Below are 1,124,105 nucleotides of genomic sequence, written 5' to 3'. Positions count from 1 at the left end.
GCATGCGCGGGGGCTGGGGGGGGAGAGGGAGACAGAGAATCTCAAGGAGAGTCCCTGCTGAGCACGGAGCCCAGCGCGGGGCTTGTGGGGCTCGATCAAACGACTCTGAGCTCATGACCTAAGCCGAAATCAAGAGTCGGACGCTCAACCGACTGAGCCACCCAGGCACCCCTAAATGTCTTTATCCTTACCTGAGGCTGGAAGGACACCATTCACCCCAATTCCAAGCACCACATCATCCTTCATCTTGAATCCCATCAGCTGTTCTGATGTCACCAAAGCAGAAGCAGCAAACTGAGCACTAGCAGAATCCAAAGTCTTGGAAACAAAACCCTAAAAAGAAAATACAAAGCAAATCTAATCTGTATCGCTTGGTCTCAAATTAACATTAAAGCCACACAGGTACACCACAATAGTCTGAATATAAACCAGAGTGGCAAACCACTGAAATACCTTTATCTCTTTGACAGTCATAAATTTGAAGAATACTCAAGATCTAAGAACTCAGGGATTATGAATTTTGATCTTCGTATGTGACACTATATAATATGGACAAGTCAATTATGAAAAGAAACCTATAATGTGGAAACAGTAAACCTCCGACACAAAGTGTCAGACAAGAAATATACTAGTAAAACATTTCAGTGATTTGCAAATACATATGACGAAAAATGAATAGATAAGCTTCTTTCACCTAACTTACACATACATACACATATAAACAAAGGCGCCTCTGGAACAGTAAGATAACTATCCCTTTAGAACAGAAGTAACAAAATATCGTATCATAACTTGGGCTAGAAATTAAGAGGCTCCTTGAGTTTTTTAAATGAATTTTTCCTCCAAGATGCTAAGATTCAAATTTTAGCCTTTGAGCCTTACATGTGTTTAAATGGCAAACGTTTATCATGCCTGAGGTTTAAAAGTGATTTCTTTTAATAGTCGAAGAGGTTTAGTATGGTAACTTTAAATAAATTTTAATAATAATTAAAATACCCAAGAGAATGAGCTGGGTAAGATTATATATTAAAGAGGTACATTCACAGACTACAGGACAAACTTGGAAGACAGTGTCTTGATCTCATTTAACTATGCTTTGTAGTTTTACTTTTTAAAATAGGGAGCAGAGGTAACAGCTTCCATACTCACCTGTAACGTTCTTTCTAAACCCTGTATAGAATGGCTATGATGTAGATTCAGGCGAAAGCCACTTTTCTGCTGGTTAGATGCAAGGTTCTATGACAACAGTTGGTAATTAGAGATGCACTCTGGTGGGAAACAATGAGGGATGATCATAAGACAGACAAATCCCTCACCTGTGCAGTGGTGGCGGCGGAATTACTATTTGCTTGCTGTTGTTGTTGCTGAATTTGTGCAAGCTGCTGTTTCTGCATTAGTGCCAGTTGCTGCTGATGTTGCTGGTACTGTTCGGCTGTAAATGCTGGACATAAAACAAGGGGACACTTTATAAAAACTCACAGAGCGCACACACATCTTACAGTACCAAAACAAATTTCAGCATTAAAAAAGATTTTGTGCAAAATTAAAGCATCTGACAAAGGCTCATGATCCTGCTAAAGACCACTTCCATAGGAAAGATTCCGCATTTTTACAACCACATTTAACAGGAGTGGCTTGAGTTCAGAGCAACACAAAATTATAAACTTCCCGAGTTTTAACAACATAGGAAAGAGAACTCACTTCTCAAGTTTGAGAACCATGATTTTTGTAAGCTGTGACACTTGTGCTAGACAGTGTAAAAAGGTAATCCAGCTTTTTAAATCCACATATTTGGAATTCAACTTTGCACTGAGCTTGAGAAGAAATCTGATAATTACCATTTGGTTTCTCATTTACTCATATTACTGTCCCAATGCATTTAGACGATCCCTAACATTCTGTGTATCAATACTAATTGTTCGACATTTTTTGATTTTAGCCATTATAAACATTCCCTCTACATGGAATATAAGGTTGTTGGTTTATTACCTTTATTTTATTTTTTTAAAGAACTCATCCTTTAACAGGAAGAAAAAGAGGCTCCAAATGTTAAGGTTAATTAATTTTCCCCACCCAATTAACCCACCTGGAAAAAATCCAGTCAATAAGAACGGAGTTGTTTATGTTGATTTACTGTACAGAATGATGTCTGAGGAAAGACACTGTGTTATGCTACTTATGTTTGTCTATGGAGAGCTCAGTTCTAAAAAAAACAAACAAAAAAATGTTCATTTATTACCCCCCAAAAAAGTGTGTGCAGTTTTTAAAAAGGAAACCTTTTTCTTTTCTTTTTCTTATTTTTGCCGATTAAAAAAAGGAAAAAAAAAGGGCACATACAATCACAACATCTGACTTTAAAGGCTTCTTTAAGAAACCTGTGATGTTTGGGTAAGAATTATTTCAAAACACAAAAAAGGTTATCATGCATCCCTGAATACCAGGGAATCTATAAATCATGCAATGCAAATTTCCTCAGTCTAAATTTTAATGTTTTCAAAACACTGTCACTTAATATGTTGTAGTCTTTAATTGCATTTTAATAATTTAGTTGAAGAGAATATCACTTCATCAAGTTTTATAATTTTCACTCATAACTCATAAAGAATCTTTATCTTCCAGGATACAGCTTTCCTGAGTAGTACCACTACAAAATGTTTAGGTAGAAATTCCACCATATTGTGAATGGATCAGAAAATGCTGAAATAAAGTTTAAGAAAACCCCAGAAATTTAGTGTCTACACAGGCTTTACACTTGAACTAAGTTCTTGGGCTACAGGAGCAAAAACATAATTTCTTGTTGTAAAAACTTTAGTTGTTATCTGTCCTTTGATGCATTTCTTTTCCTACTATGTTGTAATTCTCAGATCTGAATACTATAGGGAAGACTTTTATTGACAACAGGATTAACTTCTAAATATTGACATAAAGTAACTTGGTGTCAGAATGACCATTTCCATGTAATAGAAATGTGCTGAATCAAAACTTGAAGAAAATTTACAAAAATTAATGCTGCCCCGATTGTTTATAATTAATGTAACATTTATCTATATGTTTTAAAAAATCCGTAAAAAGCAACTATTTAAACCTAAAGATCCTTAATTTATTAAATAGTTTTGCTAGTATGTTTTTGAGATTTACACTTTAACTTCCTAAGTTTGAGTGAGTTGCCTAAGTCTTGAATTTCCTAGCAGGGGATGCTCAGTAAATTTTTTAAAAAAAGGATCATTTCTACAAGGTCAGGTCATTACATATTTATGAAAACAATAATTTAGCATTCCCTGGAGACCTATATACAAAAAACTCCATTTATATGAATGAAAATATTATTATAGAACTTTGTGTTTATGTACGTTTTAATAAAAAAAATGGCAATAATACATTAGACACCGACTTGGAAAAAAGTTCCAAACATTTTCGCCCTAATTTAAGTCAACATTATAATCCCTGGTCTCTGAGGGTCTTGTGAATTTCACTTTTAAACAACTGTTAACTTCTTCCTAATACAAGATTTAGAAATAAAAATGCAACTAATTCTCATCACGATTTTAGATCCCTACTGTCAGTCTACTGCTTAGAAATATCTCTACACTTTTGGAGTCTAGTTACGAAATTTTCCCCAAACATGTTTCATAAATGATCTAGAAGAAATGCATATGCCAAGCAACATATACACAGACAATGATGGTAATAAAGACCATGGGTCTAGGGGCCAGGAGACCTTGATTTTTTTTTAGCTCTCAGCTCCATCGTAACTAGCCAAGTATACCTGGGCAAGTGACTGAACCTTTTGGGGCTCAGTTATGTTCATCCAACATACTTAGATTAATTTAGGTGATCACTAAAGCCCTTTTCAGCCAAGTGATGAAAGGATTTTATATTTTTTCTGAGAAATAAATTTCCAATCCAAAAGGCTATATGAATAAGTAGGAAAGCTTGGACAAAGGTAAGGTATACATTTGGGCAAATACAATCTGAACTGGGTTTTACACTGTTATTTATATAGAAAACCGAGAAGACTTCAGATGGCATTATAATTCAAAGTCTAATCAAATGCTAAATGGAAATAAATAAAGATAACCGTTATTTCCCTAATCTCTATCAAGGCAGAAAGTGTTATGGTTCCAGGTCTACCTCCAGATAGGGTGTGGTAGTCAAGTTTATAATTAACATAAAGATGGACAGGATGGTTTCAGCGACAGATGACCAAACCTAGAATCAGAAGCATTTCACAGAACACTAAATTTTTAGATCAGGAGGCATCCTTGGTGATTTCCTCCTACAACTTCACACTAAAGATGAAGAAACTTTCATCTGAGGTCACAGATAAAGTTAGTAGTGGAAAGGGGGGGGAACCCCACCCCTAAACCATTGAAATTTTAAATATGAAAAGACATAGACAAAGTTTGTTTTAGATTTAATATTTTCAAGAAATAATTAAACTTTTAATATACCCAACAGTATGAATCAAGTGCTTAAAAAAAAAAACCCCAAACACCCTCATATATACAGCACCTGACAGGAATCTAGGTATGGGAGAGGAGTCATGCGAGGGACATGACTAAAAGCTGAGACTAGGGAAGGAGCATAACAGGACTTCACATATTTGAAGGACACTATGATGTTGGAAAGCAAGAAAACTTATTCAGTATGTTTCTAAGGGCGAAAGAGGAACCTATAAATTTAAGGAGGCAGCTTTTGTTCGTAGATGGACAAACTTTTAAGCAAGATTCCCAACTCTAGAATAACCTGATCTAGAAAACTGTTGAATCTGCCCTCCCTAAGCAGTTTAGACAAAGGTCAGAAACTACCATTTTTTGGTAGTTGCTAACAATTCTCTGGAGTAGAAATTTAGATGCTACAGTCTAAGATGTTACCAGTCCACTTGGACAGGAAACTACTGTGCGGCACCCCAACACCTGGAATAGTTGAGGCTGTTGCCCTCTAAGTCACATTCCCGCAGCTGGAGCAGACCAACGGAAATGATCAAAGATGTGGGAGTAGGTGAGGGTGACAGGTACTTAGGAAAAAATTATTTTGAAAATCCAGTCTGAGAAGATAGAGGGAAGATTACCAAAATGTACATCGTTTTGTTAGTTAAAAAAAAAAAGGCAAAAACCCAAAACCAAAACAAAAAACAAAAAACCCCAATAAACCCAAACACCTATTTTAAAAGATAACCCTTGATTAGAAATATCTTTGAGCAGTACACAGGCAGAATATTATTTTAATACGGGAAAAGGTTACTTTAAAGAAACATAAAATAAAATGACTTCAGAGAGTATTAAAGTATGATCCCCTAACCAGGAAGCTTGAATGATAGTTTTGAGGTTCATAAGTACTTGTCAGCCACCCAGAAATCCAATCTGAAAAGAAAAATATGGTGTATTTCCTTGGATGGCCAAACATGAATGAACCTGAATTCATTTGGCTGCAAATTACTTGAACATGAGATTATCTGTGATCCAATCTTCCACTTATTGTAAATCATCTTGCACTTCAGCACACAACTACAGAACTATTAATTCTACTACTATGGGTGCTACTTCACACCCTGCTAAGGATATAATTTTGAATTGTGAAACACACTTGGATAAGGATTAAGGCCCAACAGATTTAAAAAATCTAACCATGAAAATATCCAATGCTTGAATCTAGAGTTCCTTTGAAAAGTGTATGCTACAAATTTTATGAAGTAAAATGTACTAATTTAAGTAAGCTACAGATCCTGAGACTTAAGAACATATTATTCTAGCTACATATATCCTATTAATTTACGAAAATAAACCAAATCTTTGGTAGAGACATGTGAGCTTAGGAAAATTATTTAGAAAGCTGATGAAATTTCAGTGGGAACTGGGAATTCAAATCCTGAACATATAATGGTGGTTTAAAAATCACTTTTCTATTTACAGTCTTTCTAAATGATAGAGTTCTTTCTAATTATGAAAAAGGTATTAATTCTGACATGTCATATCCCCCAAACTCAAACACATGCAAATGAATAGTCACTGAACAAACACTAAATTTTCAAAGGTGCTTCTATAGATTAAAAAAAAAAAAATAGTAGACTGTATTTGGAAACTGTCCAAATCACATATTAACTCAATTATTAAAAATGCAGAATTGATTCATATGTACTAAAATCTAGTCCTAGAAATTCTAAACACACATATATTTAAGTCTTCCCAAGTTCCTCAACATTGTGTCATTTTGCTGTGTGTTATCCAGAGGATCAAGCACTCTAGCACCTAACCAGGTTATTAGCCATCTGGCCACACAACTATGCAAAATGGCCAAGACTGGGAAGCAAGCAAAAAAATTCCAAGCAGCAGAAGCTACAAAAGTTGGTATGTTAAAGCTCATGATGCCCTTTACTAAAAATAATGGGCTCCTGATATCCTCATTTAGAATTTCCTATTTGAAAATGAGAATAAATAGGCTCTTATAGGTGATAGTTAGAAAAAGGAAAATCAGTCCAGAGGGCATCACTATGCCACAGCATATGTGTAAATATTTAAAATAATGACAGACTAATAAAAAAAAGGCTAAATCAAAGTATTTGGCTTAAGAAGCAGACAAGTAAGTATATATCAATTGGCCCATATATCATAGTGGCTAAGTTCTGAAGTCAGTATAGTAAAAATTAAGCCTTGAAAATTCCTTTAGAGTCTCCCATGATGGATGTATCTCTTTTAATAAGCACAGCAAAGACAGTTTTTCCTCTGGCATCAGACTAGATCAGGTTCTGTGGCTGAGTACCAGATGACATAGTTAGGCTTGTATTTGGGGGCCATGCTATACGGAAAAATTTATCTTTAAAATTAAAATTACACTGATGGAGGTGAGATGCTTAACCTCAATGTGAGACAATGGAAGCACAGATACTCGGAGAGCAACAGTAACAGATTTCACTTCTGCCATTCCCAGAGTGGCCCACTCTGGACAATATATTCTTGCAGTAGAATTGTATTAGAATCCTGTGTAACTTCTGAACTGTTAAAATTTTATTTTTTTCTCCAGGGGCCTATAGTTGAATTCACTTAAGTTAAATGTACATATGATAGGACTCTATTATAATATACTTTGTAGAGCATAAAGAGAAAAGCTTTAGGTTTTTGGAATATTCACAAACAGGAAAGAATAAAGCATTACCCAACAGCAATCTGTAGGCATCTATTCTCTAAGTATACAAAAGATCTAGTAAAAATTAAGGGAAAATTGAAAACAATTATGTGCAACAAAAAATTTGATAAACCCATTCTTTAAAGGTTGTATCACATTATATGGAAGAGGACATGATTAAAAAGACAATCACAGTTACTAAAAATTGTTTTTCAGCTAAACTTTTGGTAATACTACTTGTTCAATGTTCACTCTTCAATATTCTTTGGCAAACACAAGTCAAGTTTCATAATATCAATGCTTACTTATGTAGTATGGCAAAACAATTTATATAAAGATCATTAAAAGATAGACAATTCAACTTCTCTATTTTTTTTTTTTTTAAGATTTTACTTTTTTAAGTAATCTCTACATGAAGCGTGGGGCTTGAACTCACAACCCAGAGATCAAGAGTCTCATGCTCCACTGACTGAGCCGCCAGGCATCCCGCAAGTTCTCTACTTTAAGGGGCGAGAAGATGGGGATTGATGAAACATGCCAGTTTTCTACAAGAAGTCTCAAGGAATTTATACAGCTTAAATATCTATCAGGGGAAATATATTACAAGTTTATACTTCTAAAATCCCTATACTCGCACACTATGTAAGTCCTCTTTCATATTGAAAAGTTCTTTATTTTGATTTTTAAGACTGTAATAGCTGAGAGAAACGGACTCTCCATAGTATATACTCTGAAATTAATGGGACTATACTAATCCGTTAGGACTCAGAATAATTTAGATTATCTTCTAGTTGACTTCTGAAATGTGATTATTTTTCTTATGAGCTAAAGACTTCCACTTCATAGAAGTACTTGTTTTCCAGACACAAAGTAAATTAGTTTATGGAACCTTTTCTGGAGATCTTTAAGAATAAGCAGCACATTTTCATATTTATTAGAAGATTTAACTGTAGTCTTACCAGATAACTAGGGCGACACAATAAATATCTCTACAGTCACTTCAAAATCTGTATTTAAATTACCTTTACAAAAATCTGTGGTAACATAATTTTAACAGTGAATTTCTATAACTTACATGCCTCAAATAACACAGATTTATGCTTTAAAATAGAAAGCTAAAATTTTAGGAATATTTAAAGACAGCATTTATTTTAGACACATTTCACAATATAGCCATAATGCTAAAGTAGGTGTTATCTGGAAATGTTTCCAAAATTATAATGATCCTATAAAATTAAAATAACCCTTTAAGTATTGTTCTCTGAAAAATTAGTTTCTCTTATAAATTATTCTGCATTACTGTCAGTAGATAAGACTTTTGCATATCTACTGACCTGCTGGTCTACTTTTAAACAGTTTAAATAAAAGACTAGAGAAGTATCCAAGCATAAAATAGTAACAATTAATGGCCCATTTTCTTTTCATATTCTTTGAAAATATAATTGCTGAATTGTGAACTGTGGGTTCACAGAGTATATCCAGGAAACAAATGTCATACATTAAGTAGTAATAAACACCTTTGCATGTGGGTGTGTTTAAGTGAAAACACATGTACAAAGAGAATTCAAATATTTAACCTCGGTCCTTTTTTTCTCATTAGTTTGAGAGAAAAGGACTTTTGGCCTTAAATATAATACACCACATTCAGAAAATGGATGAACCTGACATTTCTACAGAAATGTACATCATAACAAATAAACATACCAAAATGTGCTGAACCACTGCTACTTTTACTTTGCGTGGAGGTACTGCATGTCTGGGTCCCGGGTTGTGCTGTTCCTGTTCGATTTAAACTCCTATATAATTTCCTACAGGAGAGTTCATCATTGTCACTGTCATGTAGGGATGGTGTCCGAGGCCTAAAATGCCGCCATCTACATGATTTGATATTGACTAGTATCTGACTGAGGTCTTTAGAGAAAGATTTGTCCGAGGTATTTGTTTCTGAGGTATTGGCAAACTGATTGACTGGAGAATGTTGTGGAGAGGAAAGCATTTCCAAATCCAGATGTTGAAACATACTGTCATAGTCTGAGTGAGCTCTGTCCAGTAAGACCCTATTAAAAATAAGGCAGGGAACATATATGTAAAATAGCTATTCAAAAATTATAAAAAAAGACCCTCCCAATTCCCCCAAAGCCATCTCATACTAAATATTTAAAAGCTATAAATTTGATTATTTCAGTATTTGGCCCTGTAAGCTAAGTTCTCAAATTTTGTGGGTAAATTTTCAATTTCTGATAAAAGTTCTTTTACTTTATAACAATCTGATTAAAGAGAGTAATCCACCTTAAAGAATTAGGTACACTATTCATTTTACATCAGCAATGGCCTACTAACAGTTCTATGAGTTGGTCTACCAGCAGAAGTTACTGATAAAACATGAGACTATTTTTCTTTCCAAACTGCTTTTCAACCAAAGATTTTTATTTCCATTACAAAGCACCAAAACACTTCATAAAATATCTGTTCTCTATTAAGCAAAAACTTCATTCTTTTTTTTTTTTTTTTGCAGGGGTGGGGGAGGTAGGAGAAAAGCAGTAAAAAGTATGCGAGCTTTGGGTTATTTTATACGATTAAAATTTCTTATTGACAAAATATTTGAGATCCACTACTCTAGAGGATATGTGTTATTTATATAAACTTTATAAATGTTTCCATCTTAAAATACTAACATTGACTACGCTAGTATAGAATAAAATATAGCCAACATACAGAATTTTCACCACTATTGATGTCAACATAATGATGGGGGGAAAGGCACTAAATAAAATATATTTCATGCCCAGACAATTCTAAACTAATGTTTAAGTGATTAAAAACTGCAATTAAGATTTGAAAAATGAAAGAAACAGGTATAAGCCATAATTCACTATAAATTACATCCTTAGGTTTCTTCCTGAAAGCACCCTGATATTATGTTCTGCCTTTTATTTTTTTTTTCCACCTACATGGGAATATCTTTCTTTTTCTTCACTTTTATGTGTTCTTTCTTTTTCTTCACTTTTATGTGTTCTGTAATTCCTTCCTGCCTCCCCCACAAATTCTCACATAAAGGCATCTAGAGTGTACAGGGGTTCTATCATGTTTAAACAAAAGAAGAACAGTAATTAGATCCTGAAAAACTGGGATGTCAGGGCAGGTCATGCATGGATCCTGGAGCCTTTTTTTTTTTTTTTTAAGATTTTATTTATGTATTTGAGAGAAAGAGAGAAAGAGAGAGAGAGAGAGAGAGAGAGAGAGAGAGAGACAGCATGTGGGGGGAGGGGCAAAGGGAGAGGGAGAGGCAGAGTATCTAAAGCAGACTCCGTGCTGAGCCCCGAGTGCGGAGTGTGATGCAGGGTTCAATCTCACGACCCAGAGATTATGACCTGAGCTGAAATCAAGAGTTGGATGCTCAACCAACTGAACCACCCAGGTGCCCCTTCTGGAGCCTTTTCACTGAGGAATTAAACAACTTAGTGTACTAGTTACATGACATTTCTTAGCTTATTCAATCCTTTCTCCTAACATCTCCCAGAACTGTTTTTTTTTAAGACTTTATTTATTTATTTGACAGAGAGAGACAGCGAGAGAGGGAACACAAGCAGGGGGAGTGGGAGAGGGAGAAGCAGGCTTCCCGCTGTGGGGCTCGATCCCAGGACCCCGGGATCATGACCTGAGCCGAAGGCAGACGCTTAACAACTGAGCCACCTAGGCACCCCACTCCCAGAACTTCTGAAACAACTTTTTGCAGTTTAAGTATTTTCATCAAAAATCAGTTAGGAACAGAAAATAGGAACAAATAAGCTATTTAGAAGGATTCCCTCTCTTTAAGCTCTAGATTTCATTACCCTACTGTCCCTATGCTAGGAATACAGAAACACTTACCTTCCGCCGCGCCCAACCCGTCTTCGTGCAAATCCAATACACCTTTGGGGTACGGTGAGGGTAGTTAAGCAGTATCTATATCGTACATCCCCTAATCCTCCATCTTTAGGACTAGTCCAAGGCCAGTTGCCAGTTTGGTCTAAGTGAGGCTAAAAAAAAAAAAAAATCCAAATTATTTTATTTTGTCAGTTAAAGGTGAAGTTTGTTATTTAAAAAGAGAACCTGAAACTTACAGCATAGTACTGACAGCCTGCTTTCCTACGGAAAGCAAAAGGACCATCAGGATCATTTTCTTCTTCAGCTTCCGAAGAGCCAGACAAAACCTTTAAAATAAAATGAAGTGAGTCAAAACATGTGACTTCCTCCATTTCTCCTCTATACTCATAGAGAAATTTGTATCTTTACCTGGGAGAGAGGTTCTTCATCCGAGCTGGGAAAGTCATACTGATTTAAATCTTTAGCATTAAAGACTGGCAGTGCAGCAGGACTCGTCTGCTGAGGGGCTGTAGCAGCAGACGATGGTAAGACTTTGGGCTTCTTTTCATATTTACGTTTAGGTCGGGTAAGATCGGCTTTATCTTGCTGCAATAAAGTCATATTATTAGTCAAACACTAGAAACCACGTTCAACAAGCCTGTCGTTTGTGGTAAGTTTTAATAAGAAGTTTAGAGCTAGAACGAAATCATTCATACTCGGAAGAGCTATATAAGATGCTGATGTTTTGTCATCTTATATTGTAAAGTCTTACAGGTTGGTCTCTGTGAAACAGGGATAATGTTCCTACAACCTAAACATAATCTCATGAAAGATTTTGTTTCAGTTAAAGTAAAAGAAGAGAACAGAAGTTCTTCAGCTTCTGAAAGCCTGTAACTGCAGTTAGTATTTACCATTAGCTCCTGTACCTTTTTCTCAATTTTCTATCAAAATTCTAGAAGAGAGGGGCGCCTGGGTGGCTCAGTTGGTTAAGCGACTGCCTTCAGCTCAGGTCATGATCCTGGAGTCCCGGGATCGAGTCCCGCATCGGGTTCCCTGCTTGGCAGGGAGTCTGCTTCTCCCTCTGACCCTCCCCTCTCTCATGTGCTCTCTCTCTCTCAAATAAATAAATAAAATCTTTAAAAAAAAAATTCTAGAAGAGAATAAAAAAAAAGGGGGGATCTAGTATTTATTCTAAAGAGTTACCAAATCAATTTTGGGAAGATAATAATGCAAACAATTTTACATATACACAAAGCAAACCTCATAACTTTTCTGTGGAGGTGTTACAAAAGTAATAGTAAGGATTTGGTAGCTAAACAATAAAGGCTTTCTGGAGTGAATCTGGGCAGTTTTAGGTGATAAAGAGATGAAATCATGAAACAGGGACAACACAAGGATAAAATACAGAAGCAGGAGTGACTGAGCTGACGAACACAGTGCATGTTGGAAATACGTACGCAGGTGAGAGCAAAAGCTAGGAGCAGTATGAAGTATGCAAGATGCAAGAAAGGTTAGAGGCAAAAATGATACTTGTTGGGAAGAAAAAGATCACGGCAGTATTATGGTTGTGTACATATGCTAAATACTTGTATCAAGTTTTAGGTAGTTTATGGCATTATGGTTCTTTTTGGAAAAAGTAAGTTATTAAAAAGTTCATCTATATGGTATCTCCCTTTATAATTCCTACCGTTGCATCAACAACAGTATTCGAGGTCAGTCTTGAATCAAAAGCTGACTTTGCAGCATATTTCACGGTAGGGTTTATATGTATTTTTCTTTCACTCTACTGATAAAACGCCATTCTGTTATCAGCTACTGTTATCACAAAAATGTTTACCACCTTATTTGCTTTGAACTCCTTCACATCCATTGCTTCCTGATGTTTAAATTGACTGCTATTAGTAATAGGGATGATGGGGATGGCATAAGTAGGTTTCATTGGCTGTCTCTGTGCCATAACCTCGGACACGATCTCTCCATTGTAGTCACCCAAATTATACCTGAAATTATAAAAAAGAAAGCTGCAAAAGTTAAAGTTAGTGCTGTAAATACCTAGGACTATTAATATCTGAGATACGATTATAAACACTGAGTAGACTTACGGTAAGATTAAACTCTGATAATTTGCTGAATGTTTATTAAAAATAAAGAGTACATAATTCCTTCTGTTTCTTCCATTTAGTTTTTGGCTTATAGCTTTATCTTTGCACCATAAATACATGATTGTGGTAAAAAAAATAAAGGTTCGAATTTTAACTCGCCAATTTTGGTGAAAGATTTGGTGGAGATGTTGAAATTAATGCCTACAATGGTGCTGAGGAACTTTCTGCTAATTTGAATTGTCTGTGCTATAAAACTAATTTTCCTGAAATGAATTATGAGAAATTTAATAGTGGTTTTCTTTGGAGATACTGACTAGGAAACAGGAGAGTGAGGCTTAAAGTTGTCACTGTGTACCTTGCCAAATGGTTGAGTGTTAAGATTATGGGACTTTTCCCCTCCCTTCTTTATACTTCTCTGTTAAAAAACACAGTATGTATTTAAAAAAAAAAAAATCAGTGCCATCTAGTGAGTAAATTAAAAACTTTAGAATTGACAAATGTTCTCTCCTTCCCAGCCTTGCACTCAACTCAAATAAGGACAAAAGAATAAGATTATACCTGCCATATTTTAATTTTACTGAACCTAGTCACTTTTAAAGAAAATAGAGAAACACATGTAAAATTATGCAAAATATATCATATCACACATTTAATAGTTTCTACTTATTATTAAAGGAAGGTATTTCCAAGGTTAATTGCTTAGGTACCATACTTCAATACACAAAATGCTAATGGCACGATACTTCCTGATCCTATTAAAGTATACTTTACCTCTTTTCCATAATTTCCAGTGTTAAGTGCAATAGCTCCCTTTTACTCTTTTCTCTTCTTTTTATCATCTCTAGAATAGTAACAGCCCGACTCAGATCTCGACGCAGTTTAAGCATTTTTTCATAAGAGGCTTCATCATTTTTGCGATTCTGCAAATACGAAGTTGCTTTTTTAATGTCAATAACATTTCTAACTAGTGGCATTCTGAACACAGCTACTAATATATAAGAATACATACATTTGAAGGGCTGGTTAGAATTTAAAGACACTGAAAGGGAATATGGATCACCAGGAAATCAATTTTATATGTGATTTTTAAATAGTTTAACATTAAAATATATCATTAATAGTTGTGTAATGAATCCTAAGGTTGATTCGTTTTAAATTAGTATTTTTCATTATTTTGCACAGAAAGTCTATTTAAATACAAATTAAAATACAGCCTTCCGATGCAGAGATATGTCGTAAGTATAAATAATTCTTATATTAAAAAAAATTGCAAAAAAAGTTTTCCAAATTCACTTACTTTTCGAGTCTGCATTTTTTCAGTACGTCTTCTAAAAGCCACATAAGGATCATTTGTGCTGGAACCATCTCTCTTCTCTTGTTTTACTGATGGGATAAGAGATGGCCCTCGACAGTTTTTTCTCTTTTTAATCCAGTATTCATAAACTTCTCTAATTAATTCATCATCTTCTTTTAGCAGTAGCTTGGCTTCCTGCAGACTGACTGGCTAAATGTAAAATCATTATGTCATTTTCATATAATACATATATAAGGTTCAAAAGTCCTTCTAACTTTAATGACAATAATCAAAATAACAACAGTATTAATAACAGCAAACGTGGAGTGCCTTATACATGTCAGTCACTGACGCTTTATATACATGAGTTTAGTTAATTTTCACAACAATCTTATCATGTTCATCATCTCTATTTTACAGAAGGGGAAACCGAGGCACAGAGACCTTTTTTTTAAAAAACGTATCGCTCAAGATTATACAGGTTAGTACTGGGCAGAGATGGGATGTGAATTCATGCTTGTTAATTCCAGAGACTGCTCACTTACCCTCACCCCAATATTATCCTGTTTCCATATACATATATATGGAAACATATACTTATTATATATACAGTGAAGTTGTACCTGCTGACCACTGCCTTTTTCTAGACGGTCAATCATCTCCTCAAATTGCAATGGGCAGATGTCCATTTTCTTTTTTAGTTTATTCACAAATACTTCATCTTCAGAATCCAAATCATAATCAGGCTGTTCAGCGTCCAAACTAAAAGCTGACAGAAGAAACCATAAGCAATCATTTACTATGTGAATCCACTGACAAAAACTTCTCAACAGATGTCTGGATAGAAACAAAATCTAGATTTTCTAAAGAAATAAGAAATTTATGCTTCCCACACTTAAAGTTACTGTTAATATAGACACACACATAAGTCATAAAAGACAATGGATGTGACCCCTTCCCCCACCTCAAAAGTAAACTAGAAGCCCATTATTAAGAACATAAAGAGATTATTAAATGTATTGGATTCAACTCTACGTAAATCTTATAGCTAAAAATGATAAAATATCAGCAGTTTCATATGGTTTGATATAATATAAAAGGTCTTTAAATAAGATTGTTTCTAGAAGAAATCCTACTTAATAGATTATGTAACTACTTTACCAAATGCTTAGGGAGTGGTATTTAAAGCTGAAGTGTTAGAAGCCACTGCCAAGGGCGCCTGGGTGGCTCAGTTGGTTGGGCAGCTGCCTTCGGCTCAGGTCATGATCCTGGAGTCCCTGGATCGAGTCCCTGGATCGAGTCCCGCATCGGGCTCCCTGCTCGACGGGGAGTCTGCTTCTCCCTCTGACCCTCCCCCCATCTCATGTGCTCTCTCTCATTCTCTCTCTCTCAAAATGAATAAATAAAAATCTTTAAAGAAAAGGAAGAACTATCCTTCAAAAAAAAAAAAGAAGCCACTGCCAATAACAGTAATAGCTATCACTCAATGAGTGCGCTTCTCCTAAGGAGGCTTGTTTCCTCATGACAATCATTGTCATGGTGACAGAAATGTGATGTATTTCGTATATTTGTTAAGATTTGAAAAAAATGCCAAGAACCACATCATCAAATGTCATTCAATTACGTGTCAAAATTAAACTAGGCTAACAATAATATAAGTAAACTATTAAATAACTTGATATCAAAATGTCTCACACCTTTCCCTTGCTTAATAACTCTTAATTTCCTATCACCTCAGAATCCAAATCCTTAGGACTGTATGAGGTCTTTTTTTCACTTAGCCTCTCCAGTCTCATCAGTACTTTATGATGTAGCATTATCAAATTTCATATACATATATATATATATATATACATATATATATATATATATTTTAAGTAATCTCCCCACCAGCATGGGGCTCGAACTCACAACCCCGAGGATCAAGAGTTGTGTGCTCTACCAACTGAGCCAGTCAGGTGCCCCTCAAATTTCACCTATTTCATACAGCGTGCTATTTCATGTCTTGAGGCCTTTACATTAGCTGTTTTCTGCCTGCCCACCTAACAAATGACTGCAAACAACCTGATTTCAAGTCCTGTGGAATTCCTTCCTGATTGCCCAACTAGTAAGTGGTTCCCAGCCACTTTTATCTTTTATTGATGCTATGAACCCTTTCCCAGAAAAACAGACTGTGTGAACATATAACATTCTGCACAAATTAAAAGGAATTCAAATATCTCTAAAAGCTGTGGCACCAAGGTTAAAAATTCCAGTTCTAAATCAATGACCTTCTCTTGTACTATTTTCTACACATACTTTATAATCTACTTGATAAATATTAGGATATGACTGAGCTCCTTGAAGAGGAGGCACTGTGACTTATTTACCTCGGCAAAGACAGTAAACATGTTCATCTTGTATGCCAACTGTTTGCAGTACTCTACTGAAAAGCATTCTGATACTGCCTTGATTAAAGTGGGGGAAAAAAACCCTGAAAAAATATGTAGTTATCCATTAGTGATATCTGTGATAGGTACAAGAGGGTACCCTTTGGCTACCCCATCCTCCCTCCCTGCTTCAAGTTTAACATAGTATCTTGCCTACAGGAATCCAATAAATATTTGTAGAATTGAACATATTATATCATTGTTTGTTTTCTGTTTTGACCTATTTTACACTTCTGTAATATTCCTAATTAAAATATTTAGATTCCTTCATAAAAATCTCTATATGTTAACACCTCTGCACCCCTGTTTCTTACACCCAGAGGCCCTCCAATGACTTTCCATGATCTATTTCTGTTTGTTATTTTGATGTAAACAGAACTTTTGCAGATCCTGGAGTAGATTAAACACTGTCTGTTAGATTAAAACACTTGTTTTCTTGGGTCCCTAACCAAAACAATTCATATCTGCATTGTTCAACAGGATAATCATTAGCTAATTCAAATCAATTAAATTAAAAATTTAGTACCTCAGTCACATTAGCCACATTTCAAGTATTAAATAGCTATATGTGGCGGGGCGCCTGGGTGGCTCAGTCATTAAGCGTCTGCCTTCAGCTTGGGTCATGATCCCGGGGTCCTGGGATCAAGCCCCGCGTCGGGCTCCCTGCTTGGCAGGAAGCCTGCTTCTCCCTCTCCCACTCCCCCTGCTTGTGTTCCCTCTCTCTCTGTGTCTCTCTCTGTCAAATAAATAAAATCTTTAAAAAATAAATAAATAAAATAAATAAATAAATAGCTACATGTGGCTAGTGCTGTACCAGAAAGCACAAATAATAAAATATTTCTGTCATTATTTAAAGTTCTTTAACAGAACTCTTTAATAGAGTGGTGATCCTGATAATCCAGAAAGCCAAACTGACAGGGACCAACTAGCATTGTTCTGCTTCTTAAGGGCGTATTTTATATATGTTTAGGGTCTTATTTATATATCACTTGGCATCTTCCACTATAAAATTTTTCAGATCAAATCATACTTACAAAACTTATTTACAAAAACGAAACAAGCTCACCTAACATCACCTTACGTTTGCACTACCAAACTATATTTGACATATATTATATCATGAATGACAAGTCACATCCAACATACTGGGCCAGGCAGTCAAGACTGGAAAGGAAGATCCCTAGGTTAGGGACCTCAGTGTCTTTTCCACGGAAAGTTAACAAGTATCTGAGGGTCAGAATGCTCTCGCCTCTGCAAGAAGCTTTCCTTCTACAGATGGTGCAAACACATGTAAGATCTTAAAATACAAGAAGAACCAAATCTTGTTCAGACATAAAAACACTAAAGCCCTAGAAAAATGCTAACATGTAAAAATTCACTTTAGGATTTCATTTGACCAAAAAACCAGAGCCAATGATTAAAATGCAATTTAGCTTCAGCCCAACCTGCCGCTTCCAAATGACAGCTCAACTGCAGCTGATAAAGATTTAACATAGTTATCATGGTCCTAGAAAGAGGAGAATCTTCAAATTTTCTGGGCCATGTTATTGAGTGTGTTCAAAGTAGAAAACCGGGTTTACAGAGAAATAGGCAAGTGGATTGCACCTTGTAATTCAGCTCTGTCAATTAAAATGAGACCTAGCTAGCCAATAATTGTTTAAGAACAGGAGCCATATTACAGAGGCTAACTCATTTTAAAATATTTTGATAGGGATAAACCCAGATATGTGTATGGTTAAACAAAATATACAGATGGAAGAGAAAATGCAGTAGAAAATAAATCCAAGCAAAAAGAACACAATAGTACATACATGTAAGTTTATTTATTTATTTTTAAAGATTTTATTTACTTGACAGAGAGATGGAGAGAGCACAAGCAGGGGGAACAGCAGAGAGAGAGAGGGAGAAGCAGACTCTTTGCTGAGCAGGGAGCCTGATGCGGGGCTCGATCCCAGGACCCTGGGATCATGACCTGAGCCTAAGGCAGATGCTTAACCGTCTGAGCCACCCAGGCGTCCCTAAATTGATTATTTTTAAAGAAGATACAAAGTAGTACACAACAGTCCTTGCCCTTATGCTTAGAGTCAAGTAACACAGATGAAATGTATATAAATATTTATGTAACAAATGCCATATGTAGCTCAGACTAAGTATGTATGTCTATAACACCAATAGTGAAAGGATATTTGGGCCCTGAAATGGGACAAATTGTGGATTAGAAACAGAATGTAATCCCTGATTGAAAAGAAGGCACATTATACTAGGCAAGGAGAAATTTCTCAGCCCAGGAATGGTAAGTGGGTTTCAACTCAACAATAGCCCTCAATGATTGGTAATATCTACTTGTAAAGTTCTTGAAACAAATTCTGAGCAGCAGAAAATGTTGTTAATAGTGATATTTACTATAGTGTGGTAGGTATTTGACACATTTGCCTTAGACCTAAGAAGACAAAGCTATCACTGGCTAGCTAGATCATTGAAGTCTTCAACTTCTTTATATTCATAAGTAACTGAGAGCTTTGAGTCACTTTTAGAATGTACTTGAGGAGAATGGAGAATCTCAGATTTGAAATCACAGACACAAAATCCTTTTTGATAAAATTCTGTGGATGATGCTATGGATTTTACATGAGAGTAGTACCAGAAGAATAATGGCGGAAGACTGGATGTTGTAGGTGGATATGGAGGTAGGCAAAGGGAAGGAGGAAATGCAATCTTTCAGAATCAGGGCATAAAGACAGGATATCTCTATTCTAAGAGGTAATTTTAAAAGTAGGTTCTACAAAGATCTATTAAAAAAAAAAACCTTCCTACTTAGAAATTCACACTTATAAAAATTGCAAAATGAAAACAGTCTAGGGGCACCTGGGTGGCTCAGTCATTTACAGGTCTGCCTTCGGCTGAGGTCATGATCCTAGGGTTTTGGGATGGAGCCCTGCACTGGGCTCCCCACTCAACTGGGAGCCTGCTTCTCCCTCTCCTTCCGCCCCTCCACGTGCTTGCGCTTGCTCTCTCTCTCTCTCTCTCGCAAGCGCTCTTGGTCTCTGTCTCTCAAATAAATAAGTAAAATCTTAAAAAAAAAAAACCCACAAGAAAATAGTACAAGGAACACCTGCATATCCTTTACCCAGAATCACCTACTGTTAAATTTTGTTTTATCATCTGCATGTGTTCTGTTTTATATCTCTAGCTTCTATGTACACTTACACTTTATTTTTTGAGGCACTGGAGGATAAATTACATTCATAATGGTTCCTTACTGCTAAATACTTCAGAGTGTATTTCCTTAGATTCTTTCATATAATCACAGTACAGTCATCAACTTCATAAATTTACACTCATAAAACAATTTAATCTCCTGCCTACATTCCAATTTTATCAGCTGACCCAGTAATTCATAACCTACCCCCCCTCCAGCACAAGACCAGTCTAGGATCAAGTATTATTTTTGTTATTGTCTCTCTGGCCTCCTTTAACCTGGAACATTTCTATAGCCTTTCTTTGTCTTTTAAGATACTGATGTTTTTGAAGAATACAGCCCTCTCCCCAGAACATTTATTATTATTATTATTCCCATTATGATTAGACTATGCACTCTTAGATGGCATACTGCATACTCAACTTTCTTAGTCCTTCTCACGGTATCACGTCTAGAGACACACAATGTTCATCTGTTCCTAATAAGTGATGATAATTTTCATTACCAGTCAAGAAATTACCCAATTGTTTCACTGCATAACTACTGTTTGTCCCTCCGCCTTGTAACTAATAAACAGTTGGCAGGGAGAGCTTAAGATCATGTAAATATCCTGTTCCTCATCAAAATTTTCTCTTATATTGAGAACACATTGATGATTCTTACATGATTCAATCTTGGTCACAATAATGGCAAAAATGATCTTCCAACTCCAGTACTCTCTTCACATTGTACCACTCAGCTTTTGGCTTTGTACTACAGAAGCATGAGACTACTCGTCACCATTTTTTATTATCAGTACGGGCTCCTGAGTTCCTACATTTTTCAATGCTTCACAATTCATTATGTCTAATTATTCCATTGCTTAAATTGTCCCAGAACCAGCCAGTGAAAGAAATTCCTGTGTTCTTGTGATATGCCCGTCATTTTTTTTTTTTTAATGCTTAATTTCTGACATAATAAGAGGTTCCAGGTTCATCTTGCACCTACCCTTCCACAGCCCTGGAATCAGCCATTTCTCCACAGATTCGTGGACCCATTTAATGGAGAATGGATTAGAGAAGAGGTGCTAGGTGTGCTCACTGCTACCGAGTAATCTTGCTTCTTAGATCTTTCAGTGGACAGAGTTACAAACGTATATATATGTATCTCCACAAACGTGTATATATATGTATCTCCACACACAGGCATATATACATATATAAATGTACATCAAGATTACCCTTTAAAAAAAGGCTTCTGGGGCACCTGGGTGGCTCATTCGTTAAGCATCTGCCTTTGGCTCAGGTCATGATCCCAGGGTCCTGGGATCGAGCCCCACCATCAGGCTCCCTGCTCAGCAGGAAGCCTGCATCTCCTTCTCCCACTCCCCCTGCTTGTGTTCCCTCTCTCGCTATGTCTCTGTCAAATAAATAAGATCTTTAAAAAATAAAAATAAAAAAAGGCTTCCTTTCAGGATTAATAGGAGAGCCTTGAGACCCAAGGGCAAAAAGAAGGGGGTGAAAGAATAGTTCCTGTCTATTCTGGTCAGAACTGTTTTGTCCTTTCTTCCAGTTTATATAAATAGGAAAGTCCCATCTGTATACTCTAGAAGCCTTACAGATCAGCAGCAAAGAGAAACAACATTACATGATCCTTTGGATTAGGAGATGCTGAGTGTCAAGCACTCAGTGAAATAGCTTAAAAGGTACCTAAAGTCTGGCACTAAAGAAGGGGATAATGGTTATAATATGGGTTTCTTCCTTAAAAGCTCTGATTGGAGTAAAGGAAGAAAATTATGATCTCTTCCCTAAGCCAGCTGAAGATAAGGACAGAGTTGAACTTTTCCAAACTAATGTTCAATAAAATGTTAACAGAGAACATATAATAAATACAACTAGAAAATGCTGGGTTAAAATTAGCCTTTCCTGCAGCGCCTGGGTGGCTCAGTTGTTAAACGTCTGCCTTTGGCTCAGGTCATGATCCCAGGGTCCTAGGATCGAGCCCTGCATCGGGCTCCCTGCTCAGCAGGAAGCCTGCTTCTCCCTCTCCCACTCCCCCTGCTTGTGTTCCCTCTCTCACTGTGTCTCTCTCTGTCAAATAAATAAATAAAAATCTTAAAAAAAAATTGGCCTTTCCTTTCTTTTTCCCCCTAGCCACAAGACTCCTGGAGCCTATAAATATGAAAATACGCATTATGACTCTGGGGGCAGGTAGGGGAATATAATATGTAATCATTCTCAAACATGTTTGACCATTGCTTTTTTTAGAGAATACTAGTTATCACCTTTTAAAAACTCCCAAGAAGAGTTTGTGTAACATTAGCTTAAGAGATTTACACAATAGAAATTAGGGGAACTAAAATGAACCAGTCCATATATATAATTCAAGGTAACATATCCTTCATAAGTAATTTACTAGACCACCTAGCAGACAAAATTTTAACTTTATAGAAATTTATACTCTAATTATTTTATTTAGTGTAGTGTATTAAAAGGCAATACCAAGTTTTAAAGAATTAACATAAATCTTACATAATTTCTTCCAGAAAACAGAATAAGAGAACACTTTCCAACCTGTTTTATGAAGCCACTATCACTCTGATACCAAAACCAAATAAGACAGAGCATGCACACGTGCACATACACATATACACAGCCAAAAAATCTCTCATGAACCTAGGTGCAAAACCCCCAATAAAATCCTCCCCAACAAGGTATGAAAAAAAATACACTACAGTCAAGTGAGATTTATTACAGGTATGTGAGGTTGGTTCAGTATTTGAAAATCAACCAGTGTAACTTATCATATCAAGAGGCTAAAGAAGAAAAATCACATGATGCTATCCATTGATGTAGAAAAAGTATTTCACAACACTGAACACTGATTCATGATAAAAACTCTCAGTACATTAAGAATAAAAATCATGATCCATAAGAGGAAAACTGGTAAACTGGATCTCAGCAAAAAAGACTATGAAAGACTCTGTTAAGAGGATGAAAAGACACATTATACACTGGGAGAAAAGATTTCCAAATCACATATATGACAATCTCATAAAAAACAACTACAAAAAAACCTACAGGTAATATAAAACATAATGATGAAAGACTTAATTATTTCCTTCTAAGACCAGGAACTAGGCAAGGATGTCTGCTCTCACCACTTAATATTTTAACACAGTACTAAAGTTTTAGCCACTATAATAATGGAAGAAAGAGAAATTAAAGAGAGATTGAAAAGGAAAAATAAAACTATTTGCAGACTTCAGCATGATTTTCTATGTAGAAAATCTCAGAGAATCTGCAAACATCTCCTAGAACTAAAAAGCAATTTCAGTTAAGGACATAGGGCATAAGAAAAAAAACAATTTTACCTGCATTTCTGTATACTGACAATGAACAAGTGGAAATCAAAATAAAAAATGTAATACCATTTTCAATTGCTCCAAAGAAAATAAAACACGCAGGGATAAATCTAAAGAAACATGGTCAGGATCTGTATGATAAAAATTATAAAGTGTTAATAAAAAAAAATCAAAGAAGACCTAAATACTTGCAGAGTCATACTGTGTTCATGGACTGAAGACTCAACATAGTAAAGATGTCAATTCTCCTTAAAGTGATCTATAGGTTTAATCTAATTCCTATCAAAATCTTGGCAAGTTTCTTTGTAGATACAGACAAGCTTATTGTAATATTTATATGGAAAGGCCCTAGAATACCCAATACAATTTCGAAAAAGAAAAATAAAGAAGGAATGACTCTCTGTGATATTAAGGGTTTTATAAGTTGCAGTAATCAAAACAGTGCTACTATCTTGGACTAAACGGAAATCAAGGGAATAGAATATAGAACCAGAAACAGATCCATATCAATATGTCCAGTTAATTTCTGACCAAGAAGCAAAAGCAACTCATTGGAGGAGGGATGGCTGTTTCATTAAATGATGCTGGAGCAACTGCACACCCAGAGGTAAAAACCAAAACCAGAACAAAAACCACTTGACCTAAACCTCACACACTCAAAAAACTGATCAGACACTTAAATGTGAAACCGCACACTTCTAGAACAGAACATAGGAGAAACTCATTCAGACCCAGGAAACGGCAGAGTTCTTAGAGTTGATACCAAAATCATGATTCACAAGAGGAAAACTGATTTAAATTTGATCTCATCAAAATTAAAAGCTTTTGTTCTGTGACAGACTCTGTTTAGAGAATGAAAAGACAAATTATATACTGGGAGAAAATATTTCTAAATTACATATATGACAAAGACTTTGTGTCTAGAATATACAAATAAAACAGAATCCTAAAACTCAATGTTAAAACAATCTAATTAGAAAATAGGCAAACACATACACAATCATTTCACCAAAGAGGATATATAGATGGCAAATCACATGAAAAGATATTTAATATGTTAGCCATTTACAGAAATAAAATTTAAAGTATAATGAGAGATCACTGCATACCTATTAGAATGGCGAACGTAGAAAAGTGATAATCCCAAATACCGACAAGAATACAGGACAAACTGGATGACACATATACTGCTGGAGATAATGTAACACAGCAGATACTCTTGGAAATACTGTGGAAGTTCTTGTCAAACTAAAAACAGACCCAGCAACTGAACTCATAGGTATTTATTCCAGGAGAGATAAAAACATGTTCACACAAAAACCTGCAGATGAATATTCATAGCGGCTTTATTTGTAATAGTCAAAACCTGGAAACTACTGAAATGTGTTTCATTGGGCCAATGGTTAAACAAACATATGGAATACTACTCACCAATAAGAAGGAATGATCTATATTACATGAAACAAGCTGGATGGACTCCAAGGATGATATGCTGAGTGAAAATAGCCAATCTCAACATACACTGCATGATTCCGTTTATGTCATAATCATGAACTAATATAATTATAGAAATGGAGAACATATTAGTGGTTGCCAGGGGCTAGGTTTGGCTATAAAGGAGTAACATGGAATCTTGTGGTGATAGTACAGTTGACTTATCTCGATTGAGGTGTACAAAGCTACATATATTATCCTGTGAATTTATAATTATTTAAAACAAAATGTTAAAAGAAACTCAGTGGCAGCTAATACTAATTAGCAGGCTATCTTGATTAATATTCCAATGTATATATCTTTCCAGAGACAACATACTTCAAATCTGTACTGATTAAAAAATTTTCTCCCCAAATAAGCTGCAATTCTGCTGCCATTTTATTGCTATTATTTGATTACAAAATCAGCAAAGTCAATTCCTTTTAAAATATTGTAACTCTGGACTCTTCTGACCATAATTTAATCCACTAGTTACCAGTAAAATGTATTTTGTGGGTTCTGGTCATCAATGAGCAGTCTATTTGTAAAACAGGCATTCCAAATTTTTTTTCTGTTATGATAATGTAAATTGATCAATATAATTTTATCTTACTTAATCCTGCTTTAACCTAAAAGCATGCATTTGTAAGATAATGTAACCTGTGGCTGTGGAAAACAGTTACATATATGGATCTGATGATGATCTGTAACTTTCAAATTGCCATGATTTTTCAGAGAACTAATTTTTATGTTCTAGTATTGGTCAAATTTGTTTAAGATGTCTGTGTCTATGTCTTATATGTAATTAAACATGTGAGTGGGCAAGAAAGCACATGCCACTTATTTATTTCACTTCAAAGTAACCTTTAGGAAATTGGAAAGAAATATTCTTTTTTCTAAAGGAAATCAATAAATTAAGGTGCACGTTAGAATTAAAGAGAAAAAAACATTAAGTTAAAAATAGCAAATGCCAATACAGGCACTATCTTTAGTCCTGGATTTTCGTATTTAACAAACAGTAAAATAAATGTTTAGAATCCATGACAGAAACTTGATCATATGGAGGAAAGGTTAAATTGAGAAAAGTAGTTAATTAGTTTTAAATAATTTCTAAAAACAACACAGATTTATATGGTCCTGAAAAAAGTTTAGACAGGTCACCGGAAAACCCTCTTTAGAAAGGTCAACAACACAATAATGAAAGCTGTACCAATTTTACCTTAGTAAACTTTCAACTACGTTTGAAAGTTGTCAACTACTTGGGGATTGAGTGAATGAAATGTATTCTCTTAAGTTTATAAGCTCTCAGCTATTCACCGTCAAATGTGATAGCCATCAAAGGATCATTGCTAATGAAGAACTCATCACTACCAAGTGAAACAAGTTACCACCTAGAACACTAAAAGTTAGTAGGATCACAGACCAGAGGTTGGCAAACTATTGGTCCATGGGCCAATACTGGGTTGCCATCTGTTTTGTTCAATAAAGTTTTATTGAAACATAGCCATGCTCATTTGTTTACATATTGTCAACTGCTAATTTTGCTGTTAACAACAGTATAGCTGAAGAATTGTGACAGACTGAATGACCCAAAAAAGCTAAGATATACACTATCTGACCCTTTTTAGAAAAAGTTTGCTGATTCCCAACTTTTACTAAGATGTTCTTTAAGGCTATTCCTATCACTATTTCTGAATAGTAAGAAAACCACTTCTACATCTCAGATGTATTCTTTATCCTATTTGTCTAAAGTAGTATAAGATCACATGTTGAGATGAAACTAAAAACTGAGGATGAAAATGCCATCTTTTTTGTCAGGCAGAAATTTCAATTTTAAAAGTTGAAAATGGGCTCTAAGAACTCTCTAGCTGATGCTAGTCAATGAAATGGGTACCGAAAATGGCCTTGAACAGGTAAAACTGTGTCAAGAGTTAAGCAGAAAATAGCTACAGAAAATATAATAATTAAAAGAGTAATTACTTACGCTGTATGTGAATGAGCTGCTTTGGCATCTTAAATTCCCCAGGATATATAGACTCATAGTAAGCAATATTACTTTCTGCTTCTGGGACTGGTATGACCATATTATCCCTCTTCTCGCCATACACCTGCTGTGCTGAAATAGCCCGCTGAAGATGGTGTTCCTATAAACAGGAAGAAATAGGTAAGTTTATGTATTTAAAAAATAGCAAGCAGAACATGTAGCCTTATTAAGATGTTTTTGTTCATTTGTTTTAAAACTGGATTTTATTTTTTATTTTTTTTAAAGATTTTATTTACTTGACAGAGAGAGAGCGAGAGAGGGAACACAAGCAGGGGGAGTGGGAGAGGGAGAAGCACGCCAAGCAGGGAGCCCAATGTGGGGTTCGATCCCAGGACCCTGGGACCATGACCTGAGCCAAAGGCAGATGCTTGACTGAGCCACCCAGGTGTCCCAAAACTGGAAGGATTTTAGTAGCCTTGAAAGGATGCTAACAATACAATTACTGGTAAGCACATTTTAAGTAGAAACAAGGTTTTGTTAGATACACTGTATATTTCCTCAATTTAAGAAATGTACTACACCAAAATTGAGTTAAATTATACAAAAAATTCCAAAAAATTGACTAAGCTGTTACTTTAAGTTTGCATTTTACAGATGAGATTCAAAGAAAAAGGGCTAAAACATTTACATTTGTATGAAGAAAGCAGGCTATGGATAAAAAAAAATTATTCTAACCTTTTCATAGAATGCTTCATAAATCTGGAAAGCACTTTCATACAAATCAACTAATATGATCTTTTCAAAGAAGGGCAGAGTATCCTCTCCATTTTTATTTGATGAAAACTGACACATTCAAATCCAGTCTTTTGTCTCGATAACCCCTTAAGAATTTCCAGAGCCCAGTATAGGGGTTGAAAACCCATACTGGGTTGAAAGCCCAGCATAGGCTTCAGAGTCTGTGACTCCTTGGAAAGACACTTTAGTCTTCTAAATCTGTTTCCTAAAGTATGAGAAAAATAATCTACTTTATAGGGTTGGTTGGAGATTTAAGTAAGATAAATGTGCAAAAACTGTTTAGTATAATGCCTGGCATAAAACAGGTACTTGAAATAAGCTTTGGTTTAGTCACCACACAGGAAGATTTTACCAGTTTGTGATACCACCAGCTGCCATAAAAATATCTGTTCTCACTCAGCCCTACCATCCCTGAATTTTGGTAAAAATTTCATTAAATTTAAACTGGCTTTTAAAAATATATAAAATTCAAGTTCAAGGATGAAAAATATTCCAATGGTATGAAAACAGAAAATTCCAGTCCTCATAAGTACTCTGTTTTAATTAAAACAAATATATATATATTCATATAGGATTTAAAAGTCAGAATTCTACTGTGCAACATCTAGAGCTTTATTCCTAGGGCTTTGGTTCACTAGATATATCCTGGAGATCTTTCTATACTGACACTTCTACTACCATTTTTGCAGCAGCTGCATTGTATTCCACTGTATGGATGTACCATAATTTATTTAACCAGACACTAATTTATAGGAAAAGATCCCCTGGAGACAACCTAAATGCCTATTCTTCTCCTTGAATGCTACAAAAATCACACCTGTACTATTATATACAAAACATCTTTGTGGATTTGTGAAAGCATCTGTAAGACAACTACAAAAAAGTCCTCAAAGGGCATATGAGGTTCCAACAACATACACTATCATTCCTTGTAATATCTTTTTTTTTTAAAGATTTATTTATTTGAGAGAGAGAAAGCATTAGCACACAAGTGGGAAGGAGAGGGAGAGAGAATCTCAAGCATACTCTGTGCTGAGCGTGGACCCCACACTGGGCTCTATCTCACGACCCTGAGATCAAACCTGAGCCAAAACTGAGAGTTGGATGCTTAACAGACTGCACCACCCAGGCGCCCCTCCTTGTAATATCTTAATGACTCTTTTTAAATTTTAAAATCATCCATCTTGTCATTTTAGGTTAATTTTATTATAATGACGATTTTTTTTCTTAAATGCTGCTGTTTGCTCATTTTCAAAAGAGCTACTTTTCTTTTTTGATGTTTAAATAGATTATTTCCTTTTTAATATTAAGGAAATTGGCCCCATGTAATAAATTTTCCTAATATTTTCCTGAAGTCTGACTTCTCATTTTGTTTAGAGTATTTTTTTCATGCAAGAAAGTTCTATTAGTCACATTTATTAATCTTTTCCTTTATGATTTTGTCACGCTTAATAACAGGTATAAACTGTATACTCACAAACTAAGGTGTAAACACTTTCTTTTTTTTTTTTAAAGATTTTATCTATTTATTCGTGAGAGACAAGAGAGAGAGAGGCAGAGGCAGAGGGAGAAGCAGGCTCCCCGCGGAGCAGGGAGCCCCACGCGGGACTCGATCCCCAGAACCCTGGGATCATGACCTGAGCTGAAGGCAGATGCTTAACCGACTGAGCCACCCAGGCGTCCCACTTTCTTTTTTTATAACTCAATTTGAGCTTTGATTCGGGCTCCCTATTGGCTAAATGTACCCTCTTATACTTTGATATAGTTTGTTGTTCTATCTACTGGCCCTTATCTATTGACACAGGGTGCCTCCGTAAACTCTGGCTGGGAAGTCAGTCACACCTTTTCTATTCTCAGATTCCTTCAAATGTCAAGAAAAATTTTCTTTGACCTATGCCCCACATACATATCAAACTCAAGGAGGAAGTGGGGAAGCAAGGCACATGTATTCTTAATTTGCATTCTGTTCCTAATTTAGAACAATTAATCTATCATACTTTCTTGTGTAGGTGAACATGTGAGAAATATGGTTTATCTTTTTTTTTGGTAAGGAGAGATAATTTAATGATTAAAAATGTACCTGTATCATAGAATAAATTTCCCTTGCACTTGGGAGTATTCCTATGCTTTTTCCTACTCTATCCAAACTGTCTCTTATGCCAGTATTTAACTTATTTTAAAGTGTAGCCTCATACTACATTTTATTATCCAGTAAGGCAATTCCTCCTTCATAATTCTTTTTCAGAATATTCCTGGCTATCTCATTTATTTTTCTAGATGAAGCATAAAGAAAATTACTTTCTAGGTGTGGAGCGGGACCTCTAAAGCATTTTGATTTTTACAGGCAATACAGAATGCTGATTAAGAACATGGACTTTGGTGATCAAGAGGGCTCTGGATTTGAATGTTGGTGCGATGTTTTAGTAGCTCTAGGGCTTTAGGACTTGAGATATTTATCCCAAATGTTTTATTATCTGTAAACGTACATTGTTACCTACCATATGGAATTGTGGTTAAGATAAAATACCTGAGACCTACTAACTATCCAATAATGGTAGCAAATATATATCTTTCATTATTATAAAAGCTAGAGTCTTCCATATGCTTAATAGTTACCATTTATATTCTCTCTAGTATGAATGGTGTTCTGTAGAAAGATTTTTCCTTATGGTTTTATCCATTTTCCATAACTGTGAACTCAACTTTTTGTTTATCAATATCAGAGTGACTACTTACTGCTTTAAAAAAAAATCTTATTTGTAGTTTTTTGTTTTATAAAATATTTCACACAATTTTCTCCTATCTTTAACAGTCAAGAAAACGATTTCCCCTTAATACATGGTGTCATGATGTGTACAACATACTTTCAAATGGTTCAAAAATATATTTTATTATAGAATAAGAAAAAATACAGCAAAGCATTAACAATTTTGGAGTCTAGTTTGAGTATATAGTTGTTTAGCTTTTCTCTAAGTTTGAAAATTCTTATAATAAAAAGTTAAAGAATAGGGTACTAAGGATCCTAAATGTGTATAATACACGGCATTTATGGTTAAGTTCTTCTAAGTCTTAAAAAAGGATTCTTCAACAACTGGGGTATAACTGTAACTTTATATCTTCCTATTTACGCTCTCCCCATGTATGTCTGAGGACTCTAAGACAGGAAGGGGACCAAACAGAGGCCACGATGGCTAAAGCATGGTGCGTGAGAGGGGAGAGGAACAGACGCTATCTGCTCAGGGGATTAGCACCAAACAATGCAGAGTATTGGTCATGTTAAGGATCTGACCTTTTACTAAAAGCAAGAGTTAGCTGAGAGGTTTTAAAAGATCACCCTAGTTGCTATACAGACAAGAGACCATATTCTATAAAATGGAGTATGTGTAGCTTTTAAACGGTTCAGAATAATATTTAATGATATGGAAAAAAAACCCATCAATTTATGAAGTAAAAAAGACAACTCGGAAAACTGGATGTTCAGAATATTTGTATTAATTACTCTTTTTTAAAAGAAAGACACGATTGAACATAAGCACATTCAGAAAAAAGAGTTAGAGCAGATGAGCATATATACAAAACAATCCTTCTCTTTATACTCCTTTATTCCTTGTCCTATTTTTTCATAGCTCTTATCATCCTCTGACATGTCCTATGTTTGTTCACGGCTGTCACCCTTTCCTCCTCGCCCCTCACCTCAATCTAAGCATCATGAAGGCAGAGATTTTTGCCTGTTTCGTTCATTGCTAAATAGCCACCCTAAAACAGTGCTGGGCACAGAGCACAGTGCTTAAATATTTGCTGAATAAATGACATATGTATGTATCTATGCATTCATGCACAGACATATACATAAAGTATCAAAGTATATACACCAAAAAGTTAAGAGATATCTCCAGGTGGTACAATTTTGAAATGTTCTTTTGTAATTTTATTTCCCGTATTTCTTAAAATGTACTTGTGACACTTTTTGACAAAAAAAAAAAAGGAGTACATTTCATGAAATGATTTTCTAACACATCAATAATTTCTAAAAGACATAATTTATTTGGCTCAGCAAACTTTCCCATTTAAGTTAGTTCAAGAGTAAAATAACACTTGTAGCTTTCCAGATAAAGAAAGTATTTTTAAAACCCAAAACTATATACATCTATTTCTAGGAACTAGAATGTTAAATTACGTAAGAGTAACACTAAATTCTAAGTGAAAATGAGATTCTTGCTTTGAGTAGAAAGATGGAGAATGGTGAAGCCAAGTAACAAATGAAATAAACTAGAATGAGTTCTGAATTCAATTCAATAATTATTGAATGCCTGGACTAAATACCTAAGATAATCCAATTTTAAATTACAATTATATAAAAAGTTAGAGGTTCCTTGAAGATAGTATCTGTCATTGAAATTTTTGAATAAATCTACATGCAACATTGAATAGGCCAGCTGTGTTCAAATAACTTCAAATAGTCCAATAAAGAGTTTGACAGTTAAAAAAAGACAGAATGCTGGATTCTAAACTTAATTTTTTTTTTTTTAACTTTAGGACTTCTAAGAGCTTTTAACATGCTAATGTAAGTTGTGGCTGTTCCAGAACAGGGATGCAGTCATTCGAGCCTATGACCACAGAATCATTTTTTCAGAAAGTATCTATTAATAGCTCACAGAGAACTTTTGTAATACAGTTTGGGAAATGTTGGTATAGAACAAAAACTAGAGATATGGAGCAGAATATCTAGGATTAAGTTTATTCATTCATTAATTTAGTCCTTATTTATTGAGTGCCAACCATGTACCTGGCACTGGGAACACAACGTTGTAAATAAAATACACATAGTTCCTAACACTGCAGAGGGAGTTAGTATCGGTTCTCCCCACTCTAGTAGGGAGAACCGATACTAACAAAACAGTCCAAAAAATAAACTGTACAGTGTGATAAGCGCTCTGAAGAAAAAGATACAGTGTGCTATGGTAAAAGAAAAGAACATCAAGGACAATATCATTTTCACTAGTGCAAAGGGACATTTAAGCTAACATCGGCAGCAATGGGAGTTAAAAGATTGTTTTAAGAAAAGGGGATAACTGTGTTTGAAGACCACTTACGTATTTGACACAGTGGGTAGGTAAAATATCTTTATATTATAGAATATTTATATTAAGCACAATTGCAAGAATTAATCACCAAAACACCAAGAAAAATTCCAATTTTTCATAAAATAACAGAGGCATAAATTCTCGTTTGGTTTTACAGGGAACAAAGTAAATAAAATTAAATAATCTAAAGAATTCTTTAATATTTGATCTTACATAACATGGAATTAGATGAGCTACAACTTAAGATTAAGCAAGTAACTTAAAAAAGCTTCTTGCACTGTAATTATGTTTTCCATATGCACCAATATGGACAATAAAAAAGAGGATCAGAAAAGACTGAACAACGATCTTTAAAGTTCAGAGGCACACTGTCAAGTCTTTATGAACCTTGCTATCATGGCACTGGGCTCCAAAAGTATTCACTCTTGTTACTTCAGCCTGCCTAGTACACTGAAAGGGCATGGGTCTTACAGCCAGAGACCTGATCAAGAATCCTAGCATCCTTCATCAGGCAACAGCAAATCACTCTGCTAGCTATTTGTATTATTTTTTGTTTTTTTCCCCTTACCCATCTTTCCCTCTCTTCTCTCCACCAGTAAATGTTTTTTCTTTTACTCTCCTCTTTGTTATTTTTGTTTACCCCTAGAAAAATATTGCCCTTCCAGGTGGCTTTTTATGGTCTTTGTTAAGTGCATTGGTAGTTAATGTGAAAGGATTAACTGGCTCTGAACAGGGCATGTCACTTGCATTTGAGAAATCAGAAAACACCATTTTTAATGATTAAGTGAGAATGACATTAGCTATGTGTAGATAAAACCTATCTGAAGAGACATTACTGCAAATGTGTCTTAAACATCTGCTCTGCGCCTCTGCTCACATGGATGGATACATCTGCTGACATTACCATTCACCATACCCCCACTCCACCATGGAAAATTCCCACTTGTTCTTCAAAGTCTGGTTTAAAATTATCTTTCCTCTCTCTCTGAGACCTTAGCAGAAATGCTCCCCAATTTGTGCTTCTACAGTACTACAGTCTCTACTTAGAAATTGTAATTATTTGTTATATACTGATCTCCAAAATGTAGACACTGTGTTTAATTAACCTTTGTATTTTTTCCTTTTAAAGATGTATTCTCTTGTATTATTTGGGGACTCTGATTTTTTTTTAAGGATGAGGACTAAATGCAATTATCCTGGTAACCTGCTCAGCATCTAGTACAATATTTTTCAATACTTTATAAAATATCATTAAAGAAAAATGGTATCAGTCTAAATAAAATGCATAAAAAATAAAAATATTTCTATTTACTTTATAATATCCAATACATACTAGCAAACCAAAAAGAGCTATTCAAAGTTATATTGTACAAATTCCTAAACAAAGATTAAATTATATTCACTTATTCATTAAGGTTTTATTTAAGCAAATAATGACCTTAACACTTAGACATAATAATTAAGACCACATTTAGACCTTTTGGGTTATGGAATTAAAAACAGGTTATTATATGCAACAATGTATAAAATTCCTTGTGGGGAAGTAAGTGATTACTAATTTGTAAAAAGTCACTTAAGAAATTTAACCTCCGGATTATTTATGTAGAGCTAGACTCCATTGCTACCTGAAAAGCACTGAGCTGAATTACTTTCTCTCCTATTTTCTAATGACTAAAACATCAATGCCTATTCAGGAACATGGCTCCAGCAAGGACTCCGTAGTTTTTCTACATCCAAACACCCGAATTCTTGATTGGCTTATTATAATAATTTTGACTGGTTTCCCTGCGTCCATTTTTGGCCATTCTTCTACAGAATAGCCAATCTGTTAATATTCAAGTCAAATCATGCCATTATTCCATTTAAAATATTCCATTATTTCTTACCTCATTCAGAATAAAAGCCAAAGTTCTTAAAACTGTTTACGAGGTCCAGCATGATTTGCATTCCCCACTCCTTGTTACCTTTCTAGCATCGTGTACGATTCTCTTCACTCACTCTGCTCTTGCATACTAGATTCCTTGCTTTGTTTTCAAACTTAAATAGCATGCTCCCTCACCTTCTTCAAGTATTTGTTCAAAAGTCATCTTTGCTAACAGATCATTCCTTGCCAGCTCTCCTACTGTACACCCCCCAGAATGGCTAAACTCGAGGCTCATAACATCAAATGGTGGTGAGGATGTGGAATAACCAGAACTCTTATACACTGTTAGTGATAAAAAGGTACGGCAGATCTCATAAAACCAAACATACACAGTCCACAGGGCCCAGCAATCCCACTCGCAGGTATTTACCCAAGCCCACAACAAGACGTGAATAAGACCATTCATATGATTTTATTCCTAACAGTCCCAAAGTGGAAACAACCTAGATGTCCATCAACAGGACAGATGAACAAACTAGGGCAGAGTTAATACAGTGGAGTATTATTCTACAACAAAAAGTAACTACTAATACATGCAGCGATATGAGTAAGTCCCAAAAACTTTGAGGTGGGTAAAAACAGATTTACACAAGAGAGTCCACATTCTTTGCGTCCATTTATGTGAAGTTTTAAAACAGGCAAAAATAATCTATGGTGAAAAAAATCAAAACAGTACTTGTTTCTGGGGAGTGGCAGCAAGGATTGATTGGAAAGGGGAATGAAGAGATTTTCAGTGATGACGGTGATAATGCTCCATATCTAGATGAGGGTTGGGTTATGAAAGTATATGAACTGTCAAAATTCAGCTAATATAAGCTAATTATTTGTGAATTTCTGTGCATGTAAATTTTACCTCAAAAGAAAAAAAAAGTAAATACTGAACCATAATTAATGACATCTATGCTGAAGTATTTAGGAAAACATGTACTATCTGCAGTTTCCTTTGATATGCACCAAAAAAAAAAAAAAAAATGGAGAGATGATGGGTGTGTGATAAAGCAAGTGGAGTAAAATGTTAATAGGAGAATCTAGCTAGTGGGTATATAGGTGGTCACTGCAAATTCTTGAAACTTCACTGTATGTTTGAAAATTTTCGTAACAAAATGTTGCAAAAAATATGGAATCACTCCCCTCTCTTAACTCCAGAACACTTTATCTGCCCCCTGCTTTGTTTTCCTCTATAGCACTTACCTCCTTATAGACTACTGAATTTACTTACTGTTTTATTTGTTGTCTTGTCTCCTCTACTTAAAAGATAAGATCCATGAAGGTAGGAATTTGTTTTTTGCTTAGCTTTACCTCAGGTCTAGAACTGTGCCTAACACACACAAATATCCAATAAATATTTACTGAATAAACGAGTGAGTTATTTAAGGTCCACAAATACTGGCTTGGAACAGAATTCATAAAAAACTAAGATTAAATTTCATAAAAGCAAAGAAAAAATTAAGACTTGAACACATTCTGCTTTTGTATTTAAAATACTCAAGGTGAATAGTTAAAATAGTTGAAGATATGGACTATTTGGGAAGGAAAAGAACGATTCAATACTTATTATTTTCTACAAGGAATAAATGGTAAAAGATCCTAAGACTATTACCACCCTCTACCCGTTCTCCCACTTAAAGCTCAGTATCTTGAAATTACTTTTATTTCTAGAGTATGAAACAGTAAAAGATTGCTAAGGTACAGGTAAAAAAGTCCAGTCCTGGTACTTCTCTGTAGTGTGAAATAGTTGTCAATTTAGTACTTTTCTTACAAAATATTCAGGACATAAAGTTACTAAGTAGCATGGTGGTCAAAGGTAGCCCTAGGCAAAATTAAATTCAATTTTGATGCTTGTCTTCTCATGTCCTTTATTTGTAGCCCTTACATCCCTTTAGACTTGGGCTGTGTCCTGCATTTACCAAGAGCCTATGTGCCCAATGTTATAACTGGCATGTGAAGGGGAAGGGACTAAAATTAGTTTCTTTCTATTCTCACAGGTGACAATCTAAGTGGAATGTTTCCCTAACAAATTTAAAGAGGCCCGAGAAGCTCTTTTTTTTTGGTTATAATCTTTCTGCAGATGATTTCTAAACCTCCAACATATCCTGGAGAGCTAGTCATTTGCCATTATTTAATGCCTTTTAACTTATGCAGTCAAATAAAATACAAATGGTGTTTCTCATTTTGGGGGGTTAATACCCTAAATCAACAGCTTGAATAATCTAATTTAAGTGTGTCTAAAACTAAACATGTTTATATAATCTAATACAAACAAAAGCTATGCCAAGACTTAGTCCTTAGCCCTTGAACAGACTCACTCTTGCAATTTCATCCACTTTCATAGCTTTAACTGCCATTTGTATGCTGATGACATGATTCAAAATCCTATTTTCTAGCCCAGATTTCTGCTAAACTCCAGGCATATGTATAAAGACCTCTTACTACATGTTCTACAGATAGACTTCACATAACATGAACATCCCCATGTGCTGACTCTCCAAATCTATTCTTCCTCCAGTATTACCTGTTGCAGTGAATTAATCGCACCATCATATATCCAGTCAGTCACCCAAGCCAGAAGCCTTGACTTTTCCACCTCTCTCTTGCTTCTGACTTCCCCATTTCCAAACAAGGCCATCAAAACCTATAGATTTTTCATTCATTTTAGGTCTAGAAATTATTCAGTGCTTTTTTTTTTTTTTTAATCCCACTGTCTTCAGTTCAGGCAGGAACTAGCCTCCTTACTTCTGGTATCACACTGTTCTCCAATTACCTTCTATAGCGCAGCTGCCAGGGTCTCTCTAAAAGTTGGATCCCATCGCTCTCATATTTAATCCTTGGCTCTCTACTGCCTTCATGATGAAATTCAAACTTCTTGGCATAGCAAACAAGGTCCTTCATGATCTAGCTCTAGCTAATTCTTTTGGTCCAACACCTTACCACTTTCTACTCTGAATTTCACACTCTAGCCACAGGAGACATCTAATAGACCTTTCTAGTAATACCTACATGTGATGTTCCCTTTCTTTAAGTCCATCTAAATCTCTCTCTATTGTTTATAATTCTACTAGGATATCTACCCCTTTCAAAAACTCTCTTACAACTATTACATAACACTATCACAGTGGTAGAACAGAATACAGGTACAGGTGATTTTTTAAATGTCTATAAAAGTTCATATAATTAGCTGGATTCAAACCCGGCTGTGACTCTAGAATGAACTCTTTTTTAAGATTTTATTTGAAAGAGAGAGAGAGAAAAGAGACAGGGCATGAATGGGGGGAGGGGCAGAGGGAGAGGGACAAACAGACTGGATACCAGGACCAGAGATCATGACCTGAGCCGAAGGCAGACGCTTGCTTCAACCAGGTGCTCCTAGTATGAACTCTAAACGACTTCACTATATTAATTCTCAAAAGGATGTAGAATCCCCATATATTGCCTATTAGTTACAAGGGAAAACTAGTAACTATACAGTGGAGAAATCGGCCCACACCTTGACTGGGTTATCAAAACTAACATTACCAATCAGGGGCAGAAAAATTATGTGCCTCAGGATGTGATACTATGAGACTACAACATCCTTTATGTAAAATTCTACCTGGGAGTGCAAAACCTGAATCTAACTGAGAAAACATCAAACTCAAAATGGGGTCCTCTATTAAAAAAAAGTATCAGGGGCACCTGGGTGGCTCAGTTGGTTAAGCGACTGCCTTCGGCTCAGGTCATGATCCTGGAGTCCCTGGATCAAGTCCCGCATCGGGCTCCCTGCTCGGCGAGGAGTCTGCTTCTCCCTCTGACCCTCCCCCCATCTCATGTGCTTTCTTTCTCTCTCATTCTCTAATAAATAAAATCTTTAAAAAAAAATATCAAAGGGACCATAATCTTCCAAACTGTCTGCGTCATAAAAGATTAAACATCCGCTGAAATATTTAGGAATAAAGGGCCATAATGTAGGCAACTTACTCTTAAATGGTTTGGAAAAATACGTGTGTGTGTGTGTACATGTGTTTGTGTATAATAGGAGTGTGTAAAGAAAACAATAAAGCAAACTGGGCAAAATGTTAACAATAGATATGCATGGCTGTACTGTTCTTTTTCTTGCAAACTTTTTGCAAGCTTGAAATTATTTCCAAGTAGTTTCTTTTTTTGTTAAACAGTAAAAAGAAAAAAAAAAAAGACTCCCTGAAAGCAAGAGGGAGAGATGGAAGTACTTCTTCTAGAAGTACTGCCAAGTAACTGCACAATCTCTGATCTCTGTAAGTCAGTGAAAGTTTTCTGGCTCTGAATTTCCTTACCTAAACTAGATATTATCACAATACTGTCTTCTGAATAGTTGTAGAGATACCAAGTGTTACGTGAAGATTTCTGTGATTTTAGGAAATGCATAGACAGGGATAAGCAATGTCGAATAGTTTCTTTACAGAATAATCCTCATAGATTTTACACATACTAAAATGCACCAGACTGGGGCGCCTGGGTGGCTCAGATGGTTAAATGTCTGCCTTCGGCTCAGGTCATGATCCCAGGGTCCTGGGATCGAGTCCCGCATCGGGCTCCCTTCTCCTTGGGAGCCTGCTTCTCCCTCTGCTTCTCTCCCTCTGTCTCTCATGAATAAATAAATAAAATCTTTAAAAAAAAAATGCACCAGATTTTCCAAATCAGTAATACAGAAGTCAACATGCCCTAACTATTCATTGACCACCGTTAGTGTGATTCATCTAATGTTTGGTGGGACCCAGCCTTTAATTTTCAGGACTAAAAACTATGATAAGCATTAAAGTTATAATGTAAAACCATGGCTATAAAAATCATTCTCTTTTACAATAATAGAGTCTATCAATTTTGGGAAACATAACCTTATGACTCCACTGTTCAGTTCATACTGAGGTGTTTTTCATAAGTTTATTTTTAAAAACGGGGGGCTGTTTTTAGACTACAAAATCTGACAACAGAACTCCCTTTTATGGACAGTAATACAGATTAGTGGTTGGCAAACTACAGCCTGGCGGGGGGCAAATCCAGCTCCCCATCTGCTTTTGTAAACAGTTTTCGTAGAACATAGCCACACTCAATTCATTTACATATTGTCCATGCTGCTTATGCCCTACAATAGCAGAGCTGAGTAGTTGTGACAGACTGTAAGGCCTGCAAAGCCTAAAATATTTACTATCTGACTCTTATGCAAAGTTTGGAGAATCCTGATATGGATACAGTTATTTACGCTGTTTACTTTTGAAGATTCAGCAGTTGGGTTGTGGTAAGGTGGGTCACTGACAGACATGAAAGCATGCTCTACTATTTACATGGTGAAAATGACAGAGAGAAGAGGGAAGTAAGTTTATTATGTAAAATTGTATTATGTTCAGACCCTATATTAGATACATCATCTCCATTCATAAGATGTATTATTATACCTATTTTACAGGGAAAGTGAAGCTCAGTAAGATTAAGTCACTTTCCCGAAGTGGTAGAAGTAGGATTTGGATTGAGATCCGACTCCAGAACCCTATGGTCTTTCTACTATGGCTTAATTCCTCCTTCTTGTCTTCTTTTGCCTTCCCCATGTATGGCTGAGCTCTGGTTGGTACTCAGGGGAGAACTCAATACTAAGAGAGAAGCAGAAAGGACTTTAAACAGCTGAAGACATGAACAACAGCATCATGGCTACAAGGATCAGTGGAAAGTTACAACCAGGTAAGTTGAGGAAGTAACAGCGATTTCCTAACTTCTCTTACAGGATTCTCTTTGGAGTGCTTTACTAAGTCATTGCTCAAAAAGCTTAACTCTGGTAATACCCAGGCACTGTGTATATGAAAATTGGAGCTGCGGAAGATTAAGTCCTAGGAGAACCAAGACCATGTACCTATGTTTCCTGTGTAACTAACTACTTTTAATCGTCTATAATGCCTACATATATAGAGGTCTACAGTAAAGAGTAAAGTTATGTTTCACTTTATTAAGTATTGTTTTATCTTGCTGAATTAGACAGAAGAAATACATTAAAATTTGTACTTCTTCCTCTGGACTTCCAAGACTTCGCTTATACCTTTGGCACCACATTTACCAAATGTAGAAACAAAATAGTCTTCTTTTTACAGAACTAAATAGTAATAGGCATTTCCCTCTATGAAGAGAATCAGCTTTGAATTAAAAGCAAATTAAGAAGGAATTCATTTTGGCTTTAAAGTACTTTATTTAGGTACAATTATATAATCTACCACAAAATAAGTCAAAAGGATACTAAATGATTTACCACCCAAGAGAGATAAGGAGCTACATAATAACAGATTGAAACAGTCTCAAGTTAGACTAAATTTGATCATTCCCTGTTCTTTCATCAAAAATAACAGATTTATCTACTGTATTTTCCTGCCAGTCAATGTAGCAATCAAGACTTAGCTGTTACACTCTTCTTATTAATATTTTGTTTTACCCAACAAAAATATAAACTTTCAGGGTTTGTACGAATGCTAAGATTTGTGCATGTTTAAGGTAACTGTGGAAAACATTAGAACATGGCTAATATAGGAAGAAATCATAGTTCATAATACACTAAAACTAATCACATAAAATTTTCTTCCTTAACTAACACCAAGTCCCTTGATTTCACCAAAACCACAAAACTCCCAGTGTAATTTCTGAAGGTGTGGTCTTCTGTAGCGGCTAAAAAATAAAAGGAGCTCTGATAGTCTCAAAACTTTCTTGTTTAATTATATGTCTGTATCCTTCACTTACTCAAACTTACTCCCCCTTTATTTAAACTCACACATTGTTAGATGAAAATAAATATTTTATAATCTCAAATTACTCTAATTCATTTAATGCTATTTTGTGCCACAGATTATCTCCTTGTAAGTTATAAAACATATTGTATGGAAATAAGATTTCTGATTTTTATTTTTATTAGAATACTCTTTATCAAATAGGAAGAGATATACAAGGTATACTACCTAAAAGCACACACTCTGATGTCAGAAACCCGTACTGGAATTCCAATTCTGCCACTTCATTGTGACTTAACTTCTCTAAACCTAAATTTTCTTATTAGTAAAATGAGGTAACTGCTATTATAAAGGTAAATGAGATAAGAAATGCAGGTAACCTCTTAGCATACACCTAGCACATACTTTTATTAGTTTTTCATAATATAAATAATGATACCAACTTAACCTTTTTTCCTTATTAGTAAAGGGCAGAAAATGCTACCTAATTTATAAAGGTTGCATTGAGGAGTGAGATTACCTCTATAAAGTGGTGGTGTATTATTATTGTAACAGCAATTTCAATTTTGGTCTATATTACTAACAGAAATTGCTTTACTGTAGCTTTATTTGGATCAGTAAGTTATTAAGTCCAAACTTACCTTGTTTTCTTAAATGATATACTTTCTCCTACTAATCCTATAAATGAAAATACTTTATTTTACTTTATTTTAGTAGGCTCCAAGCCCAGCAAGGAGCCCAATGCCAGGCTTTGAACTCACAACCCTGAGATTGAAACCTGAGCTGAGATCAAGAGTCTGATCCTTAACCAACTGAGCCACCTCCGTGCCCCAAACGGGGACATTTTAAATCTCAATTTTTATTGGCAAACTGTCACTGTTAAAACAATCCTAACCTCTAAAGACAGTAAAATCTCACTCACTGTAGAACTTTAAATGACAAATTCAGGCACCATACTATAGTGACCACACTCACTTTTTTAGCTTTTGCAGAAGAATGAGGTCCTCTATACACTTTAAAGTACAAAAGGAAAAAAGAAACATGCACTGCAGTCATAAGGAAGCCCTGTCTTCCCAGCTTTCCTGATCAAGTTAAATTAATGGCAGTAATTCATTTCAAAGATTACTTTTACCATACACTTTACCCCACAATGGATATGAGATAACTCACTGGAACATTTTTAAACTAATTTAATGCTACCTCAAATAAATCTGGTTTCCTCTTTCCCATGGAAATGAGAGAAAAATGCAGAACTTTTATTTGGGGAGGAAGGGCAAAAGGTTGCAAAACTTGAATAAACATACCTATAGCAGTTTTAGATTTAATCCTAACACATTTAAATTATTATCTCTATTTAGTTGGTATTTATGGCCATAAGAGAAGGAAAATTCTATTCTTTCTTGCAAAGGTCTTTAGGTTCATAGAAACATTACACAAATTCTATTTCATAGCAGAAAGAGATGAAATAACTAAATAAAGCTTCCAGATAATATTTAAGACAAGTTTCCTACAAAAGTATTAAGTAAATCATGCTAAAAAGTTTGTATCATCTTAGGAGCTGCATTAAATTTGGTCAGAATGAAAGGCTGATTCTACTACACCTAAACAAGAGTAAGCAATATACTTCCATGATCTCATTTTAAAGAAGTAAACTGTGGCAGACACTGTCTGTCATCTTTTTTTAACCCCATAAAGGCAAATCAATTTTCCAGTAATAAATGGTAGCAGAGGGCTTGTATTAGACACCTGACTTAATTAGGAATTTATGTTTTTTTCAATCTGATGATGATGACCAAAATAAACATCTTAGGTAAGTGAGATATTTATATTATAATCTGACCAAACCATGGTCAGAATGCAAAAGTTACTATTTAAATGGAGTGAAGGATAGGTTAAAAATCTTAAGTTCAGAAGAGATAAAATATGGCTTACTGAAGGTATACTTTACAGAAAAAAAAAAAAGCTTTATTTATTTTACAGAGAGCGAACAAGCAGGGGGAGGGGCAGAGGGAGAGAGAGAGAATCTCTAAAAAGACTCCCTGCTGAGCCTAGAGCCTGACCCGGGGCTTGACCCCAGAACCCTGGGATCATAACCTGAGCTGAAATCAAGTCAGCCGCTTAACCGCTTTAACCGACTGAGCCACCCAGGGGCCCCTGACGTTGTACTTTTTATCTGTCTTCACAAATGTCCTCAAATATCCCCCTTTCTTCATCTTCTTCTCCCAATACAAAAAGATAAATACTGAAAGTGTAATAGATAGCCTTTAGTTCTGCTCATCAAATTATTCCTGGCTGCCTTCCAGACACACAATAATACTGCGTTTTCTGGCTCTCCTGTGGCTGGTGGGGCTAGGTGACTAATCCTGGTCAACGAGTTGTGATTCAAAGCAACTTATTATTTCTAGGCCAGAGTATTTAATTGCTGGTGAAAATTTGAAATTTCCTTCCACCTGCCACCATTCTTGAGTTGTTGACTGCTACAATCTGCCTGGTTCCCCAGCTGATCCATGAAAAAATGTTGTTAAACAAGAAACAAACTTTTAAACTTGTTTGTTATCACATCATAACCTAGTCGATCCTGAATGACATAAACTGGTTCCAGAAGTGGGATACTGTTATAACACAAAGGCTAAAATATATGCCAGTAGTTTGGGGGCCAAGCAGCAAAGAAACTTCTCAGAGTATGGAAGGCTGGTAATCCGTATTAGGCAGTACAAAATACTTGGTAAAAGTCAGTTATGATAGCTTGAAAAGCAAATAATGTACTTAATAAACCTGCAGCTCTAGAAGAGGTTTAAAAAAACCCTGAACATTAAAATGGTGTGTTGGTTGTTCTGTGTTTGGTATTATAAGAAACACATTTTTAGGGTGCCTGGGTGGCTCAGTTGGTTAAGCGACTGCCTTCAGCTCAGGTCATGATCCTGGAGTCCCGGGATCGAGTCCCACATCGGGCTCCCTGCTCAGCAGGGAGTCTGCTTCTCCCTCTGACCTTTCTCTCTCTCTCATTCTCTCTCTCAAATAAATAAATAAAATCTTTAAAAAAAAAAAGATTTTTAAGAGACACATTTTTAAAACTGATTAGTTGGTAAGCAGGAATGAAAAGGAAGAGTCCAAAAATTTAGGGACTTGTTGCCTTTGAAGAATTCTTCTCAACCCCAGCCATAAGTGTAAAAATCAAGAAGGCCTTTGGCTAACAAAGGAAGAGTAATCAACCTTGAGGGTAAGGTTGAAATCAGAGTAGGGCCATGATACTTAAAATAAAACATGTGAATGGATTAGAGTCTCAAAAGCAGAGACACAATTTAAAACTGTGTTAGTGCTTTCAGTTGAACAAAATGCTCACAGGAGAAGGAGAGAAGACACTAAGAGTGTAGCTTTCCAGCAAAAGTTAATAGGTTTATGCTACTAGCAATTAGGAGACTGACATCTGATAAAGAACTATGAATATAGGCTACCGGCATACGGAGCTAAATGGAAACACATTAGAAGCCTACAAAGTTGTGCTGCTGACAATCAAAAATCAAAAGCCCAGATTAAAATCTGATTTAAAAATAACTTGCATTAGCTCCCCAAAGGCCAATACCTAGCTCAGATGAAGCTAAGGAAAATGATGGAGAATGAAAGAATGTCAAGAACCACAAAACAATGGACTGGGGAGACCCTCCGGGAGAGAAAATTTAGTACCTAAACAAAAATATTCCCCATATCCAGGGGAAGGGGACGCTTATAAAGTCAGCCTGGTGGGATTTTTGGTTACTATGGATTAGGGAGTGCTGTATTTCCCTCAGTCTTCCATTATCCAAATGGGAGTGTCTACTGTGGTTATCATAGCCCTGTTATTCCAACGTATACAGCGGTATCGGGGTAGCAGGTGGTGGTACAGACAGTATTTTCATTTACAGATCTCCAGATCAAGAGGAAACACAGCCAAACGAATGAGAATTATGTGTAGAGAGAATTATGTGTATCACCTGGAAATTCTAATACTTCAAGCTTGATGCTGTTTACCTGGGACTTTGGGGATGGGTTCACTGGGGAGGAGATGAGTGTATTTTGCAGTAAAGACAGTGATTCCAATCTTTGGTTGACCAGAAGGGCAGATCTGTCGTTAGTGCTGTTTGCCAAATATTTTTTTTTCTTTGCCTTCTGGTCATATGATAGGATTGTACCTCCTGGTCCCTTCATAGTTAGGTGCAACCATGTGGCTCATTCTGGCCAACGAGCTGTAAACCTAGGTCACATGTAATTACTGGCCAGAGTATTTGAATAACTGATACAAGGTAAGAGATCTTTCAGAGTTCTTTCCTCTTTTACAGTGTCCAGCAAAGTTCAGGATAGAGGCTGCTCTGTCAGTTGAATCCTGGAGTGGGGTCATGTAGAACAGAACCTCCAAATCAACCCAAGGGACAATGAAATCAGAAATCAATCTTTGGGGGCACCTGGGTGGCTCAGTTGGTTAAGTGTCTGACCTGGGCTCAGGTCATGATCTCAGGGTCCTGGGATTAAGCCCCATTATGGGTTCTGCGCTCAGTGGTGAGTCTGCTTGCCCCTCTTCCTGTGCCCCTCCCCCCACTTGTGCACTCGTGCTCTCTCTCAAATAAATCAATAAAATCTTTGTTCTGATGATGAAGGGGAAACCATTAGCATCACTGAATATCTGAGTCAGAGCAAGCTTAGAGATCAACTAGTTCCAGTTCCTTCTACAAATGATAAAAGTAAGGTCTAAGTAGTTTTATGACTTGTCTAGTCACATAGTAACCATATGGTAGAAAAATTTGATGGAAACATCATTACCCTCATGTAATTCTAAATTACATTGGGATTTATGCTGCTAATCTCTAAACACCAACTCTGGGATAGACTGAATTAGAAACACATGAATAAATTAACAATAGGCCAATCCAGCCTTTCATTCAACAAATATTGAAGGCATTAAGCTCCAATGCTAAAAGTACTTGGAGCTAAGAGTCATATGGTAAAGATTAATCAAATAATCACATAAATGAAATGGAAGTTTATAACAGTAATTGCTAAAAAAGATATGTTATGGGAGCATGTAACAGACCTAAATCTAAATGGGTAGATAACTAAGGACGTGACCTGGAGCTGTGATCTGAGGGATCTGTGGGAGATTACTATACCAACCTGTAGAGAAATAATTCATCAGTACATGGCAAAAAAATGAGAAATTATCCTGTGGATGGTGGGACCTGGAAGGCTTTGGAGGAACTAAAAGGAGGTAGGGGCCAGATTACATAAGGCCTAACATATAAGCCACTCTAAGAGCGAGCAATGGGAGCTCTTTACAGGTTTTCAGCAGGAAGTGACACAACGAGATTTCAGTTTGCAAAGGACCATTGGTTTTGTTAATATTGGGGAAGGCAGTAATTGCAGTCTTGGGAAGACTTGTTAGGAAGGTACTCAAATCTAGCAAGAGATGACAGTACTTTGAATTAGGGAAGTAGCAATGGAGACGATAACATATGAACAACTTAAGAATTTTATTCAGGGTATTTTATGCTCTTGCTAGCCTATCTGAACTTTAAACCCGATTCTCTAACTTCTCCACTGTAATTCATAGTGAATCTGAATGCATTAAACTGAGTGAAAAGACAGCATAACACCAAGATGTTATGGGTAGCATAACATATTTATATCATAAGGATGCCTCTCTAACGGGCCCCAGCAATATGTTTAGAAGATGCACATACACTAGGAATGAGTGGTCATCTTGTTTCACGCCACTTCATATAGTCAACATTAGATTATATTCCATTATTTCCCAAATGATAAGGCAGGCTATTTAGTGAAAATTTTCTAGATCTAAATCTCAAAAATTACAGATGCTTTATATTCAAACTTAAGATTTATTCCAGGAAGGATTTAAGGTAGCTGGGCAGAAATAAAGGAACATTATGGTTATTTAATTGGTTTCTTCCTAGTGATACAAAGCATTAGGAATCCTTCCTAATACTTCTAGATATGAACAAGAACCGAGGTTCAACTGAGAAATTCTATATGAAACAACCCAACCCTAAAAATATAAAGACCAGGGTAGAATGTTAATCCTACCAAACATTTCTTTACTCTGTCCCATCTTCAAAAAAAAAAACCAAGAAAATGTTTCATCACTGCAAAAGTTAGGAGGAATTTCTTAAACTGTATTCTACAAAATCACAACACAAAAGTTCTAACAAAAAAACCCCACAATTCAATAGATGTTTTTAGTGCACAGAAAAACTCAAGACAAAAGAACATATTTTTGTGGAGTTGATTCTATGATATCTACCAATATACCAAAAAAAAAAGACTGCTCTTATTTTATTGGAACTGCATTGCAAAGGAAAAATTCACCAAGGGCAAAAATTCATACAGAATTCTCATATATAGTTCAAGATGTCACTACAGTAGAGAAAAAGGAAACTTCAAAGAAGGTAATAAAGTGGTATTTGCAACCAAAACCTTGGTTACAAAAGACTTTCAGATCAGAGAAAAGGCATTTCAATGTAAACACTAAATTAGAGTAAAATGATTGATTTTGATCTTACATGATTTTACTTATATTTACTTCAAATAGGGGAAAAATAACTTTTCAGGAAATTAATGTTAGAAGTTGGTTTCCACAGTTTTATTAGATTCTGAGTGATAAACTACCCAAAGTAAAAATAGATATTTCTGATCTTTACAACAAGGAGTTAAAAAGACTGCCTCATAGTTTATTTACCATATGAATTATAAGCCCCTTGAAGGAAAAGGCATGTCTATAGAGCCCATATTTATCATTATACTTTGTAAGTTTACAAATAGTTGATAAATCAACACAATATAAAGTAAATACTTTTAGCACAGTGTTTCACAAAACCTATTTTTGGAAAGGTCATGACATTTGCTCTGGCTTAAACTTTTGGTGTAATTATTAGAATGTCTCACGTCCTTCCTAATCTTATAAAAATACACAAAAATTATAGCTTAAACCCTACTTCATTGGCCTCACACCAAAAGCTCAAAGACAGTTAAAAGAGGTATCTGATTACCATTTTAGAACACAAAAAAATTGTGAAATACCTAGATTTTCTCAGAACACTTACACATTAAGAAACATTTGTGCCAGAACAATATTAAGTGTTTAAGATACAACTATGTTTCTGCTTTCAAAGGGCTTTCAGTATAAGAAATAATCAAAGGAGTGAATTTATTTTCTACAAGTTCAGGTTTTATATGACAGGGCTTGGGAAGGTATGTCAAGAAAGGCTTCATCAAAGCTGATAGCAAATAAGAGTTTGTTGAGTGAACCCATGGAAAGAAAAGAGGGACAGTGTAAGCAAAGGCAGAACTGAACAACTAAGAGAATATTAAGTACAGTAAGTATTTCAGTTGGTTGAGCACAGTGTTTCTGGTAGCTTACAGCAGAGATGACGGTGGATCACTTCCAAGATTAGGTTATACAAGACTGCAGCTTGTCTTAGGCACTCTCCTGACATGAGCACACTCATAGAAATATTGCATCATTTGCTCTGGGGAAGGCAGATGTCAAGACTGTGAGGACAAACAGGTAGTAAATGGAGAGGCCCATGTGATGAGGAACAGAAGACTGCAGCCAACATAAGTGAGCCTGGAAGCCGACTTTCCAGTTGAGATGACTGCAACTCTGAACAGCTTTCTGCAGATACCGAGCCACAATCACCTAAAAAAGCTACTCCTAGATTCCTGATCCTGAGAAAAGGTAGGTCAGATTATTTGTTTTAAGCTGCTAGGGTTTGGATAAGTATTTATGCAGCCTACATACACCTACGTTGGTACTGAGTCCTCACTGTATAACAAAAACCTAAAATGTTGCAATGGCTTTGGAACTAGACCATGGCCTCTGAAGATAGTATTAGTGAAGAAACTGTTAATAAAAGCTTCATGGTGCTTCTTAAGGCTACAGATGAGGGCAGAAAAGTGAGGCAGATGTTAGAGGAAGGGGCAGAAAATTTACTAACACTATTATCTTTAGTCATGTGAAAAGTAGAAAATTTACCTAATAAACTGGGTGATTTAGCTAAGGAGATTTTAAACTGAGAGCTGAAAGTGTTAACTTGTTTTTCTGCTTTATACAGTAAAAAAATGACAAAAAATACACTAAATGAAGAACTGTTAAAGAAGAGACAGGACTTGATGGTTTTGAAAATGTGCAGCTTCTCCAGGATGCAAACACTGAAATTTAGGACTCTGAGCCAAGATCAAATCCAGGGCACTAACAGGAAAACATGGTCTAAAACTAAATGGAGGGAGTGACTATAAAATCTTTTGTTAAAACCTCAGAAAGATCAAAGACTGTTCCAGATAAAAGGCCTGGTAAAGAGAACTCAGATTCTCTCAAACAATAATGCTTTTTTAGGGTGTGGTCTCTCAGCAGCAGCTCAGGGTAGTAAAAGGCTTCTCTTAGACATGTATGGCTGTGGTGTTCAACTAATTAAGTAGACCTCAATAAAATACATAGAAGACCCACAAAGTTTTTAAAAGAATTACATATTCTGAAACACAGCCAGCTTGAACAAGCGACGAGAGACAATACAAAATGTAACAAGGTCTTCAGAGTCCCAAACTGTTGACAGAAAGCCAGGTAAGAAAACTCCGTAATAAACACATTCTACCTTTCATGAAAAAACAAAGGATGAGAAGAGAGCAAAGCCAAATGCCCAAGGAGCAAAGCTGAGAGTCTTACGTGAATTATCCTCAGGAACTGACATCCAACCGAGAAACCACCACAATTTGTGTGACAGGATTTCAAAAACGCTTTGGACTGGGACCCTCTGGTGTCTACCATACCCTACCTTTTGCCTCCTGCTTTGAATGGGGAATGCTTTATAGGATTATCCTAAGCCTTACGCAGTATAGTATACTGGGTATGTGAGGGAGGGGGTAGATATTTCTCTTTAGCTTAACAGGTTGAGAGAAATTTGAGAAGCTGTACCTAAGGTACTACATCTGAGCAGCATCAATGTATCTGAAACCAATTTGTATGAGATTCTGCGATATGAGCTGGATACTATAATGGGATGAGACTTGTGGGGGCTTTGAAAGAGAGAGTATTCTGCATGTGGCTGTGGTAGCCAGCCTCCAATGATCCCCATCCTCCAGCACTCACAGCCTTGTGAGGTCCCTCCTACATTTACCAGACTTGGTTTGTATGACCAATAAGTAGCGTATGACAGAAGTGACCATACATAACTTCCAAATTTAAATCATAAGAGACCACTGTTTCTGTCTCTCATGCTCTCTCATTTGTGCTTTTTTTCTTTTGGGTCCTGCCTTTGGGGTAAGCCTGGTGCTATACTGTGATGACAATGAAACAGTAACGGAGAAGTTCATGAACAGAGGCCTCCGGTCAGTGATGAATTGAGGCTCGCTAACAACTATGTGATGGCGCTTGGAAGTGAAATTCTCAAGTCAGTCAAGCCTTTAGAAGACTGCAGTCCTCCCCAAGAGCTTTACTGGGACCTTATGACTCTAGGCCAGGATGGTTCAGAGAAGCTGCTCCTAGATGCCTAGCCCTCAGAAACTGTGTGAGATAGTGTTTGCTGTTGTTTAAAGATTTTATTTATTTATTTATTTGACACAGAGAGAGAGAGACAGCAAGAGAGGGAACACAAGCAGGGGAAGTGGGAGAGGGAGAAGCAGGCTTCCCGCTGAGCAGGGAGCCTGATGCGGGGCTCAATCCCAGTTCCCTGGGATCATGACTGGAGCCGAAGGCAGACGGTTAACGACTGAGCCACCCAGGTGCCCCAAGTGTTTGTTGTTTTAAGCTGCTAAGTTTAGGGGTGATTTATTATGCAGCAATAATTAATACAGAATTTAAGCAGGGGAAAAGGAAAGGACTGGAAATAGAGGTCAAGATCATCAGGGCCCAGGAAACCCCATTAAGGAGTTTTTGCATTTTATTCTATCAGAAAAAGGAACAATTTATGGATTTTAGATATCAAAGCAACAACCAAATTCAAATTTTAAAAAGATCACCCTGACAACTGTGAGAGGGGGTTATAATTTGAAAACCAGAGCAGGGAGACCAATTAAGAAGCAATTATAGGGACGCCTGGGTGGCTCAGTCGTTAAGCATCTGCCTTCGGTTCAGGTCATGATCCCAGGGTCCTGGGATTGAGCCCCGCATCGGGCTCCCTGTTCAGCGGGAAGTCTGCTTCTCCCTCTCCCACTCCCCCTGCTTGTGTTCCCTCTCTGTGTCTCTCTCTGTCAAACAAATAAAATCTTAAAAAAAAAAAAGAAGCAATTATGAATCTTTCAAAATAAGAGGGCATCCTAAACCTTTTAACAGGAATTCTAAGATTCAAATGTGTAGATTTGTGTGAAGGACAGCCTTAAAAACTAAAAATCACTGAAGCATACAGAACCTGTTAAAAAGTGCAGAAAACTTTTTTTTTCACCTGATGAATTCTTCAAAACACATTTTATACATTTTAGCATCCACTAGGAAACCAATCACGTGTTTAAGTTGAGAAGACAATCCATTTACTTGACATACTTGTCTGCTAAAGGTCATGTTCTTTGATACCCTGCTTAGTATTTCACATTCTATCATCAACACAACTCTAGGGGTATCAAAATCGGTACTCACTCACTGTCAAAAACACTCCGTAACAAAAATCATTTGTTATAATGGAAATTTGTTGAAATTTTAAAAAACAATCTAAAAACACATTTCTATCCTTCAAGGACTAAAAGTGAAACTAAAATAGTAAGTTAAAAAGATCTGAGCACTTATTATATGTAAGCCACCATGCTATACTTTACATAGGATCTCAATTAGACTAGACTTGGGGTTAATTGCACAACCAGAACTTTAACTAAAACCTAATTCCATAGCTCATGTTTTGAGCCCAGTTGAGTAGATATTTTCAACCTTATCAATCAGACCCAATGCTGCTTCTTTTCAAATTCTTTCACTATTCTACTTTACGCATTTTTAAAATATTCAATCCAAGAAGGTAACTGCAAAACAAAGGAGAAATAAAAGGAAAGTAATTTATAGTAAAATATGTACTAAAACATGTAAATGCTTGGGTTATGTAACCTAGGAAGACAAAATGAAGCCATCACAGATGCTACATGTCTACAAAGAATCACTGTGAATATAACGCTTAAAAAAGAATAGACTTTATGCTTTAGGTCTGTTGACTCAAATCCCACAAATGATGTTGATGAAATTATTTCCAAAATGGTAACAACCCCTACGAAGTTCTAAATGAAATACAGTATAACATTTCCCTACTTTATATATATATTACTTTACATACTAATAGCAACTAGCAATGTTAGTATATGTAAAAACTGTACAAAAAAAACCCTTTACATGTAAAATGGAATTAGGTCTTAGGCTCAGATAATTTAGAAATGGAAATTTAACCTGTTAGGATGTTCTGGGGATAGCCAAAGTTACAAGGGCAATTCTTTGTGTTGCAGGACTACCCTTTGCAAAGTGAACTCACCCTGTTCTTGACCCCAAAAGCATCTCTCCAAAATTGTGATAATCAAAAGCATCCCCACAATTTTCCAGAATGTCCTGGGGATGAGAGAATACTACAGTCCCTGTGGAGAACCACTGTAGAGAAAGTTCTCAGATGCTCAATAACAACCCCAAAGGTCCACTTACTGGATCCTAAAATAAGCATACTGTACCAAAAGCCTTCATTGTAAAGATATTTACAGGCATACCTCCTTTCATTGAGCTTCACAGTTTTTACAAATTGAAGGTTCGTGGCAACCCTGAATAGATCAAGTGTATACGCCTCATTTTTCCAACTGCATCTGCTTATTTCGTGTCTTTGTGTCACATTTTGGTAATTCTCACAACATTTCAAATTTTTTCATTGTTATATTTGTTATGGTGATCTCTCATCAGTGATTACAACTCATTGAAAGCTCGAATGATGGTTAACATTTTTCAGCAATAAAGTATTTTGGGGGGGTTTAAACTCATGGCCCTGAGATCAAGACCTGAGGCTGAGATTAAGAGTTGGATGTGTAACCAACTGAGACACACAAGTGTCCCAGCAATAAAGTATTTTTAATTACGGTATGTACTTTTTTGGGGACATAATGTTACTGCACACTTAATAGACTCCAGTATAAACCTAACTTTTAAATGCACTGGGAAACCAAAAAATTCATTGGACTCGCCTTATTGCCGTATATATGCAATGGTCTGGAACTGAACCTACAATACCTCTGAAGTATGCCTGTATATAACTCCAGGAGGAGTGATAGATGGACTCCTTGGAGTTCATCAAGCAGCCAGTTTCTACCTAGTGGGGATGCCCTTCCTTCAGGCTATCACACCATGTCTAGCTACAGGAATGGCTCCATAGCAGTTCAGATTCAGATTACTACCTAGGAAAGTATCTTGAACTGTTTGTGCATCTGAGGTTAGCTGGATAAACCTCTCTTTACCAACATAATCCAACTCCCTGGCTCTGACTTCGATATCACCTACTGTGACCCAATCTTCCGCCCTTCTCTGCCTTCCCAAACTCTTCTGCTCTGTTCTCTAGAGATTTATCAGTAAACTCTTCATACAAGTCTCAACTTCTTTCACTGTTCCCTCAACTTCCTTCTCTAACTGAAGCCTGGCAGTGTCTTCCAGAAATGGTACTCCCTGTAGCCCTTAAAAGCAGAAGCCGTTTATTTTCCCACGTCTCACATCCTTATAGGTGGGTTAACTATTCATCTTCCTTGCTTCCCACTGCCAATCCCATACCATTTCTTCTTTGCTGTCCTTTCAAAAATCATAACCCCTCAGAAATTCATACCACCACTCTTCCCAAAGCTGACATACACACTCTCTTGGTCAAGTCCCAGAGCTCACAGTCTTCTTCTCGACTACTAATACACTTCTGCCATCATTACCTCATGCACATTGATCTTTTCCTCTATTCCACCTCGGCCACCACTCCTGTGATTATACTCTAGCTCTTGCCTTCACTGGTAATTGTGCCACCTCTGACATCTACAAATCAAGCATCTCACTTTTTAACCCCCACCGTTCTCCTGACTTAGTTTCACCTATTCCAGCACCTCCCTCCCACAGAGCCTTTTATTTCAATGACTCCTACCACTCTCCCACTATTTATCAGCTCCCTGATGTCTTCTTTCCCTGCCCACCCAGTTTAGATTCCATGGTCTATCATGATAATCTATCTCTCATCCCTCTCTTCTTCCTTTGTACATGCTGGGCAAACCTCACCCTAAAAAAACCCCTACTGTATACCTACTTGGTGCTTGAACTCCAGTTTAAGGCTTGCATTCAACTGCTCAAGTGAGCTGACTGGTCTCACGTTAAACGATCACAAATATTGAGCCTTCAGCTAGTTCTTCAATCATACCACATTTCTCTAAGTTAGCTTTCCCACACATACCTTCGTCTCTCTTAAGGTGACCCCGCCCCCACTCTGAGGTGATGACCTCACCTCATACTTCACAGAGAAAACAGAACCATAGGATGAATTACCTCATCCTCCCACTGCCAAGTCTAACAACAGAACTGCATTTTCCCCTCACATACCTGCCTTCTTCTTACTTTTAAAGAGAAAGAAGTATTTCTGCTCTAATTAATGACCAATCCCCACTGTGAAATTAATCCAGGCAAAACAGTTTGAAGGAAACAGTTTTAAAAAAACAAAGTGCCAAGTAGAAGAGGGGATAGGATTATTTTATCTTTCTTGACAACATCATTCCAACTAATACACTAAGTCTAAACTATTTTAACATTTTTGTCTACTAATTCTATTACCTGGGTTATTTCTGTCTTTTTCTGTTGATTACTTTTTTTCCTTAGTTGTTGGTTGTATTTTCCAGCTTCTTTGCATACCTGGTAACTTTTTTTTTTTTAAGATTTTATTTATTTGACAGAGAGAGAGAGCGAGATAGCGAGAGCGGGAACACAAACAGGGGGAGTGGGAGAGGGAGTAGCAGGCTTCCCGCCGAGCAAGGAGCCTGATGTGGGGCTCGATCCCAGCACCCTGGGATCATGACCTGAGCTGAGGGCAGATGCTTAACAACTGAGCCACCCAGGCGCCCCGCCTGTTAACTTTTTATTGGACGCCAAAAACTAAGTTTTATGTTGTAGGACCTTTTCGTATTCCTTTGAACATTTTTGGGCTTTTTCTGGGACACAATGAAGTTGCTTGAAATTAGTCTGATCCTTTTGAGAACAGTGTTTAATCTTTGTTAGGCTGTATCCAGAACAGTCTTTAAAGCTAACTGGGGCCTACTACTAAGGAAGTAACTCTTTTGAGAACTTTTTTATCTGACACCCTGTGTATTAGGATGTCTTTCTGCTCTGGCTAGTGAAGACACAACATATTCCCAGCCCTATGTGAGCTCACAGAACTGTCCCTCCTAGTTCTTTCCAACTGCTTTTCCTTCAGCCTCTTTAGTTTCCTCACAGAGGCTCTGATCAGTTTTTAGCTACACTCAAGGAGACATGCTCTGTGCATGTCTGACAGCCTGCCCTGAAGTCACTTCAGCTTCTCCAAACTCTGAATTTTCTCTCTTCAACTCAAGGAGGCTGTCAGGGTCTATTTGGGATCTCCTCTACCTATGCTTTCAGCCTGGAAACTCTCTAGGTAGAGACGGGGAAACCGAAGGCTAGCTCTGCTTCCCTTGTTTCTGTCCCATCTTCCCTTTGTGTCTGCTGGAAATTTGTGACTCATTTTTAAACAATTAATTTATTTTAAAGAGAAAGGGAGAATGCATGAGCACACACAGGGAGGGGCTGAGGGAGTAGAGAGAGAATCTCAAGTAGACTCTGGAGCCTGGAGTACGACGTGGGGTTCGATTTCACAATCCCAAGATCATGACCTGAGCCAAAATCATGAGATGGACACTAAACAGACTGAGCCACCCAGGCACCCACCCTATTGTGACTCATTTTTAAAAGAAATCATTTGTTGATTCCCTAGCCCACTCCAGCCACGGTCTTATTTTCTCTGCTTCTTTTCATAGCAGAACTATTGCAAAGAGTCGTCTATACTTGCTATGACTCCTTTATTTATCTTTCATTATTTCTTCTATTCTCACTGGGCTTTCCTTCCCATTACTCCAACAAAATAGGCCACTGGCACACATCTAATCAAACAATCATCCTCCCCTTACTCATCTTCCCAGTGGACAGTTAACCAATGTCCTTCTTTTTTGAGACCCTTTGATCCTTGTCGTCTTCCTACTTCTCTATTAGCTACTCCTCTAGCTGGGCCCCAAGGTACAGCTTTAAAAATCATCTATCTCCCAAAGACTTTCAAGTTTACAGTACCAACCCATGACTTCTACATTTTACAGCTGTAGTGCAGACTGTTCTAATGCACTATGTTCTTACATATCCAGTTAAATATGGACAAGAGGCACTTTAAACCAAACACGTCCGTTCTTTCAATATCCTCCCTCCTCCAATTTTCCGTATCTCAGTAAGTGGCCCAATCATCTATCCATCCAGGTGCTCCAGGTAAAAATCAGGAGTTAATGCTTGATTCTTTTTCTCCATCCCTAGTACATTCAAATTCACCAAGTTCTGCTGGTTCTACCTTCAAAATATACCTCAAATCCATCCACTTCTCTTCATCTCCACTACCACCACCTTAGTCAAAGTTACCGTCAACTCTCATTCTTGCCATTATGGCTCATTCTCCCACATGGTGGCAAGAATAATCTTGAAAACACACAATTCATATCATGTCACTGCTTTGCCTGAAATTCTCTAATGGCTTACTTCATTTCAAAACAATATAAACTTCTTGTAGTAGCCTATAATACCTAACCAGATTTGGACCCCTGACTACCCCTGGTCCTCAGTCTCATACTACCCTACCCTTTTTTCACTTTGCCCTCGTCATACTGGTCTTCTAATTCCTACCTCAGGCTCTCTGCATCTATGGGTCTCTCTGCCTGGAATGTTCTTCATCCAGATCTTCTTCACAGGGTTGGCTCATTCCCACCATTCAAGTTTCAGATCCAATGTTCCTTGACCATCTATACAAAGAAAACTCGATCTTCCTTCTACCTGAAATTATCTTGTTCCACTGCCATGTAGAAGTTATATTTTTTACTTTCATTTGCCTTTTTTGTGCGTTTTCCCATTAGAATTCATCCAATTAAACAAATCAAACCCTTACTACATGCCAGGCACTATTTTGGGTGCTGAAAACACATCAGTTAAATAAAGTTAGACAAAAATTCCTGCCCCAATAGAGCCTACCATATTCTAGAACATAAGATCCATGAAAAAAGGAACTCTGTTTGTTTAGTGTTGTATCCATAGGGCCTCTAATAGTCCTTGTCTCAAAGCAAATGCACAAATATTTGCTACAAAAGTGAATCAAAATGGATTTATCTCCATTTTCTCAGTCTTTGTACAACAGACATACCTTACCTCAAATATCTCCACTTATTAGAATAATGATCAAATTCTTGCTTTAGACTTCCAAACAGCCATATTTATATTTTGTTTCCCTTCACCCTCCATTACATTACAAGTAAAACACATATTTGCAACCATCACTACAAGATTCTAGCTCCAATTTCAAATTCTCATAACAATAAAAGCATTGTGACTACAGCACCCATTTATATTCTTTAAATCCTTTAGAACCTGTGAGCCTTCCTAGACTAAAATGAAACCAATTATCCATGCACCCAGACTACCTTTATTTCTGTGTAAATTATGCTTATATAATATGCAAATGAAATCATTAACTAAATCAAGATTGAATGACTATTCTATAACCACATAAAGCTCATCTGGAAACAGACTTAAATTTATTGGTAACATACTCATTACAACAGGAAATTTTCGTAGCCTTGCTTCATTTTGCAGTTAAGAAAATCTGGGTGAGTGTGTCCATGTATGCACACACTCAACTCTTGGAACCTGGATGAAGCCTTGAGTCTAAGGTTGATTTTCCCAATTATTACCTAAACTTAAAGACACCCTTTTTGCAACTATATACAACTCTAAAAGAAAAAGAACACATCTAACACGTTCATATCAGATAATCCCCAAACACAAGGGATTGTGTAAATGTAGTTTTTCAGAATCAAGAAAAAGGCCATTCTAGACATTCAATTAGTATTTCGTTATAACAAAAGTCATCTATACAGCATTTTTATCTACCCTACCTTATTCACTCCTTGGAGCTACCTCGTCAGAGTAAGTCAGAAGACCGCAGACACAGAAGACACTGAATGAAGTTCACTCAGTAAGGTCAAGTGATTTGTCAAAGGCCATAAAAGCCAAACTACATTTTCTCAGAGAATATACAACTGCTACTTGTGATTCCACGATTATGAAAATAATTCATCCCAATATATAAAAAGATTTGAAACTGTATTAAATCATCCATGGGACGCTTTACTTATTTTCAAAGGAGCTAGAAGTTTACTGAATACACTACAAGGAAGCAGCAGGCAGGACAGCAGAGAGGCCGTCTGCCCATCCATGGGCTGTTTTAAACCTCACGTTATCTTTGCCCCTGGATTCACTCTAAGGCCATGTTCTATTTCTTCAGCCAGAACTTGCTATACTGAAATAAATTCAAACAAAATGATGTGCTTTAATATGTTGCAAAATGCAGCCAACTATGCCACCGTGCATAACTGAAGCAGAACCAAACTTTTCAAAGATAACTTCCTAACAACAAATAATTGAGGAAGAGTTTTATCTTTTGAAGAACTGATTATACCCCCATTCATCATAGCTACAACTCAAATAATGGGTCATAGTAGATTTAATTACAACATGTTTTTGTTTTCATCCACCTACTACTGAGAGGCTGGTGGATGAAATTCACTTCACATATATTTAAAGGAATAAAGTTGGGTCTCCGTTATGTTTAAAATACTATAATAGAGGGGCACCTGGGTGGCTCAATCATTAAGCGTCTGCCTTCGGCTCAGGTCATGATCCCAGGGTCCTGGGATCGAGCCCTGCATCCCTGCTCCGCCGGAAGCCTGATTCTCCCTCTCCCACTCCCCCTGCTTGTGTTGCCTCTCTCGCTGTGTCTCTTTCTGTCAAATAAATAAATAAAATCTTTAAAAAACAAACAAACTTAAAAAAATACTATAATAGCTCAAAATCACTACCTATAATCACAGGCTTTAAGTTACATAAACTTGATCAAGAAAGACTTGCCACAATTTATAAATGTGCTAAAGACAACACAGTTACCTTCAGGTAACTGACTGAAAGTAGTTTTAGCAATTTATGTAAAACATTTGAATCATTTTTCTTATTGATTTCCCAATAAATTGATATAATCTTACGGAAAAGGCATTATAAAATACTAATGTAAATCACCCCTTAAGGATTCAAAAGTTTACTTTAAAAAGTAAAAGACATACTCTAGTCCCTGTCTTTAGAAGTATTTCCTATTTTCATACCACTTTTGCACTTAAAAACTCACAACTCATTTTATTCCCAAATTACAATATAAAATTCTCATTTCCTTGTTATCTTAAGAAGCAGAATTACAAACTATACCATCATTCCATGGTATTATTGCTCCTTTTAAAAAGCTATCTTCTGTTTTAAACTTACTGTTTTGACCAAGTGCTGTTAACAAATACCCCTAACTTTTCAGGAAAACTGAATCATATAGTCAGACTCCACATTTTTATATATACAAACAGAACTCCTGTCATTAGCTATGTATGTACATAGACACATATATCTTTCATCTGTTTAACTTTACTACCACCACATACCATGATGTAGAATGCAAAATATAAAACTAAAACCTAGTTTTTAGGGGTGTTGGTTTAACATTCAATCTAACCACAAATTCATGAATGTGTAAACACAGGTTATTATTCCTTGTTTACAAAATTTAAGCTATCCTACATTTAGATGATATTTTTAATTAAGTACTGTTAAGAAAAAGAAATGGTAGTTTAGCACAAACTCCATTACAGATCACAAAGCATTCACAAAACATGATTAGATATGTAAGCCTGTCAGCTGTCATTACTATTGTTTTATAAGCAAATGAAGTCTAAGTACAAATGGTACTAATCCAAAATTTTAAATATCAAATAGTACACTGAAAGAAGAGCTCTTTAGGCACCTAGAAATTATAGTTTTCAAGAGGTTCCTTTTGCATTTAAGAGTACTCAGTCTCTTCCTGAGTTGCCTATTAGCTTTTCTCAATTATCTTTCTATTAATAAGTCTATATAATTGTCATACTGATAAACCAAAATAACTTCATTTGAAATTTCTAGAAGTAACACTTAACCTTGAGCTTTATGCTCCACCTCATTACCAATACTTTGAGAAACTGTTGACAAATACGAACTTTTCTCCTAGAAAAATATACCATCACAAAATTTTATATGTATACTATGGGAATTCATTACTTTCAGGATCATTTCCACATAATCCTTAGAACTGCAGCTTAGAAACTTCTACCTAAAAATATCTTGGTAGGGAGTGGCACTGGGCTGGCTCAGTCGGTAGAGTATGTGACTCTTGATCTTGGGGTCTAATTTCAAGCCCCATGTTGGGTGTATAGCTCACTTAAAAAAAAAGTAAAAATTAAAAAATCTTGGGAGGGTAGAAATTAAATTTTACTACTGCTTTTCAATTATCTTTGATTTTAAATAGACTATTTGCTACTTAATGCAAAATAACTGTTTCTAATTCAAATTATTTGAAAAAATTAAACTTTGCTCCTACAGTAATTGAGATTTCACATATTTTTCTTCACTTCCAAGGCAGAGGGAGAACTCTAGATTAATTTTACAGCTCCCAAGGACTAAAAAAGCTTAGTTTGTAAAATTTTAAAGAGAGAAAAAGATTCTTGTCTCTTTCAAAAAAAAAATGAGAAATCAAACTTTAAGTTGATCATTTAAAGTGATTTAACTTTTTATAAAATAGGAAAACTAGACTTTAACTTTTGTAAATGTAGTGCTTATTTTTCCTCACGTCAGAGATATGTACATATTTCCAATTTCCCCTTAACTAAAAACAAAAAAACCTGCCCACTTTATAAACGGTCCTTAACTTGGGTTTAATAACATTGTATACAGGACCAAAATGAAAGGTGGTAGTTTTAAGAGGAGCGAAAGGGAGGTGTAAGAGACCATTTTGTCTGGTTAGAACCCTACTAAAACAAGGTGTTGGATTGTAATGGCTAGACCATACTTCTAACAGTCTCAAAGGTGGCTGTATAAGGTAGTATCAGTGTGATATCGTTAATATGTCAATTATATCACATATCTTACCCAAACGAGACTAGGTAATAGGAGTAGAAAGGTTAACTCTCCACTTCTAATGGAGCCACAATGCCCTAGACATCCCAATGAAAATGTTATACTATTGGAACCAGGTAGCTCCAATTTGTCGAAGCTTTAATATCACTTTAAAACCAACGTTTTCAGAATGTCTTTCCTAAAGGGTAAGTATCCGTAAGGGAAAATTTTAATTTAAAGCTCCAATTTTGACCAAATCAATTTTAATAAAAACGTATCAATAGTACTGACATCTTGTAAAAGCTACATTTTCAATTAAAGGTGAAGCTGTGGCACTGAACTTAGTATTTGAACATTCCTAACTTCAAAGTTAAGATCTCAAATTTACGATAATCTTAATAAAAATGTTCAAGTATTACAATGGTGCAACATCTGCCCTTTCAACTTGCTTAAACTTTTGTCTTTTTTAACCCCCAAAGGGACTCATTTATCTCACTTTAGAGCTGACAGTCTATTGATTTCCTATTTGAAAATTACTTCTGGGGGTGCCTGGGTGACTCTTGACATCAGCTCAGGTCTTGATCTCAGGGTCGGGAGTTTGAGCCCCACGTCAGGCTCCATCCTGGGCACAAAGCCTACTTAATGTCTAAAACTCAGTCAAGTCCTTCAATTTATTACAATCTGGAGTTATTTTCCAATCCAACAGTAATAAAAAAAATAAATTTTAAAATTGAGTTAAGTCATTTTTGGGCGGGGAACTGAGGATTTCTGTTTAAAGTTGTTTCTTAAAAATTAAGAGGCATGCCTAATTAAGTCAATGTGTTCAGCTTACATTATTAAAATTGGTTAAATGGGAGTACATTAATAAGTTTTACTTTCTCAGTATTAAGACCTAAAATTTGTTATTCACCACAGAAACAAAATATGGTAACAATTACCAGATAGTTTACATGACAACTCTGCAGATACATCTTGATCATGAAATGCTTTCTTAATCAGGTGGTGTATACAAAACTGTCCTCATTTAAGTCTGCCCCATTTTTCATGATCAACATACCGTTATACTTTTCCTAAACTAGACGCTCAGTTAAGGTTCTAGGGCACTCTGACCTAAGAGACACCATAAATAATGTCAGTCAAAGGCAAAAGTTTGTTTTAACCATTTATCTTTTTAAGAAGTATATCATGCTTCAGCAAATTATCAAAAAGTTTTGTTTTTCTAAGGTTAGCTCAGAATTCAACTACCTTTATGCTTAGTCTACATTTTCAGTATCGTGTAACATGCTACTTTCAACACTGTGATTTATATGGCCAACTACTACTGAGAGCGGGAACCACAGGACTGTACAGCAGCAATTTACCTGGTACTGTTTACATTCTTCTATTAAATTCAGTATCTGTTCCTTAGGTCTATGCTTCAATGATCATAGTTTCAGTTGTATGTAAAGTGAAATAAATTCTAAACAGATGATGGAAAAGGAAGTTGAAAGAAAAAAATCCCTCATGTCCCTCAGAAATAAGAGATTCCACATGTTACTAATGATATCCACTGCACTATAAAATGTCAAAATTATTTCTGTGAACAAAAACTATCTGTAAAATTTAACAAGTATTGATACTTCAGTGGAGCTCAGCTCTGATTTCAGGTTGTAGCTCTTGGACTATTCAAAGTATTCACAGAAGCAAGACTCAACTAAATGTCTAAAGTGTACTGTAGTGCTACCTTGCTTTTATCAAAGCTCTCCCCACCTTCCTTGGCTGCAAAACAAGAACTATAAATTAAATTCCAAGGCAGTGTAACACCAGCACCCCAACTTGAAAGTATTATCTGTAAAACTTATAAACAGAAACAAAAATAAAACCAAAAGACAAGATTCTGCAGTCACAAGTACTTTAATTTTTAAAAACAAATCACTTATTAAAAAATAAACAAATGGCACCAGTCTACTCTAAAGTTGATACATGTAAAATAAGTTAAGAGGTTCTGTCTCATAGATTAAGTGCTGAAAAGTCAGTACTACACTAGACAATCTCTACTACATACACTTATCACTTAGCTTATCTGTAAAGTTAGATTTAAAACACTACTCTCAAAAGTAACATTCAACTGTCACAACTATTTTACTTGAAAAGGTTAAATAACCCAAACAGTTTAAACAGCTTTATTTTCAAAATCAACATTACAAAACATAATTTCTACATTTAAAATTCTTACAGTACCAAATAGAAGTATTACAGTACAATTTTCCACAACAAAATTGTAGCACACAAATCCAGCGACTCCTTGATTTCCTTGAACTGTCAATACACTGCACCCTGTTTAAATGGCTGTACCTGAAAACCAAGGTATGCAATTCCTTAGGATTAGAAGTCATCAAGTTATACTGTCAAGGATCTGGGGGAAATGAGAGGAAGATTCTATTATCCTTGTGTCTGAACCCAATTTCTACAACAAGGTAAAGCCACAGCTATGATAAAACGTCTATTAGATGTAAACAGTTAAATACTGAAACCCACCCGATTTAGACATCTCAATGTTAAGATTTCTGTAAATGAACTCACTTAACTTTAGTTCTGTTATCGATAAGGAAGGACCCTCTTTCGAAATCTAGATCTATAACATCTTCTTAAATTGGGTCTTTTCTTCCCCTATGTTGAGAAAACCAGAAAGAAGGCGAACTTACACTTTATTAAAAAAAAAAAAAAAAGACAATACTAGAGTTACAGGCTTTAGAAGAGCTACGTACTCCAAATAAGTCTGCAACATAGTCTCAAAGATCAAAGAAAAAGTCTGGGATAGTTTATTATCCTCCGATTAATCAGAACTGGGGAGGAATGAATGCAGAAGTCCCAGAAAGAGGATACAGAAATTAAGTCTTATCTTCTATGAAAGTCAGTCATCCGGGCAAATACGCCGTACCCTCGACATTCTATTGCAGGGGGTGAAGGGATCATAAACCTCACAGACGGCTGTCAACATTACAGGCCCCACTGAGCCCAGCCACCTCTCCAGGCCACCGGGAAGTGAAATTCCCCCACAGTGCACGGAACCTGCGCTCCCCCGCGCCGGCAGCGCGCGAAGACCGAGGTGGCCCTAGAACGCCACCCAGCGGCCTGCGGAGAGGGCTGCAGGCGGGTCCTCCGCGGCTCCCGGCTCGCCGCACCCCCACCGCCACCCAGCCCGTTCCCCTCTCCGGATGCACAAGGCCCAACCCAAGAACTAAGACCACAAAATGGCTGCCGGCAGCTTCGTCACGTGACCCCTTTGTGCCTTTCGGGCTCCCGAACTCCGCGGGACCCGGGTACAAGTGGCCGGGGTCGGCGGGTGGCCTTAGAGGAGGCCCCGCCGGGCCGCGGCGGCCGGGGGTCGAGGCCGGGGGAGGCGGGGTAAAGGCCCGGCCGGCGACTGAGAGTCGGCGGCGAAGAGAAGATGGCGGCCATTTTGTGTGGGTATGCTGCTCCGCCGCCGCCGCAGGCAGCAGAGGGAGCGGGGCCTGGCGCTGGGTCGGACAGGGGAGTTAACACGTACCGACTCCTCTTCCTTCTCCATTCCGGTGGGCATCTGCGGCACGGCCCGGTTTATCGAGGCGTATTCGTGCAGGTCGGGCAGATCCTCACAGCGGAAAACCGGCAGCGGCTTCGAGGCGTCTAGCGCCCGCGCCCGAAACGACAGTTTACTCATCTCAGGCGCAGCAGATACCTCTCCGCTCTGGGGAAACGGCCCCGGCCAGCGGGATCATGGAGAACCGGGGGTTCGGTCCCCACTCGCCTACCGCTGCCGGGGACTTGAGGGGCGGAGCGCAGAGCCCGCCGTCCGGGCACTAACACCAGCCGGGAGGGTGGGAGGCTGTGCCGCTCCGCTCCTCTCTCGCTCGCTCTCTTCAATACGCCATGGCCAACATGGCGGACATTAAAACTCAACTGTGCGCTCTTCAGCCAACCCCAGCCATTCCCCACACTGCATCGCGCAGCGGCGCGGGCACGCGGGGGGGGGGGGGGAGCGCGGGCTCGAGGCCGGGCGCCGGCACGGAGCGCGCGTCCCGCCAACCCCCGGCGCCCGCCGGCCTCGCTGCTCGCGGCCCCCACCCTCTGCGGGCCCGGAGGCGGACGGGCGGGACCGGGCAGACTAGGCGCTCGGACGCCGGGAGCCGGCTCCTCGGTCCTCCTCTCCCTCTCGGGCACGCGCTCACTTTCTCACGCTCGCTCCCTCCCAGCGCCGTTTTCTGACAGGCGAAGGTGCAGGCAAACTATCTCCACCCGCACGCCGGCTTTGCGAAAGGCAACGGCGGGAGAATTGCGGGGTGGTGCTATTGCCCCGGGGTAGGCGGGCTCGGCACCTGTCACCCCAGCCAGCTGCCGGCGCGAGGGGCGGGGGAGACGCCGGGGGGCCAAAGCCGCCCTGGGTGGGGGTTAGGAGGGGCGCTCCAGAGGCGCAGCGCACTGGTGGCAAATTCAGTGGGTGAACGTATGTCTTAGTTATCGCTGCTTTTTAGGTCTTTAAAAGAAAAATACAAACGAAATTAGGGGCAAAATGCTACTTTGGGTGAACTTTTACCAGCGATTATTTTTACGTCTAAAGAAACTCTGAATTATAATATTTGACAGGCTCGGCCGCAAATCATTGGTCAGTTCCATCCACTGGGTTTAATATAAACGGTAAACATCCTACTCTGTTCCTAAGTAGGTGTGTGTGTGTGTGTGTGTTTTAATTCTTGCATTTTACCTACCCATATTCACTTTTATTGTAATTGAAGCAAAAGGAGTTATCATCGGACACTGTAACCTTAAGGGAAAAAAATTAAAGCAAGACCTACTTCAAAATTTTAGAGCCAATTCGTTATATGTAGCTCATGATTTTGTTTTACTGAAAGAAAATGCTTCAACATAGCCATGGGTTCACACTTATTTGTTTTCTGAAAAACTTTCTAAAATTGAAAAATATAAAGGCCGTAGTGCTTCTGCCAAATCAAAAAAGAAAAAAAAGAGGGAAAGCTGTATTATTGTAGAGATTTAGACGGATGTGATTGATTATTTGGTTTATATTACACATGAAAATTGGTATCTAGAAAGCTCTTTCCAGTGGAATATTTTAAAAATCCAGAAAGGCTGTTGGGGTGGGTTTAGTAGGTTTGCCAGCAAAATTTCAAACATAAACATTCACTGAGATACAAAAATGTTTTATAAGTCTGCTTTTCTCGCTGGGGGCTACATAGTAAAAATAGTCACTATTCTTAAATACCGGGTTGGACAGGAACTGTTACTTGCTTAAGGCACATAGGCAAACTGCTATCTTCCAGGTTGGTTTTGCTACACTGCCAGGTGGGGAGAAGACAAGGAGTGCATAGATTGCAGTTCTCAAAAATTACCCTCAAACTCATACTGGCAACTTCCCTCTGTGAGGCGGAGGGACGTGCATCTACATTTCCTATACTAAAACTGCATTTATTCAATGAGCAAACATTTACCGAGTCCTCATGGCCTTCTAAGTATGCTGCTGATTGTCACCCACAGAGCTCATGGAGAAGGACCTGTAGATGACAACTGCCACACCTGGAGTAAGTGTTATGATGAAAGCGCATGCTATTGTGGGAACAGGCAGCAGCTCTAATGAGAGCATTCAGGGAAGGTTTTTTGGAGGAGATGATATCTGAGTCAAAATTGTGTAGGATAAGTATGAGTTAACCTTGCCAAAAAATGAAGAGAAGAAAAGTAGATTAGGCAAGGGAAGCAGCATGTGCGAAGGCAGCCACGAGAGCCCCTGTCGTATTCTGGGAGCCTCAAGAATTACCAACCATACTGTGGAACAGATACCTATTTAGGCAGGTTTAAGAGTTCTGGCTCAATATTAGTATAGTAGTCCTCTCCAGCCCGCAATATTAGATTTCTGAAAATCCTACAAGTAGAATCCTGTTGATTTTACAAAAGACTTCATAGAGCAAAGTCTTTACAGATTCTGTGGACTAATAAGACTTTCTAGAACAAAACAGGGTCTTCAGTTATGAGTGAACCACCAAGGAAACAAATAATATATATTTTTAAACTGCATTAAAATAACAGCTTATGGATAACATTTTCTGTATCCCTAATGGGCACTGTACAAATCAGTTCCTTGTTGTCTAGAGATTCTAGAATCATCCTCCATGGCAGGTCCGGAGATATGCTTACAAATTAAGCTTGCCTTTTTGCAGATAATATGCCTGCTGAGAGACATTTTCTTTTTGCATCAATTCTCCATCCAGCTCAATGCCCTGGATTTCTGACTCCCAGTCCTACTGGTTTCCTAAGGACCCAAGGCTGGAGTCCCAAGCCTCATAACTCAATTCACTTCCCTCCCTCCTAAGGGGCAGGAGTGCAGCAATAAAGGTTCAGGTTTCAATGTAGGGAATACAAGTGAGATTCTGATCAAGGGATACCCAGTTAACCAAATGACCAGTACAAGGCAGTATAGTGAAGTACAGTGCTATGGGAGTTCAGAAGGAAAAGTCAGTTCCAGCTGGGCTGATCAGACAGCATGGAGAAGCTAGCGTGTGATTTGGTTGTGAAGGATGACTAATATTCCAGTTGGCAACGGCAATGTACTGGTAGAAGAAAGGGTATTCATGGGAGAAAGCAACTGTTTGAACAAAACAGTGAGAGGAGGCAACTGGCTGGTGTGTGAAGATGAGAAAGTTTATTTGGCCAGAGTTCAGTAGGAGACTCTGACAATAAACCAGGTATATGGTAAAGTGGGTAAGAAGATGGGTTGAGGGAGTAGGGGTAGAAAGTAGAGATAAAATTTTTATGGTGATAATAATTACTTACAATATCATCATGATGAAATGTGCTTCATTTCAATTTATACCAAATACAGAACTTCTGCTGAAAACACCAAAAATGTGTGAAATGCAACTGCTCTGGCACTGCTTTTTGCTATATATAAGAAACCTGAAATATGGTTCTGAATTTTAGTTCATGTCCAATATGTGCCCAAGTCTTATTATTTATTCTTGGAAATTGTACCCAAGATTTGTTTCCTTATTTCCATTCCCACTGTCTCAACCATAGTCCCAGCTCTCGTCACTTCCCGCCTAGAAACGACCCCCAATCCAATTCATCCTTTATTCATGCATTTCTTCCATAAACTGCTATTAACCACCTCCTTTACAGGAAACTGCAGTACTCTCATAGTGGTTAGTGGTAATCAACAGTGGCTGGAAGAAGCTTTGGTTCCTGGGAATATGAAGAACACAGTACAAACTGCCCTTTAGGGCTTCATAGTGCATGCCACCAAATCAGTGTGCCTAAATCCTCATTCCATGTGTATCCTCCCCTGCCCAAGTCACTTATTTATATCTGCTCTTTATTTTGCCCATTAGATAAAGCCTTTTTTTTTTTTTTTTTTTTTTGGTATCGTTGTTAGGGTGCCTTGATAACTCTAACTCTGTTCAACATAATTTCCCATTATTGCCTAAGACAAGCTCTTCACTCTGGCTGCTAAGTCTCATCACCATCTTTAGAAATCATCATGTCTTTCCTGCCTCCAGATTTTCATTCATTCCTTTCTCTCTATTCTCCCTGTCCAGCTTCAGACTGACTGCATATTTCTAGGCTGACCGAAATGTTACCTCACAGGAATGTTTTGAAGATTCAATAAAATGATCCATGTAAATATTTAGAATGGTCTCTGACCCACAGTAAACCTTCAGTAGTTGTAAACTATTGTTATTACCCTTCAAAATCCAATTCAAATATGTCCTCCATGAAATCTTGACTACTTAATTTCTCTGGGTTCTAATTTCCTAGTCTGAAGAGTGAGAGGTTAGGTGAATTCAAAGTAATTCTTCTTAAGCCTACACCATTCTTTCTCCTCTCTGAACTCCTATTACACTCGCAATCAGTAAGAATAATAACCACCATTTACTATGTGCCAGGCAATGCAGAAGTACATTTTAAATGCATTATCTCATTTAATTTTCATGAGAGTCCTACGAGATCTGTTCTGTTAGAGAGGTTGCAAGACCTGCTTGTGGTCACAAAGTTGGTGAGAGGCAATGCTGAGATTGAAATCCCTAGTATCAGATTCCAGAGTCAAGCACCCATGACCAGATTATAAAGTGAAATGAGGAGTGAAGTAGAAGGGAGGAAAGAGAGATGTTGAATATGGGCTAACCTTTCAGGAGGCTTGGCAATGAAGGGAGGAGAGGTAGAGACAAAGGGACAACAGATTTTGTTGTTTTTGAAGGTGGGAGAGATGTGGGCATGTTTGTACACTGAAAGCAAAGAATCATATAAATGGATTAACTTTAGAACTGTCTTCCTCTGAGGCAGGAAGGAAGGGGGGCAAGAATGGATAGTGATCCAAAGAAGATAAACTCTCTTCGATGGAACAATAAGATTTAAAAAATCATGATGCCAGTTTTGTTAGCAGGAGTCTAGATTCGTCATTCCTTCAAACATTCAACAAATATTGACTGGATGTTTACTAAGAACGAGGTAAAGCAGTTTGTGCTGGAGAACAATGACAAATAAGACATGATCCCTATAGCCTCACAGAGCCAATAATAAAGTGATATATTGCCTTTACATTTAATTGGGAAAATATGAAGCTAATTTCTTTAAAATGTGTGAATGGATAATGATCTCAACATGAGACAGTGATACAGTGCTATTATTGAAAGCATTGTGCAAAAGCACTAAATACTGACAATACATTTTTACTTCAAGTTATTTTTCTCAACCTTCTGCTTTTTATTTTCATGATAAGCTATATAAAGAAATGACATCAAAGAATTCTTCCAACATAACATTTAGGGAAATAAAAACTGGAAATACTTTCATGATGTGTTCCCCCCGCCAGGAAATACTGGAAATTAAATATTGCAATTATATTGTAATATATTTAATAGGGTATCAAAGAAACAATATCTGAACTAATTTTCTTTACAGAGTTGATTTATACATGGAATTCTAGGTTTGATATAAAATATTCAGAATATATCCAGAAATAATCTATCTCTACCTTAAAAGAATAAAGGGCAAATTATTATTCTTAGCAAACTGTAGCAGGATGGACTCAGTTATTTCAGTTTACCTACGTCTCCAATACAAAATTTAATGGAGAAAAAAGAAAAAAGAAAAAGAAAAAAAATACACAAATTGGGCCTGTTTGAGAATGAATTAGAATATTTTTAAAAATTCACAAAATGGTGCCAGCAGTATTGAGATTTAAAAATTAAAAAGATAATGAAATATAATACATCTTATTGTGTAATATAAAATCCTAAATTTATAGAAAATCTACTTTGAACACAGCAAGGATTTTGCCAAAATTTAGACCATACCCCCGGAAAAAAAAAAGGTGATTAGGTAAGTCTATCCATTTTTAGCACTTGGATTCCTTAATTCCCAGGTCCCGTACATCATCTGATCTCCCCCTCCTCCCAATCCTGGTAGGCAGTTGATGAGATCTGTATGGCATTATTTTAAGAGGATCCTACTAGACTACCTGATGCAGCTGGATGCCTAGGTGGGAGTCATAAGCAGGAAATCACTTGAAACTTGAACAGTAACAATTTAGTACTTTAGAGGAATGTCATACATTCTAACAATTAATTTGCCAGAAGAATAAAAGTCCATCTTAGCAAACAAGGAAAATTGAAGAACTAAACCAGAAATACTAAAAAATATTTGGTAGTATTTATCTAAACTGAATTTTGTTAAATTACTATTAACTCATTTAATCTAATGACTGGCACTTACTGACAGACTACTGTGTATAGCCCAGGTGTTAGTCCAAGGTTGTAAGGGGCAAAGGCATAAGAATGAGAGAGTTGGGAGACACCAGAGGAGAGGGCCGAAGGGAGAAGGAAGAAAAGGAAGGGAGAGGGAGGGAAAGGGCAGGCAGTAACCTTTAGGTGTCTTACCGTCTCAGCACATAGAATGTACTATACTTTGAGCACTAGTTTTACCAAGCAACACATACAAATCAGTATGGTATAAGTGGTACATGGGGTGAAGAAATGAAACCTGGAGAAATAAGAGAAAAACTGTTAACAAAATAGAAATTTATGTTGGAAGGTTTAAATCAAATTTATTAGTGTGCGGTAGACAAAAAAAGCCTGACAGGGAAGAGGGCTTTCAAGACAGACTTTTGTAAGTTACTATTGCTTCTGTGATCCAAGGAAGGAAATCATTTTCCTTTTGAAACTTGAAGCACAGAACTATCTTCTCTATTACCTAATAAGTTAGTATTGTTGAAATTTAAAGTTTTACTTTCACTCTATTCTTTACGATACTGGGAGTAACCGTTGTGCCAATTACTTAGAAAAGCACTCTAAATCCAGTTTCTCCTCTCTTCCCGAATAGGGAAGGAAAAGTGAATAATTTCAACCCCAAGGAGTGAGATTATAGGTGTGAAGAATGATTCATGGAGTGAGAAGAGGAGGGCACGGAGAACATCTAGGAGTCAGCAGAGGGTGAAGAGGTGGGGAAGGAACAGAGGAGGAAGGACAAGGGGCTGGGGGAAGCATGAAGAGAAGCCAGGTGAGGTCGCTATTTCGAGGAGGACCAAAAAGACGGAGGTTGTCACTGGAGATCATAGCAAGCATGACTTCTAGAGGACGCTGTGGGAGGGAAATATACTGTGGTGAGTTGGGACAAACTGGAAGAGGCACTGGCTGAGTGGTGCCTGATGCATGTTCATTAATCATTTACCAAGCAAGCCAAAGCCAAGTAAAATTTTGAAGTGATTTCCCAGGACTTTTCTGTGATACTTTCATGGTTACTTGCCCACCCAAGTGAGAACACCTTGAGGCCAAAAATCAGCTTAGCTTCAGGACATAGCCGGCGACAGAGTAGCTAACATCATTAGTGTCTCCCACATTAGACGTAGTAAAAGAAAATGCATTCCATTATTTCACAACAAAATCCTGGTTACAGGAGGAAGTAAAACATATCTACCATCTTTAAAGTTGCAGGAACTAGTAAACAAAAAACCAACCCAATTTATTTCAGAGAGTTAGTGATTAGGATATACGTCATATCCAGATCTTCAGATTTCTTCTGAATTAAGTTTCCCAAACACTAGACTCATCAGCCAAAAAACAACCCAGGTGCACTGTGGTGGAACACGTACTTGGATATTATATTTTGGGTTTAACTGATTTCTTTATAATCAGGTTAACCTTTTGATGTTTTTGTTTCTTCCAGTCTTTCCTGGGTTTTCTTTTATTTTTCATTTGCTTGTTTTGTAATATTGGAATAATACTGAATATTGTTTTGTGGTCCTCACTTCTAAATATAATCTGAGAATAATCTCACCTCATGAAATATTTTTATAAGATTATTTTTTGACAGATACTTATCATATATATATATATATATATATATATATATATATATATACACACACACACACACACACCATAATTCACTTAAGCACACCCTCCTCAGGGAGGTTTATAGAGTGTACTGACTTTTCTTTATTATAAAGAACACATATTGCCTTAATAGAACATTTAAAATAAACAACAGGTTTGAATTTTCATGGCTTGAGGTGCAGAACAAATATCTGCTGTTCTTTGCTTATTTTTTGTTTTTACTATTTCTGTTTATTTATTTATTTATTTGTTTGGTGGGCAGCAAAGAAAGGTTTATTGAGAGATAGCAAAGAGTACAAAGCTCCCGAGGAGGGAGGGGACTCAAGAGGGTTGCCCTATTTTTTAGTTTTTAAATATTTATTTATTTATTTGAGGGGGCAGAGAGAGCGTGCATGCACAGGCACGGGCACACAAGCCGGTGGAAGGGGCAGAAGGCGAGGGAGAGAAAGAGAACCCTGAAGCAGACGCCCTGCTGAGCATGGAGCCCCACTCAGGGCTGGATCCCAGGACCCTGAGATCATGACCTGAGCTGAAACCACGAGCAGGATGCTCAACAGACTGAGCCACCCAGGCACCCCTACCTTTCTTTGAATAACAATAGTGCCAAGTCTGCACAAATGAAGGTTGACAATTTTACTGTCATTCTGAGTTGATGGCAAAATCTAGGTCTTCAGTATCTTAAATATCAACATTTAAGGTCTAAAATGTGTTTCTTACCAGATATCAGTTTAGCATTTTTCTTTTTTTTTATGATCTTATTTATTTATTTGACAGAGAGAGAGGGAACACAAGCAGGGGGAGTGGGAGAGGGAGAAGCAGACTCCCTGCTAGGCAGGGAGCCCTATGTGGGTTCGATCCCAGCACCCTGGGATCATGACCCGAGCCAAAGGCAGGCAGGTAATGACTGAACCACGCAGGTGCCCCTAGCATTTTTCAAAAGTATGATCCATAAAACATTAATCCCAGAGGTTACATTCTCAGATGAGGCACATAAAAAGTTACATATAAAACCAGTAAGTTAGAAAAATACTGTCTATTATATCTTTCTTTTAAAAATACGTATGCGCTCGCAAGGCATAGGATCAGGACAAGTCCTGCAGAAAAGAAATCTATTTACTAATGCTTATCACAGTATTTTTCAAATTTATCTAACCATGCAACCCCTTACTATGTACTATTAATTATTACCTTTAATTCTATAAAAGCACACTTTGGGAAATTCTAATCTAGGCAATACAAGGAAATGAAAGTTTTTCTAATCAAGTTTTTCATTTAATTGCTTAGGAAGTCTGACATGTGAACTTTGAAAGAAGCATAAAGACCTTATAAATGCAAAGTACTATCCTTATTACCAGTTAAGATTTTTATCCTGCTGAACACAGTGCAAAATAAGACATTTAAGTGTAAAACTGAACAGAATTCTAACCAACACAGAATTAAGCAGATTGCTACTCTTTAGCAATATATTTGGTATTTAACACCAAATTAACCAAATTTTTTAGCTACTTTTCTTTCCCAAAGTTTCTCTATTAAAAAAAGAACATGGTGGGGGCGCCTGGGTGGCTCAGTCGTTAAGCGTCTGCCTTTGGCTCAGGTCATGATCCCAGGATCCTGGGATGGAAGCCCCGCATCACATTGGGCTCCCTCCTCAGCGGGGAGCCTGCTTCTCCCTCTCCCACTCCCCCTGCTTGTGTTCCCTCTCTCGCTGTGTCTCTCTCTGTCAAATAAATAAATAAAATCTTAAAAAAAAAAAAGAACATGGTGAACCACTCTGATTCAGATTTTTATTCTAACCTAAGCTCTTGGAGCTGCAGTTTCTCCATCCATAAAATAGGAATCAACAGACTCTCTCATGTAGGTTGATACATTGATTCAATAAAATCATTAACACAAAGAGTTTATCATGGACCTGACACAAAAATAACGCTCAATAAACATGAGCTATTTTAAAGGACATTTTAATCCTATTTTATCTCATAGATCATTTTATTTTTCTGAGCTTTTTTCCCCCCTGGATATACAGTATAAAACAATATTAATTGCAAAGGCTTTCAAAACTCTTAGCTAAGACAACAACAACAAAAAAAAACCAAGCTAAAAATGTCCTCAAATGATATATATATAAATATAAATATAAATATATATATATATATATATATATTTAAATCTACAAGGAGCTCTGGTACCCCCCCCATTGCCAAATGATTCATCAGGTGGCTGCCCAGTGACTCCTCAATCTCCAAATCTGGTCAAGCAAGCTCCCTGGGGGGTCAGGGCCTCTGTACAGGCTGCTACTGTTTCCCTTAGGGTGAGTGCTTTGTGTAAAAACAGTCAAATGATAAGTAACATTTTACATTCAAAGTAGCAACATGGTTCAGTGAGACACAGCATTACGTCTTGAAAGGAACACTGGCTTCCATGTTTGAAGAGCTGGACTCTTCAATGAATTAAAAAATAATGCATTGAAGAGTTACCATTTTTTGACCCTATAGAAATGATTTAATTTCTGAGCCTTAAGTATCTCATATACTTAGTATAAAGAATACTTGTTTTCCTCTCTTTTAGGCCACTCTGATGAACAAATGAGATAATATAGTGAAAAATCTTTGACAGCTGCAAATACAAATATAAATATTGAGGAAGAATATATTATTTCAATTTCACCATAGTGGTTAGGAAGGGCATATGTATACATGCCCCCAAATAACACACTGGCATGGAAAATCTATGACCTATCTAAATCGTGCAGTTGATCACAGAAGATTTGATTGCAAGACTAGAGTGCTTTGGACATTGCCGTAAATGGGAAATCTTTAACATAACACTGAGATTCACCCATTTTATTTATTTTTCAATAATCTTTTTTTCACCCCTTTTAATTTATCTGGTCATATTATTTTCAATTATTCTAAAGAGTGTCTAGCACAAAATAAAAGTTTAAAAAATTTATCATAAGTTTGAATTATTCTAAGAGATGTAACTGTATTATAATTTTTATAATTTTAATGTATTTTTCTCAAAATTTTCTCTTCCTCATCATCACCTTATTAAGAACCGAAAATCAATAAAAATGTTTTTTTCCTGAATTTTCTCTGCTTACTAATTTCCCCCATTTTAAATAAAAGCAGCATTCCAGGTTTTTAGCAGATGACATGCTAAGAAAACAAATGGCTAAAATGCATTTGGTTAAAAACACTAGCTCCAGAGTCAGACATGATTTGGGTTTTGTAGCTCTGTAAACTTAAATACAATTATTAATTTTAGTATTTAGTTATTAATTTCTATGAATTGCAGTTTTCTCCTCTGTAGCATGGAGATAGTTCATACTTCCAAGTATTGGTTGGAATAGATAAAGAAGCCTCGTAGCCAAATTTACTGAGTTCTTAGTTTTGCTGGGCATTTTACATATGCTATTTAGTTTAATCCCTACAAAATGTTATAAAACAGCTTCAGTGCCTGTCATCATAGTAAGATTTCAGTAAGTATTCTTAGATAATACTATTTCACAAAAAAGCTGAGCATTTTTCTCAAAGAAAGATTAAGGAATAGTTGTCAGTATAAGGTGGGAAGTTGGTTGCCCCTGAGTAGGCTGAACCAGGTCCTATTTACCTTCGTTTTAACATAAATGCTAAACTGGGTTTACACTAACTGTTCAGTCCTTCTTTTCTTTGAACAGAAATACTCAAAACCCAAATCTTCAAAAGAAGGAAATGCTATGGGAATGAAAAAGTATTCCTTCTACAGTAATTTTTCAAACCCTATCTTTCATCCTTCCATTCACAAAAATGCTAGCATGTACCCATTTAGACACACACACACACCTCTTTATATCAGGCTTGTAGGGGACACTATTGTGTGTTTCTTTAGTCTCTAATTCCATTCTTCCATCTTAACAGAACTCCCTGCCTTTATTTTCTTGGGTTGTTGCAGAACCTGTGCTTCTTTGAATAAACTTTCATGGTCTACTTGAAAAATATGGTTCTTTGGGAGTAATTTTGAACTATATTCTGTCTAATGGTCTTAAAATTCGATCTTGTTAATCTCAGTGGGAATAAAAAAACAATTTTAAGTGTAGAGAAAAGAATAACTTTATAATAGTATTGCCTCCATCATGTGGGTTTTTAAGACTTTTTAGAAAGAAAAGGTTTTTAAATTTTGTTAACTATTTTTTTTTTAAGATTTTATTTATTTGACAGAGAGAGAGCAAAAGCAGGGGGAGCCATAGGCAGAGGGAGAGGGAGAAGCAGGCTCCCGCTGAGCAAGGAGCCCGAGGGTCGATCCCAGGACCCTGAGATCCTGGGATCATGACCTGAGCCGAAGGCAGATGCTTAACCAACTGAGCCACCCAGGCACCCCTCAACTAATTTTTTTAAAAAGATTTTATTTATATTTGAGAGAGAGAGAGAGAGAGAGAGAGAGAGCATGAGCGGGGGGAGGGGCGGAAGGAGAGGGAGAAGCAGACTCCCTGCTGAGCAGGGAGTCTGACTGGGTGGGCCTGGATCCCAGGACCCAGAATCATGACCTGAACCGAAGGCAGACTGCTCAACCGACTGAGCCACCCAGGTGCCCCAGGAAGGAAAACGTTTTTAAGCCATGTTACATTTTTATAATTAAGTCATCAGTGAATTAAAAAATAATGCATGCTTGGTTATCTCGTCTGTATTAAGTGGTTATTTATGAACATTTTATGTTAAAAAATGTAGGTTCCAATTCTGCTTCTACCACCAGCTAGCTGATCTTAATGTCCCTTGGCCTCAGTCTCCTCAACTTTGAAAAAAGGACTTTGAAAAAAAGGACTTGATGATCTTTCCCAACTTCTCCAACTGTCAAATTTTTCTAATAGTTGGTAGGAAAAAAATGAGGATATATGAAATTTTTTTAAAGTAAAAAGCTAAAAAAAGATAATTCAATTTGAGATGTACGATTTCTATAGTAATTATGCCTTTAGTGTTTCCTGGCTATATGTTTACATAGTATAGAAAGCCCCTATGAAAAGTGTAAGAGCAAACAGAGTCCTGGAAGGTATGCCGGAGGGAGAGTAATTTCACTGAGTGAGTCAAAGATGTGATGCTCTGTTAGTTGGTAATTAGTAACACTTGATGCTTAAAACAAAAGGTTCTTAGAGGATGCTTAGTAAAAGTAGCTTTGCCATAAATATGGTCAAATGTGATATGAGAAATCCATGTACCTTATATCATTAAAACTGGAATATAAAGATTCAGAATATCAAAAGAGACAAACTTCAAAATAAAAGCTGAAGGAGAAATGTTTGAAGTAATTAAGTCTAGTAATAAAAGATCTGCAATTAGCCTGAAATTCTCACTGGAAAAGCACAGGGAATTTCTATGTAATAAATTAAGAAAATAACACAATACTATTATCCAGGCACTGAGAAAAATACCAAATAGCAACAACCAGAACAGTAAGAGTAACAATTTAACCAGTTTAACAATTTTGAAAAGTATGATAAAGTATGAAGAGTACATTTAAATCTTATATCAAAAAACTAGATTGTGTTACATATACTTTAATAAGTTTTCCTAATGTTTCATTTATTGGGCCCTGCTTCTGTGCAAGCATTGTTACTACGAACCATGGGAGATACAAAACAAAAAGAGGTTATTTTGCTCACTGGACTTAGTTCCTGTAAAAACAAACAGGGCATGTCCTGTGTGTATATCCTGGTAATCCTGGTTTGATAGGTAACATTTAAAATTTTTTTTAATTTTCCTGTTTTCGGACTTACAAATGATGGAAATTAAATATACAGGAAATGCTTCATAAATTTAGAAAATCATCTGTTTTCATTTCCTTTCATGATATTTAAGAACTAATTTTCAGGTAAACTGTCTTTTTTTTTTTTTTAGATTTATTTATTTATTTTAGAGAGGGAGAGCACAAGCAGAAGGGGCAGAGGGAGAAGGAGAGAGAATCTTAAGCAGACTCTGTGCTGAGCATGGAGCCCGACAGGGGGCTCGATCCCATGACCCTTTGGTCACGACCTGAGCCAAAACCAAAAGTCACATACTTAACTGACTGCACCACCCGGGAGCCCCTCAGGTAAACTACCTTAAACCAAAAGTTTGTTCGTCATTTCAGATTTTCCTTAATGGAGGTGGAAATCAATATTCAACAATCATGGAGTAGTCAGCCATCAATTTATGTGGCCATTTAAGGTGACAAGTATAATATATGTCAATACAGGGAAAGAAGCAGATACAGAAAGGTAAAATGAGGGAACAAAAGCAGCACATAAAGGATCACAACCTCCTAAACACGTGTGGTGGGCATTGAGAGAATCATGAAGGAACAAAGAAAGTTTCTCTGTGTGTAGTATATGAGCAGTATTACACCATCTTCCTCATACAAGGAGAGAAAGACAGCTATTTTCTGATGGGTGTATGGTAAATTCCAGAGCTAAAAAAAATCTACATGGAAACTTCTAATTTTCTACTCTTACTATCAGGAACCATCCAAACTTTTTTTAGAAAATATTTTATTTATTTATTTGAGAGAGAGCAAGAGCACAAGCAGGGGGGAGGGGCAGAGGGAGAGGGAGAAGCAGACTCCCCGCCGAGCAGGGAACCCGATGTGGGGCTCGATCCCAGGACCCTGGGATCATGACCCGAGCCAAAGGCAGACGCCTAACTGACTGAGCCACTCAGGCATCCCATCGAATTTCAGATACAAAGAAAAAAAATTTCATTTGAAAGTCCAAAAATTTCCTAAGCAGAAAAGCCAAAATGTAAAATTCCATATATCTGGTATGTAAAACAGGATGTGTATTAAAATTTCTATTCATTATTTAACTAAAATTTTATTTTCAAGTGTTTTCTCATTTTTTTACTAGTTTCTTTAAAGAATGCAGTGTAGCAGTATAGCTGAACAAGGGTACTTCAAAAAATGTAAAATCTTTAATAAGAGTCATAAAGGTTTTCCAAATGAAAACCAATTGCTTTCCAATTTAAATTTAGACACTTTCAAATTTATATGAACTCTGAAAGGAAACAACACATAGACAACAGTTAATTTCTATGCTCTCGAATAAACAGCAATGTCATTCTGCCCCATCAGCCAGCCTGTCACTTTTCTTCTTTTCTCTTTTAATTTCTATTCATTATGGGGAAAAGAATACTAAGGTATTATTAATATAAGTAGCCTATATTATGTAAATTTTTAATTGTCAAGAAATATTACAGAAGCAAATGCCCTATGCATTCTTTCGACTTTTAGGTGCCCTCATGCTGCCCCCTGCTGCCCAGTGTCCACAGTTACTGAAAATTGTCTCAAACTTTTCAACCTTTGCTACTTCTCTTTATTCTCCCCATCAAAACTTACCTTGTCAGAGATCCAGACCACCTAAGTTTTCCTCTACTCAGGCTAATGGGTAAATGGTAACATAAGAAATAACTAGTTTCCTCCTATTTATCCCATCACCATTTTTTGGCTAATTACAAGCACTTGAATTGGTGTTCTGTTGGAAATGACTGACATCCAGATTCCCTAGCTTGGGATTCCAAATCCTCCTTGTGTTGGTTCCAAGCTACCATCACAGGTCCATCTCTCCCAGTCTCTAACCTCTACACATTATAGCTAACTTTCTACCCACACTGGACTTCCAGCTGGTCTTTCCAAATGCCATGTGTTTCCTCTCCTCCTTGCCTGTGCCCACACTGCTTTCTTTACCTGGAATTTCTTCTCTCAATTTCTACATATTGTAAGGCTATGTGTCTTTCAAGGCTCTGGACAAAAGTATCTTCTCCATGAAGTTTATCCCAATTCCCAACTGCTTCTCTTCTCTCTAATCTGCTAAGGCTCAAGATAGTGTTGTTGCTGTTGTTTTTAATATAGTACAAGCTCAATAAAGATTTATTGAGTGAGTGAAGAGCAGGTAACAAAGAAACCTTAATTGTTGGAAAGGCTATTGGACTTACTGAGAGTAGCTGCAAAGGATAATGAGGGCCTCTCTAATAATACTACGATATCCTCATGCCTAAATGGGCTGATCTTTTTAATTCCTATCACACTGTGTAAAGCTGATTTTGATCCCTGAAATCAGGGGTGTCTATGAAAAAATGAACTTATGGCATAACTGAATGCTTATGACATATTAGGCACAATTCTTGGTGCTTTAAGTGATTTAACTCATTGTAGTCTCACAACAGCCAGGTGAGGAGGGACTATTACCTTGTTTCATAGAAGAGGAAACGGAGGGTCTGCCCAGTTAAGTAACTGGCCCAAGGCTATACATGTAGTAAAGGGCAGAGCTAGGAACTCAAAACAGATCAGGCAAAGCTGTATTCTCATAATGTCTTCAATAGAAATGTGTATGGAGAGGCTTCTAGTCAGCTATTCTAGGGGTTAAAAAAAATTTTTTTTTTTTTGTCAATAGAATATGCTTGGAAATTGTGACCACAGAGTCAAACAAAGCCATGAAGAGATTCAGTGTCAATTAAGTATCTGTTAGTATGTCCAAGAGTTGATTGTCCTACAAGACAGAATGTGAAGGATTCTGCCAAGTTCAAAAGTGTCCAGATTTAGATATAAAGGACAGTTATATATTCTAAATGATTAAGAAATGCACAACCTAAATATTTGTTCATTGTTGTAGCCATTTGTGCGGGTGGCTCACTATCTTGAGCAAATGAACTTCCTTTTTTGGGGGGTGGGGTGGGGATACAATGAATGTAAGTAAGGCTCAGAATGTTACATCAGGATCTCAGACAAGGATCTAGTGTGTTTCAACCGAAACTTCTGCTCATCAAGAAAACCACAGTACACTGAAAAGGCAGATCAAAAAATTTACTTGGGAAGGCATCACCCAAATTGTTTGGTAGGACATAACTGTTTTCTTTGTAGGTAAGAAGCGTTTAACTCCAGAAAGATTTAGAATAAGTACAGAAGTGTTTTTTAATGTAGGTAATTGTTCTGTTTAAGAACACTTGACCTATTGGAGTAAGAGGTCAGCCCATTAGACTTTTAAGTACAATTCCTACAAAGTTATATATAGTGTTGAAATATTAAAGAGAACTTAAGAATCACTGTACTTAGAAGTTAAATTTATTAGATATGTAAGACTTTCTTGACTTCTTGAAAGGGCTTACTTACTAGATACCAAAGGAGGTAGCTGTATGCAGTAAATTTATAAATGTGGTATAAAGGGGAATAAAAAGTTGGAAGGTATTTAATCAAGTAATAGTATAAATAAGACCAAATTTTAAAGGACCATGATTTCTAAAATTTGCAAGATTTATAAATATGATTAAGATTTGTAAACTAAATTTAAAAACATAAGGAAGCACTTCCTTGGATATTAACATTAACAAATTTCATATTACCTTTTAAAAACTCAAATTAACTTCAGAATAGTCTTTCAGCATGCAAGATTAACCGTGGCAATTGGGCTGTTTTTCTCCCAGCTAAAGTTGGTGTTCATTAGGCAGTCAACTTAATGTTTCATCCCACAGAATTGGCTGGACTGTCCAGTTATTCTTCATTTTGGTTTGAACCTTCCTCACTTTCCAGGAGATGGGATTATAGCTTTTGAAATACTGAGATGAGAAGTAGCAGCACTAATCTACTGACCTCTTCAATTTTTGGTTTATTGGCTTCCTTCAAGAGAGGAACTTGGCGATTCTCAACTCCAGCTCTATACTGGAATCCTGTGAATAGCTTTTGGAAAATGCTTATGTCAAGATCTGATCCCAGACCAACTAGAATCTCTGGGGATGTGATGCAGGCATTTTGTTTTTAAGTTTCTGGATGATGGTAACTACAGGAAAAGTTGAGAAGCACTTGTGCAACAGTGTGAGCCTACCATGGTCTGGAGCGCCAGTGCTGTCCAATAGAACTTTCTGCAATCATGGAAATTGCTATAGACTGAATGCTTATGTCTCCCCAAAATTCATTTATTGAAATCCTAACCCCCAGTGTGATGGTAATCGGAGGCAGGGCCTTTGGGAGGTGATTAGGTCATGAGGGTAGAAACCTCACCCATGGGATTAGTGCCTCTGTAAAACAGACCCCAGAGAGCTCCCTCACCCCTTCTGCTATGTGAGGACACAGCAAGAAGATGGCCATCTATGAACCAGGACACTATGACCCTCACCGGACACTGAGTCTGCCGGCACCTTGATCTTGGACTTCCAGCCTCTGTAACCATGAGAAATTTTTGTTGTTTATAACCCACCCACGCTATGGTATAGGTATAGCAGCCTGAACAGACTAAGACAGAAATGTTCCATAAATCTGTTGTCCAATATGGTAGCCACTAGCTAGGTATAGCTCCTAAATTTTTAATTTTAATTCAAACTTAAATTTACATAGCTATAGGAGGCTGGTGATTACTGTGTTGGACAGCACAGTTTGGCAGGCTTAGGCCATTTAAAATGATCTGAGTTTATGATTATATAGAGGCTGAATGTTTTTTTGATACTGGACCACACCAGTCCAAACTTACTACTTTTGTCTCTTCGGGTACTTCATGCTAGCTTCTTGACAAAGCCTCTAGTGGTATGAAAGGATAGCTCAAAGTTTATATAGGCTCTGGGAATATCAGGACTTTGGATTTACTGATGGTCTTTTACTCATTTATGCTGGTAGTTTGTTTCTTGGACTTTAAACTTTAATGAATAATGAGCAAAGGCCTTCAGAATTAAAAATTTCTTAAGTGTCAAAGCAGTGGAGCAATTAAACTCTTGGAAAAGGTCTTCTTCACTCCTTGGCATCTGATAGTGTTTTTCAACTGGAGGTTGTGACCTTTGTCTTGGATGATGAGAGTTTCCAGTGGATTGGGGCAGTGGCCTGAGTTTCAAAGCTAAATATAGGTCATTGGCAATGGCAGCTTCTTTCTCAGTCTCATCAAAACCATGTCCTATTAACGAATATGGGGCATTAGTGGCTGGGGAGGTAACATCTTGAGAAAAACCAGAAAAACGCTACAGATACAGAAGTCTTTCTCAGATGTAACTTGCTATTGAGCACAACTAAGTTCTATTTTTACCCACTTTTAAAAATAATTTGTAAATTGTGGGTTGCTATTTTTTAAAAAAAAGGGGGTTAAAAATACACACATATATGATTCATTGGCAAATATGAAATGTGATATTCATGCTGAGGCATAAGAAGAATCCTCCTTCAGGTCATTGCTCAACTCTTCCCTTTTCAGTGAGGCTATCCTGACAACCCTATTCAATATCTGAATATATGTGTATTCATATATTTGCCAAATATTAAATGACATCCTTTTAAGTTCGGCATATTTCAAAGTCAAAATATTTATCATGGCAGGTGCCATCTGATTCTCTAGAGCAGGGTCTCAAAGGGGATCAGCAACATCAGCAGCATCTGGGAGCCTGCCAGAAATGCAGCTTCTCAGGCCCCACCCCAGACCAACTGAGCCAGGAACCCTAGCTGTGGGGCCGAGCAATCTGTGTTTTAGGCGATTCTGGGGCACAATGACATTTGAGATCCACTGATCTAGAGTACACTGAATCCCCCAAAAATGTTCCAGAGGGGTAGACTTCCATACATCCCAAACCTGGTTAAGATCAAAACATTTTGTACATAAAACTGAACTTGTACGTTGTGAAATAGACACCAACATTCTATTTGGACCTAGTGTTATGAATCACGAATTTACCCAGTTCAACTAAGCCTCACTGAATCTCTAGGCTTTGATCTTTTTTTTCCCTATAAAAATCAAACTTCTGAAAGAATTTCATGAGATGTTCCTGAAGAGATAAAATGCAATACAAGTGTGCCGTCAGCAAATTCAACATACGAAAATTCAGAAGTATACAACTGATAAGTTTGGTTGCCAATTACTGTTTTTATGAAAATATTAGATTTACAAGATGATTCACTAGAGGATTCATTTAAACAGTGACATCATATAGTGCATTTAAAATATGTCCATTTACAGAACATAAATTTTACAAATGTCTAATGTGATAGTATAGAAGTGTAGGTAAGTATAAAGTCTCTGATTTCAAACGTCTCAGGTTCAGACTCCATCTTTTTCATTTACTGGGTAACCTGGGTCAAACTTTTCTAAGCCTCAGTTTCCTCATCTGTAAGATGGGTATAATAATTGTCCTATCTCCAAAGTTTGTGTGAGAATTTGAGGATATAATAAAGGTAGCATTTAGCCAGAAGCTGGAACATAGTAAGGTCTGATTAAATGTTTGTTTTTAGTTTAGTTTTCTTTTTAGTTAGCTGCCTTTGTGTCCAGTCTGGTCTCTATGAAAACAGATATTTATGTTTTATCACTCAAGAATGTTCATACAAAGCAGTTAAAGCTCATACAAAGCAAACAGAAGCTAAACATATTGAACACTGGCTGCTGAGCAGGTATTCAGTATTCATCCTTCCAAGGGCTCTTCCCTAGCCAAACTAATCATGGGAATTTTAATCTCCTTATCCATGACTGGGTAAGGTATGAGCATGTCCTATAAACCTAGTCAATGAGCTGTTAAGAAGCAGTGTGCTGTGGGCCACTGGGAAAGAATTTCTTCCCTTGTAAAAGGATGCATTAAGAGAAACTCTTTTCCCTTTGGAAATTGTAATATCAAGCTATGATGCTTGGAGCTGCAGCAGCCACCTTGTGACTATGAGGAAAGACATTGCTGACATTGTGGCAGTGTAAAAGAATGGAACCTGCTAAGGAACTTGGTAACACTGTTGAGCTACTGAACCAAACCTAGAACTGGCTTGCTTCCTGTTACTGATTTAGTGGAAATAATACATGTCCATATTTTCTATGCCACTATCAGTAAAGTTCTATGTTGGTACAAAGGCAAACTAAATGACATAATACATCTACAGCCAGTATGGATTAATTGGCTCTATGACAAAAATAATTTGATAAGTTTATTCTTGAGGTCATCTTAAACCACATATAGAGAATCCTTAATGAAGAGATCCTTCTCCAAATCATCTGCATATAACAGCAGTCTTACTTTCCGGCTCCATATCTGATGTGCTTAACTAATTAACTGTTATCTAAGTGTGTAATTATGTTATCTTTATAAAATGAAAATGTTTGTTTTTATTTTAAAAATTTGTTATATCTATCATTAAAAATATTACAGAAGATTTTTAAATAAAATAAATATTTTAATTTTGACATAATCCTTTAACACTGCAATCATATTTCCCTGATTCATTTCACAATTTATATTTACATTGACAGTTTTTTCATGACAAAGTGAACAAAATGTACAAAATGAGGCTCTACCACATTCAAAAGTTTTCATTAAATGGACCTTACAATGACACACCCCAAATTCTTACTACCAGAGTGATCTTCTCCATTTCTCTTCACAAGCAAATAAGTTTATGTTTTATTTCTCACTTTGCAATAGAAATTTGTATTAGTTAATTGTCTATTTATACAGCATCTATTTGGGCTATATCTAAAATCTGAGGCTATTTTCCCCTCAATGTGTGACTATTTGGTGCCCAAATAATAGTCCTTCAATAGAAGGGCACTTGTTAAGTTCTCTGATTGTATTTAAATTAAAAAAAAAATTTCTTTTACTCCAGAAATCTCATTTGGTCTTTATTTCCAAATGGGAGCCTCCCACATCTAACACCTTAGATTAGAACTTTGAACCTTCTTGGACAATAAAGTCCATGAAAGCAGGGATGCTTGGATCTTAATATTATACCCCCGCTTCTTAGCATAGTAGCAAATAATAGGTAGAAGAAATCTAAAATAAATAAATCTCCAAATAAAAATAAATGTTGAACAAATCAAGTAGAAAGTAAAACCCTTTCATCTTTTTCATAAAGAAACAATTTCTTTGCTTTACTCTCTCTTTAGACTCTCCATTTAAGAATCTTTTTGGAAATATATAAAAAAAAGTTATACTGCAAATACCCATTTTGTCTATTACTTTCCCCTTCTCTTTCCTCACACAACCATGCTGAGGACAGTAGTGAATCTGTATGGTCTTGTGGAAAGTAATGAGATGTCCAAGAAATAGGAGAGGTAAATATGCACAAGAAGTGGGTGGAATTGGAAACATACAATTTCAGGTCTGTATTGAACTTGGTTTTCTGAGGACAAAATTTTTAGCTATTTTTCCTTCTTCTAAAGAAGTTCATTCTGAGGTATATTAGATTGGTCCTGGCTAATATTTTTAGCATTTATGTTAGGTCATCTTAATATCTCTTCCCTTTGTTATCTTATCTTTCCTAATAGGTTTGGCTAACCTGAAAATTTCCTCAATTTTTAGGAACGCTAATGAGTACAAATTAATAAATTAGGAAATTGTATTGGTTCATTACATTAAGTCTTAATAAAATTTTCAGCTTATTTCTATTATTGACCAAACTCCATAATTTCAAGTTTATTTCTCTGAGGTTTATTGTTTAGAATTTGATTTACAGATTCTCCATGTCTTTGGCATCATTTATTTATTTTTTCTGCAACCTGTTTTTGGCTATTTCACTACTCATTGACCCCTCCCTTCCACCAGAGGGATGGGCAGCGTAAAAAAAAATATGATATGACATTTTAATGTAGTCAATTTTGCTACTTGCTACTATCTCTGATAAAATGGTGTGCAAGAAAGAAATAAATGTGTAATTATTAACTAAAATGACATTTCAGGATTTTTTAAAAATAATTTTTTTTTTATTGTTCATGATCTAGCAACTGTTACTATGGAAAACTGAGTTCTCTCTAGACTACATCTAATAAATAAAGATTTTTTTCATGATAAAAACATAGTTTATAATAATTCTAATCTAAATCACACCAAACTCATGAACTAATGCCTACAAAAATACTGTCAGTTAAAAAAAGAATTAATGTCCCAAGAATCCAGAGCTAAAATGAAGCACAAGGTGGATTTAAAAATGGAGAATAATATAAAATAATAAATTGTTTTTGCCTTATAGATTTAAACCTCCTTACCTACCTAGTGATGCAAGAGGCACATATGAAAGAATATCTTGAATATAAATATATAGGGATGATTTTAAAAAGTGAAGATTTAACTATAATGGTTACTTCATAATCAATGATGTAATAGTCAATGATGTAGGAGAACAAAGAGCATTGCATACCCACATATGGACTTCATAGCATCAGTTTGTTTTTAAAAGGGGGGCGACAATATATACACATTTTTAGTTTTTGCAAATTAAAATAAAATATATCACCAGCTGAATAACAGAAGATTTTAGCAACACACATATTGGGAGGTATATTTTATTCAGTAGATCAACTTTAGAGAACTAAACTCTCCAGAATAACCAGAGGGCTAGATAGTATATTTACACCTGCTGTATTTCATTCTATAAATAATCCATAAGGTCAAAACTAGTCTTGATGGGGGGCATTTAAGTTTTATAAAGAGATAAAATGTTACAGTGGACATTTTCAAATTTTTATAGCATAGTATAAACAAAGTATGGACATGCTACATAATTATTTTTGAAGTTCAAGGAAAGAGCCCTATAGAAATAAATTATATGGACACAAAAATGAAAAATACTATTTTCAGCCATTTTCACACATTCTTTTACTTCAGAATTTTAAATATTAGTGAAATAAGGATTTTTCTATTTCAAAGTGAATAAAAACAATAACTCCAGAAATTTTCACTCTCTCAAGAAATTATTCAATCATACAGTGAGGTGGTCTAGGATAGTATTTCAGTTGTTTTTATTTTATTTGGCAAAATAATCTGTTTTTAGATACAATTACTGATTCCTTCCACTTCCTTTTTGAACGAAGGATATACTTACTATCTTCATAAACAACTAAAATGTTCACAGAGATGGGTATAACCTATGTCATATCGTAATATACATTTTGTTCTTAGGAGGCTTTGGGCCTAAACCCCATATTCTCTAATCAGATAACTCTCAATAAGGACAAAGATGAAAAACATTTACTTGCATTTAGATACATGAATACCAGCAATTTTAAAGTTAGAAGCAGTTGTGTACATATTCTCAAAAAATTACCTTATTCCAAAATATTTGCTCTTTTCAAAACATAATTCAAAATATACATAAATTCAACTGAAGTATCATTTCAAGATAAATAATAATGTAGGCATTATTACATGTCAAACTACTAGAAAATTCCCTGGAGAAACTTAGAATAGTTATTTAAGAAATCCTTAGGTTCAAAACAAAATTCAACTTTTACAATGTTGAGTGAACTAAAACTCAAACGTTTTGTTATATTGGAAAAACATTAACATGTGTGGTATTGTGATATAGACAAAATGCAAAATGTTACCGAGGCAAGAGAAAGTAAACCAACAGCTTATAATTGAAAAATTCTGATCTAGAGATCATCAGATCAGATAAAACACAACTGCAAACTGCACGCTTGTCCCTGATGCTCCCTGGACGGGTTGTGACGACATGTCTGCTCTCACCCACGGTTCACAGTTCACAACAAACATTTAAATAATACAATTGAATAATTCCTCTGACCAAATTGAACTTTCTTTAAGGAAATAAAGGGATAAGATAATAGATCAAATCTTGCCCCACCTCTTTTTTTTTTCCTCCTTTTCTCTTTTAGTGAAACTGACATAAATTGTTGAGGAGCACTACAGCGCCACCAACACAGATCAATGCAAAACAAAAAAGATCTCCCACCGTGTGCAAAAAGAAAAAAAAAAATTAGAAAAATGCCAAAAATTACAAAATGTCTCCCAAATGTACCTTTTTGGAGAAAAACAAGCTAGATCTGCAAAGATTATCTAATGAAGAGCTTCAAAGAATTAATATCATGGAATACAAGTTTAGATCTGATCAGCAAATAAAAGATCCACTATTTAGTAACAGCCATAACTTAATATAAACCCGGTTATGTCAATCTCCACCTTCATTATACCAAGGGCAGCTTTTCTGTAGTTTGTATCCAAGTAATCCATCAAGAAAACCACAATAGGCCTATTAAAAAAAAAAAAAAGAAAGAAACAAAACTACATCCATAGTTTGCCTGCTGATCATTTAGTCCTGGACAAATTAGGTAATACATAATTTTTATAAAGAGGATATGCACATATTTGGCATTACCAACATTGCTGGCACAAAACAAGTCCATCTTGAAATAGCTGAGTTCCCCTGTAGTTCACAGTAATTAAAGTATAATTTATATTACAAATATTTAGCTTTAATAATGAAAAAAAAAAAACTATGTGTTTTTTTTTCTTTTAGTAAAAATTTACCAGACAAGATTAGGTGGACTGTGCAGAGACCAAAGCTAAAGAAAAAATACAAAGATTGGTTTTGTTAGAAGAAACACAATGAAAATCCTCTTTATCTGGTAGCTCATCCAAAGATCTAATGACATAAATGTTTAAAATTACAAACTTACCGTTAGTGTAGGCAAAGAAGAAGCCAGTTCTTGAAAAATAATTGTAACAATATAGGCTGGATACTTGTGTCCCTAGAAACAACAGCCTCCAGGCAGCATATGGATCTTCAAACATCTTTAAAATATTTGGTAAATAAAAAGTAAGACTTTCTCCCATGATCAGTGGCTGAATGGGGTGGCTTCCCCCAGGATCTGTGGGCGTTTGGGAAAAATCGGAGAAATATCCACGAAGATTAAAAGCAGAGGAGGCCGCGGCAGCCAGAAGACTCTGGGGTTAACAACTTTGCGATGGCAAGCAGGCGCGCTCTGATTGGTTAGGAGGGCAGTGTCCCTCCAGTCTGCACTATCCCCCGCTCCCCCCGCCTCCTGCAGCTCGGAAAAAAATGCAGCGTGTGTGCCATTTTACACTGGGCTTTTAAAAGCACAGCCACCCAAATGACAAAAGTCTCAGCTCTCTCTTAAGTGACACGGCAAAACAATAGCGCCCACGAGTGCCTGCGAGCTCGGGAAAATGCCCTCTTAACGTCTCAAGGAACGCTCTTATCTCCTGTGTGTGGGTTTTTACGGAATACAACGCCTTTCTTGAGCTGTTTATCGCTTCGGGAACGTCCATATGTAATTAGGGTACAAACATGGCCATTTGAAAACTCTTGCCATCAAAACAATTTTGATTTGACATCATTAGGTCCCTGAAGAAGGCGGGCATCCAGGAACAAAATTCACGACTCCTGTAGCTCAGGGAGCTTCAATTCCTTGTAAAAACAGAATTCGTTAGCCGCAATAACTACCATTTGTGCAAAGAATGAAAATAAAAGGGTGTTAGTGGTTAAATATAAAACAATAGGCATACTTTTTTTTTCTTCCTCCTTAAAATTCGGTTTCAAAAACCTTTCCTGGCTGACAGAATCCTACCACTCTGCCTCACAAACAAAATGGCTGTGGTACTGAGTTTTTTTGGATCCTCCCACTGTGCCTCCTCTTGGCCTCCAGGAAGTGGTAAAAATCCAAAATAAATACGGTACTAAAAGTACATTGTCCAGTCTGAACTCGGATGAAACCTTTGGTAAGGGGGGGGGGTGTCTTAGAAATGTGCTGCTTTTGTCTTTTTTTTTTTTATAATTGTTTTGAAAAGAACATCAATCACTAGAGATTTACTTGACTGTAATTTGAACTTCCTGCTTTACATATTTATAAGGTCTTTCACCTATCTTGGCAGACTTTCAAATTAAGTGGGCTGGGAAATTTGAGGCTCTGTCTCTAGTTGTGAGCTGAGTCAGGTATTTGGTGGTTGCAACTGGGCTTTTAAATAAAAACAAAGTCTGAGACTTAAAAAAAAATGTAATACTAAATGAATGCCACACTACGGTTGCAAATGTAAAGTCAAAAAGCCAGCAAATATCGAAATGTGTCACATACTGCACATATGTGTTAATTAAAAACGTTCAGGATAAAATTCTTTGCCAGCTAAATTTCTAATGAGCCAAGGATAGAACAAGGTTTGAAGGAATTGGATGACGACGGAGGTGGGGAATTGCCTACGTTCTTCAGGATCCCTTTCCCCATACACGCACACTTGTTGGTCGGGCATCCCTTTCCCTGCCTGGCATTTAATAGATAACATCCTTAAGGAGCTAGAGCTAGGGTGACTATATAATGTGTCATCTTAACCAGGACACTTGAGAGTGAAAGGGGGGTATTATTAATTATATGACGACTGGAATGCATGAACAGGAACTGTCCACGGTAAACCAGGATGTAGAGCTCGCCATATCTTCAGAGAGACCTTTAACTTTTGCCAGACAGGGCACCTACAGGCATGGCTCCTAGGCCAGTTTAGATAGAACCTGAGCTAGACCCCTTCTCTGTCCCTGCTCTAATGTCAACTGAAGGAGATGACAAAAGACTTGGATTCAGATATATTTAATGAACAACCGTGGTAAAGAGAATATCTAAATACCCATTTTATTTTGTAATCTCATCGATAGTGACCCGATGAGAGTAAAATTCAGTGATATTTGATTATAATCAGGAAAACAGCCTTACGAAGTAATCTAATGAGGAGAGTGGAGTATAATTCTTGAGTAATTTTTGAGCAGTTTTCCTTCCAAGAGAAAAAAATTTTTAGAGGCCTGTTTCACTATGTCCTTTTGTCTTTTCACCTCCCTAGCTCTGTTCTTTTCTCTCCCATCCCTTCCACTATCCCTATATATGCATGCACATCCATATATGTGTACATGCATATACATATATGGATGTGCATGCAAATGTATACTTTATTATCTATAGATTAGAATCTTCTGTGCAGGGGCGCCTGGGTGGCTCAGTTGTTAAGCGTCTGCCTTCGGCTCAGGTCCTGATCCCAGGTCCTGGGATGGAGCCCCGCATCGAGCCCCGCATCGAGCCCCGCATCGAGCCCCGCATCGAGCTCCCTGCTCAGCGGGAAAACCTGCTTCTCCCTCTCCCACTCCCCCTGCTTGTGTTCCCTCTCTCCCTGTGTTTTTCTCTGTCAAATAAATAAATAAAATCTTAAAAAAAAAAGAATCTTCTGTGCATATTCCACAGTGTGCATATTTCTAATTATATCCTTTTTTAAAAAAAGATTTTATTTATTTGACAGAGAGAGAGATAGTGAGAGCAGGAACACAAGCAGGGAGCATGGGAGAGGGAGAAGCAGGCTTCCCGCTGAGCAGGGAGCCTGATGTGGGGCTCAATCCCAGGGCCCTGGGATCATGACCTGAACCCAAGGCAGACGCTTTACGATTGAGCCACCCAGGCGCCCTTAATTATATGCTTTCTTATGGGAGAATTTTCTTCAGAGTTTTTGAGCCAATATTCGTGATATACAAGATTTGAACATCTTTTTTGTTTTGGTTAAGGTAAAATGTAGAGTGAGATGTTTTGGAAAAATTATTACTGAAAAACATAGGATAAATTATTCTCATGTTGTTTATTGAAATAGTTATTAAGAGTTTAGAATGTGCCAGGCATGATGCTTGGTGCTACGTATATATTAATGAACAAGAGACAGTTTATCATCTCCTTCATGGAATTCACTGTCTAGGAGGAGATACTAAGTACTATTAAAGAAATAAATGGAGTGAAGTCTTAGTCAAAAACAGGGAGGGAAACACATAGATAAGGTGGTAAGGAAAGGTGCTTCTAAGTAGGTGACATTGAAGCTAGATTTGATGGATAAGGAGCCAAACTTGAAAAATATGTGAGAAATAGAGAAGGAGGGCATGACATGTGCTAATGTCCTGAGGCAGAAAGGAGCTTGAAGTATTCCAGGAAGTAAAATGAGGCCAATGTGGGGGCAGCATGTTGAGAGAAAGGGAAATGACATCAGAAATGAAGTGATATCATGCAGAAGTTTGTAAGCTACAGAGAAGAGTTCCGTATATAAGCAAGTGAATTATATTCAGAGAGTAGAATGTTGGAATTTGAGATTTTGGAGGGTTTAGTGATAAGATCCAGAGAAACTTTTGTGAAGTGGAGAAAAAAAACAAAACTAAACTCCATGCAAATTGTGAATTTACATAGCTGGATCACAGTGTTTTGGTATTATATTTTTAAAAACTACATTTTAGGGACACCTAGGTGGCTCAGTCAGTTAAGTGTCTGCTTTTGGCTCAGGTCATGATCCCAGGGTCCTGGGATCAAGTCCCGCATAGGGCTTCTTGCTCAGCGGGGAGCCTGCTTCTCCCTCTGCCTGCCGCTCCCCCTGTTTCTGCTCTCTCTTTCTTTGACAAATAGATAAATAAAAGCTTTAAAAAATAAAATAAAAAATCTACATTTTATCTGCATCATTATAGCCATTGATTATGACTCAGTTCATAAAAGACTATGAACAAGAAACAAATATCTAAGATCATACATATTACTAGTAAAATGAAAAGAAAGAATTCAGGCAACCATTTGTCTCATTTTCTGCTTCTTTTCAAGTGTTGACTTTGGTATTTATTATTCAAAAAACCTTGTATTTCCTATCAGTCGAACAGAGCTCAATTAACACATTTTTTTTAAAAGAATGAGCCAAAACATTATTTAACTAGAATTTAACTAATACGCTTGGGATCAAACAGTTACCCTTTTTGAATTTACTCTTTGTTAGCAAACCAAAATGCTGTGTAGACATGGGCAAAAATAATGTGTTCGATTTCTTAGATTTGAAGAGTTAGAAAAATTTTGGAAGCAATGGTGTATAATTCCTCGAATGAGTTTTGACAGTTATAGGAATCTCTAAACAAATCAAATTGTGAACCAGTTTGGTAATGCAGTTTTTTTTTTAAAATTTTTTTTTAAAGATTTTATTTATTTATTTGAGACAGAGAGAATGAGAAAGAGAGAGCACATGAGAGGGGGGAGGGTCAGAGGGAGAAGCAGACTCCCTGCTGAGCGGGGAGCCCAATGCGGGACTCGATCCAGGGACTCCAGGATCACGACCTGAGCCGAAGGCAGTCGCTTAACCAACTGAGCCACCCAGGCGCCCCCGTAATGCAGTTTTTAAGACCTCTGCCTCTCAGAACTGTGAGGTGAAGGAAGCTATGTTTTGGATTTCAGAGTTTTAAAATATAGTAGTCCCCTTTACCTACAGTTTTGCTTTCTGCAGTTTCAGTTACATGGGGCCTGCCCTCTGACAGGAACCAGATGATCCTTCTTCTAACAAATCATTGGAAGGTCAATAGTTGCCTGATGCTATGTCACAATGCCTCTATCATTCACCTCACTTCATCCATAATGTAGCATTTTATCATTTCACATCATCACAACAAGAAGCATGAGTATAGTACAATAAGATGTTTTGAGAGAGAGACCACATACACATAGCTTTTATTATAGTATATTGATATAATTGTCCTATTTTATTATTAGTTATTGTTAATCTCTTACTGTACCTAGTTTACAAATTAAATTTTATCGAAGGTATGTATGTGTAGGAAAATACATGTATATATAGGGTTTGGTACTGTCTGAGGTTTTAGGCATCCATTAGGGGTCTTAGAATATATCACCCATGGATGGGGGGGGACTTCTGTAATTTTAAAGTAGTAATATGATGCAGCACCCCATAACCAAATATAATAACAAAATATATGACCAATCATACTAAATAGGGTAAATAAAGACTGTAAGTAGCCCCATGTCAATTCAGGGCAGCTTTTTTCACCAAACAGGTCGTACAACTTGCGAAAAAGTTTTAAGTTTTCAAATTTTGGGAATTCATTAAATGTAGATAAGAGATTGTGCATCTGTAGACTCTAGTCCCACTCAGTTTGTTGAAAAAAAAATCATTCTTAGATTAAATCAAAGCTCATAATCCTCAGGATTATGAACAGAGTTACAATTTGGAAATGACCAACCTTCCATTTGTGGGCCCTAATGAATTAATGTACACCTGCCATCAAATTTCTTTAGTTATTTGTGTGGTCTTAAACAAATTCTTTTAATTTTACCCTTTAATATTTTCCCTGTATTTTCTTTCTTAAGAATAAAGTTATGCTTTCTTGGGAAACATATTTTTGAAGCAGTACCTCACTAAACTTCTTCTTTTCCAAATGATTTAATATTATCTGTAGCAGAGATTATAGGAATGTTTATTTTGGAACGCATTAGCCATTGTGGGATGATTTCAGAGTGCATTTATCCATTACAAGCAAAGTGGCATTTTCAGGAAAGGTCATTTATGGGAGTAATTTGCGACCATTGGTGTGGCTGGGATGGCTGGCTACCCAATATCCAACCTCCCTTCCTTTCTTACTCATAAAATCCAATTTTATTTTGGGTTTGCCACCCATAACTATTTGTCACACGGTTTTCACCAGTGAGATTTAGGCAGAAGTGATTTGGTGGAGCTTCTGAGGAAGGATTGACAGGGGCCTGACTCAGGAGGCAGGGCCTTTTGCTCCTCACCTTTGCCCTTCCTCCGGCTTGGAGTGTGGTCCTCACACCTGGGTGGAGTCAGGAGCTCTGTGACAACCAGGATCACTCATGGCTAAGGGTAGCGGCACAGAAGCAAGAAAACTAGGTCCTTTGGAACCTTCCTTCCATCTGGACTTCTTTTCACATAAGGGAAAAAGAAAACCACTAATTTGTCTGAGGCGCTGTTTTATGGGGTCTCTTCTTCACAGCTAATGCAATTTCTAGTACAATTAGTGTGAGTAATCTTCAAAGTGTTTTCTCTGTTAAAATCAGCTACTTTTTAATTGTCGTGTATACAAGACTGAGAAGGGGAGCAAGGGGACTTTGGAATGCAAGACATTTTCGGTCTTAATCTGGGTTGTAGTTACCAATGTATGAGACACACACAGACGTATGTACATATGTGTGTCATGTATATACACATATGTGTGTGAAAAGTACTGAGCTATACATCAATTAGTACATTAAATCTGTTTTACTGTATGCATGTTATCTCTCTCTCTCTCTCTTTTTTCTAAATAGGCTCCACACCCAGCCTGGAGCCCAAAGCAAGGCCCGAACCCACGACCCTGAGATCAGAGTCAGATGCTTAACCAGCTGTGCCATCTAGGTACCCCGTATGTTATCTCTTAATTAAAGAAGCTATTTTAATTATTACAGAGTGATGGGATCTGATAATTTGCTTGTAGACATATATAGTAAAGGAGTTGGACAGATACGTCTTTTAAAAATATTCAATAACCTCTGTTCTAAGTGCCTAAGACCACTACTCATTTCTCTCATTAAAAAATGGCTCTCCTATATTTATATGTTAGCCATTTTCGTTTTACAAACCCTAAATCTTGGGTGATCTAAGCTGGTACTCAAGCTTCTCGTTCCTATATGGCTTATCGGAACTCTAGACTCTCTGGTGACTGACGTATTGTGGACCTGTGGACATGAAATGTTTAAACAGTAAGCCTAAACCCTAGCTTGGAGTTTTCTTGTACTATCATGGTAAAAATACAACAAAGAGGAATTTTTCATCTAGTATTCAATATGAAAGTTACTCTTTTTGTTACTAAAAAAAACCCCCAGGACTATAGAGGACATGTGCCCCTCCAGGACCCCCGCCACTCCCAACTTCAGATTAGTGATGAAAAATATCATATACTGACAGAGACTATCCTGCTTAAAATTTAAGCCTTGTTTGGATTTGAGGTAAAAGAGGGACTGGACTAGGCAGGGCAATAGAAGCACGGTTGGTAAAGATGCTTGCTTAAAGTATGAACTTTGAATAATTATAGAAAGAGAAATGAAAATTTTCTGAAGAAATCATTAAAGCTTCCATACAAGAAAGATCATTTACTGTTATGGAACGTGAATTACTATTGGAAAAAAGTCAGCAAGTAATTCAGGCCTGGGATGACAAAGGAAGAATGGTTTAATAGGATCAAATCGTAAATAATTTCCCTAGCTATGTCTAGCTAAGGATTCTTATAACTCCTCAGTGTCGGGGGAGTGTGGGTTGATTTTCATGACAGACTCTATACAGGTGGTTTATTGTATTTTAATATTTAGGTCAGTTATTCATAATGAATTTTATTGTCTTTATATTGTACTGCATGAAAAGCACCCTTTAGGCATTGTTAGAAGTTAGATTTGGGGACTGAATAGCCCTCAATCGACAATTGCAATAAAAATTCTGGTGCTCAGAGTATGGGGTCCAGAGGAACAACGCCCCTTTAAAAAGGTGCCGTTACAAGCCTTATTCCTGTCTGTCTGGGTTCACACCTTACCATGCCACACAAGGAAGCGGGGGACCTTTCCCTTGCTAGTAAGGGTAACTAATAAAAGAGAGGCAGTTCTTGCAAAGCTGGATTGCTGGTGTGATGATTCACTTTAACTTTTTTTTTTTTTTAAGATTTTATTTATTTATTTGACACAGAGAGACACAAGAGAGAGGGAACACAAGCAGGGGGAGTGGGAGAGGGAGAAGCAGGCTTCCCGCTGAGCAGGGAGCCCGATGTGGGGCCGTCCCAGGACCCTGAGACCGTGACCTGAGCCGAAGGCAGACGCTTAACGACTGAGCCACCCAGGCGCCCCTCACTTTAACTTTTTGACCATTGAAAGAAGCATTATTTGATATATATGTGATGTAAATATATGTATTTATAACCAGCAGACTATTATCCCATGTCAAATCTAGCTTTTAGATTTTCTTATTGATAAAAATAAGTAATAGTCTAAGTGACATTTACTTTTATCTTGTATATCATTCTCTTCTATTGTATTCATTTTTTCCCCCGGATGGTAAAAGTAATATAAACTCAATTCCAGCCATTGGAAAATATGGAAAAGTGTAATAAAGAATATACTAGCCACTTGTATGTAATTCTGCTTCTCTGGATCTCTTTCCAATGTCTTTCCTTGTACTTCTTTTTGTGTTGGCAAACTTTCAGAATAAAGGGTGCCAAGTCAGCGATCCCTGTTATATAACTGAACAAGTGTATATATAATAGCAGTCACCAAAATAACTCAGACAGAAGTGATTACATAATTAACACAATTGTACCTTACTTTGACAAATGGCAGAGATTTTGCATGAGGCATTAGAAAACTGTACCCCCCCATAGTTCTAAATTATCTGTAAAATCATAGCACAAATAGAAACTACTTTACATGTAATAATCAGATTGCTTGCCTTCTAATCATTTACCAGGATCATTTGAGTTGAATGAATTGGATTACATGGGAGTCAAGAGTGAATACTGAAGAGAGGGGTAACTTTGGAGTATGAAGCACTTGGAAAACAGGGAAAGACAGCCAATGGGCAAAAATGGAGATAAGGGATTCCTAGGGAATGAGGGAGAAGAGAATCAGAAGAGGAAGTGGAACATCAAGTAATGTGAGATGGTGCCATAGACAAGGTGTCTAGATCATTTATAGTAAAATCCAGAACATTTTCAAGAATGCAAACGGCACTATTAATAATTGTACTGGTACAACAGGCTGGATTATACAGGGAAAATCAGGAAATATGGTCATTTTAGATCAACTTTTTATAAATTAGCCTACAGCCCTGGTGACAGCCACCTGCTTGCTGCCTTTATTATATATATGATAAGTTCTTGACATTACCTTCCTTAATTTTTGACTCACCATCATTTACCTCTTACCAGTTTTCACCAGCAAAAGAAAATGCCAGGTGGGTGTTATTTATCCTTACTGAGGGTTCTTTAAAGAGATTGCTTATCCAGGAGTTAGTGTAAAATGTTGATGAGGCCAAGATCAGGTTTCTGTCATCATGAGATTGAGTTAGTCACTCTATTTTAGGGCCCAGACTTCATTCTCAGAACTGCTAGTAAAGATCTATGCTATCGGCTCTTTATTTTATGGTAGTTTTAAGCCAGAAGCTGGCATGCTGGACTCTTGTCTTTGCTTCTCTGTAGAGATTGTTGCAATATATTCACTGTCCTCATAAAAGTCTTAATATGTAATTTTCAGTAACAGAGATCTTAACCTGTTTATATCTTCAAATCAGTATGCTGCGTCCATTGTATGTATCTGGAAACCAAAACATCAAACCTGAGTTTGCAAACCATAATTTGAGGAGTACTTACACTAGGCAACAAGGCTCCATTCCTACCTACAAGCAGTGCTTCTGGACCTGCTTTCCACCCAGGGCTGAACACTTCATTGAGAACCATAACCCTTTCAGCTCGGAACTCAAGCTGACCATGATGCTGGGACTTTGCTATTGGCCAAAGAACCCCAAAAGAGCCCTCTGTCAGTCTGAGGCTCCTTAGGGCCAGCATGGGGCACTTGGTACCATCAGAACAGATTTATCGTAGACAAATCTCTCTCTAATGTCTCTCTCTTTTCCCCTGGCCTACATCAACATAGGACTCAGACTAGATGCACGCCCCACCTGAAGCTGCCCCAAGGAGCCCTGGGTACATGATAGAAAGAGGTGGAAACTTGGAGGAGTATAGGCATTGCTTAGAGACTTTTTTCTCTCACTGGCGGGAAGCGGTGCTCCGGTGAGGGCTCTCTGGCAATGGACTGGGGTAGGGTTGCACGTCATAATACAAAGAAATCATCTGCTCACCTGGGTTTTAAAGAATACTCTCTGGTGGGATTTCTCAAATAAGAGACTCTGGTGTCTGTGAGCTCTCTGTGAGGGTTTAAAATTTTTTAATTTTCATTTAAACAATGATTTAAAAGTAATAAGCATATTGTGGTTCTTCTGAATGACCTCCCTCCAGCCAAGTGCTACTCTGCAATTTTAGTCTGTTTTTACAATTGAATTAGCCAAGCAATTCTAGTTTAATCAGGGAAATAATGAGGAAAGAACCAAAGCAGATCTTCTTTATCCATTTGTCTGTTGAAGGGCATCTTGGCTCATCTTGGTTTTCGATCTAATTTATATTTTCCCTGATGCTGAAATTTTATGTATACCATTTTATTATTTGGAATTTTTATAATTTGCCTCATACATATTTTGGAATATTTTGAGCCATACATAAATAAACTGACCCATGGTGAGATTCAGATCTTGACCTGAGTTCTTTTGGCTTCATGGGGAAGCCACATTTATTGGGCATTAGTGTGACTTGGTGTTTTATATTCATTATCTTGTGTAATCCACACAATAATTAGTGTGAGATGTGTTAGTTATTGCTGTCTTTATTTTCAGATGAAGACTTTGAAGCTTATACAAGTTTTAAGGCTTTCCCAAGGTTAATAAATATTATTCTAATTTTTGGTATAAATTGTTCTTAAACAAAAGCATGAGCTTCCTCTTCTAAATTCTGCCCTGTTGGTAAGGGTTTAGGGACAGATCTTTGTATCAATCTCCCTACCCACCCCTTCCTCTCCCTGTCCCCCACTTATGGCTTTGCCGAGAACAAAATTACCATTCCTACTACCTGACACTTAAATAAGATATTTATCATTATTTTTAGCTAAAAAGAATACTTGCTATAACAGAAATACCATAAATACCAAGCAAAGATCCCCAATTTACAATGCCCTTAGTAGAGGGTAACCCCAAACTGAGGGTTTCCCAGAGCATAGAGCTCTTTCTGTCACTGTTGCACACTTGCCCAGGATCCACATCTGCTTCCTTAAAAGAGCCAAAAAAAAAAAAAAAAAAAAAATCAGAGACTAGTGCCCCAAGGGTGAGATGGCATGCAAATCTACGCTCCCTGATCATGGCCAACTTACCTGTTCGTTTACGTGGGTTAGTTTTATATTTTTTCAAGGACTTGAAGATTGTCACTCAGATTGGCTCCTGTCAGCAATATTTTCTGGTTGTTCCAAACCTGTGATAGGATTGCTTCTCTAATTGCCAGCCAGCAAGGAGGGTAATGAAGTCAATTATTGGCTAGATTAAGGCATGGGATTGGCTCTTGCCATCATGACCGAGCTCCATGTCATAAGGAGCCACACGAAGTATCATTAAGTACCGTCCAGAGAACAGAGTAAATGACACTTGACTCTCAATTGCCCTGCCATCATTATACACCAGTCTTTATAGTGTTTCCCAAACAGTGATGTTTCCCAAACCTCAGTCATTTGATTATTACCATTTTGCCATATCCTCATATCACCTTTGCTATTATTTATTTAAATTTTCTTTAATGTAATGTAATGGCATTTTTACTTAAATATCTTATTTTAAACAGAGACTTTATATTGCCATCATTAATGGGAGAACAGTTTCACTTATTATTAATAGAAGATAATCTTAAAACTAAATAAAACGACAATAAGACAGTAGTATTAAATTCTTTTCAGAAGGGTTTGGGAATTAGGAGGCCTGTCATTTATTTCTAACAATCTCATAAACTATTACATAAACTATAGCACAGTATGCAATCTATATCACTTTTGGTGCCATCATTCCCTTATTTGAAAAGGTTTCAAAACCACTTACCATGTTATCTGTGAGGGAAGAGAAGAGATTTCCTGTGCCAGTTGCAGGCAGTAAGTAGAAACTATGGGGCATTGGGTTATAGAGTGAAGGAGCTAATGGAGGTTTGAAAGTACAGATAAAATATCAGCAGCATGACACAGACCTTAAACCAGAAGGTGCCAAATTTGACAAACTGTCCCCTTTGGGTACACCTAGAAAGTTTGCTGAACCCTACTTTCAACTTTTGAGTAGTAAGATGAGTAAAGAAAAGCAAAAACAGGGTAAGATCTTAGAATAAAGAGTTTAGGAGCTGTTAAAATGAAGGGAAGAATCACAGCAATGGAGAAATTAAAAGGGTAGAAGAAAAAAGGATAATATATGTTGTCAGTGTTAAAAATGACAAGTCTCAGTTCCTAAGCAAAAATCTGCTTCAGATGATACTTCTAGATTAATCTGTTGACTTTGAAAATACATGCGCATCCTGAAGGGTTCCTTAATTTCTTTGTGAGCTTATAAAATACATAAGTCGCTCAAGTTGTAGCTACATTTGTGGATGTTATTGGTCACTGGATGAACGAAGAAAGGCCTAGAAGGAGTCTCTTAGGAAAAGTACACAGATCACAGAACCATTCTAAATATGATTTGTTATTCAAGGGAAATTAAAATAAATTATTTATTGCCCAAATATAGGGATTATTTTATGCAAGCCCTGATAAAAATGTCATTGGGGATTATCTGACACATTCTTTCAATGATTCAGCTGCCAAGAATGCAAGAATATAACTTGGTTAAGCCTTGGATAACTTGTGATTTATTTTGGAAAAAAATATATGGAGAAGAAAGTGAAAATTGCTAGTTAGATATTGTGGCAGCTATATGAATTGGGCTGGGAAAAAAGAATGTTTACAAATAACAAAGGAAAAAAGCTGCAAAGATGACATAGTAGCAATGAAAAAAAGTTAGAAAGTGTCTTTAAATCAGTTGAGCAAGATTTAGGGTGTGAATAGGTGTGATGATAGTAACAGTAAGAATAAGCAGGGCAAGACATCAACCTGAAACTATTATAGGGACATGACGCTGTGAATAGGTTCAGGAAGGGCATATCTTCATTGAGTGTGGATATGGAACAGTCAATGTATATGTTACCTCCAGGTTAGATTGCTTCCTAGAAAGACAAATGGGGAGTTCAAAAACTTAAGTGATTAACATTTTTTTGATTCTGGAAAAGAAACAAATTTTATTAGTCTTTTTTTCTCTTCTCTAAAGCGACAAAAATCCAATTTTTCCTACCAATCTAGGCCCCACAGGTATAAATGTGGATGTAAGCTCACATCATTTTGAAGGGCAAAGAATCTCTTGCGGGTATGGGAAGCTTTCAAAACTTTCTGGTACTTAAAACTAGAAAATGGGATATGAACTCAAGATTTTCGGATGTTGGAAATCTTAAACTCAACCTTTTAAAGAAGATTGTTGAATTTTCCTGCTTTCTAGAGATGTTTACCTGTCAAGATTGGATTTCACCACCTCCTCAGGATGAATAGTATCCAGGCCTTGAATGTGCCTTGGTGTTCAGTAGGCTTTCAATCAAATATTAGCAAATTTGACTTGGAGAGAGTCAGCTTTCTCAAAAATATAGGTGTAAGCACGGAGGTTTCCTCACCTGCAAAAGTCCTCTAGTCACTAATGGTACCCACATGGTCTTAGACCTATCTGATTCAAATATGTAGAGCTAAGGCTAGTCAGGGTAAGCTGGTGTTGGGACAGAGGAGAAGACCACTGCCATAGCCAGGGGATTTATATATCATGACCTTTCCTGGATATGTTGGAAAGTGACCTAAGAATGGTCTCTTGTCCTTGAAAACTTCTGGATATTCTTAAGGATCATTGGTGTTTCACTCAAGGAGTCTTTTGAGGTATATTTATTTTATTGAATTTAACATACATACTAAAAATATATAAATTGATGAAATTTTACAAAATGAATAGGAGCCAGATCAAGAAACAGAATAGTATTAGAATTCTGGACCCCCCCGCCCTGCCGCCTTTATACCCTCTTCCAGTTATTTCCCCATGAATGACTGCTCTTCTGACTTGTAGCACCATGCACTGGCTTTGTCTAGGTTTAAAACTTGTATATAAACAGAATCATACAGGATGTATACTTTCATGTTTGGTTATGTTTGTGAGATGCAGTGCTGCCGCATAGTTGTAGTTTACTCATTGCTGTATAATATTTCACTTTTGAATATACTGTAATTTATTTCTCATTTCTACAGTTAGTGGACAGTTGGGTACTATTCTGATCCCTTACCGGACAGATTTGGTCCAGAAATTTGGCTTCTGGACTTTAAAGGAGCATTTCTAAAGTTGGCTTGAATGTCGAGGAGGGCTTAGTACTACCTGGACTAGAGATTTCTATGGAGGATAAGTTATTATCTCAGGAGGGATTCAGATTTATCATCAGAGTTTTCCATGAGTTCTCTAAGAGGAAGTGGAGACTATTATTAATATGTTGGAGTTTTGCTGAGGTCTTCTAAACTTAATCAAATAGGCATACTCCACACATGTCTGAAAGGTAGTTTCCTACATTTTCTTAAATGAAGTTATGTGTGCTCTGGAATTTCGTTAATTGCAGAGCTTGTTATGGTAGCCGTCACTACCCTGAAACAGAAATTATCACTATTTTTTTCTAAAAAGAATATCAAGACTTTTTCTAGGGAGGATAAAGGCCTGGCAACTTCTCATAAAAGTATTCGTGTCTTTATATTTAGTCTCCAAGAGCTTGCACTTTCATTATAAAAACTTCCATGGGGAAGGGCTGCATTGTGTGTAGGCTCCTCTGAACACAGATATTATGACAGAGTGGTTGATCATGAACAGGTGTGTGAGGATTAATTAGGAGACATATAGTGGGGAGCCCAAATGGGGACATTACTGTGGCAATGGTAGGAATACCCTCAACCATAATCGGAGTGTCTGTAGAAAAGCCTCTGTAGGACTCTTTGAAATTATTATTGACAGAAGTTTTGGGTTTCTGCAAGAAGCACAGACAGTTAAATACTAATCGGACTCTCCATTTCTTTTCCTGTTTGGCATTTGGAAACACTACTGAGCCCTTCCCTTTGAGTAAGCTCTTGGTTTTTTTGAACGATCTGTAGGTGAGAAGACTTAGGATGGAATTGGTCCCTCCCTCCTTCCCTTCTTTCCTTTTTTCTTTCCCTCTCATTAGGCCACTCTTTCTATCCATTCTCCTCCCCTGAAAGAGGCAGTTGCTGTGGAGATGGCAGTCCTGGGGTTGAGCAGGCAACCGACATGGTAGATTGATCAATTACATGCAGGTAGATTGAACAAATAAATAAACACATTGAGGATCATGGGAGTTGGGTTTCTCACTGTTGGAGAAAGAATTTACTAATAGGGAAAGAGGGAGGCTGGAGAGAACTCTGAGGTGCTGGATTGGAATGCAAGTGTAAGTATGTGAACTAATGAGTTAAAAATATATATATACGGATAGAAATAGAAATAGAAATAGATATAGATGTATTTGTATGTATGTTTGTATGTCTATGTGTACACATGCACATATTCCCTACTTCTCTTCTCTAAGAGGGCTTTGAAACAATGACAACTCAGTAGAAATAAGCATACAGGGTGCTTAGATCTTCATTTCCAAATATTGATATCCACTAAAAGGAACCAGTACTTGTTGGAAATGGTTGGTTCGAGAGCTGAGGCAGAGAAAATGCAAGATGATTTGGATCAAGAAAGTAAGGAAATGCTCAAAGAATTATAAACACTTGTCAAAGGACATAGAAGCTAGTTTGAAGGGGCCCCACTGGCCAAATCAAGATCATTCTGAACATCAAAGTAAGTAAGGATAGTAACAGAGTACAAAACATCAAATAAAACAGGAAAACACATGTCCGTACAGAGAAAAGCAAACCAACAAATAAGTAGAAGAGAAAGCTTTTCCTTACAGTAGAATGCCGAATTTTCTATAAATTTAAAATTATTTCAAAAAGGTATTCTGTGCAATACAAGCATGTAGTGTTTATAACACATAGTTCCAAGGTTATATAGTTTTAAAACAATAACAAACTATCAGCATGATTCAAAGAAAAATGATCACAGAAAAAAAAACAACTCGTGGATGAGATAAAACAGCCTATTTTGTGTTTCAGTAGGAATGAAGGTGTTTCTTCCCACTGGACTGAGAATTCCCAGCAGAGCTTCCTCCCCTGCTGCAACCTACTGACACTAGGACCCCATTTCAGCAAACCCCATTCCTAGCAAGAAAAATGAAGGGCTATATTATTATTTCCTTTGGACATATGAGGGAGAAGGTAAAATAAACATTGAGCTATTTATTCATTAGAAAAGAAATTGTTGGACTTTAAAAAAGCAGGAGAGAGAGAGAAAATGAGAGAGACAGAGAGAAAAAGGGAGGGAGGGAGGGAGAGGGAGAGGGAGAGGGACAGAGAAGAAAGAGAACCTTACTTCTTGTTGGTGCAACTGTATGGGCCATATTAGTTACAAGTCCTTCTGAAAATGTGGGTTTGGACCACTTGGAAGAACGTGGTAGCTAGAAAACTCTCTCTCCACTGGTATGGGCTCAGTTTGGTGCTGTTAGTAGGTGGAAAGGAACAAGAGAACTGGGCCGGACAGTACTCCCCAGCCAGTCGGCTGCAGGTCTTTTGTCCACCATGTGATATGAAAATGATCTAGTCCCTGTTTGCTGCTCCAGCCCCGCTTCCCAGCACTCTCCCCAGTCTAGGAATTACTTTTAGTTCCAGAATATGGTATATTCTTTTCACATCCCTTCAGGATGTGGCAATCTGTCTTAATCTTCTGAGTATCTGAATTCTCTCCCTGAAACCGTCTGGTGGCAGGGACTTCTGGAATAAAGAATCCTGGCGTGCCTCCTGTATGTTTGAGTGATACCTGCTTGGTATTCCTTGCCGCCAGGTGCTGCCACTTATCTTTTTTTTTAAGAATTTATTTATTTATTAGAGAGAGAGAGAGAATGAGAGCTAGAGAGCACGAGAGGGAAGAGGGTCAGAGGGAGAAGCAGACTCCCTGCTGAGCAGGGAGCCCGATGCGGGACTCGATCCTGGGACTCCAGGATCATGACCTGAGCCGAAGGCAGTCGCTTAACCAAATGAGCCACCCAGGCACCCGCTGCCACTTATCTTGACGGGCCAGTCTGAATAAACCTGTGTTCTCTTGACTGTGACCATGTGGCTGGAATATCTGCTTGCCAGACTATAAGCTGCCATGGAATCCTGACCCCGGTAGTGTTTATCATACTTGCGATTATTTAATGTTTGTCTTTGTCCTTACTCTCTATGAAAGCAATGACTCTGTCTCACTGACTACTCTGATTTTAGACTTAGCACAATACCTGGAAAATGACACATATTTGATAAATGTTTAGACTTAATTTCCTAGCACCTAGGGAGGCATCTATTCTTCCGCTGTCTGTCCCACATGGTTGGTGGTGTGGCTCCGGATCCCAACCCCTTCCAGTCTGTTCTGCCACCGGCAGAAACTGTGACTTGCCTGGCTGTGTGCTGTGGTTAGATGGTTAGTTACACAGATGGCTTTAGAGATCAGATTTTGATTACCCAAACCATTAATTATAGTTAGAAAACATCAGACTACTGGCAAACAACTCTATGATTCTTATTAAGGTTGTAAAGGATGTTTGACAAGAGTTTCCATCTGATTAAGAGTATTGAGAAAATGGAAAGATGGAGAAAATAATCATTTAAATAATTAAAATAATTAATAATAGCTACTATTATCCAGGGCTATATACTGTCCTAAGTGCTTTATATATGCACTAACTCATTTAATCCTTGCAATAACCACGCAAGTGGGGCTTATTATTATGCCCATTTTAAAGATGAAGAAACTGAGCCATTTGAGCAACTTGTCCGAGGTCAAGTAAAATGCTGGGCTGGGATTCAAACTGGGGCAGTCTGGCTCCAGAGACTTGCTTGTAACATCTGTACTATTCTGCCTCTCAAAACTGCAAAGCTTAGTGCTCTGGAAGAAAATATGGTGTGACAGAGATAGAAAATTAATATTTTTCAGTTTAAAATAGCAACAACAACAAAACACAAAACTAGCCAGGTGAGGATCGACCTCAGATGTCAATGTACCAAAACATAGGGTAGGGGAAAAAAATAAAAGAGACCTTAAATTTTAGTATGCTCATAAAACCAGCAGACCAAATTACATTCAACTTTTGGGTTCCCTTCCTGTCCACGTCCATATATATAACCATAAACATGACAGACACAATTTGAATTCTGCCTTTTTCATTTAACATTTTCATAACTATTCCACCATAGTGCTTTTTAATTGTCAAGACAATGATACCATATGATTGTTTTCATTTGCATTTTTCATTAACTCATTGAAGAATTTTTCCATGTTTGTTACAAATTGTGTATTCACTATGTAAATTACCTATTTACACCTTGCCCATTTATCTGCTAAAATCTTAACTTTTTTCTTCCAAATTTGTTTGGTCCCTTTTTGCAATATAGACATTGTTTATTACCTTTCTAGTGACAAGATAAAATTCTACTTTCTGTAGCTTTGCACCATTTAAAAATATGTATATAATCTACCTAGATTCATTTTTTAAAAAAGATTTTATTTATTTATTTGACAGAGAGAGACACAGCGAGAGAGGGAACACAAGCAGGGGGAGTGGGAGAGGGAGAAGCAGGCTTCCCGCCAAACAGGGAGCCCGATGCTGGGGCTCGATCCCAGGTCCCTGGGACCATGACCTGAGCCGAAGGCAGACGCCTAACCAACTGAGCCACCCAGGCGCCCCTACCTAGATTCATTTTTGTGTAAAATATGAGCACAGATAAAACTATATTTTCATATTATACGATACAATTTCTTCAACAATATATATTTTCTAAGATTTTATTTATTTATTTGAGAGAGAGGGAGCACGAGAAGGGGGAGGGTTGGAGGGAGAAGCAGGCTCCCCACTGAGCAAGGAGCCTGATGGGGGGCTCGATCCCAGAACCCCAGGATCATGACCTGAGCCGAAGGCAGACACTTAACAGACTGAGCCACCCAGGTGCCCCTTCTTCAACAATATTATTGACTCATTTTCCTCACCTGTAACCCCTCTCTCCTGTTTTTGTCTCTAGAAATCATAGACATCTAGAAATTGTAGACATTTCTAGGATGAGATGCATTCTGGTAATTAAAAGACATATCTTATGAACACCATACTATCAGATCTGAATACTGGAAAGGAGAGTAACAGTGCATTTTTTCATTTGTTCCACACACTGAGTACCAACTGTATTCCAGGTGCTATTTTAGATGCCTGGGACATACCAGTAAACAAAAGAGAAAATCCCTGCCCTGTGAAGCTTACATTCTTGTAGTAGGAATCAAACAAACTAAATAAATAAATATAAAGCTTATTAAATGATGAGGAGTGTGATAGAAAAAGTAAAACAGGAGACAGCATTAGGAAGAGTCAGACTGGCCACAAAGATTCTAATTTTAAGTAAGTTGATCTGGAAATGGTTCACTGTGAAGAGGAGAGCGAATCAAGTAGACATCTGAAGGAGGAATATTCCAAGTTGGCAAGTGCAAAGGCCCTACGGCAGAAGCATGCTTATTGTGTTTGATGAACAACAAGGAGGCCAGAGTGACTGGAGTGGAGTAAGAGAGGAGAGGAAGTCAGAGAGATGGAGGTGTGTGCAGGTAGGTTTGTAAAACCTAAAAAGAAGATTTAATGAAGGATCTATAAATTGGAGCATGGAAACACAGAGAACATTTGGGCTAATATAAAAGGAGAGAGGAACTAGATGGCACTACTCTGGAATATCATATAACCTGCCAGGGCAAATGCTGGATATGTATGTCACATTCCTAAACAGATTCTAAATCTATTATGCTTGTACCATTCTACACAGTGAGACAATTATTGTCAGAGTGAGTACATGGGTTTTGGAATTATGTGAATGGGCTCAAATCTTAGGAAAGCTGCCCAAACTTTCCAAGACTCAGTTTCATCATCTGTAAAATGGTCCTATGCTGGAATCTTAAGTCATAACAGAAAGAAGCCACTATAGGCTACCTACTTTATTCCATCATCTAGAATCAAATGTGCTTTAGTTGGCATTTCTTTTCTTTGCTCTTAAGGATGACATGCCATTAGCTGTACCCTTTCAAACTGCACATTTAAAATCTATTAACAGGAACACTTTTGAGATAATTTGCACTTGCTTTTGTCATAGAGGGGTTTATCATCGCCTTTCTTCTAGTTTACATATAGTTAAAAAAATTTAAAAAATACCTATAGTTTTTTTTTTTTTTTGTATTTTGATGTTCATCTTAAAACACAGGCCTGTTACTACAAAATAAGGTCATTCCTTTCATATTTGAAAAATGATGATTTTGAGCCCCTATACAGCTAGTTTAGCAAAGTCAAATCTTTCACTCATATTACATGGTAATGTTGCTTTTTAGTGTTCTTTATTAAAAATATCTTTTCCTTTTTTTAACCCGCCTTCCCTGTTTTGGCTTTTCTCTTTTACCGGTATATGTATCCTAATGTACTTTTTCTATTTCAGATAGCATTTAAAAACATATTTATATGTTCATATTTTTGTTTCATTTATTTTATATAAATAGAATCACATTATACACACCTCTGTGCATCTTACTTTTCTCATTCAATAATACCATCTAGAAATCTCTCGGACTAATTTCACCCATTCTGCCCAAATAAGCAAACAAAAACAAAACAAAACAAAACAAAACCCTTGTTCATTGCTACCGCAGAACAATCCACGAACAATTGAGAAATATAATTAAATGGTTCCTTCATGTAATTTTTTCAAAACAAAGGAAGTCTGTTCCAAGGAATAATGGATGTTGCTACTGGTTGTGGCAGAATACATCTAGCAACTTTTAGATGAAACTTCATCAGACTCAAAACCAAACAAAACAAAAATGCTAAAATAGGTCTTGCTTTAACCAGGCACCACCTGCCTGATATATTGACTGGTTTCAGGAAAGGACCCAAGTGATCATTGTAATGTAAGATATTGGAAATGTTAGGATCCACCTGGAAGTTTTTCAGTGCTCATAACTGGGCAATGTCTGCAGTTAGATGTCAAAAATTCACCTGAATAAAAATCATGCTCTGTCCTCAATAGACCAAGATCAGCAGGATAACAATTACAAGTAATAAATGTTGAGTGGTGCACTTAAGTCAGTAGTGAATTTCACAAGTTTCATTAGCATGGAAAGGGGACAACTGGCGGTAGGAGCGGATGTGAAAGATGGTTAGGCAGTTTTAGTAAATTTCAAGTTTAACATAAGCAAATAGTGTTAAGCAGTTGTTAAGTAAGTAATGCAATCTTAGGCTCTGTTATTAGAATGTTACTGTTCAGATCCCAGTGAGTAATAGGCTCTGTACTTTCATGATTAGTCCTTATTTGGGTTTCAGCTGTATGTACCATATTTTGAGAGGAATATTGAAAAACCTCCTCCAAGGAGGATAATTATAGGGGATGGTCATTTTTTATAAGGTACTATTGCTTTAAAAGAATGAAAAATATCTGAAGTAAATTCCAAAAATGCTGACGTTCAAATCATTTTGTGGGGCAGGTGCATGGGAGTTTAATAATATAATTTATATTATTTACACATATATATCATATATATATATTTATAATAACCCCAAATACTTCCCAAAATTAGTGATTTCTCACTACTCTTTTCATTTATCTTCTTATCTGAGGCATATTCATCTCCTCTCTTTGTGAGTAGATTCTTTTAGGCTATGGCACATATGTCATTGTCTGTACTGTGAATTCAAACAATATTGATTGAGCATTTTCTAGTATATGTGCTGCCGAAGCGAGCACTGATTGAGCATTTTCTAAATGACAGATGTCTTAGGGCAAAGGGTAAGCTGTTATAAGAAGAGCCCCAATGATAACGTAGCCTAAAGAACAAAGAAGTTTATTTCTCCACACAGTAATACAAGAGGTACAGTCCAAGAGAGTGGGACCGCTCTGCTCCAGGGAGTCAAAAAAGTGACCCAGGCTCCTTCCACCTTGTTGCTCCACCCCAAGTGGAGCATAAGTCACTTGTGTCCTTGCTGTTGTCTGCATCGCTGAGGTTGGCAAGAGACAAAAGGGCAAGGAGGAAATACAACCACTTCTAAGACACAAACACAAAAGCGATAGCCATCACTCATGTTCACGTTCCATTGGTGAGAACTTAGTCACCAGCAAGGGAGTTATCTAATGAGAAGGGAGGCTTAGAAATGTAGCCTATTCATGTGTCCTGGAAGAAAGGAAGATGGACTTGATTAAACAGCCACCATTCTCTACCACCTGAGGTAAAGCACTATGTGCTGGAGTGTTTTTCCCTGCTTTCGCCATCAATCCAGGACCCTTGTCTTCAAAATTCACCTTAAACCTAAATTCTTCTGAGAAATTTTTTCTATGTAGGAAGACAATGTCACTCTGCTTTCTTTAATTATGTTAACAATGTGAATTTCATTTTATTCAACAGCTGAAAATCAGTCAATAATACTTATCAATATCTACTATATAGCAGGGATTATGCTGAAAGCAAGAAATAAGATGGTGAGCAAATTATCTCCCTCTGACCCTCTCCCCTCTCATGCTGTTTTTTTCTCTCTCTCTCTCAAATAAATAAATAAATAAAATGTTTAAAAAAAAAAAAGATGGTGAGCAAAATAGAGTTCCTGCCCTCAGAGAAGTTATAGACCAGTGGGACAGACAGATAATATTTTAGGTATAATTCAGTTATTAAATGAACATTTAAATGTAATTTAAGTTAGATATATTTGATTGAATTTGTAAGTATCAATTATATATAATAAGTGCTAAAAGGAATAATAGAACAAGGTACCCTGCAAGAATACAGTGAAAGTTATTTTAGGTTGGATGTTTGGGGAAGGAACCATAATGTTTAAAATCTGGAAATAAATCTCCCTGAATCTTTTTTTCTCAATGGAATCTGAAAGAGTACAACCAGGATGAGAAGAGTTTTGGAGACACTGATATAGGACTTTTCGAAAGAGACTTGTCTTAAGGAAAGACTAGAGCACTGGTGGAGTGGGAGATGGGGTCAGGGAAGGAGGATAGCACATGTTCTATCTGTTTCCAAATATGGAGCAGCTATCCTAATGGAAGAGGGAATGTATTTGCTTTACTCCCAAGGACAAAACTAGGGACAATTAGAGAGGAAGCTGAAGAAAGGAAGATTTTGCATCAATTAAAAAAACAAAACAAGTAGGGTGCCTGCCTGGCTTAGTTGGTAGGGCCTATGACTCTTGATCTTGAGGTCATGAGTTCAAGCCCCACATTGGGTATAGAGTTTACTAAAAAAGAAAAAAAAAAGTAAATTATAACATTCCGTCAAAGAGAGTGTCCAAAAACTACCATGTTAGTTGGTGACTATCTATCACCAGAGCTATTTGGCACAACCCTTTGTCAGGCACACAGTGGAAAAAAATTCTAAACAGGATCGTAAGTTTACCTATAAAACTGCTTAAATCCTTTCTGAGGTTTTTTGTGATTTTCCTTCTTTCACGCATAGTGTATAAATTAGAAGATAAATATCATGGTTCCTTGAGGTGTAAAGTTAGGTTTTTTATTTGAGATCTTTCTTTTGTTCTTAATACAGGCATTTATTGCTATATGCTTCCCTCTTAGAATTGCTTTTACTGTGTCCTATTAAGTTTTGGTAGGCTGTGTCTCCATTTTAATTTATTTTGAGATAATTTTTGATTTCCCTTTTGATTTCTTCTTTACCCGTTGGTTGTTCAAAGGTGTGTTGTTTCATTTCCACATTTGTGAATTTTCCAGCTTTCCTATTGCTGTTGATTTCTACTTACATACTATTGTAGCTGGAAAGGATTCTTGGTATAATTTCCGTCTCTTTTAATTTGATAAGACTTATAATGCCATCTATATGATCTATCCTAGACTGTGTTCTGTGTGTGCTTGAGAAGAATGTGTATTCTGAGGCTATTGGATGGAATCTTCTTTATAGGTTCATTAGGTCCATTTGGTCTAAGGCAAGGTTCAAGTCCAATGTTTCCTTGTTGATTTTCTGTCTCAATGATCTGTCCATTGCTGAAAGTGGGGTATTGAAGTCTCCTACTATTATTGTATTATGATTTATTTTGCCTTTATACCTGTTAGTATTTGCTTAATATATTTAGGTGGTCCCATGTTGGGTGCAAATACATTTATGACAATGATATCTTCTTAATGAGTTGACCCATTTATCTTTTAAAAAAATTTTTATTATGTTTTTAAATTTTAAAAATTTAATTTTTTGAAGTAGAGTTGACATAGACCCATTTATCTTATATAATGACCTTCTTTGTCTCTTGCTACCGTTTTTGGCATAAAGTCTTCTTTGTCTTATTATAGGTATAGCTATCCTTGTTCTCTTTTGGGTTGCACTTGCATAGAATATCTTTTTCCATCTTTTCACTTTGAGCTCGTGTTTTCCTTAAAGCTGAAGTGAGTCTTCTATAGGCAAAATATAGTTGGGTCTTGCTTTTTTCAATCCAGCCAGCCACACTGTGTTTTTTGATTGAAGAATTCAATCTATTACATTTAGAGAAATTATTGATATGTGAGGACTTATTAATGTCATCTTATTAATCATTTTCTGGCTATTTTTTTTTTGTAGTTTCCTTGTTTCTTTTTTCTTTTCTTGCTGCCCTTGTTAATCAGTGATTTTCTGTGGTAGTATGCTCTGATTCTCTCTCTTTATCTTTGGAAATAACCTAATTTTACACCTCAAGGAACTAGAAAAAGAAGAACGAACTAAGCCTAAAGTTAGCAGATAGAAGGAAATAACAAAGATCAGAGCAGAAATAAATGAAATAGAGATCAGGAAAACAATAGAAAAGACTAAGAGCTGTTTTTTAAAAGATAAACAAAATTGAAAACCTTTTAGTAGATAAGTGAAAAAGAGAGAAGACTCAAAATCAGAGGTGAAAGAGGAGTTATTACAACTGAAATACATAGAAATCATAAGAGACTAGTTTAAACAATTACATATCAACAAATTGGATAACCTAAAAGAATGGATAAATTCTTAGAAAGATACAACTTATCAAGACTGAATCATGAAGAAACAGAAAATATGAACAGATCAATAATGAGTAGAAACATTAATCAGTAATCAAAAACCTCTCAACAAAGAAAAGCCCAGGACCAGATGGTTTCACTGGTAAATTCTAACAAATATTTAAAAAAGAACGAACACCAATCTTTCTCAAACTCTTCCAAAAATTTTCCAAAATTATTTTACAAGGCCAGAATTATCCTGATACCAAAACCAGATAAAGACACTGCAAGAAAACTACTGGCCAATATCCCTGATGAATATAGATGCAAAAATGAAAACAGGATATTGATGAGATATCTGCATGTCCATGTTTATTGCAGCATTATTCTCAATGACCAAGATATGGAAATAACCAAGTGTCTGTCAATAGGTGAATGGATAGAAAATATATGGTTATATATACATATATATGTATGTATATATATTATTCAGCCATGAGAAAAAAGAAAATCCTGCCATTTACAACAATACAAGTGGACCTTGACAGCGTTATGCTAAGTGAAGTAAGTCAGACAAGGAAAGACAAATACTATATGATATCGCTTATGTGGAATCTAAAAAAAGTGAACTAGTAGAAACATAGAGTAGAATGGTGGTTAGCAGGGGCATGAGGGAAATGGAGAGATGTTGGACAAAGAGTACAGACTTCTGGTTAGAAGATGAATAAGTTCTATGCACTGCATTGTGATTATAGTTAATAATATTGTATTGTATACTTGAAAATTTCTGAGAGTAATCTTAAATTTTTTTCATCAGAAAAATGAAATGGTAATTATGTGATGTGACTAAGGTGTTAGCTAAGGTTATAGTGGTAATCATATTGGAATATATAAGTGTATTAATTCAACAATTTGTACACCTTAAACTTACACAATGCTATATGTCAATCATTTCTCAATAAAGCTGAGAAAAGAAAACATTGTAACTGTAGATGGACAGCAAGGAAACATTGAACATAAAAATCTTTAAAAATAAGCTTTAATAAGACTGTTGAATCACAGATCTGTACTTCTGAAACAAATAACGCAACATATGTTAAGAAAAAAGAAAAAGAAGAAGATAGCAGGAGGGGAAGAATGAAGGGGAGTAAGTCAGAGGGGGAGACGAACCATGAGAGACGATGGACTCTGAAAAACAAACTGAGGGTTCTAGAGGGGAGGGGGGTGGGGGGATGGGTTAGCCTGGTGATGGGTCTTAAAGAGGGCACGTTCTGCATGGAGCACTGGGTGTTACACGCAAACAATGAATCATGGATCACTACATCAAAAACTAATGATGTAATATATGGTGATTAACATAACAATAAAAAATTTTTAAAAAAAGCTTTAATATGTTTGAAAAATTCTGCTGATGATTTAGAAAGGACCATGAGTAGCTTTGAAATTTGAATAAGTTACTAGAGTATATAATGTATAAACTTTTAGTGCTTTTTGTCTTCTTTAGGGGCTTTAGGCAGAGGCCTATACCTATGTCTATATATGAAGATACATATAAGGTGTTTTCAGGCTGATATTTCTGTTAATAATGTTTACCTAGACAGTTTCCTTTAATTAGTAATGTAGAAGGTAAATGTGATTGGCAGGGAATGCATTGCAGCCATAGGATAGTTTATTTTTATTTTTTATTTTTTTGAATTTTATTTATTATATTATTTATCTGTATAATAATATATTATTATATTATTTATTTATTTATTTATTTTAGATTTTTATTTATTTGAGAGAGAGAGTGCACGCACAAGCAGGGGGAGTGGCAGGCAGAGGGAGAAGCAGACTGCTGAGCAAGGAGCCTGATGAGGGACTCGATCCCAGGACCCTGGGATCACGACCTGAGCTGAAGGCAGACACCTAACTGACTGAGCCACCCAGGCGTCCCCATAGGATACTTTAAGTAAGAAAAAATATATATACATAAAAACAGTTAATGGGGTAAAAATCTACTTGTAGTCATAATGCCTGGGTGTTTTCATGTATTTTCAGAGGCAGTTTTACTAAGTGTAGTAGATTAATTATAGTTTGGAAAATATTCATTCTACCACTCTCTATCCATTGACTTTCCCGCTCCATTGACCTTGTGCTTGGTCAAAAGACTTCCACTGGCAGATTCAACATGGTGGAAGCGACAGCATGCTAGTTATAAGTACAAGTATAAGAGATGTTATGATTTCTGTTTTTCCCTTTGTGCTCCTACCATCTGCCATGTTCTATGTAATCATTGGCCATTTAGCCTGAGTTCTAGAAGGAGAAGATATGCAAAGCACAACTGATTCCAACCCTTAGCCTGGAGCCATGTCCAGCTAACTTAGCCAAATGTAATTTAACCAGAACTGACTTGTAGACCTGAGAGTAAAATATAAATGTTGATGATTGTAAGCCACTGAGATTTGGGGGTTGTTTGTGATGCTGCATTGTTATAGCAAAATCTGACTAACACAACATCTCTCAGGCTTAGTAGTAAGTTTTCTAATATATTTTATTAAAAAACAAAAACCCCAGAGGACTTGCTTATTGCCTAAACTTATTTTCACACGTGACCTATAAAATGTTAGTCAGTCTCTGCTGGATACCTTCTGTTTTCCCCTACAAATGCTCTCTCCTTTCTTTCCCACCTTACTCTGTGCCTTAAAAGGCTTAAGAGAAGGTGTGGCCAATAGGGGAGCATTGACAGGAGAGCAGAAAGAGGAATAGAGGAGACGGGGATTGGGAATATTTAATTTCTGGACTTTCTCCCTGCTGGGTCACAGCAAGCTGGTTGCATCTTGTGGCCAAAAGACAGCATCAGCCATGCAGCTCACTCGCTCTGCGTTTCAGAAAGAGCTCTCTCCTTTTGTCCATGCTGGCCGTGGAGTGGGTAAGCCCTGAAGTCACTAGCCCTGAGGTACAGCTCTATCCCTTGTGGTTTCCTTGTACACTGCCCACACCTTTGTGACTAGCCCCTTATTAAACTTTCTTCAAATTGCTGAGTTTGCGTGTGCCGTTTCCTGACATGACCCTGACTGATACAAATTCCTTGGTTAAATTTTACGGAAAGTTATTAAGTGGTGGAAGTTCAATTTTATCTGGTATTCTGACTCACACACTTTATATCAAAAGAAACTTAAACATATGATAAATGTGAATGCCTCCCAACCATATTTTGTTTTCCCTCCGGAGGTTCATTGTGTATATGACCAGGCTTATGAGATCTTTTCCTGGGCACTGTTTTCTTTCAGGTAACTTGATCTTACTTCCAGTTCCAAAATTTTATGCTAATTAAGAAACTCTCAAAGCTTTTCCCTGCACTTGCCTCCATCAATGTTAGTTTTCAAATTTTTTCTCAGGATTCAGTAAATGAGAAAGAAAAGAGAAAATAGAGTAGGGAAGGTAGAAAACTAATTCTTCCCTTAATTCTCTAAACTTTCATTATAATGACCCTGTTATTTTCCAGTAATAGAAAGTCAAATGGTGGTAGCCCTATTCCCATAGGCTGCTTATTAGCTGCAAAACTTAGGCAAGATATTTGTCCTTTCTAAACCTCATTTTTTTTCAGGACTGGCATAGCAACATCTGGACCAGAATATCTACTTTCAGGATTATTGTAAGAGTTTAATAGAACATATGTAAAGGATCTAATAGTGATGAGCCTGCTCTGCGACTCAGTAAATGCTCATTTACTTTATTCTTTCTTCCAACTGCATACTTAAAAATATTACATTGTATGTACTTTTAAAGTACATTCAGTCCTTCTGTGACTTCTCAGAAAGCCTGGGTACTTGGTGCACTGACTTTTTTCCCTTAGTTTAAAATATTTTAAACTGTGGTAAAACATGCATAACATAAAATGTACCATCTTAAACATTTTTAAGTGTATGGTTCAGTATTGTAAAATATATTTCCGTTGTTGTGCAACCAATTCTGGAACTTTTTCGTCTTGCAAAACTGAAACTCTATATCCATTAAACAACAATTTCTCACATACCTCTTCCCTAGCTCCTGACTACCGCCTGACTTTATGTTTCCATAAACTTGACTATTCTAGATAAGTTATATGAGTGGAGTCATAGAATGTCTGTCTTTTTGTGACCGGCTTATTTCACTTAGCATAATATCCTTAAGAATCATCCATGTTTTAGCATGTGACAGAATTTTCTTTGGTGCACTTACTTTTTTTTTTTTGTCTACATAATCTCCACACCCAGCGTGGGGCTTTGAACTCACCACCCCAAGATCAAGAGTCGCATGCTCCACTGACTGAGCCAGCCAGGTGCCCCAGGTGGACTTATTTTTAAAAATGAAATTTTTGGGTGCCTGGGTGGCTCAGTTGGTTAAGCAACTGCCTTTGGCTCAGGTCGTGATCCCGGAGTCCTGGGATCGAGTCCCACATCCGGCTCCTGGCTCAGGGGGGAGCCTACTTCTCCCTCTGACCCTCTCCCCTCTCATGCTGTTTCTCTCTCTCTCGCTCTCTAATAAATAAATAAAATCTTAAAAAAAATGAATTTTCTAAGATGTACTTGCCTGAATGATGCCCCTAGCACTGCATAGTATTATTGTGAAGATAAAAAGTGAAATATGTTCTGAGAAAGCATCCTCTAGTCACTAATATGTTCCTTATGAATATCCCACTTTGTCTGGTATAGGTACACATGGGAATATTTATTAATTATTATTAGTCAGCCAGTGTTCTCATCTATAGGCTATGCTCTGTTGGCATCCTTGTTCGAAGTCATATTAAGAAGTTTAGTGAACAAAAAGGAATGCTATAAAAAAGCATATTTCAAACATGAAGTATGTAGACTATTGATCCTGAGAATTCCTGAGCAACTTTAATGTAAAATGCTCATTTTTCTACACTCACGGTTCCTGTTACTAGATTCTTTTTTGGGCTCCACTTCAAGCCTTGCTTTCTGTGTTCCTTCTCTGTGTTTGGAACACACAGCCTCCCAGAGTTCCTGGAACTCTTCCGAATGTGGTGATTTGGGTCTCCTCCAAGACCTTCATTGAATACAGATGCATTGCTAACTTCCCCAGAGCTGGCCTCTTGAAAACAGGCAGAAGGAAGTCTTGGTGTTTAGTAGAACATACTCTCTCTGATTCAACCTAGTGTAACTATTATTTATCCTTTGTAGCTGCTGGAACTATTCCTTTTCTCCCTCTGCCTCAGGAGGAAGTATATGTGTCAGGTGTACTGGGGGAAGATGATCGCACTGTGAATTCTCTAAATGGGGTCAACATTTCCCCCCCTACCCTTTTTATTAAGATATAAATGACACATATTAGTATTAGTTTAAGGTGTTCAATATAATCCAATTACAAATGATTACCATATAAGTTTACTTAACATTCATCACCTCACGTACTTACAATTTCTTTTCCCCTTGGGATGAGAACTTGTAAGATTTTCTCTCTTAGCAACTTTCAAATATACAACCATAGTCATCATGCAGTATATTACAACTCCGGGAGTTATTTTTCTTATAACTGAACACTTGTACCTTTCGGCCACTTTCACCCATTTCCCAACCCCCACCCTGTACCTCCAACCACCAATCTGTTCTCTGTTTCTATGAACTTGGTTTTTTGAGATTCCATACATAAGTGAGATCATACAGTATCTATCTTTCTCTGACTTAGTTTGCTTAGCATAATGTTTGCAAGGCCCATTCCTGTTGTTGCAAATGGCAGGATTTCCTTTCTTTTAAATGGATGAATAATATTCCATTGTGTGCGTGTGCACATAAATATAAATACCACATTTTATTCGCCTATTCATCTCTTGATGGACATTTAGATTATTTCCATGTCTTAGCTACTGTGAATTATGGTGCAATGAACATGGTGTGTGTCTATTTTTTCCAGATAGTGATTTTGTTTCCTTCAGATTATACCCAGAAGTGGGATTTCTGGACCATATGATAGTTCTATTTTCAATTTTTTGAGGAAACTGCATACTGTTTTTCATACTCGCTGTACCAATCTACATTCCCACAACAGTGTACAAGGGTCCCTTTTTCTTGTCATTCTCACCAACACTTGGTATCAGTTGTCCTTTCGAAGATAGTTGTTCTAACAACTGTGAAGCAATATCTCATTGTGGTTTTGATTTGTGTTTCCATGAAGATGTTGGGCACCTTTTCATGTACCTGTTGTCCATTTGTATATCTTTGGAAAACTGTTTATTCAGTTTTTAATCAGGCTTTTGCTTCTTCGTTTGTTTTGTTTTTTTGCTATCGAGTTGTATGAGTTCCTTACATATATTTTGGGTATTAGCCCCTTATTCTCTCCCATTCTGTAGGTTGCCTTTTAATATTTTTGATATTTCCTCCGCTGTGTAGAAGCTTTTCAGTTTGATGTAATTCCATTTGTTTATTTTTGTTTTTGTTGCTTTTGCTTTGGTGTCATATCCAAAAAAAACAAAAACAAAAACCTGATGGCCGTCTGTATGTCTTTGGAAAAATGTCTCTTCTGGTCCTCTGCCCATTTTGAAATCAGATTATTTGTTTTTTTGGTGTTGAGTTGTATAAGTTCTTTGTATATTTTAGTTATTAACGCCTTATCAGATATATCATTTGCAAATATCTTCTTCCATTCTGTAGGTTGCCTTTTGTTTTGTTGATGATTTCCTTCGCTCAATAAAAGCCTTTTATTTTGGTGTAGTTCCAACAGTTTAATTTTGCTTTTGTTCCCCTTGGCCCAGGAGACATATCTACAGAAATGTTTCTACAACTAGTGTCAAAGAAATTACTGCCTATATTTTCTTTTAGGAGTTTTATGGTTTTGGGCATCACACTTAGGTCTTTAACCTGTCTTGAGTTTATTTTTATGGATGGTGTAAGAAGGTGGTCCAGTTTTATTCTGTTGCAGGTAGCTGTCCAGTTTTCTAATGACAGAGTAATTCAAAGTAATTATTGATAGGTATGTACTTATTGACATTTTCTACCCCCTTTCTCTCTCTTCTTCTTCTGCAATCCCTACAACATGAATGTTATTATGCTTCATAATGCCACTGAGTTCCCTTAATCTAGTGTCATTTTTTATTGTTCTTTTTTTCTTTTTGCAGTTTAGTTTGGTTTCTATCCATTACTCGGTCTTCCAAATCACTGATAGTTCTTCTGCCTTTTCTAATCTGCTAATCATTCCCTCTAGTGTATTTTTAATTTCAGTTATTGAGTTCTTCATCTCTGATTGGTTCTTCTTTATAATTTCTATCTCTTTGTTGAGGGTCTCATTGACCCTGCACTCTTCTCAAGTTCAGTGAGTATCTTTATGATTATTACTTTAAGTTATCTATCAAGCATATTATTTATCTCTGTTTTGCTTAGGTCTCTTACTGTGGTTTTATCCTATTCTTTCATTTGGAACATATTCCTCTGTCTCTTCATTTTGTCTAACTCTCTGATTGTTTCTCTATATTAGGAAAGTCAGCTACATCTCCTCCTCTTGCTGGTAGTGGCTTTATGAAGAAGAGGTTCTGTTGTGTCTTGCAGTGTGGTGTCCCCTGTTCTCCAGAACTTTGTGCTTCAGGGTGTCTCTGTCCCTATGTAAGTTGCATGCACCCTACTATTGTGGCTGAGCCACATTTGCCTTTAATTCAGTAGGCTAATGGCCCACCTTGTCTGTTGTGGGCTGGGTTTTTTCCCCATTCAGTTAAGGGGCCAGTCTTGGGCTACTGATGGCTTGTAATTGGGTGATATGAGCAATCAGAACATCAGGCTGCCCTCAGCTGTTTTGCTGGGGCTGCAGTGACCCTGAACTCTAGGGTTCTCTCCCTGTGCTGCCTCCTAGAAGTTTTTGTTGGTGAGCATGGTCAGCAGTTGGATCATGTGCTACCCAGGCTGCAGATGCACTGATTTACGGTGCACTGCCAGTTATAAAGTTCATTTGCTGGGTCTGCAGTTGAACTGGTGTTTGTGGTTATCTTTCCCTCTCCCCAGAGCAGGAGTCACTTTGGAGTGGCTCTGGTCCTTGCCAGGGCTGCTTGTAGGATAAGACACAGCAGGAGCCACTTTGGAGGGACTCCTGCGAAGTGGGGTGGATTGGATGGGGCAGATCCTCTGGAGAATGTGGGAGCAGGGCACACAGTGTTAGCAAAGTAGTTAAGAGTGTTTGTGTTGATTCCTGCAAATGTCCAGGCTATCTACGCTTGGGTGGGGGCGGGGTGGCAGTGCAGGGGGAGAAATGGAGTTTGCCAGCTTTTTTGTTCTTATAGAAGTCTTCTAAACATCCCTGACCTTCTAGCACTGGTTCTAAGATTAGTAAATGAATCTTCACATATACCCTAGGTGTTTTTCAAACTGTTCCTTCTATGCTGTATCTTGGGGGGGTTTTGTTGTGCTATCTCTTGAAGGGCAGGTACTCAGTTTCCTATTGCATCTAGCTCTCCTAGAGCTAAGCCTGCTGATTTTTAAAGTACCCAGAATTAAGCCCTGCTGGCTGTAAAAATTCTCCAAGTTAAGTCTCATTGGTTTTCAAAGCCAGATGTCATGGGACTCATCTCTGTACAGGTCCCCATGTTGGGGTGCCTGGTCTGCTCCTCTCCTTTCTCTGTGCTTGTGGTATCCTTCCTGTTTGTGGTTAGTCTTGCCAGGTGTTTGGTTCCCAATCATGTCTCTGCCCCTCCTACCCTTTCTCATATGGTTTCTTCTTTACCATTAACTGTGGAAAGTCTGTTCTGTCCATCTTCATGTCGTTTTCTGGATTGGCTGCACTGATGTAGCTGTTATCTAGGTGTGTTTGTGGGAGAGATGAATTTAGGATCTCCTACTCTGCCATCTTCCTTAAAGTCAAAAGCTGTTCAATACTCTCGATATATTCTGCCTTGTAAATATTTTCGTCATGATATGTGATTAAATGCAAGGACTCAACTATTTTTTAGTGTTCCTCCAAAGCAACTGGCACAGTGCTTGGCCTATAGTGGGTACATAATTCCATAAATTTTTTGTTAATAATTGTTTTTATTTGAATTTCTAATTATGATTTGGGACTAGAGGTTTATTTTTTTACTTCTTTTTTAAAACATCTTTAATGAGATATAATTGATATACAATAAACTGCCATAAAGTATATAATTTGTTTTTTTCATATATATATATCAATTATATATATCCATAAGACCATCACCACAATTAAGGTAAAGAATATAATCATCACTCAAAAAGTTTTCTGTGCACCTTTGAAATAGTCCATTCCTCTCCTCCCTTCCCTTTCCCTCATCCCAGGCAACAACTTATCTGCTTTTTGGAACTACAGATTTTGCATTTTCTAGAATTTCATATAAATGGAATTATACAGTATGTGCCATTTTTAGTGTTGCCTATTTCGCAGAGCATTTTAAAATAAAGTTACTGTGAATATTCATGCACAAGCTTTCATTTCTCATGAGTATACCTAGGAATGGAAAGGCTAGATTATATGTATGTTTCACTTTTTAATAAACTTCCAAAAACTGGATATACTTCCCTACTGGCATTATATGAACTTTCCAGTTATTTTGCATACATACCCTCACTTGGTATAGTCAATCTTTTTAGTTTTAAATATTCTAAATGTAGTGGTTTTAATTTGCATTTTCTCGGTGACTGATGATGTTAAGCAAGGGCTTACTTGTTATCCATATATCTTCTTTGGTGAAGCGTCTGTTCATATCTTTTGCTCATTTCTTTTTTTAAAGATTTATTTATTTATTTTAGAGAGAGAGAGAAAGAGACAGAGTGTGTGCCCATGCAAGCAGGGGGAGGGGCAGAGAGAGAGGGAGAGAAAGAATCCCAAGCAGACTCCATGCTGAGTGTGGAGCCCAATGTGGAGCTAGATCCCATGACCCCAGGATCATGACCTGATCTGTTTGCTATTTTTTTTTAATGGATTGTCTGTTTCTCATTATTGAGTCTGGAGAGTTTTAATATATTTTGTATGAGTCCTTCATCAGATATGTGATTTGCAAATACATTTTCTTGGTCTGTAGTTTAGTTTTTCATTTTTGGACAGTATTTTTCCAAGAGCAGGTCTAAATTTTGATGAAATCTAGTTTACTAATTTTTTGTTTTATGGATCATGCTTTTGGAGTAGTATCTAAATCTTTGCCTAACCCAAAGTTACACAGGTTTTTCTTTCATAATTTATTCTAGAAGCGTTACAGAACCTGGACTGGATCGCCCGACAGAAGAACCAAGCGGCACTCGGAGATCTTGGAAAATAGGAGGTTTATTTAATGCCGGCAGTCTCAGAGGAGAGTGGTCTCCAAAGGTCTGAGCCCCGAGCACAAAAAAAGGGGGCAATTTATACACTTCTACTTCCACATACCTGGGACTTTTGGCACGTGTGCAAAGCAGGACAGGAAGAAGGACCCGGATTGGTGCGCACGGGAAGCGGAGCAGGGAGAAGAACCTGGAAGAGCCCAGGGTAAGGACTGGGACTCTCTTGCTGGCTTGGTCAGCCATCTTAGGACACAGAGTTTCCTTAGCAGAAGTTTTGTAGTTTTAAGTTTTACATTTTAGTTCTATGATCCACTTTAAGTTATTTTCATTTGATAGGGGTCTGGTTCAAAGTTCTCTTTTTGCCTATGAATGTCCAATTTTACATTATAATTTGTTGAAAAGACTACCCTTTGTTCATTGAGATGTTTTGCAACTTTGTTGAAAATCAAATGACCCTGTATATATGGGTTCATGTTTTAGTCTGTTCAGAATACCATAGACTTGGTGACTTATAAACACCAAACAGTGACTTCTCACAGTTCTATCATGCCCTCATGATCTAATCATCTCCCAAAGACTCTATCTCCTGATACCATCACCTGGGGGTTAGGTTTCAACATATAAATTTAGGGGGAGACAAATATTCAGATCATAGCATTCTGCCCTTGCCTTCAACACTCATGTCTTCTCACGTGCAAAATATGTTAATTACATCAAATGGCCCCAGAGGTCTTAATTTGTTCTAGCATCAACTTAAGAATCTAAATCCAAAGTCTCATCTAAATATCATATAAATCAGATATGGGCAAAACTCAAAGTAATTCATCCTGAGGCAAATTCCCCTTCATCTGTGAACCTGTGAAATTAAATATGTTTTGTGCTTCCAAAATATAGTGATAGGACAGGCATTGAATAGACATTCCCATTCTAAAAGGAATAGGAAAGAAGAAAGGGGTAACAAGTCCCAAACAAGTCCAAAACCTTCAGGCTTAAGAATAATCTTTGGCTGGATGCACTACCCTGTAAGCTCACTGGGGCAGAGGTCCTACCTTTTGGCACACTAGGCAGAGGTTGGGTCCCCAAGGCTCTGGATAGCCTTGCCCTTAGGGCTCTAGGTGGCCAGGCCCTGAGGCAGAGGAAACTTTGTCCCTGCGCCTATCCCTGCAGTTATTCTGTGCAGTGACTCCATCTCTGTGACAACATATGAACTCCCCAGGGCTGGAGTGGTGTGGTGGCTGTACTATTGGGGTAGACCAGTATGGAGGTGACCCCATTCCCAAGGCTGTTGGTTATTGCCCTAATGGGGTTTCTCTATGGTCCTGTCCACTATGAGCTTCTGATGGGAGGGGCAGCCCCCAAATCTCTGAAACACCTCTGGGGTCTTTGACAATAGGTCTTGACTTCCATTTAGATGGATGACTAATCTCCCCACTGTCTTGACAATAGCTCCTAGCTTCTGTTGAGATAGCTTATCCATAATAGTCTCTTTATCTAATTTGGCCACACCCTTTTTGTTCTCTCCCTAATAGGATTTCTTTTATTTCCCAATATGGATAGATTGAGAATTTTTCAAACCTTAAATTTCTGCTTCCAGTTTGATTAATAATTCTGTCTGTCATTTCTCTTTTCTTGCATTTTACTATCAGCAGTCAATAGAAGCCAAGACACACCTTCAACATGTTGCTTATATATTTCCTTGACCAAATATCTAAATTAATCACTCACAAATTCTTATCTTCCACAAAAAAAAATAGGACACTAACACAATTCAGCCAAGTTCTTTACCACTTTATGACAAGGATCACCTCTCCTCCATTGTCGATTAATATATTCTTCATTTCTGTATGAAATCTGATAAAGTTAAATTGTATATCAGGACCCACAAAATGGAGGCCACAAATCTAAACCTAAGTCAGCCTGCACTTACAGGCAACACCTGTCAAGAAAACCTAACATACACAAATCACAATCCACCAACTCACCTTTTGCCAGCTTATTTTTCTCTAGACCTGTCAGCCTTATAAGGAAATCCTTGACGTCCTAGTCAGTCATACCCTGTTACTAAATTGCCTCCTCTAAAATTTGATAAAACTCAATTTTGACCAAAATCTCTTGGAGAAAGTGGTCCATTGCTAATGCACTGATGTTGGATTCCCCAGCCTCCCTAGGTATGAGAAATAAACATTCGTTGTTTATAAGCAACCCAGTCTGTGGTATTTTGTTGTAGCAGCCCAAGTAGACTAACGTAGTCTTTAATTTATTTCAGCAATAGTTTATAGTTTTCAATTTGCAGGTATTGCACACATTTTATCAGATTTATCCTTAAGTATTCATATTTTTGATGCTAGTGCAAGTGGTATTCTTTAAATTAAGATCATTTTCTCATTAATACCTTTGATTAGGTTAAGAAAGTCCCATTTTATCCCTACTTTGTCAAGAATTAAAACAATTAGGAATGGATGTTGGATTTTGGCATCTCTTTTTCTATATGAATTGATATTATGATATGGTTTGTTTGTCTTTTTTTAAATATTGTTAGTTGTATTGTATGATTTTGAATGTTAAACCAACTTGGCATTCCTGGGATAAACCCTACTTGTTCATGATGAATTATTCTCTTATTATACTGTTGAATCTAATTTTGCTAAAATCTTGTTTAGAAGTTTTGCACATATATTCATGAGGGATATTAGTCTGTATATTTCTTTTATTATAGTGTCTTTATCTGGTTTTGTTAAAGAGTAATGCTGGCTGAAAGAATGAGTTAAGATATATTCTCCCCCAAATTTTTTGGATGAGTTTGTAAAGAATTTTTTTTTTAATTCTTTTAATTGAGCTTTGGTAGTATGTACTTTTCAAGGAATTTATCTATTCATCCAAATAATTGAATTTATGGATACAAAGATAATTACACTGCTCCCTTATAATTCTTTTATTTTCCCTATAGTCTGTAGTGCTGTCATTTCTCTCATTCCTGATTTAGTAATTTGTCTTCTCTTTTTTTCTGATCATATGGCTAAATGTTTATCTATTTTTTTAAAGATTTTATTTATTTATTTGACAGAGAGATACACATCAAGAGAGGAACACAAGCAGGGGGAGTGGGAGAGGGAGAAGCAGGCTTCCCGCTGAGCAGGACCCTGGGATCACAACCTGAGCTGAAGGCAGACGCTTAATGACTGAGACACCCAGGCGCCCCAATGTTTATCTATTTTTGTTATCCTCCCAGAGAACCAGTTTTTGGTTTTATGAATAACTTCTATATGTTGGTTTCTTAGTTCATTGATTTCTGTCTGATCGTCATTTATTTTCTTTCTTTTGTTAATTTTTAATTTTGGTCTTCATTTTTTTTTAAAGGTGGAAACTGAAGACATTGACTTGATATATATTCTTTTCTAATATATGCAGTTAGTGCTATTTTCCTCTGCTTTACTTGCACCTCACTAATTTTTATATGTGTATTTTCTATCAACTTAAAGTATTTTTACTTTCCTCTTTGTTTTTTTTTTTTCCCTCTTCTTTTTTTTCTAGATTTGCATTACTTTGGTTTCTAAATATTTGGGGACTTTCCCTGATATCTATTAGTGACTGATTTCCAGTATTATTCAAATGAGATGTAAGAACAATTTTGCGTGACTTGAATTTTTATAAATTTATTGGGATGTGTTCTGTGGCACAGAAAATCATCTATTCTGCTCAGTGGTCCATGTGAACTTGAAAGAGATGTGCATTCTTATGTTATTGGATGGAATATTCTACAAATGTCACCTAGATCAAGTTGGTTCCTAGTGTTTAAATCTTCTATATCCTTACTGATCTTCTGTCTACTCCTTCTATCAATTGTTGAAAGACTGACTTTAATTTGCAGTTCTATTAGTTTTTGCTTCATATATTTTGACGGCCTGTATGAAGTACATAAACATTTAGGACTATTATGTTCTCTTGATAAATTGACATCTTCATCATTATGAAATAATACTATTTAATTCTGGTAATATTCTTTGGTTTAAACTCTGCTTTAGCTAATATTAATATAGCCATTGCATCTTTCATTTGATTTAATGTTAGTATGGTCTATCATTCCATTCTTTTACTATTTATCTATTTTTTAAAAAAATATTTGTTTATTTGAGAGAGAAAAGGAGCAGGGTGGAGAGGGGCAGAGGGAGAAGCAGACTCCCTACTGATCAGGGAGCCCGACACGGGCGGGGCTCCATCCCAGGACCCTAAGATCATGACCTCAGCCAAAGGCAGCTGCTTAACCGACGGAGCCGCCCAGGCATCCCAGCTTTTACTATTTATCTATTTGTGCCTTTATATTTAAAGTGAGTTTCCTTGCTCTTTTTTCTGGCTGGAACCATTGAGGGTGCAGAAAAGAAGAAAAATAAGGTTCCTGCTATGCCAGAAACCCTTAAGAAAAAGCGAAGGAATTTCACAGAGTTGAATATCAAGTGTCTGAGAAAAAAGTTTGCCCAAAAGATGCTTCGAAAGGCAAGGAGGAAGCTTACTTCTGAAAAAGCTAAGCATTACCACAAGGAGTATAGGCAGATGTACAGAACTGAGATTTGAATGGCTAGGATGTCAAGAAAATTTGGCAACTTCTAGGTACCTGCAGAACCCAAATTGGCATTTGTCATCAGGATCAGAGGTATCAATGGTGTGAGCCCAGAGGATCGAAAGGTATTGCAGTTTCTTTGCCTTAACCAAATCTTCAATGGCATCTTTGTTAAGTTCAACAATGCTTCAGTTAACATGCTAAGGATTGTGGAACCATATATAGAATGGGGGTACCCAAACCTGATGTTGATGAATGAATTGATCTACAAGCATGGTTACAGCAAAATCAACAAGAAGCAAATTGCCCTGACAGAGACCACATTGATTGCTCAATCTCTTGGTAAATATGGCATCATCTGCATGGAGCATCTGATTCACGAGGTCTATACTGTTGGAAAATGTTTCAAAGATGCAAACAACTTTTTATGGCCCTTCAAATTATCTTCTCCAAAAGGGAGAATGAAGAAGAAGACCACCCATTTTGTAGAAGGTAGAGATGGAGATGCTGGTAACAGGGAAGACCAGATCAACAGGCTTATTAGAAGGATGAACTAAGGTATCTACCATGATTATTTTTGTGATCTGCTCAGTTAATAAATAACTACTTTCAAATTGGAAACAAATAAAGTGAGTTTCCTTTAGGCAGCATATAATTGGATCTTGCTTTCATATCTAATCTATTTTCACTTTTTAATGGAAGTGTTTAGAACATTTATATTTAATGGGATCATCTATCATCATATTATCCATTTTCTAATTATCCTATCTTTTCTTTGTTCCTCTCATCTCCTTTTCCTGACATCTTTTTGACTGAGTATTTAAAAAATGGTTTCATTTCATCTCCCTTGTTGACACATTAGCTATAAGTCTTTGTTGTATTATTTTAGTGGATGTTTTAGCATTTATATTATATACCCTTAATGTAACATGGTCTACTGTCATGTGGTATTATACCATTATGTGTATAGTAAGATAAAAAATAAATTTTCTCTTACTATATACAGGCCCCCACTGGTATCCCCCATTCCGGGGGGGGGGGGCTAGACACTGTGCTTCATGGTCAGGTGGAGCTGCTGTCTATGCTCAGTCATTGGGTGAGGCCTCAGGGTATGCCCTATGATTAGGCAGGGTTACTGACTGAACTGCCTACCTGGACTAGGCCTTAGGCTGTATTCAGCAATCAGGCAGGGCCATAGGCTGGGCTCTGGTTTTAGGCAGGGCTGTAGGCTGGGCTTATTGCCTGGGTGATACTACAGGCTGGGCTCTGAGGATGCTCAGGGTCACTGTTTAGGTTCCCTGGTTATGTGGGTCCGGAGGCTATACTTATCAGTTGAGCAGGGCTGCTGTTTTGGCTCCTTCTGGAAGCAGGGCTGTAGGATGAGCTCTCTGCCTGGGGTAACTGGCCAGGCTTTCTGTCGGGCAGAGCTGTGAATTTGCTTCCCTGCATAGGTGGGGCTGTAGAACAGATTCCATGGTCAGTTCTGCTTGTTGGCTGGGGACCCAAATCGGATAGAACTGCACACTGAGCACCCAGGCCAGATGGAACCTCCAGCTCAGTTCTGCAGCTGAGCAGAACTGCTGGCTGGGAACTCTGCTCTGTTGTTACTGCAAGTAGGAAGGCAGGAATGCTATCCACCAAGATCTTAGCACTGGTCGCTAAAGGCCTTGCCCCCATTCTCTATCTTAATCTGATCCCCAGTGTTGAGCTCTGCAGATTCTCCATGAAGCAAGACCTGAGGTACCTCTCAGCAAGTGTTCTGTAACACTGAGGGGGCTGGATGTCCACCTTGGGCTGTCTTTTCCTACTGGAAAAACTGTAGGCCCAGGGAGAACCTGTCTGGTGCAGCATTGTGCTGGTCTGATGCAGTCAGAATGTAGTCAGGCCTCTTACCCTTCAAATGTGTTTCTTCTCAGTCTCTGTGGTCCAGAGTGGGGCTTCAGCCTCACTCTCTGGGCTCTGGGATTTTCAGAGTGTTGTCTTGTGTATGGATGGGAGGTCTTCTTGTGAGGAGGACTGAAGTCAGGAATGACATGTCACTATTTAATGGCATCTGAATTTCTGAAAAATTATTTTGTTTTGTTTTGAAAAATAATTTCACTGAGAAGATGTTGTTATATTATCTTATTGAGTAAAAATTCTAGATTGGCAATTTTTTCTTTTAGTACTTTTAAAGATGTTGGTTCCCTGTTTCTTGGTTTGCCTAGTTTTTGACAAAAAGCCTGCTGTCTTCCTCATCTTTGTTCCTTCGTAAGTAATGTCTTGTTTCTCTGGTTGCTTTCAAGATTTCTCTTATTCCCTCATTTTAACCAATTTGATTATGATATGTATTGGTATAGGTTCCCTTTTAATTTTTTTGTGCTTGTTGTTCCTTGAAATTCCTGCATCTATGGGTTTGTTTTCATCAAGTTTGGAAGTTTTTTTGGCCATTATTTCTTCAAATTCCTCCTCTCTTCCAACCACTATTGGGATTTCAATACCATAAACTTTAGGTCCTTTGAAATTGTCCCATAGCTCAATGATACTCTGTTAGGTTAGTTTTGTTTGTTTTTGTTTGTTTTTTCAGTCTTTCCTCTCTGTATTTTGAACAGTTTCCTTTGCTAGGTCTTCAAGTTCCCAAACCTATTCTTCTGCAATGTCTAATCTATCATTAATCAATCCAGTGTGTTTTTCATCTCAGATATTGTAGATTCTATCTTTGTATACTAAATATTATAAAGAAGTATACAAAGTGAAATAACAAAGCCCAATGTGGGGAGGTAATAAATTTACACAATGAGGGGAAAAGGAAGACTTCAGGGAGATGATATATGTTGAGTCTTAAGGACCATAGAAATGGAAGCTTGCCAGAGGGAAGGACATGTGTGTGAAAGAGATATGGAACAACATAGTTTAATACTTACAAAAAGTTCACAATGGTTCAAGTATAGATTTGAGGCAGAAACCTTAGAAGTTAAGGTCACACGTAATTAGGGACAGATAAAGAGGATATCGGTTTGCCATGCAACACATTTGAATTTAATCACTTCTGCAATAGGAAGATGAAAATGGCTTTACACAAGGGAAGTAATGTAATATGATTTGCATTTTAGGAAAAGCACCCTGGAGGAAGTTACTATTTAGGAGTGTGCAAGTGGTGTGTGTATGTGTGTGTGTGTGTGTGTGTAAAAGGGGTTAAATACAGATTAATAAGACAAATTATAAGTATTTTTATGATAAAAGTTGTCAGATATGGTGATAATCTGAGGTGAAGCAATCCCCAGGAGGTTGAAGAAGAGGGAATAAAACGTAGAACCACAAAGACTTGGTTAAGATTACACGTAGAATATGAGGAAATAGGTAGATTCCTGGGGTTTGACTTGATTGCTAGAAGGGTTAAGCAGAAGCAAGAGCTGATTTAGATTTAAATTTAGATTTAGAACAGCTAAATTGGAAGTAGTGTATGTAGATGGAGATGTCTAGCGGGCAATTGTATGTGTAGGTCTTTAATTCATGATGCATGGTTAAGATAGAGGTACAGATTTTTTACTATTAGAGTCTAGTTAAAGCTGTAGTACATGTGAAAATGAGATAACCGTAAGGAAATGAGTGAGAAGGTAGAAGGAAAAAATACTAGAAATTTCATTGATATTTAAATAGTGGAATGAGGAAGTGGGACAAATAAAAGAGAAGCACAATAAAAAAAGAAGGCACAGTCTTAGAAGAAGGCAGAGAAAGAGGGAAGTTGTTTTTTTTTTACAGAGTTATTTATTCTAGAGAAGGGGGGAGGGGTAGAGGGAGAGGGAGAGAGTCCCAGGCAGACTCAGTGCTGAGCCCAGAGCTCGACATGGGGCTCAATCTCACCACCCCGAGGTTACACCTGAGTAGAAAGCAAGAGTCAGAGGCTCAACTGACTACACCACCCAGGCGCCCAGAAAATATGCTTTAGTAATTAAGGAAAGAGAAAGCTTTAGGAGGGGAGGAATGGTTTGAGTATGGTTCAGTTAGTTCAAGTACACTGTAAAAAACATCCATTGGATTTTGTGAATTGGAGGTTACTGGAGATGGTAAGAGTTTTAATGGGGTGGGTAGAAAGTGGATTATAGTGAGTAAAAATTTAATGGGAGATAAGGAAGTAGAGCTGGTAGATGTAGATTATTCTTTGGATCATGAAATGAAAAAAAGATAAAATACTAACTAGAGGAAAACTGAAGCTGGAAAGGAAGGGGTGTGTTAAGGTAAGAAATTCCCTGAAGAGACAGAATTAAATTTAATGGGCAAATTATCAATTTCTAGACTTGAGAGTCAGAAATAATTAGGTTGAAATATTGCTATGCCACCTACTGCTTATATAATCTTAGGTGAATTATAAAACCTCACCATGGCACAGTTTTCTTATTTGTAAGATGGGGACAATAATAATATTTACCTCATAGGTAGGTATAGATCATGGTTTTGTGGAATTCTGAAGTTCATACAATTTGGAGGGGCCCCTTTAAGAAAAGGAATACAAAATTAAAAATATAAAATTAGGTATGCTTTGGATATGACTTGTGCCACTGAATGCTTTGAAGTTTAAGGTTTAAATTTAAGGCCTCACAGTAAATCTGCCACTACTCATAAAATTCAATCTCAGAGGATTCAGAGCTGTAATGAAGCAGACCATAGCCTAATGTCTGGCACATAGAAAAGGCTCAATAAATGTTATTATTTGAACCTGTTTATAGACTGATGAGTAGAGGCTGTTAAGAGGGGGGAGACTCAAGACACAAGGCAGAAATCACTGATAGAGTAAGACCCAGGTGAAAATAGGGACCGGTGAAGAGAGTTAAGTTTTCAGAAAGTGGAAAGCCTTTTCCTAGTTTAAGGAAAAGGACGTTATGAGTACACACAAAGTTTTTAGGTGTATGAGAACTCTGGATTCAAGAAATTCAAGAATAATTGCTTCTGTTTTATCAAAAGTTGAGAGGCAAAATCACCTGTTGTGTGTGGGAGAGCTCAGTTTGATACGTTGCTTTCAAGAACACCTGTATTCTTGCTGCCATAACGATTTACCACAGATTTAGTGGCTTAGAAAACACAAATTTACCATTTTTATAGTCAGAAAGTCCAAAATGCATCTGCATGGCTCTGTTCCCTTTGGAGGCTCTGGTGGAGAATCTGTTTATTTTCTTGTGCACTTGCTAAAGGCTGCCTGCATAGCTGGGCTCATGGCCGGATCACTTGACTTCTGTTTCCATCATCACATCACCTTTTCTGACTCTAACCCTCCAGGCTCCCTTTTACAAGGATCCTTGTGATTACATTGTGCCCTCCTGGATAATCAAAGGTAATCTCCCTATCTCAAGGTTTTTAATTTAAACACATCTGCAAAATCCCTTTGCTATTCACAGGTTCCAGGGATTAGGACATGGACATCTTGGGGGAGTGGTGGTTTATTCAACCTACCACAGCATCTAACTGAAACATAAATTGATATATTGATTATTGATCCACTAAAAACATAACCCAACATAATGGTTTGTTTATAAACTTTTCACTTGTGTTCTTGTGTTAGAGAACAGTTCTCCTACAGCTCATTCTTTGTTATAATTTTTAAAACCTTACATATGTCATAGACAATTTTATTTAATCCCTAGGATAGAACTCCATTTTCAGAAGAAACATAGACCACAAGTATCTAATTCTGGAAGATAATGAAGTAATGCATGCATAAGGCTCCTCAAAGAAGGAAATGGTTCCAGAGAACTCTAGAAAATAGTTAATAAAAATGATTAAAAGAATCATATCTATGACTTATAAAAATTAATAGGTAGAGGGCCACCTGGGTGGCTCAGTCGGTTAAGCGTCTGCCTTCGGTTCAGGTCATGATCCCGGGGTCCTGGGATCGAGCCCCGCCTCGGGCTCCCTGTTCAGCAGGGAGCCTGCTTCTCCCTCTGCCTCTCTGTCTCTCATGAAAAAATAGATAAATAAAATCTTAAAGAAAATTAATAGGTAAAAAGGAATATACGTGGGTAGAAAGACCAGTGGGTATATCGAAAGTTGGAATTTATTCTCCCCCCACCCCAAAATAAGTTTAAGTACAAAGAGTGAGTCAAAGAAAAATAGAAATAGCTGTACTTGGCCACAGCAAAGTCTCCTGGGGCCTTCCCAGACAGGTGCGTCTTTCTGTTCGCCCCCCTCTTGGGGCCACGTGGCCTGCGGGCTAGCAGGGGCCTCCCACAAGGCCCCCTCCAGCTCCCGGGCCCGCTGGAGGTGGGACTCAGCTGGAAGCTGGGTCCCCACGGAGCTGCCCTGGGCGCTGGCTGCGGGCACTGTGGCGCCGCCTCCTGTAGCGGGGCGGGGACGCGTAGAGTCGGAGCCCTGCCTGCGGCGCCAGGGAAGCCACCCTGCTCCTGTGTGCCTTCTGTTTATTCTTCCGTTTCCAGCTTTTTCCGTGGCTCTCGGGCCCGGCTCCGCCTTCTCCTCCGACTGAGGCTCCTTGCCTGCCGAGGCTGGGGAGGACCCTCGCGGAGTGCTCTCCGCGCGACGGTGCGTGAACACTCGGGGCCCCAGCCTGGCGGCCTCCTTGGCTTCTCAGAGCCCCTCGGCCTGCGGAGCCACTGGAACTCACCAGGCCCAGAAGCCGACGCACTCGGTTCTCGTCGGGGGCCCCTCCTTCCCTCCCCAGCGCCGCCGCGAGCGCCTCCGACTCCGCCTGCCTCGCGGCGGTTCCTGCCACCTCAACCCCGCGCCCTGGATCCGGCCCCTGGTGGAATGTAGTCTTTATTCTTTCCTTTCCCTGTCCTCACGCATCCACCCAGTCCCTAGGTCCCACTGAATTCCGTGCGTTAAATATCTTTCAACTCCACCCACATCTCTGTCTCTATTGGCAGGATTACTGGAACCGTATTCTGAAAGATTTTTCTGCCTCCGTTTTTGTACCACGGGAGTCCTTTCTCCACAATCATCTGAGATGGTCTTTCAAAAATGTGCTAGAAATCTGAGCCTGTACGCTCCTGCTTTAAAACTGTTAAATGACCACTCGTTGGCTTTTGGATAAAGTTCTTCCTTTCTTAACAGGGATAATCAGAGATTTCACAAATAGGTCCTGGGCTCTCTCTCCAAACTAACTTCTTGCCACGCAACCCCCACCCATCCATTCCAACCATTTCTACTTTGCACATAATTTCTTCCGCCCTGAACATTTTCATTTTGGTCTTTTCCCCTCTCCTTCCCCAGCACTCTCTCCTACTCTACTCACTGGCTACTCGGAGTCAACATTTCAGTTTTAATGTAACCATCTCTTTTGGGAAGGCGTATCTTTCTTAGAGCTGTTTTGCTCTTTGAGTCAATTTTAGATTAGATTAAATTAGGTTTTCTTGCAATTTCCTCTTCCTTGTACCCCATATTTCCCTCGTTTTAACATTTATTGTATTTCTTTTAACTACTTATTATTTTCCCTCTACTTCCAAGTAGATTGTGAACTCTAGGAGGGCAGTTGGCCGTGTTTTCTCTGGCTACTATGTCTAAGTACCCAACAGTGCTCGTTGCTTAGTGACCTTAAATAGTTGTTGAATAAAATGTAAAAAATTAACTTTGAAAATTACAAAAAAAGTTTGGCAATATTACCTACCATTCATATTATCAGAGTATGATCATCAAATTTCTCTGTATTTTTGGTTGTAACAGGTAATAGAAATAAATTACTGTATTTTATATGATCATCAAATTTCTCTGTATTTTTGGTTGTAACAGGTAATAGAAATAAATTACTGTATTTTTATAAAAGACTCAGTTGTGCATGAACACAGAGTTCTTCATTTTCTTCTTCATTTTCTACCTTATATACATATTTTCATTTGTACCTTTGTGTTCTTTTTCACTGCATTAATACACATATCTATATACATATATCTACATAAATACATATAGGTTTCTTAAACAAATAGAATAATTCTTTATGCATAATTATAAACTTTCAATGAACATATCCTAGTAATTGTTCCACAATGATACACAAAGTTCCTACTCTTAGTAGTTGCATATCATTACTAGTATTCTTACTATGTAATATATCCCAATTTATTAAACTAACCTTTGTATAGACAGACATTTGTGTTATTTAAAATTTTTCAGTATTATAAATAATGCTGCAATAAACATCCTTGTTAGAATATCTTTGTGCTCATGTTTGGACATTTCTACACGATAGATTTATGGATGTAAAATTACTTTGTCAAAGAATATATAAAATTTTAACTTTGAAAACTAATGTTGAATTGCTTTACAAAAGGATTTTGTTAATTGGTTTTCTCATAAAGTGTGGCACACTCAAAGTGTGCATAAGATTGTTCCTTTCCCAAATCCTTGTGAACAGTGGATATAATCCAACATTTTTAATTTTTGCCAGTTTGTTAGTTTATAAAATGACATCTCACTTTTATTTTAGGTTGCATTTTTACAATTACTAGAAAAGTCAAACATATTTTCTTATGCTTATTGCCTATTTGAATTTCCTCTGTGAACTATATATTCAATGTTCATTTTTCTATTGAGTTGTCTTTTTAGAAGTTCTTTATATTTTCTTTGGCAGTTACATATGTTGCAAATACACCTTTTAATTTTTACTTATGATATCATGCAGTAAGTAGAAATTTTAAAATCGTAATCAGAGCTTTCCATTTTTTTCTCAGTGAGTTTTGAGCTTTGAGTGTTATTTGGTAAAGCCATTCCTATCCCAAGTTATAAAAATTTACATTACTTTTCCTTTAATATTTGTAGTTACTTAGCATTTGATATTTTAATCCATCAGAAATTTTCATATGGCATGAAGTAGGAAAACAATGTAATTTGTTCCTCAAACAGTGGATATATGTCCATACCATTTTACTGAATTGCACATTCTTTCACCAGCGATTCAAAATATTGTATTTTACAACCAGAAATTTCCGTATGTGTGGATCTATTTCTAGGCTTTATATTCACTTTCCCTATTTATTTGTTAATGTCTTTTCCAAATTTTCCTATTTAAATCACTATTTATTTTGCATCCTTGGATTGCATGATTTGATAAAGTAAATCCTCCTGTCATCATTCTTTCTCTCTTCCATATATATTGTAGAATCAGTTCTCCAAATTTCATAAAAATGGTGTTGGAGTTGGCATTAGACTGAATTTAAAAGTTAATATCTGTAGAATAGATGCTGACAACATTGACTTAATCTCTCAACCTGTTTGTCTATGAAATAAAAATAACTTCATGTGTTATGTTTTTTTCAAAATTTTATTTATTTATTTGACAGAGAGGGAGAGAGAGAGAGAGCACGAGCAGGGGTTGCTGCAGGCAGAGGGAGAAGCAGGCTCCCCGCTGAGCAGGGAGCCTGATGCAGGGCTGGATCCCAGAACTCTGGGTTCATGACCTGAGCCAAAGGCAGAGCTTAACGGACTGAACTACCCGGGCGCCCCACTTCATGCGTTTTTTTTTTTTTAAAGATTTTATTTATTTATTTGACGGAGAGAGACACAGTGAGAGAGGGAACACAGGCAGGGGGAGCGCGAGAGGGAGAACCAGGCTTCCCGCAGAGCAGGGAGCCTGATGCGGGGCTTGATCCTAGGACTCTGGGATCATGACCTGAGCCGAAGGCAGACGCTTAACGACTGAGCCACCCAGGCGCCCCTTCATGTGTTATTTTAAGGTATAATATGATGTAATCCATGTGCAGTGCTAGAACCAGAGCCTGTTACATTAAAAACACTCAATAAATGCTCGTTATTCTAATTACCTTTATTATTAGGAACATGTAATGTCTCTCTTTTTATTTAGGTCTTTTTTCTTCCCCTTGGCATCATTCTCCAAGGAGTTACAGTCTTTAATTTTTTTGTATAGAATTTACACATTTTTAATGTTTGTTTCTAGATATTTTATGGTATAGTTACAACTGCAAATGAGCTTTTTCTTTCCTGAATCATGTTTTCTTTATTGTTTACTTTTTTTAGGTGTTTTTTTAAATGCAATAAAATGCATAGATAGTAAACATTCAGCTCAAAATTCTATATATGAATACATCCATATAAACATCATCAAAATTAAGATACATGGGGCACCTGGGTGGCTCAGTCATTAAGCGTCTGCCTTCGGCTCAGGTCATGATCCCAGGGTCCTGGGATCGAGCCCCCGTTGGGCTCCCTGCTCGGCGGGAAGCCTTCTTCTCCTCCCACTCCCCCTGCTCATGTTCCCTTACTCGCTGTCTCTCTCTCTCTCTGTCAAATAAATCAATAAAAGCTTAAAAAAAATTAAGATACACAATTTTCTATTACCCTTGGAAGTTACACTGTGCTTTTTGAAAATTTTTTTATTATGTTATGTTAATCACCATACATTACGTCACTAGTTTTTGATGTAGTGTTCCATGATTCATTGTTTGCGTACACTGTGCTTCTTTTCAGTGAATATTCCCCCTTCCCACAATATCATTATGATTTTTATCATGTCTTAGGAATCTATTGCTGCATAAATGATTACCGTAAACTTTGTGGCTTAAAAGAGCAAGAAATTTTTATTCTCTCTTCTAAGTTTTGTGGGTCAGGAATTTGGGACTCCATTGTTTAGATGGTTTTGCTCAGAGTCTTTCATGAGACTGGATCACATGTCAGCAAGGCCCAGGATTGCAGTGAGCTGAATGTTTGAATGCGGGCTGGAGGATCTTCTTCCAAGGTGGCTTATTCTCACCGCCAGCAAGTTCCTGATGATGTGGGGGCTGGCTTCCCAGAGTGAGGCTGAGACAGAAACTACAATGCATTTTATGACTTAACTCTGGAAGTCACACACTGTCACTTCTATAACATCATATCAGCCCCTTGGCCAGACATGGATCAGTGTAGGAGGGGACTACACAAGGATATGAAAACCAGGAGACAAGGATCATTGAGGGCATCTTGGAGGCTGACTAATATATATCACTATATATTAGTTTTACTGTTTTTGAAATTCATATAAAGGGAATCATGCAGTATATGCACTTTTGTGTTTGGCTTCTTTTGCTTAGCATAATGTCTGTGGATTTAGGTTATTGTGTGTGGCAGTGATTGCTATTTATGTTGCTGATTAGTATTCTGTCCTATGAATGTGACAGTTGGGTTACTCGTCGTCCTGTTGATGGACATTTGTATGGTTCAAGTTTGGTACTATTATGATTAAACATTCCACACCCTTGTCTTTTTGTATACATGTTTCATTACCTAGGAATGGATTTGCTCAGTGAGAGGGTAAGATTATGTTTAACTTATAAGGAATGACCGAAATGTTTTCTAAAATTGTGTTGTCATTTCACGCACTCATGAGCAATGTATGAGAATTCCAGTTGTTCCATATTCTCAGAACACTTGATATTCAGTAATATTTAGCTGTTCTAGTGTGGTTATATAGTGGTATCTCACTGTATTTTAATTTGCAGTATCTCACTGTATTTAAATTTGCATTGCCTTAATGAGAAATAATGTTATTGATGCTATGCATTCATTTATGAAATGCCTGTTCAAATCTTTTTGTTATTAATATGTAGGAATAATTTAAAATATTTTCTTTTAATCAGCTTTATTGAAGTATATTTTACATAAAATAAATTGCAGCCACCTTAAGTGCTCAGTTTGATGAGTTTGGACAAAGGTACATAGCCGTGTAACCACTACCCCAATGAAGATATAGAATACCCTAGAAAACAGCCTGGCAGCTTCTGACCAAAGTAAACACACCCTTACCATATGCCCCAGCAACTTTAGCCCCAAACATTCATTCACTGAATAATTTTAAGCAAAGCATCAATACATGGGGGATTATTTTTGTAGTTTGTATTTAAAAAATTACATATAGGAAAATTGACTTCTTTGGTGTACATTTCTGTGAATTTTAACACATGCATGGATATAATCATTGTGAATACAGATACAGAATAGTTTCATAATGCCAAAACGCTCCCTCATGCTATCCTTTTATGATCATACACTCCCCCACCTCTAACCTGTGGAAATGGATGATCTTTTCTCCCTTACTACAGTTTTTGTCTTTCTGAGAATGTCATATAAATGGAATGATACAGTATGTAACCTTTTGAGATTGGGTTCTTTCACTGAGCATAATGCCTTTGAGATTCATCCAAATTGTTTTGTGTATCAATAGTTCCCTTCTTTTTATGGCTGAACAGTATTAATGATTGTAATGATACACCATAGCTTGTTTATTCATTTGTTGAAAGATAATTTATTTTCAAATTTGGAAGAAGTGCAGTTTATAAATTTCTTTTTTTATAGTTAGTACTTGTCTAAGTACTAGTTAACTCATATTATAGTTGTGTCTTGTCTAGGACAACTTTGCCTATATCAAGCTCATGAATATGTTCTCTCATGTTTTCTTCTAGCTTTATGGTTTTTGTTTTTACATTTAGGTCTCTGTTGATTTGGGCCCTCCAGGAAGCAGATGCCAAGATGAGTTATAAGTGAAAGAGATTTGTTGGGGGTTACAATGGTGAAAGTTAAAGGAGAGAAGGAGCAGGAGGGGCAGAGGAAGCTTTCAGATGATGATGCCGATCTGATACCCGTGAAAGGTGAGGGAGGAGGAAGGAGGATTAAGTAGAAAGATTTCGAGCATCAGACTGTGGCATAGCTGTGAGAAAGTCTCTGGAAGCCCAGTGGAGATCTCAAGTCCAAAGAATGCCCATGGAGGAGTTCTACATTGGACAAAATAGCAAGTCTTTATATCACTGTGTGCTCAGTCATGGGCTGGGGGATGCTCAGGAGGCAAGTGGACTCAGCTCAAAGGCTGAGACAGAGCCTGACGTCATCCACAGCTGGAGGCTTTCAGCAGCCTGTACTCTTTGCTTCAGGTTCTCTCTTGAAGGGAGATGTGATTGGCACAGGTGAGGTCTTCATGGCTGTCACAGTTCATGCTTTGCTTCACATGTAGTTCTCCTACACGTTCAGGTGCAGCTCCTCCACAGCTCCTATGGACCTTTCTTCCTGAGAATAAATTTAAAAGAGGGAGGTTTATGGGCCAAATTACAGTCTTCACTGTTGCAGTTGGTTTTGGGGCTAAAACACTTCTCCACTATCCATTCCCTTCCCCACCTCCATTCTAAATTTCCTTGTCTTCAGCTATCCCCGCTGTTGGTCATGACAGCTTACCTGGTGGTGTGACCCAAACTCCTGGGTGGTCTGGCCCCTAGACCCACACAATTCTTAGGCTAGGTTTGTTGCATTTGCTTATTCACAGTTGTAATTGGGAAAGGGAGTACCAAGAGGCACTTAAGTGGATCACCCGAATTTCATTTATTCCTCCCTGCTACCATCGTGTAACATTAGTTCTAGTTTACCCTGCTGATCAGTATTATTTATGCCTGTCAACACAGTGATTCCTCTTCCAGCCTCCTGGTTCCTGGATGTCTAGGTGGCAGCCCTGGCAGCTCTAGCTTGCAGTTCAATAGGAGGCTTGCTTTTTCTTTTGGGGAGTTAGACTTTTAAGTTTTCGAAGTCCAGAGTCGCAGGAAGAAAAGCACAAAGTTCCTTAGTGGTTATTGGGAATGATGCTAACTGGGATATCTCCTGCTTCCATCCCTTGGTTTCCAGACCCACATATTTCACTGGTTCTTCCAGGGTGGAATGGGCACAATTTAATCAACCTGCCACCAAATGTCCAGGTAGGTGGTCTCCTCAAGGAATAATGTCACACTAGGTTATTAGCCTCTGTTGCTCTCATGGTGGATATTCAGAGGCAACAGTAGCTTGAATGGCTTTGGTAAGAGGAAATCCATGATTTTGGACTGATGTGTAGCCCCCATCTCTCCTACTGTGACCACTTCTTTCATGTGCCCAATGTGCCAGGTTCGTATGAATGAGGACAAAGTTTGGCTAACATCAATTAGCTATATTGTTTTATCTACTAAGTTGTTTAGTGCTTCTTCTGTGGTGATGTCTTCTAGTAGGTAATTACGTGTGATATGGAAAATTTCCTGTCTATCCATATGCCTCTACTTAAGACCTTGTCTGTGACTTTTTTTTTTAAAGATTTTATTTATTTATTTGACAGAGAGGGAGACAGCAAGAGAGGGAACACAAGCAGGGGAAGTGGGAGAGGGAGAAGCAGGCTTCCCACTGAGCAGGGAGCCTGATGCGGGGCTCAATCCCAGGACCCTGGGATCATGACCTGAGCCGAAGGCAGATGCTTAACTGACTGAGCCACTCAGGTGCCCCATTGTCTGTGACTTTTTAGTTTATTTCCTTTTATGCCCTTGATCAGCGGGTCAAGCAATTTGCCACCACTGGTGAGTCCACATATAGTCTTATCTTGAGCCACTTCTTCCTTGCAAAGTGGATAAACCAGACATACTGCTCACAACTTTTTCATTAGGGAAAATTTCCTTCAACACTGTCATTCAAGATCATCCCTAACACTGGCTATTGTAGCTACTATATATATATATATATATATATAATCTCCTCACCGTCTATTTCCATCTATTTTTGTCTTGTACCCACATACTTAGATAACCCATCTGAAAACCAATCTCTGGATTTTTCTCCTCATTCAGCTGGTAGTGGAGAGTGCCCACAGAGCCATAGGGTGAACTGGGGAAAAGCACTGGTACAACAGTGGTGGGTGACATGGGGGTACAGTCTGCCCCCTCATGTAAATTACTCCTGCCCTCTACTCATGTTCAGGCTTAATCCCAGATGCACCCTTTCCATTTTATGATGAACTGCTGCTGGGTTCACTCAGTTTTATGAATTGGTGGATCTGATAGAATCCAGTTCATAATGGGCAATTTTTGACACATACAATCTAGAGGGTGGGAGATTAAAAACCCTTCAGAGATTTTGGAAACCCACCACTTCAGTAAATAGTTTGGAGATCCAATGGTGAAAGCATGTTGGGACATCCACTGCAAAGGATGTCACTTTTTGTTGCATCTCATCCTACTACAGTGTTTCCCAACTGTTTTGTCTTGCTAAGGAAATTGTTAAGATTGTTTTTCTCTAACTACTTCCCCATCATGGAATATCAATAGCACAGATTTAGTGCATATTTGCTTAGGTACTATAGCCTTTGGAGTACCACAAACCATTGTAAGGTATAAGATTTTTTTGCCCTGTAAGAACCAGGTTTTTCCACCTTGAGGATATCATTACTGGTAAGAATGCATTCCCTGTTATGAAGAAGGAAGTACAATATCTGGTGGAACTCTTTGCATTCTGATGGACACATGCCACACTTCCAAGTACTGATCCAGCACATAATGCATGTGACATGGAAGGCTGTGACATTTGGGTTGGGCCTGGGGCAGAAAAGGGTTCTGTAGTAGGTCTAAGACTCTGATCTAAGCTGTACTGCTCCTTGGGCAATACAATCTGATTTTCTGATTTTGGAACTATCAGTAATGGAAAAAGATGCAGCATGGAGATTATGGCAAGCCCAAGTGGATAATCACAAATTTAAGGAGGTACTTCCTGGATTGTGCAGGTGCAGGCTCAGGACCTAAAAGTGAGTACCTCCTTAAATCTTCTAGGTGAGGTGCCTCTATGTGGGTCAAGCTCTTTGGACTATTGACCTTGTTGGCTATAAAGTCATCCCAGTTACTTCTATGTTTTGTTCTAGAAGGTTTATAGATTTAGATTTACACTTAGATAGGCCTATGATCCATTTTGAGTTAATATGTATTTATGGAGCTGTTGGGAGGTAGTTCTCCATGATTCTCTCTTGTTTCTTCATATCTTCTGATAGATTTTGTTCTGGATACTTTTCCAAGGATATTTGTACGGCAAATAGCTTTGGAAAATACAGCATCTCTCTCTGGGACAGAGGGCAGATTTGTTGGCTGTTCATGATAATAAAGACAATGTCTCTCACTGGAAAATAGATGAGAAGATTTGCTAGCAGTGTTTTTAGAGAAGACTGGGTTTGTCTCTCTCAGGGAGCCCAACTCACTGAGTGTGCCAGCATTACCTAGCCATTGTTGCTTTGCCCTGTAGGAACTGGGGCTTGGGGAGCCAGCAACTCTGGTTGCTGTTATTGCTGTGATGAATAAGTGGTCCTTTGTCTCTAGCCCAGGAGTCTCAAATGTTATGCCAGTGTCTATGATATTGTGGCAGGATAACTTGTTTTCCAGCAAATAAGGAAAATTGTAGACCTTTCATAGTTCTTGACAGTAAAAAGACTGAATACTGACAAGACCTGGCTTTCTGGAATAGGAAAGACCAGAGCTTCCCCATTTAATTTGGTTTGAGGGACATCCTTGGGATTTAGTAGCAGCCATATTATTCAATTATTCAATCAAGCAATAAATAAGTATCCACTTCGTTCCTTATTGCTGAGGAGGGAGATGGTTGGGAGGGAGATGGTTGCAGGCTGTATACTGGGAAGTAGGGTCAAAGGTAGCTGCTTGAATGATAGATAACTTAGTTGTTCTCACTTCTTGGGGTGGGGGCTGGAGGGACAATTTGATGGTTAGCCTTATACCTGCCCTGTTGGAACAATTGGTACTAAGATCCATCCCAGGTTAGAGGAAGGTTCTGATCCTTTTTAGACAACACTTACAGAGACACACATATACACCAAATGCAAAAGGAGGGAAATTTGTGACCCCTATGGGGAGAACTCATGCAAATCTTTAGAACTTTGGATTGTTAGCTTAAGAGATGAGGGGGAGGGACATGTAATGTTTGTTGAAGAGGAATGACATAGTTTGGCCCTCTGCTCCTGAATTCTATCAAGCTGATCTTAGATGATTTCAAAGATGACAGTACAAAGTCTTTGAGTTATTTGAGATGTTTTTTTCTGGCCATAAGGGCACTCTGGCCCTCATACTGAAAGTTCCTTGAAACAGAGAAAATCCCATGGGAAATCATTAAGCATATACTGTATAGTATTCCAGCTCTTACTGCCCCGCCTTGGGTCTGTCCTCTCCCACATACTGGCCCACATGGGCAGAAAGAAGGGGACATAGTGGGTCTTTATAAAAAACCCCTTTGGGTCTCTTGTTTCTGACTGATTCTTCTAGATGAAAAATTTGGGTGAGAGTGGAGGACAATTTGAAAGAAGTTATAGTTACAGGAATGGAACACATTAATTTTGTGGCAATAGAAGGATAGGAAAGATAACCTAAGCACCTGGGGATGCAACATCTTAAACAGCGGGAGGTACTGGGAAATGAAAGAATATTAATATTCTTTTGTCTTTTAGCATAGCTCCAGGACCCTTCCTCACAAGGACAGTATCTTGGTCCAGCGCTCCCAAACTCCTGCAAGTTCCTTGAATTTAACTGACTTTTTTTTTCTTTTAAGATTTTATTTATTTGTCAGAGAGAGAGAGCACAAGCAGGGGGAGCAGCAGGCAGAGGGAGAAACAGGCTCCCCACTGAGCATGGAGCCTGATGCAGGACTCCATCCCAGGACCCCGGGATCATGACCTGAGCTGAAGGCAGACGCCCAGTCGACTGAGCCACTCAGGCGTCCTGAATTTAACTGACTTCTGAATTGCTATCTGCCAGATGGCTTTGACTACAATTTGATTGCTATTCTCTTAATCTTACTTCTCAGTATTGGAAATAGCAGCAAATGGCCCCGGTTTCTTCACCTCCTATGCAAAACCTTATGAAAATTTTTGTTGTCATTCTCACACACATTTCCGTACCTATTATTCAGGCATTTCATGGGATGGACAAATCCCATCGAACTGTTATTATAAACAAACAAAGAATAGATTGGACTGACTGCCATTACGCAGTCTCTCCAAAAAACATAGGTTCTCAATGATTTGAACAGAAGAAAGAACCCAAAGGTGTGTCAGCGGCTAGGAGGCCATGTTGGAGCCACTGTCAACTGTGTACTATGAGAGCTATGGGTGCCACTTCGGGGAGGGAGGGCGTTGCTCAGCGGTTGTAAATAAGACTTTATTCCCAGGGGCAGCAGGAACTCCTCTGGGACTATGCTTTTTGTTTGAAGTTCTCCAACTTTATTCTTTTTCAAAGTTGTTTTGGTTATTGCAGGTTCTTTTCATTTCCATAGGTGTTTTAGCATCAGGTTACCAATTTCTTCAAAGAGGCCTGCTGGTATTTTGATTGGGATTGTTTTGAATTGATACATTAAGTAGGGGAGAGGTGACATCTTAACATTATTAAATCTTCTAATTCATGAGCATGGTATTGCTGCATTTACTTAGACCTTTATTTTCTCTCAGCAATTTTTTATAGTTATCAGTGTAGAAGTTTTGCACATTTTTCAGCATTATGCATAAATACTTCATATTTTTAATGCCATGGTAAGTGGTATTTATGGTATTTTACTTCCTCATTGTTCATCAAGAGCATACAGAAACACAGTTGATTTTTGTATTTTGATCTTGTATCCTGCAACCAAGTTAAACTTACTAATTTTTGAAGATTTCATCAGATTTTCTACATAGATCATTTTGTTTCTTTATTAAAAAATTCATTTTTCTTCTTTTCCAGTTTGAATTTTCTATTTCTTTTCCTTGACTTTTGCACTGGTTAGGACTTCCAGTAAGTACATTGTTGAAAAACAATGAGAGCAGACAGCCTTACCTTGTTCTTTATCATAGAGGGGAAGCAATCAATCTTTACCATTAGGTATGATGTTAGCTGTAGGTTTCTCACTGATGCATTTTATCAGGTTAAGAAAGTTTCTATTTCAAGTTTCAGATTTAAAAAAATCTGGAATGGATGTTGGATTTTGTCAATTACTTCTTCAGCCCCTCTTTAGATAATCATATGTGTGTGTGCATACATGTTTGTGTTTTAGCCTGTAAATATGATGATTTCATTGATTATGTTAATGCAATCTTGCATCCCTGGGATAAACCCCACTTGGTCATGACTACTATTTTTTTTTACATATATATTGTTTGGTTCAATTTGCTAAAATTTCATGAAAAATTATTGCATATATATTCAGGTGGGATATTGACCCATAGTTTTCTTTTCTTTAATGTCTTTGGTATTGGTGTTAGGGTGATGCTGCCTCTCAGAATGAGTTGGGAAGTATCCCTGGATCCTTTGCAATTTTCTGCATGCATTTGTATAAAATTTGTATTGTTTCTTCTTTAATGTTTTATTACTCACTAATGATGCTATCTGGACCTGGAGTTCTCTTGATGGAAAATTTTCTTGATTTTTTAAATACAAATTTAATTTCTTTAGATATAATGGTATTCAGGATATCTTTTTCTTGTTGAATAAGCTTTGATAATTTTTGTCTTTTAGGGAATTTATCCATTTTATCTAAGTTGTTGAATTTATGGGCATAAAATTGTTCAAAACCTCCTTTATTATCCCATTAACATCTGTAGAATTTGTAGTGCCTGATACTGGTAATTTGGGTCTTCTCTCTCTCTCTCTCTTCTTTTCCTGATTACTCTGGGTAGATATTAATCTTTTTTTTTTTTTTTTTTTTGGATTTTGTGACACAGCCAGATATTGGGTTTATTGGTTTCTGCTAATTTGTTTTTTAAATTGACTTCTCTTCTTAATCATTTCCTTTCTTCTGCTCCCTTTGTGTTTCATTTGCTCTTTTTTTTTTGTTTCTTCCTTTTCTAGTTGAAGTAATTGATTTGAGAACTTTCTTCTTATTATAGGTGTGTAGTATAGTGATATATACATTTTCCTCTACATGCTACTTTAGCAGCATCCCACACATTTTGATATGCTTTGTTTTTATTTTTATTCTGTTCAATATACTTTTAAATTTCCCTTTTGATTACTTCTTTGACACATGAATTACTAATTGGTTGATAATGTTGTTAGTATTGAAAGCATTATTCAAGTTTCTATATCCTGATTTTCTGTCTACTTATTTGATCAGTTATGGAGTGAGACATTGTTGCAGGATTGCAGGGTTCTTGTCTCATGCAGTCAAAGAAGTCAAAGAATGAATCTCGCAGACACAAAAGGGTGAAGTGAAGTGAAAGTTTATTAAGTGAAGGTGAAAACAGAAAGGAAAGAAAAAACTCTCTGGAGTGAGAGGGGTCCCGAATGGGTTACCACTGAGGGATTTTAGGGCGGGTCTTTTATTGAAAACTTGACCAGTAAACTAATCGCCTTGAGATTCTTGTGCCATCTTGGTTTGAGCAAGAACTATTGATAACATCCTTAATGACTTACTTCTTTGAGGTCTGGTCATTTTCTGTGATTACAATGTAGCTGCCAAAGAAAAATCCAGGACGTAACATCTCTCTAACATCCAGGACCAGGTGGTCTGGTCTGTTCCCTTATCTCTTGTTCACTCTGCCTTAGTGCTTCTGCCTGCCAGGAATAGTTTCAGAGCCTAGTCAGGGACAACCCCCCCCCCCCCCCCCACCCCCCCCCCCCCGCCATCTCTCCCTGCCTATACCTTAACCCTTTCCTTACTCAACATGATGAAATCTCTGACTTTAATGGTGGGTTTGTCTATTTCTCCTTGAAGTCCCACCAGTTTTTGTTTTAGGTATTTTGTTCCTCTCTTGTTAGATCTATAAATGTTTAGGATTGTTGTATCTTCTTAATGAATGGCTTATCATTATGAAATAACCCACTTTATCCCTGGTAATAGTCTTTACTCAAAAATCTAGTTTTTTGGTAATTAATATAAAAACTACAGCTTTCTTTTGACTAGTGTTAGCCTGGTAGCTCTTTTTTCACCTATTGGGAGACCATTTTCCATGGATCTCTTACATTTTTGCACTTTAAAAAAAAAGATTTTATTTATTTGAGACAGAGAGAATGAGAGAGAGAGAGAGAGAGCATGGGGGGGAGGGTCAGAGGGAGAAGCAGACCCCCCGCTGAGCAGGGAGTCCAATGCGGGACTTAATCCAGGGACTCCAGGATCATGACCTGAGCCAAAGGCTGTCGCTCAACCAACTGAGCCACCCAGCCACCCCACATTTTTGCACTTTTGAAAAAAAGTTACAACATTCACTTAACAAGCATTTATTATTATGTGCTGATACCTAGGAAATGATAAAACACAAATGTTTTCTGTCTTTTAAACATGTATATCTCAAGATATATAAAGTTTGTTACATATAAGCATATTGGATTCATGTATATGAATAAATGTGTCACATACTTTCTCTATAACTGAAAACTAGAAAATGCGGGAGTCAAGGGGAAATTTCACTTTTTGTCAGAATTTAAATTGTCCCAGATCCTTGCAATGACCACAGTATCAATTGAACATAAATTGAAATATTTTTAAGATTAACAAATAAGTCTCCTTTGCCTTTTGGATTGTTGCATTTACCTTGGGGTCTGAGGGTGGCAAGTGAGTCTGTGCACAAGCCCTTTAAGAGTGGATTTTCTGTTCTATATTTATAGTGGTTCTCCTGGAAGTAAACTTTGGTTTTCACAGCCACAGGTCCCAAGAGTTGGGGTGCCTGGTGTGGGGCACAAATCCCTCCCTCCTCAGGGACAATCTCTATATTATGAGATCTCTCCTAACTGTGGGTCTGCTGGGCCTGGGGTGGGGATTCTTGCAAGACCTGGTCTCTACCTCTTCTATCTGTCTCAATGTGGCCCTTTCCTCCTATGTTGTGGACACGCTGTTCAGCTAGCTTTCAAAGTCCCTTGCAGAGGGAAATTTTCCATATGTAGCTGTAGATTTCTTGTGTTTGGGGGAACAGGTGAGTTCAGGATCCTTCTATGCCTCGATCTTGAGCCCTCTTCCATTTTTGCACTTCTTGTTTCAGCTTTTATTCTGGACTATTTATTTGAATATTCATAGAGTAAACCAAACACAGCCATTATAAAAAAATTAAATTATATCAAGTTAGTATTTTTAAATATTAAAACACTTTACTTCGGGCAATAAAACTTTATTTGGAGAGTGTTTTAAATCAATAACCTTCATTTTTTTTAAGAGAAAAAAGTTACTTTAAGTCAAACTATCAAAAAGCTCTACGTTAGAAAATTGGCTATGAAAGCAGTGCAGAGAAACTGATGGCAAGACACTGCTTATGTGGCACGATTCAACTTTTTAGTCCGTTTTATTTTTAAAACCGCGAAGCCACAGCACAATTCCGTGGGTGCTTAGAGTCTGGTAAAGGACTCTACAAATCCTCGGACTGAAAATAACTTTAGATAGCGGCAGATGAGCGGCTGGAGGCTCGGGTTTTGCAGGTGAAGCCCAAGTTCTCAAAGCACCGAATAGGCCCCTGTTTTATTTCTTTACGCCAAATGTCTAAAAGAATCTCACTTGTGCAGCGTCCCGGAGGGAAGCCTGGGGAGCGAGAAGAGTGCGCGGTCTGAACCTGACTACTTTTTAGGGTTCCACCATTGCCGAAATTCTTCTCGCCTTCCACTCGGCGAAAAGACTCAGCTCAAGCTCTGGCTCCTCGCGCTGCGCGGGTCTCGCCGGCGGGGGCGCGCGCGGCTGGGGGTCGCGCGCGGCGGGGGCGCGCGGCGGGGGGGCACCGGTGACGCGGCGTCAACCGCCTGCCCTGCCGCTGTGCGCCTCGCCCCGGTGGTTACTGCCGCCTCAGGGCGCAGAGGCCCGGCCTTTCGGCCCAAATGTCAGTTTGTAAAATAGCAGGGCTGGAGTCTGCAGGGTTTGCAAGCTCCCGCCTTGTAGGAAGTCCGGGAGGCTGGGAATTTCCAACTGTTTCACCTTAGAGCCCTCTTCGCCCAGGCAAAACCACTCAGGAGCCTGGCTTCCCACAGCCTCGGCAGGTACACGGGCTGCTAGGAGCGGAGGCGTGCGCGGTACTTTCCTCATCCCATCAGATTGTGAGAGTTTGCTTTTCCTCTCTCAGTGGCAGCTGTGCCTCTGTGGATGAGAACTCTAAGGCAAATCAGAGCTTTCCTACCCTGCGCCCCCCACCCCCATTTCATTGTGTACTGTATCATGAGAGGGTTTGAAGTGACCCCTGGAAAGGAGGACCGGAAAACGTTTGTCTCCGTGGTAGCAGGTGGCTGATGAACTTGGGCAAATCTGTGGTGATATAACGTACACCTCCTAGCATGGTTAGGAGGGTTAAATGAAGAGACCATGTAAAATCCTTAAACATTTTCTTGTAAATACAAGCGTTTACTCCATGTAACCTTTATTTGTATGCGCATGTGAACTTCATTGATGAGGTGGTTTTGTGGCACCTGGTGAGTGTCCCGGCTTTTCCTTAATTGGTTTCTTGACGTGGCCGGCATCCCAGACTTCCTGTTACCACAGGTAAATGTAACCTGTGCCTACCTTAAGTGCACGGGAGCATTTGGGCGTTAAAACCCATTTCCCTCGTTTACTCCAGGATATCATCCCATCAATTTCCTTCTACACCGGGAAATACATTGCGCTTTCTATTGGGTCATTTACATCAGCATATGTATTAGTTTCCTAGGGCTGCCTAAAAAAAGTACCGCAAACAACAGAAATTTATTCTCTGACTTCTGGAGGCTGAAGGCTGAAGGCTGAAGGCTGAAAAGTGTTGGCAGTGTTGGTTCCTACTGGAGGCTCTGAGGGAGAATTTGTTCCATGTTTTTCTTTCCTAGCTTCTGGAGGCTGCTGCCAATCGCAGGTGTCCCTTAGTTTGTAGAGTCATTGGGCCAGTCTCTGCCTTCACGTGGTGTTCTCTCCTGTGTGTATCTATTTTTTTCTTCCAATACACCACTCAGGGGTTGGGGACCGCCCTAGTCCAGTTTGAATTCATCTTAACTTGATTACATCTACAACGACCTTATTCCCAAATAAGGTCACATTCACAGGTTCTGGGGTTAGGACTGGAGCATATTTTTGGGGAGAGGACATAATTAAACCTATGACAGTATACAAACATGTTACTTTCCTCGTCAAAAAAAATCTTCCTCTTGCCCATATTTTACTCCCTTTTGTAGCACAATTTCTCAGGTGCTTAACATGCATATTCACTGTCTCCACTTCCTCTTGGACAATTCTCTTTTGAACTTAGGTCAATCGGGCATTCACCTCCATCACTCTTGAAATTGTTGCTGTACTTTAGGTCACAAGTGACCTACCTCCATGTTGTAAAATCCGTTGGTTCTTAGTCTTCCTCTTACCTGACCAGCATTTGACGGAGATCATCACTCAGGCATAAGTTTTTCTCACTGTATTTTCAGTATATCCCCTCTTGGTTTTACCTTCTGACTCATTGGTCACTCATTCTTAAGTCTTGTTTGCTGGTCCTTCTCTCTCAGACCTGACACTTTTGATGGAATGCCTTTGGCAATATAATTTCTTTGAAATTCTTTTGATGCTTTTTAGTTTTGTAAACTGAATTTTGGTTTCTGTATCACTTACTACATTAACTTTACTTAAAACATCATGCCGCAGTTAATATGAGAAAAATATTAAAAAAGGGAATATTTCCCAAGAGGGGACTTTGGCTTATGTTCTATAATGTATATATTTATTATTATTATCAACAGTTTCCAAAAGAGCATTGCATTCTTCCTTCAAAATAAATTTTTAGTGACATGGCATCAAATAATGTTTCCCAATACTTATTTGATTATGATTTAAAAATTATGTTTGGCGGCCGTGTTTTTAATTAACTGCGGTGTTTCTAAAACTATTGTTTACTTGTATTGTTTACTTGTTTACTTGCTGTTGTATAGTTTGTGAATGAAATAAAAATTTTCAGTGTTGTCATAAGATATTTTTGCTCTATCATTCATGACCAAGTTAAAAAAATGTCTTGACAAGTTGTGCAAAATGTCAGAGAATTTTCGTTTTTGAGGATTTTCTGTTTGCTTTGTTTTTCTCATATGTATTTGAGGCATTGTATCCCAGTTATATATACATACAAACATACATACATATATGTTTGTATGTATATATAATATATTTTTTAATTTATTTTTTTGGTAAGCTCTTAAAAATGTGTATGATTCTTCTCCAGCTGTGTCATCTATTGGTTAAAATCCTAATACATGTTCACATATAGAAATATTTGGATTTTGGAAATCCACAATTATATCAGTAATTGTTATGTGCCTTCTGTGTTTTACATTAGGGATTGTGTCCAAAATCAGTGAGAAATAGTTTTTAAAAACCTTATTCAAACTGATTTTATTCATAATGTATCCTATAATATTTATTATTTGGTTTTGTATTTTACTTCCTAAATAGTCTATTATTTGGTGTTAATATTTGTATTTTGCAGCAATGTGCTAACAGGATGCCACTGACTTTTGCCATGGTTTCTGCTAAATAAAAAAAATACCTATTATCAGGCTCTTAAAATTTATTAGATGACCCTCTCTATACTAGGTACTACTCTAAAAATTTAATCATGTTTTTTTTTTTGTTATCAACAAATGCAGGCCTATATATTCCCATTTTTCATAGGATTGTTAATTTTTTAAATTCTTTAAAATCTGATATTAACTCTTAATACTGATGATATTATGCATTTCATTTTATTCATGTTCAAGAATGTGTGATAAATGCTGCTAATCTTTGCGTCATTTTTATTCTTCAGCTAAACTCTGCATCCAGACAGTTTTCAATTTAGACAAGATATAGAATCCTTTGAGGAGAGATGTTATTAAAACCTGGTGGAAATTCAATCCTTCCTCCTTTTTAGGTTATTTACTCTTTCTGAAATCTTTCAGATTTTTCTCTTTGAGGTTCTTACATTTCATTCTGTGTTTGTGTTTTGTTGTTTATCTGTTTACTTTTTCGCATTTTGTGAACACTTTTGATCTATGGTTCCACTATTCTTAAATCTGAAAAATTTATCTTTATTATTTCTTCAAATATTTCTCTCCTGTCCATATTTTCTTTCTCACTGGATCTTCTTTCTATTGTGTGGTTTTTGACATTTATATAATTCTACATATCTCTTATTTTTCGTTTCTATTTCTTTATCCTTTTCTGCTGCTTTCTGGCAGAACACCTCAATCTGATCCTCTGTTTTCCTAATTTATTCTTCAGCAGTATTATTCTGTGATCAGTTATGTTGTTTATTACATTTTTCATTTGTAATATTTCTACTCAAGTCTTTAAAAAAATACCCTGTGTACCTGTTTTCTATTGCTAATATTCTGTGTGTGTGTGTGGGGGGGGGGTGTTTGTGTATTTTTGGTTTCTTTTTAAGTTTGTTTGTATGTATGTATGTATGTATGTATGTATGTATGTATGTATGTATTTAAGTAATCTCTACACCCAGCGTGGGGCTGGAACTTACAACCCTGAGATCAAGAGCCACATGCTCTTCTGACTAAACCACCCAGGTGCCCTTGGACTTTTTTTCCCTCCAGTTTGTTGTTTTTCTTTTGCAAAACTTGTATTTTTCAGGTGTCAAGTTATTTTCACCTGTGAGCTCACATGCCCTTGGGAGTGTCGGCTACTCTTGTCTGGTAATCTATTATCATAAAATGGTCAAAAGCCAGGCCCCAGTCTATGTCCCTCCGATCAAGTTTAGGGAAATTATATGTGTGTATTTGTTTCCCAGGGCTGCCATTACAAAATACCATGAAGTAAGTGGTTTGAAACAATAATAATTTATTCTCTCATAGTTCAGGAGTCTAGGAATCGAAAATCAAGGTGTTTGCAGTGCTACGCTCCTTCTAAAGGCTCTAGGGAAGAACTCCCCTTGCTTCTTCCTAGCAAGGATGCTGGCAATCTTTAACATTCCTTAGCTTGTAGTTGCATTGCTCTAGTCTCTGCCTCTGTCGTTACATGACCTTTACCCCTGTTTTTCTATGGTGTCTTTACATGATTTCTTTTTTTAAAAACATTAATTTATTTATTTTAGAGAGAGAGAGTGTGGTGCTAGAGGGGGAGGGTCAGAGGGAGAGGGAGAGAGTCCCCAGCAGACTCCACACTGAGCGCAAAGCCTGACATGGGGCTTTGATCTCATGACCCTGAGATCAGGACCTGAGCCAAAACCAAGAGTCGGATGCTTAACCAACTGCACCACCCAGGTGCCCTTATATGGCTTTCTTATAATGACACCAGCCACTGGATTTAGGGCCCATTGTAATCTAGTATGACCTCATCTTAACTTGGTTACATCTGCAAAGACTGTATTTTCAAATATGGTCATATTCACAGGTGCCAGGGGTTAGAACTTGAACATATTTTTTTCGGGGACACAGTTCAACCTACAACAATGAGACATCTAAGTTCAGACAACAGAGAACCAATGCTATTCTATATTAATTTTGTCAGTCTATGAGACAACGCCCATGGTCAAGCATATAGTTTAAAACTCTTTGGGAGAAGGCATTGTCCTGAGTTTTAATCAGCTTTGGAGAGAGAGGAGTAGAAGAATGAAAGCCTAAGACCTGTCCAGTCTGTACTTTTTATCTCAGTCCAACTTTGGTGTTGCCTTGATATTACTCTGTTGATACCCTGGGCCTAGGCTATTATTCCTATAGAAATAATGGTAAAGGGCATATATTACCTTTAAAAAATGGGGGAAAGGTAAGAATAAAATTTTAAAGTTTCCTAAAGAAATTCTCTCATTCCTGCCACTGTCTCTGTCTCTTCAGCCCCCATCCTAAATGCCCATACCTAAATCAGCCTTCAGCCACCTGTAGGGATTTCTCACAGTTTTTTTGTTTGCTTATTTTAAAATTTTTTGTTGGTATTTATTGTTAGGAATGTTATTCTCTCCATTTTGTAATTTCTGTAGAGCTGATTTTGGGACTCACCATCTTCATGGGTGATTGACAATCCTGCCATAATGTTTAATCTGAAATCTTAATGTTTTATTCACAGGGAGGAATACAATTTTTTCATCTATAATTTGGAAGCAAAGTAAAATAACAAAATGAAGCCAGCAAAACATCTGTTAGCCTCTAGTAATAAATCGGCAAATGTTCCAGAATTCACTTACAAAAAAGGACTATTGAATTTACCATTGTCACCTAAATCAAAGGAAAAACATAGTACAAAATTAGTACGTGATAAACTTGAAACAATGGCCTTAGGATCTCCACCAAGAGGGGAATCCATCGTAAGGTATGCTTTGCCCATTCCATCAAGTAAGACAAAGGAGTTCATAGCAGAAGATGAATTGATCAGGAAAATTACCAATCATCTGAAGATGGTAAGACACTTGTTGGTCCCTGTGTTTGGGGTCCCCATGACCAGCGCCAGGCTTAGTGATTTGTTAGGAAGGTGCACTAGACTCAAAATATAGTCCTATTGATGGCTAAGATTTATTACAGTGAAAGATACAAAGCAAAATCAGCAAAAGGAAAAGGCTTATGGGGTGAAGTCTGGAGGAAACTAGGTCCAAGATTCCTCTTCCTTTAAAGTCACACAGGATGTGCTTAATTCCTCCAACAACACATTATGACAGCACATGTGAAATGTCTGTAGGAGAAGCTCATTAGAGACTCAGTGCCCAGAGTTTTATTGGATACTTTGCCTAGCATGTACCGAAATTCCAGACTCCCTGAAGGAAAGCAGATGTTTAGCATAAACCACATTGTGCAGATGGTTTAGGGACAATGAGCCCCTGTTATCAGTGAATGATGGGAACACACCTAAAATCCAAGTACTGAGACACCAGTCCAATGCCAGCCTTGAAAGCAGATCTTTCTAACGATGGGCCTTTCTAAGTCTCATTCCTGCTATGCTAACTCTTCTCAGCACTTTAGAAACTTTAGCTCTTAGTGTTGGGGGGAAAAAAAATTTCCTTTTTCTCTGAGTTTCTCTTTGCACAATGATCCAGAATTGAACTGTGGTTGTACCAAATACCAAATGAGAACAATGAGGAGTAGTACAAATATAAAAAGAACATAGTTTGTCAAATCTCCAAAATATAAATTTCCTCAAAGTTTAAGGCATTAGCTCAGAGAATTTCCTTTATTGCTCTTTGGTTTCCATGTCTGTTTTGCCCACTTCTCTTCAAAGAAGAAAGTTGAGTCAGTCATATTTTGAGGAATACTTTGGTAATAAGTGGAGTTGATGCTTCAACTATTCATAGTCTTTTACATGCCTGTCAACACAGAAATAAGAGTCATAGGGACTTTCTCCATTGCTAGGGAGTAGAGTCAAGGACTGTTTCTCATCATTTCTTTATGGTGATATGAGATGGGGTGTGAGATGGAAAATTTAAGTTTGTGGCACTGGCAGAAATAAGTCTTAACTGCTAAGAAGGTCCTGACATGTTTGATTAAATGTCTTTTTACATTTAATATAATAATTTTAAACTATAAAAATACTTAATTTTCTTTGATTCACTCACAGATTGTTTCTACTTTGGAAGAAACCTATGGATTTAGCATTCAAAATGGAGAAAAATCAGTTGTGAAGCCTGAACCTGAGGAATTAACTTTATCGGTAAGTATATGTAACCCTAACGTAGAGACATTAACACTGAAAAGGGGTAAGATTTTCTTTTGGATTCCATTTATATTCGCAGAATGAATTCACCATCCATGAAAATGATCCAGTTAGGGAACTTGAAGGTAGAGTATTTATTTTTCTATCCTCTGCTTAAAGTTTAATTAAGACATATCTATATTCTAAACCTACTTTTATTGTTAATTCCTATTCTATTTAATTTTTAAACATTTGGTTACTTGTTGGTTTGAGTTGTATGTTCCTTATCATGTTAAGAAAGTATTCTTCTATTTCTATTTTGCTAAAAAATAAAACAAAACCAAGAAGTTATTGAGTGTTAGCAAATGTCTGGTATATAGTGAAGTTATGTTAACTGTTAAGGTGATTGAGTATGTGGTTTTCCTTTAATATATTGAGGAGTTGAATTATTTTACACATTTCATAATATTCAACTGTAGTTTAATACTTGTAGAGTATTATTTTTCTAATTACTTTTGTTAGTTAGGGATTGAGTTTGGCTCCATGTAATAAAATACCTATGTTGAGTCTTTCAATTTGTGAACAAGGTATGTCTCTCCATTTATTTAGATATTGTTTGATTCTTTTATCACCAATTTATAATTTTCATCATACAGATCCTACACATGATTTGTTAGATTTATGCATTTATATTTCATGTTTTTTTTGGAATGATTTTTAATAGCATTGTTTTTAATTTTAGTTTCCACATGTTTGTTACTAGTATATAGAAATATGATTGATTTTTATATGTTTATCTGATATCTTGCAATCTTATTCAATGTACTTTTTCATTCTAGATTTTCTATAGATATCTTGGAATTTTCTACATAGACAATTATATCATTCTCAAATAGAGACAATTTTACTTCTTCCTGTCCAGTCTGAATGCTTTTTATTTCTTTCCTTTGTGCTGGCTCTGGCTTCCAGCATTATATTTAATAATAGTGATGAGAACAGATATCTTTGACTTATTGTGACTACTACTTCCAGACAGGAATGGAAGTTCAGTTCCCTGCTTGGTTTCACCAGCACCACTCTGGTGGGGGAATTGGAGGGCCAGTTTTCACTGCCATATTATTTTTCAGCCCTACTGACACATATGGGTAGTGGTGCACTTATTTTCTTGGTGTTTGGCTCAGGTAGGATAGGTATTGTCAGAAAGTTTTTGGATTATGCTAGAGACCCCTTTTCACAGTCCTTTGACTTTCCTTTCTTCTTTTTTTTTTTAAAGAATTTATTTATTTATTTGAGAGAGAGAGAGCATGAGTAGGGCAGAGGGAGAGGGAGAAGCAGACTCCCTGCTGAGTAGGGAGCCCGATGTGGAGCTCAATCCCAGGACTCTGGGATCATGACCTGAGCTGAAGGTAGAGCTTAACTGACTGAGCCACCCAGGTGCCCTCTTTGGCTTTTCTTAAGGGATTTTTTTTTTTTTTTAAGTCTGTGCTTATTGGAAGTTCCAGTTTCCAGTGCTCCCTCCATTTTATATGTAGGTAAAAAGAAAACCTAAGGAATTCATGTATTCCTCAAATTTTGAGAACTCTGCCTTTCTCTTTCTATGTTTCAATTTTCCTGTATTGGTTTGTTGTGTTGTCTATGGTATTTTAATTGCAGGAGGGAGGATTAGAGGAATGGGCCTAGTCCATCATTGCCAGAACTGAAAGTCCAAAATTATTTTTTTATTTTCGATACAGTTCTGTGTTCTAATGTCTCCTTTATCTGATACCAGCTTTCTTATGATTAGCCATTGTGTGTTATATCTTTTTTTATTATGTTATGTTAATCACCATACAGCATTAGTTTTTGATGTAGTGTTCCATGATTCATTGTTTGCATATAACACCCAGTGCTCTATGTAGTATGTGTCCTCCTTAATACCCATCACCAGGGTAACCCATTCCCTCACCCCCCTCATCTAGAGCCTCCTCTAGAACCCTCAGTTCGTTTCTCAGAGTCCATAGTCTCTCATGGTTCATCTCCCCCTGTGATTTCCCCCCCTTCATTTTTCCCTTCCTGCTATCTTCTTCTTCTTCTTTTTTTAAATATAATGTATTATTTGTTTCAGAGGTACAGGTCTGTGATTCATCAGTCTTACACAATTCACAGTGCTCACCATAGCACATATCCTCCCCAATGTCTATCACCCAGGCACCCCATCCTTCCCACCCCCCACCACTCCAGCAACCCTCAGTTTGTTTCCTGAGATTAAGAATTCCTCATATCGGTGAGGTCATATGATATATATCTTTCTCTGATTGACTTATTTCGCTCAGCATAATACCCTCCAGTTCCATTCATGTCGTTGCAAATGGCAAGATCTCATTCCTTTTGATGGCTGCATAATATTCCATTATATATATATATATATATATATATATATATATATATATATATATACACACCACCTCTTCTTTATCCATTCATCTGTCAATAGACATCTTGGCTCTTTCCATAGTTTCGCTATTTTGGACATTGCTGCTGTAAACATTGGGGTGTACGTACCCCTTCGGATCCCTACATTTGTATCTTTGTGGTAAATACCCGTAGTGCAATTGCTGGATCGTATGGTAGCTCAATTTTCAACTTTTTGAGGAATCTCCATACTGTTTTCCAGAGTGGTTGCACAAGCTTGCGTTCCCACCAACAATGTAGGAGGGTTCCCCTTTCTCCGCATCCCCGCCAACATCTGTCGTTTCCTGACTTGTTAATTTTAGCCATTCTGACTGGTGTGAGGTGGTATCTCATTGAGGTTTGATTTGGATTTCCCTGATGCCGAGCGATGTGGAACACTTTTTCATGTGTCTGTTGGCCATTTGGATGTCTTCTTTGGAAAAATCTCTGTTCATGTCTTCCGCCCATTTCTTGATTGGATTATTTGTTCTTTGGGTGTTGAGTTGGATAAGTTCTTTATAGATTTTGGATACTAGCCCTTTATCTGATATGTCATTTGCAAATATCTTCTCCCATTCTGTCGGCTGTCTTTTGGTTTTGTGGACTGTTTCCTTTGCTGTGCAAAAGCTTTTTATCTTGATGAAGTCCCAATAGTTCATTTTTGCCCTTGCTTCCCTTGCCTTTGGTGATGTTTCTAGGAAGAAGTTGCTGTGGCTAGGGGGAAGAGGTTGCTGCCTGTGTTCTCCTTTAGGATTTTGATGGACTCCTGTCTCACATTTAGGCCTTTCAACCATTTTGAATCTATTTTTGTGTGTGGTGTAAGGAAATGGTCCAGTTTCATTCTTCTGCATGTGGCTGTCCAATTTTCCCAACACCATCTGTTAAAGAGACTGTGTTTTTTCCATTGGACATTCTTTCCTGCTTTGTCGAAAATTAGTTGACCGTAGAGTTGAGGGTCCATTTCTGGGCTCTCTATTCTCTTCCATTGATCGATGTGTCTGTTTTTGTGCCAGTACCATACTGTCTTGATGATGACAGCTTTGTAGTAGAGCTTGAAGTCCAGAATTGTGATGCCACCAGCTTTTCTTTTCTTTTTCAACATTCCTCTGGCTATTCGGGCTCTTTTCTGGTTCCATACAAATTTTAGGATTATTTGTTCCATTTCTTTGAAAAAAGTTGATGGTATTATTTATTTATTTATTTTTTGATCTAATTTTTTATTATGTTATGTTAATCACCATACATCACATCATTCGTTTTTGATGTAGTATTCCATGATTCATTGTTTGCATATAACACCCAATGCTCCATGCAGAATGTGCCCTCTTTAATACCCATCACCAGGCTAACCCATCCTCCCACCTCCCTCCCCCCTAGAACCCTCAGTTTGTTTTTCAGAGTCCATAGTCTCTCATGGTAAGAGTTGATGGTATTTTGATAGGGATTGCTTTGAATGTGTAGATTGCTCTAGGTAGCATTGACATCTTCACAATATTTGTTCTTCCAATCCATGAGCATGGAACGTTTTTCCATTTCTTTGTGTCTTCCTCAAATTCTTTCATGAGTATTTTATAGTTTTCTGAGTACAGATTCTTTGCCTCTTTGGTTAGATTTATTCCTAGGTATCGTACGGTTTTGGGTGCATTTGTAAATGGGATCGACTCCTTAATTTCTCTTTCTTCTTTCTTGTTGTTGGTGTATAGGAATGCCATTGATTTCTGTGCATTGATTTTATGTCCTACCACTTTACTGAATTCCTCTATGAGCTCTAGCAGTTTTGGGGTGGAATCTTTTGGGTTTTCCACATAAAGTATCATATCATCTGCAAAGAGTGAGAGTTTGACTTCTTCTTTGCTGATTTGGATGCCTTTTATTTCTTTTTGTTGTCTGATTGCTGTGGCTAGGACTTCTTGGACTATGTTGAATAGCAGAGGTGATAGTGGACATCCCTGCCCTGTTCCTGACCTTAAGGGGAAAGCTCTCAGTTTTTCCCCATTGAGAATGATATTCGCTGTGGGTTTTTCACAGATGGCTTTTATGATATTGAGGTATGTACCCCCTATCCCTATACTCTGAAGAGTTTTGACCAAGAAAGGATGCTGTACTTTATCAAATCCTTTTTCTGCATCTATTGAGAGGATCCTATGGTTCTTGTTCTTTCTTTTGTTAATGTATTGTATCACGTTGATTGATTTGCAGATGTTGAACCAACCTTGCAGCCCAGGGATAAATCCCACTTGGTCATGGTGTATAATCCTTTTAATGTACTGTTGGATCCTATTGGCTAGTATTTTGGTGAGAATTTTTGCATCCATGTTCATCAAGGATATTGGTCTGTAATTCTCCTTTTTGATGGGGTCTTTGTCTGGTTTGGGGATCAAGGTAATGGTGGCCTCATAAAACGAGTTTGGAAGTTTTCCTTCCATTTCTATTTTTTGGAACAGTTTCAGAAGAAGAGGTATTAATTCTTCTTTAAATGTTTGGTACAATTCCCCTGGGAAGCCATCTGGCCCTGGGCTTTTGTTTGTTGGGAGATTTTTGATGACTGCTTCAATTTCCTTAGTGGTTATAGGTCTGTTCAGGTTTTCTATTTCTTCCTGGTTTAGTTTTGGTAGTTGAGACATCTCTAGGAATGCATCCATTTCTTCCAGGTTATCTAATTTGCTGGCATATAGTTGCTCATCATATGTTCTTATAATTGTTTATATTTCTTGGTGTTGGTTGTGATCTCGCCTCTTTCATTCATGATTTTATTTATTTGGGTCATTTCTCTTTTCTTTTTGATAAGTCTGGCCAGGGGTTTATCAATCTTGTTAATTCTTTCAAAGAACCAGCTCCTAGTTTCGTTGATCTGTTCTACTGTTCTTTTGGTGTCTGTTTCATTGATTTCTGCTCTGATCTTCTCCTGCTGGGTTTAGGCTTTCTTTGCTGTTCTATCTCCAGCTCCTTTAGGTGTAGGGTTAGGTTGTGTATTTGAGATTTTTCTTGTTTCTTGAGAAAGGCTTGTATTGCTATATACTTTCCTCTTAGGACTGCCTTTGCTGCATCCCAAAGATTTTGAACAGTTGTGTTTTCATTTTCATTTGTTTCCATGAATTTTTTAAATTCTTTAATTTTCTGGTTGACCCATTCATTCTTTAGTAGGACGCTCTTTAGCCTCCATGTATTTGAGTTCTTTCTGACTTTCCTCTTGTGATTGAGTTCCAGTTTCAAAGCATTGTGGTCTGGAAATATGCAGGGAATGATCCCAATCTTTTAGTACCTGTTGAGACCTGATTTGTGACCTAGGATGTGATCTATTCTGGAGAATGTTGCATGGGCACTAGAGAAGAATGTGTATTCTGTTGCTTTGGGATAGAATGTTCTGAATATGTCTGTGTAGTCCATTTGGTCCAGTGTGTCATCTAAAGTCTTTATTTCCTTGTTGATCTTGCTTAGATGATCTGTCCATTTCAGTGAGGGGGGGTGTTAAATCCCCCCACTATCATTGTATTGTTGTCAATGTGTATCTTTGCTTTTGTTATTAATTGCCTTATATAATTGGCTGCTCCCATTTAGATATTTACAATTGTTAGATCTTCTTGTTGGATAGACCCTTTAAGTAGGATATAGTGTCCTTCTTCATCTCTTATTACAGTCTTTGGTTTAAAATTTCATTTGTCTGATATAAGGATTGCCACCCCAGCTTTCTTTTGGTGTCCATTAGAATGGTAAATGGTTTTCCACCCCCTCACTTTCAACAGGGGGTGTCTTTGGGTCTAAAATGAGTCTCTTGCAGACTGCATATCGATGGGTGTTGTTTTTCTTTTTATCCAATCTGATAGCCTGTGTCTTTTGATTGGGGTATTTAGCCCATTTACATTCAGGGTAACTATTGAAAGATATGAATTTAGTGCCATATTATTGCCTGTAACATGACTGTTACTGTATATCATCTGTGTTCCTTTCTGGTCTATGTTGCTTTTAGGCTCTCTCTTTGCTTAGAGGACCCATTTCAATATTTCTTGTAGGGCTGGATTCGTGTTTGCAAATTCCTTTAGTTTTTGGTGGTCCTGGAAGCTTTTTATCTCTCCTTCTATTTTCAATGACAGCCTAGCTGGATATAGTATTCTTGGCTGCATATTTTTCTCATTTAGTGTTCTGAAGATATCATGCCAGTCCTTTCTGGCCTGCCAGGTCTCTGTGGATAGGTCTGTTGCCAATTTACTGTTTCTACCATTTTAGGTTACATATCTCTTCTCCTGAGCTGCTTTCAGGATTTTCTTTTTGTCTCTGAGACTCGTCAGTTTTACTACTAGATGTCTGGGTGTTGACCTATTTTTATTGATTTTGAGGGGGGTTCTCTGTGCCTCCTGGAGTTTGATGCCTTTTTCCTTCCCCAAATTATGGAAGTTCTCTGCTATAATTTGCTCTAATATACCTTCTACCCCTCTCTCTCTTCTTCTTCTGGGATCCCAATTCTAATACTGTTTCGTCTTATAATATCACTTATCTCAAATTCTGCTCTCATGATCCAGTGGTTGTTTATCTCTCTTTTTCTCAGTTTCTTTATATTCCATTATTTGGTCTTCTATATCACTAATTCTCTCTTCTGCCTCATTTATCCTAGCAGTTAGAGCCTCCATTTTTTATTGCACCTCATTAATAGCCGTTTCGATTTCGACTTGGTTAGATTTTAGTTCTTTTATTTTTCCAGAAAGGGTTTCTCTAATAACTTCCATGATTTTTCAAGCCCAGCCAGGATCTTTAAAATCATCGTTCTGAACTCTAGTTCCGACATTTTACTAATGTCCGTATTGATTAGGTTCCTGGCAGTCTGTACTGCCTCTTGTTCTTTTTGTTGAGGTGATTTTTTTCTGTCTTTTCATTTTGTCCAGAGGAGAATAGATAAATGAGAGAACAAAATGCTAACAGGGTAACAACATCTCCAGAAAAATATACTCAAAACAAATCAGAAGAGACCTGAAACTGGGGGAAAAGAAAGGGAAAAAAAGAAAAAAGAGAAAAAAATAAAAACAAACAAACACAAAAAAACCCCATAATATGGTCAAATATTATCAGGCTGGAGCATAGATCAGTGCCACACACTAGATTTTGGGCATATTTTGGTCTGTTAGAAGAAAGTGCCTCTCAAAGTTTTAAGGAAAGAAAAACTTATATATGTACAAAAATAAGGGTTAATACTATGAAGGGATGGAATATGACTGTAAAGATGAAAAGTATAAAAGATTTTATAAAAGGAATTGATAAGATAAGAAGTTGTTTGAAAAAAGAAAGAAGAGAATTTAAGAAAAAAAAAGGGAGAGAATGTGATCAGGCAGGATACTAGAACAAAGCCATACACTAGAGATTTAGGGTATATTTTGTTCTCTTAGAAGAAACCGTATCCCAAAATTTTAAAGAGAGAATAACTTATATATATATATATATACATATATATGCACCAAAAATAAGGTTAACTACTATGAAGGGATAGAATTGACTCTAAAAATGAAAAATAAAAAAGATTTTTTAAAAAAGTGATTGATAAGATGTTCGTTGAAAAAGGGAAAAAGAAAAATTAAAAAAAAAAAAAGAAGTTAAAAAAATTAACTTTGAAAGACTAAAGAATCATGGGAAAAAAACCATGAACTCTATATGCAGTATTCCCCTAGCTCTGGAGTTCTGCCTTGGTAAACTTGGTCTTGGCTTGCTTTTCTTGCTGATCTTCTGGGGGAGGGGCCTGTTGCCACGGTTCCCAAATGTCTTTGCCAAGGCAGAATTGCCCCGCCCTTGCCAGGTGGGGCTAAGTAATCTGCTTGGCTTTGCTCTTGGGAGCTTTTGTTCCCTGCAAGCTTTCCGTACAGCTTTGGAGGAGGAGAGTGAAATGGCAGCCTCCCAATCTCTGTCCCAGAGGAGCTGAGAACTCGGGGCCCCACTCCTCAGTGTGCCCCCAGAGAAAAGCAGTCAATCACTCCCGTGTCTCCGGTCTCCAGCTGCACTCCGCGCTCACCTGTACTGTCACTGAGCCGTTTCTATCTCTGGCATCCAACCCCATGTGGAGTCTCCAAACCCAGCAGATCCCTGTGGTGGGCTCCCGCGTGGCTCCTCCCCGGGGAGGAAGGGGAGTCTCCCCGGATCTGCCGCTTGTTGGGTCCCTGCTGGAGGAGCAGTGGCCCAACTGGGCCGCAGATCACAGTTTATGGAAACCCCAAGCTGAGAGCTCTCGCCTCGGCTCCATCTCTGTAGCCGGCTTCCCCGCTCCGATACCTGGGAGCTCTGCTGCACTCAGGCACCCTCGGTCTTCCTGTGACCCTGAGGGTCCTGAGACCACACTGACCCAGCGAAGGTTCTACCCCCCGCTTAGCCACTGGAGTGACATCCCTCAGCAGAGCCGACTTCTAAAAGTTCCGATTTTGTGCTCTGCGGCTCTATCACTTGCCAGTAGCGCCGACGGAGGCCCCCTCACCCGGCGTCTGTCTTCCCGAATATTGCCTCAGATTCACTTCTCCACTCGTCCTACCTTCAAGAAAGTGGTCACTTTTCTGTTCAGAGAGTTGTTGCTATTCCTTTCTTCGATCTCCTGTTGAATTCATAGGTATTCAGAATGGTTTGATGCCTATCCAGCTAAATTCCTGGGACCAGATGAAATTTAGGTCTCCTACTCCTCCACCATCTTGCTCCTCCCTCTATTGTGTTATATCTTCTTTCAAACTTTATTTTCAAAGTATGTTTATTTACCGTACCTCTTTGAAACAGCATATAGATGCATCTGTTTTTTTATCCAGTCTGACAGTGTCTGTCTTTTAATAGGTTTAGTTCATTTACATTTAATTGATACAATTAAATGTATTGCCATATAATTAATTTATTATAGTGAAACATTCATGAAATGATGTGAATTAAGTCTACTTTCTTGCTATTTGCTTTTTGTCCCATATCTTCTTTGCTCCTTTACTCTTTTCTGTTTTATTTTGAGTTAATTTTGTATTTTTTAGCATTTCATTTTATTTTCTTAGTTTTAGGCAATTTTTTTTTGTGCTTGCTCTAGGGATTCATCATGTATTTAAACTTATCACAGTCTATCTTGAATTAATATACACTTCATTTCTCATGTGAGAACTTTATAACAGTATAATAACATTTACCTCACTTATGTTTTTTGTGCTATTTTTGTTATATTATTGTTGCCCTATTTTTTTCTGACTGCTTTAAAGATTTTATCTTTGGCCTTTAGCAGTATGATACAAGACATACCTAGCTGAGGCTTTCTGTATATTTATTCTGTTCAGAGTCCATCAAGCTGAATCTGTGAGTTGATGTTTTTCAACAAATTTGGAAATTTTCATTTATTATTTCTTTAGATATGTCACTGCTTCTCTGCTCCTTTTTTATGAGATTCTAATTACACCTATATTAGACTGCTTGATACTGTGTAAGAAGTCACTCACACTCTCTTCATTTACTTCAATGTTTTCTCTTTCTGTGCTTCATTTTGGGCAATATATGTTATCCTATCTTCAAATTCACCAATCCTTTCTGTGGTGTCTGATCTGCTGTTAAGTTCTATCCAATGAAATTTGTATTTCAAATATCATAATTTTCATATTTAGTATTATCTTTTGCTTACTTTTTAGGGGGTTTTATATTTCTCCTGCTACTATCCACCATTCACCTAGTCTACCTATCTTTTCCTGCAAATTCTTTTTTCAGTCACAGAGTTTTAAAAGTTTTTGTCTGCTAATTTCCAATATCTGGGTCATCACTGTGTTTACTTCAACTATTTTTTTCTTTTGATTATGGATTGTATTTTCCTGGTCCTTCATATGATTTGTAATTTTTTTTAATTGGATCCCAAGTATTAGATTTAGAAAAACATTGGAAAATGTGGTACAATATTTATTTTCTAGAGAATGCTTACTGTTTCCCTTCTGGCATTTAGGATGAACAGCTAATAATTCTCTTTCCTACAAGAATTGATTTGAGCAGGAACTGGTCCATATTTTAATTAAGTTGAATTGTTGCCTGATTTGTCTAACCCATAATCTCTCCTATTGCTGCTTCCCCTGAGGGGCTGGTTTCTTTGATATTGCCAGTATTTTAGCTGGCAAGAGTTTGAACTCTGATTTTAAAGTTTTGGTTCACATCTTGGTTCAGTCCTGGCAGAGCTTCAAAATACAATTACCACAAGAACATGCAGGATGAGATTCCTCTGTTTCTTAGTTCCTGTTTTTTATAGTTGTGTAAATGCCAATTAAACCTTAAAACATTTTCATTATCCCCAAAAGCCTCCTTGTATTCCATTTACAGTCAATTCTCTCCTACCCTGGCTCCAGACAACCACTGATCCATCACTATACTTATGCCTTTTCTAGAATGTCCTATAAATAAAATCATATAATATGTAGCCTTATGTATCTAGTCTTCCCTATTTCATCATCATGTTTCTGAGATTCATCCATGTTGTTGTATGTACCAGTAGTTTGTTTCTTTTATTGTGAAGAATATTCAATTGTATGGCTATACCACAGTTTTTTTATCCATTCATCAGTTAATAAACATTTAGGTTTTTGGATCCAGTAGCTATTTTGGCTGTTATGAATGAAGTTTCATTTTTTTTTTCAATTTAAGTTCAATTAGCCAACACATAGTACATCATTAGTTTCAGATGTGGTGTTCAACAGTTCATCAGTTGTGTATAACACCCAGTGCTCATCACATCACGTGTCCTCCTTAATGCCCATCATCCAATTACCCCATTCACCCACCCATGTCCCCTCCAGCAACCCTCAGTTTGCTTCCTAGAGTTAAGAGTCTCTCATGGTTTGTCTCCCTCTCTGATTTCTTCCCATTCAGTTTTCCCTCCCATCCCCTATGATCCTTTGCACTGTTTCTTATATTCCACATATGAGTGAAACCATATGATAATTGTCTTTCTCTGATTGACTTATTTTGCTTAGCATAATAGCCTCCGGTTCCATCCAGGTCAATGTAAATGGTGAGTATTCATCCTTTCTGATGGCTGAGTGATATTCCATTGTGTGTATATATATATATATCCATATATCCATATATATCCATGTGTATGTGTATATATATATATATGGATATATGTGATATATATGGATATATGAGATATATATATGGATATATGAGATATATATGGATATATGTGATATATATATGGATATATGTGATATACATATATGGATATATGTGTGAGATATATATATATCTATGTGTATGTGTGTATATATATATACATATGTATATATGTGATAGATAGATAGATAGATAGATAGATAGATAGATATCACATCTTCTTTATCCATTCATCTGTCGAAGGACATCTTGGCTTCTTCCCCAATTTGGCTATTGTGGACATTGCTGCTATGAACACTGGGGTGCAGATGCCCCTCCATATGAATGAAGTTTTTATGAACATTTGTGTGCAAGTCTTTGTGGGGACATATGTGTTTATTCATCTTGGATAATTGCTTTGGAATAGGACTGGTGATTTATAAGTATATGTTTAATTTTATGAGCAATTGCCAAACTACTTCCCAATGTGGCAAAACAATTTATATTCCTACCAGCTCTCTAGGAGAGTTCCAGTGGCTGTACATCCTTACCAAAATTGGTATTGTCAGACGTTTTAATTGTGACCATTCCTAAGGAATGTAAGCCTCCTTTTCTGCTACCATATTGGCAAAATTCAAATGGAGAGGGGTTTGGTAGAAGAAAAATGGTTGAGTTGAGTGATTTGCCTTGGGAGCTTTTCTCATTCCAGTCTATCTCCTAGCCTCAATGGCTGTCAAGGGCTCAACTGGTTTTTCTTCATCCTCTGAATTCTGTTTGTCAATGGTGGGCCTGCTTTTTGACTTGGGTGACTTGACACACTTTGCACACACTAGACCAAGCACTCTTTCTCCACCATGCTCCCTTAGGTATGGATATGTCTTTGGTTCTTTGCTTATTTATAAAGTGTTCTTCTGTGGAGTTCAGTTCATCAGATTTTTATCCTATCCTCTCCTTTTCAGTATCCTCAAGGAAAGGGGTGATAATTATATAATTTTATATATTTTTCCCTTCTGGTTGTTTAATTTTCTTTTTTTTTAAATTTCTTTTTATTTGAGAGAGAGATCGAGAGAGAGCATGAGTAGGGGGAGGAGCAGAGGCAGAGGGAGAAGCAGACCCCCCACTGAGCAGGGAGCCCAATGTGTGGCTCGGTCCCGGTATTCCGGGACCATGACCTGAGCTGAAGGCAGACGTTTAACCGACTGAGCCACCCAGGTACCCCGTCCTTTCTGGATGTTAACACCAAAGTGAATACCTCTCATACCTTTTCACATCATAATCATAAGTGGCATTTCTACTTCCTTTTTAAAGATCTTTTTAGAAGTGCTGCCCAACAATTTCTTTTTGTCTCATTGGCCTGATTGGGACATGAGGCTACCCTTATTGGTAAAGGAGGCTGGAAATTTTATTATTATTGTCTTTTTTTAAAGATTTTATTTATTTATTTGAGAGAGACAGTGAGAGAGGGAACACAAGCAGGGGGAGTGGGGAAGGGAGAGGGAGAAGCCAGGCTCCCCGCTGAGCAGGGAGCCCAACACAGGGCTTGATGCCAGGACCCCAGGATCATGATCTGAGCTGAAGGCAGACACTTAACCGACTGAGCCACCCAGGTGCCCTTATTATTATTATTACTAGCTATGCATGTTGGCATCCCCAATAAAATTGAGGTCCTGTTAGTAGGCAACTAATAGTCTCTATTATAATTATCATTAAAATACTATTATAATAGTATAAGTGATACTATTATAAGACTATTATATACTTGTCTCACAACACTATTGTCATAATTTTTGATGATTTTGATATCCATGTCGATGATCTTTGCAAATAATCCAACATCTCAGTTCATTGAATTCCTTTCCTCCAATGATCTTGTCTTCTATCCTATCTCAGCAACTGACAAGATGATATCCTCTAGTCTTTGTCATAACCAATAACTTTAACTTTTCCATAATTTGTTTCAATCATCTTAATCTGTGGTCACTACCTCTTATCTTTCCCACTTTGTCTAATATTCGGGCTCCAAAAGTCCTTTGAGTCCATTCAAAACTATAATCCATTGGTCTTACTGCCTTTTACTGCCCCAAATCCTCCTTGTGGTCTTACTTATCTAGCTTAAATTCCATGGTCCATTATTATTATTGCTCCCAAGCATATGTACTTTCTTGCCCTGCCATGCTATATTGATTGTATTTTGTTAAACTGCAACCCTGATCAAATCAATCACCATCTTCTCTATATTTGTGGCATCTGAATGTGAGTAGAAGAAAAAATCCGCAGGTATGCTTATAGTCTCATTTTATATTTGTAATTAGTAAACCTAGTTCATTCATTTTCCCACTCTCCTGAATGATTAATTCAGTTTTTTCCCCTCTCATATATGGGTATAAGTCTTTTTCATGACAAAAAAAAAAAAAAGTGCAGGGCGCCTGGGTGGCTCAGTCATTAAGCGTCTGTCTTCTGCTTAGGTCATGATCTCAGGGTCTTGGAATCGAGCCCTGCATCAGGCTCCCTGCTTGGCGGGAGGCCTGCTTCTCCCTCTCCCACTCCCCCTGCTTGTGTTCCCTCTCTCGCTGTGTCTCTCTCTGTCAAATAAATAAAATATCTTAAAAAAAGTGTATCAGCTTGTGAGTATGTTTTAAAATGTGATGTTAAATGAACATATTCCTCATGGAAAACATTCTGTGAGAATCCTAACTCTATATAAGCATCCGAGGTTTGTGTATCATAGGTTGTCTCTGATTTACAAATCACTGCTCTACTCGAAAATATTCAGTCCTTGTGATATTTTCATCTGCCACTATTTTTTCCTCCAAGTGTTCATTTGCCCATTGAGTGAGGGTAAAAGACTACAGCTCTTGGCAAGTATAATTATATTCAGAAGTCATAATGAGCATTCATTTTCTAACACAAAGAGATATTTTTATATATTTCTGTGTACAGAGTGGCTACCTTTTTTTGGGTATTCATAACTTTCAGGAGTTTAAATCTGGGATGCTTGCTTTTCTGCAATGGTGCAGGGGAGAATAAAAGAGGCATAGCAGGATATATGTCATTAATGGGCCAGTCCCCAGAATGTACTCTCTTTCACTTTCTGGAAGAATTTGCTAGTAGAGCATTTAGAGCATGATTTCTTGTCTTATAAGTTTGAAGGGACAGAAATTATAGGCAAAAAATATTTTCCAAAATAATTAAATATACTAAAATGTAGATGGGGATGCATATAGATTCTGAAATGAAAGTAACTTTTTTTTGTTATTCTTTTCAAAAGGTTGGGGATGATCTGAATTCATTCTTGAGATGTTGTTCACAATTTGCTGCTCAGTTAGAAGAAGCAGCTAAGGAAGAACATAATGTATGTATTCTGTGTAAACTGTCAAGTATAAAATATTTACTATTTTAATGATTTAAATTATTAGTACTGTTAATAAATTTTGTATTAATAAATTGTATATTAATTTATTAAAATCATTAATTGTTATTAATAACAATTTTAGTAATACAATATTTAAAGCTATACTGGTTGTTTGAACTTGAATGTGATAATCCATTCAGCAGTATTAGTCTAAATACAGTGCCTTAAGGAGTTATAAAAGGCATTAGAAAGTTTTATTTTTTATTCTTAATGTAGGCATTTAGATCTGTGAATTTTCCTTTAAGTACAGCATTGATTAGGTCATTAGTATTTTCATATTTACAAATGAAAACATAGTATTAATAGTATTTATATTTTAGTGTTTTAAAAATTTTTTTATTTAAATCCAATTTAGTTAACATACAGTGTATTATTAGTTTCAGGGGTAGAAGTTAGTGATTCATCAGTTTCATATAACACCCAGTGTTCATTACTTCAAGTGCCCTCCTTAATACCCATCCCCCAGTTATCCCATCCCCCCCCATCACCCCTCCAGCAACCTTCAGTTTGTTTCCTATAGTTAAGGGTCTCTTAAGGTTTACCTCCCTCTCTGTTTTTATCTTACTTTATTTTTCCTTCCCTTCCCCTATGTTCATCTGTTTTGTTTCTTAAATTTTGCATATGAGTGAAATCATATGGTATTTCTCTTTCTCTAACTTATTTTGCTTAGCATAATACCCTCCAGTTCCATCCAAATAAGGTAATTTATATTACAAAAGTAATATGTCATAATTAATGAAAATTTCAAAAAAGACATGCATAAAGAAGAAAACAAAAATTACCATAATCCTATTTCCCCATGATAACCAACTACTGTTAACATATTTTTGTTTCCCTTCCTGATTTTCCAAAGTTATAAAGATTTAGAAAGAATGAAATAATACTGTACATACTATTTGGTATACACTATTGAGTGAGGGTAAAAGTACTACTGTCTAATATTCTGGCTCCAAAATCCTTTGATTCCATTTGGAACTATAATCTATTGGTCTTACTGCCTTTTACTGTCCCAAATGTTACCTTTTGAAAAGACTAACAAAACAAAGTTACTTTTATTTCAGAATCCATATGCATCCCCATCTACATTTTAGTATATTTAATTATTTTGGGAAATACTTTTTGCCTATAATATGTATATAATACTATTTACAAAAATTTTAAATTAACATGTAATGTATTATTTGTTTCAGGGGTACAGGTCTGTGATTCATCAGTCTTACACAATTCACAGTGCTCACCATAGGACATACCCTCCCCAATGTCCATCACCCAGCCACCCCATCCCTCCCTCCCCCCTCCACTCCAGCAACCCTTCGTTTATTTCCTGAGATTAAGAGTCTCTAATGGTTTGTCTCCCTCACTGGTTTTGTCTTGTTTCATTTTTCCCTCCCTTCCCCTATGATCCTCTGCCTTGTTTCTCTAATTCCTCATATCAGTGAGACCATATGATACTTGTCTTTCTCTGATTGACTTATTTCACTTAGCATAATACCCTCTAGTTCCATCCATGTCATTGCAAATGACAAGATTTCATTTTTTTGATGGCTGCATAATATTCCATTGTACATATATAGCACATCTTCTTTATCCATTCATCTGTTGATGGACACCTAGGCTCTTTCCCTAGTTTGGCTATTGTGGACATTGCTCCTATAAACATTGGGGTGCATGTGCCCCTTCAGATCACTACATTCGTATCTTTGGGGTAAATACCCATAGTGCAATTGCTGGGTTGTTAGGGTAGCTCTCTTTTCAACTTTTTGAAGAACCTCCATACTGTTTTCCAGAGTGGCTGCACCAGCTTGCATTCCCACCAACAGTGTAGGAGGGTTCCCCTTTCTCTGCATCCTCGCCAACATCTGTCGTTTCTTAACTTGTTAATTTTAGCCATTCTGACTGGTGTGAGGTGGTATCTCATTGAGGTTTTGATTTGGATTTCCCTGATGCTGAGTGATGTTGAGCACTTTTTTTGTGTCTGTTGGCCATTTGGATGTCTTCTTTGGAAAAATATCTGTTCATATCTTCTGCCCATTTCTTGATTGGATTATTTGTTCTTTGGGTGTTGAGTTGGATAAGTTCTTTATAGATTTTGGATACTAGCCCTTTATCTGATATGTCATTTGCAAATATCTTCTCCCATTCTGTCGGTTGTCTTTTGGTTTTGTGGACTGTTTCCTTTGCTGTGCAAAAGCTTTTTATCTTGATGAAGTCCCAATAGTTCATTTTTGCCCTTGCTTCCCTTGCCTTTGGCGATGTTTCTAGGAAGAAGTTGCTGCAGCTGAGGTCAAAGAGGTTGTTGCCTGTGTTCTCCTCAAGGATTTTATTTTTTTAATTTAATTTAATTTTACTATGTTATGTTAGTCACCATACAATACATCATTAGGTTTTGATTAGTGATCCACGATTCATTGTTTTCATATAATACTCAGTGCTCCATGCAGTAGGTGCCTTCCTTAATACCCATCACCAGGCTAAGGCTAACCCATTCCCCCAATCTCCTCCTCTCTAAAACCCTCAGTTTGTTTCTCATAGTCCATAGTCTCTCATGGTTCGTCCCTCCCTCCAATTTCCCTCCCTTCATTTTCCCCTTCCTTCTCCTAATATCCTCCATGTTATTCCTTACGTTCCTAATTAAGTGAAACCCTATGATAATTAACTTTTTCTGCTTGACTTATTTCACTTAGCGTAATCTCCTCCAGTCCCATCCATGCTGATGTAAAAATTGGGTATTCATCCTTTCTGCTGGCTGAGTAATATTCCGTTGTATATATGGACCACATCTTCTTTATCCATTCATCTTTTGAAGGGCATCTCAGCTCTTTCCACAGTTTGGCTATTGTGGACATTGCTACTATGAACATTGGGGTGCATATGGCCCTTCTTTTCACTACATCTGTGTCTTTGGGGTAAATACCCAGTAGTGCAATTACTGGGTCATAGGGTAGTTCTATTTTTAATTTTTTGAGGAACCTCCACACTGTTATCCAAAGTGACTGTACCAACTTGCATTCCTACCAACAGTGTGAGAGGGTTCCCCTTTCTCCATAACCTCTCCAACATTTGGTGTTTCTTGCCTTGTCAGTTTTTACCATTCTCACTGGTGTAAGGTGGTATCTCAGTGAGGTTTTGACTTGAATTTCCCTGATGGCTAATGATAATGAACATTTTTTCATGTGTCTGTTAGTCATTTGTATGTCTTCTTTGGAGAAGTGTCTGTTCATGTCTTCTGCCCATTTTTGGACTTGATTATTTGTTTTTTGGGTGTTGAGTTTGAGAAGTTCTTCATAGATCTTGGAAATCATCCCTTTGTCTGTAGTGTCATTTGCAAATATCTTCTCCCATTCTGTGGGTTTCCTCTTTGTTTTGTTGACTGTTTCCTTGGCTGTGCAGAAGCTTTTTAACTTGATGAAATCCCAAAAGTTCATTATTGCTTTTGTTTCACTAGCCTTTGGAGATGTATCTTGAAAGAAGTTGCTGTGGCCGATGTCAATGGATTCCTGTCTCACATTGAGGTCTTTCATCCATTTCGAGTATATCTTTGTGTATGGTGTTAGAGAATGGTCGAGTTTCATTCTTCTGTATATAGCTGTCCAATTTTCCCAGCACTATTTATTGAAGAGACTGTCTTTTTTCCATTCCATGATTTTTCCTGCTTTGTCAAAGATTATTTGTCCATAGAGTTGAGGGTCCATATCTGGGGTCTCTATTCTGTTCCATTGGTTTATATGTCTGTTTTCGTGCCAGTACCATGCTGTCTTGGTGATCACTGTTTTCTAATATAGCTTGAAATCAGGCAACGTGATGCCCCCAGCTTTGTTTTTCTTTTTCAACATTTCCTTGGCGATTTGGGATCTTTTCTGATTCCATACAAATTTTAGGATTGTTTGTTCCAGCACTTTGAAAAATGTCATTGGAATTTTGATCGGGATGGCATTGAAGGTATAGATTGCTCTGGGTAGCATAGACATTTTAAGAATGTTTATTCTTTTGATCCATGAGCATGGAATGTTTTTCCATCTTTTTGTGTCTTCTTCAGTTTTTTTCGTGAGTGTTCTGTAGTTCCTAGAGTATAGATCCTTTACCTCTTTGGTTAGGTTTATTCCAAGGTATCATATGGTTTTTGGTGCTATTGTAAATGGAATCATATCTTTAATTTCTTTTTCTACAGTTGCATTGTTAGTGTATAAGAAAGCAACTGATTTCTATGCATTGATTTTGTATCCTGCCACATTACTGAATTGCTGTATGAGTTCTAGTAATTTGGGGGTGGAGTCTTTTGGATTTTCCACATAAAGTATCATGTCATCTGTGAAGAGAGAGAGTTTGACTTCTTCTTTGCCAATTTGAATACGTTTAATTTCTTTTTGTTGTCTGATTGCTGTTGCTAGGACTTCTAGTACTATGTTGAATAGTAGTGGTGAGAGTGGGCATCTTGGTCGTGTTCCTGATCTTAAGGGAAAGGCTCTCAGCTGTTCCCCAGTGAGGATGATATTTGCTGTGGTTTTTTTCATAGATGGATTTTAAGAACTGGAGGAATGTTTCCTCTATCCCTTTACTCTGAAGAGTCTTAATCAGGAAAGGATGCTTTATTTTGTCAAATGCTTTTTCTGAATCAATTGAGAGGAACATATGGTTCTTTTCTCTCCTCTTATTAATGTGTTCTATCACACTGATTGACTTGCAAATGTTGAACCACCCCTAGCATCCCAGGGATAGATCCTACTTGGTCGTGGTGGATGATCCTTTTAATGTATTGTTGGATCCTGTTAGCTAGGATTTTGCTGAGAATTTTGGAGTTCATATTCATCAGGGATATCGGTCTTTTTGATGGGTCTTTGCCTGGTTTGGGGATTAAGGTAATGTTGGCCTAATAGAATGAGTCCGGAAGCTTTCCTTGTGTTTCTATTTTTTGAAACAGCTTTAGGAAAATAGGTATTATTTCTCCTTTGAATGTTTGGTAGAATTCCCCAGGGAATCCATCAGGCTCTGCACTCTTGTTTTTTTGGGGAGGTTTTTGATCACTGCTTTAATCTTGTTACCGGTTATTGGCTATTCAGGTAGTCAATTTCTTCCTGTTTCAGTCTTGGGAGTTTATAGGTTTCCAGGAAGGCATCCATTTCTTCCCAGGTTGCTCAATTTATTGGCATATAGTTGTTGATAATAATTTCTAATAATTGTTTCTATTTCCTTGGTATTAGTCGTGATCTCTCCCCTTTCAACATAATCTTATTAATTTGGGTCCTTTCTCTTTTCTTTTGCATAAGTCTGGCCAGTGGTTGATCGATCTTATGAATTCTTTCAAAGAACCAGCTTCTAGTTTCGTTGATCTGATCTACTGTGTTTCTGGTTTCTAATTCATTGATCTCTGCTCTAATCTTAATTATTTCTCTTCTAATACGTGGCTTAGTCATTTTTGCCTTTTCTCTAGTTCTTTAAGGTGTATAATTAGTTGGTGAATTCGAGATTTTTCTGTTTTTTTGAATAAGTTTGGATGGCTATGTATTTCCTCTTAGGACTGCCTTTGCAGTAGCCCATAGGTTTTGGACCGATGTGTTTTCAATCTCATTGGTTTCCATGCAGTGTTTAAGTTCTTCTTTGATTTCTTGGTTGACCCAAACATTATTGAGCAGAGTGGTCTTTAGCTTCCAAGTGTTTGAATTTCTGCCAAATTTTTTCTTGTGATTGAGTTCCAGTTTTAAAGCATTATGATCTGAGAAGATGCAAGGAATAATCTCAATCTTTTGGTATCAGTTGAGACCTGATTTGTAACGCAGTATGTGGTCTATTCTGGAGAAAGTTCCATGTGTGCTCGAGAAGAATGAGTATTTGTTTTAGGGTGGAATGTTCTGTATATATCTATGAGGTCCATCTGGTCCAGTGTGTCATTCAAAGCTCTTGTTTCTTTGTTGATTTTCTGCTTAGATGATCTGTCTACTGCTGAGAGTGGAGTATTGTGGTCTCCTACAATTAACATATTGTTATCAATCTGACTCTTTATTTTGGTTAACTGTTGGCTCATGTAGTTGGCTGTTCCCATCTTGGGGGCATAGATATTTACAATTGTTAGATCTTCTTGTTGGATAGACCCTTTAAGAATGATATAGTGTCCTTCCGTGTCTCTAACTACAGTCTTTAGCTTAAAATCTAATTTGTCTGATAGAAGAATTGCTACCCCAGCTTTCTTTTGTGGTCCGTTGGCATGGAAGATGGCTCTCCATCCCTTCACTTTCAGTCTGGATGTATCTTTAGGTTCAAAATGAGTCTCTTGTAGACAGCATATGGATGGGTCCTGTCTTTTTATCCAGTCTGCAACCCTGTGTGCCATTTCATGGGAACATTTAGGCTGTTCACATTGAAAGTGATTATTGAAAGATATGAATTTATTGTCATCATGTTGCCTGTGAAGTCCTTGTTTCTATAGATTGTCTCTGTAAATTTCTCTTCTATATCACTCTTGGGGTCTTTCTCCTTTTATAGAACCCCCCTTAATATTTCTTGTGGGGCCGGCTTAGTGGTCACATATTCTTTCAGTTTCTGCTGGTCTTGGAAGCTCTGCATCTCTCCATCCATTCTAAATGACAGCCTTGCCAGATAAAGTATTCTTGGCTGCATGTTCTTCTCATTTAGTACCCTGAATATGTCTTGCCAGCCCTTTCTGCCTTGCCAGGTCTCTGTGGATAAGTCTGACGTTATTCTGATGTTCCTCCCTCTGTAATAAAGAATCTCTTCCCCCTAACTGCCCTTATGATCGTTTCCTTGGTTGTAAGATTTGCGAATTTTACTATTACATTCTGGGGCATTGGTCTGTTTTCCTTGATCTTGGGAGGGGTCCTCTCTGTCTCTAGAATATGCATGTTTGTTTCATTCTCCAGATAAGGGAAGTTCTCAGCTAGGATTTGCTCAAATATATCTTCTAGTCCTCTCTCTCTCTCCACCCCCTCAGGGATCCCAATAATTCTGACATTGGAATGTTTCATGGTGTCACTTACTTCTCTGATTGTATTTTCATGGATTTTGAGAAACAAAGACCCATGGTCGTGGGTGTAATTGTAAATGGGATCGACTTCTATTATTTTTTGACTTTTGGAAAATAGTATTTATTGTGTCTTATCTGATTGTAAACATATTATTATTTTTTAAAGATTTATTTATTTTGAGAGAGAGAATGCATGAGTGAGAGAAGGGACAGAGGAAAGGGGAGAGAGAATCTTAAGCACACTCCCCACTAAGCACAGAGTCTGAATTGGGGGCTGCATCTCAAAACCCTGAGATCATGTCCCGAGCTGAAACCGAGAGTTGGATTCTTAACTGATTAAGCCACCCAGGAGCTGTTGATTGTAAACATATTATTGTGGAACATTTGAAATTGAGGAAAGCATATAGGAAAACAAGTTACCTGTAATCTCAATCTAGTATATACGCACCATTAACATTTTAGAAAATGTTTTCTAGCATGCTGTGTGTATATACACACAAACACATATATACACATATACACATTTATACACACACATATATGCACACACATGCTGTGTATGTCTGTATATGCACATTCATTTATATGTACATTGATATAATCTTTTCTAATCTTTTATTGTGGCAAAATATACATACTGTACAACTTACTATATTAACCATTTTTAAGTGTACAGTTCAGTGGTATTAAATACATTAATATTGTGCAATGATCACCTCTTTCCATCTCAGAACTCTTTTCGTCTTGCAAAACTGTAACTATATGCATTAAACAATAACTCTTTATGACCCCCAGCCCCTGGTAACTACCACTCTACTCTGTGTTACTATGAGTTTGGTGGCCCTTTCTTTCTTTCTTTCTTTCTTTCTTTCTTTCTTTCTTTCTTTCTTTCTTTCTTTCTTTCTTTCTTTCTTTCTTTCTTTCTTTCTTTCTTTCTTTCTTTCTTTCTTTCTTTCTTTCTTTCTTTCTTTCTTTCTTTCTTTCTTTCTTTCTTTCTTTCTTCTTTCTTCTTTTCTTTCTTTTTCTTTCTTTCTTTTCTTTCTTTTCTTTCTTTCTTTCTTTCTCCTTATCCACATGTTAGTGAGATCATGCAATATTTGTCTTTTCGTGTCTGGCTTATTTCACTTAGCATAAGGTCTTCCAGATTCACCCATGTTGTCACAAAGGGTGGGACTTCCATATTTTATTATGGCTGAATAATATCACAGTGTGTGTGTGTATTATGATTTCTTTATCCAGTCATCCACCCATGGGCAAGATATGGTTGTTTGCATATCTTGGTTTTTGTGAATAATGCTGCAGTGAACATAGGAGTGCAGGTATTTCTTTGAGATACTAATTTTGTTTCCTTTGGATATATATCTGGAAGTGGGATCACTAGATTATATGGTAGTTCTGTTTTTAAATTTTTGAAGAGTTTTTATACTGTTTTCCATAGCTGCTGTACCAATTTCCCTTCCCACCAATGGTGCATAGGATTCCCTTTTTTCCAAATCTTTGTCAACAATTGTTTTCTCTTATCTTTTTGATAATAGCCATTCTAACAGGTGTAAGGTAGTATTTCACTGTGATTTTGATTTACATTTCCCTGATGATTAGTGATGTCGAGTACCTTTTTGCATTGGACATTGTTAATATATAGAAATATAACTGATTTTTTTGAGTGTTGATTTTGTGTCCTGCAATTTTGCTGAATTATTTGTTCTAACATTGTGTGAGTGTGAGGTGTGTGTGTGTGTGTGAAATCTTTAGTGTTTCCTACATATAGATCATGTCAATTGCAGAGAGGGATAATTTTACTTTTTCTTTTCCAATTTGTTTGCCTTTTATTATTTTTGTTATTTTTTAATTTCTCTGGAACTCCCAGTACTATGCTGAATAGTGCTGGTGAGATGAGCAGATTTGCCTTATTCTTGATCCTAGAGAAGAACCTACTAGTCTTTTCCCAGTGAATATGCTCTTTGCTATGGCCTGTTTATATATGGATTTTTTTTTTAAAGATTTTATTTATTTATTCATGAGAGACAGGGAGAGAGAGAGGCAGAGCAAGAAGCAGGCTCCCAAGGAGCAGGGAGCCCGATGCGGGACTCCATCCCAGGACTCCAGGATCATGACCTGAGCCAAAGACAGACGCTTAACCATCTGAGCCACCCAGGAGCCCTATATATGGATTTTTATGTTGAGTTAGTTTTCCTCTATTCTTAGTTTATTGAGTTTTCTTTTTCACTCATGAAGGAGTGTTGAATTTTATCAAAAGCTTTTCCTGCATCTGTTGAGATGATCATGTGTTTCGTGTCCTTCATTTTGTTTATGTGTTGTATTACATCGTTTCATGTTATTGCAAACAGTGAGCCAGGCTTGTGTTCCAGACATAAATCCTTTTTGGTTTTACAGTGTGACGCTTTTAATGTGTGCTTCTTTTTTTTTTTTTTTAAGGTAGGCTCTACGCCCAGCATAGAGTCCAACCCTGGACTTGAACTCACGATCATAAGACTAAGACCTGAGCTGAATGCTTAACCGACTGAGCCACCCAGGTGTCCCTTAATGTGATTTTAAATTCTTTTTGCTAGTATTTTGTAGGATTTTTGCATCCTTTTTTTCTATCATTATTGATCAGGGATATTTGTAGTTTTCTTGTGTCTTTGTGTACTTTTTTTTCTTAAAATTTTTTTATTGTTATGTTAATCACCATACATTACATCATTAATTTTTGATGTAGTGTTCCATGATTCATTGTTTGTGTATAACACCCAATGCTCCACGCAGAACGTGCCCTCTTTAATACCCATCACCAGGCTAACCCATCCCCCCACACCCCTCCCCTCTAGAACCCTCAGTTTGTTTTTCAGAGTCCATCGTCTCTCATGGTTCATCTCCCCCTCCGATTTGCCCCCCTTCGTTCTTTCCCTCCTGCTATCTTCTTTTTCTTTTCTTAACATATATTGCATTATTTGTTTCAGATGTACAGATCTGTGATTCAACAGTCTTGTACAATTAACAGCACTCACCATAGTACATACCCTCCCCAATGTCTATCACTCAGCCACCCCATCCCTCCCACCCCACAGTTTGTTTCCTGAGATTAAGAATTGCTCATATCAGTGAGGTCATATGATACATGTCTTTCTCTGATTGACTTATTTCACTCAGCATAACATTCTCCAGTTCCATCCACGTCGTTGCAAATGGCAAGATCTCATTCCTTTTGATGGCTGCATAATATTCCATTGTATATATATACCACAACTTCTTTATCCATTCATCTGTTGATGGACATCTTGGCTCTTTCCACAGTTTAGGTATTGTGGACATTGCTGCTATAAACATCAGGGTGCACGTATCCCTTCGGATCCCTACATTTGTATCTTTGGGGTAAATACCCAGTAGTGCAATTTTTGGATTGTATGGTAGCTCTATTTTCAACTTTTTTTTTTAAAGATTTTATTTATTTATTTGAGAGAGAGAGAATGAGAGATAGAAAGCACGAGAGGGAAGAGGGTCAGAGGGAGAAGCAGACTCCCTGCTGAGCAGGAAGCCCGATGTGGGACTCGATCCCGGGACTCCAGGATCATGACCTGAGCTGAAAGCAGTCGCTTAACCAACTGAGCCACCCAGGCGCCCTATTTTCAACTTTTTGAGGAATCTCCATACTGTTTTCCAGAGTGGTTGCACCAGCTTGCATTCCCACCAACAGTGTAGGATGGTGCCCCTTTCTCCGCATCCCCGCCAACATCTGTCATTTCCTGACTTGTTAATTTTAGCCATTCTGACTGGTGTGAGGTGGTATCTCATTGAGGTTTTGATTTGGATCTCCCTGATGCCAAGCAATGTTGAGCACTTTTTCATGTTGGCCATTTGGATGTCTTCTTTGGAAAAATGTCTGTTCATATCTCTGCCCATTTCTTCATTGGATTATTTGTTCTTTGGGTGTTGAGTTGGATAAGTTCTTTATAGATTTTGGATACTAGCCCTTTATCTGATATGTCATTTGCAATTATCTTCTCCCATTCTGTCAGTTGTCTTTTGGTTTTGTGGACTGTTTCTTTTGCTGTGCAAAAGCTTTTTATCTTGATGAAATCCCAATAGTTCATTTTTGCCCTTGCTTCCCTTGCCTTTGGTGATGTTTCTAGGAAGAAGTTGCTGCGGCTGAGGTCGAAGAGGTTGCTGCCCGTGTTCTCCTTTAGGATTTTGATGGACTCCTGTCTCACATTTAGGTCTTTCAACCATTTGGAGTCTATTTTTGTGTGTGGTATAAGGAAATGGTCCAGTTTCATTCTTCTGCATGTGGCTGTCCAATTTTCCCAACACCATTTGTTAAAGAGACTGTCTTTTTTCCATTGGACATTCTTTCCTGCTTTGTCAAAGATTAGTTGACCATAGAGTTGAGGGTCCATTTCTGGGCTCTCAATTCTGTTCCATTGATCTATGTGTCTGTTTTTGTGCCAGTACCATACTGTCTTGATGATGACAGCTTTGTAATAGAGCTGGAAGTCCGGAATTGTGATGCCGCCAGCTTTGCTTTTCTTTTTCGACATTCCTCTGGCTATTTGAGCTCTTTTTTGGTTCCATACAAATTTTAGGATGATTTGTTCCATTTCTTTGAAAAAAAGTGGGATGGTATTTTGATGGGGATTGTATTGAATGTGTAGATTGCTCTAGGTAGCATTGACATCTTGACAATATTTGTTCTTCCAATCCATGAGCATGGAACGTTTTTCCATTTCTTTGTATCTTCCTCAATTTCTTTCATGAGTATTCTATAGTTATCTGAGTACAAATCCTTTGCCTCTTTGGTTAGATTTATTCGTAGGTATCTTATGGTTTTGGGTGCCATTGTAAATGGGATCGACTCCTTCATTTCTCTCTCTTCTGTCTTGTTGTTGGTGTATAGGAATGCCACTGAATTCTGTGCATTGATTTTATATCTTGCCACTTTACTGAATTCCTGTATGAGTTCTAGCAGTTTTAGGCTGGAGTCTTTTGGGTTTTCCACATAAAGTATCATATCATCTGCAAACAGTGAGAGTTTGACTTCTTCTTTGCCGATTCGGATGCCTTTTATTTCTTTTTGTTGTCTGATTGCTCTGGCTAGGACTTCTAATACTATGTTGAATAGCAGTGGTGATAGTGGACATCCCTGCCCTGTTCCTGACCTTAGGGGGAAAGCTCTCAGTTTTTCCCCATTGAGAATGATATTCGCTGCCGGTTTTTCATAGATGGCTTTTATGATATTGAAGTATGTACCCTCTATCCCTATACTCTGAAGAGTTTTGATCAAGAAAGGATGCTGTACTTTGTCAAATCCTTTTTCTGCATCTATTGAGAGGATCCTATGGTTCTTGTTCTTTCTTTTGTTAATGTATTGTATCACGTTGATTGATTTGCGGATGTTGAACCAACCTTGCAGCCCAGGGATAAATCCCACTTGGTCGTGGTGAATAATCCTTTTAATGTACTGTTGGATCCTATTGGCTAGTATTTTGGTGAGAATTTTTGCATCCATGTTCATCAAGGATATTGGCCTGTAATTCTCCTTTTTGATGAGGTCTCTGTCTGGTTTGGGGATGAAGGTAATGCTGGCCTCATAAAACGAGTTTGGAAGTTTTCCTTCCATTTCTATTTTTTGGAACAGTTTCAGAAGAAGAGGTATTAATTCTTCTTTAAATGTTTGGTACAATTCCCCTGGGAAGCCATCTGGCCCTGGGCTTTTGTTTGTTGGGAGATTTTTGATGACTGCTTCAATTTCCTTAGTGGTTATAGGTCTGTTCAGGTTTTCTATTTCTTCCTGGTTTAGTTTTGGTAGTTGAGACATCTCTAGGAATGCATCCATTTCTTCCAGGTTATCTAATTTGCTGGCATATAGTTGCTCATCATATGTTCTTATAATTGTATTTCTTGGTGTTGGTTGTGATCTCGCCTCTTTCATTCATGATTTTATTTATTTGGTTATTTTTCTTTTTGATCAGTCTGGCCAGGGGTTTATCAATCTTGTTAATTCTTTCAAAGAACCAGCTCCTAGTTTCGTTGATCTGTTCTACTGTTCTTTTGGTGTCTGTTTCATTGATTTCTGCTCTGATCTTCTCCTGCTGGGTTTAGGCTTTCTTTGCTGTTCTATCTCCAGCTCCTTTAGGTGTAGGGTTAGGTTGTGTATTTGAGATTTTTCTTGTTTCTTGAGAAAGGCTTGTATTGCTATATACTTTCCTCTTAGGACTGCCTTTGCTGCATCCCAAAGATTTTGAACAGTTGTGTTGTCATTTTCATTTGTTTCCATGAATTTTTTAAATTCTTTAATTTTCTGGTTGACCCATTCATTCTTCAGTAGGACGCTCTTTAGCCTCCATGTATTTGAGTTCTTTCTGACTTTCCTCTTGTGATTGAGTTCCAGTTTCAAAGCATTGTGGTCTGGAAATATGCAGGGAATGATCCCAGTCTTTTAGTACCTGTTGAGACCTGATTTGTGACCTAGGATGTGATCTATTCTGGAGAATGTTGCATGGGCACTAGAGAAGAATGTGTATTCTGTTGCTTTGGGATAGAATGTTCTGAATATGTCTGTGAAGTCCATTTGATCCAGTGTGTCATTTAAAGTCTTTATTTCCGGGCGCCTGGGTGGCTCAGTCGGTTAAGCGTCTGCCTTCAGCTCAGGTCATGATCCCAGGGTCCTGGGATCGAGTCCCGCATCGGGCTCCCTGCTCCTTGGGAGCCTGCTTCTCCCTCTGCTTCTCTCTCTCTCTCTCTCTCTCTCTCTGTCTCTCATGAATAAATAAATAAAATCTTTAAAAAAAATAAAAAATAAAAAAATAAAGTCTTTATTTCCTTGTTGATCTTTTGCTTAGTTGATTTGTCCATTTTAGTGAGGGGGTTGTTAAAGTCCCCCACTATTATTGTATTGTTGTTGTTGTGTTTCTTTGCTTTTGTTATTAATTGCCTTATATAATTGGCTGCTCCCATGTTAGGGGCATAGATATTTCCAGTTGTTAGATCTTCTTGTTGGATAGACCCTTTAAGTAGGATATAGTGTCCTTCCTCATCTCTTATTATAGTCTTTGGCTTAAAATCTAATTTGTCTGATATAAGGATTGCCACCCCAGCTTTCTTTTGGTGTCCACTAGCATGGTAAATGGTTTTCCACCCCCTCACTTTCAATCTGGGGGTGTCTTTGGGTCTAAAATAGTCTCTTGCAGACAGCATATTGATGGGTCTTGTTTTTGAATCCAATCTGATAGCCTGTGTCTTTTGATTGGGGCATTGAGCCCATTTACATTCAGGTTAACTATTGAAAAATATGAATTTAGTGCCATTGTATTGCCTGTGAGGTGACTGTTACTGTATATTGTCTGTGTTTCTTTCTGATCTATGCTGCTTTTAAGCTCTCTGTTTGCTTATAGGACCCCTTTCAATATTTCTTGTAGGGCTGGTTTAGTGTTTGCAAATTCCTTTAGTTTTTGGTGGTCCTGGATGCTTTTTATCTCTCCTTCAATTTTCAATGACAGCCTAGTTGGATATAGTATTCTTGGCTGCATATTTTTCTCGTTCAGTACTCTGACTATATCATGCCAGCCCTTTCTGGCCTGCCAGGTCTCTGTGTATAGGTCTGTTGCCAATCTAATGTTTCTACCATTATAGGTTACATATTTCTTCTCCCAAGGTGCTCTCAGGATTTTCTCTTTGTCTCTGAGACTCGTAAGTTTTACTCTTAGATGTCAGGGTGTTGACCTCTTTTTACTGATTTTGAGAGGGGTTCTCTGTGCCTCCTGGAATTTGATGCCTGTTTCCTTCCCCACATTAGGGAACTTCTCTGTTATAATTTGCCTCATTATACCTTCTACCCTTCTCTCTCTTTCTTCTTCTTCTGGGATCCCAATTATTATAATGTTGTTTTGTCTTATGGTATCGCTTATCTCTCGAATTCTGCCCTCATGATCCAGTAGTTGTTTATCTCTCTTTTTCTCAGCTTCTTTATTTTCCATCATTTGGTCTTCTATATTGCTTATTCTCTCTTCGGCCTCATTCATCCTAGCAGTTAGTGCCCCAATTTTTGATTGTACCTCATTAATAGCCTTTTTGATATTGACTTGGTTAGATTTTAGTTCTTTTATTTCTCCCGAAAGGGTTTCTCTAATAACTTCCATGCTTTTTGCAAGCCCAGTTTAGTATCTTTAAAAATCATGATTCTGAACTCTAGGTCTGACATCGTACTAATGTCCGTATTTAGTAGCTCCCTGGCAGACGGTACTACCTCTTGTTCTTTTTGTTGAGGTGATTTTTTCTGTCTTGTCATTTTGTCCAGAGGAGAATAGATGAATGAGAGAACAAAATGCTAACAGGGTAACAACGTCCCCAGCAAATATACTCTATACAAATCAGAAAAGACCTGAAACCAGGGGAAAAGAAAGGGAAAGAAAGAGAAAAGAAAGAGAAAAAAGAAAAAGAAAAAGAAGAATATAAAAACAAACAAAAACAAAACAAAACGAAAAAAACAGAATATGATCAAATATGATCAGGCTGGTGCATAGATCAGTGCCACACACTAGATTTGGGGTGTATTTTGGTCTGTTAGAAGAAAGTACCTCCCAAAATTGTAAAGAAAGAAAGACTTACATATGTACAAAATAAGGGTTGATATGATGAAGGGATGGAATATGATTGTAAGGATGAAAATTATAAAAAAATTTATAAAAGGAATTGATAAGATAATTTGTTTGAAAAAAGAAAGATTTAAAAAAAGAGAAAAAAAAAGAAAAAAAAAGGCAGAGAATATGATCAGGCAGGAGACTAGAACAAAGCCATACACTAGAATTTTAGGGTATATTTTGATCTGTTAGAAGAAACAGTATCTCAAAATTTTAAAGAGAGAACCACTTATATATATATGCCAAAAATAAGGGTAACTAGTATGAAGGGATAGAATATGACTCTAAAAATGAAAAATTAAAAAAATTTGTTTAAAAAAGGATTGATAAGATGTTGGTTGAAAAAGGGAAAAAGAAAAATTCAAAAAATAAAGAATTAAAAAAATTAACTTTGATACACTAAAGAATCATGGGAAAAGAACCATGAATTCTATGTGCAGTATTCCCCTAGCACTGGAGTTTTGCCGTTCTCATTGATCGGTAAATTTGGTCTTGGCTGGCTTTTCTTGCTGATCACCTGGGGGAGAGGCCTGTTGCCGTGGTTCCCAACTGTCTTTGCTGGAGGCAGAATTGCCCCGCCCTTGTCGGTCCGGGCTAAGTAATCTGCTTGGGTTTACTCTTGGGATGTTTTGTTCCCTGCAAGCTTTCCGTACAACTTTGGAGGACGAGAGTGAAAATGGCAGCCTCCCAGTCTCTGCCCTGGAGGAGCCGAGAACTCGGGGCCCCGCTCCTCAGTGAGCCCCCAGAGAAAACCCGTCAATCACTCCTGTCTCCCTGATCTCCAGTCACACTCTGTGCTCACCTGGCCTGTGACTGAGTGTTTCTATCTCTCGCACCCCACTCGGTGTGGAGTTTCCAAACCCAGCAGATCCCTGAGGTGCGCTCCCGCGCTGCTCCTCCCAGGGGAGGAAGGGGAGTCTCCCTGGATCTGCCACTTGTTGGGTCCCTGCTGGAGGAGCAGTGGCCCGACTGTGTCACCGATCACAGTTTATGGCAACCCTGAGCTGAGAGCCCGCACCTCGTCTCTGTAGCCGGCTCTGCAGCCAGCTTCCCTGCTCCAATACCTGGGAGCTCTGCAGCAGTCAGGCACCCCCGGTCTTTCTGTGACACCAAGGGTCCTGAGACCACACTGTCCCGCGAGGGTTCTACCCCCCGCTTAGCCACTGGAGTGACGTCCCTCAGCAGAGCTGAATTCTAAAAGTTCCGATTTTGTGCTCCGCGGCTCTATCACTTGCCAGAAGTGGCCAACGGAGGCCCCCTCCCCTACCGTCTGTCTTCCTGAATATCGCCTTGGATTCACTTTTCTGAACGTCCTACCTTCCAGAAAGTGGTTGCTTTTCTGTTCAGTGAGTTGTTTGTATTCTTTTCTTCGATCTCCTGTTGAGTTCATAGGTATTCAGAATGGTTTCATCCCAATCCAGCTGAATTCCTGAGACCAGACGAAATCCAGGTCTCCTACTCCTCCGCCATCTTGCTCCTCTTTGTAGTTTTGATATCGCAATAATGCTGGCCTTATGGAATTGATTTGGGAATTTCCTCCTTTTTGATTCTTTGGAAGAGTTTGAGAAAGGTTGGTGTTAATTCTTTTTTAAGTGATAGAATACTTCAGTGAAGCCATCTGGTTCTGGGCTTTTCTTTTTTGGGAGGTTTTTGATTACTGCTTTAATGTCCTCACTAGTTACCGGTCTGTTGAGATTTTTTTTTATTTTATTTTTTCGTGTATTGGCCTTGATCGGTTGTATGTTTCTAGGAATTTATCCATTTCTTCTAGGTTATCCAATAGTCTTTTATGATCTTTTGTCTTTGAGAGAATATCATTGTAATATCTCTTCTCTCATTTCTAATTTTAGCTATTTGAATATTCTTTTTTTCATACTTAATATAGCCAAGCACTTGTTCACTTTTGTTAATCTTTTCAAAAACTACTCTTGGTATCATTGATTTTTTTCTATTCTCTATTTCATTTATCTGTGCTCTCATATTTATTATCTCCTTTCTTCTGCAAACTCTGGGTTAAAAATTTTTTGTTGTTGTTCCTTTAGGTGAAAGATTAGATTGTTTGTTTGTGATTTTTAAATGTAAACATTTACTACCATAAACTTTTTGTACTGATTTTGCTGAATCCCATAGTATTTTGTTTTTTGTTTTCATTTACCTTCAGATATTTTCTAAATTCCATTATGATTTTTTCTTTGATCTATGGATTGTTGAAGAGGGTGTTGTTTAATTTTTACATATTTGTGGATTTTTGTTTTCTTTCTGTTATTCATTTCTAGTTTTACACCATTTTGTTTGAAAAAATGCTTTGTGTGATTGTGATCTTAAATTTGTTAAAACTTGTTTTGTGTCCTAACAGGTAATCTATCTTGGAGAATGTTCTATGTATGCTTGAGAAGAACATGTATTTTGCTGTTGTTGGGTGGGGTATTCTGTATGTTTGTTATGTCTATTTTACAGTATTGTTTAGTCCTTTGTTTCTAATTGATATCCTGTCTGATTGTTTTTGCCATAACTGAAAGTGGGGATATTGAAATGTCCTACTATTATTGTGTTGCTGTTTCTCCCTTTAGTTTTGTTAGTGTTTGCTTCATATATTTGGGTGCTTTAATGTTAGGTGTATGTATATTTATAATTGTTTTATCTTCGTAGTGAATTGACCCTAATATCACTATATACCATCCTTCTTTTTTTGATAGTTTTGTCTTAATCTCTATTTTGTCTGAGAATGGCCACTCCTGCTTTCTTTAAATTCCTTTTTCTATGGTATGTTTTCTTCTGTCCTTTTACTTTGAGCCTATGTGAGTCCTAAGATTTAATGAGAGCCTGTTATAGGTAGCATATAGTTGGATCTTTTTTTTTTATTTTTAAGAAAAATAATTCAATTTGTGTTTTTTTGTTGGTGTGTTTAATCCATTTACATTTAATGTAATTACTGGTAGGAAGGGCTTACTGTTGCCATTTTGTTAATGTTTTCTGTTTGTCTGGTAGCTTTTGGTTCCTCTTTTCCTCTCTTGGTATCTTTTGTGTTTTGTTGATTTTTTTTTTGTAATGACATATTTTGATTCCTTTCTCATTTTCCTTTGTGTATATTCTATATAAATTTCCTTAGTGGTTACCATTGCAATTATATAAAACTTATTAAAGTTATAACAATCTATTTTAAAGTGAAAACAACTTCAATTGCCTATAAAAACTCTATTAGTTATATCCCTGTCCCTCCTATTTTGTTACTCATGACATAAGTTACCTCTTTTTACATTGCATAGCCATTACTTTAAATTTATAATTAATTAGTTTCCATCTTAAAAAAATTCTGTGCCAGATTTGTAAGTGATCTATTCATGTATTTTACAATACTACAGGATACTTGTGGCTATATTTACCTTTACCAGGGAATTTTATATTTTCATGTAGTTTTGTGTTGATGTTTATTGTCGTTTCTCCTTAACTTTTAGGACTTTTAGGACTCCCTTCAGGATTTCTCATAAGGAAGGTCTAGTGGTGATGATTTCCTTTGAGTAGTTATTTTTATCTGGGAAAGTCTTGATTCCCTCATATTTGAAGGATGGTTTTGCCAGATAAAGTATTTTTGTTTGGTAGGTTTTCCTTCAGTGTATTGAATATATAATCCTGTTCCCTTGTAGCCCATAATCTTCATGGTTAGAAATCTGCTGATGATCTGATAAGACCTTTCTTGTATGTACTGAGTTGTATTTCTCTTGCTGTCGACAAGATTCTCTGTGACTTTTGACAGTTTGATCTCAGGGTAGATCTCTTCAGGTATTTTCCTATTTGGAGTTTTCAAAGTTATTTGAATTCGTATGTCTATTTTCTCCTCAGATTTGAGAAATTTTCAGTCATTATTTCTTCAAATAAGTTCCATGCCCCTTTTTTCTTCCTTCTTCAATTCCCATAATACATATTTTGTTCTGTTGCATGGTATCCTATATGTACTTTAGGATCTCTCTTTCTCTCTCTCTCTTTCTCCCCCCCCCCCCCCTTTTCTGCCTTGATTATTTTGGAAGTCTTGTCTTCTAGTTTGCTGGTTCTTTCTTCTACCTGGTTAAGTCTGTTGTTGAGTGTCTGTAATGGATTTTTTCCAATTCAATTATCGTATTCTTTAGTTCCAGAATTTCTGTGTGGTTTTTCTTCATATTTTCTTCATATTTTTTTCTCAGTATTCTCATGCTCATGTATTGATTTCCTTTGTCGTCTTTTCGTGCTCTCTTTTAGCTCATTAAGTATCCTTATTATGACAATTTTGAATTCTTTGGCAATTCGTATATTTCTGCTTCTTTAATTTCTGGAGATTTAATTTTAAATGTGCCATGGTTTCCCTTTTCCTTTGTATGTCTTGTTAATTTTTGTTGTTCAGATCTGACATCTGAAGCGTCAACCAACTCTTCTAGATTTTGTGGTCTGATTTCCTATAGGGAGGACTTTCTCCTTTCAGTCTGCCTGGATTCTGGAGACCTCTTCAGTCTTTTTTGAGTAAGTGTTTCTCTGGGCTTGTGCACGTAATCTATTAGAAGAGGCTTGTAGGTTTCTACTCAGGTACTCCCCCTAGTGCCTCGCTGGTGCTGCTATAAATTTCAGCACAGGAGCTCCACCCTGTGTCTGTTTTTGGTACTGCAAACCCTAGTGCATCGTGTGTTCTAGTCTTAGTTCTCAGAGATTCTCAATCTGGCATTCTGTTGTTGTCAGTACTTGGATAGAGGCAAGAGGGAAACTGCCTGCTTGGATAACCCCTTGCCCCAAATGTCAAAATATTGGTTGTGTATTCTACTCCATTCCATCCCCAAGGGGAAAACAAGAGTTGAGGATTTCTTCCCAATTGTGCTGCCATGTGAGAATAAGGAGAGGATCTGGCAAGTTAATGTTGAGAGTATCAAATCTTTTTTAGTGGACTTTGATGTGGTTGGTTTTGTCTTTGCCTAAGATACAAGAAACTTTTAACTGGTTTTTGGATTTCTCAGAGGCATTTGGTTTGTTTGATGTTAAATCCCTGTTTTTCCAGGGGAAGGAGGGTTTCAGGCTTCATATTCACTGTCTTGCTGATAAAATCCTGTTTCTTTAATGAGGAGTGGCATTAGAAACCAAGATCTGATAGTTAATTGTGTCCAGTGATCCTGGAATAAATGCTTTTATGCCATTTCAGCAGACAGAACTAGGAAATCTATGTAGGTATGCCCATATATACATATACACAGTTCATATACTTATATTCCTATTTACAAATAAAGTGCATATATACATGAATAGACATATTTAGAAATCTGGAGTTCTCGGGGTGCCTAGGTGGCTCAGTCTGTTAAGTGGCTGCCTTCGGCTCAGGTCATGATTCCAGGGTCCTGGGATCGAGCCCCACATCAGGGTCCCTGCTCAGTGGGAAGCCTGCTTCTCCCTCTCCCACTCCCCCTGCTTGTGTTCCCTCTCTCGCTGTCTCTCTCTCTCGCTCAAATAAATAAAATCTTTAAAAAAAAAAAAGAAATCTGGAGTTGTCACAGACACCTTTAATACCAGTCTCTCAACTCAGGGCTTATTCTTACCTTCCTTCTTTTCATATGTATACGTCTTTCTTTCCACAGTTAGAATTCTAACTCTTAACATCAATACATTTACTCTTTTGTTCAATCTTATAATACTTCCAAGATCATTTAGGAATTTCTTCTCCTATATCACTACAAAAACAAACCTACTAAAAAGATTTTGTGATTTCTTTTGAACTACCTGCCCCCCTCACCCTTAGCAGCATTCTTGTCCAAGACTGAGTATAAGGTATATGTTAAATTCTATATTGATGAGTTACTTGGATTAGTTCTTTTTTCTTTTTCCTTTCCTAGTTTCACCTGTTTAAGTTTGAAAACAAAAACTTTAACTTGAAAAGATATATATACCCCCATGTTCATTGCAGCCTTATTTATAATAGCTAAGATATGGAAGCAATCCAAGTGTACATCACTAGATGAATGGATAAAGAAGATGTGATAACACACACACACACAATGGACTTTTATTCAGCTATAAAAAGAAGATCTTGTCATTTGTGACAACATGGATAGACTTAGAGTGTTTTATGCTAAGTGAAATAAGTTAGAGAAAGACAAATATTATACGATTTCACTTATATGTGGAATCTAGAGAACAAAACAAATGAACAAACAAAAAATTAGAAACAGAGCCATAAATATGGAGAATAAACTAGAGTTTAGTTATTGGAGAGGATGGGTGTGGGCAAAAAGGAATTAAGAAGAGTGGGACGTTCAGGCTTTAAATGATGTAATGAATAAGTCAGAGGGATGAAAGCTACAGCATAGGGAATATAGTCAATGGTATTGTAATAGCCTTGTATGGTGACAGATGGGAGCTACACTTGCGGTTTGTAATGTATAAAGTTGTCAGATCACTATATTGTATGCCTGAAACTAATGTAACATTGTGTGTCAATTATACTTCAATAACAAACAAAGTAACACTAAGAGATGTTTTTTGGAGAGAGAAAATGACCCAGAGGGAAGATCTGAGAAACAAGTAGAAAGAGCAACCAACATGATAAATGTAGTAAACACTGAATGAGTGTATATATATGCATGTAATATAAATATATATTAGTAATTTAAATCTTATGGATAAGAAAATAAAATAGAATCAAAATGCATGATAATTATGTACATTAGGAAAGAAATTAGATTTGGAATTAACTGCAATTATAGTATAATCTAAGGTCCTTGTATTGTTTGGGAGAATAGTAAAGACTTTAATAAGTTAGGTATTCCTGTTAAAAATTTCTTTTTTTATAATATAAGTAGTATGTAGAATTTTTACTCTAGTAGAGGAAAATTGAATGACAAAAAAAAAAATCCAAAAGATTCTAAAAAAGTAGAGGAAAAAAATAAGACAGTTGATCCACAAGTAAGAGAGTAGAAATAAATCTAAATATATCAGTAAATATACCAATTAAATATATCAATTAAGAGAGAAAAATTGATGAAAAATAAATTTAAACTATATGTTTACTAGAGACATATTAAAGCATAAAAATACAGAAAGGTTGAAAGTAAAAAAATTAAAGAATAGAATACCTAGGGAAATATTTAAGGATGTGAAGGATGTGAAATTATCTGTACACTAAGAACTATAAGACACTGATGAAAGAAATTGAAGAAGATACAAATAAATGGAAATATACTTAGTGTTCATAGATCAGAAGAATAATATTAAAATATCAATACTATCTAAAGTGATCTGTAAATTCAGTGCAGCCTGCATTAAGGTTCCAATGATATTTTCTCACAGAAATAGAAGAAAAAGCCTAAAATTTGTATGGAATGACAAAAAAAAACCAAAAAACAAAACCCCAAAGAGCCAAAGCAATCTTGAAAAAAAGAACAAGCTGTATTCTATTTCAAACTCTATCACAAAGCCATAGTAATCAAAATAGTGTGGTATTCACATAAAAACACAGATTAATGGAAAAGAATAAAGAGCCCAGAAATAAACCCACACATATATGATCAATTAATATATGACACAAGAGCCAAGCATATATAGTGGAGAAAGGATGGTCTCTTCAATAAATGGTTTTGGAAAAACTGGACTCCTATCTTACATTATGCACAAAAATCAATTCAATATGGGTTAAAGACTTGAATATAGACCTGAAACCATAAAACTACTGGATACAAACTTGGGGATAAGCTTCTTGAGGTCAGTCTTGGCAATGATTCTTTTGCATGTGATATCAAAAGCAATGGCAACAGAACAAAAATAAATAAATGAGACTACATCAAACTAAAAAGCTTCTACACAGTAAAGGAAACCAACAACAAAATGAAAAGACAACCTACAGAATGGGTGAAAATGTCTGTAAAGCATATGTCTGATAAGGGGTTACTATCCAAAATATATACAGAACTTACATGATTCCCTGGGGGGAGACCCAAACAATCCAAGTAAAAATGGGCAGAGGACATTTTTTTCCAAAGAAGACATTCAAATGGCCAACATGTACATGGAAAGTGTTCAGTGTCACCAATCATTAGGAAAAGGCAAATCAAAACCACAATGAGATATCACCTCATACTTGTTAGAATGAGTATCATCAAAAAGACAAGAGATCACATGCTTGCAAGGTTGTGGAGAAATGGCAACCCTTGTGTACTACTGGTGGTAATGTAAACTTCCACTATGGGAAAAAAAATGTGGAATTTCTCAAAAATCTAAAAATGTGACTACAGTATGGTCCAGGAATTTCACTTCTGGGTATATATCAGAAGGAAATGAAATCATTGTCTTGAAGAGATATATGCACCCCCATGGTTATTGCAGCATTATTCACAAAAGCCCAAGACAAAGGGGCGCCTGGGTGGCTCAGTCAGTTAAGCGTTTGCCTTTGGCTTGGGTCATGATCCCAGAGTCCTGGGATTGAGTCCTGTGTTGGGCTCCCTGCTCAGCAGGGAGTCTGCTTCTCCCTGTCCCTCTACCCCTCCTCCCTGCTTGTGCTCCCTCTCTTTTACTCTCTCTCAAATAAATAAATAAAATCTTTTTTTTTTTTTAAATCCCAAGACATGGAAACAACTTAAGTGTCCCTCAATCAATGAATGGATAAAGAAAATGTGATATCTATATATATAATGGAATATTATTCTTCCATAAAGAAGAAGGAAATCCTGCCAAATGCAGCAATATGGATGGACCTTGAGCGCATTATGCTAAGTGAAATAAGTCAGACAAAGAAAGACAATGTATGATCTGACTTATATGTGGAATCTAAAAAAATGTAATTCAAAGAAACATGGAACAGATTGGTGGTAGCCAGAGGTGGCAGGGCGGGTGGTGGTGTTTGGTGGTGGTGGTGAGAGGTGGGAGAAATGGGTGATGATGATCAAAAGATACAAGAAGTTCTGGGGTATAAAGCACTGCATGGTGACTACAAAATATATAATAAAAACTAAAGAAAAAATAAAGGAAAGTAAAATGATAAACAAATATATGGTAACTTAAAGCTAGCATAGCTTTATTATTGTTAGACAAATTAGAAGTTAAAGCAAATAAAATTAGAGATGATTCTCCATACAATGATCAAAGGTTTGGTTCACCAGGAATATATAATAGTTCTTAGGCTGATCTCAATAATAATACAACATAAGGGGGGGTACAGTGTTGTCCAGCAAGATGTGGTATATGTGTTGAACCAACTGTGGTGCTATGTTCCCAGTTACTAGAGTTACACATATCCAGGAATCAAAGAAGTAGATTTGGCTCCTCTTCTCATCACTCCCAATGATCCACTTCGGGAATATTTATTTCCAGTCCCTGCAAGTCTAGGTACTGTGGGATTGGAGGCTGTGATCCTACAGGGGTGGAATTGTTTACTAGAGGTACAATAATAGTTCCACTGAACCTCAAACAACTGTCTGATCCAAGTTCAGAAATTCATGCTAGCTTCTAACTGAAGTACATTGTGTGTTTTTGCCTGACTGGCAGACTGGAATTGCTGCAGTTAATATTCCCAGAATTGATGAATAAGTATCCTTTGTGGACATGTATGAAGTATATTCACACATGCTCTAAAATGGTCCCTCAGGAGATTGAGACTCAATTGCTCCTAGTAAAAACTCATGTTTATGGTCTATACACACCATTCTTTGTTTGATTTCTCCACTCTCTCCCCATATTTTTTGGGATTGCCTTACAAACTACTTAACATAATTCTTGTCTCAGTATCTGCTTTTGGCAGAACCCAAACCCAGATAATTCCCCAACTTGTTTTAAGAGGCTAACATATTCTTGTACCTAAAGCTTGTACCTAATGTCTATCTAAGACATTTAGATAAAGATAAATTAGAGTGCAGTTTTACTTGTAAACAGGTGTAAAAATCCTAAGCAAAACGTCATTAGTTGAATGCAATAATTTATTATGCATTTTAGATGAATTGACCATTTGGTTATTATGAAATAGTGTCTCATATGTCTATGATAATATTTCTCATTCTGTAGTCTGCTTTGTCTGATACTGATACAGTTACTCTTACAATTAGTGCTGTCATGGTATTTCTTCTACTTAACCTATTTATATCTTTCTATTTAAAATGTGTTTCTTATAGAAAAACTGTTTTTTTTTAAATTTTCAGTCTGATGATATCTGCCTTTAAATGGACTGTTTCGACCATATGCATTTAGTGTAATAATAACATGTTTGGGTGTAAGACTGCCATTTTGCTTTTTTTTTTTTTTTGTATTGTTCCTCTGTCATGCCCTGCCTTTATTTTTTTATTTTCAATTTTTTAAAAGATTTATTTATTTATTTATTTGAGCGGGGGGGAAAGGGCAGAGGGAGAGGGAAAGAGAAAAAAAATCTCAGGCAAACTCCCCATTGAATGTGGAGCCTGATTCAGGGCTCTGTCTCACAACCCTGAGATCATGACCTGAGCCGAAATCAAGAGTCAGACACTTAACTGACTGAGCCATCCAGGTGCCCCATCCTGCCTTAATTTAGGTTGAATAATTTTTTTGTGTATCATTTTATCTCCACTACTGGTTTATTATCTATAATCTCATTTTATTTTTAAAAAATTTTTAATATTTTAGAAATAAGCAGAAAGTTTTTGCCAGATAGTTTTGTGGTAACATGAAAATAACAATTATGGTAGTGGAATAAAAAATGTTATTTCTTTTCATCTACTAAAATCTCATTATTCTAAAATGTTAAATTTCATTTTATGACATTCTAATTTTAAACAGTCTTTAAATACCAAGAATATACAAAAATCTCTCCCAACTTAAATGACTAAAGAAGTATGACTAAATTATTCTTAATTAGTTCAGATTCATTATACTTTAACAGCTACTGTGGAAAATAGTATGGAGGTTCCTCAAAAAATTAAAAATAGAACCACCATATGATCTAATAATTCCACTACCAAATATTTACCCAAAGAAAATGAAAATATTAAGTTGAGAAGTTATGAAACCCTATGTTTATTGCAACATTATTTACAATAGCCAAGATATGGAAGTAGCCCAAGAGTCCACTGATAGATGAATTGATAATGGTGATGTGGTGTGTGTGTGTGTGTGTGTGTGTGTGAGTGTGTGTGTGTGTGTGTGTGTGTGTGTGTGTGTGTGATGGAATATTACTCAGTTATGAAAAAGAATGAAATCTTGCCATTTGTGGCAACATGGATGGACCTAGAAGATATTATGTTAAATAAAATAAGTCAGAAAAAGACAAATACTGTCTGATTTCACTTATATATGGAAACTAAAAAACCAAATGAATAAACAAAAAGCAGAATCAGATCTATAAATACAGAGAAGAAACTGATGATTGCCAGAGAGCAGAAGGTAGCAGATAGGCAAAATGGGTGAAGGGGAGTAGGAGATACACGCTTCCAACTATGGAATGAATAAATTATGGGAATGAGAGGTATAGTGTAGGGAATATAACCAGTGGCATTGTCATAGCATTGGATGGTGCTGGATGGTAGCTATACTTGCATAGCATAAGTTACAGAGTTGTTGAATCCCTTCACTGTGTTGTATTCTTGATACTGATGTAATATTGTGTGTCAAATATATTCAAATAAAATAAGAAAAGAAGTAACTAGTTAAATAAAAAATACAAAAAATAATGTATTTTTGGTTTTTGAATACTTTTTTCCACACAATATAAAAGACAAAAACATAAAGCATAAAACTAAGTAATTATAAATCTATGTTAATGAGCACACAATGTATAAAAGTCTAATTTATGACAGTAGAAAGGGAGGATGAAGCTGTATAGGAACAGAGATGTGTAATTTTGAAGTTAAATTAGCATCAATTCACTATACTATTAAAAGTTTATGGGGGCACCTGGGTGGCTCAGTTGGTTAAGCATTGGCCTTCGGCTCAGGTCATGATCCCAGGGTCCTGGGATCGAGCCCCACATGGGGCTCCCTGCTCAGCAGGGAGCCTGCTTCTCCCTCTCCCTCTGCCTGTTGCTTGTGTTCCCTCTCTCGCTGTGTCTCTCTGTCAAATAAATAAATAAAATCTTTTAAAAAAAAGTTTATGATATTCATTGTAACCCTAAGGTAACTACTAATAAATAATTTAAAAATATATAAAAAAAGGGAAATGAGAAAGGAATCAAAAGAGTATGCTACAAAAAGTTAATTAAACCAAATGGAATTAATAGAGGAAATGAGTTTTTAAAATAGTATGATATACAGAAAAATAACAAATTGGCAGAAATAAATCATTCCAGGGAGGTAGTTACATTAAATACAGGTTAAGGGGCGCCTGGGTGGCTCAGTCGGTTAAGTGTCTGCCTTCAGCTCAGGTCATGATCCCAGGGTCCTAGAGCCCCACATCAGGCTCCCTGCTCAGCAGGGAGTTTGCTTCTCCCTCTCTCTCTGCCCTTCCCCCACATTCATGCTCTCTCTTGCTCTCTCTCAAATAAATAAATTAAATCTTTAAAAATAAATAAATATAGATTAAATTCTTCAATCAAAACCAGAGACTGGCATTTCTAAATTTAGTTTGTTTGAGGAATCTCCATACTCTTTTCCACAACAGTTGTATCAGCTTTCATTCCCACCAACAGTATACAAGAGTTCCCTTTTCTCTACATCCTTGCCTACATTGGTTATTGCTTATCTTTTTGATACTAGCCATTCTGATAGCTGTGAGGTGATATGTCATTGTGCCTTTGATTTGCATTTCCCTGATAATTAGTAATGTTGAACATCTTTACATGTATCTATTGGCTATTCATATGTCTTCTTTGGAAAAATGTCTGTTCAAGTCCTCTGCCCATTTTTTAATTGGATTGTGTTTTTATTTCTTTTATTTTTTCTTTTTTTGGTTTTGAGTTATGTAGTTCTTTGTATATTTTGGATGCTAACCCCTTATGAGAGACATCATTTGCAAATATCTTCTCCCATTCAGTATATTGCTTTTTTGTTTTGTTGGTGGTTCATTTGCTATGCAAAAGCTTTTTATTTTGATGTAATCCTAATAGTTTATTTTGCTTTTGTTTCTCTTTCCTTAGGAGACCTAGCCAGAAAAAAGTTGCTATGGTCAGTGTAAAAAAAAAAAAGAAGTAGTATCTGTGTTCTTTTCTAGGATTTTTATGGTTTCAGGTTTCACATTTAGGTATTTAATCCATTTTTAGTTTATTTTTATGTATGGTATAGAAAGTGGTCCAGTTCATCCTTTTGCATATAGCTGTCCAGTTTTCCTAGCACCATTTATTGAAGAGAGTGTTTTATCCCCATTGTATATTTTTGCCTTCTTTGTTTTTGCCTTCTTTGATTGACTATACAAGCATGGGTTTATTTCCGGATTTTCTATTTTGTTTCTATTTTGTTCTATTGATCTATGAGTCTATTTTTGTGCCAGTACCATACTTGTTTTCATTACTACAGCTTTGTAGTATATCTTGAAATCTGGAATTCTGCTACCTCCAGCTTTGATTTTCTTTTTCAAAATTGCTTTGACTATTTGGGGTCTTTGTGGTTCCATACAAATTTTAGGATTATTTGTTTTAGTTCTGTGAAAATGCCATTGCTATTTTGATAGGGACTGCATTAAAGCTGTAGATTGCCTTGGGTAGTATGGACATTTTAACAGTATTCTTTCAATCCATGAGCATGGAATATCTTTCCATTTGTTTGTGTCATCTTCTATTTATTTCATCAGTGTTTTATGGTTTTCAGAGTACAGGTCTTTCACCACTTTTGTTATATTTATCCCTAGGTATATAATTTCTTTTGGTGTAATTATAAATAGAATTGTTCTCTTAATTTCTCCTGCTATCTTGCTAGAAATGCAACACATTTCTGAATATTAATTTTATATTCTGCAATGTTACTGAATTCCTTTATTGTTTCTAATAGTTCTAATAGTTTAGGGTTTTCCATATATAGTATTAGGCCATTTGCAAATAACAACAGTTTAACTTCTTCCTTACCAATATGGATGCTTTTTATTTATTTTTGTTGCCTGATTGGTGCAGCTAGGACTTCTAGTACTATGTTGAATTAATTAATAGTGGTGAGAGTAGACATCTTGTCTTGTTCCTGACCTTAGGGGGAAAGCTCTATTTTTTTTCCCCATTGGATATGATGTTAGCTGTGTGTTTTTTTAATATGGCCTGTGTTATGTTGATGTATGTTTCTGCTAAACCCACTTTCTTGAGAATTTTTATCATAATGGCTGTTGAATTTTGTCAAATGCTGTTTCTGCATTTATTGAGATGATCATATGATTTTTAATTTTTTTTGTTGAAATGATGTATCACATTGATTTGTGAATATTAAACTATCCTTGCACCCCCAGGATAAATCCCACTTTTTTAAAAAAAGATTTTATTTATTTGAGAGAGAGAGCGCATATGAGTGGGGGAGGGGCAGAGGCGAGGGAGAGGGACAAGCAGACTCCCTGCTGAGCAAGGAGCCTAACACTGGGCTTGATCCCAGGACCCTGAGATCATGACCTGAGCCGAAGTCAGACACTTAACCATCTGAGCCACCCAGGTGCCCCAGAATAAATCCCTCTTGATCGTGGTGAATGATCCTTTTAATGTATTGTTGAATGTGGTTTGCCTGTATTTTGTTAAGGATTTTTACATCTATGTTCATCAGTGGTATTGGCCTATAGTTTTCTTTTTTTGTGGTGTCTTTGTCTGATTTTGGTATTAGGGTAATGCTGGCCTTGTACAATGAATTTGGAAACTTTCCTTTTTCTTCTGATTTCTTGGAATAGTTTGAGAATAGGTAGTAACTCTTCTTTAAATGGTTGTCAGAATTCACCTATGAATCCATCTGGTCCTGGACTTTTATTTTTGGGCAGTTTTTTTATTACTAATTCAATTTCATTACAGTAATTGGTCTTCAGATTTTCTGTCTCTTCCTGATTCAGTTTTGGAAGATTGCATATTTCTAGGATTTTATTCATTTCTTCTAGGTTGTCCAGTTTGCTGACATAGAATTTTTCATAGTATTCTCTTATTTTCTGTTGTATTTCTGTGGTGTAAGTTGATTCTTCTCTTTTGTTTCTGATTTTATTTATTTGAGTTTTTTTCTTTTTTTTTCTTGATGAGTTTGGCTAAGGGTTATCAATTTTGTTTATCTTTTTAAAGAACCAGCTCTTGGGCTCTTGGTTTCATTCATTGATCTTTTACTTTATTAAAAGTCTTTATTTGTGTTCTGATCTTAGTTTTTCTTCCTTCTATTAACCTTGGGCTTTGTTTGCTCTTTTTCTGGTTCATTTAGGTGTCAGGTTAGATTACTTATTTGAACTTTCTCTTGTTTCTTGAGGTAGGCCTGTGTTGCTGTATATTGCCCTATTAATACTGCTTTTGCTGTGTCCCAAAGATTTTAGACATTTGTGTTTTCATTTGTCTCCATATATTTTTCAATTTTTTCTTTGATTTCTTCATTGACTCCTTAGTTGTTTAGTAACATGTTGTTTAGCCTCTATGTGTTTGTGTTCTTTTCATTTTTTTTCTTCTGATTTTTAGTTTCATACCATTGTGGTTGAAAAAGATGCATAGTATGATTTCAGTTTTTAAATTTATTGAGACTTGTTTTGTGCCTAACATCTGATCTATTCTGGGGAATGTTCCATGTGTACTTGAGAAGAATGTATATTCTGTTATTTTGGATGGAATGTTCTATATATATGTGTTATGTCCACCTAGTCTAATGTGTCATTCAGAGACTCTTATTTCCTTATTGATTTTCTGCCTGAATGATCTATCTATTGATATAAGTGAGGTGTTAAAGTCTTCTACTATTATTGTATTACAATCAATTTCTCCTTTTATGTCTGTTTATGTTTGCTTTTTATAGTTAGTTGCTCTAATATTGGATGCATAGATGTTTACAATTGTTATATCTTCTTGTTGGATTGATCCCTTTATCTTATTATTATGTAATACCTTTCTCTGTCTTTTGTTAGTTGTTGTTTAAAAGTATTATGTCTGATATAGGTATTGTTACCTGGCTTATTTTTGCTTTCATTTGTAAGGGTCAGTATTTTCATTCCTTCACTTTCAGTCTGTATGTGTCTTTGGGTGTGAAGTGAGTCTCTTATAGGGAGCATGTAGATGGTTCTTATATTTTTTTATACATTATGTCACCCTATGTCTTTTGATTGAAGAATTTAGGCCATTTACATTTAATTATTGACAGTATGGGCTTATTGCCATTCTGTTAATTATTTTATGGTTATTTTTGTAGTTCTTCTCTGCTTCTTTCTTCTTCTCTTGCTGTCCTTCTTTGTGATTGGTGAGTTTCTGTAGTGTTATATTTAGCTTCTTTCTCTTTATTTTTTGTATCTTTTATAGATTTTTGGGTTTGTAGTTACCATGAAGTTCATATATAACATATTAAGCATATAGCAGTCTCTATTAGGTTGTTGGTCATTTAAGTTCAAACACATTCTAAAAAGACTTCTTTTTGTTCCTTTTGTTCCCTCCACAGTTTATGTATATGCTGTCATATTTACATATTTTTATTCATAATTTTCTTATATTTAATTATGGCTTTTTTTTTCTTAAGTTCTCCTTCATTTCTGAAGGATAATTTTGCCAGACATGTAACACTTGACCTATGGTATTTTTTTGTTTTTTTACATTTAAAATATGCCATCACACTACCTTCTGGTGTCCATAGTCTCTGAGGAGAAATCAGCTGTTAATCTTATTGAAGAGCTCTTGTACATAATACTCCTCTCTTGCTGCTTTCAAGATTCTATATTTCTGTTTGGCTTTCAACAGTTCTATTATAATGTATCTTCATATGGATCTTTGATTATTCTACTACGATTTTGACATACAAATCCTTATCTTTTCTCAAATTTGGTAAGTATTCAGTCATTACTTCTTTAAATATTCTTTTTGCCCTCTTTTCTCTGTTTTCCTGGGAGTCTTATAATGTCTATGTTGATATGCTTGATGATAGCCTATAATTCTGTTAGGCTCTGTTCCTTTTTTTCATTCATTTTTCTTTCTTCTCAGACTGGATAATTTCAATTGGTCTGTCTTTAAATTGATTCTTTTGCCTGCTCAAATCTGCTATCAAAACCCTCTAGTAAAATTTTCATTTCAGTTATTGTTACTTTTGTTCAGTTTTTTGTTTTCATTTCTAGAATTTGGTTTCTTTTTGTAATTTCTATATCTTTATTTATATTTGTTAGAATACTGTTTGTTTCCTTTAATTCTTTTTTTAGGATTTTATTTATTTATTTAATTGACAGAGAGAGAGAGAGAGAGACAGCAAGAGAGGGAACACAAGCAGGGGGAAGGGGAGAGGGAGAAGCAGGCTTCCCGCCGAGCAGGGAGCCAGATGCAGGGCTTGATCCCAGGACCCTGGGATCATGACCTGAGCCAAAGGCTGTCGCTTAACCAACTGAGCCACCCAGGTGCCCCATGTTTCCTTTAATTCTTTGTGCATGATTTCCTTTAGCTCATTGAGTGTATTTAAGACAGTAGATTTAAAGTTTTTGTCTACTAAGTCCAGTGTATAAGCTTCCTTAGGAACAATATCTGTTTGTTTATTTTTCCTTCAAATAAGTCACAATATTTTGTTTCATTGAATGCTTGCTTCATAATTTTTTTGTTGAAAACAAGATATTTTGAATATTTTATGTGGTAACTCTGGGTATTAAATTTTGTTATTTTTGTTTAGTGACTTTTCTAAACTACTATTTTTTAAATAGACTTCATTTTTAGAACAATTTTATGTTCTCAGCAGAAATGCATATAGTACAGAGAGTTTCCATATGCTCCCTATGCCTATGCTTGCATGGGTTGTCCCTATTATCAACATCATGCACCAGAGTGGTATCTTTGTATGATCTATGAAACTATACTGACACATCATCATCACCCAATATCCATAGTTTACATGAGGCTTTATCTTGGTGTTGTACATCCTATGGGTTTTAACTAATGTAAAATGATATGTATGTACAATTATGGTATCATATAGAATGGTTTCACTGCCCTAAAAATCCTATGTGCTCCACATATTCGTCTTCCTTTCCCTATCCAACCCCTGATAGCCACTGATCTTTTTATATCTTTAGTTTTCCTTTTCCAGACTGTCATATCGTTGGAATATCTTCTTTCACTTAGTAATATGCATTTAAGATTCCTACATGTCTTTTCATAGATTGACAGCTCATTTTTTTTTTTTTGGTGCAGAATAATAATTTATTGTATAGTTGTACCACAGTTTATCTATTCACTTACTGAGTGACACCTTGTTTGCTTCCAAGTTTTGGTAATTATGAATAAATCTGCTATAAACATCTGTGTGCAGGCTTTTGCATGGACATAAGTTTTTAACTCATTTGATTAAACACCAAGGAGAATGATTGCTAGGTAATATGGTTAAGAGTATGCTCAGCTTTTAAAAAAGCTCCTCAGAACTTGCCCCCACTGAAGTTTTTAACTCTTGAACTTGTCCATGCTGGGCTTCCAACAATTCACTTACAGTTTGGGTTTTCTTATCCCACTGCTAGTTCCTCAGGTTTGTTCTCATGGAGTTCTGCTCTGATAATTTCTGATTCTCAGTATCACCTGTTTGTCTCTTTAATTTTTGGTGCTGTGATTTGTTCAGCGACCTCAATTCTGTGATAGATATAAGAAGAGTTGTAGATTTCCAGTTCATTCAGCTTTTATTGTTAGGACAGTGTGACTAATCCAGGCTCCTTGCATGCTGGATTGGAAACCAGAAGTCTAACTATTTATTTTGAAAGTCTATATTCCTTGATTAAGTATTTTGTCTCTCAGGCTTCTGTTCCTGTTGCTTGTGGTCAGCTGGTGGATTTAAGAAAGATTTCCTTAAATGCCTTGAGCTACACACACACACACACACACACACACACACACACACACACACACAAATAAATAAAGAAGAAAAGGAGAAAAAAATTTCCTGTTCCTTTAAGATTGGCTCTGTGTTGGGGCACTCCTTCAAAGCTTAGCCAGGCTGTTTACAAATTTTGAGTTAGCCTTCATTTTCTGCTTGCTCTGAGATAAAGATAAGCCAAAGGTGGAAGTTTAATGTTCATTCAGATATTTTTCTGAGCATGAGTCTTGGCCTGGGTAAGTGTATGGCTTACTAGATTCTCCCTTATATATGGGATCTTTTCAAAATCCTTATTTTCCAAAGTAACTCTTTACCCAGCTTTTTCTTCTAGGCTGTTGACATGTATATTATTTGCCACAAAGGCAATATTTTTCTCAGGGAACTGTAGCTTGTTTATTTGCCTTTCAATGTTGAGGAATGCCCTCTACTTAGCTGGGTTTTTTGTTCTTTTGTTTTTATTTTGCTTTGTTTGTTTTTTGCCTTGAGAGAGTTTTGAGCTAGATAAAACAAAGGCAAAAGCTGCCAGTCTTTCAGGACTTCTCTTGGCTTCAGTGACACAATATGCCTATCTGGAATTTTGGTTACAGGTTATTATTTCACTTTTAAAAATATTATGCCATCTTCTCAGGAAGTCTTTTATGACAGTGGCATTGAGTGACAGCCCCATTAGCCACAATTTTTTTTAAGAGTGGGGTATTTACTCAGATGGCTAACAGACACATGAAAAAATGCTCAACATCACTCATCATCAGGGAAATACAAATTAAAACTACAATGAATATCACCTCACACCTGTCAGAATGGCTAAAATCAACAACACAGGAAACAACAGATGTTGGTGAGGATGCGGAGAAAGGAGAACTCTCCTACACTGTTGGTGGAATTACAGCCTCTGCAAAACAGTATGGAAGTTCCTCAGAAAGTTAAAAATAAAACTACCTTACGATCTAACAATTGCACTCCTTGGTATTTATTCAAAGAATAAAAAAAATATTAATCCAAAGGGGAGGAGACATGTACCCTGATGTTTATGTTACAGCAGCATTATCAACAATAGCCAAAGTATGGAAAGAGCCCAAAGGTCCATTTCCTGATGAATGGATAAAGAAGTTGTGGTATATATACACAATGGGATATTACTCAGTCATAAAAAATAATGAAATCTTTTCATTTGCAACAACATGGATGGAGCTAGAGTGTATTATGTTAAGTGAAATAAGTGAGTCAGAGAAAGACAAATACCATATGATTTTACTCATATGTGGAATTTAAGAAATGAAACAGATGAACATAGGGGGAAAAAAGAAGTAAACCTTAAAACAGATTCTTAACTGTAGAGAACAAACTGAGAGTTACTGGAGGGGAGGTGGGCAGGGGGATGGGTTAAATGGGTGTTGGGTATTAAGGAGGGCACTTGTGGTGAGCACTGGGTGTAATATGTTAATGATGAATCACGGAATTCTACTCATGAAACTAATATCACCCTATATGCTAACTAATTGGAATTTAAATTAAAAGTTGAAACAAAAAGAGGAGGGTATTTATTGGTTACCTTGCCTATAGTTTTTCTTGTGTTTACTTTTCTAAGAATAAATTTCGTTTTTGTTTGCTAGGTTAGAATGTGTGGTGAAAACATTTCTGAGCCTTTGAATTTCTGAAAATAGTTTTGTCTTGGCTTCACACTTACATGATAATATCTTTAAAATTAGAGTGGAAGTTTAATATTTTCCTGGGGAACTTTATATATATTCTTCCATATTTTCATAGAATTTTCTCTTTCTATTTAGTGTTTGCCTAAAATTGATTTTCTCACTTCTGGTCTGTTTCCACTTTTATCAATAATGTTCTAGATTTAACATTACTAGAACTGATATCTCAGTAGTTGAGAAAGCCTTTGTTCTCCAGGCTTTTAGTGGTTTAAATAGTTGTTGAACTCTGGCTCTAATGAGTGGATGAATTGATATATGATGGTTTCCCATCATCTTCTGAGATAGGAAAAGAGGTTTTGAGAACCTTGGAATCTCTTTTGATAGTGGGAAGAATGAGTTTATTACAAGGTAGTATGCCTCAGTGAACATTAGTTTCTAAATCCTTATGTAGCTGAAAATATTTTCCTTCAGTCTTGGATATTTATTTACTTTGGTATGTTTTCTTGATTATCTCAGCCCTTTTTGCTTAGATTTCTGATTTCTTATTACTTAGCACAGTGATTCTCAAACTTTAGCATGCAGTGGAATCAATTGGAGGGCTAGTTAAAACACAAATTACTGGCCCTACTCCCAGAGTTTTTGATTCAGTTGAGTGGGGTAGGGCCTAGGAGTTTACATTGCCAATGAATATCTTTGTTTAGGTGATGCTGATGCTTTTGATTGTGGGACCACAATTTTTGAACTATTGATTTAGAGTTAGTGTGACAGAAGAGAAATTTTAGACTAGCCTGATTTTTTAGTTAAGTAACTTTTTTTTTATTGCCTGAATGAATGTAGTAATATTTTTCTTTAACAAAGTGATTAAAAACTCTTATCTGGATATGATAGAATGGGCTTTTATTTTGTGTGGCAAACATAATCATTTTTAACATTACATTTTCTAAGTGTTAAATATTGGTATTTTGGATTGTATGATTCATTTTGGATATTCAATTTCTGTCACAATCTCCCAAACCAGTTCTTTGCATTTTCAATCAAAAATATCAAGTAGTAGTATAATATTTTATATCTTGATTTTTAGGCCTGTTATCAGAGCAAAGTCTCATTGAGGAGATAATGTTCTTATGATAATGCTTTTCATTACTATATTCTCTGCTATATGAAAAAAAATCTCTTCCAAGAGGAATCTTAATTTTTTCCTTATCTATATTAAGAAAATATATGAAATCATATATGTGAATTATTTTGGGGTACCCTAATATAGATCTATAAAGATGGAAATTTTTCTAGAATTATCTATGCAAGATATACTAAAAACTATATCTGTAATTATAAACATATTATGATTTTGGGTTATAAAGTTATAGTTTTAGTAATTTGTGAATTTTTCTGACTGAGAATTATAGAGACTTATTACATCACACACTATGAAGAATTTTTATTTTTTAAATGTTTTAATTAAAACTTTATCTTCCAGATTTTGGAATCTCTTTTTAAGGTATGTTCAATATACTACAGTTTAAACCTACTAACATTTAATACAGAAATACATATTAATGAAGAGGTTTCTAAGTTTTGAGGAAGTAAAAAGAATTCCCAAACTTGCTACTATACATATTTAAAAATGTTATGTTTGAGCTGTATGTTGCATTAGCCCCATTCTGAACCCTAGGATAATGATGTTTGGTTCAGGGCTAACGTGATAGATGAAGACACAACACACACACACACACACACACAAAAATGCATTCACGCGTACCTATATGTTTGAATAACTTGCCAATAAGTATTCCTTTTTTTTTTTAAGTGGTTTCAGCAACAGGTCAATCAGATGGAAGAGGTAAGTATAACATTTCTTAACTGTGAATTAAATTGATATTAAAATTTTGAATAATCATTGTTTATAACCTTTTAATTTAGATAGAGAAGGAACAAATGGGTAGAACAAAATGTTTCTCAGTGATTACACACTACATTCCTGCATGTATCTGGAATTCTCTGAGTTTGACACATTCTTTCTCCTAAAATTAAATTATCATTCTTTCCTAATTTACATAGAAGAGTAAGTGACAAGAGAAAACTTACCAACTTAAACACTTCTCCTGTATTTAAAAAAGCATGTATAATATGACAATCTACTTATAAAATTATATATCGGTTTTCTTTAAACTTAATGTTATTTTAATGATTTCTTTTTTGTACTTTAGAGTTTCAGATGTTTTATGACCATTTTGAAAGCTAGTGGTCTCTAACCTTAAGGGTTTTTAATTCTATTTTGGGAAAGACTATGCTGTTAATATAGCAGAATGATTTCTAGGGTAGCCTCAGTGATTTATCGAATGATTCTTGTTCTCCCTTGGTTATGCTCTGGTTTAGTCCAATTAGACACTTTTGAATCCCAGGTACTTTAAATTAAATAGGTTCATTTATTTGGGATATAAAATTTAAAAGTAAAGATAGAAATTGTAACTATCTCCTAGGACCCTCTTATTATTTTACCTTTGGCTCCAGAGTAGACTTTTATGGACTGTATACTATTTGCTTTAGGATAGATATGGTTGATGTTGAAAGAGTGTTAGTAGTTCTTCTTTGACTATGGTAGATTGATCATTATCTTTCCACAGATGGAGAACTGAGGTGAAGTCCACTGTTCTCCCCTCTTGTAAAATGCATACTTTGCAATTTGAACAGTCTAGCTTGCCTTCTGCCTTCTTACTTTCATCTACCAACTTCTTTTTATTCTGTTTTATTCATGGATTTGTCTCACTTTCCTCTTTTAATTCTTAGTCCTGTCAATGTGAAGACCCATCCCAAATCCTAGCCTCTCAGTTCCTTGACTTATCTCCCAAGAACTAGTGTCTTTCTTTACCTTTGAACCTCACTTCTTGTCATACTCCAAACCTTATCATTAACCAAATTGCTTTATTTTAAAAATCACTAATTCAGGCAACTTATTCTTGAACTACAAATTTCTCTCTTATCAGTTATTATTTAAATACTATTCTGGTCACTCTTTGACTTTATCAAGACCACTAGTGCATTCATTTCTTAACCTTCCTGTAGTTTTTTTTACTCATTGTTCTTTTCAGCTTGGAGAATATGTACTTAATAACAGTGAATTTCTTAACTTCCTACTCTCCTTTACCTCTTGCTTTTTTCATTGCACTTGTCTAACAAAATTTAACCTTGAGTAAATGCAATTATTTACTCTTTGGGCCTTTAGCTTAGCTGTGAAACACTGATGAAATGATGCAGTTATTAGACATAATTATTCCAAATACTGCCTGGCAATTCCTTTGTATTTCCAAAATGAATTTCAATCCTTTTCATCTATCATCTCAAACCCACATTCCCTCTGTCCCATTTTCATTTTCACTGTCAGCCAGTCACTTAAAATGCTTGAAAATACAAGCCACCAGTTAGAACTCCTTCATTATCTGCTATCAGATAAAAATTTATTTATATCCATGCTCATTCTACACTCCTTTCCTCTTGTTCAACAGATATTATTCCTCTTCCTACATAAAACTCATTCTTGTTTTGGATCTTAAGAAATTTGATTAATCATTCTTGTATATTAAGCTTTTCCTAATCAATTGTGTCATTCCTTTCAGGTTTTAAATATGCTCATATCTTTCTAATTTGATGCCACATTCCCTACAGTTACAGGCCTATTTCTCTTTTGCCATTCATAACCAACTTTTAAAAACTATTTTGTATGCAAATTTATTCACGAGGAAAATAGTTATTAGATTATTGTTGGAGAATAAAGGCAAAACCCAAGGTTTATAAAAGAGAGGAGAGAAGGGGCACCTGGGTGGCTCAGTTCATTAAGTGTCTGCCTTCGGCTCAGGTGATGATCTCCGGGTTCTGGGATCCAGCCCTTGTCCAGCTCCCCACTCAGCAGGGAACCTGCTTCTCCCTGTCCCTCTGCCCCTCCCCTTGCTCCTGCTCTCTCTCTCTCAAATAAATAAATAAATGAAATCTTTTAAAAAAATTTTTAAAAAGAGAGGAGAGAAAAGCCTTGCAGACAGTTTAGGAACAATGAAACTAGTTGAGTTTTTTTTTATAAAAAAAATTGTTAACTGGTAAATTGGCACTTAGTGAGGAGGTTAATCTGGGCCAACTAGGGTTATGAAAACAGTTGGAGTTGTCTATGGATTTTCCATAAAAATTTAACAGTTCAGCTAAGGGCCATACTTTACTGGTTCAGTACTAAATTTTTTTGATATCAATTTACTGTATATATTCTTCTTATTTCCAAAGCATTCTCAGCCTACCCAGACTGGATTCTCTCTCCATAACAAAGAAAACATTCTGTATGGTTCTCTGCAATTTTTATACTATTAAATTGAATAGGCAATTTTCTTTACCTCAGCCATAGTTGACATTGTTGATCATTTCCTCATTTTTAAAACACTATTTCTTTGGCTTTTGTGAATTACACTTTCCTGGCTATTGTTTTACCTCTTTAGCTGTTTCCTTTGTAGAGACATCTTCCTTTTCTAACCAGTAAATATTGGAATGCTTTGAGATTTCATTCTATGCCTTCCTTTTTTTTCTTTGCTCTGAGCTTCTCCCTGTAGGCAACCTCAACCAGTTTTTCTATTTAAGTATTACCTTTATACTGGTAATTTAGAAATATACCCCTCTTGCTCAAAACTGTCCTCTGAACTCCTCTAGACTATTTCACCTCAAACCCAGAGTCAAAACCAAGAATTCTTTACCCCTAAACTTATACCTCCTCCAGTATTCCCTATCTCAGTGAATGGTAGTAGTATTTATTCATTTGGGTAAACCAGAAGTGTGGTGATTTACCTTGACAACTCAATTTCCTAATATTCAGTACATTCCTGAGTACTTTTGATTTTATAACCTAAAGAGCTGTCCTATGTGTCTATTTTTCTCTGTATCTATTTACATCTTAGGGCCAGTTACCATCATTTCTGGTATTCCTGAAATCCTGATTTATGCATTTATGTTCATCAAGAGGAATCTTCAGTATACAACTAAACTTCTGATCTGGAATTCTAAATTTTTTAGTTTTTAGAGCCATAATTAATTCTTTTGAATAATTGCTTAATTTGGTGTATCAGATACATTGCCAAAGTGTATTATCTTCTGGCTTTTGATGAGTGTTTCTTAAAATATATTTGATGGATCATGTTTAAATATCACCCAAGATACCTGTTACAAATGCACATTTCAGAACTCCAAGTCAGACTTACTGAATTTAAGTTTTCTTGTGTGTATATAGGTTAGGAATCCACTTTTTAATAGGATTTTTAGAGGATTATTATGTACACTAACATTTGAGAATTGTGGAATAATCTCATATTTATTGCTGACACATTTTATTGTTAGTACATGCAGGTTTATATGCTTGTGGTCTTGTTGCATTAACAAGATATATGTGGAAGCCTTCATAATGTATGGTAAGCCATAGCAGAGAAATGTAGGGTAAGCATGTAGCCTATGAGCTTCAGAGTTGTTCTGCTGGAACCTGTGCCCAGTGTGTCTCTTTGATGAAATCTTATAGCCTATAATGTCATTGTCTATTCCATATTCCATATTCCTTTAGTTCTGTGACATCATCTCTTCTCCCAGAAAGGACTTAAGTTTAAATTGAATTCCTAATGGGAAATACAATGTATCAGTTAGGGACTGATCAAAAGATAAAAACTACACAGTAATCTGAATAGGGAAAGTTTAATATAAAGAATTATTATAACAGGAGAATAAGTGATAAAGACAACTGTAAAGAATACAGGGATAGAAAGTATGAAGAGCAGCCTCTAATGATAGGATGGAAGCATAGCACTTAAGGAAGGAACAAATCTTAATACCCCTATCCTTACCCTCTTCCTCACCCAGGGCTAAGGTCTGCACCTGTGAAGAAGGAGGAGCTGTCATCACTGAGTGGCAGAGAAGTTTGCTGGGGTGCCATGCTGGTGGGAACTGGGATTTACTGGGAAACTGCCCATGATGGCAGTACATTGGGAAGCCATCCTCTGTGGTGCTGGGAAAAGCCATCTTCCAGGGAGGTACTATACCTCTTGCTGCCTACAAGGGTGGTATGCTAGAAAGCTTCCCAGAGGGAGGTTCTGCACTGGTAGATTTTGCTAAGAAGTTCTGGGAGAAGCTGCCCAAGGGAATGAGTCATGCCAGGGACCTTGTGAGGAAGACACCTATGGGGGTGGTGCTGTTGAAACTTTCTGGAGTGTGCTCTACTAGGTTTATATTATGCAGTGTCCTAGGATTAAGCAGACAGAGGTAACAGAGTTAGGAAGAAAGCTGCTTCTTTCTGTAGTGTCTAGGACCTTCTATCAATAAAGGTTAACATGATACCTGTCAAGAGAGAATTGTTCCACTGTTATAAGCAGGACAATGAAGAATGGATTTTTAGATGAGAGCCAATAAATTGATAACTGGCTACATCACTTTTAGACTCCATTTATCATTTGGCGATATATCTGATATACCAAATTATGTCCTCTTTTTGGGATCATGCCTTTGTCCATAGAGTTTCCATACATCTCCTATTTCCCTTCCACTTGTTCTGCATCCCTCAATTTCAGACTTGTAGTTCATTGCCCAGTATATACTTCCTGCTATTATATCCTAATTCCATTTCAAGTAGGCATTACTAAAATGAAGTCTCTTTTAAATCCCATTGCTAGAATTTCTCTTTGCTAGGTTTTAGGTCTATGTCTTGACTACTATTTCTTCTTCTTTTTTTTTTTTTAACTTCCACTCCCCTCATTAGGGTTGGAAGTGTATATATACATAGGTAGATCTCTGCTGTTTTGTAAAAAAAAAAAAAAAAAATTTTTTTTTTTTTAACCTCAGTTGCTTCTCTGCTTATGTCTACACATATTGGCTGTTTCTGTGTTTCTTTCATTGTGCCTTTTTTTTTTTTTTTTTTTTTTTTTGTTAGCGGGGAGGCACTCATCTTGCTCAGCTTTCTTTAAATAGACTTAATACCTAGAATATCAGTTATGGTCTATCATATTATTCTGTGGATCTTACTGATTCTCCTGATTGCTCATTATTCTATAGCTTGGTCTATTCTAAAAGTCTTGAGACACCCAAATGGGTCTCAGTTTTTCCCAGACAGACCAAAGGGTGCCAGTTTCATAGACTTTTATATATTAACTTCTGGGAGTTAGTAGTAGAAGGTATTGCTTTTGAGAGCAAATTACTGTCTTTCCATATTTATCATAGGTAAGACTGATCCTGTTTCAATTATTATTGACCTTGTTTAAAATTCTTACATATTTAGATAATAAACAGAAGATTGGATTGAGTTTTGACATGTAAAAGTCAACACTTAGCTATCATTCTGTTGCTAGGTAATTACTCATAAAATTATATTTATAAAATATCAGTATTCGATTATAGCTATAGATAAGAGTATTATAAAAATTATTTAAATATGGTAAGTGATGACATTTCTTTGAGGTATAGGAGCAAATGGGTATTTCCTAAGTAACTGGCTAATTTTATCATTTTAGATAAGTAAAGATCAAACTTTTTTAGAGGTAGAGTTTCCAGCACCTGACAAAACCTTAAACATTGCACAAGTAGTAAAACAGGTGCAAAAAATAGAAGCACGGAAAAATCACCTTAAACAACAGTCTAAATACTCCTCGAGGACCACATTGTCTAAAGCCAAGTAAGTAAAATATAAGAGTTAATAGAATTCAAAACAAGGAGTTGGTATATACTTAGTAATGCATGTAAGATAATGGTTCAGATATTATACTGTACATAGAGTTTCTAAATCAAATCAAATAGTCTAGTCAGCTTTCTCCTATTTGAAATTTTTAATAGTTTGAAATGGCACTGTCCAATCAGTAGTCACTAGTCATGTGTGGCTACTAAATTTAAAATTGAGTTCAATTTAATTAAAAAATCAATTCTGCTGTCACATGAGCCACATTTCAAATGCCTAGTAACCAATGTGGTTGTTGTTAGAAAGTTCTATTGGACATGGCTGGCTTTGAATATCTGTGTTTAAAATCTTTCAGTTTGATTATGTAGCTTCTATAATAAATAGGAAACTAGGATATAATTAAATAATTGTTTATGAACAGCTTTTTTAAAAATTTCAAAGGGACAGGGATATGTTCCAAAGAATAATTTCCTATTTTTTAGTTGAGAAAAGCCTTTTTTTTTGACAGATGGAAGATTCAAATTATGATTACAATGATACTCCTATTAACTATTGACACTCACTTTTGATATTTGAGGTTTAGCTGTCTTAAATTTTTTTTTTTGTGGTGAGATCACTCCAGATCTACTCTCTTAGCAAATTTCAAGTACACAACAGTATTGTTAACTGTAAACACCATGTTGTACATTAGATCTCTGATTTACTCAACTTTTGTTATTTTATTTTTTATTTAGTGATTGTATAGTGATTCAACAGAATTGTTGATACATCACCCGGTGCTCATCACAACAGGTGCACGCCTTAATCCCATCACCTCTGTCACCCAACCTCCCATCCTCCTCCCCTCTGGTAACCATCAGTTTGTTCTCTATAATTAAGAATCTGTTTCTTAGTTTGTCTCTCTTCTTTTTTCCACGTTTGCCTGTTTGTTTTGTTTCTTTAATCCACATGTAAGTGAAATCATATGGTATTTGTCTTTCTGCTAAGTGACTTATTTCAATTAGCATTATGTTCTCTAGCTCCATCCATGTTATTGCAAATGGCAAGATCTCATTCTTTTTGATGGCTGAGTAATATTCCACCGTGCATATATACCACTTCTTCTTTATCCATTCATCAGTTGATGGATACTTGTGCTGCTTCCATAATTTGGTTGTTGTAAATAATGCTCTATAAACATTGGTGTGTATGTATCCTTTTGAATTTTTTTGGGTAAATATCCAGTAGTGGGATTACTGGATAATGGAATAGTTCTATTTTTAACTTTTTGATGAACCTCCATACTGTCTTCTACCATGGCTGCACCAGTTTGCATTTCCACCTACAGTGCAAGAGTGTTCCTTTTTTTCCACATCCTCACCAACACCTGTTGTTCCTTGTGTTGTTAAATTTAACCATTCTAACAGGTGTGATACGATATCTCACTGTAGTGTTGGGAGTCCACTTCAGCCATGGGGCCCCAGCAGTGTCCCTTGCTCCTACCCTCACTCAGGACTCTAGACAGTAGGGAGGGATGGACTGACAGTGTCATGGGTGGGAGAGCAGGGTTCAGGGTGAGACTCAGAGTTGGGGCTGGGCACAGGATCCTGATAGGGGTGGGACCAGATCCATGGTCAAGCCTGGCCACAAGTCAGAATTGGCCTTGTGACAAGGCTTAGGGTCAGAAGATATGACAGAATCAGGAGTGAGGGTAGATTCAGAACCAGAAACAACTTTGGAGTGGGATTAGGGAGGGAGCCCTGCACAGAGTTAGGGTCAGGACCAAGGCCAGAGCTGGGTTCAGGGCTGCGGCCCAGGACAGAGGCAGGAAGAGAGAGCATCAGGACCCAGGAGGGAGACCCGCTCTGGCCTCAACACTGGAGCAGGGTTGAGGCCCTGGCCTGTGGTGGCAGCTGTAGCTGCACCCTCACACACCCACTTGTGCGTGGTGAGGCTGGAGGCTTGTCAGAAAGCCTTGCCACAGAGCTGACAGCGGTAGGGCCCACACCCCGGAATGCATATGCGGGTGCTGCAGCAGGGAGGAGCTCTCGCACCAAAGGCCTTGGAGAGTGGGGACAGGCATAGGACCATTTGCCGGTGTGGATTCGCAGGTGATGCAGCAAGTTGGAGCTCGGGCCGAAGGCCTTGTGGCAGTGGGGACAGCGGTAGGGGCGCTCTGCCGTGCGTCCGTGTGTGTATGTGTTATGTGTGTGTGCGCCCGCGCGTGCGCGCGCGCCCAAGCACTGGTGTTACCAAGGCGTTGAGCTCCGGCCGGAGGCCTTGCCGCATTGCAGGCATGGGAATGGCTGCTCGCCGGTGTGCACTCGCAGGTGCTTCAACAGCACTGAGCCCTGCCTGAGCCGTTGGTGCACACTGGGCACTTGCACGCCCGAAGGCTGCTGTGCATGCGCAGGTGCCGCGCTAGCTCCAAGCCTCGCCGAATGCCTTGACACACACAGGGCCGTGCTGCGGCTTCTTGGGGCTAGGGCCGCCGCAGTGCTTCAGCAGTGTGGAGTGCCAACTGAAGGCTTTGCTGCAGATGGCGTTCGGGTCGGGCCACCGGCCGGTGTGGATGCCGCGGTGCTGTGCCAGCGCGGCGCGATGGCCGGACGACTTATTGCAAGTCAGGCAGCAGTCTGGCTTCTTGCCACTGTGGGTGTGGCTGTGCTGGCTCAGTCCAGAGCAGCGGCAGAAGGCTCGACCATAATCCGGTCAGGAGAAGGGTTGGAGAGGGCTGGCAGGTGCAGGGAGCACCACGGGGCTAGTGGCCAGGACCTTGGGTGTAGGAGTGAGCCTGAATGAGAGGGGGTCAGGTCTGGGGCTTTGGTGGGGCCGAGGTGCACACTGAGTCAAGAACCAGGGGAACAGGGTGCCTGATTGGCTCAGTTGGTTAAGTATCTGACCTTGGCTTAGATCATAATTTCAGAGTCCTGGGATCAGCCCCGCTGGGGCTCCATGCATAGCAGGGGAGTCAGCTCCCCTCTCCCTCTCCCTCAATTCCTCCCCCTGCTCCTGCTTTCTCTGTCTCAAATAATTAAAATCTTAAAACAAACAAACAAACAAAAAAAACAGAGGGACAGTGTTAATGATGTCTGGATCAAGGTGGAAACTTGAAGATGTGTGGTCCAAATCTTGGAGATCACAGTCACAGTCCTGAGATGGAGCGAGCTTCAGCATCAGGGTCTGGATTCTCAGAGACTCAAGTTTTGGTATCATTTATTTCTGCTCTAATTTTTATTATTTCCTTCCTTCTGCTGGTTTTGGGTTTTGTTCTTTTGCTAGCTCCTGTAGATGTAAGGTTAGGTTGTTTATTTGAGATTTTTTTTGTTGTTGAGGTTAGCCTTTATAAACTTGCCTCTTAGAACTGTTTCCCCAGTATCCCGAAGGTTTTGGACATGGTGCCTGTGAGTTCTTTTGTTCCCGGAGGGGTCTCTCTGTGAACACTGCCTGTCTGGGACATGGTGGGAGATGAGCAGATAACCTCCCCACTGTGTGCTCCAGGCATTCTTCACATCACTGTTTCCATGCTGTAGGTTCACAGGCTGTTTATCCTGCCTTTTCTCCAAGAGTAACCCCAGTGCCCTCCAGGGTCTCTCCCAGCCAAACCCATTGATCTTTAAAATTCCAGGCTTCAAGCCCCACTGGTTGCAAGAATTCACGAAATTCAGACCCTATTGCTTTTCAAGGCAATTGCTATTGGGATTCATCTTCCGTGTGAGCTCTAGTCTGTCTCTTGCCCTTCTCTATGACTGCAGCTCCCTACCCACCACAGGGCCATAATCCGTGTTTCTCCCAAACCGTATCTCCTTACTTCCTACCTTCTTTGATGTGACCTCTGCTCTACATTTAGCTATAGTTTGTTCTACCAGTCTTCTGGTTGATTTCTGGGGTATTTAGGATGATTTGATTGTTATCTATTTGTATTCATGGGACCAGCTGAACCTAGGGTTCTCCTACTCTGCCGTCATCTTCCAACCTCTCTAGCATAATTCTTAGGGGACCGAGGATTTCAAAATGGTAAATGAGCATTGGCTTAGCTTGAAGTCACCATCTGCATTAGCCCCTAACAAGAGAATCAGGCTGTTTGAAGCTTTGAAGCCAGGCATTGATTCTCTCTAGCTATGAAAGTACTAGGCGCCATCTTCTTCCAATAAAAGACTGTTTTGTCTACATTGAAAATCTGTCATTTAATGTAGCCACCTTCATTAATTATCTTAGCTAAATCTGGGTAAGTTGCCGCAGCTTCTGCATGAGCACATACTGCTTTACCTGGTGCTTTTATGTTATACAGATGGTTTCTTTTCCTTAAATCTCATGTACCAACCTCTTTTAGTTCCAGACTTTTCTTCTGAAGCTTCCTTACCTTTCTCAGCATTCATAGAATTGAAGAGTTAGGGCTTTGCTCTGAATTATGCTTTGGCTTAAGTGAATAATATGGCTGGTTTGATCTATCCAGACCGGTAAAAGTTTCTCTGGATCAGCAATAAAACTATTTTGCTTTCTTATCATTTGTGTATTCACTGGAGTACTACTTTTAATTTCCTTTGCATTAAGAACTTGGATAACTGGTGAAAGAGGTCTAGCTTTCAGCCTGTCTTGGTTTTTGATGTACTTTCCTCACTAAGCTTAATCGTTTCTAGTTTTTAATTTAAAGTGAGAGACAAGAGACTCTTCCTTTAGCTTGAACACTGAGAGGCCATTATAAAGTTATTAACTGGCCTAATGTCGGTACTGTTGTGTCTCAGGGAATAGGAAGGCCCAAGGAGAGGGAAAGAGGTGGGGGATAGGCTAGTTGGAGCAGTCGGAACACACACAACAGCTCTTGTTAAATTTGCTGCCATATATGAGCATGGTTTATGGTACCCCCAAACAATCCCAATAGGAACATCAAAGATCAGTGATCACAGATAGCCTTAACAATACATAATAATAATGAAAACCTTAAAATATAGTGAGAAGTACCAAAATATGACACAGAGACACAAGGTGAACAGATGCTGTTGGAAAAATGACATTGATAGACTTTCTGTAAGCAGGGTTGCCACAAACCGATTTGTAATAGATGCAGTCTTTGAAGTGTAGTAAAGTGAAACACAATAAAATAATGTATGCCTGTACCTAGTAATTTTGTATTATGAATTAATGATTTATGTGTAAGTCTTCCTGGTAAGACTATTTCCTCAAGTTCAGAACTAGTCACACACATCTACATATTTCCTATCACATATAGACAGTAAATAAATATGTGTAACTTTATGAGTATCTGAATTAAATAAACTCATTTGTTCCCCTATTATTCTGTTATTGCCAACTATATCTGGTATAGTAACTTATCTAAGTAAAAATTTACATATAGCCATTTTTTTGCATTAGACATATACTAAACCCATTTATTTTACAGTGTTAGAATAATTGGGAGGGACTACTGTTTATTATGCAATTACTTTATTTATATCTCTGTCAATGACTAGATTTAAAGGAATGAAACGAGTGGCGCTTGATTTGGCTCCAGTAAGCACTACATAACTGGAACCTTTGTTCAGAGGCTCAGATAGAGTCACTCGAGTTATCTATTGTGAGGCACAAAATTAGTTTCAGACCATATATTAATAGTAATACCTGAAATTTAAGTGTCTGATGTGTACAGGTATTTTCCTCGCAACTTTACATGTATTGGATCTTTACCACTACTTATGAGATATGTACTCTAATACCCGAATTTTAATAGATGAAGAAACTGTAAGTCAGAGGGGTTAAGTAACTTACCCCAAATCATAAATTAGTAAAGTGCGTAAAACAAGTTTTGAGCCAAGCAGTTTGACTCTAGAACTTGTGTTCTTAACAATTACACTATTAAATCTCATGCTTCTACCCAATTTACTTTTGCTGTTTTTGTTGTTAATATTGTTGGTATACCTAATTATATTCATGGAATAAATAGCATTCATAGAATTACATAGTGTGACTTTTATACTTATTTGCTTGCAATTATACTGATTTACCTTAGTGTCTGAATAAAGGTTAAGATTATGTTAAATTTTATTTTATAAACTACATATATCTAGAGCATATATTCTATTTCTTAACTCTTATTCTTTGATAATAAATAAATGTTGTACTTATTAAAATTTTAACAGGGATAGTGAAAATTCACCAGGAGCAGTACATAGTTACGAAGCTGTACAGCAGATAATTGAAGGTGATAATATTTTATACATGTTTAGCATTTATAGGGTTTTCTACATTACATTAACATTTTGAGACTTACAGTTTAAAAATTTATAGCCATAAAATTATACAATAGCAAATTTAAAAAGATATTCAGTAGTGAGTTTGATATTTTCAATAAAAGTTCTTATGTTTCAGATTCTGGGAGTTGAACAAAACAAATAAACCGTGGTTGTTAGCCACCATAAAATACATAACTTAGTAAGGACACAAGCACATTATGCATCACTTTAATATATAGTGTAACACATGGTAAAATTTATGTGTAATTTGCAGTGAGTCCACAGAGAGCCAGTTTGTTCAACCCAAGGAAGTTGGGAAGATTTTACGCAACCTTAAAGGATGAATAAAATTTAGTCAAGTGAAGAAGGGAAATATCTGCTATTTTACAAAGAGGATGTAGCATGGACAAACAGCATGAGTAGGAAATTACAAGTAGAACGGTATTAGAATGTGCAGCAATAAGTAGGGATATGGTAAGAAAGGGCCAATCAGAGGGATTGGATGGTGTGCTGAGGAATTTTGTTTTCATATATAGGGAAACACTGAAGACTTTTTGTAGGGAGGTGGCATTGGATTCAATTGTAGACAGATTATTCTGGCCATTTGTAGAAGCTACATTTGGGGATTAGGAATAGGAAAGGGAAGTTATTGCTCTGTTTTAGGTGTGTGATAAGTGCTTACATTAGAGCACAAATAAGAAAAGGGGCAGATTTGAGAAAATTTACTGGTAAAATGGGCAAAACTTGGTGACTGGATATGAAAGGAAGGGAGATTAAATCATGGTAATATTAAGAGAATAGAAGAGGAAAAACAAGTGTTGTTGAGAAAATGATGAGTTCTTACCACTTAGTTTATATACATTCATTCAGATATTACCATTTGTTGCCTGACTGGGGGGATCTCCGGTGTGGATGGCTCTGTTGTTTTTCTTAGAGTTTTCTTTCTCTTTAATGAGTTATTTAAAAAAAAAAAACTATGAAATTTAAACTCAATACATATAATTGATATTTGAAACATATGACAAACTTACTATTATTTCAGAATTCATAAAAACCCACTCAACTGAAGAATTTATAGATGTTTCTGCAACTGATCCACGTAAGTTTCTACTCGTTTAAGCATTATTGTGTGAATAACATGTCAAATGAATTAATTTTTATAATTTTCTATAATTTAAGGTTATTATTATGGTAATAACATAGATTCCTTGGGGTTTGGAGCCATACAGTTGAGCAGGCTATCAAGCAAGTATTGAAATTCCTAGTCAAGGCTACATGCTATAAAAAATAGACTAATTTTTGAGGAGTATCTTGCTATCACTTGGATTGAAGGATTTTTAGTTTTGACTGGAATATGCTACTGAAATGTTTCAGGAGTGCTAGGACTTTGAGATGAACAGTGATAAATTTAAGAGGTCATTTGCAGATTTTTTTTTCTATGACTTATAGGTCATCTCATATGCACTAATTCTGTGACAACAGCTGAGTACCTGTCAGTTCATGAATATGAAGAGCTGCTAGAACTAGTATGTTAAACTTCTGACTACTTATCAACAGAAAGGAGAAATTAACTTGCTTATGTCTTAGTACTGGAAAGAATTTTGAAGCAATCATGTAATGTATATTATAGAATACAGTTTAGAAGTGGAAAATAAGATTTGGTTGGAAAAGGTTGATGGGAATCCTGTCCTCTTTCAACTTCAGCTTTAAACCCTAATGTTGCCATATTTAAGCCAAGGGCAGGTTGATGCTACAGCACTCCCAAGTTCTGTAAACATCTTTGATCCAAGAGAGTCCTGAATGACTAGATGGAGACAAAGATATCTAGAGCTTTGGAGTGGATAGTGAAAACTTCTTTCTACCTCAAAGGAAACCCTCTGTACATCTACGGAGCTCTCTCTCTATCTGTGTACCTGCCTTCTCTCTAATGCTGAGCCCTTTGAATTCTAGCTTCTTTGGGCTTCCAAAACTCTAAACCTTGTCTCTGAACTCCAGGAGAACAGTAGACTCTGTTTGGGTCCCCCTTCCTTTTGCTGTGGCCTGGAAACTTCAGGAAGTAAGATGGGGTCATCAAAGGGCTCTGTTTCTTTCTTTTCCTTCTGTCAGAGATTACTGTCTTGCACCTTTTGTTTTCCAATGTCTGAATATTGCTTTTTCACATAATTTCATCCAGATTTTAATTGGCTTAAAGTGAAAGGATAATTCTAGTCCCTGATGCTCTATCATGGACAAAACCAGAAGTCTTTATGCCCACATATGGGCTGATGGAACATATCCTCCAACCAAGCCAAAAGAATAAAATATAGTAGAGATGTTAGTGATGATTTAAAAATATTTTCTTTCTTTTTGTCTATTACTTTCTGTCTCTTTCTTCATTCATTTAATTGAAGTATAATTGACATACATTACATTAATTTCAAGTGTATGATATTTGTATATATTGCAAAATGATCATCACAATAAGTCTAGTTAACATCTATCACCACACCATACAAGAATTTTTTTCTTGTGATGAGAACTTTTAAGGTCTACTCTCTTAGCAACTTTCAAAGATGCAATATAGCATTACTAACTATAGATGCCATCCTGTATGTACATTACATTCCATGACTTACTTATTTTATAACTGGGAGTTTGTATCTTTTGACCTCCGTCACCCATTTTGCCCACCCCACCTCCACCCCCTATGGGTGGGAGCCACCAGTCTATTCTCTGTATCCATGAACTATCTTTTCTATGGCAGCTGCCTCAGTCCCTGGGCTCCTTTGGTATAGATCTACTGTCTCAATATTGTTCAGTTTTACTTGTATACACTCTTTTTCTGTTAAAAGTACCCTTTTTTTTATCTAATCCAGACAAACTTTATTCTCTTCTCTTCCCATTCTCTAAATTCTATTTGATACCATAGCCTAATCAACAAGACAAAAGCTACCTTTGTATTCCACTCTGTTTTTATACCACTATTTAATTTTGATGTTGCTTCATTTCATAATTAGTGGAATTAACTTTTTTTTAAAAAAATTATTTATTTATTTATTTGTCAGAGAGAGAGAGAGAGAGAGAATGAGAGTGCACAAGCAGGGGTAGTGGCAGGCAGGGGGAGAAGCAGGCTCCCCACTGAGCAGGGGGCCCGATGTGGAGCTCGATCCCAGGACCCTGGGATCATGACCTGAGCCAAAGGCAGATGCTTAACTGACTGAGCCACCCATGGAATTAATTTTTTTTACAGCAGTTTTAGGTTTATAGAAAAATTGAACAGGAAGTACAGAGTTCCCATATATCCCATTCTCTGCCTCCTACTCCCTGCACAAAGTTTTAATATTTTTGCATTAACATGCTACCTATGTTAAAATTGATGAACCAATATTGATATATTATTACCTAAACTCCATAGTTTAAACAGGGTTCAATCTTTGTGCAATAGAGTTCTATAGGTTTTGAGAAATGTATAATGTCATGTATCTACCATTATAGTATCATACAGAAGAGTTTCACTGTTTTGAATTCCATGTTCTATCAATTCATTTGTCCCTCCATCCATCTGATTCCTTGGCAATCATTGATCTTTTTGATATCTCTGTAGTAGTGCCCTTCCAAGAATGTTATCTATTTGGATTCATACAGTCTTTCTTTTACTTAGCAATATGTATTTAAGTTTCCTGGTTAATGATTTTTGGGTTTTATAGCTAATTTCTTTTTATTACTAAATAATAATCCATTGTGTGGATGTATCATAGTTTGTTTAATCAATTTATTTATTGAAAGACATCTTGGTCGCTTCTAATTTTTTGCAATTACAGAAAAGCTGCTGCAAACTTAGGTTTTTCGTGTAGACATGTTTTTCAACTGATTTGGGTAAATACCAAGGAATGCAATTGCTGGGTCATATAGTAAATGTATGTTTAGTTTTGTAAGAAACTACCAAACTGTTTTGCAAAGGGGCTGCATCATTTTGTTTTCTTTTTTTTTTTAATTTTTTTATTGTTATGTTAATCACCATATATTACATCATTAGTTTTTGGTGCAGTGTTCCATGATTCATTGTTTGTTCATAACACCCAGTGCTCCATGCAGAACGTGCCCTCCTCAATACCCATCACCAGGCTAACCCATCCCCCTACCCCCCTCCCCTCTAGAACCCTCAGTTTGTTTTTCAGAGTCCATCATCTCTCATGGTTCCTCTCCCCCTCTGACATACTCCCCTTTTCTTCCTCTCCTGTTATCTTCTTCTTTTTCTTTTTTCTTAAAATATGTTGCGTTATTTGTTTCAGAAGTACAGAACTGTGATTCAACAGTCTTGCACAATTCACAGCGCTCACCGTAGCACATACCCTCCCCAATGTCTATCACCCAGCCACCCCATCCCTCCCACCCCCAACCACTCCAGTAACACTCAGTTTCTTTCCTGAGATTAAGAATTCCTCATATCAGTGAGGTCATGTGATACATGTCTTTCTCTGATTGACTTATTTCACTCAGCATAACACCCTCCAGTTCCATCCACGTCGTTGCAAATGGCAAGATCTCATTCCTTTTGATGGCTGCGTAATATTCCATTGTGTATATATACCACCTCTTCTTTATCCATTCATCTGTCGATGGGCATCTTGGCTCTTTCCACAGTTTGGCTATGGTGGACATTGCTGCTATAAACATTGGGGTACACGTACCCCTTCGGGTCCCTACATTTGTATCTTTGTGGTAAATACCCAGTAGTGCATTTGCTGGATCGAACGGTAGCTCTAATTTCAACTGTTTGAGGAACCTCCATACTGTTTTCCAGAGTGGTTGCACCAGCTTGCATTCCCACCAACAGTGTAGGAGGGTTCCCCTTTCTCCACATCCCCGCCAACATCTGTCGTTCCCTGACTTGTTCATTTTAGCCATTCTGACGGGTGTGAGGTGGTATCTCATTGAGGTTTTGATTTGGATTTCCCTGATGCCGAGCGATGTTGAGCACTTTTTCATGTGCCTGTTGGCCATTTGGATGTCTTCTTTGGAGAAATGTCTGTTCATGTCTTCTGCCCATTTCTTGATTGGATTATTTGTTCTTTGGGTGTTGAGTTTGATAAGATCTTTATAGATTTTGGATACTAGCCCTTTATCTGATATGTCATTTGCAAATATTTTCTCCCATTCTGTCGGTTGTCTTTTGGTTTTGTGGACTGTTTCTTTTGCTGTGCAAAAGCTTTTTATCTTGATGAAATCCCAATAGTTCATTTTTGTCCTGGTTTCCCGTGCCTTTGGCGATGTTTCTAGGAAGAAGTTGCTGCGGCTAAGGTCGAAAAGGTTGCTACCTGTGTTCTCCTTTAGGATTTGGATGGACTCCTGTCTCATGTTTAGGTCTTTCAACCATTTGGAGTCTATTTTTGTGTGTGGTGTAAGGAAATGGTCCAGTTTCATTCTTCTGCATGTGGCTGTCCAATTTTCCCAACACCATTTGTTGAAGAGACTGTCTTTTTTCCACTGGACATTCTTTCCTGCTTTGTCAAAGATAAGTTGACCATAGAGTTGAGGGTCCATTTCTGGGCTCTCGATTCTGTTCCATTGATCTATGTGTCTGTTTTTGTGCCAGTACCATACTGTCTTGATGATGACAGCTTTGTAATAGAGCTGGAAGTCCGGAATTGTGATGCCGCCAGCTTTGCTTTTCTTTTTCAGTATTCCTCTGGCTATTCTGGGTCTCTTCTGGTTCCATACAAATTTTAGGATTATTTGTTCCATTTCTTTGAAAAAAGTGGATGGTATTTTGATGGGGATTGCATTGAATGTGTAGATTGCTCTAGGTAGCATTGACATCTTCACAATGTTGATTCTCCCAATCCATGAGCATGGAACGTTTTTCCATTTCTTTGTGTCTTCTTCAATTTCTTTCATGAGTATTTTATAGTTTTCTGAGTACAGATCCTTTGCCTCTTTGGTTAGATTTATTCCTAGGCATCTTATGGTTTTGGGTGCAATTGTAAATGGGATCGACTCCTTGATTTGTCTCTCTTCTGTCTTGTTGTTGGTGTATAGGAATACCACTGATTTCTGTGCATTGATTTTATATCCTGCCACTTTACTGAATTCCTGTATGAGTTCTAGCAGTTTTGAGGTGGAGTCTTTTGGGTTTTCCACATAAAGTATCATATCATCTGCAAAGAGTGAGAGTTTGACTTCCTCTTTGCCGATTTGGATGCCTTTGATTTCTTTTTGTTGTCTAATTGCTGTGGCTAGGACTTCTAATACTATGTTGAATAGCAGTGGTGAGAGTGGACATCCCTGCCGCGTTCCTGACCTTAGGGGAAAAGCTCTCAGCCTTTCCCCATTGAGAATGATATTCGCTGTAGGTTTTTCATAGATGGCTTTTATGATATTGAGGTATGTACCTCTATCCCTATACTCTGAAGAGTTTTGATCAAGAAAGGATGCTGTACTTTGTCAAATGCTTTTTCTGCATCTATTGAGAGGATCATATGATTCTTGTTCTTTCTTTTGTTAATGTATTGTATCACGTTGATTGATTTGCGGATGTTGAACCAGCCTTGCAGCCCAGGGATAAATCCCACTTGGTCGTGGTGAATAATCCTTTTAATGTACTGTTGGATCCTATTGGCTAGTATTTTGGTGAGAATTTTTGCATCCATGTTCATCAAGGATATTGGTCTGTAATTCTCTTTTTTGATGGGGTCTTTGTCTGGTTTTGGGATCAAGGTAATGCTGGCCTCATAAAATGAGTTTGGAAGTTTCCCTTCCATTTCTATTTTTTGGAACAGTTTCAGGAGAATAGGTATTAATTCTTCTTGAAATGTCTGATAGAATTCCCCTGGGAAGCCATCTGGCCCTGGGCTTTTGTTTCTTGGGAGATTTTTGATGACTGTTTCAATTTCCTTGGTGGTTATAGGTCTGTTCAGGTTTTCTATTTCTTCCTGGTTCAATTTTGGTAGTTGATACATCTCTAGGAATGCACCCATTTCTTCCAGGTTATCTAATTTGCTGGCATAGAGTTGCTCATAATATGTTCTTATAATTGTTTGTATTTCTTTGGTGTTGGTTGTGATCTCTCCTCTTTCATTCATGATTTTGTTGATTTGGGTCATTTCTCTTTTCTTTTTGATCAGTCTGGCCAGGGGTTTATCAATCTTGTTAATTCTTTCAAAGAACCAGCTCCTAGTTTCGTTGATCTGTTCTACTGTTCTTTTGGTTTCTAGTTCATTGATTTCTGCTCTGATCTTTATGATTTCTCTTCTCCTGCTGGGTTTAGGCTTTATTTGCTGTTCTTTCTCCAGCTCCTTTAGGTGTAGGGTTAGGTTGTGTATTTGAGACCTTTCTTGTTTCTTGAGAAAGGCTTGTATTGCTATATACTTTCCTCTCAGGACTGCCTTTGCTGTATCCCAAAGATTTTGAACAGTTGTGTTTTCATTTTCATTGGTTTCCATGAATTTTTTTAATTCTTCTTTAATTTCTTGGTTGACCCATTCATTCTTTAGTAGGATGCTCTTTAGCCTCCATGTATTTGAGTTCTTTCCGACTTTTCTCTTGTGGTTGAGTTCTAGTTTCAAAGCATTGTGGTCTGAAAATATGCAGGGAATGATCCCAATCTTTTGGTACCGATTGAGACCTGATTTGTGACCTAGGATGTGATCAATTCTGGAGAATGTTCCATGGGCACTAGAGAAGAATGTGTATTCTGTTGCTTTGGGATGGAATGTTCTGAATATGTCTGTGAAGTCCATTTGGTCCAGTGTGTCATTTAAAGTCTTTATTTCCTTGTTGATCTTTTGCTTAGATGATCTGTCCATTTCAGTCAGAGGGGTGTTAAAGTCCCCCACTATTATTGTATTGTTGTCAATGTGTTTCTTTGCTTTTGTTATTAATTGCCTTATATAATTGGCTGCTCCCATGTTCGGGGCATAGATATTTACAATTGTTAGATCTTCTTGTTGGATAGACCCTTTAAGTAGGATATAGTGTCCTTCCTCATCTCTTATTACAGTCTTTGTTTTAAAATTTAGTTTGTCTGATATAAGGATTGCCACCCCAGCTTTCTTTTGGTGTCCATTAGCATGGTAAATGGTTTTCCACCCCCTCACTTTCAATCTGGGGGTGTCTTTGGGTCTAAAATGAGTCTCTTGCAGACAGCATATTGATGGGTCTTGTTTTTTAATCCAATCTGATAGCCTGTGTCTTTTGATTGGGGCATTGAGCCCATTTACATTCAGGGTAACTATTGAAAGGTATGAATTTAGTGCCATTGTATTACCTGTAAGGTGACTGTTAACTGTCTGTTGTCTGTGTTCGTTTCTGCTCTTTGCTGCTCTTAGGTTCTCTCTTTGCTTAAAGGACCCCTCTCAATATTTCTTGGAGGGCTGGTTTCGTGTTTGCAAATTCCTTTAGTTTTTGTTTGTTCTGGAAGCTTTTTATCTCTCCTTCTATTTTCAATGATAGCCTAGCTGGATATAGTATTCTTGGCTGCATATTTTTCTCGTTTAGTGCTCTGAAGATATCTTGCCAGTCCTTTCTGGCCTGCCAGGTCTCTGTGGATAGGTCTGTTGCCAATCTAATGTTTCTACCATTGTAGGTTACATATCTCTTCTCCCGAGCTGCTTTCAGTATTTTCTCTTTGTCTCTGAGACTCGTAAGTTTTACTATTAGATGTCGGGGTGTTGACCTATTATTATTGATTTTGAGAGGGGTTCTCTGTGCCTCCTGGATTTTAATGCCTGTTTCCTTCCTCACATTAGGGAAGTTCTCTGCTATAATTTGCTCCAATATACCTTCTGCCCCTCTCTCTTCTTCTTCTGGGATCCCAATTATTCTAATGTTGTTTCGTCTTATCATATCACTTATCTCTCGAATTCTGCCCTCGTGATCCTGTAGTTGTTTCTCTCTCTTTTTCTCGGCCTCTTTATTTTCCATCATTTGGTCTTCTATATCACTGATTCTCTCTTCTGCCTCATTTATCCTAGCATTTAGTGCCCCCATTTTTGATTGCACCTCATCAATAGCCTTTTTGATTTCGACTTGGTTAGATTTTAGTTCTTTTATTTCTCCAGAAAGGGTTTCTCTAATAACTTCCACGCTTTTTTCAAGCCCAGCTAGTATCTTTAAAGTCATGATTCTGAACTCTAGGTCCGACATCATACTAATGTCCGTATTGAGTAGGTCCCTGGCTGACGGTACTACCTCTTGTTCTTTTTGCTGAGGTGATTTCTTTCGTCTTGTCATTTTGTCCAGAGGAGAATAGATGAATGAGAGAACAAAATGCTAACAGGTTTACCACATCCCCAGCAAACATACTGTATACAAATCAGAAAAGACCTGAAACCAGGGGAAAAGAAAGGGAAAGAAAGAAAAAAGAAAGAGAAAAAGAGAAAAAAAAAGATAAAAACAAAAACAAAACAATACAAAAAAGGCAGAATATGATCAAATATGATCAGGCTAGTGCATAGATCAGTGCCACACACTAGATTTTGGGCGTATTTTGGTCTGTTAGAAAAAAGTGCCTCCTAAAATTTTAAAGGAAGAAAGACATATATGTACAAAATAAGGGTTGATACAATGAAGGGATGGAAGATGACTGTAAAGATGAAAATTATAAAAGATTTTATAAAAGGACTTGGTAAGATAAGTTGTTTGAAAAAAGAAAGAAGATTTAAGAAAAAGGAAAAAAAAAAAAGGAAAAAGGGAGAGAATGTGATCAGGCAGGAGACTAGAACAAAGCCACACACTAGTGATTTAGGGTATATTTTGATCTGTTAGAAGAAACTGTACCTCAAAATTTTAAAGAGAGAACAACTTATATATATATGCCAAAAATAAGGGTAACTACTATGAAGGGATAAAATATGACTCTAAAAATGAAAAATAAAAAAAATTTTTTTTTTAAAAAAAGGGATTTATAAGATGTTGGTTGAAAAAGGGAAAAAGAAAAATAAAAAAAAGTCAACAAAAATTAACTTTGATGAAATAATGAATCATGTTAAAAAAAAAAAAAAAAGCCATGAATCTATGTGCAGTATTCCCCTAGCGCTGGAGTTCTCCTATTCTCCTTGATCGATCAACTTGGTCTTGGCTTGCTGGCTGTTTGTGTTGATCTTCTGGGGGAGGGGCCTGTTGCTGTGGTTTCCAAATGTCTTTGCCGGAGGCGGAATTGCCCTGCCCTTGTCGGTCCGGGCTAAGAAAGCTGCTCCGGTTTGCTCTCAGGAGCTTTTGTTCCCTGCAACCTCTCGGCACAGCTTTGGAGGACCAGGGCAGAAATGGTGGCCTCCCAATCTCCACCCGGAGGAGCCGAGAACTCGGGGCCCCGCTCCTCAGTGTGCCCCCAGAGAAAAGCAGTCACTTCCGTGTACCCGGTCTCCGGCCGCACTCCGTGCTCACCCGGCCTGTGACCGAGCGTTTGTATCTCTGGCACCCGACCCCGCGCGGAGTCTCCAAACCCAGCAGATCCCTGCAGTGCGTTCCCGCACCGCTCCTCCCCGGGAAGGAAGGGGAGTCTCCCCGGATCTGCTGCTTGTTGGGTCCCTGCTGGGGGAGCCGTGCCCCGACTGGGCCGCAGATCACAGTTTATGGCAACCCCGAGCTGAGAGCCCGCGACTCTGCTCTGTATCTGCAGCCGGCTTCCCTGCTCTGATACCTGGGAGCTCTGGCGCACTCAGGCACCCCCGGTCTCTCTGTGACCCCAGGGGTCCTGAGACCACACTGTCCCGGGAGGATTACAACCCCCGCTTAGCCACTGCAGCGACGTCCCTCCGCCGAGCCAACTTCTAAAAGGTCCGATTTTGTGCTCCGCGGCTCTATCACTTGCCAGAAGCGGCCGACGGAGGCCCCTCCCCCGCCGTCTATCCTCCTGAATATCGCCTCGGATTCACTTCTCCGCACGCCCTACCTTCCAGTAAGTGGTCGCTTCTCTGTTCAGAGAGTTGTTGCTACTCTCCTGTTCGATCTCCTGTTGAGTTCGTAGGTGTTCAGAATGGTTTGATCCCTATTCAGCTGAATTCCTGAGACCAGACGAAATCTAGGTCTCCTACTCCTCCGCCATCTTGCTCCGCCGGTCACCTAATGTTTTGAGCAGCCATTGCTGGTCTCTCATTTTGTTTTCTTACCAACAATGAGAAGGAGAATTCCTGTTGCTCTATACCTTTGTTAACATTTGGTGTTGTCAGAATTTTGGATTTTAGCCATTCTAAAAGTTGTTTAGTGGTATCTCATTGTTTTAATTTGTAATATCTGATGTTGAGAATTTTTTTTCATATTTTTTTTGCCATCTTTGGTGAGGTATTTGTTCAGATATTTTACCCATTTTTAATTGGGTTATTTGCTTTATTGTTGAGTTTTAAGTGTTCTTTGTATATTGTGGACATAAGCCCTTTGTCAGATAATTACAAAGATTTTCTCTCAATCTGTGGATTCTCTTTCCATTCTCCTAATGGCACCTTTTGTAGAATGGAAGTTTTTAATTTTAATGAAATTGAAATTATTCATTTTTTCTTTCATAGATTGTGCTTTTGTTGTATCTAAAAGTCATCTTCAAACCTATTGTAGTCTAGATTTTCTCCTATTTTATCTTTTAGAAATTTTATATTTTTGCATTTTACATTTAAATCTATGATCTATTTTGAGTTAATTTAACCCATCCCCACATCCACTTCCCCTTTGGTAACAGTTTGTTCTGTATAGTTAAGAGTCTGTTTCTTGGTTTTCTCTCTCCCCCCACCCATGATTGTTTTGTTTGTTGATATCATATTTCTCTGACAGACTTATTTTGCTTAGCATAATAGTCTCTAGCTCCATCCATGTCATTGTACGTGGCAAGATTTCATTCTTTTTCATGGCTGAGAAATATTCCATTGTATATATTTCTATCTATCATCTATCAATTATCTATCTATCATCTATCTATCTATCTATCGATCATCATCTATCTATCATCTCCTCTATCTACTACATCTTCTTTATCCGTTCATCAGTCAATCAGCATTTGGGCTCTTCCCATAATTTGTCTATTTATTGATAATCAGGGTGCATGTATCCCTTTGAATTAGTATTTTTATATTCTTTGGGTAAATATCTCATAGTGCAATTGCTGGATCATAAGATAGTTCTATTTTTAACTTTTTGAGAAAACTCCATACCATTTTCCAGAGTGGCTGCACCAGTTTGCGTTCCCACCAACAGTGCAAGAGGGTTCCTTGCCAACACCTCTTGTTTCCTGTGTTGTTAATTTTAGCTATCCTGGCAGGTGTGAGGTGATATCTCATTGTAGTTTTGATTTGCATTTCCCTGATGATGAGTGGCGTTGAGCATGTTTTTATGTGTCTTTGGAAAAATATGTATTCATGTCTTTTGCCAGTTTGTTAACTGGATTATTTGTCTTTTCGGGTGTTGAGTCTTATAAGTTCTTTATATATTTTGGATGCTAACCCTTTATCTGACATGTCATTTGCAAATATTCTCTCCCATTCCAAAGGTTACCTTTTAGTTTTGTTGATTGTTTCCTTCCCTATGCAGAAGCTTTTTATTTTGATGAAGTCCCAATAGTTTATTTTTGCTTTTGTTTCCCTTCCCTCAGGAGACATATTTAGTAAGAAGTTGCTACAGCTGATGTCATAGAGGTTACTCCCTGTGTTCTCCTCTAGGATTTTAATGGTTTCCTGTCTCACATTTAGAATTGGTATATAGAAATGTCTATATTACTCAAAGCAATCTACAGATTTAATGCAATTCCTATCAAAATACCCATAGCATTTTTCACAGAGCTAGAACAAACAATCCTAAAATTTGTATGGAACCACGAAAGACCCCAAATAGCAAAAGCAACCTTGAAAAAGAGAAGCAAAGCTGGAGACATCACAATTCCTGACTTCAAGTTATATTACAAAGCTGTAATGATCAAGACAGTACGTTACTGGCACAAAAATAGACATATAGATTAATGGAACAGAATAGAAAACCCAGAAATGAACCCACAACTATGTGGTCAATTAATCTTCAACAAAGCAAGCAAGAATATCCAATGGATAGAAGACAGTCTTCTCAACAAATGTGTTGGGAAAACTGGGCAGCCACATGCAGAAGAATGAAACTGGACCACTTTCTTAAGCCATACACAAAAATAAACTCAAAATCAAACATTTAGTTTCTTAACTTGATGATGTTTTCTTTACATGAAAATAGTTTATATCGCCATTTTTAAGTCTTTATTAATTTGTTTTTGCAATGTTTTATAGTTTTTAGAAAAAAGTTCTTGTAAGGTTTCATTAAATTTATCTGTAGGAAGCTCATCTTTTTGGATACTAGTGAAAATAAGATTTGAAAAAAAATTTTTCCAAGATGGAAGTCTTATTATAAAGCTGTAATAGTTAAGACAGGGTAAAGATAGATAAGGAGGCCAACTGAATAGCATCGAAGCCCCAAATCAGACCTATGCACTTAGGTACATGATACCTGACAGAAGTGGCATTATAGGTAAGTTGAAAAAATATCACATTTTCAATAAGTGGTATTGTGATAATTGATACTTATATGGGAAAAATAAAATTGGAGCACTACCTCATAACATATTCAAAAATTAACTCCATGTCATTGAACACCTACATATGAAAGGCAAAAGTATAAGTATTTTCTTGGATAATTTAAGAGAATATCCTCATTACTATGTGGTAAGAAAATGATTTTTAAAACCAGACATAAAAGTACCAGTCATAAGGGATAAGTTTGATAAAGTTGACTATGTTAAAATAAAAAATTTCTGTTTGTCAATACACACTATCAGGAAAATTTGAAATAAATCAGAGTGGAAAAAGAGATTTTGAACACTGAAAACTGTCAAATAATTAGTATACAAAAGACATAAAGAACTATTTTAAATCCAGAAAAAAGGACAATTATTTCAGTAAAAGCAGGCAAAAAAAAAAAAAAAAGAAATTTAACCAAAGAAGGAGACCAAATAGCCAATAAAACTGAATAATCAAGGAATTGCAAATTAACCACAATGGGAAACTGTTTCATACCTCACAGACTGTCAAAAATTAAATAGTGTGGTGTGCCTGGGTGGCTCAGTCTGTTGGGTGAATGCCTTGGCTCAGGTCATGATCCTGGAGTCCCAGGATCGAGTCCCGAATGAGGCTCCCTGCTCAACAGGGAGTCTGCATCTCCCTCTGCCCTTCACCCTGTTTGTGCTCGCTCTCACTCTCTCTCTCAAATAAAAAAATAAAATAAAAAAAATAAAAAGTGAGGCTTGGATGGCTATGTATTTCCCCCTTAGGACGCCTTTGCAGTATCCCATAGGTTTTGGACCAATGTGTTTTCGATCTCATTGGGTTCCATGAATTGTTTAAGTTCTTCTTTGATTTCCTGGTTGACCCAAACATTCTTGAGCAGAGTGGTCTTTAGCTTCCAAGTGTTTGAATTTCTGCCAAATTTTTTCTTGTGATTGAGTTCCAGTGTTAAAGCATTATGGTCTGAGAAGATGCAGGGAATAATCTCAATCTTTCGGTATTGGTTAAAACCTGATTTGTGACCCAGTATGTGGTCTATTCTGGAGAAAGTTCCATGTGTGCTCGAGAAGAATGAGTATTCTGTTGTTTTAGGGTGGAATGTTCTGTATAAATCTATGAGGTCCATCTGGTCCAGTGTGTCATTCAAAGCTCTTGTTTCTTTGTTGATTTTCTGCTTAGATGATCTGTCTATTGCTGAGAGTGGAGTATTGTGGTCTCCTACAATTAACATATTGTTATCAATCTAACTCTTTATTTTGGTTAACTGTTGGCTCATGTAGTTGGCTGCTCCCATCTTGGGGGCATAGATATTTACAATTGTTAGATCTTCTTGTTGGATAGACCCTTTAAGAATGATATAGTGTCCTTCTGTGTCTCTAACTACAGTCTTTAGCTTAAAATCTAATTTGTCTGATAGAAGAATTGCTACCCCAGCTTTCTTTTGTGGTCCGTTGGCATGGAAGATGGCTCTCCATCCCTTCACTTTCAGTCTGAATGTATCTTTAGGTTCAAAGTGAGTCTCTTGTAGACTGCATATGGATAGGTCCTGTCTTTTTATCCAATCTGCAACCCTGTGCTGTTTTATGGGGGTATTTAGGCTGTTCATGTTGAGAGTGATTATTGAAAGATATGAATTTATTGTCATCATGTTGCCTGTGAAGTCCTTGTTTCTATAGATTGTCTCTGTAAATTTCTATATCACTCTTGGGGTCTTTCTCCTTTTATAGAACCTCCCCTTAATATTTCTTGTGGGGCCGGCTTAGTGGTCACATATTTTTTCAGTTTCTGCCGGTCTTGGAAGCTCTGCATCTCTCTGTCCATTCTAAATGACAGCCTTGCTGGATAAAGTATTCTTGGCTGCATGTTCTTCTCATTTAGTACCCTGAATATGTCTTGCCAGCCCTTTCTGCCTTGCCAGGTCTCTGTGGATAAGTCTGACGTTATTCTGATGTTCCTCCCTCTGTATGTAAGGAATCTCTTCCCCCTAACTGCCTTTAAGATGGTTTCCTTGGTTCTAAGATTTGCGAGTTTTACTATTATATGCAGTGGAAAAAAAGATAGTCTCTTCAATAAATGGTGCTGGGAAAATTGGACAACTTTATACAGAAGAATGAAACTCAACCATTCTCTAACACCATACACAAAGATAAACTCAAAATGGTTGAAAGACCTCAATGTGAGACAGGAATCCTTCAAAATCCTAGAGGAGAACATAGGCAGTAACTTCTTTGACATCGGCCACAGCAACTTCTTTCAAGATACATCTCCAAAGGCTATTGAAACAAAAGTAAAAATTAACTTTTGAGACTTCATCAAGATAAAAAGCTTCTGCACAGCCAAGGAAACAGTCAACAAAACAAAGAGGCAACCCACAGAATGGGAGAAGATATTTGTAAATGACACTACAGACAAAGGGCTGATTTCCAAGATCTATAAAGAACTTTTCAAACTCAACATCCAAAAAACAAGTAAGTCCAAAAATGAGCAGAAGACATGAACAGACACTTCTCTGAAGAAGACATACAAATGGCTAACAGACACATGAAAAAATGTTCATCATCATTAGCCATCAGGGAAACTCAAGTCAAAACCACATTGAGATACCACCTTACACCAGTTAGAATGGCAAAAATTGACAACGCAGGGAACAACAAATGTTGGCGAGGTTATGGGGAAAGGGGAACCCTCTCACACTGTTGGTAGAAATGCAAGTTGGTACAGCCACTCTGGAAAACAGTGTGGAAGTTCCTCAAAAAATTAAATATAGAGCTATGACTCAGCAATTGCACTACTGGGTATTTACCCCAAAGACACAGGTGTAGTGAAAAGAAGGGCCATATGCACCCCAGTGTTCATAGCAGCAATATCCGCAATAGTCAAACTGTGGAAAGAGCCTAGATGCCCTTCAACAGATGAATGGATTAAGAAGATGTGGTCCATGTATACAATGGAATATTATTCAGCCATCAGAAAGGATGAATACCCAACTTTTACCTCAACATGGATGGGACTGGAGGAGATTATGCTAAGTGAAATAAGTCAAGCAGAGAAAGTCAATTATCATATGGTTTCACTTATTTGTGGCACATAAGGAATAGCATGGAGGACATTAGGAGAAGGAAGGGAAAAACGAAGGGGGGGAAATTGGAGGGGGAGATGAGCCATGAGGGACTATGGATTCTGAAAAAACAAACTCTGGACTTTAGAGGGGAGGGGTTGGGGGGGTGAGTTAGCCCAGTGATGGGTGTTAAGGAGGGCACGTATTGCATGGAGCACTGGGTGTTATTCGAAAACAATGAATCATGGAACAGTACCTCAAAAACTAATGATGTACTGTTTGGGGCCTAACATAACATAATAAAATAAAATTAAATTAAAAAAATTGTGACAATATTAATGTTAACAAGGGTATATGCCAACAGGAAATCCTCATATATACACCGAGTGAGGAGTACATTGGCACAATCACTTTTTTTTTCATTAAATAATTATTTTATTTTTGTTGGGGGGAGAGATTGCACAAGCAGGGGGAGGAGCAGAGGGAGAAGCAGACTCTCCGCCTGAGCAGGGAGCCTGATGTGGGACTCGATCCCAGGATCCTGGGATCATGACCTGAGCCCAATGCAGATGTTTAACTGACTGAGCCACCCAGGTGCCTGGCACAATCACTTTGAAAAATTGCTTTTCTTTAAGTTGTGGATGTACATACCCTTAAACTCTTTTTTCACAGCTTTGTTGATATATAATTGACATATATAAGTTTAAGGTGGTCAAAATTATTTGATATGTATATATTGCAAAATACCTAATACAATAAGGGTAGTTTATTCATCTTGTATCTCACATAATTCCATTTTGTTGTTGGTGTTGTTATGGTGAAAACATTAAAGCTCTACTCTCATAGCAGCTTTCAAGTACACAATACAGTACTAACCATAGTCACCATGTTGTACATTTGATTCCCAGAACTTACAGTATAATTGAGAATGTGTACACTTTGACCAACATCTCCCCATTTCCTCCATGCCACAGCTCCTGGAAACCACCATCCTACTCCCTGTTTCTTTTTCAATATTTTTATTTTTTTAAATTTTATTATGTTATGTTAATCACCATACATTACATCATTAGTTTTTGATGTAGTGTTCCATGATTCATTGTTTGTGCATAACACCCAGTGCTCCACGCAGAACGTGCCCTCTTTAATACCCATCACCAGGCTAACCCATCCCCCCACCCCCCTCCCCTCTAGAACCCTCAGTTTGTTTCTCAGAGTCCATCATCTCTCATGGTTCATCTCCCCCTCTGATATCCCCTCCTTCATTTTTCCCTTCCTGCTATCTTCTTCTTCTTCTTTTTTTTTAACATATAATGTATTATTTGTTTCAGAGGTACAGGTCTGTGATTCATCAGTCTTACATAATTCACAGCACTCACCATAGCACATACCCTCTCCAATATCTATCACCCAGCCACCCCATCCCTCCCACGCCCTACCACTCCAGCATTAGATTCCACATGTGAGATCATATAGTATTTGTTCTTCTCTTTCTGACTTATTTCACTTAGCACTATGTACTTAGTGTCCATCTGTGTTGTCACAAATGGCAGGATTTCCTTTTTTATGGCTGAATAATACTCCATCATATATATATGTGTATACATACATGTATACGTATATATGTGTGTGTGTGTGTGTGTATCCATCACATTTTCTTTATTCAGTTTTTAGATTGTTTCCATGTCTTGGCTACTGTATTGTAAATAATGCTGCAGTGGATGTGGGAGAGCAGCTATCTCCTTGAGAAAGTGACTTCATTTTCTTTGGCTATATTCCCAGCTGTGGGATTGCTGGATCATACAATAGTCCTATGTTTAATTTTCTGAGGAATCTCCATACTGTTTTCCACAGTGGCAGTGCCACTTCACATTCCCAAGAACAGTGCACCAGGGTTTCTTTTTCTCCACACCTCATCAACAACTGTTATTTCTTGTCTTTTAGATAATAGCCATTCTAACAGGTGTGAGATGATATCTTATTGTTTCGATTTATATTTCCCTGATGGTTAGTATTGTTGAGCACGTTTTCATGTACCTGTTGGCTGTATGCCTCTTTGGAAAAATGTCTATTCAGGTCCTCTGTCCATTTTTATTATTTTAATTTTATTTTTTTTTACTTTAAATTTTTTATTTTTATGTTAATCACCATACATTACATCATTAGTTTTTGATGTAGTGTTCCATGATTCATTGTTTGTGCATAACACCCAGTGCTCCACGCAAAATGTGCCCTCTTTAATACCCATCACCAGGCTAATCCATCCCCCCACCCCCTCCCCTCTAGAACCCTCAGTTTGCTTTTCAGAGTCCATCATCTCTCATGGTTCGTCTCCCCCTCCGATTTACTCCCCTTCATTTTTCCCCTCCTGCTATCTTCTTCTTCTTTTTTTTTCTTAACATATATTGCATTATTTGTTTCAGAGGTACAGATCTGTGATTCAACAGTCTTGCACAATTCACAGCGCTCACCATAGTACATACCCTCCCCAATGTCTATCACTCAGCCACCCCGTCCCTCCCACCCCCCCACCACTCCAGCAACCCTCAGTTTTGGTTCCTGAGATCAAGAATTCCTCATATCAGTGAGGTCATATGATACATGTCTTTCTCTAATTGACTTATTTCACTCAGCATTACACCCTCCAGTTCCATCCATGTCATTGCAAATGGCAAGATCTCATTCCTTTTGATGGCTGCATAATATTCCATTGTGTATATATACTACCTCTTCTTTATCCATTCATCTGTTGATGGACATCTTGGCTCTTTCCACAGTTTGGCTATTGTGGACATTGCTGCTATGAACATTGGGGTGCACATACCCCCCTCAGATCCCTACATTTGTATCTTTGTGGTAAATACCCAGTAGTGCAATTGCTGGATCGTATGGTAGCTCTATTTTCAACTTTTTGAGGAACCTCCATACTGTTTTCCAGAGTGGTTGCACCAGCTTGCATTCCCACCCACAGTGTAGGAGGGTTCCCCTTTCTCCACATCCCCACCAACATCTGTCGTTTCCTGACTTGTTAATTTTAGCCATTCTGACTGGTGTGAGGTAGTATCACATTGGGGTTTTGATTTGGATTTCCCTGATGCCGAGAGATGTTGAGCACTTTTTCATGTGTCTGTTGGCCATTTGGATGTCTTCTTTGGAAAAATGTCTGTTCATGTCTTCCGCCCATTTCTTGATTGGATTATTTGTTCTTTGGGTGTTGAGTTTGATAAGTTCTTTATAGATTTTAGATCCTAGCCCTTTATCTGATATGTCATTTGCAAATATTTTCTCCCATTCTGTCGGATGTCTTTTGGTTTTGTGGACTGTTTCTTTTGCTGTGCAAAGACTTTTTATCTTGATGAAATCCCAATAGTTCATTTTTGCCCTGGCTTCCCTTGCCTTTGGCGATGTTTCTAGGAAGAAGTTGCTGTGGCTGAGGTCGAAGAGGTTGCTGCCTGTGTTCTCTTTTAGGATTTTGATGGACTCCTGTCTCACATTTAGGTCTTTCAACCATCAGGAGTCCATTTTTGTGTGTGGTGTAAGGAAATGGTCCAGTTTCATTCTTCTGCATGTGGCTGTCCAATTTTCCCAACACCATTTGTTGAAGAGACTGTCTTTTTTCCATTGGACATTCTTCCTGCTTTGTCAAAGGTTAGTTGACCATAGAGTTGAGGGTCCATTTCTGGGCTCTCGATTCTGTTCAATTGATCTATGTGTCTGTTTTTGTGCCAGTACCATACTCTCTTGATGATGACAGCTTTGTAATAGAGCTGGAAGTCCGGAATTGTGATGCCGCCAGCTTTGCTTTTCTTTTTCAACATTCCTCTAGCTATTCAGGGTCTCTTCTGGGTCCATACAAATTTTAGGATTATTTGTTCTATTTCTTTGAAAAAAGTGGATGGTATTGTGATGGGGATTGCATTGAATGTGTGGATTGCTCTAGGTAGCATTGACATCTTCACAATGTTGGTTCTTCCAATCCATGAGCATGGAACGTTTTTCCATTTCTTTGTGTCTTCCTCAATTTCTTTCATGAGTATTTTATAGTTTTCTGAGTACAGATCCTTTGCCTCTTTGGTTAGATTTATTCCTAGGTATCTTATGGTTTTGGGTGCAATTGTAAATGGGATCGACTCCTTAATTTGTCTCTCTTCTGTCTTGTTGGTGTATAGGAATGCCACTGATTTCTGTGCATCGATTTTATATCCTGCCACTTTACTGAATTCCTGTATGAGTTCTAGCAGTTTTGGAGTGGAATCTTTTGGGTTTTCCACATAAATTATCATATCATCTGCAAAGAGTGAGAGTTTGACTTCCTCGTTGCTGATTTGGATGCCTTTGATTTCTTTTGTTGTCTGATTGCTCTGGCTAGGACTTCTAATACTATGTTGAATAGCAGTGGTGATAGTGGACATCCCTGCCACATTCCTGACCTTAGGGGGAAAGCTCTCAGCTTTTCCCCATTGAGAATGATATTCGCTGTAGGTTTTTCATAGATGGCTTTTATGATATTGAGGTATGTTCCCTCTATCCCTATACTCTGAAGAGTTTTGGTCAAGAAAGGATGCTGTACTTTGTCAAATGCTTTTTCTGCATCTATTGAGAGGATCCTATGATTCTTGTTCTTTCTTTTCATAATGTATTGTATCACGTTGATTGATTTGCGGATGTTGAACCAACCTTGTAGCCCAGGGATAAATCCCACTTGGTCGTGGTGTATAATCCTTTTAATGTACTGTTGGATCCTATTGGCTAGTATTTTGGTGAGAATTTTTGCATCCATGTTCATCAAGGATATTGGTCTGTAATTCTCCTTTTTGATGGGATCTTTGTCTGGTTTGGGGATCAAGGTAATGGTGGCCTAATAAAATGAGTTTGGAAGTTCTCCTTCCATTTCTATTTTTTGGAAGAGTTTCAGGAGAATAGGTATTAATTCTTCTTTAAATGTTTGGTAGAATTCCCCTGGGAAGCCATCTGGCCCTGGGCTTTTGTTTGTTGGGAGATTTTTGATGACTGCTTCAATTTCCTTAGTGGTTATAGGTCTGTTCAGGTTTTCTATTTCTTCCTGGTTCAGTTTTGGTAGTTGATACATCTCTAGGAATGCATCCATTTCTTCCAGGTTATCTAATTTGCTGGCAAATAGTTACTCATCATATGTTCTTATAATTGTTTGTATTTCTTTGTTGTTGGTTGTGATTTCTCCTCTTTCATTCATGATTTTGTTGATTTGACTCATTTCTCTTTTCTTTTTGATAAGTCTGGCCAGGGGTTTATCAATCTTGTTAATTCTTTCAAAGAATCAGCTCCTAGTTTCGTTGATCTGTTCTACTGTTCTTTTGGTTTCTATTTCATTGATTTCTGCTCTGATCTTTATTATTTCTCTTCTCCTGCTGGGTTTAGGCTTTCTTTGCTGTTTTTTCTCCAGCTCCTTTAGGTGTAGAGTTAGGTTGTGTATTTGAGACCTTTCTTGTTTCTTGAGAAAGGCTTGTATTGCTATATACATTCCTCTCAGGACTGCCTTTTCTGTATCCCAAAGATTTTGAACAGTTGTGTTGTCATTTTCTTTGGTTTCCATGAATTTTTTTAATTCTTCTTTAATTTCCAGGTTGACCCATTTATTCTTTAGTAGGATGCTCTTTAGCCTCCATGTATTTGAGTTCTTTCTGACTTTCCTCTTGTGATTGAGTTCTAGTTTCAAAGCACTGTGGTCTGAAAATATGCAGGGAATGATCCCAATCTTTTGGTACCGGTTGAGACCTGATTTGTGACCTAGGATGTGATCTATTCTGGAGAATGTTGCATGGGCACTAGAGAAGAATGTGTATTCCATTGCTCTGGGATGGAACGTTCTGAATATGTCTGTTAGGTCCATTTGGTCCAGTGTGTCATTTAAAGTCTTTATTTCCTTGTTGATCTTTTGCTTAGATGATCTGTCCATTTCAGTGAGGGGGCTGTTAAAGTCCCCCACTATTACTGTATTGTTGTCAATGTGTATCTTTGCTTTTGTTATTAATTGCCTTGTATAATTGGCTGCTCCCACATTACGGGCATAGATATTTACAACTGTTAGATCTTCTTGTTGGATAGACCCTTTAAGTAGGATATAGTGTCCTTCCTCATCTCTTATTACAGTCTTTGTTTTAAAATCTAATTTGTCTGATATAAGGATTGCCACCCCAGCTTTCTTTTGGTGTCCATTAGCATGGTAAATGGTTTTCCACCCCCTCACTTTCAATCTGGGGGTGTTTTTGGGTCTAAAATGAGTCTCTTGCAGACAGCATGTGGATAGGTCTTATTTTTTTATCCAATCTGATCGCCTGTGTCTTTTGATTGGGGCATTTAGCCCATTTACATTCAGGGTAACTATTGAAAGATATGAATTTAGTGCCATTGTATTGCCTGTAAGGTGACTGTTACTGTATATTGTCTGTGTTTCTTTCTGGTCTATGCTGCTTTTAGGTTCTCTGTTTGCTTAGAGGACCCCTTTCAATATTTCTTGTAGGGCTGGTTTCATGTTTGCAAATTCCTTTAGTTTTTGTTTGTCTTGGAAGCTTTTTATCTCTCCTTCAATTTTCAATGAGAGCTTTGCTGGATATAGTATTCTTGGCTGCATATTTTTCTCGTTTCGTGCTCTGAAGATATCATGCCAGTCCTTTCTGGTCTGCCAGGTTTCTGTGGATAGGTCTGTTGCCAATCTAATGTTTCTACCATTATAGGTTACATATCTCTTCTCCCGAGCTGCTTTCAAGATTTTCTCTTTGTCTCTGAGACTCGTAGGTTTTACTATTAGATGTCAGGGTGTTGACCTCTTTTTATTTATTTTGAGAGGGGTTCTCTGTGCCTCCTGGATTTTGATGCCTGTTCCTTCCCCACATTAGGGAAGTTCTCTGCTATTATTTGCTCCAATATACCTTCTGCTCCTCTCTTTCTTCCTCTTCTGGGATCCCAATTATTCTAATGTTTCGTCTTATCCTATCGCTTATCTCTCGAATTCTGCCCTCGTGATCTAGTAGTTATTTATCTCTCTTTTTCTCAGCTTCTTTATTTTCCATCATTTGGTCTTCTATATTGCTAATTCTCTCTTCTCCCTCATTCATCCTAGCAGTTAGTGCCCCCATTTTTGATTGTACCTCTTTAATAGCCTTTTTGATTTCGACTTGATTAGATTTTAGTTCTTTTATTTCCCCAGGAAGGGCTTCTCTAATAACTTCCATGCTTTTTTTCAAGCTCAGCTAGTGTCTTTAAAATCATGATTCTGAACTCTAGGTCCAACATCTTACTAATGTCCTTATTGAGTAGGTCCTGGCAGTCGGTACTACCTCTTGTTCTTTTTGTTGAGGTGATTTTCTTCGTCTTGTCATCTTGTCAAGAGGAGAATAGTTGAATGAGAGAACAAAATGCTAACAGGTTAACAACGTCCCCAGAAAATATACTCTAAACAAATCAGAAAAGACCTGAAACCAGGGGAAAAGAAAGGGAAAGAAAGATAAAAAAATAAAAATAAAAAGATAAAAACAAACAAAAACAGAACAAAACAAAACAGAAAAACAGAATATGATCAAATATGATCAGGCCAGTGCATAGATCAGTGCCACACACTAGATTTTGGGTGTATTTTGGTCTGTTAGAATAAAGTGCCTCCCAAAATTTTAAAGAAAGAAAGACTTATATACGTACAAAATAAGGGTTGATACAATGAAGGGATGGAAGATGATTGTAAAGATGAAAATTATAAAAGATTTTATAAAAGGAATTGATAAGGTAAGAAATTGTTTGAAAAAAGAAAGAAAATTTAAAAAAAAAGAAAAAAAGGAAAGAATGTGATCAGGCAGGAGACTAGAACAAAGCCATACACTACTGATTTAGGGTATATTTTGATCTGTTAGAAGAAAGCATATCTCAAAATTTTAAAGAGAGAGCAACTTATATATATATGCCAAAAATAAGGGTAAGTAGTATGAAGGGATAGAATATGACTCAAAATGAAAAATAATTTTTTTTTTAAAAAGGGATTGATAAGATGTTGGTTGAAAAAGGGAAAAAGAAAAATTAAAAAAAAAGTTAAAAAATTAACTTTGAAAGACTAATGAATCATGGTAAAAAAGCCATGAATTCTATGTGCAGTATTCCCCTAGTGCTGGAGTTCTCCCGTTCTCATTGCTCGGTAAACTTGGTCTTGGCTGGCTGTTCGCATTGATCTTCTGGGGGAGGGGCCTGTTGCCATGGTTCCCAAATGTCTTTGCGGAGGCGGAATTGCCCCGCCCTTGCTGGTCCGGGCTAAGCAATCTGCTCGGGTTTGCTCTCGGGAGGTTTTGTTCCTTGCAAGCTTTCTGCACGGCTTTGGAGGACGAGAGTGAAAATGGCGGCCTCCAATCTCCACCCTGGAGGAGCTGAGAACTCAGGGCCCCACTCCTCAGTGCACCCCCAGAGAAAAGCAGTCAACCACTCCCGTCTCCCCAGTCTCCGGCTGCACTCCGTGCTCACCCGGCCTGTGACCGAGTGTTTCTATCTCTGGCACCCGACCATGTGTGGAGTCTCCAAACCCAGTAGATCCCTGCGGTGCGCTCCCGCGCTGCTCCTCCCGGGGGAGGAAGGGGAGTCTCCCCGGCTCTGCCGCTTGTTGGGTCCCTGCTGGAGGAGCAGTGGCCCGACTGGGCCGCGGATCACAGTTTATGGCAACCCCGAGCTGAGACCCCGCGCCTCGGCTCCGTCTCTGCAGCCGGCTTCCCCGCTCCAATACCTGGGAGCTTTGCTGCACTCAGGCACCCTCGGTCTTCCTGTGACCCTGAGGGTCCTGAGACCACACTGTCCTGTGAGGTTTCCATCCCCAGCTTAGCCACTGGAGTGACGTCCCTCAGCGGAGTCGACTTCTAAAAGTTCCGATTTTGTGCTCCGCCGCTCTATCACTTGCCAGAAGCAGCGAACGGAGGCCCCCTCCCCTGCCGTCTATCCTCCTGAATATCGCCTCAGATTCACTTCTCCGTATGTCCTACCTTCCAGTAAGTGGTCGCTTTTCTGTTCAGAGAGTTGTTGGTATTCTTTTTTTCGATCTCCTGTTGAGTTCGTAGGTGTTCAGAATGGTTTGATCCCTATTCAGCTGAATTCCTGAGACCAGGCGAAATCTAGGTCTCCTACTCCTCTGCCATCTTACTCCACCCCCCTGTCCATTTTTAATTGGTTTTAAAATATATATATATTTGGATATTAACTTATCAGATATATGGTTTGCAAATACTTTTCCAATTCCGTAGCTTGACTTTTTATTTTGTTGATGTTCTCATTTGCTGTGTAGAAACTTTTTAGTTTGATGTAGTCCCACTTTTTCTTGTTTATTTTGTTGTATTTTTATTGTGTTCTTCAACTCCAAAATTCCTATTTTTTAAATGATTTCTATCTCTTTGTTTACCTTTTTGTTTTCTCTTGTATTATTTTCCTTATGTCATGAAATTGTTTATCTGTGTTCTCTTGTATGTCTCTGAGCATCTTCAGAAAAATTATATTGAATTCTTTGTTGGGCAAGTCCTGTATCTTTATTTCTTTGGGGCCAGTTACTGGAGATTTATTGTATTCCTTTGGTGGAGTCATGTTTCCCTGATTCTCTGTGAACCCTGTATCATTGCATAGTTGTCTGTACATTTGCAAAGGCAGTTGTCTCTTTTAGATTTTATAGACTGACTTCAGTAAGGAAAGATCTTCAACTTCAGGTGGGGGGATGCTGGAGTGTGACATGACCCTATGGTCTGGTGCCTAGTGTAGGGGGTTTGTGGCAGAACTAGTCTGGAGGTATTGTGAGTTGTTGGCTTAGGCTATTGCAGTCCACTGCATCAACAACTGCATGGTCCTTGGCAAATATTATAGGAGTCCCTAGAGACTTCAGAGGCTGTTGAGGTCTTCAGCCTTGTTTCTAGGTTCTAGCCTGAGGTCTTCAGCATTGTTTCTAGGTTCTAGCCACAAGGGACCAGGGCAAACAGTGGTGTGGCCAGAGCTGGTGTACACACTCTTGGCTGAAGCCAGCAACAGGTGTGTGTGTAGTGGCAGTGGCCAGTTGTAAACACATATGTAGCAGTGGGGTCCAGGGAAGACATCAACTGCTGAAGCCAATTGTGGACACACAGAGAGCTTGGGGAACCTGGCTGTCTGGCTGCACTGCTGTGGCTTCTGGGTTTTGCTACAGGCATACAGCAGTGGAGGCTGGTAATGGGCTAGGGGTATGCAGGTGCACAGTTGGAAGGGCTAGCTACAGGTAAGTGCAGTGGTGCAGGACAGTGACAGAAGACGGGGGCCTCTCTGGGTCTGCAAACAGCTGCGGGGATCTGGCTGTTGGCAGTACTCTTCTATAACTACCTAGTCTCCCTCTGGGCATGCACATGGCAGTAGAAGCTGGTGATGGGTTGAGCTGGAAGCATGCAGGTATACCACTGGAGGGGTTAGCCCAGAGTGACCACATGGCGGTGAGTGTTAGCGATGGGGATCTAGACTGGTGTTTTGTACTTGCACACCATAGAGTCTTGGGCTGGCTGCTGGTTTGGTTCTTGGGTTCCAGTGGTGGTGGTGGTAGTGTGTGTGTGTGGGGGGGGTGGGGATTGGGAAGGGATTCAGGCAGCTGGCGTCAGCCAATGCAAATACCTGTGTGACAAACCCAGTGAAATCTGGAGGGTGTTCTCAGTGGCTGTGCTGGCCATTGGTTTCTTCAGTGATGGAAGCTGCTGAGGTCATCTGTGGAGTAGGTCACAGGGAATCATAGTGACTCAGGCTCTGTGGCTGATTTTGGTAGCACCTGTGCTTCTTCCTTTTTCCTAGCTGTATTTATGGGTGTCAGCTTTACCTGTCTCTGGGTGGGGTGAAACCTAAGTAGATTCATTATAGAGTGGAGGAAAGGCTGGGGGAGCTGGTTCCTGACCCTACTTTTTTTTTTTTTTTTAACCAGCCAGGGGAACTCTTTCTAGCTGGGGAGTTCCAGTTTGGTGCTAAATAATGATAGCTTGGGGGATAGGATGGTGCAGGCACAAAGAAGGTTTTCTTCCTTTCATTTTTATGCAGTTGTCCTTAAGTTTTTTATTTCAGTGTGTGGCTGCAGTTTTTAAGTAGAATCTGGAGCCCTACCTGAGTTGTTTTCATTCATGGACAGCTGTTTAGTGGTTGATCTTTGTGGAGAGATGGAAGCTGGGGTCTCCTACTCTGCCATTTTGGTGATGTCCTTAAACTCTTGTCCATATGCTCTGGGATACATGTACAAGCATTTTCATACCAAGTTTTTTTTTTTTTTTTTTTTTTGGTAATAGCCCCCAAATTGAAGATCCCAAATATTTGTAGAGTGGAGTGGATAAACAAATTGTGGCCTGTTCATGCAATGGAAAATCATACCATAATGAAAATGAAATGGCTACTCATAACACCATTAATTTCTCAAATGTAATATTGATTGAAAGAAGCAAGTCATAAATACAGGGAGTATTTTCATTTGTAAAAAATTAAAAGCTGGGAAAATTTAAACTATGTTGATTAAGGACATTAACAAAGATGGAAAAGATATAAAGATGAGGAAAAAACAGGATAATGGGTTGAAGGAAAGTGTTGTGAATGGGGAGGGACACATAAAGAGCTTCTGGGATATTGGCAATCCCAGGTACCCAGTTGTTGACCTTGAGTGGTGGTTGTGTGGATACTTGCTTTGTAATTATTCATTAAACAGTAAATATATTTTTATGTATGACTCAGTAAATATGCCAGAGTTCATGATTATAAAATAAAACTAAGGGGATTAATTTATATTGATGCTTTTAAAGAATAAAGCCCGGAAACTATAAAATAAAAAAATCAATAGATTTGACTAAGTATAAAAATTCTGTACATTTGAAATAATCCATAAATATTAGTAAGTAAATAATAGCAGATGAGAAGGTATTTGTTACACATTATATACTAGTATTAATTGGCCCCTACAAATGAATAATAAAATTCAAACAATTCAGGAGAAAAGTGAGCAGACATATGAATAGGCATTTCACAGAAGAAGAAATAAAAATGTCCAAAAACAAATGAAATGAAGCTTGACTTGATTAGGGATCATGGAGATGAAAATTAAAATTATGGGAAAAAATATTTATAAGACATATTTAAGTTAAACATTAATAACTAATATTGGTGACCAAATGGAGAAAAACTGTCGTACTTCATTGGCTTAAATGAAAATTGTTCTCAAATTTATGGAACTCACTACAGTATTATCTATAAAAATAGAAATGTGCAGACTTTAACAACAAACACCTTTATTTTTAGGAATTTGTCTCAACAGAGATTCTGGCATGTTGTATTAGCAGTTTTAATGGACATATAGTATTCTATTTTATGGTTATGTCAAAATTTATAATTCTCCCAGAGATGCTCATATAGATAATTTTTATATTTCTGTTTCTACAAGCAGTAATACTCTTAGTATATTTGTATAAGCAAAACCATGGAAACAACATGCATTTTAGGACTGACTAAATGAATTTTGGTCAATTCATAGCAATGGAATGTTGTGTAGCCTTTAAAAAGAATAACTTTACATAAACTGCTTAGAAACATTTTCCTTGACGTTTAAGGGGATAAAGCAAGATAAAAGCATTTTATATACATTTTTGTCCCATTTTTATAATCCATCTATGTGCATGAATCCTACATGTTAGCTGTTTCTCAGACCTCTTCCAAAGAGGGAAAAGAAAACCTGTCAATTGATAAGTAATATGCATTAGTAATTAATAATTTTTATCAATTAATAAAATACTGCAGCTTCTATAAAAGAGATAAAAGAGGTCCACATTCCCCCACAATATGCAGCTAAATCTCCCTTTCCCATTTTAGCTACTTCAAAATTACTTCATAGGCCACTTTGGTAACCAGGGGTACTCTTCTCAGGAAGAGGATCTTCACCAGAACATTTCAGTAAGAATAAGAAATGGGGGCACCCGGTTGGCTTAGTCAGTAGCATGCAACTCTTGATTTTGGGGTTGTGAGTTTGAGCCCTACATTGAGTGTAGAGATTACTTAAAAATAAAAATATCTTAAAAAATGAAAGGGGGGAAATTGGAGCGGGAGACGAACCATGAGAGACTATGGACTCTGAGAAACAAACTGAGGGTTCTAGAGGGGAGGGGTGTGGGGGGATGGGTTAGCCTGGTGATGGGTATTAAAGAGGGCACATTCTGCTTGGAGCACTGGGTGTTATGCACAAACAATGAATCATGGAACACTACGTCAGAAACTAATGATGTAATGTATGGTGACTAACATAACATAATAAACGAAAAAAATAAAGAAATGGGTTTCCTGATCTCTTTTATTTTTTGGTTTTCAAATTATTCATAATGAGAATTTGAGGAAGAACAATTGGTTGATTCCTCAAACTATTCCACCTGGTATGGGAGTATAATGTTTCCATCTATACATTCTATGATACTGAGTTGAGATTCCTAGATTAATGGCATCACAGATGGAGGCCTGTGTTAGTCAGTTTGGGCTGCTATAACAAAATACCATAGATTGGGTGACATACACAACAGAAATTTATTTCTAATGATTCTGAAGGCTGAGAAGTCTGAGATCAGGCTTGCAGCATGGTCAGCTCTTGTAAGAGCCTTCTTCCTGGTTTGCAGATTATCCTCAAATGATGGAAAATAGAGAAAGGAAGTAGCCTCTCTCCTGTCTCTTGTATCTCATGTGCCTAATGATTTAATTACCTCTCAAAGACCCCGCCTCCAAGTACTATCATATTGGAGATTAGGGTTTCAACAGACGAATATTGGTCCATAGCAGGGCCTTTTCTCCCTTCTGTGAACTGTACTTTCAAGTTGTGACAGAAATAACAGTTGATGTTCTTTGTAATCCTTTACCAAATCCAGGGCATAATTTTAAATCATGTCCTATGCTATTATAAAATTAATCTTAATTTGATATGGTATAATATTTTATTTATTTATTTATTATTATTTATAAGACTAATTATTTGAGAAAGAGTGTGAACGAGGGACGTGAGGGGCAGAGGGAGAGGGAGAAACAGACTTCCCCTTGATCAGGGACCCTGATGCTTGGGCTTGACCCTGGGCTTGATCCCAGGATCCCAAGATCATGACCTGAGCTGAAGGCAGTCGCTTAACCAACTGAGCCACCCAGGCACCCCTATGTTGCTTTCCTTTTAAGTAGCATTTTAGTTAACATTTTGGTTATTTGATTCAGGTGGAAAACTTAATCGATTGTTGGATCTTCACATAGACTTTATTGACTTAGCAGCAGCAACCAAAGCAGTTTTCTCTTAGCATCTTAGAGTCCTCTTATATGCAGTGTTATAAGAAGGTCACACATACTGACCTCAATCCAGTTTTGTCACTTACTAGATGCATAGTTTTGATCAAGTTATATAACCTTTCTAAGGCTCAGTTTATTTATTTGAAAATGGTGACAATATCTTTTTTTGGGGTTATTTTGAGGATCAAAAGAATGGTAAAGTAGCATAGTGACATAACGGGACTTTAATAAAATGGTAACTATATTTATCATAAGCATTTGTTCCTTGAGTACTGTCTCCTCGTTATGTTCACTAGTTCTCACACATATAGCAGTGAGTTATATCAGCATAGAGGTATAATTTTAGCCATTTGTAATACTTTTACATTTTTTCCTTTTTCTTCATGATAGAAACTGCTTATTCACTGATGAAGCAAGTGGATGTCATGTTGAAAATATTTGAAAAACATTCAAATATGTTGGAGAGGTAAGCTTTTAAAATAACTCCTTTTCTTAATTATGAAAATGAGTAGACATGTATTTTAGAAAAATTGGAAACATAAATAAGACCACTGTTTAAAAGCGTTAGTGTTCTTATGTCAATTTTTGTGATATTGTGATTTTAAAATTATAATCATACAGAATATAAAATTGTATAGCCACAATGGAAAACAGTATGTCAGTTTCTCAAAAAATTAAAAATGTAATTACCATATGATCCAGTAATTTCATTTCTGGTTAGATACCCTGCAAAATTGAAATCAGGGTCTCAAAGACACTTATGTTTACTGTAGCCTTATTTACAATAGCAAAGGGTAGAAGCAACCCAAGTGTCCAAAAACAGATAAATAGATAAAATGTGATACATACATACAGTGGAATATTATTTAGTATTAAAAAGGAAGGAAATTCTGACATAGGGTAGAACATGAATGAACCTTGAGGATATTATGCTGAGTAGAATGAAGCAGTCACAAGAAGACAAAGTTATATGATTTCATTTATATGAGATACCTAGAATAGTTACTGTAGGATTACCCACAGTTCTTTCAGGTGACTAAGATTAAATTAGTAAAATACTTGTATGTTGAAAAAGCATGTCTTGTAGAATGAAATCACAAATCAACTTTTATTTGGACACTTTTGGTTCATTTATATTTGCTAATTGAAGCTTATTTCCCCCCTGCTCCTGGACAAAAACTAGGGTAAATCATGACTTTTTTGATTACTCTCAGATAATAATTAATTTAAATTAATTTAGAAGCACTGTCCTAATTGGGAAATTAAAATTCCTGTCAAATATTACAATCAATATTTTAATTTTTATTCTAAGTTAAAATTTCTCTCCTTTTCCTCCTACCTAGTGTACCAGCTGAAAACTGCTAGGGGTTATGATTGGCTTTTCTCTTTCATTACCTCCTTTCCAACTAACTAGTTGTAGTTTCTGTTCTCCATGTGTTTGGGAAGAGAGGGAATAAAGGTGTAAGATATACAGGAAAAGTCTTACTTGACTGTCCTGGCTTCCTTCTCCATAACTAGAGATAACACCAAATTTTCTAAGTATTTTCCTTAAAATGCCTCTCAGTAGGCTTGAGATCAGGGCAAGCGTATCCTCCTCTCCCTTAAGGGTTTGTATATGGCTCAAGGCACCCAATAGCTCTCTGCAGAGAAATACTCTTTCTAAATCTTCTTTCCTGACCCTTTTTATACTGCCCATATTAATGAAAGGTTTTAGTGCTAGTGCTCTTTCTTGGCTTCCTGCCTTTTTTTTAAGTGCTAATGGTCATCTGCCTCACCTATTACTTTGGCATGTGATACTGGGAACTTAGGGTTTCCACTGATGCCTCCTTATACAACTTGTTACAGTTATATCCTTGAAAATTCTGTTAAAATAAAGATAGGGTGTGACAAAAGGCTTAGTGCAGTTTTAAGACTTAATAACCTCAGAACTAGGAAGGAGGGAAGATGGTGGAAGAGTAGGGCACCCGCATTTCATCCGGTACCTTGAATTAGCTAGATAGCTATCAAATCATTCTGAGTACCTGTGAATTCAACCTGAGATGTAAGAAAAGGATTGCTGCAATTCTGCAAATAGAAAATTGACCACTTTTTTCAAGTTAGTAGGTGTGGAGATGTGAATCTGAGGGGATATATTGGAAGATAAATCATGGGGGGAGGGAGCCTCTGTCAGCGGGCTACCAGAAAGTGATATAGCAGTGAAGCACAAAATCAGAACTTTTAGAGATCTGCTCCTGTGAGGAATGACCCTGCCTGAAAGGTGTTCAGGTGGTGAAGTGGGGTGGAATCCTAGGTGGGACAGTGTGGTCTCAGGATCCCCAGGGTCTCATAAAGAAAGGGGGGCCTAAATGTGGCAGAGTTTCCAAGCATTGGAACAGGGAAGCCGGCTACAATTATTGAGCCCCCGAGTGGCCTCTCAGCTAGATGTTGCCATAAACTGCGAACCACAGCACAGTTGGTGACTGCTGTCAGAGTAGGGGCCCAGAAAGTGAAAACCACTGTGAAATCCAGCTCCTCCCCCCTGCAGGAGCAGTGGGAGTGCATGCACAATTGGGCAAATGCTCCCTGAGAAGGGGCCCAGCAAGCAGCAGGGTGGTGGTGAGACACCCCTGCCTTCCCTGGGAGGATTGGTGTGGGTGTGCATCACAGGAGTCTGGGGAGTTTGGCCCACATGAAAGGGATTGACTGCCTTTCCCTGAGGGTGCACTGAGGAGTGGGGGCCAGGTCCTTTCAGCTCCAGGTCTGGAGATTGGGGCACCACCATTTTTTTTACTTTTTTTTTCTTCCTCTAAAGTGATACAAAAAGCCTTCAAGGAACAAAATCCACATAGTACAACCCAAAGCAGCATACACTGAGCCCAGGCCCCTGGCAAGGGGAAGTGCAACTCTGCCCAGGCAAAGACACCTGAGAATCAGTGCAACAGGCCCCTCCCCCAGAAGACCAGCAGGATCCTCAGGCAAATACCAAGTTTAAAATTCCTGTGCTAGGGGAAAATAGTATAAAGATTTGGAGGTTTTTTCACATGAGTCTTTAGTCTTTCGGTTTAAATTTTTCTTTTCCTTTTCAACTAGTTTCTTATTTTATCAACTCTTTGTTTTTAAGTCTTTTTTTAATTTTCATTTTTACATTTACATTTTATAGATATATTCATTTTTGGCTTCTGTTCACTGTATTCAATTTTATTTTTGTATATATATATAAATTTTGCTTTCTTTACAATTTTGGGATTTAGTGTCTTCTAACAGACCAAAATATACCCAGGACCAAGTGGATTACACTGTTTTGTCCGCCTGTGAGATTATATTCTCTTTTCTCCCTTTTTTTCCTTTTCTTTTTTGGTTTCTGATCTCTTGGATTTGTTTAGTATGTGCTTCTCTTGGGTCGTGGTTGATATTTTTGATTTTGTTCTCTCATTCATCTATTTCTGCTCTGGGCAAAATGACTAGAAGGAGGAATTCATAACAAAACAAAGAACCAGAGGTAATACTCTCTGCCACAAATCTAATCAATATGGATATAAGTAAACTGTCAGAGCCGGAATTCAGGATAATGATTCTAAAGTTACTACCTGGGCTTGAAAAAAGCATAAAAGACACCAGAGAATCTCTTAGTGCAGAAATAAAATCTAATCAGGCCGAAATTAAAAATAGTTTAACTGATATGCAGTCTAAAATGGATGTTCTAACAGCTAGGGTAAATGAAGCAGAAGAGAGAGTCAGTGACATAGAAGGCAAGTTGATGGAAAGGAAGAAGCTGAGGAAAAGAGAGAAAAACAACTAATAGATCATGAGGGGAGGCTTCGAGAAATTGGCAATACCATAAAGCAAAATAATTATTGGGGTCCCAGAGGAAGAAGAAAGAGAGAGACAGAAGGTATATTTGAGCAAATCATAGCTGAGAACTTCCCTAATTTGGGGAAGGAAACAGGTATTCAAGTCCAGGAAGTAGAGAGAACCCCCTCAAAATCAATAAAAATAGTTTAAGATGCCGACATAAAATATTGAAGCTTGCATATTTCAGAGATAAAGAGAAAATCCTGAAAGCAGCTCAAGACAAGAACTCTTTAACCTATAGGGGTAGAAACTGGCAGCAGACCTGTCCACAGAGACCTGGCAGGCCAGAAAGGGCTGGCATGATATATTCAGAGTACTAAATGAGAAAAACATACAGCCAAGAATACTTTATCCAGTGTCTATCATTCAGAATGGAAGGAGAGATAAAGAGCTTCCAGGAGAAACAGAAGCTAAAAGAATTTGTGATCACTAAACCAGACCTGTGGAGAAATATTAAGGGAGGTCCTGTAAGTGAAGAGAGAGTCCGAGAGTAACAGTAACCAGGAAGAAACAGAGATAATCTATAGAAACAGGGACTTTACAGGTAATGCAATAGCACTAAATTCATATCTTTCAATAGTTACTCTGAATGTAAATGGGCTAAATGCTCCAATTAAAAGACACAGGGTATCAGATTGGATAAGCAAGACCTACCTATATGCTGTCCACAAGAGACTCATTTAAGACCTAAAGACACCTCCAGATTGAAAGTGAGGGGGTGGAAAAACCATTTATAATGCTAATGGGCATCAAAAGAGAGTTGGGGTGGCAATTCTTAGACAAATTAGATTTTAAACCAAAGACTATAATAAGAGATGACACTAAAGGTTCTATCCTACAAGAATCTAACAATTATAAATATTTATGCTCTTTAACTTGGGAGCAGCCAATTATATAAACCAATTAATAATAAAATTAAAGAAAAACATAGATAATAATACAATAATACTAGGGGACTTCACCCCACTCACAGCAACAAGGGCTTTGAATGACACCCTGGAAGAACAACAAGGAAACAAGGGCTTTGAATGACACCCTGGGCCAGATGGACTTCACAGATATATATAGAGCATTCCATCCTAAAACAGCAGAATTCACATTCTTCTTGAGTGGACATGGAACATTCTCCAGAATAGATCACATCCTAGGTCACAAACCAGGTCTTAGCTGATACCAAAGGATTGGGATTATTCCCTGCATATTTTCAGACCACAATGCATTGAAACTTGAACTCAATCACAAGAGGAAATTTGGAAGGAACTCAAACATTTGGAGACTAAAGAGCATCCTACTAATGAATGAATGGGTCAATGAGGAAATTAAAGAAGAATTACAAAAATTCAAGGAAAGAAATGAAAGTGAAAACACAACTGTTCAAAACCTTTGGGATACAGCAAAGGAGGTCCTGAGAGGGAAGTAAATAGCAATGCAAACATTTCTCAAAGAATTGGAAAACACTTAAATGCACAAGCTAAACTTACACCTAAAGGAGCTTGAGAAAGAACAGCAAATAGAGCCTAAACCAAGCAGATGGAGAGAAATAATAAATAATGATAAATAAATAATAAAGCTTAGAACTTTGAAATCAATGAAATAGAAACCAAAAGAACAGAACAGAAACTAGAAGCTGGTTCTTTGAAAGAATTAATAAGATCAATAAACCCGCATCCATACATACCAAAAAGAAAAGAGAAAGGACCCAAATAAATAAAATTATGAATGAAAGAGGAGAGATCATGACCAAGACCAAAACTAAAAAAGGAAGAAATAGAAAATCTGAACAGACCCATAACCAGCAAGGAAATTGAAGCAGTAATCAAAAACCTCCCAACAAACAAGAGTCCAGGCCTGGATGGCTTTCCAGGAGAATTCTACCAGCATTTAAGAAAGAACTAATACTTCTTTTTCTTTTTTTAATTTTTAAAATTTTTTGTTTAAATTTAATTTAATTTTATTATGTTATGTTAGTCTCCATACAGTACACCATTAGTTTTTGATGTAGTGTTCCATGATTCATTGTTTTCAAATAACACCCAGTGCTCCATGCAATAAGTGCCCTCCTTAATAACCCATCACCAGGCTAACCATCCCCCCAACCTCTCCCCCCTAAAACCCTCAGTTTGTTTCTCAGAGTCCATAGTGTCTCATGGTTCATCTCCCCCTCCGAATCCCCCCCTTTGTTTTTCCCTTCCTTCTCCTAACGTCCTCCATGCTATTGCTTATGTTCCACAAATAAGTGAAACCATATGATAATTGACTTTCTCTGCTTGACTTATTTCACTTAGCATAATCTCCTCCAGTCCCATCCATGTCGATGTAAAAGTTGGGTGTTCATCCTTTCTGATAGCTGAGTAATATTCCATTGTACATATGGACCACATATGTGGAATAATCCATTCAGCTGTTGAAGGGCATCTCGGCTCTTTCCATGGTTCAACTATTGTGGACATTGCTGCTATGAACACTGGGGTGCATATGGCCCTTCTTTTTCACTACACCTGTGTCTTTGGGGTAAATACCCAGTAGTGCAATTGCTGGGTCATAGGGTAGCTCTATTTTTAATTTTTTAAGGAATTTCCACACTGTTTTCCAAAGTGGCTGTACCAACTTGCATTTCTACCAACAGTGTAAGAGGGTTCCTCATTCCCCACAACCTCTCCAACATTTGCTGTTTCTTGCCTTGTCAATTTTTGCCATTGTGACTGGTGTAAGGTGGTATCTCAATGTGGTTTTGATTTGAATTTCCCTGATTGCTAATGATGATGAAGATTTTTTCATGTGTCTGTTAGCCATTTGCATGTCTTCTTAGGAGAAGTGCTTTTCTTGTCTTCTGCCCATTTTTGGACTTGATTTTTTGTTTTTTGGGTGTTGAGTTTGAGTTCTTTTTTTTTTAATTTTATTTATTTATTTGAGAGAGAGAGAATGAGAGATAGAGAGCACGAGATGGAAGAGGGTCAGAGGGAGAAGCAGACTCCCTGCTGAGCAGGAAACCCGATGTGGGACTCGATCCCGGGACTCCAGGATCATGACCTGAGCCAAAGGCAGTTGCTTAACCAACTGAGCCACCCAGGTGCCCGAGAAGTTCTTTATAGATCTTGGAAATCAGCCCTTTGTTTGTAGTGTCATTTGCAAATATCTTCTCCCATTCTGTGGGTTGCCTCTTTGTTTTGTTGGCTGTTTCTTTGGCTGTGCAGAAGCTTTTTATCTTGATGAAGTCTCAAAAGTTCATTTTTGCTTTTGTTTCACTAGCCTTTGGAGATGTGTCTTGAAAGAAGTTGCTGTGGCCGATGTCAAAGAAGTTACTGCCTATGTTCTCCTCTAGGATTTTGATGGATTCCTGTCTCACATTGAGGTCTTTCATCCATTTTGAGTTTATCTTTGTGTATGGTGTTAGAGAATGGTTGAGTTTCATTCTTCTGTATATAGCTCTCCAATTTTCCCAGCACCATTTGTTGAAGAGACTTTTTTCCATTGCATATTTTTTCCTGTTTTGTCGAAGATTATTTGACCATAGAGTTAAGGGTCCATATCTGGGCTCTCTATTCTGTTCCATTGGTCTATATGTCTGTTTTTGTGCCAGTACCATGCTGTCTTGGTGATCACTGCTTTGTAATATAGCTTGAAATCAGGCAATGTGATGCCCCCAGCTTTGTTTTTCTTTTTCAAAATTTCCTTGGCAATTTGGGGTCTTTTCTGATTCCATACAAATTTTAAGATTGTTTGTTCCAGCACTTTGAAAAATGTCATTGGAATTTTGATCGGGATGGTGTTGAAGGTATAGATTGCTCTGGGTAGCATAGACATTTTAACAATGTTTATTCTTCTGATCCATGAGCATGGAATGTTTTTCCATCTTTTTGTGTCTTCTTCAATTTTTTTCATGAGTGTTCTGTAGTTCCTAGAGTATAGATCCTTTACCTCTTTGTTTAGGTTTATTCCGAGGTATCTTAGGGTTTTTGGTGCTATTGTAAATGGAGTCATTTCTCTAATTTCTTTTTCTACAGGTGCATTGTTAGTGTATAAGAAAGCAACTGATTTCTGTGCATGGATTTTGTATCTGCCACATTACTGAGTTGCTGTATGAGTCCTAGTAATTGGGAGTGGAGTCTTTTGGATTTTCCACATAAAGTATCATGTCATTTGTGAAGAGGGAGAATTTGGCTTTTTCTTTGTCAATTTGAATACCTTTTGTTTCTTTTTGTTGTCTGATTGCTTTTGCTAGGACTTCTAATACTGTGTTGAACAATAGTGGCAAGAGTGGGCATCCTTGTTGTGTTTCTGATCTTAAGGGAAAGGCTCTCAGCTTTTCCCCATTGAGGATGATATTCAGTGTGAGTTTTTCATTGATGGTTTTTATGAACTTGAGGAATGTTCCCTCTATCCCTATACTCTGAAGAGTTTTAATCAGGAAAGGATGCTGTATTTTGTCAAATGCTTTTTCTGCATCAATTGAGAGGACCATATGGTTCTTCTCTCTCCTCTTATTAATGTGTTTTATCACAATGATTGATTTGTGAATGTTGAACCACCCTTGCATCACTGGTATAAATCCCACTTGGCTGTGGTGGATGATTCTTTTAATGTATTGTTGGATCCTATTAGCTAGGATTTTGTTGAGGATTTTGGAATTCATATTCATCAGGGATATTGGTCTGAAATTCTCCTTTTTGATGGGGTCTTTGCCTGGTTTGGGGATTAAGGTAATATTGGCCTCTATTCATAATAGAATGAGTCTGGAAGCTTTTCTTCTGTTTCTATTTTTTGAAACAGCTTCAGGAGAATAGGTATTACTTCTTCTTTGAATGTTTGGTAGATTTCCCCAGGGAATCTATCAGGCCCTGGACTCTTTTTGGGGGGGGGAGGTTTTTGATCACTGCTTTAATCTCATTATTCATGTTGTGAATTTCTTCCTGTTTCAGTCTTGGTAGTTTATATGTTTCCAGGAAGGCATCCATTTCTTCCAGGTTGCTCAATTTATTGGCATATAGTTGTTGATAATAATTTCTAATAATTGTTTCTATTTCCTTGTTGTTCCTCGTGATCTCTCCCCTTTCATTCATAATTTTATTAATTTGGGTCCTTTCTCTTTTCTTTTGGATAAGTCTGGCCAGTGGTTTATTGATCTTATTAATTCTTTTAAAGAACCAGCTTCTGGTTTCATTGATCTCATCTACTGTGTTTCTGGTTTCTAATTCATTGATCTCTGCTCTAATCTTAATTATGTCTCTTCTAATGCATGGCTTAGGCATTGTTTGTTTCTTTTTCTCTAGTTCTTTAAGGTGTAGAGTTAGTTGGTGAATTCAGGATTTTTCTTTTTCTTTTCTTTTTTTTTTTTTGAGTTAGGCTTGGATGGCTCTGTATTTCCCCCTTAGGACCACCTTTGCAGTATCCCAAAGGTTTTGGACTGATGTGTTTTCATTCTCATTGGTTTCCATGAATTGTTTAAGTACTTCTTTGATTTCCTGGTTGACCCAAACATCCTTGAGCTGAGTGGTCTTTAGCTTCCAAGTGTTTAAATTTCTTCCAAATTTTTTCTTGTGATTGAGTTCCAGTTTTAAAGCATTATGGTCTGAGAAGAGGCAGGGAATAATCTCAGTCTTTTGGTATTGGTTGAGACCTGATTTGTGACCCAGTATGTGGTCTATTCTGGAGAAAGTTCCATGTGTGCTCAAGGAGAATGAGTATTCTGTTTTTTTAGGGTGGAATGTTCTGTATAAATCTATGAGGTCCATCTGGTCCAGTGTGTCATTCAAAGCTCTTGTTTCTTTGTTGATTTTCTGCTTAGATGATCTGTCTATTGCAGAGAGTGGAGTATTGAGGTCTCCTCCAATTAATAATATTGTTATCAATATGACTCCTATTTTGGTTATCAACTCTTTATTTTAACTCTATATTGTTCAACATAGTACTAGAATTCCTAGAGGGAAAGGGACTGGTTGGAATAGGGTTCCCTACCTCTCCGCCATCTTTTTTCTCCTCAATACCTATTCCTCTGAACGTGTTTCCAGATTGACCACAACCCAAGCTTATGTGTTTGCCTGCTTCCATTTGGGGGCGTTGATATTTACAATTGTTGGATCTTCTTGTTGGATGGACACCTTAACAATGATATAGGGTTGTCTGTGTCTCTAACTACAGTCTTTAGCTTAAAATCTAATTTGTCTGACATAGGAATTGCTACCCCAGCTTTCTTTTGAGGTCCATTGGCGTGGAAGATGGATCTCCATTCCCTTCACTTTCAGTCTGGGTGTATCTTTAGGTTCAAAATGAGTCTCTTGTAGACAGCATATGGATGGGTCCTGTCTTTTTATCCAATCTGCAACCCTGTACCATTTTATGGGAGCATTTAGGCTGTTCACATTGAGAGTGATTATTGAAAGATATGAATTTACTGTCGTCATGTTGCCTGTGAAGTCTTTGTTTCTATAGATTGTCTCTGTAAATTTCTGTTCTATATCACTCTTGGGGTCTTTCTCCTTTTATAGAACCCCCCTTAATATTTCTTGCAGGGCCGGTTAAGTGGTCACATATTCTTTCAGTTTCTGCCAGTCTTGGAAGCTCTGCATCTCTCCATCCATTCTAAATGACAGCCTTGCTGGATAAAGTATTCTTGGCTGCATGTTCTTCTCGTTACTACCCTGAATATGTCTTGCCAGCCCTTTCTGCCTTGCCAGGTCTCTGTGGATAAGTCTGACGTTATTCTGATGTTCCTCCCTCTGTATGTAAGGAATCTCTTCCCCCTAACTGCCCTTAAGATGGTTTCCTTGGTTCTAAGATTTGTGAGTTTTACTATTACATGCCGGGGCATTGGTCTGTTTTCCTTGATCTTGGGAGGGGTCCTCTGTCTCTTGGATGCAAATGTTTGTTTCATTCCCCAGATTAGGGAAGTTCTCAGCTATGATTTGCTCTAATATATATTCTAGGCCTCTCTCTCTCTCCGCCCCCTCAGGGGAGACAACCCATGAGAGACTATGGACTCTGAGAAACAAACTGAGGGTTCTGGGGGGGGGGTGTGGAGGGATGGGTTAGCCCGGTGATGGGTATTAAAGTGGGCATGTAATGAATGGAGCACTGGGTGTTATATGGAACACTACATCAAAAACTAATGATGTAATGTATGGTGATTAACATAACATATCAAAATAAAAAAAAGGTGTTCATATTGGAAAGGAAGAAGTAAAACTACGTCTTTTTTAGATGTCATGATCTTGTATACAGAAAATCTTAAGGGATCCACTAAAATATATATGAAGAAATAAGTAAATTCACATTTTGCTGCATACAAGATTTATAAATAAAAATCAATTGTATTTCTATACACTAATTGTTACAGGTTGAATTGTGTTCCCCAAAGAGTTATGTTGAAGCTCTAAGTCCTAGTATCTCATAATGAACTTATTTTCAAATAGGGTTATTGTAGATGTAATTAGTTAAGATGAGGTCATACTGGGATAGGATTGGTCCTTATTCCAATATGACTGGTATCCTTGTAATAATTGGAGAAGACTGTACACAAAGAGGGAAGAAGTTATGGAGGCAGAGATTGGATTTATGCTACTACAATCCAAAGGATACCAGGGACTACTAGAAGCTAGAAGAGGCAAACAGGGATTCTCCTTTAGAAGTTTCAGAGGGAGCATGGCTCTAACAACTTAATTTTAGATTTATAGTCTCCAGAACTGTAAGAGCATAAATTTTGTTTACCCAGATTGTGATTTTTTTTTCACAGCAACCTTAAGAAACTAGTACACTGTGATGAACATTCCACAAATGAAATAAAGAAAACAATTCCATTTAAAATAACATCACAGACAACAAGAAAGAATTTAACAAAAGAAGTGTAAGACTTGTACACTGAAAACTGCAAAACATTGAAAGAACTTAAAGAAGACCTAGTTAAATGAATAGACATTCCATTTTCATGGGCTGTTAGGTTTAATAATCTTGAAATGGCAGTCCTCCTCAAATTGATCTACAGATTCAATGCAATCTGTAGATCTGCAATCAGATCTGCAATGCAATCAATGCAATCTGTCAAAATCTCAACTTTCTTTTTGATGAACTGACAAGCTTATCTGAAAATTCATGTACAAATGCAAGGAATCCAGAATAGCCAAAGAAATCTTAAGAACAAAGTTGGAGGACTCACATTTAATTATTTTTTGATTATTATTTTTTACATTTAACTAATTTTAAAACTTAACACAAGGCTGTAGTAATCAAGACAATGTGGTACTGGCATAAGATTAGACCTATATACTTCAGTGGAATAAAACAGAATGTCCAGAAATAAGCCCTTAAATTTATGGTCAGTTGATTTTTTTAACAGGGAGGCCAACACAATTCAGTGGAGAAAAGAATAGTCTTTTTAAAATTTTTTTTATTTTTTATTCAAGTATAATTAAAATAGTCTCATATTAGTTTCAGAGGTGTATAATATGATCCAACAATTCTATACACAAGAATACACAACATTAGTTGGTGTATTCTTAAACCCCTTTATCTATTTCATCCATCCACCCACCCACCTCTCCTCTGGTAACCACCAGTTTGTTCTCTATATTTAGGAGTCTGTTTCTTGGGTTGTCCCTCTCCCTTTTTTCCTTTGTTTGTTTTCTTAAATTCCACATATGTGTGAAATCATACGATATCTGTCTTTCTCTGACATATTTTCGTTAGCATTGTACCCTCTAGATCCATGTTGTTGCAAGTAGCAACATTTCATTCTTCATATGGCTGAATAAATACTCCATTGAATGTTTGTGTATATCTATCTATATCTATATATCTTCTTTATCAATTCATCTATTGATGGACACTTTGGCTGCTCCCATAGTTTGGCTATTGTAAATAGTGCTGCAATAAACATAGGGGTGCATCTATCCTTTCAATTTAGTGTTCTTGTATTCTTTGGTTAAATTCCCAGTAGTGTGATTACTGGATTTGTAAGGTAGTGCTATTGTTTTTTTTTTTTTAAGGAACCTCCATACTGTTTTCCACAGCGACTGCAACACTTTGTATTCCCACCAAAAGTGCACAAGTGTTTCTTTTTCTCCACATCCTCACCAACGCTTATTTCTTGTGTTTTTTATTTTAGCCATTATAGGAGGTGGGAGTTGATATCTTATCATGGTTTTGATTTGCATTTCCCCAATGATTAGTGATCTTGAGTATCTTTTCATTTGTCTGTTTGCTATGTGTATGTCTTTGGAACAATGTCTATTCATGTCCTTTGCCCATTTAAAAATCAGATTGTGGTTTTTTTTTGGTGTTGACTTCTGTAAATTTTTTATATATTTTGGATATTAACCTTTTATTGGATATATCATTTGTGGAAAGAATAGTCTTTTTAATAACTGATATTTTGACAACTGGATCTCCATATGCAAAAGAATGAAGTTGCATCCTTTCTTCATGCTATCCAATAGAACTAACTCAAAAATTATGAAAGACCTAAATTTAAGAGCTAGAACTATAAACCTTTTAGAAGGAACATAGGAATAAATCTTTGTGACCTTGAGTAAGGTAATAGCTTCTTAAATAGGACACCAAAAGCACAACCAACAAAAGAAAAGAAAATAGATAAGTCAACTTTCATAAAATTAAAAACTTTTGTACTGCAAATGATAAATCAAGAGTGTGAAAAGTAACTCAGAATGAAAGAACTATTCACAAATCATATATTTGATAAGGGACTTGTATCTAGAATATATAAAGAACTCTTATGCCTCAATAATAAAAAGATAAATAACCCAAATTAAAAATGGGCAAATTATCTGAATAGACATTTTCTGAAGCAAGATATACCAATGGTCAATAAGCACATGAAATGATATTCAATATCATTATAATTAGGGAATTTCAAATCAAAACTGCAGTGATATACCACTTCACACCCATTAGGATGGCTATAAGAAAAAAAAAGATGACAACAACAATTGTTGTCAAGGATGCAGAGGAATTGGGACCCTCATACATTGCTGGTGGAATTGAAGTGGTGTGTCTGCTATGGAAACGAGTTTGTCAGTTCTTCAAAATGTTAAATACAAAGTCAACATATGACCCAGAAATTCTATTCCTGGGTTTATACCTGAGTGATCGAAAACATATATAAGCCAAAACTTGTACATGGATATTCATAGTAGCATTATACATAATAGCCCCAAATGGAAACAATATAAATGCCCATAAACTGATGAATGGATAAATAAAATGTATACACCTGTACAATGGAATAATATTTGGCAGTTAAAAGGAACACAACACTGATATATGCTACAACATGGATGAACCTTGAAAACATTATGCTAAAGAGCTTTCAATAATAAAATAAGAAAATATATTTTTATTTAAATGAAATATCCAGGATAGGCAAATCTCTAGAGACAAAAAGTAGATTAGTGTCTGCCAGTGTTGAGGCAGTGCTGGGAAGAATGGGGAGTGACTGTTAATGGGTACAGGGTTTCTTTTTGTGGTAATTAAAATGTTCTAAAATTTAATAGTGAAAATAGATGCTCAACTTGGTGAATATATTAAAACCCATTGAATTGTATATTTTAAATAAATGAATTGGATGTTATGTTAATTATATCTTAAAGCTTAAAAAATTTGGATTATAATAAATAACTCTTTTATCAAAAATATAGTTTACTCATACCTCAGAGCAGTGTTCAGCAAACTGCAGCCCCCAAGTTAAATCTAGCCAGACCCATTCATTTACCTATCATCTATAGCTGCTTTTACAGAACTGGGTACTGACCGATCGATCATCTGACCTGCAAAATCTAAAATATTTCCTATCTGGCTCTTAAAAGAAAAAGTTTGCCAAATCCTGCTATGGAATAAGAAGTGGTACTTAAAAGGAGTGAAATATATCTGTATTTATTAACATAAATAGATCTCAGACATTGGGTTAAGTGAAAATAATAAGTTTAGGATGATATATACATTGATGCCATTTATGTGAAAAAGAAAACAAAACAGTCATCTAACCCACTAGCAAAAATTATAGAATCGAATAGGTACATGTACAATTTTATGAATGCATCAAGCAAGTTCTGAAAAGATACACAACAATCTGATAATATCTCTAGAGAGAGAATTGGATTTTTGGAATGGTAGTCAAAGTGTACTTTAAGCTTGTTTGTATTATTAATTTTTTTCAAAGAAAATATGTAAGTATGTTATATAAGTAAAAATAAAAATGTAAAAGGATAACAGATTATAGATATTTTTGGTTTGTTTTTCAGAGCTGTGAGTGATCAGGGTTTGTTAGAGGCTGTAAGTATAGCACTCTCAGTTTGAAATTACACTTTGCCCTCGATAATGTTAGATTCTAGAGATTGTCAGGATGAATAATCTTAAAGATTCAATACTTCCTCACTTTATTCAAGAAATTTCTATGCACACGTGCACTGGGAAGCTTTGTCTTTTTTGACTTTACTAGACCTTATTATCACTCAAAAACCCTTCACTTCTGAAATATTGAACTATAATACCGTATAGTCTTCTAAATTTCTATTCATTGTACTTCTGGTTTGTTTGACTCTTTCAGCCCCAATTATCATTCATTATGCAGATTAATACCAATGGTTCATATTTTCATGAGTTAATGAAGAATTTCTTACTTTAATAATTAAGTGCCCAAATAATTTCTCTATATTGAAATATATGCTTTTCATTATTACTAAAATTATAATATCTGTTTTTAGAAATTCAAACAAATGGAAAGTGATTTTCAAGTCTTATTAGAGGAGAAATTGAGGCTGGAAAATGAATTACTAAAGCTGAAGAATACTGAGGTTAGTTCAATTTTAGTGTCTAAAAATGGTAGAATACCTAAAAAACCTTATTATTGTAGGATAGAAATTAAAGATATATTTAAATGTTTTATAATATGTTTTTGATATTAATAATAGTTAATAGCTGTGCTTTAAAAAAATAAAATAATGCTATTTTCCAAATTACCATATTAGCTATTAAACCCAAAAAAATGCTACGAAAAAATGGACATAAAATTTAAACATTCCAAAAGACATTTCTAGGCCAAATATTTATTTATTAAAATTTCAATAAATTAGAGTTTTCAAATATATTTTATTTCTTTTTAAGTCTTAAAAAATTCCAGTTAACATATAGTGTATTAATATTAGCTTCAGGTATACAATTTACTGATTCAACCCTTACATACAACACCCAGTGCTCATCATAATAAGTGCACTCCTTAATCTCCATCACCTGCTTAACCCATTCCCGCACCCACCTCCTTACTGGTAACCCTCCATTTGTTCACTATAGCTGAGTCTGTTTCTTGGTTTTCCTCTTTTTTTCCCCTATGATCGTTTGTTTTGTTTCCTAAATTCCACGTATGAGTGAAATCATATGGTATTTGTCTTTCTCTTATTGTTTTTAAAGATTTTATTTATTTATTTGAGAGAGAGAGTGAGAGAGCACAAGCAGAGGGAGAGGGAGAAACAGGCTCGATATGGGGTTAACTATGTGGGGCTCAATCTCAGGACCCTGGGATCATGACCTGAGCTGAAGGCATATGTTTAACCGACTGAGCCATCCAGGTGCCCCTCTCTGACTTATTTTGCTTAGCATAATATTCTCTAGTTCCATCCATGTCATTGCAAATGGCTGGAATTCATTCTTTTTCATGGCTGAGTAATATTCCATTGTGTGTATGTGTGTATGTCCGTATGTATGTATGTTTGTATGTATGTATGTGTGTGTGTGTGTGTTTACACATCATGTCTTTTTTATCCATTCAACAGTCAATGGACATTTGGGCTCTTTCCATAATTTGGCTGTTGGTTGATAATCTGGGTACATGTATCCCTTTGAATTATTATTTTTGTATTTTTGGGTAAATGCCTAGTAGTGCAATTGCTGGATAGTAGGGTAGTTCTATTTTTAACTTTCTAAGGAACCTCCATACTGTTTTCCAGAGTGGCTATACCAATTTGCATTCCTATCAACAGTGCAAGAGTGTTCCCCTTTCTCCATATCCTGCCAACACCTGTTGTTTCCTCAGTTGTTAATTTTAGCTACTCTGACACATGCGTGGTGATATCGCATTGTAGTTTTGATTTGCATTTCCCTGATGATGAGTGATGTTGAGCATGTTTTTATGTGTCTGTTGGCCATCTGGATATCTTCTTTGGAAAAATATCTATTCATGTCTTCTGCCCATTTGTTAACTGGATTATTTGTATTTTGGGTTTTGAGTTTTATATTTTCTTTATATTTTTTTGGATACTAAACCCCTCATCAGATATGTTGTTTGAAACTATCTTCTCCCATTCCAAAGATTACTTTTTAGTTTTGTTGTTTCCTTCTCTGTGCAGAGGCTTTTTATTTTGATGTCCCAATAGTTTATTTTTGCTTTTGTTTCTCTTGCTTCAGGAGATATACCTAGTAAGAAGTTGCTGTGGCTGAGGTCAAAGAGGTTATTGCCTGTGTTCTCCTCTAGGATTTTGATGGACTCCTGTCTCACATTTAGGTCTTTCAACCATTTGGAGTCTATTTTTGTGTGTGGTGTAAGAAAGTACTCCAGTTTCATTCTTTTGTATGTGGCTGTCCAGTTTTCCCAACACCATTTGTTGAGAAGACTGTCTTTTTTCCATTGGACATTCTTTCCTGCTTTGTTGAAGATTAATTGAATGTGTGTAGTTTTGGGTCCATCTCTGGGTTTTCTATTCTGTGCCATTCATCTATTTGCCTGTTTTTGAGCCAGTACCGTACTGTCTTGATCACTACAGCTTTGTAATATAACTTGAAGTCTGGAATTGTGATGCCTCCAGCTTTACTTTTCTTTTTCAAGGTTGCTTTGGCTATTTGGAATCTTTTGTGGTTCCATACAAGTTTTAGGATTGTTTGTTTTAGCTCTGTGAAAAATACTATTGGTGTTTTGATAGGAATTGCATTAAATGTGTAGAATTTGGGTAATACAGACATTTTAACAGTGTTCTTCCTATCCATGAGCATGGCATGTCTTTCCATTTCTTTGTGTCATGGTCAATTTCTTTCATCAGTGTTTTAGTTTTTGGAGTATAGATCTCTTACCTCTTTGGTTAGGTTTATTCCTAGGTATCTTATGGTTTTTGATGCAGTTGCAAATTGGATTGATTCCTTGATTTCTCTTTCTGCTGCTTCATTACTGGTGTGTAGAAATGCAACAGATTTCTGTATGTTGATTTTGTATCCTGAAACTTTACTGAATTCGTGTATCAGTTCTAGCATTTTTTTTGCTGTAGTCTTTGGATTTTCTATATAGAGTATCATGTCATCTGTCAATAGTGAAATGTGATTTCTTCCTTGCTGATTTGGATAGTTTTATTTCTTTTTGTTGTCTGATTTCTGTAGCTAGGATTTCCAGTACTATGTGAAATAACAGTGGTGAGAGTGGACATCCCGGTTCTGTTACTGACTGTAGAAGAAAAGCTCTCATTTTTCCCCATTAAGGATGATATTAGCTGTGGGTTTTTCATATATGGCTTTTATGATGTTGAGGTATGTTCCCTCTATCCCTACTTTGTTGAGGGTTTTTAGAATGGATGTTGTACTTTGTCAAATACTTTTTCTGCATTTATTTAAAGGATCATATGTTTTATCCTTTCTTTTGTTAATGTGCTGTATCACATTGATTAATTTGTGAATATTGAACCACGCTTGCAGCCCAGGAATAAATCCCCTTGATTTTGGTGAATGATTTTTTAATGTGCTATTGGATTTTGTTTGTTAGTATTTTATTGAGAATTTTTGTATCCTTGTTCATCAGGGATACTGGCCTGCAGTTTTCTTTGTTATTGGAGTCTTTATCTAGTTTTGGTACCAGGGTAATGCTGACCTCATAGAATTAATTTGGAATTTTTCCTTCCTTTTCAATTTTTAGAATAATTTGAGAAGAATAGGTATTAACTCTTCTTTAAATGTTTGGTAGAATTTGTATTTGAAGCCATCTGGCCCTGGACTTTTATTTCTTGGGAGATTTTTTATTACTGATTCAATTTCTTTGCTGGTCATTGGTTTGTTCAATCTTATATTTCTTTCTGTTTCAATTTTGGTAGTTTGTATGTTTATACATTTTTAGGAATTTATTCGTTTCTTCCAGGCTTATTGGCATACAGTTTTTCATAATATTCCCTTATAATTGTTTGTATTTTTGTGGTGGTGGTGATTATTTCTCCTCTCATTTGTGATTTTATTTATTTGGGTCCTTTCTCTTTTCTTTTTCATAAGTTTGGCTAGGGGTTTATCAATTTTATTAAATTTTTCAAAGAACCACCTCCTGGTTTCAATGATCTGTTCTGTTGTTTTTTTTAGTTTCTATAGCATTTGTTTCTGCTCTAATCTTTATTATTTCCCTCCTTCTGCTGGCTTTAGGCTTCATTTGTTGTTCTTTTTCTAGCTTGTTTAGGTGTAAGGTTAGTTTGTTTATTTGAGATTTTTCTTGCTTCTTGAAGTAGGCCTGTATTATTATATACTTCTCTCTTAGGACCACTTTGGCTGCATCCCAAATGTTTTGGACCATTGTGTTTTCATTTTCTTTTGTTTCCACAAATTTTTTTTATTTCTTCTTGATTTCCTGGTTGACCCATTCATCGTTTAGGAGCATATTGTTTAACCTCCATGTATTTGTGGTCTTTCCAAATTTTTTCTTGTCATTGCCTTCAAGTTTTATAGCATTGTAGTTAGAAGATATGCATGGTATGATCTCAATCTTTTTGTACTTGTTGAGGCCTGATTTGTGACCTAGTATGTGATCTATTCTGGAGAATGTCCCATGTACACTCAAAAAGAATGTGTACTTTACTGCTTTGGGATGGAATGTTCTGAATATAACTTAAGTCCATCTGGTCTAGTATGTCATTCAAAGCCATTGTTTCCTTGTTGATTTTCTGCTTAGATGATCTGTCCATTGATGTAAATGGGGTGTTAAAGTTCCCTATTATATTGTATTATTATCAATTAGTTCCTTTATGTTTGATACTAATTATTTTATATATTTGGGTGCTCACATCTTGGGGGCATAAATATTTACAATTGTTAGATCTTCTTGTTGGATAGTCTCCTTTATTATTTCCTTCTTCATCTCTTGTTACAGTCTTTGGTTTAAAATCTAATTTGTCTCATAAATATTGCTACTCCAGCTTTCTTTCGACCTCCATTTGCATGGTAAGTATTTCTCCATCCCCTCACTTTCAATCTGCAGGTGTCTTTAGTTCTAAAATGAGTCTCTTGTAGGCAGCATATAGATGAATCTTGTTTTTATATCCATTCTGACACCCTTTGTCTTTTGATTGGAGTGTTTAGTCTATGTCTATTCAGAGTAATTGTTGATATGAATTTAGTGTTATTGTATTATCTGTAAAGTTGGTGTTTCTGGAGATTTTCCCACTCAAAGAGTCCCCTTTAATATTTCTTGAAGGGCTGGTTTAGTGGTTATGAGCTCCTTTGGTTTTTGTTTCTCTGGGAAACTCTTTATCTCTCCTTCCATTTTGAATGATAACCTTGCTGGATAGAATATTCTGGCTGCAGATTTTTCCCATTCAGTACTTAGAGTATATCATGCCACTCTCTTCTGGCTTGCCAAGTTTCTTTTGAAAAATATCCTGCTTGCTCTATGGGTCTTCCCTTGTAAGTTAGGGACTTTTGTCTTTCTGCCTTTTTTTTTTAAGATTTATTTATTTATTTATTTGACAGAGAGAGAGAGAGAGAGAGAGAGAGAGACAGCGAGAGAAGGAACACAAGCAGAGGAAGTGGGAGAGGGAGAAGCAGGCTTCCCACTGAGCAGAGAGCCTGATGCGGGCCTTGATCCCAGAACCCTGGGATCACGACCCAAGCCAAAGGCAGACGCCTAATGACTGAGCCACCCAGGCATCCCTGTCTTGCTGCTTTTTTAAGGTTGTTTTTCTTTATCGCTATATTTTGCAAATTTAATTACAACATGTCTTGGTGTTGTTGGCCTACTTTTGTTGATTTTGATGGGAGTTCTCTGTGCCTCATGGATCTGGATTTGTGTTTCCTTCCCCAGATTAGGGATGTTTTCAGCTATTATTTCCTCAAATATATTTTCTGCCTTCTTTTCTCTCTCTTCTTCTTCTGGGACTCCCATAATATGAATGTTATTATGTTTGGTGGAGTCACTGAGTTCCCTAAGTCTGTTCTCATGTTCCATAATTCTTCTTTCTCTCTTTTGTCAGCTTCATTATTTTCCATTATTTTATCTTCTGTATCACTTATTTGTTCTGCTTCTTTGAGCCTTGTATTCATTACATCCAGTCTGTTTCTAATCTTGGTTATTGCATTTTTCATTTCTGAATGATTTCTTTTTAACTCTTATCTCTGGGTTAAGGGCCTCCATGAATTCTTCCATTCTTATCTCAAGCCCAGTGAGTATCCTTGACTGTTGTTTTAAATTCTCCATCAGGCATATTACATATATCTGTTTCACTTAGATCTCTGGCCATGACCTTATCTTGTTCTTTCATTGGGATGAATTCCTCTGTCTTGGTATTTTGTTTAAGTCTCTGCTTTCTCTGTGTTAGAAAAGCCAGTTACGTTTCCTGCTCCTGAGAGATAATGGCTTTATGAAGAAAAGATCTTATAGTGCCCAGGGCCTGGCACTTCCAGGGAGGTCTCTGGTGTGTGCTGCTTGCACTTTGCTGCTGTATTTTGGCTGCTCTATCCTTCAGGCCAGTCATCTGAAGAGGCTGTCCTCACCTGCAGTTGGCAGTGTTTTGTCCTTGGCCAAAATGTGGTGAATTTTAACAAGGCTTGCTCTGGTCTGTTTGTTAAATGACACTTGATACTACCACTAGAACTGAAACCCTGCCAAACTCTCTTGCTGGGAGATGTGCTATGGGCAGGGGTTTCTGCTGGTCTTCTGGGGGAGTGGCCTGCTCTGCTGGGAGTGAGGCAGGCTTGATGGAAAAGGGCAGTACTGCCAGAGTGCAGGGGTATAGTACTTGGTGTAAGCAGGTTAGGCAGCTAGTGTTGGTGCTGTGCTGCTTACCTCAGGTGACTCTATGTTTATGCTGAGGGGTGGGGGAGAGAAATGATACCCACCAACTCCTTTGTTCCCAGAGAGGCATCACTGTAAATGCTGCCCCCAGGCATTCTTCAGATTGCTGTTTCCACACCATCTGTCCCTGGGTCATTTACCTGCCTTTTCTCCAGGAGTAGGGCAGTGCCCTCTGGGGTGTATACCAGCCATTCCTGGTGACTTTTCAAACTCCAGTCTTTAAGCCCTATCTGTTGCATGAGCTCATGAAAATCCACCCCTCTTGTTTTCCCATCCAATGGCTTTGGGGAAATGTTTTCCTTGTGCGTTACCCTATGTGCTTCTCTCTCACTTGCCTTTCTCTATGACCACAGCTCCCTTTCCTCCACAGCACCAAAAGTCTGTTTTGATGTAGGAAAGACTTTAGGGTTTGAGGCTGGTCAAGAAAGAATTCTTGAGATGTCTTTGGTGCAAAAAAAGTGATTTCATTAAAGCATGGGAACAGGACCCATGGACAGAAAGAGCTGCAGTGGGGTTGTGAGGGGTGGTGATTATATACTATGGGGTGGGGGAAGGTAAGGAAAAGGGAGGTTTTGAAAGAACTTTCATGTATTAAAGAAGACACACAGGATACTGGAGGTTTGCTATTTGTCCAGTTAAGGTTGTTTTTCCTTCCAGTAAGATAGTTGGGAGCTTCCTGGAGGAATGTTATATTCCTCCTATCACACATCCTTATCAATGGGCTGTAGGTTTAAAAGAAATTGAATTTTATTTACATTTCCTTCTGCTTCAGCCTCCCTCAATTTTATGGAGGGGAGGGTGATGTTGGGGCTTCAGGAAACTGAGTTATGGGTCTCTGGAAGTTAGGCTATTGATAAGAAGGCTTCTTCCTTGTAAATCACTAGGACATTTGTAAACTGAGGGAGACTCCTGTCCTACAGGACTGTGATCTCTATTATTTAACTATTTGTTTTTCCTTTCCTTAGCTTTAGGGCAACCAGGAGTGCCTGAGGAATGTCACACATATCACATGGGGGGGGCTGCCGTGTAGGGTGCCTGCTTCTGCTTTGTCCTCAGCTAGCCTTCTGCTCCCTCATCATGTTTCTCCCCCAAACCATGTCTCCCTACTTCATAACTTCTTTGATGTGGCTTCTTTCTCCTATTGTGGAGTTTGTTCTGTTAGCCTTCAGGATAATTTCTGTGGTATTTAGAATGATTTGATAGTTATCTAGTAGTGTTTGTGGGATGAGACGAGTCTGGGGTCCTCCTACTCTTCTGCCATCTTCTCTCCCACCTCCTCAAATATATCTTAAAAACATTTTATTGTATTTGCAGTTATGTAATGTATGTGTACAGATTCACTATACCAAGCAGAGTGAATAGAAATACTAAGGATAAAATTTGTCTCCTTTTTTTCTCCTTTGCTATTTTTAAATGGCTTACAAAAGTCAAAGTATAGACAACATCAAATGGTTTAGAAACAAATTTTTATTAACCTTTTAAATTTATAAACTGTGTTTCAATGTAAGGTCAACATAAAATAAAGTACTCTTGAATTAATTAATGTTGATTTCTTGATATTTCTTCCTTAGTAGAGGAGGAAGCAGAAGGAGGCCCAGTAAATTTGCTACTTAGTCAGTTAGAGAAGCAGTGATCCTACACAAGTGTTCAATATAAGATCAAGGCTGTCACATATGTTCAGTTAGGAATAATTTCATTTAGGTATAGTTCCAAGTAGGAATAGAAAATTAAAAAATAAGTAAATAAATAGATATAAAGTAGTAAATTATCATATTAAATAATTGAATAGTCTGGCCAAGTGTAGGAATTTTGCAACACTTTAGTTGTGCGTTAGATCCACATTCAAAAAACTTGGGAGTTTTTTAGATGACTTGGGGATGTTGCCACAGTTTCTGATTTTGCTTTCTTTTGTTCTATAGGTTTTATGTCTCTAAACCACAATTATTCTGCTCTGTAGAGCAATGATTTTTGTATGGGCCTCTTTTATATATCGTCTGTGATACAACATGGTTTTCTTGTTTGATTTATAGAAACTTTGGTGCTTGTTGATAGATTATACCTCTTATTCATTTTTGTCTCCATTCCTGCACATCATTACTGCTTCACTCTTCAACTGGGTTAATGGGTGATGGGTGTTAAGTAGGGCACTTGTCATGATGAACACTAGGTATTGTATGTAAGTGATGGATCACTAAATTCTACACCTGGAACTAATATTACATTATATGTTAACTAACTGAAATGTAAATGAAAACTTGAAAATAAAATATATTAAAGTTCAGTGGTTACATTTCTAATACTTTACTATGTGAGTTGTAATCAGTGAATGACTGCTCTTAACTTCTTTCATTGGAAATTACTTGTAGAATTTCTGATCATTGTGTGGAAATGTGAAGGAGAAATGTGGAAGGAGCATTACTCCATGTATAGTAGTAATATATCCACACAAAGTAGTGATGAAGAGATCTTGAGAGATAGTATTTCTTCAGAGAAGAGTATTGGTGTGATAGGATGGTAGGAAGAGAATAATGGCTATAGAATTATGTCAAGTTCAAGATTTTGAATAACAAATATATCAGTTTTCTTCCAAAGGAGGCTTATTTTCCTAACTTAATTATCTCTCTTAATAATTTAATTTTTGTAGACAACCAACTTTTTAAATTGAGGTATAGTTGACACACAATGTTTCATTAGTTTCAGTTGCACAACATAATGATTCAATAACTTTATATGTTATACTATGCTCACAAGTGTAGTTACCATCTCTCACCATACAACACAGTATAATACTATTGACTATATTCCCTAGGTTGTACCTTTTATTCCTGTGACTTGTTCATTCCTTAACTGGAAACCTGTACCTCTCATTCATCTTTACCCATTTTGCCCATCCTCCTACCTCTCTCCCATCTGGCAACCACCAGTTTGTTCTCTGTATTAATGGGTTTGTTTCAGTTTTTCTTGTTTGTTTTGTTCTTTAGATTCTACAGATAAGTGAAAACATTTGGTATTTGCCTTTGACTTATTTCACTTAACATAATACACTCTAGATCCATCCATGTTGTTGTAAATGGCAAGACTTCGTTCTTTTTTATGGCTGAGTAATATTCCATTGTATATGTATACTGTATCTTCCTTATCCTTTCATCTCCTGATGGACACTTGGGCTGTTTCCATAGTTTGGCTGTTGTAAATAATGCTGCAATAAACATAGGGGTACATCCAATCTTTCGAATTAGTGTTTTTATAGTCTTTGTTTAAATACTCAGTAGTGTAATTACTGGATTATAAGGTAGTTCTATTTTTAATTTTTTAAGGAACCTCCATACTGTTTTCCACAGTGGCTGCACCAGTTTGCACAAGGATACATTTTTCTCTACATCCTCACCAACACTTGTTATTGTGTTTTTTATTTTAGCCATTCTTACATGTGTGAGGTGATATCTCATTGTGGTTTTGATTTGCATTTTCCTGATGATGAGTGAATATAATTATCTTTTCATGTGTCTATTGGCCATTTGTGTGTCTTCTTTGGAAAATTGTCTATTTATGTGTATTCAACAAATTTTAATAAAAGCTACATTTGATTCCTATCCTTGTGTGCCAAATCTTAATCAGTAGTTTCCCAGATGTCACTTAAAGGTTTTATTTACTTTTTTTGCAAGCGGGAGAAACTGAACCCACATAAAGCAAGAGACTTATTGGATGGATATTAGGGTAATTCAAAGAATTGAAGGAAAACTGAACAATATATTTGGTGAGGGATAGAACCAGGACAACTCTTGGAGTCAAAATAATAGTTCATGGACAGCCACTACTTCTGTCCTTTCAGAGAATTTTTAGAGAGGGAGCTTATGGCTATTTCCCCACCCCCCATCTCTTTGGATACTGACTCTGGAATTACTCAGCTCCAACTGCTTCCCTTCCATAATAGTCATATTTTAGGTGATTGGATCTGATTGACTTTGCTTAGGTCAAATGTCACCAGGACAGTTTGAGATGGGGGAGGTGCAGAACCCACCTTAAAATGTGGTGCTCTTTCTTAACAAAAGATAAAAAGGATACTGGGCACAAATATCCTGTGTCTACTATAACTTGGTAGTGTTTCCCTAATTACTAAATTAACCATTTTGTTATTCCAGATATCAGCAAACATTTACTGTAATGGGCTAGATAAGTATTTTAGGTTTTGTAGGCCATACAGCCTATGTTGCAACTTAAGTCTGCTTCTATAGTATGAAAATAGTTATAAATGAATGAGCATGGCTATGTTGCAATAAAACTTAATTATTTACAAAAAAGGCCACAAGGCACATTTGACCTACAGTTTGCTGTCTCCTTATTGATTTCATTTCTGCTAACACCTGGCTTTCTATTATAGCTTCCTAAATGGGATCTACTAGGTGTGTATGTTTTGGTATGCTGTTTCTGGAAAATGTCACTGCTTAAAGAAGACTTGTTTCTGCTTTCTATTCTGTTCCATTGGTCTTGTCTAGTTCTATGCTAATGCCTGGGATCCTTAATGACTAGAGATTTAGAATAGGTCCTGATATTTTGTAGGACAAGTCAACCCACCTTGTTATTTATAAGAATTTATTTATTTTTTGGTCTTTGCACTTCCGTATAAATTTTAGAGTTAACGTGTCAAATTCTACAATTGCACTGAATCTGTACATCAAGTTGTAGAGATTTACATCTAGGCTATCAAGATATACCTATTTTTTTATAAATATAAAATGTCTCCATTTTGAAGGGTTTTTTAATGCTTACAATGTTGTGATTTTCTTCATAAAGCTCATTCATTTTGTTAATCTTAGATGTTTCATATTTTTATGCTATTTTAATTGCTGTCTTTTTAAAGATATTTTTAAACTATTGTTAGAGAAGTGTAATAAATTTTTGTGTATTGAATTTTGCATCCTGAAACCTACCTACATTGTCATAATGATTAGCTTTTTATTTCCTACTTGCAAAGTCAAAGTATGTGTGAATAATAATAGCCTAAATTTTCTTGCTTTCCAATTTGTAATGCTATTTTTCTTTTTTGTCTTGCTGCACTGGAATGATACTGACCTCTAGAATGATACTGAATAAACATGATGAGAGTGGGTATTTTTCATTTGTTCCTGATTTTAAAGGGAATGTCTACTTGTTTCTGTGGTCAATCAGCATGCCTGTGCCTGCCTCTTTTTCTCTCTCTCAATATCATTTATTAGGTTAAAGTATTTTTCTTCTTTTCATAATTTGCTAAATATTTTTTTCATGCTCCATAGAATTCTTTCAGTTTCTGCCTACTGCCCAATTCTTGAAGCCACTTCTACATTTTTAGTTATATGTTACAATAGCATCCCACTTCCAGGTAACAAAATCTTTGTTACTTTTGTATTTGCTGCTCAATTGATCACTTTATTGGTTGCTTTACAGTAAAGTGCTTACAGTCTTGTTTTAAGTTATTGCAGTCTATATTCAAGTAATATGAAATCACTTAAGAACCGGGGCACCTGAGTGGCTCAGTCAGTTAAGTGTCCGACTCTTCATTTTGGCTTCCATCATGATCTCAGGGTTGTGAAATCCAGCCCCTCCTTGGACTCTGTTCTCAGCATAGAGTCTGCTTGAGATCTCTCTCTCTCTCTTTCCCCCTCTCCCTCTGCCCCTACTCATGCTCTCTATCTCTGTCTAAAATAAATAAATAAAACCTAAAAAAAATGAAATCACTTAAGAACCTTTAGATAATATACTTTTATTTGTCCTTTTCCAGCCTTTGTGCTATTATTTTCAAACATTTTACAACCTATAATATAAACTGCACAACACATTGCTATTAGTTTAGCTGTAAACAATTACCTTTTAAAGATATTTAAATAATAAGAAAAGTAGTCATATTTTATATTTATTTACTCATTTAATTATTATTTCTGTTGGTCTTTAATTGGTATATTTTCTTTTTTCTGTCTAGTATCATTTTTCTTATGCTTGAAGGATTCTTCATAATTTTTTTGTTCAGGTCAGCAGCTGATGTATTTTTCAGCTCTTTGATTTCTGACAAAAAATTTTTTCTTTTGCCTTCAGTTTGGAAAGATATTTTCTCTGAATAAAGAATTCTAGGTTTGTTTCTTTTCTTCTAGTATTTAAAGGTATTTTTCCTTTGTCTCTGAAAAGAAGTCTGCTGTCCATTTTATCCTTGTATATAATCTACTTTCCTCCTCTGTCTGCTTTTAAGATTTTTGTCACTGCTTTTAATAATTTTGTTATGATATGTCTTGGAGGTAGTTTTCCTTATATTATTGTGGGTTTGTGGCTATGAAGTTCTTGTCAAATTTGAAAATAAAATTTTGCCATTGTTCAGAAGACATGAACAGACATTTTTCCAAAGAAGACATCCAAATGGCCAACAGACACATGAAAAAGTGCTCAACATCGCTCGGCATCAGGGAAATCCAAATCAAAACCTCAATGAGATACCACCTCACACCAGTCAGAATGGCTAAAATTAAGTCAGGAAATGACAGATGTTGGTGGGGATGTGGAGAAAGGGAACCCTCCTACACTGTTGGTGGGAATGCAAGCTGATGCAATCACTCTGGAAAACAGTATGGAGTTTCCTCAAAAAGTTGAAAATAGAGTTACCATATGATCCAGCAATTGCACTACTGGGTATTTACCCCAAAGATACAAATGTAGGGATCCAAAGGGGTACGTGCACCCCAATGTTTATAGCAGCAATGTCCACAATAGCCAAACTATGGAAAGAGCCAAGATGTCCATCGACAGATGAGTATCAGATAAAGAAGATGTGGTGTGTGTGTATATATATATATATATATATATATATATATATACACACAATGGAATATTGTGCAGCCATCAAAAGGAATGAGATCTTGCCATTTTCCACGATGTGGATGGAACTGGAGAGTGTTATGCTGAGCAAAATAAGTCAATCAGAGAAAGACATTTATCATATGACCTCATTGATATGAGGAATTCTTAATCTCAGGAAACAAACTAGAGTTTGCTGGCATGGGGGTGGGTGGGAGGGATGGGGTGGCTGGGTGATAGACATTGGGGAGCTATGTGTGTGAGGGTGTGTGCTATGGTGAGCACTGTGAATTGTGTAAGACTGATGAATCACAGACCTGTACCTCTGAAACAAATAATGCAATATATGTTAAAAAAAAAAAGAAGAAGAAGAAGAAGATAGCAGGAGGGGAAGGATGAAGGGGGGGAAATTGGAGGGGTAGATGAACCATGAGAGACGATGGACTCTGAAAAACAAATTGAGGGTTCTAGAAGGGGGAGGTGGAGGGATGAGTTAGCCTGGTGATGGGTATTAAAGAGGGCACGTTCTGCACGGAGCACTGGGTGTTATACGCATAATGAATCATGGAACACTACATCAAAAACTAATGATGTAATGTATGGTGATTAACATAACAATAAAAAATTTTAAAAAGTTACTCCAAAAAAAAAATTTGGCCATTGTTTCTTCAAACATATATTTTCTTTCCGTACCTCTTCTCTCCATCGTGTACTGCATTTATAAGCATATTAGTCACTTGAAATTCTCTCAAAACGCACAGATAATCTTTTGATCATTTTTTTGAGCACTATTTTTTAGTCTTTTTCCTTTTCATTTTTAAAGTATTTTTTGATCTTTAGTATTTCAATAATCTAATTGTTAAGTTTTTTCTCAATTTCTTATATAAAATAATCTGGTACTACACAGTAGTTCAAGAATACTTTAAAGTATGTGGTTAGTTCTCCTGTATTTGCTTTGAAATGCAAATTTGTTTGAACACAATTTAAACCAAATATGAATTTTACATGTTTATGTACAATTTCATCTGCAAAAAGTACGAGGTGAAAGCAGAAAATTTACTCTATACAGTATCTCTGTTCACCATGTTTTTAGTATACCACACGAGTCCACATCTGTTACAACTTTTCAGCCAATTTTAGATAACGCTTCTTCCAAAACCCCAATAACAAGTTGCAACCTATTCAATGCTCATTTCCACAAACAAGTTTCAAGTCTTCCTCAAGATAAAGAGCTAGCTATATTTCTCATACTATGTATTTCTTAAATCATTTAACTGTGTAAAACAGAACTGTTTTTATTAGGTTTCTAGTTTTTAAAAAATGTATCATTGACAGTGTTTTTTGCATGCTGGGCACCTTACCTCATTTCTCTCATATATCCTGAAGTTTTTAGTGCATGATTTTTCATAGTGAGATGATTTTCAGGAAGGCATATGTTATATTATAGAAGAATTGATTGTAATTTGCCAGGGGAACTTAATTTTTTTATATATACAGTAAATTGCCATAAGAAACATTCTGACTGTATCCTTAATTTTGTTTTGCTTCTGTTTAGATAATTTTCCTTAAAACATAGCATAGTGATTCTCAAAGTAAAATTGAAATCTTAGTAATGTTTATTATCTTTTATTTCCTTCTAATTTATTACCTCATTAACTATTTCTGGCTTATATAAAATTACACAGAAAACAAAGTCAATGTATGATAGGACAAAGAAAACTATAAAAACTGAGAAGAAAAAAGACAAAGGAAAACCTGAGGATTCAGAAGAGTAAGACATAAAGCTACATGTTAATATTTTTTCCTTGTTAATTTATATTTTCATTTTATACAATTTGAGGTCATATAAGCATAACTTATTAACAGTTTCTAAAAAATATAACACTATGTAATACATAGTTTTATAAGCAGACCAGGATATGTTGGTGGGAGAGGACTGAGAAGGGAAGAAGAAAGAGCTAAAGGGGGGTTAGAGGAGAATGAAACACAAGATATTAAGGACTAAGTAAACAGAATTAAATCTGAAAATCATTTTAGGGACAAAAGAATTGACATTGTTTCCTTAATGGTTTGGCTAATGATTTGTGGTTTGCACACATTAACTCTTTAGTCTGGGCTGTTCTTTTATTTTTTTTTCCCTGTACTTCTTGATTATACTTGTTTTATAAAATCAATTATCTGTTTTTTATGTATGTGGATTATTGTAAAGTGGCTTTATTAAGTGAATATTTTCTTTAGTAATATGAACTATTTCTTTGCATTTTGAATTTGCTTTAGTCAAATCCTAATATAAAATGATTTTTAAAAGAAACTGTGAATTCAATCTTTATAGAGTTTTACAAATTCTGAAAAGAAATTCGATGGACAAACAACCTTGACCATTGTCTCAGAAAAGATGACCACTCTCTTTCCTTTTTTCTTTTGCTTATTTGTTTTGTTTCTTAAATTCCACATATGGTATTTGTCTTTCTCTAACTTATTTCGCTTAGCATAATATTCTCTAGCTCCATCCACATCCTTGCATATGGCAAGATTTCATTCTTTTTAATGTCTGAGTAATATTCCAGTGTGTGTTCCAGTGTGTGTGTGTGTGTGTGTGTGTGTGTGTGTGTGTGTGTGTGTGTGGAATAACATTTCTCAAGCTGATTTCTCGTTGGTATGATTAAAATATGGAAGTGAGATAAGGCAAGGATTTTCAAAGTATTGATCATTTTTTCCTCTCTGGTCATCTTAAGTTTTTATTTAAATTCCAGTTATTTGATATATAGTGCAATATTAGTTTCAGGTGTACAATACAGTGATTAAACACTTCCATACAACACCCGCTGCTCATCACAAGTGCTCTTGTGTATCTATATACACACATCACATCTTCTTTATCCATTCATCAGTCAATGGACACTTGGGCTGTTTCCATAATTTGGTCTTTGTAGATAATGCTGCTATAAACATCGGGGTGCATATATCTTGTTGAACTAGTATTTTTGTATTCTTTGGGTCAATATCTAGTAGTGGCAATTGCTGAATCATAGGATAGTTCTATTTTTAACTTTTTGAGGAACCTCCATATTTTTTTCCAGAGTGGCTGCCCCAGTTTGCATTCCCATCAATAGTGTAAGAGTGTTCCCCTTTCTCCATATCCTTGCCAACACCTACTGTTTCTTGTGTTGTTGGCAAACTAAGAAACAGACTCTTAACTATAGAAAACAAACTGATGGTTACCAGAGGGGAAGTGGGTAAGGGGGTGGGCTAAATAGGTGATGGGGATTAAGGAGTACACTGTGATGAGCACTGGGTGTTGTATGAAGTGTTGAATCACTGCATTGTACACCTGAAACTAATATTACACTGTATATTAACTAACTGGAATTTAAATGAAAACTTAAGATAACCGGAGAGGAAAAAATGATCAATGTACTTTGAAAATCCTTGCCTTATCTCACTTCCATATTTTAATCATACCAATGAGAAATTAGCTTGGGAAATATTATTCAATTATTTATCACTTATATGGATTATAATTCTTAAAAATATGAATTTCTTTTGAGAAATTTTATTTAAAAATGGTTTAAGTACTACTCAAGAAAGCAGTCATGCAATTTAAGATATCATGATATATTTAAAAACCTTTTTAATAACAGGAAGAAGTCTCTAGTCAAAGACCTTAAAATAAAAGGAGATTTGCTTCAAGTCCAGGTAAGAACACATACTCTCCCTATGCATCTAAGTTTAATTAGTATATTCTCTGATAATTATATGTGTAGACAACATTAGTATGCATGTGAACATAGGGATGTGTATGTATATGTGTGTGTATTTGTATGTGTGTATTAAAGTTCTTTCTAAGATATTTCTTCCTTGTTGGTTGACTTTTCTCAGTAAGTTTCAGAAAATAAAATGGTGAATCCAACCATGTTTATTGTCAAGGTTATGAAAATTACCATGGTTTACACAACTACAGGTAATATCGTGGAGGAAATAAGATCATGTTGGGAGTTAAAACAGGGTCTTACTAAGTTCTGTGACACTGGACAAGACCCTTTAACCTACTTGAGCTTTATATTTTTGGTCAGTAAAATGGGTAAAACAATATCTTCTCTATCTCAAAAAGGTGGTATAAGAGTTATAAAAATCAAATAAGAAAAGCCCTTCAGTAATTGTGAACTATAGAACCCACTCTTTTTTATGTGATCCAATGAAAGGTAAGTAACCTTTTATTTCATCTTGACTTTGGAATACTTTTTTTTTTTTTGGTCCAAGTTAAACTTTTTTAAATAACTGCCAGAGCATCATACCACTCATTTCAGTGAGTGGCTGGAGTTAAGTGTCCCACAAGCATGCACCTGAATGCTTTAAGAATCAGGTAACATAAATTTGGGAAGAAAATGAGAGTACCACTTGAGATACTGAATATAAAATATTCAGCTTTATGGTCTTAATTTTCTATTTCTGCATAACAAGTTACCATAAAGTTTTCAGTTATTAAAACAACTTATATATCTCATGGTTTGAGTGGGTTAGGAGGCTGAGCAGGCTCAGCTATGTCCTAGCTTGGTCCTATGCTCACTAAAGGCAATTAAGGTGTTAGGTAGGCTCTATTCCATTCTATTAGTTAGGGTACTCTTCTAAACTCAAGTGGATGTGTCAAACTTCAGTTCCTTCCTAGGACTGAGGCACTTGGCCGGACCATTTCCACAGGCAGTTTACATCACAGCAGCTTGCTTCTTTCTCAAGGCCAGCCCAAGATTTCTCTTTTGGGTAAGACAGAACCTTAAATAACATGATCATGAGAATGATATCTTGTCACTTTAGCTATATACTACAATCTAATAAAGTAAGTGGCATCTCATCACTTTGTTATCTTCTATTGGCTAGAAGCAAATCACAGGTCCCACCCATACTCAAAGGGAGTGGAATATTCAGAGCATAACCACAGGGATGGAGATCATGCTGGCCATATTAGAGTTCTGCCTACCACATTTACCATTTTATTTTATATAGAACAGTATTTTGTATATTAAATTTTTGTAATCCCATTATATAATTAATATTAGAAGTTAGTGTTTTAGTTCATTTGGACTGTGTTTTTAGTCCATTCAGAGTGTTTTAAAAGAATATCAGTGACTGGGTAGCTTATAAACAACAGAAATTTGCGGTGCCTGGGTGGCTCAGTTCATTGAGCATTTGACTCTTGATTTCAGCTCAGGTCATGATCTCAGGGTTGTGGGATCGAGCCCTGTGTGGGGCTCCATGCTCAGCATTGGAGTCTACTTGAAATTCCCTCTCTCCTTCTGCCCCTCCCTTCTCACGTGTGCACACACCTTCTCTCTCCCTCTCTAAATAAATTAATAAATAAAATCTTAAAAAAAATAAAATGAAATTTAAAAACCCCAGAAATTTATTTTTTTTAATTTTTTATTGTTATGTTAATCACCATATATTACATAATTTGTTTTGGTGTACTGTTCCATGATTCATTGTTTGTTCATAACACCAAGTGGTCCATGCAGAACGTGCCCTCCTCAATGCCCATCACCAGGCTAACCCATCCCCCCACCCTCCTCCCCTCCAGAAACCTCAGTTTGTTTTTCAGAGTCCATCATCTCTCCTGGTTCGTCTCCCCCTCTGACTTACTCCCCTTCATTCTTCCTCTCCTGCTATCTTCTTCTTTTTCTTTTTTCTTAAAATATGTTGCGTTATTTGTTTCAGAAGTACAGATCTGTGATTCAACAGTCTTACACAATTCACAGCGCTCACCGTAGCACATATCTTCCCCAATGTCCATCACCCAGCCACCCCATCCCTCCCACCCCCGACCACTCCAGCAACCCTCAGTTTGTTCCTGAGATTAAGAATTCCTCATATCAGTGAGGTCATATGATGCATGTCTTTCTCTGATTGACTTATTTCACTCAGCATAACACCCTCCAGTTCCATCCATGTTGTTGCAAATGGCAAGATCTCATTCCTTTTGATGGCTGCATAATATTCCATTGTGTATATATACCACCTCTTCTTTATCTATTCATCTGTCGATGGACATCTTGGCTCTTTCCACAGTTTGGCTATTGTGGACATTGCTGCTATAAACATTGGGGTGCACATACCCCTTCGGGTCCCTACATTTGTATCTTTGTGGTAAATACCCAGTAGTGCAATTGCTGGATCGAATGGTAGCTCTAATTTCAACTGTTTGAGGAACCTCCATACTGTTTTCCAGAGGGGTTGCACCAGCTTGCATTCCCACCAACAGTGTAGGAGGGTTCCCCTTTCTCCACATCCCCGCCAACATCTGTCGTTCCCTGACTTGTTCATTTTAGCCATTCTGACGGGTGTGAGGTGGTATCTCATTGAGGTTTGGATTTGGATTTCCCTGATGCCGAGCGATGTTGAGCACTTTTTCATGTGCCTGTTGGCCATTTGGATGTCTTCTTTGGAAAAATGTCTGTTCATGTCTTCTGCCCATTTCTTGATTGGATTATTTGTTCTTTGGGTGTTGAGTTTGGTAAGTTCTTTATAGATTTTGGATACTAGCCCTTTATCTGATATGTCATTTGCAAATATTTTCTCCCATTCTGTCGGTTGTGTTTTGGTTTTGTGGACTGTTTCTTTTGCTGTGCAAAAGCTTTTTATCTTGATGAAATCCCAATAGTTCATTTTTGCCCTGGCTTCCTGTGCCTTTGGTGATGTTTCTAGGAAGAAGTTGCTGTGGCTGAGGTCGAAGAGGTTGCTACCTGTGTTCTCCTTTAGGATTTGGATGGACTCCTGTCTCATGTTTAGGTCTTTCAACCATTTGGAGTCTATTTTTGTGTGTGGTGTAAGGAAATGGTCCAGTTTCATTCTTCTGCATGTGGCTGTCCAATTTTCCCAACACCATTTGTTGAAGAGACTGTCTTTTTTCCACTGGACATTCTTTCCTGCTTTGTCAAAGATTAGTTGACCATAGAGTTGAGGGTCCATTTCTGGGCTCTCGATTCTGTTCCATTGATCTATGTGTCTGTTTTTGTGCCAGTACCATACTGTCTTGATGATGACAGCTTTGTAATAGAGCTGGAAGTCCGGAATTGTGATGCCGCCAGCTTTGCTTTTCTTTTTCAATATTCCTCTGGCTATTCGGGGTCTCTTCTGGTTCCATAAATATTTTAGGATTATTTGTTCCATTTCTTTGAAAAAGGTGGATGTATTTTGATGGGGATTGCATTGAATGTATAGATTGCTCTAGGTAGCATTGACATCTTCACAATGTTGGTTCTTCCAATCCATGAGCATGGAATGTTTTTCCATTTCTTTGTGTCTTCTTCAATTTCTTTCCTGAGTGTTATATAGTTTTCTGAGTACAGATCCTTTGCCTCTTTGGTTAAATTTATTCCTAGGTATCTTATGGTTTTGGGTGCAATTGTGAATGGGATCGACTCCTTGATTTGTCTCTCTTCTGTCTTGTTGTTGGTGTATAGGAATGCCACTGATTTCTGTGCATTGATTTTATAGCCTGCTACTTGACGGAATTCCTGTATGAGTTCTAGCAGTTTTGGGGTGGAGTCTTTTGGGTTTTCCACATAAAGTATCCTATCATCTGCAAAGAGTGAGAGTTTGACTTCCTCCCTGCCGATTTGGATGCCTTTGATTTCTTTTTGTTGTCTGATTGCTGTGGCTAGGACTTCTAATACTATGTTGAATAGCAGTGGTGAGAGTGGCTATCCCTGCCGCGTTCCTGACCTTAGGGGAAAAGATCTCAGCTTTTCCCCATTGAGAATGATATTCGCTGTAGGTTTTTCGTAGATGGCTTTTATGATATTGAGGTATGTACCCGCTGTCCCTATACTCTGAAGAGTTTTGATCAAGAAAGGATGCTGTACTTTGTCAAATGCTTTTTCTGCATCTATTGAGAGGATCATATGTTTCTTGTTCTTTCTTTTGTTAATGTATTGTATCACGTTGATTGATTTGCGGATGTTGAACCAGCCTTGCAGCCCAGGGATAAATCCCACTTGGTCATGGTGTATAATCCTTCTAATGTACTGTTGGATCCTATTGGCTAGTATTTTGGTGAGAATTTTTGCATCCATGTTCATCAAGGATATTGGTCTGTAATTCTCCTTTTTGATGGGATCTTTGTCTGGTTTTGGGATCAAGGTAATGGTGGCCTCATAAAACGAGTTTGGAAGTTTTCCTTCCATTTCTATTTTTTGGAACAGTTTCAGGAGAATAGGTATTAATTCTTCTTTAAATGTCTGAAAGAATTCCCCTGGGAAGCCATCTGGCCCTGGGCTTTTGTTTCTTGGGAGATTTTTGATGACTGCTTCAATTTCCTTAGTGGTTATAGGTCTGTTCAGGTTTTCTATTTCTTCCTGGTTCAGTTTTGGTAGTTGATACATCTCTAGGAATGCACCCTTTTCTTCCAGGTTATCTAATTTGCTGGCATAGAGTTGCTCATAATATGTTCTTATAATTGTTTGTATTTCTTTAGTGTTGTTTGTGATTTCTCCTCTTTCATTCATGATTTTGTTGATTTGGGTCATTTCTCTTTTCTTTTTGATCAGTCTGGCCAGGGGTTTATCAATCTTGTTAATTCTTTCAAAGAACCAGCTCCTAGTTTCGTTGATCTGTTCTACTGTTCTTTTGGTTTCTATTTCATTGATTTCTGCTCTGATCTTTATGATTTCTCTTCTCCTGCTGGGTTTAGGCTTTATTTGCTGTTCTTTCTCCAGCTCCTTTAGGTGTAGGGTTAGGTTGTGTATTTGAGACCTTTCTTGTCTCTTGAGAAAGGCTTGTATTGCTATATACTTTCCTCTCAGGACTGCCTTTGCTGTATCCCAAAGATTTTGAACAGTTGTGTTTTCATTTTCATTGGTTTCCATGAATTTTTTTAATTCTTCTTTAATTTCCTGGTTGACCCATTCATTCTTTAGTAGGATGCTCTTTAGCCTCCATGTATTTGAGTTCTTTCCGACTTTCCTCTTGTGATTGAGTTCTAGTTTTAAAGCATTGTGGTCTGAAAATATGCAGGGAATGATCCCAATCTTTTGGTACCGATTGAGACCTGATTTGTGACCTAGGATGTGATCAATTCTGGAGAATGTTCCATGGGCACTAGAGAAGAATGTGTATTCCGTTGCTTTGGGATGGATTGTTCTGAATATGTCTGTGAAGTCCATTTGGTCCAGTGTGTCATTTAAAGTCTTTATTTCCTTGTTGATCTTTTGCTTAGATGATCTGTCCATTTCAGTCAGGGGGGTGTTAAAGTCCCCCACTATTATTGTATTGTTGTCAATGTGTTTCTTTGCTTTTGTTATTAATTGCCTTATATAAGTGGCTGCTCGCATGTTCGGGGCATAGATATTTACAATTGTTAGATCTTCTTGTTGGATAGACCCTTTAAGTAGGATATAGTGTCCTTCCTCATCTCTTATTACAGTCTTTGTTTTAAAATCTAGTTTGTCTGATATAAGGATTGCCAGCTCAGCTTTCTTTTGGTGTCCATTAGCATGGTAAATAGTTTTCCACCCCCTCACTTTCAATCTGGGAGTGTCTTTGGGTCTAAAATGAGTCTCTTGCAGACAGCATATGGATGGGTCTTGTTTTTTAATCCAATCTGATAGCCTGTGTCTTTTGGTTGGGGCATTGAGCCCATTTACATTCAGGGTAACTACTGAAAGGTATGAATTTAGTGCCATTGTATTGCCTGTAAGGTGACTGTTACTGTATGTTGTCTCTGTTCCTTTCTGATCTTTGCTGCTTTTAGGCTCTCTCTTTGCTTAGAGGACCCCTTTCAATATTTCTTGGAGGGCTGGTTTCATGTTTGCAAATTCCTTTAGTTTTTTTTGTTCTGGAAGCTTTTTATCTCTCCTTCTATTTTCAATGACAGCCTAGCTGGATATAGTATTCTTGGCTGCATATTTTTCTCGTTTAGTGCTCTGAAGATATCTTGCCAGTCCTTTCTGGCCTGCCAGGTCTCTGTGGATAGGTCTGTTGCCAATCTAATATTTTTACCATTGTAGATTACATATCTCTTCTCCCGAGCTGCTTTCAGGATTTTCTCTTTGTCTCTGAGACTCGTAAGTTTTACTATTAGATGTCGGGGTGTTGACCTATTTTTATTGATTTTGAGAGGGGTTCTCTGTGCCTCCTGGATTTTGATGCCTGTTTCCTTCCTCACATTAGGGAAGTTCTCTGCTATTATTTGCTCCAATATACCTTCTGCCCCTCTCTCTCTTTCTTCTTCTTCTGGGATCCCAATTATTCTAATGTTGTTTCGTCTTATCGAATCACTTATCTCTCGAATTCTGCCCTGTGTGATCCTGTAGTTGTTTCTCCCTCTTTTTCTCAGCCTCTTTACTTTCCATCATTTGGTTTTCTATATCACTGATTCTCTCTTCTGCCTCATTTATCCTAGCAGTTAGTGCCCCCATTTTTGTTTGCACCTCATCAATAGCCTTTTTGATTTCGACTTGGTTAGATTTTAGTTCTTTTATTTCTCCAGAAAGGGTTTCTCTAATAACTTCCACGCTTTCTTCAAGCCCAGCTAGTATCTTTAAAGTCATGATTCTGAACTCTAGGTCCGACATTGTACTAATGTCCGTATTGAGTAGGTCCCTGGCTGACGGTACTACCTCTTGTTATTTTTGCTGAGGTGATTTTTTTCGTCTTGTCATTTTGTCCAGAGGAGAATAGATGAATGAGAGAACAAAATGCTAACAGGTTTACAACGTCCCCAGCAAATATACTGTATACAAATCAGAAAAGACCTGAAACCAGGGGAAAAGAAAGGGAAAAAAAGAAAAAAGAAAGAGAGAAAAAAAAAGAAAAAAAAGATAAAAACAAAAACAGAACAATACAAAAAAAGCAGAATGTGATCAAATATGATCAGGCTAGTGCATAGATCAGTGCCACACACTAAATTTTGGGCGTATTTTGGTCTGTTAGAAAAAAGTGCCTCCTAAAATTTTAAAGGAAGAAAGACATATATGTACAAAATAAGGGTTGATACAATGAAGGGATGGAAGATGACTGTAAAGATGAAAATTATAAAAGATTTTATAAAAGGACTTGATAAGATAAGAAGTTGTTTGAAAAAAGAAAGAAGATTTAAAAAAAAAAAAAGAAAAAAGGGAGAGAATGTGATCAGGCAGGAGACTAGAACAGAACCATACACTAGTGATTTAGGGTATATTTTTATCTGTTAGAAGAAACTGTATCTCAAAATTTTAAAGAGACAACTTATATATATATATATATATATATATATGCCAAAAATAAGGGTAACTACTATGAAGGGATAAAATATGACTCTAAAAATGAAAAATAAAAAATGTTTTTTTTTTTAAAAGAGATTGATAAGATGTTGGTTGAAAAAGGGAAAAAGAAAAAGAAAAAAAACAGTTAACAAAAATTAACTTTGATGAACTAATGAATCATGGTAAAAAAAAACCATGAATTCTATGTGCAGTATTCCCCTAGCGCTGGAGTTCTCCCGTTCTCCTTGATCGGTAAACTTGGTCTTGGCTTGCTGGCTGTTCGTGCTGATCTTCTGGGGGAGGGGCCTGTTGCTGTGGTTTCCAAAAGTCTTTGCCGGAGGCTGAATTGCCCCGCCCTTGTTGGTCCGGGCTAAGCAAGCTGCTCGGGTTTGATCTCAGGTGCTTTCGTTCCCTGCAAGCTCTCCGTACAGCCTTGGAGGACCAGGGCATAAATGGTGGCCTCCCAATCTCCACCCGTAGGAGCTGAGAACTCGGGGCCCCGCTCCTCAGTGCGCCCCCAGAGAAAAGCAGTCACTCCCTTGTCCCCGGTCTCCGGCCGCACTCCGTGCTCACCCGGCCTGTGACTGAGCATTTGTATCTCTGGCACCCGACCCCGTGTGGAGTCTCCAAACCCAGCAGATCCCTGCGGTGCGTTCCCGCGCCGCTCCTCCCCGGGAAGGAAGGGGAGTCTTCCCGGATCTGCCGCTTGTTGGGTCCCTGCTGCAGGAGCAGTGGCCCGACTGGGCCGCGGATCACAGTTTATGGCCACCCCGAGCTGAGAGCCCGGGCCTTGGCTCCGTCTCTGCAGCCGGCTTCCCCGCTCCGATACCTGGGAGCTCTGGCGCACTCAGGCTCCCCCGGTCTTTCTGTGACCCCAAGGGTCCTGAGACCCTACTGTCCCGCGAGGGTTCACCCCCGCTTAGCCACTGAAGCGACGTCCCTCAGTGGAGCCGACTTCTAAAAGGTCCGATTTTGTGCTCCGCGGCTCTAGCACTTGCCAGAAGCGGCCGGCGGAGGCCCCTCCCCCGCCATCTATCCTCCCGAATATCGCCTCGGATTCACTTCTCCGCACGTCCTACCTTTCAGTAAGTGGTCGCTTCTCTGTTCAGAGAGTTGTTGCTACTCTCCTCTTTGATCTCCTGTTGAGTTCGTAGGTGTTCAGAATGGTTTGATCCCTATTCAGCTGAATTCCTGAGACCAGACGAAATCTAGGTCTCCTACTCCTCCGCCATCTTGCTCCGCCCCCCCAACCCCAGAAATTTATTTCTCACAGTTCTGGGGTCTGGAAGTTCAGGATTGGGGTGTCAATATGGTGGGTTGAGGGCCCTCTTCTGGATTGCAGACTTCTTCTTTCTCACATGGCAGAAAAGTCAAGGGCATTCTCTCAGGCCTCTTTTATAAGGACATTAATCTCATTCACAAGGGCTCTGCCCTCATGACCAAATCACTTCTCAAAGGCCCCACATCCTAATACGAACACACTGGGCACTGGATTTCAACATATGAATTTGTGGGGGAGGGGAGGAGAGACACAAAAATTCAGACCACAGTAGGATTCTATGATAAAGAATGAGTGACTTAAATAACATTTATTTCTTACAGTTCTGGAGGCTGGGAAGTCTAAGATCAAGGCACCAGCAGATTTGGTGTCTGGCGAGAACCAAATTCCTGGTTTATAGAAGGCCATCTTCTTTCTGTGTTTTCACATGGCAGAAAGGGCAAGGGAGATCTCTGGAGCCTCTTTTATAAAGGCATTAAACCATTCATGAGTGTACTACCTTCATGACCTAATAATCTCCCAAAGGTGATTCCAAATGGGGATTAGGTTACAGTATATGAATATTGGGAGGGGGGACATTCAGTCTGTGTCAGCTAATGTCACTTAAAATTTCTTTTTTGTCTGAATTTAAAGTCAAAATTTTTTGTGTAAGTATAATTTTTTTCTGGAGAAGTTCTATGGATTTAATGAGAATTTTAAAGGAATTTATTTTCCTCTTCCAAACTCTATTCTGAACTATCATTGATCTAGGCTATTTTGCAGAGATCAATAGGAGCTAAAAAGTGACTTGCTTGGGGTTAGAGAATAAACTGGTAGTGAAATCTGAACTACAAATAAGGTTCTCTGAACCCTACTCAGCATTTACAGTTAGCGAAAGTATATTTGGTTTTGCTTCCTCAGGCAGCATGGATAATAGAATCAGTTGGTATTATTATCTATCTGTTCAAGTAATTATAATGCTTTTAAAATGTTTTAATAAGTCCTATAAAGCTTTATTTTAGTTTTTAAATGAACTAGTTTTTTGTTGCTGTTGGTTGTGTACCTTTTAGAGGATCATTATTCCAGTAATTATTCGAACATTCTTTTCAAGGATGTAGATTAAGTAATCCATTTGGACCCAAAGCTGCCCTTACTTTGTACAATTGTGCAGGGAGTGGGTTAAGGGAAAAGCAGATGTTGAAATCTAGCCCATGGTTTGCCAACTGTGTACCCTGGCATAGGGCTGCATTTGCCTGAACAAAGGGTCTTTTCTCATCAAAGACATCGTACGGACTAGCAGAATTGTACTTAACAAAATCATGCTTAGATAAAATGTTATAAAGTGTTTTGTTATTCTATTAACTTGATTTTCAGATTATTTGTTAGAAAAATAGAGTGTATTTAATTTAGGCAACTATCTGCTAGGTGGGTTAATTGGCAGCTTAATCATATGGATTATATATTATATTATATATAGGACATATTTTTTTGTAAACTAAAATTTTAGAATATAGAAATATTTTACATATTTGACTGTTTTCTGAGTCAAATCACATATACCATATTTTAGTAGGCTTGGCAGTAATTACTATTGTAGTAGTCCTCCCTTATCCAGAGGGATACATTCCAAGACCCTCAGGGGATGCCTGAAACTGTGGATAATTCCAAACCCTGTATATTCTGTGCTTTTTCTTATACATACATAGATACATACATACCTATGCTAGAATTTAATTTATTAATTAGACACAGTAAGAGATTAACACAATAATAAAAATAGAATTAATAACAATATACTGCAGTAAAAGTTATATGAATGTGATTTCTCTCAAAATCTCATTGTACAGTATTCCTCCTCCTTCTTGTGATGACATGAGATGATAAAATGTCTACATGATGAGATAAAGTGAGGTGAAATTACGTAGGCATTGTGCCATAGCATTAAGCTACTATTGATCTCTGACTATAGTCAACTGCTTTCAGACTGTGGTTGAGCATAGGTAATTGAAACTGCAGAAAGCAAAACCATGCATAAGGGGAGACTACTGTATTCCATTTTTAGAAGAGGAAACTCAGAGATATTAAATAACTTGACCAGATTTGAGGAGTTATAAGATGTACCCTGGTTGGACTGGATAGCCCAGGATCCTCTCTATTTTTTGGTGGGGCTAAAATGACTAAAAGCGTACTTGCAAATGTGATCTCCCCGTTTATTGTTTCTTTTCAAGGATCATCAATTTTTTAAAAAGATTTTATTTATTTATTTGAACAGAGAGAGACACAGCGAGAGAGGGAACCCAAGCAGGGGGAGTGGGAGAGGGAGAAGCAGGCTTCCCGCCGAGCAGGGAGCCCGATGCGGGACTCGATTCCAGGACCCTGGGATCATGACCTGAGCCAAAGGCAGACGCTTAACGACTGAGCCACCCAGGCGCCCCAAGGATCATCAATTTTTAAAGTTTATAGAAACTTCACTTAGTCTTTTCTATGCATAGTGCCAAGAACTCTTTCTGTTAAAAGTACTCACTCTTTAAGTATTAAGGATATTAAATATATAAACAGTAACTATAATTGCATTCTATATGTACTTGAATAAATTGAATAAATTTGTTGCATATATCATAATATAATGTAATATAGAAGGTGCAGACTTGATAAAAATACTGTATTTTTTAATCTAAGGCTTCTAAAGAATTTGTTTATTTAAAAAATTGAGATATAATTTACATTATATTAATTTCAAAGCTGAAATATGTTAGCACATAGTTGATACATAATATCTCTAACTAATTCAACATAATAAATGCAATATAAAAGGGGAATTATGACATAGTAATTGAGAATATGGTGTTAGAAAACAGGAAGGATTTCTATTTAGAAATAATATGTATAAAGACAAAGACCCGAGGGAACAGAGGCTATTCAGAGAAATTCAAGTGCTTGAGTATGATAGGATTTTTGGATTAAGGAGAAGAGTAGTAGGAATCCTAAGAGAGGCCAAGTATGGACGGCATTAATAGTTTGTATTTTGAGTAAGAAATGGGGATTTATTGAAGAATATTAAGAATGATCCATTTGGTATTTTTTGTTAAGATTTCTGTGCCAGCTTTATGAAAGATGAATTTTGGGGTACAGATTGGATTTTGCAATCAGGAAGAACAATTAGAGGGTTTTTGGAATAATTTAACTCAGTGATAAAGTAGTTAATTATAAGTTATATGAACTTATTAAGATGGAATTGTAAGTAGTACTTCTTGTAATCTAAATTTTAGTGTTGCCAAATGGGAAGATTTAATTTTATAAAAATACTGATCTTTTCAAATTAATATAACAAATGTAATACATTTAGTCAGAATTTAAAAAGACTTTTTTTTAAATAAGGGAGACATAATTTGAAGATTATATAGAAATCATTTAGGAGCCTTTTTAAAAAGAAATAATAGCTCTTTAATCACTTGTCCAATTCCTTTTGAAATTATTGGTGCATCTATTTTAATATAGATTCGTCCATTTTTTTTTTTTTTAAAGATTTTATTTATTTACTTGACAGAGAGAGACACAGCGAGAGAGGGAACACAAGCAGGGGGAGTGGGAGAGGGAGAGGCAGGCTTCCCGCAGAGCAGGGAGCCCGACGCGGGGCTCGATCCCAGGACCCTGGGACCATGACCTGAGCCGAAGGCAGACGCTTAACCAAATGAGCCACCCAGGTGCCCCTAGATTCGTCCATTTTTAATGGTTTTTTCAAAGTCATTGGTTAGAAGTTTACATTATGCTATTTTAGAATTTATTTTGTTTTCTTTTTTCTGTATCTCTTTTTCCATTTATTTTTCATTTATAGAAGTATTTGTTTTTTGTTTGTTTTCCTCTCAATCAGGTTTGTCAGGGGATTGTGTATTACTTGGTGCTTTCAACTAACTGATTTTAGATTTCATTTAATTGTTCCATTTTATTTCTTGTTGCTGTTACTGTTTTCTATTTAATTACTTTAATCTTCATCTTTATTAATTTCTTCTCCCCCTTTTCCTTCATTTTTAATTCTTCAGATGTCTGGTGGTTGGTGGAACGGAACGGCTAAGGACTGAATCTTTCTCATGTCATTCCTCATCATTTAATAGTCAAGCCCAAGCATCCTTCCATGGCAGCTTGAATCTAATAGGTCAAAAGTAGAAGCTGCAAGATCTCTTATGATCTGAGCTCAGAAGCCTGAGAACATAATTTCCATTACATTTTATTGGTTAGGAGCCAGCCCAGACTCACAGGGAGGGAAAATAGTCTTGATGAGAGAAGTAGAATATATATATATATGTATGTATGAGTGGGACAAATTATAGGTGGCCATTTTTGGAAATAGTCTGTGATAATCTTTCCTCTGGCCACATGTTAATGTTTCTTCCACAGGCAAAATGTGCTCACCCCTTCCTTCTAAAATCTCATTACACTCTAGTTTTATCTTAAAGTCTAGGGTCTTATTATCTGTACCAGGTCTAGATATGCGTTCTTGACAGAGCTATTCTTGATTTGGAGATCTGCTATCTAAAAAGGGAAGTTACCCTACCCTATCCCTCCCAACACATACTTAACGCATACTATTGAGAAAAGGATAGGATAATTGCAATAGACACTCGTACTCAAATAGGGGGAAAACAGAAGACAATCCTGAAATCTAACTAGACACGAGTCACCGGTTCTCCTGACTTTCAGGGTGGGGTAGGTACTTTGATTGAGGTCTAGTTTTGCTCCCTGGGAATGATTTCCTAATCCAAAATAAAGTGGCCCTTATTTTGCAATGTGGTACATATATTCTACTCTCTGAATCATTCCTTCACCATAAGAAATTGCCCACATTTGCAGCTGAATAGCTCACTCAGCCTGCTTCCTATTCATCTATTATTGGGGACCTAGAGATCTCTTTTCATTTTGAAATATTGCTGTCTTTTTTAGTCTAATATGATGGTGTTTCTCTTAAAAATTTGTTTTCTATGTATGTTACTGTTCATTCTTATACCCCAAGGCTGCAACCATAATTCTTTCTGGGATAGACTTCTTTTTACTTAAAGCATGTCAGGGTTCTACAGGACAATACCTTCAAGATTATTCAAGTTCTTTTGTCTTTGGAGGATCCACAAAGAATATTTAAGTGTTTCTGAGGTCTTAACAGGGAGTCTTGTAGTTACACCCTTGATTTGACTTTGACTCTGTGGCTACATTTTACTGTCAGTACTATGACTTTGATCTTTGCCCTAAAGTAATTTCTTACTTTGAGAATTTCTTTTGTGGGCTGGAGATACTGTCCTGGATTCTCTATATGTCTTCTAATATCTGCTTTAAAATTGAACAGTTCTTTCTTTAGTTTATTTCTCTTGCAATAACTTTATTGCATTCAGTAGTATAAGCCAAATAGTATTTTTAGCATTCTGGCTGGAAATTTCCTTAGCCAGATCCACAAGTTTATTAGGTATGTTTTTAACCCTGCAAGTTACTCTAGGCCTGAGTTTTGTTGATTGTTCTATAACTACATAACAGAGTCCTTACCCTGCTTTTCAGGTTCCAATATCAATTTTCCACACTGGCAAAAGCTAAACCTGTAAAGCTTGTTAGAGACTGTCGGATTGAAAGATTTCCACCACATTCTTTAAGGAAGTCATAAGGTTAGCCAAAATTCACGAGGAAGAGTGGCATAGAGTGGGAAAAATTGTGGAAATAATCCAACACAGTATTCAATTTTTGTAAATGTTCTAATGACATAAAACAATACACATTTTCTATTGCTACATAAGTTATGTTTTCTTAAATAACAAAGTATTCCAAACCTTGGTGATTTGAAACCACAGATATTCATTATTTCTCTTAGTGACTGGTTAAGTGTTCTCTATGGGAAGGCTTGGCTTGGGTTGGATGATCTTAGATAGCTTTATTCATATATATGAAGTCCCAGCTGGGACATCTATGACAGATGGGACCTCTTTCTAGTCTCTTATCCTCTAGGAGGCTAGCCCAGGGTATTTTACAGAAGGATTCCCAGCAGCAAGAGCAAAAGAATCCTGGAAGATGTCTTGAGGCCTAATAAGCTCAGACCTCAGATACTGCCATTTTCATTGTATCCTATTGGCCAAAGCAAGTCACAGGGCAGTCCAGTTTTGAGGAGTTGAAGAAATGGACTCCACATTTGAGGGGAGCTACTGTAAAGAATTTATGGCCATTTTAGTCTACCATAAGTGGAGACTTCTCTTTCTTTCTCTCCCTTCCCTTTCTCTCTTTATGTAAAATTCAATTAAATCTAGATTTGCTTTATTTAACTCTATTTTTATTAGTAAATAGGCTAGGCTGCTATATAGAGAGACCCTGTACAATTCAATAGCTTAAACATGACAGAATATTATTTTTCTCTCCTGGAAAATTTGGGTAGAGAGTTTCAGGTAGGTATAGTAGTTTGATGTTATTTGGGACCCAGTCTTCTTACTTCTTACCTTTATTTCTCATTGAAGTATAGAAATTTTTACCAGATCTTAATTATTTTTATTTAATCAACTAAGTTTTATTTTCCTACTTATTTTATTATTATCTTTTTTCTTTTACCCTTATGAAACTAATATTTGAATATTATGATTCCTAGATCTAATTTTTAAGTTTTCTATATTTTTGGTCTTGGCTTCTATTTATGTGTTTGCTCTGTACTATGAAATATTTATTCCATTTACTAGACAATAGTTCTAAACCTATTCTCAAAAATAGCCTTTCTCCTTTCCACTTCCTCTTGACTTTTTTAAATTGTTTTTTATTTTAATTCTGATATAGTTATTATACAGCCTCATATTAGTTTCACAATATAGTGATTCAACAATTCCATATATTATTCAGTGCTCATCATGATAAGTGTACTCTTTAAAACCCCATCACCTCTTTCACCCATCCCCTCACACACCTCCCCTCTGGTAACCATCTGTTGGTTCTCTATAGTTATGAGTCTGTTTCTTGGTTTGCCTTTCTCTCTCTTTTTGCCTTTGTTCATTTGTTTTGTTAAATTCCACATATGAGTGAAATCATATGGTATTTGTCATTTTCTGACTGACTTATTATGCTTAGCATTATACTCTCTAGCTCCATCCATATTGTTGGAAATGTAAAGATTCTGTTCTTTCTTATGAACATTGCAAGTAACAATCTATGAAGCTGGTGTCACTTACATCATATATATATGTGTATATATATGACACACACAATGGAATATATGGACACACAATGGAATGTGTATATGTGTGTGTGTATATATATGTATATATACACACACCACATCTTCTACACCCATTCACTTACTGACAGACACTTGAATTGCTTCAGTAATTAGGCTATTGTAAATAATGCTGAAATAAACATAGAGGTGCATGTATCCCTTTGAATTAAGAGTCTCATGCTCTACCGACTGAGCTAGCTGGGCAGTTATCCCTTTGAATTAGTGTTTTTGTATTTTTTTTGGTAAATACTTAGTAGTGGGATTTACTGGATCCTAAGGTAGTTCAGTTTTTAACTTTTTGGGGAAGCTCCATACTGTTTTCCACTGTGGCTGCTGCAGCTTGCATTCCCACCAACACTGCACCAGGGTTCCTTTTCTTCCCCATCCTCACCAACACCTGTTTTTCTTGTGTTTTGATTTTAGTCATTCTGACAGGTATAAGGGTAGTATCTCAGTGTAGTTTTGATTTGCATTTTCCTGATGATGAGTGATGTTGAGCATCTTTTCATTTTTCAGTTGGTCATCTTGATGTCTTCTTTGGAGAAATATCTGTTCATATCTTCTCATTTTTTAATTGGATTATTTGTTTTTTAGGTGTTGAGTTGTATCAGGTCTCTATTTATTTGGATACTAGCCCTTTATCATATGTCATTTGCAAATATCTCCCATTCCATAGGTTGCCTTTTGGTTTTATTGATTATTTCCTTCACTGTGCAGAAACTTTTTATTGTGATGTAGTCCTGACAGTTTATTTTTGTTTTTATTTCCCTTGCCTCAGGAGACCTATCTAGAAACATTTTGCTGTGGTCAATGTCAGAGAAATTAAAGCCTGAGTTCTCTTCTAGGATTTTTAAGGTCTCAGGTCTCACATTTAAGTTTTTAAACCATTTTGAGTTTATTTTTGTGTATGCTATGAGAAAGTGGTCCAATTCCATTCTTTTGCATGTTGCTTCCCAATTTTCCCAACACCATTTGTTGGAGAGAATGTCTTTTTCCCGTTGCATATTGTTTATTGCTTTGTTGAAGATTAATTGACCTTATAATCATGGAGCCTATTTCTGTGTTTTATATTCTGTTCCATTGATCTATGTGTCTATTTTTGTGCCAGTACCATACTGTTTTGATTACTATGGCTTTGTAATAGAACTTGAAATCTGGAATTGTGATACCGCCAGCTTTGCTTTTCAATTTCAAGATTGCTTTGGCTATTTGAGGTCTTTTGTGGTTCCATATAAATTTTAGGATTGTTCTAGTTCTGTGAAAAATACTATTGGTATTTTGATAGGGATTGCATTAAATCTGTAGATTGCTTTGGATGGTATAGACATTTTATTTTATTTTACTATTATTTTTATTATTATTTTTAAAAGATTTTATTTATTTATTTGTCAAAGAGAGAGCACAAGCAGGGGGTGTGGCAGGCAGAGGGAGAAACAGGGTCCCCACTGAGCAGGGAGCCTGATGTGGAACAGGACCTGAGCCGAAGGCAGATGCTTAACCAACTGAGCCACCCAGCCATCCCAGTATAGACATTTTAACACTATTTATTCTTCCAGTCCATAAGCCTGGAATGTCTTTCCATTTCTGTGTGTCATTGTCAATTTCTTTCATCAATGTTTTATACTTTTCAGAGTATAGGTCCTTCACCTCTTTGGTTAAATTTATCCCTGGGTATCTTATGTTTTTGGTGTAATTGTAAATGGGATTATTTTCTTAATTTCTCTTTCTACTGCTTCATTATTAGTGTATAGAAATTCAACAGATTTTTGTACATTTATTTTGTACCCTACTAAATTCAGTGATCAGTTCTAGTAGGTTTTTTTTGTGGAGTGTTTTGAGTTTTCTATATATGGTATCATGTCATCTGCAAATAGTGAAAATTTGTCCTTCTTTACCAGTTTGATGCCTTTTATTTCTTTTTGTTGTCTGATTCCTTTGGCTAGGATTTCTAGTACAATGCTGAATAAAAGTGATGAAAGTGGACATCCTTGGGCGCCTGGGTGGCTCAGTTGGTTAAGCAACTGCCTTCGGCTCAGGTTGTGATCCCAGGGTCCTGGGATCGAGCCCCGCATCCGTCTCCCTGCTCAGCCAGAAGCCTGCTCTCCCTGTCCCACTCCCCCTGCTTGTGTTCCCTCTCACGCTGTCTCTCTCTCTCTGTCAATTAAATAAATAAATGAAATCTTAAAAAAAAAAAAAAGAAAGAAAGTGGACCTCCCTGTCTTGTTCCTGACCTTAGGGGAAAAGCTCTCAGTTATTCATAATTGAGTATGATGTTGGCTGTGGGTTTTTCATATAAGGCCTTTATTATGTTGAGGTATGTTCTTGTTAAACTACTTTGTTGAGGATTTTTATTATGAATGGATGTTATACCTTGTCAGATACTTTTTCTACATTTGTTGAAATGATCTTATGGTTTTTGTTGATGTCATTCATCATGAAATTATTGAACCAACCTTGCATTGCAGGAATACACTTGATTGTGGTGAATGATGTTTCTAATGTATTGTTGGATATGGTTTACTAGTATTTTGTTGAGGGTTTTTACATTTGTGTTCATCAGAGATATTGGGTAACAATTCTCTTTTTTTGTGGTGTCTATTTGGTTTTGGTATCAGGGTAATGCTTGCCTAATAGAATGATTTTGGAAGCATTCCTTTGTCTTCTATTTTTTGCGGATAGTTTGAGAAAAATAGGTATTAACTTTTCTTTAAATGTTTGGTAGAATTTGCCTGTGAAGTCCTCTGGTCCTGGACTTTTCTTTGTTGGGATTTTTTTGATTACTGATTCAATTTCTTTGCTGGTAATCACTCTGTTCAAATTTTCTATTTCTTCGTGCATCATTTTTGGTAGGTTATATGTTTCTAGGAATTTATCCATTTCTTCCAGATTGTCCAATTTGTTGGTATATAATTTTGCATAATATTCTTTTATAATTTTTTGTATTACTGTGGTGTCATTTGTTATTTCTTCTCTTTCATTTGTGATTTTGTTTTATTAGAGTCCTCTTTTTTTAATGAGTCTGTCTAGAGGTTTACCAATTTTGTCCATCTCTTCAAAGAACCAGCTCTTGGTTTCATTGATCTGTTCTATTGTTTTTTTTTTAAATTCTGTATCGTTTATTTCTGCTGTAATTTTTATTATTCCCTTCCTTCTCTTGGGTTTGGGTTTTGCTTTTTCTTTTTTTTCTATCTCCTTTAGGTGTAAGGTTAGGTTGCTTATTTGAGATTTTTCTTCCTTCTTGAAGTAGGCCTTATTGCTATAAAATTTCCTGTTTGAACTGCCTTTGCTGCATCCCAAAGATTTTGGACTGTTCTGTTTTTGCTTCATTTTTCTCCATGTAGTTTTTGATTTCTTCTTCGATTTCTTGGTTGACCCATTCATTGTCTAGTAGCATGTTATTTAACCTCCATATATTAGTAGTCTTTCCAGGTTTTTCTTGTGGTAGATTTCTAGTTTCATAGCATTGTGGTCAGAAAAGGTACAGGGTACTACTTTGATCTTTTTGAATTTCTTGAAACTTGTTTGTAGTCTCATATGTGGTCTATTCTTTTTTTTTTTTTAAAGGATGTTGCAGTCTTTTTTTTTTTTAATGATTTTATTTATTTATTCATGAGCGACAGAGGTGGGGAGAGAGAGAGAGAGAGAGAGAGAAGCAGAGGGAGAAGCAGGCTCCCAAGGAGCAGGGAGCCCGATGCGGGACTCGATCCCAGGACCCTGGGATCATGACCTGAGCCGAAGGCAGACACTTAACCATCTGAGCCACCCAGGCGCCCTCATATGTGGTCTATTCTGGAGAATGTTCCATATGTACTTGAAAAGAATGTGTAATCTGCTGTTTTCGAATGGAATTTTCTGAATATATCTGTTATTTATCTGGTCTAGTATGTCATTCATTCAAAACCACTGTTTCCTTGTTGATTTTCTGTTTGGATGATCTGTCTATTGATGTAAGTGGGGTGTTAAAGTCCTCTTCTTACTATGGATTAGTTCCTTTATTTTTATAATTAACCATTTTATGTATTTTGGTGATCCCACGTTGGGTGCATAAAATTTACAATTGTATCTTCTTGTTAGATTGTCCACTTTTATTATAATATAGTGTCCTTCTTTGTCTCTCATTACAGTCTTGTTAAAGTCTATTTTGTCTGACATAAGTATTGCTACTCCAGCTTTCTTTTGACATCTATTTGCATGATGTTTCTCCATTCCCTTACTTTCAATCTGCAGGTCACTTCAGGTCTGAAATTAGTTTCTTGTAGGCAGCCTATAGATGAGTCTTGTTTTTTTATCCATTCTGTATCCCTATGTCCTTTGACTGGAGTGTTTAATCCATTTATACTCAAAGTAATTATTGATAGATATATATTTATTGCCATTGTGTTACATGTTTTCTGGTTGTTTCTGTAGTTTTTCTCTGATCCCTTTAGCTCCTGCTATCTTTAATCATTTGCTGGCTTTCTTTAGTGATATACTGGGATTTCTTTTTCTTATTCTTTGCATATCTATTACTGGATTTGGGTTTGGGGGTTACCATTAGGTTCGTATAGAACATTGCATGTAACAATCTGTATGAAGTTGATGGTCACTTAAATTGGAACCCATTCGTTACTCTCTCACTCTCTCCCATTTTAGGTATGTGGTGTCATATTATAAATCCTTTTATTTTGTGAATCCCTTCACTGATATTTGCAGATAGACTTATTTTTACTTTTGTTGTGTTTTGTACTTTTCATATTCTCACTTATGGTCTTTCCTTTCCACTCTAAGAGTCCCCTTTAATATTTCTTGTGGGGACAGTTTAGTGGTCATGAACTCCTTTAGTTTTTATTTGTCTGAGAAACTCTTTATTGCTGTTTCTATTCTGAATTATAGCCTTGCCGAATAGAGTATTATTGGCTGCAGATTTCTCCCTTTCAGCCCTTTGAATTTATCATGGCACTCCTTTCTAGCCTGCAAAGTTTCTGCTGAAAACCAGCTGATATCCTTATGGGGTTTCCCTTGTATGTAATAGTTTTTTCTCTTGCTGCTTAAAAAATTTTCTCTTTATCACTACATTGTGATTAGCAGATGTCTTGGTGTGGACCTCCCTGGGTTGATTTTGTTGGGGGATCTCTGCTTTCTGGATCTGGATATCTGTTTCCTTTCCCAGATTAGGGATGTTTTCAGCTATTATTTCTTTAAATAAATTTTCTGCCCCCTTTTGTCTCTCCTTCTAGGATCCCTATACTGTGAATATTATTATGCTTGATGAAGTCACTGAGTTCCTTAAGTCTGTTCTCATTTTGTATATATATTTTTTTCTCTCACTTACTTTGCTCAAATACTTTCCATTATTCTGTCTTCCAGGTTATTAATTTGTTCTTCTGCTCCCTCTAGCCTGCTATTTATTCCATCATGTGTATTTTTAATTTCAATTATCATATTATTGATCTCTGATTGTTTTCTTTTTAATCTCTTTGTTAAGGATCTCATTGACGTCTTCTATTCTTTTCTCAAGTCCACTGAATATCATTATAATCATTACTTTAAATTCTCTATCAGACATAACACATCTGTTTCACTTAGGTCCCTTGCTATGATTTGTCTTGTTCTTTAATTTGGGACATATTCCTCTGTTTCCTCATTTTGCCTAACTCTCTGTGTCTGTTTCTGTGTGTTAGGAAAGTCAGTTACATCTCTTGCCCTTGAAAGTAGTGGGGCATGCTCTTTTAATAAGGCTGTGTCTGTCTTCTTCCCACAGGGATGCATAGCCACTGCTGAGACTGAGCCAGCCACAGCTGCTCAGGGGAGTGTAGTCTTAATAATATTGACTTGTCCTCCGCAAGAATTCAGGAGATGCAGTGTTGGCATGGTTTGCACTGGTTTTCTGGGGAGGGGACCCACAGTTTTGGGACTGAGGCAGCCTCAGCTGGAGGGGGGAAGGGATGGTGTAGGGAAGTTAGGTAGTGAACGCCAGTGCTTGGCTGGTTCCCACATGTGGCTATGTGATTATGCTGTGGGACGGGGAAGGAAATGGCACCTGCTAGCTCCTTTTTTCCTGGAGAAGTTCCTCAGTGAACTCTGGGATTACTAACTAACTCTCCCTCTTATATGCCCAAATATTTTTGAAACTGCTGCTTCTAAGCTGTATCTTACTAGCAGTTGTGCTTTCTCTTTAAGCCTGGGGACTCAGCTTCCTAATACCCTCCAGGCTCTTTTAGAGCGGAGCCACTGATTTTTGAAAATTCTAGGGTTAAATCCTGCTGGTTGTAAGAACTCATGAAATCTGGCCCCTCTGATTTTCAGAGCCAAATGCTATGGGGATTCATCTTCCCTGTTCAGGGTCTCCAGTGTGATAGTCTATTTCTTACCCCTCTCTGTGCCAACAGACCACCCCCATCCCATGGATGGCACACTATCCATTTAGGTCCCTACAGTGTCTCCACCCTTCCTACCCTCTTCGATGTAGCCTTTTCTCTACATTTAGTTGTGGAGTTTGTTCTGCCAGTCTTTGTGTCTTTTCCTGGGTTATTTGCACTGATGTGTTATCTATTTGTTTTGTGGGATGAGGTGAAGTTAGGATCTTCCTACTCTGCCGTCTTCCCAGGAATTCCAATAGTGTCTTCCCTCTTGACATTTTAAGTTCAAAACTATGTTTAAAAAATAATCTCAGTGGATCTTAATTTATGGCTATAATTGCATCCATCAGAGCTTTCTCAGTTCTGTTTTCTTGTAGTTATTTTCTGTCTGTCCCTTTAGATCTGCCTTAGTGGGAATACCTCTTTGTATCATTCAAATTGGTCTTCCTCTCTGAAGTTACTTAGTCCCAGTAGATGGCTTGTTATATTTCTGTGCCTATTTATGAATGTGAGTTTCCTCAGTACATTATAGTCCTAGATAGAGATCTCTTGAACAGTAGCTAGAAGGCTTTTGTCTTCATTATTACCTTTTTCTGTTTTTATAGATGTTGTATTTGTATTCTCTCAAATTTCAATGAGAATAAAAATATAGATTTAAATCTTTCTTCTGTTTCTTAAGATAACACTTTCAGAAGAGAAACATTTGCTCTATGCTTTGAAGATGATTTTCCATTTTCACTTAAAATTCATATTTTTCTGAAGAGAAGCAGTCATTTAAGTCAATATTTCTCTTGTGTAATTTGGCATTCTCTTCATCTACTTTTAAGATTTTCTCTTTTCACTTGGTTTTCAACATTTCACTCTGATGTGTGTAGGCATGATTTTCTTTATATACATCAACTTGGGGTTTGCTGAGCATCTTGAGTATGTAAATCTTGCCAAATTTGAGAAATTTTCAGCTACTTTTTCAACCATTTTTTCTATCACTTTCTCTCTTTTCCTTATAAGAAAGCAATTACAAGTTAGATATTTGATAGTATTCCAAATGTTCCTCAGTCCCTCTTCATTTTTAAATATTTGTTCTTATGTCTTTAGATAGGTATTTTCTACTGATGTGTCTTCAAATGGTCTGACTCTTTCCACTGTTCTATCCAATTTGTACCTATGCTCATCCTTTAAATTTTTAAAATTCAGGTACTGTATTTTTCTCTACTGTAATTTACATTGGCTGTTTTTTATAGGTCATAGTAATCTGCTGGAATTTTTATTATTTCCTTCATTATGAACATATTTGCCCTTACTTTGGGTATTGTTATAATAGCTGCTTTAAAATTCTTGTACACTAATTTTAAAATCAAATCTATCTTGAGATCACTCTCTGTAGATTGTTTTTTATCATATGAGTAAGTCTCATTTTGCTGTTTCTTTAAGTGTCAAGTAATTCTAAATTGTATTCTGAATATTGGGAATATCATGTTTTTCAAACTCTGGATTCTGCTATATTCTTCTGGTATGGTTTATTTTTGTTTGTTTTGCATTAATATACTTAACATTATTGGATGCAAAATGAAAATTCTGTGTTTAGGCAGCAGCTCAAATTGCATATCGGTTCTTTTAGGTTTTGGTAGGCTGCTTAGTCTTCCCTATGTGTATGTGGTTCAGGGCTTGTGGGGGGCAGTTGGGAAGGGTTTATACAGAGTTTGAGTCTCCTTCTCTCATTCTCTCTTTGTGTGACTGCCCCTAAGTTTTTCAGTGGTTATGACTGCCCTGATTTCCTTCCTCTGGTTTGTAAGGTGTAAAAACTCATTTTTTTTTTAAATCAGCTATTAGATGCCCTGTCTGGCCCAGGTAGGGCTTGCCCTCAGACTAGAAGCCAGGAAACAAGAATCTTACCTAGGACTCTTTCTTCTTCCAAGCATCACCTTCTCTCAAGAATCTACCTATTCTTGGTTGCTATCCAGTGTTGATATTTATATTTTGTTCCGAGTTTGTAGTTTTTATGTGTGGCAGGGTCTGTCCTGTAGGAACTTGCCCTGCTATACCAGAAACAGAGCTGGGATTTTAGATATGATTCCTCAAACTGTCTCTGATCTGATGGAGAATTGCTGAGACATTTCATGTGTAACAGAATCCATTCATTCTCACAAAGTCAAAACTATATTTATTTTTCACTAAGAGTAGAGTTGCTTCTTTTCATAAAATTTGAAATGTTTGGATTTAAATATTTCAGGCCTAGAAAAAAGGAAAAATGAAATATTTAACTTACTGTAGTAATAATTTATCAGATTCAAGTCAGTTTTCCTGTAGAAAATCAATAGGATGATACAGCTGCAGAAATTATCCACCATTATTCCTGAGAAAAGTGCAAGTAATGTGTGTGCTTCAGTCATCATCTTGGCTATCTGTGTATTTTAGAAAGATAATAATTGTAACAATAAATTCATAGAAACAGAAATACTAAAATGAATGCATTTCCCCCCTTATATTATATCGTAGAAAGTAGCACATGCTCTGGAAATTGAGAACAAAGTCCTTCAGGAACAACTGAAACAGGCTCTCCAGGTAAATTACATTATGTTCTTTTAAAATTGTTAACAAGTGAAAGAAATATCTGTAAACAACTTTTAAATGAATAATTTTGACCTTGAAAACTAATAGGTTTATGTATTGTACTATTTTTCCAGATTTAAAGTACTTTCATTTTATGTACTAGGAATATATTAATAAAATTTAATATTCATTCTTATTCAAAACAACTAGAAAGAAAAGTAAATTTCCTTAATCAAATAAAATAAATCTATTTCAAACTGAGACACTGTTATGTGGACAATAATGCAGGCATTCCAGCTCAATTCAATTAAACTAGGATATTGGTTTTTACTACTCTTTATGAAATTCTTGTTAAGTGATTAAGGAAATGAAAAAAGCTACAAACATTTTCATAAGTGGATAGACAAAAGTATAATTATTTTTATATCACTTTTCCTTTGAAAAAATGCAAGATAATACACAAATGTATTAATGATATAAGTCCAAAATGTGGCTGAAGACAAAATAGATATAAAAAAACAATGGAAGGAGCTGGGAAAATGGCAGAATAGGAGGACCCTAAGCACAGCTCATCCTACAGATATAGCTAGATAACACTCATATCAGCATAAATAACCCAGAAAACAACCTGAAGGCTGGCAGAACAAACTCTGCAATTAAAGGTAGAGAAGAGGCCACATTGAAGAGGGTAGGCAGGGTGAGGACATGATGGGGAGCTAAACATGCATGTGGGACTGTCCCCAGGAGGAAGGGACACTGTGAGTAAAAAGAGGGAAGAGAAGCAGACTGTTACACTGGGGAGCCTACAGGGAGAAGATGAATCTCCATAACATCTGACTTTGAAAACAAGAGTCTCCAAATTTTGTGAGTTCTTACAAGTAGCAGGACTTAACGCCTGGAATTTTCAAAATGAGCAGGCTGTCTCTGAGAGAGCCCTGAGGGTATTAGGAAGTGGAGTCCTGTCTTTAATGAGACAGCACAATAAACAACTTATGGAGGTACAGCATAGTAGCAGCAGTTTGAAAAATGCTTGGAGTATATGGGAGGGAGAGTTATTTACTCATCTCAGAGTGGTGAGAATCAAAGGGAAACCCCTCTAGGAACAAAGGAAGTGTTAGGTGTCTTCACTCTTCCCTACCTTCCAGCATAAACATAAGGCCATCTCTAGGAACCAGCATGACGCCAACATTCAGTACATTACACTAAGCCCCACCCTCTCACCCTTCAGTAGACCCAAACTTCCCATTTGCCTCAGTTCCAGTGCTGTGGGTCCTTTCCCCAGAAGACCCATGCCAACTTCGCCAATACCTCCTCTCTTGTTTTCTACTCATTTTGGTCCTCTTGGTCCTGGCAGTGGTGGCAGGCCCTATGGAAGCCCAACCTGCAACCTTGTTAAAATTGTGTGCCCTAACCATGCAGCACTGGTCCACTGCCACAGAAGCAGTGGCAGGTCTCATTTCACTAATAGACTGGTGTGTACCTTGTAAAATGTGCTCCACCACAGCCAGGGACCAAATACTGTCAACAATAGGCAGAGAGTTCTGCAGATGACTGAAGGTTGATAGATAAAGATGTTATATATATATAACATGTATGTTATATATATATGTTATATGTGTTGTGTTACATATATGACTATATATGTTATGTATATATAATGCAATATTATTCAGCAATAAAAAGGAACAAAATCTTTCCATTTGCAACAATATGGATGCAGCTAGAGAGTATAATGGTAAGCAAAGTAAGCCAGTCAGAGAAAGACAGTTACTATATGATTTCACTCATATGTGGAATTTAAGAAACAAAACAAACAGGGACGTCTGGGTAGCTCAGTCGGTTAAGCATTAGCCTTCGGCTCAGGTCATCATCCTGGGACCCTGGAATCAGTCCCATGTCGGGCTCCCTACTCAGCAGTGAGCCTGCTTCTCCTTCTGCCTCTCCCCTCTGCTCGTGCTCTCTCTCTCAAATAAATCTTTAAAAAAAGAAAAAACAAACAAAGGAAAAAGAAGAGAGAGAGACAAACCAAGAAACAGACTCTTAACTTCAGAGAGCAAACAGATGGTTACCAGAGGGGAGGTGGTTGGGAAGGTGTGTGAAATAGTGGAAGGGGATTAAGAGTGCACTTATCTTGATGAGCACTGAGTAATATATGGCAAATCACCATTTTGTACACCTGAAACTAATACAACACTGCACATTAACTACACAGGAGTTAAAATTTAAAGAAAGGAAAAGGAAAAAAGCAATAGGTTTCCTTTTTATACAAAACAACCATTTAGAAACCATAATGGAGATGATTCTATTTATTTACTTATTTTATTTTGCTTATTTTATTTAAATTCATTTAGTTAACATATAGTGTACCATTAATTTCAGATGTAGAGTTCAATTATTCATCTGTTGCATATAACACCCAGTGCTCATTACATCAAGTGCCCTCCTTAACACCCATCACCCAGTTACCCCATCCCCCACCCACCTCCCCTCCAGCAACCCTCAGTTTTTTCCCCATAGTTAAGAGTCTCTTATGGTTTGTCTCTGTCTCTAATTTCATCTTACTTCATTTTTCCCTCCCTTCCTCTATGATCCTGTTTTGTTTCTTAAATTCCACATATGAGTGAAACCATATGATAATTGTCTTTCTCTGATTGACTTATTTCACTTAGCATAATACCCTCCAGTGCCATCCATGTCATGTAAATGGTATGATTTTATCCTTTTTGATGGCTGGGTAATATTCCATCGTATGTATGTATGTGTATATGTGTATATATATACATATATATACACCACATATTCTTGTCCATTCATCTGTCAACGGACATCTGGGCTCTTTCCATAGTTTGGATTGTGGACATTGTTGCTATAAACATTGGGGTGCAGGTGCCCCTTCAGATCACTACATTTGTATCCTTTGGGTAAATACCCAGTAGTGCAATTGCGGGGTTGTAGGGTAACTCTGTTTTTAACTTTTTGAGGAAACTCCCTACTGTTTCCCAGAGTGGCTGTACCAGCTTGCATTCCCACCAACACTGTAAGACAGTTCGCCTTTCTCTGTATCCTCACTAACATTTCTTGTTTCCTGACTTGTTAATTTTTGCCATTCTAGCTGGTGCGAGGTGGTATCTCATTGTGGGTTTGATTTGTATTTCCCTGATGCCAAGTGATGTTGAGCATTTTTTCATGTGTAGAGATGATTCTATTTATAATACCTGAGTAGCATATTTAAAACATACAGAGTTTTTTTTTAAATGAAGTAAAACATACTTTACTGAGGGATATAGATGAATAGTGAAGAAATAGAAATTTATATTTTTGGTTTTGAAGGTTCAATATTATAAATATTTCAATCTTCTGCTTTTTTCCAAATTGATATATAGATTTAAAGCAATTTATTTCTGGATGTAAATTGAATTATTTTTTAATTTAACAGAATTATTACAGAATATATTGAGATAAGAAACTGGTGACTATACAAAAGAATAATAAGGATTTGGTCATTCAAAAATCAATACGTAATGTAACATACTCTAATAACTAACGCAATGTGGTTCTGGATTTGGTTCTGAATAAAAAATCCAGAAACAGGTTCAAAGGAATGTAATAATTTAGTATATTGTAGTTTTAGTTATTGAAACTTTTTTATAGAAAGACAAAATAGTCACAAAAAGTAAACTACTATGAAAAACTAGTTCTCATGTAATAGTTTGTGACATACATCAAAATAAGTTGCAGCTTGATTTAAGATCCAAAATTAATAAATGAAGTATGATGTTAGAATAAACACTGGGTAACAGTTACATGGTCTTGGCTAGAGCAAGGTTTTCTAAGCATCATATTGCAAAGGAATATTGCAATATATTTGGCTATTATTAATTTAAAACTTTTGTATGGTAAATATATATATTTATTTATTATACTTTATATAGATATAAAGATAAATGCAAATTCTTAACAGAATGTTTTCTATGACGATCTTTTACAAATCTATAAGAAATATGAATGCCCTTCCCCCAAATATTCCCCAAATAGACACAAAAGGGAGGTCATAACCTAGAAACACACAAGGGCAATAAATGCATATGAATATATCCAACCTCACTAGTTGTCAAATAAATGCAACTTAAAATGACAGTGCGATAGATTTTTTTTTTTTACTTACCATTTCAATAAAAATTTTAGGAACAGAAATGTCTAATATTTGCAGATATATGCTAAAATAAGTAATTTTTTATATAATTCTATTACTATGAATCAATACTTCTCTGGAAGAAAATATATGGCAAAAGTTTTGGGACAACATAGGCTTTTCATTGAATCATTGCAGTTACAAAAATTTATCATAAGGAAGAAAAGGGTGTACAGGGATTTTGTACAAGTATGTATAATATAAAAAATTTTAAGAGCAAAAATTTTTAAATTTTTAAATTACCAATAATATTACCAATAATATTACCAATATTTCTTATTGTCCCTAATAAGAAATTTGCTGAATAAAAGTATACTATTAAATGTACTTCTCTCAGCTATTCTGATTTAGATGTACATTTATTGTCATTGGAACATATCTGTGACATTATTAAATAAAAAGAGCATATCAAGTATGTATAGTAGGAGCCTAAAAATTTTAAAAATACATATATGCACTAGTTATATTTAGAAATAATGAAAAAGGATATATATCAAATCTTAACAGTGAGTTTTCTGTTTGTGGTGAGATTATTTGTGAACTTTATTTTTGTTGATCTAAGTAAAAAATTATTAAAAGCAGCATTTAAAAACCTTATATTCTAGAAGAAATAAATTATTTTCCACATTTTCTTTTATTATTTGATACTATAGGTATTAATTACCTTTGTTACATTCTATCACCTTTTCTAATGTATAACTTTTATTTAGTTTTATTATGCCTCTATATTAATTAGAGCTTTAAAAAAATAATAGGAGAAAAAAAATAATAGGAGAACTTCCTGGGATATAAAAATAGACCTCAAAGTGGACAGCATTTCTTCAGTTTTTAATTTTAATCTATGGGTTAATTCAACTATGGACTATACCAGTGGTTTAATTCAGCTTCTCCAATTTAGTAAAAATAAAATTGAGAAGTAATGTGGACATGCATATATTCTTATTCCTGAAAGTTGTAATATTGACAGAAAAATGTCACACATAATGCTTGATAAACCATTACTTTTTTAAAAACAGGAAGCTGAAAGAGCAAAGCATCAACTTGACTATTTCCTAAATCAAGGGAAAGAATTACTTAAAAGTGAAGGGAAGACCAAGACAACAATGGAAATGGGTATTAGTAAAATAAAAGTTGAAGATTCAAAAGATATACCATTGGGGAGAAGAAGAAGGAAATCACTAGTTACAGATTCAGGTGGACAAAAGACAAATTCTAAAATCCAAGAACATCCCCAGGTAAGGAAATTACTGAAATAGAGAAAACAGTAGAGTCAGAAAAAACAGTAATCTGTGCTGTAAGATTTTCTTTTATATTGTTGTTTACTTCATTTGCATACATTATTTCAAAAAAACTCTATGCCCTGTTTTTTTGCTTGGACCTTTTGTCTTTTACCTTTGGTTATAGCAATTTATTGTCTTGAATACAAATTTATAAATTAGGTATGTATTGGTTTTGAATGATGATATAAACACCCGAGATTTGAGAGCCAGAAAAAAATAGGATTTCATAGACTAAAGATTTTTGCTATAAATTAACAAAATTAAATATAAATGCTAAACTATGGGGAAACATTTTCAAATTTATCTTTTTACTGAAGTACAGTTGACACACAATGTTGTATTAGTTTCAGGTGTACAATATAGTGACTTGTTAAGTATGTATGTTATGCTTTGCTCGCTGCAAGTGTAGCTATTATCTGTGGGGAAAAATTCTTGAAAAAATGTATTTTTGTTTGTGTTGTGCAGTAGATTCAGAAGCTCTTTCTTGAACATTGAGAGTTATTAATCTTGCCTTAGAAGAAAATAACAGTCTACACAGAAGCAACTTTATTAACAATTAATGGAAAAAGTTCAAGAAGTAAAGCAAAACTGTCAAGAATATAATTTTGCTTGTCTTTGTTCTAGCAGGATAGGTATTATCAGGTCCCTCGTTTCTTTAATATTTTATATTCTTTAGTGTCCTTCTTGTTTTCAGAATGAGAGTTTATGTGTATAAGAGATAGCATAGTAAAACTAGCAAATGGGAAATTAATAAAGTAAAATTAAAGGCCGATACTCTAGCTTTTTAAAGGAGACTATCATCACACAGTAATTTTATCCTTATTTTAATCTTTTTTGTATATAAATTTTTAAGTTTTTATTTAAATTCCAGTTAGTTAACATACAGTGTAATGTTAATTTCAGGTGTACACTTTAGTGATTCAACTCATATATAACATCTGGTGCTCATCACAAGTGCTCTCCTTGATCCCCAACATCTATTTAATCCATTGTATATAATTTTAATTGCAAACTATGTCAGTTTCTTCTTGGAAAGATAAAAAATTGCTCTTAGTGAAAAAGAAATTATTAAGGTTATTAGGGTTTTTTTGTTTTTGTTTTTTGCCCTGAATTGAATACAAAAGCAAATTTTTTAGAAATGCATGTTTCTGTGAACTGGCTTAAAACAAAGATAAAGTGTGGCAACACAATTTAAAATGTGCTAGGCATTTTATATCCTCTATCATTATAAAATATGCTGGTGATCTTATGTATATGTGCTAGTCATTTACACAGTAAGTAATAGGTACCAATCATTTACACAATAAGTAGCAAGATAGCTATAAGCACCCCCATTTTGAAGATGAAACTGGAGCCTAAATAAACGAACTATGCAACATCATAGTAATGTTGAATTAGACTTCAAACGTAGGTCTTTCTGGCTTCAAAATCATGTCAGGATATCTTCTTTTCCTGTCTGTGTGGCTGCATTTGAACCCTCACTTTGTTAATAGGCTAGTGTTTTTTTATTTCCCAGGATTTTCCCCATAACCAAAATAAAGTCTGTCATATATGACGAGTTAAATAGAAAATGTTAGATTAAAAAGTAAGATGATTTTGAAAGAGCAACTTCATTACCTGAAGCATTTTACCAGGTAACTTCATCACCTGCAACCTGGGCAAGTGATTTTTAATTTTAGTGGTTTTTAAATAGATTAACACACACCTCTTCTATTAAATATTCAGTTTAACAATCCTTATAAAACACCTACTATATACTAGGTTCTTTGCATGGATGTTGTATATAGTATCATTTATTTGGATTGGCCTGCTCTGGTAATAATGAAACAGGAATCATTACTGAGGCTTTTGATGGAATAGAAGTTGTTCATACTCACTGTCTCCATGTCCTTATAGTAATTCTTCACTTAAGTGTAACCTTTTTTCCCAACTACTATATTAAAACTATTTTTGCCAAGGTCACAACAAATTTGCTTGATCTTATTCTGAAGGATGCTTTATAGTTTTATCTCAATTATCCTCTTAGCATTACTTGATCATGTTTGACCATTTCTTTCCTTCTTTCTTTTTTTTTTTAAGATCTTATTTATTTATTTGAGGGAGTGAGAGAGAGAGAGAACAGAAGCAGGGGGAGGGGCAGATGGAGAAGGAGAAGCAGAGTCCTCGCTGAGCAGGCAGCCTGATGTGGGGCTTGATCCCAGGACTCTGGGATCATGACATGAGCCGAAGGCAGACGCTTAACCCACTGAGCCACCCAGGTGCCCCCTGACCATTTATTTTTAATGTAGTCTGCATTTTGTTTTAGAGACAGAATAATTACTTGGTTTTCTTTATATTTCTGTGTTTTGGTCTCCTCTTGTACTGCCCATTTTTTAACTGTTGGTGTTTCTCTGAGTTTCCTCTCCTGGATTCTCTTTTTATTCCACATACTCTTTCTGAGCATGCTTATATACCTTTATGGCTTCAAGTGCCAAATAAATCTTGTGTCAAACCCAAATATCACTTAATTGCCAGACCTATTATCTATCAGCTTACTGAATTTACCTACTGAAATAGTCCACAGCATCTAGAACTCATCATGTTCTAAAAGGAACTAATTGCTTTCTTCTTAGACTGCTTATTCTCCCACTAGTCACAATTTCCTGGCATCCTCATACACCTAATTGCTGAAACTAGAATCATTTTTGTCTCTCTTTTTTTTTTTAATCAATCCAATTATTAGCCATAAAATTTTGCCCATTTTTTCCGGTTTTCCTGGCAATTCCCAGGATGCTACCAGGATTCTAATTGCTGTTCTTTTGTCCAGAATTTACTGTCTTCTGTCCAGTTTCCATGTTGATGTCTAGTCATCTTTCAAATTGAAATCTGTTCATGTTAACCTTCTTGCCTAAAATCTTTAATGATTCCCATTATTCTTTGGTTGAAGTACAAATTCCTAATTATGGGTTAAGGTGTCAGATCTGGTCCTTTCTTGAGATGCCAGCCTCATTTTTAATTAGCCCTCACCCCCCCACCCATTCATTGCACATGACTTCGTAAGCATGAGTGTGCACACACATGTACAAACATATATTTATGCTTTAGCTACATTGAACTTCCTTAAGTTCATGGAACACACTATGTTTTCTGTCACCTTCATGATTTTGCATAATTTGCTCTCTTTGTTTTCAACACTGTTTCTCCCTCCCTTGTTTCTTAAAATTCATCTGGTTAAAAAATGAATGAAGAACAAAAAGTACTATGTTATCTTTTGGTACATAATAAATTACTCCAAAACTTAGTGGCTTAGACAACAAACATGTATTATTTAATAGTATCTGTGAGTCAGAAATCCAGAAAGAAGGCTTAGCTAGGTCCTCTAGTTCATGGTGTCTCACAAAGATGCAATCAAAGTGTTATCAAAGAAAAATCAGAGCTGGGCAGTCAAGTGGTTAAAACAGATTTTTGTTCAAAGCCATTGCAATACAAGAAAAGAGACCTCAGTATAGAACTGTGTTCAATTCCTAATACGCCATGGGAAAGTAGGAATTTATAGCCGAAGAGTAGGTTGGTGGACAGTGGAAAATTACTAAGAGGAAACACTGGGGGTGTAAGGGAGATTCTGGCTGAACTGACCTAACAGGATCTTTGCCAAAGATAGGCAAGAGTGATCAGCTATAGAAGTGCCTGGGTGGCTCAGTTGGTTAAGCGACTGCCTTTGGCTCAGGTCGTGATCCCAGGGTTCTGGGATCAAGCCCCACATCTGGCTCCCTGCTCACCAGGGAACCTGCTTCTCCCTCTCCCGCTCTGCCTGCTTGTGCTCTCTCTCTCTGTCAAATAAATAAGTAAAATCTTTATTTTATTTTTTTTAAATTTAATTTAATTTTATTATGTTATGTTAGTCACCATACAGTACATTGTTAGTTTTTGATGCAGTGTTCAAAAAAGAGTGATCAGCTATCACCTGGGGGATAGTGAAGGATGAGGAACCTGATTAAGTATTGAGGGAGATTAATTATGGAGAATGGGGCACTGTTGCTAAATTGACTTATTAGGATTCTTACTAAAATTGGATTTTAAAAGGAAGTGGACAACTTCTCCAACATTCGTTGTTTCTTGCCTTGTCAATTTTTGCCATTCTAACTGGTGTAAGGTAGTATCTCAATGTGGTTTTGATCTGAATTTCCCTGATGGCTAATGATGATGAACATTTTTTCATGTGTCTGTTAGCCATTTGTATGTCTTCTTTGGAGAAGTGTCTGTTCATGTCTTCTGCCCATTTTTGGACTTGATTATTTGTTTTTTTGGGTGTTGAGTTTAAGTTCTTTTTAGATCTTGGATACCAGCCCTTTGTCTGTAGTGTCATTTGCAAATATCTTCTCCCATTCTGTGGGTTGCCTCTTTGTTTTGTTGACTGTTTCCTTGGCTGTGCAGAAGCTTTTTATCTTGATGAAGTCTCAAAAGTTCATTTTGCTTTTGTTTCACTAGCCTTTGGAGATGTATCTTGAAAGAAGTTGCTGTAGCCGATGTCAAAGAGGTTACTACCTATGTTCTCCTCTAGGATTTTGATGGATTCCTGTCTCACATTGAGGTCTTTCATCCATTTTGAGTTTATCTTTGTGTATGGTGTTAGAGAATGGTCAAGTTTCATTCTTCTGTATATAGCTGTCCAATTTTCCCAGCACCATTTATTGAAGAGACTGTCTTTTTTCCATTGCGTATTTTTTCCTGCTTTGTCGAAGATTATTTGACCATAGAGTTGAGGGTCCATATCTGGGCTCTCTACTCTGTTCCATTGGTCTATATGTCTGTTTTTGTGCCAGTACCATGCTGTCTTGGTGATCACAGCTTTGTAATAGAGCTTGAAGTCTGGCATTGTGATGCCACCAGCTTTGGTTTTCTTTTTCAACATTCCTCTGGCTATTCAGGATCTTTTCTGGTTTCATACAAATTTTAGGATTGTTTGTTCCAGCTCTGTGAAAAATGCTGGTGGTATTTTGATTTCATTACATTGAATGTATAGATTGCTTTCGGTAGCATAGACATTTTTTTAAAAAATTTTATTATGTTATGTTAGTCACCATACAATACATCATTAGTTTTTGATGTAGTGATCCATGATTCATTGTTTTTGTATAATAGACATTTTAACAATATTTGTTATTCCATTCCAGAAGCATGGAATGTTTTTCCATTTGTTTGTATCTTCCTCAATTTCTTTTATAAGTGTTCTATAGTTTTCAGAATACAGATCTTTGACCTCTTTCATTGGGTTTATTCCTAGGTATCTTATGGGTTTTGGTGCAATTGTAAGTGGGATTGATTCCTTGATTTCTCTTTCTGCTGCTCCATTATTAGTGTACAGAAATGCAACAGACTTCTGTGCATTGATTTTATATCCTATGGTTTTGGAGCAATCCATTTTTATTGTACATTTTGTTCTTAGGTTAGATTTATAGTTTATAATTGTAAACATTTAGCAGCTATAACGTAAGCTTGTTTGACTAGTGAACTTAGGCAGAAAAAAATTTTATATCTGCATGCATTAAAGCTCACATCTCAGTGTATGCTTCCTTTTATTTTAACAACAATTTAAAAACTAGCTTTATTTACCAATTTATATTCCAGATCCTATGAATCTAAAAAAAACCCCACCAAAATATTTGTGTTAGTTTTTGTATTTTTGGGAGTTGTCTTAGAAATACTTAATTTATAATGGCACTCATTCATCTCTAAGCTAATTTGAATAGAATTCTAAGAGATTTTATCAAGTAATTTGATGATATCATTTGGAGGAAAAAGTAGCACACGTATATAATACACATACATATAAACAAACATACAAACAGATGCAAAAAGAGATCTTAATACTTTCATTCTAAAATTTTAGCCTTGAATCAGTAAAACATAATACAAACAACTGGTTTATATGGAAGAGTTAGCTCTTATCTTTTTTCAACTTTATATTTTTATTCAAATTGTGTTTCTGGCAACTGGGACAAGCTAAGGTTACATGTTTGTCAATATTTGTGGAAGAGACTTTTTGCCTTGATATGTAATCTAATGAAGTTGTGGACTAAGTTTTAGGTGAGTGACTGAGAAGATGTCTAGTGGCTATCTGGCTCATCAAGTGGACAAATCACTAATTTTGTTTACAAATAGCCTCTTTCTCTCTTTTCAACCTGAAACGGTTGCATTTGGGGGTCTGAGTCTCTTGAGATCTCTTCATAGGGGGTATGGGGGCTTAATGTTTAAGTGACTATAGGGAACTGAGGGGCTCAAGTTGGAAAGGGAAAGCCTGGCAGGGTAGGCAGAAGGGTGAGGGAGGTTGGTGGTTAAAGAGGGACATACCAAAGGATTCAAGAGAACCTTAGTGAAGATTGAAGGTGATAAAAAGAGGAAAGAGAAACATTAGTGATGGGAAGGGAGAGGTTTCAAAGGTTTTCAGTCAATTGAGAAGCTCCCATGTTCTTAACTTTTGGTACCTTTATACTTAAACAGAAAACTTAGGACTCAGGGCGCCTGGGTGGCTCAGTTGGTTAAGCAACTGCCTTCGGCTCGGGTCATGATCCTGGAGTCCTGGGATCGAGTCCCGCATCGGGCTCCCTGCTCAGCAGGGAGTCTGCTTCTCCCTCTGACCCTCCCCCCTCTCATGTACTCTCTCTCTCTCTCTCATTCTCACTCTCTCAAAATAAATAATAAATAAATCTTTAAAAAAAAAAACAAACTTAGGACTCAAACATAGCTTCTGTTCCTTACAGATTAGCCTCTTACAGATAGAGAAGCCTGGAAATCTAATCCAGCCTCCACTTATCTGAGACTTTAACCAGATTCTGGAGTATACTCAGAATCTTAAGAATCAAAATCTGTCCCTACTAGCTTCAGTGGACATTTGCATGGAACAATGGTTTAGGAGTTGGACTCACCAATGGATCCTCAATTAATCAGGAGTTAAGACAATGGCTTAAAAAATGCAAAAAAATTGAGGTCCTGGGTGAGTGTTCTGGAGTCCAGTGATGAATCTGACTCTATCTGAGTCACAGCACTATCACTGTCAAAGAAAAACAAGAGCTGGGCAGTAAAGTGGTAAAATCAGATTTTCAATGTCAATGTTGGCCTTGGCTGCATTTGTCTCAAGACCTAACTGGAGGAGGATATACTTCTGGGCTCAGTATATACTCATGTAACTATTGTTGGGCCTCAGATATTTGCTGGATGTTGCTTGGGGACATCAGTTCCTTGCCTTGGAGGCCTTTCCATAAAGCTACTTAGAACATGCAAGCAAGGGCAGAAACAGGGAGAAAGAGAGGGAAAGCAGCAGGGAGGGAGGGAGAAAGGTAGAATCTAATCTCAGAAGTGATATCCTATCACTTTTGCCATATCCTATTCATTAGAAGTAGAAGTAGTCATGAGGGCCAGCCCAAAAACAAGGGAGGGTAATACAACAGGCATGAATACCATGAAACAGGCATCACTGGGAGCCATTTTAGAGATTGCCCACAAATAGATTGATATGAGATTGTGAAAACTCTTGAACTGAATGCTAAGTTAAGTAGTTTGGTTTTCAATTGTCAGAAAGGAAGAACTGCTTTGTATTGATCCCATAATTCATAAGGTCTTACCTATATATTGTAACTATAAATATATTTCATTTCTTTTGCTGATATAGCTGTCCTAGATATCACAATGCCTTGTTTGGCTGTGGAGCTGGGATATCGCTAATATCAAGAGAGAGTTTTCTCAAATGAGGTGGCATGTTCCCAGTGCTCTTGGGCCTAGCTTCATAGGGAAGCCAGCTTATCACCCTGTGCTACTGGTGATAGAAACTTAAAATTTAAAAGGAGTGAAAGAAAAATATTTAGAACTCCTACTACTGGACATTAGATTGCATTACACAAAAGCTTGGTCATATGTATATCTTAATGACATATTTAAGAAGTGAGTGAGTCTGTTTGATTAACATGTTATGACATATTTAAGAAGTCTGTTTGATTAACATGTCTTTGTTTTCATACCTGTTTTTAAAGTTGCTTATTGAAATAGTAGTCTTTTTAAAATTAGAGGTTAGGGTAAGACCTATTATCTTTTCTATGTGTCAGGAGCTGAACATATTTTTCTATAAAACCCTTAGATATAGGAGGATGATAATACTTTAAAAACATGCTAGAGTAAAATGAGATAATGTTTATCAAATGCTTTTGTATATCATGAAGCACTGTGTGAATGTTATCATTATCATGTTATCATTTAGTTCTGTCCAGTTATCTACATAGTCCATATGAAAACCCATGGTTGTATATTACTTAATATATAGACTAACTCTTATCACATATAGGCCCAGAATGTGTAATGGCTCACATACGATAGAAAATTATTTCGTCATGTAAATACTTCCAGGAAGTTCAGGGTCCATGTTTGTGTTAGGGAGTCCTGCTCTACAGGGTCATTCCAGTATCCTGGCATATGGAGGTTTTGCCATCTTACATTGGCTTCCTGGGCCACATTAAGCATAGATACCCAGCTACCAGAAGAGAAGATGGAAGACCAAACATGAATCAGTTTTCATTGACCAGGCTGGAAGTGGTACACACCATTTTCTCTCATAATTAATTTACCACATTTAACTGTAGGAGGGACTTAGAAATATAGACCAGTAATGTGCCTTAAGAAAAGAAAATTAGTTTGGTGAACATCAGAAGTCTTTGACACAGGTGAATAAGGATAAAGCTAGCTAGTCTCTGTATGAAAGAAACTGAGTTAGGTAAAATTCAGGCCTGGGATAAAATCTAGAATCAACAATATGCTATAGGAAAACATGTTATCTTCCCAAGGGGTAAGTTATTAATAAAATCACACTCCTGAGGTCATTGGTTTCTTATATTTTTGATCACACACCTCAGTAAGTATATTTTGAGCATGCATTCTCAATATACTTTTACAATTTTTTTAAATTAAAAAAATACTATCATTAGTATACTCTGTGTTAGTACCACCATATTAGTATACTCTTGGCATTTGAATTATAAATGCTTCAAAAAGAATATTAAAAAGATTAAATAATTATGTAATGGATATGTTTAAAATAATGTTTATTTACTATAAATATAATCGCTTCTCGGCCTTTTGGCTAAGATCAAGTGCATTTACTATAAATATAAAGCCCTTTTTGCACTCATTTAGAAATACAATTTTGGTAGTAGTTCATCTTCTACAGTGTTTCTTCCAATGCCAGGTATGATCATTTCTTAGCTTTTTTGATACCTTAATCTTACAAAATTGTCGTATTTAAAAACCTGCTTTGAATGATTTTTTTAAAATAATTTAGTATGAACATTTGGTGTGCATGTTTAGTGTATTTAAATTTAGTTTTCTTTATCACAGATCTCAAGTGTCCCAAATGGAAGCCCAACTGACAAAAGGTAAAACATTTAAAAATATTCTTTTTCTAATCTTTATCAATTTATATACCTAAATGGTGAAATAGCCATTCTAAATTCAGTATCATAAAACTCCTTTATTTATATCTTTGCTTACAATATTGTACTCTTCGGAACTAATTTTAAATAGAAAATGTTTAAAACTTTAGATGTTGTCAAAGACCAACAGTTTTGGATGCTGTGAAAAATCAAAAATTTTAAGTGAAAAGTTTAAACTAAGGACTAGGTATGGTACAAAGCCACTTTCCTCCCCACATCCCCACCCCACCCCCTGCCTCCCTGAGCAACAATTAAATTTTCAGATAATGAGAAACTGAATATGACCCATTTCTTATTAAAGATTTTATTTATTTATTTGAGAGCACAAGTGGGGGGAGGGACAGAGGGAAAGGGAGAAGCAGACTCCCTGCTGAGCAGGGAGCCAGACTGGGTGGGGGGGGTGGTTAATCCCAGGACCCTGAGATCATGACCTGAGCCCAAGGCAGACGCTTAACTGACTGAGCCACTCAGGCGCCCCTGAATATGACCCTTTTTTAAAATGGTTTTTGTGTGAAAACAATTTTTATTTATTTTCAGAAAAATACTTATGGGTGGGATTACTTACCTCACTGAGTCATGACCTCAATACATAAAACACTTAAATTTTTTTGCATTTCATTTTTGCTTAATCACTTTATGTATATGCATATGCATGCACGTAAATAATTGAGTTGGTTGATTTAACCGATTAAATCTTACAGTTTCATTAGTGAGTGAGTCTGTTTGATTAACATGTTATGATTCACAGACCTTTTCACAAACCTGTCAAGAAACAGAAAGCCTGAACCAGATAGATTAGTGGAACAGTAAATTCTGTCAATAAGAGTTAGGTTGCTCTTCAATGAGAATAAACTATGGCAGTGTTTCCTTTCAGTCATTCACTTGAATTTTTGAGAATTCAAATTCAATGTACATGAGGCACTTATTCTTTAATTATACATAGCTTAATATAAAATTTTGGCTTTGATTGTCATGCAGAAAAGAGGAAAGAATTATTTAGAAATGTGCATTTCTCTGCTTCATTACTATTTTTAATATTTCTAGATTATAGACCCAGATGAATTAGCAAGAATTAGGTAATAAATATTATGATTAAGGTCTAAAAGTTTTGAAAGGGTCCATTTTAATGTCAGTAGTGATTATATTTTTAAAAGTATGTTTTTAATATTTCAAGAGAAGATAGACATTTATTTGTTGCTTTGCAAACTTATGGGTAGAGTTCTTGTCATTTATTACTTTGCATTATGATTATATCTGATCAGTATTATGAATATTTGAGAAGGTATAAGAAAAAGTATTAATAATTATCTTCAACTTTAATTGGAGCTTAACCAGCTTATGAACTGTAGAAATAGGAACAAATAAAGCATGATACTCTTTTATTCATGTTAAGACTATGGTAGAGCATGGCATACTACTATAGTTTTTCAATGGAAACATCATGAAGTAATAGGCATTGGGGAAAATGCTGGAAAGCTAATGTCACCGTGAAGAACATGAAGTAATAACTTTTCATATAAGTTGTTTTAATATTGGGCGTTTAGATCCTGCTGCTGAATTTGATAGACTATATTTGGTGAATCTGAGGAAGTAGAAATATTGGCTTAAACAGAAGTATTTTAAAGAGAATTTCTAGTCTCTATGAGAGAGTAAGGCAGTCTAAGTTACTTTTTATGAGCTTTTGGAAAAATCTTGAAGATGGGTTATGATAGTGTTACTGTGAGTTACTACTCTTGCCAGCCCCCATTCTACTTGGCTGATAAGTCACAGTTAATAAGAGTAATAGTGGGAAGTGGAAGAATGGAAGAAGGGTTGGATGGGGAATAATGGACTAAGGATGATAGGGAATATAAGACATCGAGAACAGAAAAAGGTCATAGAATGAATATAAAAAAATTCCTCTTAAATGGCTTCCCCCCTATTAGTGTTAATTCATATAAATGTTCCCTAACTTTAGGAGGAAGATTATTCAATTCAGTTTAGTTCAAATAGGGAAATATGGACTGAATTTCCATGCTGTGCAAGGCACAGTGCTAGGTCCAGGTCCAGGGATCGCGTGCTAGATAGTATGAGGAATATAAAGATGACAACTGTATCATCCTTGCCCTCAATGCATTAAATGTTCTAGTAAGGCAGACAAGACATGCGCAAAAATAAGTGCAGTATAATGCAGAAGATGCATTCTATAAAAGGTTACCAAAAGGTTGCAGCAAAAAGGAGGAAAAGTTATTTCTGGCTTGAATGAGTGTAACAGTATTTAATTTAAGAAGGACAGGTGGGTTGGATTTTAACACGGAAATATGAGGAACAGGTGGACTGAACAGTTGAAACAAAAACAAGGGTGTTTAGAATCTACACAGTGTGCCAGGGAAAGACGAGTAATTTTTTTTTTAGTTTAAACTGAGGAAAAAATGGGAGATATGACATGAGAAAGGTTGCTTTAGCTTGATAGATTTTATAGAATTTCCCTTAATAGCTGTAGGTTGAATATTGCTAAATATAATAAAAAATCAAACTATTAAGCACATGGCACTATATTATTCATGAAACTTCATTTTGGGTTACTTCTTAGATCCTAATAGAATTTCTGAAATACTTTGGAAAAGTCTCCCAAACCTTCAGAGTGGATGGGAGCGAAGTAAGGAGATCCCACCTGAACAGACACATGGTATTGATTACAATAAAGTACATTTATTTTTTGCACTTTACAACATTTAGCAATTTGTTTTGGTTAGGGAATGAGTTAGTGGCAAATATTTAATCAAACACAATAGATGTTAATAATTTAGTGTTTCACATCAAACGTGGTGTTAGCTTTTCTTAAATGTTTTATAGCATTGAAATTTACACTTTTTGGATATGAAAATGTAAACTGTTTCTTGGTGTTTTATTTTTAAGAGTTATACATCCAACCTAATTCTTTCTAAATCCTTTTTTTACAACTTTCCCCCAACACTAAGCACAAAAAACATATACAAAAGAGGAAGTGTATTAATGTGTCCATTTTTTCCCATAGATTAGATGATTAGCTATTACATTTATTCATTCATTTATTCGCTAAACTCAATCATTCAACAAATATTGTCACCTTCATATGCCAGGTACTCTTTTTTTAATTTTTATTGTTATGTTAATCACCATACATTACGTCATTAGTTTTGGATGTAGTGTTCCATGATCCAGGTACTCTTTTGAACATTGGGTTTTACTGATAAATAACAAAAATAAGCTTTCTTTTCTTGTGGTGTTTACATTACAGTGGGGAAGACAGGCAAAAAAACAAGTAAGAATACATGAACAAGATAATTTTAGAGAGTAATAAATGAAGAGAACAAAACTCCCTTTCTGATAGGGAGTCACAGGGAAGGCTAATTTAGATTGGTGGTCAAGGATGATTATTATGTATCAAGAAAAGGGATGTCTAACTATGAAATAAAAAAAAACCTGTCATAATTTTTTGCCTCTTTCCAATAAGCTACAAATGGAGATTTACCTTTTTAAAAACCCTAAAGGAGACTTTATAATTTCCCCAATTAATGGTTGCACAAGTAACATATTACTTGTGGTCCAAATTATAGACATTAGTTAGATTTTATAGAGGAAAGCTTACAAACTAAGAAACAGTAGAGGGTACAATATCTCCTGAGCTGTCATTATTCTGCAGGAAAGTATATCGAATTCACCATGGAAAGTGCTCCTGAGAGGGACTTGCTCCTCACATAATCCTACAAAATTATAGAGGCATTGGGAGGGGATAGAGAGCACCTAGTCAAACCATGTAACAGTGAGAGATTCCTGCTTGGGTCAACGGTCTTGTTAGAAAAAGGATGCTCCTGGAGTAGTAGGCATTTTGTATGTTAACATAGCTGGTATCAGTGAGAGTTATTTTTCCATTCAACAGTCCTGGTGAGCCAGCTCTGCCAAAACACCAAAAGGGAGAATGGAGAGAACTACCAGGGCCATGCCATAACAGAGATTTGTCTGTCCTCTGTCTACTTCTTGGTCTTGGGGTCTCACTAATAGGTCTCTCCATTAGCTCCAGCTGACACCTGGTCCTGATCATAACAATTTCTACAGTATTGCCTGGGAGAAAGATGACAGTAGGGTCCCCAGCTGGGGTAGGTGTGGGTGCAAAACCAGCATAAATAAATAAATTCACAGATTATAAGCTTTACTTCCTGGACAGCCAAAGAAGGCTGTTTTGGAATATCTGTACAATATCTGCAGTAAGAGAGGAATTTATTCATTATCTCCCTTGATATCACCACCTCCAACCATTTCCCAAGGTCAGACATGTTCATGCCTCACAAACTGAGATCTGTTATTCCTTCTTGGAGATGAGCCAGCTTGTCATTTTTTTGGAGCGATAAATTTAGCAGGGACCCCAAAGTTACTCTTTTTCCCTCAGAAGTCACCTGCAGGGTTAGAAGAGGATGTTTGCAGAAGAATCTGATGCAAAGACAATGTCCATCTTTTAAATGAACAGTCTGATTTGTCCATTCATACACTGAGATCAAAGTGGGGAGTAAAAAAAAAATGGGAATAAAATATTTATCTTGAAATAATCTTTTCTTTCACTCTTTAGTTCCAAAGTACATTGGAATTCAACCAATGCAGAGAGGCCCTTACAGGTTATGCCATCCTATAACTTGTGAACAACAAGGGGAAACTGGATTGACAAGCACTGTGGAGGTTGTTTTTAAAGAAACTGGCTTAGAAACTGGCTTAGATGGCAAGTAGAATAGTCTTGATGAGCAACAATGGCTTCTCTGTCTTTTAGATAAATTCCCTGTTAAACATCTAGTTCGTTCATAGTGGAATAGAATGGAGATGGACCCAAGACCATAGGAGACACAAAGATCATACATTCTTGATTGACTTTTTTAGATCAGATATTTTTCTTTTAGATTTAGCTCCTTCTTGTGGGCATGTACACATGAAAAATAAGGATTGGGGCACCTGGGTGGCTCAGATGGCTAAGCAAGCATCTGCCTTCAGCTCAGGTCATGATCTCCAGGTCCAGGGATCGAGTGCCACATCGGGCTCCTAGCTCAGCGGGGAGTCTGCTTCTCCCTCTCCCTCTGCCACTCCCCCTGCTTATGCTCTCTCTGTCTATCTTTCTCTCAAATGAATAAATAAAATCTTAAAAAAAAAAGAAAAAGAAGGATTGAGTTTGTTACTAAGTTGCTCTACCTATTTCCTTAGGTAGGGGGTGTCTCAGAAAAAAATATGTGTATTTAATAGTTTTGTCCTGCATGGCCCAATGGCCTGACAATGTCACTGGGCCATTAGCAATGGCTCATGAGTGTTTGTAAAAGTATAATTCAATCTAAGAATGTGCTCTGTGGCTATGAACAAGGCCTGAAATTCACCTAATTTTGAAGAATGTCCAATTCTATGGGATTTTAACAACCTACCATTATTCTGGTAGACAAATGCTGTACCTCAATAGATTTTATGACTTTTGAGACTGTTGGATCAGTGAATCATACTTTCTTGTCAGGTGGCAAATCTTATAGGCAAGGCAAGGGTCTTACTAAGTCAATGGTATGGTTAAAACAGCAGGGGAGTATCTCTGTGCCCAGTGAGTGTGCAGACATATTTTATTAATTCGGCCAAGGTCCTAAGGACCAGGATTGGCCCTTTATTGGATGTGCTAAGTCAGTTCCCTTTTCAGTAGAATTTTCCAGGCTTATACCACCTTATGAGATTTTGGTTTAGAGAAGATCCATCATGGGATAGGAATGTTTGTTTGAAAAGTGAGAAAATCTGCCCCATTGGGGCCCAATAATAGGCCAAGAGCATGTGATAAATTTAGCAGTGGGAAGAAGTAATGGAGTTCAGAGTCCCAGGAACTGACAAATAATTTGAAGTATTATTGCCAAAAGCTCCAGTCAGCAAAAGTTAACTTACATGTCATGTACCTGTAATCCCATGAGTCTAAAGAATATAGCAGATATAAAGTTAAAACTTGCTTTTGTGATGCCTGGAACTTTTCCATAGCTTCTTAATGTAGGAACTTCCATTTAAAATTAGTTGCTCTGATACAGATGCTTTGAAGAGTCGCTAGGTATAGAATGTGATATCATCAGTACTTAAAGAAGAAAGTCCTTTGTGGTTGGGGTCTGCAGAGCTAATAAATTTTCTTGTAAAGGATGTAGAATATATCTTTTTGGTATTGTCCAAATAATGATCCCCTTCCCAAAATTCATTTGAATGACAGGGTCATGGATTGTGTTTTCATTTAAAATTATCTTTAATGAGAGGTGCCTAGAAAATAAGCAGTACTTCTTCAGTGTTGGCCACTGTCTTCAGTATACTAGAATGTCTGGAAATTGCTAGCAGTTCACGTTGTGCTGGTTTTACTCCACCTGTTGAAATGTATGTCAGGAATTTAAATATTCCCAAGAAATATTAGTAAAGGTTGCATGTTGCCTGTCTTTCTGCATACATGTATCAGTAGTGGCAGCAATTTATTCAGTAGCTGGTATAATAACAAAGACTTAGGGGGGATACAGTTGGTTTTTTTTCCCACTGTTGAAGCTTTGACTATCATACCCAATGATAGTTTTTTTTTTAAGATATTTTTTAAGATTTAATTAATTAATTTATTTATTTGTCAGACAGAGCACGCAAGCAAGCACACAGAGGGAGAAGCAGGCAGAGGGAGAAGCAGACAGAGAGAGAAGCAGGCTCCCCGCTGAGCAGGGAGCCTGATGTGGGACTCAATCCCAGGACCCCAGGATCACGACCCGAGGCCAAGGCAGATGCTTGGCCTGAGCCACTCAGGCGTCCCCCCCGTGTTTGTTTTTTTTTTAACTAGATATACTGGCATTTCATAGCATCCCTGCATGCATCAAATTTTGTTTGGAAACTAATTTTATCTTTACCCTCCCTGTATGCAATATTATTGAATGATTAGTTCAGACAGTTCTTCCCAAGTTCATGTAGTTGGCCAATAGGGTAGTTTTCCAATCAGCATGGCTTTGTATCTGTTCTGGGTTTAGTATTCCAGAACTCCAGTGTCAGTTATATAATCCAAGAGAGAAACAGCAAATTTCATTGTAATATAAAGTACAAAAATAGTAGCCCTGTGTGTCAGGGGTTCCTAAGACCACTCGCATTACTGAGAGAACTCAGAGGATTCAGCATATGGTCATTATCATGGCTATGATTTGTTACAGCAAAAGGTTGCAAAGCAAAATCAGTAAAGGGAAAAGTTTCATGAGGGAAAATCCAGAAGAAACCAAGTGTAAATTTCCAAGAGTTCTCTACCAGTGGAGTCACACAGGATGCTCTTAATTCCTCCAGCAATGAATTATGACAATACATATGAAATGTCAAGCTCATTAGAGACTCAGTGCCCAGGGTTTTTATTGAGGCTAGTCATGTAGCACCCTCTGCCTGCCATGTGTCAAAATTCCAGGCTCGCAGTAGCAAAGCAGGTATTCTGTATAAATCACATTATTTGTGCTACCAATTTGGGCACAGTGAGCCACTCTTATCAGCTCTGGGAATTGTAAGAACCCTCCCTAAATCCAGGTTCCCAAATGCCAGCCAAGATTCAACCTTGCAATCAGGTCATTCTAAGGATAGCAGTCTCAGTGTTGCTAGGTCCACTCTTTGCTGTGCAGTACACCCCCTTGACCAAGGTATTTTTACAGTAAAAAATTATCATCAGTGGGTCCCCAGCCTCCCGGGTGAGACTAACCTGTAGTATTAATCTCAGTTATACCCTTTAGAAGTCCTGGACTTCGCTTGTAAAACAAGTCCCATTAACCATATCTTAGAAAGCCAAGTGACTTTCTCTTTAATTTTCTATATTGATCTTTTCCTTTTCTTACCCAAGGCACCAATTCAGGAATTGGACAACTATGGTCAATAAGTTGAAGCTGACCTGAAGGCCTTCTAGGGCTGAGACAGTGTCATGACAGTCAGGTCACACGCGCAAGAAATTTAATCCCAGAGAGGCCACATGGTACCCCTGGAAACAAAGACTTTATAATTGTTAGAGCCCCCCAAGAGGACATACTTTAGGCAGGCAGTGCAGGTAAAACGGGGTCCCAATGTGGTCTCCCACCTTAGGGTTCCTGGTCCAGACTGATTGGTTTAGTTGAATCATTTTGTTTTAGAAGGACTGCTTAAAAGCAGTCAGTTCCAGTTTTTCTTGTGAATGACACCAGTTAATGTACCTGGGAAATGTAGATGACATCTGAAGCTGTTCCGTGTGGAAAGTGCAGGATCCCCACCCCTGCTATCTCATCATCAGCACTGTCAAGTGCAATCTCAGGTCTCTGCACTCAGTTTGAATTCAAGGTACTCTCAGCAGCTCGGAATGGCAGCACAGAGCATTTTCCTCAGGAAGAAGGGAAAACTTCTGGAACAGTTCTGAAAAACAAAGATTACTAGTGCCCTTCCCCTCCCTAGTGCCTCCTAACGTGCTGGACTTTTGTTTTTTATCAGGTGTTACAAGAATCAGTGTTTTCATTTAGTAATCAAAACTTTACATTCTTTCCAAATGATGTTCTACTTTCATCTAGATCTTTTGACTAGAAGGGTTGTAAAGAAGGACAAAAGCATTTTTTGCAGAAAAGCATTTTTATACATCCTAACCAGAAAGATACAACACATTTAGGAATTGATCAGGACAAATTCTGAATTTTCAAAATTTTCAAAATGGGTTTATGTAACCTCCCATCCCTTTTGTTCTGATCATTTATCTAGTGAGCCACTTAGAAAAAAAAATCAATCACTTTGTGGGAACAGCTGTTTTTTTTTTTAAGATTTTATTTATTTATTTGAGAGAGAGAGAGAGAGAACGAGAGAGAGAGCGGGGTCAAGGGAGAAGCAGACTCCCTGTCGAGCAGGGAGCCCGATGTGGGACTCGATCCAGGGACTCCAGGATCATGACCTGAGCCGAAGGCAGTCGCTTAACCAACTGAGCCACCCAGGCGCCTGGGAACAGCTGTTTTTAATAGTCAAAAGGACCTACTAAGGTGTGTATACCAGGAGACAAGTGAGAGAAGTAGAGTCAGAGTATCAGTCCATTGTTGCAAACTGCAACTAATCCAGCAAGTCAAACAATAATCAACAACCAAAGTTTGATTTGTTAAGAGCACGCAGTGGCCACAGTCCTTGAGATGTGCCCTTCCCCAACTTGCAACTTTTATCAGGGAAAGTGAGGAGTGTAGTTAGTCTCTGTATATAGAGTAGATCAGCAGCTGAATTTAAGATGGTTTCTTCAGAGAACAAGCTCTTTTCTGTGGATATTGGTATGTGATCCAGATGGTGCAGTCTGCATACATGATGTTTTTGGAGTTTAGGGACTCAAAGACAGGTGTCCTAGATCTGGAGCTGTCCCAGAGTCTGATTAAGCCTTTCTGCTTTTCATCCTTTAGAATAACCCATGCTGAGGCTGAAACAGCCCATAGCAGACAGTGTCAGGTTTTAGCTGAGTCAGGTCCAGGCAATTAGGATCTGTGAATTAGCTTTTTTTTCTTTAATTATTATTTTTATTAGTAGCAAACCTGAGATGTCATAGAGATAGAGTCCTGTTACAAGTCCAAATATCAATCAAGGTGTTACCAAACCTTCTTTGTCAGTCTTAGAGCCCAAATTGACTCACTCAAAAATATGCACATCAGGCCAGAAAAATCATCATCATTAAGGGTCAAATGTCTAATTTTATAAGAACCTATTAGCAACCAAAAACTGCTGTTTAAAACTCCAAATGCGGGTGCCTGGGTGGCTCAGTCAGTTAAGTGTCTGCCTTGGGCTCAGGTCGTGATCCCGGAATCCTGGGATTGAGTCCTGTGTTGGGCTCCTTGCTCAGTGGGGAGCCTGCTTCTTTCTCTGCCTGCCGCCCCCCGCTCCTGCTTGTGTTCTCTCTCTTTGTCTCTGACAAATAAATAAATAAAATCTTAAAAAAAAAAGATAAAACTCCAAATGTGTATCTTCATTTAGGGATTGCCTCTCTTGCTCTAGTTGCCTTTCCTTTTCTAATAGGCAAAAATAGGCTGCCTTTCCTGCTTCTAATAGGCAAAAATCATGATTTATGGAATCTAGTCCTATTTTCTTTTTTTAAAATGATTTTATTTATTTTAGAGAGAGAGAGAGCACAAGTAGGGGGAGAGGGAGATGGAGAAGCAGACTACCCACTGAGTGGGGAACCCGATGAGGAGCTGGATCCCAGGACCCCAGGATCATGACCTCAGCCCAAGGCAGATGCTTAACTGAGCCACCCAGGTGCCCCATTGTTCTACTTTTGATATCCAGAGAATTTAAATTCCAAGTCACGCTTGGCAACAAAATCCCAGTAACACTTTTCTTTGCAGCTTTCCCTGATCAGGATGATTCCTCTAGCATTTATGAAATTAAAACATAGCATTTCACATCAATTTTTATCATATATCCAGATGCAATAGTTACAAAATACAAAGCCATTTAAAAATTCTCCTCTTTACTCATTGCAAATTCATACTAGCAATACATTTAGCATTTACAAGGTTAACATTAGAGCCACAGAAGATCCCAGCTGGGATGCAAGGGGAAGAGAATGATGCCACAGTAGTAGAAGGGCTAGGTTGAAGAAAAGACTAGAGTTCTCCCCACCCAGCCTTATCCCCCCTTAACACTCACCTCCACCTTTTTTCCCCTTTGCTCCAGCACTAGGAGCTGATTTAAACTTTTTCCCTTCCACCTGGAGGAAAGAATAAGTACAAACTAGTTTTTACAGCCTTTGGCACATCCGAAGTCCACCTTTGGGTATTTTTAGGCCCTTTATCCTTCCACTTGGTAGAGAGAACAGAAATCCAAGCCATCACCCAGGCTGCATCTTTTTCCCTCATTTCACCAGAAAAGCAGCGAAGGGGATCCAGCAGACCAATTCTCCTGGGGTTGAAATTATCATTTTCAAATTCCATAGGTAACTTTTACCTCTCAGCTGCTATTAGCTCAGCTGCTATTTCATAATAGGTGACTCCACAGCCACCCAAAGTTAATCATATTCCATCCCAGTCTTTCATAACTCCTTTTCCCAACCAGTGCTTTCATCATATTTTAGTGAGTCCAGGGGCTATTCTAGTGAATCCCATTTCTGAAGCCAACTGTGTTGGGGGTCCCCAAGGCCATCCCTAGGTACAGTGATTTACTAGGAGGACTAAGAGGGCTCCACACATAGTCATTATCGTGATATTATAGCAAAAGGATACAAAGCAAAATCAGCAAAGGGAAAACTTATGGGGCAAAGTTTGGAAGACATTAGGTACAAGCATCCAAGAGTCCTCTTTTTGTGACAACACATGAAATGATGTCTACCAGGTAAGCTCATTAGAGACTCAGTACCCAGGGTTTTTACTGGTGGCAGGTCTTATAGACACCCTGTTCCTACCATGTACCAAAAAATCCATATTCCCATAAGGAAAGCAGGTGTTCAGCATGAGCCACATTTTTTGTAGAGTTTGGGAACAATGAGCCACTCTTTGTCTGATGTAAGACTTCCAGTGGGTTTATTTTCTACCTCTGTGATGGCCCAATCAAACTAGTTCTGTTTTCCAAGGCTAAAATATCCAGATAAGTCATATACAACTAAGAATACAATGGAGGTTATTACACTACAATAGTATTTATTGAAAAAAACTTACAAGCAGAGTAGAAGCAGAACACATGTAATAGTCCAAGCTCTCCTTTTGCACAAGGAATGTTTGGACTAGAGACAACGTGATGGATAACGGAAAGTGCTCTAGGGGAAGGATCCTATTCACATACTACTATATATATTTATAGAGAAGTGGGAGGGTACAGAGAAAAATAGATGATTCTCTAACTGTGAAACTCCCTGATGAAGGGGAAGTAGACATGTCGATAGAAGGGTGTGTGGAGGGAGTTCACAGTCCAATATTGCAGGTATCAGTGAAAAATTTTGAGACTCTCTGCCAAGCTACTGACTAGGGAAAAGAAAATATCCACCAGGACCATACAAGAGAAAATATGTTTATCTTCCTCATTAACCAATAATTTGTTTTTCTAGTGTTAGAATACTTTTCCTTTTTTGTTTCATATACTTGCCTTATTTTATAGTTTAATTCCTATTTTTAATTATTTCAGTAATAACAATAGCTATTATTTGTAGCTAGTCAACATTTTCAGTGTGAGATATATCTACACGTTTGCAAACTATTTCAAAGTAGTAAACAAGCCTTCTTTTCTCTAGATGAAATAATTCTAAGTATTTTAACAATTCATTTTTCCAGGCTTTTAATCATCTGTATTTTTACTGAATCTTTTCAGAATTTTTGAGTTCCTTTTTAGTTGAGGGCCTAAAACTAATCACTATGAAGAATTTGACCAATGATAATTATAATTTTTAAAACTATCAAAATATAAATTTTGAATGTTAATTTTACATTCATTATATTGACATTTTCCTATGAAGTTAATATTTAGAATCATTTGATTCTACACAGTTTGAATCCTAGATCTTTTGTTTTCCTTTCATATAGAAATACATTCTATATCTTCTATATTTCCATTGATTTTAGGTTCAGTGTATATATCAATATTTATAAGAGAATTATTTTCCTAAGGGAGGAGAGAAATACTTTGGGGACTATGCTGAAAGTTTAGAAAATGGATGGAGTTAATAAGGAAGGCTGAAAAAAAAAAAAGGTCTTGAAACAGAAAGACAAAACAACTCAGGACAGGTTGGGCAGTAATTCAATAGAAAGCTTCCATTTTGCCTGGATGATAATGTGTTAAAGGGGTTAAAAATTCAGTACGTGCCCTCTTTAATACCCATCACCAGGCTAACCCATCCTCCCACCCTGCTCCCCTCTAGAACCCTCAGTTTGTTTCTCAGAGTCCATAGTCTCTCATGGTTTGTCTCCCCCTCTGATTTCCCCTCCCTTCATTTCTCCCTTCCTGCTATCTTCTTTTTTTTTTTTTTAACATGTAAAGTATTACTTGTTTCAGAAGTACAGGTCTGTCATTCAACAGTCTTACACAATTCACAGTGCTCACCATAGCACATACCCTCCCCAATGTCTATCACCCAGCCACCCCATCCCTCCCACCCCCACCACTGCAGCAACCCTCAGTTTATTTCTTGAGATTAAGAATTCCTCATATCAGTGAGATCATATGATACATGTCTTTCTCTAATTGACTTATTTCGCTCAGCATAATACCCTCCAGTTCTATCCATGTCATTGCAAATAACAAGATTTCATTCCTTTTGATGGCTGCATAATATTCCATTGTATATATATACCACTTCTTCTTTATCCATTCATCTGTCGATGGACATCTTGGCTCTTTCCACAGTTTGGCTATTGTGGACATTGCTGCTATAAACATCGGGGTGCACGTACCCCTCCGATCATTACATTTGTATCTTTGGGATAAATACCCAGTAGTGCAATTGCTGGATCATAAGTTAGCTCTATTTTCAACTTTTTGAAGAACCTCCATACTCTTTTCCAGAGTGGCTGCACCACCTTGCATTCCCACCAACAGTGTAGGAGGATTCCCCTTTCTCCACATCCCCACCAACATCTGTTGTTTCCTGACTTGTTAATTTTAGTCATTTTGACTGGTATGAGGTGGTATCTCCTTGAGGTTTTCATTTGGATTTCCCTGATGCCAAGCAATGTTGAGCACTTTTTCACATGTCTGTTGGCCATTTGGATGTCTTCTTTGGAAAAATGTCTGTTCATGTCTTCTGCCCATTTCTTGATTGGATTATTTGTTCTTTGGGTGTTGAGTTGGATAAGTTCTTTATAGATTTTGGATAGTAGCCCTTTATCTGATATGTCATTTGCAAATATCTTCTCCTATTCCCTCAGATGTCTTTTGGTTTTGTTGACTGTTTCCTTTGCTGTGCAAAGCTTTTTATCTTGATGAAGTCCCAATTGTTCATTTTTGCCCTTGCTTCCCTTGCCTTTGGTGATGTTTCTAGGAAGAAGTTGCTGTGGCTCAGGTTGAAGAGGTTGCTGCCTGTGTTCTCCTTTAGGATTTGGATGGACTCCTGTCTCACATTTAGGTCTTTCAACCATTTGGAGTCTATTTTTGTGTGTGGTGTAAGGAAATGGTCCAGTTTCATTCTTCTGCATGTGGCTGTCCAATTTTCCCAACACCATTTCTTGAAGAGACTGTCTTCCATTGGACATTCTTCCTGCTTTGTCAAAGATTAGTTGACCATAGAGTTGAGGGTACATTTCTGGGCTCTCTATTCTGTTCTATTGATCTATGTGTCTGTTCTTCTGCCAGTACCATGCTGTCTTGATGAGGACAACTTTGTAATAGAGCTTGAAGTCTGGAATTGTGATACCACCAGTTTTGCTTTTCTTTTTCAACATTCTTCTGGCTCCTCAGGGTCTTTTCTGGTTCCATACAAATTTTAGGATTATTTGTTCCATTTCTTTGAAAAAAGTGTATGGTATTTTGATATGGATTGCATTGAATGTGTAGATTGCTCTAGGTAGCATTGACATCTTGACAATATTTGTTCTTCCAATCCGTGAGCATGGAATGTTTTTCCATTTCTTTGTGTCTTCCTCAACTTCTTTCATGAGTATTTTATAGTTTTCTGAGTACAGATTCTTTGCCTCTTTGGTTAGATTTATTCCTAGGTATCTTATGGTTTTGGGTGCAATTGTAAATGGGATGGACTCCTTAATTTCTCTTTCTTCTCTCTTGTTCTTGGTGTATAGGAATGCCACTAATTCCTGTGCATTGATTTTATATCCTGCCACTTTATTGAATTCCTGTATGAGTTCTAGCAGTTTTGGGGTGGAATCTTTTGGGTTTTCCACATAAAGTATCCTATCATCTGCAAAGAGTGAGAGTTTGACTTCCTCTTTGCCGATTTGGATGCCTTTGATTTCTTTCTGTTGTCTGATTGCTCTGGCTAGGACTTCCAGGACTATGTTGAATAGTAGTGGTGATAGTGGACATCCCTGCTGTGTTCCTGACCTTAAGGAGAAAGCTTTCAGTTTTTCCCCATTGAGAATGATATTTGCTGTGGGTTTTTCATAGATGGCTTTTATGATATTGAGGTATGTTCCCTCTATCCCTATACTCTGAAGAGTTTTGGTCAAGAAAGGATGCTGTACTTTGTCAAATGCTTTTTCTGCATCTATTGAGAGAATCATATGGTTCTTGTTCTTTCGTTTATTAATGTATTGTATCACATTGATTGATTTGCGGATGTTGAACCAACCTTGCAGCCCAGGGATAAATCCCACTTGGTCGTGGTAAATAATCCTTTTAATGTACTGTTGGATCCTGTTGGGTAGTATTTTGGTGAGAATTTTTGCATCCATGTTCATCAAGGATATTGGTCTGTAATTCTCCTTTTTGATGAGGTCTCTGTCTGGTTTGGGGATCAAGGTAATGGTGGCCTCATAAAATGAGTTTGGAAGTTCTCCTTCCATTTCTATTTTTTGGAACAGTCTCAAAAGAAGAGGTATTAATTCTTCTTTAAATGTTTGGTAGAATTCCCCTGGGAAGCCATCTGGCCCTGGGCTTTTGTTTGTTGGGAGATGGTTGATGACTGCTTCAATTTCCTTAGTGGTTACAGGTCTGTTCAGGTTTTCTATTTCTTCCTGGTTCAGTTTTGGTAGTTGATACATCTCTAGGAATGCTTCCATTTCTTCCAGGTTATCTAATTTGCTGGCATAGAGTTGCTCATAATATGTTCTTATGATTGTATTTCTTTGGTGTTTGTTGTGATCTCTCCTCTTTCATTCACGATTTTGTTGATTTGGGTCATTTCTCTTTTCTTTTTGATAAGTCTGGCCAGGGGTTTATCAATCTTGTTAATTCTTTCAAAGAACAAGCTCCTAGTTTCGTTGATCTGTTCTACTGTTCTTTTGGTTTCTAGTTCATTGATTTCTGCTCTGATCTTTATTATTTCTCTTCTCCTGCTGGGTTTTGGCTTTATTTGCTGTTCTTTCTCCAGCTCCTTTAGGTGTAGGGTTAGATTGTGTATTGAGACCTTTCTTGTTTCTTGAGAAAGGCTTGTATTGCTATATACTTTCCTCTTAGGACTGCCTTTGCTGCATCCCAAAGATTTTGAACTGTTGTGTTTTCATTTTCATTGGTTTCCGTGAATTTTTAAAATTCTTCTTTAATTTCCTGGTTCACACATTCATTCTTTAGTAGGATGCTTTTTAGCCTCCATGTTTTTGAGTTCTTTTCAACTTCCTTCTTGTGATTGAGTTCTAGCTTCAAAGCATTGTGGTCTGAAAATATGTAGGGAATGAGCCCAATCTTTTGGTACCAGTTGAGACCAGATTTGTGACCTAGGATGTTATCTATTCTGGAGAATGTTCCATGGACACTAGAGAAGAATGTGTATTCTGTTGCTTTAGGATGGAGTGTTCTGAATATATCTGTGAAGTCCATTTGGTCCATTATGTCATTTAAAGTCTTTATTTCTGTGTTGAGCTTTTGCTTAGATGACCTGTCCATTTCAGTGAGGGGGTGTTAAAGTCCCCCACTGTTACTGTATTGTTATCGATGTGTTTCTTTGCTTTTGTTATTAATTGCCTTATATAATTGGCTGCTCCCATGTTAGGGGCATAGATATTTACAATTGTTAGATATTCTTGTTGGGGAGACCCTTTAAGTAGGATATAGTGTCCTTCTTCATCTCTTATTATAGTCTTTGGCTTAAAATCTAATTTGTCTGATATAAGGATTGCCACCCCAGCTTTCTTTTGGTGTCCATTAGTATGGTAAATGGTTTTCCACCCCTCATTTCAATCTGGAGGTGTCTTTGGGTCTAAATTGAGTCTCTTGCAGGCAGCATATGGATGGGTCTTGTTTTTTTATCCAATCTGATACACTGTGTCTTTTAATTGGGGCATTTAGCCCATTTACATTCAGGGTAACTCTTGAAAGATATGAATTTAGTGCCATTGTATTGCCTGTAAGGTGACTGTCACTGTATATTGTCTGTGTTCCTTTCTGTTCTATGTTACTTTTAGGCTCTTTCTTTGCTTAGCGGACCCCTTTCAATATTTCTTGTAGGGCTTGTTTCGTGTTTGCAAATTCCTTTAGGTTTTGTTTGTCCTGGAAGTTTTTTATCTCTCCTTCTATTTTCTTTTTTTTTTTCCAAAGGATTTTTATTTATTTATTGAGAGAGAGAGAGAATGGTAGAGAGAGAGCATGAGAGGGAAGAAGGTCAGAGGGAGAAGCAGACTCCCTACTGAGCAGGGAGCCCAACGTGAGACTCGATCCTGGGACTCCAGGATCATGACCTGAGTCGAAGACAGTCGCTTAACTGAGCCACCCAGGCACCCTCTCCTTCTATTTTCAATGACAGCCTAGGTGGATATAGTATTCTTGGCTGCATATTTTTCTCGTTTAGTGCTCTGAATATATCATGCCAGTCCTTTCTGGCCTGCCAGGTCTCTGTGGATAGGTCTGTTGCCAATCTAATGTTTCTACCATTGTAGGTTACAGATCTCTTGTTCCGAGCTGCTTTCAGGGTTTTCTGTTTTTGAGAGTCATAAGTTTTACTATTAGGTGTTGGGATGTTGACCTATTTTTATTGATTTTGAGGGGTTTCTCTGTGCTCCTGGATTTTGATGCCTGTTTCCTTCCCCCAATTAGGGAAGTTCTCTGCTATAATTTTCTCCAATGTACCTTACCCCCCCCTTTCTTCTTCTTCTGGGATCCCAATTATTCTAATATTGTTTCACCTTATGGTATCACTTATCTCTCGAATTCTGCCCTCATGAAGCAATAGTTGTTTATCTCTTTTTCTTGGCTTCTTTATTTTCCATCTTTGGCCTTCTATATCACTAATTCTCTCTTCTGCCTCATTTATCCTAACAGTTAGAGCCTCCGTTTTTGATTGCACCTCATTAATAGCCTTTTTGATTTCGACTTGGTTAGATTTTAGTTCCTTTATTTCTCCAGAGAGGGTTTCTCTAATATCTTCCATGCTTTTTTTAAGCCCAGCTAATATCTTTAAAATCGTCATTCTGAACTCTAGTTCTGACACCGTACTAATGTCTGTATTTATTAGGTCCCTGGCAATCGGTACTGCCTCTTGTTCTTTTTGTTGAGGTGATTTTTTCCGTCTTGTCATTTTGTCCAGAGGACAATAGATGAATGAGAGAACAAAATGCTAACGGGGTAACAACCACCCCAGAAAAATATACACTAAACAAATCAGAAGAGACCTGAAACCAGGGGAAAAGAAAGGGAAAGAAAAAAAAAGAAAAAGATAAAAAAGAATATGATCAGGCTGGTGCATAGATCAGTGCCTCACACTAGATTTTGGGCATATTTTGGTCTGTTAGAAGAAAATGCCTCCCAAAATTTTAAAGAAAGAAAAACTTACATATGTACAAAAATAAGGGTTAATACGATGAAGGGATGGAATATGAGTGTAAAGATGAAAAGGAATTGATAAGAAATTGGTTGAAAAAAAGAAGGGGATTTAAAAAAAAAAGAGAATGTGATCTGTCAGGAGACTAGAACAAAGCCATACACTAGAGATTTAGGGTATATTTTGGTCTGTTAGAAGAAACTGTATCCCAAAATTTTAAAGAAAGAACAACTTATATATATATACCAAAAAGAAGGTAACTACTCTGAAGGGATAGACTATGACTCTAAAAATGAAAAATAAAAAAGATTTTTTAAAAATGGTTTGATAAGTTGTTGGTTGAAAAAGGTAAAAAGAAAAATTCAAAAAAGAAAGAAAATTAAAAAAATTAACTTTGAAAGACTAAAGAATCAGGGGGGGAAAAGCCATGAATTCTATGTGCTGTATTCTCCTCATGCTGGCGTTCTGCTGTTCTCATTGATCAGTAAACTTGGTCTTGGCTGGCTGTTCTTGCTGGTCTTCTGGGGGAGGAGCCTGTTGCCATGGTTCCCAAATGTCTTTGCCGGAGGCAGAACTGCCACACCCTTGGCGGGGGCCAGGCTAAGTAATCTGCTCCTCAGATTTGCTCTCAGGAGCTTTTGTTCCCTGCAAGCTTTCTGCACAGCTTTGGAGGACAGGTGTGAAAATGGCGGCCTCCCAATCTCTGCCCCAGAGGAGCTGACAACTCTGTGCCCCACTCTTCAGTGAGCCCCCAAAGAAAAGCAGTCAGTCACTCCCATCTCCCTGGTCTCCCTGCACTCCGTGCTCACCCAGCCTGTGACCGAGCATTTCTATCTCTGGCACCCGACCCCGCATGGAGTCTCCAAACCCAGCAGATTCCTGTGGTGCACTCCCATGCCACTTCTCCCCAGGGGAGAAAGGGGAGTCTCCCTGGATCTGCAGCTTATTGGGTCCCTGCTGGAAGAGCAGTGGCCCGACTGTGCTGTGGATCACAGGTTATGGCAACCCCAACCTGAGAGCCCACTCCTCAGCTCTGTCTCTGCAGCTGGCTTCCTGCTTCAATCCCTGGGAGCTCTCCTGCACTCAGCAGCCCCCAGTCTTCCTGTGACCCTGAGGGTCCTGAGACCACACTGTCCTGGGAGGGTTCCACCTCCCGCTTAGCCACTGGAGCGACGTCCCTCAGCAGAGCTGACTTCTAAAAGTTCCCATTTTGTGCTCTGCTATCACTTGCTAGAATCGGCCGATGGAGGCCCTCTCCCCCACCGTCTATCCTCCCGAATATCGCCTCGGATTCACTTCTCTACACGTCCCACCCTCCAGTAAGTGGTCGCTTTTCTGTTAAGAGAGTTGCTACTATTCTTTTCTTTGATCTCCTGTTGAGTTCATAGGTGTTCATAATGGTTTGATCCCTATCCAGCTGAATTCCTGGGACCAGATGAAATTTAGGTCTCCTACTCCTCCGCCATCTTGCTCCTCCCCGTTATTCTTTATACATCTCTATATATTATGTCTTTATATCACATCAGTGATGTTGAAGACTGTCATGTAGAATGCCATCAACATCCTTATTATCAAAGCTGTTAATATACATGCTCATAAGGATACTATTATACTCTGTGTTTTAACATAGTGATGACTAGAAAGAATCTTAATCAAAAGTGTATGACAAATGATGCAAATTTAGCAAGACTTATAAAATATATTTAGGTTGTTTTTGATAATTTACCAAAGATTGGGGATTGGGCAAATCATTATTATTTTCTGTGTGACTATAGGCTGACTTTCATCGACTTTCTTCTCCTCTTCCTCCTCCTTTTCCTCCTCTACCTCTTCTTTTCTTTTATTACTCAAACAGACATCAGGCCTTGAAAGTAGGCCTGTTTCCACTTCTGAGAGATATCTGTTTGGCTGATGTGAGCTTGAACAGTACTGCTTGCATACCTTTCTAGTATTTTTCATTCTTGTCCCCCCTCAGCAGAAGTATTATGGTGTTATGCCATGACTGTCCTTTATGGTTGTGGGAGCCAATATAAGTGGGAAAAGCTTGCATGTGGGAATATAGTTATAAATAAACTTTGTATTATATTCTCTGTATTGTATTTAAGGCCTTGTTCTTGATATTGCCACACATTTTCTCTCTTGTTATAATAGGATCATTTGCCTGTGTAGAATCAAGTGATTAATATCCCCTAATAAAAATTTCAAAATCTTTAAAAGCATTTTGCTTTCTACTTATAGCTGTGTGGTAATATTAGCAATAGGAGTGGTGATTTGTGTATAGCTGCAGGTATGGTTGTAAAAAGGCATCAATTTATATTATGTACTTGAACAATTGTTATGCTTCAGTGGCCAAAAAATGACAACAGTCCTCTAGGATATGTCTTCAAAAATGGTTTACAGAAGAGTGTTAGACTATTTTATAACTAGTTTTTTTAAATTCAAATACCTGATAAAACTAATAAATCATGTTTGAGGTTGAGATAGCCTTAATTTGGGACAGGCAGCCACCTATTCTCTTTACTTTAATATTGGAATCCATTTTATAACACTATGCAAACGTCTGTTTTTCATTAATTATCTTTTTAGCTATCATTTATCTTACACTTTTGTTCTCAGAATTGTCCTCCATATCTCTCTTTTTTATAATCCAAAATCAGGTGTTTGAAATTCATCCTAAAGTAACAGATTAGGATTGGTGACAATAGTTACGTTGTAAAATTTTGCATCTGTGTGACCAAAATTTAAATTATTTTTGGCACTGCAATAAACCTTAGGCAAATTATACTAACTGGAATAATAGCTGTATAAAACAAAAACCATCAAAATCTGTTTCATTTGATAGGGCTAGAAAAGCTGTGTTAAATTCTATAAAACATGAGTAATTGTAGTTGGATCATTTAAATTATCATATAAACTGGAATGCTGGGACAAGCATACACTGAGACTGTGCGGACAAACCATGATATATGGTTACTAGTTCTGGAACCCTAATAAGCTGATCCTGCCAACAGGTGAAGAATAAATACTTACTAACTTGAAGAAAACTAACCCAGAGCTTGGAAATTGACCCTTGTGGAAGACAGTGATCTTTTTATATTAAAACCACTATAGAGAAATTTTCATTTTTATTTTCATTCTGAGATGAAATTGTGGAAAGATAACTTTGGAATAAATGTGACTAAAGGGCATCCTCTAAAACATCTTGTGCTCTACTTTGCCTGACCAAATATTTTTTGTTCTTGCCTGTTATGATCTTGAATAGCTCTTATGTTAAGTATTTTAAATGTTACTTAATTCTGTATATCTATTTTAAATCCCAAAAGATATATTATCTCTGACTTGTTATCTAGCAGCAACTTCATATTTGTATTACCATTAAGTAATGAATAATTATGGTTGCTTATTTAATATTCTTATAGATTATGAAAATGATTCTTCAATTACAAATAAAACATTTTCTTCACGTAATCTAATACCAGATGTTTTGTAATTCTAAAGCTCAGAGAAGAAAAGAGCTAGCTCTGCTCTTCCAGATCTTTCACAGATCCTACAGTCTCAAGATGGATCAGCTTTTTTAAGGAGTTCAAATGAAGTTTCAGCTAATAAAGACCTACCCCATATACTTCCATTAAAGACCCAGGATAAATCCTTAACAAGACTATTATCAAACGAAGAGATTGGAGACTTACTGTCTGTCAAAACATCACTTCAAGGGGATGGAACAACAACAGTGTCACTCATTTCACATCCTTTTCTTACCAGAAAAAAGCCAATGGGTAGTGATATCTCAGAGGTAAGATATAGTACAATAATTTGAAAGCTGTTCACTTTGAAATGCTAGATTCCCTTAATATTTTAAGTAAATGTTAATTAAAACTCATTAATATTTTCTTATTTAAAAGGAATAAAAAGCTTGCCTTTTAATATAATCTATTTTATATTTAGGATGTTTAAGGTATATTTGAGAATCAGAGTGATATTTTAACATAAAAAATTCTAAGCTCTATCGACAAAGAAGTTGTGGCTTAGATTGAGTTTTAATGATAAAATATATACAATTCCTAGCTGAGATAGGGAAATTTTCATTTCAGGTTCATCCAGAAAAAATATTTTTATATAGTAAGGTAATTGTGAAAACAAAGTTCTTTTGAAATGACTTTATATACCTTAAACAAGGCCTAGAAAATTATTAGAATTGCTTTTGTTAAAACAGTATTTGATTAGAAAAACTCTTAAAGCAAAAATGCTGGGGAAAAAAAGAAATGATAAAAAGGCTGTATATAGGAGCGCCTGGGTGGCTCAGTCATTAAGCGTCTGCCTTCGGCTCAGGTCATGATCCCAGGGCCCTGGGATCGAGCCCCGCATCAGGCTCCCTGCTCTGCGGGAAGCCTGCTTCTCCCTTTCCCACTCCTCCTGCTTGTGTTCTCTCTCTCACTGTGTCTCTCTCTGTCAAATAAATAAATAAAATAAAAGGCTATATATATTTGACATATATCTACAATACACTTTTATCATAGAATTTATTAAAGTTACCTTAAAAAGGATTTCATGAGCTATTTGAGTTGGTCTAGAGATTGAATCAGACTAAAATGTAAGTCTAAAGTAGAATCATAATCATTATTAACATGATTTATTTAGAATTATTTATGAGGAGAATCACAATATAGCTTGGGTTCCCTCCACATGAGTGTTCCCAAATGCCTTTCAGATCCATTAATTGTTCTCATGTTTTTATTTGATGCATTCGGGATATAAAAGTAAAACATTTATGCAATGACATTGTAGATAATGAATAAAAATTCTTGCTCTGAGAGAAGGTAATTAGAGTTCCAAGACATATAATTTGAAATTACTTATTATAGTTTTTGTCATTAAGGCTGCCGTTGGAGAAGAGAAATTACAAAGTAAGACTGAAAAACAAACTTACCAAGAAGCAAGAGAATTTCAAGGTAAAATTATTTTCTGTTTTGTAAGGTAAAAATGTGAATGATTGTGTCTTCCCATGGTATAATTATAAATAAATGAAGGGAGAACATTATTATATATGGAAATAACTCCTTGGACAGTCATCACATAATATGGAAATCTATTGACCAGTATGTAAAAATTAATTTGGTGAGTTAGCTTTACCCAGAGTTTGTTTCAACTAAGATCTGTGTAAAAGGGCAGTGATAGCTTTGCCTCAACCAAATAATAGTTTTTGGCATTATGAATTCTTAACATATCATGCCAAAAACTCATCAGGGTACAGCAGGAAAAAGATGATTTGTGGTATAAATAATTCATATTTTAGCTAGATTCTTTAGGTGTTTTATATATTTTAAAACAGGGTGCCTGGGTGGCTCAGTTGATTAAGTGACTGACTCTATTTCAGCTCTGGTCATGATCTCAGGGTTCTGGGATCGAGCCCCGCATGGGGCTCTGTGCTGGGGGGGTGGAGCCTGATTAAGATTCTCCCCCTGCCCCCCACCCCCAACTTGAACGTGTTCCCTCTCTCTTAAAAAAAGAATATATATATATATATAAAATATATATATTAGATATCTATATTAAAACTGATAAATTTGTTCTTCCCTTCCAACATATATAACTTTTATAATCAACCCATATCTTACAACATTGGCTTGAACTTTCAAAATAAAATTAAATGGTTGTGATGTAGAGTGCAGGAGAATTACTCTTCTATTGTGCTTTGAGTTGAGAGTTCCTCTGCTTATAGCTGTTATAACCTATGTTACCAGGTTATCTGAGATAGGTATTCCTTATTATGATCAGAATGTTTTCTTTTATTCAAAGTTTATTACAAATTTTAACCAGCAGTTAGCCTGAGTTTAATCAATCTACTAAAATTTTTATTGTGGTAAAATATATATAACATGAAATTTGCCATTTTAATCATCGTTTAAGTGTACAATTCAATGGCATGAATGACATTCACAATGTTGGGCAACCATCACTACCTCTAGTTCCACAACTTTTCATCACCTAAAAAAGAAATTCATTAAGCAGTAACTCCCATTCCTGCCCCTATCCAGCCCCTGGTAATGTCTAATTTACTTCTATCTCTCTGAACGTGCCTATTATATCTCATATGAGTGAAATTATACATTTGTCCTTTTGTAGCTGGCCTATTTCACTTAGCATGATGTTTTTAAGTTTCATCCATGATGTGTCAGAACTTCCTTCCTTGTCTAATGGCTGAATAAGATTCTGTTGCGTGTGTGTGTGTATGTGTATCACGTTTTGTTTATCCATTTACCTGCTGATGCACATTTGTGTTGTTTCTGTCTTTTGGCTATTGTGAATAATGCTGCAATGAACATGGTGTATGGGTAGCAGTTTAAATCTGTTTTCAATTATTTTGGGTAGGCATGTAATTGCTGGATCATATGATAATTCTAATTTTAGCTTTTGGAGTAACTGCCCAACTGTTTTCCACAGTGGTTGCACCATTTTATACTTCCACCAGCAGTGTAGAAGGATACACATTCTTGCCAACACTTGTTTTCCTTGCTCTTTTAATTGTAATAATTCTAGTAGGTATGAAATATATCTCATTGTGATTTTGATTTGCATTTCCCTAATTACTAAAGATGTTAAGCATTTTTTTATGTGCTTATTGGTCATTTGTATATCTTCTTTGGAAAAAAACATCTATTCAACTCCTTCACCATTTATAATTGGGTTGTTTGTCTTTTTGTTGCTGAGTTTTAGAGGTTCTTTATATATTCTGGATATTAAACCTTTTGTCAGATATATGGTTTACAAATATTTGCTCTCATTGGGTAGGTTATCTTTTCACTTTCTTGAAAATGTCCTTTGATGCATAAAAATAATTTTATGAAGCTCAATTTATCTGTTTCTCATTTTGTTGCTATGCTTTTGGTGTCAATATCTGAGAATCAATTGCCAAATCTAAGATAATAGAGATTTATCCTTCTTCTAAAAGCTTTATGGTTTTAGCTCTTATATTTAAGTCATTGATACATTTTGAGTTAATTTTTGTATATGGTGTGAAGTAGTGATACATACAACTTAATTTTTTTTTTTTGCCTGTGGAAATTGACTTATCCCTGCATTGTTTGTTGAAGAGGCTCTTCTTTTTCCACTGAATTGTATTGGCACCCTAGTCAAACACCAGTCAACCCCATGTATGTGTTTATTTCTGTGCTCTTAATTGTATTCCACTGGTATAAATGTTTATCCACATGTCATTATCACACTGCATTGATTTACTTTAGCTTTGTAGTAAGTTTGGAATGGGGAAGTATGAATTCTTAAATTTTGTCTTTTTCAATACCACTTTGGCTATTTTAGACCTCCTGCAACAAATTATGAATTTTAGGATCAAATTTTTTCATTTTTTCAAATAGGCTTTTGGGATTTTCATAGAGAATGCACTGAATCTGTAGATCACCTTGGGAAGTACTGTCATCTTAATAATATTAAGTCCCCCAATTCATGAAACCAGGAGACCTTTCCATTTTATTTAGGTCTTATTTAGTTTATTATAACAATATTTGATAGTTTTCAGTGTATAATTCTTGGGCAATATTATTCCTAAGTATTTTATTCTTTCTGACATATTGTGATGGAATTTTTTTTAATTTCATTTTCAAATTACTCATTGCTGGTGTTTAGAAATACAACTGATTTTGTATGCTGATCTTGAATCCTGAAACTTTGCTGAATTTAACTTTAATATTTCTGTATGGAATCTTTGGGATTTTCTAAATATATGATCATGTCATCTGTGAATAAAGATAGTTTTACTCCTTTTCCAATTTGGATGCCTTTTATTTCTTTTTATTTTCTAACTGCTCTTGCTCAAAATTCTAGTACAATGTTGAATAGTACTGGTAAAAACAGACATCTTTGTCTTGTTCCTGTTCTTAGGGAGAAATGTTTCATTCTTTCACCATTGAGTTGAATGTTAGCTGTGGGTTTCATAAATGCCATTTGTCATGTCCAATTGGTGTATAATGTTCAAGTCCTATATTTATTTGTGGATCTTTTATCTGCTTGTTGGCTTCATATATTTTGGGGTTCTTTTTTGTGTGTGCATATGGTCATAGTTGTTACATATTCTTGATGAATGACCCTTTTGTCTATATATAATGTGATTCTTTGTCTCTTGCAACAGTTTTTGACTTAAAGTCTATCTTGTTTGATATTAATAAAGCCACCTATATTAGGATTCCCCAGAGAAATAGAACAAATAGGATATATATAAATATTGATATAGATATATAAAAGGAGATTTATTGTAATAATTGGCACATGCAGTTATGAAGGCCAAGGAGTCCCATGATTCACTATCTGCAAGCTGGAGAACCAGGAACACTGGGGGTGTAATTCAGTTTGAGCCCAAAGGCCTCAGAATTGGGAGGCTGTAGATGGTGTAAGTCCCAGTCTCAGCCTGACTCCCTAGAACCAGGAGTGCCAATGTCCAAGGGCAGGAGAAGATGGATGTCTCAGTTCAAATTGAGAAAGAAAATTCACCTTTTCTCCATCTTTTTGTTCTACTTAGGCCCTCAGTATCTTGGAGGATGTGCACCCACACTGATGAGGGTGATCTCAGGCTATTGATTCAAATGCTAATCTCTTCTGAAGATGCCTTCACAGACATCCTCAGAAATAATGTTTTACCAGGTATCTGGGCATTTCTTAGCCAAGTCAACACATAAAATTGATCATCACACCACTTCCACTCTCTTGGTTACTATTTACATAGAGTTCCATCCCTTCACTTTCAGTCTATTTGTCTTTCCATGTAAAATGAACCTCATATACACAGCATCTAGGAGATTATGCAGTTTTTTTTTCCTAAGGATTTTTTTTTAGATTTTTTTATTGTTATGTTAATCACCATATATTACATAATTTGTTTTGGTGTACTGTTCCATGATTCATTGTTTGTTCATAACACCCAGTGCTCCATGCAGAATGTGCCCTCCTCAATACCCATCACCAGGCTAACCCATCCCCCCACCCTCCTCCCCTCCAGAAACCTCGGTTTGTTTTTCAGAGTCCATCATCTCTCCTGGTTCGTCTCCCCCTCTGACTTACTCCCCTTCATTCTTCCTCTCCTGCTATCTTCTTTTTCTTTTTTCTTAACATATGTTGCGTTATTTGTTTCAGAAGTACAGATCTGTGATTCAACAGTCTTACACAATTCACAGCGCTCACCGTAGCACATATCTTCCCCAATGTCCATCACCCAGCCACCCCATCCCTCCCACCCCCGACCACTCCAGCAACCCTCAGTTTGTTCCTGAGATTAAGAATTCCTCATATCAGTGAGGTCATATGATACATGTCTTTCTCTGATTGACTTATTTCACTCAGCATAACACCCTCCATTTCCATCCACGTCGTTGCAAATGGCAAGATCTCATTCCTTTTGATGGCTGCATAATATTCCATTGTGTATATATACCACCTCTTCTTTATCCATTCATCTGTCGATGGACATCTTGGCTCTTTCCACAGTTTGGCTATTGTGGACATTGCTGCTATAAACATTGGGGTGCACGTACCCCTTCGGGTCCCTACATTTGTATCTTTGGGGTAAATACCCAGAAGTGCAATTGCTGGATCGAATGGTAGCTCTAATTTCAACTGTTTGAGGAACCTCCATACTGTTTTCCAGAGGGGTTGCACCAGCTTGCATTCCCACCAACAGTGTAGGAGGGTTCCCCTTTCTCCACATCCCCGCCAACATCTGTCGTTCCCTGACTTGTTCATTTTAGCCATTCTGACGGGTGTGAGATGGTATCTCATTGAGGTTTTGATTTGGATTTCCCTGATGCCGAGCGGTGTTGAGCACTTTTTCATGTGCCTGTTGGCCATTTGGATGTCTTCTTTGGAAAAATGTCTGTTCATGTCTTCTGCCTATTTCTTGATTGGATTATTTGTTCTTTGGGTGTTGAGTTTGATAAGTTCTTTATAGATTTTGGATACTAGCCCTTTATCTGATATGTCATTTGCAAATATTTTCTCCCATTCTGTCGGTTGTGTTTTGGTTTTGTGGACTGTTTCTTTTGCTGTGCAAAAGCTTTTTATCTTGATGAAATCCCAATAGTTCATTTTTGCCCTGGCTTCCTGTGCCTTTGGTGATGTTTCTAGGAAGAAGTTGCTGCGGCTGAGGTCGAAGAGGTTGCTACCTGTGTTCTCTTTTAGCATTTGGATGGACTCCTGTCTCACGTTTAGGTCTTTCAACCATTTGGAGTCTATTTTTGTGTGTGGTGTAAGGAAATGGTCCAGTTTCATTCTTCTGCATGTGGCTGTCCAATTTTCCCAACACCATTTGTTGAAGAGACTGTCTTTTTTCCACTGGACATTCTTTCCTGCTTTGTCAAAGATAAGTTGACCATAGAGTTGAGGGTCCATTTCTGGGCTCTCGATTCTGTTCCATTGATTTATGTGTCTGTTTTTGTGCCAGTACCATACTGTCTTGATGATGACAGCTTTGTAATAGAGCTGGAAGTCCGGAATTGTGATGCCGCCAGCTTTGCTTTTCTTTTTCAATATTCCTCTGGCTATTCGGGGTCTCTTCTGGTTCCATAAATATTTTAGGATTATTTGTTCCATTTCTTTGAAAAAAGTGGATGGTATTTTGATGGGGATTGCATTGAATGTATAGATTGCTCTAGGTAGCATTGACATCTTGACAATGTTTGTTCTTCCAATCCATGAGCATGGAACGTTTTTCCATTTCTTTGTGTCTTCTTCAATTTCTTTCCTGAGTATTTTATAGTTTTCTGAGTACAGATCCTTTGCCTCTTTGGTTAAATTTATTCCTAGGTATCTTATGGTTTTGGGTGCAATTGTGAATGGGATCGACTCCTTGATTTGTCTCTCTTCTGTCTTGTTGTTGGTGTATAGGAATGCCACTGATTTCTGTGCATTGATTTTATAGCCTGCTACTTGACTGAATTGCCGTGTGAGTTCTAGCAGTTTTGGGGTGGAGTCTTTTGGGTTTTCCACATAAAGTATCCTATCATCTGCAAAGAGTGAGAGTTTGACTTCCTCTTTGCCGATTTGGATGCCTTTGATTTCTTTTTGTTGTCTGATTGCTGTGGCTAGGACTTCTAATACTATGTTGAATAGCAGTGGTGAGAGTGGACATCCCTATGCAGTTTTTTTTTTAACCTATTCTGCTGCTACCTGTCTTTTGATTGGATAGTTTAATTCATTAATTACTATTAAGGGAGAAATTGTCAAGTTTAGATTTGTTTTCTGTATGCCTTAAACCATTCCCCCTCATTTCCTCTATTACTGTATTTTGTTTGGGGACCTGAATCAGCCAAGACTGCACTGAATTCACTGGTGAGACAGGACCACTGGCCTTGCTCTGTAGACAGGAAAAGCCATGGGGTGTACTCTCTGTTCGAGTGCCACTATAAGCAGGGCTGTTGGATGAGCTACATGGCTTTCCATGTGGTATGGTTAGGTTGGACTTAAGGCTGTATTCAGCGGTGGGCAGGGCGACAAATTATTTTCCCTGCACAGGCACAGGGAGAACCAGCTTCATGGCCAGAAAGGCTCTTTGTGATCTTGGCTCATGCTAACCCATTCTGCAATTTCCCTGGCTAAATAGGACCACTTGCTTTGCTCTGCAAACTATCAGATCTACCTGTTGGACTCTCCGCTTGAGTGTTTCTGGGCTGTGCAGATTATCAAAACTGCTGGTTGGGCCTACAACTTGGGCACTGAAGTAGGAAATCAGTCTGCCTAGATCTGAGAGCTGGTTGCTACAAGTCCCTCTTCACTTCCCCATCACAATCAGATTCCCAGTGGTCAAACCCTGCATATTCCCTTGAAATCCTCATGATGTGAGACTGCACTGGGGATTCCTAATAAATAACTCACAATGCTAGTGAGCTCGATATCCACCCTGGGTTCTTCTTTTTTTCCCCCAAAGGAGGAATGATAAGCTTAGAAGACACCTCTCAGTGTGATGTTGCACTGGCCTGAGGGAGGGGCATTGTGGTCAGTGTGTAACCCCTTCTCTTATTCTTCTAAGTGGTCTGTCTTGGTCTCTGTAATGCTTTAGCCTCATCCCCATGTTTTAGGATTTTCTCACTGGTGTCTGTCTGTGAATAATTATTTGTCCTTCTTATGAGGGACAGCAAAGTCAAGAGTGACCTATGTCGCCATCTTGGTGATGTCACTTATGTTAATTGTTTCTTTTGCAGTGTAGAAGCTTTTAAGTTTGATGTCCCACTTACTGATTTTTTCTTCTGTTGCTTGTGCTGTTGATGTCAAACTCAAAAAAATCATTGTCAGACCAATGTTGAGGAGCTCATATATTCCTGTTTTCTTTTAGGAGTTTTTTAGTATCAGATCTTATGTTTAAATCTTTGATCCATTTTGAGTTAATTTTTGTGAGATGTGTAAGTCAGGGGTATGATTTCATTTTGTTTGCATGTGGTTATCTGGTTTTCCTAGCACCATTTGTTGAAGAGACAATCATTTCCGCATTGGATGTTCTTGTCTCCCTTGTCAAATATTAGAGGGCCATATATGCAGAGGTTTAATTCTGTGTTTTCTATTCCATTGGCCTATGCTTATTTTTATGCAAGACCATACTGTTTTATTTACTATAGTTTTGTAGTATAGTTTGAATCAGGAAGTGTGATGCCTCTTCTTTCTCATGATTGTTTTGTTATTGGAGTTCTTTTGTTGTTCCATACAAATTGTTGTATCTATTCCTATGAAAAATTACATTGGAATTTTGATAAATATTGCATTGAATCTATAGATAGTTCTGGATAGCATGGACATTTAAACAATATTGACTCTTCCGATTCATAAACATGGATTTCCTTCCATTTGTTTGTATCTTCTTCAATTTCTTTCAACAACTTCTTGTAGTTTTAATTGTACATATTTTTTACTTCCTCTGTTCAATCTTCTCCTAGCTGTTTTATGATTTTCAATGCATTGTAAATAGGATATTTTACTTTATTTCTTTTTCAGGTATTTCACTATTAGCATGCAGAACTACAACTTACTTCTGTGTATTGATCTTATATCCTGCAGCTTTACTAAATTTATTGATCATATTCCACAGTTTTTAGTTTTGGGGATTTTCAATATACAATTGACCCTTAAACAATGAAGGGTCTGTTTGACTGTTCAGTCAAAAATCTGTGTCTAACTTTTGACTCCCCTAAAACTTAACTATTAATGGCCTACTGTTGACCAGAAGCCTTACCAATAACATAAACAGCCAATTAATACATGTTTTATATGTTATATATATTATATACTACATTCTTACAATAAAGCAAGCTAGAGAAAAGAAAATGTTAGGAAAATCATAAGGAAGAGAAAATAACATTTATATCACTGCATTTATTAAAAAAATCTACATATAAGTGGACCCATGCAGTTCAAGCCATGTTGTTCAAAAGTCAACTGTACAAAATTTTACCATCTGCAAATAATGAAAATTTTAATTCTTTCCTATTTGGATGCCTTTTATTTCTTTTTCTTGCCTGATTGCTCCAGCTAGGACTTCCAGTACTGTACTGAATATTGGTACACTTGTATTGTTCCTGATCTTAGAGGAAAAGCTTTACATTTTTCTTCATTGAGTATAATGTTAGCTATGGGTTTGTCATATGTGACTTATGTGCCTTCTATACCCAAGCTTCTATGCCTAAGCCATTGAAAGTTTTTATCGTAAAAGAAAGTTGTATTTTGCCAAATGCTTTTTCTGCATCTATTAAGGTGATCATATGATTTTTATTTTTCATTCTATTAAATGAATTGTGATATATCACAATAATTGATTTATGTATGATGAACTATCCCTGCATCCCAGGGATAAATTGCACTTGGTCACAGTGTCCTGATCCTTTTAATGAGTTCTTGAATTTGGTTTGCTAATATTTTGTTGTCAGTTTTTGCATCTATACTCGTCAGGAAAATTAGTCTGTAGTTTTCTTGTACTGTCCATATCTGGCATTTGGAATCAGGTAATACTAGACTCCTACAATGAGTTGGGAAATGTTCCTTCCTTCTTAAATTTCTGAGAATGATTGGCATTAGTTTTTCTTTAAATGTTTTATATAATTCACCACTTAAACCATCTGGTTGTGGGGTTTTCTGTGTTGGGAGGTTTTTGATTACTATTTTAATATCCTTACTTTTTATTGGTCTCTCAGATCTTCTGTCTCTTCCTGCTTCAGTCTTGATCGGTTGTATAATTCTAGGAACTTATTCATTTCTTCTAGATATCTAATTTGTTGGCTTATGATTGTTCATAGTAGTCTCTTATGATCCTATGGATTTTGGTACTGTCAGTTGTAATTCCTCCTCTTTCATTTCTGATTTTATTTATTAATCTTTTTTTTCTTAATTAGTCTTGCTAAAGGTTTGTCAATATTGTTTATGTTTTGGAAAAAACTGTAGATTTCTTCTATTGTTTCTCTGGTCTCTATTTCATCTATTTTCATTCTTACCTTTATTATTTCCTTACTTCAGCTGTGTTTGGGCTTAATTTGTTCTAGTTCTTTGAGGTGCAATATTAGATCATTTGTTTGTTATCTTCCTAATTTCTTAAACAGTTGACCCTTGAACAGCATGGGTCTAATATTATGCAGATTTTTTTGATAAATGCAGTACAGTACATATATGTATTTTCCTTATGATTCCTAAACGTTTTAAAATTCCAGTTAGTTAACTTACAGTATAATATTAGTTTCAGATGTACAATATAGTGATTCATACATCATCAAGTGTTTATCACAAGTGCTCTCCTTAATCCCTATCACCTATTCACCTGCCCACTGCCCTCTGGTAACCATGTTTGCCCTCTATAGGTAAGAGTCTTTTTCTTGGTTTTCCTCTTGCTCTCTTTTCCCCTTTGCTTGTTTGTTTTGTTTCTTAAATTCCACATGTGAGTGAAGTCATATGGTATTTGTCTTTCTTTCTCGGATTTATTTTGCTTAGCATAATACTCTCTAGATCTATCGATGTCCTTGAAATGGCAAGATTTCATTCTTTTTTATGGCTGAATAATATTCCGTGTGTGTGTGTGTGTGTGTGTGTGTGTGTGTGTGTGTGTATACACATATATTACATTTTCTTTATCCATTTATCAGTTGATGGACACTTGGACTGTTTCCATAGTTTGACTATTGTAGATAATGCTGCTGTCTCTTAAGTCCAGTTAGTCCAATGTGTCATTCAAAGCCATTGCTTCCTTTTTGATTTTCTGTTTAGATTAACATAATATAATTTAAAAAAAAAACAAGAAAGAACAAAGCCATTGCTTCCTTTTTTATTTTCTGTTTAGATGATCTGTCCATCAATATAAGTGGGGGCTTAAAATCCCCTACTATTATTATATTATTATTATTAGTTCCTTTATGTTTGTTATTAACTGTTTTATGTATTTGGATGCTCCTATGTTGAGGGTGTAAATATTTACAATTGTTAGATCTTCTTGTTGGATTGTTCCTTTTGTAATTAGTGTCTTTTTTTTGTCTCTTGTTATAGTCTTTATTTTAAAGTCTATTTTGTCTGATATAAATATTGCAACTCGAGCATTCTTTTGACATACATTTGCATGATAGATTTTTTTTTTCCATCCCCTCACTTTCAATCTGCAATTATCTTTAGGTCTAAAATGAGTCTCTTGTAGGCAGCATATATTTGGGTCTTGTTTTTTTTTTTTTTTTTTTTCATCCATTCTGTCGCTCTGGGTCTTTTGGTTAGTGCGTTTGGTCCATTTACATTCAAAATCATTGTATTTGTATTTTGTATTTGTATTTATTGTTATTTTGTGGTTGTTTATGTAGTTTTTCTCTGATCCTTTCTTCTCTTGCTCTCTTTCATGGTTTGCTGGTTTACTTTAATGATATACTTGGGTTCCCTTCTCTTTATTCTTTGCATATATATTAGTGTTCTTTTTTGGATTTAAAATAAGCAGTATATTAATTAAAGACTTTTTTACAATACAGGCAGTTTTTTAAAACTTAGTGGAATTTTTTTTCATTTTTAAAAAACATTTTTTATAATTCCAAAAATAATTTTGGCAGTCATGGGAAAGGGTAGAGGCGCTTATTTCAGGGTCTCTGATTAGTGCCTTCTGTCTAGTCCAGTCAGGTAAGTAAAGGTTCATGAGGGATACATTTTAAGAAATCTAGATGATGAAAATAACATTAGCCTGGGATCATACCATCTAAATAAAAGAAAGTTCAAGAACCAAGATATATAATTAGACCATACTCATAAGATCCTACTCTTAGTAATAGAAATACCTAGTATATGCAATATAAAAATAATTCTACCATTTATTTAACACCTATCATTTGCCAGGCACAGTGCTAAGTGCTTTATAAACATGATTTCTAATTCTAAAAACCATCCTTAGATAGATGGTTAAAGCTTTTTTTGAAACAGAAGAAGAAAATCAAGCTTATTAAAGTTTAATGACTCCTATAAAGCCATACAGCTGGTAGGTGTTAGAACTGTGGTTTGACTCCGAGTTTTTCTTCCACACAATACCTACTGTATAGAAAATTAGCAGAACAAGTTGCTGTTATTATTTTTAAAGATTTTATGTATGTATGTATTTAGCCTGAGCAGGGGAGGGGCCAAAGGAGAGGGAGAGAGAGATCTCAAGCAACTCTGGGCTGAATACAGAGCCTTATGCAGGGCTCAATCTCAGGATCCTGAGATCATGACCTGAACTAAAATCAAGAGTCAGACATTTAACCAGCTGAGCCACCCAGCTGTCCCTGCTGCTATTATTATTTTAACCAAATTTCACTTGTAAAATCCCATACATGGCCTACCATTCTGATATGGCAATATGTAATTTTCATCAGATTAATAAATAATGAAGGAAATCCATTGTGTTCTTATTATGAGTTTGGAAAACAGTGTTGTTACAGATAACAGTAAGCTATTCTTTTTAAAAATTTTTATTTTTTATTTAAATTCAATTAGCCAAGGTTTAGTACATCAATAATAAGCTATTCTTGTCCTGAGTTCCAATGATTTAGAACCTGTTACTCAAGACCAAAAGCTCTCTGATTCAAATATAAAACACAGTATTCTATTTAGTCACAAACACAAAGATCCAAAATGCCATTTTTGAGCCATTTCTGCATAACAGTCCAGCCTGCATTCATCCCTTCTAGAGATATATTAAACTAAGAAGTCCTTGAAGAATTTACATTGTTAACAGAATTCAACATTATGCTAGAGCATACACAGATACAGGAAACAAAGCAAGGTCTTTCCACATAGCATAAGTCCTTACAATGATTTTGTTTTAAGTCAGTGTCTCTTCATGCCACACATATTCCCCAATGTCTGCTTGATGAAATACCAGAATCACCATGGAATCTACTTTCCTGCAGTCTTGTGCAGACTTTGCTGCCACCCCAAAATTCAAAGGGATGTCTGTCATGGAGAACACCACCTCTCCTTGGTACTGAAAATTATTTTCAATGATTCAACCTGGTCTAGATTTCAACACATTTTTCCCTTACAGGAAGGACTGCTCTGCTCCAGGCTTTATTCACACTTTATACTTGGCATAGGCTGCAAGGTAATCCAGAATTGTGATGTGCAACTGGATCTTGTGAGTCTTAGTGAGGTATTCCGTGACACCAGCTTTTCCCTAGAGATGTTGGTGGCCTACTTCAGAATCTTCTCATTCATGTAGTACCCCTAGTCATTGTGTGGCTGAAACAGTAGTTGCCATTGGGCCTGTTGACCAGTAGCTGAAGATTTTCCCAAATGTATTTCGCTATCATCTCAAATGTTATGTGGGTCCCTTTTTCAATCAAAGACTGCATTTTCCCACTGGGTTGCAACACTGAATCTGCATGACTCAGTGGCTAGAAACAGAACTATTAGTGGTTTTTGACTAGTGGTTAGAACATCTTCTGTATGTAGCCGTCTATATTAAGTTGATGGCCACATAAGTTTGAACCCATTGTTTACTCCTCTTCCACCCACATTTTAGATATATGGGGTTATATTTTACATTATTTTGTTAACCTCTTGACTGATTTTTTTTTTTTTACAGAAAGCTTATTTTAACAGATTTTGTTTTCTACTTTTCTACTTTTATGACTTACATATGGTCTTTCCTTTTCACTCAAAGAGTCCTCTTTAATATTTCTTGTAGGGCTGGTTTAGTGGTCATGAACTCCTTTAGTTTTTGTTTGTCTGAGAAACTCTCTCTCTTCTTCTATTCTGAATAATAGCCTGGCTGGAGGGGGTGGGGCTTGGTGTAAGAAAAGTTAAGTAGTGAATGCCTGCAGTGCTGGTTCTCACAGGTGGCAGTGTGTTTATGCTAGGAGGCGGGGATGGGGAAAATGGCACCTGCCAGCTCCTTTGTTCCCAGAGAAGTCCCTCAGCAAACTCTGAGATCAGTAACTCTCCCTCCCATAAGCTCTTGGTACCTTTCAAACTGTTGCTACCAAGCTGTATGTCCATGGGCTGTTTGCTAAGCTGGATATTTAAAGGTGGGACTCAGCCTCTAGTTGCCCTCCAAGCTCTCCTAGAGCCCAGCCTACTGATTTTTAAAATTCTAGGCCTTAAGTCCCACTGGTTTCCAGCAGCTCATGTGTGGGCTTTCAGATGGAGTTTACAATGCATCAGTGGGAATTGAATCCATTTTATGCCCTCTGAGAATCCTTTCTGCCACTCTTGTGATCTCTCCCTTTTTGTCATCATGGACCTCCTTCCTCACTACTATGTATACTATAAGAAAGAACTGATTCTCTTTGGTAGTGTCCCATACAGCCAGGGGACCTCAAGTGCCCCTCACTGTCTAGTAACTACCATTATCTTTTCTTCTATTCCCTTATCTTCTTATCTCTGTTTTTATGAGTTTGACTTTTTAAAAAACTTCTACATGTAAGTAAAACCATACAGTATTTGTCTTTCTCTGTCTGGCTTATTTCACTTGCCATTCTGACTCCAAACTCATCCAGGTTGTCACAGATGACAAGATATCCTTCTTTCCAATGATCGAATATTCCACTGTATGCCTATACTACATCTACTTTATCTACTGAGGGACACTTGGGTTGTTTCCATGTCTTCGCTATTGTGAATATGCTGGAGTGACCATGGGTGTGAAGATGTCTTTTTGAAATACTTATTTCAATCACTTTGGATTAATGTCCAGGAATGGGAATGCTGGATCATATGGTAGTTCTATTTTTAATTTTTTGAGGACCTTGCATACTATTCTCCATAATGACTGTACCAGTTTCCATTCCTATCAACAGTGTAGAAGTGTTGTCTTTCTCCACATCTTTGCCAACACTTACATCTTATCCTCTTGACAAAGTGCATTCTAAAAGGTAATATCTTGTTGTGGTTTGATTTTCATATCTCGGATGATGTTGAGTACCTTTTTTTATTATTTAAATTCCATTAGCCAACATATAGTATATCTACATTTTTTGATGTAGTGTTCAATGATTCATCAGCTATGTGCAACACCCAGTGCTTATCACATCATGTGCCCTCCTTAATGCCAATCACCCAGTTACCCCATCCCACACCCCCCCTCCCCTTCATCAACCCTCAGTTTGTTTCCCATACTTAAGAATCTCTCATGGTTTGTCTTCTTCTCTGATTTCTTCCCATTCAGTTTTCCCTCCCTTCCCTTGTGGTCCTCTGCATTGTTTCTTATATTCTACATATGAGTGAAACAATATGATAATTGTCTTTCTCCAATTGACTTATTTCACTTAGCATAATACCCTCCAGTTTCATCACAGTCAATGTAAATGGTAAGTATTCACCCTTTCTGATGACTGAATAATATTCCATTGTATATATGAACCACATCTTTATTCATTCATCTGTTGAAGGGCATCTTGGGTCCTTCCACAATTTGGCTATTGTGGATATTGCTGCTATGACCATTGGGGTGCATGTGCTGCTTCTTTTCACTACATCTGTGTCTTTGGGGTAAATACCCAGTAGTGCAATTGCTGGGTCATAGGGTAACTCTATTTTTAATTTTTTGAGGAACCCCACACTGTTTTCCAAAGTGGCTGTACCAACTTGCATTCCCACTAACAGTGTAAAAGGGTTCCCCTTTCTCCACATTCTTGTCAACATTTATTGTTCCCTGTCTTGTTAATTTTAGCCATTCTGACTGGTGTAAGGTGGTATCTCATTGTGGTTTTGATTTGTATTTCCCTGAGGCCAAGTGATATGGAGCATTTTTTCATGTCTGTTGGTCATTTGTATGTCTTCTTTGGAGAAGTGTCTGTTCATGTCTTCTGCCCATTTCTTGACTGGAATATTTGTTTTTTGGGTGTTGAATTTGAGACGTTCTTTATAGAACTTGGATACCAGCCTTTTGTCTGTTGTTTCATTTGCAAATATCTTCTCCCATTCTGTAGGTTGCCTTTTAGTTTTGTTGATTGTTTTCTTTGCTATGAAGAATCTTTTTACCTTGATGAAGTCCCAAGAGTTCATTTTTGATTTTGTTGCCCTTGCCTTGAGAGACGTGTCTTGTAAGACGTTACTGCAGCTGAGGTCGAAGAGGTTACTGCCTGTGTTCTCCTCTAGGATTTTGATGGATTCCTGTCTCACATTGAGGTCATTCATCCATTTTCAGTTTATCTTTGTGTATGGTGTAAGAGAATGATCCAGTTTCATTCTTCTGCATGTGGCTGACCAATTTTCCCAACACCATTTATTTAAGAGATTGTCCTTTTTCCATTGGATCGTCTTTCCTGCTTTGTCGAAGATTAGTTGATCATAGAGTTGAGGGTTCATATCTGGGCTCTCTTCTGTTCCACTGGTCTATATGTCTGTTTTTGTGCCAGTACCATGGTGTCTTGGTGGTCACAGCTTTGTAGTATAGCTTGAAATCAGGCAGCGTGATGCTCCCAACTTTGTTTTTCTCTTTCAACATTTCCTTGGTGATTTGGGGTCCTTTCCCTTTTCTTTTGGATAAGTCTGGACACAGGTTTATCAATCTTATTAATTCCTTTAAAGAACCAGCTTCTAGATTCGTTGATCTGTTCTACTGTTTGTTTCTATCTCATTGATTTCTGCTCTAATCTTTATTATTTCTCTTCTCCTGCTTGGTTTAGTCCTTATTTGCTGTTTTTTCTCCAGCTCCTTTAGGTGTAAAGTTAGCTTGTGCTTTGGGGATTTTTCTAATTTTTTGAGAGAGGCTTGGATGGCTATGTATTTCCCCCCTTAGAACTGCCTTTGCAGTATCCCACAGGTTTTGGACTGATGTGTTTTCATTCTCATTCATTTCCATGAATTTTTTTTTTAAGTTCTTTAATTTCCTAGGTGACCCATTCATTCTTTAGTAGGATGGTCTTTAACTTCCAAGTGTTTGTTTTCCTTCCAAATTTCCTCTTCTGATTGAGTTCCAGTTTCAAAGGACTGTTGTCTATGTAGTGAATAATCTCAATGTTTTGGTATCATTTCAGGCCTAATTTGTGACTCAGTATTTGGTCTATTCTGGAGAAAGTTCCCATATGCACTCAAGAAGAATGAATATTCTGTTGTTTTAGAATGGAATGTTCTATATATCTGTGAAGTCCATTTGGTCCAGTGTGTCCTTCAAAGCCTTTGTTTCTTTGTTGATATTCTGCTTAGATGATCTGTCTATTGGTGTGGGTGGGGTGTTGAAGTCCCCTAATGTTAATGTATTAATATATTATTATCAATATGTTTCTTTACTTTGGTTATTCATTGGTTTATGTAGTTGGCTGCTTCCATGTTGGAGACATAGATATTTAAAATTTTTAGATCTTCTTGTTGGATAGACCCTTTAAGTATGATATAGTATCCATCTACATCTCTTATACAGTCTTTGGTTTAAAATCTAATTTGTCTGATATGAGGATTCCTACCCCAGCTTTCGTTTGAGGTCCATTAGTATGGTAAATTGTTCTCTACCCCCTCACTTTCAGTCTGGAGGTGTCTTTAGGTAAAAAATGAGTCTCTTATAGACAGCGTATGGGTGGTTCTTGCTTTTTTATCCAATCTGATACCCTGTGTGTTTTGGTTGGAGCATTTAGCCCATTTACATTTGGAGTAACTATTGAAAGATATGAATTTGGTGCCATTGTATTACCTGTAAAGTCCGTGTTTCTATAGATTGTCTCTGTTTCTTTCTGGTCTATGTGACTCTTGGGGTCTCTCTTTGCTTACAGTACCCCCCTTATTATTTCTTGCAGGGCTGGCTTGGTGGTCATATATTCTTTCAGTTTCTGTCTGTCTTCGAAGCTCTTTATCTCTTCTTCCATTCTGAATGACAGCCTTACTGGATAAAGTATTCTTGGCTGCATGTTCTTTTAATTTAGTACCCTGAATATGTCTTTCCAGTCCTTTCTGGCCTGCCAGGTTTCTGGGGATAGGTCTGAGGCTATTCTGATGTTTGTCCCTCTGTACATACGTAAGGAACCTACTCTCCCTAGCTGCTCTCAGGATAGCTTCTTTTTATCTAAGATTTGCAAGCTTCACCATTATATGTCAGGGTCTTGACCTATTTTTATTGATTTTGGAAGGGTTCCTCTCTGTCTCTTGGACATGACTGTTGTTTCCTTCCCCAGGTTAGGGAAGTTCTCAGCTATGATTTGCTCAAATGTACCTTCTGGCCCTGTCTCTCTCCACCCCCTGGTGTACCCTATAATTCTGACATTGGTTTGTTTCATGTCATCATTGCTAGACACGTTTCTTCAAGGGCTATTAGTTGTCTTTCTCTCTTTTACTCAGCTTCCTTCTTTTCCATCAGCTTGTCCTCTAGATCACTTATTTTCTCTTTTTCCTCATTTACCCCAGCTGTTAGAGCTGTTAGAGCATCCAATTTAGACTGTATCTCATTCATAGCATTTTTAAGTTTGGCCTGATTCGATCTCATTTCCACCCTTAGAGATTCTGTATTGTCATTTATGCTTTTTTCAAGCCTAGCTATTAACTTTATAATTGCAATCCTGAATTCCATCTCTGACATCTTATTTATATCCATATCTATTAAGCTCTGTGGCAAAAAGCATTGCCTTTGGTTCTTTCTTTTGTTATGAATTTCTCCTTCTAGTCATTTTGCTCAGAGAAGAATGGGTAAGCAAATGAGAAGAGTCCAAAATATCAACCACAACCCAAGCAAAATACACCTTAGAAAAATCCGAGTGGTTGGAAGCCACCACAGAAAAGCAAACAAAACTACAATGAAACAAAGCAATAAAAAGTGGGGAGGGGAAGAGAGACTATAATAATATCACAGGGTGGCCAATGCAGGGTGATCCACCTGTTCCTGATTGAATTTTGGTCTCTCTTTTAGAATACACTACATCTCAAAATTGCAAAGAAAGCAAAACTTATATATATATATATATATATACATATATATATATATATATATATATATACACACACACACACATATATATAATTGAATAGAGTGAAAAAAGGACTAAACTGAAGCATATATCTATAAAATGTAGATGTAAAAAGTAAAAGTTAAAAAGTGATTTAAAAACATAAATTGGTAAAATAATCTAGTTGAAATGGGAAAAAGGTAAAAAAAAAAAAAAGAAAAGAAATGGAACATTTCAGACTGAAAGATAAAAGTCTTGAGAAAACACCTGTAGCTCAATATACTATTTTCCCCTGGTGCTAGAGTTTTACAGTCTTGTGGGATCCATAAAGTTTTATTCCACCAGTTCTTCCAATCTGTCTTCTGGGGGAGGGGTCCTGCTGTGCTGCCTCTCATGTGTCTTTCCCTGGGTGGAGTTGCCCCACCCTTTGTCAGGGGTCTGGGCTCAGTGTAAACTTATCATATATCTGGCTTTTTTTCCCTGGACGTTTTCTGTGCCTCTTCAGAGGATCAGAGCAAAAATGGCTGAGCCCAGATCTCTGGCCGAGCTGAGAGATCGTGGTCCACCCCTCTTCAATAAACGCTCTGGGACAAACAGTTTTCATTTTTGTGTGTGCCAAACCCCGCAGACTCTTTCTGTGTGCACCTACTGTAGTCCTCCCAGGGGAAGTCCCAGGAACCCACAAACACCCCTGCCCTTTGTGTCCTCAGGATTGCCAGTGGTTGTGGGCTTGTGCAGGCACTCTGCTCTGCTGCTCCTGGGTCATGGCTGGGTGCCGCTCTACCGTCCTTTCTGGAACCACCACCGCCCTGAGAGCTGTTGCCTGGTTGTGGGTACAGCTGTTTTGCCCCTCCCAGGGGATGGTAAATGATCCACACATTCCAGTACTTTTCAGGATGCTCAAGCAAAGAGTGGTCACCCAACTGGCCTGGCTCACAGTTTATGGCAACCCAAACTGCGAGTTCCCTCCTGGGCTCACTGACCATAACCAGTTTCCCTGCTCCACTGCTTGGGTACTCTACTAGTTCAGGCATTCCCATTCATTCTGTGTCTCTTGGGATGCTGAGACCACCATGACCCACCTAAAATTCTGCCCCTTTCATCCCCTGAGCCCTTTTTAGTAAGGGATGTCTTTCACTGGAGCAGATTTCTAAAGGTTCTAATTTTGTGCTCCAGTTTTAGATCACTTTTCAGTAGCCAACATATGGAGGCTCCCTACCCCCCCTCCATTCATCTTCCCATTTCTCCCCACAGATTCACAACTCTGCACATCCTACCTTGCAAAAATCAGTTGCTTTTCTACTTGTAGAGTTCCAGATATATTTTCTTACCTCTCAGGCTGAGTTTGTGGGCGTTCAGAATGGTTTGATAGTTATCCAGCTAAATTCAAGGGACCAGATGAAACAAGGTCCCCTACTCTTCTGCCATCTTGCCTCTTTCTCCTGAGTACCTTTTCTTGTACCTCTTTATTTGTATGTCTGCTTTGGAAAAATGTTTATTTCTATTATTTCCCCCTTTTAAAATTGTGTTGTTATTTTGTTGTTGAGTTTCATGAGTTTTTTATATTTGGATATTAATCAGATACGAGGTATGAAAACACTTTTACCCATTCTGTAGATTGCCTTTTCATTTTGTTGACTTTCCTATCATTTTGTTTGGGGCAGTCCTACTTGTTTATTTTGTATATTTTTGTCTCTGCTTTTGGTGTCAAAGAAAAAAAACATAGTCAAGTCCAATGTCAAGGAGATAACCTCCTTTGTTTTCTTCTATGAATTTTACAGTTTTAGCTATTAACATCCAAACCTTTAATGTATTTTGGGTTGAATGTTGTATGTGGTGTAAGGTGAGGGTCTGGCTTCATTCTTTTTTTTTTTTTTAAGATTTTATTTATTTATTTGACAGAGACACAGCGAGAGAGGGAACACAAGCAGGGGGAGTGGGAGAGGGAGAAGCAGGCTTCCCACCAAGCAGGGAGCCTGATGCGGGGCTAGATCCCAGGACCCTGGGATCATGACCTGAGCCTAAGGCAGATGCTTAATGACTGAGCCACCCAGGCGCCCCTTCATTCTTTAATTTGTGGTTACTTAATATTTAGCAAATACCATTTATTGCAGAGGCTGTCCTTTCTCCATTGTATATCCTTGGCTACTTTGTTAAAAATTAATTGATAATATATGCATGGGCTTCTTCTTGGGCTTTCTGTTCTGTTCACCAGTGTGTTACTTCAATGCCAATATCATGTTGTTTGGATTGCTATAGTTTTGTAATGTAGTTTGAATTCAAGAAGTGTGAGGCATCCAGCTTTATTCTTTCTCAAGATTTCTGTGTCTAGTCTAGGTCTTTTGTGGTTCCATACAAATATTAGGATTATTATTTCTATGTCTGTGATAAATGCCACTGGATTGTTGAGAGGGATATATTGCATCTGAGGATCACTTTGGGCACAATAGACATTTAAAAATATTGAGTTTTTTCAGTAAGTGAACATTGAATATTTATAATTTTTTATGTTCTTCAATTTCTTTCATCCAAGCTTTATGGTTTCAGGGTACAGATATTTAACCTCCTTTGTTAAATTTATTCTTAAGTATTTTATTTTTGATGCTACTGTAAATGGCAATGCTATTTATACTTCTTCAGATATTTTATTGCATAGCAATGCAGTGATTTTTATATATTGCATTTGTATCCTCAAACTTTACTGAATTTTTATATTCATTCTAACAGTTTGTTGGTGGAGTCTTTAGGATTTTCTGTATATGAGATCATATCATCCCAAACAGTAACATTTTTTTTTCTTTTCCAGTGTACATGCCTTTTATTGATTTTTCTTGCCTAATTGCTGTGGCAGTGATTTCCAGTACTAAGTTGAAAAAAAGTAGAAAAAATTGTGCATCCTTGTCTTGTTTTTGATCTTAGTGGAAAATCTGTCAGCTCTCTTTGAGGAATATGCTTAGCTTTGGACTTGTCATTTATGGTCTTTATTATGTTAGTGTATATTCCCTTTATGGTCATTTTGTTGGCAAATTTTTACCATGAAAGGATGTTGAATTTATCCAGATGCTTTTAATGGATCTACCAATAACATCATATGGATTTTATCCTTCATCTTGTTAATGCATATCACATTTACTGATTTGCATATGTTGAACTTTATTGGACTAAATCTCCCTTGGTGATGGTGTATGATCTTTTAATGTACTGCTTAATTTGTTTGCAAATTTCTTTTTGAATATTTCTACACCTATGTTCATCAGGGATATTGGCCTGTAATGTTCTTTTCTTGTAGCGTCCTTTTCTGGTTTTGGTATCAGAGTAATGCTGGCCTTGTAAAATGAGTTTGAAAGTGTTCCTTTCTCTTCATTTTTGGAAAGAGTTTAAAAAGGATTAGTATAAATACTTTTTAAAAATGTTTGGTAGAACTTACCAATGAAGCCATCTGGTACTAGACTTCTTTTTTGAGACTTTTTTGATTATTAATTCATCTCCTTCTCAATAATTGATCTCATCAGGTTTTCTTCTCTTTTCTTTTTTACAAATGTCATTTATTTATTTGAGAGGGGAGGGAGAGAGAGAGAGAGAGTGCACAGGTGGGAGCAGAGGCAGAAGGGTAGGAAGAAGCAGACTCGCGCTGAGCAGTGAGCCTGATGCAAGGCTCAATCCCAGGACCCTGAGATCATGACCTGAGCCAAACGCAGATGCTTAACTGACAGAGCCACCCTGGTGCCCCTGATCTCATCAGATTTTCTATTTTTTCATAATTCAGTCTTTGAAGGTCATATGTTTGTAGGAATTTATCCATTTCTTCTAGGTTGTCCATCTTATTGGTGTATAATTGTCCATAGAAATCTTTTATTATCTTTTCTAAATTTGTGTTTTGTAATGTCTTCTGTGTCATTTCTTATTTTACTTGTTCTACTCCTCAAATGAGTGGCTGAATGGTAAAAACAAAACCCAAATATATATTTCCTGTAAGCAATTTGTTTCAGCTTTCAGGAAACAGATGAACTGAAATAGAAGCAATGGAAAAAGATATTCCATGGAAATAGGAACCAAAACAGAGAAGTGACTATACTTATACTGAACAAAATAGACCTTAAGATGAAGAATGTGACAAGAGACAAAGAAGGTTATTATGTAGTAAAGATGATATAACATTTGTAAATATTTATGCACCTAACATAGGAGCAACAAAATATATATAAAACAAATACCAACTGATCAGAAAGGAGAAATAGAGACACAGTAAGAGTAGGCGACTACCTAGAATGAGTCATAAAGAAATAAAAATCTGAATGAACCAAAAATGAGTAAGGAGATTGAAGCAGTAATAAAAATCCTGAACCTAAGAAAAGCCTAAGAACAGATGGCTTAACCAGTGAATTCTATTACACATTTAAAGAAAAATTAACAAAATCCATTTTAAACTCTTGTTAAAAATTGAAAAGTAGATAACACTTGTAAACTCATTTTAGGAGGCCAGCATTACCTGGACATCAGAGATAAAGACACTTTAAGCAAAAAAATATACTGACAAGAATCCCTGATGTATATAGGTGTAGTTTCTCAAGAAAATATTAGCAAACCACATTCAACAGGACATTAAAAAGAATAGTCAACATGATCAAGTGGATTTTTATGCTTAAGATGCAAGGATGGATCAACATAAGCAGAAAGTCTCCACCAAAAAACCGTTAGAACTAATACATGAATTTGGTAATGTTAAAGGACGCAAAATCAAGATATAGAAGAGTGGCATTTCTATACAGCAACAATGAAATGAACTATCTGAAAGAGAAATTAAGAAGAAAGAAATGTAATTTATCATAGCATTAAAAACTACTTAGGAATAACTTTAACCAAGGAGATGAAAGACCTATACATTAAAAACTGTATGACATTGAAGTAGACACAAACACTTGGAAAGATAACCCATGTTCTTGTATTTGAAGAATTAATATTGTGAAAATGTCCATATTTCCCAAAGTGATCTACAGATTCAGATCAATCCCAATCAAAATTCTAATGACATTTTTTACATAAATAGAAAGATTATCCTAAAATTTGTATAGAATCACAAAAGACCCTAAAGGAACCAAAGCACTCCTGGGAAAGAACAAAAGTGAAGCATCACACTATCAGATTTCAAGCTTTATTACAAAGCTATATTAATCAAAACAGTATGGTACTGGTATAAATGCAGGCACATAGAGCAGTTGAATAGAATAGAGAGTCCAGACTTAAACCCATGCATATACAGTCAACTAATTTTTGACGAGGATGCCAAGAACTCACAATGGGGAGAGTATAGTGTCTTTAATAAATGGTGTTGGTAAAACTGAATATCCACATGCAAACTGATGAAACTAGAGCCTATCTTACACTCTTCACAAAAATTAACTTGAAATGGGTAGAATACTTAAACATGAGATCTCACCATAAAACTCCTAGAAGAAAACTCAGGGAAAAGAACCTTGATATTGGTCTTAGTAATTATTTCTTGGATAAGACATCAAAAGGACAGGCAACAAAAACTAAAATAAACAAATGGGACTACATTAAAAGGTTTCTGCACACTAAATGAAACAACCAATTGAAAAGACAACCTACAGAATGAGGGAAAATATTCATAAACCATATATCTGATAAGAGGTTAATATTAAAAAATATAAAGGACTCATATAGCTCAAGAGTAAAAAAACACAATTTAAAATTGGGCAATGAATCTGAATAGATAATTCTCAGAGATGTACAAATGTCCAATATGGGTATAAAAAGGTGCTCAATATCACTAATCATCAGAGAAATGCAAATGAAAACCACAATGAGATGTTACCTCACACCTGTTAGCATGGTTATAATAAAAGAAAAGAAAAGAAATTACAAATCTTTGCAAATATGTGGAGAAAAGGGAACCCTTATATAATGTTGGTGGGAGTATCAAATGGTACAGCCATTATGGAAAACAGTATGGAAGCTCCTCAAAAAATTAAAAATTGAATTTTTATGATGTGATCCAGCGGTCCCACTCCTGGTTATATATCTGAAGAAATTAGTACTTCACACCCATGAGACTGTACATCCATGTCCATGGCAGCATTATTCAGAATAGACAAGATATGGAAGCAATCTAAATATTCTTCTATGGATGAATAAAGAGAATGTGAAAAAGATATAAAAAAGGAAATCATACCTTTTATAAGTACATGGATGAAACTGGAGATCATTATGCTAACTGAGGTAAACCAGAAAGAGAAAGACAAACACTGTATGGTATCACTTTTATGTGGAATATAAAAAACAAACAAACAAACAAAAACTCAACTTCATCGAAATAGAATTTTGGTTTCCAGGGGCTTGGGGAAGATGGAAATAGGTTGATATAGGTCAAAGGGCAAAATATTTCAGCTGTAAGAAGAATACGTTCTGAGCATCTAATATACAGAATAGGGACTATAGTAAAAAATATAATATTGTATACTTGAAGTTGTTAAGAGTAGATCTTAAGCATTCTCATCAAAACAAACAAACAAAAAACCACCACCCAGAGTTACCATTAGTATGTATGTGAGGTGATGGACATATTAATTATCTTGATCTTGGTAATCATTCTTCAAATATATGTATATCAAATGATCATGTTGTACATTTTAAGTAGATACAATTAAATTGTTAAAAAATGGTTGGGATAAAAGAGGTCTCAGATGATATATTCCAGGCAGAGAATTTTCTCAATGTATGATGTAGCCAGGCAGGCCTACAGTCATTGTTACTACTTTTAGCAGTGCAACTTAAATAAGACATTGTGTCACTTTGAAAATCGTAGACATGGTCTGCAGAGTTTTGTTGTCCTAATATTTGAAATAATAACACATCAGAGAAAAACTTGAGCTGTGTTGAAGCATGACATTGGGAGTTTTTTGTAAATTACTGAATCTAATCCCATCTCTAATCTATTTTGGACTGTTGGTTAAGAACATACTTATCAATAATTGCTTTATAGCAATTTACATTTATTTACACTTATATGTAAATGAATTAAATTTCTTAAATATAAAACAGGGTGAATGAATAGGTAAAAAAAAGAGACACATCTATATATTACTTACAAGAGACTCCTTTCAGAAATAAAAACACAAAACAATGAATCATGGATCACTACATCAAAAACTAATGATGTATTGTATGGTGACTAACATAACATAATAAAATTAAATTAAAAATAAATAAAGTATAAAAAAGGAAATAAAAACACACAGATGTAAGTGAAGAGATGAAAAAAGAAAGATGATGTAGACTCTACCTATACCAGACAAAAAAGATTTTTTTTAAAGATTTTATTTATTTATTAGAGAGTAAGCACAAGTGGGGAGTAGAGACATCAGGAGAAGCAGACTCCCCACTGAGCAGGGAGCTGGACATGGGGCTCAGTCTCAGGACCCTGGGGTCATGACCTGAGCTGAAGGTAGATGCTTAACTGACTGAGCCACCCCGGTGCCCTGACAAAAAAAGATTTTAAAACAAAGATTGTCATAAAAGACAAAGAGGGATACTACATAATGATAAAAGGGGCAATCCAGCAAGAAGATTTTACATTTATAAGTATATATGAATTTAACACAGAAACCTCAAAATATATAAAGCAAATATAAACAAGCTTAAAGGGACAAATTGACAGCAATACAATAATAGTAGGAAACACCCCACTACATCAATGAATAGATTATCCAGAGAGAAAATCAGTAAGGATCAAGACAAGGATGTCCACTCTCCCTACTTTTATTCAACATAGTATTGGAAGTCCTAGCCATAGCAATTAGGCAAGGAAAAGAAATAAAAAGCATCCAAATTAGAAAGGAAGAAGTAAAACTGTCACTGTTTGCAGATTACACACTATATATGGAAAATGCTAAAGACTCCACCAAAAAACTATTAGAACTAATAAATTAATTTATTAAAGTTTGCAAGATACAAAATTAATATACAGAAATACGTTGTGTTTCTCAATACTCATAATGAAGTATCAGACAAATCAAGAAAACAATATTATATACAAGTACATCAGAAATAACATACCCAGGAATAAATTTAACCAAGGAGGTAAAAGACTATACACTGAAAACTACCAAGAGGTTGAGGAAAGAAATTGAAGAAGCAATTACTGGGGAGATATTCTGTGCTCATGAATTGGAAAAATAATATTGTTAAAATGTCTCTACTGCCCAAGGAAATCTACAGATTCAGTGCAGTACCTATCAAAATTTTGATGTAATTTTCCACAGAACTAGAACAAATAATTCTAAAATTTTCAAGGAAACAAAAATGACCCTAAATGGCCAAAACAATCTTGAACGAGCAGAAAAAAACCAGAGATATGATGCTTCCTATTTTTAAACTATACCACAAAGTTTTTGCTTGATGTGAGACATCCATCTTCTGCTTTCTGACAAGGTGCTCCTAGTGTTCTGGCCTTCTGACTCAGACTGAGATTTATACCACTGGCCTTCCAATTCTCAGGTCTTCAGACTCAAACTCAATTATACCACTGGCTTTCCTGGTTCTCTAATTTGCAGATGGCAGATCATGGGACTTCTCAGCCTCCATAATCACAAATATGGCAGAATAGGAGGACCCTGACCTCACATTATTCTACATTTACAATTAGATATCATCACATCCAGACAGTGATCCAAACACTGGCAGAACAAACTCCACAACTAAATATAGAGAAGAAGCTGTACCTGAAAGCTTAGGAAGGTAAAAAAAGCAGAGAGTGGCTGCCCACAGGAGAGAAGGAACTACATGAGCAGAGAGGGCAGGGAAATGGGCCTTCAGATCAGGGATCTGACATCAGGAAGACTAATCCTCAAACTGTTTGGCTTTAAAAACTAGGGGGACTGAACTCTGAGTTTGTAAAACCAGTGGGACTTGGAGCCTGAAGCTTTAAAATCTGACTCAGCACTGGGTGAGTTGGGAGGGTAGGTGATAGCTGGATCACGGCCTTTAAAGAGAGAGTAGCCTGCATGCAGAGAGGTTACATAAAAACATCAGTTTACACAATGTCAGGGACAAACAAGAGACAGCTCTGTTAATACGGATTTCAGAGTGTGTTGGGGGGCTTCTTTGAAAATGAGGGAGCTGGCGGGCACCATTTTCCTCCCCCACTCCCAAGCATAAACTCAGAGCCACCTGCAGCAGGTGGGGCTGCACGGATACTTTTTGCCTTGACCCACGGCTCAGGGAAAATTTCGTTAAAGCTGTGCATGCACCCAGACCAGTTGCCAAGTGTATAGTTGCTACCACATGACTGGGCCAGATGCCACATCATGAAGTCACATGCCCCCAGTCACCATTGTACACCGGACCCAGCCACTTGCAGCCATCATCACAGACCGCACCCAGCCTTGCATCCTTGGTGGCTCCAGCACACAGCCCCCAGCTTCCACAGCACTTTGGGGGATCTGGCATAGATCTAGTGGCCCAACACAAAATATGCTAACATGGCTGCCCTGCTCTCAAGTTCCCTGGTGGGCATACCCCCTCAGAGCTGGCCTGCCTGGGGTCCAACTAACACTATAGAGAACAAACACAGCCCACAACAGGCAGAGAGTCAGTGCAGATGACTGCACTGAAAGGAACAGTGACTCAGACATAACAATAGGGCATAAGCAACACATATAGAAGACTCTCCTGAGTGCCAGTTTCTGGTGAACTGGGGACACTGCACTGGAGGGCACTCCAGGACCTCCTTTTTATAGCCACTACTTTCTTTTTCTTTTTTTTTTTTTTTATAGCCACTACTTTCAAGAGCAGAAGACACAGTCACTTTCTTAACACATAGAAACAGACCCAGAGAGGCAGACAAAATGAAGAGACATTTATCCCAAACGAAAGAACAGGACAAGGTCACAGTCAGCTAAGTGAAATAAATATAAGTAACATGCTGAATAGAGAATTTAAAGCAATGATCATAGGATACTCACTGGACTTGAGAAGATAATGGAAGACATGAGTGAGACCCTTAACACAGAGATAAGGAATAACAGCAGAGATAAAGGGCTCAATAAATGAAATGAGGAACACCTTTGATGGAATGAACAGCATGATGGAAGAAGGAGAGAAATAAATTAGTGACCAAGAAGACAGAGTAATGGAAAGTAGTTAAGCTACACAAAACAGAGAAAAAAACAATTACATAAAAAGAGAATAGACTTAGGGAACTCAGTGACTCCATCAAACATAATAGCATTTGTAATGTGGGAGTCCCAGAAGAAGAAGAGAGAAAAAGGAGCAGAAAATTTATTTGAAGAAATAATAGCTAAAAACTTCTTAATCTGGGGAAGGAAACAAATATCCAGATCCAGGAGGGATGAAGAACTCACATCAAAATAAACAAAAACAGACACATAACAGGACATATTGTAATTACATTTGCAAAATACAGGGATAAAGAAAAAAACATCTTAAAAGCAGCAAGACAAAAGAAGTCAGTAACTTACAAGGGAAAAACCCGTAAGGCCAGCAGAAGATTTTTCAACAGAAACTTGGCAAGCCAGAGGGAGTGGCATGATCTATTCAAAGTGTTGACTGGGAAAAATCTGCAGCCAAAAATACTATACCCAGCAAGGCTATCACTCAGAATAGGAAGAGAGATAGTTTCTCAGACAAACTAAAGGAGTTCATGACCACTAAACCAGCCCTCAAGAAATATTAAAGGGGACTCTGAGTGGGAAGAAGAGACCAAAAGGGACAAAAAAGGTTGGAAACAGAAAAGCAGTAAAAATGAATATTTCTGTGAAAAATGAGTCAAGGAACACACACACAAAGGATATGAAATATAATAATATATACCTAAAACGTGGAGAGGGGAAAAGAATGGGTTCAAACGTAAATGACCATCAACTTGATAGACTGCTATATGCAAAAGAGGTTATATAAACCTAATGATAGCCATATATAAAAAACTAATAAACGAGCAAAGGATAAAGAGAAAGAACTGCAAATGTATCACTAAAGAAAATCAGCAAAACATGAGAGAGAAAGAAAAGAAAGGATCAGGGAAAATCTTCAGGAACAACCACAAAACAAGTAATAAAATGGCAATAAATACATACCTATCAATAATTACCTTGAATGTAAATGGACTAAATTCTCCAATCAAAAACATAGGGTGCCAGAATGGATTAAAAAAACAAAACAAAACACAAAACAAAACAGGAGGGAGGAGCAAGATGGCAGAGGAGTAGGAGACCTAAATTTCATCTGGTCCCAGGAATTCAGCTAGATAGGGATCAAACCATTATGAACACCTACAGACTCAACAGGAGAACTAAAAAAAAGAATAGCAGCAACTCTCTGAACAGAAAAGTGACCACTTTCTGGAAGGTAGGACATGCGGAGAAGTGACTCCGAGGCGATATTCAGGAGGATAGACGGTGGGGGACAGAGCCTCCGTCAGCCGGCTACTGGCAAGTGATAGAGCAGCTGAGCACAAAATCAGAACTTTTACAAGTCTGCTCTGCTGAGGGACGTTGCTCCAATGTCTAAGTGGGGGGTGGAACCCTTGCTGGGACCGTGTCGTCTCAGGACCCTCGGGGTCACAGAAAGACTGGGGGTTCCTGAGTGCAGCAGAGCTCCCAGGTATCAGAGTGGGGAAGCCGGCTGCAAAGACGGAGCTGAGGAGTGGCCTCTCAGCTCAGGGTTGCCATAAACCATGATCCTCGGCACAGTCAGGCCACTGCTCTTCCAGCAGGGACCCAACAAACAGCAGATCTGGGGAGATTGCCCTTCCTCCCCTGGGAGGAGTGGCATGGGAGCGCACCGCAGGAATCTGCTGGGTTTGGAGACTCCAAACGAGGTCGTGTGCCAGAGATAGAAATGCCCATTCACAGGCTGGGTGAGCACAGAGTGCAAATGGAGACTGGGGAGATGGGAGTAATTGACTGCTTTTCTCTGGGGGCTCACTGAGGAGTGTGTCCCCAAGTTCTTGGCTCCTCCAGGGCAGAGATTGGGAGGCTACTGTTTTCACTCTCATCCTCCAAAGCTATATGGAAAGCCTGCAGGGAACAAGAGCTCAGAGAGCAAACCCAAGCAGATTACTTAGCCCGGACCTAGCAAGGGTGGGGCAATTCCACCTCTGGCAAAGACATTTCAGAATCACTGCAACAAGCCCCGCCCCCAGAAGATCAGCAAGAACAGCAAGCCAAGACCAAGTTTACTGATCAATGAGAACAACAAAACTCCAGCACTAGGGGAATATAGCACATAGAATTCATGGCATTTTCCCCCCTGGTTTTTTAGTCTTTCAAAGTTAATTTTTTTAATTTTCTTTTTTTCTTTTGCTTTTTCCCATTTTCAACCAACATCTTATCAGTCCCTTTTTAGAAAATCTTTTTTATTTTTTTTCATTTTTAGAGTCATATTCTATCCCCTCATAGTAAACCTTATTTTTGGTATATATATAAGTTGTTCTCTCTTTAAAATTTCGAGATACAGTTTCTTCTAACAGACCAAAATATACCCTAATTCTCTAGTATATAGCTTTGTTCTAGTCTCCTGCCTGATCACCTTCTCTACCTTTTCTTTTTAAATTTCTCTTCTTCCTTTTTTCAACCAACTTATCAATTTCTTTTATAAAATATTTTATAATTTTCATCTTTATATTCATATTCCATCCCTTCATCGTATTTACCTTTATTTTTGTACATATATAAGCTTTTCTTTCTTTAAAATTTTGGAAGTCAGTTTCTTCAAACACACCAAAATACACCCAAAATCTAGTGTGTGGCACTAATCTATTCACCAACCTGATCATATTTGATCATATTCTTTTTTTTTAATCCTTTTCTTTTTTCTTCCTTTCCCTTTCTTTTCCCCCAGTTTCAGGTCTCTTCTGATTTGTTTAGTGTGTATTTTTCTGGGGTTGTTGTACCCTGTTAGCATTTTGTTCTCTCATTCATCTATTCTCATCTGGACAAAATGACGACCAAAAAAATCACCTCGAAAATAGAACAAGAGGCAGTACTGACTGCCAGGGACCTAATCAATACAGACATTAGTAAGATGTCAGAACTAGAGTTCAGAATGACGATTATAAAGATACTAGCTGGACTTGAAAAAGGCATGGAAAATATTAGAGAAACTGGAGAAATAAAAGACTAAAATCTAACCAAGTCAAAATAAAAAGGCTATTAATGAGGTGCAATAAAAAATGGAGGCTCTAATGGCTAAGATAAATGAGGCAGAAGAGAGAATTAATGATATAGAACACCAAATGATGGAGAATAAAGATGCTGAGAAAAAGAGAGATAAACAACTACTGGATCACAAGGGCAGAATTCGAGAGATAAGTGATACCATAGGATGAAATAATATTAGAATAATTGGGATCCGAGAAGAAGAAGAAAGAGAGAGAGGGGCAGAAGGTATACTGGAGCAAATTATAGCAGAGAACATCCCTAATTTGGGGAAGGAAACAGGCATCAAAATCCAGGAGGCACAGAGAACCCCTCTCAAAATCAATAAAAATAGGTCAACACCCGACATCTAATAGTCTCAGAGACAAAGAAAAAAAATCCTGAAAGCAGCTCAGGACAAGAGGTCTGTAACCCACAATGGCAGAAACATTAGGTTGGCAAAAGACCTATCCACAGAGACCTGGCAGGCCAGAAAGGATTGATGATATATTCAGAGCACTAAATGAGAAAAATATGCAGCCAAGAATACTATATCCAGCTAGGCTATCATTGAAAATAGAAGGAGAGATAAAAAGCTTCTAGAACAAACAAAAACTAAAGGAATTTGCAAACATGAACCAGCCCTACAAGAAATATTGACTGTTCAAAATCTTTGGGATACAGCAAAGGCAGTCCTAAGAGGAAAGTATATAGCAATACAAGCCTTTCTCAAGAAACAAGAAAGGTCTCAAATACACAACCTAACCCTACACCTAAAGGAGCTGGAGAAAGAACAGTAAAGAAAGCCTAAACCCAGCAGGAGAAGAGAAATAACAAAGATCAGAGCAGAAATCAACGAAATAGACACCAAAAGAACAGTAGAACAGATAAACGAAACTAGGAGCTTGTTCTTTGAAAGAATTAATAAGACTGATAAACCCCTGACCAGACTTATCAAAAAGAAAAGAGAAATGACCCAAATCAACAAAATCATGAATGAAAGAGGAGAGATGACAACCAACGCCAAATAAATACAAACAATTATAAGAACATATAAGGAACTGTATGCCAGCAAATTAGATAACCTGAAAGAAATGGAAGCATTCCTAGAGATGTATCAACTACCAAAACTGAACCAGGAAGAAATAGAAAACCTGAACAGACCTGTAACCACTAAGGAAATTGAAGCAGTCATCAACCATCTCCCAACAAACAAAAGCCCAGGGCCAGATGGCTTCCCAGGGGAATTCTACCAAACATTTAAAGAAGAATTAATACCTCTTCTTCTGAAACTCTTCCAAAAAATAGAAATGGAAGGAAAACTTCCAAACTCGTTTTATGAGGCCACCATTACCTTGATCCCCAAACCAGAGAGAGACCTCATCAAAAAGGAGAATTACAGGCCAATATCCTTGATGAACATGGATGCAAAAATTCTCACCAAAATACTACCCAATAGGATCCAACAGTACATTAAAAGGATTATTTACCACGACCAAGTGGGATTTATCTCTGGGCTGCAAGGTTGGTTCTACATCCGCAAATCAATCAATGTGATACAATACATTAATAAAAGAAAGAACAAGAACCATATGATCCTCTCAATAGATGCAGAAAAAGCATTTGACAAAGTACAGCATCCTTTCTTGATCAAAACTCTTCAGAGTATAGGGATAGAGGGTACATACCTCAATATCATAAAAGCCATCTATGAAAAACCCACAGCAAATATCATTCTCAGTGGGGAAAAACTGAGAGCTTTCCCCCTAAGGTCCGGAACAGGGCAGGGATGTCCCACTATCACCTCTGCTATTCAAAATAGTACTAGAAGTCCTAGCCACAGCAATCAGAAAACAAAAAGAAATAAAAGTCACGTGAATTGGCAAAGAAGTCAAACTCTCACTGTTTGCAGATGATATGATATTTTATGTGGAAAACCCAAAAGACTCCACCCCAAAACTGCTAGAACTCATACAGGAATTCAGTAAAGTGGCAGGATATAAAATCAATGCACAGAAATCAGTGGCATTCCTATACACCAACAATAAGACAGAATAGAGAGAAATGAAGGAGTCGATCCCATTTACAATGGCACCAAAAACCATAAGATACCTAGGAATAAATCTAACCAAAGAGGCAAAGAATCTGTACTCAGAAAACTATAAAATACTCATGAAAGACGTTGAGGAAGACACAAAGAAAGGAAAAAATGTTCCATGCTTATGGATTGGAAGAACAAATATTTTCAAGATGTCAATGCTCCCTAGAGCAATCTACACATTTAATGCAATCCCTATCAAAATACCATCCACTTTTTTTCAAAGAAATGGAACAAATAATCCTAAAATTTGTATGGAACCAGGAAAGACCCCGAATAGCATGAGGAATGTTGAAAAAGAAAAGCAAAGCTGGTGGCATCACAGTTCCTAATTCAAGCTCTATTACAAAGCTGTCATCATCAAGACAGTATGGTACTGGCAAAAAAACAGACACATAGATCAATGGAACAGAATAGAGAGCCCAGAAATGGACTCTCAACTCTATGGTCAACTAATCTTTGATAAAGCAGGAAAGACTGTCCAATGGAAAAAAGTCGCTTCAACAAATGATGTTGGGAAAATTGGACAGCCACATGCAGAAGAGTGAAACTGGACCATTTCCTACACCACACACAAAAATAGACTCAAAATGATTGAAAGACCTCAGTGTGAGACAGGAGTCCATCAACATCTTAAAGGAGAACACAGGCAGCAACCTCTCAACCTCAGCCACAGCAACTTCTCCCTAGAAACATCGCCAAAGGCAAGGGAAGCAAGGGCGAAAATGAACTATTGGGACTTTATCAAGATAAAAACCTTTTGCACAGCAAATGAAAGTCAACAAAACCAAAAGACAACCGACAGAATGGGAGAAGATATTTGCAAATGACATATCAGATAAAGGGCTAGTATCCAAAATCTATAAAGAACTTATCAAACTCAACACCCAAGGGCGCCTGGGTGGCTCAGTTGGTTGGGCGACTGCCTTCCGCTCAGGTCATGATCCTGGAGTCCCGGGATCGAGTCCCACATCAGGCTCCCTGCTCAGCAGGGAGTCTGCTTCTCCCCCTGACCCTCTTCCCTCTCGTGCTTTCTATCTCTCATTCTCTCTCTCTCAAATAAGTAAATAAATAAAATCTTAAAAAAATAAACCTCAACACCCAAAAGACAAATGATCCAATGAAGAAATGGGCAGAAGACATGAACAGACATTTTTCCAAAGAAGACATCCAAATGGCCAACAGACACATGAAAAAGTGCTCAACGTCGCTTGGCATCAGGGAAATCCAAATCAAAACCTCAATGAGATATCACCTCACAAGAGTCAGAATGACTAAATTTAACAAGTCAGGAAACGACAGATGTTGGTGGGGATGTGGAGAAAGGGGAAGCCTCCTACACTGTTGGTGGGAATGCAAGCTGGTGCAGCCACTCTGGAAAACAGTATGGAAGTTCCTCAAAAAGTTGAAAATAGAGCTACCCTACAACTTAGCAGTTGTACCACAAAGATATAAATGTAGGGATCGAAGGGGTACGTGTACCCCAATGTTTATAGCAGCAATGTCCACAATAGCCAAACTAGGGAAAGAGCCTAGGTGTCCATCAGCAGATGAATAGATAAAGAAGATGTGGTATATATATACAATGGAATATTATGCAGCCATCAAAAAAATGAAATCTTGCCATTTGCAATGACGTGGATGGAACTGGAGGGTGTTATGCTGAGCGAAGTAAGTCAATCAGAGAAAGACATGTATCATATGACCTCACTGATATGAGGAATTCTTAATCTCAGAAAACAAACTGAGGGTTGCTGGAGTGGTAGGGGTGGCAGGGATGTGGTTGCTGGGTGATGGACATTGGGGAGGGTATGTTTTATGGTGAGCACTGTGAATTTTGTAAGACTGTTGAATCACAGACCTGTACCTCTGAAACAAATAATACATTATATGTTAAAAAAAAGAATGAGATAGTAGGAAGGGAACAATGAAGGGGGAGGGAATTGGAGAAGGAGAGGAACCATGAGAAACTGTGGACTCTGAGAAACAAACTGAAAGTTCCAGAGGGGAGGGGGATGGGGGATCACTTAGCCTGGTAATGAGTATTAAAGAGGGCATGTATTGAATGGAGCACTGGGTGTTATATGCAAACAATGAATCATGGTTCACTACATCAAAAACTAATAATGTAATATATAGTGATTAACATAACATAATAAAAAACAAAACAAAACAAAACAAAACAAAACCCAGACCTATCTATATCCTGCCTTCAAGAGACCCATTTTAGACCTAAAGACAGCTGCAGATTGAAAGTGAGGGGATGGAGAAACATCTCTCAGGCAAATGAATGTCAAAAGAAAGCCAGAGTAGCAATACTTATATTGGACAAACTAGACTTTAAGCCAAATAATGTAACAAGAGACAAAAAAGAACACTATATAATCATAGAGCGGACAATCCAACAAGAAGATGTAACAATTGTAAATATTTATGCACTGACATAGGAGCACACAGATACACAAAGTGTTAATAAGAAGCATAAATGAATTCATTGATAATAACACAATAATAGTAGGGGACTTTAACACTCCACTTACTTCAGTGGAAAGAGCATCTAAACAGAAAATGAACAAGGAAACAACCTATTTGAATGACACATCAGAACAGATAGATTTAACAGATATATTCAGATCATTCCACCCTAAAACAGAATCCGCATTCCTTTCAAGTGTACACGGATGGAGTATTCTCCAGAATAGTTCACATATTAGCCCACTATTTGTTGTTAACCTCAACAAATCAAGAAAATCAAAACCATACCATGCATATTTTCTGACTATAATTCTATGAAACTAGAAGTCAACCATAAGAAAAACTCTGGAAAGACCACAAACACATGGAGGCTACTAAACAATGAATGGGTGAACCAGCAAATAAAAGAAGAAATAAAAAATTACATAGAATCAAGTGAAAATGAAAGAAACAGTCTTTTGTCAAATGCTTTTTCTGCATCTATTGAAATGATCATATGGTTCTTATTTTGTCTTATTGACATCATATTTGGATGCAGCAAAAGCGATTCTAAGAGGGAAGTACATAGCAATACAGGCCTACCTCAAGAAGCAGGAAAAATCTCAACCTAACTTTACACCTAAAGGAGCTAGAAAAAGAGCAACAAATGAAACCTAAAGCCAGGAGAAGGAAGGAAATAATAAAGGTTAGAGCAGAAATAAGTGATATAGCAACTAAAAAACCCCATAAAACAGATCAATGAAACCAGGAGCTGGTTCTTTGAAAAAAATCAATAAAATTGATAAACCTCTAGGGACACCTAGGTGGTGCCGTCCATTAAGTGTCCAACCCTTGGTTTTGGCTCAGGTTGTAATCTAAGGGTCATGAAATTGAGCCCCATATTGGGCTCCATGCTCAGCAGAGACTGCTTAAGACTTTCTCTCACTCTCTCTGCCCTCCCTGTAAACTAACTAAATAAATCTTTTAAAAAAATTGATAAACCTCTAGCCAAACTTATGAAGAAAAAAGAGAAAGGATTTAAATAAGTAAAATCATAAATGAGAGAAGAGAAATAACAGCCAACACCACCAAAACACAAATAATCATGAGAATATTCTAAAAAACTATATGTCAAAAATTGGTCAACCTAGAAGAAATGAATAAATTCCTAGAAACATATAAACTACCAAAACTGAAACAGGAAGAAATAGAACACTTGAACAGACTGATAACCAGGAAAGAAATTGAATCAGTATTCAAAAAATTTCCAACAAGCAAAAGTCCAAAGCCAGATGGCTTCATAGATAAATTCTACCAAAGATTTAAAGAAGAATGGCTTCACAAGCAAATTCTGCCAAAAATTTAAAGATGAGTTAATACCCATTCTCAAATTATTCTAAAGTATAGAATAGGAAGGAAAACTTCCAAATTCATTCTATGAAGTCAGCACTACCCTAATACCTAAACCAGATAAAGACACCACTGAAAAAGAGAACTACAGGCAAATATCCCTGATGAATATAGATGTGAAAATTCTCAACAAAATACTACTAAACAGAATTCAAAGTACATTTAAAAATCATTCACAATGATCAAGTGGATATATTCTTGGGTTACAAGTGTAGTTCTGTATCTGCAAATCAATTAACGTGATGCATGATGTCAATAAGACCAAATAAGAATCATATGATCATTTCAATAGATGCAGAAAAGGGATTTGACAAAGTACAACATCCATTCATGATAAAAACCCTCAACAAAGTAGGTTTAGAGGAAACACACCTCAACATAATAAAGGACATATATGAAAAGCACAAAGGTAAGATCATACCCAATGGGGAAAAACTGAGAACTTTTCCCCTAAGATCAGGAATAAGACGAGGATGTCCACTCTCACCTCTTCTACTCAACATAATATTGGAAGTCCTAGCCACAGCAATCAGACAACAAAAAGAAAAGGTATCCAGATCAATAAAGAAGAAATAAAATTTTCACTATTTGCAGATGACATGACACTATATAGAGAAAACAACAACAACAAAAAATGTTAGAACTGATAAATGAATTGAGCAAGGCCACAGGATACAAAATCAGTGTATAGAAATCTGATGAATTTCTATACACCGATAATGAAACAGCAGGAAGAGAATTTAAGAAAACAATCCCATTTACAACTGCACAAAAAACATAAGATACCTAGGAATAAACCTAACCAAAGATGAAAGACCTCTACTCTGAAAACTATAAAATACTGTTGAAAGAAATTGAAGATGACACAAGAAATTGAAAGACATTTTGTGTTATGGGTTGGAAGAATATACATTGTTAAAATGCACATACTACCCAAAGCAATCTACACATTTAATTCAATCCCTATCCAAATACCAATAGCGTTTTTCACAGAACTAGAACAAACAATCCTAAAATTTGTATGGAACCATAAAAGACCTCAAATAGCAAAAGCAGTCTTGAAAAAGAAAAACAAAGCTGGAGGCATTGCAATTTCAGACTTCAAATTATATTACAAACCTGTAGTGATCAAAACAATATGGTCCTGTCACAAAAATTGACACATAAATGGAACAATATAGAAACCCCAGAAATGAACCCACAACAATATGGTCAATTAATCTTTCACAAAGCAGGAAAGAATTCCATTGGAAAAAAGACAGTCTCTTCAACAAATGGTAATGAGAAAACTGGACGGTAACATGTAAAAAGATAGAAAATGAATGACTTATTTACAACATTCACAAAAATAAATTCAAAATGGATGAAAGACCTAAATGTGAGACATGAAACCATAAAAATTCTAGAGGAGAACATAGGCAGAAACCTCTTTGATATCAGCCATAGCATAGATATGTCTCCCGAGGCAAGGGAAACAAAAGCTGAAATAAACTATTGGGGCTACATGAGAATAAAAAGCCACCACACAGTGAAGGAAACAATTAAAAAGTAAAACCTATGGAATGGGAGAATATATTTCCAAATGACATATCTGATAAAGGGTGAGTATGCAAAATATATAAAGACCTTATACAACTCAACACCCCAAAAAACAAATAACCTTGTTTAAAAATGGGCAAAAGACATGGACAGAGTTTTCTGAAGAAGGCATCCACATGGCCAACAGACACATGAAAAGATGTTCATCATCACTCATCGTCAAGGAAATACAAATCAAAATCATAATAAGATACCACCTCGCACTTGCCAGAATGGTTAAAATCACCAACACAAGAAACAGGAGGCATTGGCTAGAATGTGAAGAAAAAGAAACACTCATGCACTGTTGGTGGGAATGCAAACTGGTGCATCCACTCTGGGAAACAAAAGTTAATAATAAATCTATCAAAAAGTTAAAAATAGAACTATCCTCAAAAGTTAAAAATATTAACTATCCTATAATCCAGCAATTGCATTACTGGATATTTACCCAAAGAATACAAGAACACTAATTCAAAGGGATACATGCCCTCCTAATGTTTATAGCAATATTATTTACAATATCCAATATAGAAATCAGCCAAAGTGTCCATTGACTGATGAATGGATAAAGAAGGGACACACGCACAGGAATATTATTCAGCCATAAAAAAGAACGAAATCTTGCCATTTGCGGTGACACGGATGAAGCTAGAAAGTATATTGTTAAGTGAAATAAGTCAGTCAGAGAAAGACAAATACCACATGATTTTACTCATATGGAATTAAAGAAACAAAGGGAAAAAAGAGAGACAAATCAAGAAACAAACTGATGGTTACTAGAGGGAATCAGGATTAGGGGATGGGTTAAATAGGTGGTGGGGATTAATGAGTACACTTGTCATGGTGAGCATAGGTAATGTGTGGAAGTGTTGAATCATTATATTGTACACCTGAAGGTAATATAACACTATATGTTAAGCAACTGGAATTAAAATAAAAACTTAAAAAAACTATCCTAAGTTTTAAAAAGTACAATATTTGCACAAAAATAGGCACAGAGATTAATGGGACAGAATAGAAAGCCCAGAAATAAACCCATATATGAGTGATTGATTTTCAATAAAGTAAGCAAGAAAGGACAGTTTCTTCATTAAATTGTGTTGGTAAAACTGGACCACTGTCTTATCCCATACACAAAAATTAACTGAAAATGGATTTAAGGCTTGAATGTAAGACCTGAAACCATGAAACTCTTAGATGAAAACGTGGGTGATGAGCTCCTTGGTATAGGTCTCAGTCATGTTTTGTTGAACCTGTCTGCAAAGGCATTGGAAACAAATGCAAAAATAAATGGGACTATATCAAACTAGAAAGCTTCTGCACAATGAAGGAATCCATCAACACAAAATAAGCTACTGAATGGGAAAAGATATTTGCAAATCAAATATGTGCTGAGATTTAATATTTGAAATATATAAAGAACACCTACACGGGGCACCTGGATGACTCTGTGGGTTAAGCATCTGTCTTCAAATCTTGTCATGATCCCAGGGTCCTGGGATTGAGCCCCTCATTGGGCTCCTGCTTTGGAGAGACTGTTTTTCCCTCTCCTGCTGTTCCCCGTGCTTGTTCTCTCTCTCTGACAAATAAATAAATAAAAATGTGTTTTATAAAAGAGCCCTTTAACAGACTCACAGACTGGTAGCGATGGGGAAAGGACTTTAGGACAGCCCCCTGGATTGAAACCCAGAGTGGTGGGGCTGCGTGTGTGACCTGGGGGCGGCTGGCGGTTTTAGAGACACAAAGGGCAGTGATGTGCCCCGACCAGGAGGCGAGGACTAGGAGCACTGCTGAAGGGCACACAACCCAGGACGCTCCAGTTTAGAGCAGCATAGACAGAAATGGAGATAGTGTGGCCTGGAGAGCTCACTGAAGAACAGACTGCGATCTCTCTGCTCTGAGACAGAGGGTTGGAAAAGGTCTCTTCTGCTCTGACTCTTGGAAGAGATGCAGAAAGCTGCCAGGGAAAGCCACCAGAGAACAAAAGCCCCCCAAAACCAGTTTTCACTGAGCCCATCCCCCGCCACAGGGGGCAGGGCAACTCTGCCCAAACAGGGTTGCCTGAATAACAGCAAGGCAGGCCCCTTCCCCAGAAAACAGGCTGAGTAAACAAGAGGCCAGCAACCCTAAGGTCCCTAGAAAATAGGTGCATCTTGCTTGGGTTGTGGTCAATAATTTGGACTCTATATATTCCCTCAACCACCCCTCAACAGAATGACTAGGAGGAGGAACCCCCAAAATAGGAAAGACACAGAGAATATGACTTATGCCACAGATTTACAAATGGATTAGGATATAACCAACATGTTGGAGATGGAATTCACACTGGCAATTGAAGACAATAGCTAGAATGGAGAGATCAATTAATGGCAACATAGAGTCTCTAAGGGCAGAAGTGAAAGCTGAATTGGCAGAACTTAAAAATGCTATCAATGAGATCCAATCTAATCTAGATACTCTAACAGCTAGGGTAAACAAGGCAGAAGAACGATTTAGTGACCTGAAAGACAATTTAATAGATAAAAACATAAAAGAGGAGGCCCGGGAAAAACAACTCAGAATCCATGAAAATAGAATCAGAGAAATAAGTGACACCATGAAACGTTCCAATGTCAGAATTATTGGAATCCCTGAGGGGTTGGAGAGAGAGAGGACTAGAAGATATATTTGAGCAAATCGTAGCTAAGAACGATTCCCTAATCTGGGGAATGAAACAAACATTCATGACCTAGAGGCAGAGAGGACCCCTCCCAAGATCAAGGAAAACAGGCCAACACCCTGGCATGTAATAGTAAAACTCGCAAATCTTAGAACCAAGGAAACCATCTTAAGGGCAGTTAGGGGGAAGAGATTCCTTACATACAGAAGGAGGAACATCAGAATAACGTCAGACCTATCCACAGAGACCTGGCAAGCCAGAAAGGCCTGGCAAGACATATTCAGTGTACTAAACGAGAAGAACATGCAGCCAAGAACACTTTATCTGGCAAAGCTGTCATTTAGAATGGATGGAGAGATACAGAGCTTCCAAGACTGGTAGGAACGGAAAGAATATGTGACCACTAAGCCAGCAGTGCAGGAATTATTAAGGGGGGGGGGTTCTATAAAAGGAGAGAGACCCCAAGAGTGATATACAACAGAAATTTACAGGGACAATCTATAAACACAAGGTCTTCACAGGCAACATGATGATAATAAATTCATATCTTTCAATAAGCACTTTCAATGTGAACAGCCTAAATGCTCCCATAAAATGGCACAGGGTTGCAGATTGGAGAAAAAGACAGGACCCATCCATATGCTGTCTACCAGAGACTCATTTTGAACCTAAGGATACATCCAGACTGAAAGTGAAGGGATGGAGATCCATCTACCATGCCAATGGACCTCAAAAGAAAGCTGGGGTAGCAATTCTTATATCAGACAAATTAGATTTTTAAACTAAAGACTGTATTTAGAGACACAGAAGGACACTATAACACTCTTAAAGGGTCTATCCAACAAGATCTAACAATTGTAAATATCTATAGCCCCAACATGGGAGTGGCCAACTACATAAGCCAACTGTTAACCAAAGTAAAGAGTCATACTGATAACAATACATTTATTTTAAGAGACCACAATACTCCACTCTCAGCGATAGACAGATCATCTAAGCAGAAAATCAACAAAGAAACAAGAGCTTTGAATGACACACTGGACCAGATGGACCTCCTAGATTTATACAGAACAGTCCACCCTAAAACAACAAAATACTCATTCTACTCGAGCGCACATGGAACTTTCTCCAGAATAGACCACAATTAGGGTCACAAATCAGCTCTCAACCAATACCAAAAGATTGAAATGATTCCCTGCATATTCTCAGACCATAATGCTTTAAAACTGGAACTCAATCACAAGAAAAATTTGGCAGAAATTTAAACACTTGGACTCTAAAGATCACTCTGCTCAAGAATGTTTGGGTCAACCAAGAAATCAAAAAGAACTTAAACAGTTCATGGAAAACAATGAGAACAAAAACACATTGGTCCAAAACCTATGGGTTACTGCAAAGGTGGTCCTAAGGGGGAAATACATAGCTATTCAAGCCTCACTCAAAAAAAATAGAAAAATCCCGAATTCACCAACTAACTCTACACCTTAAAGAACTAGAGAAAAAGCAACAAACAATTCCTAAGCCACGCATTAAAACAGAAATAATTAAGATTAGAACAGAGATCGATGTATAAAAACCAGAAACACAGTAGATCAGATCAACGAAACTAGAAGCTAGTTCTTTGAAAGAATTAATAAGATCGATAAATCACTGGCCAGACTTATGCAAAAGAAAAGAGAAACGACCCAAGTTAATAAAATTATGAACAAAAGGGGAGAGATCAGACTAACACCAAGGAAATAGAAACAATTATTAGAAATATTATCAACAAATATAAAAAAGCTGAGCAACTTGGAAGAAATGGATGCCTTCCTGGAAACCTACAAACTCCCAAGACTGAAACAGGAAGAATTTGACAACCTGAATAGGCCAATAACCAGTAACGAGATTGAAGCAGTGATCAAAAACCTCCCAAAAAACAAGAGTCCAGGGCCTGATGGATTCCCTGGGGAATTCTGCCAAACATTCAAAGAAGAAATAATACCTATTCTCCTGAAGCTGTTCAAAAAAAAATAGAAACAGAAGGAAAGCTTCCAGACTCATTCTATGAGGCCAACATTACCTTAATCCCCAAACCAGGCAAAGACCCCATCAAAAAGAATTTCAGACCAATATCCCTGATGAATATGGATTCCAAAATCCTCAACAAAATCCTAGCTAATAGGATCCAACAATACATTAAAAGGATCATCCAGCACGACCAAGTGGGATTTATCCCTGGGGTACAAGGTGGTTCAACATTCGCAAATCAATCAATGTGATAGAACACATTAATAAGAGGAGAGAGAAGAACCATATGTTCCTCTCAATTGATGCAGAAAAAGCATTTGATAAAATACAGCATCCTTTCCTGATTAAAACTCTTCAGAGTATAGGGATAGAGGGAACATTCCTCAAGTTCATAAAATCCATCTATGAAAAACTCACATTGAATATCATCTTCAATGAGGAAAAGCTGAGAGCCTTTCCCTTAAGATCAGAAACATGACAAGGATACCCACTCTCGCCACTATTGTTCAACATAGTACTAGAAGTCCTAGCAACAGCAATCAGACAACAAAAAGAAATAAAACGTATTCAAATTGGCAAAGAAGAAGTCAAACTCTCTCTCTTTGCAGATGACATGATACTTTATGTGGAAAATCCAAAAGACTCTACCCCCAAATTACTAGAACTCATACAACAATTCAGTAATGTGGCAGGATAGAAAATCAATGTACGAAATCAGTTGCTTTTTATACACTAACAATGCAACTGTAGAAGGAGAAATTAGAGAAACGATTCCATTTACAATAGCACCAAAAACTGTAAGATACTTCAAAATAAACCTAACCAAAGAAGTAAAGGATCTATACTCTAGAAACTACAGAACACTCATGAAAGAAATTTAAGAAGACACAAAAAGATGGAAAAACATTCCATGCTCATGGATCAAAAGAATAAACATTGTTAAAATGTCTATGCTACCCAGAGCCATCTATACCTTCAATGCCATCCTGATCAAAATTCCAATGACATTTTTCAAAGTGCTGGAACAAACAATCCTAAAATTTGTATGGAATCAGAAAAGACCCCGAATCGCCAAGGAAATGTTGAAAAAGAAAAACAAAGCTGGGGGCATCACGTTGCCCGATTTCAAGCTACATTACAAAGCAGTGATCACCAAGACAGCATGGTACTGGCACAAAAACAGACATATAGACCAATGGAACAGAATAGAGAGCCCAGATATGGACCCTCAACTCTATGGTCAAATAATCTTCGACAAAGCAGGAAAAAATATGCAATGGAAAAAAGTCTCTTCAATAAATGGTGTTGGGAAAATTGGACAGCCACATGCAGCAGAATGAAACTTGACCATTCTCTAACACCATACACAGAGATAAACTCGAAATGGATGAAAGACCTCAATGTGAGACAGGAATCCATCAAAATCCTAGAGGAGAACATAGGCAGTAACCCCTTTGACATCAGCCAGAGCAACTTCTTTCAAGATACATCTCCAAAGGCTAGTGAAACAAAAGCAAAAATGAACTTTTGGGACTTCATCAGGATAAAAAGCTTCTGCACAGCCAAGGAAACAGTCAACAAAACAAAGAGGCAACCCACAGAATGGGAGAAGATATTTGCAAATGACACTGCAGATAAAGCACTGAGTTCCAAGGTCTATAAAGAACTTCTCCAAGTCAACACCCAAAAAACAAATAATGAAATCCAAAAATGGGCAGAAGACATGAACAGACACTTCTCCAAAGAAGACATACAAATGGCTAACAGACACATGAAAAAATGTTCATCATCATTAGCCATCAGGGAAATTCAAATCTAAACCATATTGAGATACCACCTTACACCAGTTAGAATGGCAATTTTGACAAAGCAAGAAACAACAAATGTTGGAGAGGTTGTGGAGAAAGGGGAACCCTCTCACACTGTTGGTGGGAATGCATGTTGGTACAACCACTTTGGAAAACAGTGTGGAGCTGCCTCAAAAAATTGAAAATAGAGCTACCCTATGACCCAGCAATTGCATTACTGGGTATTACCACAAAGACACAGATGTAGTGAAAAGGAGGGCCATATGCACCCCAATGTTCATAGCAGCAATGTCTGCAATAGCCAAACTGTGGAAAGAGCCAAGATGCCCTTCAACAGTTGAATGGATAAAGAAGATGTGGTCCATATATACAATGGAACATTACTCAGCCATCAGAAAGGATGAATACCCAACTTTTACATCAACATGGATGGAACTGGAGGAGATTATGCTAAGTGAAATAAGTCAAGCATAAAGTCAATTATCATATGATTTCACTTATTTGTGGAACATAAGGTATAGCATAGAGGACATTTCGGAGAAGGGAGGGAAAAATGAAAGGTGGGAAATTGGAGGGAAAGATGAACCATGAGAGACTATGGACTCTGAGAAACAAACTGAGGGTTTTAGAGGGGAGGGGGGTGGGGGCATGAGTTAGCCCAGTGATGGGTATTAAGGAGGGCAGGTACTGCAGGGAGCACTGGGGGTTATACAAAAACAATGAATCATGGATCACTACATCAAAAACTAATGATGTATTGTATGGTGACTAATGTAATATAATAAAATAAAATAAAATAAAAAAGAACTGCTCATTCCCAGTCTAAGTCCTTTTCTACTTCACATGGATATCTTTCCAAAAACATTCACTAATATTTCAAGATAGTGTCAGGTTGTGAGCATGCTAAGAGGTACAAGATACCTTCATGATACTACAGACAAGTAGTAAACTGAGATTCCTCTAGTATCCTGGGCTAGGGTCCAAAATGAGGTCATTTTAGTAATAATCACCTTAGTTTCACTGGTTTCTGCTCCTCCCTAATAGGGTCTGACGACAGTCACCAGCAAATCATTCACTGCTGGCGGTAGCTGAAAATCCCTGAGTGTGGTCCTACATGAGCTCCCCAAACAGTTTGATCAGCTACCCAGAATTATTCTTTTTTTAAATTAACATATAATGTATTATTGCTTTCAGAGGTACAGGTCTATGATTCATCAGTCTTATATAATATCCAGTGCTCATTACATCAAGTGACCTCCTTAATATCCATCACCCAATTACCTCATCCCTTCACCCCTCTCCCCTCCAGCAACCCTCAGCTTGTTCCCTTTGACTAAGAGTCTTTTATGGTTTGTCTCAGTCTCTGATTATGTTTTGTTTTATTTTTTCCTCTCTTCCCCTATGATCCTCTGTTTTGTTTCTTCAATTCCATATATGAGTGAGATCATATGATAACTGTCTTTCTCTGATTGACTTATTTTGCTTAGCATAATACCCTCTAGTTCCATCAACATTGTTGCAAATGGCAAGATTTCATTTTTTTGATGGCTGAGTAATATTGCATTGTACATATATACCACATCTTTATCCATTTGTCTTTTGGTGGACATCTGGGCTCTTTCCATTGTTTGGCTATTGTGGACATTGCTGCTATAAACATTATGGTGCAGGTCCCCTTCGATCACTACCTTTATATTTTTGGGGTAAATACTCAGTAGTGCAATTGCTGGGTCCTAGAGTAGCTCTATTTTCAACTTTTTGAGGAAACTTCATACTGTTTTCCAGAGTGGGTGTACCAGCTTGGCATTCCCACCAACAGTGTAAGAGGGTTCCCCTTTTTCTGCATCCTCACCAACATCTCTCATTTCGTTACTTGTTAATTTTAGCTATTCAGACAGGTGTGAGGTGGTGGTATCTCATTGTGGTTTTGATTTGGATTTCCCTGATGCCAAGTGATATGGAGCATTTTTCATGTGTCTGTTGGCCATTTAGATGTCATCTTTGGAGAAATGTCTGTTCATGTCCTCTGCCCATTTCTTGACTAGATTATTCTTTGGGTGTTGAGTTTGGTAAGTTTTTTATAGATTTTGGATGCTAGTCCTTTATCTGTTATGTCATTTGAAAATATCTTCTCCCATTCCATGGGTTGCCTCTTAGTTTTGTTGACTGTTTTCCTTTGCTGTGCAAAAGGTTTTTATCTTGATGAAGTCCTAATAGTTCATTTTTGCCCTTGCTTCCCTTGCCTTTGGAGATGTTTTTAGGAAGAAGTTCCTGAGGCTGAGGTTGAAGAGATTGCTGCCTGTGTTCTCCTCTAGGACTTTGATGGATTCCTCTCTCACATTTAGGTCTTTCATCCATTTTGAGTCTATTTTTGTGTATGGGGTAAGGAAATGGTCTGGTTCCATTTTTTCTGCACGTGGGTGTCCAATTTTCCCAGCACCATTTATTGAAGAAACTGTCCTTTATCCATTAGATATTCTTTCCTGCTTTGTCAAAAATTAATTGACCATAGAGTTGATGGTCCATTTCTGGATTTTCTATACTGTTCTATTGATCTATATGTCTCTTTTTGCCAGTACCATACTGTCATTATGATTACAGCTTTGTAATGGAGCTTGAAGTCCGGAATTGTGATGCCACCAGTTTTGGGTTTCTTTTTCAGCATTGCTTTGGCTATTCAGTGTCTTTTTTAGTTCCATACAAATTTTAGGATTATTTGTTCCAGCTCCAGGAAAAAAAGTGGATGGTATTTTGATAGGGATTGCATTGAATGTGTAGATTGCTCTAGATAGCATAGATATTTTAACAATGTTTATTCTTCCAATCCATGAGCATGGAACATTTTTCCATTTCTTTTGGTCTTCATCAATTTCTTTCCTGAGTGTTCTATACCTATTCTGAGTACAGATCCTTTGCCTCTTTGGTTAGGTTTATTCCTAGGTATCTTATGGTTTTGGGTGAAATTGTAAATGGGATAGACTCCTTAATTTCTCTTTCTTCTGTCTCAGTGTATAGAAATGCAACTAATTTCAGTGCATTGGTTTTATATCCTGCAATTTTTCTGAATTCCTGTTCTATTATTTTGGTTTCTTTTTCATTAATTTCTGCTCTAATCTTTATTATTTCTCTTCTTCTGCTGGGTTTAGGCTTTATGTTCTCTTCTTTCTCCACTCCTGTAGGTGTAGAGTTAGGTTGTGTATTTGAGATCTTTCTTGTTTCTTGAGAAAGACTTATACTGCTATATATAAGCCTTTTGGGACTGCCTTTGCTGTATCCCAAAGATTTTGGACAATTAGGTTTTCATTTTCATTTGTTTCCATGAATTATTTAGTTCTTCTTTAAGTTCTTGGTTGACCCACTTATTGTTTAGTAGGATGCTCTTTAGCCTCCATGTATTTGAATTCTAGCCAAATTTCCTCTTGTGACTGAGTTCCGGTTTCCAAGCATTGTGGTGTGAAAATATGCAGGGAATGATCCCAATCTTTTGGTACTGGTTGAGACCCTATTTGTGACCCAGTATGTGATTTATTCTGGAGAATGTTCCATTGACACTAGAAAAGAATGTTTATTCTGTTGCTTTAACATGGAATATTCTGAATATATCTGTGAAATCCATCTGGTCCAATGTGTCATTCAAAGCCCTTATTTCCTTGTTTATCTGCTGAGATGATCTGTCCATTGCAGTGAGGGGGGTGCTAATGTCTCCTACTATTATTGTATTATTATTAATGTGTTTCTTGACTTGGTTATTAATTGGCTTATATAATTGGCTGTTCCCATGTTAGGGGCATAAATAATTACAATTGTTATATCTTTTTGTTGCATAGACCCTTTAAGAATGATATAGTTTCCCTTTACATCTCTTACTATGGTCTTTAGTTTAAAATACAATTTGTCTGATATAAGGATTGCCACTCCAGCTTTTTTTTGATGTCCATTAGCATGATAAATGGTTTTTCCACTCCCTCACTTTAAATCTGGAAGTTTCTTTGGGTCTAAAATGAGTCTCTTGCAGACAACATATCGATGGGACTTACTTTTTGATCCAATCTGATACCCTGTGTTTTTTGATTGGGGCATTTAGCCCCTTTACATTCAGAGTAACTATTGAAAGATATGAATAGTACCATTATATTACCTGTAAAGTGACTCTTTCTGTGTATTGTCTCTGTTCCTTTCTGATCTATCTTACTTTTGAGCTCTCCCTTTGCTTAGAGGATCCCTTTTTATATTTCTTGTAGGCTGGTTTGATGGTCATAAATTCTTTTAGTTTCTGTTTGTCCTAGAAGCTTCTTGTCAGTCCTATTTTGAATGGCATCCTAGCTGGATAAAGTATTCTTGGCTGCATATTCTTCTCATTTAGCCTGAATATATCATGCCAGTTCTTTCTTGCTGGCCAGGTCTCTGTGGATAGGTCTGCTGCCAATCTAATGTTTCTATCATTATAGGTTACAGGCCTCTTTTCCTGAGCTATTTTCAGGATTTTCTCTTTGTCTCTGAGATTTGCAAGTTTCAGTATTATATGTTGGGGTGTTCACCTCTTTTTATTGATTTTGAGGGGGGTTCTCTGTGCATCCAGGACTTGGATGCCTGTTTCCTTCCCCAGATTAGGGAAGTTCTCTGCTATAATTTGCTTTTATATACCTTCTACCTCTATCTCTTCTTCCTTTTCTTCTGGGAATTCCAATTATTCTATTATTTCACTTTATGGTATCACTTATGTCTCGAATTCTCCCCTCATGATCCAGTAGTTGTTTATCTCTTTTTCTCGGCTTTTTTATTCTCCATCCTTTGTTCTTCTATATCACTAATTCTCACTTCTGCCTCATTTATCCTAGCAGTTAGAGCCTCCTTTTTTTATCGCATCTCAATAGCATTTTTGATTTTGACTTGGTTAGATTTCAGTTCTTTTATTTCTCCAGTAAGGGATTCTCTAAGGTGTTTTATGCTTTTTTCAAGTCCAGCTAGTGTCCTTATAATCGTTATTCTGAACTCTAGTTCCAACATCTTACTTATGTCCATACTGATTAGGTCCCTGGTAGTCAGTACTGCCTCCTGTTTTCTTTTTTGAGTTGAGTTTTTCCATCTTGTCTCTCGATTCAGAGAAGAATAGATGAGTGAGAGAACAAAATGCTAAAATGGCAACAATGACCCCAGAGAAATATACACTAAACAAGTCAGAAGAGACCTGAAACCAAAAACTATGTAAAAAAAAAAAAAGAAAAGAAAAAGAAAAAAAGAATATAATCAGACAGGTAAGTGAAATACATAGAACTGGATTCTGTGTATATTTTAGTCTGTTAAAAAACAGTTTTCTGAAAAGAAAACTAGATCCCAAAATTGTAAAGAAAGAAAAACTTATATATGTACAAAAATGAAATTAAATGCAATGCAATGATAGAATGTAATTGTAAAAATGGAAATTAAAAGACCAGAAAAAACAAAAGAGAAAAAAAGCCCACACACACAAAAAAAAGGAAGGGATATAAACAGACAAGTGCACAGAACAGAGCAATACACTTTTTCTGAGTGTATTTTGGTCAGTTTGTTAGAAGAAACTACATCTCAAAATTGTAAAGGAAGAAAAACTTACATATACAAAAATAAAATTAAATACATTGAAAGGATAGAATTTAACTATAAAGATGAAAGTTTAAAAAGACTAACAAAAGAAACAAAAAACCACACCAAAATAAAAAGAATAAAAAAAAGAGAGAGAACATTATCAGACAGGTCAATAGAACAGAGACATACACTACCTTTTGGGTGTATTTTGGCCTCTTAGAAGAAACTGCATCCCAAAATTGTAAAGAAAGAAAAACTTTCCCATACAATGAAGGGATAGAATGTAACTGTAAAAATGAAAACAAAGACTTGATTAAATAATTGGTTGAAAAAAGAAAAAAAAATAAAAAATTAAAGTTGAAAGACTAAAGAATCATGGGGAAAAAGCTATGAATTCTATGTGCTGGATTCCCCTAGCACTGGAGTTTTGTAGTTCTCATTGATCAATAAACTTGGTCTTGGCTGGATGGTCTTGCTGATCTTCAGGAGGAGGGGCCTGTTGCATTGATTCTCAAGTGTTTCTGCCCCAGGCAGAATTGTACTGCCCTTGTCAGGGGGCCAGGCTAAATAATCTGCTCCAGTTTGCTCTATGTGGTTTTTGTTCCCTGAAGGCTTTCTGTGCAGCTTTAGGGGACAAGAATGAAAATGGCGGCCTCCCAATCTCTGGCCCTGGAGCCGAGTGCTGAGGGCCACACTCTTCAGTGCACCCTTTGAGAAAAGCAGTCAGTCACCCCTGTCTCCCTGGTCTCTGTCTGCATTCCATGCTCACCCAGCCTGTGAATGAGCATTTCTATCTCAGGCACATGACCACATTTCACATAACCAAACCCTGCAGACTCCTGCAATGTGCTCCTGTGCTGCTCCTCCCAGGGGAGGAAGGGTTTCTTGAAGATTATGCCTTTTCCCTTCTTGGAAAACAGTCACCTGACTGTGCTGTGTTTCACAGTTTATGGCAACCCAGAGCTGAGAGCCCACTCCTGGGCTCACTGTTTGCAACCACCTTCCCCACTTCAACTCCTGGGAGCTCTGCCTCACTCAGGCACCCCTGGTCTTCCTGTGACCCTGAGGATCCTGAGACGACAGTGTCCCAGCTAGGGTGACACCCCTGCTTAACCACCTGAGCAGTGTCCCTCACCGGAGTAGACTTCTAAAAGTTCTGATTTTGCACTCCACTTCTATATCACTTAACAGTAGCCAGCTTATGGAGGCTACCTTTCCCGCTGTTTATCTGTCCATATATTGCCTCAGATTCACTTCTATTGCCTCCTACCTTGCAGAAAGTAGTCACTTTTCTATTCTTAAATCTCTGGTTGAGTTCACAGGTGTTCGGAGTGACTTGATAGCTATCTAGATGAATTCCTGGGACCAAATGAAATTAAGGTCTCCTCCTCTGCCATCTTGGACTCCTCCCATTTCAATAATTTTTAAGTGTGCAGTCCAATAGCGTTAAATTTATTCACATGATTGTGAACTGTATCTCCAGAACTTTTCATCTTACACAACTAGTACTCTATACTCATTAAACAACAGCTGCTCATTTCCTTCTCCCTTCAGCCCCTAGCAACCACCATCCTACTTTTTATTTATAGTTTACCCTTGAATAACATGAGGGTTTGGGGGAACTGAACCTGAACACAGTCAAAGGTCTATGTATAACTTTTGACTTTTCAAAAACTTAATTACACACAGCCTGCTGTGGACCCGAAGCTGGACAAATAAAATAAACAACCAATTAACTCATATTTTGTAGGTTACATGTATTATATACCATATTTTTATAATAAAGTAATCTATAGAAAAGAAAGTGTTATTAAGAACATCACAAAGAAGATAAAACACATTTTCAATATTGTGTATATATACATATATATTTCAAATTTTTATTTAAATTCTAGTTAACACATAGTGTAAAATTGTTTTCAGTAATAGAATTTAGTGATTCATCACTTACATATAACACCCAGTGCCCAACACAAGTGCCCTCCTTAATACCCAGCACCTATTTAGCCCATCCCCCATCCACATCCCTCTATCAACCCTCAGTTTGTACTCTATAGTTAAGAGTCTCTTATGGTTTGTTTCCTTCTCTTTTTTTTCTTCTTTGCATAAGTTCATCTGTTTTTTTTTCTTAAATTCCATATATAAGTGAAATCATATGGTATTTGTCTTTTCTGCCTGACTTATTTCATCTAGTATAATACAGACTAGCTCTATCCATGTCATAGCAAATGGCAAGATTTCATTCATTTTGGTGGTTGAGTAATATTCCATAGGATATATGCACCACATGTTCTTTATCCATTCATCAGTTGATGGGCATTTGGGCTCTTTCTATATTTTCACTATTGTTGATAATGCTGCTATACATCAGGGTGCATGTGTATTTTTATTTCTGTATTTTTATATCCTTTGGGTAAATACCTAGTAGTGCAATTGCTATATTTTTATAGATCTGTATTTTTATATCCTTTGGGTAAATACCTAGTAGTGCAATTGCTATATCACAGGGTAGTTGTAGTTTAACTTTTTGAGGAAACTCCATACTGTTTTCCAGAGTGACTGCACCAGTTTGCATCCCCACCAACACTGGAAGAGGGTTTCCCTTTCTCTTCAGATCTGTATTTTTATATCCTTTGGGTAAATACCTAGTAGTGCAATTGCTATATCACAGGGTAGTTGTAGTTTAACTTTTTGAGGAAATTCCATACTGTTTTCCAGAGTGACTGCACCAGTTTGCATCCCCACCAACACTGTAAGAGGGTTTCCCTTTCTCTGTATCCTTGCCAACACCTGTTTCCTGACTTGTTAAATTTAGCCTTTCTGACTGATGTGTGGTGGTATCTCATTGTAGTTTTGATTTATATTTCCCTGCTGATGAATGATGTTGAGCATCTTTTCATGTGTCTGTTAGTTATCTGGATGTCTTCTTTGGAAAAATGTCTGTTCATGTCTACTGCCCATTTCTTAACTGGATTATTTGTTTTTTGGATGTTGAGTTTGATAAATTCTTTAGAGATTTTGGATACTAATCCTTTATCAGATATGTCATTTGCAAATATCTTCTCCCATTCCGTAGACTAACTTTCAGTTTTGTTGTCCTTCACTGTGCAGATTTTTATCTTGATGAAGTCCCAGTTGTTCATTTTTGCCTGTTTCCCTTGCCTCCAGAGATGTGTCGAGTAAGAAGTTGCTATGACCAAAGTCAAAGAAGTTGGTGCCTGTGTTCTCCTCTAGGATTTTGATGGTTTCCTGCCTCACATTTAGGTCTTTCATCCATTTTGAAATTGTTTTTGTTTATGGTGTAAGAAAGTGGTCCAGTTTCATTCTTTTGCATTTGGCTGTCCAGTTTTCCCAACAGCATTTGTTGAAGAGACTGTCTTTTTTTTCTGTTAGATATTCTTTCCTACTTTACTGAAGATTTTTCACCAGGTAGTTGTGGGTTCACTTCTGGGTGTTCTATTCTGTTCCATTGATCTGTGTTTCTATTTGTGTGCCAATACCATACTGTCTTGATGATTACAGTTTGTAATATAGTTTGAAGTCTGGAATGATGATGCCTCCAGCTTTGCTTGTCTTTTTCAAAATTGCTTTGGCTATTCAGGGTTTTTGTAGTTCCATACAAATTTTAGGATTATTTGTTCTAGCTCTGTGAAAAATGCTGGTGGTATTTTGAAAGGGATTGCAATAAATGTGTAGATTGCTTTAGGTAATCTAACCATTTTAACAACATTTGTTCTTCCAATCCATGAGCATGGAATGCTTTTCCATTTCTTTGTGTCCTTCAGTTTCTTTCACCAGTGTTTTATAGTTTTCAGATACAGGTCTTTTACCTCTTTGGTTATGTTTATTCCTAGGTAACTTACTGGTTTTTGGTGCAATTGTAAATGAGACTGATTCCTTAACTTCTGTTTCTGCTGCTTCACTGTTGATGTATAGAAACGCAATGGATTTCTATATGTTGATTTTGTATCCTGTGACTTTACTGAATTCATGTATCAGGTCTAGCAGTTTTTTAGTGGAGTCTTTCAGATTTTCCACGTAGAGTGTCATGTCATCTGCAAATAGTGAAGGCTTGACTTGTTCCTTGCTGATTTGGATACCTTATATTTCTTTTTGTTGTCTGATTGCTGTGGCTAGGACTTCCAGTACTATGTTAAATAACAGTGGTGGACATCCCTGTCTTGATCCTGACCATAGATGAAAAAGCTCTCAGTTTTTCCCCATTCAGGATGATATTACCTGTGGGTTTTTCATATATGGCCTTTCTTATGTTGAGGTGTGTTCCCTCTAACCCTACCCTGTTGAGGGTTTTTACCATGAATGGGTGTTGTATTTTGTCAAATGCTTTTTCTGCATCTATCGAGAGGATCTCTTTTGTTAATGTGGTGTATCACGTTGGTAGATTTGTGAACATTGAACCACCCTTGCAACCCAGGAATAAATCCCACTTGATCATGGCGAATGATTCTTTTAATATACTGTTGGATTTGGTTTGCTAGTATTTTATTGAAATTTTTTTTTATCCTGAAGCCCCTCTTTTAAAAACACTTACTTAAAATCAATTTAGGTAACATATACTGTAATATTAGTTTCAGGGGTAGAATTTAGTGATTCGTCAGTTGCATATAACTGACCCAGTGCTCATTACATCAGCGCCCTCATTAATGCCCATCACCCAATTACCCCATCTCTCCACCCATGTTTGCATCCATGCTCATCAGGGACATTTGTCTGTAGTTCTCCTTTTTAGTGGAGTCTTTATCTGGTTTTGGTATCAGGGTAAGGCTGGCCTCATAGAATGAGTTTGGAAATTTTCCTTCATTTTCTATTTTTCTGGAATAGTTTGAGAAGAATAGATATTAACTCTTCTTTAGATGTTTGGTAGAATTCGCCTGTGAAGCCATTTGGCCCTGGACTTTTGTTTGTTGGGAGCTTTCTGATTACTGACTCAATTTCTTTGGTGGTTATAGGCATGTTCACATTTTCTCTCTCTTCCTTTCAGTTTTGGTAGTTTATATGTTTCTAGGATTCTATCCATTTCTTCTAGGTCATCCGATTTGTTGGCATATTTTTTTTATAACATTCTCTTACAATTGTTTGTATTTCTGTTGTGTTGGTTGTTATTTCTCCTCTCCAGTTTGTGATTTTATTTATTTGGGTCCTTTCTCTTTTCTTTTTGATAAGTCTGGCTAGAGGTTTATCCATTTCATTAATTTTGCCAAAGAACCACCTCCTGATTTCATTGATCTGTTCTATTGTTTTTTAGTTCCTATATCATTTATTTCTGCTCTAATCTTTACTATTTCCTTCCTTTTGCTGACTTTGGACTTCATTTGTTGTTCTTTTTCTGGCTTCTTTAGGTGTATGGCTAGGTTGTGTGTTTGAAAGTTTTCTTGGTTCTTGAGGCAGGCCTGTAATGCTACATACGTCCCTCTCAGGACCACTTTTCCTACATCCCAAAGATTTTGGACTGTTGTGTTTTCATTTTTAGTTTTCTCCATGTATTTTCTTAAATTTATTCTTTGATTTCTTGGCTGACCCATTCATTATTTAGTAGCATGTTGTTTAACCTCCATGTATCTGTGCTCTTTCCAAATTTTTTCTGTGGTTGATTTCTTGTTTCATTGCTTTGAGGTCAGAGAAGGTACAAATTATGATTTCAATCTTTTTTATTTGTTGAGGCCTGATTTTCTCTGATCCTTTCTTGTCTTTGTAACTTTTGGTCTTTTCTTTCTATTCAGATTCCCCTTTAATATATTTTGCAGGGATGGTTTAGTGGTAATGAAGTCCCTTCATTTTTGTTTGTCTGGGAAACTGTTTATCTCTCCTCCTATTCTGAATGATAGCTTTGCTGGATAGAGTATTCTTGGCTGCAGATTTTTCCCATTCAGCACGTTGAATATCTCATGCCACTCCCTGTGGCTTGCCAAGTTCCTGTTGAGAAATCTGCAAGTATTATGGGGCTTCCCTTGCAAGTTAGGGACTTCTTTTGTCTTGCTGATTAAATTTTTTTCTTTCAGTATTTTTGCAAATTTAATATCAGAATGTCTTCTTGTAGGCTTGCTTTTATTGATTTTGGTGGGATATCTTCATGTCTCTTGGATCTGGATGTTTATTTACTTCCCTGGATAGGGAAGGTATTTTTTAATTCTTTATTTAAACTTAATTTAATTAACATATACATATACTGAATTATTAGTTTCAGGGCTAGTATTTAGTGATTCTTCTTTTGCATATCACACCCAGTGCTCATTATATCAAGTGTTCTTCTTAATGCCCATCACCCAGTAATGCCTTTCCCTGCAGTCACCTCCCCTCCAGCAACCCTCAATTTGTTTCCTAGAGTTCAACATCTCTTATGGTTTGCCTCCCTCTCTATTTTCATCCTTTTTTTTTTTTACCCCATCCCCTATGTTCATCTGTTTTGGTTTCTTAAATTCCACATATGAGTGAAATCATATGGTATTTGTCTTTCTCTGACTGTCTTATTTCTATTGGCATAATACCCTCTAGTTCCATCCACATCATTGCAAATAGCAAGATTTCATTCTTTTTGATGGCTGAGTAATATTCCATTGTTTGTTATCTTCTTTATCCATTCATCTGTCAATGAACATTTGGGCTCTTTCCATAGTTTGGCTATTGTGGACATTGCTTCTATAAACATTGGGGTGCAGGTCCCCTTCGGATCACTACATTTGTATCTTTGGGGTAAATGCCCAGCTGTGCAATTGCTGGGTGATAGGGTAGTTCTATTTTTAACCTTTTGAGGAACATCCATACTGTTTGAGAGTGGCTGCACCAGTTTGAATTCCCACTAAAAGTATAAGAGGGTTTCCCTTTCTGTATCCGAGCCTACATCTGTTGTTTCCTCAGTTGTTAATTTTAGCCATTCTGACTGGTGTAAGGTGGTATCTTTGTGGTTTTGATTTGTATTTCCCTGATGCCAAGTGATGTTCATGTTGAGCATTTTTTTCATGTGTCTGCCATTTGTACATCTTCTTTAGAGAACTGTTCATGTCTTCTGCCCATTTCTTGACTGGATTTTTTTGTTTTTTGGGGTGAGTTTGTCCGTTCTTTATAGATTTTGGTTATTAGACCTTTATCTGAAAAGACAATTGCTAATATCTTCTCCCATTCTATAGGGATGGGTTGCCTTTTAGTTTTGTTGACTGTTTCCTTTGCTGTGCAAAAGTTCTATCTTGATAAAGTCCCACTTATCAATAGGTAAGTACTTATTGCCATTTTGTTACTTGTTTTATAGTTCTTTGTTCCTTTTATTTTTAAAGATTTTATTTATTTATTTGACAAAGAGAAACACAGCAAGACAGGGAACATAAGCAGGGTGGGTGGGAGAGGGAGAAGCAGGCTTCCTGAGGAGCAGGGAGCCTGATGTGGGGCTCATTCCTAGGACCCCAGGATTATGACCTGAGCTGAAGGCAGCCACTTAATGACTGAGCGACCCAGGCACCCCATCCTTTGTTCCTTTCTTGACTTGCTCTCTTCTTTTGAAATTATTTGGCTTTCTTTAATTATATAGTTGGATTCCTTTCTCTTTATTTTTGCATATCTTTTACTGGTTTTTGATTTGTGGCTACCAATTGATTTGTGTATAGCGTCTTGTGTATAAAGTCGTCTATATTAAGTTGATGGTCAGTTAGCTTTGAACTTATTATTTTCTCACTCCCTACCCCCACATTTTGGGTATATAGTGTCATACTATACATCCTTTTATTTTGTGAGTCCCTTGAATGAACTTTGCACTTACTTATTTTTACTGCTTTTATGCTCTTTTTCTTTTTCTTTTCTTTTTTTTTTTTTTTACTTCTTATGGTCTTTTCTTTCCACTCAAAGGTCCCCTTTAACATTTCTTGCAGTACTGCTTTAGTCTTGATGAATTCCTTTAACTTTTATTTGTCTGGGAAACTCTTTATCTCACCTTCTATTCTGAATGATAGCCTTGCTGGATTCTTGGCTGAAGATTTTTCCTTTCAGCCCTTTGAATATATCACATCCCACTCTCTTCTGGCCTGCAAAATTTCTGCTGAAAAATCCACTGTTAGCCTTATGGGGTTTCCCTTGTACATAACTATTTTCTTTTCTCTTTATGTTTTTTAAATTCTCTCTTTATCACTACTTTTTGCCATTTTAATTACTGTGTATCTTGGTGTGGCCCTCCTAGGGTTAATTTTATTTGGGGATATCTTTGCATTCTTGATCTGGATTTCTATTTCTTTCCCCAGATTTGGGAAATTTTCAACTATTATTTCTTCAAGTAAATTTTCTGTCTCTTTTTCTCTCTCTTCTCCTTCTGGGATCCCTATAATGCAGCGTTATTATGTTTGATAATGTCATTGAGTTCCCTAAATCTAATTTCATTTTGTATTATTTTTTTCTCTCACCTACTCAGCTTGATTGTTTTCCATTACTCTGTCCTCCAAGTTGCTGATCCATTCTTCTGCTTCCTCTAATCTACTATTTATTTCAACCTGTGTATTTTAAATTTTGTTTCTTGATTTCTTCATCTCTGATTTTTTTGAATGTTTTCTCTTCGTCAATGGACTCACTGAGCTCTTTGACTCTTAAGTCTAGTTTGTAGCTTTATGATTATTGATTTAAATTATCTATCAGGCATACTACTTATCTCCATTTCACTTACGTCTCTAGCTATGATTTTGTCCTATTCTTTTATTTGGGACATATTCCTTTTCTCATTTTACCTAACTCTCAGTGTCTGTTTCTCTGTGTTAAGAAAGTCAATTACATGTCCTGCACTTGAACTTAGTGGCCTTAGGAAGAAGAGTTCCTATAATGCCCTGCAATGCATTGTCTTCTGTTCATTTGAACCTGGCATTTCAGGGGTATCTCCTATATGTGTTGCATGTGCTCTGCTGTTATGGCTGAGCCACTTTTTCCTTCATTCTAGCCATCTGCAATGGCTCTTTACCTATTGTAGGCAGTGCTTCATCCCTGTGGTGTTAGTAGTACAGTCTGGGGCTGTCTTAAGCTTGAGTTGAGTCAGTCCAGGCATTTGTCAGAGATGCAGTATCATCAACCTTCAGGGTACTTTCCTTGTGTTGTCTCCTGTGAAGCTTTCATGGGTGGGTGTGGCCTCTACTCAGACCAGCATTCTGATACTGGTCTGATCTGGTCTGATACCCAGCCCACTGCTGGGGTTGCAATCTGAGTTGTGTCTGTGGTTATATTTTTCTCTTCCCAGGGGGAGGAGTTATTTTGGAGGTGCCACTCCCTTTCAGGGCTGCTTGCACACTACAGGGTTTGTGGCATCACTTTGGATGAGCTCTGGTCAAGAGTATATTGGAGGAGACAGATCCACAGAAGCCTGTGGGCAAGATGTGTGGTGTTAGCAATTTAGTAGCAAGTATGGGGGTAATGCTTTTTCCCAAAGATGGCCATGTGTTTAGGCTAGGGGTGGGGATGGCTCTGGCCAGGTCCTTTGTTCCTGGAAAAGTCTCCCAAGGATCTCTTCCCCTTCAGCACATGCTTTGACATAAATAAATAAATATTCCTTCCATATGCCCCAGGTATTTTTCAAACTGCTGTTTCTATGCTGTATCTCTGTGGGGCTCTTTGTTGTGCTATCTCTTTTAGGGTGGAGACTCAGTTTCCTCTCACCCTCCCAGCTCCCAGAAGGCTGAGCCTACTGATTTTTAAAGTTTTAGGTCTTAAGTCTCACTGTTTGTAAGAACTCATGAAATTCAACCTGTCTGGTTTTAAAGCCAAATGTTATGAGGATTTGTCCTTCCCATTTGGGCTCCGCAGTGTGAAAATCTGTTTCTCACCCCCTTTCTTTACCTGCAGAGTCCTTTCCTCCTGTGAACAGTGTCATGGGTCCCTTTAACTCCTTACTGTGTTTCTGCCTTCCTAACCTTCTTCAGTGTGCCTCTTCTCTACCTTTAGTTGTGGAGTTTGTTCCGCCTGTCTTTGGGTTATTTTCTGGTTTATTTACACTGATGTGAGTGTTTTCTAGTTGTATCTGTGTGACAAGGTGAGCTTAGGGCCCCTCTACTCTGCCATCTCTCCTGGAATTTGCCACTGGAATTTTGATAGGGTTTGCATTGAATCTGTAGATTGCTATGGGTGGTGTGAATATTTTTATAGTATTAATTGTCCCAATCCATGAGCATGAAATTTCTCTCCATTTATTTTTGCCTTCTTCAATTTCTTTCATCAGTGTCTTACAGTTTTTAGTATACAGGTCTTTTGCCTCCTTGGCAAAACTTATTCCTAGGTATTTTATTATTTTGAATGCTATTATAAGTGGGATTGTTTTCTTAATTTCTCTTTCTGATACTTTATTATTAGTGATAATAAAGCTGATTTTTGTATATCAGTTTTGTATACTGCAACTTTACTGAATTTGTTTATCAGTTCTAACAGTTTTTTGATAGAGTCTTTAGGGTTTTCTATTTATAATATTACATCATTTATAAATAGTGACAGTTTTACTTTCTTTCCTATTTGGATGCTTTTTCTTTCTTTCTTTTTTTTCTGCCTAATTTCTCTGGCTAGGACTTCCAATACTACACTGAATAAAAGTTGTGAGAGTAGACATCCTTGTCTTGTTTCTAATTGCAAAGGAAAATCTTTCAGTTTTTCACCATTTAGCATATTTGCCTTGGAATTGTCATATATGGTCTTTATTATGTTTAAGTACATTCCCTCTATAAGCACCCTGTTGATAGTTTTTATCATGAATGACTGTTGAATTTTGTCAAATGATTTTTCTGTGTCTATTGGGGTAATTAAATGATTTTTATCCTTCATTTTGTTAATGTGGTGTGTCACATTGATTGATCTGCAGATGTTGATTGGTCCTTGAATCCCTAGAATAAATCCCGCTTGAATATGTATATAATCCCTTTCTTTTTTTTCAATTTAAATTTTAGTTAACATCAGTGCAATATTAGTTGCTAAAGTAGAATTCAGTGATTCATCACTTACATACATCACCCTGTGCTCATCATAAGTGCCCTTTTTAATACCCATCACCCATCTAGCCCATCTCCCACTTGACTATGGTATATAATCCTTTTAATGTTATGAGAAGCCCTTTTATCTTCATATTTCTAGCCACATTCTGTTCATGATGATGTATTCTCTAAGATAATAAAAAATTTCTCCACAGCTGTCCCCTTTTCTGAGTCCTCATCAGAATCACCTTTAATGTCCATTTTCCCACTAGCAATCTTTTCAAAGTAATATAGTTTTTTTTTCCTAATCATGCTCTTCAAAACTTTTATAATTTCCTACCCATTACCCAATTCCAAAGTCATTTCAACATTTTTTTTTTGTACTTGTTACAGCAGTAGCCCCCTTCCTGGTCCCAAAAATCTGTGTTAGTTTGCTTAAACTGAAAGAACAAAGTACCGCAAATTGAGTGGCTTAAAGAACAAAAAGTTATTGTCATACCGTCAGCAAGCTTGAAGTCTGGGATCAGATATTGGTGGAAGTGGTTTTTTCTGAGACCTTGAGTGAAAATCTGTTGTGTGCCTCTGTCCTACCTTTGGGTGGTATTCTGGCAATATTTGACATTTCTTGGCTTATAGATGCATCACCCTGATCTGTGCCTTCATCTTCATATGGTGTTCTACCCATGAATGTATCTGTCTGTGTGCTCAAGTTTCTTGTTTTTCTTTTAAAATTTTATTTATTTGACAGAGACAAAGTGAGAGAAGGAACACAAGCAGGGAGAGTAGGAGAGGGAGAAGCAGGCTTCCGGCTGAACAGGGAGCCCAATGCGGGGCTCGATCCCAGGACCCTGGGATCATGATCTGAGCCGAAGGCAGACACTTAATGACTGAGCCATCCAGGTGCCCCTCAAGTTTCTTGTTTTAATAAGGATACTGTTCATATCAGATTAAGGCCCAGTATAATAACCTCATTTTAACTTGATTACCTCTGTAAAGGTCCTATTTCCAAATGAAATCCCATTCTGAAGTAAGGGGGAATAGGAATTCTATAAATTTGGCAGAAGAGGGGCATGGTTCAACCACACACCCCCTCATTATAGTGTCAAGGATTGTGGAGATCACAGCTAACTATGCACCAATATCCAGAAGACCTAAGAAATTGAACTCTGAACTTGGTGTAGGACCACTACTATTTTCCACTCAGAACTCTGGAACCTTGGCCCAATCCCTAGACTTGCTTATTTCTGAAAGGTCAGACATCTGTTTAAAAGTTGTCAGGGCTCAATAATTCACTCCCAGATTCTTTGGAAGGAGCAGAAAGAATAGAATTCATATTAATCATAGGGGTCATCACCTTGAAGACCCTAATTGAACAGCCTACTGGACACCATGGTCCATGACCATGAGTTCCTTGGTAGGAGAGCCCATCAGTCTCCTTTTTTGGAACCTACTGTTGAGTAACCAGACCCAGAGATTTCTTCAGGAGTCCCTAGCCTAAATGATCTAGAAGAGTGCACAGGCTCACCATTTTTATATTACTCTTTCTGCTGGTCAGTCTTTGCTATCTGGGCAGCAGGTGTGTTTTCCAAACTCAGTGATTGTCAGTAAAGATCTAAATTAAGTCTCAAACTGATCAACATGGCCTTATGAGGAGGCTTAAAGATTTAACTGAGTTCAATAACCAATAAGAATTGCATGAACAACAAAATAATTGTATGAACAAACCTAGAAATAGTCTTATTAACAATCTCATCATGTATTGTTTTCACACCTCATTTGTTCATCTAAAAGACCACTAGCATGGCTCACAGAAAACTATATCCACTGAAGGGATGATTCAACCATGTTATTCAGTGCTAAAGAATTCATCATGTGTGAGCCAAAGCGCTGAGTCCATATACTATCCAGATGAGATATAGATGATGTTGAGTGCTTGCATTCTTTTATCCCAGTACCAACTTCCTCCTCTTCCTTAGGCAAAGTGGCTGCTGTTATTGTACTCTGGAAGTGGGGATCTTTAATGACACACCCCAGAGGTGGCATTCTCACTGAGTTTAACAAGATTATCTTCTTCATCAAGGAGGCAAACTATCCAAGTCTCTAAGAGCTTCAGATTGCTGGGTGAAATAATCCCAAAGTTCTCTTCATTCTTTTTTATTTTAGGCATGAATCTTAACAAAAATTTGCTGTGTTTTAGGCTGTCTTTTGGTGCCAGGAACATATTTACAGCTAACAGTAGTAACTGGGTACAACTCAGCATTCAGGAGCCTCTGATGAATTTTGTTGTCATCACTGGAGGACTGTATGAGTAGTTAGGGAATTGCTTCTCTAGCTTTCCTAGACTCTCTCTTTTGGATCTGTATTTTGGACCACCACGTGAATTTGACCAGGGAGTTAAAGTCTAAAGGGGAGCATCCAATGATTGCCCTAATACCTGAAAAGCTTATGTAAACAGTCATTAGCACTACCCAAAGCTCCCCCAGACTCCACTAGTACTTTTTGAGATGTATTGGCATAGCTGATTAATTGCCCATGGAACTCTCAGACTCTTGCAAATGATCCACTAACATCACTGGAGAGTGTCTGATGGACTTCTCTAACACCTCTCAAAAGTGCCTGTGGGAAATTGAGGGTGTTTGTCATGTGCTTTATTAACCACTCTGCTCATTTCACCAATTTGTCAGAGAAAGCACTGTCAGATATTGAGTTGGCCAATTAAGATAACAAGCCAAACTGAAAGTAACAATTAAACCTTTATTCAATTACTGTGATAGTATGTAAACAAGAGTCTAAACAGGAAAGGTCCAGCTTTAACATGTTCCATTTTTCCCCATTGAAAGAACCAGGGGAGTGTTCAATGTTTTCTCACAAACGGAGAGGAAGATTGTCCCTCACTACTGAAGGATCCCCAAACAAAAGGCTCTTGCCATTTTATGGCCCCAGGATATGGGGGGATTTGGAGAGTGCTAGGAGATGGAAAGTACTGAAAGATGGGTCAGAAAGGAGAAAATTATATTCAAAGCTTCCCCAGTAAGGTAGTCAAAGCAGAGTCACCTCAACAGTACAGTGCCTCATTTAAGATCCATGAATGGAGAAGATGGTCTAGGGAATGCTGGCCTGAAGAGGCCTGAGTGCATGATTGTACTTCCTTCCAGAAACCAGTGTATTGGCTGTGCTTTAGGTCTAGTGTGGGGTAGGAAGCTTTCTCACATGATAACTGCCATGTAAAAGCTTTGTAACTTTCTATGGGTTGAGCCTGAAAGATTACACATAGGATTTTAATTTGGATCTGCACTCCTTAATTTTATACACATGTTAATGTATATATGTATGAGTGTGTGTGTATGTACACATGTACACATATCCATACATGCACTTGCATATGAACATATATATGCATATATTGCACATATGCATTTTTTAGAGGTCATGAGGGCTTTTGGACACCTTCAATTCTAGTCCCTCAGGTTTCATTCTTGCCTTCTTCCATATCATATGTATATATTCTTTCTTCCAATGTTAATCTTGAATCTTAAAACATCAACAGATTTATGTATTTGTTCAATCCTACAATGCTTCAACCTTGTTAAGGAACTGTTCAGCACATACCACTACAAAAACAAACCTATTAAAAACATGTAGTAATTTTCTTGCAGTCTGCCCCCATATATTCTTGCCCAAGACTAAGGGTATGTTTCAAATGCTGTATTGATGACTTATTTGGATTAGTGTTATTATTTTTATCCCTTCACTAGTTTCATTTCATTAAGTTTCCTTTCAGTTTTAGTTGCTTCATCTTATCCTTGTCTATTTAATTTTATTTTTGTAACGTGTAGAGCATTAACTTGCTTCCAAAAGTAAATATTATACAAAAGATATATGTCCTTCCTCTTGCATTCCCAAGTCCTCTCTTCCACCCTGTCTTATAAGTAGCTCACTATATTATTTTCATATTATTTTTCCTGTGCTTCATTTTGTAAAGTTAATATCTATTTCTCTCTCTGTTTTTTTTCTGGTTTCTTCTTTCTGACCCAAAAGTTAGCCTAGATACACTATTCTTTAAAGAGTTTTTTTCACTTAAACATTAGCTCCTAGAAATCTCTTCTTGTCAGTTTATAGAAATATTTATTATTTTTACACAAATTCATAAAGCAGTTTATACTACATTATATGCCATAGATTATACTCTACCATAGTTTATGGTATATACCTTAGTTTATCCAACCAATATTCTATTCTTGAACATTTGGATGGTTTTAAATATTTTGCAATTGCAAATAATACTGTAATGAATAACCTTGTACATATGCATTTTTATTGTTTGGTCTATCGTTATGAATTAAGCTAATGTGTAAATAACCCCTAACTATTCATAACTATTATGAAATACATTTGATGCTTCAGAATATTTATGAAATAATGAGTTTCAGTAGTACCCATTAAAACTTTTCTTTTTGGGGCACCTGGGTGGCTCAGTAGGTTAAGTGTCCAACTCTTGATTTTGGCTCAGGTCATGATCTCAGTGTTGTGAGATCAAGTCCCTTGTCAGGCTCAGTGTTGGGCATGGAACCTTCCTGGGATTCTCTCTCTCTCCCTCTCCCCTTGACCCTCTCTCCTTCATACTCTCTCTCTCTAAAAAAACAGCAACAACAAAAAAACTTTTCTTATCATTTTCATGTCAGACCTCACATTAGAACAATTTATAGCTATAAAAGTGAGAGAAAATGCTACTGTATACTTGTTATAAATTCAAATCTGGAGTTTTCACAGTAGATCTGTTTTTCCATTTAGTTAACTAAATGCATCTCTTTATTTAGCTCATTTTGGAGTACCAGATGAAAATCTAGTGCTTGTGAGTCAAGATTCAGTGTCAAAACCCCAAATGCAAGTAGAGAAACAAATAACTTACAGAAGGGAAAGATGCCATAGTAAGTATAATAATTATGGATAACTTTAAAGTATTTTAAACCCATCAAGATCTTTTCCCTTTGGTTCATGAATACATATTTGAGCATATATATTATAGAAATTTTACACTCTGACCCTAGGTGTGAATATGCAAAGATAACTAGAAAATAAAAGCAAAAGCCATAATACCTTCAGGTTGGAATTTCTAGTCATAAGATTATTTCACAGCTATAGGACACCCACTCAGTATCCACCAAGGCCCCATAACTGCCCAATAGTATCTCAAAGTATCTTTCAGCTGACTCTGGGAGATTATAGGTTCCAGGAGATTATGACCAATGGTTACTTCTGACCTGCAGTGGTGTCATTCTGACATATGCTCCATTGAGAAAAGTAAGACACTTAGTTGGGCCACACGATTTGTCACCATTTGTCACTGAGAGAGAGCTGCTTGGTATGGAGTAGGTTAATTCAGTTGGAAGTTGAAAGCTTTTATTCACTGCTGTGCTAATATAAGCAAAAGTAGATATAAAAGGGTATCAGCCCCACCAATATTTCAACCAGTGTTTCATTTTCCCATGAAATGACATCAGGCTAGCATCAGATGGATCAGTGCAGATGGGTGAGGAACATCTTACTGTGTCTTACACATACACATTTATACCTATATGTATGTACCATTATCTACCAGTATAGTAGTACTCATATTATACCAATTCTGTAGTTGTGGTATGGTATATATATCAATTTCTTTACCCAATCTCCTATGCTTTAACATTTAGGTGGCTTTAAGTCTTTTGCAATTACAAATAAGGCTGTAATTAATAAACTTGTGCATATGAGTTTTCATTGCTTGCTCTATTATTGTGTATCAGCCTAAAGAATAAATCACCCATGAAACCTGATGACCAATATAAAATATATTTGTTGCTTAAGCATATTTATGAAATAATGAGACAATTTCAAACAGTTTTCATTTTCACAACAGTTCTAGCATTATAATAATTTGCTTATGATTTTATGAAAATGAAAAATGCTACTATATACTTGTTATAAATTTGAAATCTAGAGATTTCACAATAGATCTGTTTTTCCATTTAGAAGACTAAATATATCTCTTTATATAGCTTATTTTGGTGCCACAGATGAAAATCTTATGTTTGTAAATCCAGAGTCAGCATCAAAATCCCAAGTACAAGTAAAGAAACAAATAACTTCCAGGGAGGGGAGACGCAAAAGTAAGTATAGTTAATTATAGGAAAATTTAAATTATTTTAAATTAACCTCATCAGAAGATTTCTTTTGGTTCATGAATATGTATTTGAACACATATTTTATAGAAACTTTACACTCAGATTTAAAGTGTGAATATCCTAAGATAGAGACAAAAGCAAAATTAATACCTTTTGGCTGGTATTTATATGGTCAGTAATTATTAAGTACGAAGATAGCTTCCCCACACAGACTAATGAAAATTGTTCACATGATTTTTTTCACTTCACCTGCATCAGAAGAGAATTTGATCATTTTTTGGCATACCTAGAAGTTCCATTACATTTATGAATTTGTTTTGTTTTGTTTTGTTTTACTTAGCATTTCCTCTTGAAAAGCAAAAAAATGATAAGATATCACATAAAAATCTATTTCCTGAGGAGAAAGTTTTATTTTCAAGAAACCAGTTTCAAACTAAGAAACTTGAAGCTACCAGAAACATGAATCTTGATAGTAAGTAATTAAATATAAATCTTATGAATTATTTTTAATTAAATTCAGGAGAACACTGTTTTGGGTTTAGACTGTATCTTCAACCATGTGCTCTTTGGTAATTATTCCACCACACTTTAGATCTTTACCAATGATTCATCTGTTTTATAATTACTGAATTAGATGTGTTAAATGTCACACTGGTATTTCTCAATTTTTTCTTGTAGTTGTGGCAAGTTATGATTTATATCTTATGATATTCTATTATTTATGGTATATAAACAAGATTGGTAATTAATATTGGTGGAAGACAGAACATTTGTCTTAATGAAGAGACCCACTTTATCATCTTATAGTTTTTGTTTATTTTCCTTTAAAACTACTTTATGTACTATTAATGTAGCTCCACAAACTTCTGGTTGGCATTTGTATCATACATTTTTTTCTATCCTGTTTCTTGTATCTCAATCATATATAATCTAGTTATTTATATTTTTAGGAGTAATTACACCATTTTCTTGGTTCTTCCTATTTTCTTTCACTTTTTCACTCTCTGTATTTTTTATCCTAATATATATTCTCCTTGGCCATATCTGATCCAAAAAATTAGACTTTATTCTAAAGTGTGAGTACTCTAAGAAAACTAAAGAATAATATTAAATATGTAAATATAATAATGTTTATATCTCTAAATTAAATATTTTTAATTCTTCTGTATATCTAAAAGGCAACAAGACTGCTTATATACATACAAGTGAAAACTGTATTCACATGATGTTTAAATTTCAACTTAGACAGGATTTGCTTATATCATTAAAAAATGACATAATGTATTATTGGATAATTAACATATATTATTAATCTAGAAGTTCCACCCCAGATCCAATTTTCTATTTAGTGCTTTTATGAGCCTTTCTTCCTGAAGCCCAGAAAATATATAAGTTATCAGATGAAAATCTTTTGCCTGACACCTAGGACTGTTAGAAAGAAAAGACTCAGTAATGAATATGATAATTAAGAATATTATTATTATTTAAAATTTTTTTGGATTTGAGCAGAATTTTGTTCATGGATATATATTCAAGTATAAGCTTACATATACCTATTAAGTCAAATTTTTATTGTGTTATTTAAGTTTCCTCTTTCTTGATTTCCTTGAATTTTATTTGTCCTAGCAATTTTGGAGAGATGTGTATTGAGTCTTCTCACAATGATTGTGGACTTATCTATTTCTTCCTGTAGTACTGTCCCTTTCATTATACTGCCCATTTTCTTTATACTGACTATGTTGTTAGGTGCATAAAAATACAAATGTTAGATAATTCCTTATGAACTCAATGATTTCTTTTTATGAAAGGTGCCATTTTAGTCAGTCTCCAGTAAGGTCTTTTGACTAAAATCCTATTTTGCCTGACATTGCTGTAACTATTGCATACTTATTTTGGTTAGAATTTACATGGTAAATCTTTTTTCACCTACTTAGTTTCCAATTTTTTGTATTCTTATTATTTAGTAGTGTCTCTTATAAATAACCTGTAATTAAATTATTTATAAATCTAGTGTGACTGTCTCTGTCTATCCTTATAACATATAATCCATTTATAATTATTGTATTTATTGATACATTTGGATTTAAATATTCCTTTTTGGAGTGCTTTGTATTTTTCCTACCTGATCTAGATTTCTTTCTATTTCATTTCCTTATTTTGGAATTATTACTCTCTAATCAGTCTAACTTTATTTTTTTTAAATACTTATTTATATATTTGAGAGAGAGAGTACACGAGCTAGGCTGGCTGGGGGAAGGGACAGAGAGAGATGGAGAGGAGAGAGGAAATCTCAAGCAGACTCCCCACTGAGCATGGAGCCTGACACAGGGCTAGATCCCATGACCAAAATCAAGAGTCAGACACTTAACAAACTGAGCTATCCAGACTCCCCTAATCAGTCTAACTTTTAAATCAGTCATGTATGTTATAAAATTTTAAGTATTTAAAAATTGTGAATGCCCTTCATACAATAAAGTCTAATTACAACTTTCTAAGTATATGTATAAAGTAACAAGAATGACCTCACACACTTTAAGGAAAGCATTGTGATGATTTTTACATTTAATTTTATAGTCTGTTTTGAAAATGCACCAGAGGATTTTTTCTTTCTTTTTTTTTTTGGTGGGGGGGGAGGTGTTTGATCATTTGCTTAAATTGTTTTTTTTTTTTTTTTTTTTTTATTTGAGAGAGAGAGAATGAGAGATAGAGAGCACGAGAGGGAAGTGGGTCAGAGGGAGAAGCAGGCTCCCTGCTGAGCAGGGAGCCCGATGTGGGACTCGATCCTGGGACTCCAGGGTCATGACCTGAGCCGAAGGCAGTCGCTTAACCAACTGAGCCACCCAGGCGCCCTGCTTAAATTGTTTATGTGCTTAAAATTTGTAAAACTGAAAGGAAGTTTTAAGTGATTCTTTAGTAATAATAGACTTCAGTTTTACTTTTTATTGAATTAAAACCTCTATTTCTGTAGCTGAGAAAATGGATGAGAAAGCAGGTGAAAACCTTTCACCTGAAGATAATGAAATTTTAATCTCAAAAGGCTCATCTCAAATTAAGACACTTGGAGCTGCCAGCAAAGAAGGATTTAGTAGTAAGTATAATTATTAAAAATATTGTGAAGGGTATTTAATTAAATTTCTCTCTTTAGTTCATTAACATATATTCAATCATATAAATGAATACTATATACTGTATCACATATACATATATGTACAGGTACATAAATGCCTATGTATATATACATAACATACATAACATGTGTGTGTATGTTCTCCATTTAGTCAAGTTGATTATGTTGTTCATGCCTTCTTAATTTCATTGAAGTTCTATGTTTATCATTTATGAAGAAATTATATTAAATTCAACTACTGTGATTGTTTATTTCTCTATTACTCTTTGTAGGTCTGCTAATTTTTGTTTTATGTTTCTAAAGCATTTTTACTATATATAATACATATAATAAATACACAGATTTGAAAATGTCATATATTCTTAGTGAACTGAAGTTTCTCTTTGTGATGGACATTTTGTAGAAAATTTTTGTGCTTTTAGTCTATTTTATCTGATATTAACATAGTGTATGTAATTATTTGCATAAAATATTTTTTCATCATTCTGCTTTCAATCTTTACATCTTGCTATGAATTTGTGTCAGTTTAAAATAAAAGGCATTGTGATTTATTATTTTTTAATCCAATGTAACAATCTTTGTATTTTAAATGGAGCATTTAATACATTTACATTTAATGGAAGTACTGATATTTTTGAGGTAAATATCCCATCATTTGTACTTTGTCTTTCTTACCTGATCTGTTTTTAATATTCTTTTAAATTTATTTCAAATGCATTTTTTATCATTCTTTTTTCCCTCACCCATATCTATTATAAAAATATTGAATTCAATCCTAAATTGTAAATACCTTATCAAACTATTCTCCTGAAAAGTACTTCCATTATTTCTATACTTCACACTAACTCTATATTAACTATCTCAACAATGTGTATACATCACTATTTCAACAATGTGGTATTTGATTATGTAGCTTCAAAATATGAGAGGAAATATTCCTGGATAATTGAAATGTATTTTTTTGATAACAAAAAATACTTTTAATGCTATCAACTACAATTCACAATGAAATTATAATAGATATGAATTTGCATCCCCCCCAAAAAACAGGTGCAACCTTTGTAAGAAAGAAACTATAAAATGTATTTGAATTACAAAATTTTTCAATAAATACAATTGTTTATTTAATGGGTTAAAAGCATTCTTCTTATAGCTCAGAAAGCAGAAGGTGTGTTAGATGAAAATCTTTTACCCAAGGATAAAGTTGTACTGTCGAAAAGCTAATCTCAAACTAAGAAACTTAGACCTGTCAAAATGAAAACACTAAGTAGTAAGTATGATAATTTTTAATGTCATTGGTTTATTTTTAATTAAAGCAAGAAGTAAAACTTTGTAGGTTTATGAGTGTTTAATCAATCATGTCATTTGTATACATCTATTAGATTGAATGTGTTGTTCAATTCTTCTTTAATTGAAGTTCTGTCTATTCTGTTATTAAGAGATGTTTATTAAATTCTACCACTGTGGTTACAGATTTCTCTGTTTTTCCTGGGAGTTTTGCCAGATTGGTTTATATATTTGGAAACTGTGTTATTAAACCTATGCAAATTTGTACTTGTTATTTATATCTGATAAACAGGGCCTTTATTTCTGTAAAAGTATACTCTTCCTCTCTAGGAATGTTTTTGTGCCTTAATGTTTATTTTGCCTGTTAATAATATAGCTATGTTTGCTTTCTTGTGGTAAGTATTTATAGTTTTTTGTTAAGAGTTCAGACAGAAGTTAATGGTGCCTATAGGGTCTCAGTAATTTTCTGATAATGATCCTAAACCACAAGAAAAGCAAAACAATTTCTATATTAATTGCTTGTATCCAAACAACTTAGCACCTGTTGGGACTGCATAACTTTTGTGGGAGCATAAATTTTCATAAATTTGGGCAAATACCTAGAAGCATGATTTCTGGATCATATGGTAAGACTAAACTTTGTAAGAAACTGTCAAACCATCTTCAAAGTGGCTATAGTGTTTTGCATTCCCAGCAGCAGTGAGTCAGAGTTTCCATTGATTTACATCCCTGACATCATTTGTTGTTTTCAGTGTTTTAGATTTTAGCCATTCTCATAGGTGTGTAATGGTATATCATTGTTTTAATCTATATTCCCTGATGACATATATGTAGAACATCTTTTCAGATGCTTATGTGCCATCTTTATGACTTCTTTGTTAAGGTGTCTGTTCTGATAATTTGCCCATATTACAATTGGGTTATTTGTTTTCTAACTGTCAAGTTTTAAGTGTTCCTTATATATTTTGAATAACAGTTATTTATCAGATATATGTTCTACAAATATTTTCTTCCAGCCTGTGTCTTGTTTTCTTATTCTCTTAACATTGTCTTTCACAGATCAGAAGTTTTGTTTTTGTTGTTATTTTTTTAAATGAAATCTAACTTATCAATTTTTTTCATGGATTGTGCTTTTGGTATTGTATCTAAAAAGTCAGTGATTCATCAGTTACATGTAACACCCAGTGCTCATCACAACAAGTGCCCTTCTTAAATGGATGATGGGTATTAAGGAGGACACTTATTATGATGTGCATTGGGTGTTACATGTAAGTGATGAATAACTAAATTCTATTCCTGAAACCAATCTTACACTATATGTTAACCAACTAGAATTTAAATAAAAATTGGAAACTAAATAAATAAGTCATCACCAGTTTGCATTCCCACTAACAGTGTAAAAGAGTGCCCCATTCTCTGCATCCTAACCAACACCTGTTTCTTTCTGTTTTGTTCATTTTAGCCATTCTGACAGGTATGAGGTGATATCTCACTGTAGTTTTGATTTGTATTTCCCTGATGATGAATGATGTTGAGCATCTTTTCATGTGTGTGTTGGCCATTTGGATGTCTTCTTCGGAAAAAATGTCTATTCATGCCTTCACACATTTTTTACCTGGGTTATTTCTTTCTGGCGACTTGAGTTTTATAAGTTCTTTATAGATTTTGGAAACTAACACTTTATCAGATATGCCATGTGAAGTATCTCCTCCCATTCCACAGGTAGTCTTTTAGTTTTGTTGATTGATTGCTTCTGTATGCAGAAAATTTTATCTTGATAAAGTCCCAATAGTTCATGTTTCCTTTTGCTTCCCATACCTCAGGAAACATATCTAGTAAGAATTGTTATGGCTGATGTCCAAGAGGTTAGTGCCTGTGTTCACCTCTAGGATTTTGATGGTTTCCTGTCACATTTAAGTATTTCATCCATTTTGAAATTGTTTTTGTTTATGGTGTAAGAAAATGGTCCAGTTTCATTCTTTTGCATTTGGCTGTCCAGTTTTCCCAACACCATTTATTGAAGAGACTGTCTTTTTTTTCTGTTAGATATTCTTTCCTACTTTACTGAAGATTTTTCACCAGGTAGTTGTGGGTTCATTTCTGGGTGTTCTATTCTGTTCCATTGATCTGTGTTTCTATTTGTGTGCCAATACCATACTGTCTTGATGATTACAGTTTGTAATATAGTTTGAAGTCTGGAATGATGATGCCTCCAGCTTTGCTTGTCTTTTTCAAAATTGCTTTGGCTATTCAGGGTTTTTGTAGTTCCATACAAATTTTAGGATTATTTGTTCTAGCTCTGTGAAAAATGCTGGTGGTATTTTGAAAGGGATTGCAATAAATGTGTAGATTGCTTTAGGTAATCTAACCATTTTAACAACATTTGTTCTTCCAATCCATGAGCATGGAATGCTTTTCCATTTCTTTGTGTCCTTCAGTTTCTTTCACCAGTGTTTTATAGTTTTCAGATACAGGTCTTTTACCTCTTTGGTTATGTTTATTCCTAGGTAACTTACTGGTTTTTGGTGCAATTGTAAATGAGACTGATTCCTTAACTTCTGTTTCTGCTGCTTCACTGTTGATGTATAGAAATGCAATGGATTTCTATATGTTGATTTTGTATCCTGTGACTTTACTGAATTCATGTATCAGGTCTAGCAGTTTTTTAGTGGAGTCTTTCAGATTTTCCACGTAGAGTGTCATGTCATCTGCAAATAGTGAAGGCTTGACTTGTTCCTTGCTGATTTGGATACCTTATATTTCTTTTTGTTGTCTGATTGCTGTGGCTAGGACTTCCAGTACTATGTTAAATAACAGTGGTGGACATCCCTGTCTTGATCCTGACCATAGATGAAAAAGCTCTCAGTTTTTCCCCATTCAGGATGATATTACCTGTGGGTTTTTCATATATGGCCTTTCTTATGTTGAGGTGTGTTCCCTCTAACCCTACCCTGTTGAGGGTTTTTACCATGAATGGGTGTTGTATTTTGTCAAATGCTTTTTCTGCATCTATCGAGAGGATCTCTTTTGTTAATGTGGTGTATCACGTTGGTAGATTTGTGAACATTGAACCACCCTTGCAACCCAGGAATAAATCCCACTTGATCATGGCGAATGATTCTTTTAATATACTGTTGGATTTGGTTTGCTAGTATTTTATTGAATTTGTTTTTTATCCTGAAGCCCCTCTTTTAAAAACACTTACTTAAAATCAATTTAGGTAACATATACTGTAATATTAGTTTCAGGGGTAGAATTTAGTGATTCGTCAGTTGCATATAACTGACCCAGTGCTCATTACATCAGCGCCCTCATTAATGCCCATCACCCAATTACCCCATCTCTCCACCCATGTTTGCATCCATGCTCATCAGGGACATTTGTCTGTAGTTCTCCTTTTTAGTGGAGTCTTTATCTGGTTTTGGTATCAGGGTAAGGCTGGCCTCATAGAATGAGTTTGGAAATTTTCCTTCATTTTCTATTTTTCTGGAATAGTTTGAGAAGAATAGGTATTAACTCTTCTTTAGATGTTTGGTAGAATTCGCCTGTGAAGCCATTTGGCCCTGGACTTTTGTTTGTTGGGAGTTTTCTGATTACTGACTCAATTTCTTTGGTGGTTATAGGCATGTTCACATTTTCTCTCTCTTCCTTTCAGTTTTGGTAGTTTATATGTTTCTAGGATTCTATCCATTTCTTCTAGGTCATCCGATTTGTTGGCATATTTTTTTTATAACATTCTCTTACAATTGTTTGTATTTCTGTTGTGTTGGTTGTTATTTCTCCTCTCCAGTTTGTGATTTTATTTATTTGGGTCCTTTCTCTTTTCTTTTTGATAAGTCTGGCTAGAGGTTTATCCATTTCATTAATTTTGCCAAAGAACCACCTCCTGGTTTCATTGATCTGTTCTATTGTTTTTTAGTTCCTATATCATTTATTTCTGCTCTAATCTTTACTATTTCCTTCCTTTTGCTGACTTTGGACTTCATTTGTTGTTCTTTTTCTGGCTTCTTTAGGTGTATGGCTAGGTTGTGTGTTTGAAAGTTTTCTTGGTTCTTGAGGCAGGCCTGTAATGCTACATACGTCCCTCTCAGGACCACTTTTCCTACATCCCAAAGATTTTGGACTGTTGTGTTTTCATTTTTAGTTTTCTCCATGTATTTTCTTAAATTTATTCTTTGATTTCTTGGCTGACCCATTCATTATTTAGTAGCATGTTGTTTAACCTCCATGTATCTGTGCTCTTTCCAAATTTTTTCTGTGGTTGATTTCTTGTTTCATTGCTTTGAGGTCAGAGAAGGTACAAATTATGATTTCAATCTTTTTTATTTGTTGAGGCCTGATTTTCTCTGATCCTTTCTTGTCTTTGTAACTTTTGGTCTTTTCTTTCTATTCAGATTCCCCTTTAATATATTTTGCAGGGATGGTTTAGTGGTAATGAAGTCCCTTCATTTTTGTTTGTCTGGGAAACTGTTTATCACTCCTCCTATTCTGAATGATAGCTTTGCTGGATAGAGTATTCTTGGCTGCAGATTTTTCCCATTCAGCACGTTGAATATCTCATGCCACTCCCTGTGGCTTGCCAAGTTCCTGTTGAGAAATCTGCAAGTATTATGGGGCTTCCCTTGCAAGTTAGGGACTTCTTTTGTCTTGCTGTTTAAAGATTTGTTTTTCTTTATCAATATATTTTGCAAATTTAATTACAATATGTCTTGGTTTGACTTGTGTTTTTTCATTTTGATGGGAGTTCTCTTTGCCTCCAGGATCTGGATGTCTGTTTCCTTCCCAGGAAGGGTAGTTTTCAGGGTATGATTTTCTCAAATAACTTTTCTGCCCTCTTTGCTCTCTCTTCTTCTGGGATTCCTATAATATGAGTGTTTTTATATTTTATGGAATACTGAGTTGCCTAAGACTAGTCTTGTGTTCCATAATTCTTTTTCTCTTTTGTTTAGCTCCATTATTTTCAATTATTTTGTCTTCTATTGTCTACAATTTATTCCTCTGCTTCTTCCAGCCTGTTGAACATTGCATCAGCCTGTTTCTTCAGTTTATTGTATTGTGTTGTTTTGGTTTATTTTATTGTATTGTTTTGGTTTATTGTATTCTTCATCTTTGATTGATTCTTTTTTAACTATTTAATCTCTGTGATAAGGATCTCCCTGATGTCTTCTGTTCTCTTCTTAGGCCCAGTGAGTATCCTCATGATTGTTGCTTTAAATTCTTCATCACTCATGTTACTTATATCTGTTTCATTTAGATCTCTGGTCATGGCCTTACCTTGTTCTTTTATTTCAGATGAATTCCTCCATCTTGGCATTTAAATCTCTGCATTCTTCTCTATGTTAGAAAAGCCAGTTATGTCTCCTGCTTCTGAGAATAATGGCCTTATGAAGAAGAGGTCATATAGTGTCCAGTGCCTGGCACTTCAGGGAGTGTCTCTGGTGTGTGTTGTGCGCACTCTGCTGTTGTGTTTTGGCTGCTCTTTCAGGCTAGTGTCTGAAGAGGCTCTCCCTGCCTACTTTGGGCAGTGTTTTGTCCTTATCCTGAATGTGGTGAGTTTTAACTTGGTGTACTTGATCTGCTTATGAAATGAAACCTGATACTATTACTACTAGAACTGAGGCACTGCAGAACTCTGGTTGGGAGACCTGATGTGGGCAGGGTTTTGTGCTGGTCATCTGGGGCAATTTCCCTGCCTCACCAGGATGGAGGCTAGCCTGACTGAGTAGGATAGTCCCATTAGATTGCAGTGAGCCCAGGGCTTGTGTGAGTAATCAGGCAGCTGATGTTGGTGCTTTACTGCTTCCTGCAGGTAGCTCTGTTGTTATGCTGAGGGGTGGGCTCCTTTGTCCCTAGAGTGGGGTCTACATGAATGCTGACTCTCAGGGAAGCACTCCAAGAAGAACAAAGAATCTCCCCTCTGTGTGACCCACCCATTTTTCAGATCAGTGTTTCCAAGCTGTCTGCTCCTGGGTTTTTTGCCTGCTTTTTATCTAGGAGCAACACATTGCCCTCTGGGCTTTATCCCAGTCAAACCAGCTGATTTTTAAACTCCAGGCTTTAAGCCCCACTGAAAGTATATGATTGTATATAACTTTAAAGTAATGAAACTGTTTCCTCTAACCTCTCCTGCAAACCCTTCTTTTGTTCTTCCTTTCTCTTTTGCTATCATTCTTCTGTTGCTATCAGAATTTCTTATAGCTGGTCACAGTAGTTTCCTGTTACTTGGAGCTTCACTTTCCATGGTTTCAGTTACCCTAGGTCAACCATGGTCTGGAAGCAGGTGATCATTCTTCTGAAATTTAATCAGAACATCAGTAGTTGCCTAACACTATAGTGCATAAGTCATTCACCTTACTTCATCTCATCACGTAGCATTTTATTATCTCATATCATCACAAGAAGGGCGAGTACAGTACAGTGAGATATTTTGAGAGAGAGACCACATTCACTTAAGCTTTATTACAATATATGGTTATAATTGTCCTATTTTATTACAATTTATTGTTGTAAATCTCCCCTGTGCCTAATTTATAAATTAAACTTTAACATAGGTATGTATGTATAGGAAAAAACAGCATATATAAGGTTTGGTACTATCTGTGATTTCAGACATCCACTGGGGGTCTTGGAACATATCCTCCATGGATAAGGGAGGACTACTGTACTTATATAGCATGTACTTGTTATTACCATGATAATTATAAAGGAGACAGTATGTTCTTCAAGTTCAGATGTTTAAATGACAAGAAGTGTTGATAAAATGATAAAAAGAAATGCCAGTTGTGTTTTTCTATTTTTTATATAAATTTCATTTTTATAGATATATATCTGTTCCTGATTTTTTAAATTATGAAACAATCCTTTTTTAATATGATAAAGAAAATCTATTTCTAGTTAATACTCCAATACCATATTTAATAGTAAAAGAAAATATCCAATTAAAGTTAGAAACAAGACAAAATTGCTATTTATTGCTGCTAAATAAAACATTTTTGTAAAATATCTAACCAATGTAGTAAGTAACCTGTTATAAATATTGAGAGAGCGAATGCAATATGATTATTTACAGATTATTAGGTTTCTACCTTTAAAACCTAAAATAATCAAATAAAAGGCTATGAAATGTCAATATAAAAGTTTAGCAAAGTGACTAACACCAATTTGATACAGGAAAACAATATTCCAATATACCACAGCACTGAAACAAGTAAAAACATAATAAAATAACTGATGATAAACATCAGGAAATATGCTGATCTGTTGTGATGAAAAAGAACAAACTTTAGTGACAAAAAAGAAATGTTGACTTAGTGAAGCATTCCATGCTCCTGAGTGAAAGACTTCTAAATTTCCAGTCAAAATGCCAGTGGTGTTTTGTTGTTTTTGTTGCTGATGGAATTTTATGAAAATGCATCTAAGATATATGTTGAAAACAGTTCACGTATTTCAATATCAAATAATTGAGTAAAAAAAAAGGATAGGCAGTGGCACTTGATATAATTACATATTTAAAAGTTTCAATAATGACTAGTAAACACTCAAATCAATGGAGCCGACTAGAAATTCCAGAAATTAATCAAAGAATTTCATATGATAAGTAAAAACAAAACAAAAACAAAAAAAACCTGGTCATGTAAAAAAAAAATCAATTGTTTACCAAATGGTATTAAGACAAATGGAAAAAATAAAATGAGAGATTTTTATCTTTCCCTGATCAAAAACCTGATTTTATAGATTATTTCCATGAAAAAAAACCATTAAAAGAAAACAAATTAATCTTTTTATTCAAGTAATTACCATACAGGGTTACATTAGCTTCCTATGTACAATAAAATGATTTAATAATTCCATACATTACTCACTGCTCATCACAATAAGTGTACCCTTAGTCACTTTTATCTATTTCACTCATCTACCCACCCACCTCCCCTCTGGCAATCACCAAAGTCTGGATTTTTGTCTCTGTTTTTCTTTGTTTTGTTTCTTAAATTCCACATATGAGTGAAATTATACAGTGTTTTTCTTTCTCTGACTGACTTATTTCACTGAGCATGATACCCTCTGGATCCCTCCATGTCGTAAATAGCAAGATTTCATTCTTTTTGATGGCTGAGTAATACTGCGCTGTGTGTATATCTATATGTATATCTCACTTCTTTATTCATCTATCAGTGAACACTTGGGTTGCTTCTGTATCATGGCTATTGTAAATAATGCTGCAATAGGGGTGCATATATCTTTTTTAATTACTGTTTTCATTTTCTTTGGGTAAATACCAAGTAGTGGAATCAGTGGATCATATGGTAGTCCTATTTTTAATTTTTTGAGGTATCTCCAGACTGTTTTCTACAGTGGTTGCACGAGCTTGTATTCCTACCAACCGTGAACAGGATTTCTTTTTCTCCATACCCTTGCCAGTACTTGTTATTTCATGTGTTTTTGATTTTAGCCATTTTGACAGGTGTGAGGTGATATCTCATTGTAGTTTTGATTTGCATTTCCCTGATTATTAGTGATGTTGAGCATCTATTCATATGTCTGTTAGCCATATGCGTGTCTTCTTTGAGAAAATGTCTATTCATTTCCTCTGCCATTTTTTAACTGGATTATTTGGGGATTTTTTGGTGTTAAAAAAATTCTTTATGTCAATTGGATATTAACTCCTTCTTGGATACATCATTGCAAATATCTTCTCCCATTTAGTAGGATGCCCTTTTGTTTTGTTGATAGTTTCCTTTGCTGTGCAAGACCTTTTTATTTTAGTGTAGTCCCAACAGTTTAATTTTGCTTTTCTACAAAAATGTTTCTATGCCTGAGGTCAAAGAGATTACTGCCTGTATTTTCCTCTAGGAATTTTGTTGTTTCAAGCCTCACATTTAGGTAATTAATCTATTTTGAGTTTATTTCTGTGTATGATGTGAGAAAGCTGTCTAGTTTTCCCAACGCCATTTTTGAAGGCACTATCTTTTTCCCATTGAATATTCTTACTTACTTTATTGTAGATTAATTGGCCATAAAAGTGTGAGTTTATTTCTGGACTCTTTATTCTGTTCCAATAATCTATGTATATATTTTTGTGCCAGTACCATACTATTGTGATTATTAAGGTTTGTAGTGTATTTTGAAATCTGGGATACCTCCAGTTTTTATCTTTTTCAAGACCGCTTTGGCTATTGCTGGTCTTTTGAGGTTTCCATACAAATTTTCAGATTATTATGCTTTTAATAGGAATTGCATTAAATCTAAAGATTGCTTTGTATAGTATGGACAATTTAGCAAAATTAGTTCTCCCAATCTATGTCCATGTAATATCTCTCTATTTCTTTGTGTCATCTTCAGTTTCTTTTTCATCAGTATTTTATAGTTTTTAGAGTACAGGTCTTTCCCTTCCTTGGTTAGGTTTATTCCTAGGTTTTTAAATTTGTTCTAGTGTAGTTGTAAACAGGATTGTTTTCTTAATTTCTCTTTCTACTATTTCATTATTAGTGTATAGAAATGCAATAGACTTATGTGTGTTAATTGTGTATCCTGTGATTTAGCAGAATTCGTTTATCAGTTCTAATAGATTTTTGGTGGAGAGTCTTTCAGGTTTTCTATATATAGTATCATGTCACCTGCAAAAAATGAAAGTTCTACTTCTTCCTCACTGATTTGGATGTCTTTGTATTTCTTTTCATTGCTGCAGCTAGGACCTCTACTACTATGTTGAATAAAGGTGGTGAGAGTGGACATTCTTGTCTTGAACTTAGAGAAAAATCTGTCAGATTTTCACCATTGAATAGGATGTTAGCTATGGGTATTTTATATGTGGCCTTTCTTATGTTGTCATGTTTTCCTCTAAACCTACTTTGTTGAGAATTTTTGTCATGAATGGATGTTGTACTTTGTCAGATGCTTCTACATCTATTGAGATGAATATATGGTTTTTATCCTTATTCTTATCATATGATGTGTCACATTGATTGATTTGTGAGTATTGAGCCAGCCTTGCACCCTGCAAGGGTGCAATCCTACTTCTTTATGGTGAATGATTTTTTTAATGTATTGTTGGATTTGGTTTGCTAGTATTTTATTGGTGATTTTTGCACTATGTTCACTAGAGATACTGGCCTGTAGTGTTTTTTGTTGTGTCTTTATCTAGTTTTGGTATCAGGTTAATGCTGGCCTCATAGAATGAATTTATAAACTTTTCTTCTATTTTTTTGGAATAGTTTGAGAATAATAGGTTTTAAATCTTCCTAAATGCTTGGTAGAATTCGCCTGTGAAATCACATGGTCCTGGACATTGGTTTGTTTGGAGATTTTTGATTCAATTTCATTGCGAGTATTGTCCTCTTCAAATTTCTATTTCTTCATAATTTAGTTTGGAAGGTTATATATTTCTAAAAATGTATCCATTTCTTCTAGGTTATTCAATTTGTTGGCAAATCATTTTTACAGTATTCTTTTATAGTCTTTGCATTATTGTGCTGTTAACTATTTCTCTTCCTTAATTTCTGATCTTATGTATTTGAGTTCTCTTTTTTTAAATGAGCCTAGTTAAAGGTTTATCAATTTTCTTGATCTTTTCAAAGAACCAGCTCTTGTTTCATTGATCTGTTCTGCTGTTGGGTTTTTGTTTTTTTTCTCTATTTCTTTTATTTTTGCTCTAATCTTTATTATTTCCTTCATTCTACTGGCTTGGGACTTTTCTTGTTCTTTTTCTAGCTTTTTTAGATGTAAGTTTCAGTCATTGTTTTGAAATTTTTCTTGCTTCTTGAGGTAGGTCTGTATTGCTATAATCTTCCTTAAGATTATTAAGAACAGCTTTTGCTGCATACCAAGGATTTTGGACCATTGTGTTTTTATTTTCATTTGTCTCCATGTATTTTTTATTTCCTTTTTGATTTATTGGTTGACTCATTCATTATGTATTAGCATTTTTTCTAGCCTTCTTGTATTTGTGTTCTCTCCAGATGTTTTCTTGTGATTGATTTCTAGATTCATACAATTTTAGTTGGAAAAGATGCATGATATGATTTCAATTTTTTTGAATTTTGAGGCTTGTTCTGTGGCTTAATGTGATCTATTCTGGAGAATGTTCTATGTACACTAGAAGAGAATGTGTATTCCTCCATTTTAGGATGGAATGTTTTGAATATATTTATAAGGTCCATCTGGTTTCATGTATCATTCAAAACCACTTTTCCTTGTTAATTTTCTGTCTGAATGATCTGTCCATTGATGTAAGTGGGGTGTTAAATTTCCCTACTATTATTGTATTGCTATTGATTTCTTTTATATCTTTTAATAGTTGTTTTATGTATTTAAGTGCTCCCATGTTGTGTGAATAAATATTTAACAATTGGTATATCTTGTTAGACTTAAAAATATATATTATGTAGTGTCCTTCTTTGTCTCTTGTTGCAGAGTTTGTTTTAAAGTTTATTTTTCTGCTAAAACTATTGCTACACCAACTTTTTTTTCAATTCCACTTGCAGTGTAAATGTTTCTCCATCCCTTTGCTTTCAATCTGCATGTGTTTTTAGGTCTGAAATGAGTCTCTTGTACACAGCATTATAGATGGGTTGGACTTTTCTATCCATTCAGTTACCCTATGTCTTTTGATTGGAGCATGTATTCAATTTGTATTCAAGGAAATTGTTGATAGGTATGTACTTATTGCTATTTTGTTACTTGTTTAATGTTTATTTTTGTAGTTCTTCTCTGTTCCCTTCTTCTCTTGCTCTCTTCCCTTGTGGTTTGATGGCTTTCTTTAGTGAAATGCTTGGATTCCTTTTCTTTATTTTTTTTTGTATCTATTACACATTTTTGATCTGTGGTTACCATTCAATTCGTATATAAGATCTTATGCATCTATATTAATTTTGATTGTCACTTAAGTTTGAATCCATTCTAAAAGCCCTAAGTTTTACTCCCCCCTCCATGTTTTATGTATATGATGTCATACTTTACATCCTTTTGTTTTGGGAATCCCTTGTCTGATTTTTATAGATAAAATTGATTTTACTGCTTTTGTGTTTTAATCTCCATACTGGTATTATAAGTGATTAATCTCCTACTTTTATTACGTTTGTATTTACATGTAAAATTTTTTCCTTTTCTATTTTTTTTATTTTTGACTCTGGCTTTTCCTTTCCAGTCAAAGAATTCCCTTTAACATTTCTTATAAGGCTGGTTTAATGGCGATTTTTTTTTTCTGAGAGGCTCTTTATCCCTCTTTTTATTCTGAATAATAGCCTTGCTGGATAGAGCATTCTTGGTTGCACATGTTTACCTCTCAGCATTTTTAATATATCATGCCACACCCTTCTGGCCTGAAGTTTCTGCTGAAAAATCAGCTGATAACTTTATGGGGTTTCCCTTGTATGTAACTGTTTTCTCTTACTGCTTTTCAAATTCTCTATCACTATTTTTGTCATTTTAATTAGTATGTCTCTTGGTATAGACCTCCTTTGGTTGATTTTGTTGGATTTTCTCTGTGCCTCCTGGATCTGGATTTCTGTTTCCTTCCCCAGATATGGGAAAATTTTAGCTATTATTCCTTTAAATAAATTTTCTGCCCCCTTTTCTCTCTCCTCTGCTTCTGGTATCCCTATAATGCAAATTTTATTACACTTTATTACACAAATTTATTATTACTGATGTTGCTGAGTTCCTTTAACATATTCTCATTTTTTATTCTTTTTCCTTTTTGCTGTTTAGTTTGTTTGCTTTCCATTGTTTTGTCTTCTAGCTCACTGGTCTGTTTTACTGCTTATTCTAGTGTTCTATTTATTCCTTCTATTGTATTTTTAATTTCAGTTATTGAGTCATTGGTTCTTTTTTTATATATTTTTTATCTCTTTGTTGAAGGTCTTGCTGAGATCCTCCACTCTTTTCTCAAGTCTATTAAGTATATTTATTACCATTACTTTGCAACCTTTATTGGGCATTTTGCTTATCTCTATTTCATTTAGCTCTTTTGCTGTGATTTTGTCCTGTTCTTTCATTTGGGACATATTCTGCTGTCTCGTCATGTTGTTAACTCTCTGTGTTTGTTTCTATGTATTAGGAAATTCAGTTCTTTCTCCTGGTCTTAAAGGAGTATCCTCATGAAGAACAGATACTGTGGTGCCCTGTAGGACAATGTCCCCTATTCTCTACAACCAGGCACTTTAGGGGTGTCTCCTATGTAGATTGCCTGTGCCCTACTATTCTGGCTAATCCTCATTTGCCTTCAATTCAGAAGGCTAATCCTCCCTTTGCCTCTGTTAAGCAGGGTTTGGTTCCTGTGCTGTTAAGAGCCCAGTCTGGGGCCACCATGAGCTTGTAGGTCTGTTGTATCAGCCTTCACACCTGATGCCTGCTTTCAGCCTGTTTGCTGGGGCTACAGTTGCACTGAACTACTGTCTTTCTGCTGCCCCGAGAGGATTTTGTTGCTGGGAGTGTCTAACAGTCATATCAGATGCTTGCCCCCCACTCTGTCTGTAGGCTGCTGGTGCACTGATTGGCAAGGCATTCTTTCAGCACTGCCAGTGATAAGATTCCACTGCTGGAGTTGAAGTTGAACTGGTGTGTGTGGTTATATTCCATTCTGTCCCAGAACAGGAGTCACTTTGGAGTGGTGCCAGTCCCTGCTGTGGATGCTTGCAGCTTTGATACAGCAGGAACCATTTTGGAGGGACTTCTGCCTGGTGGGGCAGGTTGGATAGGGCGCTGTAGGAGAATATGGGCATGGGACATGGGTGTTAGCAAGATGGGTGGGAGGTTCAAATTGGTTCCCACCAATTTGTGGTGGGAACCAATAGTGTCTGACTATCTAGGCTGAGGGGAGAGAAATGGCACTTACCAGTTCATTCTCCTAAAGATACCTGTCCATCCAGCACACATTTTGAGATTAGTAAATAAATTTCCTTCATATCCCTAGGCACTTTTCAAACTGCTGCTTCCATGTTCTGTCTCAGTGGGGTTGTTATGCTGTCTCCTTAAGGGTGGGAACTCAATTTCCTATTGCTCTCTGGCTCTCCCAGACATGAGTCTGGTGATTTTTAAAGTAACCAGAATTAAAACTCCGCTGGTTTTCAAAGCCAGATGCTATGGTGATTCATCTTTCCAGTGCAGGTTCCCTGTGTCTGTTGTGCCTAGCGTGGGGTCTGCTCCTCTCCATTTTCCATGCCTGTGGTATTTCTCCCATTCGTAGTTAATATCACTGGAGGTTTAGTTCTCAATTGTGTCCCTACCCATTTTACCCTTTTTGATGTGGCCTCCTCTCCATGATTAATGTGGAAAGGCTTTTCTGCCAGTCTTAGATCATTTTTGTGTTGGTTATACTAATGTGGCTGTTATGTAAGTACATCCCTGGATGAAGTGAGTTTAGGATCCTCCTACTCTGCCATCTTCCCAGAAGTCCAACATAAATCAATCTTGTTTTGAGGAAAATTACTCTAAGTATGATTTCGTAGCCTGAAAAATAAGGGAAAGATCATTAAAAATTAACTAAATAATAATTTTAAACTTCTGTACACAGAATTATCAAAAGCAAAATTAAAAAGAAATAATAATCTAAAAAATAAACACTCATGATAGTCAACAGGTTATATCCTTATATGAAATACATATGTCTGTCTATAAAAATATTTAATGTTCATATTTAGATTATTTTTAATAAAATTTTTTATTAAAATAAGTTAGAAAAAATGAATTCCTTTAACAGAGAAAATGGCAGATATTTTTTTACTTATTAATCAAGTAGGTTTATACTAATAATGAAATAAATTCCATTAAATAATTTATAAAATACCAAATACCTAAAGTACATAATATCAATTGGGAAAAGTGTGAGAAAACAGCTGTCACTATTACAGGCAAATAGGCATATGACTAAACACTTTCAGGAAAGCTATATAAAAAAATGTATCAGTTATAATAAAAATATACTAATAGATATCAGTGGACTTTGAGCCAGATATATTTTTTCATTTTCTTAAAATTTAATGTTTTATAATAAAAAATCTGTATGACAAATCTGTTCTGACAAGCGTATATGTATATTAGCTGAAATTTTTCAAATTTCTGTTTTAAATATTACTAACATTACCAGACCTTGGTAATTACTAAATGGTAATGAGTTACATTTTTATTTTGTTCACAATTTTAATAAGAATATCTATTTATGCTTCACTATAAATCAGGATGTTAGGTGTTGGATTGAAATAGAAACATATTCTATATTAAAGAGTAAATGTCTAGGAGGAATAGTTGTTGAAATTTGTCAAATGAACTTATGGTATTTATTAATTATTTTTTCTCTCCTTACTTGACATAATACATAAGAATATTTTCCTAAACTTCAGATATTATACTCTTCTAGGAAGTAGGCCACAATAGGTAGATTTCAAATGTTTCTATATTTAATTTACTAAAATATTCTTTTCCATTTTCATCTTGGTAGATCAGAATATGGATGAACTCTCAGATTTTACACTTGAAGATCTAGAACTCACTTCAGGATACGAGGATCAACGTCAAACAAGTGGAGTTAATCAATCTCAAAGATTGAGTGGTGTGTATAATATTTGAAAATGTATTTAAAAATAGTGGTCATAAAACACTTGGTGATTTAAAAATGCATCTGAAATGTGATCAGCTTTTTAAAAAATTATTTATTTTTTGTATAATCTCTACACCCACTGTGGGGCTTCAACTCACAACCCCAAGAGCAAGAGTTGTATGCTCTACTGACTTAGCCAGCCAGGTACCCCAAATATGGCCAGCTTTATTTATGGTTAATTATTGAATTTTTCTTTAGGTTGCATATTTTAGAACATTTTCTGACAAAACTGGAGTTCTACAGTACTAGTAAATGCTATAATGCTATTTGCATCACTCATTATTTCTCATAGTCTTTAATATTCTTTTTTTTAAAGATTTTATTTATTTATTTGAGAGAGAGAGAGAATGAGAGATAGAAAGCACGAGAGGGAAGAGGGTCAGAGGGAGAAGCAGACTCCCTGCTGAGCAGGGAGCCCAATATGGGACTCGATCCCGGGACTCCAGGATCATGACCTGAGCCAAAGGCAGTCGCTTAACCAACTGAGCCACCCAGGCGCCCAGTCTTTAATATTCTTAATTGTTATACTATATTTCTTAAATTATTGACCAAGAAAGCCTATCTTTTTCTTCATCTTGGAATAATGTTTCATGGAAATGGAATACTTGTTTAGGAAACACTGTGCTAGGAATTTTATTCTTTTTATTTTTTAAAAAAGATTTAAGGGAGGAGGCAAGATAGTGGAAGAGTAGAGAACCTCATTTCATCTAGGCCCTTGATTTTAACTAGATAACAGATCATTCTGAACACCCAAGAATTCAACCTGAGATGTAAGAAAAGAATATCTGGAACTCTGCAACTAGAAAAGTGACCACTTTTTGCAAGCTTGGAGGTGCAGAGAAGTGAATCTGAGGGGAGATATTGGAAGATAAGTGGTGAGGGAAGGGGGCCCCCATAATCCAGCTACCAGAAAGTGATATAGCCCTGGAGGGCAAAATTGGAACCCTTAGAAATTTCCAGTGAGAGACACTCCTGTCTGAAAGGTGGTCAGGGGATGAAATGGGCAGAATTCTAAGTGGGACAGTGTAGGTCTCAGGATCCCCAGGTCACAGAATAAATGGGGGTACCTGAGCTGATACAGTTCCTAAGCAGTGGATCAGGGAAACTGGTTATGGTCAGTGAACCCAGGAAGGGGCTCTTAGCTCAGTTTGCCATAAATCGCTAGCTGGGGCCTGATCTGGTGACCGCTTTCCTCTGGGGGACCCTGCAGAGGACTGGAACACAGGGACCCTCCGACATCCCCTTGGAGGGGCAGAACAGGTGCACACATGACCAGGCAACAGCTCTCAGGGTGGGGTCCATGTAAAGGACAGTATCCTGTGATCCTTCTCCTTCCCCCCAGGAGGGGCCAGTTGGGTTTGCACAGGATCCAGCAACTGCTCTCAGTGCCAGGGACTTACGAAGTGCGGTAACTCAGGACCCTCCAACTGCCCCCAGGAGGATTGCTGTGGGCACACAACACAGGAATCTTAAGAGTTTGGCACACCTAAAAGTGAAGACCGCTTATCCCTGAGGGTTTACTCAAGAGAGGGGACCATGATCATTCAGCTCTGAGACTGGAGATCGGGGTGTGGCCATTTTCATTTTGATCCTCTAAAGAGGTGCATAAATCTTTCAGGGGAAAAAAGCCACACAGAGGAATAGCTTATACTGAGTCTGGCCTCCTGGCAAGGGATGGTGTAATTCTGCCCAAGCAAAGACACCTGAAAAGCAGTGAAGTAGGCCTTGCCCTCAGAAGACCAACTGAAAGAACAGATGCACAGGGAGACCCCACAAGACTGTAAAACTCCAGCACTAGGGGAAAATAGTATATAGAATTAAAGTTTTTTTCCCCTCATAATTCATTTATCTTTCAGTTTAAATTACAATTTCCACTAGTTTCAGATTTTATCAAATCTTTAAGTCTTTTTTTAACATTCATTTTTTACATTTACATCTTATAGATATATTTTTCATTTTGGCTTCCTATCACTCTATTCAATTTTATTTTTGTATATCTATAAATTTTGTTTTCTTTACAATTTGGGATTAGTGTCTTCTAACACACAGATCAAAATACACTCATGATCAATTGGATCACCCTGTTTTGTCCACCCGGTAAGATTATATTCTCTTCCCCCCCTCAACCTTTTTGTTTTTCTTTTCTTTTTTGGTGTCTGACCTCTACAGATTTGTCTAGTGTGTACTTTGCTTGGGTTGTGGTTGATATTTTTGAATCTGCTCACTCGTTTATCCATTCTTCTCTGGGCAAAATGACTAAAAGGAAGAATTCACAACAAAAGAAAAAACCAGAGGTAATACGGTCTTCCACAGATCTAATTGATAAGGATATAAGTAGAATGTCAGAACTGGAATTCAGGATAACAATTATAAAATTACTAGTTGGACTTGAAAAAAGCATAAAAGACACTAAAGAATCTCTTAATGCAGAAATGAGATCTAATCAGGCTGAAACTAAAAATGCTCTGAGATGTAGTCTAAATTGGATGCTCTAACAGCTAGGGTAAATGAAGCAGAAGAGAGAGTAAGTGACATAGGAGACAAGTTGAAGGAAGAAGGAAGAGGGAAGCTGAGGAAAAGAGAGAAAAACAACTAATAGGCCATGAGGAGAGGCTTCAAGAAATCAGTGATGCTATAAAATGGCCCAATATAAGAATTGTTGGAGCGCCTGAGGGGAAAGAGAAAGAAAGGGCCAGAAGGTGTATCTGAGCAAATCAAAGCTGAAAATTTCCCTGTTCTGGGAAAGGAAACAGGCATTCATGTAGAGGAGGTAGAGAGGACTCCCCACCCCCCAAAATTCAATAAAAATAGATCAACACCATGACATATAATAGTGAAGCTTGCAAGTTTCAGAGATAAAGAGAAAATCCTGAAAGCAGATCAAGACAAGAAGTTCCTAACCAAGAGAAGTAGGAACATTAGACTTATATCAGACCTATCCACAGAGACCTGGCAGACCAGAAAGAGCTGGCATGATATATTCAGGATAGTAAATGAGAAAAACATGGACCCAAGAATACTATATCCAGCAAGGCTGTCATTCAGAATGGAAGGAGAAATAAAGAACTTCCAGGACAGACAGAAACTGGAAGAATATGTGACCACCAAACTAGCCCTGCAAGAAATATTAAGGGGGATCCTGTAAACAAAGAGAGAGCCCAAGAGTAACATAAACGAGACAAAAACAGAGACAATCTACAGAAACAGGGACATTACAGGTAATACAATGGCACTAAATTCATGTCTTTCAATAGTTAGCTCTGAATGTAAATGGGCTAAATGCTCCAATCTAAAGATACAGGGTATCAGATTGGATAAAAAAGCAAGATCCATCCATATGCTGTCTATAAGAGACTCACTTTAGACCTAAAGACACCTCCAGACTGAAGTGAGGGGGTAGAGAACCATTTATCATGTTAATGGACCTCAAAAGAAAGCTGGGATAGCCATCCTCATATCAGACGTGTTAGATTTTAAACCAAAGATGGTAGTAAGGGATGAAGAGGGACACCATATCATATTTTAAGGGCCTACCCAACAAGAAGATCTAACAATTATAAATATTTATGCTCCTAAATTGGGAGCAGTCAATTATATCAACCAATTAATACCCAAATTAAGGAAACACATAGATAATAATGCAATAATAGTAGGGGACTTCAACACCCCACTCACAGCAATGGACAGATCATCTAAACAGAAGATCAACAAGGAAACAAGAGCTTCGAATGACACATTGGACCAGATGACTTCACAGATATGTACAGAACATTCCATCCTAAAACAACAGAATACTAATTCATCTTGACTGCACATGGAATGTTCTCCAGAATACACCACATTTTGGGTCACAAATCAGGTCTCAACCCATACAAAAAGACTGAGATTATTCCCTGCATATTTTCAGACCACAGTGCTTTGAAACTGGAACTCAACCACAAGAAGAAATTTGGAAGGAAATCAAACACTTGGAAGTTAAAAAGCATCCTACTAAAGAATGACTGGGTCAACCAAGAAATTAAAGAAAAAATTAACGATTGACTGAAACTAATGAGAGTGAAATTAAATTCGTTCAAAACCTATGGGATGCTGCAAAGGCAGTTCTTAGAGGGAAATACATAGCCATCCAGGCCTCTCAAAAAATTAGAAAAATCCCAAATGTACAAGCTAACTTTACACTTAAAGGACCTGGAGAAAGAACAGCAAATAAAGCCTAAACCAAGCAGTAGAAGAGAAATAATAAGGATTAGATCAGGAAATCAATGACATAGAAACCAGAAGAGTAGAACAAATCAATGAAACTAGAAGCTGGTTCTTTGAAAAAATTAATAAGAGCAATAAACCCCTAGCTAGACTTATCCAAAAGAAAAAAGAAAGGACCCAAATTAATAAAATTATGAGTGAAAGAGGAGAGATCACTACCAACACCAAGGAATTACAATAAATTTTAAAAACATATTATGAGCAACTATACACCAACAAATTAGGCAATCTGGAAGATGTGGATGCATTCCTGGAAACTTATAAACTACAAAAACTGAAATAGGAAGAAATAGAAAATCTGAATAGACCCATAACCAGCAAGGAAATTGAATCAGTAATTAAAAAACCTCCTCCCCCACCACCAAAACAAGAGTCCAGGGCCAGATGGCTTCCCAGGGGAATTCTACCCACCATTTAAAGAAGAAATAATACCTGTTCTACTGAAGATGTTCCTAAAAATAGAAATGAAGGAAACTTCCAAACTCCTTCTTTGAGACCAGCATTACTTCGCTCCCAGAGCCAGACAAAGACCCATCAACAAGGAGAATTAGAGACCAATATCCCTGATGAACATGGATGCCAAAATACTCAACAAGATACTAGTCAACATGATCCAACAGTACACTCAAAGGATTATTCACCACCACCAAGTGGGATTAATTCCTGGCTGCAAGGGTGATTCAACATTTGTACATCAATCAACATGATACATCACATTAATAAAAGAAAGGACAAGAATCATGTGATCCTCTCAATTGATGCAGAAAAAGCATTTGACAAAATACAATATCCTTTCATGATTAAAACCCTCCACGGCATAGGCCTCAATATGATACCTCAATATCATAAAAGCCATCTATAAAAATGCCCAGAGCACATATCATTCTCCATGGGGAAAAACTGAGAGCTTTTCCCTAAGGTCAGGAACATGGTAAGGATGACCCCTCTCACCGTGTTGTTCCACATAGTACTAGAACTCCTAGCCTCAGCAATCAGACAACAAAAAGAAATAAAAGGCATCCAAACTGGCAAAGAAGAAGTCAAACACTCACTCTTCAGAGATGACATGATACTTTATGTGGAAAACCCAAAAGACTCCACCCCAAAATTGCTAGAACTCATCCAGCATTCAGCAATGTGGCAGGATACAAAATCAATGCACAGAAATCAGTTGCATTTTTATACGCTAACTATGAGACTGTAGAAACAGATATTAAGGAATCTATTTCACTTACAGTTGCACCAAAAACCATAGATACCTAGAAATAAATCTAACCAAAGAGGTAAAGGATCTATACTCTAAAACTACAGAGCACTTTGAAAGAAATTGAGGAAGACACAAAGAGGTGGAAAAACATTCCATGCTCATAGATTGGCAAAAGAAATATAGTTAAAATATCTATGCTACCCATAGCAATCTATACATTCAATGCAATCCCTATCAAAATACCATCGACATTTTACACAGAACTGGAACAAATAACCCTAAAATTTGTATGGAACCAGAAAAGACCCCAAATAGCCAGAGGAATGTTGAAAAAAATGCCATTGCTGGCAGCATCACAATGCCTGACTTCAAACTATATTACAAAGCTGTGATCATATGATAGTACAGTACTGGCAAAAACAGACACTTAGATCAGTGGAACAGAAGAGAAAATCCAGAAAAGACCCTTAACTTGTCTACTAATCTTTTTTTTATGTTATGTTAATCACCATACATTACATAATTAGTTTTTCATGTAATGTTCCATGATTCATTGTTTGCGTATAACACCCAGTGCTCCAAGCAATACATGCCCTCTTTAATACCCATCACCAGGCTAACCCAATGCCCCAACCCCTCCCCTCTAAAACCCTTAGTTTTTTTTTCAGAGTCCATAGTCTCTCATGGTTCATCTCCCCCTCCGAATTCCGCCCCTTCATTTTCCGCCTCCTGCTATCTTCTTCTTCTTCTTCTTTTTTTTTTTAACATATAATGTATTGTTTCAGAGGTACAGCTCTGTGATTCAACAGTCTTACACAATTCACAGCGCTCAACATAGCACATACCCTCCCCAATGTCCATCACCCAGCCACCCCATTCGTCCCACCCCCCCCCCCAGCAACCCTCAGTTTGTTTCCTGGGATTAAGAATTCCTCATATCAGTGAGGTCGTATGATACATGTCTTTCTCTGATTGACTTATTTCGCTCAGCATAACACCCTCCAGTTCCATCCACGTTGATGCAAATGGCAAGATTTCATTCCTTTTGATGGCTGCATAGTATTTCATTGTGTATGTGTGTGTGTGTGTGTGTGTGTGTGTGTGTGTATATATACCACATTTTCTTTATCCATTCATTTATCGATGGACATCTTTGCTCTTTCCATAGTTTGGCTATTGTGGACATTGCTGCTATAAACATCGGGGTGCACGTACCCCTTCGGATCCCTACATTTGTATCTTTGGGGTAAATACCCAGTAGTACAATTGCTGGATTGTATGGTAGCTCTATTTTCAACTTTTTGAAGAACCTCCATACTGTTTTCCAGAGTGGTTGCACCAGCTTGCATTCCCACCAACAGTGTAGGAGAGTTCCCCTTTCTCCACATCCCCACCAACATCTGTCGTTTCCTGATTTGTTAATTTTAGCCATTCTGACTGGTGTGAGGTGATATCTCATTGAGGTTTTGATTTGGATTTCCCTGATGCCGAGCAATGTTGAGCACTTTTTCATGTGTCTGTTGGCCATTTGGTTGTCTTCTTTGGAAAAGTGTCTGTTCATGTCTTCTGCCCATTTCTTGATTGGATTATTTGTTCTTTGGGTGTTGAGTTGGATAAGTTCTTTATAGATTTTGGATACTAGCCCTTTATCTGATATGTCATTTGCAAATATCTTCTCCCATTCTGTCGGTTGTCTTTTGGTTTTGTTGACTGTTTCTTTTGCTGTGCAAAAGCTTTTTATCTTGATGAAGTCCCAGTAGTTCATTTTTGCCCTTGCTTCCCTTGTCTTTGGTGTGTTTCTAGGAAGAAGTTGCTGCAACTGAGGTCGAAGAGGTTGTTCTTTTTTAGGATTTTGATGGACTCCTGTCTCACATTTAGGTCTTTCAACCGTTTGGAGTCTATTTTTGTGTGTGGTGTAAGGAAATGGTCCAGTTTCATTCTTCTGCATGTGGCTGTCCAATTTTCCCAACACCATTTGTTGAAGAGACTGTCTTTTTTCCACTGGACATTCTTTCCCGCTTTGTTGAAGGTTAGTTGACCATAGAGTTGAGGGTATGTTTCTGGGCTCTCTCTGTTTTTGTGCCAGTACCATGCTGTCTTGATGATTACAGCTTTGTAATAGAGCTTGAAGTCTGGAATTGTGATGCTACCAGCTTTGCTTTTCTATTTCAACATTCCTCTGGCTATTCGGGATCTTTTCTGGTTCCATACAAATTTTAGGATTATTTGCTCCATTTATTTGAAAAAAGTGGATGGTATTTTGATAGGGAATGCATTGAATGTGTAGATTGTTCTGGATAGCATAGACATCTTCACAATATTTGTTCTTCCAATCCATGAGCATGGAACGTTTTTCCATTTCTTTGTGTCTTCCTCAACTTCTTTCATGAGTATTTTCTAGTATTCTGAGTACAGATTCTTTGCCTCTTTGGTTCAATTTATTCCTAGGTATCTTATGGTTTTGGGTGCAGTTGTAAATGGGATGGACTCCTTAATTTCTCTTTCTTCTATCTTGTTGTTGGTGTATAGTAATGCCACTGATTTCTGTGAATTGATTTTATATCCTACCACTTTACTGAATTCCTCTATGAGTTCTAGCAGTTTTGGGGTAGAGTCTTTTGGGTTTTCCACATAAAATATCATATCATCTGCAAAGAATGAGTTTTATTTCTTCTTTGTCAATTTGGATGCCTTTTATTTTTTGTTGTTGTTGTTGTCTGATTGCTGTGCCTAGGACTTCTAGTAGTATGTTGAATAGCAGTGGTGAGAGTGGACATCCCTACTGTGTTCCTGACCTTAGGGGAAAAGCTCTCAGTTTTTCCCCACTGAGAATGATATTTGCTGTGGGTTTTTCATAGATGGCTTTTTTTTTTTAAGATTTTATTTATTTATTAGAGAGAGAGAATGAGAGATAGAGAGCACAAGAGGGAAGAGGGTCAGAGGGAGAAGCAGACTCCCCGCCGAGCAGGGAGCCCGATGCGGGACTCGATCCCGGGACTCCAGGATCACGACCTGAGCCGAAGGCAGTCGCTTAACCAACTGAGCCACCCAGGCGCCCCATAGATGGCTTTTATGATATTGAGGTATGTATCCTCTATCCCTATACTCTGAGGACTTTTGATCCAGAAAGGATGCTGTACTTTGTCAAATGCTTTTTCTGCATCTATTGAGAGGATCATATGGATCTTGTTCTTTCTTTTATTAATGTATTGTAACACATTGATTGATTTGTGGATGTTGAACCAACCTTGCAACCCAGGGATAAATCCCACTTGGTCGTGGTGAGTAATCCTTGTAATGTACTGTTGGATCCTATCGGGTAGTATTTGGGTGAGAATTTTTGCATCCATGTTCATCAAGAATATTGGTCTGTAATTCTCCTTTTTGATGAGGTCTCTGTCTGGTTTGGGGATCAAGGTAATGGTGGCCTCATAAAACGAGTTTGGAAGTTTTCCTTCCATTTCTATTTTTTGGAAGAGTTTCAGAAGAAGAGGTATTAATTCTTCTTTAAATGTTTGGTAGAATTCCCCTGGGAAGCCATCTGGTCCTGGGCTTTTTTTTTTGGGAGATTTTTGATGACTGCTTCAATTTCCTTAGTGGTTATAGGTCTGTTCAGTTTTCTATTTCTTCCTGGTTCAGTTTTGGTAGTTGATACATCTCTAGGAATGCTTCCATTTCTTCCAGATTATCTAATTTGCTGGCATACAGTTGCTTATATGTTCTTATAATTGTTTGTATTTCTTTGGCGTTGGTTGTGATCTCTCCTCTTTCATTCATGATTTTATTTATTTGAGTCATTTCTCTTTTCTTTTTGATAAGTCTGGCCAGGGGTTTATCAATCTTGTTAATTCTTTCAAGGAACCAGCTCCTAGTTTTGTTGATCTATTCTACTGTTCTTTTGGTTTCTATTTCACTGTTTTCCACTCTGATCTGTATTATTTCTCTTCTCCTGCTGGGTTTAGGCTTTCTTTGCTGTTCTTTCTCCAGCTCCTTTAGGTGTAGGGTTAGGTCGTGTATTTGAGACCTTTCTTGTTTCTTGAGAAAGGCTTGTATTGCTATATACTTTGCTCTTAGGACAGCCTTTTGGCATCCCAAAGATTTTGAACAGTTGTGTTTTCATTTTCATTGGTTTTCATGAATTTTTTTAATTCTTCTTTAATTTCCAGGTTAACCCATTCATTCTTTAGTAGGATGCTCTTTAGCCTCCATTTATTTGAGTTCTTTAAGGCTGACTTTCCTTTTGTGATTGAGTTCTAGTTTCAAAGCACTGTGGTCTCAAAATATGCAGGGAATGATCCCAATCTTTTGGTACCGGTTGAGACCTGATTTGTGACCTAGGATGTGATCTATTCTGGAGAATATTCCATGGGCACTGGAGAAGAATGTGTATTCTGTTGCTTTGAGATGGAATGTTCTGAATATGTCTGTGAAGTCCATTTGGTCCAGTGTGTCATTTAAAGTCTTTATTTCCTTGTTGATCTTTTGCTTAGATGATCTGTCCATTTCAGTGAGGTAGGTGTTAAAGTCCCCCACTATTATTGTATTGTTGTTGATGTGTTTCTTTGTTTTTGTTATTAATTGCTTTATATAATTGGCGGCTCAGGGCATAGATATTTAAAAGTGTTAGAACTTCTTGTTGGATACGCCCTTTAAATATGATATAGTGTCCTTCCTCATCTCTTATGATAGTCTTTGGTTTAAAATCTAATCTGTCTGATATAAGGATCACCACCCCAGCTTTCTTTTGGTGTCCATTAGCATGGTAAATGGTTTTCCACCCCCTCACTTTCAATCTTGGATGTCTTTAGGTCTAAAATGAGTCTCTTGCAGACAGCATATCGATGGGTCTTGTTTTTTTTTATCCAATCTGATAGCCTGGGGCATTTAGCCCATTTACATTCAGGGTAACTATTGAAAGATATGAATTTAGTGCCATTGTATTGCCTGTAAGGTCACTGTTACGGTGTAATGTCTGTGTTCCTTTCTGGTCTATGTTACTTTTAGGCTCTCTCGTTGCTTAGAGGACCCCTTTCAATATTTCTTGTAGGGCTGGTTTCATGTTTGCAAATTCCTTTAGTTTTTGTTTGTCCTGGAAGCTTTTTATTTCTCCTTCTATTTTCAATGACAGCCTAGCTGGATATAGTATTCTTGGCTGCATTTTTTTCTCATTTAGTGCTCTGAATATATCTTGCCAGTCCTTTCTGGCCTGCCAGGTCTCTATGGATAGGTCTGTTGCCAATCTAATGTTTCTACCATTGTAGGTTACAGATCTCTTCTCCTGAGCTGCTTTCAGGATTTCTCTTTGGGAGACTCATAAGTTTTACTATTAGATGTCGGGCTGTTTACCTATTTTTACTGATTTTGATGGGGGTTCTCTGTGCCTCCTGGATTTTGATGCCTGTTTCCTTCCCCAAATAGGGAATTTCTCTGCTATAATTTACTCCAATATGCCTTCTGCCCCTCTCTCTCTTTCTTCTTCTTCTAGGATCCCAATTATTCTAATATTGTTTCACCTTATGGTATCACTTATCTCTCGAATTCTGCCCTCATGATCCAGTATTATCTCTCTTTTTCTCAGCTTTTTTATTTTCCATCATTTGGTCTTCTATATCACTAATTCTCTCTTCTGCCTCATTTATCCTAACAGTTAGAGCCTCCATTTTTTATTGCACCTCATTAATAGCCTTTTTATTTTGACTTGGTTAGATTTTAGTTCTTTTTTTTCCTCCAGAAAAGTTTCTCTAATAACTTCATTGCTTTTTTTCAACCTCAGCTAGTATCTTTAAAATCATCATTCTGAACTCTAGTTCCGACATCTTACTAATGTCCATATTGATTAGATCCCTGGCAGTCGGTACTGCCTCTTGTTCTTTTTGTTGAGGTGATTTTTTTCCATCTTGTCATTTTGTCCAGAGGAGAATAGATGAATGAAAGCACAAAAGTTAAGAGGGTAACAATGACCCCAGAGAAATATACACTAAACAAATCAGAAGAGACCTGAAATCGGGGGAAAAGAAAGGGAAGGAAAGGAAAAAGAAAAGAAAAAGAAAAAGATAAAAACAAACCAAAAAACCAAAAAGACAGAATATGATCAAATATGATCAGGCTGGTGCATAGATCAGTGCCACACACTAGATTTTTGGCATATTTTGGTCTGTTAGAAAAAAGTGCCTCCTAAAATTTAAAAAAAGAAAAGCTTATATATGTACAAAAATAAGAGTAAATATGATGAAGGGATGGAATATGACTGTAAAGATGAAAATTATAAAAGATTTTATAAAAGGAATTGATAAGAAATTAATTGAAAAAAGAAAGAAGAGGTTTAAAAAAAAAGGAGAGAATGTGATCAGGCAGGAGACTAGAACAAAGCCATACACTAGAGATTTAGGGTATATTTTGGTCTGTTAGAAGAAAGTGTATCCCAAAATTTTAAAGAGAGAACAACTTTTATATATATATATATATATATATACCAAAAACAAGGTTAACTACTATGAAAGGATAGAATATGACTCTAAAAATGAAAAACAAAAAAGATTTTTTTTTATAAAAGGGATTGATAAGATGTTGGTTGAAAAAGGGAAAAAGAAAAATTAAAAAAATATAAAGAATGTTAAAAAAAATTAACTTTGAAAGACTAAAGTATCATGGGGAAAAGGCCTTGAATTCTATGTGTAGTATTCCCCTAGCACTGGAGTTCTCCCATTCTCATTGATTGGTAAACTTGGTCTTGGCTGGCTGTTCTTACTGATCTTCTGGGGGAGGGGCCTGTTGCCATGATTCCCAAATGTCTTTGCTGGAGGCGGAATTGCCCCGCCCTTGCGGGCTCCAAGCTAAGTAATCTGCTTGGGTTTGCTCTCGGGAGCTTTTGTTCCCTGTAAGCTTTCCGCACAGCTTTGGCAGAGGAGAATGAAAATGGCAGCCTCCCAATCTCCGCCCCTGAGGAGCTGAGAACTTGGGGCCCCACTCCTCAGTGTGGCCCCAGAGAAAAGCAGTCAATCACTCCTGTCTCCTCAGTCTCCGGCCGCACTCCATGCCCGCCCAGCCTGTGACTGAGCATTTCTATCTCTCTTTGCAGTCTCCAAACCCAGCAGATTCCTGTGCTGCACTCCCATGCTGCTCCTCCCAGGGGAGGAAGGGGAGTCTACCCAGATCTGCCGCTTGTTGGGTCCCTGCCTGAGGAGCAGTGGCCCCACTCTGCCGCAGATCATGGTTTATGGCAATCCCGAGCTGCAAACCCACTCCTCGGCTCCATTTCTGCAGCCGGCTTCCCTGCTCTGATACCTGGGAGTCTGCCGTACTCAGGAACTCCTGGTCTTTCTGTGACCCTGAGGGTCCCGAGACCACACTGTCCCAGCGAGGGTTCCACCCCCCACTTAGCCATTGGTAAGATATCCCTTAGCGGAACAGACTTCTAAAAGTTCCAATTTTGTGCTCTGCTGCTCTATCACTTGCCAGTAGCGGCTGACGGAGGACCCCTCCCCCACCATCTATCTTCCCAAATAGGGCCTCAGATTCACTTCTCTGCACATCCTACCTTTCAGAAAGTGGTCACTTTTCTGTTCAGAGAGTTGCTGCTATTCTTTTCTTTGATCTCCTGCTGAGTTTGTAGGTGTTCAGAATGATTTGATCCCTATCCAGCTGAATTCCTGGAACCAGACAAAATTTAGGTCTCCTACTCCTCCACTATCTTGCTCCTCCCCCTACTAATCTTTGACAAAGCAGGAAAGAATATCCGATGGACAAAAGTCTTTCAATAAATGGTGTTGGGAAAATTGGTCAGCCACATGCAGAAGAATGAAACAACCATTCTTTCACATCATACACAAAGATAAACTGAAAATGAAAGACATAAATGTGAAACAAGCATCCATCAAAATCCTAGAGTAGAGCACAGGCAGCAACTTCTTCAACCTCAGCCACAGCAACTTCTTGCTACACATGTCTCTAAAGACAATGAAATAAAAGCAAAAATGAGTTCTTGGGACTTCATCAAGAGAAAAAGCTTCTGCACAGCAAGGGAAACAGCAAAACTAAAAGGCAGCCTACTGAACGGGAAAAGATATTTGCAAATGACATATCAGATAAAGGGCTAGTATCCAAGATCTATAAAGAACTTATCAAGGTCAACACCCAAAAAACAAATAATCCAATCAAGAAATGGGCAGAAGATACAAACAGACACTTCTTCAAAGAAGACTCACAAATGGCCTACACACACATGAAAAAATGCTCAACATCATTTCTCATCAGGAAATGCAAATCAAAACCACAATGAGATACCACCTTACACCAGTCAGAATGGCTAAAATCAATGAGACAGGAAACAACAAATGTTGATGAGGATGCTGAGAAAGGGAACCAACCCTCTTACACTGTTGGTGGGAATGCAAGCTGGTATAGCCACTCTGGAAAACAGTATGGAGGTTCCTCAAGAAGTTAAAAATAGAGCTACTCTAGGACCCAGAAATTGCACTACTACATATTTACTGCAGAGATACAGATGTAGTGAAACTAAGGGGCACCTGCCCCCCAATGTTCATAGCAGCAATTCCACAATAGCCAAACTGTGAACTGTGGAAGGAGCCGAGATGTCCTTCAACAGATGAATGGATAAAGAAGGTGTGGTATATATATATTTATATTTTTATATTTTTATATATTGGTATGGTAATGGAATATTACTCAGTCACCAGAAATGATGAATACTTACTGTTTACATCGATGTGGATGGAACTGAAGGGTATTATGCTAAGTGAAATAAGTCAGTTGTAGAAAGACGATTATCATATGGTTTCACTCATATGTTGAACCTTTCACACCTTTCATATTGGCTAAAATTAACAAAACAGGAAACAACAGATGTTGGTTCGCATGCAGAGAAAAAGGAAAACCCTCTTTTGTTGTTTGTGGAAATGCAACCTGGTACAGCCAATATGGCAAACAATATGGAGGTTTCTCAAAAAAGTGAAAAATAGAATTACCCAACAATCCAGTAATTACAGTAGTAGATACTTACCCAAAGGATACAAAAATACTGATTTGAAGGCATACATGCACCCTGATGTTCATAGGGTTCATAGCATTAGGAACAATAGATATATTATGGAAAGTGCCCAAATGTTCACTGACTGATGAATAGAATAATTAAATGCAATATATATATATATATATATGGGGGGGGATGAAGTGCAGCAATATTACTCAGCCATAAAAGAATGAAATCTGCAATTTGCAACTACAGCGATGGAGCTAGAGACTATTATGCTAAGTGAAATAAGTTAGTTAAAGAGAAACACCGGGGATGTCTGTGTGGCTCAGCCAGCTAAGTGTCTGCCTTTGGCTCAGGTCATGATCTCAGGGTCCTGGGACTGAGTCCCACATTAGGCTCCACACTCGGTAGGGAAACTGCTTCTCCATCTCCCTCTGCCCCTTCCCCCACTGATGCGCTCTATCTCTCTCAAATAAATGAAATAAAATCTTTGTTTTATTTAAATTCAATTAGCCAACACATAGTATATCATTAATTTCAGATGTGGTGTTCAACAATTCTTCAGTTGCATATAACACCCAGTGCTCATTACATCAAGTGCCCTTCTTTACGCCCGTCAACCAGTTACCCCATCCCCCTACCCCTCTACTCTTCAGCAACCCTCAATTTGTTCCCTATAGTCAAGAGTCTCTTATGGTTTGCCTCCCTTTCTGTTCTTATTTTATTTTTCCTTCCCTTCCCCTACGTTCATCAGGTTTGTTTCAATTCCACATATGAGTGAAATCATATGGCATTTGTCCTTCTCTGACTTATTTCACTTAACATAATACCCTCTAGTTCCATCCATGTCATTGCAAATGGCATGGTTTCATTCTTTTTAATGGCTGAGTAATATTCCATTACATATATACCACATCTACTTTATCCATTCTTCAGTTGATGGACATGTGAGCTCCTTCCATATTTTGGCTATTGAGGACATTGCTACTATAAACATTGCAGTGCATATCCCCCTTTGAATCACTATGTTGGTATTTTTTGGATAAATACCAAGTAGTGCAATTGTTGGGTCATAGGGTAGTTCTATTTTCAGTTTTTTGAGGAACCTCCCTACTGTTTTCGACAGTGACTGCACCAGTTTTCATTCCCATCAACAGTGTAAAAGGTTGCCCCTTTCTCCACATCCTTACCAATATCTGTTGTTTCCTGAGTTGTTAGTTTTAGCCATTCTGACACTTTGAGGTTGTATCCTATGAATTGGAAGAACAAATATTCTTAAAATATTTACTACCCAAAGCAATCTACACATTCAGTGCAATCTAAATATCAAAATAACACTAGCATTTTTCACAGAGCTAGTAGAAACAATTCTAAAATTGGTATAGAATCATTGTAGTTTTGATTTGTATTTCCCTGATGATGAATGATGTTGAGCATCTTTTCAAGTGTCTGTTACCCATCTGGATGTCTTCTTTGGAAAAATGTCTATTCATATCTATTGCCCATTTTTAACAGGGTTATATGATTTTGGTGTGTTGAGTTTTATAAGTTATTTATAGATTTTAGATACTAACCCTTTATCAGATATGTCATTTGCAAATATCTTCTCCCATTCAGTAGGTTGCCTTTTAGTTTTGTTGATTGTTTCCTTCACTGTGCAGAATATTTTTACCTTGATGAAATCCTAATAGTTCATGTTTGCTTTTATTTCCCTTACTTTGGGAAATGTCTATTAAGAGGTTGCTAAGCTGATGTCAAAATGGTTGCTGCTTGTGTTCTTCTCTAGGATTCTAATGGTTTCCTGTCTCACATTTAGCTCTTTCATCCATTTTGAATTTATTTTTATGTATGGTGTATGAAAGTGGCCCAGTTTCATTCTTCTGCATGTGGCTGTCCAATTTTCCCAAAACCATTTGTTGAAGGGACTGTCTTTTTTCTATTGGATATTCTTTTCTGCTTTATCATAGGTTAATTGACCATATAGTTGTGGGTCCATTTCTGGGTTTTCTGTTCTGTTCCATTGATCTGTGTGTCTGTTTTTGTGCCAGTACCATACTGTTTTGACCATGACAGCTTTGTAATATAACTTGAAGTCCAGAATTGTAATGCCGCCAGCTTTGCTTTTCTTTTTCAAGATTGCTTTGGCTACTTGGGGTCCTTTGTATTTCCATACAAATTTTAGAGTTGTTTGTTCTAGCTCTGTGAAAAATGATGGTGGTATTTTAATAGAGATGGCATTAAACTTCTAGTTTACTTTGGGTAGTATAGACATTTTAACAATATTTGTTCTTCCAATCCATGAGCATGAAATGTTTTTCAATTTCCTTGTGTCATCTTCAATTCCTTTCATAAAATTTTATAGTTTTTGGAGTATAATGATCTTTTACCACTTGGTTTGGTTTATTCCTAAGTATCTTATGGTTTTTGGTGCAATTGTAAATGGGATCAATTCCTTGATTTATATTCTGCTGCTTAATTATTGGTGTCTAGATATGCACCAGATTTCTATATGTTGATTTTGTATCCTGTGAGTTTACTGAATTCATGCATCAGTTCTAGCAATTTTTCGGTGGAGTTTTTTGGGTTTTCTATGTAGAGTATCATGTTGTCTGCAAAGAGTGAAAGTTTGACTTCTTCCTTGCCTATTATGGAGTGCTTTTATTTCTTTTTGTTGTCTGATTTCTGAGGTTAGGACTTCCAATAGTTTGTTGAACAACAGTGGTGAGAGTGGACATCACTTAATTCCTGACCATAGAGGAAAAGCTCTCACTTTTTCCACATTCTAGTTGATATTAGCTGTTGGTCTTTCATATATGGCCTTTATGATGTTGAAGTATGTCCCTGCATCCCTACTTTGTTAAGGGTTTTTATCGGAATGGATGCTGTTCTTTGTCAAATGCCTTTTCTACATCTATTCAGAGGACCATATGGTTCTTACTCTTTCTTTTATGAATGGGGTGTGTCACATTGATTGATTTGTGAACATTGAACCACCCTTGCAATCCAGGAATTAATCCCACTTGATTGCACTGAATGATTCTTTTAATGTACTGTTGGATTTGGTTTGCTAGTATTTTGTTGAGGATTTTTTGCATCCATGTTCATTGTGAATATTGGTCTGCAGGTCTCTTTTTTAGTAGGGTCTTTGGTTTTGGAATTAAGGTTATTGGACTTATAGAATGATTTTGGAAGTTTTCCTTCCATTTCTATTTTTTGGAATAGTGTTGAAAAGATAGGTATTAACTCTTCTTTAAATGTTTGGTAGAATTAACCTGTGAAGTCATCTGATCTTGGACTTTTGTGTGTTGGGAGATTTTTGGGTACTGATTCAATTTCTTTGATGGCTAAATGTCAGTTCAAGTTTTCTATTTCTTCCTGTTTAAGTTTTGGTTGTTTATATGTTTCTAGAATTTTATCCATTTCTTGTAGATTGGCCAATTTGTTGGCATATAATTTTTCATAGTATTCTCTTCTGTTTGTATTTCCATGGCATTGGTTGTGATCTCTCTCATTCATGATTTTATTCTTTCCCTTTTCTTTTTGATAAGTCTGGCTAGAGGTTTATCAATGGTATAAATTCTTTCAACAATTAAGCTCCTGGTTTCATTGATCTGTTCTACTGAGTTTTGTTTTTTGTTTTTTGTTTTTAGTTTCTGCTTCATTTCTTTCTGCTCTAATCTTTATTCCCTTCTTCTGCTGGCTTTAGGCTTCATTTATTCTTTTTCTATCTCCAGTGTAAAGATAGGTTGCTGTGTATTTGAGATTTTTCTTACCTCTTGAAGTAGGTCTGTATTACTATATACTTCCCTCTTATGACCAGCTTTGCTGCATCTCAAAGATTTTGGACCATGATGTTTTCATTTTCATTTGCTTCCATTTATTTTGTTTGTTTGTTTGTTTCTTCTTTAATTTTGTGGTTAACCCATTTATTCTTTTCTTATATTTTATTTTTTTTGACAGAGAGAGATACAGCGAGAGAGGGAACACAAGCAGGGGGAGTGGGAGAGGGAGAAGCACGCCTCCTGCTGAGCAGGGAGCCCGATGCAGGACTCAATCCAAGGACCCTGGGATCATGACCTGAGCCAAAGGGAGCCGCTTAATGACTGAGCCACCCAGGCACCCCTAATCCATTTATTCTTTAGTAGGATGTTATTCAACATATATTTGTGGTCTTTCCAAATTTTTTCTTGTGGTTGACTTCACGTTTCATAGTGCTGTAGTCACAAAATATTCATGGAATGATCTCAGTGTCTTTGTACTTGTTGAGGCCTGATTTGTGACCTAGTAAGTGGTCTATTCTTGAGAATGTCCCAGGTACACTCGTAAAGAATGTGTATTCTGCTGCTTTAGGATGAAATGTTGTGAATATATCTGTTAAGTCCATCTGATCCAGTGTGTCATGTAAAGCCATTGTTTGTTTTGTTTTTTTCAAAAATTTCTACAGTAATTTTTTTCTTTTTCTTTAAATTCCATTAATATATAGTGTATTATTAGTTTCAGAGGTAGAGTTCAGTGATTCAGCAGTCTTATATCATACCCAGTTGTTTGTTACATCATGTGCCCTCCTTAATGTCCATCATCCAGTTACCCCATCCCCCCATTCTCCTCTCCAGCAACCCTCAGTTTGTCTCCTGAGTTAAGAGTCTCTTATGGTTTGTCTCCCTCTCTGATTTCATCTTGTTTTATTTTTCCCTCTCTTCCCCTATGATCCTCTGTTTTGTTTCTTAAATTCCACATATGAGTGAGATCATGTGATAATTGTCTCTCTTTGATTGACTTATTTTGCTTAGCGTAATACCCTCTAGTTCCATCCACATTGTTGCAAATGGCAAGATTTCATTTTTTGATGGCTGTGTAGTACCCCATTGTGTGTGTGTGTGTGTGTGTGTGTGTGTGTGTGTGTGTGTACATATCACATATTTGTTTCTGTTGATTTTCTGCTTAAATGATCTGTCCTTTGAGGTAAGTGGGGTCTTAAAGTCCCCTATTGTTGTTGTATTATTATCAATGACTTCCTTTATGTTTGTTATTGTTTTATATATTTGGGTGCTCCCAAGTTGGGAGCATAAATATTTACAATTGCTAGATGTTCTTGTTGGGTAGACCCCTTTATTATGATGTAGTACCCTTCTTCGTCTTTTGTTATAGTCTTTAGTTTAAAATCTAGTTTGTCTGAAAAAAAAATTTTTAAATCTAGTTTGTCTGATATAAGTATGGCTACTCTGGCTTTCTTTTGAAATCCATTTGCATGATAAACATTTTGCCATCCCCTCACTTGAGATCTGCAGGTGTCTTTAAGTCTAAAATGAGTCTCTTATAGGAAGCATATAGAAGAGTCTTGTTTTTCTTTTGTTTTTTTTTGTTTGCTCGTTTTTTAGCCATTTTGACACTCTGTCTTTTTTTCAAAGATTTTATTTATTTGAGGGAGAGAATGAGAGAGAGCACATGAGAGGGGGGAGGGTCAGAGGGAGAAGCAGACTCCCTGCTGAGCAGGGAGCCCGATGCGGGACTCGATCCTGGGACTCCAGGATCATGACCTGAGCCGAAGGCAGTCGCTTAACCAACTGAGCCACCCAGGCGCCCACTCTGTGTCTTTTGATTGGAGCACTTACCATTTACATTCAGAGTAATTATTGATAGATATGTATTTATTTATTGCCATTTTACTCCTTGTTTTGTCATTGTTTCTGTAGATTTTCTGTTCCTTTCTAGTCGTTGTTGCTTTTGGTCTTTCTTTCCCACTCAGAATCCTTTTTAATATTTCTCATAGGGCTGGTTTAGTGGTCATGAACTCCTTCAGTTTTTGTTTGTCTGGGAAATACTTTATTTCTTCTTCTATTTTGAATGATAGCCTTGCAGGATTGAATATTCATGACTGCAGATTTTTCCCATTCAGCACATTGAATATATTAGGCCACTCTCTTCTACCCTGCCAAATTCCTCTGGAGAGATCTGCTGCTAATTTTATTTTCTTCCCTTGTAAATTAGGGACTTCTTTTATCTTGCTGCTTTTAGAATTTTTTCTTTATATCTATATTTTGAAAATTTAAGCATGATATGTCTTGGTGTTGGTCTGCTTTGGTCGATTTTGATGGGATTTCTCTCTGCCTCCTGGATTTGGATGTCTCTTTCCTTCCCCAGATTAGGGAACCTTTCAGCTATAATTTCCTCAAATAAAACTTCTGCCCCCTTTCCCTCTCTTCCTTTTTTAGGACTCCTATGATATGAGTGTTATTATGTTCTATGGAGTCACTGAGTTCCCTAAGTCTATATTCATTATCCAGTATTTTTCTTTCCCTCTTCTTTTCAGCTTCATTATTTTCCATAATTTATCACTTATTTATTCACCTGCATCTTCCATCCTTGTGGCCATTACATGCAGTCAATTTCAAATCTTTGTTATTGTACTTTTTCATTTCAGCCTGATTAGGTTTTAGGTTTTTTATCTCTGTGGTAAGGGACTCTTTGGTGTCTTCTATGCCTTTTCTCAAGCCCAGCTAGTATCCTTATTATGGTTGCTTTAAATCCTGGATCAGGCATATTATTTATATCTGTTTTGATTAGATCCCTAGCTGTGACCTTTTCTTGTCCTTTCTTTTAGAATGAATTTCTCTGTCTTGGCATTTTGTCTAGCCTCCGTTTGCTTCTCTGTTTAGGAAAACCTATATGTTTCCTGCTCCTGAGAGTAATGGCTTTATGAAGAAGAGGTCATATACTTTCCAGGGCATGGTACTTTAGGAAGTGTCTTTGGTGTATGTTGTGTGCACTCTGCTACTGCGTTTTGGCTGTTCTTTCCTTTGGGTCAGTCCTCTGTACAGTTTCTACTTTCCTGCAGTGGGGAGTGTGTGGACCTTAACCAGAGTGTGACGAGTTTTAACTGGTGCTCTGGCCTTGTTAAAGAGACCTGATGCTATTTCTACTAGAGTTGAAGCTTTGCAGAACTCTATGGTCTGTGGACATGGTGTGTGCAGGGGGTTTGTACCGGTCTTTTGGGGGAGGGGCCCACTGCTCTGATATCTCAGTGGGGTTTTGATTTGCATTTCCATGACAATTAATGATATTGAGCATCTATTCATGTGTCTGTTGGCCATCTGTATGTCTTCTTTGGAAAAATGTTTGTTCATGCCCCCCCAACCCATTTTTTAACTGGATTTTTTGTTTTCTTGGTAATGGATTGTATAAATTCTTTATATATTTTGGATATTAGCCCCTAATCAGAAAAATATCTGTAAATATTTTCTCTCAGTCTGTAGAGTGACCTTTTGTGTTGTTGATAGTTTCCCTTGCTGTGAAAAAGCTTTCTATTGGGGGGAAAAGATGGCGGAGGAGTAGGGAACCCTATTACAACTAGTCCCAGAATTGAGATGGATATCTGCCAGACCATTCTGAACACCCATGAAATCAGCCTGATATATAAGAAGATAGATCTGGATCTCTACAAACAGAATATTGCAGGTGGTTGACTTTGAGGTACGAAGTGGGGAGCTGTGATTCCACAGGCAGATATCAGAGGATAAACAGAAGGGGGAGGGAGACCAGCCATCAGGATCCTACACCGCCGGTAAGCGATAGCCTCCCACACTGGGGATGGGGCACAGACTCACAGACCGGTAGTGGCGGGGAAAGGACTTTAGGGCAGCCCCCTGGATGGAAACCCAGAGAGGCAGGGCTGCCCATGAGAACTGGGGGTGGTTGGCGGTTTTAGAAGCACAAAGGGCAGAGACATGTCCCAACCTGGAGGCAGGACTGGGAGCATTGCGGAGGGGCGCACAACCCAGGATGCTGCAGTTTATAGCAGCACAGACAGAGACAGAGATAGTGTGGCCTGGAGAGCTCACTGAAGAACAGGCTGTGATCTCTCTGCTCTGAGGCAGAGGGTTGGAAACAGTCTCTTCTGCTCTGACTCTCAGAAGAGATGCAGAAAGCCACCAGGGAAAGCCGCCAGAGAACAAAAGCCCCCCAAAACTGGTTCTTACTGAGCCCATCCCCCACCACAGGGGACAGGGCAACTCTGCCCAAACAGGGTTGCCTGAGTAACAGCAAGGCAGGCCCCTCCCCCAGAAGACAGGCTGGGAAAACAAGAGGCCAGCAACCCTAAGTTCCCTAGAAAACAGGTGCATCTTTCGTGGGTTGTGATCAATAATTTGGACTCTATACATTCCCTCAACAACCCCTCAAAAGAATGACTTGGAGGAGGAACCCCCAAAATAGGAAAGACTCAGAGAATATGACTTATGCCACAGATTTACAAATGGATTAAGATATAAACAACATGTCGGAGATAGAATTCAGACTAGCAATTGTGAAGACAATAGCTAGAATGGAGAAATCAGTTAGAGTCTCTAAGGGCAGAAATGAAAGTTGAATTGGTAGAACTTAAAAATGCTATCAATGAGATCCAATCTAATCTAGATAATCTGACAGCTAGGGTAAGTGAGGCAGAAGAATGATTTAGTGACCTGAAAAACAATTTAATAGATAAAAACAGAAAACATGAGGCCTGGAAAAAACAACTCAGAATCCATGAAAATAGAATCAGAGAAATAAGTGACACCAAAAACATTCCAATGTCAGAATTATTGGAATCCCTGAGGGATTGGAGAGAGAGAGAGGACTAGAAGATATATTTGAGCAAATCATAGCTGAGAACTTCCCTAATCTGGGGAATGAAACAAACATTCGTGTCCTAGAGGCAGAGAGGATCCCTCCCAAGATCAAGGAAAACAGGCCAACACCCCGGCATGTAATAGTAAAACTCACAAGTCTTAGAACCAAGGAAACCATCTTAAGGGCAGTTAGGGGGAAGAGATTCCTTACATACAGAGGAAGGAACATCAGAATAACGTCAGACCTATCCACAGAGACCTGGCAAGCCAGAAAGGCCTGGCAAGACATATTCAGTGTACTAAATGAGAAGAACATGCAGCCAAGAATACTTTATCTGGCAAGACTGTCATTTAGAATGGATGGAGAGATGCAGAGCTTCCATGACTGGCAGAAACGGAAAGAATATGTGACCACTGAGCCAACAGTGCAAGAATTATTAAGGGGGGTTCTATAAAAGGAGAGAGACCCCAAGAGTGATATACAACAGAAATTTACAGGGACAATCTATAAACACAAGGTCTTCACAGGCAACATGATGACAATTAATTCATATCTTTCAATAATCACTCTCAACGTGAACAGCCTAAATGCTCCCATAAAACGGCACAGGGTTGCAGATTGGAGAAGAAGACAGGACCCATCCATATGCTGTCTACAAGAGACTCATTTTGAACCTAAAGATACATCCAGACTGAAAATGAAGGAATGGAGATCCATCTACCATGCCAGCGGACCTCAAAAGAAAGCTGGGGTAGCAGTTCTTATATCAGACAAATTAGATTTTAAACTAAAGTCTTTAGTTAGAGAAACAGAAGGACACTATATCATTCTTAAAGGGTCTATCCAACAAGAAGATCTAACAATTGTAAATATCTACACCCCCGACATGGGAGCAACCATCTACATAGGCCAACTGTTAACCAAAATAAAGAGTCATATTGATAACAATACGTTAATTATAGGAGACCTCAATACTCCACTCTCAGCAATAGACAGATCATCTAAGCAGAAAATCAACAAAGAAACAAGAGCTTTGAATGACACACTGGACCAGATGGACCTCATAGATATATACAGAACATTCCACCCTAAAACAACAGAATATTCATTCTTTTTGCATGCACATGGAACCTTCTCCAGAATAGACCACATACTGAGTCACAAATCAGGTCTCAACCGATACCAAAAGATTGAGATTATTCCCTGCTTCTTCTCAGACCATAATGCTTTTAAACTGGAACTCAATCGCAAGAAAAAATTGGAAGCTAAAGACCACTCTGCTGAAGAATGTTTGGGTCAACCAGGAAATCAAAGAAGAAATTAAACAATTCATGGAAACCAATGAGAATGAAAACTTATCAGTCCAAAACCTATGGGATACTGCAAAGGCTGTCCTAAGGGGGAAATACATAGCCATTCAAGCCTCACTCAAAAAAAAAATAGAAAAATCCCGAATTCACCAATAACTCTACACCTTAAAGAACTAGAGAAAAAGCAACAAATGATGCCTAAGCCACACATTATTAGAGAAGTAATTAAGATTAGAGCAGAGATCAATGAATTAGAAAACAGAAACACAGTAGATCAGATCAACAAAACTAGAAGCTGGTTCTTTGAAAGAATTAACAAGATCGATAAATCATTGGCCAGAATTATCCAAAAGAAAAGAGACATGACCCAAGTTAATAAAATTATGAATGAAAGGGGAGCGATCACAACTAACACCAAGGAAATAGAAACAATTATTAGAAATTATTATCAACAACTATATGCCAATAAACAGCAATCTGGATGAAATGGATGCCTTCCTGGAAACCTATAAACTCCCAAGACTGAAACAGGAAGAAACTGACAACCCGAATAGGCCAATAATCAGTAACTGAAGCAATGACCAAAAACCTCCCAAAAAACAAGAGTCCAGGGCCTGATGGATTCCCTGGGGAATTCTATAAAACATTCAAAGAAGAAATAATACCTATTCTTCTGAAGCTGTTTCAAAAAATAGAAACAGAAGGAAAGCCTCCAGACTCATTGAGGCCAGCATTACTTAATCCCCAAACCAGGCAAAGATCCCATCAAAAAGAATTTCAGACTGATATCCCTGATGAATATGGATTCCAAAATCCTCAACAAAATCCTAGCTAATAGGATCGAACAATGCATTAAAAGGATCATCCACCACGACCAAGTGGGATTTATCCCTGGGATGCAAGCGTGGTTCAACATTCGCAAATCAAGCAATGCGATAGAACACATTAATAAGAGGAGAGAGAACCATATGTTCCTCTCAATTGATGCAGAAAAAGCATTTGACAAAATACAGCATCCTTTCCTGATTAAAACTCTTCAGAGTATAGGGATAGAGGGAACGTACCTCAATATCATAAAATCACCTATGAAAAACCCACATTGAATATCATCCTCAATGGGGAAAAGCTGAGAGCCTTTCCCTTAAGATCAGGAACACATCAAGGATGCCCACTCTCGCCACTATTGTTCAACATAGTACTAGAAGTCCTAGCAACAGCAATCAGACAACAAAAAGAAATAAAATATATTCAAGTTGGCAAAGAAAAAGCCAAACTCTCTCTCTTCACAGACGACATGATACTTTATGTGGAAAACCCAAAAGATTCCACCCCCAAATTACTAGAACTCATACAGCAACTCAGTAATGTGGCAGGATACAAAATCAGTGCACAGAAATCAGTTGCTTTCTTATACGCTAACAATGCAACTGTAGAAAGAGAAGTTAGAGAAACCATTCCATTTACAATAGCACCAAAAACCGTAAGATACCTCGGAATAAACCTAACCAAAGAGGTAAAGGATCTATACTCTAGGAACTGCAGAACACTCATGAAAGAAATTGAAGAAGACACAAAAAGATGGAAAAATATTCCATGCTCATGGATCAGAAGACTAAACATTGTTAAAATGTCTATGCTACCCAGAGCAATCTATACCTTCAATGCCATCCCAATCAAAATTCCAATGACATTTTTCAAAGCGCTGGAACAAACAATCTTAAAATTTGTATGGAATCAGAAAAGACCCCAAATCACCAAGGCAATGTTGAAAAAGAAAAACAAAGCTGGGGGCATCACGTTGCCTAATTTCAAGCTATATTACAAAGCTGTGATCTCAAGACAGCATAGTCATAGAATGGCAAAAATTGACAAGGTAAGAAACAACAAATATTGGAGAGGTTGTGGAGAAAGGGGAACCCTCTTACACTGTTGGTAGAAATGCAAGTCGGCACAGCCACTGGGGAAAACAGGTGGAGGTGCCTCAAAAAATTAAAAATAGAGCTACTGTATGACCCAGCAATTGCACTACTGGGTATTTACCCCTAAGATACAGATGTAGTGAAATGAAGGGGCACCACACCCCAGTGTTCATAACAGCAATGTCCACAATACCCAAACTGTGGAATGAGCTGAGATGTCCTTCAACAGATGAATGGATAAAGAAGATGTGGTCCATATATACAATGGAATATTACTCAGCCATCAGAAAGGATGAATACCCAACTTTTACATCCACATGGATGGGACTGGAGGAGATTATGCTAAGTGAAATAAGTCAAGCAGAGAAAGTCAATTATCATATGGTTTCACTTATTTGTGGAACATAAGGAATAGCATGGAGGACTTTAGGAGAAGGAAGGGAAAAATGAAGGGGGGGAAATCGGAGGGGAGATGATCCATGAGAGACTATGGACTCCGAGAAACAGACTGAGGGTTTTAGAGGGGAGAGGGGTGGGAGGATGGATTAGCCTGGTGATGGGTATTAAGGAGGGCATGTACTGCATGGAGCACTGGGTGTTACACGAAAATAATGAATTGTGGATCACTACATCAAAAACTAATGCATTGTATGGTGACTAACATAACATAAAAAAAACAAACAAACACTTTCTATTTAGCGGCAGTCCCAACAGGTTGATTTTTCTTTTGTTTTCCTTGCCGGAGGAGATTAATCTAGAAAAATGTTTCTATGGCTGATGTCAAAGAGATTACTGCCTATGTTTTCTCCTAGGAATTTTACAGTTTCAGGTCACATTTAGGTCTTTAATCAATTTTGAGTTTATTACTGTTTATGGTGTGATCCAATTTCCTTCTTTTGCATGTAGCTGTTCAGGTTTCCCAACACCTTTTGTTGAACAGACTCTTTCCCCATTGTATATTCTTGCTCCCTTTGTCATAGGTTAATTGACCATAAAAGTGTAGGTTTATTTCTGGACTCTTTAGTCTGTTCTAGTGATCTATGTGTCTGTTTTTGTGCCAGTATTACACTCTTTTGATTACTACAGATATGTTAGTGTATCTTGAAATGTGAGATTGTGATACCTCCAGTTTTGTTTTTATTTTTCAAGATAGCTTTGATATTCTGGGTCTTTTGTAGTTCTGTAAAAATTTCTTAAAAAATTGTCCTAGTTCTGTGAACATGCTCTTCATATTTTGATAGGGATTGCATTAAATCTGTAGATTGCTTTGCATAGTATGGACATTTTAACCATATTGGTTCTCCTAATCTTGAGTGTGGAATGTCATTACTTTGTGTCATCTTCAGTTATTTTTATCAACGGTTTTTAGTTTTTGTATTACAGGTATTTTACCTTCTTGACTAAGTTTATTCCTAGGAAATTTTTTGGTGCATTATAACTGTTTTTTAAATTTTGTTTTTATTCAAATTCCACTTAGTAAACTTAAAGTCCTATATTAGTTTCAGGTGTACAATATAGTGATTTAAGAAAGAAAACAGATGAATATAGGGGAAGGGGGAAAAAGACAGAATAAAACCATAAGAGTCTCTTAACTATAGAGACAAAACTGAGGTTTGATGGGGGGAGGTGGGCAGGGATGGGCTAAATGGGTGATAGGTGATAGGAATTATGGAGGGCACTTCTTGTGTTGAATACTGGGTGTTATATGTAAGTGATGAATCACTAAATTCTACTGAAACTGATATTACACTATATGTTAACTAAGTAGAATTTAAATAAAAATTTGGGGAAAAAAACAATTCCATACATCACCCAGTGTTCATCACAAGTGCATTCCTTAATCTCCATCACCTATTTAACCCATTACCCCACCCACCTTCCCTCTGGTTATCATCACTTTGTTCTCTATAATCAAGAGTCTGTTTCCTGGTTTGCCTCTCTCTCTCTTTTTCTGTCCATTTGAACATTTATTTCTTAAATTCCACATAGAAGTGAAAACATATGATATTTGTCTTTCTCTAACTGACCTGTTTTGCTCAGCATAATGTTCTCTAATGGCATCCACATCAATTCAAATGGAAAGATTTCATTCTTTTTTATGGCTGAGTAATAGTCCATTGTATATACATATACCATACCTATTTTATGGTATATGTACATATATATACATATATATATATATATGACAGACATTCATCTGTCATTGGGCACTTGGGCTATTTCCATAATTTGGCTGTTGTAGATAATGCTCCTATAAACATTGAGGTGCATGTATCCCTTTGAATTAGTATTTTTGTGTTTTTATGGGTAAATACCTAGTAGTGTAATTTTGCTGGATGATAGGGTAGTTCTATTTTTAACCTTCTTAGGAAACTACATACTGTTCTCCACAGTGGCTGCACTGTTTTGCATTCTCACTAACATTGCAAGAGCTTCCCCACTTTCCACATACTTACCAACACCTGTTGTTTCTTGTGTTGTTGATTTTAGCTATTCTGACTGGTGTGAGGTGATATCTCATTGTAGTTTTGATTTGCATTTCCACAATGATCAGTGATGTTGAGCATCTTTTCATGTGTCTGTTGGCCATCTGGATGTCTTCTTTGGAGAAATATCTATTCATGTCTTGTGCCCAGTTTTTAATCAGATTATTTGTTTTTTCGGGTGTTGAATTTTATACGTTCTTTATATATTTTGGAAACTATCCCTTTATCAGATATGTCATTAGTGAATATCTTCTGCCATTCAATAGGTTGGGTTTTAGTTTTGTTAATTTTTTCCTTCACTGTGCAGAATCTTTTTATTTTAATTAAGTCCCAATAGTTTATTTTTGCTTTTGTTTCCCTTACCTCAGAAGACATATCTATAAGGAAGTTGCTGTGACTGATGTCGAAGAAGTTACTTCTTGTGTTCTCTTCTAGTATTTTAATGGTTTTATGTCTACTATTTAGGTCTTTAATCCATTTTCAATTTATGTTTGTGTATAGTGTAAGAAAGTGGTTCAGTTTTATTCTTTTCTATGTTGCTGTCCAGTTTTCCCAACATCATTTGTTGAAATAAAAGCATTGAAATTGGCAAAGAAGTCAAATTTTCACAGTTTGCAGATGACATGATACTCTATATAGAAAACCCAAAAGACCCCACAAAAAATTGCTAGAACTGATACATGAATTCAGTAGTCAGAGGATATAAAATCAATGTACAGTGATCTGTTGCATTTCTTTTTTTAAAAAATATTTATTCATTTATTTTAGAAAGAGTGACCAAGAGAGAGCAGAAATGAGGGGAAGGGGTAGAGGGCAGGGAAGAGAGGGTATCTCAAGCAGACTCTGCATTGAGTGTGGAGTCCAACATAGGGCTTGATCTCATGACCCTGAGATCATGACCTGAGCCAATATCAAAAGTTACATGCTTAATCCACTGAGCAATCCAGGCCCCAGTAATCTTTCATTTCTATACTCCAATAATGAAGCAGCAGAAAGAAATCAAGGAATCTATCCCATTTACAATTGCAGCAAAAACCATAAGATACCTAGGAATAAACCAAACCAAAGAGGTAAAAGATCTGTACTCTGAAAACTATAAAATGCTTATGAAAGGAATTGAAGATGACACAAAGAAATGGAAAAACATCCCATGCTCATGGATTGGAAGAACAAATATTGTTAAAATGTCTATACTACCCAAAGCAATCTACAAGTTTAATGCAATCCCTATCAAAATACCACCATGATTTTTCACAGAGCTAGAACAAACAATCCTAAAATTTGTATGGAAATACAAAGGACCCCAAGTAGCCAAAGCAATCTTGAAAAAGAAAAGCAAAGTTGGCGGCATCACAATTCTGGACTTCAAGTTATATTACAAAGCTGTCATGGTCAAGATAGTATGGTATTGGCACAAAAACAGACACACAGATCAATGGAACAGAACAGAAAACCCAGAAATGGACTCACAACTATATGGTCAATTAATCTTCATCAAAGCTGAAAAGAACATCAATGAGGAAAAGTCCATGTATTTTTTATTTCTTTGATTTCCTGGTTGATCCATTCATTCTTTAGTAGCATATTGCTTAATCTCCATGTATTTGGGATTTTTCCAGATTTTTTTCCCCTGTGGTTGACTTCTAGTTTTATAGCGTTGCAGTCAGAAAGGGTGCATGGTATGATTTCAAAGTTTTTGTATTTAATCAGGCCTGTTTTGTGACCTAATATGTGATCTATTCTGGAGAATGATCCATGTGCAATAGAAAAGAATGAGTATTTTACTGTTTTAGGATGAAATGTTCTGAATATATCTGTTAGATCCACCTGGTTCAGTGTTTCATGCAAAGCCATTATTTTCTTGTTGGTTTTCTGTTTAGATAATCTGTCTATTGATATAAGTGTGGTGTTAAAGTCCTACTATTATTGTGTTATTGTCGATGAGTTCCTTTAAGTTTGTTATTAATTGTTTTATATATTTGGGTGTTCCCATATTGGGTACATAAATATTTACTCATAAATTATTATATCTTCTTGTTGGAATGTTCCCTTTATATTGTTTAGTGCCCTTCTTTGTCTCTTGTTACAGTCTTTGTTTTAAAGTCTAGTTTTCCAACATAAGTATTGCCACTCTGGCTTTCTTTGGACATCCATTTGATGATAGAGGTTTCTTCATCCCCTCCCTTTCAATCTGCAGGTGTTTTTAGGTCTAAAATGGGTCTCTTGTAGGCAACATATAGATGGGTCTTGTTTTTTAATCCATTCTGATGCCCTATATATTTTGATTGCAGCATATATTCTATTTACATTCAAAGTAATTACTGATGCATGTGTATTTATTGCCATTTCATTACTTGTTTTATTATTGTCTCTGGAGATTTTCTCTGATCCTTTCTTGTCCTTGTCACTTCTGGTCTCTCCTTTCCACTCAAAGAGAACTCTTTAATATTTCTTGAGGGATGATTTAATGGTCACGAACTTCTTTAGTCTTTGTTTATCTGGGAAACTCTTTATCTCTCCTATTCTGAATGATAGCCTTGCAAGATAGAATACTCTTGGCTGCAGATTTTTCCCATTCAGCACATTGAATATATCATGTCACTTTCTTTAGGCTTGCCAAGTTTCTGTTGAGAAATCTGCAACTAGTCTTATTGGTCTTCCCTTGTAAGTTAAGGATTTCTTTTGTCTTACTGCTTTCAAGATTGTTTTCTTTATCATTGTATTTTGCAATTTTGATTATAATATGTGTTAGTGTTGGCCTGCTTTTGTTGATTTTGATGGGAGTTGTCTGTGGCTCCTGGATCTGAACGACTGTTTCCTTCTCCAGATTAGGGAAGTTTTAAGCTATTACTTCTTCAAATAAATTTTCTGACCTTTTTTCTCTCTCTTCTTTTGTAACTCCTATAATAATGAATGTTATTATGCTTGGTGTAGTCACTGAGTTCCCTAAGTCTATTCCTGTTTTGCATAGTTATTCTTTCTCCTTTTTCTTCAGCTTCATTAATTTCCAATACTTTGTCTTCTAGGTGACTAATTCATTCCTCTTCTTCTTCCAGCCTGCTGTTCATTGCATGAAGCCTGTTTCTTACCTCATATATTGCACTTTTCATCTCTGATTGACATTTTTTAACCTCTTTTATCTCTGTGGTAAGGGTCTCACTCATGTCTTCTCTTCTTTTCTCAAGCTAAGTGAGTATCCTTATAATTGTTGCTTTAAATTCTCCATCAGGCACGTTACTTATATCTGTTTTGCTTATCTCTCTGGTCATGGCCTTATCTTGTTCTTTCATTTTAGATGATTACCCCATCTTGGCATTTTGTCTAAGTCTCAGCATTCTTCTCTGTGTTAGAAAAGCCAGTTATGTCTCATGCTCCTGAAAGTAATGGCCTTAAGAAGAAGAGGTCATGGCCTGGCACGTCAGGGATGATGCGAGCTCAAATGAGAAGAGCATTCCCACCAGAGGACAAGCTCATGGGGCTTGGTGTAGGCAAGTTAGGCAGCCATTGTTAGTGCAATGCTGCTTGCCACAGATTGCCCTGTGTTTATGCTGAGGAATGAGAAGGGAAACTGTGCCAGCCAGATCCTTTATCCCTGGAGAGGTGTCACCATGAACACTTCCTCTTATGGATGCACTCTGAGAAGAACAAATAATCTCCCTCCCGTGTGCCCCATGTGTTCTTCCAATCACTATTTCCAAGCTGTCTGCCTCCTGGTTGTTTCCCTCCCTTCTCTCCAGGAGCTATGCAGTGCCCTTTGAGCTATATGCCAGCCATGCCCACTGACCTTTAAAACTCCAGGCTTTAAGATCCACTGGTTGCAAGAACTCATGAAATTCAGCACCTCTCATTTTCCAAGTCAATGGATTTGGGGAAATGTTCTCCTTGTGCATTTCCCTGTGTGCTCCTCTCTCTCTTGCCCTTCTCCATGATCATGGCTCCCTCCCCTCTGCAGCCCCCACAATTCACTTCTTCCCTATACCAAATCTCCACACTTTCTACCTTCTGTGATGTGGCCTTTTCCTTCCCTTTAGTTTTTTGTTCTGTCAGTTTTTAGGTCAATTTCTGGGGTAATTATGATGGTTTGATAGTTTTTTATTTTGTATCATGGGAAGCGGTGAGCCCAAGGCCCTCCTACTCTGTTGTCATCTTCCTCTCCCCAAAACCCAGAAAAGTTAATATTGTTAAAATATCCATACAACCCAAAGCTATCTATAGGTTTATGCAGTCACTATACGTGGCATTTCCGCAGCAATAGAAAAGGCTATCATAAAATTTGTGTGGAGCAACAGCAACAAAAAACCCACAAATAGCCAAAGCTATCTTGAGAAAGAGCAAAATTTCAAGCATCAGACTTCCTGATTTTAAACTATCTATTACAAAGCTATTGTAATCAAAACTGGCATAAAAAACTGCCACATAGACAAATGAAACAGAATAGAGAGTCCAGAAATAAACCTATGCATATACAGTCAACTAATATTACACAAGGAAGCCAAGAATACTCAAATGAAATAAGGATAAGACTATAATACACAATAAGTTGTGTTGGGAAACTTTAATATCCACATGCAAAAAATAAAACTGGTCCCCTATACACAAAAATCAACTTGAAATGGATTAAAGACTGAACTGTAAGCCCTGAAACCATAAATCTCCTAGAAGACATAGGGAAAAGCCTCTTTGACATCGGTCTTGGTAATGACTTTTTGGATAAGATACCAAAAGCACAAACAACAAAAGCAAGAATAAATAAATAGGACAAACCAAACTTTAAATCTGCACAGCAAAAGAAACAGTCAACAAAATGAAAAGGAAACCTGCAGAGTAGAAAAAATGTTTGTAAACTACATATTGGATAAGAGGTCAATATCTAAAATATATAACTCAATAGCATTAACACTAGTAATCCAATTAAAACTGGTAGAGGACCTGAATATATACATTTTTCCAAAGAAAACATTCAAATGGCCAGCAGGTAGATGAAAAGCTTCTCAACATCACTAATTGTCAGGGAAATGCGTATCAAAGCCACAATAAGGTATCATCTCACACCTGCTGGAATATATATTATCAGCAAAACAAGAGATAATAAATGCTGGTGAGGATGTGGAGAAAAGGGAACCATATAGTTACAGCCAATGAAAAACAATATGGAGGTTCCTCAAAAAAAAAAAATAGAATTACCATATGATTCAGCATTCTAACTTCTAGGTATGTATCTGAAGAAAATGAAATCAGAATCCCAAAGAGATATCTGCACTCCCATGTCCATTACAGCATTACTCACCTTAGCCAAGATATGGAAAAAATCTAGGGTTTTTTTGACAAATCAATGGATAAAGGAAATGTGGTAAATATATACAGTGGAATATTATTCAGCCACAAAAAGAAGGAAATGTTGTTCTTTGCAAAACATGGATGGACCTTGAGGCTATTATGCTAAGTGAAATAAGTCAGACAAAGAAGACAAGTACTGTGTTATCTTACTTATATATGTATCCAAAAAGTGCTAACTCATGGAAACATAGAGTAGAATAGTTGTTGCCAGGGGACTGAGAGTAGGTGAAATGGGGAAATGTTGGCCAAAGAGTATAAACTTCAATTTATAAGATTAATAAGTTCTGGGGATGTAATATACAGCATGGTGTCTATAGTTAACAATACTATACTGTATACTTGTAAATTCCTAAGAGACTACATCTTAAATATTCTCACAAAAATATATAAATATATATATAATGTAAGATGATAGACATGTTAACCTTATTGTGGTATTCAGTTTGCAATATATAAGTGTATCAAATCATCACATTATAAACCCTAAACTTATACACACCCTAAACTTATACAATGTTATATGTCAATTATATCTCTATAAAGTTGGGAAAATTCAAAAAGGAATGTATGTTTAAGTTTTATAAATGATTTTTTACCTTAAGATAATCTTACATCACTTCTCTTGAGAACCATTAATATAATACCTATATTAAGAGATGATCTACCTTATATTCTCAGAATGAATCCTACTAGATGATGCCATGCTGTTATTTTAATAAACTTCTGAATTCTATTTCCTTATTATTTATTTAATATTTTCACATTTATATTCTAAACCTGTACTATGTAATGTGGCAACCACTAGCCACATATGGATATTGAACACTTGAAATGCAGCTAATTTGAATTGAGATGTACTATAAGTTTATAATACATACTTGAGTTTGAAGACCTACTATGAAAATAATTACTTAAAATATCTCATCAATTGTATTTTTATTACATATTGAAATGACATTTTGGATCCATTTTGTTAAATAAAACATTACTAAAATGGATTTTACTTGTTTCTTTTATTTTTAATAAAGTTATCATTATCTTTAGTTACATATGTGACTTGTATTATATTTCTTTTTTATATATTTTTTCTTTAAATTTTTTATTGTTATGTTAATCACCAAACATTACATCATTAGTTTTTGTTGTAATGTTCCATGATTCATTTTTTGTGCATAACACCCAGTTCTCCACGCAGAACGTGCCCTCTTTAATACCCATCACCAGGCTAACCCAACCCCCCACCCCCTACTTGCATTATATTTCATTGCATTATATTTCTATGTGAGTTATTTTATTGTCAGTTATGCCAATTATGTCTATTTCAATGTCAGTATCTTTGCAATGACTATTTTGACTTTGTAAAAGAAATGCAAAAATTCCCTTTTTATGTACTATGGCATTGGATTTAATTCTTTTTTTTTAATTTTATTTTATTATGTTATGTTAGTCACCATACAGTACATCATTAGTTTTTGATGTAGTATTCCATGATTCACTGTTTTCATATACCACCCAGTGCTCCATGCAATACATGCCCTCCTTAATACCCATCACCATGCTAACCCATCCCCCCACCTCCCTCCCCTCTAAAACCCTCAGTTTGTTTCTTGGAGCCCAAAGTCTCTCGTGGTTCATCTCCCCCTCCGATTTCCCCCACTTCATTTTTCCCTTCCTCCTCCTAATGGCCTCCATGCTATTCCTTATGTTTTACAAATAAGTGAAACAATATGCTAATTGACTTTCTCTGCTATCTTGAGGAAATCAGCACTTTCAGAAGAAAAAATACCAATAAGCAAAATATGCCAAGAAAAAAGTGGAAAGAACAATTAAAAATTAAAATTCATAATTAAAGTAACCTTTCAAAAGGCCAGGCCCCCATATTTTAATTTGTGGAATTCCATATAATTCTTAAAGAATTAAATCCAAAAAACAAAGATTAAGTAAATCTCTTGTGATAATAGCTGATGATTTCTTTTGTCCTACAAACATGCTTAAAACTTTTAAATTAGTTGAAAATATTTTAAAATCTTGGAATTCCTTGCAAATATCTACATTTCTGTATTCTCTTGAGAATTTAGGGGAGGAAATACAGGAAAACACCAGACCTGCACTTGTAACAGTCAGTAAGAGTAATAGCTTTTTATTTTTAATAAACATATACTCTCCATTTCACTTCTGTTATTCATGCCACTCCAAACATCACCAGTTCCATTTCACTACCTGAACATTACATGCTCAGTCCTGGTAGACATTTGAATCTACTAGCTGGAGAATAGATTTTGGAGTCTAAAAGAACAAAATTCATTTCAAGCTTTTGCACTTAATAAGTATGTGAACTTCTAAAATATTAATAATCTTTCTCAGCTCTACTTCCCATATCTCTTAAATGGGAATGAAATACCTACTTCCTAGAATTGTATTAAAGGAGATAATATTTGAAAAGTGCTCAGTATAATATCTGGCACATAGTAGCTATTTAATCAGCTTTTAAAAATTATTAAGCATATTTGTATTTAATTGGATAATGTATGTTAAATTGTGAAGTAAATAAGGTTAAGGAGGATACTTGTGATGAGCACCAGGTGTTGTATGTAAGTGTTGAATTACTAAATTGTACACCTGAAACTAATATCACTCTGTATGTTAACTAACTGGAATTTAAAAAGAAACTTTAAAAAAACAAGGCTAATGTCCTCCATGCTATTCCTTAAAATGAAGGGGGGTGGAGAATTGGAGGGAGAGATGACCCATGAAAGACTATGGACTCTGAGAAACAAACAGGGTTTTAGAGGTGAGGGAGGTGGGGTATGGGTTAGCACGGTGATGGGTATTAAGGAGGGCACGTATTGCATGGAGCACTGGGTGTTATATGAAAACAATGGATCGTGGATCACATCAAAAACTAATGATGTATTGTATGGTGACTAACATAACATAATAAAATTTTAAAAATTAAAATAAGGCTAAATAACTGTACAGTAAAATGTTTCTAATTAATTTTATGTGCTAAAATTTTACCATAAACAAAATTTTAACTAATCTGGCAATCTGTTATTATTCCAGTTAAAAATGAAGCGGCCTCAGAACTTCCAGATTCAGCAGATCTCCCAGCAATAAATCCATCAATTAGCGATCTAATATATCAATTAGATTTAAATAAAGTCACAGGTAAGTAGAGATTTATGATGTTTAGGCAAGAAAAACTGTTTAACAGTTAAAGTATTTTAAATCTATAGTTCTGTTGTTAAAAGAATATAAGAAATTCAAAAATAGGACAACTTTTCTCAAAAATAATTTTATTCTAATCAATGAATTAATATTTATCTTTAAGTGAATTTGTTATGTGCTCATTAAGCCACCAAACAAGGATTCATTAGATAATGCTTTATAGTTTTCCTTTCCTGTTTGTGAAACAAAAAATATATAGTATTCACCCTACATTGTGAATTTTCATAGCAAACTAGATGTTATATGATCAGTTTCTTTTTTTTAAAAGATTTTATTTATTTATTTGAGAGAGAGAGAGAATGAGAGATAGAAAGCACGAGAGGGAAGAGGGTCAGAAGGAGAAGCAGACTCCCCGCTGAGCAGGAAGCCCCATGTGGGACTCGATCCCGGGACTCCAGGATCATGACCTGAGCCGAAGGCAGTCGCTTAACCAACTGAGCCACCCAGGCACCCATATGATCAGTTTCTTAGAGAACATAATTTTAATTTCTTATATCATCTTTTCTAATAACAAGATGGAATAAAAAAAATGGAGCTTTCACAAGATAGACAATATGGCTGCTTTTTGATCTACTTATTACCAAGTTAGGAAATTTCTAATGGTGAGAAAAATATGTAAGAATTAGAAAATGTGTAAAGCTGGTGTGGCCAGTTGACTAAGTACTTTGCAATAAAATATAAGCTTAGGGTTCCGAGGCAGTTTCCAAACAACCACCATAAAGCAGCAAAATAGACTAGGAGGCCCCAAGTTCTTGATCTTTGGAAGAAGCATTAAAAACAAAAAACAATAGCAGGAAGGGAAAAATGAAGGGGGGGTGAATTGGAGGGGGAGAGGAACCATGAGAGACTATGGACTCTGAGAAACTGAGAATTCTAGAGGGGAGGGGGGTGGGGGGATGGGTTAGCCTGATGATAGGTATTAAAGAGGGCACGTACTGAATGGAGCCCTGGGTGTTATACACAAACAATGAATCATGGAACACTACATCAAAAACTAATGATGTAATGTATGGTGATTAACATAACATAATAATAAAAAAAAACCTAGAAAACTGTCAAATCCAACTTTGTCAGAGCAGTGGGAAACAATCAAATGTTTACAGTAACTAAAAAAATGCTACTTAAGAAAAAATAATCTTCAAAATAGTAAGAAAATTTGGTAGAAGTGTGAAGGAGTGCTCCAGCACAAAACCAAACTACAAAGAATAGATCTCCTGGCATTCAAGGCATTGCTACTAGGCATCGCTACTAGGAAACATAAAGGGAATCTCTCAGGTCAAAGTGATGGGATGTTAGACAGTAACTTTAAGCTATATGAATAAATAAACATTTCTAGTAAAGTGCATGCCAAATATAAAAGCCAGTATTACTGAAATTGCGGTTTGTAACTCCACTTTTTATTTTACATAATATTGTAAAGAAAATATATACAAATAATGCTAACTCTATGTCATTGAGCATACAATGTATAAAAATGTGGTTTGTGACATTATAAAAAAGGGGGATAGAGCTCTATAGGAGTAGTTTTTGTATGTGACTGGAGTTAAGTTTGGTATCAATTTAAATTAGATTGTTATAATTTTTAAGAAGTTATACATAATCCCCTTGGTAACTAAAAAGAAAATATCTACAGAATATATACAAAGGAAATTTAAAAGAAATTTTAAAAGGAAACAAAATACATAGTCCCTTAAAAATCAACTGAACATTGAAGGCGCCCCTTGGAAAACAAATCTTAACAAGTCTAAAAATATTTAAATCATATCAAGAATGTTTTCTGACCACTATGGTATGAAACTAGAAATCAATAACAAGATGAAACCTGAAAAATTCACAAATGTGTGGAAATTTAACAACATATTCCTGAAAAATAAGTGTGTGGGAATAGAGATATGCTTAACTCATTGAAACTGCACTGTGTACAAACCTTTGGAAGTAACACCTCCTTTGCTTAACATATGAGTGTTTCTGAACTTGTCTGTTCAAGCATCTCGTCATAGCTGAATACTTAACTCATTGAAACTAAACTGAACATACATTTAAAATGATATGGTTAGGCTTGTAAAAGAAAATGGAGGGGGAGGAAAAGAGGAAGAAGAGGAGGAGGTGGGGAGAAGAAGAAAAAGAAGAAATAAAAAGGAAAATAAAAAACATCTTATGACAACCAAAAGAGGAGACACAACATAAAAAAATTGAGGGTCGAGGAAAAGTAGTTCTTGGAGGGAAGTTTAAAGCAATAAATGCCTAATATAAGAAAGCCAGGTCTCATTTTAACAATATGATTACACCTCCACGACATGGGGCCGGGGGGCGGGGTGGGGGGAGAAAAAAATGAAGCCTAAAATTATTAGAAGGGAAAGACAAAGATCAGAAAACAGAAAAAGTGCAGACTGGAAAGACAGTACAAAAGATAAACAAAATCAAGATTGGTTCTTTAAAAGATGCACAAATTGAAAACCTGTAGCTAGTCTAAGAAAAAGAGAGAAGACTCCAATAAAATCGGAAATGAAAGAGGAGACATTACAACTGATACCACAGAAATGCAAAAAGCATCACAAGAGATTACTATGAACAATTTACATGCCAACAAAATTGATAACTGAGAAAAAATGGATAAATCCCAAGAAACATACAGCCTGTCATGGCTGAATCATGAAGAGATACAAAATCTGAACAAATAATGTGTGAAGAAATTGAAAAAGTAATCAATAATCTCCAAAGAAATGCCCAGGACCAGATGGCTTCAATAGTTTATTCTAATATATATATATTAGAATATTATATATTCTCTATATCATTGTATACAATTACATTATTTTCTTTATATAACTTTATAAATTTATATAAATGTATACACATATATAAACTTTATATATATTTATATATCATATATAATATATCTGAATTGTATATTTTATATACATATATATATATATATATATATATATATATATCCTAATCCTCAAAATTTTCCCAAATTGAAGAGTAGGGAACACTTCCAAATTCATTTTATGAGACCAGAATACCTCATCCCAAATTCAGGGAACAACACTACAAGAAAACAAAATGGCAGGTCAATATCCCTGATGAATATAGATGCAAAATCCTCAACAAAATATTGGGAAACTAATTCAACTAATTCAACAGCATACTGAAATATAATCAAGTGGAATATTTCTGTGATGCAAGGATGGTTTAAAGATAAAGAACAAGATAATGATGTCCACTCTCACCACTTTTATTCAATATACTACTGGACATCCTATCCAGAATAATCAGGCAAGAAAAAGAAATAAAAGGCATCCAGATCAAAAAGGAAGTAAAACTGTCTCTGTTTACAGATGAAATGATATTTTTATATAGAAACCCTAAATACTGCACCGAAATCCATGAATTCAAGAAAGTTGGAGGATATGAAATCAACATGCAAAAATCAGTTGCAATTTTGTAAAACAACAACAAACAACAAACCAAAAACAAAAAATAAAAATTTTTAAAGGTTTTCTTTTTTTAGTAGGCTCCACATCCAGCATGGAGTCCAAAGTGGGGCTTGCACTCACAACCTTGAGATCAAAACCTGTGCTATTAAGAGCTGGACACGTAACCAACTGAGCCACCCAGGTGCCCCCAAAAAAGAAATTAAGAGACAATCTCATATTTAGTGATATAAAAAATAAAATACTTAGAAATAAATTTAACCAAGAAAAGAAAGATCTCTACACTGAAAACTATGACTTGAATGAAATAAATTGAAGAAGACACAAATAAATGCTGGAAAGATACTCCACACTCAGAGATTGGAAGAATTATGTTAATATGCCCATATTATCTAAAGCAAAATACAGATTCAAGGCAATTGCTATCAAAATTCCCGTGGCACTTTTACAAAAGATTTTAAAAACTACACAAATTTTTATGGAACCACAAAAAACTCCAAATAGCTAAAGAAATAGGCAAAGCTGTAGCCTTTGCATATTCAGAATGATATGTTGACATAAAAAAGATAGTTACATGGAACAAAATAAAGATTACAGAAATAAACCCATTCATATATAGTCCACTGATTTTTGACAAAGATAACAAAAATATACAATGGGAAAAGGATAGTTTCTTCAATAGTGTTGGGAAAAATAGGTATCTTTATGCAAAAGAATCATCACCTATTTACACTATACACAAAAATCAACTCAAATGCATTAAAGACCTCCAAAATCATAATATTCATAGAAGAAAACACAGGGGAATTCTCAATAAGATACTAGCTAATCATATCCAATAGTATATTAAAAGATTATTCACCACGACCAAGTGGGATTTTCTCTGGGCTGCAGGGGTGGTTCAACATCTGAAAATCAATCAACATGATACACCACATTAATAAAAGAAAGGATAAGAACATATGATCCTCTCAATAGACGCAGAAAAAACATTTGACAAAATACAGCATTCTTTCTTGATAAAAACCCTCCACAATGTAGGGATAGAGGGATCATACCTCAACATCATAAAGGCCATATGTGAAAGACTCACAGCAAATATCATCCTCAACAAGGAAAAACAGAACTTTTCCTGTCAGGAACTCTCACCACTATTGTTCAACATAGTAATGGAAGTGATCAGACAAAAAAAGACATAAAAGGCATCCAAAATGGCAAAGGAGAAATCAAACTCTCACTCTTCACAGATGACATAATACTCTATGTAGAAAACCAAAAAGACTCCACCCCAAAATTGCTAGAACTGATACAGGAATTCAGCAAACTCACAGGATATAAAAATCAATACAAAGAAGTCTATTACATTTCTATACATTAACAATGAGGCAGAAAGAGAAATCAAGGAATTGATCCTGTTTACAATTGCGCCAACACTCATAAGATACCTAGGAATATACCAAACCAAAGAGGTAAAAGATCTGTATTCTGAAAACTATAGAACACTTATGAAAGAAATTGAGGAAGGACACAAAGAGATGGACAAATATTCCATGCTCATGGATTGGAAGAATAAATATTGTTAAAATATCTATGCTACTCAAAGCAATCTACACGTTCAGTACAATCTCTATCAAAATACACCAGCATTTTCCACAAAGCTAGAACAAACAATTCTAAAATTTGTACAGAACCAGAAAAGACACTGAATAGCCAAAGGAATGTTGAAAAAGAAAATCAAAGCTGGTGGCATCACAATTCCAGACTTCAAGCTGTATTACAAAGGTGCAATCATCAAGACAGTATGGTACTGGCACAAAAACAGACACATAGTTCAGTGGAACAGAATAGAGAACCTAGAAATGGACCCTCAACTCTGTGGTCAACTAACCTTCAACAAAGCAAGAAAGAATATCCAGTGGAAAAAAGATAGTCTCTTCAATAAATGGTGCTGGGAAAATTGGACAGCCACAGGTAGAAGAATGAAACTGGACCACTTTCTTACACCATACACAAAAATAAATTCAAAATGGATGAAAGACCTAAATGTGAGAAAGGAATCCATCAAAATCATTGAGGAGAACACAGGAGCAACCTCTTTGACCTCAGTCACAGCAACTTCTTGCTAGGCAAGGGAAACAAAAGCAAACATGACATATTGGGACTTCATCAGGACAAAAAGCTTTTGCACAGCAAAGGAAACAGTCAACAAAACTAAAAGGCAAGGTATGGAATGGGAGAATATATTTGCAAATGACATATCTGATAAAGGGATCATATCCAAAAATCTAATCTGAAGAATTTATCAATCTAAATACCCCAAAAAACAAAAGATCCACCCAAGAAGTGGGCAGAAGATATGAACAGACATTTCTCCAAAGAAGACATACAAGTGGCCAACAGATACATGAAAAAAATGATTAACATTACTTGACATCAGGGAAATACAAATCAAAACCACAATGAGATACCACCTCACAGAGGTCAGAATGGCTAAAATTAACAAGACAAGAAACAACAGGTGTTGGTGAGGACACAAACCCTCTTACCCTGTTGGTGGGAATGCAAGCTGGTACAGCCACTCTGGAAAACAGTGTGGAGGTTCCTCAAGAAGTTAAAAATAGAGCTACCCTACAACCCACGAGTTGCCCTAGTAGGTATTCGCCCAAAGGATAAAAAAAGTTATTTAAAAGGACACATGCACCTCAATGGTTATAGTAGCAATGTCCACAATTGCCAAACTATGGAAATAGCCCAGATATCCATCGGCAGATGAATGGATAAAGAAGACGTGGTATGTATGTATATATATATATATATACACACACACACATACATACATGTGTGTGTGTGTGTGTGTGTATTGGAATATTACTCAGCCATCAAAAATGATGAAATCTTGCCATTTGCAATGACATGGTGGAACTAGAGGGTATTATGCTAAGTGAAATAAGTCAATCAGAGAAAGAAAATACCATATGATTTCATTCATACATGGAATTTAAGAAACAAAACAGATGAACAAAGGGGAAGGGAGGGAAAAATAAAATAATATAAAAAACAGGGAGGAAAACCATAAGAAAGTCTTAACTATAGGGAACAAACTGAGGGCTGCTGGAGGGGAAGTGTGGGAGGATGGGGTGATGGGCATTGAGGAGGGCATGTGATGTGATGAGCCCTGGGTGTTATGTGCAACTAATGAACCACTACATTCTACCTCTGAAACTAATAATACACTATATGTAACTAAATAGAATTTTTTAAATTTTATTTTATTATGTTATGTTAATCACCATACATTACATTAATTTTTGATGTAGTGTTCCATGATTCATTGTTTGCGTATAACACCCAGTGCTCCATTCAGTAAAACTGAATTTTAAAAAAAGAAAACACAGGGAGAAATCTCCTTGATGTTGGTCTCAGCAATAATTTTTTTTAATTTGATATCAAAAGCAAAGCACAAAATAAAAATAAATAAGTAGGACTACATCAAACTAAAATACTTCTGTACAGCAAATGAAACAATCAAAAAAATCACAAAATGAAGACGTAGTCTACAGAATAGGAGAAAATACTTGTAAACTACATATCGGGTAAGAAGTTAATATCCAAAATATATAATGAACTGATACAACTCAATAGTAAAATAACTAACAATTCAATCACAATCACAATAATTCAAGGATCTGAACAGATATTTTTCCAAAGAAGACATACAAATGGCCAACAGATACATGAAAAGACGCTTAACATCACTAATCATCAGGGAAATGCAAATGAAAAGCACAATGAAATATAAGCTCACAATTTTTGGAATCATTATTGTCAGAGACATGGGATAACAAGTATTGATGAGAATGTGAAGACAATGCAACTCTTGTACATGGTTGATTATAATGTAAATTTGTGCAGCCATTATGGAAAACAGTATGGAAGTTTTTCAAAGAAATTAAAAACAGAATTACCATATGGCCTAGTAATCTCATATCTGGACTTATAACTGAAGGAAATGAAATCACTATCTCAAAGAACACTTATACACCCATGTTTATAGTAGCATTATTCACATTAGCTGAGATGGAAATAACCTAAGTGTACACCTCCACTGATGGATGAATGGATAATGAACAATGAATATATATATATATACACATATATATTCATTATTATCCATTATAATGGAGTATAATTTTGCCATAAAAAGGAAGGAAATACTGCCTTTTGCAAACATGTGGATAAATCTGGAGGGCATTTTGATATGTGAAATAAGCCAGACAGAGATAAACAAATACTATAGAGTATTACTTGTATGTAGAGCCTAGAAAAAAGTCAAACGCGGAACCAGAGTGTAGAATTGTGTTTGCCACATCCTGGCGTGAGTTAAACGGAGAGTGATTGATCAAAGGGTTCAAATTTTTAGATATAAGGTAAGTAAATTCTGAGGATTTAATGTACAACTGATGATTATATCTGATAATACTGTATTGCATATGTGATATTTGCTAGGAGAGTAGATATAAGAGCTCTCACTGAAAAAGAAGGAAGGAGGGAAGGAAAGGAGGGAGGGAGGGAAATAAAAAAAGAAAAAGAAAAAGCAAGAAAAGAAAAAGCAAGAAAGCAAGACTATGTGAGGTCGTGGATGTGTTAATTTGATTGTGGGAGCCATTTTACAATGTATATATATATCAAGTCTTTGTGCTGTACACTTTAAATATATTATAATTTTATTTGTCAATTATACTTCAATTAAGGTGGAAAAATGGATATATGCATAAAGAGACACACACAGAAAAGTAAAGACATGGAGAAAAATGTACATGATTAGCTATATTAGTATCAGAAAAAGCAGACATCAAAGCAAGGAAAAATACCAGGGATAAATAGAAATATTAAGTAATGATAAATGAGACAATTCTCCAAGAACATATAATATTCCTTAATGTGTATATGCCTTAATGTGCATGTGCCAAAGTACATAGGCAAAAACTGATATAACTGCAAGGAGAAATAAACATGTACAGTTTTATATTTGGAGACTTCACCCCTCTATCAGAAATGAACATAACCAGCAGGCAAAAAATAAAAACATAGATGAACTCAACAAGACCATCAATTAACTGTATCTAATTGATATCTATTTGAATACTCCATCCAAGAATAGCAGAATACACAGTGTTCTCAAACTCACAAGCTATACTCACAAAGACCACATTTTTTCAAAGATAGACCATATTTTAAGAAAGAAACTGTATATTAAAATTTGTTCTAAAATAGAAATCACACAAATCATGCTCTCAGTCTCCAATGGAGTTAAACTAGATCTCAATAATATACAGATAGCTGGACAATCTCAAAATACTTGAAGATAAAAAAAATACACCTCTAAAGTACATGTTGAAAGAAAAAGTGTCAAAATAAATTTTTTAAAACTTGAACTAAGTGAAAATTAAAATACTACTTATCAAAATGTGTGTGACACAACAATGAAAGGAGTGCTGAGAAGGAAATTTATAGCACTGAATACAAATATTAGAAAATAAGAAAGATAAAAAATAAATAATCTCTCCTTCTCCCTTAGGAAACTAGAAAAAGAGGAGCAGAAAAATTGTGATCTGTTGGACTTCTTTAAAATGAATACCTATGCTCTGTGAAAGACACTTTTAAGAGAATTAAAAAACATAATACATGTTGGGAGAAAATATTTGCAAAACACTCGTATAAAGGAGTTGTGTTTGAAATATATAAAAATGATTAAATTGAATGTTAATATAACAACACAATTTTAAAATTCTCAAAAAGTGAACAGCCATCTCTTCAGAGAAGATACAAGATGGCAAATAAGCATATGAAATTTCATATGTCATTAGGAAATTGCAAATTAAAACAATAATATGATACCTAATGAAACACACCTACGAGAATGGCTAACCCCAAACACTGACAATGCAAAATGCTATAAAGGATGTGGAACACGGGAGCTCTTGTTTATTGTTCTTGAGCATACAAAATGCTATACCCACTTGGGAAGACAGTTTGGCATTTTTATAAAGTCCAACATTATCTTATCATTCAATCCAGTAATTGTGCTCCAAAATATTTACCCAAATGAGTTGAAATCTTATACCCCTGTAATAACCTGCACATGAATATTTATAGCATATTTACCTATAATTGACCCATATTGGAAGCAACAAAGATGTTTTCCACTAGGTGAATGGATTAACAATCTGTGGTACATCCATATAATTGTATGTTATTCAGCAGTAAAAAGAAATGGGCTATCAAGCCACAGAAAGACATAGCAGAAACTTAAGGGAATATTGCTAAGTGACAGAAGCCAGTTTTGTAAAAGCTATACGATTTCAACTACATACTACTCTGGGGAAAGGCAAAACTATACAGACAGTATAAAGAGCAGGAGTTGCCAGGGGTTCAGAATGAGGAGCACTGGAGAGTTGGAACACAAGGAATTTTCAGGGTGCTGAAGCTATTTTGTATAATACTATAGTGGTGGGCACATGACATTAAACATTTGTCCATATCCATAGAATTGTGCAACAAGAGGAATAAACTCTAACATAAACCATGGATATTATTATTAATTTATCAACATTGATTCATCAATTGTAACAAATATATTATCTAAAATAGAATGTTAATAATAGGGGAAATTGTATGTAGGGGGGAGAAGTATTTGGGAAGTCTATGTAAACCTGAATTCCTCTAGAAAAGAAATCTATTAAAAATTTCAAAAGAATACAAAAATACTAATTTGAAGGGATACATGAACTCTGATGTTTATAGCAACATTATCTATAATAGCAAAATTATGGAACCAGGCCAAATGGCAACTGACTAATGAATGGATAAAATGAATATAGATGGATAAAATGAATGGATAAAAAAGATATTATATACATATATAAAATTATATACATGTATATAATGGAATATTATCAGCCATAAAAAGAATGAAATCTTGACATTCACAACAACATGGGTGGAGCTACAGAGTATTTTATGCTAAGCAAAATAAGTCGGTCAGTCAAAGACAAATACCATATGATTACATTCATATATGGAATTTAAGAAACAAAACAAACAAATATGGAAAAGAAGAGAGAGAGGCAAACTGAGAAACAGACTCAACCACAGAGAACAAACTGATGGTAACCAAAGGGGAGCTGGGTGGGGGGATGGGTTAAATAGGTGATGGGCATTAAGGAGTGTACTTGTGATGGTCAGCAGGTGTTGTATGTAAGTGGTGAATCACTAAATTCTACACCTGAAACTAACAGTACAGTGTATGTTAACTAACTGGAATTTAAATAAAAACTTAGAAAAAATTTAGCAATAACTTTTTCTGAAAATTGATAAGGTGATTCTAAAATTTATATAGCAGTGCGTAGGGCCAAAACAGAAAAACTTAAAAAAAAAAGAATACATTTAAAGATCAGAAAATACTGAAATCAAATATTATTATAAAAATACAATAATCTGAAGAAGTATAGTACTGGTACAATGATAGGCAAATAGACAAATGGAACAAATTATTGTCAGAAACAGATTTGAATGCACTGATAACAAAGGAGAAATCATATAACAAAAGTAAAAGAAAATTCTTTTACATATTTTAAAACATATTGTAAAACAATAGGACTTCTAGAAAATTCTATAGAAAAATGTGTTCTTATCTTTGATTAGAGTTTTTTAAAATAGACTACAATAAATGTACACTACCTACAAATGTAAATGTTTTAAGGTCGGACTTAATGTTCGGTATTATGTCCATCATTAAGAGATTTAAAAAGCATATGACAGAGTACGTTTGCAGCTCAAATAACCAACAGAAAGTTTTCATCAGAATATTGTAAAGATTATTAATATGGCATTAAGAAATAAATTGGAAATTCAATACAAAATTGAGCAAGAATCTTAAACATATACTTCACCAAAGAAGATATCTAAATGACTAATAAACATTTGAAAAGTATATAATCTTAGTTAATTGGTAAATTGAAATTAAATTCACAAGGATACTATGACATGCCATCATTGAGTGTAAATCAGAAAGAATGACAGAATCAAGTCATGATAATGTTGTAGGGCTATTTAAACTTTCAGAAATTGCTGGTAGTAGTGTAAATTGATATACACACTTTGGGAAACTTCACATTTCTACTATTTATTGGGCATAATGGCTGACTTACCAGAAACTATACAGACCAAAAAGCAGTAGGATGGCCTATTCAAAGTTCTGAAAGAAAGAAAAAAATATATCAACCAAGAATTTTATTTCCACCAAAACTATCTCTCTGTAATGAAGGTGAAATAGAGATTCCCAAATAAATTTTAAAAAGAGCAAAGGGAGAGAGAATGCACTGCTAGCAGTTTTGACTTTTACGAGAAATGCAAAAGACAATTATTCAGGCTGAAAGCAAGTGACATCATATAGTAATCTGAATTCTCTAAAAAAGGGAATTGGTAAAGGAAATTCTATAATTAAAAAACATAACATATGTGTGTATTTCATCACTTTTTTTCTCATTGATTTAGGAGGCAATTGTAGAAAACAATATGTATATGTTTGTACTATTAGACCTATGACATATAGACATGTAGTATATTTCACAATAGCACAAAGAAGATGGGTAGGAACAGTATATTCAGGTAAAAAAAAATTATATCAGATGGTAACTTGAATCCACAGAAACAAATGACAGAACCAGAAGTTGTAAATAAGAAGATTAATACATATCATAAACATATACTTGCTATTTTTTCTTATCTCAGCTTCTTTAAAAGGCATAAAATTTTACAAAGAAACAATTATAACAATTAGAACAATGACTTTATATTTATAGATGTAATATGTATAACAGCAGTGTAAAAATGGGATGGCCTAATGCTATATGAGAGTAGCATTTCTATACCTCACTGGACTTACTGGAATTTTATTAGTATAAGTCTGAAGTATAATTAGTATAAGTTTGAGATATATTGAGATATAATTGACATACAAAATTGTGTATTTAATGTGTACGATGTGTTGAATTGATATATTTATATATTGCAGTATGATTACTACCCTAGTATTAGTTAACACTTGCATCATGTCACATAATTATCCTCTTTTTTGTGGTAAGAACATTTAAAATCCAGTGTCCTCTACAAATAACTATGAAAATAGTTATACAGTTTTGTGAATATATTTTAAAAACAGTAAATTGAATACTTTAAATGTGTAAATTGTAAATGTTATATATGTTTTATTTTGTATTTATTTATTTATTTTGTTTTCCATTCATTTTTTTTCTAGTTTCAAGTTTTTATTTATTCCAGTTAGTTAACATACAGACTAATATTAGTTTCAGGGGTAGAATCTAGTGATTCATCACTTACATACAGCACCTACTGATCATCACAAGTGCCCTTTTTTAAAACCATCACCATTTAAACCATCTTCCAGCCCACTTCCCCTCCAGCATCTTGCAGTTTGATCTCTATAAATCAGAGTCTATTTTCTGGTTTGTCTCTCTCTTCCCCCTTCCATGTTCATCTGTTTTGTTTCTTAAATTCCACATATGAGTGAAATCACATGGCATTTGTCTTTCTCTGACTCACTTACTTGACTTAGCATAATACTCTAGCTCTATCCACATCATTGCAAAGGGCAAGATTTCATTTTTTTTTATTGCTGAGTAATATTCCATTGTGTATGTGTGTATATATGTATGTAAGTGGTGAATCACTAAATTCCACACCTGAATTGCTCTAATTAGAACTCTAATATATTTATATATTATAGAATATATATAAAAATATATAAAAATATATTTAAATATATAATTTATAAATTTAAATATATATATTAATAATATATTTATAAATTATATTTCCAAATATATATTTTAAATATACAAATATATATCAATATATAAATATATATCAATATATAAATATATTAATATATTAATTAATTATTGATATATATTATATATTAATATATAATATATATTAATATATTATATATAATATAAATATAAATAAATATATAAATAATATAATATAATATATTAATATAATTAATATAAATTAATATATATTAATATATAAAATTGTATCTTCTTTATCCATCCATCAGTTGATGGTGGACATTTGGGTTTTTTCCATAATTTGACTATTGTTGATAATGTTGCTATGAACATCAGGTGCATGTATCCCTTTAAATCAATATTTTTGAATCCTTTGGGTAAATACCAGGTAGTGGAATTGCTGAGTCATAGAGTAGATCTATTTTTTAACTTTTTAAGGGACTTCCATACTGTTTTCCAGAGTGGTTGTATCAGTTTGCATTCCCACCAACAGTGCAAGAGGGTTTCCCTTTCTCTGCTTCCTCACCAACACCTGTTGTTTCTTGTGCTGTTAATTTTAGCCATTCTGACTGGTGTGAGGTGGTATCTCATTGTGGTTTTGATTTGTATTTCCCTGATGCTGAGTGATGTTGAGTATCTTTTCATGTGTCTGTTGGCCATCTGGATGACTTCTTTGGAAAAGTGTGTATTCCTGTCTTCTGCCCATTTTTAACTGGATTATTTGTCTTTTTGGGTGTTGAGTTTTATAAGTTCTTTATTTATTTTGGATATTAACCCTTTATCAGATATGTCATTTGCAAATACTTTCTCCCATTCCATAGTTGCTTTTTAGTTTTGTTGATTGTTTCCTTCATTGTGCAGAAGCTTTTTATCTTGATGAAGTCCCAGTAGTTCATGTTTACTTTGTTTCCCTTGCCTACGGAGATGTATCTAGTAAGAAGCTGCTGTGGCTGAGGTTACTGCCTGTGTTATTCTCTAGGATTTTGATGGTATACTGTCTCACATTTAGGTCTTTCATTCAATTTGAATTTATTTTTGTGTATGGAGTAAGAAAGTGGTCCAGTTTCTTTCTTTTGCATGCTGGTGTTTTCGTAATACCATTTGTTAAAGGGACTGTCTTTTTGCCATTGGATATTCATTCCTTCTTTCTTAAAGATTAGTTGACCATATAGTTGTGGGTCCATTTCTGGGTTTTCTGTTCTGTTCCATTGATCTATGTGTCTGTTTCTGGGCCAGTACCATACTGTCTTGATCATGATAGCTTTGTAATATAGCTTGAAGTCCAGAATTTTGATGCCTCCAGCTTTGCTTTGCTTTTTCAGGATTCCTTTGGCTATTCAGGATCTTTTGTGTTCTATACAAATTTTAGGGTTGTTTGTTCTAGCTCTGTGAAAAATGCTGCTGGTATTTTGATAGGGATTGCATTAAATGTGTAGATCACTTTGGATAGTATAGACATTTTAACAACATTTGTCCTTCCAATCCATGAGCATGGAATGTTTTTCCCTTTCTTTGTGTCATCTTCAATTTCTTTCATAAGTGTTCTGTAGTTTTCGGAGTACAGAACTTGTACATCTTTGGTTTGTGAATCAATCAATATGGTACACCACATAATAAAAGAAAGGATAAGAACCATATGATCCTCTCAATAGATGCAAAAAAAAAAAAAGCATTTGACAAAATACAGCATCCATTCTTGAAAACCCCAACAAAGTAGGATAGAGGGAACATACTTCAACATAATAAAGGCCATATACAAAAACCCGCAGCTAATATCATCTTCAATGTGGAAAAACTGAGAGCTTTTCTTCTATGGTCAGGAACAAGACAGGGACGTCTCACCACTGTTATTTAACATAGTACTGGAAGTCCTAGCCTCATCAGTTGGACAATAAAAAGAAATAAAAGGCCTCCAAATAGACAAGGAAGAAGTTAAACTTTCACTATTTGCAGATCACATGATACTATATATAGAAAACCTGAAAGATTCCACCAAAAAGTTGCTAGAACTAATACATGAATTCAGTAATGTCACAGGATAAAAATCAGTGTACAGAAATCTGTTGCATTCCTATACACTAATAATGAAGAAGCAGAAGTAGAAATCAAGGAATCAATCCTGTTTACAATTGCACCAAAAACAGCAAGATACATAGGAATAAACCTAACAGAAGAGGTAAAAGATATGTACTCTGTTATATATATTTTTTAAAATAACTCAGTGATCTCCAAGAAGAATAGGATAAAAAAAGAATTTGGAAAGTGAGAGGACATGACAAGAGAGAAAAATGTAATTTTTACTAGATTATAAATTTCTCTAGCATGTAACTTTTAATTCCTAATACTTAACATGATCTTCCCTCATACTGTTCTCATTTTCTCTTGCTCTTTACTTCCTCAATTCAAATGAAAAAAACCTTTCTTGTATATACCAGTTGGAGAAAGAACCAGAGAAGTTAAAATACATCTGCTGGGGTGTCTGGGTGGCTCAGTCATTAAGCGTCTGCCTTCGGCTCAGGTCATGATCCCAGGGTCCTGGGATGAAGCCCTGCATCGGGCTCCCTGCTCCATGGGAAGCCTGCTTCTCCCTCTCCCACTCCCCCTGCTTGTGTTCTCTCTCCTGCTGTGTCTCTCTCTGTCAAATAAATAAATAAAAATCTTAGAAAAAAATAAAGTAAAATACATCTGCTAATACCCCCAGGTTTTTGGTGCTCTAGATCTTATTACATTCACAATCTGTTCTTACTTCACTATTGAAAACTTGTTCTGCCTAATCTGACACATCTCATTTTAGTTATGCTGCAGCAGGTTACCACCTTTATACAGATTGCAGTGTTGGTACATTTGTATTACCAAGGTCATAGTGCAATCTTTACTATTTATTAACTCAGCCATTTTTCCAAAGACTTCCACATCTCTGTGACTAGTTCATAACATATTTTCAAATTTAGGTACATGCTGTTAGAACCAACTTGACCACAAAACTTTAGAGCCAGTGGTTGACCTTAGGTAACCATTCCTTTTTCAGTATAAACTCTCCTTTAGCCATGTTCATATATATTTCTTATAATGGGATCTATTCGAAAGTTTTACTTGATTCAAAAATTCAATGAAAAGAGACCAAATCTCAATCCTGGTACTTCTGCAAATTTAATCACTTTCTCCTCCCAAGCTACAATGTCTATATGTCAAAGAGACCTGTGAAAGCCTGTTATTTTTCTCAATACACAAAATATCTTGCTATTCTTTTCCATTACTGATACCTGCTCTTTCTCTCTCTCTTTTTTTTTTACAACTAAATAGCATAAAAGGGCATAAAATATTCTTGGACTAGTCAAAGAATTTCTACCCTGGTAATTTTCTGTGGCAATGGAGATCATTATTTGCAATGTAACCTGTGGGGAATAAACTTTATGTTCCACTTCACTAGGTATATCCTTACAGTATGATTATGATTTTAATGGAAACTCAAAAGTTATATTATTATCATAAACTCTCCAGGATATTTTAATTTAGCATAAGACATGGCAGTGTATGGAAAAAGCACTGGTTAAAGGATTATGAGATGTGAGTTTGTGTATTAGTTTTGTCATTATCTGGATACACAGTCTTGGTCAAATCATTAACATCTCTAAGCCTCAATATATGGAGGCTTAATGATTGCTAATATCCCTTCCAATAATAAGGTCTACTGATTCTGCAATACAAATATTTCATTATAATGCTTATTCATTAACAACAAGGCTGGTTAAATTAGTGCTACACACACACACATTATGATTAACTTATGATGTATTTTCATATGTTTATTTCTATAGAAACTAATATAGAACACTTGAAATGTGTTAATGGAACATGCATATTGGTGGAGGAAATGAAGATACAATCAGAGAGACTTCCTGGTAAGAACAAGGGTTTTCCAAGTCTAATATTTCTGGGTTGTTTACCTTCTTTGGGGTTTAATGAAGGTTGGGTCTAAATGACAAGAGTACCTATATGTTATTATTATACAGGTAAAATCTTCATGAATAGTCTCATAATTCATTATACCCCGGTATTTACTAGAAATAAAAATTTAGATATTATGAGTTTTAGAACTCATTCATTTAGAAATTAAACCATAAAAAATTAAATGCTATAGTGACCTTAGAATATGGTTGGTGAAAGTATGTCTAATGCTATTCTATTCATTTTCTATTTCTGGCTTGGAGAGAAAATTCCTTCCAATTTGCCAAAGGAGAAAGGCTACCTCATGAATATGATAATAACAAGAGGAATTTAGGATAGTTGATTCATTGGTTACCATTTCCCTCTATTTGATGGAAATACCAGGCATATTATGCAATCTCAACTGTAGTAGAGTACATTAGTTGTGTTACATAGTTCAAAGATGGTACTGCTGCCTTTACTCATGTCAGTGATAGACACACTGCCCATTGACTTCTAGTGTGATACCAAAGAGGCAGACAGCTTAACAGATATATAAAAGAAAGGTACAAAGACAACCCTGTTAAAAACACTGTCATCCAAAGGTGACTGTGGGCATGTCCAAAGACATTGCCCTCTGGAAACAACTGTAAGGGAAAAGATATTATTTTGAAAAGAACAACATGGAAATCCAGCAGTTGAAAAATACAGTAACTGAAATTTTAAAATTCACTAGAAGTGCTCAGTAGATTTATACTGTCAGAAGAAAGAATGAGCAAATGTAAAGTATTACAATGAGAGCAGCAAAATTAGAGCAGGGAATATAATTAAAAATAATGGCTGAAAGAGAACTAGATATTATAAATAAAATGATTAACATAGCAGACACTATACATATTTGCTCTTCTTTCAGTTTCTCTATAGGGCACAAACTTTTATAAATAAACAATTTAACTGATGAATTTATTTTTAGAGGTGTGGAAAGAGAGTAGGACTTTAGAGTAATATACAAAACTCTATATCCAAAATATGATGTAACATTTCTAAATCTGACTGGAATTAGAGGAGTATAAATCTTAAGTAGATTCAACAATTGTGGTGACAGTTACACATTTCTATGAACATATTAAAATGACTGATTAAACATTTAAAATGGGGAAATTGTGTACTATATGTATAATATGCTATATTAAAAAAAATAACTCCGAGAACTCCAAGCAACAGAGGATTTTTTAAAAAGACTTAAAGCAATGGGAGGCTATTGTGAAGGAGGAAAATTGTGACTCTTAATATATATTAAACACACTTTTTATGATCCTAGTGTTTAATCCAATCTATACTCAAGGGCTATTCTCACTGCCTCCCCCCTCATATAAGAATCCCTTGTTTTCTCAATTCATGTGACTCAGTTCTTCTAATTACATCCGCTGGAGAAAGACCAGAAGGCTAAAATATGTCTGCTAATGTTTTCCAGTTATGTATTGCTATAGCTCATATTACTTTCACAAATGCCATTACTTAATTACTGAAAACCTGTTCTGCCCAATCCAGTTTTATCTCTGGTTTTAGTAATGATGTCCCATCAGGTCTCTGCCTCTGTTTAGGTTACAGTGGCAGTATATTTTTTGCTGCCATGGTGGTAGTGAAAACTTTAAAATTCATGGGCTCAGTCATTTCTCCAAAGCAAGACTTCCAATCTGTGATGTCTGGATCATGACAGTGTTTCCCACTTCACGTATATGTGTGTTAGAACCATTATTGCCCACAAAACTTTACCCAATAGGTAACCCAGAGTCGCTAATTCTAGTTATTTCTTTCGCAATGTGAAATTCTTTTAGATGAGTTTCTTTTTATTTTTTCTGTCATTAGACCTACGTAGTAGTTTCCACATCCAGGAAAAAGCTAAAAATCATGTTAAGACTCAAATGGAAAGGGATGCAATACCAATGCTCCCATTATTGCAAATTACCCACTTACTCCTCCCCAGCTAGAAGGTCTACATACTAAGAGGAACTTGAGAGAGCACTTTATCTCATTCCATATGTTATTTGATACTCTTTTCCATCACTAATGCCTACTTGATTTAAAGTGACATAACTTAACAAAAGGGAGAGCATTAAAAGATTCCTGGACAAGTCAAAGAATTTCTGCCTCACAGTAACATCTGTGACTCCACTGACCATAGTTTGTAAATTGACCTGGGGAAAAAAAAACTGTGAAGTTCTGCCTTACCAGGTATATCCCTACCATATGAATGTGTTTTTAAAATGTACGTGGAAGTTATGCTCTGGGGTGATTTGAATTTGCACAAGGCGTTATGTTTTCTGGGTAAAGCCCTAGATGAAGCATCAGTTTGTGCATCAGTTTGGTCATTACCCAGATATGTCACCTTTGTCAAATCAGTAAACATCTCTATGCTTCAGTATAATGAGGTTACATGTCTACTAATAGTTCTTCAGATTGTAAGGTATTATGTTTCTGCAACCCAGATATTTCATTATAATTCTCCTCCTATATAGTAAGGAATGCTAACTAGAGGAATATTAGACACACAAACACACATATGTTAACATTTACCTTACAAAAGTGTTTTGGAACTGTTTATTTCTATAGAGATGGATACAGAGCCCCTCCCAGGTGCTACCGGAAGAGGTATAATAAAGAAGGAAATCAAGACACAGTCAAAGAGTCATCCTGGTAAGAACAAAAATATTTCAAGTCTACTTAAGGTTTATTTATTTCTTCTGGAGTTTAAATTTGGATCTTTAAGGACTATAGAACCTGTGTTATTATGACATTATAAAACATCTTCATAAAGTCCCTCCTATAATTAGTGGAATTCTAGCAGTTACTAAATGGACAATTAGCCACATATTATAGGTTTTAGATCTCATCCATTAAAATGTGATCCTTAAAAACCCAATGTGAAATTGCGCTTGGAATATGCTTGATGGAAGCATTTCAAATGCTGTTGTACTCTCTTTCTTTTTTCCGGCTACATAGGATAGTTGCTTTGTATTTGCAAAGCAGAAATTCTAGCTTATGAAATGGGTAAGAAGAGGAATTTAGTGGATAGTTATTTCATTGGTTACTAATTCCCTCTATATGATTGAAATATCAAACAAATTCATAACATTTCAGGTGAAGTAGAAACCTTTAGTTTTGTCATATAGTTCATAGTTTATACTACTGCCTCTTGTCCTGGTGGAACTGTGTTTCACACACTTCTTATCCATCCTTGTGTGATGTCAAAGGAGGCAGAGGACTTAACAGAGAATCAAAGGAAAGAAATAGTGAATGGGACCCCTTTTAAGAAGCTGTCATCCAAAGGTGACTGTGTGCATGCCCAACTCTATGCCCTTGGAGAATCAACATTAGGAGCTTCACACTGCAGGGAAGGAGACGTCAGTACAATAGAAAATGGTCCAGCCTGACTTTTATGTAAATAATCAGGGAAACAACAACATCAAACCTTCAAAGGGGAGGGGAACTCAGTATCCAGATTTGCTGCACTATGTTATCTAAAATGCCCAGTTTTTACCAAAAAGAAAATATGAGACATGCAAAGAAAAAGTAAAGTGTGTATGGAAAAAACATACCATAAAACCTTATTGTGATTATCCTAACGGTAGGATATTATAAAACAGTTATTAATATTTTTAATGAATTAAGGAAACCAAGGGAAGGAAGGGAAAGGAAAGTAAGTAAAAGGAAAGAAAAGGAATATTGATGACAATGTCTTATTAAATAGAGATTATCAAAAAGAGATAGAAATTATTTCTAAAAATGAGAATTGGAAAGACAGGAAGTTGGTAGAGCAGGAGGATACTAGGCCCACCCCTTTCCACAGACACTTAGATAACAGCCATATCAGTTCAACTAACCCAGAAAATGACACAAAGACTGTCAGAAAAGATAGAGAGGAGGCCACATCAATAATGGCAGGAGGCACAGAGACCTGGTGTGAACCAAACTCCCTGTGGGACTAACTATACATAAGAAGAACACCACAATCATGGAGAAGGGAGAGGACAGACCCATCACCAGGCCCCCCGGTCATGTGGGACCTGTACTGGGAAGACAAGTCCTGGTAACATTCGATTTTGAAAATCAGTGGGGCTGAGTTTCATGAGTTTTTTTTACAAGCAGTGGGGCTTAACTCTGGGTACTTTAAAAATCAGTGGGCTTAACCCTGAAAGAGCTGGAGGGTAACAGAAAACTTAGTCTTTGCCCTTAAAGAAACAGCATATGTAACAAACCCACTGAGATACAGCATAGAAGTGGCATAGTGAAAAATGCCAGAGGTATACAGGAAAGAGTTTCTTTTACTAATCTCAGAACATGCACAGGAGGGACAAGGACCTTTAGGATACTTATCCAAGAAAAAAAGAGCTGGGAAGACCCATTTTTCTCACCCCGAAAGCTATATGCTTAGACATCTACAGATATCAGAGCAAACATCCTCTACTAACTTTCTAAAGCTGTTCACCCTCCCTTGCATTCTCCTGCAAATATGTCCCATACCACCCATCCCACTGTGCAGAAGTCCCTCCAAAGTGGTGTCTGACCAATCTCATTCTACAAGCAGCCCCAACAGTGACAGGCACCACTCCAAAGTGACTCTTGTCCTGGGGAGAGGGGAAGAAAACCACATACACCAGTTCCACCACAGTCCCAGCAGTGGGCAGGAGGCAGATATCTGATCCAACTACTGGGCCTGCCCACCAACAAAAATCTTACAGGGGACAGCACAGGAAGAAAGCCCTGCACTTCAGGGTCATTGCAACCTCAATAGCCTGACTGGGGGCAGACATCTGGTCTGACTACATGCCCCACTCACCAATGAAAGCCTCTCAAGGGACAATGCAGAGAGACAGCCCCACACTTCAGGGTCATTGCACCCTCAGTAGCCTGACTGGGGGCAGACATCTGGTCTGACTTCATGCCCCACTCACCAGTGAAAGCCTCTCAAGGGACAATGCAGAGAGACAGCCTTGCAGTTTGGTGTGACTGCAGCCCAGAGAAAAGGGCTAAGAGCAGACATCTGGTCTGATACAACCACAAGCCCAAGGTGGTACCAGATAGGCCCCTTAACAGCACAGGGGAAAAAACCCACCCAATTGCAGCCAACTGGACTGAAGGCAAATGCAGCTCAATCAGAACAGTAGGGTGCACACAACACACACAGGAAACACCATTGAAGTTCCTGATTCTGGTGAACAGGGGACATTGCACTACAAAATTTCTTTATAAGGTTACTATGTTCAAGACCAGAAGATGTATCTGACTTTCCTAATACATAAAAACAAACACAGAGAATTAGGAAAAAAATAAGACCAAGGAATGCATTCCAAATGAAAGAGCAGGACAAAATCACAGCAAAAGAGCTAAATGAAACACATAAGAAATATTCCTGATAAAGAATTCAAAGTAATAGTCATAAAATAGTCATAAAGATACTTACTGGAATTGAGAAAAGAGTAGAGAAGCATCTCAGTGAGACCTTGAACAGCAAGATAGAAAATATAAAAAGGAACCAATCAGAAATGAATAACTCAATAACTGAAATTAAAAATACACTAGAAGGAATAAACAGCCTATAGTAAGCAAAAGAAAGGATCAGTGAGCCAGAAGACAAAATAATGGAAAGCAACCAAGCTGAAGAGCAAAAAGGAAAAAAAAAAATGAGAATAGGTTAACAGCAACATCAGCAAGTGTAATAAAATTTGCATTATAGGGATCCCAAAACAGGAAAGGGGGCAGAAAATTTATTTAAAGAAATAATAGCTGAAAACTTCTCATAACTGAAGAAGGGAAACAGAAATCTAGATCCAGGAGGCACAGAGAACCTCCCACAAAATGAACCTAAGGAGGCCCACAACAAAACACATAATAATTAAGTTGACAAAAATATTGATAGAGAATTTGAAGAGCAGAAAGAGAAAAGTCACATATAAGGGAAACCCCATAAAGCTGTCAACTTACTTATTTTTCAGCAGAAACTTTGCAAGCCAGAAAGGTGTGGCATGACATATTCAAATATGGCTGAAAGGGAAACATCTGCAACCAAATGTACTCTATCCACCAAGGATATCACTCAGAATAGAAAAATAAACAGTTTCTGAAACAAATTGTGGTTAAAGGAGCTCATCACCACTAAACCAGCCTTAAAGAAATATTAAAGGGAATTCATTAGAAAGGAAAAGGCATAATCAAGAGTAAAAAATTAGGAGAGGAAAAAAATTCTCATGTAAATACAAACTTTATAAAAGTAGGAGAAGAATCACTTATAAAACCACTATAGAGATTAAAACACAAAAGCAATAAAATCAATTGTATCTATAAAAATCAGTCTAGAATTCCCAAAATTGAAGCTTGTAAATTATGACATCGTATAAATAAAACATGGGGTGGGGGGAGTAAAATTTGGGATTTTAGAATGGATTTGAACTTAAGCAACAATTGACTTAATATAGATACATAAGATGTTATACATGAACCAAAGAGTAACCACAAGTCAAAAATGTATAATAGATATACAAAGAATAAAGATAAGGAACCCAAGCATATCACTAAAAAAAGTCATCAAACCACAGGAGAAGAGAGCAAGAGAAGAGAGAAACAGAACTATAAAAACAACATAAAACAACTGAAAAAAGGGCAATAAGTACATACCTATCAATAATTACTTTGTCTTTTTTTTATTTATTTTTTTTTATTATGTTCAGTTAGTCAACATATAGTACATCATCGGTTTTGGATGTAGTGTTCAAGGATTCATTACTTGCATATAACACCCAGTGCTCATCACAACACGTGCCCTCCTTAAATACCTATCACCCAGTTAAACCATACCTTCAACGCCCTCCCTTCTGAAGCCCTCATTTTTTCCCCGGAGTCCAGAGTCTCTCATGGTTTGTCTCCCTCTCTGATTTCTTCCCCCATAGTTTTCCCTCCCTTCCCCTGTGGTTCTCCATGCTATTCTTTATGTTACACATATGAGTGAAACCATATGATAATTGTCTTTCTCTGCTTGACTTATTTCACTTAGCATAATCCCCTCCAGTTCCATCCATGTTGATGCAGATGGTGACTATTCATCCTTTCTGATGGCTGAGAAATATTCCATTGTATATATGTGTCACATCTTCTTTATCCATTCATCTGTTGAAGGGCATCTCGGCTCCTTCTACAGTTTGGCTATTGTGGACATTGCTACTATGAACATTGGCATACATGTGCCCCTTCTTTTCACTACATCTGTATCTTTGGGGTAAATACCTAGTAGTGCAATTGCTGGGTAATAGGGTAGCTCTATTTTTAACTTCTTGAGGAACCTACATACTGTTTTCCAAAGTGGCTGTATCAGCTTTCATTCCCACCAACAGTGTGAGAGGGTTGGTTACCTTTCTCAGCATCCTCATCAACATTTGTTGTTTCCTGTCTTGCTGATTTTAGCCATTCTGACTGGTGTAAGGTGGTATCTCATTGTGATTTTGATTTGTATTTCCCTGATGAGAAATGATGTTGAGCATTTTTTCATGTGTCTGTTAGCCATTTTTATGTCTTCTTTGGAGAATTGTCTGTTCATGTCTTCTGCCCATTTCTTGACTTGATTATTTGTGTTTGGGGTGTTGAGTTTGAGAAGTTCTTTATAGATTTTGGATACCAGCCCTTTATCTGTAATGTCATTTGCAAATATCTTCTTCCATTCTGTGGGTTGCCTCTTAGTTTTGTTGACTGTTTCCTTTGCTGTGCAGAAGCTTTTTATCTTGATGAAGTCCCAAAAGTTCATTTTTGTTTTTGTTTCACTTGCCTTTGGAGACGTGTCTTGAAAGAAGTATTTTGGGTTCTCCACATAAAGTATCATGTCATCTGCAAAGAATGAGAGCTTGACTTCTTCTTTGCCAATTTGAATGCCTTTTATTTCCTTTTGTTGTCCAATTGCTGAGGCTAGGACTTCTAGTACTATGTTGAACAGTGGTGATAGTGAACATCCCCATTGTGTTCCTGACCTTAGGGGAAAAGCTCTCAGTTTTTCCCCATGGAGAATGATATTTGTTGTGGGCTTTTCATAGATGGCTCTTATGATATTGAGGTATGTTTCCTCTATCCCTACACTGTGGAGAGTTTAATCAAGAATGCTGTATTTTGTCAAATACTTTTTCTTCATCAATTGAGAGGATCATATGATTCTTGTCCTTTCTTTTATTAATGTGCTCTATCACATTGATTGATTTGGGAAAGTTGAACCACCCTAGGAGCCCAGGAATAAATCCCACTTGGTCATGGTGAATAATCCTTTGAATATACAGTTGGATCCTGTTGGCTAATATATCCTGGTGAGTATTTTCACATTCATGTTCATCAGGGATATTGGTCTATAATTATCCTTGTTGATGGGTCTTTATCTGGTAATGCTGGCCTTATAGAACAAGTGTGGAAGTTTCCCTTCCATATATATCTTTTGAAAGAGCTTCAGTAGAATATGTATATTTTCTTTTTCTTTTCTTTACATTTTTTAAAAGATTTTATTTATTTGATAGAGATCACAAGTAGGCAGGCAGGCAGGCAGTGGGAGAGGGAGAAGCAGGCTCCATGCTGAGCATGGAGCCTGATGTGGGGCTTGATCCCAGGACCCTGGGATCATGACCTGAACTGAAGGCAGCCGCTTAACTGACTGAGCCACCGAGGAACCCTGGTATTTTTTCTTCTTTAAATGGTTGGTAGAATTCCCCTGGGAAGCCATCTGGCCCTGGACTCTTGTTTTTTTGGGAGGTTTTTGATAGCTGTTTCAATATCCTAGCTGGTTATGGGTCTTTCAGATCTATTTCTTCTTGTTTCAGTTTTGGTAGTTTATAAGTTTCCAGGAATGCATCCATTTCTTCCAGATTGTCTAATTTGTTGGCATATAGTTGCTTATAATATGTTCTTAAAATTGATTGTATTTCCTTGGTGTTGGTCATGATCTCTCCTCTTTCATTCATGATTTTATTAACTTGGTCCTTTCTTGTTTCTTTTTGATAAGTCTGGCTAGGGGTTTATCAATCTTATTAATTCTTCCAAAGAACCAGCTTCTAGTTTCATTGATCTGCTCTACTGTTCTTCTGGTTTCTATTTCATTGATTTCTGCTCTAATCCTTATTATTTCTCTTCTCCTGCTTGCTTTAGGCTTTATTTGCTGTTCTTTAGGTGTAAGGTTAGCTTGTGCATTTGAGATTTTTCTAATTTTTTGAGAGAGGCTTTGTAATGCAATGTACTTCCATCTTAGGACAGACTTTGCTGTATCCCAAAACTCTGAACAGTTGTGTTTTCATTTTCATTAGTTTTCATGAATTCTTTTTAAATTCTTCTTCAATTTCCTGGTTGACCTATTCATTCTTGTATTAAAAAAAGATTTTATCTATTTGACAAGGAGAGAGATAGCAACAGAGAGAACACAAGCAGGGGGAGTGGGAGAGGGAGAAGCAGGCTTCCCGCTGAGCAGGGAGGCTGACATGGGGCTCAATCCCAGGATCCTGGGGCCACGACCCAAGCCAAAGGTGGACGCTTAATGACTGAGCCACCCAGGCACCTCCCCATTCATTCTTTAGCAGGATGCCCTTTAACCTCCAAGTGTTTGAATTCCTTCTAAATTTCCTCTTGTGTTTAAGTTCAAGTTTCAAATAATTGTGGTCTGAAAATATGCAGGGAATAATATCAGTCTTTTGGTATCAGTTGAGACCTGATTTTTGACCTACTATGTGATCTATTCTGGAGACTATTCCATGTACACTCGAGAAGAATGTGTATTCTTTTGCTTTAATATGGAATGTTCTCTATATATCTGTGAAGTCATTGGTCCAATGTGTCATTTAAAACCCTTATTTCCTTGTTGATCTTCTGCTTAGATGATCTGTCCATTGCTGTCCTGTGGGGTGTTGAAGTTACCTACTATTACTGTAATATTATCTATGTGTTTCTTTAATTTGGTTAATTGGTTGATATAATTGGCTGCTCCCAAGTTAGGAGCATAAATATTCATAATTGTTAGATCTTCTTGTCGGGTAGACACTTTAAGTATGATATAGGGTCCCTCTTCATCCCTTACTACCATCTTTGGTTTAAAATCTAATATGTCCAATATGAGGATGGCTACCCCAGCTTTCCTTTGAAGTCTATTAGCATGATAAATTGTTCTCCACTCCCTCACTTCAGTCTGGAGGTGTCTTTAGGTCTAAAATGAGTCTCTAGTAGACAGCATATGGGTGATCTTGCTTTTTTATACAATCTGATACCCTGCATCTTTAGATTGGAGCATTTAGCCCATTTACATTCAGAGTAACTACTGAAAGACACGAATTTAGTGCCATTGTATTACCTGTAATGTCCCTGTTTCTGTAGATTGTCTCTGTTTATGTCTGGTTTATGTTACTCTTGGGTTCTCTTTGCTTACAAGATCCCCCTTAATATTTCTTGCAGGGCTGGCTTGGTGGTCACATATTCTTTCAGTTTCTGTCTGTCCCAGAAATTCTTTATCTCTCCTTCCATTCTGAATGGAATACTATCTTGCTGGATAAAGTATTCTTGGCTGTATGTTTTTCTCATTTAGTACTCTGAATATATCATGCCAGCACTTTCTGGCCTGCCAGGTCTCTGTGGATAGGTCTGATGTAAGGCTAATGTTCCTACCTCTCTTGATTAGGAACCTTTTGTCTTAAGCTGCTTTCAGGATTTTCTCTTTAATCTCTGAAATTTGTAAGCTTCACTATTATATGTCAGGGTGTTGATCTATTTTTATTGATTTTTTGGGGGGTCCTCTCTACCTCTTGGACATGAATGCCTATTTCCTTCTCCAGATTAGGGAAATTTTCAGCTATGATTTGCTCAAACACACCTTCTGACACACACTCTCTCTCTCTTCCCCCTCAGGAACCACAATAATTCTTATATTGGGCCGTTTTATAGCATCACTGATTTCTTGAAGCCTCTCCTCATGGCCTATTAGTTGTTTTTCTCTCTTACCTCTGTTTCCTTCCTTTCCATTAACTTGTCTTCTGTGTCACTTTCTCTTTTGCCTCATTTACCCTAGCTCTTAGAGCATCCAATTTAGACTACATCTCAGATCACTTTTAATATTGGCCTTATTAGATCTCATATCTACACCTAGAGATTCTCTAGTGTCTTTTATGCTTTTTTCAAGTCCAACTAATAACTGTATAATTGTCATCCTGAATTCCAGCTCTGACATTTTACTTATATCCATACCAATCATCCATATCTGCCACTCTCTGTGGCAGAGAGTATTACCTCTGGTTCTTTCTTGTGTTGTGAATTACTCCTTCTAGTCATTTTACCCAGAGAAGAATGTGTGAACGAGTAAGCAGAATCAAAAATATCAACCAAGACCAAAGAAAAATACACACTAGACAAATCCAAAGAGATCAGAAAACAAAAAAAAGAAAGCAAAAGAACAAAAAGAAAGAAAGGAAGGAAGGAAGAAAAGAAAAAGAAAGAAAGAAAGAAAGAAAGAAAGAAAGAAAGAAAGAAAGAAAGAAAGAAAGAAAGAGAAAGAGAAGAAAGAAAGAAAGAAAGGAAGGAAGGAAGGAAGGAAGGAAGGAAGGAAGGAAGGAAGGAAGGAAGGAAGGAAGGAAGGAAGGAAGAAAGAAAACTGGAGGGGTGGTGGTAGTCAGAGAGAATATAACCTCATAGGATGGACAAAACAGAGTGAAACACACTGTGTTTTGGTCTCTGTGTTAGAAGACACTAAATCCCAAAATTATAAAGAAAACAAATTTATATATATACAAAAATAAAATGGAATAGAGTGAAAGGAAGTAAAAAATGAAAAATATATCTATAAAATGTAAATGTAAAAAATGGAAGCTAAAAAAAGCCTTAAAGACCAGGAGTCGATAAAGTAAGAAACTAGTTGAAAAAGGAAAAGAAGAAAAAATGATATGGAAAATTTTAAACTAAAAGATAATGAATTATGAGAAAAAAACCTTGAATTCTATATACCATTTTCCCTTATCACTGAAGTTTTACAGTCTTGTCTGGTTCATAAATTTGCTGTGCACCTGTCGTTCTAGTTGGTCTTCTGGGGTAGGGGCCTGCTGCGCTGCTTCTCAGGTGTCTTTACTTGGATAGAGTTATACCACTCCTTGCCAGGGGGCCAGACTCAGTGTAAGCTGTTCCTCTGTGTGGCTTTTGTTCCCTGAAGTCTTTCAATGCCTCTTTAGAGGATCAAAATGAGAAGGGCCATGCTCATATCTCTGGCCTCAGAGCCAAGAGATCATGGTCCCCTTTCTTCAATAAACCCTCAGGGATAAGTGGTCTTCACTTTTATGTTTGCCAAACTCTGCAGACTCCTGCAGTGTGCATCCACACTGATCCTCCCAGGGAAGGCAAAGGATCCCACATTACTGCACTTTTTAGGGCCCTGGCATGGAGAGGGGTTGCTGATGTGTGTGAACCTGCTCCTGCTCTCCCAGGGGAAGGTGGAGGACTACCTCATTCCTGTTTGTTGCAGGCCTCTGGCACTGAGAACTGTCCCCAGGTCCTGTGTGCACCCGCTGCACCCCCCCAAGGGGAAGGCAGAGGGGCCCCAATTTCCTGTCCTTTGCATAGTTCCAACACAGAAAGTGGTCACCCAATTGAGCTACGGCTCCCAGTTTATGGCAAATAAAGCTGAGAACCTCCTCCCGGGCTCACTGACTGTAACCAGTTTCCCTGCTCTGATGCTTGGGAACTCTACCAGCTCGGGCACCCCCATTATTTCTGTCTCTGGAGATCCTGAGACTACACTGTCCCAAATTAGAATTTGGTCCCTTTCCACCACCTGAGCTCCTTTCAGGCAGGGATGTCTCTCACTGGAGCAGATTTCTAAGCGTTCCAATTTTGCCCTCTGGGGCTATCTTTCTGGTAGCTGGCTTGTGAGGCTCCGTCCTCCTTCATTTATCTTCCAATATATCCCCTCATATTTACTTCTCCATACCTCCTACCTTGCAGAAAGTGGTCACTTTTCTACTTGTAGAGTTCTAGATATTCCTTTCTTACATCTCAGGTTGAATTCACAAGTGTTCAGAATTATTTGATAGTTATCTAGTTAAATTCAAGGGACCAGATGAAATGAGGTCCCCTACTGTTCTGCCATCTTGCCTCCACTCTTCCATGTATTTTTTTTTTCATTCTTCTCTAATTTCCTGGATGACCCATTCATTCTTCTGTAGGATGCCCTTTAACCTTCATGCATTTGTGTTCCCTCCAAATTTTTTTCTTATGATTTATTTCAAGTTTTAAAGCATTGTGATCTGAGAATATGCATGGTATAATCTCAATCTTTTTGTACTGGTTGAGACCTCATTTGTGACCCAGTGTGTGATCTGTTCTGCAGAATGTTCCATGTGCACTTGAGAAGTATGTGTGTTCTGTTCCTTTAGGTTGAAATGTTCTGAATATATCTGTGTAGTCTATCAGATCCAATGTGTCATTCAAAGCCTTGTTTCCTTGTTGATCTGCTTAGATGATCTTCCATTGCTGTGAGTGGGGTGTTAAAGTCCCCTACTATTACTATATTATTATCAATGTTTTTCTTTAGTTTTGTTATTTGTTGGTTTATATATTTGGCTGCTCCCAAGTTAAGGGCATAAATATTTACAATTGTTAGATCTTCTTGTTGGATAGACACTTTTATTATGGTATAGTGTCCTTCTTCATCTCTTATTACAGTCTTAGTTTTAAAATCTAGTGTGTCTGATATAAAGATGGCTACTCCAGCTTTCTTTTGGTGTCCATTAGCATGATAAATTGTTCTCCACCCCCTCACCTTTAATCTGGAGGTGTCCTTGTGTCTCAAATGAGTCTCCTATAAACAGCATATTGATGGGTCTTTTTTTTTTTTATCCACTCTGATATCCTATGTCTTTTGATTGGAGCATTTAGTCCATTTACATTCAGAATAATTATTGAAAAATATGAATTTAGTGCCATTGTATTAACTATAAAAATCATTGTTTCTGTAGACTGTCTTTGTTCCTTTTCAGGTTTGTTACTTTGGACCCTCTCTTTGCTCAAAGCATCCCCTTTAATATTTCTTGCAGAACTGGCTTAATGTTCACAATTTCCCTTAGTTTTTGTTTGTTCTGGAAACTCTTTATGTCTTCTATTCTGAATGACAGCCTTGGGGATAAAGTATTCTTGGCTGCATCTTTTTTCCACTTAGCGCATTGGAGATATGCCAGTCTTTCTGGTATGCCAGGTCTCTGTGGATAGGTCTGCTGACAGTCTTATGTTTTTACCCTTATAGGTTAATGATTTCTTCTTCCAAGCTGCTCTCAGTGTTTTCTCTTTATCTCTGAAATTTGCAAGCTTCACTATAATATGTAAAGATGTTGACCTATTTTTATTGGTTTTGATAGGGGTTCTCTGTGCCTCCTGTACTTTATTGTCTGTTTCCTTCCCCAGATTAGGGAAGTTCTCAGCTATAATTTGTTTAAATAAACCTTCTGCCCCCCCTTTGTCTTCTGGGACCCTTATTATGCAGATATACTTTCACTTTACGGTATTGCTGATTTCTTGAAGTCTCCCTTCATGATCCAGTAGTTGTCTTTCACTCTTTTTCTCAGCTTCCTTATTTTCCATCATTTTGTCTTCTGTATCACTGACTCTTCTGCTTCATTTATCCTTGCTGTAAGAGGCTCTGTTTGTGATTGCATCTCAGTAACGGCATTTTTATTTTTGACTTGATTAGATTTTAGTTCTTTTATTTCTACAGTAAGAGATTCTCTAGTGTCCTCTATGCTTTTTTCAGCCCAGCCAGTATCTTTGTACTCATTGTTTTGAATTCTAGTTCCAACATCTTATTTATCTGTATTGATTCAATCCCCAGCAATGAGTACTACCTTGTGTTCTTTCTTTTGGGGTGAGTTTCCCCATCTCATCATTATGTCCAGAAAAGAATAGAAGAAAGAGAAAAGACAAAAATAACACCACCAAAATAAAACAAAACAAGGTAGAAGAAAACAAAATAAGAAAAAAATCAAACAGGAAGTAAAACAGAACAAAATAATAAACTATGTCCTGGGTGTATTTTGGTCTGTTTATTCAAAGAAACTAGATCCCAAAATAGGAAAGGTAGAAGAACTTATATATGTACAAAAATACAATACAAAACAATACAATGAAAGGAAACCAAAAATAAAATATTATATATATATAATATATATAAAAGTAAAAATTAAAAAAATTTAAAAACTGAAAAAATAAAAACATAACTGAAAAAAATAAAACTGAAAGACTAAAGAATAATAAAAAAGAAACACGAATGTTTTATACTGTTTCCCCAGGAGCTGAACTTTGCAGTTCTCTGTGATTTTTTTTAAGATTTTATTTATTTATTTGACAACGAGAGACACAGTGAGAGAGGGAACACAAGCAGGGGGAGGGGGAGAGGGAGAAGCAGTCTTCCTGCTGAGCAGGGAGCCCAACTGGGGCTCGATCACAGGACCCCAGGATCATGACCTGAGCCGAAGGCAGGCGCCCAACGACTGAGCCACCCAGGCACCCTGCTGTTCTCTGTGATTGGTAGTGCTAACCAGTTGTTCCTGCCAGTCTTTTGGGGCAGGGGCCTGTTGCCCTGATTCTTAGGTGTCCTTGCACTTGTGAATTGTGCCTCCCTTGCCATAGGTCCAGGCTCAGTGTAAGTGTCTCCAGATTGCTCTTTTTGGTGCTGTTTTACTCTCTGAAGTCTTTCAGCACCACTGGGTGGGATGAAAATGGGGGGACCCCAATCTCTATCCCCAGAGCTGAATGTTCATGCCCCCCACTCTTCAGTGAGCCCTCACAGAAAAGCAGTCAATCATTCTTATCTCCCTGGTTTCCCACTGAACTCTGTGTTCACCCGGTCTGTGACCAAGCATTTTTATCTCAGGCATATGACCCAGTTTTGAGTCTCCAAACTTTACATACTTCTATGGCATGGACTCACACAGTTCCTCCCAGGGGAGGGAGGGGGTCTCACCACCCGTCTGTCCCTGCCCAGAGAGTGGTTGCTAACCATGCAGCAGTTCCTGGCTTATGGCAACACTGAGCAGAAAGCTGTCACCTAGACTCACTTGTTTTCAGCTGGCTTCCCACTCTGATGCCTGGGAACTCTGCCACCCCCATTCTGTTTGTGACCCTGGGGTTCCTGAGACCATGCTGTCCCACCTGGGATTCTGACCCACTTTGCCACCTGAGCACCTTTCAGTCTGAGATGTCCTCCACTGTAGCAAATTTCTAAAAGTTCCAATTTGTGCTCTGCTGCTTATAATACTTTGTGGTAGCCTCCTTAATAGGCTCCCTTCCCTCTCCCATATCCTCTGATATATTGCCCTGGATTCATGTCTCCACACCTTCTACCTTCAAAAAGTGGTCACTTTTCTATTTGTAGAATTGCAGCAATTCTTTTCTCAGATCTCTGATTTCACAGGTGTTCAGAATGATTTGATAAATATCTAGCTGGATTCCAGGGACCAGATGAACTTAAGGTCCCCTTTTCCTCTGCCACTTAACCTCACCACCCAGTCACCACTTTTATTTGGCATACTACTGGAAGTCCTAACCATAGCATTCAGATAACAAAAAGAAATAAAAGGAAACTTAATTGGCAAGGAAGAAGTAAAACTTTCACTATTTGCATATGAGATGATACTATATACAGAAAATGTAAAGACTCCATCAAAAATCCACTAGAACTAATAAATGAATTCAGTTAAGTCACAGGACACAAAAGTAATATACAGAAGTCTATTGCATTTCAATATATTAATAATGAAGTAGAAGAAAGAAATTATGAAAATAATCCCATTTATAATTGCACCGAAAAGAATAAAATACCTAGAAATAAACTTACCCAAGAAGGTAAACAATCTGTACTCAACAAACTGTAAAAAATTGGTAAATGTAATTTAAAATGACAGAAACAAATGGATGCTCATGGATTAGGAGAACCAATATTGTTAAAATGTCCATACTATGCAAAGTAGTATACAGATTTAATGCAATTCCTATCAATGTACCAACAGCATTATTCACAGAACTAGGGCAAATTATCCAAAATTTGCATGGAACCACAAAAGACTTGGAATAGCCAAAGCAATCCTGAAAAAGAGAAAACTGGAGGTATCACAATCCCAGATTTCAAGATACACTACAAATCTGTAGTAATTAAAACGGTATAATACTGGCATAGAAATAGACACATAGATCATTAGAACAGAATAAAGAGTCCAGAAATAAACCCATGCTTTTGTGGTCAATTAACCTATGACAAAGCAGGCAAGAATATCTATTGGGAAAAATACAGTCTCTTCAAGAAATCATATTGGGAAAACTGGACAGCTAAATGTAAAAGAAGGAAACTGGACCACTTTCTCATACCATACACATACATACACACAAATGCAAAATGGACTAAAGACCTAAATGTCACATGAAACCATAAGATTCCTAGAAGAAAACATAGGCATTAATCCCTTTGACATCAACTATAGAAATATTTACTAGGTAAGTCTCCTCTGGCAAAGGAAACCAAAGCAAAATTAAACTGTTGGGACTACAGCAAAATAAAAAGCTTTTGCACAGCAAAGGAAACAATCAGCAAAACAGGGACAAACTACTGAAAGGGAGAAGCTATTTGCAAATGATATATCCAATAAAGGGCTAATATCCAAAATACATGAAGAACTTATACAACACAACAACAAATAAATAAATAATCCAACTAAAAATGGGAAGAGGATCTGAATAGACATTTTCCAAAAAAGATATACAGAGGCCAACAGACACATGAACAGATACTCAACATCACTACTCATCAGGGAAATGCAGATCATACCATAATGAGATATCAGCTTATGCCTGTCAGAATGACCAAAATAAGAAACACGAGAAATAACAAGTGTTTGTGAGGATATGGAGAAAAAGGAGGACCCTCAGGCACTCTTGGTGGGAATGCAAGCTGGTGCAGCCACTGTGGAAAACAGTGTGAAAGTTCCTCAAAAATTTAAAATAGAATTACCATATATCCAATAATTTCACACTCTGGGTGTTTACCCAAGGAAAACTAAATAACTCGTTAAGATATATGTACCTCCATATTTATTGTAATATTATTGGCAATAGCCAAGATATGAAAGCAACCCAAATATCCATCCATAGCTGAATGGTTATATATATATAAAATGCAATATTACTCCACCATAAAAAATAAAGAAATCTTGCCATTTGCAACAACATGGATGGATCTAGAGGTTACTGCTAAGTGAAAGAAGTCAGTCAGAGAAAGATAAATACCATATGATTTCCCTCATATGTGGAATTTAAGAAACAAAATAAACAAGCAAAGAAAAAAAAAAGAGACAAACCAAAAAACAGACTCTTAAATATAGAGAAAAAACTGGTTGTTGCCTGAGGGGAGGTTGGTTTGGGGGAATGGGTGAAATAGGTGAAGGAGATTAAGAGTACCCTGGTTTTGAGGTAAAGGGGGAGCTAAGATGGTGACATAGTAGGAGGACCATAGGCATGTCTTATCCCTTGAACACAACTAGATAGCTATCAAATAATTCTGAATACCCAAGAAATCGACCTGAGGACTGACAAAACAAACTGCATATCAAGAAAATGCCACATCAAGGAAGTTAGGAACTGTGGAGAGGTGGCTTGGGGGAGAAACTGATCACAGATGCGGTGGAGTCAGGGGGAGCCCTGATCATGGAGAAAGGCCAGAGAGAGCGGAGCACACAGGGCTACACACAAAGAGAATACTTCCCCAAAACCACTGGCTGGAAAAAGGAGAGGGCCTGGTTTTCATGAATTCTTAAACCAGTGGGGCTCAAAACTGGAGTTTTAAATGTTGGCAGGCTTGGCTGGGATAGAGCCCTGAGAAAATTACACTACTTCTGGAGAGAAAAATAGGCAAACAACTCCGGAGCAGAAGGCACAAACTGAGGATTGCCTAAGGCACACAGGGAACCCATCTGTGAGAGGTGGCATTCACAGAGATGCCTCTCTGGGAACAAAAGAGCCTATGGGTGCCATTTTCCTCCCCCACTCCTCAGCATAGGCATAGGTGCTGGCTAAATAGGACACTGGCTCTTTAGCCTGCTTTGTTCTAATTCCCATGGCCCTTTGCTCCAGTTCAATCGCCCTTCTCCATCAAACCTCATCCATTCCAGCATGGCAAGACCCTCCCCCAGAAGACCAGGGCAGGCTCCTGCCACAGCACATCCCTCACATTAACCAAGCAGAGAGTTCTGCAAGGCTTTGTTCTAGTGGAAGTAGCATAGGGTCTCATTTAGAAAGCAGACGAGGGCATGCCTAGTTAAAACTTGCAACACTCTGGTCAAGGTCCAAACACTCCCCACTGCAGGCAAGGAGAGCCTCTGCAGACAGTGGCCTAAAGGAGGGAGCAGCGAACACACAACAACTGAGTGCACACAAAACATACAAGAGACACTCACTGTAGTGCCAGACCTGGGACACCATATGACCTCTTCTTCATAAAGCCATTACTCTCAGGAGCAAGAAACATAATGGGATTTTCTAACATATAGAAGACAGAGACTTAGACAGAATGCCAAGGTGGAGGAATTCATCCAAAAAGAAAGAACAAGAAGAGGTCACGACCAGAAATCTAATCAAGACAGATGTAAGTAATATGCCTGATGGAGAATTTAAAACATCATAAAGATACTCACTGGGCTTCAGAAAAGAATGGAAGACTTCAGGGAAGCCCTTACCCCAGAGATAAGAGTTAAAAAAAGAATCAGTCAGAAATAAAAAATGCAATAACAGATTGGAAATGGGCTGGATGAAATGAACACAAGGCTAGAAGAAGCAGTAAAATGAATAGGTGATATAAAAGACAAAATAATGTAAAATAATGAAGCTGAACGAAAGGGAGAAAGAATAATTACGGAACATGAGAACAGAAGTAGGGAACTCAGTGACTCCATCAAACATAATAACATTCATATTATAGAAGTTCCAGGAGAAGAAGAAAGAGAAAAGGGGGCAGAAAATTTATTTGAGGAAACCATAGCCAAAAACTTCCCTAAGCAGTATGGTACTGGCCCCAAAACAGACAAATAGATCAATAGAACAGAAGAGAAACCCCAGAAATGGCACACTATATAGTCGATCAGTCTTCAACAAAGCAGGAAAAAATATCCAATGGAAAAAAAGGCAATCTCTTCAAAAAAATGGTGCTGGGAAAACTGGACAGCCACATGCAAAAGAATGAAACTGGACCACTTTCTTATACCATACACAAAAATAAATTCAAAATGGATAAAAGACCTAAATGCGAGAGAGAAAACTATCAAAATCCTAAGGAAGAACACAGGAAGTAACCTCTTTGACTTGGGTCATTGCAACTTTTTAATAGATATGTCTCCTGAGATGAAGCAAACAAAAGCAAAAATAAACTATTGGGATTTCATAAAAGTAAAAAGCTTCTGCACAGTGAAAGAAATAAACAAAAAACTAAAAGGCAGCCTTTGGAATGGGAGAAGATATTTGAAAATGATATATCCGATAAAGGTTTAATATTCAATATAAAGAATTTATCATACCCAACAACCAAAAAATAAATAACCCAGTTATTGGGCAGAAGACATGAATAGACATCTTTCCAAAGAAGACATCCAGATGGCTAACAGACACATGAAAAGATGCTCAACATCACTCGTCATCAGAGAAATACAAATCAAAACCACAATGAGAAATCACTTCACACATGCCAGAATGGCTAAAATTAACAATACAGGAATCAAGAGGTGTTGGTGAGGATGCAGAGAAAGAGGAACCCTCTTACACTGTTCCTGGGAATGTGGCCTGGTGCGGCCACTCTAGAAAGAATTTGGAGGTTCCTCAAAAAGTTAAAAATAGAACTACCAGCAATTACACTACTAGGTATTTACCAAAGGATACAAAATACTAATTCAAAGGGATACGTGACCCAGATGTTTATAGCAACATTATCAACAATAGTCAAATTATTGAAAGAGCCCAAATGTCCATCGACTGAGGAATGGATAAAGATGTGGTATATATATATATATATATATATATATATATATATACACAATAAAATATTACTCAGCCATAAAAAAGAATGAAATCTTGACAGTTGCAATGGCATGGATGGAGTTAGAGTGTATTATGTTAAGTGAAATATGTCAGAGAAAGCCAAATACCATATGATTTTAATCATATGTGGAATTTGCAATGTTTTGAACATGCAACCTAGGAGGGAAAAAAAGAGAGGGAAATCAGGAAACAGACTCTTAACTACAGAGGACAAACAGAGTTGCTGGAGGGGATGTGGGCATGGGGGTGATGGTTTAAATAGATGATGGGGTATTAAAGAGGGAATTTGTTATGATGAGCACTGGGTGTACTATGTACATGATGAATCACTAAATTCTTCACCGGAAACTATTACACTGTACCTTAACTAACTGGAATTTAAATAAAAATTTGGAGAAAGGAAAAAAATAAGTGTATACTTATGGTGATGAGCACTGAGTAATGTATAGAACTATTGGATTATTTCATTGTATATCTGAAGCTAATGTAGCACTGCATTAGTTATACTTCAGTAATTTAAAAAAATGATAACTGTAGAGTTTAATGTACATTAACTGCAAGAAAATATTCACCAGCAGGGCTCTAGAGTAGATTTGAATGGTCAGAAGATCCTCCACACTCAAAGTATGGATATAGTAGAAATAGAATAGAGAGAAAGGGATAAAAAATATTGGAACAAATAATGGCTAAAAATTTTCAAACATATTTTATCTTAAATATGAATCTGTACATTCACGCTCAATGAAATCTAAGTGGAATAACCCCAAAGAAATCTACAATCAGACCCATCATAGTGAAAACAAAAACACAGAAAATCTGAATGCCACAAAAAGAAAAACAGCTCATCATGTAAAAGAGATCCCTGATAAGATTCAGACCTCACTTAGTTTCAGAATCTGTGGAAGCCAGAAGGTAGTGGGATGGCATATTCAAAGTGCCGAAATTAAAAGCTGTCACCAAATATCATATGCAGCTAAACAGTCTTTCAAAAGTGAAGATGAGATAAAGTCCCAAATAAATAAAAATTGAGAGAATTGATTACTAGCAGACCCACCTTATAAGAAACATGAAAGAAAGTTCTTAGGTGCAAAGCAATTGACCTCAGGCAGTAAATAAAATCCCTCTCCCAAAAGGGCATGGTTTAAAGGTATTCTGTAATTTAAAAGACAGTATGAGTACATATTTTGTCTCCTCCTTTATTTTAATTTATTTAAAAAGCAATTGTATAAAACAATATATTATTGTTTTGTTGGACCTATAAAATATGGAAAAATAATATATTCCATGGTAGCAGAACAAAGGAGATGTGTGGAAGCCGTGATATATTTGAATAAGAAAATAATTCCAGATGTTCAATCCAAAGGAACAAATGAAGAGAATTAGAAATTATAAATAAGAAGGTTAATATAACAAACCCTGTAAATATATACTTCTTTCTTCTTTCAGCTTCTTCAAAGGGCATAGGGTATGTAAAGAAACAATTATATTAAGTGACTTTATAGGTACAATAGTGAAAAAGTGAGGAAGAGGTAACAGAGCTATATAGAAATAACATTTCTATAGATTGCTGAATTTAATTAGTATAAATCTGAAATAGATTCTAAAATTGATTGTGGTGATAGTTACCCAACTCTGTAATTTTTAAAGAAACCATTGAATGGGACACTTTAACTAGGTTAATTGTGTGGTATGTTATGTATTTTATTTAAAAAGTAGCTTAGTGAACTACATGTAGTAAGAGATTTTTGAAAGATTTAAAGCAATAGGAGGATATTATGAGAAGAGACATTGTGACACTTGCTAGATTTTAAGTTTCTCCAGTGTGTACCTTTTAATTCCTACTTCTTAATCCAATCTTCCCTCAAAACTATTCTGGTTACTCCCCCTGCTTAACTTTGGATCCTTTGCTTTTTTGATTCAAATTACTCCATTCTTCTTATATCTTCTGGAGAAAGACCAGAGGGGCTAAAATTATATGTTTGATGTTCCCCAGTTTTGTGTTGCTGCAGCTCATATTACTTTCACAAAATGTTGTTAATTAATTATTGAAAATTTTCTGCTTAATCTGATGTATTTTTGTTTATTTTGTTAACGATGCCCCAGCTGGTACCCTCTCTGTAAAGAATGTGGTATGGTACATTTAAGATGCCAGAATCATAATGCTACTTTTAATATTTCTTCATGGATTCAGCCATTTCTTCAAAGCAAGATTTCCACTGTATAGTGTCATGATCACGACAGGATTCCAACTCCATTTACATGCTCTACTAGAACCAACTTCTTTCTACCCCCTAAACTTTTGGCACAATAGTAGACGTTAGGTCACCAATCCTAGTCATCCTTTTCTCGATATGAAAACCTTTTTAATAGCTTTCATGTATTTTCTATGTCATTGAATCTAGTTAATTATAGCAAAAATTTGAATCACATAAAAAAATCAAATGGAAATGGATCCAATCAGAATCCCGATACTGCTGCAAATTTTACCATTTCCTCCTTGCAAGCCACAAAGTCTACATGCTAAAGGAACCTCAGAGGACACTTTTTCTTGGTCCAATGAATATCTTATTATTATTTTCATCACAGATGCCTACATGATTTACAGTTATGTAATCTAAAAGGGAATTAAAATTTTCCTGGACTAGTCAAAGAATTTATGGCTCATGGTTAGTTTCTGTGGTTAAGACCATGGTGAATTTACAGCTGTCCTGTGGAAAAAAATATGTTGAGTTCTACCTCATCAGGTACATCCCTACAGAGTGAGTGTTTTTTTAGTGTAAACCTGGAAGATATATATATATCATAAATTCTCTGGGATGATTTCAATTTGTATGAAATAACATGGTATAGAAAAATCATAGTTAAGGAATTATGTGGCATAAGATTGTACATTAATTTTTGTCATTCCTTGGATATCATTAAACATCTCTAACTTCAATATAATGGGGCTTATTTAATTGCTCCCTCTGTTCCAATTTAAAGTTTTGTGATATTCTGATGCCAATATTTCAATATAACTCCTTTTCTGTATTAATTATTAAGAATTGCTAATTATCTAGTTCCACACACATACACACATTCATATGTAAATGGTTATCATACAAAGTGTCTTGAAATCTGCTAATTTCTATAGGGACTAATGTAGAACACTTGACAGATGCAATGGGAAGAGACATAACAAAGGGACAACTCAAGGTACAATCAGCGAATCTCCCTGGTAAGAACAAGAATGTTAAAAATCTAATATTTCAGGTTTATTTATCTTATCTGGAATTTAATTAAGTATGGATTTTTAATAACAATGGTATATCTTGCTTATTATTACATGGGCAAAAGTTTTCATGAATTCCTTCCTTTAATTAGTTGAATTCTTATATTAAGTATCAGTGTAAAACTACTACATATTATTAGTTTTAGAACTCATTCATTTAGAATTTAATCCACAAAACCAATGCTATAATAACCTTAGAATTTGCTTAGTACAAATATGTCCAATTATAGTCTACTCACTGTTTCTGACTTAGATAGAAGTCTTTTCCCCTAAATTTGCAAACATTAGGATGGTGATTTGATGAATGTGATAAAACAAAGTATATAGCAGATAGTTATTTCATTGGTTAGCAGTTCCCTCTATGTGATGAAATTGTCAGGCAAATTTATAATATCTTAGCTGAAGTAAGAAGAGTTCTTTAGTTATGTTATATAATTCAGAGGCTACACAACAGAATTTAGACCTGGAGTAACAGTGTTAGGCACACTTCTCTTTGATCTTTGTTGTCATACAGAAAGAAGAAGATAAGAGAGAAAAAAGGAAAAGAGACATTCAAACAGATCCCAAACCACTGACTTCAAATGGTGACTGTATGCATGCCCAAGGATGCTTTCTGAGGACCAATGTGAGAGATTTAACCCATCAGGGGAAAGAGATTTTAGTAAAATACTCTTGCTAAGTCACTATAACTATCTAAATACATAAACAAATAATTAAATGAACAAGCACACTAAACAATAAGCTCCAGAAAGAGGAAGTGGAAATCAGAATCCAGAGTCGCTATGATATATCTAAAAATCTAAAATGTTCACCTATTAGCAAAAAAAAAAAAAAAAATTAAGACATGCAAAAAAAATAGTAAATTGTAACCCAAGTACAGGAAAAAGCAAGCAATAAAAAATGCTTGTGAGAATCTTAAATGTGGACCTAGCAGATAGTTATTAAAAAGATGTGGTATATATACACAATGGAATATTATGCAGCCATCAAAAGGAATGAGATCTTGCCATTTGCAACGACGTGGATGGAACTGGAGGGTGTTATGCTGAGTGAAATAAGTCAATCAGAGAAAGACATGTATCACATGACCTCACTGATATGAGGAATTCTTAATCTCAGGAAACAACTGAGTGTTACTGGAGTGGTTGGGGGTGGGAGGGATGGGGTGGCTGGGTGATAGATATTGGGGAGGGTATGTGCTACGGTGAGCACTGTGAATTGTGCAAGACTGTTGAATCACAGATCTGTACTTCTGAAACAAATAATGCAACATATTTTAAGAAAAAAGAAAAAGAAGAAGATAACAGGAGAGGAAGAAAAGGGGAATATGTCAGAGGGGGAGACGAACCATGAGAGATGATGGACTCTGAAAAACAAACTGAGGGTTCTAGAGGGGAGGGGGGTAGGGGGATGGGTTAGCCTGGTGATGGGTATTGAGGAGGGCACGTTCTGCATGGAGCACTGGGTGCTATGAACAAACAATGAATCATGGAACACTGCACCAAAAACTAATGATGTAATATATGGTGATTAACATAACAATAAAAAATTAAAAAAAAAAAATATGTTCAAAGAATTAAAGGAAACCATGCTTAAAGAACAAAAGAAAGATGATGAAAATATTTCATCAAACAGACAATATCAACAGAGATAAAAATTAATATGAAAGAACTAAATAAATGCAAATCCTGAAGTTGACAAGCACAATAAATAAAATAAAAATTGCTGGGGCTGTTTAAGAAATTTGATTCATCTGAAGAAAGAAACAGCAAACTTAAATAATGGGAATACTAAAGGGGAGCAGAGAGAGAAAGGAGCAGTAAAAAATTTTGAAAAAAGATGGCTGAAAATTCTGAAAACTACTCAATGAAAATTTAAGCTATACATCCAAGCTCAATGAAGTCTTAATAGAATAAGCATAAAGAAATCCACAATCAGGTCTATCATAGTAAAAATGTTGAAAGACAGAAAATCTTGAAAGCAGCAATAGAAAAACAACTGATCATGTAAAAGAGACCCCCACCCCCCATATGATTAACAGCTGATTTAGCATCAGAAATTATGGAGGCTAGAAGGTGGTACAATGGAATATTAAAATACTGAAAGAAAAATCTGTCAACCTGGAATCTCATATTGGGCAAACTGTCTTTCAAAATTGAAAGTGAAATAAAGAGATTCTCCAACAAATAAAAATTGAGAGAATTCATTGCTAACAGAATCACTTTACAAGAAATACTATAGAAAGTTCTTGTTGCTCAAAGTAAATAATCTCACACAGTTGGCTCCACAAAAAGAACTAAAAATAAATAAATAAACGCAAAGTATGGCTTACAATATTTCTAGAATTACAGAAGACCATATAAATGCATATTTGTCTCTTTTCCTCTCTTAATTAGTTTAAAAGGTATAAAACAATAGGTATAAAAAGTATTGTTGGGCCACTAACGTATAGATGTATATTTCACAACAACAGCACAAAGGCAATGGTGAGGATGAGGAGGAATTGGGGTAAGAAAATGTCAGTGGATGTTAACTCAAATGTTCAGAAATCAATGAAAAGAACCATATTGTAAATAAGGAAGTTAATAGATCACTGTCACTATGTAATTGCTTCGACTGCTCTCAGGTTCTTTAAAGGTCATAAAATTTCATAAAGAAATGATTGTAATAAGAATTTTGACAATATCTTTAATATTTATACATATAATATGTAATACAATAGCACAAAAACAGGGAAAGGAATAAAACTATATAGGAGTCACCTTTCTATATTTCCCTGAAATTTAATTGGAATAATCCTTAAGTAGATTCTAAAATTGGCTGTGGTGGCTATTGCACAAATATATGAATATATTAAGAGCCACTGATTAAACATTTAAAATGGGGAAATTGTATACTATATGTATAATATGCAATATTTAAAAAAATAACTCTGAAATCCAAGCAAGCTAGGATTTATTTTACCATTTTTTTATTTTATTTTTATTTTTTTATTATGTTCAGTTAGCCAACATTTACTACATCATAGTTTTTGATGTAGTGTTCAAGAATTCATTAGTTGCATATAACACCCAGTGCTCATCACAACATGTGCCCTCCTCCATACCCATCACCTGGCTAACCCATCCCCCTAACCCCCTCTTCTGAACCCTCAGTTTGTTTCCTGGAGTCCAGTCTCTCATGGTTTGTCTCCCTCTCTGATTTCTTCCCCTTCAGTTTTCTCTCCCTTCCCCTGTGGTCCTCCGCTCTATTCCTTATGTTCCACATACGAGTGAAACCATATGATAATTGTCTTTCTCTGCTTGACTTATTTCACTTGATATAATCCCCTCTAGTTCCAACATAGGATTTTTTTTTAAGACTTAAAGCAATGGGAGGCTATTGTGAAGGAGGAAAATTGTGACTCTTAATATATTATAAACACATACCTTTTATGCTCCTAGTGTTTAACCCAAACTCAATTTAAACTAAAGGCCTATTCTCACTGCCTCCCCCCTCATATAAGAATCCCTTGTTTTCTCAATTCATGTGACTCAGTTCTTCTAATTACATCCGCTGGAGAAAGACCAGAAGGCTAAAATATGTCTGCTAATGTTTTCCAGTTATGTATTGCTATAGCTCATATTACTTTCACAAATGCCATTACTTAATTACTGAAAACCTGTTCTGCCCAATCCAGTTTTATCTTTGGTTTTAGTAATGATGTCCCATCAGGTCTCTGCCTCTGTTTAGGTTACAGTGGCAGTATATTTTTTGCTGCCATGGTGGTAGTGAAAACTTTAAAATTCATGGGCTCAGTCATTTCTCCAAAGCAAGACTTCCAATCTGTGATGTCTGGATCATGACAGTGTTTCCCACTTCACGTATATGTGTGTTAGAACCATTATTGCCCACAAAACTTTACCCAATAGGTAACCCAGAGTCGCTAATTCTAGTTATTTCTTTCGCAATGTGAAATTCTTTTAGATGAGTTTCTTTTTATTTTTTCTGTCATTAGACCTACGTAGTAGTTTCCACATCCAGGAAAAGGCTAAAAATCATGTTAAGACTCAAATGGAAAGGGATGCAATACCAATGCTCCCATTATTGCAGATTACCCACTTACTCCTCCCCAGCTAGAAGGTCTACATACTAAGAGGAACTTGAGAGAGCACTTTATCTCATTCCATATGTTATTTGATACTCTTTTCCATCACTAATGCCTACTTGATTTAAAGTGACATAACTTAATAAAAGGGAGAGCATTAAAAGATTCCTGGACAAGTCAAAGAATTTCTGCCTCACAGTAACGTCCGTGACTCCACTGACCATAGTTTGTAAATTGACCTGGGGAAAAAAAAACTGTGAAGTCCTGCTTTACCAGGTATATCCCTACCATATGAATGTGTTTTTAAAATGTATGTGGAAGTTATGCTCTGGGGTGATTTGAATTTGCACAAGGCGTTATGTTTTCTGGGTAAAGCCCTAGATGAAGCATCAGTTTGTGCATCAGTTTGGTCATTACCCAGATATGTCACCTTTGTCAAATCAGTAAACATCTCTATGCTTCAGTATAATGAGGTTACATGTCTACTAATAGTTCTTCAGATTGTAAGGTATTATGTTTCTGCAACCCAGATATTTCATTATAATTCTCCTCCTATATAGTAAGGAATGCTAACTAGAGGAATATTAGACACACAAACACACATATGTTAACATTTACCTTACAAAAGTGTTTTGGAACTGTTTATTTCTATAGAGATGGATACAGAGCCCCTCCCAGGTGCTACTGGAAGAGGTATAATAAAGAAGGAAATCAAGACACAGTCAAAGAGTCATCCTGGTAAGAACAAAAATATTTCAAGTCTACTTAAGGTTTATTTATTTCTTCTGGAGTTTAAATTTGGATCTTTAAGGACTATAGAACCTGTGTTATTATGACATTATAAAACATCTTCATAAAGTCCCTCCTATAATTAGTGGAATTCTAGCAGTTACTAAATGGACAATTAGCCACATATTATAGGTTTTAGATCTCATCCATTAAAATGTGGTCCTTAAAAACCCAATGTGAAATTGCGCTTGGAATATGCTTGATGGAAGCATTTCAAATGCTGTTGTACTCCCTTTCTTTTTTCCGGCTACATAGGATAGTTGCTTTGTATTTGCAAAGCAGAAATTCTAGCTTATGAAATGGGTAAGAAGAGGAATTTAGTGGATAGTTATTTCATTGGTTACTAATTCCCTCTATATGATTGAAATATCAAACAAATTCATAACATCTCAGGTGAAGTAGAAACCTTTAGTTTTGTCATATAGTTCATAGTTTATACTACTGCCTCTTGTCCTGGTGGAACTGTGTTTCACACACTTCTTATCCATCCTTGTGTGATGTCAAAGGAGGCAGAGAACTTAACAGAGAAACAAAGGAAAGAAATAGTGAACGCGAGGCGCCTGGGTGGCTCAGTTGGTTAAGCGACTGCCTTCGGCTCAGGTCTTGATCCTGGAGTCCCGGGATCGAGTCCCACGTCGGGCTCCCTGCTCGGCGGGGAGTCTGCTTCTCCCTCTGACCCTCTTCCCTCTTGTGCTCTCTATCTCTCATTCTCTCTCTCTCAGATAAATAAATCTTAAAAAAAAAAGAAATAGTGAACGCGACCCCTTTTAAGAAGCTGTCATCCAAAGGTGACTGTATGCATGCCCAATTCTATGCCCTTGGAGAATCAACATTAGGAGCTTCACACTGCAGGGAAGGAGACGTCAGTACAATAGAAAATGGTCCAGCCTGACTTCTACATAAATAATCAGGGAAACAACATCAAACCTTCAAAGGGGAGGGGAACTCAGTATCCAGATTTGCTGCACTATGTTATCTAAAATGCCCAGTTTTCACCAAAAAGAAAATATGAGACATGAAAGAAACAATAAAGGTATGTACTGTACACTAGGAACTTCAGGAAGAATAGGTTTTTTAAAGTATTAAAGCAGTGAGAGGGTGTTGTGAAGGAGGGAACTGTGATTCTTACTAGATTATAAATTTCTCTAGGGCATACCTTTTTCCCCCAGAATTTTTTTATTTTTTTATTAACATATAATGTATTATTTGTTTCAGGGGTACAGGTCTGTGATTCATAAGTCTTACACAATTGACAGTGTTAGCACATACCCTCCCCAGTGTCCATCACCCAGCTACCCTATACCTCCCACCCCACTCCACTCTGGCAACCTTCAGTTTGTTTCCTGAGATTGAGTCTATTATGGTTTGTCTCCCTCTCTGGTTTTTTCTTGTTTCATTTTTCACTCCCTTTCCCTATGATCCTCTGTCTTGTTTCTCAAATTCCTCATATCAGTAAGATCATATGATACTTGTCTTTCCCTGAATGACTTATTTCGCTTAGCATAATACCCTCTAGTTCCATCCACGTCATTGAAATGACAAGATTTCATTTTTTTGATGGCTGCATAATATTCCATTGTGTATATATACCATATCTTTATCCATTCATGTGTTGATGGACATCTAGGCTCTTTCCATAGTTTGGCTATTGTGGACATTGCTGCTATAAACATTAGGGTGCATGTGCCCCTTTGGATCACTACATTTGTATCTTTGGGGTAAATACCCAGTAGTGCAATTGCTGGGTTGTACAGTACCTCTATTTTCAACTTTTTGAGGAACCTCCATACTATTCTCCACAGTGGCTGCACCAGCTTGCATTCCCACCAACAATGTAGGAGGGTTCCCTTTTCTCCACATCCCTGCCAACATCTGTCGTTTCCTGACTTGTTAATTTTAGACATTCTGACTCTTGTGAGGTGGTATCTCACTGAGGTTTTGATTTGGATTTCCCTGATGCCGAGTGATGTTGAGCACTTTTTCATGTGTCTGTTGGCCATTTGGATGTCTTCTTTGCAGAAATGTCTGTTTATGTCTTCTGCCCATTTCTTCATTGGATCATTTGTTCTTTAGGTGTTGAGTTTAAGAAGCTCTTTATAGATTTTGGATACTAGCCCTTTATCTGATATGTCATTTGCAAATATCTTCTCCTATTCCCTCAGATGTCTTTTGGTTTTGTTGACTGTTTCCTTTGCTGTGCAAAGCTTTTTTCTTGATGAAGTCCCAATTGTTCATTTTTGGCCTTGCTTCCCTTGCCTTTGGAGATGTTTCTAGGAAGAAGTTGCTGTGGCTGAGGTCAAAGAGGTTGTTGCCTGTGTTCTCCTCAAGGATTTTGATTTATTTCTGTCTCACATTTAGGTCTTTCATCCATTTTGAGTCTTATTTTTGTGTGTGGTGTAAGGAAATGATCCACTTTCATTCTTCTGCATGTGACTGTCCAATTTTCCCAACACCATTTGTTGAAGAGACTGTCTTTTTCCACTGGACACTCTTTCCTGCTTTGTCGAAGATTAGTTGACCATAGAGTTGAAGGTCCATTTCTGGGCTCTCTATTCTGTTCCATTGATCTATGTTTCTATTTTTGTGCCAGTACCATATTGTCTTGATGATTAAAGCTTTGTAATTGAGCTTGAAGTCTGGAATTGTGATGTTGCCAGCTTTGCTTTTCCTTTTCAGCATTCCTCTGGCTATCCGGGGTCTTTTCTGGTTCCATACAAATTTTAGGATTAGTTGTTCCATTTCTTTGAAAAAAAGTGGTTGGTATTTTGATAGGGATTGCATTGAATGTGTAGATTGTTCTAGGTAACATAGACATTTTCACAATATTTGTTCTTCCAGTCCATGAACATGGAACATTTTTCCATTTCTTTGTGTCTTCCTCAATTTCTTTCATAAGTATTCTATAGTTTTCTGAGTCCAGATTCTCTGCCTCTTTGGTTAGATTTATTCTAGGTATCTTATGGTTTTGGGTGCAGTTGTAAATGGGATCGACTCCTTAATTTCTCTTTCTCTGCCTTGTTGGTTTATAGAAATGCCACTGATTTCTGTGCATTGATTTTATACCCTGCCATTTTACTGAATTCCTGTATGAGTTCTAGTGGTTTTGGGGTGGAGTCTTTTGGCTTTTCCATATAAAGTATCACATCATCTAAAAATGTGAGAGTTTGACTTCTTCTTTGCTGATTTGGATGACTTTTATTTCTTTTTGTTGTCTGATTGCTGTGGCTAGGACTTCTAGTACTATGTTGAATAACAGTGGTGATAGTGGACATCCCTGCTATGTTCCTGATCTTAGGGGAAAAGCTCTCATTTTTCCCCCATTGAAAATGATATTCACTGTGTGTTTTCCATAGATGGCTTTTATGATATTGAGGTATGTACCATCTATCCCTACACTGTGAAGTGTTTTAATCAATAAGTGATGCTGTACTTTGTCAAATGCTTTTTCTGCATCTGTTGAAAGGATCATATGGTTCTTGTTCTTTCTTTTATTAATGTATTGTATCACATTGATTGACTTGTGGATGTTGAACCAACCTAGCAGCCCAGGAATAAATCCCACTTGGTCGTGGTAAATAATCCTTTTAATGTACTGTTGGATCCTATTGGCTAGTATTTTGGTGAGAAATTTTGCATCCATGTTCATCAGGGATATTGGTCTGTAACTCTCCTTTTTGATGAGGTCTGGTTTGGGGATCAAGGTAATGGTGGCCTCATAAAATGAGTTTGGAAGTTTTCCTTCCATTTCTATTTTTTGGAACAGTTTCAGAAGAATAGGTATTAATTCTTCTTTAAATGTTTGGTAGAATTCCCCTGGGAAGCCATCTGGCCCTGGGCACTTGTTTGTTGGAAGATTTTTGATGACTGCTTCAATTTCCTTGCTGGTTATGGGTCTGTTCAGGTTTTCTATTTCTTCCTGGTTCAGTTTTGGTAGTTTATATGTCTCTAGGAATGTATCCATTTCTTCTAGATTGTCTAATTTTCTGGCATATAGTTGCTCATAATATGTTCCTATAATTGTTTGTATTTCTTCGGTGTTGGTTCTGATCTGTCTTCTTTCATTCATGATTTTATTTATTTGGGTCCTTTCTCTTCTTTTGGATAAGTCTGGCCAGGGGTTTATCAATCTTATTATCTCAAAGAACCAGCTCCTAGTTTCGTTGATCTGTTCTACTCTTCTTCAGTTTCTATTTCATTGATTTCTGCTCTAATCTTTATTATTTCTCTTCTCCTGGTGGGTTTCAGCTTTATTTGCTGTTCTTTCCCCAGCTCCTTTAGGTGTAGGGTTAGGTTGTGTGTTTGAGACCTTTCTTGTTTCTTGAGAGAGGCTTGTATTTCTATATACTTTCCTCTTAGGACAGACTTTGCTGCATCCCAAAGATTTTGAACAGTTGTGTTTTCATTTTCATTGGTTTCCATGAATTTTTTTAATTCTTCTTTAATTTCCTGGTTGACCCATTCATTCTTTAGTAGGATGCTCTTTAGCCTCCATGTATTTGAGTTCTTTCCGACTTTCCTCTTGTGATTGAGTTCTAGTTTCAAAGCATTGTGGTCTGAAAATATGCAGGAATGTTCCCAATCTTTTGGTACCATTTGAGACCTGATCTGTGACCCAGGATATGATCTATTCTAGAGAATGTTCCATGGGCACTAGAGAAGAATGTGTATTCTGTTACTTTGGGATGGAACGTTCTGAATATATCTGTGAAGTCTATCTGGTACAGTGTGTCATTTAAAGCCTTTATTTACTTGTTGATATTTTGCTTAGATGATCTGTCCATTTCAGTGAGGGGGTGTTAAATTCTCCTACCATTATTGTATTATTTTCGATGTGTTTCTTTGATTTTATTATTAATTGGCTTATATAATTGGCTGCTCCCATGTTAGGGGCATAGATATTTACAACTGTTAGATCTTATTGTTGGATAGACCTTTAAGTAGGATGTAGTGTCCTTCCTCATCTCTTATTATAGTCTTTGATTTAAAATCTAATTTGTGTGATATAAGGATTGCCATCTCAGCTTTCTTTTGATTTCCGTTAGCATGGTAAATGGTTTTCCACCCCCTCACTTTAAATCTGGAGGTGTCATTGGGTCTAAAATAAGTCTCTTGCAGACAGCGTTTTGATGGGACTTGTTTTTTTATCTAATCTGATAGCCTGTGTCTTTTGATTGGGGCATTTAGCCCATTTACTTTCAGGGTAACTATTGAAAGATATGAATTTAGTGCCATTGTATTGCCTGTAAGGTGACTGTTACTGTATATTGTCTCTGTTCCTTTCTGGTCTATGTTACTTTTAGGCTCTCTCTTTGACTAGAGGACCCCCTTCAATATTTCTTGTAGGGCCGGTTTGGTGTTCACAAATTCTTTTAGTTTTTGTTTGTCCTGGAAGCTTTTTATCTCTCCTTCATTTTTCAATGACAGGAAAGCTGGATATAGTATTCTTGACTGCATATTTTTCTCATTTAATGCCCCAAAGATATCATGCCAATCCTTTCTGGCCTGCCAGGTTTCTGTGGACAGGTCTGCTGCTAATCTAATGTTTCTACCATTGTAGGTTACAGACCTTTTGTCCCAAGCTGCTTTCAGTATTTTCTCTTTGTCTCTGAGACTTGTAAGTTTTACTATTAGATGTCAGGGTGTTGACCTATTTTTACTGATTTTGGAGGGGGTTCTCTGTGCCTCCTGGATTTTGATGCCTGTCTCCTTCCCCAAATTAGGGAAGTTCTCTGCTATAATTTGCTCGAAATACACCTTCTTCCCCTCTCTCTCTTCTTCTTCTGGGATCCCAATTATTCTAATATTGTTTTGTCTTATGGTATCACTTACCTCTCTAATTCTGCCCTCGTGATCCAGTAGTTGTTTATCTCTTTTTCTCAGCTTCTTTATTCTCCATCATTTGGTCTTCTGTATTACTAATTCTCACTTCTGCCTCATTTATCCTAGCAGTTAGAACCTCCATTTTTTATTGCACCTCATTAATAGCCTTTTTGATATTGACTTGCTTAGATTTTAGTTCCTTTATTTCTCCAGAAAGGGATTCTCTTGTATCTCCTATGCTTTTCTCAAACCCAGCTAGTATATTTATAATCGTCATTCTGAACTCTAATTCCAACATCTTAAATGTCTGTATTGATTAGGTCCCTGGCAATTGGTACTGCCTCTTGTTCTTTTTTTTTTTGAGGTGAGTTTTCCATCTTGTCATTTTGTCCAGAGGAGAATAGATGAATGAGAGACCAAAATGCTAACAGAGTAACAATGACCCCAGAAAATATACACTAAACAAAGCAGAAGAAACCCAAAACCAGGGTGGGGGGAGGGAAGAAAGGGAAAAAAAGAGAATATGATCAGGCTGGTGAATAGAACAGAGCCACACACTAGATTTTGGATGTATTTTAGTCTGTTAGAAGAAACTGCCTCCCAAAATTTTAAAGAAAGAAAAACTTATATATATACAAAAATAAGGGTAAATATGATGAAGGGATGGAATATGAATGTAAAGATGAAAATTTAAAAAGAATTTTTTTAAAGATTTTATTTATTTGACAGAAAGAGACACAGGGAGAGAGGGAACACAAGCAGGGGGAGGTGGAGAGGGAGAAGCAGACTTCTGGCAGAGCAGGGAGCCCGATGTGGGGCTCGCTCCCAGGACCCTGGGATCATGACCTGAGCCAAAGGCAGATGCTTAATGACTGAGCCACCCAGGCGCCCCTAAAAAGATTTTAAAAAAGGAATCAATAAGAAGGTGGTTGAAAAAAGAAAGAAAAAATTTTTTAAAAAAAGAAAGAAAAGGAGAGAATGTGATCAGGCAGGAGACTAGAACAAAGCCATATACTAGATTTAGGGTGTATTTTGGTCTGTTAGAAGAAACTGTATCCCAAAATTTTAAAGAAAGAAAAACTTATATATATATATACAAAAAATAAGATTAAATACAATGAAGGGATAGAATATGACTGTAAAAATGAAAATTAAAAAAGATTTTACAAAAGGAATTGATAAGGTATTGGTTGAAAAAGGAAAGAAGAAAAATTCAAAAGAAATAGAAAAAGAAAAAATAAAGAAAATTTAAAAAATGAACTTTGAAAGACTAAAGATTCATGAGGAAAAAGCCATGAATTCTATGTGCTGTATTCCTCCTGCGCTGGCGTTCTGCAGTTTTCAATGATTGGTAAAACTTGGTCTTGACTGGATGTTCTTACTGATCTTCTGGGGGAGGGACCTGTTGCAGTGATTCTCAGATGAGTTTGCCTGAGGTGGAATTGCACCACCCTTGCCAGGGGCCCGGCTAAATAATCTGCTCAAGTTTGTTCTTGGCAGCTTTTTTTCCATACAGCTTTGGACAATGAGAATGAAAATGGCAGCCTCCCAATATCTGGCCCAAGAGGAGCCTAGAACTCGGGGCCCTGCTCCTCAGTGAACCTCGGAGAAAATCAGTCAATCACTCCTGTCTCCCTGGTCTCTGGCCACATTCTGTGCTCACCTGGCCTGTGACTGATTATTTCTATCTCTCGCACATGACCCTATTTGGAATTTCCAAACCCAACAGATTCCTGTGGTGCACTTCTGCGCCACTCCTCCTGGGGGAGGAAGGGGAGTCTCCCTGGATTTGCTGCTTGTTGGGTCCCTGCCTGAAGAGTAGCAGCCCATCTGTGCCATGGATCACAGTTTATGGCAACCCCAAGCTGAGAGCCCACTCCTCGGCTCCGTCTTTGCAGCTGGCTTCCCTGCCCAATACCTGGGAGCTCTGCCACACTCAGGCACCCCCAGTCTTTCTATGACCCCGAGGGTCCTGAGACCACACTGTCCCCAGTGAGGGTTCTACCCCCTACTTAGCCACTAGAGCAACATCCGTCAGTGGACCAGACTTCTAAAAGTTCTGATTTTGTGCTCCCCTGCTCTATCACTTGCAGGTAGCTGGCTGATGGAGTTTCCAACCCCCTGCAGTCTATCTTCCCAAATATCACCTCGGATTCACTTCTCCACACGTCCTAACTTCCAGAAAGTGGTCGCTTTTCTGTTCATAGGATTACTGCTACTCTTTTGTTCAATCTCCTGTTGAGTTTTTGGTGTTCAGAATGGTTTGATCCTTATCTAGCTGAATTCCTGGGACCAGATGAAATTTAGGTCTCTTACTCCTCCGCCATCTTGCTCCTCCTCCTTTCCCCTGGTTTTTAATCATATCTGCTGTGAAATGTTCTCAATGCCTCCTTGCTTATTTAAGAATCTCCTCACACTCATTCCAAATGAACCATTCATTCTTGCTTATGCCAGTTGCAGAAACAACCAGAAAGCCTCAAATATATCTCCTAATATCCCCATTTTGCATTGCTCTATATCATTTTACTTTCACAAAAAGTCATTATGTACTTATATTTTTTATTTTAATGGTTATCATTTTTTTTAATTTTATTATGTTATGTTAGTCACCATATAATACAACATTAGTTATTGATGTGGTGATCCATGATCCAATGTTTTTGTATAAAACCCAGTGCTCCATGCAGTATGTGTCCTTCTTAATACCCATCACCGATCTAACCCACCCCCCTCCCCCTCCCCTCTAAAACCCTGTTTGTTTCTCAGAGTCCATAGTCTCTCATGGTTCATCTCTCCCTCCGATTTCCCCCCCTTCATTTTTCCCTTCCTTCTCCTAGTGTCCTCCACGCTATTCCTTATGTGCCACAAATAAGTGAAACCATATGATAATTGACTTTCTCTGCTTGACTTATTTCACTTAGCATAATCTCCTCCAGTCCCATCCATGTGGATGTAAAAGTTGGGTATTCATCCTTTCTGACGGCTGAGTAATATTCCATTGTATATATGGACCACATCTACTTTATCGATTCATCTGTTGAAGTTTCGCTATTGAGGACATTGCCACTATGAACATTGGGGTGCATATGGCCCTTCTTTTCACTACATCTGTGTCTTTGGGGTAAATACCCAGGAGTGCAATTGCTGGGCCCTAGAGTAGCTCTATTTTTAATTTTTTGAGGAAACTCCACACTGTTTTCCAAAGTGGCTGTACCAACTTGCATTCCCACCAACAGTGTAAGAGGGTTGCCCTTTCTCCACAACCTCTCCAACATTTGATGTTTCTTTCCCTGTCCATTTTTGCCATTCTAACTGGTGTAAGGTGGTATCTCAGTGTGGTTTTGATTTGAATTTCCCTGATGGCTAATGATGATGAACATTTTTTCATGTGTCTGTTAGTCATTTGTATGTCTTCTTCAGAGAAGTGCTTTTCATGTCTTCTTCCCATTTTTGGACTTGATTATTTGTTTTTTGGGTGTTGAGTTTGAGAAGTTCTTTATAGATCTTGGATACCAGCCCTTTATCTGTAGTGTCGTTTACAAATATCTTCTCTCATTCTGTGGGTCGCCTCTTTGTTTTGTTGACTGTTTCTTTGCTGTGCAGAAGCTTTTTATCTTGATGAAGTCCCAAAAGTTCATTTCTGCTTTTGTTTCACTAGCTTTTGGAGATGTATCTTGAAAGAAATTGCTGTGGCTGATGTCAAAGAGGTTACTGCCCATGTTCTCCTCTAGGATTTTGATGGATTTCTGTCTCACACTGAGGTCTTTCATCCATTTTGAGTTTATCTTTGTGTATGGTGTTAGAGAATGGTCGAGTTTCATTCTTCTGTATATAGCTCTCCAATTTTCCCAGCACCATTTATTGAAGAGACTGTCTTTTTTCCATGGCATATTTTTTCCTGCTTTGTCGAAGATTATTTGACCATAGAGTTGAGGGTCCATATCTGGGCTCTCTATTCTGTTCCATTGGTCTATATGTCTGTTTTTGTGCCAGTACCATGCTGTCTTGGTGATCACTGTTTTGTAATATAGCTTGAAATCGGGCAACGTGATGCCCCCAGCTTTGTTTTTCTTTTTCAACATTTCCTTGGTGATTTGGGGTCTTTTCTGATTCCATACAAATTTTAGGACTGTTTGTTCCAGCACTTTGAAAAATGTCATTGGAATTTTGATCAGGATGGCATTGAAGGTATAGATTGCTCTGGGTAGCATAGACACTTTAACAATGTTTATTCTTCTGGTCCATGAGCATGGAATATTTTTCCATCTTTTTGTGTCTTCTTCAATTTCTTTCATGAGTGTTCTGTAGTTCCTAGAGCATAGATCCTTTACCACTTTTGTTAGGTTTATTCCGAGGTATCTTATGGTTTTTGGTGCTATTGTAAATGGAATCATTTCTCTAATTTCTCTTTCTACAGTTGCATTGTTAGTGTATAAGGAATCAACTGATTTCTGTGCATTGATTTTATATCCTGCCACATTACTGAATTGCTGTATGAGTTCTAGTAATTTGGGGATGGAGTCTTTTGGGTTTTCCAGGTAAAGTATCGTGTCATCTGCAAAAAGAGAGAGTTTGACTTCTTCTTTGCCAATTTGAATACCTTTTATTTCTTTTTGTTGTCTGATTGCTGTTGCTAGGACTTCTAGTACTATGTTCAACAACAGTGGCAAGAGTGGGCATCCTTGACGTGTTCCTGATCTTAAGGGAAAGGCTCTCAGCTTTTCCCCATTGATGATGATATTCTCTGTGGGTTTTTCATAGGTGGATTTTATGAACTTGAGGAATGTTACCTCTATCCCTATGTTCTGAAGAGTTTTAATTAGGAAAGGATGCTGTATTTTGTCAAATGCTTTTTCTGAATCAATTGAGAGGATCATATGGTTCTTCTCTCTCCTCTTATTAATGTCTTCCATCACATTGATTGATTTGTGAAAGTTGAACCACCCTTGCATCCCGGGGATAAATCCCACTTGGTCGTGGTGGATGATCCTTTTAATGTATTGTTGGATGCTATTAGCTAGGATTTTGTTGAAGATTTTGGAATCCATATTCATCAGGGATATTGGTCTGAAAATCTCCTTTTTGATGGGGTCTTTGCCTGGTTTGGGGATTAAGGTAATGCTGGCCTCATAGAATGAGTTTGGAAGTTTTCCTTCTGTTTCTATTTTTTGAAACAGCTTCAGGAGAATAGGTATTATTTCTTCTTTAGATGTTTGGTAGAATCCCCCAGGGAATCCATCAGGCCCTGGACTCTTGTTTTTTGGGAGGTTTTTGAACACTGCTTCAATCTCCTTGCTGGTTATTGGCCTATTCAGGTTGTCAGTTTCTTCCTGTTTCAGTCTTGGCAGCTTACAGGTTTCTAGGAAGGCATCCATTTCATCCAGATTGCTCAGTTTATTGGCATATAGTTGTTGATAATAATTTCTAATAATTGTTTCTATTTCCTTGGTGATAGTCGTGATCTGTCCCCTTTCATTCATAATTTTATTAACTTGGGTTGTTTCTCTTTTCTTTTGGATAAGTCTGGCCAGTGGTTTGTCAATCTTATTAATTCTTTAAAAGAACCAACTTCTAGTTTCGTTGATCTGATCTACTGTGTTTCTGGTTTTTAATATATTGATCTCTGTTCTAATCTTAATTATGTCTCTTCTAATGCATGGCTTAGGCATCGTTTGTTGCTTTTTCTCTAGTTCTTTAAGGTGTAGATTTAGTTGGTGAATTCGGGATTTTTCTATTTTTTTGAGTGAGGCTTGAATGGCTATGTATTTCCCCCTTAGGACCGCTTTTGCAGTATCCCATAGGTTTTAGACTGATGTGTTTTGGTTCTCAGTGGTATTCATGAATTATTTAAGTTCTTCTTTGATTTCCTGGTTGACCCAAACATTCTTGAGCAGAGTGGTCTTTAGCTTCCAAGTGTTTGAATTTCTGCCCAATTTTTTCTTGTGACTGAGTTCCAGTTTTAAAGCATTGTGGTCTGAGAATATGCAGAGAATAATCTCAGTCTTTTGGTATCGGTTGAGACCTGATTTGTGACCCAGTATGTGGTCTATTCTGGAGAAAGTTCCATGTGCACTCGAGAAGAATGAGCATTCGGTTTTAGGGTGGAATGTTCTGTATATGTAATGGGGTCCATCTGGTCCAGTGTATCATTCAAAGCTCTTGTTTCTTTGTTGATTTTCTGCTTAGATGATCTGTCTATTGCTGAGAGTGGAGTATTGAGGTCTCCTACAATTAACGTATTGTTACCAATATGACTCTTTATTTTGGTTAACAGTTGGCTTATGTAGATGGCTGCTCCCACGTTGGGGGAATAGATATTTACAATTGTTAGATCTTCTTGTTGGATAGACCCTTTAAGAATGATATAGTGTCCTTCTGTGTCTCTAACTACAGACTTTAGTTTAAAATCTAATTTGTCTGATATAAGAATTGCTACCCCAGCTTTCTTTTGAGATCCGTTGGCATGGAAGATGGATCTCCATCCCTTCATTTTCAGTCTGGATGTATCTTTAGGTTCAAAATGAGTCTCTTGTAGACAGCATATGGATGGGTCCTGTCTTCTCCAATCTGCAACCCTGTGCCATTTTATGGGAGCATTTAGGCCGTTCACGTTGAAGGTGATTTTTGAAAGAAATGAATTAATTGTCATCATGTTGCCTGTGAAGATGTTGTTTTTATAGATTGTCCCTGTAAATTTCTGTTGTATATCATTCTTGGGGTCTTTCTCCTTTTATAGAATCCCCCTTAATATTTCTTGCAGGGCTGGCTTAGTGGTCACATATTCTTTCAGTTTCTGCCAGTCTTGGAAGCTCTGCATCTCTCCATCCATTCTAAATGACAACCTGCCAGATAAAGTATTCTTGGCTGCATGTTCTTCTTGTTTAGTACCCTGAATATGTCTTGCCAGGCCTTTCTGGCTTGCCAGGTCTCTGTGGCTAGGTCTGACGTTATTCTCATGTTCCTCCTTCTGTACATAAGGAATCTCTTCCCCCTAACTGCCCTTAAGATGGTTTCCTTGGTTCTAAGATTTGCGAGTTTTACTATTACATGCCGGGGTGTTGGCCTGTTTTCCTTGATCTTGGGAGGGATCCTCTATGCCTCTAGGACATGAATGTTTGTTTCATTCCCCAGATTAGGGAAGTTCTCAGCTATGATTTGCTCAAATATATCTTCTAGTCCTCTCTCTCTCTCCACCCGCTTCGGGATTCCAATAATTCTGACATTGGAATGCTTCATGGTGTCACTTATTTCTCTGATTCTATTTTCATGGATTTTGAGTTGTTTTTCCCAGGCCTCCTCTTTTCCGTTTTTATCCATTAAATTGTCTTCCAGGTCACTAATTCATTCTTCTGCCTCACTTACCCTAGCCTTTAGATTATCTAGATTAGATTGGATCTCATTGATAGCATTTTTAAGTTCTACCAATTCAGCTTTCATTTCTGCCCTTAGAGACTCTATGTTGCCATTAATTGATTTCTCCATTCTAGCTATTGTCTTCACAATTGCTAGCCTGAATTCCATCTCCGACATCTTGGTTATATCTGCATCCATTTGTAAATCTGTGGCATAAGTCATATTCTCTGAGTCTTTCCTATTTTGGGGGTTCCTCCTCCTAGTCATTCTGTTGATGGGTGGTTGAGGGAATGTATAGAGTCCAAATTATTGACCAGAATCCAAGCAAGATGCACCTGTTTTGACCTTAGGGTTGCTGACCTCTTGTTTTCCCAGCCTGTCGTCTGGGGGAGGGGCCTGCCTTGCTGTTACTCAGGCAACCCTGTTTGGGCAGAGTTGCCCTGCCCCCCTGCGGGCTCAGTGGGAACCAGTTTTGGGGGGCTTTTGTTCTCTGGTGGCTTTCCCTGGTGGCTTTCCGTGTCTCTTCCGAGAGTCAGAGCAGAAGAGACTGTTTCCAACCCTCTGCCTCAGAGCAGAGAGATCGCAGTCTGTTCTTCACTGAGCTCTCCAGGCCACACTATCTCCGTCTCTGTCTGTGCTGCTATAAACTGCAGCGTCCTGGGTTGTGCGCCCCTTGCAGTGCTCCCATTCCTGCCTCCAGTTTGGGGTACTTCTCTGCCTTTTATGCTTCTAAAACCATCAGCTGCCCCCAGTTCGCACATGTGACCCCACCACTCTGGGTTTCCAACCCAGAGGCTGCCCTAAAGTCCTTTCCCCACTGCTACCAGTCTGGGAGTCTGTGCCCCATCCCCAGTGTGGGAGGCTATCACTCACTGGCAGTGTAGGATCCCCACAGCCAGGCTCCCTCCAACTGCCATTTATCCTCTGATATCTGCCCGCGGAATCAGGGCTCCCTGCTTCATACCTCGAAACCAACCGCCTGCGATATTCTGTTTGTAGAGGTCCCAATATATCTTCTCACATCTCAGGCTGATTTCGTGGGCGTTCAGAGTGGTCTGGTAGATATCCAGCTCAATTCCGGGGACCAGTTCGAATAGGGTCCCCTACTCCACCACCATCTTTCCCCCCCTCTCTCATTATGTACTTATTGAAACTTGTTCCATCCAATCTATTTTTTGTGGTTCTTTTTGGTAAGATACCCAGGCTAGTCCCACCTCTTCTTAGGTTGTGGTGAATATATATTTGGGATCCAAAGGTCATTGTACAACCTTTAACGGTTATTCATGGTCTCAGCAATTACAACAAAGCAAGATCCACCTTATGGTGTCAAGTTCATGACAGTTTTCCAATCTCTGATACACACTCTCCAATAACCAACTTTCATTCACAAAATACTAGGTACATTATTTGACCCAAGTTACCAATCCTAATTATCTCCTTCTTTATTTGATATAAATTCCTTTTTAATATCTTTCATGTGTTTTTCCTCTTTTTTGACCTAGTTAATGGTTTCTAAATCCAGCAAATGTTAAAATCACATAAAAACTTAAATGAAATTGTGTGCAATTGCAATACTGTTATTACTGAAAATTCATTCATATTCCTTTCCCCAGCTACAAGGTATGCACATAAAGGGAACTGATAGGCACTTTTTTTTAAGACCACAGAATATCTTACCTTTCTACATCACTGATGCCTACTGGATTTACAATTATATAACCTAAAAAATGACATAAAATAGTCTTGAGAGAGTCAAAGAATTTCTGCCTCATAGTAACTTTTTCTGATGTGGGACTATGGTTTATAACCTGAACTATGAACAAAACTGTCATATTCCATCTCAGTTGTATATCCTACAGCATTAGTGTTCTTTTAGCATAAATTTAGAAGTTATATGATTAACATAAATTTCTCAAGATGATTTAAGTTTTTTATAAAAAGAGCATTGTGTAGAAAAAGCACTGGTTAAGGAAATATGGGGTCAGTTTGTGCATCAGTTTTGTCATCATCTTGATATGTTTTCTTGATCTAATCCCTAAACATTTCTGAGCCTCATTATAGTGAGGCTTATATGATTGCTAAGAGCCCTTCAAATTCTATGAAATTTTTTATTGTGCAATTCAGACAATTGTGTTTTTCTCTTCTTCTATAAGAACAAATGCTGATTAAGTTTGTACTACACACACACACACACACACACACACACATACACACACACACACATTAATGCTTACCTTATAAAGTATTTGGAATTTTCTTTTCTTTTTGGTCTATAGAGACTGATGTAGAACACTTGACATATACTGTTGGAGGAGAAACAATATTTGATGAAATCACAACACAACTTAAAATTCACCCTGGTAAGAACAAATATTTTTTAAGTCTAATATTTATGGTTTATACTATTTTGGGAATTTAATTAAGTATGGATCTTTAATCACAACAGTAACTATGCGTTATTATATGGGTAAAAATCTTCATGAATTCCCTCTTATAATTAATTAAACTCTAGTATTTACTATCAATAGAAAATTAGCTAGATATTATTAGTTTTAAAATGTATTTTTTTAATTTATTTTTATTTTTTAGATTTTTCTTTTGTTTATTTGTCAGAGAGAGAGAGAGAGCACAAGCAGGGGGAGCAGTAGAGGGAGAAGGAGAAGCAGGCTCCTCATTGAGCAAGGAGCTCGATGCGGGCCTCGATCCCAGGACCCTGGGATCATGACCTGAGCTGAAGGCAGATGCTTAACGACTGAGCCACCCAGGCATCCCAGTTTTAAAATGTATTTAGAAAGTAAGCCATAAAATCCAGTGCCCTAGTGACCTTAGAATACACTTGGTGTAGTATTTCTTACTACTATTCTACTCACTTTCTATTTCTGGCTTAGAAAGGAAAGTTGCTTTAAATTTGAAAAAGCAAAAAAGGCTAGTTGATGAGTTTTATAAGAGCATTATAACAGTTATTTCATTGGTTACCACATCCCTGTTATAATTAAGTTTGTATATGGATATACATCTCTACTAGAGTTGTGTTATATAATTCACAGATAACACTACAACTTCTAATCCTGGAGTAACACTGTTAGATACATTGCTCTCTATCACTCTCTGTCTCTTTTATTTTTTTTAAAGAGAGAGAGGGAGAGAGTGCATGCACATGTGTGCATGTGGGGGGGGGAGGGGCAGAGGGAGAAGGACAGAGAGAATCTTAAGCAGGCTCCATGCTCAGTGTAAAGCCCAATGGGGGAAGGGCTCAATCTCACAACCCCGAGATCATGGCCTGAACTGAAATCAAGAGTTGGACACTTAGCCAACTGAGCCACCCAGATGGCCCAATACATTTCTCTTAGGTGCAAGAAATACCATAATCATGACTTTTTGCAGAAATGATGCTGAAATCTAGAATGTGGAAATAGTTGAATTCTCACATACGAGCCACAAAATAGGTGTTCTTGGTGAAATTTACGATGAAGGCAAGATTTCTGAAACTTTGCTTTTGAATGCTTTATTTATTTCATTATATCACATTTTTATTCCTGAAAAAAAGTAGTTAAAAATAATCAAATATCTTCTCCTGTTTAGTAGGTTACCTTTAATTTTGTTGATTGTTTCCTTCACTGTGCAGAAGCTTTTTATTTTGATGTAGAAACAATAGTTTGTTTTGCTCTCCCTTGCTTCAGGAGACGTATCTAGAAAAATGGTGCCTCATCCAATGTCAGAGATATTACTTCCTAAGCTCTCTTCTAGGATTTTTATGGTTTTGGGTCTCATATTTAAGTCTTTAATCTATTTTGAGTTCCATTTGCTACAACATGGATGGAACTAGAGTATAATGCTAAGTGAAAAAAGTCAGAGAAAGACAAATACCATATGATTTCACTTATGTGGAATTTAAGAACCAAAACAAATGAGCAATGAAAAAAAAGAGAAAGAAAGAGACAAACCAAGTAACAGACTCTTAACTCTAGAGAACAAACTGATGGTTACCAGAGGGGAGTGGGGTGGGAGGATGGGAGAAATAGGTGATGGGGATTAAGGAGTGTACTTGTCATGATTAACACGGAGTGTTATATGGAACTGTTGAATTACTATATTGTACACCTGAAACTAATACTGTTAGTGTCAGTCAGTTATGTGAACTAACTGGAATTAAAATAAAATTTTAAAAAATGAATCAAATAAAACTTATTTACTCAAAGAGCTTATATCTAGGGTGGTATAAAAATGAAATTGTTTGAATCAAACAGTTAAATTTGTTTTGTGTTTTACTCTAACAAATTTGATAAATTGTGAAGAGTCATTTTTTCTATATCTTTAATTTTCAGACTGGTTTTGTTTTGGTACTACGAATTACTATTTACTTCAGTGTTCCTCATTATTAGGGGTCCTCATCAATTTTAAGTAATAATCTTTGGCACTGTGATGAAGTACTCTCATCAAAATTTGTCAATTTAAAATACCATGCCATGGGGCCTCTGGGTTGCTCAGTCATTAAGCATCTGCCTTCAGCTCAGGTCATGATCCCGGGGTCCTGGGATCGAGCCCCGCATCGGGCTCCCTGCTCAGTGGAAGCCTGCTTCTCCCTCTCCCACTCCCCCTGCTTGTGTTTCCTCTCTCGCTGTGTCTCTCTCTGTCAAAAAATAAATTAAAAAATCTTAAAAAAATAAATAAAATAAAATACCATGCTGTTTAAGAACAAAATTAATTTAGTTACTTAATCTGTGCTTATTTATTGTGAATTTATAATTAAATGCTCTAAACAAAATTTAAGAGAAATTGCTAAGAGGAAAAGAGTTGAAAGGAGACTATAGATCAAATACAGAAATTAATACTCACATTTAAGATAAATGGGTTTGATTAAAGGTCAAGATTAAGGAAGATGTTATCTAAGAATACAGAACAAAAAAAGGGAGAGAAAATGAAGTTTATAGAAATTGGAATGATAGACAAGTGACCACTCAAATATTAAAAGTTTACAAACACAGAATAAGGACTAATACATGGAGACTGGAGAGTAGTATGCAAATAGTCATAACATCTTTTTGAAATTTTTTAAAATTTTGTTTTAGGTGTGAATTTATTTAAAAACAAATATATGTCCACAGAACAGCAAGAAGATTTTTTTACCAGTGACATCACACCATTTAAACTCTCAACAAACAGGATCAGTTTTTCATCCTTTGACAATCAAGGTAAAAGATATAACAACATAAGTACCTAATTATCTAGAATACTTTTTGTAATATGCTTTTTCATTTTATAAAATATTTTAAGCATTCGGAAAATATGTAACACTAATATAAAAAATACAGGATTCTAATGGTTTCCATTCTGTGCTGTTATAATCTCATTCCATTTTTTCTCAGTTCTTACATATGATGTCATAACCCATACATAATGGTGTTTTATACAAGTGTTTTCCGAAATACTCAATTGTGACCTCTTTTTTATTTTCCTTTATTGTGGAATTACCCCTTGTCTTCTCCCCAACTTCCCACATTATTCTTAAAGGTCAGTTAATTTTACAAAAATATGTACACCATACACACACATATACACACACCCTACTTTTAGCAGAAATCTGCAAGTTAAATGCTTTTACTTCTTTTGGTTTTCCTGAGTATATTTTTATGCCATCTCAGCAATATTTTTTAAATTACATTCTTTTTAATCTAGCATTTTAGTTAGAAAGTTCATTTGGGATAGCTAGTCTTTTGTACCACCTGTATCCAAAATTATATTCAATTTTTAATACCAAGATATGCCAAAATATTTTCATAGAAATAATTTAGTCTTGATACTTTCATGAAAATAAGATGAAGAATAAACATAAATTTGACAGTATGGAGCCATTACCCTAACATGCATTAAGGGTTTTATCTTTAGTGACTTAAAAATCCTCCCCAGCTTTTACTCACATTTGACAAATGTGAATGACTAGCCTGGAATTACAATCTCTTACTAAACCTCTCAGCCTGTGGCTTCAGTTTAATCTCTAGCTGATGATGAAATAATATGAAGCTTATAATTATTTGTTTAAATGGAAATGTTCTGCAATGCACATGTTACTTTTAAAATCAGTAGAATTTGTAAAAAGAAATCTAATAAACATTAATTAAATTGGTGAGGAAGAACCAGTGGTTTATGGGTATCCTTATAAATGCATCCTTCTAAATGTAGAGTACAGATCCGATACAGAAATGAATATTCTGGTTCAAACTAAAACAGGATTTGGATAAGGACAAAATTAAGGAGATACTGAGAATAAAACACTCTGTCCTTCAGACAAAAACTGTGTATGCCACTCTCCATATCCGGGGGAAAAAATATGGTTTTGCTGCTAATTATTCTAATTTACCTAGGAAGAGGAAGAAAAGGTTTTGTACACCTACATTGGCAAATACTAAAAATACTACTGCATCAAAATGCTACAAAAGAAGAACCTTTCTCAATGAGAAGGGAGAAAACTTTCTAAAAAGAACTTTGACATAATTAGATATATCAGAAATAAAAGCAATAAATGAATTTTCCTATAAAATATTTGGCAAGAGAGAAGGAAGATTACAGTGATGACATCAATGTTGTAGGAGTTTTGTGAGTTTTTTTGTTTGTTTGTTTTTGTTTTTTACCATCCACCCCCTGTGAAAAAGAAAACCAATTTGATGATTATCCACAGATTGGAGTGGCTTTGTTGAAATCCAAGGGTCCAGCAAAGAAGTTCCAGCGCACTGTTGAAACAACAACAACAAAATCTGAGATTGGATACATTGTGGAGGGTAAAAGGAACAGTTTGGTTTTACCTCCACCACTCCTTCTTCAGGGCAGCATACTTCAGTGCCAAGAGAGCCCTTTTCATCCTGAGATTTCTCCCATGAGAAAAAGTGAGAGGATGTGAGTGAGTACCCAGCTTCGCTAGCTATGCAGAATACTGTCAAAAAGACCCATTTCTGTCTTGTTTCATCCAGAGAACTGAGTCATAAGTGTATGACCTGAGGGCAGAGACTTGCTGCAAGAACAGCAGCGAAGGCTCAGAACTGAAAGTTTAAAGGGATATACCTGTTAAGTGTGTCAAGGACTCCATCAGGAAGTCCACACATCAGCTGCTGAAAACACTCCACCTGTGGATTCCCCAAAACTGGTCCACAGGCACCTCCAATACTCCATGTGTCTCACTCACACAAGCTCCTCCTTGCGGCTGGCTCCCTGTGCATGCTCCAAACAGCAATAGAGTGAGATCTGGCAGACAGTAAACACCCCCAGAAAGCTGACCTGGAAGAAACCATAAACTTAAGCACTCAGGACAGCCATAAGGAAAACAAAAAGCACGCTCTGAGCAACTAACCTGTCTTTACTGCACAGAAAGAAGGCTTAAGAATTCTGCCAAAAAGAGAGCAAGAAGTGTAGAGCAGGCATACCCATAGAAAAGGCCTGAAGAAACATCAGAATTCCTAGCAGGGCTGAAAGAAGGGATTTCTCTCTGGAAGCCAGTCAGTAAACCTGGAGGAGGTGACTACTTTTTTAAATGCAATGAAAGCAGAGAGGACAGCAAGGAACATGAAAAATCAAGGAAACATAATACCATGCAAGAAATAGATTAATTTTCCAATAGCCCCAAAGAAATGGACATTTGTAATTTAACTGATAAAAAATTCAAAATAGCTGTTTTAAGGAAGCTCAGTGAGCTACAAAAAAAGACACAGAAAGACAGCTCAACAAAAGCAAGAAAAGAATACACAAACAAAATGAGAAATTTAACAGAGAGATAGAGATCATAAAGAAGAATCAAAAAGAAATTCCAGAGTTGATAGCAGATACAGCAGAAGAAAATATTTGTAAAGTAGAAGACAGTATGAAATTATATGAAGAAGAGAAAATAAAAAAGAGTGAAGACCATATGAAGTATGGAACACCAATAATCTAAATATATGGATGACTGGAATCCTAAAAGAAGAGAAGGGCAGAGCTTATGTAAAGAAATAATGGCTGAGAATTTCCCAAATCTGGGGAGATATTTGAATATACAAGTTCAAAAGCTAATAAATCACTGCAAAATTTCAATCCACAACAATATTTATATACATTATAATAAAACTGTCTAAAATAAAATACAAAGAGAATTTTAAAAGCAGCAAGAGGGAAAATATTTATCTCATATATGGGAATCCTCTCAGGCATTAGAAGCAATCTCTGTAAAAACATTACAGGTCAATTCACAGCGCTCACCGTAGCACAGATCTGTACTTCTGAAACAAATAACGCAACATATTTTAAGAAAAAAGAAAAAGAAGAAGATAACAGGAGAGGAAGAAAAGGGGAGTATGTCAGAGGGGGAGACGAACCATGAGAGATGATGGACTCTGAAAAACAAACTGAGGGTTCTAGAGGGGAGGGGGTAGGGGGATGGGTTAGCCTGGTGATGGGTATTGAGGAGGGCACGTTCTGCATGGAGCACTGGGTGTTATGAACAAACAATGAATCATGGAACACTGCACCAAAAACTAATGATGTAATATATGGTGATTAACATAACAATAAAAAATTAAAAAAAAACAAAAACAAAAAACATTACAGGTCAAAAAACAGTGGGATGATATATTCAAGTGTTGGAAAAAACTCCCTAAAAAGAATACTCTACCAGGCAAAGTTATCCACCAGAAGTGAAGGTGAAATAAGATTCAAAAAGAAAAATAAGCTAAGTGAGTCCATCACCACTGGAACTGCCTTACACGAAATGCTGAAAGATCTTCAAGCTGAAATGAAAGGACGCTAATTGTCATGTGATATGTAAATAATACAGCACACTAGTAAAGACATATAGTTAAATTCAGAATACTCTAATACTGCAGTATGATAACATATTAACCACTTAACTCTACCATAAAGATTAAAGGAGAAAATTCTTAAAAATAACTACAGCTAACCATTCAATCCAGCAATTGCACTACTGGGTATTTACCCCAAAGATACAAATGTAGGGACCCGAAGGGGTATGTGCACCCCAATGTTTATAGCAACAATGTCCACAATAGCCAAACTGTGGAAAGAGCCAAGATGTCCATCGACAAATGAATGGATAAAGAAGATGTGGTATATATACACAATGGAATATTATGCAGCCATCAAAAGGAATGAGATCTTGCCATTTGCAACGACGTGGATGGAACTGGAGGGTGTTATGCTGAGTGAAATAAGTCAATCAGAGAAAGACATGTATTATATGACCTCACTGATATGAGGAATTCTTAATCTCAGGAACAAACTGAGGGTTGCTGGAGTGGTCGGGGGTGGGAGGGATGGGGTGGCTGGGTGATGGACATTGGGGAGGGTATGTGCTATGGTGAGCGCTGTGAATTGTGCAAGACTGTTGAATCACAGATCTGTACTTCTGAAACAAATAACGCAACATATTTTAAGAAAAAAGAAAAAGAAGAAGATAGCAGGAGAGGAAGAATGAAGGGGAGTAAGTCAGAGGGGGAGACGAACCAGGAGAGACGATGGACTCTGAAAAACAAACTGAGGTTTCTGGAGGGGAGGAGGGTGGGGGGATGGCTTAGCCTGGTGATGGGTATTGAGGAGGGCACATTCTGCGTGGAGCACTGGGTGTTATGAACAAACAATGAATCAAGGAACAGTACACCAAAACAAATTATGTAATATATGGTGATTAACATAACAATAAAAATTAAAAAAAAATAACTACAGCTACAGTAATTTGTTAATGGATACACAAAATAAACAAAGGTAAATTATGACATCAAAAACATAAAAGGTGGGAGGAGGAGTGGCACACCAAAATTGTAACATAGGTCATTCCTGACTGCACTCCCCCAAACAAGAAAAATTAAAATCTATTCATGGACAGGACACCCTTGAGAAAAATCCTAGAACACAAGGATAAAGCTGAAGCACCCCATCTCCACATCATAGAGACCAAGACAGACTGCTTTAGAAACGTAGAAGTGGCTACACACTAACCATATTGCCCCTCCCCCATGCCCATTGGAGCACCACACTGAGAGATTTCCCCTGAGTCCCCAGTTTCTTTAGTTGGAAAAGGGAACCCAGGATGGACATCCAGCTCCTCTAGCATTGTGTGTCATTTCTTGAGAGCCCCCACTCGGTCTCACACCATGGGGATTGTGGGGTAATCTGTGGAACTTGACCACTGGGAATCTGTGACAGGGAAGGAAGTGCTTGCAAAAACCAGCACTCAGGGGCACCTGGGTGGCTCAGTTGGTTAAGTGACTGCCTTTGGCTCAAGTCATGATCCTGGAGTCCCTGGATCAAGTCCCACATTGGGCTCCCTGCTCAGCAGGGAGTCTGCTTCTCCCTCTGACCCTCTTCCCTCTCGTGCTCTCTATCTCTCAAATAAAAAAATAAAATCTTTAAAAAAAAAAAAAGAAAAAAAACCCAGCATTCAGACCTTGACAGACTGAGTTCCTACCTATAGTACCAAAGTAGTAGTCCCAACCAGCAGGTGTGCTTATCTGCAGAGACAAGATGGTGGCATAATCTCACAAGGAAACTTGGTGAGGTGCAGGTCTGTATGATTTGGGTTTCGAAAAGAAGAGTCTTGCTAGCCCTGGAGCTTGGTCTACCACTGCTTAGACTGGGGAGTTAAGTCATAACATGGTTCACTATTGAGTGTATCTCCTTGCACCAAGCTTCCAAGAAGACTAGTAGAACACCTGAAGCTGTGTGGCCCAACACCAAGTGAATAGAGTATGGCAGACAGAGCTGATTATCTGCAGAGGAAAGCCAGTGGTACCATTGGCTAGGGAATCTGGGGAGCAAGTTAGCTGGAGTCAAGATCACAAAGAGCCTCGCTGAACTTGGAGTCAGTTTCCCCCACCAACTGCTGTGTATAGCTCCCAGCCCCTACCAACCAGAAAGCCACCAGGGAGGCTGCTTGAGGCTAGCCTGCCCATTCTGCCTTGGCAGGGGAACTCATTCACATAACCTTGTCCACTGATGAGTGTAGCTCCTGGCCCAGCCTAACCAGAAAGCCTAAACAGAACAGCTAGAAGCTCTATAGCCCAGAAATACTTGAACAGAGAATACAGCAGGCAGAACTGGTCATCGGCAGAGCAAAGCCAGTGACACTGTTTGGCCAGGGAAATGGGCACAGGCTTGCTACCTATGAAGCCAGTTCTCCTGCTTCACTCAGGCAGAAGACTAATTCTTTGCTAAAAACTCCACCCCAAAAACATGTTGGATCAGTGAATTCAGTAAAGTTGCAGGATGCCAAATTAACATGCAAAAATCAGTAGCTCTTCTATACAGTAACAAATTATCTGAAAAAAAAAAGAATGAAGAAAATAATCCCATTTACAATAGCATCAAAAAAATTAAATATGGAATATGTTTAACCCGGGAGGCAAAATATATCTGTACTAAAAACTATAAAACATTAATTAAAGAAATTGAAAAAGAAAAAAATAAATGGGAAAAGTATCCCATGTGCATGAATTGGAAGAATTAAAATTGTCAAAGTGTCCTTACTACCCAAAGCCACCTATAGATTCAGTGCAATTCCTCTCAAGTTTCCAATGGCATTTTTGATAGAATTAGAAAAAACAACCCTAAAATTATATAGAATTACAAAGACCCTTAGTCAAAGCAATTCTGAAAAAGAACAAAGCTGGAGGCATCACACTTCCTTATTTTAAGATATATTATAAAGATATAGTAATCAAAACTGGCATAAAAACGGACACACACACCAACTGAACAGAATTGAGAGCCAAGAAATAAACCCTTTCATATATGGCTAGCTAATATTTGACAGGGAAGCCAAGAATACTCAAGGACACGTGAAGGGTCAAAGTGAAGGAGTGGAATGGATATTCCATACAAGTGGAAACCAAATTAGAGCAAAGTAGCTAAGCTTTTATCAGACAAAATAGACTTAAACTTAGAAGCAGTAACAGGAGACAAAAAAGGGAATTATATTTTGAAAAAGGTATGAATTCATCAGGAAGATGTAACAATCATAAATTTTTATGCACACAATATCAGACACCTAAGTGTAAGAACCAAATACTAATAGATATGAAGGGAGAAATAGACAACAATAGAGTAATAGTAGGAGACTTCAATACCTCACTTTCAACATTATCCAGGCATAGATCATCCAGACAGAAAATCAATAAGGAAACATTGAACTTGAGCAATACTTTAGACCAAATGGACCTAACAGACATATAGAGCGTTCCATACTACAGAAGTACAATACCCATTCTCTTTCCTTCCCAAATGCACACACAGCATTCTCCAGGAAAGATCATATGACAGGTCATAAAACAAGTCTTAGGATATCTAAGAAGTTTAAAATCTTACCAGGTATTTTTTCTGACTATAGTAGTATGAAATGAGAAATCAATAACTGGATAAAAACTGGAAAATTCACAAATATGTGTAAATTAAACAGCACACTCCCAGACAACCAATAGGTCAAAGAATAAATAAAATGTAAAATGAAAAAATAACTTGGGATAAATGAAAATAGAAACACAATACACCAAAACTTAAGGATGATGCAAAAGCAATTCTAAGAGGTAAGTGTATAGGGGTAAATATCTATGTAACAAAAAAAGAAAGATGTAAGTAAACAACTTTTTTTATAAAGATTTTATTTATTTATTTATTTATTTATTTATTTATTTATTTATTTATTTGAGAGAGAGAGGGAAAAAAACAGCATGAGAGGGGAGAGGGTCAGAGGGAGAAGCAGGCTCCCCGCTGAGCCGGGAGCCCGATGTGGGACTCAATCCCAGGACTCCGGGACCATGACCTGAGCCGAAGGCAGTCGCTTAACCAACTGAGCCACCCAGGCGCCCTAAGTAAACAACTTTTCAACACAAGGAGCTATAAAAGAAGAAAAAACTAAGCCCAAAGTCAGCACAAATAGGGAAATAGTGAAGACCAGAGTAGAAATAAAAACCAGAAAAATAATAAAAAGATCAGTGATGATAAGTGGGGTTTTTTTTAAATAAATAAAATTGACAAAACTTTGGCTAGACAAAGTAGAAAAAAGAAGGACTCAAAAGTTAGAAATGAAAGAGTAGACATTACAAATGATACTAGAGATATTCAAAGATTATGGATACAGGGTATAATTTTAAACTAACAAATTGGATAACCTAGAAGAAATGGAAAAATTCCTAGAAACATACCATCTACAAAGACTGAATTGTAAAGAAATATAAAATCTGAACAGACCAATAATGATAAGGAGATTGAATCAATTATCTATCCAAAACCACCCATCAAAGAAAAGTTCAGACCTAGATGGTTTCACTAGTCAATTCTACCAAAAATTTAAAGAATAATTGGGGTGCTGGGTGGCTCAGTCATTAAGCGTTTGCCTTTAGCTCAGGTCATGATTCCAGGGTCCTGGGATCAAGCCCTGCATCGGGCTCCCTGCTCGGCGGGAAGCCTGCTTCTCCCTCTCCCACTCCCCCTCCCTGTGTTCCCACTCTCGTTGTGTCTCTCTCTGTCAAATAAATAAATAAAAAATCTTAAAAAAAAATTTAAAGAATAATTAATGTCAATCCTTCTAAAACACTTCCCAAAAATTAAAGAGAAAGAAATGCTCTCAAGCTCATTTTACAAGGTTAACATTACCCTGATACCAAAGCCAGATAAGGACCCTATAAAAAAAGAAAACTACAAGTCTGATAAATAACATCCATGATGAAAACTGATACAAAAATCCTCAACAAAATTCCCAGCAAAACAAACTCAACAGAACATTAAAATGATAATATTCTGTGACCAATTGGGCTTTATCCATGAGAAGCAAAAATGGATCTACATAAGTAAATCATTATATGTGATACACCACATTAACAAAATGATGTAAAAATCACATGATCATCTCAGTAGATACAGAAAAAGCATTTGACAAAGTTTAACATCTTATATGATAGAACTCTCAATAAATTTGGTATAGAAGGAACATATGTCAACAAAATAAAGGTCATGTATGACAAGCCCACAGACGAAAGATTGAAAGGTTTTCATCTAAGATCAGGAAAAAGGTGCCCATTCTCATCATTTCTATTTAACTTAGTACTGGCAATCTTAGAGTAATTAAGCAAGAAAAAGAAAAGGTATCCAAATTGAAAAAGAAAGAGTGAAGTTTGTAAATGATATGATCTTTTTTGAGAAAATCCTAAAGATTCTACCATAAAACTGTTAGGACTAATAAATGAAGGCAGTAAAGTCAAAGGATACAAAATCAACATACAGAAATCAGTGGCATTCCTATACACTAACAGAGAAATATCTGAAATAGAAATAAGGAAAACTGTTTCAGTCACAATAACATCAAAACAATAGAATATTTGGAATGCATTTAAACAAGGTTGGTAACAATCTAAGCACTAAAAACTGTAACATTTTGATGAAAGAAATTGAAGAATCATAAATGAGTGATAGGTTTATGGATTGGAAGTTAATGTTTTTAAAATTTTGATACTATCCAAAGCCATCTATAGATTCAATGCAATCCCCATCAAAATTTCAATGAAACTTTTCCCAAAAATAGAAAAAAACAATCTTAAAGTTTGTTTGGAACCACAAAAGACCCTGACTAGCCAAAGCAATTCTGAGAGAGAAGGACAAAGTTAGAGGCATCACATTTCCTGTCTTCAAACTATATTGCAAAGCTATAATAATCAAAACAGGATAGTACTGACATAAAAACAGACCATATACCAATGAAACAAAATCAAGACCTTGGATAAATCTTCATATATAAACAATTAATAATTGATAAGGGAAGCAAGAATACTTAATGTGAAACGGTAGTCTCTAAAATACATGATGTTGGAAAATGTGGTATCAATATGTAAGAATAAAACTGAACTCATATCTTCTATGGTTAACAAAAATTAATTTGAAATAGATAAAGACTTATGTGAGATCTGAAACCTCAATACTCCAAGAACAGGGAAAAAACTTAATATTGATCTTGGCAATAATATTTTGTACATCATATCAAAAGTACAAGCAACAAAAGCAAAAACAGGTGGGACATCAAACTAAAAAGTTTCTGCTCAGCAAAAGAAACCAAAAACAAAATGAAAAGGCAACCTATGGAATGGGAGAAAATATTTGCAAACCATCTATTTCATAATAAGTTAATATCCAAGGTATGCAAGGAACTCATAAAACTCAGTAGCAAAAAAAAGGAGGGGGGAGGGGAAGGAGAGGGAACAGGAGGAGAAAACCCAAAACTAAACAGTGCTATTATAAATGGACAGAGGATGTAAATAGACATTTTTCAAAGAAGACACACAGATAGCCAATGGAAAGGTGCTCAACATCACTATCAAGGAAATGCAAATCAAAACTGCAATGACCCACCTGTTAGAATGGTTATCATCAAGAAGACTAGTGATAACAAATGTTAGTGAGGATGTGGGGAAAGGGCAACCCTTGTACATTGTTAGTGGGATTGTAAATTGGTGCAACTATTATGGAAAACAACATAGATGTTCCTTCAAAAATTAGAAAAAGAACTACCATGTGATCCAGCAATCCCACTTCTGGGTACATATTCAAAAGAAATGAAATCACTCTTTCAAAGTAATACCTGCTCTTCTGTGTTCATTGCAGCAATAGCCAAGACATGGAAACAATCTAAATGCCCACAGACAGATAAAGGCATAGAGAAAATTTGGTATAAAATATACAATGGGATATTATTCAACATAAAAAAGAAGGAAATCCTTCCATTTGTGATGACATGGATGGAGCTTGAGGTCTTTATATAAACGAAATAAGTGAGACATTTTTACGCTCTTACTTATATGTGGAATCTAAAAAAGCTGGATTCATAGAATCAGAAAGTAATATGTTGGCTACCAGGAGCTGAAGGGTGAAGGAAATGGAGAGATGGTCAAAAGGTACAAACTTCCAGTTAGAAGATGAACAAATTCTGGAATTTAATGTACAGTGTGATAACTATAATCAACAATACTGTATTATATACTTGAAAGTTGCTAGGAGAGTAGATCTTCAATATTCTTGGCACAAAATAGTTATGTGAGGTGATGTAGGTTTTAACTTACTGTAATTCTTTCATGTTATATATATATATATATATCAAATCATCACATTATACACCTTAAACTTATGCAATGCTATATGTCAATTATATCTCAATAAAGCTGGGTAAAATGAAATGAACATGTGACATAGACATAAAATGGAATATTATTCAGTATTGGAAAAGAAGGAAATCCTTCCACATGTGACAACATGGATGAACCTGGAAGACATTAATGCTAAGTGAAATAAGCCAGTCAGTCACAGGACAAATACTGCATAATTCCATTTACATGAGATGTAAAAGAGATAAAAGGGATTAAAAGTACACTTATGATGAGTACTCAGTAATGTATAGACTTGTTGAATCATATTGTACACCTGAAACTAATATAACATTATATCTTAATTATACTTCAATAAAAAATAAAAATAAATTTAAAAAGTCAAACTCACAGAAGCAGATAATGAAGCCACTCACAGTGGTTTCCAGGGGCTGGGGGTAGAAAGAAATGGGTAGTTGTTCAGTTGGCATAATGTTACAGTTATACTAGATGAATAAGTTCTAGAGATCTTCTGTACAATATCATGCCTATAGTTAAAAATACAGTGTTATGTACTTAAAAATCATTGAGGGGGGAGTATTTGTGCTAACTGTTCTTACCCCATACCTAAAAAGAAAACAAGAGAAGTCTTTTGGAGGTGATGGATATGTTTATTATCTTGATTATGGTGATGGTATTGCAGGCGTACACATATGTCCAAACTTATCAAAAGGTATATGCATTAAATACGTGTAATTTTTTGATTAGTGAGTATACTCAATGAGCTAAAAAAAAAAAGATGCTATCAATGAGCACAGAATAAAGACAAGGAAGAGAAAATGATCGAATAGTTTATACAAACTAGAGCAATAAACAAGTGACCACTCAATAAAATGTGGTAAGAAAACATTACAAACGTATAAATAAAGACTAGTAGTACATGGTGTTTGGAGAGTAGTGTATGAATATTCAGAGTCTTCATCTAATTTTTAGAAATTTTTATTTTAGGAATGAATTTATTTAAAAACAAAAATATATTTTCACATCAAGACTTACTTCCAAAGAACATCACAATGAATAAATTCCCAACAAAAGTGATCAATTTATCACCCTTTGACAATCAAGGTAAAATATATACATATATTTTATATATAAACATATATATGTATAAAATAAGTATGTAGTTACTTATAGTAGTTGTTTAGTATGGCTTTTCATTTTACTCAGTTTGCATCTTTTTATTCAGATAAATTTTAAGTAAACCTTTGCAAGCCTGAAAATGAAATGGCTTTAATTTATACCTTTACTAACAGTATAATATTTCACAGTATAGAATTCTTTATTAATCATTCTTCTATTAAAGGGAATTGACTTTTTTAGCTTTTTGCCACTGGTAAATATATCCATGAACATGCATTCTTATATATTGATGCTTATATTTCTTTGGGAGAATCCCAGGATTTTTTAATGTTAAAAGACACTTCCAGATTGCTTTCCTAAAAGGTTATTAAAACTAACATTTTCCCCAGCAATGTTAAAAGATACTTCCAGATTTCTTTCCTAAAAGGATATTAAAATTAACATTTTCCCCAGCAATTGTGGAGAAAAAAAATACTTTGCATAACCATCAGCCATACAAGTGGGTGTTTTGTTTATTTAAATTATGCCCATCTAATATTTAGATATTAAATAATATCTAAATCTTTAAATTTTTTCCATATTTGTTAGTGTTCTTTTACTGCATAACTACCCCAAAACTACTTAGCTTAAAACAGTAACTCAGGATTTAGGGTTCATGATTTGGGAGTTAGCAATGTACACTGGTTTTGGCTGCCTAACTTATGCATCTTTGGTTACCTTGTGGTCAGTGGGTTCATTCACATGTCTGGCAATTGGCTAGCTGTTGTTTGGGACAATGGAGGTATATAGTTGGGGCTCATCAAGAGTTAAAAACCTCACTAGTTGTTTGAAAAAAGAGCAAAAGTGTAAAAACTCATTAACTAACTATAAAGTTGTTAACTAGGTAACAAAAATGTAAAGGAACAGTCAGTGAGTCACCTGGGAGAACACCCATAGATAAGACAGTTTTGTGGAAGTCCAGTTCTCCAGATAAGAAGTTCCAGTACTTTGTTGGATAAAAAAAATGAGTTTGGACACATTGGATTGGATAAGAGAAACAATTTGACTTTGTTTTCATCACACATCCCCCAAGGTGGTTCAGCTAGGGCAAAGTGAGTCTTTCTCATCCCATGATGTCTCCCTATGCAGGGGACAAGAGATTAGGTGAGTGAGTACCAGGCTTTCCCAGCTGTGCAGAACACCACCAAAGCATCTAAAGTACTAAATTGTGGGGTGAGAGTAGATCAGAAGAGTGGCAGATATGATTCTCAGAGAGCATTAAAGGGATGTAACTTCTGCTGTGCTGTGGACTCCATCAGGAATCCTACCCATGAGCTGCTGGGAAAGCCTCACTTGCAGAATCCAGCAACTGGCTTGTGGGCATCCCCAGCAACAGGCTTATCTCACCGACACCGCTCCCAACTCTGCAGCCAGCACCCTGTGCATGCCACTGAGAGTGCTAGTGACAGCAAGCTTTGGTGGACTAGGGAGCACTTGCAGAAAGCAAGTCAGGTTCTGTGAGCCAGAGAAAAACAATAACTTGAGCTGTAGTGCCACCCTAGAGAAAACGAAAGGGAAGATGTCAGCACTTGGCCTGGTGTGATGCAGGATCCAGAGAGGGTATGTGCTGTGGTGAGCACTGTGAATTGTGCAAGACTGATGAATCATAGACTTGTACCTCTGAAACCAATAATACATTATATGTTAAAGAAAAAAAAAAAGATAGTAGGAAGGGAAGAATGAAGGGGGGAAATCGGAGGGGGAGATGAACTGTGAGAGACTATGGACTTTGAGAAACAAACGGAGGGTTCCAGAGGGGAGGAGGGTAGGGGAATGGGTTAGCCTGGTGATGGGTATTAAGGAGGGCACTTACTGCATGGAGCACTGGGTGTTATATGCAAACAATGAATCATGGAACACTACATCAAAAACTAATGATGTAAGGTATGGTGATTAACATAACATAATAAAAAAATTAATTAAAAATTTTTTTAAAAAAAGAAATCTTTGTGTAACCCAAGGTCACAAAGATTTTCTTCTATGTTCTTTAAAAAAAGAAAAAGAATTCTGCCACAAAAGGGAGCCATAAGTATGGAGCGAGTATATGCATTCAAGGTCCCAGAAAGCCTCAGGATCGATAGCAGGGCTAATGAAAGGCAGTTCCTTCCTGAAGGCAGTTAGTAAAGACTGGAGGAGGTGACTGCTACTTCAAATGAAACAGCAGCACAAAACTCTAAAGAATATGAAAAATCAAGGAAACAGGATACCACCAAAGGATTACAATAATCTTCCAGTACCAAACCCAAAGACACAGAGATCTAAAATTTTCCCTATAAAGAATTCAAAATAACTGTTTATTATAATATATGTGATATTAGAAATATATCATATATAAATATAATTATGTATTATATAAAATATAATTATAATATACATAATAGAACTTTATATATATATATAATGGAATACTATTCAGCTATAAAAAAGAAGGAAATCCTGCTATTTACAACAACATGGATGGGCCTTGAAGGAATTATGCTAAAGTGAAACAAGTCAGACAGAGAAAGACATATACAATATGATCTCACTTATATGTGGAATCTAAAAAAAAGCTGAATTCATAGAAACAGAGAGTAGAATGGTGGTTACCAGAAGCTATGGGTTGGGGGAAATGGGGAGATGTTGGTCAAAGAGTATAAACTTCCAGTCAGGAGATGAATAAGTTCTGGGGATCTAATATACATCATGATGATTATAGTCAATAATATTGTATTATATGCTTGAAAGTTGCTAGAAGAGTAAGTGTTAAATAGTCTCACTGCAAAAAAGATACTGTAATTATGTGATGTAATAGAGGAATTAGCTAACGCTGTGGTGGTAATTATTTTGCAATATGTAAGTGTGCAAACCAACAAATTGTACACCTCAAACTACATTATATGTCAAATACATCTCAATAAAGCTAGAAAAAAAAAAGCAAAAATAAATGAATGACATAACCTTACTGTCAGAGTTAGAGAAAAATGAGCAGCTTGAAGTAACTGGAAAAGAATGCTTTCAGTGGATACTGTAAGGCTAAAGACACAAACAACTGCATAAAAATTATACTCTAATTGGTAAATTTGTTCCTCAGAGATGTACAGATTAGCAATTATTTTTTTAAACACTCCAATGAGGCATAAGTTGTGTATCAGAAAATTTGCCCCATCTTAATTATATGAGTCAAGGTATAAGTCAAGGATTTTAGTAAGTTTACCTAGATCTGCAGTGACCATCTTAATTCAGTTTTAGAACATTTTCACCATTCCTGCAAGATCCCTTCCCACTTCCAGTCCCAGGCAACCACAAATCTGCTTTTTGTGTCTATCAATTTACCTTTTCTGGACATTTCACTTGAACGGAATCATACAATACATGGTGTTTTCTGTGTAGCTTCTTTCAGTAAGCATGGTTTTAAGGTTCACCTGTATAGTAACATGTATCCTATATTGCTGAATAGTATTCTCTTGTATGGCTGTAGCACATATTCTTTATCCATTCATAGGTTGATGGACATTTGGGTTTATTTCACTTTTTGGCTATAAGGAATGCTGCTCTGAATATTCCTTTGTTGGTCTTCGTGAAGACACAAATTTTCATTTCTCTTAGGTGGACACCTAGGAGTAGAGTTGCTGTGTTGTATGGTAAATTTATGTTTAACTATTTTTTAAATGCCAAACTTTTCTAAAGTGGCTGTGCCATTTTACCACATATCAACAAGGTATGAAGGCTTTTATTTCTTCCTATCCTTGCCATCACATGGCTATTACCTGTACTTTGGGTTATAGACATTCTGTTGGATATGAAATGACCTTTCATTGTGGTTTTTACTTACATTTCCCTGAAAAATGATTTTGGGCATCTTTTCATGTGTTTATTAGCCATTTGTGTATTTCTTTGGTGAAATGTCTTTAAAATTTTTTGCCCATTTGTAAAGTTTTTTTTTTTAAGTTCTTAAAATTTTAAGTTCTTTGTATATTCTGGATGCGATTTCTTTATTGGATATGTGATTTGCAAATATTTTCTTCCAGTCTACAGCTTGTCTGAACTTTCTTAATGGCAGTCAAAATTTTGAATTTTGATGAAGCCCAACTTACCGATTTTTCTTTTAAGGATCATGCTTTTAAACTTGAATCTAAAAAATCATTGCCTATTTAAGATCTCAAGATTTTCTATTTTTTTCTAAGAGTTTTATAGTATCACTATTACATTTAGGTATGTAATTTATTTTGAGTTAATTTTTGTATATAATGAGAAGTAAAGTTTCAGGTTCATCTTTTTGCAAGTATCTATCTGATTGCCAGAGCAACATTTGTGAAAAGACAATCCTGTTTCCATTGAATTGCCTTGGTAACTAGTTGAAAATCAATTAGCTCTAAATATAAGAGTTTACTACTGGTCTTAGTGCTCTTCCTTAGACTTATTTGTCTATCACTGTGCTATTACCATACTGTTTTGATAACAACGTTTATAATAAATTTTGTAATTGAAAAATGAAGTCTCTATAGTGTTATTTATTTTTTACAAATGGTTTTGGCTATTCTAAGTCTTTTACATTCCACATAAATTTTAGTTTCAGGTTGTTAATTTCTGAAAAAAAAAAAAAGACTCCTGAAGTACTGATAGGGACTATACTGAATCTATTTATCAATTTGAAAAGAATTGCGATCTTAAAAATATGAGTGTTCTAAGACTTCTGGTTCAAAATGGTGACACAGGAGACTCCTGAACTCACATATATCAATTATTAAGTTGTCTACTAGAACTAATACAGTGGTATAGTCAATCATATTTCAAATAAATAAATAAGTTCTAATTTATGAACATTGAATTTATTTATTTATATTGTCTTTAATTTCCTTCTACAATGTTTTGTAACTTTCAGTAAAAGTCTTGCCCCTCTGTTAAATTCATTACTATTTTGTTCTTTTTTGATGTTATTGCAAATAAAATTGTTTCCCTAATTTACTTTTGGGGTTATTCCATGCTCATATATAGAAATAAAATTGAGTTTTCTATTACATGCCCAGCAATACAGTTTTAGGCAGTGGTTTCTTTTAATCAGCTAATGGAAGAAACGACTTTAGAAAAGATATGTTGTCATTTATAGTTACCCATATAATTACTTTTAAAGTGTTTTTATTTCTTCATGCAGATTTGAGTTACCACCTGATGTCGTTTTGTACGAGCCTGAAGTATTTTCTTTAGTATTTCTTTTAAGACAAGTTTCCTAATATAACAACAAATAGTCTTAGTTGTTTTTTTTTAATCTAGGAAGGTTTTTGTTTTATCTATTATCTATTATTATTTTTGAATAATAATTTTGCTGGGTATTAAATTCTTGGTTGTGAATTTTTGCTTTCAGCACTTTTAATATGTCATCCCACTTCCTTCTGGCCTCCATTGTTTGTTATAGAAAGTCAGGTGTCAATTTTAATAGCTTTACCAATACATAATTCACATACCATATAATTCATTCATTTACAGTGCATAATTCAGTGGTTTTTAGTACATTCGCAGAGTTGTGCTTTCATCATCATGTTTGATTTTAGATCATTTTCATTGTGTGAAAAAGAAATCTTCACACTCCAAGCCATAATCTGCTAATCTAATATCTGTCTATAAATTTCCATACACTGGATATTTCATAGAAATGGAATTTATAATAGTTGGTTTTTGTGACTTCTTTTACTTAGCTCTGATCTCATAAACTATCCTTTTTAATGTGTATTTCTTTATTAATGAAATTAATCATCTCAAAAAAATTTTAGTTATTTCAATTTTATTGGCAACTAATTTACTGTGTATCAAAATTAGTTACAAATGTAATTCATCTTATAGCTAACATATTTTCTAAATTTTTCTAGAAAGAACTTATGAGTACACTTCACACCATGTGACTAAACCTCCAAAAGCAAGTCCTAGAACATCTAGGGCTGGGTCAACCATTTATAAAGCCATCCAGCTTCCTTCACTGAATAAAGAAACTTCATGTAATGTACAATGTGATTTTTTTAATTAGTAAAGCTTTAATTATATGGAAATAACCAGATCATACTAGCCTCCGTCATATAACCAGTTTAGCAAAATATGTGTAAATGAACACTGATTAAGCTTTCCCAACATATATGCATTCTTAGTGAGTGAGTAGTGTCCCTGACATAGCTCTTCTTCCCTGCCACCACTAAATTGGAGCTCCACTTTTTTTCACAACCTTCCTTTCTTTTTTTTTTTTTAAAGATTTATTTATTTGAGAATGAGAAAAAGAGAGCACACACTGAGCAGGGGTAGGGGCAGAGGAAAAGAATCTCAAGTAGACTCCCTGCTGAGTGTGGAGCCCCATGCGGGACTCAATCTGAGGGCCCTGAGATCATGACTGGAGTGAGTCAAATGCTTAACTGAATGAGCTACCCAGGTGTCCCACTCAACCTTCCATTTTTGTTCACCATTATGATAAACCCATTTCATAATCCTCTGTTTTAGATTTATATATTCCCTTTTTGTACAATCCCAAGTAGGATCTGCCATACAGAAACTCAACATGAGGGTAGATTGGAAGGAAAATAAACATAATGTCTTCCCTTTCCCTTCATTACTATCTCCCCAGCTATCTAATCCATTAATATCTAGGAACTAATTTACAAACTCCATTTCTTATCTTTGCTCCAGAGGCATTATATAATCATCACCTTAGTGTATTTCCTATAGATATTGAGTTTGAAGGTTTTTTTAAATGTAGATTATTTTTTTGGCCTATTATATTTTCTAAAGCCCCAAATAATTATATATACTACCAATACTTTCACCAGTTTTTCTTTCTAACTCTGCATCTTTATCTCTTAACATTATATCCATTGGCTGCCTTTTACCATTCTGTGGATATGTAATTCAGAGATAAAATAAATTGGACTATTAACTGAAGCAAGGCATTACTGGGCAAATAAGTCTTTGTAAAATTAGAAAAATTAATTATAATATGCTCTTTATGTTCAGATAACTATCCTCTTCTTACTAACTGCCAGACAATGTCAGGTTCACCTCCTACTTCATATCACCTGTAATACCATTTTCCATTTATTAGCTCCTAGTTTACTTACAATTTGGGTTTTTTTTAAGATTTTATTTATTAGAGCATGTGCATGAGAGAGAAAGAGCGAGAGAAATAGAAAGCAGGAGCAGGGTCGGGAGGAGAGGGAGAAGCAGGCTCCCCACTGAGCAAGCCTCATGCGGGACTCAGTCCTAGGACCCTGGGATCATGACCTAAGCCGAAGGCAGACGCTTAACCAACTGGGCCACCCAGGTGCCCAAATTTGGGTTTTTTTCTTCTAAGCTAAAGCTTTCTCTTTGATGGGGGTGTTAATTATAAGCAGTAATATTGCCTGAAGAAAAAAGAAAGAGGAAGAGAATAAGAACTAACAAATAGTCTGAATAATCTTCTATCTAAATTTCTATTCCATGATAAGAGAACAATAATAGTGGTCTTTTTTGTGGATGGAATAGAAAGGATTCTATCAAAAATATTTTTATTTTCCACCAAACCGTTAAGCCTTTTAATCTAAAAATAATGACACAAACATTTCTTAAGCAAACTCTTGCCTTAAGGAAATGGAAGAATTCAAAATGTTTTATTTCTCTGTAAGACATATATTGTAGAAACTCAAAGCACTAATTTAGTAAATTTTTCCAGCAACTTTGAGAAACACCATCTAAATGCCCCACATTCTTTTTATTTTCGCATATTTTTCTTGAAATAAGCATATTGAAACTATATTCTTTATTACATAGTTTTGTTTTTAACAGTGTTCAAAATACGTATCTTAACAATAGTATTTCTAAACATGTCTGCCTCCATTAGCACTAGATTTTTCACTGTAGTTACATAAGAATTTTTAAATAAGGATATTCTGTTTTATAAAAAGATAAAAATTTCATATGAGAATTTATCAATTTAATTGCTTAAATAGTTTTTTATTACAATACTGGAAAGAAAGAAAGCTCTTTCTTAGGCATTTTTATATACACTATTTCTATTATTTCTTTTTCTGGATTTTCACTCTTACTGGTTTTTTTAATAAATATCAAGTACCCAGCAAGGAAAAGCTAGAGAGAAAATATCTGTGTTAGTAAAGCTGTTTTAAATTATTTTTAAAAATTTAAGGAAGCTGTGCTTTAGAAGTGGATTAAGATTTATTATAAATTTTTAAAAGTTGAAGTCAGGTAATTTCTAATATAATTTAATAATGTTATTTTCATTTTTTAGGGCATCCAAAAAATTATATCTCAAAAAAACATGTTGAACTTACAAATACTCTGCCTGCTATGATCTCTACAACTAGAAAACCTATCTATGAAGGTAAAAAAATCACTGCTATACAAAGACAAATGAAATAAAACTTTATACTGTGTTTCCATTGTTTCCATTTACCAATTATCTTAAATCTATGGACCCCCTTCCCCAGATAGCCAATGTTATGAGACAAGTATATTTTTCTAAACCTTTCTTCAAACATGTGTTTCACACACACACACACGGGCGCATATACATACACACACACACACACACACACACCTATTTATCTATAGATGATAGATAGATAGATAGATGATAGATAGATAGATAAATGATAGATAGATAGATAGATAGATGATAGATAAGTTTGCTTGTTCTGTACATAATAGAATCATTTGGATGGATCCTACTCACCTCCAAAACAGGTAAATTGTTATATAGATTTCTTTTATATCTCACACCTTTAAGTTACTTTATGATATTCTATAATGTGAATGTGCTATATTTATTGACATTTAGATTTTTATCAAAATATTTTTTGCTACTATAGGCAATGGTACAATAAATATCACTGTACATATATATCTATATTGTAGTATTATATTTCTATAAAATAGAGCATGTAAACATGTATTGCATTAAAGGTATCTATGTTTTTTATTTTAATATATAAATCCAAATTACTTTTCAAATGATCATAGTTCATAATTCTGCTAGTAAATTCATGAAGGACTCATATCCCAGCATCATAGACAGCACTAGAATTTTCATAGATTGAAACCCTAATATTGTTAAGATATCAATACTACACAAAGTAATCTACAGATTCAGTGTGATAGCTGTCAAAATCCCAGCAATGTTTTTTCAAGAATAAAAAATTCTATGCTAAAATTCGTATGGAATCTTAAAGGATCCTGAGTAGTCAAAATAATCTTCAAAAGGAACAAAGAGGACTCTCACTTCGTTATTTTGAAACTTACTACAAAGCAACAGTAAACAAAACAGTGTGGTATTGGCATAAAGACAAACATACAAACTAAGAAAATAGAGAACCAAGAAATAAATCAACACATACATGGTCAAATGAACTTTGACAAGGATATCAAGACCATTCAATGGGAAAAGGAGACTTGTAAAGCATATGGTGCTGGAGAAACTGTATATCCACATGCCAAAGAGTGAAATCAGATCCTTATCTTAAACTTTACCTTGTAGTTTTAAGATAGATGAAAGACCTAAAACTAAGTGCTAAACTATAAAACTCTTAGAGTAAAATATAGGGAAAAATCTTAAATACGTATTTGACAATAATTTCTTGGATCTGACACCAAAGGTTCAGCCAAAGAAAAAACAGGCAGATTTTACCACAATTTTAAAATTATTCACCAAAAGACAAGGTTAGTAAAGTAAAAGGGAAATCCACAGAATTGGAGAAAAATATTTGTCAATCATATATCTGAAGAGCAGTTAACAACCAGAATATAAAAAGAACTCTTAAGACTCAACAATGAAAACAAAAAACTTTTTAAAACAGTGAACAAAGGACTTTAACAGACATTTCTCCAAAGAAGATATACAGATAGCCAATAGGCCCATGAAAATATGGTAAACATCACTATTCATTAAGGAAATGAAAATCAAAACAACAATGAGATATCATTTCACACCCAGGATGGCTATTATGAAGACAAAAAAGGAAAAAAGGAAAGAAAATAAATATTGGTGAAGATGTAAGAAATTGGTATTCTTATGTACTAGTTGTAGGAATGTGAAATGGTGCAAACACTATGAAAAATAATATGGTTGTTCCTCAAAATATTAAATAAAGCATTACCATATGATTCAGCAATTCCCATTCCAGATATATGCCCAAAAGAACGAAAGCAGGGACATGAAAAGATCTTTGTTTATAGCAACATCATTCACAATAGCCAAAAGATAGAAGCCATTCAAGTGTCCAACAGTGATGAATGGACAAAAAAATATGGCATATGCATGTGATGGAATATTATTCAACCTTAAAAAGGAAAGAAAATCTGATACAGCATGTTATAGCATATAACATGGATGAATATGGAAGACATTATGGTAGGTGGAGTAAACCAACCACAAAAGGACAAACACTGTATGATTGCACTTACATGAAGTATCTTAACATGGTCAAATTCATAGAGACAGTAAGTAGAATGATGGTTTCCAGGAGCTGGGGAGAATGGGAATGGAGAATTATTTATTAATGGGTAGAGTTTCAGTTTTGCAAGATGAAAAAGTTCTGAAGATCAGTAGTGGTGATGGCTGCACAGTGTGAATACACTTAAAAATGGCTTAAATGGTAAATTATATGTTATTTATATTTTACTATAATTTTTTAAATAAGTAAAAATAAAAATAAGTGTATAGAAAAATGTTTTTTCTTTAATGAGGATTATTTATACTTAATGAGAACTAAGCATATTTTAATATTATTAGCTATTTTCATTTTCTCCATGAATCACCTATTTATATTCTTTGCTTATTTTTCTGTTAGTTGCTTTTGTTATTGTAGAAGTTTTTGTGTAATAGGATTTTAATTTTTTTAATTTTTCTATCAATTCAAATTTACAGAGAAATTGAAGGAATTCCAGAAGGAATTTTCATATAGCCTATACCCAGGTTCATTACTTGTTCATATACTATTATTTTTGTCTTATCATTTTCTCTATGTTCATATATATATGTGTCTATCACAAACATACTATGTTTCTCTGAACTGTATAAGGGTAACTTGAAAGAAAGTGACTATATTCTTATTTATGTATTCCTTTATATCTAAGCACAGAATAAGCACTATGAAAATAAAATATCAATGTGGTTGTTAGTAAACTCACCACACTCAGGCCAGGGACAAAACACTGCCCTCAGAGGGCAAGGAGAGCCTCTGCAGACAATTAGCCTGAAGGATAGAGCAGCCAAAACACAATAGCAGAGAACATGCAGCCCATACCAGAGACATCCCCTGAAGAGCCAGGCCCTGGGCACTATATGACTTCTTCCTCATAAGGCCATTACTTTCAGGAGCAAGAGACATATCTGGCTTTTCTAACACAGAGAAGAAGGCAAAGACTTAGACAAAATGTGAAGATGGAGGAATTTATCCCAAATGAAAGAACAAGATAAGGCCATGGCCAGAGATCTAGGTGAAAAAGATACAAGTAACATACCTGATGGAGAATTTAAAGCAATCAACAATCATAAGGATACCCACTGGTGCAACCACTCTGGAAAACAGTCTGGAGATTCCTCAAACAGTTGAAAATAGAGCTACCATACGATCCAGCAATTGCACTACTGGGTATTTTACCACAAAGATACAAATGTAGGGATCCGAAGGGGTACGTGCACCCCAATGTTTACAGCAGCAATGTCCACAATAGCCAAACTGTGGAAAGAGCCAAGATGTCCATCGACAGATGAATGGATAAAGAAGAGGTGGTATATATACACAATGGAATATTATGCAGCCATCAAAAGGAATGAGATCTTGCCATTTGCAACGACGTGGATGGAACTGGAGGGTGTTATGCTGAGTGAAATAAGTCAATCAGAGAAAGACATGTATCATATGACCTCACTGATATGAGGAATTCTTAATCTCAGGAAACAAACTGAGGGTTGCTGGAGTGGTGGGGGTGGGAGGGACGGGGTGGCTGGGTGATAGACATTGGGGAGGGTATGTGCTATGGCGAGTGCTGTGAATTGTGCAAGACTGTTAAATCACAGATCTGTACCTCTGAAACAAATAATGCAATATATGTTAAGAAAAAAAAAAAAAGAAGATAGCAGGAGGGGAAGAATGAAGGGGGGGAAATCAGAGGGGAAGACCAACCATGAGAGACGATGGACTCTGAAAAACAAACTGAGGGTTCTAGAGGGGAGGGGCGTGGGGGGATGGGTTAGCCTGGTGATGGGTATTAAAGAGGGCACGTTCTGCGTGGAGCACTGGGTGTTATGCCCAAACAATGAATCATGGAACACTACATCCAAAACTAGTGATGTAATGTATGGTGATTAACATAACAATAAAAAATTAAAAAAAAATAAGGATACCCACTGGGCTTGAGAAAAGAATGGAAGACTTCGAGGAGGTCCTCACCCTGAGATAAGAGTTGAAAAAGAATCAGAAATGAAAAATGCAATAACTGAGATTAGAAATGGGCTGGATGCAATGAACACAAGGCTGAAAGAAGCAGTACAATGAATAAGTGATATTAAAGACAAAATAATGTAGAATAATAAAACAGAACAAAAGAGAGAAAGAATAAGGAACATGAGAAGTGGGGAACTCAGTGACTCCATCAAATATAATAACATCTGTATTATAGAAGTTCTAGAAGAAGAAAGAGAAAAGGGGGCAGAAAATTTATTTGAGGAAATCACAGCTGAAAACTTCCCTAATCTGGGGAAGGAAACAGACATACAGATACAGGAGGAACAGAGGACCCCCAACAAAATCAATGAAAGCAGGCCAGCACCAATACATATTGTAATTAAATCTGCAAAAATATAGTGATTAAGAAAACATTTTAAAAGCAGCAAGATAAAAGAAGACAGTAACATACATACAAGGCTAGCTAGAGATTTTTCAGCAGAAACTTCCCAAGCCAGAAGGGAGTGACATTGATACATTAAAAGTGCTGAATGGGAAAATATGCAGCCAAAAATGCTCTGTCTGGAAAGACAAAAATACATGGAGGTTAAATAACATGCTACAAAACAATGAATGGGTCCACCAGGAAGTCAAAGAAGAAATTTTTAAAAAATTCATGGAAACAAATGAAAATAAAAACACGGCAGTCTAAAACCTTTGGGATGCAGCAAAGCCAGTCCTAGAGGGAAGTTTAGAGCAATACAGACTTACCTCAAAAAGCAAGAAAAGTCTCAAATACACAAACTAACCTTACACCTAGAGGATGAAACAGAAACAAGAACAAATGAAGCCAGCAGAAGGAAGAGAATAGTAAATATTAGAGCAGAAATAAATGATCTAGAAACTAAAAAAAAAAAAAAAAAAATAGAAACTAGGAGCTGGTTCTTTTTTTTTTAAGATTTTATTTATTTATTTATTTATTTATTTGAGAGAGAGCAAGCGAGTGGGTGGGAGCTGGCAGAGAAGCAGAGGAAGAGGGACAAGCAGACTCCACACTGATAATGGAGCTGACACTGAGCTTGATCCCACGACCCTGAAATTATGATCTGAGCCAAAATGAAGAGTCAAATACTTAACCCACTGAGCCACCCAGGAGCCCCAAGGAGCTGTTTCTTTGAAAAACTTAATAAAAGTGATAAGCCACTAGCCAGACTTATCAAAAGAAAAAGACCCAAATAAATAAAATAACAAATGAGAGAATAGGAAAAAAAAAACAAATAATGCCACAGAAATGTAATTAAAAATATTATGAAAAACTACAGGCCAACAAATTGGAAAACCTGGAAGAAATAGATAAATTCCTAGAAACATATAAACTACCAAAACTGAAACAGGAAGAAATAGAAAATTTGAACAGACTGATATTCAGCAAAGAAATTGAATCAGTAATATAAAAATTCCCAAAAACAAAAGTCTAAAGCCAGATGGCTTCACAGGCAAATTCTACCACCAAACATTTAAAGAAGAGTTAGTATCTTCTGTGCATTTTTTGACTTGATTATTTGTTTTTTGGGTGTTGACTTTGAGTTCTTTATAGATCTTGGATACCAGGGTTTTATCTGTAGTGTCGTTTGCAAATATCTTCTCCAATTCTGGGTTGCCTCTTTGTTTTGTTGACTGTTTCCTTTGCTGTGCAGAAGCTTTTTATCTTGATGAAGTCCCAAAAGTTCATTTTTGCTTTTGTTTCACTAGCTTTTGCTGTGGCCAATGTCAGAGGTTATTGACTATGTTCTCCTCTAGGATTTTGATGGATTCCTGTCTCACATTGAGGTCTTTCATCCATTTTGAGTTTATCTTTGTGTATGGTGTTAGGAATGGTCGAGTTTCATTCTTCTGCATGTGGCTGTCCAATTTTCCAAGCACCATTTATTGAAGAGACTGTCTTTTTTCCATTGCATATTTTTTCCTGCTTTGTTGAAGATTATTTGACCATAGAGTTGAGGGTCCATATCTGGGGTCTCTATTCTGTTCCATTGGTCTATATGTCTGTTTTTGTGCCAGTACCATGCTGTCTTGGTGATCACTGTTTTCTAATATAGCTTGAAATCAGGCAACGTGATGCCCCCAGCTTTGTTTGTCTTTTTCAACATTTCCTTGGCGATTTGGGGTCTTTTCTGATTCCATACAAATTTTAGGACTGTTTGTTCCAGCACTTTGAAAAATGTCATTGGAATTTTGATCAGGATGGCATTGAAGGTATAGATTGCTCTGGGTAGCATAGACATTTTAACAGTGTTTATTCTTCTGGTCCATGAGCATGGATTATTTTTCCATCTTTTTGTGTCTTCTTCAATTTCTTTCATGAGTGTTCTGTAGTTCCTAGAGTATAGATCCTTTACCTCTTTGGTTAGGTTTATTCCGAGGTATCTTATGGTTTTTGGTGCTACTGTAAATGGAAATCTCTAATTTCTCTTTCTACAGTTGCGTTGTTAGTGTATAAGAAAGCAACTGATTTCTGTGCATTGATTTTGTATTCTGCCACATTACTGAATTGCTGTATGAGTTCTAGTAATTTGGGGGTGGAGTCTTCTAGTTAGAATGGCAAAAATGGACAAGGAAAGAAACAACAAATGTTGGAGAGGTTGTGGAGAAAGGGAAACCTTCTTACACTGTTGGTGGGAATGCAAGTTGGTACAACCACTTTGAAAAACAGTGTGGAGGTGCCTCAAAAAGTTAAAAATAGAGCTACCCTAGGATCCAGCAATTGCACTCCTGGGTATTTACCCCAAAGACACAGATGTAGTGAAAAGAAGGGGCACATGCACCCCGATGTTCATAGCAGCAATGTCCGCAATGTCCAAGCTGTGAAAGGAGTCGAGATGTCCACTGACAGATGAATGGATAAAGAAGATGTGGTCCATATATACAATGGAATATTACTCAGCCATCAGAAAGGATGAATACCCAACTTTTACCTCAACATGGATGGGACTGGAGGAGATGATGCTAAGTGAAATAAGTCAAGCAGAGATAGTCAATTATCATATGGTTTCACTTATTTGTGGAACATAAGGAATAGCGTGGAGGACATTAGGAGAAGGAAGGGAAAAATGAAGGGAAAATAAAAAAAATAAAGGGAAAAATAAAAATAAATTAATAATTAAATATTGAAAAGATAACACATCCATCTTCTCAAATAGTTAATGATTTGTTGTATGTGGTGTGAATGTAAGATTTATTCTTCACAAATTTCAAGCACACCATACCATATTACTAACTACAGTTACCATTTTACATTAGATCCTATGAACTAAAGGGGGGGTGGAAATCGGAGGGAGAGATGAACCATGAGAGACTATGGACTCTGAGAAACAAACAGGGTTTTAGAGGGGAGGGGGGAGGGGGGATTGGTTAGCCCAGTGATGGGTATTAAGGAGGACACGTACTACATGGAGCACTGGGTGTTATATGAAAACAAGGGATCATGGATCACCACATCAAAAACTAATGATGTATGGTGACTAACATAACATAATAAAATTTAAAAAAAAAATAAAGAAGAGTTAATACTTATTCTTCTCTAACTATTCCAAAAAATAGAAAAGGAAGGAAAACTTCCAATTTCCTCCAATGAGGCCAGCATTACCCTGATATCAAAACCAGATAAAGACACCCCTAAAAAAGAAAACTACAGGCCAATATCCCTGATGAACATGGATGCAAAACTTCTCAATAAAATACTAGCAAACTGAGTCCAAAAGCACACTAAAAAATATAATTCACCATGATCAAGTGGGATTCATTCCTGGGCTGCAAGGGTAGTTCAAAATTCACAAAGCAATCAACTTGATACATCACACTAATAAAAGAAAGGATAAAAACCATATGATCCTTTCAATAGATGTAAAAAAAAGCATTTCACAAAATACAACATCTGTTCATGATTAAAACTCTAAACAAAGTAGGGTTAGAGGGAACATACCTCAAAATAAGAAAGGCCATATATGAAAAACAGCTAATATCACTGTGAATGGGGAAATATCCAATGGGAACTTTTCCTCTACAGGCAGGAACAGGCAGGGATGTTCATTCTCACCACTCTTATTCAACATAGCACAGGAAGTCTTAGCCTCAGCAATCTGACAACAAAAAAGAAAGGCATCCAGATTGGCAAAGAAGAAGTCAAACTCACTATATGCAGATGACATGAAACTCTATATAAAAAACCTGAAAGACTCCATCAAAAATGCTCAAACTGATAAAGGAATTCAGCAAAGTCACAGGATACAAAATCAACATATAGAAATCTGTTGAATTTCTACATGCCAATAATGAAGAAGCAGAAAGAGAAATGAAGGAATCTCATTTACGTTTGCACCAAAAATAATAAGATACCTAAGAATAAACATAACCAAAGAGGTGAAAGACCTGTACTCTGAAAACTATAAAACACTGATGAAAGAAATTGAATATGACACAAAGAAATGGAAAAGTATTCCATGTTAATGGATTAACAAATATTGTTAAAATGTCTATACTACCCAAAACTATCTGCACATTTAATGCAATCCCTATCAAAATACCAACAGCATTTTTCACAGAGCTAGAACAAACAATCCTAAAATTTCTATGGAACCACAAAAGACCCCAAATAGCCAAAGCAATCTTGAAAAAGAAAAGCACAGCTGTAGGCATCATAATTCTGGGCTTCAAGTTTTATTACTAAGCTGTAGTGATCAAAACAGTTTAGCACTGTCACAAAAATAGACACATAGATCAATGGATAGAATACAAAACCCAGAAGTGAACCCACAACTTTATGGTCGGTCAAACTTTGACAAAGCGGGGAAGAATATCCAATGGAAAAAAAAAAAAAAGCAGTTTTTTCAGCAAATGGTGTTGGGAAGACTGGACAGAAACATGCAAAAAGAATGAAACTGGACCACTTTCCTACACCATAAATTAATTCAAAATAGATTAAAGTCCTAAATGTGCTACCTGAAACCATAAACATCCTAGAAGAGAACACAGGCACCAACTTCTTTGACATTGGCCATAGCAACTTCCTTTTTAGATATGTCTCCTGAGACAAGGGAAACAAAAGCCAAATAAACTATTGGGACTTCATCAAAATAAAAAGCTTCTGCACAGTAAAGGAAATAATCAACAAAACTGAAAGACAAGGCACTGGGATAAGATATTTGCAAATAACATATCTGATAAGGGTTAGTATCCAAAATATATAAAGAACTGATGGAACTCAACACCCAAAAAGCAAATAATCAAGCTAAAAAATGGGCAGAAGAGCACTGTGAATTGTGCAAGACTGTTGAATCACAGATCTGTACCTCTGAAACAAATAATGCAACATAGGTTAAGAAAAAAAAAAAGATAGCGGGAGGGGAAGAATGAAGGGGGGAAAATCAGAGTGGGAGATGAACCATGAGAGACGATGGACTCTGAAAAACAGGGTTCTAGAGGGGAGGGGGGTGGGGGATGGGTTAGCCTAGTGATGGGTATTAAAGAGGGCACGTTCTGCGTGGAGCACTGGGTGTTATGCCCAAACAATGAATCATGGAACACTACATCCAAAACTAGTGATGTAATGTATGGTGATTAACATAACAATAAAAAAATTTTAAAAAACTTTTAAAAAAATGGGCAGAAGACATGAATAAACATTTTTCCAAAGACATCCGGATGTCCAAGAGACACATGAAAAGATGTTCAATATCACTGACCATCAGGGAAATACAAATGAAAACTACAATGAGATACCACCTCCCATCTGTCGGAATGGCTAAAATTAACAACAAAAGAAACAACGGGTGTCAGCGAGGATGTGGAGAAAGGGGAAACTCTTGAACTGTTGGTGGGAATGCAAACTGGTGTAGCCACTGTGGAAAAGAGTATGGAGGTTCCTCAAAAACTTAAAAATAAAACTACCCTACAATCCAGCAATTGCACTACTAGGTATTTACTCAAAGAATACAAAACTACTAATTTGAAGGGATACATGCATACATACATATGTTTATAGCAGCATTATTTACAATAGCCAAATTATGGAAACAGCCCAAGTGTCTATTGACTGATGAATGAATAAAGAAGATGTGGTGTATACATATATATATATATACAATGGAATAGTAGTCATAAAAAAGAACAAAATCTTGCCATTTGCAATGACATGGATGGAGCTAGAGAGTGTTACACTAAGTGAAATAAATCAGAAAAAGACAAATACCATATGTATTGTGTTGGAAGTTAACTAGACTTATTGTGGTGATCATTTTGTAGTATGTATAGAAATATCAAATCACTATGTTGTACAGAAACTAATATATGATATATCAATATTTTCTCTATTAAAAATTAATACTTAAATTTTGAAAAGATAACACATCCATCTCTTCAAATAGTTAATGATTTTTTGTATGTGGTGTGAATGTAAGATTTATTCTTCACAACTTTCAAGCACACCATACCATATTACTAACCACGGTTACCATTTTACATTAGATCCTATGAACTTATTCTTTTTATAACTGAAATCCTGTACCCTTTGAACCATATCTCCCTATATCTTCCCACCAGCCCCTGGCAACTGCTATTCTATTCTCTGTTTCTATGATAATGGTTTGTTTGGCTTTTTTTAGATTCCTTATCTAAGTGAGATTGTACAGAATATGTCTTTCTCCCTCTGATGTATTTCACTTAGTATAAATCCCTTTAGAGTTACTCATGTTGTGGCATTGGCAAGATTTACTTCCTTGTTATGGTTGAAAATAATATTCCTGTGTGTGTGTGTGTGCATGTCACATTCTCTTTATCCAAATAACTGTCAAATAACATTTAGGTTACTTCCATATCTTGGCTCTTATGAATAAGGCAGCAATGAACATGGGGTTGCAGGTATCTCTTCAAGATCCAGATTTCATTTCCTTCAAACATATACCCAGTAATGGGATCGATGAATCATGTGGTAGCTTTATGTCTTTTTTTTTTTAAAGCTGCCAAACTGTTTTCCATAATGGCTATAACAATTTGCATTCCTATTAACAGTGTATAAAGGTTTCCTTTTCTCCACAGCTTTGCCAACATTTATCTCTTGTCTTTTTGATAATAGCCAACCTAATAGATGTGAGGTGATATCTCATATTACTTTCAATTTGTATGTCTCTCAAAATGAGTGATGTCGAGCATCTTTTAAAATACTGATTGGCCTTATCTATGTCTTCTTTGGAAAAATATCTATTCGATTCCTTTGCCCATTTCTTATTGGAATATTTGCTTTTTGGCTGCTGAGTTATATGAGTTCTTTATAATTTGGATATTAACCCCTTATTAGATATATGGCTTGCCAATATTTTTTCCCCTGTGGTAGTTGCCTTTTCAATTGATTGCTTCCTTTATTGTTAAGAAGCTCCGTAGTTTGATGTGGTCCCACTTGTTTATTTGTTGTCTACTAATGGTATCTTATGCAAGAAATCATTGCAAAGACCAACACCAAGGATCATTTTAATTTTGTTTTCTTCTAGGAATTTTACAGTTTTAGGTCTTAGCTTTAAGTCTTTCATCCATTTTGAGTTAACGTTTTGTGAGTGGTATAAGACAAGGTTGCCATTTCATTCTCTAGATTAGGATTTCCAGTTTTCCCAGTACCGTTTATTGAAGAGATTACCATTTTTCCATTGTATATTATGGGTGCCATGTCAAAAAATGTTTATGTCTGGGCTCTGTTCTGTTCCACTGGTCCGGATTCCTATTTTTATGCCAGTACCATAATTTTTGATGACTGTTACTTTGTAAATAGATTGAAATCAGGAAATGTGATGCCTCCACTTTGTTGTTCTTAAGATTGTTTTGTCTATTCAGGGTCATTAATAGTTCCATATGAATTTTAGGATTTTTTTCTATTTCTGTTCAAATCAATCTAATTCTTTTTAAGTCCTTTATATTTGAGCATACCATAGTTTATTTAACTAGGCCTCTGTTGAATGGCACTTTTGTTGTGATATCAGTTTCCTAACAATGTTGAAACAGACATCATTTGAATAAATAGCTATTTTAGAATCCAGTCTTGGTTTCTATCAGCTCAAACATAAGTCTTCTGCCTAAAAGGAATTGCCACTATTTCCTCCCTGACACTAATTTTATGACCCTTTCTTTTGCAGTACACAAATTGTCTCTCACTTAAAACCGACTGATTTTTTGAAGAACCATAGGTATATTAAGAATAAATATCATATGTATTCCAAAAAAACCAACATTCCAGTGAATTTGAACTTTTAAAATTTCTCTGTCAATGTTTGTCAAAGTGTAGTCTCTAGACTAGCAGCCTGGGCATCAACTGGGAATATATTAGAAATACAAATTATTGGACCCTACCTCAGACCTACAGAATCAGAAGCTTTAAGGTTCAAGTCCAGCGAGCTGTTTTAACAAGTTTTCTGGGTGATTCTGACATAGGCTAAATTTGGAGAACCATTGTACTATATTTATACTGCTCTAAGTTAAGGGTGTCCCAGTATCATTTCTATAGAAACATAGGTTTATTTATGTATGTACTTGTATGATTTATGTACTGCTTTTCCATTTCCATTTCCAGTGTTACTACTATTCATATATAATAATCTGTTTTCCATATGTCACATATAATAAAAATTATATCAACTATAATGAAATTAAACTTTTTTTTAATCACACAATAACTTTTCTTTAAAGTCACACATACTGCTGCCCGAAATCTCCACCACACCCCTATTTTTGAGAAAAAATGAGTTCTGGTCAAGATAAGCAACATGAGCAAATTCATGGAGATAGTAATGAAATCTGCATTTGTAGAAACTTAATGAAAATAACACTGACTTGAAAGGATGGTGCTTATTGAACAATAGTGGGAAATACCGTGGATAAATAGGGAAGGTCCAGATCATGGAGGAGCTTAATTGGTAGCAGGTAAGTTTGAATGTTTGCAATGCTTTCTCTTTTTTCTAATTTTAAAAAAGTTATATTGTCAATGACAAATGATTAAAATATTCAGCCTATTCAAAATGTTAATGTTTGAACATTGCACAACAAATTTCAAAAAGGAAAGGAAGTAAACATAAAGTAAAAGTAAATGCCTCATGACAATAACCTGATTGATATCTGTTAGAGCATATTTTGTAGAATTTGTATTGGCACAAAATATAAGTGCTAATAATTTGAAAGACATGATTCTTGCCAATCAATGTTAATAACATTAAAATATTATTTTTAACTACATTTTCACTGTGCCCTAGAGAGAGTAATACTATTGGATGACATGGTCTTAAATCTAATCTGGATTATTACTGACATGAATATTTAAATTTGTATAATACCCTTTTGAACTTTGAATGTGTGTGTGTATATATATATGTATATATACATATATATATATCTGGCAAAAATGAGAGCACTGAACAATGATATTGATCTAAGTACATGGAGTTCCATTTAGTGTCAAAAATTAAAGAAAAAATAGATTTCTCCAGAAACATAAAATGGAAAAATTAATGAAATAATGGCTATTTTCTAAAATCTCTCATTTAAAGATATTGTTTATAATTTATATAGTAGTAAAAAATGTATAGCTTTTATAGTAAATAGAAATCATAAATTGAGCCTAATTAAAGTATCAGCCAAGAGAAAATAAATGGAATATTTCTTCACTAATAACCGATTATCTATTTTCTGAACCTGAAACATCCCAGAGGTAATATAACAATGAAACATATTAACAACTCTTGTGAGGATTTTGGAGAGAATATATACAGAAACAAATAGTAAAATTGTTATTACAAGTTGCCAAATAATTGGATTGTGAATAAGGTGAATTTTATGTTTCTCTCTAGAATGATTTTTTTCAACATAAATTTTAGTTCAACATAGCAATCTGTCCCCATGAATGGCAATTGCTGGGATTATTTAAACTGGATCCATTCTAGCTTCTCAGTTTGCCCCCATGGACTACCCAGATAACAGTGCCATATATATTAATTATGTAATCATTTGATTAAATGAGCTAATATGTGTGCTAAATTAGTGCTTCTCAAGCCTGTCTACAAGATAGAATTCATCTGGAATGCTTTTATAAAACACTAATTCTCTGCTCCCTTCCCCAGACCAGTTAAACCAGATTCTTTGTAGGTGATTCAAATATGCTGCCAGAGTTGAGAAACATGCTAACATGTTTCAATGATAACATTTGATGATAGAAGGGAAATCAACTAATATTCAAAACCATATACAAATAATTGCAGCTGATTTTTTAAAAATCCAGATCTTATAGCTACTGGCAGAGGAAACCCAATGAACAAATTCAATCTATATTGGCTCCATTTAAAAATTCTCCCAAACCACCTCTTCCATGTCAACTACAACTTTAGCTCCATAGCACTCCCCAGTAGAATTTCCTGTGATAATGGAAATGTTCTGTACTTGTGCCTTCTAATAAGGGAACTATGAGTCATATGCAGTTGTTGAACTCTTGAGATGTGGCTAGTGTGACTGAGAATCTAGATCTTTAGTTTTAATTAGTTTAAATCTAAATAGCCATATGTGGTTTGTGGCTCCCATATTGGAAAGCACAACTCAAGAATTATCAATGATCCAACAGTTAATCAAGGACCTGGGAAGGCAGTGAGCTATTCAGAAAAATATATAGGAAATATTTCTGTTGATTAATGACTGGTATAAGTAAAAACAGACCCCTGGAGAAGTAGGGGCAGGAATAGTATTTCAACAGTGTTGTTGGATAAAATGTAGTGCTTTTTTATGGTAGTAGGATGTCCCTTAATACTGAGTAGACAATATCAGTTTCAACCAAGAACACTGACTAATTAAAATTAGACCAGAATTAGGGCAAAAGTAAGTAGGATCTATAGTCTTTGGAAGGCTTTGGCTACCATCAAAGATAGGCAAGTCCTTTCCATTTTTAACAATGCTGTGAAAAAATTATTCTGACATTTGTTTAAGATAATAATTAAGACTTTATTCAAGACTACTGCAATAGGGCAGGGAGATTGAACACAACTCCAAATATAGTGAAGAGAGCTAGGGATTTATAGCCAATGAGCAGAATGAAGAGGTCAATATGAAATTACAAAAGGAGACATCAAGGGTAGGAGCATTCCTACTAAGTTAGCTGAACGGTATTCTTGCTAAAAGCAGGCCAAGGACAGGGCCAAGGCCTTGTAAAAAGAGGGCTTAGAGGAGTCTAACTATAATTTGCTGAAGGTGTGAGTCTTTAGTTGAAATCAACTTTTTAGCATTGAGAGAAAGATCACTGATTTCAAAAAGTTCTAGATAATGTTTTGAAAAATGACATGCAATTAATCTAACATATACTTTAATAACAAGAAATGCATAAAACTGAAAGTTTCAGAAGTGTTTGTATGTGTGTATATTACAGGTTGAATTAAATGAAAGTTATAATTACTTGGTTTATTTTCAGAATTCTTCTTTACTATCTGGAACAAACTCGAAACTCTAAGATCAAAACCTTTTTGTTGCTGATGTTAAGGAAGGAGCTCTATGTTGAAGCTCCAGCTTGCCTCTATTCACTGATGTTCCTCTAATATCTCCAGGAGTGGTGTAAAAGCAATAAAATGAAATTTGATCATATGTGTTTTGATAATGTCATGTTTATTTAAGTGTCATATATTTTGCAAATATGTTTTGTATGATGTTATATAGAGACAAGTCATCTTCATACATTTCTTATACCTCCAGGTAAAATAATTAAAATTTAGAAAATATCTTGCTTTATTTTTTTCACATTGAAACTGGAAATTCATTGAAGAGGTCACAACAAAATCTTTATTCATTATATAATATTTAATAAACCTATAAATCATACTAAATATTTAGTAAAGCTAAAAATCATACCACTAGATGTAGTTGAACTATGAAAGATTTATAAACTCTAAGGACAATACTCTGTGTGGGAATGTTAGTAATGAATATCAAGTTAAACTGATGCTAGTATTAAAAGGAATATTGAAAAGAATAAGAAGGAAAAACCTTATAAATATTGAATGAGTAGCAGTCCAATATGTGATCTTGTTTTCTCTTTTGGTCCTGAGATTAATGGATGATGATGATGATGATTATATAATGTGCTTTTATTTAAGTGAAGATTTGTTTTAATTTTTTTTAAGATTATTTATTTATTTATTTGAGAGAGAGTGTGTGAGCTGGGGGAGGAGCAGAGGGAGAGGGACAAGCAGACTCTGGGCCAAGCAGGAAGCCCGAGGCAGGGTTCGATCCCATGACCTTGAGATCATGACCTGAGTGAAATCAAGAGTTAGAGCCTTAATCGACTGAGCTATCCAGGTGCCCCTGTTTTATTTATTTTTAAAATTTTTTATCAACTTTTACTATTCATAAATATGAATTAATATTTTGGTTTCTTATTTACTTGAACATCCAAATGAAATAAAATTAAATGAAATAATACACTTATGTATTAAATTAGATTTTTTTCCAGTATCCAAGATTATTGTATCATTTCAAATGTGCTTATATTGACTGGCTACTGCTTTAGTGGAAAAAGAATCAATAGGTATTAAAACTTCTATGTTTAAGAATTTGATCTTTCATATTCAGGGGCTCAATATATATATGGTCATTGTAGATCCCAGAGATAGATTCAAAGTGATTTTTTTGCCATATCTTTGGTGCCTCTCAATGATACACAGACAAATTTTTAAGTCAAATACATATGTACTCCATCAGTTTATTAATTTGTTTTGAAAAATGTAAGACCTAGGTACAGGAAACCATTTTATATCACTTTATCTACCTATAGAATATATTTCTTTAAACAACCTTAGAGTTTGAAAGATAAGTTGTAACAAATCATGTATAACATGCAATTCTACTTCTTGTAGAATTCCTTTCACAACTTGATATTTAAAAGATGATCATTTGACTTCTAAAGTGCATCTAGTTATAGTAATCTCTCTCTCACTTTCTCTATCTCTCTCTCTTTGGTAGAAAATAATTAATTTTTTTATTGAAGTATAATTAACATACAGTGTTACATAGTTTCAGATGTACAATATAAAGATTCAATTAATCTACATATTTCTCAGTCCTTATAAAGATAACTGTACTCTTAATCCACTTTATTTCACTTACCCCACACCCACCTTTCTTCTGGCAACCATCAGTTTGTTCTCTGTATTTAGGAGTCTGTTTTTTTGTTTGTCTCCCTGTTTTGTTTTTTTGATCACTTCTTTTGTTTCTTAAATCCCACATTTGAGTGAAATAATATGACATTTGCCTTTCTCTGCCTGACTTATTTCACTTAGCATTATGCCCTCTAGATCCATTCATGTTGTTGTAAATGGCAAGATTTCATTTTTTTTTTTGTGGCTGAATAATATTCAATCATATATATATATATATATATAATGATTTTTTTCTTTTTTTTATCCTGTTCAGGTAGCCAACATACAGTAAGTACATCATTAGACATTTTGAGAATATTTATTCTTCTACCCATGAGCATGAAATGTTTTTCCACCTCTCTGTGTCTGCCTCCATTTTTTTTCATAAGTGTTCTGTAGTTTCTGGAGTATAGATCCTTTACCTCTTTGGTTAGATTTATTCCTAGGTATCTTATGGTTTTTGGTGCAATTGGAAATGGAATCGATTCCTTAATTTATCTTTCTTCAGTCTCATTGTTAGTGTAGAGAAATGCAACTGATTTCTGTGCATTGATTTTGTAACCTGCCATGTGTCTGAATTGCTGGACGAGTTCTAGTAATTTGGGAGTGGAGTCTTTGGAGTTTCTTCATAAAGTATCATGTCATCTACAAAGAGAGAGAGCTTAACTTCTTTGCCAATTTGAATGCCTTTTATTGCTTTTTGTTGTCTGATTGCTGAAGCTAGCACTTCTAGTACTATGTTGAACAATAACGATGAGAGTAGGCATCCTGTCATGTTCCTGACTTTAAGGGAAAAGCTCTCAGTTTTTATCCATTGAAAATGATATTTGGTGTGGGCTTTTCATAGATGGCATTTATGCTATTGAGGTATGTTCCTTTTATCCCTATACTCTGAAGAGTTTTTAATCAGGAAAGGGTGCTGTATTTTGTCAAATGCTTTTTCTGCATCAATTGAGAGTATCATATGGTTCTTGGCTCTTCTTTTACTAATGTGCTCTATCACATTGATTGATTTCTGAATAAATCCCACCAGGCCATGGTGAATAATCCTTTGACTGTACTGTTGGATCCTATCGGCTAGGATCCTGAGTATTTTGGCATCCATATACATCAGGGATATCGGTCTGTACTTCTTTTGATGGGATCTTTGGTTTTAGGATCAGGGTACTGCTGGCCTCACAGAACGAGTTTGGAAGTTTTCCTTCCATTTCTATTTTTTTGAAACAGCTTGGGTAGAATAGGTATTATTTCTTCTTTAAATGTTTGGTAGAATTCCCCTGGTAAGCCATCTGGCCCCGGACTCTTGTTTTCGGGGGGAGGTTTTTGATTACTGCTTCAATTTCCTTGCTGGTTATAGGTCTGTTCAGATTGTCTATTTCTTCTTGTTTCAGTCTTGGTAGTTTATAGGTTTCCAGGAATGCATCCATTTCTTCCAGATCGCCTAATCTGTTGGCCTATAGCTGCTGATAATAAGTTGTAACAATTGTATTTCCTTGGTGTTAGTCGTTATCGCTCCCCTTTCGTTCATGATTTTATTAATGTGGGTCCTTTCTCTTATCTTTTGGATAAGTGTGGCTAGGGGTTTGTTGATATTAATTCTTTCAAAGAACCGGCTTTTAGTTTTGTTGATCTATTCTACTGTTTTTCTGGTTTCTATTTCATTGATTTCTTGCTCTAATCTTTATTATTTCTCTTCTCCTGCTTGAGTTAGGCTTTATTTGCTGTCTTTTCTCCAGGTCCTTTAGGTGTAAGGTTAGCTTGTGCATTTGGGATTTTTCTAATTTTTTGAGAGCGACTTGGATGGCTATGTATTTCCCTCTTAGAACTGCCTTTGCAGTATCCAATAGGTTTTGAACCAATGTATTTTCATTCTCGGTAGTTTCAGTGAATTGTTTAAGTTCTTCCTTAATTTCCTTGTTGACCCAATTATTCTTTAGCAGGATGCTGTTTCACTTCCAAGTGTTTGAGTTCCTTCCAAATTTCTTCTTGTGGTTGAGTTCCAGTTGCAAAGCACTGTGGTCTGAAATATGCAGTGAATAATCTCAATCTTTTGGTATCGGTTGAGACCTGATTTGTGACCCAGTATGTGATCTATTCTGGAGGAAGTTCCATGTGCACTCAAGAAGAATGCCTATTTTGTTGTTTTAGGGTGGAATGTTCTGCATATATCTACGAAATCCATCTGGTTCAAAGTTATTGTTTCTTTGTCAATCTTCTGCTTAGATGATCTGTCCATTGCTGTGAGTGGATTGTTGAGGTCTCCTACTATTAATGTATTATTATCAATATGTTTATTTTGGTTATTAATTGGTTTATATAATTGGCTGCTCCCATGTTGGGGGCATAGATATTTACAAGATAAAAAGCTTCGCACAGCAAAGGAAACAGTCAACAAAATTAAGAGGCAACCCACGGAATGGGAAAAGATATTTGCAAATGACATTACAGATGTAGGGCTGTTATCTAAGATCTATAAAGAACTTCTCAAACTCAACACCCAAAAAAACAAATAATCCAGTCATGAAATGGGCAGAAGACATGAACAGACACTTCTCCAAAGAAGACATACAAATGGCTAACAGACACATGAAAAAATGTTCAACATCACTAGCCATCAGGGAAATGCAAATTAAAACCACAATGAGATACCACCACACACCAGTTAGAATGGCAAAAATTAATAAGACAGGAAACAAGTGTTAGCAAGGATATGCAGAAAGGGGAACCGTTTTACACTGTTGGTTGGAATGCAAGCTTGTGCAGCCACTCTGGAAAATGGTATGGAGGTTCCTCAAGAAGTTAAAAATAGAGCTACCCTAGGACCCAGCAATTGTACTCCTGGGTATTTACCCCAAAGACACAGATGTAGTGAAAAGAAGGGCCAAATGTGCCACAGTGTTCATAGCAGCACTGTTCACAATAGCCAAACTGTGGAAAGAGCTGAGATGCCCTTCAACAGATGAATGGATAAAGAAGATGTGCTCCATATATACAAGGGAATATTTTTTTCAAAGATTTTATTTATTTATTTATTTGACAGATAAAGAGAGAAGCGGCAGCAGCAGAGGGAGTGGGAGAAGCAGGCTCCCCACTGAGCAGGGAGCCTGATATGGGACTCGAGCCCAGGACCCTGGGATCATGACCTAAGCCAAAGGCAGATGCTTGACTGACTGAGCCACCCAGGCATCCCTATACAATGGAATATTACTCGGCCATCAGAAAGGATGAATGCTTACCATTTACATCTACACGGATGGAACTGCAGAACAGCATACTAAGTGAAATAAGGTAAGCAGAGAAAGACAATTATCATATGGTTTCACTCATATGTGGAACATAAGGAATAGTGTAGAGGACCATAGGGGAAGGGAGGGAAAACTGATTGGGAAGAAATCAGAGGGGGAGACAAACCATGAGAGACTCTGGACTCCAGGAAACAAACTGAAGTTACAGAAGGGGGAGGGGGGTAACCAGGTGATGGGTTAAGTAGGACATGTGTTGTGATGAGCACGGGGTGTTATAAGCAACTCATAAATCGTTGAACACTACATCAAAAATTATGATTTACTCTATGTTGGTTAACTGAACATAATAATAAAAAACAAATTAAGAAAATAAAATATTTCTTTTGATTAAAGGAACATATAAAAAATAAAATAAATTTTCTGGTTGGTCTTGTAGGTTTTCTGTTTCTTTCTTTTTCTCTATTTTTTTAAATTCTATTTTATTATGTTACGTTAGTCACCATATAATACATCATTAGTTTTTGATGTGGCGATCAGTGATTCATTGTTTTTGTATAACACCCAGTGCTCCATGCAGTACGTGCCCTCCTAAATACCCATCATCTGGCTAACCCATCCCCACACCCCCCTCCCCTCTAAAACCCTCAGTTTGTTTCTCAGACTCCATAGTCTCTCATGGTTCATCTCTCCCTCCAATTTCCCCCGCTTCATTTTTCCCTTCCTTCTCCTAATGTCCTCCATGCTATTCCTTACATTCCACAAATAAGTGAAACCATATGATAACTGACTTTCTCTGCTTGACTTATTTCACTTAGCATAATCTCCTCCAGTCCCATCCATGTTGATGTAAAAGTTGGATATTCATCCTTTCTGATGGCTGAGTGATATTCCATTGTATATATGGACCACATCTTCTTAATCCATTCATCTGTTGAAGGGCATCTCAGCTCTTTCCACAGTTTGGCTACTGCGGACTTTGCTGCTATGAACATTGGGGTGCATATGGCCCTTCTTTTCACTACATCTGTGTCTTTGGGGTAAATACCCAGGAATGCAATTGCTGAGTCCTAGGGTAGCTCTATTAACTTTTTGAGGCACCTCCACACTGTTTTCCAAAGTGGCTGTACCAACTTGCATTTCCACCAACAGTGTAAGAGTGTTCCCCTTTCTCCACAACCTCTCCAACATTTGTTGTTTCTTGCCCCGTCAATTTTTGCCATTCTAACTGGCCAGATTAACCTATACCTTCAATGCCATCCTGATCAAAATTCCAATGACATTTTTCAAAGTGCTGGAACAAACAATCCTAAAATTTGTATGGAATCAGAAAAGACCCCAAATCACCAAGGAAATGTTGAAAAAGAAAAACAAGGCTGGGGGCATCATGTTGCCCGATTTCAAGCTATATTACAAAGCAGTGATCACCAAGACACTATGGTACTGGCACAAAAACAGACATATAGACCAATGGAACAGAATAGAGACCCCAGATATGGACCCTCAACTCTATGGTCAAATAATCTTCAATAAAGCAGGAAAAAATATGCACTGGAAAAAAGACAGTCTCTTCAATAAATGGTGCTGGGAAAATTGGACAGCCACATGCAGAAGAATGAAACTCGACCATTTTCTACCACCATACACAAAGATAAACTCAAAATGGATGAAAGACCTCAATGTGAGACAGGAATCCATCAAAATCCTAGAGAAGAACATAGGCAATAACCTCTTTGACATTGGCCACAGCAACTTCTTTCAAGATACATCTCCAAAGGCTAGTGAAACAAAAACAAAAATGAACTTTTGGGACTTCATCAAGATAAAAATCTTTGGCACAGCAAAGGAAACAGTCAACTAAACAAGGAGGCAACCCACAGAATGGGAGAAGATATTTGCAAATGACATACAGACAAAGGGCTGATTTCCAAGATCTATAAAGAACTTCTCAAACTCAACACCCCAAAAAACAAATAATCAAGTCTAAAAATGGGCAGAAGACATGAACAGACACTTCTCTGAAGAAGACATACAAATGGCTAACAGACACATGAAAAAATGTTCATCATCAGCCATCAGGGAAATTCAAATTAAAACCACATTGAGATACTACCTTACTCCTTTTCTCTTTTTCTCTTTTTTTGTGATTGATGAGTATCTATAGTGTTTTGTTTGGCTTTCTTTCTCTCTCTCGTGTGTGTGTGTGTGTGTGTGTGTCTATGTGTGTGTATCATAGTTTTGAGTTTGTGGTTTCCTTGAGGTTCATATATAACATCCTAAATAAATAGTAGACCATATTAATTTGATGGTCATTTAGGTTCACACACATTCTAAAAAAAGTGAAAGAAAGAAAAATGAGATTTTTTTTCTTTTTCACCCTCTCTTCCCTTTCTACTCCTTTCTCCACTTTTCATGTATATGTTGTCATATTTTACATCTTTTTATTCACATTTTTTATGTCTAATTATGGCCATTTCTTTTCTCCTTAAAGAAGTCCCTTTAACATTTCTTGTAAGTCTGGTTTAGTGGTGAAAATTTCTTCATTGGTTATTTGTCTGAGGAACTCTTTATCTGTCCTTTAAATCTGAATGATAACCTTTCTGGGAAGAGTATTCATGGTTGTAGCTTTTTTCCTTCCAGCACTTTGCATACATCATTGCCACTCTCTTCTGTCTTGCAAAGTTTCTGTTGAAAAATCAGCTGATAGCCTTTAAATTTTCCCCTGTGGGTAACTTTCTGTTTCTCTCTTGCTACTTTTAAAATTGTCTTTATCTTTAAACTTTGACATTTTAATTATTATGTGACATGGTGTAGATCTCTTTGAGTTCATCTTGTTGGAACTCTGTGCTCTTGGACTTGGATATCTATTTCTCTCATTAGGTTAGGGAAGTTTTCAGTTATTATTTCTTCAAATATGTTTTCTACACCTTTCTCCCTCTTTTTCTTCTTCTGGGACCCCTAGAATGCAAATGTTTGTTTGCTTTTGTCCAATAGACCTCTTTTATCTTTAAGATTTTATTTATTTATTTGATGGAGAGATAGAGACAGAGATCACAAGCGGGGGGAGGGGAGGGAATGGCACGGGGAGAAGGGGGAGAAAGAGAAGCAGTATCCCTGCTGAGAGGGAGCCCAATGTGGGGCTCATTCCCAGGACCCTGGGATCATGACCTTAGCCAAAGGCAGACGCCCAACCAACTGAGCCACCCAGGCACCCATCCAACAGACCTCTTAATGCATCCTCATTTTGGGGGCATCTGGGTGGCTCAGTGAGTTAAGCATCCGACTAAATTTTGGCTCAGGTCATGGTCTCAGCGTTGTGAGATCAAGCCTCACATCTGGCTTTGTGCTGGGTGTGGAGACTGCTTAAGATTCTCTCTCTCCCTCTCCCTCTTTCCCTCACAAATGTACCCTCAAAAAAATGTATCCTTATTTTTTAAAAATTACTTTCTCTTTTTTTTGCTGTTCAACATGTGTGCTTTCCCTTACCCTACTTCCAGATGTCTGATACATTCTTCTACATTCCCTAATCGGTAGATTAGGTGTTTTTAAGATCTAATGTGTCTTTCAATGGAATATTATGCAGCCATCAAAAGGAATGAGATCTTGCCATTTGCGACGACGTGGATGGAACTGGAGGGTGTTATGCTGAGTGAAATAAGTCAATCAGAGAAAGACATGTATCATATGACCTCACTGATATGAGGAATTCTTAATCTCAGGAAACAAACTGAGTGTTGCTGAGTGGTGGGGGGTGGGAGGGATGGGGTGGCTGGGTGATAGACATTGGGGAGGGTATGTGCTATGGTGAGCACTGTGAGTTGTACAAGACTGATGAATCACGGATCTGTACTTCTGAAACAAATAATGCAATATATGTTAAAAAAAAAGAAGAAGAAGATAGGGGAAGAATGAAGGGGAGTAAGTCAGAGGGGGAGACGAACCATGAGAGACGATGCACTCTGAAAAACAAACTGAGGGTTCTAGAGGGGAGGGGGGTGGGGGATGGGTTAGCCTGGTGATGGGTATTAAAGAGGGCACATTCTGCGTGGAGCACTGGGTGTTATGCACAAACAATGAATCATGGAACACTACATCAAAAACTAATGATGTAATGTATGGTGATTAACATAACAATAAAAATTATTTTTAAAAAGATCTAATGTGTTTTTGTTCCATTGTGTTTTTTATGTCAGTTATTGTATTCTTCAGCTCTGATTGGTTCTTTTTAATATTTTCTATCTCTTCATTGAAGGTCTCACTGAGTTCTTCCATTCTTTTCTTCAGTCTAGTTGGTATCTTTACAATCATTACTTTAAATTCTTTGTCAGTCATATTGCTTATCTCTGTTTCATTTAATTCTTCTACGTAGGTTTTTTTTTTTTTTTTCTTATTCCTCCTTTTGGAGCATATTCCTCCATATACCTATTTTGGCCGATTTTCTGCATTTCTTTCTGAGTTAGGCAAAATGGCTACTTCTAAAGTTGAAGGAATGGTCTTGTGTATGGTGATCCCTACACTGACAATGTGTGGTTGGTGACTTTTGCCAACTGGCTGGAGCTGTGGTTGTGTATGTTAGTTACTCTTTTAAACTGTGGCTTATTACAGAGATAATAAAAAATAATGATAAAAAATTAAAAATAAATGAAAAAGGAAAATAACAAAAGAAAAAAGAAAAATGAGAAGAAAAAAGAACAAAAGCAAAAAAGAGAAAAATAAAAACAAAAGAAGATAAGACATATTTTAAATGGTAAAAAATAAATAAATAAAATAAAACAGTAAGAATTTAAAAAACACCACAAAACCATGGCTTATTTTCTGTGCTCCAGTACCACAGGGCAGCTGGTGTGGGCTTGTGGACCCTGGGCTAGCTGTGGTCACAAGCTTACCATGAGCTGGAACCTGCTCAGGTCTTGGCTATTAAGGTGGAGAGGGAGAGAACATTCCCACAGTTCCTCAGTCTTTTAAAACCATGCCTTTTTTTCTGTGCCACAGTGTGACTTGGGCTGCGATGGGTTTCAGGAATCTGGGCTTTCTGAAGTTTCAAGTTCCCTGTGATGACTGGACCTGCCAGTTATAGCATCAGGAACTGCCCTTTATGGCATTAGGACCCTCCAAATATGGCATCCAAATCTGTCATGGTTATGGTGACCAGACTCTGCTCAAGTCTGGGCTTTTGAGGTGGAGGGAGAGAGAGCATTCTCACCATTCTTCAACCCTTTTTAACCACAGCTTTTTTTCTGACCCACTGCATGTAGGGCTGGTGTGGGTTTGCGGACCCTGGGTTGCCTGAAATCACAAGCTCACTGAGACAACTGGACCCACCCATTATGGTGTCTAGACCCTGCTCTGGTCTAGGCTTTTAAGGTGGGGTGTGAACATAAATCATATTATTCTTCAGTCCCTCTGACCTCTAGAGAGCTTTCCCACAGCTCCTCCACCACTTGACATAGTTCTAGTGTTGTCTCTTTTATATGCTACTTGCTCTTTTAAACCATGGCTTCTTTTCTTGTGCCAAGGACAGAATCTGTTCCCAGTCCCTCAGTGCTATCCCTCCCCACTGTCTTCAGCAGCAGCGGGGACGGAAATTCCCTTTGCTATCGTGTCTCTATCTTTCTTGCTGTTCTTTTTCTATTCTCTCTGTCTCTGTTCAGTAGCTTTTCAGTCAGTCCTCAGTTCTTCTTCAGGAGGAATTGCTCTAATAGGTGTAATTGATATGTTCCATGAAAGAGGTGAGTTTAGAGTCTTCCTAAGTTGCCGTCTTGAACCAAAACCATCTACACATGTCTCTTACATCTTTTTGAACATTAGTGATTAAAGAGGTCATCCTTGACTTGTTGCCAATCTTAAAGGAAATCAGTCTAAATTTTTTCCATTAAGTACATCTTTGCTTTAGGTCTCTCTGGTAGATAGATTTTTTTAAAAATATTTTATTTATTTATTTGACAGAGAGAGACACAGCGAGAGAGGGAACACAAGCAGGGGGAGTGGGAGAGGGAGAAGCAGGCTTCCCGCGGAGCAGGGATCCCGATGTGGGGCTTGATCCCAGGACCCTTGGGACCATGACCTGAGCCAAAGGCAGACACTTAATGACTGAGCCACCCAGGCACCCTGGTAGATAGACTTTTTAAGCCAAGGATATCACCATCTAATCTTAGTTTTCAAAATGCTTTTATTCCTCCTTAGCATTATTGAGGTATAATTGACAAAAATCATACATATTTAAGGTGCGATGATTTGATGTATGTATACAATGTGAAATGATTACCACAAAACTATTATTTTCATAACCTCACATACCATTTTTTGTGTATTGCATGAACAATTAAGATCTACTTTCTTAGCAAATTTCAATATACAAACAGTATTATTAACCATAATCAAACATGCTGTTCATTGGATTCCCCGATTATATTCGTCACGTAACTGAAAGTTTGTACCCTTTGGCCAATACCTCTCCATTTTTCCCACCTCTCAGCCCCAGGCAATCACCATTCTCTCAGTTTCTATGAGTTCTACTTTTTTAGATCACACGGTATTTGTCTGACTTATTTCACTTAACATAATATCTTCCAGGTTCATTAATGTTACAAATGGCAGGATTTCATTATTTTTAAAGGCTGAATAATATTGTGTGTGTGTGTGTGTGTGTGTACACGTATAATAAATATATAAATATAAAATATATACATATTTTTTTTCTTTATCCGTTCATCTGTCAACCTACACTGCTTGGGTTATTTCTACATCTTGGCTCTTGTGAATAATGCTGCAGTAAATATGAGAATGCAGTTATCTCTTCAAGATCCTGCTTTCCATTTCTCTGGATATATGCCCACAATTGGAATGATTTAGGAAACCATATGCTGATTTACATAAAGAGAGTACCAATTTACATTTCCCTCAAAAGTGTTCAAGGGTTCTCTTTTCTCCACATTCCCATCAGCACTCATTAGCTCTTTTCTTTTTGATAATAGCCATCCTAACAGGTATGAGATAATATTTCATTGTAGTTTTGATTTGCATTTCACCAATGATTTGTGATGTTGAGTACCTTATCAACTACCTCTTTGTATGTCTTCTTTGAAAAATTTCTATTCAAATCCTTTGCCCATTTAAAATCTTGCTCTTGAGTTGTCTGTTTCTTATCTGTTTTGGATATTAACCATTAACCAATCACATGTATGGCCTCAAATATTTTCTCCCATTTCATATGTTACTTTTTCATTCTGTTGATTTCTTGGCTGTGCAGAAGCTCTTAATTTTGTAGTCCCACTTGTTTATTTTTTTCTTTGTTTCTTTGTGTCATATCCAAAAAATCATTGCCAAGACTAATCTCAAGGAGCATTTTCACAATGTTTTCATTTAGGAATTTTATAGTTTCAAGTCTTACATTTAACTCTTTAATCCATTTTGAGTTAATTTTCATTTATGGTGTAAGACAAGGGTCCAATTTCATTCTTTGGCATGTGGATATCTAATTTTCCCCACACAGTTTATTAAAAAGACTACCCTTTGCTCCACTGTGCATTCTTGGTGTCTAATTGACCATATACGCATGGTTTATTTCTGAACTCTCTATTCCATTCCATTGGTCTATGTGTTTTTATGCCAGTAAAACACTGTTTCGATTACCAGAGCTTTGTAATATATTTTGAAATCAAGAAGCATTATATATTCAGCTTTCTTTTTCTTTTGATTAAACTTTCTATCTCCTTATTCATTATTGGTCTCTTCAGATTTTCTATTTCTTCATGATTTGGTCTTGGTAGTTTATAAGTTTCTAGGAATTTACCCATTTCTTCTAGGTTCCAATGTGTTGACATATAGTTGCTGACCGTCTTCTATGTTTCTTTTTATTTCTGTGGTATCACGTGTAATGTCTCCTCTTTCATTTCTCCAGTTTCAATATCTTGAGTCTTTTGAATTTTGTCTCTTCTTAGTCTACCTGAAGTTCTGTCAATTTAATTTACCTTGTCAAAAAACCAACCATTAGTTTCAGCTGTTAGTTTCATTGATCTTTTCTGATGTTCTTCTATTCTGTATTTCCTTTCTTTCTGCTCTAATCTTTTTTACCTTCTTTCTGCTAACTTTGGGCTCAGTTTTTTCTTATATTAGTTTCTTGAGATGTAGTTAGGTTGTTTATTTGAGATTGTTCTTTTTTTTAATGAGGGCACTTATTGCTATGAACTTTTAGTACTGCTTCTGCTGCATCCCAATAAGTTCTGTTTCTTATTTTGTTTCCAACTTCATTTGTTTCAAGTTATTTTTTCCCTCTTTGATTTCTCCCTTGACCTGTTGATTGTTTGAGAGCATGTTGTTTTATTTCTACACATTTGTGACTTTTACACTTTTCTTTTTTAAATTTAAGTTCAATTAGCCAACACATAGCACATCATTAGTTTCAGATATAGTGTTCAATAATTCATCAGTTGCATATAATACTCAATGCTCATCACATCATGTGCCCTCCTTAATGCCCATCACCCAGTTACCCCATCCCCCCACCCACCTCCCCTTCAGCAACCATCAGTTTGTTTCCCATACTTAAGAGTCTCTCATGGTTTGTCTCCCTCTCTGACTTCTTCCCATCCAGTTTTTCCTCTCTTCCCTTATGATCCTCTGCACTGTTTCTTATATTCCATATATGAGTGAATCCATATGTTAATTGTCTTCCTCTGATTGACTTATTTCACTTGGCATGATACCCTGCAGTTCCATCCATGTTGATGTAAATGGTAAGTATTCATTATTTCTGGTAACTGAGTAATAATTCCATTGTGTATGTATACCATATCTTCTTTTTTTTATTTTTAATTTTTAATTTTTTAATTTTTTTATTATGTTAATCACCATACATTACATCATTAGTTTTTGATGTAGTGTTCCATGATTCATTGTTTGTGCATAACACCCAGTGCTCCATGCAGAATGTGCCCTCTTTAATACCCATCACCAGGCTAACCCATCCCCCCACCCCCTCCCCTCTAGAACCCTCAGTTTGTTTTTCAGAGTCCATCTTCTCTCATGGTTCGTCTCCCCCTCCGACTTACTCCCCTTCATTCTTCCCCTCCTGCTATCTTCTTCTTTTTCTTTTTTCTTAACATATGTTGCATTATTTGTTTCAGAAGTACAGATCTGTGATTCAACAGTCTTGCACAATTCACAGTGCTCACCATAGCACATACCCTCCCCAATGTCTATCACCCAGCCACCCCATCCCTCCCACCCCCCACCACTCCAGCAACCCTCAGTTTGTTTCCTGAGATTAAGAATTCCTCACATCAGTGAGGTCATATGATACATGTCTTTCTCTGATTGACTTATTTCACTCAGCATAACACCCTCCAGTTCCATCCACATTGTTGCAAATGGCAAGATCTCATTCCTTTTGATGGCTGCATAATATTCCATTGTTATACCATATCTTCTTTATCCATTCATCTGTTGAAGGACATCTCGGCTCCTTCCACAGTTTGGCTCTTGTGGACATTGCTGCTATGAACACTGGGGGGAAGGTGCCCCTTAGTTTCACTACATCTGTATCTTTGGGGTAAATATGTAGTAGCGCAATTTCTGGGTCCTAGGGTCCTATTTTTAACTTCTTGAGGAAACTCCATGCTGTTTTCCAGAGTGGCTGTACCAGCTTGCATTCCCACCAACAGTGTAAGAGGGTTGGTTCCCTTTCTCAGCATCCTCGTCAACATTTGTTGCTTCCTGTCTTGTTGATTTAGCCATTCTGACTGGTGTAAGGTGGTATCTCATTGTGGTTTTGATTTGTATTTCCCTGATGAGAAATGATGTTGAGCATTTGTTCATGTGTGTTGGTCATTTGCATGTCTTCTTTGGAGAAGTGTCTGTCCATGTCTTCTCCCCATTTCTTGACTGGATTATTTGTTTTTTGGGCTTTGACTATGATAAGTTCTTATAGATCTTGGCTACTAGTTTTTATCTGATATGTCATTTCCAAATATCTTCTCCCATTCAGTAGGTTGCCTTTTAGTTTTGCTGTTTCCCTTGCTGTGCAGAAGCTTTTACTCTTGATAAAGTCTCAAGTGTTCGTTTTTGCTTTTATTTCCTTGCCTTTTAGAGACATGTCTAGCAAGAAGTTGCTGCGGCCAAGGTCAAAGAAGTTGCTGCCTGTGCTCTAATTTAGAATTTTGATGGATTCCTGTCTCACATTTATGTCTTTCATCCATTTTCATCTTTGTGTATGATGTGAGAGAATGGTTCAGTTTCATTCTTCTGCATGTGGCTGACCAATATACCCAACACCATTTATTGAAAAGACTGTCTTTTTTTCCATTGGATATTCTTTCCTGCTTTGAAAGGTTAGTAGTCCAGTTGAGGATCCATTTCTGGATTCTCTCTTCCATTGATCTATGTGTCTGCCAGTACTGTACTATCATGATGATCACAGCTTTGTAATATAGTTTGAAGTCAGGCATTGTGATGCCTCCAGCAACGGCATTTTTTTCAACATTCCTCTGGCTATTCGGGGTGATTTCTGGTTCCACACAAATTTTAGGGTTATTTGTTCCAGCTCTGTGAAAAAATGTCATTGGAATTTTGATAGGGATTGCATTGAATGTGTAGATTGCTCTGGGTAGCATAGACATTTTAACTATATTTCTTTTGCCAATCCATGAGCATGGAATGTTTTTCCACCTCTTTGTGTCTTCCTCAATTTCTTTCAAAGTGCTCTGCAGTTTTTAGAGCACAGATCCTTTACCTCTTTGGTTAGATTTATTCCGAGGTATCTCTGTTTTTTTGGTGGAATTGTAAATGAAATTAATTCCTTACTATCTCTTTCTATAGTCTTATAGTTAGTGTATAGAAATGCAACTGATTTCTGTGCATTGATTTGGTATCCTGCCACATTGCTGAATTGCTGGATGAGTTCTAGCAATTTTGGGATGGCGTCTTTTGGTTTTCCGCATAAAGTATCATGTATGTCATCTATGAAGAGTGAGAGTTTGATTTCCTCTTTGCCAATTTAGATGCCTTTTATTTGTTTTTGTTGTCCGATTGCTGAGGCTAGGACTTCTAGTACTATGTGGAACAACAGTGGTGAGAGTAGCCAACCCTATTGTGTTGCTGACCTTAGGGGAAAAGCTCTCAGTTTTTCGCCATGGAGAATGATATGCGCTCTGGGCTTTTCATAGATGGCTTTTATAATATTGAGGTATGTTCCCTCTATCCCTATGCTGTAGAGAGTTTTCATCAAGAAAAGATGTTGTATTTTGTCCAATGTTTTTTCCACACCAATTGAGAGGATCATATGGTTCTTGTCTTTTCTTTTATTAATGCGATGTATCATGTTGATTGATATGCAGATGTTGAATCACCCTTGCAGCCCAGGAATAAATCCCACTTGGTGGTGGTGAATAATCCTTTGAATGTACTGTTGGATCCTGTTGACTAGTATCTTGTTGAGTATTTTGGCATCCATGTTCATCATGGATATTGGTCTCTAATTCTCCTTGTTGATGGGTCTTTGGCTCTGGGAACAAAGTAATGCTGGCCTCAAAGGAGTTTGGAAGTTTTCCTTCATTTCTATTTTTAGGAAAATCTTCAGTAGAATAGATATTATTTATTCTTTAAATGGTTGGTAGAATTCCCTTGGGAAGCCATCTGGTCTCTTTTTTTGAGGATGGGGGGTGGGGGGTTATTACTGATTCAATTTCCTTGCTGGTTATGGGTCTGTTCAGATTTTCTATTTCTTCCTATTTCAGTTTTTGTAGTTTATAAGTTTCCAGGAATGTATCCATTTCTTTCAGATTGCCTAATTTGCTGGTGTATAGTTGCTCATAATATGTTCTTAAAATTGATTGTATTTCCTTGGTGTTGGTAGTGATCTCTCCTCTTTCATTCATGTTTTTATTAATTTGTGTCCTTTCTTTTTTCTTTTGGGTAAGTCTAGCTAGGGGTTTGTTGATCTTATTAATTCTTTCAAAGAACCAGCTTCTAGTTTTGTTGATCTGTTCTACTGTTTTTCTGGTTTCTATTTCATTGATTTCTTGCTGTAATCTTTATTATTTCTCTTTTCCTGCTTGTTTAGGCTTTATTTGTTGTTCTTTCTCCAGGTCATTTAGGTGTAAGTTTAGCTTGTGCATTTGAGGTTTTTAAAATTTTTTGAGAGAGGCTTAGATGGCTATGTACTTCCCTCTTAAGACCACCTTTGCTGTATCCCAAAGGCTTTGAACAGTTGTGTTTTCTTTTTTTTTAATTTATTTTATTTTATTTATTTATTTCAGAGAGAGAGAATGAGAGATAGAAAGCACGAGAGGGAAGAGGGTCAGAGGGAGAAGCAGACTCCCCACCAAGCAGGGAGCCCGATGTGGGACTCGATCCCGGGACTCCAGGATCATGACTTGAGCCAAAGGCAGTCGCTTAACCAACTGAGCCACCCAGGGGCCCCACAGTTGTGTTTTCATTTTCATTAGTTTCCATTAATTATTTTTAATTCTTCCTCAATTTCTTGGTTGACCCATTCATTCTTTAGTAGGATGCTCTTTAACCTCCAGTGTTTGAGTTCCTTCCAAATTTCCTCTTGTGACTGAGTTCCAGTTTCAAAGCACTGTGGTCTGAAAATATGCAGGGAATAATCTCAGTCTTTTGGTATGAGTTGACCTGATTTGTGATCCAGTATGTGACCTATTCTGGAGAAAGTTCCGTGTGCACTCAAGAAGGATGAGTATTCTGTTGTTTTAGGATGGAATGTTCTGTATATATCTATGAAGTCCATCTGGTCCAATGTGTCATTCAAAGCCTTTGTTTCTTTGTTGATCTGTTTAGATGATCTGTCCATTGCTGGAGTGGGGTGTTGAAGTCCCCGACTATTATTGTAATATTATCTATGTGTTTCTTTAATTTGGTTATTAATTAGTTGATATGCCCCAAATTAGGGGCATAAATATCTATAATTGTTAGATCTTCTTGTTGGGTAGACACTTTAAGTATGATACAGTGTCCCTCTTCATCCCTTACTACAGTCTTTGTTTTAAAATCTAATATTTTTTTAAATTTTATTTTATTTTACTGTTATGTTAGTCACCATACAGTACATCATTAATTTTTCATGTCGGGTTCCATGATTCATTGTTTGCATGATATTTCTGATATGAGAATTGCTACCCCAGCTTTCTTTTGAGGTCCATTAGCATGATAAATGGTTCTCCACCCCCTCAATTTCAGTTTGGAGGTCTCTTTAGGTCTATAGTGAGTCTCTTGTAGATAACATGTGGATGGGTCTTGCTTTTTTATCCAATCTGATACCCTGTGTCTTTAGATTGGAGCACTTAGCCCATTTACATTCAGAGTAACTATTGAAAGACATGAATTTAGTGCCATTGTATTACCTGTAATGTCCCTGTTTCTGTAAATGTACAGAAATGTCTCTGTTTATGTCTGGTTTATGTTACTCTTGGGTTCTCTCTTTGTTTACAGGATCCCCCTTAATATTTCTTACAGGGCTGGCTTGGTGGTCACATATTCTTTCAGTTTCTGTCTGTCCTGGAATTTCTTTATCTCTTCTTCCATTCGGAATGACAGTCTTGCTGGATAAAGTATTCTTGGCTGCATGTTTTTCTCATCTTTTACCCTGAATATATCATGCCAGCCCTTTCTGGCCTGCCAGGTCTCTGTGGATAGGTCTGATGTAAGTCTAATGTTCCTACCTCTCTTGGTTAGGAACTTCTTGTCTTGAGCTGCTTTCAGGATTTTCTCTTTATCTCTGAAATTTACAAACTTCTTATATGTCAGGGTGTTGATCTATTTTTATTGATTTTGGGAGGTTTCCTCTCTACCTCTTGAACATGAATGCCTGTTTCCTTCCCCAGATTAGGGAAGTTCTCAGGTATGATCTGCTCAAATACACCTTCTGTCCCCTTCTCTCTCTTTCCCCTCAGGCACCCTAATAATTCTTATGTTGGGACATTTTATAGCATCACTGATTTCTCAGAGCCTCTCTTCATGGCCTATTAATTGTTTTTCTCTCTTTTCCTCAACTTCCTTCCTTTCCATCAACTTGTTTCCTATGTCACTTACTCTCTTCCACCTCATATACCCTAGCTGTTAGAGCATACTATTAGACTACATCTAACCAAGAGAGGTAGGAACATTAGACTTACATCAGACCTATCCACATCTCAGGTAGAGCATTTTTAGTTTCAGCCTGATTAGATTTCATTTCTGCATTAAGAGATTCTTTAGTGTGTTTTACGCTTTTTTCAAGCCCAACTAGTAATTTTATAATTGTTATCCTGAATTCCAGTTCTGACATTTTACTTATATCCATATCAACTAGATCTGTGGAAGAGAGTATTACTTCTGGTTTTTTCTTTTGTTGTGAATTCCTCCTTCTAGTCATTTTGCCCAAAGAAGAATGGATGAATGAGTGAGCAGAATCAAAATATCAACCACAACCCAAGCAAAGTACACACTAGACAAATCTGTAGAGGTCAGACACCAAAAAAGAAAGGTAAAGAAAAAGAAAGGGGAAAAAAAGGTGGTAGGGGTGAGGAGAGACTATAATCTCACAGGGTGAACTAAACAAGGTGATCCAGTTGATTATGAGTGTATTTTGGTCTGTGTATTAGAAAGCACTAATCCCAAAATTATAAAGAAAACAAAATTTATACAAAAATAAAACTGAACAGAGTGAAAGGAAGCCAAAAATGAAAAAACATAGCTATAAAATATAAGCATAAAAAATGAAAGTTAAAAAAAAGACTTAAAAACAAAGAGTTGATAAAATAAGAAACTACTTGAAAATGGAAAAAGAAAAAAAAGAAATGGAAAATTTAAACTGAAAGATAAATGAATCATGAGGAAAAAACTCGAATTCTATATATTATTTTCCCCTATCCCTGGAGTTTTACAGTCTTGTGTGGTCCATACATTTCTGTGCACCTGTTCCTCCATTTGGTCTTCTGAGGGAGGGGCCTGCTGCGCTGTTTCTCAGGTGTCTTTGCTTGGGTGGAGTTACACCACCCCTTGCCAGGGGGGCTGGGCTAGGTTTAAGCTGTTCCTTCGTGTGGCTTTTGTTCCTTGAAGGCTTTCTGCCTCTTTAAAAGATCAAAATAAAAATGGCTGCGCCCTGATATCCAGCCCCAGAGTCAAAAGATCGTTGTCCTCTCTCTTCAGTGCACCCTCAACTATAAACATTCTTCACTTTTGTGTGTACTAAGCCCTTCAGACTCTTGCCGTGTATGCCCCCATTAATCCTCCAAGAGGGAGGCGTGCATCTCCCTGTACTGTCCTTTACATGGCTCCTGCCCTGAGAGCTGTTGCCCAGTTGTGCGCACCCCCACTCTGCCCCTCCCAGGAGAAGGCAGAGGGGCCCCAATTTCCTGTCCTTTGCATGGTCCCCACTCGGAGAGCAGTCACCTGATTTAGCCCTAGCTCGCAGTTTATGGTGAACCAAGCTGAGAGCCCCCTCCCAGGCTCACTGACTGTAACCATTTTCCCTGTTCTGATGCTTGGGAACTCTACAGGCTCAGGCACCCCCGTTATTTCTTGACTCTGGGGATCCCGAAACCACACTGTCTCACCTAGAATTTTGCCCCTTTTCACCATCTGAGCTCCTTTCAAGCAGGAATGTCTCTCACTGGAGCATATTTCTATAGGTTCCAATTTTGCCCTGGGGGCTATATCCCCTTCCAGTAGCTGGCTTACAAGGCTCCCTTCCCCCACCATTTATCTTCTGATGTATCCCCTCATATTCACTTCTCTGCCCCTCCTACCTTGCAGAAAGTGGTCACTTTTCTACTTATACTGTTCCAGACATTCTTTTCTTACATCTTAGGTTGAATTCTTGGGTGTTCAGAATGATTTGATAGTTATCTAGTTAAATTCAAGGGACCAAATGAAACGAGGTTCCCTACTCTTCCATCATCTTGCTTCCTCCACAATTTTCCTCCTGTTATTGATAATAGTTTCCTACCATTGTAATCAGAAAAAATACTCAATCGGATTTTGACCTTCTTAAATTTTTAAGACTTGTTTTTCAGCCTAACATACAGTCTATCTGGAGAATGTTCTATGTGCTCCTGAGAAGAATATGTGTTCTGTAAATGTTGGATGGATTGTTCTGTAAAGGTCTTTTAGATCCATTTTGTCTACAGTGTTATTCAAATCTCCTATTTCTTATTAATTTTCTGTCTGGATAAACTATGAATGTAGAATATTGAAATCCCCTACTATTATATTGCTGCCTGTAACTCTCTTCAGATCTGTTAACATTTGCTTTATAAATTTAAGTGTCCCAATGTTTGGTATGTATATATTACAACTTTTATATTATCTTGATGAATTGACCTATTTATCATGGTTTATCATTCCTTCTCTCTGGTGACAGATTTTTACTAAAAGTTTACTGTATCTAATATAAGTATAGAACTTCTGCTGTCTTTTGGTTACTATTTGTACGGGATAGTACCTTTCCACGCCTTCACATTCAGCCTATGTTAGTCATTAAAAGCTAAATTGAGTCTCCTGTAGTTAGCACATTATTGGATCCTATTTTTTAAAATCCTTTTAGGGCGCCTGGGTGGCTCAGTTGGTTAAGCAACTGCCTTCAGCTCAGGTCATGATCCTGGAGTCCCGGCATCGAGTCCCACATCAGGCTCCCTGCTCAGCTGGGAGTCTGCTTCTCCCTCTGACCCTCTTCCCTCTCGTGCTATCTCTCATTCTCTCTTTCTCAAATAAATAAATCTTTAAAAAATAAAATAAAAAATAAAAAAAATAAAATCCTTTTAGCCAATCTATGTCTTTGGATGGAGAATTTAGTCCATTTATATTTAAAGTGATTACTGATAGGTAAGGACTTATTGCCATTTCATTGTTTTCTAGTTTTTTTCTTTCTTCCTATCACTGTCTTCATTTGTGACTTGCTGATTTTTTTGAAATAGTATGGTTGGATTCCTTTATCTATCTTTTGCATATTTGCTGAAGTTACAAATTTATAGTTACCATGAGTCTCACATAAAACATCTTATAGTTATAACAGTCCATTTTAAGGTGATAACAACTTAACTTTAATCACATACAAAAATTCTACAGTTTTACTTCTCTCCCCAACCTTTTATGCTACTGATGCCACACTTCATGCTTTTGATATTCTTTATCCATTAACAGATTATTGTAGCTATAGTTACATGTCACACTTTTGTCTTATAATATTTATAAGATTAAAATTGATTTATGCACCATTATAGTAGTAGAGTATATTAAAATTGGCTATATAGTTATCTTTACTAGTGAATTTTATACTTTCACATATTTTCATGTTGTTAGTGTCCTTTTCTTTCAATCTGAAGAATTCCCTTTTGCTTTCTTTGTAAGGCTCTACTGATCATGAAATCCCTCATCTTTTATTCGTCTGGGAATGTCTTTATCTCTCCTTCATGATTGAAGAACAGCATTGTCATGTATAGCATTCTTGATTGATGAGATTAATTGACCATATAGTTGTAGGTCCATTTCTGAATTTTGTATTCTGTTCTATTGATATATGTGTCAGTACCACCTGTCTTGATCACTACAGTGTGTAATATAACTTGAAGTCTGAAATTGTGATGCTTCCAGCTTTGCTTTTCTTTTTCGAAGTCACCTTGGCTATTTGGGGGTCTTTTGTGGTTCCATACAAATTTTAGGATTGTTTGTTCTAGCTCTGTGAAAAATGCTGATGGTATTTTGATAAGGATTGCATTAAATGTGTAGATAGCTTTGAGTAGTATAGATATTTTAACAACATTTGTTCTTCCCGTTGTTTTTCTATTTCTTTATGTGATCTTCAGTTTCTTTTGTAAGTGTTCTATAGTTTTCAGAGTACAGATCTTTGACCTCTTTGGTTAGGTTTATTCCTAGGTATCCTATGGGTTTTGGTGCAATTGCAAATGGGTTCAATTCCTTGATTTCTCTTTCTGCTGCTTCATAATTGGTGTATAGAAATGTAACAGATTTCTGTATATTGATTTGGTATCCTGTGAGTTTACTGAATCTGTGTATCACTTCTATTAACTCTTTGGTGGAGTCTTTTGGGTTTTCTACATAGAGTATCATGTCACCTGCAGATAGTGAAAATTTGACCTCTTCCTTGCTGATTTGGAGTTATTTCTTTTTGTTGTCTGATAGCTGAAGCTAAGACTTCCAGTACGATGTTAAATAACAATGCTGGGAGTGGACATCCTTGTCTTGCTCCTGAACAGAGAGAAAAATCTCTCAGTTTTTCCCCATTGAGGATGATATTAGCTATGGGTCTTTTGTATATGACTTTTATGATGTTAAGGTATGTTCCTTCTATTCCTACTTTGTTGAGGGTTTTTATCAAGAATGGATGCTGTATTTTGTCAAATGCGTTTTCTGAATCTATTGAGAGGATCATATGTTCTTACTCTTTCTTTTATTAATGTGGTATATCTCACTGATTGATTTGCAAATATTGAATACCTATTTCAGTCCAGGAATAAATCCCACATGATCATAGTGAATGATTCTTTTAAAGTACTGTTGGATTCAATTTGCTAGTATTTTGTTAAGAATTTTTGCATCCGAACTAGAGGGTATTATGCTAAGCGAAATAAGTCAATCAGAGAAAGACACATATCATATGATCTCACTGATATAAGGAATTCTTAATCTCAGGAAACAAACTGAGGGTTGCTGGAGTGGTGGGGGGTGGGAGGGATGGGGTGGCTGGGTGATAGACATCAGGGAGGGTATGTGCTATGGTGAGCGCTGTGAATTGTGTAAGACTGATGAATCACAGATCTGTACCTCTGAAACAAATGATACATTATATGTTTAAAAAAAAAAGATAGTAGGAAGGGAAAAATGAAGGGGGGGAAATTGGAGGGGGAGATGAACTATGGGAGACGACGAACTCTGAGAAACAAACTGATGGTTTTAGAGGGGAGGGGATGGGGGATGTGTTAGCCTGGTGATGGGTATTAAGGAGGGCATGTATTGCATGGCGCACTGGGTGTTATACACAAACAATGAATCACGGAACACTACATCAAAAATAAATAAATAAATAGAAAGAAAGAAAGAAAGAAACAAAGAAAGAAAGAAACAAAGAAAGAAGAAAGAAAGAGAGAAGAAAGAAAGAGAGAGAAAGAAAAAGAAAGAAAGAAGAAAGAAAGAAAGAAAGAAAGAAAGAAAGAAAGAAAGAAAGAAAGAAAGAAAGAGAAAGAAAGAAAGAAAGAAAGAAAGAAAGAAAGAAAGAAAGAAAGAAAGAAAGAAAGAAAGAAAGAAAGAAAGAAAGAAGAAGAAAGAAAATTTTTGCATCCATGTTCATCATGGATATTGATTGGCCTGAATTCTGTTTTAGTGGGGTTTTTGTCTGGTTTTGGAATCAAGGTAATACTGGCCTCACAGAATGAGTTTGGAAGTTTTCTATCCATTTATATTTTTTGGTACAGTTTGAGATGAATAGGTATTAACTCTTTAAATGTTTGGTAGAATTTGCTTGTGTAGCCATCTGGCCCTGGACTTATGTTTGTTGGGAGATTTTTAATTACTGATTCTCTTTGCTGGTTCTCAGTCTGTCAAATTTTTCTATTTTTCCTGTTTCAGTTTTGGTAGTTTATATACTTCTAGGAAGTTATCCATTTCTTCCAGATTACTCAATTTGTTGCCATATAATTTTTCATAATATTATGTCATAATTGTTTGTATTTCTGTGGTATTGGTTGTGATCTCTCCTCTCTCATTCATGATTTTATTTATTTGGGTCCTTTCTCTTTTTGGGTAGGAGTTTATCAATTTTATTAATTCTAAGAACCAGCTCCTGATTTCATTGATCTCTTCTACTGTTTTTTGTGTTTGTATTTCTATATCATTTATTTCAGCTCTAATCTTTATTTCCCTTCTTCTGCTGGCCTTAGGCTTCATTTGTTGTTCTTTTCCTAGCTCCTTTGGGTTTAAGGTTAGTTTGCAGATTGAGTTTTGGTTTTTATTTTGCGTCTTGAGGTACATTTGTATTAGTATATATTTTCCTCTTAAGACTGCCTTTGCTATATCCCAAAGGTTTTAGACCATCATGTTTTCATTTTCATTTGTTTCTGTGTATTTTTTTTATTTCTCCTTTAATTTCCTGGTTGCCACATTCATTCTTTAGTAGGATGTTCTTTAACCTCCATGTATTTGTTGTCTTTTCAAATTTTTTCTTGTGGTTGACTTCAAGTTTTATAACAGTGTGTTCAGAAAATATACATGGTAAGATATCAATCTTTTTGTACTTGTTGAGGCCTGATTTGTGACCTAATATGTGATCTATTCTGGAGAATGTCCCCTGTGCACTCAAAAAGAATGTGTATTCTGCTGCTTTAGGATGGAATGTTCTGAATATGTCTATTAAGTTCATCTGGTCCAGTGTGTCATTCAAAGCTGTTGTTTCCTTGTTCACTTTCTGCTTAGATGATCCGTCCATTGATATTAGTGGGGTGCTAAGTTGCCTACTCTTATTGTATTAATACCAATGAGTTCCTTTATATTTGTTATTAACTTATTTATATATTTGGGTGCTCCCAAGCTGGGGGCATAAATATTTACAATTGTTAGATCTTCTTTTTGGATAAACCCCTTTATTATGATATAGTGTCCTTTGTCTCTCTCTTTGGTTTAAAATCCTGTTTTTCTGATAAAAGTATTGCTGCACTGGCCTTCTTTTGAAATCTAGTTGCATGATAAATATTTCTCTAACCCTTCACTTTCTTTTTTTTTTAAGATTTTATTTATTGAACAGAGAGAGACACAGCGAGAGAGGGAACACAAGCAGAGGGAGTGGGAGAGAAAAGCAGGCTTCCCACGGAACAGGTAGCCCAATGTGGGGCTCGATCCCAGGACCCTGGGATCACGACCCGTGCCAAAGGCAGACACTTAATGACTGAGCCACCCAGGAGCCCTCTATCCCCTCACTTTCAATCTGAAGATGTCTTTAGGTATAAATGAGTCTCTTGTAGGCAGCATATAGATGGCTCTTGTTTTTTTAAATCCATTCTGACACCCTATGTCTTTTGATTGGAGCATTTAGTCCATTTACATTCAGACTAATTATTGATAGAAATTAATTTTGTGTCACTTTATTTCTTGTTTTGTTATTCTTGGAGATTTTTTCTGCCTCTTTCTAGTCTTTGTTGGTTTTGGTCTTTTTTTCCCACTCAAAGAGTCCTCTAATATTTCTTGCAGGGCTGGTTTAGTGGTCATGAACTTCTTTAGTTTTTCCCTGTCTGGGACACTATTTATCTCTCCTTCTATTCTAAATGACAGCCTTGCTGTATAGAATATTTTTGGCTGTAGATCTTTCCCATTTGGCACATTGAATATATCATGCTAGTCTCTTCTGGCCTGCCAAGTTTTTGTGGTGATATCTGCTGCTAATCTTATTTGTATTCCCTTGTAAATTAGGGACTTCTTTTGTCTTGCTGCTTTTAGGATTTTTTCTTTATATTTTTCTTCATATTTTGCATATATTTCTATATATTCTTTATATTTTGCAAATTTAACTATGATGTGTCTTGGTGCTGGCTTCCTTTTGTTTGTTTTGGTGGGAGTTCTCTGTGCTTCCTGGATTTGGATGTCTGTTTCCTTCCCCAGATTAGGGAAGTTTTTATCTATATTTGTCTCAAATAAACCTTCTGCCCTCTTTCCCACTGTTTTTCTGGGACTCCTATGATACCAATGTTATTACATTTTATGGAATCACTGAGTTCCCTAAGTCTACATTCATGATGTGATATTTTCCCCTCTTCTTTTCTACTTTATTATTTTCCCTAATTTTATCTTCTATATCACTTATTCATCCCTCTGTTTCTGCCATCTTTGTGGTCATTACATCTAGTTAGTTTTGAATCTTGGTTATTGCATTTTTCATTTTGGCCTGACTAGTTTTTAGGTCTTTTGTCTCTGTGGTAAGGGATTCCCTATTGTCTTCTATGTTTTTCTCAAACCCAGCTCGTATCCTTATGATTGTTACTTTAAATTCTAGATCAGGCATATTACTTGTCTCTGTTCTGATTAGGTCCTTTGCTGTGACCTTTTCTTTTTCTTTCTTTTGGGATGAATTCCTCTGTCTTCTCTCTTCTTCTGTGTTTCCTGATCCTGAGAGTAATGGCTTTATTAAGAAGAGACCATATCCTGTCCAAGACCTGGCCCTTAAGGAAGGATCTCTGGTATATGCTATGTGCACTCTGCTGCTGTGTTTTGGCTGCTCTTTCCCTCTGATCAGGCCTCTGCAGTTTTCTACCTGCCTGCGGTGGGGAGTGTGTGGACCTTGGCCAGAGTATGGCAAGTTTTAACTAGGTGTGCTCTGGCCTGCTTGTTAAGATACTTGATGCTATTTCCTGCTAGAACTGAAGCTTTGCAGAACTCTATGGTCAGTAGATGTGGTATGTGTGGGGGATTTGTGCACAATTGCCTGAGAATAGCAGCACCTGCAGAGAGCAGGGGGTGGAGCTTGGTATAAGAGGTTTAGGCCACCACAGTTGGTGCTGTGCTGCTTACTGAAGTTAGTTTATGTTGAGGGGCAGGGGAGAGAAATTGTGCCGGTCCTGTCCATTGTCCCAGGAGAGGGGAGTTAACACTTGCCACTGTCCAGGAAACCCTCCCAGAGGACTGAACAGTCTCCCCTCGTGTGTCCCAGATGTCCCTCAGATTGCTGCCTTCACCCTGTCTGTGTCTGGGCTGTCTGCCTGCCCAACAGCTCTGTGCATCTGTGTTCTATCCCAGGCAGGCCAGCTGAGTTTTCAAACTCCAAACTTTAGGTTCATGGTGTTACAGGGACCTGCATTGTTCCTCTGGGGTAGGGTCTCACCATGCTGGGACTGAGGCAGGTTTGCCCCAGAAGGGCAATTGCACCAAAGTGCAGGGGCATGGAGTTTAGAGTAAAGCAAAGCAAAGAGCCAGTGTCCAGGTTACCCACCCTCAGCAGGTGTGTCTGCACCTATGCTGAGGGGTGGGGGAGGTTAATGGCACCTGCCAGCTCTTTTGTCCCTGGAGAAACAATGCCACCTCTCCCAGATGTGTTCCAAGAAGGGGGATTGGTCTCTCCCAGTATGTCCCAGGGGATCCTCAAATCACTCCATCTGCTCCAAGGACTCTGTCCTCCTCCACAGGAACACTGCAGTGCCCTCAGGGCTCTACACTGGCCGTGCAGTGGACTTCTAAAACTCCAGTCTTTGAGCCCCATTGGATGTAAAAACTCACAAAAATCAGCCCCTCTTGTTTTCCCAGTCATGTCTTTGGGGAAGTGTTTTCCTTGTGTGATCCCCCTATGCATTCCTCTCTCTCTTTCTCTTTCTTCCCCTCTCTCTCTCTTTCCTCTCTTTTCCTATCTCTCCTCTCTCCATAACCAAGTCTCCCTCCTCTCCACAGCATCCATGATCCATTTCTCCCCCAAATCACATCTCCATACCTCTTACCTCCCACAATGTGGCCTCTTCTCTCCCTCTAGTTGTGCACTTTGTTCTGCCAGTCCTCCCGATTGATTTCTTGGGTATTCAGAATGATTTGATATTTATCTAGCTGTGTTCAAGGGATGAGGCAAGCCTAGGATCCTCCTACTACTCTGACATCTTAAGTCCTATTCCAGTGTCTATTTATTTGAAGGAGCAAACACCACTTTCAATATTTACAACATGATTTTGGCAGGCAAAAACCTTTTGTTGGGTCCCAGAGTGATGGGATTTGCTCTGGGATTGCAGTTGAGTGTGCTTAGAGCCAGAACACATGACTACTGCTAGGTATATGAGCAGGCATGTCTCCTAGCATGTCCCTGGGCAGGCAGAACCTCTCCTAAATTTCAGCTGAGAGGGGTTGTAGCCAGAAAACAGATACAGAGTCCACAGCTAGACTAAGTTTGGAGGGCCTGTTACCCGCAGCTTAGACAGATGCAACACCTCCTGGTTTGATTGGTGGATATTGCTGGTTGCAGAACCAAAACCAAAGAGGGTCAGAGCCAAGCCCGTAGGCTACAGGGCTGCTTCTGGGTCTGTAGCAGGGACCACAGTTGGCAAAATTCCCTTTTGGGTGCAGATCTGCCTTCTCAAAATGGCCTTTCTTGGACTTGGGCTCCACCATATTTCCATGAGCTCCTACCAGGACTCCACAAAGGCATGAATAGCTGCCAAATTAGTTTTGCTGTGTGGGGTTACAGAGGAAAGGCCTTCTATTCCGCTGTTTTGATGACATCACATCTGCTGTTTTAAAACTTCTATTGAGGGCGCCTGGGGGGCTCAGTTGGTTAAACGACTGCCTTCGGCTCAGGTCATGATCCTGGAGTCCCGGGATCGAGCCCCTCATCAGGCTCCCTGCTCGGCAGGGAGTCTGCTTCTCCCTCTGACCCTCCCCCCTCTTGTGCTCTCTCCCTTTCATTCTCTCTCTCAAATAAATAAAATAAAATCTTTAAAAAGAAAAACTTCTATTGAGATTATAAAAATCTCCATTTGTTGATTAAAATGTTGGATTTAACTACTAGATCTTCTGAATATTCTTGCATTCTTCTTGCATTCCATTGTGGTTTTGTTTTCTTTTGCTTTTGGTCAAACTTTGTTTATCCTCTTAAATGTGCCCCTTTTGAACTACCCATTTTGATGCAGCTATTTTACTCCAATAACAATTTTTTTAAAGATTTTATTTATTTATTTAATTGACAGAGAGAGAGAGACAGCGAGAGAGGGAACACAAGCAGGGAGAGTGGGAGAAGGAGAAGCAGCCTTCCCGCTGGGCAGGGACCCGGATGCGGGGCTTGATCCCAGGACCCTGGGATCATGGCCTGAGCCGAAGGCAGTCGCTTAACCAACTAAGCCACCCAGGCGCCCCTCCAATAACAATTTTTGTAGTAGCTATTAGATCAGAGCTTATTTCTTTATTATTTCTTATATATTATATTCTATTTTCCATTTATCATTATATATATATATATATATATATCACTTCTTCTTTATCCATTCATCTATCGATGGACATGAGCTGTTTCCATAGTTTGGCTATTGTAAATAATGCTGCAATAAACATAAGGGTGCATGTAACCCTCTGAATTAGTGTTTTTGTATTTTGGAGGTAAATACCCAGTAGTGCAATTATTGGATCATAGGATAGATCTATTTTTAATTTTTTGAGGAAACGTCATACTGTTTTCCAGAGTAGCTGCACTGGTTTGCATTCCCACCAAATGGGCATGAGTGTTCCTTTTTCTCCACATCCTCTCCAACACTTGTTTTTTCCTGTGTTGTTGATTTTTAGCCATCCTGACAGGTGTGAGGTGATATCTCATTGTACTTTTGATTTGCTGGATGATAAGCAATGCTCAGCATAGTTTCATGTGTCTGTTAGCCATCTATACATTTTTGACAAAATGTTTCTTTATGTCTTCTGCCCATTTTTTAATGTGTTATTTGTTTTGGGGGTATTGAGTTGTATCAGTTCTTTCTATATTTTGGATACTAACCTTTTATTGGATGTGTCATTTGCAAATATCTTCTCCCATTCCATGGGTTGCCTTTTATTTTGTTGTTTCCTTCACTGTGCAGAAACTTTTTATTTTGTTGCAGTCCCAATAGTTTATTTTTGCTTTTATTTCCCTTGCCTCAGGAGACATATCTAGGAAAATTTTGCTACAGCTCATGTCAGGGAGATTACTGCCCTATGCTCTCTTCAAGGATTTTTATGGCTTCCTGTCTCGTATTTATGTCTTTCATCCAATTTGAGTTTATTTTTATCTATGGTGAACAAAGTAGTCCAGTTTCATTATTTTGCATGTGGCTGTCCCGTTTTCCCAACACCATTTGTTGACGGATGAGACTGTCTTTTTTCCATTGCATATTCACTCCTCCTTTGTCAAAGATTAATTAACCATATAATTGTGGGATTGTTTCTGGGACTTATGTTCTATTCCATTGATCTATGTGTCTATTTTTATGCCAATACAGTACTGTTTTAATTACTACCACTTTGTAATAGAACTTGAAATCTGAAATTGTTTTACCTCCAGTTTTGTTTTTCTTTTTCAAGATTGCTTTGGCTATTTGGGGTTTTTTGTGGTTCCATACAAATTTTAGGATTGTTTGTTGTAGTTCTGTGAAAAATACTGTTGGTGTTTTGATAGGTATTGCATGAAACATAGTTTGCTTTGGGTAATAGAGACATCTTAACAATATTCATTTTTCCAACCCATGAGTATGGAATGTCTTTCCATTTCTTTGTGTCATCAATTTCTTTCATCAGTGTTTCATAGTTTTCAGAGTACAAATCTTTCACCTCTTTGGTTAGGTTTATTCCTAGGTATCTTATAGGCTTTGGTGCAATTGTAAGTGGGATTGTTTTCTTAATTTCTCTTTCTGCTGCTTTATTATCAGTGTATAGGATGGCAACAGATTTCCATACATAGATTTTGTATCCTGTGACTTTATTGAATTTATGTATCAGTTTTAGTAGATTTTTGGTGTAGTCTTTAGGGTTTTCTATATATAGTAAGTATCAGGTCATTTGCAAATAGTGAGAGCTTTGCTTTTTCCTTACCAATGTTGATGCCTTTTATTTATTTTTGTTGTCTAATTGCTGTGACTAGGACCTCCAGTACTATTTTGAATAAAAGTGTAAAGTGGACATCCTTGTCTCATTCCTGACCTTGGGGGAAAACCTCTCAGTCTTAACTTTCACTATTGAGTATGATGTTGGCTGTAGATTTTTCATATAAAGAATTTATTATATTGAGATATGTTCCCTCTAGACCTACTTTGCAAGGTATGCATATGTTTAACTTTACTTGATAATGCCAAAGTTTTTACATTCCCACTAATTATATATGAAAGTTGCATTTGCTAGACATTTTGTGATATACTTGATATTGCCATGTTTTTCCATTTTAGTCATTCCGATGTGTTTGTAGTAGCATAGAATTGCAGTCATGTTTTTAATGTACATATCCCTGTTGTGTAATTACAGTGAATATCTTTTTTCTAGGATTATTGGCCATTTAGATATTCTCTTTAGTGAACTGGTTGTCCAGGGCTTTTGCCAATTTTTCAAAGTTTGTTATTTTGTGTTTTACTTATTGATTATAAGAATTCTTAATATATTTTGAATACAAAACCTTTATCACATATATGTATTCCAAATTTTGTTTCCCAGTATCTTACTTGATATTTCACTTTAATATTTCAATGAACAAAAATGTTTAATTTTAGTAGAGGCCAACTTATAATTTCTTATTTAGCCTTCTGTTTCTGATATTAGAAATTTCTGCCTATGGAAAAGTGGTGAAGATACACTTATTCTAGTAGTTTTATTGCATTTTATTTCACATTTAGATTTCTGATTCTTCTCAAATTAATAATTGTTCATGGTATTCAGAAGCATTAGAATTGCTGTTGACTGAAGATGGCTAACCTCAACTGGCCAAGTCACTCTGTCTATATTTTTTTAGAGTCTCCTTCAGAGTAGGTGTTCTTTGATGAGTATTAACATGTGATATTGCATACTAGGAGACCCATAAGTCCATCTACCTGATTCTTCCTAATTTCTTTTTCCCCACTCTATCTTTTCTCTGTCCAGGCTTCTGACTAACCAGCCAAATCATTTACTACTGCCAATAAGCTGATATATAATCTTACCTCAGGCTAATTCTCTTTACCCATAAAGTTGATGAGCAGATGTACCACTTGAGCTCTGATCATTGGGACATTTTCCTATTATTGCTGTCTTTCAGAGCCACCTCTGTATGGAGTTAGAATATAGCAACAATTCATTTTTAACTTGCGCTCATATAGAAGTTGGTCCCTCCATGATCATGTTTGGCTTTTTCCCCTCTTCTATCAGCTAGGCACAGAGACCCACACACACCTCCTGACTCATGTGGCTATGGTGATCTGAGGAATTGATGCTAATGTTGGATGATATGGAGGTTTGAGTTACCAGTTCATTCAATTTACTTGAACACTCTGACCTTATTCATGCCCTATCCTGGATGTGCCACAGCTATCCTACAACAGATTGCTATTGGACATACCGATCATTGTAATGTAGATCATTGGACAAAACCCAGACTGTGATGGAAAGTTATAGTCTTATAAACCTTATTTCCCATGGTCAGTAGGTCTATCTCTGTCAAGGTCTATTCTTTTTAATGGCGCAGCTTTGCCCTAAGGGCATAGCTTTTTATTCTATTTGAGCTTGCCATAAACTCCGCATTCATCTCTTCCAACCACCTCATATAATAGAGCCTATCGGTTTATAGGATCCAAGCATCTTGTCTGCTTAACTCTAGCCTGAACCTCCTACAGAGCTCCCTACTCTGGGTCCCATTCAAAGCTAGAAGCCTTCCATATCACCTGGTAAATGGGTAAGATCAATATTTCCATGTTACAAATATGCATCTACCAGGACCCAAATAGGATTACCAAGCATGTGCTTCATTCCTCATTGTGGGATTTTTAAAAATGTAGTAATTTGTCTTTCACTTTAGAGGGGATGTCTCATATCTGAGATAGCATAGCATAGCATAGCATAGCATATCTCAGCATGTCTCAGCACTACATACCTAAAAAATTTACTGATATTGTAGGCTATCAAGTATTTATAGGCTGTGTCTTTCACCTTCTGGAGTGGAAATGGTCATGAAGGCATCCAATATATTTGTGATCCCTTAGTCAGGTGGTATGATGATCTTGGTTCTGTAGACATAGTGGGTTGATATGATATTTATCAGCATTTCCAATTGGATCACATCTCCTCAGACTATTTCATGACAGAGGATGGGAGAGTGACCATAGCCATGTAGATGTAGAGAGTTGTCCATCCCAAGTGGATTCAAATTGTTTCTTCTCTTCTTTTCTGGTATATGATAAAAAGAACACACTAAATTTTAAAATTGGAGAGTGTGATGGATCCAAATCTGTTCTTTTCCAATATTTTTTGACTACTCAGAGTCCCATGAGATTCCATATGCTTTTTAGAATCTTTTTTCTATTTCTGCAAAAAAAAAAAAAGTCAATGGGATTTTGATAGAGATTGCATTGAATCTGTACATCACTTTGGATAGTGTGGACTTTAAAAAAATATTTCTCAATACTCTATGAGCACAGAATGTGTTTCCATTTATTTGTGTCATTTTTATGTCGTTCAGCAATGCTTTATAGTTTTCAGCATACAAGTCTTCCTTTTTAAGATTTTATTTATTTATTTGACACAGAGAGAAGAGTGCACACAAGCAGGGGAGCTGCAGAGGGAGAGAGAGCAGCAGGCTCTCTGCTGAGCAGGGAGCCCGATGCGGGGCTCAATCCCAGGACCCTGGGATCATGACCTGAGCCAAAGGCAGATGCTTAACTGGCTGAGCCACCCAGGCGTCCCCAGCATACAAGTCTTTCACCTCCTTGGTTAAGTTTATTCCAAGTATTTTATCCTTTTTTATATAATAAAAAATGAAATTGTTTTCTTAATTTTCTTTTCACTTTGGTCATTGTTAGTGTATAGAAAAGCAACTGATTTTGGAGTATTGATTTTGTATCCTGCAACTTTTCTGACTAGTTCTAATATGTTTTTTGTGGAATCTTTAGGGTTTTCTACACATAAGATTATCTCACCTGTGGCGGCGCCTGGGTGGCTCAATCAGTTTGGTGTCTGGCTCTTGATTTCAGCTCAGGTCATGATCTCAGGGTACTGGGATCGAGCCCCACAATGGGCTCCATGCTCAGTACAGTCTGCTTGAGGATTCTCTCCCTCTCCCTATGCCCCTCCACATCCACATTCTCTCTCTCTCAAATAAATAAACCTTTAAAAAGATAATCACATCTGTGTACAGAGCTAATTATTCTTTTTCAATTTGTATGCCTTTCATTTTTTTCTTATCTAATTCCTATGCTATAACTTCCAGTATTATGTTCAATACAAGTAGAAAACTGGGCATCCTTGCCTTATTCCTGACCTTAGAGGGAAAGTGTCCAGTCTTTCCTGAGTATAATATCACCTGTGAGCTTTGCATACATGGATTTTATTGTGTTGAGGTAGTTTTCTTCTATTCCTAGTTTGCTGATTATTTTTATCAGGAAAGATTGCTGACTTTTATCAAAGCTTTTCTGCATCAACTGCGAGGATTATGTGTTATTTCTGCATTTTATTAATGTGGTATTTTGATTGATCTTCATAAGCTGAACCATGCATTCCAGGAATAAATTTTAATTGGTCATTGTGTATAATCCTTTTATTTATTTTTTTAAGATTTTATTTATTTATTTGAGAGAGAGAGAGAACAAGCGGTGAGAAGGGGCAGAGGGAGAGAGAGAGAGAAGCAGACTCCTTGCTGAGCAGGAAGCCCAATGCAGGGCTCGATCCCAGGACCCAGAGATCATGACCTGAGCTGAAGGCAGATGCTTAACCAACTGAGACACCCAGGCAACCTGTGTATAATCCTTTTAATGTGCTGTTGAATCAGGTTTGCTAGAATTTTAAGACTTTTGCCTCAATATTCATCAGGGATATTAGTCTGTAGGTTTCTTGTTATGTCTTTGTCTGCTTTGGGTATCAGGGTAATAGTGGTCTTATCAAATTAATTTGGAAGTGTACCCTCATCTTCAGTGTTTTGAAAGAGTTTGAGATAATTGGTGTAATTCTTGAAATATTTGATAGAATTCTCCAGTAAAGCAATCTTGCCCTGAGATTTTCACTCTTGGTAGGTTTTGATTACTTTAATCTCTTCCCTAGTTATAGGTCTGTCCAGATATTTCATTTAAGACTTCACTGGTAGTGTGTATGTTTCTAGAAATTTATCCATTTCTTCTAGGTTATCCAATTCGTTGGCATACAAATTGTTCACAGAAGTCTCATAAATCTTATTTCTGCAAAATGAGTTGTAACACCTCCTTTTTCATTTGTAATTTTAGATTTGAGTTTTCTTTCTTTCTTCTTTTCTTAATTTGTCTAGATAAGGGTTTACAAATTTTGTTTTTTTCAAAATCCAACCTTGTTGAATTTTTCTATTCCTTTTTTATTTTCTATTTCATTTCTCTGTGGTCTAATATTTATTATTTCCTTCCTTTGCTTGACTTTGAATTTAGTTTGTTTTTTTTCTAATTCACTGAGATGTAAAATTAGGTTGTTGATTTAAGATCTTTCTTCTTTTATAGTATAACCATTAACTGCTATAAAACTCCCTCTTAATCTTGCCTTCATGGAATCCATAAATTTTCATAAGTTTTGTTTTATATTCATTTGTCCCCAGGTTTTTACTAAGTTTGCTTTTGATTTCTTGACTCATTGGTTATTTATAAGTGTATTTCTTTCCACATATTTGTGGATTTTCCTGTTTTCCTTCTGCTTTTGATCTCTAGTTTCATTCCATTATAGTCATAGAAGATACTCTGTATAATTTCAATCTGAAATTTCTTATAAGTTGTTATATAACCTACCAGGTGGTGTATCTTAGAAAATATTCCATCTGTGTTTGAGAAGAACGTGTATTCTGCATTGATGGGCAGAGTGTTCTGTATATGTCTGTTATCTAGTTGGTCTATAACATTGTTTAAGACCTGTTTCCTTATTGATCATGTAATTAATCTATCCATAACTAAAAGTGGGATCTAAAATCTCATATAAGATGGATACATATTGGGGGAGGAGCAAGATGACGGAGGAGTAGAAGATGTAAATTTCGTCTGGTCCCAGGAATTCAGCTGGATAGGGATCAAACCATTCTGAACACCTATGAACTCAACATGAGATCAAAGAAAAGAATAGCAGCAATTCTCTGAACAGAAAAGTGACCACTTTCTGGAAGGTAGGATGTACGGAGAAGTGGATCCGAGGCGATATTCGGGAAGACAGACAATGGGGGAGGGGACCTCCATTGGCCACTTCTGGCAAGTGATAGAGCTGCGAAGCACAAAATCAGAACTTTAAGAAGTCGGCTCCGCTGAGGGATGTCACTCCAGTGGCTAAGTGGGGGGTGGAACCCTCCCGGGACGGTGTGGCCTCAGGACTCTTGGGGTCACAGAAAGACCAGCGGTGCCTGAGTGTGGCAGAACTCCCAGGTAACAGAGTGGGGAAGCTGGCTGCAGAGACGGAGCTGAGGTGCAGGCTCTCAGTTCAGGGTTGCCATAAACTGTGATCTGCGGCAAGTTGGGCCACTGCTCCTCCAGCAGGGACCCAACAAGTGGCAGATCCCAGTAGACTCCCCTTCCTCCCCCAGGAGTAGCGGCGTAGGAGCGCACCACGGGGATCTGCTGGGTTTAGAGACTCCACACCGAGTCGGGTGCCAGGATAGAAATGCTCAGTCACAGCCCGGGTGAGCACAGAGTGCAGCCGGAGACCAGGGAGACAGGAGTGACTTACTGCTTTTCTCTGGGGGTGCTCTGAGGAGCGGGGCCCCGAGTTCTGGATCCTCTGGGGCAGAGATTGGGAGGCCACCATTTTACTCTCGTCCTCCAAAGCTGTAAGGAAAGCTTGCAGGGAACAAAAGCTCCTGAGAGCAAACCGGAGCAGATTACTTAGCCTGACTGGGCAAGGGCGGGGCAATTCCGCCTCCAGCAAAGACAGTAAGGAACCAGGGCAACAGGCCCCTCCACCAGAAGATCAGCAAGAACAACCAGCCAAGACCAAGTTTACTGATCAATGAGAATGGCAGAACTCCAGCGCTAGGGGAATACTACACATAGAATTCATGGCTTTTTCCCATGATTCATTACTCTTCCAAAGTTAATTTTTTTAACTTTTTTTTTAAATTTTTCTTTTTCCCTTTTCAACCAACATCTTATCAATCCCTTTTATAAGAAGTCTTTTTTATTTTTCATTTTTAGAGTCATATTCTATCCCTTCATAGTAGTTACGCAACACACACACACACACACACACACACACACACACACACACACACACACACACATATATATTTTTATATATAAGTTGTTCTCTCTTTAAAGTTTTGGGATACAGTTTCTTCTAACAGACCAATATATACCCTAAATCTCTAGTGTATGGCTTTGCTCTAGTCTCCTGCCTGATAACATTCCCTCTTTTTTTTTAAATCCTCTTCTTTCTTTTTTCAACCAACTTCATATCAATTCCTTTTATAAAATCTTTTATAATTTTCATCTTTACAGTCATATTCCATCCCTTCATTGTATTTACCCTTATTTTTGTACATATATAAGTTTTTCTTTCTTTAAAATTTTGGGAGGCAGTTTCTTCTAACAGACCAAAATATGCCCAAAATCTAGTGTGTGGCACTGATCTATGCACCAGCCTGATCATATTTGATCACACTCTGTTTTTTTATTTGTATGTTTGTTTTTATCGTTTTTTTCTTTTTCTTTTTTCTTTCTTTCCCTTTCTATTCCCCCAGTTTCAGGTCTCTTCTGATTTGTTTAGTGTATATTTTTCTGGGGACGTTGTTACCCTGTTAGCATTTTGTTCTCTCATTCATCTATTCTCTGGACAAAATGACAAGATGGAAAAAATCACCTCAACAAAAAGAACAAGAGGCAGTACCAATTGCCAGGGACCTAATCAATACAGACATTAGTAAGATGTCAGAACTAGAGTTCAGAATCATGATTTTAAAGATACTAGCTGGGCTTGAAAAAAGCATGAAAGATATTAGAGAAACCTTTTCTGGAGAAATAAAAGAACTAAAATCTAACCAAGTTGAAATTAAAAAGGCTATTAAAGAGATGCAAACAGAAACGGAGGCTCTAACTGCTAGGATAAATAAGGCAGGAGAGAGAATTAGTGATATAGAAGACCAAATGATGGAAAATAAAGAAGCCGAGAAAAAGAGAAACAACTACTGGATCACGAGGGCAGAATTCGAGAGGTAAGTGATACCATAAGATGAAACAATATTAGAATAATTGGGATCCCAGAAGAAGAAGAAAGAGAGAGGAGGGCAGAAGGTATATTGGAGCAAATTATAGCAGAGAACTTCCCTAATCTGGGGAAGGAAAGAAACATCAAAATCCAGGAGGCACAGAGAACTCCCCTCAAAATAAAAAAAAAATAGGTCAACACCCCGACATATAATAGTAAAACTTATGAGTCCGGGAGACAAAAAGAAAATCCTGAAAGCAGCTCGGGAGAAGAGATCTGTAACCTAAAATGGTAGAAACATTAGATTGGCAACAGACCTATCCACAGAGACCTGGCAGGCCAGAAAGGACTGGCATGATATATTCAGAGCACTAAATGAGAAAAATATGCAGCCAAGAATACTATATCCAGCTAGGCTGTCATTGAAAATGGAGAGATAAAAAGCTCCCAGGACAAACAAAAACTAAAGGAATTTGCAAACATGAAACCAGCCCTCCAAGAAATATTGAAAGGGGTCCTCTAAGAAACATGAGAGCCTAAAAGTAACATAGACCAGAAAGGAACACAGACAATACACAGTAACAGTAAACTTACAAGGCAATACAATGGCACTAAATTCATATCTTTCAATAGTTACCCTGAATGTATGGGCTAAATGCCCCAATCAAAAGACACAGGGTATCAGATTGGATAAAAAAATAAGACTCATCGATATGCTGTCTGCAGGAGACTCATTTTAGACCCAAAGACACCCCAAATTGATAATGAGGGGGTGGAAAACAATTTACCATGCTAATGGACACCAAAAGAAAGCTGGGGTGGCAATCCTTATATCAGACAAATTAGATTTTAAAACAAACACTGTAATAAGAGATGAGGAAGGACACTATATCCTACTAAAAGGGTCTAGCCAACAAGAAGATCTAACAATTGTAAATATCTATGTCCCTTAGATGGGAGCAGCCAATTATATAAGGCAATTAATAACAAAAGCAAAGAAACATACCAACAACAATACAATAATAGTGGGGGACTTTAACACCCCCCTGACTGAAATGGACAGATCATCTAAGCAAAAGATCAACAAGGAAATAAAGACTTTAAATGACACACTGGACCAAATGGATTTCACAGATATATTCAGAACATTCCACCCCAAAGCAACAGAATACACATTCTTCTCTAGTGCCCATGGAACATTCTCCAGAATAGATCACATCCTAGGTCACAAATCAGGTCTCAACCGGTACCAAAAGATTGGGATCATTCCCTGCATATTTTCAGACCACAGTGCTTTGAAACTAGAACTCAATTATAAGAAGAAAGTCAGAAAGAACTCAAATACATGGAGGCTAAAGAGCATCCTACTGAAGAATGAATGGATCAACCAGGAAATTAAAGAATTAAAAAAATTCATGGAAACCAATGAAAATGAAAACACAACTGTTCAAAATCTGTGGGAGGCAGCAAAGGCAGTCCTAAGAGGAAAGTATATAGCAATACAAGGCGTTCTCAAGAAACAAGAAAGGTCTCAAATATACAACCTAACCCTACACCTAAAGAGCTGGAAAAGGATAGCAAATAAAGCCCAAACCCAGCAGGAGAAGAGAAATAATAAAGATCAGAGCAGAAATCAATGAAATAGAAACCAAAAGAACAGTAGAACAGATCAACGAAACTAGGAGCTGGTTCTTTGAAAGAATTAACAAGACTGATAAACCCCTGGCCAGACTTATCAAAAAGAAAAGAGAAATGACCCAAATAAATAAAATCATGAATGAAAGAGGAACGATCACAACCAACACCAAAGAAATACAAACAATTATAAGAACATATTATAAGCAACTGTATGCCAGCAAATTAGATAATCTGGAAGAAATGGATGCATTCCTAGAGATGTCTCAACTACCAAAACTGAACCAGGAAGAAATAGAAAACCTGAACAGACCTATAACCACTAAGGAAATTGAAGCAGTCATCAAAAATCTCCCAACAAACAAAAGCCGAGGGCCAAATGGCTTCCCAGGGGAATTCTACCAAACATTTAAAGAAGAATTAATACCTATTCTTCTGAAACTGTTCCAAAAAAATAAATGGAAGGAAAACTTCCGAACTCGTTTTCTGAGGCCACCATTGCCTTGATCCCCAAACCAGAAAGGACCCCATCAGGAAGGAGAATTACAGACCAATATCCTTGATGAACATGGATGCAAAAATTCTCACCAAAATAGTAGCCAAATAGGATCCAACAGTACATTAAAAGGATTATTCACCACGACCAAGTGGGATTTATCCCTGAGCTGTAAGGTTGGTTCAACATCCGCAAATCAATCAATGTGATACCATACATTAATAAAAGAAAGAACAAGAACCATAGGATCCTCTCAATAGATGCAGAAAAAGCATTTGACAAAGTACAGCATCCTTTCTTGATCAAAACTCTTCAGAATATAGGGATGGAGGGCACATACCTCAATATCATAAAAGCCATCTATGAAAAACATACAGCAAATATCATTCTCAGTGGGGAAAAACTGAGAACTTTCCCCTTAAGGTCAGGAACACAGCAGGGATGTCCACTATCACCACTGCTATTCAACATAAGTATTAGAAGTCCTAGCCACAGATCAGACAACAAAAAGTTATAAAAGACATCCGAATCAGCAAAGAAGAAGTCAAACTCTCACTGTTTGCAGATGATATGATACTTTATGTGGAAAACCCAAAAGACTCCACCCCAAAACTTCTAGAACTCATACAGGAATTCAGTAAAGTGGCAGGATATAAAATCAATGCACAGAAATCAGTGGCGTTCCTATACACCACCAACAAGACAGAAGAAAGAGAAATTAAGGAGTCCATCCCATTTACAATTGCACCCAAAACCATAAGATACCTAGGAATAAATTGAACCAAAGAGGCAAACAATCTGTACTCAGAAAACTATAAAATACTCATGAAAGAAATTGAGGAAGACACAAGGAAATGGAAAAACTTTCCATGCTCCTGGATTGGAAGAACCAACATTGTGAAGATGTCAATGCTACCTAGAGCAATCTATATATTCAATGCAATCCCTATCAAAATGCCATCCACTTTTTTCAAAGAAATGGAACAAATAATTTTAAAATTTCTATGGAACCAGAAAAGACTCTGAAGAGCCAGAGGAATGTTGAAAATGAAAAGCAAAGCTGGTGGCATCACAATTCTGGACTTCAAGCTCTATTACAAAGCTGTCATCATCAAGACAGTATGGTACTGGCACAAAAACAGACACATAGATCTGTGGAACAGAATAGAGAGCCCAGAAATGGACCCTCAACTCTATGGTCAACTAATCTTTGCCAAAGCAGGAAAGAATGTCCAGTGGAAAAAAGACAGTCTCTTCAACAAATGGTGTTGGGAAAATTGGACAGCCACATGCAGAAGAATGAAACTGGACCATTTCCTTAAACCACACACAAAAATAGACTCAAAACAAGGGGCCCCTGAGTGGCTCAGATGGTTAAACGTCTGCCTTCGGCTCAGGTCATGATCCCAGGGTCCTGGGATCGAGCCCCACATTGGGCTCCTGGCTCAGCAGGGAGCCTGCTTCTCCCTCTCCCTCTGCCTCTCTCCCTGCTCATGCTTTCTCTCTCTGATCTCTGTGTCTCGGATAAATAAATAAAATCTTAAAAAAGAAACTATTTAAAAATTTTTTTAAAAAAATAGACTCAAAATGGTTGAAAGACCTAAATGTGAGACAGGAGTCCATCAAAATCCTAGAGGAGAACACAGGCAGCAACCTCTTCGACCTCAGCTGCAGCAACTTCTTCCTAGAAACATCTCCAAAGGCAAGGGAAGCAAGGGCAAAAATGAACTATTGGGACTTCATCAAGATAAAAAGCTTTTGCATAGCAAAAGAAACAGTCATCCAAACCAAAAGACAACTGACAGAATGGGAGAAGATATTTGCAAATGACATATCAGATAAAGGGCTAGTATCCAAAATCTATGAAGAACTTATCCAACTCAACACCCAAAGAACAAATAATCCAATCAAGAAATGGGCAGAAGACATGAACAGACATTTTTCCAAAGAAGACAACCAAATGGCCAACAGACACATGAAAAAGTGCTCAGCATTGCTTGGCATCAGGGAAATCCAAATCAAAACCTCAGTGAGGGGTGCCTGGGTGGCTCAGTTGGTTCGGCAACTGCCCTTGGCTCAGGTCATGATCCTGGAGTCCCGGGATCGAGTCTTGCATTGGGCTCCCTGCTCAGCGGGGAGTCTGCTTCTCCCTCTGACCCTCCCCCCTCTCATGGGCTCTCTCTCTCTCTCTCATTCTTTCCCTCAAATAAATAAATAAAATCTTAAAAAAAAGAAACCTCAATGAGATATTACCTCACACCAGTCAGAATGGCTAAAATTAACAAGTCAGGAAACGACAGATGTTGGCAGGGATGCAGAGAAAGAGGAACCCTCCTACACTGTTGGTGGGAATGCAAGCTGGTGCAGCCACTCTGGAAAACAGTATGGAGATTCCTCAAAAAGTTGAAAATAGAGTTACCATACGATCTAGCAATTGCACTACTGGGTATTTGCCACAAAGATACTAATGTAGGGATCCGAAGGGGTACGTGCACCCCAATGTTTATAGCAGCAATGTCCACAATAGCCAAACTGTGGAACGAGCCAAGATGTCCATCGACAGATGAATGGATAAAGAAGATGTGGTATATATACACAATGGAATATTATGCAGCCATCAAAAGGAATGAGAGCTTGCCATTTGCAACAACGTGGATGGAACTGGAGGGTGTTATGCAGAGTGAAATAAGTCAATCAGAGAAAGACATGTATCACATGACCTCACCGATATAAGGAATTCTTAATCTCGGGAAACAAACTGAGGGTAGCTGGAGTAGGGGTAGTGTGGGAGGGATGGGGTGGCTGGATGATAGACATTGGGGAGGGTATGTGCTATGGTGAGCGCTGTGAATTGTGCAAGACTGTTGAATCACAGATCTGTACCTCTGAAGGAAATAATGCAATATATGTTAAGAAAAAAAAAGAAGAAGAAGATAGCAGGAGGGGAAGAATGAAGGGGAGTAAATCGGAGGGGGAGACGAACCATGAGAGAAGATGGACTCTGAAAAACAAACTGAGGGTTCTAGAGGGGAGGGGGGTGGGGGATGGGTTACCCTGGTGATGGGTATTAAAGAGGGCACGTTCTGTGTGGAGCACTGGGTGTTATGCACAAACAATGAATCATGGAACACTACATCAACAACTAATGATGTAATGTATGGTGATTAACATAACACTAAAAAATTTAAAGTAAAAAGAATGGTTAAAGTGAGAAATTTTATGTGTATTTTACTACAGTTAAAATTTTTAAGAAAAAAATAAATTGAAAATGAATTATAGATCTAAACATAAAAGTGGAACAACTATAAAACATGTAAAACAGAACAAAAAAAATCTTCATAATCTTAGGGTAGGGCAAAAATTTCTTACAACTCAAGAAACACTGTATATAGAATTTTACAAATATAATAAACTAGACTTCATCAAAATATGACTTCTGATCTTTGAAAGACACCACTACAAGAAAAAAAAAAGGCAACCCAAAGACTGAAGAAAATGTGTAATACATATATCTAACACAGAATTTCTTTTTTTTTTTTAAAGATTTTATTTCATTTGAGAGAGAAATGAAAGAGAGCACATGAGAGGGGAGAGGGTCAGAGGAAGAAGCAGACTCTCTGCTGAGCAGGGAGCCCAATGCGGGACTCGATCCTGGAACTCCGGGATCATGACCTGAGCCAAAGGAAGTCGCAACCAACTGACCCACCCAGGCGCCCTGTAACACAGAATTTCTTCCCAGGATATATAAAGAAGTATTATAATTCATAATAAGAAGCAACCAATTCAATTTAAAAATGGGCAGAAGAGTGTAAGAGAAGAAAAAGAGAGTAGAAGATGAAGACATTTTCAAGCAAAAAGGGAAAGACCTGCACTATATAAGAAATGTTAGGGAAGTTATTTAGGAAGAAGGAATATAATACCAAACACAAATTTTCATATCCACAAAAAAATTCAAAGAACTTAAAAAACATATCAATAGTTTTAGGCTCAGCCAAAGCACTAGTAAGAGGGAAAGTTATACAATTAAATGCTTATATTAGCAGGGAAAGAGGTCTGAAGTCAATGACATAAGTTTCTAACTTAAGAAAATAGTAAAATAAGAACAAATTAAACCCAAGGCAAGGTAAAGGACTGAAACAATAAAGAGTAGAAATCAATGAATTGAAAGCAAAAATACAAGGGCACCTGGGTGATTCAGTTGGTTAAGCGGCTGCCTTCGGCTCAGATCATGATCCCAGGGTCCTGGGATCAAGCCCAGCCGTTAGCCTCCCTGCTCAGTGGGGAGTCTGCTTCTCCCTCTCCCTCTGCCCCTCCTTCCGCCCTGGCTCATACTCTTTCTCTCTCTCTCTCAAATAAATAAAATCCTTACAAAATAACATTGAAAGCTAGTATCCATATTTGAAAACACCAGTAAAATCAATAAAACTCTAGTTAGACTGAGAAGACAAAAATCTATTAAGATTAGGACTGAAAAAGTGGACAGCTCTACATGTCCCACAAATAATACAAGTAATCAGAAATCTTACAAACTACTATATGTCAATAAATTTAACAAATTAGATGAAGTGAACAATGCCTTAAAAACAAGCTACCAAAGATCATGCAAGAAATAATAGATAATCTGAATTGTCCTATCTCTATTAAAGAAACTGAATTCAGAGGAAAGAATTTCTCCCAAAGAAAACTCCAGGCACAGATCGCTTCAATGATAAATTCTAATAAACATTTAAGGAAAAAAATAATACCAATTCTCCACAAACTTTTCCAAAAATTAATAGAAGAGGGAGGTATATTTGGTAATTGTTTAATGAAACAAAAATTATACTAATACCAAACCCATGTACATTATAAGAAAACTACAGTCCAGTATCTCCTCATGAACACTGACACAAAAATCCTGCACAAAATATTAGCAAATTGAATCCAACAATATATAGAAAATGTAATACATTATAACCAAAAGTGGATTTTTGCCAAAAATGCAAGGATGGTCAAATATCTGAAAATCAATCATAGTAAATCACCATTCAATTAAGTAAGAAAAGCAATACAAGCATCTCAATAGATTTAGGGGAAAAACTGTGACAAAATTCAATATGCATTATGATTTAAAAAAAAAATTCAGCAAACTAGGATGGAAAGGAACTTCCTCCACCTGATAAATGGCATCTACAAAATACATATACATAACCTCATCACTAGTGAAAGAGGAAATGTCTTCCTTTTCTGTTAGGAACATACCAGTCCTACTCAAAATTATACTAGAAGTCCTTGCCACTGCAGTAAGGCAAGGAAAAAAGTGAAAAGTAGATGATTGGGAAGAAATAAGCCTGCTTATATTCATAGACCACATAGTGTAAACATAGAAATTCCCAGAGAATATATAAAAAGCTACAGAATAAATGAGATTAACAAAGTCATAGAAGAAAAGATCAATATTTTAAAGCACGATCTGTGTTCTATATCCTAGCAAAAAACCCCTGGAAACTGACATTTAAAAATAGTACCATTTATAGAAGAACTAAAAAAATTTTAAAACATGGGCTTAAATCTTTAAAAATATGTGGAATTTATGATGTGTGCATGCTGAGAATTATAAAACACAGATAAAAGAAATCCAAGATGATGTAAATTAATGGAGATATATCACGACCATGAAAAAAAATACTCAAAGTTAAGATTTCAATTCTCCCCAAACTAATCTATAGATTTAGCCATCCCATTTAAAACCATGTCAAGACTTCTGTAGAAATTTTCAATTTCTTTGCAATGGCAAAGGAACTGGAAAAACAAAGCAATTTTGAAAAAGAATGGAATTGTAGGACACGTTTTATCTGATTTTAGGTTTTACTATAATATGCTACAGTAATAAAAACTGTGGTATTGATGAAAAAGCAGAAACAGATTACTAGAGCAGAATGGAAAATCAAGAAATGCTTCCTCATATACTTGTTCAATTGATTTTTCTACAAAAATGCAAAGGCAATTAAATGGAGAATGAATTACTTTTTCAACAAATAGTGCTGGAAATATCAATGTACATATGCAAAAAAAATTAAAAATTTAAATTGCATCTAGATTCCAAAAAATAATTTCCAACTCATAAATATAAAAGCTAAAACCAAAAAAGTAAAACATAGAAAAAAGCCTTTTATTTTTTTGTTTTCCCATTTAAGCATAGATTTCTTGAATTATTTTATAAGTTGACAAACTGACTTCATAAATTTTTAACTTTATAAAAGTTAATAATTTAGACCTCAAAAAATTTTAAATTCATCTTCCCAATAATTCTGTTTCAAGTCAAGAGTCCAGATTTAAAACAAATCAAATGAGACAGTTTTCAGCACTGGGCATTCCTGAGAGATGGAGAATAAAAGAAGTGATCTCTATAATCGTCTCAAGTTAGTCTTTAAAGCCTTGCCAAGACATGACTCAGGGAAGGTGCACCAGGGCAGAGGTTGGCAGACTCCCTGGAGCTGAGCTTCCAAGGACAGCAAGCAGGCTAGAAGATGCAGGGCAGAGTGAAAGAGCACATCTGCTGACGGTCCCCATAAGTATTCAGGACAGGACTGACAACTGTGTTTGTGTGAGGAAACCAAGGTTGAAGAAGTATCTACCCAAAATGGTTAGAGGCTTGCAAATAGCCAGGAGTAATGACTATTCCTACCAGATTGGAAAACCTTGTTTTCCAATTCCAAAAGCACTGTGAGAGTACCCAGAAGGATCTTTCTTCACTAAATGAAGGCTAACGAAGCTCTGGATTAAACACTCTTCTGATTCTTTTTGTTGTGTGGGCCCCAGCCTGTGATATTGATGCTTTTGGCTAGGAATGCCCGAGGCACGCTCCCAGCCCCACAGAACTCCTAGTGAGCCCCTGCAGACATGTTCCCCACTAGGGCCAATGTTGTGGCTGGACAGGCCATTGTGGTTCTTATTACGAGGCCAGGATACATGTAAGCAAGAAACCATTACGGATCTTGAAGAAACAAGATTTCTTACAGCTCTCAGTGGGTACATGGCCTGCCCAAGGGTCACAGAGCGAGGTCGGGTAAAGAGAAAGAGAGAAAGCACAGCAGCTTGGGTCTCTGCCTTCATTAGGGACTGGGAGGGATGTGTCTCAAGTTTTCTGCATTCACTCTTTATTGGCCAATCTAAAAGCACGGGAGTGGGGAGCTGTGGCTCAGGAAGTGCGAAGTGGGGTCCCCTGAGCAGTTATCTAGGTTCCCCAGGACTCTCTGAGAGAGGGATCTTCATGGGTGGGGGCGACCTAACTCCTTATCTGGTTGTTTAGCTAGCAGCAAAACCACTTGGGTTGTTTCTGCCTTTTGGCCATTGTGAATAATGCTGCAATGAATACTGGCATACAAGCATCTGAGTGACTGCTTTCCATTCTGGGTATTAACTTAGAATTGCTGGATCTTATGGTAATTTTATGGTTAGCTTTTTCAGAAACCGCCAATCTATTTTCCATAGCTGTTGCACCATTTTACATTCCTACTGGCAAAGCACAAGGTTTCTAAATTCTCCACATCCTCACCAACACTTGTAGTTTTCCACTTTTTAAAATTATTGCCATCCTAGTAGGTGTGAACTGATATTTAACTGTGGCTTTAATTTGCATTCCTCTGTTGTAAATCTTTTGATGTGCTTGTTGACCATTTGTTTCTTCTTTGGAGAAATGTTTATTCAAGTCCTTTGTCCATTTTTAATTCAGTTGTCTTTCTGTTGAGTTGTAATTCTTTATATATCACCCCTTATCAGATACACAGTTTATAAATATTTTCTCCCATTCTGTAGGTTTTATTGTTACTTCCTTTTTAAGTAGGCTCCACACCCAACATGGGGCTTGAATTCACAACCCTGACATCAAGAGTTGGATGCTCTACCAACTGAGCCTCTCACAGACCTAGTAAATCTAGGGATAAGACAGAAACATCAAGTACAGAAAAGCTTGAGGATCTGAAAGTAGAGCTGGAATGGGGACGTTGAGACAATACATTTTAAATGGTTGCTGAGAGGCCACTTAGCTATTGAAGGAGACCCGGATGCTGATTATCTTCCAGGAATAATCTTGGTCAGTAAGCAATATTAATATAACATTGCTGTAAGTAAAGTCAACAACATATCAAATACTACACATAATATGAAGGCAACTCTGTCTTCTATAAATTATTACAATAAAGTAATGGATTAAATAATGAAATTTAAATATTCTGAATAGTGTTTCCACTCACAGAGATTCATAATTAACTCTGCTTAATATACCAGTCTATTTTAGAATTAGTCCTAATAATAAACCGAGTAAGTAGAAAGTCCAATAACATTATATGAAATGTCACTAGTAACCTTTTATGGAAACTCTATACCCTTGAAAAACTCATAGATCTTAATATAGTTAAAATCCAATGAACACTTGGAGATATAACAGAAGGAAATGAACATAAGGACTGTATCAGTGGGCTTAAGAGAGTATTTGTCTCATGAGTCATCCTAGCATTTTTGTGCCCCAGAGGTTCTAGTTGGAAGACATGTCACCCACACAGTGGTAGAGGCTTAATGGGTTCTTTAATCTTGATCTAATCCAGCCCCCAAATCTGCTCCTACTGATCCATCTGATCAGTCAAAAGCCACTTTTACCTATCCCTAAATTCTAAGAATCCTAGAACGTGAGAGATATTCTAAAGAGCCAGTCTCTTTATAGGCTCAAGAAGGGTCCTGGAGACACTATCTCTGAACTCCTTTGAGTATATTAGATCAGAAACATCCAAGTCTTCAAGGAGACAGGCAATAAACGAAAGACAAATGGCCTCTAGTCAAGGTTGTCCCTCAAATTCTAGTAGGCAACAGAAGGAAAAAGGGCCAACTTCAGGTTAAAATAGTTGACCATGATGACTTTTTAAAGTAGTCGATGACCTGCTCCTGCAGCTCTAGATCTTATCTGGGCATCTTGAATCAACTAAATTCATAAAGTTGTATGTTGCAGAAAGTAAGAAAACTTCGTAAAATGTGAGAGTTACTGCAACAAATGCCACTACTGACAATGGACATTCACCAAAGAATTCATGAATGATACTTACATTTTGTTAATTTTCATAATGGAGTTTGAATGAAAAAAAAAACAACTTTTAACCGTCTTTTTACTTTCAGGACACTTATTTTTTGGAAAGTGTTCTATTGGAGGTCAAAATATACTGTCACTAGGAAAATAAATATTTTAGTGACAAAGTTATATGTGGTGGCTTCAATCAAAGCTAATTTCCCATCTCTTAGATTGTATTTTGGAATTGCCAGTTTTAAGCCTAAAATTATTCAAATGTCAATGCTCTTATAGTCAGTATGAGAAATAAACTCAACACAATTCCTCCAGCTTCCAAATAAAAGGATTTCTATCTTTGTAAGTTGTAATATAAAATCTAAAAATTCACCATATTTCAGCCTCAAGGACATATATGTCAGGAAAAAAATACGTATATATAGAACAGTGACTTTGTTCCTATATTAAAAATGATTTAGTCGAAGCTAGGAAATACAATTAAGTGGAATAACTACAAAAGGGCACCAATTTTTAAAAATGGGAGGGTACTGCAAATGTAAAGTTGAAAGTTTTAACACAGTCCTCCCCCCAAATCTTTCTGACACTTGCTGTATGCTCTAGGAAGGATTATACATCTTCTAATATGCTTTACACAAGTATATTTTATAGGTGTACATACTTTCTAACAAATAAACCAAAGCCAAATGAAAATAAAATTTTCTTAGAAAAGTAACATGGGTGCCTATGGTGCAGTCGGTTGAGGGTCCCACTCTCGGTTTCAGCTCAGGTTGGGATCTCAGAGTCGTGGGATTGAGCCCCATGCTTACCGAGGAGTCTGCTTGAGATTCTCTCCCCCTCCACCCCTCCCGCTCTGCTCTCTCTCTCCCTCAAATAAATAAATAAATAAATAAATAAATAAATAAATAAATAAATAAATTTTTAAAAAGTTAACTATCCTGTCTGGATCTTAAATGACAATTTCCAGCTTCTAGTTACCAGTTCAAAGATCTTCACAGAGTTAATGCTGCCTGATGGAGGGATGAAAGCTATCTCCTGTCGCGTGGTGCAGGGAGGGAGGGGCCTGGAGGAGGACTGAGGATTTATCCAGTATTATTTAAAGAGCCCAAAGACAGTCTGAAAAATCTCTCTGATCCTACCACTGTCCTTGTGTCCATGGGACATCTTCTTTTCTTTTTTAAGAAAAGTGAAATACCTATTAACCAGAAATATTTTTTGTCAGCCTAGGCTATAAATAAATGTCATGCACAGAAATTGACAAAACAGCAAAAACAACCAACTTACATATTTTAGGCATATTTATTTAATAAATAACTTCAGTAAACAGCATGTAAAAAGTGAACTGTTAAAATTAAAAGGCACTTAACACAAGAATGTGACTAGGATGAAACAAAACGGGCAAACGGGGAGAAGAGAATATACAGTGGTCTGTCACAGCGCAGGATGGACGGGGGACGTGCGTGAGGGCTGAGGACTCCACATGTTCGCTAAAAAGGCAAATTTACAGCTGAAATGTCAAAGAAAAGTACTGGTAAAAAAAAGTCTTACCCCCAATTGCAAACAAACACATTAAATGATTAGAAGAGGTGATAAAAAGCACCAGGCTTTAAACAAAATACAATGAATAAAATAAATTCACTCAAAGGTCCTCAACTCAGCAAATATTATGTAAATTAAGGCCATTATGTAAATGATGCTAAATTTAAGGACTTTTTTGCAGAAAATTTCCCGATCCTTTTATCCAAGGCTTGAATTTCTAAAGAGAAGGCAGAGTTACCAAGATTAAGTAACTCTTAAAATGGCACACAGGTTTTAAAGCTATGTTTTCCCTTCCTAACTCTCTTTTTCCCATGGCCTCCCGTAGATCAAATAATTCAAAAACTATCTTACACCAGTAATTCCCAATATACTCAATCTTTCAGATATGTCATCAGTCTTGTCTAATAGGCAAAGAGCAAAATAAATTTAAAACAATCCTAAACTAGCTACATAGGACATTTACTTGGATTCTGTAAAACTAAAACCTGACATATCTGTAAAGCTAAAGATCAATTTTAATACTTAAGAGAAACTCTCAGCATACTCGTTACTTTAACTACTGCCCTTTCAATGATTCTAGAAATATCACTCAATCCCCAGTAAGAGCCTGATTTCAATAGTCCAGGAGGAAAAGGTCAAAAAGGCACAAGGTGACCTTAGCTGACGAGGATAACCATCCTGTCTCAAGTTTTTTGTCAGTCCCTGGCATTGATTATAACATTATTTTCAAAACAATAAAAAAATTTTTAAATTATACATATTGTACATTTTCAAAAACTGCACACGAGAGAACATGGTGATATTGCCCTAAAGCTACCTTACTGTGACTATGAAAATTACTACTCTGCATTCACTGTGGTCAATCTGCACAGCAGCGCTCATTTTCCCTCGTACTTCGGATTGACAACTGTTGTCACGGCACTCTTATAAATCGGATTTTCACCCTAAAAAAGAAAGTGAGAAAAATTATCACTCTACTAAAATCACATAGTATTACTTTATAAGACAATACTGAAAACGAATGGTCATTTTCAGAAGTTGTTTCCATTCCTATCTGTCTGGACACAGATTCAATTTTTTAAAAAGGCATTCATAAAAGCTTACACAGAAATGAAACATGAAAGCTTCGCTCTTCAAGTCGAAAGGCAGCCCTGTAATCTGGCATGATTTCATTCCTGAGTCCTCCCTACATGGCAGGATTAAGAATGTCCTCCACAGCAGAGAATGTGCAGTTATGGCTTCTCTCCTTTCAACCTGTTTGGAATGCCTATCCTAAAGAAGAATTAACCCTCCTGCCATTAACTGCCTGATTCTTAGCCCTTTTTGTGGTTAAGAAGGTTCTTGATAATTAATGGGAATCCTTTACTATCATCTCTGTGAGGGAAGCATTCTCCTGAGGCTCCTCCACCACAGAAGTTGTTGATACAGAGTCTGGGATAAGGTTGTCACAGGATTGCTGAGGGCACTGTGCCTCCATGAGTTGTCACATTGCCAAATTTGCTTAGAATGTTAACAAAAATAATACCATTCTTATGAAATAATCATTATTCTTTGATATCATACTGGTAAATGTTTTACTTTTATTTTATTTAGTAAAGAGTACTGAAATCAAGCCCAGCAAATGACTCCAAGCCACAAATAAACACAAGAGCTCTTTCAAGATCCAAAAATGTACAGGCACTGATGTTTTAAGCAGGCAAACAACATACAATCCCACACTACCGTTTTCTTAAAAAAAAAATCTTTAATGCTAAGTGATACATTTAAATATCTACTATAGCATTTTCTTTCTCCTATCCTTATAAACTGAAAGTAGGCTTAAAAGCCAACTGAGAAGTACAGCCAAATAATCCTCTATCAGAGGAAATTACAGTGAGCACAAATCAAATGTTAAGTAAAAACTTAAGATATTAAGTTTTTAGGCAAAAATTAAGACTTTGAAATGCTGTTTGGTTTTATATGGTACCATTGAACCATTTGTGGTGATTTTTAAAAATATTTATAGAAAGCATCTAAACAGTCATTTCTGTTTTTAAATTTTATTTACACTTCACTGCAGATTATATTTAGATATGGCTTTTATCGCCACAATTTTTGCCCTCTAGGAGAGTACAGTCTGGTGGACGACAAACATGCAAATAACTTAAGGTACTCTGATACAGTACAAAATAGAACTATGTACACAATACGGGAGCAGTAAAAGAAAAAGGGACTTTGAGAAGATTAGGGGTATTTTCACAAAGAAACTGACTATAGATAAAATATTAAAAGATAAATAGAAACACATGCAAAGTCAAAGTTCATATGCAACATCAAGGTCTAGGGAAAAGAATTTCTATATTTGTGTAGAAATATATACAGTTTAGAAGTTTTTAAGAGTGTATGTGTGAGTGTGAGTGTATGTTGTGAGGTGTGAGCAAGGGAGAGGAAACGAGGAAGAAGGCAGTGGCAAATCCTGAAGGTCCCGTATGCCATGCTAGAAAGAATGAATTCTACCCCGTAGACGGGAAGTCACTGAGGGAAAGTACAGCGTGTAAAGCTGGGTGTTCCTGAAACACGCCAAATAAACCACTACAACTTCAGCTCAGCAGCCGGTCTGAATTCCTATTAAGACAGGACAGTATGCCCGGCGCCTGGGTGGCTCAGATGGTAAAGCGTCTGCCTTCGGCTCAGGTCATGATCCCAGGGTCCTGGGATCGAGTCCCGCATCGGGCTCCTTGCTCCGCAGGGAGTCTGCTTCTCCCTCTCCCTCTGCCTCTCCCCCTGCTTGTTCTCTCTTGGTCTCTCTCACAAATGAATAAATAAAATCTTTAAAAAAAAAAAAAAAAAAAAGACAGGACAATATGCCTTAGCCTGGCCCCAACCTCACCCACAATCTACAACTCGACCAGTCATTTCAGAAACACGGAACTCAGGATCCCTGAGAGACAAACATTATGTAATCTGGATGATAAAAAAACACACAGGATATCAATTTCTTATCTCTTATCCAACTGAAGCGAATACATTACTATACAGACATTACAGCAGACATTTCATAATGGAGACAGGAAACTGGATCCTGGCAACTACATTCTTAGCAAGTTATACAGCACAAGTAAGTTATACTCTTTATTTCCATCTTCCTATTCAGCGTATGAAGCTAGAACTAGATTCTTCCAAATATACTGAGAAAACAAATCACCATTTTTCTTTAAAACAATACATTAGATCAATCTTTCATACCTGAGAATTATAAGGGAGGTAAACGCATGCACAAAACCAAAACAAACAAACAAAAAACCCCCAAAAAACAAAAACCCACAAAACAAAACAAAACAATACCCAAATTATCGATGAGTCCAAAGTACATAAGGCAGAAACTTACCTCTGGAGAAAAGTCTGCCTTTTTATATACACAAACATTTATATATTTATTCTTACATCCAAACAAAAGTTTAACATGCAAAGTTAGAGGTAAAATTAAACTATGTGTGTTATGCATCATTTTAAATGGAGGTAAACTAAAATAAACCAGATTAGTTTCCATTGTTCAGAGTGCAACCCCACCCCTATCTTGAGAAAAAAAAAATCAAAAGCATATTTAAATCAAGAGAACAGGGTTATATTCAGAAGTGAAGTCCTCTGTACTCAGGAAGTGCTCACACTGGAATGACTGACAGTGGTGGCTACAGAATCATCTCTGTAATATAACATATTTGATATACAATACACAACTGTGAGAGATTAGGAATCCACATTTAAATCTGCGTAACAGCAGGGAGGATAGACAATTTTTTAATCCACTTTAAAATTATACAGTTGATAATTTGATTTTTTAAATGTACCTACATCATAGTCTTATGCAGTAATTACAATGCCTGCTCACTGTCTGAAATATGTTAATGACATAATTCATTGACTGGCAAACCCTGGTCCCATATCAGAAAAGTGTTTCAAAAGCCATAATTTATTTTCATGTCTTAATGCTCATTAATTTCTAGTGTTTATTTCTACTTTAATTTTTCATGAGAAAACATCTCAGAAAAACCTGTCGCCATTAATTTGCCTGGATTTCACTAATTAATAATAAAATTTTAACCAAACTTTTACTTCTTGAGTTATCCAAAAGGCTTATTTTGGCTGAAGAAGTAAAATTTTAGCCAAAAATTAATGATATAACATTAAGTTTCACTATTATCGATAATTTCCTTCAAACTACAATTTAATGTGTAGTAAAGGTGGAAATTACACCTTTTAATAGGATACACAGAAATTTATCTCATTTGAGAAGTAAACATATGGACTTCTCAATATTTGACTGTTTTTGACCTACCAAAAAAAAGAAAAAAGGAAGAAGAAAGAAAAAATTGAGCAAATCAGTTGCCTTCTAAAAATACTCTGTGGAAAGGATTAGGAAAGAGAAGAACACACCGAGTCTAGACTAATACAAAAATATACCAGCCTGCCCATATATGAATGTGACTGCAATCTTCTGCCATCAAATTTAATTTTGCCATTGCAAAGGTCTTAAAATCTGCTGAGAAATAAGAGAAAAATCTGACAAGCAATGGTTTCTGTTATTGGGCCTTCCTACATCTTAAAAATACTAAGCATTCCTGTATTTTACGTACACTCTCAGTAAATAAGCAAAAAAACAGTGTTGGTTTCTATGTCATAAAGTGGTATGTCTGTTACAATGTTTGTCCAATGCAGTAATGTTACTCTTAAGTTACTACAAATGTCAAAAAGCTGTAATTCTCTATAAAGAATGATCTACCTCTTCTGAACCAGGTAACAGAGTCTCCTGAAGATGAGTGACTGCTGCCTAGACACTGTAGAGGGTAAGAATACAGACCCTGGGGTCCAAACTGCCTGGGTCTGAATCCGAGCTCTTCCACTAACTAGTCATGTGTGAACCTGGTCAAGTTACCTAACCCTTCTGTGCCTCCGTTTTCTAATATGTGAAATAAAAAAAAAAGTCCTTGGGAAAGGAAAGAGGAATTCTAGATCACCAGCCAGGAGAATCTGCTCTTATTGTAACGTTTTAAATCAGTTTTAGGGACTTACATGATTATATTAAAATATACTAGAAGCATTTCACGAAAATTCAGATATAAGGAAATCCTGACCACTACTAATAAAAGAAAAAATAATAAATTTTCATTCAGGTAAAACGTACATTCACCAAAACAGATTATCCTATGTAATCAGTGAATAGGAAAAGCAAGCCTTATTGCAACCTTGAAATTTTCAACTAAATTTTTATTTAGAACTGTAAATAGGACTTTCTCTTTAAAGTCTATGTTGTCTTTTTTAAAAAAAAAGTTCAGGGGCGCCTGGGTGGCTCAGATGGTTAAGCATCTGCCTTCAGCTCAGGTTGTGATCCCGGGGTCCTGGGATGGAGCCCCACGTCCAGCTCCTGGCTCAGCAGGGAGCCTGCTTCTTCCTCTCCCTCTGCCTCTTGCCCTGCTCATGCTCTTTCTATCTCTGTGTCTCGAATGAATAAATAAAATCTTTAAAAAAAATAAAATAAAATAAAATATATAAAAAAGTTCAATGTTAGGTTTGAATATTAGAATCATTCAATAACCAGAAAAAAAATATGTAAATAAAAGGTCTTCTGATTTTTAATGGAATTTCATTCAGCTTAAGAACTAAAGAATCTCCAAATAGTTCTACCACCAATAACAATGTTACCGTAGCTGCATATCATACAAATGTTTCAGCAGGTTACATTTATTTTTGTTTTGCAATTTAGATTTCACTTTTACTTTTCACTATTTCACCCTGAAATCTACATATGGTGATTTATATGTAAGGACAATGCCATCCAAAGCACAGAAGTGTAGTGAGGATTATAAGTGACAGGCTGATACCACAAAATGCAGTTCCTTAGCCAGACACCCACACCCACACCACAGAGGTTATTAATGGCTCCCTGTTAAAGACGTGACAACTAAGCTCTGAACAGCGAAGCGGCTCGGTGCCGCTGAAGGCCTGGGATCTTACCCGAGGTCTGTCTGACCACAAAGCACGTCCCCGTCCTCTTCTTACCTCAACCCAGCTGCGGCCCCTGGACCATGAAGCTTGTTGTAAAGCCCTTTGAAACACTAACTCTAAATTAACACACACACCAAAAAAAGCCACAATATAGCCATATAAATAAAGCCAGACTTTAAAAAAAAAAAAAAAACAGCAGTAGTGATAAAGCACACTCAGTGCAGTAAAAAGGAATAAAAGTTCACATGCAGAGACAGAAAATGAAAGAAAATACGAACGGCAACTTAGAGACCAGCTTTACGTCCATAGTTTGGATTCTTGAAATTATTAATAGGACTCTTGTAAATCGGATTTTCTTGCTAAAGTAAAAGAAACAGTTTCTAATGATTTCATCAGAAAAAAAATTGACATGTATAGTGTTTTAACCACCACAAGAGAATTTTCACTATTTTATAAATTTCACTTTTACACTTCTGAATATTATTAAAAAAAAAAAAAAAACCCAAACTGCAGTAAAATGCAAATGACTAAAATTCATTTATAATTTAAAATTACCTAAGACTGCCTTCTTGTGTCAAAAGATAAATACATGAAGGCCAACATTTGGCCACCCCACCCTCGGACTTCATATTTCAAAGCACATTCCATGCTAGTACATTTCACTCACTTTCAGGTTTTAAAAAATTTTACAAAGTTTATTGAGTTATAATTTGCAGAAAGTTAAATATACCCCTTTTAAGTACAGAGTTGTATATACATACCCACAATCAAGATCATCCCAAGAGGATCCCTCATGCCCTCTCCCCCCCACTCCAGCCTCTGGAAACCACTGATTTCGTTCTGCCCCTATAGTTCTGCCTTTTCCAGAATGTCATATAAGTGGAATCGTATAATATGTAGCCTTTTGAGTCTGGCTGTTTTCAATTAAGGTTCTTCTTTGGAAAAAAAGGAGAGACAGAGAGAAACCTTCCACTGAATATCTTGCTACACAGATAACATTATTTAGAATTCTATTTTACATGAGATGAAAAGGCAGAAGAGCAGATTTAAGATCAAAATTAGGAAATAAAAACACTGACCACAGTATCCAGAAGATACTTTCTTATGTTTTGTTTTAATGGGATATATTTAAGATGTTTTCTGTTTTTCACTAAATGCAAGTTCTCTGAGTGATGAACTTCTGGGGAAATAAAATACTTAAAGAGGACTTTAATAATCAGTTTTAGAGTTAACAGACAAAGTCTTAGAAGTGTTACATTTACTTTGTAAACCTCCTTACGTTTTAGATGTTCTGCAACTTACCGTATCCCATTTGGCATTCATTTTTTCCTTTTCGAATTTGGCAAATTCCCTTCTGTCATGAATTATCATTAAAAGCTTCCAAATCAGCAGCAATGCAAGGCCAATAAGAACAATTCCAGCAACCACGCCAGCTACAATTGGAATGATGTCTGGACCGGTGGGGCACTCTGTAAAGTAAAAAGGAAAGAATGAGCACACAAGGGATGATATTTGCGAAGTAGGGCCACAACTACAAAGACCTGGTTAGTCTCTTATCAAAAACATACAGGAGTAAAAACCCAAGATAAGTCAATGAAAAGAATTCCAAAGAAACTATAAAAAAGATACTAGAACTATTGTTGACATTGCTGCTATAAACTGAGATGCCCTTCAACAGACGAATGGATAAAGAAGATGTGGTCCATATATACAATAGAATATTACTCAGCCATCCGAAAGGATGAATACCCAAGTTTTACATCCACATGGATGGGACTGGAGGAGATGATGCTAAGTGAAATAAGTCAAGCAGAGAAAGACAATTATCATACGGTTTCACTTATTTGTGGCACATAAGGAATAGCAGGGAGGACATTAGGAGAAGGAAGGGAAAAATGAAGGGGGGGAAATCAGAGGGGAGATGATCCATGAGAGACTATGGACTCCGAGAAACAAACTGAGGGTTCTAGAGGGGAGGGGAGTGGGAGATGGGTTAGCCTGGTGATGGGTATTAAAGAGGGCACATTCTGCGTGGAGCACTGGGTGTTATACACAAACAGTGAATCATGGAACACTACATCAAAAACTAATGATGTACTGTATGGTGACTAACATAACATAATAAAAAAAATTATGAAAAGAAAGATACTAGAACTAACAACTGACTGGCCACAGGATACATGATCAATAAACAAAAATCATATGTATTTCTATATATTGTATAGAAGTTATTTCTACATATTGGAAATTGAAATTTAGAAAATAACATCTTCTACAACAGCATCGAAAATCATGAAATACTTATGTATACATCCAACAAAATATGTGCAAGATTTGCATGTGAAAAATTACTAAGCACTGATAAAATCAAACTAAATCAAAGAAGACCTGAATAAGTAATGTTAAGACGTCAGTTCTCCCCCAATTTGATCTACATAAACTCAATGCTATCCCAACCAAAATCCTGGCAGTTTTGTAGATATCAGCAAGTTAATTCTACAATGTACAAGGAAGGCAGAGAACTAGGAAAGTGTTTCAAAAACACTTTGGAAAAGAACAAAGTTGGATATCTCACATTACCAGATTACAAGACTAGCTATAAAGTAACAGTAATTGAGATAGTGTGGTATATTGGCTAAAGGTCGGATGCACAGATTAATGGAGCAGAATAAAGAATTAGAAATAGGCCAACATACATAAGATCATCTGATTTTTCAACAAAGGTAGAGAAGGGTCAGTCTTTCCAACAAATGGTACAAGAAATATTAGACATCCACATGCAAAAAACTGAATCTCACTCCATATACTAAGATTAACTCAAAATGGGTTATAGACCTAAATGGAAAACCAGAAACTATAAACCTTCTAGAAGAAAACACAGGAGAAAAATCCTTATGAGCCTGACTTAGGCAAGGAGTGCTAGATATAATAGTAAAAGCAAGATCCATAAAGAAAAACTTGGCAAATTGTAGTTCATCAAAATTAAAGCTTCTGGTCTTTTAAAAAACACTAGTAAAAAGGAGAAAAGATAAGGAAGCATTACTGGTAAACAATATTTGCCAAACACATATCTAGAAATGCAAAACAATACAGTTTGGCTATTTTTACAATGTTAAACATATGCTCACCATATGCCCCCAAATCCATCCCTACTATACATCCAAAAGAAATGAAAACTTACATTCCCACAAAAACCTGTACACAAATGTAGACAATTTCAAAGGATATACAAAAATGTGCCTATAAAAATCAAAATAAAAAATGTTTCATCTTCTGAGCTGAACAAATTCACATTTTATAATATCCTTTAGCAAATTATCTTTCCCGGTAGTACCCAAACCTAAATCAAGCTCAAACTTAAGCATCATCAATAATGATCTAAGTCCTAGTGCGTTCTGGTTAAGTGTCAGGCCGTACGCTGAGGGTTTTATGTGGATTCACGCATTTACTCTTCAAACTCTCCACTCATAACCCTTAAGACTTGCTTTCTCTTTTCCTTATCTCTTATATAGTTAACAATCCTATTTTAAAGCTTTGAGATTAAAAATGCCCTAACTTGAACCTACAGTAATCCAGCTGGAGGTCATTACTGCGTGTTAGGGAAAATGCCAAGAGGCCTAAGGTAGTAGGAGAAAGAAGACAAAAGAAAATGAAAAGAATTTTGAAATGATCCGATTTTTACCTGGAGTCTCTACAACATGAACAATGGCCTCATTGTTCCCATTCACTGAATATGTGAAATAGAACCAGCAATCGTCAACATCCTTCTCCTTACAATGGGACAGGGGATCAACCTGGCCTGGTTGTGGTAATTTGTCCCGATTTTCAACCTTGGTGATGTTGAAATGTGAACATTCCTGTGCGCATGTGTCTTTCTTTTCTCCTTTATTGAAGGCTCTGCACTGAACACACTCTCTGTGAAAATACAAATTATATTAAAAATTTATTTAAAATTTAAAATAAATATTTGCTTAAAAACTATTTCGTGTGAATAAATGGAGAGGCATAGGACACTTCTAGACGGAAAAACTAAATATAAAGATGCTAGTTTCCCCAGTGAAATTATATAGTACAGTTCAAACTAAAATCCAAGAAGAGAAATAAAAAAGTAGTAAAATAAAACTAGCCTTATCCAGACATTATAAATACGTAACACAAAACCAAAATGATTTAAACAATGTGTTGTTGATACAACAGTTCTTCAAAAGGCAAAAACCTTCAATTTGCTTAGTTTAGTCAAGAGACGGTAATTAAACAACTGGTAATACTAATTCACAAAGGTTACCACGTGGATTTAATCACATAGCCAGTTCAGACCAAAACGACGGCCCCAGCTGCTCTCCTATGACACACTTAAGTATCGTGTGACAAACGCCAGCGACTGAGAAAGGATTTTTAAGACTCAGAGTGGGCCACCGTGTGTCAGATACTCTATATCCAGGGTGACTGAATATCGGTGCTGTTCTGGTTCGAGCACTAATACCACACCGTCAGGCCAACAGACAGCCCTGCCAACTGTTTCCAGCCCCTCGGAAATACCTACTTGTGTTCTGCACAGACACCGAGGCAGGTCTGACACATCTCACAGGTCGGCCCTTGGAACTTGGGGTCAGTGCACTTACAGGCGCCGCACTCGCACACGCCCCGGCCGTTACAGATCTGTCCGTTCGTGGCCAGGCACGAAGTCGTGTCCAGAGAACAGTCACAGGCACTGCCAGTGTAGTTGGGGTTGCACTCGCACACACGACACTTGCACACGCCATTTCCTGGGATGAAAAATACCATTTCTCGTAACAATGGTAAAGACATCCGACCCGGCACTGACTCAGAAGGCAAAATAAGCAGCAGTGTGGGAGAACACGTAGCTAAGGATGGACTGACCCCTCAGTGCTGCCCTTTTTCCATCTATTCACCAAGCAAACTCCTAACGGTTTTTACTGTATGCGACAGAATCACATTTGAGAACCATTTTCAGACCCCTTTCTCACCTCCACAGATTAAGCCATTGGATCTATCGCAGTTGAAATTATCACACTCGCAGAATTTGCCAGAATAAATTTCATTTGTATTATCCCTCTTCCTACAAACACACTGTCCACAGACACACTCTCCATTGTTACTACAGATCTCCGAACTGTTTTCTTTCCTGCAGTAAGCATCCATATCCTCACTGTTTACTTCATCTGTGCTACATTCGCAATGTCTACCAACACGTCCCTCGTTGCACCTGAAGAAAGAATCCAAAATTTCAATCACATAAAATAAAAATAATTTAAAATAACAAGTCATATTGTGAGAAAGACTGGGAGAGGAAATAGGACTAAGAACAGTATCTTCAAAATACAGCTATATTACATGGGAGTGTTCGCACCACACATCACAGACAAAAGTGGACATAAGTGTACAAAAGTGTACATAAGTGTTGAAAAGTGTTCATATGGAAATACACATGCGTGTGTGCACCGGCCAAGTTTATATGGAATATAGGCAAGAGCCTAGGGAAAAAAAATCTGTCTTCAGGAAAATAACCATTTTGATCAAGATAAAAATATCTAGCAGTGAAAACATTTGGAAATACTGGATCAACTTACTTTAAAAGAGTATATTAGTTCTGTTCTCAAATGATATGCTATTATATTTGGTATTACAGATGAAGCATCTCTAAATTTAAAGCAATGGTCCAACTGTTAATCTAAAAAAAAAGTACACTAAACACACCCCAAAAAGTGCAGAAAAGTTAAGAAAAACATATTCAGCATATCATTTAAAAATATAACATACTATTTAAAAATAGGTATATCCTATGGGTCCAGACTTCTCAGACACACTGTAGTTTTAGAACACCCAAGGCTTATAGACACTGGAAATACTCTAATTCTGTATCTGGTGAATATGTAAAGGGAAGAAAGGCAAAAATTTTTTTTAAAAGATGTATTTAATTATTTGAGAGAGAGAGAGAGAGCATGCGCCCACACCAGCAAGCTGTGGGAGGGGCAGAGAGAGAGGGAGAAAGAGAAAGAATCCTTAAGCAGACTCCCCACTGAGTATGGATCCAACGCCCGTGGGGCTCAATCCCACAACCCTGAGATCATGACCAGAGCTGAAATCAAGAGCCAGTCGCTTAACCAACGGAGCCATCCAGGCGTCCCAGGAAGACAAAATACTTTTAAGATCTTTTCAGTTAATGAATTTTACTAAAAACAGATCTACATGACTCAATCAGGATACATACAACATAAATAAGTAAAATATAACATTTAAATTGTTATTTAGAATAGACAACTAGTAACTGATGGTGAAATCCAGCCATTTATTTTTCTCATGATTAAAAACCCTTCAAAGCCTACTCCTTTGGGGCTGACATTTAGATCAAAATATTCTCCCCTTCCTCCTGTCTTTCAAGGAGAAAGCTATGTTCAGAGTATATTCAATTTTAATTTTTAATTAAAAGGTAACCACCACAATGTAAAAAAATTTTAAATCATTCGATTACAGTTTTAAGTAGATTCTATGTTCAGAAAATACCGTTTTCTTTTTACTTTCACAAAATATATTTTTTTAAGAAATTATTCCAACAATGCAGAAGTACATGCACGAGGTGAACACCCTTTATTGCTTCCTAGTTCCATTTCCAAGATAAAACCATTATAAGTTTGATATACCTTCCTAAAACGCTTTTCTGTAAATGTATTTTATATAAGCTTTCTTAGCTCTAGAAAATTCAGGTTGCTATTATTTGAGGGAAAAACCCAAAGGCTACCTTAACAATTTGTTTAATATATGTCTTAGATGACTATAAAACCTTTTATTTCAAAGAACATCTCTTAAGCAAAAAAAAAAAAAAAAAAAAAAAGGCAGGGAAGAACTTTCTGTAAATACCACACAAGATCATCAAATTGATCTCGTGGTGAGCAACAGCGGTTGGAACAAAGAATTTACTTACTCTAAATAGATTTTTTTCTGGATTTCCCAAAAGAGCCTGCCCAGAACTTTCTAAACCTAATATACCTCTCTGTCATGCTCCAACAACCTCAGCTCACCTGCAAGCTCCACACTCGAATGTCCCATTTCCTTCATGACACTTTGGACTGCTAGGGATGCCTTCACTTTGGCATTCACATTCACAGATGAACTGAAGAATAACTTCTACTTCTTCAGTAAAGCCCAGAGGCTTAATTTTAATGGTTTCAGAATTCTTATTTGGACATTTATTTGAAGTTATGCTAATTTCAAATTGAACCTTGAAGGAAAAAAACAATTAAATTAACAACTAGCTAAGCAATTTAAATCTGCTAAAAAGTATTTCCAAACGCTCCTCATTTCTTTTACTGTTTCTCAAATTATAAACTAAATTTGCTTATAAGCAATTTTTTTATTTTCTTCATAAAATGCTTATATAACATACCTCATCTCCAATGGAAATGTTGGAACATTTTCTTCCATTCTCCCCTGTTCCGTTCACCCCATTCTTACAGTAAGATTTGTAATTTATTGTTACTCCTTCTGGCAATTTGCTGTTTTCCAAAATGACTTCTGAGGAAAGGGACTAAAAGAAAGACTAATCACACACAGGAAAGGCAAACAAAATGCTATTATAAAGTACACCAAATGCATAAAACCAATGGGTAAAATGAACTATTAAGCAAACAGTTATTATTTAAATACCAAATTCTGAGTGACCAGAAAACACAGACCCCAGAGAAACAGACTCAAATTAAAATTCTTCAAAATACTGCACATGATTAAAAAGATGGGGCACCTGGGTGGCTCAGTCGGTTAAAGGGGCTGCCTTCGGCTCAAGTCATGATCCCAGGGTCCTGGGACTAAGCCCCACATCAGACTCCCTGCTCCTCAGGGAGTGTGCTTGTCCCTCTCCCTCTCCCCTCACCCATGCTTGTGCTCTCTCTCTCTCTCACTCAAATAAATAAAATCTTTAAAAAAAAAAAGAGTATTTGTGCTTGCAGAAAAGGCCTGATATTAAATATGAGGAGTCCTAAGAACTCAGAACAAACATTTTCTGTCCTCACTAGCAATATGGCTCTCCTCTGGCCCAGCCAACTAAGGACTCAGGTAAACAACTGACTATATAGTCCGGGAACAAATCTGCTTAGGAGCCATTGTAGACCAGGCCAAAAAAAAAAAAAAAAAAAAAGCCCCCCACACACAAAAAAACAAAAAACAAACAAAAAAAACCCAACAACAAACAAACCCAAAACCGCAAGTACAAAGGAATCAAAGCCAGTGCATTTTTTTTAGAATATCAGATCGCTTGAGACAACTTGGTAGCAATGGGGCAATGTGAAACAGGCTCAGTGGCAAGCTGTCTCTTGTTCACACACCTACATGCATGCAATTTAGGAAAATATTACAGTGTCCTGTTAGGGTGGAGAACTATAGGGAGACACGGAACACCTGGGAGTCTTGAAAATCTCTGTAATACAAAACCTCTCTGAGGAGGGTCTCTCTGAGTAGGGTCTTTCCAAAACATTTTGGGAAACCCTGGCATGAGGTAAAAAGTATCTAAAATTCCACCTGTGAAAAGGTTACCACAATGGTTACCATATTACAAATGTCTTCTGACTACTTAAAATGATTATTCACTAATGCTTAAAGAGCATCACCAAACGTACTCTGGATTAGAGCTCTAGACAATTCAAGTTCCTTCCATGTGCAGGGGGAAAAAAATCTTATAAATCTTTTTAAAACAGCTAAGTCATATATATATTTACATATGTACATGTTTTATGGCACATGTATACATGAGTGCCTGTGTATCTCTTGAGAATAGAAAACTACATCTCTGAATACATGGCAAGAGAAGAATTGGCAAAAAAGCTTTTCCAGAATAATTCATCAAAAGAGATAAATCTATAAAAGATACTGGGGCGGGGGGGAGACTGAGGTAATCTTGTAAGTCTAAATGTAAGTTATGTTTCACTTGTTTTCCAACAAGGAAACCTATTTAATGACATCAGACATTTAAAAACCTTCCCCACATGCCTTCATCATATTTTTGCTCTGTTTCGGTTACTTAAATAATTCTGCTTTTGTAAGAGAATATAAGAGGTTTTTCCTCCAGATACACAGAATATTAGTCTTACCTTGTCCTCTGGGTTGCTAAATTGTGTACAAAGGGAGATTTACTTTCTTTGGGCAAAGTACTCTCAACAGGGTATTGTCTAAAAGAGATCTTATTTAGAATGTACTTACGTTGTAGGCATCAATAATCAACTGAATTACGTTGCTGGAATTTGCAGATAATGTTCCTACTGCTGACTTAGGGATCAAATTTTTCAGTTCCTGAAGTTAAAAGATAAAACATGTGAGATACAAATACTATTCATTCAACCAATTAGCATTGACTGAGTACATAAAATACTTAAGTACAAGCACCCTAGCCATTTCCTAAATAACTTGAGTCAAACCTGAAAAAAACTTGTTTTATATGTGATTAAAAATTAATATAAATCACTACTGTAAAATCTAGTCTGTCTGGCTAGTAACTCTTTCCCATATTTCAATCAGACATATGATTTTGCTTCTAACGAGTAGACACGAAGGGTCTAGATACTGGTTCCTCTTTTTAGCCCATACGTATATATTTACCTTGTAAACAGGCTGAAATTCTTCTGTAACTGCAAAAATTGTCTGAATGTTATTTTCACTTAGTTTCTGGACAAGGTGAGCAATAGAAGGATAATCCTAAGAAATTAAATAAAATTTAGTATGTAATTACATCCAATGTATTCCAGTTTTTCAATACTTTTTGAAAATCATGATTTGCATATATAACTGGATTGCTTACACAAGACTGCTTGAAATAACACAAATAATTGCTGAAGTGGGAGGTGTGTACATGTGGGTCTCCAATCTTCTATTTTTCTATATCCATATATATTATCCATAATAAAAAGGTTTAAAAAGCAAGATCTATGTTTATTAAATGTTAGAACAATGAAATTAAAGAACTGCCAATAACTACAGGTTGTATCATAAATCACCAAAATTCACCCAAGTTTAGATTTCTTCTAGAACTTGAATAATTTGCCAATCTTTATTTTCAGTAAAAGCAGAGTGCCTACTTCCCAAAATCTTATATAAGTAAGATGAAGAGTATAGGACTATACAAAGTATCTGTTTAGAAGAAATTATGTGTGCAAGGGAGAGGAGACACAGAGATGGGCTGAAGCACGGAGTGAGTGTCCAAGAAGCTCCTTTCACCGACTGAGGTCCTTATCTCCGCAGAGGAAGCAAGCACAAAACCACATCTTCAGACACAGAAATACTAGCTTCCTTGCACATTAGGTTAGGGCCTGTACTTAAAATAACAAACCCACAAAGCAGGTACCCACAATACTCTTAGTATTAAACACCACAATTCCATGGGAATCCATTCACTATGTAAGGAATTCAGCACTTACGTAATAATGGCTCATTGTGTACACATCGTTTTCCAGGTGACACTGTCCATCATTTGGTAAAACAATGCCACCAAGTTTGCCGTCTCCAGCAAAGTGAAATCCAGCATCCGTGGAAAACACCAGCAGCCGTGTGACATTCCTCCAGCCAATCAAAGACTTGAAAAGAAAAAGATTTCAATTTATAAATACTATCCACCATCACTGTACATAAAGCCGTCACCCTCACATAGGCTCCCACCGCACTTTTCACCGCATTCTAGACCTTCTCTTTAGCTTGTCTTTTTGCAGTGCTAATACTCTTACTGATACCTACACAGAGCCCACAGCACAAGGCTCCCCGACCCTCCAGGAAAACTGAGTCTTGCCTGGTTGTCCATTTCTCACAGTATCTTTTAAAATCAATGTCTCCCTCCCCGAGTAGAGGGTAAGCTCACTCCATGTAGGGCAGGGACCACACATGGTTCTGCTCATCGTCATACCTCCAGGAGCACAGCACCGGGCACACAGCAGGTGTTCGGTGGGTAAATAAAACATCTCGGCCCGTACATCCGGACCTTACCCTATCGCTGCTGTCTTGTTGCCACCGATCCTTCCATCCTGCTCTCAGCTTCTAAGGTATATACCTCCTCTATCAAACCTCCACCTTAGGGGCCTTCTTTTTATAACTACAGAAGAAATTACATTCTCCAAAGACCTGCCCTGCTTAATTCCACCCAGTCTACCTCAAGGGTACTATTTATTTGTTCATGTTATTTTATTCTTCTCCTCATTCAACAAGTAGCAATAAAGGGGCACCCGGCTGGCTCGGTTGGTGGAACGCGTGTCTCTTGATCTAGGGGTTGTAAGCCCCACTTTGGGTGTTGAGATTACTTAAAAAATAAAATCTTAAAAAAACAGTAATAAAGTAGCAATAAAATCCTCTTCTCTCTATGGTAAATTTGTAATTTGTCTAAATTGACTCAACATATCCGTGTATCTCCCCATAAAACTGTAAACTCCTTGAAGGCAGGACTTGAGTGTGCTGACACCGGCCATCCAAGCACTAGTACCCTGCACCTAGAGAAGCAGGTGGGACAGTCACTCTCGGTCAGCAGGATAAACATGGAAAGACGGCAGTGGCCACGGGTGCTAGGGCTTGCTTTAATCCCACAAACCGAGGCACTGATGGAGGCAGCCCAGAGAATGTTCTCTCCACACTGAGCTGCTAACAGGATCATGAATCAATAGCTGCAAGAGAAGGGTGGCAGGCTAGACACTACCTGGGATATTAGTCTTTCTTCCCCTTTAAAAGCAGAGACTACCCTTAAATGACAACCACCCACCCCAGGGAGAAATCAAAAGTAACAATAATATAGAACTTAGTATTTGCTGAGAGCTTCCTGGCACTCTACATGCAGTACTGTTTATTTAAGCTTCGTAACAACCCTATTGGGTAGATCTATTCCTATCCCTTCTTATGGAGAAGGAAACAGCCCTCTAGTGTGGCTAAGTAAAGTGTCCAGACTTGGTGGCAATGGGGCAATGTGAAACAGTGTCCTAACAGTCTAAAGACTGTTGGCTCAACCACTATACCATATTGCTGTACCACATCATTATCTCGGATATAGTTAAGCACCTTAGCAAAAACTGGTTGAGAACCATTAAGAAGCATCTGGAATCAAGGAAGGTCTTCTAGGGAACAGGGGTACTATAAGGAAAAAAAGGGGGGAAAATGAGACAGACGTAGGTACTTCAGACAAACCTTATTTACCTCACAGTGCTCTCTAGTTTCAGCTGCAGCCAGGTCATGAAAAGGTCACCTCACAATCTTAAGCTGCTAAATGGGTCATAAAATTCTATTACTAGTCTAATGGAGATGAGCTTGCTACTACTAAAAATCTTCCAATTAAAATTATTAATATGCTATGACTTCTCAAAATATACATTCTCATATAGCTTACAAAGTAGGATGTAAAAAGTTCCTGCTTTTTGAGTCACTAAGACACGGGGAAGACATCCTCCACAGATGACAGGCAGAGCACAGCCCATCAAAGGGAAATGGCATCTGAGACGCTGCTCCAGCTGAGCTCTCTCAACGCTCCTGGCGACACCTTGGCCAAGTGCAACTCCATCTCGGGCACAAGCCAGAGAGTTAGGACACTTGCGCCTCTTCTAAAAACCTAGAACACCAGCTAAAGAACAGCAACATTGTCCCAGTTTCAAATGGTGAGCATTCTGGCTTTTAAGATCCTGTATAAAGGAAATAGCTGCCCAGTTTAAATAGGGACATAATGATTAAATATGCTTTTACAAAGCACGTGTATAGCTGGAGGGAATTTAAGGGATCAAATTCTGTACTCCTCTGGGATCATGAAGTAGGATTTGGTAAGTAGGTATTTTTCTGTACTAACTGATAGTAAAATCACACTTAAAATTCACACAGGTAATGTCCTTTTGTAGGAAATGAGTGCACTTACTCCACAAACCGCAACTTGCATGATTGCGTCAAAGCCACCTTCGGGAGAATCCAAATTTCCAGATATGCGCTGTTTACCAACAAGTTCATTAAATACTTCCCCTTTATCAGTAAGACTGAGCACATTTTTGTAGCTAAATGGGCTGGTGCAGTTCTGTTCACTTGTGCAAGGGTTCCTGAGCTTAGCTGGTGTTGTACTAATGTAAGGCATCACGGTTTTCTCCACAAATGAGCCAAATCCTGTGAAGGAAAAATGCATATAGAGAGATGGATAGATGGATGGACAGACAAACTTGCATTAAAAAGAATATAAAGTTATGTTACCACATATAAGTCAATCTTTCATAAGAAAGAAGATTTTAATAATAAAGTTTGGAAAGGAGATCATTATAATATGAAAAATCCAGGTGTGAAGTGAGATTAGGCTGTACAGACAGGTGTGGTCATATTAATTAGTAATGAAACAGAACTGGACTACTCAACATGCTTATAAAATAATTCAACAAATGAATGAATACATTCCTGTGAAAACAAGCATGCATTTCATTATCTCTGTGGTATAGTCTGTGTTAAGTAACATGAGAGCATAAAGTAACAGAGGAACAAAGAGGCACAAAAATTAGTAGATATGTGACAGGAATATTAGTTTTCCCTCAGAAAGAAAAGGCTAAAAACTGGCCTATGTATTTCACAAGTATATGGTGAAGAACAGAACTGCCAGGACTTATACAAATGAAAATTATTAATTTTCTCAATAACCTTACCAATTCGGAAGTCTGAAGTAATCCTTCTCATTTCATTCATGAGATCCGTTCCGAGACTTTTAACATTCTCCAAATCATCTTTCATAGAGTAAGAGAGGTCCATAAGGTAGTAGAGATCAATAGGATAGTCTTCAGCTCTCTTGAATTTTAATATAAATGTCTGTGGCTCCCCTAATTAAACAGAGATTAGAAAATGAAGTTAGTTGCCAGCAATCAAAAGCAAATGAGAAAAATCAAGTTAGATTTACAGAATAAACACTATAAAACGAAATGTATTATTGCCATAATTTTTACAAAACCCTGGGAAGTCCACTGGCCAACTAAATGGGTGTGTACTCAATCTCAACAAACACCACGCCAAACCCTGGGCATGCAGGATGAAAAAGACAATACTCCACAGTGGGCAAGACAGACGGTCGATGCAGAACTATGACCAACGGCCACAAGTAGATGGAAGAGCGTACATCAGACTGGGGTGGGTAAGGCCGGGCGTGTTACAGCGTACACCGGACTTTTTAGACACTGAAGTTCTAAGACACTCTATTCTGTTTATATGTAAGCAAATAATATCCTCTGATTTTCACTTTCAAAAACCTGGCAAAAAAGTTTTAAAAAGGAATTACAGACGACCATGAGATACTACAGACTCTGAGAAACAGACTGAGGGTTCTAGAGGGGAGGGGGTGGGGGGGATGGGTTAGCCTGGTGATGGGTATTAAGGAGGGCACGTTCTGCGTGGAGCACTGGGTGTTATACGCAAACAATGAATCATGGAACACTACATCAAAAACTAATGATGTAATGTATGGTGATTAACATAATAAAAAAAAAAAAAGGAATTAGAGAGACAAAGAGACTTGTTGAGAAACTACTACAAAATTCCAGAGGAAGACAGGAAGTTCTGAACCGAAACCATGAGGAATACGAAGGGTAGTGAGACACAAGAGGCATTAAGGTATAATTCGCTCAGGAAATAGAGGAGAAAGAATGTTTGGGTGAAAAATTATTACATGTTAACTTGTAGATATTCTCTATACAGATTTCTAGTAGGCAGCTGGGTAAATGGGTTTGGGGCTTAAGAGAAAAGGTTTTGTTACACAGATGGTTTTAAAGCTAGGAGAGTAAAGCCAACATTTAAGCCAACTGCAAAGAGGAAGGAAGTAAAAAGACACCAAAAGGAGACTGGAAAGCAATGTTAAGAGGTAAGAAGAAAAACCAGGAGTGATATCGTAGAAGCCAAGAGGGGAGCATTTCAAGAAGCTCAGAGGTGTTACTTGGTACAGAAAAGTTAAAAGGAAAAAAAAAGGGGGGCCCTGACACGGGTCCACTAGGTTTGCTGGTTCAAGGTGAAGGCAGAGCTTTGTCAGAACAGTTTGAGATGAAAAGTGGTCAAGAGGGGAACTCATGGAGACAATGAGTGTGCACCATTCTTTTGAGAGAAAAGGAATGGAAACTGGAAAAAGTAGGAAAAGGGCTGTTTTCTTTTTTCGATGCAGGACTGTCACAGATTCTTATAAAAGCTTAATATGTTAACGACATTAAACAAATACAAAGGAAAAACATGGGTTAGAATGGTGTGTTTATATTACATAATTATACCACAGGATGGACACTTTTATTTTTAAAACCCATCAAACCTAATACTTTCTCTTTCACAGAATTTCCTTCGGACGTTAGGCAACCTTTATTATTTCAAGTATATGTGTCTTACAAATTGTTATGTCTGCAAAAATTTCTAAAATTTGACATATTCCACATTTCTGTTTGAGTGCCGGTCCATGAACCCCCGAAGGAAAACTCTAAAGAGTTTATATATATATATATATAATATATATATATATAAAGTCATCAAAAAGCTCGAGCTGAAACAAAGGTATTCATACAATTAAATTTCTGTACCTGATCGTAATTGCAACACCAACTGCTGAGGTTGGATCTGAGTAATATCTTCTGGCTGGAGCTTCTCCGCTGTTCCTTTGCTACGGTTGGTTACATTTTTATTTTTCTTTATATCTTTGGAGCCTCTGGGATTTTCTATGTCATCTGGATGGCAACCTTTCTTTTTTAAAGCTTCTAAATCATCACACCGTGCAGAAGTAGGCATTCCTTCTTGTAAAAATGTCTAAGTGACACACAAAATATAGGTATAAATAATAAGTATAATGGTCATTCTGCATAATCATAATTGCATATGTGCAATTAAAATGCAAAAATCAAGTCATACAACTAATGTACTTCATTTCTGGTTTTTAAACAAAACACTCCCTTCACCCGAATCATATGCTCTTGTTTAAAAACAAATGAACTCATTCTCTAGAAGAGTAATTCCTTTATAATTACTATATTACTAGTAATGTATTACTTGAGTAATACTTAGGACTGACCTAAGTGTACATTTTATCACCTTCAAAGTACCTAAATCAAAGAAATCTCTTCAGTGAAAATCACATATTCAGCATGCTAATGGCCACTAATAAGTAATGTACTTACCCAAATACCGGACAAATATTTTTCCCCCAAAATTTCCCTTAAGAAGTCCTATGTAAGTCCCTCATATTATGTAGCATTCTCCTCACGTTATTTTGAACAACTCAATGTTTAGGGAAAACGTATTAGCCTGAAGGTGTCTCAATGAATGATGCAATTTTGAAAAAGGAGACCGAGAAATTTCACACATAGTAAGTATACCTGGAGACATGAAAAAATTTCAAGTATTGGCTATTAAACAGGGCTTTTAAAATTCATTTTGAAAAACAATAATCACAGTGGTGATTACATGACAATACAAAACAATAATCACTGTAAAATCTGATCACATGACAAGGTCATGCATATATTTCCATAGGGTGCATTTTAAAAATATAAAAATAAAAAAGGTCTGCATGGTATATAAATGCTACTTGTGGCCAGAGGTAAAATTTCCAGTAGTGACATGATTTCAAAATGTTTATACCTCCAACAACTTAGATGGAAATAAAAATTTTATCAGATGACTGAAGAAGTATCTTAGTGAAAGCGAAAACACTGCTGTTAAGATGTATGTAAATCTTTGAATAAAAGTTTTTCATGAAATGTGAGAGTGGAGAAAAACAATGACATTAGTGTGTGGGTATGTGTCACTTTAAAATGTGTCCCTATAATAACCAATTATTATAACAGACATTTGAGTATTTCACATATACTCCTAAAAATTGTATACGTAGTTATTTTAAGCCAAAGATTTCTTTCTTTTTTTTTTTTAAATCTTGACGTTGGGAAAATGAGGAAACGCCTTTTCTTTCAGGGCACTTTATGTTCAATTTTATATGGTATTTGTTTCATGGTGTTGCATAAGTGAGGATATTTAAATACAAAGAATACACAATGGTTTTAATCAGTTATTTTTAAGGGAAACATAACACTAATGAGAGCATTTATGTAATGAGGAAAACAACTGGAAGGAAATACAAAAGGTCAGATAGTTCAAAGCTGAACTACTTTTACGTATCATCAAACCTAAAATACTACCAAAGCACAGGAGCCTAGCGTGGAAACTTTAAGTTGGTAACTCAAACAAAATTTCACTAAACACACTGCAAAATCATGCCACAAATTTCAATGGCTAAACTATTTAAAGTACAGTTTGGCAAGTAAGCCCTGCCTGAGACAAACTGAATTCCAGAATACCATTTTTAGGAGAACAGAATGTATCACTAGAAAAATTCTGAAGTAACAAAACCCTCTGATTTTGTCTTTCATATGGTCAAACCATACGAAATATCTGTATTTAACCAGTTTAGTCACACCTACAAAACAGACAGCTGAAATGTGCAGAATCAGATGCCTGAGTAAAAACAAACAGGAAACCTTTGACCTTCTGACATTATTCACTCTATGAATAAATTATATATCCTCAAATGACTTCCCTGTACTTCCTGTTCTGACATTCATCCACACATTTATTCATTTAACATTTAGTAGGCTTTGTGAAAGGTATCAAGTTAAGCAATGTACACAGATGACAAAAGTGAACAAAATTTAAACCCTAACCTCAATGGGTTTTTATTGGGATACAAATCAATTCTATAGTAGTTCTAACTCAAATATAATTAGGAAGGTTAGCTTATACCTCTCCCCAAAAAAGAGAAAAATCTAAAACAGTCAAATTAAATGGCTAAGGATTTGGGGGAAGCTATTCAATAGAAATATAATGCATGCCACAAAGGTGAGCTATATATGTATTTTAAAATTATCTAGTAGCCACACTAAAAGAAAAAAAATAAAAAGAAACAGGAAATTAATTTTAACAATATATACAAAATATTACCTTTTCAACATTATTAATGATTTTTTTTTTCTAATCATTTAAGTCTTCAAAATTTGGGATGTATCTGAAGCTTATAGCAATTCTCAATTTGGACCAATGTGGAGCATGTTTCAAGCTCTCAACAGCTACATGGGCCTAGCGGCTACTGTATTAAACAACACACCTCTAGACCATCACATAGTATTAGACACAGAGTTGATACTTATTCAATAAACATTGATTTAAGTGAAAATTCATATCTAACATTTCCAAAGGATACAATATTGGGTCACAGTAAATGACTACAGAGTAAATGGAAAGGCCCTGAGCAATTCTACTTACTGAATTTGTACACCATCCACAATTTGGCCCTGCTTGTATACATTCTCCACATGATTTGGCATTTGCTTTTAAACATCTATTTTCATCTGTCAGAACAAAGAATAGACAACTTTACTTGAAGTTTAAGAGAGAAAATAATGGAAAATGAATACAATGACAAATAATACAACACATATAAACCTTAAATAAGAATAACACAAGATACAATGTCATATATTGTTACATGTTATATATCATAAATATAATTACATTACATAACATATAATAATTGTTACCACACTAATCCAGACCTACCCCAAAGAGGTGATGTTAGATTACCTTGGTATAGAGACCCATGAATAGACAGTTAGCTTTCTTGTCTTCTAATGGCAAAGACTACATACCAGTAATCTATACATTCATCCTTTTCTTCAAAGGCATAATTTCAGGATCTATTATGTTGGATGGTCATAACTATCAGGAGTTTTCTTACAACTGGGTAAAATACTATTTCTTTTCATTTAGCTCATATTACCACACCCATACCCACAAAAGCATCTGCAAAAGCTTTCCCTTCATGTTTAGTATGTTAAATACTTGAAAATCCCATATTCATCCAGTCCATAATCCCATGATTTTTCAGGCTCTCTGTTCAAAGTATGTCTCACGTTTCTTTGAATCCACCTAAGGATCAGCATGCCTTTCATGTGGTGAGCACTAACATGGACTGTCTCCGAAGTGTCTTCTCCGATTATAAATCTAACATATATTCATAATAGAAAATTTGGAAAATACATAAAAGCATAAAGAACAAACTCAAAATCACCCATAACCCACTAAGAGATAACTACTGTTAATATTTTTGTATATTTCTTTCCAGTCTTTTTTCTATGTAGATAGATAAAAAAATAGCAAGTATGCATACAGACATTATTTAAATAGAGAATATACATTTTGCATACTACTTTTTATACTTTACCCTAATTCTATACTTTATCCACATTCTTTAAAAATATGGCTAAATTAATGATATTTTATTATATTAATATGACCTACTTAATGTTGGACAAATTTAGATTTTCAATTGCATGTGTGCAAAGTTTCCACACACTTGCTCACATATACACACGAACCCTCCAAATACATGTACATGTATGTGCGTATATATGCACCCATTCTGAGGACCAGTCTCACAATGTAAAACTCTGATCATTTCCTTAGCACAAACTAAAAAAGAAAATACTGAGTGGGAGAGTATTCATGTTTTTAATATTCTCAGTATATACTAATTTCTATCCAGAAGTAATATTCAAATTTATAATCTACAAGCAGTATACAAATACCATTTTCACCAGACCTTTGACAAACACCAAGTACTTTTTTAATATAAAAAATCTTTTACTCATTTAACGCATATAAATTAGAGTATCAATTCTACTGTCAGTTATTTAAGGTTTCATTTTTATCATATTTTACTGGTCATTTCTTTCGTACATTTTCTGTTTATATCTTTGCAAATTTTTCTTCTATCATGTTCATCTGTTTTTACTGGATCTCAACACATGAATTAAACCTTCGTTTAGTTTCTCATCTTGTTGATGGTGTTCTGACATCCAGACACTTTGAGTTTTTATGTTGTTGTTGGTTTTAGGTAATCAACTGTATCAATAATTTCCTTGAAGGTTTTTCTTCATTTTTCCATGTAGTAAGTCCTTCCTGTTCTAAGATCAAAAAATTGTTCTATGCAATGTATTTTCTGAGATCTGGAGAAGAGAACTGCACATCCATTATTGCGGATGTGGATGCACCATGGTTTGTAAGAGGATTAAATGTATTTTTTGCTTTATGTTTCATTCCTCTTCTAGAGAATGCCAACATTTTGCAATACTTTTTGATCAAGAGTAAGAACATCTTCTAGAAAGGCGGTTATTCCTGGTTTCATTTTTTTAGATAGTAATCGTTTATTCATAATCCAGCATTCTACACATTCACTTTATTTTCTTCTAAATGTATCAGACACCTTCGTTTTCTCTATGCTCACTTAAACACTCTATTACAGTCTTAAAAGACCTTGCTGTGGTGTTCTGCATTCCTATCACTTCAGCATTTCCTTAGCCAAGCCGCCCTGTCACTGTTCTGGAAGGCAGCAGTGAGGGTCTGGATGATGAAGGGTCTCGCAGGCCACTCTAAGAACCTTTACCCCGAGTGAGATGCGGCCCTTGCATGGCTTTTAGAAGGAGCAGCATGATGTGGTTTAGATTTGCTCAAGAATCTAATTGGTCAAAAAGTAACACAAGACACTGAAATGAAAAGACAACTAGAAAACTTTTTTTTTTTTTTACTTACCGGCTTGGCCAAACACACAGCAAATTGAACTGATCAGCCCAATCCAGAAAATCAGTTGTAAATTCATCTGAAATATAAAATGTACATTGCTAAATATTAAGAAAATAACAAAGAAAGATAATACGTGAAACACAAAACATTCCCACTCACCTTATCTTCTGTTGATTTTATAAACATAATCCCTCTCAAACCATTTCTTCTCCAATCCCTTTTACCCTCCTCCTCCCCTTCCCAGTTACCTCACCCGTCACTTGCATTAAAATAACGTCCATACTGGATCCCCAGAATCCATTCTCACCCTCCTCCGTATAAAATATATTTTAACATCTAATTAATAATGCTCAACAAAGTGTCAAGTATTCCCAAACACCACAGAAGCCGTTAATAGTCTTTGTTCCATGGTATCTCTACGTCTATTACCTCCTGTGGCTCCTAGAGGGCCACAGAGCCATATCCAGATGCTTCAGTTACCTCAATACTGCAGGTCAGTTTGGAGTGAACTTGTCAAAATCCAGATGGCTCACCCCCTTGCTTACAACTTTTCAATAATGTCTACTTCTCCTCAGACCAAGACCAACATCCTGCACAAGGCCTAACTTAATTTTTAAGGTTGAGCTCCTGTAATTAGTTATCTGTTTTTAATAAAATAACTTCTATGCATGGGATTTGTAAAATATTTAGTTCAATTTCCTGTCATTTCTAGATCTACGAAGGAAGGAAGGAAGGAAGGAAGGAAGGAAGGAGGGAAGGAAGGAAGGAAGGAAGGAGGGAAGGAAGGAAGGAAGGAGGGAAGGAAGGAAGGAAGGAAGGAGGGAAGGAAGGAAGGAAGGAAGGAAGGAAGGAAGGAAGGAAGGAAGGAAGAAAAAGTACAGGAAGGGAGCCTAAAAAGACCTGACAGGGGTTTGAGTGTCAAGAAAAATTAAGTAATCTCCCATATATTATTCAGAATTACCCCAACCTGCACCCATCAGGTATAGGACAATTTTCCGTGAATCCGTTTTCACAATATTGATCTATACTTTAGCAGAGTTGGTCAAAGACGGCTCCAGCCACAGCTCACTAACCTTCTCCTTTAACTGTTTACTGCTCTTGGACTAGCAGCCAATTGTGTATGAATATCTGCCTTTCCCACAAGAATACAAAAAAACAAACAAAAACAAATACGGCAAAGTCCCAAAAAGTTAGCTTTACTAGCTATCAAAGAAGTATGAATTAAAGCAATATTAGGTAAACTAGCAAGAAAGAAAAAGGGGGGGGGGGAGTTTTAACCCAATAAAACTATTGCAGATGGCTGAGAGAAACCAGAGATGGCTCTATAAACTGGTATAATTTTTTGGGAAATAATTTAACCTATACCAAAAACCATAAAAACGTTTCTACCTTCTGACTTAGCAAACTAGCTATTACATATTCATCCTAAGGAAATAGTTAAAAATGTAAAACGTGATACACAGACACGACTCGTTTATTTACAATAGGCAAAAACTCAAACATCCTCTACCCAGTAACAAGGAATCAGCTAACTGCGTCAACCAAATGGACTATTAGAGTCATAAAGGTAAAATGTAGTAACAACAAAAGGTTTTTAGAATAATTTTGGATGCGAAGTACATATTAAGATGACAAATATGTAAAAATGACAGTACATGAACATATAAAGTAACCAAGGAGACCTAGTGATGACAGAGACATATGCGTAATATAAAGACAATGTTGGGGGTGCCAGTCAGTGAAGAATCTGACTGGATTTCGGCTCAGGTCATGATCTTAGGGTCCTGGGATGGAGCCCTGTGTGGGGCTCTGCACTCGGCGGGGAGTCTGCTTGTCCCTCCCCCTGCTCGCGCACACACTAAATCTTTATTAAAAAAAGACAATGGGTTTGTTTTTAAATTGTCACAGTGTTTTCTTCTTTTCACTTTCTTGATAAAAACAATAATGGCAGAGTAACTGTGTGGCATTTTCTTCTTTCTTGGTACATTTCCTTTAGTAAGAAAAAAATATTTCTTAAAAAAAAAACAAAAACCTGGCTTCAAAAGCTTCCATTCTAAGATGCTGGTCCCACAAGTCCCGGAGAGTGCTTCAAAGTTGTGCTCAGAGCACCCCAGATCCCCGCGTCTCTTCTGCTGTTAAATGCAGTTAAGCTCTGTTGGCTTCCCAGAGAAGAGCAGTGAGAGTAACTTACGTAACCACACGCTCTACATTGTGCTCAGAAAAACAAGTCCTGCTATGCGGCGAGCGTACAGTTTTGCTTACACATCACTTATAACTGCATCCAAAAGACTGTAACTGAGGTGCCTGGGTGGTTCAGTTGGTTAAGCAGCTGCCTTCCGCTCGGATCATGGTCCCGGGGTCCTGGGATCGAGTCCCATGTCCAGTTCCCTGATCGGTGGGGAGCCTGCTTCTCCCTCTCCCTCTGCCCCTCACCATGCTGTGCTCTCTCTCTCTTGCTCACTCTCTCTCTCTCAAATAAATAAAATGTTAAAAAAAAAAAGACTGTAACTGTGCAGAGTGTCACAGAAGTGGGACATGCCTACAGTTTGCCTTCTATGGCCTCCCCAATAGGTTTATGTGCAACAAATCCATCAGACTAAAATTCTAAGCAATTCAAATAATGTTATCAATTCCAAAGTTATGACAAAAAGGCCGTGGAACATTAAGACTGTGATGAATGGACCATCTGGGCAGTTTCCACACAAAGTCAACAGAATAAATATTCGTTCCATATATGGGCTGATACGTGTTTCTTCAGGATACTCCTCAGGCTACTTCAAGGACCACTAGACTGCTCTGAAAAACGTTTTAAAATACTACACAATTCAGAGAATCACCATGAAGATAAAGTTATGAGGTAACAGAAACACTGTTTTAAGGCAACCTCACATCCTTAGGCTACCCACCTTTAAAATATGACTTTAAATGCCCTGTCCTTCCCCTTCTGTAAACCCTGACAAGTCAAAGATTAGCCCTCTGAAACTCTCTTGCTCTGGAAGAGCTCCAGACCCAGAAGCAGGCAAAACAGACTTTAGTGTTTAAGAGCAGCTGAGAGAACAGGACAGCAGCTGAGAACAGTTCAAGGACACTTGTCAACTCTCTTGTGACTGGTCAGCGCACTGGCAAGAAACAGAGAGGCACCGTCATTGGCTGGGGACACCTGTAAAAAGGCCAGGCTTTCCCTCAGGAAACAGAGAGGCCCCCGGAGACAGAAGACAGCAAAGAAGACTAGAGAGCGGTGAGGACGAGGCTGAGAAGAAACTGGGTTAGCAGCGGCCGAGGAGAGGAGAGCAGGCTGTGTGCAGGACGTGGCACAGAAGACCCAGCAGCCTCTCCGTCAATCCAGACAGTCCTTGAAGGTACTGGATGCTCCTCCAGCACGTGGGGGTGGGAAGGAGGACGCACCAAGAGCTTCCACAGCATTTCCTCCTAAGGCAGCTCTTTCCAAGTGTGGTCTAGGCAACATCCGCAGCAGACTTAACCTGGATGCCCACCCGGGCCTAAAACCCACAAGCTCACTGGACAGGGCCCGTGAGTCCCAAGCTAAGGAGTTCCCTACCAAGGGCATTCCTTGCAGAACACTTCATCCTGAGGGGAGGGGCCGGCAGGGAGAGATGCCTCCAGGCATTACCCTGATCCGCTCTTCAAAAGGTTGTCTACACTGTTGGAGTTGTCTACACTGTTCTCCATTTTATAATCTCCTACTCCCTCTTCAACCGGCTGTTATTGGTGTCCATTTCTTACCATGCATGTGAAACTGCTCTTGCAAAAAAGAACCTTCCAGGCCTTCTCTTACTCTCTGCATTCATTCATTCATTCAAAATTTCCTGACTGCCTACAATAGGTACTTGGGGAGATACATCCATTTACCACCCACAGATTTTACAGGCAGCACTTAATCCATTTCACCATTCTTTCTTAACCCACTCTGTTCCCTCGGGCTTTACTGGTTTCTCCCCCACCACTCTGGAAGTTCTTCCTCAGCCAACTTTGTCAGGTTTCGTGCCCTATCTGGAGACACAAAAACTGCTGTCTCAAGGAATTTTCCGTTCAGACAAAAAAAGAAATGATTACAATATGATGTGATGGTTTCTGTAATGAAAATAAGGACAAAGTGCACTGAGGACACCAAAATCTGCCTGGCCAAGTTCAGCGGCTTCATGGATTTGGCAAAACAGGCAGGCAGATGGAGAGAAATGTTCCAGGCAAGAGGTTTGTATGTGCAAAGCCGTGGAGTCCTAGCAAGAATTACAGTAACTTCTTTCCAATCTCATTTCTAAACATACAATGTTTGGGTGACTCCCCCCTCACCACCCAACTGGGACTGTCTCATTCTATCTGTACAGAAAAAAGATTAGAAAAAATATATCCAGGGGCGCCTGCGTAGTTCAGTCGGTTAGGCGTCTGCCTTCGACTCGGGTTGTGATCCCAGGGTCCTGGAATCAAGTCCCACATCAGGCTCCCTGCTCAGTGGGGAGCCTGCTTCTCCCTCTGCCCCTCCCCTGCTTGTGCTCTCTCACTCCTCTCTGTCAAATAAGTAAATAAAATCTTAAAAATATATATATATATATATATGTTATTTAGAGTTAAATCTGGTCTGTGAGATGAATGATTATTTTGTCACTGTAATTTTTTACAATAAGTAAAAATTATTATTATAATCTTAAAATAAATTTTAAAAATCTTAAAATCATAAAGGCCAAAAAGAATCTTAACGTACTTAAGCATTTCTGAGACTTCAAGGCCATCCATGTTCAAAGGGTTTAGATTCTATTCTACATAAAGCAGGGAAATTGGAAAAAAAAAATGGGGCAAGGTAGCATACGATACACACATAAAAGAAAATCCGTGAGACAGAGGATGAGCGTCAGGGTGAGAGCTACAAAACCAGCACTGCTCTCACTGCTGGGACTCAGCAAACATCTGAAGGCAGAGCAGCACTGGGCGACGATGAGCAGACAACTGCGGGATTAGGAGGTAGCACAGTGGGGATCTGCTGGTTGCTTGGAAAAGGAATCACCACTTTCAAACAAAGAAGGCAGAAGGAGAATGACGTCAGAGGAGCAAATCACACCTTTGTTTTAAAACTGTGGAAGGTGAGATGCCTGAGGGACTTCTAGGGAGGCTACCTACCTACGGGGGAAGACAAGTGACACGTCTCAATCTCAGGAGATAAATCAGGGTTAGAGAGAACGGATTACCCCAGAGCGGCTGCCACAGAGGCAGCAACTGAAACTATGAAAGTAGGAGGCCACGAAGGAAAGACTACTCAGGCAAAGAGGCGAGCTGACGAGGTGAGGACCCAGGAGAGAATAACTGATGGAGCCCAGCGTCCTTGGAGCAGAGAGGACAGCATCCAGTGCACAAGGGAGTGTGCGAGACTCAAGAGAGGTGCTTCTCAGTCAGCTCAGGGCAAGACAGCCTAGGTTTACTCTGAAAGCAGAGCAAGGACAACTGCAGGGAGAGGAGGAAGTGGGGCTCAAGGAGGGAGGGTACTGAACAGGTGGGGCATTACACAGCAGCGCTCAGGGCTCTGACTTTACAAAGGCACAGCCACTCCTCTCACTCCGAACGACCTGTTCACACCCATCTTTCCTGACGGGTTCCAGGCTCCAAGAAGACAGGGCCTTGGCACGTCTCATTCAACGACAGCAAGCGCCAGAACCACTTGGCACAAAGTCAGTGCTCAAAAATTTTTGCTGAACTATATTAAACTGTATGACATTTTCTCTGACATTACTTGGAAGCCCAGGAAAGAAGAGTTTGTCAGAATTAATGTGCAGATTCCCTTAAAATAGAAAACAGTTACTATAGACACCCTAGTAATACCAATTTTCAATTCATTTAGGTATGTACAGCCAACTTAAAGCTAGACGTAAAATGCTTCATGGTCCTGGCTCTCATACATTATGAACCGAGATTAATTTACACATACAAATAAAACTCGGCACCAAAATAATGAGGACTCAGCTATAAGGTAGTCGACCAGATAATCCAGATGTTGGTTGCTTATTACTATAATTATTAGCACAAAAGCACAACATTTTTTACCAATTCTTGTAGCTCAAATAGCTGAGACTACCTCGCCTGGATCGTCAGACTCCCACTGGAAATCACTGAATTAATCCACTGGTTCCTAGGGCAAGTGCGGGTGGGTGGGGAGGAGGCACTGGCCGAGCTCACCAAGAGTTAACACAGAAGAGGACAAAGTCAAAGGACTAGAGATCACAAGAGGCAGGTGAGAAGAAATGGCTCCTGTACACAGGGCAGGGAAGAGCTAGAAAGCAAGGCCAGGTTTAACATTTCAAAGACAGGTAGTCTTGGGTAAAAAGTTCTAAGCAGCGATATGTACAGGTAATTGTTTGAGCCAGAGTTCCTTCCAAAAGCAGAGGCTGAGACAAAAACAGGATTGTAGGCGATTATTATACAAAGGTGACCCCAGGAAAAGACAGAGATACGGAAGACAGTGAACCAAGACAGCCAATTAAGGAGACTTCTTTGCCATGTGGGTGCCTGGGGGCTTGACCTGGCCGAGTGGTTTTGAGATGTGTACAGAAAGTCTGTCCAGAGGAGGGTCAATGTGGAGAAGTACATTAATTCCAGTCCCCATAGGTAAAAGTTTGCCCCGAGGGGCATTCACTTCCCCGACACTTCCAAGAACTACGGTGCATCTGCCCAGGAGGCTGCAGCAGCTTCTCACCCCACAAGAGAAGTCCCAGGAGGAACCTGAGGTAAGATGCAGTCAGCCAAAAGTGAGTCATAACACTGTTCCCAGCAGCAGTGGCTGGAATCAGAGAAGAGGCCAGGAGGAGGTGAGAAGGACAAAGAGGTCTCTCATACAGTGCTCGAAGGCCACCGGAGCTGAAAAAGTCAGGGAAACTGCCAGACCAGAGTGTGAGAGGTATTACCTGCATGTACTCTTGAAAATCCCAATGACGGCAAGAACTGGGGAGGTGATTTAAGGCAGGTGACTTAAGTCAGATATATAATCAAATATAAACAATCTTTGTTTTAAAAATTTAGTATTTAAGATACAAGTAGCTCTTACCCATCTACTACAGATATGTGAAGCTGACTTGTCTTAGGAACTGCCATCTCATCCCTGTAAGTCACTGCTTGGTCTCTATATCGAGCACAGTATCTTACTATTTAATAAAGAAACTAAATATAAAGGTAACTGAAAATATTCTGAGGTATCCAAGAAACGACAACAAAAACAAAACCAGTAAGCTTAAGGAGGGCAAGCAGTGTACAATAACATGAGCACAGAGTTAAGGGCACCCACTTGGAGCCAGAATGCCTGGATGCGAATCTCTGAAGTAACTTAGTTTAAAGGTTTTGATTTTTTTCAATCATAATCATACCAGAAAATTTTGGATTGATCCCCATTAGGGGAGAAACAAGATACAGAAGAAAGGATATGGGTTAGAAATAAAACAACTGTAAACAAGATTAATGCTCATTGTTACAGCCACTCAAGATACTTATTTGGATACAATATCAAAACCCTATTATAGGGGCACCTGGGTGGCTCACTCGTTAAGCAACTTCCTTCGGCTCAGGTCGTGATCCCAGGGTCTTGGGATCAAGCCCCTTGTCAGGCTCCCTGCTCTGCGGGAAGCCTGCTTCTCCCTCTCCCACTCCCCCTGCTTGTGTTCCCTCTCTTGCTGTGTCTCTCTCTGTCAAATAAATAAAATCTTTAAAAAAAAAAAACCTTATTATACTGTATAACAATGAGGTTTAATCAGATGCTATCATATTAGACACCAATCATATTAATAATATAGCTAGACGCGTATTTTAGGTTCCACATCTAAGAAGGATTATTCTACTTAATGTGCTTTCTAACAATTAGATTCCTAACCATTTGTATGTAAAAATAATAAGAGCAGCAAAATCTCAGTGTTTTATATTACTACATTAGACAAAATACAGATATTTCTGAACATGAGTATCACAGACTACCTTAAAAAAAGATCAGGGTGGGAGTTAACATAACTAATAGAAATCAAAATACGGGAGAGTGACTCGTGGCTTCTTCTTTCTAGAGGAAGTAAACCCAGGAGAGGCTAAAAGGAAGAAAACTTCTCTGAAAAGACATTTTACTACTAGAAACGTGAATCCCAGTACTGTGTACCAGTGGGATTTCCTCCATGGACTGCTGCCCACTGAAGACTACAAAAACAGAGGAAGACTGGTACACCTAAGCATACAGCAGGCACAGACAAAAATAACACAACACACTGAGTTTGGAGGATTTAGGGTAATTTATAACAAAAAGTCATCGCATTTTTATTTCAACACTTTCAAAAGACTACAATAATGATGATAATGATAAAAATAATAACAGCTATCTCCTCCAAGTACCTCTACGCAGTTGGGAATGATACTATCTTTGGTTTACAGATGAGGAAAGCAAACCACAGAGAGGTGAAATAACCCTTCCAGGGTCACACAGGCGGAGTGGAAATCACACCGTCTGAATTACATACCAGCTACCACCCGGGCTGCGCTTCATTAAACTATAATTTTTTGAAGGCCTACTCAAGCCATTATTAAAAAAAAAGAACATCCTTCCAGTGTGAGAACAGACTCAAAGAAGAGAAGCGGAATGGATTTATAATGTCCTGTGAGTTTATTTCTTAGTCCTTCAAACTAAGTGGAGGCCAACAAAAGTTAATTTAATTGGCAAATTTTATGAGTGTACCCACAGGTTTTGTGCCTCGAGTTCTACAGAGGCATTTTACCCTAGTATTACTTCTTAGCATATTCAAGTTTATCTAAGGGGTCACAATTCATTCCTTAAACAATAAATCATCTTAAGCACCTCCTCCAAACAAATTCATTTTAGTGGTTAACAGCCTGAATTGTGTGCATTGTTTCCATTGTCAAAAATTGTACATAATTATTTTAATCTCCACTCCAAACTCACCTTTATTCACCAAAGTGTAGTCTTATGTCCTATTCAAAACTCCTAAATATACACGTATTTAATATTTTTATCATTGTCACAAGTAATTCATGTGGCATTTCCTTTTACAACTACAGATAAAATCTTTAGAAACTTTTTAAGTACTGTATTTGTAGAAATTGAACAATTATATTTTAGAGAAAAATTACTTTAAAAAAATATGGCGAGTTACATTTATTTCAAATTTTAAAATAAGGTACCGAAAAGTCAACCAGTACCAAAAGAAGTCATCCACAAAAAATTTCTTCCTATCAAATCCTTGCAAAAGGTACATTTTTATTCAACACAACCAATTACATTCAAGTCAGCAAATATTTATTGCAAATCTACTGTGCAGACAAAGCCAGACTAAGTGACAAAGCTGGGAGAGGAACCTAGGCCTGATTCAAAAGCTCAAGTTTTCAACAGAAGCAGGTTTCTAATAAGAAAGTTTAAGGGTTTTTAACTTTCAAATCCTCTCTTTTAGACAACAGAATTTGCTTCCTTTTTTATGTCATAACACTTTAAAATCTTTTCACCTTAATAGAAAAGATTAAGATACCTACATTGAGGTGTATCATAAATCTCTCCTAAAAATATAATACAGCTGTATTCATCCCAAGTCTGTCCCACCATCATTTTCTGTATCTGCCTTTAAAAGGGAAAAAATAGTCCTATAAAAGAATATTTAAAAATCAATATAGAGTATAAAAACAACACAGAGCCAAACTGAAAGCCTCAGAGAATTTACATGCAGCTCTTCCCACTTCTCCCCATACAGAAGGCAATCAGATGGGGGAGCCCAAATGGAAGGTGCTCAGAAATCCCACTGATCTCTATTCCATCAAATTTGAGGGTGAGAGGGCGCCTGGGTGGCTCAGTTGGTTAAGCGACTGCCTTCGGCTCAGGTCATGATCCTGGAGTCCCCGGATCGAGTCCCGCATCGGGCTCCCTGCTCAGCAGGGAGGCTGCTTCTCCCTCTGACCCTCCCCCCTCTCATGTGCTCTCTCTCTCTCTCTCTCTCTCTCATTCTCTCTGTCTCAAATAAATAAATAAAATCTTTAAAAAAAAAATTTGAGGGTGAGAGTGGGGGGATGCATTCCTCTGGGGCAAGACCATCTTTTCCCTACAGGAAGAACAAAAGTAAAGCTCAACGTTTTATTTCCCTCTCTCTGGCAGGAAGAGGTATGTGCTGGTGACCATGAAGGTGTTTATGACCCAAATAAGAAGGCAGAATTAATGATTAACAAAACTTAGCAGAAAGGATGAAGAAGAAAGAAAAAAAGAAGAGGAAATAAAGAGAAGAGGCTAAGTACTCCAAGGCAAAGACACAACTAACACTTCACTAGAAGTTCTTTTCCACCTACTGTGGATAAACAGAACAGTAGTCTGAACTAGAAATCTTTCTACAATTCACTACTCCCGCCCAGAAGAAAAAAAACGTGCTTTTTATGAGCACCGACTCTTTCTTACCCAATGGTGACATCCACCTGAAGCTAATGAGCTCTAACAGCAAAGGGTAGGCTGCTCCAAACCTACAGGCTCATGACACAATTTGAAATCTGAGAACAGCTCATAACAGGGCTAGATACTTTAAGAAAATAACAATAACAGACTGCAGCAAAATTCATCACTAGGAACTAGTCTACCCACCTTCTCCAAGGAAATGTGAATATGGAAGATCAATCACCGTCACCCACCAGCCAGCCCACAAGTGCACAGGAAAGATAAAGAAAGGATATGCTGCATGATGGCACATAAAAAGCCTCAAAGATAAATCGGTTGGTGGCGGGGCGGGGGGGGGCATGGAACTTAATCAGGAAAAACTCTTCTACAGAAGAAAAAGTGAAAGGAAGTGAAGAATTTTCTCTGAAAATAGGAGAATTCATTATGCTCTTGAAGGAATTTAGAAAATCTCAAATAGGTCTCACAGTGATCAATCAAAAATAAGACCACAAATTAGAGGAAAAGTGTACAAAACTCAGGGAGGAAATTTAAGTCGAAATCCTTTATAGAACTCACAAATACAAGGAATAGGATCAACACGACACAAAGAGCATGCTTGAGAAAAACCACACAGGATTCAAAATAATTCAGGCCAATTAAAAACATGATGGAGCCAATAGCAATCTAGTAAATGGGTAACTGGTATACTACCTCCACCCCTCAAAAAGGAGAGCCTATGTGAAAATGGAAAAAAAAAAGAATTGGGAGCTTTCAGGATGGTGAATTGTGGAGATTCAGGGAGAGTGGCACTTCCAGAGGCGGCCCTATGCATCTCCTCCATCTGGCTGCTTATGAATTATATCCTTTTATATCCTGCTAACCTGGTTAAAAAAAAAAAAGCATTAAACTAAAAAGATCAGTGAGCGGGCATGTAATAAACTCAAGTCTGAAGAAGGACAGACTTAAAATACAAACAGAAGACACCTGAAACAAAACTATCAAGTCATAATATTAAAGGCTGATCCAAAATGAGAATGGTAAGTTGCCTGAAATTAATTCTTCCAAGCTCCTCCTTGCGATCAAAAGAAAGGACAGTACCTAGCAACTAGTTTTTTCAAACCAGCCTAGTGAGCTGTTCCTTCTCTACACCTGCTATGGCTATAGATTTTGCCCTTCCCTGAAAGGAGAAAAGAATAGGTTAGTAACAGTTTTGTTTGAGAAATTTTACTCTGGGGCAAGTTTACAAAGATAATTGTAAATGGAAGCTAGCAAAAAATGTTAACCACCCTGATAATGGTATCAATAAGCACTTGAAAACAACATCTGTTCTACATTATTTTAATTAAGGAGAATTGTAAATTATGTTCCCAGATTGTGTAATTTTTATCTATTTTTAGGTGGATCATTCCAAAATTCTCACTTGATCAAAAGTTTAATAACTTTGACCATACCTTTTGCTACAGCTCCTCTCTGCCCTGTAATGGAGTCAAACAAGCACAGTGCTAGGTATATTTTAAATACATAACAAATGTTTTAAAAACTAAACACAGGGAGAAACAAATTTCTCACTGTACTCAGCACTAAGCTGGGAATAATGTCTACCTCAGACTTGTTGCAAAAGTAAAATATGGTCATCAATGTAAAGGCTCTTGGCAACACATATTTTATGGTGATCTGTAGATCACATTTTACTTAATTACTGAATTTTCTTCCTGCTCTCCAACTCATTCACTAGTTACAGGCTTCCAACCGTAAGAACCGAAGTGACTACTTAATAAGCAGCTTTCAATCATTTTATACCCATGCTTCTTTAACGACTACAAATCCATTCCCTGTTGTGTGTTTTTTGGTTTTTTTCCTAATATAATGCATGTACTTTTTCAAACTACAACCTCCTCCTCCAACAATCAAATACGAACTACCATGACCCCTTCTGAGAAGCACTGAAATCATAGTATGAAATAAATCATACATGAACTATAAAATGTTGGAGAGCCAATAAATTACTATTCTGAGTTTCACAAAGAGTAAGAAAGCTTAATTACTGATATATTCACTCAGTAAACATTTATACACTGAAATGTGACTTCCATACTTCAAATGGTACATGCCCAATAAACTTTTCATGTAAATACTTTCTTCATCCACTGAAGCTACATTCCCTACAGTAAAATAAAATGCTAACTTTTCTTTCTTTTTTTCTTTTTCTTTTTTTTGGCCTTCACTGGCTCTTCATCTCTTCACCAACCACAAAAAGCAGAATTAACTACTCCTTTCTTTATGGTCCTAAAACATATTCTTAAGTGTCTAGCATAGTAAATGACAAACCTTCAGTTTCAGTGCTGCTTAGTAATATTATTTTATTCAAACTCCTATGGTAACTAACTGTACTCATGTCTGTGAACCACACCAGACAAGAGGGAGGACAAAATCCAGGCCTTCCACAGATACTCGTGCACTCACACGTGCGCTTGCACACACACACGCAGAGTAGTCAAACAGTATTTGCCAAATTAGACTGAATTCTGCCTTCTACTTATACTGTCCATCTATCATCTGTATCTTTGTTCATACCATTCCAGGCTCCTTTATAAAGCATTCCAAAACCCTTAAGCCAATGCTCATCTTTTTCTCAAAATCTACAGAAAATTATCTGGCATAGCACATAGCGTAAAATATTCTTTGGTATTTGTTATGTTTCCCTAGATTAAACACAACTTGTCCTAACTAGACAACACACTCAACAGCAAAGTCCACGTCAACCGCTTGATCTACACCCACTGAGCACAGCACTTTTCAGGTAACTGGCACTCAATACACTGATGGAGTAAAATGAAACATACAACAGAGTTACATCTGTCAAAGAGCTTACAATAGCAGCTTTGGCTGGTCAACACTGGCAGGTTTTCTTAAAGCAATAATTTGGCACAGCACCCACCCTCTGGTGATGACACAAGAAAATGGTTGCTCATGGGAGAAGAGCTGCCCTCCACACTGCCTGGGTTGAGCAGCAGCTATCCTTCAACTCACAGAATGACAGAATGAGGGAAACATACAGACCACTTCTTGATGGTGTAGCTGCAGAAACCAAGGCCCTGGAAAGTGAAGTATTCCAGCAAAGGTCACAGAGGAATTCCGTGGCACACCTTACGCTGAAGCCCAGGTTTGCCACCTCCCAATCACAACTGCGCTTCTAGTGAAGAGTCTAAAATGACCAGTCAGTCTTTTTGTCTTTACCTCAAACATGTCAATCACAGGAAAAACTCCTGAAGACCCAAGTCATTCACTAAATTAGGAATTAGGAATTCAGAGAAGAAACTGGGCAGGAAATGCTTCCCTGGATTCCTTTTCCTCCACCCAGCCCTAGACTGTTTATAAGCGTTCCCAGGCTTTCTGCCTGGCCCCTCTTCACTCTGCATACTCTCCTTTGGTGTTCTCAGCGGCAGCCCATAGCTTCAACTAGCACTTAGAGACTTAAGAATTCCAGAACCTGAATCTCCCAACCAGACTTCTTGTTCTGAGCTCCTAATCTGCGTATTCAACTGAGCTCTCAGACATCTCTACCAATGCCAGTTTTAAAAACACTCAGCGTTATCAATTCATCATTTCCCCTCCCTCGAGTCAACCAATACCACCCCCTTGTGATCATGCTGCCTGCCCTGGGAAATGACACCACCTAATCAGAAACCTGTGTCACTCTGGGTTTCTTTCAAAACCTCTCTTACTTTAGACCCCAGGTCTCATCAAAATACAAAGTAGTGCTTGTATCCACACCCAAAGCATCCCCTATACCAATGATCTCCAAAGCTTTTTGATCACTCACTTTTATTACTGAAAAGATTTTTGAGTTAACATATACCCAAATATGTATTTATTTATAAAATAAAAGACATGTACCAAAAACTAATGATGTAATATATGGTGATTAACATAACAATAAAAAATAAATAAAATGAATATAACATTCTGAAAAAAAATAAAAGACATGTACTCCTATAGCAATATAGTAAGATATGAAAAATAATAAAAATTTTAAACTTTAAGGTTAAAGAATATATATGTATATGCGTGTGGATATATATATGTATATGTGTATGTATATATAATATTAAGCCTCATATTTTCTTCCTTTACTCCTAAGAGTCATTTATACATCCCTGGGGTCCAGGAACCTGCACTTTGGAGATGTATAATGACACTAGTCCAGTAAGTAAAACACATACATATACATCTATATGGGTGTATGTATGTGCTTATTTAGGTATGTAGTATGGATAGTCGAAGCCATTTCTTTTTCCTCACACACATATTTCAAGATGATATACACAATTTAGCATATTGCTAAATATAGCTAACCTTACCATCAAAGACCACAAACCAAAAATAAAGTTTAAAGGTAGCTGACTTCCAAAAACCCACTCTATATTATTTTATAAGCATAACTCTAAGTCTTACAATTAGCCATCTCTGAAAAGAAGAGAAATTCATAAGAGTATAGTTTGACTCCTTTTGCACACGGCTCCTGAGGAAGAGATACCACATTTTTTTCACCTACCCACTGAAATATTCTAAGGTTGCTAACGTTCTGGGTTTTGCGGACTGCACCTCCTTGAAACCAAGTACATGCCGTAATATTTTTCAGCTTCCTACATCAATAGATACTATCACTTCAGGATCCTCAGGACGGATGCACTCTTCTTTACTCTTACCTTGTTAACCCATCCCCCTTCCCCAAGACTCTCACTACAACAAAAAAGGAAAAATATCCCAAAATATATAACCAAAGTTAGAACAGACCTGCTAATACAAGAAATATTTACATACCTGCACGATACAATCCTCTAGGATTCTAACCCACAACCTGATGCATCCTAACTTTCCATGCAGAGTGGGGAAATCTTCTAAAATTTAACAAGAGTCCATATAAATCCTCTGATACATTCAGCTTGTTACACATTCAGAAACTGAAAATCTCAGAACTCTGAAGTTCTGCAACTTTCAACAGGCAGGAGATGTTTCATCTCATCATTCCAGCAGTATAGTTAAGAGCAGACCAGTGCACCAACCGAATATTAAAGAAAAATATTTTCCTGAGGTAGACTATTATACTACTCCCCCCCCCCCATGTCATAAGCCACAATTTATTTGGCAAGAATCCGAACAATAAAGCCATTATGTGGCAAGCATTCCATTAAAACTAGCACATTAAACTGATTAATTCTATTACAAAGTGACCAGATGTCCCCAGAGAAGCTCCTGGAGTTAGGAGTTTATCGATAACAATACAGAACTCCATATTCATTCAGTGATGGAAATTTGGGCCAGATTTTAATTCTACTGACCAGAAAGTTAAAAAAAAAGCCACGTAATTGTTAAAATTACTAAATCTAGCAATTTTAAATATTGTTGATTCCATACTTTTTCATGTACAGATTGAGGATATTATAAAATAACATAAAATAAACATAATACAGAATTTAGCATTCTTTTAAAAAGAGTCAACAGGGGCGCCTGGGTGGCTCGGGTCATGAACCCAGGGCCCTGGGATGAAGCCGCACTGGGCTCCCTGCTCAGCAGGAGGCCTGCTTCTCCCTCTCTCACTCCCCCTGCTTGGGTTCCTTCTCTCGTTGTCTCTGTCAGATAAATAAATAAAATCTTTTAAAAAATAAAATAAAATAAAATAAAGAGTCAACATTACAAAAACTTTAAATTTTAGGTCTGTGAAGTCAACACAGATGCCTTAATTTGGAGTTGATTTCCTTTCTATTTACAGAAGTATTAACCGCATTCCCTGTCTTTTTAGCTAACATTTTAATAACATCTTCCATTTTATACTGAATTTTAGGATAAATTAATGGCTTTTTCCTCAGAGACCTGTCCCCAAAATACTGATTTGTTTCTTTTCTATGTATCACTTCATTATCTTAAGTCACTCATTTAATACTGATCAATGAACTAAAATTATTTAAAAATATGAACACTGTAGTGGAACTCTTAAGTCCTATCCCCTCTGGACCTAGATGTCCCCAAAAGTAGAATAAGTTAACTTCCATCTAAAATTTCTTAATCATTTCTAAAAGTGGTCTATTAATATAACCTAAAGGCTGTAAGTTGTTTAAGAAAGATGTCTAATCAAAATTCATTTCACGTTATTTTTGTACCATCAAGAAAACAAAAAATAACCCAGTAATTCTACCCACATGAATGCGACCCAAAGAAACCTTGCTAATGTTATCAATTACATCCTGAGATTTTTTTTTAAATCTTTTTAATATATCAAGAAGAGATGAAAAAGAGTCATATTTATTGAACATCTACTCGACTCCAAACTGTTTTACGTACTACATTTCATTTTCACAAGTATACCGTAGTTATGGAAGGTTATCTGTGGTCCAAACATGGGCTCTGGCGCTAGACCCCCATGGGTTCTCCACTCACTGGCTGGGTGATCACAAGCAAATTATTTATGCTTCCTGTGCCTCAGTTTCTTCATTTGTAAAATAGTGATAAAAAATGGCGCCTACCTCACTGTATCGGTTCCAGGATAAAATGAGAAAATATGGACAAAGTGCCTAGAGCTAAGCATGGCCCACACGGTCATTACTGTAATAGCTACTTTTATTATTAGTGTGGGTATTGCTCCCATTTTACAGATGAGAAAATGGAAGCCTAAAGAGGGTAATTTACTAGTGCTAGATTTTGACTCCAAAGCACAAATCTGGTGAAATAAAAATGACTCAGGCATAGAATACTGGTATTCTTAAAACTACAACTTGTTAGGAAGCACAAGAATTGACACGTAGTAAGACGGCACCAGGCGCAGGTCCGGCACTGTATCTTGCGGAGCGCCCGGGACTCTCACTGCCGAGGGACCCACACTCGAGTGCGGCCCTCACAAACATTACGTGGAAAAACAGATATGCCGACACCGCGCTTCTTTTCCTAGAGGCTCCATGGAGCCTGCTTTTGTTTGGGCCCACCCTACAATTCATCCCAGGCCACAGGCCCTGAAGGCTGGGGCCCAACTTCTGGAAGTTGGAAGCGAACTACTCAACTCAACGCTGCTCAAAGGAAAAGCAGCCGGCGACTGGAATGGAAACAAAGGGAAACCGTCAAGGATCGTTCAAAGTCCTAAAGCGTCGAGTCCCGGGGAGGCCTCCACTCGCCTTCTCACCTGCACGCGCCGGAGCCCGCGGACGGAAACCTGGGCGCCGCGCGGGGTCAGTTCGCGCAACGGAGCCCAGGCCACGAGTCAGGCAAGGCTCGCTATGAATGGCAGGTGTCCCGGAGGCCGGTCGCGGGCCCGGGTCCTCCGCCGACCCCCGCCCCGACGTGATAGCGCCCAGGCCGGCGACCCTCCCACTCGCAACGCCCTCGGGCCGCCCGCGCCTCGGGAAGGCAGGAAGGACCGCGGGAGAAGCCGGGAGCGCGGCCGCCGGCCCGGACTTCCTCTCCGGCCCCAGGGCAGGATTCCGCTCCCACCCTCGCCCCGGCGCCGGCGGCCCACCCGGCCCCAAGGTGTTCCCATCGCCCCACGCGGGGCCCCGCCCGCGGCTGACCGCCCGAGGTCCGGCGGCGCTCAGGGGCCCCGCGGCCACCGCCCGCCCCGCCCCCCCCAGGGCGCCTACTTTCTCCGGGCGGCGTCCAGGCTCCGGCGCGCTCGGCTCGGGCCTGCTGCTCCGCGGCTCCCGCTCGGTCCTTCCCGTGGGCTGGCGCGGCCTCCCGGCTCTCGGGCGCGGCGGGCGGCGGCGGGCGGCGGCGGCTCCTCCTCCTCGGGGGCGGGAGGAGGAGACTCGGCGGCCCGGAGCCGCCTCCCGGCAGGAAACGAGGCCCGCGGCACCGCCTCCTCGGCGCGGCCGATCCTGCTCCTCAGGCCGCCGCCGCCGCCGCGCTCTCCCTCCGGAAACGCATTCCTCGCTGGCCGCGTCAGCCGCGCCGGAGGCTAGGAGGTGGCGGCGGCGGGGGAGGAGGAGGCCGGAAGACCGCGGCCTGGACAAAGGAGTGGGGCGGGAGCGGGGCCTGGGGGAGTCGCGGAGGGCGGGGCGTGGGACCGGGCCAGGCCTTCGCCGTGCCTCAGTTTCCTTTCCTGCCAAGGGAGGGAGGCGTTGGGGTGAGCACCAGTGCCCCGCACGGCCCCGGCGAGCTCTCCTACCCTCCCGTGAGCGAAGACTGGATGGGCCGTAGGGAACCGGGGGCTGGACTCCTTTTCGGCCTTACATTCTACTTCCCCAGAGCCACACCCAGCGGTCCCTTTTGCCCAGGATTGTCCCGGGAGCTCCTTCAGTCCCAGGCGAATGGACACAGCCACCCACCCGACAGCGCTTCGTGAGGCCCAAAACGTTTAACTCTTAAGGAAGGGAATGAGCTAAAGCCAGTACTGTTTTCTGGAGTGATAATTTGCTTGACTTGAGTCATGAGGGGGTGAAGACAGGAAGCAGGTCGATGCCAAGAAAGATGGGTTTTTAGGAAAGCTTTAGAGAAAAAAACTGGTGATTGAGGAATCTGCTTTTGTTAAATTAATCTGGAGGTCCATTTGTGGGGAACAGGGATAGGAGGCCAAATTCCATCCATAAGAATACAGTGTCTGGTTCTCTTCACTTTTTTTTTAGTAGGTGGAGATGAGTGCTGGAGAAGGAACCTTTGAAAGAGAAGGGAAACAATCATTATGAGCATGGCTGGACACATTTTGATAAGAGGATTGAAACTTGTACCACCCAACGTCATACTGAAACCCAGTAATTCAGAATATGCTGCAGAATATGATGGCAGGCTGCCATCCTGCTAACAGAAAACGTTGTGCCCTGCCACCAGGCCCGTCGCAGCACCCTGTTGGGAATAGAGTTCAAATAAGATTTGTGAAACTGAGAAGGAGGGTTTCGCTTGGGGGAAATTTGAAGCTGAGATGCCCACTTGGCTGCCCATTTTTTTTTAAAGATTTTTATTTATTTATTTGAGACAGAGAGAATGAGAGAGAGAGAGAGAGAGAGAGAGAGAGCACATGAGAGGGGGGAGGGTCAGAGGGAGAAGCAGACTCTCTGCTGAGCAGGGAGCCCAATGCGGGACTCGATCCCGGCACCTGAGCTGAAAGCAGTCGCTCAACCAACTGAGCCACCCAGGCGCCCTTGGCTGCCCATTTTAAATAAGAGAAAATAAAATAATCCTACCTGTGGAAAGTTTGCATATTGCTCACCGGCAAAATCAAATCTGTCGGTTAGATGATCTCTAAAGACCTCGAAGAAATGAACATGATTTTTCCCACTTAATGGATGAGGCTAAATGATGTTTCTGTATTAATATCCCGATAGTAATGCTGCCACAAGACCTCAATATTATTGGATTTAAAGAATCTTGGATTCTTGGTTACACCACTGTTCACAATTAGTAAGTGGCCTGGTCTCAGTATGAGAGACTGAAGTTCAAAGATAAAGCATAACTGATCTATGCCTGATTTGCACTACATTTCCCAGAATTTTCTTCCCTGTGTGTGATTTGAGGAGGCAGTCTTTGCCGCTGGAATATTATGAGGTTTAGATTTGTACAACCCTAAGCTAAATCAGTTCAAGGGCAGTTGAATCATCTCTCTAATCCCAGTGTCAAACACTGTTCCAGGACACATAGCAGGGGCTCAGCTAATACTTGATAAATGAATAAATAGGTCCTTTTGCTCCCTTGGGACCAGGTTGGAACGTTTGGCTAAACTGAAGTGTGAGTAGCAATTTATGTACAGAGGTCATGAGCCTTGAGAAAAAGAGAAACTAAAAACATGTCATCTGAGAAAAGCAGTAATAGGTCAGGAGTATGGCTCTACCTGTGATTTCATATAACTGTTAATGGATAGTTAGCTAACTATAAAATTTTGACTACTTAGAAAAAAAAAAGGATTCGTCTGTCCTACCATGCTGAACAGGAAGTCCCAGTAAGCAGGAATAGTGTAAGTCACATTGCTAGATCATATCATGATAGGCTGTCTATTGGTACCTTAACTTTCAAACGAATTATATTGTACGTATACTGTCTCCCAATTATAGTCTTCTTCCATCTCATAAGTCATTATGTCTGATAATTAAAAGTTGGCTTTAGTTTTGTCACCATACGTTCCTTGAAATGTATCTCTATTCAGGGCGCCTGGGTGGCACAGTTGGATTAAGCATCGGACTCTTGGTTTCAGGTCAGGTCCTGATCTCAGAGTCATGAGATTGAGCCCCATGTCCGGCTCTGCACTCAGCGCCAGGTCTGCTTGGGTTTCTCTCTCCCACTCCCTCTCCCCTTACCCCACCCATCTGTCTCTAAAATAAATCTTAGCAAAAGAAAGAAAGAAAGAAATGTATCTTTATTCACCTACTGTTTTCCAAAGTGAAGTTTCAATGTTGCTCACCGGCAAAGACTTTATTGGATACACAGGTTCCTTTCAATCGGCCTTTAATCCCTACTTCTATGTATAATTAAAGGGTAGGCTTACATAAATGAAAAGAACCACTAGTATTTAGTGAGGCACAAAAGAAACTAAAGGTTCTTAGGAACTCGATTATCTCTCTTAAACAGTGGGATCACAGTTTGATTACTGACCTTTAGATCTAGCAGGTTGTATTTAATCCCATGATTATGAAATACAGGATGGGGAGTGAGTCGATTTTGGCTCCAGCAGTGGGTACCTATCTTTCTCTTGCACTTTGAGCAGTCTTGGGACTTACCCTCTCAATATTACTCTGTTCAGTAAGCCACAAATTGCCCCGTGATTACTTGAAAGCTTTTCAATCTTCGACAGTGGAAACAACCTTAAACAGTATAAACCTTTATGGGTAAATAGTTTAGTATTCATTCATTTTCCAAGTGCAATAAGCATCAGAGGATGCTGTGTGGTTAGAACAAAGGATGAATGCCTGCATTGTAAGAATAGAAGTATACCTAAGACCAAATTTTTCTTGGTGTTGGCCATTGACTGGCACACTCTGGCACAATCCACACCAGATCACTCTTATTTTTATTTGTATTTTTTTAAGATTTTATTGATTTATTTGATAGAGAAAGAGAGAGAGAGAGCATGAGCAAGGGGAGGGGCAGAGGAAGAAACAGACGCTCTGCTAAGCAGGGAGCCCGACGTGGGGCTCGATACCAGAACCCTGAGACCATGACCTGAGCCGAAGGCAGCCGCTTAACCAACTGAGGCCACCCAGGTGCCCCCCCAGATCACTTTTAAATAAGCAGAGAGACTCTGTGTCCTGGTATGCCCAAGAAAGCCAGAGCTTGTTGTCCAAGCATAATTATTAATAGCACCCCTTTCATTCCCAAAAGTACATCCAGATATGAATGATAGATTTTATAGTCATCCAATAAATAAGAGTGTCCAGACAATAAAGAAGGAGATATAATTTTAGAAATTCGGAGAGAATGCATAGGGACACATTGAAAATCAGGTTCCAAGTTTATAGGTGAAAACCAATTCTAACATTAATGATGGGGGGAAAATTGTGTGGGGATGAGTGTGCTAAATGAATGCTAAATGAAGGAGTTCTTAATAATGAAAATGCCCTACTAGGGGCTTTAATTGAGGAAAATCTTTGAAAGTAGCCTGGTCGATCAACAAGACTTGTGTTTTAAATACCGTTATAAGTGTATGTGATGACTTCTGAAACAAACTGATTGACAGTGGCTAGGTAAGTCCTCAGCTACTTTTCTAAGAACTGTTTCTACAGAGCGACCTAAATATATTTTCCTCATCTGCCACCTCTAGCCACTTAGAACGTAACTCCTTTTTAAACATTAAAAAAGGGACAAAGATGAACAGACAGGGAGAGAAGGAATAAATGATGTCTTATAATACTAATGTGGAAGTGCTTCTTAATCATAAATAACCCCATTTCTTTTCTTAAGAAACAAATCCCTCTATTAAAATGTGGAATCTGTGGGCTTTGGTTAAAGAAAAAGAAGCAGCCCTGGGAATTAACTGACTTTTAGAAAAATAATAAAAAGTGAGACAGTCCTTCCAGTTCCTTCTTTTTTTTTTGTCTCCAAATAGACAAATAACATGCAAATAATCATATAATGCAGAGAAACTGGAAGTTCTTTTATTTTGCAACTTGTTTTTTTGGCATGGGGCCTTCGATTTCATGAACAATTCTCAATACCCTAATTGCAGAGCAACCATGAAAAATTCAGTTTGCTACAAGGCCCCTACCAACTCTGTATACATTGTATGTGTCCATGTATTTGACTAGCCAGTCCTGAGACTTTACTCTTTTGCTTATTTAAAAGTAAGGTGGAAAATGTCAGAACGGTCTGGCCTGATTTGTACTGCATCCCGTATAATTTAGGCTAAGCTATTAAGTCTTTTCCTTTTCCAGATAACAGTTGCTGGATTATAGCTTTAAATATGGGTCACTTATGAGGGAGGCTGCCTCAACTAGTTCTGCTTCCTGTTTTCCATATATAGTGTCCCCATTTTTCTGTTGCTCAGTCCACAGAGTATTGCCTCCACTGGGTGTGAGCACTCCCTGCCAGCTTTCAGATGCTGAACATTTTTAAGAGCCCAGAGGGAGCGGTGTTTTTTAACCAGCTCTTTTCAGACACTGAGTTTCTTCAGCTGGAGAAGGGAATGTGCTTTCCCAAATAAGAATGAAGAATATGCCAAATATAAGCAGTTGAATAGCACTGGAGTTATTTTTAGGAACCAGGGTCACTCAGTACGGGAAATGATGGTGCTACCAATGAGCTATGGCAAGTGACTATAAAATATCATTTCTTTTTCTCATTTAACTACTTTTGAGTATTGAGAAAATTTGCTAGTTTGAGTTAAGAGTAGCTTGATTTTAGGCCAGATTCATTAGGGAGTGGGAAGGCTAGGTTAGTCAGAAGGTATGTTTGTTTGGTTAGTAAAAGCGCCCTCCTCCTCCACATTAATCCCCATAACACACTATCTAAGATAGAGTTGTTGCTGTGTACCTATGTATGGGAAACCACAAATACATGAACCCCTAAAATTGTAGACAGGATTTCACTTATACATATAGATCTGTATTTTTGCAGGTAATTCTGGTTTTAATGGAATCTTAATCCCCAAACATTAAGAATCAGTATTTTAAGCCCACATATGATCAGTCCCTTTTATAGACCAAGAGCCTAAACAAAAACTTTTTGTTGTTGCCCTGGATTTTTGAGTTGAATACTGATTAGTCTTATCTAAAACATTTTTTTAAACATCAAATAAGTGTCCAAATATTTTGTTATAACAAGATATTCACTGCAGTATTATCTAACCTGTAGGAAGTAGAACAGAAAAAGTAAAATAATTTGTAATCAAAACATACAACTAGGGCACCTGGGTGGCTCAGTTGGTTAAGCGACTGCTTTCGGCTCAGGTCATGATCCTGGAGTCTCAGGATCGAGTCCCGCATCAGGCTCCCTGCTCAGCAAGGAGTCTGCTTCTCCCTCTGACCCTTCCCCCTCTCATGTGCTCTCTCTCTCATTCTCTCTCTCAAATAAATAAATAAAATTTTTAAAAAAGCAAAAAAAAACAAAACAAAACATACAACTAAAAAGTGTTTGTGTTTAATTTTCTTTTTCTTTTTTTTTTTTAAAGATTTTATTTATTTATTTGAGAGACAGAGAATGAGAGAGATAGAGAGCACGAGAGGGAAGAGGGTCAGAGGGAGAAGCAGACTCCCTGCTGAGCAGGGAGCCCGATGCGGGACTCGATCCGGGGACTCCAGGATCACGACCGGAGCCGAAGGCAGTCGCTTTAACCAACTGAGCCACCCAGGCGCCCTGTGTTTAATTTTCAAGGCAAAATAAACTTCAAAGAGAAACTAGAACTTTTTATTTCTTTTTTTTTAATTTTAATTTTTTAAAAAAGATTTTATTTATTTATTTGAGAGAGAGAACACAGCAGAGGGAGAGGGTGAAGCATACTCCTCGCGGAGCAGGGAGCCCGATTAAGGGTTCAATCACTTAATCCCAGAACTCCAGCACCATGACCTGAGCATAAGGCAGGTGCTTAACCCACTGAGCCACCCAGGCACCCCTAGAACTTTTTTTTTTTTAAAGATTTTATTTATGTGACAGAGAGAGACACAGCAAGAGAGGGAACACAGGCAGAGGGAGTGGGAGAGGGAGAAGCAGGCCTCCCGCTGAGCAGGGAGCCAGACATGGGGCTGGATCCCAGGACCCTGGGATCATGACCTGAACCGAAGGCAGATGCCTAACGACTGAACCACCCAGGCGCCCCTAGAACTTTTTATTTCAAATCTTCAATATATATACTGGGATTTAAGTGCCTTCAAATTATATCTAAAAATTTTCCTGATCAAAAATGTACATTTTTCATTAGACTGAGAACAATTCTAAATAAATTTTAGTTATATTTCCTAGGAATATTTTCCATATAGCATTCAGAAGAACAATCCCTGTGGCTTTTCTACTTTAGGATTTCTGCATTGTTGTTGGCTGATGTCATAGGCTTTTCGCTCTATGATCATAAGAATTCCCTATTTAGAACTGCTTATGGCTGCCACATGCCTGAAATGTCAACCAAACTGTTTTTCTTGTATAGTCAGCTCATTGGCTATGGAAATGAGATACTTCAATTTCACCAGTAGGGAGAAAACATATACAAAAGACATATCTGATAAAGGGCTATTATCCAAAATATATAAAGAACTCTTAAAACATAACAGTAAGAAAAAAAGCAACGTGATTAAATAGACCAAAGACCTTAACAGATACCTTACCCAGGGAGATATATAGAAGGCAAATAAGCATATGAAAAGATGTTCCATATCATATGTCATTGGGGAATTGCAAATTACAACAATGAGAACCAACTATACACCTGTTAGAATAGCCAAAATCCCAACACTGATGACACCGGGTGCTGGCAAGGATATGGAACAACAGGAACTCTCATTCATTGCTAGTGGGAAGATGGTATGGGCACTTTGGAAAAACAGCTTGGCAGTTTCCTACAAAGCTACACATACTCTTACCATATGATCTAGCAATCACACTCCTAGGTATCTAACCAGAGGAGGTAAAAACTTATGTCAAGAGAAAAATCTGCACACAGATGTTTATACTAGCCCTATTCATAATTGCTAAAACCTGGAAGCAACAAAGATGTCCTCAGTAGGTGAATGGATAAATAAACTGTGGTACATCCAGATGATGCAATATTATTCAATGCTAAAAAGAAATGAGTTATCAAGCCATGAAAAGACATGGAGGAAATTTAAATGCATATTACTAAGTGAAAGAAGCCAGTCTAAAAATGTTACATCCTGTATGACTCCAACTATATGACATTCAGAGAAAGGCAAAATTGATTAAATAAATTCTAATATATCCATGGAATATAACAATCAGCAGCTTTAAAAAATAATGCATTGGACCTGAATTTACAGCTATGGAAAGACATTGGATATATATTATGTGTGCATCATGAACAAGATGCAGAACATATGTGGCATAATCCCCACTATGAAGTAATATTAGTATTATCCACATTTTATAGGTGAGGAAATGGAATTGAGAGATCACATTGAAAAACTAGGAAGTTATAGCACCGAGATTGGAACCTGGGCAGTCTGGCTCTAGAATCCAGATGTTTGTTCATTGCACTTTAGTATCTCTGATCCCTTGTGTAATTTTATAGATACACTGTCTGCCCTGTTACAGCTCCACTGTGACCAGGCAGGTAAGTCTGTAATTAGCCACGTTCACCAACACCAGCATTTTTAATAATACTAAGGTGACATTTTCACCTCCCTCTATGTCACTTCTTGTTTATCTCTTAACTTATATATATATAAATATAAATAATTTAATATATATGAATATAATATTATATTCATATTATATTTATATAAATAATTTAGTACATAATGAATATATATAAATAAATATATCTAAAAGGAGAGGGTGACATGAGATTCCAATTGTTATATATCCATGTAAATAAGCACATAAGCATAGTTAAGATGGTTCAGGCATATAATTCCAAATTTGGTCAGTTACATATTTTTTATTAGAGACCTTATACGATTCTACCTTTCTTAAGGGCAGTAAGCATATCTTAAGTGTTTGTGTGTCTAACACAGAGCTTTACATATATGATTATATTGCTTCTCTTTACATTTAGGGAAAAATAACCACCCCTCTTCTTTGACCTTATCTTAAACCATCTCCCCTTTGCCCACGGTACTTTAATCACATTGATCTTCTCTCTGTTCCATGACTTCACCAGGTGTGTTCCTCTCTTGGAGTTTTTGTCCTTGTCATTCTCTCTTTGAAATGCTTGCTCTTCATATGTCTACTCCCTTCTTATCAATTAGATCTCGGCTTAAGTATGACTTCTTTAGAAGGCCTTCCCTATCTTCCAATCTAAAATAGTACCCCTCTCCATCACATTGCCATATTTTAATTTTCTGCAAGGCACCACTTACCATCTGATATTTTTCTACTCATTTTTTCTTTGATTATTTTCTATCTTCCTCCACTAAAGTGCAAACTCCATGAGAGCAGCTACTTTGTCTGCCCCCCAAGTTCCCAGAAGTACCTGACACATGTAGAGAGCAAACAACAGTTATTGAATGAATGAGTAAATACGCGTTCACTATTTACTTAACAACAAATATGATGGTTATTTCAATATCTTGTGAAGATTACAAAGTAACATTAAAGTAACATCTTAGAAAGCAATTAGTTAGTGTAGCTTTCATTCTTAATCTTGCTCTTTAAAACATTCCATTTAATTCATAAAAACATGCAGCAAACTAGGAATAGAAGGAAATTACCTCAAAATGAAGGCAACTTATGAGAAACCCACAGCCAACATCATACTCAATGGTGAAAGACAAAGCTTTTCCTTTAAGATCACAAGATAAGGATGCCCATTTCCACCACTTCTATTCAACGCAGTACTGGAAGTTCTAGACAGAATAATTAAGCAAGAAAAAGAAACAAATGCATCCAAAACAAAAGGAAGAAGTGAAATTATGATTGTTGAAGAGGATATGATCTGATTTGTAGAAAACTCTAAAGATTACACACGCACACTCAAAACCTGTTAGAACTACAAATAAATTCAGCAAAATTGTGGGATACAAAATCAATACACAAAAATCAGTTGTATGTGCATACATCAATCCAAAAAAGGAAATTAAGAAATCAATTCCAGGGCGCCTGGGTGGCTCAGTTGGTTAAGCAACTGCCTTCAGCTCAGGTCATGATCCTGGAGTCCGGGGATCGAGTCCCACATTGGGCTCCCTGCTCAGCAGGGAGTCTGCCTCTCCCTCTGACCCTCTTCCCTCTCGTGCTCTCTCTCATTCTCTCTCTCAAATAAATAAATAAAATCTTAAAAAAAAAAGAAATCAATTCCATTTACGATAGCATTAAAAAGAATGAACTAGGGGTGCCTGGGTGGCTCAGTCGTTAAGCGTCTGTCTTCAGCTCAGGTCATAATCCCAGAGCCCTGGGATCCAGCCCCGCATTGGGCTCCCTGCTCGATGGGAAGCCTGCTTCTCCCTCTCCCATTCCTCCTGCTTGTGTTCCCTCTCTCACTGTGTCTCTCTCTGTCATATAAATAAATAAAATCTTTAAAAATAAAATAAAATAAAAAGAACTACTTAGGAGTAAGCTTAATCTAAGGAGGTGAAAGACTTATACATTGAAAACTATAAAATTGCTGAAAGAAATTAAGGAAGACACAAATAAATTTAAAAACATCCCATGTTCATGGATAGGAAGACTTAATATTGTTAGGATGTCAACCCAAAGCAATCCAACTGTCCACTGGTGAATGAATCGATAAACAAAATATGGTACATAATACAATGGGAATATTATTCAGTCTGAAAAAGAAGGGAATTCTGACACGTGCTACAACATAGAGAACCTGAGGGACATCATGCTAAGTGAAATAAGACAGTCACAAAAAAGACAACTATTGTATGATTCCACTTGTTTGATGTACCTAGAGTAGTCAAATTTATGAGACAGAAAGTAGAAATGTGGTTGCCAGGGGCTAAGAGTCTGGGAGAATGGGGAGTTGTAAATAACAACAAATGAGTATAGAGTTTCAGTTTTGCAAGATAAAGAGTGTTCCGGAGATTGGTTATGGAACAATGTGAATGTACTTAATATTGTTGAACTATGCACTTAAAAAGAGTTAAAATGACCAATTTTATGTTATGTGTATTTTACCACAATTTTTCTTAAAATGTGTATTTCCTTGTTTAATACACTAGAAAAACCTAGAAATAGTAATAACCTAGAAACAATGAATATTCCTGGTCCAAACTGTGGTCTACTAGAAATTCTCCGCTAATTCCCTAATGGGGAAATGATTGGAAAATGACTGATTACAAACCTGAAATAGAAAATATATGAGATGGATTGAGACTCTGTGTGTGCGCATGCACATTCACCAGAAACCAAAGAAACTATCAATGATGAATTTGGTTATATAGCAAAAGGACATAGCCAGATTGAAAAGATCCTTCCAACTGTGCAAGATGGGACAATTTGAACCCCTAAAAGGAAAAGTGACTACACTTGATTCAAACACACTCAATTTATAAAAATTTAAGAATTCATTATTTTTAAGAAAGAAAAAAACAGAAAAGTTAAATTTAAAAAATGAACAAACAACAATTTAAAAAAAGGAAAAGAAAAAAGAAATCATCTTTTATCACCATTGGAGGTGGCCAGAGAACTAACTTCTTAGTCTGGAAACTGGTAATTAGGAAAGAGTTCAGCATTTATCTTCCTTTCCTGTATAAATTAATTGGCAAAGTATCAAAATTGATGTATTTGTTTATGCAAAGCTCTTTTTTAAAGAAGAATTACAGCCAAAAGGAATGATAAAAGTAGAAAACTACTATTTGGCAATCTCTAATGAAAGAATTGAGTCTTCTAGGAACCATTAGGGTAAAATTAGATCAAGAGCTACACAATAGGTGGATTGATTGCTTTCATCTGAACTCGAGGTCCATCTTAGCATCACTAAAAGTGTATCAACCAAACACATGCTCCTTGATGTGAGGCACTATGAAGTACAAAGCACTATCTGTACAATATTTATGCAAAAAAAAAAAAAAAGGAAAGAAAAAGAAAACAAAGCAGAATCTAATCACATTTAGATCTTACTTTCAGATAACAGGAAATACAGGGGAGAGAAGAACAATTGAAATGACACCACAAGAAAGCATTGAAAAGCCCAGAATGTGGGATACTCTACAGGACTGACCTGGTTTTTATAAGTGAAGATCTTGGAAAGAAAACCTGAAGAAGAGAAGGGATTTAAGAGACGTAAGTATCAAATGCAGAGTGGAACTTATTTGGATCCTGATTTGAACAAACCAAGTATAAAAAGATATTTATGAGATAATTGGGGGAACTTTGACTATGGACTGAGAATTATATTAAGGAATTAATATTTCCTTTGATGGTGTGATACTGGTGTTGTGATTATGTAAGAAAATATTCTTATTTTTCAGAGAAATATTTCAGAGTGACATGACATGAAAAAATGGTGAAATACTAGGATTTCTCAGGGATTTGTTTTAAAATAAAGAAAAAAAGAAAAAGATGGATGAAGTAAGCATGAGAAAAGATTAGTAATTATTGAACTGAGGTGGTACACATATTATTACTCATATTATTAGGCTCTCCTTTTGTGTATGTTAATAAATTTAGAGTTAAAATTTTTATGTATTACAAATGCTGTATTGTTAAATCAAAACATATAATTACACCATTTCAACAAATGAAATTCCCTTGATTTTCCTCGAGTTCCTTCTTTTTTTTTTCTTTTTTTCTTTTTTAAGGTCTTATTTTTTTGAGAGAAAGAGAGAGCACAAGCAGGGGGAGCAGGAGAAGGAGAAGGGTCAGCAAGGAACCTGACATGGGACTGTATCCCAAAACCCTGGGATCCTAACCTGAGCTGAAGGCAGCCGCTTAACTGACTGAGCCACCCAGGCACCCCCTGGATTTCCTTCTAATCTTATTCTAACTTTATACTTTAAGTAGATTTGTCTGCTGTACTTAATCTTTCCTGTTGTTTTTCTTTAAATTGATGGGAACACCAAAAGGTTTTAATTTTAATTTAAGCATAATCAGAGTAAATAAACATTAATGAAAATAATAAGGAAAGCAATTTTTATACTTTAAATTTAGTTGTTAAAATTAAATATTAATACAAATATAAATTGATCACTTCATCACCCCCCCCAAAAATATAAACTTTTAATATCAGAAAAACATGGGAAATTATTACTGAAAATAATTACCTACTTCAAAATAAATCTCTCTTTTCAAGAGAGTAAATTCTGATATTTCTGGGGGAAAAAAATTATTCTCCCAAATACCCTGGCTTTTAGTGTGAAGGAAATCAATGCAGCACCAATTGTACTCTTCTGGACATTAAATAACATTTAGTGGTTACAATTACATCCTTATAATACAGGCTTTTTTGAAAAAAAGAGAATATATTCAGTGGTGTATAGACTATGAGACATGTTCATAATTTACTGGAAAATTATTTTTTAAAATAACGTTGAAATCTGGGGGCACCTAGGTGGCTCAGATGGTTGGGTGTCTGCCTTCGGCTCAGGTCATGATCTCAGGGTCCTGGGATAGGGCCCCATGACAGGCTCCCAGCTCGGTGGGGAGTCTGCTTCTCCCTCTCTCTCTGCCTCTCCCCCTGCTTGTGCTCTCCTGTCTCTCTTGAATGAATAAAACCTTTTAAAAAATGTTGAAATCTTCCAGTTAAGGAATGAATAAGTCATGGGGATGAAAGATACAGTATAGGGAATATAGTCTGTGGTATTGTAAGAGTGTTGTGTGGTGACAGATGGTAACTACACTCCTGGTGAGCATGGCTTGTAACATGTACTTGTTGAATCACCATCTTGTCCACCTGAAACTAATGTAACATTGTGTGCCAACTATACTTCAGTTTAAAGAATGCTGAATTTCCTTCTGTAAGGAGGGGTTCTGAGCCAACTAGACAGATGTAAGTGTTTTTACAAGAGGCAGACCTGGGCAGTACTGAGGGCACTTTAATTTATAGGTAATCTGTGTAGATAGTAGATATCGTGGAAATTGGTATCAGTTGGTATCAAAATCATATTGATGTATTGGAAAGTGAGAGAAAAAAATAGTAATAATAAAGGAAAGAATAAATGACATCAGCATAAGATAATTTATATAAACTCAAGTCAGAGACCATTTTTCTACAGATTTGATAGAGATGGGCACATGCTGACAGCGTGGAGCCAGGCACAAATGTCCATCTGAAGATGGTGTGCTTAGACACTCCATTAATACAGAAATTGCAGCCAAATCTTCCTATAATCAAGAAGCTTTCTAAGTTTTTTTTTTTAATACATTTATTTGAGAAAGAGAGAGCGCGCGCACAAGTCAGGGGGAGAAGCAGAAGCAGAGGCAGAGGGAGAAGCAGGCTCCCCGCGGAGAAGGGAGCCCGATGCAGGGCTATATCCCAGGACCCTGGGATCATGGCCCAAGCCAAAGGCAGATGCTCAACTGACTGAGCCACCCAGGCACCACAAGAAGATTTCAAAGTTTTGAAACTGCATAGACAAGTTATTAACTTGAATGTAATCTCCTAGAAATCCCATTCATGCATCTCAAAATTATTTTCAAAAATAATTCTACATTGGATCTTTGGTACAATATCAATTTTCTTTTGTTCCTTTTCTTGTATTTCCATTTCCCTCTATCCACACTCCCAAGTGATACTAAACTGGGAAAGGAGAGGTAAAGTAGAAACTTCTGGTTTTTGCAAAGTTATGGGGATTCATATGCCATTTGGATAATTTGAGTAATTTGAGAATTAGCCCCAGTGGTTTGTTTCTGAGGTGGAAAAGTCTTTCCTTACCCACTGTTGTATACAAAACGGCATGATTTGGGATAAAAGCTTGTACTCTGGAGTCAGACAAACCTGGACTCTCATTCTGATTTGTAACACCTTCTCTCTGAGACAGCTTTTTCATCTGTTAAATGGAGGCGGTAATGACCTCCTTCTCAGCGTTCTCATGGACAATAAATTAAATGAGATAATATGTGTAATGTAAATATTAAATGAAATACTCCATGTAATGAAAATGGTAATGCTGATACATTTTTAAACTCCCTTCCTTTAAAACATCTTGGAATACCACAAACGTGAGCACCTTGCTTCCAGCCTCACTGGCCTGGTTGGGCAGAGGCAACTACCCTGGGCATTGCTCCATATCCCAAACACTCGAGAGGTCTTCGTTCTGTCCCATAATCATGTGACTGGGCTGCTTGGGTCCTTCCAAGACTGCTACCTATAGCGCTGATCACTTCAAAGCAGTGGGACCTAGTTAATTTGGTAAAAGTTCAAAAAGGAGCCACATGGAAGCTTAAAGGACAGGAGACTAAAAACTAAGTGAAAAACAGAGCAAATGGGATTATTGAACCAGGAGGAGTGAAAGCTGGTTACTGATTATAACTGTCGACTGCCGCTGGGGTATTATGTAAAGTAGAGCCACTCAACCATTTTGGCACCATGTAAAATGATTACTGTGCCATGGTGCACCTGGGGACCCACACCCCACAGACCAAAATTGGCACAGGGGGAGCAGATCTTTCAAGAGATTATACCTGAATATAATCAAGAAGTAAAAATTAGGAGAGAGGTGAGAAAAAGAGAATACATTAAATCAGAGGTCTAGTGATAGTCTTTGCTATTTGGAGCTGGTCTCAATTGTGAGGAAAACTTGACTCTAGAGGTATCAGAGTCACTGATTGGTGTTCACAGTTTAACATTAACAATTTTCATTGTTTTTGAGCAACTAGAGTAGAAACTAGAGTAATTGGCACATTTGCTGAGGTGTGATTAGGTTTCCTGCAGGCAAGTGTAGAGGACTGAGTCAGCAGCCACAGCTCAGGACAAGCCTGAATGTTCTTCCTTTTGTCACTGAAAACAGTAACTTGAATAAAAGACAAAAAAAAAAAAAAAAATTTTTTTTTTCCACAGAAAACAAAACAAAACAAAAGTGAGTGCTCCAGCCAGTTAAAATTGCTCAAGTGAGAGATAAAGCTTCAGGGATAGTTGAATGGCTGGTGATTTTATGTGTCCATACATAGAAAACATTGACAATGCATGAAAATGAAATGCTTCAGTGCTATTGGAATACCCAGACCATCTCAGACACACACCTCGTGAATGTCAAGTCTGCTGCAGCGATGTCAAGGCTGATGTCCGGCTCTTCTGCTTCACGGTGGGGAAACTCAATATAAACCCAGCCCTTGGATTCTGGCTAAAGAAAAGAAAGAATTATTGAGTAGTGTTAAAAATAAGGCAAACAAGCAAAATAAGTCAGTCAGAGAAAGACAAATACCATATGATTTCACTCCTATGTGGAATTTAAGAAACAAAACCCATGAACATAGGGGAAGGGAAGGAAAAATAAAATAAGATAAAAACAGAAAGGCAGGCAAACCATACAGACTCTTAGGAGGAAACAAGCTAAGGGTTGCTGGAGGGGATGGGGGCATGGGCTAAATGGGTGATGGGCATTAAGGAGGGCACTTGTTGGGATGAGCAATGGGTGTTATATGTAAATGATGAATCACTAAATTCGACTCCTGAAACTAATACTATATGTTAACTAACTTGAATGTAAATGAAATCTTGGAATAAATAAATAAATAAATAAATAAATAACAACAACAACAAAACCCATAAGGCAACAAGTCCCCAAATGGAGTCACTTATGCTAAGCCCCACGTCACCCAAAACAAGATTTGACTTGATTACAGTTTTGGCTCTCCCAGAAATGGAATCTTAAACCAGTCAATCAGGAATCCCCAAATCAGCACTAGTTAGGTAATGTGCCCAACAGACCCTTGTCATCCCCTAAAGAAAGGTGACTTTGCCATAACCAGTCTGCTTTTTTTGTCTAGCACAGCTTCCCCGTTCCCGCTCCCTTCTGCCTATAAAAGTCTTTCATTTTGTACAGCTCATTCAAGCTCCTTTCTATCTGCTAGATTGAATGCTGCCTGAATCATGGAATGTTGAATAGAGCCACTACGATCTTTAAATTCACTCATTTGAATTTTAAGTCACCAAAGTCACTGAAGTTATAAAATAACCACCTCTGGAGATCTTTACAAACAGGCTATCTTCTTATTTACCACTAACTAGTTAATTCATTCTTCAAGACGGAGGCACATGTTGGATGGATTCTTATCCCTCCCTAGACTCTTGGATTTGCACACGGTGGATGCTCTTTCCCTTGGGCTATTACAGAGAAATATTCTGGCTAGCACAAGGTTGGCAAAGCAGAAAGCAGCTTTTATTCAGATGTTACAAGAAATACTTAATGATTATTTTTGTAAAAGATTACATATATTTGAGCCCACAGCTTATCAACAGGATGACTAATCTGGGACAGGCCTGTAATGTAAATTAGAACAGCTATCTCAAGCATGTGAAAAGGCTTTGCAGCTGGTAAATCAGGATGTTATGCAAAAATAGGTGGGAAGGAAATGGCTTTTGCTGCTATTCCATTTTGATTAGATTTTGATGTTACCAGTGTCCGGTTAAATACCTGCACTGATATTTTGAAATTTTGAACTTTCTGTAACTTGTTGGAAAAAATTCCTCTCTCCCCTCATAATCAACATCATTTGTAAAATAAGACAGCATTACCTCTATTTAGAGGTATATTTGTGGTTTGTTTTTGAGCTTGCTATATCGCCAGGCTAGAATTAAAAGAATTTTCAACTCCCAATTTCATTGTAAAATATTCTATTGTGGGTAGTATTTTCCTAGTAAATATGGATAAACATTTTCAAACTGTTTCAGCTTACTAATCCACAGCAATTTTAATTATTTGTAAAATTATTAAGATACTTTATGGATGTTACTGGGTGTTTGCTTGGAAAGTACAATCTTTCTATCATCTAGTTTTCTTCTCCTTAAGGGACTACTGATGTTTTCTTTCATAAACTAAAAATATGTACTGGTAACTCTTCTTTTTCCCAATTTATGAAACTTGCAAGATTTGAAAGCCAACTATGAGGGGCAGAGAAATTGTCCTTAAAGTAAGGATGGAGAGGTGGGAAATGAATATGGGGGTGAACCAAAAGGGGGGAATGAAAGTAACAGGCAAAACCCAAAGCACAAAAGACCTACAGGATGGCTCAAAAGGAAACAATCGGAAGGTGAAAAGCAGTATTTCTACAGGAAAGGACAAAGGAAAAAGTAACGAGCTTTTAAAGAGTTGCTTAGGGGCACCTGGGTGGCCTAGTTGGTTATGCATCAGACTCCCGCTCTGGTCCTGATCTCAGGGTTGTGAGGTCAAGCCCTGCAACAGCTCCATGCTGGATGCTGGGCATGGGCCTACTGAAGATTCTCTCTCCCCCTCTGCCTCTGCCCTTTCCTGCCCCCACCCCCCGCCCCAGTTCTCATGCTCTCTCTCTCTCTATCAAAAAGTAAATAAATAATTAAAAATAAAGAGCTGCTTAGTCTGCTTAGTCTTGAGGTCTGTGGTTATGACTAGAACTATCCTCTGGCATCATCATTATGGAGGGGCTGAAAGAGCGGGCTGGGCTAGATTCAGCTTAGAAGCAAATATCACACACACACACACACACACACACACACACACACACACACACACACACACACACACACACACACACACACACACACACACACACACACACACACACGGCCCTCTATTCATCCTACTCCTGAAGCCAAATGGATGATATTACCGATGGAGTAATCACACAGTTATTAAATACGTTACTTTCACAGTGTTTTCTCAATTTAATGTAACCAGGCAGAGTTACAGGGAGAAGCTACAACTTCTGAGCCACAGTTGAAATCCTGATTATAATGCATTCACTTTTGCACAGCATATTGATGTCCATACTGCTTATTTTCAGTGATATTCTAGGGTTATGCTTATACTGAGCAAACAAAAAGGCAGAATCTAAGTTGTTGCTGACGATTTTTTTTCTACAAGGGGACACTGGAATTAACTGAAAGTGTTGAGGGGTTTGTTCTCAGGCCCAGAAAAGGGCTGTCTCCTGAATTTTGAAACCAGAAATTACCTTTAGGATCTCAGCTTTTAATTTCTTCTTTGCATTTTTTAAAATATGTGAATGCATTAAATAAATGTAGTCCAAAAGAATTGATGTATTCTACTTGAAACAAAAAAAATACATTTTTACCACTCACCCATGTCGTTATGAAGTAAATACTTTCAAAATCTTGGTAGGACTTCTCAGAGTACACAAACTTGCTTAGTAATTAGCCAAATTTCCTGATAATATCACAGTTTCTGTAAAGTAGATTTAAAAAATGAAGAGGTTCTAATATTGTAACTTACTGTAAGTTCCAAATCATTACATCATATTCCTCCTGAATAATCTAGAAAGGTGGTATAATCTATCTCTTAAGAAAACAGAAGTGAATATAAATAAATTGTTTTTATTTCCAAAAACCACTTTTTAAAAATAGTGAGAGAACATTGACTGCCTGATGTTTAAGTGCTTTCCATTTAATTAATCATTTACAATTTCAAGTGCATTTAAAGTAGAGCAAAGAGGGCAGTGAGCCTTCATAGTCTCATGACCAGAGTCAACAGATACCAAGCAAGCATTTACTGCCTCTGTTCCATCCATCCCTGCTTTTCCCTTTTTAGAAGTATTTGGAAGCAAAACTCAGCCACTGAGATCCCATTTCACAATTATGTTCTTCAGTACAAATTTTTAGAAAATATGGGTATTTTCTTACACAGCCATGATGCCACTATCTCCCTCAATAAAACTAACTTTTTTTCCTTAATATCATCTCATATCCAAATCGTAAGTACATTTCCCAGGTTGTCTCAAAAAACACGTACTTTTACAGTTGGTTTATTTCAATTAGAGCCCCCAGATACTCCATATTACCTGTGGTTGCTCTGTTCTGTAAACATTCTACAATTTATAGCGGTAAATCCTCTCCATTTTTCCCCTCAAGCTACCAGCTTGTTGAAAAAGCTGGGTCAGTTTATGCCTTAGAAATATTTATTTTTTAAGTAATAAGGCTTAAAGGCTAAATGGTAATATAGTATCACATAAACTACTTGGTACCTTACTAAATAAATAATTGAGAGGAAAACCAAGAAATAGACTCTGAACTATGGAGAACAAACTGATGGTTCCCAGAGGGGAGATGGGGAGGGGGGAAATGGGTGAAATAGGGGATGGGGATTAAGGAGGACACCTGTTGTGATGAGCACCCGGTGATGTATGGGAGCACTGAATCACTACATAATACACCCGAAACTAATACAACACCACGGTAAGTTAACAAACTGGAAATTTGTTTGTTAAATAAAAACTTGAAAAAAAAATAATTGAAGCACTAAAGGACTTTACTACCTGACAGCAAATTAACCCTTAGAGTATTTCTTACACCCCAATTTATAACTTTGGCAAATTTATTTCCACTTTCCCCTTATAGTAAGATTTTCCCTTTAAGAGAGCCATACAGATTTAGACCTAAGATATAAATAATATTTTATTATTGCCCTTCAGTTTTCAGAAAATATTCATATTTTGGTGGCCTGGCAGATTAAACCGTGGGTGAATTAGCCCCTAAATCACCATTCTTACTTTACCGTTATTGTTATTCTTAACAACGGCTCTCCCTTCTTTAACCCAGAGGGCATCTTAGCAACTTGCTAAGGACTTTTCATAGATCCTCTCTCTGTGTTTTCAAAGGAAACACTGTTGAGGCCATTTTATGGAAAGCTTTCAGCCCAGCTTTGCGTGGCTGAAGGCTGATACTCTGAAGCCCTTTCAAGCCACCCACCTGCAGGCTGCTCTATTCCCCTTCTCTTACCCCTTACAAGTCATTCCATTAATGTTCCTTTTCCCTTGTTCCACTTGTAGAATCGAGACCTTTTCTTCTTTCCAGCTCTACGCCACTCCTTCTGTGCACTCTCTGATAAGGATGCGGAGCCCCTTACACAATGCCAAGCCGGCTAGTGGAAAGGGAGCAATTTTACCATATTTTCATTGTTGGAGACTACATGTGCTGGTGTATTAATTTCTCTCCTCACCAACCAGACTGGTTTTGGGCTTTTTATTTGACTTTCACATCTTTTTTCTCCGCCTATTTATTTCTGTTTAAGACTTCATCTGAAGTGTTTTTAGATGTCTTATTGGACAGAGATATTATCTTCCAGATGCTCTTCCATATTGGAGCTTTCCATGTCAGAGCTGAAAGGTAAAAAAATATTTACATTAGGATTTCTTATGGAAAGGGTTTTAAATATAATAAACATGATTCCATTAAATAATATTTTATATTTATTATTGAATATAGTTTGATATAAACTGAAGTTTGATATAAATCTGGATTTTGAGAGCTCACTTTTACTCTGATAGTTTAGGCATGCCTCAACTGCTGTTTTCATGAGGCTACTTCATAATTTTGAGGCTATTACTCAGGCCTAGAGTCATCAGACAAATCTTGGAGATGTTTGTCATCTTCCTTTTTTATGGGTTTCCCCCCCCCCCCGCTTTGGTGCTTTCATTACAGCTGTGTCATTTTCAGTTAAATATCATGAGCAAGGAGACTCTGTCCTATTTCGTGTTAGCACCACGACTTAAACACTTACTGACAGAGCCTTTGAATGTTGCCGGGAGGTTGCTGAAAATTGTCACTGTGATTCAGCTTTACTCCCTGATGGCCCTAGTATTGTACATTATACGAATTGTCCTGCTGGGTAGCATTGCAGGGCAGCACCATCTCCTCCCCAGCCCTTGTGGGACCTCTATTCATCCCACTCCTAAAGTCAAATGGATGATACCACCAATGGAGTAATTACACAGTTATTAAATATGTTACTTCAGCAATGTTTTCTCAATTTAATTTAACTGGGAATTACAGGGAAAGCTATTTCACTTCTGAGCCACAACTGAAGTCCTGATCATAATGCACTTGCTTTTGGACAGCATTTTGGTGTCCAAACTGCTTATTTTTAGGCTTATGCTTTTGCTGAGCAACACAGAAGAGCCAGGTTGAGAGTTCAGAATGGACAGGCCTTTGGCATGACTCAAGGGCTTAGCCCAGGCTAGTCACTTACCCTTCTTAAAACATCACTAGAAAAACTGGATTTGTGGGATGTATTTCCCTAGGAGAGATTCAGTTCCCCAAAGAGATAAGGAGAAAAATTAACTCATGTGGGATTCAGCTATGAATACTTGAGGTGTCTACTTTTTTTCTTTTTAAAGTAGGCTCTGTGCCCAATGTGGGGCCCAAACTTCACAACCCTGAGATTGAGAGTCTCATGCTCTACCAACTGAGCCAGCCAGGTGCCCTCAAGATGTTTACTTTTTATAGCTCTCTCTTATGTCTCTCCATCCCTGTTTCTGCCATAGGCCGGGAATATGAGCTCTTTGGGGGCTCGTAGTTCTTCACTGCTCATGATATGTTAGGCACATATGTGCTAAGCACTTTATCTACATTATTTCACTTCAATTTTTGGTAACAACCACATGAAATAAATGTTAGAGTCTCCATGTCATAGATTATGAAACAAAAGCTTATTAAAGTAGCGTGACTCAGAGTGAGGTCCACAAACTGTTCACATTCCTCAGTGAAGTTAGGACAGAAATTAGGAACTGACCTTTAAGCATGTTTGTAGCCATTTGACACTGCTAAGGTAACTCTATTGTGTTTTGCAAAAGGATTGGTCCACAACAGATTGGACATTACAAGGAAGGAAGGAGGAAAGGAAGGGAGGAGAGGAAGAAAGGAGAGAGGGAAGGCAAACAAAAAATTGATTCTTTACCAGAAACAGTCTGAGAAATATGGGCTTAGGCATTTCATGATTAGTCCAAAGTTGCTACCAGGTAGGTGTCAGAACCAAGATTTACACCTCAGCCTGGCTTCAGAGTCCTGGCTCTTCAGCATGACATTGCCACCTCCCAGTCCGATAACGGTGATGATGAGTGAAGAAAGAAACAAACCGGCAATCTGATGACAATTTGTCATTATTCTTAAGAACTCAGACTTCAGAGGGGCGCCTGGGTGGCTCAGTCCTTAAGCGTCTGCCTTAGGCTCAGGTCATGATCCCAGGGTCCTGGGATCGAGCCCCACATCAGGTTCCCTGCTCCGTGGGAAGCCTGCTTCTCCCTCTCCCGCTCCCCCTGCTTGTGTTCCCTCTCTCGCTGTGTCTCTCTCTGTCAAATAAATAATATCTTAAAAAAAAAAAAAGAACTCAGACTTCAGAAGTGGCGGGACCGATTTAAGAAGAGACTTCTCTCAAAAGGCAAGGCTCTGGCTCCTATACCGTCACCACCACCATCATCTTTTTGACCATAGTCATCATGGTTAATCTTAACCAAGAGCTAAAAGCCAAGAATTGCTTCATGTGCTTAACGTGATTATCCCGTGATCCCCAGGACTACTCAGTGAGACAGGAGCTATCTGGCTCTGCGGCAGCAGAACCAGGATGCACAGAAGATACGCTTGACCCCAAAGACTGGGCACGTAACCCCTTTGTTGGCCTCTTCCCATTTATAATGCCTGACAGATTCACAAAGATGTCTGTGGAGGGCCCGGAGTTTATTTGTAACAAATGGGGATCTGGGCATCAGACTAACTGGGTTTGAATTTGTTCTAGAGCTGTGTAATCTTAGATGTGTTTCTTACCCCGTCTGTGCTTCAAGTACCATGTCTGCAAAATAGGAAAAACAAGATTTGTCTTATAAGCTTATAGTAAGGATTAAATGTTTAAAAATGCATGTTAGCACCGTGTTTGGCACATACTGTCCTATAAGTTGTAGCTACTGGTGATATTATTATAATTATTTACCAGTACGTTTTAAGGTTATCACAAAAGTAAAAAAATGTAGAGTATTACAGTGGATTTTGCTTCTCAGCCTACTAAATTTTGCTTTTCACAACTATGATGTGTAGCTTTAAGGAGTTCTGTCTAACCTGCCTCCAAGAATGAAATTAACCTAATCCGTCCTTCCTGTTTGCCAGCATGCCACAATCTCATTTCAAGTATCCTCATTTGATTAAATTGCTGCCTTTTTAAATATTAAAAGAAGAAGACTTCAAACATCAGGAAGCCCTTACTCTAGGAAAAGGAGTATGAACTTGTTCACTAAGTACGAATTAATTACCAAGATATTTATGATTTCCATTCTGAGAATGCCCAGAGCATAGCCTGCTACATGGTAGGTACTCAATAAATATCTTTTGAGGGCGCCTGGGTGGCTCAGTCGGTCAAGCATCTGCCTTCGGCTCAGGTCATGATCCCAGGGTCCTGGGATCAAGTCCCGCATCGGGCTCCCTGATCGGCTGGGAGTCTGCTTCTCCCTCTCCCTCTCCCACTCCCCCTGCTTGTGTTCCCTCTCACGCTGTCTCTCTCTGTCAAATAAATAAATAAAATCTTTATAAAAAAAATCTTTTGAGTAAATGCCTTTATTTTATTTTATTTTATTTTAAGATTTTATTTTAAGATTTTATTTATTTATTTGAGACAGAGAGAATGAGAGAGAGAGCACAAGAGAGGGGGGAGGGTCAGAGGGAGAAGCAGACTCTCTGCCAAGCAGGGAGCCCGATGGGGCACTCGATCCAGGGACTCCAGGATCATGACCTGAGCCGAAGGCAGTCGCTTAACCAACTGAGCCACCCAGATGTCCCTAAATGCCTTTTTTTTAAAAAAAATGCTTCTTATTGGATAACTCAGTAACATCATCTTATTCTCCTTTCAATCCTCTTGAAGTCTGACTTTTAAAAAAATGTATCATTAAAACAATTTGACCGTTGTTGATTTTCTACTAAAAAAGCAGCACTGGAGCTGGGGTGGGGACAAGGATTCAACCACATTCTGGGTTTAAATGCATTAAACAGAAAAGAGCAGCCTGGGGCGACTTCAGCTATAGGTGTGTCCCCCTAGTGCCCGGAGCCTAGTTGAGCCTCCTTCTGCGAGTGCTGAGCTGCAAGCTCCGTGTGGGGAGTGTCCCGCCACTGAGTCACTGTTACACGGCCATGACTCAGATTCTCTTGGCACCGGATTGATTCATCAGATCCTGCCATCCTATCACGACTCAGTCCCCTTGCAGCGGTCACTCTCCCACCGGCCCCATCCGCCAGCGTTCTTCCAGCTGCGCAGGTAAGGAAGACTGTGCTCTGGGAGCAGCAACCTTGAGCCCCATAACCCCCTGCCCTCAGCTGACGGCTTCCTTGGGCGACTCCGCAGAACTTTGGCTCTCCTGCCTTTTCTGCCGCTGCTATTCATTTATGGCCCTCTCATCTTTCTACACGGATTCAAAAGACTCCCAGCAGTGCCTCTCCTCCCGTTTCACTGACCGTTTTTTGGGTAACAAACTAAAGAACGTTGATGTTTGAGTAAACAAAATGTGTTATCCTTGTTGCCATAATCTGACTGGGACTCTAGCCTAATCTTTGACTCAGAACCTCCTCATCTGTGAAGTGAGCCAATGTTTTTGGCTTGGAGACCCGATGCTCTGAGAATCTGATTCAGTGGCTTAGGGTGCAAATGTCTACATTCTTAGAAACTCCCGAAGTCATTTGGATGATCACAGGTTTGCCTATCATCAGACTAGATAATTTCCAAGGGCCTTCTAGCTCATGATCTTTTTTTTCCCAACCAAGTGGCTTTGAGCCGAAATAGGAATGTATGCATTGTATAGGTTTAGATGGACTACAAAAAGGTACAAAGATTCTTATAACTTTATTTCAGGAAATATGAGATGCTTGTATCTTTCATTCTTCAGCCAGGTTTACCTGGGCCACTGCAGAACTGTTTACATTTAAATTCCCATTTGTAAGGAGGAAATTCTATCCTGAAAAATGCCAAACTGAACAGAAGTGCCCAGCCAGAGCCTAGTTCTCTGTGGCCTTGCCTGACCCAGTACAGCCATTGTCCCTAGAGAGAACCCGTAACTGGGTCAGCAGGACTCAAGGGCTGCCTTGTCATTCATAGCCTCAGCCAGCAAAATTCAAGGGAGTAGCACTTCCTGCCTTGTTGTGTGGCTACCAACTGCATCAGGAAATACAGCTTGTCAAATTATATTTTCTGGCAGAGCCCTCAGCTGAAATAGCTACATTATCTATGACATTAGTGACAAGGCCAAAGGTGAGAAAATACACATGAATTTATTCCCTCAAATATTCAGAAAAAGGCAGGGAGGCCAGATGTTTCCTTTCTAAGTGACAAAGAGCCTGGGAACAAAAGGTAGGAGGAACAATTTTGAAAGATCCACCTGGACTTCTTTCTCAGTACCTAAGGATATTACTAAGTTTAAGGAGGGCATTCTCGGAATCCTAGAACAGGACCTGATACATAACAGATAATAAACATTAAACAAATATGTGAAGCAGAGAGTTCTGATAATCGAAAAGATCTTTATCTGCTGAGAGTTGGCCCAGGAAAAACTCTCACTAAATTAGAAGCTCAGAAAGGCAGATATTGGATCGTATTCATTGTATGAGGCTTGGCAAAATTTTCAGTAAAAATTTGTTGAAATGAATTGGCCAAGAGCTCTTCTAGTTAGGGGCAAAACGTGAGGCAACATAGCAGCAACCATAGAGGTTGAAAGAGTCTCTCTCTATTACAAATCCAGCATTTCTTAAACAATCATTTCCTGATTCATCGATGACGTGAGCAAACCTAGAGAAACAGCACTACTTAAGGCAATGGGTTTATGGACATTAATTTGACAGGACTAAACACTGAACGATTTGTAATAGTGAAAAATTGAATTGCCCTAAATATCTAACAATGGGGAACCTGTTAAATAATCTATGATGTTTTCACAAAATTATGTTTCAGTTAAAATGTTTTCAAAACCACTTGTTGTCATGGGGCAATTAATGTATGTTAAATCAAAAAAATATGGTAGCAGAAACTGTTGATTTCCTACCCATACCATTTCTCTGTTTCCCAGCAATACAATTTTGTTGAGCTTCCTGTCCACCTCTGCATTGCTGTGTGCTTCAGGGGAGGCAGGTACCAGCCACGCCCGAGGGATAGAATCATCAGCCGGGGCCATGAATTCCCCTTGGCAGCGGCTGGTTCAGGCACAGCTAGGTGCGTGGTTCACTGCAGGCCAGTGAGGTGATTTGGGGGGAGGGAGGCTTCTGGAAAGGCTTTCCTCCATCTTGAAAAGAGACACCAGAAGCTCAGATCCTATATGACATGTTAGTGAGTCTGCAAATGATGAGAGCACTGGGGCTGAGCCGACATGCCAGGAGAACGCAGAAAGGTAGGAAGGCTCTAGAGGTGGCCGGCGCTGCTGATTTGCTGATCAGTCAACCTTGGAGTCATTAGCTGTAGGTCACTAGCCTAAAGTCAGCTCTGTGATCAATTTCCTATATGGCCAATTTGCTGAATTTACTCACTTATTTTAACTCTTTAGATAGAGTTGACTGATTTTCATTCTGTCTTCATAATAGCACTTAAGGAATATTAAGTTTGCCCTGGTTCCAGTTCCTTGTTGCTGTATCTTCGGGTGAACTATTGATGGATTGTCCTGCTTAAGAAGTCACCTTATCTCTGGATTTATGTGGGTCAATTATTTCTTATTATTAAAGAAATTTTATTTCTTTAAAACTAATGAATGTTGCATCCAGATTTTTTCTGACTTATAACTAAAAGCATGCTAATACAATGTAGGTTGAGAGAGAGAGAGTGAGGAAGGAGAGGAATTATCTCTCACTTAATTTCTGGGTTCTAAGAATGGGATATGGCTGACTTGTGCATTTATTATATTCATCTTTGTACTCTTCCACATTTTCCAAATTTTTAATAATGAGCACGTATTGCTATTTTGAATAGAGTGGAAAGTTATTTTTTTAAAGATTTTATTTATTTATTTGAGAGAGAGAGAATGAGAGATAGAGAGCATGAGAGGGAAGAGGGTCAGGGGGAGAAGCAGACTCTCTGCCGAGCAGGGAGCCCATTGTGGGACTCGATCCCGGGACTCCAGGATCATGACCTGAGCCGAAGGTAGTCGCTCAACCAACTGAGCCACCCAGGCACCCGAGTGGAAAGTTATTCTTAAAATACCTGTGTAAGTGCTATAATGGTGTATGTGCTAATCTCAGAGGGTTATAAGATCACTGAGAATTGGGAAGAAGTGAGTCCATGGCTCCCGATCTGGTGGAGGAAAACTAGAGGAACACTTAAGTTGTATTTATTGTCTCTTCTCTGACTGAGGCTTTACAAATATGTAATTGCCTTTCATCATTGCAGTGGTCTTGAAAGTACATATTATTGTCTCGGTTTTATAGAGGTAGGAACTGAAGATGTAAAGCTCATACAATTAACAAATATTGGAACCTCGATTTTAATACAGATCTTACGTTAAATACCGCGTGTCAGACTCTCATAGATGACCGTTCTGGAGTGAGAAATCACAGAATGTTAGACCTGAAGAGACCGTTCCGACACAGAATTGTGGTGATGGTTAAGCGATTGAAAACTGACACAAAGTGCAAGCAAACATGGAATTGACTGCCTTATTAAGTGGGGAAGGAACAGAGCGGAGCAGCGTCAGGCTTGGCTGGACCCAGGAAGGTGTCAGCCTGTACAGGAGGTGTTAAAACATTTCGTCTATGAAAGGAGACAGTGTCCCAAGGCTGCAAAAAGGGACGCATAGGAAGTAGGCCTTCAGAATACCTCTGCAAGCCTCCTGTAGCTCTGAAAGAAGCAACTTCCCAACGTCAAAGTGGAGTGAGGGTAAAGTCAGTCCAAAAACCCATCCAAATATTGGTGAGAAAGATCAGCATCATTTTGTTTTTTGTTTGCTTTTTACTGTTGTCCTTAGAAAAATCATATTGCTTAAGGAATCTGGACACAGCTACTCCTTCTTTGTTCCCACAGACAAAGGAACCTAACTCCAGCTTCCTGTCATCCAGCAGTAAAGAACACTGACCACAGGGTGACTCTTCAATGTAAGGCTTTAATTAGCATTAGCTGCAGCCTGTTTTCCAACTCCGCGCAGAATATTTATATTTTAGAAGCTTCTGATTATACAATTACTGCAAGAAAGGAGAGCACCCATTTTCTTTTTCCTCACTTAGTCCCTAGATCAGGAGTGGGTAAATTTTTTTCTGGGTCAAATAGGAAATACTTCCAGGGGCACCTGGGTGGCTCAGTCGTTAAGCCTCCGCCTTCGGCTCAGGTCATGATCCCAGAGTCCTGGGATCGAGTCCCGCATCGGGCTCCCTGCTTGGCGGGGAGCCTGCTTCTCCCTCTTCCTCTATCTACTGCTCTGCCTACTTGCGCACTCTCTGTCAAATAAATAAATAATACTTAAAAAAAAAAAGTTAATTCTTCCGGCTTTGCAAACCATATGGTCTCTGTAGCAACTCCTCGGAGTCACTGTGGTTGAAGTGCAAAGGCAGTTGTGGACAATATGTAAACAAATGAGCATGGCCATGTTCCAATACAATTTTATTTTTAAAAACAGGAAGCAGGCCGGATTTACTTGGCAGGTCTTGGTTTGCCAATCCCTGTCTTGGATCACTGATTTTTCTGCACCCCCCCCCCCTTACGGAGCAAGAGAATTTCACATTGTATATGGGTGTATTCTATGTTAATTACTTTGATGATTACCTAAAGCAATCAGTATGTAAGGGGAATTATTGTTACCCATTTTGTGCTTCTCTTCATTCCAGAAAAGGAATAAACTTATCAAGGCATGGAGCTTAAAATTTTTAAGCTAATAAAACTATTTCAATAGAAAACGATTTAATGTTTTAAAACCTTGCAGTTCAAATGTAAATTTGATTAAGAAAAAGAGCGATGCAATCTGAAGAGTGAGAAAATGGAGAGATCATAAGTTTGAGAAGCCAATAAATTATATTTTCCTGACTGTGGAGGGGAAATTGACAAATGAAATTGATAGAAAGCTGCTATTTTAAACCTCTAGGAATTCTTGGGGGCCTGGGTGGCTCAGTCGTTAAGCATCTGCCTTCAGCTCAGGTCATGATCCCGGGGTCCTGGGAGAGAGGCATGGGCTCCCTGCTCAGCAGGGCCCTGCTTCTGCCTCCCACTCCTCCTGCTTCTGTTCCTGCTCTCTCTCTCTCTCTGTCAAATGAATAAATAAAATCTTTAAAAAAATAAATAAAAAAATAAACCTCTAGGAATTCTTGCCCAATGACAATGTGGCATTCAAAACTTGACAGATTATACTTGACTAGTTTTTCAGGGAGGGAGGGGGCATAAATAGCACTTTATTTCTATAGATTAAAAATACCTGGGCTACTAAAATCTTAACATTTATTAACATGCAGGTTTAAATGTACACACTATCTTATTTAAACTCAACTCAGTTTTGGTGATAGCTATTATCACTCAAAATATTATCCAAGAAAATAGAAGCTTAACTCACATGTACATGGACACCTTGGAAGCTAGATGTGTTGTGCATTATTATCCTTACTTTCAGACATAACACAGCATAGAGATCAGAGAGGTTACCTGATTCTTCCTAAGTCACATATCTAGGGATCAGAAGAACTAGAACCAGAATCTAGATTTTTGGACTCCAAGTTCATACTCTCATATGGTACCATATTTACCAAACCACCTCATAGACATGTGGACTTTCCAATTCTCAAAACTTAAAACATTGTGAATAAAACAATGTATTGATTTTAAACAGATTTAAAGATTTATTAAGAACAAACTATTTCAAATTTTCAGTTGCATCCTAGAAGTATTTTTTGAAAATCACAATGAAAAAAATTAGGTGTTTTGGGCACAGATCACTTAAATCTCTAGAATGAAGGGGTAGAAGTATATATGGATTTTCAGGCTGTGCTCTGGATTCCTAGAAGCTCAGATGAACCTCAGAAGTCAGGCACATGAATATGCTTAAGTCTTCCATGATGGGTGTTATGTCTTTGGCCCAATAATGAAAATTTAGACTATCCCAGAAGGCTATGTTTTTAATATTTTATTTTGTTATATCAGTGATCTCTGCAGAACTCTATTTGAAAACAAAATTATTTTGCTAAATAATTTACTAGTGAGATCATTTTTCTAGCTTTCATGTTTTATGACACTCTGATTTAAGAATGAAATCTATATCTGAATGTGAAAACCTACGAGGGATTACATTGTTTTAATAGAAAAACAGCTTTGATTATTCCCATTCATTGATTTTAATAACATCTATCCCGCATCTGACACACAACAATAGTTTCCAAGCTCTTCCATAGTTTTAGAGTAACAAACTCTTGTATGTGTTGAATAAACACTGGTTGAATGAATGAATGAGCGAGTAAATAATACAGATTCAAGGTCCTGGAAGGGAAACTACAAAGACCCCAGAGCTAATTGTCATGAAAGAACACAACCAGATCTGGCTCTGGAAGCCAGGCTTTCATTCCCACTGCCCAGTGTTCTTTCCTTTCATGAATTTTTTTTTTTTTTATTATGGCAAAATAGGCACAACATAAAATTTGTCATTTTTTGTAAGTGTAGATGTCAGTGGCGTTAAATACATCCACATTGGTGTAACCACCTCCATCCAACACCAGAACTTTGGCTTCTTCCCAAACTGAAACTTTGTACCCATCAAATAATAACGCCACATACCTCCTTTCCCAGTGCCTGGGAACCACCATGTTACTTTCTATCCCTGTGAATTTGACTACTCTAGGTGCCCCATATAAATGATGATACAGTGATACAATGCTTGTCATTTTGTGGCTGGCTTATTTCCCTCAGCATATGGTCTTCAAGGTGCAGCCATGCTATAGTCTGTGGCAGAATTTTATTTCTTTTCAGGGCTTAATAATATTCCACTGTGTGCCATTATATGCGTATATCACTCTTTTTGTGTCTCCATTTTGCCATTTCCAGAAAGTCATAAAATTGGGATTATATTGCCTGTAGCTTTTTCCAACTAGCTTGTTTCACTTAGCAGGATTCATTTAAGTTTCCTCCATGTCTTTTTATGGCTTGACAGCTCATTCTTTTTGTGTGGAAATAAGTTTTCAACTCTTTACTTCCAAAGGGTGTGATTCCTGGATTGTACGGTAAGAATATATTTAGTTTGTAAGAAACTTCCAAACTGTCTTCCAAACTGGCTGTACTGTTTTGCATGCTACCAGCAAAGAATGACCGTTCCTGTTCCACAGCCTTACCAGCCATTTGTTGGTAGCAGGGTTCTGGATTTTGGCCATTCTAATGTATTGGTATCTCATTATTTTATTTTAATTTTTAATTTTTAATTTACTTTTACTTTTTTTTATTTAGTAATTCATCACTTACATACAACACCCAGTGCTCATCACAAGTGCCCTCCTTAATACCCATCACCCATCTAGCCCGTCCCCCACCCACCTCCTTCCATCAACCCTCAGTGTGTTCTCTATCCTTTTTTTTTTAAGATTTTATTTATTTATTTGAGAGAGAGAGAATGAGAGATAGAGAGCACGAGAGGGAGGAGGGTCAGAGGGAGAAGCAGATTCCCCGCTGAGCAGGGAGCCCGATGTGGGACTTGATCCCGGGACTCCAGGATCATGACCCGAGCCGAAGGCAGTCGCTTAACCAACTGAGCCACCCAGGCGCCCTGTTCTCTATCCCTAAGAGTCTCCTGTGATTTGCTTCCCTCTCTTTCTTTACCCTTCCCCTACATTCATCCGTTTTGTTAAATTCCACACGAGTGAAATCATATGGTATTTGTCTTTCCCCGATTGACTTATTTCACTTAGCATACTATACTCTAGCTCCAACTGCATTGTTGCAAATGGCAAGACTTATTCTTTTTGATGGCGGAGTACTATTTCGGGGTATATATTGATTACTCATTATTTTAATTTGTGATTCCCTAGTGACATATACATAGAGAACCTTTTCATATGCTTATAAGCCTTCGGTACATCTTTGGTGAGGCATCTGTTCAGGTTTTTTGCTCACTTTTTAACTGGATTAGTTTTTTTTTTTTTTTTAAGATTTTATTTATTACAGAGAGAGAGAGAGAGAAAACATGAGAGGGGGGAGGGTCAGGGAGAAGCAGACTCCCCGTGGAGCAGGGAGCCCAATGTGGGACTCGATCCCAGGACCCCGGGGTTCATGACCCGAGCCGAAGGCAGCTGCTTCACCGACTGAGCCACCCAGGTGCCCCTGGATTGGTTTCTTTTCTTAATGTTGATTATTAAGAGTTCTTTGGATATTTTTGATATCAGTCCTTTATCAGGTAAGTCTTATGAAATATTTTCTCCCGGTCTTCTCATTATCATCACAGAGCATTCTCAAGATAATTTATTTCTGAAAACTCATCGTCTTTCTGTACCACTGCATTTTGGTCTGGACCAAAATTGGTATTATTACCAAAACCGCTCTTTGTCTTAAAATTCTCTCCCCAGAGACTGTGTTCTTCTTAAACAGATTGAAGTACATTGTGCCTAATAATCAGTTTTGAATATCAGCAATCTCAGGCCAACCTCTATTTGGTCACAGAAGGCTCTGTTATATCCTAGCCGGTCACATGGGCTGTCCACAGACTCTACATTTGCCTAAAATGGTCACATAGGTCACACGGGACAAAGACCTGATTTAAAAGAAAAATTCCTTATTAAAAAATACAGTGCTGAAACGATTCTGTATGAGACTTAATAGTAGATACTATTGGCTCATCATTTGCAACAAAGGTAACACACTAATTTGAGATGTTAATGTTAGGGGAAACCGTGTGTGTGTGTGTGTGTGTGTGTGTGTGTGTGTGTGTGTGTGTGTGTGTGTGTGTGTGTTGGAGTGGAGATACAGGGGTATATGGGAACTTGTACTTTATGCTGGATTTTCTGTTAGTCTAAATTTGATCTAAAAATAAAGCCTATTAATTTAGACAGATATACTGCTTCAAATTTATAAGGTGATTTTATTTACATTTCAGATTAGTTGAAATGTTTGAAGCACATTTTTTTTAAAAGTAAAAACAACAACAAAAGTTAAAAACATCAATTCATTAAGGTAGAAAGCTAAGATAATTATCTGGATAATTTAATGTGATGTCAAGCACACACCTTTGACAATCTGCCTTCCCTCCACTCTCTACTACCCAGTTCTTTACAAAAGTGACTCAACTAACATAGAAGGAGAAATGTCATTCCCCCACTGGAAACTGGAATGGATTCTTACATTTCTGAAATTGTGAAGGGCAGAATTTTAGAGGGTTCCTGAAGAGTTCCACCCACGGGTACACATGGCTTGGATAATCCCCTCCTTTTGAATGTAGACAGAACCTTTGCATATGATGGATAGGTAGTTGCTCCCTTGATTAAACGATGCCATGTGGCAAATGATGATGGAATAGTCACTCCCTTGATGTATTACATTCTATAAGGCACTCTTGTAGCAGACTGCAAGGCAATTGGAAGTCAGAGAAATGTGCTTCTGCTGGCTTGGAAAAAATGCAGATAGCCAGATTGTGAACTGCTTTTAGGGGTTATATGACAAGAGACTACAAGGGGTTTATGAACTGAGAGTGGCTTCCAGCAAGAAAATAGGGACCTTGTTCATACAGCTGCAAGGAACAGAATGCTGCCAAAAACTTGAATAAGCTTGGGGGAGGACCCAGAGCCCCATATGAGAACTGCAGTCGTGGCCAACGTCGTAATTGTGGCTTTGTGAGACCTCAGCAGAGGGTCCAACTAAGCCATGCCTGGAATCCTGACCCATGGAAACTGTGAGATAATAGGCATGTGTTATTTTAAGCCATTAAGTTTGTGGTAATTTGTTATGTAGCAATAGAAAACTAATACAGAGTTTGCACACGGGAGAGTCAGGTTAAAGAAAGACCATCTGGTTTGGTTCAGCTCTCCTATGGGAAGCCCTTAGACTCTGTGGTCAGAAGCCTTGTCTAAAGGAGTCCCCTCACTGGCCTGAATCTCTCCAGTTGGCCAGAGGAATAGATCCAATTCCATTTGTCACCTAGACCCCATTGCTTCCTGCCTTGATCAAGAGGAATCAGCATGATGCCAGACCAGTTTCCTCTGAGCACTTTGAAGGGAAAACACCTGCAGCATGCCCTTACCACCCATCCATCTAACAGAAGGCTCAATGACTCCGATTTTTCAACTCTCAGACCATTTCCTCCCGGGAAATCCCAGAAGCACATTTCTCTGACTTCCAGTCTCCTTCTGATCTGCTACAAGAATTATGTTAAGTACTCACACTGGCTGCAAGAATTATGTAAGAGACACACCGGATAACAATATTAAGTAAGCTGAACAATAGCACCAAATTGCTAACCACATAAAGTACAATCATCCGGTCAAAAGGAGAGCACCAAGCTGATTGCTGAACAAATGAACCTGTTGAAACAAGAAGCAGGAGAGAGTTTAGAAGAAAACTTCTCATTCATATTCACAACGAAAGCCAGGCTTTTACCGAAAAGAAACACTCTGAAAACAAGAATAATTCTTTGAAAAAAAAACTGAAACCATAACTGACAAAAGTCTGAATGACAGTGAAGAATATAACAGATAATTCTAAAAGCCATACGATGTTGATAGAGCACACACAAAAGAAGGAGAAAGATCATGAGAAAAGATGAGCATCTTGGAGAACAGATTTGGAAGCCTAAAAATAATCAGTTCTAAATGCAAGAAAAGGAAGCAAGGGAGAATGAGTAATTAATGAACTGATAGAATATAATTCTTCAGAACTGGAGAAAGGACTGTGTTTGCAGATTGAAAATGTTCACCAACCAAAGAAGGAATTGTTTTTCAAAAGCCCATTTCTAATATCAACAACTATGAAGGATGTGAGGTTTTACCAGAGCTACAAGTTAACAAAGGAAGAGGGTTATAATTTGAGAGATTCAGAATGGAATAGTAGACCAACAAGGTACACTTTCTGGATAATTACTTGTGAAAATATTTCAGGTAAATAAAAACAGAATCATAATAAAGATCCCAAGAAAGACAAAGATACAGTGTACAAGAGAGGGCAGCAATAGTACAAATTCAATAAAACTCAAAGTTAAATGTAAATAAATTTGGATAACTGAAGCATGATGCAATTAAAAGTGATCTTGACAAAGAAGTCATATTCTAAGAAAAATCTGGAAAACTGGGCCGATTATTCAGTAAAGCTGGGAAAGGAAAGTATAAGGGAGGGAGGGAAAAGTGAAAGCTTGCCAAATGTCCCGACTGAGGTCTCTCAGTAGGAGAGAACATAATTCTCTGATTTGATGTTAGACTCGGATAGAGAATGTGGACCCACATTTCTCTGTTAGAATATAATAATGACTACTAGCAGAATTAAAATAATATGTAGTACTGCCTAGCCAATAAAGAGAAAAAAGAACACATGAAAACTGGCCTAATAAAGTATAAAGCAAGAGAGCAGGAAGCAACATTAGGGGAGGGGTAATTTCTGCAATGCTCCCTCTTGCTGACCTGCCTTCAACCGGGCTCTTCCTAGCTTCCTCTCCAGAAGAGTCGTCTGTGCCAAATGTACTGTGGACAGAAGGAAGCACTGGGTGTTGAAAGAGATGAACTCATGGTTGACTTCATCTCATCCACGTTATCTTTTTCCTGCATCTGGTGGGGAAACTGACTCCAGGCCTGAGGAGGCCCTGCCAACCCTCTCTTCTCTCTTTCTCTCTCTCTCTCTCTCTCTCTCTCTCTGCATGCTCATTATTGCTTTAGAAAGTCAGAAAGCAGGTGGGAATCGCACCATTCAGATTTGGGAACGAGGGGGAGTGGGAGCCATCTCCTGGACCTCATGTCTAAACCACATTCTGGATACCAGCTTTTCCAGATCTCTGTGTTTAGGTGTTTGTGTAGCAAATAGTAGAGGGAACACTGTTTCCCATTTGCCTGCTGGGAAAAGCCCATGGCAAGGGAACTGATTGGCTAGATCAGATGATACATTTGGGGAGGGGTCTTTGATCATAATAACATACTGTCAAACGGGTAAAACTTCAAACGTACCTTAACAAGAATGGCTCCAGCTGCAGAAACAACAGCTACAGAAAAGGGACACTCAGACAATGTAGGAGGTGGGTACATGGAGGACTTTTGAGAGGAGGAAGAGCAATTGAAACTGTAACAACATTTTTAAGTGTATAAACTTTGACCCAGAGATCCCTCTTATGTAATTTACCTTTGCAGAATACTTGGTCATGGGCATGCAAAATTCAAAGATGTCAAGGCAGCATTTCCTTCAATAGGTAAACCACTGAGGGAAACCCTAAGATTTCATCAAAAGGAAACAGATTAAATACATTGTGGTGTATCCAGTCAATGGCTGCAGCCAATAAAAATGAATAGGGTTGCAGGGCGCCTGGGTAGTGCAGTCCGTTAAGCATCTGCCTTTGGCTCAGGTCATGATCCCAGAGTCCTGGGATTGAGCCTCCCGCATCAGGCGCCCCCCCCCCCCCGGACCCTGCCCACTTGGCCAGGGGTCTGCTTCTCCCTTTCCCTCTGCTTCTTCCCCCTGCTCATGCTCTCTCTCTCAAATAAATAAATAAGTTAAAAAGTAGAATGGTGTTGATCTACACATATTAGTCTATAAAAGTTATATAAAATTTCATTGTGGAACATTATCTTATGATCATATGGACCTGTGCATGCATGCGCGTGGGCGTGTGTGTGTGTCTATCCTTAGAAAGAGGTCTGGCAGCATATTATCTCTCTGGTCTTTGCGGAGAGTGGAACTATAAAATGGTATTCACATTTTTCTTTTTGCATTTCTGTACTGTTTGAATTTTCCACCGTGAGAATGTTAACTCCTATTTAAAAAAAAAAAAAAGATTATTTAGTGGAAAAATATTATTATTTTGGAGGAAAAGATTGGTTTTTTTCTCCCTGTTTTATGCAAAGAAATGCTCACTGGGTAATTATTTGGTTTCCTGTGTCACCTTGCTCATTTAGTCTTAGCAGGGGTTTAGAAGTATTTTTCTAGTTGATTTGCACAGAATACTTTTTTTGGGGGGGCAGTTTTATGGACTCCAAGAATAAGCCCATGGGCTCATTCTGGTTATTTAGTAATGTTTAAACTTCCCATGTGACAGACTTATTATAACCTGATAATCAGTATAACTATATATACATATATGCTAAACTATATATTATTACTTGATAATAAAACCATATGTAAGTTTTAAAAATGAGAATGTATTGCTTCCAAGGGATTTAAAAAGCTTTATGGGCATAATCACAGAAGATTTTAAGAGGGTACTAAACACTGAGTAGAGACAGAGGCTACAACCATTTTATGAGTGGAAAGTAAGGTAGTGTGAGCTAGGCACAGGCTGGCCAAATGGAAGAGTCTGGAAGAGCAATAAAAGCTTTCCACCCTTTTCCAAACATTCATCCAGAAGTCCTTTGCCTCCTCTTGAAAACCATTCTGGTCAAAATCTTGGTGGTTGTAGTAATTATCATATCTATTGGTCTGCTAGTAATTATCATATCACCTCACAAACATCAAAGCCATTACTATCTGTATTTATCCATACTTACAATAAAGTATCCAGTACTATCCATATTACTATCCATATTTATCCATAATTACTATCCATATTTATAATCCTCACAAACAGCAAAGCCATTACTAACCATATTTGGACTTGTCAGCAAGGTTGTCTTATGTCTCTATTTGCATTATTTAAAAAAGTATAGCAATGCTTCAAAGGCACAGAGGTTTTTGTCCTAGAGCATAAGCTGGACTGCTTCTATTTAGAATATTTCTTGTTTTCTTTAAAAAAATAAGCAAATGTAGCAATCAAGGTTGTAACAATTATTTTTTTACATGAAGGTTGAGAAAAGTCTGTCTTTCAAGTTCTCCAGAATTTTAATAACTGTTTAAATGACTGTGCAGCAACTCCTGCGAGTTCCGAGTGCGGGGCATTTGCAACACTTCCTTTTTCCGATCTGTCTTTTGAATCATCTGCAGATTTAACACGGTTAGTAATCGCGTCTGCTGAAGGGCACATTTCATCTTGACCCTCCCAACAGTCACTCCCACCCAAGGCCACTGACTAAGGCTTCGCCTCGGTTCTTTTTTCACCAGGCACTTCCTCTCTATATATGGTAATAGTGCTCACACGGATCAGCCGCTCGCCTTGCTAGGAAAGCTGGCAAGTGAAATCACGCGGAGAAAAGCTGACACTACCGTGGGCCAGGGTCGTTTGTCTTCCGGTAACGGTGAGTCAGTTACGAAGGCAGCCGCGTCTTGGCAGAGCCGCGGATGCTCAGTACCCCCCAGACAGCCGCGCGTGTCCCGGGGCAGCTCCGGCGCGCTCCTCTGGGCTCCCCTGCGGCCGCGCTCCCGGGCAGGGCGCGCGGACGGCGGGCGGGGGGCGCGGCCGAGCCGCCCGCGCGCAGGCCGGCCGCACGCCCGGAAGCCAGGCTGCTCCTGGCGCTGGGCTGCGCGCCCGATCCCAGCCGGGCGCGCGCGCTCCCAAACGCCGCCGCGGGCGGGGCGGACCTCGGCGCTGCCCTCTGTCACTCCACTGAAAATAGAGAGGGCACAAAGAGGAAGTTCAAGGGAGTGAGAGAGCAAGCCTATGGAAGGCCCGCTGTGTGGAGGCATACCTCGAAATAAGCTGTACGTTTTTTCCCTAGTAGAGTTGGTCAGGAAAAAGCTCAGGTTATTCACAACGACCGGAGATTTTAGGAAATGTGTAGAAATAAGAAGCCTTGAATATGAGCTTATTATTAGCTTTAAATACCTGTCTCTTCCTTGATTTTTTGGAGGGGGGAAAACAAACCTATCTTCAAGCTGGCTATCTAAAAATATTAGACTTCACCAAGGGAATTACAAAGTGGAGTTTTCAACCGAATTTCATTTTAAATAAAATATTTATTTTACTTTCTAGATATAATTAGAAAACATGTAGGAGGATATTGAATGTTGCCAAAATATTAAAAAATGCGTAGATGTCTCACAGGCTTCTCTGCAATGGAAAGGTAGGATTCACTGTAGTGTGTTGCACAAAATAGACACAAAGGATGTTGACCAAAACCATCTTTACAAAGGATTCTGACTAAAGCCACTTTTCCAAGCAATTCCATATTAGAGTTGGGTTTGAAGTCCACTGTCAGCTTCTTTCTATTAAGTGATTAAAGATAGTTGTATCCAGAAGCAGAAGGAGAAACTGAATGTCTCCTTAAAGTAACTTTTGGTAATGTTTCTCAGCCCTGGGCTGTCAGGGTACATCACTTTGGTGATGATCGTGTATGGCTTTTGGGAATAATCTCATTGCTATTCATCCTGACCATCCTTCCACCTATAAATTCCTACTGTGCCTTTCCCACCTGAACTGCCCCAACCCTGCCCTGCAAAAATGAATGAATGAATGAATAAATAAATAATGCATTATAATCAGTATGGTCTCATTCATAATGTCATCATTACCACTTTCATTATTTGTCCCCTCCACCATTTCCTACCTGGGTTGAACAAAACAAAGTCAATTCAACAAAAAACTTCAAAAAAACAAAACACCCCCAAAAAGCAAAGTATTGCATATTCAGGTCTGAATAGACTGAAAATCCCCCTCTCTCTTTTCAGTGGAATGTAGATAGATGTTAGGTGTAAAAGTTGTGTTTTCTTAGATGAGCTTAGAGGGCAAACAGAAATGTGTGAGCCATAGTTTTTCATTTTCCATGCTGTGGCTTTCATTTTTTTTTAATGGGATGGACAGAATGTAGTTATTGTCTGCCATCTAGTGCACTAAATTGGAATTGTGTCTTGCTACTAAGATCCAGTAACTCAAAGTCAAAAAAAATAGTGTACTGATTCAAACAAAGAAGGATGGATTCTACAAACAGTTGTGCTTTCAAGCTTCAGAGATCCACACTTTAGAAAAGACCAATGACAAGGACACAATACTGAATATTTATTGCAAAACTGGAGAGCGGGAGTTGATGTTAGATCAAGGTGGAAAGAATCAAGAACACCCACTTACAGAACCATGTAATGAATAGCTGTTCGTGGTGAGGAAATACTGTTGTAATTGATGAATTGACTGCATTCAGAATGCTCTGTGGAACAATGACTTGAAATGATCCCCAATAAAGTAAAGCAGATGAAAAAATAGTGCCAGTATATACTGTCTTTCAAAGACCCGGTCTCAAACACTTGCATGAACTCCAGCCCTTGTTTCCAATCATCCAGTCTTTCCAGTTTTTTCCTTCAAAATGTTTCCTCTCTCTCTCTCTCTCCATTTTTTCACTATTAAGAGTGGGTAATAAGGAATTCTTAATCTCAGGAAATAAACTGAGGGTTGCTGGAGTGGTGGCGGGTGGGAGGGATGGGGTGGCTGGGTGATAGACATTGGGGAGGGTATGTGCTATGGCGAGCTCTGTGAATTGTGCAAAACTGTTGAATCACAGATCTGTACTTCTGAAACAAATCATGCAACATATGTTAAGGAAAAAAAAAGAAGAAGATAGCAGGAGGGGAAGAATGAAGAGGAGTAAATCGGAGGGGGAGACGAACCATGAGAGACGATGGACTCTGAAAAACAAACTGAGGGTTCTAGAGGGGAAGGGGTGGGGGGATGGGTTAGCCTGGTGATAGATATTAAAGAGGGCACATTCTGCGTGAAGCACTGGGTGTTATGCACAAACAATGAATCATGGAACACTACATCGAAAACTAATGATGTAATGTATGGTGATATACACCATACATACACCATACAACATAACAATAAAAAAATTTAAAGAAAAAAAAGAGTGGGTAATAGACTTTTTTCTCTATTACTTTCGATCTTCTTAGCTCTGACCAGTGTACATACTAATTACCTTACAATCTTCCTTATACACTGGTCATAGTTGCTTGAAAAACCCCTGGACCTCTATTTCCCTTTCTTCGTCCATACGTCCTCACCCTGGTTTCATTGTACCTTTAATCAGGTCCCATCCTCCCTGCACAACTCCATTTCCCTACTCTTATTTTTTTTTATTATGTTCAATTAGCCCAACATATAGTACATCATTAGTCTTTGATGTAGGGTTCAACGATTCATTAGTTGTGCATAACACCCAGTGCTCATCACCATGTGTACCCTCCTTAATACCCATCACCTGGTTACCCCATCCCCTTACCCCCCTCTCATCTGTAACCCTCAGTTTTGTTCTTGGAGTCCAGAGTCTCTCATGGTTTGTCTCCCTCTCTGATTTCTTCCCCTTCATTGTTCCCTCCCTTCCCCTATGGTCCTCCACGCTATTCCTTACGTGCCACATATGAGTGAAACTGTATGATAATTGTCTTTCTCTGCTTGACTTATTTCACTTAGCGTTTCCCTACTCTTCTTGAACATTTTGCCAATCACTTCGTGGTCCCTTGAACGGCCCAGCTCATTGCTCCCTTCAAGTCTTCATTGGTGCAGTACCTCTCATGAGGAACGCCTGTCCTTCCTTCCTTTGCCCAGCCAACTCTGCTTCATCTTTCAGGATCCAGCCCAGCTGTGGCCCCTCCCTGGATGCTCCCCTTGCCTGTGAAGGCTTAGGGGAATTACAGGTTATATTCAGTAACCAAGCACTTGTGCAAATACGGTCCAGTAGTTTACCATTATTTCACAGGTTTTTAGTCCCGAGTCCTCCAAAATCTGTTGTGAAATACTCCAGGCCAGATATTATTTCTTAACCCTTTTTGAGCCCCCCTCAAGGTCTACACTTCTGGGAGCACTGGGAGCTCATGGATACTTGTGGATTGGTTTTCTTTATCCTCAGCACAATTCTGCGAGGAAGAATGGAGCTGGTACTGTTATTTCCAATTTACGAACAAGGATGGCAAGGCCCAGAACCCTTGCAAGACTTGCTCTTGTCCACGACAGTGCCAGGACTGGGGCTCTGGGGGCTCCTCTTGCCGAGAACTTCTCTTGGCACACTTTGCTGCCATTGGACTGGTGATGATAGATGAAGGAATGCCCTAAGCCCTCCTTTATTTTCAGCTATGTACGTTATGTTCTTATAGGTAACTCTCATGAGCTCATATTGCAGGAAGCAGCCAGGCAACAGATTATAATCAGGGCGTGTAGCTACGTCTCCCGCTTGGCAATTTTGGTTCTTTCTTGGTGGTTATGCCACATTTTCAGCCCACACCCATTTGTCCTGTTTGAAAACCACAAACTGGTTCCCTGGGCAGATATGACATTCTTCAGCACGGCCCTCGGACTAAACGATCTGTTGGGACCTTTAAACAAATATGGGTCTGTCTCCTGACCTTCCTCGCCTGCTGAAAAGAATCTTGTTGCACCCAGGCTCACAATGCTGCTTACTAGTTACCAACCACCAGTGCCAGGCTGTCTTAGCCAAGTTGTTAAGTTGTTAAGAGTCTGGGAGGATTTCCAGGTAGTTCCAACTCTGGCCACAGGATGGATTCATTTTCCATCCTGTGTGCACCTTGGGTGACTAGCCAGCACAGCAGTAGAGTGACTTCTGCTTCCATTCCCAGACTTATAGCAAGGGGTCCCTCCATGGATGCATTGGCTCTCTCCGGCCTGGTTAGTTTGTGGGGAGGACTCAGTAGCAAAATGAAAATATCCTGTCCACATGCAGCTAGGCAGTTCCGGCATTGCCGGAATTTGTCCTATTAAATATCTGGAAAATAGATACTAACAAGACTGTTAAAACTATTCTACTAGTTTGAAATAACTATGTGTATTAATTGAACAAAAGGCAATAGAAAAAGGCTTAGATTGTTTAAAGAAAATCTAAATGTGTAGTTGTAACCAGCAACTTTTATAACTGCGTGTCTGAGGAAATGATCAGAACGAATCTAAAAGTGTCACGAAATGCACTATTATTACCTTTATTTTATGATAATACTGTTAACACATATAAACGGTTGGTTTCCAACTGAGCTATAAAAAATTTTCGTGATAGTACAGGCAGGAAATTTTAACCTAAAAATTAGATGAAGAAGTTTCAATTTTACACGATGAATCAGTCCTAGAGATCTACTGTTAAGCGTAGAGCCTACAGTTAATACTGTATTGTATACTTCAAAAATTTTTGCTAAGATTTTATGTTAAGTATTCTTATCACACACATGTAGATAAATAAAGTGGGCAGGGTGAAACTTTGGGAGGTGATTAATATGTTTACTATATATATTGTGGTGATGGCATCATGGGTGTATACTTATCTCCAAACTCATCAAGTTAGATACATTAAATATGCACAGCTTTTTGTATGTCAATCATACCAATAAAGTGTTATTTTTTTTAAAAGAATTAGATCCAACTAAGAAACTGTCATATGAAGTGTTAGATGCAGAGTACTCATGAAGAGCCGGAATTACTACACCAATTATTACCTGAAGAACAATGGCATCCCTTCTTAAGCGTACAAAATATAAGCACAAACTTCACTGCCATCAGTCCTCCCAGGAGGCCCGAGAAAAGGTGGACCAGCTGTTCTGATCCCCGTTTTGCAGGCTGAGAAAGTTAAATGGCCTCCAGGCCTTACATGCCTCATACTGTGGTGGTGGTGGTGGTGGTACCATGGGGCTATGACCTGAAGCCAGGCTTCTGGACTTCACATCCATTAACTACCCATACACCAGTGTGTTAAGATACAAACTCCATCATGATATAATATTGACTATTCAGTCCCTGGAATATGTTTGCAAAGAAAACTATTTTTCCAGTCTTGTGAACATTTGAATGTTCCTTGAATAAATTTCTAATATGGCACTTTGGAAAAAAGTTCTTACAAGATGTTTTGTATTATCAATGCCACTGTGTGAGTCACCTAGATTTTATGAATCTTCCTATCATTTCACACAAAACTTGGTTAATGAAGAGGGCAGAGGACTGAAATCAGACCAATGGTTTCTGACCCTTTTATTGGCCAATGACACCTGCAAAGCCACTTGCTATCATCAGTAACTAGGATCAGAACCCCTACGGCTGAGAATATCTCATCAGTTAACTTCGGACACACTCCTCACAAAGCAATATAACCCAAGATGTGAGGTTGGGGGCGCCTGGGTGGCTCAGATGGTTAAGCGTCTGCCTTCGGCTCAGGTCATGATCCCAGGGTCCTGGGATCGAGTCCCGCATCGGGCTCCCTGCTTCTTGGGAGGCTGCTTCTCCCTCTGCCTCTCCCTCTTTCTCTCTCTCTCATGAATAAATAAATAAAATCTTAAAAAAAAAATGTGAGGTTGGGGACACTGGGCGCTATTTCTTATCTTTGATTCTCCTCAAATTCATCAGAAACTCTATTCCTGAAGTTCCGGATGCAAACCACATCATTTCCATTTAATGTGACAGATCTGCACTGATAGATGGTGTTGACATCCCATGATATATTGGAACATCAGATTTCCTGCTGACAAAATCCTGGGTCAGTTTGTAGGAGCAAGTCAACTTAGTAGAAAATACCATATTGACTTTTCATGTACTAAGGCTCTAGTTTCTGACTTCTTGAGTGCCTAGGGAAGGTTATTGCCATTGGAAATGAAAGCTTGATTGATTAGAACAGAGATGTGCCTTTTAAAAGATTGAATTGCTGGCCTTAAAGGATCAAATTCAACTCTCAAGAGGGAGGCTGCCCTTATAATTCTCTTTTCTCCCTAGGCAGTTGTGATTCTCTTCTTTCCCCCATGCCTTGAAAGAGCGAGTTGTGGAAAATTGTACTGTGTGAATAGTCTCGTGTAAATTGTCCCTCAGGTCTAGGTCTGGAGATTATAATCTATTAGTAGAAACCTGAAAAAGTCCACAAAATACAGGCAAAGAAAGAAATGTTTTCTCATTTTCAATGATGTCTGCAGGAGGGTGCTCTCAGTGGGAATGGACATTCCATTATAAAAGCTAAAAATTGTAGAGTACTTAATAACGGCTTCACAGATTGTCCTGGCATGCCCCTGGACACACCATACATCTAACTATAGCCATGACTTCAGTCCGATTTAACTCAGTTTCCTCGTGTCTGATCAGCATGCCACAAATGGTGGGCATTCTCTACCCTTCTCTTGAAGTAGACATTAGGCTGCGGGTCTGGACCATTTCTATCTAGATGATGGTGCTATCTGTGTTCAAGTCCTTCTAAGGCTAGCTCTAAGTGGCTTCAAGGCAAAATCTTTTTTTTCTTTCTTTTTTAAAAATTTTTTATTGTTATGTTAATCACCATACATTACATCATTTGTTTTTGATGTAGTGTTCCATGATTCATTGTTTGTTCAAGGCAAAATCTTATCTTTTAATGGCACACAGAAGCAAACTGGATGGTCAGAGATGCAAACCACAGGCAGGAAATTATGTGGATGCCCAGCCTATTATAAATTGGCACTTGCATAACAAGGTCAACCAATTTGGTTTTTGCCTTTTATAAGTAACTTAATTTATATGGTTTTGGTTAGACGGAATCTGCACACGTACACCGTTCAGGAAGTGTGGAGGAGTACATGGTGAGAAATTACTCTTCTTGCCTATATCCTCCACTGACCCAATGTCCCTCTCTGGTGACATCTATTTTTACCCATTTCTTTGTTCTTCCAAAGATAGTATGTACCTACATTCATCCACACATACATGGATATGTGTATATGTGCATACGCTTTTTCATACAAATGGTTGTGTATTCTATACCTTATTTTTAAACCTAACAGTATGATTTGAAGCTGCGTCAATCTTTTTTGACTGCCGTATAGTATTCCATTTTGTGGCTCTGTTATAATTTATGCAATCAGTTCCTGTTAATAAACTTGTCAATCATTGCCAGTGTTTTGCTGTTACAAACAACTCTGCAGTTAACATCTTTGTACATCCATGATTCACATATATATGAATATGTTTGAAGGATAAATTTCTTGAAGTGGATGTGACAGAACTTATTTTTGTCATAATTAATGATACACTTCTGGGTTTTTTTAAATAATTTTTTATTGTTATGTTAATCACCATACATTACATCATTAGTTTTTGATGTAGTGTTCCATGATTCATTGTTTGTGCATAACACCCCGTGCTCCACGCAGAATGTGCCCTCTTTAATACCCATCACCAGGCTAACCCATCCCCCCACCCGATATACTTCTGGTTTTTATTGATGCTTTTATTTCTGTCTTTCACTATGTGGTCTGTGTTTTGTCTTTCTTTTTGCTGATAATATGAAAGATTTAAATTCTCTAGTGGTTTATTTTTATAAGAATGCAGTATACTTAAGACCACTATTTCTTTGATTAACATTCTTTGACTCCTTACTGTATGTATAAATGGTGAAATCGGCAATTTCCATTTCTTCTCCCCAGTATTCCTTCTAGTAGCTGATTTTGACTTTTATCTTTTTCTTAATGTTTCTATTTGTATATTTTAAAAAGTCATATTAAATGATGTTTGTCAGCTTTGATGCCTGGGTGTGAAAGCTAAGGCACTCTTTACACCTACGCTACCTTCCTCTTTAACCTCTTTTTCCTTTGAATTATGTTATGTATATAATGTTTCCATTGTAAGGAAATCTTTCTTTATCTTGGATATCCAGGACTTTACTAGGATATGTCTCAGTGTTGATGGTCTGATGTGAGTTTTTCCCCTTAATTAAGAAGTGCCATTTAGAATTTAGATTCCAGTCTCATTAATTCCGGAGCTCATGAATGTGTCTTCTTTATTGATCATTCATTGCCAGTCCCTTCCAACTCTTGTTTATTGTCATTTCACTTTCTCACGCTTGTTGCCCACCTTCCTTATGTGCTCTCAGCAGTGTCTATTCTCCTTCGTGCTGCTTCCAAAGTTACCCTCATATTTCCTTGAGGGTTTGTTTCATCTATTTTTTCTGTTCCGCTTTCCAGGGCCATCATAAGCCAACGTGAAACTTTTATTTCATCAGTCGATCAATAATTTCATTTCCCTTTGTGAATTCATGGTGATATACATACTTGATGCCAATTTCTGCCCGGTCTGTAGTGCACATTTCAGGTGATGCTTTTTAATTTGTCACCATTGCCCCCTAGTCCCCACACTCTGTTTCATTCCATCTTTCCTCTTGTAGTGTCTCTGTATACTCCATCCCATGATGATCCCACCTGGCTCTCACTCAGCCTTGCCAGGATGCGCATTCTGGGCCAGCAGTTTAGTGCCTGTGACGTAGGGACAGAGCTTTGTAAGTCATTGGAAAGTTCCTCCCAGCAGAGTCATGTATAAGGGACAGAGCTCTTTCAGACTTCTTCTTCGTGCCCAACAGGGACTGGCAGCACTGTCTGCCATGCACAGTCTCTCGCCTCTACCTTGCCTCACGGATGGGATGGGATAACTGTGGTGCGTCATTCAGCTCTGCTTCTCATGTTTCTGCAGGACAGAGGTAAGGGACAGCTACATCTGTATTCTGCCATTTAAATACTGAAAGTCAACTGGTACTATTTAATTGAGGTCTAATAATAGATAAGAGAGCAATGAGGCAAAGAGTACTGAGGCAAAATGAGCCACCGCTGCCGCTTGCTGGCTATGCAACTTTGGGCAAGTCTTCCAACCTCTCTGAGCCTGTATTTTGTTATCTGTTAAACAGATGAAAATAAAGCTTGTGTGGCTTGACTCATGGGGTTGATGTGGAGAATCGTGGCAGAAAGGATGTAAAAGTACTTCAAAGTGAATTCACAATGTAAATGTAGGTGATGCCATGATGCATAATGATTATTTTGAAAAAAGAAAAATCATCTACTCTTAACATCCATCTTAGTGCTGACTTAAAGCTTTGCAGGCCTCAGAATGAGGGAGGTTCAAGATAGTATTTCACTGATTCTGGGACATCCTTTTTTTCCCCAAGGGGACATTTCAAATTTTAAAAGGATGTGCCCTTCCAAGGAGTCATCTTAATTTAAAGGACCCCAAATAAATTCCTCATAATTTTTATTATCCACTTTTAGCACCCTCTTCCCTTGTTACTACAGCTTTAAAGTGATCTGTCTATTATTTGTAGGAACATTTTAAGGTGCAAAAATGAATGACCTTAAAACTTGTCAACTATATCTCCAAAGGTCAACTTGGGGCAACACTCTAAAAATAGAGAGAAGGGCACTTGGGTGGCTCAGTCGTTAGGTGTCTGCCTTCGGCTCGGGTTGTGATCCCGGGGTCCTGGGATCGAGCCCCGCGTCGGGCTCCCTGCTCAGCGGGAAGCCTGCTTCTTCCACTCTCACTCCCCCTGCTTGTGTTCCCTCTCTCACTGTGTCTCTCTCTGTCAAATAAATAAAAAATAAAAAGTAAATCTTAAAAATCTCAGAAAGAATGTTATGTCCTTGCTCTGCAATGGCGTTCTCAAAAAGCCCCATGAACAAGAATTTGAGTCTTACTCAGGTTTACTGAGTATTTGGCACCAAGAGAACTGATGATGAGTTTCTTATAGTTCCAGAACTCTCATACTAGAAAACTTGACTCTTTTCTTTCAGAAGAGCAAAAAATATTGGCCAAAAATATTTATTGGTAGTTTTAAAAATTATCATTCATATCATATGCTTCCTCAGTCCAGGTATTTCAAAGACAGATCAAGCAACTATGTCCCTTACAATTTACTGGGTGTCCCATTAGATTTCTAAGGACTGGCAAAGTGATTCTCTATTTTATTCACCTTATTTAACTTTAGAAAGGGTATACATTTCAATAATTCATCGTCAATCATTCCACAAATATTGGAGAATGCCAATTCTGTTTCTAGAGCTGTTACGGGTGAATGGGGATAGAGAGATGACACCAATGACAGAATTTAACATTTATTTTGAATTTAGGATGTGCCAGCCATAGCATTAAGCATGTATTATCACATAAAATCCTCAAGATATTCTCATGTCTTAACTTTTGTTGTAATACACAACTTCAATATCTCGGTGGATTACAACAATAAGTATGGATTTCAGGATCATATTATATTGGGGCTGGGGGTCAGCTGCAGCACTGCAGGCCTGTGCTGAGTTCTACACGCGTTCTCATTCCAAAAACCCGGTTGAAGATGCTTTCTGAGACAGCAAAAAGGCCGGTGGAAACTTGCGATGCTTCTGAAATCATCTTTTCAGTCATGACAAACATATTCTTTCATGTCTCTTTAGCCAAAGCAAGTCACATAGCCACACCCAAAGCCAGTGGAGCGAACAAGGATGCTCCATTTACCTAGAAGGCTGGCAACGGCCGTGAGAAGACAAATAATCATACACAAAAAATGCAATCTGCCGCAATTTGCTCTTCTGACCACAAGATGCTCTCACCTCTTCCCAAGATACTTAAAACTACCAGGCACTGGGCTCAGAAGTCTAGAATCCCGTGAATATATATCATGTCTCCTTGCTGCTCTTCTTGATTAGAGACCCATGAACTAAAGTGAAAAGTTTCCTGTCTTCTTCCTCCCCCAAAACTAATATAATACAGTAGTGGAGTAGGGACACCTTATTAAAAGATTGCAGGAATGGGAGGTACATACCAGTCACTGGTTAACAGCAGTTCTGATGTTCCACTGAGCAAAAGTCACAAGCTTGTCCACCCTGATGGTAGGGAATGTTCCTTGATTTGTTCCAGTTACATTTTCTGGGAGTCGTTTCTCAGCCTGTTGTTCTCCATGATGTTTGACTGGACAGCTCTTCCTTCTTCATTATCCTCCTTGGCCTCTTCTGAAGTGAGTATTGGAAAAGATGCCATGTGTGACTGAGAAGCTATCTCAGACTGCTTCGCCCCATAGAAGATTAGAGACCAAAGGTTTATTTTATAATTTGAATACTTATAGTCTCTTCTAATCTAGGTTGGGAGTGCTTTGGCAATAGATTTCTCTACAAAACTGTTTTTCTTTTTAATCAGTTTGATTCCAGTAAGTTCCATGTAACTCAATAGCCATACCCATTACTTTTTAAGAAATGCCTTCATAGGTACTTTGATCTTATCAAGCTTCAGACGGACTGCACCTTAGTTTCTTTTCCCTGAGCCATTTGTCTAACTGAGATAATTCACTAGAGCCATATTAAGCTAATCAGTAGACTAGACAATGGGTGTGTGGGATCTGTGAGCAATCTTCATCTTAATTTGAGACTCTTTAACCTGTTAGTAATGAGAAAGTTTCAATTTTCAACCCTAAAAGTTCTGGAGTTTCTGGGTATTTGCAGCTCTGCTGGACTCATCTTGGCTCTGCTCCTTGTGTCTTCTCATTCCAGAACCCAGGATGAAGAAGTAGCCACTATATGAGACTTGATGGTCTCACGGTGGAGGTTTGAACATCGTGGGAACATGCAATGTCTCTGAAAACCTCAGCTCAGATGAGGCAAATGGCTCATCTATTTATGGCCCATCTTGGCAAGTCACAAGGTCCACATCCCCAATCAGTAGGATGAGGATGTCTATAGGGAAAACTGGCAAAGAGGAAAAGGAAATGGATAATTGTGAATAAATGAAACAATCTCCATGCCTCATGAGGCAGATACTGATATGAATCTCTTGGTAGAGAAGGAACTTGAGGCACAGAGAGAAAATTGAGGCACAGAGAGGTTGAGAACCTTGCCCAAAGTCCTACAGCATCTTAGTGGTAGAGCCAAGATTTCATCCTGGGGAGTCTGACTTCATGGTGTTGAATCATTTTCTAGATTCTTCCTCTGGGAACTCTCATTTTTGTGGAATGACCTATATCATCTCGTCTAAATTTTCAGCAGGCTTTAATAAAAACAATTTTAAAGAAGACTCAAATATGGCAATAATAAAACTTTGTAAAATGCTGTTACGGATTTCTTCGAGAAATAATTCATTAAATTGATGCCAGTTGTAACTTGTGAGATCATAAAGCTCAATGCAGGAATACTGAAAACATGAAGGTAACCTTATCACAGCATGTTCAATAATTGGATCCCTTCAGAGGAGCTCTGAGCGTCCTCTCAGAATTGCTATGCTACACTTTCACCCAGAATCAGAGAATATAAAAACTTAAGGTATCAGATAGTGAAATGAGTTCGAATTACTGAGTGTTACATTCAATTAAGGAAATCTTTTAGGGCAAATCTTAAAAGATTAGCTTGAGTCTCTGGATTCAAAAACTCTTTTTAAACAACAGGTCAGAAAATAGTGATTCAAGCCATGTTACAAGCCCAAAACAACAAGTGTTAGAATTCCAAGTGAGGTGTTCTCATTCTTGACTCTTCATCCTTTACCTACTCTCACTTCTTCAGAACTGGCTCAGATTTTCCTGGAAGAAGAATTTCCTGTAAATTTCATTCAGGCTTATCTCCAGAGAGGCATGGAGATTAGACCTATTATGGGCTGCAGCTCCCAAACACTCCCTATATTTATATACAGATTAAATCAAATTAAAATAAAATCAAGAGTGGTCTTGAGGAAAGAGTCTTCTAAAACACAACTGATACCCGGCATGATGTGTACAGGACGAGAGTAGCAAGGGGAGAGGTGACTTGGTTTTATGGTACCGGCTCTGCACGGCCTTCTGGAGGTGGTCAATCAGGGCTTAGAAGAATGAGGGAACCACCACAAACCTATTGTAAGTTAGAGTCAGAGAGAATCTGAGGCTAGACATATGCACTGGTGGTCCTGCTGGAGAAAAGTAAGCCGGCGCCACTGGTATTTATCCATACACTGGGATATATCATGTGCCAGCAGCTACTTTTCCCCTGAGAATTTCTTCAGCCACCGAATTAGGATAGGCTGACCACCAGAATGGACCATCTCCAACTCCTTGTAGCTTTAATGGCATAGAAAGTTTATTTCTCACTGAAGTCATAGTCTTGAGTATTTGGTGAATGGCCTCCCATGCAGCATGCTGGCACCCCCGATCCTTCCATCTGGTGACTCTGCCATCGCTGGAGTCTCAAGGGTTCTTCACCAGAGTTTTCCGGAAGTGGCGTCTATTGCATTGCTAGATACATTACATTGGCTAGAACTCAGTCATATGGCTCCATATAACTGTGTGAGAAGCTGTGAAATGTAGTCTTCCTGGAAAGTTAAGAGGGAAGTGAATGGACTTGAAGAATGTGTTACCCAGCCTTGTGGAAGGGAAACCCCTATAGGTAAAAATCAAGGGATGTCTACGTACTGAAGAAGAATGCAGCTGTTAAGTCAAGGGGGTTCTCTGCTCTTTTGCTAAAAGAAGTTTTGAGTCCTTGGCATCTGGTACGGAGCTTTTCACAGTTCAGTTTCCACCTACTTCTCTGGTTTCATCTCTTGCTACCCACTGCCCAGCCCCCCACCTTCCCTACCCCATGCGCTTAACACTCTGGCCAGATCAGACTGCTGGCTCTTCTTTGAATGTGTCACATATCTTCACACCTTTGGGCCTTTGCATATGTTGTTTCCTGTTTGAAATACCAACTTACCCTCCACCACAAGAACCAGCTCAGACATCTTTTTTTCTGTGAGACTTTCCCTGAACTCCCTCCGGCAGGCCGAATTAATTACCACCTTCCTCACGCTCCCACAACATCCTATATATTACTTTCTTAGAACTTTACTGTGTGGCATCTTTGTTATTTGCTTACCTATATGTCTTTGAACTGTATCTATATGTCTCTGTACTGTAAACTGTGGGGGAATAACTGAATGAGATCCATACCTGGGAGTCCTGAAGGCTATCAGGGTCTCACTGGAGAAACTCTTAGAGAACGTAAGTCGAGAATCAGCCAGCAATTTGGAATACAATAAAAAGACTGAGTTTTATTTAAGAAAAGTTGTAAGCTGTTTGGAAATGTGTTCTAGATGCATTATTCATCTCTGGAAAATAGAAAAACTGTAAGTGTAAGTAATGCATTTCTGAGGCCAAGATAATCATGATGTTGTGTTCTTTGCACTGCTCACCACAATGCTGGTTTAGGTGCATGGAAAAGAATAAAACTGAGCTCAGCGAGAGTCTCTGATGAAATGCATTCTTCCTCATGGAGGAAGCCTCAAGTTTTGGAGAAGTGCAGAAAAAAAAAAAATAAGCTTATATAAGCATTTCATTGCGTGATCCTTGCAAAGGGTGCCCTTCTGTGGGGGACTGTGCAAAGCTCTGGTCTGAGTCTTGCTGAGGCTTACTCAGAATCCTTTCCCAATAAATGGGCCTGAATTTCCATTTTACCAAAGTCAACACAGACAGCTACAGTTCAAAAGAAAAATTTCCATTACCATAACGGATTGTAATACAAAGCATTAGCTGAGCCTCTTCCTCTTTATCTTGGCATTTATGACTCTAGGCTTAGTAACTTTCACGGTAAAATGGGTTCACCTTTTATTCAGATTTTTTATTTTCTGCACTCCTCATTTCATGCGGTTGTGTTTGAACAAGCTCACAATCTCTTTCCTTCTCTCTCCCCTGGCTCTGATTCCTCAATGCTTCAGGCCAGACCTTCTAAGACAGACTTTCCTAGCAGCCAATGCCATGGTTATTTCTCCCAGTTCTGTTAAAAATAGACCCTGTTCTGTGTCTTCAATCCTTAAAGAATAAGAGGTGAGGTCATCTTCTGTTTGGAGAGTTGGAGAGTGGATCCAGACTGTGAGTGATTTGCACTAGCACATTCAATTGCTAAAGGAACAGGTGTTAAAGTGACTTCTCCCATCCTATTAAATATCCTTTTCATACATTGATTCACAAACATGTTTCCATTCTCATGACTGAACAGACAACGCTGTAATTTGTCCGCTTCATCCATTTTTTCCCACCCCCTGGCAACAGTTTCTCTTCAAGCATCTGCCTAGCTTGTCTATCGTCTCTGTAAGTTCCTGCCCAAGGTGAGTGGTAGAGGGATGATCTTATGAAATTAAACAGCAAAAAGGAACAGACATGTAATTTATGAGGACCAGCAGGCACTGGGTAATGGGGTTCCTCCTCCTGCTTCTCACCTGCTTTCTGATAAGAGCTTAAAGTTACTAAACCTTCAAGTCTCAGAAATGATTCCTCCACAAAACTGGGGGCAAAGCAGGGGCATGTACAGAAAGAGGGAGAAGTCTTAAATGAATGTACCAAACACTCGAAATAAGGAAAGTATCAGTTAGATTTCTTTCAAGTCTTTCAGCTGTTGTAGAATATATTACACATAGGATGTGTGGAAACCACAAAACATGTTTGCACTTGGGCAAGATAGCTGTTTGTAAAACCCCCAGGACAAAAATCAGGGTTAAGAAGACACTTCAGCTTGTAAGCCCCAAGGGAAGGCAAATGAGGACAGAATGGAAAAAAAGGTAGATTTTAGAGAGACCTGGGAACTAATGCCAGCTTTAATCTTGAACATATACCTGACTTTGAACAAATTATTTCATTTCCTGAGACCTCAGTTTCTTCATGTGCAAATTGAGGAAATAAAATTAGATGACCTCCAAGGTCACTTCTGGTTCTAATGTTCTGTGCATGCCATATCTGTATTTCATATCGTCTGGAAAATCAATTCCATAGAGTTACTGCCCCAATTTACATCACTAGAAAATGGCCGTAACTGTGAAATTGATCTCTTGTTGGTTTGCCTTAATATTTTCAATTTAGAAAGAGTCTGTGTGTGTGTGTGTGTGTGTGTGTGTGTGTGTGCGCGTGCATCTGTCTGGGGTATGTATTTGTGTCGGGTGTTATATGCAGATTTGAAATCCTTAAAGTAACCAGGTAAAGCCGTTGTAGTTAGGAGACTGAAAACCAGAGGGTAAGCCATAGGGAAACAGTACTTTTCTCTCTCTCTTTTTTTTTTATTTTTTAATTTTCTTCAAATGACCCTTTACCTTTTCTTGTTTCTCTTTCAGAATCTGAGGAGGACTCCTGCAGGCCAGGGCACTGCTGCATGAGAGGCCTCTAGCAGGTTCCATCACTGCCTCTCAGGATGGCTCTCATCCTCTCAGGGAAGGTTAGGAAGAGTTAACAGAAGAACCAGAAGTGTACCAGACTGGGGATAAGGCTCACCAGGACCAGGGACAGCTAATGATGATACCAAAATCACGAGGAAGCCGGGTTGAATTCTCAGGACTTTGTGTAGATGCAGAAGTACCTTAAGCGGGGCGCCCGGGTGGCTCAGTTGGTTAAGCGTCTGCCTTCGGCTCAGGTCGTGATCCCAGGCTCCTGGGATCGAGCCCCGCATCGGGCTCCCTGCTCAGCGGGAAGCCTGCTTCTCTCTCTCCCACACCCCCTGCTTGTGTTCGCTCTCTCACTGTCTCTCTCTCCTTCTCTGTCAAATAAATAAATAAAATCTTAAAAAAAAAAGTACCTTAAGCAAGATTCTTTCATGCCTTCTCAGTCTAGGGTTGGAAGTATTTTGGTGTTGTCTGGCTAAAGGGCATAAAGCAAAATCAGTTTTTCTCTGAACATGCGCTTTTGCCAAGCTTAGTCTTCCCCAACCTGGTTATTTGGACTTGTGCTGTAAATTCTTCTGTATGCATTTTTCAAATAACAGACATTATTCTCCTTTATTCATATTTTATAAAAAGATAGACAAGAGGGGCGCCTGGGTGGCACAGTTGGTTAAGCATCTGACTCTTGGTTTTGGCTCCAGTCATGAGGTGGAGCCCCATATCAGGCTCTATGCTCTGCCTAAGTCTGCCTAAGACCTTCTCTTCCTCTCCCTCTGCCCCCGTTTCTCTCTCTCAAATAAATAAATAAACCTTAAAAAAGATAAACAATAGATAAACAATTTCAAAACAGGAATTAAAAACATAAAATTCCACAGTACAGATTCAACTTAATGCTCCAAATTATTTTATTTATATGACTGGACCAAGATAATTGGTCTACTGATCTTTAGCTTGTTTTTATGTGTGTGTCCAGCAGTGTGCTATCAAAGAAGGTAAAGCAGATTCTAGCTTGCTGCTAAGCGGATGCTAGTGCTGGAAATGAGAGCTGGCTGGTGAGCTGGGAGGGGCCTCCTTAGGAGTCTACTTGCTGGAGATACCGAGGCAACCAGCCTACGGAGAAAGGATCCAGACTTCACCAGGGAATAAAGCCTTATTACAAGTTGGATGAGGGGCTTCTGAATCTTTCACCCTGCTTTTTTCCTGGCAGCTTTCCAATAAATTCATGTCCCAGGGAAAATATGTTTCCCTAAATAAGGACTGTTTTCCTAAAAATTCTCATAAGACACTGGGGGCACAAGAAACAGGACCCCAGGGCCGAAGTGTAGTGAGCTGATGATCAGTGGACATGACAGCCTGCGGCGGGGAGCCAGTGTGCTCAGCAGCATGATGTGGGTGACAACGAGGTCAGTAGAAATGCTTCAGGGAGGTAACCCGCGGACGTACGGATGAGGCTGTCTTGGACAAGTATTACTGTATTACTGTACTCAACAAACGCTGGGCACCACACAAGGGAAATAGTAATGAACCCGGAGACACATTCTGAAGGTCCCCAGAAATACTCGGGGCAAGGCGACACTGAATGCAGGGAACCAGGCAGGGCCAAGAAGCAGCAAAAAATATTAGTGACAGAGGGTAAACTCTTAGTTTGCCCTCCTGGAATTTACGATCTGGTGGGGAAGACAAGAACTTCACTCCTGAAAAACTAAGAAATGATAAGAATAGGAAGTGATCAAGCACTACTGCGTTTTGAGATCGTATTTGGCCTAATCACAGCATCCTTTGTGAAGGAAATGGGATTTGACAGGGCCTTAAAGACAGAGCGGGAATTGAGGATGCAAAAAGTGGTGACCACTGTAGTCGAGGAACAAAGCCTTCTTACAATGGCCTTGAGCCCTTGCCACATACCATGGAACACATCAGGATTTTTATGCAATGTGTGCATAAAATGTGTGACTAATCCTCATAAAAACTCGTAAGGAAGATTTTACTTTCATCATTGTGTGGAGGTGAAACACGGAGCTCGGCTAGATTAAGCGACCTTCCTAAACTTGCAGTTAGCAAAGGGGAGAACTGAGTCAAGAGCAGATCACAGACCCACCTGTTCCCTAAGAACAGTGAGGACAAGAATGAGCACAACAGCGAGGAAACCTTGAGAGCCAAGCCAAGCCACACCAAGGTCTGTTGGCTTTTCTGTAAGGAAAGGGGAAGTCATTGGTGATGTCGGGGAGGGGCAGAGAAGCCCACTGCAATATTCATCATGGTTGGGCTAATTAGGAATTAAGAAGAGCCTGAAAACAAAGGCAATCTATATAAGGTGCACTAAGTGCACCTATATAAATAAAGGTGCGTTTAGCGATCTAGACCTTACAGAATTAAGAGGAATGGTGAATTGAACAACATTTGGAAGGAAGAAAGTACAGGCTTTGGTGACTTGTTCTTAATAAGGACCATAAAGCCTAAAGAGACTTGGAAAACTCTCAGGAAATGCTGCCTTCTATTTGGTGACAAAGCTGGGCCAGACCATAAGTCCAGGCCAGAACCAGAGGCCAGGGATCCTCAGACTCATGAAACATGAACTGAAATTCAAGCTCAGGAATTGGTTGTAAGAATGGGCCTAGAAACAGGCATTGGGCAGGATCAAAAAGGCTAGTGGTAAGGAACTCTCTGGCTTCCCAGAGTTCTTATCAGATCCAATCAAGGGTGCAGGCAAAATAAGAGACTTCTGTAGACTGAAACCAGGGCCCTGCGGAGTATAAGAAGCGCAGAACTGAGATGAAATCAGTAATTTCATTTGTCCTTGCTCCAAGCAAGGAGACCAAGGGAAGCAATCACCTACCAGCCTCTTAGAATTATAGTTTTAACTGACCTGTATTTTAGTGAAGTCTCAATCTTGTTCTCCTTTACATACATGATATTCCTCAGCTGCAATAGTTAATAAGTTATAGTGCCCTAATTCTCATCCTGGAGGGTGTGTGTGTGTGTGTGTGTGTGTGTGTGTGTGTGTGTAAAATTGTCTAATGCTAAAATGTATCATTAATTTATTTTCTAGTGTCTAGGTTAGAATATACTATGTGATATATATCAAATGAATTTCATGGCTACAGTCCAAATGTAACAAATGAATCATTTAAAACTATCCGCATATTGGTGATGCCAAATTTTTCATTTTCTTCCATTTTATTAATGCATCATATCTCAGCTCAAAATCATCTTAACCTTGAAAACATTTTGAGCTGAAATGAAAGTTAGCAGTGAACTTTGTGACCTTCCATGTGATATTAGTCATATTTAGCAATTATTATTGGCTTTGAGTAATGAGGAGCCAGTTGAGACAGGAACAGTAACATGGTGGTTACCAATGAACTAAACTTCAGAGACCACAGGGAAATGAAGAACATGAAAAATCAGGCTTTTTAAACCTCAGTCTTGTCTCCCATAAAGCTCCTGCCTTTAAAAAAAATGAACATCTTGGCAGCTATTCTGATAAATTACACATAAAATACTCTAGTAAAATCTTTGTTATGAGATAAGGAATTCTGTTCAGTGAATTTGAAAGGCAACTGAATATTAAAAAAATGATGTGTCTGCCTTCTACACCTCCAGTAGGATGGGTCTGATGGATTTCCCAGGTGCTTGGACTGTTGACTTTGCCATGAGCCTGGAGGAACAATACAGGTAGAAACTGAGCAGCATTATTTAAAAAATTAAAGTCCAAGTAAATGCTTTTACATAAATATATTATCCTCTGGATGAATTTTATATTATGTTATATTGACTTTAACACAATATAAAATATAATATAGATACTTTTGGATTCATAACATGAAAGAACAGTTAATGATTTGCCCATATGGGACATATGAAAATACCTCTCTTAAATTCTTTTGCCATGTTTTACGGATTTTCTACTTTCATACTACTAACAGTTTGGAACCTTGTTATCATAAATGGAACATTTTTCATCGCTATTACTTGTTAGACATCAAATAAAATAGTGTCATCTTTACTGTAGTGGAGCCCAACTTCATGGAATTTGAAAGTATTCTAGTTGTATTATTTTCTTAATTTAAAAATATTTTACATATAAACAACCTCAGTTCATCTGCAGTCCCTAAAATATATATACATAATTTTATAACTTTACTCACGGAAGAAAAGAAACACCAGATTTACCTCTAATACCAAATATTGAGTAACTTCTACTTCCAAATTGAATTAAGTTTTTAAAAAGTTAGTTTCCTAGAATCTTTGCTTATATTAACATTAAGAAAAAAAATTTATTCACATTGATTAAAAAATTAATATAAAAAGATAGCCAAACCACACTGTAAGCTGTGAAATCTAGAAATTTGGGACTAAAGATGAACCATCTCTGTAAGAACAATGGGTAATGGAAAGTCACTTTCTGTAAATATACTCAGTGACTCTTCCTGAGAAAGAAATTAACAATGGCCTGCTGACTTCAGAAATTCTTCCAAGCAACCTAGAATTATGAAAATTTATTCAGTTGAGTTGGGAGAGATAGTCCAATTATACTGGAAACCAGAAATTTTGCAACCAATTGTTTGGGAGATTTTAACCAAGTTTTTTTTTTCCCTTGTCTTTTGGTTTTGCTCACTATTGCATCGTATTAGCTGAAAATGTTCTGAATAGCTATACCAAAAAGAATGAGTAGGCCCACCTGATATATTTTCAGTGTACCCACTGAACATTTACTACATCACTAGGTTCATTGTCAGTGCTCAGTTGCTCTTGTGTTAAAAATCCCAAGTCAGTGAACAATTCAGAAAATGGAAGGAGCTTCCCCTTCCAGAAAAGATCCAAATAAAGATCTTAGGGGGTAATTACAGGAATGAGCAATGGATCTGACCTACTGAGGCCCCCAAATACATTGATTCCTGTCTATGAAAAGGATCCAGAGGCCAGGGTAAATAAAATAATTTGCAAATAGCTTTGCGTCTTATTGTACAAGAGAATTGATTAATCCTGAGGTACACTAGTAGGGGACTAGGGCTGATATGGGTTTTATCCCCACAATTCTCAGACAACAATAGAGGATTAAATCACAAACTTGTCTTGAGGTTAGTGTTTTTACCAGGAACATGTTTAGAAAGAAATATTGGAATTTACTTTTAGTCTTCCTTTGTGGCAAGTAACAATGTATGTGTTTTGTTTAACCTCTTCAGATGTTTTGAAATGTTTTGGTTTAACTAGCTTGTACTTTATTAATGGCAGTTCATCTCATAGATCTCTTAATGACTTGGCTTAAGAACAAAATTAAACTTCCTGAATTTGATTTCTCTAAAACATATCCACCAAATGCAATTGCCCTTTCTGTCAAATAAGCCCTTGCTGGTTTGTAAGTCTGAAGTGATTTTTTTTCCTCTCTCATTATGGTTGTTCCAAGACTCTTGACATTCTCTAAATCATCTTTTGCTGAGTACAAGAGGTCCATGAGGAAGTCAAGATCGATGATAGACTTCATCTCTCTTGAATTTTAATGCAAATGTCTGTTCCCCTAATCAAACAAAGGTTAAAAAAGGAAATCAAATTAGCTTATTACAAAAGCCAGCATAACTGAACTGACAAGAAAAATGCTTTTTGTATGAAAAGCCTTTAATCAATATCTTAAATAAGAATGTCACTGGAAAGAAGGGTTCATATGTGGTCAGTTATAATCTGCAAATCAATATGCTCTTTTTAATAAATATTTGACCACAGTAGCTCAATAGGCATTGCCCATAAGAGCTTCTTTCTTTAAACCAAAATGAAACAAAATTACAGCATAAATGTAGTGTTCAGGGCATAACTGAAACTGTGAGGGAATTCAAGGTTAGGGCTATTTCACCTTTTAATCATTGGGTATTAAATGCTGGAGAGATTTTCTTTAGTGCCTTGTCTCATATACAGGTCCCCTATGCAATCTATCTGTTCAAAAGTAAAATGATGTCAGAAAAGAGATTACTTATCAGAGATAGATCTAGGTGCAATTTTTCTATTCTAGATTTAGTTTGATTATCTGGAACTATTTGATCAAATATTCTACATGCACTAAACCCTTAATTTTGACAGGTTTTTAACTCAAGTCTATAAAAATGCAGCCCTGTGGCGGGTGACTTCTTATAAATAAGTATACTTCCATTGTATTCCGTCAAAACCGTAATCAATTACTATCTGATCAGCACTTTCTGCATGCATAGTAGCATGTTGGCAGGCTGTTTGCATTGTTACCAACATGGCTTGGAATCTTCCACTTATTGGATATGTGATCTTAGGCATATCGCTTAATTTTCCATACTAGAAAGTATGTTAACATAGCGTCTGTCTCACTATAAATGATAAATTGTAACTCTTACTATGAATTATTATTATTTGAATTGTGATGGTGGACATATAATGAAACATAGTTTAACATACCGTTCTGGTTTGAACAGCTCGATAACATCCAGTAGAATTCAATAAACTATACCTCGGACCAACCCATTAGACCACTGGAGATACTTAACCGTGGTCTATAATTTTACCTTATGTCTTTGATTTGCTTTCTTTCTCTTTTGACATCAAATGAGAGAGTGGAAACTGTTTTGTTTTTAATTCTCTTTATCAAATAGTAATTTAGAAAGACCTCATAGCGGCTTATTAGAGAAGTCCAAATCATCAAAATATGCAAAGGGAATAGAACTGTTCCCAAGTTTCTGTGTATAAAGCTACTCTAACCACTGAATACACAGCTTTTGTTCTTTTATTCCCTTCTCTGAGATATAATGTTTTTATTCCTTCATAGGAATTGCTTTCTTAAGGAAATTTTACAAAGCAGGTTCCCTAGAAAACCTTGGATTGCCTAGCCTTGCTATGCATGATCAATGAAGATGCAAGATTTATTTCCTCCTCCACTTGAAAAAATATATACCATTCTCACCTTTCTGAGATAATTTTGAAGTGGTTTCTGTGTAAAGTAAGAGGTCTTTCTCTAAGTATCAGTGAACCTGACAAGGAAAGCCTAGAGTAAATTGACACATCAAAAGTCTGCTACTTGGCAACATGAGGAGGTCTCTTGTTGCTGCTCATTCATTTAATTATTCTTAGATGACCATGTCAAGATTTCCAGACAATATCCCTGGGACCTAAGCACTTTGAATGTTTGAACTATGTTAGTAAATGGAAAACCAGTGTCCTTGAGTATTAGAGACAGTGCTCTGATGAATTATAAAGTCTGTTAATTAAAACACATGTTTTTTAATGGGACTCTTTGCTGATCTATTAGGGCACCTAATTTAGGGTCCTGTATACATTGACCTTATGACTTTTTAAATGAAGAAAGGTGATGATGGTGACTAACATATGGACAATAATTTCTGGTTTACAAAGTGCTCTATTTAATCATTTCCACATCTATTATTTAATTTATCTCTCCCAGCTATCCTGTGAGATAGGCATTATTAGTCACATTTTACAGAAGAGGAAAATAGATCTTTGAGCATCCAAGCATATGTCCCAAGTTATACAGCTAGAAAATTGTCAGACCAAGATTTTAATCTAGGCCCTTTAGCTCTGAATGCTTCCTTCTTTCCCATTGCATAACATTGATGAAAATTTCCCAACTTTTCCTCCTTTGTATTTGAGAAGGCTGAACGTAACAGAGGTCCAAGATGGAAATGGTTAATGCAATTGTGTGTTTACGATTTTTCAAGTAATGATATTTTAAACTCTCACATATATGATTTTGCAGTCAAATCCATGATTCGAAGTATTGGCATTTGAGGCCCATAAAGTTGCAGATGTTCTATTTCGACTTTGAAACTGCAGGGATCAGGATTGTAAATAGAAAAGTTCAAGTTGCTCAGGAGTAAACTTCCTATAATAAAGTATTTTGTGAGTAATCATGATGTTCAGGACTTCAGCATTTCCAATTGTCTTGTAAATTTAAGATGCTCCCAAGTAATGAAGGGTGACCTATTGAAGCTGGCAGATTAGATATCAAGTAATTAGATTTGTTCAAGAGCTTATCTACTACTGAGCAAAAATTGCAAGCTTAGTCTCATCTGGGATGAGTCCTATTTGCTTCCTGGCTGTTAATTTGGATAAGACAAGGTCATTTCACTCAGCCTACCTTCTTTAAAACACATCCACCTTCCAGAAGGGCACTGCTTTCTTTAGCACAAGACACAACAGAAGAATTATTATTATTTGGGGCTCTCATTATGAGATGCCAGAGAGAAGGCATTACTTATCCATAGATCTGGATAGAAGTGAAGCTGTTCTGATGTCAAGGATAGAATTATAGAGTGCTTCAAGTATCTTGGTGGTGGGCATAATGCTGAGAGAGCAGAGAGAAAGTAAATGATCTGACCTCTATCTGGCCTATGGGCTTCCAAATTATGGTGACTTGTGGAATTTGTTGAAGGCCTCCATCAATCAATAAATGATAAATAACTGTTGATTCCCTTGTATGTGCATAACATCATGTTCAGGACTGGGGGAGATATACATGAGAAGATAAAAACTCTTATCTTCTAGGAATGCATAATCTAATTGAGGACATTTCAAAATATTAGAGAGCAGTCAATGATATGTTCCAAATTAATGGTGTTTGAACCCTTGCTTTAGGAACTCAAGGGTCAGAAAGAGCAAACCCAGTGGGGGAGACTCAGGCAACCATTTATTGAACCAGGTTGGGTGGCATGTGGGTAAGAGGTAGGAAAGAAGGATAGTCCTGAGGAGGAAATCCACAATGGAAGGAAAATTATATGAGCTTGTTCTGGGGGACTGGAGAAATAAAAGCCTGGGATATTGGGATGAGACCCCATGGTGAAAGGTCTGAAATGATACCCCCCAAAAATCTGCTGTTCATGACATAGACAACAAAGTGCCATTTTTGAGAGGCAGCTGTTTTTGAAGGGCAGATGCCCAGCTGGAGGCAATGTATCAGAATGGCTAAGCTGGTGGTATCTAGCATGGAAAGGTAAGTGAGGGGGCTGGAGTGACTGGAGGTAAGGAAACCTTCCAGAAGGGGCAACAACTTTTCAAGACCATCTTTGCATTGTTCACATTAATAAAGCTAGAGCCTTGAAATGTATCCAAGGAATCTCAGCACAGATTATGCTATGGGCAAGTGACCAAACCATTAAGAAACTTGTAGAGAGATATGATGGTTGATGTCCTGTGTAGGAAGAATGGCAGTTGCATGAAAGGTGGCCCAGGGTGGGAGAGGGCTTAGTTATGAATGGGGGAGGGGCTGGGAACAACTTCCTAGCTGTTGTACCTCCTTTCCTTCTCTGGAGGGATCACTGTCAACCCCAGTGCTACCATGTGGCAAGACAGCCAGTCTGAAGCTGCAAAAGTCAGTTATACCAGGGTAGCTCAGGAGCCCAGCTGGAGGGGAAGTCAGTAGATGGGTACAGGAGATCGGCAGCCTTGGGAATTTCCCCACTTACCCCAAGGGCAAGATCATTATCACAGAAACAGAAGATGACACACTACAAATCAGGGTCGCACAGAGCAAACCCTTGGTTGAGTAACCGTGACATTTCTCCAAAGGAATGGTAGGATGCCTGAGGAGAACAGGGGCTGCCTGAGCTGAAATTACAACTCTAAAGCCTCTTTAGACCTTTAGACCTGAGTCCATTCTCTGTGGGACAGGAACTAAATCCTGGGTTTTCTTCTCTGGGTAGACACTACTAGCTAAAGCAATTGTTAGTCCTAACAGGATAAAAGATAAAGCCATAAGGGAAATTGCCAGGGCTTTGAGGAGTGCAAGAAAAATAAAAACAAACAAAGGCAACAAATGGGCAGATCTCTCCCAGAGGAAGCAGAATTAAAAATCCTCTTTCCCTCTCGGCCGCCATAGTGAGAGGAGCTTCCACCATGTCCACCCACCTGCAATGATGGTCTTGTGCGGAACTGCTTGGGCTTCCTGATCAAGGGGAACAAGCAGACACATAGCACCTACCCCAATCATCCCAACAGATTGCAACTCCTTCACTACAACTGGTCCAGTTGTGGATGGAACTAGAGGGTATGATGCTAAGAGAACTAAGTCAGTCAGAGAAAGACAAATCTCATGATTTCACTTCTCTGTAGAATTTAAGAAATAGAACAGATGAACATAGGGGAAGGGAAGGAAAAATAAAGTAAGATAAAAACGAGAGGGAGGCAAACCATAAAAGACTCTTAACTACAGAGAACAAACAGGGTTGCTGGAAGGGAGGTAGGTGGAGGGGATGGGTAACTGGATGGGTGTTAAGGAGGGCACTTGTTAGGATGAGCACTGGGTATTATATACAAGTGATGAATCACTAAATTCTACTCCTGAAGCCAATACTACACTATATGTTAACTAATTTGAATTAAAAAAAAAAGGACTGTGAGCATGGAGCCGGGGCCACGGCACAGGTGTAGTGGTGGTCATGAAATGGAAATCTGGCCAACGAAAACCCACCACCTCCTGGTGCGAACCACCATCAACAAGAATGCCCAGGCCACACCCAGCAGCCGGGCCCATGATCCGCAGGAACAGGTATCACCCAGATCTGCCCTTAGCCACCACCCGCAGAGCCAGTGCCATCCTGCGCAGCCAGAAGCCTGTGATGGTGAAGAGGAAGCAGCCCACCCCACCAACAGCTCCTGAGCACCTGCACCCCACCTCCAAAGCAATAAAGATGTCAACCACCTCAAAAACAAACAGATAAAATCGATGAAGAATGTAACATAAGTACAGTTCACATCACCAGTGAGAGATGGGAGACTCCTGAAAAATGCCCCAGGAACAAGCAATTATAAAGAGCAGCAATTTGAAATCTTAACTTTGAAAATATAATTGCTGAAATAAGGGTTTTGGTGAATGGTTGAATAACAGAGTTGGTACAGCTGAATAAATAAGATGAAAGATTGGATCAAAAAATTTGAAAAACATCCGGACGGGATAAAAAGATAGATTGAGAGAGAAATGAAGCTATAGGGAAGTAGAAGCAGAAATATCAGCACCCATGTGGAAAGAGATCCAAGAAATAGTGAAAAGGCAAATAGAGGAGGTGAACTATTTGAAGGCATACCGACAAAAATTTTTCCAAAGTTAAAATGGTCAATCTGGGATTAAAACCCAGGAAGCCTACCTCTAGTATTTGGGCTTTTGTCTACTCACTTTCTGCTTTGGTGATCACTGGGCAAACTTTGAACTGGATAAGAATTCAGCCAGGCTCTGGATAGAAGATGGACAGTGTTGTACCATACCTGTGCTAATCAACTACATCATGTAGGAGAAAATAAGACATTATTTATAATGGTAACAGATTATAACTTAAAATTAAGCAGAAGGGAAAAATACTGACTATTACAGAACATGAAGCAAGAGCTACTTCTTCAAAGGTTTGGCCTGGAAATGGTGCACAGCCAATGTTGGCACCAGCCAACAATGGTTATCTGAATAAAATCAAACATCCAGCCATTTCCAAACAGCCGTCTGAATTATGTTATTGGTGTATTGTTTCTTTCGTTGTCTTCATCTGGAAAATGGGTGTGCATGCGGATATGTTTAGTGGCGTTTGTTAAGGTGTGGAGATCAGAACTAGCAGGCATACCTCGGGCCCCTTCCAGGAATGTTTAGTCACTGAAATCTGCCAAAGACAGCCTGTCCTCTAAGGCAGTCATTGGTGATGTCCTAGTGTATTAATTTACTGCATGACAGCGTGTAGGGGAAAATATGGCCAAGTACCTAATGCAAAATGCATAACTGTGTGTGTGTATGCAGATGATGTGCAGACATACTTAGAACTTTATTTTATTCTTTTAGATTATTTATTTATTTATTTGAGAGAGAGAGAGAGAGAGCGTAAGCGGAGGGTGAGGAGGGGCAGAGGGAGAGGGAGAAACAGACTTCCTGCTGAGCAGGGAGCTTCACGCAGGGCTCGATCCCAGGACCTGAGATCATGACCTGAGCTGAAGGCAGACTCTTAACCAGCTGAGCCACCCAGGCGCCCCATACCTAGAACTTTAATCAAACTGTGATGGAACTCAAGTACAATTGACTAGAGGTTCCCGCATGTGGATGCCTGGCAGGATGCCTAAGGGAGACCTACTCCCTCTGGCTTCTGTTTTCTGTTATATTATGGACTATGCATCCATGGAAATGCCCGGCACTCAGATAATAAGTAATAAAGCCGTATTTATATTCATCACTTCTTTCATGGTCTTAGCAGTCCTGGACATAATTTATTTTACATTAAAACTCAGAGGTGTAGGGTTTCAAAGCTGGGAGGAACCTCAGAGATTCTAGAATAGTCCTCCCATTCTGTGATTGAGAAAAGAGTCCCAGAAGAGGTAAGTCACTTGTCTGAGTCCACAAGTGAAGGTGGTGGTTGAGAACCGGGGATGACTTGCCATTACAGGGGTTCTTGAACGCTCTCCAGAAGCGATGGGAAAATGCAGCTGTGGCCCTCGAGGTGCAGAGCTCCAACCAGCTTTGCAGAGCTGTGGTAGGAAACGAAAGGCTTTGTGAAATTTCAGAGGCTCCTGTCCCAGGGGAACCCTGTTAAAAACAGGAATTCCTGTTGGGGCTCTGAATGGAATGAGAGCGAGAGCCAGTGGCCAGCTTCTGGTTTCCGGAGTGGTGGGCAGGGGGTTCTACCTTCTCCTCACTTCCATTCCCAAGAAAGCCTTGGGACGAAGCCCAGGCCAAGCTTTCCAGAAACAGGATTTAAGGGCAATCGAGTCTCTCTTTCCCAGTCTCGAGGCCCCCTGCTAAGGGTGAGTCTGAAGGCTCTCAGGTTCATTACCAGGGTCTCCTCTCTCAGCATCTTGCATAGGACCTCAGAACGTGGTTAGTGGGAGGCCAGATTTCCATCCCATTTCCTCCACTCTTGCGCTGGGGTAAGCAAGCAAGAATCGTCTTTGTACCCTGTTTTATATAGTGTTATGCACAACAAATGGAGACATTTTTATGGTGTTGGAAAAAAATACAAATGGTAGTTGTGCCACTTCATTCAGCAGAGAGAACGAAATAAATATGTTTAATTTTTTTTTAGTGAACTATTCCCATGAACTATTTTTCTGACTGCAAAACATCAAACATTGTTAAGGAATTATAAATAGCATGTGAATCAATCTGTGGCATTGCCTTACATAGGCTCTTGAAATCTCAGTAATGATTTAATATGTAAACATGCTCAGTGCACCTGCCTCAATGAAATGCAGTGATTTTCTCTGCTGAGTGGTGTGTGATTCCTTCCCTCTGTTCCAGATGGGCTGTGCTTGCTTGCTTGCTTTCTTTCTTTCTTTCTTTCTTTCTTTCTTTCTTTCTTTCTTTCTTTCTTTTTTCTGTCCTTGTTTCTGTTCCTACACATCTTTCCAGTAGCTTATGTTTATCTTGTGCATTAGATATGCCTCCGAGTGATTTTCTCTTCTGCTTTATTTTTCTGGGGTGGTGTCTGCAAATGTGATTAGGCAAAGGATGAACAACCTCACAGAAATGTCCTTCTTTCCAACTGAGCTCGGGTAGGGGGATCTCATGGGCTTCCTTTATGAATAAAACACAGGGCCAGTTTTGTTACTAAAGCATAATTCAGGACTGAATTTATAATGGAGAAATAATTTGTATCTGGTGAATAAAAATCATGACTGGACTGGACTTCACATATTTTTTCTCCCTCCTTATTCTTTGTGTTAAAAGGCAGAAAGCAGGGGAAAAGATCTTTTAAGAGCAAGCACAGAAACTCCAGGTTTGCTCACTGGGTGGGCTGCCATGGGATGCCAGGTTTGGGTGATTAGGTACAGAAGGTTTGCATTTTGTTCAGGTTCTATATTTAGAATTGGTTTGGAAACTATTTTAACCAAGTCAATTGAGATGAGCATGGTTAGGGAAGTGATTCATGAGTAAACAAAATATCCAAGCCTAAGCAGTCTATATGAATATATGATGTGGTTAGATTTCCTTTATTACCCAAGGGAAGTTGCCTGAGCCTCCACTTACGCGTGAAGAACCTCTGGCCCTCCCAAGACCAAGACTGTTGTCCCCTGGTGCTGTCTGGTGTGTGCTCTCAAATAAATCCTCCTGTTCTCAGGCAGCGCTTTCTCTCAGAGCCACTGTACCACCGCCTCGATTGTTCCAGGCTCTTGCTCTGGGCACAGTGATTCTTCATGACCTACACCTGTGTGAGCTCTGTGGTGGCCCCAGAAGAGACCTTCTTCCATGTATTACTGGTAGGACAGTTGATGCCAGGCTATTAAGCACAGGGAGAGAAGAAGCATTTTGCCGGTGGCTCAGTACCACTCCCAAGTTCTTGGTTCCTGTTCCTGTCCCAGAACCCCTTGGTTCCTGTCCCAGAATTCACTTCTTTTTCATTTTGTAATTAATAAGAGAAATATCCACTTCCCTCGGAGAGATCCCATGCCCATGCTCAGGATGCGTAAAGGTTTGATATGAGTATATTCTAGGCTATTTATTCATTAATAATATCATTTATGAGAGTCGCCACTCGGGTCCAAGTTGGACTGTGTCAAGCTCAGTTTGGGAAATTTCCATGGATTCTGTTCTGATAAGAAAAAAAAAAAATAAGAAAAATGGAAGCATATTTCCTTTCTATCTTCTGCTAGTTCTCCGATCTAGATTTTTCACAATCTCCAGAGTACAAGCAGCAACATGCACAATGAAAGACGTAGGATCACAGCCTTGGATCATTTGGGACATTAAGAGAGTTACACAGAGCTACGAAACATTCCCAGTAACTTTCCCTCAAACCCCTCAAAAAAGGCAAGAAATTCTTAAATGGCTGTGGCTTAGTTAAATCTATCTATGATTCAATACTTTAAACAAATCGTCTCACGATGTCGAACACTGCATTCAGGTCAATGGTCACATCGAAGCACCAGGAACAATAATAGAGTACTTTCTTTCAGATCCACGCAGTTAAAGGGCCACTTAAAGATTTTCCCAAAACAAAGGTCAGTCTTTAAAAAGGTGAGTGCATGGGACACCTGGGTGGCTCAGTTGGATAAGTGTCAGACTCTTGATTTTTGCTCAGGTCACGATCTCAGGGTTGTGAGATTGAGCCCCGCATCGGGGTTCGCGCTTAGCGAGGACTCTGCATAAGATTCTCTCTCTCCCTCTCTGCCTCTTTCCCAGCGCTCTCTCTCTCTCTCAAATAAATAAATCTTAAAAAAAGGTGAATGCACATCTCCAAACTCGTTCATAGTATAGGTAGAAACCCTTTGTATCTTAGAATAGTTCCTTCTTCTAGATTCTAACCATGAAGTTCCCAAACCAAATAATAATACAAACTTTAATTGGTAAATCACTATGCAGTGAAATTAATAGGAGAAAAAGAAATACCATATAGGTTGTTAAACATTTTTTTTTCTACTTGGTTTACTTGAGGAATCAGAATTAAAATAAAAGTCAAGGGGTTAGTGTGCAGGGATGAGTTAAGAGGAAAACCTAAACACGTATTGAGCATCTACTATGTTCAATGCTGGGTGAAATAATTTACATATGATGTTTTATTATACTCCTCAACTATCACGTGATTAGCCATTATTATAGCCACCTGCTGGATGAGAATAAAATATAGACTCAGAGATATTAAATATCTTGTGCAAGGTCACATAGCAGGTTTGTAAATATGGAGTTAGAGTCAACCAGGTCTGAAAGATTCTAAATCTGTTCTGCTATAAGCTTAGGGGTTATGTTCATTAAACTGTAGAAGCCAAGTGGGATCCCCTCTCCTAGTCCTTAACACACACTTTGTTGGACAAAACAAGTGTGACCCTGTACCTTGGCCAGTTAAGACTTAAGTAATTCATTCCTTTGAGTCCTTACAATGTGCCAGACCCTGGGGCGATTATAGACACAGAAGACAGTGCTGGTGGGAAAGTCACTGCAGCATTTCTGACTTTGCCCAAATCACACTTCATCCCTGCTGTCCATCCCTCTTCTCCACCAACTGTCCCGAGGAAAGACATAGGATCACAGCCTTGGATCATTTGGGACATTAAGAGAGTTTGAAGAACCAGAAAACTCACTCCCATGATTCTTTGCTGTTTCCCACATTCTTGTCATCTTTCTGTAACTCTGTGTAATTGACTGTGTATTTTTAATTGTTAAGAGGGTAAATTTTTAATCAGGAGAAAATAGTCATGGATAAAAGTAGGTGAAGAAAGAGATTTATGAGGCTTTCAGGAAACTTACAAGAAAATCCCCTAAAAAATCATCATTTGTTATTCTTTGTATTGACTTGTTAAAAGCGAATCTCATTACCTTTGTTTTGTCTGGCATATTTATGGAATATGTTTATTTATTAATGAATTTTTCTAAAGCAAATGTAACAGACACATCAGGGCATTCTCATGATCACTTCACTCTATGGCTGCATATATTTATTACTAGCCTCTAGAGACTGTTCAGAAATGGAGAGTTCCGGGAAAACAAAAAAAAAAGCATTCAATTCCTTAAAATGCATGCATTCTATGAATCATTTATCCAAAGGATTAAGAAGCAGATATATTTCTGAGTTTGTCTGTGATCACAAATAGTCCTCCTCAGCACCCTTCCCAGAATTGTTCAGAACAATTTTCTTTTCCTTCCAGGAGACAGCCGTGGCTCTGAGGCCATGGTACAAAGAGGTGGGCGTACCTGACAGTGGTTTCCTATAGAAATTGCTCTCCAGAAGCCCGATCTGGTCAAGTGAGAATGTGGAGGAAGCTGACTATGATCTCCTTCCTTGGATCTTTGCACTCACTGTCCATTGCTTCCACTCTGGCAGATGTTGGGGGCATCACAGAAGCCCGTGACACCTGAAGCAACAGGTGGCATTCCTTCCGTGGCAGTCATATAAACAGAGACTGTCACATCAGGGTGGGATCTGCAAGCCATTTCATCACCAGCTTCCTTATTCTACAGCTTTGGAAACTGAGGCCACGGAAGGGTCACTGACCTGTCCCTGGTCACCTGATAGTTACCAGAAGAGTTGAGGCTCCAACCTGGGGCTTTCCCCCATTCTGTACTGAGGTGTGACACTTCATTGAATCTAAATTTCCATCCCCTTAAGTCTACACCTGACAGTAGCAACCACATACCGAGCCTGAAAATCTGAGAGTGCGCCAGACACCAAGAGGGGTGGGTCAGGAACACTTTGTTAGCAGAAACCCGAGGGAGTGAAGAGCACGTGTTTGAATAAACTACATCCATAGACGGTAAACCAGCATGTGCACATTCATAATGAAGAGAGTGTATCACAACATGTTCTAAGCATGGTTTCTTATTTAATACAGTGGTTCCCCCTGATTCACAGTTTCAGTTACTCATGGCCACTGGTGACGTGGAAACAGAATCAAAAGGAGGTCAATAGTAGCCTAAGGTTATGTCACAGTATCCGTGCCTCTCACCTCACTTCCCCACGTTATGGAGGCATTTTTTCACCTCACATCATTACAAGAAGGGTGAGTATGGTACAGTGAGATATGTTGAGAAAGAGAGACCACCTTCTCATACTTGTTATTATAGTTTTTTTAAGTTGAAGCATAGTTGATACACAATGTTACATTCGTTGCAGGTGTCCAACATAGTGATTCCAGAGAAGTCTTTGCATTACATTGTGCGCACCGCAGGTGGAGTTGCCATCTGTCCCCACACAGCACTATTGCAATATCATTGACTATATTCCTTATGCTGTGTTGTTCGTTCATCCCCGTGACTCATTCATTCCATAGCTGGAAGCCTGTACCTCCCTCTCCTCTTCACCCCTTTTGCCCCTCCCCCACCCCCCTCCCCCGGGGCAACCATCAGTTTGTTCTCTGTATTTATGGGTCTGCTTCTGCTTTTATTGTTTGTTCATTTGTTTTGTTTTTTTACATTCTGAATAAGTGAAATCTTAGGGTATTTGTCTTTCTCTTTCTGACTTATTTCACTTAGTGTACTATTGTTTTAATTACTTTATTATTGTTGTTAATCTCTTACTGTGCCTAATTTATAAAATAAACGTTATCATAGGTATGCATGTACAACAACACACAGTACATATAGGTTTCAGTACTATATGCAGTTTCTGGCAACCATTGGGGTTCTCGGAATGTATCCCTTGTGGATAGGGGATGGGGTCACTGGATTTGCAGGTTGAAGACTTAAATATGAGTTCTTTTTTTTTTTTAAGATTTTTTATTTATTTATTTGACAGAGAGAGACACAGCGAGAGAGGGAACACAAGCACGGGGAGTGGGAGAGGGAGAAGCAGGCCTCCGGCAGAGCAGGGAGCCTGATGGGGGCTCGATCCCAGGACCCTGGGATCATGACCTGAGCTGAAGGCAGCCGCTTAACGACTGAGCCACCCAGGCGCCCCTTAAATATGAGTTCTAATATCCACAATTGTCCTTGGTCCCTGCTTCATTGAGCAACAAACACCTCACAAAAAGATGGCTGTGTTTTCTGGATGCTGGGGTCTGACAGTAGGCCCAGTCTGCTCCAAGATGTCATGGTTCTGTTCTCAATTCTTTCTTTTCTTTTTCTTTTTCTTTCTTTCTTTCTTTCTTTCTTTCTTTCTTTCTTTCTTTCTTTCTTTCTTTCTTTTTTCTTTCTTCTTTTCTTTCTTTTCTTTCTTCTTCCTTCCTTCCTTCCTTCCTTCCTTCCTTCCTTCCTTCCTTCCTTCCTTTCTTTTCTTTCTTTCTTTCTTTCTTTCTTTTTTTTCTTTCTTTTTTTTTTCTTTCTTTTTTTTTTTTCTTTCTTTTTTCTTTCTTTCTTTCTTCTTTCTTTCTTTCTTTCTTCTTTCTTTCTTTCTTTCTTCTTCTTTTTCTTTTTCTTTTTTCTTTCTTTTTCTCTTTCTTTCTTTCTTTCTTCTCCTTCTGGGGCCGATGGGATATTCTTACTAGGCTGTGTGTTTCTATGTGTGTGTGTGTGTTTCTAAAACTACACTTCTCTTCTTCCCTTTTCAAGCTCTGATAAGCTAGCAGTTCAAGTACTTCTGTTATCCACCTCCTGCTGCCCTGGGAACTAAGGAAGGCTAAAGAGGAGGCAGCAAAATAAGAATCTTGGGCTGAATTTGACTGGCAGACATATTCTGTTGGCTCAAAGAGTATTTAAAGCAATTTGAGGCAATATTTACAAACTGGTGCCCTCATATGAAAAGCTGGATTTGGGGTGTGTCTTTAAATAAAAAATCAGAAAAGCTGGCCACACATGGAGCCCAAATTCCTCATGGCAGAATGAATTGTCAGGATCTGTGCCTTGCCGACCAGCCATGCATTCTCTTACTGAGCCTCCCGCACTGCAGGCATCTGGGTTTGCAACCTGTATTAAAGAGGAAATAATTAAAGCCTCTAAATTGCATCTCCACCAGAATTCATTATTCTTTTATTCACAGCTCACAAATATTTATTGAACCCTGACTCTATGCCAGAGTCTATTCTAGTATTAGGGATAGCACAGTGAATTATAGACAAGATCCCTGCCTTGGAACTTTCAATCTAGGAGGGGAAAACATGAAACAAATAGTAATCACATAGGAGAAGCCCAGGACACCGACTTGTGCTATGCAGAGAATTAGGGCAGGGTGATCTGATCGTGGCTTCAAGTGGGGCACCCAGGAAGGCTTCTTGGAGGGCTGGTGTGAGCTGAGGTCGGAATGTGGAAGAGGGTTTACCCATGCAGTTATCAGGGAGAAGGGAGTTCCCGGCTGAAGACAGAGCTGGGGTAACAGCTCCAAGACTCATTCAAGGCTCTGAAAGAAGGCCCATGTAGCTGGAGAGAGGGCACATGCCAGAAGCCACGTGGTACTTTGCAGCCCAGTGAGGAGATCAGATTTTATTCTAAGATGGATGTAAACCCCTGGAGGATTTTATAGGGGAGTAATGTTACCTGCTTCAGATAACTACTTCTGAATGTGTACGTTTCCATCTCAAAACAAAGAAATTAAATCCTAGAAGTCTGAAAGACGTAAGCACTTCTCAAGATGCTTCAGTTTTGCTAAAGGAATGACTTATTCGGTGTAAAAGTATATTAGTTTCCTGCGGCTACCGTAACAAATTACAACAGTTTGGTGGCTTTAAACAACAGAAATGTATTCTCTCACAGTTCTGGAGGCTAGAAGCTCAACATCTGCTTCACTGAGCTTAAATCAAGGTGGCAGCAGGGCTAGGATCCCTCCGGAGGCTCTAGGGAAGCCTTGCTTCTTTCGGCTTCTGGTGGCTGCAGGTATGCGTGCTTTGTGGCCTCAGAAGCAGACCCTGAGACAAAGATTCGAAGCAGGTAGTTTTACTTGGGAGGTGATTCTAGAAAGCGCTGCTAGGGGAGTGGGGAAGCGAGACAGGGAAGGGAAGGAAGTCAGCAAATGTGTGTTTTTGAGCAGAATTACCACCATGGGCAGCTAAGGCTCCACCTTACTGTGGAATGCTGGAAGGCTTATGTAGAATGGACTTTGGGGTTATCTCATCCCAGAGGTGAGGGGTTTAGCTATTTATCCTAATTCCCATCAGCCATGGCTGGTCTGGCAGGTCTGCGCTGCCTGCAAGCTGGTGGCCAGAGAAAGCCTTTAACAAATAGTGGGAGGGGCTTGCATTTAGGGGCTGTAAGGTTGGCGTGTGCGGGGTGGGGGATGGGAGACACAGGTGCTATGGGCAAGGCACTGATGTCTGCTGTAGTAGATGGTGTTTTAAGATCTCCTGAATCTGTTTGATTTTATATTTAAAACCAGCAGATGTACTGTTAAAAAGATTTCCTAAAGAGACCCCTGTGAGAAAGCTTATAAATAATGCTGCTACAGAGTTGATTTCTTTGAAATTTGCATTTATCTGTAAAAACAGAGAGCACTATATTTAAAATCTACTAGTAGTTTGACTAGTAAATGCATGTAAGCAGGCAGCTAGTAGGTTCTTCTTCTTTTTTTAACATTTTACTTATTTGACAGAGAGAGACACAGCAAGAGAGGGAATGTAAGTAGGGAGAGTGGGAGAGGGGGAGGCAGGCTTCCCCGCCAAGCAGGGAGCCCGATGCGGGGCTCGATCCCAGGACCCTAGGATCATGATCTGAGCTGAAGGCAGACGCTTAATGACTGAGCCACCCAGGCGCCCCGGAAGCTAGTAGGTTCTTACCAGGTAGATGCACCTGAGCAGGCACCTGTTAGGTGTTAGGTGATGTGAGCACGTAAAAGAGAAGATTTGGCCAAGGGCCCTTGCTCAAGGAGCTTATCATCTGGTTGGCAAAGACAGAAATGCATAAATGATTTTTGTAATGGCCTTCATAGTACAGGTTCGTGAAACAACACTCATTGTTTCATTCATGAAATATGCATCATGTTAGATTATTTCAGTTACTGATGATTTCAGGTACTGAGGATTCAGGGGGAAGCAGAGCAACAGAGAGCCCTGCTGTCCCAGAACTCACATTTTTACCTGGGATTCCTTGGCATGATAGTTCAGGTTCACTCACGCTGTCTCTCCTTCCTCATTTCCTGCCACTTCCTCTGAGGTTCTGATGCTGAAGCAACATGGACAATTCATGAATTGTTTGGTCCGAGCTTCCAGGGCTGGTGAACAGCAGAGCCAGGTCGGCTGGAGCCTGCATGATCCTTGTGCCCACGCTCTGTGTTCTCACGGCCACACTCGCCGAAGGTGGACAAGATGAGGTCAATGGACAGCAATGTTTTCCGTGAAAATGAAATATTTTCAGTGGTTTATTTGCCACATTTCCTTTTTTTTTTTTTTTTTTTTGCCAGCACAGTAGGCTGCATACCACCTTCTGCCCAGATATGTATAATCGAATCCCTGGAACTGGGAATATGTTAACTTCTATGGCAACAGGAATTTTGCAGATGTGACTAAGTTAAGAGATGGAGAGATGGTCCTGGATGATCTGTCTGGGCTCCATAGCATCACAAGGGTCTTTACGACAGTGGGGCAGGAAGATCAGGGGGACAGAAGCTGCTATGCTATTGGCTTTAGTGATGAAGGAGGCAGACAAGAGCCAAAGGACATGGGCGGCCCTGGAAGCTGGAAAGGGAAAGGAAAGGAATTTCCCCTGGAACTTTTTTTTTTTAGATTTTGTTTATTTATTTGAGAGAGAGAGTGAGAGAGAGAGCACAAGAGGGAGTAGGGTCAGAGGGAGAAGCAGATTCCCTGGTGAGCAGGGAGCCCGATGTGGGACTCGATTCTGGGACTCTGGGATCATGACCTGAGCCGAAGGCAGTCGCTTAACCAACTGAGCCACCCAGGCGCCCTCCCCCTCTGGAACTTCTAAAAGGAACCCAGCACTATGTCCCTATTATAGACTTCTGACCTCCAGAGCTGTAAGATGATAAGACCATGTTGTTTTTAACTAAGTCTATAGTCATGTGTTATAGCGGCAAGAGGAAGTGAACGCAGAACAGCTTCTTCATCTTTGAAATCAAAGCTTTGGACCTGTTTATCCCCGAGGCTCTTTCTGGTCTGCGGTCAAAGCCCACCAGGTCTGGACTTTTGGCAGGGGACAGACAGGGTCACTCCGGGCCCCCGGTCCTCCCTGGGCACATGTGGAGTTTGAGCACTCAGTCCACACTAGGAACACAGGAGTTAATCTAAGGCACAGACGCTTGCAGTGATCAGTCTAAAATGCAAGCGGCAGGAGCGCCTGGGTGGCTCAGTCATTAAGCATCTGCCTTGGGCTCAGGTCATGATCCCAGGGTCCTGGGATCGAGCCCCACATCGGGCTCCCTGCTCTGCAGGAAGCCTGCTTCTCCCTCTTCCGCTCCCCCTGCTTGTGTTCCCTCTCTCGCTGTGTCTCTCTCTGTCAAATAAATAAATAAAATCTTTAAAAAAATACAATAAAATGCAAGTGGCATTTTACTGGCAGCCTCTTAAAAGCACATGACTCATTCAGAAATACAACATTTGGTCGATGCCGATGTCAGACTTTCAGGTAAATTTAATCAATGGACAACCACTATTTTATTTTTCTCCAAACCAGAATTTCATATTGCATTTCATTCCATTAGCCTTGATATAAAGTGGCAGTTGATAGCAAAGCCATATTGACAGGCCCTCCTGGGCATAATCTAGTAGTCACCTTAAATCACTTATTCACTGCATGATTCATGGCATGCAGAGGAGCCACTGAACATTTCAACATAAAGCTAAAATAACAGAATACCCAGAATCTTCTATTTGGGTTATTTAATCCACCTTAATTAATCAGGAGGCATTTGACTGCTTCCCAGTGTCTCAGTCCTAACACATGCAATGTGTGTTCTTACCGTGATAAAGGGCAGTAGAGGTGGATGGGTGACAGTCTCTGACTTCAAAGTTGCCGTCCCCAGGAGCTAGCCCCTGCAGTGGGCTCCCGCGCGGGACCGCTGTCTTTCTTTGATATGAGGGATGATGAATATCATTCTAGATCACAAAGGTTTCTTGATCACCTAGTAAATGTCAGCTAGTCACTAGGGATTTAAAGATGAATAAAGCTCAGATCCTACCTGGAGGGCCCTCAGTCTCAGAAGGAAGAGCAGAAGTCCTAACTCAGGGAGTTTCTCTGAAGTTTTGGAATTATTTCCCACTGATGAATTATTTTGGGTCAGCGATGCTGGTGATGAGAAAGCTAATAGTGACTTAAGAAGCTAGTTTCTCGTAGCTCTTTACTTGCAGAAGGCTAACCTAACAGGTCTTGAGGTTGGAGAAGGAAGCAGACCCAGAGGTCCCTCCTGGTCACTGGAAAGCCCTGGAGTGAGACGCTTGGTACAGAGGACAGAGCTGTCACCCTGGAATAGGGGACGTCTCTAGGAGAATAGTTTGGGGAGCTCTCTGCACAGTATTGGATTACTGTTGGACACCATTTAGCTCACGACAACTTTGCACTTTGAGAATCTGAGAAGGAATTAAATCAGACCAACAGAAAGTCCAGCTATGAACAAAAAATTCCGTAGTGGGCACACAGTGGAAGTGAAATGTGAATCCGTCAGAAAGGAAGACAAAGCAGACCTCTGCCAGCAACAGAATGAAGAGGGTGGTTGAGTCCCCCACGCCCCCCCGGGGGGACTTCTGCTTTAAAGAAACATATGATGCCACAAACAATTCAGCCCAATTTTATTCTTCTAGGATGTGATCTCTTTGGGTTGGTCACATGAGTATTCTGCCCACGAGGTAGATGTGCAGTAATAGTGAGAATCTGGAGATGTGAAAAGATTAAATCCTGCCCCCCGCCCCCCGCTGCCACTGCATCTCTTGTGCTGCCATGGTTTGTTAGAATCACAGAGCCGTGGCCTGGCCACAGCCTGCAGTGGGGAGAGCAGCATCCACCAAGGACAGGGTTCTGTGTGTGAGCCGTAGTCCTCAGTGTTGAGGGGTTGGTGAGGGACAAAGGCAGGCTCTGCCATAGAAGAGTTTACTGTCCCTTTGGGGAGACTGGTCATATCAGTGCAAAAATAACCACCCAAGAGTTTCAAAGTGAAATAGCCATCAAAGGTTACAGGGTGTCCTGCAAGAATTGAGGGCAAAGGGTTTAGCCTTTCTGGAAATAGTGGGCCTTCGGCTGGATTTGGAAAAGACAAGCCAGAAGGCCTTGGGCTGATCCCTAAGAGAACCCCATGCACCTCTTTTTTGCATGTGATTTGTACACTAGCTCTTCACTGGTGAGCTAGGATGGTGTGTGGGAAGAGTCCAGAGTCTGACAGGAAGACAGACCTGAATCTCCGTCACCACTCCCAGCTCTGTCTGCCCTTTTCTACCTTGGCGGGTGAGGCACTGTAAATGTCTCCGAGCCTCAGTGTTGCTTTTTATAAAACAGATTAAGACTTATCACAACATGCTTTTAAAAAGATTACATAAAAATTATGTAAGATGCCAAACTCTAGCCTTTTATTTTTTCCTTCATGAACTTTTGCGTATTCTATCTCTTGCCTTTCCCTCCAAAATAAATGACAGGCAGGACTCTGCTGGTGCAATATGAGGCAGAGGCTCCCAGTTACTCACACGAGTGACCTAGGAAAGGGAGTAAGACAGCTAGAGACCAATTTGTGCTGTACAGATAAAATTGTAACCAGTCAACATATTTTAAGCAGTTAATGGGAAATTTTAAAATGATGAGAAAGATTCATTTTTGCTAGTAAAATAAATGACTCTGGTGGATTGACTCTGACATACGACGCCTAATCCCAGTCTTGCACAGTATCAATGACCACAGCTGACCAGTCTAGGCCCCTTAGCTTATGCGAGGCCAATAGTTTGAGTCAGCCAGGCTCCCCCAGACACAGAGAGGGGATGGTCAGGCTGCCTGTCCCAAGGCAGAGAACGATCCTTACCCTCCTTTCCCACCAGCAGTTGGAATGCAGAAAATGTGAGAGAGGAGAAAAGCCATGTTTGCATAGCTGGCCTGGCCTGCAAGCATCAGGCTTTCCCAAGCGAGACCAGTCTCCCCCTCAGGTTAGTAAGAGTGTGGGGAAGGCTCTAACGTGTGGCCAGGAATTGGCTTCTCTGCAGACCAAGTCTGAAATGGAATGTTCGGGATAAAAGACTGACCTTCCTTATGTTCTCATAGGACCCCCTCATTCTGACACTGACACACTTTCTGATACAGCACCCGGCATTGAGCTGAGCACATAGTAGGAGCTTTGATGTGGCACAAGGCCAGAGGCAGGGTTCAAGGGTGCACTTCCCAGATGGATATAGGCTATGCCGAGAGAGAGTAGTTATCCTCTGGGGGGAATACTGAATGCACCTACCTGTCCCATGGCTCCCCTGGCTTTGACCACAGACACACGCTCAGAGGGTTTCCTTCATCTGACCTCGCTGGCTCTGGCATTTCACTGGGTTGCCGTGTCTGACAGCGATCACAGCCCTGATTCCAACCCTGCCTCATCCTCCCTACAATAAAATACTTTTACCTCCTATCCCTGCCCACTTAGTCTCTGGATTTGGCTTGATATTTACATCTCTGGGCTGAGAGCTGGTCTGGTCTTCCCTGGCTACAGGGTGGAAATAGGACACTTATGAGCAACTGATATGGGGGTGCTATCTCTCCTTAAGACCAAGGATGGTGCAGCAGTTTGCTAGAGCTGCAAAGTGGGTGGCGTGAACAACCGAAATTTATCATCTCACAGTTCTTTTTTTTTTTTAAGATTTTATTTATTTATTTAAGAGAGAGAATGAGATAGAGAGAGACAGAGCATGAGGGGGGGGAGGGTCAGAGGGAGAAGCAGACTCCCCGCTGAGCAAGGAGCCCGATGTGGGACTCGATCCCAGGACTCCAGGATCATGACCCCAGCCGAAGGCAGTCGCTTAACCAACTGAGCCACCCAGGCGCCCTATCTCACAGTTCTGAGATCAGAAGTCTAAGATCAAGGTTGTAGCAGGGTTGGTTACTTCCCAGGACTATAGGGGAGAATCCGTTCCATGCTTCTCTCCTACCTTCGGGTGCTTTGCTGGCAATCTTCGGTATAGATGAACCACCTGACCTCTGCCTTCATGTTCACATGGCATTCTCTGCGTGTATGTGCCTGTGTCCAAATGCCCCCCCATTGTTTAAAAAAATTATTTATTTATTTATTTTAGAGAGTGAGAGAGCAAGAGGGGCAGAGGGAGCAGGAGAGAGAATCTGAGTGCAGAGCCCGACCTGGGGCTTGATACCACAACTCAGATCACGATCTGGGTCAAAACCAAGAGACAGACACTTACCGGCTGTGCCACCCAGGCACTCCTAAATCTCCCACTTTTTATAAGGACACCAGTCATACTGGATTAGGGGGCCACTCTATGCCAGTATGATCTCACCTTAACTAATTACATCTGTAACAACCCTATTTCCAAATAAGGTCACATTCTGGGGTACTTGGGGTTAGGACTTCAACATCTCTATGGAGGACATAACTCAACCCCTAGACATGCTGACTTTCTCTGTACAAGTACCTAGTAGCCTCCTGACCAGACTTAGAGGGAAGTGTGAGACACTCCTATGGAGTGCTAAATTTATGGGGCACGAAATAGCTCAGCAGTCAAGAATAAATATTATAATGATATATTTTTAAAAATAAAAAATTACTAAAACAGCCCAAGATGAACAAAATATCAAAATTTTAAATAAAAGCAGTGTCTGACGCCACTGTCCTCCACACGGAGAAGCCTTTGTCTCTCTTTACTCTTGAATATGATTCCGCGAAATTTAGAACACCACTGAAGACACTGTTTTGGATTTTAGAATTCAGAAGGCTCATTTAACACTAGGAGTGAACTTTATTAATTTCCTACCTCAGTAATTCTCTGCCAAGTACTTTACACTTCTTTCAAACTACGTGTTTAATTAGAATACCTTGATTTCCCAGACTCACTTAAACACTTCCTGGAGGGGGGTCTCTCTGCTTCAGTTTGATGTCATTTTGCCCTGTCATTTGTTCCCTAGTCTTTGGTGTTTTGTTTGTTTTCTTTAAATACCAAATGATGGTGCACTTGATTGAGCAGGGCTCTCTCTGTGCTCCCCTCCCTCCTGGCCTCTTCTGGGGGTGGACTGGATCTCTCTGGATGCTTCTTCCTCCTCATTTCGAGGGTAAGGGTAAGGGCAAATCCTGGGTGTGATGATGAAGTAGCAATTTCCGCAAGACTCGTTAAACTCATCCAAACAATTCTAGAGAAACCACCTTAATTCCTGAGAGATTAGCATCAAGGTTTTTATTCAGGGGCTCCCTGGAGCTATTTTGCCAAAGTAGCAGAAAGAAAAAATGTAACAAGAGCAGGTAGGACAAAATGCTAACAGGGAACAATGACCCTAGAAAAATATATACTAAACAAATCAAAAGAGACCCGAAACCGGGGGGGGGGGGGGGGGGAAGAAAGGGAAAGAAAGAAAAAAGAAAAAAAAGAAAAGGATAAAAATAAAAAAAAATAGAATATGATCAAATATGATCAGGCTGATGCATAGATCAGTGTCACACACTAGATTTTGGGCATATTTTGGTCTGTTAGAAGAAACTGCCTCCCAAAATTTTAAAGAAAGAAAAACTTATATATGTACAAAAATAAGGGTAAATACGATAAAGGGATGGAATATGACTGTAAAGATGAAAATTACAAAAGATTTTATAAAAGGAATTAATAAGTTAAGAAGTTGGTTGAAAAAAGAAGAGAAATTAAAAAAAAAGAGGGAGAGAATGTGATCAGGCAGGAGACTAGAACAAAGCCATACACTAGAGATTTAGGATATATTTTGGTCTGTTAGAAGAAACTGTATCCCAAAATTTTAAAGAGAGAACAACTTATATATATATATATATATATTATACCAAAAATAAGGTTAACTACTATGAAGGGACGGAATATGACTCTAAAAATGAAAAATAAAAAAGACTTAAAAGAAAAGGGACTGATAAGATGTTGGTTGTAAAAGGGAAAAAGAAAAAGAAAAAAATAGAAAAAGAAAAAAAAGAAAATTAAAAAAATTAACTTTGAAAGACTAAAGAATCATGGGAAAAAAAACCATGAATTCTCTATGCAGTATTCCCGTAGCGCTGGAGTTCTGCCATTCTCATTGATCGGTAAAGTTGGTCTTGGCGGGCTGTTCTTGCCGATCTTCTGGGGAAGGGGCCTGTTGCCGTGGTTCCCAAATGTCTTTGCCGGAGGCGGAATTGCACAGCACTTGCTGGGGAACGCTGTGAATTGTATAAGACTGATGAATCACAGACCTGTACCTCTGAAACAAATACTACATTATATTTTAAAAAAAAAAAGAGAGAGAGAAGATAGCAGGAAGGGAAAAATGAAGGGGTGAAAATCAGAGGGGGAGACGAACCATGAGAGACTTTGGACTCTGGGAAACAAACAGAGGGTTCTAGAGGGGAGGGGGTGGGAGGATGGGTTAGCCTGGTGATGGGTATTAAAGAGGGCACGTATTGAATGGAGCATTGGGTGTTATACACAAACAATGAATCATGGAACACTACATCAAAAAAAAAAAAAGAAAAAAAAGAGCAGGTAGGGAGGTTAGAACTGGGCCTTTTGAGAAATGGTGAGCAGCACAATCCTTTTGCAAACTACACAGTTTGCAGCTCACCTTTCTCCACGGCGGTCAGGGCGGATGGGTGACTGGACGTGTGGCCCTTCGTTATCTCTGTTCCTAGGCTCTTCTAGCTCCCTCCTTGAAGGACGTTTTTCTTTCCATCACCTGTCAGACCCCCCAACTTCATTGTAACTTAACTTTCCATGACACGCATACACATCCGGTCCGTGCATTTCTACACCTACACCAAATTCATTTGCCCACCACCTAATTCAGTAGCAGAAAATATTTCTTTAAGCCCTTGATTTCTTTTGTGAACTGCAAATATTGACAAGGCTAGTTTCCATGGTTATATTGAGGGGGAGGATTGTCTCTGCAGTGGATTTGTTTTATCAATGTTCTGATCTTTTTTCTATGCTGTTCACTAATCCCCTAAATTTCATAGCTTTGAGCAAAACAATGGCTCTCTCACCGTGTTAATGTGTACAAGACACCACAGTCCTTGGCACCCAGCTGGAGTCTAATAAATCATAGCTCTAATTATATACCCAATAAAGAAAATCTGGGAATCGTTTTAAGAATAAGGAAATTTTACAGGGCTAGCATTTAGGCAAAAGTGCTGTATTTCTTTCTTCTTTTTTAAAAACATCTTATTTATTTGAGAGACAGAGAGAGCGCAGAGTGAGAGATAGAAGAGGAGCTGGGGGGTGGGGCAAGGGGGAAGCTGAATCCCCGCCGAGTGGGAAGCTGCAGGCGGGGCTCGATCCCCGGACCCTGGGATCATGCCCCGAGCCGAAGGCCAACGCTTAACCCACTGAGCCACCCGGGCGCTCCCTGTACCGTACTTAAGCATCCAGAAGATCAACATCTAGGAGGCTGCAGAGAGAGCAGGGGCGACAGCGGCAGACTGGCAGTCAGCCTTGCGGAGAGCTAACTGCAGCTCTGGTACCGGTGGGGGGGACTAGTTAACAAGTAACCTCTTTCCTGGTGTGTAAAATGAGAGCATTAGTACATACGGTGGCGAAGAACCCTTCCGGCTCTAAGTCTGTGACACGTTGATGGCTCCTGTTCCCGGATGAAGGGACACGCCCGGAGGAAGCGGCTGCTGCGCACGTCAGCAAACGGGAATGGGAGCCCTTTGAGTCTCTGTAAAGGTCGGTGCTGCCGTCGGTCACAGTTCTCGTGAACTCAATAAACTGTGCGATATTCTGGAAACAGCTGCCTCTCAGGAATGTTGTGCAAGTCATCCAGTTGGGAGAACAGAGAACAAGAAATCATCGTAAAATGCTCTCAGGGAGACAGAAGATGCTGGAAATAGAAGCCGTACTCTTTACAGAAAGAATCAAAAGCCGTTGCACAACTATTTGTATGACTTGTGCCTAAAATGAATATTTTTAGTTTTTAGGCTTTGGTTTTTTTTTTTTTTTTTTTCCTTAAAGAGCCAGGGAAATTGGAAAGGGAGCGATTTCTTCAGAAGTCGAAGAGAAAGAAAGGGAAAGACACGGGGAAGCCAGTGAGTGGAGGTGGCCATGTGTCCGTGCTGTTGTCTTCGCCCCGACCCAATGTGGAAGCTCTCGCAGGCTTGGCGGCAAGACCCTGGTGCTGTCTCTTCCCGTTTCAGCCGGGCGGGCTGGGAGAACTTGGCTCAGTAGTGCCCCGGTAGTTAGGCTACACAACAGCTCTGGAAAATTATTAAGCTAACAGAGAGACAAATGGCTTGGGAGTGAACAAAGTTAGCAACTCTGGAAAGCTCAGTAACAGTTCATCATGTTTGGGCTTCTCCCTAGACTAAGATCCCAGTTCCTAAACGGGAATCCAAATGGCAGTAAACTTTTTACATTACTCACCTCCCTTTTTTTAACCTCTTGTTTTTATGTTGTCAGTTAGGGCTCAGAGTACATGGCTTCATCTTATTCCATTTCTTTCCTCTTGGCCTTGAGCCATCTTCCTCTTTGTGCCATCATCCCAAACAGACACATGTTCATGGTCGTGCAGCGCTCTCTCACACACACATGCACACACTCATCCATGTGCATTACCTCATATTCACACACCTCACACTCACATGTGAACACACATGCGCACACACTCGCCCATGTGCATTCCCTCACACAACACACACACTCCTCACACTCACACATGCAAACATACTGACTTGTGAACACAGACATGCACACACTCACCCATGTGCATTCCCTAATACTCACCACACACTCCTCATACACACAGACTCACATGCGAACACTCTCACGTTCATGCATGCACACATGTACACACTCTTGCATACACTCATGAGGCTCCCAGTTTATTACCGTCCATGCCTGGGCTGTGGTAATAAGGCCACTCTGAATTTCTTTTTACTCTTCCAGGTAGCTGGAACTGCAGGTGTCTAATCCTGAAAGTTGAAAGCTCACTGTGTTCGTATGTGTAACTGGTTTATTAAATGGTATAAATTGGGTGAGGAACACACATGAGGTGGTTTTATTATTTTTCCAAACACAACCTTCCAATATGCTTTGTTGAATCTCCATGTCCTTCCCTTAATGGTAGATCCCAGGGCTTCTCAGGTATTGTCAGGCATCCAAAAAATACAGTCTGGGCCAGATGGAAACATAATATATTATCAGCTTTAGTACTCATTCACTCACTTCCCTGAACACTGTCCAGGCACCCAGGACCTTGTAGAGAGGAGGCGGATGTTTGCTTTTTTGTTGCTTTTCACTTCTGCTTCTAGCCTCCGTTGAGAGGAGGGGGAGCTATGATCAGAGAAAAGGGGCAAAAGCTTTTATGTAGCTGTGGCTGCTGGAGTTCTTTCCTGGCCGTTGATGGTCCCTATCGGAGGCATCAGAGGGCCGGCTCCGGAAGGCGTGCAAGTGGGTGCTTTGGCGGGTGACATGCTGCCTCCCCACAGACAGGTTCCTGGTGTGGAAACCCAGCTGGCTTGATGCTTTCTGACTGTAACCCCTCAGCTCCTAAGCCATCCAGCACCCCCACGGCAAGCCCACCTCCAGGATGCTGTAGTGGGAAGGTCACTCAAAACAGACGGAGTTCTGCAGTGTTCATGAGCAGCTCACACATCCTTGTGAGGCAAATGGTGCGGTGCCAACCTTGCCATTGCTGCTGGTCTGGCCATCCTGCGGTCTAGCCCGGAAAGGCATCAAAGGCAGACCTATACGTCCAACTGAGGAAATGTCCCTAGTAACTTTTCTTGCATTTGCTCTTATTCTTCCCAAATGAGACTTTTGGAGCATTTGGCTTTTTGGAGGGAGTATCTGTGCTAGGCAATATTGTAAGAAAGCCCCAAGATCCCTGCCCTGCATTATTCTGAGATTGTGACTATGATGGGTTTTACTTCTACGATTAGGTCATGTCATATGGCACTGTGGACTTTAAGAAAGGGAAGCTGTTGGGGTGCGCCTGACCTAATCAAGAGAGTGCTTAAGAGAAACTGGGGCTCTTCCTGAAAAGAGACTTGAAGCGGGAGAGGGAGCGGATGCAGGAGCTCCGTTTCTGACTTTGGACGTAGAGGGGAAGGCGTGGTGAGGAGTGTGGATGGCCTCTACCTACGAGCAACCCTCAGCTGACAGACAGCAAGGAAACTGAGACCTCGGTCCTACAGCTGCGAGGAACCAAGTTCTGCCACAACCAGGTGACCTTGGAGTTGAACCCAGAGCATCAGGTGAAATCCCCGCCAGCCGACAACTGGATTTCCGCCTGTGAGACCTTGAACAGAGAACGCAGCAGCACTGGGCCTGGGCTTCTGACCTACAGAACTGTCAGCTTAATGAGCTCCTGTTGTTTGGAGCCATTAAGTTTTTGGTGATTTGTTACAAAGCAGTAGAAACGAATAGGCTGCTCCTTCTCCTGCAGGGACAAGGAAGAAAGGACTCCGATGCTAAGTCAGCAACTCCCAATCCCAGCTAGAGGGTTTTGTTTGTGCACAGACTGAATGGAGGCAGGTGGTGGGGTGATGGTAGCCGGCTCAGGGAGCCCTGGGGGAACGTCTGGCTGCCTCTGGGGCCAGCTCTAGTACTATCGTTTTCCAACTTGGGATCTTAGCTGCAATTCCCAAAGGAAAAAGACATGTACAACATCCCGCTACCCACAGGGAAGGCAGTGGTCCCAGTATCTTCGTCCCTTTGTAACCATTATGTTGACTCAGTGTGACTCCGGGGTGTAATTGTTCAGCGATTTTATTTTTGCTCCTACGATTCCTTCGTTCTGTGGGACTAATTCGTCTCTTGCTCCTGGATGACCATGACTTTTATGGTCCCCACCTTCAGGTAATAAAAGGTCTTCTAATCGGTAATTAATACATCTAGTTCAGAGTAATAGCCCAAACTTCCAACTTGGCTCAAGGTCACAGCTGCACCTCTTTCCCAGCTGCTGTGCCGGTGACTTGCAGGGCGGAGGGGAGCAGCTGACTTGGGTTTCCTCCAACCTGCTTTGATCCACCAGCGCCCCTTCCCCACACTCTGCTTTCTTCCCTCTGTGAGGCTGGAGAGGAAGAGTAATGGAACATTCCAGGCTTGTCTTTACTGTAGGTAAAAGATCCCCTATACAGGAGGGTGTCCCGAAGGCACCCAGAGAGAAGCCATAAAAGGACCATCTGTAACCTCTGCCACGCCCAGGGAACAAGAGGCCAGCCCGAGTCGCACTTGGAACTTTCCCTTCCCTTCCCTCCTTGCCTCTCTCTGATTTATGTGACCCTGGCCACCCCAGCTTCTCCGGCTTCAACATGCCCGCGTCCATCACGTTGCCTCCTTTCCTTCTCCTGCTTCCCGCTCAGGTGGAGAGGTTTCTCAGTCTTCTGCCTTCGCTTCTCTTGTTTCCCTGCACTCAGGCCGCTGAACTGCACGCCTGCTTCCGTGTGGATGCCCTCCAGAGCTGTGTTGCCAGTTCTCTCTCTCCTCAGCTCTCGTGCTGGGTCCCCGAGTATCTGCTGGGAATCTTGACCTGAAAGTGCACAGTCTCCTACTGTTCCCTGTGTCTCAGGGTCAGCTCATCACTCTCCTGCCCCTATTCCTCCTCCCCCTTACTTCCTTGTTTTTCTTAACCACACCACTGCCCCCCCCCCCCCTCCGCCAAGGCTGCTGATGGTCATGATCTTCCTGGGGCCCTTCTTCCTTACTCTCAGCATCGCATCCCCTGCTGAATCCTTCCGCCCACCTTCACACTAGCTGTGGCTGGGTCTCCTCCTGTCCGTCACAGCTGCTCCTCCCCCACACCTGCCATGCAGAGGTAGGAACTGCTAATATTTCGGTTCATATTTTCCCACCTTTTTTTCTGTCACTATATTAAGTCAATAAATAGGATGCATATATTTCCGTAGACTAGGATCATACTGTTCATATTGTTCTGTAAACTCCTTTCTTTTTCACTTAGCATTGCATTGTGAAAAATCTTTCTAAATCATTTCATATTCACCCACAATATTCTTCAAATACCATAGTAGTTGAGGATTTTGGGGTTTGCCTTCTATTTTTTTTCAGAAAGAGTCCCTATGGCCTTTTTCTCTTCAGTTAATGGTGACCTAAATTCCCATGGAAGGAAGAGGAAGATAAAATTATGCTTCACATGTGGTATCTGCCATTCCTGGTGCCACAAATTCATTTAGGAAGACTGCAGTGTGAGGTGAACCCGGACGTCTGCAGTCCGTGTCTAACAAGTGTTTGTGAATAAGGGAAAGGTGACATAGGAAGGCAGGATGAGATGCAGAGCCTGGCCGGGTTGCCAAAAGCTATCCTTGGCCCGGTCCAGGACAGATCAAGGGGCCCCTCCCCAAAGGGCTCGTGCAACTCCCATGAAGGCACCCTGCCTGATTCATCTTCATCTGTGCACTGTGAAGAGGCCCTGGGTGATCCTTGACAAACACTCCCAGTCTGGGGGGCTCCAGGAAGGGGGTCTTCATTGATTAAAGGGGACGGTCCCAGCAAACCAGGACAGTCGGTCACCCTACTCAGTGGATCCCACCCTGGGTCAAATTCGTCTCTAAAGGATGCCGATTGATCCAGAAGCTTTGCAGCCACCACCTCTCACCCCGTAAGAAAACTTCAATGTGGTTTCTGGGGGGAGGGAGGGCGGCCTATATTTTCCAGTCAGAATCCTTTTATGTGCAGGAGAAATAAATGTTAATTATTTTTTATACCTCTGTTTTTTTGGATTCTTTGTCACGGGCAGCCAAACCTAATTCCTACTATTACAAACTGTATAAAAGTAATACTAATTAAATTCATTTGCATAAACTCACCAATTTTATTCTTAATTACTGTGATGTGCAATAATGAAGTAGGTACCCCAGAGTGCCACTGTAAGTTTTATTTGATTATAGCACTAAACTTATTTATAGGTATGCTTGGCTTCCTTCAATAGTCTGTTGATTACATAGTATAGTCATCCATTGACAACTTAGTAATCTAACACAGGAGAACACTACTCCTTCTGGCGTGTGAATGGAGGCCCAGGGCACCAGGGCCCACTAGTGAATTGGAGTAAATAGCGGAATCTCTTTTGAACAAAGTCTGGGGGACAGCATTAACGTACACCTCACGGCCAAAGTGCATTTTATCCAGCCTTCATTGCATGCGGTTGTTTTTAGAGACACGGTGTGACCTTCAGCGTATCCACATCTGTGAAATAATAAAGCCACTCTTTACATCAAGATTTTGCTGCATTACAGATGCTTGTAGAGGGTTTTCACAATTATTATTCTAGTGCTGCTCTGCTTTTCTTCTCTTAAATAATCTGCTTTAGGCATTCAAAGGGTCTACTCATCCCAGGACATGACTATGGCTAATTTGATGAGAGCCTCTAGACATACCCCAAGCCTGCTTAGGACATCTGCTGGGAAGTTAAATCATTTTAAGTGGAGGAATTAGGCTAATGTTTTCTGCTAGGAGAAAACCCTGAATCTTGATATTCTGCACAAGACTTGTAATGGTGGAAACAAATTATGCTGCACAGATACAAAAGAAAAATAAATCCATCTTCTTTTTACTAGGAGCTTGACACTTTTATTTAGAAAATTTATACTTCTGAACGCTTCTTTCACCATTACAGATGCATTTCAAATGTGACTCTCTTAGGTTAATAGTCTCTGCCTTAAAAACAGATCAGGGGTGAAAGTGGGGATTGGGGCCACTTTGAAGTAAAAAGAAAGAAGAGAGAGGATTTATCTAATGATCAGATGAATTGAAGAGTGTAACAATCCTTTTCTTGCAAAATCAGGGAAATTCTGATATGCCTGAAAGATTCGGAATAGAGAAATATTTGCTGGGTGAATATCGCCAAGGCTTCAACATGGAAACCTAAGTGGAATTCTATATAATGGACCATCATCCGCAGTGCGTCAGTTGTGGATGTACACATCGTGTGTTTTTAATATGCTCTGCTATTTGTTGGATTCAACATTGAACGCTATTTGCTATGCACATGTGATAAACTGGTGAGTGGAGGTTATTTGCTGGAGGGCAACTTGGGGGAATTCTAGCTAATTCTAGCTAATAGGAATAAAAGGCAGCACTCAAGGCGATTCTGACCGGTGTCCAAAGAAGGCCTACAGTGGGGCTCATGATGCTGAGAGGGGTTTGGTTTTGAGCTAAATAGGCAGTTACCCTTCCTCATTTAACTCCTGGGCGCTAGTGAAAGCCAAGTTGTCCACACTATGATTCATCTATATTTATGATGGACCAAGTCCATGTAATCTATTTCCCCTGGAAATAGCTGGGGAATCATAGGGCACCACCCACCTTTGACTGCAGACCCTGTACCTTGCTCTGTGGAGTTAAAACACTAATAAATGTCTTTGCACACAAATGAAACCTGTCCTCACTAATCTTATTGCTCTTGTCCTTCTTCACTATTAGCCCCCCCCTCTTTAATCTTAGTCTCCTGACACAGAATGTTCTTTCTAGAAAGACATCTGGTAACTGACTTCCTCACGTTGCCGAGCCACTGTGAGAAAAAGTAGGTGAAGGCTCAACCAGTGGCTTCTGGATTTTCAGCTGTAAGATCTGATTAGCCTCCTAAATGTGTGCGTGGCCGGGAGGCCAGGCCCATGGGTAAGTCTCCAGTCCTGCTGTGTCAGACTCTGGGCCCGCTTAGGGTAACTGTTAGCTCATCTATAAAGGAGTAATTTATAAAGATTGTGGACCACTCGCTGAGTCCTTTGTCATTGTGAATAAGTATCACGTTCTCCCTCCATGCCAGGTAGCATTATTATTTTTCTTAACATCTAGCTGGGGCAGGATGGTGCCAGGGAAGTTTCCATCTTGCTCTCACAGGAGGGGGCACCAGTGTGATAAGGAGCTCATTCTTCCAGAGAGGGCCTATCTTAGTGTTTTGTTTTCCTGATCGTGATTCATGGTCTTGAATATCTGTGACCCTTTGGTACTCCTTCTGCCTGGATTTCTCTCCTCGGCTAATTGAGAATGCAGAATTTCATCTTCAGAGAAAGTTCAACATTAATTGTCCTTTACCTCACCCTCCCAAGGGTGACTGTAGGGGGGCAGGGCAAGCGGGCTTCAGTGACTAGAGCCTGTTTGCACAGCTCCTGTGAAGAAAAAGTAAAATTGTGTTTATCCAAAGAAGAGCCAAAAATGTGCAACACCCCCCACTGTCTTCCACAAGAGCTCTATCAGAAAAAGAGAAGTTCATATTACCCTTAGAAAGATCTTAAATTGTTTGTTTTGTTTGTGGTTTCTCATTTCCTGAGACTTTTGGAAAGTTTGACCTGGCTTTGTTTTTTTTTTTCCCCCTTTTTGATACATTTTATTGAAAGGGGAGAAGGTGATGCTCTTGTCCCTAAGCAACATGAATACAGAAGGGAGCCCCATGGTTGTTTGTTATATAAACACTGCAATGATGAAGATAAAGAACTGAAATCCTGACCTTTTTCTGTTCCTTCATAAACCAGCCTGAAATGCCAGTGCAGTGTCTGAACATGTTAATATAACGAAGAGACACCATTCACACCCTGAACCTTGACCTTCACAAGCATGGGGAAGAATGCTAGGTGTACTAGTTGTTTTATGAGAATGGCCGACATAATTTGAATCAATAGGCTGGAAGCACAATATACACATATCTCTACTTTGGATGTTTATTCCAGGATTTGTTCTCTGGCTCAGTTTCAAAAGAATACTTGACCAACTAACTACTCTGTGTCTGTAATTGAATATTTTTGGTCTGTTGTTGTGTAGGGAGACACTTAAAGACTGAACGATATGAGGGCTTGTTTTCTTATCTAACAGAAGAAGAGAGAGGTTAATTGGTTTGCCCAAGGTCACCACACTGAACAAGCTCCAGAATTCTGTCACTAGAATTCATTAGCATTGTTCCACAGAAATAAATAACAAATTTCCCACAGTAAAGTTTCTTCTCTGAAATGGGTGGTAAACGCGGACGTAAGAAGGAAAAATAAAAAGGCCTTAATCTGTTATTCACTCCATAAATATTTACTGAGCGGTCATCATATACCATCTGGTGACTAGCAGAAATAGGATCTTTAGAATTCCTAGCATGGCCCTAGGGGAGAGAACTTCTCTCCTTTGCCTCAACACATAGTCATTTTCATTCACTTGTTCATCGAGTCGGTCATATTCATCCAACTTTTACTGAGCACATCCCCAATGCGAGGTACTGAGCTGTCACTGATAATACAAAGATTCCGAATAGGTTAGCCTCTGTGTCAGAGCTCACAACCCGAGAGTAGGACAGATCATTTTGATTTGATAGGCAACATTCGAACAAAGTGCAAGACGTTCTGAGGCGTAAAAATTGGGTTTCTAATGCTGTGCTAGAATTGGGTGGTGGTTTGGGAATGCCTTTTGGAAGAGGTGCTCTGACTTGGGTCTTATGGGAAGGAGTGATCTATGGGGATGCTGAAGGGATAGGGTAGGGAAAGTCCTCCCAGGCTGGGAGTTCAGCATACACAAGACTGCCTGGTAAGAAATGCTGTATGAATATGCACTTGAGGTTAGTGTGATAGCCTGAGGAAGTTGGTCATGGACCTCAGGCAGAAATTCTGGCTGAAGAAAACTCTGTCTCTACATCCCAGTGATTGCCAAGGGGGGAAAGGAGAGTGGAGAATCATAGACTGGCTCTTAAATCCTCTACTCGAGAGTGGTGATTGTTCTTGCTCACATCTCAAGGTTGCCTGGCCGTGCCTAACTTGCATAGAGACAGGGAAGCACAATCCTCCTAGTTGTACAGAAGGAGAAGAAATAAAAGGGCTCTATTTACCACAGCAACTGAGCTATTAGTTGGATATTATAAGAACAACTCAAAATTTAAAGCTATTATGCTTGATGGTTGCTACCTATTTTTTATCTAGTCCGTAAATAACTTCCCCCACAAGAAGTAATCTCAATTTTTTTCCTTGGGTCATATTCCCAAGTAATTTATTTTGGAAGTTACACGAAAAAGCAGTCCTATTCAGAATGAAACATTTCTTTTGATGTGACTAGTTTGCCTGAGGTGATGGCGTGGTTTTATATAGTTTGTAAACTGTGTGTGTTCATACTATTTTATTAGAAATTTGAGGGTACGCTGTCCCATTTCCATGCATTTACAAAAAGGCATCAATGAAACTCCTAGCTCACCTGTAATGGAAGATGGGTGTTTACTGATAACTACGTATTTGCTAGGGAGTACTTAATATTGCCCAACGTTTATGAGCAACTCAGTGATCAAAGTATGCTAAGCCCATCACTTCCCTCAGAAATTTAAAAACTTACACTCTGGATCAAGTGGGGTAGTTGGAACCTGAAGGCTCATATTACACTGTAATGTCCCCCTAAAGAATTGCTTCTTCCAAAGAATGTTTTGGTGTAATGCCATATACCCACTAGCAGAAGTAGGCTAGTGTAAAATGTAGCCTTGTGTAACTTATTATGAATCTGCTACAAGAATGTTGTCCTACTTAGAAGGAGCCCTCCTACTTCCTGGGGAGAAAGTTGTACTTCCCCTAAGCGGTGGTTTGTTTTTAATGTCATGGACACTGTGAATCACCCTTTTGTTATTAACTGTTGGAGACTGTAACATCTACCTTGCAGTCCAAGAGTTATAAGGGAAGAGTTCATTATGGAATGCACGCTGTCACCATCTCTGGTTCCATTTACATTACTGTCTTTGTTTTCTTTCTTTTGTTCTTCCTTTTAATTTCTGTGGCCCAGTATTTTATATATTTTTTTCTTTCAATCCTTTCTGGAAAAAAGGTGGAGCATACATATGTAACAGAAGGGGAAAATCTTCATATTTCTTAAAATTAATCTCTTCTGCTCTGGAACCTCCTTTCTTGCTGGTAGCAAAAACACAAGCAGCTCAATTAAAGATAACAGCCTCTTTTAGTTAAAAACAATATTTCTCTGGTAAATATTTTGAATTTCAAAGTACACATTTACTCTGAGGGATATTTCTCTCATCTTAAGTGATTTCTCTCTATCCCCTGTCTTTTCTCAGAGGGTGCCTAGGAACAGGCGGAGCAGGTGGGGGTGGCTGGGAGTAGGTGTTTACTTTTATTTAATATGCATATGTATATATGTGTGTGGGGGGGTAGGTGGTGTGTAGACAATAAATTAAGATAGAGGCATATTATCCCTGTGAATATTCCAGGACGCAGATGGCTGGTTGAGTTCATTGTTCAACAAATTCTAATGAGGCCTTATTATCTTGATTTATGAGCTAATATAATTTTGATTACCTTGGGGATTTACCAATGGAAGAAAGAGGCAGCCATCTTTGTAGTACTCCAGTACGTCCTGAAGACTGCCAGGGCTTCTCCAGCTTCCAGATAGATCCCACTTTCTCTACCTATTTAGTTCCCATTTTCAGGTCACTGATCCATATCTCAAAGCTTAAAATAAAAGTGTTTATGAAAGTTGTTTTAAAAAACAGAAATACTTTAGGATAACACACATTAACAAGTCAGCACAATAAGACATTACTTCCTAGAGAAAACTGACCAGAGTGGATGGCATTTAGTGTAGCTAGGATGGTGGTGGGGACCTGAGTGTCAGGTGAGTCTGGACCCAGGATTTGGTGGTGAGGGACTGCAACTCCTCCACAGCCAGAGGTCAGAATTACTTCGTTGAAAAGGGACAATTTGAAAAAAAAAAAGAAGTAAGGATATGGAAGGCAAAGGCAAGAGTTAACAATTTTGTTGAGGTTCTGAGGATGGTGACAGATCCTAGGGGTTACATTTTAGGTAAAATTGGAAGGCTTTCTGAAGGAAATGTGTCCCCCCTGAGACAGAAGAGGGAATTTTATACCTGAGGAATATATCACTGTCCAAATACCACAACTCTTGGATGCATCCAAGCTCCATCATGTTCTCGAAGGAACCATATGGCTTTCACTTTCAGCTCCAATCCAAGCAAGGCTCAGGAGTAAAATAGATGCAAGGAGCTCCACAGGAGTAGGATTGAATACCTCTGGTCTTTTGGCAAGTTGTTTCCACCCAGTCATAGCAAGTATCATGTCGCAAGCCATCATATGACAAGACATTCTGTAAGGAGTTTGCTCATTATTTACTGAGCATGTCAAAGTGTTGGTTGCCTCTGGGGCTCTTGGGGGAGCACATATTTGCCAGAATACTTCCATGAGAAATATAAGCAAAAAATAAATTTGCTACTCATTTTCAGGACTATCACTGAGAACACATATTCTATCTGCTCCCCCTCCTGCTGAGCCTTCTAGGTACAGAGAAAATACCATTAAGAAATAAATGTTACATCCCAGCCTGGGTACCTGCTATGAACTGTGCATCCACCTAAAGTATGCATATGGTCTCCTCTCCTTTGTGTTTTTCAGTGAATGACTGAAATCCCCACATACTGTATCAGTAGGAAGCCTAACATCTTCCTCTTGAGCTTTTCTCCCCTGAGCCTGAATTGTGAAAAATCTCTGGGAGCCTTGGACAGATTGCCTTTGATTCTCACTGCCACACAGAGTTGCCGTCAAAAGCTTATCCTCTGCAGGATGACTGGTGATGCCGGTCCATTTTGCAGTGATGTCCTGGTGGCACAGCTCCCTGACCAGGCTGCCCCGGACCTTCCAGGTCCATGGTCCCATTATCGTCCAAGCGGGGCCAAAGCCCCTCTATACTTCAGCTCCCCAGGTTATAATTCTTCCTGTTGGGCTCATTTAGTAACCAACTCCCAGAGTGCCCGCTGTCTTAGATGCACCAGTCAGGGCTGAATTGAGTGTCTCCCTTTTGCCCACGTGGACCCATAGTCCTCTTCACCTCTCTCAGGGCCTTCCCTAAACACAAGCAGTTCAAGGTTCTGCAGAGGCAACAGTGCCTGAGGCGGACCTCACCGCTTCTTGGTGTAATCTAGTGAGTAGACGGGAGCTTAAGGCAGGGTAAGCTGAGGAAAGCCAATGTGGAAGGGATGGGCAAGAGAAGATGAACCTTCAGATACGACTGAAATGGGGTGTAGGAGAAAATTCAAGAAGTAGAGGAGGTAAGAAACAAATGAAGAGAAGATAGTCTATCTAAAGGGAACGTTGTGCTTTTAAAAAGGAGGGATGGTCAACACTGACAAACACCACAGAGGGCTTAAGAGAAGGACGAACACATATCTGTTGCCTTTAGCACTTAGGAGGTCACTGATGGAAGCTTGTGAGAACAGATTGTGCGGGGGGGTCGTGGACGTGCCAGTGGAGTGCGTGGGAGGTGAGGAGGCTGACACACAACCAGTATTGATGAATTCTCAGGTTTCTGTGGAAGGGGGGGATAGAAATAGAATGAATGATAAGAAGAGATTTTGTTTGTAGTTTGCTCCTTAAGAGGGAAGTGTCTGCAGGGCTTCCGATGCTGACAGAAGAGAGTCAAGCATGAGGTACAGGTGCAGGAGAAGGAATAATCCCCACAGAGGGCCCTGGGCCTGGAGAAGGCAGCCGCAACTGGGAATGGGTGGGCAAGGTGGGGATTCACTTGTGGTGGAGGAAGCCCTGTCTTTCTTTGTAACGGGAAGGAAGAAGAAGGTGGATGCTGATCAGGCGAGGTGGTATATTTGGTGTGTGGACACTGAGGGCCGTTTAATACTTCAGCGAACAGGAGACACAGTTATGTGCTGAGAAGGAGGGCCTGGCACAGGCAGTGATGGATAGGGCTCCACATGAGACCCACACATGGCCAGTTCAGTCCCAAATGCTGTGGCCTTTTGGGGGTCTTTTTCCAGTGAGCCCAGGTCTCCTCAGAGTGGGGGGGTGGTTTATTCTGGGGCTTAGCTTCAAATGCATGAGATGACTTCCAAATCTCATGGGTGTCCTCTGACTCTCTCATGTCACACATACACGTGATAAACACTTTGGACTTTTTACTTAGTAAATTCAGCTCAAAAGCTATTTCTAGGACTTCTACAATGAGCAAGCATTTGAGTATACGAAAAGGAGTTATTGGTGTTTCTAGTGTTGAGGATCTTGTCCTCTAGTGACATAAAATGCATTTCAAAGGGTAGCTGACCTTAGAATTGACTTTTTAATTATCTGCTTTCTTTGAATATCTAGTCCATGAGGTCTTTCAACAAATATGGATGATAAATAATGGCTTCTTTGGGAATACTGTGCTCTGTTAAGATGAGCAAATTAGGATAAAATTAATTTAGTGAATTTATATAATAATTAATAATAAAAGTTTCCTGCTTTATGTAGTGCTTTAGCTTTCAAAATGCTTTCTATTTAACATTACTCTTTAGGGCTATGGGACATTTTCAGACACATTATTTTTAATATTTTAATTTATATAACTTTTAATAAGTACAATATTCAGTCTTAAAATGAATTCTTAACACTTCCCATTGGAAGAAAAGGAAAGGGTTAAAAGGCTAACATTTATTTTATTTTTTTAAAGATTTTTTATTTTTTAAAGATTTTATTTATTTATTTGAGAGAGAGAATGAGAGATAGAGAGCACGAGAGGGAAGAGGGTCAGAGGGAGAAGCAGACTCCCCGCCGAGCAGGGAGCCCGATGCGGGACTCGATCCCGGGACTCCAGGATCATGACCTGAGCCGAAGGCAGTCGCTCAACCAACTGAGCCACCCAGGCGCCCTAACATTTATTTTATACTGCAAATGTTCCAGACATCTTACATATATTATTTAATCTTTACAAACCTCCATGAAGCTGATATTATCCCCATTTGACAGACAGACATATAAAGGCTCAGATCTTGACTAAGGTCATTTAGTTGGAGCATATCTGAAATTCAGACTCAGGTCTGCTGATGCTATAGCCCTTACTACATTTTCTTGGGGAGGTATTAAAATAATCTTCTGCACCTTTGCAGCCACCCTCTGAAATGGGTAAGAATGCTGAAAGATTAGAAGTCTTAGCCCAGGGGTTGGCCAGGCAGGCCTCAGGCTTCTAGTCTGGCGTCCTCCCCCGCCCCTTCCCCCACTGTGACTCCATGTTGACCTTGACTGTCATCCCACTGAGCATTACCTATGCTGATCTGCTAAAGAGTCTACAGTACTCTCGGGGAACCTCTTGTGGGTCTGACCTCAGGGACCAAGTCAGCCTCTGGGCGAATCTGGTTCACTGGCTTGTGATGTTTACAGCATCGGTTACTTGCTGCATTTCTGTGCTTGACAGACACTAATATTTGTGTTTCCTCCATTTCTTACAAAACTTGCAGGTGAGTCAAGGGGGGAACAAAGCAACAAACAAGAGAGGTTTGTTAATGGCTGGGGCAATATGGACAGATTGTGGCAAATTTCAGGAAGAGTCCCAGAAGTGTGAATGATCTGAAGGACAGACTCATGAGGGGAAATGTAACAGCAAGAACAATATTAACAATATACAAAAACAAGCCAAATCTCAACTACATTGTTCTTGGCCTGTCCAGGGAGTAGATACGATTCTCCCTGAGGCCCAAGTGTCCCCTCAGGGCCCCCCAGGGTGCACCGTGTCTTGGATATTTCTAGGACTCTTCTTTCAAACATAACTCTCTTCTGTCCCACTTCCTCTTTCTTTCATAATGAACAACAATCAGATTCCCTACCGTTTCAGTGATATATTAATTATCCAGGAATATTTGCATTTTAAACAAGCACCTCTACATCCCCTCTCCTTTGTGAAGGGATTAAAGCCTTGACCCTGAAAAACAGTTTCAAACGGGAGACTGTCCTGATTCCTCTCACACTGATTCTCTTAAAGACAAATGGCAGCTTCTGAGGTTTTGTTTACTGAATTAGTATCACTCCAAAAAAACCAAAGACTGACTCTTTTTTAACAGGTAATGTATTTGTTAAGCAGAGCTCATTTTTAATGTATTTGTTTGCATCACTTTCCTCCAAGAACTAGAATAAGCTCATTCCAATCAATTCAGGCATTTAGGAGGAATACTATGCATTTGGAAAAAAACACGTAATTTAGTATTTTTATTAGTTCAGATATTGCCCCTACTTCTGAGTTACGATTTGCTTTACTTTAGAATAAATGTTACTGTGGAAATAAATGTTGCATTGGGACAAAACACACATTTAAGAAAAAGATGTATCTACAGTATACTTTCAGGGCTCTTGGCTTTACATAAGAGGACAAACTCTTCTTGACTTAAGTCAGAGTAGAATTGGCTCGATGATGTTGGGCAAGGAAGTTGTACAGTCAATGGAAGACTGTAGACTCAAGAACTAAAGACTCAAGAACTAAATGACAGGAACCAAGGGAAGCTGGGGAGCTGAAACCACAGCCAAGGTCACGCCCAGTGCAAGCCAGGTAGGCTCCCTTCCCCGCCCCCACCACGGCCATTCCGCCCACTGGCACCGCCCACTGGTGCCCCACCAGAAAGGTGGTTGTGGGCCCTGCACCTGCCCCAGCTACTGCTTCCCTGCTCCATTCTGATCTCTGACTTCAATTTTAGAGAGATGAACCATGAGAGACTATGGACTCTGAGAAACAAACGGAGGGTTCTAGAGGGGAGGGGGTGGGGGGATGGGTCAGCCCAGTGATGGGTATTAAGGAGGACACGTACTGCATGGAGCACTGGGTGTTATACGAAAACAGTGAAGCGTGGATCATTACATCAAAAACTAATGAGGTAATGTGTGGTGATTAACACAACATAATAAAATATAATTTAAAAAAAAATCTCAATTGGCAGAGCCCAGGCCATATGCTTGTGCCGTGTGGCTAGGAGGTGGAGAAAGGGGAAACTTGCCCCTGCTAGTTTCAATAATGGGAGCTGGTGCTGTTTCCCACCAGCCCCGAACTGGGGAATTCCCCAAATACACAAAGGGGTCTTCTTCATGCTGGATATCCAAAAATACACAGAAACTTAAATCTAACTCAAGCCGAAAACTCAACACCCTTTAAGGTAAAATTCTCAAGCAAGTGCAAACAAAATTTGGCTTGTTTTAATAATTAACCCAGATTTCAACTTCTTTTTTACCCTGTGGAGATGAACCTGAATCTCTCTCTCTCTTATGTACTTTGGGAGCATTCTGATTGTTTTCCCAAGGGAAAGGCAGTTCTATAAGATACAGGGCTCATGTGCAATAGGATACATAGTTAGGGAAAGAGTAAGCAGGCTGTCCTGAGATCAAATCCTTGCATTTATAATTTTTCCTCTAGAAAATTATGCAAAATAATGAATAATGTTATATAGGAAACAGTAATGATCTGAATTGGAATATATACACAGCACAATTCCTTTATGGTAATAGGAATTTTTTTCTGTTACAACAAAGAGGCACATTGGAGCAGATAGACCTGGATACACGATTTTAAAAAAACAAATCGATGAAATTCAGTAAGGATCTTTGTGATGAGGTTTTGCTCTTCAAACTAAATTATATAAATAAATATGCACACATTTGATACATAATTCAACTTATTCTATAGCATGATGTATATGTTACACATTAATATATAATGTATAAAATATCATCTTAATAAACTACATATAACTACTTATATATTATTTATACTCTATGATTTATATAGATACATAACATAGTATAGCATATAGTTCATCTTATTTCTCTTTTTGCTCAGCTTCTCTCTACCTTTTATGATTTGTTTGCATATTTTGAAACTCATTAAATGATAGTTTAATAGAATAAGTATTATCACTTAAGCAGGTGATTGGAGAGAAGTTTACAGTAGTATTTTTAATGATTTCATTGAAGTCTCTTTTTGTAATTGTGTTCTGTTTCTGCCAGTGTAATAGGGAAATTGAAAGTTGGCTGGATATCATTTTAAGCTACTATTCATTCTCATTTCTCCATTTTATTTTTATAAGGCAATTTCATTGGCTAGTGCAAGATATGAGACACATTTAATTAAACCATCAATGAGTGGCCAGTGTTAAGGACAGTAGGAAGCAGAAGAGGAGAATTGAAAAGGTTTTCAAAAAAAGCAGAAATAATAGGAGAATGGGCAGGAAAATAAATGGGCGAATGACACCGAAAAGCCTAATGAAGTACATGATAAACAAAGCCAGGTGTGGAAGAAGAAAACCTTGATTCCTATGCCTTTGCTGGTCCATCCAACTGTGCTCCCTGGGAAGCCACTCTTTAATCTGGGCCTATTCCTTTTGATAGTGAAAAAGGCTGTTATGGACTTAGGAACGAGCATGCACATTTATTGCTTTTTTTTTTTTTAATAAGAATTCTCTATTTTGTGAGTGGGGATGGTTTCTACCTACCCATACATATAGGGTGGGGATTCGAAGTTCCACCTTATACCATGTGTATTTTACAGTGAAGCACTTCATAAGTTCTGGCCAACATCACATCCCACAGAGCTTGAGAAAGCCAGTGCAGTACAGAATCTGGCTTCCCACGGTGTGGATGCATATACTTCTGCACTTGGATTCCCTTCTTGCATAAATCACAGGAGAAGGTTTGATTATGCAACACTCATGATTAAGGGCTGTGGAAGTGGAGAAACCTGGGGAAAATCACAGCCCCACAGTGTGCTATATATGTGCCCATGAGCAAATTGTCCTAACTCTCTAAAGCCCTGTACCCTCATCTGCAATGTGGGGAGAGTCGCTGTGCTCACTTCCCGAGGTTGTTGGCAAGAGTGCACGAGTAAAGAGCTCTCAGGATGCTGCCTGGCATGCATCACTTATTATAATCAGAATATGGAGGTTAATTTTTCTATGCTTTATAGTTTTATAAAAACTTCCACGTATTTTTTCTCATTTGATCCTCACTACCACCTATGTTGTTGACATTTTTAGTATTATTCTCTTATGCATTTTATAAAAATTCTTTAAGCTCACAAGTGTTGAAACTGATTGAGGTCCCGCAGGCTAACAACTGGTGGGACTGGAGTTTTAGCTCAGGTATTCAAATTTTAAGACATTTTCCTGGACTGTTGTCAATCAATTTTTTTTTAAAGATTTTATTTATTTATTTGAGAGAGAGAAGGAGAGAGAGAGAGTACATGAGAGAGGGGAAGGTCAGAGGGAGAAGCAGACTCCCCGCTGAGCAGGGAGTCCGATGCGGGACTCGATCCCTGGACTCCAGGATCATGACCTGAGCCGAAGGCAGTCGCTTAACCAACTAAGCCACCCAGGCGCCCCCCAATTTTTTTTTTTTTTTGGTCTCCTGCTCCGTCAGAATACTCCTTTTGTCTAATTCATCCTTTAAATATACATGTTCAGTGTATTCCTATTTTCTGTGCTGTGGTAGGTTAATGTGATTATTTTTTTTGGTGTCTCAATTATGATTTCACATTTCTTGTGGGTATATACCAAAACTTTTGAATTAAAATAGAACTACAGTTCTTGTTTAATAATGGAGTATCTGAAGATATGGGTGTTTTGTTTAATGCCATTTTGATGTACAGTTGAAGCACAATAAACAGCCTATGTATAAAGTGTAAATTTGATGAATTTTGATATATGTATAACTCATGAATCCATCTGCGTAGCCAAAATAAGGAAGATTTTCGTTGCCCCAGAAAGTTTCCTGGTGCCCCTCAAAACCTTTTCCTTTTGCCTCCTCTGACCCCTTCCCCACCTTCAAGCAACCACTGATCTGCTTTATAGCATATAAGTTTGTAGTTTCTAGAATTTTATATAAGTGACTCATACAATATTACCCTATAATCAGGACATATATCAGTAATCTGTTCCTTCTTATTGTGGTATAGTTTACACTTCAAGAATGTACTCCAACTATCTATTGAGCTACTGATGGACATTTGATGGTTCTGGTTTGGGCTATCACAAAGAAAGTTACTATGAGCACTGATCTACAAGTCTTTGTGTGATTATATGATTATAGTTCTCAACCCCACAGGCAAATGGCTAGGTTATATGGTTGGGTAGGTGTATGTTTAACTATGTAAGAAACTGCTTAAACTGTTTTCCAAAGTGGTTTCACCATTTTACATTCCTACCAGCAGTATATGAGTTTCAGTTTCTTCACATTTTTGTAGGCCAGTCTTTAATTTTAGCCATTTGAGTACCCAGCGGTATCGCCTTGTGGTTTTAATTTGCATTTCCCTGGTGCCTAATGAGTATCTGTTCATGTAGCTGAATGCCATCTGTATATCTTTGTTTTGCTTGTTCAAATTGGGTTGTTTGACTTAATACTGAATTTTAAGAGTTTTTCTATATACTAGATATAAGTCTTATATTGGATGTGTTTTACAAATGATTTTCTCCCAGTCTACAGCATGCTTTTTATTTTCATGGTGATCAGGCATAAGAATTGTTACCCTGAGTTTTTTGAATCTCAGGACACCCCTTCTTTGTCTTGGATCTCATTGCCAACTGCCTGTCTAGACATTGCTCATTGCTCATTGCCTTTAGGATACCAGCTCTTCTTCTCAGCCTGGACATTCTTTCAGTCCTTGCTGTGGTCATTCTTCTGATTCTGTGTTTGGTCCTCTTGCTGTCCAACCATAAGATGTGTTTTTAGCTCACAGAATCATAGACCTCAGTGGAGTAATTGCATTCATTAGAACCCTCAGCACATTCAAGCAAAATATAGCTACCTAGGGACAAAACCAAATATTGACCAGTTTATGATATTGGTGGAGAATCTAGTCATTCATACTTATTTATCAAGCAGCCACTATATATAAGGGCCTTCTCTATGACTCTAATGGTCAAGAAAGAGATTCTAAATAGCTGACTACAGATTTCTGGAAGACTGATACCGCATGCTAATTCCATGACATTGACAGAGGCTAGGTGAGGGTGGTTATAAAAAAAATGTAAGTGCCGCTCTTAGATATGGAGGCTCTACAGTTTAGTTCAGGAGACTTTCCAAGACTTTCCAAGATGGATGACATCACCATTCAACATGAACTGTTTACCACTAATCTGGGACTTTTTGCTCCTCCATTGAGAATACATATGAATTTCTTTCCATGACTTATACAATTTTCAGTGCTTTATTTTCCTTCTGAGTTCACATAACTATCAAAGGGAAATTGTTTATAATGGTTAAAGAATATCAAGCTGCTGACTATTTTGTGTCAAATTTCCAGGCGTCCTGATTATAGACTATGGAATCTCAAATGGTGCGACTGTATCTCAGTTCTGGGTAAGTTTAACTGCAGATTTAGTTGGTACTTAGGTCCATCCATTCCCCATGTTCACAAATTTCTCAGAATTTACTGCATAGGCTTGTCCCTCCCGCCTAGAATGTTAATTCGGGATAGATCCTTGGCCCATTTTCTCATGGGTGGGAAAATTTGAAAAAAATAACTGAGAAGGATCAACTCCCTCTTTGTTGCCCCTACAGCCTGTCTTGGCAATCATTGCTCCTGGAAGGCACTTGGCTGGCCCTGGCAGGGACAAGTTCCTCCTTGTTTCTCGGAGGGCCTCTAGCTGGGGACTGTCATCTGTGGCCTTTCCTTGAGTCATGGACTGACATGCTCACAGTTGGGTTTCTTTTTGTACAGAGTTAAATAGTCAATTGTTCCTTGCCATCTGGACACTGCTCACTGGCAAATTATGGAAAAAAAAATTTCTATTTCTAGTTTCTTATTTGGGGGAAAAAACCACATAGGGTACTATTATAATCAAGTATAGTTTCTTTTTCTCTGTTCTTTCTGCCTTCAACTCTACTTTGTAGATGGCTGTTCCATGGTAGAGTCAAGGTGAACTCTTGGTTCATTCTGTAGAAACTAGATGGTTTCCATTACAACTTAAGCTGAGCATTTTATAGTGAATTTCTTATACAGGTCTTTCTAAGAAATGAGTAACTGAATAGAGAGAAACCTAGCAAAAACGCTAGTGTTTGGCTTCCTGAAGGGAAGGAGTTTGGGCATGAGAGGGTGTGAATCATAGGGAAGGCTGGTAATAAAATGGGGAGTCTGCAGGAAGGAGCCTTGGAAGGTTTTGAAGGTAAATTCCAATTAGAAGATAAAAGAAAAAGAAATCTATTGCTAAAACAAGGTTGTGTGAGGGTATTTGCAGCTGGGAACATGATTAGAATGCAGAGGTGATAATAAAACACAAGTGGGGAAGGGAAACTTTAAAGAACTAAATGAATAAAGAAGTAAGGTAAAATATTTTAAATCATGTTTAATGAGCTTGAGATAGAACAAGCCAAAAAGCAGAACTGAAATGTGCTGAGAAAAAGCGAAAAAGAACCTAAATACACCTCTTCCCTATAATGAGGTGGGGGATGGGAAGAGATGCCAGAATCCTTCTTCACAAAGGGTGGTGGGGAGGGGAAATCGAGGCAGGAGGCAGAAAGGAATGGGGGCTCCCCCTCCAGTGTTGCCCCCTGCATTGCCCCCCCCCCCCATGTAGCTGCTTTTCTGGGCTGATTATATACATCTAAGTGCCTTGAGTCATTTTTACCCGCAGTCCCCCTGCATCCTGACTCATGTTATTGTGCATTGAGCTGTAGCTGGCAGGCCAGCCGGCAGATTAACAGCCTGACACGCCATTGATTGATCACCTCCTCATTTGGTACTTAATCATACACTACAGCATGCCATTTCTCTTTTAAGGTGAATGTGTTTCTTTTCACTGGCCAGATTGTAAGCACTGTGAGGACAAGGGCTATAGTCTATTCATCTTTGCTTTTCTCCCCATCAATTGCTATAAGCATAGAAAGCGGGTAAGAGATACATGCAGGATGGAGAACTCTGCCCTATAGCGGTTACAGTTTCTAAAAGGTCTTCAGGAAAAAGGCCATTGAGATGTGGGGACCATCTCTAGTGATTCTGCTGTCCTCAGACTAATCCCAATGTTCTTGTGTGTCTAGGGACTGACGAGCAGTCAATCCACTTCCAAGCCTCCCTTTTTGCACCAAATCAGCACTTGAGTGGTTGCTATCTTTCCAAGATAGCTTAACCATCTGAGCCACCCAGGTGCCCCGTTCCCTAATTTTTTATATGAGGATCTCTCAAGCCCTTCATTAGCTCAATGCCTCTTCAAAGTGTCACTGGACCTGCTACCATTGCTGCATTTGTGGTAATTGTTGATGTAGATGCTACGGTTTCTTTTTCTGCTGCTCCATTCCCCGTCTTGAGTCTTCCTCTCTCCTTCTTTTCAATTCTGGAGCTCTCTAACCATAGCAGAGACTCGAGTGATTGCCAGAATGATGGTAGGGACTGTCACAGTGAGGAAGGAAGGAGGTTTGTCTTCATTTGGCCTGAACTTAGGATGGATAGGAGTCGAGAGGTGGAAAAGAAGGGAATACAAAGGCACTTTTTTGGGATTGTGGGCGGACCAGGGAGACCATGCAGTGAAGAGATTGGAAAACAGCCAGGATTTGGGCTGTGGATGAGCTAAATGCTAGGCTGAGGAGTTTGGCTCTTCTCCCATTACTATGACAGCTTGATGAAGATGAGCTGGGGACTGGGGTGATGAATGTTTTGTTTAGGAAGAAGATGAAAGTGAATTGATATGGAACTTGCTTCTTTAAATCCGACACCACACTGGTAAAACGTTCACAAATTACCTATTTCACAGGTGATTTTCCCGGTGCACATTCTGAACCTACTTGAAAAATTTGCCAAGACAATCTTTGCTTGCTTTTACTCGATGTTTGAAACATCGAGTCTTGAAAATTTCCACCGATCATTTTCTCTGAGATATTTTAAAAATATTTCTCTATTAATATTTGAACTGTGTATATGCATGCGTTCCTAAATGCCCACTGTGATAGTCATTTTAAGATGGTCTTGAATGACACCTGTTTTATGAATTCATGCCTTTTTGTGATTCTGTCCCCTTGAGTGTGAGCTAGATGTAGTAACTAACTTCCGACATATAAAGTATGGTAAAAGTGATGGTATAGCACTTCCTAGATTAGGGTACAAAGGGACTGTGGCATCCATTTTGGGTGTCCTTTCTCACATTCTTTCTCTTGGAACCTTTGCTCTGGAAGCCAGTTACTACATTGTGACGTGTCTTACGGAGAGGCCCACGTGGCAAGGAATTGATGTTGTCAGCCAAAAGTTAGTGAGGACTTGAAGCCTGACAATAGTCATGTGAACAAGCCTGGAAGCATATCATCCCCTGTTTGAGCCTTAAGATGACTATAGCCCCAGCCAAGACCCAGACTGTAGCCTTGTGACAGACCGTAAGTCAGAGAACCCAGCGAAACTGTGCCCAGATTTCTGATCCACAGCAATGGTGAGACAATAAATACTTGCTGCTTTAAACCACTAAGTTTTAGATAATTTGTAATACAGCAATATATCCATTAATCATGAACTTGTGGGATAAAGTTATGGTATGCCCTTATAGTAGGATATAGGTCAGTCATGAAAATGACAAAGTAGAAGACTATTTAATAACATGAAAAAATATTCACAACATACTCTTATTTGTCAATAGGAGATTGTTACTAAATATCTTGTACTATGTAGTCCAAGATATGTATGAAAAATACTGGGCTCATTTTCACCAACACATGTGTGCAATATGGATGATGGAATTTATGGCTGGTATGTTTGTTATTTTACAAATTTCCTGCAATGAATGTAAGTTAATTGTAGAGTCAGAAGGGAAAAAAACATACTCTTAAACTGCACACACAGGGCAGACCTCAAACTTAGTCCTACTAGCATTGTACTTGAAGTTATGAGGACATTTGGGAGTGGATTTCTTTTCTTTTAATTTATTTTATTTTATTATGTTATTTAGTCACCATACAATACATCATTAATTTTTGATGTAGTGATCCACAATTCATTGTTTTCATATAATACCCAGTGCTCCATGCAGTACATGCCCTCCTTAATACCCATCACCAGGCTAACCCATCCCCGTACCCCCCTCCCCTCTAGAACCCTCAGTTTGTTTCTCAGAGTCCATAGACTTTCATGGTTCATCTCCCCCTCTGATTTCCCTGCCTTCATTTTTCCCTTCCTGCTATCTTCTTCTTCTTCTTCTTTTTTTAACATATAATGTATTATTTGTTTCAGAGGTACAGGTCTGTGATTCAGCAGTCTTACACAATTCACAGCGCTCACCATACCACATACCCTCCCCAGTGTCCATCACCCAGCCACCCCATCCTTCCCACCCCCCACCACTCCAGCAACCCGCAGTTTGTTTCCTGAGATTAAGAATTCCTCATATCAGTGAGATCATACAATACTTGTCTTTCTCTGATTGACTTATTTTGTTTAGCATAATACCCTCTAGTTCCATCCACATCATTACAAAAGGCAAGATTTCTTTTTTTGATGGCTGCATAATATTCCATTGTTATCCCTTCATCTGTTGATGGACATCTTGGCTCTTTCCACAGTTTGGCTATTGTGGACATTGCTGCTATAAACATTGGGGTGCATGTACCCCTTTGGATCCCTACATTTGTATCTTTGGGGTAAATACCCAGTAGTGCAATTGCTGAGTCGTATGGTAGCTCTATTTCCAACTGTTTGAGGAACCTCCATACTGTTTTCCAGAGTGGCTGCACCAGCTTGCATTCCCACCAACAGTGTAGGAGGGTTCCCTTTTCTCTGCGTCCTCACCAACATCTGTCGTTTCCTGACTTGTTAATTTTAGCCATCCTGACTGGTGTAAGGTGATAGCTCATTGAGGTTTTGATTTGGATTTCCCTGATGCCGAGTGATGTTGAGCACTTTTTCATGTGTCTGTTGGCCATTTGGATGTCTTCTTTGGAAAAATGTCTGTTCATGTCTTCTGCCCATTTCTTCATTAGATCATTTGTTCTTTGGGTGTTGAGTTTAAGAAGTTCTTTATAGATTTTGGATACTAGCCCTTTATCTGATTTGTCATTTGCAAATATCTTCTCCCATTCTGTCAGTTGCCTTTGGGTTTTGTTGACTGTTTCTTTGGCTGTGCAAAAGCTTTTTATCTTGATAAAGTCCCGATAGTTCATTTTTGCCCTTGCTTCCCTTGCCTCTGGCGATGTTTCTAGGAAGAAGTTGCTGCGGCTGAGGTCGAAGAGGTTGCAGCCTGTGTTCTTCTTTAGGATTTTGATGGACTCTTGTCTCACATTTAGGTCTTTCATCCATTTTGAGTCTATTTTTGTGTGTGGTGTAAGGAAATGGTCCAGTTTCATTCTTCTGCATGTGGCTGTCCAATTTTCCCAACATCATTTGTTGAAGAGACTGTCTTTTTTCCATTGGACGTTCTTTCCTGCTTTGTCGAAGATTAATTGACCATAGAATTGAGGGTCCATTTCTGGGCTCTCTATTCTGTTGCATTGATCTATGTGTCTTTTTTGTGCCAGTACCATACTGTCTTGATGATGACAGCTTTGTAATAGAGCTTGAAGTCCGTATTTGTGATGCCACCGGCTTTGCTTTTCTTTTTCAACATTGGGAGTGGATTTCTAATTAGCTGGAGGCAAACCAATGGCTAGTACTGTTTTAAACTCAAATTCGACATTGCAAATGAGCAGTTTATTTAAAATAAACATTCATTATTTATGAGGATCAAGGAATGCCTTCTGGCATAGGTGACATTCAGCACATCAGAAATATCCTTTATACTTTTGTTGTGCTGGTTATTGTTGCAAGATTCTAGGCACCTACACTGACACCTTGCTAGAGAGTTCATGTGGCCCAAAAGGAGGGTACTCAGACCACAGCTGGCCAGCGAGTAAGAAGCAGAGGAGGTCTGTGAAGACTAAGCGTTTAGGAGTTGGTTTTGAAACTGCTTCTTGCACTAAATAGAAACTTAACATTTCTAAACGATTCCCATGCTAGTTTCCTCCCAAGTAGAAAAACACTGGAACCTGTCTGTTGTAGCTCAAGACAAAATCTGTGCACCATAATTAAATAGCTGCCACAGCAAAGGGAAAAGACTTTGGTGGTTTGCTCCTAATAATGGTTTTAAATTCCTCTAGGACCCATTCAACTTTGTGGAAGACCTATTGGATTTTGGAAACAGACATTATGGTGATTTGGCTCAAACAGAAAGACAGGCTTTTTTTTTTCTGACAGTTCCAGGATTTTCTTCAGTTTTGTGTCAGTATTATTTATGGTTGACTTTAGTTTCTCTGAAATACCAATGCGGAGCTCACTTAAGCACAGAAGGAACAGCTTGGGTTAGTAACTGCTGGGGAGGAGAGTAGAGGGAGTTCAGGCTCTGATATCAGATGGTGGAGTTTGTTCTGCATCCTACATTTAGGTACCTCTGTGACCTTCCAGATCTCAGTTTCCCTTATCTGCATCAAGAGTACTCATTTCATAGGAGCGTTAGGAAGAGAAATTGAAGTGATGCTCTTAGAACCACGTCTGCTATGAAGCATGTGTTCAACAAATATACTAACTACTTTGGAGACTTATCAATAAATGCTTAGTGGAGACTTTCCTGAAAAAAGGCTTAGTTTTAATGAGCAGATTTAATCCATGGGAAGTATTTTGGAGAAATGGAGGATTTAACAAATTTTTAGATTAACAATTTTTAGATAACAAAATTTTAGATGATCAAATTTATGATAAATTGATGGAGCTGGAAAGAAAAGTGCAGGGAGGGTAATGCAGACTTGCTGGATATTGGGTAAAACTCAAATTCCACAGTCCTTTGGACATGGGAAGTAGGGCTCATTACCATGCATCAGGGAGGTTTGTAAAGTTCCCAGGAAGCTTCAGAGGAGGGAATGGCTATAAATGTGCCTGACCCCAGGTGACCCTGGCCCAGGAAGTTACAATAGCCTCCCAGTTGGATCAGGCCAGAGGTCTTTTTTTTTTTTTTTTTAAGAGAATGGGAAAGGCAGTAATGTGGGAACTGGTTAGGAGAGGCTGTGGCCACTGCTACTCTGAACTCTTCTGGAAAGAGAACAGAACAGTTGAATCACTTTAATGAGGGTTGCAGGTTTCAGAATTTAAACCAGTTTCCGCAGCTGAGAACCCATGCAGACGATCCACGAGTTAAGAGCAACAGGTCAAGAAGATAGATGGAAAGATGGACTAACTGTTTTTTTGTGCAGTCTAGTGTGTTACTGTTTGAATCTATCCTTTTGTATTCTTGTGAATCTTCTTTCCAATTTTCTTCTAAGAGTCTTCGTATACGTTTAGGGTTGGGGCATGTCCTTACCAATGGACCAGAGGACAACAACAAGAGTAATATGTGCATACTTTGCACCACATGCCTCAAGTATATCATCTCAATTGATTTTCGCAGTGACCTTGTAAAGAAGAGACTAGAACACTCATTTTACAGATGAGGAATCTGAAGCTCAAAGAAAGTAGACAATTTGTTTGAAGTCATATAGCTCAGACATGGTAGGTTGAAGTTCAAGCACAAATGTACCAGAGTACAATGCCTATACACTTTTCTTTACTTATTCCAGGGTCTCAGAGGTTAGAAAGGGAATAGTTTATGCCCGAGGAATCCATTTGTCCAAAAAATGCTAAGACTTTGTTTTGTTGTGATCATTTCTAAAGCCAGGTCTGTTCACAGAGAGCTCTAGTCATAGTTAACTGGGTGCTATCTTCCTTCATGGAAAGTAATTAGAACGACTCTTCAAAACCACCTGCGATGTAAGTGACTGTAGGGATGGGACCTTGAAGTGGTTTGTGGTTGCCAGTAAACACAATAAGTATAACAGTGAAGCTCATTAGTAGGGAGGAATGAGAGAGCTTCTGAAACAGAGTTTCTGAGAGTCCGAAAGGCCTATGTAGGCAGGACAACTTAGTTTCCTGGGGATTTCATCAATCCGCTCCCAGCTACAGGTTTCAGATGTACATGCATATATACTTTTGAAGAAGTTCAACTGATTTATTTGCCAACAGATGCTCCTATCTACAAATGGGCCAATTTCCATTTGAAGTTGAAACAGTTATGTAGAAATTGCCATGATTTAGTCCATTCACTACATGAGCAGAGGCTGTCTAAGTCAAATTAGGTGTTTAATTTTCTTCTCCATTTTATTTCTATCTTTAGTTTCCTTCCAAAGATGTATAACCAAAAAGTTAAAAGAAAGAAAGAAAGAAAGATCTCTTCTCTATGTATATTTTATCAACACAGCTTCAGCTTGAGATCCCTTGAGAAAAGCCTTTCAAGACAGGCAGAATGATGTCCTTTCTGCCACAACATAATTTTCCAGCTGCCAGGGGAAAACTACATATTGTACCCTAAACAACAACCAAGAGAGACTAGATAATCACTCCCTAAGGGCACTTGCTTCAGCTTCCCTCAAAAAGGCTGTAGAAACAATCTTGAAGTCACTATTAACTCTACATTTTAAAAGAGACAAAATGGATTCCTGTCCTTACTTATTGGAATGGCTGTAGTGCGTTTCGCAGGCGGGTCTCTATTTTTATTTAACAAACGATAGCACAACTGGTCTAAAGCATGGGAACAGCGAGAGTCGGGCAGATCACATCTGGGCGAAGATTAATCTTAACGGGAAGAAAAGTCTGTGGAGGGGTTCAAATTTCTTCCTTGGTCTTTCTCCCAATATGTTTTTGTAAGTGCCTGAATCCTGTGATATCTATAGCCGTATGTGTGAAAACCACATGTTTTGATGCAATACAACTCTACACAATTCTTATCTGGAAGCTTATAAGAAACACATGCAACTTTCTTAGAAGCACCCCCATTGAGAGCAAGTGTAGCCTGAAAAGGCTTCTTTTGAATTTGCTCAGACCTCAGAGTTCTGTGGACCAGCAGTGACCCAATCCCTCCAGTACCTGCCAGGTGAAAACTCAAATGTCCTCTTTTCTTTTTTCTTTTCTTTTTTCTTTTCTTCGCTTTCCTTTCCTTTCCTTTCCTTTCCTTTCCTATTCCTTTTCCTTTTCCTTTTTCTTCTTTTCTTTTCTAGAACCACACAATACGCATCCTAAGGGGCTTTGCAAACTGGCCCGGAGTGGCCCTGCCCCTCATGCCTCCCTTCATGAAACCCTTGTTGGAGGACTCACAGTCGGGCTGTGGCAACCTCTGACAAAGCCTTCCAACATCCCCGCCAGGGCTTCTGCTAAAACCCCAGAAGTGGTTAGCACTATTTTTATCAAGTGCAAATAAAAAATAATAATTTCCTCAGGATACACATCCTCTTAGCACAGGAAAAAAAAAAAAAAAGAGTTCTCGTTTTGACAGAAAAAAGAAAGGTATAAACAGAGTCAGTTGAGAGCTCGCTCCTTTTTTTTTTTTTTTTTTTTTACGTTGTCTACTTTCCTCCGACCGCAGCGGTGCGGAGACTGTGCGGCTCGAAGGGGGTCTCTCGAGGTGGCTCAGTTCCGTCCCGGTGGCTTGGATGCCCGCAGATAGGGATCTGTCTCATTTCTAAGCCTGCCAACAATGGAGCCTGCCGACCTCATCCTGGTACCTCGTCCTGGTGTGGAACAGCCCTGGCCTGGCAGGAAACGCGTTCCCGGCCGCTGCGGTCCGCGGCCGCCTTCTCACGACACGTCCTTGGGGAGGTGGAGCATCCCCGCTGCCGCCCGCGTGTCAAGGTCCTTCACAGACTCAAGACTCAGAGGCACTCATTTCCCTTTGCCAGACCCAACATGGGAAATTCCTTTCTTTCCCTCTGTCCTTTTGGGTCCTGCGATCTCAGTGGTGTTTTTGGCTTGGTCCCCTGCCGGATGGCCCTGCGGCCTCTCCTGAAGGGGGCGTGCCTTGCTGGGAAGAGCCCCTTCCTCCCGCCGCCCCCCCCGGGGGGGGGGGCCTCCACCAGGCTGGGATTCTCAGATTTGTATTTCAGCTCCAGAAATAGCTCCGTTCACTCAGGATGGCGATGAGATTTTTTTTTTTTGACTAGCTCCTAAAATTAATGTTAGCTTAAAGTATTCAATTTTGTGTACCTGTGGGAGATGAACTGCACATTTCCCCACAGAAGGTGATACGCACAGAAGGCCTGAATCTATTTGCTGGTCTAAATTGTGGCTGGGTTTTTGAAGGTGAAGAACAGTTATGGTAGAGTTAACTTCAGATACAAACAAAATTATCAATTGCTTCTCATCTTGTTCTGGTGATAATAATATGAGAAACATAATTTATTATCCTGAAATACTAAAATTCGACATAAATGGGTCCCCACATAGATTGATGAGTCAAATCAAACAGAAGGAAAGAAACCAAATAATTGCTAATGAGTCTTGCAAATGTCCATGGAACTCTTTGCACTCTTTGTTAATGGCAGTTAAAGCCCAATGTTTATCCTCTATTTACATAGCTATTCTGGAGCTGTGTGGGACCCTTTATCCAGTTCTGAAAAAGATCTGGGTGTTCCCACTCTGGAGTTTATATTCTATGAAATTTGGTTCTGCATGTGCTGAACAACTGCTTGGCATTAACTTCTCATGTACGAAATATAAATTACTGCCATGTCGAAGAGACCTTTTAGGTGTAATGTCAAGTTTTGGCTCTTAGTTGGATACCCCCACTCTAGAAATGAACCAGTGAGACCATTCCAGATTTTCCAAGCGTCTTAAATTAAGGAAATTCCAGCTCACCACGTGAACTCCTTTTGCAGAGAAAAGGAAATATGGCCCAAGCTGGTGACTTATTCTGATAAACAGCTTGTAAATTCCGGGGGAAAAAAAATCAGGAAGATCATGGTTGTAAATAAAAGTGGTAACTGAGTGCACTCAAAATATTCTTTTTGAAGGTTTAACTTATAAAAGGGAGCACAATAGGTGTAGTTTTAAAAAATAAATATTAGTTACATTTTTAGAACATTTACTTCCATGGAATAAAAAAGGTAAGATGTTATCTAATTAATTTTTATAAATGAGATCTGGTCTGGTAGGCAGTTTATCACCACTTACAAATGGATAAAAGAAAACGGAATTTCAGCGTCTCCCCGAGGTCCTAAATGACTCAGCGGTGGGATGATGAATTCGTACCCGCACGGAAGTGAGGGGACTAACACCCTATTCCTTTTCTGAAATACATTGTGGAGAAGCCCTCCAATGGACCAAAGGCACGTGAGAGTTTTCTGGTGTCCTTTGTTTCCCACTGCTAGGTGATGAAATTATTCATCCAAAAAGACAAAAATCACAGAATATAAAGACTGAATGAATTTTGGAGAACGTTTAAGCCAGTTCTCTCCTTTCTACAGATAAAGGCAAATTAGGCCTCAGTGAGATTACCCCAACCAGGCATGCATGCCTAACTCATGCCTACAACATGAGTCTTCTGTCTCTTCCATGCCATTGACTGAAGGCCACAGTGAACAAAATTTCATTTATGGAGTAATAAAATAAACTCAAAGTCCATTTGGGCCAGGATGGCTCTTTTCTTCATGTACTTGACACTTCTGGTGCCTATTTTGGGGCTTACTGTTAGAAGTGTTCATAGACCATCCATAAGGTACCCTATGTTTTTTTTGGTAAATCAAAAGTAGTTTTTATGTTAGATGTGGGGGCAGATTTCATCTATTAGCATAAAACACTATCATAAACTTCCAATTCACCGCCCCCCACCCCAAAGGCATTCCATTTTGCACGTTGTTGGCAATTGCTTGCAAGGAACATGCACCATGTGAAAAAGTAATTACTGTCTTGCCTAAGGAATGAAGCTGATTCTATCAGCTTGCCGAGGCTTCTGCAGAGAACAAGGGAGCAAACCAGGGCTTACTAAGAATGCTTCAGGGTTTTCACCTTTTGAAAACTCATTCTTTTCTAATGATTAGGTACGGAAAAAAGTGAGCTAAGGATGGCTTGGCAGTTTGCTCAATAGAAGCTCTGTAATATCACCTCCCCTCATCTCCTTTGATATAGAACCAGCCATCTGTATTGACGGCTTCTCTCCCTTGTTAATAAGTTATAAATTGAGCAACATAATTCTTCCCATGTCTCAGACTAGTCAGCCAAAATACCATGTTCAGAAATTGGCTGGCTGTATGTTATAGCTTGTCTGTCATCACTTTCTTTCATTACAGTCCTGTGGTTGGTTTTTGTAGACTTTCAGGACCTATTCACTAGCGGGTCACTTAATTTGGGTGTATGCTCTGTGTTCTTCGGGGCTTGCGTTAGCCCGAAATGCCACATTCCACAACTCCGTCCAGATGATCACGGAGCATGTAAAAGGGCCAGTGTGGAGGTTTGCCAAGGCTGCTTCTGTAAGACTTCTCTCTTCACAATTGATCAGATTGATCACATGGATCAACTTGGTGTGTTGTGTTGTCATTGCACAGAAATGGCCCCTTCTTGAGGCGTGTAGTTCACTCTCCTTTTACTTCTGAATATATCCCAAAGGAATACTTACAAGGTCCAGTAAGAGAAAGGACTTTGCTTTTGATTATCCTCTGTTGGAGCTCTTCAGAAAGGAGTGCACAACCTTTTAAAGGGAAGACTCTTCGTCAGTGGTTGTATTTAGAAAGGGAGTGCATTTCTGTGTTAACCGGAAGATTGGAATAGACAGTTGCGAAATTTCTTCCGAAGTTCAGATTTGCCTAAACTGTGCCAACAGTTCAATGTAGGCGAGCCGAGGGAAGCTGATAAACGTAAGTGAAAGGTTTTTGTTTTATTAATATTATTATTATTATTATTATTAGTTTTACCTGAAAAAGTAACAACGTTCTTCATTGTTCTTTATTTTTAAAGATTTTATTTATTTATTTGAGAGAGAGAGGGAACACAAGCAGGGGGAGTGGGAGAGGGAGAAGCAGGCTTCCCACAGGGCAGGGAGCCCGATGTGGGGCTCGATCCCAGAACCCTGGGATGATGACTGGAGCCGAAGGCAGACACTTAACTGACTGAGCCACCCAGTGAAGAGCGCCCCTCTTCATTGGTTTTGTTGTCATTGAGACAGTCATATGGGATAAGGGTTTTTGTTCTGGAAAAAGAGCCAAGCAGGGCTGTTGTCTGGTGTGTGGGAAATCAACTTATGTCGTGACACACGTTGCAGTTGCTTCTGAAGGAGCCGCCCCAGGCGGGTGCAGCCTTTCCTGAAGGAAGGAGGCCCCACTGGGCAATTCAAGGCAGAGATAAGAAGTGCCCGATCTATGGACCATCTCCCCATATGTTGATGATGCTACCCTTATCTACAGCCGGCAAAAACAGGTAATCATTGCATCTCCTGGTTGAGGTGATAAACAACTCCAGTGTCGACCGGTAGAGCATATCTGTGGGCTTCCAGTTCAAGTCAACCGTGCAGGGAGGAGGGAAACAGAGGAAATACAGTTTCATTTCCCAGTAACTCCCCTGACCTGAATTAAGGTGGGAACTGAGGAAAACATCTGTAAAAATAGCAGCATGCAAACTTCTGAAAGATGGGGCCATGCCCATTTAACTGTTTGAGTCCTAAACATTTTCTGGTTACTGTACAATGAGTGAAAAATCCTCAGGGATAAATCAGAGCTCTAGAATTTCCGATGATCTCTGCCTAGGACAAAGAACAGCCGCCATTCTATAGCAGGCCAATTTAAGAAAGCTGTGCCTGAACACCAAAGACAATGGCAACTGGATGAGAAGAAAAGATCCAAATGTTCTTTCTCAGACAGTCATTATTTCATTGACTTGATCCCTGTCAGCCAACTTCAGCATAATTACAGGACAATTTTGAACATATCAAAGACTCTTCAGGGTATCTATTACCACTGAAATTTTCTTCAAGCCTTCATAAACACAGTGATTAATAAAGCAATTTTGAGGGACTATAACCTTAAGCTGTGATTCAAGTGAATGGGAATTAGTGACACTAAATATCAAAATGATTTATATATGTACGTGGGGTCACTTAAAAGGGGTGGGGGGCTGCTTAGCCACTAGAGGAGACCTGAGACCTCACTGTTTGCCCGTGTGTATGTGGCCTTGTGTCAAGTGTGGAACTGCGGGCCAGTCCCTCACCATCCTGGGCCCGGTTTTCTGATCTGTAGAATGGTGCCACCAAGGTGCGCCCTCCCTTCCTCCGCAGGCTTGTGAAAGCAGTAGTCAATTATTATCTGCACCCTGGCCTGTGGCTCGCAGAAGGTCCCCTAATGGTAGAGAAGTGAGTGTCTGAGTGTTAAAGCGAATTACCAAGGATGCTTCCATGTGTAACACTGTAGGCAGAGCTGACACTTCCTGGCCCGTGTGTCCCAGCTCTTCCTTCAACTCACAGCCCACACAATGCCCCACGTCCACTGGGCCGTGGCCAGCCCTACAGCGAGCAAGCCCATCAAATGCAAACATCCGGAGGTTTTCGACTCTCAAGTGTCTTACAGAAAATAGAGCCAGGAGCTCCATCTGGCACTCCATTTGCTAAATGTCCCATTGATGTCAAATACCAGAAAATGTGTCTGTTTAAAATCCCGGGGAATAAGATTTCCACTCAGCAGCTTTCTAATGGACACGCACCACACTCTGTGAAACAAAAGCCCTCCGCTGCGTGGGCTTGTCACAGGCCCTTGCACACCAGCTCTCTGGGCCTCCGCTGTGAGGCACGCAGACACGCGGTGGAAGGAGATGGGCTGCTCAGCTTCAGGGGCGTATTAATATGCCGGATGCCGACAGAGGGCAGTGTTGCATATCTGCAAAAGCCACGCGCCGGCAACCTAACAAGACCACCAAAGCGCTCAACCTCCGGCCTTCCTCCTCACTCCGGCACCGGTTTAATAACAAACAGGAGCAATCAAAACAACTGGCCCACGAAAACTCGGACTTCCGGCCCAAGCTCATTATTGCTTCATCACCACTTTTATGTTGCTAGGGGCTTTCTAATAATTTTCAGTTGTTCCTTCCCAGTCCTTTCCTGCAGAAGGCCACATCCATTAGCCTCACTTTTCAGAAGACAGATCCGGGGAGGCGAACTGGATGGTGTGAGTCATTCAGTCCAGAACCAGACAGGGCTAGAGAGAAAACTTGGGGTTTTTGCGTTCCAAGCTGGGGAGTTCTCAAAATGGCACCGTGCTGTCTTTGAATGAAAACCATCGACAGCCTTCATTTACTCTTGATTAATTAGGGATGGTCGTCTGGCTCGGCAGTTCACTGGGACTTCACAGATGGGTTCTCTCCCTACCAGCCCCTGACTGCCGTTTATCTCCTTTAAAGTTGCTAACTGATGACCAAACCGCCTAATTAGGCCTCGTCTGCAGCCCAAAGAAGGAGTCAGGGAGGGATGGGAAACAGACCCATAAAATCAGGCCAAAGAGTGAAACTGATTCAGGCGTTCAGGAGTATTAGTGCTTCATCCCTCCGTGTTTCCTCCCTACTATTAGCTAACTGAGAACAGATTGTCCAGAGCTGGGGAGCTGTCAGATCTTTCTCCTGCACTCCACCACCATTGACCCCTTTAGTCCTACACAATCTCATTTTGCAACCCACATTCTGAAGGCATGGAATCATTTTTTGGCTAATCGCATATTGGCTTTGGTGTCACCTACACACACAGCCTTACTGCTTCATCTGAGGCCTGGTGACACGTTCTATTATGTAATGTGCTGGTAGTTGAGTGAGACTCAAACCCTGCCTGTTATGTATGAAGTGTCATCTCTAAAGATTTATTTATTTATTTATTTATTATTTATTTGCGAGAGAGAGAGAGAGAGAGAGAGAGAAACAGCATGAGAAGGGAAAGGGTCAGAGGGAGAAGCAGGCTCCCCGCTGAGCCGGGAGCCTGATGTGGGACTCGATCCCAGGACTCCGGGATCATGACCTGAGCCAAAGGCAGTCGCTTAACCAACTGAGCCACCCAGGCGCCCTGAAGTGTCATCTCTAAAGCGGAGACCGTTTCTTGCAAAATGGCATTGATAAATTGATAAATGGAATTCACTGACAAACAGCCCCATAACAACGCAGTATCCTCTCATTGCTGGTTTCTCTCTATTTTATTTTATTTTTAAAATTTTTTATTGTTATGTTAATCACCATACATTACATCATTAGTTTTTGATGTAGTATTCCATGATTCATTGTTTGTGCATAACACCCAGTGCTCCACGCAGAATGTGCCCTCTTTAATACCCATCACCAGGCTAACCCAACCCCCCCACCCCCCTCCCCTCTAGAACCCTCAGTTTGTTTTTCAAAGTGCATCGTCTCTCATGGTTCGTCTCCCCCTCCGACTTACTCCCCTTCATTCTTCCCCTCCTGCTATCTTCTTCTTTTTTTTCCCTTAACATATATTGCATTGTTTCAGAAGTAGCTGGTTTCTCTCTAAAACACCGCTAGGCGAGAGAAGACTTTATGGCCTAAGTAGGTGCTGTTATATATTCTGGAATGACAAATTAAAGTGACAAGAATTTGCAGGCAAATCCCGACAGTAAGAGTGTACTTGTCCCTTGTCACGGTGGGGCCCGGTAGAGTACAAGGGTCAGGCCTGGATGATTGGCACATCAGGTAGCAGGAGTATCTGATTTGAGGCTGTGAAAAATTTACCTCTCTGGTGGCAGTTCTGTCTGGCACCTCATTCAACCACCTACAAAAGACTGTTGGCCCCCAGATAGGCGAGTGTTACTTTCGCTCTTAGTAAGCCCTGTGCCAGTCTTGGGGCAGTCGGAAAGGGTGGAGGGGAGCTCAGTGCTTTGATGGCCCCGGCCTGGTCTAAAGGGACACACCCAAGTCTGAAGGGTTTGTGCCCACATCCTTTCCGCTGCAGCTGGGTTACTGGTGGCAATCATCCCTGCAAGATCAAGATCTGGCGGACGCAGCACCAATTAGAACTGGATCTTGATATAAATGCGCCATGTACTTATTCTTCTTATTTTAAATCCATCCGAGGGATTCAGAGACCACTGGAAAAACATTTGGCCCAACGTTTGTACAAGTTTCTCTGATCCAAAATGGCACCTTGTATCCAGGTGCCTTGGATGCAGCCACTGTTTCATCTCAAGTCATCCTCAAATGTCACCCACGAAAAGACTCCTAAAGCTAACGTAGTCCAACCTCTCACCTTGTGCACAAGGACACTGAACCGCAGAGAAGTGTCATGACTTATCACCAGGTTGTGACGATGTGCGGTATAGAGTCTGCTTCTCAACTCCGAAGGGCTCCAGTTTGATCCCTCCAGTCACCGCTCAACAGAATCTGAGTCTTTTTTTTTTTTTAAGATTTTATTTATTTGTTTTAGAGAGAAAGAGAGTGTGTGTGTGGGTGCGTGTGGGGGCTGGGGGTAGACAGATGGGGAGGAAGAGGGGGAGGGAGAAGGAGAGAGAATCTTGAGCAGACTCTGCACGGAGAGTGAGCCTGTCGCAGAGCTCGATCCCTGGACCCTGAGATCATGAGCTGAGCCGAAACCAAGAGTCAGATGCTTAACTGACTGAGCCACGCAGGTGCCCCAGAGCGTCCCTGAATCTTGCATTACTCTTTGCTACTTTTTGAATTATTGAGAAGATGACATGGATGAGCACACATGTTTTAGTGTGCCTCAAAATTGCCTGGAATATTTGTTAAAAATGCAGACTCTGGACTCTCTCCCAATACTCCAGCAGAGATTGGCATTCAGGGTTCCATGGGCCATTCTCTGTGGAACATAGGGAGACAAGTGTGAGTCTTGCTCTTGTGGTGGAACAGCCACAGGCAGGTGTCTCTTCACTCTGTTTCCTAGTCTCAGCTCAGCCATCAACAGATATGATCCTGAGAGTGTAGCTTCCTTTGCTGAGTAGGAATACCGCTGAGCCTTATTCTCCTTACCCCCCGTCTCTGTCACTCTCTCCTCTGGATCTTGTCTTCTCTGCTCCCTGGGCTCTAGTCAGGACACAGAAATACACATCCTATCTGGCTGTTTGCCTTGTTGTGCCTATGGAAGGTCTGGCATTGAGGATGAGTGTGAACCCATGCCTACATTACAGAGCAGAGGCCGGAATGCCAACTTGCTATGCTCTGTCGATAGGACAGGAAGCAACAAAACTGGGACTTTCATTCACGGGCTTCTTGGTGAAGGTTACATGGTATCCATAAAATCCAGGGCTTCTTGGGGCGCCTGGGTGGCTCAGTCGGTGAAGCGTCTGCCTTCGGCTCGGGTCATGATCCCAGGGTCCTGGGATCGAGCCCCAAGTCATGCTCCCTGCTCAGCGGGGAACATGCTTCTCCCTCTGCTCGTGCTCTCTCTCTCTCTCTGACAAATAAATAAAATCTTTACAAAAATAATCCCGGTGCTTCTTTACGGTCTAACACTTACATTGTTCATGTAATAGAACACATTTATAATTGGCATTTAAGTACAAATATGTAAATATATATCTATGCCAGCCAAGTGAGGCTTAATGTATTGTCTCTAATTTCTAATTCTGACCACAACAAATTCCATTTTCTCTAGAACTAGAAAAGTTAAAAAAATGAAAACATAATTCACTAAGTAGTTTCTGTTGTGCCCACAATTTGAGTTATTTATATTTAAAATTACATACTTCAAAATATTTCAATACTGTCCAAACACTTTATAAAAACCTATATTTCTTTTTTTAAAAATGTCCTGATTTTGTTTATTGAAAGGACAAAATTGTAATCAAGGAAGATTGAAGAGAAAATAATTCACTATTCAAATACATCAGCTGACTTTATTCTTTTTAATTTCCTTTCTGTCCTGCACGGCTGTACTTGCAGTTCCAGGAGGTGTGTTTTCTTGTCTCAGCCCAGCTATTAACAAATGTGATTCTGGGAAAGGAGCTTAACTCTATTTATTTATTTTTAAAGATTTTTCTTTATTTATTTGAGAGAGAGAGAGCATGCACAAGCAGGGGGACGGGCAAAGGGAGAGGGAGAAGCAGACTCCCTGCTGAGCTGGGAGCCCAACCCGGGGCTCGATCCCAGGACCCCGGGATCATGACCTGAGCCAAAAGCAGACGTTTAACTGACTGAGCCACCCAGGCATCCCAGGAGCTTAATTTTAATAAGTGGGAATAAATGTCCAGCTTATTCATGTCCCTGGCTAGTTATGGGCATCCATAATACAGGGTGAGAATGATTTACATACTATGAAGCACCGTAGATGCCAAAAGGATTGTTATTTTGATCAAAATCTCTCATTTCATGATGACGTTCTCCATCTCTCCAAAAGCTGCTGACATCTGTTTTTAGAGGATGGCAAATACAAGGTAAAATGAAGAAAGATAAAAGGATCTGCAAAGATTTCAGAGTATTTGACCCAAAGAAGAAAAAACTGAAAATCTACTTAGTATTCTCAAGTATGTGAAGGCCTATGATAAAATGAGAGTGGAAACCAGCTGTTACCTATCTCTGCAGAGGTCAAATACAGACGTTATGGGCTTCAACTAAAGAAAAAAACTAATTTTTTTTTTAAGATCAACTTCCTGACCGTGGCAATTTTTACCAAATAGAAGGGGCCAGATTAGCACAAGCTCTTCTGCCTTGCATCTCGAAGAATGTAGCGTTTATCTATTGTCATGTATGAACTGCTCCGGAACTTCGTGGTGTAACCCAAGCAAGCACCCTTTTACAGTGCTCGTGGAATCTGTGGGTCAGGGATTCAGACGGGCACAGTGGGTCTTGGGTCTGCTTGGGTCTGCTCCACAGTGACTGGGGGCTCAGTTGGAAAGATTAAAAGAGTCGGGAATAACTTACACGGTTGGGCTGGCATCGTCTCTAAGTTTCTTTACTCACATGTCAAATGCCTGGGGTAATGCTGGGCATCTCTGTTTGTATAGTATGGAGACCTCTCCTTGTCATTACTGCACGTGGCATCCCAACATGGCAGCTCAGCGTGGTTGAACATCTTATGTGTGACTCTAGGCTCCAAGAACAAGTTCAAAAGCTGCACAGCCTTTATCACTTAGCTGTGGAATCATATAAATGTCACTTCTGCTCAACTAAGATGGGGAGAGTACTCAGAATCCAATCCAGATTCAAGGGGAGGGAAGGCAGACATTACTTTTAACGGGAGAGTCTCAAAGAATTTATAGCCATGCTTGAAAACCAACACAAGGACCCGACTGTAGTTCATTTACTTATTCACCTAACCAGCATTTGTTAAGCACAGATTCCAGGCTCTAGGTTGGGAAAACTAAAAAGAACTCCTGCCTTGAGGAGTTCAGAGTCTGGTCGTGATGGAAAAGACAGCCCCGAGTCAAGGTGACACACTTGGAGAGGGACCCTGAGAAGCCCATTTGGCTTTTCTGACACGAAGGCCCATTGTCTAGGACTGAATGCTCTAGGGAAAAAAATTCCCAGTCCTTCTGAATTCAACTGAGCTACAAGTAGTTTTTCAATTTGTTTTTATTTCTACCCTTTGGCTTGTGCTTTCTGGATTGTGGGCTCTGGGATTCTTAATCTTTGGCAACAAGTCCCATTCTAAATGTAAACAGATGGAGAAAGTACCGGCATGGCCGAGCATAATACATTCTAATGCACTAACATGCTGACACTGGTTGGGCAAGTGTAGCTTCATTAAACAATTGTGTTTGCTCAGCCCTTTCCAGGAGGGCTCAAAAGTTTCACATCAGGGAGGCACACAGCCCATGCCTCTCTCAGGGTCCACCCGGGAGAGGCTGGGTCGCACTGTTTCAGTTCAGGAGACATTTGTGCAACAGCCTGTGTATGAGCTTTCAGGGGAATATCCTACGTTAGCCACAGTGACTTTTAATCATCATTTCTTTTGTGTTCTCCAGCCTTTGGACTTTTTGCCGTACAATTAAGCAACCTCAAACCAGTCTCCTACTGCCACCACTTAAAATAACTTCATGACTGAAATTGACCCCATTGCCAGGCTGACCATACTTGACTCAGAACCAGTTTTCTATTCGTTCTGTCTCTTCCTATCCTTCCTCGTTGGCACAGGAGGGATTGCATGAGCTCAGTTCACCTTCCAGCCCAGTAGCATGGTTTTCTTTGCTTTGCTTTCCTTGGTCAGGGCCAGAGGAAATAGCACTCTATTGCTGGCCGTGAAGGGATGTCTGCCCAGAAAACCACTTCTCCAAAAATCTCTCCCTCTGGCCTGGACAAGATGTCCACCACTGACTGCCACTCTGATAGTCTTTTGGCATAGTCGCCTCTAAAGAGTTCAGGAAAAGTCAAATGTCCTCTGGTTAGGTGTGTTAACTCAAGCAATAGTGGCCATAATAATCAACATTTACTGAGCATGGAGAATGTGCCAGGTACTTTGCTGATCTCTTTCCTTGCAATCTCTTGAAATCCCTATTCTGTGAGTGGCAACTTTGAGGTTCCATCACTATTCTTATTCATTTCCTAGATAAGGAAACGGAGTCTTCTGGAGGTTAAATAGGTTGCCCTAGGCACTGTGGATAAGTTATCAGAGTCAGGATTTGAACCCAAGCCTGTCTTACCCTAAAACTCTTGTTTACAGTTTGCAGCTACGTGTCCAGTTGTACTGTTGGCCAAGCCAGGACTCTGGGAGTTTGGCATACCTGACAGACATGTTTTGGTGGTGAAGGCTGGGGGAGAGAAAGAGTATGGTATTCTTCCTTAGGGAGAACACTCAGGACCTAAGAAAATGCAAGAATAGGGTGTGGGGGGATGCTAGACGTAAGTCCACACATTTGGGATTTATTGAGTACACCCTATGTATAAAGAATGATACCAGGCGCAGGGGTGTGCAGTTAGCCTAGTTGCCCCACGGCCCAGCACGCTTCAGCTGCTCCTACTCGCTGGCTCTGGGATAAAGGCAGGAAGCGTCGAGAAGCTTCCAGGCGGCCCCATGTTAGGTTGTCCTTATTTCCTGGCTTTTAGCCCACTGTGTTTCCCTGCCATCTGCCACACACACATCCTTGTCATCGATGCCTGGGGCTGGTGAGGGCTTTTGTCAAATAAAACTGGCAACAATTATAGCAACAGTAGCTCCTATTTCCTGAGCACTTACTAAATGCTGGGCAGTTGTAAGCCGTTTACATTTAGTGCAGGTAACCCTGTCATTACTCAGGATGGTGACTTCCATTCTAATTCCCAGGAATTGAGGCACGGAAAGGTTTAGGGACTTAGAAAGCTTTGTGTCTTTCTTTGGGTCAGTTGGGATCAGTGTCTCACACCACCTCCTGCACTGTTTCCTGCCCCTACAGCAAGCAGTGAGTAGGTTTGGAGGAATTGCTGGTACAGTGATATCAGGAGTCCTGTGTAGGGACCGGCAAGGGGAGAGCAGCAGTCACTCCTGAGAGGCAAGAAGCAAACCTCTTGTCAGCCTCAAGAACCGCGAAATGGGCGCTTTCCCCTCTGGAAGACATAACCACCCACCTGGCTCAGCCAGAGTGCGTGGACATCCCCATCCTCTGCGATCTGCAGGAAGCCTCCCAGATGAGGCTCACTCCCAGGCGTCCTGACTTAGCCCCTGAAGTCACACGACAGCCAGAGATGGCTGTTAGGTTTGTGTGTAGCAGGGACACCCAGGTGGAAGAGAATAAGGAAAAGCAGGCCCCCAGTGCCCCAGGGGGCTTCAGTCTTCTGCTGAGTGGCTTGGAAAGCCACTAAAGCCCCCGATGGAGGCAGCAGGAGCTTTGCTGGTGACCCAGTGGACTCCGGCAGCTGGGCTCATGGCATGTTGTCATCCTGGGCTTGTCCCTGATGGACAGGAAGTACTTTCCTCAAAGTGAGCACTTAGTGCTGACTGAGAGAATCGATGGGAGAGAGGGGGCTTGGAGGTGCCAGAGGAATCATAAATATTTTATACTGTTGAATCAAATGGAAAAGGCAAAGCTATTTCTTTTTCAAATAGAAGTGGAGGAGACTTCATTCCATTCAAGATTAATAGGTGCACTGCCCAGTCATCAGAGCTTGGAGAACAAAGCAAAACAAAGAGCCAAGATTTGAAGCACAAAAGTAGAGCTAGAACATCCAGGACTGGAGAGGGATGTTTAGGCATAAACACTGAAGGCTGCGAGATAGGCTGCTCTGCAGATATGTCTTCCTTCACACACTCCTAGCCAGTGTGGATTGCTGGGGCATTATTTTCAAAGCACCAGGAAGATTCAGGTGATGCTTATTAAGTTAGAGTTGACCCTTGACAAACACACAGGTTGGGGTGCCAACCCCCAAAATCCACGTGTAACCTTTGCCTCCCCCCAAACTTAACAACGAATAACCTACTGCTGACGGAAGGCTTACTGACAGCATACATGGTCAGTTAACACATATTTTGTATGTTATACGTATGCTATACTTTGTTCTTATGATAAAGTAAGACAAAGAAAAGAAAATGTTATTAATATCCTAAAGATGAGAAAATACATTTACAGGACGGTGCTGTATTTATTTAAAAAATCCGTATATAAGTGGACCCACACAGTTTAAAACCCTGTTGTTCAAAGGCCAGCTGGACTTATATAGTATGAATAATAGTGCTCAAAGGGAGCCTGTGTCTTGTGAGCCTGGCTGGGACAACAAAACCAAAGCTTTAGTGTGCAGCCCTGTGGGCGGAAGTCCGGGAGGAGTGGCCTCATCCGTCCCTTGCCCTCAGCCAGGGCCATGACTCCTCGAATCATTCCAGAATGCTGAGTGTCTAGGCTATTTGTAGAAACTGACTGGGACAGATCCCTTCCCTCTTCCTTTGGGAATTTCCGTTCATGTTTAGTAGCCTCCCAAGGCAAGTGGAAGGTGATTTTCCAAGGCATTCCCCTTGCTTGACCTGTTTTCCCAAACAGTGTCCTCACCTCTACCTCCTCCGCATTTCTATGAAAGAAGATTGTGGCATGTCGTGGGACTTCCTCAGGCAGTGTCCTTTTCTGAGACCTGACATATTCTTAGGAAGTCAGTTCAGAATTTATGGTCAGGCCAAGAGGTGGATGAGCTGGTCCTTTTCGAAAAGAAAGAGAGTAGGGTGGAGCCCGTAGTTCTGGGGCTTTTTCTGGGCATAAGACAGACCTGCAGAAACACTGCCATACTGCTCACCCTTCTTCCCAAAACTATCCACAAATCTGTGTGGGTCACATTCTGTGTGTCAGGCCTGCCCTAGGCCAGACGAAGACTAGAAGATCAGCTCACATTCCCGGCCTGCCAACAACAGGGACACGAAGCTTTTCCACTTGGTCTCCTACCCTCACAGTTCTAGCCGATGCCCAGATCTCCGCTGTGTTCCCGCTCACCCCGGGGATGGCTGGCCTCTCTGGGACTGCCCTTTGCAGCTCCAGAAAGGAGGACCATCAGTCGGAAGACTCTTGACCTCAGGGAGAGTGTAACCCAGTTTGGGAGTCACAGAGGAAAAACAATTAGCAAGCTAAGCAAGCTAGAACATTTCCTTTCAGGGTCGCTCTTAACCATGATACCCGCCCCTGCAAGAGACCGTGGACACACCCGGCTTTGGACCAGGGGCACAAGGACTTTCCCTTTTCCATTCATGTGTTTCTGACCACATGTCCCTCTCAGCTGCGGGAGAAGTGCTGTCTGGGACTCCAGCGGTGACCCCAGAGGGGCAGTGGTGTCACACCAGGAGCGTCAGGCCCCCACCGCCCTCCCCCATCTCCCCCCCGGGAAGGTCCCCGCGGTCACACTGGCACCTGTGCAGGGGCCACCCCGGCCTCCTCAGTTGGTGCGGCACAAGGCTTAGGACAGCGCTGGCCTTCCCTTCAAGTTCAGGCAGTCCAGAACACCTTCACCATCCACCTGCTCTGGGAAACCAGAACAAGGAGTCCCCTTGCCTCAAACACACACACTTGGTCAGAGTTCGAGTATGGGAGAAGATAATGCTACCTCCCTCTCGGGGACCTTCTCTTTCTTCTCTTTTCTTTTCTTTCTTTCTCTTTTCTTTTCTTCTTTCTTTCTTTCTTTTTTTTATTTTTATTTTTTAAAGATTTTATTTATTTATTTGAGAGAGAGAGAATGAGAGATAGAGAGCACGAGAGGGAAGAGGGTCAGAGGGAGAAGCAGACTCCCTGCTGAGCAGGGAGCCCGATGCCCGATGTGGGACTCGATCCCGGGACTCCAGGATCATGACCTGAGCCGAAGGCAGTCACTTAACCAACTGAGCCACCCAGGCGCCCCTTTTCTTTCTTCTTTTCTTTCTTCTTTTCTTTCTTTCTTTCTTTCTTTCTTTCTTTCTTTCTTTCTTTCTTTCTTTCTTTCTTTCCTTCCTTCCTTCCTTCCTTCCTTCCTTCCTTCCTTCCTTCCTTCCTTCCTTCCTTCCTTCCTTCCTTCCCTCCTTCCTTCCTTCCTCTCTCTCTCTCTCTTTCACGACAGGGAAGATTCTTGTTTGGGATCACAGAAAATTAACAGAAGCATTTCCTTTGCTCTTTCCGCTCGCGGCCTTCCACCTGCCGGCCAGCGCGCTGGGCCAGGAAGGCTGTGGGCAGGCGCCGGGTCCTGGCGAGCGGCTGGTGCCGACGCAGGAGGATGGGCCTGTGGAGCAGGGCCAGGCCTCCCCAGCCTGACGACGAGCAGGAACAGTTCTCTCACTTAGAAAATGGGCATCCACTGTGTCGGATGAAGCTCTGTGTGCGTATTGCCGGGGCCTGGGGGTGGTGATCAGCTCCAGGGTCTCGGTTCCCACAGGGCCGGGCAGGGGCCGGGATTCCCGCTTCCCCTGGGGGCCCGGAGCCACTCCCCAGGTGGCGTGGTCCCACGGGACGTCGGTGAGGCAACACGCAGGCCACGCGCAGGGCAATCAGCCGGCCGCAGTCACCGTCAGGGACACGCGAGCATCCTGCCCTTCCAACACTTCAGGCTCCAAGTCACCAACTCATTCCACCACTGACGTCAGCTCTGGCAGTATTTTTCTCTTTCTCCCCTGCCTACGTTAGGTGCCACGGGGACGGAAGGAAAGCAGCTACTAATTACACAGAGCTGCCGAGGCAGCGCTTTCTGAGACTGTCACAGCGCGCGTGCCATTCTCGGCCAGGCGCAGCCCTGCCCGTGCAGGGGGGTGACCTTGGCCCAGCTCCCCACTTTGCCTCAGCATCCCAGCAGAGCCAAGCAGGAGCTATAAAAGGTGCTGTGGGGGCCAATGAAGTAATGTCTGAAAACGTTTGACAGACCGTTGGGTTTCCTAAGCTTTTTTCTTTCTAGTTCTAGAATGAGACTGCCCCTTTAAAAAAAGAAACAAGGCCATTTGTGGGGTGAATTTAAATATGTTGTGAACAATAATCCCATCGACAAGCTGTGGTTGAATCCACAATCCTGGGCAGGGCCAAAATGTAACCATTTAAATTATTTATTAAAAAAAAGTTTTTTCTCATCCCTGCATGGATATTGAAATGGTTCTCTAATATTACAGTTTTAAAAATAAGCTCTCAGTTCAAGACCTCGGCTTCAGGGAATGATTCCGTCCTTATCAGTTGACAGCATCAGTAATCAGCCAGCTCCAAAAAGCATGCTTCAAAAAGCCTGACTCAGCCCTGGCCTTTATAGGACTCTCCTGTGGGATGCAGGTTTGGGTTCAAACGGAGTTTTTTCCACACCGGGCAAGTTCTAGCAAAGCAGGGCTGAGACCGTGGTGGTAGGTTTGTGATTAATCTCCTCCACCAAAGATTAAGCAAGAAGTTAATATGGATTTCCCAGAAGCTGCTGAGGCTTAAAAGAGTTTGTTTTAGTGAGAATTTCAGAGGCAAGACCTGTCGGGAGCATTCACCATCAAGAATATGACCTATCCAAATTGATTTTCCTTTATTGCCCATGAGACTGGGAATCTGGGGAATGACGCAGATGTCACCAGTGAATTTTCCAAACTGTCCAGAGGTTTCCAACCATGTGAATTTGTTCCAGCAGAAGGAGTGGGCTCCTGGGAAAGTTGCTCCCTTGGAAGTCGATGTGAAGATGCTGGTGATCAGCACCGGCCACGCCTCTTCAGCAGGCTGTGGGAGCCATAGCACCTGTTGGGGTTTCTTTGAATGGAGGCCTCAGACCAGATAGGATTATTGTATTGAATTTCATGAGACTGTTGATTTTCAACTGTATTTGCCTCACAAAAAAAAAAAAAAAATGGCAGTTTCATATTATTTGACCTAGGGTGTGCACTTGAGACTTGACTGTGATCTTTTCACTTCATGGAGGCAGAAAGACCCCATGTGGCATTTAGAATGAAATCCTACTCTTGCTCAAAGGTCCAGTCTGATTCATAAAAGCATCATCAGGCCAGGTGACCGGAGGCCTATGAAGCCTCTCATGATTTCCCATCACCCCAATCAGAAGTAATCTCCCACCCTGGGGTTTTGCTGATAGTTGGCTCTCGATACTTATGAAATACTACTTGTATTTATACCTATTTGTATTCACGAATGCCTTTAAAATTACAAATTCTTCGAGGATGTGGGCCATCACCACATCTTTGCGTCTCCTAGATGCCTTTTCACATAATAGGCGTTATTAATTATTTACTGGTTGGCTACCTGAATCTTGATGCTTTTACTAATGTAGCAACATTGAATCCTACCAGTCAGCTCTTTCAGAATTTGTAATGGAGTTATAGTTTTTGCTTCATGTCACAAAAATGATTGTAGTCTTTTATATTAACTTTTTAAAAATGTTTTATTTATTTATTCATGAGAGTCAGAGAGAGAGAAAGGCAGAGGCAGAGGGAGAAGCAGGCTCCCTGCCCAGCAGGGAGCCCTATGTGGGACTCGATCCCAGGACCCCGGGATCACGACCCGAGCAGAAGGCAGACGCCTAACCATCTGAGCCACCCAGGCGCCCTTTTATATTAACTTTTAATCTCATGAACTGCATAGCGTTTCGATGGTGTGCACTAATACACCATCGAAACACAAAGACACATTGTGTTTATGTGATTCAGAGAATACTAGTAGCTGACCCGTTTCCCAGCCCTGCACTACACTTACCTACAGTTCATCTTGCTGTGTCCCCACTGGGAATGGGGAGCGAGGGTCCCACGGGGCACGGAGGGTCTACAACTACCCACACCCATGCAACTGGATCACAGGCGTGCATGCTGCATTGGACCAGAAATCGAGGAACCTGGGAGCTTCCAGTTTAACACGTTAACCTTCTCAAATGGAACTTGTCATCACTGCCTCCCCCTCCCTGTCCGGCTTCTGCTGACCTGCTCCCCTTGCTGTGTGCCTAGTATCAGCAAGTCGCTCTCATGTTCTTCTAGATGCTCAAGCTGGAAGCCTGGGAGACCAGGTGCACCCCACCCTCCGCCCCTCACCAACCCCCAGATGTCATGGAACATCTCACGGGTCCTCTGTTCCAACTCCTTTCCTCATTACCAGCAAGGCTTGGATTCCAAGTCATCCACGTTTCTTTCCAAACTTCCCTCCTGATGGTTCTGCTTCTACTCCCGCTTCCTTCGCTCCTCCACCAGAGTAGACTCGATCAACTGAACTTCTGGTCCTGTGGCTCTCCTGCTTCAAACCCTTCCTGCAAGTCACACAGACCCTTCTTGATCCACTCCCGTCTTCCTCTTTAGAGCCCTCATTCAGCCCTCTCCACCTCTGCAGCTAGGCTGAACATCTCACACATCCTCACTCCTCTGAGCTTTCAGCTTTGCTGATACATCTGCATGGTAAGCTCACACCATCGCATGGCCAATTCCTATCGAAACTCAGAGCTCAACGCAGGGGAGGCCTCCAGCGTTTACTCCACCAGACTGGGTGAGATGTGCCTCCCTGGTGCCCACAGCACCTTGAATTTATCACTCGCAGAGCAGTTGGAACCTTCAGTCCAGCAACAGCCCATCTTAGGTGGGGACAATATGTTCTCTACTTGGCTCTGTTGATGTGACGTTACATGATTCACAGATTCTTGTCCTTGGTCTATCAGTCACTTGTTTCCTTTGGACAGGACAGGGACTAATGATGAAGATCAAGCTCCAGCTCTTGACTTGCTAATCCTAACCTTGAAGGTTTCTATACATGGCATTTACAATGGGCATTAATTTATGGGCAGCAGAGGTAGACACAGACCCTTTTAGCTAATTAAATAAAAACGCACCACACCACTACCATCCTGCCCCTTTGGAAATAAAATACAAAGGGAGGAGAAAGATGACATGCTGGTCGTTGAAGTTAAATCTCCCGAGGTTTCAGAGTGGAGATCTAGTGACCAAATAAAGGAATGAATTCTCCAACTATCAGACAGGAAGACCCAGTTCTGGCTGTGAGCAAGGGGCAAAGGCACCCATAGACTTGCCAAATCTGAACAGAAATGATGAGCAGGGAGCAAAAATCTCACTTTTCCCAGGGGTTAAAAATTGTCATCCACCTTGTGCTGCACTCAACTTTGTCACCTCCTTCATAATGGAGGAAGAAGGAACAGGCAGCCCTTGAGTCCCAGTTGGATGAGGCCTGAACCCTCAACTAGGTAATAAAAACCCAGCCCTGGGGCCTGTGCCTGAAAGTTGGCAGTGCCTGTGACTCATCCTATTCGTGCAAGCTTAGTCATTTCAAGGTAAGCCTGTGCCAGTTCAACATTCAGTAATACTTTCCAGTCAACGATCATCAATAAACAGGAGATAACCAGTCATCTCTAGATCCTGTTTGGCGCTCAGTTCTGGAGCTCAGCCAGCTCAAAGAGACCGGAGGTGGCAAGGTGATCACTTTCACTTCCAGCTTCTCTGCCCGCTTGCACATACACTGTGGCTCCTTTCTCATCCATGCAGCCCCTGGCACTGACCTAAAACTGGGGGCTTTTACCTATTCAAGGGGCTTCGGGGTTCAAAGAATATTCTATAACTGGAATCTCATTTAAAACAACCATGCCACTTTGCTCTACTGGGTGAAGCTAAGTAGAAGCCAGCATTCAACTGTGCTATGAGCTGCAGAAACCATCAGAAGAGCACCTTACGGAAAAGGTAGCTCATGGCAGAGACAGCAAGGCTCAGCCCAGACTGGCCAGGGGTCTCAAAGGTTGTGTCCAGAGGCGACGGAGGCCCGTCAAGGGCTTTGAAAGTCCTGGCTTAGAACTTGACACAGCTGCTGTAGAGATTGCTCATGCTGCTAATTCAGGCATTGATGCAGGGGCAGAGCAGAAAGGCAGGGGGAGTGGGGGTCTTGCTGCTAATTGGTTTCATCTAAGCCCACGTCTAGCCTCCCTTGGCGGACACAACTGTTGCTGTTAAGTGAGAGTGAAACTAATAAAAGCTATTGGGGTAGATGTGCCAAACCATGGAGAAGATGCAATTATGAGCACAGACCCATGTTGAAGAGCAGTGCGTGGCAAACTCTGCCGCACAAGAGGGGGTCATGTAGTAGCAAAATCGGAGTGTTTTGAAGAGAAACCCTGCTAATGTAAAATGAAGAGCTGACTCGGATACAACATGACAGGAGACAGGTGTATGCTCTGAGTGTAGCCTCTCTCCATGGAAATTATGGGGCGGGCACAGCTAACCAAGCAGTCTGCAACTCGCTCATAAAACTCTCTTCAACCCAAACAGACATACCCTCCTTTATCTTCCATTAAGTAATTGGGATTTAAAACTAAGAATGCATGTTTCTTATACATCCTTTCTGTTGGAAGATGCAGTGAAATGATCAAGGGGTTGGGTGTGTGGGTGGTGGGTGGGAAGGTTACAGGAAAAGGAAGGGAGGCAGAGATTAATTAGCAACCATTAAGTGCTCCTCACCTATGTCCTGATTTATCCCCCTTTTTTGGTCAATGTTTACATTGAATTTTTACATTTATATGTAATTCTAACAAAAACCCTGGAGATGGCTAATATCTCCTTTAGCAGATGAGGACAACTGAAAGAAGCTAAGTGAGTCACCCTACATCACAAAGCTAGGAAGAGATGGAGACAGATCTCAAACCCCAGTACCAGGTCTTCAAACCCAATGCTCTTCCCTCTGAAATATACTCTCTCCCTTTGGAAAATCATACATATCAAAAGAACAAGACTTTTATTTTCTAGGATTATTTGGGACCCTACACACATGCTACCATATTGCCTCAGGGGTTCTAGGATTTTCGGTGAATGTTAGTTCCCCTACAATTTGAGGTTCTACTGTCTGGGAGAAGCTTTGAAGGGGGCCTTGGGATTGGTTACCAGACTCCTGGGCCCCTGGGGATGTGAGGAGAAGACCCGTAGACATTAGGATCATGATATTCACACAGCTACCCAGGGTAAGCCTTTGCTATGCACCAGACTTTGCTCAGGGTTGAGAAATCCTAGAAGTGAACACAGAATATGATGGGAACACAGAGGAGCGGCAGGTGACCCAGCCAAAGGGAAAGAGAGAATGGTGCAGAGGACCAGGGGAATTAAGCAGTGAAGTTGTTCATTCATTCATTCATTCATTCACTCAGTAGCTATTTATTGAGAGCTGACCATGTGCCAGACACTCTTCTGGGTGTTAGGACTATGGCAGTGAACAAAACAGATATAAAAAAAAATCCCTGTTCTCATCCCTGTGGAGATGGTGGGCCTTGATATCCTTGAATAGGGTCCAGTTTGGTGGAGGAGTGAAAGAAGGAGAGGGAATCCTAAAGACAAGAGAGCAGTAGAGCAAGATGGGAGAAGGGCAAGCGATAGATGAAGAAGAGCTCTACTGAGTAGGGATGGCCGGAGGGGTGATTGGGAGGAAAAGGAGCCTTAGAGACAGGGGCTTCTGTGGAGATGCAGAGCAGGACCACTGAGGTAAGAGGGGACAGGGAGATAGGGGCACAGAAGGGGTTGCAGACGATGTGCCCCCAGGAAGCCACATTGCGATGGAGTAAGTCGGTAGGAGCTGAGTGATGGCGGGGCAGAGGCGCCAGCCGCTGTTAGAGAAGGCAAGTTCATGGACCTGCCCATCCACGGAAAAAGAAGTAACACACAGTCCAGTTTTTGCATCTTCTGCTTATGAAAGGACACATTGTTATCGCCTGTGAAGTAAAACTAATCGTTGGTTATCACTTCAAGCCTTTGGGGTTTGTTTTCTTTCTCTTCTAGCAGAAGTAACCATGGGTAGGGGCAGGTACTCGTGTATCTCAGTTTTCCTCTTACAACCAAGCTGGTGCTACATTTCCATAACAAAGTGTATCCCTTCCTGTAACCAGTTTAGAATGGAAAGAAAGAAAGGGCTGGAAAGTACGGATGTATTCCATGCTTTACTTCTCTAGGGGAGGAAGGCAACTTTTTGTTAAAACAGGAATTTCAGTCTTTGTGTGGGAATCACACATATGTGAAAATCCCTGAATATGCATGTTTGCTTTTATAGTTTGTCCCCAAAATAATACACTGATAAACTCTATGCTCTTTCCTTGTATATCTAATTTTTGTTCTTAATTATAGCTTTGCAAAACAAAAAAATGGTTACATAATTTTTTGTTGGTTTTTTGTTACGCTTTGCTTTGCCTTATTTTACAAATTTGATTGCAGTTTCTAAAGTGTCTTGAATTCCTTAAGGGAATTGTGTTATTTGTGTAGATGAGTATCTCTACCCGATAGGCCTGGAAGTTAATGCTAAAAGTGCTGAGCAAAAAATGGATACATTTGTAACCCTTGTGTCCCCAGAAAGTTCTGTTCAGAAGGGATAAATAATATGAAGGACCAAACTCCCAACCACATGAAAGGCCAGCACCTGTGTGGGTGTTGCCAGGGCTCTGTGAGCAGCGTCTTAACTAATCCTTTTATGTAGCAGCGCGTAGTGGGGTTGGGAGGCCCACGTTTACACCTTCCCTTTGCCACTTTGTAAGCGTCAAAGCTTTGGTTTCCTCAATTTCACCCTGAAAGTAGAATCCCCTCTTCCTCTCTCATCTCTCCCCAAGCTAGACCCTCTTCAAGGAGACCAAGGTCCATCATCTCTATGAGAACAAAGATTTTTTACCATCTTTTTCCTGTACCAGCATAGTCCCAGCACTCAGGAGACCGGCCGGCACTTCATCAGCTCTCAATAAATGAATTCTTGAATTCTTGACTTCTTGAACGAATGACTTCTTGACATAACTCCCCTGGTCTTCTGCACTCTTCTCCCCTTCCGTCTAGATAGGGGAGCTCTCCTCCTTCCTCTTGCCATCACATTCTGTGCGTACTTTCAGGACTTCCCAACCCCGAGTGAACATCAAGATGATCTGTGGTGTTTAAAAAAGGTATATACTGAGGCTCAGCTCCAGAGATTCTCAGGGAGGTGTGGGCTGGAGGCTGGGCATGGAAGAAGCCTGGGTTTCCAAATAGGCTGGGGCTTCCGTGAAGCCAGGGACTATGTCTATCCCCTGGGTCAAACCCCTGTTTTATAAGCGCTCCTAAACTGAGTGCTCAGATGACCTGAAGGTGGCTTTGATTGAGCCATCCTTTGGGTGTGAGCGTCTGCATCTGGGAAATACATGGTCCCTTCTTCATTTCCTTTGTGACTCTCAGACTTTAACTGCTTCTGCTTGTGAAGTATGCTAGTCAGGGTGTGGAGGGTCAGTTTTGAAACCTGGTTGTAACTTGAAGGCAAAAAAGAGTCATACAGCTGGGAGCCTGTGACCTGAGTGACACAGGGTCTAAGGCATAATGAGCGCCATCCCTGATTTACATTCCTCTCCATCTGATTTGCTAGAGAATCTGGACTTGTCAAGGCTCTTGACTCCTTTGCTTCAGGCAGATGCTCTTATTTGCCCAGCAAACCTGGAGTGCAGACAGGACCTAGCTCTGTAAGAAGGGAGAGGGCAGCACTGGAGTGTGGGCCACCTAGGAAGACTCTCCCAGCCCCCACATAGTTTTCAGGCCCAACTAGAACACCAGACGTCGGGTAACGGCTTGACCTGGTCCTGGGGGTTCAGTGAGGCCACCATTCACTCGGCAACACTGTGCAGCACAAAAGCAGATCAGGCCTAAAAAGACACAGAGTCTTATCAACAGGGGGCTGGTCCTTGAGCGAGGAGCTTCAAGGACAGGGATGGGTGGAAAGAGGTTTCCTGGATTCACAAAGCCTTTAAAACCCTCAAATCTGTTAGGAGCTAGTGAAAGATAGAAGCGGCTGAAAACTAGAAATTGACTTGTGGCACCTCCGCATCTCCCCAGCTGAGCACCACCACCAAAGCCTTTATCGCTTCTCCAAGGTCAGCAGTGAATGCTGGAGCCAACAGGGAGGGAGCTGCTGATGGAGGAGAAGGGGGTGAGGAAAGATTGATGGGGGGGCCCGGGCAGGGCCTGACAAAACCCAGGCAAGTCTGCTCCCAGGGGCTTAGGCTCTGGAAAACAAATTTGGAAACATTATCCTGCAAGATCTCCATTGAAGACGCTAAGCCCAGAGGCCCAGAGGGACCCACTGAAGAGAGGAGGCCAGAGCCAGGGATCTCAGAGGCTCAGCCGTTCCGGTGAAATCAAAACAGCATGAGCCAAACAGCTCATGAAGAGATAAGGGATTAGACCACGCTTGGAACCATGGAAAGATGAGGGAATCTCTAACATTCTTGAGGTCCCCATAGAAAAGGGGGTTTGTTCAACTTAGGAATGAACTGTGAAAAGCTGAATTCCACTCTGGGGTCTCTGTTGAAGCATAAAAACCAAAAATATTCTCCCACAGGCCATCTGGGGAAATGACACGTGATCTCGTTTCATACTGTTTCTGGGCTGGCAACACAGAGCAAACCCCACAGACCCTTGCTTGGGATGGTGCCCCAAAATGCCAGGCAGTTGTGAGTTTAGAGGATTTGGAACTCACTGATGAAGTAATTAAAAAAGTAAACATGAACCAGGGGTATTTAGTGGTGAAGCTTTGTCATCTTGGATTGGATCCCAAGGGCTCTCTGGATAGCTGCCATTCAGTGTTGAAAAGAAAAATAAAAATTAAGCAGAGAAGGCTATAGGCAGCTATAAGTAATAGAGGTGAGCGGTATCATCAGGAAGGAAGCTGCGGGTGGATGTGGGGCAGGTCCCCTGGTGCTAGGAGGATGCACGGGGCAGGTATCAGGTCAGGCACTGATATTTTATGCTGAACATATTTTATGCTGAACATTCAAAAAGCCACTTCCTGGAACAGCATGGTTCACACCAAGATTCCCCTCCCGAGTGTCAGGGACACAGTGTGAGTTCCCCAGCAGGTTAGGGAGTGAATTTTAATGTTAGGCAGAGGGCAAGACCCTTGGGGATCTCTCAGAATTCAGAAATGCCGAAAGAGACCCACTGAGGCTCATTGTCACCTCCTGTAGCACCGACTCACGTTAATATTTAAAAATGAGCCAGCATTCTCTGCTTTTGTGTTCCCAAGTGTCAGAAATAATGCTATAGCACATTGCATTGTCATGATTTGGGAGGGTTGGGTGGCCCGTGGTGCCTCAGAACCAGGGAAGGAGGAAGATTCTCGTCAAGGGAGAGCTGAGGGAATGAACACTAGACCCAGATCCCCAAGACCTGTGGATGAGGCGCTAGACAATGGGAGTGCAGATGCTGTCCTGGGCCTTGAATTTTCTTAGCCCTCTGTTTGGCACCAAAGCCCATGGGAACCAAAGATCTTTCTGCTCCCTCCAAACTGGTTACGTAACATGGCAAGGACATCCACATGGTCTACTCCTACTGGCCTATATGTGACAGTTTCGGCCTCAATCTATAAGGCTACCTCCACAAGGGAGCCTGGGGAGCCCGTCCGCTGAGCCGTGTTGGCTTACTTCTGTGGAGCACAGTGGTTCCCTCCCTCTTGTGTGCTGGGCCAGTGCTGCCCTCGTCAGTGAGGTATTGAGGAGGGATAAGAGAGGTGAGTTCCTACCCTCCCTTTGCTCTCTGCCTATACATCCTCTAGGAGATTTGAAGTTTTTAAGTATTGTCCTTCTGATAATACACAGGGTTCATCTATCAGTGTGAGGATAACTGAACAGGAGCCCAAGTGACAACAGTTAGTATCATGCAGAAAACTGGGATACTAAAGGAGAGGAAGATACTGGTCAGAGTAGAAGATTTGGGGGCGATCAGAAAAAAAAACGTATCGAATTATGTCGGATAACCCTAGATGCTGTAAAAATATAAACTCTTGAGTTTTAATGTCTTAACACAACAGACATTTATTTCTATCTCCGGAACAGTTTGATGCAGGCATTCTTGAGTGATGGAAAGCTTGCTACAGCATGGCCATCGAGATACTTGGGTCACTCCCTCTTGTGGTCCAGCTGCCCTAGGGCCTTGGGGAAAGGGTCCCTTTAGCGAAGACACCCCTAGTTCTTCAGTGCTTCATCTTAGAAGTGACACACATCATTGTCACCTGCATTCCTGTCCCGGTTCTTTGTTGATGCATAACAAATCACCCCAAACTTAGTGGCTTACAACAATGACATTTGTTTTGCTCATGAATTTGCAATTTGGACAGGGCTTGGTAGGGACAGCTTATTCCTCTTCCATTCGGTGTCTCCTGGCATGGCTCGAAGTCTGAGGGCTAGAGTCTGTTGGCCAACTCACCTCCTTCTGCCATAGGCTGGTGTCTGCTGGTACATCAGCTGTGGCCAGAACATCTACGCTTAGACTTTCCATGTGGCTGTGGGGCTGTGGTGTGCAGGGCCCCACAGCATGGTGGCTGGGTTCCAAGGGTGTGTGTCCCAAGGGGACTGGGCAGAAGCTGTGTCACCTTTTATGATTTGGCCTGATAAACCTCACAAGCTCACCCAGATGAAAGGGAGAGAACATAGAGCTCATTGCTTAATGCAGGAGGACAATGTCACATTATAAGACTGTGTGAAATGAGACCTGTTGGCGTGGATGACTTTAGATAATATGATCCGTCAGAATTCTATTGGTGAGAAATAATCGAATGAAGCCATCTAGATGCAAGACCAGCTTAGATAATATAGCTCTTGGGCAGCCACTTGAAAGGGACAAGGATGGCAGGAAAACCCATATTCTGGGTGTAGCTAGGAACCTCTGCCACATGCAATAAGGAGCTTTTTCATTTCATGAATGGGCCCATTGTAATGCTTCACTGGTCAAATGGAGACATCTGCAAAGACACTTGGTAGGGTGTTGGCAGAGAAAGCAGCATCCTGCTGTGAGCACTTGAGGTTCTGCTTAATGGGAAAGTGCGACCATGTGGTGCCCAGATGGCATTCTGACACTCTCCACCTTTAACACATTCCGGTAGAACCCCCGGGCTAGCCAGACTTTAGGCTTGGCTTGGTGGCTGCAGAAATGTGGTAAGACTGGACGCTTGTCACAGGCTCTGTCTTCACCAGCTATTCTCTCTGCACAGCCTCTGGCCCCTTCGTTCACAGAGCTTCTCTGATTTCCCATGGAAGTCAGGCATTGCAGTGAGGAAAGTGAGCCTCTAGAACATCCATTCATCCATTTATTCAATGAATTTAATAAGCCCCTACGACGTGCCAGGCACCATTCCGAACCCTGGAGAAACACTGGGCACGAGGCTGACAGAGGGCAGGGTTGCCCACTGCTGGACTGGTGCTCGGCGTCAGCTGCGGTCCAGCGTGAGCATGCTGTGCGGTAGGAAAACAAGGTGGGTGGGTAGCAACGAGTCTAGTGACTTCCATAGCATACTGGTGGCTGCGTCAATTAACCTAATTAAACCGCCTAACTGGCAAACGACATGCTCCCCATGTCAGACATGTAAATCGATGATGAAAGATGAAATGATAGGGATATCCTTACTGTACACTTATCTGGGGGTAATTAATTATAACAGTCTGGAATGGCATTTGTGCTTTGGAATATGGAGGCAGCTGAAGAAATTATGTATGTACTATTGCAGCTAATTTGCATTTAATTGTAATCGGCATTCATTTAGGGTCCTGGCAGCCGAGCTGCACTGTGTGTCAGCCAGACACTTCAGCAGATCATGAAGTTACCCTATGAGTGCTTCAGGGACGCTGACTGCATTTGTAACAAGTGGCATTTTGGCACACAAGAAGCGTCTTTTCCTCAGAAAAGAGACAAACCATGAAAGAAATGTCAAAATTGGGAATGGAGAAAATCACTGGGTGCCTTTGGAAATGCTTCTCCCCACCTACTCTTGAAAAAAAAAAAAAATCCCAGACTCTTTTTTCTTCTCCCTTTCAGTTGTAGCAGTAGAACTAAAGAGTGCTTTTTCGAAATTGGCAGAGAATGAGGGGTATTTAACAAAGAAACACATCAAATGTGGGACAACTTCATAGGAAGAACTTAACAGAAAGAATAAAGAAAACAGAGGCCAAACCCTTGCTGATTTTGATGCCTGTCAGAAGAGAAGACTTCATTGGTCATTGAAGGAGATTAAGCGTCGTTTTCTTAGGGAGTTGGAAGCTCCTGTACAGGATGTGCCTCATTTGAGTATAACATGTAGCCATAAAATCAAAAGACTTACAAAATATTCATAAGCAGGGCTTGTGAATTCGATGGCGTGCTGTCCCTTTCAAAGTACTTATCTTCGGTGGCTTGAGACTTAAGCTGACTATGTCATCACTCAAAACATGCTTGGAATTCTTCTTCAGAGACTAAAGCATATTCTTTTGAATATTTTAGATTTAAAATAATTTAGAGTCAAATCTGGGAACTAAGATAGATGTGCAAGCTGAGTCTAATCTAATCTAAGTTTTGTGTGTGTGTGTGTGTGTGTGTGTGTGTTTGTGTGAGATATCACAAAAGAGGTGTGCCACATGCAATGAGAATGGTTTTCTCATATGGATTTTAAGCTGGCTCTGGAGGCATTTCTTGAAGAGTGATACACAACTTGTTCGAAAGATATTGGCATTGCTGGAAGGTGTCTGTGGTCTAACGTCTCCCATGCTTATTTGGCCATGAGATCCTTCCTTTACATATCTTTATTAACAGCCCGTGTAACCACTGTTCCTCAAAATGTCCTTTGGGAAATGGTGAACTAGAGCGATCACAAAGAAAAGTACATGCAGGAACTCAGGAAGGTAGTAGAAACTTCTGTTAAGACAAGGTAAATTGACCTCATGTGTCTTTTTCCTCTCCCAATATGCCCCCAAAGGAATAAGAAAAAAAGAAAGATATAAACTCTCAGAGGCAGTAGAAGACAACAGTGAGCAAAGCATCCTAATAAATTCCTGGGAAATGCAAAGCCCATTGAGATGACAATGATTTAGAAAAGTGAAGCGAGCTGAAACCTAGCTTTCAGGAGGAGTTACTGTAGAGAGGAGAGCTGATTTACCCACATCACCCAGGGAAGCTCAGAATTGGGAGGCACAAGCTATTGCTTTAAAACATAGTTGGTTAGATGAGATGCTGTTATGGAGTGAATGTTTGGACCCCCCACCCCACCACCACCACCACCACCACCACCAAATTCCTATGTTGAAACCTGAACCCTTAAACAATGGTTATTAGGAGGCAGGGCCTTTAGGGAGGTAATTATAAGGCTTAGATGAGATCATGAGTGCGGAGCCTTCATAGACGGGATTAGTGCCCTTCTAGGAGTCACCAGAGAGTTTGCCTTCCATCTCTGTTCTCCACCATGTGAGGCTATGCGAAGCCAGCAGTCTGCAAACCAGACGAGGTCCTCACCAGAACCCAGCCACCTGGGCACCCTGATCTTGGATGTCCAACCTCCTAAACTGTGAGAAACAAATTTCTGTTATTAGCCATCTCGCGTATGGTATTCTATTTTAGCAGCCTAAGCTGACTTAGACAGGTGCTATAACATGGAAGCCAATAGCAATTCTACACGAAGAAATGTTGAGTCCCTGGGTACATTTCCTTTTCTCGTGTCCTCTTTCATCAAGAACTAGAAGTTCATTCTTTTGGGGGGCACTTGAGCCCAAGAGGCTCTGAATTCCAAGACATCAGACAAAGATACACAGGGCGGGGAATAGGAGGACACACATGAAAACGAGAACATTGAAGTAAATGTATTTATAATGAATGATGGGCTCAATATCTCTTTGCCCCACCCCCACCCTGCCTCCACAGTGCTGAGAGCCAAGCTAATGCCCCCAAATCAGGACGTCAGATGACAGAAGATTCTCCTATGGAAGAATTCAGACACCCCAGAGAAATGCATGTATTGACATTTAGTAATTTGTCCGTTAAAAAGGCTGAATTGCCATTTTATCATCTTAGAGTAAAGCCCACTATTTTGTTCTGTTCATTGTCACTCATGCCCAGTGAGTCCCCATCAGGCCCTGAATATCTCACCTTTAAATCTGAATAACTGCTAAGGCCTAGTAAGTGTTTAAGGAAAAACTCCATTACGAAAGACGGAACCAAAACCCAAACCAAAACACCAACCAAACAAGACAAAACAAACCAGGAACAGTGACACTGAAGAAAACAGACATAATTCAGGCAACAGAAGAAAATGTAAAAAAGCAAAGAAGCGAATTTGCAACTAACATACTTGCAAGATGAAAGATATCTCAGCCACGAAACTAGATTGCATTACATAAAAAGGAAATTAGACATACACCAAAAGCAGGGGCACAAAAGGGGGAAAAATAGGTAAGTTGGACTCATCAAAAGTTTTGTGCATCAAAGGACACTATTGGAGAGTGAGAAGACAACCCACAGAATGGGAAATATATTGGCACATCATATATCTGATAAGGATTAATAATCAGAATATATAAAGAACTCTTACAACTCAACAACAACAAAAACAGCCCAGTTTAAAAATGGGCAAAGTACTTCACTAGGCATTTCTCCAAAGAAAATATACATACGGCCAATGAGCACATGAGAAGTTACCTAACATCACCAGTCTGAGAAATGTGAACCAAAGCCATAATGAGGCAACATTTCATTCCTGTTAGGATGGCTATTATAAAAAAAAAAAAAATCAGAAAAATAGCAAGTGTTGAATAGGACGTGGAGACACAGGGACACTTATGCATCTAGAAATGTTAAATGGTAGAGCTGCTGTGGAAAACATTATGGTTCCCCTCACTCCACCCCCCCCCACACCTACATCAAACAGAACTGCTGTGTGATCCAGCAATTCCACTTTGGGGTTATAGACTCCCCAAGCTTGAAAGCAGGAACTTGAACATATTTGTCCACTAATGTGTACGAAGATATTTGTACACCAATGTTCACAGCAGTCACCATTGCCAAAAGGTGGAAGCAGCCCAAATGGCACTAACGGAAGAATGGATTAACAAAATGTGGGTACGTGCAATGGAATATTCTTCAGCCTTAAAAATGCATGAAATTCTGACGCATGCTACAGGGTGGATGAACCCTGAGAACATTATGCTGGGTGATATAGCCAGACACGAGGGGATGAATATTGTATGAATTCACTTAAATGAGGTACCTAGAGTGGTAGGTTCACACAGAAAGTAGGATGGTGGTTGTTAGGGGCTATTGGGGACAGGGCAGGGGACTGCCTGGGGAGTTGTTTAATGGATACAGAGTTTCAGTCTGGGATCATGAGAAAGTTCTAGAAATGGAGAGTGGCGGTGCTTGCGCAACATTGAGAATGTACTTAATCAACTGAATTGCACATTTAAGAATAGTTAAAATGGAAAATGTTTATGCTAGGTGTATTTGACCATGTCAAAAAAGATAAAAAAGGGAATAATCAGAAAACAGGAAAGAGGTCATGGAAATTAAAGCTGGGAGACATTCTATTAGGAAGATCAGGAGATAAGAGAAGGGAACACCCTAGAAAAGAAAGGGTAGAAGGACAAATGGACAGAAGGAAATGAAGAACTAGGAATTTACAGATGTAGGAGGGTGAGTATCGGACGGACAAGAGTTCCAGAAACAGAAAACGAAGCAAACGAAGTGCACAGAATTACAAAAGAGATTAATTCAAGACAACTTCCCAGAACCAAAGGGCAGGAGTGCCTAGATCGAAAGGGCCCACGGCGTGCTCACAACGATACTCTGAGGACTAAAGAAAGGCCCACCTTGAGGTGTAGCATCATGGAGTTTGGGGTAATAAAATCACCCTAAAAGATTCCAGAAGCAGGTCACATACAAAGGTGTGGGAATGGGAACAGCACCAGACTTCTCCACTCTGACACCATAAGGCAGGAGATGATGGATCGAAGCCTTTGGTATGCCCTGGGAAAATGATTCCCAACCTCTGATTCTCTGCGCAGTCCACCAATAAGAATATGCTGGTAATCATATTGACATCTAAACTGAATTCTTGTAAGATTATTTATTCCCATGGCTCTGCTCTGAGCAAGTCAGACTAAGAAAGAATCTTTGCTATCAAACACTTTTTAAAAGCATTTTCGGTTCCTCTGTTCTTTCTTTCCTTTTTTTTTTTTTAATTTCAGTTTTGTTGAGTTATAACTGACATACAAAATTGTTACGATATTTCAAGTATACATGGTGTTGATTTGATATATGGATACATTGTGGTCATCTGCTCCTTGGGAAAGTGTTAAAGGGGTCTTGTCCCAGCAGAGAAGTGACTCAGCTTCCTTTAGCCATTCTCCTGTTCTCGAACCCCTGTGACTAGGGTCTGTGACTTCCTGTTTCTTGGCTTACTCTCTCAGTTGGCAGGAGTACATCCTTCAATAGTTTCCTAGGGAAATGGATAATTTGAGTCCCTACCTGCCAGCAGATGTCTTTATTCCGCCCTTAAATTTACTGGACAGGAAATAATATAAGAAACAGGAGACCCAAAGTAGAGGAGTCCAAGGGTGATGGCTACACAGTCAGGCAAGCTCCGAAGGACCCCAGGCCATTGTCCAAACAGGATGGAGAACTGTGGAGGGGGACATATTTGTCAGTGGATGGCAGAGGAAAATTTATAGACATCTGACAGAATTCTTGGAGCGTCTGGAGAGAAACTAGGATATTCATGAAGAAAATCAGGCAAATGAATTAAATGGGAGTAATTACTAACCCCAGGGCAAGAATTTGTAGGAAAGGAGTATTGACCCGTGTGCTAATGGGCTCAGTGGTGAATGATAATTATATAAGCCTATGCAATTGACTATTGATACAGCTAAATACTGTGAGAAGTCTGGTCTGAAGGGTGGGGGAAGGCAGCCGGGATATGGGGAGTGAGAAGTCAGCTCTAATGTACCCCAGGGGGGTGTTACTAGGTAATGTCTAAAGTGGACAATCAAGAATTAGAAATAGCAATCTACTGTTTAGAAACACGGCCACAGATACTTGGGCGCACAGCCAAGAAAGCTGATTATAGTTAGCTCTGGGGACAGTGCCTAGATCACTGGGACTTGGAGGGGCAGGAGACTGCCTTTTAAAACAATTAGATTTTTTTAAAAACCATGTAGGATGCAAAATCTGTTTGACAAAAATATAAATAACCTTGGGCGCCGGGGTGGCTCAGAGGGTTAAGCGTCTGCCTTCGGCTCAGGTCATGATCCCAGGGGCCTGGGATCGAGTCCCGCGTCGGGCTCCCTGCTCCGTGGGAAGCCTGCTTCTCCCTCTGCCTCTGTCTCTCTCTCTCTCTCTCTCTGTCTCTCATGAATAAATAAATGAAATCTTTTAAATATATATATATATAAATAACCAAAAAGAGTGTTCTCAATGTATGAAAATTTCCGAAATAGAAATTCCTTGGGAATATAAGGTTGGGGGTACTTTCCACATTAAAATCTAGAACTTAACTTGTCTATGGGATGAGCCTCTCAATGACTTTCCCTGACTACTCTTGGTGCGAAAGTGGTTCGGAGGATGCGGTGGTGCACAGGTGACTGTCATAGCCCAGGAAAATCACAGGCCCCTTAGCAGTTCATTTTGGGAATTGGAAAGTTATCATCCATAACCTGTTATTTTCTTGCCATGCTCCCACCCATTTTTGACTCCTGTCATTGCGTGATCACATAAGGTGGCTCTAGCTCACTGTCCAGGGGCCTGACTGAGGGACCAAGCCCATTTCAAGGATGGCTCCAGGTGCCTGACAATTCTGATCGCAAGCCTCTCGAAGGCAGAGATTTTGCATTGTTTAATCAAATGCATGCGTACTGACTTCCTACTGTGTTGAAGGCAGGATTCTTGGGCTGGAAAAACAAACATGAGCCAGGCACCACCCCCAACTTCAAGAGAGATGGACACTCGGCCATAATGCCACAGTTAGATGCTTTAAATACTTCAGTAGACAAATTGGAAGAAATTATTTTTGAAATGGAGCTGCTGTCTTAGCCTGGTTTTCTTGGACAACAGAGCTGGAGGCAGAGCTTATATGCTAGTTCCTAGGGGTGCTCTCCTAGGGCAGCAATAAGGAAAAAGGGGAAGAGACAATGTGGCATCTCCGACAGACTTCAGGAAGCCCCTTGCCTGGAACAGTCCACGGGTGTGTGAATTGGAGGTGGGATGGCTGGAGATTTCTCTGATGGCTCTTCCTTGTCTTGTCCCTTATCAGTCAACGTTTGCCCTCCCTGTGACACCTCCTGCCCCTACTAGCCTTTGAGCAAGTGAGATCCCACACACTACAGGGAGCATCCTGAGAGCCTGGAGGTGAGGGGAGAAGCAGATTTTCCAGGGAGCCTGGGCAGGTAGGGCCAAGGCACGGGAGCTCTGGTTCCTGCCTCAGTGACCGTCAGGGCCAGGGCCACAGAACATGGGGGGAGACTGAGGCAAGGCCACTGGCAGTGGGAGGGGGTCAGCCAGGGGCCTGGACGCCAGACACAGCACCGAGCTGCCAGCAGAGTCAGGATGTGGAGAGTGGACTGGAGTGGAGGATGCAGTCCAACCTGGGGCAGCACAGTGAAGTCCATTTCTCTTCCTACTGCCAAGCAATTCCATCCTCTGAGAAGTAACCACTGTAAACAGCTTAGCTTGTGAACATTAGCAGTTCTGATCATTGGTCAGGAAGCATGATTCCATTTTTTTTTTCTTTTTGGTCTAAAAAAAGGAAAACAAAATCTCTCTCACATCATGGCCAGTAGTCTTGACAGATGAGTTTACTGGAGGACTGGAGGCTCCCCGACTGTCTTTTTCTCTGCACCTGGCACTCAGTGAATGTTGGTTGAATGGACAAGTGAATCAGTAGATTCCCATTGCTTTATTAGATGAGCAGAACTTACAGGAAAAAAAAATCATGCCGTCTGGATGAACTGTTCTCAAACACTAGTGCGCACGGACAACACACTGGGGAGTTTGTGAACACCGCGGACCCTGGTTTTCAGGGCTTAGAGGTTCCAATTCAGCCCATGGGGGTTGAAGACGGGAATCTGCGCTTCGTAAACAAGCATCTCAGGTGATCCTGGCACAGGTGGGTGGTGGACCACATTAAGGGAAACCCTGCTGTAAGGTTCTGATTATTTGTGGCCGTATGGATTTGAAGTCTAGAAAATAATTGGGCTGTATGTTTACTTGCAGCAAGGGCCACACCTAGAGGGCACAGCTGCAAATACCACACTTTCCTTCCTATCCGTGTGGTATTGGAGTGGCCCCCTCTACAGGAAAAGGAACTTGGCAGGGATGGTAACAAACAACCTATAAATGTACAGAGCGTAGTGTGGTCTGAGAGGTGCCCAAAGTCCCATTTCTGTTCCCCGTACCCCCAGCCCGGAGCACTGAATTCTACCAGCATTTATTAGGCACTGAGTTTGTGCCAGGCGCTGGAGACTGAAGGTGTTTAAGACACAGAGCTCTTAAAAACTTTCACTGTGTCTACACTTGGGGTAAAAATGCAGCCATGTTCCCTGTGAAGCCAGTGGCCAGACCGGGGAGCCTGAAGCTTGTGATGGTGAGCAGGAAGAGGTTGGTAGAAGGCGTGAACTGGGGAAAACTGCTTTTGTTCATTAAAAGCAGTGAAATTATGCTGAGAAACTGTTTTCTCCCATCCCAGGCTGTGAGAAGCGTTGCTTTTGATTCATTTCAGTGGGAGTGAACGCCCCACTCTTGCCTGGAGGCTCTGAGCCTGTGGGTCACTTTGACACAAGGATGCAGCCTTGGATTCCACACCAGGCAGTGATGGGTGTGGACACAGCATTCTGCAGTTAGCTTAACTTGGCGGTTTCCAAGAAAACAGGACCCTGAGTTCACTTCTTAGCACTGCTGCTAATTAGACTGTGATGTTCCTAGAACCTAAAAAAAAAGTTTCTGATGGGATGTGTCCAAGGCCACATAGATAGGGTATCTTTAAGGCAATTCCACAGCTGCAAAACGATGGGGGTAACCTCTCTCCTTTTGAATTATCCCTGCTTTCTTACCTAAGGGCAGCATTTCTGCCAGTGGCTTCCTCAGCCCCACTTCATTCTGCCTCCTGAACAACGGGACGACTGCCACACACCCCATTCCGAACCTGCCTCTGCTTCATGGCAGCCTCTGATGTAGCACTGTCCCTGCTTCCCTAGTCCCTCTTAAAAATCACTCTACATGAGCCCAAAGCCCACAACGGGCCCTTTCCAACTCCCTCTTTTAAAAAAATTTTTATTTAAATTCAATTTAATTAACGTATAGTGTATTATTAGTTTCAGGGGTAGAATTCAGCATTTCATCAGTTCCATGTAACACCCAGTGCTCATTATATGAAGTGCCTTTCTTAATGCCCATCACACACTTACCCCATCCCCCCACCCACCTCCCCGCCAGCAACCCTCAGTTTGTTCCCTAGAGTTAAGGGTCTCTTAGGGTCTGCCTCCCTCTCTGTTTTTGTCTTATTTTATTTTTCCCTTCCCTTCCCCTGTATGCATCTGTTTTGTTTCTTAAATTCCACATGTGAGTGAAATCATATGGTATTTCTCTTTCTCTGACTGACTTATTTCGCTTAGCATAATACCCTCTAGCTCTATCCACGTTGTTGCGAATGGCAAGATTTCATTCTTTTTGACAGCCAAGTAATATTCCATTGTATATATATATATCTCCATTCATCTGTCGATGGACATCGGGGCTCTTTTCATAGTTTGGCTATTGTGGACATTGCTGCTATAAACACTGGCCTGCAGGTGCCCCTTTGAATCACTGTGTTTGTATCCTTTGGATAAATCCCTAGTAGTGCGGTTGCTGGGTCATAGGGTAGCTCTATTTTTAACTTTTTGAGGAAACTCCATACTGTTTTCCAGAGTGGCTGCACCAGTTTACATTCCTGCCAACAGTGCAAAAGGGTTCCCCTTTCTCTATATTCTCGCCAACACCTGTTGTTTCCTGAGTTGTTAATTTTAGCCATTCTGACACATGTGAGGTGGTATCTCATTGTGGTTTTGATCTGTACTTCCCTGATGCCGAGGGATCCAACTCTGTCTTAATGAGATGCTCCACAGTGCACATGGTGCCCCTTCACCCTTGGTGCAGCAAGTTCATAAACCTGAATTTGTTTGGCTGCAGGTGTGTTCCTGGTGGGCTTTATCAAAGCGCAGACATTGGCACAAATGGGATTCTTCGCCTTCCGGTGCTGCACTGGTAAATGTTTCACAACTAGGTCTCTGAAAGAAAGGAAAAGGAGAAAGCCTTGATGTGTAGTGCTTGGCAATGTGTGTGGTGTCAGTACGCCCACTCTGATCCATTTCCAGCTACCAATATGGCTTCACTGAACACGGGGGTGGGGAGAGCAGCACACAGCCCACTTTTGGGAAGCTGGGTTAAGTGGGTGCCCCCCACCAATGCCACCTCCTCACCCGCCTTCCTCAAGCCAGAACTTTTTTTAGCCTTCATTGAGTTTTCCAGAATTTGTTTCTCTGTGGAGTAGCCTATGTTCTTTTCTTTCCCGGAATTTGTGCAAGGCATCTGGCACTTCGCTGATGTATAAGCAAGTTCTGAGAAATGTTATGACTGAAATGGAAACTCATGGATAGAGAATTTGCATATAAACATTGGCAAAGAGCAAGGAACCCCGAGCTTTAGAGCCTAGTAACTCTGCATCCAGCTAGCTGTCATTGACATATGCTTCACGATGGTGGCTTCATGGCGAAGGCAGAGGCCAAATGGTTTTGTCCTGGAAAAAAGAAACACCTCCACTTGGATATCAACACCAGCTCATCTTGCTTTGCCCTAGGCTTAATCTACAAAACCTTTCTCAAGACCTGCCTTTTTTATCCTACAAAGAAAATTATCTTTGTGGAATACCCATGAAGTAATTATAGATAACGGTCCACGATGTGGCAGCTTCAAGTTCAGCCACTTGGCTGAGGAATGAACTCCCTATCCGCTGCTGCAAGAGCTCATTATGTGCCGTACAGGCGAATTGGTAATGAAAAGACTTAAAAAGTGTCTGATAGCAAAGCAGCTCCTTTCTTAGCCTGACCGGCCTATAGAGCAGGGCCCTAGGGAACAGATGACTGAACTCAATGCAAATTTCCAACAAGATTACCAGCGGCTTCTTATCATCCTCTTGGAACTCTGGGAATGCAGGAACTGTGAAAAGCCCACAGACAAAGATGGAAATACCGTCACTAAAGAAAAAAAAGCGTACTTTTCAATTTGATGAAGAAAAAGAAAGTGGTTTAAGGTAGGCCAAGAAGGTTGATACTATTTTCTGAAAAGGTGTAAGCCCCTTTGACAAGAGCACAGGGAATATAGATCTCACTTTTTTCAGTACTTTACTCAACAGATTCATGTAGTGTCTTTCTTAGGCTGGGGATACCGAAATGAAACCTACAGTCTCCTGAGGGAAAAAACTGAGGCAAGCCAGTCACTGGCTTCTTGGCTACCAGATTCCATGTCAGACCTTTTCCTGAGAGCTGCCTGGCGGGAGATTGGAGGATGGGCATTAGGGAGATGCCAGGGTATTTGTCCCCATCTCTCTCTGCTTTGGGTGCAGTGGGCCCAGCTCTCATGGACCAGATCTGGCCGTGGCTTCTGGGCTCTCATGACAACTCCTTTTACCTCTGTTAATCCAGCTCTGGAAGCTCGCTGGCCCTTTCTAGCGTCACTAAAACCTGCATTGTCTCCTTCTTCCCTCTGTGGCTTCTCAACTCTTTGAGCACCTTTGTAACTGGGTTATTGCACTGAATTCCTCCTATTGAACTACCTGGAGTGGGCTGTATGTTATTGTCTGGAGGCTGACCAGTACAGGGAGGAAACACACAGTTATAAAGTCAATGTGACGCTACCATAAACAGAGTCTGTGCAAGGTGCTACGGGGACCTAGAGGGCGACCCTCTGTCAGTTGTGGGGACTAGGAAGGCTTCTACCAAATGAGAAATTTGAATTGCAGCTCCAAGAATGAGTAGGAAGTTCTAAGAAAATCAACTGGGAAGAGGAAGCAGGAGAGGAGAGAGATTCCTGTCATTTGCAACGAGCATGGCAATGTGATAGAACATGGAGTTCAGAGGAACAGCAAATAATGGAAAACTGTTGAAGGATGGGTCCGGCACAAAACAAGGAGACTACTCAGAGGATAGCTTTTTAGGTTCCAGTTTCTGTGACTGCAGGTGTCTCTACTGCCACAGAAGCCTTAAATTTCCCAGGACGCAGAGGATGGGAGGACTCACGCAGAAAAGTTAGCACTGTGTCCTTCCACTCACTCTGTCAATACAAAGGACTATTTGCCTTATTAGCAACCACTGTACATGCATATGATTCCTATGTTACTTAAAATTTCTACACGGCAAGGCACGTTGAGAATCATAGTGGGGCGCCTGGGTGGCTCAGTTGGTTGGGCGTCTGCCTTCGGCTCAGGTCCTGGGATCGAGTCCCGCATCTGCCTCTCTGCTCAGCGGAGAGTCTGCTTCTCCCTCTACCCTTCTCCCCTGCTTGTGATCTCTCTCTCTCTACTAAATAAATAAAATCTTAAAAAAAATAAAGAAAATCAGATAGTAATCTTCTAGAAGATTCACTTCTTGCTTGCCTCTGTTCTGCTGTGGAGTGGAAAGGCAGAGGGACACTTTCCCAGTCACTGATAAGCCAACAAGACCCAAGACTTAGAAACTGCCCAGAGCACAACTGTTTAATCTTTTTCTTTCGATAGTAAGACAAATGTGTCTCAAATTTAATCATCACTCCCTCCCCCAAATACACACCTCCACAAGGCAACAGTGGTCTTTCTGCTGGGAGCAGGTGTCGAAGTTCCAGCTAGAGAAACAAGATTTGAAGACTGCTGCCCATATCATTCTTTTTTTTTTTTTTAAGATTTATTTATTTATTATTTGAGAGAGAGAGAGAGAGCAGGGGGAGAGGCAGAGAGAGAGGGAGGGAGAGAGGATCTCATGCAGCCTCCCCGCTGAGCACAGAGCCTGTAGTGGGGCTCAATCCCACGACCCTGAGATCAAGACTTGAGCGGAAACCAAGAGTCAGCCGTTTAATCGACTAAGCCACCCAGATGCCCCCACCCATCAGTACAAAGCAGAAGTATTTGTTTGCTTGCCTTTGAGGAGGATATTTACAGTTCTATGCTCTAGCCCCAGAGAAAGGTATATTTTCAAACATGCTTCAGTTCACTTAGCCCTTGATGTTCCCATATGCCCTGTGAGGCAAATGGAGACAGTTCAGCTATTTGCCCCAGAGCCTCCAATAGACTCATCAAGACCAGGGGTTGCACGTAGGTCTCTTTATTTATGGTAGGGACACTTTCCAACGTTCCATAGTCCTGGTAGGGATGGCCGTTCTTGCTCTCACTTTACCAGGAGCTCCAGGGCCAACATCCCATTCTCTCTTAGGCTACATTTAGGAGACAAGGCTCAAAGAGAGATGTTCAACTCCAGACGATGCCTCCAGGGTTTCCCTTTCTCACTACCAGCCACTTGACCCCAGAGAGAAATGCCCTTCTGACCCCTGCTGGCTACCATGGCACATGCACCAGGCCTTGAGGATTGTTTCAGAGCTGATGTCAGAACCCACTCCACACCCTCCCCAACTCTGATTGGACAAAGAGGTTAAACAGAGGAAAGTTGACTCAGTTCTGATTAAACAGGCTGGAAAGACAGAAACAAATAATCACCCTGTGTGTAGCAATAATGGAGCAACAAAGTAAATATTAAGGGAGCCGCTTGCTATCAATATTTAACTAGCAGATTAATGTACAGAGGATGCGCTTGGGAGAATATGAAGGTGACCAGAGAGGCAGAAATGGCTCAATTATGATACATTGTCACAGTCAGGGAAGAGGAAAGTCTTGTCTGCATTGTTGAACCTGAGGTTCTGAATGCTCAACAGAGGCAATCAAGGGCGATTAAGCAAGGAGATGATGATGAGCGATAATGCAGGGTTCATTAGCATAAACAATCTGTTGAAAGAAGGGAATAGGGAAACAAGTTGTAAATTCTGTAAGTTCTTGCCTAAAATTCCTAAACATCTGTGCCCCCTCATCAATAATTCTCTTGTGTTTTTTGGTCCTTTATCTGCTCAACCAGAACAAAGGATCTGAAGGACCACTTCATTTTGAGGCAACGTTTCCAACCATGACGTGCCCTGATGTTTCTGTCTTTTCTTTCATGCAACTAAATGTATCTTTTAGTCTATTACTATGTAACCATTTTTCAGAATGGGGATGTTATCAAAGTATTGCACACGCAGAATTTTTCCATGGGTAAATAAATGTGGGGAAATTCTGAATGAAAGATTAAAGCGTACATTAGCATATCAAAGCAGCTGTGATTGGTTCTTCAAGAAGGATGTAGTTGGATGTAGTGTTTCTCAAAAACATTAGTTCGTTCACAGAATCTTTTTTATAGAAGTATCTCAAATAACCAAGATTCCTTTGGAGACTTTTGGTGAGGAGACTTTCTCTCCTGTTTGTCTTCTTCAATCAGCCCACTAATTTCAGTTACTTTGTTTCCTCTGCAACACAGTAGTGTTTGGTTCCCCTTTTTCTCATGTTTGTAGTGAGACAGCTGTGAGTGCTTTTTGGAGAATCTTTGCACCAGGGAAGTGAAAATGCCCTGTGGCAGCATCTAGAGAGCCCACCCTCTCATGTGCGAAATGACTATGTTATCCCAAGCCTTCTTTACAGCAGTGGTTCCATCAATGTACCTTATCTTTCATGTTAGACCCCTTGGCACCTAATAAATAAAAATCAGTGTTCTCAGCATGAACTGACAAGTTTCAGTCCCACTGGAACTGTGCCATATTCTGATGCTATTCCTCTAAGAGCTAATGAATTGTGAAACTCTACGATTCCAGGAATTTATATATCACCTCTCCATGACTTAATATGACAAGATACCCATAGTTTCCTCCTGTTCCCTCTGAAATTTATTGTTCTCCACTCCAGTCTGTGTCTCACTACCAGTTCCTTCAGGAGCTGTGCTGAAACAGGCATGATTTGTCCTTGAGACAGACAGGGTTTAGTGCAAATGGAGGTTAAGACAAATGGTGGTGGGTTTCAGAGGTCAGGTTTCTCTAGAAGGAGCTGTGCGTCATTCCTACCTTGGCCACTATGGATCTGGATGCACTTGGTCAGGTGATTACTACCTTTGTGCTTTCTCTGTCAAAAAGGGATTTTAGCACCAACATGAGGCTCTTCAGAAATGAGTTTGAAAAGTAAACAAAAGCCACAAAAGTACAAGTCCGCACAAGAGTCGGAAGGTGACTTCCAGAGACAGTCTTTAAAATTTAGGGTCCTTCAAATGTTTTATTTCAAGGTTAGTACATTGATTTCTTTCTTGATGTTGAAGGACAGTGGTATAGGTACAGTCCTTTTACAATAGACTCTAGGGGTGGCCCGTTTTCAGACAGAAATCAATGAATGACTTGGCTGTGAGTCACCTTTCATCAGGTTATGTATATTCAGACTAAGGTGAGTGGCGGTCTGATTACAGTTATGGGCGAGGGGACAGCAAGGCACCTGCATGTTTTCCTTGTGTCTTGATTGTTGTTTGTTGACTATGGCTTTGGAGCAGAAGCCAGGGAGCCCTGGGAGGGAGCCCATCTTGCCCAGGGAGAGCAGGAATCAGCTAAAAACAGGTTCATCCCAGGAAGAGCAACAGGGAGTGTGGCCAGTAGAGGACATCAGTAAGAGGCCAAAGACTGTGACTTGCTTTAATCAAGGCCACGGGATTGGGTGAGGACAAGACAAGAAAGCTGACATTTCTGGGCACCAAAACATGGGAAGAGTTTTTAGCTTGGGGCCTGGAAGGTCAGGAAAAGAGAGACCAAGAGTCTCTGGTAAGGAGAGACATGGTGGGTTAGGGAAGCATGCCACGTGACCTTGAACTCCAGATCGCTTATCCCTGACTTCTGTCTCCACGTCTTCACCGGGGCCACATTTGTCATATTTCTGAGCCTCCCTGTGCCTACGTTTCAGAATTTGTAAATGAGGACGGCAATGATCATAATGACGCCCAACTCACAGAACTGTTGTAGGGATTAAATAATACGTGCTTAAAATAGTGCCAGGTACGCGGTAAGCTCTTACGTATCGGTAATATTGTTGACACTAAATAAATATCAGCTGTCACTAGGGTTGGGCTGGGGAGGGGTGAAGCAGGAGCAATGCCAGGAAAGAAGGAACAGAAAATGTACCCATGCATCTTAGCAGCCGAGGGACTGCATGCGGTGCCTTGAGGGGCCCAGGACTTTCTGAGAAGAGAGGCCCATGGAGAAGTTCCCCAGTGTTTTGAATGGTTTCTTTTAAGGGATGTATCATGTGCAATTCTGGGTGTTTTTTTTTTTTTGGTATAATTCTGTTTTAAATCATTTGATATGACGTGGCTCCTGTGTCTGCTTCCTACTACCCCACCCCCAACACACACAGACACACAGACACACACACACACACACACACACACACACACACACACACACTTTACTCTCCCAATCTTTAAATAAAACTCTGTTATAAGTAATAGCTTGCAGGCATGGTTCTTTGGGGAGATCAAAAACAACAAATGGTGGGTGCTGCTTATTTGGGTGGCTGTTTTGTGATGTGGAGAAAGGAGACTTTTCCTAACGGACACCCTTGTCTTTTTCTCCTTACTCCACTCACACCCCCTGCGCAATCTACTGCTACCTAATTAAACCTTTCTAATCAACCTAAGTAATTCTTCTGCCAAATAACCCAAGTTTCTCTCCAATGGTAGATAAAAGTAACTTTTAGAAATGGAGGATGTGTCGAGCATCAGTGAACTCAATACTGGTCTTGCACTGAGGGAGATTTCAGGATCTGGAGAGGTCACAGGACCTCATTATTCCTGTGGGAGAGTCAGAATTTGTATCCAGCTCTTCTGACTTCAAGTCTAGAATTCTTTTAAGAAAAGAACTTGCTGGGCGCCTGGGTGGCTCAGTTGGTTAAGCGACTGCCTTTGGCTCAGGTCATGATCCTGGAGTCCCGGGATCGAGTCCCACATCAGGCTTCCTGCTCGGCAGGGAGTCTGCTTCTCCCTCTGACCCTCCCCCCTCTCATGTACTCTCTCTCTCTCAAATAAATAAATAAATCTTTAAAAAAAAAAGAAAAGAACTTGCTGGACAGTTTGCTGGGTATTTTAGACACATTGCCAATTTACACTCCACAGGCAGTCTTTGAGTCAGAATTACCTTCATTTTGTAAGTAAACTTCATTTGATGAGTAAACTGAGGTTTAGCCAAGTTAAGTAATGTGAATGAAGTTACACAGTCTGTGCACAATTACATTTGCATTTTCATCTAAGACTGGTCAATTTCCAACCCATGTGATGTCTTTATCATCCTGTCACTCATATTTCCCATACAAATCTCCAGATCACTTGAGGGCATAAACTGGATCTTATACATCTTTTTATATCACATAACACCTTGTGCAGGTAGGTTTTAGTGAATATTTATGGAGAAAGGAAGGGAGGGAAGGAGGAAGAAAGGAAGGAAGGAAGGAGAGAGGGAGGGAAAAAGGAAGGAGGGAGGAGAGAGGAAAGAAGGAACAGAGGAATTAAATAAACACTCAGGTCTCCTGAGGACAAAGCCATTGTCCTCTCCACTATGCTAAATGCTACCTTGAATATCATTGATCAGAAGAAATGCAAGGTATAAGCCTACATTGAATTATCTTGATACATTTCTGGTTTCCATCTTTCTTTTATGTGAGGAAATATGAATATATTGATTTAAAATAGCATGCATTGGTTTGCAAGTTAGCATGAGTTATGAAGAGTTAATGTTAAGTTTAACAAAGAAATTTATCTCCACCGCTTAAATGGCAGTGTGTGAATTTAGAAATAAGATTTGTACAATGCAGATGATTCAAGATACCTGTTGCCAACTAGGTGTGAGAACGGATTGAAATGTCACTATATAAACATTAACGTTTTGCTTTGTTTTCCTTCATCTAACAATCCTTTATATATCTGAGAAGTAAAATGGAATCTTAGAATTTCTTTAAGATCTATAGCACTCTAGTTGATTTAAATAATAGATAGATCATTGTGTTTGTAACTCTTTTCACTTATGGTTTCTGCCCAGCGTACTAAGAAGAATGGGTCAGAGGGCTTAATGGTAGCATTTGACATGTGTTCTGCCGAGCTCAGAGTAACAGCCTAAAGTGGATGACACCCAGCGTGACAAACTGGCTGGTTTAGGAGTGCTCTTTACCTCCTGATTTCATAATAAGAATACTTTGCACTTGCAAGTGTCTCTCTGTGGACCTGTATTTTGTAAACATTCCCTCCATCTCCCTGCCCATCCCCCCAGGATGGAGGAATGGCTCCCAAGGTAAGCAGGCACAACTCTGTGCTTGGGCTACTCCACAGAGAGCTTTCACAGAATTCAAAAAGGAATTCTGAGCATGATGGGAAATTGGACCTAATAATAACATTTCCTTTTTTTTAAAAATTTTTTTTATTGTTATGTTAATCACCATACATTACATCATTAGTTTTGGATGTAGTGTTCCATGATTCATTGTTTGTGCGTAACACCCAGTGCTCCACGCAGAATGTGCCCTCTTTAATACCCATCACCAGGCTAACCCATCCCCCCCACCGCCCTCCCCTCTAGAACCCTCAGTTTTGTTTTTCAGGGTCCATCGTCTCTCATGGTTGGGTCTCCCCCCCTCCAATTCCCCCCCCTTCACTTTTCCCCTCCTGCTATCTTCTTCTTCTTTTTTTTCTTAACATATGTTGCATTATTTGTTTCAGAGGTACAGATCTGTGATTCAACAGTCTTGCACAATTCACAGCGCTCACCATAGCACATACCCTCCCTAATGTCTATCACCCAGCCACCCCATCCCTCCCCCCCCCCACCCACTCCAGCAACACTCAGTTTGTTTCCTGAGATTAGATTCCTCATATCAGTGAGGTCATATGATACATGTCTTTCTCTGACTGACTTATTTCACTCAGCATAACACCCTCCAGTTCCATCCACGTCGTCGCAAATGGCAAGATCTCATTCCTTTTGATGGCTGCATAATATTCCATTGTAATAACATTTCCTTTTGAAAAGCTCCTTTTCTAAGGTGCTTACCTGCAAGGTGCTTTACCTATGATAGACGTGCATAAGCTAAAAAGAGGGGAGATGCAGGAACTTACAGCAAGGACTTATCAACTTGGGTGACCTGGTGGGGTAACACTGTCATGTGAAGGAACAAAGAATGTCACCTTCAAAGGCCAAGGATTTGACAAAGAAGGGTGACAATGGAGTGAGATTAATGGGCGTGGTACCCTCAACTCTGACCGGCTGTCATAGCTTCTCCTCTCTAGAGTAAGTTACTCCCAGGGTTGTTTCCTTTTTTTTTTAAAGATTTTATTTATCTGAGAGAGAGCAAGCAAGCTGGGTGGGGGTGGGGGTGGGGGGGGTGGCAGAGGGAGAAGCAGACTTTCCACTGAGCAGGGAGCCCAACTCAGGGCTCAATCCCAGGACCCTGAGATCATGACCTGAGAAGGCAGATGCTTAACTGACTGAGCCTCCCAGGCCCCGCCCAGCGGGGTTTATAAAACAAAGATGGTCTTGAGGCCAGTACTATTTAGTTTTATTATTGCTTTATTACGAGCAGTTGTTTCTTTCTTGTGATTTACACTGGTCAAATCATTGGCCAGCCAAATATAAACATCTAGACCCCACTCCATGGAACCTTATATTCTATGGATTATGGAATTTTCCAACCATTTATTAACTTATTTATAGAGTTTCCCATTTGCTTCTTTTTTTTTTTTAAGATTTTATTTATTTATTTGACAAAGACACAGAGAGAAGGAACACAAGCAGGGGGTGGGAGAGGGGGAAGCAGGCTTCCCGCGATGAGTGGAGCACGATGCGGGGCTCGATCCCAGGACCCTGGGATCACGACCTGAGCTGAAGGCAGACACTTAACGACTGAGCCACCCAGGCGCCCCTCCCATTTACTTCTTAACTCACTGAGCTCCTACTTTGTGCCAGGCTGTGTGGATTGACAACCTACTGGTTTGGAAAACCAAGGTAACCAACAACTCATCTTCCTCCTGGGACCTGCTTGAGAAATGAGAATACAAACAATTTGTTTTTGGTTTTTATGCCTCCTTCGCTTTTTGGAATCTTTCCCTTCTTGATACTTTGTCCAGGTATCCAGGTCCCCTCCAGAGCTGTGTCCTCTGCCAGCTTGGACAACATGTCATGCTTTTTCCTTACTCTCCAGAAGGTCTTCTTGACCTGATGTGTCATCTTCTAAGAGCCACACTTTCATTCAGTGATAGTGGGTAAAACTGGCGTTATTAGATAAAACAAGTCCTAGCAAGGTTTCAACCAGCTAATACATTATCTTCTTAGTAACGCAAATGCCTTAAGAAAAGAACCCGAGTGGGTACTTTAAACTTAGACTGATGCTTTTCATTATTTTGACAATGCATTTTATTTCTTATTTACAAGGTAATAAATATTCATTTCAATTTTGTTTGAAAATTTCTTCATTGTTCTCACCTTCAGGCTCTGAGAAACTGTAGGCCTGTAGGATTTCCCCTCCCTTCTTAGATGCCATTGTGGGTTGTCTAGAACTCGAAGACTTTCCTTCTGTTTCCAATCTGAGTGAACCTCAATAACATCATTCCTTGGCCCCCAAATCTTTTCCCTCTTCTCTCTCACTGTAAGATTCTTAATGTTAATTTTTATTGGATTAATTTTTTTGCAAAGTTGACATCAGCTGCTTGTCACCTAGCAAAAATGCTGGAGGCAAGGAATTACAGTTGCCTGCTAGAAGTGAGAGGAAAAGGAAAAATAGTAAAACAAGCACATACTGTGAGTCAATAAATTGCCACAGCACACCGGGTGTTTTCACCAGTCAGATACAAGTTTCTTTCTTTTCCTTTTCTTTCTTTCTCTTTCTTTCTTTCTTCTTCTCTTCTTTCTTTTCTTTCTTCTTCTTCTTTCTTTCTTTTTTCTTTCTCTTTCTTTCTTTCTTTCTTTCTTTCTTTCTTTCTTTCTTTTCTTTCTTCTCTTCTTCTTCTTCCTTTCTTTCTTTCTTCTTCTTCTTTCTTTCTTTCTTTCTTTCTTTCTTTTCTTCTTTCTTTTTCTTTCTTCTTTCTTTCTTTCTTTCTTTTCTTCTTTCTTTCTTTTCTTCTTTCTTTCTTTCTTTCTTCTTTCTTTCTTTTCTTTCTTTCTTTCTTTCTTCTTCTTCTTTCTTTCTTTCTTTTCTTTTTCTTTCTTTCTTTCTTTCTTCTTTCTTTCTTTCTCTCTCTCTCTCTCTCTCTCTCTCTCTCTCTCTCTTTCTTTCTTTTCTTTTCTTTTCTTTCTTTTGTAAGTAGGCTCCACACCCAGCATGGAGCCCAATGTGAGGCTTGAACTCACAACCCTGAGGTGAAAACCTGAGCCGAGATCAAGAGTCGGCCACTTAACCGACTGAGCCACCCAAGCCCCCTGTAAACTTTTTAAAAAGAGATTTTTTTATTTATTTGAGACAGAGAAAGTGAGCATGGGGGTGTCGCAAGGAAGGGACAGAGGGAGAGGGAAAAGCAGAAGCAGATACCTCAAGAAGCAGGGAGCCCAATGCGGGGCTTGATCTCAGGACCTTGAGATCATGACCTGAGCAGGAGGCAGACGCTTAACTGACTGAGCCACCCAGGCATCCCACCCTGTAAATTTCTTTTTTAAGTACAGAAAAATACAGGTTAAAAAATAACAGTCATTAATATTCCTTCTTTTAGAACAGTAAAGATATAATACAGATTGATACATGGATTGATAGAATTATTTTATATAAATAAGATTGTATTATAGATGCACTTTTAATGAAAAGTAAATTTTAGTTTACTCAAATTCAGTTTTACTCAACGGGAAAAAATTAAAGGAAAAGGAAGGAAATGTGGAACTTCAAAAAATGATTCTTTACTACCAGTAATATTAGTGACTAAAAGATCAGTTTTATGTTCAACAAAGGAGTTTGGGGAAGTCCGAGTTGTGAAAAAGAACAAACAGGTGTTGTAATCTAAAGCAACATGTTCTGAATCCTAGATCTGAAAGAAGAGGGCAACAGCAATCTCTTGCAGTCTCTCTACCCACTCTCCCTACATCCTGATATATGTATTCTAGCCATATCATTAGTTCTACATTATTTAGATATATAACATTTACATTTTGTAGTGCGACTTTAATTCCCAAGTGGCTTTTACCGTTTGCCATTTTCTCTCTTCTTGGCTTTCTTTTTTCAATTCATCTCTTACTTGTGTGAATTTTTTTTTAAATAAGTACACTACATTTTTTAATTTTTTATTTTTGAGAGAGAGAGAGAGAGAGAGCACATGCCAACAGGTGGGGGAAGAGCTGCGGGGGAAGGAAAGAGAGAAAATCGTAAGCAGGCTCCACGCCTGGCATGGAGCCTGACTTGGGCCTCGATCTTATGACCCTGAGATCATGATCTGAGCCGAGATCAGGAGTCAGACGCGTAACCGGCTAAGCCACCCAGGTGCCCTGACTTGTATGAATTTGAGTGTTCAGTGATTCTTTCAATAGCAGCTCATGGATACTGTGCTCTTCTCATTTTTTGTTTTTAAGAATGTCTCTTTGTTTGCTCTACTTTTGAATAACGTTCTAGATTGGCTGAGTTTCTTGGTGTTACATTTTCTTCCCTTTGGCACTGTGTAGGCTTCGCTCCATTGTTTTGAGTGGAGTTTTGCATGTTATTCTGAAGAAAACTGAGGCCAAACTGACTTCTCCCCTTATTTCTTAGTAATTTGCCTTTATTGCTTGGATATCTGACACATTCATTAGTATTCTTGTAGTCCAACAGCCTAACTAGGATCTAACTTAGTGTCAACACTCCGTACCATGTTTTCCTGAAACACAGTATTCTTTTCAATAAGCAGATTCAGTATCCTTTTTATCTCAAGGTCATTTTCTTATATTATCTCTCAATACATCTTCTCTTTCTTAGGTGGATTCTCTCATTTAGGGACACAATGTGTTTTTATACTGGACTGCATTTTATTTTCTGTTTATAGTAGTGTTAATCGATTGCTTTAATATATTTTTCTTTTTCATCTGCAGTTATCAAAATTATCTCAAATCTTGCCTTTCTATGTCGGTAATTCTACTTTCAATAGCATTTTGATTTTTCTTAAGTTATTTATTAAACCTGAAATAATGCTATTTTGCTCCTCAATGTGTCTTAAGTTTGAAAGCCCCATTTCTGTCATTTTATATTTTTGTTTATTATGTTCATGCTCTCTACATAAGACCTAATAACTGTGAGTAAATCTCTTTTGGTTTTTGATTTCTGTTTTCTTCTAGATTATGTTACTTGTTTTATTCATGATGTTTTCATGCCTTCTGTTATTTGTTTGCCTGGTGCCATCGTGCTTCTTTTTATCTTATTTATGCTAGGACCGCTTGGCCTGGACCTTCCCTTTGCTCTGGTTTAGAGCAGGCAATTCTTGACTCTCTCCCAACTATATCGGACCCATAGCATGAGAAAGTGAGAAAGGAGGGGCTCCTGGGTGGCTCAGTCGTTTCACGTCTGACTTTGGCTCATGACTTCAGGGTGCTGGGATCCAGCCCCCATCCAGTCCCGTAATGGGGCTCCCTGCTCAGCGGGGAGTCTGCTTTGCCCTTTCCCTCTGCCCCTCCCCCTACTTGTGCTCTCTCTCTCTCTCTCTCCCCCCCCAATAAATAAATAAATAAATAAATAAATAAATAAATAAATAAAATCTTTAAAAACCAGAAGAAAGAAAATGAAATGAGAAAGGAAACAAGGTCATCTTGGTTGGTCTGTTGGTCAGTATCTGGGCTCAGTTCTCTCTTCTAAGATTTTGTTAAAAGTTCTAAATTACATGTCTAATCCGGTGTTAGATGTGATACTCATACAGCTACAAAGGCCAACACAGCAGGATTTACATAACACGGAAATGTACATTTCTCTTACTTAACTACTCCAATGCAAGTGGCCCACATTGGTGGTACAGAGGCGGCAGCAGCTCTGTAGAGTCAGGGATTCCACATTTTTCTATCTAGTTGTCTGTTAAGCTTTCTACCCATTACAGTGGCGCTCAGCTCTTACGGCACACCCGTATCCAACCAGTGCAAAGGGAGAAAGGGGAAGGAAACGCCATGATCGCTCTCTTTTTTAAAGCCATTAACCTGAGGTAGCAAGCATCGCTTCTTCCATATGATTGGCTAGGACATGGTCACATGGCCACACTTAGCTGCCAGGGGTCTGGGAAATGTAGTCTTTCTTCTGGGCAATCCTGTGTGCAGGTGAAATTTGGGAATTCTGTTATTAAAGGAAGAAATTGGAGAAGCAGCAGGCTCTGCCTCACCAAGTTTCCCTTCACCTAATGGTGGAGTGTAGCTCTTTCCCGGGGTGCATGTATTCTTGGGCTTCACATTGCTTCCCCAGTTCAGAGAGCTTCATGGTGCCCTCCTCTTCCCAGCCCACCAGTTTTCCCTTTATTTTGGCAAATAATTTCCAAAGTCGTTTACACTTCTCAGGTGAAAAAGGAAAAAAGATGAGCACATCCGTTTAGTTTGTTTAACTCAATATTTGGCACTGTTAATAAGAATCCTTGGTATGTCTTCCACTCACCTGGATGTGTCCCTCTGGGAGAATCAGGTAAGAAGCCAGGCTGTGTTCATCCCCCCCCCCCCCCCCTCCCCGGGCTGCTCCTGGTTGCTCTAGAGTTTTCTGTTTGTTTGGTTCCAGGTTTTGAAGTTAACTGAAGTAGGTTTAAGTCAGTACCAGTTTTAGTTACTTTTCATGATTATTTTTGCTGGTTTTTGCTATTTTTAATCTCATTAAGAGAAGGAAAGTTTGTGATACAGGGTTTTTTTAATTACAGTTTTTCTCTATTGTCTCTTTTACTATTTAAACTCCCCTCCCAGTGTTCTCTGTCTCCCTCTTTGCTTAATGTTCTTCCCTGCACTTATGTGAGGCCGTTAAAACTATTCGCTATTTTAACTCAGAAGGTCCAGAGTCTAACTTGCTTATTTTCCATCTTCCTGGATTTCCTCAACTTTTCCATTCTGCAAGTGTACTTGTTTTTCTAGCCATACCACAGTTTTATTATTTTGAAAGTATCATTTTTATATATAAAGTGAAATCTTGGGAGAAGAGAAAATACTAGCTTATGCTTAACATCTCTTCTGGAATTAGAAGCAGGGTCAAAGCTAGGTATACAGAGATCTTTCAGTAATCCTCAAGCAACATCACTCAGGAAGATGTCTGCTTCCCTCACTGATCCCGCCGGTGGCCCAGTTGTGTTTCCAAAATTCATCTCTAGTGTTGGCATCCCTCAGAGCTAAACTGATATGCCTTCTTCAACAGGATATCTAGGAAGTTCATCTTCCATGGTTGTTAGGAGATGAGCGGCTATGAGACCGTGGCTGATTTCTCACTTGATAAATCGTATGTGACGACGATGTTGCCATTGGGTAAGAATAAGAAAAAGAAATTTGGGCAGGAGGATTGCTTGCCTCTATGCAAGAGATAAATATTCGAGGAGACTCCATCCTGTTATAGAGGAAGTCCGTAACAAGCAGGGTGTGAAAGAAATTTCTTTCTTTTTTTTTTTTTGAAAGAAATTTCTTTTAAGAAAAAATTGCGGTATATCAAGCCTCCAAGTTCTCGCTCCAGAAGAATCTCCCGGTAGGTTAAGCCTGCCCTTAAATTTGTCTCTTCACGTCTCACTTCTATCAAAATTGTCTTACATCAGCTGTTCACCACGGCTCCTTTATTCAACAAATATTTATCACTGCCCTCATGGAATTTGCATTCTTAGTGTGGATGGATAATAATATACATAAATAAAGTATACACTATGCTAAAAGGTGACACATTCTATGGAAAGAAATATAATAGGGAGCGGAGATGAGAACTGCAATGGAGAAGGATAGGTAGAACTCTGGGTATTGTTTGCCTTCTTTCCTTATGTTTTGGCTGCATATGGACAAAAGCATTTCCCTGTCTCCTATTTGGATAGCTGAGTTGCATAGGGACTTTAGTACTAAATAGTACTAAAATGACTAAATAACTAAATATTACAGGAAAGTCAAATAGAAACACACAGAATGCATGAAAAATATAAAAGTTGGCTCCCCAAACTCACAGAGACCTCTCACATACTGCCTCCTAAGGTCCCTATTCTCTGGTCCCGTTGGTTTGACGTGATTCCATACTTCCGGTCTCCTGACCCGCCTCCACATGGAGGATGCCCCCTCCTACTCCAACCTTCAGGGGTCTCATCTTTGATAGGAGACATCTCATCTCATGCGACTGCTCAGGCTTGGTTCTTTCTCTCCCTGAAGTTTCCAGTCTGAGAGATCTCACTGCCTTAGGAGGCAGGCGTAGTGACTAATCTCTGCTCCCTTCTACAGTAGGAGGGTGGCTTTGCCCTTGCAAGTTGTGGCAGAGGCCCCTCCTATTCTTGAGTGTGCATGTGCTCCCCCACTTTTGTCAGAGCCCTTAAAATTAGAGCCATGTGTCAATCCCAGGCTGTAGCATGTAAGAGACAGTGAACAAATTTCTAGTCCTCTCTTGCATGGAGACTAGAAGCTACATGTTCTGGTTGGTATTGCAGAAAGAGGCAAACAGCCTAGACCCTTGAGTCACTGCTTGGAATACAGATGTCTCGCAGAGTTACCTGATTCACAGTAGCCTTTGTGTAAAGAAAACATACACCTTTATGTGTTGAGCCAGTAATGCTTGGGAGTTGATTTCTTACCACTGCATAGCCTCGCCTAAGCTAACACCTGGCCCGATAGTAAAGTAAAATCACAGTTCTCTACATTCCAGAACATTCCTACAATTGACATTGGTAACAAGAAGACCTTTTCTTCAGCTGAGGAGGCAGTTTCGAGGAGCATTTAGAATGGTAGAGCTGGGTTTGAATCTTGGAAATGTCACTTACCAACTAGTTGTGTGACATTAATTATATTTCTCAGTGTCTCTGGACTTCAGTTGTGTAGCCTTCAATCATAATAACGTTGTTTTGAGGGTTAATCGAAACATCTAGTGAAGTTTGGTACACAGTGAACATTCAGGAACCTGTAGTGGTTATGATGATAAGGGGTTGAAAAATTTATGCCAAGTAGATGCAGCCATGTGCTCGCTCATTAGTTGAAACAAACACATCTGATGTCATACTCTACGCTAGGGACCAGGGAAAAGACAGAACTGGTGTCACTTCCAGGACCCCTCCACCTACCCAAACTTCCTAATCAATAGGTGAAACTAAATCAAAGGGCTGATTTGTTATTTGGATACCAGAAAGCGTATTTCTTCTTATAGTTAATAGCAATTTAGGTGACATAGATGATTACAAGTTGACCCAACAAAAATTATGTTTGACTCCAAAAAATGTTCCTTTGAGATGGAGGGCTTTGAATCACAGGAGAAGAATTACAAGAAAGATCTGAGGATAATGGATGAATCTGCTTTAAAGATATCACATATTCGAAGCCAAGAAGCAATTTAATCAACATTGATGATTTTTCAGAAGTTGGAAATGGTAGCCCTAATTAACAATGGCGCCGTTTCCCGACAGGATTACATCAGGATCATTGGCAGTGCCAGCACTACATCTCTGCAAGATGATGATGGGGTCTTGAAGAAGGGTGTGGCATTAGTGGGTTTCAGAAGTGGCGGGGCAGGGGAGATGTCCAAATCAGTAAAAGGAGCCTCCCAGGGCACCAGGGCCTGCTTTCCACCTGGGCAAGTCGTCTCATTCACACAGCACCAGGGCAAGACTCCACTCTCCTCGCAGGACAGCAGGTTCATTCCCATGCAACACTCTGCTGCAGCAAGCGACTTCCCAACTCCATGAACAGGGCAGGGATACATGCAGGTACCGGCTATAAATGGCACACATTTCTTGAACTCCTATATCATAACAGGCACCATTCCATTCAGCTGTATGGATGAGAGACAATCTTTCTGTAGAGGAAAACCCTCTTCAGGAGTCACTGTTTGACAATGAAGCGCTATGACCTGTAACAAGGACCTTAAGGAACAAGATTAGAAATCACCAAAGAAAGATTAAATAGGACGCCTGGGTGGTTCAGATGGTTAAACGTCTGCCTTCGGCTCAGGTCATGATCCCAGGGTCCCCCTCTCCCACTCCCCCTGCTTGTGTTCCCTCTCTCGCTGTGTCTCTCTCTGTCAAATAAATAAATAAAATCTTAAAAAAAAAAAGGAAAGATTAAATAGGATTCAGTCTGGTTTGACCATTCAGAACTTTAACATCTTTGTAAAGTAGTAAACTGTGTGTGTCCAATTTGGAGAGGAGGCTTTGGCTCTTCACAAACTGGTCCTCCTTTTCCTCCCTGACCACACTCTGATGAGTAACAGAGTATTTGCTGTGCCCTGTAGCACTTTCAAATGTTTGCCCAGCAAAATACTTGACCAGCACTATTTCTTCACCCTCAGAAAAGCCCATGTGTAGATCACTCCCGAGCCATCAGGCAATGGCCACAAAGTGCTTGGAGTGGGATTTCGGGTTTACTAATTTTACTGTCTGTTTTCCAGGCTGCATCATACTCGGACTCTTCTGGAAAGTGTTCCGTGAAACTCACAGGGATATTTTCCCCATCTTTGAGGGTCTCAAAATCACCGTTGGAAGCAAGGCACACTCACTCCTGGCTTAGGGTAATGCAGACTATGTTGCACCTTCTCAAACCCAAATGGATGAGAGTAGGGGTCATCTGGGGTTATTGTTAAAATGCTCAGTGTGTCTGGGGTACGGCCCTAGATTCTCTAGTTCTGACAGGTGTCTGGATGATGCCACCACTGATGCTGACTCTTGGGCCCCACTTTGAGTAGCAAGGCCCTGTGTGAGCACCTTGCAAGGTAATGCAGCAGTGGGAGGTGGTAGAAGCAATGGGAGGGAAGATGAGATCAGAGACATACTGAACTCATCACTCAACCTCCCTAAACTTTGGATTCCTGACAGAGTTGCTGTGAAAATAGCGAATGCTCTCAATAAAAAGAAGTACAATGACATGGCCATAGAAGATTCTCGTGAAGTGGAGTTTACTCCTTTCCTCCTAAAATGTTAGGATCGGTTCACTGGACCTGTATTGCTAACCCATTACATGCGTGTGATAATAAGATGCACCCATTTGCATCATCTTGCAATAGTTTTTTAAAAAAGGTTATTAGTCTGATCTTGCCTGCTTTTGGTGCTTGGTTGTACTTACTTTGAGGCTCCCTTCACTCCCTTTCTCAACCGTCAAGTTGAAAAGCTGGTAAAGATCCCTTAGTGGATGTAGTTTAGGGAAATAGAGCTAATTCTTAGCAGAATTGCTTTTTAATGCCATACAACAGCTATAATTACCACTGGGAAGCAGAAACATTATGGAATGTTACAAAATCCATTTGATTTGCAGAAAGACCCAGTGCAATTCAGCCCGAGTGGCAATTAATAAGTTATTAGGGAAGACAGGAGATGGAACAATAAATAATTTTCATGCTTTAAGTTAAATGTTTCAACCCTCGTGACACATTTAATGCCTGACTTTGGGAAGTATTACACAGTGATGTAGCTCATTTAACCCAGTAAGAAGAACCTAGCCTAGCAGCTAACCAGGGGTGATGGAGGGGTGAAAAACATGTATGTTTAAGGCCTTTTCAAACAATGAAATGGAGATCGTGTTACTCGAGGGCCCTTGGCAATTTTCAGAAAGCATCTCTAGATTAATCCAGGTAAGACTCCTTGCAAGTCATCATGCTTTCTGGGAACATCCTGGAAGGCAGGTAAGAATTTAACTTCAGTGAAGTGATTACCCAGCTCTGTCTCTCTCTCTGACTCTTCTCTCTAAGCAGAAAGTTCTGAAAATCCCCTCAACAGGGAAAATATCCTATTCTTGGATAAATCTGGGAAGATGCAAAAGGCAAAAATGTCCAGAGAGAAGCAGGAATATTGAATCACTGCAAAGAGCTGTGCAGAGCAGCTTACTTTTCAAGAAGTTCCTATGCTTTCAAATTTCCCTACAATGGTAACGAAAGAATTATTGGTCTGTGGAGAGTAGAGTTTAGCCTAGGTCAATTTTGTTGGAGCAAGTTTTGTAAAGGGCCTTACTCAGCATGCTTTGGCTTAACACATCTGTTGCTTTGTTGTTGTTGCTGCTGCTGCTGTTGTTATTATTATTATTACTATTATTTTGGTCCCAGATGGAATTGGAATTTTTCCCAAGAACTACCAAACAGCCAGTTACAGTGCCATGCTCACCTTTGCCTTACGCCTACATTTAGCATCGGCACACACATAAACGCTATCAGTTTATTGTTTGTTTTCTGTACGAACAAAACTCACCAACAGGTATTTGTGAATTTCATTTAAAAAAGTGGAATAGCGATAGAGCATGTGACACAAGATTTGGGGTTGGAAACTTTGCACGTAGAAGGCTAAATTCTCTATTCCTTACCCTGACAGGGTCCAGTTTGGGTTGACTGTCTACTTTCAGGATATGTCTTCTTAATCTTCTCTCCTTACTAGGATATATTTTTTCAAAAAGAACTTTAAAAAATCTTGACAGTTATCCAGTGCTGGAATAATACCAATTTCTTTAACAATAACAAAGCTAATAGAATAAAAGCCATCAGCTGTGGGTATTTTATGAAAATGTTTAATTCAACTGTCTCTTTGGAATGTAGTAGTCATAGTTTGGGATTGAAGTTACAGTTCGGTTCTATGTGGTTTTTATGCTACTCAGTGTCTGAGAATACAAATGTCATTTAAAGTTAAGGCTTCGCTGTTCATTTTGAAACAACAATTTACAAGTGTCATATTGTCATAGAAAATAAAAATTTCTGTAAAAAAAATTTGCACAAAATTTGATGATGGTACAAAACATGAAGCAATCATATACCAGTAAAATGAAAACATTTTACTACAGAAAGTCTTATAGATTTCAATAAAGAAAAAATATGTTATTTTACACCTTTAAAAATTACGAAACAATCTAAAACAATATAAACTGAACATTTTGTAACACTGCCTTTACAAATTAATAACTTTATAAACATATAATTTTTAAATATATTTATCAGTGCAAGATACTTTAAAATTTAAAGTCGCAGTATCATTTTTCCTTGGCTAAGGACAACTTTAAGTCTGTTGCCTTAAAAAAAAAAAAAAAATCAGGTCTTACTTAGTGCTTTCATCCCAGTACGATCCTAACCACTGAATGAATGCCTCTGGGGATAAAAATCTATTCTTTTTTCATAGTGATCGATACTTTCCTGGAAACAAAAGGCATCCTTAATCCAATTAAACCAAGATGAATGGACTGACCCATCCATGATGCAAATGTGACTCCCACAGAAGTATCTGAACGGGACCCCACAGCAATGTAGGAAGGGAGGAAAATCTAAAAGTTCTTCTGTATGCCATGGCCTGGCAGGAACATTCTGAAAACAACCACAGCCTTCTTTGGATTAATTCACATGCTGCCTGATAAGATATTTACTTCTCTGTGCTGTTGTTCGAGGCTTCAGTCTTAACCAGCCCCATGGCAGGCTTTTTCTTTGTGAGCCACTGGAAGTTTCTAGATGTATTCATTCAAGTCTCTGTTTTTTCAGGGTTGCTCCTGAATGGACGTTTTTAAAGATTTGTTTTGACTCTACTCGTTTTCTTTCCCCGTCTTACCTTAAAATACTGCACCCCAGGCACCAGGATTTATAGTCACTTTCTTAAATTAACTGTTCTTTCTTCTACTTCCCTTGTCTGATTCAATAGCAAAACAAGCAGGTTCGCAAGGGTCATTTTGTAGATTTGGATGTGAAAATCTCATATTTTTGGATATTTGGAGAATTGTATTCAGTCTTTCCTTTTGGGTCTCATGTGAAAGCCAATTAGTATTACCTCTTCCCTCAGCTTATCACTCTTTCTATTAAATGCAAATGCTTCTATCACAGATCATTTTGATTGGAGCAGACAGACAAATGGCTTAAGGAAAAAAGATACTGTCACTTTAACCAGTTAACAAGAAAACCAAAGTTAGACTTTGGAGGGCAAAGTTAGGAATTTCCCTTATTTATTTATTTTTAAACATAAAGTCTAGCAAAATTGTTTGCCATTACCAGCAGGTTAAAGCTGCAAGTTTCTTTTCTGGACAATGGCAAATGCTTAAGTTCTAAGAGAGAAAAAAGACAGGGAGAGAGAGAGAGAAAGAGAGAGAGAGGAGAGAAAGTTTACATTTGAAAATACATTCCATATGAAAGACCAATAAGAGAGAATATTGCAGCTTTATACAAAAGGGTCAAGAGACATGAAATTGAACTACGGAAAAAAGCAGAGCAATTAAGCCACATTGCCAAATCTTCGGAGCCCTTGCCCTTCCGGGGGCGGGGGGCTGACATTTCACACTAAAATATACTTTCTTCTTAGTCAGTGGGCCACCAGGGTTTGATTAAAGAGTAGGGCTTTCACCAGCGAGAAACAGAGCGGGTCGTTAATGTAACACAATGAGAACCAGTACAAACAAAAAGGCACTTGAGAGGACATAGACTAGCCAGTGCCAAGGAGTTGTCGTTGCGGTTGCCAGCAGTGTTTGGTGATGGCACGGTTTCCTGTATGGAGTTCACAAGCACGAGGTTAATACAACACTGGAAAACATCAAGAAAATTTGACGGTATTGCTTTGTAAACAGAGCTGACACACGATACCGGTACTGAGGCGATACAGTACGTTCACATAAAACATCCTAATCCTTCTCTGCCTACGCACGACGCGGGCAATTATACACAAGTACGGCTTCAGGAGTCCACTGAAGGGCGGTTTTTCTATGAGATTCTGGGCACTGGGCTGCAGGTAGCATGTCCGTCAAAAGGGCCCCACTGAAGACACTTGGTGCCAGCATCTTGGATTTTGCACAGTTTCCGAAAAGAATCCATCAAAGGAAGAGGAGAGAGAAGGGGAGGGAGAGTCGAAATGAATTCTTAAGTCATTCATACTTGGTCTCAACACCAGCATTTGATTATTCAAATGAAACCAACAGAAAAAAGCTGACTGTACATGATTCCGATTGCGAACACGGCTAACTTGTTCCCGTCTGTCGGCCATACTCCTCGAAGCTCCTGAGAAAAGCCTGGCTCAGCGTCATCAACGCACTTCCCAGCCTGGACAGTGAGAGAGATCAACAGTTCCCCAGCACGCTCAAGTTCTCTCCTTCCACGTCAGTTCCCCGACTCGTCTTTGCCTCCGTCTGCCTTCAGGCCTCCGAATAAGTACTCTGTGGGTTCAGTTTGTCTTTTTTCAACTTCACGCCGTCCACGAGTTCGAAGTTATAGTTCTCCAGGGCAGACAAGTTTCTCTCTGACAGCCCATTGTGCCAACAGGCACAGTAGAGCACCACCCCGCACACGGCGCCCAGGAGGACACCCAGCGCGCTCATGGCTATGATGGTGATGAGGATGGGATCCAAGGTCTTTAGCACGTTGCCCGGCTTCCTGGAGATGTTCTCATCACCCTCTCCTGGGCCTTCGTAGCCGGGGGTGCTCCCTAGGGGAGAAGCAAAATGGGCCCCGTGAGCGCCACTAACATAACCGGACGAAAGCAGACAGAAGATCGGAAAAAAAGGAGACAAAAAGCGAATCACATGCTCTACGTCGGCCTGTCCTCTCTCAAGAGCCTGTGGGGGATTTCTAAGTGGGGTCTGGCTCGGCATCACCGGAAAACACCCACATTTGTGTTTGACTCGTTGCGAACTGAGGCATGGCAGGTGCTGTGATTCTGATACATAGCTTAGCACACGGAAACCACGGATTCTGGACAAACAGGGAGGGCTGGGTTCTAATCTAGTTCAGATTCTGCGCAGCCCGCCACCTGCACTAGATTATAATCTGTGTTTATAGTCCCTGGCTAGATACCAGCCAGGTCGTTAAAGCTTTGCAAGATGCTTAGTCACACATTCAGCTAGCGGGGGGATTTCACCCTGCCCTGTGCATTTGCCTGCTCCCCAAACCAGGCCCAAGGAGACCTTCCAAGCTGCCCTTTGTGTCGTGCCATCTCCAGTGTGTCCGGGCACGGGTTACACACGTGTTTGCTCCCCCACATGTAAAATCTTCCAGGAAAAACAGATTCCAACCCCTCCTTGTCCACCTTGGTTTCACTCAAGAAGGACAGATCTTCCAGAACAAAGTGGATGCTTGCTGCTGACATTTAAAATGGGTTATGGCTCAAAGCTAGAGAGTGTGTCTGTGTTGTGCTGAATAGAACACTTTTAATAATCAGCATCTTTGCAGCCTTGGTGGTTTCACGGGAGACAGTCACTCTGCTCTGCAGTTCAGTCACTGGGGAAATGTTTTCTTTAGAGTGGAACATGAGAAATTATTAACATGGGAGCTTTGAGCCTAATTACGTGGTACTAGAAACGAGACTAAAATGTTAATGCACAACATGCATAGTGTTTACTTAATGGTGTTCTGATCAACAAAGATTCCAATCAAAGAAAACTAAAAATATGAGATGCAAGTCCCTAAACAGGGGAAAACAAGCCTTGGGGCATATTAATATTCTCTCCCTTGAAACATTGTTTTGAAACAACCTCTAATAAAGTTTACATCTCAGTATGGGCTGCGTAACTAAGCTCAATGAGCCGCATGTTAATGTTATTAACAGCTTAGTACAGTGCCGTACTTATTTGTCTCTATCAAGTCCAACACTGACTATGGTGGGTCCACATTTCTACTGGCCACAGGTGCTGATGCTGACAGGCAGGACACAGAATTGCTGGCAGCAGCTGTGAGTGATGCTGGGGCAACTGTCCATCAACCCACAGGTGCTGGCTGGGAGGGGTGGAATCTTCTAGAAATAAAATAACATCAGGCAGGGCCCAACTCTGGTCAAATGTCCTGTATTTGATCACAAAGTAGTCAAGGAAAACACACATTTTCAGATTAATCGGTGTAAAGTCCAAGGCTACCACCCAATTAACTGGGCTACTGAAGGCAATTCCTGGTTTCAGCCTCCTCATCTGCAAAATGGGATCAGTCTGCATCACACAGCGTGCAAGATAACACCTGTAAAGTGCTTGGGGCATACTAACTCCTCAATAAATCCTTACCATCATCATCATCATCATCATCATCATCATCATCATCATCATCATCACTGTCTTCATTATGATGAAGACAGGGTTCCCATGGAGAGGAGGAGGGCCACAGATGGATCAAACACAACAGCTTATCACAAAAATTGGACTCTGGTCCTCAAAGATCATATCAGGATATCAACCAGACAAGAATTTAGGATGGTTTCAAATTACTGTATGAAAATCAGTGTCGGTCTTTGGGTAGGTCATGGGCTTCACTGGTTTCCTATTTCCATAGATGTAAAGGGAGAGTGTTTCACGTGGTCATCCTCTAGGTCCTCCTTCAGCTCAGACAGGACAGGGCCAGCGCGAGCACGCTCCCCTGGGGCCCCGGTGCTCCCCTAGATCTCCAGGCGGCTTAGAAGAGAGCCCTCTGTGACAAGAGTCCAATGCACAGCACCATGGGCAGAGATATTTATTTTATTTGAACCGCTTTGATCTACCAGTGCACTAGAGCTCCAGAAAGTTGCTTCATAAATATAATGAAAGCCATAGTAAATTTTTAATTGGCCAGCAAGATAAACTTACCTGTTTCATCAATTTTATTTTCTGGGTTCCTTTTATCCAGGTCGGCCGGTTCTGCCAAGTCAAACAAAATTGAAAGAGATATTTGAACTGCCAACAAAATCCAATACACACAAAGTACATAAACCCTTACAAACACACACACACACACACACACACACACACACACACACACACACACACACACACTGCCAGACTAATGGTTCTGCTGGATTTCCTTGGGAGTCTGTAGTGCAATCCAACCCCACCACATAACTGTAGAACAATGGAGAGGTGGTATCAAAGGACTAGGAAACTGATGTCACATCGAAATCCAGCAAGCACTGCTGTTAGCAGAGTGTTTTGTTTCAGAGGAAAAGAGTGGAGCGAATAGTTCTGGCAACTGGAGTGTGGGGGAAAGCTGACGGAAACAGGAAACAGTAATGGGGTTGTGCATAGGGCTACCATCTTGGGCTTTTGTAGAGAACTTCTTCCTAAATTTGATGAGGGCTAATTTGTTTTCCCAAATAGTATTACAGATAGTTTGTTTTTCCAAATAGTATAAATAGATATTACTAAATAGTATCCAAATAGTACTTGAGGCAAGAGACTGTGTTCTAGGTCTTACCTCCCCTCCCCAAATAATAATTATAAAATAATAATTATAGTAATAAAGTAAAATAAATGAGATCTCTGGGAGTAGAGTCCCAGTAGCCCACGTGGTTTTGAGGAGAGAGCAGGGAGTTTTAAGTACTTTATTCACTGCTATATTCCCAACATTTATAATAATGTCCAGAACAGAAAAGGTGCCTTAAAAATATTTGTTGCATAAATGTGTGGATAACTAATAAATAGTTGAAGTTTCATAGCATCCATAGCTAAATATTCAAGGATACATATTTGGTGACTCATACAATTATCTGAGGCATCTTTTTATCGGGACAGCAACATAGAGTATTTTGATGGTGCTTTAGTTGTGACTTTCCGAGTACAATGCCCAGCAACAACTACAGCCATGTGGACCAGTCCCATGAGAAGAAAAAGGCTCATCGAGTTGTCCTATCCCTCTATATATTCCCTGGAGCACTTGGATGCTGCCTTGCCTACAGTATGCAGTCTGCTAAAACTTGTTGAATTGGAATTAAATTTTCTTTCTTTGTTTTCGTTTATGGAGTTTGCTCGTACATTCTAAAAACCTCATTTTCATTTTGGGCTAGGAAAGCAGCGGCATTGTATACACTGTGTAACTACATGAAATACATATTTTCACAACAGTGTAGACCTGGGCGTGGGCAATCTGGAGCGTAATCTCAACCGACATCTTAAGTCTTATCATTTCCTGTGAAGATCGGCTAAGTGTGTGGCATTAAGTAGATTCCCTTACATAGTACGAAGAAGCAGATCCTTATTCACTGCTCTTTTTCCCCCAATTTCTTTAATCGACCATATCAAATTATTGCCACTTTAGGATTACATATGTTTGACATATTGTATAATAAAAGCTTTGTAAATTGCTGAGATGACCAAAAACCTATTACAGCCAACAGACCTTCTTTGTCTTAAATTTACCCAATAGGCTTATTCCATTTTGTTATAATTAACATCCTATTATATGATATATAGCAAAAGTTGAAGTGTAGCAAATGGAGCTTAAGACTAATTACTGTGCTATTACATTGCCATTAGTAATGCTATTTATAATTATACATCAAGAACCAGGGAATACGCATTGGTTTTCGACGTCAACTTTCATCCATATACCAGGCCAATACAAACCCGTAAACTCTGTAGTAGTAGGCAAGGTCTCAAAATTTCACTTATTCTTTTGAGTCATTTCTACTTTTAGGGTCAGAAACATCTACTTATTTGTAATAAAGCAAAGAATTATGGCTTCTATGATTCATGAACAATGTAATCTTAATTAAGTTCACTGTGCTCAAATTTTTCGAAGGCCTGCTGTTTTGTTTATACACCCAGATATCTGGAATTATCCAGATGTCTGAGTTTTCCACTTTTGATCAAAATGTTTTGGCATGGTATATATATATATATGTGTATATATATATATATAGCCTGTGAGCGGTGAGTCTTCTTTTTTCTTTCTTTCTTTCTTTTTCTTTCTTCTCTCTCTCTCTTTCTTTCTTTCTTTCTTTTTTCTTTTTTTTTCTTTCTTTTTTTTGGTGAGTCTTTCTTTTTAGCTATGATTTTTGGATTCCACATTATTTATGTGGTTTTGCAGGTACCAAGCAGACACTAAATGAATGAGGTTAGGGAATGGGGTAATTAAAGGTAAACCGACCTCGTTTTATGCCCTGTTGCAGCAAAATATGCGTTTCATATGATGTGCCCATATTGAAATTCTAGGTCTAAATGAGCAAGACAAAGACCCTTGCATGAAAATCTTCATGCTCTGGGCAAGCGTGTCCTGGTTTGTACAGCAGTTCATACTCACTTGCACAGTCCTCTTGGGAAATGTGGTTGTTAATACTAATGTCATCCACTGCAATCCCACCAAGATTTCCTTTTCCGATTTCGCCTTCAAAAATCACCTAACAAGATAAGATCATTTTCACAGTATTGAAATGTTCAGTCCCGAGTAGCAGTGTTTACAAATGCTTGTTCAGTTCAATCTATGGCACGTAAATTAAATTCATGAGATTTCACCGAAGCACGGGCTTTGCTCATCAATCTATATTAACTGCCTGGTGATGGCATAAAACTTCTCCTAACACTCTCTTTTTATAATTCAAAATTTAAAACTGAGGGGAGCAGCGAATAAAAAGGAATGTTCATTGTGACAGCCCAGAAATAGATTATAAAGTAGTATTCTCCCCTCTTTCACAGCAAAATGGTTCTATTCCTGTAAACTTAGAGACTGAAATATGCAACTGGGAGGATCATCGCTGAGGCAAAATCCCAGGTTTGGGAAACGCCTGAAATAATTGTTGGAATAATTCCCGCATCTCATTTACATAATTTCCAAAATACCATCCCCATCTCCCATGTCCCTGAAGGAGCTGTCCTCCTACCCAGGGAGGACATCACACCTGATAAAGTTTCAGAGACTTGTGGAGCAGGACCCGCCCTTCCTTCCAGTGGTCTCCTTGGTGCCCGATGGCCATCCAGACCAGCTGATCATACTCCTCTGGCTTCTGGTAGTGCAGCTTGACCCGCAGCGTGCCCACGTGCGAACCAGACATGTGATACCAGAAGGTCATGCAGTGGGCGGAGTTCTGGGAATAAACCACGGGGCTCACCAGACGAGCCACTTTGCCCTTCTGGTTTTCATCCGCCTGGGAATAGATGAAGTTGCCATCACCTGCTGTGACAAAAAACCAGGTTAGGGACAGTGGCCACATTCATGACTCCTCCATCTCTTCTTTTAAATTCCATGACTTGAACCTTCTCTCCAGGGCGGAGCACCAAGAACCCAAATATGCGGTGGAAAGGGAAGCGTGTGCGGTTTTGGGGGAACCTTTTTGGCACTTAAGGCTGTGCGCCAAGCCTCTGTGAGTGGGTGTTTGATGGGCAGAGGGCTGTGAAGCAGTACTAATTCGGGCACCCGGGATTTGGAAGGCATTGTCACGTGGCCATGGACGACACCTCCCATTGGCCTTTGCCTCGTTGGAAGCCCGTTGAAAGCAGAGGGGAAACCTATTTTCAGGCGACTTTAAACAGTTTCAGCAGCACAGATACGAACACTGACATGACATGGAATAATTTAGATGTTTCTTATTTATTGTTTGAGCTGGGTGATGATACTCTGGTTACTAATAACTGCTTGATAGTAATAAAGTTGCTGTGTTTTCCAAAATCATCTAGTAATCTTTTTCCCCACAAATTCAGATGATTTTTCCCTAGTTTATTTTTATGGCTTATAAATTCCTTACACGCACCTGAGAGTTTGAATCTCAGCTGCAAGCCCCACTTCTGTTTGATGTGGGCTTTTGCTTCAAGGAGAGGCAAGGTTGCATTTTTGAGGCTTATTAGAACGTGCCATTTTGGCAACGGAGATACTTGCCGAGCTGCAAGGACTTACTCTTGGCTTTGCTTTTAATTACCCCCAGTGGGAACATTTCCTCCTGCCACCACCTGGTCTACATACACAACTCATGTTTCACTGTTTGCTCTGCAAATAGAAATACCTACTCTAAGGCCTCACCTGATATAAGTGTGAATCTGATGCTCGGGCCTCAGTGAGCAGCGGGATGTTTTGTTTGCTGCCCAAGGGCTTTGCATGTTTGTGAGATACTTTTTCCCCGTGCACATGTGGGCACATTCTTGTGTCTTCTTGCCCGTGTCCACAGTTTCCCGGGAGAAGTGGGTGTGTCAGCAGGCAACTTGCTTCCCTCACTCACCTGGCTGCTTACACGACATTGCACCAAAACCCTCTTAAGAGAAGCAAGGGGTGGAATAATAAAAGGAGGGTGGAAATAAAACTCACAACTCTGGCGGCATGTTTGACGCGGTCTTTACGGAGCGCCCCCTGTGCCCACGTGGACCCAGTCACTCTTGGGGTTTGCTTTCTCCCACTACTTTACCAAGTGGTGGTTCCCTAACTGTGTGACAGCACCATCTCACTGAGGCGAGTCGGGTCTCAGTCCCCCAAGAGGGACAGGTGAAAAAGGCACCCGTCTTGCCTCTGTGCCCCATATCCCCATTCTTAGGGAAAAATACTGAAGTTGGAGATGCTGCAGAGAGGGGGGGCGCATCGATTGGAGCCCATGACGTTTATTCTGGCTCGTCAGAGAACAAGTGGGAGAAAGGAGGAGAAACCTGGACCTGGGTAGAGGGAGGAAGGCTGCCTGGGAAATCTCTCCTGGCCTCTGCCCTGACACCTCTGTGGTCTTTTAAAAACATGCTCATGTCACTGCTCTGCTCGAAGCTTCTCAGTGGCTCCTCAAGACCGTTAGCCTAGCCACACTCCTTTACGGGGCACCCCTGCCATATAGCTAACGGCCTCACAGAGAAGCCTGTCCCCCCACACCACCTGCGAGCTCTCCTCCGTGCCTGCACATGCCAATCCTAGCCCAGACTCTCTGGGACAGGACTGCTTTCTCTGAGCCCCCATGTTATCTCTCCCATCGCCGCTCACCCTCCACCTGGGGCCCCCTCACCCCCTGCGTGGTAATCATCTCCCGCCTTGTGCAAGGAGACCCGTGAGCTCCTCAGGGGCAGAGCCCCCCCTCCTTTATTCTCGCATCTCCAGTGCCTGGTGCAGCATCTACCAAGTAATAGGGCTCCTCAAATAACACTTGTTCGACAAACCAGGGAAGATGCTGGGTTTCAGGAATTCTCTGTAAGGAGGTACATCGCCTCCCTCTTAGAAGTCAAATGCAGAAAACCAAGTGGGATTCCTTCCAATAAATTCCAAATTGAACAGCAGGATATTTTACCTAGATTGTGTTAATTTAAAGAAATCTCCTGATTTGCAAATTGCAGAATATCGTCTAATGTCCGTCTGTGTGCATGTGGGCTGCTCTTTTCATCTACTTTTTTTTTTTTTTGTTAACAAGTTCCTGCCTTTCAGATGTCGGGCTCACTCCCCCTCTCTCGGCAAATGCTTGTGTTTCCAGGGCTGTAGAGGCTTTTTCCGTCAGAGCAGACCTGGCACCACAGCAAAGTAAATTTGGGTGTCTGGGAGAACAAAAGAGACAAATCCTTCTGAAGGAATCACACTTCTCAGCTGTTACTCTAAGACAAGCCCCCCTTTTCTGATACTCCAACGCATAAAGGGTTGATATTTTTCCTTTCAGGGGTTTTATCACAGTTTTGGGTCAGGAACTCTGTCTTCATTTTCTCAATTAGCACTTTACTTCTGCAAGCCTTTTAGCTTTTGTCTCTGGCTAACATAGCTTTTAACCTCCTTTGAATGTCAGATCCTACTGAGTCATTTTGCTTCACTTTGCATCAATTTTTCCACCATTACTGCCTTCATTTCAGCTAATTGCATTTGGTTAATTTGATGCCATTTATATGTACAGTGCCATTTACAGTCAAAGTATTTTAAGTTTTCTAAAACTGCTTGTCTTAAGATTCAATTGAAAGTGTCTCAGAATTGAAGGAGTCCAATTTTATCCAATTTCCTTGTCATTCTCATTAGGCAAAGAGGTAGCTGTGGTGGAAGGAGGCCAATTCAACCTACTTAATGGTTATATTCACTGGGAGAAAAAAAGTAATGACAAAATGGGAAAGGCATGAAGTGCCCTCTGCCCACCCATTGGCCCACTGACCCACTCATCCAAAGCCCCAGCATGGGGGAATTTTGTTTAATGAGGTTTCTCAGCATCAGCAAATGGCCCTCTAGTGTATCATTTGGGAAGCTGCCTCTTGAGCAAATAGTCCCTTAAGTTTCACTGCGTCAGGGAGACGTCGGTCGGCTGAGTGTTTGTGGTGAGTGTGTGGGAGCGTGTGTATGTGTGGGCGTTGTAAGGACAACCGCCGGATCTTCATGCGGCACCTGAAGCTGGATGACAAAATGACTAAGGGGAAGGCAGGATGGCAGTGGATAAAGAGTTCACTGGAGTGGCAGTCAGCCCCCAGTGACCCCCAGCCCATCCCTCTGCCACTAATTAATCCCAGCAGGAAAGTAAGACAGGAGGCGGGGCAGGATGGGGTGAGGTTTCCACCTGCTCAGAAAAAAAATGGGCCAGATTTACAATCTTCCTCAAATGAATAAGAATCCCACCCCAACTTGTTCCACTTCAACTTCAAGGCTCAAGAGAGAGCGAGCAGGAGGCTCACTTACTGGTTCTTTAGCTGCAAAATAAATGAGATGACCTATGCCCAGATTTGCTTCAAAATAATCCAGAGTCAGGGGTGCTAGAGATAAAGTAAGAGTCCTGTGACTCGGTGCTTGTTGAAGCTGGGTTATATGCATACAGGGTTCATGTCACTAAGCCTTCTCTGCTTTTGAATGTATTTGAAATTTCCAGGAAAACGGTTCGGGAAAAGTATAAAACAGGTACTTATTCACACATCTTTGCCCAGTTTGCTATTTTTCCAAGAGGCAATCAGTTGCCAGATTTAATCAGGCGCTCTCTGCTACCAGGCGTCGGAGCACCTCTTCTAGGAAAGGGGATCTTGGTAATTCCAGGAAATGAAAGCACGAAGTGAATGCTCGGGAGTGTTTTCTAACATCCCTAATCTCACAGACCCCAGAAACCCTCCACAATAACACCCTCTCTAATTTAAAGCAATGAGGCCGCAGTGAACTCTCCGTTACCTGTGTGATCCTGAATGGGTCCGGTTTTGCTGGTCAACACACTCCACTTGAGCTGCACGTGATTGTCGTGTTCCCAGTGACAGAATGTCTTGTGAGAACCCCAGCCAAATTCACAGTTAAAACCATATGTTGGAAACTCTTCAGTGGGTGGAAAGGAAAAATAGAGACAAGCAGAGAAAGACAAATTTAATCATTTAGGTCAGAAAGGCCCTTAATTTGCTCACAAAAGGCACGATTTATATAACTTAAAGTCTGTTTGAAAATTCTGGGAAAGCCTCAAAACCCAGGATTACCAGGAAACACAAAAGACTGCATGGAGATGTCAAAATGTTTGCAAAATCACGTTTCGGATTTTTTTTTTTTTTTTTATCCAGCTTTAAAAAGATTATGGACTGCCTGTCAAATTGGTTTTACATAAAATTTCCAGGAAGGTTACTTTCCAAGGCAGATGTATTACATCTATAACATTCTCCCTATGCCCATGATATTTAATATGAAAGATATTCTGTTCTTGAGAATGAATCATATACATTGTTATCCACCAATGAGAAGAATCTTAAGTACAGATTGACCTGTGAACCTCAAAAGTGAAGAAATGTGACTTGGCTGGATGTCTCATTCTGGAGGCTCTCTGTATTCTTAGCACACTGGGTAACACTTCAGGTTTTTATGTCAAATCTCTGAAGCTTTTCTTAAGGTTATTTAGTGTGCTTTGTATCAGGTCAATTAATTTCAAGTGTAAGTTTCTGCTTTTTTAGTGAATTTTAAAATTTGCATGTAAATTAAAACCTCCATGCAAGTTCACATAGAGCCAAAGCATTTTTAAAGAGCTGTCCACTTAAAAGTTCAAAAAAATGTTTCCTTTCAATTTGAAAAGAAAATATGAATGGATTCTCAGGAATGATCTGTCTTGTGCGTTCTGCAAGGTGCTATTCGACTGTCGTCTTTTTAAGCCTCTATAGCTTTATTTTTCACTCCCCCCCCTTTTTTTTTAAGAAATAGCTTAACTTTTTAAGTATGAAAGAAATGAAATCATTGTGGCTTGGAATTTGTTTCTGGTAATCTGAAGCTAATAATTAAAATAATCTTAAAGATAAAATTCTCATGCTTCAGTCAGTCCTCCTCCTCTCCCCATATAAAATTAAACACACAAAGCAGCTGTTTTCTCTAATGAAGGGAGGTCACTGCTTCTCATTGAGTTTAGGTAGTCCACAAGATGGCAGCATTGAAACGGAGAGAAAGGTGCCTAGGGCATCTTGCCAGTTGATCTTGAACATGTCTCAAAACCATTCATGTGTACAATAAGGGAAGTATAGTATCGTACACTGTATTAGGGTCAGGCTGAGATCCGATCTTGTTTTGATCTTTTCTTTAACTTTGTCCGTGTTTAACACGACAGGGCTTGCTTGCGCTCTTCTGGGAGCCTGGTCGCCGCCATGGCCCCCTCCCCCGCTTTAACAATGGAAGTCAGGATTTTTATGGGAAGATTCATTGAATAGATAAGGATGACTTACTTTGCATGTTTCGTTTCCAAGGAATCCTTTGCAAATGCTAATGTAGAGTTTTGGAAGGAATGCACCATATGCATTGTCAAAATGGAGCAGGATGGATTCCCCTTCTGGTGACAATAAGACCTCCCAAAGGGCGCTCAGAGCTAGTTTGGGAAAGTCACTCTAGCAAGCCCCATGATGTGTCTAAGGCGCGTACTTTCGGTGAGTGCAGAAGGGCTGTATTTCACAGCTATGGTGTCACCGGAGAGATATATTTCATGTCTTGTTTATCGTAACCATGAAATAGGGCTTCTTAAAGTATGAGAAACTCTCTTCCAAAATTTACCACACTTTTGAGCAGCAAGATTGAATTATGCAGATGAACTACAGTCAATTGAACAGTGACTGAATGGTTGAGCAACCTTGGATGTCAGCACCCACGAACCTGGAATGTACTGTTGCATAATCTCCTGTTAGAAAGTGTTAATATTGGAAAATGTTAATATGTGTGTGGTTTTGGGTTTCCTCCTTAAAATGTAGTTTGTAAGATGTGCACATGCAGGAGGGCAGCCAGCCATTACAGCACAAACATTTCTGCTTGTATTTCTGGCTAATAGATTAAATTTATCGTATAGTATAGAAACCACACCATGCATTATTTTGGCTCTTAATATTCTGGTGATATCATAAAATCTATGAGTTTGGATGTGTTGCTAATGACCAGGACATAGGACAGCCTTGTTTGAGAGGAGGGCTCAAGCATTTCTGCAGCTGGCCTGAGTGACGGTCCACGTTGATCTTCTCATGTGTTCTCCGATCCTATGACTGTAACAAGGGGATCTGCTCTAACCTTTTGTGTTTTACTACCCTTTCATCTTCTTGTCCCAATCATATAATCTACGGCAATCTTGTTAATTTAAAAGAACTATTCTTTTTTTTTTAACCCATGCATATGGTGGGGGAGGAGTGTGGAGCGAGATGTTGACAGTTCAGGGCTGGCCAGGAAGGCTATGAGACACGTAAAACACACACAAACATTTATGGGCAGGAGAAAGAAAGAAAGAGAGACAGAGAGGAAGAAAGAAGGAGAGAGGCAAAAGGGAAAAGAGGAGAGAGAAAGAGAAAAAAAGCAAACCGAGGAATGAAGTAAGTATAGAGGACTAGTGACCTTTCAGTCTTCAAAATATTACCCAGGCCCTGTGGCTGCACAATTCTCATTAAATTCATTGGGAATAATCTGGCTAAATCCCTTCTTGGCTCTTAAAAATAGCAGGAAACAATATTCTGAACTTAAAACAAATTTATAGCCGCTGTGCGCCGGCCCCAGCTGCGCTTGTGGAAACTATCTTGCCCGCATTTGAATCATTAGCACCGTATATGCACAAGGATTTAATTTTGGAACCTGGTATTCAAAACTTCTTTTGAGGATGTTAACTAGCTTACTCTCGGACTGGTCTTTCAGTCCAAATAAATGGAGATGCTTAGGTCCATGCAATCATGGGTTACGAATCAACCCTGAGCTGCTCTAGGAGTGTTTGAAGATCCTCAGAGCGTGAGACCTTTCAGCAGGGGGAGTTGGCTGGAAAATGCAGGGTTTCTCCTCATTTTCTGGCAGAGCATTAATAGGGTTTGATGCATCTGATCACAACCCAGACAGTATATGAGTATTATAGGCCCACTGAGCTTATGACATTGATAAGAATCCTCAAAAGTGAAATCTTAAGACTCTACTTGAGTCTATAATGGCTTCAGCAAAATCAGATTAGATGAAAGTTTAGGGGTCCAGTTTGTTGCTTGTAAATATGCCTAAAGAATCTGAAACCCGCAGAACAGCATGGATCAAACTATCAGAGAGGTGGGTCCCACCCTGGGTGAACAGCTCAAAGTTAGGCTTAACCTCGGACTTGAAACACACGCAGGGCCGCGGGAACTGCTCTGAACACTGGCTTAGCCAGATGGTGACAATGAACAGAGCTCCTCAAAGAAGGTCAGACGGTCCATTATCCACAAAGACTGGGAGACAGATTCATGACTCAGGCAATGAAAAAACGAGAAACCAGGGTGATTTGGAAAGGACTCTGGGCTGACCGTGGAACTCAAAACCGGAGCAGACCCCTTCTATCAGTAAGCTTTGTGGTTTGACATGAACTGATTCAGATGGTGGTGGCCATAGGTCTTCCTGATTTGGGATCTGTCCATCTGCATTCTGACCACAGTACACCCCACAGGATGGCTGGTCCTTGAACTCACACACAAACCACATGTGTTCACGAAGTCATTGCTGACTTTCAACGTCCAGGGGGAATTATCCTACTTTGGAATCTGGTGTATACCTTTCTCTTGTCTCCAGAGCTGTTGCTCAACTTTCATTTTTTCAATGATCCCTAGCTCTTTTGATAGGCAAGAAGAGAGAAGAGATGAGACAAATTCGCTGGCAACTTTAGAGGGGTTTTAATGAACTCTCTGGCAAGAGAAAAAACTAACAGAGCAGTTAACACGTTTGTTAGGTTACTAGAACTTCAGTTTGTCACCTCAGCCCTCTTCCTTACTACAGAGGGTCCCAGAGAGCCAGCCAGTGGGTACTCCACAGAGAACCACCTGAGAAGGCCCAGGACCCTCAGGGAAGGCAGGAAGTGTGCGAGAGGCCGGACTCCTGAGGGTCCATGCGGGGTGATGGTGCAACCCTGAAGGCCATATCTTAGACCTCAGAAAGAGTATCATTTGGACTACAGTGTTTTCTGAATTTAGGGGAACAGATATTCTTCTGTTTCACCTTTTGGTAGCTGGGGGTGTTTGAACTGTGGGGTCACAGGAATTCTGTCAACTTGAGCCCACCACAGGGAAACTCAGGGTTAAGTTCAACCATAGAGAAGTTTGTTTTGCAGTTTAATCAGGTCAACGGTGACAGCATCCTTTAAGGAAGCATACTAATTAGAGTAGCCCTTTCTACTTTCTGCCTCGCTGGGTGGTGTCATACTGTTGAGGAAACATTGATATACACCACACGCCCCATTAATAAATGACTGTGGAGGCCAAGGCTCAGTGAGCTTCGATAAAGGAAATGGGAGAAGCTGGAAAACTGACCTGTTCACCCTACTCTAATGATTAACTTTAAAGTATTTAAAACCTCTGATTGCTTGCACTGACAATTTCCCTTCGTGTGTGTCTGTGGGGAAGAATTTTACCGAATACTAACAAAATACAAAAGGCGGGGGAGGCTGCCATTTAACTGCGGCCAGCCCGTGGTAAACAGCAAGCCACGGGTTTGAAAAGTCATTAGGCTTTTTTTTAACAAAAGGATGCGGAGGTGCTGCTCCCCAGGGCACCACTCTCCCCGCGCACAATCGCAGTCGTGGTTTCCGTACCCCATTTCGTGGCACGCCCACTGGAAATGCTGTTGTCAAACTGCCAACTCCGTGGCAGGCAAAACTGACAAACTTTGCCTGTCTCGGTTTTGCAGAATTGTGATGAAAATAAATAGTCAGGCTGCTGCCTGTGAGCTTTCCTTCTCTCAGAGTTTGCAAACACAGTCCGTGTCCTAGATGTGCTGCGTTAAACAAAGTATGTTACCCAGTTCCTTCCTCCGAGAGCTGGGATTGTCACCATTTGGCAATTACTGATGGAGAAGGAAACCTCACTCCCTGCTGCATATACATGTGGATGAAAGGAAAGCAATATTTATGGCTCATGCTTGGAGACCAGATGCTGCGTGGCATCTCTCTTCTAGGACTTTGAGAGAAACTGAAATCGAGAAGTGTGGCAATGCGCTACTTGGGGGTGGGGGGTGGAGAGACGCACGTGAAATCTACCCCATATTCTGTTTTTTGTTGTTGGTGGTGGTGGTTTTTTTTTTTTTTTTGATACCTGATTGTATGGTGCTGTCTATTATGGTTGGCTTTTCTGTGGCCAGCACAGTGGTACCGCCTGAAAAACAAACAAACAAACAAAACAGTAACATACAAAAATCAGAAAAAGGAAGCATTGTGGATAAAACACAGTAAAGAAATGCTGTATGCTGACGTACATCTGTTGGAGGCAAACATTCTCCATAGAATATCCTTCCTTTAATTCCACCTGTGGTAATCGTTTTACTTAGATTTCGCCCACCACAAGATCAAGCGCAAATAAACCACGATTTTTTACTCAACACATGTATTCCTAAAAGCATCCAGGCGGTATGGAAAGTCTGAGACTTCCTTCCAAGGGCATTCCCTGATTCCCAGGTTAAGCGTGCTACCCAACTGTACCCATGAAAAGCAGAAGCCTCCACACATCCTCAGTGACTTGGGAATTGAACTAGACCTGGGCCTCTGAGCTTCAAATAGTTTCCCAAGGTCTCAGATTCACACTCAGGACTGCTCCCCACAATCTATTTTAAAAACTGAAGGTTTAAGTGGGTGGTAGCAGTTCCTCCTTTCTTTAGCTGCTTGAAGTTGTTTGCTTTTCCCAAGGACAAATATTCTGCCCAGCATGTGATTTGGAGAAGCTGCACAAAAAGGCAAGAGCAGAAACCCTGCCTCACAGGCCCAGAGCACTGGAAGATGGCACAAATAACCTCCTGAACATTGTCAGCTTCCAATCAGTTGGGGTTGACTTTGGGATTCCTGGTGAGGGAACCACGCAACAATTTAGCTTCACCCTCTTTTGTTCTGCATCTTGGCACTTCCATTTTCTGCTCCTCTTCATTAAACCCCTGTTTGTTTTTTTTAGATTTTATTTATTTATTTGACAGAAGGAGAGAGCACAGGCAGGGGGAGCGGCAGAGGGAGAAGCAGGCTCCCCGCTGAGCAGGGAGCCCAATGTGTGGCTCGATCCCAGGACCTTGGGATCATGACCTGAGCCGAAGGCAGACACCTAACTGACTGAGCCACTCTGGTGCCCCTAAACCTCTGTTTTAAAGTAGTATTCTTGAACTTGCCAACCATAAGAATCACCTGAGGGCCTGTTGAACCTGTGGTTGCCAATCCACTAATCCTCCTCAGACCTCACTGAACCAGAATCTCTGAGGTAAGGCCTTGAAATCTGAATTTTTGAAAGCTTCTCAGGTGAGTCTTAGAACCCACTAAGTGGGGGAGACACTGGTGTGCTCTTTATTACTTAGGTGTTTGAGAAAGCCGTTCCTCCTAGTGTGTATCTGCTGTGGTCAGAGATCATCTATTTGTTGCCCTAAGAGATAAAGCCCTGGGGAGACTCGGAGGCAGGGCATGGGGTGGGCTCCTGAGTATCATGGAAGGCTATCGAGGTGGTTCTCAGGTGCCACTGTACACCTCCCAATAGTACTGTTCAGTCAAGCTCTGTGATCATCTCTATTCTGGCCAGGTCTTCGTTTTACACTGCGGCTTCCACAGATCAGAAATTCCAGGTCGTGAATCAGAGAGCTGTGAAATTGTGCTCTTGGGATGGCAGGAAGATTTTGGAGCTAATTGACTGCAGCACCAAGTCATGTTACCCTTGCTCTTCCAGTAAATATGCTGGATGAGCAATCACACATGTGTGTGGCCTCAACGAGGCAGGTGCTAGGAAGAAGGAATTATATATATTATGGGTTAAGAAGGTGAATCTATAATGGCAGAATTGGAGGGAGGCCAGAATACATTAGCGTTCTGTTCCTAGAGGTCTTTTGGGAGAAAGACTCAAGGTGAAAATACACTTTTTAAAACCGATATGCATTATCAGTTTTGTTATAGGTTGGGAGCCAAATTCTGCTGTTGGGTACACACAGATCCAATGTGAAATTTGGCCTCCTGGTGCCTTTGAAACCAATTGTATTATCTAATGACTTCAAAGGCATTTGCAAATGAGTAACTTCAGGGGTGAATTTTCACCTTGGCAAGCAAGTACCGGAGAGCGAAATCTCTCATTTCCATGCATTTGGTACAGTTCACCTGGAATTCAGTGTTGTTTGTAAGTAATGAGCATTTTGCTACAATACTTATTTCCCACTATATTCAAAGTGGTCACCCCAGGAGGAGAGATTAAACTGACACCATCTGTGTGAAGGAACAAAACGCCACCTCGGCGAGAGGGCATTCATCCTCATCTCCCACCTTCCCTCTCCTCAGGGTTAAAGCGAGGATGCTTTTACTTTGGCTCCATTACACTCAATGTGCCAAGTTTGAGGCTCTTATGGTAGAGCCTGGGACGGAAGGAGCAAGAAGGCTGCAGAGCTGTGTGTGAGCCTAGGACGTTAGCTGCTCCCATGCGAGAGGATATCTGGGTGACGGGAGGCTTTTTGCTCCTCACAAAAATTATTACGTATGAACACACCCTTTCTCAGAGGATAACCCATAGCTCCATAAAACAAAATAAGTAAAAAAACAAAACAAAACAAAAACAAAGACAAAAACAAAACCCAAATTGGCCGTTAATGCAGCAAATGAAGTTGAAACATGAGATTCCTTCTGAAATCACCTCTTCTTAATGGGGGCATGGAGCGGCAATAACAAGACCTCTGGAAGTTCTTCATATATGTATGCATTTATAGAAATAGTGAGACAAATAGGCATGAGTTCTTCATATATGTATGTATTTACAGAAATAGTGAGACAAATGGACATGGTTTTTGTTTTTTTTTTTGCCATGGTAATACATAAAAAAATAATTAGAACTTTTTTCTATCTAACCAATAAATGATTTTAAATGCCATAGATAAACTATAACCTTGTACTTTTAGAGGACTGTCAGTGTTTCCACCATAAATGACCCATTTTCTGTGGTGTGTTACTCATTGCCATACATAATTTGCTCCAGGCTAACATACTTGCCCTGTTTCATTCAAAGGCTTTAGTTTCAATTGATTCAGTCATGAACTGATGCAAAAATGAGAAGGTTGGTTGTTCTGATATGAGGAGTAAATCTGAGGCTTTGTTTCTAATCAATATTAACTGACCACTTTAGGGTTTATAAAGAAAAGAACTCTCTCCACAAGAGGGCAATTGAAAGGGTATACTGTGATGACTATAGTCGTTCCTTTTTATGAGGAATTTCACTACAGATGTGTGACAGGGTCCACAAAAGTCCTGAGGTCTGTGGCAGGGTGTTTACAAGCAATCCTGGGAAGGTTCCACAGGACCTGGTTCATAGAATGGTACTCTGTTCTTAACACCAGCTATAGGGTTTTCAGCTTGAACTTGACATCTCACAAAGAAAATGCCTCTGCATTAATTAATTTTTGTGGCTTATGGCTACTTATATACAAGATTTGTTTTCAAAAGCCCGTGGTAACATTTACTGGCCCTATGACTGTAAGCGATTATCCTGGAAATTTGGAGGGAGGCAGCCTTAGGAGCTGGGATTTAAATGGGAACCCGGTTCATGGTACTAAATTTCTGAGCTAGATTTGACCCCTTATTCTATCTGAGTGCCGAGCTCTCTCACTCCTTCAGAGGAGAGCTTTTGAAGTAATTGGAAATGTACTGTGGGACGTTTCCTGGCAGATTTTACATTACTGCATTAGCCAATAACATGGCGCTGTTACAAAGTTACATGGTAACACCTTCAGTTTTGCCCATGGAAATTAATTATGTGGGCTCTCTGAGTCCCTTCTGGGTAAAAATACAGACCTGCAGCCAAGGGCTCATGTTTAATCTAAAATGAGAGTCAGATGCTAGATGGAACTGCATTTTGACTCAGGTGGCAGTAAAGGTTCCACAGCGCCTTTGGCCACAATAGGGTGAAAATCCTACTGCCTTGGCCCATTTCCAAGTGGTACAATCCTATTTCCCCCCTTGTCTAATATTTCCTCTGCCACTCCAAGGAGAAGAGAAGGTCACTCTCTAGCTCTCAGGGTCTTAGAATGTTATGGAGTAATACTCTCAATAAATTAGCGAGGTATTTGGCACCCACCATCCCTGATACATTTGCTAGTCATTTCTGATGTGAAATAACAACTAATTCTGCCTTTGTAAATTTTAATGTAACAGGATTTACAAAATCCTCACTTAAAAACAGCATTTCAAATATAAGCCCAATTTCATCAATTCGTTGGGTAAAGTTTCCTCTCAAGACCTTTTACCCTTGTTAGAAAATGAAAATAAACAGTCTAAAGTGTGTGGTTATGTATGGGTTGTGCGTGTGTTCTGGGGCAGGGGTTTGAAGATGTGGATGAGTTGAGCACATTTAGCCATGGTGGAGAAATTCTTATTCGATGAAGACCATCCTAGCCTCTGGCTCTGAAAATGGCTCAAATTATTGTTTTGAATGGTGGTGGCAGGACGGCACGAGGGAAGGGAGATGCCAGCCACCACCCTGACCACGGCCACGGCCAGGAGGAGTTACGCGAACACACAGAGACATGAACTAGCCGGTCTCAACTGCAACATGACTGAAATGGCACAGCAATGGGATGAAGATGGTTTCTGCACCTGTGAGCTGGAAGTCATCACCTGTTCCGCTGTGGCAGTTGGCCTGGTCGTCATCACATTCGTCCACAAGGTTCCCGTTGGGAGTGGTCGGTCCAGCTGTAGGTGCTGCAACAAGATCCAAGGGTTATGATCTCACACCTCTGCAATGTATTCGCAGGGCTCTGGCTAGGGAATCTGCTAATGCCTTTGCAGAAAACTCTAATCCGTGGTAAGAAGGCCACGAGCATGGTTTGCCTCTCTTTCAGGAGCTAAGTATACTTGGATTTGGCAGAATGCACTGGGGACTGCTTTGTTTTAGTATTTGATCTGTATCTGCCGAGGAGAGTTGGCAGCCCTAGCATTTTATACATTGCTATCTACATAAACATCCTTTTTTCTGAAAAGTGCTTGAATTCTCTCACTGGTTATTTATTCATGACCCTGGAATTGAGAACTTTGATGATAGAGATTCTGCTTCAACTGTTTCTCCTTTCGTTTTCAATGTGCTAGAGAACTCGGTTGTCATGAACTCTTTTACATTCTTAGTATTTGCTAAGTTGGTATTATAATTTTTCCCCAAAAGGGAGTCTCAAGATTCTCTTTTAGTACAATATTCTTTTTTTTTTTTTTCCTAATCGTTTTGAGTGACTCCATTTCCCTCAACTTGGGATTCCTCCTCTCCTGGGCAGGTGTTTGAGAGGAGCTGTCTCAGATATCCTGGGGTCATTTTCCCTGAGCCCCCTGGGGGGTTGCATTCCACCCCTGGCAGGTATTCGTGTATCTCTGAGTTGGCAGTTGAAAGGTAGACAACATTAATCAAAGACTGCTTTTGAAGTTCTTTAAATTTAGTTTGGTCTATTATTTTTCAGCCTGTTACTCATTCCTGCAATCTGTTTAATATTTTACAGTTTTCGGCATTCCATTTCACTTTACAAGACTTGAGATAAGGTACAGCGCTCTTGATGTCTGAGAACCAGACGAGATACTGGGAGCGAGGGGGCCTGTTCTCTGAGAGCTTCTGGCCAGTAGGAATGCATCGGTAACGGATTCTTTCTCAATAAAAATTGGATACTCTTTGTTATTGTGCTTAATTACTGAGCAGAGTTAGGACAAATATAGAAATGTAGCTAGTTTCAACTTCCCCAACTGCCCAGAACACACACCAATAATAATTAGGAAATCACTGATAATAACTAGAGAGAATGTGCACACCATCTAGGTGTCCAATATAGACTTTGTAAAATATCTACACACACATTCTGGACTCCACTTGTCGCTATCACTGGATCAAGAGAACCCTCCCTGGCAATCCAGATGCCGGTCTTAACTAAGTTATGTGCCACTTTTAAGTATTTAAAACTCTATTTGTCCGCATTCCTTATGGTATTTATTGGGGAGGAGTTCCTCATTGGAAGAGGCCCAGGGTAGGACCTGGTTTAAATTGAAAAAGTAGAAAGTGAATAATTTTTATTTCCCAATTTTACTACTTGAATATATTTTCTCTTCTGTGATCCTCTGTTTCTCGTAAATGCTAGCCCTAAGTAGGATGGACACGTGTGCAATGCTGAGTTGTAGCCCCGCCTCTTTCTGAATCCCTCTAGGTCTCTTTCAGGGCATGAGACACAGAGCAGATATTTATTAAGGGACTGTTAATCATTTTTAAGGAAGAAAACAAAAACAAAAAAACACTCCCTTTCACCAATTGTGTCAAAAAGCTTTGACATGACTTTCCCTGGATGTTGGCTTCTCTTATGGCTCAGGGCAACTTCCTCACTTTTGTGAGTGCTTGGGAACGCTTGCAGCACATCTCTTCACCGGCCATTTCTACCTCACTACAGAGTTGACACCAGCAAACCGCCACCGGCCTCAGTCTTTTCAACCAACCATTCATTCCACCTCCTAAATCAGTGCTGCTTTCCAGAATCCAGGCTAAGGACCTGCCTCATAGCAGCAGACTCCCTTTTCCAGATGAGCACATTTCTCAGCCAATGGAATGAACATGTCTGCAATTGGTTCGATCTGCCTGTCCCTTCTTTTTCTCGGTATCTTTGCCAAAGTCCTGGCACATAGTCATTCTTAGTCTGTATTGATAGTGACTGGATAATTCAGAGGTCTGAGACATGACTCCAGATATAGAAACAACTACACAATAAAGAATGGGAGATAATGGCCTGCTTTAAAATAAATACATACAAAAGTAGCTATGAATTATTCACTAGTATGGTGATTTATAGCTTAAGATTCTCTAGTGCATAAGAAAAGTTTTATGATGTTTAATGTGCTCAAGAATGTAATTATATCTGGGTAGCTCAAAACACAAATAATTTTGAAACCACAAGAAGGTGATATTAAAAAGCATTCTTCAAAACAACCATGAGCATATGCTCAATTGATTAACATCTGGATACCAACAATAGCCATCTTTTGAGCTAACCTGAAGAAAGACCTTTATGGGGATAGAAAAGTTGGTTACTCATTGATGCCCAAATCCAAGGCAGATGGGAATTCTAATGCACAAAAGCATTAGATGGTACAATAAACAAACACCGCATTGGTTTTTTCAAACATTCCTCTTATGTATTATGTGATAAAAAGGCAGAGCTGCATGCAGTTCTGAGGTCAGCGTGTGAAATGAATTTGTCCTTGGTATGACTTTCATATGATAAGTTTATGCAGTAATATCCTTAAACGGATCTCACCGCACATTCAGACATATTATCTCATGTAAAGTTTTGTTTCTCTGCAGTAGCCTAAGAAATTCATTCAAGGTAATGCTGGTATTTTAGTCTATCAAATGATGTGGTCACCACTGCAGACAGAAACTTGAATTGGACATAGAGGGCTAAACAACACTTAAAAAGTCAAAGGAACTGGTGGTTTCCAGGGGTCAGGGGCAACGTGCTTAATGGGTGGGGGGTTTACTTTAGAGTGATGGGAATGTTTTGGAACTAGATAGAGGTGGTGGTTGCATAAATAATTGTGAATGTGCTAAATGCCACTCAACTGTTCACTAAGAAATGGTCAATTTTATATTATGCGAATTTCACCTCAATAAATTATTTTTTAAAAAAGTCAAAGGAAGCAACCCACAGAATCTGAGGAGAGTTCTGCCAACAACCAATACGAGGCACTGTTGCGTGGAGTGGGCTGGAATGTTGCGCCTCACGGACTGGCAGACCCAGAGGCAGGGTCCCCCAGGGGAAAAAGTTGGCCATTTGCAGCAGCCCCATCAGGGGCATAAATGCATGAAGAAAGAGATTTAAAAAGTGGGAAACGAGATGGGACTCTGGAAATTGTAATTACCTTCCACTTCACAGCCCAGCAGCTCCATCCTCAGCCCTAGTCCTCCATGAGTGGCTCTCTCAGGGTAGATCCTGATGAATCGTGTGGAAAGAGGTGGAAAAGTCCGTAGCTCAGGTGTATCGTAGTTGTTGTTGCCTTCAAAAGACTGTGAAGTATGAGAAACGCTGTTATCAACAAAACCTCACTTTTAGTGGAAGAGTCCCTCCTTCAGGACCCTTAATAGGGCAGAGAAATAGACCCTGTCCCACCACTTCATAAAATGGCTGACACCTTTTTCATAAATGAGCAAGTGGAAAAAAACAAAACAAAACAATTAAGGCTTTTCCAAGAAGTGACAGATGTCATTTCTCAGAAACTTCAGCGCACACACTGAGGCTACCACAGAAGCTGAGGATTTAATGAGACATGTTTTCAATGATATGCTGATGTGTCTGGGAGATAGGGAGATAGATATATAGGAAGATAACTCAGGAAGAGAAGCTGCCATTTTTTCAGAGCTATAATAGACATCACATTTCCGACAAGGACGCCGGTTACATTCTCTTAAAGGAGCGGGTCCTAGTTTTGCTAAGACCGTAGAAGGTGGAGAGATTAAACTCCTGGAGTTGGAAATATTAAATTTAATGTCGTGCAAGTGCTATTTAGTCAGGAACTGGGGTTATTGAAACCCACTGAAATTGCTATTTACTGAAGCAGTACCACCTGTGGGAGGCATTTGTAGATAAAAGACCTTCTCATCTCAGGAAGGTAACAAGGGTCCTGACTATTGAAGGAGGTCCTGGCGCAGGTGGTCCTGAACTGCAGTGCGAATGGGCTTCTCTTTTTGAAGTACATTCCTAACTTGAAGACACTGTGACCTTCTTCCGGAGCCAGGCCACCCATTGCCAGGGCGGCGACTTTTTACACTGACAGGAAGGTCAAAATCCTTGAGTGGAATCATAAGAAAGTGGAATAATAACTTTTGCAAGAAATAGATAAGCCTTCTTATATCCTCTTCTCTCAGCACCATTCTTAATCCTGTCCAGGAGGGGAGGTGGGGAAGGGGGATTAGAAGACTCAAATCGCCTTATCATTGGGAGTGTCTTATTATACATCAAACATTGCACGATATTTATGGGTGCGAGGCATTGTTCTAAGTGCTGAAAATATATGAATTCATTTAATCCTCAGGACAACTCCACGAGGTAGGTTCCATCACTAGCCTCAGCTAGTGAGGCACAGAGAGGTCAAGTAATGTGCCCATGGCTGCATGTACTGTTAAGTGTCCGAGCCAGGGTTCAAACCTTGGCAGTCTTAACTGGGGCCCTTCACCACACTGCTGTGATATCTGCCCTTAGAAATGATCTAGTCTAATCTCATTAAATTCAGGAAACTGAGGTCTATAACCAAGGCCACATATTTAATTTCCTTAATGTTTCTTTAAGTGTATTGCAGTTGGGGCTACCAAATCTGATTGATCAGATTGAGTGGATGGCCAGCCCCAGGCCATGTCAGTCAGGAGCGGGGACCGTACCCAATCACTGGGTCAAGACGTACCAAACCAGCAAAAGATGTGATCGTTCAGTGGTAGAAATAGCAGGGCTAAAAGGGGCACACATGTAAGAGAAGATAGACAGATTGGGTCGGCTGTGACATAACCAGAGGTTCTCTGTGTTCTAGAAGGAAATTAATCAGCCTTTTCCAATTCAGAAAAGCCTCCAGGAATCTAAAAGGACGTAGTTAACATAGATCCGCTTCTCCCCCTTAAAGCTTCCTTGTATTATTTTCAAGAGTTAACTCACGATTGGGGTTCTGCCCTCTTGATAGAGCACAGTTGCTTCCAGTCATTGAGAATCTGACACACGTTATTGTTAGGCCCAATTAAGTGTCGTCAGCGAGGTATAATTATGATGAAAACAACATTGCTACACATGCGTGTTCTGTTGATGTTAACACAGTTCCAACAATCATAGGAGAAAAGCACTTATAGTTATGGAATCTGGGCTCTTCTCATTTTAACTTGAGTAAAGAATTAGCACAATGTAAAAACATAAAAGCTGTTGGGGATGATCTGGGAAGAATATTAGCCGTGAAGAGCCATATGGAACTGCGCTAACTTCGTTAACATAACGCTGTTTATGAAATATCTTCATGTCCTTTTACTAATTATGTTTAGAAGAAGAGGGCTTTGAGGCTTTAGATCTCCTATCTGCTCCTGAGAAGTCTAGTTAATTCAGAGACTCTGATATAGCTTGTCCGTCACAATGCTACTTGAGGGTAGGAAGTGAGGAGCAGGTATAGAGGATTTTCAATCCATCAAAGTGCTGTTTTATTCATTAAAACCCAGTACTCATTCTAGTATCACATAAAAGGTACTTGGCATTCTAAGCAGGTAACCTTCATTTGTAAGTTTAAATATAGTATGTGTTAAATATCGTTATACAATTCAGTAATATGTACTGCTCCTAAACTGAAGGTTTTACCCGTGTCCTTTTGCATCTTAAAGATTTTATTTCAGGAGAAGGACATGTTAGGAATCACAGATTAGGCTCTATGTAAATAATTTAGATGTTTTTGTGGTTTTAAATATCATAGGAAGACGATAATGATGGATAAAATAATATTTTAGGAGAAAAATCTCACATACTCATGAATGGAGTTTTTTGTTGCTGTTGTTGAAACTGAAAACCGTGTGCTGGCTTCTGGGGGACTTCCATAGGCAATGTACTACAATAGAGTGATGGTTTTAGCTTTAGACTTAATTGAAGACACGATGAAGCATACCGTATGCTTTGGATAAGACACACGTGTCACAACAGCATCAGCTCCTGACGCTGCTGATGGGCGGCATAGTCACACTTGGTGATAAAGTCAGAAGGCTCACAACTCCTCAGAAAAGATTGGCTCTTAGGGGAACTCCAGTGTCTGATGTTAATTTTACTTTTTCTTTTACCAAAACAAGAGGGGCAGACATAAAAGGGGGAAATGAAATGAACACAAGAAAGAGAGTAGCTGCACGTAGATTAAAAAAAAAAACACTGGAAATGTTTTGGAAACCACAAGTGAAGCAGGGGTGAGATGGGAGAGAAATTCTTACATTTCTGACAGCGTCCCGGCTCTCAGTGGCCTGCCGCACTGGTGCTGACCACAGCCCGTGGGGGACAGGCAGGCTCTGCAGACAGACGTGGAGCTGGCGGTCCCCGCAGGCTTCTGTTTCCTGCCTGCGATGCCCTTGGCCTGAGTCACTTATATCAAGCCACATTCCCACACTCGCTTAGAGGGGGAGCAAGGGTAACGTTCCCGCCAACGGGCTAAGATCTCTTCACAAAAGGAGTAGGTCCTGGGCAAAGCAGGGATGGGAAGCCAATTGTGTTGGGTGTGAGAAGTACCATCGGCTGAATACCATTCCCACAGTGCAGACAGAACGGACGGTCTGTGGGTTGTTACTTACTTCATCCTTAAACCAGCTATCAGGCCACCCAGCATACTCTTGGGTATCCTCTCCTGGTTGGTGTTGTGTGCTCAGGGAATGCAAATAAGTTTGATCGTCAGTCTAACTAAAACGTAATCACTAAAGAAGATTTGTTTGGTTAAAAAAAATGATACCACATGTTGTGGGGAATGTTGGAATATCTCCCTTTTCACTGGGTCAAGAACCAACTGTATTTTTTAAAAGGTTCCAATGTATAGAAAACATATGGAAGCATGGTTCACAAAAGCCAAAAGGCAGAAGCAACGATAGGGTCCACCGGTGGAAGAACGGATGCACGAAGTGTGGTACATGCGTACAAGAGGGTATCATTCAGCTTAAAAAAAAATGGAATCCTTCCACATGCTATAACTTGAGGACGTTGTGCTAAGTAAAATAAGACAATCACAGAAGTTCAAATATTGTATGATCCCACTTATGTGGGGCTCCTAGAGAAGTCAGATTCATAGAGACAGAAAGTGAAATGGTGGTTGCCAAGAGCTGAGGGTCAGGGGATGGGAGTTATTGTTTGGTTGGTCTAGAGTTTCAGTTTCGCAAGATGATGAAGTTCTGGAGATCGGTTGCAAAACAATATGAATGTACTTAACACCACTGACACCTGAAAAGGTTAAGATGGTAAATTTTATGTTATGTGTATTTCACCACAATTAAAAGGTAAAAAAAAACCCCAAAAAAACATTTAAATGAGGGAAGGGTAAGAGAAGGGGAAAGGGATTTGGTAGCCGCTAAAAGAATAGAATCTGCAGAGAGATTCTGAGTTTCTACTGGCCCTGTCAGCCCCCAGATCCCCAGCTTCTGGGCTGCCCTGTCTCCTGAGTGTTGAGCTTTCTGATGTTCCCTAAGGAAGGAAAAGTGAGCAGCAACGCTCTCAGAGACCATGTTCAGCACCTCATTCCTGGCTTCCCTAGAATGGAGGTCTTATGGACGCCATCGATCACCTCCACTGATGTCACGGCTTAAGAGAAATACAAAGTCGTACTTCTTCAGGAAAATGCAGGAGGTCCTTGATCTAAGTCAACGACGCGAGAAAGGACTTCCTCCCCAGCAGCCTCCCCCATCCCTGCACCTCACCTTGGCCTTGCGCTTGCTGTCATCCATGATCATTTTCCAATCCGAGCCATTGTTGCTGTATCCAATCTTGAATTTCCTCATGAACACTTTGTTCTCCCGGTGCTTCCCCCCCTGAATGATGATGCCCCTCACAATCTTCTCTTCCCCCAGGTCCACCTGGAGCCACTCGTTTATGTATGGGTGGGGTGCAGGTGGCAGTGCCCAGCCGGAGCGACTGGTTACCAGGCGAATATTTTCAGGCATCCAGTTTCTCTCCCCTTGGTTTGATGCTGTTATCTGGGAGTCAGAGATAAGTCCAGACACCATCCCCAACATGCCAGAGCAAGGATAATCTAGAGGGTGGAATGAAATAGATGGCGTAAGATGGTTTTCTACAAGTCTCCATGCTTAGAAAGAGAATGCCACAGATGGAATAGGCACATTGTCTGTTCCCGTTCATACACATGTTCTGGATCGTTTGACATTAAACCAGGGCTTTCCCTCCCTCAAACCTTTCTCCTACACTGGTAGAACCCCCCTCCCAGGCCCACGTTCCAATAGAGAAAATCTTCTGTAAGGGCACACATTTCCGCCTTTCTGAGTTCTTCCAAATTTAATGTGAAAGTATTGATGTTTCGATCCCTTTGGTATCCAGAACTTATTCCCAGATCCAGTACAGGCCCTGCCCAACAGAGGTTCAGTTTATGATGGGCACGAGATGTGAAATCAGTAATTTCAACAACAGGATGCTGTTCTGCCCACCCCTCGTTCTAACAGCATTAGGAACTTTCCACACAAATATCCATTGTCATCTCAAACGTACCGTGTCCAAAACCCAGTGGTCTTTTCCCTTGACACTGAATCCCTTTATCAAACTCTGTGTTTTAACCAGCGGAACGACCAACCAGCTAGTTCCTGCCTAGTCATCTTGGCTATCCCTATTTTACATTTTTGCATTCCTGTTCTGCTACTAAAACCTGTCATGTTTTTGTTAACTGCCCCCCCCACAAAAAGAAGAAATCTGTTGGCCCTGCCTTGTGGTCCCCATTTCCTTGGGCATCATCCTGGTCTGCGCCCTCCTGGCCAGGGTGCTAAATGGCCTGTTAGACACCAGTTGTGAATCTACACCACCCATAACTGCCAATTCATTTTTCCTAAAAATTTTTCTGCAGTATCATTCTTATGTCCCCAAATCTTCCATCACTAAGTAAAATAAGCCAGACACAAAAGGACAAATACTGTATGAGTCCACTGATATCAGGTGCCTAGAATAGTCAGATACCTAAAGAGAGGAAGTAGAGTGGTGTTTGCCAGGATCTGGTAGGAGGCAAGAATGGGGAGGTAGAATTTAACGGGTACAGGGTTTCAGTTTGGGATAATGAAAAGCTCTGGCAATGTATGGTGGTGATGGTTGCACAGTAATACGACTGTACACAACACAACTCAATTGTACCCTTAAAATGGTTAAAATGGTAAATTTTATGTAAATGCATATTTACCACAATAATAAAAGACAGAGCTTTAGAAAATTTCCATGGCTCTCCAGTATTTATAGGACCATATAAAAAGTCTCTATCCAGCTTTTGAGACCTTCATTTTGGTTTCCCACTGTTTATCTAATTTTATTTCCTCTTACTGACAGTATATTCCAGCTAATCCATTTTCTTCTCTAATCCTCATCATTGCCTTTCCTCAAAATGTTCCTGCTGCTCCTTATCCTCTTGTGGACAGAAATAAGGTCTGCTAGAACATTAGAACCCGGCCTCAGACTCTTCATGAAAACTTCTCAAACTACTCTAGCCTTTATTCTGAAGTCTCCTCAGAAATCTGATTGCCCGTGCGAGAAGTAGCTCAGAGTTTCACATTAAACTGTTCTCTCCTTGTTTTTAAGACTGGTCATCTTGTATCCACAGTTAGATTATAAATTCCTCAAAGGCAAGAAACAGCATCAGATCTTTCTACATCTTCTACAGCAGCCCAAGAAGCTTCTGAGCATAAGGAGAGTATCAATCATTGATTAATTGGCGACTTAATAACAAACTGTTCAATCATTCTCCTTTCCAAACTGTACACCTCAATCAAGGACATGCATAGGAACGATAACCTATTTTTCTTTGAAATAACTCAATTCTGCATAATATAATCAAAATTTAGCTTAAAAATATAACCATCCTAAGCGAGAAGCACATATTTAATGCAATTAAACTGTGTCCATGTTGTCAGCTGCCCTTAAGAACGAATTACTCAGACACTTTCCAGATGAGTTGTACATTTCAGGTCATGTCATTTCTGTATCCAAGCATTCAGTCCCGGCTCATCTAGGAATTATGCATGTCCTGTCAACCAAGCCTGCCAGGCCTTCCAGATCATGGCTTTGCAAAGCCTTTCCTCATTTACCCCTTTTGCTAGAGGCAAATGGAATAAAGCACTTCCTTACAGTAGTGGGATGGAGGGAGGCTTTCTCTCATTCTGTTCCCTCCACGAGAATGTCCCCATTATCTTGCCCTCCCCACTTGTCTAAACCACTAGAAATCTTGAGCGGTTTTCAAATGCTACAGTTTTCCCCATCTTTCCAACTAGGTGTGGTTTTCCTTTTCTAAGACTTTTTATTAGCACTTGATCTGCTTTTCTCCTATACTGATGACCATATTCTGTTCCTTGGATTGCTGTTACTTGCCTCACCAGATTTTAAGTTCTTTGGGGACATGGACCAAGTCATATCTAAAAATTTTCTCTGACTTCTTGAGCCCTGCTTTCTCTATGGTATTTGCTTAACAAATATTTGTTGAATGAATCACTTATTAACACAACAAAGGTAGCGGTCAGTTTTTGTCAAGCACCCCTTCCTGTAATTCAGTCACAGTATTTGCTCCAGGCTGGGATCTGGAAACCAAGAATAAACTCAATGGGGATTAAAAAAAATTATAAAAAGCATTTTACTGAGTGTCTATGAAACTATAGTGCTAAAAATAGAAGTCACATTTTTGGTCACTGTGGTCACACCTGATTCAAAATCAGCCTTTATAAAGAAAATGTTTAGCTGGTAATAAGGACCAGATGTTACCATCTGGAGAAATGCACAATAACCTGAATATTGTAAGGAAAGCACAACCTTTACCAGATTAACGTCCTTTCTCTAATGCAGACTTGGCTAGGGCGCAATTTACATATCCACAAACCACTGATGCCCTGCCCCCATTCAGCCAACATACCACAGTACAGTTAGATACTCATTCCTTCTTATAAGCCTGCCTCATCCAAAAAGAACAATGAAGAGGCAACTTGATTTGCCTTTGACTAAAAGTTATGTGACTCACTTTTAGCAATGATTAGGAGAAAAATTACATTCACATTTCAAAGTCTGAATGAGATACTAGGATCTACTTCTATTCTTCCATGGCAGGCTGGCTCAGCTGTGCCTGGCTACATGTCAAATCCTTTGGAAGTAGTGTTGCCAAATTTAGAAAACAAACAATCCAAGAAAAACAACAAAACAAGAAGCAGGATGGCAAACCAAGTTAGAACTTAAAATAACGAAGCATTTTTTAGTATAAGTATGTCCCAAATACCACATGGGATATACTTGTACTAAGAAATGACTTGTCACTTATCTGAATCAAATTTAACTGGACATTCTGTATTTTACTTGGCAACCCTGTTTGGATAGCTTAAAAGCAATCCTAGATGGGAGAGATGAGTTCTGTGGTGGGGAATTAAGGTAGTTCTTTTCATTGATATTATTTTATAGCAAAATCTCTGTACTCAGTTTTAAAACTGAGATATACTGGTAAACCAAATACTCAGTTTCCAAGAATGAGAAGGTGATAGCTGCATTTGATGGGTGAAACTGAAAGAGCATAATGTAATCTTCCCATGATGACTCAGGGTATTGTGGTGCCTGAGGTCATCCTTGCAAACTTTGGCTAACATAGGAACACAATGATGTGTGCAGAAACACCAGTTAAGAGACTTCTGGTTAACAAACACAAGTTAACACAGTTTGCAGTATGTTCTCATACATCAAGCAGTAACTCTCCAAGGTTATTTTCCTCAATATCCATATTTGCCAAAATGATGAAGTCTGCTTTGTCAAAATAATGAAAATGCTCCTTTGTCAATCACCCATAAAGCAGAATGGTTTGCCCCAATCTTATTTTCTTTATATCTTTTTATGGTGACACCCACTGTATACTCTGGATTTTCTAGGATTATTGTATTTTTTAAAAAATAATTTCTGAATACAAAAATTAGGTGAAAACTTGAGGGCTCTGGAAACTTTGGAGTCAAGTGATGTATTCACGGGGTAACTTTTAATTCAATAGTTTTTGTTTGTTTTAATCCAGTTTGAGTTAGGATTTGCCAACCCAAGAGGAGAGGGTGATATTTTGAAATTCAGTCATTTGTTTGTGGATAGAACTGCAAGTCAACCATCCATCCATCCATTCATTCATTCAAAAATAAGTGTGTTGAGCACGTGTTATGGTCCAGGCACTACAGGACGTAATAGAAAATAAGGCAAACATGGCCCCTGCTTCCACGGGTCTTCCAGTCCAGCAGGGATACCGAAGCCTTGTTTCTCTTGCATTGGTCTCCACTCTGAGGGGACCGTGGCCTCTGAAAGATGAAAACTATCTGCTTCTGGCAACCAAGAAGAAAACACTGATATCATCGTCTCCTCAGAGGCTCTGCTTGCTGGGACTTGTTCTAGGCCCCATTCATTGAGCACCACGCCCTCTGTCATTTACTGTGTACTGTTTAGGGAGCATTTACTCTAAGCTAAATGTGTTACATTCTTTCAATTTAATCTTCATTACAGCTGAATTAAGGTCAATCTTATTGACCAAGAAATGGAGGTCAGAGAGACAAAATGTCTTGCTCGTGGTCACACATTCACCAAATGGACAGTCCAGAGTGAGGCCTGGGTAAATGTCTGCACACTTTCTGTCCACGTGACTATCATTATAACATACTGCCTTCCCCCAAAACCTGCCTTGGTCAATTATTTGGAGACTGTAGCTACTGTGCTAGACAGGAATATCTAAAATATATCAGGGGTCATGATAAAGAGATTGGCACCATGAGCCTAAAAGCAGTATCTTTTGAGGGAAACAAATAGCTGCTTAAAATAATTGTAAAATAAAATATACGTGAAAATAAGAATATGCTGTTGTAGACATTGATGTTTAAATAAATAGGTCATTTAAATAATCCTTTAACATGTTCCATTAAGTCATTAATATTTTTATTTTAAAAATCCAATAAATTATTCACCTTCTTCAGATGTCTAGAATGAACTCTCAGGGAAATCCTTGTGAAAATGGGAAAGAGCAGTTCAAGTTTAAGTGAATGTTTTATTTAACTAAAGGGAGAACCTCAGGAGTCTGAGCTCAGACCAACACATTTAGAATCACGAAGTTTCTTCTTCGTCTTCTTCTTCTTCTTCTTCTTCTTCTTCTTCTTTTTTTTTGGTATAGTGACATGAAATTAGAAATGAGCCAGAAATTTCCACCCTGACCTCAAATGGCCTTGTTTCTATAAATTTATGGGTGGCCTCTCAAATTTCTAATGCTCTGAAAATTACCTAGAACTTTTCCTCATGTAACTGCTGATCGAAAATAAAGCCAAGGTTATATCTAACTTTTCAATGTTCCTTCTTTCTCCAAACCTCTTTCCACCCAACTCCTGCCTCCAAGGCCTTGAACTTTCTGACTCTTTGAACCTAAAACAATAAACAAGTCTGGTCTCTGGGATGGAAATAAATACGATTTTGGTAAGAAATCAGATGTTAGTTTTTACTTTCCAAAATGGACTCTCCTATAAAACGGTATAGTTTTTTTCTCCTTAGTTTTTTCTCGAGGTGCTTTTCTCCAAATGGCTTGTAATTTCATTGAAAACTTCCCAGCTGGGTGTTTTCCCCCACCTTCAAAAATCAGTGTTTTCCTTCTATAGACATAATTATACTAAAGAGGATAAAAATAAAAGCAATAGTGTTGGCATTCGTGGAAGAAGATATTAAATGCCCTATGTATACTAACATAGTGTTTAAAGATAGTTCAGAGTCTTTTAAAAGTTATTCACTTTTAATGACTTTTTGGTGAATCAGTTACTGATTCTGTTTAACTTTTATTTTTATTTTATTATTTTATTTTTTTATTTGAGAGAGAGAGAATGAGAGAGAGAGAAAGCACATGGGGGGGGGAGGGTCAGAGGGAGAAGCAGACTCCCCGCCGAGCAGGGAGCCCGATGTGGGACCCGACCCAGGGACTCCAGGATCATGACCTGAGCCGAAGGCAGTCGCCCAACCAACTGAGCCACCCAGGTGCCCTGATTCTGTTTAACTTTTAAACTTACTTTGAAGGCTATATTGTATTGCCTTTTTTTTTTAAATGAAACTTTTGCAATGTATTTACTTAAAAGAAAAGGAATTCTGGTGTGACTGCTACTGGAATACTCCAGAATACAGCAGGATCATACAGCAAGGTCAGTGGACAAGTCATGGCTGCATTGATCGCCACAGGAATACAGCGAGAATAACGGTTGTGACGGCTCTTTTATTTTCAGCTCTGCCCTGCCTGGCCTACCTTTTTAGTCACTTAATGCCTCCAGAGTGCACCTTCTTCATCTCTCAAGTGAGTAGAATCCCTCTACTTACAGCAATTTAACAGAAACTTTTAAAGTCCTATTCATGTCAGAAGAAACAAACAAAAAACTAGAAACATTGACAGATCGATTTCTAACATTAGTATATGCACTCCGCAAAGGATGGATAGATACTGAGACACAGAGTTGTCAGGGGAGTTAGTGAGTAAAGGAGTTAAACTGCTCCTTGATCTTGGCTGACAGAGCCACCTGTAGCCTTCAAAATTAAAAAGATAAAGGAATGGAGAGCATGTCATGTAATAATTTTTAGTTGTAACTCTACTGAGCACCTGTCAGTGGGCCGTGCACCCAGGAAACGGGGACGGAAGCTTGGTGTTCACCTTCATGGTGTTTGCCGACTAGTGGGAAGGCGCTGCTTTAACAAACACCTGCCACACGCCAGGCTGTGCTGAGTGCTTTAGACCCATGAGCTAATCCATTATCCCAACAACCCCGCATGGCATCCACTGTCATGTTTCCTAGGTGAGATAAGTAAGGCTTTGAAAGATAGCCAATTCCCTCCCCAGATAAGCTAGCCAGGGGTACAAACAGGACTTAATGTCAGATCTGTCTAAATCCAAAGGACATACTCTTAGCCACAAATGAAAATGACTACATTTGTATAAAATAACTCTGCCTATATTTAAAGGTTCACGTAAGTCAAAATGAGGCAATCTTCAAGCTGGAGCTTACCTGTGATCTTGCAGCCATATACTTCAAACCTCATAGAAATGCCAGTTTCCCAAGTCACAGGTTTGATTCGGACAAATCGAGTTATTAGTGGTTTAGGGAAAACTCCAAACACAACATCTGTGGGGTTGGTGTTTCCCTGAAAGATCTATGTAGAGAAAGAAAAGGACCTTTAGATTTAAGGTGAATACAAAAATATGTTTTCACAAATGCCTATAAAATTATTTACAACTTCAGCATTGTCCATCAAGGTTGAGGCAGCATTAAAAACTTGTCATGTTATTTTTTCAAATGATAGCAATCAGAAAAAATCATGTGTAATACAGAATGTTGCCCTAATCATCTACGCAATTTTCTGAGAGCCTAGAGCCTCCAAAAACACTATTACAAAGGTAACATTTGTTAAGGCTACATGCTATCATCTAAAAAAGTTGGCGATTATTAACTTTATCATAAGGACCTACAGAATACTATAGACATTTCTCACACTACTTTACTTTCCCAAGAACCCCAGAAGGAGTACTTTTGGAATTCAGTGTAGGGTCTGGCTTTTTGAAAATTCTAGGCTATGTTCCCAGCTACAACACTGGGGCAAGTGGTCTCCCCCCTTTTAACTCAACTTCTTGATGGAAAAATCTTATCCCTGATGTTAATTAATAATTTCCATCTTTTTTGGGTTATTGGTAAAATCATGTTTTAGTGGTCAAAATCTAAACCGAATTATAAATGATATGCAACTAGAAATCAGCTTTTCCAGGTCTCCCGCCTCTAGTTTTAAAAATGAGTCATTTTATTCCAAGAAAGATGAGGCATGTAACTACAAATGTAGTTAAGTGCCAGTCACGAACGAGTTTCCCACAAGATCTGTTGGGGCCACGCTGCCTGGGCATGGTGCCACAGCCTGTTCTCTAGCAAGATCTCTGAAGAGCGGAGACTGCCATTCTGGAACACTCTGGCACTAGACTGCTCTGGAGGAGCTGAAGGCCTCCACTTCTCTGGCTTTCACTTCAGCCCTGAACTGGGGAGAGCCCACATGAAAGTAAAAGCAACTAGCACTCTGCTTCTCACACAGCCTAGCCGCACCGTATTCCTGTTAGGTTGTGTCACTTGGGCGTTGCTGGGCCCCTCACAGGCCTGGAGATTCCTCCCCACCTTTTCACGTAAGTTCTCAGAGGAGGAGAACAATTTCCTAGGGCTTGTTCTTCCCCTGGGAGAGAAGACTTCTAAAAGTTGGGATGATGTTTTTGCTTCATTTAGCTTAAGGGGCCTGCACGACAGAAGGTGGTCAAATGCTTTATGAAGTTGGCTGTTAGCCTGATCCCTCTCCAGAGATGGTTTAATATCATAATTTATCTAGCCTGTGATGGCCTTTAGATTTCTGTCCTACTTCAGCAAATCTCTCTGGGAAACAATCTGTGTGGGAGCATTTTTGTGTGACAAAGAATAATGGGTAGCTACCGGAGGGAGTAGAGTCCCAAACCGTAATGCTTGAAGGGTCAACAAGTCCACTTCAGGGAGAGACTGGCAGTCAGTTAAGAGGGCTGCATGCTCCAGCACAGGTTGGGGGGTGAACTCTGGCTCACACTGAGGGAACTTTACGTTTGCTGAAAACCACGTTAAGTGCATACATTCCGTTCAACATAAAGAGGATGGCTGGAGTTGTTGTTGGTTGAAGGCTGGTCTTGATGAGGTATGGCCAACTCTCCCTGAAGAAGGCAGGGAAGACGGTGGAGGCCACGGTCGGAGAGGCCCATCAAAGGAAGGAGGGTGGGCAACAATAACGAGACTACAGGTGGATGTTCGGATTGCATTTAGCTTCAACGAATGTGCTCAGACAGACGCCACACTTATATCTTTGCTGAATCCTTCTTTAATCTGTCTGCCTCCCGCTCTGGAAGCCCTTCTGCGTCCCAGGATACTCCAGATTGTGGGCCTAGCTGTGTGCATTGTCAGACATCGGCCCCCCCCAGAACCTGTGAGTTCTGGGCCATGCAGACAACCGATGGCCAACAGTTGACGAGGACGTGTTGGAGAAGCAGCCCTCGTGTTTTAAAGAAATGGCCTGAAGGCCTGAGTTCGGGTCTCCTTACTCTCTCTAGATTCTTTTATTTGTTGGTATGTCCTTGGCATCAGTGTTTTGGTTTATTTGTTTGAAACTAAGGCATGTCTTCCAAAAAAATACTTCAAGAATAAGTCATAAAACTGAGGGTCAAAATTTACTTGCTAAAGCTTCACAAGTGTTGGTTGTGAGGGTTTCTCTTCCCCAGATGGAGGATTGGCTCCATGTCCTCCAGGGCTAGGCAGTGGCCTTGAACTTCCTGTCCATAGAAGTTTCCTCACACAGAGTAGCTGTCTATACATCTACTTTTATCTTGTTTGCCCTCAGTAAGCGTGGGGGCTTCGCAGCTAATCAAAGGGAATTAACAGTTCTTTCACTTCACACTCAGGAGGTTTTTCTTAGTTCCAGACCGAGGAGGAGAAAACCAGGCCACATATGCTCAAAAGAGAGACAAAGACATGTTAATTGGCCTCTTCCCAAACTCGGAATTTCAAGTTACCTGGATCTTTGCTGCTATCCTTGTCAATTCTATGCATTTTGCTTGGCTTCAATTGAAGGCAAGCTTTCAATTTGGGGGAAACAGTGAATATGTGTTCTCAGAAATCTTTTGATTAGTAAATCAGAGCAAGCAGAACTTCAAAAAAACAGGCAGACTGAGAAGAACATCTCAGTTCCAAATGATTTAGGGCAGGGTGCCCGGGGTGGGGCCTGGTTGGTGTGGCTACTTTGGTTAAGAGCAGTGAGGAGGTAGCATCAGATTGTTTGTGTGATGTGAGGGAACACTGCAAGCTGCCTTTCGTTCCCTTCATTCTAACAGAAGCAGCCGAACACACTTGTAAATTAGTTTGTGAGCCACAGAGGGTAGATGAAAAAGAGTTTTCTAAAGCCAGCCCATTACGAAGAGGAAGAAAGAAGGAGTCTATGAAAGAAAATGAAGAAACACAGCGAAACCAAACAAAACAACATGCCTAAGGTTCTAAGAGGACAGTGCTTATCCTGTGCACAGTCCGTAATCCCATGGGAGGTTTAAAGTGATTCTTGAGTCTGACACTTAATTTGGCTGGTATTGACTTTTCTTGGAAACATCTGTATAATTTCCTCTTGGCTTCTGGATCTGGGAACATGAGACCCCCTTGGTCAGATATAAACCTCTAATTGCACTTTTCATTTTAAATCAATCCAAAACTAAACCAGGCCAGACAGAAAGCTCCCAAACAAACAAGTAAAAATTGATCATCCATTTCAAAGACTTAATTGGTTGGGGGGTGGGTGGCGGCCACACTTACGGCAGGTTTATTTCCTTCTTTTATGGTGATCCAGTCTTCCCCATTGGAGCTAATGTCTATTCTATAAGTCTTGACGTAATATTTCTTCTTGGTTTCCTTTGAAATGGCTCCCTGTGTCCCAACAGCAGTGACAAAGCGCAGAAGACCCAAGTCTACCTGCAAAACAAAACAAGCATGGTCAGTCACTCACCCTGCACCACCATAACCTGAAACATCTTTTCCTGTGGGTTCCACAGTGTAGCTTTCATCCACCTCAGAGCAATAGGCCCTAAATCCATCTGGCATCCACAACCCCTAACTTCCCCATTTCATTCCTTCTAAAGGTAGGCACAGATATGGGGTGCCTGGGTGGCTCAGTCGGTTAAGCGTCTGCCTTTGGCTCAGGTCATGATCCCGGGGCCTGGGATGGAGCCCCACGTCAGGCTCTCTGCTCAGCGGGGAGCCTGCTTCTCCCTCTCCCCCCCCTGCTCGTGCTCTCTCTTCTCTCTCTAATAAATAAATAAAATTTTTAAAAAAATAAATAAAAATATCTTCCTAACAACACATTAGTATACATTATTTTACAATTAGAAAATCAAGACAAATTCACACATTGGACTTTCGAGAGGCTTGGACTAGAACTCAGGTCTAATGGGATCCTATTACACTGGTCAGCATCTACCCCCTCCCAGATTGCAGACAGAAATGATATGTCTCTGAAAGCACTGTGAGTGTTGTCGTTTAGAGAATGGGCCAGAGATTTATAATCTGGAATGGAGGGGAGACAAGGACGCAAAGTAAGGATTTTTGTTTCATCTTTAAATTTCTTCCTTCCCCCTATCTTCCCATGGTCTTTCTTGCAGTTGGGCTTGAGAAGAAGGTGGATTCCAAGGCATCATCTGGAAAGGACTGATGCCTCCATGTGACAATGTCTAGGGCTCACGAGCTCCAACTGTAAGTTTCCAGTGGAGTTCCTCAACACCAGCGCCTGTCTTCATCTCTTACGAGCCTATCTCCTACCCCAGAAGGTTGGGCTGCTTGTGACCAAAGCCTCAAGGTCCATGATTTCCTGCCAGAGGTGTGCAGTGGCTTGGGTTGTTCTTGTGACCCTGTGACATGAGTGGGCAGGACAAAGATCTAAGCATCGGGCACTCGAGGGTCTAGGATTGGTTCTGCCACTAGCTAGCTGTGGGGCCTTGGACAAGTCACTTCTTCTTGAGGTTTCCAGTTCTCATTTAAATAAAGGAGTTGGACTAGATAACCCGGAAGGAGAAGATCCCTTTCAGCTCTGACTTCCGATGATTCGAGGTTTCCAGTAAAGTAAAATACAGTTGACCCTTGAACAATGTGGGGAGTTAGGGATGCCAACCTGCCACATAGTTGAAAATCAGTGTGTAACTTTTGACTTCCCCAAAACTCAACTACTAATCGTCTACTGTTGACCAAAGACCTCACAGATAACATAAATAATCGATCGACATGTATTTTATATATGTATTGTATACTCTATTCTTACAATAAAGTAAGCTACAGAAGAAAAAATGTTATTAAGGAAATCATAAGGAAATCCAGTTACAGTACCATACAAAAAAAAAATCCACTTATTAGTGTACCCTCACAGCTCTAACCCAGGTTGTTAAAGAGTCAACCACAGGTTTTTTTTTTCTTATACCTTTCCTATTTCCATCATTAGTAACCAAGAATCGTCTTAAAACAAAAATCATTACTAGTTTCTATATATTAGAAATATTTTCAATTTCCTTTTAGGGATACATTTGATTATTTGTTTAAAATTGTTTCCCTCATTTATTATACCCTCTACCTATTTTATCTGTGTATAATGCAGATACTTTAAAGAAATGATACACAAGTATATGGCAAATACTTTTTAAAGGTCACAGAAAGTAACTGCACATTACAACTGCTTAACATTAACAAAATGTTTCAACAGCACATTCATTATTAAGAGGTAAGAGAATGCCATTTTCCAGTGAGAACAGCAACAAAAGCCAAAAAGCCAAAAACAAAAAACCCCCAAACATACCCCCTACCCACCACCACCACTTCTGAATCCCGTTTTCCACTTACTGCATGACAACCCAATTTTCAGAAAACAAAATTTCAATTAACCCTCCAGTCTTATAGGCCATGAACACCTAAAGAATTTCCATTTTATGTACAGTCAGCCTCATGAAGAATGACTATTGTCTTTCATGAATTGCTTTTTCCTGAAGGTCCTTGGAGTAGTTAAATCAACATGTTGCCAATTCACTTCAAAAACTGAACAAAAAGTTACATCCAGGAAAAACAGCTATATCACTAGCCCATAAAAACCAAGTTGAAGTTACACAATTCAACAATGGCAGATTTCATCTAGAAAGGAAGGGAGCACCATTCAATGTAAAACTGTCCTTATTTCATTTACTTGATTTTAAAGATATAAAGTCTATGCTCTGGTTGCTATTGCCAGATTTAAGAGGAAAAAAGAGCAAGACTTTAATAGAAATTAATAGTTTAGGATAATAACAGTAGATGCTTTAATCTTAATTTAACAAATAAATATTTACCCAATACATTTTTACCAAGGGCCTCTACTCGTTAACTGAAATTTGAATTTTTTTCACAAGTGAACCATAAGACTTTGTATGAATTTGTGCACAAATTTCAAAAAAGGGAGGCAATCCACGTTTGCCAGATTTACAAATAAAAATAGAGGATCTTCAGTTAAATTTGAATTTCAGAGAAACAACAAATATTTTTAGTACATGTATGTCCCGTGCAATATTGGGGCATACTGACAGCTGGTTCATTGTTTACTTGAACTTCAAATTTAACTGGATGTTCTGTACATTATCTGGCAACCCTAAATCTAACTCTATTCCAGACAAATAATCATGGGATTATAAGTTGCTGCAAAAACTCTCTCGATTTCCTAACGCTGCAATCTGAAAGTTAATGGGTACTCTGGACATGGTTGCACTCAACAATTTCAACTCTTTTCAAATGCTCTCAGAACACTTAGTGCTTTACTGACTATCCTTTGAGTCATGCCCAATGCCATATCCACTTTCATGCTGAAGGGTCCTTAAAATCTTGACGTCCAAGGGAGCATGAAGCAGAGCTATTTAAATAAACTCTTCCTGTCAAACTTACAAATGGCTCTTCAGTTTGGAAATGATTAAATCCCCAAGAGTGCATATTCAGCTCAGGCTGATTTGAAATAACTCTAGAACTTCATTTCCTGGCTGTCCCTCTCCTAATTTTTAAATTTTGTTTTTAGGGTAAAATTTGGTTACCAGGTAGGAAAGAAGTTAATTGGTTGTCAACTAGAAAAATCCTAGGCATTAGAAACAATTGACTTTTAAAGGAAGGAGTAACTGACTGAAATTAACTGGGTATCCAACACGGGAAATGTCCAACGTCCCATATAGAAAGGCTGCCAAAACCTGTGCAAGAATCCCTTGTAAGAAAGAAAAAAATATTTTCTTTCCTCAACAGCAATGAAATGCATTAGCAACCTCCCCTTGTAATTGCTAAAATTTCCTGCTGTGCTTTTAAACTCTGCAGATTCTCTTATTTATCCCACACTGGGATACTTGAAATTTCATTTCATTTTTCTTCCTCGCATTACTGCCACTGGATTTAGTAAGGATGAATGACAACTTCCCAAATGATTAGGGCTGGGGCCTGAACCTTTGCAATTAAAACCGGATGTACGCAGAGCTCTAACAAGACACAGCCTCCCTAGCACTGTGGGGGCCCTCACACTGGCAACACCAGGGAAGTTCTTTCAAGTCTCTTCTCCCTAGGTATCTTCGAGGAGTGCCCTCACAGCATTTGGTCTTGGGAGAGATGCATCACCATCAGCCTCGGAAGCCCTGCTGCTCACACTTCCCGTGTCTGTGTCAGCAGACCCAGAAGGCCTTACTGCCTAAAGCCTGGCTGTTCACACTCTTCTCACCAGTGAAGCTGGCTCTGCAAATCATGACATTGGCCTCCGTTGACCTTTTTCGTCTCACCTGCTGTGTCTATCTGTCTCCGACCGTACCTTCCCGCCACATTAAATTATTTGTTATTCCTCACACAAGATAATAAGCCCTTCTGTTTCCTTGCCTTGCCACATGAAGTTCTCTTGACCTAAAATAAACTTTTCCTCTTTTGTAACTACAAATGACTCTTTTCTCTCTCTGGTTTGGTAGGCAGAACGAAGTTCCTTCTTCCTTGGGGATGTTTGGTGCATAGCTCATGTCTCCACCGCTGAACTCATCATGTTGTGTTTTGCTCTACTCCCATCTAGACTTTTAAGATTTCTTCTAGGAGTATCTGCTTTTCTATATAGAAAAGTAATAGCTGCCTAGTGAAAATTTATAAGATACAGAGAAGATTAAAGAAGAAAATAAAATCTCCATAAGACCAACATTAGGAAAAAGCCACCGGTAACAGCCTCCCAGAATATTTTTTTCTACGCAAAATATATGTGGATGGTATATGTATGTTTCGTCATTATAAAAATGAGGTTGTATTACCTCTAGGCTTGATAACTTGCTTTTTGTTTAGTTTGCTGGGTATATTTTCATGCCCAAAGTATTTTTCAATGGCTTCGTGTTGTAGTCCACAGTGAGGCTGTAGTGTAATCTATTTAATTGTTCTGCTATCCATGAACATTTTCATTCAACTTAATTGACATTCACTCAGTGGACACTTCATACCACTTCTCCTCTAAGTTCTATAGTAAGTGGTGAGGACAGAAAGAGCAGTAAGAGTGTGGGAAACACACACACACACACACACACACACACACACACACATGATGACAGAATGGGGCGTTGCACAGAGGAAGGAGTCAACGCACTGCTGACATTTTGCAGCGGACTCTAATGACTAAGACAGGTGTTGGAGGATACACAGTAGAAGCTGGCAAATGGCACAAAAAGGAAAGAATGTTCTGGTGAGAAGGAGGATCAAGAGGTGCAGAGGTAAGCAGGAGGAAATGAATGAATGAAATAAATGGACCCTAAACAACTTACTGTTTCCTTCACCTCTATAGCCCTTATTTTGTCAAGAAATGTATTGCTCTTTGTTTTGTTTTTAAGAAGTGCATTGCTCTTTTAAGAGTATTGCGCTCTGGTCATTTTCAAGACGAAATAATTAGTTTTCATGAAAACTATTCAAAATCAGCCACTGGCCATCCTCTTGGTGGTTTAGCTTTTTGAATTATGATGAGCTCTCACCAACCTCACATCATAATAGACAAGATTGGCGACCCAAGACAGGCAGCTGGAAAGATAAAGCTACAACCCCAGAACAGTTTTACATAATGCCACCCCTCTGTGTTTTGGAGGGTTCATCGTCCTGAACAATACTTCCTTTCTTTCCATAAAAACTCAGACACACAATAACCATAATTAAGTAACCTGCTTTCCCTAAATCCAATCAGCTCTGTTCCAATCACTATCTTCTCATTTTGAAAGAATATCATTATTCCACAGCTGCTTTATTTTTAATTGGAAGATGGATGTGATTTCACATCTGAGTTTGATGCACTTCTGTTTAACATTAAGGGTGATGGTGAGGGGGTGTGAGGATGGGAGGGGGGATGCACGGAGCCGCGCATCGATGCATTCACTAAAATTGTTGAATGCTTCACTCTGTGTGTGTGACGAACATAAACATCTGGTACTTATCTGGGAGTATGTAGACTATGTTACAGAAGTCCAGCACACTCCTTTTGAGTTCTGGCAGACACTCTCTGACTTAGCTTATATAGCCCCATCAGCAGAAGTGACCCAATATGATATCCTGTTTCCAATATAAATATAAAATTCTAACACCGCTGGTAGGCTGTCTACCCACATCTTACTTTCACTGTGCTCCACCCCCAAGAAGATGGTATCTCTAGACAGCGGAGACAGAAGAGGCAAGCCCAACTTTCATTTTGGGTTTGGGGAGAGGCCCCCTAGTAGAAAAAAAGCAGCTGTCCTCATCCACTTCTGGGGGGCCAAGGATGGGGTCCTAGCCACTCCTGTGGGCGGAGGGCCCCCCATGGCATGGATCCTGACCATGATCCCAACTCACTCTTTGTTGGAAGATGTCTACACGTATAATCCACATGCTCTTTATGGCCATGGCATTGTGTTAGGAATGACAGGAAACACATTCCCCAGATAAAGAGAAGCCAGGAGAGGCACACTTTTTACTGGGAATCATTTGAGGACAAAGCACACGTTTCAGCATTGTGTAGTAAATCATGTAGCAAACCTCTGCAAACTGCTGGTTAAACACCAGCATGCAGCCTCCGAGCCATGAAATGAATATCGTTGCTTTCTGTAATAATACATAACCAGCTATTGGTAATGTCATAATGTGGAAAGCCTCATTTCTAAAATGAAAATCTGTCTTGCTCAATAAAATACTGCCCATTCAGCTAGCATTGGCCAGGGAGTGTTTACTAGCTTTTAACATTCCCAAAGCAGGTCAGTACAAGAGCCTGAAAAAATACAGGACAAAGGACCGAAGTCTGATTAAAAACAGGAAAAATATTTTGAAGTGGGGAGAGCATGTCGGATTTTTTTTTTAGAGCATCTCTGATGACTCAAAGAGCTGTTTTTTAATTCATCACTAGACACTACAAGCTAAAGAAAATATTTTTAAGCAATTGTCTCATTTCCTTAGATAACACACATATTTTCTGATAGAGCCTGAGCATTTGAACATCAATGCTGTTCTAGGATCCGTGGGCTTAAATCAAGCATCTGATCATTGCATTCCTTGACTTAACATCTTGGACTTTGTATAGTTACCAACTGGAATGTAATCACTTTATAGCCAGTGACATAGTTCTCTATCTCTTTATGTATTTTTTCACTATTACTGTATCACATAAAAAAATACTGATGGCTAAAGTTAACATATTAATAGAAAAATCATAGGGCAATCCCTTTGTGTCAGGCATTTTATTAAGGGCTAAATTTACAATCATCACTTCTTTCAATTCTCACAACAGTCACTCATGGAAGGTTTTATGGACAAAGCAACTGAGGAACAAAGTGATGTGTGGACCCTGCCCAGAGTCACATAACTCGCCAGTGACTGAGCCAGGACTTACCCAGATCAGATCAGTGGCCCATGTACAAACACTATAGCCATGCTGTTGCTCCATTCGTGTGGTAAAACATGGTAATTATCAAAAGAAAGAGATTGCTTCCTCAACAATAATGAAATCTGATTCTTTTTTTTAAATACATTTTTGTATAATTACAGAGAATTTGAAACCATTTATGATTACCTTGACGGAGGGTTTAACATTTACACTGGCTACCAGAAAGCAGACCTTTGCAAATGATTCAGTTACGCTGTTGAAAAACAAGATCGTAGAGATGGATCATTGTTAGCAAAAGATAATGAGGAAATGTTTTTAAAATTCTGGTAAAGGGTAAAAATATCCAAGTATGAGAAAAGTGTAATGCAGGAAGAGCCTCGCCAGTTTTCTTTTCTGGTCTTAATTGCCTGCATTAATCTCTCTTTCTCTCTTTTTCATAGCTAAATTAAAGGAAAGCATTTTCTTGGGTGGAAACAAACTACTGGTTGTAACAAAACTCTGGTAGTAAAACAATCCTACATGAATGAAAGATGAATTCTATCGGAAGCTGTGAGCCAGCCACTTAGAATAACATTAGATAAGGCTGTCAGAGCACAAATGCCGTGGAAAGGCTGGTTTCCTTGACTTGCCACTGTACTTACAGCACAAGAACAAAGAAAAGGGGCAAGAAAAACTAAGTCCCCAAACAAGGGCTGACCTTTGTCTTTTTTGGCTGATAAAGAGAGATAATGCTTACATGGGCTCCTTTGTGTCTGAATTCATTGCACATTCTTTCGATCTCATGTTATTTTTTTTCATAAATCAGAAGCAACTAATTAAAAAAGAAATATTTAATTCTGATACGTTCTTTGAACTGGAGTTCCATCTGGTTCTGTTTAAATAGTAAAATCTGCTGTAGTTGTTAAAATTGGCAAGTGGCATAGGCAAAAAAGGAAACAAAAGGGACTCCGTGCAGCAGGTTAATACTTTCGCATTTCAACTAGAGACATTTCCAGAATCCAGCTACTCAAATCACTCCAATACGGAAACCATAAAGATCGATGTTCTAGAATGGAGGCACCACCACTGGTCTACATTTCCTCAGTGTGATGGAGACAGCATTAGGCTTTGAAGACCTTTGGTTTGACACGCCCATCCCAAAACGCTCATCTTAGTTTATGAAACATATTTAAGACATGTTTGGGCAAAAAGTCTTCACGTACTCTCTGCAAAACCTGAGTTTTTTGTTTGTTTGTTTGTTTTCCTTCCATATTTTCTTGGACAGATATAATTGTGTACAGAAAAATCAGACAGATGTTCCATTTGAATTCCTTTTTTACATGAGAAACCTATAAAATCTGGACATCAGGACCACAATCTATTCTGATAAAAAAGGAGGAGAAAATGAAATGTGTTGGGGTTTCTCTAGACTCTGAGATACAAGTAAACAGCATCTAAGACAAGTTGAAACTCTCCTGTAGAGTTGAAGAGAAAGGCTGGTTAAATCCCTATGCCCAGATCTTGAGAAAAGATGAATACTTTTAAGACATTCACTGACCTGTGAACTTCTTCCTTCTTTAAAATGAAGAAGCTTCATTGCTTCAATAACATGTCACTCTGCACATGGGTACCTCTGAAACCTTCAATAGCTCAGTCATGAAGATGACACTTAAATGGCCCCCTTTTCTAACTAAGACTTTCAGGGACTCTTGCTGGGCAGTAAACACTCGGAGACTTAATATTTTCAATTAACATTTTTGGAATGCGTGTTTGTAAGTTACATTAAATTTAAAACCTGAGCCTAATCCTTTGATGTGGGAAGAGGACAAGTATTCAGAACAGACCAAATGCAATTTCTAGAAACTCAGTTAAGAATTTAACTTAAAAATGTTACAGTAAAAATTGCTTAATTGGAATTTCTTAAGAGAGAAAAGGAAGTATGCTACAGGTTAGACATAATTGCAACCAGTTCACATATGTGTAAACCATGTAGATGTCCTAGTGAAACACCTCCTAGAGTCATAGCATGTGCTCTTGCTAGATGGGTTCACAGCAAAGATTCAGTGAGTGCCTACTACATGGAGGGCAATCACTGGCGTAGTTCTCTCCTGCCATAACTCTCCGTTCCACCAGGACCCATGAAAACTCGGAAAGTGTTCTCCTAGTAGAAGACCTGAAGTTTAGGAATCGTATGGGGGAGGTCGGCACGAGCAAGCCAGAGGGTCCAGTGATACTGATCTAGCAGACTGCAGGGATGCAACACTAGATATCCTGTAAGATCGAGCAGATCGTGTATACAGATCTCTGGCTCCTGATATCTGTCTCTGCCCAAACCAAAAGAGGACAGTATGGAAGAATGGATAAAGGATGGTCTGGATTACAACCATTTTACAACTTAACACAATTTATTATCTCTGCACATAATTTCAGTAGGACTGTATTATGTAAACATCAATTATTGTTCTTCTTCTTACTAAAACATTTGGGGGCAAACTATAAGCTAATGGACAGAGCCAGGGGGCATGCTCACATAGATGTGCTCTTACAGCTCAGTCATAGGGTTTCACGTATCATGGATGCTTGAACTCAAAGTGTGAATTTAAAATGAAGGATGCCGAGTGTCCAGATAGAAACATCTAGTCCCTTAAAGTCAACATGCATTTATTGTTTGCCAGGCTCTGGAAGCAAGTAGGCCTATGTGGAAATAATGATAATATAAGACAAAGTAAAAATTGCCACCATGCTGACAGACGAGGCATTATGGGATTCCAAAGAAGAAAGACTCCTTGCAGAAAGAGAAAGAATGGGTTTTATGGAAAAGGGGTCAATTGAGTCATTCAAACCGGATCTCGTAAGATAGGGTAAGACTTTGGCCAGGGAAAAGGCCAAGACTGATGAGCTCAAGGCAGAATCAGCTGGAAAAATATCCCACCCAGCTGCCTGTATTTTGAAATATCTGATATGATGAATATTTTCCTTCTAACTAATATCTCCTGGCAGAGCTACTTTTAGAGGGCAAGTTTAAGGTTCCAACCCACCCCCTGCTCCCAACACACATCACCCTTTGCGTGGGCCTTCGTGGGGTCCACAAGTCCAGGCCAGGAAGGGCTTGGCTGGTGACAGAGAGACAGTGAAATCTCACTTGTAATGGAGCTTTGAGCTCATGAGCGTGCACTGCACTGCTGAGGTCATTCTGCTGCAGTACATGCTTTCCCTGCCTCTGGGAATCCCAGCATTCCTGGGGACACACCTCAACCTCACTCTGCAGGAGTCAGGGACTTCCCTCCGGGGCCCTAAGGGCACACTCCAAGGTCTGGTCCTGCCCTATCTTTATATCTACACTTAAAAGAAAACATTTCAGCAAAGTGGCATAAAAACAGTTATGTTTACTTCAGGGATTCACACTGCTGTTGAAATCATGCCGTTCACTCCTCAAACATTTAAGGAGCAGGCAATGAGTTCCGAACATGAGCGTATAATGGTGGATATTTTTGGTTTCTGTGGAGGGAAGTTGGTGACCAGCAATTACTCATTTATCACACAAATGAGTGCTGGATACTTGGGTGAAAGAGAGGGAAGGTTCCCAGATTCCTGCCCTTTAGTCAGTGGGGGAAAAAGTCAAGTAAACAATAAATCTCAATACAAAGTGGGTAGACTGCATGCTCAATAAAATGCTCAATAAATTCTAGACTACAAGGAAAAAATTGGGGGGATGCAGGCAGCATGTGGTGGCATAAAGCCCAGGCCCCCAGAAGTACCTCTGTCGCTTTGACATTAAAAAGTGACCTGGACAATGTTACACAAGTTAATTAGCCATCCCAAGCCTTAGTCTTCTCTTGCCAACAAAAATACCAAGGCTTACTCCATTTAGTTGCAATGCGCAGTTATTATGAGGATCATTATGAAGCATTCGTACACACATTAACCATAAGAATGTGACCCTAATATTTTTTTTTTCTCTTAGTCACTTGGATAATTGGGGTGTGTGTGTGGTTTTGCCTGTGGTACCTAGGTTATAACTCTTTTGAAGGAGGGACAGAATCTTTCATTTTAAATTCACCTGGCCCTTACCTATAGTGTCTAATCCTTAGCAGATGCTCAATATATTCTGTTGAATTTAAATCCAATGCTGTGTCAGTCCAGCCTTGCTGGCAAGGTCTGAAACTCCTTTCTTCCAAACAAAAGCCAACTGCCTGTCATTAAAGTTGAAGTTAGTGTTTGAGCAACTAACTTGTACACATAAGCTAGGAATTCGATTATTTTTATCTTGGTGTTTATAACTGCAAATATTAGAACTACTCATACAATTTCCAGTCCTTTGAAAAGTCTACTACTTGATGGAGTCTGCTGAACAATGAGTTTCATTGGCTAGGCTCATGCTGTGTGAAGTATTCCTTTTTACTTATTTCTCAAATGACCTCTCAGTAACTTAGTATGTATCCTTCCTCCTAGACGTCACCCCAGAGGACAGTAGGACTTAAATGATTTTTTTCACAATATCTATCATGCACCAAATCTCACGCAAACCTTTTACTTTAGAGCTAAGATATTTGCAAGCGTGATATACACAGGATGTTTACGTATTGGATGTTTATGTATCTAGTAACTTAGACTTTTCCCATACCCTTCCTGTGTTTTTTAAAAGAGAGCAACATCAAAATTTCACCGCATAACTATAGGTCTCTATGGTTTTACCTAATTAATGTGTGGTCTTTATAAGATGTTGCAATTATAAGGCATCTGGGTGGCTCAGTTGGTTAAGCGACTGTCTTCGGTTTAGGTCATGATCCTGGAGTCCTAGGATGGAGTCCCTGCTCAGCAAGGGGGGGGGGGGGCGGTGTCTGCTTCTCCCTCTGACCCTCCCCCCTCTCGTGTTCTCTCTCTCTCTCTCAAATAAATAAATAAAATCTTAAAAAAAAAAGATGTTGCAATTATAGCTGTGTGTGGCTAGGAAACGAATACAGATTTGGGGCCTTTTGCGATCTTTGTGTTTGTCTTATGGTCTCTGAGAAGCAGCTTCCACAAGCAAGCCTCAAGGGAGAAATACTGGAGCTGACTCCACCCCCAGGTAAGGCTGCATAACGCCTTTCTACGAGCAATGACTTCAGTTACGGACATATACATCTTTCCAATCTATCGGCAGTTCAAAGAGATTTTCAAATCTAAAAGACCAAGAAACTATTAAATGTCCTGTGCAGGTAAAGTATATTTCTGTTTCAGAAGCTGTGGTTCCATGTTACCCATAAAGTTTCATCTGCACTAGTGGGGAGATCCCTAAATGCCTCCGGATAAACACACATTTGTACTCAAACAGCATCTGTCTATTCCAGCACAGACAAAATGACTTGTTTATTATTAGTTTTCCAGTAAGTCAAGCCTTTAATTTTTCTCCCTCCTCCTAAAAGCTTGGTTTCAAAAACAAACACAAGGATGAATTTCTGGAAACTAAAGACTTGCAGATGGGGGCGATGCTCTAAATCAGCCTCTTGGCCTATAAACTCTGACGGCCTCCTTTTACACTGATTTTCCATGTATTTCTTCAGGGATCTAGGTGGGCCTGTCACGTTAATGAGAATTTCATGTGCTGATGGCGAATCTGCAAGTGCAGGTGTCCAAGAAAACTCCTCTCCTTGGCATTAACAATCCTGCGAGGAGCTGATGGGATTATTGAGATTAAAGTCCGTCACCCGCCTAAGGTTATAACGAATGCTGCCCCAGAGACAAGAAAGGAGAGAAAGAACAGGCAGCCTAGGTACAGCTGGCTGTCAGAAAGTGCGTGTAAACACTCAGTCTTGGAAGGGATGCCAGTCATTCCTGAGAGCAGATGAAATGAACTTCACGATTTACTATTTGGTTTTCCCTGTTGGAAGCTGACCATTCGGCCAGGAAGTATATACTGATTCTTTTTTGAAGATCACTTATAAAGGGGGGTAGGAAAAGCCTTGAAATAGTGCATTTTCAAAAAAAAAAAATTACTCTATAGAGAATTGTTTGCAATTACAATTCACAATTGATGTTCTGCAGTTTTGGACTGACCAACTCTGTTGCAGGTGGAAAATGAAAACAAGGAAAGGAGAAATGTTATATAATGATTAGGGATTTCCGGGCTCCTCTTGGAAGAAAGGAACAAAGCACGGCATCATTCTGTGCTCTGAAGATATGCTGCTTTGCTATCCAAATGTGGTGTGAAAAAAAAATCTACCTATATTAATTTCATGCATTTCAGTCTGGGTCACACAATGGGAAAAATGCATCTGCGCGACTACTTTCAAACCACAGGAGAATAAGCACAGATGTTACGCTAAGCATATCGTGTTATTTGTCCTCTAGCACTGCCTAAAGTCCTTAACATAATGGAAGCTGTGACTTGCATTTATCCACTGGAACCATTCTTAACACGTGGTTGGATACATCTATTTCAGCCACATACTTGGAGGTGACAAGAGGTGAATGCTTTCTTGGTGAACATGGCCACACTGTTGGGGGGGGAGGGGTGTTTCTTGACAGAAAAACAGGGAGCTGAGGCACATATTTGGAAATGCTAAGAAAGCATTCCTTTCATATAACCTTGCAGGTTTTCGGAACAGTAAGAATCCTGTCCCATTGTTACTATACTTTTAGATGCAAAATTAAGGATAAGAACACATCACTATGCATGGTTTTACTAAAACTGCCAGTATTAAAAAGAAATGGAATGAACTTGTTCGTAACCTGTTTGAATTACTTTTGATAAAAAGATTTTAATTCAGATGAATTGTCTATGCCACATATGGATATTATAAATCTAGACACTTCAAAGAAAGGTAAGTAGATAAACAGATGCTCATGTAAATTCTTCTTGAAAGCAGCAAAGTTCTTAGGCTAAGGAGACTGTATTATTGTATTACAGAAGTTGATAATCACAGTTGAAATTTAGCAGATACAGGAACACCAAATTACCTATTCCTGCCTCTCCTTTTTGTCCTACTGCCCAGAAGACACAGTAATGTGCAGGTGGAGATCATATAAGACGCCTTCCATATTTGTCACAATAAATGAGAGTCATTTATTTCCTAGTGGCTGATGGAGAGGAAATATCATGTTAAATGCACAAATGTATTGACTGGTTTTTCTTTACATGGAAATGGAATTGTTAAATAAATGAATTCTTGCTGTATTGGCATTGAAGCTTTCTGAATAAATAAGAGCATCCTTATAAATGAATGCAATATTTGGAAACGTAAGGTAAAACTACAGAAATAGTGTAATATATGTGTAATAGAATGTTGCTGATTGAGAGCAGTCTGGATATTTAAAATAATGTTTAAATAATTAGGCCAGGAAAATCCTGCATGCTGTGTCTTCATTTTTTAAGATTGTGAACTTAAAAAAAAAATATTTTCCCTTCTACGCAAGAGCTTGGTATATCTCCTAAATTATCAAAAACATTTTCTTCAGTATTTCACATTTCATGATGCTCTAGCTTCTTTTTATTATCATGAGTACTTCCCACTGCAAATTTTATGTTTCATTTCCAGATTCTCAAACTGAAGGCTCTGTCAAATTTCTTGCACCTATAGCCATAAGGCTGTGTCTACCTGGGTCTTGGTCTTTCTCTCTTCTGAGATGGATCTATCTGCATCACCTTTAGCCCAGAGTAAATACATCAAGTCTTAGAGGCATAAGACGACTATAATGTCCTTCTTCATACAGCTTCATCCAGTATCCTTGGGGCTGCTTTTTTGTTCTGTCACGTTTCTGGGCTAGTATGATGGCCTATAATGTCCTTAGAATTGCATGCGGTATTTGTTTTCTTAAGGAAAGAAAGACTGGGTATAGGCAGGACTTGAAGGTGTGAACAGTCTGTCATGGTCGGTGAGCCTATGCCTTATGGATAGTTCCTTCAAAGATTGGAAAGACACAAAAGATGAACTCTCTGGGCTTCATCTTATCCCCCTAATGGGCTGCATATCCCTGTGAGCTGGTACCAAAGAACCAAGGAAAACAGGCCCCACTAGTGGAGTTTCTATGTGAAATCCTCAGAGAGGCTTTATGGTGAAGCCAACCTAAACAATTACTTGATCTAAGGAGAGAAAATCTTTTTAATTAAAAGTAAATTTTGCTTTGTGCTGCCTCACACGATAATCGGTAGCATTTAAAATGAATTCCAGTTATGCTTCATATATTTATTTTCATTTAGGCAAGCCCCAGGCACCAGCTGATAAAGTACATTTATTTTTAATACAATCACAGAATCTTAAATGCTTGAAAAGACAGCAGAACCTGTCTGGTCCAATCACCCCTCCCCTGAAGAATTTTATCTATAGCCCTTCTCAGGCCTCCTCAAAGAATAAAGGTGCTTATTTATTTTTTGGCTCAATCCAAAAAACAGAGTTAGAAATCTAAGGCATTAGAATTGTAAGAAAATAAAATTTTGGTAAAATTAACACTTCATTCTTCTGAAGAAAGGCAAATAGAAGAGTGTCATAAATGAGCTTCTAACCCCTTAAGGCAGAGAGAGCTAAAAACCCTCAAAACAAAAAAACCCACAGGTGCCTGGGTGGCTCAGTTGGTTAAGCGACTGCCTTCGGCTCAGGTCATGATCCTGGAGTCCCGGGATTGAGTCCCGCATCGGGCTCCCTGCTCGGCGGGGAGTCTGCTTCTCCCTCTGACCCTCTTCCCTCTCGTGCTATCTCTCATTCTCTCTCTCTCTCAAATAAATAAATAAAATCTTAAAAAAAAAAAGATTTAAAAAAAAAAACCCACAAAAAACACCAAAACAAATCTTCACATCACTTACACAAGTACGTATGTGATTATTCTGAGTCATAATATGTGCAATTAGTCTCAAATGCTTATTCTGTTCAATAGCTGGAAATATAAAAGCATTTTATTACTGTTGGGATGTATAAAGCATTTTTGATTTAACTTTCTTCTCTTTATCTGAACATAGAACTGAATGAAATTTGAAAGCTGGGGGCGGGGTGGGAGTGGAGAAAGGAAATAAGTATGCGTTTCTGTCCCTGTTGCAGGTCAGCATCCCTAATTGTTATTTTGATGTGGATCAAAATTGTCATTTTGATGTGGAGCTTTCAAATGGTGCATTTAATGAGAACTATATGAGTGCATGGAAGACCCATCCACATCCTGGCTTTGGAATTTCCAGGGTATACCTTTTTCACCTTTGCAGGAGGTTGCCTCGAACATGCCAGACAAGTTTCAAACTGTGGGTTCTGCCAATTCTGAAAAACACACATTTTTCGCTCTGGGGCTTTCAAATTACGATATGAAAGTTATTTAAAGCTTAGGAGTTCGTGTGTTACATTACACGCTGCATAAACGTAGCCATTGCTCCTAAATGTGAACATTAATGTACTCTGTAAAAGGTACAATTATTACCGCCGGGACAGAAATCAACAAACCCCACCAAAGGAATTTCTTAAAACTGCTATCATAAAATCTGTGCATGTTATGGATTTCATTAACATTTTACTCCCTGAGGATTCCCAATTGTATAATAACAGAAGTTCTTTAAATTTTAAATACCACAGACAGGAACAGCCTTTCACCCAAAACAGATGTGAAACCATCAACCTTGCCTTCTTATTGGTCCACAGATATGAAACTGGTTGGTAATTGATAGCTCTTAATGTGTTGTTGTTTAGGTTACAAAATTGGAAACTTAATAGTATTTTTCCCATGAAAAGATAAGGTAATAAGCAATAGGCAAGATTTTCAAACAGTTCCTTACTCTCCCTTACCTTGGAAGTGAAAATACACACACACACACAAACACACACATGCGTTTGATTTACATACCGCAAAAAAAAATTAAAATACGTCGGCAAAGGTCAGTGACACACAATGTACGGGTGTGGAGGAGCTCATTTCAGTCTTATTTTTCCTAAAGCTTGTCAACGATGACTTGTGATTTTATCCTTGTGTTTCCTTTCCTTAATCCAATCCTTATCAGCGCATTTGGAAGCCCAGGCCACAGTATTGTAAAATCACATCTGTATATATTTAGCTAAAGACAGTTCACTTTTAAAAGCTAAAAATAGTGAAGCTTAAGATAAATAAGCAAGGAGGTTTATGATGCTATTTTCCTGCATAAGGTAAACAGATGCATCAGTATTTTTGGAAAACAAAAGAACTACGATTCTGTTCAAATGACATCTATGATAAGCGGTTGAAAAGTGACAAAAAACAGCCAAGCAACCAGTTTACTTTTTCTTTCAAAACAGTGATCAACCTTATTATTTAAAAAATGACTTGATTAGGACTTAGGGTGTCCTCTACACCAGTGGTTTTCAACCGAGGGTGATTTTTTTTTTTCCCCCAATAGGACATTTGACCATGCCTGGAGACATTTTTGGTTGTCATAATGGAGGGGTGGGTGTGTGTGTGTGTGTGTGTGTGTGTGTGTTACTGACTTCTAGTGGGTGAAGGCCAGGGATACTGCTAAACATCCTGTAACGCCCAGGATAGCCTCCACAACAAAGAATTATCTATTCTAAAATGTGAGTATTGTCCAGACCAAGAAATCCTGCTCTAGACACAATCCAATCATTGGTTTAAGTTACCGCTTCTGCAGTGACTGTTCAGTTTGATAGACGTCATTTACCAATCACTAACTGAGCAGGTATATGCTGGGATATAAATGGTCTTCAGGATACCATCTTCAAAAAGGATCCAAATCCATTTTTGCATATTATTACAATTGAGAAGCAACAAAGCAGGGGCAGCAAGGCTACTAAGATTCTAGTCCAGGTTCTGTCATTAACTTGCTATGTGGTCTTGCAAATCACTTAACCTCTGAACCTACACAAAATAAGGAATTCAGACAAGATGACGTTTACATCTGCTTTTAGTCTTACATTTAAAGTTGAGCTATCCTGGAAAGAAAACAATTCTTCTCCAGAATATAACTATGACTATTGGTTCCAAATAGACACTAGCATAAAATAACAAGAAGCCAAAACTGTAAGCAAAATGGCATGTGTGTGGTATGCAAATTAATCTATTTTAAGTGTAATTCTAGCTGAACAGTTGTGGTTCTTTCAATATTGTCTTTCCAGTGGTGCTTCATCATAAAAATCTAAGAGGTTTCTTTAAATGTCAGACATTTTCTTTAGGGTGTGTTGACAAGAAATACTCATTAGTAAAATCATTTGACTGATTTTTAAAACTGAATTAAGTGGTCGACTTAATCAAAATGGTTAAAATCATCCTTGTATTTTCTATATGACAAAACAATCAGTTAAAAATGTCTAAAGAATTATGTCATATGCTTATTCTGTGTTCCCCAAATCATATCCTCCTTCAAAGCAGCAAAAAACTCTGAATTTAATCCATCCCTACACGCATTTCCTATATGTATTTCCTTCAAATGACTTCCTATAACATGAGAAACCAAGGTACCAGAGAAAGCATTAGGAAAATTTCCTCGAGAGAGGAATTTTTCGAACAGGGACTTCCTGGGTGGAACCTAGTCACCAGAAACAGACCTATGAAGCACTAAGGATAGGACGTTAAGCATTCGTTTGATGCAGGAAGTAGAGGTTACTGCAGAATCGGGGCAAGACAACCAAAGGCTTACCTGGGGGATTTTGTAAAAAGCAAATTGTCTCCCTTCCAGATCAATGTTTTAGTTAAAATAGCATATTAATATTAGTTGCAACACACACACACACACACACACACAGAGCACACCTGGGGAATAAACGTTCAGTTGAACAGCTGTATTTTCCCTAAATTTGCCAACATTATATTTTACATGCATCATTCCACATTTGGGTAAACCAGTGAGCTATTTTTGTCAGTTCCCTAGTTATACACTTATAAAGGATCATTTTATTGCAATTTCAGCAATTTACTAATGATCTGAATGAGAAAATGTACCTTCTAAAGTGTCTGGTTTATAAGCAGCATGTTTACAATCAGGATAACCTGGCTCAATATATGTTCTGGATTAGTCAATTTAGCAAATGGAACCAATTTTGAATATAGCATTACAGATTATAAACTTGCTAAAAACTAGCAATTGAATGAAAAGTCAAAAACCATTTCACTGGAGATACCTGTTCCATAGTTAACACATTATTATGAGAACAAAAGATGTTTCCGGAAAGTTTTGAAGGAAAGAAAATTATGTATGAAACTTGTTAAAATAAATGACATTCTAAAGCTTTAAGATAAATGACTCCCGTTTCTACTTTTAATTTTGGAAGGCAACTAACTTAAAGATAAAAACCAGGGTTCCAAATAACGAATTCTTTTCATTGAATGAGCAGCATTCCCTTCTCCCACGTAAGATTTGCTAAAAATGTGTAATAATTCCACGTGTCAGAGGGAATATTTCCAAGAACTTATGAGTTATTTCATTCCATTTGTTACTTATAGGGCATCCAGCTGGCCTCTCCTTAGCTCCTGAAATCAAGCCCATGCCTTTAAATTAACTTTTGTCTCTGTTCTCAGTAAGTTGTAACTGTTAATTCTATTTCTGAATGATGACAGAGCCTGAAGTTACTGGGAGATACAACTCACAGCCCCGGAGGGATGTTGGGGGAGCTTCTGGGCAGTGAACCTCCTGGCATAGAGGAAAGCCCCTTGGGGCTGGGGGTTCCAGGAACCTGGCTATTTGAATACAAACTCCTCTGGGACCTGGGAGGCCCCACGACTTTGAAGGCTCTGTAGTTTTTCTCTGTAGAGGTGGAGTGGGGCAATTGCCCCGCTTACCTCATTTGAGGCAGCGTAAGGTGAAAAGACCCACAATTCGAATGGCCAGAGAGCTACGCAAAGGCCAGCTGAGCACTGGGCCTGTGTCAGGCCTGACCACAAGTGGTGATTTAGCAGCTGCTGTCTGCCTTCCAGACCTCTCGGTGCCCACTGACTCCATTCCCGTCTGAGGAAGGAAGTCCACTTCCATTGTGTAAGCCTGAGCTTTCCCACAAGTCGCATCTTTTCCCCACGTTGGGACTCATGGACCGTTGAACTTCTCTGAGCCTCCGCTCTCTCACATGAAGATGGGGATGTGACTCTTTGGTCTATTTAACGTACATTCGAAGACTAAAATGGGCTGTGTCCAAAAAGGTGCTTTAAGAAAGGGAAAGTGCTGTAGAAACATAAGGCTTTGTTGTTAGAACTTGTCTTACAATGAATTTTAAAATCCACAAAGCAACCTAAAGGCCTCCTGGATTTGGCCAGTTTCTCATACTGACCGTGAACGAGGGCATCTACTGTGTTTGATGCTACGGTTGCCAGTGAGTGAACGGACTGTGTGTGCACTGTGTGGGTGTGTTCTGACTCAGTTCAGACTACCTCCTTTCCACACACTAAGGCCTTTTGCTGCTCATGTCTGCTTTCCAGCTTCCTTCAGTTAGAAAATGTGGAATATTATCCAAGAGAAATACATATAAGGCAAAAGGAAAACACAGAAACAAGCTTCCCCGTAAAGTTAGCACTACCTCCTCTCTTCTGGAGCTTTCCTCCTCCTCATACCTCAGAAGGAACATCTGTGCAAGGAAATGTAGTAGAGACAGAAGGCACTTTTGCTCTGGGGGCTTGCTGATATATTCTTAGAGCTACAGTGTCTTCATGAGGCTTCCTTCTTCTGTGTGATTAATCAGTGAGGGCTGTCTCACCAAACCAAACAGGATAGGGTTCAGGAGCCAAACGCTTTCGTGTTCTGCTTCTCTGGAATAAGTGAGGGCATAAATAATCTAGTACCCAAAATTTTCCCACAAAAGACAATGCCCCCAAATCTGGGGAAAAGCAGAATTCCAGGCTGAGTTGGTTTATCAAATAATTCTATTTCTAAAGTCACTGGGGGGTGTGGTAATCAATTAGTCCCTGGCACCATTTTTATGTCTTTGGATCAACAAAGTTCATATCCCATCCAGGCATTATACCTCTTGCCTCTTCTTTTTCCCCTTGTCTCCTGGCATTTTAATCAGGGAAAAGTCACAGTTGTTTTGAGGAAAGCGTTCCCAAGAGCTTTAATTAAAGCAAGAAGGATAAATCTGTTTACAGTGTGGTGAACACTATCATTAATAAAACACTGAAATAATTAACGAATTAAATTCTGCGTTGTGTGTGAATGGCTACACTTAGGATCTGTTCCCTGAACAGACAGTACGCAACACACTTAGTATACAGAGAGGAGAAGAAAAACGGAGACTGCCTCTCTCCAAGATTCACAGTATCACGAACAGCTAGAGCTTGAATGGAGAAGCCTACAGTACCTTTATTTTTACAGGGGAAGAAACTCAGCTTCAATGAAGTTAATGGCTTGGGCTCTAATGAGGTGCTCGAAAATGAAGAATTGTTACAGCACCACTGATATCCTGAGTCTTTACTCTGAATCCTTGATTGTTTAACCAGAAACAAAAGGAAGAAAAAGATTAAATTAACAATTAGATAAGCAGCTCTACACAGGACATTCTGACACAGGACAGAATGGAATACTCTGAAAAACACGGGCGAATTTCACAGTGTGATTAACTCTGCCGTGGACAATTACGAGGTTTTAGCTGCTCAGGATATGAAGTGGCCTTTTGAGCAGGATATGACCACGTGCAAAGCTCCGAGCCGGGACTTCCCTTATGCCCCTTCCCACCAAACTGCCTCTTGACTTGTTTTTTAAGCTTTCTGGCAGACAACAGATCTCACAGGAAGCCCCACGGTGGACGTTTATACCCGTGGTTAACGACACATTGTTTTTTTATGTCACTCAGTAATTTCCTAGAGAAAACAATGGCAACCAAAGACTGTTCCTGTCTTGAAGGAAAGTCAGCTTCCAATACTGCCTTATTAATTTAACACATGCAAGTGTTTGTCCTTGTTGCTACAGCGACATGTTTTGTGGGGTATATTTCATGCAAAATGTGAAGAAGTGGAAAAAGAAAACAAATACCATTCACATACTGATGTGCATATAAATAGAAATGTATGTGCGCTAACTTTCCTGATTGGAGGTATGTGCCTCTTGCCCTCAGCCTCAATTATGCTTTACTTGTTGGTTAATTTAAAACATCTATCCAGAGAAAACAACAAGCCAACCACTTCCAAGGAGTTTCAGAAAAGCTGGAAACATACGAAATTATTCATAATTAGGTGATGGGTAAAGATAAGAACCCCCACCACATAACGCAGACAAAACAAGCATGGAAATGAGCCTGCTGAGCTCCAGAAGGAGCACAAGATAATTTTACCTCAAGGTGCACTGATGCTAAGCTTCTCTGACATTCATCTTCCATAGGGATGGAGGAGGGCATAAAGGAACTGAATTCTAGGTTCAGAAACAGTAAGCACCCACCTCATCTCAGTGTGTCTTCTCCTGAGGAAAAGCAGAAAGGGAGTCGTGTCGCAAGATACACCTGAATTTATATGAAACGTAACGCATGATAAAGCAGAACAGACCAAAGTGTAAAGAAGCAGGTGTTGGGAGTCTGACAGCCCGGTCATTCACTGTGATCTTGGGCATTTACTAATCCCTCCGAACCTCAGTGGCCTCATTTTTAAAACGAGGATAATTGCACCTCATCCCCAGGATTGCTGGGAGGATTAAATGCAAACATGTCAAGTACTCTGCAGAAGTTGGGCCCCGTAGTAAACACTCAATAAATGGTAACTATTTTATGAATGGCACAATTGTCATGAATGCCGTTCACCAAATTTCTAGCTCTCCTCCCTCCAGCACGCATTGAATTGCTGCCCCTCAGAAAGCTAAGGGTGGCCGTGGGATGTGCTTCGGCAATGAAAACAGTGGAAGTGTTCTTCGAGGGGAACTTAAGAGCTAGCACGATGGCCGTGCTCTCTTTTTCCCTCTGCTTGGTGACAAGCAACGTCTGGGATGATGGCCACTCCCTCTGTCTGGGTCCTGGGGTGAGATGTGGAGCAGACCCCCAGCTGACTGGAGTTGAAGCGGGCGAGAAGCTTGAGCTTGAAGTAAACCTCATTTTGCGGGGGCTTGATTGCCTAGCTTCTCCTAACCATTGCTTTCTATGCTTTGGTGGAAAGAGTTGGGCCATTTCCGATTTTTTTCTTCTGCCTAACTCCTGAGAACGATGTGAATTCTGTCCTGTTGACAACTGCTTTGGGAGAGCCCATTTCGTCTCCATGTTTCTCCTGACATAGCATTGCCCTACACAGAAGAATTGCTACAGTTGCAATTTCAGAACCCTTGCAAGACCACTGTCCCTAAATTATCCAGCACTCTCCACATTACCAAGAATAGGACTACATTACCATGCAAAGACGCTTAGCACTGCAAAATCCAAGCTCTCCTCTAGAGGCGCGTCCGTCAATCATACGGAACTGTTTGTTGGTTTGGGGATGTGGAAAAACAAGTTGCCAAGAACTATTCTGACATAGGCAAATTCATTTAATTTCTGACTTAACCTAGAGCTGGATTCAGCAATCCTCAGGTACAAGTCTCATCTTTTCTCACTCTCGACACATTTCTCAGTGTTATCATTTAGAGGTTAGCAGGAGTTCGGTCTCCCGTAATAGGCCATTTCACTTTAAGTGTATGTTAAACTAATATTGACCTTCTCAAAGTAAAACAAGATCTGGTATTTGTGCTCAAAAGACTGAAGCAGCAATAGATATAGAAAGTAGGGGATTAATCATCGTGGTTTTTTTCTTGCTTAGAAACTCTCTCTGGGAATTAGTCATTTTTATATATCTAGCAATGAATGTAAGTCAAGCTTTGCCTACTCTCTGAAAAGGAAGCCTGGATCCTTCAGCAAATAACTCTGTATAATTTGCCCACAGTTTAACCCCCACATCCAGATATGGATGTTTCATTTGACAGTGGGTGAAAAAGTCAAGAACATGAGCGTCAGGCCTTGGGTGGGAGTATCCAGACCTCAAGGTCTGACAAGCTGAGGCATATTAGGAGGGGTGCCAAGGATGAGTCGGGGCAGGGGAGTCGTGGTGCTGGGGAGGAGAGTCTGGGGAATGTGAGACAAGGGCAGGGAAGGGAGTTCCAGGGCAAAGGGAGCAAAGCAGAAGCAACATCATAATAAGGATACAAATGTGTCCATTTCATACTTACATGTGTATTTACATAATCCACAGAGACCAGAGCCCTCAATCAGACTGCTGTCTTGGGCATGTGCTATGTATATCTGTAGGAAAAGTAAACCTCAACCCCTTTCTTCCTTTCTTCTACTCAGAACAAACAAACAAATAAGAAGCCTTATACTTAGATACAATTATTTCATGCAAGTCTGCTAGAGCTACTGTATTTCATCAAGGAAATAAAAATCTGTTGTAGGAGGAAGTGTATGGATAGAAAATGTGTAGTTGTGGGGAAAAATCAGATCGTTTAGTTGTTACCGAAGTGAGACATCTGTGCTCAAATTCTCTGAAGAGTTGTATATATGTATCTGAGAAAATAAATGCATTTTCAGGGATATCAACCGGGCCTGCTTTTCTCAGACTGTGGTGACGCGATGATCCTGCAGGGAGATTACACTCGGTACCCACTGTTCCTCTCTTCGCTTTTGAAGGCATTTGGAACGGCACTGTTTTTTTCCAGCAACCCTTCTAGATGACCTAAATCTTCTACCCTATGTGTGCCGGGTCTTGTACTACGCACCTGTATCCACTCTCTGTAGGAGTCTTCCCCAGGAGTCCACCCGTTTTCGGGGTAGTTCAGGCGAGAACGTTCTGCAGACCAGTTGGTGCTATACTGGGAAGAAGCTGTGATTTGGTCAGAATGAATCTCCCCCGATTCCATGCCCAGCGCTTCCATACATTTGAAATCTGAAGGGGAAGTAAAAGGGTTCAAAGTCATCAAAACATAAGGGACCCGACTGATTCATATTTCTTCTTATAATCTGGCAGACTAAAACGTTCATTTTGATGTTCACCAACAATATCTTCCAGAAGATAATAGTGAAGGACTTACTGGAACGTAGCACTGATATGTGACAATACTAGTAATAATGGTAATAATTTTTAAAAGCAAGGCTATAAAGATCTCATAGTGATTAATTATTTTCCTCACTGAACCTAGGTTGACAGAATACTATTAGAAATTTATTAGGAAATAATCGGAATTTGTATTTATTTTCAAAGTTTAATATAGAAGCTATATTTAAATAAAATTTTACTATTTCCTTCAATATCTAATAAAAGTGAAAAAGACCCCATGTCTATGTTATAATCCATATTTGGTGGACAGCAGACCTTAACTCTCTGTTTTTCAGATTCCTTGTATTTGGCACCCGGGCAACCTCTCCTTGACTCCCTTCATTCTCATGCCTCCTGCCTCTGGCCTGGGACTGATTATTCATGTCTTTAGTTTATATCATTAAAACATGGGAGTAGCCATCAGAAGTAAACTGCAGTATCATATAGTCCCAAAGAGGACCACCACTTTACAACATAAAATAATAACACTCACAATAATGATGATGAATCACGAAAGCATGTATTCCATTAGGCCTCATATACTCAGTGAAACAATGAAATATGACATTGAGATGAAATATGATAAAGGGAGATGAATATTCAACCTTAGGAAATGTGAATCTAAAGTACTAAGGTGAAAAAAAGCTTTAGAGATTAAAGATTCTCAACCATCAAGAAAACTCTCAATTAACCAAACTTCCACATTTTCTGAATGTTCTATCATAATAGATAAAGTTTTAGGGCATAAAAGGTTTTCTTTCATACTTTTAAGCTTAGGTTTGTTATTTTGTAATAAAAATATTTATAGACACAAAGATACATAGATTAATTAATCAAATTAAGTACAAATACGATTTTATGATTTAATTGGTCTTTTTATTTTCCAGCAAGATCTGGTAAAAAAGAGACCAGCCTGTAGGACAGGTCTCCAAACATCCCCTGTCCTCTTCACTACAGCCTCTATCCTGTAAGCCTGCCCTGTCAATAAACCACCACATATGTGTTCCTATCACTTCTGATTGAAGTCTGTCCATCTAGGATTCTCAACCCAATACACATTCAAGGGTGCCAGACAGGTCTGGCTATAGTTCATTGTTTCGGGGCCCTGTTTTGCCCTTTCCCACTTTCTCCCATAATTTCAGAGGCTTACAAGCAGCCTTCTCATCCACGATTTTCTTAAGAAGGCACACCAAATAGTTTTTCCTATTGATGTTTATAAAAACCACTTAAAAGAGAAAAACAAATACTTGGCACTCCAATTCACAAAGCATTTCTTTAGTGTTTCCTGTGGCCACAAGGTGTGGGGGGAGGAATAACAGGGAGTGTTTACCACAGTGCTTTGCAAGATGAATAAATACTGACCTTCTGAGACACTGCTCTGCAAGACACTGTAGTTTGCTGAGAAGCCTTCTTTTGCGATTGCACTGTCAGTATAAAAAAACATGGAGAGAATGCCTGATGAGGAACGGATCCGACCTGGTGTCTTCTGTCCACAGTAACGCCCAATGTAAGGGCCAACTAGAAAGGGAGAAATGCGGAGAACATTTAAATATCTTTTGTTCCACAGCAGATGCAAGAATAACCATTTGCAAACATGGGTCCCAGCAGAACCCAGAAGTGTTTTCTTACCCAAAGCAAGCCTTCCCCCGTTAATTGGTTTGCAATGAACATATTGGATCAGGTTTGTGGAGAGGATTTTAAAGTGTGCTCAGAAGGGCAATCACAAATGTAACTACGTTTCCCACTGAGTAGGACTGTGTTTAGGAACAGAATCGAAATGCTTGCTTCAGTGCAAAGTATGAGATTTGGGCCGGCAAGGGGCACCTTGACATTCATCTCCAGTACCAAACTGCACACACTGCCCAGTGCTGAGATTCCAGCGAGGCTGTGATCACCGAGGGTTCCTGAAGTTGCCTTATTCAACTTCTCCCACCCTAGGAGGAGATCCTGGGAACTGGTCCTGGATGGAACCAGACCAGTATCAGGAATATGATCCAGCACTGAGTAACCCTGATGTCCTTCCTCATTCCATCTTTTAGTCCTGGAGCTTTATTATGAGGAAAATCACAGACTTGGACAAGGGACGATGTCCTACTCAGGGCTCTATCTACAGGCTAATTAATAATTGTAACAATTGAAAAAAATAGAAGCTACAGATATCAATAATTTATACATAACAATAAGTTGTAAACAATACGAAAAGAAAATGCATCTGACATTTCTTCCAGTTTTTTCTTTCCCAAATGTAAGAGAGGTGACTGCATTGCACTGTGGCCAAAAGACGGCCCAACGCAGCCATTAGACTATGGGAAAAAAGGAAGGAGCCAAGGCAGTGAAAGATTGGGAACACTGATTAATTTTGGTAAGTCAAACTGCTGTTTGGCTTAAATTGGCCACCCCTTTATTGAAGAGCTTTTAGATAAACCTTAGCAATTAGTAGTTGTGTGTTGCCTTATAGACAGTGCACAAACCCTCTGGGCTTGGAGAATCTTTCCAATTCCCTGTCCAGATCATCAACAAGGCAAAAAAGAAAAAAAAAAAAAACCCTTTTCTTTAGTTTTTTTTTTTTTTTTTCTTTTTTTTTTTGCACATATGGTAAAAACATACCAGATGGTTTGGGCTTAGAAGGACAATCTGGTGTGGACCATTTTCCCCTCCAAGAAATCCATGGTTCTCTGCATTTCAAGTAAGAGTTATTGCTTTGTTCAAGGAAGCACAGTAGGTGGACCCCTCTCTTGGAGGGATGGGGACACAGTGTGCCAAGGCCCGTGTGTATAACTTGGATGCAGAAGGCAGCTGATGGGGACTAGGAGAAGCTTCAAATGTGATTGAAAAAGTGAGCCTCAGAAGAGCTGATCTCCCTGGAGCCGCACGTACCTGCTGAGTTCCTGGTAGGCAGCTGGCTAGTCTGAGCACCCTGGTTTTTAGAGTACTCAGATCCTTGGCTAACAGGTTTTCAGCTCCTTGCCAACCCACTTAAAACAGAACAAAACAAAAAAACCCAAAAAACAAAAAAAAACCAACCAAAGTGTTTCCACATTTGTGTTAGTGTAAAGTGGTTACATTGAATATCTGATAACTTCTCCATGCATTCACGGTAATTGATTCGATTGAATTCTAAGAATTTTCTCTACTGAAACCCCTCACTCTCCAGCAACCAAACATTGTGTGTGTGTGAGTAGACTGCTTTATCATGAAGAAAACAAGGACATAGCCCATTAGTGGCATCGATATACCTATTATCTACAGGGCACCACGTGGTCATGAACAGTGGCTCTGCATCATGGGAAGAAAATGTTGTTATATCAGACTTCCCAGCTGGCAGAAGAAAGCATCTCAGGAGATGAAACTCTGTTTTGTTTCTCTTCAGCTTTAATCTGAGACTCAGGTTCTTCTACAAGTGTTGTTTGCCAGATTTTCTTTTTCTTTTTTTTTTCCCAAGATTTTATTTATTTATTTGACAGAGAGAGACACAGCGAGAGAGGGAACACAAGCAGGGGGAGTGGGAGAGGGAGAAGCAGGCTTCCCGCCGAGCAGGGAGCCTGATGCGGGGCTTGATCCCAGGACCCTGGGACCATGACCTGAGCTGAAGGCAGACGCTTTATGACTGAGCCATCCAGGCGCCCCATGTTTGCCAGATTTTCTTCATCCTGAATGAATTCAACACTTTTTTTCTTCCCTATGGAATGCAAAGTTGCCCATGACACATGCATGAAAACATTATGCTAGAGCCATGAACTCAGGTTTTTCCTTTCCTCAAAAAGAATCCCATTTCTGATCTACAATCTTAACGAGAGGCCCAGAGTCCATTCATATGCTCTCACTCTTTTCCCTCGTTTAAATTCCATTATTGTGGCTTCATAACTTTCTTTTTCTTTAGTCTGTGGGCAAACTTTGACAGCCTGAGTCCTTGGAGCCATTCTCTAATCCCCACAGCCACTGACCCCTCCAAGAATACAAGTGCACAAGGGAAGCTGCCTCGCCCCCTTAAGCTGTGGATTCTTCCCCTCCACTACCACCCCATTCCTCTGGGGAAGGGGGGGAGGGGGAGTCCCTTTGAAAGAGCAAACAGAAGAGAACTTGTCTAATGCAGACTCATAATTTAGAGAGTCTCCATGACTCACTGGTTTATAATGTTTAAGACATGGGTAAATCTGCCTTCTGTCCTTTAGAACATTGCCCCCGGACAGCAGTGCGCAACTCTCTTTAGGAGCCCTCGAGATATGAGAGTGAAAAGGCTTTTTCGACCATAAGACAAAGAAGTATTGAATTTTCCTGAACAACAGCAAGACCTTAGCCGAGCAAGCTAATGCAATATTGATCTGAGCAAGAGTGGATGCAGTATTCTTATCCATCTCCTGTGTGTGCTCATTTGTGTATTTACATGAACACAGCTATTGGATTTCCTACTTCCGTTATTGTAGACCCAAAGGCCAAGGAGATGAATGGAAACTGTCGCAAAAACAGCAGTAGAACTCAAAAATTGCATTATTGAAGAATTTAAGCAAGCAATGTGTGCTAAATAATCTCTTGTGGGGACAGTAGGTCCACAGTGATCATATCTTTTCAGGTATGAAGGCGATACGGTATTTATGCTGTTTAAAAGATACACCAGCAACCCTGAATGGCAGTACCCTGTTCTCTGCATTTTTCCATTAATCTTTCCAGTAATTATAACCCCACCTCTGAATCAGACAACTTGCTTTCTGCCCCCTTTCTATATGGATAAAAAAGGGCAGGAATCTACTACGAAGATGTACTTTTAAAATGAGGCATTCTGAATAACAAAACAAGGAAGGGAATCATTTCGAAAAGGTAAAAAATAGACCATGTACTCTTCTCCTACAATAGTAAACTTTTTCTTGGAGAATATCTGGACTTTGCAACTCTTCCCCAGAAAAAAAAATTTGCACATTTGTGTCATTTATATTTTGGAATGTGTATATTTTGTGCTTATATCACTTTTATATTTCTATCTCAGAAGGTTAATTTTAATATTAATAGTAAGTCAATAAAAACCAAACAGAACTCAATCTAGTTTTCATGAAACCTATTCCTCAAATAGTTGATAATTTTTGGAATGTAGGTAACAACTGCATTTCCAGTTCTTTGGCCCAGCCTAGATGGAGAGCTGACTTCATGCATGCCTACACCATGTGAGCTAAGCATTCGTGTTTGGCTCCATAATTCAGCACAAACATTTGCAACACCCACCAGGGTGGCGAGCTCAACTCATGGCTCACAAACCATATGTAAACTTCCACCAATTACTTCAGGGTCGCTACTTGTGAATCCGTGGAGCTTCGGAGAGTGATACATGGGGATGTGTGATTCACTCTGTGCATGCCTTGGATTTTGAGTTCTGGAGTAGAATTGCTTTTCTTCAAAGTCAATCTGAATCAATGAGTACCTTTCAATTACTTAGTCATCTCATTCAATGTGTATGATAAAATGCAACCTAAAAATCACTTGATGGTTGAAAGCCTTCAGCACGTTCTGGTTGTTGTTTTTAGAAGGGGTATCAAAGAATAAAAGCAGTTTTGTTGGCAAGGAACTGTCTGTGTTGAACTAGTATGACAAAAATGTGTCCAGTGCCACTGACAAGAAACCCAGGAGGGGCAGTCTGCCATTTTGCCTAAAAAGGAGAGAGCTGTTATTGCTGGTGTAGGCTGGACGAAGCCAGGTAAGTTTTAACAAATATACAAACACAGTTTTCACATTCCAAGGCCAGTTTTCTCTGGGAATAAGTCAAGTGCACCATAGTTTAAAACATGAGAATTGCAAGACTGATAACTCTTATTGTTAATTGTTCCTCGCTTCAACTCAGTGATTTTCTAGAGCCAGAAAATTACTACTTTGAAAAACCCTTGACACTAATAACAATGCGCTTCTTTCGGAAAGTATTCTAAATAAGTTGGTTGATTGGACCTCCTTTTCAGATGTCAATTTAAATGTAAGTTCTGGAAAGGAAGGCTGCAAATTTGGGTTGTGAACAAACAAACCCATTATTAAATGTTCCAACTATTATTACAATACTATTATAATATTGTTTTCCTAATTATCAGACTGAATACTTGGAAATCAATCAGCACTCTGTTTGGGCAAATCTCATTACTTAATGAAGGAGTTTCAATAAGATCATCATAACCCTATTTATATAGTAATAGACCAAAGAAGAAACTAAACCAGTGAAGCTCACCCATTTACTCCAATGACAATATAAGCTTTCTCTAAACCCAGTTTATCTCCATTGCTGTTTACTGCTGAGGAACACAGCTAAATTGAATTACCTTGATAATTTTAATGTCATTTCAAAGGCAAAGGCAATCTCTTTCACGTGATACTTGCCCTTCATTTACAATTTAATATTTATTTAAATATTCCTTCCTCCAGCCTGATCATAATATCTGACTTTATTTTATAGATGGTTATACATCTCTAACTGCATGATTTGTAAGAACTTCCAAGCTGCCCTTTCTGATCTGTGTAGAGTGTGTTCTCTAGAGAAATCTTAATATTAAACCAGACTAAACACAAGACAAGTAATGCAGCTGCAACAAATTATTTGATATTATCTCCCTCTGTTCAGGATTTGGGTGTGTATTTTTGCCATTCACCTCCTAATTCACAAGGATTGAAATGGAAAGCTTTCATTTAGCTGTCCACATGGCTACCCACCCCCTCCTTCAAATCTTTACTAAAATGTCATTTTTGTAATAAGGCCGAACCTGACCACCTTATTTAAAATTTCAACCTACACATCCCTCTTGCTATCCCTAGCACTTTTTATGCTTTTGCTCTCCTCTACTTTTTCTTTCCATTTTTGCTGCTGTTGTTGTTTATAGAACTTCTCACCTTCTGACATTCCAGTCACATAATTCATTCATCTATAACGTGTATTGTTTATTGTTCCGTTCTCCTGGCAGAACTAAAACTCTGAGAGGGCTGCCATCTTTGTTTGTTCTATTTAGGAAGTGGCTAGATCAGTGCCTGGTGTGTGGTAGGTGTTCAGTCAATATTTTTAAAATGTAGGATGAATTTAGATGATAAGAGCAATGTAGATAGAGGATGTTTTGAGGTGATTCAAGTTGCCAAGGATAAAAATTCCCTAGGAGAAGACGGGGAAGCTGTCTAAATTAGCAATGACCCCCCCCCAAATTAGGAATGTCCAAACATTCTCATTCCTTTTCTAAATTTCTAAATTTTTGGTAACTGTGTAATAGATGCACATTTCCCCCTTAAAATTGTATCAAGTACTTAACCTCTCTGGTCCTTAGTCTCTGCATTTGTAAAGTGAATGGTTTGACTTAATTGCTCTCTTAGGGTCTAAGAATTAATGACCAGTAGGCAGGTCAATGAAATGAGCAAAATACTTTAGTCAGGAAAACCATGTGTTGGTCCCAATTCTACCACACATACACACACAAAATGCTATGAGACCATGTATAATCTTTCATGGCCTCAGTTTCCTTATCTATAAAATGAAGAAATTGGACAAGATAATTACTGTGTTTTAAGTTCAAATATTTCATCGCTGCTGTGCATAAAGAGAGTTACCGTTTTGGTTTCTTTTCCCTCCTCCTTTTGAGCTATTTTTTTTTTTTTTTAATGATACAAGTATCATGACACTTGTAAAAGGATCCGAGTGCCCTTCCCCCAGATTCTTCCCTTTTTGGGATGCTTCCTGCCCTTCTTACCATCAGGGAATCCATCCCAGATTTCTAGCCGGTCATAGCGACAGAACATCCCCCCCGGAGGATTTGAGTCGAGCTCCAGGTCAAAGCTTTCAAATTCCAGGATAATCTCTGACATCTTTGGTGCAAAGATAATATAAGTGCATTCAAGGCTGTTGGGATATTTTTCAGGGAATCCGGGGGACTTTATCACTCCACTAGGTGCTGTGTAATTCTGGGAACATTCAGGACCTGTGAGTAAAAGAAAAGAAGGAGCAAAGTGAAAATCCCACTCACACGACTTCACCAAGAAATAACCTGAGCAAAGGCAGCATATCTTTCTAATAAAAGCTCACCATTATAATCACTGTCCTAATCATTCATTACTCAGCCTTTTCATAGGAGTGATAGGTATGGAAAGTCAAGTTCAGATTTATTGTGTTCCCCTTAGTTTTCCATTTGTGTGAAGCAATTTAAAAACTTCTGCTCTTGCAGAGGAAAAAAATGACAAATATAAAATCATGTGGGAACAATGAATGAGTAAGCTACAGAAATCTCGACAGAGCCCTAGAGAAATAATTATAGCCCCTTCAAGCTTAAATCTTTAAATCTTGAGGCTGACAGCCCTTTATTGGTGAAATAGAACATTTACAAAGGCGAGGGAGAGAATTCAGTGGAGGGAGTTTGGGTTTCAGATTCCTACACCAGTGACTCAGTAACTCTGCCAGATGTGACCTATGCCTCTTTGACAAACTAAATGTGAAAGGTAATTCGTACATGTACCCAGGGTGAGTGACTCATTCTGAGTGGTGTTGACACAGGTGTGCCGGTAAAGTGTGGCTGTTAGTGAGGGCATGATAAACTGTGATTACAGGCCATGTTGCTAGAAGTCACTTGATATCAACGTTGACATCGTTGCCTTCCCCAAAGTATCAGATACAGTGCCATTCTAAAATTATTTTTTAATATATATGTGTGGGTGTATAATGTGTATATTTATAGAGTATATTTTTTTAAAGATTTTATTTATTTGACAGAAGAGCACAAGCAGAGGGAGAGAGAGGGAGAAGTGATGTGGGACTCGATCCCAGGACCCTGGGATCATGACCCAGGCTGAAGGCAGCCGCTTAACCAACTGAGCCACCAAGGCATCCCTATAGAGTATAATTTTAATGACTAGTCAGTGTTATCAATACAAATTATGGTAATTTGTAATTTAAATTGGTCAAGCTCATGCACACATATATTGCAAGTTGACCTTTTGAAGGTACGGATGACCACAATTTCAGTTCACGGCATCCAGGACCACATGGCGTGGTACTCACCACCATTGAAAATGGCCCATCTACAAGACTGTGAGCACCTCAACTTGGCCCCTTACCACCGCCACCACTGCCATAATTTTCAAAGAGATCTTAAGACTCTCCTGGAATCAGAGATGACTTGACTCTTTTGAACCTCAAATCCAACCTGGGGGAATGTTCAATTCAACAGTTCTTTTGCTGGGCCATTGTCTCACTGATGGGCATCCTGTGATGGTATGCATGGGTTCAACTCTAAATACGGAGGTTTGTTGAGAGTGTTCGCAACTAAATATTCTCCCACAGAGCCAAGTACCGGAGGCAACAGTGTGGTCATCAATACAGATTAAATTTAACTAGCAGATCTCTATTTTTAGTGTCTAGGGTTGGTAGGCTGAATCTCCACCTCAGTGCATCTGGCAGCCTTTTGAGTAAACAAATCAATTTCTGCTCCCCATGTACATATTAGATGTCTATGGCCCTGGAGATGCAGAAGAATAAAACTTATTAGCTGTGCACAATAAACCTGGCCTGTAGAGGTCTGACTTGTTTAAAATGCCTCTGGAAGCCTTCTCAGATGTGGCTCACCCTTCACCATGATGGCTTCAGATACTTATCTATTTGATTATAGTTAAAGTTACTAACATGTGGCATTTTATCATGTCAATTACAGGTGAGAAGATTATGAAATGTGCTATATTGTTTATAATCTGTTTCCAAGTTAATGAGTTGCTTCTAAGATGACAGTGACTATGCTAATGTAAACCATCAATTTACAAATTATATATATATATATATGATACTGGAAGCCCTTTTATTTTATTTTTAAAATGTAGGAACAATGACCCTGGAGACCTCCAGCTTCCTCCCTGGGGCAAAAATAATGCTTGGCTAGGCCCTTGTAAGGCAAAGCTGATAGCAGGGTTTAATTCAGATACTAATATTTTCTCCTTCTTAAAAAGATAAAATTGCCTAGGTGAGATCAAGATTTGATGAGAGAAAAAAATGGTAAGAATTAAGGGCATCCTTTTTTTAAAAAAGATTTTACTTATTTATTTGACAGAGGAAAGAGAGAGAGAGAGAGAGCACTCATAAGTAGGGGGAGGAATAGGCAGAGGGAGAGGGCAAAGTAGGCTCCCTGTTGAGCAGGGAGCCAGATGCGGGGCTGGATCCCAGAACCCTGGGATCATGACCTGAGCAGAAGGCAGATGCTCAACCAACTTAGCCACCCAGGTGCCCCAAGGGCATACTTTCAAAATCAAATAAATTTCAATGCTTTCACTGAAGCTAGCCCAGGTATGTGACAAAAATTGGAGAAATTCCATGCGGTAATGGAAAAGAATTGGATTGAGCACCAGATCTGAGTTCCAGTCCTATCCTTACTGCTAACCTGCCGTGTAAACTTAGGTGGCCTCCTAACATTCCTTGTCCTCAGATTCTGTGTATAACAACTGGGAGGTGGACTTTGGGATTTGGAAAAAAGAGCCCCTCAAACTTAAAGATTCTCTAATTTCCTGCTTCCTCCAGTAAACATCAAGATTTGTGTTAATATTTTTCTTGTTCACTGTTGTATAGGTTTGCCACTGTTGAGCAAGCACTTCCCAAAAAGAAGCAAGGCAGGGGCATGGGTTAAGGAATTCTGCAGAGAGTACACAGCCCTAAATAGGAGGGAGGTCTAGCAGCCCCACATGCCTGTGAGTGAGTGAGCTGCTGGTGGGAGAGGTGCACACTTGGCATTGGCAGCCTGTGAACACTGTGCTTTTGATGTTATTTGTAAGACTTAGGGGACCTTGTGCAGCTGTAAGAAGGCCATGCCTCCTTGTTAATGACATTGGGATATACAATAATAATAGCTAAGATATTCTCTTTGGAGATACTCTTAACCAAATAATATATGAAGTGACCAATCTTGCTCTCAATAAATGTGACTTCCCCGCATAGAAACCCACAGAAAATGTCTCCAGCTTCTTCCAGCAGTTGAGCCGGGATGACTCAGGCCAAGGGAAGAACAGGGGAAGAGTGATAGGTTGGGAAGCATGGGTTTCGTGGAGAAATTTTTTTAGGTGAGTGGGAATAATTTTAGGGCAGTGGCCCAAGCTCTCAGCATCTAGGAGAAGACATGGAGAAGGGGAAAGTGGGGGGCCTGGGGAGAAAATTAGGGTGTCCAGCGTGGCTCCAGGAGGCATGGGAAGAGGTAGGGTCTGGCTTTGCTGTCAGGCAAAGGTGGTCTTCTAGAAATGCAAGCTTAGGGATGCAGGAATGGCCTAAGAATTCCTTAGAACTGTAATCTATTGCCAGAAAACCTCAAGCTCGAAGGGTGAAAAGACTCATTGGTTCAACTATGATTAGTAAAATTTATGTGTTTTGAGGAAACTTGAAATTGCTGCATTCTGGAAGAAGTGGTATGTTTTTTTTTTTTTTTTTTTTAAGGAGATTCGTGGATTCTATAATATCATTAAATGGCTTTTGAGGAAAAAAATGTCCATGAACTCGTATATGTATGCATAAGTGTATTGTATTAGTTAATGACTTTCTATGGAGCACCTATTAGGATGCAGTATGTACAGTGAGGTGGGGGGTGGAAGATACTTTCTTTGCATTTTTCAGGTGGTACCAATCTGGTTGGGAAATGGACTATGCACACATGAACAAATTTGAAAATATTAAGGAGAAACACAATGGTTAGTGAAACACATCTGTATATATATATGTGTGTGTGTATATATATATATATAGTATGCATATGTGTGTATCGTGTGTGTGTTGTGTGCATGTGTAGGGAACAAGGTGGGTAGATATGTAGGGAAAAAAGTAGAAGAATTAGGAAAAGCTTCCTGAGAAGAGTAAATTTAGAGCCAGGTTTCCCTGGAGGTTAAGGGACATAAACTGGTAGGGAGCAAGGACTCTGAAATCTGATGGCACCAGCTGTATCCATAAGCGTTGTAATGGCTCCTGTTTACTGAAGACATTTTTGGTGACAGGCACTGGCTCCATGTTTCCCATGTTTTCATTTCAACCGATCTTCACCACAAGCCTGTGCTAGACACTATTTTCCATTTCCCGGATAAGGAATCTGAGGCTCAGAACATTCATGAAGAGAGTGAAGGGCAGAATTAACTTCACATTTAGTCTGTCGGGCTTTACCCAGCACACTCTCCTTAGGCAGGAAGCCGAGTGTGGATCTGTGTGAGGTGAGGCTGGAGAAGGCGGGGGAGCACTTGATGTCAAGCCTTGAGCTTGACCCAATGGGACATTGAGGCTTGACCCAATAGGTGATGGACACCTGCCATAGGCATCTCAGGAACAGTGGCTCGATGACCATTCGAGAAGTTGTGTGTAGGATGAGAAAACATAGGGAGAACCCAAACTGAGCCCATTCAGTTAATAAGGCCGTGGACACAGAAAGGCAGCATGACTTTTGGAGACTTGTGGATATAAATTCAGAAGAACTAGAAGCCACATTGGATGTAGGAAGGCAACAAGAGAAAGAAAAACTTCAAGTCTCAAGGGTGGTGTTGGAGATCAGGATAGGGAAAGGACAGTACCTCTGAGGCAATGAAAGTGTAGGGAGCTGAGTTCATTTGGAAGGAAGATGAATTCTTAACGACTTAGTTACAGAGCTCTCTCTCTTTTCAACCATCTTCAGATCTTCGAGAAGCATGGCAAATGAAAGGCTACTCCTCAACTCTTTTCTGACCCCTTGTTTTCTTTGATAGTGCCATAGGCAGGTAAGCAAGCAAATGTAGATGTGTGTATATGTGTGTGTGTGTACATATGCATACATGTACAATACGATTTATATAACAGGTCAAGCAGCTTTCCACACAAGAAAATATGTACATATGTAATCAGCTACACATACTGATGTTGTATATAGATGATTATTTATGCTATAGGTTTTCTAAGTTTGTGCTTATATAAATTTTTGAAGAAAGTTGTCTCCATCTATCCATACTTATATGGGGACGGTGCCAGATTTCTTTGAAATTTTAAAAAGTTGTACCAATGTTCCCAGAAACTCTTAATGACTCCTTTTTTTATTCTCAGTTGCTGCTGAGAATCTGTAATTGGTGTGGCCGGAATTTTTTTTCTATTAAAAAAGGCTTTCTCCTATATTCTAGGACAACACACTCAAATCTTGAACCTCTGGCCCTGGATTGCCCCCACCCACCCCCCACAGTACCGTCAACTTAAAAGGCTGAATTGAACACATTAAAGGAAATCTACTAGCTCTTGTGAAAAACAGTGACATCCAGATAAAGATACATTGTTTATCAATTGACTGATATGTGTGTTCAATTCCTCAAGGCTGGGAGACTATGAATTGTCAGATTCTATCCATCTCAATATATACCATTGGAATAGATTACTAAGTGATTATATTGGAGGGGGAGAAGGATCTTTATTTCCTAAGGGGAATACCATTTAAAGCTTTACTGTTCTGTTTCCTCCAAGAGCTTCTTTCCTCAACTATTCTTCTTCTTAACAGACATTAATAGAAAAGCTCTTCTTCCTTCAATAGCTTTAGAAACTCTAAGGCTAGTGAACTGCTTTGCTTTTCCTGGGAAATACCAGTTTTGGATTTTGTAATAAAACAAAGGGATCGGGATGTACATGGCTTTAAGGTAAAAGAGACTCACGCATTTTTAATGAAGGAAATCAAACCTCGAGAGCAGATTAGACTTATTTTTGAAGAAGCAAGCTAAGAATAAAGGCTCTTAAAAGAGTTTTACAGAATGCATGCCTTATAAACACTGGTCAGCATATTAGAATGATGCAATTTTGAGTCCTGAAATACTGAAAAAAATATTTAAACATAACTTCCTCCATACATCGGGTAATTTTTCTTTGTGTAAAGTATTTTTCAACAGTTTTGTAGTGGGAACGTATGATTTTTTTACACAAAGATAAAAGCATTATGCCTTGTCTTCTTTTCGCTGTCTTTTATGGAATCAAACAATGTGAATGAACATTGAGCCACACTTGTTCTACTGGAAGTCACTCACCTCTCTTGAAGATTTCATAACGTATGGAAAATCCAGCGCCATGTGTCTCATAGTCAGAGACAAATTTGATAAAAAGAAATGGCCCTGAAGACACTACAGGAGAAGGGGCGATCTTCCCACAGAACTTCCCCCATAAGCGTCCATTTTCATTTTCTCCATCGATGACTTCCACGTAGTCATACCTAGCACATCAATATGGAAGAAAATAACAGGTGAGCGAGAAATGCCCTTCTAATTTGAATGATTTAGCAGGCAGCATCATCCAGCACAGTCTGTCAGGAAAACAGTGCTATCTGCATTCACCACTGTACTTCATGGAGGGAGAAAAATTCAGCAAAATGAAATAATTAAAATGGACTACATCATGTCTGTATACATCATCTGGCAACACAGAACTATTAAGAATAATGGTGTCCATTATACTTGCAGACAATGTCACTTAAAGTAACCAATTAACAAGAAAAAGAAAAATCTCATGAGCACAATTCTCTATTATTAAATTGTGTTCCTTTGTCTATGGTGGTGGGGTGTCAATACATAATGCTATGCATTCTTTTCAAACTGTGAAGTTCTTTTATGAATTCAAAATGTCTCCTTGGCTGGAGCTCTCCATGAACAATACTTTGATTTCTGTGAGCGACCCTCTAAACATATGGCCACAGAATAATAAACAGATTCTTTACTATTTAACTCAATTCTACCAAACTCCAGACTCTCAGGAAAAAAACCTCTCTCGGTATCCACAGTGGTTAAAACACAGATCATCTTCCCCCAAACTATCCGGAATCGCAGAACATAATCTCTCTAAAGAAAAACGTTTATTTAAAAATGGAAAGTTACTTTGTTTACACCCACCAGACTGAATCTTTAAAGGAACATTGTTGTTTGAAAAGGAAATGTGACACACTTGAAGTCATCAAAGTGATGTGATTAAAAAAAAAATTCAGGCTGAATAATAATACCCTGAGGAGACAAATGGTAAAGGAAGTCACAATAAAATATTATTCTAAATATTACACTGAGTTAACACATATGCTTCTTTATCTCCAAAAGGTGGGGGGCTATCTCCAAGAGACTGGCATCCTCCTGGAAAACAGGAAGATTCTTGTTTGTTTGGTGTTATCCTTTTCTCAGTGTTTTTCCCTTTCCTCTCTTGTTGTTTACCAAGTCACCGAGGAGCCAGATAATCTGAACTGTCTTCCATTTTTCTTCCAGAACTGACATGAAAACATTACAATCCGGTCATTTCAAACCTTCGCTTTATTTCTGTGTTTAACTTGGTTCAAAAGTCCTGGGATATGTTAATTACAGGAATGGCTAAAATATGGCAGCAATATAAACTGTATCTGGCAATTTAAAAGAGATCAAAGTGGGGGAAATCTTCATGATGACCAATGTCATCTTTAACAATCTCTTTTCAAACTGTCCAGGACACATTACTTTTGTTTACATAAAGCCTCACGAGAGAACTGCAAAGATGATATCACTAGTTAGAGTGGACAGCTTAAGGCTCTCTAAATAAAAAATGACATTACCTCATCAGTTAAAATTGTGTGCCAGCTTTGTGTATATCAAGAAGGAAAGAAAGCTGACATTGATGGAACTAAGCATTAACATATGTGAATTATTGTATTAACTGCATTTCCTTTGCTGCATCTGATGCTTCCAGTAGTAATCACTGGTCTGCTAGCATCACAGTCCCTTTGCAAAACTATGGACATACACAGAGAAATTGTTCAGTTCTCAATACTTTGGGAGATGCTTTGCATGTTAAAAGAAGATGAAGCAGGAGGAGGAGAAGAAAAAGTGGAGGATGAGAAGGAAGAAAGCATTAGGTTCAAAATCCTTAGGAGCCTTTTACAGTCGACTGGGGGCACCTGGAAAGAACACCATCTCTGTATTTGTTAAAGCCTCCTCATTGGCATTTATGTAGTAATTCCTTTTATCTCTACTGCTTCATTGACTAGACAGGTCTGCACACTTTGCCCCACGCTTGCTTATAATTTAACTGTGATTTGAACTGTTGGTTGTGTTGGGTCTGGTGACGATGCAATACAGGCTTTTTTACTTGAATCTTGACATGGTCTGAATACTAAGCAGCCAACTCCGAGTGCATTTTGCTTTCCAGGCACCAGTAAGAGGTGGGTCAGGCTTTCCTAAGAACTAAGGGCACTTCTGGGAGGAACCTTTTCTCCCAGGTAGGAGAGAGCTCAGCTAATATAGTGCTAGTGAGTTGCAACAGGGAAAGAAGCTGGTATTTTAATTCACATATCTTCTAATAGTAAATACCAGGCTCTCCTCTTGGCAACAGGAAAAGCTATTTTTAAAAGGAGGAGAGGGATTAGAATCTCCTCCCAGCAAGAGATAAGTCATTTCATCGTTAAGTGCCAATTTTAGGAAATTGAATTATTCAGGGATACAATAGTTACATTTATAAACTGGAATGCTGCTATCATTTTAGCACTTCCCTTCAAAGTACCATCCAACAGGGCCCCAAAGAGTGTCACAAATAGCAGTTCATGTAAATATTCAGGAGGGTTTATGTGCACAAGTTGCAAAGGGTAGTACTGCCAAGGAAGTTAAGAAAGCAGCTTGCATCTCCCTCTGGAGTTGATACCAGTTCCACTCCATAAGTTTCTTGCTGGCAAACGTGGTGCCAGGAATGCAGCCGGTGTGCCAGCATCCCTCCCCAGAGACTAAATGTGTCACCACAGCAACGCACCCAGCCTGCATTGGCCTGAGGCCCAGGATCCTGAGTTTGCAAATTTCGCTCCCCCCAGCCTGCTGTACATTGCTCTGTTACTGCTCCAGTGTGGCAGACACTGCATTTCTTGGAATGTCAAAGATCCCCGGTCATGACAGCGGGACCTACACAGGTGACAACAGGGGCACATGCGTCCCTCTCATTCTGAACCCACACGTTACAGCTGCCAGAGGAGAGCTGGGAATTGCGTCTCGGGAATCTGACGCACAAAAGCTAGACAAGGGGTCAGCAAGTGGGCGCGTCTGTCCGTTCGGAGCCCTGCTCCAGAAAGCGAATGCTCCAGGTGCCAAGGGAGCCGTGTCTGAGTCCAAAGGGCACCACCCTTCTGTGCAGGGGCCTGGGCCAGAGCAGACATGGGTCCCAGCCAGGAAAGCCCTTCCTCAAACCTCATCCTGCCTGCCCACTTACCATCACAGGAATGTAAATGTCATGTGGATATTTTGAATATTTCAGAGGACAACAAACCTCTCCTCTCCCTTTAGGCATCCTGCCATTTCTTTTCTTAAATCTCCTGCCTAAAGGCTTTCCCTTTCTGTGCTCATAGTGGTAAAGCAGCCCATATTTACTAGGAACAAACTTTTTTACAATTAAAGGACACTTTCCCATGATTCCCATTTTAGGGTAGAGTACGCCGGTGGTTCTTATCAGGAGTGTCCCCGGCTTGAGAGTGCAAGTTCCTCAAGCCAAAGGACTATTTGCTCCCATACTCCCCAGCTCTCACCCTACCTGGGTATATGCGCGTGGTGAAAACACTCTGAATCCTAATACTAATCACGAGTTAGGTTTCCCCTAAGAGTGATAAAAGAATAAAGATTTCCTTCTAAGAATTCTTGAAAGGATTACCCAGAGATTATTTTTTCTTTTGGAAAGTTTGAATTACAGTTTTAGGAAAATAGCCAAGTAGGGGAGAAGTGATGGGAAAATGAGAAACGTACTCAGTCACTAAAGAGCGGTTTCAGAGCCTTTATAGGTAAGCGGTGCTGAACAGACGGATAGCACATTTTACTCAAGTCAGGTTTTCTCTTGTGAGTACAAATGACCCCTGACTCTCCGTGGTGGAGCCCGCTAATGGAAAGAAAGCTAATCCTCTGCAGAGTGTTGTCTGTACGGGGGAGCTACTGTACCAACCCCTCACAGCTCCTGGACATGCTCGCATGATTAGGAAGAGGGGTTATAGGTGGTGGCGGCTTTTTAATCTCCTTCCAGGAGGATCTACCCCCATGTGCATCTGTACATTAATAATGGAGAAATTTGATACCTGACATCATAAACCAGAGTGAGAAATGATGTTGGCTAACATAATTTTCACCTGCAAAAATGTGTTTCTTTGGATCTTTGGTTTATTTTGCACCAGGCATTAATAGCTATCCCTACTGAACAACCTGTAAACGATTACTATGCCGCTGTCCAAGAATTACCTTATGTATTCCCCAGAAGAGAACAGATTTTACTCTCAGAGCATTAGAGAGAGGATTTGGAAATAAAAATATACAATGATGGAGCTAAGAGGAGCCAATTAGTCTGCATCTGTGTTCCTGAGCGATTTTACATGAGATTCACCCCTAAGTTCTGGCTTGCTTGCAGTGTCCTAATCAAGATATATGAAGAGGCTTACAAGGTTCATAGCCTCTTATTTAGTAAAAGCAATTTTGAGAAATTCATTCAAAGGAAATAACCTGGAATAATGTCCAATATTTATGGAGAACCAATGCCTGAAGCTTTATTTAGAATAATGGGGGGAATATGGACATAAGGCAGCCAGAAAGAAAACAAGAAGGAATTTATATACATCATATCATGGAATATTATTCAGTCATTAAAAAGCCTATTCAATAAAATATTTTTTATAACATAGGAAAACTATTAATGATATCATTAAGTGAAAAATCAGAAACCCCCTATCTACAGTATATTCTCAGTTCTTAGTCATATGCAGAAAAAGAACTGGAGGTATGTCGAGCTGTGTGAATAAGTGATCATCTTTGCATAGTGAGATGATGTTCCTTAGTTATTTCTGTATTTTTCAAAATTTTTACAATGGATAAGTGTTCCTTTATTTATTTATATTTATTATTTAAGTATGGACCCCAATGTGGGACTTAACTCACAACGCTGAGATCAAGGCCTGAGCTGAGATCAAGAGTCAGTTGCTTAACCAACTGAGCCACGGAGGCACCCCAAGTAAGTGTTCCTTTGTAACCAAATAGAAGTTATTTTGAAAATTATTAATTACCTATAAAGTAGCAAATCAATACCTTATTGCCTAGCTAATAATTTTTTTATTTCTTGGTCAGAAGACACTATTTTTTATGATGTTTTATTTGGAAGTAAATCAAAGGCTTTACCTTTTTTTTTAAACAACTAGATCAAGGAAAGTCTCTGTGTGCTTTTTTAAAATTAAAAAAAAATTTTTTTAAAGATTTTTATTTATTCATGAGAGACAGAGAGACAGAGTGAGAGAGAAGCAGAGGGAGAAGCAGGCTTCCCGCTGAGCAGGGAGCTTGATGCGGGACTAGATCCCAGGACCCTGGGATCATGACCTGAGCCGAAGGCAGATGCTTAACCATCTGAGCCACCCAGGTGCACTAAAAAAATTTTTTAAATTTAATTTAATTTTATTATGTTATGTTAGTCACCATACAATACATCATTAGTGTTTTTTTATGTTATGTTAATCACCATACATGACATCATTAGTTTTTGATGTAGTGTTCCATGATTCATTGTTTGCGTATAACACCCAGTGCTCCATGCAGTATGTGCCCTCTTTAATACCCATCACCAGGCTCAACCATCCCCCCACCCCCTCCCCTCTAGAACCCTCAGTTTGTTTTTCAGAGTCCGTAGTCTCTCATGGTTCATCACCCCCTCTGATTCCCCCCCTTCATTTTTCCATTCCTGCTATCTTCTTTTTTTTTTTTTTTTTTTTGGTAACATATAATATATTATGTGTTTCAGAGGTACAGTCTGTGATTCAACAGTCTTACAAAATTCACAGCACTTAAAAATTTTATTATTTTTTTTGTACTAGAACATTAAAATGAATCAGATTTGATCTTATACTGTCTGAAACGCTGGCAGTAACACTTGCCATTTGTACAGTAATTTCCGTGTTACAAAGTGCTGTCAGGTGTACTGTCTACCACAGTCTGTCTGGTGATCCCAGGAAGGCACCTGTCAGGTGGCAGCCCAGAGGGAGCACAGCCTTGGGGCAAACACTGGGGGGAGGCACAGAGATGGAGTAATTTGTATCCTTTCGACATCGCCTACTTTGGGGCAAATTTGATTTCAATTTCTGCTCTTGTTACTCCCTTTCATACATATTTTTTGGGGGGTGGAGAGGATGGGTACAACCTTATTAATTTAGAATTATTCATTCACAACTCATAATTCATTTTGTAACTGGTCATTGTTGCTAGAAACATGGCACATCAACTAATATCTCATTGATTTTTCGTACCAGTGCACTAGACCTATAGACACAGACATCTTTGGTGTGCAGAGATCTACGTGCGTGTGCGTATGTAGGAGACAGAGACAGACAGAGAGAGCCCTTGGCCCCCAGGGAGTCACATGAGTTGAAAGTTGCAGTGGAATTGATGGTGGCCATTGAATGGGCCTCCTTCTAGAGCTATCCAAGTCCTGGTCGTGGTTCTTCCGCTCAGCTGGGTGTTCAGGGATGACATGATGAGAAGCCCAGCCCAGGTTGGGCAGTAGAGAATCGACATGAAGCAGGGGAGGGGCGCCGAAGACCAGCTAGAATTTGGGTTTCTTCCCGGTGCCAGCATGCGGCACCTGAGCACAGATGGCTCCAGTGAGGATGGGGCGGGGCCGGAGCCTGGGTTATGCAGGCCAGGCAGCGCTCCCCAGGATGGCTAAGTGGGAAGGGCAGGGGGCGGGAGCCGGCCTGGGTCACTCCCCCTCCTGGAGGAGGTGACAGGCAACACCCCAAACTCAGAGCAGGGAGAGGGCCTGCCCAGAGAGCCCTCCACGTTTTCAGAGGAACACAGAGCCTGGGCTATGACCTGGCCAATTCCACCAAGTGCCAATGTCTGTGCGAGCCATTCTGAATCTGACAACATTTTAAAATTTGTACAATAGACAAAATACTGCTTTGTTTATTATTTTGTCATATTCCCCTTTAAGGTTTGTTTCTAGGTTTAGAAAGTAATTTTTCCCTCATTAAAATAATGGTAAATACCTTTTCCTAAAGATACACATTTTTTCACATATATATATTTTTTTCTTCCTGTATGCACCCTGTGTATTATTATAAGCAGGACTGTAGGACATTAGTCTTTGAACTAGCACTCCTTTTCATTCGTATTGACCCTTTCTAAAATTCAGTCTCCCTCACTTCTGCTCTGGCAACCCTTTTGATACATCCCAAGTCTAGTTATCCTTTTGATGCACCCCTACCTTTTCGTCCATAGCCTAACCATATCTATACTTACTATGTGTTTATGCCTATTTGCAATAAGTAATATGCTCTTGACACTGTAAGGGCATGAGGTGGTGTTTCTCAGTGTGGGTAGCTACCTGCCATATTGGTGACCCCATTCATTGTAGGAGAGTAGCATTTTATCAGCATCTCCATTTCCCCACCCCGGAGTTCCTCAGTACAGAGGACAAGTTCCAGAGTGCAAGAAGGACGCCCTGGCCAGCTGGGCCCATGCCACAGAGCTTGGGAAGTACTTGGTGCTAAAGAAAATAGGTAGCTTTGCTCAGTGGCTGCTGGATATACCGAAGCCAAACCATCTCTCCTGTAACCAACTCCACTGATTGTAAATGGCATGCCAACCCCCTCACCTCTCTCGGAACAAAAAAACTGTTGCAAACACTTCCGTCTTTTGTCTTCTCATTGTCCTCCTCAAAGGCCCACATGGTGTTAATCTTGCACTTGTCTACAGGCTTCCAGATAATTCTCCTCCAGGAAATCCCAACACAATACAGTCTCCCTAGCATCTTTTCCAGAAGGTGGCTCTGCTGATTCAGTAGAGTAAGAGTTTCTATATGTAGGTAGTTGATAACTTGTTCTCAATAATCAGAGTATAGTAAAACTCATAAAGCTAATCTCACACATTAAAATTTTCATCTTTAAGCTTTTGTGATGCCTCAGGGTCATAATAATGAATATCCATAACTTTATTGCAGCTATAGAAAACTGATGATTAATAGTCTAGATGGTAACATAATAATATGTACGAGAGTTAACAGTTCCAGGAAATGAGGCATTGCAAAAGTGAAGAAAGAAAATGTTAAAGAAAAAAGTTTTACTGGAGTAAAACTAAAAGAGATATTAAATGGCTCTCCCTGGAGCAGTGCAAAGGGATTGATCCCGTGGGCTGCCATGGGTCATGGCCAGTCAAGACCAGCATAGACCAGCACAGGAGAGATACTGAGGCAATAAACGTCCAGCAGGTAATAGACAGTTTCCTACTGCTGCATAACAAATCACCACAAATGGAAGGGCTAAAATGACACACATTTATTAGGTCCCATTTCCACAGTGCAGAAGTCTGGCATGGCGTGGCTGGGGTTCCTTGCTCGGGGTGTCCCAAGACCAAAATCAAGCTGTTGGCAGGGTTGCATTCTTATCTTGAGCTTGGTGTCCTTGTCAAAGCCCACACCATTAGGGCAGAATTCAGTCTCTTGCAGTTGCAAGACTGGACTCCCCACTTTCTTGCTGGCTGTCAGCTGGGGACTGATCCTACAGACCACCTGCATTTGTCATCATATGGCCCTCTCCAGCTTCAAAGCCAACAGCAGAAAATCTGCCTCACAATGAACTCTTCTCATGCCTCATGCTCTTCAGGAAAAGCTCAATCCTTTCTAAGGGTTCACCTGATTAGGTCAGGCTCATCTAAAATAGTCTTCCTTTCTTGAGGTCAGCTGGTTTGGTAACTTAAATAAATCTGCAAAATTCCTTTGTAGCAGACCCTGTATTAATGAATAACTGGGAGGAGGTGTGTGCATCCCAGGGGCTGAAGATCCTGGGGGCCCTTCTTTGAATTCTGCCTACCACACAGACCAAGCTCTGGTAGGACACCTGGAGCTTGGAAGCCGCAGTAGAAACCAAAGCCAAGAGGGACCATCCACCTGCATCACCTGATAGAGCAGAGACTAGTAGATCCAGGGTAAAACTAAGGGCGGGATTAGGAAACTGAAGTAATCGTGGAAGTAATTTTCATGTTCTCATGTCATGTTGGCTGCTGGTTTGGGAGCTCTGAGCCTGTAAGCATTGCTTGCAGTGTAAAGGAAAGCAAGGTTCTGGAGTGAGCCAGATTCTCCTGATTGAAGCAAAAACAGAACTTCCAAGATTGCCCAACACATATGTCTGGAGACAGAAAAGTGATAATAGCTTAATTTAAAAATAAATATATAAAGGAATTCAAGACATGTGGTGTAAAATAATGGTCAAAATACATAATTTTAATAGAAAATGTTTAGAGTTTAAATTTCTCATTTCTGAGCAATCTCACTTCGTAATTAAGATTTATTGGCATGGAAGATAAAAAAAGGCTTTCGCATGGGAAAATATTTCTGTGATTTAACTCAGATTATGAAATCCAATGATGTATTTTAAATGGAAGAGAAGGAAGGCCTCCCTTAAAACAACTATGCTCTAGAAGTGATGGAGTCTTCCAGTGTCAAATTTGCAAAGTTCAGTATTTATAGAAAAATTCACATGCCTTTAATTACAATAAATTCAGTTCCCAAGTTAAACTGTGCCATCTGGAAGATATTAACATCATTTACAACTTGTTCGCCTCCCTATTTCATAGAGAATTTTTACTTCTTGCCAACTTTCCACTGTTCTTAGGGGAAAAAAAAAAGGAATTACTTGTATGGATTGTCTCAAGATGGGTTTATATAGCAAGTCAAGCCATCAGGAAGTGACAGAGGGGGCTTTTTGGACACATTTACTTCCATCTTACTTATTTTAAATCCTTATATCTTTTACGTTTTTTTTTTTTCTATAAAGGATATTCTCTCTGCTCCTCTCCTCTCAGCTGTCCACAGGGAATAATTTTGTGTTTTTTTAAGTTAACCGAGCCTCTTTTAACATGGTCCACTTGAGAGAGCAAGGGCAGGGAGGACTGCATTCTGGTTGAGGCTCTGAACTTCAGGAGCCACTCCTGCACCTCTGATCTATCAAGAAGTGTCACTATATTTGACCTCCTACAAATTGTCAAAGGGGCCAATGAGGCAAGGAAGTGCCACCTGCCTGACCATCAGGCAGTCAACTTAGCCAAAGTGGGATGACTATGATCCAAGTCCTCACACTCTGCCCCTGACCAGCTGAGTGTCTTGGGCAGGTCACTAACCAACCTCTGTGAGCCTCAGTTGCTCACCTGTAAAATGGTAAACATGATAATTAACCTATAGGCTGATAGAGAGGATTAGATGACATAATGTATGTAATGGCCTTTACAGGGCTTGATGTCCCTTCCCGAGTGAGGGTGGAATGCAGGAGAAGGAAAGAGACAAATACATAGAAAGAAGAGGGAGCACAGTTGTGTTTTCCAAAAGGAAAACACATACTACCCAGTCCAAAACAGACTGTAGTCGAGTTAGTGCAGGAATTGTAGGTCCTGTCCGCTCCCAGCGGGAACTGTCAGTCAGACGGCTAACTCTCAGAATATGACCATAACCTGTTATTCTGAAAAGTACTATTTGGAATGACAGTAGGTCCTGCCCCAGTACTACCACCAAAAATTAATCAATTAAAGCTACTGTCAATAATGGAATTAAATAAATCTATACATAACCACGATATGGTTTTTTTAAATCACTAAATCTGTTAAGTGTTTTCACTGATGTACCCAACTGATTTAATGATCTGCAGTTGGATTAGTGCTATTAGCAGGCAGTGCTGAATTTGCTCAAAAAGCCCCGTTAATTATTAGGTGTGATAGAAGCACCCAGGGTGAAACTGCCCATTCTAGAAAGGCAGTGACTCTGGCTGATGGTGTCACAACATCAGAATCCTCAAGTTTCCTTTCTCATCCTTTGGAAAAATAAATAAAGCAATAATTCTGTTTTAGACTACAGGACCTAATGTGCTAATTATAAGAATTTTTAAAATATCCTCCTGACTAATCAGTAATTATTCAGTGGGGATCTAGGTAGTTTGCAAATCAAAGCTGCAGGAACTAAAGTTGGCAAAGATTCATTTTTTAAAGGTTTTTCTTTTCTTTTTCTTTCTTTTTTTTGGGGGGGGCAGTAATTACAGTAGACCCATTTTGGTGTCAGGTAGGTGAGATTATTCATTCTGGAATGCAGAAATCCCTTACCCTAAAATGACTACCCATCTTTTCTGAAAAAGTGAAAAGAAAAAAATGCTGAAGAAAAATGGGTCTAGTGACACAGATTAGATTTCTTTTCCTTTTAGTGACAGCAGTAGTGAAAGCAAACTTGAGTTGAATTTTAAATTGGGCAGGGGACACTGACCGAAGTTGGAATTCTGCTATTCTGTTCAATAGACCCTAAAGTTTACTCAGGGTACAAACCACCAATCTACCCATAACCAAGAAACACAAATCTTTTAGCCTAATGCATTGATGATACTAGAAAGAAATGCACATGAGAAAAACAGATCATGTCACAGGGAGATCTACCTTTTCCTCAATCCCTAATGTTTATTGAAAGCAGCATACCGTTTGCAGTAAGTCATCTTTAGAGTCTGATGCATCCATGCTTATAGTATTTGTTCTATTTATTTTCATTATTTAAAATTCTATTAACTCAAAAGGCAGGTGTATTTTGAAACCCCAAGTCAATTTGTCATACGGAGAAAAAATTATATAATGAGAAGTATATCTGTGGACATAAAATACTTTAAATGTCACCTAGGGTTTCTTTTCTATATTACAACATGCAACTCAATTAAAAAACAAAATATTCAGGGACTCGTTGGTTACTGGCCTAAACATTAGTTTATATGTTTTTTTCTTATCATTGACTTGCATGACAGACTCAGTAATTAATTGGCATAGGAGCAAGACTTGAACAATCTCTGTGTTAGGAGTGAGCTCATGGAGGGAAGAAAGGATTTTAATGACCTAGGCGGCCTCATGATTTATACAGACTTTAAGGAGTAATTGTGTGTTTAGAAGAAAAGAAAGCAGTGGCCATAAACATTGCCAGTAGCCTAAGAGCAGGAACACCACCTAAGTTTAACCATATGAGCACAAAGAGGGTCAGCTCGCCGAAATGGCTCTGTGGTTGGACCATGGATTTAACTCAATGGGGAGATCAGACAATCTCTGACCTACCATCTAAAGTACTCCCTGACCCTAAGGTGTCTTTATGGCAAGCTTAACAAAAAGGAAAAGGGATTATGGTCAAGTTCATTAAAAATAAAAGGGAGCATAAAGGGAGGATTCCAAATACACTCTTCTCTTTAGTACAACATAAGCTAGAGAAAGGCATAAAAAATTTCCTCTTGATAACACTAAAGACTCAGCTATAAAAACAAGACAGGTAGGCAAAGGAGAGAGAAGGTTGTGCTTTACCTTCCTTGCTTTGACTAATTATTCCATGGGGAGAGTGATTTTTTTTTTTTTTTGTATTACAAACCAGAATACATAAAACGATTTAACATTTCACTATATTTAAACAGCCTAATTTCTTTGAAATGAATTTCTTCTTTTAACGTAGAGGGCTCAAGTTTACGGCACTTTATCTATAAATAAAAGTTTCTTAAGAGAATTGATGGTGTAAAATCACAAGGTGGTTTTTCAGCATTTTAGTTCTTGAATTATTTGGGGACAAATAAGTGCTTGCTTACAAATGTACAATAAAACAGGCCCCTTGAGAATCCTTCCAGGGAAAACTTATTTAAAACATTGTAAGTTCTTAAAATTGTCATATTACATTAAAAATACCCATTGCAGATATTTCATGAATTCTGATTGCTTTTTTCTCTAGTAATGGCAAATTACATAGATCATATTATTGTTTTCGTCACTTCCCAATCTGTTGTTTGCCTTTTTTTTTAGAGAGAGAGAGAGAGAGAGTGCATGCATGTACAAGTGAGGGGTCGAGGGCAGAGGGAGAGGGAGAGAGAGCATCTGAAGCAAGCTCCAAACCCAGCACAGAGCCTGCTGTGGGGCTTGATCTCACAACTCTGAGATCATGACCTGAACTGAAATCAAGAGTTGGATGCTTTATCAACTGAGTCACCCAGGCGCCTCCTCCTTTTTTTGGTAGTAGGAAGCAGAAATAGTAGAGAATTGGTCCTAAAATGTATTCCCCAGAATACTCATCTTATGAAATGTTTTAAGGAAAAACTAGGGTTTTTTTCCCCCAAATCACTTGGGAATGTTACATGTCATAATGTTCCTTTCATGAATCTTCACAATTTATGTCAGTATATTAAAAGCTCTGAGGAGTCCCACAGGTATGAAACCTGGATTTAACTTGATTTAACCCAACATATGCCTATCTCTGGTCTTAAGACTCTTTTATTACAGAATACCTGTGGAACAAGTGTTCATCAGAAAATATTTTCAATGTCCTGTTTTGGAAAGTCATCGACTTTGTACTAGCCACAGGTCAGCAGGAATAAAACATTCATAAGGGAATCAATTTTGTAAGTGATGACAAATTTGAGAAGACGGAGATAAATTTGGCAACCTAATTCCTTCTTCTTTTCTGCCTTAGATGTTAGGAATTTAATTTTAATCAGTGCTTGGAGAACTGTTTTAGCAACTGTTTCTAACTAAACAAGCACAATGCTGATACCGAAGACTGCCTATACTTGGTAAAAGAGGTTGGCCCGAGCCTGACAGATACCCTTGGCAGAGATTACTCCAGTTTGCTTCTCTGAGAACAGGGAATCGGGAATGTCCTGGTTTTTACTATGTAGTTCACGTTACAGTGACCACCATGAATACAACTAGCAAAATTGTACAGTGGGAAGAGATCTAAAGGACAGTAGACCAATATTGCAGTCTATAGATGAGAAAGCTAAAGCCCAGAACACTTAAGAGGACTGGAACAACACTTCCAATCCAGTTAGCAGAAGAACAAGTACATTCTACTGTATTTTTTTAAAGATTTTATTTATTTATTTGACAGAGAGAGACACAGCGAGAGAGGGAACACAAGCAGGGGGAGTGGGAGAGGGAGAAGCAGGTTTCCCGCTGAGCAGGGAGCCCGATGCAGGGCTCGATCCCAGGACTTTGGGATCATGACCTGAGCCAAAGGCAGATGCTTAACGACTGAGCCACCCAGGCGCCCCTCCATTCTACTGTATTTTGATGAAAAATCATTACCTCTCATTTGTGAGGAGATGATGAGAAAGGGCCTTTATGTTCATCTGGGTTTGCTTCTGATTTGAGAATCCTACTAGGGGAATGCTCAGCCTTGCTCCAAAACCTATAGGAAGAGGAGGCGCATGAGTCCAGAGAGGGAGCTCGTCCATCCTTGGTGCCCTGATGATTACTGTGTTCATTACTTGGCCTTGGCTCTGTTCCCTCAATAAATGTTTCTTCAGTATTTAGTGTAGCTTCCATCCATTATCCTAAGACTACATTTAATTACTCCTCCACAGAAGAGCCCTTCAGATATCTGTGGATAAGCATCGTGACCCTAACATTTCTAACGTTTTTGGTATTGTAAGAAGAGAAAAAATTAAAGAACCGATATATGAGGCTGACACTTTTTAAAAAACAGGCAAAACCATCGATAAGTAAGAAGACCACTTCTCTAATTGCTCAACGGTTGTCCAGACAACCTTCTTTTAGCAATGACAAGATTGGTGAGCACTTTGATGTATTTCAAAGGCTCTGTTAACTGTAGTGGGGGCTTGGAGTTGTGGCTGTGCTGCAAAAGGCAGGGTAGGTGGCTAGACTTGTATTCTCCTCTGTTCCACACCCCACCATGCCTTCCTTTTCCCTCCATTCCCACACTCTCCAGCCTCTGCCCTTCTTACTGATTTGGGACTCGGCAGTCTTGACGCAGGGTCTTGCCATGGGAGTGACAAATCGGCTCAGTGGAGCAAGGACCCAGGTAATGGAGAGAGGTGCAAGGCAGAGGAAGGGCTGATCTGGGTCTCCCCATGAAAGAGCCAGAGGGCCACGGAGACGCCCGGGTGACAATTTAACACAAGCATTTTCCACATCCATTTTGAGGGTTGGCTTTCTGATGCCAGAGAAAGAATTTAACTTATTCTGCTGATTCTTCTTTTACAAACTAGGCACACCAGCCAAGAACTCCAAATTCTGGACTGAGAATGTTCCTATTTTTGTAACTGTTAAATTTCTAGATTGAATTTTCTCTTACTCCCTCCCTCCTCATACTACTATGTAATTTCATGCCAAATGATAGTCCCTTTAACATTTGTGTGTGTGTGTGTGTGTGTGTGTGAGTGTGTGTGTGTAATATAGTAAGATTATGGCTGTACGGTAAAAATGTCATTGATTCAGGATACTTTTCCTAATGACAGGTTGTAATAATTCTCCTTGCCAGACATAGGCCAAATACCCATTTTCACTAATTAAGCACATACATAGCCTTCATTATTTTTTTTAACCTTAAAATAGGCTTTTGTAAATTTATATGTCAAATGGCCTTTATATTGGTTACTCACTACTGAATTCCTCCCTAATTATTCACTGATGAAAACATCCACTCCAGAAACATAGGTTAACAGTTCAAATACTATCAAAGTAGAAATAATGTTGGGTTTGGCAGTCATTAAAAATAATAACTTCAATTTGATGTTTTTCTAATTTTTCTTCTTTAAAATCCAATGTCTGCAAAAATACTTTCCTTTAATGGGTGACAGACATGTTAAACACAGACTGTGTAAATGTTTGAACAGCAATAATATTGATCTGTTCAATGGAAATTTTCTGTACAAATGGTAGACCATTAGCAAAAGCTTTGATTTTTACTCCCATTACCCTTTGCAATTAAGGAGGAAAGTATTCTTAGCATTGTGTGGTATATGTATATGTATATATAATTTTTGGTGAACAAAATAATAGTTTATATTTATGTAGTTCTCTTTTTTGAAAAGCTGAGAGAGCTTTCAGACTTGGCATTGTTATACAGGCTTGAAAGGACAAAGTGAACAGGTAGTATCCTGTGACATGTGAGCGTGTCTTTACTGCAGCTGTGTCCACATCACGACTAGAATAGCTCGTCAATTTTGTTAAACCACTGGTGTCACAGGCGATTCTTTACTGAATTGACTAGTGAATCAGCTGCATTAACTCCTGAATTGTTCACCTAGAGTCACACAGAAGTGCCTGGAATAGAGTCAAGGGGATGAGTGGTGGTATAGACAGAGCCAACTCCTCATCCTTGGCTCTAGACTTCACTGTCAGTGACCTGGAAGTGAACCAATAACACAGATGCTAGAGAGGAAGTAAAAAAAATAAATGTCGTGCCATTTGAAGATAATTCGATGACATTTCTCTAGTAACGTGTTTTCTACTACCTCCCGAACACGCTCTGCTCATTCAAGACTTTGGAGCTCAAGGTAGTATTAAGCCAGGTTCTCCTAGGGCTGCAAACAACATGGAGCATCTCCCTCTATGTTTTTTTTTTTTTTTTTAACATTTTATCTATTTATTTGAGAGAGAGAATGAGAGAGAGAGAGAGAGAGCATGAGAGGGGGGAGGGTCAGAGGGAGAAGCAGGCTCCCTGCTGAGCAGGGAGCCCGATGTGGAATTCGATCCCGGGACTCCAGGATCATGACCTGAGCCGAAGGCAGTCGCTTAACCAACTGAGCCACCCAGGCGCCCCCTCCCTCTATGTTCTAACCCAGACTTTTGAAAAACAGTGTTTGCGGCACCTGCGTGGCTCACTCAGTTAAGTGTCTGCTTTCCGCTCAAGTCATGATCCTGGAGTCCCGGGATCAAGCCCCACATCAGCTTCCTGCTCAGCGGGGAGTCTGCTTCTCCCTCTGACTCTCACTCTTCCCTCTCTCAAATAAATGAATAAAATCTTAAAAAAAAAAGGAAAGAAAAACAGTGTTTGAATGTAGATAAACAAATTTTGATAATGACCTTAAAAAAGGAAAAAGATAAAATATGAATCTTAGTAGAGAAATGGCAGGGTAAAAAGGAAAATAGAAAGGACGACTTGCAGTCAAATGCATGCCCCGATATTAGCTGCAGGGTTTTTGTTTTAAGGCACAAACTGAAAGAGGCTTCACCCGGCGAGTCCTGTGGGTCTCTGCTCTGAGCCTCTGCCCAGTCACCACCCCTGGGATGGTACCAGCTCTTCCAAAGGTCAGAGACAGCTGCCCTGATGCCCCTCACCTACGAATAACTGCATAGAACTGTTCTGACATCAAGTTTCCTAGAAGTTTCTCTTTTCTTATTTTTGCAGAACCAAATTCCATTCTTTCAAACCCCAATTCAAGGTTCATCTGTTCTTTGAGGCTTTTCTTATACTCAGTCACTTGTAAATGTTTCCTCCACTTGAGTTTATGGAGCCCTAACTTAGCCAGTATGGACCAGTTAATTATGTTTGCCTAGTGTTGCACTGGAATTATTGTTTAGGTGCTGCCATGCCGTAGTTTTTTTCCCTGATAAGATCATCCTTCTTTTTTTCTAAGATTTTATTTACTTATTTGTTTAGAGAGCACACGGGAACAGGGGGAACGGCAGACGGAGGGAGAGAGAGAATCTCCAGCAGACTCTACGCTGAGTGTGGAGCCTGATGCAGGGGCTTGATCTCACCATCCTGAGATCATGACCTGAGCTGAAATTGAGAGTCTGATGCTTAACTGACTGAGCCACCCAGGTGCCCCAATTATCCTTCTTGCAGGTAGAAAATATGTCTATTTATCTTGGGTTTTTATGAGAATCAGAAATAAAACTGTTCCCTGGGAAAAAGTTCATGCTTACGGAGAAAATGAATAAACAAGAAAAATCAGAATAAACATCACATAACTCAGGTAGTCCAACTCTTTCGTATTGATTTTAACAACATTGAAACTGAATCCTCTAACTTGTTTACTAAATGGTTGTGAAGGAAAACGTCTTACCCTTTCAGAAATTTTTTCTACAAATGATATAAATCACTTTGGGGAAAATGCAAAGACACTGGGTGGTTCGGCTTTTGTTCCAATTACATGAAACCTTATTAAAATAGCCATCATGACAACAACACCTCTGCTGAAGAGCATACCAAACACTTAAGGGCATAGTCGCATCTATCATCCTGGGATTTGGGTACCTAACTCCTATTAGCGATAATAAGTATTACGTCTATAAATCCCTAGTCACTCTGTCAATCCTGTTTCAGTTTCCACAGGTGGAATGATAGTTCTAATTAGGTCCACATCTTCAAGATTTCTATTTAGAAAAACAAACTGTTTAGATCTCAACTTTTCTGGGATCTCTGGCAGTGTTACCGATAAGGGTGCCATTGATGCATTTCAAATTTTACGTTGTAATTCATTGTCTTTTAAGGACATTTGCTCCGCATAAAGTCTCAATGCAACTGACATTAGTGTGTGCTAGAAACACACTCAAATGGTAAAATTTGCCTAATGAAGCTGCTAATTATTTTCTTCCCGTTATGTTCCCTCCCTGCATTATTGGTCTCCTCTACTTCCTTCCATTAGGGGACAAGCAGCAAAAGGTTTCAGAGACTTTATCACCAATCTTCGGAGTGAACTACACACAATCCATTCTCTTCTCTTTAGTGCATGAACAAAAAAATTCACCACCATTTGTACATAAGGTCAGTATCTGTGGAAGCCAACATCTTATACTATTTTTTTCATCATTTGAATTTCAAATTCTGATCCTCAAATGCTTTTCACCGGCTTTAAATCCAGAGCCTAAGGAGAATAGCAGGACCTGTTCTAATAATCTTTGTCTGTACTAAGGCTTAGAGATGTAAATTACAGGTTTTGTTCTTTTATTTCTCCTTTTTAGTATCTAACTAGCATTAAAATGGAATATAAGTCCAGCGGGCACTTTGCAAGTGAGAATGTACATAATGCTTCTATGGGATGTGTCTATATGTATATATAACTGTGTAAGCATGAACATAAATACAAAAGATTGCAATCTTATCTAAAGAAAATTAATTTACAAAATAAAAAGATTCCAAAGCTGTGCGGGTTTACACAAAATGTTGCCATTTGGAGTTGATTTTGTGTGCCTCTGACACCAAGAGTTTTTCTTATCCATAGGAGCCACCGAGGCAGTAGGGGATGACCGACCCCGGTAAATCCAAACCACAGGACTGACAAATGATTAATTCTGGTCGTCAGATGATTAGCCCTATCCATGGGGTCACAACCTTGCCTGCCAGTAACTTGCACCTAAACTCCTTCAGGAAAGGTAAGGAAACTTGAATAAGCTGTTTTTTAGAGGCCAGCTCTAAAAAGTCCAACTGCAACAGACCCTGTATTCTGCGCACGCCTTCTCAGAGGAGTCTGATTTCCAGTTTTTGTTAAATTAGTTTCATATCAGTCAATACTTGTTTAAACACATGTCATAAGTCTCTGTGGCTTGTGCATGCTTCAATTACCTCTGATTATTACATCAAGATTCACAAACAAGATACCAGAGTCACCCTTATTTACTGCAAAATGCTATTGAAACAAACTGAAATTCAATTTCAGAACAGATTGCAATAACCCATCAAAACAGAGCAAGTGGAGAGGAAGTTGGGCCTCGAGGTGTGCTGGGCCATTGTTAAATGCAGGACGGCATCTCACCTAATAATTTAAACATGGTCTTGTGGCCTGACATTTTTAATGCTTTCTTGATCTCTTTCTTCTGGCTCTGTGTGTTCTTTGCCACTGTAGGGTGCAGTGCATTGCAGGTTATGGATTAAATACCAAGCCCTCTTCTGCCAATAGCACTTTTAGGAGGGGAAAAATGATTGGGTACTTTTATAAATAGTCACACCATAGGTGTCCACAGAAAGCAATGTTTATTCAGGGCTTTTAAAAGCTGCCTGCTTTTTAGATACAAACCAATCCATAAAACTGCCAAGTTCAAATTTTCAGCTATTATCTGGCCAATACGTCTCCGGCACCTTGGTAGGCTGATTGGACATTTTTGTCGGCATACATTAAGAGCCCCGGCTTAACAAATGCAATGTGGTTCTAAAAATTAATTTAACTTACACAATTGCCCTGATATGCAGCCCGTGGCTCTCATTTACTTAGTGATTCATTGCATTTGGAATAAACTAGAGGGTTAAGAATTCTACGCTCGAGGCAGCTCTGACTCTGAAGAACAGAAACATACACATATTTCTCCCATCATTTGTTGCTACAGGGCAAGAAAAAAGAAAGCCACTGTAATTTGGAGACAAGACTTTTCCAGACAACTAGGAACAACAGCAACCATAGCGCGCCACTAAACAGAGCTGTGTTGTGGAGACGTGGAGTGCAGTAAGACGTTAGTGGGGGCACATAGAGTAGATGCAGATAGAATCTTCAAAAGTGCATTGGTGTGAATCCTGGAGAAAACTCAGAGAGCTTGCAAAACTCCTTTACAATAAACACTTAAAACATAGGTCATAGAGTGTTTCCTGGAGGCAGGAAGTCAATTAAATGGGGACAAAATTTAGAAGAATTTTATATATATCTACACACACATACATTCTATATACCATTATATAGTCATATACGTGTGTGTGTGAGTGTGTATAAAAAGAGAGAGAGAGGGAGAGAGAGAAGATTATATATATCTATTTTCAAGTTGAAATGACCTGCAAAATTGTCTGGTTTGATCTCCTTATTTTTAAATATGGAAACTGAGACAGAGAGGTGGAATAGTAAGTTTTAGCATCTAAAGGCTCAGGTCTTCTGATTCTCTATCTACTACTTTTCCACAGAGTTTCCAAATATGTTTCTCACTTGTGCAGTTTAAGAATGTGAACCTTCTCTACAAATTTATTTTCTGTCCCAATTTTTCTTGAAGATCAGAATTCTGCAGTTGTGGGCTCTCTTAAAGCTCTAGTATATTTTGAAAACTAAGCAAAGTGATTTTTAAAATCTCCACTCAAAAAAATAAATGGGGTTTTCAAGCATTCTGATGGGCTGAGTTAATATTTAATTACAAATAAAGGTAGAGAGAAAATTAAGTTTTTTATGCATGTGCCACTGTGATGACTTTGACCCTGAATCTCAATGGGCAGAGAAAGGCATCTGAGCATCTTAGTGGGAATGAACATCGAAAGACTTGAGTTCATTTGTACAACCTAATCCAGTTGAGGCAGATGAGCAGATTTGTGTCTGTCCTGCTTTATTTATTTTTTTAAAGACTTATTTATTTGTTATTTGAGACAGAGAGAGAGAGCAGGGGGAGGGGCAGAGGGAGAGAATCTCCAGCAGGCTCCCTGCTGAGCACAGAGCCCAGTGCAGGGCTCAATCTCATGACCCTGAGATCATGACCTGAACTGAAATCAGGGTCAGATGCTTAACGGACTGAGCCACCCAGGTACCCCATGTCTGTCCTACTTTAAAAACCCATTGAAGAAAGAAGTTCCACTGCATCCCTAGTAACTTATTCCTGCATTCTGTAACCTCTACTTTGAAGAAAATTTTTGAAGACAGTTCCAATCTGTTTCGTTTCAGTTTCAGAAAATTTCTTTTTTTCCAATTTATTTAAATGTACACATACACATACACTTAAATAACACAATCTATTTTTATCCCAGAATACTTAGATTCTCTATTTCTTTTCAGACAAGATAAGAGACATTTGTAAAATATAAACTTTAACACAGTAATCTGGACAGGGACTTTTCCAGGCTTTTCCTTCCTTGGAATGTTTTTGGCCCAGCCAATTTTGATTCTAACATCTTTAGTAGATATCCTGGCTTCTAGTGTGGAGGAAAACAGAAACAGCGTGCTTCCTTAGCATTGTACAACCTGTGTGGACTGTTACATCTTTGTACTGGTGATGGCATATTTAATCACACACAATTTGTTTCATTGTGCTAGAAACAAAGAAAACTCATGAACAAGAATTACAGAAGGGAATTTGGAGGGCATCTTCTCTGCTCTTAAATGTTACAGATAAGAAAACAGAGCCCCTGTGGACCGCTCCAGGTCATATGACCCCAAGACAGCAGCAGAACTGGACTTTGGAGTCTCCCTACTAAATCCAGCGCTTCTATTAAAAAAACACACTCAGCATTCAGTGGAGGAAGACAGAAAATATATTTGTTATGTTTGAAGGAAGAATGCTTGGCATCTGCTAACAGTGAACACACACACACACAGGCATGGGTGCACTCAAAATCCACAAAAATCCCTTAAAACATAGCCGATTTGTATGATAGGGATGTGGCACTATTACCATACTGTGGACTTATCAATTTCTGCATTACCATGTGAATGAATGAATTTCACTCATCCATACCCAATGTGTAGAGTCTTTTATCCATCACAGTTATGGTGTGGATAATGTCCTTTCTTCAGGCAAACCAAGAGGTCACTAATACCAATTAAATACATTCTTTACTTCATGTTAGCACTGAACAATACCACTGAGAGCAAATTCAACTAAGTAGAACTTTATATACAATCAGAGTGTGGTTTGTGACCTCAAGTTAAAATCGCTGTATTTCTTTCAATATAAGATGTTGATCACTTACTGGTTTTTATGTATACATGATGTTTTATGTAGTGGTGAGATTCCTACATTTTCCAAATGCTTCTGGTAAGCTCTTAGAATGTGAGAATTGTAACAGAGTCTAAAGTGACATCTGACTTCCTGCTAATGTGTCTCAGTCCTCATTCTGGGGCTTGATCTTTTTACAGAATAATGCTTCAGCAAAACTCATTTCTAGTAACTGTGCTGAGAGATACAAGGGGCCAGAAGAGTAAGCATTGGAAAGCTAATGAGGAAGAAAAGCAGTAATATGCCACTCCTGTGAAGTCCTGAAGGGTTCACCCTATATGTACATGAACCTGGGAGAGAACCAACATCCGTTTTGAATCTGAGCAAAACCAGTCACATTAAACAAGTAGCATTTCCTCAACACCATAGCTACTAACCTGCTGAGCTGTCAGAGTTGACTGCCCAGCCAAAGCCAGTGCTGTGATGAGAGAGCCTTGGTCAAAAAGTCAGGAGGGCAGAGTTCCAAATTGGACTCTGCCATTAAACAGTGGGGTAATGCTGGGCAAGTCACTTGACCTGTCTGGGTCTTTGTTTCCTCATCTGCAACCTAAAGAGATTGCCCTAGAAGATCTCAAAAGCCCTTTCCATTAACAACACACCAGGACTCAAAAATAGTCATGTTGACTCTGGTTTTATCATAGCCCTGATCCGGGTCTAGAGGCTGTGACTTGCCCGGAAACCACCTCTACTATGTCAGACATGGGTAGCTGGACCCAAGGCCAGTCATTCTTCAAGTGTTGAACAGTTATAAAAGAATTTAAAAATTTTAGGTTTTCCTTCTGATGATTATCTTTTAAAAACTTCACTGTGAACATGTTCTAGATCACCTAGATAACCACCATATAAGAAACACTGTCATGTCTTTTTGTGGCCACGTGTGTGTGTATCTGTTTATGATTAAATGAGCACCCAGTGTGGACCACATGAAGGCATGGCTGTCTGTGTGGACAAAAGCTTCCCATTCATTCAAACAGATACAAGTCGTTGGGACGGGTGAGTCATCCATCACCTGGGAACACAGGAGTAACATACAACTGACCTCTAAAACACTGATATCCTGGCCATTGGCACCATGGCCTAAGTCACTGAGAAATTCATAAGCAGTAGTTCACAAGTAACAACTCTAGACAAAAATAAGCAATAAAGAACTTTTCATTACAAAGGTATTTATTTTCCAATGTAATATTTTGGGCTACACCATTAAATTAATCCATTGTTAATATACTATTACTTTAAACCACCATCAGTGGCTACAACAAATTAAACAAAAGTTTTTTAAAAACCAGCAAAGACCATGATAATAGCTAAAAGGGTTGTCTATCATGCTGAAACTCAAGGAAATTAAGTTAATACTAAGTAAAGCATAAAATTGCAAACACATCAGACTATTATTATGTTACCCAATGACGGGGATTTTGTTTCTACCAAATGCCACGATTCATCACGTCAAATTGATGTTGTCATCTGAGTGTTTTGGTTTTGTTGTTATGTTGGGATTAATGTGTAAACTTACATTATTTTATTTATTCTATGGGAACGCTAAACATAAGTAAGGTATGAATACATTTTCTGTACATATGTAGTAAGCAATATAATAAAAATATAATTTTCAACATTCAAGATTGGTGGAAATGCTTTTCTTGAAAGGGTGGTCAGCATACTCCTTAAGTTTGGGAAATACTTTTCTTTGAGCTGTATCCTCAGGCTTTTCAGTGAGGACAGGAACCGACAGCCAGACAGGAAGGTCTGTTTGAAAGCAGGCTGCCCCTTGGTCCATTGACCTCTCTAGTTAGTCTGATTGTTCTGGAACTCTCTAGAGTCTCCTTTCTCTGTTTGGTTACTTTAAAGTGGACCTATGAAAAATGATTCTTTTCATCTTAATCCTGCTTCTTATACCCAAGCCAGCCCAGAGCCATCTGGAAACAGGCTTGCTCTCTGATGAGGACAAGAAGTTTCTGGACTCTCGGGGTTGGCCTGGATGCAGAGAAGAGAGCCGAGAAAGTTGATCTGGAGTGGTAACTGCCCCGGGGGGTGGGGCCCAGGGGGTCTATTCTTACTCTAGAGCTTGAGGGGTAGGATGGGAACAGGCAATTTGGAAGCTGAGAGCTTCAAGTCTACACACCAAGTTTGGTTTAGGCAAGTCAGTCAGTTCCCTGGAAGGCGCCTACTGGGGCCACCAGAGCCCAGAGAGGATTAGCATTTCAGTCCTAATAATCCAGTTTAAACAAGGAAAAAACCTTTCATTCAGTGCAACTTTACTCTACAAATTGATTATAAATTACAGATTGGAAGTCCACACAATCTGTAACACAAACCAAACACTAAACACTACTATCTGTGGTGATGGCATATAACTTACAGCAAATTTAATCACAGCCACAGGCTGTGTGTCTTATAAGAAGCAGCACACTTTCAAAGGGTGAATATTTCATCTATAGCCTGTGAATGAACAGTTTTCTCCAAGGATGTTCCTAGAAGCCATTTGCTATGAATTTCTCAGTTTCTTTAGATTTCGACTGAATATAAATATGGATTCTGAAATATTTCTGGGGCCTCTGCAGTTTTTACTTCCAATCTTACAACTTAAATAGTCAAGGTACACCTTGTTCCAGCAAACCTACTTTTCCTTCAAACACTTTGGGTTTCAAGGTAGGGTTAACTGCCTTAAATTGTGCAGGCCTAAGGGCAGAGGGAGGGGAGGGTGAAACAGAGGGCCGCCTGCTCAGTGAGCGGCTGGGATAGTCAGATGGAGTTCGGTTTCATGGCTCTAGAAAATTAGACTCTTGGACATTGCTGTAAGAAAAAATTCACAGGAATTACATTAGTCTCTGAAAATGAGTACTACATCTTCCTATTAATAATATACTTACCGACTTCAGTTCACAATGGAAAGTCAGTTATCCTATTAATTTTTCTCATTTTGGCAGGCGTTAAAGTATACCTGTTTTTCTGGAGCCAAGCAGGGTTTCAAGATCTTGGGATCCCCTAGAAATATTTTTTTCAGTTGGTGAAAGGGAACTGCAAGAGAACCTATTTTCAGCCCTGGTCCTGGGAACAGCATGTGGATGTCACATTAGACTTATTTCTGCCCTGACTGACCAGGGACTTACTGGATGGACCACCAGAGATGCAGGCAAGCCTCCTGCAGTCTCTGCTTCACCGGGACATGCTGCCCGGGTTGAAGGGAGTCTGGGGGATTTGAGGGACCTGGCTGTGTGCAGGCAGCCCCCACCCTTCTACACAGCCTCTGTCCATTCTTTACAGCTGTCCTTCACCCTGAGAAAAGACTGATGAATTTTCAACCTCGTAGTCGAAGGGCCCACTTAATGTCTTAACCCTATGTCATGCCTAATTCACCAGATCCCAAGTACTTTTCAGTTACTGCCCAGGAAATAAGCCCATTAGGACCAGTCATGCAGTCAAGGGCTCTGGGATCTCCTCCGGTCAGCTGGAAGAGAACACAAGGTCCCATAATTCAGTATCTGGTCGGGTATTGCAGACCGTATGGTGGGCTGGCATCAGAAGGACCTGGCTTCAAAGCCTTGTTCTGCCACTTCAAGTTCTGTATCCTTAGCCAGAGCTTTTACCTTTTTTATGCTTCATTTCTCTTTTGTGAAATGGGGATGACAGTATCTTGCAGTGCGCTTGTGAGGATTAAAGATATACACCCACCATCAGGCACACAGTAGACACCACGTGAACTGTAGCTGTTTTTGTTATAGGCTGAGGATGGAATGGTGCCAGAATGTAAACTCCGTATTCTTCCCACTAATCAGAACACTCCTACCACCACCACTACTACTATTCATGAGCATTTACTCGTGCCAGGAACTTTTCTAGGCGCTTGCCCTCTATAATCTCATTGCATACTGCAATAAACCCACAAAGGTACTATTTTTAGGTCCACTTTGTCCTTGAGAGAAATGAGACTTTATGAGGTCACATTGCCCAAAGTCACAGAGTAAGTGGCTAACCCTGGCTAAACAGAACCGTACTCTTTCTAGAGGCTGAGCCGAACCTGCCCCATCCCCCACCACAGAAGCCTTGCCCCCTGCCCCCCAGAACCAACCTTCCTCCCATCCCCTGGCTCTCCCAAGTAGGGGTCCATCTGCCCTGCAGGCTGGGTGCAGCATATGGGCCTGCAGGTCAGAGGCCTAGGTGCTGAGACAGGTCTCTGTCTGTGCTGCTCACCGGGATTGTCTCCCATCCTTGCTTGAGTGGTCTCTTAGTTCCAGTCTATCTGTATATCTGAGTATATCTGAGGCAGGGCCTAATTTTAGGTATTTTGTGAAAATTGCTGCAGGCAACTGATTTGGAGGGGTGTGTTGGTTTAAGCATCACAAACAGATCCTGGTTGGCTTGACAGCGCCTATGGGACTGTAGAGCCGCTGACCTCTCCCTTTTCCCCATCTGAAATCTGTGTTATTAAATGCTCTCTAATTACCTAAAGAAATATGTGAAAAGGAAAAGATTACCTATGTGACTTGGAAAAGTCACTTGAGAAAGTTCACACTCTAAAAAATTTCCTGCGGTCTCCTACTTCCTACCAAATGAAGGTGAAGAACTTGACATGACTTGCAAGATGTCTGCAATCTCCGCAGTCCCCGGGGCTCCTGCACAGCCTGCTCCCCCTTTCCTCCACCATGGGGACACCCTGTGTTCAACTCAGTATTGAAATCTTTCCAATGACCAAATAACATCACTCCTTTAGATTTGCTTTCACAAGGACAAGAAAATACCTTCGTCCTATTTCCATTGACCTACAAATGAATAAAACTTCTACCCATTTTGAGTGGCTACCTGGACTGAGGATGATCAAGTCAGGAATGCCAATGTCCAGAACAACGCCCATCTGTGTCAGGAAGAACTATTTTCAGGTGCAGATCTGTCGCTGCCTCCGTGGGAACTCTGAGGCTCCATTTTGGGCGGTGGCCAGGAGAGGATTTGAGAAGGGCTCCTACCTGCTGGCCTGGGCCCACCTGAGTGCCCGTGGCTTGCATGCCCTCCCAGGACACTGACCACCCTCCTTTCTGCGGGGTGCCTGCCCCATTCTCTCCTCCACGTGAGCTGACCCAAGCCCAAAGCTGACAAGACATTTCCACACAAAAGAACACAAATGTTGTATCATTTGAATAAGTGAGGAGGCTACCCCTATTCTCACTGGGGTTCTGCCTGCAGTCAGGATGAGCAGCCTATCAGGGACATGTGGGGGGGGGGAGCACTACATTTGGAGGGCTTGAAAGCCTCTTTGTTTAGCAGCTCTGTCCTGAGATCACATTGAGGATTTTTCCTCCAGTCTGAAGTTAGGGAGGTAGACAGAGGGAGGCTGACCTTTGGAGTGGGATTTTCATAAAATAAATAAACTGGATGACAGCATATAAAAGTTACAAACCTCTTTAGAATGCCATATGTGAGCAACTTGTAAACAGTCCATAAATATCACCTGCTGGGTGCAAGTCAAGGAGGCTGATGCAGAATTCTGTACGAGCACATTTTTTGCACCACGGAGCCATCTGGTAATGACAATTTATTCTCTAGTTGGCATAGGACTGCAATTATAAAACATGTTACTACTGACTTCTGTCTGGAAACAGATGATCGTGGCTCATCCTGTAGTGCGGGGTGTAGAGCTGGGTGGGTGTGGCTCGTGGTCACATGCAGGCTGGGTGGAGCCACCAAAGGGATTATAAAATTAGTGGGGCGTTTCGTGGACATCACCACTCCACACGTGGGATTTCAACAGCCACTACCACCGCCGCCACCACCACACACACACAGTTTTTTGAAGCAAAAAAAAATTGTTCCTTTCATAGTAATGTCTACGCCATTTTTAAAAAAGAACTCACATACATCTATGGCATTCATGGAGAACAGAATGAAGAAAAAGCATAGTGAATAAATAGCAACCTCATCCTTTACATACTTCTTTTATTTTTGATCTCCTAATTAGTCAGAATAATTAATTCTACAAAGGATAATAAGGTCTTTCCCAAGTTCCATTTCACATAGAAATTAACAATAATAAAAAGAATGCTGTTTGATTGTCTTTTCTCCCAAATAGACTTAGCACAGAATCTCCATGCAGGGTGGGGGGGCGTGGGGAGAGGGAATCAGATTTCTCCAAAGTGGAGAATAATGTGTCAAAAAAAACCACCTGAAGGAAAGGTGGGCTAATGGTTGTATTATTACAAACACGTAAAAAATCTACAGACATATTTTAATGCTATTATCCCCTTCCTACTTAACACGAACCTTTCCAATTATACTTTTCATCAAGAGTTCCCTCTTATGTTGCTGCTTCCTGCCCTTCTGGGTTCCTATGATATGTAGTTTCCATCCTGGTCTCATCCTGTTTGCCCCTTTGCGTAAAAGCTAAGGAGCCTGGCCCATAACCTGCCACGGCTTTTCAAAGGCCCCAGAAGTCTGTAAACAGGAAAGATTTCCTCTGAGGCAGAGGGCCCCTCCTTGATCAAAAGATGGCTTTTGGATAAGGACTTCCCCCCAGTTCTTAGCCATTAACACTTTGCAGATCAGACGTTCTCTTGGAGGGCACATTACTACCATCCACGGCAGAGGGGCCGGCATCTTGCCAGGAGTGCAAGGGCCCCACAGAAATTGCAGGAAGGGTAAGTTGCAGCTGCTCTGTCTGTTAATGAGGAGGTGGGGCCAGGAGAAAAGCAAAGATTTCCTCTGAGCCAGGGCCGGGCTTGGAGCCCCCTCCTGGTTAACATTTGGGGAAGGCACTCCCATCAGACCTGTTCCCAGTACAAAGGGGGACGGGGAAGTTGTGTGAGGGGCTCTGGCAACCATGGGGACCCCAAAGGTTGGAAGTAAGAATAATAACTCTAAACATAAAGATCGCTTTTATCCCTGTGGTTAGCAAGTGCCCTGAGGCCACTTCACAAGTGATTTTGAGAAATGGGAGCACAGTCAATGACTTAAAAGCTGGAGACGTCATCCCATGCAAAAATTCCAGGTATGTTTGTTTGTCGAGGAAACTTTATTACTTTATAGTCACAGCTCCCATTTCTAAAGTTGAGCACCTCTTTGTCCAAGGTGGTTAACTTGGACAAAGTTAACCTCTGTAATTTCATTACGATCTTCCAATTTCAGGTAAAATCGGTCCCTCCACAGTGGTGATATTTTGCATTCCTTTCTAGTTAATCTCACCTGTGTGAGAACCTCATTATGTAAGAGTGAAGTGAGAGAGAGCAATCAACACTATCAGTTATCTTCTTTCTAAATTGGGCAAATAGATCAAAGTGTACCCAAACAAACAAACATTTTTAGGAGACCTTTCTTGTATTGGGCTTATCTATAGAACTCATTCTTCTTTTTAATTACCTGACAAGAAAAACGGGCGCTTTGAATTCTTATCGCACATTCCTGTGTAACACTCGGCTGGCACTTACAGACGGCCTTGTTTCGTTCGCTATCTCATTACTGGGATAAACTCCATCTTCCAAAAGAGATGATAAACTTGTAAATCCCAAGGGATGAATCCCAGGGTACAATTCTTTGTCTCTCCCTTCCAGGCTTCACAGCTACTACAGATCAGTAACAATTTCACGTTTCTCTACCTCATTTCATTTCCAGTTGACAATGATTGGGGCCTTCTTTCATGATAATAGGGAAATGAAGCGGGGGGGGGGGGGCTGCAAAACTTGTGGGCCTGGGAGTAGATATTCAGTTTCCTCTCTAAATGAGAGGTTGGTAATGTTAAATGTGGTGGAAGCGGCTGGAGAAAAAAGGGAAGGTTTGCCCACACAGCCAAACTGGGTAGCAACTTAGAAACCATCTTGTTTACACATCCGTTACAGCATTTGCCATCTGAAACTGTAAAATATCCGTTTACCAGTCCTGTCTCCCGCATCTGCCGTAACCCCTTCTAGGACAGTGAACGAGGCATTATTCATCTTCCCGCACCCAGGGCTGACTGTGGTACTGACATATGATACACACCCCTGCTTTTTTTTTTTAAGATTTTATTTATTTATTCATGAGAGAGAGAGAGAGAGAGAGAGAGAGAGAGAGAGAGAGGCAGAGGGAGAAGCAGGCTCCCAAGGAGCAGGGAGCCCGACGCGGGACCCGATCCCAGGACCCTGGGATCATGACCTGAGCTGAAGGCAGACGCTTAACCATCTGAGCCACCCAGGCGCCCCACACTCCTGCCTTTTTGTTGTTGTTGTTGTTGTTGTTACTGAATATGATCAAACAATATTGGCATGCTGATGAGAAAGAAGGAATGAAGATTCTGATTTTTTTCAAATTTTGAGAGTCTGTCTTCCCATCAAGATATAAATAGGGGATTCAACCAAATCGTATGACGGAACAGGTATCCCCTGTGTGATGCTCAGCTGTTCTTGGGAACGAAAGGTAATTTGGTCAACACATGAACAAAGGCCGAACAGTCGAAAATAACCGAAATCCATTCTAATAATTCGTTTAGGATTTGACCCAAGACATGTTTTCACTGCAATATTTTCTATTTTTGTCTTCCATTTCCTCTCCTTTCACTGATATACTTTTATTTGAATCGAACCTCTACCCCCAGAAGTACTAAATCATCGCTGCAAAAACCAGAAAGCTGGGAGGAGAACGGGGAAGAAAACAAACGCCACCGTAAGAGAAACCTGGTAGCATTTTGTCTTCCATGAGGTCCTCTGTCAGCTGTGTCTGGACTGCTCTACAAGACCCCTCCTGGTGGGGATGCCTTTTATTTTTGTACTTATTTTTAACCAATACTGCCTCACTGGTTCCGTTGCTCCTCAGTACCCAGGGGCACAGGGATCTAGAACACGATGATTGTCCCCTAGCAGTCGTTGTGATGCCATTATCCAGTTCGAACTTAGCTCTGAGATAAGTTGTGTCTTTCATTATGTGCTCTGGGGAATGAAATGAAAATGACCCCATCCAAACCAGCGGCCGTGGGGCTGGCACTCAGTCTACTCATCTCCATTTATTTGTGGGCCCAATTCAGTCTAGAAATGCATGGCACACCTCACGGATGGCAGCAAGCCACTACTTGAGAGCTTCTGGGGTAAGGGGAGCTCACCACTTTATGAGACAGTCCCTCACCGGAGTAGAAATGGAGTAGAGAACCATATACTTTGAATCTAAACAATGAAAGCCAAAAAAAAAAGCAAAAGCATCCATGTAACCAGATGAATTTAAAGTAATGTAAAGAATCAAATCAATTCTTTGTCATTAAAGAGTGATTTGCTATAGAACTGCGCATCACGATGGAGGGTTCTGCCAGGCTACATACAGATGGGCTCTCTGAGGCATTACCATGGCCCAATGCACAGCTCACAGTGGTAGTGGAATCAGTGATTTAGGGTGACCTCACGATAACCCCACCTGAAGACTGGCTGTCATGTAACAACTATTATAAGGCCCTCAGTTGCATTTGTACAAACATATATAACGTACTAAAATCATTTTTTTAAATGTGTGAACCTTTCAAGTTGAACTAGCTCAAGATTGAAACTATGTTCCTAGAAAGTCATATTTTATGAAAGTTAGAAGGTTTGTTATAGGGTATTAGGACTAGAATTTCTACCCTTCGAGATGCCACAAAGTAAGTTCTCAGCCCTTGAAGGACTAGCTGCAAAAGGAGTGCACGTATGCCCAAACAGCGAATGACAAATGTGCACTACCTGGACCGAACAACAAATAGGAAAAGCAACTTAGCCGAAGAGGAAGCACGAATGGGTGAGGAGATCATCGTTCTGGGAATCAGGACGAACAAGTTTGTACCACAGACCCACTCCCTGGGCAAGTCACTCACTGTCAAAACTCCAGTTTCTTCATCCATCAAACAGAAGGATCGGAATATAAATCTGGGGTTACCTTCTTAGCTAGCTGCCAAACAGTATATGTGTTTATAACGTCTGCACATTTTAAAAACTGTGTGTTAGGTCTAAAAGCTTATGATGGGAACACAATTTGGGGTCTTCTAGCAAAAAATATAAAAGTATTTCTAACCAAAATTGTGACTGTAGCTGTTATTCATATATGGTGTGTGTGTGTGTATGAGTGTGTGTGGTGTGTACAGGGAAGTTATTGTTTATATTAATTTGCTAAGGTCAAATCCATTTTTTCCCAAATCTTTGTTACTTGCTTGGGCTCACTGGCAAACACGCTTCTATTATTGGCAGAGAGCTGTCTGCATCTAGCTCACATTGTTTCTCTAGCATAAATAAAAGAGACAGAAACAATGAGCATAAAACTACTGCTGGACTCAGATGTGGTGTTTACCAAAGCAGCTGCTTTTGCATTCTTGAGGTCAGAAGGGTATGTGTGCGCACACACACACACACACAGACGCACGCACGCACATCTACGTAAGATCTGATAGATAGTCCCTGAAAGCAATTTCCTTCATCCTCTATTTTGCCATAAAAACTAATAAAACATATATAATCCCCTTGGTCAGTTTACTAATTTCCTTGACAGATAATTGCTAATTATTTATGACACAGTAACATTTAGATTACACTTGGTTTATTTCCTTTGTTTTACACCTTTGTTAAAGGTAGTCTTTTAGCTGTTCCATAAAGGGTCACCTAAGGAAAAGCAATTGCATGCTTAACATCTGGGAAAAATATTCCCTGTTTGGTAGGTTTCATGAGAACAAAGTTATTTCTCATAAGATTTCTTTTTTCTTCCAGCATCAGATTTGTTTTCCTAGGAATCGTGCAGTAATGCTTGTATTAATGAGTGATGGAGCCCTTGACTGAATCAATATTGAGTGAAAATAGTTTGTATACATAGATGTGACTACTTTCGTGGGAGTTAGAGTGAATTCCTCAAGAAAGCACACTGAGAAAAGATACAGGGCAGAGCTACAAATGCCTAACAGAGGCAAACAGAAGCCTAAGTGTATAGACTTCTCCATACCCTACATATGTTAAAACAACAGGCTGATTCATAGCTTCCTTGCTTGGTTTCCAAATTGTCTTGCAACAAAAGCAAATTTACTCCCTTCCCTAGACTATAGTTGGGATCCACAATCCCATAAGCTCAAATTTTACAAAGGGAACACTTGCTCCCAAATCTTGCTGGTGACAAATTTAAGATCTTTTCATAGCATGGCAGAATTTTCAATTAAGACAGGGGTTGGCAAACTATGGCCTATACACCAAATCTGTCTGACTGCCTGTTTTTATAAATAAAGTTTAATGAAACACAGCCATGCTCATTCATTTACTTGTCTAGGGCTTTCACACTATAGGGCGCCTGGGTGGCTCAGTTGGTTAAGCGACTGCCTTCGGCTCAGGTCATGATCCTGGAGTCCTGGGATCTAGTCCCACATCAGGCTCCCTGCTCAGCAGGGAGTCTGCTTCTCCCTCTGACCCTCTTCTCTCTCGTGCTCTCTATCTCTCATTCTCTCTCTCAAATAAATAAAATCTTAAAAAAAAAAAGACTGTTTAGGACTTTCACACTATAATGGAGGAACTGAGAAGTTCAGGTTGAGACCATCTTGTCAGCAAAGCCTAAAATATTTACTATCTGATCCTTTTCAGAAAGTATGCCAATTCCTGATTTAAAATGGCAATTTAGGAAGAATGAAGGGGAGCAAATCAGAGGGGGAGATGAACCATGAGAGACGATGGACTGAGAAACAAACCGAGGGTTCTAGAGGGGAGGGCGGTGGGGGGTGGGTTAGCCTGGTGACGGGTATTAAAGAGGGCGCATACTGAATGGAGCACTGGGTGTTATGCACAAACAATGAATCATGGAACACTACATCAAGAACTAATGATGTAATGTATGGTGATTAACATAACAATAAAAAAATTTTAAAAAAAGAAAAAAATAAAATGACAATTTATGTCATACAAATATCAACTTCTTTGAAATGTAGATGTGGTTTTAAAGTAAATGTCACCAACTTCCCCTATCCTGAGAATTACCCTCTCACATAAGCTGGTAATTTGTATCAAGAGTCTTAATACTGTCCTTATTGTTCAGTTCAGAAATCATACTTTTAGAAATCTCTTCTAAAGAAATTCTCAAAGATACATAAAGATATGCATAGAGATATCATCTCACCATTATTGTTATTACTTTTAATTTTGAGTAATTGAAAATAAATGTCCTAAGCAGTTTGATAAAAATTATTATTTTGCAAGGATAATGTGATTTATAAAAGGCATGTTTTAAAACTACTTAAGGGCCTTATATAATACTTAAAATGTAATTTTAAGAGAAAATGGTAGGATAAAAAGTATCTATCTCAACTTTTTTAACATATGCCTATTTCTAGATGCAAAGAGAAAAGGCCAAAAAAAGATATACAAAACTAAGATAGTGTTATCTTTGAGTGGTATGATTATGGGTGACTTATTTTCTTGTGTTTTTTTCCCCCAATATTTATTCAAAGGAAAAATATGAGGCCCAATTCCATCAGACATAGAGGCGACCTCAGTGTGATGTGTATGTCTCCATAAAAGGCCTATTGTGTAAAACAGAATGTAGGGTTTGCCAAACCACAGAACAAATCTTTATTTAGAACTATAAGAATGGCAACATATATTTTTCCAGTATCTGCAGATCTTAAGTTTTAAAAATTGATTCTATAGAATACAGACATTAGACTTTTTTAAAACAAAGGAATTAAATATAAAACTTTATTTCTGATAACTCTGTGCTCAAGAAAAATAAGTCGCATGCCTTTTAATGTAATCAACAAATTGTTTATTCCAAATAAAACTCTTCTCTACCATTCTGTGGTTAGCCTGTTTCCGGAAGAGGCCCTTCTGCGTACGGATTAAAGATGGAGATCACTACCACGTCTTTTCAAGCCTGTGGGAGGCACTGCAGTATACTGTGCTATTCCTTGCCAAGCAGTTTTCTCAGATGCACTACCAAAGGCCACTGCTAATCCATACTGAGCATATTTGCCATCCTACACAGGGCTACGTCACAGGTTTGGTAAGTTAATCCTAGTTTTCTTTCTTCCATTAAGACGAAGTGGTCAAACCCATTTTTATCACCATGGAACTTGATCACATTATTTCCAAAGCAATAGAATATTATGTGTATATTTCAAAAGTATCTCAAAATGCCCACAATGGGACCTACCATCTTGCTTTTTTTTTTTTAATTTTTTAAAAAAGATTTTATTTATTTATTTGACAGAGAGAGAGAGACAGCGAGAGAGGGAACACAAGCAGGGGGAGTGGGAGAGGGAGAAGCAGGCTTCCCGCCGAGCAGGGAGCCCGATGCGGGGCTCAATCCCAGGACCCTGGGATCATGACCTGAGCCAAAGGCAGACGCTTAACGACTGAGCCACCCGGGCGCCCCCGTCTTGCTTTTTTACTAGTTATGTTGCTGGTACTATTGTTCTTTCAGGCCTGAAGATAGGGACACTGAGAGTCACTAACGCCCAGTCTCCGTCTCCCCTCAAATCCAATCACTGGTCAAGTTCTGTCCATGTCTTCTTAAGGCTATCTCTTCCTTTCTGTTTCTATCACCACTAGCTACATTCAGGAGATGGATGGGGGCCTTTTGTGGAAGGAGGCGAAGATGGAATGGTAAGATAAAGCATTCCGCTCATTTATTTAGTCATTAATATTTTTGTTAAAGAATTATTATTTTTATACTAGAGATATGAGGCAGAAAAGATTTCCTATAGTTTCCTTCTGTCTTCTATTTAATTTGTGCCACTTGAAGAGCCAGTAAAATGGTTGCCGAGACTATAAACCAACTCCAAAACATGAGACTTGACTGTGCTTGGCCCCAGCTGAGAGATTCCTATATATGACTCACCCAGAGACCATATCCCCAGCAGCCCCTCTGAGCCAGCTCTGGCAAACATATTGTAAAGCAACCCTGAATCATCCTGAAGCTTTGGAAGCCACATGTTCACTGCGTCCCTGTCCACTGCTTCCTGAGGCCTGTCACTCAGGGCCTGCTGGAGAGTCAAAGAGGATGGACTGGGATCCATAATTATAGACAAAGGAGCCAAGGTCTGAAGCGAGACCTTGCTAGCCAGCGCCGGGTGTGGAGAGTTGGCTTGCACTGGTCAAGTATTTAGGGCTGGAGATTGAGTGAACTTGGGAAGCAAGAGCAGTGGCTGAGGGTTGAATTGTAGAAGGTTTGGAAACCCAGCAGAGGTTACAAGTAGAGAGCATCAGCAATCAGAAACACACATGACATTCAACCAACAATTGCCTCAGCCAGATGTTTTTATATACATCTTGTTTGGAGTGAGAGTCAGGTCCCAGAGAGACTGGGCCTGTCTTGGTACTGCCGATGAAGATAATGAGGATCAAGTTGGAGGGCACAGGGTGAGCACAAAGGACATCTCCTGACAAACAGCTCTCCTTTGTTTATCATCGTCTTTCTAGAATGTAAGTACCATGAAGGCAGGGAATGATGTCTGTTATGTTCACTGCTCTATCACTGAACAATAATTGGCACATACTCTGTGGTCAATAAACACTTGCTGAATGATTGAATCAATGAATGAAGGAGCAGGCAACAGTTGAGGTATTCAGAGGAAGAGTTTTGGTATGCAAATAAACAGTGCTTTGGAAAGTGCCTGAATTTACCTCAACTTAAAAGTTTTTAAGTTCTGAATTTATTACCATATATTTTTTTTGAGTATACATTGTGATGGATGTTGAACAGTGAACTCACATTCATCATCAGTCTCAGGGCCTGTATAATCAGTATCTACACCAAACCCTGAAACAACATGGGTACAAAACATCAATAGCTTAAATCTCAAGGTCCGTCTTAGGAAAGATGTAGTGACAAAAATAATGGGGGGTTGACAGTTCAAGTTCTCTTTTTATTGAGGTGTTTAGAAATGCTAGACATTTTCCAATTAATGCTGGGAATCAGCTAAATAACTTTAGCCTTAGTCCACCATTGATCAATTTGCTTTAATAAAAATCTGGCTCAGGAGGACCCAACAGAGGAGAAAAGTACAATTAATACATTCTTTCATTTCAGGTCCTGCTTGCATTTGCATCTCGAACGACTTGGATTTATTGTTTTAAACCAAGTTTCCTGCCTGTAATAGAATCATTAATAGAGCCTTCGTTTTTATTGGGAACACATGCGTGTTCAGAAGTGCCTAGTCACATGTGCTAAGGAAAGGGTACAGATAGAAGGACAGCACATTTTAATCACATCTCTGTCCCCGTTTACCCTTTGGCAAGTTTCTTTATCTTTATATGTTGTTGGTGATTTCACTTTAAAATGGATCTGGTACAAATAAACAATTTCCCAAGGATGTGTGAATTAACCAGTGGTTATAAAGAGCTTTGAAATGATGATGTGCTATCAATGCTAAGTCAAATTATGAAATTGCACCTTTGCAAAAATGCTATTGTGGAAATAAATGAATCTGAACATTGTATTTACAGTGTGATTTGCCTCTGAAATAGAATATTCATAATGGGCCCCAGCAGGCGACAACAAAGTGCCATCTTATCTCCTGTTGCTAGACCACAATTTCAGAAAATTATTTTTACAATGGCATCTGAATAAGCTCCTTAATTCAAGACTGTTTTACAAATAGATGCATAGCTTATTACATAGTTTACGCTGCCTCTGAGACATAAAGAGTGAGGTGGGATTAATTAACAAATTCGCTGTTGTCATTCCTTTGTATTTTTTCCAATGTAATTTCTATTTTTTACAATCTAATTTTAATAAGCTATGCTGAACAGAAAGGTAAGGTAGAGCTACTTCTGTGTTAGTGATCAAATCCGAGTTTCGATTAACACTTAGGTTATCATCTGCAGTTAAATTATAACTCGAATGTGGCCTGTGGCCCATCTAGTTTCAAGAATAAACAGCTCATTCCTACATAGAATTTCCACTGCCTGCAAATATCATATTTAGTGACAGCAGAACAAGAAACGAGCATTTCTGAGGACCACATTTCCGGTTCTTCCAAATAACCGATGAGTTAAAATAATCCCCTGTTAATGTAGAAGATTAAGGTCAAGGTGGGGGAAATGGGCAATTCCCTGGAATAAATGTTGCCGAAATAGAATCTAAAATGTCTGATAAAATTTAGGGGTAGAAAACTGACATAAAAGAGTGTCTCAGAGGAAAAGAAATAGTAAGGAAAGGGGAGGGGCTGTTTTGCAAAAGGCAGGGAGGGTCTGGACTGAGCTGGGGTAACTTAGAGCTAAGAGAGACAAAAGAGAAAAGGTGTCTTGTCAAAGACAAAGGGAGGTCCAGGGATCAGGGCGAGCCTAAATCATCAGAAAAGACATCTTTGGAATATGCTCTTATGGCAACAGGATTCCCCCGCACACACAGAACCCTGTTAGATTAGAGGCAAACGGGCTGAAAGCACAGAACCTACCTCTCTTGTTTCACAGATGAGGAAATGCAGGCTCAGAAAGATGAAATAGCCCACAGCTATATAAAGGCTGAGTCACTTCTAGAATTCAGGATCTCGACAGGATCCTATAGGCATCACACATGAAGGCCACACCGTTAGCTAAGCAAGTCTCCCAAGGGAATGATGAACGTGGTCAACACGGGACTGGCACAATGGAGAATAAATCAAGGGCATGATCAGGCAGCACTTCTGCCTCTGCCCCAGCTCATCTTTTACCCCCACGGAAATGCAAGAGTTTATCATCTAAGTCATTCGGTTCCCCAGTTGCGGACAACCTGGAGATGGGAGGATGGGGGTGTGCTATGGGTTTCTAGACTAGACAGAGAACAGAAACATTTGGAAGTATCCCAGGGAACTCAGTATAAGGTAGTAAGAAATACAAAATGAGCTGTGGTGGCCGGGATGACTCACTATTGTAGATGTAACCACGCACCCGCCACTCTTCTTCTCTTCCTCTTGGGTTGACACCAGTTCACTGTGACACACAGTTTTAAGAAACACTTAGGAAACATTGGGATGGTGTGAACCAGGAGAGCAGCTAAAACCCCTTATTGTCCATTTCAGAAATCACCCCCTGCAGCAACCTCTGGGCTAGCTCAGTCTAGCATCTCCCCAGAGTGGTATCTTCATGTAGTGGCACCAAGACTTGGGGCTTGGTATTTACCTGGCAATACGGACTAACATATTTATACCATTCTGCACACTATGCATCCTGTGTTGACTTCTGTCCCGGAGAGTCTCACTTTATACAACTTCCCCAGCAAGCCTGCTGTTAAGTTAACGTGCATGTATTGGGGTTGCCAGCTGGAATGGAACAAGGCTCTAAATTATTTGTGCTAAATTTATATAAAGGTGGCTTGGCCATGAGCCCAGATATGAACATACAATGGACAAAGTTTCCAGAGTAGTGACACAAAGTCCCGAGAGTTGTGGGGATGTCAGAAAACACTCAGCAATCAGGACATACGCCTGTACTGTTAATACATGTGATGTCTCTAACTCCAAAACAGATATGGAGATGAGTATGAGACAGAAAGCAAAGTTTGCAGTCAAGCACTACCTCTGCATATTTGTTGAGATTTAGCTAAAGCTATTGACATGCAGAAATCTTAGGTTTTTTTTAAAATAAAGATTTTTAGAGGAAAAATGTAAAGTTGACTCCACTACCCACAAAAAGGAAGGGTTTACCACGTAAATGAGAAGCGTAAGTGTGCATTTTAATAGTCTGATTAAGTGAGAGCTTTTCCTAAAAAGCTGACTTGGTTCTTCCATGCTAGGTGAACACCCTTGAGAAGACTCACTAGGCTTCAGTTGGTCCATTCAATTCGGAAATGTTAATTAAGCACCTATTATAGGCCAAACACTATGCTAGGCTCTGCGAGTGGTGGAAAACAATATCCTTCTCTGTTCTTGAGCACCTTATGAACTAGTTGGGTGAAGAGTAGCAGAATATTAATGATTATGACATTATGACAGGACAATATTTTAAAGAACATGAAAGTTGTAGAAAGACGGGTCTTGGGGGGGTGTTGGAGGACAGAGAAAGAGAGACCACATTTAATTGGTCGTTGGTTATCAGAAATGGCTTTACAAAGGAAGCATTTCAGATGGAACTAGAATGATGTGTAACATTTTGACAGGGACACAAGGTATGTGAAGGGTGTTTACCCTTCCCACATCTGTGAAGAAAACATTCAATGAATAGGCATGGGGTGAGAAAGCAGGGGTGTCTAAAGAACTACAATATATTTTGGCAAGACTATATTGGGGTGCCACAGGAGACAGAGCAGAGGGGCAGGACAAAGTTATGTTGTGGAAGACTGAGAAGCACAGACAGAGCAGGACAGGGAACAGGAAGCTCAAGGTTTCTAAGCTAAGAGGAAGAATCGAGAAAGTCCCTTTATGAGGCTACTGCAATAGCACCGAGAATGGGTTGAAAAGTGTTAGGATTTGAGCAGTAGCAGTAGAAATGGAACAGAAAAGATAAACAAGAAGGGTATTGTAGATTTGTAATGTAGAGGCCTTAAACTGACAGCACCTGGGGGACAAAGAGGAATTGGGAGACATTCCAGAGTGTCAGGTTTGGATACACAGGAAAGGAAGGATTTAGTAAGAGAAAGAAAAGGCAGGGGTGGTGCAAAATCAGATTTTTTCATTTGTGGCAATGGTCTACCACTCAGGCAGTCGACACTGTCTAGAATGCATTTGGAAGTTTGAGTCCAATGCTTAGGTCAAATGGAGAGCTGGACATAAATTTGGGTATTATCTGAGCTGAGTGGCTAAGATCAATAAAGCTATTCAGGGAGAAGACATTCAGGGCAAAGGCAAAATCTTGGCCAATGCCTGTCTTTTAGTGTTAGAGGAGAAAGATAAAGTCCAAAAGAGAGGTAGGGAGGAATCCAAGATGGTGCAGTGTGACAAGATGCAGGGAAGAAGAAAGCTCCAATGCATAGAGAGTAGCCAATTGTGTGTAATGTTGTACAAAGGGTGAAGAAATCGGGGTCAAGGCAAAGCCAGTGGTCTGGACGTTAGAAGAGTAATTGGAATGGAACAGTTAAGCAAGCAGTTTCAGTCAACTGGAGGGTACAGGAATGATGCTGAAAAGTGTTAAGCGAGCAGGTAGAGCGGTAGAGTATAGATGCTCCTTTCAGTACCTGTGACAGTAATGGGGAAGGCAGAGGATGAAATATTTGTTGAAGGGTAACAAGTTCCCAGGAGGACTTCTTTTACTCATGAGTAGGAAAGTCCCACAGAATCTCTTTGGCTCGAGGAAGCCCACAACGGTCCCACGAGAAGGAAAGCAAACTTCTGCTGGATGAAACAGCTTTTCATCATAGTCACTGAGACCCTCCTCACTACTGGGAAATCTGTCCGAACCAGAAATGCGGGAAGGGAATGGCAAAGTTAAAGGGCCTGGGGTCACCAGAAGTGGAGGGAAAAGGAGGAGAATGAGCTGCACCATCAATTTAAAAACATGTACTTTCCCAGCTGCTTTTCTCTATGAATTTACAATATAAAATCCACCTAATTCCCTCTTTCTTGCACACGAATGTAATGGCAGAGTTTCGGTTAGCTGATGGGAAAGGACTGGCATCCTTGCGGTAACAGCCACCATGATCCTGGCTCCTGCCTTACATAAAGGATGGACTGCTTTACCATCTGGATGTGCCGAATATATTTATAAGTCCTCAGGCACACTTGAGAAAATTATGATTTCTTTAAAACCATTAATGCTATTATCAAGTTTGTGACATTGAGATAGTATCTTTTGTGGGATTTTTCCAGAAACTCCACCCATCAGGAGTTTTAGAAGATGGCAATTATAACTCACTTATCCAGCCAACTTATTATAAGAACATTCAGAAACTCTTGGTTGCTGAATACATGCTGAGCATGAGATACTATCTCTGTTGTGGACATGTGCAGTGCTTTTGAAATATTTATAAGTGCCTCCTCCTGAGGATGCAGACGTTATTGTTTACAGTCTGAACTTATTTTAAGGAACAAAACCTGCGGATGCACTTCCTGTTATAGTAATACCTAGGCTTTATGTAACATATTTCTCTTGTATTCATAAGATACTTCCACCTTCATTGTGTCATCAACACTGTGTCACTGAGATAGGTAGGGGAAGGGAAGCATTTTTTTTTTTTTTTTTCCTTCAAAAAGAGAAGGAAAAAGATGAACTGAGGCTGTGTCTGGGCTGTGAGGGTCCATCAGAGTCTGATGCTATATCCTCCTGAGCTGCACTGGTCGACACTGTCAAAGCCACGGTAGTCACAGCGCCATAACCAAGCTGTTCACAGACTGTGAGCCAGCCCTCCTGCCTGGAATCCTACCTCACAGATGGGGATGACAGGCAGACATGCAATTATGATCCACAGGCCCCTGATCCTCACCAGAACACTTTTCACAGGAGCTGCTAACAGAGTCCCCTGACAATCAGAAATCCCCAGCTCCAGTTAATGAACTAACGCACACACTAGGTATGAGGCTAGAAGAGCTAAAGAAGGAAATGAGGATGTGTCTTAAAGGACTGAACCAAGATCACCTAACAATTACTCAGGGACAAAGAAATTGGCAGTGGAATAAAGGATAAGGAAAATGTAAAACTTCTTCCTTAAAAAAAGGGTGGGGTGACTGGGTGGCTCATTCGGTTAAGCGTCTGCCTTCGGCTTGGGTCGTGATCCCAGGGTCCTGGGATTGAGCCCCACATCAGGCTCCCTGCTCAGCTGGGAGTCTGCTTCTCCCTCTCCCTTTGCCCATCCCTCTTACTCGTGCTCTCTTTCTCAAATAAATAAATAAAATCTTAAAAAAAAAAAGAAAGAAAAATCCAATCAGTGCTAAAAACCCCACTCTTCCCTCTGCCCAGGGTCAACAATCTTCAATGAAAAATAAAATTATGGGCTACCCTTTGTAGAAGTGAAGAAGCTGCTAGGGCAGTTTTAATGATGATTTGGCTTCAGTGGAGCCGGAGCTAAAATGCGTTTCCGACATAGACAGTGGAGGGGTAGCAGGCTGTGTGCATGGGGAGCCTACCCCTCCCGCTCTGCCCCTCCTGCCTGTGTGGCTGTGGACTGAGGCTCCAAAGTCCCAGTTCCGATGGCTCTGATTGGGTGGGTGCGGATGGAGGAGGAGGGACCTGGACAGATTTCGAGAATGCGAAAATACAGCTACCACCGCTGTGTCCAAGAAGTGGCTGGTGTCAAGTCTTTTTGAAGGATTGGCACTCAGACCAACTGACCACCCACTTGAGTAGTTTTCAAAATTGCCCCTTTTGCTCTCCCTTCGCTGAGTTTTGCTATTCTCTCCTCCAGACTGCCTACGGTGAACCGTAGACTCTACTCGGTGCAACACTGCTTCCCCTCTATTCTTTCCAGTATTCAATCTCGATAAAACTGTCAGCTGTGGAGATCCATTTATCTAGTGCCTGCTATGTGCAAAGCATTGTGGGGACCGTAGAGAGTAGAGATGTAAGTCAGACATGGTGTTTGCCCTCAAAGAGCTCACCACCTAATGGGGAGACCAACCCTTACCTGTACAGTTAGAATGAAGAACCTGGGCAGATGGGTGGTCTGTGAGAGCCTCATGCATAACACAGCCTCACTGTCAAATTCGTGAGGATTTGCCATTTCTGGTGGCTGCCATTTTTTCCAAGAGTGGATTGATCCAGAAATTGAAATTTTCGTATATTTTAATCATCTTTTTTTGTGACCATCTGTGTTACAAATAAACGCCCACTCTCCCAAGTTATTCAAGAATGGATGGGCAGGTCTGAACCGAGAGAAAAGGCCAAACAGCAGCCTCATTTGCCAGGTGTTGCTCCATCTAAAACAACATCACCCCAAGTGAGAGGAAGTCAAGCGACCGAGCTTGGGGGGCTTTGTGTCCTTTATTTTCTTCGAATCAAGAACGTGTTCTTTTTTCTTTAAATTTGAGAAGTTAGTGCTTTTAATTAAAAAAAAAATCATCTCTGGAGGACTAAGGTTTTGACCACATTTTATTTTTTTCCATGCCATTTCAGTGATTGCTTCTATTGCACACAATACCTTCCCAGCTCGTAGCATCTGTTGGTTGGAGAGTCAAGCAAGAAGTTGGAATCGGGAATATATTGACTAGCCTTTGCCACCTCTGGCTGTTCTAAAGAAATTTAAGAACTTGAAGAAGGAGACATTTAGCATCCTCTTTCAGCCTGGGATTGGCTGCTCTCTCCATGACATGCCAGTCACTCACAGAAGCAACAAGCCATCACCTCCAACCTGGCCGGCTGATTATACAAGTATCTGACCAGATAAAAACAAAATACTCTGGAGCATCTGTTTCTTCTCAAAAAACACTCTTCTGTTTCTCGTAGGAATCCAGTGCCTGAGCAAACATTCTGCCTTTTAACCCTTACAGAGTCATCAGGGAAAATACAAGTATTGAAATTTTACAAACAGGGGAGAAGTGGGAGAGCAAAACTTGCCTGACAGTTGCCTGAGATGAAGTCAACGAGCAATGCTTGGAAGACAAGGCGGCCTTCCAACTTCCGGGCAGTGAGGAAGCACAGCATGCAGCTGGGATCTCACACATCCCTTGAATCAACTGTATAAATCGAACCCTTGTGCTGCCTGGTTATCAGGCTTTAAGTAAATATTGTGTTTGTATGTGCTTTGTGCTTTCAAACTCCATGAACCAAAGGGACCGGAATTTAGATATTTTCTGCTAGGATTTCATCCCCAGGTTCAGGCAAGTTTTTACTGAGTGGAAAATCACCAATTGGTTGGAAGTTTCTGTGCACAGTTTTTAGCAGTTCTTACCTAATCTGAACCGAGAGTTTAAAAATTAAGTCTTTCCTCAGAATGAGTTAGTTTGTATTCAAACTTTTGTGAGGTCTTTCATAGAAGAAAACGGCTGTTTGGATACCAGATGAGCTGGTAACACTTCATAAGAATTTCCTCCTTCAAAAGGCATGTCCCAAGCCCCATCAGTCACAAAGGTGGAAAGATAACTTGGTGCAGCTGCTGAGCGTTTGGGCTCAGTTGATCTAACTTTTCTAAACCTCAGTGCTGCCATCTGTAGAATGGGGATGACAGGAAGATTGAGTGAGATCGTGTGCACAGAGTGCTTAGTGGGTGTCATGGCGGGCACAGACTGAGGACCTGACAGGAAGAACCAGCCATGACCATACCTTCCCAAACACTCTACTGATTACTTAAATTAAAGGAGAAAATTAAACATGGTGGCTGAATAAGATATAAGATGTGTACAATATAGACCTAGGCTCGAGCAGGAAAAATAGTTAAGTTAAAAGGCAACTGAGTGGAGAGAAGCCAAAAGATTATTTTTCCTCTCTGCTCTTCCGCAGAATTTTGTAGAGTTCTGAATGAAGTTCAATCGCTAAGCTAGCTGCAAAGATTAAGTGATTTCAACCATCAGCCAGCATAATGTGTTTGGCGTGCTTCACAGCCAATCTGAGTTATCCTGACCTCATGCCATCCCTAACTGACCTAGATACTAGACACAGTTCCACCAACCACAGAAGAGCAGGAAAAATCTTTTTTTGGAGGTGCTATGTTCTGCCAAGTCACTGACTCCTACAATCAGGATTGATTACAAACACCCAATTAGAAGGCATTTGGAACCTGATCTGAACACTAATCTTGTCTCTTGTTCTTCTTTGGGCTTAATGATCAGCCTTGATGAATAACTACAACGGCAATTAGTTAAGTTTATTTTGTAGCCTCCTTCACAAGCACACACACACATGCACATATGTGTTTGTGTGTGTGCTTCTGCCGGAGTATGTCAGCATGCAGGCAAGTATCAAGTTTTATGCTGGAAAAAAAAAAAAGGAGCTGCGAATATGCACGCCGGCTGAAGGCATATGTCTCACTTGGATCAATTTTTAAGTGTCTGCTCCCCAAGTGAAATCTGGTTGGAAATGCCATGCACATGTTGATTCAATTTGATAAGATTTCAAGTAACCTTCTCTTTTAGCTTCTCATAAAGGTTGCTTCTTTCAAATTACAGAAATGCCTAACACACAACCTTGTAATGCTCAAAATTCATTATGATCAAATATGATCGCTTATAGTAAAAAATAATAAAGGAATATTAATTTTATTAAACACATGGGGTTTTATTCAAATTAAATAAGTGCTAATAGGGAAAAAAATCAAAAGGAAGAAAGTAGATAATTATCTGCCTGAGTAATAACCAAGGATGCTGCAGGTGGTAGCAACAACATTGTCCAGCAGTTGTTCTGAGAAGGGTTCATTCTTACCCAATCAAAAGTTTTTTAATTGAATTGAGCTTGGTGGTGGTGCCTCCCACACTGCCCATGTTGGGAAATTACTTGAGATGAAAACCGACAATGAAAAACTGAAAAGTAAAGCAAGGGGAAGATTTTCCTGTATTTGCCTTGCATCTAAAACAAGCTCTAGATTGAAAACTTTGTGCGTATTTTAACATTCCCATAGTATATGTAACGAATACAAGATATTTCTACAGTAGTCACTGAAAAACATTAGAATACACTTCAGTATGACTCTTTTTTTTTTTTTTTATCAGAAAGGGAATGGTATGCATTGTTCTATCTCTGTGCCAAAGAGTTTTACCACATTCAAAGGATAGTGCCTACAGATTTCTAAGACTATAGTTTAGTTTTGTCTCATTTTGAAATTTATAAAAATGGAATCACACAAGTTAGGACAGTAGTCTTCCTTGAAGCCAAAGGCTAGCTGAACATAAGGGGGATTCTTTGTAGGAAGATGGAAATGTTTACTCTGGATTGGTTATGTGGTTGTGCTCACCTTGTAAAATTTTATCAAACTTTACACTGTGTGTATTTTTCTACATACATCTTGTACTTTAATTAAAAGTACATAGACTTCTATACTTAATACAGAAAGTGGAAAAATATTTTGGCTTAAAATACTCACTGTTTTCCATAAAACAAAGACTTCATTTTGGTCTAAGTGATACTCTAAAACACAAGACTGGGACTAGAGTAAGGCACTCACCTCAGATTCAAAAAGCCAAAAACTCACCAATCAAGGTAAATAATATTTTAACACAGCATTTAAAAAAAAATCAAAATTAATGAAAAAACCCATGCTGAACAAAGTAAAAAAAGAAAGGATTGAAACAAAAAATAGTACTCAGGGAAACAAAAAATGGAACTTGTATTCCCCAAATTGCCAATAAATGACAAAGTGACCACTGTATAATTCAATTTGTGAAAATTATCAGATCTGAGAAACTAATGGAAAATTAATTTTCATTCAGTGAGTTTATGGTCTATGAAAATAAATGAAATGACCAGTGTTTCAAAGTTTGTAAATAACTTAGGTAATTTTATTTATTTTTTTATAACTTAGGTAATTTTAAAAGTAGCATTAAAGAAACGATGTGTGATTTATTCCAACAAAATTCCAAAAATCCAACAAAACTTGAATATCATCTCATTTAGTTAAGATTTTCCTGTAATTAAACTTCATACGAAGTTCCAGAAGTGAAACCTCCCTTTGATTGCTTTGAATTAGGAAAAAAACACCTATTTTTGGTTCCACTAAGAAGGTATTACACATCTAAGTTATAGACAGAAAAGCATCTGTGCCACATTCACCTGTGTCTCGGTGAAATCCTACAAAACAGCACTGGCAAATCAGGCATTGAAGTCAGGAACCAGTGAGTAAGAAGACCACTACTGAGCTTTCTCCCTCCAATACTATCACCTTTTTAGACTCTTCCTGGAGCTTCACATTCATTTTCTTAATGTTTTTAACCCAATGTCTGTGAAATTTTTATTGCTCCCCAGATGAGGACATCTGATCTGAATGTAATCACACACCTCTTTGCTCAGCAGTATTTGTCACAACCCATTATAAATTATCATGCTGATAGTTTGCATTGCTGGGAAACCGGAAAAGTTCCATAAATTCTAACTACTGTATCAATGACATTCTTGTTTATTATGCAGATATAAACTTTTATGAGATTCAAGATGTCTGTGTTACCACCGAAGAAAACTATCATTGAGTAAGATCTAACTAGCTCAGTGTAAATGCAGAAAACCATTTACAGTGCACAATGAACATTGCTTTCTGAAAAACACTCAGCAGGTTGCTTTTTCCTTCCTTTTCTGCTTATAATTGTGCTTCGATACTTCACAAGCATGGAGGATTTTGCTGGTGCATTCCCTCCACACCTTCTCCTTCAGAACATTCTCTAGTCACCTTTTATCAACATAACAATAAAACCAGCTGGTATTGCTACACATCCTAGCACAACGTTAGCCCACAGACAGATATTCTCCTGCCTGATTGACTGATTGATCGATACCACACTATGTTCAATAAAAGAATTCAGGAATTTATAATACTATGTTTTTGATGCTTATTTGTCATGAAACCTGACTCATAATGGAACCTGAAACATAGATTGTTGCATTTTAAAACTATCAGCACAACCAGAACATTCATTTTCCCTAAGGAAATCATGCCCCTTGATACTCACTCTAAAAACTTTTTGTAAGGTTAGGTTCATAGTTTGTTTATGTATTAGGTCAGTCTTCATGATCTTCACATGAAAAGTAGTAACTGTGTACATTTTACTGTATTGTTAAAACTATGAAATAGTTTTTAATTTAATTATAAATAAAACAATACAAATTTAAATAAAAATAAAAATTCCTCCCAGAATTCATCTATTTAATTACTCATCCATCCCTACACTCCACAAAAAAATCTGTTTACTTGGCTTTTAAGGATGTTTCTCAACAAGCAAATGTGCTAAGGAATCGATTTCTTAAGCTTTCACATGGTGGAAGGTGACTGTACAAATACTGGACGGTTTCGAGAGAAATTGCCAGGTGTATTTTATGCAGGTCATCCCATTACTGAATCTATATATTTAGTTTGACATATGCTTAAGTTTCATATTTCCAAATGTTCTAATCATCACCAAGCTGTTCAAGATATCATAATGGCAATGATAACTTCTTTTGAGGGAAGCTTTCAACTTTTCAAAAGGCTTTTGTATCCACTACCCCATTTTATCTTACCAATAACCTGATTACATTGGTAAAGCAAGTACTTTTTATTGCTATTAGACATATAATATAGCTGAAACAGGGAGAGATATTAAATATCCCCAATAAGACAATCAGCTTGATCTCAACAGGAATGATAACTACAAGCTTGCTAGCTCGTTGGATGTGGTTTGTTGTACCCAATTTTGTATTATCTCAAATTCCTTTTATGGAAGTAGCCTAATATAAATTACAAAAAAAAACAAACAAACAAACCCAAACCCACTAAAATAAAAGCAAAAACAAAAACAAAACTATGCTTTTGCACATTCAACATAAAATTTTGAAGTCTATGAATTTGTTCTTCCAAGGGTTATTGGTATTTTCTATTTCTGTAGGGAATTTTAACTTTAAATTAAAGCTGTGGATTCTTCTTGCAGACTTCACAAAAGACTGTAAGAATTGTGTCCCATTTGTAGTATCTCAACTGCAACCTTCAGCAGTGACCAGGAGTCATGTGGATCAACCCGGAAAGAGTGACAGCAATGTCTTCAGTTGCTCTTCCTCTATCATTTTTGGAATTTTCATTGATAAAACAATCAGATAGCAACACTTCCAAACACAGCAGAAAGATATTTTCTATGCCATAATCTCCACTGACTTCATCAGGCTAAATATATCAGCCTTTTGAGGCTGGCCAGGAGATGGCACCTTCAGAGAGAACAAACCCTCCAGTTGCTAGGGTTAAGAAACCACTTCACTTGGTAGCCTTAAAAAAGTCTCACCAGCGGAATGACAGAAACAATCTTCTTGCCCATTTCAGTTTCTTGAATACCATACTGATATCACTAAAATTGTCCCTTCCTATAAATAATAATTATCCTTTTTCTTGTCATTTTTCAAAAGGAAAACTGAGGGGCACCTGGGTGGCTCAGCCGGTTAAGCATCTGATTCTTGATTTCAGCCTGGGTCATGATCTCAGGGTCCTGGGATTGAGTCCCACCTCAGGTGCCACGCTCAGCGTGGAGTCAGCTTGGGATTCTCTCCCTCTGCCTCTGCTCCCTCCACCCCTGCCCCCACTCATGTGTGTGCACTCCTTCTCTTTCTCTATCTCAAAATAAATAGATAAAAAGAAAAAGAAAAAGAAGACCTCAAAATCTTAAAAGAAAGAAAGAAAGAAGGAAGGAAGGAAGGAGAGAAGGAAGGAAGGAAGGAAGAAGGAAGAAAGGAAGGAAAGGAAGGAAGAAAGAAAACTGAGAAAGTTCCAATTCCACCATACTCCACCTCACATCTTGATACAGCAAATAGTTATTGAAGACTTACTGTGTGCCAGGCACTGTTATAAGCACTTAACATGTATTAATTCACTCGACTGGCTTCCCCTTCATACTGGCTTCCCCGGTTATGTGCTGGAACTGGCTTGCCCCAGCTCACAAGAACCCATTGCACACGTCTCTTTAGGAGTACACAAGTCTGTGTATAGTGACATCACATGGATAGTTTGAAACTGGTCACAGTGGGAATATTTACACAACAGGAATTGGTAAATATTACAAATGAGGTCTTGAACCACCCCTTTCCAAGATCCGGTCATTCAACATTGACCAGCACACCCCTGCTAGTGACTCCTGATTATTCTGAATTTTTGAACTATTATATTATACACAGACATGGTCACGACTCTCAGATCAGGATTTAGTAGACATGAGTTTACTAAAATGTAATGGCACCTTATCTTTGGGAAAAATGTTATTACCTGAGTATGTTTTATGTTGAGTTTCTTAAAAATATCTTTTAGAGAAATTTAAGTATTGTCAAAAAGCAAAAAAAAAAAAAAAAAACCAAAACAAACTAAAATAAAATGAAAGAGAAAACAAATCTCTAGATTGTCTAGGTGATTGACATTGAAAAATCACCATACAGAATATCGTCAACAACAACAACAACAAACTCCCCGTTTCCTAGCAGTCACTGAACACTATTAATGGAAACTTTCATACAAGATTAAGAAGTCAATATAATGCCCTGAAGCACAGAACAAGGATTAAATTGGAATCGGCATAACTCTATTACACTGTAGTGTATGCTGATTATTTGGAAATTGATCTATGAATATATGCTAATTCTCTAGGCACCAAAATGTTGAATTAACCAGATGACCTCATTTCCCTGCCCACAAAACACTAGTTTTACCGCACCAACTCAATAGGTTGTTAAGGACCTCCTACAGGTGGGAACCTTTTCATATGATTCTGTTCTTCCCTAAAAGGGCTATGTGTTTGCAAATAGAACACTTTTAATAATGAATGTCCCTGCACAATAATGTTTACATCCAACGGAACTTGTAACCTATTTACATTGTATATAATTATATCAAACTGACCCATTTTAAAACTGCGGAAAACATATCAGTCCCTGAGAAACACTTTGGAACTGAGATTTAAGTAGATTGTTTTCCTTTGCTAAAACTATTTCTATATCCAAACTTCATTAAAGATAGATATGCAGGCAAGTGTCTGCAGAATATAACCTGTGCAGGTTGGCAGAATGGGGTAATGTGGGCAAGACAGAGACAAGTGGTCTGCTTTGTGTCCAGAGAGAAGAGCAAACCTGGATCTGAGTGGACTGCTTGCGCCTGCAAAGTTAAAATACGTTTTCCATACTGTGCAAAGCAAAACCTGCACAACTAGTACTTTCATATAAAGTGAGGAAATATAATTTAGGCTGTCCCTGTAGTGAGAATGTTTTCATAATAATAATGAAATCTGACATAAATTGATGCTTAGTTACTTAACAATAGAAGGAGTTAGGAAGACTAAAGCTGATGGATGAAATATCAATTTATATTTGAGCCCCATTGTATTCACTGTGCATTAACAATTTTTTTTGCATTTTCCATAAGACTTGCAATCATTAATCTACTAAAAAAAACCCTCATCTGACTTATACTATATGCCTCATTTTTATTCAATGACAATTTGTTTTTGTCATGTCAAACTCAATAAGATACAGTCCTTAAATCACAAAATGTGTCACAGATTTGTTAAAAAATATCCAACCTCACCATCTGTTGATGCTATATATGCTAGTAACCCACAATATTTAATAAAAACTCAAGAGAAAGTTTGGTTTCTATTCTTCCTCTTTTCAGGGGAAAAAAAAAGAAAAAGAAGCATATAGACATTTCTTAACACAAGAATTCTGAAACCAAAAGTGTTAACAGGAAAAAATATATGAGGGATTATACATTTCAACATAATATTCCTAGTTTGGGGAACTCAGAAATCGCTTAACATAATTTAATTTCCATACCATTGACATATGATCTGGCCTAGATTAGAATCCCTCCTGGATCCATTTATACCCCATTCTGTACACACTGACTTTCCCCCTTAGACATCCATGACCACGAGATGGCGGTGTGGTGCCCTGTTCAGATACTTTCTCACTTACTTGCAGTCTCTGTCCTCCAAATCAAAGTGAGGGTTGAAGTTGATCATAATTCTCTGGTATGGATCGGGAGCCTGAATCAGCCATTCACATTTTTCACTTGGATGATAAGAATGAGGATAACCAGGAGACGTAAGGTACCCAGGGCTTTCAATTTTTATCGTATCGCCACACTTATCTGTAATAAAAATAACATTTTGGTAAATCTTTCCCTGACAACCACTTAGGTATTCTAGCTTTATATATAAATTACTGGTTATTATTCCATAACTTTTTAGGGGGAACTCCCCGTGGGTCCTTCAGGTGGCACTGATATAACCCTGCCACCAAGGAACACTCTTTGATCCCAGGAAGGTTAGGTCAGGAGAAAAGTAGACTGAGATCTGACAGGACTCTACCCTTACCCCCCACAAGGTTCCTTCCTGAGAAAAAGGTCTTCTAGCGTTAAAAACATTAAATCCTCTCAATGGATGTTAACATGGTCCCCAGGGAGCTCCTGCTAGACTTAATTTTCCCCCCAAGAAGTGTAATCGCATTAAGTAGCAAGTTCTGAGTGGAAGGTGACTAAAAGAAGCTATTCGACCCCTTGTGTGGCTTTTTGATGATAAGCCTGGTCTATGTCATTGATCAGTGGGGATTGTCATCCAAGACTTCGATTGGCTTAAAGCCAAACCTTTTGTGTTGTTGTTTTATCTGCCCATAAATCTAAGTGATTTTGAGTTATCTCTGCTCTGGAGATCCAGATCAACAGAGAACAAAGTGTATTTGGTGAAGCAGAAATAATTCTGCTCTACTGCTCCAAGTAAAGTTGTTCAGTCTTAGATCAAAGCAACTGGGCAGAAAGAAAAATAAATAGCCACACAGCATTAATTCTAATTACCTAGATGTTGGAAAAAAGAAAAAAAAAACAACCCACCACACCAAGGTCTGGGTATCACATATGGTAAGCCACGGTCCCACATTCTGGGAAAGGTGAGCTAACTAGTTTTGAGCCTTCATTTCAAAAAACCCAAATGCTGAAGTGATTCACTGAGAGCCAAATAAACCAGTCACTGGGCTGCTTTATTGTTCAGTGTAGATTCTCATTGTCACTTTTTATGATGGATTTCATGCTGGAAAGTCTCAGCCTGAAATGCTGCCACATTTATTGATGCTTAATTTTAAGCAATAAAAATTTGGTGCATAAACTATGTAAGAAGAATAGGTATGAAAACAGTGAAATATATAAGCCTATCAATCACAAATTTTCAGTAATGGTATATATAGATTTTAATATTGCATCTAATAGATTCCCTGTGGAAAGAGAATGGCATTCTTTGCTCTCAGCATGAATTTATAAATCTACAGAATTTTATTACAGGAAAACCAGGTCAAATGGAAATGAAAGATGAAGTGCACATCAAAAATGCATAAAGCTACATGCATTACAGAAATCATTTCCCATAAATTAAAAAGAAGACAATATAAATCATATTGTTTTTCTCAATTGCTAGATGTTTCTGACCATGTTTCTTAGACTGGGGGTACTCTTATACTGGTTTCCTTTGCCTTAGCTTTTAAAGGCTTAAGGTTTGCCAAGAAGAAATGTTGCAACTGGAGTTCAGAATCTCAACTAATGATCATATTGGACCCTGTTATGTGATTCTACTGAGGCTCTTCCATTATTTTAAATGTGCAGAAAACTTGGAAAGTGACCCCATCTCACTAAGTCTCCTCCAGCTCTATACAAACATCATGGCAGTGTCTGGCATCCGTTAGAGGAGTGAAATAAAACAGTACTGCTTCTAGTCACTCCACAGAGTCACTTCAGAAGACATTTAGGTGGACTCGGTACCACACCAGAGCTCTTTAATCTGTGACTTCTGAGAAAGTGACAGTGTAATAAGATAATGTGGACTGCTAGACTCCCTGGCTCTGTTAAATCTCTCTAACAGTTGATTAAGAAAGAGCAATTTCTAATGACTCTGGACCATTAGACCTAAATAAGGTTAATGAATTAATTTAGCAGACACTGGTACTCCAAGGAGGTGGACATGGCTTTAAGAGGTCTGCTGTGTTACAGAGGCATTTACTGACTCTGGTCACTGCAAGCATAGCAACATGGCTTTAACCAGTCAAGCTCACAGACTGAGGCTCAGCTTCTCAGCATTCCCCAGATTTCTGCTAAGAAAATTTAAAAATATATTTCATATATATATACATTTGTGTATACATTCACATACACACACATATACATGGAGTTCACAACCTAAAGTCTGGAAGCTATTTGCATTAGGTTTCAAATCCATCCTGTGAACATCTTGACTATGGATTTAATCTCAGGAGTTGTAGAGGGCAGAGGTTGGGTTACTGTAATTTCTAAAGTCTAACCACTTGACCTCTTTCAATTGGAGGAGAATGTTATTTCATCCTTTACCAGATTATGGAAAGATGCCACCAACTCAGGTTCATTAATAAATTGAACTCCACATTCACAGTTTGTGTGTGTGTGTGTGTGTTGCCTCTAAGCATATCTTTTAGAACACTGCTTGGTAGCTGTTGGGGGGAAATCTATTGCTTCAATCATAAAACCTCCAAAAACCATATTAGAGAGATTAACTTCCATCATAAAGACGTGATTTAAGTTCCTCTTGGTATGAACCCCTCCACTTGTGGTCTCTTATTAAAACAATATACCACCGTAAGTAGTGGGTGTTCTTTTCTCCTAATTACTTTGATTGAAATCTAAGCCAGACAAAAGTAAATATTTGATAATTAGTTAATAATAATTGCTGAAGACTTACTGTAAAGATAATTTCATACCCTTGCCTTCACCTACTTTAAAGCCTAAGTTAAACATGCCTACAACCAGATCACATTTTAAAATACATTATTTAGGTTAGGGGATACTGTTTATAACCCAGCATTCTTTCATTTACTTAACAGTGAGTGGTTTTAAAAGCTTAGTGGAAGCTGCAACTAGGTTAGGGATTTTCAGATATCCTGGTGTCTTACACTGTATATCTCAGATTCCTTTATTGACACTATGTAACTTTCATTCATACTTCGGACACATTAGGGGCGATTTGCAAAGGCGGAGGAGGGAGTTCCAGCAACCGAAAAACCGCTATCTCTTGCAGGCACCCACCCGAACAAACGGTTTCGAAGAGCTGCAGAAGAACCAGGAAGTTCTCCTGGTAAAGTGTTCATTAACTTTCAACAGCCATCAAATTTTTGAAAGGGAGTCTCATCTAATTGCCTTTGGGAGGAAACATTATTAAGATAATTGGTGTGCTGATCATAGAAGGTAGGCAGCTCTGCCGTGTAACAGAGGCAGGAAAACCCCCATAACCAAACAAGCAACTTCAGAAGGGAGGCAGTGGACTTGAAATCTTCCTGCCCTAAACCGACTGATCTTCTTTATTTCTCCTCCTGGACAAAAGTTTCCTTCGCCCGGGAGGTGGCTATTGCCGGTTCGCCCTGGCAGCTCTGCGTGAGTCCCGCGGCTGGGGCGGGAAGCCAAACCCCGGCCGGACGCGGGCAACCCGGGAGCCCCGGCGCCGCGCTGTCACACGCGCCTCCGCCTGTCACTTACCGTTGCGAAAAGCGCTGGCCGGGGCGAGGGCGACGGCGAGCGCGGCGCAGAGGAGCGGCAGCCCCCTCTCCATTCTCCCTTCGCCGGATCCCCAGGCAGACGCGGGAGAACGAGAACGTGCGGGGGAAATAGAGCAAAGGGGAAATCTAAACAATCTGAAGAGCTTCAACTCCGCCTAGAGCTGTAAAATCCTCAGTTCGTCTTGGAGAAAAGAGGGCAGAGAGGCAATGCCTTGATCCGAGAGAAATGCTTCTCTTTTTGTGTCTCAAGTCGCCTGCATCCTGTCATTTAGCTCCGGTTTCCTCTCTCTTTTCCCACACTTGTTCCTCTTCCAGGAGCCACTGCCCGGGCCATGTCTCAAAAAAAAAAAAAAAAAAGGGGGGGGGGCTAGCTGGGGGAGGAGGGAGGTAGGGAAACACACCAAAGCCAATTTCCAGAAAGAAAGAAAAAAAAAAATCCGACTTGTTTCTGGACCCGTTGGAGCCGAGGAGCTGGCGCCCAGGGGAGGTCCGGGGTGTCTGCGCGAAGGAGAGGAGCAAGCAATGAAAAGATGAGCGGGAGACAGAGGAGTTTCACCAACTGCACCCCCGCCTCCCCCACCTCCTCCGTCCTCCCCCTCCCCTTCTGGAGCCCTTCCCTCGCTTCCTCCCTCCCCTCTGCCGGCACAGGCTCGCCAGTAATTGCCTGACAGGAGATTGGGAGGAAGAAGTTTCCCTCCGTGTGCTTGCCCCGTCCGTCTGTCCGTCTCTCCCGGAGGCCCCGAAGGATCTCCGCGGGAAGGGAGGCGTTGGGGGTCTGCGCCCAGGACGTGTGGGTGTGGGTGTGTGTTTGGAGAGGAGGCTGCGAGGTCGGTGCCGGCGACTGGGTCGGGCTAGCCTACCTCTGCTTGCTCGCTCAGGACCCGGGGGCGGGGGGGGGCGGGGAGACCGGCAGCTCGCGGAGGATCTCCGGGATCCAGCCGCCGAGGAGTACGGCGCGCCCGGGGAGGTGGCTGCTGCTTCTCCCAACTCTGAATCCCGGGCTGGCGGCGGCAAGGAGCGCGGGGCCAGCCGCGTTACTCCTGCTGTGCCGGCCCGAGGCCCGGGTCAGAGAGCAGCAGGGCGCCCCTGACGCTCCGGGCCGGGACTGCGGAGACCCGGGAAAGCTAGGCTGGAGTGGGAAACGCACCATAGAGCCGGGCGAGGGTCGACAGCGTTGCTGCCGCGTAAAGCCGAGTCAGACCATTCGATCGGGCGAGGCTGGGCTGCAGCCGCACTCGGCCTCTCTGACCGGTAGCAGGGCGCGCTGCCGGGCGCCAGTCGTGCCCGGGTGCCCGCCGCACACCGAGGACTCTATTGTTAACCGAAATTTGGTGCCCGCTCCACCGGGACAGAGGGAACGCCGGAGGGTGGGAGGTGATGCGCCTCTCCAGCTAGGGGGCAGCCGTCGCCCGACCCCGCCCAGTCTCATGTTTCTATGGAGCCCAGGTGTTCCCGGGGTTGGCAATTAGGGGTCCAGTGGTCCCGTTTCGGTGCCTCTCGGAGGAGGGAGAACAGTGGTGGGGGAGGAGAGCTCTTGGCAGGGCTCGCACGGTGCCCACCCCAGGCCACAGGCGATTGTCACGCCAGTCCCTCTAGCTCCTGTCCACCCCCACCTCCCACGGCGGCGCGTCCTCACTGTGGGCGGGATGCCCCCCAGTTCCACCCCCAAGAGCTTTCCGGGAACTGCTGCAGTAGGCCTCTGAGGCTATGAATAGCAAAGACATTTCAGGGAACAAACAGGTTTCGGCCACCAATCTGGCCCTTGAGAGGGTAAATGCCCTCCCAAGGACCCCCTCCCAAAGAGTTCGTGGGGAAGGTGAAAAGGTCACTACACCTTCTGGGAATTGGCGTTTATGTACACACCCTGAGAGCAGAGCCTTATTCCTACCTGGCGCAAAGAGCTGGCGCAAGACATGTAAGAATGTTGGCAAGGAGACTCTGGTCAAGGGTTTTGGCGGAAGAACTAGGGGCGGGACGGGAGAGGGGCAGCCCAAGGCGCGCGGGCCCGGCTGGAAGCGATGACTCGCGCCCCTTGGGTGCGGGCCGGCCGGGCGCCGGGCGGAGGTGCACCCGCGGCGCCAGCGCTCGCCGCGCTCTCTCTCCGGGTCCAGCTTTGCCTTCGCCTGCCCGCGCGCGGGGAGCCCCCGCCTCCAAGCTGGAGATCCGGCCCCCTGGCGCGGAGAACGGGCCCTGCCCCCGGGCTCCTCTTTTCCCTCACCAGTTTCCCCGGTTCATGGCTCTCGGACCCCGGGGAGGCGCTGGGTGGGGAGATGGTACTTCGAGGCCGGGAATCAAATGCTTGGGTCGAGCGTAAGGGACAGTGGCGGGGCCGCGGGCAGCCCAGCGTCGGGGCCCCGGGCGACGGGAGGGAGGCAAGACCCGGACGCCAGCCGCGCCCAGCGCAGACCGCGGGGAGCAAGCGCTGCTGAGGAAAGCCCCCGTGCTGGGCTCCGACGGGCGCACGTCACCTCCTCCCCGTGTCCTCTCTGCCCCCAGCGCACCCCCGCCAGGCCCAGTCCCTGCATCATCAGATTTGGGGTGACCCCGAGCGACCTCAGTCCAAGGCTCAGAGAGAGAGAGAGAGAGGCGCCTCTCAGAACTGGCGGGTTGACAGAAGGGGAATGGGGGTGTTTGCAGCGGTCAGGGCGTCCTCGAGTCACAAATACCCCGCCTTCTTGGTGGGAACTAGGAGGCCGCACTCGCTCCGGGGAGCCGTTTCTGACCGGACTGCGCCGCGGCGGGGTGAGCGAGCGGGCACACGAGGGAGACTTGAGCTGTATTGTTTTTATAAAACTGCCGCCAATCTCTCTTCCCCTTTCCGTGCTGAGTGTGCATTTCCCAGCCTGGACCCACCACGGTAACAAATAAAGCCACCGGATCATGCACTCAGAGAGGGACTGCCCCCACTCTGCAACCTCGCTCTCTCCGGCTCCCTTTCCACCCTTCCCGGGGAAGGGCTCCTCCAGTATGTCAACACGCAGAAAACCCCTGTCTGCTTTCTTGCTCACCGTCTGAGCACTTTTGCCAGGCTTTCTCCAACCAGCTAATAAGACATGCACTATGTGCTGTGGGGGAAATATCAAATTTAAGTTCTGCCTCTGATTTTTCTGGTCTTACCTGATCTGAGGCTTTTCTAGACTCCTTAGTTTCTCCACAGTACTGGGTAATGGAGCCCTACCACACTGATTGATAATTGCCAGCTAGTGGGTTGGTACAGAGCAAATTGTCCTTGCTAACAACCTCTTTCCTCTGCTGTTAGATTCCACTAAGTGCTGAAAAGGGTCAGTTTTAGATTTCTGCAATTCTCCAGCAACGGAGACAGACCGACCTTTCTATGAGAATAAGTGATAGACAGAGGAAGAATTTGGCAGTGTTCCTAGGTTGATTTTATTTTGATTTTATGAACACATCACTCTTTCTGACATCACAAATCCCCAGACTAGATAGGACCTAGTTCCATTGAAAGGAAGGTTCATGGAGCACACTTCCAGAATGCCAGGCCCTGGCCTTGGGTGGGCAATACCCAGACCCATAGACTCCCATGCAGGAGCTGCTGCAGGAATAAGGCACTCAGACCTCCTGAGCAGGGCTGAAATCTTTGCCCACCATTAAGGATAGACTGGGTGGTAAATGTTAGGTTCTTTTCATCAAGCTCTCATCAATTTGTCAGAAATAAGTCGAGATCCATTGCTCCCAAAGGGCCATATGAGCCACTAACTTCCTCAGAGTATTTCAGGTTGATGCAATATGGAGATTGAGGCTGGTATTTCAAAACTATATCAAGTCTAGTCAAGTTTTTTAAAGCATCAAACCCACATATTTCAGAAAAGCAATAAAACAACATATTTTTAGTAGGAGCTAACCTACATTTGAAATAGAAGAATGGAAGAAGTGAAACTGGGAAAAGATTAAACATTGAAATTTAAATTAATTTACTATTTTTTTTAAATTTATTTATTCTTAGTAATCTCTATACCCAGTGTGGGGCTCGGTGTCACAACCCCCCAGATCAAGAGTCACATGCTGTTATTCAGCCAGCCAGGAGCCCCTACTATTATTTTTTTTAGCTTTCTATTAAAATTGACAGTTCTGCTGGGGCACCTGGGTGGCACAGTCGGTTAAGCCTCCCACTCTTGGTTTGGGCTAATGTCCTGATCTCAGGGCTGGGAGATCAAGCCCCACGTGGGTCGTCCTGCTCAGCATGAGTCAGCTTGAGACTCTTTCTCCCTCTCCCTCTGCCCCTCCCCACATTCTCTCTCCTCTCTCTTTAAAATAAATAAATAAATCTCAAAAAAATTCTTCAAATTTTGGAGAAAATACTACCATCTAACATTTAAAACAAAGTTATTGTATGGAGTTTTTGTATTAAAGCACGTGCTTTAATAAGCTGCAGGAAGACAATGCTAAAATTTGAATAGTGTTAGTGGATTCAAAACATTTTTTGGTGTTAGAGGTTAGGGCTAGAATTTGAAAGTTGTGTATTTTTATTTGTCTGAAAAAACAATCTTAGATTATTCTGCCTTCATTTAATTACTTTTTAATTAGCAAAATTAAGATGATAATAACCAATAGAAACACTCATCAGACCAATAAAAACATCATTAGAGAGAACATATTCAAAATTTCTGGACTGTTTTTAAATAGGAGAATCTATAAAATATAATTTGAGCAATCAAATAGGGAAGTAGCTCTCTCTTAACATTTAATTACAGTTTTATAAAGAGAACTAAAATTTTAAGGAATTTTTGAAAAAAATGAGTAAAAAATAATTTTAAAATTTAAAACAAAGACCAAAACAACAACAAAACAACCAATGAAAGAACACAAAACCACAGTTAAGAATTGTCAAATTTATCCTAACAGAATTTAGTTTTATTTTGTATTCTTATCAGATAACTTCAGCTGCTACATGGAGAATGAATGGGTTATGAGTAGAACAAGGGAAGAAATGAAGAGACCAGTTAGTAAGTAACTATGGTAGATCTAAATATGAACATGAGCAAGGATCGTAGCAGTGGAGGTTGGAAAAGGATGTATTTCTGGTGTATTTAGAGGGTATAAACAACAGGGCAGATGGTGAGATGGATATGCCAGTGAAGGAGAGGGTGTGGTCAAGGACAACCCCTAAGGTTCTGGCTTTCATAACCTGATGGGTGTTGGTGATAGCCTTTAAATAGGCAAGGGACACTAGCAGACTAGTGTGGAAGGAAGATCATGAGTTTGAGCTGATCTAGGTTTAGTGTTTAGTATCTTTGAGACAATCAAATGAGGAAGGAATACAGAAGAGTGGTTTGGATTGGAGATATAAATTTGTGAGTTGCTGATATGTAGTAATATATCATGATATCACAATACAGTAACTATAATAAATTAGTAATCAAAGTGGAAGGAATGGATGAAATTGCTAAGGAAATTGGAATAGGAGGCCAAGACAGAATGATGAAGAATATTTCAAGGCTGGATTGTCAGGATGACTCAACAAAAGATCTTGAGAATGAGCAGCCGGAGAGGTAGGAGGAAAACCAGGAGAGTATATTGTCATAAAAGTCAAGTAGGAGGAAGAGTTCTAAAAGGAAGTGCTAGACAAATGAGTTGAATACTGTTGAGAGTCCTAGCTGGATGAGGACTGAAATCCAATTGGATATAGTGCCAGATGGTTACTGAGAGGGACTTTAATAAGAGCCTTTTCAGTGGAGTGATGGAGAGACAGGGCTGGAGGCCAGAGTGGAGTGGACTAGTGAGTGAGGGGAAGGTAAGGGACTAGGGACAAGGAGCAAAGATAATTCTCTCTGAAAGTTTCTACTGAAGGTGGGGGAGACAGACAATAGATCTAGAAGGAAGAGGTGTGGAGGGAGGTTGGTTCTTTTTCTTTTTTGTTTGCTTTTAAGATGGGTGCCCTTGAACATTCTTGAATGCTAATGGGTAGAATCTAGTATTGGGGAAGGTATTGAAAATAAGTCACAGAGAAGATAATCAGGATGTAAATTGCTTGAGAAGGCAGGAAGGGATATAGTATAGAGGCCAGAAGGGCAGACTTATCCTAGATTGGAAACGGGACAGCTCCTCTGTCATAACTGTGTAGGGAAAGAGGAGCTGATGAGTATAATTGCAAGCAAGTTTGCCCTTCTGGGAGGGGGGTGGTTTCTCCCTACTGTCTTCCATTTTCTCCTGTCTCATGTGATAAGAGGGACAGGGGAGATATTGAAAGTTTACGGAGAGGAATGTAATTGAAATGAAGAGCAGACTGACTAGAGAAGCTGTTGCTATTGTTTTTCGATAATTTGGTAGGCTGCAAATTTGGGCTAGGAACACATTTTCCTAGAAAAATTGGCTAGTATTTCATGGAACAAAAGTTTGCTTAACTCCTCCAAAAGTAGTAATAGAATATTAATGGCATTATTTCAGTTTTGTGACTCAATGTAGGTGCTCAATAATGCTTGAAGAAAAGGGAATTTTTCTATTATTTATAACAAATTAATGTACAGGAAAGTGTCACTCCAAGCAACTCTTTGCAATAGTGTCTTCCACTCCCACCCAATCTCCTTCCTTGTCCTTTATCCTTCTAGAGATGACCCAAGAAGAATTTTAAATGGTCATTCACCCCCTATACTAGACATCCACAGACTTGCTTGTTTGGATATTCCATATTAAATAAACTAAAATGTTTCTTCAATTTTGTAAAGTCAAGATTCAACAACAACACTGCACACACTTTTCATAGTTACATATGTAATTGTTTTGCTTGCTTTGAGTTGTTCTACAATTTCCCGCCTATCAAGTTCAATCAAGTGTATTGGGTAGACTACTTGTCAGTGGACATCATTTTCAACAAAGCCTACTTCCTTTAGTTTATTATGCTAAACCATCAGATTGTCAAAGTGCCTTGCCTCCTATGGAAGAAGTGATAAATTAATACTTGCTGGTTGATTTTCAGCTACAAAATTCATTGCCTTGATGGCCTTGCTCTAATACCACACCAATGTTTGTATGATCTGAGAAGTCGTGCAAAACAAGGCAGGCCTTTTTGGAACTTTTGTATTGTAAAAAGTCTTCAGACTATTCATAAGTTACCTTTTGCAGGCATGTTCTCCTCCTGCACAAATGTTATAAACACCTCAGGAGGGACAATAAATAGCAATGAAGACAGGAAGGAAAAATATTTGGTAAGAGACACTCCTGCACTTTCTCTTCTCAATTTTTTTCAGTGTAACTTTTAGTCGTAGAAATTGAAAATAATAGACATGTAAAAGTTGAGGCTGCAAAGTTGTTAAGTGATAGGTGAGAAGACGAAATATATAGGTTTGCATTTTGAAATGTAAAGCCAAAAAAAAAAAAAAAAGAAGCAAGTGTCCATCAGAACTTTCTACTTATAATTTGCCTTCAGAGTTTCAAAGTGGACCTGGGTCTCACCAGCCTCTAAATGCATCATTTCTCCTTCTTATGCCACAGGTAGAAGAATCAAGATACACTGAGAGTTCAAATTTGGCAAGATTATGCAGCAATTCTGTGATGGAATAATCCGTGGGAAACTCATGTTTTGAATTTATGTTTGTGTTTTAAAGAAGACAGAAGTAAAGCTATAAAATAAGTTTAACACACTTGGTTTATTCTTTTGAAAATTCACAGTAATATCCATTAGGTTGTGTTTTATGCGGTCACATGGCATCTTAAATTCATACTGTGCTATTGTCTCTGGTTTGGTATGCAAAGGCATATTTCTCCATTGTAGTTCTGTTTTCTGGATTTTTAAATTCCATTGTGAGATCTCAGACTTTGGAATTAGGTTGAGACATGGACTGGATGTCTTCAAACATATTCAAATTTAACTTGTACTCAGATTTACTCATATTCAAATTTAATGTTGTCTGCCAAACAAACTCCTGTCTCATTGATTTTTTTTTTTTAGATTTTATTTATTTATTTGAGAGAGAGAGAATGAGAGAGAGCACGAGAGGGAAGAGGATCAGAGGGAGAAGGAGACTCCCCGCTGAGCAGGGAGCCCGACGCGGGACTCGATCCAGGGACTCCAGGATCATGACCTGAGCCGAAGGCAGTCGCTCAACCAACTGAGCCACCCAGGCGCCCTGTCTCATTGATTTTTAAGATTCTTTGGAACTTGGTTTGAAATTGTCTGCTTTGGGTTTTTAAGCAGGAACCTGTCTGAGACAGATCAACTCTGGTATCTATATAGTTGATATTAGTCCTAATCATGTCAAGTGAATATCTTTTATTATGTAGTTAGAAGATAGCAACTTTCCTGTCATGTATAAAAGGAAGCATCTCATAAATTCCAGGATACATGATGAGGGGTAATCAGGGTTGTCAGTTGTCAGTCCAGATTAGCTTAAACAAACAGATGATTTAATGGTCATAATTGGGAAATCAAGGTGTGGACCTAGCCACAGGCATAGCTGGCTCAAAGGTTCAATTGGTGCCAGTCAGCAGGATACCTGTGTTTTCATCAGAGCTGGCTTCGTTCTCCAGCAGGCACTCTACAGCCAGTGTTAAGGGTAATGGCGGCTCCATGCTTAAAGCTTCTTTCCTTCCAGATTGTGATTCTAGAGAAAGGGTTCAGAGATAGGGTAGTTTCTCTCCCAAAGTATGTAATTATAAAATCCAGATGGCTCCACTTGGATTATGTGGCCATCCCTGGAGCGGTCAGTTGTCAAGGGAGAGGAGTTCCTCTTGTTAGTCAGCCTGGGTCACTTGCCCACCAGGGCTGTGGGAACGAGAGCATGAGGGCGCATGATAGACGGAATTCTCCAAGAGAGAAAAGAAGGTTTCTGGTTTCTGTGAGGAAATCGGAAGGAGTCCCTGGTCACCAGAAGCCACAGGTGTCCATTATTCAGCAGACCACTCTTTTTGTTATTGTTTGTTGTTTTCGAGTGACAGTGTATGAAACTTTCAGTTCTTCGCTTTTATCATGGTTGATGACAGTATGTTGTGTTTGTTTTGTTTTCCTTTGTTTTTAGATTTTTATCCAAATATCCAACTGTGGCAGATAGCATGAGTCCATAGTTTTTATTTCAAACTTTATTTGGGGTTAGTGTCAGTAAAAGGATAAAACAGGTGAAGGAGTTCATTTTTAACTCCACCTTGTTTTCAGTGAATATCCTGCATTTTATTTCTCTTCTCCTTGCTCTTTCACAAAGGCCTTTAGAGAAATAGATCACTATAAGAACACAAGACTTAACCCAATAAATGGTGAGATTTCAGGGGCCATGTTATCCAAGTGGGGAAGGTTTTAGGGGCAAGGAATCTTCCAGGATACCCTTATAAGGATATGAATAAAGAATCTGTGCACACTGGTGTCAGAATACTGTCCACTAGGGTTCCAAAATGTTAAGCTGCCTTGGAGGGGGAAATGAGGACATATTTACTTTGGAGAGATTGCTGTGAAGACATGGCCTAAGAGTCGCTTATAAAATAATTTGTTTTCTTCAACAAATGAAAGGTTTTTAGGGTGACATGATTGGTAGACTCTAGTATGAAGTTTGCAATAAACAGTAATCACATCCTAAAAGGAACTTGGAACAGTATGTTCTTCTGCCAATCTTGTGGGGTATGTTTTCTTGAGGTATGTTAAGCCTCATGGAACAAAAGAATTACTTGACTATATTGAGATATATTTGGAACAGGCCCACACACATTTATAGTGCCAGATTGTTGTTTTTTTTTAAACTTTTTAAAAATACATGCTTAAACGGAGATGGGAACAGTGTCAGAGAGACTCTCACCTATGAAAGCATATAGCAGAAAGCACAACTTAATTTCAGAGCACTGTGCTGAGAGTCCAGACCCAGATGGTCCAGGCTACCATTTTACCACAACTCCATGCAGTTCTGAACACATCGCTTCATCCTGCTGGGCTTCCAGTGTTTTCATCTGTAAAAGACAGTCGTTGGGTTCAGTAATCTTTCAGGACCTATCAGTTGCAACATTGTTTTTAGAAAATAAGTTAGAGTGGGCGTGTCATCATCCAGTATTCTGTGAGACCTTGAATGTATGGATGCTGTACCAGGACAGCTCATGCAATAGCTCACACGAAATGGCTCCTTTGCCTATCTGATATGTAAAACCTTCTCAGTGTATTTTCTTCCTAGAACTGTGTTCCTAACGTGGACCATGAAGCTCTGAAAGGGACTTGAAGACTGTGTCCTGTGTCTACCTGTATATATGGTCAGCTCTCAGTAAGAATAAAATAATGAAATAAAATAAAGTAGTACTATTGGAGGAATGGCCAAAACCACAGGAAAAAGCAGAATGAAGAAATTACAACACACCCCTCACCAAAACTCTTCTCTGCCTGATTTCTCGTAAGTATAGGGCAAGTCAGGATTCCTATTCAGCTGGGGAAAGGAGTACTTATTTCATGAAGGATCCTTGTGAGTCAACTAGATTAAAAATTTAGGCAAAGGTCTACAGAGAAAATACAGGTTAAAGCATGGCTGTTCGTCTTTACTTTTTTCTGATCATGTGCTACTAGAAATGCTCTGCCTTTCTGGACACCCTTATCAATGGAAGCAGAATATGCACCAGACTGGGTTTCTGCTCCTTTCTGCTCCTTTGTTCCCACTTCCCTTCAGGAGAGCAATAATGGAGCCTAGGCGGTGATAGGTCAAGCTGAAGACAAATGATTTGGTTTGTGGGTTTCCTTTTATGTTACCTTTAGCTTGTATATCAAGAGTATATTATTTTTCAGACCAATCTTGAGCTTAATTACAGTCTTGCTCATGAGGTTGAAAGGTCTACCAATGCAGTACCACGCTTTTGACAGAGGAGAATTTTCTGGGGCAATTTTTGGTTCTTCATAGTGATCTTAGATGGGCTCATACTGATTAAACTGTGGTTAACTCTAGCAAATTTTCCTAATATTATTAAGTCCAGGAGGTAGGTTTTGTTGCTAACATAACAATATTCCCGTGTCATCATGGTCCAAAGCATGAGGGGATCAGAGTAGAGCTGCTTCATCCATCTGACAGAGCATATCTTTGCTGTGATTTTAACAACCGCATCCCTTAGTAAAAGCTGTCCTTGGAAAACAATATAAATAAAATAAAGTTTTATAAACCCTCCCCAAACATTCCTCCTTTTCCCCTGAGGCTTTAATGACTATCCTGATTTTAAAATCCCTTTTCTTGTTCCCTCTGAGTTTTCCTATTTCATGCTCCCTGGGAGTTTCTCTGTAAAATAAGCCTGTGGAAAATGGGTAATGAGGAAATCGTTGCCTTAATTGAAGGTCACATCTACAAAGATCCAGGTAGGTGTACTTTGGCTGATGGAAAAATCCCCCAGAGTGATATCCTGCTGCCCTAAAAGAGAGGCTTGGCTGTAATTTGTCAGAACCATGTTGGCCCCTCGTTGGGTTGGCGACCAGTACATTGTCTTCCTTAATCTCACAACCAGGTAATTTCCATTACTGATGACTCCCCACATTTGAAGGGGAAAAGGAAGAGCCCCCAAGGGCTTCCATAATTAAGCACAAACGCTTTTACAGTATTAAGTCAAAGCCAAATGACTTCCAAATCCTCTTGGTGTTGAGTTCATGCACTCTACACAATTGTGACCTTTATTATGTCCCTTTCAATTCTGACTAGATTAGTACCATGGCCTTGTTATTCTTCTGTTTCTTCTGATGCTTTCATTTGAAAAGAAGAAAAAGGAGACTGACTTCTTTGTTTGTTTGTTTGCTTGCTTTTCCTTTTGGTTGTTGTTAACATCTAGTGTTGACACATTTTTTTAGCCTAAAGCAGAGAAGACATTCTAAAATACAAAAGATGCTGCTTTCAATAACTTGATTTCCTAGACCATCAGAGGATTCTGGGATCTGTTAGACTGCAATGTAAGCATTTTATCAGGGTTCCCATGACAGCATTATTAGCTAGTAGTTTCACCTAAAAAGCCTTCTTAATTTGCCTTTTTTTTTACCAATTTATTTTCTCTTCCTATAACTACAACTACTAAATATATATTCCCAATATCTTAGTTCCTCTTCTTTCCCTGGTGGAATATTTTCAATTCTGTAATTTCAGCTCCTGCTGCTTATTTTGGGTGATTATTATTATGGATGGTCCCTAGGCTGGGAATGGGCTATGCTCTAGATATCTGTTTCAAAATTAGTTGATTAGAGTTGCACATGGTTCCTCACAGAGACAAGGTTAAAAAAGATAGGCCACAGGCCAGTTCACTAACACATTTTAAACTCACCCAGAGCTGAACTTTCATTACTGGTGGCCCTCAGCTGTGAGGCCCCTTATGATCCTAAACCTAGTTATTTTTAAGAGAGACCTGGTTATTTTTAAGAAGGACGAGGGCAATAATAGGGGAAGGCTCACAAAAGCCAGGCTTTGGCAGCTGGGTTCCTCTCCTGGGATTGAGAGGGGGAATTTTCTAGATAGTGGGGCTCAAAAATAGTGGCTTGGTTGAGGTCCTAACAGTACTCATATTCCTGGAAGGAAGAGCCCTAAAAGCTGGAGACATACACTTGAAGAAGAGGGTCAGAGGGAACAGCTATTATCAGTGAGGCCAGGGACAGCTTTGTGGTTTTGGGAGGGCTGGGGGGTGGGGGGGGGGATAGGGCAGGTAAGTAGAAATTGCTTCTTGTTTGTAAACAGCTTATTTGGAGGTTCGGAACTGTTTGAGTCAAGGTGAGTATAATTATAACTGTGCAAGCAACCATATCTCACTATTATAGGATCATTTGATGCTTTCAAAGACTTTTAAGGTATGCTCTTCCATTTTTCTCTCAACACAAGAACATCTGGTTCTCTTTGCTCAAATCATGTCTTTATGCTTTTGCTATTGGATGAAAATAGTTATATGCAATGTACTATTTTAAAATTTTCAAGACTAGGTTTAAAGGGTTATTATTATCCTATACTCTCCCCTTCTTGACTCAATTTTTTGCACTTTCATTTAGCCTTTAAAAGCATAACATAATGTATTCAAGTACAGTGTCAGTTGCAAGGTGACCTGAGTAACTTTTGCTTTAAAATCACTATAATATGCTACTTGTAATATCAAATTGTCATTGTTTGGAGGCAAAATGATGATTTCAAATGGATTTAAACAACCTAGAGAGACATTTAAGGAATATTACCCCCAATCCTGCTATAGTTTGTCAGATATGTTCTTATTGCTGACAGTTGTTTTGTAAAATCTTTGTGATTGCTCTTGTCTTGTCTTGAGTGTTGTAGTCTAGAAATATTTAGATAGCTTTCTCTTATGTCTGACATATCCTTGAGCCATCAGAAAGGTTAGCTCCTTTTCCTAACATGTATTTGATATCTTGTATGTATCCAGGATGGAGTTTAGAAGACCCACATGACATGATCAATAAGCCATTTTGAGACTTGCTCAGATCTCCATTTTATCTCTCCCTCTCTCTTTTTTAAAACAACCTTTAAAATCAGAAACCCTGGTATAGCACTCTCCAACTGTGCCACAGAAGGACATAAGGATGTTGGTGCTTTTTCCTGTCTATTTTTGTCCCCTACCAAATCATAGCACTGGAAGGGAGCTTTAGAAGTCATCAATCTGTTCTGTTGCCTTCATGCTAAACATCACAGAGAAGAGATAATCGACCCCGTTCTAAAAGGCTAGTCAGTGGAAAGTATTTCAAAATTAAACAAGTATTTGTGCTTACTATGCATAGAGAACACAAGGAGAGAAGAACATGGAACATGGAAAAGGATAAGAAATTATCCATACCCCCCTGAATCTTACATTGTATTTGGAGACGATAATTACATATTTGCACATAAAACTGCCATCAGAGACTCTTGGATTGGGAGTGGATCTTGGAGTCTTAACTTCTCGACCATTGCAAATGTGCCCTCTTGACATCCCTGCCATTTGATTCTATTAGTTCATCACTGGGAAATTCTAATTGAATTGAATTTCTAATTGAAATTCTAAATTCTAATAAATTTCACTCACTTCTAAATTCTAAAGCCCTTAATGTCTGATAGTTAGGTCTACAGAGATTAAATGACTATTCTAGGAATAGCCTGGGTACAAATTTTAGCTTTGCCAATTATGAACAGCATGGCTTTGGGCAAAGTACTTAATATTTTTGCCTTTTGATCTCACATCTGTAAAATGGGGCAAAAAATAATACCTACCTCATAGGATTAGAAGAGTTACACATTTAATTTTGGGGATGGTGCCTGATATAGGGCAAGTGCCTATCATAGTAAATGGTTTTGTACAACAGTCAGGCATACTCATTCAGATATTTGCCTTTAACGTCCCATTTCCCTTACTTCCTTCTGCCTCCTCTTTTCCAAGTGAAACCTCTCCATTTATTCAACTTTTGATTACAGAAGAGATTTCATAACCGATTCAGTCTTCCTTATTGGTTTTTAATGTTACCCTTACTCCAAATATGATGTGAATAGAAAAGAGTGGTCAGTTACTATGTTCTAAGTACTATAATTGTAATATTGCATACCAAGTTTGCAAAAGAGTTTTAGCCAAAAAAAGGTAACAAAACATAATCCTTTCCCTCAAAGACCTTACTGTTCAGTAAGAAAAGCAGATACATAAACAACTTTTTTTGTTCCCTCATCTTAAGTCTGAAGGGCCAACCATGGATCACCAAGCATTTGGGAAAATCCTGCAGCATGAAAGCAAAACACCGGAAAAGAAAAATAGACACAAAGGAAAGAGAGATAATTCAGGGAGGAGAAAAGAACTTAAAAAAAAAATATGGAAACTATGACTAGTATGCTCAGAGAGACTTGAGAGGATATTCCACCTCAAAATGGGACAGTGTGCATGAGAGGGGGATATGAGATGAGTCTCAAGAGGTCATCAAAGTCAGGCAACAGGGACCCTAAACTCATTTTACTGATAATGTTTTTGAAAGCTTAAGTTTGTTCAAGGCCTTTAGCTTCCAATTTTGTGAAATGCTTTGAATTGATTCATGACATTTACTGTCAATCTATTCTGTATGTATGTTCTTTCCCAAACCCAAGTTCATTGGCGAAGTGCTAGTATCAGCACATTCATTTCTTTAGAAGATATTCAATTTCATTCCTTGCTGGAATATTGTGTGTGTGCACACACCCAGTAACATGTTTTTTTGTTTGTTTGTTTTGTTCCTATCTCTTTAGCTAAACATACACTGCAGCATAGAGGGTCAAATTGTTGCTGGGTGAACCACGGAGACCCTGAGACCTGGGGCCTAAACCCAGCCCATCCTGAAGGAGGCACCCAAGGTTCTTGGTCCTGTCTCGAGAAAGACTTCAAGGACAGATGTACAACACAGCAGATGAGCCATACAAGCAGGAAAGTTTATTAAAGCAAAAAGTACACTCTAGAGATATGAGAGTGGGTGACAGAGAGAGAGAGAGAGGGAGAGAGACAGCTGCATGCCCCGGGGCTTGGGTTTCTATCTTGTATTGATAGTTGTTAACTAGGGGGAGGAATATTCCTTACTTGGGGTGGGAAGCAGGGTTTCATGCTCTTTCTTCCTAATTTGGTCAGAAGTTTCCTGTCATGGCATCCACCATCTTGAGTCTGTCTGGTTTGATTTGACTTCTTGTGGAGTGCTGCCAGGATGGGCCTCTGACTGATAGTGTCCATGACTTCCTCTTCGTTGGTCTCCAGGATCCTGTTAGAACCTAACGCCTACTTTCACAAAATGATTTTGGAGCTTGAGAATCTTGAAAATCATTTCATTTTACAGATGAGAAAACTGAGGGCCAGAGATGTTTCCAAAGGTTACAGAGTCATTTAGGGGCCCAGCTCAGATCCTCTCATCTCTGGCTGGATAAATACCAAATAAAAACTATCAAAGGTCTAGAAAGCAGAGTGGACTTCAGTAGGAGTGGGACTTGAGCTGAGTCTTCAAGATGCACTGGAATTCCATAGCAGCATTTCTGTTGGTTTCTAAATGTAGGGTAGAGGGAATTAAAATATTAAAAAACTATTAGAGGCATGATGCATGAGATTAGTTTGAAGACAGTGAAGAAACCAGAGAGAGAAGATTCATGTAATAGAGTTAACAGGACATGAGGTTGTTGCTTGCATATGAAGGGTGGTTAATGACAAAGATAAGGATTTATTCTTTATCCTGTAAGCATTTAGGAGTAACTCAAAGTTCTTTGAATAGGAAAGTAGCAGTTTGGTAGTCTCAAGAAAATGTATCTTGTATCACTCTATGGGACTGAATGGTGCCTTCAAGATCATCTAAAAATGAGAAAAACCAATATTCTCTTCAGGAAATGTTTCTATTTGGAGCCATTACATAAGACATGGAAAAAATCAGGTAAGCGTTTCTTTTTAAAAAACCTTGTTTTTTAAATGGCTAGTAAAAATATATTCTTTATGTGGTATGGGCATATGATATATATTTATTTTATATACTTATTCATTTTTATATAGTCATCATATATTATATTTTTATTATATATATATATATATATGAAAAAGACATATATATGTATTTTGCCTCTAAGTAGGTTTTGACCTTCTTTCTGCCTAAAATGCAGTTGGTCTTTTCTGGCTTTCTCCGTTGACTTCCTAGATATTCTTTTTTTCCTGGTTCCTTTCCATTTGTATTATTTATTTTATTTTCATTTTATTTGTGCACTTTATAGTGCACCCTATTGGCCTTCTTGCTTTAGGAACTCCCCCTTTACGCAGTAGCCTACCAGCCATTATCCAGTCTCAGATCCACTGGCTAGGATTAGCTCCCACCCTCAACATCTCCCATATTTTGTTAATTCTCCTTACTTGGTGTTCTACTTATTGATGTGGTTTCTGCCTCCTTCACCAAGCTATGGAATTCTTGAGAGAAAGAGGCTTATTTTATTCATCTTTGTGTCCTAGGGTCTAGCAAGTTGCCATATAAAAGTGTCTCAAATTGAATAAAGAAATAATGAAAAGGCTTACGTAGGGGATATTTTCTTTCTGATGTTATCATTCTAATTATTAGAAGACATGGAAGGCCTGGGAGGAGAACTGACTTATAACGAGCACTGACTTTGTACCATAGACTACACAATATGGTTTACATATTCTCTCATCTGATCCTCACAGGGACTTTATAAAATTAGTATTATTATCCCCACTTACATAGAAATAAAATGAAGTTCAGAGAGTTTGAGTCACTGGCAGACTTAATTTATAGATTCCAGGTCTTGGAAGTCAGTAAAAACTAGGACAAAGACTCAAATTAAGTTGATGTTACCCTAAAGCCACAGACATATTTAATGGCTCAGAAGAATGTGAAGTGGTTTGAATTCTATGGAAAAAGCTATATAAATATGATAATGCCATTGTCTTATTAAAAAACCTTCATGCTATCTTTGCAAACAAACTAAATTCCAATTTGTCAGTCTTGCATTTAAGAGCCTCCAAACTGGCTGGTGACATTCATCTCTGCTCTACACTTTCATTAATTCTACCTACACACTCTGTCCTGCTGGAATGAACTCCCTGGACATGGCATCTTTCTACCTTTCTGCTTTCACTCACTCTTTCTCCGGAATATGCTTGCAAGGTTAATTAGCTTCTTAGCTTCATCATAATTAAATATATGGTTTTCTTAAGCTTTTGGAAAAGTGAAATTCTTAATGGACCACTCTTGCAAACTCTGGTAGGTCAGGAATGTTGGGTTAGAAAGATTATCCTAAAAGAAAACAGATTCACCTCAGTAAACTACAAAAGAAAGAAAGAAGGTTGGTACTTTCAACAACACAATGAAACATTGCTAAATGTTGGCATGGAAACACTGCTTGATACATAGAAAGATTATTAAAACTTAAGGTTGTATAACTTTTTATTGATTGGTAAAATAATCTTCATATCTCATGTGGTTTTCTTTCTTTCTTTGTTTTAACAACCCATCCTAAGAGATCATTCTGGACAAACTTGTCACATTCATCAACCTCCTTGAACTTTCACTCAACTAATTCTTTCACTTACCCCATGCCTAGCTCTATAGCCCTAGTTATCTATAGCTGTGGCCTTGAAAATATCAGGATTGTCCTGTTCATCTGCCTGCTGGATTTGGTCCAGGCTTAGCCATAACTTGTTTAATTCTTCAGTTTTCAGTCATTTTCTGGTACAGCATGTATATAGTACAGTAATTACACAGTTACACAATGAAACATAATGTATATTTACCAGCACATTCAACTCTGTTTTTTATTACAATTCACTAACTTGGGGTAGGGGATGGGAGACAGTGTCTCTATAGATGATGGAAGCACAGCTGTTGGGTGGATTCTCCCCACGAATATAAACCAGAGGGATGAGGTGACCCCAGAGCAACTCCAGAGCTGGTGCCCTCTGATAATTACCCCCTCCCTGAATGGAAGCAAGTCTACTTTTGTTCACATATTTTTATAGGAGGTTAAGGTTTTCGTAGCTTGTGTGTAAGGCTTTATTTCTCTGGATGAGCAATGGTAAACGTGTGACATTCAGAGAAATTGCCCATTTAAAGTTATGCCTATTGTTTGAGTGTTATGGCTGTCTTAGGGAGTACATGAAGTTTCTTGGAGAAAAAGAAAACAAGAGAAAATTAAAAATCAAATGACTTGGGGGCATAGAGGCTGTTGTATTCACATACTCTTATCTGAAATCTCCAGATCAAATAACTCTGACACCTTCGTTTGTTTTATTATTCATTTATTTATTTGCTACTCATTCGGAGGCCAAATCTGACCAGATCTGACAACTCACTTGGCAAGATGTCCTGATCTGACTTGTTCTTAGGCTATTAATAGTCTTTATTTATCCTACTTTGTGTGAAAATTCATGGTTTTGCTACAGAAATATTCATGTGTTTGATTGGGGGGTGTCCCTGTATCCCAGTGGGATATGACACATATACACATATGTTTTAGGGACTTTGAAAAATTCGGAATAGTGATTACATCTGGCCAGAGGAGCTTTGAATAAGTGATTATGAGCTATAATGCTAGAGAGGCTATCTTGGTTTTAAACCTCACCCTCTTGAGACACCACAACCTATCCTTCTAATTCACATGCTTGAGTACCTCCCACCAGAGATTCTTAAATGTTATCAAGATCTCAAATCTAGTGACTTCTCTTCCTTCCCTCCTCACCCACCTTAATTTCCACAGCCCATCATGACAACCACTTCCTTCATTTTGTTGCACCTCTCTTCCTTTATTGCACCTGCCTGGCGTATCTCCACCCTTGTTTCAACCAATTAGCCATCGGCCCATGTTCAAAGCAGCTGAGAAATGTTAGGGGAAAAAAAAATCACGTAACTGTGCTGACTGGTTTCACTTAAATTCATAACCGGAATCTGTACTAGACATTGGTGTATGCCCTGCTTTATTTCCCCTGGTAGTTTCTTTTTCCACTTGCTTCTATGACTATGTCACACCTTTTAATCTGCTTGAAGTATCTATATTCAATTACCCTTCCTGCTCAGCTGATGACCTCAACTCATTCTTCATTGAAAAAACATAAGCAGAGAGGGAAAACAAATTAATTCACCTTCCCTCCACCTTATCCACCCACCCAACTGCCCTCTGTACCTGTACCAACCTAACTAGCCATGCCCGTGGTTTTCCTTCTCTCGTTCCAACGGATGAACTATCCGCGTTTCTGTCTAAAGCCATCTCCTCTACTTCTGTCACCTCCTTTGGCCTTCTCAAGGACTTCATCCTACAGTTATTCTCTCTCTCTCTCCCCAGCCCCTGTCACGTCATCAATTTAGTCACTGACTCTTGCTCATTGGCACCCAAACATGCTGTAGTATTTCCCACATCCTGACCAGCTACCATCCTGCTCCCCTGGGTTTCTTCACAACACAATTTAGGACAGAAGTAATCGGCATCACTCCCAATGCGTTTTCTTGTCACTGTGATTCCACGGTGCTATCACTGCCAGCATACTACTGGCATCACGCTGGTCAAGGTCACAATGACTTACAGGTGGCCATATGCGTGGCACTTCTCCAGTCTCATCCTAACCGTCCAGTGGTCCCGCGTTGGACCTTCCTCTCCTTTTCTTGGCTTCTGTGACAGCAGAGTCTGCTGATTTTCTCTTGACCTTCCTGGTTATGTCTTTCTCTTGGCTGTCTGCCTAACATCTACAAGTTGAGATAACCCAGAGCTCAGTGTTGTGCCCCTTCCTCTCCCCTGTCTCTCTCAGTGATCTTACTCAATCCCATGGCTTTAGATAAAACTCCGTACTCTTAGTAGCCCTGGTCTTAAGTTCCTGGACCCACATATCTACTTGTCAGTGTAACTCCACTGGAAAGTTTTCTGGGTGCCTTAAACAACACATTGGACACAGAATCCTTGACTTTCCCCCACCAGAGTGGCTCTTCCCCAGCATACCCCCATATTAATAAATAACAAATACCACCATCTATGGGTTGTTCAGGCCAAAATCCAACACCCATGTTCTTTTACCTGCTAAGTAAAATGCATTAGTAACTTCTACCATGTTCACATCCAAAATATATCTGGATTCCATTGTCTTCTCTCCATTTTCCTAGTTTAAGCCACCAGTATCTCTCACCTGATCTGTTATCATAGATTCTTGTAAGGCTTCCTATGTATACTCTGGTTTCTCTATAAACAATTCTCTACAAAGAAGCTAAAACAATTTTTAAACATGTGTGTGTATTTCTCTGTCCTGTCTAAAACTCCTCTGTGGCTCCCATTTCATTTGGAATAATTCTGAACTCTCTGTGTTGGCTCTCAAGGCTGTGACGATCCGGGTCCAGGCTCCTTTTCTACTCTCCTCCACACCCTCCCTCTCGCACTGCCCCCCAACCACACGGCCATCTTTCTCTTCCCCACACACATCAAGCTCATTCCCACATCAGGGCTTTGGAACTTGCTTTCACCTCTGCCTGCAATTTCCCTGCCTAGATCTCTACATTTCTGGTTCTTCTTTATCACTCAGGTTTCAATTTTAAAGTCACCCTTCAGTCACTGTCACCTCTCTCTGCATGACAGAAAGACAATCAGAGTCCTTGTTGGCACTTCTCCCTCAGCCTTCAAATTCAGTTAAGCAATGAGTTTTACCTTCTCTCTTTGATCTTGCTAAAGTCCATTCATTTCTCACCTTTTTCACGGCCAACACCATAATATAAGCCATCTTTCTCTCTTGCCTGGTCAATAGCAGTAGCCTACCAGCCATTATCCATATTTGTATTTGTTGCTTTCCATCCCATCATACAACTGTCTTATATAGACAACTTCAGTGGCTTCCCATTGTTCCTAGGGTGAATTTCAGAATCCTCAACAGGATGTATGAGTCTGAATGATCTGCCCCTGGTATTCTCTTCAGCTGCATCTTTTCATACATAAACTTTCAATTCCTTTCAAACTAAGAACATGGCCTTTCTTTGACTTCTAACACCCCTTGACTCTCTCTTCTTTTGCTTTCTTTACTCCCGTTTGTACCTTATGTTTTAGCTTCGAAATTATTTTCCCAAGAAAGCCTTTCCTGACCATCCCCAAACACTGTGTTTGCCCCTCCCATCATATACTGTTATAGCATCTTGTACTTCTTATTCATAGTTCATACTAGGATTGTATTTAATTCATTCTTCACTACTGTCCACCTCCCTTGCCAAAATAGGTTTCTTCAGCCGTAGTATCATGGTAAATGGCATGGCTCTGGGGCCGGATTGCCTGGGCTCTAAAGCCTGGTTACTTTTCTTCCTAGCTGTGTGATCTTGAGCAGATTACCTAGACTTTCTCAATGTAAAATTAAAGTAATTACAGTACCCATCATATAAACTTGTTTTGAGGTTTAAATGAGTTAATAAATATAAAGCACTTAGTATAGTGTCTGGCAGATAATAAGCACTCAATAAATCATCATGACTGTCTTTATTATTATAAGGGCTGGGATTAGGTCTGCCTCATTCATCATGGCACATCTAATACATATTTGTTGAATAAGTAAATAATATTTTTCGTGAGTCAATTAAAATTAGAAGTAACCTTATTAAATGCCTAAAAGTTCATGAAGCTCTTTAGGGGATATAAAGATTAATAAGACATAGTTTTCACAATCCAGGAGTTTTCAACTCAGCCAGTGAGAGTGAGATCCATAAATGAGGTCTCCTCAAAAGGAAGATCTGCAGTTTACACATCTTTGTGTTCTGGACATTTTCCTTGAAGCCTAACCCATAATTTGTCCTCATTGTGTGCATGCTAGGCAAGCATCCACCTAGCTGTCTCACAGAGGAGAACATGGGGAATTCTGTGAAGAACAGAAAGCTGGCTAGAGCGAGCAGCAGTAAATTTTGCCTTGAAGGACGGTTGAGGTGTCATCAGGTAGAGCTCAGAGGAGGGAGTGGGGAGTGACAAGTGTAGGAGGAGGCATTCCAGGAGGGAAATTGCCAGGCATGGAGCTGGGAATGCAAATGGAGCACACAGAGAGTCTAGAATGATGGAGCAGTGCTTCTTCCAGCAGGCTTCTGGAACTGACAGCATCAGTATCATCTGAGAACTTGTTAGAGATGCAAATTGTTGGGTGCCCCCAGATTTACTGAATCAGCAGTCTGTGCTTTAACAATTTGTTTATTTGATTCTGATGCTTGCTCAAGTTTGAAAAGTTCAAAGTTTGAGAGAAAGGGGGCTAGAGCAATGTGTTCTGACTTGTGATCTGTGGACACCCAGAGATTCACAAAGGTGTTCCAAGGGATTCGTGTGGTAGCGATGGCAGCGTGAGGCCAGAGTCCCTATACACACCCGATACGCAAGCGTGGAGGTAAGTGGAGATTGGATTAAGCAGTTATCACTTGGCTGAACACCACTGATTTCAATCATCATATATTTTATAATTGATTTTTTTTCAATCTCATACTGGGATTGACAAAGGGGCCTCTGGTTTAAGGCATAAAGTAAGGAATGTTGAAGTGAGAAGTTATTGAAAAGCACATGATAATATTTTGCAAATTTGCCTCAACATGGTCTTCACCAGATCCACAAGTCATATATCAAAATTCTTAAAAAGCTCATCAAGATGTCTCAGATGCTTAAAAAGATAAACAGAAAAAAGAGAGAAAAACACTGTAGTTATCGTATCTAGTTTGGCTTTTCATCTAATAAAGATATGTGATTTGGAAAATGTTTGCAAATAACAGCCTGAAAACTCCTTTCATATCATCATGAAAACTTAACAATTATATAAATGAACCAGTTCATTTTTAAACTGCAAAATGCAGGGATTCTAAATATCAGCTACTAAAGTAGTCAAATCTTGATGATGTAACACGTAATTAAATTTTAATCTACATTTTAACATATTATCAGTCTCCAAATTGCATACAGTGTCATTTTGAGATTTGTTACTAAACCATCCCTTTTTTTCTTACATAATTAAAGTAAATTGAACAATATATGTCATATAACAAATGGAAAAAAGCTAAAATTTTTATACATAGAATTAATATTATAGAAGAGTGTATTAAACGAATTTTGCAATATGATTTTTAACAATACACTGCTGTAAAATTTAAAAAAATTTTCAACTTAAAATTTCTTCATTTTATACCATGAAGAAATTTTAAAAGAGATGATTTGCTAGATCATTATGAAAAGGGTTCATGAGTCACAAGAGGCTGGAAAATTCAGGACTAGGGCACACAGTATGTGGGTCTGGGGGCTGGTTGGAGACTCAAGGAGAGGCCCAGCCAGGAATGTAATGAAAAGAAAGTCTAAGAGGTCTTCAGGGGGTGGGAAGTTTTGAAATCCTATGCATAAACAGAAAGTTTAGTTTGGGAACGGGAGCTCCTTCCTCAGAGATAAAGGGGAAAGGGTACAACTTTGAGGCATTTTTGAAAATACTGTACCTACCAAAAGTCAGAATGCTCATTAAATTCTCTACGTTCTGTCTAAAAGGTTCTGGAACATTTATTCAATGAAAGCTACCGGTGTTCTGTGTTCTGGGATCCATGTTCAGGGCTCCCATCGTCTCTGGTCTCTGGGACTTGTTCAATCTGTCTGGCTCCCGTCCTGTGTCTGCCTTCTTTCACTTTCCATCCGCTTTCCATTAGCTAATGAACGGAAACACGTTTTAATCCTGTATTAGTCTCTATGGGCTGCCATAACAGGCTGGGGGACCTGAACAACAAAACATTAACTTTCTCACAGTTCTGAAGGCTGGAAGTCCCAGATGAAGGTGCTGTTAGGGTTGGTTTCCAGTGAAACTTCTTTTCCTGGCTTGCACTTGGCCACCCTCTCATGGTGTCTTCACATGGAATTCCTCTGTGTACTAGTGGAGGGAACAATCTCTGGTGTCTCTTTCTGTTCTTATGAGGACCTCAGCACTGTTGGAATAGGACCCCACCCATATGACCTTTTTGAACCTTAATCACTCCCTAAATGTCTTATACTCAAATGTAGTCACATTGGAAGTAAGGCTTCAACATATGAATTTGGGGGAAGGAGCACAATTCAATCCATAACAAAATCCTTTCATCCGCATATATTTGCACCTTCTGTTTTTCCTCCATATTCCTGCCATGGCCACCTAGTTCTAAAGAGCAGTTAATGCATACTACACCTGCCGATGCTTTTATTTCTATTTCTTTGGTAAGAGACACCTTTTGTGCCTATGTGACACTGGTCACCACCCTCTTATACCACATGAACACCAGAGATAAGACTCAATTTAAAAGAGAAAAATAAATAAGTAAATAAACAACAACAAAAAAGAGAGAATCTAATAAATCTGTGTTTTTCTTATTTAATATTATACAGATGAAACTCTCAAACTATTACCAAGAACAAATTCTATTTTAAATGCACACAGCTTTTAGCTGTGAAAGAATGTTGAGTTTAATCATCTGTAGACGACCCCCATTCTGTTTCCCATCTTTTATTACTTTACTCAGGCTCTTCATAAGATTGGAAAGTCAGGCCCACATCTTCACATTTACCCCATGGACCCTGTGGTCAATGTATGGAGAGAAAGAGCCACAAGCTAGACCATCAAGTTCCAATCGCCTCCGCTTTGAGAACTCAGATGACATATAATAAAATTTTTCACAGTAGGCAGATGCAAATATACTGAGTTGTACTTCTTTTTCTGTGCATATTTTGAATATTGAAATGCTTGGGTACAAGTCGGAACACAGAAAGAGAATGTTACTAAACTGTACTCTGAGGAAAGGAAAATCTTTTGGGCCTTTCAAAGATTCCCGACAAGGAAGATTTTAAATACAAAATTCTACCCTCCACTGACAATTAAGATTTGTGTGAAAGAAACATAAAGATAAATATATTCATGTTCTATATTGATGTATTGCATTTTATATTTTAGATTACATATTAACATTATATATAAACCATATTAAATGGTTTTCATATTAAATACTCAGTAATCTACTCTAAAATACTGTTTTTATTTTTCATATAAAGCTAATAAGCCTAACAGAATTAAAGGTAGAACTTTTATTTTTAATTTTATAGGTGTCTACCTTTTTGAATTACTTTAATAAGAAGGAGCATGGCTTTCCCAGAGAAAGAAAGAAAGACACAGAGACAGAGAAGAGTGCTAGAGTATTTCTGCATATTTCCTATTTTGGTTTGACAAAGTATGCTGATTATAGAACTTCTTAAAAGGTCATTTGGTAAAGTGAAATAAATGACTTGGAAAAAATACTCCTAAGGGAAAATTGTTTTGAACAATTAAATCATAATAACAATAATTTAAACCACTTTGCAATTAGTCTTTTTAAAAATGTCTATAACTCCAAAATGATTTTTACAAAAATGAATCTTGGCAACCAATTAATGCTTGGTCTAGTGTAATTTATTTGATTTTCTTGAGGGCAGAGAAAGCTAAAGAAGATTCCTAGAAATGATAGCCATTTAAGATATCCACACAATAATATTTTTTGGAAAGCATATTACATGGAATTTCATTACAAATTAAAATATTGTACCTTCTTTCTTCTCATCTGAATACACTGCAATAACTTGGAAGCAATTATACATTCTTATGCTCCAAGTAAACCTGCGTGATACAGACTTATCCTATACACATTGAGGCTTATCATTTTCATTTACTTAAAAAAGAACCTAATAAAACATCTTCAGTAATTGTTGCTAACTTTATTTAGAAACAAAGTCTCACCATCTGCATTCTAATGATTATTTTTGTAACAAACTTATTGTTACATTAAATACAAAAGCAACCTCTTAGTTACTTAAATGTATACTTAAATTTATTTTTGTGAGTAAAGCAGTAAGGATGAATTTGCAATAATACTGGCTATTAGTGATATTTGCTAAGCCAAATCGGTCTCCCCACTCCCCAGTGTGTGTGTGTGTGTGTGTGTGTGTGTGTGTGTGTGTGTGTTTAGTGACTATAAAGCTAAGAAACAGATTTCACATGTAGCTTATGAAATGTCTTATTACATGGAAATAACAGGCTTCTGTGAGCTGATACAAATATATGTGATATTTTATGTCTTAGGTTCATTCTTTGTGAAATATTTTGCATGTGAAATTCCTTTTGCATTTTTCATATGGATCCTATTTATCAAAAATAAGACAATAAAACAGAATGTACACCCTTGTTATTTATTTCACTCAATGCATTTGAGAAAGATGACTGGGTTGAGAAGAAAGGAGAGAAAAACAAAAATTAAATGGTAGCATCAGTATATAACTAAAAAACTCAAAAATTGCCATTTATTTCTCAGATGGTACCTGTGATCAAGAGCTTAATAATAGAGTTTTATGGGCATGACTATGTCCCTATAGGAGACATGGTACAAAATTTCAAAATTGCATGGCTTGTATCTCTCAAGGGCTTGTGATTAGAAACAAAAACAAAACCAAAACAAACAAAAAAATCCTAAGGCAACATTTACAAAATAGAGAAAACTACTGAAAGGTATGTTGTCTTTTACATCTCTTTTCTTTATCATCTTCTTATTTCTTTTGTTGAGAGGCAGAGGGGGAAAAGAAATGTGGGAGAGTCAGAGAGAAGGAGCAAGAAGAGCAAAGGGAAATAAGAACAAGGCAAAGTGAAATTAGAGGGGTTGTTTAGCTGACATTCCAACATATTCTTCAGAAAGAAGACACAGCTGTCTTTATTTTGATCATTGCCTTTCTCTCCCTGCCCCCTCCACCCACCCCCCTGTCCCACCAGGCCACCACTAATGTCGGCCTCTGGAGGGCTTGTGCAGGGAAGGGTGGCAAAGGAAGGCCTTCATATTTCCCTTGAAGCCTTAGGAAAGATCTTTCAGATAGATGCTTGTGATTTTGGGGAAGCACATTAGCTTCTCTGAGCCTCTTTTCTCTTTTCTAAAATGGGAAAGTTGTTGATGTTACAAAGTGTTTTGGAGAAACAGCAAAAATAGCACACATATCCACACATGCACACATATATGCTCACGTTCTGACCCTTCCCCTAACCCGAACAGGCATGGCCTTACAGGTCCTAAGAAATAAAATAGAGAGAGAGAGATAAATAAATAAATAAACCCCTATCATATATCTTCCTGATTACCCAAGTGAAGACAGAAACTCTGTAAAAATACATTTAAATAATATATAATTCTCAAAGTAGTGACTTAATGGTTTTTGGTACATTCTTTTAGAGTTTTTCTTCAATGAATATGAATATGTATATTTTTATTCCAAAACGAAGTTGTATATAACATTCTGCAACTTACTTCTTAAATGTGACAGTACAGTTTAGACATCTTTTATTGTCAATACATATAGATTACTCTTGCAATTTTTAATGGTTGTCACTTATGTGGCTATATTATAATTCATTATATTGTATCCTCTTGATGGACATTTAGTTAGTTTTCCTTTTTTTTCTTTTTTTGATTAATGCAAGCCATGCTGCAGTAAACGTCTTTGCGTGTGTGTGTGTGTGTGTGTGTGTGTGTGTGTGAGAAAGAGAGAGAGAGTCAATTTTTCTGTAGGATAAGTTCCTAGAGTAGAATGTGTGTGTGAAAGATATGCTCCATTTGAAGTTTTGATGAATAACACTAAGTTTTCCTCCAAAAATTCTATCTTGCTGGCCATATTTTTAATTTCAGTTTTCTGAGCTGGAAATTTCAGGGTCATCACCAAATGTCTCCCTTTCATTCCCTAGTCTCCTCCCAAAGTGTCACCCCGTTCTGTGAGTAAACTCAGAAATGTCTCCGAATTTCATCCTTCCTCCATCTTACCCTCTTTGCTACTTTGCCAGCTCATGTCTTATAAACAGAAACTTCCAATAGTTCTCCAAAATCCATTCTCTTTGTCTTCCTGGGCACATCATGGAGTACATGCTTTTCCCAGGGTCTACTGTGTCATCCAGCCCATGCCTAGGGACACAGAACAGAAACAGCATGTATTCCTTTCAGGTGTGGTCACTAAGAACTTGCTGGACGAGGGCTTCCATGCTCTTTCATCCTCTGCTGGCTGACCGTTGCTCATGATGAGGCCCCGTGGGGTGGGGCAGCTGCTGATGGCAGAACCCATGTGGAGGAACTACCCCCGCTGCTGACCCACCACCCAGAAAATGCCTCTCGTGTTGAGCTGTGGCATGCTAGGGTCTCTTCGTTACAGCAATTGGCCTGCATAACAGATGAAGACCTTTATGTTTCATCTTTCACTCACACTACTGCAGCAGCCTTCTTACTGGCTTCCCCACCATCTTCTTCTTCCCCCTCCAGCAGCCCTGACACCAGAATGAGCGTTCTCTGCTCCATGCTTACCAGTCAGTCCCTCCTTTAAAGCCCTTAGGGACTCAGGATCCTTTACTAACCAACTGCAGCCTTCCACAGGGGGCTGTGTTCTGTGCCTCTCGCCTGGCCCGCGTGCTTGCACCAACTGACACGCAGCGATGGTCGGTACACACATGAAGGATGAGTCAATTCATGATGTTTGCTTTGGATGCAAATGCAACATCTAGGAAGCAGATTCATAAAAACTGTTTGTTTCATAGGACTATTAATTTGTGCTTAACAATTGTTAAAAATAGTGACTTCATCGTTCATCTCTCGGGTGGGGGTAAATGGTATCTTTCTGATATTACTGATTTTGGCCCCAAATATTCTAAGCTTTAAAGGGCTTTAGATCTCATCTAGGATAGTTTCTTCATCTTGCAGATAAGAAAATTCCAAGCCAGAGAGCTGAATGAATTTGCCCCAGGCCACGCAGCCTGCAGGACGATTCAAGAGCATCTCCCAGGCAAGCAAGCCCCTAGTTCACAACTTTTCCTGCCACCGGGCTGTCCCCAAGAACAGTGGCCATGGAAAGCAAGTGGTATCTGCCATCTACTGTCTGCTCCGATTCAGCTCATTTCTGGGCTCAGTTTAAGGCTCTATTTAAAGCTTCGGTGTCGGGGCGCCTGGGTGGCTCAGTTGGTTAAGCGACTGCCTTCGGCTCAGGTCATGATCCTGGAGTCCCGGGATCGAGTCCCGCATCGGGCTCCCTGCTCAGCGGGGAGTCTGCTTCTCCCTCTGACCCTCTTCCCTCTCGTGCTCTCTATCTCTCATTCTCTCTCTCTCAAATAAATAAATAAAATCTTAAAAAAAAAAAAAAAGCTTCGGTGTCTGTTTCTCTGGTCGGTTCCCCCAGTCTGCTCTACCAGGCTGCTGTGCAGGGGACAGGGTATTAGGTCTGGCCTCTCAATCCAAATCCCCCATCATCATGACAGCCCTTCCATGAACATGGCTTTCTTTACTCATCAGGGCCTGAGGCTGCGAGTGTGTGGTGGGAGGAATGGAAGGTTTAAAACTATAATTATACCCTATAGGAAATAACTGTTACTTAAAAGGTACATTGTTCTTTGTCCATGGGTCTAGAAGCTCAGTGATGGGAATGTTAAGAAATCAATAACACAGTGAGCTAAGGTTTCAGCTCGAGGGGACTCTGATTTAGCAGGAAGACAGGATGGGCACAGAAGTGGTTTTGGTCATGGGCACTGACTGTGTGAATGAACTGAAATGTAAGATATTTCTGATTGCCCTGCCCTCATTCTGGTTGGGATTACCTTCTCAAATACCTTTCCTATCCTCACTGGCACTTTGCCATCACAACTTTCTCTGTCACCAAGTCCCTATATGTATATGGACTACACATTCTAATGGGAAGATAACAGTAAAGAAAAGTAATATGCCATTGGATCTGTATTGGTTATGTTCTAGTGTATAAAAAACCACCCCAAACTGAGTGGCTTAGGCATTGGTTTATTACTTCCCACAATTCTGTGGGTGAGCTGTGGTTCTGCTGGCCTTACCTGAGTTCACTCATATGACTGCTTTGAACTGGAGGGTCAGCTGTTCAGCTTGCAGAGCTGGGCTGGCTGGACTCCTCTGTCCATGTGGTCTTTTGTCGTAGGTGGTCCTAGGGTACCATGGGAACAAGCACCAAAGAACAAGCATTTATCAAGTGCATCATATTTGTTCATGTCCCACAGGCTCAGAGGAAGCTACTTATGGGCAGGGACACGGGAGCCATGATTGACTGCGGACCACTGGGGAAACAATCTAACACATGGTGATAAGGGGTACTAAGGAAAATAAAGCAAGGGGGAAGGGATTTATAAAGAGTGATAGGGCAATTATTTCAGATATGGAGGTCAGCACAAATCTCTCTGAGGAGGTGACAATAGGACAGAGACCCGTGCAGTAGAGTAGAGGGCCATGAGGGTGTGGGGGAGAGGGTTCCAGCCAGAGTTGCTGCACGTGCAAAGGCCGTGAGTGGGAAGGACAAGGGGGTCACAGTGGTTGGCGGCCAGTAGGTGGAGGGAGAGTATAGACACATTTGGTTGGACAGCCAGGACTGACCCACGTAGGCCTTTGCAGAGGACGGTAAGGATTTCCCAAGCTATTCTGAGATCGAAGGGAAACCTGTGGATGACTTTGTTCTGGGAAGGGACAGGGTTTGACTTATGTTTTAAAAGGATCACTCTGGCTGCTCTGTAGAGAATAAACCTTACCAGGGCAAAAGTGGGAACAGGAAAATACATTAGGAGAGAAGTGAAAGGGAGGTGGCTTGGAATGCAATTATAGCGGACAGAAAGATTCACATTCGGTATATGTTCAGAAATCGTTTACTCATGGATTGAATTTGGGTTGGGAGAGAAAGAAAAGCATGGAAGACACCTTCTAAGTGACAGGTGTGACCACCTGAGTGAGTGGTGTTTCCATTTGTGAGGTAGATTGGCATTGATCAGATTGGGGTAGAAGCAAGACAGGGAAGATATTTCAGTAGTGAAACCAACTCCAAAAGTCTCAAAAATCCTAAAGCTGAACTTAGAGGCAGCAGGCATAACCCCATCATTTTACAGAGGAGGCAACTGGGACCTAGAAAAATGAAGGAGTTTCTTTTCAAATGCCATATTGGAAATTCCAGCACATTTGGTCCTAGAAACCTTGGTTTGTCTCCCCTCCCAACCCCACCAGAATCTCAGGGCAAAGATTTTCTCACTACTTCATGCTGCCATCTTAGGTTTGATGAGATCACGTCAGACTGGCATTAAAATTGCTCTTAAAGTTTTGTGTCCCTCAGTGTACTCTCCTGCTTGAGAGGCCCGCGCTGTTGTGAATCTGCTGTCCTCATAGAAGAGTAGCCTGAAAGAGATTATCAAAACATGTATTCAGTTATTTTCAAAAGAAAATAAAGGTTTTTAAGATGGTAGATGCCCATAAAACACTTCAGTTTTATCCCACAGGTAAAAATTAGTTTACTAATAGATGTCAACTGCTATAGAAATTCAAAGTTACTTGAATACTCTGACTCTTACTCTTTTTTCAATTCAATGTGTGGGGATTATATTTGATGGATATGCAAAAAAATAAGAGTAAGTCGATGAGACACAGGCAGAGGAGTTTGGGGGAGGAGATGATTCTTCAAAAATATTGTTTTAGGGACCACTGCTTATTTGAATGGATCTCACCTTTCTGCAACCATCCTGAGACAAACGAGCAGAGCCTAATGGGCCTTCAAAAAAATTTAGTGTGTGTTTTTTTTTTTTTTTTGTATATTTTGGATTTTCTTTTTAAAGCTTGAAACCATTTTTTTTTTACATTTGACAAAAATTAAGCTAAGTTCTACACAGTCTGTTGAAGTAATTTTTTGTATCCATGTCGCTCACCTCTCTTTATTGAGTGCAGAGCTGGTATTTGTGATCTTAGTGGGTATTCAGCGTTTAGTATTCAAAGAAGTAGATGAAGCAAAAGATATAAGGCAAAAATGGTGTTAAAGCAAAGAGCCAGGATAAAAGGGGACTATGTCAGAAGCAGGGTTATCATGAACTGATATAGGATCCCCCTCCATGAAGTTAGCAGCCCTCCTTGCTCCCCACTCTCCTCCCCCCATCTTTTTTTATTTTCTCTGTAGCACTTATCATCTTGACATATTTGAGGACAGAAACTTATGACAATGATTTCTATTAGGTATTTACTATATGCCAGGTTTGGAGCTAATCTCCAAGCATTATCTCATTATTATTCTGTCTCCAGAGCCAACATCTGTCTGACTATAATCCTCCTAGAAGTTGGGTTCCTGGTTTTTTTATGTGTTCCCTGTGTGACTTCAAGCAAAGCACTGAATTCCTTATGCCTCAGATTTATAATTTATAAAATGTAAGTTTTTTTGGTATGTGTTCTACAAATTTTATTTTTTTAAAAAAACATGACTTTTTAGTAATTCCACATTTGGCTTTAAATAAGGAGAATGGGGTATTAAAGAAAAAGGTAAAAACTCAGAACAGAGAATGAGGGGTTTGAGAAGTGAAAGAATGAACAAGGTCATGCCAGAAGTTCAAGTTTTTGAGGAAAGTGAGGGAAAAGAAAAGCTTCCTTTATTATCTTTTTTTTTTCTGCTTTGAATGGCTAAATTCCCTCATGTGTTTCCTAGATCAAATTAAATTTTGTTGTTAAAATTATCCTGTTCCAACTCTTGGAGGCAAACAGAGAATCCCATTTGCAAATTACTTTAAAGAATGTTGAGTAACACAGATTTTTACCCAGGCAGTTAATGTCAAGGATGATGCTGGGGGAATATTGAAAGATAGGTAACCCTTAGCCTCCAGTACAGAATCACCCATACTGTGGGTACTCCCAGTAGAGAATCTCCAGGAGAATCCCATAATCAGTTATGAATATTATCTCCTAAGGTAACATCCGTGCCTTAAGTTTCTGTGGTTCTCTGGAATACATTTCTAAGTGATCCATGAGTTTTCAGGAGAGCATGTTGTCATAGATTCTATTTCAAATCTGTCAATTCATGAAAAAGTTTTTGGCCCAGATTTTTAAAAGGCTTACTGTTTTTTGTTTTTTGTTTTTTGCTTTTTTTAATTATGAGTAGATAGACAATCTCTAACACTAAAATTTAAATGTTACACTAAGGTATAGTTTTAAAGTCCAAGTTTATGATTTCAATTTCTTACTTCCTTCATCTCTGATGTGCTTGTTATTTCATCTATATTCTGCATGGGCAGAAAGTGCAGGATGACAGTCATTAAGGATCTAAATTGGTTGTTACCATTACCGTAGACATGATGTAATCCCTTCAGTGGCCTAGCTTTGTCTCTCAATGCTGAGAAGGAGGACTGGCCCTGTGCACTCTGCTTGAGGTGGAGGAGCAGGATGAGTGTGTATTCTGCATTTCTTGTTTCTGAGCTTCAGTCTTGGATCTCTGAACCTCCTTTGGGGGACAAGAGTCATCACTCACTATAACCAGAAATAGGTGCCAGTTTGTTATTGATAAGAACATGTAGGCACCGAAGATAAAGTATCTAGCTTTGTAAAGATAAAGAGGCCTTTCTTACAGATTCTTCTCAGATTGGATCATCCATCCAAGCCATAGTCAATTCTTGGCCCAGGAATTGAAATAGGCTCCCCCCAGTCTAATTTTCTTCTATGTTGAGCTCATCTCTCATAAGTTAATTATTAGTCTTTTGAACATGACCCCGTTTCAACAAAATCCAACGCAGATATTGCCTGTTTCTTTTGTTTCCCTAATTCCTCTATTCGGAGCTCTCCATCCTTACTTTGGGAGAACAGAGAGCTCTCCCCTTTTTCTTGAAAATCACCTAGTTATCAAATTGGTTACAAGATTGTAAACTCCTTGGGGACAGGGCTTATGGGTTATTCATTATTGTATCACCATTAGTGCTTAAAAACTAGACAAATATTTGTTTTATAAATAAGGTATATGCAACTAAATTGCAGCAGAAGTAATTCAACATATATCATATTTCCAAAAACTAGATTTCCCAGCATTTCCAGTATTATAGATACATATTTCTGTCCCTCTCCCCCTCTTTTTCAAATAGCTCCAACCAAACTTCTAGACTGTATATCTATTAATGTCAGAAATATATATATCTGTGTCTCCCATGGTACTAAGCAGAATGCTTGGCACATCCTAAGCACCCTGTATAAATTCTTTAAAGTGAATGAATGTGATTCTTTAAACCAAGTTAGTTTATTTTTCAGAAGAATTGAGTTTTAGTGAATCAAACTTTTATGATATAGCAAATCCTTTATACAAACCGGTTGGGAAAACACCTATAATTTATGCTTCACAGACCTTCTGTCTGCATTCTAAAATTTTATTTGCAGTGCCTACACTAATTTGAATAAAATGAAAACCAAATTAAAAAAAAACTAAAGTTAAACATTTTTAGAGATTTGGAACTGTAATAATTTTCTTTCTTCATTTCCTGTTTCTCCTCCTAAATTGAAATGTAAAATTTTAAATTTGGTGAATTGAAAGAGCTTTGTATTAGTTTTAGACTCAACATAGTTGATAGAAATTCTATACAGAAGTCACCTAATGACATTAGGTTCACATTTCGTTGAACTGAAACTTAGTTATTTGGTTTTTACTAATAATTTATGAAATGTAACTAGTTTTTGTGAATTATATTGACAACATGTCCTTTTTTGAGTTATTGAGGCCAAAAATGAAAACTTAGAAGGAAGTTAGTTTCTCTGGAAATAGTAAGGCAGAGGTTGTAAGTAGAGGTCTGGGTCTGAAGGCTCATGCCACCACTTCCTGGAAGTAAAGTTGTTGAAACACACAGAGCCCTATGAGGGGGCAGGTACTGAAGGCTTTCTCCATGGCATGGCCCCCTCTGTGCCTCTCAGGCTCTCTTCTCTGAATAGATGTCTTTGTGATCCCAGAGGGGGTTATGGAAGGAGAAGAGTTGGAAGGAGAAAAGAAAGGCCCATTCATTGGGCCCAGTTAATTGTTTAAAAAAGGATTTGCAAAAGAAAATAAACTGAAGTCAAACAAATGGGTATACTCCAATACCTGCTCCCTTTCACCCCTCATGCAGAGATTTCTTAAAACCAAACAAGCCACATTTCCATCACTGTCCATGTCGATCTCAAGGACATGAAATAAAACATTTGCAGTGTTTGATAGTATGAAAATCACATGACTTCCCAAGGAAGAAAACACTCTATTTCCCATAGCCGTATGTCACTAATGGGATCAGATGGCAATGTAGTAATATGCAGGCCAGTTTTTAGTGCTTCATCCAAAACCCATGTGGTAGAGAGACAGCTGGATTTGGGGTCTGGACACTGAATTTGTCTCTCTGTTCCCATGATTTTGGGCAGTCACTTCGTCTGAGTAATGTAGGCAGCATCAATGTGTCACCTATCATGCCTGATGGGTCTTGAATTGGCAGAGTGAAAAACAAGTATGTAAGTTTGACACCACAAAGCAGTAAGTACGTATGTGAATATGTGCAGGTCTTATCTATAAGAGGTATTAGTCAGATCTATGGGAAACCAAGATTAAGTTTATTAGGATGTGCTTGGGGGTACCTAGAAACTGAGCATAGAAATGTGTCCAGCCATTACAAAGAGTAGGAGATGACAAACAGAACCAGAGAACTAGCCCAGGGACTAGAGTTTTACTCATGCCATAAGCACTCATCTCTGGCTCCTGGTACATTCTACAAGCCAGCTTTTGTTTCCCTCTGACATCTTTTTGGCAACCCAAGCCCATGAAAAACTGTAACTCCATCACCCCCAATATGTCGCATGTCTCAGGTTGGCCCCAAGGATCAAACAAGATTGACTCCAAGCTCTTCAGAGATATTAATTAGGTTTCTCTGTAAGATTTCGATTGAAGAAAGTTCTATTCAAACACTTTCATTTTACAAATGGTGAAACTAAGGCCCATTGTGGTTGTGTCTTATCCCAAGAAGATATCCCTGTAAACTTCGATGGATTAGGAAAAAGACAGGGAAACTCAAAATTTAAAAGAACAAATGCATTCATTGACTCATAGATGTGATTATTTCCTCTGCCCTCTGTCTCCTCACTGATTGAATAAGTCGAGATTTTAGTCTTCAATTAACTCACCTGAAAATGATGTAATTTTAAGATACTGAAGTGACTTCTTTGTAAAACAATATTTTTGAGGACTTACTACATACAAATCACTGTTTAGGTACAAAGATACCATTAGAATCAAAGTCTATACAACGTGCACCCCGATGTTTATAGCAGCAATGTCCTCAGTAGCCAAACTATGGAAAGAGCCAAGATGTCCATCGACAGATGAATGGATAAAGAAGATGTGATATATATATATATATATATATATATATATATATATATATATATATATATATATATATACAATGGAATATTATGCAGCCGTCAAAAGGAATGAGATCTTGCCATTTGCAACGATGTGGATGGAAATGGAGGTTATTATGCTGAGCGAAATAAGTCAATCAGAGAAAGACATGTATCATATGACCTCACTGATATGAGGAATTCTTAATCTCAGGAAACAAACTGAGTGTTGCTGGAGTGGTGGGGGGTGGGAGGGATGGGGTGGCTGGGTGATAGACATTGGGGAGGGTATGTGCTATGATGAATGCTGTGAATTGTGTAAGACTGTTGAATCATAGACCTGTACCTCTGAAACAAATAATACATTATATGTTAAAAAAAAAAAGAGAAGAAGATAGGAAGGGAAAAATGAAGGCAGGGAAATCAGAGGGGGAGATGAACCATGAGAGACTATGGACTCTGAGAAACAAACTGAGGGTTCTAGAGGGGAAGGGGGTGGGAGGATGGGTTAGTCTGGTGATGGGTATTAAAGAGGGCACATCCTGAATGGAGCACTGGGTGTTATATGCAAACAATGAATCATGGAACACTGCATCAAAAACTAATGATGTAATGTATGGTGATTAACATAACATAATAAAAAAAAGTCTATACAACCAATTTAAATATAATTCAGATTGAACAGAGGACTCCAATTTATGAGAAGGTGGCACATGATGCCAAATAAGTGTGACCATCTTGAAAGGGCATTTACTCAAAAATTGAAGGGATCTATGGAAGTTTTCTACAGAAGCTGGGGTTTCAGCTGGTCCCTGAAGAATGGATAATATGGAAACAGGGGGACAAAAGACAAGACATTTCAAGTGTGGAATATCTTCAGTAAAGTCATAGACCAGAAATGTCAGTGCTCCTACAGAGAGAATGATGACACAATCAGTTTACCTGGAGCTCATGGTTTATGAAAGGAAGTTGGTAAGAATGGCCTTGAGTTGCTAAGCATTGCTTAGTGGATCACTGGGTGACACTCCACACCTATCACAGGTGTGGGATTTGTGTTCCAGTAGCCAACTCCATGGTCTAACTCTGTGGTACAGGGGCACTCCTTCCCTGCCCTCTCAAGGTCTCCCTCAGGAACTTCTTCCCTTGCTCTATTCCACTCACAGTTAAGATTTAAGATATCATTTCTAACACCTCTTCCTTGCTACCACTAACCACCCAATTTCCAATAAACTGGTAAATAGAAATTATAGGAAGCAGGAGATAGTAGAAAAATTTTGAGTAGGGGCATGCTGTCTTTGCCTTCAAAAGATCGATATGGTAGTGGATAAATTTGAACTGGAAGAATCGGAAGACAAATGCAAGCAGGGAGACTGTGTAGGAATCCATGTATATGAACAGTTCTTGGGTCACTATGTGACGTGTGTTCTATATACATTTTCTAACTTAACTTTAAGACAACCCTATAAAGTTGATAATAATATCCCAATTTTATAAATAGGGAGACTAAGGTGCAAGGAGATGTAAGTGACTTTCCCAGTATCAATTCACCAGCAAACGTGAGCTATGATAGGAACCTAAACTTGTATAATGTTAAAGTTCATTCTATTTGTTATTCTTTATTTTGAAGTCAAAGCAGATGGTTGAGTCAATCATTCTCCTCAGATCAGGGCACATTATTGTCTTTGATCTGTGCAAGATCCCTTCCTTATTTATTTATTTATTTTTATCCCTTTTAAAAATTCTTATGCCTTCTTTCCATTACTCTCTTTTCATAGTCAAAAATTTCAGTGTGTTTGTTGTGTATTTGTTTTTTGTATGTGTTCTTAAATGTTACTACATTTTGTGTGCATTTATTTTTAATTTATCCGAAGGATATTAATTATATATCTTCTCTTTCTTCCTGTTTTTCACTAAGGACTATATTTTTAAGATTTGTCCATATTTCTATAGATGCTTCTAATTCATTGCTTCTAACTGCAACTCCTGCCCTTTCAATTACATACAATTAATTCCCTAAAGCAAGGGGCAGACTTGGGAGACAACATTCATAAATATTAATTAATTAATTAGCATATTAAAAGCAACTCAGTCAACAAAACATTTGTTGAGTACTTACTACCAGACACTGTGTTCAATGTTGGGAATACTGTGATGAATAAAATTCAAAACTGTCCTTAAGAGATGTCTGGTCCAGTGGGGGACTCAATCATGCAAATAAATAATTACAGTTTAGTGATTTATATGCAGTAATAGATATGAACTCAAGAAAGAATAACAGCACAGAGCTGGTGTGATTGTTTCTGCTTGGGGCTCTTAGCAAAATGAGTGAAATAGGGGAACAAAAGAGTGACCCTTTCTGGGTTTCAAAGAATGAGTAGGAGGAGTGTTCTGAGTGGATGGGTGGGGAAAGAGTATTCTAGGAAACAGCACTTTTGACAAGAATTGTTTCATTGCCTGTTCCATGGCCCTTTCTAAAGACTGTCCTCCACCCACAGTCTCTCAAAACAGCAGTGGTGTTTATGGCTTCCACGTCTTGAGTCGGGGCTGATTGCTTAAGGAGTAGGAACATGCTACCTGAGACAAGGGCAGCCTACCGAGGGTCCAGCAACCAAACACATGTGTGGTCTTGGTTAAACAGGTAAGGGGGTCCAATCTATTCTTTCCCTTGAACTTTGAACTAAGAGGCCCAGGCATGTTGCCAAGTGGTGACAGAAAGTAGAGCTGGTAGGTCTTGATGCCTGCGGGTCATTTGCATGTTGATGAATAAACAGAGTTGGCCTTCCAGCAAACTGAGGGAATGAAGCACCTCTTGAGTAAAGAGAAACACCCCCTTGGTTCCTGGCCCTTTTCCCATTCTCAGCTCCAGGCCTGCCAGCTGGACTTGGCTTCCCACCTCAAGTTCCATGAGATTTCTCTGAAGCTTTACAATCAATACCCCTCTATTGAGAACTTTGTTGAGTTTCTCTTGCTAATTACCTAATGATACTTGAGGAAAGCCCATACTCCAAGGAATGCAGACCTGAGCGACCATGGTCTGTGTACAGAACTGTAGTTCCTTTGACATTGCCAAGTGTAAAATATGGGGGCAGGTTTGAGGGGGACTCTGAAGGAAGAACTGGCAGGACTTGGTGACAGATTAGATATGAGATGTGAAGGTGACCAATTCTGAAGTTCTGACTGGAAGCCTCGGAAGAGCGATGGCAGCATTGGTAGAAGGCTTGGGAAATAAAGGAAAAGGGAAGAAGAATTCACCTTTAGATATGTGAGGATGCTTTGGGAGACATGTAAATATGGAATGGGCCGTTGGAGAAAGGGGAGATGAGGGGCCTACAGTGATGTTAGAGCAGGAGAGAACGGGACCCTGTGAAGAGCTGTGGATAGGACCAAGAGTACTCAAGGATGGGGGTTAGGAAAACCAAAGGAGAAGAGTTTAAAAAGCAGATGTAATAGTAATAGTAATAATAGTAATTACTATTAATAGTAGTAGTCATAATAATAATAATAATATAATGGTAATAGTCTATGAAACACAGCTAAGACAGCAAGGAAATGAGAAGTATAGGAAGGCAAAATACATGTGCAACAGCCCCATAAGTTCTCCCATTTTAGAAAAGTTTTCAGTGCCCCTTAATATCTCCCCACCCCCAGATCCGGCTATGAGAACACGGGTGTTATTTTGGATAGTAAATCTTAGTTTATGGGAACTGCTCTGTTGAGAGTTGCTTTATTTAATATTCAATACAATGCCATATGTACTTACCAAATATATTTTGATTAATAAGATGAAGAAGGTTGTTGTGCTATAGTTAACTTAATAGACTTAAAATTAGGAAGTGGTAATCTTGGCATCTGTGGCTATGGGGAGGGACTTTTGAAGGCTCTGTGTATAGAAATTACATGTAATGAAGCCTGTTCCCTGGGCATCCTTCAAGTAGTCATGGCTAATTTGGATCTGGAGTTTTGAGGGAATTTAAATTTGGGGATTTCCCATGTGAAGCATCATTTTACCATCACGTGCTTAGCTAAAAATGCTCCTTTTCTAGGAACGCTCATACTAGTGAAACGTTGTTTGGAAAGAGAATAAAGGACAAATGTTACCATTTTTCCTGTGCTGCAGACTTAACCAACTAATTAAATCCATTTTGCTTTCTGGGCTTATTGTGACTTTGTGTAATTCAGACTGGAATCTTGTCACATCCAGAAGATCTGTCGTTGTCTAGGTTACCATGGCAGCTAAATTTTTTCCTTTTTGTAAAATTATCCCCAGTCCTTGGCTTCAGTTAACCACATAAGCCAGTGTATTATTAGCTTAATGAAGGGACCCCTTCGGCAGGCTTCTTCCAATGCTGTCAGGTAGCTGTCCAACGAGCATGGTGTTGCTGTGTTTAGTATCTTATTCTCAGCATCCATCTGGAGCTCTCTTACAAAAGCCGGTAGGTTTTGTGCCAGGGAACATCCTGCTGCTTCTGAATCAAATTCATCTCCTTCTTCCTTAAATGTGACCCGTGACATCACGTTGTCCTCCCCAGCCCATCCTGAGCTCTACGCTATTAGGCGTGGCTTTGTCTCCAACTAAACATTCCTAGTTATTGTCTGTGCAAAGATTCATTTTTCACGTCTGTAGCTATAATGCAACATACTCTGGGATCAGTTTCAAACTCTAATGATTAACACATGTTTATTCATTCCAAATGGAGCTGCGGCCGCAGGTCCTGCTGCACACATGTTATTGCGTTTGGTTTTGCTGTTGTTGTTGTTATTGTTATTATCTTTCCTACCTAGGGCCAAGATCCTAACATGGATCAGAAGAAGCTTCTAGCAATTCATTCCGGAAATCTTTGTCCTCTGCCTTGGAGGCACCGTTCCGCACTTGTCATTTACCCATAAGGTGTGTCCCCAGATCACTTTCTCGGCACCACACAACAGTTATTCAAGTTCAACTTCGTGTCCTGCATTAAGCTTCACTCTGTATGTACGCGCCCACAACATAATGACAGTCAACTAATGGCAAATTTACCTTCACGTACTCAGGCTATAATGCACACCAGAGAAATACAGATAGGAAAGAAGCAATCTTTGATTGAGTCTAAAATACTCTAGATGAACATTTAATGACATGGAGGTGGGCATTCACAATGAGATTAGGAAAATTAGGCACATCTTTTTTGTTTGCTAGGAAAAAAAAAATCAAACATAGGGTTGCCATTATCAGCTACTTCAGCTGGTGCTCATGCTTCCCTGGGAGGCATCCCAGAGAGGCATGGTCAGGTTTTTGGGAAGAGAAGGGAAGTTCCTTACCATCACTGTCCAAATGACAGCACGTTCAACCCTACTCGGTGAGTAGAGCTTTATCAACCAATATGCAAAGATGCAGATAATTTGGAGCCAATTGTGATTTACTGAGGGATTGCTTTTGGTTAAATGATGTTCCCTCCTCTCTAAACCTCATCCTAAGCCGGATCCCTGAGCCAAAGTGAAGTTTCTGCAAAAGCATCCTAGCAGTAGAGGTTAAAGAGCCACTGTGAAATTTACTTCATCCCTGAATTTACAGCTTTGTTAAACAAAACTATATAAAAGCCATAAAAGGAAAAAGGCTAAAGGCAAAAAAAGGGAAAAACCCAATAACAAACAAGCACTTCCAGCCAACTCTTTTCCCCTGCTTAAGCTGACATGAAGAAAGTAAGCATGGCCCATAAAAACTGTTTGTATTCTTTCCAGCTTTCATAATCTATAAGTGATCGCAGATAAGAGACCGGTGGATATCTCATTCTTTCTCCTGACCTAAACATTGCTCTCTTGCCATTTACCTCTTCTGAACCCAAGGTCTCTCTGATAGAACAATCAGGTTTAAGTCTTGAAGGAGTGTGAAGCAGCGATTGTGATTTTTTAAATAGTACCTAACACACAAGGAATGCGGAGTGAATGCCAAGCTATAATTGGTTAAACATCCTCTTTTATTTACTCCATCTCTTATGTTCTGCGTTTGAATGAAGACTCATGGAACCTCTTGTTTTCACAGGACACATCTGATCACCTGGTGCCAGGTGGTCCTGGACCGAGGCTCCAGCATAGCCATTTAGCAGGTTTTCTGCCGGGGTAAATTCATCCTCGATATACTTCTCCGATTGTCTATAAATAGCATCATTTGTGAGGATTGTTGAAATAATTTGTTGCTATAATTATAGTGACATTTCTAGCATGTTATAATCATATAAAACTGCAAAAATAGAAAGATGCTATTTTGGAGTTATTTTTTTCCAACTCAGTTTGTGTCGCATGGAACGGAAGGAAAGATTAGGAATGCCACTTGTTTAGAGAAGGAACCCACTGCATTGTGATAGGAGAGAACCAGGACACACAAAAATCAAGAGTACTTTCCTAAGAAGGATGGCAGCTGGCTACTTTGAAACTGTCTTGGTTTTAGTCAAAAAAAAAGAAAAGAAAAGAAAAATCTCCCAAGTATAATTCCATACATACAAGAGAAGTGAAGACATGTGGTGATATCCTTCCAGCTCAGGGCCTCAGCCAAACCAAAGTCATTTCAATTTTTCATAGGCTTTTACATTTTTGATGACAACGCCTCAGTTAAGGAGTCACAAGTATCTGAAAAAGAAATTGCTAGGATGCTTGTACTATAAGAATCTTTGCAAAGGACTATATTTTGAATTGACAGAATATTTTCATTGCTTCCGAATGTTCAGCCAATGCCAATTAAGCAAAATAATTGTCTACTGATACGATGCTGTTTGCCGGTAAACAATCACAGTTGGAGGACTGTGCCATAGTGACAGGTGTTTTTAAGCCATTTCTCAAGACTCTATAATAGCATAGTGTATGTACATATGATATATTGACTGACAACAATATAAAGTGCCTACGTTTATTTTATTATAAATACAATTGTAGTATAAAGTATACAGTGTGGTGATTTGATACATGTACACATTGTTAAAGGATGCCAACGATTGAGTTGATTAACACATCTATCACCTCACATATTTACCTTTTGTGTGTGTGAGAGAACTTCTAAGTTCTACTTTCCTAGCAGATTTCAACTATACAATACAGTATTATCAGCTATAGTCACCAGATTATGTATTAGATCCTCAGATTTTATTCATCTTATGACTGAAAGTTTGTACTCTTTTACCAACGTCTCCCCATTTCTGCTACTCCGCAGCCCCTGGCAGCCACTTTTCTACTCTCCTTTTTTGTAAGGCCATTTTTTTTTTTTTAATTCCATATGCAAGGGAAGCATGCGTTATTTGTCTTTCTCTGTCTGACTTATTTCACTTAGCATAATGTTCTCTAGGTCCATCCATAGTCTCACAAAAGGCAGGATTTCCTTCTTTTATAAGGGTGAATAAATAAATAAATAAATAAATAAATGAATAAATAAATAAATAAATAAATAAATAAAATGTGATATATGCACATATATATCACATATATGCACATATATACACATATATCACATTTTATTTATTTATTCACCCTTTAACAGAAACTTAGGTTGTTTCTGTACCTTGGGTATTGTGAAGAATACTATAATGAACATGGGACTACAAATATCTTTTCAAGGTAATGATTTTGTTTCCTTTGGCTATATACCCAGAAGGGAGATCCCTGGATCGTATGGTAGTTCTATATTTAGTTTCTTGAGGAAGCTTCATACTGTTTTCCATATTGGCTGCACCAGTTTGCGTTCCCACCAATGGTGGACAAGGGTCCCCTTTTCTCCACATCCTCTCCACTATCTCTTGTCTTTTTGATAATAGACATCTTAACACTAGGTGGGAGATGATCTTTCATTGTGGTTTGGATTTACATTTTCCTGATGATGAGTGATGCTGAGCACTTTTTCATGTACCTGTTGGTCATGTGTGTGTCTTTGGAAAAATGGAAAAATGTCTATTCAGGTCCTTTGTCCATTTTTGATTTTTTTTTTTTTACTCTTAAATGTTTATTTATTTATTTATTTTGCTGTTGAGTTGTATCAGTTTTTTTAAAATATATTTTGGATATTAATCCTTTATTGGATATGTGGTTTGCAAATGTTTTCTCCCATTCCATAGGTTGTCTTTTCATTTTGTCAATGGTTTCTTTTGCTGTGTAGAAGCTTTTTTTTTTTTTAAGACTTTATTTATTTGACAGAAAGAGAGAGAGCACAAGCAGGGGGAGCAGGAGAAGGAGAATCAAACTTCCCGCTGAGCAGGGAGCCCGATGAGGGGCTCGATCCCAGGACCCTGGGATCATGACCTGAGCCGAAGGCAGACGCTTAGCCAACTGAGCTACCCAGGCGCCCTTGTGTAGAAGCTTTTAAGTTTGATGTAAGCTTGATGTATTTTTGTTTTTGTTGCCTTTGCTTTTAGTGTAAAGCCAAAGAAAATCATTGTCAATACCAATGTTACGGAGCTTACCACCTGTGTTTTCTTCTAGAAGTTTTACAGTTTCAGGCCTTATATTCAAGTCTTGGATGCATTTTGAGTTTTTATGCATGGTATAAGAAAAAACTAGAGGACCAGTTTCATTCTTTTGCGTGTGAATATCCAGTTTTCCCAGCACCATTTATGGAAGAGACTGTCCTTTCCCCACTGTGTGTCCTTGGCATCCCTGTCAAAAATTAAGAGACTAACATGCATGAGTTTATTCCTGAGCTCTCTATTCTGTTCCATTGACCTATGTGTCTGTTTTTATGCCAGTACTACACTTTGTTTTGATTACGATAGCCTTGTGTAGTTTGAAATCAGGAAGTGTGATGCCTCCAGCTTTGTTCTTTCTCAAGATTGCTTTGGCTATTCAGGGTCTTTTGTAGTTCCAGAGGAATTTTAAGGTTATTTTTTCTACTTCTGTGAAAAACGCCATTGGAATTTTGATAGGAATCGCACTGAATCTGTAGATTGCTTTGGGTAGTATGGATCTTTTAACAATGTGAATTCTTCCAGTCCATGAGCACAGAATATCTTTTTATCTTGTGTCTTCCTCAATTTCTATCAACAATGTCTTATAGTTTTTAGTGTATAGATCTTTCATTTCCTTGGTTAAATTCCTTCCTGAGAACTTTAGGAATACTTTTGATGCTATTGTAAATGGGATTGTTTTCTTTATTTCCGTTTGGTATTTGTGCTGAGCCCAGGGTGGGGGAGAGCTACAGGAAGTACTTGCAAATCCATTGAAATTTGCTTTTTTTATTTGATCTGGTCCTGTGAATGCTGAGCCCTATTGGCTATCCTAGCTAGGTAATTTGAGGGCCCATCCCTTTGGGCGGCCACCACAAATGTTGGGAAGTTGGGGCACGAAGTGGATGGACAAGCTCCTTCCAGGGAGAAGCTGGAGACTTGGTTTTATTGTTGGAGTGAGCCAGAGGGGGAAAGCAGGGAAAGTGCCTACCAGCTCTTTTGGGCTCTGGGGAAGATCCCAGTCAACACCTAGAAACAGGCTGATTAGAAGCTGGACCCACAGGCAGCAACTTGGAAAGTATGAAGTTAAACCCCTTCCAGGAAGAAACTGATGGATGGGTGTTTTTGCACCCTCTGCACTGAGCTGGGGATATAGCCAAGGGGAGTACTCACATGTCCATTTAACAACTGCTTCTTTGTTTGCTGTAGTGCTGTGGGACTGGTAAATGCCAATCTCACTGACTCTCAGAGCTAGGTGATTTGGGAGTCTGTCCCTTGGGTGGGAGGCTGTCCCTTGAGTGGCAGCCTTAAAAGTTAGGATACTATATGTATGGTCCAAAGTCTTTGGTCCTCAAGGAGAAGCTAAGAGTTGGGGGTTCCCTCCCGATGGCATGTCACCATGCCATGGGTGCAGTTTATGGCAAGAGTGGGTCCTCAGCCTTTTCAACTTGTTTTGATGTGGGTATTTTCTGTGTCATCCGATGTGCAGGAGTCACTCAACTAGTTCTAGATTTCTCTCAGAGGCAACTGATCACGGGTAGCTGTACACTCAGTGTGTTCCTAGGAGGAAGGCCAGTCAGAGACCTTCTATGTTGCCATCTTGGTGATGTCACGCCTATCAAATTTTATTTTATTATTTCATTATTTTAATTTTTTATTGTTATGTTAATCACCATACATTACATCATTAGTTTTTGATGTAGTGTTCCATGATTCATTGTTTATGCATAACACCCAGTGCTCCACGCAGAACGTGCCCTCTTTAATACCCATCACTAGGCTAACCCATCCGCCCACACCCCTCCCCTCTAGAAACCTCAGTTCGTTTTTCAGAGTCCATCGTCTCTCATGGTTCGTCTCCCCCTCCGACTTACTCCCCTTCATTCTTCCCCTCCTGCTATCTTCTTCTTTTTTTTTTCTTAACATATATTGCATTATTTGTTTCAGAAGTACAGATCTGTGATTCAACAGTCTTGCACAATTCACAGCGCTCACCATAGCACATACCCTCCCCAATGTCTATCACCCAGCCACCCCATCCCTCCCACCCCCCACCACTCCAACAACACTCAGTTTGTTTCCTGAGGTTAAAAATTCCTCATATCAGCAAGGTCATATGATACATGTCTTTCTCTGATTGACTTATTTCACTCAGCATAACACCCTCCAGTTCCATCCATGTTGTTGCAAATGGCAAGATCTCATTCCTTTTGATGGCTGCATAATATTCCATTGTGTATATATACCACCTCTTCTTTATCCATTCATCTGTCGATGGACATCTTGGCTCTTTCCACAGTTTGGCTATTGTGGACATTGCTGCTATAAACATTGGGGTGCATGTACCCCTTCGGATCCCTACATTTGTATCTTTGGGGTAAATACCCAGGAGTGCAATTGCTGGATCGTATGGTAGCTCTATTTTCAACTGTTTGAGGAACCTCCAGACTGTTTTCCAGAGTGATTGCACCAGCTTGCCTTCCCACCAACAGTGTAGGAGGGTTCCCCTTTCTCCACATCCCCGCCAACATCTGTCGTTTGCTGACTTGTTAATTCTAGCCATTCTGACTGGTGTGAGGTGGTATCTCATTGAGGTTTTGATTTGGATTTCCCTGATGCCGAGCGATGTGGAGCACTTTTTCATGTGTCTGTTGGCCATTTGGATGTCTTCTTTGGAAAATGTCTGTTCATGTCTTCTGCCCATTTCTTGATTGGATTATTTGTTCTTTGGGTGTTGAGTTTGGTAAGTTCTTTATATATTTTGGATACTAGCCCTTTATCTGATGTGTCATTTGCAAATATTTTCTCCCATTCTGTCGGTTGTCTTTTGGTTTTGTGGACTGTTTCTTTTGCTGTGCCAAAGCTTTTTATCTTGATGAAATCCCAATAGTTCATTTTTGCCCTTGCTTCCCTTGCCTTTGGCGATGTTTCTAGGAAGAAGTTGCTGCGGCTGAGATCGAAGAGGTTGCTACCTGTGTTCTCCTTTAGGATTTTGATGGATTCCTGTCTCACGTTTAGGTCTTTCAACCATTTTGAGTCTATTTTTGTGTGTGGTGTAAGGAAATGGTCCAGTTTCATTCTTCTGCATGTGGCTGTCCAATTTTCCCAACACCATTTGTGGAAGAGACTGTCTTTATTCCATTGGACATTCTTTCCTGCTTTGTCAAAGATGAGTTGACCATAGAGTTGAGGGTCCATTTCTGGGCTCTCTATTCCGTGCCATTCAAATTTTATTTTAGATGAAACTCCTCTTCTGAGTGCTGATGTTGGGACCTACTCTTTTGATCTGACTGATGACATATAACAGCAAGATGAGAATTGGTACGGTCTGTTGTGTTTTTTGTTTTTGTTTTTTTAACACTGATTAGAGTTATCCTTTTATTTATGTGTGTCATTGTCTGTACATGTCTGTACACTCCAGGAAGGAGAAGATCCTCTCTGGTGTGCGACACAGCCTTATGTCCAATCCTTGGCCAAGGGCCTGAAATGCAGTAAGCTGACAAGCTGTAGGTCAACATGAGTTGAATGAATGAATGAGGGAATAAGAGGACTTCAGATTAATTCTGGCTTTGCAATATATGTGTTTTGTAAATTTGGGCTAGCATTTCACTTCTCGGAGCTTCATATTATTTATTTACAAAATGGCTGGTTTGGTCTGGAAGCTCTTGGAGGTCCCCAGTTTTAAATTCCAGAAACGAGCACACAGTAGATGCCTCAGAGCCCTACCACCACTTCTTTTTCTGGAAACCATCTGCTCAGCCCCCAACTCCATCTCACTCTGCAGGAACACTTTTCCTGGCTGGATATAGCCGTTTAGGACAGGGATGGACTCTGGGATCGAGCTGGAACGAACAGATTCTCTTTTCCAGGGAGCTGGCATGAGACCTGCCACCCTGCCAATCAGAATCTGCTTGTGGCTGTGCTGTGACCCGTGGATTGGGGAGCTTTGGGGGTGGCAGCCTCCTGCCCAGTGTGGATAGCAGGCAGTGGTAGTCAGAATGCAGAGAGGGAAGAATGAAGCAATCTGCAGGGCAAAGCAGACAGGGCAAATGGAGAGTTCTGGCGACTCCTAGTCCCTCGCTGAAGCCTGAGGCTTTCTTGACCTTGGGTTCCATAGGGTGGCTTGTATGCTGCCAATAAATTTCCCTTTTTCCCTCTTTTTTGGATGAAAAGTAGCTCTAATTAGTTTTGTTATTTATTTCCAGAGACCCAGATAAATATATATGCACTCATTCTTCTCAATAATTAATTCTCATTTAATTGGTTATTTGGGCAAGTCTGCTCGCTTCTTTAAATCCTCATTCTTAGAAGCCTATACCCTTTTTTTAGGATTTTCTGTGAGTAGCATTTATCGGGACCTGTAAAGCATGCCTCTCTCCGGGATAATCTTTTGTGTTTCTAACAGCATAAAACTGGGAGACAAAGAACCTTTGACCTGGGTTGAGTAAATATTCCATTTCTCAGCACCATATCTGAACAGGTTGGTCTGGCCTGCTTTGCTGACTTTTGTGCCTGTTCCCCGCACACCTGCTATAATTCTCAGCCCTTTCTGCACACCTCTGCAGATTTCCCAGACCCTGGACAGAAGTCACCTCCCTGATAGATATCAGCACAAGCCCCCGTCTACCCGTGGTCTTCTTTGAACTGCCCTATCTTGTTGTCACACACATCCTGACTTCATATTTCCCTTCCTGATCTCACTGAGAAACGAGAAATTGGGTTATGAGTTATCTAATTCCATTAGCCTCATTATTCCTCAGAAATTTGTGTCCTGGAGAGGTAGTGCTACATAATAGAGGAAGTAGAAGACTCGGGTTCTCCGGTTAACTGTGTGATCCTGAACAAATCTCTTTCTTTCCTCATTTGTAAGATTAGAGCCAATTGCATGATTTCTGGGATCCTTCCACCCTCACCCCAACGTCTATTTCAATGACCCCCCTCGCAGTACTCATACTAGTATCTATTTCTAGCCTCTTACACTACTCCCTGGTCGTTCTCCAGGACCTTGAAAGGCCAGGGGTCTTGTTTACAGGTGTACCTTTTCCCCTGTAAGGCACTCAGTTTTACTGTAGGTGTCTTAAAGTTTTAACCACCTGAGGTTTTAAAATAAAGTGGCTCACAGCAGACAGAGGGAAGTCAGGGCCTGGGAAAGCCCTGCGCCTCCACCTGGAACATTCTGGATTAGCCAGGTCACTCTCTACATGCTAGTGGCGTTTGCCCACATTTCCCGTCTCCTTCCTTGATTGGCAACATTACCAGCCCTGGTTGCTTTTTGCCTTAACTTGGTGTTAAGCTTTCCATATTTCTTCCCCATTAGGATGCTTTTTTGTTTGACAAACATGAGGAGAAATCCTTTTGCTTGCTTCATATTCTAAACTTGCAAGCGATTGGGGTCCTTGAAAGGTCTTTGATAATCAATTTCTCTTTCTGCTGCCATCATGGGCCCCCACCTTGTTCTATGGATAATATCCCCCGAGCTGTAGGCAATGAGACAAGACTCTAGAGTGGCTGGCCTTGGGACTTTAAGGAGAATATGAAGACACTAAAGGGTTTGTCTCAGAACCTGTTTTGCTGTCTTAAGGAGAACCAATTTAGCTACTTTGGCCCAAGCACTTCTCATATGCCAGACTGGCCGTTCACACATCCGTCAGACATCATTGTTCAGCTTCCTGGGCATAGTTGTCCTACAGTGCTGGGTCACACAGGAAGGGGAGTGCCCACTCAACTGGCCACCATTTTGGAATTCTTTCCTTACCACCATCATAGTGGGGCAGATTTTGAACAATAATGGTACTTAAGACATTTAAGCCAAAATTTTATAGATTTACCAGGGCTCTGTCATGCCTCTCCCTGCCAACTGCAATCCCTTGCCCTTGTCAGTCTCCTACGAGTTCCTCAACTCCTTTTCCCTGGGAGCTGAGGTCATACCAAAAAAAGGTACTGAAAATAATTCACTAAGTGGAAAAAAGGAGATTTTCTTATGACTCTTAGTTTGCAAAAACAAAATTAAAGATAATGCAGGTTCACACGATGTCATGGATAATGACAACAATCCAGATGACAGCCAAGAAAAAGGCAACTTTATTGCTTTCTTGCAAACAAGCCAAAAACAATAGTTCATCATGTTTCCACTACATTCATAATGGAGCATTTTATGATCTAAGGAGAAGTTTAATGAAATACAAGACTTGTGCTTTGGCCAAAAAATGCCAATTTTTGTTAAAATCTTTAAATTTGTTTTTCACACTTTCTAAATTCCAAGCTAATTTCCTTGAGGCTAAGGTCTCTACTAATTTGTTTCTTTTGTAACATAAAGGCAATGAAATTTACACTTAAAATGACCATTGTTTTGTACTGGGTTTTCTTGGCCAGTTATTGTCTACATAATTTTTACTATGGCTTTTGGGGGCTGATTCATTCAGTCTTGGCATTTACTGAATATTCTTGTCCTTTACAGCTCTTAGGATGTCTCAAGTTGGCAGGAAGGAAAGAGAAGTCTTTGTGCTGTTGGATATCAAATCTGGCCTCTATTACAGCACTGAAGGAATGCTTTTTGGAATGACATTGGAAACAGCCAAAAGAACATCCCAAAGACCTTCTGACATTGATAGAGAAAGGTTCCCACTGAGTCATTGGTGCTCAGAAAGGCAGGTGGGGGCAGCTAATTCTGAACGAGTAGAAATTTTAGTTATAGTGTTTGGCTTAGATAATATGTTTTAGAAGTGGCCAGATAGCATCACGAGGCACCATAGCTAGATGATCCTCACAAATGCCCATATACCAAACAGCTTTCCACTAACTGTTGTTTACACACTGAGAAGTGATGATACACCCAACAAGGAGATTCTTTCCAGAATCATAAGTATAGTTGTCACCCAGCAGACCAGCCATTTAGGAGAGGCTGCTGAGTTGGGGTGAATCCACAGAGTGGACTCCAGTAGTCCTTCCTGGGCCTTCTGGAAAGGAAGTGAGAGAAATTCTGGAAACTGTGGATGGGGATGGATGGGAGGTAAAGGAAGGCTTAAGAGAGGTTAAAGAAAATCAGAAGTTTGGCCCTAGAGGCCAGTACGTGGGAACCCTGGCTGAAACAGGAGAGACAAAGGAAAGGACCTTGACAACCAGCCCCTATGCACCCAGGGCACTCCCTGCTGGCTCTTACCGCTTTCTTTCCAAAGCGAAGCAGGACCAAGGAGCCAGCCCAGACTGGTTCAAACTGATCCGAAACAGGATGGTCACCAGATTTGACCTTTCACTAACTTTCCTCCTCATTTTAATGCTAAAAAACATACCCAGAGCATGTTCTGTCAACTGTGCCTCCGCATCCACTTTCTTGGGAGCCTCCGCCCCTACATGCTTAGGCATCATTCCTTTCCCACATCAGCCCCTTTACACTTTTCCCTGGCTATTGTTCAGGGGGCCAGTCTGACACCTTTGTCCTGACTGTGTTTCCTTTTGGCGGCAGCTGTTGTCCCCAACAAAGTCTTGCTTGTACCTTTAAATTTTGGGTCCAGTCTCATTTCTACTGCAGCTGGGCCCAAGGACCCCAGTCCAGTCCAGTAACAAAAGCAGTGTTAGGACATGGGATCCTTTTGGGATCATGACTGAGTCTTCTGCACTTGTTGCTCCACTATGGTCTGAGCCCCCAGTGTTTGTGGCTCTTCTCCTCTGTTCAGGCTTGGGTTTGGGAGTGAACCAGATGAGGCCGGGTAAGTGGGAAGAAGTGGTGAGGAGGGTACAGAGCCTGGTCACAGCACTGGTATTTGCATTCTTCTGGGGAGAAGAACAAAGCCAGGTCCTAACTTCCAGGCTTTCATTGAATGAGCTGACATGCAGCAGGGTGAGGACCTGGTGTTCCCAGTTTTCCCAGCATAGACAGTTGGGGCAATTTCATAAGGGTGTGAGGCCAGGGAGCAGTAACAGTGCCTGGATGTGTGTGTGTGTGTATGTGTGTGTGTGTGTCCATAAAGGCATGGAGAATACCCAGGATGTCACAAGTTCTCTTTTCAGAAAATGATCATGTTTACTATCTTGCCAATTAGACCTGTGTGAATGCATGGACAAAATATGGAAAAAATATGGTTATTTGATCCTCTGCTGCTGTTTCTTCTCTACCTAAGAGAACACTGAATGAGAAAGAGGGTGATAAGTCATGGGAAGCAAAGACTGCTGCCCTGTGAAACCCATAGGTCAGCCAAAAGTGTCTGGTACAATTTTAATTCTAGTGATTTTTGAAATTTCATGGGGAAAAGAAACACTGAACTCCTTTTCTGGCATGTTAAGTAATGATAATATATGCTTTAAAAACTCATTATAACCATTAACATGAATAACTAGTGATTTAGAATTTGAGTTAAATAGTTAGGCTGCTACATTTGTGCTCTTTGAGTGTTTGAATATAATTATTTGAGGATTAAATTGAGAGACATCGAGCAGTACCAGAAATAAATAGCAGGCTCGCTTGCAAAGCCAAAATTGGAATGGAGAAATGAGAATTCTTAGGGAAAATGTCTGTGGTATGAATGAATGAATAAAAAGTAAGATATTCCATACTTTAATTATAAGGAAGATTTCAGTAATAAATTGAAGTTTTTAAGGAGATGAGAGAGTAATATAAGACTTCAAGAAACGTGTTTGCTTTTGTTTTTATGGTCTCTCGGATGGAAGAAGGGATTGATTAAAGAGGCAAAAAATGTATTTTTATTATTTAGAAACCTTGTTCACTTGGACAAAAACAGGTGGTAGGTTATCTTTCTTGGTATGAAAGGAGAATCTAGGACCTATTTAACCATTATCTCAGGTAGCAATTACCTACATAGCAAATTGAGACAAAACCCAGTGCATCATCCTTGTTTCCTAATAGACAAATCCTTGGTGGTTTATATTGCACCTAGAAAAAAAAATGGCATTTAACATCAAAGCTCAGCAAATCAGTAGCTATTTGCTTTATTATAAAGATGACCTTGGATTTAGACTATACTTAGGCTCAGAGGACTACATATATTTTTGAAAAAAAGAAATCCTTTCAATTAAATTTTTTACAGTGTAAATGTGTTTCTAGTGATTTAAGTCAGACCCTGAAGGCTGATTTTAATGTCCTTTCATTAAGGATTTATTTGATGTATGGGTCCAGGGTACTTTTGGCTGAAAGTACTGTCTATTGAGATGTTAGTGAAATATCAAGCAAGGTGAACAAAATAGCCAACTCACAAACAGGATTCTGAAGGTCCTCCAAAAATAAAATCATCAAAAAGAAACTTTGAAATGCAATGTGGAACAGAATGCAGGAGGCATTTTCAAAGGCTTTGCTGCCTTTGGACTCACAGACCACCAAAAGATTAGCAAGATTCTGATGTACAGGAACGTCAGGAAGTTTCTGGGCTCACTCATCCCTCGGCGACTAAAAAGGCAACAAAAATTCAAAATGTCAAACCATTTTATGATATAAAAACGAACCCAATCCATGCATGTTTGTAATTTCCATAAATTAGCCTCATAGGCCAGCATGGTGTTGCATAACATTGTTAAGCAATGCATCATACAAATTAGACAAGGGCTCTGGCCAAGAACGGTTTTAAGGAAAATTACAGATCCTGTGCCCTTTCCTGCACACTGAGCTCAGATCTTCTCCGTCTGACTGGAATCACAAGGAAGAAACTAAACATTTTACCCAAAATATTATTGTAAAATGGTGGCACAGAGGCCCTTTCTGAGAGACAGGACTTGGGCAAGTATGTGCAAGGTGAGGGGAGGAGGGTGTCCTCACACAGCCTCGTCTGAATCTGTCAGGCAGTTGCCAGGACCCGGGCTCTGAAGCGGTGGTCTGGATTTGCAAATCACATTTCAAACGAACAGTGAGATACAGTTAGGGAGATCAGTGTATGAAAACAGCACCTGAGGGCTACTGGAGTAGGAACACAAAATTCTGCTGAGGATTCCAGAACCGTTCTGACATGGTCATTAAATACAGTGATGTGGGACTTCTTAAAATGCTCCACTTCCCCGCCAGAGCCCCCAGCCCTTGTCAAGAAGTCTCCTCCCTGAGCTTCCACCCCCTTCCCTGTACCCTCCTTGTCTCCCTTATGCGTATTTGCACCCCCATGCCCTCGCAGATACCCTTCACCTCTCCTGGGCTGCCTGAGCTGCACACGCTTGTCCACGTTCTAACAATCAACAGCTACTCTGTGTGCAAGCACTGTGCTAGAGATTGATGGTAGTCAAAGATCTTTAAGACCCAGGCAGTTTCCTCAGAGGGTTTAAAAATCCCCTTAGGATGAAGAGAAACACATGTGTAAGAGAAAAAAACATAAGGCAATAAAATAGCCAAATGTACAGGAGTGCTAGAGGAATTCAGAGGCGAGAGCTCATCCCTCGGGAATCGTGGAGACTTCATGGAGGGGATATTTACCTAGCCCTGAACAACAAGCAGGATTCAGGTAGGCAGAATCCAGTGGAGCTGAAGACTGGACTGCCATTTCCCACAGGAGCTCGGCATGAGCAAAGGTTAAGAAAGCAGGAGGAAGGAAAGAGATAGGCAGAGATGATGCTGGTGATGTTCACCTGTCCAGAGCAAGGAGCAACTTACACGCTGGGCTAAAGCACTTGCAGCTTGACCGTCTGCTAGGTTGTCCAGTAAGTGAGGAGATACTAGAGTGAAGGGCTGTCTTAGGGATAATATACAGAGCCTAGTGCAACCTTGGGCCCAGGATACTCTCAAGGGAAGTTCGTGCTCCATGGTGCCTGGGGGTCCCGTTCCACAACTTGGCAAAAGCCCACCATGCAGCTGCTGTGTTCTCCCAGTAGCAGTTGTACCAGTGTGCTTTGCCCTGGCTTGTGGTGAGGAAGTCAAACCATGCATCTTCCCTTCCACGGTCTGCTGTCCCAAGCCCTGGCAGATGGGGGTCCTCAGGGCATTGCACCTCGATGTATGTGTTAGGTTCCTGGATCAGGATGCATGAGAAGCTCCCCTCTGCCAAGTTTCCATCCAATGGTGGGTGATACTGCCAACATGGGTCAGGGAGGGCCATAGCCACGCTCCACCCTGAGATCCTGCAAGGCACATGTGTCCAACTGTGACCTTCCCCGAGCCTTTGCTTACCCCCTTCTGGGAGCAGAGGGTAGCCGTGATTGCTGAGCAGAAGCCAAGTAGAGGAGGCTGGCTGGACCCAGGGAAGCAGGGTGCAGTTCTCTGGGAACCCAAGAGGGAGACAGAAGGCCACAGGGAGATAGGCCCCAAGTCCCAATGCACACTGGCTGCCCACTGTGAGGCCTGACGTGGGGGCAGCAGAGAGACCTGGGAGAGGTCAATGCCCTGTCACAGGCAGCTGGGGTCTGTCACAGGGGTAACTCTAGAGTAAGAAAAGTGAGAAAAGAAGGAACCATACTTTTATGGGGGGGGGGGACTAAGGAGAAAAATAAGTCAGAGGCAACCATGGCATTGAAGGCTTGGGTAATGCAGAAAAGAACGACACCCTGATACAGAAAGGAAAATAAGCAAGAGTCAGTTTATTTATGTTTTAATTTTAGTTTTGGGGTGGGGTTGGAGGAGAAACAAAGGCCAGCTGTTGCAAGTTGAGGTGGCTAGCATTGCTACTAGGAGGAGGTGCCCACAGGGAGGTGGGTATGGGCCAGGAGAGGTGGGGAGACAGGGAGGGGCTGTGAGGAAGACTCATGAGGAGCTTTCCCAGAGCAGAGCTTCCCAGGGAGTGCTCCTGATGATATCTTCTAGAAAGAGGATGAAGAGGGGCAAGCAGACCTTAGAGAAGGTAATTGTGGGATACCTGCCCTTAAAGGAAAGAGAGAAAGAAGCTCCCCAGGAAAGAATAAGATCAGCAGACAGGAAACCCCAGTATAAGGCTAAGTAAGAAAGGAGTAAATTCTCAGAAGAAGACCAATGGAGTCAACCCAACAAACCTTGGAGAACAAGAACGAAAATAAGTCTTTATAATTCCCAAGGGAATGGTTTCAGCGTCCTCATTAAGTAGCTTACTGTGTGAATGGGAGGGCTGTATGCAAATCATGACCTTCTGTGGCTGAGCTTGGCCTGGGAGGGACAATGTAAAAGGGGCTTTGGAAGCAAGCGGTGCAGATGCAAAGCTCCATTTGGACACTTCCTAGTTGCGTGATCTCGGGCAAGTTACCTAATCTCTTGAAGTGTCAGTTCCCTGGCCTCTGAAATGAGTATATCAGTCCGGTATTCTTCATGTGGTGAATGAATGAATGCAAAGGGTCTGGCACACTGCCTGGCACATGATTATCCTTGGGATTATACTGAAGGGTTAGGAGCAAGAATGAGGACTAAAATAGCTCTGTGACCTCAGGGAGTCCTGAAGTCTCATGGTTGAGACAAATAGGCACAGAAACGACTATAATGCAGACAGTACGAGTGCTCCAATAAAAGCGCAAACAACTTGCTAAGGGAACAAGAAAGAGGAGGGCAGAGCTGTGAACTGAATGTGACACAGTGGATGTGACAACAGTGGCAAGTTGTCCCCAATACCTATTCTTCGTTCTCACATTGCACACAATTTTTTAAACTAGATTCATTCCTGCTCTGCGAAACATTATAATTCTCAGCCTCCCCTGTTACTAGACTGAACATATGATAAAGTTCTGGCCTATGGAACATGGAAAAAAAAAATGTGGGTATGTTCTGGGTCATTTTCTTGAAAGGAAGGAGCATTCATTCTTATTTGCCTTTATTTTTCTCCTTGAAGACTGGAATCCAGATGTGATGGCTGGAACTGATGCACCTATCTTGGGCCATATAGCAAACATTGTGGGTTGAGGACAGTGTAACAACAAAATAGAAGTGTCTGAATCTGGACAGCTTAGTTTGGAGTATTAAACAAGCAAGAAATAGATTTCCTTATTGCTTAAATCACTGATATTTTGGTTCTGTTATTATAACTGTACTTGTATCCTAAAAAATAATACACTTGTGCACATTTATAAATTAGGATAAAATACTTCATAGAGTTGTGAGAATTGAACCCTCCCTAATGCATAAAAAACAAGAGGACCAGTCCCTACCATACCATATGTACTCAATCAATGTTTACTGAACACTTGTGAACACCTAAGTAGTACACTTATGGAGAACTTCCAAGGAATAATGTATACACGGAGGGGAAGAGTTAGAGGAAATTACATTTTAGGCTACCTTGTGGATAGATGTTAAAGGATTTGAACTTTATTCTTCAGGTAATGGCTGCTTATAGTTAGTACCATGTAGAAATTAAGAATGGGCTCATACATTTTGACACAAACGAAAAATTCATTACTTATAGAGCCCTTACTTGATGCCAAGCACTGGGAAAACAAAGGTAAATAAATCAGGGTCTTTATCCTCAAGTTGCTTGCTCAATGAGTCATCATATAGTATACTACTTAAAAGTTTGGACTCTAGCTCCAGACTTTCTGAATTTGAATCCGGGTTCTACTACCATCTAGCTGGTAACCTTGGCAAAGTATTTCACCTCTCTTTAATTCAGTTTCATTCTCTATAAAACAGAGATAATAAAAGCACCTACTTCAGAGTTCTTGTAAGGAATAAATGAACTAATACATACAAAGTCCATAAAACAATGCCTAACATTGAGTAAGTGCTCAGTTTATGTTAGCTACTGTATTGGTCAACTACTGCTACATAACAAACCACCCCCAGCTTGGTAGCCTAAAACCATAAACGCTAAGTTAGTTTACAATTCTTTGGGCTGGCAATTTAGATTGGGTTCAGTGTGTGGTTCATCTCGGCATGCTTCTTTTTTGTTGTTACTGTTGTTGTTGGTATGCTTCGTTATGCATCTGCAGTAGGCTGCAGTTTCGCCTGGTGGCTCTCCTTCTCCTGGTGGCATTAAACTCAATATCAGTTCTGCATGTGGCTCTTTGAATGTGGCTCCTCTTGATCTGGAGGTCTATGAAATGCAAGTTACTTGCACCCAGAGACCCAACATATAATGATGGCAGAGGGCCAAGGCAACTGCCATAAATACTCCTTTTGAAAAAGAGAAAGGATGGGAGACACTAGCAGTAATTGACCCATAGCAATTCTGAAATCTTACCCGGTAAATGTTGCCACGTTCCCCAACTCTGGGGTGGAGAGTGTTTCCTGATTAGACCTTGGTTCTGATTCTTGTGACTGGTTCTTTGATTTTTTTTTTTTTTAAGTTATTATTCCATCCTCTGAGCTCCTGCTCCTAGACTCTGAGATGTTTTTTCTTTTCCATCATCCTTCTTGGCTACCTCTGAAGAAATTGACTGTGTTGGCAGATGAATGTCTTTCTTAACCTGCTTCTGCCTATAGAAAGTAGGATTCTCAGAGTCTTTTGAACATTTTGGACAATCTCAATCACTTTTAGTCTAGAATAGCAGCCCTTTTGTTATATAACTTCCTTAAAAATGTAGTGGACATCTATTTAATCTGATTATTTTATTCACTTCATAGGACAAAGCCAATACCCGAGATTGTTCTGTTGATAAGTCTCTCTAGGTTTACTGACTGCTACTTTGGGATTAGGGTTTTGAGAGATTTTACCATTAATACTTTAGAAGTCTTTTGGTTCATTGGCAATTGAGTCATTTGTGTCAAGGTGTCCCTTAATTATTTCAGAGGTTTTAACAAGTGGTCACACAATGATACCCTGATTTGATCTGTGTCTTCAGGCAGTATTTTACATTAGGAATCTTTTGCTATCTGAAGAGACTGGAAAAAAGTAACTCTTATTTTTCAATCCATCAAGTCATCCTGATTATAAATTGTCCAGTTTTTTCTTTACCTCATCTCCTTCCTATGTACCTTACCAAATACAGCTAGAGGCAACCAACTAACACTTTTAACATTCTGCCTGGGGAATCCACTTAGCCAAAACCAAGCATTTGTTAGGTTTTTATCGTACATATATATGATACTTTATCTATTGATTAATCATCAATCTATCAATTGATTGATAAAATATACTTTATTTTGCTCCAGGTGATAGCTTTTTCTTTTTTTTTTAAGATTTTATTTATTTATTTGAGAGAGAGGGGCAATGAGATATAGAAAGCACGAGAGGGAAGAGGGTCAGAGGGAGAAGCAGACTCCCTGCTGAGCAGGAAGCCCGATGTGGGACTCGATCCCGGGACTCCAGGATCACGACCCGAGCCGAAGGCAGTCGCTTAACCAACTGAGCCACCCAGGCGCCCCGGTGATAGCTTTTTCAATAGCAGCATTATTGAGAAATAATTCACATACTCTAAAATTCATTTTTTTAAGTTGCATAATTCAGTGATTGTACCACCATCATTACTATCTAAATGTAGAACATTTTTGTCATTCCAAAAAGAAACCCTGTATCCAATAGTAGTCACTCCCCATTACTCCCTTGCCCCAGGCCCTGGTAAACATTAATTAATTTAATTTCTATTTCAACTGATTGGCCTATTCTGGCCATTTATGAAAACAGAGTTATATAATATGTGGTTTTATTGTCACTGGCTTCTTTCACCTCATGTAACAGGCAGGAGTGACCATTTTACAAGTAGCTTTGCTACTTCAAAACACAGATCACCCTTTTTCTAGCTTTTCAAACAATTTTTACACCATTTCTCCAGCCTCTGCTAACAGTGTGCTTACCACTTTCCCATCCTACACTCACTCATTGGTTCCAAAATCAATGCCACACACTTTAGATGTTGGTGACATCAACAGTCCACTTCTGGTACTAATTTCCACACTGTTATCTATTACCAAACTAATGTTATATCAGAAACAACCAAACACCAGTGGCATGCAATAATGATCACTTAGTCTTGTTCATGAATCTACAGGTCATTTGGATGGTCCTCTTAGTCTTGACTGGCTCACTTTATATCTATATCTTGTCAGCTTCAGGTCATATAGATAGCTCTATTGGCCTGTCTTAGGGGCTGGCTCACTGTCGACTTGTCTGGCATGGCCTGGTTAGGACAACTGGGCTCTCCTTCATGTGATCTCTTGTCTTCCAGCAGGCCAGCCTGGTTCATTCCCATAGTGGCTGGGCAGGCTTCCAAGAAAGAGAGCAGAATCACTTAAGTTCTCTCAAGGCCTAAGCTCAGACTGACATTTCTGTCATGTTCAGTTTGCAAAAGCAAATCACAAGGCCAGCTCAGAAGCAAGGTGTGGGGAAATAGACTACTCTTCCTGAAGGGAGGAACTGCAAAGGCACATTGTAATGGGAGGCTATTAATTGGGGCCATCATTGCAATTAATCACCATTATAATTCTCATTACTGATACCAAATAGCCACAGCTAATTCATTCAGACTGCTGGAGTTCCATAGTTTTTCCCTAACTCAATTCAGCACACATTTTTCAAGTGCCCATTGTTCGATAAACACTGTATGTGATTCTAAGAAGATAAAGATGAAAGGACATGGAAACTGCCCTCAAGGAGCTCATAGTCTAAGAAGGGAAATAGACATGCAAACCAACAAATATGAGACAATATTATAAATTCAACAGTATGTTTAAGATAGAAAAGGAAGTGGTAAATTCTACTGAGGGCTTCAAGGGAGGTTTGATAGAGAAGATATCTAAGTTGGGTCTTTGCAGGAGACTAGAAGACTGCCTGGCAGGCAAGAGGGTGGAATAGATCACTCAAAGGAGAGCGATGAGTTGGACAAAATTATGGAAGCATAAGTGCTTGTGGTGTGAATAGAAATTCCAAGTAGTTTGAAATCCTTGCAGTAGCAAGTACTGGGAGGGAAAAAGCAGGAGATGGGTAATAAAGGTAGATACTGAGCATGCTGGGGCTTCTCTCTAATACATAAGAATTATTTGTTATACTGGGGTTAATTGGGAGCCAATAAAGCAGATGAAAGGCAAGTTGTTTTTTTTTAAAGATTTTATTTATTTATTTGAGAGCAAGCGAGAGCGAGAGAGAACACAAGCATGGGGGAGGAGCAGACTCCCCAATGAGCAGGGAGCCCAATGCAGGACTTGATCCAAGGACCCTACGATAATGACCGAGCCAAAGGCAGGCGCTTAGCCAACTGGGCCACCCAGGCGCCCTGGCAAGTTTTCTTTTAAGAAAGATGACTAGCCTATCACAACTTTTGATAATGGACTTCAAGGAAGAAGAGAACAAAGACTTAGAGGCTGGTCAGGAGACTGTTGGAATAATCTCTAAGGAATGATAATAATCGGTACCAAGACAATGGCGGTGGAAACAAGGGAGGATTAAACAATGTTTAAGGAATGTATAGGAAGTAGAACTTGATGAGTTAGTGTGGAAGAAGATGAAGACAAGGAAACCTTGAGGATGATGTCCAGGTCTGTTATCCATTGCCTTAGTACCCTGAGTTATGTTTAAACCTTGCGCTCATCTGCCACTTGTCCCTAAAGTGACCATTTTTTCAGAAAATCAAATTTGTCAACCTAAGACCTTAATCTTGACAATCAGTAAACTACAAGCATTCTTCTAACATTAATTTTTTTTAAAACTTTTCTTTTTGAGATAATTGTAGATTCATAGGCAGTTGTAAGAAATAACACAGAGATCCTGTACACTTTTCATCCCGTTTCCCTGTCACAGTAACTATACTACAGTATCACAAACAAGAAATTGACCCTGATAAACTGATCAACTGTATTCAGAATTCACCAGTTTTACATGCATTTATTTATGTGTGCGTGTATTTAGTTCTTTGCAATTTTATCCACGTGTGGATTCGTGTGACCACCACCGCAGTCAAGATACAGAACATTTCCATCACAGGGATACCCTGGACTGCCCCTTTATAGCAGTAACAGCTTCCATCTTTCCTGCTCTCTGGCCCCTGACAACTACCAATATGTTCCTCATTTCTATAATTTGGTTATTTCAAGAATGTTATATAAACAGAAGCCCACAGCATATAACCTTTTAAATTTGAATAATTCCCTTGAGATCCATCCAAATTGTTCTCTGTATCAATAGTTCAAAGTTCCTTTTTCTTGCCGAGTAGTATTCCAGGGTACAGAGGGCCCACATTTCGTTTAGCTAGTCACCCATAGAAAGACCTCTGGGTTGTTTCCAGGCTTTAGCTATTAGGAATAAAGCTGCCACAAACATTCACGTACAGGTTCTTGTGTGAACATCAGTTTTGATTTCTCTGTCACAAACATCTAGTAGTACGATTTCTGGGTCTTATGGTAAGCATGCGTTTAGTTTCATAAGAAGCAACCATACTCTTTTCCAGAGTGGCTGTGCCATTTTATATTCCCACTAGCAATGCCTGAGAGATCCAGTTTCTCAACATCCTTATAAGCATTTGTTATTTTTTTATTTTAGCCATTCCAATAGGTGTGCAGTGATATCGCATTGTGGTTTTAATTTGCGTTTCCCTAATGGCTACTGATGTGGAATATCTTTTCATGTGCTTATTTGCCATCTGTATATCCTCTTCAGTGAAGTGTCTGTTTATGTCTTTTGCCTATTTTCTAATTTGATTGTTATATTCTAGCATGTTTTTACTCCCAGCCTCTTGTGCCTTCATCTAAGCAGAAAATGGTCTAAATTTTATCTTGTGTTTTCACTAAGGAGCTTTTTCCATGGGAGAGAATCAAAAGTCTTAGTAAACTTCACACATTCCATTTAGATGGTTTACTTTTACTATGCATGAGCCATTTTATTGTGCAAACAAATAAGATTTGTCCTGCCTCCCAGTTTTCCCTCAAAGCCACTGGCTGTTTCCCAGGCTCTTGTGTTATACACAGGTGCCGAAGAGCAACCAATTACTTAGGCTGGTTCTATGGGGTTTGTGCTTAAGCAGAAAAAAAAAAAAAAAAGATTAAAAAGTCTGGTTTCAGGCCCAATGAAAGCTTATTATTTGTGCATCTCCAAAGGAAACTGTTGACTAAGCAGTTAGGTGCATGGCAGGTAGGGAGCAGAGAATAACCATTATAGTTGCCTGTGTTTGATTGGAAACTGACAGAACTTTCTCACTCAGAAAAGACCATTGTTCAGCATCTGATACTCTTCACCTCCTCTGGTGTCTTGTGTGAAATGTGTCCTAGATTTACTATTTGTGGGTTTTTATCCAGTGGGTTCAAGAGGCAGACATAAATTTTACCTGTCTTAAATAGGTCATAACTGCTGAATCAGCATTGATGCAACTTGATAAACAAAAAGAAGATCAAGCTTCAGTGATTAGTGAATTGAGGGGAACACGAATTACTAAAGACGTGCTAGGAAGTGTAAGAGAAGATTTTCTTCACTTTCTCCACATGAACTTACAGTAATAGCCTTTTGCACAGATTTTCTCCACAGCATAGGATATAACCCAAGGAGTTATGTAAGACTCTGCCATTTCTTTTTGAAACCAAAATTATCACATAAATATGCATTGAAAAATTAGTAACAATTTCTCTGGAAGTATAAACACATATTTTTAAGTGCTATCAGAAAACAAATACCCCACACAGCAGTATATTAAATAGGTCGTAATAAATACCAAGTTCTGAAACCAGCATGTGTCAAGAGAAAAATGATTGAAGAGAGCTGACATGCACTGAAATATGGACTAGTCTAGAGAGTGCTTAAAGAAGGGAATCAAAGCAATAAATAAATAATCATTTATATTATTTTGCCTTTTTTATAAATGATTAATTGATTAAAGGGGAAACAGGGTTAAGAAATTCAAGCACCCAACATCAATCAGAAACCACATTCTAGCTTGTGAGATGCCAACTGGCTTAGAGAGCTCAAAGGATTTTTCCATGTTGTTTTTTCTGGGTAAATCATTTCCAGTTTTTAAAGTTACGGGTTTGTGGGTCTATCTGAGCCATTTGCTTCCTGGAGAAGTTGTACTGGAATAGAATTGGCATCTAGACTACCATGTGGGATGGATGTATGACAACCTCTGTTGGTGGCATAATGACAGAAAACCGGACAAAGAGAGTCAAGGTGTACCAGAGAACCCAGGAGCACTTATCTTTGCATTCAGCACGTATACATTGAACTCTTTCCATAGTCTAGCTCTGTGCTAAGTACATGCAATATAGAAATGGAAAATCTCAGCCTTCAAAAAGTTCAAACATTCATGTGGGAGAGAGACACGTGATCATCAAATACAATAAGATATAAATAAGTGTTGTGATGGCAGCGAGTACACAGTATTGCTCACGTACAGAGGAGCTCCGATTCCTCCCTGTGGTGGTGATGGGGTGGGGTAGGTAAAGAAGGAGGTCCTGGATGAGGTGAAGACTGAGATGAATCTTGAAGGTGAAATAGGAGGTGAAACAGAAGTGGGGGAGAAGATTGTACCAGGCAGGGTGACTCACAGGAGAAGGCAAGTGGCACTTTGCCAAGCTGCCGGGAGTTTGCTATGGGGAGGATATAGGGGACGTGTGCGAGGTGGCGGGAGGTGAGGGCTGCAGGGGGAGGCAAGGGCCAAGCAACACCGTTATCAGCGAGCTTGGTGCAGGCCAATAACATGATGAGAAAGACAGAACTAGGGGAACGTTTTATTGCATGTTGAGACCATTTGCTTGCTATCCCGAGAAAGTGAAATCATGGAGGCCACTGCACTGTGTTTTAGAGGTGTTTTATATATATATATATATATATATATATACATATATATATACACACACATATATGCATATATATATATGTATGCATATATACATACAAGATTTATTACGTATAGATATATATAACCATCAAATTGTTCTTCCTGAGTCTAGCCTATGCTCGGGGCATTAGGCACTGGGTTACAAAAAGACCTTCCCTCAAATGTCAGATTAAAGACAGACGTTATCATCTGGCAGGTTATTACCCATAGGTCCATCCTCCACACTGACCCATAGCAGCTGGGTGGTAGACTTAATGGCTTATATCTTGTCTTCCTCATGCAAAGGTGCTGTGAACCTCTCAGCTGGATCCTCATCCACATGCCTTATTTCTATACTAAGGGTGGGATAGAGTTTGAGATTGTAAAATAATGAAGGAGACTTAAACAGGACATAGGAGCTGTAGCTGAAGAATCTGGAAATGTTTTGCTGGGATACACAAAATCTCACAAGAGACATTGCTATTTTTAGTATTGGAAAGGTTTTCTGTGTAAGAGGAAGGATTAGACTTTTCCGGTATAGCGGTAAAGTATGGATTGTCCAACTGGGTGAAGCTATAGGAAAAATTGATTTGGTGCACAGTAAAAATTATAGTGCCGATCATTTGGTGAGTGACTCATACATGCCAGGATTCTGCTAGGATCTCTAATCTTTTCGACGACCCTGTAAGATAATATGTTTTTATCCTCATTGTGCAGATGAGGAGTCTTAGGTGATTTAAACCTATCTGTCTGACTCTCTCTTTCCATTGCATCAAGGTTCTCTTGGGAAAAACTCTTGTACTATGTCTTATCCCCCGCTGAATGGAGCTATCAGAGGTAAAGTGGACTACATGCCAGGTGGACGGTTCCCTCCATCCAGTGATCACTGCCATGGATAACATAACAGGGATTCAAACAGCACTTGGGCTGTTGGCCTATGTGGCTGTTAGAGCCCTGTTTAAATGAGAGCTTCTAGGGTTCTCTGTCATTCTGTAAGCAAGTTGGATGCTGACACTGTATGGGGCACGTATTAATTTCTTGTTGGTGCTGTAACAAATTGCCATAGACTCAGTGGCTTAAAACAACACAATTGTCTTAAGCCACTGAGTGCACTTTCATGGGGCTAAAGTCAAAGTGTCAGCAGGGCTGACTCCTGGTAGCTCTGAGGGGAGAATTTATTTCCTTGCCTTTTTCACTTTAGTGGCTGTCTGCATTCTCGGGCTTGTGGCTTTTTCCATCTTTAATGAGTATCAGTCCACTCTCTGATTTTTTAAAATGATCTATTTATTTGAGCGGGGGAGAGGCAAAGGGAGAGGGAGAGAGAGAATCCCAAGCAGACCCCCTGCTGAGCACAGAGCTCAACATGGGGCTTGATCTCACAACCCTGAGATCACGACCTGAGCCGAAATCAAGAGTCGGGTGCTTAACAGACTGATCCACCCAGACACCCCTCCACTCTCTGCTTTTATTGTCACACCACCTCATCCTCTTCTGTCATCGAATCTCCTTCCACTTACCCTCTTCTAAGGACTCTTGTGATTATATTGGGCCCACCTGCGCAATCCAGGATAATCTCCCCATCTCAGGATCCTTAATTTGATCATACCTGCAAAGATCCTTTTGTCACATAAGGTAACCTTCATGGGTTCTAGGAGTCATGACATGAACATCTTGGGGGGTGGGCGCAGAGGCTGTTGCTTAGCCTACCACAGCGATCAAAGGCAAAGCAGGGATATAGCTAGGATGGTGCAGTCTTCTCAGACTGAGGAAAATTCACTGAGGAATAAATTCCAATCTGCATATGTCCTTCAGACACTCAGAATAGATCCCATTAAAGTTGTTCTCTAGCACATGCATTACTGATAAAACAAAGAACAGCTCCACAGGGGGACCAAAAAGCACTTTTATTTATCTTTTCTCACAAAGGATGGTAGCGTTTTAAAATTCAGATAAATAAAATATGTACCTAGCATCAAAGTCTTGAGAGGCAGATGAAATGCTAAAGTACAAAAATAACCCAGAAAAACTAACCACAAATCAGACAAAGACCAAGCACTACCATTGTTTTGCATTATCCAAAAGTGTCAAGCCATCGGACTTAGGGGACCTGGGGAAGGGTACACATAGAGATAGAGAATTTAATATTAACCCTGGAGATCAGCTTGCCACACTGCTGATCCAACTGGCAAAGTAATATGTCTCGGAGTCCAACACCTGATAATAAAACATTACCTTATGCTGATGCCAGTCTCCCCAATCCTGTTTTAGGTTGACTCCTCCGGGGAGCTTTTTGAGCTCCCAAATTCACCACATAGGTGTCTCTGAAAGTGCATTCACGCAACAGGAGCTTGTTGAGTACTCAATAGGTATGCGTTTCTTTGTTAGACATTAAGGGAGATGTAAAAATGAGTAGAAGACAAAACCCTGTCCCTGAGGAACTTTAAGATACATGAAAGCTCCCTCAAACAACCCAAATAATAGTGGCTCATAATATCATCATGGTCTCCGTGTCCTAAGAATCTACTCCTGATTGTAGTTTATGCAACACATTGAACAAAGCCATTCACAAGTAACAGGCATTTGCTGATCAATTTTTATTTCTCTACTACGGATAAGATTGAAGAAGATAAAAATGAACTGATTGAGCACTGAAGCAAAACAAATAACCAAACAACAAACCATTTGTTGAGCTTTTTCTGTGTGCAAAACCTTGTGCCAAGCCTTGGGTTTGCATGATTAAACAGCTGAGTCCCTCTCTTCAAGGCCCTTCCAGAACATTCTCTCCTACTGAGGGGATTATAATCCAGCTGGAAAGACTGAAAATAAGAGTGGAACTATTAAGTAAATTTGGAGACTAAGCCATGGGTACCGAATGGAACATTTTATGAGTAGACTCTTAACATTGATGAAAGATGTCTCTAGATGTTTGTAAATCCTCCAGATTTTATATAATGCATTTTATAAAATGCATTTTTCTCCTTTCGAAACTTCAATAAAATATAGTTGAAAAATACAGTGGTCCCATTCAAAACTTAAAACTGTGTTGGTATAGAACTAAAAACTGTACTACATTATTAAAATTAATCCTCCAACTAAAATGAACTTTTGACTATATTATGTGTATAGAGGTAGATGCCTAATAGCAATACTTAGGAACTTCTCTAAATCTGAAAGAGAAGAAGTTTTTGGCCACTTTTTGGTAATAACCCACTAACTGATAAATAGAACACAATAAGATTAGCATTATTGGGGGTTATCTGGTTTTACTAACAACTCGTTTAGTTAGCCCTCAACCAAATCACAAGTTATTGTAAAGAGTGGGCCTTCTAAATAGTTCATAAAGTGACTGAGTTATGAATGTGACATTTCCATTTGCCTGAGATCTACAGCACTTGGGAAATTCAAAGAAGAAGTGAAGGTGAAAGGGTTGGAGCATTGGTGAAGCCTCTGCCAAGGAACAGGGAGTTGGGATAAGGCTCAAGGGATTTTCAAAGGCTATTGGATACAGCATGGGCAGGCGTTTGGCTTCCTAACTGAACCAAAGGTCTTATTTTGGTGAATAGTTGGAAGTAATGTTGGACTGTGGACAAGTTAGTACAGGTAGGCAGGTCTTCGGCACACCTCCCATCTGTTTCAAATACCAAGAAATGTCTAAGTATTAAATGGGAAAATTACAATAGCTAAGCTGAAGTATTATGAAGCATTTCCATGGACCAAAAGTGAAACAAAAATACAAAGTGGTAAGCAGGATCAAAGCCGTGGGTGGGATGGAGTCCAGGTCAGGTAGCAGGCAATGGGAGGTTAAGTTCTTATAAGGTGAAGGAGATTAAAAAACAAACAAACAAACAAACAAACAAAAACATAAACAAATTTCAGGAGATGGGGACCAGAGCCAGGGCCTGAGGTGGGGCTCTCCATGCTCTCAAAAGGATATGGAAAGAGTGTTATCAACGGCTGCCTAGGGGCTAGAGATGATGGCAATTGGAAATCCAGCAAGGTAGGAGGTAGAGGCACAGTCTCAGGAGTGGGAACTCCATCTGTGACGTCTCTCCTCTCTCCAAAATGCTACAGCCCCAAAGGACCACTATAAGGTCTGGTTCTGCACTGGGGGTCCAGGAACCAGATGAAAGCAGATGCAAAATGACTGGACTAGGAAGGGTGAGGATATAAGGGGGAGCAAGAGAGAAAGAAACCAATCAAACAAGGTGAACCAGCAGAACAAAATTCTAAACCCTGTGGAGAAAACTAATAGTAAGAAAAACAGTAAACAAGACAAAAAAATCTGGACAAGAAATCAGCATAGGTGAAGTCTGGACAAAGACCTACATTTAGGGTGCTTAAAGAGATAAATGAAACCATATGGACATAAAGTATAATTAGGAAACAAATTGCAGAAATAAAACTCGAATGGGTAGATATGGACAAGAACCAATTCTAAAATTTTGGGATTGAGGAATATAGTAATTAAATAAAAATAAAAATAAAAATTCAAATACAGGATAAACTCTGTACTGTGGAAGAGCATACCACAGATTTGGAAGACATTGCTAAGATATAGCACACTCAGCATGCAGCAAACGGGGGTGGGGTGGGGTGGAGAGAGATTGACTTGAAAATATGCATGAGAAGCCTTTGAGAGACAGGGAGATCAGTTTAAGAGCTCCAGTATGCCCCTAGTAGGGGTTCCAGGAGAGGAGAACGGAGGAGAAAGGTGGGAAGAAAGGACTGTCATCAGTATTCATATTGAAAGTACATTCTGCGTATCCAGAAAGAGAAATAAAAACAAATCTATACCTATTCACTTGATATTAAACCTGTAGATGTCCGAGATAAAGAGCGAATTTTAGAGTCCACAACACAGAAAAGATAGATTATCCAGAACAAAGTGGCAGATAAATAAATAGCTGAAGAAAAGTAATTGTCAGCATGATTGAAAAACCAGTTAAACTACCTCAAGAGTGAGATCAAAATAAAAACATTTAAAAGCACATTAAAAACAATTTAATTTAAAAGCAATTATAACACAGAATTTGATTAAAAGACATTACATTTATTTATTAATTTTTACCATAAAATAATTTCAAAGTGTAAAACACAATCTCATCTAACCATAAGATAAGGCGAGGAGGTCATTCTTCAGTGGGTGTTAAATCATACTGTATGGTTCCTATGGTCAAGAGAAGGATATAAGTATCAAGGGACACAATATATATGTTAAAAAAATTAAAGGTTGGCACTAAAAGAATGGAAACACAAGCTATAATTACCAAAACAGTGGAGGAAAACAACATATAAACAAAAATGTAGAAACATTTTATCTCAGGGAAAGGCAAAGGTGAAAAAAAGTCAAGGAAAAAAATGGTAATTACAATGGTGAAAACGAGTCCAAATATATGGTTACTCTCAATAAAAGTAAATGAACTAAATATCCATTGAAAGAGAGAGATCATTCAATTGGATAATATCAGAAACATCTAGGTGTATATTACTTAAAAGAGACCATTTAAGACCACACAGAAAGATTACAGATGAAGAAAAATAAACAAAACGAAACCAAAAAACCACCATACAAATATTTACCAAAAGAGATTTAATTTAGTAATACTAATAAGACAAATTGGAATTCAAGGCAGAAACATTAATAGGGGCAAAAATAGGACATTACATAATGCTTAAAAGAACAAGGACCACAGGGGCCAATCATGCACTGCATACACCTAACGAAAAACACCGGACAACAGAAAGCAAAGACTGACGGAAATCAAGTAGGGAGTGCCAAATAGTGGAAGTGTGGTTGCTTTTGGCATATAGGTAAAATGAAGTCATGGTACATCCTTGAGCAAGAGAGGATGTCCTGAGAACAGGGTCTGGGAAGGTTAATGTGATGGCCCAAAAATATAGGCAAGAGTCAGGAAACACGAGGTGCCATGGTTCCTATCCACCAGATAGGTGTGGTGATGAAACTCTGATCAAAGGTGGCAAGAGATAAAATAATTAAAGAATAGAAAAAAAGAGAAAAAAAGAGGGTCTAGAAAACAGTGACAGACTGGATGTCAGGGATAAAGAAGGGAGACCAACCTGAAGTTCTCAGTAAACTCAACACTGGCTGCACCACGTGGAGGGGGTGGGGATGAAATGGTGAGAAAGTGAGCCAGCTTTGGGGGAAAGTCAATATAGTTTTTGATTGAGTTTTGAGCCATGTCCATGAGATTATTGTTCATCCGATGTGGAAACGGGTAGGGCAGGGAGCCCCTAATGCTCTGGCGGGGCAGGGATTCTTACCTACCCTCACTTACAGTATTAGTGGTACCAAGAATGCTTAGGAAAGACAGGGTGTTAGGAAAAAAACCCAAGAGGGGATGGCTTTTTATTGAGAAAATTCTAGTATCTGTGCGGGTGAAGGAAGAAAGATGACCACATGCTTTTTGGCCCATCTGCCTGAAGAAAGATTGTTCACAGCTTTCTGTTCACTGCTACTCTGTCTGCCGTAGTAATTTAAAGTCTTGATTATAGGATTTTTTATTTTGTTTTGTTTTGTTCTGAATAGTTTTGTCACCTAAATTGACCATTTTTTAGTTTCCCTGTCCATTCTAGAAGTGACAGTTTGGGATGGATGGGAAATACCGTTTCCCTAAAAGTCCAGTCATGTGATTGAGGTTTTATACTCTGAGCAAGTTCCCGAAAATCTGAGCGATGCATAAGCTAAACCTGAAGGCCGTTCTGCAGGGAGGAGGGATGGAGAGGGAGAGCTCCTACAAAGACCACAGAGAGTGATGGGGTGGGGGGTAAGGGAAGCTGTGAGAGCCACAGAGAAAATCAGTGCTTGTGCAGAATGTCATGGAAGAGTGCAGGCTCCCACCGAACGCGAGGTGCCCTTTCGAGCAGGAGTAGCTAGCAAAAGCCAGGCAAGAGATATACAAGCGACCTTATGGGGGTCATTACTGCCTGAAGGAAAAAGAAGGAAGGAGGAAAAACAGCAAGGATGGGGAAACATTTGGCTGAAGAAGCTGAATTTTCTGGCATGGGTAGAATTAATCAGTTAATTCCTCTCAAGTTTCAGAGGGAGAAATGGGCCAACCGAGGGAAGAGCAGGCAAATCACGAGCGCTGAAAGCTGAGTCATCATCAGGACAAGGGTTGAAGAAGAAGTCAGCGTCTGCCCACACTGGCACACCAGTCCTGGGAACTTTCATTATTTAAACTCCGGCCATGACTCACACACATTTTAGTTGTGATTCAGATTCCAGAGTTGAGAGTACAGAGGCAGTTTTAGCCATGGAGTGGTTTCTGACTTCTTCTGGAGGACAGGATGAGCACCGGCTGGGCAGTGTTACTGATACCTAGGCCAAGGATAAAAGCTGCTAGCATGTCCTTGAGGGATCACAGTTAGCAGTGGTGACAGAGTTGGATGGACAGAAGGAAGGCATTGTCGTAGTTGCCTGAACTGATGTGGAGTATGGATGACAAAGGGAAGCTGTAATAAATGCTCTGAAATCACTTTCTGGGAAGGAGGGGGGCAAGAGCTACAGGCAGGTTGCATACTGCACACGTACGTTGTGTCTATGCCGAGACCACGTTATTATCAATGATTTGCTCAGACTCACATAGTCCAAGCGTGAGCACCTGGCCCAGAGGTACCCGGGGTGAAGTGGTGTTTTGTGACCTCATGCGGCAGGAAAAGCTGTATTTACTTCTGTTGCCCAGATCCGAGAAGTCCAGGTCTCTAAGAAAAGAACTGAAGATAGAAGAAACCGCTAGAAATCATCATCCTGAGGCATAATCTCTCTTCCTCGGGATTGCCAAATTCGAAAAAGTATACATCTATCAGAGAAAATAAAAATGCATGCGTGATTTCTAGATATGAAAACCATCACTGAGGAAGTTTAAATCATATCCAACACATCTGATAAACAACAAAAATGCATTTTTAATTACTCAGAAAGTGTTGCTATGCCAGCAGTCTCAGTTCCCCGGGGACCGTACAAGTCTCTGATGACCCACCCTGCATTAGAAAAACTGCAAATGCAAGAGCCACATTTACCTTGGGAGCTCACTCTGATCCCTAGAGTAGAAGCCACTTAGATCTGGATGGTCCCAGCAGGACCGGTGGGGAGCTAAGCCACAAGTTTTGGAATACCCGTCCAATCGCCCAACAGAGAAAAGTGGGGAGAGAACTGGCCTTGCACTTACAGATCTTTCTTGAAGCCTGAAGGATAGGAAAGATAGTCAATCATGATGCATTGAAGTTATAGAACAGGACTCAAAGAGACAGGCAGGAGCTTAACCCATCAGAGAGAAGCCGAGGATGGTGCCGAAGAAACGTATAAAAAATGCAGCATCAGCAAACTATAATATAACTAAGCACATGGCTGAGGATGACATAAAAAAGAATGAATAATATGTAACACAGAAGGATGATGTGAAATATGTTGTACAGTTGGAGAGCTCATTGTTGAGCATGCCAATGCCCCAGAGTCTTTGAAAAGAGAAAGAATTACACTTTTAATTTGTGGCCAATGAACTCAGACTCTGTTGGAACATTCTTTGTATTAGATAGGGCTTTGAGGACAGGGGAATGCTAGAAGCATCTCTGGGTCAGGAATGATTCAAAAATCTAGTCTCAGATTTTTCTTCCAAGAATCAAAGGCTCATGCATCAACACAAGATGGGTGTAAACTCTTTTTTGTCTAAAATGGGAAGATCGATGAGGGAGGGATACCAAAGCAGAGGATAATGTCCTGGAGTGAAAAGGAAGAGTTGATCTGAGGGACCAATGAGGTTCCATATGTTATTTGGCACCTGGAATAAGAAGAAACATGTGAGAGATTTCGACTTATAACAAATTGATACCAGGGAGATGCCTAGAAGAGGGGAGGAAGCAAATCTCATGGAAAAACTAGAAGAAAATGCAGTGTAAATGTCAGCCAGGTAGCCAGCACATGGAAGGCAATATTAGGGGCATAAGGAATGTGATCTTTCTGTGGATGTCTGTTTATTCTGTACTTTATGGGTAATGGAATTTCTTGGGCATTTTAGTTTAGAGTTACAGACCTTGAAAATCTGTCCCTACCCCCCCGCCCCCCCAAAAGCATTGATATTACAGGATAAAATAAGCAAATGTCTTTATTAGACCTTTCTGTTCCAAGGCTTTCATTTAACTGTGAATAACCATAAAGGGTGACCCATACAACTGGGCCAATTTTGTTTAAGCTCAAAGGCAGGTGAAGAATGAGAACAATCTTACGATTCTGAAATAAGACAAAGGCAATAAAGAATATGAGCAGTGGAAAGTAATTTAGGGAGTAGCAGTGGCAGATTTCAGAATGACACACGGGAGGCACCAAACTGTACAATAAAAGAAAGCAGGCTAGCAGATGGCTTAGTCAGCTCAGCAGTAACAGGGGGGCACAACCAAGTTCCTGAACAAGTACTTCTGATAATTAGCAAATAATTTCTGTCCACATGGAGGTTGCTGAGCTTATGATATCCATTATGATCCGGACACAGTGCTGGCTAGTAAGAAGCACTGCATCTAATGAGGGGAGAGGTGACACCTAGCATAAACACATAAAGACCCAGGTTGTGAGTGGAGGGCCGAAAATGGTTTACTTACCGAGTCGGAATCAAAAGGAGGAATACGACAGGAAAAGGCATCTCCCTCCCAACCTCCCAAGCTTATATCAGTTGCCATTAAAGTGTGTACATACGAGAAAAAGAGAGAGAGAGGGAGAGACAGAAAGAGAAAAAGAGAGAGAGAACGTTGTATAGATATGGATGGATAGATGGGTGGTCAAATGGAGAGAGACACACATACACAGACATATAATGAATTTTACATTTGGTAAATAATCATTAGCATTCTAATATCAATTGAGTGAATGGGAAATTTATAGAGAAATATGGCTCTGAATCCTTTGGGTTCATCACCTAGCTAATTTGCAAGGCATCCCTAGGAGGAAAATCAGGAGCACACTTAAGGTCAGTACAAGATAGAGTGTTAAAGCGGGAGGGAGGAATTTATCAACCCTGATTGTGCACCTTTGGATAACTCAGTAAGACGGTTGTCAGGGAAGAAGATGGCAGGTTCTCAGAAATGGACGATGCATATGTGTAGCTCTTGGTGTCTCAAGTCAGATATATAGAATCCTGGCTGTGTAGGTTTGAGAAAGAAGAACATGTGAATGCAAAGAAATACTGTGGAAATGGGACCTGTTGGAATGCTAGGGATGTTAGATCAAAGTTGGGAAAGGATATTTATTACCCAAAGCATATGGGTACTAGCCCTAGACCCAACATCTGCGTGGCATTGGGTCCAGTTTGCGTGTGAGAAGGAGAAGCTCGTGCCCCTCCACCTACCGGGTGAACCGCCCCCACTCTCTGCACAGTGCTCTCCAGACCCTGAGCTTGCATTCCCGCAGTAGTGCCAGAGAGCATATCTCAGTCCACAATCAACCTTGCTATATTCCATTTACACCACATGGAGAAATAAAATGTATTTCTAATTGGCTTTCTAATAAGTACTAATTAGTTCAGGCCTTTGTGATCCATAAAGAGATAAAGACAGAGTTTGCATCCTTCCATCAAAGTGCTAAAGCTGCAGCTAGCAAAGCGTCCTGCTGCTTTCCCTGCCTGTCTTGGGGAAGAAATTGAAATTACCCCAATGAAAAATCTCATTTAGATTTTGCTAATATGTATTAAAATCTAAGAGGTGAAACAGTGCAAGCAACTGTGACGGAGTCCCCAGGAGTGGTCTGAGGGGCCCAGCTTGGGGCAACATTAAGACAATCACTGATTCTTCTAGGAAGTAACATTTCCACTGAGTGTTCGGTTGTGACAGGTGTACAGCATCAGCCATTTCAATGCATCTTTGTGCTCAAGGTGATTCTTAAGAGTCCAAAGTCAAAGGGAGAACGTGAATGCATCGCACTGATTATTACGCAATGGATGAACAGGTTTAAGATGGACTGGAGGAAATATAGGTCTTCATTGCTATAGGCGTCAAAAGGATTTTCCAGCTGAAGAGTTAGTGTAAACACCGCAGAGGAGGTGTCTGGAACCAAGGGAAAGGTTTCAGAAAGCAGGCTGTTGGTTCCACTGTCCTAGTGCTTCTGTCAGGCACCAGTCCAGCTCCACTAAAGTTAGACGCATCAGTCCCAAGGTCTCAAGTACCTTCTCCATTAAGTGAGCCGTGGAGACACTCTTGTGGTTTTCAGTGCATGAAAACTCCCTGGGAAGCAGCTGAGATGCTCTTTTCTTGCTTCTGCTTTTACCTGGGTCTTAGGAAATGTCCCACGCAATCCCCGTAGCAGTTTCCACAACACAACATTTCCTCAAGGCTGTCCTAGGACTGTCCCACTTCCTACTTCCTGTACAAGGTCTCAGAGTATTCCTAAAGTAATAATAACAATGATGCCTTGTGGCATTGCTTGTTGTGATTCAAAACAAGAAGTGTTTAGAAGGGAAGGAAAAATAAAATAAGATAAAACAGAGAGGCAGGCAAGCCGTAAGAGACTCTATAGTTAAGGGAACAAACAGGGTTGCTGGAAGGGAGGTGTGGAGGGGGATGGGCTAAGTGGGTGATGGGTATTCAAGAGGGCACTTGTTGGGATGAGCACTGGGTGTTGTATGTACGTGATGAATCACTAAATTCTACTCCTGAAACCCAAGCCCATACTACACTATATGTTAACTAACTTGAATTTATATTAAAAAAAGAAGTGTTTAGAAATCATTTGTTATACAGGAACAAAGGGCATCCTTGTTATTTGCAATCAAACTGTTCTAGAAGGGGATACAATATGTAAAATAGGTATAAGGTAGTGCTCAAGCTTTAAGTCAAGTGAGTTAAAATGAAATAAACCTACAAGTTAAAAGATACTGTGCCAGGGTGCTTATGAGAGCTGGTTGCTAATGCAGGGCAGGAATCAAAGGTGGCCGAGGGTGAGCTAAAAGGGAGGATCACACAAATATTGTGAAATACTGAATTGTATAAGAAAAATGAAAAAAAAAATCGATCTGGAAATCTAAGAGAACAGATACATGGAAGGAGCACATCTATGGAAGTGGGTTGACACAATAAAATACCTTGGCAGTAAAATGTTAGATTCCTAGGAATGAGAGGAGAGAAGCAAGAGAGTTAGGAAGGTAGGAAGTCGGGGTTGCTTGCAGGTTGAGCAGGAAATTATTTCAGCCTAAACTGAAGTCCGAGTGGAAGCGAGAATGAAAGCACTTACTTTGTAAGATTTCTGTTCAGGAAGTGGAGCAATGGTCCCATGGGAATGAAATGTGGCTGGAGGAGGAAATGGAAGAATAATACATGGTTCCAAGCCCCCGAGTTTGGGAAGCGGGGAGGTGTTATTGACAGTCAAGAAGGGAAAGAAGGTGTCTTAAAAAGGAAACAAACAGAGTTCATTTTCAGGTTGGTTATTTGATGAATGAGGAGAAACATTTAAGAGTCAAGACCAGAGAGAGGACGTGTCTAGGAAATAGGGGGCAGAGGGGATTACAACACCCAGGGCATGATTCACGCCACAAATGCAGAAGAAAAGTCTTCAGGGTCAAATTTAGCAAGAGGCGAAAACATGAAGAACATGAGCACGATTGGCTCAGAGTTTATTAGATGGCTTCATTGTCCAGATTTTATTGTTTTCTGTGCACCTCCGTCTGTGAACCTTCCAGTGCTTTTGTCTGATTCACAGAGGTTGTGGAATCAGCTTTTTTGTGTAGTTGCAAAGAATGGATCTTGGACATTCTTAATAAAGAATGGACAGAGAGGAGATGGGAAAACTCTTGGATAAAGGGAAAGATTAAAGTCAGAATTTTTATGTAGCAACGTGAATAAAACTTTATAAATAGCTAGAAGGAAGGTGGATAAGATTTTGATGAGACAAACACAAGACTGATTTTGAAAGTACAGAGAAAGTGGCAAAAACTGTGACGGAGGACAGGCTGTGAAGGAACAGGAGGGGGGGTGGCAAGGGACAGAGAAAAAGGACAAGTGTTCTGGAAGAAATTGGGGAAAACGTCTGGGAAATCAGAGGCAAATGTCTGGGATAAATGACACCCAGATGGCCAGGGCCACCTGTCCTTTTCCTAGAGAAACAAAAGCACCCCCGCCCATCCCTTTATTCTCAGCAGTTAAAGGCAGAATTAGCAGGTGAAGATTCCACAAGACGGGAAGTTTCTGATGCTGACTTGTGCACCAGGGCTAAAGGGAAAGACGAGCAGAGAACTGATCAATGAAGTGATCAATGACTCAGAAGTAAACACATGCATGACTTTAAGGGCCAGAGATGCACAAAGCTATTGCTGAAGCTGCATCAGAATTTTTGCGATGGAAGAAAAGAACCCTAAGGGACTCATGGTGAGGACCTGGGGGATCTGGAATCTAAGTGGATGCAGCAGATACTGACCAAGATACAAAGAGGCAAGCTTTGAAGAACACTAAGACACACACAAGCGCACGCACAACACACACACGTGACCGGAAAACGATTAGAAGGTGGTTACCTGTAGGTGGTGATTTCTTGAATAGTATTCATATTCTACTTTTGTGCTTTTGCCTGACATTACATTTGAATTACTTTGTAATCAGAAAAATAGATTTTTATTTTTTGTGATTAAGAAAGCCAGCTAACTGAAAATCAAACCAAATGGAGGATTGAGCCATCTTAATGCCCAAGTATGTAAAGCAATTAATCCTTTAAAAAATCTTTTTTCATGTAGTTCCATGAAAGAGGTGTGGCATTTTTGCCAGTAGGTAAGAATTTTAAGGCAATGTGATTTCGAAATAGTAAGAACAATTACCATATGTTTTTAAAGTCCTCAGTAGTTACCTGTTAGATGGAGTGGAATTGTGAATAGAGTTGAGTTTTGCAGGTACATACTCTAGAGAGGTAAAATCTTGTCTCAGCTACTAGAAAATCTCATGGAAGCTCTTCTCCTTGGATGGAAGCTAATGGTTTTTTGAGGTCAGTCTCTATGACAAATTCCTATTTAGGAAGGTCTCCGTGTGTGACCTCTTTGAGCAAACATACCTCTGGGTTTTCTAGGCCAGATTCAATTTCAAATATATTATCAAATCATCCCACAAACCATAGGAATGTCCCAGCAATTTCAGCATTTCTGACTTCTGAACTGTCTATGACTCAGACTGCTCCGAGAATCTGGGAGCAATACCCAAGTCCTCTGCGGATCATGTGTCTGAAGTTCTGGTTGGACAGTGCAGCAACTGGAGTTATGTATGGCATATCACCCTGGTCTCCTGGCTCCCACACCCACTTCTGTAGACTCAGAGCAGGGTGAGATAGAATGCCTGCAATTTCTACTGGTGCTTTATGCAGAGGTTATAAAAGGCTCCCTTTTTCGGAATGACAGCTTGCTATCGGCACCAAAGTGGATGGACCTAGCAGGTATAGTGTTAAATGCAATAAGTCAGACAGAGAAAGACAAATACCATATGATTTCACTCATATGTGGAATTTAAGAAAGAACACAAATGAACAAAGAAAAAAAAAAGAGACAAACAAAAAAGACCCAGAATCTTAAATATGGAGAAAAAGCTGGTGGCTGCTGGAGGGGAGGTAGGCAGGTGGGGGTTGGGTGAAATAGGTTAAGACTTACCTTGATGAACACTGAGAAATATATAGAATTGTTGTATCATTATATTGTACACCTGAAACTACTAAAATAACACTATATGTTAATTATACTTCAATTAATAGATTTTTTCTTTTTTTCTTTTTAAAAGATTTTATTGATTTATTCACGAGCGAGGCAGAGCCAGAGGGAGAAGCAGGCTCCCCTTGGAGCAGGGAATCCGACGTGGGGCTCGATCCCAGGACGCTGGGATCATGACCTGAGCCGAAGGCAGACACTTAACGGACTGAGCCACCCAGGCGCCCCAATTATACTTCAATTAAAAGAAAAAAAAGACCCCCTCTTTTGGCAATGCAGCTTCCGGCTGACAACTATCGCTGAGCCAAGGGCAGACTGCTTTTGCATGGGTGAAGAACCCAGCAGAGCTGGATCAAAGAGGCAGAAGCATGGAGTACCTCTTCTACTCATGAGAACAGAATTCGGAAGGGACGCAGGACCTCTTATCCATGTGTCCCATTTCTTTGACACTCTGCATGCCTGAAAGGGGTTCCTTCCTGCTCCAGGGACTGGGGGCCACCATTGTCACCAGGAAGACGCTCCGCGGATGTCCGGTTCTACACACACTACTTCATGGCGGGTGCGAGCTACAACAAGGCCGCTCTGGCCTCACCGCGATTGTCTCTGCCTTGTACCTGTATATTTTCTTGCCCTTGTGTGTGTGTGTTTCCTGCTCATTTCCATAAATAAAATGTTCTTTCTCAGCCGTGTAGCTGCTTCCCCTGATTCATTCCTACCGAGGCCTCTCTGTAATGGTATTTCTTCTTTTGCTTAAAACAGCAGGGGTCTGCTTTTTGAGTTGAGTTAATGGGGGTGGAAGGGAGTTAGCCAAGTCTCCATAGGCTCTCGGAGAATCCCCATAACCCCCTTACAAATGGCTTACTTTTCAGCTGATTTCTCTTGATTTTGTTTTTGCCTTGCCAAGGTAGAATATTTTATATGCCACTCAGAATTTCATGGAACAGCCCACACTGGGTTGGATTTTAAGTAATACCTCCTTGGGAATTCAGGAGCCTTCAGTTATCTTTCCTACCATCAGAGCCCTGTTGGTCCTTTGCCATCATCGGAAGAACAAAGCGTTACATCTGCTCTCCTTGCCTCACAAGGCGGCTATCCCAATTTCACTGCGAGCTTTATTATCCACTGGTCTTCCTCTAATGCCTTACGCACAATAGATTGCATCTGTTTAAGTTTCTAGATCCCTTTGGAAACAAGGCCTTCTTCTGACACACACAAAAAGGATTTTCAGGCAGCAAATCTGCAGGTAGTAATTTTAATAACCACTAATGCGAATTAATAATTCTAATAACCTCATTTCAGATGTGTTATCGGGACACTGGAGAGGGTTGCCATGGCTGCTGTATTTTATTGCTCACAGCTGTGCAAACTCATTTTGGCCAGAAAATTCTCCCGTCTAACCTCTCCTTTCATTGGTTTGCACAATCTCAGACAGTGTGGATTAAAACAACAATAACAGCAACAACAAGAACTTAAGGAAAAGTCTTGTGTTCCTAAGATGAACTAAATGGCATTGATAAGTGACAATAAACGATCGATCCCGGTGCTTTCGAAAAGAATTACATACTTATATATTCATGAAATTAAATCATTGCCTTGGCACATTTATCGATATCAATGTCCAAATGGTAATTTGTCAGTAATTCTAAAGCACCACTTTAAGTGCTTTGGGGTATGAACAGTATGTCCTAATAAACTGTCTTGGGTATCATTGCTTTCTACAAGATTCCAAAAATAACATTAATTCATTCACAGTCTCAGGCCTGTAACCAAAAACAGACCAGTAAATGTTTAGCTAGGTGTATGGAGCATGTGTCTGGGCGCTGCATGAGTAAAGGGCAACCCCATGAAATCCCACCTGACCTTGTCTTGTGAGAGCTTCTAGCTGGGCGGGTAAGATTTGTTCTGTAGTAACCACAATAGGATACTAAACAGAACTCCATCTCTGAAGCACCTGTCAATTCTCTGGTACTACGATAATATCTTATATTTTCTCATTTAATCCTCACAGTTCCTATAAGGTTGTATTGGTGGGTTTAAAACATAACCACACATTCTTTGATACCCTCTTTGTGGGGTCTATATCCTCTCCCCTTGAATCTAGGCAGGCTTATGACTGCTTCGACTAGTAGAGTACAACATAAGTGATAAAATGCCTTCAAAGGCCTCGCACCTTCTGCCTTGGCCTCTGGAACATCTGCTCGTGGAGCCCAGAACCGTCATGTCAGAAGTACACCATGAGGCCGCCATGCTGCTAGGAAGCCCAGGGCATACCTAGGTGCTCTGGGTGCCAGTCCTAGTTGAGCCAGCCTTAGATTTATCCCAACCCAGGTACTGAATAAAACTGCCAGGTGATTCCATTTGCCTGTATCTTCCATCTTCCATCTTCCATCCCTGCTATGGCTTGACTGAATTCCTGATCCACAGAATCCACGAGCATAATAAAGTAGTTGCTACCTTATCCCCAAGTTCTGGGGTGCTTTGCCATACTTCAATAGATAGCCAGAACACTAGGGAAACTTAGAAGTTAAGCAACTCGGGGCACTTGGGTGGCTCAGTGGGTTAAGCGGCCGACTCTTGATTTCAGCTCAGGTCATGATCTCCAGATCATGAGATTGAGCCCCGCATTGGGATCCGTGCTCACTGGGGAGCCTACTCGAGGATTTCTCTCTCTCTTTATCTCCCTCCCTCTGCCCCTCCACCTGCTCACGCTCTCTCTTTCTCTCTCAAATAAATAAATAAGTCTTAAAAAAGAAGAGAAAAGAAGTTAAGTAACTTGTCCAAAATCACACAGTGAGTAGCCTGCCTGGGATTCAAAACCCGGTCTGTCTGGTGCTACATATCAAGATCTTTTTACCATAAATTTATAAGCACCATAAGAGAAGTCTATAGACACTGTTAAAAAACATGAGACACAAGTAGTTTTCTTTCTGTCCGTGGTCATTAGTGTGGACTCATCACAGGCGTGCCAATCCTAAACACAGAAAAGCTGTGGAAAACATGTTGTGATCTTTAATTAAAGTATATTTTTTAAACCCACCCCTGTGTTCCTACCAAATCTTCATGTATCTGATTTGAAAAGTAGCCAACTCATTGACTTTAACTTTCGTCTGAACCCATATGGCAATCTGGAACTCAAAACGAAACCCTCAAGTTCTGTTCCGCTCCCGTTGCTCCATTGGAAGCCAATCATGGGAATGGTGTAACAGCTTCCCTTCTTTGTTGCCATTTAAATACCGTCTTCTTGTTTCATACAAAAAAAAAAAAAAAAAGAGGTCTAAACTTTTACAAACCTTGGCTCTTTAGATTCAGGACTGCAAAAGAAATGCAGATCTGAAGAAGTTAGACCATTTTACCATCCCCTTAGGGATGAAAAGTCCCTGTCCACAGTGAGGCCCATTCAGAAGGTTGTGGGGTGCAATAAACTCAAAGCTCATTCTCTCGTCCCCCTCTCTCCCTCGGCCCCACATAGGCCCGTGAAAAAAAGGTAAGGCTAACATTATATTCACTTAGAGATTTGCAGGACTCAGGAAAATGCTCGATGAAATGGGGATAATTTAATAAAAGCCTCAAACTTCATTGGAGCTGAGCTCTAGGCAACATATGTCTGCACTTTGAAAACTCTTACAGGCAGGACTGAAATTCTACATCGACTCCATTTTCCTGGAACACAGTCACTAACTCTGAAGCCTTTTTTATAATGAGAGGTCTCAATGCAAGGTCACAGGTGACAGAATTGCTTATGCAATTAGTCACTAAATGCATCTAGAAGCCTTTGGGAATAAGGGACTTTCCTGCTGAGGAGACTTATTTATTGTTAATTATAATTTCTCTTATCAGCTTCTCTGTGGATTTGGTGCCTACAAAGAAAGATGGAGTACAGAAAATGATGGGGTCTCTGTCAAACAGACGTCCCCCCAGCTAACAGGGCCCCGTTGGCAGGAGCATTCAGGAATTACAGAGGGAATAGTGAAACAGACACCCTCTGCCCACCGGGCACGCACAGCACCTCCTGGGTGGGCCACGCAGGGGAATGACACAGCCCTTTGGAGCAGCCACTCACATGGTGTCCTATGGAAAGGGTGAATGAGAGCTCCAGCAGGCCAAAAAGCTTCTCAGGAGCCCCAAGTGCTGCATCCCACCTCACAGCTTCTGTATCCTATTTCACCTGCAATCCCACCTCTCAAACTACCCTGGTCAGGGTGAGTGCTGACGGCCGATTATGTTGGCCTCTCTCCAACACAGGAGGTTCTATGACACCAGCAACCAACATGACATTGAAATGTAACCTGCTGGGAGGGACTCAAAGACCATGTGATGTCATCCTGGTCAGTGTGACAAGCTGGCTTCCTTTAGGTGGCAAGGGGCTGTGTGGGCATAACACTTCCTAGCTGATCCCTTGTGGTTCTCAGGATGCACTTTTTATATAGAAAGAAAAAAATGCTGTTGTACTTGCAAAAAATATTGAGCATGACATTAAATATTGCCAGTTTAATTTTTTTTTTTTTTTTTCTGTAGGGCTGTCTTCTTCATGAGGTTTGTGGTATAATTCTTTGCAGGTTATAAAAGTACATAATCACTTTTGACAAATATAGATACACATATTTCCCCACCAGCAATAAGTGGATTAGATGATATTTCAGATCTAGACAACCCTAATTAAATTACGTCTAACTTTACTGGCCTCTGTGGATTGATCTCTCTTTGACCTTCATAGCCATCAGAATAAATGAAAAGAAAGCATTCTAATATTTTTTCACATTAAAACTTTAACACAAGCCTTCATATCTGTATACTACATATATATATCAACTACAACCAGCAAATGTTTGCTTGTTCTTTATGTGTGTGTTTTTTTAAAACCTATAGTAGTATAAATTAGCATTATGTCAGGAAATACATACATTAGGTTACTGCAAAGAAAGGTCATTTAAATTACATTTTTCATGTTTCCACATTCATTTAAGAGAGAAAAAATATTTTTTAAATAAACATTCTTTCTTAAAATAGGAGTGTAAATGTATTCTGTTGCTTTCATCTTTTTAACAGTACAGGATAAAAGTACCGTCTGACATAGTGAACAAAAGACATTTTCTTTAAATGGGCAGGTAGTAAACATTTTTTTTGCCACACCACGTACTAGAAATTATCTCTCATGTGAAAGGCGACTTTTTTGCTCTTTATGAGGTGCCTTTGTGGTAGATACTGTCAGGGCAACGTTTTTGGCGTTTGTGAAAAGACAAATCGGCTCGGGTCCTGGGATCGAGCCCCACGTCGGGCTCCCTGCTCAGCGGAGAGCATGCTTCTTCCTCTCCCTCTCCCTGCTGTTCTGCCTACTTGTGCTCTCTCTCTCTGCCAAATAAATAAATAAAATCTTAAAAAAAGAAAGGAAAGACAATGTTTATGTTACACTTTTTTTAAAAAAGAAAAGTTGGATATATTTTGCTCTTTGTTTAAAGACTAGAATTTCACTACAGGATAACAGGTATGCTCTCTTTTAAATAAGTATAAAATTCAGAAATTTTAAGTAATGTGGATGACTGGAACTACCAGAAGTTTTTCTTTCTTTTTTCTTTCTTTCTCTGCCCTTCCTTTTCTTTGCCTTATGTAAAACAATTTACAATTCTTAAATTGGAAAACTCTCTTTGAGCATTTAAAATATAATCCCATTTGTGAATATTTACATACAAACTCTTTAGGATTATGTAAATAATGTAATTCAAAGTAATCCCACCATGGGAATAATACTTTCAAGTTGTCATCTGATAAAAGTGCCCATACATTTTAAGAAGCCAGAAGCACGATTAATGTTTCATTCAGTTTGTGTGTGTGTGTGTGTGTGTGTGTGTGTGTATGTGTGTGAGTGTGTGTCTTCCACAGTGGTTAGTGCTGAGTCTTCCACATAGGAGGAACTCAATATTAATATTTGAATTAACATGGACCACCATACTGACCAATATGAGGGGTAATTGGTACTTTTTGATTATAATAATAGGTAAGCACAATGCAGTACATTAAATGATGACCTTTTTGCTAAGCGGTCAGTGTTTTGCTAAGTAAGTCACAGCGATATTCATCTACCTGATTAGTTTCATGGTGGATAGCTTTTTGTCATGCCCATGCCAATAGACAATCAACTTGATCATTGCCTGATCGCTCCCGCTATCCACAGGTATTTTGATGGGGCTTTTGGCATCACCATTAGGTACTGGGTGTCTTTATCTCTCGTCTTCTAAGGGTGCATTTCCTGATCCCATTTTTTTCTGTCAGCTAGAGAAGGTCTTTTGGCCGTGCACACACAGACACATACCACTGAAAATTTCTCAAGACTGTCCATTTTCAATTTTAACTATTTTTAATTGGTATGCTTTCTTTTTATAATTATTATTTTATTGAATCAGTTTCGACTCTTAATTTAAGTGGTTCTACACAGGATGAAAGTTGATTGAAGAAGGAAAGGCCTATTTTGCTTTCTGATGTTTTGATTTGGCATTCTTATATCATGCTAATCTTGAAGAAGTATCAAATTCTCCAAAAGAAATTGCAGGAAAGAAATACCTCCCTGTCCTTTGGCTCCTACCCAAGGCTCATAGTTTCTGAATGTCCTGCAATTCTTTCCATGATTAAGGTGGCCTCTGCTTAAAAGGATGGTACATTTCACGCAAAGAAACTGACATCGGAGAGATTAAATAACAATTGTTACATGTATGCAAAGTCAGTCAACAGACTTATTTTTTTTTCCAGTGGCTTTCTACTTGTCTGTGAATAAAAGTAAGTTTTACAACAGAAATAATCTTCTCACCCTAATGAAAATCTTGATGTACTGGTAATTTTGCAACCCTTCCCTTTCTCCCGAAATACTATTTTCAGTTACCCTGTACTTGTGGCTAGAAGAACCAAACCAAAATAAAAGCTAAATTACTTAAATTTGTATTGTACACTTGCTCCAAAATTATATCCCAGAGATCATTCAAATGCTCACAACATCACCTTTGAAAAAAATAAATTCCATAACTCCTTAACTGCCTTTTCCTTCTGTCTTATTATACCCTGCGTCGTTAATTCAATTCTCTCTCTTTTTATTCTCTTCTTACGCAGAGAACCAGGGTTGTCTGTTACAACCTCCTCTTTCCCCTTCTGAAAAGCAATTGAAAACATCTTTGCTTGCTGCTCAGAGGGAATCCATCCATTTAACATAAAATTACATAGGAATTCCCCAAGTAGAGAATATAAAACACCTCTCATGATATCAAGGAAGTAGTTTCTATAGATGGTGCCCACACTCAAGTGGTGTCTACTAAGGATCCAACTGCTGTGCTCGCTCCCCATTCAGCACACTTTTTCTTGTGAAGATATCTCTACTGCTCTCCCTTGTCTATCCCCCATTTCACTTGAATAATCACTAGCAGCAGCAAAAGCCTAATTATCCACATCATCCACTCTGTGCACAAATCAGGGGCAGGAACGGCACGATTCCTTCCTTATGAATCCACTGCCTCTTGAACGATAACCGCTGCAAACAGCATCTCATGAAGGGACTTTCTGAGCAAAGGTTGGGAGCTGACAAAGTTAGCTCTGGCCTCACCTCAGGGGCGAGGATCACCTGCCCTTCTCCACGTCCCGTCAAGCTGCCAACCGGGGCCAGGGCTGGCTTCTCTCAAATGTGCCTCAGGGATGTTCACACCATATGGCAGCACCGAGAATGTCACCCTATGCTCTAGGGTATTTTCCCCCATAGCTTACACAAATTGTAAATTATTATCCATAAAATAACGGTAAAGAGAGACAAGGGCAGCGAAAGGATCTGCTGTAAAGCCTCCATTAGCAAATGAGATTGGCTTTCTTATTCATGTGAAAAGTTCAAGGAGGCAATCTTGTTAAACAGCCATTTTGCATAAAGAAATAATATGCCATAATGGACCTTTTCAAATAACTTTGATGTTTTCCAGAACAATTTATTAAGACCATGCTTTGGAGGAATAAGGGGAGAAAGAAGTCTCACTGGAGGATAAAATCGGCGGCTGGTGGGCAGTTGGTCATGGCTCAGCACATTTCAGAGCTGTCTGAAACACCTTCTGGTCCTCTGCTAGAAGTGCCTTATTGCATTGTTCCCCCCACTGCACCCCCATCCTAGCTCGGCATTGTTCGTGTCAGACAAGCGCAAGTCCTCTGGGGAGAAAGGGTGTTGGGGCTATGCCCCAGTTTTGCAAGAGGAAGGTTAATAATTTACCTATTTGAAGTAGGTTGCACAAGCAAGACCCATAATTTGGCTTCTTGGATGGATGTGTACCTCCTACACACACACCTGTGTGCTGAGCTCACCCAAACCACTGCTTAGCAAACTCCTCCATAGCATTTATCCAAGGGCGCCTGCTTCTAACTACCACTCAGCTTTCTGTCCCACTCTCCTGGGTAGCTTACATGAAATAAAATGCCTCTCAAGTGCTTTCTTTCTTTTTTTTTTTTTTTCCTCTCTTTTTTTCTCACTCAAGTGCTTTCAGTTTCTTTGTGTTCTGGGTGCATTCTCAGAAGTGATGACTTCTTGTTATATTAATACCATATTTATAGAAACACATTCTGCAGAACAGTAGTTTCATATGTTGCTACAGGGATCCCTTGACAAACAAATTTGGGAAACCCTGGAAAAAACAAAATTAAACAGTTTTCTTTACCATGGAAATGCAATATATTACAGATCTTTTAATATATTATTTGTTTTGTGACTCTTCTCTAGAGTTACATAGTTTGTTGCATTTCTCCAGCTTACTTGAATTTCATCAAGGAACATCTTTAGCCAAACCTGCTTTGTGCACTATGGTGCACCACCAGGACTTACAGAAGGAGAAGAATTGATTTTTTTCCCCAGTAATCTAAGGTGGCTTGAGACCCTTAAATAAGTAAATAAATAAGCTGGGAATGAGATGGTGGAAACTTTACATTGTAGAGATTTTCTCTCTTACCAGCTTCGATGAAGCAAACTGCCATTTTGGAGAGGGCAATGTAGCAAGGCACTGAGGGACGCTTCTCCCAATAGCCAGCAAAGAACCTCAAGCCAACTGCCCCATAGAGATTGAATCTTGCCAACAACCCTATGGGGAATCCTTCCCCAGTTGATACTTCAGATGCAGCAGCAGACCCTGGATAGATACTGACTGCAATCTATGAGAGAACAGGAAGCAGAGGACCAGCTAAACCGTACCTCAATTCCTGACCCACAAAATCTGTGAGATAATAAGAATTTTGGCCACTAAGCTTTGGGGGTAATTTATTATGCAACAATAGGTAACTAATACAGATTTTGGTCTAGAGTCTATGATAATGTGAACCAATATCTCATTGGAATTAGTTTAAAAAATTGTAATAGAAGGTATAAATTCTATGCAGAGTTTTAAAGGAGGAAAACAGATTATTTTTCTTAGGATAAGACGGCAGATTCCAGTTACATAGAAGACAATGTTCAAGGACATATAATGTTCATCACTGCAGAGAATATTTCCAGGGAAGTATTCTTTTAAATAAAAGATTTTATGTATTTATTTGAGAGAGAGAGAGAAAGAATAAGCAGTGGGGAGGGGTGGAGGGAGGGACAGAGAGAGAAAAGCAGACTCCCCACTGAGCAGGAGGAAGCCCAATTCAGGGCTCCATCCCAGGACCCAGAGATCATGACTTGAGCCAAAGGCAAACATTTAACCAACTGAGCCACGCAGGTGCCCCTGAGAAATATTCTTATTTATTATATGCACAGCACTATGGGGAATAGAAGAGGGGATTAGTTTTTCTTGTCCTCAAGGAACTTTATCTCTAGAAGAAAAGCAAATGAATAATTGAGCATCTATTTTCAAAAGCAGAAGTAAAATAAACGTACAAAGTGCTATAGAAGCTATACTTCCATATGTGCATATGGGAGAGATTAGTTCCAACAGAGTAGAAGGAGAAAACTAAGGAAGTTTACTTGGAGGAAATGCCAATTGAATTGGCCTTGAGGAATAGGAAATAAAATAGTAGTATTTTAACAGATGGAAAGGGTGAACAAAGACATTCCTGGGGGAGAAGAGAACATAAGAAAAGGTTCAGATATAAGGAAGTATGGAGTGAATTCAGGGTGTGTTCAGCAATGTGTGTGGGACATTAAATAGGGTATCTCAAGGAAAGAACTAAAACCAAAATTAGACATTCAGATGATTTTTGTATGTAGTGGGTGAATTTTTCTTTCAACAAATTATATTGAGGGAATGACAATTTAGTTACCAGAATGAAAGAGCAGTCTCAATTTCCTTTTGGTTCCAGCTCTACGCTGACATGGGGAATAAACATCGCCCTTCAATAAGCCTGAACACCCCTTTTGTAAATAACCTCAAGAGGTCCACAAGTTTAAGCCTAGGAGATGAGATAACATGAAATTGAAACTATCCAAGCCAAAGACCATCAAACCCCAAATCACCTCCAGATAAGATTCCACGTTGTCCCTTGGAAACTTCTGTCTGACAACCTTAACAGTCAGACTACTCTTCTTGATTTTGTGTTTCCTACTGGTTAATTGCCCACTTTGAAACTGTGAAAATACTTAAGTCTTCTCTGAAAAGTTCTCCGTTTATTTGACCTTTCTTAATAGGTCTTTTTTCCAAGTCATTAATAATTGTCACGTTCTCCTCTGGACCCAGTCCAAACTTCTCATGTCTCTTTAGTAGTAAGGACCCCATCTTGGCAGAGCACATTAATACAGGGTCTAGCATATGACAGGTAGGGTTAAAGAATGGCTTGGCTTTCACATTTCATATCCCACGCATGTGACATCATGCGATGTTTACTTCCTAATGTCAGGGCCATGTCATGGGCCCACATTTGTTCTGCCCCATCATGATTTCAGAGCTAAGAGAAGTTTTGGCTCTATGAACAGCTCACTAAAGTTTTCTTCAGTGTCATAAAATGTAGGAGTTATTACCCTTCAAATGGATTATATTGTAACAAATATCCAATGTGGTTAGAATTTTAATGTTTGAATATTAGAAATGAAGCAGGCTTAAAGCTGCTTCCTGTTGGTAAAGTGGTATGAACTTAGCTAAGCACTTTCATAGATAGATAGATAGATAGATAGATAGAGAGATGATAGATTGATTTACAGCAAGATGCATTAACATTTACTGCCAAATACTTGCGCAGCTGGGGAAAAGGAAGTTCCCCTACTTTAAGAGAGAGTAGGCTTGCAGATCTCTTCACTCAATACCAAGTATAATACACACAGCATTTGTTTCATAGACATTGTCATTGAAAGTCTCACAAACATCCTGCTGGGGATGTCTAACAAAGTTCCTAATTCTATCATTGTTCTTCCACTGACCAATTAAGGTTTAGATATGGTAATTTATTTATGTAAGTAAATTGTGAATGGTGAACTCCTAAGGAATCTAACCTAAACCAAACAAACCCTTATGGGACCTGCCTCTTCAAACAAATGCTTTGCCTCCAAATTCCCCCTCAGTTGTTAAAACATACAAGCCCTAAACCACTAATAATAAAATGCAATTTAGCCTTAGGGTAGTAGCTAAAATTTAGGCCCAATTTGCCTATATTGGATTATGAGTTTATGACTGAAGGGATTGATGAGTTGTTTTCTTGCACGTATATGTAGAACAGCCGGCAAGTGGCTGGCTACCATCAACGAGGGCCATGAGGAGACTCAGGGAGCGTTATAAAAGAAAGTGCCTAGCAGAATTGCTGTCTTTTCCTGAGCAGATAAAACCATACCCACCCCCCTCGTAGGTGGTGGAATCCTGACCCTCAATACCTAACAATGTGTATTATACTTGGTATTGAGTGAAGAGATCTGTAAGCTTACTCTCTTTTAAAGTAGGGGAACTTCCTTTTCCCCAAATGGGCAAATATTCGGCAGTAAATGTTAATGCATCTTGCTGTAAATCAATCTATCATCTATCTATCATCTATCTATCTATTTTTCTATTTATCTTATCTGCCTACCTTCTCCAAGGTCTGTATTCTTGGTGGCAAGGTTCTACTTTGCCAGAAGGACCTGTTTTTATCTCTACCTTTAGAAATCTTAACTCCAGTGTTCTTTTTATTAAACTGACAGTTGGTAGTAAAAATCCACCGGGACCTCTGGTGCTTGGGAATCACATTACTATATGATTATCCTGTTTTGTCATTGTAAAATTATGTACGTCACTGAGTAGCAGGAAATCAGGAATTGCATGAAACCAGTCAGCAAATTATATTCTAAGTATTCCCTTTGGAATCAATTAAAGAACATCTTTAACAAATTAGTCCTTTTGTTTCATCATTAGAAAGGAATACATAAACAGAATATTTAGGCAATGAAATGTTTTTCATTCACATTAATCTTGGCAAATTAGCTGGAGAATCTGTAATAAATTGCAAAGTTTGACACCTTATGAACTTATTAAAGTGAAAGCTCTCCTCATAGCCTTAAATTATTCACTTTCATGGCCTAAAATTGTAATTTAATAGTTTTATTGGCATGTGATAATTCTTAAATTATAATAGAGTTATCTCACTAGTTTTTTATATGTAGCTGAAAATTACCTACAGCATTTTAATAGCAATATAAAATAATGAACAAATGCTCAAATTCGATTGGTAACATAGCTTCTTAACTCTTTTGCAAAACAAATAAAAACTCTTTTCCCAATGAACGACTAATTTATACTTAAAAATTTCTAGACAACCAACTTTTCTTTCACTTGAGCCAACTCTTAATTTCCTCCCTGACAAAAGGAGAAAACAAATAAGGCATTCTGCATGATTTGTTTAATTCCTCAATGCACCTTCATAGCAATAATTCTTGAATTTTCGATAGTAAAACTCCTCTTCCCACCTCATTTCAGGACTCAACTCTCAAGTCAGGTTTCTATTCCCACCATCCTTTGAAATTGCTCCTTTTGGTCACCAATGATCATTTCTTTTTCCTTTTCTTATTTGACTATTTACTATCTTTCAAAACACATGAATATTCCCTACTTTGTAAAACAGTGTCCGCACTTGGTTTGCTTGAAACCATACTCTTCCCTCACTTCAATAGTTACTTCTAATTAATCTCCTTCCCCAGCTCCTGTTCCTCTGTTTAATATCCAAGTCATAATTCCAGGCTCCTTCTCGTCCCTAGGTAATCTTAGTAAGCCCCATTGCTATGGCCATCATTTATATGATAATGAACTCAAATCTATTACTTCTATCCTGATTTCTGGTTATTTGATTTCTAAATGACTCTTAGCCTCTCCACTCGGTGTTTGAAACAGAATTCTTGGTTTCTTACCACAAACATATTCTGAGCCTGCTCTTGCCAGCAAAATACCCCAGCATCTACCAGTTGCTCAGGCCAAGAACCTAGGTGTCATCCTTGACTTCTTTTATTCCCCCATTTTCAGTCCCTTATAAGACCTCTGTAAGACTTCCAGGACATATGCCAAATCCATCTACTTCCGTTTACCTCTCACTGCCACACGTCTCTCTAAGCCATCATCATCCCTCACCTGAAATGCTGCTAGAGCTTCTTTAGTGGTCTCTTTGATTCTACTCTTGCCCCCTGCTGTCAATCCATCCCCTATACAGCAGTCAGAGGAACCTGGTAAATCATATAATCTCACTCCTCTTTATAAAATTCTCCACTGGAAAAAAATTCTGCATCTGATTCCCTCACATTGAAAATAAAATCCAAAATCTGCACCTTGGCTTTCAAAGGTCACTGATCTGGTCCATGTTTACCTTTCTGAACTCCTCTTGTACCACCTTACCCTGTGTATCAAAACTCCTGGTGAAAGGGGCTCCATCAACCTGTGTATGTGAATGAGAATGGAGGGGATCAGTATAATCTACCAAGATTGTCAAGTTGTTTATTTCTACAGCATAGCCTGCCCTTTATTAGCTGGTACAGGAAATCATTTCCATATGCATTCATAAAATACATATTTCTTGGGTATGTAGTATATGTGGGATGTTGTCTTTAGAACAATGAATATAGCGGGGATAGGCAAAGCCCCTGTTCTCAGGAGGCTTATAGTCTAATGAGGATGGATAAAATAAATAAGCAAAGAAATAAATAAATTTTCACTGTGCAAGGCATGTCCCAACCCTTCTTCAAACTCAACCCGAGGATTACAAACCAGGTTGCCACTAGCAGATATCAAAAACAACCCCAAGCTAAGAAAGATGCCCCCAAAATGCATCCCAAACAACTATGGAGTTCAAATTCTTTGAAAGAAAGATGATAAATGGAATTAATGAACAAAGTCTTGCAATTAAAAAAGAATAACGGTAAAAAAAATTCTAAATTTAAAGAAAAAGATCCAACCTAATATTTAAAAAATTGTATGGTGTGCTGTATAAGACAAACGAGAGAAAAAATATCATCTACTTAAGACACAGCATGGAATAACTTAAGAACACTCAAATCAAGCAGAACATCTAAGTTTTCAAAATAAAAAGAGGGTTACGTTTATTCTGAGGTGTCTTATGGTTTTTGGTGCTATTGTAAATGGAATCATTTCTCTAATTTCTCTTTCTACAGTTGCATTATTAGTGTATAAGCAAGCAACTGATTTCTGTGCATTGATTTTGTATCCTGCCACATTACTGAATTGCTGTATAAGTTCTAGTAATTTGGGGGTGGAGTCTTTTAGGTTTTCCACATAAAGTATCCTGTCGTCTGTGAAAAGAGAGTTTGACTTCTTTGCCAATTTGAATACCTTTTATTTCTTTTTGTTGTCTGATTGCTGTTGCTAGGACTTCTAGTACTCTACTGAACAATAGTGGCAAGAGTGGGCATCCTTGACGTGTTCCTGATCTTAAGGGAAAGGCTCTCAGCTTTTCCTCATTGAGGATAATATTCGCTGAAACCTAAGCAAAGAGGTAAAGGATCTATACTCTAGGAACTACAGAACACTCATGAAAGAAATTGAAGACACAAAAAGATGGAAAAACATTCCATGCTCATGGATCGGAAGAATAAACATTGTTAAAATGTCTATGCTACCCAGAGCCATCTATACCTTCAATGCCATCCCGATCAAAATTCCAATGACATTTTTCCAAGTGTTGGAACAAACAATTCTAAAATTTGTATGGAATCAGGAAAGACCCTGAATCGCCAAGGAAATGATGAAAAAGAAAAACAAAGCTGGGGGCATCACGTTGCCCGATTTCAAGCTCTATTACAAAGCAGTGATCACCAAGACAACATGGTACTGGCATAAAAACAGACAGATAGATCAATGGAACAGAATAGAGAGCCCAGATATGGACCCTCAACTCTATGGTCAAATAATCTTCGACAATGCAGGAAAAAATGTGCAATGGAAAAAAGACAGTCTCTTCAATAAATGGTGCTGGGAAGATTGGACAGCCGCATACAGAAGAATGAAACTCGACCATTCTCTAACACCATACACAAAGATAAACTCAAAATGGTTGAAAGACCTCAATGTGAGACAGGAATCCACCAAATTCCTAGAGGAGAACATAGGCAGTAACCTCTTTGACATCGGCCACAGCAACTTCTTTCAAGATGCATCTCCAAAGGCTAGTGAAACAAAAGCAAAAATGAACTTTTGGGACTTCATCAAGATAAAAAGCTTCTGCACAGCAAAGGAAACAGTCAACAAAACAAAGAGGCGACCCACAGAATGGGAGAAGATATTTGCAAATGACACTACAGATAAAGGGCTGGTATCCAATATCCATAAAGAACTTCTCAAACTCAACACCCAAAAAACAAATAATCAAGTCAAAAAATGGGCAGAAGACATGAACAGACACTTCTCCAAAGAAGACATACAAATGGCCAACAGACACATGAAAAAATGTTCATCATCATTAGCCATCAAGGGAATTCAAATCAAAACCACATTGAGATACCACCTTACATCAGTTAGAATGGCAAAAATTGACAAGGCAAGAAACAACAAATGTTGGAGAGGTTGTGGAGAAAGGGGAACCCTCTTACACTGTTGGTGGGAATGCAAGTTGGTACAGCCACTTTAGAAAACAGTGTGGAGTCTCCTCAAAAAATTAAAAATCGAGCTATGACCCAGCAATTGCACTCCTGGGTATTTACCCCAAAGACACAGATGTAGTGAAAAGAAGGGCCATATGCACCCAAATGTTCATAGCAGCAATGTCCGCAATAGCCAAACTGTGGAAAGAGCTGAGATGCCCTTCAACAGATGAATGGATAGAGAAATGTGGTCCATATATACAATGGAATATTACTTAGCCATCAGAAAGGATGAATATCCAACTTACGCATCCACATGGATGGGACTGGAGGAGATTATGCTAAGTGAAACAAGTCAAGCAGAGAAAGTCAATTATCATATGTTTTCACTTATTTGTGGAACATAAGGAATAGCGTGGAGGACATTAGGAGAAGGAAGGGAAAAATGAAGGGGGTAATCGGAGGGAGAGACGAACCATGAGAGACTATGGACTCTGAGAAACAAACTGAGGGTTTTAGAGGGGGACGTGTTAGCCTGGCGATGGGTATTAAGGAGGGCATGTACTGCATGGAGCACTGGGTGTTATACGAAAACAATGAATCGTGGATCACTACATCAAAAACTAATGGTGTAATGTATGGTGACTAACATAACATAATAAAATTAAGTTAAAAAAAAAAAGAGTGTTACCAAGAAATAAGCAAGAATGGCGAAGACACCAGATATTTCAATAGCCACATGAAAAGGAAGAAGGTAATGGAGTAACAGTTACACAGGATGAAGAAAAGGAATTTGAATCTAGTTTTATTTTTTCAATCTACCTAAGGTGTTATTTAAATGCAAGGGTAAAATAAGAAAATTTTTAGACATTTTACAACACTAAATGTTTAATCACATTCTGGAAGAATTTTGGAGGAATTAAATGAGGAAGTAGAGAAATTAATCAAGGAAAAAGCAATGAAATATTGGAAACTAGGTAAGTACAAAATTTGATTGAATGAATAATAGCTATAAAGAAAAATGTATATCCTGTAAGCATGAACCCAAAGCACTAAGGAGAATAAATTGACGGGCAAGGGAAGAGTTGAGTCCTAGTACTAACAACAACAAAACAAACAAACAAATGAAAAAACACAAGATATTTATAGAAAAAAGTTTTAAACACTATTGAAGAATATTAATATCTAAACAAGTGGAAAAATGTCGCATGTTTTAAGGTGGGAAGACAACACTTTACAGATGTTAATTTTCCCTAAATTAACGTATATACTCAATATTATTCCCACCAGTATCCCAGCAGGAGCTTTAGTAGAATTAGACCAACTGTTCAAAATTTATGTAGATAAAGGCCAACAAATAGCTAAGAATAGTCTTAAAAAGAAAGAGATTCATATATAGGGAAACCTAATTAATATATGACAGTAGAGAAATTTAAAACCACTGGGAAATATCAATATTTAAATAAATTGTTCTGAGGAAATTAGTTCATCATATGTACAAAAATCAACATATATTCCTATCTCGTACCATATACCAAAATACATCCTCGATGGTTTTAGTTTTTAAGGATGAAAAGCAAAATACACATATATTAGAAAACAAAGTAGGAGGCTATTTTTGTGACATTGTTTCTCTAGAAACATGCAAAAATTGGGGCACCTGTGCGGCTCAGTCGGTTAAGTGTCTGCCTTCGGCTCATGTCATGATCTCAGGGTCCTGGGACGGAGCCCTGTGTTGGGCTCCATGCTCTGTAGGGATTGTGCTTGTCCCTTTCCCTCTGCCCCTCTCCCTGCTTGTGCTCTCTCTCAAATAAATAAAATCTTTAAAAAAATGCAAAAATCATAAAGGGACACTGATGGAATTTATTGAATAAACATAAAAGATCTCTAGTTAACAAATGTTATAGGAGACAGACTGAGTAAAAATGTTTCCAATTTACATTACTACGAAAGGATTAATATATAAGACATACATCAAACTCTGCAAGTCAAAAAAACACATAACCCAGTAAAAGTAGAAAATCAAATGGCTTATGAGAAACTCAATCTATGAGACGGTGAAATGCAAATTAAAGCAACAGTAAGATCTACTCAATAAGCATTAAATTAGTAAATGTATAAGCTTGATGATACCCAGTGTCAACAGAAGATAAAGAGAATTAAGATGAATTAAGATGAACCTTGTCCCAGTTGCTGGTGGGAACACAAACTGGTATAGTGTTTTGGAGAGCAATTTCAAAGAGTTTTACAAACTTAAAGGTATACCCTCCACCAGCTCAGTGATTCTACACCTAAGTATATATCTCCATAAGAGATTCACAAAAAGCCATATATGGATGGTCACAATGCTGCTTTGTATAACAGTTATGGAATAAAACATCAATGGTTATGAACCATAGAATGGATAAATATGTGAGACACACAAATGATGAAATACTACGTAATGGTTAAAATGACTGAAGTAGATCCATGTGTATCTCCAAATAAAATCTCAAAAGCATATGTTAAATAAAAAAAAAAAGGAAGACACAGAATATGCAGCATAATATATAACATGGATGGATGCCTTTGAAGGAATGGTGGATAAAAAAGAAGGCAAAAAATACAATAAAATAAAAGACAGCCTATGCATGAACTAACGATGATAGACGATCAAAAACTCATGATTGATTGTGTGTGTTTGGTCTTGAGTTGGGCATTGGCAGGCAGTGCAGGGTGGAAAATAAAGCAAAGGAAAATGGATAATGGGACGATATGAGTGAGCTGTCAGGAAGGCTACTTTCCGGTGACATGCATGCTGGAACATGGTGATGAGCCACCAGTGACCCTAGGAACTGGCAGATGGCTCAGATGCCAAGACAGGAACAGATAGGTATGTTGAAGCATAAGAAACAGAAGAGCGGGTCAGGATGGGTAGTGGATGGAAAATAGGGATTTGAGAAATTGGTGAGACTGATGGAATCATGAGGGTCTTTGAAGACCACTGGGATGAGTTTGGAATCTGTTTTAAATTCAATGGGAATTAGCAGGATAACTTTAAGCAGGGGATAACATGATTTGATTTACATCTTCAAAACCTCACTTCAGCTTTTAAGTAAAGAATGCACTAAGGGGACAAAATGGAATAGAAGAGAAAATAAGTCATATTTGAGGTGGGCAAATCATTTGGTGTACATGTGACCACAGTGATACTTAGTTTAAGAAGATGGTGACACAATATAAAACAAGAGATCTGAAGAAAAGAAAATGTGACCCAAGAAAGTAAAAAAAACAATTATACCCAGGAAAATTGTACTTCAAGTTTAAAGGCAAGAGAGATACATCTTCAAAAATATAAGATTTAGGGAATATACCTCTTATGATCCCTTCTTGAAAAATCTATGACAAGATGGAATCTAGCCAAGAAAAAGATGTGCCAAACAGGGAATTAGGGAATAGAGAAACTATAGTAAAAATAACCAAACCAAACCAAAACAAAACAAAAGCCAAAATCCTCCTTAAATATAAAACTATATCTGGGCTACTATGAGAATTATGGATGTAGGCCAGAATGTAAATTTTATAATAGTATCTCAAGACCAAGGAGAAAAAGGAGGGAAGAAAGGGATGAGTATGCTAATTTCTCCATTTTAAAGTAGGAAATCAGTAATAATAAATGTGACTTTGTCTTATTTTTCTTTTTTAAAAAATATGTTTACTTTAATGTAACTTTATGTGGAACATTTAAGAACTAAGATCCTTTTTGGTGAAGAAATATTTTCTGAAGTTCACCAATTTCTTGTTTTATTTCAACTCATTTTTCTTTATTAAATTTTAGTCAAGTTGGCTTCATTATTTGTATAATTACCCATTTTCTGTTGGCATGTATGTAAAGATGCACACATGTGTATATGGGTATATATCTATCATCCATCTATCTGTGAACATGCGTGTCTAGAATGGCATTAACGAGGCTGGTTCTGGGTAGTAGATGGGGGATTTTTTTTCTCTCTTCTTATTCCTTATCTATAATTTCTCAAGTTAGCAATTTTTTTTCACTTCTATAAAAAATGATGTCAATATTCTAAAAATTAGAGTAAATGAAAAGAAGGTGGGAAAAAAGACTATACATAAAAATATCTAGTTTATACCATTTTCTTAGTAAAAATGACATTTACATGTCAGTTTTTAGGAGTGTCTTTCACTTAGTAGGTGCTTAAAGAAAGGTTACAATGGTTGCCAGGATTATTATTTTCTGGATTTCCAAGGAGAAAACCATCTGCTGCCTCCTTCAATTTCTTTGCCGGAGACTCCAGAGAATCCTTGGACAATGTTTTTGCTCACCTACTAATTGAGCTGTGTTGTTCAGGAAGGGAGGGGATGGGACAGAAATGAGCAGATATCTTTGTTATTCCTTAAGTTTTTGGAAAGGAGAGGAAACAAAACAAAACAAAACAACAGGCAAGGATAAGCCAGAGTACTTAATTTCTAAAAATCACAATGTTTGAAAATATGCATTCTTTTTTTTTTTAAAATATGCATTCTTAATGTGATCTTTACAAGTTCTGTTTAAGCTTTCAAAACTATCCAGGTTTTGTTTTCTTATAACTCCTGTATAAGTTTGGTCGGGTAGCTATGACAAAATATCATTGGCTCGATGGCTTAGACAACAGAAATTTATTTTCTCATAGTTCTGGAGGCTGGAGGTCTGGAATCAAGGTGTCAGCATGGTTGGTTTCTGGTGAGATCCCTCTTCTTGGCCTGTAGACAGCTGCCCTCTCCCTATATGCTCACATGGCCTTTCCTCAAGTGCATGCACAAGGGGAGAGCAAGAGATCTGGTTTCTCTTTTCCTTATAAGGACACTAATCCTATCTGGTAAGGGCTCTACCCCATGACCTCCTTGAACCTAGATTCCTTCTGGAAAGGACCTATACAGTCATAGTAGGGATTAGGGCCTCAATACATGAATTTTGTGGGGGGACAAAATTTAGTCCATAGCAATCCCTCACTTTTTAGAAGTTGTGTTTGTTTGTTTTATTTTTAAACTAACATTCCCAGATACTCGCTTAATTTTCAAAATCCTTTATTTTTTATGAAAAATAAGAGTAAGATTCTTGAACGGGTACTATTGACAGGAAGCTCTTTTTGTCACCTTATATTTTTTACTCAGTTGTTCCTCTCAGTCTATACCATCCCACAGTGAGAGATCTCTATTTTATTTGTTTTCTTTTTTGTGCATTTTTATTGAAATTCTAGTTAATATACAGTGTAATATTAGCATCAGGCGTACAATGTAGTGTTTCAACACTCCCATACATCACCCTGTGCTCATCACACCTCTTTAATACCCATAAAAGACAGCTGAAATGGTGATTCCAACCACAGGCTCCTGGTGGCCAATGTCAACATTTAATCTGCTAACATACCTTTCTGATATCCCATCAAACTTGTCCACTTTGAATTACAGATACAGATAACAAAATCTTCTTTTCTTCTAAGAAGATCATTCTTTTAGGATCTTACCTCATTCAAAGTACTGCATATGCATCTTTTGTTTGATCAGTTCAATGATCTTGAGAAGCAGGCAGAGAAGATCTGGTTTTAATTTTACACAGGAGTAAGACATTAAGTGACTTAAAAATAACAGTAAACAACAAGCCAGGGACAGAGTCAGCAAAAGACCCACTTTTTTTTTTTACATTTAGTTAGTGGGCTTTCCTTCCTTTTCTGTTTTTCCTGTGCAATGTTTTGACAGTTAAAAAACTGTAAGAAGATGTTGAGGAGTGCACTGTAAGAGAATCAAAAGATGAGTAAGACATGTTTTCTCTTCTCTCGGAGCATACGTGACCTTGCATGATATTTCCTGCAATCCAAACAAAGCCCTGCTGCATGAAAGCAGTCAGGCCTTTCTAGTCACCCTTAAATCAACTTTCTCCGTGAGCATCCCATAATTTTGAATTATGGGTTAATGTTCATTTATTGTTAGGGTTATGATTAAAGTGCAGTTAGTCTCTGATAAAAATGTATCTATACTGATTCACTAAATCAAAAATTTTGAGGGTACATTTTACTTTTATTATTTCTTTAATAACTAACTTCTGGTTAATCAAACAAGTACTGCAATAAATCCATGTCACTCATTGATGTTAAAGTTAGATGACTTTTCTTTATAGTATTTCAAGTCAGGGCATGATTTTGATATTCATATCCACTCTAATGTTTTAACGCTTATCGTTACCACCCTGATAATAAAATATTTTGAAAAACATGTAAAATGTAGCTCATAACAAATCAACATTCCACTTTTTCATGGTTTATACAATGCTTTAACTTTCTCATCTCCAATGATTGAGTCCTTTCTTTTTTCTTCAAATTACTTTTCAAAAATATTTACTGAAACATTTCTTAAAGTTTTTTTCTTTCAAAGTAACTCATAAAAATCCCTTTATGTCCACTGATACAAGCTGTTTTCAGTCTACGACCTTACCTTTTGAGGGGACAAACTGTTGAATCATTCATATTCCTTTTCATAACATCTAAATTACAGATGATTTAGCTTCAGTACATCTTTAATGATAGAAATCACATATAAATTAGGTTTAAAATTTCCAAGAATAGTTTTGCAGATTGTAATACATTTGGTCACTGAAGGGCCTGAAAATAGCAAATTGACTCGGTCAGATTTGACGGGTTTGGATTGCCGTGTTTCATTACAGCCTATATGCAGAAACTTACACATCTTCAAATGGTCTTGCTCAGATGTGGGGAACTTCTTTAGGCCATTCAAAATAAATAAGATGACTGATTATACTTGAATTAAGTAAAATAATCAACAAGGATTGCAAGAAACCCTGTCTAAGTGGAGTTTGAAAATATTTTTTTTAAAGATTTTATTCATTCATTTGAGAGAGAGAGAGGCAGAGAGAGCACAAGCAAGGGGAGAGGCAGAGGGAGAGGGAGAAGCAGACTCCCTGCTGAGCTGGGAGCCTGACATGGGGCTCTATCCCAGGACCTGGAGATCATGACCTGAGCCAAAGGCAGACCCTTAACCGAATGAGCCACCCAGGTGCGCCTGAAAATCTTTAATACAGAGCTCTAAAAAGCAGACTATCCTTCTAACAAACAACTCGCTCCATGACTAGTAATGCTTGAATCAAGTTGGAAACAATTTGGTCATTGCTTCATCAACATGTCTGTGTCACTACATTGATACATAGAAAGTTCTGGATGATCTGCAATGATTTTCCTAACTAGGGCAAAGCCCATCTGGCCATGCCCAGTCGGTCCTACCTATCTACAAATGTTCAGGCTTCCACATATGGACCTCACAGCACATACAAAGTAATCAAAATCTGTTAGTCGTGGGATGATCTGTCTGGTATTTTCAGCCATCTTAATAATTAGTTGGATAGCACCTGAATCAATAATGCAATGATTCAATTTGGTCAGTAATGTAACCAGGCTTTCTTGATAATTGGTCTGGGTATTTTGATTTCTAGGACTTTGTCACAGAAATAGTGAGGTTTCGACTAGGTTCTCAAAAATATATATAAATGTCACAGCTAAATGGAAATAATCCATAAAACCTAACTGTGCCAGTGATAGGGCTGAGGAGCCAATAAGTCAACAGTTAAGTGATTTGTTATTCATATGTATTGCTAATACATTGATTATGCCATTCACAATTAAGATTTACATATCTATGTACATCTATCTACCTACCTATCATCTATGTCTATCATCTAGCTATCTCGAGGGAGAGAGGGGAAGGTATATAAAGATCTTTAACATGAGGCAGACATTTTGATAGAGTTTGGGGAAAAGTTTTTTGTTTTATAAATAAAAGTAAAAGTTTTCATGAAAAGAAGCAACAAAACAAAAAAATATATTATCCAGCTGTAAATATATTTATATCTCAAAAATATTATACTCCATAGTCCCACTCCTTCTCCCCACCACCATTTTGCAGTTCAACAGACCAAGACCTAGAGAAGCCAAATAATAAAATTTGCATCAAAACATATATACATATATGTAATTAGATAATTAGATAAATTTTTATCTTGAAATGTTTGACAATAAGACTTAAATAGGAATGTAGCATATAAAAGCCTCTAAAATATAAGGATCAGCAATAAAATTGTGAAATATTATTATTTTATTATAAAATAGTTTTTGGATGCTTTTTTATTCTATGAGATTTTTCATCTGACAAAAGGCTTAGCCATCTCTTCTCCCAATACTTGAAGATGAATATCTACCACTAGCCTTTAAACAATGCTTGTCATGTTTGTCATTTATGAAGCAGACTCATACATAAATTAAGTTTTCCTAAATTGTAGCTATGAATTAGAATCCCATGAAATGTGCTATTGCTACCATACTGGTGGGATGTTGCTATCAGTTCAATTGTTTTAATGATAAATTTCCTTTAGAAAATGGAAGGATCTGTTGACAGACAAAAACAGGAACTAACAATTGACTATTTAGACTTGCAAATGATGGAACATTTAATTATTCCAAAATAGCATTCCCCAGTTAGGGTATGATCATTAAATCCATCATCCTTCAGTTTATATGCATGAAACATTTATCATGTCTTCCTTAAACAGGAGTCAGTCATGTAAATATAGATCTTTGGACCATCCATTTCAGCATGACATTTCATCGAAAGGCTGGAATTTCATTTATTTTCTGTAACAGAGATAAAGTGTTTGTAAACGATGTGATAAGACCATAAAGAGAAAGTAAAGTGAAATCCAGCTTCATACAAAGATAAATACAAACTCTACTAAAGACACTACCACTATAGAAAGAGAGAAATGAGAGACAATATGTCAACAACAATATTCCAGGTAAGAGTCAATGTTCGCTAGATATTTTTTTTTTAATGTATGGACAGTTTGAGTACTCTGAATTTGTTTGCAAATTAATTTGCATTCAGACTCAAGACAGAAGCAGCAAGATCAAGACGACGTAAAAGTAAATAGACTTGAATTCTTCCTGTCAATTTTCAAAAATGTTTATCTCCCATTTGAAAGATAATGTCTAAGAAAACAATATTTTATGAAATTCAGAATTTTTTTTTTTCTGCAGGTCCTCCTTTTTCAGGAGAGATATATTGTAGCTAGATATGCATTATTTTAAGTCTGATTGGAGACAGGTTATGTTTGGGAACTGGACAAACATTTCTTGGGAAGACAAGCAAAAATAAAAATCAAGTAATTTTCCTGGAGATTTCCCTGTCTTCTCATGGAATGCTTACAGTGTGAGACGTGATGGGAACTATGGAAAAGCAAGTTTCCCACAAAGGACCTTGAAGGGAAGGGTCTTTTTTGGTCCAACATTATTAACTCCCCTCCTTGGCTGGGGTTTTTCTCTCTGCCACCATTTTATAGCCCAGCAGGCCAAGGTCGAGAGAAGTTAAGTGAGTGGCCCCAGGCCACATGCTGATGTCAAAGTCAGGCCTTGTGTTCATGTTTCCTGATACCTATTAAAATGTTATTTTAATTCACTCTTCTGCCAATGGGAAATGTGTGTGTGTGTGTGTGTGTGTGTGTGTGTGTGTGTGTGTGTGTGTGTGGTGGCCTACACGCCACCAGAAGGGTATTTCTGCCATTTGAACCACACTCTGAAATGGGGAGCTAAGCGTCTAATAGCCTACCCTAAATAACTGAACCAACTTTAGAAAACATTCTAACTTTTGAAAGCGTTTTGAAAATTGTTTTAAAACACTTTTGAGAAAGATACTGAAAGTCTTCATCTTTCCTTTAACGTACTTGTGAAACATATGTACATGTACCGAGGGAGAGAATGAGAGAACGAGACAATATTCAAGAGACCCTAATTTAAAGTACTCTCAAAAACTGCAGTCAATTAGCGTAGCTAACCACATGTATGCTTCCCCATCTCCACCTGTCCTTTTAAACCCAGAGAGACTGTTTTTTCTGATTCTCCTTCCCACCCAGTCCTCTTTTGTTTCTGACCCTGGTTGTCTCCTACACGTGTGAGGTCAGCTCTGGGTCAATGATGGTGGATGATGAGAAAGGAGGAAATATTTAAGATGCTAAGTAGCAGAACTGGTATTGACTATATTTAACTTTTTTCCTGTTGTATCTATAACGTAGAAATAGGCAATCACAGGCCAATAGAACTTTCTTTAGGATTTACCTAACTGACATATGACCTTGCTAATGGCCAGCGAACGCTCTCCTTTCTGGTTAACCCCCTTCCTCCTGGCAAAAAGGGCCCTGTTGGTTATTTTTGAGAAAATAAACCGATAAGTAGCTCCATTGTTGTCCTGGTAGAGATAGAGAAATAGAAGATGTATCTTCTTCCTTACAAAGGAGCTTGAAATTAATATAGATAGATGGCATGAACTTCTAAGTACTGTGGTGATTTAAGCTGACTGATTTCTAAAGAAAGGATATAAATAATTATCATTAGTGACATAAGCGTAACCCACCCATTTTCTCATAAATGGGCCAGCAAAGCAGAGGAGACAGTAGGAGAAGATTTAAAACTAGAAAGTCAGGGAGAATGCTACCAGAAGCCACAACTGACTTTATAATGCATCCTGTTTATGAAACAGCTACAGAGGTAAATAAATATCAATTGTGTACGATATTGCCATGCCTACAAAAGCAGTCTCCCATCATTTTGATCAGTGTTTTGCATACATATGGACTGCAAGATCAAACTTGATATGTGTGATTTCTTACAATAATCAGTACATGAATCTTCCTTTCGTTGGCATGCAGCACTCTGTGAAAAATGTTACATTTAGACTCTGCCTTACATAAAATGTGTGCACTGTCTATGCCTAACTTCCAGCACCTGCCTCAGCCTTCTTTTCTCTGCCCAGTTAAAATGTCTTCTAACAATGTCCTCATGTTTACCATTTTTTCCCCCCATAGAGTTTTGAAACATTGTACCTTGGAAAGTTTTGTAGGAAAAAGCCTGTGCCTGATGAAAGCAGCTTATAGCGAACCTACACATCCACCGAAACACTTGTGTGGAAAAAGAAACAAAAAAGTACCACCAGACATTTCACAGAACTAAGTGCTGAAATGTACCTAACGTGGACAAAATCTGGTCCCAGCAAAACATGAGTTTCTTCTGTGAAAAAAATCCTGTCACATCTAGTTCTCTAACTCAATTGATGATATATCTTCTTTCAATTTTTGTCACCAATTCCTCAATCTCCTCCCCTCCATTGACTCAACTTTCAATTTTCTGTCGTTTCGTTGTAAGATATTTAGAATCTACTCCTTTGCTTCCCATAATTCCTACCTTGGTTCAATTTCCACATCATTTTCCCTACGCACACATCCCTCTCTCATCCCATTTAGTGGCAAAAGGTCACAGTCAAGGCATGATGGCAGCTTCCACTTGGATGTATTCCAGTGTTTTTCTTCTTTCAGTTTTCTCTCCCTCCTTGGCCACTTGCTCACATTCATTCAGTTATACATCTCCCAAAGAGGAAAAATGGGCACACTCAGTGGACTAGTGCCGCATAGTCAGAATAAGAAATGGGAAGTTGAAAACAAATTTGGTGAAGAAATTTGGGAAACTGAGGGACAAATTGTCATGATGGTAGTTGGCCCTCTCAGCATCAACATGCATGGGAAGGTTAAAGTGAAAATCAAGGCAGCAGCTAATGTCAGTGCAGAAGCAGAAAGGAGACACAGTGAGCCATACCAAGTCCAGGTCAAGGGACACAAAGGATACACAGCTTGAGACAGGCCAGTTCAGAGACTGAGGGATGGCCAAACCTGCAAATGTTCCAGAACCAGAGAGGCACTGTGAGATTCCTGAGGTCGGTTAGGGTTTTGTAAATTGAAACATGAAGGACTAAATTGTGGGTCTATGTTCTGTTCAGGTTTCCAGAAAGAGGAGTGTGGAGAGAGCCAGTGGTTTATGAAGTCTCTCCTGTTTATCATTTTGAGGGTGCCTCTTTGGCTTCAAAGAGATGGGACACAGAAAGAATTCCACCTCTGACAAATCTGTGTGTTTCCCTTCCTCCTAGGAAGTAAGAACAGTTGTTTTTCCAAACTATTATTTATTAATAATTTATTACTTATTAATTATTTATTTTTAATCTCTTCTAAAATCAAGGAAATTACTTCCAGACAAAAATTGTGTATATATATATATATATATATATATACACACACACACACACACACATACATGCATATGTATATGTACATGTATATTCTTAAAATCTAATATATACATATGTAAATATTAAATTTGAAGAATTTGGGGGAATAATAAAGGAAAACGTGATGATTCAAAAGCAAGGACTGATTGTCCAGAAAAAACAAGCTGGATGGCCATTAAGCAATTGCTCCAGAGAATGTTCAGACATTGCCATTAACAGAAATCTAGGCACTGGCATTGTCCATATCAGATACTTTTGAAAACTGAAGGGTTTGGAAAAAGTAAGGAAAAAACTGGTATATGATAAAAATTTCATAGAGTCAAAAAGAAATACACCAAGGGAAAAAACTGATATATGGAAAATGTACAAGAATTCCCATGGTTTTTTTTTTTCTTCTTCACCTTTTCTTTAAAAACCATTAGTTTGAGTACTAAAGGAATATTTTTAGACTATACTGTGTGGAAGACATCTATTTTCAGATGATAGATTTGTGGATGTGTCTTCCAAGCATTGGGGTATACATTTAGCCACGAGTATCAATAATAAGTTTGTTTCATTCAGTATAATAGTCTTCAAAACACAGACCTGTGTTTACAGACTAAGATTAAATCAAGGAGGGACTTGGGTAATTGTTAGGCCATAATGACCTCTCTCTTTCCTGAAAATGAAATAAATCTAACAGGCATTCCTTTTAACTAAGCCCTTGAGAGAAAGGTTACATTAGTGTTTGCAGTGATTGTTAAACTGGAGCAAGAATTAGCTATTTGTTTCTGGGTTATTTTCCTTTAATATTTTAATGGTGCTATAAATTTTGGAGCTAATTAACATAAGAAAATGTTCCAACCAGTTTCCTTAAATATATTAGGATATTTTATGAAAAGCTTCAGAAAGTCTTCAGATTCATGCTCTAAAACATGTCCAGTTTACATCAGAATAACTCATGATTGCCAACAATATCACCTTCCACCCAGAATTACCTCTGGCCAAGATAGCATAAAAGGAACTGAATTTACCCTCCTGCCTGAAACAACCAAAAAACAAAAACAAAAATAAAAATAGAGAAAACATATGAAACAAACGTTTTCAAGACATTGGACATCAAACAGCAAAGGATAGAGATCCCTGAGGGATGGCAGATAAATGAGGTAAGCCATGGGATTGCCCCAGCTACTGCCCTTGATTACTTATAAGCCACTGGGTAGGGAACAAGGAACTCAAGCAGAGTCTGGTAATCTCACTTCATTGAGGAACTGGAGCTAAGAGTCCAGAGAGATCAAGGCAGTTAGAATTCACAAGACACCATACTGTTAGGAGAGAGCAGGAGAGAGAGAGAAAGAGAAAGAGACTGAGAGAGAGAGAGAATTCTAGAGGCATGCAGAGGACCTCCCTCTAGTATCTATCTAAGTTTTGACCAGATTATGCATGTAAGAAAATTGCCTGAAGCAGGGGAAGGGGAGGGGGAACACCTAAAATGATTAGAAGGTATGCAATGGAATTATAAAAAAAAATATGCAATCCATGCCCTCTTTCATACCCATCACCAGGCTCACGTATTGCAATGAGCACTGGGTGTTATATGCAAACAATGAATCATGGAACACTATATCAAAAACTAATGAAGTACTGTAAGGAGACTAACATAAAATAATAAAAGAAAATTTTAAAAATATGCAGTTCATCCACAAAGAAAAATTTAAAAATATGCAGTTCATCCACAATGTAGCATAAAAAGAGGGAAAAGGGAACAAAGAACAAATGGGACAAATAGAAAAAAAAATAACAAGGTAATAGATCTACATTTATCCATATTGATATTTACATCAAATGTAAATAGCTTAAATATCCTACTTAAAAGGCAGAGACCACTATATTACTAAAAGAGTAAGACTCAACTAAATGCTGCTTATAAGGAACACATTTTAAATATGAAGATAAAAAGCTTTTTCATAACAAAGGAAACAGGTGACAAAACCAAAAGACAACCAACAGAAGGGAAGAAGATATTTGCAAATGTCTTAGCAGATAAAGGGCTAGTATCCAAAATCTATAAAGAACTTATTAAACTCAACACCCAAAGAACAAATAGTCCAGTCAAGAAATGGGCAGAAGACATGAACAGACATTTCTCCAAAGAAGACATACAAATGGCCAACAGACACATGAAAAAAATGCTCAACAATACTCAGCATCAGGGAAATATAAATCAAAACCATAAAGAGATACCACCTCACACCAGTCAGAATGACTAAAATTAACAAGTCAGGAAATGACAGATGTTGGTGAGGATGTGGAGAAAGGGGAACCCTCTTACACTGTTTGTGGGAATGCAAGTTGGTATGGCCACTTTGGAAAACAGTGTGGAGGTGCCTCAAAAAGTTGAAAATAGAGCTACCCTACGACCCAACAATTGCACTACTGGGTATTTACCCCAAAGATACAAATGTAGTGGTCTGAAGGGGTACATGCATCCCAGTGTTTATAGCAGCAATGTCCACAATAGCCAAACTATGGAAAGAGCCCAGATGTCCATCAACAGATGAATGGATAAAGAAAATGTGGTATATATATATATATATATATATATATATATATATATATATATATATAAACACAATAGAATACTACTCAGCCATCAAAAAAAAAAAAGAAATCTTGACATTTGCAATGATGTGGATGGAACTAGAGGGTATTACGCTAAGTGGAATAAGTCAATCAGAGAAAGACAATTATATGATCTCACTTATGTGGAATTTAAGAAACAACACAGAGGATCATAGGGGAAGGGAGGGAAAAATAAAACAAGATGAAATCAGAGAGGTAGACAAACCATAAGAGACTCTTAATCATAGGAAACAAACTGAGGGTTGCTGGAGGGGAGGGGGTGTGGGGATGGGGTAACTGGGTGATGGACATCAAGGAGGGCACGTGATGTAATGAGCACTGGGTGTTAGATAAGACTGATGAATCCCTGAACTCTACCTCTGAAACTAATAATACACTATATGTTAATTAATTGAATTTAAATTTAAAAAAAGAAAAAAGTAAATAAATATAAAGGCACAGATAGTTTAAGAGCAAAAAAAACCCACAAAAGTATATTGTACAAAAACGAATTTTCAGAGTTAGAATAGCCATACTCTTATTAGACAAAGTATATTTCAAGGACATTAACAGGGATAGAAAAAGATCTTTTCATAATACTAAAGGGGTTGTTTAATCCAGAGGACATAATAATCCTAAATATTTATGCACATAATAGAAGAGCTTCAATATTCATGAAGCAAAAACTGACAGAAGTACAGGAGAAATAAATAAGCCTACATTTATAATCAGAGATTTTCATAATCTTCTCTTAATAATGGTGAACAAGTAGACAGAAAATTAGGATATGGAAGATTTGAAAAACACTACTACCACTTGATCTAATTGACATCTATAGAACACTTCATCCAACAACTTAATCTTTTCAAGTGCACATGGTGTATTTACCAAGATAAACTATATTCTCTCAGGAAAGGGGCTCAAAACATATAAAAGGATCCAAGTAACATAAAGTTTGCTCTCTAATGTTTAAAAAAATTATAAACCAATATTAAAGGGATGATCAGAAAGTAGTCAGATCATTGGAAACTAAATATATCTATTAAATAAATTGAAAGTGTTGTTTAAAACCTTTTTACAAAGAAAGCTCCAGGCTCAGATGGTTTTATTTGTGAATTCTACCAGATACTTAAGGAAGAAATAATACTAATTCTACACAAAGTCTTTCAGAAAAGGAGAGAAATACTTTCCAACTTATGAGGCCAGCATTACCCTGACACCAAAAGCAAAGAAAGACATTCCAAGAAAAGCTGTATAATATCCCTAAAGAACATACATGTGAAATTCTCAACAGAATTTTAGCAAATCAGATCCAACCATATATAGAAGTATTTTATATAAAATTATATATAAATATGTTTATACATAATATATATAATACATAAAAATATAATGACCAAGAGGGGTTTATCTCAGGACTGCTGACTTAATATTAAAAAATCAGTGTGATTCATCATATTAATAAAGTAAGAAAAAAACCAAAGAAACAAAAACAATTATCTCAATGGACACAAAAAAGCACTAGACAAAAATCCAACATCCAGTCCTGATTAAAACAAAAAAACAAACAAACAAACAACAAAAAAACCCACAAAAAAACCCACAGATTCTCAGCAAACTAAGACTAGAAGGGAACTTTTTCAACCCGATAAAAAGCATTTATGAGAAACCTAGAGTTAACATCTTTCTTCTATAAATATTTAAAAAAATAATGAGAGATCAGTATGAACAATGGTGCATAGGAAAGGGTCTTTGAGGAATAGGGCTGAAGATATTTGCCTGATTTGGTTTTGTCCCTACTAAATTTGTCAGTGTCTAATATTGTGATTTATGAGATGCTTTATCTGGTGTAACTGGCACTTGGAGCTGCTAGTCTGCACCTACAGCCTGCAGGCCGCACGACCCTCTCCTTGGCTGGCTCTACTGAGGCTGTCTCTCCTCAGGCTCACCGTGCCGGGATTTGGCCTTTGAGGCAACAGAGACAAAGCTTTTTGGGATTCCTTTTATCAATTGTTTTCTGAATTATCGGTAGGAATGCAGTTTAATTTTTATTGCCATGCACGATTTGGGATACAGTCATGCTGAACCCATAAATCCTTAGAATCTGAATCATTGTGGGAATTGGTTTGACTGTTTTCAGACATAATCTAACTAGCATCCTGAATGTGGGCTCCTGAGTCATCACTCCTAAATTTCTGAGATAATTTGAGTTTTGTGACAATAATAGTTATAATTCTGGACTTAATATAGGGCCCTTCATCTTCATAGTGCTTGGCAAACACCAACTAATTGGCCTTCTGGTCCTCAAGAAAAATATTACTGTCCATTTTCAAAAATGAGAAGCAACGGGGGAAAGTGAAGTTTAAAGCTTATTAGGTGGAAGCAAGAGTCTAGGGGAATTAAACCTAAAACACATTCCAGTCATGTGGGTTTGGGTGACATCCCTTCGCCAGAGGACTTCACAGAAATCATGAACCTAAGTGATTTTCTTTTGTTTATTTTTTATTTTTTTAATTTTCAAAAAATTTTATTATGTTATGTTAGTCACCATACATTACATCATTAGTTTTTGATGTAGTGATCCACGATCCACTGTTTTCGTATAACACCCAGTGCTCCATGCAGTACGTGTCCTCCTTAATACCCATCACCACGCTAACCCATCCCCCCTCCCCCCTCCCCTCTAAAACCCTGTTTGTTTCTCAGAGTCCATAGTCTCTCATGGTTCATCGCTCCCTCCGATTTCCCCCCTTCATTTTTCCCTTCCTTCTCCTAATGTCCTCCACGCTATTCCTTAAGTTCCACAAATAAGTGAAACCACATGATAATTGACTTTCTCTGCTTGACTTATTTCACTTAGCATAATCCCCTCCAGTCCCATCCATGTGGATGTAAAATTTGGGTATTCATCCTTTCTGATGGCTGAGTTATATTCCATTGTATATATGGACCACATCTTCTTTATCCATTCATCTGTTGAAGGGCATCTCGGCTCTTTCCACAGTTTGACTATTGCAGACATTGCTGCTATGAACATTGGGGTGCATATGGCCCTTCTTTTCACTACATCTGTGTCTTTGGGGTAAATACCCAGGAGTGCAATTGCTGGGACCCTATGACCCAGTGATTTTCTTTTGTAAGGAATGTGCATTATAAATGCTACTATTTTGAGGGATAGGATTTCTTTTCCTGCCCTGAATACGCCCGGTACCTAAAGAATTATCCTCCAGATCTTGAGTCACACTTATGTGGTATTAACCTTGTATTGTAAAGAGGTTTCTCCTGGTGCTTATGCCAAAACAAGAATACATATGTACAGTCACTATTGTGTCAGTGACAGGAAGCACATTAAATTACGGTGCCTACAAATGTCTAGCTGCAAGCCTTTCCCTTCCCTTTGGACTCAGACCATTGCACAATAAGAAATGGAGGTTATCTGAACGCCTGATCCAACTCTGCCTAAGGTCCCTTTATTTGTTAGGCCTAAATTTAATATTCCCTTGCTTTCAACTTAACTCACCCTAACAATCTGGAATGTCTTTTACTTTTGCTGCCTCCTTTATGAATAAACCTGGCAATCACAAGTGAAAAGCTAGTATTGCTGCTGCCTTTGTGCAGAATTTCATTAAAAATGCTGTTTAACTCTCAACAAAGAGTATTTTCTAGCCACTGCAATCATGAGCTTATAACTAGGAAGGAAATCTGGTAACTTCTTGTATTAATTTGCTTACTTTTCCAAACGTGGCAATAATTGTGCCCCTTATTGAGAATAAAGCATGTGGAACAGAGGTATCCACTGATTCAAGCAAACAGCAGAGTGAATTTGTCTGAATCTGGCCTTGAAGGCACTTGGTGACTTCCTTCCCCACTAGCAGTAAATTTCAGTGCTTGCAACAAATGACCGTTAATGACGTCACTGGAGTAAAGGCAGCCCATTTTGTGCTGTGAGGCTAGACCCAGGTCTTATTTAAAATAGGCCACCTTCACTAGGAGCATTTATCTCACTATTTCAAAGTGCTCAGTAAATATTAGAGAACTTTTTCAACGGCTTTGGAAGGCATCAGAACAATGGTTAAGAACAAAGTTGTTAGATGGGAAATCTAATTCAGCAAATCTACTGAAGTCAAAATAATTAGCAGCCAATCAGATGTGTGTCTGTTGCTTAGTCATTTATATAGTCAACACATATTTATCAAGTATTTATTAAACTATTATACAGTACAGACATAATCCCTGCCCTCCTAGAGTTTACAGATTAGTGAGGATATGAGAATAGCCAAGCAATTATCAACAATGCAAAAGCCCCATTAGAATAAAGAATAGGGCACCGATAGAATGAAGTTGGGGATCAGCTAGATGCAGAGACGGGGGGGTGCGGTGTACATGAGAGCCGGGGAGCAAACAAGAATGTGGAATGATTGGGGAGGTAACAGATTTTTCACTCTAACAAGATAGGGCAGGAAGAAAGAGACACGTCTATAGATAATGCTGGAACCAGGTTTTTCTGATTTTGTAAACCCTTTTAAGGACTTTGGACTTTTTGACTGGGAGTACTGGGGTAAACCCTGAAGGATTTGAACAATAGCATATCATGATTGGTTTAGTATTTTTAAAAATATCATTGGAGAGCAGAGTGGAGAAAGTGATTGATGAGACCAGAGGCAGAGGTCATTTAGGAGGTTGCTGTAGTAATCTCGACATGTAATGATTGTGGCCTAGATTAGGAAAGGAGCCTTGGGGATGGAGAAAAAAAGATGGACTTATAGAAAATACAGAGTTAGGACTTCAGGATTATTGAAAAGGGCAAATAAAGGAAGCTGAGGAGTCAAGCTGGCTCCCAGATTCTAGGAGTGGACGATGAGGATGAGAAATGGAAATTTCGTTCAGCACCATGGCCTAGAGTCTATGTGAGATGACCAGTAGCAACTGGCGATCTTGGTCTGAACTCTAGGACCAGAGAGATCTAAAATGCTGGTATAAATTTGAGAATCATCACTACAAAGATGGTAGATGAACCAAGGGAATTGTCCAGGGAGAGCATGTAGTGGGAAAAAAGAGAGCCTTGGATAAAAACCCCAAAGAACACTGTCATCCAAAGCACAAAGAGGTCGTGAAGGATGACCAGGAAGTGGCCAGAGAAGCACAAAGGAAGCCAAGACAGAAAAATACCACGGAAGCTAAGGCAACTCTGTTTCCTGAAGAAGGAAGAGAAAGTGGGTAAATAAGGAACTGAAATGTATTAATTAGATTTGAGAACAGAGTCGTTTGTGTCTTTGGTGAGGACATTCCATTTCAGTGAAAAGGTGATAATAGAAACCATGTTTTTGTGAGATGAAAAGTGAATAGAAGGTGAAAAAATATGGACAATGTGTATAGAGCATATTTGAGGAATTCAGAAGAGAAAAAGAAGAATAGAGTAGTATCTGAAAGTTGAGAAGGGATGGGTAGATAGTAATTTTACAATGTGAAAGACTTATGTGTATTTAATCGCTTGGAGAAAGGATTCAGGAGAAAGTGAGAGGAACGGTGCAGGATGAGAGCACGTGGTTTATGGAGCAAGTAGGACTTAATTTCAGAGACCTTTCTCAACCTCAGCTCAAACATAAAAATGCACCCACAGCTCATGTACATTTTTTTCCCATTGAAGTATAATTAATATACAGTGTTATATTAGTTTCAGGTGTGCAACATATTGAGTCCACATTCATCAGTGTTCAATAAGATAAGTGTTCTCTTAATCCCTTTTCCCTATTTAACCTCTTCCCCACCTGCCTCCCCTCTGGCAACCATCAGCTTGTTCTCTGTATCTAACAATGTTCTATTGTTATCTCTCTATGTCTTTGTTTGTTCATTTGTTTTGTTTTTTAAATTCTGCCTGTGAGTGGAATCATATGCTACTTGTCTTTCTCTGACTGACATTTCATTTAGCATTATACTCTCTAGCTCCTTTCATGTTGCAAGTGGCAAGATTCCATTCTTTTTCACAATTGAATAATATTCCATTTCATACATAAACTACTTCTTTTTAAAATTATTTAATTATTGGGGCACCTGGGTGGCTCAGTCATTAAGTGTCTGCCTTCAGCTCAGGTCATAACCCCAGGGTCCTGGGATTGAGCCCCGCATCGGGCTCCCTGCTCAGCGGGAAGCCTGCTTCTCCCTCTCCTGCTCCCCCTGCTTGCGTTCCCTCTCTCACTGTGTCTCTCTCTGTCAAATAAATATATTTAAAATAAAAATAAATTATTTAATTATTGGTTTTTTTAGAGAGAGAGTGTGTGAGTGGGGGTGGGGGAGGGACAGAGGGAGAGAGGGAAACCCAAGCAGGCTCCATGCTCAATGCAGAATTGGATGCAGGACTCAATCCCATGACCCTGAGCCAAAATCAAGTCAGACACTTAACCGACTGAGCCACCCAGGCACCCCACCACTTCTTTATCTGTGGATGGACATGTGGGTTCCTTCCATATCTTGGCTATTGTAAATAATGCTGCAATAAACATAGGAGTGTATATATCTTTTCAAATTAGTGCTTTTGTTTTGTTTGGATAAATACCTACTAGTGCAATTACTGGATTATATGGGTATTTCTATTTTTAATTTTTGTGTTTTTTTAAAATAATTTTTATTGTTATGTTAATCACCATACATTACATCATTAGTTTTTGATGTAATGTTCCATGATTCATTGTTTGTGCATAACACCCAGTGCTCCACGCAGAATGTGCCCTCTTTAATACCCATCACCAGGCTAACCCGTCCCCCCACCCCTCTCCCCTCTAGAACCCTCAGTTTGTATTTCAGAGTCCATTGTCTCTCATGGTTCGTCTCCCCCTCCGACTTACTCCCCTTCATTCTTCCCTTCCTGCTATCTTCTTCTTTTTTTTTTCTTAACATATATTGCATTATTTGTTTCAGAAGTACAGATCCATGATTCATCAGTCTTGTACAATTCACAGCGCTCACCATAGCACATACCCTCCCCAATGTCTATCACCCAGCCACCCAATCCTTCCCACCCCCAACCACTCCAGCAACACTCAGTTTGTTTCCTGAGATTAAGAATTCCTCATATCAGTGAGGTCATATGATACATGTCTTTCTCTGATTGACTTATTTCACTCAGCATAACACCCTCCAGATCCATCCACGTCGTTGCAAATGGCAAGATCTCATTCCTTTTGATGGCTGCATAATATTCCATTGTGTATATATACCACCTCTTCTTTATCCATTCATCTGTCGATGGACATCTTGGCTCTTTCCACAGTTTGGCTATTGTGGACATTGCTGCTATAAACATTGGGGTGCACATACCCCTTCGGATCCCTACATTTGTATCTTTGTGGTAAATACCCAGGAGTGCAATTGCTGGATCATATGGTAGCTCTATTTTCAACTGTTTGAGGAACCACCATACTGTTTTCCAGAGTGCTTGCACCAGCTTGCATTCCCACCAACAGTGTGGGAGAGTTCCCCTTTCTCCACATCCCCGCCAACATCTGTCGTTTGCTGACTTGTTAATTCTAGCCATTCTGACTGGTGTGAGGTGGTATCTCATTGAGGTTTTGATTTGGATTTCCCTGATGCCGAGCAATGTGGAGCACTTTTTCATGTGTCTGTTGGCCATTTGGATGTCTTCTTTGGAAAAATGTCTGTTCATGTCTTCTGCCCATTTCTTGATTGGATTGTTTGTTCTTTGGGTGTTGAGTTTGATAAGTTCTTTATAGATTTTGGATACTAGCCCTTTATCTGATGTGTCATTTGCAAATATTTTCTCCCATTCTGTCGGTTGTCTTTTGGTTTTGTGGACTGTTTCTTTTGCTGTGCCAAAGCTTTTTATCTTGATGAAATCCCAATAGTTCATTTTTGTCCTTGCTTCCCTTGCCTTTGGCGATGTTTCTAGGAAGAATTTGCTGCAGCTGAGGTCGAAGAGGTTGCTACCTGTGTTCTCCTTTAGGATTTTGATGGATTCCTGTCTCACGTTTAGGTCTTTCAACAATTTGGAGTCTATTTTTTTTTAATTTTATTTATTTATTCATGAGAGACAGAGAGAGAGAGAGAGGCAGAGGGAGAAGCAGGCTCCCAAGGAGCGGAGAGCCTGATGCGGGACTCGATCCCAGGACGCTGGGAGCATGACCTGAGCCGAAGGCAGACGCTTAACCATCTGAACCACCCAGGTGCCCTGGAGTCTATTTTTGTGTGTGGTGTAAGGAAATGGTCCAGTTTCATTCTTCTGCATGTGGCTGTCCAATTTTCCCAACACCATTTGTGGAAGAGACTGTCTTTATTCCACTGGACATTCTTTCCTGCTTTGTCAAAGATGAGTTGACCATAGAGTTGAGGGTCCATTTCTGGGCTCTCTATTCTGTTCCACTGATCTATGTGTCTGTTTTTGTGCCAGTACCATACTGTCTTGATGATGACAGCTTTGTAATAGAGCTGGAAGTCTGGAATTGTGATGCCGCCAGCTTTGCTTTTCTTTTTCAATATTCCTCTGGCTATTCGGGGTCTCTTCTAGTTCCATACAAATTTTAGGATTATTTGTTCCATTTCTTTGAAAAAGGTGGATGGTATTTTGATGGGGATAGCAATGAATGTGTAGATTGCTCTAGGTAGCACTGACATCTTCACAATGTTTGTTCTTCCAATCCATGAGCATGGAACGTTTTTCCATTTCTTTGTGTCTTCTTCAATTTCTTTCATGAGTATTTTATAGTTTTCTGAGTACAGATCCTTTGCCTCTTTGGTTAGATTTATTCCTAGGTATCTTATGGTTTGGGGTGCAATTGTAAATGGGATCGACTCCTTGATTTGTCTCTCTTCTGTCTTGTTGTTGGTGTATAGGAATGCCACTGATTTCTGTGCATTGATTTTATATCCTGCTACTTGACTGAATTCCTGTATGATTTCTAGCCGTTTTGGGGTGGAGTCTTTTGGGTTTTCCACATACAGTATCATATCATCTGCAAAGAGTGAGAGTTTGACTTCCTCTTTGCCGATTTGGATGCCTTTGATTTCTTTTTGTTGTCCGATTGCTGTGGCTAGGACTTCTAATACTATGTTGAATAGCAGTGGTGAGAGTGGACATCCCTGCCGCATTCCTGACCTTAGGGGAAAGCTCTCAGCTTTTCCCCATTGAGAATGATATTCGTTGTAGGTTTTTCATAGATGGCTTTTATGATATTGAGGTAGGTACCCTCTAACCCTATACTCTGAAGAGTTTTGATCAAGAAAGATGCTGTACTTTGTCAAATGCTTTTTCTGCATCTATTGAGAGGATCATATGGTTCTTGTTCTTTCTTTTGTTAATGTATTGTATCACGTTGATTGATTTGCGGATGTTGAACCAGCCTTGCAGCCCAGGGATAAATCCCACTTGGTCATGGTGAATAATCCTTTTAATGTACTGTTGGATCCTATTGGCTAGTATTTTGGTGAGAATTTTTGCATCCATGTTCATCAAGGATATTGGTCTGTAATTCTCCTTTTTGATGGGGTCTTTGGTTTTGGGATCAAGGTAATGGTGGCCTCATAAAATGAGTTTGGAAGTTTTCCTTCCATTTCTATTTTTTGGAACAGTTTCAGGAGAATAGGTATTAATTCTTCTTTAAATGTCTGATAGAATTCCCTTGGGAAGCCAACTGGCCCTGGGCTTTTGTTTGTTGGGAGATTTTTGATGACTGATTCAATTTCCTTAGTGGTTATAGGTCTGTTCAGGTTTTCTATTTCTTCCAGGTTCAGTTTTAGTAGTTGATACATCTCTAGGAATGCACCCATTTCTTCCAGGTTATCTAATTTGCTGGCATAGAGTTGCTCATAATATGTTCTTATAATTGTTTGTATTTCTTTGGTGTTGGTTGTGATCTCTCCTCTTTCATTCGTGATTTTGTTGATTTGGGTCATTTCTCTTTTCTTTTTGTTAAGTCTGGCCAGGGGTTTATCAATCTTGTTAATTCTTTCAAAGAACCAGCTCCTAGTTTCGTTGATCTGTTCTACTGTTCTTTTGGTTTCTAGTTCATTGATTTCTGCTCTGATCTTTATTATTTCTCTTCTCCTGCTGGGTTTAGGCTTTCTTTGCTGTTCTTTCTCCAGCTCCTTTAGGTGTAGGGTTAGGTTGTGTATTTGAGACCTTCCTTTTTTCTTGAGAAAGGCTTGTATTGCTATATACTTTCCTCTCAGGACTGCCTTTGCTGTATCCCAAAGATTTTGAACAGTTGGTTTTCATTTCCATTGGTTTCCATGAATTTTTTAATTCTTCTTTAATTTCCTTGTTGACCCATTCATTCTTTAGTAGGATGCTCTTTAGCCTCCATGTATTTGTGTTCTTTCCGACTTTCATCTTGTGATTGAGTTCTAGTTTCAAAGCATTGTGGTCTGAAAATATGCAGGGAATAATCCCAATCTTTTGGTACCGGTTGAGACCTGATTTGTGACCTAGGATGTGATCAATTCTGGAGAATGTTCCATGGGCACTAGTGAAGAATTCGCTAGTATTCCGTTGCTTTGGGATGGAATGTTCTGAATATGTCTGTAAAGTCCATTTGGTCCAGTGTTTCATTTAAAGTCTTTATTTCCTTGTTGATCTTTTGCTTAGATGATCTGTCCATTTCAGTGAGGGGGGTGTTAAAGTCCCCCACTATTATTGTATTGTTGTCAATGTGTTTCTTTGCTTTTGTTATTAATTGCCTTATATAATTGGCTGCTCCCACGTTAGGGGCATAGATATTTATAATTGTTAGATCTTCTTATTGGATAGACCCTTTAAGTAGGATATAGTGTCCTTCTTCATCTTTTATTACAGTCTTTGGTTTAAAATCTAATTTGTCTGATATAAGGATTGCCTCCCCAGCTTTCTTGGTGTCCATTAGCATGGTAAATGGTTTTCCACCCCCTCACTTTCAATCTGGGGGTGTCTTTGGGTCTAAAATGAGTCTCTTGCAGACAGCATATTGATGGGTCTTGTTTTTGAATCCAATCTGATAGCCTGTGTCTTTTGATTGGGGCATTGAGCCCATTTACATTCAGGGTAACTATTGAAAGTTATGAATTTAGTGCCATTGTATTGCCTGTAAGGTGACTGTTACTGTGTATTGTCTGTGTTCCTTTCTGATCTATGCTGCTTTTAGGCTCTCTTTTTGCTTAGAGGACCTCTTTCAATATTTCTTGTAGGGCTGGTTTTGTGTTTGCAAATTCCTTTAGTTTTTGTTTGTCCTGGAAGCTTTTTATCTCTCCTTCTATTTTCAATGAGAGTCTAGCTGGATATAGTATTCTTGGCTGCATATTTTTCTTGTTTAGTGCTCTGAAGATATCGTGCCAGTCCTTTCTGGCCTGCCAGGTCTCTGTGGATAGGTCTGTTGCCAATCTAATGTTTCTACCATTGTAGGTTACGGATCTCTTCTCCCGAGCTGCTTTCAGGATTTTCTCTTTGTCTCTGAGACTCGTAAGTTTTCCTATTAGATGTCGGGGTGTTGACCTATTTTTATTGATTTTGAGAGGGATTCTCTGTGCCTCCTGGATTTTGATTCCTGTTTCCTTCCTCACATTAGGGAAGTTCTCTGCTATTATTTGCTCCAATATACCTTCTGCCCCTCTCTCTCTTTCTTCTTCCTCTGGGATCCCAATTATTCTAATGTTGTTTCATCTTATCGTATTGCTTATCTCTCGAATTCTGCCCTCATGATCCTATAGTTGTTTATCTCTCTTTTTCTCAGCCTCTTTATTTTCCATCATTTGGTGTTCTATATCGCTGATTCTTTCTTCTGCCTCATTTATCCTAGCAGTTAGTGCCCCCATTTTTGATTGCACCTCATTAATAGCCTTTTTGATTTCTACTTGGTTAGATTTTAGTTCTTTTATTTCTCCAGAAAGGGTTTCTCTAATAACTTCCACACTTTTTTTCAAGCCCAGCTAGTATCTTTAAAGTCATGATTCTGAACTCTAGGTCCGACATCGTACTAATGTCAGTATTGAGTAGGTCCCTGGCAGACGGTACTACCTGTTGTTCTTTTTGCTGAGGTGATTTTTTTCGTCTTGTCATTTTGTCCAGAGGAGAACAGATGAATGAGAGAACAGAATGCTAACAGGTTAACAATGTCTCCAGCAAATATACTCTATACAAATCAGAAAAGACCTGAAACCAGGGGACAAGAAAGGGAAAGAAAGAAGAGAGGAAAAAAAAGAAAAAAAAAGGAAAAAGAAAAAGATAAAAACAAACAAAAACAGAACAAAACAAAAAAAACAGAATATGATCAAATATGATCAGGGTAGTGCATAGATCAGTGCCACACACTAGCTTTTGGGCATATTTTGGTCTGTTAGAAGAAAGTGCCTGCTAAAATTTTAAAGGAAGAAAGACTTATATATGTACAAAATAAGGGTTGATACAATGAAGGGATGGCAGATGACTGTAAAGATGAAAATTATAAAGGATTTTATAAAAGGAATTGATAAGATAAGAAGTTGTTTTTAAAAAGAAAGAAGAAGATTTAAAAAGAAAAAGAAAAAAGAAAAAAAAAAAAGGGAGAGAATGTGATCAGACAGGAGAATAGAACAAAGCCATACACTAGTGATTTAGGGTATATTTTGATCTGTTAGAAGAAATTGTATCTCAAAATTTTAAAGAGAGAACAACTTATATATATATGCCAAAAATAAGGGTAACTACAATGAAGGGATAAAAATATGACTCTAAAAATGAAAAATAAAAAATGTTTTTTTAAAAAAGGGATTGATAAGATGTTGTTTGAAAAAGGGAAAAAGAAAAATTAAAAAAAAAAACAGTTAAAAAAATTAACTTTGAAAAACTAATGAATTATGGTAAAAAAGCCATGAATTCTATGTACAGTATTCCCCTAGTGCTGGAGTTCTCCCATTCTCCTTGATCGGTAAACTTGGTCTTGGCTTGCTGGCTGTTCGTGCTGATCTTCTGGGGGAGGGGCCTGTTGCTGTGGCTCCCAAATGTCTTTGCCGGAGGCAGAATTGCCCCGCCCTTGTGAGTCCGGGCTGAGCAAGCTGCTCCGGTTTGCTCTCAGGAGCTTTTGTTCCCTGGAAGCTCTCGGTACAGCTTTGGAGGACCAGGGCGAAAATGGTGGCCTCCCAATCTCCACCCAGAGGAGCTGAGAACTCGGGGCCCCGCTCCTCAGTGTGCCCCCAGAGAAAAGCAGTCACTCCCGTCTCCCTGGTCTCCCGCTGCACTCCATGTTCACCCGGCCTGTGATCGAGCATTTCTATGTCTGGCACCCGACCCCGTGTGGAGTCTCCAAACCCAGCAGATCCCTGCGGTGCACTCCCGCACTGCTCCTCCCGGGGGAGGAAGGGGAGTCTCCCCGGATCTGCCGCTTGTTGGGTCCCTGCTGACGGAGCAGTAGTCCGACTGGGCTGCGGATCACAGTTTATGGCAACCCCGAGCTGAGAGCCCGCGCCTCGGCTCCGTCTCTGCAGCTGGCTTCCCCGCTCCGATACCTGGGAGCTCTGGCGCACTCAGGCTCCCCCGGTCTTTCTGTGACCCCGAGGGTCCTGAGACCACACTGTCCCGCGAGGGTTCCACCCCCCCACTTAGCCACTGGAGCGACGTCCCTCAGCGGAGCTGACTTCTAAAAGTTACGATTTTGTGCTCCGCGGCTCTATCACTTGCCAGAAGCAGCTGACAGAGGCCCCTCCCCCCCGCCGTCTATCCTACCGAGCCTCGGATTCACTTCTCCGCATGTCCTACCTTCCAGAAAGTGGCCGGTTTTCTGTTCAGAGTGTTGTTACTAGTCTTATCTTCGATCTCCTGTTGAGTTCGTAGGTGTTCAGAATGGTTTGATCCCTATTCAGCTGACTTCCTGAGACCAGACGAAATCCAGGTCTCCTACTCCTCCGCCATCTTGCTCTGCCCCCCTCTATTTTTAATTTTTTGTGGGAACTCCATACCGTTTTTTTTTTTTTTTTGAAACTTTAAGGTCAGTTTATTAAGTTCAATGATGAGAGCTATCAGAAGAATATTCTCCTGGAAATTATTTTTTCTTAGAAAAAAAGAAAGAAAAATCCACACACCAGGACAGCCACAGATGCTGTGGCAGTCACCCCTCTGTGCAGATGGGGAAGGCCCATTAGTCTGTCAGATCACTGTCCGGGTCAGCTGGGTTACAGTCGGGGTCATCCTCATCTTCATCTAGCTCCACGTCATCCATTTCCTGGAACAGAGATTCATCTAGAATATCAGATGTGTCAAGACTATGATCTGTTTCAACGAGCTGTTTCCCACTTAATTTATTTTTTCCTGCTTGTTCTTCTTCTTTCATTCGTTTCTTTTTAATTTCGAAGAGTTCTGCATCAAACTTGGCCTTCCAACTTAAGAAATTCTCGATTGTAACAGGAGTGCCATGAAATAATTGCTTTCAGCTTCCTCTGCCTCTTTTTCTTTTTGTTTCTTTTCTTCTTCTCTTCTAGTTTTTATTTGATCTACTATTTCATTTATTTTTTCTTGCACAGCTGTCACTAAAGTAAAGATCATCACCATACCAAGGTTTTCTTCTGCCTGTAATGCTAATAGTTTTAAAATGTCTGAGACATCATTATCTTCTAGATTTTCCTGGGAGAATATTTCATAAAGAAGAGCTTCCTCTGGGTATTTTTCACTGTATGTAAACTTGAGGGTAGTCTGGACAGTTTCATCATTTTCTCCAGCCTCAGATGTCACAGTAATGGTGAAACTGGGTGGATTTTCTAATAATACTTAGCAGGGCCTTGTCAAGTGAAGCACTACTGAAGGAGAATGTGGTATCAGGAGAGTCCATTTATATTTTGGAAGACTAGTTGTTAGGAGGATTGGATCAATGTGCAATCAAGCTGTGAAGGAGTCGGGGTAAATGGACTCCAGAGCCTCCAGCTCGTTGCGCTGCTCCTCGCCGTAATCTGTCATCGTGGCCCTCGCTGCTGCCCATGGACCGTCCAGCCACCCAGGCTGTGTGCTGCAGCTGGGACCGCGGCTGCGCCGGGAGCCTCCATACCGTTTTTCACAGTGACTAAACCAATTTGCAGTCCCACCAAAAGTGCTTGAGGATACCTTTTTCTCCACATCCTCACCAACACTTGTTATTTTTTGTGTTTTTGACTTTAGCTATCTGACAGGTGAAAAGTGATACCTCATTGTACTTTGATTTTTTATTTCCCTGATGATAGTGATGTTGAGAATCTTTTCATGTGTCTGGTGGCCATCTGTATATCCTCTTCAGAAAAATGTCTATCAGGTCCTCTGTCCATTTTTAATTGGATTATTTGTGGTATTTTTGGTGTTCAGTTGTAGAAGATTTTATACATATTTTGGATTTTAACCACTTCTTGGATTTTCTGTTGCAAATATATTCTCCCACTCAGTAGGTTGCCTTGTTATTTAAAAAAATATTCAAATTCCAGTTAGCTAATATACAGTGTTATATTAGTGTCAGGTGTACGAAGTAGTGTTTGAACACTTCCATACATCACTTGGTGCTCATCACAACATACGCCCTCCTTAAACTCCATCATCTATTTAATCCATCCCCCATATTCATCTCCCCTCTGGCAACCATCAGTTTGTTCTCTATAGTTAAGAATCTATTTTTTGGTTTGCCTCTCTCTCTTTTTTCCCCTATGCTCATTTGTTTTGTTTCTTAAATTCCACTTATAAAAGAAATCGTATGGTATTGTTTTCCTCTGACTGACTTATTTCACTTATTATAATACTCTCTAGCTCCATCCATGTCATTGCAAATGGCAAAATTTCATTTTTAGTGGCTGAATAATATTCAATTATATATTATTATATATTATATATTTAATATAATATAAATATATATACATATAAATATGTAATATAGACATATAGTCTGTATAATTATATATTATACAGTTATATTATACATTATATATTATACAAGTTAACATACATATATGTATATATGTGTATATATACATACATATATATATGTATATATGTAAAGAAGATGTGGTATCCATTCATCAGTCAATGGAACTTGGGCTGTATCCACAATTTGGCTATTATAGATAAGGCTGCTATAAATATTGGAGGGTATGTATCCCTTTGAATTAACATTTTTGTATTCTTTGGGTAAAGACCTACTAGTGCAATTGCTGGATCGTAGGGTAGTTCTATTTTCAACTTCTTTGAGGAAACTCTATCCTGTTTTCCACAGTGGCTGCACCAATTTCCATTTCCACCAACTGTGAAGATGGTTCCTCTTTCTCCACATCCTCACAACACCTGTTGTTTCTTGTGTTGTTGATTTTAGCCATTCTGACAGTGTGAGGTGGTATCTCATTGTAGTTTTGATTTGTATTTCCCTGATGATCAGTGATGTGGAGAATCTTTTCATATGTCTGTTGGGGCTAATCATGTCTTCTGCCCAATTTTTAATTGTATTATTCATTTTTAAGTGTTGAGTTTTATAAGTTTGTTATATTTTTTGGATACTAACCCTTTATCAGATATGTCATTTGGAATATCTTCTCCCATTCTCTAGGGAGAGTTAGTTTTGTTGATTTTCTTCTTCCATGTGCAGAAGCTTTTTTTTTTTGTTAGTTTTAGTCGATTTTCTTCTTCCATGTGCAGAAGCTTTTTTTTTTGTTAGTTTTAGTTGATTTTCTTCTTCCAGGTGCAGAAGCTTTTGTTTTTGGTGTTGTCCCAATCATTTATTTTTGCCTTTGTTTCCCTCTCCCCAGAAGACCTATCTAGAAAGAAGTTGCTACAGCCAATGTCAAAGAGGTTATTGCCTGGGTTTTCTTCTAGGATTTTACAGTTTCAGGTCTCACATTTTGATCTTTAATCCATTTTGAATTTATTTTTGTGTATGATATAAGGAAGTGGTCCAGTTTCATTCTTCTGCATGTTGCTGTCCAGTTTCCCAAACACCGTTTGTTGAAGAAACTGTCTTTTTCCCATTGAATATTATTTCCTGCTTTGTGGAAAATTAATTGACCATATAGTTGTGGGTTCATTTCTGGATTTTCTATTCAGTTCCATTGGTCTATGTTTCTACTTTTGTGACAGTACCATAATGTTTTGATCACTACAGCTTTGTAATATAACTTGAAGTCCAGAATTGTGATGCCTCCAACTTTGTTTATATTTTTCAAGGTTGCTTTGGCTATTCAGGGTCTTTTGTGGTTCTGTACAAATTTTAGGATTGTTTGTTCTAGCTTTGTGAAAAATGCTGGTATTTTGATAGGGGTGGCATTACATGTGTAAATTATTTTGGGTACTATAGACATTTTAACAAAATTTCTTCTTCCAAATCTATGAACATAGAATATTTTTCCATTTCTTTGTATCATCTTCAATTCCTTTCATCAGTGTTTCATAGTTTTCAGAGTACAAGTCTTTCTTCCCCTTGGTTAAATTTATTCCTAGGTATTTTATTGTTTTTGGTGCAACTGTAAATGGGATTGTTTTCTTAATTTCTCTTTGTGCTGCTTCATTATTGATGTAAAGCAATACAACAGATCTCTGTATGTTGATTTTGTATCCTGTGACTTTACTGATTTCATTTATTAGTTCTAGTAGTTTTTTTCTTTGTGGAATCTTTCAAGTTTTCTATGTATAGTATCATCTTATCTTCAAATAGTGAAGTTTTCCTTCTTCCTTGCTGACTTGGATGCCTTTTGTTTCCTTTTGTTGTCTGATTGCTGTGGCTAGGACTTCCAGCACTATGGTGAGAGTGGACATCCTTGTCTTGTTCCTATCCATAGAGGAAAAGCTTTCAGTTTTCCCTCATTAAGGATGATATTAGCTGTGAGTTTTTCATATATGGCCTTTATGATGGTATGTTCCCTCTAAATCTACTTTGTTGAGGGTTTTTATTATGATGTATGTTGTACTTTGTCAAATGTTTTTTCTGCATCTATTGAAATGATCATATTGTACCTATCCTTTCTTTTTTAATGTGATGTATCACATTGACTGATTTGCAAATATTGAACCACCCCTTGCAATCCGGGAATAATCCCACTTGGTAGCGGTGAATGATTATTTTAATGTATTGTTAGATTCAGTGTGTTAGCATTTCATTGAGAATTTTTGCATTTATTTTCATCAGGGATATTGGCCTATAGTTCTCTTTTTTGGTGGTGTCTTTATCTGGTTTTGGTATCAAGGTAATGCTGGCCTCATAGAATAAATTTGGAATTTTTCTTTCCTTTTCAATTTTTCTGGAATAGTTTGATAAGCTTAAGTTAAGAAGGTATTAACTCTTCTTAAATTATTTGGTAGAATTCCCCTGGGAAACCATCTGGCCCTGGAATTTTGTTTGTTGGGAGTTTTTTGATTACCGATTCAATTTCTTTGCTGGTTATTGGTCTGTTCAAGTTTTCTATTTCTTCCTATTTCAGTTTTGGTAATTTATACAGTTCTAGGAAGTTATCTATTTCTTCCAGGCTGTCCAATTCGTTGCCATATAGTTTTTCATAATATTTTCTTATAATTGTCTGTATTTCTGTGGTGTTTGTTGTGATCTCTCATTCATGATTTTATTTATTTGAGCCTTTTCTCTTTTCTTTTTGATAAGTCTGGCTAAGGGGTTATCAGTTTTATTAATTTTTTTTCAAAGAACTAGGTCCTGGTTTCATTGATATGTTTTAATTTTTTTTAGTTTCAGTACCATTTATTTCTGCTCTAATCTTTATTATTTTATTCTTTCTGCTCGCTTTAGGCTTCATTTTTTTGTTCTTTTTCTAGCTCCTTTAAGTGTAAGGTTAGGTTGTTTATTTGAGATTTTCCTTGCTTCTTGAGGTAGGCCTGTACTGCTATATACTTCCCTCTTAAGACTGCTTTTGCTGCATCCCAAAGTTTTGGGATCATTGTGTTTTCATTTTCATTTGTTTCCATGTATTTTTTTAAATTTCTTCTTTGATTTCCTGATTGCCCATTCATTCTTTAGTAGCATGTTGTTTAACCTCCATGTATTTGTGGTCTTGCCAGATTTTTTCTTGTGATTGATTTCTAATTTCATAGTGTTATGGTGCATAGTATTACTTCAATCTTTTTGTATTTGTTGAGGCCTGTTTGTGACCTAATATGCACCCTATTGGAAAATCTTCCATGTTCCAAAAGAATGGGTATTCTGCTGCTTTAGGATGGACTATTCTGAATATATTTATTAAGTTCATCTGGTCCAGGGTGTCATTCAAAGCCACTGTTTCCTTGGTTATTTTCTGTTTAGATAATCTGTCTATTGCTGTAAATGGGGTGCTAAAATCCCCTACTATTGACCTAGAAGCAGCTTCTAGGCTCCTTCTGGAACCTCTGTCAGGTTCAGTCTACTCCCCTCCACTCCAGCCTCCACTCTGGCCTCCACCATGTCCATCAGGGTGACCCAGAAGTCCTACAAGATGTCCACCTCCAGCCCCCGGACCTTCAGCAGCCTCTCCTACACGAGCGGGCCTGGCTCCCACATCAACTCCTCTGCCTTCTCCCAGGTGGGCGGCAGCAGCAGCAGCTTCCGGGGTGGCCTGAGCAGCAGCATGAGTGTGGTCGGGGGCTACAGCAGTGGGGTCAGAGGTGTGGGGGGCATCAGGGCTGCCTCAGTGAACGAGAGCCTGCTGAGCCCCCTTAAGCTGGAGGTGGACCCCAACATCCAAGCTGCTGGCATCCAAGAGAAGGAGAAGATCAAGACCCTCAACAACAAATTTGCCTCCTTCATCGACAAGATGAGGCACCTGGAGCAGCAGAACAAAATTCTAGAGACCAAGTGGAGCCTCCTACAGCAGCAGCAGAAAAGTGTTTGGTGCAACATAGACAGCATGTTCGAGAGCTACATCAGCAACCTCCGGTGGCAGCTGGACACCCTGGGCCACGAGAAGCTGAAGCTGGAGGTGGAGCTTGGCAACATGCAGGGGCTGGTGGAGAACTTCAAGAATAAATATAAGGAGGAGATCAAAGAGCGTGCAGACATGGAGAATGAATTTGTCCTCATCAAGAAGGATATGGACGAAGCTTACATGAACAAGGTAGAGCTGGAGTCCCGCCTGGAATGGCTAACCAATGAGATCAGCTTCTTAAGGCAGCTGTATGAAGAGAAGATCCATGAGCTGCAGTCCCAGATCTCGGACACCTCCGTGGTGCTGTCCATGGACAACAGCCACTCCCTGGACCTGGACAGCATCATTGCTGAGGTCAAGGCCCAGTACGAGGACATTGCCAACAGCAGCCAGGCTGAAGCGGAGACCAGGTACCAGATCAAGTATGAGGAGCTGGAGACACTGGCTGGGAAGCAGGGGGATGACCCCCGTTGCATGAAGACGGAGATTTCTGAGATGAATCAGAGCATCAGCTGACTCCAGGCTGAGATCGAGACCCTCAAAAACCAGAGGGCTGCCCTGGAGGCGGCGATTGCTGATGCTGAGCAGTGTGGGGAGCTGACCATTAAGGACGCCAATGCCAAGGTGGGCAAGCTGGAGGCCTCCCTGCAGCGAGTCAAGCAGGACATGGCCCAGCAGCTTCGCGAGTACCAGGAGCTCATGAACGTCAAGCTGGCCCTGGACATCAAGATCACCACCTACCGCAAGCTGCTGGAAGGCGAGGTGAGCCAGCTGGAGTCTGGGATGTAGAACATGAATATCCGTACTAAGACCACCAGTGGCTACTCAGGTGGCCTGAGCTCGGCCTATGGGGGCCTCACAAGCCCTGGGCTCAACTATGGCCTGAGCTCTTTCCAGTCCAGTTTTGGCCCTGCTGGTTCTTTCAGCCGCAGTGGCTCCTCCAAGGCTGTGGTTGTGAAGAAGATAGAGACCCGTGATGGGAAGCTGGTGTCCGAGTCCTCTGATGTCCTGTCCAAGTGAACAACTATGGTGGTCCCTCCCAGCCTCCCCACTCTTGTGGCTGCCATAGAGGCTTTGGGGGGAAAGGAGCTATGCTGGGGAGGGTCGGCAACAGGAGAGCCACCTAAGACTCAGCCCCAGTCCTCAGCTTACACTTGGGGGGAGTCTACTGCCCTGGGTACCCCCTCTTGTCCATACCCCCAACTAAAAGCCAATTCAAGTGTCTTTTCCCAAATAAAGCCTCAGCCGGCTCTGCCAATCACCCGCCCCAAAAAATCCCCTACTATTATTATATTATTATCAATTAGTTCCTTTATGTTTGTTATTATGTTTTATATATTTGGGCGCTCCCATTTGGGTGAATAAGTATTTATAATTGTTATTTCTTCTTTTGGATTGTCTCCTTTATGATTATATAGTCCCTTTCTTTGTCTCTTGTTATAGTCTTTGTTTTAAAGTCTAGTTTGTCTGGTATAAGTATTGCTAGTCTGACTTTCTTTTGACATCTATTTTTGTGATAAATGTTTCTCCATCCCCTCACTTTCAATCTGCAGGTGTCTTTAGGTCTAAAATGAGTCTGTTGTAGTCAGCATATCGATGGGTCTTTTTTTTTTTTTTCATTCCAAAATGCTATGCCCTTTGATTGGAGTATTTAGTCCCTTTACATTCAAAGTAATTATTGATAGGTATTTATTGCCATTTAATTACTCAATTTGTGGTTGTTTCTGGAGATTTCCCAATTCTTTCTTATCTTTCTTTCATGTTTTGTTGATTTTGTTTAGTGATATATTTGGATTTCTTTCTCTTTATTCTTTGCATGATTATTAGTGGGTTTTGATATATGGTTACCAATAGTTTTATATATAACTTCTGCAAATAGCAATCTATATTAGGTTGATGGTTGTTCAAATCTGAACACATTCTTTTCTCATCTCCTGCCCATGTTTTATGTATATGTTATTATATTTTGTATCTTTTTTTGTACGAGTTTCCTGACTGATTTTTACAGAAATATTCATTTTTACTGCTTTTGTGCTTTCTTCCTTTATACTGTCACTTTTGGTCTTTCCTTTCCCCTCAAAGAGTCCCCTTTAATATTTCTTGCAGGATTGGTTTAGTGGTCATGAACTCCTTTAGTTTTTGTTTATCTGGGAAACTCTTTATCTTTCCTTCTAATTTGAATGATAGCCTTGGGGGGTAGAGTATTGTTGGCTGCAGATTTTCCCTATTCAGCGTTTTGAATATATCATGCCACTCCTGTCTGGTTTTCCAAGTTTCTGGGGAGAAATCTCCAGCTAACCTTATGGGTTTCCCTTGTAAGTTTATGGCTTCTTTTGTCTTGCTGCTTTTAAGATTTTTTCTTTATTGTTATATTGTTTGAAAATTTAATTATAATAAGTCTTGTTGTTGGCCTGCTTTTGTTGGTTTTGATGGGAGTTCTCTGTGCCTCTTGGATCTGGATGTCTGTTCGCCTCCCCAGATTAAGGAAGTTTTCAGCTATGATTTCTTCAAATAAATTTTTTGCCCCTTTTTCTCTCTTCTTATTCTTCTGGGACTCCTGTATTACCAATGTTATTAAGTTTGATGTAGCCACTGAGTTCCCTAAGTCTATTCTCATTTTGCATAGTTCTTCTTTCTCTCTTTTGTTCAGCTCCATTGCTTTTCATTACTTTGTCTTCTAGGTCATTCCTCTACTTCTTCCAGCCTGCTATTCAGTGCATCAAACAGATTTCTAATATCATTTATTACACTATTCATCTCTGAGTAATTAATTTTTAGCCTTTTTGTCTCTGTGATAAAGGTCTCACTGATGTCAGATGTCTTCAATTCTTTTCTCAAGCCCAGTGACTATCCTTATGATTGTTGCTTTAAATTCTTCATCAGGCATGTTACTTATACCTATTCTGCTTAGATCCCTGGTCATGGCCTTATCTTGTTCTTTCATTTGATATAAATTCCTCCATCTTTGCATTTTGTCTAAGTCTCTGCCTTCTTCTCTGTGTTAGAAAAGCCAGTTATGTTTCCTGGTCCTGAAAATAATGGCCTTATGAAGAAGAGGCCATGTAGTGCCCAGGAATCTATGCTTCAGGGGGTGTCTGGTGTGAGCTCTGTGAGCTCTGCTATTGTGTTCTGGCTGCTTTATCCTACAGGCCAGTTGTCTGCGGAGGCTTTCCTCGCCTATTGCAGGCAGTGTTTGGTCCCTGGCCTGAATATGGTGAGTTTTAGCTGGGTGTACTCTGGTCTGCTTGTGAAATGAGACCTGTCACCACCTCCACTGGAACTGACACCCTGCAAAACTCTGGGAGATGTGTTGTTGGCAGGGGCTTGGGCTGGTCTTCTGAAGGAGGGGTCCACTGTGCTCAATTGAAGTAAGCTTTACTGAGAAGGGAAGTTCCACTGGAGCACAAGGGTGTGGTGCTTGGTGTAAGCAAATTAGCAAATAGTGTTGGCATTGTGCTGCTTCCTGAAGATGGCTCTGTGTTTATGAGGGACAGAAGAGGAAATGGCACTGGCCAGTTCCTTTGTTCCCAGAGAATTTTATTCCTTTGTGAATGCTGCCTCTCAGGAACAGGCTTTGAGAAGAGCAAGTAATCTCCCCACTCTGTGCCCCAGGCACTCTTCAGATCACTGTTTCCAGGTTGTCTGTCCCAGTGTTGTTTACCTACCTTCCTCCAGGAGTAGGGCAGTGCCTTCTAGGCTTTATCCCAGCCAAGCCCGCTGACCTTTAAAACTTCAGCACCACTGATTACAAGAACTCATGAAATTCAGCCCCTCTTATTTTCCAAGCGATTGGCCTTGGGGAAACTTTCTCCTTTTGTATTCCCCTGTGTGCCCTCTCTCTCTCTCTCTCTCTCTCTCTCTCTCTCGCCCTTCTCCACAACCATAGCTCCCTCCCCTCTGCAGCACCAGGATCCATTTCTTCCCTAAAGCTTATCTCCACACTTCCTATATTCCTTCATATAGCCTCTTCTCACCCTTTAGTTATGGACTTTGTTCTGTCAATTTTCAGGTCAATTTCTGAGGTATTTAGGATGATTTGATGGTTATCTAGTTGTGTTCTGTGGAATGAGTGAAGCCTAGGATCCTCCTACTCTGCCACCATCTTCCTGCTTCTTTTGTTGCCTTGTCAATTTATTGATGGTTTCCTTCACGGAATAAATGTTTTTTATTTTGGTGTGGTCCCAATAGTTTAATTTTGCTTTTGTTTCCTTTGCCACAAGAAATATATCTAGAAAAATGTTTCTATGTTGATGTCAAAGAAATTACTAGAAAAGTTATGTTTTCTTCTAGGAGTTTTGTCATTTCAGGTCTCACATTTAAGTCTTAATCCATTTTGAGTTTATTTTTGTATATGGTGTAAGAAGTGGTCCAGTTTCATTCTTTTGCATGTGGCTGTCCTGTTTTCCCAGCACCATTTATTGAAGTCTGTCTTTCCCCCATTGTATATTTTTGCCTCCTTCATTGTAGATTAGTTTACCATGTAAGTGTGGGTTTATATCTGGACTCTATTTTGTTCTATTTGTCTATGGGTGTAATTTTTGTGTCGGTACCATAGTGTTTGGATTACTACAGCTTTGTAGTACATCTTGAAATCTGTAATTGTGATATCTCCAGCTTTGTTCCTTCTCAAGATTGCTTTGGCTATTTGGGATATTTTGCGGTGCCATACAAATTTTAGTATTATTTGTCTTATTTGTGAAAAAAGCTTGTTGATATTTTGATAGAAATTTTATTAAATCTAGGGGTGCCTGGGTGACTCGGTGGGTTAAGTGTCCGCCTTTGACTCATATCATGATCCTAGGGTCCTGGGATTGAGCCTCACCTCAGGCTCCCTGCTTTCACTCTCCCTCTTCCTCTGTGCTCTCTCTCTCTCTCAAATAAATAAATAAATAAATAAACTAATCTTTTAAAAAATAAATCTATAGATTGCTTTTGTAGTACAGACATTTTAATAAAATTGTTCTTTGAATCCATGAGCATGGAATATCTTTCCTTTTGTTTATGTCATTTTCAATTTCTTTCATCAGTGTTTTATAGTTTTTACCCCTTTGGTTAAGTTTATTCCTAGGTATTTTATCCCTTTTGGGGTAATCATAAGTGGAATTGTTTTCTTAATTTCTCTTTCTGCCACTTCATTATTAGCATATGGAAATGAAACAGATTTCTGTTTGTTAATTTTGTATCCTGAAACTTTACTGAATTCATTTATCAGTTCTAATAGTTTTTTGCTGCAGTCCTTAGGGTTTTCTATTTATAGTATCATATCATCTGCAAATAGTGACAGTTTTACTTCTTTCGCATCAATTTGGTCGTCTTTTATTTGTTTTTCTTATCTTTTTGTTGTTGTAGGACTTCCAGTACTATGTTGATAATAAAAAGTGGTGAGAGTGGACATCCTTGTCTTGTCCTGATCTTAGAGAAAAAACTCTCACTTTTCACGATTGAGTATTATGTCAGCTGTGGGTTTTTCATATATGGCCTTTATTATGCTGAGTTATGTTTTCTCTAAACCTACTTTGTTTAGAGTTTTTATCATGAATGGATGTTGTACTTTGTCTTTTATTGAGATGCTTTTTCTGCTTTTATTGAGATGATCATATAGTTGTTATCTTTTCTCTTGTTGGTGTGATGTTTCATGTTGATTGGTTTGTGAATATTGAACCACCCTTGCATCCCTGGAGTAAGTCCTACTTGATTGTGTTGAATAATTTTTTTTAACATATTGTTGTATTTGGTTTGCTAATATTTTGGTGAGGATTTTTGCATCTATGTTCATGAGAGATATTGGTTGTATTTCTCTCTCTCTCTCATAGTGTCTTTCCATGGTTTTGGTGTCAGGGTAATGCTGACCTTTTAGAATAAATTTGGAAGCTTTCCTTCCCCTTCTATTTTTCTTGGACTAGTTTGAAAAGACTAGGTATTAAATCTTCTTTAAATGTTTGGTAGTATCACCTGTGAAGTCATCTGATCCTGGAATTTTGTTTGTTGGGAGTTTTTTGATTAGTGATTCAATTTCATTGTTAGTAATTTAGCTATTTAAAATTTCAGTTCCTTCCTGATTCAGTTTTGGGAAGTTATATGTTTCTAGGAACGTATGTATTTCTTCTAGGTAGCCCAGTTTGTTGGCATATGTTTTTCATAGTATTCTCTTATAATTCTTTGTGTTTTTATTGTGTCAGTTGTTATTTCTTTTTTTTTTCAGTTCTGATTTTATTTTTTTACATCTTCTCTCTCTCTCCAGTGAGTCTGGCTAAAGGTGTATCAATTTTGTTTGTCTTTTGAAAGAACTGGTTTCTGGTGTTATTGATCTGTTTTTGTTTTTTTAGTCTCTATTTCATTTACTTTTGCTTTAATCTTTATTATTTCTTCCTACTGGCTTTGGGCTTTGTTCTTTTTCTAGCTCCTTTAGGTTAGGATTTTTCTTTGAGGTTTTTCTTGTTTCTTATGGTAGGCCTGTATATATGCCTACCTGCTTAAGATTTTTCATCTTAAAACAGTTTTTGCTGCATCCCAAAGATTTTGGACCATTGTATATTCATTTTAATTTGTCTCCACATATTTTTCTTATTTCCTTACTGATTTTTTGGTTGACCCATTAGTTGTTTAATAGCGTGTTATTTAGCCTCCTTGTATTTGTCTTCTTTCCAAATTTTTTATTGTGATTAATTTCTAGTTTCATGCAGTTGTGGTTGGGAAAGATGCATGATATGATTTTAATCTTTTTGAATTTATTGAGACTTATTTTGTGACCTAACATTGGTCTGTTCTGGAGAACATTCCATGGGCACTTGAAAGAATATGTATTCCACTGTTTTTGGGTAGAATATTCTGAATCGTATCTGTTAGATCCATCTGGTTCAGGGTGTCACTCAAAGCCACTATTTCCTTGTTGATTTTTCTGCCTGGATGATCTGTCCATTGGTGTAAGTGGGGTGTTAAAGTCCCCCAGTATTATTGTGTTACTGTCAATTTCTTTCTTTATGTTTGTTAATAGTTGATTTGTGTATTTAGGTGTTCCCATGTTGGGTGCATATGTATTTACAGTTGTTATAACCTCTTGTTCGATTGTTTCCTTTATCATTATGTAGTGTTCTTTTTTGTCTTTTGTTACAGACTATGTTTTAATGTCCATTTTGTCCAATGTAAGTATTGCTACTCCAGCTTTCTTTTCACTTCCATTTGCATGGTAAATATTTTTCTGTCCATTCACTTTCAATCTGCATGTGTCTTTAGAGCTGACACGAGTCTCTTGTAGGCAGCATATAGATGGGTCTTGCTTTATTATCCATTCAGTCACCCTATATCTTTTAATTGGAGTATTTAGTCCTTTTTTTGTTCAAAGTAATTATTGATAGATATGTACTTATTGCCATTTTGTTTCTTGTTTTATAGTTGTTTTTGTAGTTCTTCTTTGTTCCTTTCTTCTCTTGCTCTCTTAAACTTATAGTTTGATGACTTTAGTGATTTTTTTTTATTCCTTTCTCTTTTTTGTGTGTGTATCTATCCCAAGTTTTTGATTTGTGGTTACCATTAAGTTCATATATAACATCTTATGCATATAGCAGTCTATACTAAGTTGATGGTTGCTTAAGTTTGAACACAATCTAAAAGCACTAAATTTTAACTGTCTCCCTCTCATGTTTTATGTATATGCTGTCGTACTTTACATCCTTTGATCTGTGAATGTCTTGACTGATTTTTATAGATATAATTGCTTTTACTAATTTTGTGGTTTAACCTCTCTTTGGTTCTATAGCTGATTAATCTACTACTTTTATTATATTTGCATTTACTTGTGAAATTTTTTCCTTTCCTAATTTTCTTACTCCCTATTGTGGTATTTTCTTTCCACTCAATGAATTCCCACTAATGTTTCTTATAAGGCTGGCTTAGTGGTGATGAACTCCTTTAATTGTTTTTAGTCTGGGAAACTATTTATTTCTCCTTCTGTTCTGAATGATAGCCTTGCTGGATAAAGTATTCTTGTTTGCAGACATTTTTCCTTTCAGTGCTTTGAATAAATCATGCCACTTCTTTCTGGCTTGGAAAGTTTCTGCTGAAAGATCCACTGATAGTCTTATGGTGTTTCCCTTGTACGTAACTGTTTCTTCTCTCTTGCTGGTTTTAAGATTCTCTCCTTATCCCTACTTTTTGCCATTTTAATTATTATGTATCTCATTGTGGACTTCCTAGGGTTGATTTTGTTGGGGACTCTCTTTGCCTCCTGGATCTGGATTTCTGTTTCCTTTCCAAATTAGGGAAGTTTTCAAGGTCATGTCTTCAAATAAATTGTCTACCCCCTTCTTTCTCTCTTCACTTTCTGGGATCCCCATAATGTGGACGTTATTATGTTTGATGATTGCTGAGTTCCCTTAATCTATTCTTATTTATTAGTATTCTTCTTTCTTTCTGTTGTTCCCTCAGTCCGGTTGGCTACAATGGCCCACTGTGCCTGTTGTGGGCACATTGGTCAGGGTTTGGTCCCTGTGCTTTTAAGAGGCAGTTTGGGGCCACTGTGGGCTTCTACTTGGGTGGTATCAGAGTCAGACCAGATGCCTACCTTCAGCCCATTTGTTGGGGCTGGATCACACCGAACTGCAGGGTGCTCTCCCTACATTGTACCCTGAATGGTTTTGGTGGTAGGTGGGGCCAGAAGTCAGACCAGATGTCTGCCCCCAACCTGTCTGCTGGGGCAGTAGTCAGTCACAATGCTTTGTATGGTTATATTCCCCTCTTTCCAGAGGGGAATTCCACTTTGGTGTAGCAGTGGTCCCTTCCTTGCTTGCAGGGTATGTGTTGGTGGGAGTTGCTCTGGAAGCATGCATGCCCAGTGGGGCAGATTGGATGAGCAGACCCATAGGAAAAAAAAGGGCATGGTGTTAGCAAGGTGTTAGCAAGATAGGTGGAGTTTGTACACTCTGGTTCCCACAAGTGTCTGGCTATCTAGGCTAGTGTATGGAGGGGAGAGAATTGGCACCCACCAGCCAGGTTTTTTGTTCTTGGAGAAGTCTCCTAAAAATCCCTGCCCCTCCAGCACACAGTCCAAGATTAGCAAATAAATCTCCTTCCCATATACCTCAGGCACTTTTCAAACAGCTACTTCTATGCTGTATTTCAGTGGGGAGCTTTGTTATTCTGGCTCTTTAAGGGAAGTGATTCAGTTTCTTATTGTCCTCTGGCCCTCCCATAATGAAGCCCACTGATATTTAAAATACCTGAAGTTAAGCCCTGCTGATTGTAAAAATTCAAAAAGTTAAGCCTCACTGGTTTTCAGAGCCAAATGTTATGGGAATTCATCTTCCTAGTGTAGATTCCTTATGCCAGAGGTGCCTGGTGTGGTTTCTACTCTTCTCTCTTCTCCATGCTTGTGGTGCACCTCCTATTTGTGGTTAGTCTTGCTGGGAATTTAGTTCCTGACCCAGAGTCTGCTGCCCTTCCTACCCTGAAAGTCTCTTCTGCCAGTCTTCAGGTATTTTTCTGAGTTAGTTGCACTGATATGGCTGTTATCTAGGTGTGCCTGTGGGATGAGGTGAACTTAGAATCTTTCTACTCTGCCATCTTTCCTGACTGAAGTACATTTTTACAAGAAAAACATGACAAGGATTTTAGTAATTTTACTTTCAAAGTTAGTTATCTATAGATCACTCAGTTTATAATTCAGTATGATTTATCAACAATCTCTGTGCATACTCAGGAATTTTGGAAAATGGAGAGCTTCCAATTCACAAATTGTTTCCAAATGTAGTGAAAAGTTTACAAATACAAGTTTTACAATGCTGACATAGTATTATATTTTACATACATTCTGTTATTTGTTCCATTTGATTTTTATTATTCATATTTTGAATTCCATAATTTTGTTTTTTAGATGCAAATGTGCTTGTAGGTACTTGAATAGTTCACAAGTCCCAGGCAGTCTACCTACATTGCTTAATGGCTGAAATGGTCTAAAGAGCAAGGTCTCTGAGGAAGTAGGAGCAGCACAGTGAAGAACAGAAATGAAGTACTAACCCTGAAAAGGAATTTCTTCTTCCCCTGTACGAGAGAAAAGGACAAAAGAACAGGTGAGGAAGCAAGTTGAGAAAACTCGCATTTCATGGTCTCTATGAAGGAGGAGTTGAAATTCTTTCCGTGTGTGTGTGTGTGTGCACACCTGTACATATGCATGCCTTCTTGAGAAGATAGGACATAGATATTCCTTCTGGAAACTCTTCTAGAAGACAACATCTCAAAAATTTTCTCTGCTGATAGTGTTTGGAACTTGTTGGCTCTTTCCCATTGTACATCCATCTAGGCACTGTTCCACCTTTGTGTGTGGGCATGAACAGGGACACAGAAGTGCTGCTCCCCCCTGTGAACTCAAGAGATTACTTTCTCATCTCATTTTTCTTCTCAAAGGAACACCTCTTTCTCTACTTCCATATGATAGGGCACAAGGGACTGATCAGGGTGTTCTTGTTCACCTTCACAACAACTGTACTCTACTCCCTTCTAAAGTCTTCTTTAAAATAAAAAGAAAATATTTTAATATGAATCTTAATCCTCCTTTTTATTATAAAAATGCTACATATTTCCTGTAGAATAATTAGAAAATGTAGACAAAAATTTTTAAATACCATCATTGATACAACTATATGAATATGTTTTTATTTCTTTTAAAAAACACAGAATCTCATTATAGATGCTGTTTTATAACCTGCTTTTTTATTTCAAGTAAAATATTGCGAAGGTCAATAAACATACTTTTATAACATAATGTTTTGTAGCTACAGTGTATTCTATTATTTAACCATTTTCCTTTTGCTGAATATTTGTTTCCAGAATTTCAGTGTTATAAAGAACATTGTGGTGATTATCCTTGTATAAATATGTGTATGTATTATTGATTACACTTACTGAGGATAACCTTTTAGTAATGGAGTTGCAAGTTATAAGAGCTTGTACTTTTTAAGGCTTATGATACATATTCATTTTGAGTCCACTTTAACATCATCCCTTTACTCCTCTGAAGATCCCCAGGGTCTTGGCATGTATTTTCATCACTTACTATATGAAAAAAAAGTCAGAGGTGACCCAATGAATTTTGGAGTGAGCTTGGGAAAAATCAAAATGTCAAAAATCCAACATTTTAAAAAATTTTTACCTCTTTAAAAATTTGAATCACTTTTGTTCTTCAAGATAGCTCCACAAAATCATGTCAAACTCCCAAATTGCAAGCATTGATGCCAAACAATCCATTTCAATAATGAGATGCCCAGTGCTGTTTTCAGCATTTGTATGAATTGAAGGTCATTTGTGGTGAGAATGAGGTCTTCTCTCTTGAAACATCAGTACCATCTTACTCACCCTGGAAATGTCGGAATGCCTATGGGGAACCTGAAAGCATCAGCCAGACACTGTTATTAAAATCTCCTCATTATTTAAAAAGCCATTCGGGATAATAGACTAGGTTTACTTTTCTCTCATTAATGTCCCTGGGTGAGCTATATAGAAGTTAGAAAGTCACAATTTCATTGCTTTTGGCCAAAGGCCACTGTAGTACTTTTAGATGGAGGGATAAAATAGGTACAAAGTGTTCTTCAGAAAAGGTTATGAGCTTGTAGACAGGACAGAATTAGAGCACAACTCTGAGTAAACCAAAACACAATACTTTGGTATTGGTTTTCTGAAGAGAATGTCAGATCAATATACTACCATGTCAAATTGACTGTGATGTCTAAAATAACTTCAGATCTGGCTTTAGGAAGAGCTAGTGGGAAAAAAAGAAAAGAAGTGACATGAACGTCCATGTTGGACAACAAATAATTTATCTCTAATGGAACAACTTTGATAACATTTTGGATACATTATACTAATAAGCTTCCAAAATTATTCAAAATGCATGTGATAAAAGACTAGAGTAATGAGAAACAAGCGCATGCCATAATTCAGTATAAGCAATTGTGTTTGAGTTAAGATCTTTGCATTGTATAAATTTGTCTAAGCCATATAAGTGATTATACCTTTATTTCTTATAATTTATTTTAT

The 1,124,105-nt window shown here is 38.6% G+C and overlaps 5 protein-coding genes, 3 long non-coding RNA genes and 4 pseudogenes across 31 annotated transcripts in view; 5 read left to right on the top strand and 7 right to left on the bottom strand.

The window, feature by feature from the left end:
- Positions 1-90,530, bottom strand: part of EPC1 (enhancer of polycomb homolog 1) — a 94,178-nt gene extending 3,648 nt beyond the window's left edge. Inside the window, exons 1-13 of one of the 4 annotated variants that reach the window (XM_027592828.2) lie at positions 90,249-90,530; positions 26,793-26,952; positions 14,988-15,133; positions 14,368-14,574; positions 13,842-13,990; positions 12,809-12,968; positions 11,398-11,574; positions 11,226-11,315; positions 10,993-11,141; positions 8,827-9,179; positions 1,317-1,441; positions 1,150-1,236; positions 192-333 (exon numbers count right to left, since the gene is read on the bottom strand). In XM_027592828.2, coding sequence (XP_027448629.1) covers positions 192-333; positions 1,150-1,236; positions 1,317-1,441; positions 8,827-9,179; positions 10,993-11,141; positions 11,226-11,315; positions 11,398-11,574; positions 12,809-12,968; positions 13,842-13,990; positions 14,368-14,574; positions 14,988-15,133; positions 26,793-26,892 — 1,885 coding nt within the window. In that variant the 5' untranslated portion in view covers positions 26,893-26,952; positions 90,249-90,530. Of the gene's footprint in view, positions 1-191; positions 334-1,149; positions 1,237-1,316; positions 1,442-8,826; positions 9,180-10,992; positions 11,142-11,225; positions 11,316-11,397; positions 11,575-12,808; positions 12,969-13,841; positions 13,991-14,367; positions 14,575-14,987; positions 15,134-26,792; positions 26,953-54,573; positions 54,717-65,067; positions 65,496-90,248 lie in introns of those variants that run through there. The other 3 variants (XM_027592826.2, XM_027592829.2, XM_027592827.2) reach the window with 3 other exon arrangements.
- LOC113921730 (protein FAM117A-like) lies at positions 65,403-65,794 on the top strand. The gene has a single exon (XM_027592831.2). The coding sequence runs from the start codon at positions 65,430-65,432 to the stop codon at positions 65,763-65,765; it is 336 nt and encodes a 111-aa protein (XP_027448632.2). The 5' UTR covers positions 65,403-65,429; the 3' UTR covers positions 65,766-65,794.
- Positions 90,531-129,769: 39,239 nt separating the features above from the next.
- On the top strand, positions 129,770-130,525 carry LOC113922766 (annotated as a pseudogene).
- Positions 130,526-152,389: 21,864 nt separating this feature from the next.
- On the top strand, positions 152,390-633,749 carry CCDC7 (coiled-coil domain containing 7). Of its 15 annotated transcripts, XM_035729109.1 has the most exons (36): positions 152,390-152,632; positions 157,641-157,971; positions 159,120-159,212; positions 173,953-174,036; positions 211,695-211,715; positions 212,025-212,057; positions 217,732-217,892; positions 224,009-224,070; positions 225,144-225,200; positions 255,314-255,389; positions 270,004-270,034; positions 270,466-270,555; positions 285,287-285,372; positions 287,243-287,297; positions 312,156-312,221; positions 317,418-317,636; positions 327,042-327,079; positions 348,975-349,269; positions 350,353-350,425; positions 417,333-417,443; positions 418,551-418,661; positions 419,017-419,148; positions 421,645-421,764; positions 438,524-438,634; positions 475,867-475,971; positions 493,162-493,245; positions 495,884-495,967; positions 517,515-517,598; positions 522,394-522,477; positions 537,978-538,061; positions 540,771-540,893; positions 552,810-552,926; positions 558,827-558,952; positions 561,220-561,312; positions 574,103-574,336; positions 576,858-576,993. In XM_035729109.1, the coding sequence occupies exons 2-35, from the start codon at positions 157,693-157,695 to the stop codon at positions 574,156-574,158; spliced, it is 3,444 nt and encodes a 1,147-aa protein (XP_035585002.1). In that variant the 5' UTR covers positions 152,390-152,632; positions 157,641-157,692; the 3' UTR covers positions 574,159-574,336; positions 576,858-576,993. The 15 variants fall into 15 exon arrangements, with proteins under 15 accessions (XP_035585002.1, XP_035585005.1, XP_035585003.1 ...); XM_035729112.1 differs by lacking the exons at positions 574,103-574,336; positions 576,858-576,993 and adding an exon at positions 633,113-633,749; XM_035729110.1 differs by lacking the exon at positions 574,103-574,336 and having other exon boundaries at positions 540,807-540,893; positions 576,858-577,017.
- Positions 362,773-363,301, bottom strand: LOC113922123 (annotated as a pseudogene).
- ITGB1 (integrin subunit beta 1) lies at positions 628,081-673,061 on the bottom strand. 2 transcript variants are annotated; one of them, XM_027592312.2, is made up of 17 exons: positions 672,929-673,061; positions 654,914-654,980; positions 652,589-652,674; positions 649,861-650,083; positions 647,962-648,132; positions 647,199-647,437; positions 644,743-644,898; positions 643,928-644,023; positions 643,532-643,621; positions 641,727-641,867; positions 641,362-641,561; positions 639,310-639,548; positions 638,865-639,087; positions 638,004-638,236; positions 635,624-635,790; positions 634,600-634,680; positions 628,081-629,283 (listed from the first exon to the last, which is right to left on the bottom strand). In XM_027592312.2, the coding sequence occupies exons 2-16, from the start codon at positions 654,978-654,980 to the stop codon at positions 634,606-634,608; spliced, it is 2,406 nt and encodes an 801-aa protein (XP_027448113.1). In that variant the 5' UTR covers positions 672,929-673,061; the 3' UTR covers positions 628,081-629,283; positions 634,600-634,605. The 2 variants fall into 2 exon arrangements, with proteins under 2 accessions (XP_027448113.1, XP_027448114.1); XM_027592313.2 differs by lacking the exon at positions 634,600-634,680.
- Positions 673,062-684,449: 11,388 nt separating this feature from the next.
- LOC113921513 lies at positions 684,450-711,605 on the bottom strand. The gene is made up of 5 exons (XR_003519709.1): positions 711,467-711,605; positions 693,184-693,563; positions 691,531-691,633; positions 688,497-688,597; positions 684,450-684,572 (listed from the first exon to the last, which is right to left on the bottom strand). It is a non-coding gene; the product is annotated as an uncharacterized LOC113921513 (long non-coding RNA).
- Positions 711,606-720,486: 8,881 nt separating this feature from the next.
- On the top strand, positions 720,487-723,977 carry LOC113921514. Its single transcript, XR_003519710.2, has 3 exons — positions 720,487-720,606; positions 722,805-722,901; positions 723,431-723,977. It is a non-coding gene; the product is annotated as an uncharacterized LOC113921514 (long non-coding RNA).
- Positions 723,978-756,537: 32,560 nt separating this feature from the next.
- On the bottom strand, positions 756,538-758,155 carry LOC113922681. The gene is made up of 3 exons (XR_003520035.1): positions 757,959-758,155; positions 756,997-757,107; positions 756,538-756,595 (listed from the first exon to the last, which is right to left on the bottom strand). It is a non-coding gene; the product is annotated as an uncharacterized LOC113922681 (long non-coding RNA).
- Positions 758,156-845,632: 87,477 nt separating this feature from the next.
- NRP1 (neuropilin 1) lies at positions 845,633-982,776 on the bottom strand. Of its 6 annotated transcripts, none has more exons than XM_027595428.2 (18): positions 982,576-982,776; positions 981,409-981,926; positions 977,838-978,012; positions 925,111-925,292; positions 918,828-919,055; positions 912,493-912,648; positions 910,814-910,980; positions 886,173-886,328; positions 882,831-882,975; positions 875,520-875,851; positions 870,980-871,124; positions 867,698-867,802; positions 863,199-863,258; positions 857,845-857,982; positions 853,667-853,941; positions 853,072-853,168; positions 850,644-850,694; positions 845,633-848,524 (listed from the first exon to the last, which is right to left on the bottom strand). In XM_027595428.2, exons 2-18 carry the CDS (start codon positions 981,479-981,481, stop codon positions 848,235-848,237), a joined length of 2,775 nt encoding a protein of 924 aa, XP_027451229.1. In that variant the 5' UTR covers positions 981,482-981,926; positions 982,576-982,776; the 3' UTR covers positions 845,633-848,234. The 6 variants fall into 6 exon arrangements, with proteins under 6 accessions (XP_027451229.1, XP_027451230.1, XP_035577797.1 ...); XM_027595429.2 differs by lacking the exon at positions 982,576-982,776 and adding an exon at positions 982,098-982,231; XM_035721904.1 differs by lacking the exon at positions 982,576-982,776 and having other exon boundaries at positions 981,409-981,994.
- Positions 982,777-1,106,374: 123,598 nt separating this feature from the next.
- LOC113922643 lies at positions 1,106,375-1,107,240 on the bottom strand (annotated as a pseudogene).
- Positions 1,107,241-1,111,598: 4,358 nt separating this feature from the next.
- Positions 1,111,599-1,113,098, top strand: LOC113922560 (annotated as a pseudogene).
- The last annotated feature ends 11,007 nt before the right edge of the window (positions 1,113,099-1,124,105 follow it).

Source organism: Zalophus californianus, chromosome 9 (assembly GCF_009762305.2).
Source record: "Zalophus californianus isolate mZalCal1 chromosome 9, mZalCal1.pri.v2, whole genome shotgun sequence".
Classification (NCBI taxonomy): Eukaryota; Metazoa; Chordata; class Mammalia; order Carnivora; family Otariidae; genus Zalophus; species Zalophus californianus.
The sequence above is the reverse complement of the archived record's forward strand: the minus strand, read 5'-3'. Positions and strand labels throughout refer to the sequence as shown.

Bases quoted from the DNA above. Each gene is read 5' to 3' on its own strand.
- LOC113921730 (XM_027592831.2), top strand. From the start codon at position 65,430: ATGGCCAACATGGCGGACATTAAAACTCAACTGTGCGCTCTTCAGCCA.
- CCDC7 (XM_035729108.1), top strand. From the start codon at position 157,693: ATGAAGCCAGCAAAACATCTGTTAGCCTCTAGTAATAAATCGGCAAAT. The intron at 157,972-159,119 runs GTAAGACACTTG...ATTCACTCACAG, and splicing joins TTACCAATCATCTGAAGATG to ATTGTTTCTACTTTGGAAGA. The intron at 212,058-217,731 runs GTAAGTATAACA...TTATCATTTTAG, and splicing joins AGGTCAATCAGATGGAAGAG to ATAAGTAAAGATCAAACTTT.
- ITGB1 (XM_027592312.2), bottom strand. From the start codon at position 654,980: ATGAATTTACAACTGATTTTCTGGATTGGGCTGATCAGTTCAATTTGC. The intron at 647,438-647,961 runs GTAAGGTTATTG...TTTCCTTCACAG, and splicing joins TACTTCAGACTTCCGAATTG to GATTTGGCTCATTTGTGGAG. The intron at 641,562-641,726 runs GTATGTTATATA...TTTTCCTTCAAG, and splicing joins ACATTTCCATTGGAGATGAG to GTTCAATTTGAAATTAGCAT.
- NRP1 (XM_027595428.2), bottom strand. From the start codon at position 981,481: ATGGAGAGGGGGCTGCCGCTCCTCTGCGCCGCGCTCGCCGTCGCCCTC. The intron at 857,983-863,198 runs GTATCAAAAAAA...CACCCACTGAAG, and splicing joins AGACAGCACCATACAATCAG to AGTTTCCAACATATGGTTTT. The intron at 853,169-853,666 runs GTGTGATGTCCT...TTATCTTGTTAG, and splicing joins AGTCTCTGAAACTTTATCAG to GTGATTTTTGAAGGCGAAAT.